A 1,153,433-nucleotide genomic window follows, 5' to 3' on the forward strand; every position below is an offset into this window, starting at 1 on the left:
TTGTAGACACTCAAGGTAACGTACGGGATGCCATCACCGTCTATACCAAGGACCCAACAGTAGCAGAACAAGTAGCAATCACCTTAGCCATCCGGGCTAATCGGTGGACACATATTTACAGCGACTCTAGAACAGCCATACGCAATTTTACCAACGGATATGTGACACGGATAGCAACAAAATTATTAGAGAAGGTCAAGAGTGAGAGGATCGAAATCCGCTGGTTTCCTGCACATCTGGGGGTGGTGGACGGAGCTCGGAGAAACCTCAATGAGGTGGCAAATGAAGCAGCACGAGGACTTTCTAGCCGTGCTCTTCAAGACCGAGCAACTTACACTTCACCCGGGGAACACAGGGATCGATTATTAACATATAACGAAATCACGAAGCATTATTATTTAAGCAGAAGGGAATACCCATTGCCACACGGTAAGCTTTGCAGAGCCCAAGCGGTCACATTACGTTTGCTACAGACAAGAACATACCCAAGTCCATATTTTATTAACAGGATCTATCCGGAGAGGGAAATTCAAACCAACTGTAGTAACTGCAATGGCATCATTACTCTTGACCACATGCTTTGGCAGTGCCCCGCGGTCTTCACAGACCGTGACAAGGAACAAGAATGGTGGCGGCAAATGCTACACAGTGAATCACTCTCTGACCAATTACGGGCAGTCCAGAAGGCCCGCGATGTGGCTGAAGGGCTCGGCCTGACAGTCCCAACGTGGGAGCGGCCCGCGTCAACGTATGGTTGACCTTCAGGACCCAATAAAGTTCTCCATACCATACCATACCAACATCATTAGCAGAGGAAAACTTCAAAAATGTTTTATGAAGGGTACATGGGTATGGTTCAGGTCCTTAGCTTACAAATGCTTGCACCATTTTATAGTCCGAAAGACCATCCTCCATTTTACATATTTCTAAATATGGTAATAAAGAATTTGACAGAAAAACTAAATCAAGTATTGTTAGTCTCACAGATTCTTGTATAGTCTGTCACTACCTCGGTTAGGCCTAAACAGAAAGCTAGCTCCAAACGCTGGTCACAACTTGAAACCTCAGTCTGTCCCGGTGAAAGTTTCCGCCAATCAATGCCGACCAAGTTAAAATCAACTAAAAGTATAATATTATTGCATTGATGCATGTTAGACTCCATAAATTTTCTTAAATGCAAAATAACATCTACGGGTGAGTTAAGAGCCCTGTAAATACAACCAATAAGGACTTGACGTTCACCCAACTTGGTTTTGATCGAGATCGTTTCCATCGCTTTCTCGGTCTCGAGAATAACATATGGTACACCGTTCTTTATCAAGAAAGCTACGCCACCACCTCGACCTTCCCGATCTCTTCTGACAATTGAATACCCAGGGGGTGTGACCTCTGCATCACTTACATCCTTACGCAGCCATGTCTCTGTAGAAGCAGGTTTGCCGAGTGGCAGTGGTGGCGCGCCCGTCGGGAAGTCGCTTCGCTTCCGAGGAAGAACAGGGGGCAATGACTCCCACAGCGAGGCAAAGTGGATTTTAGGAGCAAGGGGCAAAAACGTTTAAGCGCGCAACCAGACGAGGACGGTGAAAGAACACACACCAGCGCTATCATGAATGCGCCATCGTCACGAGGAGCTCCTACTAACTGACGCGTGAAAACAGCGAGGTAGAGGTGATTGATAGTTTATGAGATAGCTGTGTGTCCAAACCGTATATTGCTTTAACATCCAAAGAATTACAATACTTCCGTCGTCGCTGTTAGTTTTGCTAGCTGCGCTTGCATGATGTTCGGGCACAAACGCCTTTATATACCGCTTTGCGAGCAATATTCTGGACTATGGATGAGTTTGTTCCTTCTAGGTGTCTGAATATTGGCGGTAGTGCGTCGTCTCCACGCTACGGTGCGCACAAATCGGCCACGCTTACAGAAGAAAGGAAAGCGCCGTCATCCTCATTGTCTTGGTCGGTAGTGCCGATAGGAGCTCGCCAGAGTGCGTGAGCGTTTCGGTGTATGAGGTCCGACATGCGCACGATGGTGCCGTCGTACTCCTGCAAACGAAGACTTTACTGTGCCAGTCGTCCAGAAGGGTCCAGCAGGTTTGCAAGGCAGCATAACAATTGATCTGTCACAACTTTGAATAGGCAGCCATAGAGGAATGGCTGAAATTTAGGCAGCGCCCACACGATGCGAAGACAATTTTGGTAGTGGTGTAGCAGGTGTCTGCACGCGATATTATGTGACTTGCGCAAGCGATCAGTCTTTCGATGTCTTCCTGCTGTTGTACAAGTAGCGCACCCAGACCAACGTTACTGGCGTCTGCATCGACTACCGCGTCTGCCTTATCGTCTAAGTGAGCCAGAACTGGCGCTGATACCAGGCGTTGTCGAAACTCGGTGAAAGTAGCCTCCTGCTCTGAGCTCCAGACGAACGATATATCGTCCGGCGTGAAGCCATTTGATCAAATTTTTGATCGAACGCCGGTAGTATGCACAAAGGCGCACGAAGCGTCGGACGCCTTTCTTCTCGGTCGGTGGTGGAAAGGTTGCTACAGCGGTACTGTTATCTGGATCGAGGCTCACGCCTTCCGCGCTGACCATGTGTAAGACAAATGCTAGCTTCTCCTACAAGAAGTGACATTTTCTAAGCTTAAGGGTGAGGTTAGCCAGTCGAATGGCTGAGAGAAGTTGCCGCAGTCGTTTCAGGTGTTCGTGAAATGTAGCCGAAAGAACAACCACGTTGTCGAGGTACACCCTTAAGCGAAATTATACCCTTTTTCCACACAACAATAATCGTCACCTGTCTTGTCCGCATTGCCTTTCTTTAACGCGGCGAGCCCGGTACTTCACAGTAACGAACGGCATGCGCTTTATCAGCATGACATAGTATTACCGGCAGGAAAGTAGCGGGCGCGGCGTTTTCAAGAAAAGAAACGCAAGTAAGGCAGATGACGATTATCGTTGTGTGGCAGCCATACATCCCAAAGCCTTAATAGCGCAGACGATGCAGCTTTGCCACTTAAGACTAGCGAGAAAGGTGTCCATCATTCGCTGGAAAGTTGCCGCTCCAGAACAGAGGCTGAACGAGGTACTATCAATTCGTAAACGCCATCTGGAGCGACGAAAACAGTTATTTCGCGCTATTATTCATCTTCCTCAATTTGACAGTAACCGCTCTTTAGATCGAGATACGAAAAATACTTAGCTTGCCGCAACCTGCCTAAATAGTCATCGATACGTGGTAGTGGGCACACGTCCTTCTTTGTAACATTGTTGAGGTGCCTACATAGAACCCAAAAACAAAGAGTTCCGTGTTTTTTGCTGACAAAGACGACCTGTAAGGACCACGGGCTCTGCGAATGCTGAATGTGGCTGTAGCGCCCACCGACGCCGCTACGCACGGACGCTAAGGATCGTCGCTCTCGAACGCCGCCCCCCCCCCCCCCCCCCCCCATTGCGAAATATGGGTAAAATAAACTTGGGCGCCATTTGCTCGCGGCGCAAGCATGGCACGTGCTACTACATTCTAGAAGCCTACAACGCTAGCCGGCATGGCTCGTGGGCCGCCCTCATGACTTCCTACAACGGCGCTTCGGTCATATTCGGTGCTTCTCGTCCAACCGAGAACTAACGTGCCTACTCACGTCATGGTGGATGCTTCCAGTGTGGCCATCAGTGCTGTTCTCCAGCAGCAATGCGACTCCGAGTGGCGTCCTCTGGGCCAAAATATGTGCCAGTGACTGACAAAGGCAACGCTTTCCGCGGTTCGCGTTTCTTTTCATCGCGATAGTAAAGTTTGCGCTGTCATTATTACTATACCGTCACCTTTCTTCGTATTCAAATAAAACGGAAGCAGAACAGAAACAAAAATATCGCAGGATAGAGGGCGCACCATCGCACAGCACGATCAAACCGTATTTGCCCGCCTGTCAAGGGTGATGACTGGACGGCGCGCACTATACCTTCGGGTATGCTTCGGCCACGCGCTCAACTGTTCACGTTTCTTTCCATCGCTATAGTACACAGCACCATACAACGAGACAAGCCACATCAACACACTATCAGACAACTTGACAAAGCATGCCGCGAGGTTTGGTGAGACGAAGTGTTGTGATGGTCAATTTGTGCCGTCATGTTGCCAGCGCCAAAGCACCCATGTCAAGACACTAAACTCAGCAAAGGTAACTACGTTCTTTTTTCTTTTTTCTACTTTGACTTTTATTCGCGACCATACGTTGAGCCACTTCTATTTTCTTGTTCTCGCTACCCGCGGGCTGCCAAAGCCTGCCATAGGTCATGCGTTTTTCACGTGTTGCCCTGACAACCGCGCGGTGCACTTCGGTGCGGTTTCGCTTTTCTCTGGGCGAGTGCACTTTGGGCTCACAGATTTTTGGGCGCTTTCTGGCTAGCAGACGAGAAAAAGAATGAATGGTTGCTCGCCGCCACCACTGTGCGGACTCGACGGATTGTAACGCGTTCGCTTGAGGGCATCACCCTCATTTCGATGTTATCGCAACCTTAAATAAGCAAAAATGTGACACCCACTCAATCGTCGCAATTTCTAGAAGGGAACCTGTACCTGTTCCTCGAAAGAAAAGCCACACATTTGACGAAAAGATCGTCCTGGTCCGCGACTCGAACCCGGGACCACCGCCTTTCCAGGGCAGCCACTGTATCATCTGAGCTAACCAGGCGGCTGGCAGAGGGTGGGCCGAAGACAAATTTGTCAACAACTCGAAACAAAGCCACGACTTTGACGTAATAGTTCTGCGGAAACCCGCAAGGTGGAGAGAAGTAATTCATTAAGGGAAAAGGAAACATCCACATAATCGTAGCAAATACTGCAAAGGAAACCCATACAGGTTTCTCGAAAATCAGTCATAGATAATCAGGTTCGCTCCAACGTTTTATCTTTCATGGCGGCTAATCGACACGCTAGCACGAGGAGCGTGAGCACACAGCCCGGTGTGTCCATCTCAACTGTCTGGAGGATCATGAAAACAGCTGGGCTCCACCCCTATCATCGGCAGTTGCATCAATGCCTGGAGTCAAGGGATCTTCAAAAGAGACTCGACCTTGCGAATTGGGTTTGGCTCAGGAGGAGCAAGATTCTGACTTTCTCACTAAGGTTCTCTGGACTGAGGAGGCGAACCTTTCCCGAAATTGCCAAATAAATAACCATAACGCACACTCTTGGAGTGATAAAATTCCCCACTGGCTGGGAAGACCCCGCCACCAATATCAGTGGTCTTTTTAACGTTTGGTGCGGAATATATGACAGCACAGTCACTGGCCCAGTGTTTTTTAACAACACTCTGACGGGCAAGATGCATGTAAGCGGGCTCCTCAAAGGGTCGGTTGAAGCCTTCTGTTACAACATCTCACTAGATCGGCTTGACGCAATAAGGTATCAGCACGACGGGGCCCCAGCTCACAGCTGCAGTCAAGCACGAGCATGGCTTGCTGTTACCGTCCCAGGGCAATGAATAGGGAGAAAGGGGCCTCTCCTGTGGCTGGCAAGGTCACCCGAGCTCTACTCTCTTGACTTTTTCTTGTGGGGCTATATTAAGGATAACGTATACACGATGGAAACGACAACTCCAGAAGCCTTACAGGATAAGTCAAGTTTGCCACAGCATTTCACCGACGGTGCTCAAGGCTGCGACAGAAAGCCTTCTGAGGAGATCCCAGCGTTGTATCGAAGAAGAAGGTGGCCTGTTCGAGCACTTGCCGTGATAGCGCATGAAAAATAAACGTAAATTCAGTGAAAGGTTGTGTCTGGCCATAGCATACTCTTATTCTACCATTTTCAGCCTTCTGAAAACTGAGTTTTTATTTAGGGCTGTTCAATTTGCTTACAGCTATCGTACATTTACGTACATTTATTGATACGTACATTTATTGGTGACTAATACGTGCATTTCAATATCTTGTTGCGAGGTTATGTGGATACATGCAATGAGCTTTGTTTCCAGCGACACTTTTTTGCCCTTTATCAAGCTTTATCTTCGCATTTGTGTATTCCATCGTGCCTTCACATTTCTAACGTATATTTTGCAGAAATCCTGCTTTTTATATGTGATCTTTGTTGCGACTATAATTTCGGTGCAATTAAAATACACGACCAGTGACAGCTGCTCCTGCGCAATACATTGGAGCGAAGGCCAACTACAATGACATTTTTCCCTGGCCGTTGCATATGTATAAGAATGTAAAAAAGCTCTTGAATGACAAAGCTGCATTAAAATATTTGTTCCCAACTTGTTCATTTCATGGCCTTTACATTTACCATATCAGCGGCATGCACTACTTTGCTCGTTTCGAATTGATCTAGTTTTAAAGTTCGTGTGATATTTTCTTCGCTTATTAAACGGACAAAAACATAGAAGCACTGATATCACTTATTTCTGACACAATTTTTGGGACGTACGAATATATGTTTTTGTGAAATAATACATATTTTTCTTGACAGTGTGTAGTCTTCAAGTATTCCTTTGCAGCATCTTTGGTAATGGCTATGCAGGTCCTATTCATGTATTTTATCCCTCGACAAATTCTGTAAGGAGGAGGCCGAGCTACAACGTGAGCCCCCTCCCCCCCTTCCCCGAACGAAATTTCCGGCTACGCCACTGATGGGATGGAAGCAGAAGTCGTAATAAAGCTGCATAGGAGGTATATAACAAAGGTAGTACAGTCCTACGCTGTAACCTCCAGTCCCGGTAATGAATACATAGAACAGTTTTATGGAAAGGTTGAATTAGTGATGCGAAAACTGCGAACTCAGTATACTGTTGTAATAGGCTACTTCAATGCAAAAGTGGAGAAAAAGCAGGCTGGTGAACAAACAATTGGCAACTACGGCGCGATTTTAGGAACACTTGAGGAGAGATGTTCGTAGAATTCTCGGAAAGCAATAAGCTGAGAATAATGAACACCTTCTTCAGGAAGCGTTGGAACAAAAAGTGGACCTGGAAAATTCCTAATGGTGAAACAAGAAATGAAATTTATTTCATATTGTCTGCCGATCCCAGCATAGTGCAGGATGTAGAAGTGCTAGGCAGGGTAAAGTGCAGTGATCAGAGGATAGTGAGGGCTAGGATTCACCTGAATTTGAAGCGAGAAAGTAAAATTGGTCAAGAAGAAACAGGCAAACCTAGACGCAGTAAGGGTAAATTATACGAATTCAGGCTAGAACTTGCAAACAAATATACAGCCTTAGAACAGAGACATGAAGTTGACACAGCGGCAATGAACGAAACCAGAACTAGGCTGGCTTCAGAAGCAGCAATTGACGTGGGAGGTAAGGCACCAAGGCAACCAACAGGTAAGCTCTCCCAAGCAACGAAAAACCAAATAAAAAAACGACAAAGAACGAAAGGGTCCAACTCAAGAGATCTGATCGAATTCGCGGAACTGTCAAAACTAATCAAGAAGGAGAAAATAAGGGATATTCGAACGTGATAAAGACTGAGGAAGTAGTAAAAAATGGACGCAGCCTGAAAACAGTGACAAGGAAACGGCATCGCACAAACCAAGATTTATGCACTGAAAGTTAAGCAGGGTAATATCAATAGCAATTTCGAAGATAAAGTAAAAGCAGCGGAATAACTCTATACTGACCTGTACAGTACCCGAAGCAACCACGGTACCTCCATTCGAAGTGGTACTGAAGAGGTTACAGAGGCTCCTACTATAACTAGCGATGAGGTTAGAAGGGCATTGCAAGAGATGAAACGGGGAAAAGTGGCAGGAGAAGGACTACCACTCGATTTAATCAAAAATTGTGGAGACAGAATGCTTGAAAAACTAGCGGCCCTTTATAAGCAGACGACTGCAGACGACCCGCCAATGCGTTTCACCTGTTGGTCATGTCGCCTGACGCAGACCAACTTGAGCCGTGTAGATGGAAATACCCGCAATGTTTCGCCCACCGCCGAGTCTAGCAGCGCCGAAAACTCTGCTAGGAACACGTGGTACAGTCGCTTACCATCGCCGCGAGGACAACCGTCTCGTTCACCGAAAACACGTCGCCCGTCTTCCAGTTCGCTGCAGCCACATCGCCTTTCGCCTCCCGTGTGTTTCGGCCACACCCTTTTGGAAAACTAAGAAATGCAGCCCCCGGAGGTGGAGCTGCAATGCCTACTACTGCAGCAAATCCTCTGTCTGTGTCTCCAAAGAGAAGTGTTATTAATGTTAAAATAGACGACGTACCTGTCCAAGCACTCTTTGGCACTGGAGCCCATGTCTCTGTAGTTAGTGCTAGCCTACGTACACGTTTAAAGAAGCTCCTTATCCCAGCTGCTGCCCAAGTGCTTCGTGTGGCCGACAGCAGCGTGCTGGTTGTTTTTGGAATGTGTACTGTGCGTTTAAGTATAACCGGCCGCCCTATTTTTGTTCTTTCATTTCATTTCATTTATTTACTCTCAGGGCCATTCGGGGTTACAGAGAGGAGTGGGTATACAAAAATGCAAATGGCTATACACGAGTACATTTTTAGCAGGCAGGTTAATGAAGATGATCATATACGGCAGACTTGAAGACTTCGGGTACTGCGATGGACACGACGGAGGCAGGAAGGTGGTTCCAGTCCGCGCTTGTCTTCGGAACAAACGAATCAAAATAAAGATTAGTCCTGCAGCTTGGCACGCCAACTTTGAACCGGTGGTCCATGCGGGATGAAAAGTAAGTAGGAGTAATAAAGAGTGATTGCTTAAGAGTGTCAGTGGTGAAATATATTTTGTGAAAGAGGCATAATCGAGAAATACGACGGCGTAAGGAAAGGTCAGGAAGATCTAATGTTTTCTTCATTAGCGTTAAACTGGCTGAACGAGACTAATTAGAGAGTATAAAAACGAACAGAACGATTTTGGATGGATTCGAGGGCTTGTATGAGTGATTTGGTGAGAGGATCCCAAACGGAAGAAGCATATTCTAGTTTTGGGCGCACAAGAGCATTATATAGAAATAGTTTTAGGGACACAGGAGCCAGGGAAAAATTACGGCGAAAGAAACCAAGTGTGCGGTTAGCATTATTAGTGATATGTGCAATGTGCTTTTTGCATGATAGGTTGGCAGTAATGTATACGCGAAGATACTTATAATCAGAGACTGAAGGTAAAGAAGAGTTGTTAAGGAAGTAGGTGCATGAAGAATGGTTAGGCGTGGCGTTATTCTCATTGCTTTGCACTTACCAATATTTAGTTTCATAGACCAGGTGTGACACCACCTGGTCTTGTTGTGATCGACAACTGCCTGCACGACGTTGTCCTTGGATTGGACTTTTTACAGCGAAGCTGTATAGCTCTGCCATCCAAGGAAATTTTCGTGTCGTGGTAACCAAATACATGGGCCAATCTCGGAGATAGTGTAATGCCGGGACGACACACGGCGGAGGGGAAGAGACGTTAAGCACTCCCCAACGTGGGCCGACCCTGAAGATAATGCAATACCGGGCCGACCCGCGGCCGACGTGAAGCAGGTGTTAAGCCCTTCCCATACGTGGGACGATCCTGAAGATAGTGCGAAACCGGCCCGACTCGCGGCGTAGATGATGTAGGCGTTAAGCACTCCCCACACGTGGATTGGTCCCGAAGATAGTGCAATACCGGCCCGACAAGCAGCGGGGGTGAAGCAGGCGTTAAACATTCCCCATACGTGGACTACAATGGATCACATCCATGTCAATAATCAGGTTATCGAGTAATCCGCGGAGTATAATACGCCTCTTTATATGGCTTTCATAGATTACGAAAAAGCATTTGATTCAGTAAACATACCAGCAGTCATAAAGGCATTGCGTAATCAAGAAGTACAGACCACTTGCGTAAATATCTTGGAACATATCTAAAGAGATTCCACAGCCACCTTAATTCTACACAAGAAAAGTAAGAAGATACTTATAAAGAAAGGAGGACACACAACTCTCCAGTGCTGTTCATTGCATGCTTGGAAGAAATATTCAATCTATTAAACTGGGAAGGTTTGGGTGTAAGGATCGACGGCGAATACCTCAGCAACGTTCTGTTTGCCTATGACATTGTTCTATTCAGCAACACTGCAGACGAGTTACAACAAATGACTGAGGACCTTAACAGAGAGAGTGTAAGAGTGGGGCTGAAGATTAAAAAGCGGAAGACAAAGATAATGATGAACAACCGGGCAAAGTAACAAGAGTTCAGGATCGCCAGTCGGCCTGTAGAGTCTGTAAAGAGTACGTTTACCTAGGTCAGTTATTCACAGGGAACCCTGATCACGAGAAGGAAATTCACAGAAGAATAAAAATGGACTGGATCGCATACGGCAGACATCGTATTCCATCAGACTGGAAGCTTACCGTTATCATTGAAAGGGAAGGTATACAATCAGTGCATTTTACCGGCGCTGACATATGGGGCGAAGACTTCAAGACTGACAAAGAAGCTTGAGAACAAATTGAGGACTGTGCAAAGGGTGATTGAACGAAGAATGCTAAGCATATGTTTCAGAGACCGCAAGAGAGCGGTTTGGACCAGATAGCAAACGGGTATAGACGATATTATAATAGACATTAAGATGAAAAAAGGGCACTGGGCAGGTCATGTAAGGTGCAGATTAGATAACCGTCGGACCATTAGGGTGACATGTCGGATACCAAGAGAAGGAAAGCGCAGTAGAGGACGACAGAAGACTAGCTGGTGCGACAAAATCAGGAAATTTGCGGGAATTGGCTGGAGCAGGACAGGGGTTATTGGAGATCGCGGGGAAAGGCCTTCGTCCTGCAGTGGACGTAAAATAGGATGATGATGATGATGATGATGATGATGATGATGATGATGATGATGATGATGATACGGGGGCCTATCCCGAAGAAAGCACAATACCTGGCCAACCGGCGGCGAAGGTCCAGTTCACCATTAAGCGGCCCACGTACACAACTTCCTTGGTCATACTTCTTCACAGAGTGGGAGGGCACACATTTTTTTAGCCAATCATTCTGGTCTGACCGACTGCTCAACCGGCGTTCTTCAGTAGGAACTGCCTCAACTCGCCGATGCTCCGAGCACCGCCCCACCACATTTTTGCTCACTTAGAGATGTCACCCGAGGCAGTCACTACGTCGCTTTGACCGCGCAGCCAAAGGTTCCTGGTGGTGAACATGTGCTTCGCCCCATCGTCGACGTGCTTTTGAACCGGAACCATGCTCTTCCGCATACGCTGGTCACGGTTACTAATAACGGCGTGGTTCTTCCACTTCTGAATTTCAGCCTGTGTCCTCAAGAATTTCCGGCCGGCATGTTCTTGGCCAGCATTTCTAGTACTTCCTAATTTGACGTGCAGAGTCTGAATGCCGAGAGTAGTTTCGTCACGCCAATTGCAACTCACAGCTCTTGTTCCGCAACGGATGACTACGCCAAAATGATTGCACCTGACCTGATCTCTGCACATGCCACGGACATGCTTCTCCCGCTCGAATCGTACAGTGACATCTTTGAGTCATGCCCTTAGGGCTATGTAATATTCCTGTGGCATTTCAACGTATGATGGACTCTCATCCACGAGGCTACACATGGATCACCTGTCTTTGTTATCTTGACGACATTGTTTCTTTTCCCTCGTTTGGCAGCCACCTTACCCGACTCGCTTCAATTCTTGCGGTCTTCCTAAAAGCCTCCCTCTAACTGAACTGCACGAAACGTGAATTCGGGCGCCGTCAGGTTACCGGGTTAGGACATGTCCTTGACGCATCCAGTGTACAACAAGATCCAGAAAGAGTTTCCGCCGTTCTAAGTTTCCCTATGCCACGTTCTGCTTATGACGTGCGCTGATTCGTTGCCCTGTGTACGTACTGTCGCATTTTTTTCAAAAACTACGCCAACGTTTCTCAGCCTTTGACAGATCTTCTAAGGAAGAACACGCCCTCCTCATGGAGGCCGGAGCAGGCTCACGCGTTCACCGCTCTCATCGCTTTTATGACCGCCCCTCCCATACTTGCCCACTTTGATCCATCTGCACCGACCGAAGTACACACAGACGCAAGCGGCCACGGCATCGGCGCTCCTCTCGCCCAGCAGAAGAACGGTGTCGAGTGCATGATAGCTTACGCTAACCGCCTGCTGTCACCTCCCGAGAGAAATTACTCCAACACTGAGCAGGAGTGCTTGGCTTTAGTTGGGGATGTCGCCAAGTTCCGGTCATATTTCGACGGCTGCACGTTTTCGGTTAGATGGATGACCGTTATGAGCGTCTCCTTTTGAAGGGGACGCAGGGTTGCGCCCACCAAGCTCTTGCTATTATACTGCCTAATGTGCTACCTAAGTTAAAAAAGAACAAAAGGGAAAAAACGCACGCTGAATTCCCACAACCAAATTTTCTGATCCCATATTGTGAACTGGTACGTCTCCACTTTTTTGGGGGGGCATTTTGGCATGTTGGTAATTGCAGACCACCACGCCCTCTAATGGCTGTCTTCCCTCCGGAACCCGACAGGACGGCTTAGTCGCTGCACTTTGCGGCTGCAGGAATTTTCAAATAATGTCAACTACAAGTCTGGACGTCTTCAAAAGGACGCGGACTGCTTCTCTTGTCACCCCGTGGATCCTCCTTATCTCCTGATCATGTTGCGCATGAACCGGTGACCTGCCTGATGGCTTTTAGTGACATGACCGACATTGGCGCTGAACAACAACGTGACGAATCCTTACAGCCCATAATCACCGGATTGCAATCTGGAAGCACAGACGACACGTGCCGCATGTTCATGCTGCACGACGGCGTCCTCTACCGCCGCACTTACAACCCTGACAGCCCTGAGTTGCTGCTTGTCCTTCCTCGCAGACTGCGATGCGTCGTTATCGAACAAGTACACGATGCACCGATGGCGGGACACCTTAGAGTTTTCCGTACATACGATCACGTACGACGCCGGTTCTTTATTCGGGGCCTCTACCGCTCTAGGCGTCGTTTTGTCGCCACTTGCGAATTGTGTCAGCGCCAGAACAAACCCTCCCCCACTACCATCTGTCAGACGACTTCATCCAATTGAAGTTCGCTCATGCGAACTTCATCTTCCTTTATTTCGCATAAGCCTTGACCTGCTTGGTCCTTTCCCACCTCAACTGACGCGAATAAATAGATCGCCGTCGCTACTGTTTACGCGACATGCTACGCGATAACAAAGGCGTTGTCGACTAGTTGCGCAAAGGACATCATCGATTTTCTCCTCCATGACGTTGTTCTCCCCCACGGTGCACCTCGACAGGTATTTGCAGACAGCGGTCACTGGTTCTTGCTTCGAGTTGTCGACGGTTTCGTCCAATCTTTTGTCATAGAGCACAAGGTGACCACTGCCTGCCACCCACAAACGAGCGATCTTAAGGAACGTCTGAACCGAACACTCAAATAGATGCTGTCGATGTACGTCTCCAACGATCACCACGGCTGGGACGCCACGCTGGCCTACGTGACATTCGCGTATAACTCGTCGCGGCATAACACCGCAGCATATTCACCCTTTTATCTTTTGTATGGTCGCGAGCTCCTATTGCCATTTAACACCAGCCTACCTTCTCTGCCACGTGTTGCAAGGGAGTACGCTCGTGAAGTCATCGATCGTGCTCACATGGCGCGACAAGTCGCCCAATCTAATTTATTAGCCTCGCAGCATATGCAAATAGAGCTGGTGCTGCAGCAGCAGTAGAATGATGATGATGACCGCGTGAAGTACGCGTGGCACCCGTTCGAGAGTTCCTGCAGTGCGCCTCTTTTGGTCATTCATAAACTTGGAGTTTACGTCTATGCCTCTCAGCGAAGCGTCGGCTGTGTCAAATTCAGAATAAAGCGCTCGACGGTGTCTGTGGATGGTTTGGCGTAGGCGACGCAGTGTCACGAAAAATGTGCCGATACTGAGTAGGAGCCTTTGTGCTCAAAGCTAAAGATAGTAAGGATGGCTGCTTTCTGGCTGTCACGAAGATCAAGTCTTCGCACTACACAAATACCCTGTGTCAGCATCAGAGAAATGTGGCCTTCTACAATGAAGTCAGCATCTCGTAGCTCGTCGGACTTGACCGGAACCATCACACTGGTATGCGGCGGTATCGTTATCCTGTCGCCCGTAACGTTGAGCGCCGATCTCCGTCCCATGGCATCGGTTTGTTGTGTTGCCCTCTTTCCCCACAACATGATACAGCGCTCGCGGAGGTCAGTAATGGCACCATATTCCCCAGAAAGTCCATCTCAATAATTTTATAGCGGGAACACTGGCGCATAACCAGACAAGAGGCGAGAAAAACAGCACCGCGAATTTATGCTCTGGCACTGCATAAGCCAAGCGGGGTGGCGACGTGGCCACCGGTGGTACGAACTGGCGCCCCAATTTAGGGCAAAGTAACTATATTCAGAACACACGCCAGTTTACCACTGAAAATCTAGTCATCTACGCAGGTATCTACAAGTGCACTCATTTTTCTGCCGTCGATAAGCGCAGGTATGTCCAGTTAAATCCAGTTTGCGGGAGCGGGCTCTGGTGTCGTCGTATTCTCGTTGTGTTGCAGTCGCGTCGATACTAGGCCTTCAGCGCGTTTAGTACCAGCGGCCTCGCTTCGCAAGATCGCTGACGTCAGTTTTCCCGGCTTGGACTTGGTGATCGCCCCCTTCACCGACCTCGAGGCGGTATGGCTCGCAGGCAAATATTGTCGCGGTGAGGGGAGCATGACTGCCGCAGCGATTTGCGCGACCTGCGCTGCTAGTCGAGGAATTCCGCAATGTCGGGCGGGCCTTGACCGAAACTTGGTCGCGGCGAATGTATATAAAAAAAAAACGCAGCCCGACTGATCCATAGGGGCACTCCCGATACAGATGACCAGCTTTACCGCAGTGGTAGGTGGCACAGCGATCGTCGATCGGGTGCTCGCCAAACCTCTGATTTCCTCGTTTATGTTAAGCGGTCGTCGAAGTACGGTGGCGGAGTTTAAGCTGATTGCACCAATGGCAACGCGACTGGTGAAGCAACATAAGTAGGTGCGAAAACTTGGGCGGGGCGCAGCGATGTTTCTGCGTAAGCCTTAGCCGGAACTCGCTTGGCAGAGGTAGTGCTTCACTGCAGGAAAGAGATGCCTCAAGCGCCTGCTGTCCTCCGTTGTCTACTACGCTGGGGAGAGAGCTGACTGGAGTTGGCGACGTACCGTGTTGCTTCTGCAGCTCATCGCGAGCCACTGAGCGAATCATATCGTGATCAGACTTCGCACTCGAAGCCCACTGGCGTATCGGGAGTGGAGGCGGAATTCACTTTTCGGTTCTACACCTTGGACCACTGTGAAGTGTCTTCTCTCTAGCCGTCGTTTCGGTAAGAAACTCCATAACACTCTTCGGCGGGTTCCAAGCAAGACCACCAAATAGCTTTTTCATTACGCCTCTCATCAGATGACACACCTTCTATTCCGACATACTCGCATTGGCATAGTGATGCCACGCACATCGTGACGTTGTCGTTGGACGTGTGAACGCGTGACTTAAGGGCTCGCTCCACCTTTTCCCGCCGATCGGGGTTAGAGTAAGTCTCCTGTAGCTTGCGCTGGGATTCAGGCCATGATGACCAAGGCACTTTCACGGTTCATAAACCACGTGCGAGCAGCATCCTCGAAGCTAAAGTAGACGTAGACAAGTTTGGTGTTGTCCCACTCGTTAGACACAGCTACGCGCTCGAACTCAGCAAACCAATCTTCCTCATCTTCAAAGGTATCGCCATGAAAAGCTGTCAGCACTCGGCGGTCCAGCAGCGTGATGAAACACGGCGTCACCCTTTCCGTAGTGTTCGCAGTGGCCGCAGTCATCACTTTTGCTGCAGGTTTGCAAGTTTGGCGATGCTTTGGATTGGCCGGCTTGTGCAGTGAACACTCAGCTTCAATTGTGGAGCGGTGTTCTTGCTGCCCAGCGGGGTCACCTGCATAAGTGCAGTTTACCCCGCATCTACGCCAAAATTGTCGCGTATACCCTGTTGAAGTACACGCTGAATGAGTCTCCAGCCGTTAGCACTGTACTGAGCGTTAGCGTCGACGCGCGGTGCGAGCATCAACCTCGTTCTCCTCTTCTCAAATCGCCTGCTCTGCCACATGTCGACGTGTATATATATAAATATATATATATATATATATATATATATATATATGTGTGTGTATGTATATTTCGCTCTAGCCCGCTAAGCAGTCGAGGCGTCTGATAACGGGGAATTTAGTCGCCGTAGCAGAGTCTGAAAAGCGGTGTATTCGAGATATAATTAATTCGGGTAGGATGCATTTTGTTTCATTCAGAAAGATTCGCTGTACCAGAGACAGAAGACTATCACTTTTGAGTTAACATTCCTACCGACGTAGCAGTAATGTCCTGTAAAGTTCAGGGAAGTTTTTGCATGCAGTGCGCTAAATAAAGGTGCGGAAACAATTTTGTTATTGTCGGTTATCGGTTATCGTTTTGCAGGGCCCAGAACATATTTTCCTGAAGTGTATTGCCAAAATATTCTACAAATGACAGGACATCTATATTAGTTGAACCTAGCAGCAGGACAGGCACCGGTTTGATGCTTTGTTGTTAGGTTGAAATATCATTTCTTTGGTTTCTGACGTAATTATTTTCAGCAACGATGCGTCGCCTTTCAAGCATATGGTTGGCTAAGGGAATGGTGATCCTCATGTTCTTGAAGTAAACTTAGATGTTTAGCTGGTCAAAAGGTTTTGATAAGTCGCCAAAAAATGTCACATACCTATGTATGTTTTTTAAGAGAATGTAGAATGATTTCTTTCTGGCTAGCGGAGCTCGATTTGTACATTTTCTTTTCATGAAGCCAAACTCAAGGGTATTATGTTTTGTTTTTTTCACAAAGTTACACATTCGATCGTGTGTTCACTTCTCAATGCACTTTGAGAAAATGGGCAGCATCGAGGCGGGGTTGTTGTTTCAAAGATTACTTCATTCACCTCTTTTAATATGACAGCGAGCTTCTTGACCTGAAGTTTTCTTGTAAATATTCCCGAAGAAAACACGAGGTAAGTAATGTACGGCAAAACACGTGCGATTGTACTTGAGACCTCGTTTGCACGCTCAATTATCAAGTCATCAATAGCAATACTTCTCGTTTTTTTTATGATCCTGTCACCTCTAGAACTCCTTCTACACTAGTGATACTGAGAAATTCTCTGTACATACAGTTGATCGGTTATATTTCATGCACACTCTATTGCAAAAACCAGCGTCTTCCAGGCCCTTCCAGTGTGAAACCAGCGCGTTTTTTTGCACTGGATCGCACTGGGTACGCTGGCGCTCGCTAGGGCTCACTGGGACACAAGTGAGAACGCTGGATAAGAGCTGGGTCACACTGAAAGAGACGCTGGTTCCACTGCCATGCCACTAGGGCGCACTGGTTTGTGCTGTACAGGCACTGGTTCTCGCTGCAGTTCGCTGGTTCGCACTGGAAAGTGCGCTGGTTGTGTTTGTGCTGCGCTGGTTCCAGTGCGCGAGGACGAGCGCTGCTGAATATTAAATGCTTTATACAATTTCGTCGCTTGAGACTAGTCTCTTGTCCTAAATACCGCTATATCTTGGGGTCATAAAACTCTGCTTCGTGTCGCAGCTTGGAATAAAGGTACGTGAGCTGCCCTGTTTATTCATGCACATTTGACACTGAAGATCACTTTCGTTTTTTACATTTTCCCTCTTTAGTGGGCGGATAGATAAATTCTTGAACGAAACCACGCAAACGCAGAGGACGCAGCGTTTTTTAATAGTTCCCACCTAACATATTACAGGAAGCTGTCGCCGTTGTCGCCGTGTTGAGGAGTGGACATGAAATGCAGAAGTTCAGACGCGCACGAACGGACCCCGAGTTCGAAGGTTACCGCTGAATGATATTATCGCACCGATAAGAAAGCTCAGGTGATTCGTGCGCTTCCAGTTTCCCTCTTGTACTACAAAACATTCCGAGGCTCAAATAACACATATTAGCTTTCGCCAGCTACCCGCGCCGAGTTCGGTCCCCACCGAGGCTTAGGCGTAGCGTATCCGCCGAGTCCGTCTGCACGCTATCGGCGCGTTTAGGCTCAGGAATCAAGAAGTCTAACAAAGATAAATCACTCTGCATTTCAGCTTTTGCATCGGTGTTCTTAAATAAACCATTTTTTTCATGTCTACAGTGCCAGCACAAGAAGCGATGACCGCCGATGTGACGTGTCATAAACACAGGTATATGTGCTGTCGCCGAAGGCTCCCAGCCCTAGCCTACGCTTCTCTGACGAATATATATGACTAGACAGACGTGTTGACTGAAAGGCATCACGTAACTATGAAAACGTTGCATATCCCTCGCGTGAAGAACAAGAAACGGCTATCGAAATCGACAGTAAAAGCCCATACAGCGTCCCGGGTCGGCGGTTGAATTAGGAATTTTTTTCGAGGTTAAAATGACAATCGCAAGTTAAAATCGATCTTGTGGCACTTCCGAGCATGCTGCAGAATACGGACAGCAAATTTTTCTTTGTAGTACAGGCGTGAGTTCTAGTTGCTGGGTGACAGCGCATCTACCATGTCTGTGCGAGACGTAGCTCTGCGAAACTAAAACTGCTTCTCGATTTTGACATGGCAAATTATCCGTTCATATTTATGTGCTTGTTCAGTGACGTTAGAGATCAGCCAAAAGCAAAAGAAAAATTGAATGGGGTTGGTGGAATTTGAACGACAGGCTGACCAAGGATGACGTGCTCATAGACCAAAAAAAAAAGAAATGGAACAGTTCTTTAGTGACACACTACGCAGTGCCGCAGAGAAATGGGAGTTACAAAGGGTGGGCATATGAAAGAGGTGGGCATATGAAGTATCAAGCCCAAAAGGGTCTGCGGTAGGAGCTGGAAGACTTGGTCCGAATCAAAACAGCTAATTCGGGTTTGGTGACGCAAGAACTGCAAGTCATTAAAAGAAAATTAGAAAGCTTAGAGGACGATAAATACAGAGGTGCCGAGCTGTGCACGATATATATGTGCACGAGCTGAAAAATATCTCGCGGGGGAAGTACCAATAAAGCGAGTTTTGTCAGGTGAAAAGGCGTACGCTCGAGGAAATGAAACATTTTAAATAGAATGTAATGGCAAAATATTCAAAGAACAGAAAGTTATCATGACGGAATTTGAAAGTTAATATAGAGAGATGTTTGCTTGTCGTGAGCCAAAAGTGCCGGGCTACGAGGATGACTTTTTGGCAGAAATGCCGACGCTAGGCAAAGAGGAAACGCATTTATTACAAATGAATATTAGTACGGGAGAGATTGGGAGGGCTATTGAGGAACTAAGCTCGGACAAATCTCCTGGTCCGGATGGGATTACCGCAGCATTTTACAAGGCGTTCAAGACGGATATGGCAACCGCATTGCATGAAGTATTTTCAGAGGCCCTCGAGCAGGGGACTTTACCTCCATCGTTCAATCGTGCGCACACCGTACTAATCCCAAAAGGAAAAGATAGAAATATATTATGTAAAGGGATGCAGGCCAATAAGGTTAACAAATGTTGACTACAAGGTTTTCATGAAAGTTCTTGCAGCAAGGCTGCAGGGAGTTATACGGAAGTTAGTTGGGCCGCATCAGACATGCGGCATCAGGGGTAGGAAAATATTTACAAATATTCATACAGCTGAAAGGATTTTAGAATATTGCGATAGCGCTCTCCTCAAGGTAGCGATGCTGCTAATAGATTTAGCTAAGGCTTTTGACATAGTAACACATAAGTGTTCTGTTTTTATTAATTAATTATGTAGGACTTGGTTCCGTCATATGTAAAGGTACCAAATGGCATATCAAAACTCACGCACCAATTTAATTGTTATTTGTGAGCTTTCACAACGCCTACAAGTACTTTCTTCCGTTCGACAGGATTGTCCGTTCAGTCCTTTACTTTGTGCTTTATTTTTGGAGCCGCTCTGTGGAAAAATAGTTAATAGCACAGAAATCAGGGGGTTCAAGATACAATCCTGTGAAGTACGTGTTTTAGCTTATGCCGATGACGTTGCCCTATTTGCTGTAGATAGGGAGAGTGTTAGCTCATTATTAAGAATTACTGAAAGGTTTTGTAAGAAAAGCGGCAGTGAAATCAGTAAGCAAAAGAGTATTGGTCTCTGGCATGGCTATTGAAATGCCACGCCCGGTGTTTTTGAAAACATCCGGTGGCTCACAACCGCTAGTACTTACCTGGGGGTACCTTTGGATGGGTATCGTGAAAACGAGTCACTCTGGCTCGAAAAAACGGATGAAATGCGTGCGATGGCCGAAGCATGGGGTGGCCGTGAATTGTTGATTTTTGCACGTGACACTATTTGTAACGTTTTTCTCGCTGCGAAAATTATGTATCTTCTGCAGGCACTGTATTGTACACGTAAGCACACTAAAAGATTTCACCGAATCTTTGCCACGTTTATCTCGTTTTCTACGTGAGAGCGAACATCAAGGACAAATTTGTTTCATCGAGAAAAGAAAGTTGGTCTGTCGGTGTGCCACTTGTCTCTTCAGCAAGTTGTATCACGTGTCGTCCTAATAAGGGACGAAAGGCCCGTTTCTGTGTTGTTTCTTTCAAACCATGTTAACAGTTTCTATGACTGATTTTTTTGTTTCTTCAGCCATTGGCTCTCTTACACAATTTCAAGGTTCTTGCGTGAAGTTGTAACGTCATATCGTTTCCTAAGGGCAAGATTTTCCCTTGAGTATCTCTCCAATGTAAAAAGAAAGCGTCTAATGAAGGATCTCATTGAGGGTGTGTTCCCTGTTTCACTGTATCGGTTGTTTCAAGAAGGACCTGGGCAAGACGTACTTAAAAGGGTTAAAAATATGTGGATACCGAAAAACGTTAAAACATTTTTCTTCAAGCTTCACACGCGAACCTTGCCTGTTAAAACGTGGTTAGAGGAAAAGGGGATTTATATGCAATGGGGAAGCAGATGCTTTTTATGCAACAAAGCTGAAACGATCGAACATGTCTACATTGATTGTAATAATGCCATATTCTTTTGGCATATATTACAAAGAACTTTGAAGATAGACCTACCCCTCAATCCACATGGTATTCGTTTTTTACCGCCTGAACACAATTTTGAACAGATGTATGGAGAGATGGAGATGGACTTGGGCTGCACGCAGTCTGGCGTAGTCTGTTGGCATATAGACATTGTGATTTAAAGGCCGATCTTTGTATGAATATTTGGTAGAAATGGTTGTGAAGGTACGTGACGTGTACATAACGAATGACTGTGATGAATCTGTGGTGTCAATGCTTGATGCTTTAACCCTATAAAATGAGCGTGATCTATGATCACAAACTTTTCTGAGGCTTGTAGCCAAGCTGCAAATAAAGAAAAAAAAAGCTGGCGTGGCGTAGCGGTGAAGTACCTGGCTTGGGATCAGGAGGTCGGACGATCGAATCCTGTTCGGAGCACTTCTATTTTTACATTTCTTTTCTTTTTTTATTGCACCAGAACGCTCTCTGTATTAAAAAAATATATACGGTGTCCAGGCACCGCGTATTTATTGCGCTAGAGCTGTTTTTTCAACCAGTAGTCAGCGCCTCCCTGTACGCCGCACCTGCCCAGCGCCCCAGCATCCAGCTCGCGGCACTGGGCCCATAATCCGGCGCACTGGATACTGAGTACTGGGTTTTGCAATAGGGCTAGCTGGTGAAATATAAACTCTCACCCACGTTGCCAAAGTATGTTTTGAAAGCATCTGCTAGTTCACAACCAGGTAATATCATGGCGGTACGGCAAACTTCCAGCCAGATGCAGTCATAACCCATAGTTTCCGCAATATAACAACGATCGCTTCTTTTCATTTCCTTTATATTGTCACGTGGAGTGACGTATGAAGAACACAGCAATACTGTGAAAGACAAAACTAACTTTTATTGGGTGAACCTGTGCCCACAAAAACAGGCTGCACTTATAGCACAACGATAGCGGCGAACACCGTCGGCGATCACCCGCCGTGGTTGCTCAGTGGCTATGGTGTTAGGCTGCTGAGCACGAGGTTGCAGGATCGAATCCCGGCCGCATTTAGATGGGGGCGAAAACGCCGGTGTACTTAGATTTAAGTGCACGTTAAAGAACCCCAGGGGGTCGAAATTTCCGGAGTCCCGCAGTACGACGTGCCTCATAATCAGAAAGTGGTTTTGGCACGTAAAACCCCATAATTTATTTTTATTTTTTACGGTCGGCGATCGTCGAAAATCTCATCAGAGGGTCAAGCGCTTCGGCTTTTATAGATCAGGCGTCATATGTTCCAGAGTAATCGCTGGGACCCGCGTGTCTTCCACAAAATTCTACACTATTCGCGTCGCGCATACATGCAATCCGATTACACAAGTTGCGGTGAAAAACAGTGGACGGAACCGTCGATAACATTCAAGAAACTTCTTTTACATGCAGGCGCGCCCCGCGCTGTGCGATAACATTTGTTAGGCGGTGAGAAGTGGTCGCCCGATAAAGATAAAGAAGTACACGTGTCATTACCCCCCCCCCCCCCCATCTTAAAAAAGCATCGTCCCGATGCTACAAATATAAGAGAGCGAAACACAAAAGGACACTTATTAAACAAAAGTAACAAAACAACGAAAAGAAACAAAGTCCAAAGGTCAGTTACGCGAAGTCCCAAAGTTCATTAACGCTGGTAGTACGGCTTGAGTCGCACAACGTGGACTATTTCAGGTCGTGAGCGGCGCCGCTGTGATAGGGAAATGCCGTCTGGCACGACCTCATAGTCCAGGGTGCCAATACGTCGGATGATCTTGTACGGTCCGAAATAGCGACGCAAACGCTTCTCGCTCAGTCCTCGTCGGCGTAGAGAGGTCCAAACGCAAACACGCTCACCGGGCTGGTACTCGACGAAGTGTAGTCGGAGGTTGTAGTGTTGGCTGTCGGTACGCTGCTGGTTCTTGATCCGCATGCGGGCAAGCTATCGGGCTTCTTCGGCGCGCTGGAGATAGGTCACTACGTCAAGATTCTCTTCGTCGGTGACGTGCGGCAGCATGGCGTCGAGCGTCGTCGTCGGATTCCTGCCGTAAACCAGCTTAAACGGCGTGATCTGCGTTGTTTCTTGCACCGCCGTGTTGTACGTACGGCAGGACCGCGTCCCACGTCTCGTGCTCGACGTCGACGTACATTGCTAGCATGTCGGCGAGGGTCTTGTTCAGGCGCTCCGTGAGACCATTCGTCTGCCGGTGGTAGGCAGTTGTCCTCCTGTGGATTGTATGGCTGTACTGCAGAATGGCTTGGGTGAGCTCTGCTGTAAACGCTGTTCCTCTGTCGTTGATGAGGACTTCTGGGGCACCATGTCACAGCAGAATGTTCTCGACGAAAAATTTCGCCACTTGCGCAACATACGACGCCGCCGTAGCTCATCGCTTCTGGCTGGGGCTACGGTAATTGAGATTGCACCTCAGGAACCCCAAGCGATCGCTGAACCTCATCTTTCACGATGTCGGCGATCGAGGCGACTTGAAGCTGCGACGAAGGCAGGACCTTGCGCAGTTCGTCGCGCACGATGGCCCTGATGGCCTCTTGAAGGGCGTCGGAACCCAGTCCTTGGATGGCGTACTGCGGCGTGAGCTCTTGGCGGTTATATTGCCGGGTGCGCATCTCTAGAGTTTTCTCGACCGTCGATGCCGCTGCAGAAAACTCAGCTACAGTCTTCGGTGGGTTACGAATAAGTCCGGCGAAAAGATTTTGCTTGACACCCCTAATCAGAAAGCGGACTTTGTTCTCCTCCGACATTTCCGGGTCGGCGTGCCAGAAAAGACGGGCCATCTCCTCCGTGAAGATCCCGATCGTCTCATTTGGCAGCTGCGCTCTGGGTTTCTAGCAGAGCTTGGGCTCGCTCTTTTCGCACCACGCTTGTAAATGTTTGCAAGAAGCCGCTTCGGAACAAGTCCCACGTCGTTAAGGTGGCTTCTTGAACCTCGATTCTCCTGGCAGCGTCTTCAAATGCGAAGAAGACATGTCGAAGTTGGGCGTCGCTGTTCCAGCTGTTAAATGCAGCGACCCTTTCATACGTCTCGAGCCAGGTTTCCGGGTCCTCGAATGTTGAACCGCGGAACGTCGGAGGCTCCCTGGGCTGCTGCAGCACGATGAGGGACGCTGGGGCTGCCATTGGGGTCGCCTTGGCCACAATCTTCTTGGTCTTCTCAGGTAGAAGTCCGTGCTCCGGGGGCAGCTGTTGAAGACGGCGGCTTGCTCGATGGTCCGGGACTACGTTGGTGTTCTCTTTGCGGTCCGGGCTTGCATCACGGCTTGTCGGGGGCGTCCGGTATATGAACAAGCACCTCCACCAGATGTCACCTGGAGTGACGTATGAAGGACACAGTAGCAATACTGTGAAAGACAAAATTAACTTTTAATGGGCGAACCTGTGCCCACAAAAACAGGCTGCACTTATACCACAACAATAGCGGTGAACACGGTCGGCGATCGTCGAAAATCTGATCAGCGTGACAAGCGCGTCGGCTTTTATACAGCAGTCGTCGAATGTTCCAGAGTAACCGCTGGGACCCGCGTGTCTTCCACAAAGTTCTACACTATACGCGTCGCGCATACATGCAATCAGATTACACAAGTTGCGGTGAAAAACAGTGGCCGGAACCGTCGATAACATTCAAGAAACTTCTTTTACATGCAGGCGCGTCCCGCGCTGTGCGATAACATTTGTTAAGCGGTGAGAAGTGGTCGCCCGATAAAGATAAAGATAAAGAAGTACACGTGTCAATATTATTTTGTTGCAATCATATGTGCCGGTCAGGTCGCATACAGCTCCTTCGGTTACACTATGGCCTGCAACCACTGGGTTCACTTTGTGGCAAGAGGCACTGACTAGTGGGGTTTAGTGTCCCACTGCAACTAGGTCTGTTATTAGATACGCCTTAGTGAAGGGTTCCGGTTTGGCTTTTACCAATTAGACCTCCTTCCCGTACAACAAATACTCGCCACGGGAGTCGTCGAATTGCGGCCCTAGTTGCAATGAATTGAACGCGCAACCTCATGCTCGGCAGTAGAACACCATGTCTACTCATATAGCTTCGCTTTTGCAAGCGTCCGCGTTATTTTCCTCGCTTATATCAGACAATTTTTTGTTTCGTGATAACACCTCCTTCTATAAAAGCACTGCTTGTTGGCACAGGTCTGCTTAGGCAACGCTCAGTTCGTTCCTTCTACCCTATGTTTAACCATTGTTAATCTACACCTAACTGCAGTTTTGCACTTTAGTTATGTTGAATCAGGTCAAGTACCTCCATCTGTAAGCACGAATAATAATTTTGCAAATACACAGGCAACGCAGACATTCTGCGGCCACGCTTACGGCATAGCGCTTGATCCCTGGCTCGGAGGAATTCATCAGTCAGGATACGTTCCCTCCTGCCGAAAGCCGTCTGTTCCTCGAAGTATTTTTGTATGCCAACCACCACAGCAAATTATCGAATGAACGAAAAAATAATGCGAGCACCGTGTGCCAGAGAAATGGTGCAAGGTTGTCATTAAAACACGGGAACCGTTCTTCGCGTTATTAAATGTGGGGGAGCGTCTGGCAACCGGCCCCGGCAATGCTAGTTACGAAGGGAACGCCGAAAGGGAAAGGGCGGGATGGGAAACGAGTCGGCAGCTCTCCGCTGCAACCCTTCCCGGGGAAGGTAACAGCTGCGCCAAATTTGTGCGGAGCTAGAGCTCTGGGAGCACGCGCACAGACTGCCGCCACACTCCTTCATGCAGGCCTGCCACGGGGTGCAAAGGCAGGGAGAACTAGCGAGCAATTATAACGGCCATGTTTCTTTTGCCGTCTGCTGCCACGCCGCTTTGCCGTCCATCTGTTTGTCTTCTCTTTTAAGGCACTGAGCCAAGCAGAATGTATCTCACCAAGAGCGCCAAATACTGTTTTTTTTTAGGATTTCTTGCTTTCTTTTGCTCTCATTCTCGTTTGAATCATCTCTAGCGTGTGTGCGGTGAGTAAAGCAGCACCGTACAAACGAACTGCTGGCGCAGGGAAGTGCATCGTGCGTTAGTGATTATTTGCGCGTTGGGATATGGGCGCGGTTGAGCCGCGGAGCAGACATCCGCCTCGTCACAATAGAACGTTCCCACGAGTAACAGTAAAACAAACTGAAAATGAAATGCGCTGAGCCGTTGTGGCATTGGCTTTGGCATCTTCTTCTCCCACTGGAAACTGTGATTTACGGCACCCACTAAGGTTTTGCGGTGCATGTCTGATGCCTTATGATATATACCTTTCCTTCCGTCAAACTGGCAGTTTAATTTTCGCCGTTTTTCGGAGAAATTTATTTATTTTTCTCTAGCTTTGTTTAAACTATACATTTGTAATGCCTTTGTATTCATGTTTTCTAGTGATTAATATTCTGGCTGTGCTAAGATTGATTCGCTGCGTATAGAGAAGCTTTAACACCGGTGCTAACTGCTAGTACGAGGCACTCTACAAAAATAGACGTCTATTGAATATTGTACCCCTGCAAACACTTCTAAATATGTTGCTTCTTCCACTATTATTTTACACTGTTAGTAAGTGCCAGGCTTAGAAAAGGATCAAAAGTATAAAATGTGCCCACTGTATAAAATAACAGCTTAAATAGCTGTCCGGCTACATAGCACTGCGAAATTAGCGTCAGCATCAGATGTTTTGTTTATACAAAGCTATTAGCTCACATTCGTTATGCTACATCGGCTGGTATTAGGACTCATACTTGCCTGTGTAAACCCGTCGCAGCCATCCACAAGGTTTCTAATTTTAATTTTAGCATTTGTTTCTGAAACAACATCCTAAAATATCAGATACCTTCCTAAGATCTGTTGCAAAAAGAATGCTGAAATCAAATAAAGAATATTTTAGCGGTGGTGGACATGCCAGTGTGCTAGCACAAAAGCAAAATACAAAGTTATCCCCCACCTGCATGCGCATTCTAAAGTGCATTAGCGAACGAGCTGTTCTGAAAGCAGCATTTTCGGCAAATAAGAAGCTCCAGGAAATGTGTCGTCGAGTTAACATTACCTCAGGCCTTAGAACAAGATGTACCATCCAAGCATAAATACCTTTTGCGCCTTGTGCTGAAGGCGTAGTTTACTGCTTTCTGTTATCTTGCAAGAGTGGGTATGTAGCTCGAACTAGACAAGGCCTAAACGACCACCTTCAATAACTTGCGTGTTAGCATTATCGCTGTTGTGGTAGCTGGCCTCTTTCTATATCAAGCGCCTGTAATTGTTGAAGAAAAAAGTCTAACGACGAGAGAAACAGTACAAGCGTAAAAATATTTGAAGCCAGATAACAGTGGTGTCAGTGTGGTTTCTGTCGGCCATGTCGAGAAACAAGCGCGATTTCCTATCGCAAAATAATTGAGACGTGTGGCCTGCAGATTACATTTACTTTTTATCTCGCATCCCTTGGATTTTTCTGTTTTCGTTGTGTAAAGATGACTTAGACCACATCAATGTTTCAGTTCAGTACGTTTCAGTGCGTTTCAGTTGCTCAACACCGTGTCTACCTATTCGGTTGTGCGTCTGTTGTGCACTGGTAAATCATTGATTATTCGGCACCAAATAGATGAAAGCTCAATCTGGGTGAGCATCAGTGAGGGATGTCTAGTCATATTTAAGGGCACGTGAAATCTAACCTTGCAATGTGTACGGTGCTCATGAAATTTGAAATTTTACTTACGACAGTATTCACTACAGGAGATGCGGAAAATGCTTACTATCGGTTTCAAGACACATCGGCACACGACACTGCACGTTGTTAAACACTCAGTTGAGAGTTGTTTGAGTGATCTGTGTAACGTGCATTCGTATGACTGTCTGCAGCTATTACAGTGTGTGAAGATTGTTCTCCTACACGCGTCCTTCGAGTGCGCCCCACAGGCGTTATTAGATGAGCCATTGGTCATGCGCTATCATATCACCCATGAAGATGCGATATCATTCCATAATACCATCACATTTTTGTTGACTGACTACACAGTTACTTTTTAAACAACGATTATGTTTACGCGTGACACTATCCTTAGTATATAGTGGAATGTTTAAGGGCATGTGAAATTTAACCTTGCAATATATACGGTGCCCATAAAATTTGAAATTTTACTTACAACAGCATTCACTACAGGAGATGCGGAAAATGCTTAATGCTTACTATCTGTTTCAAGACATGTCGGCACATGACACTCGGTTGAGAGTTGTTGGAGTTATCTGTGCAACGTGCATTCCTATGACAGAATAAAGGAAAAATCAGACATCCACCCGCTTGTAGCAGTTGCTACAAAGGAAGTATAGTATAGTACAGTATAGTCTAGTATAGTATATAGTGAAATGTTTACGGTAATTTGTACGGTGCAAAATACTAGGCATCTTCTGGATCCATCGGGCACTCGGAGAGGCGTGAGCCAATGAGGACTTGAATTAAGGGCCACACCCTACCAGCAAGATGTCCCGACCTATCAGAAATAAATGTTTCTCCTTACTTTAAGCATCTCAATCAATGCTTCTACTTACGTACAATATTGCCACATTCGCTTTCAGTTTCCCTGCATTGTTCGAATTTCTTCTCGGAAATCTATTCAAGGCAGCATATGTGAATCAAAATATTGTTACGCGAAGGACGAGTCAGTAAGACCGGCAACCATTTAAAGGTTATATTTACAAAAGCGTTTGCAGCGCTGACCGGTTAGATTCCCCGCGCGAGCCCAGTTCGTTCTTCCTTCTCTTTTCACGAGTGATGACACCCACGCGCCTCGTTCAAACAATCAAATGCCACACGCGTGCAGCATAATCCCCAGGCGGTAGAAGCGAGGTCCCGGAGCGTCTAAATGTCATCAATGAGAGGGTGATACTGCTTCAGTCGTGTGACGTGCACGATATCACTGGACTGGTAAGCAGATGGGGCGTCAGGGGCGATCTCGTAGGTGACGAGAGTCAAGGCACGAAGCACTCGGTATGGGCCTCTGTAACGAGACAGCTGTTTTTCTGACAGGCCAACGTGACGCGACGGAGACCATAGAAGCACCAAAGAACCAGGCGGGAAGTGCAATGCTCGGTGTCGCCAGTCGTACAAACGCCTTTGACTCTCTTGGGATTTCAGAAGGCGGTCACGGGCAATTTCTCTTGCGTGGGCATAGCGGGCGATGGCATCAAGTGCATATTCACTGTGGTGCTGCGTGGACAGGGAGGGTTGTGACGAGGGGCAGTGCTAGTTCTCGGTCGATCAGAAGGAAAAATGGGGAATAACCGGCTGTGTCACGGCGCGAGGAATCATATGCAAATATGACAAAGGGTAGAGCGAGGTCCCAGTCAGTGTAGTCTGAAGAGACATATTTCGCCAGCATGTCTGTGAGAGTGCGATTGAGACGCTCCGTGAGGCCATTTGTTTGCGGATGGTATGACGTGGATAGCTTGAGCCTTGTTGCACAGTACTGCAGGATGTCCGCGATACCTTTTGATAGGAATGTCCGGCCACAATCAGTGAGAAGTTTTCGCGGAGCTCCATGCAATAAAATGATGTCGCATAGAAGAAAATCCGCGACATCTGTGGCGCAGCTTGTAGGAAGTGCTCGGGTGATGGCGTAGCGCGTCGCGTAATCCGTGGCCACAGCGATCCACCTGCTCCCAGAGGTAGAAAGAGGAAAAGGGCAAAGTAAATCAAAACCAACCCGAAAGAATGGTTCCTCGGGAATGTCGAGTGGTTGAAGGTACCCAGCAGGGAGCTTCGATGGTGTTTTGCGTCGCTGGCATTTCTCACACGCAACTACGTATCTTTGAACGGAGCGAGCTAGCCAAAAGAAGCATCGGCGGATCTGTTCTTATGTACCTGACACACCCAGGTTACCGGCCGTGGGGAGGTCGTGAAGTTCGTGGAGAAGAGCCGATCGAAGTTATTTAGGGATCCCAAGGAGTAATGAAGGGCCGTCGGGGTGCACGTTGTAGAAGTAGAGTACGCCATTTTGAAGTGTGAATAAGCGAAAGGAGATGTTGGCAAGTGACGATTCCACGCGGTCAATGATGAAACGCAAGGAGGGGTCACGGCGCTGCTCGTCGGTGACATGGAGCAGTGGAAAAACAGAGAGAACACAGGTGTCGGTGTCAGTATTAGACGTAGAGGTCGCGTCTTCGACTGGGTAGCGAGAGAGGCAATTTGCGTCCTGGTTGGCGTCCCGACTTGTAAGCCGCTCTGTACGGATATTCGTGTAGTCGGAGGACCCAACGACCGAGCCTGCCAGTAGAATCCTTGAGTGACGAGTGCCAACAGAGCGCGGTCGGTGATTACTGAGAAGGGCTTGACATATAAATATGGGCGGACTTTTGAAACAGCCTAGACGGGAGCAAGACATTCTCGCTAGGTAATCGAATAGTTGCGCTCTGCAGTTCTCAGGAGCCGGCTAGCGTACGCTATAACGCGGACGAGACAAATCAGATGCCAGCGACCATGTATGGATTCCGCCAGCACCTGAGCACCCAAGACGTCCTGATCCAATTACACGAATTAGTGATTAAAAGAGCAACGAGGCACGCGCCCCGGGGTATACTGGCTTTGGACCTGAAAGGGGCCTTCGACAACGTGTCCCACGCCAGCATGCTCGAGAACCTGCGCAAGACGGGTTGTGGCCGCAAGACCTACGGCTATATTAAAGATTTCCTGACCAATAGAACAGCAACTATCCGGATAGGAAATGAACGGTCAGAGCCTGTGGAGCTCGGAGACAGGGGTACCCCACAGGGGTCTGTCCTGTCGCCTCTGCTTTTCAACCTAGCACTCCTGCCCCTGCCCGAACTACTCAATCAGATCGAGGGCGTGGACCACGCGTTCTATGCCGACGATATAATGGTGTGGACGAACCGCGCGGGGTCCGACGCCTGGGCGGAGGAAGCCCTGCAGAGAGCGGCAACGACCGTCCACGAGTATGCCACGACCTGCGGCCTGAGCTGCGCTCCACAGAAATCGGAGCTGCTCATGGTACAGCCCGGAAGACCGAAGAAAGAGCCGCCGCCAAACATAATCATCACCATCGACGGCACAGTGATCAAACCAACGCAGCAGATCCGGATACTGGGCCTTCTGTTGCGCAGCGACGGCAAGGCGCACGCAGCCGTCAACAAAATCAAGACCACATCGGAGCAAGTCCTGAGCATGATCCGGAGAGTCACCAACCGGAACAGAGGAATCAAAGAAGAAGACGCACTGCGCCTGGTGCAGGCATTCGTCGTGTCACGCGTAACGTACTCCGCCCCGTACCTCCAGCTTGCGAAGGTGAACCGCGAGACGCTGAACACGACGATAAGGAAAGCAGTGAAACTCGCGATGGGCATCCCAGTCTACTCGTCAACGCAGAAGCTGCTGGAAATGGGTGCCCACAACACGGTGGAAGAGCTGGTGGAAGCACACCTATCCCACCAGAGAGTAAGGCTGAGCCGGACAGAGCACGGTCGGGCCGTCCTACGCAAGATAGGATGGCAAATTGAACAGCAACCGACAACGGAGCCACTCCCCACAACGTGGAGAGACATTATTAAGACCAAGCCTCTCCCCCGGAACATGCAGCCGGGGAGGAACGACGAGAGACGCTCTGCGCGGGCCAAGGCAATGGCTCGACAGCTGGAAAAGGACCCAGAGGTTCTCTACGCGGAAGCCTCGCTTCCCAAGCACGGAACCAGAGCAACGGCGGTCGTCACCACCATCGATAAACTGGTCACAGGCGCGTCGATACGGACGACGAATATAGCCGAAGCAGAAGAAGTGGCCGTGGCCCTCGCACTCGCACAACCGGGAGTGAGGACCGTGGTCACAGACTCCCAGACCGCCTACGCAAGCTACCGCAAGGGGAACATCTCTCCCGCGGCACTAGCGATCCTCACCAAATGCAAATCACCGGGACGGGCCGTTGAGCTCGTGTGGGTCCCGGCTCACTCGCAAGTGGAAGGCAACGCACTCGCCGACCACTATGCCCGAGAACTGTCAATCCGGGCCGAGGACGAGCCAGAGCTACCGCACCCCGTGACAAGCTACAAAGAAATCACGCAAATGTACAGAAGCGGCAGATGTAGGCTTCCCCGTCCGCATCCGCAACTCAGCCGACAGCAGCAAACGATCCTGCGACGCACGCAAGCGGGGTCGCTAGCGCATCCCGTGCTCTTGCACAAGATGTTCCCAACAGAGCATGACACTTTATGCCCTTTTTGCAGACGGTCAAAAGGCACTCTAGCACACATCATTGCAGAGTGCACTAAGCTCAAGAACCCCCCACCATCCCTACCCCCCACCCTCCCCAGCCCCAACCCCCCCGAGCGATGGGAGACCTTGTTGTCCAGCCCCGACCTACCGACCCAGCTCGCGCTGGCGGCTAGGGGCCAGGAACTGCTGGACGCATATGGGACCTGCGAATAAGGTTCCACCCCATCTGGTGCCAGCGCGCACCAACCGCCACTAAGCGCTCAGTTCAAAAGTTGATTCTCTCTCTCTTGCAATAAGATGGCGCTTTCAGAGACCTGGATCGGGAAAAATTGGAGATAAAAGTGTTACTGGAGAATACCTTAGTAACTTGCGATTCGCTGTTGATATTGCCTTGCTTAGTAACTCAGGGGACCAACTGCAATGCATGCTCACTGACCTGGAGAGGCAAAGCAGAAGGGTGGGTGTAAAAATTAATTTGCAGAAAACTAAAGTAATGTTTAACAGTCTCGGAAGAGAACAGCAGTTTACGATAGGTAGCGAGGCACTGGAAGTGGTAAGGGAATACATCTACTTAGGACAGGTAGTGACCGCGGATCCTACGGATCATGAGACTGAAATAATCAGGAGAATAAGAATGGGCTGGGGTGCGTTTGGCAGGTATTCTCAGATCATGAACAGCAGGTTGCCATTAGCCCTCAAGAGAAAAGTTTATAAAAGTTGTGTCTTACCAGTACTCACGTACGGGGCAGAAACCTGGAGGATTACGAAAAGGGTTCCACTTAAATTGAGGACGACGCAACGAGCTATGGAAAGAAGAATGATAGGTGTAACGTTAGGAGATAAGAAAAGAGCAGATTGGGTGAGGGAACAAACGCGAGTTAATGGCATGTTAGTTGAAATCAAGAAAAAGAAATCGGCTTGGGCAGGACATGTAATGAGGAGGGAAGATAACCGATGGTCATTAAGGGTTACCGACAGGATTCCAAGGGAAGGGAAGCGTAGCAGGGGGCGGCAGAAAGTTAGCTGGGCGGATGAGATTAAGAAGTTTACAGGGACAACATGACCACAATTAGTACATGACCGGGGTAGTTGGAGAAGTATGGGAGAGGCCTTTATTTATTTATTTATTATTACCTCAAAGGCCCCAACGTGGGGTATTACATGAGGGATGGGTGGCCACTTCAGTGGAATATGGACTCAATGGCAGCCTTGAAATGATGTGGATTGGAGTGGTGCACGGCGTCGGCGGGAAGGTCATTCCAGTCCCGGGCAGTCTTCACAAAGAAAGAATGTAGGTGCGCAGTGGTCCGGGCAGGCGGAGGATACACAGATTTTTCATGACATAATCGGCAAGACTGACGGTGTGCTGGAATGATGGCTGAAGCACTAGGAGCAGAATAATAAAATTTGTGATAAAGACACAGTCTGAAGACATGACGCCTTATATCTAGATTGGAAATTCCTGCTTTTAATTTTAGCTGAGAGACACTAGTGTGGTAAGAATAATCAGCATAAATAAAGCGAGCTGCACGATTCTGAACTGCTTCTAGAGTGTTAGAAAGGGTGATTTGGTGTGGGTCCCAAACAGAGCATGCGTATTCTAGCTTAGGTCTGACAAAAGTTAGATAAGTTAGTATCTTTAAGGATGGTGGTACGAAGCGCAAGTTGCGGCGGAAGTAACCAAGTGTGCGATTGGCTTCGTTGGTGATGTTGGTAATATGAGAGGACCAAGAAAGGTTATTTGAAAGAGTAAGGCCAAGGTACTTGCATGACTCCACTGATGATATTTCCGAGTTGCAAAGAACGTACTTAGGAGTATGGTGAAGCTTCCGTCGATGAAAAGATAGTAGTAAAGTCTTTTTAGTGTTCAGTGACATTAGCCACATGCTGCACCAAAAGGTAACTTTGTCTAGGTCATCTTGCAATGCCTGGTTGTCGGTATCAGCTAGGATTGGGCGATAAATGACACAATCGTCAGCAAAAAGGCGAATGTTAGATGAAAGATTAGCCGGTAAATCATTAATATTTATAAGGAATAGGAGGGGCCCGAGAACTGTGCCTTGGGGTACACCGGAGAGAACAGGGCTCTTAGAGGAGGAGTGGTTGTTAGCATACACAAACTGTTGTCTGTTAGTTAAGAAATTTCGGATCCAGTTCAAGACAAGGGGATTAAGGTGCAAGCGAGAAAGTTTTAGGAGAAGTCGTTGATGCGGAACTTTGTCAAAGGCCTTTTCAAAATCTAAAAAGAGGGCATCAACTGGGATATTTTGATCAAGGTTAGAGCTTATGTTATTTATAAAGAGTGCTAATTGGCTATCACAAGATAAACCTTTACGGAAACCATACTGGTTAGGGTGGAAGAAACTGACAGATGTTAGGAATGTAGCAATGTGGGAGTAAAGCACATGTTCCATTAATTTAGAACAAACGCTAGTTAGAGAAATTGGGCGGTAGCTACTACATGATGATGAAGGACCTTTCTTTGGGACTGGGATAACCTTACCCACTTTCCAGTCATCCGGCACCACTCCTGATGATAAAGATTGCTGAAAAATGTGACATAACATCTCGCTTGTAACATATTTAGTATTTTTTAAGACTTTAGAATTAATACCATCTATGCCAGGTGAAGACGACAGCTTTAAGGAATCAATGCATTTCCTGATTCCATCAGAACTGAAGGTGATTGCGGGCATTGTATGGTAATTGAAAAATGGGAATTCAGGAAGTTCACCTTTAGGCTCATTCGTAAACACGGAAGAGAATGCATGATTAAGCGCTTCGGCGATTTCGTGATCAGGAATAGGCCTATTTTTCTCGTCGCACAGAGCAAGTGGTTGCGAACGCTTTGGATTTATAATATTCCAGAATTTTTTGGAGTTATTTCGCAGGATGTTTGGTAGGGTAGTCGAAGAAAAGGAGCGTTTTGCTTGACTAGCAAGGGATAGGTACGTTTTTTCAGCGGTGAAGTATTTCTGCCATGCGTACTCAGAGTTGGAATGTCTGGCAGCGCGGTAAAGCCTTTTCTTTTTATTGTTGAGACGCTTTAGTGCCGTATTGAACCAGGGTGATGAGTGCTTTTCAGTTACAGTGATAGTAGGTATGTAAGTTTTTATCAGCTCATGCATTTTATTTTTGAAAAGAAGCCAGTTAACTTCAACAGAACGTTCTAAGAAACCGGTAAAGAACGAGCTGGCAAATTCCGCTAGTTTAATATTCATATCAGTATAGTTACCTTTGTCGTAAAGCGTAATAGTTTTTCTAGTTTTAGTGAATGCAGGGATGTCACTTTGGAACGAGGTATGTAGCACTGAATGATCGCTAAGGCCAGGTAAGTGCGTCAGTGGTGAAACATTATCAGGGTGAGAAGTGAAAATAAGGTCTAGTATGTTAGAAGACTTATCTTTGTGCCGCGTGGGGTTACTGACGATTTGTGTTAGGCCAAACGTAAGACACGTATTAAGAAAATCACTTTCGACATTGTTTTTTGACGTTGTTTCAGCTATATTGGACCAATTGATGGCAGGGAAGTTGAAATCGCCGAACAGCATGATGGGTGATTTGGGATAAAGCACGGTTACGGAGTGAAGCACCTCATGGAAGTCAGCTACGAAAAAGCTGTTTGCGTCGGGTGGACGATAGCACGTACCGACAATAACGGCTGGGCGGGAAGCGTTGCTTATCACAAAGACAGTTTCTAAGGGCGTTGTTACTGTTATTTCAGCACACTGAAGACTTTCGTGTGCGCATATCAGTACGCCTCCGCCCCTTTTGTGAGATCTGTCGCGTCGAAATATAGAAAAATTTGGAAAATGTGAAAGAATTTCTGAATTATTAATGGACGGATTAAGAAGGACTATGTTCGATGTCGTTGTACTGAGCAGGCTTTGGAGGGCATCAAGTTTGGGAAGAATACTGCGAATATTGGTGTAAAGGAATGAAAGGGAGTTATAGGGATGGTTATTGGGACGGTTGTTGCGACAGTCGGATGCTAGGAACCCGGTGGTCGAGCGACTACCTTATCGGAACTATGGTCGTATGTGTAAGTTGTATTTCCCATTAGTAATTTGTCGTGGCGTAGTTTGAAGGGTCTCTTTTGTGCTTTGGCAAACTGAACTAGGTGTCTTCTAGCAGTTAGCGTGTTAGAAGAGTAGTCTTCCGAGATCCGATATTCAGTTCCTTTTAGTTTTTTAGCGCATGACAACACACGTTCTTTTACTTTAAAATGCGCGAATTTGACAATTATAGGCCTATTTCTGTTACTGCTAAAGCGACCTAATCTGTGTGCTCTTTCTATGTCCAAATGTTCGACGGTGGTGTTTAGTTGTGTACTGCAGTGTTGAATCACTAGGGCTTCGGACGCAGCCCATGTTTCACTTTCAGTGTCTTTTAAACCAAAAAATACTAGATTTGATCTTCGCGCTCTATCTTCCGAGTCATTAAGTTTAGCCTGAATAGACGCAATCTTATTTGCGCTCTGTTCGGCGAGCGTCCTGAGCTCGTCGACCTCTTTTTTTACCGCGATAAGTGCTGAGCAGTCTTCTTCGATCTTAGTTAGTCGTTTTTTTATCTCATCAAAAGATTTGTCGCTCTGGGACAACTTTTGCTTGATCGACTTCATATCGTTTAATAATGAAGTTTGGCCAGTACGGATTTCGATAAGTGCTTCCAATATATCACTAGGTTCTTCATTGCCGCGGGTGGTAGGTCCGGGGTTAAGCTCCATGTCACCGGATAAAATTAGCAGTTGCCGAAGAACATGAAAACAGTCGAAAAGAATAGCAAAACAGCAACTTGGGCTTGGCAGCACCAATAAAGCAGCATAGCGAGTACGTCGAGACGCGAATAAGGAATAGTGATAGTTTACCTGCGTGACAAATAAGCGTCGAAGGTTAGCGTTTGTCGCCATGGCTGTGGTGCTGCCAAGCCCATGAAAGGCCACGCGGGTTCCGAGCGGCTTTATATGGCAGAGGTGCGGAGAGGGTGAAGATGTCTCCCGATTAAATGTGACCGGTATCACAAGGGCATGCGCGGTCCAGGGCGGAGGCAGGTTAAGCACCGCCGTGCACTGGATTTGTTTTGGTGTCCCGAGGGCGCTGGAAGGCGTGTGATCCGGCTGTACAAGCGGTGGTGCAGCAGGAATGGTCGATTGGACATGGGGTAGGAAGTTTCTCGGAACGTCGACGGCATACCCACCGCTTGGTTCTCGCGGCGGCAATGCTCGGCAGGAACCCAGCCGGGCTGAGTGCGTCGTGCTAAACGGTGGACGGCATGGCCAGCCGGCGAAGAGTACTTCGGCGGTGGGGCTCCAGGACGTGGGGCCGGCAGTTCCATCGGTGACACCAAGAATTTCCACACTGTGATGTTGGAGGTAAGACAGCAGGAACATCTGCGTGACAAATAAGCGTCGAAGGTTAGCGTTTGTCGCCATGGCTGTGGTGCTGCCAAGCCCATGAAAGGCCGCGCGGGTTCCGAGCGGCTTTATATGGCAGAGGTGCGGAGAGGGTGAAGATGTCTCCCGATTAAATGTGACCGGTATCACAAGGGCATGCGCGGTCCAGGGCGGAGGCAGGTTAAGCACCGCCGTGCACTGGATTTGTTTTGGTGTCCCGAGGGCGCTGGAAGGCGTGTGATCCGGCTGTACAAGCGGTGGTGCAGCAGGAATGGTCGATTGGACATGGGGTAGGAAGTTTCTCGGAACGTCGACGGCATACCCACCGCTTGGTTCTCGCGGCGGCAATGCTCGGCAGGAACCCAGCCGGGCTGAGTGCGTCGTGCTAAACGGTGGACGGCATGGCCAGCCGGCGAAGAGTACTTCGGCGGTGGGGCTCCAGGACGTGGGGCCGGCAGTTCCATCGGTGACACCAAGAATTTCCACACTGTGATGTTGGAGGTAAGACAGCAGGAACATCTGCGTGACAAATAAGCGTCGAAGGTTAGCGTTTGTCGCCATGGCTGTGGTGCTGCCAAGCCCATGAAAGGCCGCGCGGGTTCCGAGCGGCTTTATATGGCAGAGGTGCGGAGAGGGTGAAGATGTCTCCCGATTAAATGTGACCGGTATCACAAGGGCATGCGCGGTCCAGGGCGGAGGCAGGTTAAGCACCGCCGTGCACTGGATTTGTTTTGGTGTCCCGAGGGCGCTGGAAGGCGTGTGATCCGGCTGTACAAGCGGTGGTGCAGCAGGAATGGTCGATTGGACATGGGGTAGGAAGTTTCTCGGAACGTCGACGGCATACCCACCGCTTGGTTCTCGCGGCGGCAATGCTCGGCAGGAACCCAGCCGGGCTGAGTGCGTCGTGCTAAACGGTGCACGGCATGGCCAGCCGGCGAAGAGTACTTCGGCGGTGGGGCTCCAGGACGTGGGGCCGGCAGTTCCATCGGTGACACCAAGAATTTCCACACTGTGATGTTGGAGGTAAGACAGCAGGAACATCTGCGTGACAAATAAGCGTCGAAGGTTAGCGTTTGTCGCCATGGCTGTGGTGCTGCCAAGCCCTGCAGTGGGCGTAACCAGGCTGATGATGATGATGATGATGAAGGCGGCGCCGATGCCATAACCACTGGCATCGTTTCGGACCTCTGTAGGTGCGGACGGGTCAAAGTGGTCCAAGACCGGTGGTTTGGTGAGAATCGTGACAAGGCGTGAAAATGCGGCAGCCTGAGGGGTACCCCACGTTACGTAAAAGACGTCTTTTTTCAGAAGTTCAGCGAGTGGTCGAGCGATTGCTGCGAAACCTTTCCCGAACCGTCTGAAATAAGAACAGAGCCCCACAAAACTGCGGACGTCTTTGACAGACTGAGGTACAGGAAAAGCCGTTACTGCTCGAACCTTCTCCGGGTCGAGTTGTACGCCGGAAGCATCGACGAGATGGCCTAGCACTGTTATCTGTTGGCAACCGAAGTGGCACTTCGACGAGTGTAACTGGAGCCCAGCCTTGCGGAAGACGTCAACGATAGCTGCGACGCGCTCAATGTGCGTCTGAAATGTAGGGGAAACACAAAGGCGTCGTCGACGTAACAAAGGCAAGTTGACCATTTAAAACCTTCAAGGAGAGAGTCCATCATCAGGTCAGGCCAGGTCAGTTTATTTCCTTAAAGGCCCCTTTATCAGGGGTGTCACATAAGGGGTTACATAAGGGGTTCATCCGTTCGAACGTGGCGGGGGCATTGCATAAACCGAACGGCATAAACTGGAATTGGTAGAGGCCATCTGGAGTGACGAAAGCGGTCTTATCTTGGTCTTGCTCATCGAAGGAAATCTACCAATAACCAGATCGAAGGTCCATGGACGAAAAGTATTTGGCACCGTGGAGACAGCCAAGAGCGTCGTCGATTCATGGTAAAGGGCAAACGTACTTTTTAGTGATACGGTTTAAGCGGCGGTAATCAACGCAGAAACGCCACCTGCCATCTTTCTTTTTGACGAACACGACCGGCGACTCCCAAGGACTCGACGAGGGCTCAACAATGCCTCTGACGAGCATCATGTTTACTTCCTGTAGAATAACTTGCCGTTTTGCCGAGGGCACGCGATACGGTCGGCGGTGAATGGGAACAGCATCAGCAGTGTTTATCCGATGCTTAACAAGGGACGACTGACAAGTGGTCTATTGTCCGTGTCAAATATGTCGCGGTAGGAAAGTAAAAGGCGATATAGGGAGGCTGCTTGGTCAGGTGCGAGGTTCGGAGCGACCAAGGGACGCAATGGGCCGTCGAGGTTCAAGGCATCCGGCGGGTAATCAGGAGGAGCTGGAGACGCGTCGGCTGCAAAAGCAGTGACGTGGTCGTCTGTCACTGACCGGAGCGTGGCCTACGCTATGCCTTCAGGTAACACTCGCTTCGTCAAGCCAAAATTGATAATGGGGTAACACATCCGATTAGCGGCAATTGTTACGACGGAGTGCGGCACAGAGATGTCGCGCGCCAGGAGGGCATCACGAATAGGTGCGACGACATAGTCGCCATCAGGCACGTTTGCCGTTAAGGCCAATTCGGCGACCGTCAGGGCTTTTGGAGGTAAGCGAACAAACTATGTATTGCAAAGGGCGTTCGGTTGTTCGGGGCGTACGTCTGAAAGAAGAGGAAGCTAGAGGCACAGCGTACCGGTGGAAAACTCGATGAGGGAAGAATGCGTCGTCAAAAAGTCGAGCCCGAAGATTAGGTCATGAGGGCAAGTGGTCAGCACGGTGAACAGGACTGGAACTTGGCGGCCAGCAATTCCTATGCGAGCAGTGTACATGCCATTGACGGCAACAGTGGCGACATTGGCGACGCGTACGGCTCGAGTGATGGCAGGCGTAAGAACTTTTTTGAGGGCCCAACACGACATAGGTTAGCGCTCATTATGGAAATTTGGGCTGCTGTATCAATTAATGCTGTCAACGGAACACCATCTACGTCTAGTTCAATTAGGTTCGTGTAGGTGAGGAGCGTAAACGGAGGATTTGGACAGAACGAACGGGATGCAGCACTACCTCCAAGAGCTGCATGCCCTAGTCTTCCGTCCGTCGGTTTGGCGAGGAAAAGCGGAGAGGTTGAGGCGACGGGGAGCGAATGCGTTGAGGCGGCGGCGATCGCACGGTGGAGCGGCTGTAAGGGGCATCAGAAGTAGGGTACAGACGGCGAGGTGAATAACGGGGAGCGTCCTCGTATGGGCGAAGATCAGGGAATGAGCTCCAGTACGGCGGCATCCAGATGGCGCGGCAGTGGCGGGCTACATGACCAACGCGGTGGCAGCGGAAACAGATCGGTTTGTCGTCTGGGGTTCGCCATTCAGCAGGATTGCGTGCTCTGGGAGCGAAATAATGGTCTTACAGGTTGTGTACATGGGAATGGGTGCCGAATCATGTCGGGAGACAGAGCAGGCAGTAGGGATGCCAAGGTTTGCAATTTCTTGCCGCACAACTGCTTTAATAACGGAAATAGTGGATGCCGCTTCGTCGAAGGTACCGTGAAGGGGTCGTGCATAAAGCGGGGCCGGACTCGCCGGATCAATCTCACAGCAACAGATACGTATGAGGTTCTCTTGAAATGCTCGTGTGGCTGTAAGAGCGGAACAAGAGGACGTGGCAGGGGTCTTTGGGAGCCGGGGAAGCTGTGAACGACGCGGCGGCTTTTGGCTACCTCGAAGCGGCGGCATTATTTGACGATGGCGTCGACGGCAGAAACGTCCTTATAGAGCAGCAAATTGAAGGCGTCCTCCGCAATGCCTTTTAGGATATGGCCCACCTTGTCAACCTCGGTCATGTGCTCGTCGACTTTCCGGCAAAGCGCGAGCACTTGCTGTATGTAGGAGATTCGGAGACTGGACACGGGGGGCAAACTCTTTTCGCGCAGCCTGTTGGCGACCTGACGGGCTGCCAAGTAGGTCGCGAAGCATATCTTTGAAAATGTACCAGCTGGAGAGCTCGACCTCATGGGTGTGAAACCATACATGCGGTGTCCCGTCCAGATAAAAAATCACATTGGCAAGCATGATGGCAGGGTCCCAGTGGTGGCTTTGGCTAACACTCTCATACATGCTGATCCAGTCGTCGACGTCAACGCCATTTTGGGCGAAGAATGTCCCAGGAACACGGAGATTAGGAACTGTAACGTACGTTGTGGTTGGCGCCGCAGGTATAGGTGGCGACGTGATGGTTTCATTGGAAGCGATGGCTGAGAAGACGATGGTGCGGCCGCTTCGGAGTTCCGTGGGGAGGACGGGGAACGTTCCACCTCCACCGCAATGTTATACGAAGGACGAGTCAGTAAGACGAGCAACTATTTACAGGTCATATTCACAAAAGCGGTTGCCGCGCTGACCGGTTAGATTCACGGCGCGAGCCCAGTTTGCTCTTGCTTCTCTTTTTTTCGAGTGATGGCGCCCAGACGCCTCTTTCAAACAATCAAATGCCACACGCGTGTAGCAATATGATAGGTGTAACATAGTAACCAACCGTAGTTGCGATGGCAAAAAATCGATTCAAGCCTATATTTTCTCTAAAGTAAAATGCTTAATGCCATGATATACATAAGATAACACCGAAGGCAGTCAGAATAGAACTTTGAATGGGAGATAGCACGTCTTTCCTAGATGAGTTGAATCTGGTTGGGTGTTCATGAGCCACTATATGGCTCAGTTTTGTTCCTATGGTATCTGCCCCTACAGACCGGCCGATCCCAGAGATCGGCCTGAGCGACGCGGTGCTCCGATCACTGACGAAGTGCTAGATGGAATGGCATTTGAATAGAATTAAGTTTTGGTTTTTCGGGGTAAAGTTGGACGGGATTCATGGCGATGAATAAATTAAGAGCGTGAGATTTTTCGTACATCTGGCACCGGTTATGAACGCATCTGAAAACAGCATTTGTATTTGTAACGGAGATATGCGATGGTGTGCCTTAAAATGATGATGTTTGAGAATATCACGGTGTTGGCGTTACTCCAATCTTCACATGCCTGGACAAAGCGGGGAGGAAGCACATGCTTTAGTGGGTTCCTACAGATGTACCTCGTGGTACGGCGAATAGAATACGTAGAAAGGAACAGACGTTGAGCATTGAAAGATTTGTAACACAGGTAGGCCAACGACTATTTCACCTCATAACGCCATAGGTCTAGGGAGGTTGGCTCGTAAGTTTTTATTGGTGTAACAAGAAGTGCAAGAACAGCCGTAAAATACCAAATCGCGCTGCTCAGATAGGGTAGAAATAGTTGGGAAACGTGACATTCCTTTTACGGCACTTCATGATCCAAGCAATCTCGAAACAGTCTGGATGAAAACTAACTTGAATGACAGTAATTTGCTAATCGGTTGTGTTTACCGGCCTCCCCATTCCCTTGTATAAGTACTAGAAAACTTGGAAATCTTTATGAACTTGCACATGCATCCAGATGACAATATATGCCTTGGGGCGATTTTAATTTGGCTAGAATTGATTAGGCTTAGAATTCTTCAGGCGGAACCGAAGTACGGAGTTGTGATCAGTTATTAAATATTGCATTTAATTATAACCTGACTCAAATTGTTTCTGGCTTCACGAGAGTGGGCGCGGTAACTTCAACGCTTTTAGATTTTGTTTTCGTTTAAGATCGCCCATGTCCTTTATTATGAGCTGTGACATCGATGATGGTATTTCGGACCATAAAATGGTAGTGTCGTCTTTAAATTTGTCTGTGCACAAACTCCTCCATGCATCACAAAAACAGGTCTTGAATTTTACATTAACCGATGATGTATCTATTTTAGATTACCTCGAAGTGTCGTTATATAAGTTCCTAGGCCTGGTTTATACTGGCGCAAGCGTGGACGACCTATGGAACTTCTTTGCAAACATGGTCGATCACTGTGTGGAAAGCTTTGTCCCGAAGCGTCTAAAAACAACTAAACGAAAGAATCCCTGGATAACCAGAAAGATAATTCATGCAAAAAGAAAGCTAAAACGGAAGCGAAGGGTGCCTTCAAAGAATTGCCGGCCAACCGACAAAAGATGCATTTCTAGTATGAGTCGACAGTTAAAAGGGCTAATCAGAGAATCTAAAAATAGGTTCTATAATGTCACATGACAATCTTTTCTGAAAAACGTCTCCGGAAAATGTTGGCGATATATTAACCCCCCAGCTGCGTCTCGTTTGCATGAAACTGGAGATAGCGCTCTGAAGGCGTCACAGGGTTTCAGCTCTTTCTTCTCGTCAGTCTTCACAAGCGAGTGGGCAAGGCAGCAGCAATACAGGCCAGATGTTCAAACGTTGTCTCTTCTTCGTGCAGCTTTTCACCGGCTTGGCTGCTTGCCCGGAGTATACTACGAAGGCCTTCCTGGATGCATCACCGCTCGCATGTCATCACGCCCTGATGTTCCCGCATGCGCGCGATGACTGCCCTATCTCCGCCCTGGAAGATAGTCATGGTCTGTTCACCGCTGGATTCGACAAGATACTGACCTCTGCCATCGGTGACGTCAGCCTGGATGGTGCACTAATGCGAGTCACGACGCCGGCTCCGTTCAGTATAAAAGCCACACCGCAGCTTCATCGCTTCAGTGGGCAAGGCAGCAGCAATACAGGCCAGATGTTCAAACGTTGTCTCTTCTTCGTGCAGGTATGTTACCTTAAGAACGCTTATTGTATTCGATCTGACAACCGCTTCTTATTGCTGATGCCTTGCCCACACGAATGTCTTTCTGCATATATTTCTGTATGTGCTGATCTTGTTTACTGCATGAGCAGCCTCCTACTGAGTGGCGATATTGAAACAAACCCGGGCCCTACAAAACGCTCCGCCACTCAAACAGATGATTCTGGCTCTATGATATCCGAAATGTTCGCTCAGCTTCTTGCTGGGCAAAATAAGATAACAAAAGATATAGCTGACATGCGAAAATCTATCGACGCTCGATTTGAGGCAATTGAGAAACGCATAGTTGATCTTGAGCAGCAGGCACCCACGTTTAGCACAGCCCACTACGATAACCTACAGAGCCAAATTCAGAAAATGTCATCCACTATTAACTCACTTTCTTCCCAAAGCGATGATTTAGAAAATCGCTCGCGTCGCAACAACCTTATTCTTTATGGTCTAACAGAATCTAAGCATGACACTAATGAATCGCTGCAATCGCAAGTTAAGAACTTCTTTACTGACGTACTAAAGCTTGATTTTCCTCAAATTGAGCGATTGCATAGGCTTGGTAGACCTAGAGGTGGGAGACCTCGCCCCATCATTATGAAGCTCCTAGATTTTCGTGAAAAGATTAGTGCTCTAAAGAATGGCTATAAGCTAAAAGGGTCTCAGTGGCGCTTATCTGAAGATTTTTCTTCAAACATACGATCCATCCGTAAAAAACTATGGGACGCTACAGCACAATTCCGTAACAATGGTTCAGTGGTACACCTCAGGTACGACCATGCGTTTGTTGATAATCAGCTCTACAATTGGGACGTTGTTTCGAACTCTCTTGTAAAAGCTCCTGACCGCACCACTCACCATCATTTACCGCTCTCCCAGGGGAACAATCCTTGACTTAACAATGACAAGTACGATAAACTTTGTATATTAAATCTTAATGCAAGAAGCCTATCTAACAAATATTCAAGCTTTTCCTCGTTGGTGGCATCACATTCCCCACATGTTATCGGTGTTACTGAGACCTGGTTGCATAGCGACATCCTTGACTGCGAAGTAACTCCCCCAGGATATAACGTCATAAGAGTAGACAGGAATGCGGGCAGAGGCGGAGGTGTTGCCGTGTTTTTGCGCTCTGACCTACAGTTTTCTGTACTACAATCCCCACTTGAAATCGAGACGGTCTGGTGTAAGGTGCACATTAATAAAACAAATGTAATCATTGGTGTGTTTTATCGACCTCCCAAACATACCTCAAATGAAATAATGATCCTTAACGCGTTCATCCAAGATCACGGTTTTGGCTCTTCAAATTTAATCTGCATGGGGGACTTCAATGTACCTAATGTTTCGTGGGCTTCATTATCGATAACTGGTGATAACGTCCCTCTTTCTAGAGAGTTGCTTGAATTTCCACTATCGCTTGGATTGAAACAAATTGTATCTAACCCTACTAGAGAGTCCGCCATACTAGATTTGATTTTTCTAAGTGCACCGCTCTTTACAAGTGGCTTTGAGTGTGAGATTACGGACGGTATTTCCGATCACAAAGCTGTTATTGCTACTATTAATCTTTCAGTTTCAAGGCGCCACTATCAATATACCAGTTTTTACGATTATAATCATGCAGATGATACGTCCATACTTCATACATTAAGCATTTCATTCGACAGTTTCTCCCAGTTATGCACTACCAGTGATATCAATGCTATAGTATCCCATTTTGAAAACATTGTCCATACTTGCATAGAGCGCTATGTGCCATTAAAAACAAAAAAGAATAATCTAGACCTTCCTTGGATGACAAGGGAAATACTGCATTTGAAGCGTCGAGTAGCCAGAGCACGTGGGAAGCGCCACATGAATGCAGAAACAAATGACCAGTTCCGCTTTATGAAGGAAGAACTCCGTCAAAAAATGGACGCAGCTAAGAACTTTTATTATCAGTTCACTCTACCTAATTTAGTTAAAAATAACCCACGAAAATTTTGGAGCTCAATTTCGCCAATGAAGAACACCACCCAGACATTTCTATTAGGCGATTCCGAAATAAGCGATCCTGGACCTATTGCTAAAGCATTCAGTGAATATTTTCAGTCTGTATTCACACAGGACAATGGCGTAATTCCTCCCTACTCCACGACAACTAACATGTCCTGTGCAATTAACAATGTTACAATATGTAAGCAAGGAGTCCTGAACCTTATTTTAAATCTTGACACCAAAAAAGGCTGCAGTCCAGACAATGTTAACAATGTGTTCCTTCATCGTTATGCGCTTTGGACGTGTCAATACCTCACATTGATTTTTGAGAAATCTGTATCTACTTGTACAGTTCCTTGTTCATGGAAACGGGCTAGAGTCATTCCATTGTTCAAATCTGGGCAGAAACAATCTCTTCTAAATTATAGACCCATTTCGTTAACTTCTCATGCATGCAAACTTCTTGAACACATAATTTATAAACACATTATCACTTTTCTCGAGTCTAATAACATTTTATGCAGCGCTCAGCATGGATTTCGTAGTGGTTTTAGCACAGTGACTCAATTAACTGAATTTACACATGACATCGCTTTTGCTCTTGATTTAGGTCATCAATTAGATGCACTCTTCATTGATTTCTCGAAAGCATTTAATACTGTACCACATCCTAAACTATTACATAAACTAAACTTTATCCTTAATAACCCGCTTCTCATTGACTGGATCCGTAGTTTTCTTTATGATCGTTCACAGTATGTTTCTTTTAATTCATTCAACTCTCCTGACGCATCAGTATCTTCCGGTGTGCCCCAGGGTTCTATATTAGGGCCATTGCTTTTTTTGCTTTATATTAACGACATTCCAAGCTCTGTTTCAGTAAAAATTCGGCTTTACGCTGACGACTGCGTTCTCTACAATGTCATTTCTTCACCTAACGATCATAACACTCTGAATCAATCTTTTATAAGTTTTTGTGAATGGTGCGAACTCTGGCAAATGAACATTAACTTCAAGAAAACAGTCGCCATGTCCTTTCACAAGCATGCTAATTGCTCATATTTCAATTATTCCTATAAATCCACTTTTCTGCAGCGCGCATACGAATATAAGTATTTAGGCCTCCTTTTCACTCCAAGATTATCCTGGTCAGAACATATTCTAACAACTTGCAACAAAGGACTAAAAAAACTTGGTTATCTAACCCGAACTCTACGTGCTGCCCCCAAAGAAACTAAACTTATTACATACAAAACACTTGTAAGACCTATTCTTGAATATGCGTCTACCATATGGAACCCTTACAAAATTTCGGACATCCACAAAATTGAATCTGTTCAGAAAAAGGCGGTTCGTTTCATATACCGCCGTTATGATAGAATGTTTTCACCGTCATCTCATCTGAATATGCTTGGTTTAACCCCTCTTTCCCACCGTCGTCACATTAATTCTCTGAAACTTCTACACTCTCTATTTTACTCTCCACATTATGCTTCCCCTAACACATATCTGACCCGTGCAAAGCCCCTAATCACGAGAAGCAGCAATGACTTAAACTTATCCGTCTTTTTTGCTCGCACCAACACTTTTAAATACAGTTTTTTTCCTCGGACAATTGAACTCTGGAATGACCTGCCTGGCTCCATCCGTTCTTTACCACATAGAGAATTTGGGGATGCCATTGAATGCTCCCCTTAGTCATGTTACTCACGCATGCTTCTTTGTATAGTGATTTTCTTTCTCGCATTTGTATTCACCCACTCCTGCAATAGCCCTTCTGGGCTGCAGTATTTGTAAATAAATAAATAAATAAATAAATAAATAACGGCTTCCTGCCCGATTTTACAGATGAATCTGGAAGGGCGCCTTTTCAAGATATAAATATTGCTGAAAAAGGTGTATTTAACCTCTTACTCAACATGAATACTAAATAAAGTACGGGGCGTGACGGAATTCCTAATGGATTTTTACACAGGTACGCAGATTGGGTTTCTAAATTTCTAACTGTAATTTTTCAGGCATCTATTAACCAATGTTCCTTTCCTAGCGCATGGAAGCGCGCCAAAGTTATCCCAATTCATAAAAGCGGCAGCAAATCAGATGTTAAAAATTATAGGCCGATCTCCCTCACTAGCACTCGTTCGAAACTACTTGAACTTATAATATCGAAGGTACTATTGGTCTACCTTGACAACTACCATATCCTAAACAAATTCCAACACGTGTTCCGTCAGGGACTTTTTACAGTGACTCAACTAATAGAGCCTGGTCATGATCTCAGATATACAATAAATAACCAAGGCCAAACAGACATAATATTCTTAGATCTGGCCAAGGCTTTGGATAAGGTGTCGCACCCAAAGTTGCTATAAAATTTAAAACTATATTCAAGAACCCTTGCTTAGCCAAATGGTTTTCGTCCTACCTAAGCCATAGAGACCAATTTGTCGCATGTGAGGGATACCGGTCTGCCTTTTCGCCTGTAGAGTCTGGAGTACCCCAGGGAAGTGTATTGGGCCCCTTGCTATTTTTAGTATTTATAAATGACATGCCGCAAGACATTACAGTTCCCATCAGACTCTTCGCAGATGATTGCGTATTATATAACCATATTGAATCACCTGCCGATCAACCCAAATTAAATTCGAATTTGCAAAAGGTAAAAAATTGGTGTGACAGCTGGCAAATGGTGTTGAAGTCTGAAAAACACGGTTTACATGTATATCACTAGAAAACGAAGTATTATTGATTACGCTTACTGCATTGAAGGTGTGGCGTTAAATAGAGTACCAGCATTTGAATACTTGGGTGTAAAGCTTACCTCGGATTTTCATTGGAATGAATACGTTGATTACCTATCTACTAAAGCCCAGAAAGCATTATGGTCGCTTAGAAGAAATGTGTAAAATGCTACTCCTGATGTTAAATGCCTCGCATATAAAACTTTGATTCGACCAGTTATGGAGTATGAAAAAATTGTGTGGGACCCATACAATTCATCTAATCAGTCAAAGCTGGATAAAATTCAGCGACTTGCTGCACGATTTATTTTTAACAAATATCGTCGTAACCACTCTCCTACCCCGTTATGTGAACTTGCTGAACTTCCCCCTCTAGAATCTAGAACTGAGTATGACCGTTTGAAGTTTCTTTTTCTTATTATTCATGGCCATGTTGAAATTGATAAAGATGGCTATTTGCACTTTAATCCCAGTAACTATTTTCATCATCGCCACAGTATGTATATCCTCCTTCTACTATTCGCAATGGTTGTTTTAAATACAGCTTCTCTCCGAGAGCAATAAAACAATGGAATTCATTATCAGACTCAACAGTAAGGACGTCATCTATACAAGACTCTTGCAAATGTCAAAAGCACTTGTGTACGCATACCATACTCGGCCAAATGGTAATAGTGTAATAACCTGGGTATTGTATTACATGCTGTATTGGCCATGGTATTACTATAAGTGCATTCCCCAAAATGTGCTTTTATTTTCTTTGTCTTGTAAATATATTGTTGCTTGTATTGCCACCTACCGCTCCCGTAATAGCCCCAAGTTGGGCTAACACTACCAATAAAGGAAATGAAATTAATTCAGAAGGCTAAACGCAAGTTATTCGCAAACAAATGCAAATTCGTGCGCTCAGTGCCGTCAGAACGCGCGCATTTCCGTGTTCGTGAGTTACGAGCGTGTCTTTATTGAAATTCTCCCTTCGAAAATCGCGCGAGAAAAGAGAAAGAGCACTGGCTCTTTTCTCAATGAAGGCCGGACGCCAAGTGGAAGGGGAACGAAACTCGCTGCAGGATCAGTGGGTGGGAAAGGCAAGCGCAGTAGGGAGAAGTAGCAGACCCGACAAAGAGCTCGAGCAGAGCGCCCGGCAAGCCAGTATAGAATATTCTAATGAAGAGCTTAGCGCCGTGCGTCTAGCGAGCGCTGTTCCTTCAGCCTGTAATTCATTAATAATGATATCGTTGCGGCTAAGCCTTATTAATGAGCACCAGGGCCGTATTCTAGCGATGGGTCCCTCTCATCCTGCACTCCGCCTTCGGAGAGTGCGCGCACCACGGTGCGTTACTTCACTTGCTTGTCTCCAGCTACGTGGAATCCGAGGCTTCCCCTCTCTCTTTCTTTTTTGCAGTTTCACGTTAGCCCCATCCAAAATGCAAGCACCTGGCTGTCATGGTCAGCCTGAAGCTCTCTTTTATTCTTCTTTATTTCTCTTCTGAATAGTTCGTGTAATGGACTTGTCCACATGAGTGAATGCTTGTACTTCTTGGTAGTGAATTTCAAGAAGTGCCAAAAACCAAAGATCGCGGGAACAACATAGACAGAGAGACCCTCATGAACACTACAGCGCTTTACTTACAACTAATTGAATTCAATTGAATTTTGTTTCTCATTCATTCAAACAAGGGTAGACTAAGGCTAAAGGTGTCAGGCCTCGTCAGCGAGAAGTTTTACAGCAGTTTACACACATATTCACAATTTTGAAAGTTACAACATACTTGATGACTGAAAAAATAGCGTGGCAACAATGTCTATATTGTCATTCTTTTCCAATACCTTCAAATTTATAAAGCAATGTACAGCACCGTGCAGTACAAATAAACATTTAACATTCTAAGGACGTTCTAATGTTATACAAATAAATTTCGTTTTTTGTAAAAATAAACGCTATCGAATCTATAGACCATTATAAAGAAACAGCATGCGCACACAAAAAATCACACACCATAATTTCGTTTTGAAGTAATACAATATAAGTTCATTTGGCAAAAAGAAAAAAAAGCTTCCATGGCGCAAGCTCGCAAACCATAAGATTGAAATCTCAGTAACTAAATTATTGGAGTTATATTCAGCTGGCGGCTTGGGCCTCCGGAACAGAGCAGTCAGACTAAACAAAGACGCTCTACAGTCCCCTATGGTGCGCGCTGCAGCTACAATCACAAATATTCCCTAAATGCGACAGCATTTCTGAGGCTCTTCATGCGTGTAACTGTGACCGAATTTATGGTATGATGCAAGTGGAGTTTACGAACTGCGTTCGCAACGTTGTGAATACGCTTGAACGTACTAAAATTAGAGCAGCGTTACCTTGTTCACTGCGTGAAGGAATTTTATGGGGCTGCGTCATAGGTAGGGAATTTTCATCAATATCACCATATCATGACGAAATTGTGCGCCCTGATTTGGATTGCAAAAAGGAACGCAAAATGTACTAATGGTCATTTTTGCGCACTATATATTTATAGTGTGAAATTACGGGTGAGATAGAAGTGTATTGCCGCATTTTTGAAGTCATTCCGGACCATGAAGTTCTTAAGTTTTTAATTGCTGCTATAACGATTGCGTCAGTTCTGGTGGTGTCTAGATCTGTGAAATATTCAGTCCCACGCATCGGTGTTGTCGAACGCCTACCATTTGAGTGCTTGGAAGCTGTCAACGTACGCAGGTGACATCTGGGGCGCTATAACGCGGAACTATTCGAAAATTTTCTGTTCCAATTTTGCAATCAGGCCTCCGCACTTGGTCGAAAACTTTTTTGGACCACCCCCGCTTGGCCTGTCTGTCACGCAACGTCACGAAAACCGCGATAGCTCCCAAATCTGATATGACGTGTACACACTGATTATGCGTGATTTGACCGAACAAAAGAAAAATAGTTATTTGTGATTCAACGCCTTTGCGCCATTAGCCCTCGGTTATTGGTCAAAAGTTTTCGGGTTGCAACCACTTCACCTGCCTCTCACGCGACGTCACAAAACCGCCAGAACTCACTGCGTCAAAGTGACGTGTACGGGTTAAAGATGCATTAATATGCCGCACAAAACTGAATTTTCTTCTGAATAGCTGCAAGCTGCCCCGTTCCCAAAGGAATAAAAGATGGCTGCCGCCAATCGCTTAGGCACTCGCTGCTCGCACCTGCCGGGCAGCATGGGTTTATTTGCGTGTAATAAACGTTCTTGCGTGGCCGTGTAACGTTTTCGAGCACTTTTGGCACGTTTACGACCTCGTTATGCCAACCTTTCTTTGCTGAGGATCCGTTTTAACATCATTCTTAAGCTTCCGTTGCATGCCGCCGCGATTGTCGACGAGCCACCGCAAGCTAAGTAAGGGAAAGTGGGCCAATCGCAGACGCCGGCACCAGCCTCTTTATGCGGTTATCGATTTTCAGTGCACTGGCTCGGCCCCATCGAATCCCTCTCCGCTTGGGCACGCTCCTCGCCTCTTGTCAGCCAATTAGATAAGTGAAGCCGCTCAGTGTAGGCAATGTTATTCGTTTTTAAAGCAAACAAAAGTTACCTCCTACGAGCGAGGAGATTGTTTGATTTGTCTGCATAAACAACCATGCGGGTAATCGCCTGATGCTTGCGTCGGCGGTTACGCAAATTTGACGTCAGGAGATTGAAATAAAAATATATTGGAATAGTTTTACGTTATAGGGCCCCTGCGTATGGACGTCAGGTATGCCACGTCCTCAAGTGCACGCGAGATTTCGAAAAGTGTCGGCCTCAATACCGGCGTGCTTTAGCAAGCAGTGCATTCAAACACCTCCGGATAAATGTGTGCTAGTCACCGTTTGGGCCCACGCCAGCGGTGTCGTGCGCCGTATTCGTGAAAGGGCACCACGTTTGCTACAACAGGATGCACAGATTGTTGGCAGTCATCATTAATCGAGACGTTTAGTGAAGTCCACGTCTTGCCTCCCCAAAAAGCGCTAAAGAGGAAGATTTAGCGCCGGACTATGTACGATACCGCCTATTCGCATACACGTGAAACGCGGAAACGCTTTTATGAAACAACCACTGTGCCAACCTGAACGAATTTTCTTTTTGCATTTGGGAGAAAGAAAGAACAAGTGACTGTAGAAAGGCTAATTTTAATTAAAGGTCGGTAGTTGTTTGAACAAACTGCCGAAAATGTTTCCCTTTTCCCTCTCCCTAGTGTAGGGTACAAACCAGGCTCAGTCCTGGTTAACCTCCCTACCGGTCATTTATCATTTGCTCTCTATGTCTCTCTACCGAAAATTCGTGTTTCAAAATAATCGAAACACGAAGTTTGCGAATGTCTAATTCTTCACCAAAACACATATCGCACATCTGTAAAGTGCATCTGCTAGAGCTTCTAAAGTGACAAATACCATATATGACGCGACGGCTTACATTCATTTGTTACACTGTTTACGCTAATTTTGCAAAAAGTCCTACTCACATATTATTTGCAAATTTCAGAGTGGTGCATTATACAACAGTTTTGTCCGCATTAGAGGTATTGTTAGGTGAAGTTCACGGAATTGTGATATCATTATCCTCCCTGAGTAACACATTTGCAAACGTGATAGCTTTGTTTCTTAAAAGTTTGCGATGTTGAACAATTTTTATAAAATTATGTAGATCTGAACAGAAAATTCGGCTCGTTAGAGCCATTAAAGTGCACTTTTTTCTGAATAAAATAAAATCAAAACAAATTCAGTACTGCGCTTACCGAGAAAAACGATTCCTTCGCCCACGACATTACAGAGGAATCCGCGAGCTAAAGTTTACCATTAAAACCCTTTTCGATTAACTCAAATTTATTGGTCGAAGAACATGAAATATACGCCAGAACGTGATGTCAAACTCTAAGGGACTATGTTTCTCAGGTATCTGCAATACGGCTTAGTTGTACTGACCAATACTTGCAAAGCTAAAGAACGCACTGTCGAAGGTACTCAGGCTCATCTACGCGTTTCTTTTTGATTGCCACAGCGCAGATGAAGTGCGGAAACCATTTCAATTACTCAGGATGACCAAATCATGACTGACGTTACCATAGAAATGCTCAGAGCCCACATCTGGCACAGTGTCCGCACTCCTTTCCACCACTTTAGCGTCGCTCAAAGTAAACCAACCGGGTGATCCTTGTCAAAGGATGTCGTCTCAGCTCTGCTGCCTCCCTAGAGATAATACGTCGGCCGATAACTGCTGTCATCTCTGTAGCGTGTGGCTCGATCACAAGTTCACTATTCAATACCAGGGAGAAGGATGAAAGCAGCATTCTCGTCACCAGCTCTCAAGCAGCTATATCAACTTATGTTGGATGCATAGGACCATCTTCAAATTTTCACTGACAGATCCTCCACAACTCTTTGTCGGTGTGCAGAATCTTTGGTCTTCCCATCAAATTTTCTCACCCTAAAATTTAGGACTTAAGAATTTTCACAGGACGTCAGCTGGCGGAGCCAGAAGCAATTCGCAGCGCTACGCGTGTTTATGTGTTATTCTTGGAAAAACCGCCAAGATGGAGCGCCTTCAGTGGTTATACCGCATTCTTGGAACTTCCACTGTGGGCTATACAACGTGGGCCACAAGACCAGCTAGTGCTGGAAATGAGAGAACTTCGTCGTCACAATGACTATGACGCCAAGGTGTTCCAGACCGCTGTGGCATCATGAGCAGTGAACATGCCGATGAATCTGCTAGTTTTCACGAAGATGGGCCTGCATGAACCAACCACGCTGTAAATAATGAATGCAGCCACAAAGCTTCACATTTACCGATGCGTTACGACACGAACTAAAGCGGAACAAATTACAAGCACAGAAGAGAGCATAACTCTCAAATGAAGGAAAATGGCGAGTGCACATTCGCATGCAGCAGTGTGCATCGGTACACACCCTTGTTGAAAATACACTGGCATCTACTACATGCTTCTAGGCTAGTAAGGTTGCTTATTCGGTTGCTCGAACGATAATTTTTGCTTTGAAGCTTGCCATGTAATGCAAAACGGGGACAAAAGATTAAGGCACAACTAACGTCACGATGACTGTCGATAGTAATGCGATTAGCATCCAATCAATGCGTAGGTTAGACAACCGGTGGACCATTGAAGTCACAGAATGGGTGCATAGAGAAGGGAAGCGCAGTGGAGGACGGAAGAAAACTGGGGAGGGGGGGGTGATGAAATTACGAAATTCGCAGGCGCGAGTTGGAATCGGTTGGCGCAGGATAGGGGTAACTGGAGATCGGAGGGAGATGCCTAGTCCTGCAATGGACATGAATTAGACTGGTGTTGATGGTGAAGAATGATGAAGGCAGCGACACGTCATTCCTTAAGTCATATTAATTTAACATCTGTAGTCTTCATTCTGGGACTCGCGCGCTTCGGCTATATGCGACAAACTTCGGTATCCTCCCACTTTGCTGTGGCACTTGCTGCCTAAGTCATTCAGGAACATAGCGGCATCACGACGACTGTATGACGCGGACAAAGTGACGACGATGGCACTAACTAGCTCGATCACGGTGTTTTACAGCAAATCTCTATATGGCTAGCTGATTGGTACATCAGTCCGCCTGTTGCCTGTACGCCGAAAACTCCTCCGGCGCAACCTCATGCGAATGCGCGAAAAAAAAATGCGAGAGAGGCGTGCGATTGGCTGCACCAGTGGTAACGTCATTGCTCTACGTAGCAGCCTAGTGGGCGCACAGCAGTTTCTCTCCGGCTCCGACATCTGTAGGCGACACGTCATACGTACTCCTGAGGAGCAGGCAGCTTTCGATCAGCAACGCCGCGAGCAGAACCGGGAACAACCTCGTCTACGCCGTCCCGATGCTGCAGCACGCGCACAAAAACAGGCTCGTGCTGCCGAGCGCAAGCAGCAACTGCGTACCGAGGATCCGGCAGCCTACCAAGCCGTCGTTTAATGAACCATCCAGATTAACCCAGTGATAAACACCGCGGCTGCACTTTCAGCTTCGCTGGTTAACTAGCTGTACGGAGTGGTTGGGTGCTTATTTATTTTTATTTTCTTCATTTCGTTCCAGCTAAGTCAGAAAGAGCCTGTTCGAAGGCGCTGCTTTATGATGCGGGTGGTATCGCAGTCACGTGGTATTCATCATATTTCGCAGGGTTTATTTATCGGTCGGAAAACAATTAGTACGCTATTGGTACATCGCTGAAAATACCGCGGTTAGACATGCCTGGCTGTACCTACGAATGCCTCATTGGCACTTTGATAAATATGATAGTGCGTCTCCAGTTAAATAATTACAATGACTTAAGTGAAGCTCAGCAACGAAAAAAATACTGGAAACTACTTCAATGTAATGGGAACAATATCCACTAGATTTTCTTCAAAAGTGAATTCTTTGATAATCTTGGTTCATGATAGTTATTTAGGCCACGCTCTTTAAACTAATGACCTCTGCATGCAAGTGACGATGTTTCCATCCCTAATGAATGGTGGAAACTATTAAAAGTGTTCTTTTTATTGGGTCATTAGCTTTGCTTACTGGAAAGAGAAGTGATACTGAGACACATACCATTGACGTGCATTTCACACGCCGCTAATAAAAGTCTCTGCCGAAGGGGTCACTGCCGAAGGTTTGCACTGTGGTCACTTCAATAGTGGGCATTATGGAAATTTGCCTTTTCTGTGCACATTATGTTGCACGAAAATCTAGTGACTCATCAGCTTTTTTGAGGACCCAATTTGAGAAATCTAGATGATTCTACAGGTGGCTATCTTGCAAGCATCCGTGCTTTTTAATCTAGGATGGGTAAAATGTCATCGTTTAGAATTCTCTAAGCTGACTACTTGAAAAGTGGTACCTGGGCGGCCATGTCCCGCACCCTAACATGAAGGTTTGAGGCCGTAAATGCTGGAACATCCGTGCTTAAGCTAGGGCGCAAAGATGGAGTCCTACACCGCTGTTTCTTGGAGCTGGCGGTTTGTCTCAAGTTTTCATCATTAATGATCATAGTCGACGTGTTTGGTCTACCGCCACACTTCCATGACTGATTAATATTTGCGGCCTTCCACTTGTCATTTGCACCTCCCAAGGCAAGGATCATTTTCACCTTCTGCTCATTAGAGAAAGACATCGCGACTGGGACGAAACAAAATGCACCTTTAAAAATTCGCACTAACGTCGTCAATTCGCTTTTGTGGTGATATGTTTTGTGGGAAATAAAGTAGCACCCGTGTGCTTTATCTATGCCAAGAATACAGCTATCACAGCTGTTCTGTCCGTGATTGACTTCTGGTTTCGGTCTTTGGATGCAGACGGGTGCAGCCGCATAGTGTGAGTGTCCGAAACTACACGCGAACATTCCCCACTGTGTCGATGGGTGGCGCCACATCCCTGGCAAGCCCCTGGTGCTGGACAGTCACGTGGGCAGTGTTTGCGCGCCAAGGGATTTTGTGTGGTCGGTATTTCCGACAAGGCTACGTTCATTATGTGTACGTGTGGAATAAAGTAATTCCTAGTACATAATATTGGCGACGAGGGGGATCATCCGTGCCAGGGAAGCCCAGAGGGTATCGTGCAGCCTCGAGTGAGTCATGGCTGAACGCGAGCATAATTTTGCCTCACGTTTGGAGGAGTTTACTGCCTTCAACTGGGCATCGTGGTTCGGCGGGCTACAATAGTTCTTCTAAGCGAACGATGTGACTCACCCTGTAAAGCAACGAGCACGCTTGTTTACACTGTGCGGCGCTCAAATTTACGACGTGGTTTCTGTACTGCTTCAACCAAAGGCGCCCGACCAAGTGAGCTATGCCGAGATCGTGGCCGCACTTCAAGCAGTCTACGACCCTCGTCCGTCCGAAGTCTATGGACGTCAGACTCTGGAGTTTTGCAAGACACGTAGCGCCACCTGCCGTTGCGAAGAGGCAGTAATTGAGTAGTGCGAAGCCCGACTCCCTTGCTAAGTTGCCTATGCAGATAGCAACTGCGAAACAACGATGTAACTAGATTTTGGTCCACATTGCGAGTGTTTTGCGCATTTAACACCCAGACAGAGAGCTATGAATTTCTACGATAGTCGGACGCGCCGCCGAAGTGCCATAAAGCGCTTGCTGGCTCACTCTTCAGACTGATGGCGGAAGCGACGGCAACCACGATAGCTCCGCGCGCTACGAAGAAACGCCGCAATCGACGCTACTGTTGTGTTGTAAATCGCCATGAACGTGAAGGGCAGGATAACAACGTTCAGTTTTACCGATTTCCATTGCGATCGTATGAAGGGGAAAGGCGAGAGCGCTGGATACGGGCCGTTCAACCTGTTGGTTAATCGGATTACTTGCATTCCCCACAACACAGCGGCTCGCATGAGAAAGTGCGACAGTTTTGTTATTCTGTAATTGTGTTGCGTGGCCCTGACGGAGGACCGTGGTAACCATGCTAAATCTCGAGCATCTGCAGCCGCCACTTCGTTAGTAACAGAAAAAACAACGTTGCGAACCATCCTGCTTATGTACCATCGATATCTCCACCTTTTAACAGACGTCTGCGTCCGCTTGACTCAACAAGTGGAACGGGGAGATTTGGCAGGTCAGCTTAACCAAACATTTTGGTTCGTTTATGAATTCAAAATCCTGTTCTAGAGCATCGTCGTATCGCGAGCACATTTCTACTTTCGGTATTTTGCATGTCCTGCGCCGATACAACAAGCACGCTTCGCAATGTACTGAGCCTGCTCGACTGCGTTTTTCAAATGTGAGCAATAAAGTTGCTGTATAGGAGCACTGGATGAGTAATTGCGAGGTAACGCATGTGTGTAAAGAAAAAAAATGTCGCGTTTATTTACATTTATTTGTGCGCGCTTGTTGCTCGAAGCGTCTGCGAAAAGTTCAAATTAAGGTACTGAGCGATGCTGTAGCTCCTGCGAGAAAGAAAGATGCAGCGCGTAGGCACTGTAGGAAGCTTACTTTCGTTATGATAGCTGTTTGCTGCCTTGGAAACCGTTTTCTGTCTGCTGCCCGGGAAAAGGCTTATAAAGGATTTGCTCTCTGTAAATAATTGCGAGACAAAACATTACGATAAAATACATAAAAATATAGGAGATACTTAAGTCTGGTGTTCAGGACATATTCAATATGAACCAATTTGAAATGCTTAGATTTTTATGCTGATATGGCTATAGACAAACCTGATGCTCTCCGTATTTGCGAGTTGCAGCACGCCGAAATGACACTTGAGACTTTATTTTATATTGTACACGTACTTCGCCCTGCTGAGCTTCCTTTCCGAAGCGTGGATAGGCGGAAGAAGTTTTCCAGGTCCTTGATTTTTAGGAAACCGTGCCTCAACACAAACGAAAGAGAAGGGTCCATTGTGGTCTATGCACCTTCGCTTGCGGACAGCTCTTCTTGCACTACCCAGTTAGCGCCAAGGCTGCGATGGGGGCGCTGGTGACGGGTTTTTCCGCAGCGCCGCCTGGGCAGAGTCTGAGGTCTATTGGCCTCGAGATCGAACAGAGTCGGCTCCTAGCGGCGAGGTGACGAAGCTCCTAAGTGTGGATGCCGGTGGCCCCTCGCCGCTCCAGCCGCAGTGTGCAGCGATCGTAGTTCGCGAAATCACGATGGATGTTGACGAGGACGGTTTGTTCGATGGTGAGTAACCTCTCAACCTGTTATTCTTTCATTTTTGTAACGGAAATTCGTAAAGTAAATCGCCGTACGTTTTTAGTGTACTGATGCGAAAAGCATTTGCTTAACGCGACTTCACCATGTGCGCTCGTCTCCTTTCAACGTGTTGTGAGGTTAACGTGCGTTCTTTTTCCGTTTTACAGCACCCTTGCCTCTAAGCACAATTCTCAACCATGTTGGGGACGGTGTCAGGTGTCTCGTCGAAGGCGACGAAGTTGTTTCGGCGGGCCACATCATTGAGTGTAGTGCCGTCGCTTCCACCTGCTGCTCTGACGGTCCTGTGGACGTTATCGCATTCGTGCTGCAGTCGTCCGCGCTTAGTAAAGACCCACACCGAGTCGGCCTGAATTGAACCGACGAGACAAAGATAGCAGAATTGAACTGCACATGCCCTGCAGGGTAAAGTATTGCCGCAAGTTGTTCGGATGTAGTTGGTCGCGGCGCGTATCGCGATTTGTTTACATTACATCATACTAAGCTGACTCGCGGATTTGCGATGTGTTTACGTTATGCGATAAATTTAGAGAACTTATGTTACTTTATCAATTTTTGTTTTTAGCCAGACCTACGAAATCGCGAGTTAGTTTCAGAGTGTTACTACCGTTGTGAAATGCTTTCGAGTCGCTTTATAACCAGTTGCAACCGTTACACGAAGCTCAAATAAAGCATGCAGCGTATAATTTATGTTGTATCACAATCATTAGATCCCTTTAATTGAATCGCAGTTGAATTTGCAGTGGTGCTTGAATGCAGTGCATCGGGCTTCAATTTTTTCCGCCCCCCTATAAAAGAGAAAAAAATATATCAATATGAGCAGTAGCAATAAATTCGCTCGCGCATGTTCGTTCATCGCTTAATGGACCATCTGCTGGTGGCTCGCGAAACGACACTGTTTAAGTATAAACCCCATGCAAGCGATCTTGCACGCGACAGCGACAAGCGACGCGATGGAGATGGCTGTCGCGTTCGCTCGTCGCCTACAAGTTGCACCCCATGCGAGCGATGACTTCGAGCGACGTCTCCCCAGTGTTGCCGGTATGAGGGCAGCAATATAGGCGCCGAAACTAGCGTGACGCGTGCTTTATTAAAGTAAGTTGATGTGTTTTACTGTAAAAAGCAGCATAACTATTCCTGAAAGTCTTGCAGTAGGTTCTTATCCTCGCACGTATAAAAATTCAATCGTTTGCTCGTTCCGTGCGACAATCGGAAGTACTGGAGTTATGTACATCCAGTTCCGGCTTTGCGCTATTGGCTAGTCGCTCATAGCACTTCCGGGCGACGAGTGACGAATTCTAGATTTGCAAAACCGAGCGATCGCGCGACAAGACCGAGCGATCTGTTCAAGCGACGGCCCGATCCGTCGCGCGAACCCGTCGCCCGTCACTGTCGCGCACAAAATCGCGCTAATGAGGTTTAGCCTTTAATCTGCACGAAATCATGCGTACACACTTGCCGTGTTTCGGTGCTCGTATTTACACTTCGGAACACTGAGAACAGTTCCCGTGGCTGAGGAAAGACAACGGAAAACGAGACAACTAGTCACGCTCGGTGACGGTCGTTTTGACGGACTCGCAGCTGAGCGCGAACTTTGCATTCACTGCGCAGGCGGCGCATGAAGGATATAAAATAAATTGCATGCGTGGAGACACGGTTAATTTACTTGCGGAAGTATATAAAAGCACAGGCAACTCATTACTGGCATCCCAGGCCACGCCGACACGAACTTTCGCGGACTGCAACGATCTTCACACGCCCAGCAACCACACAGCAACTACGCATGCAGCAAACATTAATGCCCAGATTGCCGATTAGGATTCCCAAACGTGATATCAGATTTGACTGCTCGCCATCCTTTTTCGTCAGTGAACGCTTGAACGCACCATCGTCGAAATGCTTACTGCACACCATCGCATACTTGGAGGCGCCTTGCCGTTCCGAAGCCTGACGAGCCATTCTCGGCGACGTGCCGCGTCAACGGGATAGTAGTGAAAGCTTATCCCTGGCTCTGTGCAATATGTGCTGCATTGCGGAACCGAACAATATCTCACGATGGTAAATGAAGCGTTTTCTGCGGGCACGGGGCACAGAATCGCGAAATGAAAACGGTAGCTCCCTACACTTCCACACACCGCACGGGCGACGCATCCACACTAACGGGGCGACAGTGCTGCCACCTATAGGTCGATCTCGCGGCGATTTTCCAAAGGCTAGATCAGCTCCCAGGCGAGTCGGTAAGCGACTACGCTGCCGCTCTACGCAAGTTGGCTGCGAGCTGCCATTTCGGCACGCTGCCGACGGCAACAACAGCCACGGCGACGCCAGTTGAGGGAATGGCATCACCAACAAGGGAGGAAGCTACGGGCCGCAATCCTACGCTTCTGCGTTTAGATGTGATGTTGCGCCATCGCTTCGTGTTTGGTCTCCGCGACCAGAATCTTCAACAGCGACTGTTTCCAGAGCAGGATCTGACCTCTTGCAAGGCTTATGATTTCGACATTCGGGCGGAAAGCGCCGTCCAGCAGCAACGACACATAAAAGCTGATCGCGCGGAAGTCAACAAGGCGGCTAGGCACGCCGGCGACAGTGCTTCGATCTCCGCAGGTGGGGAACGATCCCACCTTAGCATCAAGATGCATTCTCACCAAGCGCAACGCTGCTAGCGTTGCGACGGTTCGCAGAGTCCCAAGACGTGTAAGTTCAGCACTATTTGTAATTACTGCCGGAAACAAGGGCACATTGCCAAGGCTTGCATCTCGAGGAAGAAGGCTGAGGAAAAGACATACCAGCGCAGCATCTCCTTAGAAACTTCACGGACTGCGGAAGTGACTAACCAAACCAAACTTGAGGTTTCAACTTTGCATGACCTCTGTACAGTGGCAGACAGATTCAGCGCCCGAAGTTTACTCCGACTCTTACAGTGCACGGAAAACCTGTGACTTTTGAGGTCAACTCCGGTGCACCGTGCACCATGGTTAGCAGAGACACATTTCAAACCGTATGGCACACACTCTGAGGCAGTATACATCTGCACATCTGGTCAGGTCAATAACGGCAGGTTGTCGGAACTGCGACAGCAATGGTTCGTCACAAGAACACAGCTTGCAAGCTACCACTTCTCGTTGTCCAGGACACTGGATGCAGCTTGTTGGGAGGCAATTTGTTTGACAGGCTGGGCATCGAGCATCACGGAATTCACCAGAGAACGGAGGAAGGCAGTTTGACGGAGTTGCTACAGACGCATGTAGACATTTTTCATGAAGACACCACAGGACACACGGGTGCGCCAGTAAATCTGGAACTGAAGAAGGGGGGGGGGGGGGGGGGGGGCAAGCCCCAAGTTCTTAAAGGCACGGCCTCTGCCCTTTGCCATGCGCGCAGCATCAGAAGCGCAGATTGACAACTACGTAGATGACGGTATTTGGGAGCCGGTCCAACACTCAGACTGGGCTACACCGCTAGTATGGGTGCGGAAAAAAGACGGAAGCTTGCGTGCCTGCGGTGACTACCGCTGTACTGTAAATGAGGCTGCGAAAAAGGCTTCATACCCCCTGCCCACAACAGAGTAAGTGTTTAGCACTTTGAAAGGTGGCCGGGTTTTCAGCACGTTGTACTGGGCTCAAGCTTGCACTCAACTTCATGCGACTCCAACGACAGCACAGATTCTCACTGCAAACACTACAAAATGGCTGTACAAGGTAAACAGGCTACCATGTTGTGTTTGAGCCGTCCCAGCACCATTCCAGCGGTTTATACCACCTTGAGCGGCTTGCCGGGAGTTTGGGTTTACCTGGACGATATCATCGTGAGCGGAGCAATATCAGAAGAGCACAAGGACCGCCTAGCGTCAGTTATGCAGCAGCTCGCTCAGGCAAACCTTCGATTGTGTAAATCGAAGTGTCAGTTTGGTGTAGAGAGGTTAAATTCTAGGGTCACAAGATTGATGCAGCAGGGATTCACACATCTGATGAAAAACTGGAAGTTATCGTGAAAGCACCAGCGCCCACAACTAAGCAGACGCTGCAGTATTTTTGGGCATGTTGGCCTTCTATGATCGCTTTCTGGAGCGCCATGCTACAGTAGCATCAACCCTGTATGAACTTCTGGCAAAGGACAAGACTTGGAAGTGGGAGCAATGGCATTAAAAGGTATTTGATGAGCTCAAACAGTCCTTGTTGTTGAGGACTGTCCTGTCACACTTTGAGAAAAACAAGCCCCTCTTGATTTCATGTGATGCTTCACCTTATGCTGCAAGTGCCGTGTTTGCTCCGCTGGAGAGCCAAGGCAGAGAGGCACCGATTGCGTTTGCAACCCGGACATTGGGTGATGCCGAACGTAACTATGCACAACTGAACTGTGAAGGTCTCGCTGTAGATTTTTGAGCCACCCACTTCCACGAGTACATTGTGGGTCGAGAAGTCACGTTCGTGACTGACCACAAGCCGTTACTGGGGATTCTCGTACGACGGAAGCCGGTACCGGAAATGCTTTCGCCCCGAATGAAAAGGTGGTGCCTTAAACTTTCAGCATACAACTATGACCTCCAGTATCGTGCCGGTAGTCATCAGAATGCGGATGCGCGGAGCAGACTGCCTCTGCCAGACTGCCAACCTAACCCACCCGGAGACGTGCTCATGTTCGAGGCGTTACCACGACCGCCGTTGACAGCTGAGCAGAGGTCATTGCAGGAGCACAGAATGGCACCGTGCAGCGTCTTCAGGGAGAGTTTCACCCCATACCGCAGAAGTGCCACCGAACTTGCTATCCATCCAGAATGCATCAGCTGGGGCTCAAGAATTGTCATATGTTGCAACAGAATCGCTTGTTGGCCTAGTTGGTGCTTGCTAAAACGCATGTTTTTTGTCGCAATTTAACGAACACAAAAGGAAGACACAAAGACAACACGGGCGGCACTTTCAACTGGTTTAATTTTGGCTTTGACCCATGAATATATATACACAAACCAGTTGGAAGTGCTGCCCCTGTTGCCTTTGTGTCTTCCTTTTGTGTGGGTTAAATTGAGGCAAAAAACCATGACTTTTAGGAATTGTCATACCGGCAGGAGCGCGAGAACACACCATTTCATTGGTGCACGCGGGCCATCGTGGAAATGTAGCCATGAAAGCTTTTGCGCGCAGTTATCTTTGGTGGCCTGGCTTGGACACCGAGATCGAAACAACTGTGAAGTCATGCGACTAGTGCCAGCGCACCCAGAACGATGCAAAGAGGCTCCAGTTCCAAATTGAACGCAGCCAATGACACCATCGCACACATTGCAAGTGGACTTCGCAGGTCCAGTAGAGGGACATACCTTTTGGTTGTCGATGCTTTCACCAAGTGGGTGGAGGTGCGACCAATGAAGAGCCCGACGTCAGTAGCAGTCATCAGTGTGCTGCGCTCTCTATTCGCCACGTTTGGCATACCACGCAAGGTTGTGTCGGAAAATGGGGCTGCGTTTGTGTCATTCGAGATACAAGACTTCTACCAGAGAAATAGCATTCAAAGCGTAACCTCAGCCCCTTACCACCCCGCTACAAATGGGCAAGCAGAACGTTATGTTGGAGAACTGAAGAGGGCGCAGGCCAGAGAATCGTCCGGTTCGCTCAGTGTTCGCTTGTCACGTTTTCTGTTTCGGCAGCATATCACTGTGCATCAGTCGACCGGGCTAACACCGGCTAAAGCCATGTTCGGGCGGGAGCTGCCGAACCAGTTGGGCCTCATCATTGCATCGCAAGGGCAGGTCGCTGCGCAAGCTGACCTACGCAATAATCGTCAACTCATGCAAGGAGAAGCCGTATGGGTAAAACAATTCAGCAAGGGGCCGTACTGGACGGTAGGAAGTCTGGTTTATGCGGATGGGCCACAAATCTTGGCTTGTGAAATGCGCAGAAAGAATTCTGAGACGCCATCTAAGCCAGCTCAGGAAGCGTACCGGCGAAGTTAAGCTGGACAGGCAAGCCTCAGCAATGCTCACGTGGGGCATGGAGTAATCCAGCAGACAGCAAACCATCTATGCCGTCATCAAAAAAATTAAATTATGGGGTTTTACGCGCCAAAACCACTTTCTGATTATGAGGCACACCGTAGTGGGGACTCCGGAAATTTTGACCACCTGGGGTTCATTAACGTGCACCTAAATCTAAGTACACGGGTGATTTCGCATTTCGCCCCCATCGAAATGCGGCCGCCCTGGGATGCCGTGATCGCGTCCACTCGAATCCGAATCCAGCATACCGAAACGACCAGCACGAATCATACGGCAGCCTATTGGTACAAGGCATCCTTCTAAGGGGGGAAAAGTGTTGTGTCCGCGATTAAGTTCTGGTTTCGGTCTTCGGATGCGGACGGGTGCAGCCACATAGTGGGGGTGTCTGGAACTACGCGCGAGCGTTCCCCACTGTGTGGATGGGTGGCGCCACATCCGTGGCACGCCCCTTGTGCGAGACAGTCACGTGCACAGTGTTTTCGCGCCAAGTGATATTGTGTGGTCGCCATCTCCGACAAGGCTACGTTCATTATGTGTACGTGCGGACTATAGTAATTCCTAGCAGATAACAAGAGCTTCTTTCCAATTAACACCAAACGCAACGTGTTACATCGGCAGAGGCGCGGCAGATAAGGCACTAACTAGCCTGATCATGGTGTTTTACAGCAAAGCTGTATATGGCTAGCTGATTCGTCCGTCAGCCCGTTTGTCGCCTTTACGCCGAAAACTCCGGCGCAACCTCATGCGAATGCGCGAATGGCTGCACCAGTACTAACGTCATTGCTCTCCGTCGCAGCCGAGGCGTGCGTCTAAATGTACAAAAATCCCTCGCGTGAACTGATCCTAGGGGCCTAGGGACAGGATCGTTTTGGGACTTTTGAAAAGGCGCGATGGTGGCGCCAAGTGATGCCGTGGCGCCATGTGGCGCATTGAATCTCAGGCTCACGCCAACCGCCGGTCGTATGATCCGTACGAAGTCTCTGTAGTCCGTTCAGTATTTGTTGGCGAAAAGTCGTGCAGTAGCAGTGGTGTGGCATATCGACTTTTGGTCTCCGTGAACTCCGGTAGTGTAAGACCCGTATTTCTGAAGAATTAAGTGCTGCTGACGATCGAAATAGTCAAGTTGCGTAGCGGCTCGCCAATGCAATTTGCGAACCGGCGCTTTGCAGCAGCGTCGCCGTGTTCACCCTTTTAGGCAGCGTGATGCCATCGCACATGCGCCTTTACTTGACGGGCGTCGTAGCCGGAGGTATTGTACGTGTTCCTCGCAACGACTTACGTTACGTAACTAATAGAATGCTTAAGGTCAAGTTTGCTCAGAACTGTTCACGCGTCCTTGAAATGGGGCAGCGCATGTTTTTAATCGTGTTCAGCGCTAGTGGGCTATCCGTGACTTCATATGATTTACTTTTATCGTTGGCTTTACGACAATAATGGCGTAGTGCTGTGAACATAACGGAGCTTTAGTGACATCACGTGGTCAGCCAGAATTCCACGAACTAAATTGCAGAGTACATGTTTAATATTATTGGTACTAAAGGATCGATGAACAAAATGAGGTGGAGCTTAATACTGTGCTCTGTAATGCTCAGGTGCATCTCTGCCCGTTTTTCGCGCTCTTAGTTTTAGCAATGGGACGCAAGGTTCTATCCAAAGTTGGGACGCATGAATGTGTATATGCGTCTGCAATAACTTCATTGCAGCACACTTGTCTGATGCGATGAAGCAAACTGTATTGCGCTGACGGGATGTTTGGCAGCCCTAGTTCCAGCTTTTATGTCCCCGTTACCCTGAAGATACTGCCCCGCCCGCTTTAGTATAATCTCAGGTGCTTTTGAACTCTCCATTTGCCGGTATTTTTATTTTCACATGCTGAATGGTCCCACCGCAATACATATATGTAGTGAGGTGAATGTTCCTAAAGTTGACAATGCTTTGAGTGACAGACCTAACCGTTTTAGAATGACATGGCCAATACAACAGCCCAGACCTTAACTTTAACAAATTTGTTAGGACTGTCAAACTAACCTTACAGCAAAGAAAAACAATCTAAACGCTTAAGAATTATTTGCAAGTAATGCTGGAAAGCAAAAGTCTAGTGGCCAAGGGTGTGGTGAAGTGCTTTAAACAGTACCGAAACACCAAGTGCTTAAAAATTTCTAGGATATTGATGCAAGTTGATCACACTCACTGCGATATTGGTTGCTTTAAAATGAAAATAATACTATTGGATTAAGAATGCAAGCGACTCGTGTACTGCTTGGTTATGCGAACCACATGGCTCCCAGAGGTACCCAAACAGGGTTCTTGTTTACGCATGCTGCTTGCGTCCACTAATCTAAAGCTCTCTAATGTAAGCAGTATGAAGAGAAGCTGTAAAAGTAGGGCTTTGAACTTCACAACTGCAATTTTGTTTCTTCTATACTCTTACAACCTAAACACTACGCTGTCGTGACAGCATCTGCCCAGCTCATTGCCACATCTTGCGACAAAAGCAGTGACCACTCAGTGGGAGTTGCCTGTCCTATTACTCCAAGAATCCCTTAAACAGGTCATTTTTTAAGCACGAAGCATGTCATGCCCAACTATAAAATTAACCAAGCAATAAGCTACCAGAAGTACTTAAAAAATCAACAGTCTTCCGAACTAAGCTTAATTCGCAGCTCCTAAAATTGGCTATTATTGAATTAGGGTACGGAAATAGCAGCTTTAATAAACATGTGTCTCATCAGAAGGTTGTGGTGGTGCGCTGCAGGCTAAGGCAGTGAAAAGAAGCCGTTTTGGCATTGGTCTACCTCTGCCCCAAAACCAGGCACCGCAGCCGAGGCGACTTCACTTGGCTTTGACATCTTCAAATTCGCTTTCCTGAGCACAGAATACACAGTCGATTTGAGCTCAATGCACATCACCCACATTGGGGATGCAAACACGTACGGCCAAGTTGATGCCATCTTGACGAAGCATTCACCACAGACCTCAAATTAACAAATGACACCAACATTGCCAACTGCCACACCCTCCATTAAAACAAGAAGGGCAGCACACTTACCTAGCATGGGCAACTGGGGCCTTTATCCAAACGTCAGTGTGACTCTGCCCCAAGAGGCAGCGACCATTATCCGATATAACACTTCATGTAGGGGTGAAAATGTGCCACATTCACAAAATCAGAGTTTCAGGCTGGGATCATTTCTGTGATGCACTTCAGTCTGCAGAATGTGAAGGTGTCGAAGAATCGCTAGCAACACGCATGCTTTACACACTCCAAAGAGCGACATGCGGCCTAGAGCTTACTGGGGCAACATCCAGCCCTGACAAGCACCTGCTGCAACTTTGGGGTGAGCAAGCTATTTGCTTCGCAACTAGACGCAGAGAAGTGTGCGTCCTTCACCTTCAACAAACAGCAACCAAAGAACATTTATTATTAGGAAGCAGCGGCTTTTATAGACCGCATCGCTAGTGTAACAGCGGCGCTGTAACTGTTGACGCTGCCTAAGCTGGCGAGCTATCTTATCACACATTTCCCTCTCCCCCTTTTTTTTTTTTGAATGAAGCCACACTTGTTACGAAGGTTGAAATTGTTCTGGAGGAACCACACACCTTCCGCTTCGTGTGTGATTGTGACAGGGATCGTTACACTGTTGCACGCTGCTTCTTTCTTCACTGCATATTTCTGGTGATTCCGCTGTCAGTTGTGTTGTTCCTCGGCTGTCTTCTAAACTAGTCGGAGGCAGCTGGACGAAATGAGTGCGATTTCTGCGTAGAAAAGTTTGGCCGGAGTCGACCCAGTATGATCTGGGCTCGTCGATGCTTCCTCTAACGACTCCTCTTTGGAGGTCTACGATCCATACGTCTGTTCCTTCAGACAGCTCGGGCCGATCGCGCACTCCGTGACGTCGGTCGTAGTCTCTCTTCTGGCGCCGACACTGCGACCTCTCGAAAGCTGCCAGTTCTTGGAAGTCTGGTGTCCGAGGCTGGAAGCTTTCGCAGGACGTAGGCAGGGCCGTGCGCAGTCGTCTCCCGATGAGCAACTCGGCGGGGCTGCATCCGTTCTTCAGTGGGCTTGTCGTGTAGGCCAGAAGAGTTTTGTAAGCGTGAGCAGTTTTCTTTAAGGAGCCCTTGATAATTTTCACGGGGGACTCTGCCATTCCGTTGCTCTGATGGTAATGAGGGCTAGACGTCACGTGTTGAAAGTTGCACTCTGATGCAAACTTTGAAAATTCAGCGCCGAAGGCTCTAGAGAATTGCGGCCATTATCGGAACAACTACTTCCGGAATCCCGTGTCTTGCGAAAATTGATTTGCAGTGGTTTATTACTGCTGATGAAGTCAGGTTATTCAGCGGTAGGAGCTCCGGGTATCGTGAAAAATAATCCGTGGTGATCAGCCACCATTTTCCCTTAAGAAAGAATAAATCCATTGCAATGCGATGCCATGGCCTATCTGGAAACTTGGTCTGTTGCAGAGGCAACTTTCGGTTGGTGGTCTGCGTGAAGCAGCTGTTCCAGTTCTTAACAAGTCGTTCAATGTCCGCGTCTATACTTGGCCACCAAACTGAGTTCTTGGAACGTGACCGGCACTTCTCGATTTCGAAGTGTCCCTCGTGAATTATCTTAAGGACGGGCTGCCGTAGTGTCGATAGGATCACTATCCGAGAGCCACACATGAGCAGGCTTTCAACAAGGGCAGTGCTTTGCCTCTCATTCTAGTAAGGCTTTAGGTCAAACCCAACATCTCGACGGCCTGGCCAACCTTTTGTACACAGGTTGATAAGAGCTTCACATACCGGGTCTGGCTCTTGCTCCTGGGCGATAAGCTGTAAACTCGGCGCTGTTACCGAGACTGACGAAGTCACCAATCGCAGATAGCCCGGGATCTCGTCCTCCAGTTTTAGGGATTCCGCTTGTGGAAGAGGTTACCGAGAAAGCGCGTCCGCCACCGTCAAGTCCCGGCTTGGAACATACACAATATCATACGTGTAGCGCGTCAGGCGCATGCGCATCCTTTGTAGCCTCGTTGTTAGTTCGTCAATTCCTTTTGACCCAAAGATACCAGTGGTTTGTGATCTGTCTCGAGGCTAAAGCGCTTTCCTACGAGATGATCATGGAACTTTTCACTAGACCACAAGAGGGCAAGTCCTTTTTCAATGTAGGCGTATTGCCGTTCGGTGGTTGTAAGAGTTCTGGAAGCATAAGAAATCACATTGAACTGACCGTATCTTTGCCTTCGGCGCAGGACAGCTCCAAGACCGTACGATGAGGCGCCTCTGTGACCACTGTTTCCGTGTTTGACTCATAGATTCCCCAAACAGGGTCCGATGAAAGAAGAGTCATCCACTTCTTGAAGGCAACTTCCTGCGCGGGACCTCACACAAGATCCTGTCTTGAGCTCATCATGGAAGAAAGAGGCTGAAGGACTTTCGCCATGCGGGGCACAAAGCGGGCCAGATAATTTGCCATGCCCATCATGCGCCGTAAATCTGTCTTGGACGTCGGATGTGACATTTCTGTCACTGCGTCAAACTGTTGCTTATCGGGACGCACTGCGTTGTTCCCGAGTGTATGCCCCAAAAATGAAATTTGGGTGACACGGAACTCGTACTTCTCTGTTCAAAGTAATTCCCGCATTGCGGAGGCGGTCAAGCACTGCCCGAAGCCGCTCGTCATGCTGCGCCTGCGTGGCACCCCAAATAAGCACATCGTCCATGTGGCAGACGACTCACTCCTGTCCTGAAAGAACCTGTCCCATTCGTCTTTGAAAATGTTCGGAGGCCGACGAAATTCCGAACGGAAGTCTGTCGAAATAAAATCGCCCGAACGGCGTGACAAAAGTTAGCTATTCTTTGCTCCCTTCCCTCAGCGGTAACTGCCGGAAACCCGAGTTCGTCGTCGAGCTTCGAAAACGTGCTGGCTCCCCGTAGCATTCCGATGGTGTACTCGACGGCCGGGATGGGATGCCATTCTCGTTGAACGTATCTGTTGAGTTCCATGAAGTCAACACAGATTCGAACAGCACCCGAGGGTTTAAGAACGACAACCATGGCACCTTGTAGTAGACTCGGTAACAGGAAAAATGACGCCTAGTGCTTTAATCCGCTCGAGCTCTAGTCTTGTTTTTTTAACAAAAGGCAGAGGGACTCTACGTGGGGACGATAGTGCGAAAGGCTTTGCTTCTGGATTCAACTTGAGGTCATACTCTTCTTTGAAGGTCCCCAGGCCCTGGAACACTGGTGGAAAGTCAGATACGGGGTCCAGTTTCTTCACTAGGTAGATTTGTAGTAGTGCGCAGAGCCTTTCTATTGCTGGTTTCCCAAGAAGAGGGGTACGGAGGCCTTGAATTACGTACACGTCCTCGCGGCTGCTCGTTCCCGCAAACATCATATTTATTTATTTATTTCATAATACCCCTAAAGGTCCCCGAAGGGGTATTACATAGGGGGAACCGATACATGAAAAAATGTGAGCTTTGCGCATTACGGAAAAAAACAACAGAAGTACATACAACATTTTTACAAGAGAAAACACAAAAGTTATACAAAAGTACGATATCTAGCAAAATATACAAGTAAAACAATATACGAAATACATTAGTCAAGTGAAATTCCGATAGAAAATACCAAACTGTCTGAGAAAATAAATTAAGGGAATTAAATAGGCACAATGTAAAAGAAGTAAAACGAGGTGTTGCTCGAAACTGCGTCAGTTGTCACCTTTACAAATTAATGAGACATGAATACACTTGTACAATGTGCACGCAGAACGGTAAGATAAATGATCAAAACAATATATACACTGAACAACGTATGAAGAAACAGTACATGATGGATATTTACGCGTAACTATTGCGGAAAAGTTCCTGAAAGGTTGCGAAATCGGTTTCAGTAGCAATGTGTGATGGTAGGTTATTCCATGCAACAATTGTTCGGGGAACGAAGGAGTTAGCATAGTTAGCTGAGCGAAAACTGATGCGTTTTATCTTGAAGATATGGTCTGTGCGTGGAAAGAAGGCTGTCGCTGGTTCGAAGATACGGTGAAGGTGCGGATGATGATAAAGTTTGTGCAGCAGCGATAGGCGGGCAATTCTACGGCGATGAGATAAGTCGTCAAGCTGAGCGCGAGCTTTTAGTGCTGAAATGATAGTATATGTTGAATAATCAGAAAAAAATGAAACGGGACGGGCGGTTTTGCAGTGATTGGATTTCTTGGGTGATATGTTTGAAAAGGATCCCAGATAGCTGATGCTGTAAGATTCGTCGGACGGTCCTACCGCTGTCGACCAGATGTAGGAGTCGTCGGACTACCTCGCCGCTGCCACCATTTGAAGGAGATGAAGTTCGTAGACAGGAACTCGGTGAACAGGATTTATGTACATATTAACAGTTTAAGCAAGATACATTGGCAGACTAGCGCGACTCCCATATGGAGCCCGCAAAACTAACATACAGCAAACAGCTTACGAGCACACCGCTCACTAGTTCATTTCTAGCATGACAAGGAGCACTCAGCTCCCGACAACGATCACGACACGAGCACCCTAGCAGCCGGCAAACGCTGCTTATAAGCTCTCCGCTTGACGTCATAGTTCGACGTCATCGTTCGGACGAGGACGGAGCAGGAATGGTCGGGAAGGTTCGTCCAAGCATTGTAAACTTGCCGCCGCCCCGCACTAAGGCTTCGGAGTCAACGACCGAGGGGAGTCGTTCCGCAGTATCGTTTACGCCCACACACACGCAAACACACAGGTGCGAACCCATACACACAAAGGCTCCGGAGTCGACGACCGAGGGCTTCGTAGAACTGTGCTCCGTCTGGTGTGGCGCGGCGGAGTGCCACATTCCTGAACTGACCGCGCGCCACGTGGCTGCCGGTCATCCGCAGTTCTCGGTACTGCCCAGCTTTCAGTGCCGACGTCAGAGGGCCTCGTAGAATTGCTTTGTCCCGGGTGGTGCGGCCAAGTACCAATTTCCGGAGTTGAACACGCGCCTCGTGGCTGCCGGCCGTTCGCAGCTCTCGGAAGGGCGCAACGACTGGTGGGCTTGGAACACGTGCAGCGGGCTGAAAGCTGGCACGTACGGCCATTCTTAACAATGCATACTCGATTTTGGGGCGTATTAATGTGATGTATGATAGTCTGCGTAGTTTAGCTGGAGCATGCTTAAGGTTGCGTTTGTGGAGGCCTAAAGAGCGGTTAGCTGATGCCTACGTCAGGCGGATGTGATGATGCCACGTTAGATCAGACTGTAAGTGAACACCAAGGTACTTATATGAAGTTGTAAGTTCAATTATGTTGTTAGATATTACATACGATGTTCGAATACGGTGGCTGCGCCTAGTAAATAATAATAACTTCGTTTTAGCTGTATTAACAGTCATGAACCATGATGAACACCATGTGTTAATAGCGTTAAGATCGGTTTGAAGAATATCTTTGTCATTGTCGCATGAAATTAATCGATATATTACGCAGTCATCGACAAAAAGTCTGATGTGGGAAGACACACAGTTAGGCAGGTCATTAATATAGATTAAGAAAAGTAAAGGGCCAAGAACGCTGCCCTGCGGAACACCGGAGGTTACTTTGGTAGAAGAGGAATTACTGTTGTTAACAGACGTATATTGTACTCTGGATGAGAGGAAATCCTTAATCCATCCAATAACGGTTGGGTGTATGTTATGGTTCATTAGCTTCAGTACTAATCTATGGTGAGCAACGCGATCGAAAGCTTTCGAGAAATCCAGGAAGATGGCATCAACTTGAAATCCTAGGTCTAGGTATGAATGTATGTCATGTAAAAAGCTGGTTAACTGTGCTTCGCATGAATAACCACGACGAAAGCCATGTTGGTAATCAACAATAATTTTGTGCTCTTCTAAGTAGTTAATGATTTCAGTATACAAGATGTGTTCAAGTAATTTACAAGTAGTACTAGTTAAGGAGATGGGGCGGTAATTTAATGGGTGAGTTCGGTCTCCGGACTTAAAAATGGGTATGACTTTTGCCACCTTCCAACCGCGCGGAATAGTGTTAGTTGATAAAGACTGCGAGAAGAGTGCACACAATATTGGTGATAAACGAGGTGACAGATGTTTTAACACTTTATTAATAATGCCAGTGAGATCAGAGGTGGAAGAAACTTTAAGTTTATTTAGTAAAGAAGAAATACCTGCTTCGCTAACAATTACTTCTGGCATTGATATGTTAATGAGATTGTCAAGGGTTGGTGAAGATATGGTGTCTTCCTGTGTAAATACAGATGAATATGCGCTATTCAATAAATCAGCACATTCCGAGTGGTGGACCATATCACCGTGCTCATCAACTAGTGTTAAATCGGGATAGCTCTTCGGTTTATTACGCGCCGAAAACGTTGAGGATTGTTAATGAGCATAGAATTAGGTCATAAGCAAAGAAATGTCGTTAAGATGATTTTAGCAGTGACTGATATTGCTGATCGCAGGTCTTATAACGATGACAGGAACCTGAGTCGCGGGCTTTATCGGCTTTACGATATAAACGCTTTTTCTTATTATTAAGGCGCCGAAGCTTTACGGTAAACCACGGGCCTGTCGGGGTGCAGGCTATTTTTGTTAGAGGGACGAATCGAATAATTAGTTCAGTAAGAGTGGTTTTAAGTTCAGCCCAGTTATGTTCAATGGTTTTAAATTGGCATCTATTGAGGAAATGTAAAGAGAAGTCAGATAGCGCGGAGTTTATGCTGTCAAAATCCGCTCTATTGTAACATCGGACGTACTTATCAGAACACGGACGTCTTGGAAAGGGAACTGCAAGACTACCTGTTGTGATATCATGATCAGATAGCCCATCTTGATGAGTTCAGTCGAAGCACACGTCAGGATCAGTGGTTAATACTAGATCTAAAATATTAGCGGATGTAGCCGAAGATCGCGTAGGACGGGTGGTAAGCTGTGTTAAAGAAAAGTCGAGACATGACTGCAGGAAACTGTGGGCCTCAGATAGGTAGGTTGCTGTTGAAAGGTTAGCCCAATCAACTTCGGGGAAATTAAAATCACCGCAAATTAGTACTAGAGATTTAGAAAAACGAACAGTAATGATTCCAAGGAGCCGTTGGAATTCACGAGAAAACGTATTGCCCATGTCAGGAGGTCGATAAAAAGCACCAATGATTATAAAGCCTGCTTTATGTTTTATGGAAACCCACACACACTCTAAAGAAGTGTCAAGGTGAATGCGTGTGGCGAAAAGATATTTTTTTCACTGCCACCAAAACGCCACCACCTATTCGATTTGTCCTGTCACATCGAAAGTGGTTAAATGAAATCCAGCTTTCCAGAAAGCAGGTATCGGGGACAGTATCGGTAAGCCATGTTTCAGTTAGTATCACAATCGATGCTGAACATGAGTCAATGATGGATGATAGCTGTACTGATTTAGAAATGACACTTCTTATGTTTGTGTAAAGAAAAGGAATGCGGTCTTGGGCGTCGTTCTTCCTTGATATCGGTCCAGTGGATTGATATTTAGTGTGATCACATGACACTCGTCATTCTGCAGCTCTTTCAGACACTCGCTTCGCGCATTTCTGATCGCTATCCCAAATATAAAGGTCATTATTAATAAACAACTTGTTGAACACGAGTCGCACACGATCGCCTTCCTTTCGTATTGTTTTGGAAAATAGCAGAAGGTTGCGGCGTTTATTTCGCACTGTTTCAGAGTAGTCACGGGAAATGCTGAAAGGTTTATCTTTTAGTTTGTAACCATAGCCAAGTAGTGCATCAATTTCTGTGTCATTCGAAAACTTTGCAGTAATAGGTCGCTTTTTATCGTTAGAGGAACGACCTAATCTGTGCGGTCTTGCTATTGAGGACACTTTCATACCAAGATGATTGTCGCAAAATTCCTGAACCAGGCGCTCATAAGTTTCCCATCGTTCGTTCTGTTCAGAGTCAGAAAGCCCGTAAAATAGTAAATTTCACCTGCGGGAGCGGTTTTCTAAATCGTCGACCTTATCTTCTGTTTTGGAGATGCTCACTTCGTGGGTTGGAAGGGAGTGCGCATTATCCTCCCCTGAAGTTATCTTTCGCTCGAAATCATCGAGTTGATTCTGCATTTTAGAAAAGCGTTCTTCGCAGTTAAGTGCTGCTTTCTCAGAAACATTGGACAGAATTTTAGTTTCACGCATGGCAGCCATACCACATATGGCAAGGAATTTACCATCAGGTCCCTGAAGCCGGCGCCTTGCTAGTTGAAGCTTTGTCGCGGGAAAGATGCGAGTGAACAGCTCCGCCGGAATGACCGTTTAGTCCGCGCCAGTATGTATTTTAAATACCACATTCGAGGATTCAACAAGAACGGGAACTTCCCATCTGTAAGCGGATGAATGGGATGCGACTCCGTGGAAGCCTGGTTCCTCGGTCCGGTTTTCGACGTTCCTGACAGCTCTGGTTGATCGGCAAACCGCCTCGAAGTGTCCTCTTTTGTCGCACTTTCTTCAGACTGCATCTTCCGCTGGACACGACGCTTGACTGTGCCTGTTTCTTCCGCACCAGCCGCATGGTTTCGGAACGTTGCTTCCACTTTCACACGGAGGCATGTTCTTCCCCACTTGCCACGTACTCCTCTAGGACTGTATTTGGTGCACTTCCTGTTCTCGCACGCGGTGAAGCTCTGCCTGCTGTTCGTTGACTGTCTCGTGCTGTCGTGCAACCAACAATGCTATCTGTAGTTTTAGGTCCGGATCGAGTTGCAGAGCTGTCGAGACCTTACGGTCTTGGAGACCCACCACGAGACGATCTCGAATCTCCCCGTAGTCGCACGTGGAAGGAAGCACGTGTAATGCAGTAACAAAATCCTCAACGGATTCACCGTCTTGTTGCGTTTGGGTGTCAAACTTGACCCTTTCATAAATAATGTTCCGTCGAGGAACAAAGTAGGCCTCGTAATCCTGCAGTACTACCTCAAACTTCTGGTCACCAGGCTCAAGTTTGAACATTTCGAAGATATCCTAGGCTTGAGGTCCCATTAGATACACCAATGCATCTACTTGACTCTTTTCTGGCTTCCTATCTGGTCCAGATGCAGTTCGGAAGCGAACAAATCGCTGTTTCCAGGGAGGCCAGTCGTTGGGTGTTGCGAAACTGAAGGGCTCGGGTGGAGCAATTTGAAACAAAGCCATTTTACTTGGCCTTACCTTGCAATGTATCTGTTGACTTGTCCGGCGTCTAGCACCGTTCAGTGGGCCCGCGGCGTCCTCGTTTCAGGGCTAGTCTGACGTCCGAGAGCCGTGGTGCCTCAGATCGGCGGGCGTCACTTCTGACACCATGTTTACGTCGTGACTAGACGCAAAGAAGTGTGCGTCCTTCACCTTCAATAAGCAACAACCAAAGAACCTTTATTATCAGGAAGCAGCAGCTTTTATAGACCGCATCGCTAGTTCCACAGCGGCGCTGTAACTGCTGACGCTGCCTAAGCTGGCGAGCTATCTTATCACACAAGCCAAGCTGCATACTGCATACTTGAATTGTGGCTGTATGCAACAAACATTGATCAGTGTTCTGTGCAAGACTAAGCAGGCAAGATGTCCTGCTAAGAAACCTGCCAGAGACTAGTGGATGGGCCACTGCGTGTCATTTGAGCGTATAGGTCTCAGTATGCTGTGAAACATTCTCGGCTATAACAGGATGAACCAAATACAGTAATACTATTGAAAACACGCTGCTCGATCTCCAGTGCGCATCTGAGAAATTTGAGGAACGAGCTGCAGATGCTTTCCCCGACCACCTAACACTGACTGACCGTCACCAGAGTTGCACGCACCTTAATGACCACTTGCCAAGGAAGGAATGGAAAGCCTCTTTATGTTGGCAGAACATGTTGTTGCTCTCGAGCATGTCAGCACTTGAAGCGCATGTGGCAAAGATGGAGTCATCTTGCAGATGTTGAGGAATCTTGCCGAAACGAGAAAGCAAGCACTACTGCTTGTAGTCAACGAAATTTCGAATATTGGAATATCTCACAGAGTGGAAACACTTGGTCATGATGCCACTACCAAAACCAAGCAAGAAACTTGACGCCATAGCCAACCTTCGATCAGTCTCACCCACATTAACAGTGTACAAATTGACTGAAGGAATGTTGCTCACGAGGCTGAGCCACCTTCTGGGAAAGACAAGACTATTTCCACCTGTGCCAGATTGGTTTCTGGCCTAAGGTTGACATGTCCGAAAATATCCTCTTTCTACATTAAACCATCACCAATACCAGCCGCTTCGGAGGAAAGATTTATGGGTTCTTAGTCACAGTCGAACCAACAAGGATGTTGAGCACAGCCTGCAACGAGGAGGTATTGGTGGCCTTTCGTGAAAGCTGCCTAGGCATTAGGGGTGCCAGTGTTGCCAAAGCCTATTTTTCAACCAAATGTAGGAAATATCAAGTTACAGTAAACAACGAAAACTTTTTACCAACTGCACATGTGGAAATGCAGGTATAACCCGGACCAGCACACTTGGTTGCAGGAGTGATTCGCTGATGAAGTAAGAAGGTGACTTAACAGCTGGTGATAAGTTATACTGAATGCAGGTATGTGCAGTACGTATATATACTGTTACGCCGAAACAGGTGAATTTTCTCCAAAGCAATATCAAAAGCTCTTTTTTTTTTCTTTCAGGAATCCAGTCATGTGCTTTAGGTAAGTGTGGACCGGGTTACGTAAAGCTGCATATGCAAAATGATACTAAATACAGCTGTTAAGCATAATATCTTTTCTGGGTTAAATTCTTGCTCCTTGAACTCATTCGAGATCATTAACTGTAGCACCAAAGTAGTGGGCCACTACCAGAACAAAGGTATGTAGTGTGCCCATCTGAATTCTTGTGCTTATGCTAGTCTTCTTTTTTACAGCAATAGCTGCTATGGGCTAACTCCCCTGGTTGTTCTGATGTCTACTGGTGTTGTCACTGGAATTCCCAAATTTCTTGCTAGAATATTGGAAATAAAGTTCTCATTGTGCTGCGAGTATTCAAACATACAATCAAAAGATTGCCAGTCCACAATTCTACATTTCAGCCACTCTGCTGAAGGTACACTCGTGGTGAATACTGATCTTGGAGAGCGCGATCTAGCCAACAGGCGCTATATACACCTGCTCAATGTCTGTGTAGTTTATATAGAGCTGGCGGCCACGCATTTAAGTTCTGACACATCACCTTCCCACTTCTGAAGGCAGTCCTATGTTAAATTTTCTTCTTACATATAATGACCCAGATTGGGTGCATCTGCTTCATTAATCTTCTTCTAGTGCTTGGCTTCTCAGATTTACTGGATGGGGCTGTTGGTGTCTTGTTTTCCTCAAGCACAGCGCGAGACCTAGCAATGGGTAGCCCAATGGTGGTGCAGCCATGAATTGTGACTATAAGGTACCAGCACTGCAGGTAACACTGCTTATGCAGAATGTAGTTCAACTCTACTACTTTCAAACATCATTGTTTTTATCTGCATTTGTATAGCTCCAGTTCCTGTGAACAACACACATCTGGTAGAACTGTGGCTTGCACCTGCAGTTGGGCCCAATGAATAGCCAAATTTCTGCCCGTTTTCATGTTATTAGCAGTCGTTTCTATAGTAGCCTGTTTGCCCAGTGTAGAAACCGCTGCGGGGTGTTAGGATCTTGTACACATCTTCAGTTTTGCAGGGGACACGGCACCTGGCACATAGTTTGTCACAGGCCATTTCTTCGGGCAAGTTGAGTTTACTCACTTGCAAAGAGAAAACCAAGCTTGTTGAATATGAAGTAAACCACCTGTACACTCAGTGGCCTTCTTCGTTTTGTGTGACATATGTGGTTATAGCGACGCTTGCTTTATGCACTTTTTGTACGGCAGCAGTCTTTTGCTTTTGAAACACTCTGGATAGCTTTCAGCAAGCTGGACAGAAATAACACTGAAAAACAGCAGATGGTAATTGTCGCACTTAGCATACGAAGCTTCATACAGGGCGATGAAGGCGTAAATAAATGAGGGTGTTCCTCAACGCCTTGTAGCATATCTCATGAGTTTGGAGCAACATGATGTATAGCACTTTTTTGATCGCATGCTATAGGTTCAGCAGGTGTGGCCATGGTTGAAGTGCGGCGCAAGGTCAAGGAAACAGATATCTATGAGTAGCACCCGGTAAAGGAGACGCTAGTGGAAACCCTGTTGAACATATGGTTGATGCAGTTGCTGGCTCCATCAGCCAAACGGTGATAAAGAGAAGGAAGTCATCAACACATCAGAAGGTTTTTACATATAGACACTGTGCTAAGGTTCTAAGGTCATAACATGTCAACAATTCTTAGTGCACAGGCTATACAAAATAGATAGGCCTTCTGTTCGGAGAAAGAACTGCTCATTCTAACTAACGAGGATGGCGTGGAGAAAAAAACAGCAGCTCTACTATTCTGGTTTCATTGATATCAACAGTGTTTAGTAAGTGTGCACCGCCATACTCCCCAATGCCTTCTTGGGTGACATCAGCAAGGACCAGCTTGAGGCAAACGTCAATAGCTGAAAATGCACGCATGCATGGAGAGCACATTGCGTCCGAAAAGTAGGCACTTCACAGGGGCACTGGAGAAGGAATAGATTATTGACAGTGGGCAAAGGCAAGCTTCTCTGCTGCTAAACACCCAGCTCTGTTGCCATGTAACGAACTGAATCAATCCCTCTCAAAGAGAAAATCATCTTTGTATATCCATAAAGAAGGCAAACAGGCAAAGCCCCTTCAGCAATGCTACCCGCTTCAAAAGGCCCACTTTGCACATCCTGAATGCTTCCTTCTTAGACTTAGCTGGGTGTAAGCACTCTACTGTCCAAAAGTTGTCATTGAGAACACTGTCGGTTTGATGGCAATACAGTTCAAAATCGATTGCAACAAACATCGCTTCCTAGTTGGCCTGAAGGCTCACGGTGCTCATGGAACAACACCATGAGACAAGCAAGGTGACTGGATGCCTGCAAGCCCATGGCCGTTTATCACACTGTTATGGTAGTAACAACCATGAGACCTGAAACCAACAAGCTCATATTCTGCGCACTCGCGTGTTTACTGTGGAGTATCCATAATAAAAACCGCAAAAACAGAAAACTCAAGGCAAAGGACAAAGCACCATTTAACACTTAGTATTGCTGCAGCCCATCTCCTTCTTTTATTTTGTCTGGTCGTGCTACCTTTCTTTACTATAATAAACGAGAAGAAAGGGGGTTAACCGAGGGGTCCGATTTTCACAAGTCATATCATGAGAAGCCAACAAACACTGACACCAAGGACAGCATAGGGGAAATTAGTTGTGCTTAATAAATTAAATAATGTAACGATGAATTAATGCAAATTAAAGTGGATGAAAAAACAACTTGCCGCAGGTGGGAACCGAACCCACAACCTTCGCATTACGCGTGCGATGCTCTACCAATTGAGCTACCGCGGCTACCAATTGAGCTACCGGGTACTAGTAGAACCTTGGGAGTGTTAGCCAGCGCCACCACTCACAGACCTTGGCGGCGGACGTGGAACGTCCATTTTGCCGCAGGCGTCACGAGAATGTGATCTTTTTGGGGGAAGGCAACTGGTCAATAAACCAGTTGCCTTCCCAATTCGCATTTCGCGTGCGATGCTCTGCCAGTTCAGCTACCGCGGTGCCGTTTCTCCGTGCGCTTTCTTCGGGATTCGGGTCGCGAATTTCTTTCTTTTTCTAACAATCTTGACGTTATCCCAATCAATCCTGTGGCCCAAGTCACCTGCATGTTCTTCCAGGGCATTTTATGCGCCTTTTTTCTTTTTCACATCGTTGACATGCTGCTTCAACCGCTGTTCGAAATTGCCTGTCTCGCCGATATATACTAAGTCGCAGTCTTCACATGGAATCCCTAGACGATGCAAGGAAACTTGGACTTCGGAAGCTTGTCTTTCACGTTTACCAGCCGATGGCGTAATTTTTGGGATGGCACGTGAGCTACCTGGGCGTCATAGCCGCCTAGAACGCGGGCTAAGCCCTCGCTCACACCGGGCACTTACGGTATGGGGGCACGTTTCAGGTGAAGACTGCGACTGCCTGATGAGGAGTGTATGACGACTATGGCATGAAGACGACGGTATTACGAAAACCGGATGGCCAAGCTACAGCTACGGCCATGGCGCAGTCGCGACTGCATTACGATGATGGTATGACAGCGCATGCACGATAGCGACTGTCTGGCTATGCAGCAACGACGATGATGACATGGCATTGCACCATCATCATGACTGAATGACGGCAGCATCATTACGACGAAAGGACAGAGAAGGAATTACGTGTATCGATCAACGAAGGCGGTAAGACGACGTCGGCATGACGAGAATGCGAAGATGTTACAGAAGTTATGACGATAGTAAAAGATCGGCGTGACGATGACACTTGAACACGAATGCATGATAGCGACTATCTGACAGCAACGTAATGACGATGATGGCATGACAACAGCAACGTAACACAATTAAATAACGACAGCATGATAACGATAGATGGATGATGAAGGGGTGACGTCGATAGAATGATGAAGGCCATATGATAACGATAGCATGATGACAATGGGATGTGTTTACTGTTATGACGATAGTAAAACCACAGAGTGCCGATGGCATGATGAGAGCAGCATGACGAAGTTAGAATGTTAGAATGACGATGATAGAACCACAGCAACGGCATCGCGCCGGTGGTATGGCAGCAAATGAAGACATCTAGCAGAGTCGGCGATCCTCAAAGAACCTGATCTGCGGGTCAAGCGCGTCGGCTTTTATGCATGACTCGTCGAAGGTTCCAGCACAATCGTTGGTGCCGCGTGACTTCCAAAAACTACCAAACAATTCGCGCCATGCATACAATGAAATTACAAAACAATCGCAAACCATGACAATTTAAACAAGCGCGAAAGACACCAAGCTAAGCTAAACGAACAAGACGACAGTACGAAACGAGTATCTGAGCCCAGAGACCAACACTCATCGAGCGGTGGGGCGGGTGCGCATGACACCAGTTTCCCGCGCGCACGTAACTGAATGGGTAGCTCTCACTAGCCTCCGCCACTCGCGGCTCGCGTCTTTTAAAGCGAAGCTTGCTTTGCTTCGTCCTTCGACGACGACGACTGCTGCTACTGCTTGAGTGCTTGCTTGCTTTGCTGCTTCGCTTTGCTTTGCTTGCTTGCTTCTGCTGCTGCTGCTGCTTTGTCCGTGACTCCCCTCAGAAGCATTGCAGAACCTGCTGCGCTTCCCTTTTTGCAAACGTGCCACGCCAGAGGGGATGCAGATAGAACGGTAGAAAGAAGGAGAGGGAGGAGAAGAGGGCAGTTCCCACTTAAGAGAGGGGGAGGTCACGTGAGAAGACAAAGAAACCCCGCTACTATACGACAGTGGTTGCGCGGGAAACAGGATAAGCTTAAGTTCAAGGTATGGTACAGTAGTGGTGAGCAGCCTTCTCTAGAGCTAGCCGACGGTGCTCTGCGGAGCAAGTCAGCGCCACCTAACGTTGCGCGCTGGGTTTGAGTTATGCGTCCCGCGCGCATGCGCGGCAGAAACAGAGGCATGCCTGCTCATCGCTTCCTTGTCCAGCCACCGCCTTGCGAGTTCGTTTCGTGCCGCCAGGGACGCGCTGCCTGCAATTGTGACGCTGTGACGGCGGCGAGGGCGTCGCCATGCCGCCGTGTTTCAAATTCTCATATCTGTATGGATGCCAAATGCGGTGTCACTTGTAGCTAGCTGATAACACATCGCGAAGCCACGCCATCACGCAATATGCCTGCAACGCATGGTGCGTGGTGGTAACGCTCAAACCCTATATATACTGTACACGGACAAGACGAAAATAGACACCAAACAACCATATAGGCCCAATTCTCGCACTGGTATGCGCCTGAAACGCGCGATCACCCGCTATCACTTGGACGTGCTTCAGAAACGCGCGATCACCCGATATCACTTGCACTTGCTTGCCTAGCCGCCTCGTGATTAGCGCGAAAAGCGTTGGTTTTCCGGCCGCCGTTACATATCATTCAGCGCGGCCCTGGCGGACTGAAGCGCAAGCACGGAGGCCGAGAACCCACGAGCAGGCACCGCTTTATTTTGGCCGCGCATGCGCACGAGACGCATAGCTCAAACCCAGAGCGTAACGTTAGGTGGCGCTGACTTGCTCCGCAGAGTAGGGTGCCTCGATGTCCTCCTCGCCCGCCGCTCTGTGGGGGCGAGGAGGACATCGAGGCACCCTACCGCAGAGTACCGTCGCCGCCATGGAGGAATGAAACTGAGGAGAAGCCCTATAAAGCCCCTCAATCTCCCAAAGTAGCGCCATTCACTTCCCTCCTCCTCCGCTCGGCGCGGCCTCGACGGTGGCGCCGCCGGTGGTGGGCCTGCCGTAGCAGACGACGGCTAACACGCTACGGGAGGAAATCCACAGAAAATTTCGTTCGAGCCCTGCGGAGCAGTTTTTATTGCGAAGCAATACTACTTTAGGTCGCACTTCAGCCCGTTCCGTGGCGAGGCGGTGGTAGGCACCATTGACCTTTAGCGTGACCTCGCTGCGTGACGTCACACCACGTGACCTAGAGTGACGTCACATAAATAACGTCATTTCATAAATAAAAAACATCTTGTAAGCTGGGCTGGTGGGAATCGAACCAGGGTCTCCGGAGTGTGAAACGGAGACGCTACCACTCAGCCACGAGTTTTTTTTTTTTTTTTTTATTACCGGCTTGGCAAAAGAAAATACAATTTGAGTATTGCATGGTCATAAAAATAACTAGTCAATGCCGGATCAGTGTGGTGTGATAAGAACGATGTAGGCTAGTCACTTTGTCCAAAGCACTTAGCCAATCAGGAGGATCACTCTGTGCACAGAAAAATTCGCGTATATATAACACACTTTCAATGAAGTATTCATGTGCTGGGGCCTGAACAATGCGCCCATGTCTAATATCCATACGCGTTCGCCACACACTGGGCATGCACAGAAGCATTAACAGATCGACAGGCACTCCCTCTGGTTCCGCACATGGCAGGAAGCGCATCCCGAAAGCACTTAACGGCAATTCCTTTTTAAGGCTACGTTTTAGAATATCCCACAAGAACACTGCGTCATGACAGTCCAAAAAGATATGCTGAATCGTCTCCGGTTTCTTGCATATAAAGCAATTCACAGACCAAGGTACAAAAATGCCTTTGCTCTGCAGCCGCGGTTTGACTGGGAGAGTGCCTGTATGTAGTTGGAAAAAGAAAGATTTAACAGAAGCTCTTACCGGCATTCGTTTAACTCTCTTAAGAACATCTCGTTCCGAACCTAAAACAAATACTGTACGATACAACGGTACAGGCAAGAATACATCAACAAGATCTTTGTACAACTTCTTACTAGTAACAGCGGCCAGATATTCACTAGAAAATCTTGCTTTTAGTAATCGGAAAGACGAGACCATTTCACGCAAAAAAGCACTTAGAGGCATTGGCCCCGTATACATGGACGACACTACATAATCAGGCAATGAATCGCGCAGTCTAGCTTGAATCATTGTTCTCAGAGAAGCATCCTTTTGATCACGCAAAAAAAGAAACCTTCTTACAATCTGTTTGAGGAACAGATGTGACAACCCCAGCCCCTCATTAAACACTCTATGGAACAGATTACTACGACTTGTACGTTCCCATGTTGAGGCCCAAATAAACATCGCAAATACTCTATGCAGCTTTTGCACAGACATCCTCGTCAGACATAACGCTTGCATCACATAAAAAATCTTAGCGACTAAAAACAAATTACACACGGTGGCTCTTGCAAACATTGAAAATTTATGCCCTCCCCATTGTCGACCTGCGATTTCATTCGCACTTCTTCATTGTCCCAATATTCTTTGCTATGTCGATAATGTTCAAGGGGGACACCTAGGTAGGTGCCTGGAGTTACCGCCCATTGCATGTTACAAAAAGTCTCAGGCTTGTATTGCCAATTCCCATGCCAAAAGCCAAGAAACTTGTTCCAGTTAATAGCACTTCCACTTGCAGTACAAAATTTTACAGCCTCTTGTACAACTGCTTTAACACTGTCATGGTCCGTACAAAAAACTGCTACATCATCAGCATATGCTAAAACTCGAACTTCAGTTTTATGAAAAGTGTAACCCCGGATGTTTGGGCTCTTCAGCAGCCGCAAACAAAAGGGCTTGAGGTAGAGAGCGAAAAGCAGGGGGGATAAAGGGCAGCCTTGTCTCACAGACGACTGCACAGGGATACCATCACTTAACTGCCTATTAATTATCAGCTTCGCTATACAACCATTGTACATCATTTTAACACCTTGTGTAATAACGGTTCCAACATTGATATGGTATAGGATCGAGAACAGAACTTCGTGTACGACTTTATCGAACGCCTTGTGCAGATCTAATTGCAACATGGCCACGCGCCCATACATTCCGTCACAGCTTTCAAGGACAGTTCCAGCTGTATGAACATTGGTAAAGATTGACCTGCCTTTTATGCCGCATGTCTGATGTGGCCCTACAAGTGACTTAATAACACTTTGAAGGCGTCTAGCTAAAATCTTCATGAATATTTTATAGTCCACGTTTGTTAGACTGATGGGACGGTATGATTCAACAGACTGCAACCTAATTGGATCATTCGTTTTAGGAATTAGTACTACGTGGGACGCTCGGAAGGATGGAGGACTTGCATTTATTTCATAGAATTCGCTAATCAGCCTTTCAAGTGCGACCGCCATTTCTGTTCTAAAGGCTTTATATAGAGATGCACCGAGACCGTCTGGCCCAGGCGACTTGTTTGTTCTAAGCTCCAGAATCGCTGATTCACTTTCCTCAGCCGTAATACTGGCTTCTAGAGCGTGCACAAGGTCATTCTCTAATCTCGGCATCAGCGATAAATATTCTGTTCTGAAGTAGTCAGTGTTCGGAGTATTAAGGCTGAATATGTCTGTGTAATGTTCGACGAATGCCTGCTTGATTATTTCTCTTCGATTTCTGAGTTCGTTTCGATAGCATATTTCCGTTATTTCTTTCGACAGAGCGTGCCTTTTTTCATCACCGAGCGCGCGTTTGGTAGGCGTCTCTCAAGACCACAGTGTTTCGTTACGCGCCCTTATCACTGCGCCACGGTAGATTTGTTCGTCTATTGCCTCGAGCTTAGTTTTAATCTCTTTAATTTCTTTTGTGAACAATCCCGGTTCGTAGCACTCCGTACTTAGCATAAAATCTAGGGCACTCTGCAGCTCTTTAACTCGTTTTTCTTTTCGCCGAAGCGCACATGATCTATCAATAGCGGCTATTTTAATATCACATTTGAACTGCTCCCATACTTGCATAAAACTTCCGGAGTTACTTCGCAGCATGTTCGCTATATAATCCTTGACTTTAGTCACGTACTCTTCATCTGCCAGTAGTTTATCATTAAACTTCCACAAGTCCCAATTAAATTTCGCAGCTATTCTCTTCGTACCGATTGTAACCATGACTAGGCAGTGATCACTAAAAGAGACATAGATCTTCTGGTAGTCAGAACATAACAGCGAACATTCGACAGGAACATATATATGGTCCAATCTAGCATGACTGCCTCCCTCAAAGTGAGTGTACATTGCCTGGCCTTCATGCGTCGATATCAAGCCTACATCTTCAAGGTCGTGCTCACCTACAATTTCGGAAAGTAACTCGGCGCTCCGATCTCTAAAGGAACGGTTTGTTCTCCTATCCTCTGGTCTACAGACGCAATTGAAATCAGCAAGCAAGATCACCCGCCTTTCAGTAAGCAGGACAGGCTTCACCTGTCAAAAGAAACTCTCCCTTTCAGCAATTTCATTCGGAGCGTATACACACACAGCTCTCCAAGCCACTCCATCCGATTCAAAATCACACATTACAAGGCGCCCACTTTCACACAAGAACACAGTATCAACAGCCCCAATACTATTTCTTAAATAAATAACGCATCCACCCGCTCTTAAGAGCATGACATACGCAAACGCTGTATCTGCTACGATAGACCGCTACCATTCTGTCTGTTTGTTCTTCGTCTTCAATTTTAGTTTCCTGAACAGCGAGCAAATCTATTTCGTTTTCAAGCAGAAGGCGGTTCAGTTGCAGTTGCCTTCTACGCGCCGACAGTCCCCTTACATTAAGCGTAGCAACACGTAGGCTGGACGTGAGGTTGGTAGCCATCTAAGGAAAAGGGAGACGCCGATCAGTCTACTCACACGTCAAACAGGGTGAATCCATAACCATTAAGGCGTTTGAGCTTAGCACTGACCCGATCAAAGACCGGGCTTCAACCGTTGTGGCAAAAGAAGCCTCCGCTAAGGCGGAGGGAGAGCAGATCGCAGTACTGCGTTCCGGTGGCAATTTCGGTTTGGGCTTGAACGGTCCGCGGCGCGTTGAAGATGCCTTCGGTGGAGGCTCCTCGCCGCGTTCACCGACCAATCTTGGTTCCTGATTATCCGAATCCTCGTGAGCCCGCTTCACTGGTACACTTGACGCTGGGGGCATCTCGGTATCGGCGTCTTTCTGGTTGTCGCCCTGCTGCCCAGCCGTAACCAGGCTTACAGCAGTCACGCTATCCGCTTTTTCCGGAAGGAACGCTGGCTTTGATGCGACGGCCGGCTGGGTTTTGTCCTTACCGGCTTGGCTGGTATCTGCAAGGGGTGCGGGTGCGGTTTCCTTGGATGTTGACTCCTTCGTAGCATCATCTCCCCCACTTCCGCGGGTTGCTTCGACCGCGTCTGCTTCATCCATGATGTGTTCGGCCGCTTCATCACTTCGTGCCTGGCACGTAACATTAGCGTAGCTACGCACGCACTGGCTCTCATCGTGGCCGAAACGCCGGCATAGTCCGCAGCGTGGCACCCGACACTCACGGCGTATATGACCTTTTCCACGGCACCGAAGGCAGAGCGGAGCCCTACCAGGAACAAGAACGAGAGCAACGTCCTCACCAACACGCAACTGATGGGGCAAGTCCTCGATGGTAACACCCACTTTCAGTTTCAGTGTAACCGACCGTGTTGTTGAAGCTTTGTCGACGCAGCCTTTAACCTTCCATTTATCGCGGGTTATTTCGGTCACTTTTCCGCATAGAGTTTCTCACTATAACACCTAGAGGGTAATCTGGCGCCACCGTCTATGGGAGTTTCTTAAGGGGGCTCCGTGCCGTCATGGGAATGACGGTATATGTGTCTGCGAGGCTCGTGTTGGCCGGTGTTGTAAGAGGCTTTGTCTAAAACGTGGATATGGCTACGCAAATAACGCGTTCTCAACGTAAAATCTTCATAAAATGTTTCCATTCACGCATATTACATCTTTACTCACCCACGATGCATGACCAAGCGAAGAAAAGCAAGAACAGACGACCAACTGTTTCAAAGCGAGCGCGAACCTTGTCGTCTGTCCTCCAACTTTAGCGGCCCGCTGATACTTTTTACGTAACATGTAGTCGTACACACAATAACAAGTTCTCATAGTTAAACAAACCATGTTTTCGCGTAATAATAAAGCTAAAACAGCTTTTCACGTGCTGTTCTAGAAGAAAATGAATCATTGCGACAGACGGAACGGTGCTTGCCAAGCGCGTCTTCAAGGTGTCCTGTCTCTACGAGAACGATGCCAATCCGAATCCACAATATACCGGCATTCCCATGCATACCACAGCGCAGCAGCGCCAGATTTCCCTCTAGGTAATGTAGTGAGAAACTCTATGCTTTTCCGAATGCTGCTAATGCCACTCGCACGTCGTCGTCTTGCACACCGTGGAGCAGCCAAAACAGCTTCAGCCTGACGCCTCGGTTGGTCGAGTCAATTACCACGCAACGGTGGTCTTTCACATTGAAAGCTTCGGCCTGCAGAATCTTCGCCTTCGCTCGTTCGCTGTTGAGAGTAACGGCCCACAGGTGGTTCATCTGATATGCCCCAAGGGCAACCACATCCGGCAGCAATGACAGACGCGCTAGGGCGTCGCGAAAATGCTCGACGCGATATGGTCGTCCCGCATCTGCCATCAGGTTCGAGTGTTTTGAACACAGTATTTTTGCATGGTGATGTCACTCAGCCACGAGTTCGCTACTTCAAAACGGGACAAAATCGCCTCTAGTGAATGCGGTGTTGCCTTAGAAACGTGCCGTAGAAAGTTATACTGCGGTATATATCGCTAATTATGACCACGTAACTTACAGAAGTCGCAGTTTCACGAGTAGCGAAGTACCTTTCCACTACATTTCCTGTGCGCTCTGCGCACACGCGGAGCCATCTTGGGGCAAACACAGAAGACACCTCCTCGCAATGTACGGAGCTGCCCCGACACGTAGCGCACCACTCGCCCCATGATCGCGTCCGCCTTCATGGCGCGTCGGGGCCCGGCTATCTGTGCCGACCGCGACGTTTGCTGGCGTAGCGCGTTTGAGTAGGCGGTGCGAACGGGGTGCGATAGCGCTATCGCGTTCCACTCTTGAAGGCGGCCTAACTCCCGAACAAGGCAGCTCGGCAGAATGCAAAGAGTAAGCATCAGCGAGCTACGGAGACGGAAGAACGAGAAGAACGACTTTCTAAGCGGCGTGCCCAGTATGCAGCTCGGCGACACACTATTGCTTCGCAATCACCAGGCTAACCAAGCTAAGCCACGGCCGTTTTTTTTTTTTTTTCAATCGAGATATTTCTTCGTCAGTAGGTAACGGGCCTATAGAATTTCGTGTTGGAATTGCGGAAGAAATAGAGAAGAGGACCACTATTCAAGGCGTATTTAAGGCGTAAAGCGCGCGACGTTGAGAGTTCGTGTTGCTGAAACACGACGCAAGCACGCGGTGTACTCAAACACGCGCGTAATTACCAAAGTTTCAGGTGTTGACAGCGTGAACGTATGTGTACGTGGTTTCGTAGGTTCATTTACGTACCTGCAGGATACTTTCGTTCGGCCGGCGCGTGAGAGATTGCTGACCGCACACCACCGGAATGGCTGGAATGGCTGTGTGCGGTGAGCAATGCCTGGCAACAGGGCCGTTTTTTTCATTGTGGGGTGCTTTGGTAATCGTGACCATATATATATTTTTTTTTTTACAAGTACTTCTCCGGGAGGGCACATGTAATGGCTAACGGAGGCCTCTGAAGAGCACGTGACATTACAATAATGCAGGCGTCGCAGGGAGTGTTCGCATACAATATTGGCTGTCCGCGATCTTATACCCCCTTGGCATGCACAGGCTTCGGCGAGCCCCATCCAGCCCTGGTTCTAGCTTTGGTGTTCCCGTTGCCGCTTTGGTGCCCTGGAGGTGCTGCCAATAATACGAAATAATGACAAGGTGTTACAACTAGTAAATAAAATTTATTGAAGAAATACAATCGCGCCGAGGCGCCAACTTCTAAAGCAGCGCTAGCGCGCCCGCGCGAGTATTATGAAACGCCAACGAGGAATTTACCGGCCCACGTACGACTCTACGATCAAAGTGCACGTTAAACATCCCCAGACGAGCTACATAAAGTTACCCGGAGGCATCCACTACGACGTGCATCCTAGCTTTAGTCGCTTCAGAACGTTAAAAACGTTAATCACCACAAACCAAATCAGTACATGGGGGCGTACATTCGAAGCTAAAAGACTGCATAGTAAGTCATATTGAGCCTTGCAAAAGCGTTGCGAATGTGCTAACTTCTAGTGGAGCTCAAAACACACCCTGAATAAAGTCGCCTTTACGTCACAGGCCAGCTGCAGATGCGTGCATTTCACTGCAAGACGAAACTACATGAAACAAAGAGAGCACATTCGAAAAAAAAAAGTCAAACAACGCGCTAAAACCCACGCACAGCATGAACACACACTTTTTCGAAGCGGAAGGCGTGAACTAGGCTCAAAATAAGAGCTTGCGAGTAGCCGTGGCCCTTACTTCACTAAGCCGTGCGTTCTTTGCCACTTCCTCGAAGTCAGCCCGCCCGATCCTGCGAATCCACAGTTCTTCTTGCGTTGCGCCCGCCGGACGGCAAAGCAAAAAGCTTTTTGCCCTCGCTGTCTGTTGCGGCAACCGAAGGCATAGCAGCATGGCATCGCAATTAAGTTCTCGGCCTTACACATTCTATTACGCTAACGCACTCCGTCAGTCCGCCTGCCGTGCTTTCGTCGCGCAGGCCCAACAATGGAGGTCGGCGCGCGCTGGAAAGAAAAAAATATACAAAAGCGCGGCGCCTGCTTCCACGTGACACAGATTGGCCAATGGGGGAGCGGAGGAGGCTGGGGAGACAGGAGGCGTGGAGGAGGAGGCGCCAGGGTGAGCGGGGTGTCGGAAAGATCTAAGAATGGCGCTACTTTTGAAAAAATCAGGGGCTTTAGGTATACCGGAGTAACAAACCATGCACTTTTTTTTACCGACAGTTTTTCGCAGAACGTTTAAAAGTAAATAACTTTAGATGAAGTGCCTGATATTATGACAGCTAAATGTACTTTTATGCGCCGAGACATAAATGTAGCAATTTTTGTGAGTCCTCCGAAAGCAAAAATAAGCCAGATCTCTCTCTCTCTACCTCTCTTATATTTAGAGGCTTGCATACTTTCACAAATCTGTTTGTTTTCCTTTTTTTTGCACGAAGGAAGATGCTTCTAGTAACAAACTGGTCAGCCTCTTCTCTTTTTCCTGATACGCAGCAACATTCTGAGTAAAATCTTGGTTTTTGAGATAGAGGACCGACCGAAGACTACACTGACGCAAGCGGCCATGGCATCGGTGCAGTTCTCCTCCAGCAACTGAATGGTACCGAGTGCGTGATAGCTTACGCCAGCCGCCTGTTGTCATCTGCCGAGAGAAATTACTCGATCACCGAGCGGGAGTGCTTGGCTTTAGTTTGGGCTGTCGCCAAGTTCCGGCCATATTTTTACGGCCGCACGTTTTCGGTCATTACAGACCACCACGCACTCTGCTGGCTGTCTTCTCTCCGGGACACGACAGGACGGCTTGGTCGCTGGGCTTTGCAGCTCCAGGAATTTTCATTTATTGTCATTAACAACACCGGACACCTGACATAAGGAAGTATAATACGGATAGAACTGAACATGCGCTCAAGAATGGAGGAAGCCTAAAAGCAGTCAAGAAGAAACTAGGAATAGGCAAGAATCAGATGTATGCGTTAAGGGACAAAGCCGGCAATATCATTACTGATATGGATGAGATAGTTCAAATGGCTGAGGAGTTCTATAGAGATTTATACAGTACCAGTAGCACTCACGACGATAATGGAAGAGAGAATAGTCTAGAGGAATTTGAAATCCCACAAGTAATGCCGGGAGAAGAAAGGAAGCCTTGCGAGCTATGCAAAGGGGGAAGGCAGCTGGGGAGGATCAGGTAACAGCAGATTTGTTGAAGGATTGTGGGCAGATTGTTCTAAAAAAACTGGCCCCCCTGTACACGCAATGCCTCATGACTTCGAGCATACCGGAATCTTGGAAAAACGCTAACATAATCCTAATCCATAAGAAAGGGGGCGCCAAAGACTTTAAAAATTATAGACCGATCAAATTACTGTCCGTTGCCTACAAAGTATATACTAAGGTAATTGCAAATAGAATCAGGAACACCTTAGACTTCTGTCAACCAAAGGAACAGGCAGAATTCCGTAAAGGCTACTCAACAATAGATCATATTCACACTATCAATCAGGTGATAGAGAAATGTGCGGAATATAACCAACCCTTATAGCTTTCATTGATTACGAGAAAGCGTTTGATTCAGCCGAAACCTCAGCAGTCATGCAAGCATTACGGAATCAGAGTGTAAACGAGCCGTATGTAAATATACTGAAAGATATCTATAGCGGCTCCACAGCCACCGTAGTCCTCCATAAAGAAATCAACAAAATCCCAATAAAGAAAGGCGTCAGGCAGGGAGATGCTATCTCTCCAATGCTATCCACAGCGTGTTTACATGAGCTATTCAGCGACCTGTATTGGGAAGAATTAATGATAAGAGTTAATGGAGAATACCTTAGTAACTTGCGATTCGCTGATGGTATTGCCTTGCTTAGTAACTCAGGGGACCAATTGCAATCCATGTTCACTGACCTGGAGAGGCAAAGCAGAAGGGTGGGCCTAAAAATTTATCTGCAGAAAACTAAAGTAATGTTTAACAGTCTCGGAAGAGAACAGCAGTTTACGATAGGTAGCGACGCACTGGAAGTGGTAAGGGAATACATCTGCTTAGGGCAGGTCGTCACCGCGGATCCGGATCATGAGACGGAAATAATCAGAAGAATAAGAATGGCCTGGGATGCGTTTGGCAGGCTTTTTCAGATCATGAACAGCAGGTTGCCATTATCCCTCAAAAGAAAAGTGTATAATAGCTGTGACTTACCAGTACTCACCTACGGGACAGAAACCTGGAGGCTTACAAAAAGGGTTCTACTTAAACTGAAGACGGCGCAACGAGCTATGGAAAGAAGAATTATGGGTGTAACGTTAAGGGATAAGAAAAGAGCAGATTCGGTGAGGGAACAAATGCGAGTTAATGACATATTAGTTGAAATCAAGAAAAAAAAATGGGAATGGGCAGGACATGTAATGCGGAGGGAAGATAACCGATGGTCATTAAGGGTTACGGACTGGAATTCCAAGGGAAGGGAAGCGTAACAGGGAGCGGCAGAAAGTTAGGTGTGCGGATGAGATAAATAAGTTCGCAGGCACGACATGACCACAATTAGTACGTGACCGGGGTAGTTCGAGAATTATGGGAGAGACCTTTGCCCTGCAGTGGGCGTAACCAGGCTGGTGATGATGACGGCAAATACCACTACTTCGTCACCATTCAAAATAGTGACTATATTGGCGTGGTTGCCACGCACTCTAAGAAACGATGGATGTCAACCTTCTGTCAAGCATATGCTTGTGTTTATACTAAATGTGCTCATGTTAGAGTGTGACGTTAGTGCTACGTACGTTACGTAGATGTCACGTTTACGTTATGTACATGTGCTTGTGGCCACAATGGCGGTACTGCCAAAGAACAACCATGCCAACCAACACAGAGAGGAGCCCACGTCCAACTAGTGTATTTGCAGAAGAAAACACGGTATATGTGAATCCGCCTTTTTTACAAAATAGGCCACAGCCTACTCAGGCCAACTGCATCACAACTTCGTTTCAGAATTGGAATTGCTGGTATTGCGTGTTCACACGTGCAAGCCTTAGTGTAATATAAGTTTGCAAACTAGTCCCGTGTCTAACCAGTCTAGCCGACGTACACCTTGCCACAGTTTAACGGAACCTGATAATGTACTCAGCAAAAAACTTAGCATGCCTTGTTTTTCAACCGAATTTTGCTCTTCCGTTATACAGTACACGGCTGCAAATTGTAGATAATTTACAGGGCACTGAAAAAAAAACATCGGCACGTCATACCTGGCAGCGACCTCCTTTAGATTGCGCGCCACCCAAGGACAGTAGGATATCACTACCTGTCTTGTACTTTTCCGGCCACACTGATTACCTCTGAATGCAGATCGAGGCTTACTTTGGAATGTATCTAGCACTGCTGCAGTCGCACGAGATAGCTGTGCGCTGAGAAATCCAGCTTATGTGAACCGGGAAGCTTTCAAATCAAAGCTACCTTGCACGGCGTGATCACAAGTATTATTTAGGGCTAGCAGCAAAAACGCCCAGATGTGACCGCTCTCTCTTTTTTTTTTTTTTTTGCTCTATGCAAATTGGAGGAAACAAAGGATGACAATTATTGCGTGCGCGGGTGCGGTAAATACAAGAAACGTCGCAGTGAAAAACAGTCATAAATGCCTAGACACGGAATACCATTCTAAAATTTAAACATTATCTATGTTCATTAAAAACACTTAAAACGTCAAACACATGCTGCTTGTACGACATATTGGACAATCAGACAACTAGGAAAAGTATCTAAATGTGCAAAGCATCCCAGATTTGATTGTATGAAGCCGTTTCTATATTTCAGAGAGCGCCACCTCGTCGATGCCTCGATATCCACTGTCGGTGCATGTGCGCGGCTGGCACGCGAGTCACCATGGAGGCCCACAACCCCTAGAGGTCCGCGTGCCTGCAAGAGTTGTGTGCGCCAGCTCCCAAATTTGCGTTATGAACGTGTCATGTGAGCTCCTGAACTTGCTGTATTGTTTCTGGGTATGATATGTCCCGCTTCACGCTGCCAGTTGGAAACAGTAAGCTGTCCCAACAAACTGATCTATACCGATGCTCGCCAAATAGCATGTTACCTAAAGCTAGCGCAACGCACAATCCGATGCAAATCTCCTTTTGCTGCAAATGCAGCTCTCACTATAAATGGCTGTTGCACCGAAGTAAAACTCCAGCGAGCTAGACTAAAACTGTTTCTTTAACGAAAGGGCAGCTCCATTGTAGAAGCGCAATATGCCCATTCGCTTCAATGTACGAAGGCGAAGCCGCGATGAAAGCAGCACATATACGAGTAGTATTGAATGTTCATGACCTGCCAGCGCAACAACTATACACAAAAACGAAAAAGAAGAGGCGATCGATCATCAACCCCTGTGTTTGTTTCTTTGCTTGTTTGAGTTCTTGTTTGTTTGTTTGTTTGTTTGTTTGTTTGTTTGTTTGTTTGTTTGTTTGTTTGCCTTCAAGAGTGGCTCACACAAGGGCTGGGCAAAGACACTTTGCAACTGTGTCATGATATACGATACAACATACCCGGGTAACACGTATTTGAGATACAGATACAAGATACTACAGCAATTATTCTATTCGATACACTTTTCATTTGTATATTAAGATACTTCCATACATTCGCAAATTTTTATTATAGATGCATATAATGTAACAGCGAACGCGTGTGCACAAAAATGTCTGGTTGGAAAACACTGACCAACCTTGTTTTATTTCAATTTAATGTTAGTTACATTCTCAAAATTCATGGGAGTCGCTGCTCTGCTTGTCGACCAGCTAGCGGGCCGTCGTGAAATTATAAGAGCGTCAATAAGAAGCCTATGCAGGATGGCGCTAATACAGCTGTGTCCGTAGACGCATTGGCGCTTACGCTATAACGGATCACCGGACAGGCGTACAGCAGCAACAACGCTGCTTGCGACATTTTAACAGTGAAGCTTTATACGTTTACCCCCAGTGCATCTGTCGCGTCCGTGGTCAAAGATGTGCGCCGATCCCGGAGATATTGCAACACCGGGCCGACACGCGGCAGAGATGAAGCAGGCTTGAAGCACTCCGTCCTTAATAACAGCGACAACAACAACAACAACAACAACAATAATAATAATAATAATAATAATAATAATAATAATAATAATAATAATAATAATAATAATGATGATGATGATGATGATGATGATAATGATTATGGCTTATTTACACACATACAAAAGCAAAGCAAGGAAAAGGGGTTGTCTAAGTCTACGAGCACTTGTGCGACTAGGCCCGGCCGCGTCAGTACAGCGATGTGGTTACATATCTACATAATAGGTGAAAAGGTCGACATTTACATATTAACACGCTTTTTTACCGAATTTCAGAAGGATAGTTGGTGGTATTACCTATTAACAGACAATGACATAGCAAACAAAGACAAAAGAATCAGAACTAAATTTCAACATTTTATCCTTAATTTCTTCAAATGTATTTTCTTTTTCAAGTTGCCAAGAAGAATTCATCAGCTAAATCATTAAATATTTCTAGGATCTATACACTTCTTGCAAACGTATTTGGGGAACCTAATACGGGAATAGATGTTAGCACTATTAGCAATCCATACCACTACAATGTTCAAGAATTTATCCTCGGAAACTTACAATGCACGCTGACAAAACGGGCTTTCTTTGATGATGCAGAATTTCCGCACAAAAGGAACAAAGAAAAGTGACGAAAAGGTATTTACAATATTTACGCCAAGAATAAGGAAAAAGCAAGTAGCGACACCACCACTTGTAAAGTTAACACGCAGTTTTTCATCTAGTCAGAACGATCGTATTTGCGTCCATTCCTTTTGTCTACATTTGCAGTGATTCCTTCTGGCGTACTTTTGTTTGTATTCCCGGGAATTGTATTGTATCCTGAGTGCGGCGGTGCAAAACCCGGCGGTCGCCTACTGCTCCCACGCGCGAAATGTACAAACCATGTCTGACTGACGAAGGCCGGCACTATTGTAGGTTAAATGACGCATAGCATTCCTGACTTCCTATCGCGTGGGCACGCAGCGTTCCCGGAAAACTACGGGGTCAGTATTCCCCCTTCTCTCCCTTCTCATTAGCTCTAGTATAAGCGCGGTCCAAAGCTGTAGAAAGCCCGAAGTCGCCTAAGAACTGTCAAAGTCCTCTGTTTTACGGGAGGCTCATAGCCGTATTGTTCTGCGTGGCTCGTCTAGCCACTCTTAATTTTTTACCGGGAACGCAAGTTTCGGACGGCAGGAGGCAGGCAGGCAAAATTAAATTAAAAATTAAATTGTGAGGTTTTACGTGCCAAAAGCACTTTCTGATTATGAGGCACGCCGTAGTGGAGGACTCCGGAAATTTCGACCACCTGGAGTTCTTTAATGTGCACCTAAATCTAAGTACACGGGTGTTTTCGCATTTCGCCCCCATCGAAATGCGGCCGCCGTGGAGAGATTTGATCCCGCGACCTCGTGCTCTGCAGCCCAACACCATAGCCACTGAACAAGCACGGCAGGTGAGGCAGGCTGGCAAGACAACAAGCGGACCATACGCGGCTTGGACCTTTCCAGTAAGCGCTGAAATTTTTTTCCATTGCTTTCTTTTACACACAAGTTTTAGGCGCTATAAACTCACCGAAAATATATCGTGTACCTAGGTGCGTTCAAAGCCGCATGCATGGCTGAGATTCGGGAAAGACGATGTTGGGACCACAGTGAATGGACACTATATCGTGCAACCAATGTATTATGCAACCTATGCACTATGTACTAGCAACCTATGTACTATGTATTATGCAACCTAGGCAGCCTCGCCACCTGCAGGATTATCTGACTGAGCTGTGTCGAATGCTCGGCAGCGATAGTCGAAAGTTCGAATACTCATCCTTTTTTTTCTACATCTAACGAAGCTCTGCCTGACTTCGACTTCCTCCAGTGCAATACATCTGCAGGCTTGGAGTGGCGCCTGACAAGGGGGTAAAAAAGATGCCGAGAGCGAGTGGGGCTATACTAATCCAGGTACAACCAAATTAGGAAAGCCCACTAAGCTTGAGCAAAGACACACCCTCACCAGAACAGGAATTGGCTTCCCTGGTGCAGTATTCGGCCACTACCTCCCTGATGATTCCTACAATTAACCCAAGGCCCTCAGTCACCAGCAGCTGCGGAGCACCTGACCAAGGCGGCAGTCAGAACAGTAACGCCGCAGAGGGTGGATAAGAATCTATAGGTCCGGACAGACCGCCAATAGAAACTGGCCCTATCAAGCTTTAACAGCCGAACTCTGTCAAGTGAGGCTAGCTTAGCAGGACCACTAAACACTTTTACTTGGGACGACGTCTCTTTTCGGCCCCGCACCCCAAACTAAATAAGCCGCAGGCACTAACGCTACGCTTGTTACAAACACATAGCTATCCCAACCCCGCCACGTTACACATCATATACCAGGACGTCAACCTCGACGATGCGTGACCCCCATGTGGGGTCACCGAGACACTCGCACGTCTGCTCTGGGGAAGTAGAAACGCTCCGCCTGACTCTGGCAGAAGACCCTACGAAGCCCGCTCCCACAAGACAAGCAATGGGCCGTCCAGCAGGCTCGCGCAGCGGCCGCCAGGTACTCCCTGTCGGGCCCTGCGTGGGAGATGCCCATTGCGCGCTGACGCGCGTCCTGCAGGACCTTAAAAGTCTGTCCAATTTTTGAGAAACTATCAGACATTGTTTGGGATATCATCAGCCTTAGGGAAATTAGAAGAACTGGTGAGGCTTATATATCGCTGAATAGTGGTCATGTCTTCTGCTATAGAGTTCTTCCAGATAAGAAGGAATACGGAGTGGGATTCCTAATCCATAAGGACATAGTGGGCAACATTGACGAATTCTACAGCATTAATGAGAGGGAAGCAGCAGTCGTAATCAAACTTAATAATATGTATAGATTAAAGGTAGTACAAGCCTAAGCTCCTACATCCAGTCACGATGATGAGGAAGTAGGTCAGTTTTATGAAGCTGTTGAATTAGCGATGAGAAAAGTGGAAACTCAGTATACTGTAGCTATGGCTGACTTCAATGCAAACGTGTGGAAAAGGCAGGCTGGTGAACAAGGGAAAAAATTCTGAATTTCCAGAAAGGCCATGGCAACGCATTGCAATGGATTTGTTTCATTATATGAGGCCGTGGTGGTTGATAGCAACATAATATTATTCAAGACGCCCTGGACTGGCTCAGCTCGATAAGCTAACGTCCGTAGCTGTTCTAAACCACTGCAAGTCGTTCTTTGCACGCTACGGTATTCCTGAGGAAATGGTTTTCGACAACGGCCCGTAGTTTTCGTCGACTGAGTTTTCACTCTTCCCTCAGGACTACGCCTTCGAGCACATTACCTCTAGACCTCACTATCCTCAGAGCAATGAACTTGCTGTGGCTGCGGTAAAAATCATCAAGACTTCCATGACAAAGATAAAAGACCCTTACTAGACGATTCTGGCTTGCAGGTCGACTCCTTTGAAGAATGGGTACAGCCCTGCGGAACTACTGATGGGTCGTCAGTTAACAACCAAGCTTCCTCTTTAGTCCACCAAGCTGCACCCCAACTGCCGGATCAAGAGAGCCTTCGGAAGTCCTAGGAACAGTACCGGAAACGTCCAAGGAAAGACTTCGACAGACGTCACGGAGTCCGGGACCTGCCGGAGCTATTCTACGGAGACGACATTTGGTTGGCATAGCTCAAGTGCAAAGCGACAGTACAAGCCACAGCCCATTAGCCTCGGTCCTACTGCGTGAACACAGGCGCTGGTGCTGTGTGCAGGAACAGGACCCAGCTAGTTCGCTATTCCCCTGCTAAAACCGACGCAAACAGTGTGTGTATCAATGACGGTGCAGCAGACGCCCGTTCGTGCTGCCAAGACACTTCCCACATGCATACTAGAAGTGGGAGGTGCGTGAAGCCGCCTGCTGCAGCGAACTTCGCTTGCTCTCTTGGGGAGATGTTGTACATGCTGCCATCTAGTGAAATCGGAGAGACATAGTTCCCCTATACTGCGCGCGGTCGGTGATCTCGAAGCGCGTGCTCTTCTGCTTGAGATAGAACACGTCTGAGAGACCAGTAAACGTGGGCATATGTGACTCCTCGTCTGGCCGTCTTGCTCTTCCTTCCTGGCTACAACAGAAAGTGCTATATTAGACAAACAGGCAGGTGCCTGAATGACCGCCTACTAGTTACTAGCACATTCCGCTAGTAAATATGTCACACCAACTTGGACAGCAACGTAAAAACTTTACGACTTTCCTGATGTATTTAAATCTATCGGAAAACTGCCTGTGGTATACCCCATGCAAATGAAAGAAGTCACTCTCACGGTGTCACCTCTGTACCATGTACCCAGCGCATGAGAGCACAAAGTCAAGGCAGAACTGCAACGAATGGAACAGATTGGAATCATCGCGGAAGTCACAGAGCCTTCCGAATGGGTCCGTCTGATTGTCGTCATCATCAAAAAAGACCGCATACGACTGTCTCTTTAGCTCGTCCAGCAAGCCAGTGAGAGGGTCTTCGAATAGCAACTCATCGTCAAGTACTTCTTCCACGGCGTTCTGTTGGCATCACAAATCCTTGAAGGAGAGGCAGCAGACCTCAGAAGGGTACTCAAAGGAGCACGTGCCAACAAGCTTAACTTCAACAAGGATAAGCTCCAGCTATGTTTGGCAATAACCACGCACCTGGATCATCAACTCACCCCTCAAGAGATCGCTCCAGAACCAGAAAAAAGCAAAGACCACTGAAATCACATCACTTTCGTCGAACCAGGACAGTCAACCTGGAATGATCATCCAAACAGTCAATTCAGTGAAAAAAAGGCAGAATTGGGAGGCAAATACCTCGCAGTAGTGCTACTTAACTATCACTCAACGCAACCATTGAAGGATGATCCCCAGCTCAGATCCTAGTGAGTAGAAGTATGCGCATGTTCTAACCTACCCTGCAAAGCGTCATGAAACCAAGCTTCCCAACCGCACCTTGCCATACACTACTCCAGCAAAGTGAAAGAGAACATCATAAACATAGTCACTGCAAAACAAGAAATATCCCAGGCACCAATAATCCCAGGTCAGCCAGTGTGGCCTTCACCAAAATCATGACTGGTAACAAGCCCTACCAATTTTTCCTACTACTGTATTTTCTTGTTTTACTTATTTCAGCTATATCAATTTTATGTGATCTTACAGTATAAAGAAAAACAGCTGCCATAGAAGTGGTTTTTCCTAATAACAATCGGTAGGGACCCTTTAACAAATTTGTTGGGTCCCAGAAGTGGGTACTTTGCAATCGTATAGATTAATCATGTTAAATAAACCTTCAAACTTTCAAGCCAAAGTACTCAACGCCTGTCCAGAACTTTGCAGATAAGCCGTAAAGACAAATCTACGACCAAGATCAGCGGAACAGCCTGTTATCGAGGTTTCACCCGAGGACTACGACATACCCAAGCCAACTACATCAGCGTACTCCCAAGGTATCCACCATTTTAAGTTTTTTTGCCAAGTGTTTGCTTTAGAACAAGCTGCGCACCGGCAAAATAAACATTTTTTTATAAAGCAGCACTGCGTGTGTGTACTTGGTGTGCTTCCTTTGTCTCCGTCTGTTCTCGTGCTGTAGCCTTCAACTATGTTCCGCCATCAAGCCTAACTAGTCACTCTGCCCAGCTTCATCTCAGCAGATTGAACCTCGGGCAGGTCCTATAGCTACAGCTTCAAAAGCAACGCCAGGTATATAGAGAAAACGCCGCTTGATATTTGCCTACCCTACAATAACTATCCAATCAGTTTTCGTAAAAGGCACATTTCTTAGATAGAAAGCCACTTCTCATTAAACAAGAACGGCGTTATATATGTGCATCGCTTCCTCACCTCCTACCATCTATGCAGCCTCTGTGAAGTTAGCCGACACTTCGTGCCACCCATGTAAGGCGTCCAGAATATGTACAGGGTGAATAAACACAGTTCCACTTCTGCACTCGACTCGACTGGTACTGTTTCCGACTAGCTCTATCCTTGGATCATGAAACCAATGCCAAGCTCTGCTAACCACGTTTCAGTGAAAAGTAAAACATCAAAGTAAGGAGAAGTGTATCTAATCAATTCCAAAATATTCCCCTGCTTATTCCTTATGCTACACGTGGTTAATTCCAGTGTATGAAGATGCTTATGGAGACCAGCAACGAACCTCCCAAAACGGCTTGTAGTCGTAATGTAAACATTGGTAGGCGCTTTAACATTCTACACTGATGGCCACTTCGTTCCACAACTAAGTTTCACTAGACAGTAAGTAATTTTATCAAGATGATTGGTGCTATAAATGCGCGCACCAGGTAATTTTTCATAATTTCTCACAAATAATCGTCCGCCAGCGGCGCATACGACTTTCTACCCAATTTTTTCATTATTTTGATCTGCGGCTCCCAAAAGCTTCTCTTCAAGGGGTGTTAGTTTATCATAAGCAAAAGCTTGATATCCTGCTGAAACAATAACATTTGAGCGAGTGTGTAAGATATGGCATGTGTTCTTGTGTGACTGCTGATTTTTTAGCTTAAGGTACTGTGAATCTAGCTCTTTTTTCTAACGTACGATGTGTTTTATGCTCTATTTGTGGGTGTTTTATAGGTACTAAACTTCGATGGAAAAAATGCATTGCAGGAGCCCAATTAACCTCATATGTTTTTTATGTTTCAGTTCATTATACTCGATTATTGACCCTGGTATTACCTACTAAACGAATACAAGTGAACGATAAAACCAATGGATTCTCCATGCTTGCAGATTCTCAACAATAAACATGTTGCAAGTCAATCTGTCTCTTCTAATCTCCAGTCCATCCTAACACAGGAAGGTCACAAACCTGCCCACACACACTTACGCCATCAGAGATAGCACAAAATGACACATTTGTCAATTAGTCAATATTTTATGGACATTTAAAAACTCGCTGGACTACCTTTTACGTCCTACCGAAGAAGTAAAAATTTATTGTACGTCTCTTCTGAAGAATAGTGCACTAGAATCTTCCGACGTGCTCGGGAATCTGTCTTAATGTACTTGAGTACGTAATGTACTTAATGTACTTAATGTACTTGATGTACTTCAGCGGAATCCTATCAAGAAAGCTTTTTTTAATATTGAAAATCTCTTTTACGGACGCAGCCACGAGCGCACCTGAAATACAAACTGCGCGTCGGTCATTTCTCTACCCCCGTTCCATTTTCCTTACTCGCTCATTCTCGCTTCTTTCTACCCTAGACATGCCCGCTGGTGCAATATGCGGTCGCTCTCGCTGAACGCAGCAGCAAAAGCTCCAAGCATATCTCATCGACGCTCTTGAAGCGGTCGAAAACCGCGCCGCTCGATTCATCCAATCATCGCACTCATGTAATATCAGCGTCACGTCACTGAAATTACTATCTGGGCTTCAGAACCTCGTTTTACGTCGGCGCATCGCTTTCCTCTGTCTTTACCCTAAATTATTTTACAGTCCTACCCTTCATCAAGCACCGTATCTCACGCCCGCAGCGCGCATATCATACTGGACCAGCCACACGCAGCAGGGTTCACGACCACGTTCACGAACATCAACATTTTTAGCCTTGTTTTTTCTTCGCATGGCGGCAGACTAGCGGCCTCACCCCTGCCATTGTGGACATAATCTCCCTCTGTATTTTTACAACAGGTCAATGACCATCTCCAACTACGTGGTATATTATTTTGCCTTTATTTATGTTGTGTGTATTTACATGCGTGTATCTATGTCTACATATATAGGCTTTGATATGTGTGTATACATGTGTGAATATACTTGAATATCTATACTATGTGTGTGTATATATATGCGCGCCTGAACTTGAACGTTACTTGAACGAGTGTAAATTCGAATCCTATACCCACCGCTCATGTAATATCCCTGAAATCGGGGGTCTTTTAAGGAACATAAACTGAACTGAACTGAACCATGTGAGGATTGTTTGGTCGTACAACCCTCTTGTTCTCCTTGTGCATAGGCGTATCTAACGGGGAAGGGGTGCGGGCGAGGGGGGCACTTGCCACCCCACTATCAGAAGTGGTGGGGCAAACTATGTCATTTGCCTCCCCCCCCCATCCACTTTTGAAAGCCGGCACTTTCTGCTGCACTCTGGAAAGTGCAACAAAACTACAGCTGAACCTAAGTTTTCCCATTAGAGTGGCTACATAGGTAATACTTTTCTTTACTACGCATGCCCTGCTTGGACAGCGAGGATTGTCTTTGCTACCTTCTCGGAGCGCCCTGTAGCAGATGACGCGCGGGATTCGCCTTACACGCTCGCGCTGCGGATTATGCCTGGCGCTTGGCAGTTCCCGCCCTAACAAACTGTCTGCTTGCGCAACTTGCACCATGCTCAGGTTTCGGGACCGCTATATCCGTATTCGAAAATAGAATCGGCCTGCTGGATTTAGCCTTCGGGCGACGGGGAGGTCCAGATAAAGTGTCATAATCAGTCACGCGCAACGACTGGTGCGCCTTACGGCGTGAAACGTTGCATTATCAAACGCTGGAACTATTTAGTCTCTGTCGAGAGAGCACGTACGTAACGTTGCAGTCTCAGTACCTTATCACCATCAAAAATTTAATCGAACATCTTAAATGTATAGCTGTCGGATTTTATCGGGTAATCGCGACTTATCGCAGATGTGCTCGTGAAAATGACCTAGATGGAACGTGCAAAGCCCTTTCGATACAAGAGAACACTCAATTGGTTTTTTTTCTAAAGGCATGTGCACTTCTGACTTTCACGATTTCATTTTCAGTGGTCTATAAATAAGAGCTACACTATTACTTTCTTTCCGGAAGGAGCAAGAACAGCAGATATTTCGTATTGTGAAACAACGAGGGCCACTTTTCTATGACGAGCACCGAAAATTTAGACTGTAGGTTCCGTGTGTGCTCTGAAAAGTTCCTGAATAGTCGCATTCTCCCACTGTGAAGGCCAACACCTTATACGTGGCTCATAGCCCCAATGGCCTCGAGAACGCGGCGTGCGGTACGTTAGGTCGTGTGAGCTCGCCTCTGTTGCGTACTCCAGGGTAGCGTATCATACTGCTGCCGAGTTGTAGCGACGCCTGCCTATAGAAGCGCGACCGACGTTACTATTGGGTAGCGTGGCGTTGTCGGCGGGCTGCAGGCCTCCGGAAGACCATGGCGACCAGGCAAGGACGAGACGATTTCTAGTGCGAAAGTTGCATGGTTTATTCAAAGGTTGGTGAAAGACGACGAGAAGAGAATGAAGTGATAAAAAGGTACATTTCGCAGCCCCTTAAATAGGCTCTCTACGATCGTGGGAGGGATCTTGCTTCCGTCGACGTCACGTGACCGGCACAGAGCCTGATTTGCGGAAAGAGGGCCCCTCCTCCTCTGGTTATACCGAGCCTCTGGTTATACCGAGCCTCCGGGAATTGTAGACGATTGTCCTCCTCTTTTGCGCGTTGCTGGTTCCTGGAAGTTCTCCTTTAGAGTTTGACAGTTCGAGGAAAGGGTCCCTCTAAAGTCGTACAAACACACACACACAAATGAAACCTGTAAACAATGCGGGGCTTCCGCCAGACCGGCAGACACTCGAGATGACCATGGCGAATTAGGAAGTCGCGCTTCGTTTCGACGAAGCATGGTGGGTGAAAGTCCTGTCTACACGAGGTGCTAGACGCCAATCGTAACAGAAGCCACGGTTAATTTCGATGAGGCATGGTGGGTGAAAGGCCTTTCTGCACGAGGTTCTAGACGCCAACCGTAACAGGAGAAGTCACGCTTCATTTCGACGAGGCATGGTGGGTGAAAGTACTTTCTTCACGAGGTGCTAGACGCCAGCCGTAACACCTCGCGCAGACGCGCTCGTGCCTCTCTGCTCGCCCGCGCGTCGTCTTCTTCGACGGCTGGCTCCGATGCCGCTAATCATGCTAAAGAAAAGGCAACGTTATATAGACAGAGTTAGTACAGGCACTCCAACCCACGAACTTCCGTGGCAGCCGAACCTTCGATCTTCTGTGGAAGTAGAAGCCACGACCTTTGGTGTTAAGGGGACGTTAGTTAAGACACAGTTAATTACAATGCAGTTCATTAAGGCACCCGAACCCGTGACCTTTTGTGGCAGAAAACAAGTAATAAGAAGTAGCATGCATGTCAAAGAGAATGTCGAGTAATTTAGTGATTGTCTCCTGAGCGTGCAGGCTTTCGCGTTCACCCTCTTTGGCCTATGTTAACGCGACTGTCAATATTTTCTGCGTTATACAGGGCATTTACATGTTTCCGCCATCACCCTCCCCAACACCGTCGGTAAAACATGCGGGGCACGGTGTCTACATTTATTTGAACTACGAAGCAACGTTCTGAGTGACCTGCAATATATGTTTATTCAGTGTAGGTTCATTACAGCCATTGCAGAAAGGTACTCATCGAAGCGTTCGAGGGCGTCGTACTGTTGCTAATCGAAATGTTTACCAGACTCCTAAAACAACCACACCAGAGGCGGTTTAAATCCCGTGAAAATACAATTTTAAACGGAATGGATTGCGAACCTTTTACTTTCCTGCTTTAAAGGGACACTAAAGGCAAATACCAAGTCGACATGCACAGCATAAATACCATTCCAAAAACCTCGCAACGCTTATTTCGTGCCAAGAAAACAGATTACGTGGAAGTCGCATCTGAAGGGCCCAAATACCTTTTACGAAATTCAAATCTCCCACCACACAACTGGGGGAGGGGTGACTTTGCATGTGTCTTCACCACCATTTGCTGCCGACGGTGAGTAAAACGGCGACCGACAGACGGCGGTACAGAGCCAAGACAGAGCGGTGGATTTGCGGGTGCAGCTGCTTTTTGGTCAAGTGACGCATCCTGCGACATCGCATGGAAAATGAATTCTCTGCTACTTGCACTTTGCGCGAGTTTCGCGAGCCAGTAACACCAGCGCAGCACTACGCGATAACAAAACTACTGAAACCCGAAAGCGTGGGTGGCGCGCAGTCAAGCGCAAACGAAACATTTTGGCTGCTCGAGTCTTTGTCTCGGGTAATTTCAATAAGTTCGTTTTTTCATAAAATAAGAAATCTCAGTGCCCTTCCCCTCTGTGAAGAAGGATGACCAGCGAAGCTGTGTTTGTGGGCCCCTTAATGGCGAACCGCACCTCCGCCGCGGGTCGGCCCGGCATTGCACTCTCTTCGGGAGTGGCCGACGTATGGCGAGTGCTTAACACCTGCTTCACCTCCGCTGCGAGTTGGCCCCGCATTGCACTATCTCCTGGATCCGCCCACGTATGGGGAGTTTTGTGCTTCCAACAACGACACGAAAATTTCATTGGACGGTAGAGGTATAGAGCTTCGCTGTAAGACGGAACTGGACAAGTAGCATTTTATTTCATCTGACAATACAATCATGTTTTTTGCAACAAGTGCTTCAGTACTACTGACAGAATGTAGCTGAGGAGTGCTTTCGTCTTTGGACAGGTACTCGTATGTCCCGGGGGAGTCTCTAATTATGTCCAGCACTTACCTCATTTTCTCGATTATTAAGGCTCTGTTCGCGATAATAATGATGCCGTAGAGATTCTAGAGCACTTCTCTATCACTTAAACTTGACTTAATATTTGCCTTTAGTGTCGCTTTAAATGCAAGTGTTGCAGATAATTGCTAAACTGCCATTTTGCCATTTGTTTTTGTCCATCATACGACATTCGCAGTTAAAAAATTAAATTATGCGGATTTACGCGCCAAAACTTTGATCTGATTATGAGGCACGCCGCAGTGAGGGACCCCGGAAATTTGGACCACCTGGAGTTCTTTAATGGCACTTAAATCGAAGTACACGGGTGTTTTCGCATCGCGCCTCCATCGAAATGCGGCTGCTGCGGCCGGGATTCGATCCCACGACCTCGTGCGTAGCAGTCCAACACTAGCCACTAAGCAACCACGACGGGAATTCGTAGTTTGTTTCCCTGGTGACGATCGGTGAGCTAAACAAGGCATACGTGTTTATATCTGGCGAAAATTAGGGGCATTACATGGTCACCGTCTAGACAATGTTCGAAATGGGTGGGTAAAATGCGCATTTTCTAGCAGAATACGTGTGCAAGTGGTCCATCGCGTTCTTAGTCTGTTTACAAGTGGTGTACAACTTAGACGGTCGCGCAGGGCATAATTACAGCTAGAACTGAGGCTAAATTTTGCGAACATATGGTGAACAATACGCCAAGTTTATGCGTGATGGTAAATGCGTGTTCATCAAATACAGCGTTAAAAAATTGTAAGCATATGTTAGAAAGTATAACGCTGCTGCTTTTAGCTATGTTTCCCGATGTCGCAAGAGAGCTCTGCGCTTCAGTTATCTTATACTTTGAAGGAATAAGCAGCATTTTAAGTGCAATGTGTCGTGCAGTTCTAACGTTTTTGGCTTACTTACAAGCGTTATTGAGCTTGTAATTGAGTTATTGAGTTATTGATTATTGAGCCTTCATTTTTTTTTACTTTCTCATGCGTGATACATCAGTTTTGCCTGGTGTCCTCACCGAACTAAAGGAGGCAGCTTCCTATGTGTGGCGACCGTAAGGACAAGTTAAGAAGTGATGTGTAGGCGGAGTTTAAAATGGATGGGTAATTCGAGCTTTCGCAATAGATCACTTATGCAAGCTCTCTAGAGTGTTACGAGCGTGTCTAACGAGCGGGAAGAATTGAGCCTTTGCCCTAACAGAATAGTGTTGATCAGTTACTGGCGTTTCAATAATTTACAACCATAAATGTTCCAAACCATTACATGCGGGCAAGATTTCAAACAGAAGTGTCATATATATATATACGGGCAACTCTTTAAAGTATGCGATACGATTACAAAAAACTGCGTGAAGAAACTTTTATTCCTGGATATCAGGTTGCAAGTCTCCAAGGTCGCACGTCTGCTGTCTTTTTTTCCTTGTGATTATTGCAAGTAATTTAAGTTAATTGTACTTCGCTGTTGCCTACAACCTCGACAATTCTACAATGTAAAGTATCGATACATTTATCCTGTGGACGTAAACACCAAGTTCAGTTCTTAGTTTACTTTTTAAAATTGTTTGTAGCAAATGCGCACTTTCTTGTCCGCTGTACTTCTGCTGGGCGAAATCCGGGACCTCTGTGAGGCACTCTTCTTCTATTGTCCCTGCATCATTTGAGATTTTATAAAATTTGAAGAAATAAATGCAAATTCAGATAATTTTTCGGACCCGCTATAGTTCATCATGTGTGAATGATAAAGAGGTCTATGTGAGTTAAATAGCACTGCCAGAAGCATTGCCATATTCCTTCACTTCTTGTAATAGTGATTCGCAACATATATATACATACATAGATATATATATATATATTTATAAGGCTTATTGACGGGGTTTATTGCCGTTCACAGCGTTTTGGACCGCTAGGTATAGAAAGGCACTGCAAGGGCTGTCCGCAACACGTGAGCGCTCGCGATCACGGTCCTTCGTCTTCCTCTTGGCACACACACAGGGGCTCGTCTGCTTCATTACAATGCCCTGGGAACGAAGCGGAGCTATCCTGGCCACTCGGAGCGCTAAGAAGATGAGCGGGACGTAATCCTTTTTCAGGCGGTTCACATGTACTGTCTCTCGCCCACGACGACGCAGGTCTGATGACAGTGCGAGTGGCTCGACGATGTAGTTGACCGGTCAGATGGCATCGATGACAAGCTATACGAACCGTGATAACACGCCAGTAGTTTGGAAGAAAGGCCGAAAATGCGGGCTAGTATCCAAAGCCACACAAGCGAACCAGGAGCAAAGTTGTGCGGTGGTTGTTGAGTACGGTCTTATCGCGTTTCTTGACGTTCTTGAGTCTCGCTAGTCAGGGCGCGTGCCAGCTGACGCCAATCTTCAGCATATTTGGCGACTTCGGAAAGCGGAGCGTCAGGTTGGTACGGCAGTATGGTGTCCAAAGGGCATGAAGGCTCACGGCCATGCACAAGAAAAAAGGGGGAAAAGCCAGTAGTCGCTTGCGTCGCGGTGTCGTATGCGAAGGTAACAAAGGGGAGTACGGTGTCCCAGTTCGAGTGGTCGGATGAAATATACATCCGCAACATGTCGCCAAGTGTGCGATTGAACCGCTTGGTCAGACCATTGATTTGGGGGTCGTACGCGGTCGATTTTCGGTGGATTATCCTGCACTCAGCGAGGTGGGCTTGGGTGCCCTCCGACAGGAAGACACGGCCCCTATCAGGCAGTACTTCTCGGGGAGCACCGTGGCGAAGGACAAAATTTCGAAGGAGGAAAATACCAACGTCACGGGCGGTCGCTGCTGGCAGAGCTGCAGTCTCAGCGTAGCGAGTAAGGTGATCTACGCCGACAATCATCCGCCGATTTCCATACCCGCTGCATGGAAGCGGGTCATAGTGGTCGATGCCAACACGGTCGAACGGACGAGACGGGCCCCGTAGCGGCTGCAACGGTCCTGTGAAACGCTGTGTGGTTGTCTCGCCTAGTTGGATTGTAGTACAATACTGAATGTACTTTTGCAGAAAGTTGTACATGCCTCACCAAAAATAGCGCTGACGCAACGTTGTGTAAGTTTTGACGACGCCAGCATGAGCGCTTAGGGAATCAGCGTGAAAAGACGCGCAGATGCCAGAGCGCATATGACAAGGTATAGCAAGGAGCCATTTCCGACCATCGGGCATGTAGTTCCGGCGATATAGAATGTTGTCCCGCACGGAAAAGTGGGTTGCTTAGCGACGCAGTGCTCGTGTCGAAAGGACATCAAACAAAAAAAGCGTTGCGAGGTTTCTGGAATGGTATTTAGGCTGTGCACGTCGACTTAGTATTTGCCTTTAGTGTCCCTTTAAAGCAGGAAAGAAATTTTCGCAATTAATTCCGCTTAAATTGCATTTTAACGGCGTTTTAACCGTGTCTCTTGTGGTTGTTTTAGGAGTCTGGTAAACATTTCGATTAGCAACAGTACGACGCCCTCGAACGCTTTGATGAGTACCTTTCTGCGATAGCTGTAATGAACCTACACTGAATAAACATACATCTCAGGTCACTCAGAACATTGCTTCGTACTTCAAATAAATGTAAACACCGTGCCCCGCATATTTTACTGAGGGTACTGTAGAGGGTGGTGGTAGAAACAACTAAATGCCCTGTATAACTCATAAAAAATTGACAGTCACTTTAACATGCGCCAAAGAAGGTGAACGGGCAAGCCCGCACGCTCAGGAGATAATCAATAGATTACTCAACATTCTCATTGAAATGCGTGCTACTTCCTATTACTTGTTTTCTGCCACAAGAGGTCATGGGTTCGAGTGCCTTAATTAACTGCATTTTAATTAACTCTGTCTTAAATAACGTGCCCTTAACACCAAAGGTCGTGGATTCGACTTTCAGACAAGATCGAGGGTTCGGCTGCCACGGAAGTTCTTGTGTTGGAGTGCGTGGACTCACTCTGTCCTAATTAACGTTGCCTTTTCTTTAGCATGATTAGCGGCATCGGAGCCAGCCGTCGAAGATCGGATGACGCGCGGGCGAGCAGAGAGAGGCATGAGCGCGTGTCTGCGCGAGACAAACTCACACGACCTTCTGTACCGCACGCCGCGTTCTCCAGGCCATTGGGCATATGAGCCACTTTTAAGGTGTTGGCCTTCATAGTGGGAGAAAGCGACTATTCAGGAACATTTCAGAGCACACAAGCAACCTACACAGTCTAAATTTTCGGTACTCGTCACAAAAAATTGGCCCTCGTTGTTTCACAATACGAAATATCTGCTGTTTTTGCTCCTGCCGGAAAGCAAGTTATAGTGTAGCTCTTATTTAGGAACCACTTAAAATGAAATCGTGAAAATCAAAAATGCACATGCATTTAGAAAAAATTGTATTCAGTGTTCTCGTTGTATTGAAATGGCTTTGCTCGTTCCATCAAGGTCATTTTCACGGGCACATCTTCGATAAGTTGCGATTACCCTATAAAATCCGACAGCTATACCTTTAAGATGTTTGATTAGATTTCCCATGGCGATAAGATACCGAGACTGCCGCACTACGTACGCGCTCTCTCGACAGAGACTAAATAGTTCCAGCGTTTTATAATGCAACGATTTCATGCCGTAAGGAGCGCCAGTCGTTGCGCGTGACTGATTATGACACTTTATCGGGACCTCCTCTTCGCCCACAGGCTAAATCCAGCAGGCCAATTCTATTTTCGAATACGGATATAGCGGTCCCAAAAGCTGAGCAGGGTGCAAGTTGCGCAAGCAGTTTGTTAGGGCGGGAACTGCCAAGCGCCAGGCATAATCCGCAGCGCGAGCGTGCAAGGTGAATCCCGCGCGTCATCTGCTACAGGGCGTTCCGAGAAGGTAGCAAAGACAATCCTCGCTGTCCAAGCAGGGCATGCGTAGTAAAGAAAAGTATTACCTATGTAGCCACTCTAATGGGAAAACTTAGGTTCAGCTGTAGTTTTGTTGCACTTTCCAGAGTGCAGCAGAAAGTGCCAGCTTTCAAAAGTGGGGGGGGGGGGGGGAGGCAAATGACATAGTTTGCCCCACCACTTCTGATAGTGGGGTGGCAAGTGCCCCCTTTGCCCCCACCCCTTCCCCGTTAGATACGCCTATGCACAAGGAGAACAAGAGGGTTGTACGACCAAACAATCCTCACATGGTTCAGTTCAGTTCAGTTTATGTTCCTTAAAGGACCCCCGATTTCAGGGATATTACATGAGCGGTGGGTATAGGATTCGAATTTACACTCGTTCAAGTAACGTTCAAGTTCAGGCGCGCATATATATACACATACATAGTATAGATATTCAAGTATATTCACACACGTATACACACATATCAAAGCCTATATATGTAGACATAGATACACGCATGTAAATACACACAACATATATAAAGGCAAAATAATCTACAACGTAGTTGGAGGTGGTCATTGACCTGTTGTAAAAATACGGAGGGAGATTATGTCCACAGTGGCAGGGGTGAGGCCGTTCTAGTCTGCCACCATGCGAAGAAAAAACAAGGCTAAAAATGTTGATGTTCGTGAACGTGGTCGTGAAACCTGCTGCGTGTGGCTGGTCCAGTACTATATGCGCGCTGCGGGCGTGATATAGGGTGCTTGATGAAGGGTAGGACTGTAAAATAATTTATGGTAAAAACAGAGGGAAGCGATGCGCCGACGTAAAACGAGGTTCGGAAGCCCAGATAGTAATTTCAGTGACGTGACGCTGATATCACATGAGTGCAATGATTGGATGAATCGATCGGCGCGGTTTTGTACCGCTTCAAGAGCGTCGATGAGATATGCTTGACTGAGATTTCAAACTGATGAGGCGTATTCTAGTTTCGGTCGTACAAGTGACGTGTAGGCAAGTACTTTCACGTGATCTGGGGCTTCTGGCAAATGAGGTTTCAAGAAATGTAATGTAACGTTTTTTTAGAAGCTGAAATGATGGTATACACATGCGTACGTCAGTTGAGGTCGTCTGATACAGTGACACCGAGGTATTTATAAGTGTCGGTTGATGCTCGAGCCAAATTATTAATTGTGTACGCAAAGGTCCGAGGATTATAGCTGCGGGTGAACGACATGCTTTTGCATTTGTTAACGTTTAGTGTCATTAACCAAGTGGTACACCATTCTGAAATATTAGCATGGTCACTTTGTAGGGTTATCTGATCCGAAGTGTTAAGTACGGTGCGGTAGATAACACAGTCATCCGCGAACATGCGTATATTAAAGGATACATGCAAAGGTAAGTCGTTGATATAGATTAAGAATAGGACGCCTGACGTTACTGGAACCGGAGTGGATAGGTTGTTATTTATGACAACGTATTGCGATCGATTAGTAAGAAATTATGTAATCCATGTTAAGACAATAGGATGTAAATTTAGCTGGGAGAGTTTCGCAAGTAATCATTGGTGAGACACTTTAACAAACGCTTTAGCCTAATCAAAAAGATCGCGTCAGTCTGTGCGTTAGTATCCAGGTTAGTGTTGATGTCATGTAGAAAAACTGCAAACTGTGTTTCACATGACAACCCCTTGCGGAAGCCGTGTTGTGAAGGATGTAAAAAGTGATTACTGTCAAGAAAATTTATTATGTGGGAGTAGATCACATGCTCCATGATCTTAAAGGGGACGCTTGTTAGAGAGATAGGGCGGTAATTAAGTGGGGAATTTCTGCTACCTGTCTTGAAAACCGGAACGACCTTCCCTGTCCTCCAGTCGTCTGGAATGACTCCTGAAGAAAGCGAATGTGAAAAAATTAGGGTGATGTAAAATTTTGGTATTCATTTCGTCCATTCCAGCTGAAGATTACAATTTATTATTTTCTGGTATGGACGAAATTCCATTTTCACAGAAATGGATCGCTGGCATGTCACAATAAAAGTCAAGCAAAGGTAAACAAGAGGGTGCGGTCAATTTTTCAGCAATGACAGTAGCGAACATGATGTTGAACAAGTTCGCACAATCCACGGCCGTAATCCTTTCATACATGGGTTTAATAACGGGGCTGAAGGACGGCAACTTTGTCCGCACTGTAAATAAAATACCGCGAGATATGCAAGGCAGCGTACTGCGCATAGATGCAAGCGATACCCATTTATTTATTCTGACGCCTAAAAATATTAATGTTGAGCAATCAAAATGTTAATCCTCGTCAGGGGCCTGTGGACCTTGGCGGCCTTTCTCTTCTATGATAATCCCGCACACAAAACGTGCGCATAGCCGCTGCTCATCACTCCTATTACGAGGAGGCTTCCGGCAGCAGCCTGGATAGAGGCGAAATGCAAGAGTCTATGTGCCGTACGATCAAAGTGCACGTTAAACATCATCAGGTGACCTAAATTAAGTTATCCGGAGCCATCCACTACGACCTTCAGGACATTAGAAGCGTTAAACATCACAAAGGAAATGAACAGATGCGGACGTACATCATCATCATCAGCCGATTCTATGTGCCCAACACGACGAAGGCCTCTCCCTGCTATTTCCAATTACTCCTGCCCTGTGCCAACCAATACCAACTAGCGCCTGCAGATCTCCTAATTGCTGAAGGAACCTAGGCCGCCACTCGGGTACTGGACCCCCCAACCAGCGTGGTATCACGCATCGAAAGTGACACTGTCAAGTCCGTCTACTATAAAGGAGCAGCAACCATCGCGACTGCCTTGTGGGCTCGGTGGCTGCGCCACAACGCTGTCACGTAACATGCTGGCTTTCACCATGCAGATGATCACCGCCGTCGTTTGCCACGTGCTGCTGCCTCCACTGCAGATGGCTTGCATCGCGGCACCAACGGAGCATGCGCCATCACTATGCCGATACCCCAACCAGATCGACATCTCACCTACCTTGGCTTTGCTGAAGGAACCTACGCCGCCACTCGGGTACTGGATCCCCCAACCAGCGTGGGATCACGCATCGAAAGTGACACTGTCAAGTCCGTCTACTATAAAGGAGCAGCAACCATCGCGACTGCCTTGTGGGCTCGGTGGCTGCGCCACAACGCTGTCACGTAACATGCTGGCTTTCACCATGCAGGTCAGTGCAAAATACAGTCTTTTCAGTAAGAAATGTAGCAATTACTGTTTGGTGCAGCTCCCGAGCCCTCAGTGCTGCCTCGCTATGCTTCGTGAATGTGTGCATGTTATTCAGTCATTGCTGTCAGGCGATGTCGAAACCGATCCGGAGCCTAGTATAGCTGACGTTTTCGCTGAGCTGCAGAAGCTGACAGCTGGACAAAGCACACTAATCACTGAGGTATAAGGTCTAAAGAATCAACTTTCGTGCACCGATGCATCACTAACAGATTTAAGTAAGCGAATTATGGAACTGTAACAACACTACGAGGCACTGATACCCCTGCGAAGCGAATTAGAAGCTGTGTACGCTTCTAACTCTGAAACTGAGCGCCTGGTATCTAGCCTAGAGAGCCGCATAGAGGATGCTGACAACCGTTCACGCCGAAACAACTTAATATTGTATGGCATTCCTGACCCCAACCCTCCTGAAACCTTTGCGCAATCGGAAAAACTATTTATTGATAACATTCAAGAGCACGTGAACATAAGCCTCGATCCAAAAGAAATTGAGCGTGCACACCGGCTAGGACGCTATTCACCTGGTCGTAACCGCCCCATCATTGCCAAGTTTGCATTCTATAAAACAAAAGAATTGGTCTTGTCTAATGGTCGCAAGTTAAAGGGGAGTAACTGCAGTATTGGCGAGGACTTTTCACCCGCTGTTCGAAATGCCCACAAGCATCTTGTTCTTTTCGGCAAAAGCAAGGCAACACCTTTCAAACTACGTTTCAAAACACTTGTCATAGGATCCAAACGCTACGAATATGATGAATCATCTAAAACCGTAAAGGAGACTCACTAGCAATCAAAGTGCAATAGACGTTCGCTTAACCCTCGCCACATAACCACAACGAATAATCTTTCTTTATGTGTTATTTTCACTAACGCCCGTAGTTTGCTTCCCAAACGTGAAGACATGTCAAGTCTCGTTTCTTCTTCAGGCAGTAATTTACTCATTTTAACAGAAACGTGGCTAACATCGGAGATCAGTGACAATGAGGTATTATCCGACTTGCCAAACTTCGAAGTTCATCGCTGTGACCGCCAAGGAACGCGAGGAGGGGGGGGGGGGGGGGGGGTTTCTTATAGCATTTAGCAAGCAATTGCCCTGTACACCAATCGCGCCTCCTACTGGCCTTGAGATAGCCTGGCTACTTATCCGCTCTTTCCCACAGGCTGTCCTGCTGGGTATGTTATCGACCACCTGTTAACAGCCCTGATTTCCCTGGAAAATTAAACAGCATCTTATGCCAGGTTACTGCCGCGCATCCTAACGCTCATATTATTTTATTCGGCGACTTTAACTTTCCTGGTATTGACTGGCATGACCCATCTTCAGCAGCATCAACTAAGGCTGAAGCTAGAGACTTCACCGATGTCTGTTTGAACTTTAATCTTTCACAGCTTGTTTCTGAACCAACGCGTGTATCGCTTGGCTGTGCGAACATATTAGATCTTATACTAACTAATCACGCCGACAGCTTATCATCATTAACCTTCCTTCCTGCTATCAGCGACCGCAAAGTTCTTCACGCTACCTTTTTCTTTTCCGCACCACCACGTGGAACACACCGCCAAACTATCAGCTTATACGATAAAGCAAACTTCGAAGCCATTAATGACGAACTGACTGCCTTTCTACCAAACTTTCAATCTAGATTTTACAAGCGAACCACTCGTACAAATTGGGCGCTGTTTAAAACTAAAATTATTGAATTAGCTGACAAACATATACCGAAAATTACCTTCCGTCCAAACCATCGGCACCTATGGTTCACTAACCATGTAAAGCGACTAGAAAATAAAAAAAAAAGACTTTTTCGATCTGCCAAGCAAAGTACGAATGCTAATACATGGGAAAGGTATTATTCTGCAGAAAAAATGTACTTATCTGCTGTTCGCAGCGCCAAGCATACTTTTTTAACATCGATCTACCAAACATACTCAGAGACAACCCCAAGAAATTCTGGGAAGTATTAAACCCCCCTCAAACTCGCGCCATAACTCTTGCTGACGACTCTGGAGATATCATGACTGATATCGACTGCGCCATTTCGTTCAACGATGCCTTCGCCTCAGTTTTTACTAAAGAAACTAGTTCTCCCCTACAATTAATGTCTAGTAACATAGTATCTGTAATGCCGGCCATCACGTTCTCCATTGATGGTATCTCCAAAGTAATTGATAACCTCAAACTATCTTCATCCACCGGTGTCGATGGTATTAACTCGAAACTGTTAAAAAATACTAAGCATATCTCAGCTGCATTTTTGTGTCTCTTATTTTCTCAGTCACTTTCAGCAGGTTACATCCCTTATGAGTGGAAAGTAGGAAAGGTCATTCCTATCTACAAGGAAGGCAACAGGAATAACCCGCTAAATTATCGCCCCATCTCCTTAACAAGTCTTCCATGTAAGATAATGGAGCACGTCATTTGTTCACTCATCATGGACCATTTAGACGCCAACAATTTTTTTCATCCTGCTCAGCATGGATTTCGTAAGGGCTTTTCTTGCGAGACCCAACTAGCTCTTTTCCTTCACGACCTTCATGCGAATCTTGACTGCAATAAACAAACTAATGCTACCTTCCTCGACTATGAAAAAGCTTTTGACAAAGTCCCTCACCGTCACTTATTACATAAACTTTCTTTCTTGAATTTAGACACGGATGTATTAAAATGGCTAAAAACGTTCCTCACTAACCGCGAGCAGTTCGTTACTATCAACGACCAGTCCTCCGTCAACCTCCCGGTATCATCAGGTGTCACTGAGGGGTCTGTTGTTGGACCACTTCTATTTTTAATATACATCAATGACTTACCCCTTCATGTAACTTGCAAAATTCGGATGTTCGCTGATGACTGCGTCCTTTATCATACCATTAACAATGACACTGATGGATTCAATTTGCAACAAAATCTCAACCATGTGCAGTCTTGGTGTGCCCATTGGCTAATGACTCTTAATCCCCAAAAATGTAAACATATGTCATTTACTCGTAGTCGTACACGCTTCTTGCCTTCTTACACAATAGCCAACAATAGGATTGAAACAGTAAAATCATTCAAGTACCTAGGCGTCATAATTTCCTGTGATCTTAACTGGGGCACGCATATCAACACCATAGCGTCATCGGCGAACAAAACACTCGGCTTTATGAGGCGCCACTTACGTCATGCGCCTCAGGATGTCAGACTTGTAGCGTACAAATCACTTATCAGGCCTAAAGTCGAATATGCGTCACCAATCTGGAACCCATATCAAAAATATCTCGTTAACGCACTTGAGCGCTTCCAAAATCGTGCGGTAAGATACATTCATTCATCCTACTCATATGACGTAAGCATATCATCTTTAAAAGAGAAATCTGATTTAGAGTCTCTCTCGCATCGCCGTAAGATAGCCAGCGTTGGTCTTTTTCATAAGTTTTTCTACAGTTCACTTAATCGTGTGCCATACATCATTCCACCCGCACCCGCCGTGGTTGCTCAGTGGCTATGGTGTTGTGCTGCTGAGCACGAGGTCGCGGGATCGAATCCCGGCAGCGGCGGCCGCATTTCGATGGGGGCGAAATGCGAAAACACCCGTGTACTTAGATTTAGGTGCACCTTAAAGAACCCCAGGTGGTCCAAATTTCCGGAGTCCTCCACTACGGCGTGCCTCATAATCAGAAAGTGGTTTTGGCACGTAAAACCCCAGAATTTATTCCACCCGCAAGAATATCGCAACGCGCTCGTCATCCACTCCAAGTTTTAAAACCACGCTCACACACAACTAGCTTCTCTGCTTCTTTTTTTTCGCGAACAGCAACTGATTGGAATGCCCTTCCCCAACATGTTGTATATACGAATAATCACCATGTGTTCATTGCTGAAGTTGCTTCTATTTTGTCAAATTAATTACCGTTTTGTACAAATTCATCATCTACCGTACGTTTTTGATTGTATGCAATGTATGTACCTTTTTCAAATGTTCCACTAGTTACTGAAGTGAATTGTCCATTGCCACTGTTACTGTTTCTTCTCTTCGGACAAATTAAATGTTGCTTTTTTGTTCTAATGGACAATTTGACACGAGTATGCACTTGTTTATACTAAGTATCTACCACTTTTCAAATGTTTCGTTTGTTATCATGTTGAATTTTTGTTACAAGATGTACCCCACCCCTTATGTAACATCCCTGATAAAGGGGCCTTTAAGGAAATAAACTGACCTGACCTGACCTGGCCATCCTCGGGTGCGCTTCCCTTTTCTTCGTACCCATTCTCTAGCCCTAATGGCCCCACGGTTATCTAACCTGCGCATTACATGACGTGTCCAGCTCCATTTTTTTCTCTTGTTGTCAATTAGAATATCGATTATACCCGTTTGATCTCTGATCCTAAACGCTCTCTTTCTGTCTCTTAACGCTATACCTAGCATTCTTCGCTTCATCGCTCTATGTGTGGTCCTCAATTTGTTCTCAAGCTTCTTTGTCAGTCTCCTAGTCTGTTCCCCATATGTCAGCAGCAGGAAAATGCAGTGATTGTACACCTCCCTTCTCAATGATAATGGTAAGCTTCCAGGCAGGAGCTGACAATGTCTGCCGTATTCGATCCAACCCATTTTTATTTTGCCATGAATCTTCTTCTGATGATCACTGTTCCCTGTGCTTAATTGATCTAGGTAAACGTACTCCTTCACATACTCTAGAGGCTGACTGGTGATCCTGAACTCTTTTTCCCTTGCCCGGCTATTCAGCATTATCTTTGTCTTCAGCATAATAATCTTCTACCCCATTCTTGTACTTTCTCTGTTTAGGTCCTCAATCCGATGACCCGGTGGCGATTACGACACATTTTCGTGCATCTAATATCAACGCAACTATACAATCAGTATCGCCCTCGCTGTTCCTCGACCTAGGTCAAGCCAATCAAGCACCATCGTCATCGACAGCCGCCTTCACGGCAGCTATAAATCCTCCGCATCTGCACGACTCGTTTCGTGGGCTCAGCGGCTGTGCGTCTAGCATGTCCACAACCCGCTGCTCTTCGCCATACAGGTTGGTTCACCACGCAGTTTATTTGCTAAAAGGACGAACAATTACCTCTTGGTACAGCTGCCGAGCCCCCAGTGTTTGTTTTCTATGGCGTGTGAGTGCTTTGCTGTTGCGCGTTTCCTGTTGCTGCAAGCAGGCGATATTGAGCTGAATCCTTGACCCCATACAGCGGCAGTCTTAGAGGAGCTAAAGAAATTATATTCTGGGCAGTCTAAACTTCTATCGGAAGTCCAGGATCTTAAACATCAGCTCTTCGCAACTAATGACGCCCTGATCGAACTCAGTAGACGTTTAACAAGCGTTGATGCAAACTTCCAGCAAATTGAGCCCCTGAGGCAGCAGCTAGGAACCGTGCAAACCAACACCGCTGAGACGGTTCATCGGATTTGTAACATTAAGCTCGCCGTGATGATGCCGATAATCGCTCTCGGCGCAATAACTTGATCTTTTATGGCATTACGGATACTAACAAATCAGAATCGTTTGCTCAGTCAGAAGAACTGGTCATTCGGCTGTGTTCTGACCAGTTAAATGTTTCCCTAGAGCCAAGGGAAATCGAGCGAGCGCATCGCCTTGGTCGATACATCCCTGGTCGTAACCAGCCCATCATTGTCAAACTTTCCTTCTTTAAAACAAAAGAACCCACCTTGTCGAATGGCCGCAAGCTTAAAAACACTTCGTACGGCATGGTTGAGGATTTTTCTAAGCCGGTGCAGAACGCGCGAAAACGTCTAGTCGCTTTTTCACGAAGCCAATCACTTCCATTTTCTCTTCGCTTTAAAACATTACTCATAGGTTCAAAACGCTACATTTTTTATCCAGCATCCCAATCAGTGAAATAACTATAGCTACCGCGTTGTCACCAGCATTCACCCCGACGTGCTGTGCCTGCTCCCCGAGAATCTTTTTCAATGTTATTTTTACTAACATAAGAAGATTTCTTCCGGAAAGAGAACAAGTATCAGATCCAGTATCTTCGTCTGACCTACTTAGTATAAGTGACCTACTTATACTAACTGAAACATGGCTTACCAATTATGTCACTGACGGTGAAGTTCTGATTGAACTACCAAATTTCGATGCTTTTCGTAAAGATAGGCAGGGTACTCGGAGCGGTGGCGTTCTTATCGCAGTAAAAAAACATCTAGTGTGCTCCACAATCAATGTGGCGACTGACCTAGAAGTTGTATGGCTTATCATTCGCGCTAAGCCGCAGCTACTACTTCTTGGCATCTGTTATCGTCCCCCAAACACTAATCCTGACTTCCCCCGCCATCTCAATAACACCTTGAACCATTTACCAAAAAAATTCCCGAACGCTTGCATCTTGCTGTTTGGAGATTTAATTACCCACATATCAATTGGTCAAATTATTCTAGCACAGTTACTAGCATGACAGGAGCTGGAGAATTCTTAGATATTTGCCTTAATTTTAACCTCTACCAGATGATAACAAAGCCAACGCGTGCAACTCATGGCTCGGCTAACATACTAGACCTCATACTAACCACTCATCCTGAAAACATGTCCTCCACTAGCTACCTACGCGAAATAAGTGATCACAAAGTATTCCACGCTGTTTTCTCATTTTCGCCTATAGTACGTCATTCGGATCAGAAAACAATCCGCCTGTGCGAAAAAGGGAATTGTACCACGATAAACAACGAACTAGTCGCATTCTATCAATAATTTAAATTATGTTTCCAAAATCGCTCAATACAACAAAACTGGTTACTCTTCCAAAATAAGATGACTAACCTCGTTGCGCAGTTTATACCAACTATATTACTTCGCTCTAATCGCAACAAACCATGGTTCACGAACGCACTAAAAAAAACAGGAAAACAAAAAGAAACGTCTATTTCGCTCCGCTAAACTGAGGCCAAGCCCTAGCTCCTGGGAAAAATACTACGTATCTGAACGCGCCTACCTGATAGCTGTCCGGCAACAGAACACTCATTTTTTCATTCAGACCTACCTCGCATGCTCAGCAGTAGCCCCGAAAAATCTTGGCAGGTTATCAATCCCCAGTCATCCCCTGGTGTCAGAATTTCAAAAGATGGTGAAATTTTACCGGATATTGACTGTGCCAAGCCGTTTAACAATGCATTTTCATCTGTTTTCACTACCGAGCCACACGTGCCTCTTCTTGTTTTCCCTGTTGCTGTCATGGCTCCAATGCCGGATATTATTTTTTCACCAGATGGAATATCCGCACTCATTGATAATCACAAATTATCTTCATCAGCTGGTGTTGACAATATCACGTCGAAGCTTTTAAAAAACACGAAGCGCATCTTTGCCATGTATTTAACCTGATGTGTTCCCAATCCCTATCATCGGACACGCTCCCTAACTAGCGGAAAAAGAGCGAGGTCATTCCAGTCTACAAATCAGGTAACGTAATTCACCCTTAGATTATCGTCCAATATCCAAAACTCGTATCCCTTGCAAAATAATGGGACACGTCATATACTCACACGTAATGAATTTCCTAGACAGCAATAACTTTTTCCATCCGTCGCAACACGGCCTCCGTAAAGGCCTGTCATGTGACACTCAATTAGCTACAGTTCTTCATGACCTACGCTCAAATCTCGATACTAACGCTGTGATCGATATTATCGTTCTTGACTTTGCACAAGCGTTTGATAACGTAGCTCATCAACGCTCATTATTAAAGCTTTCTCGCAATGTCCTAACATGGATAAAAGGAGTTCTTAGTAACCGATCACAGTCCGTCAGTATTAACAATGCTACCTCAGAATTTCTTCCCGTAACGTCAGGCGTAGCCCAATGTTCAGTCTTAGGTCCCCTCCTGTTCCTAATAGACATTAACGATCTTCCATTGCATGTTTCCTTTCATATTCGTATGTTTCCTGATGATTGCGTTGTCTATCGAACTATCACTAATAGTAATGCCTGCATTTATCTCAAAAATGACCTGAACAACATTACAGCCTGGTGTGATCACTGGTTAATGGTACTAAAGAATAATTAATGTAAAACTATGTCAATTTCCCACAGCCGTAATCGGCATGACTTTCTCTACACAATTCATGACATCCAAATCGACAAACTCTAATAAGTACCTAGGTATTACGATCACGCATGATTTAAACTTGTGTTCGCATATAACTAACATCATATCATCTGCTAACAAAACCTTGGAATTTCTGGAACACAATCTCTGCAATGCTCCTGAACAGGTAAAACGACTAGCATATAAAACACTGGTTAGGCCAAAACTCGAATACGCATCACCCATATGGCATCCTCACCAGATTTCCCTCAGCAACGCATTATAATCCATACAGAACCGCGCCGTAGGATACATTCACTCGACATACTCATAGGGTATCAGCGTACCGCCATTAAATGTAGTCTGATTTGGACACACTAGCGCACCGTCACCGTATCGCGGGCTTGTCATTATATCACAAATTCTACACCAGCTCGCTTCGCCACGCACCTTACATTTTCCCACCTTCACGCATATCGCTGCGCACAGGCCACCCACTAAGTGTTGCTCGCCCTAGCGCGTGCATTGTCACCTGCTCGTCATCACTTTTTCATCGTACAGCTAAACACTGGAACGGCCTTCCCCACCACGTCGCTGCCATCACCACCTCATCTGCTTTCGTGGAAGAACCAACGAGTGTTCTGTCGGTAAAATAAGATAGTGGGCAACCTCCTGTATTTTTGTACCACCCACCCCTTATGTAATACCCCGCAAGGGGTCTTTAAGGTAATACAGTGAAATGAATGGAATGAAATGAGATGGAATTTGTTGTTACTCGCCTGCATTGCTGCTGAACATAACAATGCAATCGGCAAACCGAGCGTTGCTGAGATATTCGCCGTCGATCTTTACTCCTAAGACTTCCCAGTTTAATAGCTTGAATACTTCTACCAAGCAAGCAGTGATTTGCATTGGAGAGATTGTGTCTCCCTGTCCAACCCTTTTCTTTACAGGTATCTTCCTGCTTTCCTTGTGTACAAGGTAGCTGTTGAACATGTGTAGATATGTTCCAAGGTATTTACGTAAGGGCTCTACACTCCTTTATTACGTAATGCCGCTATGACTCCTGGTATCTCTGGTGAATCAAATGCTCTTCGTAATCTGTGAACGCCACGTAGAGAGGCTCATTATACTCTACGGATTTCTCGATAACCAGATTAATGACATGGATGGGATCCATTGTAGAGTATCCCTTCCTGAAGCTAGCCTGTTTCCTTGGTTGACTAAAGTCCGGTGTTGCCCTTATTCTATTGGATATTATTTTGGTAATTATTTTATATAATACTAGAGTAAGCTAATGGGAAAATAATTTTTCAATTCTTTAACGTCTCCCTGTTTGTGGATTACTATAATGTTTGCATTCTTCCAGTTTTCCGGTACGTTTGCAGTCTTTAGACACTTCGTATACAGAGTCGCCAGTTTTGCGAGCATTATGTCTACTCCACCTTTGATTAAATCGACTGTTTTTCCATCTTCTCCTGCCGCTGTTCCCCGTTTCATGTCTTGCAAGGCCCTTCTGACCTCATCGCCACTTATAGGAGGAGTTTCTGTATCCTGTTTATTAATCCTTCGAATGGAGGTATTCTGACTCCTCTTGGTATTTGCAGGTCAGTATAGAATTCTTCCGTTGCTGTTACTATACCTTCGGGATTGCTGATGATATTTTTGCTGATAGTGTCATAATAAAATAAAACTAGAGGAAGGCATTTTAGTTGGGGCTCTTACCAACCGCCCTACGCATTCCTATCATTCTAAAAGAAGTCGGCACATTTTCGTGTAAAACAAATGTTTTTAAATACTCATTTTTCCACGTAAATTTGTTCACTGGAATAGTCTGCCTGGAAACGGCGTCAATTCCGAAACGGTGAAATTGTTTCCACAAGCCCTGAGTGAAGGATAGGGAACACATGTAATCTGTTTTGAGCAAAGTGTTTTGCTTTTGTACTTGATTTCACTGTGTTTTTCGACTCTGGTCGAGTCGCGTTGTTTGCTTCTTCTGTTGCAATATACGTTTTCTCTGTTTTTCTTATTTCTGTACCACACTCCCGCCTAAGGCCTGTAATACAGGCCGGCAGTATTTGCTAAATAACTAAATATTACCCTGCTTATCTTTCAGTGCATGCATCTTCATTTGTCCTATGCCAAGTTCGCTTCTCACTGATTTCAGGCTGCTCCGTTTTTTACGGCTTCTCCTGTCTTTGCTCACGTTATAATTTCGAATATCCCTTACTTTTGCCTTTCTGATTAGTTTTGACATTTCCACGAATTCTATCTTAGCTCTTGAGTTGGACACTTTCCTTTTTTGTGGTTTCCTTATTAGGTCCTTAATTACTTAGGAAAGCTTGCCTAATGCTTGCCTTAGTGCCTTGCCTCTCACTTCAATTGCTGCCTCTGAAGCCCAGCCTAGCTACGGTTTCATTCATTACCTCGATGTCATCTTCATCTCTCTATTCCAAGGCTGCATATTTGTTTGCAAGTACCAGCCTGAATTTGTCTGCTTTAATACTTATTGCCTCTGCGGACTTAGTTACTTCAGTGTGGACTTACATTGAAGCCGAACGATTGCTTTCGTAACCCTCAGTGAGCCTTGCAAAAGCGTCGAGAACGTGCTGACTTCTAGTGGTGCTGAAAAAAGATGACCTAAATAAAGTCGTTTTTATGTACTATATGAATAACAATAAATATATAATAAAGTGTTTTATGTTTTATCTGCAACTCGCGTTGCAGATGCGAGCACTTTCGTAGCACAACAAAACTCCTATGAAACAAAGCAAACCCAGTGAAAGAAATCAACTTAATTGCGCTAAAATCTGCGCACTGCTTGGACACATGGGGTAGCACTTTTAAACAGGCAGGCGTAGACGAGGTTCAAAAGAACAGGTGAATAATAATGAACTATGGCACTTCACAAAGCCCTGCGTTTGTTGCAATCCCCTTGATATCAGTCCGCCCGATTCTAAGCATCCATACTTTTCTTCTTTGTGCGTTGCGCTCACCGGATGGTACAAAAAGAAAGCTTTTTCCCTCGCCTTGTCGGTTGAGGCAACCGACGGCGCAGAAGCAGGGCATCACAATGAAGTTCTTGTCCCTAACACATTTGATCTGGTTCTCTAATGCACTCTATCAATCCGTTTGCGCGTACTGCTTTTTCGTTGCGATGTTTCGAGAATGGCGATCGGAGCGCGATGGAAAGAAGAAAAACATATAAAACGCAACGTGTGTTTCCGCGTGACACGGATTGGCCCGTTGCGGAGCGCAGGAGCCCGGGGTGACTGTAGGTGGCGAGGAGGAAATGACGGGGAGAGCGTGGAGGTGGAAAGATCTAAGAATGGCGCTGGTTGTGGAAGATAGAGGGGTTTCATCTGCCACCGAGTTTAGCTCGGGGGCTCCTGTTTACATACACGAGAAAGGAGAAATCGCTTTGCTCGGCAAGGCACTGCACCAAATTTGATGAGGTTTCTTTCATTTAAAAGAAACAGTTAAAATCTAGTGAATGTTGGTAGCGAATATTTTATTCAGGCCGGCTATATTTTAACAAATGTTATTGGCAATTGGAAATTTTAAGAAGACGAAATTATGAAGCATACAACCTTGTAAATGAGCAATGGAAGCGATATTATTACATTTATGTAAAAATTGAATTGAATTGAATTTCATTCAGCAACAAGAAAAAGATACGGGGAGGACAGGTAAAAGCTGTAAAAACAGCTTGAGGAGCCCTGACCCCCTATCACACGGGGAAGCATAAAAGCGTGCGGCTAAGGGAGTACAACCTTGTAAGATGAAAACACTTACAGAAGTTATAAAACGTCACTTGAAAAGGGGATTATACAGTAGTCAAACAAATAGAAAACCATCGTATCACATCATTATACAAGCATTAAACGCAGTGGTTTTGGTGATGTTCTAGATATTTCAATCTTATTTTATTTTATTATGTGATTTGGAAGTGTAGGCAATTGAAATTTTAACATTTGATTTCCGTAATTGGTTCTACATTTGGCGACGTACCACACTTCAGGTGGGCGCACATTATAAGCAAGGAAGTTTTTCTCTAGCCTTTCTCGGTTTGTCATGGCAGCATTATTTTTCAGCAAACCGAGTTTATATAAATGGCATAGCTTGTAATCATACATTGATGGAACCCGAATGATGTGGTGCTTCTTAAACAATTCTGCACTGTGGTAACGTTATGGGACCTTACAGGCTAGGCGTAGAGCACTCTTTTTGCAAGACGGAAAGTTTGCTAATGTTTGAAGGTGTTGTTGTTGACCATACAAGAAATACGTAATTCAATAGAGAAGAAAATAAAGATATATATGAGTATGTTAACAGAGGTTGTCGGTTGTCCTAGATAGTTTATTAATAATGTAGTTCACGTGATCATCCCATGTCATGTTTTGTGAAAAATACACGCCCAGTGATTTAAAGCTTTTTACCACTTCAATTTTAGAGTTATCTAACGAAATGGTGGGCAACTGGACATGTGTGGTGGTGGGGGTGAAATAAAACAGCCTTCTTTTTATGAATGTTTAGTTTTAGGCAGTTTATTTGAGCCGGTTCATTAATTTCAGACAGTGCGTTATTCACTCGACTACCCAAATCGGCAGACAATTTGCCTGAAAAGAATAAACTCGTATCGTCAGCATAGATTATATAATGGGCTGTTTCATCAATTTGGACAACATCATTAATATTGTCACGTGGTGGTGACGTTGAAGAACACAGTAGCAATACTGTGAACGACAAAACTAACTTTTATTGGGCGAACCTGTGCCCACAAGACACGCTACACTTATAGCACAACGATAGCGACGAACACGGTCGGCGATCGTCGAAAATCTGATCAACGGGTCAAGCGCGTCGGCTTTTATACATCAATCGTCGAACGTTCCAGACTAATCGTTAGGACCCGCGTGCCTCCCACAAAGTTCTGCACCATTCGCGTCTGGCGATGAAATCAGATAACATAAGATTCGGCGACAACAGACAGCGGATAGAAGCATCGTTAACTTTCCAGAAACTGCGTGGCGGAACAGACGGTTCATTCCTTCCGTGAAGATGACACCGTTCTCGTTAGGTAGCTGCACTCGGGCGCCCAGCATGACTTCGGCCCTTTCCTTGCGCACGACGCTCGTAAAGGTGCGCAGGGAGCCGTTACGGAACAGGTCCCATGTTGTCATGGTTGACTCCCGGTTCTCAAACCACGTTCTGGCGGCATCTTCTAAGGCAAAATATACATGCCGCAGCTTGTCGTCGGAATCCGAGTTGTTAAAAGTCGCCATTCGTTCGTAGGTCTCCAGCCAGGATTCTGGGTCTTCAGTCGCTGCTCCATTGAAGGTCGGTGGGTCCCGAGCTTGTTGTAGGATAACGGAGGACGCTGGGGCAGCCATTGGGCTTGTTTTGACCACGATCTTATTTGTCGACTCAGGTAGAAGTTCATGCTCTGGGGGCAGTCCTTGCAGTCTGCGGCTAGCACGCTGGTCTTGGGCGATGTTGGTTTTGTCCTCGGGCTTCAGGCTTGGATCGCGGCTTTGCGGGGGCGTTCGGTACATGAATGCACTAGCACCTCCACCAGATGTCACGTGGTAGTGGCGGTTAAGAAGGCAGCAAAACTGTGATTAACGAAACGAGCATTTTATTGGGCGAACTTGTGCCCTCAAAAACAAGTTGCTCTCAAAGAACAGCGGTAGCGGCAAACACACTCGGCGATCGTCGAAAATCTGATCAGCGGGTCAAGCACGTCCGCTTTTATACATCAATCGTCGAATGTTCCAGACTAATTGTTGGGACCCGCGTGCCTTCCACAAAGTTCTACACCCTTCGCGTCAGGCAATGAACTCAGATAACATAAAATTCGGCGACAACAGACAGCGGATAGAAGCATCGTTAACTTTCCAGAAACTTCGGATACATGCAGGCGCGTCTGCGCTGTGCGATACCATTTGTTAGGCGGCGAAACGTGGTCGCCCCATAAAGATAAGTACACGGGTCAATATAAAGCATGAAAAGAAACGTCCCAGGATGCTTCCCAGGGGGACACCTGTTAAATTAATTTTATTCTGGAATGTTTTCCTTCAATGAATGCAAATTGAATACGGTTTAGTAAGTGCGACTTGATTAATTTGTGCGCGATACGTCTTATGCCATAGTGATCTAGTTTTTGAAGCAGAATATCATGAATAATGAGGTCGAAGGCTTTTGAAAAGTATAAAAAAAGCCCGAGTACCATATTTCTGTACTCGAAATTTTCTAGAATGAATTCCTTTTGGGCCAGTAGTGCGAGCTCTGTAGACTTGTTTCCCCGAAAACTATACTGTGCTGAATTGATCAAGTTGAAGCGTCAGTGAAACAGGTCAGGCGTTTCAAAATTATTTTCTCCAAACCTTTGGAAAATACAGGCAGAACTGATATAGGTCGGTAGTTGGACATGTCATTTCTATTACCCTTTTGATATACAACTGTTACTTTTGCTGTATGCATATTTCGAGAGAAGAATCCCGTAGATAAACACATATCAAAGAGGTAAGTAAGGCAGGGTGCTAGTATATGCATGACACATTTTACGGCTTTCATTTGAATATTGTCCGCATCAGTGGCTTTCTATTTCTGAGAGTTAGAAATGTAGCTACAAGCTAACCATCTGAAACTGGCTCTAGAAATATGATTTTGTTAGTTCGATCATTCATATATCTTAAGTCAGCGCTGCTGGTGGTCACCAACCTATAGGAAGAAGTCGTTAAATGCATTGGCTAGCTCAGGCCTTGAATTTCTATTCCATCTTCTACAATTGTGGTTACTGCCTCAGATGCACTACTAATTACAGTGTTAAGTGCCTTGCAAACATTTTCTGTGCGTCCTTGTGTCGAGTTGAACAGGTTAGAATATAATTGCTTTTTTGCATGACGAAGGTGTTTAGTGACAAAATTTCTGTATTTCTTGAAAACTTTGAGGGCTGTCAGGAGATTTACTCACTATAAATGCCTTATACAAATTGTCCCGCTTTCTTATAAGCTTCAGGCATTCTTTATTTACTCAAGGTTGTCGACTTTTCATGCATGTTTTAAAGTCCTGACAGGAAAACATGCAAAAAATAATTCAGAGAGCTTCTCGACAAACAAATCGTATGCCAAATTGTGGTCGCTCGTTGCCAATACTTCGTTCCAGTTTGTTCTGCCTAAGCGATCTCTAAAAGCGGATAGTGTTTCAGAAGTAATTAGTCTGGATAAAAATTCCGAATGCAGTCGTTTAGGTGCCTTAGTGATTTGACTGACAAACATAAATATAGGCAAGTGGTCGCTAATATTATGAATTAAAGTGCCAGCCTTAACAAATGAAGGATCAAAATTGGTTATAAACAGATCTAAAAGTGTTGTTGATTGTGTAGTGATTCGCGTGGGGGATGTTATAAAATTTTGACAAGAATCAGAGCTTAACAGCGATTCGAGTTCTAATTTAGCACTGCTATCAGCTAACATGTTGATGTTGAAGTCAGCACCTAGAATTAATGAGTATTTTCTTTCATTGATTAATTCGAACAGAGAGTTCAAGAAGGAGAAAAACAGACCGGTATTATTCGAAGGAGGGCGGTAACAAACACAAAAAACTGAAGTACCACATCTCATAGCAAGCGTTTCATAAAAAGGAGTGATACAGCAGAATTCTGGCATTAGTTCAGAATCAATTAAGTAGGAGATTAGCATTGCAACGCCACCACCACTTCTGCCTTTGCAGTCCATGTAGTAGGATTTATATGTTGGGGATGTAAACACGTTCTCTTCCGAGGCAAACCAGGTTTCTGAATACATCACAATAAGACAGTGTGCTTGCGGTTCGCTACAAAAATAATCGAGTTCATCCTGCTTATTTCTAGCAGGTCTAAAGTTAAAATGAACACAACAAAGTCCTTTTTGGCAACCTTTATCATAGAAGCTTTTAAGGTTTATAACCTCTACCTGCGCAGTTGAGGAAGGAAGCATGGTGAGAGGGATACTAAAAGAAATAGGATAGAGTGCCAGGTAATATCATATCACAGCTTATCAAGGTCAGCCGCTTAGCGAATGACAACAGCACTATCGCCCTCTCTTTTCTTTACAAAAAGAATACAGAAGTACATCTAAAGCCAACAAATGCATTATACAGAACTCTGACATAGACCACTAATATGTCAATAGAACATTGACAAAATTCTTGTAAGCAGTCTACCAATTCACGTAAGATATGTACTGACATATCAAATTTGTCCGCTTTGGATGCACTTACGGATGCAGTTTACAGAGCTTGGTGCCAACTTACGAATTGGGAAACATCCTGCTTCTCTTTCTTTTTTCAAGCTAACCAACTTTTGAAAATTATTTTTGAATTAGGTTTTCAATCGAAATTTTGCTTCCAGCAGTCACTAGAAATTAACTTTCTCTCAACTGCAAGAAATGTAAACAAGGTCGCTCCAGTGATTATCTCAGAAATACCTACTGCACCGAATTTGGTGGAGTTTATTACATATGAAAGAAAAGGCAGAAATCTAATCACTGCTGCAAATTTATTTTTGAATTAGCACTTTGATATACTAAAAACAACTCTGTAGATCAGCAATTAACAATGTGACAATTCGAAAAACTGCATTGAATAATACATCTATAACGGACAAAATTGATGTATTATACATCCCTGTGAAATTTATTACTAATTTGTGAAAAGGACTATCCAGTACTTTTGTAGAGGTTGCACCAAAATCACGTAAGCTGTAAATTGACGTATCAAACGTGTCCGCTTTGGATGCTCTAACGAGTGCAATATACACAACTGCGATTCCTTGTCTTGGTGCAGAGCTTGAAGTTGTGAGACTTCGCGCTTCTATTCGTTTTTCAACCTTACCAATTTTTGAAAATTGCTTTTATAAATTGAGGTTTGCAATGAAAACATTGCTTCCAACAGTCACTAGAATTGAACTTTCTCTCTGAAATGCAACAAATTTAATTCAGACTGCCTCAGGGGTTACTTCAGAAAAGCATTACAGGGTTTTACGTGTATTCCAATAGGCGGCATCGTAGACTGACCCGAGCTAAAGCTTCCATTTAAGGGTTCATTAGTATTGGAGCGTTCAAAGAATACCGCTGTTTTCTTACAAATTTTTGTGAAACTTGTGAGACCGTATTACTTTCTGAGACACTGCAAGTTACGCTCCATATCACATGGCTGACACGTGTCAGACAGTGCTCCATCACATTGCAGATTTGTCTCGCGGAGCACGTGCATGCTGACGTTCTTTAACCACCTTTGCATCTCCAAGGGTTGACAGCGACTCTTTTGCGTTTAGCTTTTCCGTGTGGATTTCAGATCCACCAGCGTCAGGTGACGATGAAGCATGCAAGTGTCAAATTTTTCCTGAAAAAGAAAAAACAATCGAGAGTGTGCGTTTGTCATTTTCTTAGTCCCTGTGTTGTTGTGCCGTTAATGTCAATATGATAATCTGGGGCAAGTATTGCATGTAAGCGTGTGCTTAGACATTTAGATTGCTCTGATATTTAGAACAAGACATATGTCGTTGTTGGAGCTTTTGCTGCTGCGTTCAGCGAGAGCGACCGTATATTGCACCAGCGGGCATGTCTAGGGTAGAACGAAGCGAGAATGAGCGAGTAAGGAAAATGGAACGGGGGTAGAGAAATGACCGACGCGCAGTTTGTATTTCAGGTGCGCTCATGGCTGCGTCAGTAAAGGATATTTTCAATATTAAAAAAAAAAGCTTTGTTGATAGGATTGCCCTCAAGCACATTAAGACAGATTCCCGAGCACGTGCTAAGAATCTAGCGCACCATTCTTCAGGAGAGCTATACAACAAATTTTGACTTCTTCGATAGCACGGAAAAGGAAGTCTAGCGAGTCCTTAAATGTCCGTAAAGTATTGACTAATCAACAAATATGTCATTTTGTGCTACCTCTGATGGCGTAAGTGTGTGTGGGCAGGTTTGTGACCTTCTTGTGTCATGATGGACTGGTGATTAGAATTGACAGATTGACTTTCAACATGTTTATTGTTGAGAATCTCCAAGCATGGAGAATCCATTGGTTTTATCGTTCACTTGTATTTATTTAGTAGGCAATACAAGCTTGAATAATCGAGTATAATGAACTGAAACAGAAAAACATATGAGGTTAATCGGGCTCCTGCAATGCATTTGTTCCATCGAAGTTTAGTACCTATAAAACGCCCACAAATAAAGCATAAAACACATCGTAGGTTAGAAAAAAGAGCTGATTCACAGTACCTTAAGCTAAAAAATCAGCAGTCACACAATAACACATGCCATATCTAACACACTCGCTCAAATGTTATTGTTTCAGCAGGATATCAAGCTTTTGCTTATGATAAACTAACACGCCTTGAAAAGAAGCTTTTGGGAGCCGCAGATCAATATAATGAAAAAATCGGGTAGAAAGTCGTATGCGCCGCTGGCGGACGATTATTTGTGAGAAATTATGAAAAATCAGCTGGTGCGCGCATTTATAGCACCAATCATCTTGATAAAATTACTGTCTAGTGAAACTTAGTTGTGGAACGAAGTGGCCATCAGTGTACAATGTTACAGCGCCTACCAATGTTTACATTACGACTACGAGCCATTTTGGGAGGTTCGTTGCTGGTCTCCATAAGCATCTTCATACATTGGAATTAACCACGTGTAGCATAAGGAATAAGCAGGGCAATATTTTAGAATTTATTAAATACAGAAGCCCTTACTTTGATGTTTCACTTTTCACTGAAACGTGGTTAGCAGAGCTTGGCATTGGTTTCATGATCCAAGGATAGAACTAGTCGGAAACAGTACCAGTCGAGTCGAGTGCAGAAGTGGAATTGTGTTTACTCACCCTGTACATATTCTGGACGCCTTACATAGGTGGCGCGAAGTGTCGGTTAACTTCACAGAGGCTGCATAGATGGTAGGAGGTGAGGAAGCGATGTACATATATAACGCCGTTCTTTTTATTGAGAAGTGGCTTTCTAGCTAACAAATGTGCATTTTACAAAAGGCGATTCGATAGTTATTCCAAGGTAGGCAAATATCAAGCGACGTTTACTCTATATATGTGACGTTGCTTCTAAAGCTGTTGTATCACGCATGAGGCTTGATCCTTCTTCCTGAGCGAGTATACATTGAGGTGGACCTGCCCGAGGTTCAATCTGATGAGATGAAGCTGGGCAGAGTGACTAGTTAGGCTTAATGGTGGAACATATTGGAAGGCTACTGCACGAGAACAGATGGAGACAAATGAGGCACACCAAGTACAAAGACGCAGCGCTGCTTTAAAAAAATGTTTATTTTGTTAGTGCGCAGCTTCTTTTAAAGCGAACACTTGGCGAAAAAAAATAAAACCGGTGGGCACCCTTGGGTGTACGCTGATGTAGTTCGCTTGGGTATGACGTAGTCCTCCGGTGAAGGCTCGGTAACACTCTCTTCCGCAGCTCTTGGTCGTAGATGTATGGAGTTTTTGAAGAAGATGCCTACGGTGTTTGTCTTTGCGGCTTATCTGCAAAGTTCAGGACTGGCGTTGAATACTGTGGCTTGAAAGTTTGAAAGTTTATTTAACATGATTAATCTATACGATTGCAAAGTACACACTTTTGGGACCCAACAAATTTGTTAAAGGGCTCCTACCAATTGTTATTAGGAAAAAACACTTCTATGGCAGCTGTTTTTCTTCATACTGTAAGATCGCATAAAACTAAAATAGCTGAAATAAGTAAAACAAGAAAATACAGTAGCAGGACAAATTGGTAGGGCTTGTTGCCAGTCATGATTTTGGTGAAGGCCACACTGGCTGACCTGGGATTATTGGTGCATGGGAGATTTCTTGTTTTGCAGTGACTATGTTTATGATGTTCTCTTTGACTTTGCTGGAGTAGTGTATGGCAAGGTGCGGTTGGGAAGCTTGGTTTCATGACGCTTTGCAGGGTAGGTTAGAACATGCGCATACTTCTACTCACTAGGATCTGAGCTGGGGATCATCCTTCCATGGTTGCGTTGAGTGATAGTTAAGTAGCACTACTGCGAGGTATTTGCCTCACTATTCTGCGTTTTCTGCACTGAATTGATTGTTTGGATGGTCATTCCAGATTGACTGTCCTCGTTCGACGAAAGTGATGTGATTTCAGTGGTCCTTGCTTTTTTCTGGATCTGGAGCGATCTCTTGACGGGTGAGTTGATGATCCAGGTGCGTGGTTATTGCCAAACTTAGCTGGTACTTGTCCTCGTTGAAGTTAAGCTTGTTGGCGCGTGCTGATTTGAGTACCGTTCTGAGGTCTGCTGCCTGTCCTTCAAGGTTTTACGATGCCAACAGAACGCCGTGGAAGTAGTACATGACGATGAGTTCCTATTCAAAAACAATCTCACTGGCTGGCTGGAAGAGCTAAGGAGACAATCATATGCTGCCGTCCTTTTTGATGATGATGGCAATCAGACGGACCCATTCGGAAGGCTCTGTGACTTCCGCGATGATTCCAATCTCTTCCATTCGTTGCAGTTTTGCCTTGACTTTGTGCTCTCATGCGCTGGGTACATGGTGTAGAGTTGACACCGTGAGAGTTACTTCTTTCACTTGTATGGAATATACCACAGGCAGTTTTCCAATGGGTTTAAATACATCAGGAAAGTCGTAGAGTTTTTACGTTGCTGTGCAAGTAGGTGTGACATATTTACTAGCGCAATATGCTAATAACTAGTAGCCGGTCATTCGGGCACCTGCCTGTTTGTCCATTATAGCACTTTCTGTTGTAGCCAGGAAGGAAGAGCGAGACGGGCAGACGAGGAGTCACATATGCACACGTTTACTGGTCTCTCAGAAGTGTTCTATCTCGAGAAGAAGAGCACGCGCTTCGATATCACCGGCCACGCGCAGTCTAGGGGAAGTATGTCTCCTCGCTTTCACTAGATGGCAGCATGTACAACTCTCCAACAGACAAAGCGAACTTCGCTGCAGCAGGCGGGTTCCCGCATCTCCCACTTCAAGTATGCATGTGGGAAGTGTCTTGGCAACACGAACGGGCGTCTGCTACACCGGCATTGATACAAACACTGTTTGCGTCGGTTTTAGCAGGGCCTGTTCCTGCGCACAGCACCAGTACCTGTGTTGACGCAGTAGGACCAAGGCTAATGGGCTGTGGCTTATACTGTCGCTTTGCACTTCAGCTATGCCAACCAAATGTCATCTCCGTAGAATAGCTCTGGCAGGTCCCGGACTCCGTGACGTCAGTCGAAGTCTTTCCTTGGACGTTTCCGGTACTGTTCCTCGGACTTCCGAAGGCTCTCTTGATCCGGCAGTTGGGGTGCAGCTTGGTGGACTAAAGAGGAAGCTTGGTTGTTAACTGACGACCCATCAGTAGTTCCGCAGGGCTGTACCCATTCTTCAAAGGAGTCGACCTGCAAGCTAGAATCGTCAAGTAAGGGTCTTTTGCCTTTGTCATGGAAGTCTTGATGATTTTTACCGCAGCCTCAGCAAGTTCATTGCTCTGAAGATAGTGAGGGCTAGAGGTAATGTGCTTGAAAGCGTAGTCCTGAGCGAAGAGTGAAAACTCAGTCGACAAAAACTACGGGCCGTTGTCGAAAACCACTTCCTCAAGAATACCGTAGCGTGCAAAGAACGACTTGCAGTGGTCGACTACAGCTGCGGACGTAAGCTTCTCGAGCCAAGCCAGTCCAGTGCGTCTTGAATAATAATATGTTGCTATCAACCACCACTGCCTCTTATAGTGAAACAAATCCATTGCAATACGTTGCCATGGCCTTTCTGGAAATTGGGAATTTTTAGTGGCATTTTCCTGTTGTTGTTTCGACACACTGATGACATTGCTTCACCAGAGACGTGGCATCAGCTCCTATAGTGCGCCACCAAACACAATCTTTGGCTCGAGCAAGTGTCTTTGCTATGCCGAAGTGTCCTTCATGTAATAGTCATAGGACTTTGTTTTGGCAAGAGACAGGGACGACAATTCGAGCAGCGTAGAGGAGTAAATCGTTATCCAGAGTGAGCTGGTGTCGATGCTCGTAGAAGGGTTTTAGGGCCACTAGTAAATCTCGCCTAGAGGGCCACTCTTTTTTCTTGCTCCACCGGCGAACTTGTGCACAAACAGGGTCTGTTTGTTGGGATGCCTTTAACCATTGAAGGCAGTGCTCCTTTATGGGGAAATATGTTTTCAAAGAACGTACGAAAGCTTCCACGTTTCTTCGAGCTCTGTGTCTCCTATTTTTTGTAGAGGCGCTCTGGACAGAGTGTGTGCGGCTAGAAGATCTTTGCCTGGAACGTATGCAATCTCGTACTGGTATCGCATCATTCTCATCTTTAGCCTCTGTAATCTGGGTGTCAGGTCGTCGAGGCTCTTAGAACCGAAGATGGGAACGAGCGGCTTATGGCCCGTCTCCAGCTTGAACAGCTTGCCGACGAGATAGTTGCCGAACTTGTCACACGCCCAGACTAAAGCAAGAACCTCTTTCTCGATTTGAGCGTAACGCTTCTCGGTCTCTGAGAGTAATCGTGAAGCATAAGCGGTGATAAAACTTGCCATTCATTTGCTTCTTCCACATTAATGCACCAATTTCGAAGGATGATGTATCTGCAAGTGACGATCGTTTCTCTTGATGGATGGTAAAGTCCAAGGACAGGGCGAGACGAGAGAATCGACTTCCTTCGGTTCAACGCCTGCTGTTGAGGAGCATCCCCAGCAAAGGCTTGCTTCTTTGACAGCAAAAGATTAAGTGGTTGCAGGACTTCAGAGAGATTGGGAACGAATCTGGCGAGGTATGTTGCCATACCGAGAATTCCCTGCGGCTCCGTTCTGTTTCTCGGGCTCTCCATTTTCGTAATGGCTTCAACTTTCTTTTCGCCGAGTCGTATTCCCGTTTTGGTCTAGTTAGTGTTCAAAGAACTTGAGGCGCTGGACATTAAACAAGCATTTGGTTTCATTCAATGTCACTCCAGCCTTGACGAGTAGCTGCAGCACATTTCTGAGTGTCTCATCGTGCTCATGCTCATTCGAACCCCAGATAAGGATGTCGTCTATGTGACAGACAACCCTACTGACGCCTTGTAATATGTATACATCTGTTTCTGGAAGTGTTTAGGAGCAGACGCAATTCCAAACGTTAACCGGTTGAAATACAAGCGTCCACAGGGTGAGATGAACGTGGTGAGCTTTTTAGAACCTTCACAAATTGGAATTTGCCAAAATCCAGAGATAGCGTCCAGTTTGGAGAACAATTTAGCCCCATGAAGAAGTCCGAGAGTGTGTTCCATGGAAGGGATAGGATGCCATTCTCTCAGAACGTGGCGGTTCAGTTCTGTGATGTCCACGCAGATTCTCACGTCTCCGAAGGACTTTGGGACGACTACCATTGGTGCGCACCACTCAGTCGGGTCGTGTAAAGGTGATATGACGCCGAGTTTTTGCATTCTTTGTAGTTCCAACTTTGTCCTTTCGTATAAATGAATTGGGATACGCCTCGGAGAGCTGAGGGCGAAAGGTGTCGCTCCTGCTTGCAGCTGAATTCAGTGTTCCTTGAGCGGTTTGCCGAGTCCCTGGACAATGCTGGAAATTCTTCTTTCACATTCACTTCCTCAGCAACGGCGTTTACAAATGTCACCATCCCGAGTTCTTTGATCGCTGGCTTGCCTAGCAACGGTGTGCGGACCTCATCTAAGACGTAAACCTCCGTAGTAGTCGTACGGTAGCGCTAGATGAGCTAGAGGTGCCACTCCTGCGGCTGGAACAAGCTTTCCGTCTGGACCATGTAGCTGGCGAGGAGGAGCTGAGAGAAAAAGGTCTGTCCTTGAGTGTCTGGAATACTTGCTTCGTGAAGACTGTTTCGTCGGCGCCAGTGGAATTTTTTTAATTTAGTGGCTGACCTTGAACCAGGAATGTTGCCACCCACGTTCCAGCATGTGACGTCTTGATTACTCCGAGGAATACTGCTTCTAAATTGACTTTTTGCATTTTGACACAATCTAGGTGCCGCGAGATGCATACGGAGGCCTAATGACCCTTTTCCGAGCAATTCCTGCAGAATCCGAGCGTGCTGGGCATAGAGTACGAAGGTGACGCTCTTGACCGCACCAACATGGTTTCTGCATGCTGTTTTTACCAGAGGATGAAGATTGCTTGTTTCCCCACGTGACTAGCGGCCAATTTTATTCTGTTTTGAAGTACCCCAGGTGGATTGGGGAGCGGACCCAACTTCTTTCACACATCGCGCTTCCTGGCGAAACTGGACTTCTTGCTGGTGGACGCTTTCGATCTGGCGGACGGACTCAAGAGCCTTCTGAAGAGTGAGGTCTGCGTCGAGCTGTAGCCGGGCGGATAGCTCCTTATCTGTTATCCCAACTATGAGGCGGTGGCGCACGAACTCTTCTCGAAGGGCGCCGAACTCGCAGTCTTTCGAAAGTGTGTGAAGCGCAGTAACGAAGTCTTGGGCTGACTCACCGTCTCGTTGCACTCTGGTGTTGAATCTGCCTCGTTCAAGGATTACGTTGCGTCACGGGATAAAGTTCTTGTCGAATTGCTCCACGACGGCCTCGAATTTCTTGGAGTTGTCTTCAGAGAGAGCAAAAGTGGCGTAGATTTCCTCGGCTTGCTCGCCCATGATGTAGAGTAGCGCGTCTACTTGATGCTTCTCGGGCTTAACCCACAACCCTGAAGAGGTTCGGAAACGTTCAAATCTTTGTTTCCTTTTGAGCCACTCATTCGGCGACGAAACGTTGAAGGACTCCGGCGGTTGAATGACGAATGACGCCATGGCCTCGAACGTTAAGGGGTCGCGTTGCTTGAGCACCGAGATGTGGGTATAGGGAGCAGCTCACCGGCGTTTCGTTGCTGGCATCGTCCTTCGCACAGATCAGGACTAGGAGCCGATGTCTGCTGGTAGAACGTGTACTTCTGACACCATCTTGTAGCCAGGAAGGAAGAGCGAGACGGCCAGACGAGGAGTCACATACGCACACGTTTACTGGTCTCTCAGACGTGTTCTATCTCAAAAAGAGATTACCGACTGCGAGATCACCGACCACGCGCAGTCACGGGGTACTATGTTTATTGCGCTTTTACTAGATGGTAGCATGTACAACACTTTCCACTTCCCTGTGAAAAGTGCTATATTGGACAAACAGGCAGGCGCCTGGATGATCGGCTTATGGAGCACCGGAATGCCCAAATGCTCTGGCAGGCGCTGGTCAGTTGGCTGACCACTGCTGTAGATGTACACGTAAATCGCCTCGCCTTACAGCTCTGATTTACTTACTCTGGTTTGTTACCTACCTTCATAGCCTAACACTTTAATCCATAGATGTCCTTTTTTATGATGCATTATACGCATGACTGCATTCTATTTATCATGTTCATTAGGTTTCTTATATCACATATCTTCTCAATTGTATTTTTCCTTATTATCTTGTTTCTCCTTTTCTCAGATTCTTCCTCGTTATAGAATATCGTACCCAAATATTGAATTTGTGATGAAGTACTAAATTCTTTTGTTTAGCGAAGCCAAAGCCTTTGCAATAACTCTCTCGTGATTATATATTATGTACTTATATTCTTTGTTCGCAAATGCTACAATATGTACTTGCCCTTCCTGTGGTAATACATTGAGGGATTGACAGTATGTGAAATAAATAAATAAATAAATAAATACTCCCCCTGATTTTATAACGCGCAAGTACTCAGACGGTTCGCTGAGCAGTTAGGTAAAGAAATATTTCAGGCGTACTACATTTTAAAAACTGTTGATCAATGTGTAAGCGCTCCATCACTGGCACTCACTGCTAAAGAACTCTTGTACCTTGAGAAGAGCCTGATCAATGCTTTGAAATTGCTTGGCATTGGCGCCTGTTGGCTTCGTTAAGCATATGGTTTTATCCTACGTGGCACATTCGTTTGTGTCTCTCTGCGCAAATATTTGAGCATATGGTTGTTACTTGCATGCTTTTATGAACAAGGCTTGTCAGTTGAAGTGTATAACGCTCTGTCCTGTCCCAACTTTTTTTCCGTTAACCCTGCTAGCACTAGTAACTATGGCAAGTTTGTACTTTCCAAGAAAAAAAACCCTTGCTGCTGATCCTGTTGCTGTGGATCCTTGAGGAGAGCTATGCGCTGGCGGGGGGTGGTGCTGCCTCGTTGGCTTTGCCCGCACATGCTGGCGAAATGCCTGAATTTGCCAATGTTGTAACAGTCCGAGCCATAGGCTGGGTATTCGCGCGGTCTTTGCGTTGTTTCACAGCGTGAACATGTTTGTTGCGGCTTCAGCTGTGGCGTTAGGGTCGCGCTCCTCAATGTTGCTGATTATTGTGTGTTCCATTTGAGTTGCTTCTGCTTTTGTATGGCTTGTACTTCAAACTTCGGCTTTTCAAGCTCTTTGACGTGTTTTTCGAAAATTTCCGCTGCCTTGCATGTTGCTATGGTGAGAGAGGTTTAGGTTAGGGGGCGCAAGCAGCTTGCGTACGCAAGCCACCTGCCGTCCCTTCCCCCCCCCCCCCCCCCCCCCCCCCCGCTCTGGTCGAAAACACTCTATTCTGTCGATTGTCAATTCCCGTTTGCGAAAAAGGAGCTCTCTTCGTGTTGCGCCTCTTATTCCTACAACGATGCGGTCGGCCATGAGTCGATATCTTTTTCTCCCAAAAGTTGTATTTTTCCGCTTGCCTCCAAATAGGCGTTACAAACTCGTCGGGTGTTTCATTTTCTTTTTGCTTGACTGTGTTGAAGACAACTGACGCCTGTATTGCGTGTTTGTAGGGTTTGTAGAGGCCATTGAGCTATTCAAGGAGGTAAGTAGCTTCATCCATCTGCTGCGCACTGGAGCTAGAGGGACAAACGTCTGGGTGGCCGCGGGTCCCGAGAACGCGAAGGAGTGGGGCCTTTCGCGTGGTTGCGGATTTCCTGGCACAGGCTTGTTCTTAGATGGTGCGCGCTTCTTTCCAGTATTCCCAGGCTTGTTGCGGGTTGCCGCGCTGCTAGAAATGTGCCGGTGGTCGCAGGAATGCGTTGACCATAGTCGCGGGGTGGTTGCGATTACTCTGACACCATGTTGAGTTGTTTATAGAGCGAGTTGGACCAGCTGAGTCACGAGCAGAAGTGGAACTGTGTTTATTCGCCATGTACAGATTCAGGACGCCCTACATAGATGGCACGCACTGTCGGGTAACTTGACAGAGGTGCATAGATGGCAGGAGAAGAGGAGGCGATGTCCATATATGACAAAATGTTTGGCCATACGCTTGAGAAGAGCTGTTCTCTGTGTGATCTGCAGGCCAGACTTACGTAGTAAAACTGAATTTTGTCTTTATTGAAGAACGTGCTAAAATTTTTAAGTAGTACAGACTCCTCTTTTACTGTGCTTGGCATCGATATCAGCATCGATACGTTGGCTAATGATATATTTTCTACTGAACCTAATGATCTTGTGAGCCTTCGCGCATGTTTAAATCTCATCACGGTGCTGACGCGACTGAGTGCGTGGTCTCTGACTTTGTTAGATCACTGCATTACAGGTGCTCATCCCCAGAGTTCTAGTGCGGGTGTTTTGCGCGTAGATATGAATGACTGCCTTTATATTTAGTTTTTTGACCCGAGAGAAGATACATCAGGAGCAATGCCTATTGTCATCTTTATCGTCGTACAGTTCCAGACAACCCGGCTTTGTTTCGATTTCTGCTTAGAGATATTAGCTGGTATCATGTGCTTGATAAAGTAGATGTAAACAGGGCCTATAATGTTGTCCTTAAGTCTTTACTTGCTTGCCAGAGGAATCATTTACCAAATTGAAGCAAGGTTACGAAAAGATAGAGCAATGAAATAGAAATGTTACAGATAAAAGTAGGAGCCTTTCCGTGCACTGTAGTACTTGATCAACTAACTGAGGGGGAATCCGTTGATGTTTAAGTCTAGTCATTCCGTTCGCAGCGGCACCTATGCCAATGTCGTTGCTGATAATAAAGTCTCGCACTCCCAAGGCCTGATGTAAATAACTTGCTATCATGAATTACAGCAACCTATGAGGTAATGAAACTGATAGATATATTTTAATGTAAGACTACTGCAGACATCGATGATTTTGTCAGTTCAAATACAGTATGTTTTAGACATTATTTCTCTACCTCCGGCGCATATACTCGATGAGGCGCCCATTAGATCTATGCAAAAAGTAAATGCTCTATTGAATAGTTAACGTAATTAGGCTAATCACGCTTTAAATTATATACCTTACGGCACATATTTCAATCAACGAATTGTAGCTAGCGAGTTTGCAAGGCATATATATACACTCTACACTATACACTGTACTTCACTATACTACACTACACTATACACTATACTGATGGGCAACTTCAATGCCAGGGTAGACAAGAAGCAGGCTGGAGACAAGTCAGTGGGCGAATATGGCATAGGCTCTACAAATAGCAGGGGAAAGTTATTAGTAGAGTTTGCAGAACATAATGATATGCGGATAATGAATACCTTCTTCCGCAAGCGGGATAGCCGAAAGTGGACGTGGAGGAGCCCGAATGGTGAGACTAGAAATGAAATAAACTTTCTACTCTGCGCTAACCCGGGCATCATACATGATGTGGACGTGCTCGGCAAGGTGCGCTGCAGTGACCATAGGATGGTAAGAACTCGAATTAGCCTAGTCTTGAGGAGGGAACGGAAGAAACGGGTACATAAGAAGCCGATCAATGACTTAGCAGTAAGAGGAAAAGTAGAGGAATTCCGCATCAAGCTACAGAACAGGTATTCAGCTTTAACTCAGGAAGAGGACCTTAGCGTTGAAGATATGAACGACAATCTTATGGGCGTCATTAAGGAATGTGCAATAGAAGTCGGTGGTAACTCCGTTAGACAGGATACCAGTAAGCTATCGCAGGAGGCGAAATATCTGATCAAGAAACGCCAATGTATGAAAGCCTCTAACCCTACAGCTAGGATAGAACTGGCAGAACTTCGCAAGTTAATCAACAAGCGTAAAACAGCTGACACAAGGAAGTATAATATGGATAGAATTGAACATGCTCTCAGGAACGGAAGAAGGTTAAAAGCAGCGAAGAAGAAACTAGGAATAGGCAAGAATCAGATGTATGCGTTAAGAGACAAAGCCGGCAATATCATTACTAATAAGGATGAGATCGTTCAAGTGGCTGAGGAGTTCTATAAAGATTTATACAGTACCAGTGGCACCCACGACAGTAATGGAAGAGAGAATAGTCTAGAGGAATTTCAAATCCCACAAGTAACACCGGAAGAAGTGAAGAAAGCCTTGGGAGCTATGCAAAGGGGGAAGGCAGCAGGGGCGGATCAGGTAACAGATTTGTTGAAGGATGGTGGGCAGATTGTTCTAGAAAAACTGGCCACCCTGTATACGCAACGTCTCATGACTTCGAGCGTACCAGAACCTTGGAAGAACGCTAACATAATCCTAATCCATAAGAAAGGGGACGCCAAGAACTTGAAAAATTATAGAGCGATCAGCTTACTGTCGGTTGCCTACAAAGTATTTACTAAGTTAATTGCAAATAGAATTAGGAACACCTTAGACTTCCGTCAACCAACGGACCAGGCAGAATTCCGTAAATGCTACTCAACAAAAGACCATATTCACACCATCAATCAGGTGATAGAGAAATGTGCGGAATATAACCAACCTTTATATATAGCTTTCATTGATTACGACAAAGCGTTTGATTCAGTCGAAACCTCAGCAGTCATGGAGGCATTACGGAATCGGGGTGTAGACGAGCCGTATGTAAAAATATTGAAAGATATCTATAGCTGCTCCGCAGCCACCGTAGTCCTCCATAGGGAAAGCAACAAAATCCCAACAAAGAAAGGCGTCAGGCAGGGAGATACGATCTATCCAATGCTATTCATAGCGTGTTTACAGGAGGTATTCAGAGACCTGGATTAGGAAGAATTGGGGATAAGAGTTAATGGAGAATACCTTAGTAACTTGCGATTGCCTTGCTTAGTAACTCAGGGGACCAACTGCAATGCATGCTCACTGACCTGGAGAGGCAAAGCAGAAGGGTGGTTCTAAAAATCAATCTGCAGGAAACTAATGTTTAACAGTCTCGGAAGAGAACCGCAGTTTACGATAGGTAGCGAGGCACTGGAAGTGGTAAGGGAATACATCTACTTAGAACAGGTAGTAACTGCGGATCCGGATCATGAGACTGAAATAATCAGAAGAATAATAATGGGCTGGGGTGCGTTTGGCAGCCATTCCCACATCATGAACAGCAGGTTGCAATTATCCCTCAAGAGAAAAGTGTACAACAGCTGTGTCTTACCAGTACTCACGTACGGGGCAGAAACCTGGAGGCTTACGAAAAGGGTTCTACTGAAGTTGAGTTCGACGCAACGAGCTATGGAAAGAAGAATGATAGGTGTGTAACGAAGAAGAGTAGCCGCCTGCGCCACAGCACCATCGCCACCGGCATGAGCTCGTGGTTGCTGTCTTTCGCCGAACGCTTGTGACAGCTACCCGTTCGCGCCCGTTGCTAATAAATCTCTTAGCAAGTGGTGGAGGTGCTGGGTTTCGACCACCCTGGAACTTCGGAGTCGCACTCTACACCCCATCATGCCCGACGACGCACGCACTCCTCCAGCTCCTCCAACGGCGCCGGCCACCTTGGTTTGTGCCGGTGCCTTGCGTCAGCGAGATCCCCCTATCTTCTCCGGCACAGATGACAAAGACGTTGAAGATTGGATCTCGTCCTATGAGCGAGTGAGTGCCCATAACCAGTGGGACGACGTTACCAAGTTGAGAAACGTCGCATTTTATCTTACGGACGTTGCGAAGCTATGGTTTCTAAACCATGAAGCCGACCTCACTTCGTGGTTGGTCTTCAAGACCAACTTTACCCAAGTTTTCGGTCGGCCTGCAGTAAGAAAGCTTCGTGCAGAACAACGTTTGCGCACACGAGCCCAAGAGGCCGGAGAAAACTTCACAAGCTACATTGAGGACATTGTCGACCTTTGCAAACGGGTGAATGCGTCGATGTCAGAGGAGGAGAAGATAAAACATATAATGAAGGGTATTCAGGACGACGCATTTCAAATGTTATTATCGAAGAGTCCTCACACTGTCGCTGAAGTGATAGAATTGTGCCAGAGTTACGACGAGTTGCGCAGGCAACGGCTTCACACCCGACGTCCCACCCCACCCGCCGACTCTCTATCAAGCCTTGGAGTCGACGACAACCATGCTGCTCTCTTCGTAAAAATCCAGGAATTCGTTCGCGCCGAGGTCGCCCGCCAGCTATCTTTGATATCTTCTGTCCAGGAACCACCCCCTGCTTTGCATCCTACGATCCGCGACTTCATTCAAGAACAAGTCTCTCAAGCCGTTCCTCCAGCCGTTGAGCAGACACCAGTCACGGCTCCTCTCACTTACGCTGAAGCAGTTTCCCGATCTCGTCCACAAACGCCCCTGCCGCCCTCTATGCATCGACCACCGACATTTTTGCCGCCATCTATGCCGCTTCACGAACGCCGGCATTTTCCTCCTATGCCGCTTCCTGACCGCCAGCATTTTGCGAATCCTCAACCGCGACTCGGACCTTACCCCCACCAGTGGCGCACCTTCGATGACCGCCCAATATGTTTTGCTTGCGGTAATGCAGGTCACGTGGCGCGCCATTGTCGTCGTGGCATGCTTCCTCTTCAGAACATCCGGCGAGCGCCACCTTTCCCCGCTCCGTTTTCCTCTTCGCCTTCCAGCCTTCCTACCTCTTCCTTTTCCCCTTCCTTTTCCCCTGACCGCCCAACCGCCTCTACTCGCCGCTCACCATCTCCCCGTCGTCGCTCGCTTTCTCCGATGCGGCGTCGTCCCGTGTCCACCGAGCAGGAAAACTGATGGCCGCAGTTCCCGAGGCACGAACTGCGTCCACGTCGCAATGCCCAAGTCCTCGTCCCTCTCCAGCCAACGTCATTGAAGTCTCTGTCAAAGGAATCGCCATCCTGGCACTTGTAGATACAGGAGCCGCCGTATCCGTAATTTCCGCCGAACTCTGCCGCACACTACGAAAGGTTTTGACGCCTCTCTCCGACTTCTCCCTTCGAACCGCGAACGCTCAAAATATAACGCCTCTCGCTGCCTGTACTGCTCGCGTCTTCATTCAAGGTCTACTGTATACCGTCGAATTCGTCGTGCTGCCCACTTGTTCCCATGACATCATATTAGGCTGGGACTTCCTTGCAAATAATAACGCCGTTATTGACTGTTGTCACGCCGAACTCGAACTTTCTGCACTTCCCGACGTCGAGCCTATCGAAAACGACCCTTCCAGTGTTCAACTGTTTGTGTCCGAAGACAATTCCGTCCCTCCACGCTCTTCTCTGCTTGTGCCTGTGTCGTGCGCCGCTATTTCTGATGCCACTGTTCTCTTTACGCCCTCTGAGCTGTTCATTCGCCGCCGATGTTCTCCGCTGCCCTTTGCTCTCCTTACTCTTCGCAATGGCGTCACGAAAATGGTCGTCGACAATCCCACAGCCTGCCCTTTAGCTTTATCTTATGGTGAATGCCTAGGCCTTCTTCAACCGGTCGACACCTTTTGCATCTTTGACACTCCTGCCGTTTCTACTTCTGCGGGCCTTGGCGCACTTACTTGTGACTCTGCGATTGATCAGTCACTCCTCGACGCTTTCCACTGCTCCATCGACGATGGCACGTCATCTTCAGAACGAAGCCAGCTTATTGCTCTCCTGCAGAGGTTCAGCGCTTCTTTCGACAGCCATGCTTCCGGTTTGGGCCGCACATCGACCGTTTTTCACCAGATAGATACCGGCAGTCATGCACCTTTGCGGCAGCGCCCTTACCGAGTTTCCGCCTCTGAGCGCCGTGTCATTGACCACCAGGTTGCTGACATGCTCAAGCGTGGCGTTGTGCAGCCTTCCAACAGTCCCTGGGCATCATCGGTCGTCCTCGTTAAGAAAAAGGATGGCTCTATTCGATTCTGCGTCGACTACCGACGTCTGAACAAGATAACGCGCAAGGACGTTTACCCGTTACCGCGCATCGACGACGCCCTCGACTGTTTGCAGGGAGCTGAGTTCTTTTCTTCGCTGGATTTACGTTCCGGATACTGGCAAGTCCCCTTGGCACCATCTGATCGACCTAAAACAGCATTTGTAACACCTGATGGATTGTACGAATTCATCGTAATGCCTTTCGGCCTGTGCAACGCCCCAGCCACTTTTGAGAGAATGATGGATAATATTTTACGCGGCCTCAAATGGAACACATGTTTATGCTACCTGGATGACGTAGTTGTCTTTTCTGCTGATTTCCGAACCCATCTCAGCCGTCTCGAGCAAGTTCTCAAATGCCTCACTGACGCGGGACTTCAACTTAACTTAAAAAAATGTCGTTTCGGCGCCCGAAAGCTCACTATTCTTGGCCACGTTGTATCACGAGACGGCGTTCTTCCGGATCCAGCCAAGCTCCGCGCTGTCACCGACTTTCCGCAACCAAAGAAGTTAAAGGAGCTTCAAAGTTTCCTTGGTTTATGCTCATACTTCCGACGTTTCATTCGAAATTTCGCTTCCATAAGTGCACCCCTGACAGCCCTTCTAAGTGGCGACAAAGAACTTTCCGCTTGGTCACCCGCCTGTGATGACGCCTTCACGAAATTACGCCACCTGCTAACCTCGCCACCTGTCCTCCGCCACTTCGATCCTGCAGCGCCCACAGAGGTCCACACCGATGCCAGCGGCGTCGGACTTGGCGCCGTACTCGCACAACGAAAAGCGGGCTTTGATGAATATGTCGTTGCCTACGCGAGCCGAACTCTGACAAAGGCCGAGGCTAATTACTCTGTTACAGAGAAAGAGTGTTTAGCCATTATTTGGGCACTTGGCAAATTCCGTCCTTATTTGTATGGCCACGCTTTCGATGTCGTCACTGACCATCACGCCCTTTGTTGGCTGTCTACTCTTAAAGACCCATCTGGCCGACTTGCTCGCTGGGCCCTTAAGCTACAGGAGTACGACATCCGCGTCCTCTACCGTTCCGGCCGCAAACACACGGACGCTGACGCCCTTTCTCGCTCACCGGTCTCCGCTGACTGCGCTTGCCTATCCGCCCTTGAGCCCACAGTTACATCTCATGCACTGCGCAACATGCCGTCGGAGCAGCGCAAGGATCCCTGGATCAGTGCTCTCATCAGCGTCCTTTCTGATCCATCCACCTCTTCACCATCTCGCGCTCTTCGCCGCCAGGCTACTCACTTCTGCATTCGCGACGGCCTTCTTTATCGTCGTAATTACCTCTCTGACGGTCGCAAGTGGCTTCTCGTGATACCCCGCCATCTCCGTGACCTTATCTGCGACGCTTTCCACGCAGACCCTCAGTGCGCACATGCCGGCCTCTTCAAGACCTATGCTCGGCTACGCATCCGATTTTATTGGCGCGGCATGTATAACTACGTCAGAAAGTTCATTCGCTCCTGTGCTCAGTGCCAACAACGAAAATTACCTCCCGGACAAGTCTACCCGTCACAACCCCTTCCCTGCCCTCGTCGGCCCTTTGATCGTGTTGGTATAGACATCTACGGACCGCTACCCTCCACTCCAGCAGGCAACCGCTGGATTATTGTTGCAGTGGAACACTTGACCCGCTATGCTGAAACAGCTGCTCTGCCGACTGCCACCGCCCGCGACGTTGCATCGTTTCTGTTACGACATTTCGTTCTTCGCCACGGTGCCCCTCGCGAACTTCTGAGCGATAGAGGCCGCGCCTTTCTTTCCGAGGCTTTGAAGGCACTACTCGACGAATGCCGAATCGTTCACCGCACCAGTACAGCGTACCATCCGCAAACTAACGGCATGACCGAGCGCTTCAACCGTACTCTTGGCGATATGCTCTCCATGTACGTCGCCTCTGATCATTCAAACTGGGACCAAGTTCTCCCTTTCGTGACGTATGCGTACAATACTGCGACCCAAGCAACTACTGGTTTTTCCCCTTACTTTCTCCTATACGGACGAGAACCTTCTACTACTCTCGATACCATTCTGTCATATACACCTGACGCCTCCGAAAGTACTCCGCTATCTGAAGCTGCTCGTCATGCCGAGGAATGCCGCCAGCTTGCCCGCTCTTTTTCCACCGAGGACCAGTGGCAGCAGCAATCCCGTCAACCTGCCGGCCGTTCTGCACCAACTTTTTTGCCTGGCTCTCTCGTATGGCTTCGGGTACCCGCTACTACACCCGGCCTCTCCTCAAAACTTGTCGCAAAGTACCTAGGACCCTACCGCGTTCTCGAGCAAACGTCCTCCGTCAATTACATCGTAGAGCCCCTCACGCCATCGACGGACCTACGCCATCGCGGCCGCGAACTTGTCCACGTCTCTCGCATTAAGCCGTACTACGACCCAATCGTAGTCTCTTCGCCTTAAGCCGCCAGGATGGCGCCTTTTTCTGCGGAGGGCGATTGTAACGAAGAAGAGTAGCCGCCTGCGCCACAGCACCATCGCCACCGGCATGAGCTCGTGGTTGCTGTCTTTCGCCGAACGCTTGTGACAGCTACCCGTTCGCGCCCGTTGCTAATAAATCTCTTAGCAGGTGTAACGTTCAGGGATAAGAAAAGAGCAGATTGGGTAAGGGAACAAGCGCGAGTCAATGACATCTTAGCTGAAATCAAGAAAGAGAATTGGGCTTGGGAAGGACATGTAATGAGTAGGGAAGATGACCGATGGTCATGAAGTGTTACGGACTGGATTCCAAGGGGAAGGGAAGCGTAGCAGGGGGCGGCAGAAAGTTACATGGGCAGATGATATTTAGAAGTTTGCAGGAACAACATCGCCACAATTAGTACATGACCGGGGTTGTTGGAGAAGTATCGGAGAGGGCTCTGTCCTGCAGTGGGGGCAACCAGGCTAATGACAATGATAAAGAGTGTGTATATATATATATATATATATATATATATATATATATATATATATATATATATATATATATATATATATATTGTGACGCTCTTACGTGCATAGTGGGTTCACGCCTCAACAAACAGTATGCGGGGGCACCGAAGAGTGGTGAACGAAGACGACGGGTGGCTGGCTAGAATCTCGGCAGGCACTCAGCTTATCAAGGCCATCGCATGTAACGCTACCCGGCTTCACAGGAACGCCTATCGTAGGCGAAAATATAGTTATATATATATATATATACATATATATATTGGTACCTCAAATACCCCACTTGGGGTTTTACATTAGGGGCAGGCATATTTTGATCATATTTTCAATGAATGCCTTGAACGATGAATAACTGGAGTGGTGCACCGCTTCAGCAGGCAGATGATTTCAGTCTTTCGCTCTTTGTACGAAGAAAGAGTTCAGATGAGGGGCGGTGCGAGTTGGAGGGGGATAAACAGCGTTTGAATGACTATGACGGGATGAAGTGCGATGTGCAGGCGTGTAGTCGGTCTGATGAAGCAGTGAGTGATAAAATTTGTAAAAGAGGCACAGTCTTGCTGTTTTGCGGCGCTGCTCGAGGGTTGGAAGGTTGAGAGATTACCTTTTAGTAAGGCTAATGTGGTAAGACTAGTCAAAATTAATGAACCTTGCTGCACGATTCTGTATGGGTTCTAGTGCTGTTGCCAGGTTAGATTGGTGTGGGTCCCACACTGAGCATGCGAATTCCACTTTGGGTCGAACGATTGTTAAATATGCGAGTAGTTTTGCTGAGGGCGGAACAAGACGTAGATTACGGCGCAGGTGGCATAGTACACGATTGGCATCATTGGTAACGCTGCAAATGTGCAAGGACCAACCGAGGTTATTGGACAAGTTAATATCTAGGTACTTATAAGAAGTCACAGCACATATTTCCGAACCTGCGATAATGTAATTAGCTGAAATAAATTATTGGCGACGATGGAAAGTAAGTAGGGACTTTTTTTTTTTTTTTGACGTTGAGGGACATTAGCCAATTATTACACCGTTTCAATGACGCTAAGGTCGGACTGGAGAGCGCGGGAATCAGCGTCGTTAATATTAGGACGATATATTACACAATCATCAGCAAATAAACGAATTTTGAAAGAAGCACCTATCGGTAAGTCGTTAATGTATATAAAGAAGAGTAGTGGTCCCAGGACTGTACCGCGTGGCACGCCGGAGATAACGGGTGATAAATTAGACGAGCATTGGTTAGCGTAAACGAAGTGTTGACGGTTAGTCAGAAAGTTGCGTATCCATTAGAGAACATAAGGGTTAAGATTAAGACCTGATAGTTTTAGGAAGAGCCGTTCATGAGGAACCTTGTCGAAAGCCTTTTGGAAATCTAGGAAGAGGGCGTATGTATGGGTATGTTTTGATCAAGATGCGAGCTGATGTCATTAACGAATAGAGCTAGCTGAGTCTCGCAGGACATGCCTTTCAGAAAACCGTGTTGATTAGGATTAAAGAAATTAACGGATGTTAGGTAGTTTACAATATGAGAATAAATTATATGCTCCATTAGTTTAGAACAAACACTGATAAGGGAAATTGAACGGTAATTGTGGCGCGATGACGATGACACTTTTTTTTGGTACTGGAATTATCTTACCTATTTTCCAGTCTTGCGGCACCACTCCAGATGATAATGACTGCTGAAAGATATGGCATAAAAATACGCTAGTGATGTGCGCAGTGTTCTTAAGCATTTTGGAATTGATTCCATCGATGTCGGCCGAAGATGTTAATTTGAGGAAATCAATTAGCTTGGTGATACCATATGCTACGATTGTTATGTCTGGCATTGTTGGATTGTTGAGGTAAGGACAGTCTGAGAGGCCAGTGTTAAGTTCAGGAGTGAACACGGAAGAGAAGACAGAGTTTACTACTTCAGATACTTTGTGGTCTGGAACGCGGTTATTGTCGTTTCATATAATAATAATGCTTTACGGTTATTTCGGTTAATGTATTTCCAGAATCGTTTGAGATTGTTTTGCAGCATGTTAGGGAGTGTTGTTGAGTAGAAGGTTCGTTAAGCTGTTGGGGCCAAAGAATCAAACTCCTTTTCACTGATGTAATATTTTTCCCAGGCCGGAGCGGTATTGGAATGCTTGGCTTTACGAAGCAATCTTTTCTTGTTATTGTTTAGTCTTTTTAATGTGTTGTTGAACCATGGGGACGAAGGTCGCTCTGTTAAAATGATAGTTGTTATACAAGTCTCAGTGAGTTCGATCATTTTATTTTTAAAAAGCGTCCAGTTGGTGTCTACTGTGCGCTTCGGGAAATGTATAATGTACCAGTTGTAAAACTCGGTTAGTGCATTGTTGATGCTGATGTAATCGCCTTTATCGTAAAGTGTTATTTTCTTTTTTCATTTCTTGCACTGAAGTATCTTCCAGGATAATTCTGCATGCAGTAGTGAGTGATCACTTAGTTCTGGTAGACGTGTTACAGAAGAAACACTGTCGAGATGGGATGCTAAGATAAGGTCGAGTATAGTTAAGTATAGTATAGTCGAGTATATAGATAGAAATAACCCAAGGGACGCCATTCAGAGCCAATATACTGCTGCAACACCACTCCGATGGCCCCACTGGAAGCATTTACCATCACTCTAGTCGGAGCGTCAGGACAGAGATGTACCAGCAGAGTTGCTTCAGCGGTGGCGTGCTTAGCAGCCAAAAAGGCAGCTTGAGCCTGAGGCGACCATGGTATTGACGAAGACTGGCTCCGTGGCTCTTCAATAGGCCGGTGATCGGCTGCAGTATGACTGTGCAGTGTGGAATAAAACAGACGAGACTCAAGAACTCGCGAAGCTGGCGAAGTCTTGGGCACCGGGAAATTCCTAACAGCCTCTACGTGGGATGGTAACCGAAGGATGCCTAGTGGCGCGAAAGACTATGGCCCACGAAATATCCCCTTGGACGTTCCAAAGACGCATTTCTGTGGGTTCACGACGCGGCCATGCCGTTGCAAAAGCTGGCGCAGGCGACGCTCGTGGTCTTTCGCAATGGCGCTAACGATTAGCGTGTCATCGATGTACGCGATGATTGGTGGCAAATCTCGTGTCCCCTCAGCGATAAAGCGCTAGAACGTTTGTCAGGCGTTGCGCAATCCAAAAGGCATGCGCACAAACTCCGAAAAACCGAAGAACGTCGTGATGGCAGTCTTGGGAATGCCGTTTAGGTTTAACTGTTATCTAGTGGTACGCCTTAACCAGATCCACTTTGCTGAAGATGGTGCACCCATTCAGAAAAATGTTGAATATGGGAAAGTGGGTAGCTGTCATGCACAGTTTGCACGGTTGTCTTTACACCAGCGCCAATCATTCGGATCCTTTTTTGATACCAAATGCAGCGGCGAAACGTAAGGATTGTATGAAGGACAAATAAAGCCAAGTTGCAGCATGTGCTCAAAGTCCCGTTTAGCGATGGTGAGACGCTGGCCGAACAAGCGGCGACGACGGGAAAATGCTGGGGGACCACGTGTAATTATGCGGTGAGCAACCGTGTGGTTATGAGGCTTGTTCAATTTGCAAAGACGTGGCCTCAGGCAATTCGGCCCAGATTCTGTGGTAAGCGTTTGACGGCCCAAGTTTGTGAATGCCAGTGGGGCAATCAACTCTCTATAGAAGTCCAACGATCGGCAGGCAAGTAGTGTCATCAATGAGTCGTTGGTGCCGCATGCTTACGTCAAGGATGTAGAAAGACAGGAAATTCGAACCGATGATGGGATGGACGACGTGAGCGATGACGAAAATCCAGCGGGACGTGCGTCGTAATCCGAGTTCAGTGGTACGTGAACAAAGCCGGTTTCTCGCTATGGTAGAGGCGTCAGTGGCGCGGCGAGGCTGTCCGCGAGGCTTCGAATGACGATCATTTCTGAATGGGAGCACTGTGTCGATAAGGAAACGTATGCCCGCAAACCTGTCCCTAATTGCAAGAAGGCTCGAGGGGACGGCTCACGTGCGGCCGTCAGTGATCGCTCCTTGTCGTTTCCCGACCAGGTGGTGTGCATTTCCTAGCACGATGTGCAAAACGCAGGTGATACCAGCAGGTTCGCTGGAAGCTTGCTCTTCTGTCGTGAGAGGACGACGAAGCACGCGGGATTGAAGAGTGCTGACGTCGTCTGGGGTCGTGAAGTGAATCAACGGAAACCCTGAGGGCGTCAATACGCGCTTCGAGCTAGGCGACCGCTGAGGTCTCAGGCGTAGCCGCGATGGCAGAAACCAAAGGATCTCCGAAGGAGCAACAGCCTCGTGGATCTTATCGGCGAGCTAAGCTATGCGGTCTAGCGTCGTGTCAACATGTTGGATAACGCGCTGAAGGAAAAGTACCTTGAGCAGGCCGCTGTGGGCGTTGACGTTACCTTCGCCCAAGAGCTGCCGCATCCGGTGCAGCATTTAGGAGTGGCATCTATCCTCAAGTTCTTCCCTGATCAAGAGTTATTGCAGCCGAGTGGGTTCCGAAGGTACGGTAGGCATGAAGATCTTCGCCTTCAGGCGCTCATACGGCTTTTCACAAAAAGGCTGCCCGATTACGTCGGTGAGGCGATTCACTACTTCGGGTGGCAGTGACGAGATCACTTGAAAGTGATCCGTTGCTAGAATTGCGCCGCATACTCTAGAAACCACACCTGGGGATCCTGCATCCAAAAGGGTGCCAGCTGAAATCGCACCTTTGCGATATTGGGGAAGCAAGGGCTTGACTCGGTTGATGGGCTTGACTCGGCGAGGACTTACTATGCAGCATCGTTTCCAGGTTCGTTCACGTTCCAGTCCGAAGTCATCGCTGTAGAGCACGAAAGGAAAAGCGACCGACACATAAGCTTCAGAGCCGATACTGGAGCTTAGCCCCACTACCTTCTTTGTTTATTTCGTTGTTCTTGTGAGCGTTCCGCATCGTAGCAGATGGGAGCGCTACAAGATAAACCAATTCCAGCTATTTTTGTCATTCCCGTATGCTTGCTCATGCTACATAAATGTACTCGGGATACTTTCAGTTAACTTATGTGTGTACATTTTGATGTGTTGATTACTAATTGCAATAACATATGGCCACTGTTTTTTATGATTGTTTTGTGTGAAGATATGCCTTCTCGATTCTTTTTTTTAGCAATTCAGTGCGTGTGTGTGTGTGTGTGCATACGCGCGCGCTTCGCTATTGATAGGAAGTGCCTTGCCTGGGTGTTAGTTGGTATGGCATGACTGTATTACAGCGCTAAGGTGGCGCATACGAAGGCACTGACGCGTGAGCACAAAACACACAAGGACCTTGTGCCCTAATAACCGTTTATTGATTCGCTTACGCTTATCGTACATGTTTTACAGATAGTCAACGCAGATGTGTATAAAATGCAGCTAAAAATATGCGTGTCGGTGCACCGCAAACCGTTTTAGATAGAAACACTGTCAAATCCCTAAATGGAAGCTTACGCCCAGGACGATGACTTGCGCGATATCTTTAAAAGACGTGCCTGGTGCGTGATGTGTGCTTTCATGTGCGGTTGCATGCCGATTATTGTGTAATCAGCTTCCTTTTAACTACGTATTTGTACAAGCCTTTGTACACGTGACCTTTTACTATCTGCTAAACGTATCATCAGAAATAACAGTGGTCCTAGGACAAAACCCTATGACACGCAAGATAGTACCTGTAAATTGTACGACCTCTTTCTTTCTTTCTTTCTTTATTGTTTCCTCAGACACAGTCTAAGAGCTGCCTTTTCTGTATCAAAAAACTGCATGCGTTTTTAAGTTATTTGCTTGTTTTGTCGTGTTCAATGCCGAAAAAAGCAGCCCTAGCCCCGGATCCCTTACTTCGCTGAAAGAAGTGGAAGTCAGTACGGTTGTTCAACAAAACGAAAGCAGGCTTGTGTAAACACATCTTGTTTATTTGCCTATAAAAAAGAAACTGCACAAACGCAATGGCACATCGAACCCTTCGCAGATCAAGACGATTACTGCAATGAAGTTTTGATTATTCGTATAAGTGCGGCCACAAGATGCAGGTTCATTATGAAATTGTATCATTAACACGCAATACAATAGATAGAAGGCAGTCACACAAATGACAAACGCTAAAGCCGGATGGCTTGGAAATGAAACCATGCTAATTCCTCTTTAACATAGTCTAACTTGAGTTTCGTATTCGTTTTGGCCATCGCACAATATGGAATGCTGTGCACTGCGTACTAATACGAAGGAACGAGATGAACAAGAAGGATGCGGGGTCAAGAGAAAGAAAAGCATTCAAGCCAAAGAAATTCGACCCTGCACGTGATCGTGGGGAGGTGGGTTTTAGTGTACTTCAATCGCTGTGCCCTCTGCACGCTCTTTCGATAAAAACGAGATCCGGCAACGAATTACGGCTCAAACACGCGCACATTTCAACGAAGACGATAAATGCATACGTTATATTAGCTCTCATACACGACCAAGGTGGCACAAACATATCGGGAGAAGACGGAGTGTTTACCAAGGACCACGAACAAGTGTGGCTTCATTAAAACCTACCGGTATCAAGAATAACTAGGCCGAGTCAAGCAGACATCTGGATGCATGGCAGTGCAGAAACCATCGACGACAACGACGATGACTGTCAGTGTAAGCGATTAGCCGAACGCTTCATGAAAGGGACTCGCACCATTAAAAGAATAACCAAATACATTTATTGCAGTGAGGATATTTAGGTTGAGTTTCTTGTTTCATTTCATTATTTCGTGGAGAACGGAGCCGTTAATCAGCATACCTATAGCGGTAGCAGCTAGAGCGTCTCAGAGAGCTACAAGGGTAGACAACGAACGCGCATGCGTCGGCGAAAATTCCAAGCACGAAAACGGGCAAAAGAGACAAATAATAGCACTCACTTTAAATAGCAAAAAGGGACGGCTTCATGAAGAGGTGACTTGCGAAAACTTGCAGCGTAGCGCCGTGTTTCCTGCTAGTTTCTTTCCTCCATAGTATACCAACTCTAACCACGACCCCCACCCAGTGGTGAAGAGCTTGCACCACTCACACTCGTGCACAGCACACCAAGCAGAGGAAGAAACAAAGGCATCCCCCCTCCCCCATCTACACACCTGCTTGCCCACAGGAAGACTGCTCGGTTTGGCATTAACTTGTCGGCCATCGCTTGTAGCGCATGCCGCTTACTCCGCAGGCATGTCAGCATGTCACAGTCATCATGTCATAAAGAGAAAGGCGAAATGTTACTCAATTAGAGCCGCATATTTAGTACTTATTTTCTCGAAAGTTTCATTGCCACTGTGTACGTGATGAGTGATCTCATCAAGCCATTTTACTAGTGGCAATCCACCGTAAAGATTTCGGTGCGATAGTGCGTCCATGGTTTCAGCATTAGTGCATGATCTCTATATTGGGCTTTGCACGACCCATATGACCTAAATTGTTTTACACTGGCCGCGCACACGGATGCATGTCACTGTCGACAGCTCCGACTTATTTAACAGGCAAGTGTAACTGTCACGCGCATTCCTTAAAGCCGTCAGCGTTGCGAATGTAGTTGGTCCTTCGCCAACATTTTAAACTTTCGTGAAGGTTACGGCGGACTAACGTACTTAGAATGGTCCGGACGCAAACGTGGTAATAAAATGAAGTGGTGAACAAGGGCCGAACAACAGATGTCGATGGAGTCAACAGTTAGACATTTGGGCTTCTCCTGACAAGTCTATTGTGGGAACGTTGGCTCGAGCGGCATCCTTTGGTTGAGCACAGTTAATCTTTTAAGCGCAAATTCTTTTTATGACCCTCGGCATTGCCTAGATTATTAAAATGCCCATTCTCACTGAACAGAGCAACTAAAGGCGCTAGTTTGTCCATATCGGTCAGCTGTGCCAAATGCGGAAACAAAAACAAGAGACGATGGCAAGACGCGGCGAGCGCTCGTCGTGGCCACGGCGTCTTTTCTGTTGGTTTCGTGCTCGTTCCCGTTTTAACGCAGCCAGGCCGTTATGAAATACAATCGCACTTGACAATACGTAGTACAACGACACGCACAAGACGGAATTAACAGATACAGGTCTTGCACCCGAACAGCAATACCAAAGCAAAGCTCATCTAAATGCTCCCGACAACTTGCACTCACTCTGGAATGACAAACTAAATGCTAATAAGGCATCGACAAAGTGCACAGTGTAAAGCTGACGTCTGAATCACCTTTAATGTGTGAAGTGCGCACGCTCTGTTCTCGCGCAACGAGAAACGCATGCTGAACCACACTTATCTCTTGGCGCACAGCTAACGCACGCACCTGTCTATTGGAGGCAACTGGGCTAATTCATGCGTTTTAAAAGGCTAAGACAAATTTCAACCTCTTTAAAGAAACAACAAATAGAGGAGACGGAGCGCCGAAAGAATTCGCTCACGGGTGAGTTGTTACATTTCCCTGGAATGCCAAATTGTGAAAAGCAAAAAAAAATTAAAAACCAGAACAAGAAAGCACGAAACGACCTGGACAGGCGCTTTCCACGTCGTTTTGTGGACTTTCCATCGCGTCTTTCTTTTGTTTTCTTTTTTTCGCCGCACAGCCTTAACGCTGAGTGCTCAGTCCTGTCACTTTCTTCTCGTCTGTTGTATTTGATTGACTTTAATTATTTGGTGCTGTTGTTATCTAATACCTCATGCACCACGACACAACGTCAATGTGCACTGTACGGTAACGACTTTGCACACTTGCCTCATTCTTGTTCCTACTGCTTTATCACGCACGCAGTGTCAAGGCAACTAAGCAATGTGAACGAACCGTGGGCCGCCGCCACCGCATTTCTTTTCACTTCAGTTGCCCGGCGCTAACGTGATAATGCATCAAACACATTAGTGCTTGGACAGGTAGCATGGCAGTGATATCTCGAGAAATGCTGCTGCAATGGACGAATATCTTAAACATGCAAGTTCGAGCGTAAAGTTTTCTCCCAGCACGCGACAGCATCGACATCGACAAAAGAAAACCACCGCTCAATACCGGAGCGCTATCAAAGAGGATTACGAATGTACTGAAAACTGTCCCTACACAATAAGCAGTTACCGAGATCAAATCGTAATAACCATATTCTCTGGAACGACAAAGGTTCAATGTGGACCATGACGATGAGACACGAGAAAGTGACGATGCATCTTTTGTTGCTATTGGGTGAATGGTCCCGGTTTGGAAGCTTGACAAAACTAAAGCGCTCGCATAGACAGTTCATCGAATTGCACACAAGCACAAACAAAAACTGTCACACTTCACTGGCTGTTTGGTTCCCCCAGCGCAGTTAGTGAGAGAAATCATTATGAACGCTGAACTGTTAGGTACGCGCTGTACGCACATAAGCTGCACGGTTTTCCTGGGAAACATTAACAGAACCACAGTGCAACCAGAAGAACTTCGCCGTCCATCTGCAGAAGCATGCAAGTCGTCTTGCACAATAATTATCTCACGCATAATTTATCCATCTGCAAGATGCGCGGACACATCGCCGTGAGTTAGCTCTCAGCAAGGTAACCCCTGTTGAGTTCACCCTTTATTCCTGGTGGATCTTCGCGAGCGGAAAACCATGGGCGTTTTTCAGCGCACAATGCCATTTTTTTATTTTTTTTTGCTAGCATTAAGCGGCTAAATTTCTCGTTCGATTCGAGGTGAGGTGTGCTTTCTTTATGCGTCACCCGTACATGAAAGAACGAACACGATTGGCCCATTTACAAGCTCATAAGCGGTGATAACAGTAAAACGACCCTGTAGCGTAAAATGATAAGATTGTTTATACAGCATCCGTATAGTCGAATTAAAAGTTGTGCACGGGTCGTATTATCATTATTTTTCTACTTTGTCAGTGGGCCATGTGAAGCCGTGCCTTCATGATTATCAGTAACCGTTATTTGCTGCGACTCGTAATAAGAAATAAATCGTAGGAAAATAATTTTACATAATGTAGGCCGTAATGCCTTATCATTCATTCTCGCCACTGTCTTTCTCGATGCAGTGGACTACCTTTCTGCGTGCTCAACGCCGAAGATCGCCCAATGTTCCCTCCTTTACACGGCCCTTCAGCGACACGCTAACTGCAAGTCGTCGTATCGACTCCTTCCGGCACGCACTACGCATTTCGAAAGGAGCGGTAGCTCGCGAGAACATGCGCTGGTGCTAAGGAGCTCGTCGTCCAGATAACGGAACGCAGGTATTGGCATCAGCATGCGTGAAATTTTCTTTGTTGTCGTATTGGCTAGTGCGCGATCCGCGACTGACGCAGTTCAACGGGACGGCGAGGGCGGCAGAATGGACGGGAGGCAGTACTCTCCCAATGACGGCGCACTGCGGCGGAAGCCAGAGACTTCCGTCTGCCAACCAGTAGCGCGGTCACCTGGATGTGCACGTGCGTAATGCTTGTGTGAAACCCAGAGGACTAGAGCACAGCCTCCAGCGCCTGCGCGTGCCTCGTCATTACCACTTCCGTTCAAAGTTACTATACAACGGGAACGAGATCGGTGAAACTTTCCTAGGGCTTGGATTACACGTGGCTCAGAATCAACACATCAGGCTTAAATGACGATCCTATGTTTTACACACAAACAGCGCACAACGTTTTGGACTTGTACGCTCCCAATTCAACATCGTTGCTTTTGTACCACGATCTTCGAAGGACCAGAGATAAAGGAAGATCTGCGGATGCTCCCAGGATGCTCAGGCTCAGACGTCCGTCTGTCCCCGGTGCGTCTTGTACTCCGGCACAGGCGACGGCGTCTCGGGCTCCCGCACTTTCATGTCTTCCATGGAGATCTGGGAGAGGAGACGCGAAGATACAGATTCAACCTAATGCCTTTTTAAACAAAGTGATCCACTTACGTGAACGCGGAACGTGTATTACGTGAAACGTTAGCCACGAGTTGCAACTACGCAAAGGTTTCTTTTTTTTTTAATTACGGAGCTTTAAATATTCTAATGCCTTCTGTCAAACTGCCAGCTCTTAATAGCACTCAATGAGGGTTGCACTTTTCTCTTACTTAACCGGACATTGAAATCTAATATATTTCGACCGGAAACACGTGTGAGTGAGCGCACTTGAGCGCCGCCCATTGCCGCACCGCACGTGTAGCCGCCGCGAGAGACCCCGATGCTCGCTTTGTGGTCGAGCGTGAAACATTTCTTAAATCTGTTCCATCGTTTGCGGTGTTTGTTATGCAACGCTTAACTCGGCGGTCTTTTCCAGTATTTGCACGGTCGACGAGGAATACTGCTTTAATTACATCTCGCTGTAGAGAGTGACACACACACACACGATGGCGGTTGTATGTCGATCAGGTCGTACTCGGAAGTGTCATTAAGTGTGATAATTTGAAAAACAAATAATAATAATAGTAATAATAATAATAATAACAAGAAGAAGAAGAAGAAGAACAGCAATAATAATACTAACAATAATAATATCAGCGAATAGGCATGAACAGGAATAAAAAATCACAAAACAGACTTTCGCAAGACACACCCTCTGAGTCAAGCAGAAGCGCCTCAGTGGCACAGCGAAAAACTATCGTTAAATGTCCACGACGTTACGTAGGCAGGAAGCTGCCCTCTGATCGCGAGTCGGTCACACTTGTTTGTCGGCGATTTCAATGATCGCGTGGCCTAACTCATAAATACAAACAAGTGCCAAGCCCACATTATGGCAAATTAGTTTTTAGAAAGACATTAGGAACATCAATAACTAAAATATAAAGTAAACAAGTTACTTGGAAAAATAACGAAAAAAATATTTTCATCCACCAGAGGGCAGTGTACCAAGTTGCAAAGGAACACGCACCTAGAACACGCACCTATAAAGCGAGATATAAGAAGGAAGAAGAAGCATGTGCTTGCTGCGGTAAAGCTGGGGAAACTGCGGAGCATGTTTTATTAGAATGTGAAGACGTCTACCCAGCGGTCGATTTAGGCACCACTGGCCTCCTTGAAGCCCTTGGGTTCAGAGGGAGCAGTGGTAAAGCAAACATGTCCGCAATAGACATTAGTAAGAGGCGACTGGAGGATTGGTGAGACACTCGCCCCTCTTTCTCGCGATATATCATTGGAATATATCACCAAATGAAATCGTATCAGCTCTAAGTCACGATGATTTCCTACGAAAATTAAAACAGTATTTTAACGTACTAACATAGTATTCTCTTGCTCATTTGTTACAGACATCATTGTGTTGTTGCGCGCCTTTTTTCTTTTATTTTTTAGTTTTATCCTACTTTTCTTCCTCACCATATTTTGATGTTCCTTGCGCAAATGGTTTTGTTCTAGGTCAGCACACAGTCACTTGTACTGCATAACATTTTTTCTGCTTGTGCTTTTCATTTTTTCATTGTTTCATCTTCATCTGCTGGTATGTGCACGTCTTTATCAAGTGTTTTTCCTTGTATAAAGTGACCAAATTACGTTGATTTTGTGTAACACCCATTTTAAATCTATATGTATCTCCAGCGTTTAGGATTTGTCGTTGTATTGCTCTTACTGGTTTTTTTTTTCTTGTTTTTCCGCTTGTGTTCTTTTTATTGTAGCATGCATTATCTGTTTAAATGCGTATACTGTATATATTACTAATTCATTGTAACACCCCTATGTAATGGCCGCATGGGCCTTTAGGATACTTAAATAAAAAAAAAAACATTGTGGGGAGCCGGGGCTAGGCCAGCCTGGGAAATGATATGCCCCAAGTACTCAACACTGGGGGCCAGGAAAATGCACTTTTCCAGCTTTAGGCCTTTTCACTTTAAGCCGGCACCCTCCAGCCGTGCCAGGACGTTGTGCAGGTTTTGCAGGTGGTCCCCGTCGTCGCTGCCAGTAACCAGGATGTCATCCAAGTACACCACCATGTGCCTCAAGCCCCTGAAGAGGTTGTCCATCTGCCTCTGAAATGTGGCTGGGGCAGAGGCCACGCCAAAGGGTAAGCGCCAATGTTGTCGATATTGTGACATACTTCCGGGAGGCATCCTGGAGCACCAGCTGCTGGTAAGCATCTCTGAAGTCAGGCTTGAACTTATGTCCACCGGACAACGCTGACTAGAGATCATCAATCCGGGGCAACGGGTACTTCTCGACGGCAGCGACGGAGTTGATGGTAACCTTGAAGTCCCCGCAGAAACTGACACTGCCATCTCGCTTGAGGACTGGTACAATTGGAGCGGCCCATTCAGACGTCTTGACGGGCACCAGGATGCCCTCGCGCTGTAACCGTTGCAGCTGCGGGGTGACTCCATCCTTCAGGGCGAACGGCAGTGGGCGAGGCTTGAAAAAACGTGGCCGGGCTCCCTCAGGTACATAGATGCCAGCCGTCGTGCCGGCGAATGTGCCCACCCCTGGCTGGAAAAGGGACTTGAACTCGATTAGGAGGCTGGCGACGTCTTTCACCACATGCAGGCTGGTTTCCTGGTACTGTAGCAGACGAACTCCCAGTGCATGAATACAATTTCGGCCCAGCAGCGCCGGCAACGACCCCTTGGTTAAGTAAAGGGGAAGGGTTGCCTCCCTGTCGCCAAAGCGAACGCTGACATGTTCCTGACCCTACACCTGCGAGAGCTATCCGGAGTAGCTGCGCAGCATTACGCCCGAAGCCTCGACGGACACACCGGGGAAGGTACGCTTGAACCGTTTCCCGGCCATGACAGACACGCTGGCCCATGTGTTCAGCTCCATGGAAAAGGGGTGCCCGCAGATTTCGACGGTCAGCATGTACAACACATACGACGGTGCAAAGCCTGTGTGCCACATGTCGCAAATCGGCGGGTCCTCGGCCACGAAGTGGAGACTGGCCGCGGAAGAACTTGAACCTGCTGGCGCACGCCCCCGCCGCGTACCTTTGCGACGACTACCCTGGCCGCGGGCTTGTGTGGTACCTGGGCTTGAACCAGGCTGCTGCTGCTGTTTGCTGTTCGTCCTCCCCCTTCGGCATACACGTGTCAGGTGCCCAGTTTTCCCGCACGTGAAGCATTGTGCTCGAGAGAACTGGCACTGTGAGGGGGAGTGAGCACCACCACAGCGACCGCAGGTATTGCCCTTTGTCGCCAACTTGTTGACCGCCGCTTCTGCCGGCGGTGAGCCAGTGGCACGGGCGATCTCGCCGGAATCCTTGGCGGCACCTTCCATTGCCAGCGCTGCCTTTACGGCGTCGTCCAGCGAAGGATCGGGAAGCTCCAGGAGTCGCGTCTGCATGGCGGTGTTGTTGATTCCGCAGACGAAACGGTCCCGGAGCAGCGAGCCCAGCTGGTCCCCGAAAATGCAGGCACTCGCTAACCCTCGTAGAGCAGCGACGAACTGCCCAAGGGTCTCTCCTTCCCGGCAGCTCCGGTTGTTGAAGCGGAAACACTCCATTAGTGTGTACGGTGCTGGGTTGAAATGCGAGCGCAGTATGGCGAGCAGCTTACCCAGCGTCTTAACATGCGGCGTGGCTGGCTTGAGAAGGTCGAGCAGTAGACTGAATTGCAGGTCCCGCAGCTGGCCAGGAAAATGTCCCGCTCTTTCGCCTCGGGTGTGTCGTTTGCTCGGAAGAACACTTGGACTTGTTCCTCGTAAATTGGCCAGGCGGACCCATCTCCCTCGAGCGGTTGGAGCCTTCCGTACAGCGGCATGGCGGCAGCAAGGGGGGCCGTGTTTCGCTGCTCGCGGTGGCATGGGACGATCCGTGTGTACTCGTCAACAGTGTCACGATTCGCCCGATTTCATGATCAAGGGAGGGCTCGAGGCACCCTCCATTATACGGACGCTCCGCAGCGTGGTGGTGATGAACGATGACTGAGCCCGAGCAGCTGTGCTCGTCGGTGTTTATTGCGGTGCGGTGACCATTGTTGCCTACTGAGCCTGGCAGGCCACCGAGCCTGGCAAGCCAACGAAGATTATGCCCGAGGGGGCGTCACAGGCTTGTTACAGTTCCATCCCGGCAGTATTTCGAGGGGGGCGAAATATAAAAACGCGCGTGTACTTAGCTTTAGGCGCACATTACAGAATCCCAGGTAGTTAAAATTAATCAGCAGTCCCCCCACTACAGCCGTGTCTCATTATCAGACGGTGAGCATTTAATTAATGTTATTTAAAGGACTTGTACTGCATGCGTAGTTTCGTGCTACTCTTGCATGGATGACGATCTTTCTTTTTTCACGAAGTTTCCGACACCGTGCGGCCTTCCCCAGAATCGTTTCCTCATATGCTCTGAAATTTTCTATGGAGTTCAGTCGAATTTCTGGGTCGTCGCGCTATATGTGCCTGTGCAATTTTCATGCGAGACAGTCAACCGTCGGTACCAAGAGCTCCGTATGCTTCGAACGGCCGTTCCGAAAAAACGTTTCCCCCTCATACGTTTCTTCATCTTCTATCGTGCAGCTCAATTCCATGAAACTGTTGTATTCCTTGACACGATTTCCTACAGACATGACGAACGCGTGCAAATGTTGTTTCGTGTACTTAAACGTTAATTTGAGGTTGATATTTAAAGTGAAGTGGGCTGCTACGTTAGATTCGGCTCATAGAAATATATTAGTAGGCCAAAGAAAGAACGTAAGGTCATCATGCGTTTGTGTGCTTCTCCCCTACTTCCCGACGGATCCATGACACGGTCAGAAGACGCATTGCTTCCGTACACAGGATGATCGATGCGGTCTCGCCAGGCTCTTTTTATTATTATTTTTGGACAACACCGAGAAATTTCTTTTTTTTTTTGGCTACGTACAAAGATTTTAAGGAGGAAAGTTTTATTGAGATCCCTTCGGCGATTGATCAGTGTATTCCAGCTTTTCATATGTTGTATCCGCCATCTTAAAAAAAAGCAATAGCTTCCGAAAATCATAAAATGGCGGCAAAATGGGTATCTCCTGTGATATCCAAATTCAGGAAGATCACCCATTGACAACAATCGCGATAAATAATCGGAGCATATTCTTTTTACTTGTTTTGTACGTCTTTCAATGCGTTCTGCTTGAATAGTAAGTCTTTCAAGAGCTGAAACGCCGCATTTACAAACGAATTATTTTACAAATTACACGCAGAAAAAAACACTTATACACATTTATAAGCTAGGTTCATCAGACATACAAGAGGTTACTAACTACAATTACTTGCGAGTCACCATTACTAACAAATTATCATGAAACATTCATACATTCATGGAACATTCAATTCGATTTATTTTTTCTAAATTTTCGCAGAATGGTTCTCCCATGGAACTCGTGGTAAAAAATGTCATACACTTACTAGGTTTACGAAGAAAAAAATTGCGCCTTGACTTTTTTCAGCACTTATTAGTAATTAATTATTAATTGAGCAAATCAATATATATTAAGCCTTAACAACCAGACATACCGGCACCACCAAGCTCACACTTTAACCCCATACTTTGCACATACTGAAGTGCTACTCGATGATGTACCCGTTTGTACCTGCTACTGATTGACATGTGCTAATTTTTTCTTGTGTCTATTCAAGTGTGTTTGTACACACGCTGCTTGGGCCTCTGAAAAGCCCGCAGTATCGTATGAATAAAAAAAAATATTATCAGTCAACGAAACGAGATAGCTAAATGTAACCAACTATCAATACGTTAAAGCATTCAAAACAGTAAAAACTTGTACTACATCATAATTGACTCTGGAAGAGAGCACGACAATATGAACTGCAGTTCGAAAACCTGTGTAAACGAAAGAAAAATTTCAAGCAAGCTGTAAATAATATTTCAGTTTGTGAATTTTCAACATACGTCGCACGGCAGAGAATCCACTTTTGATTATAGGTGCGATTCCAGTAATAAATACCTCTTCAGTTTATTTTATTGTTAGACCCTAGCAACTCAACAGGAGATGCTGCTGGTCCGCCTTCTCTTCCAAAAAAAAAAAAGCTTGAAAACCTCAAAGTGGCTTTGTTAGCCATGTATGCAGTTTAAGTTTCCATTATTCTTATACACTCTCAGGGTCTTACATGTGCGTTTAGGCAAGATATCGTCCCTCTCTGCAGAGGTTGATGGCTTCACATACCAGTTAGTGAGTGTTGCTTTAAGATGTCATGCCTGGTGAACCTATCGATCACTTCTGTGTAATCCGACTCGTACAGGTATGATGCATTCTAAGATTTTAGCTTTGAGGGTCACTGAGTTGTACACATGATGATTCATTATTTTACTTTTATTAATTTTTATTAATCGTATCATGAGAAGCCAACAAACGAAGACGCCAAAGACAACATAGGGGAAATTACTTGTACTCACAATTTCAATAAAAGAAATGATAACTTAGTAGCAATGAAAGTGGATGAAAAAACAACTTGCCGCAGGCAGGAAATGATCCCAAGTCGCGTGCGATGCTCTAATCAATTGACCTACCGCAGCGCCATTTCCCCATCCACTTTCTTGTATCATCAACATCAGCATTACCATCATCATCATCATCATCATCATCCCATTTTATGTCCACTTCAGGACGACGGCCTCTCCGTGCGATCTCCAATTGCCCCTGTCCTGCGACAACCGATTCCAACTAGCGCCCGCAAATTCCCTCATTTCACCGCTCCACGTAGTCTTCTGCCGTCCTCGACAGCGTTTCCCTTCTCTTGTTACCTATTCTGTAATCCTAATAGTCCAACGGTTATGTAACCTGCGCAATACATGACCTGCCCAGCTTGATTTCTTTTTCTTAATGTCAATTATAATATCGGCTAGACCCGTTTGTTCTCTGATCCAAGCCACTCTCTTTCAGTCTCTTAACGTTATGCCTAGCATTCTTCGTTCCCTCGCTCTTTGATCGGTCCTTAACTTGGTCTCAAGCTTCTTTGTCAATCTCCAAGTCTCTGCCCCATATGCCAGCACCGGTAGAATGCAATGATTGCACACCTTCCTTTTCAGTGATAATGGCAAGCTTCCACTCAGGAGCTGACAATTTCTACCGTGTGCCATCCAACCCAATTTTATTCGTCTATGAATTTCCTTCTCATGATCGGAGTTGCCTGTGATTAGTCGACCTAGGTAAACGTACTCCTTCACAGACTCTATAGGCTGACTGGCAATCCTGAACGCTTGTTCCCTTGCCAATCTATTCATAATTATCTTTGTCTTTTGCATAATAATCTTCAGCCCCACTCTTACACTTTCTCTGTTAAGGTCCTCAATCAGTTGTACTCGTCTGCAGTGTTGCTGAATAGAACAATGTCATTGGCAAATCGAAGGTTGCTGAGGTACTTGCCGTCGATCCCTACTCCTAAGCTTTCCCAGTTTAATAGCTTGAATACTTCTTTCTTCGAAGTAAGCAGTGAATAGCATTGTAGAGATTGTGTCTCCCTGCCTGACCGCTTTCTTTATAGGTATCTTCCTAATTTTCTTGTGTACAAGGTAGCTGTAGAATCTCTCTAGATATTTTCCAATATATTTACGTAAGCGATCTGTACTCCTTCATTACGTAATGCCTCCATGACTGCTGGTATCTCTACTGAATCAAATGTCTTTTCGTAATCTACGAAAGCCATATAGAGAGGCTTATTGCACTCTGCGGATTTCTCGATTACCTGATTAATGACACGGATGTGATCTATTGTAGAGTATCCCTTCCTAAAACCTGCCTGTTCCCTTGGTTGACTAAAGTCCAGTGTTGCTGTTGTTCTACTGGAGATTATTTTGCTGAATATTTCATATAATACTGGGAGTAAGCTAATGGGCCTATAATTTTTCCATTATTTAACGTGTTCCTTTTTGTGTATTAGTATAATGTTTGCATTATTCCAGTTTTTTTGGGACTCTTGCAGTCGATAGACACTTCGTATATAGAGCCGCCAGTTTTCCAAGCATTATGTTTCCTCTATCTTTGATTAAATCGACTCTTATTCCATCTTGTCCTGCCGCTCTTCCTCGTTTCATGTCTTGGAAGGACCTTTCGACCTCATCGCTAGTTATAGGAAGAGTTTCGGTATCCTGTTCATTGCTGTTTCTAATCGAGGTATCCTGACTCCTCTGGGAGTCTGGGAGTCTTAGTCAGCGCCTACACTCACAAACCTTGGCGGCGGATGTGGAACATCCTTTCTGCCGCAGGCGTCACGAGTACGTAATTTTTCTGGGTGAAGGCAACTGGTCAATAAATCCGCACATGCTACCTCAAGGCATAAATGTTGCCGGTTTTGAGACCCTCGTTAGGTAAGAACAAGAAGATACCTGCGCAATGTTGTTTTTCATCCACTTTCATTGCCATTAATTTATCCTTTCTTTTAATTCAAGTAGTAAGTACAATCCCTCCTATGTTTTTCTTGCTGTCCGTTTATTGGCTGCTCTTGATATGATATGATATATATATATATATATATATATATATATATATATATATATATATATATATATATATATATATATATATATATATATATATATATATATATATATATATGCATGTATGTATGTATGTATACGCAAGAAATATACTATCAATATGCACTCAGACAATGTAGACTGGCTCATTTACAAAAGGTTATGTATTACTTATTGCAGCGTTGACAACTCTTAACAGTCTATATACAGGGTTTCCCTGCGAATGTTCAGGGTTCCCCTGCGGACATTAACCAGAGCTAAAAAATATGCAAATGCCACGTAGCTGGACAGAAGAAAGGAAATATTTGCTGTCCCTTGGAGATACTCAAACTATTTTTTTTCCTTCCACCTAATTAGATAATTAGCCCTATATAATTGATCAAATTCTCAAATGTTAGTTATATGAAAAGTGTCAATGAGAAAATTACAGAGCGACATGAAAAGCTCCCGATACAGCTTTCTGTTCCTCAATACGTACTACAGAATGTGTTTTTCCGAGCACGAAAGAAGCCCGCGAATACGGGCAAAATGCCTCGAGCGGCCAGTCGCCCCGCATCTTTGCGTGCATTTGCGAGGCGCAAAGATGCGAATGTTTGCAGACAAATATTTTATCTAAGGATGCATCTTTTAGAACTGCGTACATTTTAGGGCGTCTTGGCAATCAGGAGACTGCTTTCCACTTTAGCCTTGGATCGCATAGGCAACGCGAGATGTAGCTTTCAACTGCGAACAAATTTCACATATTCAAGTTGCCAATTCACAGTGACCAGGTACTAGCGTCCATATTAATCGCTGACGCATCACATAGTATGTCCGTTGCGCACGCACCATGACCTCGGCTGAGTTGGACCTTGGCGGTGGCCTGGATCGCTTTTTCCTCCGGAAGCGGGACAGCAGAGGGCACGGGTCGTACCCGCCCGGCAGAGGGTACGAGCAGTACATGGCGCAGTAGATGCCCTGCACAACGATCGTCGAAAGCACCCTGCACGAAAGAGAACGCCGGCATTCAGCACTTCCGCACATCGTCACTCGAGCCAGCCTGCGCTTCTTTAGGTCCGGCTAGGATTGAGTAAGCACCCAGACCTGACAAGCAGAAATAGTGGTCGATTTTTATACATTATTTTTATAATATCTCAATGGCTTGTTTATTTATTTTATATATTTACATAGATAATCTACATCTACCATACAGGCCATCACTGTAAGGGGGGGGGGGAGTAATTATAACAAGTACAAAGCGTAATTTTTTCACAGGTCATAGGGATACTCAAGGTTCCAAGAACCGGGACATTGCGCGAGCGATTCGCACAAGAAGTGGCCTGTCACGTTAGGTGGCGTGAATTGATGTGTGGTCGCCTTTTTTAACAGTCTGAAAAGGGAAATTTTGGTGGTGATGGCGTTATTCGGAGACTACCATTGTAAGGGCCTACAAAAAAAAAGAAGAAAGGGGAAAGAAAGAACGTAGAAATGGGCACCTGGTTGTCTAGGTGGGAGAAACGATGCACTGGAATAGTTATTGACTACCTGGGGCCACCGAATGAAAAGAAGCCTTATTACCAAAGCTAAAACTGCTCGTAAGGTGAGCAAACTTGCGATATCCGCCGCTACAAACGCGCACTCTGTAGTCGAAAAAAGGCACGTATGCAATGGCAGCGCAGGTGCGAACTTCAGTGCTCGCGCCAATAGTAAGGCGCAAGTCGATTCACAAAACCAAAAATTATGCAGACCTCACTCACTGTGGGAATCCATGTAAGCGAAGCTTTCTGTGCTGTTTCCTTAGATTGATGATAATTAGCGGTGATGTTGACGGCGAATGTTTAATTTCTTCAACGTTTAGTCTAACACAGGAGTGATGATTTCACGTTAAACGTTACCTTGCGAGCACCACTGCTGTCTGACTGCGTACTACACAAAACACAAAGGGAGAGGTGGTGTTGTGCGCCATATTTCATATCCTCTAAGAGGGTCGAGCTTTGTCATTGCTTCACATGGCACACCACATCATGGAACGTCATTACACTTAGTTTATGGGGCTGTATGTGCCAAAACCACTATCGGATTATGAGGCAGGTCGTATTGGCGCACACCGGATTAATTTTGGCACTGTGGTGTTCTTTAACGTGTTCCTAAATCAAACTGCGTGAGGGTTTTTTTTTTTTTATTTCGCTCCTGTCGAAATGCGGCGGTCTCTACCAAATCCGCGACCTCGAGCAGTGCCATAACCGCAAAGCAATCGCGGCGGGCACAGGAGTGTTGATTGGACGGTCGACCACTTTAATTGATGCGGCTCTGCTTCTGCATGCGCTGCGTAAGTTGTCCGCTAGACATCTTTCCATGGCTTTATTTTTCAGAAATAGCAGAAACGCACCGTACCGTACCTTCAACTTAGTTTTATCCAGCGCTTGCTTGCCTTCTCACGTCACCTTTTCCCTATCCCCACTTCCCCTCCTTGTATACGTATGGGAACTGCGAGCGAAGAGTGGCAAGGCTGTTTTATTATTCACTCATAATTGAAGTAGTAACTTCAGAGACAAGAAAGGCGGACAAGGACAAGCGCTACACTGAGTGCATGGAAAACCAACTAGCCCTACAATAAAATATTCGATAACGTTATTCACTAGTTTCGTGACTGCCGTCGGTTCTACCCATTCTCTACCTCCTCTCCCCCTCCTCTCTTCCATTCCACCTAGCTTTCCTCTGGACTTGCATGATGGTAGAAAGGTAAGCGCTTGCGAGAGGTCACGGATAATTAAAGCTGTCAAGAGGCTAATGTGGCGAAGACCCGGGAGCTCCAGAGGGCATTGTGCACATTCTACGCGGTGCGGTCCAAACGAATTCCTCGCGTCTCTTTTCTCCTCTACCATGCTCCTTCCATGTATACACGTTCTGAACCGTGCGCCGACGCGTTGTGCCAGACCGGAGCAACCACAGCTGCAGCAGCAGCAGTAGGAAAGTCGAAGAAAAGGCAGAGTGCTTCGCTTTAAAACCAATAAAATGAACGCTCTATGGATACCTACCGCCTTCTATAATTTCAAAAAGATCGTCAAGTGCGCAAAAGCGCGCGTAATTCTTTTTCCGCTCCACAACAAATCTGGCATACCGCGCAAGCTCAGTACTCCAAATGACCTCGTATAACATCGCTGCGAGCAGAGCGACAAAAGCGTAGGTTCGATGGACAGCGAAGAGGGAACAATGCATTGCCTTGCTCTGTCATGTGACCACAGTTTCGTTCCACAAATCGGCTTTCTTGCCATGTACTCTACAACACGTGGATATCGACCGTCATTTCAGGAATGTTGCATGAAGCCAGACTGATCTCGCATGAGAAATTGATGAGCCATAGCAACATTTGGTGATGCTTGGGAGAGCGTAGATTTTAAGGTGCCAACAAAGAAACCCTATTCGAAAAGCGCACATAACCTGGAACAGGGTTATAGGGATTTCAAATGGTTTTCAAAGGGACCTATTTGTCAGCAAACAGGACCTGCTGATACACAAGCAGGTCTGAACAGAGGCCTGTTTGGCACAAGAACTGGCTGAAACTGGACTCTTTTGGCAGCTATACTGAACAAACTCATATCAGTTTAGCTTGAACATGTGCTTATAATTTTCGCGAATAAGCTTGTTGCATAAAACCATAGTATAGCGATTGTAAATATTGTCACTGGCAAAGAAACAACCAAGTACAATTCTTCGTTGTACGCGCGAGAACCTTGTTCACAAACCACAAATGAAGGGGTCATCGTTGAAACAGTTTATGTTTACACTCGGATATTTGATGAATTGACTTTGCATAGATGGCAAGGTAAATATACCTCGTCGCGCCATTTCCATAGAACCCCATACACTCTTAAGCAAAATTACACCCTTTTGCCACACAATAATCGTCATTTATCTTGTCCGCATTTCCTTTCTCTAACGCGGCGAGCCCGGTACTTCCCAGCAACAAACGGCATGCGCGTTATCAGCATGACATAGCATTCCTGACAGGAAAGTAGAGGGCGCGGCGTTTTCAAGAAAGGAAACGCAAGGAAGGCAGATGACGATTATTGTTGTGTGGCAGAGATACACCCCAAAGGGTGTAACTTTGCCTAAGAGTGTACGTTCTAAACATGGCGTTTCATGGGGCATAGCTGCAGCTGTGCGACGAGAGAATACTTCCAGCGGAATAAAAAAAAATTAAACGAGGCGATATCCGCTAAAAAGAGAAGTGACGTCATCTTAGTTTCGACGCGATGGCTGTTTCGAAGTTTTAAGGCCCCAGGAGAGCGATTTTGTGCAAGACTGCTACAAGCGACGGCTCCGAGCGACGAAACGGGCCGTCGCATGAACAGATCACTCGGTCTTGTCGCTCGGTCGCTCGGTTCTGGAAATCTAGAATTCGTCGCTCGTCGCCCGGAAGTCCTATGAGCAACTAGCCAGTAGCACGAAGCCGAAAGAAATCGGTACTCAAGTAGTACCGATTGTTGCACCGAACGAGTAAACGATTGTATTTTTATACGTGCAAGGATAATAACCTACTGCAAGACCTTCAGAAATATTTTATGCTGCTGTTTACAGTAAGACACATCAACTTAACCAATAAATCACGCGTCACGCCAGTTACTAGACGTATTTGATGCCTTCATGCAGGCAACGCCGGGAAGACGTCGCACGAAGTCACCGCTCGCATTGGGTACGACTTGTAGGCGACGAGCGAACGCGACTGCCACCTCCATCGTGTCGCGCGCAAGATCTTTTGAATGGGGTTTGTACTTTTGCGCACAAAGTGACGCGGGGAAACGACAGTCGTGCGGGTGTCGCAATTGCAGCCATGCATGGAGCATTGTTTCTTTGCGGGCCGAAGAAAGCTTTCGGCGTTGAATAGTTGTCGCCAAGCCAGTCAGCCACTGAAGGCAGCTAAATGAAAAATTATTTGACCGTACTAACTCAGAACCTCTGACTGAACGCATTAACCATGATCAAACACACCTCGCAAGCACAACTCCACCAGAACTCAGACAAACGTCTACGAGCAAAACAACGTATAGCAGCAGGTGAGTTTTACTAGCGCACCTTTCTGCAAACTGCAGCAGCTGCACTTCAATGCAACTCATAGCGGCGCGTGAACCCCCATCTTGTAGCGCGAAAAATTTCTAATTATAGAGTGAAATAATTATATTCTTTCCTGGTCAAATATATAAAAACTGATTAGAAATTTCATTCCTCTTCAATATATTCAAGTTGTACCTTGCCTTTCATTAAAAAAACCATCTTTCTTTAACAATGTTTGTTGCCTCCTCACCTAGTCGGGCGTCAATCGCTGCTCCCACAACCGACCTTGCTGGTGTCGGTAACCATATAAGCGGTACCGCTTTCTGCTTAAGGTATGGTGAACTACAAGATAATGTAGTGGGCACGAACAGCTCCGCGCAGGCGGCCCGCTTTTGCATGGATGCCACACCAGGTGGTGCCACTGCAACTTTTCCTACTGCTATATATCCATGGTTGCAGCTTCTTGTAGACGTAAAATGGCAGCAGGTTGGCTTGCGATCCTGTGTCAACTTGAAGGCTAACGTCGTGTCTGCAACTTTCGCTCGGACCACCCAGTCGCGGTCACGCGCTGTTGACAGATGCGTCAAGGATGTCCATTTCTGCTTCGCTGTCTTCGCTGCTTCTTACTTCCCGAACTTGTTTATTCACGTTGCAATGTGCAGCAACATGATTCTGCCCTTGGAATTTCCTGCAATTTTTTTCAAAATGCAGCACAGTTTCGCGGACCGTGCCTTCGTTCATACCTACGGCACTTGAACGCTGCCGGCTGTTCGTGGCGCTGCTGCTGCTGCTGCTATCTTTTGACAGCGTCTATCTGTCTTTCTTCTAGAGACCAGATTTCGCTTTGCGCAGCAGTCGTTTCCGCAGTCTCCCAGATTTATTCCGCCTTAGACAAAGTGAACTTGTTATCCTGCAGCGACTTTTGTCTTAAGCCTGTTTCACATGATGCGATTTTCGTCGCACCGGAAGTGCGATTTCCGTCGTTTGCAACAAAAATCGCAGTCGTAGCGCCAACCCCCCGATTTCCGGCTGCGACCAACCAGTTGGTCACACAGTCGCACTGTCGCAGCGATTGCTGCGAGTTTCCGTCGAAATTGCGCGGAGAGCTGTCATGGAGCTATCATGGAGGAAAATGGCGTCTCGCACAAAAAGTGCAATGCGCGGAGACGTGGATTGCAGAATTCGGTACGTACGCGAAGGGAGAATAAAAAACTTGTACCGCAGATTGCATTCGCCGACTTCTATCCATTTGTTGAGACGCTACACAACAAATGAAATCCATTTTCACGTTTGCTTCGTACGCATTTGCGAGTTGTCAGTACTAGGAGGTGTTCGATCCCCACCTGACGACGAGGTCGTCACAATTTTCTTTTGTTGAGTAGCATGCAAAAATCGCGCTTACGGAGCAGCTTGAAGTATTTCAACATCGGCAAGGGCAATAATTCAAGCTGCTCCGTAAGCGCGAATTTTGCATGCTACTCAACAAAAGAAAATTGTGACGGAAGATTCTTGCCGAAACGGCCCCTTCAAGCGAATCCTTCAAAGAACTAATTACTAATCTTAAACAGGCCGTCAAAAACGCGACGAAAGAAATCAGCACAGAACTTGAAGTCCCAAAAATGGACTCGCGGTTAGCGCATCTCCTGGAGGTTAAACACGCTCTTGGAGAGACGTGGAAAATGCAGAAATTAGATCGCTGACTACGAGCAAAAGTAACGTCACTAAAGAAGGAAATAGAGTGCTCTTCCAAGCAAATGGCCCTGCAACAGTGAGACGAAACGTGCAACGAAACGGATGGTCGCATGAGAAGAGGTAGTAAGTGGAATCTGCTTAAAAGCCTCCTAAACGACAAACAGTCCCGGAATGCGCTAAATCTCGCCGTCGATAGGCTCATACATAAGCAGGTCACCTCGGACCGGACCTCACAAACGATGTAATTGTCAACGATCTGGCGCGAACTTACCTACCCGTCAAGGAAGGAGATTCGCAAGGCATAAGCGCGAGAGCGGTTTTACGATTTCAGAAATCAGAGCCGTACTCTTCAACCTAAATGGATGATCGGCCCCGGGGCCAGACGCGGTCACCAACAAGCTCCTCCGGAACCTGGACGGCAAGGCCATCGAAATCCTAACGGAAGAGATAAACGAGGTGTGGAGCTCGGGGCAGGTCCCGTCGGAATGGCGCACCGCCAAGGTGGTGCTCATCCCCAAACCGGGGAAACCTCCGCACATAAATAACCTGCGTCCCATCTCTCTAACATCGTGCATTTGCAAAGTGGCAGAACATGCACTACACAATGGAATCGTCAGACACGTCGAAAACCACGAACTATTTAGGCATAATCTAATACGTTTTAGAAAGGGACTCTCCACACAGGACGCAACGCTCCTCCTGAAAAGATCTATATTCGATAACGATACGCGGGACGTACGAGGTATCATTGCACTCGACCTCGCTAAGGCCTTTGATAAGGTGGCTCACGAACACATCTTGAACGAAATTTCATATCTCAACCTAGGGCGGAAATTGTTTAATTTCACTCTCTCGTTCCTATCAGAAATGAAAGCGTTCCTTCGACTGGGCACGATCTCGGGCCGTCCTTTCGAACTGGGCAACTGCGGAACCCCTCAAGGCTCGGTCCTATCCCCGCTACTATTTAATATCGCCATGCATAAACTCTCCGAAAGCTGGCCGCACTCCCAAAAATAGGCCACGCAAGCTATGCAGACGATATCACAATCTGGTCCCCGGGGGGATCTCTGACCGATCTAGAGCAATCTCTCCAGGCGGCCATAGATGTAACGGAAGAATTTCTTACATGCACGGGTCTCAAGCTATCACATACTAAATCCGAACTCCTCCTCTACAGACAGTCGAGGCAGAGCGTTAGGAACCTCGAGCCTCTGGAAACGCTGCCAGTCGAAATTACAAGAGAAGGGCACCCCATTCCGAGGGTGAACTCCATCAAAATTTTAGTACTTTTAATCAACGCCAAAGGCTGTAATGCAGAAGCTCTAAACAAAGCTGGGCGCGCCGGCGAAAAATATACTACGGCTCATAACTAGAATCGCAGGCAACAGGGGGGGGGGGGGGGGGGGGGGGACTCAAGGAGGACAACCTACTCAGGGTCTTCCAAGCTTTCTTCATCAGTCACATTACTTACACGGCACCGTACCTCAAATGGAGCAAACTTGAAAAGAACAAAGTCGATACGCTCATCAGGTCCGGCGTCAAAAGAATACTCGGTATTCCACAATCCGCTAGCAGAGTAAAACTAATTGAACTCGGAATTCACAATACCACAGACGAATTAATTGAAGCGCAGTTTATTGCAAAGATCTCACTGTGTTCGTCAACTAAGCCGGGAATCAAAATTCTTGATGAAGCTGGTCAACTCCCTATACAGGCACCGCTCGACAGGCACCCCCTGTTTAAGTTAGCCCGTGAAGGTATAAAGGTTGAGCCCGTACCGAGGAACATCCACCAAATATATAATGAAGGTCGCAGAAGAGCGCGGGCTAAAACCATCCTTCGACGAATCGATCCTTACGGGGCAGATGCATTCTTTGTCGACGCCGCCAAATATGGTAGCGAAGACAGATTTGCAATCACGGTCGTTGACGCGCGCGGAACATTTATCAGCGCCGCATCAATCTACGCTAAACACGCGAACGAGGCGGAGGAAACCGCGATAGCCTTGGCTTTCGAAGCCGTAAAAGGCCCGGCGACCATTTTCTCCGACTCGCGCACGGCGGTCAGGGCTTTCTCGTCCGCTCTAGTTTGTAAACACGCAGCCGACATCGTCAACAGATCCTTTCATATTACTACGCGAGAAGACACTGGGGGTCATACCATAGCGTGGTCCCCGGCCCACGTGAACTATGTAACTAACCAAGGGGGTTGCAACCCTAACGAGCGGGCCAACTGCCTGGCGCGTGAATTCACGAACCGCGCCCGAGCTAACGGTCCGGCTCTCCCGCAGGATTGCCCCTTCAAAGATAATCTTACGACCTTTCACGAAATTACGTTACATTACAGACACAGCAGGAGGAAATTCCCTCCCCCCAGCACGAAACTGAACAGGGCTCAGGCTCTTACTTTCAGGCTTTTACAGACGAGATCCTACCTCACCCCGAGAGCGCTTAGTTGGATAGACCCGGACTTCCCACAATCGTGCTCCAAATGCGGTCATGCGTGCTGCTCCTTCGACCACATACTCTGGCTGTGCTCGTACAACGCGGGCTCCGACTTTCACAACAAGTCCAAGTGGGACGCCTTGCTGAAGAGCTCGGATTTCACAAGCCAACTACAGGCCGTCCAGAGGGCCCGCGACACCGCGGAGTCACCACCTCCCTGTCCCGTCGTGGGCGGAGCCACCAACTTGATCGGGGAGCCTTCGGTTCCTCCCAATTGAGTTCCTCAGGACATTCTAATAAAGTTCTTGTCACTGTCACTGTCGGCAAGGGCAAATGACAAGACAGCAAAGTACCCGAAGTTCCAACGTTGTGCTGAACGCGGTACCGTTCAGTTGCATTTTCTTGTCGGTTTTCAAGCGTGAATTTCCCGATGCATCTTGAAAAGTTATTTTACCTTACTTATTAAATTTAACGGAGCGAAAGTTTAGGCTATCGTAATGAATCTTCTACGATAGCATTAAATCTGTGGCTTGAATAAACAGCGTCGTTAATTTGTTTTCGAATGTTATATGCACGTTAAGTTGCACCTGTTCTCTCGAGAATTTTCTTTCTTGCACAGAAACCAATAAACATTGACTGTGTTGCGGACTTTGTATCCTTACTGCACCTGTATTAACATTTGCTTTGAAAGGTAAGCAACTCTACAGCTAGTAAATTAAGTAAATTATTCGCTTGCTATAGTGGCACAGTGACAACGTACTCTACAGCACCGTCATGTAAAACTCGTGCAACAAATCCAAAAGCAGACAGACAGCCTGTTCTTGCGGGGATATAATAGTAGAAAACGACACGTTAAAGAAAAGTAAATCAAAACTGCGCAGTGAAGTCAGCCAGTTGCATCCCTTCCTGTGAAACTTTGTATCTTTTAAGTACAAGAAGTTCTTGCACGTTCACAGTCATGCCTTACGTGTTTCTAATAAGTTTGTGATCACATATATTAGTGTGTAAACACACATAACGATATCCGCTGTGATTACTATCTTTATAAGTAATGAAATACCATGCTACTTGCAAGAAAATATCACCCGAGGATTTTAGAACAAATGTCTGCATTTCAACTATACGCACTATGTGGTTGATTAAATGAAGGGTCACAAACTGCTTTTTTGCAATGACAAACTTATTCCAAATTTTACTTACATACAGAAGAAAAAAAATCTATATACAAAAATATTGTTCTTCAATTTATTCACCTGCCACTGTGGTCATAGCATTCTACAACTAACACAAGGCGAGGAATTGATTTGCCAGCCATGGAAGTCGCATTTCGATGGGAGTCATAGGTAAAACAAAGCTCTTACACTTAGATTTACTTCATCACCTTTTATTGAACCCTTAAACTTCCAAATACTATTGCATAAGGGGCATGCTTATGCAAAATCTAACACCAATCGAAAGCAAAGGGCACAATTGTAAAACAACCATCTTTTGTGATAATTCTAGCGTGTAAACATTCATTGCATCAATATGTATTGTTCAACAGCACTTCACAAATAAGCATAATCAGGTATAGCAAGTACTCCGTCAGGAAGCTGGTTCTACAGATGTACAAATGTCAAGACATGAATGCTCATACTACGTCGCACACATAGCACAAAGAATACCTTTCTTAAGAGTTGTCCCTTCTGGCAGGTATAGTGGGCGATAAGCAGCGGAAACTTTATTGCAGGACATTGTGTGAAAGAATGAAGAGAATGAAGAGGCTTTTAACAGCAGTACCTCATGCTACTCTAATAAGAGGAACGATGAGCAAAAAATTTCTGGTAGAGCACTTAAGTTAAACAGTAACTTTTTGAAAGACAGAAAATTCCAGAGGAGAGTTGGAGGTACATTTGGCCCACCCACACCAACAACACATGGCACACTACAAGAAGTGCTACAGCCTATGGTGTATTACAGTCTATGGGAAAGCTATCTTATACAGAAATCAAGAATGATGCAACAAGCCCTCTAAAACACTGCAGACTTTCTTGGACACTCTGGTTTCTCGCTTTCTTGTAAATCGGCTTACATCGACGTCAAAAAACGACTAGTATCAAGAACTACTCCAGATTGCACATTGTGCTCCCAATGGCTGCAGAAACATACCCACAAGTCAACATTCACAAGTCCTCAACTTCTGTAAGGCCATGACTGCAGAGCCAGCATGTAGGTGAAACAATTATGCCATGCCTGGACGCAAAATCTACACCTGGTGAAAAGAATAATATGATTTTGGCTTCTAGCGCAAAGTGAAACACGGACACAGAAAGGAGCAGACAGGACCAACTCGCCCAACTGTCTATCCTTTTGCATTACATTTTGAAAAGAATAATCTTGAAATCATGGGGGGTGGACGAGTGAATACTATGGAAAATCGCAGATGCTGTGTTTGTGTCCAAGGTATTGTACGCTATGAATTACCAGAAGTACACAAAAAAGACAACTAATCGAATACAGGCATCGGGTAATAACATCGGGTCTTTCCGGCTTTACCATGCTTGAAGACCTCTATGAGAAAGAGCAAACAAACAAGCACCTACACAGAGTAGAGTTGCAGCCTACAGCACAAATTCTTTGCCTCAAGAGCTCAGAACCTGGTCCCAAATACTATGCCAGCTAGCATATGAGATGCAAAGACGACTACCCCTCCCTTCAGAAACAACCTTGGGAGCACCTGAACTTGAACCACAACAGGCCCATACCGTGCAATATGGGAGCAAACAATTAGGCCAGGAGACTATATGCAACTGCAAAAAACACAGAAGAGGTTGCTAATCATGAAGATGCAAGCAAACATCAGGCACACGTAGGACACTGATGTGGCAATAGCAGTGTGACAGTCGTATGACACTACATAAAACTAAATCACATATAAGTGAGTACCATTCCAGGTCATCATACACCTAGAAAACCTGAACTGAAAGCAATCAAAGCAGCACTTGTAGAGCAGATTACACCCTGCACAACACCTTGCGCACCTGCATGATTCACCTGAAACTGTCTTGGCCTGCACATCACACGAGATTTTCAGGAAAATCAGGAGATTGACATGCGACTTGCAAGCACATGGCCAGAAATTAAATTACAGGATACATAGCCATGCAAATATTCCAGGACACAAGCGGGCTTATAAGCCCGACATAATAAATGACAACTGGACGAGCTGGTGTGTATTCATTATTAACTAAAGCGCAACAGATAGACAACAGACAAGAACGAAGCGCTCTGTGGGTTCACTCCATTCTTGTCCATCGTACTTCTGTTGCGCTATAGTTAATGAATTGATGAGGCTGCACAGGAGAAGAATGATACATCTGCCCAAGGGCCTGATTTCACATCCAATTTCACACATGCGCACGCACGCACACACACACACACACACACACACACACACACACACACACACACACACACGCACACACACACGCACACACACAAAATGTTGCAAGGGTGCATAGCATGAAGCAGTATCAACAGGATGACACTAGAGATGGATGAGGACTAACTTTCAACTGAGGTTCATTGCAAAAATGTGGCGAGTTATACAAATTATCAGAAAAAAAGAGACGATGAGCAAAACGGGAACAAGGTGAAAGCAGGAGCCAGCGTTTCGACAAGTGGACTTGTCTTCTTCAAGGTCCACTTGTCGAAACGTTGGCTCCTGCTTTCATCTTGTTCTCGTTTTGCTCATCGTCTTGAATTTCCATCTCCCGCCTTCCTCGTGTTTTCCCCAGAAAAAGAAAGACATCTTTGAAGGCTGGATAAAAATTGGCGCTTGATGCAGCCAAACATAAATAAAAATGCTACAGAAAGAAAATACAGAAAAATTCCAAGTGCAAGAAAAAAAATCATCACAATTGCCAATCCTGCATGCCAGCCCCTTTCAAGAAGCACTGTTGTTATTCCAATAGACAGAGTGACAGCTTGCTTATGCAAGCACATTCTTCCAGTTCCATGAAACTGGGAAAAAATAGCCACATGCACACTTGGTGATCACAATGTTTTTTTCCCTGAACTTGTATATCTATATTGTTACAAGCACGGGGAAAAGGGGTTTATTCAGGCGTGTGAGAGCAGGAACGGCAGGCTACGAACAACAGGAATGGCCGCTGCACAGTCTTCGTTCTCCTCTTCCCCTCTCTTCTTGATCCCCGCGTCCCTTTGACGCGCTTAGACGTAACATACCTCCCCTCGCAGACAAAGCCCCCTGGGCGAGTCAACTAGCTTGTCGTGGCGTGCATGATTTCAACCGTGCGACATGCGCGACGTGTGTCCTAGCAGAACGTCTACCAGTGTTCGTGAGGCGCGCGAGAGTATAGTTCACTTCGCTGACTTTGTCGATGACAACATACGGTCCATCGTAGTTTGCCAGCAGCTTTTGACACAAACCGCGCTTCCTTGTGGGAGTCCAAAGCCAAACGAGATCACCAGGGTTATATGTAACTGGCCGATGTCGTGCGTCGTAGCGGGCTTTGGAGTTTTCTTGTGATGCCAAAGTCCGAAGACGCGCAAGTCTCCGAGCCTCTTCAGCGAGACACAGCGTATCGGCGACCGTAGGATTGTCGTGGTGGTAAAAAGGGAGGACAGTGTCGAGCGTATACCGGGGCGGCCGAGCATATAGAAGGAAGAAGGGGCTGTAGCCGGTTGTCTCGTGCTTGGCGGTGTTATATGCGTAAGTAATAAACGGTAGAACTTCATCCCAATTCTTGTGATCGGACGCAACATACATGGAAAGCATATTTGTGATCGTTCGATTAGTGCGCTCAGTGAGGCCGTTCGTTTGCGGATGATATGGCGTCGAGTGCCTGAGGTGCGAGTGACACAAACGCGCAAGCTCTTCCACTATATCCGCCGTGAATTGACGTCCCCGGTCGCTTATGATAACACCAGGTGGTCCATGTCGTAGAACAATAGCGTGAAGTAAGAAAAGCGACACTTCGGTGGCAGTTGCTGATGGTATAGCCGCCGTCTCGCAATAGCGTGTGAAATAGTCGGCGCAGACAATTATCCAGCGGTTCCCCTTAGATGACTTTGGAAAAGGGCCTAACAGATCAATTCCAACTTGCCGAAAGGGTGAGCTGGAAGGCGGCACAGGTTGAAGGAGACCAGATGGGGCAGTGGTTGGGCGTTTCCGACGTTGGCACTGTATGCAGCTGGCGATATAAAACTCAACCGAATGTCGCATCCGGGGCCAGTAAAAGCGTTCTTGAATGCGATAAAGTGTGCGCACAGTGCCTAAGTGCCCGGAGGTAGGGTCATCGTGCATAGCCTGAAGAATTGCTGGCCGGAGACGCTCCGGCACCACTAGAAGGAAACGTGCACCCGTGCTTGAGTAGTTCCTTTTGTACAGGAGCCCGTCACGTACACAGTAGCTGCTTGTTGCACTTGAATGGGCAGAAGTAAAGAGTGGCTCCAATTTAGTGTCTGTCCGTTGTTCTGTTTTGAACGCATCGATATCTGGAAAAGCGGGTGTCACAGAAGCGACGAGATGATCAAAATCGTCTGCGTCGCAGTCCGTCGTGGCAAGCGGCATACGGGAAAGGCAGTCTGCGTCCGCGTGTTTTCGGCCACTCTTGTAGGAAACAGTGAAGTTATATTCCTGCAACCTCAAAGCCCAGCGCGCAAGGCGACCACAAGGGTCGCGAAGGTTCACGAGCCAGCACAGGGAATGGTGGTCTGTGACGACTTGGAATGGGCGTCCGTACAAGTACGAGCGAAATCGCTGAACCGCAAAGATTACAGCGAGGCATTCTTGCTCTGTCACCGTGTAATTCCGTTCAGGTTTGCTTAATGAGCGGCTTGCATAAGCAATCACGTGCTGACGGTCGTCATAGCGTTGGACCAATACGGCACCCAGACCAACGCCACTAGCATCTGTGTGGATTTCTGTCGGCGCAGTAGGATTGAAGTGGCGAAGGATAGGTCGAGAGGTTAACAGGAACTTCAGCTGACGAAATGCAGAATCGCACTCGGGTGTCCACTCAAACCGTGCGTCTTTATGTAGCAGATTTGTCAGAGGATAAGCGACGTCAGCAAAACCAGGAATAAATCGGCGAAAGTAAGAGCAAAGACCCAGAAAACTACGAAGTTGCTTCACGGACTGCGGTGCACTGAATGCCTCGACAGCTGCCGTCTTGAGGGGATCAGGTCGGATACCGTCTTTGTCAACAAGATGACCCAGCACAAGGGTTTGACGGTCACCAAATTTACATTTCTTGGAGTTCAGAACCAGGCCGGCGTTTTTGATGCAGTCGAGGACAGTATCCAGGCGCGTATTGTGCTCATTGAATGTGCGCCCGAATATAACAACGTCGTCAAGATAGCACATACAGATGTTCCATTTTAACCCACGCAGAATGGTGTCCATGAACCTTTCAAAGGTTGCTGGAGCGTTGCACAACCCAAATGGCATCACATTGAATTCGAATAATCCATCCGGGGTTATGAAGGCTGTTTTCTCTCTGTCTGTCGGGTGTATCGGGATTTGCCAATATCCTGAGCGCAGGTCCACTGAAGAAAAATAAGAGGCCGAATGAAGGCAATCGATTGCATCATCAATCCGGGGCAGCGGGTAGACATCCTTCTTAGTCACGGCGTTTAATCTTCGATAATCGACGCAAAATCTCCAGTTACCGTCTTTTTTTCTGACGAGTATGACCGGAGCTGCCCAAGGACTCGAGGACTCTTGTATTATCCCATTTTTCATCATGTCACTCACTTGTTCCCCGATTATCTTGCGCTCGTTAGGCGACACGCGATAAGGCTTTTGCCTGATCGGGCGCGCAGATCCCGTATCGATAGTATGGCGCGTTCGTGACTCGGGAATCGAGAACGCTTTGTCCGGCTGCGCAAAGTCAAACACTGACAGATGCTTAGAAAGCGTATCCACCACGGTATGGCGCTCCCTTGTGCTGAGCGACTTGTTTATCATAGACAGAAGCTTTTTGTCTGAGACTTGGTGAAGGTCAGCAGGTTCACACGGCGAGTCTGTTAGTACGGCTACGGACGAAGACGTGTATTCTGTAAAGTAGGCGAGTTTCAAGCCGTCTGGAAGCAGGACGGGTTCTGCCGAGCAGTTGGCCGTCCACAAGCCAGCACGCCCGTTGCCGATGGATACCACACAATGAGGGACAAAAACGTTCTTCTTCACACAATTTAGATGCATTGGCTCTACGGAGGCATCGAAACTGTCTGGAACTGCACCGCGACACACAACCGGCACGCACACCGAGGTGGACGCAGGCACAACAGTATCTGCAGACACACAAAGTTCACCTTGACTGCAAGTCTCCTCTAAGAGCCCGGACGAAACATGGCCATCGACGCAAACTTCCCCCGTGCGACAATCAACAGTCGCACCACACTGCCGCAAAAAGTCGATGCCCAAAATCACTTCGTGCGTCGATCGGGGAATAACTACAAACTCCGTCGCGAAAACTCCACCAGCCAAGGACACTTCAGCAGTGCACACACAAACAGGGCGCAACGACTCGCCGCTCACTCCACAAAACGTTGCAGCCTGGTCCCACGGAAATACAACTTTGCGCCCCAACCGACCTTTAAAACCGAGACTCATTACGGATACAGTTGCCCCGGTATCCACTAAAGCCATTGTAGGAACACCATCCACAAGTACATGCACTTTGTTCTTAATCATAGCAACTGCAGGGGGCATTTCTGTCGATAGCACGTGTCGAGCGACCTCACCCCCATCGGCCGCGCTAGCTAGTTTTCCGGTTGTGAAGGCGAGGCTGAGCGGCGCACTGGCGATGGAGATTGACGTAAACGCGGTGCACGAGAAGTTGGCGGTGGCGTCAAACTCCTGTCAGATGCCGGTGAGCGGCTCCGGAAGCTTCTCTGCCAGTAATCGTTGCCAGGAGGGACGCCAGCTGACCAAGAGGTGGCGCATGGCTGTTGAGTTGTCCTCGTAGGAGGTGTGGTCCTTGTTGAATACCCCGATCGACGATTCCACGTTGTTGGGCGACGATTGCAAAATCTCGCTATGTGGCCCGCGACACCGCATTGGAAACACACCGGCAGATGCCGCACCTCCACCAATTTGTTACAAGCACGGGGAAAAGGGGTTTATTCAGGCGTGTGAGAGCAGGAACGGCAGGCTACGAACAACAGGAATGGCCGCTGCACAGTCTTCGTTCTCCTCTTCCCCTCTCTTCTTGATCCCCGCGTCCCTTTGACGCGCTTAGACGTAACAATATGTATTTTCTCCCTTTCCCGGTTTATGTTTGCTTTCATCAATCACTAGTCTTTATCAGGTGTTATTGCTGTGCTACTTTCTGGTAACATCTATAGATCACTGCATTTTCAAAATAACCCTTTTAATTAGAAGTTAGCGTACCCTGTTCTTACTGCTTCACACTACACATTCTTGCTATATTGGCCAAATAAAAGATTTTATAAGGTACGCAGAAGCTTCATAAGGGCCATTAAAGTGACTTGTTGCAGTCTAAAAAATAAAGAATAGCCTGGGTGCAAACGGCGCTAGAGAACACATAGGACGAACAGGAAAACCGAGATTATCTAACAACCAAAAGTTTAATGTACACACAGAGTAAATGCCGGCTGACAAGCAATAAACCGAACATACACAAAAAGGAGAAGCCAAAATTAATGTGTGTTTCCTGACCGGAAATGCACCCATTTCTAACGGAGGCATGCTGACAAGATTCTCCCAGCATTTTTAGATCTACAGCTTTCGTGATTTCTCTAGGCAGCCGATCTGCACAGAATGCTAGCTTCTTTATGTACAATGCACGCTCAGATGTCGAGAGTGCATTGTTGAGGAGGAAGCTAGTATTCTGTGGAGATCGGCTGCCTAGAGAAATTATTGAAGCTGTAGATCTAAAGACACTGGGAGAATCTTGTGTCAGCATGGCCTCTGTTACACATTCAGAGATGGGTGCGTTTCCTGTTGGCATCTGTATGGACACACATCAGATTTTGCTTCTCTTTTTGTGTAAATTCGATTTATTGCTGGTCGGCCAGCATTTACTCGGCATATGGAATATGCCGAGTAAATTTATTAATACGCCTCATGATCGCCTTGGTCTCTAGCAGAAAGGTGTTCATTCTTTTTACAGTGAAGCTGCATATGCCTAGGCGAACCACTCGCGGTCCGATCACAAAAACCAGAGTGTAGGGGTATGCGATTGCATTTGTCTTACATGATTCATTCATTCATTCACAAAACTTTATTAGTGTCCTGAAGCCCGGTCTTTTCAGACCGAGGCGGGCCGCGTCCACGTCGGCACCGCCAGGCCGAGCCTTATGGCGTCATCGTGGACCCTCTGGACAGCCCGTAGTCGATCTTGATAAGAAGAGCTTGATATCATCTTGTGCCAGTAAAGCCATTTTTCTTCGCGGTCGGCGAGAGTGGCGTGACAGCCGGCCAGCATGTGTCTGATGTCAATGATGCCATCACACACGTTACATTCTTTCCTAATTTCTCTTTCGGGGTGAATTTTAGTTATGAAATACGGAGTGGGGGGTACGTCCCGGTTTGCAGTAAACGTAGCGTGACTGCCTACGCCCCAAGTAGTAATATTTAGCGATGTTGTAAGTTAGTAAGTGATCTATATGCTCCCCGGAATGGTAGTGGGCGTCGGTTCGGTTCTGACCGGTACGGCAAGCAAGTCCTCGTGCCAGGTCATTCGTAAGCTCGTTGAGGTTGGGCCGAGTCTCGTCCACTTGTCCCATATGTGCAGGAAACCATCGGATTTAAGTTTTGATAGCTTCGACCTTGTCGATAATTTTAGCCGCAGTCCCAGCTACATAGCCTTTATCAAAGCTCTTAATTGCTGCTTTGGAATCGCTATAAATGAAAGACCATTTACGGTTCCTGATGGCTAGAGCAATCGCGGCTTGCTCCGCCACCGTGGAATCTTTAGTGAAGATGGTGACGGCGTCGCGTACCTCGCCCCGGCTGTCGACCACCACGGCGGTGTAGGCCTCTTTTCCTTTGACCCAGGCAGCGTCTACAAGGGCCGCCTGTTGTCCTAGCTGTTCAATTTCTTTCAACGAAGCTTTCGCTCTCGCTTTTCTCCTGCTGACATTGTGTTCCGGGTGCATATTTCTCGTGAGGGGGGTGGTTCTGATCGCGTCTCTAAGGTTCGCGCTCAATTATACCTCAGATTCCTTCAGGTTCATCGATATATTGGGGTCTGTCCCTATCGCTTTGAGTATAAGCCTGCCCGCTCGCGTTTTCGTCAGTCTTTCCTGCTGCGCCATCTGTTGCGCTTGCGCCATCTTTTCTATCGTATTGTGCACATGCCGCCGTCGTCATAGTGCCTTCGTCATTCTATCGACGCCATTCCTTCTCTGTAATTTTTTCCTAATCATGTTGTCACTTAACCGGAATTGTACCCCCGTTGTCATGCCGTCGCCATCATTGCATCGTCGTCTTTCGATCGCTAACATGCATTTGGTGTCATGCTATCCTCGTCATCTCGTCGTGGCCATGCCCGCATTGTCATTCCAGCTTAGTGATATCGTTATCGTCATACACTCGTCGCAATGTCGTTGTCCTCGTGCTCTAGTTTTCACGTTGTCATTATACCACCATCATTATTTCAGGATTGCCGTCTCAATGTCGTTATGCCACCTTTGTCATTCCACCGACGTCATTCCTTCTTTGTCATTCTATCCTTGTCACAGCGTCGTCGTCGCATGCAGTCGTCGTCGTGCCATCGTTCTCATGGGCGACCTTCGCAGGCGAGTGCCACAGCAAAGAAGGCCGGCAGTGCATGTGGCACATAGGCGAATCATCATTCCGGCGTCACCCAACTCAAAGCACGTATTAACATTTCCAACTTGGAATCCAGACGTAAAATATATCGCCTTTCCTTCTGTACAAATTGTATGATTCACAGCTCCATAATTGCGTTATAACCCCTAGCCACCGATCACCTTGTGCAACTCACAGCTAAGCTGTTTATCCTGGCCACGCTCACACCTCCTCTCATCTCCAATCCTTCTCCATACAAACTTTAAACTTGGAATGCCTTCCCTCCTGACATTGTGTTGCACTATCAAGCCGCGCCCTCAAGAAATGCACTGAAATATGTTTCCTTTCATAAAGTCCCACCACTTACGTAATACCCGTTAAGTGGGGCATTTGGTGTATAAATGAATGAATGAACGAATTACTAAAGAGCCAAATACAGAAACCGAAAATTGGCTAATTTGACAGGAATGTAAAAAGGCATCCTTCATTTTAGAAGCATTTCTACTCAAAATAGCTCAATGTACGATCAGAACGCCAACTCACAAAAAGAAATATCAGTTTCGAATCTCAACAATGATTCAAGCGCTGGAACTCTTTGAATCAAAGTGAGCCAGGTCCACTAAACCAATGGGTGTGCTCTGTGAACACCTCGTGAAACGCTTTCAGCAGAGCCCAAGGCCCAGAAAACGCAGCCGACTGTCCAGAACAGTGCACCTACTGCCAGGAAGAAACACCCACCCTAGACATCGAGTTGTCATCTTTACTACACTCTTATCACGCAACAGAGGAAAGAAGGAACATTTATGGTGTTAACACCATCACACAGTATTGCGAAATCGTTCGTGCGCTGCTATTTATGCTTTTTCTGTGTAGTCGAGGCAAGCCGAAATGAAATGTTGGAGTTTTTCTTTTTTTTCGAAAGCTTGCCCAACGGCATACACGATTAAATAATTTTTACGGGGATGCATGATGATTTCAGCGATATACAACAGTAGCGCTCCATGGTTGGTCCCATAGAGCCAAGAATCATAGTCAGGCGGTCATGTGGATATTAAGTGACCTTCTCGGTCACTTAATAAAGGTGATTTCAAAGTAGGTGGTAGCGTCCCATGGAATGCACTGTGTCCGAACCTGACCAGGCGCCTGTGCTTTCCAACACTTACTGTTGCAAGAGGTGTTACTTCGTCTGGCATTCCGAATCTCCTCTATGGCCGAGGTTGAATCTGTGCGTATTGTTGTGACCGATGTAGGCGATGCGGAAGCAGCTGTCGCCAAGTTAGTTGCGTCTCGTACGACCAAAGTCCAGCATTAAGCGATGGGACCACAGTTGTCATACGGTACACATAATTGGCACTTGTGGTTGGGTTCCCAGGCGCCATGGTGGACGTAACCACTTGCACGTCCGTGCAGCTCGCATCGGTATGTCACACCAGTGTCGGGAGTGCGGCGTCTGCTTCTTCTATGTGGCGCCGGAGAGTACTCGATGGACGAGGGATCGGATTTTGTAGGCGGCCGATGGGCTTGTTGTTTGCGAGTAGCTGGCAGCTCCAGGGTGTCTACAGAAAGTGGTGAGATGGAAATCGGAATGCCCATGTAGCCGCTAAGTTAGCAGCAGGTTGAATGTTCGAAAAAAAACTCATTCGAGCCAATTACTGCATGACATATAATTCAGTGCCAAATCCAAATTTTACTGAATTCCGTCCCTGAATGCCAGCTATAATAGGCTATCGACGCTTTAACGGCAATTGAGCTTTGGTGTGTGCGTGCGTGCGTGCGTGCGTGTGTGTGCGTGCGTGCGTGCGTGTGTGTGTGTGTGTGTGTGTGTGTGTGTGTGTGTGTGTGTGTGTGTGTGTGTGTGTGTGTGTGTGTGTGTGTGTGTGTGTGTGTGTGTGTGTGTGTGTGTGTGTGTGTGTGTGTGTGTGTGTGTGTGTGTGTGTGTGTGTGTGTGTGTGTGTGTGTGTGTGTGTGTGTGTGTGTGTGTGTGTGTGTGTGTGTGTGTGTGTGTGTGTGTGTGTGTGTGTGTGTGTGTGTGTGTGTGTGTGTGTGTGTGTGTGTGTGTGTGTGTGTGTGTGTGTGTGTGTGTGTGTGTGTGTGTGTGTGTGTGTGTGTGTGTGTGTGTGTGTGTGTGTGTGTGTGTGTGTGTGTGTGTGTGTGTGTGTGTGTGTGTGTGTGTGTGTGTGTGTGCGCGCGTGCGTGTGTGTGTGTTGTTTCTGTACAGAACTGCCGGAACCTCAATTTTTCTCGCTCGCATTACGAAAAAAAACGTGTGTGCCAACGCCTTAAACCGGCATCAAGATCGTTAGCTTTGAGTTCGTCGACTAAGAAGGGGGTGGAGGTGAAGAAAAGAGGCATACTTCCCCAGCCCTAATAGGTGCACGTCTCAGTGTCTGTGGCGAGAGGGAAGTGGAAAGAAGGAGGATAGAAGGTTGAGGAAGTATTCGATGGGGAATGTGGCGTTAAACAGCAGGACCTAGGGTCTGCTTGGACAGCAAAGTCTCCCCCAGGAAGTCGAGGACTGCCTTGAAGACATACAAGAAGGCGAATAGAATTGCTATAGAGCGTTCTGAGAGCAACTCGAGCATAGCGGATTCGCAGTCGAGCGGAGCCTTGCACGTGCGACCTCAAATGCAAAGCAAGTTTGTCCAGAGTTTCTGTGCAAAGTAGCTTCGCAAGAGACGCATTCACGTCATCGTGGTTTTGTACTTGTATGCACTTTCTTTCGGTACACAAATCAGTTACATTTATTCGGGCACAAATGACGTACCATTACTAGCCATACCACTCTTTCCTTTGCTGGCTGCTCCACTTACTCGTTCCTTCGCGAAAGAAGCCAAATACCAGACACGCGACAGAAACGGGGTTGACTCGAATGAAAATGCGTTGCATTAAAATTACAGGCAGAGAAAAAGAGTCATGCTAAAGAGGTTTTTAGAGGCAATTGCAGAAGCAGATACGTTGGAATATAATGAGTACGATGGAAGTCGTATGTGAAATTATGTCATCCAATGGAACTCATCAAGTTCCATCACGCAATGAAACTTAAACCTTTCAAGCTAAGGCCTGATTAACAAATTTTAAGTCCATCGACTAGAGAGCAATAGCTCTGCCTAGCACTAGCTGCTCCATGCAAGAAAGATCAGTGAACTCAAATCCCAAACGGCGAAAAAATAACAAAAAAGCAACGCGATTTCTCCTTTGCTCAGTTCGTATATCAAAGCTTTCCTTGACTCGCCCGATTTCGTCTTGCCCAGTAGGCAAGAATTTAGGCAATTGCGCATGTGCCACTCGGCATGTACCCATTATTGGGCACGGTAATGCGCCGAATTGGGTTTGCGACACTTTGACAACAAGGCCAAAGAAACCTTAAATGAATCCAGATATCTGTCGCATACATTTCTGTGCACATATCACCATTATTCCCTTGACAACCATCGTACAACGCCTTCGTCCTCGTGGCGCGGACAGCCATGCAGGCGAGGAGGCGCTACGGCTCGCTAACTTGTCACTACTGGTCGATGGGCTCCTCCGAAGAAACCCAAACACGCTTCACGCCGTCGGGATTCTGAAATCTGCCATGTACCAGTCTGGTTTCAGTTTAAACTACAGCTTTAAACATCACAAAGTGAGATCTAGCTAGCACATCGGCACATCATCCCAACCAACCTGAAGGGACAAGCGGCCACATCATTTTTTCGACAATTCATCAGCAATTACAGAACACGTCACTGCAAGGAGACGCCCTCTTCGCAATAAGCCCCGATTTGACTTTATCCTTTTACAGCATGTTGGTATAATATGACGCAGGTGAAATTTGGGTTAGCATTCGTTGAGTGTCGTGTCTCAGAGGGATTCGTTGTCACCGCCACTTCGCAATACTGGGTTCAAGACGGCTGCGTCATTCCGCGCAATTTCATATTGAAACCAGGTGTTCACAGGTCGCATGAATTAAATTGAAAATACCTCAAAAGGTTTCTTCTTCACTCCGCGTGCTGCTTCTTACATTCAGAAGTCGTTGTTGATACTGCAGCACCGCCCTTGGCGAATTCTTTCGTTTCCTCTATTTATTTATTTATTTAAAGATACCTTGCACGCCCTTAGAGGCATTGTGCAAGGGAGGAGAGTACACTCAAAGATTATACAATAATTAGAATTACATATGTGAATACATATACAACAAATACAGTATAATAAATGCGCTAAGATACAGTAATGTGGTGTTAAAATTGTACAATGGACAAACTGAACGCTTTTGAACGCGAGAGGTCACTGAACCAGAAACTTTCACAAAGTAAAATATAATCAATAGAATTACAGAGTCAGCGGGAGATATTTGGCTATAAAAAAACAGCATTCAAGGGATAGCAGCAGAATAATAACGGGAAGCAAGAAAAAATAACGTGTTAGGTTATGCTGAGTTTGAAAAATGCGTTCTTAGAAGATGCCGGAAATTTTCCTGGTCACTCTCATGAGCGGTGGCGTTAGGAAGATTGTTCCAAAGGCGAATGGCTCTTGGAAGAGCGGGGTGGTTAAATGAACTAGTGTTTCCGGGAGATGCACTTGAAATTGAACTGATTTGAGTTGAATTTGAATTTATTTGAACTGATTACCTAGTCTTTTATTTGCGATAATTTACGTCATTTTGTATGGTTCTGACCAATTTTTCTTCCAAATATATTAATCGTGCAATAAAGTGCAATATCATATCTTACTATTTGTGCCTGTCTGTGATATATATATATATTGGAACAGTAAAATTAAAAATCGTACATACATGGGGTTATTACAATGTGGCCTAAGGAAACGCTCCTTGTTTAGATACAAACACACTGCGTCTACGATTCACCTTGATACGCAGCAGCCAAAGCAGCAGCAAACTTGAAAAGCAACAGTGTTTCTCGATCACAGTAGTTTTTCCAGCGACACTGCTGTTGCTGAATAAAGTTTCCCGAAGCGATTGTCACTCTTGTGTATGGCGCCTTGCGCTGCCAAAGCAGGTCAGAACAGGTCCTATCACAATTTGTTCCTTCTACGCGCAGTTATTGCAATATTGCACCGCAGTATCATTAAGCACATTTCAAACATTGTCGCGAACAGAATATAATTTTCATAAAACTTCACGCAATATTCGTAAAATCTTGGACCAAGCCGAACATTGTAAACTTTAAGAAAACATCAATACTTTATGGATAATTCCGCCAAAGCTCTTCGATGACACATTCTGTCGTAGTAGCGCTTGGAGCTTTTGAAAGCACTGCTCGTAGCCCTGACATCAGTTGTCACTATGACTGCATCCGCAATGCTTCCGCTTATTCCTCTTTCCTCCGCAAATGGCACGACTTGAAAAATCAAAATGCACCTTCGCCAAGCAACCGGACATCTAACCGTCTCAACTCACCAAGGGTTGCTATGCGTATAACGTCGCTGCATTAAACTAAAATTCCTAAGGTGGCACTCAACCTGCAATCACATCGTGCGTAAAATGGGGCGTTGGCTGCAACTGCTCATTTCGTGAGGAAAATCAACGTAGACTCCGCGTCGAAGAAAGATGCCTATCGGCGAACATGGCTACAATGCTCAGGGCGCATGAGTATGCACGAGGACGCGTACTCACAGAAGACACACGAGGCAGAACACGTAGAGCTCCATGGTGGAAACACGACGAGCTTGCCAAGGCGACCAGTAGACACGGTTGTTCAACGACACGACGGCGCTCGCTGGCAGTCTCGAATTTAACGGCTGCCACGGATCGGCTAGCCTTTGCTCACCACGTGTTCGGGCCCGGCCAACGCTTCCACAGGGCAGCCGCCGGGAGAATCACACGCAATTGCCGACGTGTAGCAGACGTTCGCGGGGTACGCCAGAAGCGGCACAGATGACCACTTCGCGAGCACTGCCTTAAAAGAGTAACCCGCGCCGCGAACACGGACGCCTCACCCACGACAACAGCGCACTACGGCACAGACGACGCAAAGCGCTACGCCAAGTCGATCTCGCAAAACTCGGCGGGTAAATAAATGTTTTTCAGACAGACAGAGGAGCCGTTGAGCGACGCGGTGCGCCTCTAGAAAGCAGGCGGCGCCATTTTACATCGAAGCGTTGCCGCGCCACTTGTTTCTGGTTCGTCCGCTTCGGTTCTTTCTTTTTCCTTTCCCGCGCAACACGGCTTTTCTTCTGTGTGTGTGTTTTTTCTTCTTGCCGCCGCCACCGCTGCGTCCATTTGTTTGTTTGTGACGAGGCGCGGCGGCGTGGCGAGTTTTGCTGCAGGTGGCGTCGGCGGCGCGCGTTTCCGGTAGCAGACGACGCGCACGTTGTCCTTTTATTTTATTTTTCTTATGTGTTTGTCATTGTTTCTTTTGCTTTTACCCTCTTCTCGCTTTCTCGCTCCGAGCCCGGACAAAGACAGCAGGTAAAATATTTCGGCTGCGGCGAGTTCGTTCCAGCTTTGTTTCACGGCCATCCGTTACATTGAGCCTTTATACCTGTGAAGCAGGGAACGAATTAAATGTTTTCGTTCGTAAGTGATGTTTGAAGCGGTCTGCTTCAGCAGAGTCATAGAAGACGAAGTAGGAGAAGAGGAGGAAGAAGAAGATACTAGGGCGGAGCCAGCTGAAATAAACTACTCCACAACAGAAAAAAAAGCACTGGCCGTCTTGAAAGCTGTGCAGTATTTTCGAACTCACCTAGAAGGCGCAAAATTCAGCCTTTTCACGGATCACCAGGCATTGACTCACCTTCTTGGCATGACACAACCAACAGGACGCATCGCTAGATGGATAAATTATCTCCAACAGCTGATTTTGTTGAAAGTTGGGATGCGGCTCTACGCTTTACATACCAATGTGGTTCCTTACTACAGTATTTCCTCGAAAAACACCGTTTGTTGCATTAAACGGAACCTAAGCTCACATCGCCGGTCGTTACAGCTTTAATTACACAAGGGTTACCTGTAGATGTACGAAACCAAGTTCAGATAAAATCACCAGTGACATTTGAAGACCTTCTGCAGTGCATACAATCCTTGTTACCAAGAACGAAATCGACGCAAGAACTAGAGGCCTGGAGAACAAGAGATATTCTTAATTCAAGTGAGCTGAACACAAACGATAGGTTCACCGCCTTTCACCCAGCCCAACACATAACCTAAAAGAAAGTTCGTGTCCCCCCACCGATCGTGTCGAGGGGAGTAGTCAACATGTCACACTGAAGCCAGCTGAAATAAACTACTCTACAACAGAAAAATAAGCATTGGCTATCTTGAAAGCTGTGCAGTATTTTCGAACTTACCTCTAAGGTACATACATGAGGAGGGGGGGAGGGGGTATAAGGAAAACGTGACGTGAGAAGGCAAAGAAACACTGCTACTGTAGACATGGCAGCGAATACGGGGAAACAGGATAAATTTAAGTTCAAGGCACGGTACGGTACATTTCTGCTATATTTGAAAAATAAACACCATGCAAATATGTCAAGCGGACAACTTACGCAGGGCGTGCAGAAGCAGAGCCATATTAATCAAAACGCACCGCAGGGTCTACGGAAGCGGCCGCACGTCAAATCAACACTTTTGTGCCCGTCGCGGTAGCTTTGCCGTTATGGCAGCTCGAGGTCGCGGATTCCGTCCCAACCACGGCAACCACACTTCGACGAGGGCGAAATAATAAAAGGCGTTCGTGCACTTACATTTAAGGACACGTTAAAAAATAACGGCGTCGAAATTATACCGGAGTTCGCCCTAAGGCGTGCCTGATAATTCGATTGTGGTTTGGCACGTACAGTCCCATAATTCAATAGAAGTTTAATACTTCTGCCATGGTGCAATGCGCCATGTGAGCCAATGACAAAGCTCAAACCTCTCAGAGGTTATGAAATATGGCGCACAACAACGCCTCAACCAAGCATCTCTCCCTGTGTGTTTTGTCTACTATGCAGACAAACAGCAGTGGTGCACAAGAGGTAACGTTTAACATCAACTCACCACTCTCGTGTCGGAATAAACGTTGAAGAAATTAAACATTCGCCAACACCATCACCGCTAATTATCTTCAATCAAAGCAAACAACACAAAAGCTTCACTTACATGGATTCCCACAGTGCGTGGAACTGCACAGTTTTTCCCTCGGTGAGTCATGTGGCGCATTCACATCAGAAAAAAGCAGCTGCATTGTCTAAGCCAGAACACAGCACAGGCACTTCTCTGGAAATTGAGGAAAGCCCTCGATTTACTCAGGTGCGCGCCTGCTCCATCCATCTTGCCACTGGTTCAATTGTGAATCGCCTCGTGCAAAAATTTTGCACCTTTCAACGTCTAATTAACTTCTACCTTCCCCAGAAAGTGCACAACAACAAATGGCACGAAGCAATGAAGAGTGTGCCAGCATCTTTCGGAGAACTGATGGCACCGGAGCTCAGGGGCGTGTGCGGGGACTGAGCGATCGCTTTTCTGTTGGCAGGATAAACGGACGTCTCTCACATCTGAAGCACCAGCCCTTCCGTAATAAGCACTATCTCCACAACTAGTGCACAATGCCGCTCGTTTCCCCGAGTCACCAAGGTACAGACTATCCAGGGAGCTGTGTATAATTCTCCTAGATGCACCGTACCGCTTCCGTTGGCAGTGAGCACTATCTCTGGAACTGGTGTACAATGCCACTTAGAGGACTAGCTGTAGCGCTAAAAGGCACAAGGACAGAAGAACAAGGGAGACATAAACGCACCACTGCTTGCAACGACAATGTTTATTTCGATCACAGGCCGAGCTATATACCCTCCCCCCCTACGCAATGGCACACACTGATCACGTGTTGAAGCACAGCACATGCGCACAAAAACACTACGAGGAACATTACTACCTCAGATTTCCAGCTAGGTGCACATTCACCGCGTCCGCAAGAATTATAACTTCTTTGACGATGTCGCTATCGAAAGTTCGTTTATGCATTAACCGCCCACCTCATGGATTTTTTCCGCCTCAACGATTAAACGAGTCGATACCCCCCCCCCCCCCCCCCCCTATGTTGTCCTAGGATGGCGTTCCTATCAAAAGTAAGGGCTGCAGCCACACGCATCAGTATGAAGGGCGCGAAAGGCATCAGATGGTAACTTATTAACTTTATTGCTATGTTCTCTTAATCTTTCATTTAGACATCTGCCGGACTGCCGAATATAGTATTTACCGCAAGAGAAAATACGGTAAACAACAGACGTCTTGCACGGCACGAATTTACCTTTTGTTCTTTTAGCACATTCAGCGTACGTTTGGGGAGTAGACCATAAATATGATCGCTTCGGCGCAAACAAGGGAAGACGGAAGGAAACAAGGGGAGCCGAACGACCGACTAGCCCAGCAACATATACTTCTGGGTACGTTCGATTCGCCTACACCACCTGAACCAGTTCACTAGTTGCTGCACCCTGTCATTCGTTTCAGCGGTGCAGCAATGGCGCCCGCTGAACCAGGACGTTCGTTTCAAAAGGTGCAGGAAAGGTGCAGGGCTGGTTCATGATTCTGCTGCAGCCACTCCACTGTCGGTGCCAACTTGGTGCAGGCGTACAGGTGCGAAGCAGCGGCGCAGCAGACGACGTAGGACACGGGCACGAGCATTCTTCAAACTCCGCTTACACACGCCTGATGTGTCTACGCAAGTGTGGTGTTTATCTGCGCCCAAGAAGCCGATCATACCTGCAGTTCAGGATCTCTCAAACTTACACACACCGTGCACATTAGTCTGACATAACATAACGCCCATACCGTATTTGTACCTTGGCATTCCTTTCGAGTGTCTACTGGGCCTGCACCACAGGAATTTAGTTGTACAATTTCTGAATTTCTCGTGAACCGCCGTGAACTGGTTCACAGTAGAACCGGCAAATCGAACAGGTCCTCTATTTATCTGTTTTTGATGGATTAGTTTTACACCGCAGGTTCTTTATCTTGGCAGGAAGTGAAAAAAAAAAAACAGCGTTATGTTATCGCGAAGAGCGATGAACGTATGGGATCACATCTGTACATTTCTTATAAGATACAACTTAATTGTGAGAGTCAGTGTGCTCAAGCCTTGACGCGATTTTTTCTTAGCTATTTTTTCAGTAACTGACGTAGATGGGTTAATCAACCTCCATTAGGCTGCTGCTGGAAGCTACCGTTCCAGTCTGCTGCTGGAAATTACTGTTCAAGGAGTGCTGACATAACCTCTTTACCTTATTGTTAAAACACATGCTCGCTTTACACCTCTCAACCAGCTTAGATTGATTGGAATAGAAAGGCAAAAAGCGATTTTTTTCCCTGAGGGTCATAACCATTGATAAGACAAAACGAGCCTGCAATCGAAGAATCGAATGAGCCCTTCGAACGACCTTTCAACAGTAACACCAAGGCGACTAAGATGCTCACGAAACAAAACTAAAATTTTTGCTATGTCATTTCGAAAACGATCAGAAGTGCAGCCAAAAAAAAAACAATAAAATCATCCACATGTTCACAAACCTATTGTTCATATTGTGCCCTCGAGATGGTGACATACGCCTCGTATCAAGCTCGGCTAAAACTAAACTGCTTAAAATAGGGGCGATACACGAGCCGATGCACACTCTCTTCTTTTTTGAAGGTATGTGCCATTGTTCCACTGGAGAAAAGTAGATTCTAAATAACATCTCAAGAAGCACAAAAAAATCGTCCAGATATAGGGCTACCTCACTAGAAAGCTTCAGTGCCCCGAACTCGACAATGGCGTATTCCACACAATTCCGCATTAAAGAATGTGGAAGGGAATAGGGCAGCTCGGTAACATCAACGAAAGAGGCTTTGAACCTCCGGTCATCGTGAGCTCTCATGAAGTCAAAGACTTGGTCAGAGCAGTTTACATAAAATGGGTCCCTAACCTCTAGGAGGTTAAGTTTGTCTCAGTAACGTTGCTAGTACCTTTTACCATTAATCCTTCTCCGACACTATCACCATGAAAGGGAGACCATTGTTATGCGTTTTAACGCTAAAAGCACTTCTAGACAATTTTTTTGCTTTTTTCCAAGTTTTTGATAAGTTCATGCCTTTGTGCAACTGAAAGGCCCTAGCTTTCACTTTGGTCAAAGAAACGGAGTGGCGTGAAGCCGAAAACATCATGCATGATTAGTTTTTCTAAAAAAAACACTTAATTGCTATTGCACGCCGCAAAGCCTGCTTCTCAGTCAGTCTGTATAACAACCAAAGCATTATCAACCAAATAAGATGGTGCATCTATAATAGGGAGTTTCAACGTAGTAGCTTACATTGTAATAAAGCATAAACCACTTCACAGTTCAGCCTCGCTTCCTCGCCTTCAATAGCCCGTCGAGAAATTGACCGGATGGCAGATAGGAGCTCAGGATTCGTCCTTGTCCTCCCGACAGCCGAATTCGGTCGCAAGCCAAGGACTTGCGCAATGTCACCAAGAAGGTGATAACCCTTATGCATGTGGATACTGTCAGTCGCCTTGCGGAACTTACTTGCCACGCGTTCACGAATTGGCCCCAACTTAGGAACGCAGAGAAACTCATAACCTGTTTGCAGGTACTTCCCCAGCATGACGCCGGCGGTAGGCAGCCCAACCAAACCTTGCAGTTGCACGCCGAGGAAGGTTTTGGGAAGACGAATCTCACGCTGCCACTCAGCACGCAAGATCTTGAACACTCCTTTCCTGTGGCCAGAGGAAAGCATGATGCCCCCGAACAGGGCCAGCACGTTCTCAGGAAGAAAGTTCTTGCGAATGCAAAAATTTTGCACACGAGAACAACACGTTGCATTGGCGATGTTGATGATGTCCCTTGCTGAGTCATAGTGTCGGAGAAGGGCTCGTGGAAAAAGGGACTAGCAATGTTCTTGTAAGACAAACTTCAACTTTTAGAGGTTAAGGACCCATTTTCTGTAAACTGCTCTGACCAAGTCCCTGACTTTACGGCAGCTCACGACGACAGGAGGTTGAAACCTCTTCCGTTGACGTTACCGCGCTGTACTACTCCCTCCAACACTACCTGATTTGTCTTGAACACAGCATTGACAAGTTCAGCAGCTTAAATTTTCTAGTTAGGTCAGTATATCTCTGGACTATTTTCGTGTTTGTTCAGATATTGTTTAGATTTATTTTATCCACTGGAAAATTGGCGCATATATTCAAAAAAGGGAGTGTGCATAGGCTCGTGTACATATCGCCCCATTTAAGTAATTTGGTTTTAGCCGAGTTTGATAAGAGGTAGAGCATCCGCCTCGCGTGCAAGAGGACCATGGTTTGAATTCCGGTTCCACGCAATTTTCCAACGGATAAAAAAAAATCCGTGTGTTGACGAAATTGCATAAACAGGCTTGGAGTCCGGCTTGATCCCGGTGACCAGAACCGGTAACGCACTCCCACACCAGAGGATTGGCCACCCTGGTGCAGTACTTGGCCACAACCTTCTATATGAATACAACAGGAAGCCTAAAAGCAGTGAAGAAGGAACGAGGAATAGGCAAGAATCAGATGTATGCGTTAAGAATCAAAGCCGGCAATATCATTACTAATATGGATAAGATCGTTCAAATGGCTGAGGAGTTCGATAGAGATTTGTGCAGTACCAGTGGCACCCACGACGATAATGGAAGAAGGAATACTCTAGAGGAATTTGGCATCCCACAAGCAACGCCGGAAGGAGTAAAGAAAGCCTTGGGAGCTATGCAAAGGGGGAAGCCAGCTGGGGAGGATCAGGTAACAGCCGATGTATTGAAGGATGGTGGGCAGAGTATTCTAGAAAAACTGGCTACCCTGTATACGCAATGCCTTATGACCTCGAGCGTACCGGAATCTTGGAAGAACGCTAACATAATCCTAATCCACAAGAAAGGGGACGCCACAGACTTGAAAAATTCTAGACCGATCAGCTTACTGTCCGTTGCCTACAAACTACTTACTAAGGTAATCGTAAATAGAATCAGGAACACCTTAGACTTCTGTCAAGCAAAGGACCAGGCAGGATTCCGTAAAGGCCACTCAACAATAGACCATATTGACACGTGTACTTATCTTTATCGGGCGACCACGTTTCGCCGCCTAACAAATTTCATCGAACAGCGTGGGACGCGCCTGCATGTATCCGAAGTTTCTAGAAAGTTATCGATGCTTCTAACCGGCTGTCTATCGTCGCCGAACCTTGCGTTAGCTGATTTCATCGCCTGACGCGAATGGTGCAGAACTTTGTGGAAGGCACGCGGGTCCCAACGATTTGTCTGGAACATTCGACGACTGCTGTATAAAAGCCGACCCGCTTGACCCGCATATCAGATTTTCGACGATCGCCGACCGTGTTCGCCGCTATCGTTGTGCTTAAGTGTAGCCTGTTTTGTGGGCACAAGTTCGCCCAATAGAAGCTAGTTTTGTCTTTCACAGTATTGCTACTGTGTTAACGATCAGTTTAGTGTCCGTTGCCTACAAAGTACTTACTAATGTAATCGCAAATAGAATCAGGAACACTTTTAGACTTCTGTCAACCAAAGGACCAGGCAAGATTTCGTGAAGGCTACTCAACAACAAACCACATTCACACAATAAATCAGGTGATACAGAAATGTGCGGAACATAACCAGCCCTTATATATAGCTTTCATTGATTGCGAGAAAGCGTTTGATCCTGTCGAAAACTCAGCAGTCATGGAGGCTGTTAGGCCGCTCATCTCTCGAGCATGCAGAATCGACGGTGTAGGGCTGCCCCCTCCCCCCCCCCCCCCCCCCCCCCTTGATTGGTTTGTACATACTTTTGCAGTGCGCGAGTTGCCCATGTGTTTTATGAATAGGGCAGCGTCCACCCCACAGCGCGTCGGGCAGCAACCGTTTCTGTTTCTGAGGGGTCGGACGGCACGCGTGGTGTCGGGTGACGAGCTGCGGCGCGCGCCGGGGGGGGGGGGGGGGGGGGGGCGGTGCGGATGCGGAAAACGGATTCGCAGAACATGCTCTTACGCGCGCTGTGTTGACATTCCGCCGATGGTCACAATAGGTCCACGCCGACAAACCTCGAGTGGGACGGTGGTATACGCGACGTTGTGGCGCCGGCTCCTGAGTCCCCTGCTGGTTAGAGACGCAGCCGAGGTTTAGGGGCACCTAGCAATGTTGACCACGTGTTGCGCGTACGAAGCGGGGGTCCACGCCCCTACGCATCTGGGCGGTAGCCACGTGCATGTTGTTTTGAGCGCTGAGGAGAGCCCGCTTGGTGTCGAGTTACAACTTGCAGTGCGCGCCGTAGAGAGAGGCGCGGTGCGCATGCGGAGGCCGCGTTTGGAGAACGTCGTTTAAGAACACCGAGTCCGGATGCCGCCAGCGGTCATTATTTTTCTACGAGGAAAGACCTTGATGGGGACTGCGGTACGCGGTGTTGGGACACCAGCGCCCGAGCCCCCTGCTGGCTAGAAACGCCGCTGGGCTGCGAGATGGCCTCAATAAATCGTGCGTGCCTGGCGTGTTTGCCGAGGTCGTCACTGACCCCGTGTAAATAGGAGAGGGAAACGAAGCTGTGGGGAAGAGAGAAAACAGGGTTGTTTTCCAATACATTTACTTTTGAGAGTAAGCCATCCCTTTGGGTTGTGGCTTAAGCAGACTTTCAGCTCTCATTGGCAACTGCTTCCGTGGGATGGGCTAACGACCCTACAGCCCTTTTTCTTTGTCTCTTCCGACTATAACAATCGAGACGAGGTGCTTGTTCCTAAGTCTAGGCTGTAATCACTAAACCTGATAGACCAGTAAGACTCCGTACGACGCAATGCTAGTCTGGGCCGTAACCACTTAGTGGTAGAACAGTGAGACTCGGTTGGTCGTATGTAGTGACAGTTGTCCTAGGCTCTAACTTAAGAAAAAGTAAAAGAGTAAGGCGCTGTTTACTTGTGTGTTTTGCATCAGTGTTCTTTTGCTAACTCTGTGTTTGACTGTGTAAATATTTCCGTTGCAATATATCTTCAAGCTTTATTACCTCCAACCTGCCTCCTGCTTCATCAACGCCGATAATCACCTTGAAGAGACTTTGGTCGACATCAAGGAGAAAAGAACAAAACTTAACTGAGGCATTACGGAATCAGGGTGTAGACGAGCCGTATGTAAAAGTACTGTAAAGATATCCATAGCGGGTCCATAGCCACCGTAGTCCTCCATTAAGAAAGACAAAATTCCAACAAAGAAGGGCGTCAGGCAGGGAGATACGATCTCTCCGATGCTATTCACAGCGTGTTTACAGGAGGTATTCTGAGACCTGGATTGGGAAGAATTGGGGACAAGAGTTATGGAGAATACCTTAGTAACTTGCGATTCCCTGATGATATTGCCTCGCTTGGTAACTCAGGGGACCAATTGCAATGCATGGTTACTGACCTGGAGAGGCAAAGCAGGAGGGTGGGTTGAAAAATTAATCTGCAGAAAACTAAAGTAATGTTTAACAGTCTCGGGAGAGAACAGCAGTTTACGATAAGTAGCGAGGCACTGGAAGTGGTAAGGGAATACATCTACTTAGGGCAGGTAGTGACCGCGGATCCGGATCATGTGACTGAAATAATCAAAAGAATAATAGGCTGGAGTGCGTTTGGCAGGCATTCTGAGATCATGAACAGCAGGTTGCCATTATCCCTCAAAAGAAAAGTGTAGAACAGATGTGTCGTATTAGTACTCACCTACGGGGCAGAAACCTGGAGGCTTACGAAAAGGGCAGTGGCGTGGCCAGAAATTTCGTTCGGGGGGGGGGGGGGGCTGATGTTGCAGCTCGGCCTCCTCCTTAAGGGGAAGCTTTAGCTCGGTAGTTCCTATCTAAATAGATGTAGAAGGAGAATTCGTTTTTGTTGGCAACCACTGCACCAAATTTGACGAAGTTTGTTACATTTAAAAAAAGAAACAAATTCTAAGGACTCTTTGTTTTGAATTTTCCATTTAGGTTGTCAATTCTTTATTAAAATATTTCAAAAATAGCCAACTTTCGGTAAACGATTCTATGAAGTTTAAAACATTGTGACTCAACAATGAAAAATGGTATCACAATTCTGCGAATTGCATCTAATAGTACATCTAAAGCGGCAAAAATTGATATGTTACACATGAATCTCAAAAAAATTAGTATTATGGAAATACGGCTTTTGCAGAACCCTTGCTCATAACGTAACCAATTCACGTAAGACACAATTTGACAAACCAAATTTGTGCGCGTTGACTGTTATAGTAGATGGCGTTTACAGAAGCGCGATATGTGTTCTTGATGCAGAGCTATTAGTTTCTAAACGCCGTGGCTCTATTTTTTTCGAACTTTATAATTTTTCAAAATAATTCAGGCCTTAAATCAAAATTGCGCTTTCAACAAACACCAAAATTCAAATTTCTCTGTCAAGTGCAACAAATTTTGTTAAAAGCGATCCAGAGGTTATCTCAGAATAGCGTTTCTGCGTTTTACGTGTATTTGAATAGGCCGCGTCGAAATTGGGCCCGAGCTAAAGCTTCCTCATAAACAATTTGTCGAGGGATCAAATGCATGAATAATAACTGCATTGCCATTGCCAAAGATGCTGCAACCGAATTGTCGAACGCTACACACTGTCAAAACATGTAAGATATGTATTTTTTCATAAAGGAATATACCCATATGTGCCAAAAATTGTGCCCAAAATAACTGATATCAATGCTTCCATGTTTTTGTCTATTTAATAACTAAAGAAAATATCACACGAACTTTAGAACTATATCAGTTCTAAACCAGCTAAGCAGTGCATGCCGCTCATACGAAAAATGTAAAGCCCATGAAATGAACAAGTTGAGGACAAATATGTTAATGAAACTGTCATTGAATAACCTTGTTTACATTTTTGTGCACATGCAACGGCCAGTGAAAAATTTCAATGACGCTGTCATTTGTTCCAATGTATTACGCAGGAGCAGCTGTCACCAGTCGTGTATCGTAAGTATCGCGAGGTTGCGTTTCAACGAAATTATAGTCGCAACAGAGAGCACGCATAAAAAGTAGGCGTTCTGCATAATATACCAGGGTGAGTCAAATGAAAGTGAGCCAATGCGAATATATGACAAACGGGGTACTTCATTTAAGAGTAGTCTCCATGAGCATTTAAACATTTGTTCCACTGAGTAACGAGTCGCGCGATTCCCGTCTCACAAAACTCGTTGGGTTGCTGCTTTAAAAAGTCTCCAACTGACTCTTTCACGTCATCGTGCGGCAGGAATCTGGTTCCTTTGAGCTGTTTCTTCAGGTGCCCCAAAATGTGGAAGGTCGCAAGGCGACAGGTCTGAGGTGTATGGCGGATGTTTCAGTGTTTCCCACTTAAACTTTGCCAGTTTTGTATTAACCACATCAACGACACGGGGAAGGGCATTGTCGTGGAACAAGATGACCCCATTCGTCAATTTTCCACGTCGTTTGTTCTTGATTGCGACATGCAGCCGACCTTGCGTTTCACAATATCGCAAACAATTGATAGTCTCTCAAGATTTAGCAAATTCTATCAGTAATGGCCCCTGACGATTGAAAAAGAAGTCGACAACACCTTTCCATTACTTAACTTGCCCGGAATGCTGCTCTCATCAACACCTTTCCGGCGGAAATGACGGCCTTTGGTTTCTTGGGGGTGGCGAATTCGAATGTTTCCACTGGAAGCATTGCCGTCATGCTTCAGGCTCGTAGAAGTGGCACCATGGTTCGTCTCCGATCACAATTGGAGACAAGAAATCGTGACCCTCATTCTCATACCAGATCGGATGAGTCAAGGCAGCGCCAAACTTCTCCGTCTTCTAGCGGTGGTTCAAAATCTTGGGGGCATCCATTGCGCACACGAGAGGCAATGAGCAAGATGTTCATAAATTGTGACGTGAACCGAACCGCGACTGATGTTCACATGCTCTGCCAGTTCACCAATTCTTGTCCTCCGTTCTTGTCTCATCAGCTCATCGACCTTTACAATTTTGTTGGGGGTGATTGCACGGTCGCTTTGGCCCGGTCTTGGATCGACTTTACAACTTTCACGTCCTTCTTTGAACCGTTTGCTCCAACGTCTCACAGTGGCCAATGCAATGCAATATTCAACGTACGCGGCAGCCATACGGGGACTAATTTCTTTTTAGGAAACACCTTCAGCTGTCACCGCACCACGCTGCTCAACTTCTGGGGCGTGCATTACGTGACACAATCATGTTAAACCCAGTGTATGAGAGCATTAAAGAACATTTATCCTCACACCTGCGTGTCACTTTTGTAAATGAGAGATGCCTGTGTGCTACGCGCATGTCTCGCATATCATGAACCGAACCATTATTGCGCGGGGTGGGTAGGCTCACTTTCATTTTACTCGCCCTCGTACATTATAAATGTACATTAGAAAACTCTGCCAGTCAGTAATTGTTCGTGGTAAGTTTTCTTTCTTTTAGATTTGTTTATAGTGCTATTAATATCATTGTGTATACGAATTGCATAGATTAACATGACTTGCAGGAAAGTGTCTGTGCTGCCTTTAGTCTTTGTCCACAATATTTGGAATTGTTATTAACAGAGACTGTTAACCATGTTTGATACCACTTTCACAGTTGTATTTGTGTCCCGACCTTGCTACAGCCTTATATATAAGGCTAGCAGTATGTATTAGATAAATAAATAAAATAAATAAATAAATAAAGGCGAAGATACAATGGAATATGCAAATGCGAAGATACAGCTTGATAAAGGGCAAAAAAGTGCCACTGGAAACAAAGTTCACTGCACGTATGCACAACACCTCGCAACAAGATATTTAAATATGCGTATAAGTCGCCAATAAACCTACGTATCCAAAAAAAGTCACTGTATAAGATGCGCCAAACGAGGCAAATAAACATGTTGCTCAATCACAAATTCACAGAATCCTAGATCCCGCCCGCATTCCATCCACTCCCCCCGATGTATCGCGTGCGACGGAAAGCGGCGCGTTTCCTTCCCGCTTCTCTCCTTTGCGCACCAAGACTGAGTCACCATTGTCGACAGTCGCACATACACCATGCGGCGCGCGGTCGCTATGTTATCGCCTTTGGACTTTATACAGAACATGAGGGCGACGACAGGAATGCGCCTGGAGTGTCCATGTGATTGCTATGGCAGTAATGTAGTAAGAGTGTCTGGCAACTAAAGTGTCCCGTGGCCCATTACTTTTCGCAAAAGAAGTAAAATAAGTGAATTTGACCATGCGACAATTCGTTGCGCCGCGACATGCCTTCTTTTTTCCTTTTGTGGGCGGGGGCAACGAAATAAAAAAAACGAAAAGAAAAGTATCTTGGCCACAATCAAATGCCTACTTTGGGCACCTAATGTGGCTACCGAAGGAGGAATGAGGAGGAATGAACGTTTATTGTGAGAAACAGCGAGAAAGTGTACTTTGTTCGCCCTATAGGTGGGCGGCTCTCTTAGTCGAGAAACCCGTTGGCTAATGCCGCAGCCCGTGCCCGGTCCACCAGACTTCGCTGATCTTGGAGGCTCGATGCCTTTAATATTGCCTCCCACGTTTCTTCGATCGCTTGTAGCGGTTCTGAGGCTTCATCTTGACTGTTTTTCTCGCGGTGTGCGCACACCAACACCATGTGTTGGAGAGTGTCCGGTACATCACAATGTCGGCATAGGTATTATAATTTGGTGGGGTGTATCCGGTGCATGATAATTCCATGGACATATCGAAGAAAACGTGAGACGCTTGGTCAACCGAAAACCTTACGCATACTGCTCGGTATCCTGCACCGGCAAGACAAGACTTTCCGGAGAGGTTGCGCTCCAGCGAACACGGTGCAATCCGTCGAGTCCCGACAGTGATGGCGGCGAGCGACCATTGTTTCTTTTTCTCGTCTGCTAGCCAGAAAGCGTCTGAAACTCTGCCAGGCGAAAATCCACTTGGCCAGAGAAAACCGAACGCTCACCAAAGTGCGCCGTGTGGTGGTCGGGGCAACACGAGAAAACGCATGCGCTCTGGTTGGCTCTGGCAACCCGTGGGTAGAGTAGCGAGAACAAAAAAATTGAGGAGGCTTAATGTGTCCTCGCGAATAAAAGTCAACGTAGAAAAAATAAATAAGAACATAGTTACGCTTGCTGGCTTTTTTGTCATCACATGGATGCTCTGGCGTAGGTAAAAAAAAATGTTGATAATTTTTTGTGTGACATGACGGCGCAAATTAACCACCGCAACGCTTCGTCTCATCGGACCTCGCTGCCTGCTTTGGCAACTTGTCTGATAGTTTGTTGATTTGTCTTGTCTCGTTGTATGTTCCGATGTACGACTTTAGAAAAGTCAATCACCTTTGGCGTCAAATGTTTATAACAGCAATAAATCCCCAAAATTCCGCAATTGAAAATCTAAAGCACAACTTTGGAAATGCCAATGCACCTTTCACATAAAAAATTTATGAAGAATTTCTACCCATAAAGTTTCGAAATTGACATCCATGCGCTCCGTAGGTTCTTCGGACTCCGCGAGGTGCCGCGGCGACCCAGTTCGCCATAAAAACGCCCTTGAAACTTTGTGCTCGGATGGGGCTGCTTGCGTTATGTGACTTCCGGTGCATGGGCGTTGCCGTGAAATCCAGCCCGAGTTCGCAATGTTCCCAGTGAAATGTTTTCGCAAGCGTAAAAAGACATTTTATACAAAATCCAGAATGATTTCAAGCGCCGAGGGTTGCTTTGGTCAGCGATGCATAGACAGCACGAAAAAAATTTCGGGGGGGGGGGGGGGGGCTGAAGCCCCGTAAGCCCCCCACCCCCTGGCTACGCCCCTGTCACCGTGTACATCATAAACAGTAGTGGGGATAAAGGGCACCCCTGCCTCAGTCCGTTGTTGGTATCAACTTTCTCCTCGCTCCCCATCCCTTCCCATTCAGCGCCAACGGTATTTTCTTGGTTTCTAGGTAAACCCGCAAATATAGCAATGCCGCGCCGACTCGCAGCGCAGGTGAAGCTGGCGTTAAGCACGCCCGTACGTGGACCGATCCCGCAGATAGTCCCCGATGCGGAGGCGAAGCTAGTGTCCCTGTATATGAGCAGAGTTGCGCATAGGTCCGCCGTTGTGTTCCAGCTCTGCATTGAAGCAACTCCTTGAGCGCGCAGGTGGCAAATGCAGCGTGGTGTTCCATTTGCTTTCTTCTCTGCTGGTCGTGGGCTACACGTGGCAATTGTTGGCAAGCGGTGAGCAAGATGACACTTTTTAATGCAGGCGACGCTCGAACGATTGGCGCAGCCGGAAGGGTGCCAACCCCCCGAAATTTTTAGTTTGCATGTACATATATACACGCACATATACAAACACAAGCACGAATGTACATATAAATAGGACCCCGCCATCCCTCGAAATGAAATCCTGACTGTACCCGTGGCTTGAACAGCTCAAAAGTTCTGGTGCAAACGCGCATTACCTTGCAACAAAAAGCGGTTTTTCAGCATGCATGTGAAGTTTTCTCGCGGAGGCCGAAGGCAAGAAATGTTTTACGTCGTGTTTAAAGAAAACTTCACACACGTGTGGTAGACAATTATTTGAGCACATTTTGGCTGCCGAAACGAGTCGAATAATGAATGTCGCCCACAGAAATATCGTACATGCAATTATGCCAGTGACCGCTGACCATCATTCATCACTAAACGTCGTTCACAGCAGCTGCACGTTTTCGATATATGCGGTGCAGACACGTAAATTTAAACGCCTTTCAAATGTTCACATGCGCACATCTTATGCACAGCTTATTTTTACGATTCATACTGCAAGTTTAACAGCTGCTTCGTAGCAGCAAATCTGCAAGTGGAAAAAGATTCAAGATGCACGAGCTTATAGATCAAATTTATTTCGTACAAGGGAATGGATGAGCAATGGCTAGTGGGAGCAGGGGATGAGTGCTGGTTCTTCGCCTTGAGGGGCTGAATTCAAGGCCACTGGAAAGGCAACAAGTTATTAAGAGTAACAACAGGTTATTTTTATTGGACTAATCACATAAGATAACAAACTGGCAATGTGATTATTCACACATTGCAAACTGTAAATGACAGCAAATTTTTTCTTTATCTCTTCATACTACTCAGGTCAATTTACTATAACACAGAGCTTATTAAATGTACAAAAATAATTTCCCATTCCTCACGTCGACTAAGGCTGATCGAACGAGCAACATATTGCGGGCGGCAAACGCCGAAGCTATCGCAGCTGTCTCGCAAGCGGGAGCGCACGGTGTTTTCACTTACTACAAAACAATGAACACCAGCACATCAATCGACTTTACATCAAAAAAATGAGAACGCCGACAAAACATTAAAAAAGAACGGAGCAGAGAAAAGCCAGGGTGCAGCGGGCAAATTGTACCGGCTAGTATTTACTCTGTTCTTAACACACTTTTCTGGAGGGGCATAGTCAGAACAATCGTACAAGCAACACAGCGAATTGGGCGAGTTGGTAAGTTAAGATTCTTGGCGTATATGTGCAGCGCGACACACACGTGTCGTTCATTCGTTGTCCCGCGTCTGTGTCGCGCTGCACATATACACCAAAAATTGCACAAGTGAACAAACTCTCATGCCAGGCGTACGCACTTCAGCATGTACAGGAGTGTTACTCGAGATAAATGCTGCTTTAATGTAAACAAGCCGAAATGACCTGTGTAAACAAGGCGAACGCACCTCGCATATCCTGGTCCCTTTCAGAGCCGGCAGGTCTGGTCCATCCGCATGGCACCGCGTAAAAAGCTTTGCCACTTTCCGTGCGATTTCTGCAGTTTGGTGCGCTGCACCCCGTCATACTAGAATACAAGTTTCAAAATGATGTGTTTCGTACCACTTCAACAAAGTTATCAACTTAATATCGTCGAATACCGTACCTGCAAACCGGATCCGATCAGTGCAACGCACGCTCGACGGTCCGCTGATTGCAATTTCGATGGCACTGACAGAAACAAGTCGGCGCCGCGCCCTTAAAGTTGGCTTCGCAGCGGCGCAGTTGATCATTGACGTAACTTTGCGACACGTGATAGCACTCGACGAATAGCGGTGCGAGCGGCGCCGGAAAAGTTATGCGCAACTCTGCTCCCTGCGGGAGCATATACAGGAACAGTAGGCGAAGCTAAAACCTCTTGATAATTTGAAAGTAGCAACACTCTCCTCCTCACGGCGCTTTTCTCCTCGATTTTCCTCGCCCGCCGGCTGCGCACGGCGCGCTTTTCTTCCTGGGCTCCCGCGGACGGGCCGCATGATTCTATGGAGGCGTGTTATTTTCGGCCAGTTGCGCGCCCCAGTGGGGTTCAAAATTTTGACAAATGCTAATAACAGCATCGATAATGCTGGAGGCAACGTTTGTGAGGAGGTTGGTTTTTTCTTAAAGCCGTATGAACGGGGTATACCGATGTAAAGGGAGCTTTGAGGCGAGTTCTATACTCCAGACAATTTTTCTGCCACATGATCAGATGCTTTACCTCGTACGTCTGATCTAGTATTGCTTGTGACACATCCCTTTGTGTGTGGCTTATTAAGCGAAAGCCTTAGACATTTGTTTCAAGGTCCCGTTGTGAGCTAAAGAAAATATCACGTGACCGAAGGAAGGCGGGAAGCGAACCAAACAAAGCATGTGCAGCCGCGTATAAGAGATGATTAATGATTAACAAAGTAATGATTGATTAGTGATTGGATTAAGGTGAATTTGGGTGTATTAAGAAGGAATAAGGTGGATTAAAGTCGATGAAGGTGCATTAGGGTGAATGAAGGTGGATTAAGGTGCATAAAGGAGGACTAGGTTGGATTAAGGTCGATGAAAGTGAATTAAGGTGGATGAAGATGCGTTCAGGTGCATTAAGGACGATTATAGTGGATTAGGGTGGATTAAAGTGCATGAAGAAGGATAAGGGTGGATTAAGAAGGATTAAGGTGAATTAAGGTGCATTAAGGAGGATTATGGTGGACTAGGGTGAAATAAAGTGAAAGTACAACGTTCACTACGCCGAGCTAAAGCGCCGAGCCAGCCGTGCTCTGGAGGAAAATGGCGCGAACGAAAAAGAAAACATAAGCAAAACTCAAGATCCGCGCGTTTCCAAGGGCAACGACAGGGAGACCAATCGTCGTACAGAAAAATGGGGGCAAAACTAGTTGACGCGGGGGAACGCGCAAGGGGCGAGGAGGAGGCGAGGAGGTCGCGCGGCGGCGGCAAAGTTCAAAGAGTGTCGCTACTTTCAAATTATCAAGAAACTTTAGGCGAAGCTTGCGTTAAGCACCACCTATTGGCGGCGAGCTCCACCACTGGAAAAGCTGGCGCCACCGCAGCCGTGACGTGGCATGAGTGATCACGTGGACACAGCGACCACGTCGGCTGCTTCAGAAGCGCCGACAGCGAGCTGAAAACGAAAGTTTAAAGTCCCACCTGCGCCACGGTTCCGATTAAGTGGTGAGGCTTTACCGCCTTGCGTGTCAACTTCACAACATCTGAAACTACTGTAATAGCTAGTGGCTTTGTTTGGAGCCGTGCAGCATGGTAGGCTACTGCTCGGTGCCGCAGGGCCGGACGTACGCAATGGAGCCCGGTGTCAGCCTTATTCACACGTAGCCGCAGGGCAACGAGCTGCGCGAAGCTTGGCTGGCGAAACTTAGAACTGGCAGGCAGCCATCGGGTACAACTCGGGTATGCAGCAAGCACACACGCGAGGAATTAAGATTTCTGCTACGGCGCCGGGACTGCGCGATGTTCGGTGAGTAGCAGAAAACACGCACTGAACGCTCGTCCGCGCCCGCTGCCCGGCTAATGTTAGGACGGTTTGGTCTATGAACTTGTTGGTGCTAGATACTGGAAAGTTCAATATAACGGAAAGGGAGCGGTAAGACGTACATTAAAGAAAGGCATAGCATATGGTCATGTTTGTGTTACGAATTAATGCACTGGATTACAAAAAAGAAGCAGAGGGAAATCGCACGATGAGAAGACCGATAAACATACAGTACGACGCAACTTGAGAAATAATATTGAAATGTCCAAGAATTTAGAAGACAAAGAAAGATTGAATCTTCGCGACGGCACATCACAGTCGCCGTAGGCGTCGAAGTCTTTATAACGAAATTATTTTCGAACAGTTCTGATATCGTCCACGCAATACTGGTTGCTAGTGTACTGTCAAGTGCTCATATGCTGCGGCCTAAGGCTCACGGCACGGTGCGAAAACGCGCTCACAGCGAAAGCAAAACATCGTGCGCGGACATGCGTGAAGACGCGCAGTCGGTCGCTGCGAACCCGTGCGATCGCTGCATTGAGGCTTCATTCTGTTGTGCCCCACTTGGTTATACAGACAGCCCACTATAAGAACATATTTCACATAGTTTACTTTCAGCGTTTGTCTGCCTTTCACGCAAGCCGGTTCGGGAGACTCTATCGCGGCGACCGCGCGTAGTGACGTTTGCTGTACGTATTCGGTAAAGAGATCGCGTCTGTGAACGATTATTATATGGACAGTCAAAAACTTCCCTCGTTTTGAGAGTAGCTACATACATGTCCAGGAGGGCTGCAGCATGGTGTTCTAATTGAGCGCCTTAAGCGAAAAAAAAAAAAAGAGGAGCGTGCTGCGTGATCCCTCATACTACGCAAAGGAGGCGCTTCCGACAGATGGCGACTCCGTAACTCCTCGCCCCCAATACGTGCTCCGATGCCGAAGATATTGCAGTGCCGGACCGACGTGCGCCGAAGGTGAAGCCGGCGTAAGGCGCTTCCCATACGTGAGCCGGTCCCGCAGATAGTCCAATACTGGGCCGACCCGCGGCGAAGGTGAAGCGTGCGTTAAGGACTCCGCATGCGTGGGCCGATCCCGCCGATAGTGCAATGTCAGGCCGACCACAGCGGAGACGTGGGCCGATCCCGCATGGATGGATGGATGGATTATATGAGCCTCCCCTTCGCAACAGGGCGGTGCGTTACGCCACCAAGCTCTTGCTATTGTACTGTCTAATCTCCTACCTAGGTTAAAAAGAAAAAAAAAACTATTGTGAACATTCCTTTTCTACGTCTCCGTTTTTTGTTGTTTCCCTACTTTTCTTACACCAATTCTACACTCGCCTCTTTAATCTCTTTTGCGGGCATGTTTAATTTTCCCCTGCTCTCGCTCAACCCAAGGACTTCAAGGAGGCCAGTGGTGCCTAAATCAACCGCTGGGCAGATCTCTTCAGAATCCAGTAAAACATGCTCCATCGTTTCCCTAGCTTTACCGCAGCAAGCCCATGCGTCTTCTTCCTTCTTACATCTCGCTTTATAGGTGCGTGTTTTAAGGCATCCCGATCTCGTTTCGAAATGTAATGAGCTTCCCTTTGAGTTATTATAAATTGCTTCGTTGATGATTTCCCTTTTTCCTCCTAATTAGTTTCTCGTGGCAGGTTCATTTTCCACTGCCGCCACCCATGAGATTATTTCAGCCTCTCTGGCTTTCCTCTTGGCGTTCTTTGTTGCTGCTGTGTTGCCCACCCTATACAGGCCGCATACTTGCTGGTAAGCTTTCAAGTCCTTTTCCTCATCTGTGAATCAATGCTTCTCCTTGTACAGATACCTCAACACCCTCCCAGCCCATTCACTTTCTTCCATATTCCTCAATCGTTCTTCACAATCAATTTTACTTTGAGCTTCCCTCACTTCAAAACTAGTCCAGCCCATATCACCCTGCACAGCTTCATTTGTAGTCTTCCCGTGAGCGCCCAGCGCGAGAAGTACCACAGACCTTTGGTTCACATCGAGTCCTGATTGTACCCCTGATTTCAAGCAAACAACCGCATTTCCAAAAGTAAGCCCTGGAACCAATACGCCTTTCCACAAAACCCGGAGCAGCTCGTAACCATTGTGTCCCCATAGCACTCTGTACTTCACTATGGCTGCATTTCTCTTCCCCTTTACTGTTATTGCACTTTCCTGTGGTTGCCTATATCTTCTGCCTTCGTTTATCCACATACCAAGGTATTTGTATTCTTTTACCCGAGGTATTTCCCGGCCCTGTATTACCACTGTCCGTTCACTGTTTTCACTGAATACCATAACACCTCGTTTTCTAACATTAAATTTCAAACCAAAATTCTCGCCTTCCTATCCATCGATATTAGCCAGACGTTGCCAATTAATTTGCTTGTTAGCTAGCAACACAATGTCGTCCGCCTAAAATAAACCTGAAAGTTGCTGCTCTACTACTATACCCGCCTGTTTGTACGAGAGATTAAACCCGATATTTCTTCCAGAACCCTCTCCATCCTCACCATGTACATCATAAACAGCAGTGGGGATAAAGGGCACCCCTGCCTTAGTCTCTTCTTGATATCAACTTTCGCCTCGCTCCCCATCCCTTCCCATTCAACGCAAACAGTATTTTCTGGGTTTCTAGGTAAACCCGCAAATAGTGCAATGCCGCGCCGACTCGCGGCGGAGGTGAAGTGGCGTTAAGCACTCCCCATACGTGGGCCGACCCGCGGCGGAGGTGATGCTGAAGCTAAGCACTCCCCATAGCTGGGCCGCTCCCAAAGATGTTGCATTGCCTGGCCAACCCGTGGCGGAGGGGAAGCTGGCGTTAATCCCTCTACATACGAGGACCGGTCCCGCAGATAGTCCAATACTGGGCCGACCCGCGGCGAAGGTGAAACATGCGTTAAGCACTCCCCATGCGTGGCCCGATCCCGCAGATAGTCCAATACCGGGACAACCCGCGGTGGAGGTAAAGCTGGCGTTAAGCACTCCACATAGGTGCGCCGCTCCCACAGTTAGTGCAATGCAGGGTCGACCCGCGGATGAGGTGAAGCTTGCTTGAAGCACTCCACATACGTGGCCGATTTTGCAGATAATGCAGTGTTGGGTCGACCCCGGCGGAGGTGAAGCTGGCGTTAATCAATCCGCATATGTGGGCTGATACCGCAGATGCCGCAAGTCAGGCGGACCCACGGCGGAAGCGAAGCTTGCGTTAAGCACCACCTGTACGTGGTGCAATCCCGAAGATAGTGCAGCGCCGGGCCGACTTGCCGCGAAGGTGAAGCCGGCGTTAGGCACTCCCCATACATAGGGCGATCCTGCAGAAAGTCCAATACCGGGCCAAACCGCGGCGGAGGTGAAGCTTGCATTAAACACCCCCAATACGTTGTCCGATGCCGAAGATAGTCCAACACCGGGCAGAACCACGGCGGAGGTGAAGCTGGCGTAGAGCACCCCCAATACGTGGGCCGATCCCGCATATAAGTGCAATGCTGGGCCAAGCCGTACAGCGGAGGTGAGGCTAGCGTTAAGCAAACCACATTCGTGGACCTATCACGCAGATAGTGCAATACCGGGCCAACTCACGGCGGAGGTGAAGCAGGCGTTAAGCACTCCACATACGTGGGCCGATCCCGCAGACAGTGCAATGCCGGGCCAGACCCGCGGCGGAGGTGAAGCTGGCGTTAGGCACTCCCCATACGCGAGCTGATTCTGCAGATAGTGCAGTGCTGGGCCGACCCGCGGCGGAAGTGAAACTGGCGTTAAGCATTCCACATACGTGGGCCGAACCGGAAGATAGGGCAATGCAGCGCCAACCCGCGACGGAGGTGAAGCTGGCATTAAGCACTACCCATGCGTGGCCCCATCCCGCAGATAGTCCAATACCGGGATAACCCGCAGCGGAGGTGAATCTGGCGTTAAGCACTCCACATACGCGAGCTGATTCCGCAGATAGTGAAATGCCGGGCCAACCCGCGGAGAAGGTGAAGCCGGCGTTAGGCACTCCCCATAGACCTCAGACTCTGCCCAGGCGGCGCTGCGGAAAAACCCGTCATCAGCGCCCCCATCGCAGCCTTGGCGCAAACTGAGTAGTGCAAGGAGAGCTGTCCGCAAGGGAAGGCGCATAGGCCACAATGGACCCTTCTCTTTCGCTTGCGTTGAGGCACGGTTTCCTAAAAATCAAGGACCTGGAAAGCTTCCGCCCATTCACGCGTCGGAAAGGAAGCTCAGCAGGGCGAAGTACGTGTACAATATAAAATAAAGTCTCAAGTGTTTTTTCGGCGTGCTACAACTCGCAAGTACAGCGAGCATCAGGTTTGTCTATAGGCATATCAGCATAAAAATCTAAGCATTTCAAATTGGTTCATATTGAATATGTCCTGAACATAATTATTAAGACTTAAGTATCTCCTATATTTTTATGTATTTTATCGTAATGTTTTGTCACGAAATTATTTACAGAGAGTAAATCCTTTCATAGCCTTTTCCAGGGCAGCAAACAGAAAACGTTTTCCAAGGCAGCAAACAGCGTGCGATCATAACGAAAGTAAGCTTGCTACAGTGCCTACGCGCTCCATCTTTCTTTCTCGCAGGAGCTACAGCATCGCTCAGTACCTTAATTTGAACTTCTCGCAGACGCTTCGAGCAACAAGCGCGCACAAATAAATGTAAATAAACGCGACATTTTTTTCTTTACACACGTGCGTTACTTCGCAATTACTCATCCAGTGCTTCTACAGCAACTTTATTGCTCACATTTGAAAAACGCAGTCGAGCAGGCTCAGCACATTGCAAAGCGTGCTTGTTGTATCGGCCCAGGACACAAAATATCGAAAGTGGAAATGAGCTCGCGATACAACGATGCTATAGAAAATGATTTTGAATTCATAAAAGAACCAAAATGTTTGGTTAAGCTGACCTGCCAAATCTCTCCGTTCCACTTGTTGAGTCAAGCGGAGGCGGACGTCTGTTAAAAGCTGGAGATATCGATGGCACATAAGCAGCATGGTTCGCAACGTTGTTTTTTTTTTCTGTTACCAACGAAGTGGCGGCTGCAGATTCTCGAGTTTTCGCTTGGTTACCACGGTCCTCTGTCAGAGCTACACAACAAAATTACAGAAGAACAAAATTGTCGCACTTTCTCATGCGAGCCGCTGTGTTGTGGGGAATGCAAGTAACCCGATTACCCAACAGGTTGAACGGCTCGTATCCAGCGCTCTCGCCTTTCCCCTCCATACGATCGCGATGGAAATCGGTAAAACTCAACGTTGTTATTCCGTCCTTCACGTTCATGGCAATTTACAACACAACAGTAGCGTCGATTGCGGCGTTTCTTCGTAGCGCGCGGAGCAATCGCGGTTGCCGTCGTTTCCGCCATCAGTCTGAAGAGTGCAAGCGCTTTATGGCAGTTCGGCGGCGCGTCCGACTAGCGTAGAAATTCATAGCTCTCTGTCTGGGTGTTAAATGCGCAAAACACTCGCAATATGGACCAAAATTTAGTTAAATCGTTCTTTCGCAGTCGCTATCTGCATAGGCAACTTCACAAGGGAGTCGGGCTTCGCACTACTCAATTACTGCCTCTTCGCACCGGCAGGTGTCGCTACGCGTCTTGCAAAACTCCAGAGTCTGAGGTCCATATGTGGGCCGATTCCGCAGATAGTCGAATACCGGGCCGACCGGCGACGGAGGTGCAGCTGGCGTTAATCAATCCACATACGCGAGCTGATTCCGTAGATAGTACAATGCCGGGTCAAGCCGCGGCGAAGATGAAGCCGGCATTAGGCACTCCCCATACGTGGGCCGATCTCGCAGATAGTCCAATACCGGGCCGACCGGCCGCGGAGGTGAAGCTGCTGTTAAGCACTCCTGATAGGTTGGACGCTCCCAAAGATAGTGCGATGCAGGGCCACGCCGTGCGGCGTAGGTGAAGTTGGCGTTAGGCACACCACCTACGTGGGCCGATCCCGCAGATAGTGCAATTCCGGGCCAGCCCGCGGCGAAGGTAAAGCCGGCGTTGGGCACTCCCCATACGTAGGCCGATTCCGCATAGTCAAATACCGGACCGACCTGCGGCGGAGGTGAAGCTGGCGATAAGCACTCTTATTACGTGGGCCGATCTCGCAGACAGTCCAATACCGGGCCGACTCACCGGGGACGTAAAGCTGCCGTTAAGCACTCCCCATAGGTCGGCCACTCCCGACGATAGTGTAATGCAGGGCCGTCCCGCCGCGGAAGTGAAACTACTGTTAAGCACTCCCCATAGGTCGGCCACTCCTGAAGATAGTGCAATGCCCGGCCAAGCCGTACGGCTGAGGTGAAGCTGGCGTTAAGCACACCACATACGTAGGCCGATCCCGCAGATAGTGTAATGCCGGCCCAACCCGTGGCTGAGGTGAAGCTGGCGTTAAGCACTCCCCATAGGTCGGCCGCTCCCGATGATAGCGCAATCCGACGGAACACAAGACCTTTCGAAAACGTCTTGGACCCACGAAAAGGAGCTAAAACGTCTACAACTATTTAGGACGGCTACAAGACGTCTTTTACGTACGTCTGGAAGACGTTTTGCGAAAGACGGCTAGCAGACGTCTTGTTAAGACGTCTTCTGCTTACAGCTTGCTAAGACGTCTTTAAAACGTCGTCGGAAGACGGCTTGAGAACGTTTCGCGCAAACGTATGGAAGATGTCTGTGCTAATCTGTTTTCGGATGTGTAAAAAGAGGTATTCGTGTTTTTCTCTGCTTACATGGCTGTTACATATCCCAAAATGACTGCACCTAGTATAAATACGTGCACTTCTTGGTAATCTGCCATTGCGTCTACACGTACGTCACGGACAAAAACCATGCATATAGCGCAAAATTAATAGCGTTAAACTCTACTGAAAACGCGTACGTGCATAGGTTAATATGAGCGAAAAGTTAAAAAAATACGGAATTTAGTTCAAAATAAATACGAAGACGTGCGTAAATGCGCGTGAAACACGCACACACGGGCACGAATAACGCTTTATCACAGTTCGACGCATAGCTGTCGCAGTGTATCAATGATTTCTGAGAGAGATACCTATATGTGGCTGGCTTTCTTGTTTGAACTTTTTCATAGCGTGAAATAATTCTATATCGATGCTATACCACCATATGTCAACACTACAGCTCTTGCTGCACGAAGCGCAAGAATACAACGACGCGCAAGAAAACACACGGACACGGATCTATAGCGCAGCATGTTTTTACTGTCGCCCGAAGTGGCGAGCGTGGCGCCAACTCATATTGGCGAGATATGCGCGCGTTTTCTCGCATCAACACGCGGGCTTTGGCTTTGCGTATCGCTTTCTCAGTGGCAACAGCCAAGACGGAGGCTGGTCGGAGCAGAAAATTCCGAAAGCATAGCATAATCGCTCTGCATGCCACCAAACAAGTCACAAAATACAATAATTATTTATTGGTTTACGTAGAATAAGCATTTAAGCAAGTGTGGTACAACTACTGGGATATTGAACACCGTGTATTTCTTCGCGAACATAAAGATATATACGAGCGTATAAATCAGCCCGCTCCAGCTTCAAAAAAAAAAAGTCACCAATGTGTGAAGCACGGCAGTCGTGCTTGATCGCGACTCGTCACATCAAGAACTACAGCTGCTCGCGTAAAAAATAGATGGTAAAATATTCAATAATTTCAGAAAGGATCTGCCAAAATACTTTACAAACACAACACATTAAATGCATCCTACAACTAAGAGAAAGCAATTCGAATACATTTACCCAAGAAACAGGATACGATTCAAAGAAGCAACATGGCAGCAGTACGACCGACCGCAAAACACTAGATCAGCCAATTAAAATCGGTATAATAAGCTCATAAAATAACATCTTAAATGAAAATGACAGCACACACGCACGTAGGATATTTTTTTACATTGGAGAATAGAGTTAAATTACTAATTAAGCAACGCGACTCGAAGGCGGAAACTCAATTTCCTGAAACGCGCGATTCAGTGCTAAGTTGTAATTAAACTTGAAGCACCGACAGTTTAAAGCAGCTACAACCTGGCATGTAAAAATTAGCAATATATTTGTGCCATTTATAAAAGGTAAGGCAGGTATTTGCATGATTTCATTCAGTTGCACAGTTCATAAAGAAGCAAATTGCTGCACAAGTCACAATCATCAGAACCAATAGGCGCTACGCATATGTTAGGCAGATCGGTCTAACATAAAACGAAGGAAAGCAAGCTTTGCACGTAAGTCGCACTAACAAAGTGCATGTCTGATTTAGTCACTTCCTTTACAGAGGCACAGCTGTCAAAACACAAAAGCTGACATCCTGAGGTCAAGAATAAGCGAGTTTTTGCCTAACAAAACATCAGAGCACAATTAACTGTTCCATATCATATTACAGATGTCAACACGCTTTGCATCTAGTCCATCGTTTCGTGAAAACAGGAAAAAAACCCATAGAAAACCACGAACCACCAGCAAATGCCCACGCATATACGTACACCCATGTGTACGCCCGCAAGCCATACAACACACCTGCACGAACAATCTCACTCTGCACAGTAAATGCAAGGGTGTCCGCAGCAGTACAGGCAATTCTTTGAAATGCAACACTAATACGTGTCCTTTGCTTCGAAGCGCAGCCGTTCCGAAACGATAGGATTAGCGCTTGCTCGTTCCAGACGCTTGTCATAGCTCGAAGAAAAATACAAGTACGGTGACCACTACAGACACACAAGACGCACATTCTTCGAGCACATCGGCCGTTTCGCTGATTTATCCAAAAAGAAGTATAAAATATCAAAAAGCGAGAGCGAAGCTGCTGCACCCGTCAGCGCTAACCATATCACGGCCGCGCTAGAGGGACGCCCGGCCGTGACCATATATATAGTTAACGACGCCGCCACAGAAGGGAAGGAGGATAAGATTGGCATTTTGTACAAGGTCGATCCAAATAGGTCACGAAGCTTCGAGCGGAAAGCGGTTCAGAACAAATGGTCACCGACATCAGCAAGGGTGGTTATGGGAGCAGCAATACAGCGACTATGTTTGGAGGAAACAAACATTGGTAAAGAAAAAAGTTTTTTTTTTCACTAAAGCGAGACACAGATTCATCCAACAGAAATAAGATTCCTTATCGATTTGATATATGTATGACGAGTAAAGAAACGACAAATCTACTTTAATTTACCATTACCAAGAAATACCTTTTTTAGTGCCCATCGCTGACACCACTATCGCCTGCAAGAAAATGTATCTCTTGAAGTGTTCAGAAAGGAGCGCTCGCAAAGTTGACCTATTAGGATGTGCACCCCTAACAAGTTGTGCTCTTTTCCTTGTCGACGTTTGCCCGAATTTGGTGACGTGGCTTCATCCTTTCTCAACTAATTCACTCAAAAGTAGTCAGTTATGACCGCCAAATAATCGCTTACATTAGTTGTTTTCGCGCGAGTGCGCAGGACAATGGGCTTGGCGTCCGACGATAAAACCAGCCCTCCGCACCTAAAGCTTTCGTCGGCCTCCAGAGAAAGTATGTTCTGTTGAGGGGTGCGATTTCGACACCGGTACGGCTGACCTTTTCGTACATCGCTTTCCGTGATGAAAGCTCGAAACAGCCATAAAGTCGACTGGCGGGCATTTAAATACTGTCACGTAGTAGTGACGGTGAGGAAAGCAGCAATACTGGGAATGACGAAACTAGCGTTTTATTGGGCAAAATTGTGCCCTCAAAAAAACACGCTCTACTCAAGGAACGGCGACAGTGGCGAACACAGTCGGCGATCGTCGAAAATCCGATCAGCGGGTCAAGCGCGTCAGCTTTTATACATCAGTCGTCGAATTGTTCCAGAATAATCACTGGGACTCGCGTGCCTTCCACAAAGTTTTAAATTATTCGCGTCGCGCATACATGCAATCAGATTACACAAGGCTCGGTCACAGACAGCGGATGGAACCATCGATAACATTCCAGAAACTTCCTATACATGCAGGCGCGTCCTGCGCTGTGCGATAACATTTGTTAGGCGGTGAAACGTAGGTCGCCCGATAAAGATAAAGAAGTGCACGTGTCATTACCCCCCCCCCTCTTAAAAAAACATCGTCCCGATGCTACAAATATAAGAGAGCGAAACACCAAAGGCCACCTATTAAACAAAAGTAACAAAACAACGAAAAGAAACAAATTTCAAAGGTCAGATACGCGAAGTCCCAGAGTTCGTTAGCGCTGGTAATGCAGCTTCGGTCGCACAACGTGGGCTATTTCAGGTCGTGAGCGGGCGGTGCTGTGATAGTGAAATGCCGTCTGACACGACTTCACAGTCCAGTGCGCCAATAAGTCGGATGATCTTGTACGGCCCGAAATAGCGACGCCAGTAGTTTCTCACTAGGTCCTCAACGCCGTATAGAGGTCCAAACCCAAACACGGTCGCCAGGCTGGTAATCGACGTAGCGCCGTCGGAGGTTGTAGTGTCGGCTGTCGGTACGCTGCTGGTTCTTGATCCGTATGCGGGCGAGTTGTCGGGCTTCTTCGGCGCGCTGGACATAGGTAGCGACGTCAAGATTCTCCTCGTCAGTGACGTCATCAGTGCTGAAATTCCTCGTCAGCATAGCGTCGAGTGTCGTCGTCGGGTTCTTGCCATAAACCAACTTAACGGGGTGATCTGCGTAGTTTCTTCCGCCACCGTGTTGAAAGCGAAGGTTACGTACGGCAGGACAGCATCCCACGTTTTGTGCTCGGCGTCGACGTACATTGCTATAGCATTTCGGCGAGGGTCTTGTTCAGGCGCTCCGTGAGACCATTCGTCTGCGGATGATAGGCAGTTGTGCTCCTGTGGCTTGTCTGGCTGTATTACAGAATGGCTTGGGTTAGCTCTGCTGTAAAGGCCATTCCCCTGTCGGTGATGAGGACTTCCGGGGCACCATGTCGCAGCAGGATGCTCTCGACGAAAAATTTTGCTACTTCAGCTGCGCTACCTTTCGGCAGAGCTTTAGTTTCAGCGAAGCGGGTGAGGTAGTCCGTCGCCACAACGATCCACTTATTTCCGGATGTTGACGTCGGAAACGGTCCCAACAAGTTCATCCCGATCTGCTGGAATGGTCGGCAAGGAGGCTTGATCGGCTGTAGTAATCCCGCTGGCCTTGTTGGTGGTGTCTTGCGTCGCTGACAGTCTCGGCATGTCTTCACATAACGGGCGATATCGGTGGTCAGGCGCGGCCAGTAATACCTTTCCTGTATCCTCGATAGCGTCGTGGAGCAATCGAGGTGCCCAGTGGTCGGATCGTCATGTAGGGCGTGCAGTACTTCTGCAGAAGCGCCGACGGAACAAGAAGGTAGTTGGCGCGGACCGGTGAGTTCTTCACGAGCAGGTTGTTTTGAAGCATGAACGAAGACAATCCGCGCTTAAAAGACCTAGGGACAAAGTCGGTATTCCCTTCTAAATACTCGAGGAGGCCTTTTAGCTTCGGGTTTGCTCATTGTTGTTCAACGAAGTCTTCCGCGCTTACTATTCCAAGGAAGGCGTCGTAATCCTCGTCCTCTTGCGGCGGCGTGTCAATGGGGGCGCGTGATAGGCAATCGGCATCAGAGTGTATTCGTCCGGACCTGACAGTGACATCATATTCTTGCAGTCTGAGGCTCCACCGCGCCAGCCATCCTGAAGGGTTCTTTAAGTTAGCTAGCCAACCTAGCGCGTGATGGTCGCTGACGACTTTGAATTGCCTGACATATATGTAAGGGCGCCATTTTGCTGTAGCCCAAATGATGGCGAGGGATTCCTTCTCAGTCGTAGAATAACTGCGTTCCGCTTTCGACAGCGACCGGCTAGCGTAAGCTTTCACCCGTTCAAGTCCGTTTCTTCCTCTGGACTAGGATGGCACCGAGGCCTAGGCTACTGGCGTCAGTGTGGATTTCGGTATCGGCGTCCTCATCGAAGTGCGCAAGTACCGGCGGCGACTGCATGCGTCTTTTGAGTTCTTGAAATGCATTGGCCCTGCGGCCTTCCTACTTGAACTCGACGTCACATTTTGTTAGATGTGTAAGCGGCTCAGCGATGCGTGACGAGAAGTGTTTGACAAAGCGCCTGTAGTAGACACACATGCCAATGAATGTACGCACGGCCTTCTTGTCGATGGGCTGCGGGAAATTATCGATGGCAGCTGTATTTTGCGGGTCGGGGCGGATACCAGATTTGCTGATTATTACATGGCCTAGGAATAGAAGCTTATCGTAAGCGAAGCGGCAGTTCTCCGGCTTCGGAGTGAGCCCTGAAAACTTGATGGCCTCCAGTACTGGGGTCGCAAGCCACCTAAGGTGATCGTCGAAATTTCCGGCAAGCACGACGATGTTATCCAAGTAAACGAGACAGGTCTGCCACTTCAATCCTACTAAAACCGTGTCCATCACGCGCTGGAACGTTGCAGGCGCCGAGCACAGTCCGAATGGCATGACCTTGAACTCGTAGAGGCCGTCTGGCGTGATGAAGGCGGTCTTTTCGCAATCTCTTTCATCGACTTCTATTTGCCAATAGCCAGACTTGAGGTGCATCGACGAGGAGTATTTAGCGTTGCAGAGCCGATCCAATGCGTCGTCTATCCGGGGGGGGGGGGGGGGGGGGGGGTATACGTCCTTCTTCGTGGTCTTGTTCAGTCGACGATAATCGACGCAGAAGCATAGGGTTCCGTCATTTTTCTTCATCAAGCCTACAGGAGATGCCCACGGGCTTTTCGACGGCTGGATGATGTCGTCGCGCAGCATTTCATCAACATGGTGCCTTATAGCTTCACGTTCTCGCGTCGAAACTCGGTAAGGGCTTTGGCGGAGTTGTCGAGCGCATTCTTCGGTTATTATGCGATACTTTGCGACTAGTGTTCGTCGAATCCTCGATGACGTCGAAAAGCACTCTTTGTATCGTCGGAGAAGAGTTCTGAGCTGTTGCTGCTTGCACGGAGAGACTTGGATTGATGTCGAAGTCCGGTTCGGGAACTATGGCCGTTGATGTAGATGCGGCAGAATCCGAGAGGACAAACGCATTGCTGGTTTCCACAATTTCCTCGATGTACGCAATTGTCGTGCCCTTGTTGATATGCTTGAACTCCTGGCTGAAGATGAGTTGTTAAGTTATCGACAGTTCGAACCTGCGCGTGGCCAATGACGGAAGTCCGACTTTCTTCCGGCCTCCAGCCTCAGCCACATCTATAGACTTAACCTTACATTCACCTGAGGTCCCTGTGAAGTGGTCAACTGCACCTGACCGCATGGGAAGTGATCACTATCCATTTAGTGTTTACTGCCGACTTGCATATGCGCGGCGCTAAAATGAGCCATGTTGTTAATTGGGACAAATACAGGGAGCAACTTGCAAGTGTTTCTGGTGATGTGATAGACAAAATGATTTATGGTAAGATAGCTGCTACCACGGCGGGCAAGTTGCCTAATCATTTTTCGACTCCGGATTTAAAACTCAGGAACCTTTGCGCAGCGCGCAGGAGGGCTGAGCGACAACTGATGCGGAAGAAGGACGACAGATCCTTGAAGACGACTTCAATAGGCTTAACTCTGCCATTCGACGTCATACGAACAAGCTCTGTAGGTCGCAGTGGGCGTCCTTCTGTGCTAGCTTGACTGTTTTCTCACCGATGACGAGAATTTGGCGAGTCATTGGTAGCCTTGCTGGTGATTCTCGTCCTAGTAAGCCTTGCGAAGCGCTTGCACTGCGCAAGCAGAAACCTCTCGCGTGCTTGGCAGAGGAATTTGCCGATGCATTTGTACGTGCAAGTTCAGGAATTGATCCATGGGCTCTGCCTGCAACATCTACGTCTCTTATGGACACCCCGTTCACACTTCGAGAGCTACAGACAGCACTCAGCAGCCTGCGGTGTCGATGTGCACAAGGTCCTGACGGCATTACCAACCAGATGATGCAGCACCTACCTCTGGAACACCGGAAGATGCTCCTAAGCTATCTCAATCGAGTATGGGAGACTGGCGACGTTCGTCCTTCATGATAGGTGGCTTGTGTTGTCCCAGTGCTGAAGTCCGGCAAAGAAATGACAGACTTGGCCTCGTATCGTCCTATATCACTAACGTCGTCTGTGGCTAAGCTCATGGAGAAGCTGGCAAGTAAGCGTTTATCATGGTGGCTCGAAGATAGAAGGGCTCTGCCAACATGCATGACTGGAGTCCGCACAGGTTTAAGCGCGCAAGATAGCGTCTTGGACTTGATAAGCCACATTGAACATCAAAGAGCTTTCGGCCTCTCAACATTAGCTATTTTCCTAGACGTATCAAAGGCTTATGATAGCGTCCTTCAGAGCTCAATTGTAAATCGTTTGCAGGCCATAGGCGTACAGGGCTATCTTCTACGATTCATTCACTCACTTATTAGTGATCGTAAAATTCAAGTGCGGTTAGGAAGTACCATAAGCACCGAAAGGGCGGTATCGCGAGGTTTACCTCAGGGAAGTGTTCTTTACCCAACGCTGTTTAATGTTGTAATGGCTGGTCTTCCCGCTGAAATGCAAAAACATTGCAGGCATATTCATATGTCGATATATGTGGACGACATTGGTATTTGGTTAACCGAATATCAGCACAAGCGTTTAGCTCTAATAGCTCGACAGCCATTACTTTCAGTTAAAAATTATCTTCAAAGTGTTGGGTTGACTCTATCGGTGGAAAAATCTGGCTTCATTATGTTTCCAGGTGGAGGAAGACGGTATGCGCGGCTGAAGATAGACCTTGATCAATCTTGCCTTCATCAATTGAAGCACAAGCGCTTTTTGGGCGTCATTATTGACTACCGTCTACAGTGGCGACGAGCTGTGGACTCTATTGTGACATCACTATCTCCGCGTCTCAATGTGATCCGTAGAGTTGCAAGTGAGCAATGGGGAAATCACACTTCTTCAATGATCAGGCTGCACGATGCACTAGTGCCGAGTCGAATAATGTACCAGCTCCCTTTAATTTCCCCCTCGCTATCGCAGCTGGAACGACTTGAGGTTTTGGTAAAATAAAGGGCCTAAGGAGGGCTCTTGGCGTTCCGCAGATTGGTCCTAACAATGCAGTACTTTATGAGTCTATATTGAGACCCCTTAGCCTAGTCGCTTCACAAAGGTCATTGATGCAAATTGGCCGCCTCAAACAGACGATAGCCGGGCGAGCCCTTCTACAGAGCCTTCGAAAGAGATCTGAGTCCCGAGCATACTTGGCCCTTAATACTCTTGGTTACCTGGGCCTTGACGCTAGAGGTCGAACTAAGAGGTTGAAACCACCTTGGTCATTCGCGAGCCTCGGTTGTTCGTTGACAATTCCTCAGGTTCGCGCTAAGCGGAGTTCTCCTTTGCCGGCAACGCGTTCGCTCGTACTGGAAAATCTTGAGACTGAATACGTACACCCGGCCACAATAGTTTACGGACCATGGGATCTCAGAAAGCGTTCAATTCCCAAGCAGCCTGTAGCAGTAGCCAGTAAAGCTGTATACGACGACGTTGTTAGCATATCCTAGTTGAGGCCCGGAATGCAAATGCCAGGCTGCGTTGTGAGGTTGCAGAGATATTCAGCTTTTTCTCAGATTTCATGGTCCGTAATATATTGTGGCCGGGTGTACGTCATCTTCAAATTTTTACTGATGGCTCTGTGGACAAGGTCAGAGGATCTAGTGCAGCTGCTTTTCACATTCCCTCTTTGAAGTATGATTGGTCGGTTCGCTTCCCTGCAGTCGTGTCCTCCACAACGGCCGAAAGCGTTGCCATTGAGGCAGCTCTAAAGAAGCTACGGTTTTGTACGCCTTCCTGTTGCCATTCTTACAGATTCAAAATCTGCCCTTCAAAGGTTAGAGCACGGGCTCCCTACTGATGCCTCATATCTTAGCTCCCTACGCTCGGTGCACAATCTCCATATCAAAGGCTTCTTCACACGTTTCCAATGGGTGCCCTCGCACATAGGTATCATAGGCAACGAGATGGCGGACAGCCTCGCCCATACAGCGCTGTCTGGGAATCCATTGAGAAAAATGGCTCAAGGGGACAAAAGACTCTTCAGGGAAGCGGTGTTGTGCCACTTCAGTTCTTTGTGGAGCTCACCTCACAAGCCATGTGTGACCAAGGGTCTCAAAAGAAACCAAGCCACTTTACTGCTCCGCATTCGCACGGGCCCTGCTCGTACCCCTGCGTGTATGTATAAGACTGGCCTGGCGTTGTCTCCATTATGTTCAACCTGTGGTGTGTGCGGTGACATAGAACATTACCTTGTGTGCTGTACTCTGTATAACGCGGAAAGGAGTGTGTTATTCGGGTAGCTCAAGAAGACAGGAATTCCTCACAGCTCTCTTCAGGACATTGTTTTCCCGCGCGGGAACCAGTGGTGCAGGAAGGAGGTTTCTCGCCTTCTTTTAAATTACCTGCAGGACATGGATTTGGCCTCCACATGGTGACCTTAGGAGTGACTATGTGTAGTTGTGAGGTCTGTGTCTGGTTTATGTGATTTATGTATTCTAAGTGTCGCTACGGTGGAGCAGTTGCCGGCAGCAACTACAAGGCTAATCCCACCAGTAGCCTACAACCACTCAACTCAACTCCTGGCTGAAGTTGGTTAGCATCACTTGCGCTTTCCATCCGTATAGTCGAGTGATCCCTCTTGCGGCGCAAATCTCACGGTTCAGCAGCAGCCATTGGTCACCCTCGATGAGACCGTCTACGTCATTGGGTGTTTTGGTGCCGACGGAAATAATAATGCTGGTGCGCGGCGGGATGCTCACTTGATCTTCGAGCACACTCAAGGCATGGTGACTACGAGAGCTCTGCGGCGGTATCGCTTCATCTTCCGGCAGCGTTATCGATTTCGACTTCAGGTCGATGATTGCGCCGTGTGGGTTCGGGAAGTCCATGCCGAGAATGACGTCTCGTGAACACTGTTGGAAGATAACGAAGGTGGCAGGGTAAGTCCGGTCATGAACGGTAATTTTTGCCGTGCAGATTCCAGTCGGCGTAATAAGGTGTCCTCCAGCGGTCCGAATTTGAGGGCCTTCCCATGCAGTCTTAACTTTCTTCAACTCGGCGGCGATGTGTCCGCTCATTACGGAGTAATCGGCCCCTGTGTCCACTAAGGCGGTGACTGCGTGGCCGTCGAGAAGCACGTCGAGGTTGATGGTTCTTTGTCTTGCGTTACAGTTAGGTCTTGGCGTCGGATCACTGCTGCGTCGCGTTGACCTGTGGCTGGTATGTGGCGTCATCAGGTCCTCTTTCATCGGCGTATTCTTTGCTTCCAGACTTTGTCGAGACGGCGGCGTTTCGTTGTTACGTCGTCAAGATAGTCTCTTCGGCGTCTTCGTCAGCGGCGGAGGATCTTCGTCAGTTCGACGAACAGCAACCGCACCTCCATTGGTTGCTGCTTTTAGTTTTTCTGATATGACTTTGCAGAGCGGCCCCGGGCTGTGCCAGTATATGGCCGAGGCTGCGGCGACAGGTAGAGGCCTGGTGATGGCTAACGGGAGGGTCGTCGAGGACGTCACTGAGTAGCGTCGAGGTAGTCAGCGATGTCACGCGGGCGCTCTCCAAGCTGTGGACGCAGCGCATTGACGGCGAAGCCTCTAAGTCCCAAGTCGCGGTATGGGCATCAGCGGTACACATGGCCGGCTTCTCTGCTGTGACAGCAAAGCGGGCGGAGGTCGGGGACTCGCCAAATTCCCGTCTTCCTCGCGTAGCTGCGCTGGGCGACGGGTGGGCATGCTGGCGGCGGCGGCGGCGGACGACGGAATTGCGGCATTACAGGGCCCTGGCGTGGTCGCGGAGGAGGACCTTGACGGCGGGGACGGCGGCGAGGTCATCGCTTCTGGCTGGGGATGTCGTAATTGAGATTGCACCTCAGGAACTCCCAGCGATCGCTGAACCTCATCTTTCACGATGGCAGCGATCGAAGCTACTTGATGCTGCGATGAAGTTCTTCTTTACGAGCAGGTTGTTTTGTATTGTGAACGAAGGCAATCCGCGCTTAAATGCCCTAGGTACTACGTCGGTGTTCCCTTCCAAATACACGACGAGGCGTTTTAGCTTCGGGTCTGCTCGTTGCTGTTTAGTGAAGTCTTCTGCGCTTATTATTCCGAGGAAGGCGTCGTCTTCCTCGTCGTCTTCCGGCGGGGGATCGATGGGGGCGCGTGATAGGCAGTCGGCGTCTGAGTGTTTTCGTCCGGACTTGTAGATTACCGTGACGTCATATTCCTGCAGTCTGAGGCTCCACCTCACCAGCTGTCCTGAAGGGTCCTTTAAGTTAGCTAGCCAACACAAAGCGTGATGGTCGCTGACGACTTTGAATGGCCTGCCATATAGATAAGGGCGGAATTTCGCTGTAGCCCAAATGATGGCGAGGCATTCCTTTTCAGTCGTACAATAATTGCCTTTCGCTTTTGACAGCGAGTGGCTAGCATAAGGTATCACCCGTTTATGTTCGTCTTTCTTCTGGACTAGGACGGCACCGAGGCCTAGGCTACTGGCGTCAGTGTAGATTTCGGTATCGCCGTCTTCGTCGAAATGTGCAAGTACCGGTGGTGACTGCATGCGTATTTATAAATATTTAGCGTTGCAGAGCCCATCCAATGCGTCGTCTATCCGTGGAAGGGGGTATACGTCTTTCTTCGTGATCTTGTTCAGTCGACGATAATCGATGCAGAAGCGTAGGGTTCCGTCCTTTTTCTTCACCAGGACAACAGGAGATGCCCACGGGCTTTTCGACGGCTGGATGATATCGTCGCGGAGCATTTCGTCGACTTGTTGCCTAATAGCTTCACGTTCTCGCGTCCAAACTCGGTAAGGGCTCTGGCAGAGTAGTTGAGCGCACTCTTCGGTTATTATGCGAGGCTTTGTAACTGCTGTTTGTCGAATTTTCGATGACGTCGAAAAGCAGTCCTTATATCGTCGGAGAAGACTTCTGAGCTGTTGCTGCTTGCTCATGGGGAGACTTGGATTTACGTCGAAGTCTGGTTCGAGAACTATGGTCGTCGGGGTAGATGCGGCAGAACCGGAGAGAACAAACGCATTACTGATTTCCAGAATTTCCTCGATGTACGCGATCGTAGTGCCCTTGTTGATGTGTTTGAACTCCTGGCTGAAATTTGTCAGCAACACTTTAGTTTTGCCTTCGTGCAGTCAAGCGATCCCTCTTGCGACGCAAATTTCACGGTCCAGCAGCAGCCGTTGGTCCCCCTCGATGAGACCATCTACGTCATTGAGTGTTTTGGTGCCGACGGAAATAATAATGCTGGTGCGCGGCGGAATGCTCACTTGATCTTCGAGCACACTCAAGGCATGGTGACTACGAGAGCTCTGCGGCGGTATCGCTTCATCTTCCGACAGCGTTATCGTCTTCGACTTGAGGTCGATGATTGCGCCGTGTTGATTCAGGAAGTCCATACCGAGAATGACGTCTCGTGAACACTGTTGGAGGATAACGAAGGTGGCAGGGTAAGTTTGGTCACGAACGGTAATTCTTGCAGTGCAGATTACAGTCGGCGTAATGAGGTGTCCTCCAGCGGTCCGCATTTGAGGGCCCTCCCATTCAGTCTTAAGCTTCTTCAACTGGGCGGCGATGTGTCCATCATGACGGAGTAATCGGCCCCTGTGTCGACTAAGGCGGTGACTGCGTGGCCGTCGAGAAGCACGTCGAGGTGGGTGGTTCTTTGTCTTGCGTTACAGTTAGGTCTTGGCGTCGGATCACGGCTGTGTCGCGTTGAGCTGTTGCTGGTATGGGACGACGTCAGGTCGTCTTTTGTCGTCGTATTCTTTGTTTCCACACTTCGTCGGGACGGCGGCGTGTCGTTATGTCGTCGAGGTAGTTTCTTCGTCGGCGGCAGAGGATCTTCGTCAGTTCGACGAACAAACAACCGCACCTCCATCGGTTGCTGCTTTTAGTTTTCCGGATATGGGCTCGCTGACCGGCCCATGGCTGGGCCAGTGTATGGACGGCGTTGCGGCGACAGGTAGCGGCCTGGTGACGGCGAACGGCACGGTCGTCGAGTGCTCCACTGAGTAGTGGCGAGGTAGTCGGCGATGTCACGAGGGCGTTCACCTTCTCTCGGGCGCTGTGCGTTGACGGCGAAGCCTCGCAATCCCAGGTCGCGGTATGAGCATCGGCGGTACACATGGCCGGCTTCGCCGCACTGGTAGCAGAGCGGGCGGTGGTCGAGGGCGCGCCAAATGTCCGTCTTCCTCGCGTAGGTGCGCTGAGCGACGGGTGGCCGTGCTGGCGGCGGCGGCTGCGGCGTACGACGGAATTGCGGCGTTACAGATCCCTGGCGCGGTCGCGGAGGGGGACTTGACGGCGTGCGACGGCGGCGTAGTTCATCGCTTCTGGCTGGGAATGCGGTAATTGAGATTGCACCTCAGGAACTCCCAGCGATCGCTGAACCTCATCTTTCACGATGTCAGCGATCGAAGCTACTTGATGCTGCGACGAAGGCAAGACCTTGCGTAGTTCTTCGCGCACAATGACCCTGATGGTCTCTTGGAGATCAACGGAACCCAGCGCTTGGATGGCGCACTGAGGCGTGAGCACTTGGTGGTTATATTGCCTGGTGCGCATTTCTAAAGTTTTATCAATCGTCGTAGCCTCTGTCAGGAACTCAGCTACGGTCTTCAGTGGGTTTTGGATTAGTCCGCCGAAAAGTTCTTGCTTTACGCCTCGCATCAAGAAACGTACTTTTTTGTCTTCGGACATTTCCGGGTCGGCGTGTCGGAAAAGACGGGTCATCTCTTCTGTGAAGATGACAATGGTCTCATTGGGTAGTTGGCCTCGGGTTTCCAGCAGAGCTTCGGCCCTTTCTTTTCGCGCAACGCTCGTGAACATCCTCAGGAAGTTACTGCGGAACAGGTCCCATGTTGCAAGGGTGGACTCCCGGTTCTCGAACCAAGTCCTCGCGACATCTTCCAAGGAGAAGTACACATGTTGTAGCTTATCCTCAGATGTCCAGTTGTTAAAGGTCGAGATCCCTTCGAAGGTTTCGAGCCAGGTTTCCGGATCCTCCGGTGCAGCTCCACGGAAGGTAGGGGCTCTCTGGGTTGTTGAAGTACGACGGGTGACACTGGGGTTGTCTTGGCCACAATCTTTTGTGGTTGTCTTGGCCACAATCTTTTTGGTCTCCTCAGGTAGAAGTCCGTGCTCCGGGGGCAGCTGTAGTAGACGACGGCTTGCTCGATGGTCTGGGACTACGTTTGTTCTCTCTTTGCGGTCCGGGCTTGGATCACGGCTTGTCGGGGGCGTCCGGCACATGGACGAAAAGCACCTCCACCAGATGTCACGTGGTAGTGACGTTGAAGAACACAGTAGCAATACCGTGAAAGGCAAAACTAGCTTTTATTGGGCGAACCTGCGCCCACAAGGACAGGCTACACTTAAAGCACAACGATAGCGGCGAACACAGTCGGCGATCGTCGAAAATCTGATCAATGGGTCAAGCGCGTTGGCTTTTATAGATCAGTCGTCGAATGTTCAAGAGTAACCGCTGGGACCCGCGTGTCTTCCACAAAGTTGTACACTATTCGCGTCGCGCATACATGCAATCAGATTACACAAGTTCCGGGGAAAGACAGCGGATGGAACCATCGATAACATTCCAGAAACTTCTTTTACATGCAGGCACGTCCTGCGCTGTGCGATAACATTTGCGAGGTGGTGAAATGTGGTCGCCCGATAAAGATAAAGAAGTACACGTGTCAGTATACAGCTCCAAGCACAGACCACCAAAACAAATTTCGCGCCTTTGAGAACAAAATGACGTCACTTCAGTTTTTTAACGGATATGGCGTCACATTGTTTTTTTCTTCGCCGGAAGTGTTCCCTCCTCGTGTAGAAAGCGCTAAGCCCCATGAACCGCGCGAAGTGTCCTTTGCATGGACATGTCACGTTTGCTCGCCGCGCTCCAAGTCGGAAATGCTGAAATAATATCATCGGTGGCGGAAATGGAAAAGAAACCTGCCATGATTAACTACTTAAGAGGAAAGAACGAAGTCAGGAAAGAAACAATTTATGATAACTCAAAGGGAAGCTCATTACTTTTCGAAGCGAGATCGGGATGCCTTAGAACACGCACCTATAAAGCGAGATATAAGGAAGAAGAAGCATGTGCTTGGTGCGGTAAAGCTAGGGAAACGACGGAGTATGCTTTATTAGAATGTGAAGATGTCTGCCCACCGGTCGATTTAGGCACCACTGTCCTCCTTGAAGTCCTTGGGTTCAGCGAGAGCAGGCTAAAGGTAAACGTGTCTGCAATAGAGATTAGTAAGAGGCGAGTGGAAGATTGGTGGAATAAAAGTAGGGAAACGACAGAAAACGGAGACCAGGGTGTTTACCTAGTTGACATTTCCAAATTCCCTGAGTTTTCCAGGCTTTCCCTGAGTGATGCAGAACTATGTTTTATGTGATGACGGGCTGAAACCATATCGCGCGATGCTTTCACTCTCTAGTAAGCATATAAAAAAATAAAAAAAACTACTTAATCCAATTTGAATACTAAGGAGTAGTGTTTATGTTATTGGAAAAGTGAATAGAATGAAGGGGTTAGTAAAATGCATAGCAAATAAAATGTCTCCGAAAAAAATTGCAAATGGAGTCTGGCATTATTCTCAAATACGAATAAAATTGAGATGCATACAGAAGCAAATATTTTTGGATATGAGCTATTTTTACCAACTGATAGCAAGCTCAGTGGTGTGAGGCGCGAACTTTGTCACAATTGAGATTCTCTCTCAACAGCTCGTAAGTCAACCTGAACTGTCCTGACATACTCTCAGCCCGCGCACGACGCCGCAGTGTTGTGTTTCACTGCTTTAAAGAGTTCATTTTGGTTTGGACCTGCATCTCTGCATCAGTCAACACTTTCTTTTTTGAATTCAAGCTCTTTCAAAACGGCGGCAGCACGCTTCCTTTCCGTTCATTCCTCAATGCGTAAGTCCTTTCTGTTCTTGTCCTCCTTCCGCCACTCGTTCGTCCCACAGACCATTTGAAGCATCTTCTTGGTCAGTTGCACAGTCCACGTCCGATTTTTCGAACTCCCTAGGGGGTGCGAAAACGTCCGTAAAATCGGCCAGTTGGAAAAAATAAATGCGTGTCATTTACTGCCCTTAAAGGCTCAAACCGCCACAGGTACATTCGAAAACACTCTGAAGGCCTGTCGCTACACCTATTAGGCATACCGGTGCTCGTACTGTGACAGGAAATACCGGGTGCACGCGTGTCTAATTAAGGAATACATAGTGTGCCCCGTGGCAATTGCCCTTTCCCAGGCTTGTTATGCTTCACTGCAATAGTTTTGCGTATGCTTCACCAAGTAACATTTCTGTACAGAAGCGAAGCTGACTTTCGAGAACAGGCATTATACAATGCACCATGCTTTCCAAGCTTCTAAGCCAATCGCAAGGACCACAAAGGCAGAGTCCGTGCCATTGCTGACAGCAGCGAATTCTTTCAATAAAAATCACGGCACCCAACGGCAAGAAGCTTCATAGCTTACGTCGAAGCAGCTAGGCCAAGCGTTGCCGCAGTGGTGGCTATGGCTGCCAGCGGATCTGCGTGCGAGAGCGCCGGTTCGAGGCAGCGAGATAATCAAAATGGCAGTGGTGGTGGCTTTGATTAATGCCGTTTCGCACCTGCGGTCACGGCAAAACGTCAGGAAAATCGGACGGCGAAGAGTTCTTGCGTCAGGAATTTCAGACATTCTGATACATTGACTCTATGGTGTACGTGGGTGTGCCGCGAAGCCGTCCAAATTATCGGGAATACAGAAAGTCGGTCGTTGACTGCACACTGGTAACTCCTCCAGCCGACGACAGGGCGTCAAAGATGATTCATTAAGATTCCTGTCTGTTGCTCGAGCCAGCATTACCGCGACTTTGGACCCTTTCAATTATATTACAGCTAATTTTCCCTGATAGAGGCACAAGTTCCCTGAGTTTTCCCAGACTACTCAACATCCCTGATAATTCCCGGTTTTCCTGGTTTTCCCGGTTGGTATAATCCTGGGAGACGTACAAAAGCAAAGTTTGCAATAGCGGATCAGAAAACTTATTGTGGGAGTTCATAGTATTTTTCCTTTCTTTTTTTAACCTAGATATGGCATTAAGCAGTATAATAGCAAGAGCTTGGTGGCGCCACCCACCGCCCCGTTCCAAAGGGGACGCTCATAACATTCATCCATCCGCTGATGAACCGCCATGTCTTGAACGTATGGGCTTCTCTGGAAGTTTCGCTACCAGGTATATTTACCTTGTTTTGTACTTTCCCTCACGCCAAACGGCCAGAACGGCATCTCGACGCCTCGAACTATCACGTGGCCGAAAGTCTTGGGAGAGGGTGTTGTTTAAGCTCGCCCTCGCTCTGCCCTTAAGTTATCTCTCCCAACCTTCCCTTCCAATCTTTCTCTCTTTTACATCTTTCCGGGGGAAAGCGGAGCCAGTTGAGTCAGTTGGTTTGGCTTCCCGCTTGTCTGGGTAGGCGCGTTTGTTTGTTGAAATTTAGAATACTCGCAGGGCAAACTCTCCATTTTGTGGTTTCGACGCGTTGACCAACGACCCTTGTTGACCCTTGGAGTGCGCGGTGTCGCTTTGACTCGGAAAGCGGATCGCCGACAAAAAAAGTGAGTACCACATGAAACCGCCTTATTTTTGTAATTGTCACCGCGAAATGCCCATTGCATGGACATGTCACGTTTGCGCACCGCCCTCGAAGGGTATACTGTGAGCTTGCCGTGGTGTCCGACCTAAGCTTAAGACATGTGATTTCACCGATAAATCAGTGCTTTTTCCACATTGTGAACGCCTATGTCTCGCGTTTTCATGTTTTTCTCCGCGATCCTGGCACGCTTCCAAGGTGTAGCGCTAACAGACAAACTTTAATCGCGGCCATCTATGGTCAGTGGAATGCGTATGGGAGAGTTAGAACCCCTGTATATACAGGGGTTCTAACAATATCATTACTAACAATATCATTACGTTCTAACAGTATCAGTTCTAACAATATCATTACGGCAATATCGTTACTAATATGGATGAGATAGTTCAAGTGGCTGAGGTGTTCTATAGAGATTTATATAGTACCAGTGGAACCCACAACGATAATGGAAGAGAGTATAGTCTAGAGGAATTCGAAATCCCACAAGTAACGCCGGAAGAAGTAAAGAAAGCCTTGGGAGCTATGCAAAGGGGGAAAGCAGCTGGGGAAGATCAGGTAACAGCAGATTTGTTGAAGGATGGTGGGCAGATTGTTCTAGAGAAACTGGCCACCCTGTATACGCAATGCCTCATGACCTCGAGCGTACCGGAATCTTGGAAGAACGCTAACATAATCCTAATCCACAAGAAAGGGGACGCCACAGACTTGAAAAATTCTAGACCGATCAGCTTACTGTCCGTTGCCTACAAACTACTTACTAAGGTAATCGTAAATAGAATCAGGAACACCTTAGACTTCTGTCAAGCAAAGGACCAGGCAGGATTCCGTAAAGGCCACTCAACAATAGACCATATTGACACGTGTACTTATCTTTATCGGGCGACCACGTTTCGCCGCCTAACAAATTTCATCGAACAGCGTGGGACGCGCCTGCATGTATCCGAAGTTTCTAGAAAGTTATCGATGCTTCTAACCGGCTGTCTATCGTCGCCGAACCTTGCGTTAGCTGATTTCATCGCCTGACGCGAATGGTGCAGAACTTTGTGGAAGGCACGCGGGTCCCAACGATTTGTCTGGAACATTCGACGACTGCTGTATAAAAGCCGACCCGCTTGACCCGCATATCAGATTTTCGACGATCGCCGACCGTGTTCGCCGCTATCGTTGTGCTTAAGTGTAGCCTGTTTTGTGGGCACAAGTTCGCCCAATAGAAGCTAGTTTTGTCTTTCACAGTATTGCTACTGTGTTCTTCAACGTCACCACAACGTGACAATATTCACATAATCAATCAGGTGATAGAGAAATGTGCGGAATATAACCAACCCTTATATATAGCTTTCATTGATTATGAGAAAGTGTCGAAACCTCAGCAGTCATGTAGGCATTACGGAACCAGGGTGTAGACGAGCCATATGTAAAAATATTGAAAGATATCTACAGCGGATGCACAGCCACCGTAGTCCTCCATAAAGAAAGCAATAAAATCCCAATAAAGAAAGGCGTCAGGCCGGTAGATACGATCTCTCCAATGCTATTCACAGCGTGTTTACAGGAGGTATTCAGAGACCTGGATTGGGAAGAATTGGGGATAAGAGTTAATGGAGAATACCTGAGTAACTTGCGATTCGCTGATGATATTGCCTTGCTTAGTAACTCAGGGGACCAATTGCAATGCATGCTCACTGACCTGGAGTGGCAAAGCAGAAGAGTGGGTCTAAAAATTAATCTGCAGAAAACTAAAGTAATGTTTAACTCTCGGAAGAGAACAGCAATTTACAATAGGTAGCGAGGCACTGGAAGTGGTAAGGCATGTAGTGAGCGCGGATCCGGATCATGAGACGGAAATAATCAGAAGAATAAGAATAGGCTGGGGTGCGTTTGGCAGGCATTCTGAGATCATGAACAGCAGGTTGCCATTATCCCTCAAGAGAAAAGTGCATAATAGCTGTGTCTTACCAGTACTCACCTACGGGGCAGGAACCTGGAGGCTTACGAAAAGGGTTCTATTTAAATTGAGGACGACGCAACGAGCTATGGAAAGAAGAATGATGGGTGTAACGTTAAGGGATAAGAAAAAAGCAGATTGGGTGAGGGAACAAACGCGAATGAATGACATCTTAGTTGAAATCAAGAAAAAGAAATGGGCATGGGCAGGACATGTAATGAGGAGGGAAGATAACCGATGGTCATTAAGGGTTACGGACTTGATTCCAAGGAAAGGGAAGCGTAGCAGGGGGCGGCAGAAACTTATGTGGGCGGATGAGATTAAATAATTCGCAGGGAGACATTGCCACAATTAGTACATGACTGGGGTAGTTGGAGAAGTATGGGAGAAGCCTTTGCCCTGCAGTGGGCTTAACCAGACTGATGATGATGATGATGATGATGCTGATGATGATGATATACAGGGACATTAGGGAGAGTTAATTATTTATAACAAGCTTTTCACAGCGGGTGCTGTGCGTGTAGTGTTCTCAAGCACTGCGTGATGTAACTTTATCAAGCCCGCGTGGTGATGTATAACACAATCAAGACGGATTACACGTGTCCGACTCTCGCTTATCTTAGAAAACTCCCAGAGGAGTCTCTGCGTGAATCTTTCTTTTTTCGAGTTGGGGGCTCTGTTTGCAGTTTTTGAGCCATCAGGCCTCTGCTGGCAAAAATATCCGGCATGCAAGCAGTTTTGAAGACGCTCAATTAGTACACATCTGTGGATGACTTTGGCTATTAGCGACTTTGCTGTACTGTCCCGAGCACCCGCCTAAGACACAGGCTCCCAGAATCTGCGTGCCAGTCTAATTTAAACCTGATTCTGATGAACAATGCGAGAAACATCGCGTATGTAATTCCGTCATTAGCAGAGTCTGTGATTCACATAAATCATGATACGGAGTCATGTTGTGCTTTAAAGGAATCATTGACCGACGTATTTTCTTATGGTCAATCTTGTAGCATTAAAAAAACTTGTGAAGCCAGAATGAAACACGGTCTATCTGCCGAATGAAACGATGGTCTATCTGCCGTCGCCAGATAGAAATTGCGATACGTGCCCCGTTACGGACGGGCATTTCTTTCATCTGTAAAATCTGCAGAGGTGCATACGTATGCCCGTACAGCTGGCCCCCTTTGTACGGCCCTTCCTTGTGCCCGTGTGGGTCTCGCTGGTTAAATCCCGCCAGGCCAGCAACGCGTTCCCACGCTGTTATTAATTGCTGCTTCGTTTCTTGTTTGCCTTTTATTTTATCAGCGCTTCATGGGATGGCCGGTGAAGTGTTGCTCTCCTACAGCGATTTCATATATATATATATATATATATATATATATACGAGTTGTTCCAAACGTTTAGCATAGCGCTATGCATCGTTCTATCCCTGAATGCAGCTTTTTGCGCACAAGACCAGGAATGAGTAGAGGCTGAGACACGCGCGCAGGCTTACAACAGTGTTTTATCTTGAAGAAAGTGACCACACATATGGCAGAATCTGTGACACATCATGTGTGCGCCGACCGCGCACAATTCCTATCTCTACGCAAGAAGAATAGCTCCTTGCTGGAAAAGGCGATGGACGGTTTCAACACACAGCTGTCATCACACCTGTCAATTAATTCCACTTAGATGATTTCTCGGGCTAACTGATTACGATTTTTGGTGACATTCAGCATGCACTATAACCTCTTTACACGTGACCGTATTTTTGGCGTCTGCTTGATTAGGCATACAATTTCTACAGTGGGCATCCGAAAATCCCCGTCTCATTTCTGCCACATTGTAGCGATGCTGCCGTAGCCTGTCATTTGGACAGCGTCAGCTAGCTCTGACCAACATAGTTGGACCCAAGCGAGAGGGGGGTTTTTGGATGCCCACTGTAGAAATTGTATGCGTATTCAGGCAGACGCCACAAATACGGTCACGTGTGAACTGGTATATAGTGCATGCTCAGTTGTCAGCAAAAATCGTACTCAGTCAATCCCTGAAATCATCGAAGCCGAGTTGATTGATACCCGCCGTGATCCACTACAAGGTAGCGACTCGGAAAGTGCGGCCAGCGACGGCTATGAATGTGCGTACGCACTGCTACAAGTAGTACGAACCATTCGTAGTGGGTGTTTTGGGAATGAAGCATATTCCGGAACAGGACACCAGGCGGGGCAAAAGGCGGCACAGCATCAGGCTTGAGGGTACGTACTCTTCGTGGAAGATCATCGTACTGCGCCAAGCTCGGCGAGTTTTGTTTATACCAGGCACGCTCGAAATGAGCACAGTTGCCTGCTCTTCAACGGGATCCATTCTAAGCGTACAGCGGCGCGCACGAACTTGGACCACTTATGCCGCTCATGGACGCCGAAGGTAGCGAACGAGCAAGCCGGGCGAGCTGGCGATCGCTAGGAAACGGCATATGCCTAGCCCGTTGGCCGTCGGATCCGAGGCCAACGGCACATGCGATCCGCCCGCAGCTCGTAATAAAGCACCTACATTCGTCAACACAATCACCGTCTGCACATTTATGTCCCTGCCAGTATTTATGACAATAAGATTTATATAACACAATACATAAAGCCACAAGAACGTCTGAATCCACAAGCACGAAGATCAGACAAATCCATGTACTTCCCATAATTCCCATGTTGGTACAACGACTGCAGCGCCAGAGTTCCCTCTAGTAATTACTGTAAGAAACTCTATGGGTGAGATTAGCGGCTGGGGCGGTGCATGCTTTGCGGTGAGGCGCGCGACGCCGAAAAATACTACGGCGGCGCTGCGATCGAACTGGATATAAAACCCCTCAATCTCTAAAAGTAGTGCCAACTAAAATCCCTTGATAATTTGAAAATACCGCCACTCTTTGAACTCTGCCGCCGCCGCGCAACATCCTCGCTTCCTCCTCGGCCCTTGCGCGTCCCCCACGCGGCAGCGAGTTTCGCCCCCGTTTTTCTGCACGACGATTGGTCTCCCGGCCGCTGCCCTTGGAACCGCGCGGATCTTGCGTTTTGCTTGTGTTTTTTTCTCGTTCGCGCTATTTTTCTCCTCAGCTCGGCTGGCGTAGCGAACGTTGTAAGCCGTGTTTACTGCTCTATGTGCTAGCGGTATGCCGTGCTGTTGCGCATGTAACCGCAGTAGGGTGGCTAGAAGGGGAGAGAGAGAGAGAGAGTAAAACTTTATTCAATGCAAATAAAATAAGGCACGATGGTTGGAGCCCCTATTCCAGGGCCCCACTGGCACGAGCGGCTCGCTGGGCTTGGTCCAGAAGAGCCAACTGGCTCTCCCGACCCTCGTCCGCAAGCCATGCCTCCCACTGCCTATTCCTCATTAGTGGATGTTGGTGTAATATGGGACTGTCTATGTGCGGAGGCCTCCTGGGGCACTCCCATGTGATGTGTTTTAGTGTGGGTGTGTCTGTGCACCACGGGCACTCGTCAGTGAACCTCGTGGGGTGTATTCTGTGTAGGTGGTGCAGGTTGGGGTATGTATTCGTCTGAATACGACGCCAGTCCCCTTCCTGTTCGCTGTTTAAATCGGAGTGAGGATGTCCAAAACGTCTCCGCTCCTGCCTTTGCTGTAGGAGGATGTCACGAGAATTCGGTGGAAGGACGTCGCTAGGCCATGCCGTTGCTCGGACGTTCAAACCTCGAGCAATACGGTCTGCCCTAGCGTTTCCTGCCAGTCGCTCGTGTGCCGGACACCAGACGATAGTGTGGTGCCCCTCTAGTTGAGTGCCTAAAATTGCTAGAAGGGGAGGTGTGAATGGGAGGTGTGAATACCAGCGGCGCTTTCCTTCGGGCGCGCATGACCCCCTTGCGCACCGATGCCACCAGGGGGAACGTGGCGCTGCTGCTCGCGGCGTGATATTACGGCGTGGTACCAGGCCCCGCACACTCTCAAGTTCAACAAATGGCCACAGAGGGCGAAAAATCAATCGAGCCGTGTTTCAGCGTAAGCGCGTAAGTGGAGCTACTGTAATTTGGTCGCATACTTTAATTTGTGCTTTTTCTGCTAGTGGCGCTGAACATGCTGAATTTTTTACTTTACACAAACCATTGAGTTAAACAATCGAGGTGCCTAAGGGTGTTTTTTTTTACCTAGGCAAATAGGCAGTTGATTTTTTTTTTTATTTGATTGTTGAAGCTGCTTTTTAGTCATAGCGCCAAGGTTTTTGTACTTAATTAACCACCGACAGCCGACAGCCTATTGGTATCGATGTGTTTCCTGGCCGTTGGCGTTCGAATACTACGGCGGTAAAACATTTTCGAAAGCATGCTGGTTTCGTCTGCGAGTCATTACATAGACTTGCTGTAAAGAGGTCTACTCTTGGCAAAAAATAGTGCCTCATTTTGTTTAGGCGTTGATTATCATAATGAATGTGGCGGAGGTTGGGGGGAGTACGCTTGACGGTACGTTTTTATGCCGTTGATCTCCATAACACCGTAAGTACGCAAACCGATGTCACAGAACACCCGACGCATCATTGCGTGTTCTCCGTCATCGCTTGTTTGCTGTACGCCTACTAATTCTTCATTTATTCTTCAAGTGTTGTATCCTCCTTTTGTCCTTGTTCTCTTGTGCTTCACTTACAGTATGTCGTTCCGTCAGCTGTAATGCGCATTCGCAAAACCAATACGTTTGATAAGACGCAGTGGTTACCATAATTTCACTACACATGTATTAAGCTGGCACATATGGTTCAGATACAGATACCTGTATGCGGACTTGCACGACGTTGATGCGGAGATTAGGATAATTATGACACCCGTAAGGAAGAGGCAGCTGACGGCCGTAAGCTGTTGCGTTCTTTCCGCCAACTACCCGGCCTGGTAGTGCTGTAAAGATGCTGTATAAAAGTGACACGCGCTGACAGGGAAATTATTATACTTAGCAGCCGACCGTACGTTTTGTAGCTTAGGTCTTCTTTCTTGTGCGTTTGTGCTACCCTTATTAATGAGCCATTTCTTGACTATGTTCTTGACTATGTAACCGCGTTTGTGTGGATGCGTAGACGTGTGCTTTTTGTTGTACTTGTAGAATGCAAATAAAATATTTTCAGGCTTACTCAATCTTTGGTGTCGTGTGCGCTTATTCCAGTCGAGGCCATCGTGCCACCTGGAAACCGCATTCTGTCAGTAGCCCTACACGAAATGCAACAGCTGGAGCGCGGCGGCACAACTCGGGGTAACGGCGGCGTAATAAAGGAAAAACCGCTCGGGATGCCCTTAAAAGTAAATTCAGAGTGTGCCTTAACTCGATATGACTCAGCGCTACATGTATTCTGCTGCGCCTTGATCGTGCTCCCGCCAGTTTGGTTGCTGTGTGGCAAACGTAGCGCCTACATATATATGCAGGCGTTACGTTTGCCACACAGCAACCAAACTGGCGGGAGCACGATCAAGGCGTAGCAGCCAGAAACCCAGTAAAGCGGCCATACTGTGCAAAACACCGTTTCCGGATGGATGGATGGATGTTATGAGCGTCCCCTTTGGAACGGGGCGGTGGCTTGCGCCACCAAGCTCTTGCTACTATGCTGCCTAATATCCTACCTAGGTTAACCAATGAAGAAAAAAAAAACACTATGAACTACCACGTCCAAATTTTCTGATCCCCTATTGAGAACTGTGCTTTTGTACGCCTCCGTCTTTTGTCGTTTCCCTACTTTTCTTCCACCAATCTTCCAATCGCCTCTTACTGATGTCTATTGCGGACCTGTTTGCTTTACCACTGCTCCCGCTGAACCCAAGGGCTTCAAGGAGGCCAGTGGTGCCTAAATCGACCGCTGGGTACACGTCTTCACATTCTAATAAAATATGCTCCGTCGTTTCCCTAGCTTTACCGCAGCAAGCACATGCTTCTTCTTCCTTCTTATATCTCGCTTTATAGGTGCGTGTTCTAAGGCATCCCGATCTCGCTTCGAAAAGTAATGAGCTTCCCTTTGAGTTATCATAAATGGTTTCTTTCCTAATTTCGTTTTTTCCTCTTAAGTAGTTACTCATGGCAGGTTTCTTTTCCATTGCCGCCACCCATGAGATTAATTCAGCCTCTCTGACTTTCCGCTTGACCTTCTTTGTTGCTGTGTTGCCCACCCCACAGGCCGCCTACTTGCTGGTGAGCTTCCTAGTTCTTTTCCTCCACTGTGAATCAATGTTTTGCCTGTACAGATACCTGAACACTCTCCCAGCCCATTCACTTTCCTCCATATTCCTCAGCCGTTCTTCATACTCAATTTTACTGCGAGCTTCCCTCACTTCAAAACTAGTCCAGCCCATATCCCCTTGCACAGCTTCATTTGTAGTCTTCCCGTGAGCGCCCAATGCGAGGCGACCCACTGACCTTTGGTTCTCGTCGAGTCCTGATTGTACCCCTGATTTAAAGCAAACAACCGCATTTCCAAAAGTAAGTCCTGGAACCATTACCCCTTTCCACATACCGTTTCCTAGAGTTACTGTATGTGCTACCACAGGTAGCAGAGTTGCGCGTAGGTCCGCCATCTTGCCTGGGAAGCAACCAAATCTATGCGGCGAAGCCGCACTCCGTTTTTGCAGGCGGCATGCCTACCGTATCGTCGATCGACAGTTGGTGGTTTTGCATCGCTTTTGGACTGCTTGTCCGCCTAATCGCAAACAAAGCGCATCGAAACAGCTGACTGCATAAGATCGTCAAGAAAAAGGCGCCGAGATCGGTCCCCATCGAAGCTTAGGCCCAGCGTATCCGCCGAGTCCGTCTGCACGCTCTCGGCGCGCCTAGGCTCAGGAATCAAAAAGTCTAACACGGATAAATCACTCTATATTTCAGCTTTCGCATCGCTGTTCTTAAATAAACCATTTTTTCATGTTTACAGTGCCAGCACAAGTAGCGATGAGCGCCGATGTGACGAGTCATAAACACAGGTATATATGTGCTGTCGCGGAAGGCTCCCGGCACTAGCCTGCTCTTCTCCGACGAAGATATACAACTACACAGACGTGTCGACAGAAAGGCATCACTGAACTGAGAAAACGTTGCGTATTCTTCGCGTGAAGAACAAGAAACAGCTATCCAAATCAGTAGTAACAGCCCATACAGCGTCCCGGGTCGGCGGTTCATTTAGGACTTTTTTTCAAAGTTAAAATGCCAGTCGGAAGTGAAAATCGATGTTGTGGTACTTCCGAGCATGCTACTGAATACGGACAGCAAAATTTTCTTTGTGGTACAGGTGTAAGTTTTATATGCACGGCGATAGCGCATCTACCATGACTGAGCGAGACATCTATGTGAAACCTCGATGCTTGACATGGCATATTATCCATTCATGTTCTCCTTTTGGCGTGGCGCAGTGGTAAAGTACCGGGCTTGGGATCTGTAGGTTCGACGATCGAATCCTGGTCGGAGCTTTTTTTTTCTTTTTTTATTGCACCAAATCGCTCTCTGTTGCTTTTTGTATTCCAACAAAATATATACGGTGTCCAGGCACCGCGTATTTAACGCGCTATAGTTATTTTTCGCACCAGTACCCAGTGCCTCCGAGTACGCCGCGCCTGCCCAGCATCCAGCGCGCGGCAATGGGCCCATAATCCGGCGCTGCACTGAACACTGGATAATGGGTACTCGGTTTTGCATTACGGATACCTGCTTATGTGCCAAAGCTCTCAACGTGTAGGCAGTCTAAAACATTACTGGTGAATCAATGACCAACCATTAGTATTTCGACACTGGTACCCCATTAGACTTGCTGTAGAAGCGTACCCATCTACTAGCAGGCACTGGATATCAGCCACACTGGATATCAGCCACACCTGCAAGTACCACTTCATTAAGTGCCTTTTCACTGCAGGGATACCAAAAGTAACCTTCTGTGGGAGTGTAGTGAAAGTTTTTCTCTCACAGGATTGACATAGCTACATTGACATAGCTATATAGCTAGCTCTCCGCAGCTAGCCCGTACGCGAACAGCGAACGCCAAGGTCGGCCGGATTCGCTTTGAATTTGACTGGCGATAACTTGTGTCAATCCAGTTCGCTGCAGCGGCGGCGTCGGGAAATACAAAAATTGGCCCGAGCATCTGCTTCTCCGCAATGCACGGTTGCTTGACTACCACGTGATGACGCTCTGCCAATAAAGGCGCTAGCGGCGTGATAAAACAGACGCGCAACTCTGCTACCTGTAGTAGCATATACAGTAACTCTACCGTTTCCTGTCGTACAGCGCCACCTGTGGTCGCATACTTTAGTTCACGACGCCACCGCTACGCTTATTTCCGTAGTACTGTGGAAGGTACAGTTTCCCTTCTATAAGTTTGTATAGGTGTTCTGTGGTGGTACTCCCGCGCTGGCCTGCGCCCTCCGCTGTCAGTTGGTCTCGTCGCCTGTTTTGGAGTGTTCTTCCCGACATTCCGTCATTGGAGGGCGATATGCTGTGGACCACCAAAGTTATGTTGAGCACCGCAGCGACGCACGGCTAGTTTACTACATTGCAGGTTATGCGGCGAGAAGGCGTGTTTTGCCCATACATTGTGAAGACTGCGAAGCACCATAAAGGCAATATCCCCAGAGAGCTTCCACCAGAGGCATCCAAAGAGTGGGACCTTGAGGGCCTTTTATATCCCTCAGAATCGTTCTATAAGCTGGACAATGCCCTTGAAAACAAACTCGTTTATTCAGTGTAACACCCGCCATGGTTGCTCAGTGGCTATGGTGTTGGGCTGCTGAGCACGAGGTTGTGGGATCGAATCCCGGCCACGGCGGCCGAATTTCGATGGGGGCGAAATGCGAAAACACCCGTGTACTCAGATCTAGGTGCACGCTAAAGAACCCCAGGTGGTCAAAATTTCCGGAGCCCTTCACTACGGCGTGCCTCATAATCAGGAAGTGGTTTTGGCAGGTAGAACCCCATAATTTTTAAGTAAGTGCAACACGCTAGCATGCCAAAGCTGTGGCCGAGATATTTTGCAGTCAATTGGTTAAATGTCAAAGATTGGTTGCCTAGACCATTCTCCTACCCTGACAGCCTGAGTTATACGTTTTTATTGCCTCACAAGGATTCACTTTTTGCTTAAAGGTGCCAATCAGCAGAGCAGTGAGAAGAAACCGAGAACACTGAAACCTTGTGTGTTGTAAATTTGTTTTCCTCACTTATAAATAAACGATTTCGTGACCAGATCTGTTGCTTGACTGTCTGCAATCATAGTAAATTGATTATATGAGCGTCAAAATGACATGCTACAGGTCTGCAAGCGCAGACATAAAATTGGAGGACGCTTAAGCTTCGCCTTCAAGAGTGAAACGCGACAGCGTTCCCGTCGACCCGCCAATGGGTGTAAGACAACGTGCTACGGCGCAGCGATCACTTACGAGGCGCCCCGCATCGGACTTTGCACCCACCAATCACGCGGTGAGCGTCGAGCAACGAAACGTGCGCATGAGCAAGCGGAACGAACCAAAGAACTCGGTGTCTCGGAGGGGGAAACGATCTACGCCAGCCAAACGTCGTGATCGGCACGGGCAGAGAGATATACAGATAGTGATCTAAAGAAAGGAAGGACGCTTGATTCTGCAACCCGTGAGAGAGCACGGCGAAGCGTCGTCAGGGGAGAGGGAGTCGGGGCCGCGACGCGCCTCGCACCGGTCCCCGCACAGCCCCAATGCGCGCGTGGCGCGCCACTTGTCGGGGCAGCGCCGTACATTGAGAGGAGGGGGTCTTCTGTGTTTGCCGCAAGATGGCTCTGCGTGTGCGGAAAGCGCAGAAGAAATGTAGCGGAAACGTACTTCGCTACTCGTGTAACTGCAACTTCTGTAAGTTACATGCTCATAATTACCGATATACACCGCAGTATAACTTTCTACGGCACGTTTCTAAGACAACACCTCATTCACTAGAGGCACTTTTGTGCCGCTTTGAAGCATCGAACTCGTGGCTGAGTGGTAGCGTCTCCGCCTCGCACTCCGGAGACCCTGGTTCGATTCCCACGCAGCCGATGTTGCAAGTTGTTTTTATTTATGAATTGCCTGCCGGGATTTTTCGCTCACGGCCAACGCCGCGGACGCTGACACCGGCTTTTCTGCGACACGAGCTCCTTAACACTGTCGCGTTAAAAGTGGTTTGTAAATACGTCCAGACGTTATCAGGTAATGTCTGCAGTTTACAGGTCTTGCGGCACCCATAGGGTGATTGACTGCTGATCTCGAGGACGACGGTCGCATTTTCAGGGAGGCAATATGCAAGGCGCCCATGTGCCGTATGATGTCAGTGCGCGTTAAAGAAACCGAAGTGGTCGAAATCATTTCGAAGCCCCGCACTATGCGCAAAGACAAAACGCACAAATGCGCACAGACAAAACGAATTTGAAGCTCGATACAGTGCGAACTGGGCCCGTAAAATTTCGCAGGAGTAATGATGTGGGCTGACATAACATTGTTTTCATGATAAAGATTCATTCTTTCACGCTCGCAGAAAGCGCGCGATACCCGAAACGGGCTCACTTTCACTTCGATGGGTAGAGATGCAGCCGACGCGAGGCTGGCGAGGCGCTCATTTCGGCGCCGCCCCGCGGCATCGGTGCGTTGTGGGGTCACGTTTGCGCCGCCGTTATTCACACCTCCCCTTCTAGCCACCCTAACCGCAGTAAGAAGCCTGGAGGTGGTTTGCCTTTTTTTATATCACAGGGAAAGCCTGACGGCTTGCGCAGGAAGCAGTGGCTGCATAACACTGGCCGAAAGAACTTAGTTCCAACAAAGAAAAGCGTTGATTGCGAGGTGAGGCGTCTTTCTTTGCTCGTGGCAAAGCATCCCGTAATGATGCATTTTTTTTTTTTTCATTCTTCCGGCCTGCTCACCAGCGTTTTTGTTGCGACAATTTGTACGTTGCATAAGAATGCGGTTGTCCTCAGTATGCTTAATATTCTGCGGCGGCTTTATCACCTGGCACGTCGCCAACTGTTGTTATTCAGTCGGAAACGCAGTACTATAGATTCCGCTTTCCGCTATGAACAATTATGTGCGAGGATACAGCCTCTCGATCGTACTTTTCGCGATTGTTAGGATCCGCTGCCTGTTTTACTGAAAATTGAAATAGCAGCTTGTACAGTAGCTATTATTTCTACCTTACGTCGATCTGTGCGTCAGTCAGATACAATGAATGCAAGCCCTGAAAAAATCAGTGGCCTGTATACCCGTGGTATTGCATGTGATGAGAGCTAGCTAGTCCACATTGCGTTTAAGTTTTAAGGCGAAAGCATTTACATCTCTGTTTGAAGGTGGCATTGTGAGCAGAAGATATCACGTTAGCCGAAAAAGGCCAGAGGCGACCCAAAGCATGTCGACCCCTGTATAACAGAATTATTAGCCAAGTTCACTAATGATTCATTAGCGATTTAATTAAGGTGAATTAGAGTATATTAGCGAGCATTAAGGTGCATGAATAAGAATTAAGGCGTATGAAAGATGATTAGCGTGGATGAAGGAGGATTAAGGTGGATGAAGCCACAACAACCGCGCATGTACTTATATAAAAATACTCAAGTAGTTATGGCAATAAAAATTTTGTATTGAGAGAAAGTGTTGCGCCCTTGAGAGGAATGCTACAAGTGTCGTCTGCTAAGACGCCTGCTCGCTGCACACACGAGACTTTTCTCGCAGACTACAGGCACTTGCGAACTCTGTCGCTCTTTCGAAAGGCTGCGTCGGCTGTCACGATTGCTGAACGTCTTCAAGTACTTTTAAGCACATCTGATGCAGTGCTAGCTAGGACGCTAGTGGCCTCCTACGAGTATTTCGTCATATTTTGCGTGCGTCCATCAAGCTTTTTCTTGGCGACCTCAGAGCGGACGTTGGGAGCGCCAAAAATCTGCCGAAGCTGGTGTTTGAATGCCGCCCAGTCAGGCAAGGTGCTCTCGTGGTTGAGAAACCAAGTCCTGGCAACGTCAGTGAGGTAGAATGCGACGTTGCGAAGCTTGTGCATGTCATCCCACCGGTTAGACTCACTCACGCGGTCATAATTGTCCAGCCAGTCATCAACGTCGTCACTACGAATGCCAGCGAACATGGTGGGATCGCGCTGCCGCGTGCTGACGGTCCATGAAGGAACCACCGGTGGGGCACAGACGGTGACGCCGGAGGCTCCTGGAGGATCTTCTTGGGGCATCCTGGCCCAAGAAGATCCTCCTCGTGGAGCAAGCGGCGGCCTGAACGAAGCTCCAGGGAAACTCGAAGGCGTAGAGGACCAAGGAATCGAAAGCAGCCTCCACCACTTGCGAGACAGCTGTTAAGCCTCAACGGTTTATTGCGCAGGTCGCGCGCTGAAGACGATGACGCTGGCCATGATGATGAATATATACAGATGAAGAATATGGAGGGGTAATATAATGCTCACAATATTGACATACCGCTTCCGAAGCGTTATGGCGTGGCTTTGCACTTACCTATTTTGCGACACTAGAGTACAGCCAGGAAGCAGCAACCTTTCCTACCACAAGTTTGTGTTCTCAAAGCCCTAAAACACGCATTTCAATGAGCAGATAAACGAGCAATGCTTAATGTAGCTCTCAATAAAATTTGATTGTCAAGCCACTAGAAGCTTGTATATGTCTTGTATCAATACTGCCTTCTTTGTCCTATTCTGAAGTTTCATAAAGCACGTAACGCTACAGTGCCAACCTAACACACTTAACAAACCAAGGTCCAAACGCTCAAAACATGTTCTTTCAACGTTTACGATGCCGCCGCTTTCTCGTCAGGGCTTCGACGCCACACCGCGACACAAGCATCGTCCCAGTCGCTGGCCCAGCGCACTATCGCCACTCCGAGCAACATAACAAAGACAGAGAGCTTTGCATTGCACTGTCCAACTGCAGGTTATAGCAATTGCGCTTGGAGCGAAACCAAAACTGCCAAAAAAATACTTGTAGACTAGTTCGCCAGTCAATAGGATGCCAATCCGAAGCCTGTACTTCCCATCATTCTCATGATGGTTGAACGATCGCAGCGCCAGATTTGCCTCTGGATATACTAATATGAAACTCTATGATTATATAGTATAGAGGAGGCTATGATGAAACTCTATGGTGCCAACCACTTCCCTCCTCCTCCGCTCGGCCTCGACGGTGGCGCCGCCCATGCTGGCCCTGTCGCAGCAGACGAAGGCTAACAGGCTACCGGATGAAATTCGCGGAAAAGTTCGTTCGAGCTCTGCGGAGCAGTTTTTTCAAATAGATCTTGCTTCGCAGTGGGTAACTAGCCTTAAAGGGCCCCTGAAACGGTTCGGACAAATTTTGTAGGCTCGTAGGGTACAGATTAAGTAGAACATTCGCACCACAATTTAAGTGAAGTGTTACGTATTAATGGAGCTACAAGCGATTACAAGTTACCCTCCTCCCTAGCTATGTATTTCCTCCTCAACTCGTTCGCCGAGCGATCGGGGCTAAGCTCCGCCTTCACTGGTTCTGCGTCATGATGCGAGGTCACATCGTCCACTTCCGGTTGTTTTGGAGCCCGCCCCCGCTCGGGAGAAGCCTCTCCGCTACCGCTTGGCCGTCGACCCCAAGCGAGAGCTATCGAAGGAGCGTGCGTTGCGAGCATTCTGTCGTAGCGCCAAACGTGTCTGGTATTCCGGTAATCACACACTACCTGAATTATTTCGACGGAACGGTGGAGGCATAAACTCAAGCTGATGAAGGAACCTTAGCGTAGACGTACGTGAGCTGCCTGATCGGTCTCCACGGTCCAGCCACCCGTTGACGCAGAGCTTAACCAGACAAAGAAAGAGCTAATATTGCTCTAACCAAGCGTAAAACATTTAAACATTTACAAAAACAACGTGTTAACGATTACACTCCTGCGAAAGAGTTACACCAGCAGCAAAGAATACATTTTGTTACTGCTACTGTGTGTGGTTGAACTCTATGCCACCAGGTGGCTGCACCGTGCAGACCACAGTTGCGCTTCTGTTCATTCCCTGAAACGACACGCAAGGGGACACGGCCAGGCCCTGTCCACTTGCGCTTGCGTTTACCCTAATACCGAACTCGCGAAACGCCATTGCGTTAGTAATCTTCCGGTGTAAAGTGACGGCCGCAATCGCACAAATCCTGGCGCCGATCGGATAGCGGCAGTCCGATGCGCTGCAGCCAGTCCGCTCGTCTACTGGCTTGCAGAGGGACACGATGTCGCAGCTTGACATATTGCCAGTCGCTACGCTTGCAGTCCACAACGCAACAAAGTCGAATCATAGCGCTCGCGAAAAGACAAACCAACACTGACGGCGGAGCTCTCGTCAAAGACGGAGCATGTTGTAACACAAGCAGACGAAACTTGCTGTGTGCCGGAAGTGCTTAAATGTACTGAAAAATTGTTCTTGTGCATTCTCTTTATGTAACTTTCATTTTATAAAAACAAATTAACTAACATCCCAACTATTACGAACATCATTTGTTTACCATAAAGCTGGAAAAATTATTGATCACGCGCCCTGGTCAGCCAACCGGATAGCTCGCCTCACTGACGTCATATGGGTGATTTCGGTCATATGGGTAGGGGCGGCTTAAAATTCCTCCGAGCAGTGTGCTACGATCGGCAGCGATGTGCATTTTTAAAACCTTATAATAAATTACACGCTTTACGCGGAGCACTTAGATCTGTCAGTTAATTATCAGAAGGACCTACTCTAACGACTCAGTAAGTTTGTATAAGATCGTCAAAATCGTTTCAGGGTCCCTGAATCGATTTCACGGTCCCTGTAACTTTTACGCAGGAGTGTAATTGTTAACACGTTGTTTTTGTATATGTTTAAATGTTTTACGCTTGGCTAGAGCAATATTAGCTATTTCTTTGTCTGGTTAAGCTCTGCGTCAACGGGTGGCTGGACCGTGGAGACCGATCAGGCAGCTCACGTACGTCTACGCTAAGGTTCCTTCATCAGCTTGAGTTTATGCCTCCACCGTTCCGTCGAAATAATTCAGGTAGTGTGTGATTACCGGAATACCAGACACGTTTGGCGCTACGACAGAATGCTCGCAACGCACGCTCCTTCGATAGCTCTCGCTTGGGGTCGACGGCCAAGCGGTAGCGGAGAGGCTTCTCCCGAGCGGGGGCGGGCTACAAAACAACCGGAAGTGGACGATGTGACCTCGCATCGTGACGCAGAACCAGTGAAGGCGGAGCTTAGCCCCGATCGCTCGGCGAACAAGTGGAGGAGGAAATACACGGCTAGAGAGGAGGCAGTGGCGTAGCCAGAAATTTCGTTCGGGGGGGGGGGGGGGGGGGGGGGGCTCACGCTGCAGCTCGGCCTCCTCCTTAAGAGGAAGCTTTGTGCTCCTACCTTAATACATGTAGAAGAGGAATTCGTTTTTCTCGGCAACCACTGCACCAAATTTGACAAGGTTCGTTGCATTTAAAGGAAAAACTAAAATTCTAGTGACTGCTGGTTTCGGATTTTTCATTTCGGTTGTCAATTTTATCAAAAATTGGCCAAAATCGCAAATTTTCAGAAACCGAAACTATCTTGCTTATAACTCTAACTCAACAATGAAAATTGACATCAGAATTCTGTGAATTGCACCTAATAGTACATCTACAGTGAACAAAATTGATATGTTACGCATGAATCTCAAAAAAATGTAGTATTGTGGAAATACGGCTTTTGGAGAAACCTTGCACACAACGTGACCAATTCACGTAAGCTACAAATTGACATACCAAATTTGACCGCTTTTACTGTTATAATAGATGCCGTTTACAGAACAGCGATATCTGTTCTTTATGCAACGCTATTAGTTTGTAAACGTCGTGCTTATATTTCTTTCGAACTTGAATTTTTCGAAATATTTTAAACAAAATTCAGGCCCTAAATTGAAATTCCGCTTCCAATAGACACTATAATTGAACTTTCTCTCTCAAATAGAACAAATTTCATTCAAAGCGATCCAGGGGTTATCACAGAAAAACGTTTCTGCGTTTTACATGTATTTGAATAAGCCGCGTCGAAGTTGGGCCAGAGCTAAAGCTTCCTCTTAAACAATTTGTCGAGGGATGAAATACATGAATAATAATTGCACTGCCATTGCCAAAGATGTTGCAAACGAATTCTTGAACGCTACGCACTGTCAAAACGAGTAAAATATGTATGTTTCATAAGATATACTCGTATGTGCCAAAAATTGTGCCCGAAATAACTTATATTATAGCTTCCGCGTTTTTTGTGTATTTAGTAAGTAAAGAAAATATCACACAAACTTTAGAATTTTATCAGTCCGAAATCAGCAAAGCAGTGCATGCCGCTGATATGAAAAATGTAAAGGCCATGGAATGAACAAGTTGAGGGCAAATACGTTAATGAAACTTTGTCATTCAAGAACTGTGTTTACATGCTTGTGCATATGCAACGGCCAGTGAAAAATCTCGATGACGCTCTCATTTGCAACTGTGACCGGTCGTGTATTGTGAGTAAATTCATCGAAATTATAGTGTCAACAGAGACCACGTATAGACAGCAGGAGTTCTGCAAAACATACGAGGGCGAGTGAAATGAAAGTGAGCCAATGCGAATATATGAGAAACGGGGTACCTTATTTAAAAGTAGTCTCTATGAGCATTTAGACATTTGTCCCATTGACTAACGAGTCTCGTGATTCCCGTCTCATAAAAGTCCTTGGGTTCCTGCTTCAAAAAGTCTGCAACTGACTCACGTTATCGTCCGACACGAATCTGGTTCTCTTGAGCTGTTTTTTCGTTTGCCCCAAAATGTGGAAGTCGTAAGGCGACAAGTCTGGTCTGTACGGCGGATGTTCCAGCGTTTCCCACTTGAACTTTGCCAATTTTGTATGAACCACATCAGCAACGTGGGGACGGGCATTATTGGGGAACAAGATGACCCCATCCGACAATTTTCCCCGTCGTTTGTTCTTGATTGCGACACGCAGCCATTCCGGCGTTTCACAATACTGGAAACAATTGATAGTCTCTGAAGATTTAGCAAATTCTCTCAGTAATGGCCCCTGACGATCGAAAAAAAAAAAGTCAACGCCACCTTTCCGGCGGAAATGACGGTTTTTGCTTTCTTTGGGTGTGATGAATTCGAATATTTCCACTGTAAGCTTAGCCGTCGTGTCTCAGGCTCGTAATAGTGGCACCATGGTTCGTCCCTGATAACAATTGCAGACAACAAGTCGTCACCCTCTTTGTGATACCGGATCAGATGAGGCAGCGCCGAACTTCTTCGTCATCTGGCGGTGGTTCGAAATCTTGGGCACCCATTGCGCACACAAGAGCCGATAACCAAGATGTTTTATGAATTATGGTGTGAATCGGACCGTGACTGACGTTCACACGCTCTGCCAGTTCATTGATGCTTATCCTCCATTCTTGTCTCGTCAGCTCATCAACCTTTGCAATTTTGTTAGGGGGGATTGCACGATGGCTTCGGCCCGGTCTTGGACCGTCTTTGTAACTTTCACGTCCTGCTTTGAACCGTTTGCTCCAACGCTTCACAGTGGCCAATGAAATGCAATGTTCAACATAAACGGTGCCATGCGGCGACTAATTTCTTTTTGGAAAATGCCTTCAGCTGTCAAAAACTTCATGGCACCACGCTGTTCAACTGTTGGAGTGTCCATTATGTCACGCAACCATGTTTAACCCAGTGTATGAGAGCATTAAAGAACATTTATCCTCACACCTGCGTGTCACTTTTGTAAATGAGAGATGCCTGTGTGCTACGCGCATGCCTCGCATGGAGTGGGTTGGCTCACTTTCACTTGACTCGCCCTCGTACATTAGAAATACGAAGATACAATGAAATACGCAAATGCGAAGATACGGCTTGATAAAGGACAAAAAAGTGTCACTGTAAACAAAGTTCACTGCACGTATACACAAAACCTCGCAACGAAATATATAAATATACATAGAAGTCTCCAATAAATCTACGTATCTAAGGAAAAGTCACGGTATATAATTCGTCAAAGAAGGCAAATAAACATGTTGCGCAATTACAGATTCACAGAATGCTAGATCCCGCCCCCATTACATCCACTCCCCCCGATGTATCGCGCACGACGCGCTTGCTCCCAGCTTTTCTCCTTTGCGCACCCAAGACTGAGTCACCATCGTCAGCCCACCCCCCCTCTCTACTCTCTACGCTTTCACTCGCACATACAGCATGCGGCGCTCGGTCACCATGTTATCGCCCTTGGACTTCATCAAAACATGAGGGCGACGGCGAGGGCAGAAATGCGCCTGGAGTGTCCATATAATTGCTATTGCAATAATATAATAAGAGTATCCGGCAACTGAAGCGTGCCATGGCCCATTACTTTCCGCAAAAGAAGAGGTAAGAAAATCGAACTTTCACAATACGACAATTCGCTGCCCCGCAACAATGTATTTTTCTTTTTCTTTTGTGGGGCGTGGGCACCGAAATGAAAAAAAGAAACGCAAAGGAAAGTATGTTGGCCAGAATCGAATGCCTACTTTGGGCACCTAATGTGGCTACCGAAGGAATATCGAAGAAAACGTGAGACGCTTGGTCCACCGAGAACCATACGCATACTGCTTGGTATCCTACACCGGCGAGATAAGACTTTCCGGAGAGGTTGCGCTCAAGCGAACGCGGTGCAATCCGTCGAGTCCCCATAGCGATAGCGGCGAGTGACCATTGTTTCTTTTTGTCGTCTGCTAGCCAGAAAGCGTCCAGAACTCTGCCAGGTGAAAATCCACTCCGCCAGAGCAAACCGAACGCGCACCAAAGTGCGCCGCGCGGTGGTCGGAGCAACACGAGAAAAATGTATGCACTCTGGCTGGCTCTGGCAGCACATGGTTAAAAAATTAAATTATGGGGTTTTACGTGCTAAAACCACTTTCTGATTATGAGGCACGCCGTAGTGGAGGACTCCGGAAATTTCGACCACCTGGGGTTCTTTAACGTGCACCTAAATCCAAGTACACGGGTGTTTTCGCATTTCGCCCCCATCGAAATGCGGCCGCCGTGGCCGGGATTCGATCCCGCGACCTCGTGCTCAGCAGCCCAACACCATGCACATGGTTAGGGTAGCGAGAAAACAAAATTGAAGCGGCTCAATGTGTCCTTGCGAATCAAAGTCAAAGTAGAAAAAATAAATAGGGGCTTGGCTGGCTTTAGTGTCTTGACATGGATGATGTGGCGTAGGTGAAAAAAAAATTGATATTTTTTATGTGACGTGACGGCACAAAAGAACCACCACAACGCTTCATCTTATCGGACCTCGCTGCGTGCTTTGTCAACTTGTCTGATAGTGCGTTGAAATGGCTTGTCTCGTTGTATGTTCCGATGTAAGACTTTAGAAAAGCAATGCACTTTTAGCGTCAAATGTTTCTAACAGCATTAATCCCATAAAGTTCTGCAATTGAAAATCTAAAGCACAACGTTGGAAATGTCAATGCACCTTTCACATCAAAAGTTTATGGGAACTTTATACCCATAAAGTTCCGGAATTGAAATCCATGCGCTTCGTAGATTCCGCGGCCTCCGCGAGATGTCGCGGCGAGCCCTTTCGCCATCAAAACGCTCTTGAAAATTGTGTTCGGTAGGTCTCCTTGCGTTACGGTATGCGACTCCCGATGCATGGGCGATGCCGCGAAATCCAGCCCGCTTTCTCAATGTTCGCGCTAAAATGTCTTCGAGCGTGAAAAGGATATTCTAGACAAAATCTAGCATGATTTCCGGCGCCGGGAGTTGTTTTGGTCGGCGGTGCATGGGCAGCACGAAGGAGGGTAACTTTTAATCGCTTGTAGCTCCATTAATACGTAACGCTTCACTTAAATTGTGGTGCGACTGTTCTACTTAATCTGTACCCTACGAGCCTAAAAAATTTGTCCGAACCGTTTCAGGGGACCTTTAAGGCGTAAAGCACGCGCACGTTGAGAGTTCGTGTTGCGAAAACACGACGCATGCACGCGGTGTGCTCAAACGCGCGTAATTACCAGAGTTTCAGGTTTTGACGGCGTGAAAGTATCTATCTGTACATGGTTTCGTAGGTTCACATACAGTGTATATGACGCATGCGATACCCGTTTACTTAATCAGACGCATAACAATGTTAACGTTAAGCTGTAAAAATGTTAATCCTTATCAGCGGGCCCGCGGTCCTTTGCGGCCATTATAATCCTGCATACAAAACGTGCAAGTAGCCGCTGCTTATGCCTCCAATATTGAGGACGCGTCCGGCAGCAGCCGGGATGGAGGCGAAGTGCAAAAGGCCCGTGGAGAGATTCCTCGTTGGTGTTCCGTAATTCTCGCACGGGCGCGGTATGTTGCAGCAGTCGCGAAGTGCTCTGGTAATCGCGACGATATATATATATATATATATATATATATATATATATATATATATATATATATTTGCAAGTACTGCTCCAGGAGGGCACATGTAACGGCTAACAGAGGCCTCTAGAGAGCACGTGACACTACAAGTGTTCCCGTTGCCGCTTCGGTACCCTGGAGGCACCGTCAATAATACGAAATAATGACACGTTGTTACAACTAGTAAATAAAATGTAATAAATACAATCGCGCAGAGGCGCCAACTCCTGGCGTAGCGCTACCGCGCCCGCAGAAGAATTAGAAAACGCGGAAACGAGGAATTTACCGGCCCACGTACAATTACGATCAAAATGCACGTTAAACATCCCCAGGCGACCTAAATAAAGTTTTTCGGAGCCATGCACTACGACCTCCCTTGTAGCTTTAGCCGCTTTGGGACGTTAAAAACGTTAATCACCACAAACCAAATCAATACATTGGGGGCGTACATTCGAAGCTAAACGACTGCATCCGTAAGTCATAGTGAGCCTTGCAAAAGCGTCGAGAATGTGGCAACTTCTGGTGGAGCTCAAAACATAACAATAAAGTTGTTTTTATGTCACAGGTCAGCTGCAGATGCGTACACTTTGGCCGCAAGACGAAACTACATAAACAAAGACAGCACATTCGAAAGAAAGTCAACTTAAACGCGCTAAAAGCACGCACAGCATGAACACATACACCTTCTCGAAGCGGCAAGCGTGGACTAGGCTCAAAAGAAGAGGTTGTGAGGAACCGTGGCACTTCACAAAGCCGTGCGTTTTTTGCCACTTCCTCGATGTGAGCCCGCCCGACCCTATGAATCCACACTTTTCTATTTTTTGTGCGTTGCGCTCGCCAGTTAGTAAAGAAAGAAGCCTTTTGCCGCCGCTGTGTCGGTTGCGGCAACCGAAGGCGCAGTAGCCATGGCATTACAACTAAGTTCTCGTCCCTAACGCACTCGATCAGTCCGTTTGTGCGTACTTTCGTCGCGCAAGGCCAACAATGGCGGTCGGAGCACGCTGGAAAAAGGAAGATACAAAAGCGCGGCGCCTGCTTCCACGTGACACAGATTGTCTAATGGCGGAGCGGAGGAGGCAGGGACGACAAAGGCATGGAGGAGGAAACGTCGGAGAGAGAAGGGTGGCGGAAAGATCTAAGAATGGCGCTACTTTTGGAAAATTTAGGGGTTTTGTCATCGTCAGCTAGCCATCGAGCCCGCTGGTGAATGCTTTGTACCCGGAGGTTTCTTCATCGTGACGAACGGCTGGAAGAAGAGCTTCGGCAACGCTTTACAAGCTCCTCCTTGGCCTGAAACCACCGCATGTGTGGCGTTAAGTGAATAAGTAACAAAGCAGTACGAGTACGCACAAAAACGTATAACTTCAATAGGGCATGAGGTTTAGTTCTTAGGGCGAATATATCACGTTTCACCACTGCATGTCTTGCTTTATGGTGTGCCATAGTGCTAGGCGTACATACATACACAGGCAGTGGGGAGGCCAACAGAATGCCGAGTTGCATACGCTATTTACCCACATAAAGGGTGTGTACAAATACAAAAATGGTCAGAATGGTGAATATCGGTGATACCCCTTGTTTGTGGGGCGCCTGTCTTCCTCTTAGAACGCGCCGCGGTGCGAGCATACAGGTCGACCGCGTCCCTTTTTTGAACTAAAGCCCCTCCATCCACGCGCCACCGCCGCTTTCTTAAGTAGCGACAACCGCCTTTTCCCCTCACGCCAAATCCGGTTCCGGCATTTCCGCTTCCGGCATGTCCGGTTTTAAGATTTCCGGTTCCGGCGTTTACGCTTCCTGGAGTTGCGCTGCGAGAATTTCCACTGTGATTGCAGACGATGGTGAGACGCCCGTGCTTAGCAACCGGTGCTAATTTGTGTAGCTCGCTCTAGCCATTCCACCAAGCGTCATTCGTGTGCATCTATGTGCTTGTTTGCGTACGCTGCGCCCGCACGCTTTGCCTGTCGTCCCCTTTCTCTGACAAAGTGCGGAGAGCCATGGGCTGGGGCACAACACACGAACACAATTCGCCGTACACATCTGCTCGCGTCACAACACTAACACAATTCGCCGTACACCTTTGCACGCGTTACAACACGCGCGCACGCACCAATTCACTGCACACCTCCACTCATATCGCACAAGAAAAGCACACTTGTTTTCACCATGTCACTGAATGCCCTCCACGCAAATTTGAACTTGTTATATTTCATAGCTTCACGTCATTGCAGTTCTTCACGCAGTGCAAGCACTTGGGACGTTCGTTACCTTCGATCTGCCGTACGAGACAAGTTCAACCTCAGAATCAACAGCATAAACTCTATGCGTTTGCCGTACAAATTGGCGTCGCGAACTCCTTCACTAAAGTCCCTCCATACGTGCTGGCTGGAGGGGATGTATGCTTCAAAACAAGAAGAATTCAAAGGGGACAAGCTGTTGTATTCCGCTGAAGTAGTAGTTTGCGGTCGCTGTTTGCCAAATGCACGAAAAACGGGAGCGGTCTCCAAGCACCCAGGCACTACATTCCACTGTACGTTGTCTCTCGTGGCACAACTTGTCGCAGGTTGACGCGAAGCAGCGAACACGACCAGATCGCCGATTACAGTAGGCGGTGGTTCTTGGATGGAATCGCATTAACAGTTTCAACCGCAGCTGGTGCAATTAAAGCCTCTCCGTAGACGCGAAAGTAAACAACGCTAAAAAAACATAGGGTCACTTCCACTCGGAACAGGAAGCTGAAGCTACGTAAGTTCCGCTTGACGCCGGAAGCTGAGGGGGTGAGTGGGAGAGGAGCGTGAAGGAGGAGGGCAGGTTGGCGGTACTTAACCTGGTCGGCGGTGACGCGTGGATGTAGGGGCTTTATTTTGAACTGGTGCGTGGACACACACAGCGTCGCTATTGTCACGTAGTACTGACGGCAAAGCACACAATAGCAATACTGTGAATGACGAAACTAACTTTTATTGGCCGAACCTGTGTCCACAGAAGCAGGCTGCACTTAAAACACAACGATAGCGGTGAACACAGTCGGCGATCGTCGATATCTGATCAGTGGTTCAAGCGCGTCAGATTTTATATATGAGCCACCGAACGTTCGAGAGTAATCGCTGGTGCCCGCGTGTCTTCCAGAAAGTTCTACACCATTCTCGTCGCGCATGCATGCAATCAGATTACACAAGGTTCGGCGATGACAGACAGCGGATAGAACGATCGATATATTCGACAAACTTCCGATACATGCGGGCGCGTCCCGCGCTGAGCGATAGCATTTGTTTGGCGGGGAAGAGCGGTCACCCAAAAAGACAAGTACACGCGTCAGTATGAAGTCCAGAAGTCTGGGCGACAGCGAAGACGCCTCTGAAATGTATCAGTTACCCAGTAAGACGCGCCACTCGACTCCAGAAGATGCCGCATAGGAAAATCAGCTTTAATTAGTACATACCACACTACATCCTGATTCGCTAAACGAACATAAAAGTCTTCTGCAAGGAAATATTACTTTACTTGGTGCCGACAAGAATGACGAAACGATAACTAGCAACGATTGCTAACTAGCATTACCAGCTACTTCCACAGTGCAGGTGAGCTTGGCTCCGACAGATAACTACGCCGACATCACGAGCATTCGCTGAGCGTTTATAAGGCTGCAAGTATGCACGGTGTGAAGTTGCGAAATGATGGCGTTCTAGCGACGGACGCACAGAGACGATAGAAAAAAGAAAAAAAACTTAGCCTTTCACTCAACCAGGTCGCGCGAGCTCAGAGATGGTTTGTTTCGCTAGCTCAAACATATAAAAATATACATTTGCGTCATTGTCGAGATTATTCGCATGAGTCAGTAATAACAAAAACAGAGAGGTAAACTGCACATGCCGATGCATACCTGTCACAAAGTGCATCCCTAATCCAGGCTTCACGGCGCTGTCGATCGCATTTTACCGACGGAAATTGGAAAATCTGCATTGTCCTGCTGGGATCGTCACGGTAGGTGCAGCCGTAAACGAGAAACGACATTGGCATAGCACCAAATTTCGATGGCAGTAATGTTCGAAAGGGGTTCCATACGCGCGGCAGCGAGAATGACAAGGCTGACAAGTGAATGAAAGAACTTTATTGGAGTTCCGGCGAGGACGCGAACTTGCCGCATACCCAAGTCCCGCGTCGGGACTGGCAGGTCTAGCCCACGGTCACGGGCACGCCGGACAGCCAGAATTTGCTTGTCTAGAGCGGGGCACGCAAACACGAGTCCCACTCCCCCTTGCTGAACTTGGGGTATCGCGACCCGCACTCCCGGAGCATGTATGGTATAGAGTGGAGGTCTGCCCGCTAGACGGGCAGGCGCCGTCGCGTTATACGTCGGGGTAAACCCTGTAGAACGGCAAGACACGGATATGTGCCGGTCTGTAAGAGTGTAGAGAAACGGCTGGCACCCTATTCCACTGACAAGTGCAGCGCTTGCCACGGCCGTACTTCACCCATACGGAGGAGAGAGCAGAGTCCGGCCGTGCGCCTGCCAAATTGATTCGGTTATCAGCCGCTAGGGCGCTGCGCATGCGCAGTTGGGCGCCGCACAAGGCGGGCACGCCTGCTCGTCTCTCGTTGGCTGGTCGGAGGCGGACGGTGTCTGGCCTAGTATATTCTAGGCACTATAGTGTCGCGTCGCGCCAACGTTGTTCGGGTGTCGTGACAACAAACATGGCGCTTGCTCAAAGCGAAGCGAAGCAGGGACGCGAGGCCTAAGCTACAGCCGCATCAGACAGTCTATTTTTCTCCTTCCTATGATTTTTACTAGAGTTATTTAGCACCCACGGAGATAGTGGGTGCCTTCTGTGGCACCCACAGAAGGCAGCAAGCCGGTGCACCCTTCCAGGCCTCGTCAGTGCATGGGAGCGCAGGAAGTGCGTTGTGTTTACGAGAGCGTCGAAAGTATTTGAAGCCATGGTCTTCGTGATTTTTTTGTTCCATGCTACGCGTGCGCGTCGCAAACGAGAAGTCCATCACATACACGTGCATTCTGAACAGGACATGTTCAGTGCGTGGCGAAATAAGTAGTGTCCGATTGGCGCACCCAGCGAACACGATTGGTATATGCGGTTCGTTGCCGCGAAGTGGTGAATGCCGGCCGCTCACAACTTTCGGAAGTAATGATACGATCAGTAGCGATAAGTTTTTATTGCCTCGTTATTGTTGCCATTCAGCGTGTGAGCCGTTTCGCCGGCTGCAATGCGCCGTGGTGACCGCGACGTTCGAGCTGTGTTCTTGCTGTTACGAAATGTGTTCGCAAGCTACAAACCGCGATATATATGTGCGATGTGTCGCAGCATTTAAGGCAGCAAATATTTTAGCTTAGCTTGGCTTTGGAGCGTTAGATGCATTGCTGGATGTAGAAGTGCTCATTCTACGCAATGTGCGTGTGCTCAGAAGTAAACTGTGCAGAAGTGTTGCCGATCGCGTTTTCATATTTAGTACCCTTACATATAAGCCCTATCACACCGGCGTTTTCTGCTTCGTGCATGCATCATTAGTTTCAGAAGTTGTTACTGTACTTTTGAAGGTGGTTCTATGGTGGGGGAGTTTAGAGAAGTTCATAATAGTTACGTGCGTCAAGACATACAGCCTTGTCCTGAAATGTAGACAAGCCTGACAGCACTACTGTCGTAAATAAAAATTTCGGGCAGCCTTGCTTTTTATTGTGTGGACATTGGTGTGGATGGCAAGAATATCTAGATTTCACAAAGTAAACTGTTTTATATTTTGTGATGCGTCTTACATATACCCAAAAATCCTAACTGCTCGTTTTTGGCTGGTGACTAGGCACACAGTCTGTTTGTGATGACACCAGTGGCATGGTAGATAAATATGTTATAGGTGAGAACTGGGTACGTCCTTCTTATTAAGTACAAATTTTACATTTGCTGACAAAAAGCAATGTGAATGTAAAAATGAACACGTAAGACAAGTAGTAACAAGTGTCACAGGTATGGTGATACATGATATTCTGCTAGCAGCCAGCATAAATGCTTGAATGAAATTTTGCCTAGAGTTCTTCCTCACTGGCTAGCTATGGTCACATTATTAATGCAGGCTGAATTTGGTAAGCGAAAGTTTGCCGTTACTTTGTATATCCACTCTATTTGATTATCTGGTTCGTGTCGCCTGTTTTGGCACGAGCCTTCAGTTTAAAGCGAACAATAGCACAAGTACCAGCATTATGTGCCTGATAAGTGCTTTTTCTTTCTTTGTGTTCATTTTTCCAATAGTCATTAGCAAATAATGTGCATTAAACTGACCTGGGCCTGCAAAGTATGTCCATTAAACGTTCTTCCGGTGCACTTTCATGTGCCAGTAAGCTTACTCCTACCTATCATTCGTGGGTGTAGGATGTTGGACGCTATAAGTGGCTATCTGACTGATCTTTATTTTGCATAGGCCACGGTTCCACTCATTAACTGCACCATTTTCAGCTGCACTGCCAGACTATGGAAAGGGGGACCTCGCCTCTTGTCATTCTTTAGCATGTTCATGGCCACAGTGCATTGTCCCTGAGAAGTCAGCTGCTATCACAATATAAAACGTGCCTGATGGCTGCTACGAGTTTATTCTGAACACAAATTTTCACAGTTATCTCAGCATTAGTTATGTGATCGAAGCCAGCCAATGAGCACGAACTGCTGGCAAAATTTTCAAGCGACTCTGCCGGCAGAGTGTCTGCTCCCTATATTATGTTAGCCACACTGCTTTGTCAGTGTGCAGAATTGTTATTTTTTGACAGAAATTTACTACCCAGCCAGATGAGATATTGCCAAACCATCAATTTTAGGCCCATACGCATGGTCACTTCTTTATTTTATGATATTCTGGACATGACACCCACGTCTAGCTTAGATTAGCAACATCAGCTTAACTTATGCACGGAGTTGAGTTGCTGCATGTGAGAAAAAAAAATCACTGCATAGCTAATAGGAATTAGACTGGTACGAAAAAATTATTTGTCTTTATGGCTTGTTGTATAAGTGGTGCTGTTCATTTGATGCACACAGTAACACGTAAACACAAATGTATGTGTACCTTGCATTTACGTGCGTGTGTGTGTGAATAAAACAGCACAACTTCTAATATCAAGGCAAATTGCACCAACTATACCCTTAAAGATGTTCTATGTGGTATTCAGCTGATCTTATTGAAATTTTATCACATGGTGCAGTTACAACATTTCATACCTGTATGTAAACCAATTTAGGAACTCTATTCACTGCTTGTGAGAATGCATATTTTAGGCCAATGCAGTACCATACGCCAGTGTCGTCTGCTGCAGCACCTCCTCTACATAAAGGAGGCGATGTCTGCTGTCAAAGGTAGTTGCCAACCTTGAACACCTTTGGTCCGTCGTATGGTTGCCAGCTGTCAACAGGCCGCGTCGCCCAATAGGCGTGCGCGTGCGATCCACTTGTGCGCATTGAATGTGTACCGAATTTTGCGACACCATCCGCCTTTTGGGCTTCCGCACGCGGGTGGACGAGGGCGGAATGGACGGGCGGATTGACCATGTTTGGGCCCTTAACTGGATACGGCCACATCAAGGTCACGCCGTTGGAAATTGCTGCCGATTCTGCTAGGCGGGGTCGTCCATACTGCTTCGCGCACTACTGTTTGCGATTAGACCACCCAAATGGTGTTTATGATTGGATATGACGTGTATTTATGCCTTAGGAATAGATTCCTTTCTTTCTCTTCATTTCCTTTTATTGATTTTTAATGCTGCTCGGTGACGGCCGAAGTGTCGGCTTTTATTCTATGTTATTGTACGATTCCCTTTCGAGAAGAAATATTTTTCGTTCTTCAAGCAGTATGTATCCCTCGTGTGTATTTTTGCGCATATAGTTTTTCATCAGTACGTCTTGCGAGGCGCAGCCAGAAAAAACATATGTAAATGTCCTGCTTGCCACTTCAAACAAATAAAACATGGGCCCCATCCCGCGCCCTGTACTCAGATTTACAAGTACTCTGATAGAAAAGAAAAAAAGCTGCAATGCAACATACCATTCATGTTTCCCTCTTCCTCGCGCCACAGAATGCGGAGTAATTGGCACGTCTTTTTTTTTTTTATTGCGGACGGCACTCGGCAACTGAAATCAGTTTCAGGTAGCGATTATATATGCTAATTTTTGGCTCGTAGGGCGTCTGAAATTTCATGTCCAGTCCATGCTTAACAACAACAAAACTCAGTGCCCTTCCACTCTGTGAAGGATGACCAGCGAATCTGTGTATGTGGGCTCCTTAATGGTGAACTGGCCCTCCGCTGCGGGTCGGCTCGATATTGTACTATTTTCGGTATCGGCCAACTGGCCCACATATAGTTTGGCCCACGCGTCCAAACCAGATCCCGGAATTCTATTTGCAATTCGTAATTCTGTTAAGGTGCACGTTAAAGAACCCCAGTACCTTAAGAGCTGTACAGTTAGAGGTTGGGTTGCGTCTGCTCGGATAGGGCTCTGCGAAGGTGCAGCATGTGCACAATCCCAAGTTCCAGGGGCAGTCTAGCGGGATGAAAAGGAGTGTGGTTGAGGCTAACCGTTTCATTAGGGGACTGAGTCAATGACTTCGGTACAGTGTAATGGAGGTAAACTAGGATGTGTACGAGCCTGGCTGTCACCCGTTTGTACAGGATGGCATTCACTACAGTGGTGGTACCACGGGAAGGAGGGTAGGCAGTAGGAAAGGCCGCCAAGCAACAGCTTACTTGGGGGGGGGTCTGCATGTTGCGACATGCATGTCCGCATGTCGCGACATCCGGTAATTCGCCCTGATACTGCAGCTTGTCCAGGAGCGCTTTTGCTGGCCACATGTGCGTCACATCACAAAATAATTCGTGGCCTGTTGCGATCAATGATAACGCTACAGCGACCTTCAAGTGTGCCACTTCTACACCCACTAATTCCTCCACATACACCTTTTGAACAAGTTGGTATCGACCTCCAGGGCCCCTTTCCACGATCGTCGAAAAACTGTTGGGTCATCGTCTGTGTTGACCAGCCCACTTGGTACCCAGAAACAGCAGCTCATCCACCGCTGCTTGCGCCGCAAATTTCTTGTTGCGTTTTGTTATTCTACGCCATGGCCCACCTCAAGTGATTGTAAGTGACCGCGGTAGGCAGTTCATTCCCGACGCTGTAGAAGAGCTGCTGCGAGAGTGCAATGTACATTTCCTACATTCAACACCATATCGTCCAAAGACCAACGGTCTCGTTGAACAGACAAACCGAACTCTGACGAACATGCAGGCCATGTACATGTCCGCTGACCTCAAGAACTGGGATGACGTCTTGCCATTCATCGTGTATGCATATATAGCAAAGCAAAACATGAAACAACTTACCGCCCTTTCAACCTGCTTTATGCCCGATCGTCGCGGATCTCCCTTGAGGCCATCCTACCGCCTTCCCTATACTCCGAAGATTCAATCGCCAGGACTGCCTTGCTGAAGAAGCCCAAGAGATAGAGCGTATTTGCGCGGTAACATCACAAAACAGCTGAAAACAGTGGTACGGCCACACTCAAAATCAGTGTCTCTTTAAAAATGTTATTTGGTGTGGCTTTGGACCCCACAGGGCAGGTACGGCTTGCACCGCAAGTTTCTGTCACACTATGTTGGCCTGTTAGCTGTTTTAGACTGAGTGACTTACGTGGTCACATGCCCATTGCCTACAGATCGGCCGTCCAGCAAAACCCAACTTGCACATGTTGCTCGTCTTAAGCGCTATTATTTTGTTCACTGAACAATGACTCTTCCAGCGAGCTTCGTCGGCAAAAGAGGGATTGTAACGTGGCGAGAGAAGAAAGTTGAAGAAGAGGACGACAACGGTACCTGTACAGCAGCACTTCAACGGCTATCTTCCCGATAGATCATCTCTACTAACCTTACTCTGTAAATAAACACACAATCATCTGTAACAATATGAAAAAATAAGCCTCAAATAGGCACTAAAATAAACAATAAACTTTAAGAACTGGTAAAATATTAGTTTAATATTTGAACAAATGAGCATCCAAGACAGTAAAACCATTTTAGCAATCAGTGGTCCTGCAATGGCCGACCAGAGCAGCGATGGGTTTAGCGTGAGCGCAACTTGAAGCTGGGGACCTGAGGCTGCCGTAGCTGCATGCAACCCGTGCCCAGGGGCACCACCCTGCCCACCACAAGCCGGGCGGATGGGGAGTTGAGGTGGTCTTCAGCACCTGAAATCAGGAAAACACGGGCGGAGAGGGGGTCATAAACCATGATAATCATTGACGTTGTGCTCCTCTAAATGACATATTGTTATAAAGAAAGCCAACAAAATTAGGCATGTAAGTGGCAAACTGAACGAATGCTTTTGGAATGATTTCCCCAGGCAAAAGTGAGAGAGAAAAATGCTGTATTAAATATATACAGAGTTGCCCAACTAGCTTTAGTCAAGCTTGTGAATTACGCATTCCCAAGCGTTCGAAGCGAACGCAATGAAATGCATGTAAACTAGGGCTTTTTTTTTTTTTCACCTACACTTCAAGCAGGCTGGTGCAGACTAACGTAGTTTAGCACGGATGCTATGACGTTTCATGCTGCACTTCACTTACTGGATTCTGCCCAATCAAGCAGAGTCCTACTCAAGCAGATGAAAAGCTAGAACTAAAATTCAGGCTAGTTGGTTATTCATGATCATCAAATAACAGCGCATAAATAACTAGGGATCCACATAGAAGAGACATACACAGTGCTGACTTTTAACTGGTCTTTATTTTATAGCGGGCGCACATTTATAAATCTTTTTCATGGTAATCCCGTGAGCGCAACCATGTTTGATCATGTGGCGACGCATCCATTGGTTGCCTCAGCTGCCTCTGTGTTTAAAATGAATGCGCATGACGCATGCGGCTCAGCAAAACTGTTTTGGCGGACATCGTAGACAGCGGCTGGGTGGATGACACGAAACATTGGCCGCAGCTTCGGAGGACATGCAAGCACCTTTTGAGCTCATCACGCCTTGTACAACCAGTGCGGGCGGCGTTTATATATAGAATCGGGGCTTGAAATCCATTCCAAGGTGCCTAACCTTTCTGCTTCTGAATTAAATCAGAATCAGTGTCTTTCACTCCTTGTTCTTTATTTGGCACAGTAACTGTGAAACGGTGGCTTGTCATGTTTCTGGCTCAGCAACGTTCCTCAGTGTGGTCACTATCGAACTGCTTATAACAGTGGAGCTGTTAGAACCTCGCTGGGTTTCTCTTGACGTCCGCAGCATTGCCGGCCTGAAGGAAAGAGCTGAGAGAGAGTGAAAGCAGAGTATAAAGATAGCATCGTGCAGCATAGCGACGCAACGAGGGTGGATGGAGCCTAGCAGGGCAGAAGGAGCAGCACGGCGAGGACGCAGGTGGTGTGAAGTCATTGCTCTCCGATTAAAAACCAGCGCGCTCGCTTCAGCACTCCTGTTTCTAGCAGTGGAAAAAATTGTGTGGCTCTGTTATCGCAAACACCAGAGACCAGCAGAGTTGGAGGAAGCCCAGCAAAAATTAAAATAAGTGTACGGTTTGGCACTACTTTACTGGCCTTCCCCCAGCTTCGCTGGTCTCTGGTGTTTGCGATAGCAGAACCACGCAAATTCTTTTTTTCTCCCAAATGCCTCGCAGGTGCGCTCAGTTGCAACAAATTTTTGTTGCAGCACTCAAGGCTTAGAACATAGACATTTTGTACTTTGTAATAGCTTGTAGCAAAGACATATTATTGTTAGTCATTCGTTTACCCTGTGGACCGTAACAGAATGTTCTGCTTCGAACATTCATGCGATGTCCATATTGCTGTGACCCATGCTTCGCAGCATTGATTCTATTCCCTTATGCTTGATACATGGGCAATAGACTTGTGTAAGTGCGAGTTGAGGTGGATAGGCGTAGAAAACGTTCAAGGAATTTACTGTGCCAGTAAGCGGCACACGGCTTTCGCATTGCGAGAAATGGTCAAAAGAATCTAAAATCATTTTTTCAGTTTCAATAACCTTTTTTCTACCTGATTCTGAAATGCCATCACCGAAGAGCACGTAGAAGTGCTATAAAAATTTTTTGTATCAGCCAAGGTAGCAAAAGATTTTGCGGAAATCACGAAAGAGCAGCGTTTTTCAAGCCGCTATATCTCCAGAACGGCGCAACTGAGCACCGCCATCGTGGTCTCATTGGAAAGCACGTTTCTCTGTCTTCAAGTTCACGCTACTTCGGCTATCCCCTCCGTACACGAACAAGCGCACAAAAAAAAATCATTGAAGGTCGCTCCGGAGTCTCCGATTGGCCCCGCCCACCACGCAACTCCAGTGCGACTCGCCATTGTTCCGGCACGCGCTCCGTATGGGCGTTGTCTCGGTGCAAGGAGCAGATGTGCAAACTCTGTACTTTGACCACCCTGATCTCGATGAAACGAGATAAGTATCGCACTTCTGCAATATCCGTGCTTCTACGGACATCGCAGAGACACTGCCGACCCCTCCGTTACTTGATGTCTCATCCCCACGGCTAAGCATTCCGAACATCAGTGACGTGAACTTTGTGACCAAGCGCTTCGCGCGTGGCATCTCCGGACACGTGGAGACACAATCTAGCTATCTATGATATGCGCATACAACAATCCACCATGCCACGTTTTTTACACGCCGAAAAATTAAGTAAAAAAATCATCGCCCAAGCACTCCGTACAAATGTTCAACCAGCGAAGCTGAAATGTGCAGCCTCGGTGTTTACCACTAGGTTAATCCTGATGGTTCATTAAACTATGGCTTGGTAGACTGCCAGATCCTCAGTACGCAGTTGCTGCTTGCGCTCAGCTGCACAAGCCTGTTCTTGTGCCCGGGATGCAGCATCGGCATGGCATAGATGAGCTCATTCCCGGTTCCACTCATGGTGTTGCTGATCAAAAGCTCGCTGCTCCTCAGGAGTACGTAGGATGCATGGCCTACCTATTTCGAAACCCGAGAGAAACTGCGTGCACGCGCTTGGCTACGAGAGAGAGCAACGACGTCATTACTGGTGCAGCTAATCCAACACCACCTAGATAGCACAAGACCTTTTCACTCCAATCCATGACATCATGTTACCTGGCCCAACTGCCACAGAATCTAATGGGGATGCTCCCAAGTAGGCAACAGTGATTTTGACGTCACCGCTTTCATCACGCCAGCCTTACCAATGTAAATTTTGGGCCAGGTAGCATGACTTCATGGATCGGGGTAAACAGGCCTTGTGCAATCTAGGTGTTGTTGGCTAATCATGCGCCTCTCTTTTTTCCTCTTTTTTTTTCTGCGCATGTGCATAGAGTTGCGCCAGAGCAGTTATTGATGCACAGGCAACAGACGGATGGACGAATCGGCTAGCCACATACAGCTTTACTGTAATGCTACACAAACCATTTGGCATTCATTAAGCGACTACAGCTTAAGCAGTCAGCCAATGCATTAGGTTCAATGGCAACAGGGCGGGAGATTCATCACGACTGTATTTAACCAGGAAGTACTTATTAAGCATGTGCATATTAAGAGCTTTTACTGCACAATTTTAGGACCTGCTACGCTTTTGTGGGATATTGCACAACAGCTGGTCTGCAATCTGGCCAACATGCTCTCCACAGAGCAGCAGAGGAGGATGTCTTGGAGGAAAAAAGGCAAGTAAATCTTTTCAGACTAAAGGCAAAACACTCCAGAAGCCCCACATCTCGTAAGACATCAATCACTACAGCCCTGATGCCCTGTGATAAATTATTGTCCAAGGTACAACTTTGAAATCCATCTTCCGAGAACTAAACGAGAAGAAAGGGGGTTGGCCGAGGGGCCCGATTTTTATTAGTCATATCATAAGAAGCCAACAAACACTAACACCACGAACAACATAGGGGAAATCACTTGTGCTTAATAAATGAAATAAAGAAACAATAAATTAATGAAAATGAAAGTGGATGAAAAAACAACTTGCCGCAGGTGAGAACACTCCCACAACCTTCACATTTCTCAGAAATTCGAAGGTTCGGCGAAATACACACAACTGCTTTTCTTGCCTCCTGCTCAGCATGTTCCGCTGATTTCTTCGCGACTGCTTAATCTATTTCAATTCCTTCTTTTTTTTTTTTGCTATGTTCACTGCAGTGCAGTTCAGGGCGTGACATTCTTGCTTGTGCAGTGCAAGTGATCTCGGATTAATGATTTAATTAGTTTTCACAGTCCAGATGCATGTCGTACAATCACTTCATAAAAGATGGGGAACTGGAAAAAGTCACGTTGTAAGTATAAAATCTACGAATGTAACACACTCAGCCATTCATTTTCAAACGCACAGTGCTTTAAACGAGTCTTCTATCACATTTTGTAAGTTGTTCATGCTTGGGACAAGCCCAAAAGAAGAAAATATTGTAAATAAAGCAGCTATGATAGCATCGCAAAAGCATTACCACTATCTCTGCCAATTTTCATCAAAATTCATGAATAAGGAAGCTGTCTTCGAAAGCCATGTCCCTTCTGAATTGTTACTGTGTAATAATTGGTACTCACTCTTGCCGACGTTTCTAGGTTGAAGTCCTTTTTTTTAGAAGTTAGTGATACAACGCTGGAGGATGAGCAAATTTTTTCATCCTCGAGTAAAGCCATGCATTGCGAAGGGCCGGCAACACAGGAAGCCCTTGTGCAGCAGCTGTCTGTGAACTTGGCCACACAATCATTCCATTTCTTATGAGGAAGCTTTAGCTCAGGTGCTCCTATCTAAATACACGTAAAAGGAGAATTCGTTTTTCTTGGCAACCACTGCAGCAAATTTGACGAGGTTTGTTGTATGCAAAAGGAAAACTTAAAATCTCTGACTGTTGGGTTCAAATTTTTTATTTAGATGGTCAATATTTATGAAAAATTGGCAAAGAATGCAAATTTTCAGAAAACAAAACTATCAAGTTTACAACTCTAACTCAGCAAGGAAAAATGATAGCACAATTCTGTGAATTGCATTTTACAGTACATCTAAAGCAGACAAAATTGATATGCTACACATGAATCTGAAAAACTTCAGTAATATGGAAATGCAGCATTTGCAGAACCCTTGTACACAACAAATTGACATATCGAATTTGTCTGCTTTGAATGATCTAATGAAAGCCATTTACAGAACCGCGATATCTGTTCTTGATGCAGAGCTATTTATAAACTTTGTACATCTTTTTTCGAACTTGCGAAAACTTTAAAATTCTTTTAACAAAATTCAGGCCTTATATCAAAATTCTGCTTCCAACAGTCACTAGAATTTAACTTTCTCTATCAAATACAACAAATTTCATAAAAGTGGGTCCAGAGGTTATCTCAGAAAAGCGTTTCTGCATTTTACATGTATTTGAATAGGCGGCGTCAGTTCGGCCTGAGCTAAAGCTTCCTTTTAATAGTATGCCAGTCAATATTTTTACAGCCAACCACAGCACATCTTTTCCCTCTACTGCTCCACATTTTGCAGCATGAATGGAGCACAGTGTGTTATGGCATTTTTCACTGGTTGATTCGAAGCAGGATATCTTGCTCCATGGCAACTAATCCGAATTTCACTGGTCGATCTGGAACGGGTTCGCGCTTTCCGCTGGTTGTTTCAGATCAACTTGCTCCATCCAGATCGCTCTCACTTGCTCCACCACCAAGGCACAGATTCGGGGGGAAATAGCTCGCGCCACTTCTGCCTTCAAGCGAAATCAATACCCAGTCGGTACTCACAACATTGTGTTGCTCCGCAAAATGGCTGCGTCCAGTGCCACTGTAGAGCTTGCGTTTAGCAATGAGAGATCAGATGACAGCGATTACGAGGTGACGCAGGTGCTGCATGAAGCCTTCTATGTACATTGTCCATGCACAATCGTTGCGGGTGTGACATGGAAATGACGGACTCTGCGACTGCCACGGTCAAATTACGCACGGCGACTTTGGTTGCCGTGGAAACTTACAGAGCGGAAGTCGGGCATGGCTTCTGTAACTGGTTTATATGACGTGTACGCAGACTTCCTGTGTGATCCGCCCTGAAGCGTTTTTGCGCTCCGCTGGCTGATTTGGAATTGTGAAACTCAAGTGCTCACTCGAGGATTTCGGTGGCAACTCCAGATCGACCAGTGAAAAATGCCATTAGTGAACATCCAATTACATTTCCGACAGCTGACGGCACGGTAGCAGAAGAGAAGCGGTAACGGTTTCGCATTCGTGTGCTTTCACTGAGGCAGCGCGCGGCACACTTGCAGAAGCGCCGTTTCATTCTTCTAAACAAACTTCTAGCTCCGCGAAAAGGGTCAACATTTGGCACAGCAAAAAAGGAGAACAGCTTATACCTTGTAAAAAAACGATTTTCTTTTTCAAGGAGGAAGACTGAAAGGGTGTTTAAACAATGGTTACAAAGTTTGTCAAACTGCGAATTATACAAATGGATGCATGCAGGCCTCTCAAATTATCCAGCTGCTGTTTGTCAAATATGAACTTCCATCAATGCGCCCAAGTTTCCCAACTAATTGCAGTATATTCAGTATAATTCATATCGTAAATTATGGTACTGCACAAATTCTATGAATTAACTGAATATTCAAATAAAGCGAGATTGAATTATCAAGCTTTTCTCCATATCTAAGGTGGACAAAACTGACATATTATACACCGCTCAGAAATATACTACTAATCTGTTACTGCGATGTTTCGGAACCCTTGAAAACACTGTCAAAAATTTATGTAAGCTGTAAATTAACATGGCAAAATTGTCCGGTTCAAATCCTCCAACAGATGCAGTTTACAGAACTGCAATACAGTCTACACTCGTTACAACGGACCTGCATACAACAGACTTTCGGATATAACGAAGCACAAATATACCTTAAGATTGCTCTGCCTATTTTATTAATGCAACAAAGTTCGCTTTTAACGGACCATGCTACAATGGACTATCGGTTACAGCGGACGAAATTAGCGCCAATTTGTTTCAATATCGGGCATATAAAACGAACTTTTGCTGTGTCGACACGGGCTGACAATGGGCTTGCGAGGGTAAGCCGAAGATCGCGCGCGCGAGGCAGGAAGGCGCAGCAGAAGCGTGCCCTCTTCTTTCCCGCCTTAGGCACGAGGCGGAGGCGAGGGAGAGGGGAGGTTCTACTCAGGTGGCTGCTGCTTACGGCCGCCATATCTTGAAAGCTATCTGCGATGTGGACAAAGTGCGCACCCATGCGGGTGCTTTATTTTGAAAGCGATCTGCGATGCGGGCAAAGTCCGCTTGTCACTCATTCTTTGCAATAACATTGCTACACATCGCAACCAAAGTCTCAGAAGTGAGGCGTTCTGGATATTACGGACTTCGGGTAAAACGGGCATTTTTTTGCCGGATTATCATGGTCCGTTGTTACCAGAGTCGACTATATCTGGTTTTGGTGCACAGTTACAGATTTGTAAACTTTGTGCTTATATATTTTTTTAAAGCTTTCCAATTTTCAACAATGTTTGTAAGAAAAGGTACATACCATAAACGAAAATTCTGCTTTCTACAGTCACTAGAATTCCCAAATACACAAATGCCATTCAAACAATCCAGGAGTTGTCCAGGGGTTTTACACATATTTTAATAGGTGGCACTGAAGTTGGCCCCGAACCAAGGCTTCCTCTTAACACCAACTGGCTACCAGATGCTGCAGACTGAATTTTTCCTTCCACAAGTCCAAAATACAGTGTGTATGAGTGGCTTTTATCCTGAGAGACATGCACGCGCCATCTTAGCCAGAACATTGTAGCTTTATCTGTGGGTCCCTTGCTTGCTGTTGAAAAAGTGAAGGAGAGAAGCCAGTGTTGATACTTGCCAGATTTTAGTACCACAACAAATTAATGACAACAAAACATTCATTTGCAATTAAAGGCCAACTGCAAAGAAATGTAGAATGGTGTTTAAAAAGCCCAATTTTGGAATAATGTTAAAGAAAAACTTCTGCGTTTAAAGTACTACAGTCGACTTCCTTTAATTCAGCCTTGAAGGGACCAACAAAATTTAGTTTCCGGAGGGTCAAATTAAACAAGGTGCAGAAAAAATGCCAAAACACACCGTTAATTCATTTGACATGTACTTGCCCAATTCTAACATGCACCCATTTTATGTTTGTCCAAAGTACTAAACTAACGCAGAAATGATATTAAAGCTTCTAAACAAAATAGAAATCTAACAAGCACCCGACTTTTTTAGCAAGAAAGATTGTTGCATAATGGTGGCCGCTTTTTTAAAGGCAGCATCGCCGCAATGCACTGTTGTTATGCGACAAAGCATGAGAACACTGCAAAGGCGGTTTTGGTTTCGTGTCTGACTGCACAACACAAGCAAATTTCAGCCCAATTTTTTTAAAAGGCATGCATTATAATCAGGTAAATACCGTAATCAAACCCTATGAGCTGCAGTTATTCCTTCAAAATCTTCCTAGGGCAGGCCGAAAATAGGCGTTTTCAACAAGAGATTACGTGTGCTCAACACCTTGACTGTCCTCTAAGCTCCACCAAGACAGACGCTGAAACTAAAGGGGTCACTATAAGGGTTACGATAGGGGCCAGGCGCATATGTGATGACTGGTAAAATTCAAATTATCCAGCGATGGCCAATTTTAGGATCGAAATAACAAAAGTTTGAGACTATAGATATGCATGAGCACTGGCTGGGACTATCAGCTGGGAAGAAATAAGCAAAATAATGTAATTAATCCGAGTCAAATTAACAGAAGTCTACTATATTGAATGAATCACAAAACGCTCACAAAATGAATGTTTTCAATACGAAACCTGAAAAAAAAAATAGTTGCCATTATGACACTAACATTAACGCAGAGCACAGCACATAGAGGACCAGCGCAGTGACACGACTAAAATTAAGGACCACCCACGGTGCACTGAAAATCTCGGAAGCAATGTGCCGAGATTTGTGTCCTATCCGCTAACCACCAGGTGCACACGCCTACTGTTAAGGTGCTATTTAAAAGCTTGAAATAGAAAGATTACATAATTATCAGCCCTGCAGCTTTGTCGAAATTGTTGCTACAGCATATACTACTTATTTATAACCAAATTTAGCCGAAGTAAAATATCGTCACAGTTGGCAATTTGAAGCATTACCACATAATTGCAAGGTTTTTCAATCAATCACCCAGTTCAAAAACTTCGTCAATATCAGTCACGCTTTTAGGCTTCAACCACCAAACATCACAGGCATAACAGCAGCGCCAAAAAAAACACAAAAAAGAAAGGAAGAGACATGGACAATCGTGTCTGTCAGTGTTCCTTTCTTTTTTGTGTTTTTTGGCGCTGCTGTCATGCCTGCAATAAGTGACCACCTCGCCCGAGAACTCGTTTTACTGCACCAAACATCCATACCTCGCCAAGCCTGTTTTATATGGCCTACACATTTAGCAAGAAGTACAGGTGGCAGTTAGTGCTTGTGCCCTTGTGATACTGTTTGTTGCCACTACTTACCACTACAAGTACATATTTCTCAACAACTAGCCTGGGCAAGCACACTGCTCAGGAAACAGAGGCGCATCGTACCGGCAAGCGTGGCTGACTTGAGAAAGTTCATGGTGGTCTCGAAGGTCATCTGCTGCAGGGGCGAGGCATTGCTCTCCATGGCTATGCGGTTGCAGGCACGGTAGCTACCGTCAAACGTCATGTAGTCGGCGACAAGCAGCAGGTGCCTTGGGTCCACCTCAATGCCATACACGGCAAACACGTTGGCCACCTCCTGCACAGAGTTTGTCAAAGCCGTTTTAATGTAAGAGCATTACTTGGCTCATTGTGTGACCCCAACATCATCAGAAAGCCATGGCAGAAAAGCCGTGGCAGGAAAACAGCACACAAATAACATAACCTTAACCCAACTACAAAAAGAAAAATGGCCACAGTGAGGATTTGATCCTCTGCCCCACCAATACTGCACTGTAGCCGAGAGGGCTAACCACTGCACCATTATTGCATTGTGCCATTGTTAAAACAGGCAACAGTGATGAATGTCTTTGAGGCTGTGCATGTGGTTGGACTCCGCCTGGTGGGCGATACACTAGGTGGGACATCATGCAGAGGAATCTGCCTTCAGCTCTGCACCACGGCATGTCCATGCTCATTGTAGGACACTTCAATCAGGACGCATGTTCAACGGCAACATTCACTGGTGCGATGCATGCCGATCTCAACTTAAAGGAGTACCAACGCAAAAATTTTCTATCTTGTTTTTTTAGCTGCAATAAGTAGCTAATGAACCAGTAAACATGGCACAAAACATCATTGGCTTCAGAGTGCGACAAGTACTTATTTGTAGCCTTGTTTGTTGCGACCAGTCCAAGTTTCGGTTTGAGAGAGCAACAAGATGGGCCAAAGAAGAAATCTAAACACAGCTACACATGTGATCGCACAAAACTGTGACGTATGCACACCAGCACGCTTGCTGGCACATGCTTTGTGATGTCCTTGCCATCATTGTCGTCCGTGTTTTCGTCGTCCAGCAGTGACTATTTCCTGCTTGCGGTAGTCGCCGCCGAATTAGACGTAGCCAACCCCCTTTGATTGGATCCACTACAAAGCAGCGACTCGGAAAGTGCTGCTAGCAACAGCTATCAATATGCGTATGCACCAGTACAAGTACCGTATTTACTTGCATAATGATTGTGCTCGCATAATGATCGCACCCCTGAATTCTGCCGTCAAAATTATATTTGTTTTTTTTTCTTTCCCGTGTAATGATTGCACCTCGAACTTGTCCCAGCGATATGTCGTGTGCAAAGTCTAGCTAATGATGCTCGCGCTAACCATCATTCGAATGCCACGCAAACGACTCTTGAAGACATACCAAGCGGTCTGCATGCACCAAACATTCTTAAAAGGCCCCTGAAATGGTTAGGACAAATTTTGTAGACGCGTAGGGTACAGCTAAAGTTAATCATTCGCACCACAATTTGTGTGAAACGTCTCATATTAAGAGAGCTATAGATGATTACAAGTTACCATCCTCCATAGTCATGCATTTTCTCCTCAACTCGTTCGCCGAGTGATCGGGGCTAAGCTCCACCTTCACTGGCTCTGAGTCATGATGGCACGTTTCGTCGTCAACTTCCAGTTCTCTAGGAGCGCGTGCACGAAGCCTCTCCAAACTCTCCACCATCTGCTTGGCAGGAGGAGGAGGAGGAGGAACTTTATTATTGCAGAAACTGTTGCGCGGTTTATTCCTGGGTGGTTCCCTCTGACAGGGCTCCACTGGCGATCGCGGCTCGTCGGGCCTAGTCGAGGGTCACCAGTTGGCTTCCCAGGTCCAGTTCGGAGAGTCTCGCCTCCCAAGACCACGTAGTGAGTGTGTGTGTTGTGACTCGTGGCGAAATTGCGTCGCCTGCACGGTCGGTACATTCATGTGTTATGTGCACGAGTGTTGCTGTGTGGTTGCTACACCAGGGACATGTCCAGGACGTATAACTGTCTGGGGAGATTGCATGTAGACGAGACAAGTGTGGGTATGTGTTAGTTTGCAGGCGGCGCCAGTCCTTTGCCTGGAGTTTATTGAGATCTTTGTGTGGGGGAGCGTATTGCGTTCTTCCGAGATGTTGGTCCTGTAGTATTTGTTGACCTGTCGTTAATAACTCGTGGGTCGCTCGTCGGTCTGTCGGGGGCTGAAGAACGGTGTGGTTGACTAACCACATTAGAGAGAACATTGTAGTAGACCCTACCTGCTTGGCAGTCGACCCCAAGCTAGAGCTATCAAAGCAGCGTGCGTTGCGAGCATTCTGTCGCAGCACCGAACGTGTCTGGTATTCTGGTAACCACAGGCGAGCTGGGCATTTCAAGGGAACGGTGGAGGCATAAACTTAAGGTGATAAAGGAACTTTAGTGTAGACGTACGTGAGCTGCCTGATCGGTCTCCATGGTCCAGCCACCCGTTGGCACAGAGTTTAACCAGCCAAACAAAGAGCTAATATTGCTCTAACCAAGTGTAAAGCATTTTAAACATTTACAAAAACAATGTGTTAACAATTAACAGCAAGGAGTGGTGATGGCGTATGCAACGTCACCACTCTCCCAGTTGGGCGGCGGGAGATTTGAATTTCGAAAAAGGCATTCGGACCCTTCAGATGTAATTTTCTCATAAACTAAGTCTTTTCTTGGTGCGAAACAAGCATTGCAAGGTTTCTGGAATGGTATTTAAACACTCTATGTCGACTTAGTATTTGCCCTTAGTGTTCCCTTAAGGAATACAAACTGTGTCCCGTGACAACTGCCTCTTCCCACACTTGCTATGCTTCACCGCAACACTTTCGCGTATTTTCACGGCGTGACATCGTTGTAACGACGCGAAGCTGACTTTCGGAAACCGGCATTATGCAACGCGCCGTGCTTTCCGAGCTTCGAAGCCAATCGCGAGGACCCCAAGGGCGGAGTTGGTGACACTGCTGACTATGGCGAATTCTTTCAGTGGAAAACACGGCACCCAACGGCAAGAAGCTTAACAGCGAATGTCGAAGCAGCTAGGCCTAGGGTTGCAGTGGTGGCTGCCAGCGGATCTGTGAGCGAGAGCACCGGTTCGAGGCGGCGAGGTAATCAAAATGGTGGCGGTGGTGGCTTTGTTTAATGCCGTTTCGGATCTACGGTCATGGAAGAAAGTCCAGTAAGTCGGACGGCAAAGGGTCCTTGCGTCCAAAATTTCAGACGTTCTTATGCATTGACTCTATGGGGAACGTGGTGGTGCCGCGGAGTCATTCGAATTATTGGGTGTCCGGAAAGTTGGTAGTTGACTGTACACTGGGAACTCCTCCAGCCGACAATACAGCGTCAAAGACGATTCGTTACGTTACTCTGTTACTCCAGCCAGCGTTACCGCGACTTTTGTTCACTTTCAGTAAAATTACAGCTAATTTTCCCTGATAGAAGCAGAAATTCCCTGAGTATTTCCAGACTATTCAAAATTCCCGACAATTCCCTGCTTGCTGGTCGGGATGTGGGCAATGCGCAAATCGTATTTCGAAAATACGCGCGACAGTGCCTCGCTGATTCCTTGGACGTAAGGGATGGCTGCACGTGCACGGATTGTCGTGTTGTTCTCCGAGCTTGGCTCTAATATCCGCTTCTCGGTCCTGTGTATGAAACGACTAGGATAGCCGTTGCGGGTTAGTTCACGGTGGATCGTCCCTAATTCCTTTTTTAGTGCATCGTCGCCTGAGCAGACGCGTATGGCACGTGTTATCAGGGACGACACTACGGATGTCTTATGGCCGACAGGGTGACAAGAATTAAACTTAAGATAATGACTTGTGTGTGTAGGCTTTCTGTATACCGAGAAAGCGAGAGCGTCCCCATTCCGACGAACCAGTACATCCAAGAAAGGCAACGAGTTGTCCCTCTCGTGTTCCACAGTGAATTGTATGTGCGCATTTTAAGCGTTCAGGCAGTCCAGGAAGCGTTGGATGTCTTGTTTCTTCAAAATACAGAAACAGTCATCCACGTAGCGGTAAAAAACTTTAGGTGCCGGGTTGACCGATATTGACGCTCCCGTTGCCGTGCCATGCGTTTGCTGATAAAGGCTGCCACCATAAGAAAAATACGTGTTGCTTAGACAAAACCACAGCAGCTCGCTCAGTTCGGGGACGTCGAAGGGGGTGCGACCAGGAAGACCACTGTCTGCTTCTAGGGCTTCTTTGCATGTGGCTACTGCCAAATCCACTGGGATACTAGTGAAAAGCGATGTGACGTCGAACGAGACCAAGGCGTCATCTTCACTCAACGTGATGTCCTTTATCTTTGCTACAAATGCGGATGAGTTTTCGACGTGCGTCGAGGTCTTACCGGCAAGAGGGCTCAACACCTGGTGAAGGTAGCCCGATAGCTGGTAGAGCGGGGATCTCAGGCGACGATGCACTAAAAAAGGAATTAGGGACGATCCACCGTGAACTAACCCGCAACGGCTATCCTAGTCGTTTCATACACAGGACCGAGAAGCAGATATTAGAGCAAAGCTCGGAGAACAACACGACAATCCGTGCACGTGCAGCCATCCCTTACGTCCAAGGAATCAGCGAGGCACTGTCGCGCGTATTTTCGAAATACGATTTGCGCATTGCCCACATCCCGACCAGCAAGCTCCGGAACCAGCTCATGAATGTGAAAGACCGGTTACCTGTTGAATCATTCCCCGGAGTTGTGTATAAGATACCATGCGCTGATTGCCACAGAGTATACATTAGTGAAACAGGGAAGTTCTCCAGACGCCTCAAGAAACATAAACGTGATGTAAGAAATAATAGCCACACGACGAACACCATTGCGAACATGCGCATGAACATAATCACAAGATAGACTGGGACAATGCCACTGTTGTTGCCAAAGAAAAGAACGTGTCATCCCGACGGCTGCTAGAATCTCTAATCATTCAATCGACACCAGCTACAATGAACCGGACACCAGGGACTATGCCTGCCGCTTACGCACGTTCATTACGTCACGTGCTGGCTATATAAGTGACGACGATTTCATGTCCAATTCAGTGAACAAGGAACCCGTACGCGGTTCCGAAACGTCAGATTATTCATCAGACTTGGTCAGTGACCGTAATCCCTTCAGTATCTATAGTATCGACAAGTTCACAGACCAAACCGTCATGACATTAGTCGGGCAGCGGACTCGGGCGAGCGTCTCAGTGCGTGTTTTCCGAACATCGCAGAGCCGGCACCGTAGCAGAAATCTTCCTCGCTCTGTGCTTGCTGCATACCCAAGTTGTAGCCGATGACTATTTGCCGGTTTTATGTTTCGCGAGCCAAGCTTCACGCAGCTTCTTGTCCTGCGGCTACGTGTGAATAAGGCTGACACCAGGCTTCGTTGCGTACGTCCGGCACTGTGGCACCGAGCAATAGCCTACCATGTTGCGCGCCTTCAAAAGCAGCCACTACCTATTGTAGTGCTTTCAAGCGTTGTAAAGGAGACACTCGAAGCGGAAAAATCTCGCCACTAAATGAGGACCGCATCGTACGAGGGAATCTAAACTCTCATTTTCAGCTCGCTTCGACGCTCCCAAAGCAGCCAACGCGGCCACTATGTCCTTCGTGATCCCTCATAGCACGTCACGCCGACAGTGGCGCCAGATTTTCCAGTGGTGGAGCTCGAGGCCAATAAGGCTACACCATCATAAGTGATAGAACGCGCGATTCTGTCATGCAAGGTTAAACTGATCAAAAAATCTTACTTCCTGTGGAGGTAGGCACAAAGATGGCGCTCTAACACACATGCTGCCAGCCCTTGCTATGAGATCATCTTGAATATTCTCCCACTAAGTTGTGATTGGAGCTTTTTTAGCACCTCCCACCGATAAATATTCGGCTTACACCCACAGTCGTGACAGTGAATTCCTAAGTGTCCCTGTATAGCTTAGTGCACATTGTAATCATGCTCTTTTAGCCTTTCATTAAGACAGCGACCAGTTTGGTCTATATATCTCCAGTTTTAGAACTGGAGATATAGTTTACTGAAGTAACAGTTTTAGAATGCAATACCAACTCGCCCAATCCTCAACCCTAGTACCCTCTCATTAATACTGTAGAATTTGTCAATGTTGTCCGCTATGTCCTTATGGATTAGGAATCCTACCCTGTATTGCTCCTTATCTGGGAAACCTTTAAAGCAAAGGACATGGCCGTTAGTCAGCACTGTATAAGCCTCACCAGTTCTTCTAACCTCGATAAGGCCAATGATATGCCAAACAATATTTGATAGTTCCTCAAAGAGTCCTGCTAAGCTAGCCTCACTCGACGAAGTTTGGCTGCTAATGGTTGCCAGGGTCAGTTTCCATTGGCCGCCTGTCCGGGTCCAGAGATTCTTAGCACCCTCTGCTGCGTTACTGGTCTGACTGCCGCCTTGGTCACTTGCTTCACAGCTGCTGGAGACTGAGGGCCATGGATTAATTGTAGGAATCATGAGGGAGGGAGTGGCTGAATACTGCACCAAGGAGGCCAATTCCTGTTCTGGTGCGGGAGTGTCTTTGTTGAAGCTTAGTGGGCCTTTATAATTTGGTTGTACCTCAATTATTATAGCCCCACTCGCTCTCAGCATCTTCTGCCTGTTTCAGGCATCACTCCAAGCCTGCAGATGTAGTGCTACAGTAGTCACGTAAAAATGCAGTTTGTCATAAAAGCCCACATGCTATAAACTTACCCTAGCAATCGCTGTTCTTGCAGCTTCAATGCCAAAAGTGTTGGCAATGGCATGAATGTCATTGCTGTAGATGCGCTTCAGATCGATTATTTCACCGTACCGGAACATTTCCTGCAAGATATAGTGCACCACCATCACACAGAACACTGACAACTTCAAAGAAGGCACAGAGAAGGGCTCTGCAATTGCCACACAACTGTGCACATAAGTGTAAGATTCACATGCGCATCTCCCAGCTTGCAGGTGCGATTAAAACGTTAAGTCTCATTAAATATATCTGCCTTATTTGTTTGTCAATGCATGATTGCCATGATGCTGGAGACAAAAGGTGACAACAGTCACTTGATTAGGCCTCTAGAGCCACAATATACATTCCCTACATGACATTGGAGAAAAATAAATTATACATAAAGGTTAAAGGGCTCCTCAGCAGGTCTGGCCATTTTGAGCTGACAAGCACCATGCAAACAATGTGCATTAACGATCGTGTCTGCTAAGAACTACATCTCTACGCACCGTGGAAAGAGCTGAAATTCCAGACCGAACGCTGTTTGCCCTTCTCCTTGTGGCCGCTGCGCTCCAAGCTGGAGGGATGACGTATACGTGTAAATGCACCTACGTACATGTGTCTTTGCTGTGGCGTCACTCTTAGTGACATGTGACTTCAAGAATTATTCAAGGCAACATGTGTTATTTGTGTAATCTGTTCCATTCATAGACGAATTAAGGTTTAGAGAAATAATACAGTCAAACCCGGCTATATCGAACTCGCAAAAAAACGCCTATCAGTTCGATATAGAGCATAATTCGATATAAGCCTGCTAAATAAATGGATGTCATAAAAGCACATCCCATTTATAAAATCACTTTATTGACGAAACTAGCTTAGTTTCGCATAAATTAGTCCTGCATTTTCTTCTGCTTGGGCAATTTCGCTGCCTGCGACGCACGCACTTCCCCATGTTGTCTAAGGAGTCCGAGCAGCTGAGGCCGCAAACTTCCGCATTCGCGCAGAAGCACCGGACTAATGCGAGTGCACCAATCACTTCGGAGGATGTGGGCAAAGGGCCGTAGTTGCTTTCCTCAACGTGCCTACTTTCATTTGTGCTCGGTACGATGTCGGCGATGTAGTCTTCGTTTCGGGATCTACCGTCGTCGCGACACCATCATCTGCACTCACAAACTCGTCCACCGTTGATTCGAATGTCCCGGAAATTTTGACAGCTCGCCCCAAACTTCGGCAACACCGGCAACGGCTTCGTCGCATTCATCAGAATTTACAGTCATCACCGAGCACGCGGAAACCGGCACGTATGAAGAACGCCTCGTACACGGCCGTGCGTACGCGTCGGGTGCCATGGGCACCGGGTTGCGAGTCTGGCCACTTTAACCCTAATCGTGCTGAGAGTGCTCCTCGGAATCTTGCACGCTGCGGGGATATCGCGTTCGACACGATTTATGATTTGGATCTTCACGACGAAAGGCGAATTCTGCCGCTTCATCACGGCAACACTGCGGGAGAAGGCCCACAAGGCGCAAACACGACGAACCAGAGAAGCAGCCAGACAACTCGCACTTCCGCCATCTTGCATGAAGAGCGCACAAGAGCCTCTGATTGGCTGTCTGAGCAAGCGCTGTAGGTGGGCCAGGATCATTTTTTGCTGGGGAATGTCGATAGATAGTGATCTAAAGAAAGGAAGGACGTTTGATTCTGAAACCCGTGAGGGAGCACGGCGAAGCGTCGTCAGGGGAGAGGGAGTGGGAAGTGAAAGATGATAGAGAAAGAGGGAGGATAATAGACTTCACTATGCGCGACAGGGGGAGTGTCGACAGCTCACCCGAACAGCCCGAGGCAGCGCGGTCACGGTAGGGAGAGCGGTTGGATGGAGCCGCGCCGCCGGGTTTCTCCGCTACCACGAGGGAAAGCCAACTTCTGGGGGCACTTTTCCGCTGCTTGACGTTCGATATATCGGGAGTCACTGCAATATTTGTTCGATGTAAGCGTAATTTTTGCTATATATCCTCATTGTAACTATACCGTGACCAGAAATTGTTCGATATATAGAATAATTCGATGTAAACGGGTTCGATATAGTCGGGTTCGACTGTATGACACGCAAATGAATGTCTGCGTGTGTTTGTTTCACTTTGCACTGCAGCAACAGAGATGCACTTCTGTTCTGTCTGATTGTTGGCACGTCGTGCAGTTGTGCGAGCAGACACCGAAATTATGTCATTTTCTACCGTGTTCCAGTGCACGATCATGCTCTGTGATCCACTTTTGTCTGCCTCAGTGTTCGCGTAGCACTGATTTATACCGCTAGTCAGATTTTGCTGTGCACAGCGCGCAAAATCGTGCGCTGCGCAAAACGAGACAATCACAACAGCTCGCATGTGACGCTATCAGCAGAAGTGCTCCGCGCCGCAAGAAAACGAGGAGAAAAAAAGTATGCGTCACGCGGTCCTCGAGGTCCAGTATGGGATAATGCAGGGAAGGAATTTCGCTTGTGGAGGCTAGACGGGGCAAGTGGAGAGAGTAGCTCACTTGGCAGCGGAGCTCACTTCCTGAAATCATGGGGTCGAGGCACTGAAATATTTTTATCTCCGCTATTAATTAATCAATTTGGAAAATTTTTGCGGGAGAATGCTCCCTAGAAGGGCACGTAACAACTTTCAGCGTATAACCAAAATTTGCTATGGGGCATGGTGGGGGGCCCTTTAACCACCAGCTTGTTCACTGCTACTTCAGCAGAATTATGCTTCCTTTAGGAAAAGGGAAAACGTAACGAAAAAGCACAACAAATTGTATGTTCAATGCAGAAGTCTGCAGTATATCCAGTTAAACCTCGATACAGTTGACTTCCTTTAATTCAGCCCTGACAGGACCAACTAAATAAGGTCGAATTAAACAAGATGGAGAAAAAACAGCAAAACACCCCACTGTATTATTTGTAGTATTTTTGCAATTCCAACATGCCCCTAAATGAAATGTGTGCCTATTTTCTATGCGTCCAAAGTAGAAAAATAACATAGAAATGACATTAAGGCTTCTAAACAAAGTGGAAATCTAGTGTGAACCCAATTTTCTAGCAATAAAAATGGGCAAAGGTCTTATATGTGTTGCACAATGAAGGCAAGTTTCCTCAAGCCAGCTTTGCCGCGCTGTTCTTTAAAGTCAGGTTCGTCACAATACATCTGTGGTATGCGGTAAACCACATGAACGCCGCAAAGATGGTTTTGGTTTCACGTGCAGGCAAGTTTTGTTCTAATTTTCTTGGGGAAAAAAACCACGCGTTAGAATCGGCTAAATACCACAATCAGGCATTGTGGGCTACGGTTATTGATTGAAAATCTTCCCAGAGCAGGCCGAAAATAGGCGAAAGATAGATGAAAATAGCTTATGTGTGTTCGCTGCTCCACCAAAACAGATGCTGCCACTTAAGGGGTCGCTATTGGGGTCAACATAAAGGTCAGGCACACGCATGTTTGACGAAATCAAATACAAGATGGGTATAAGTACACATTCGGAGGTCCCGAAGTAGCAACTGTCGGGGGGACCTCCTAACAAGACATGAAAAGGGGATAGTAGGATCGTGGCAAACAGTGAGTCATGTCATATATTATACAATTTCTACGTCATCATCGGAAATAAAGGTTAAGAGAAAAAAAAATATATTAAAAATATCACAAGTATAATTACACAGTTAAAAAGAAAAAACAAAACAAAATTGAAGAAATCTTAAAAATAACTTGCAGAAATTCAAACGAGGATAAATGGCCACGTAAAGCTAACAACTAGGAGAAGTATCAATTATAGGCAAAATTCAGTGACTCGGTAATTGAACAGTACATTGCATAATGGTAAGGCAGAACAAAATCTCATTACTTCTAGGTTCGTTAAATTATACTATGAGTCAGATAAAGTGTTCATGATATGCTCCTTCGTTCTATGCTTGAATGATAATAATGTAGATGACTTCGTATCAGAAGGTATTGAATTCCAAACAGAAATGCCTGAAAACGCAATGGTAAATTTCCTATAATTAGTTCTTGCTTTTGGAAGGAGAAGATTGAGTTGTGCTGAAAATCTTGTGTTGTTATAATTGATGAGGCTAGAGCGAGTAAAAGCTGGAATATTAAACTCGGTATTTATAAGACGAAACATAAGCAGTGACAGCTTATGATTGAATAACATGCATAAAGGTAAAACAGTTACGGAATGGAATATGGGAGCAGAGAAAGATGTCTGCGATTGGAATGCAATTAATCGTAATGCCTGCTTTTGCAATACTTCTAGCTGATGAAGATGTGTGGCATATGTATTACCCCAAGATGACAGGCAGTATGAGAGATGACTGTGTATATGTACGCGTAATATAAAGACATGGGAATTGCTGAAAAAAGGAGCGAGTTCTTATGATGATGTGAATACCAAATGAGATCTTTTTAATAAGTTATTGAATATGGCGCTGGAACTTTAGGTTCTCATCTAGAACTACACCAAGAAATTTAGCAGACGCGGATCTTGCAAATACATTATTACTTAGAGACACTACAATCGATTTTTTTTTATTTCTATCTGATTCGGAAATATCATCCATGTAAACCACGTAGAAGTGCTCTAAAAAATGGTTTTATCAGCCAAGGTGGCGCAACATTTCACGGAAATCAAGAAAGAACAGCATTTTTCAAGCCACAATATCTCTGGAACGGAGCAACCGAGCGCCGTCATCTTAGTCTCGTTGGCAAGCACATTTCTCCGTCTTCAGCTATCTCCTCTGTACAGAAACAAGCACACAAAAAGCAAATGATTGAAGGTCGTACCGGAGTCTGCGATTGGCCGCGCCTGCCACGTGACTCCAGCGTGGTTCGCCATTGGTCCGGCGCTCGCATCGTCTGCTCGGCTCTTTGCACCTCGCGAGCCTGGAAGTCTCCGCTCGCCGTAATCTCGACGTGTCAAAACGGGTGCGATGCGGACATTGCGATAGCGTGTTAGATCCCTACGTTTGTGGACGTCTCAGACCCACGGCAAAGCATTCCACGCATCGGCGACGCGGACTTCGCGACCAAGATTTGCACGCGGAATCGTCGAACATGCGGCTAAGCCTTTAAGCACTCGGTGTTTTGGAATTTGTGACCAAGCACATCGCGCATAGGAGTCTCCGACTTGTCGATCAAGCACATCACGCACGGACATCTCGGGCCCTCGCCTAAGCATGTTTTGCATCGGCGCCTCCGACTGCATGACTAAGTACATTGAGTATCGACTCCTCGAGCCCGCGTCTAGGCATTTCGCGCATCGGCACCTCGGACTGTACGAACAGAGCATCGAGTGTCGACTCCTTGAGCCTGCGTCTAGGCATTTCGCGCGTCGGCACCTCCGACTGCGCGAATAAGCGCATCGAGTGTCGACTCCTCGAGCCCCGCGTCTAGGTATTTCTTGGATCGGCACCTCGGACTGCGCGAACAAGCGCATCGAGTGTCGACTCCTCGAGCCCGCGTCTAGGCATTTTGCGCGTCGGCACCTCGGAATGCGCGGCTAGGCATTTCGCGCATCTGCACATCGAGCGTTGACTCCTTGTATCTGCGGCTAGGCATTTCACACGTCGGCACCTCGGACTCGCAATATTGCGTGTTCGCTCTATGATCATATTGTAACGATAGCTCGTAATAATATCTATCATACCCCCCCTCCATAAAGAGAACCTCATCATGAGCTCTGTTCACTAGGCCCCTTGGGCTGGCACAACATCTGGCTGCAGAATTGATCGAGGCATCATACAAAAGTACAATTATGGAAAGCACCTAGCAGCTGCATATCTATTACTGGCTCTCTGATCCTAAGTTCCACAGCCATTGTCAGGCGAAGATGACTTGGAAGGCTACTTACACTCAGAGCCTTCATTCAGTAACATGGTCAAGTCTACCAAATGAGAATATGCCACACAGTCACACCTTTAGTATGGCCATTTTCACAAAACATTGAGCTTCAAGACAGTCCCATTTGTATTGCTGTAGATTTACTTCAGCAAAAGCTACATTTGTTTGAAACTTCAAATGCGTTTATTTCAGTTCGATGTTCTTGCACACCGTACTCAGTCTTACAGGTGTTTTTTCTGGGTTGTTTCTGGCCAAAAATGACGAGGGTGGTATCATTTTATTCGCATTGAAGTGATCTGGGGGTGATGCTATTTTTATTACTCTTGCACCGTCATGAAAATTACATCTAGGTATAGTACTCGCTGCTAATTAGAAAAAATATGTTCATAATAAATGCAAGATTGTTTTTTTGTCTGTAAAATGCTTCCAAATGAATAAAGATAGCATCACACCCTACAGTAGGTCTTTAGCAATGGTGTCATGCGCTTATTTTTTGGTTTAGCAAGACGGAATCGTCAAAAAGCCCCTAACGAGTTTGAAATTAATTTCACTTCAAACCTCAATATTTTTTTAACTGCCACAGCTATCAAAAATGGAATTACAGATTTGAAATCAGCACGAAAAATTACCAAAGACAGTGGAGTTTATTAATAATTCAATCAAAAATAAGAAAAACATTTTTAGGACCCATGTCCCCCCTTACAGCTATAACTTTTTAAAAGGGCCCCTAACCAGGACACATAGCAAATTTTGGTTATAAGCTGGAAGTTGTCACATTTCCTGTAGGGAAATAGAATAATAATAATTAATAGTAGTAATAATAATAATAATTAATAATTAATAGCAGAAACAGAAACATTTGAAGTGCTGCGAGCCCATGACCTCAGGAAACGAGGCACACCGCCAACTTAGACACTCTCTCCACTTTCCCCGTATTCCGTAAATTCCGCAAGCGAAATTTCTTCACTGCATTATCGGGTGACGAATACGCCATGGGCCCCACCTTTTTTTTTTTTTTTTTCTCATGCATTTCTGCTGAATGGAGCACTTCCTGTGATGGTTTCATGCACGAGCTGTTGCGTTTGTCTCGTTTTGCACAGTGGACGATTTTGGGCACTCTGCACGAGAATGCCTGATTAGCAGTATAAGTCAGTGCCACAATTGGATGCGCTGAGGCAGGCGTAAGAGGATGAAAGAGCATGATTGCGGCGCTGGAACATGGTAGAAAATTACGTAGTTTCTCTGCTTGTGCAACTGTACAGCATGGGAACCTCTTGCTAGGGTATGAAGTAAAACAAAAATATGCAGGCATTCGGTTTGTATCATTTATTATTTCTGTAAACTTTAATTCATCTATTTAAGCAGCAGTTTAAACAAATAACTGATGTTGCCTCAAATAATTCTTGAAGTCACGTGTCACTATGAGTGACTTTCATGAGAGTGGCTTGTTGGGCTAGTTCGAACATGGTTATACTAAGAGAGTGCCAGCAAACTTGAGAGTAGAAAAAAATCAAGAGGCAGACATAGACAAAGAGACAGGAAGGTGGCTGGACTAAGAACTGATCTTCATTCATGAAAACGAAATCCCCTAAGTCCGCCAAGTTTTCAAGGTAGTTGTGGCCTCTCGACTGAGTTTTATGAAACTGCCATCTTTTTACTTGTCGGCAACTTTTGATAAATTCGATGGCAAGATGTTTTTACAGAAGAATGGTATATGTATAGGGTAGAGTGTTGCGCTGATACTGTGCGGTAATTTCTTAGCGCAATTCGACAAGTCTCTGTCAGACACCATTACCGATTACCGTGTTGCCCGGGTGTTTAGGTACGTTGACGATTTCCTGGTTCTCTTAAATATCAGATGAAGTGATTGTATCACTGATATCATTTGCAGTATTTTATCAGCTTTTCAGCATTGCTCTCGACATCTTAGTTTCACCCATGAGGCACCACAAGAAAATTCCATCAGGTTTTCAGATTTGACTCTAACCTTTCACACTCAAGGTCACATTTGCTGGTCCAAGAACTAAAAAGACGTTGCTACCGTACCAATCCGCTCACTCGAAACTGGTCAAGCGTGGCATAGCCTCTTTGTGCTTGTCGAATGCGGTGGAAAAGAGTTGTATGCATCTAATGTAAGACAGTGCCGCCCAGCAAGAAAGGCGACTGTTAGAGGCAGGCTATCCAAAGACTTTGATCACTGCAGTGGCTGAATCTGAAAAACAGGGGGGATCGCGAAGTGCGAGACAAAATAAAAAAGAACTTGGTGGTTATGCCGTATGTACATGGCATTTCACATAGATTGAAAAAGGTTGCAGCAAGAAAAAACGTCAGTTTGGTTTGTTCTGTGCCTTGTAAGCTTGCAAAACTTTGCATGAGGGTCTCGCAGCACAGTTCGTGAAAGAGTACGTGCAATGCCAAGCATGTCGTGAAGCACCGCACGTGCGACACATGTGTAGCGTACAGTATTCTTTTGAAATGTGGTAGAGATTACATAGGACAAACCAGTCGCTGTATGAATGATCGCATGCGTGAGCATGCAAATCTAATACCCACAGGCACCAGGAGGTAATCTTCCGATGCATTGTAAGGAGTGCGGATGTAACCCTATCTTCAGTGACGTTTCAATCTTGGCGATGGCTAAGACTCAGCAGGAAAGAGAGCTGATTGAAGCCTATCGCATCTATAAACTTGGCTCCGAGAAGTGTGTAAGCGCGCCATCTGTGTTCCTAACCAAGAAAGAGATTTTATTTCTTGATAACTGTAGACGTGTATAGATAAGGTGTTGACTGTGTCTTTGTTTTGTTGTGCCTGCGCATGTTCAGTACGGACTTGGGGGACGTCGTTTTCATGGGTGAAGATCAGTTGTTAGTCCAGCCACCTTCCTGTCTCTTTGTCTATGTCTGCCTCTTGATTTTTTTCTACTCTCAAGTTTGCTGGCATTCTCCTAGTATAACTATGAGTGACGTCACAGCACGGACACGTACCTAGGTGCACTTGCGCAATTGGATTGACGACGACTCTCTGGCTGGGAGCGCAGGTGCCCACGAAGAAAAGGGAAAATCGCATTTGGTTTGAAATTTAGGCTCTTTCTGCAGCACACAGGGAAGCAATACTTAAGGGGGGACGCAGCCCTTGAAAACCGAAAAATCGCGAAAAAGTCGATTTTTGAAAAACCATATTTTTGGGTTGTATGTCTCATAAACTACCTGTTCCGTAATTATTAGCACCTAATTCAACCGTAATGTACCAAAAATAACGCTACCTTTGAGGCCACCGCGGCCCCAAAAAACACGCGCAAATGCCGAAATGAAGTCAAACTTCGCGCGCGCACCATTCCCGGCCCATACGGCCTGCCCGCGCCATCTTGGTGTCGTTTTGACCGTGGATTCTTTGTCTCTATTTTGCCGCCTTGCAAAATGGCATCGTCGGCGCGGTTGAGGCGCTATTGGCGTATTCCCGCAATGTGATGCGGAGCGCTGATTGGCCGGAGCAGCGCGTTCAAATCTCGCGGGCTAAAGTGCGCCTGCCATTGGTTGCTGCGCAGGCGGCGGCGGCTGCTCCCTTTGATGCCGCGCTCGCGTTGTTGTTGCCCCTTGCTCCGTCCGCCTCAACATGAGCTTGCGCGCTGCTCATCGCCTTGCGCTATCTTTTAGATTATTTGCTCAGCTTCTTTTTTTTTCGCTAGTTCTTCGCTGCACGCAATGCCGGCAAGGCCCAAGACAGTGCAGATGTTCGGTGCACGGGAGCGCGATATGCGTCTTGTACGAGCATCAAACTTCCGATCTCCCATAGCGAGTGCCGACTGCGTAGATGCTTTTCAGCGGCGGAACTGTGCTTTCGGCTGTCGCCAGTCGAAAATCCGACACACTGAGTGTGCCTGGAGCCGCAAGAGCTAAGTAGAAGCTCCGCAGGAGCTTTCTAATAAAAAAAACACATGGGTTCAAATTTAGGGCCTGTTTTCTCGGAATGGATTTTTTTGCTAGTAGTGGTGCTGGGGAAGGCGATATCTCAAGAACCGCTCTTCAGATTCGTATGCCGTTTTTTTTTATTCTGTTCCTGAATGGCTTTGCCAGGGGGTAACAGGCTTCTTTTTTTTGAAAGCTGGTGCAGTTAATTTATAATAAGCAATTAATTTTTGATGATGTGGTCATTACTGGCTACATCAAATTCAAAGTTGTCTTAAAATTTTTTGGAGGGGAAATTAAAGAAAAGGGCTCTTTAGCCCCCTGGGATATCTATCAAGGGATCATCATAGTAAATTTCAGCTTCCTACGATGTCCTGGCATTTCTCCAGGCTCTTCCTCAGGCATATACATGAATCACCTAGTTAGACCTCAATAACTCTGGAACTAATAAACATATCTTCATGAAACTTCGCAGTTCCTCATAGTTCAGTGGTGTGAACGTACCCTGAAAGTTTCATCTGGATATCTTAAAGAATAAGAAAGTTCGGTCTCCAGGGTAGCCTCCCCCCTTAAGCAGACACAATCAATAGCATGCATTGTATGCACTGCGCTTGTCAGCTAAAAGTGGCCCGACCTGGTGAAGGGCGCTTTGAAGAAATACCCGAGATGGTCGAGCCACACGTCAGGGACACTTGGCACGGAATGACCCACATGCTTTTGCACTTTTATAATCTATGCATTGCTTTTGTTTTCGTTCCCTCCGTCTGTGTTGCGTCATGATTTTGATCAGCCCTGTCGACCCAGACGAAGCTTGTACTGAGAGAGGTGGACCTGGTCGACGCAGCACTGTGTGTATGATCCCTGAATCGGGCCCACGTAGGGGAGCACTCGCAGTGGCACAGTCTGCTACTGCATCAGTCAGGGCAGCCGATCTGCAACATGCTCAGCGCTTGTTTTGCACCAAAAATGAAGTGAAATGCTCCCTTTGGAGGCTTCGAGCACGAGGGGCTCCGCGGCGCATGTAAAATGTAGCGCTGCAGAGTCCCTACGCCAAATACTGTATAGTATACTCGCGCAATGAACACACTCGCATAATAAATGTACTCCTAACTTTGCTCTTGAAATAATGCATTTTTGTTTACCCCCCCCCCCCCCCCCCATAAATGATTGCACCCCTAGCTTTGCTGCTGTAGCTTTTTGAAAAGACTGAAATCTTTTACACTGACACGTGTTCAGGGCAAGCCACCTAAATCTCAATGCCCATCGTTGGGTTGGAAATAATTAATGCCACGATACCGTTTGAGCAAACGTGGAAATCACGTGGCATAATTGAGTTTTTTTTTTTTTTTCAACACAGTGATGGGTATCGAGATTAAGGCGACTGTGGCATGCTTACCAAAACAACAAGTGCCGAAAAGCAATGCTTCACTGTGATGCACATAAGCGTGCACACTAGCAGCAAGCATGCCCTGGCGGCACACTGGCAGGGGCAGTGTGATTGATGACGGAGAAGCCAATGTAGAAGCTGATGGCAAAGCCACGATCAGAGAACACTGGAGGCAAGCATGCGGTGAGAACAGGCTGTACATTATCACGGCTGCTCGGCACCTCACGGAAAAATCAGCCTGCTCTAACCGCATGCTTGCCACCAGTGCCAGCACAAAGGCACCTCACTGACTCAAGAGGGCAAAAGACGTGTGACTGCTTTCGGCAACACATAATGGGAGAGCAGTACGCATGCAATGTGCAGCAAGGTGCGGCAGGTGGGAGAGTACAAGTGTTGAAGGGACTTTGTTGGCATAGTGGGGCATAGTGTCGAATTTGCATTTGTTCTTCGCTATTCTGCCTGTCTTTCGTTTCGCTGTGTGCGACGGGCCCTAAGTCGATTTATACGCCCGTTGAGGGATAGAGTTCATCTACGCATAAAACGGAGACGCTGATTCAACGCCGATAAACTTTGACATGCCAACGAGCAGGGCTGCCTAGGAAAGAGGTGCACACAGAGTGCTTGTCAAAACAACTACAGTGGGACCTCGTTACTATGAACACCATACTAACAAACTTTTCAGATTAACAAACTTTTCAGAAATCCCCTGCTGACTTCTTATAGTTTCAATGTAAAAATATTTCAGTACTACGAACTTCAGAACATCAAACTTTTCGGGATAACTATCGTTATTCAGATTCCCTGTGATGTTAACAATGCTTCAGTACTACAAACTAATATATTCTGAAACCTTGGGATTCTTAGATTTCCGTGTATCCTTCACGGCAGCCGAAACAGTAGGCTAACAGACGACAAGGCACAGAGAGCGGACGTTGCGACGCATGGGTTCGGAAAACCTGAGATGATGCCCGAGCGAGAAAGAATGCGGCCGAGCAGAGGCGACGACGAATCAGGTTTTGCAAGTGCATGCTCCGTCCAGAAAAATTATGCTGATGATGTGAGGTGTCTTTTGGCGCAAAGGCCAATTATGGCCAAAGAGCACCATGGCACATGGTAATGTTAATGATGTACTGCGGATGGCATGGGCAACGAATTCCTCATGGTTCATGTGACAAGGCTGTAAAAGGGCCTGTAAATGAAGTAAAACATCATCATCATCATCATCAGCCTTGCTACACCTACTGCAGGGCAAAGGCCTCTCCTGTACTTCTTCAACTGCTGCTGCCAAAGAGCACTATGGCACATGGCAACTGCTGCTGCCAAAGAGCACCATGGCACATGGTAATGTTAATGATGTACTGCAGATGGCATGGACAACGAATTCCTCATGGTTCATGTGACAAGGCTGTAAAAGGGCCAAAAAGCTCGCTGTAAATGACGTAAATCATCATCATCATCATCAGCAGCAGCAGCAGCCTGGCTACGCCTACTGCAAGGCAAAGGCCTCTCCCGTACTTTTTCAACTACCTCGGTCATGTGTTGATTGTGGCCATGTTGTCCCTGCAAACTTCTTAATCTCATCCACCCACCTAACTTTCTGCCGCCCCCTGCTATGCTTCTCTTCTCTTGGAATCCAGTCCGTAACCCTTAATGACCATTGGTTATCTTAACTCCTCATTACATGTCCTGCCTATGCCCATTTCTTTTTCTTGATTTTTAAGTAAGATGTCATTAACTCGCGTTTGTTCCCTCACCGAATCTGCTCTTTTCTTATCCCTTAACGTTACACCCATCATTCTTCTTTCCATAGCTCGTTGTGTCGTCTTCAATTTAAGTAGAACCCTTTTCGTAAGCCTCCAAGTTTCTGCCCCGTAGTTGAGTACTGGTAAGACAAAGCTGTTATACACTTTCCTCTTGAGGGATAATGGCAACCTGCTGTTCATGATCTGAGAATGCCTGCCAAAAGCACCCCAGCCCATTCTTATTCTTCTGATTATTTCAGTCTCATGACCTGGATCCGTGGTCAATGCCTGCCCTAAGTCGATGTATTCCCTTACTACTTCCAGTGCCTCGCTACCTATCGTAAACTGCTGTTCTCTTCAGAGACTGTTACACATTAATTTAGTTTTTTGCAGATTAATTTTTAGACCCACGCTTCTGCTTTGTCTCTCCAGGTCAGTGAGCATGCATTGCAATTATTACTAAGTAAGGCAATATCATCAGCGAATCGCAAGTTAGTAAGGTATTCTCCATATGCTCTAATTCCCAATTCTTCCCAATGCAGGTGTCTGAATACCTCCTGTAAACACGCTGTGAATAGCATTGGAGAGATCGTATCTCCCTGTCTGACGCCTTTCTTTATTGGGATTTTGTTGCTTTCTTTATGGTTTCTTTATGGAGGACTACAGTGGCTGTGGAGCTACTATAGATATCTTTCAGTGCTTTTACATACGGCTCATCTACACCCTGATTCCGTAATGCCTCCATGACTGCTGAGGTTTCGACAGAATCAAACGCTTTCTCGTAATCAATGAAACCTATATATAAGGGTTGGTTATATTCCGCACATTTCTCTATCACCTGATTGATAGTGTGAATATGGTCTATTGTTGAGTAGCCTTTATGAAATCTTGCCTGGTCCTTTGGTTGACAGACGGTATTACACCTCTCTTATTCGAGAAGCGAATGCACCTACTTCTTTGAGGGTTTAGTTTAAAACCGTTGTCGTCTGCTCACTTAGACAATTTATTCAGGCCAAGCTGCACTTGTCGCTTGCAGATACTAAGATTACATTATTTGTAACCTATTCGGATATCATCCACATATACAGAATAAAACATTGTACGTGGTATGATAGTATGGAGCGAATTCATTTTTACAAGGAATAAAGTACAGCTCAGCACTCCACCTTGTGGCACACCAGTCTCCTGAGTAAATAGACGAGATAGGACGTTCCCAATCCGAACATGAAATGTGCGGTTGCACAGATAACTTTGAATCAAGTTTAGCAAGTTGCCTCGGACGCCCATTCCAGCTAGATCACGAAGGATTCCGAAACGCCAAGTGGTATTGTATGCTTTCTCCATGTCTATAAATACTGATAAGAAAAACTGTTTGTACATAAAGGTATGCTGGATATTTGTCTCGATGTGGACAAGTTCATCTGTTGCGGATCTATGTTCCCTGAAGCCACACTGCAAAAGATCTAGTGTCTTGCTGCTTTCAAGAAAATAGATCAGGCGCCAGTTAGTCATTTTCTCAAAAAGCTTACATAGGCAACTTGTTAGAGCTATAGGCCTGTAGCTGCTGTCAAAGAGGGGCCTTTGTCCTCTTTCAGAATAGGGATTATGAATGCTTGCTTCCAGGCGAACGGAATGTAGCTGGCAGAGAATATAGCGTTAAAAACAGGTAGGAGTGTTTTGTGTGCTTCGGGGTGTAGGTGTTCAATCGTCTCGTAAACTACTCAATCGTTTCCAGGGGCCGATTTATTACAACAATGTAGTGCAGCCTGAAATTCCGCCATGTTAAAAGGGCGGTTGCAGGATTCACTTCGTTTGCCTTTCCGATCCAGAAACAGCCACTCGGCTTGCTTTTGGTACCTCAGGAATGTATCTGAGTAATGCAATGAGCTAGAAATGTACTCAAAATGTGCCCCTAGATAATCAGCTTTATCCTCAAGAGTATTTCCCTGCGTGTTTACTAATGATAGAGGATGAGTTTGGCAACTTTTGATTTTGTTCACTCTGTTCCAGGCTTTTCTTTCGTCAGTATAAGAGTTGATGCTAGAAATATATCTTTGCCAGCTCTCCCTTTTGGCACAGCACCGTGTTCTTCTACCCTCAGACTTTACTTTCTTGAAAATGATCAAGTTCTCTGCAGTCGGTAAATCTGGAAGGTGGCTCCAAGCATTATTTTGATTTCTACGTACTACAGCAGAACTGATGTGAGCATTTTCAGTGAATGCACCGAATTCACTGAAAATGAATTTGCTTTTTTAAATACTGGTTGAACCTTCTTAATCTGTTTTTAATCTGTTTCTGTTTTACTGACGACTCTTGTTGCACAAGCTCAGCTCTGATAGCTGGAGTATGCATACGTTCTGCATCTTTCCGAAAATAAAACAGTTGTGAGTAAGCGCTCGTGTGTCCCCCTTCACTGTGTCTTTGTCAATTGTGCGCGCTAAATATTTCACTATGAATTCTACGTGCTTCCTTACACTCGTCGTTCCACCAGGGAACACGTCGCTTACAGATCAATCCATTTGTTACGGGGATACATATTGACACTGCGTCAAGTATAAACGCCGTGAAATATGCCACTGCATCATCGATAGAAAGTGTACAGATGTCATTCCAGGTCAAATGCGTGAGTTCCCTGTATCGTGTCCAGTCGGCACAATCAACTTTCCACCGGGAGACACGTGGAGAGCACTCTACATCTTTTGTTAGTTTTACGACGACGGGAAAATGGTCATTGCTGTATGGATTCTTAATCGTGTTCCACTCCAGATGCAGCAAGAGCGGACTCGGTGTGATGCTTCAATCAATAGATGAGAACGTTTTGTTTGTGACACTGTAGAATGTAGGGTCTTTCCCATTAAGCAAGCAAGCATGTGTAGTGAAGAGGAAGTTTTCTACTAAGCATCCTCTGGCATCACAACGACAACCTCCTCAAGGCATTAAAATCTCCCAGGACAATATAAGGTTCCGGCAGTTCATAGATAAAGCTGTGAAATTCTGTTTTAGTTCTGTTGTAATTCTGTTGTAGTTCAGGGGGATGTACTATAGAGAGGTAATTGTGACCAACTTATTAAAGAGTACTGTACAGACTGCAACTGCCTCTAGGGGCGTTTTAAGATGTAATTGCCAACAAGCAACACTCCCATCTACTACTATTGCCACACCGTCTGACGAGGCAAGGGCCTCATTACGGTCTTTTCAGTAAATGGCATACTACTGCCAGAGAAAGTTTGTGAAGGACACACAGCATCCTGGACACATAGCACCTTTGGAGTGTACTTATGCAAGAGTTCCTTATGTCGTCTAGGTTGTGGAGTAAACCCCTCACATTTCACTGTAATATCTGTGTATCCATAATATATGTTTAGAGATTAGATTAGATTAGCTCACGAGACCTTTCCAGGCCCCGTGATATGTGATTTTTCTTTCTTCCCGGCCCATCAAGGGAGCTGCGCCATTCCTTGAGCGTCTGAGACGCCAGAGTTGTGCTCGTATCCATCACCTCGTCTGAAGTGGTGTTTTTCACCAATCTGCACAGGCGGTGGCCCTGGGTACGGCAGGCTCAGGAGTCTGCTGGCCCTCTTTTGCGGGGGATGGAACAGCGCTGGCTGTTCAAGTCAGGGGGGCTGATGGCGTGACCGCCGTCACTTTCTATGTGACTTGGGCAGCCGCCGAATGACGTGGTGCTGCCCCCTGGCGTGCCACATTGGCATAGGAAGGACTGGACTGATTGTTTGAATAGAAACACTTATGTGCCTCTGGGAGAGACAGATTTAGTTTCACCTTGAGTTCTATTATTTGTTTTTCTTTTTTCCATAAGGGGCAGGATCGCGAGTAAGCAGGGTGGTCTCCTTCACAGTTGGCACAGTGGGTTGATGAAGTGCAATGGTCAGGAGAGTGTTCAGTGAAGCTGCACTTGGCACAAGCAGTCCGCCCTCTGCAGGATTGCAGCCCATGCCCGAAACACTGGCACTTGATGCATCGATGTAGATTTGGGATGTATGGTCTAACACGAAGATTACAGTAACTGGTTTCAATTGATTCAGGAAGAATGCTGGTTCCAAAAGTGATGATTACATGCCTAGTTGGTACTTCTTTGTCATCTTGCCTTGTTTTTATCCTTTGCACCTTGACAACGTTCTGTTCTTGCCATACTTCTAGTTATTCACTTTTGCAAAGTTCGAGAAGGTCATCTTCTGAGATGACACCACACACTGTGTTTATCAACCTGTGTGGACCAACTGAAACGCTAATGTCCCCAAACGCTACAAGTTTCGAGAGCTTGTCATACTGTGGCTTGTTGCAAACTTCGAGCAGAAAATCGCCACTTCCCATCTTCGTTACTTTATAACCTGGGCCTATTGCTTCAGTGAGAAATTTGGCTACAAGAAATGGTGACATCATTCGGACTGTCTTAGTTTCATGCTGAGTGTGAACAACGTGGCATTTGGGAAAAGACTCTTTCGGTTGCATAAAAAGTTGAACGGTTCATTGCTGCGCCCCCTCTTCAGGGAGCGATCAGGCAGTGGGGGAAAAGCATTTGCCATAAAAAATTGGAAAATTCAGCGGCAATAGTGGCCACCCACTACCAAGCCCAATAAGGGGACGCTACAAGGTCGGGAGAATAGCTGCAGACGCCAGCCATGCATCGCCGCTGTAACCTAATATAAAATACCCAAGGTTGCATATTTACACCAGGATAACCCTTGCCACCCAGAATACACAAGTGAGAAGTGAAAAGAAGACAGGAAAGAGGAAAAGATAAGAGAGAAAGATGAAGATTTGAGACGAAAACAGGGAAAGGAGACTGCCAATTTCCTCCAGGCGGGTCAGTCTGGAGGTGCCGTCTATTTGAAGCAGAGGCCAAAGAGGTGTGTTGCCTCCGCCGGGGGCCTTAAATGTCCAAACACCCAGTATCAGCTCAACCTCCAGGATCCCCCTTTCCCCAGACACGGCTAATGCGCGCACGGCTACATGCGGGAGAGTCCAACCCTCGTGTGCTCGGGTATGTGATGTCACAACACACCAAACGCCTGCTGATGCAGATGCCCCTACAGGGTCCCCCCAGAGAGGTGTCGCCTAACAATGGAGGTGCGTCTCTTCCTTCATTCACACTTTTTTCTGTGCTCGCCTCTTTCTTTCGCACTTCTTTCTGCGGCCATACTAGCTACGCATGCGGTGAAATGTAACCTCCGTATTCGCGGGGATGCCACACGGTCACACTTTGCAGTTTAGAGACGGTGTTGCTTACATGTGCTTGCGCTTTGACATAATTCAGGTGTCCGCATCGGGCGAGACAGTTGCGGTGTCCATGGCAAGAAATGTAAAAAACAAACAAAAAGCAACAAACATTGCGCCCGTCACTCTTACTATATTTTGCTTCGGTGGTGCGTGATGGCGGAATCTATGGAAAAGAGCAACAGTGCATGCCGAGAGCCAACAGCAACATTTTTGTGGATAGCTCATATAGTGGCAACTTATGAACTGATAGGTTGGTGGGCAGAATGGTTAATTTTAGAGCTTTCAGTATAACAATCTTTCAGAATAATTAACAATTTACCGTGGTCCCCTGTAGTTCATTATATTGAGATTTCACTGTAATGCCAAAAAGCAGATGGCTTGTGATAACGGCAGATGGCCGGAAGCGGCTGAAAGGACGAGCTGTTGTGGAACCACAATGTGGATGAAGTGGCCAGATACCTGGACGACAGGTCTGGTGGTTCCGATGCAGAGTTAAGTGCAATAAAAACGCTGTTACGGTTTGCAAATAGTATAGGTGTATTTTTACTGCACTGGGAAGTTACCTAAAACATTTTTCAAATCATTTCTGTTATCATTAGGTGACGCTGCCAAATCTACCATAGTCAGCAGTTGATGTGGAACAGTGAGGAGTGCTTGCGTGTGTGCGCACTCAAATGGTTCTGTGCTGTTCTCACAATGTATCATATGAAAACATGCAGACAAAAATACACTTGTAAACTCCCACCTCATTTACATTACCGTCACTTTTCAATTTTTGCTGTTTCAAAAAGGTTCCCATAAATTTTACCCTGCATAATAAATGCACCCCTCCCCCCCCCGCCCTTCAACTTATTTTTCTTTGGTATTTCGGGAAAAAAATTCAGTTTATTCAGTGAGTATATACATATATAGAATATTAAAAAAAAATCAAATAGTAGATATTTGATTTGTGAATCAAATTATTCTAACTTTCACTATTCAATTTGATTCAGTGATATTCGAGTATTTGCCCATCCCTACTTTCTAGAGCAGCTGGGGCTCTACATATACCATGACTGGGCACAAGGCTGTAGACAAACACAATCTGCAGTGTCAAACACATGAACTAAGGTGAACGATTTAGACTAGCCACAAACACTGTAGATGGTCGTTTTCTCCTTACCATATATACTATCCTTTCTGCTGCTGTCTTTTACTCCCCCACTACAAACCCCCAGTGCTGATTGACGTTCAGGAGTCAGCAGAGTCAGCTAAACAGTTACAGTGCAGCCAGCAGCAATGTCCTCCGTCACTTTTATAATGAATAAACAACCAATAACACACTTCTCTGTTGCTAATTGTGGCATATATCATGCACAGTCAAACACTACATGTTTAACATATAAGATCAAGATTAAAGGCTGCATGGCCTATGTATTGATGCTGGCTAGTCACACTACTTAGGTTAATTTAAACTTGAAAATACACTTAATCACAGTCCTACTGTTGGAAGCACATGTTGTTTCTTGCACTCATGACACATCCGGCCAAACTCACGTGGTAAAAAACTGATGCCTTCACTGCAGACAACAGCGACATGAAATGCTATCTAACCATGCTGAAGTTACCACAACAACTTCGTACAGCAGACTACTGATAGCTCAAACTCAGTGCACATCAATCAGCTGTGCCACCTTAATGCATGGTGTTACAGTTGATTTCTAAGCATGAAAAGGATTGCGCAGACATATATGGCATTTCATAAGCATGTTAACTAGACACTGTAGAACACAATATCTAGAAAATGCTTGGCTCACAGACCAAGACAGCCTGCCCACATGGTCAAAAATTGAATTGGAGAAGCGCGCGACACTGGGCTTGTTTCAACATGGCTGTTTTCCTTCACAAGCAAAAAATGAATGAAGTCAAAACAGAGGAAAAGGACTCACCACAAAGTTGACGCCTTCTGTCTGGAGCATCTTTCCACACCCCGACTTGTCCTTGGTGTCCTTGACTAGGAAAGCCCGTGTAATGCTAGGCACGGAATGGAACACTGCTTTTGCAGACTCTTCTTCCACCAGCGAGGTGAAGTCAAATTTGCTCCCTTTAAGCTCAAGCTGCACAGCAAAGGAATGAAAAACATCTGAACTGGGTCCCTTACTACAGATGTCTTGAAGTATGTGTTAGTAAAGGTTATTTTCAATTTATTTATTTTGTTACCCATAATACATTCAGGTATGGAATAGTATATATAGAAATAGGTCTCAAAGCTAAGTACTGTAAGGGCAAGACCTTTTGCTAATGCTAACAGTGAGAAAAAATAAATATTACAGCAGTGAGCAAAGTTTATATATAGGCATGATATGTATGCCTAAAGACTGTATGCCTCAATATATAGTGGAATATAACTATGAAAACACAAAAACCACATAAGGATACTAAATAAAGCTACACATCACAATAAATGCGTAACTCAAATCTAAATAAAATGATGCCAGTGTTTTCTATAAGGTAGAGAGTCATGAATTTATAAATAATACTGAAGTAAAATTGGCAGTGAACTTACAGTACAGTTGAAACTCGTAATAACAAAAGCCTGAGGCAATGAAATTTTAGCCACAACAAAATGTTTTTGCATCGCTGGCAATCGCCCATAGCATTCAATGCATTTCGTATCTCTCGACAACCAAATGTCACTAAACCACAATCCCACATTAACGAAATTTGTCAGAATGTTAGTCACCACATTACCTACCCACGTAATGCTAACCTGAAGTATAAAAAGTACGCAAATGCATTTTCAGCCAACTTAAATTGCATAAAATACTGCCACGGCACGCTTGTGTGGGTGCCACCAGTTTTTGTTAACAAATACAGTGAAGTGCCAAAAGTGATTTCAGATACCAGAAACATATTGTGGCTGCCATCTTAATTCTCGATTGCCCATTTCAAATGGCATGGCCAGATCGCTGCCTACCTGTAGTGAAACATAATTTGTGTACCATGCATAATGCATGCATATTGTGAAGCTTGGTGTGTATTAAGTTTGTCCGTGGTTTGCAGAAAAAACAAAGCAAGTCCACCGACGCGAACTTGTTATTGCGCATGAGATGAATGCCATTGCATGAGCAGCTGTGATTGAGAATAGGGGCCGTGTCGCATCACTGAAAGTGAGGACATGAAAATACAGCCCTCAATTCAAGCACGCTGGTTTCAGTACACCTCAGCAATCATTATATGAGGATTTCACATTGCCAGACGAACAGTTGTCGGGAAACACCCGCATTTTCGTTCGATCACTTTTGCAAGATTTCATTGACTCGGCACCGGGTGCGTCGGTGTCTACAGCGACGCCGTTCTATGTAAATGAGCAACAGTATTCCTGGCAGAAAGACAGCGTGCATAGCACTGCAGGAACACTGCTCTTTTTACTTTTTATTAAACAGGCCCCTAGAGGCATTGTGTAAGGGGGGAGAGTACACTCAAAGATTATACAATAATTAGAATACATGTGTGAATACATATACAAAAAATACAGGGCAAGAAATGTGCTAACATGCAGTAATGTGGTGTTAAAAATTTACAAAAGACAAACCGAATGCTTTTAAACGTGAGAGGCCAGTGAACAAGAAATTTTCGCAAAGTAAAAGCTGCTCATGAGCCCAAAGCTGCTCATAGGCATTGGTGCATCTGGTGCAGAGTCAGGTGAACTCTCTCAAAATTGACCATATGACTGAGAATACCGCTTCATGCCAGCACTGACCAACTCATGCACCACACTTTCTGCTGTCAGCAAAGTGGTTCTAGACTGGACGACCTCAGGCACGGCTCACCAAAGTAGGCTAATAAAAGTTTGACAGTAAACTTTCATTTCTTTTTTTTTAGTGCATCCTCAATCTCTGCTGTCTTGTTTTACGAGAATGAAATTCTCGTGAAAGCAAGCTTTTCACTTTCTGGGCCGATTTCACCATTTCGGATAGCATTACCGATTCATTGTCCAGTCCCAGAGTACTTCGGGCATCTGTCCCTAATCCTATATTCCAGGTTTCTCCTGTTGTGCTCGTGAGGACAGAGTCCACTATCGAGATGTTCATCATAAGTCAGTAAGTCAGTGGCAGTAGCATCCGTACACAAGGCACAACTTCTTGAAAAGCAGAGCTAAAAGGACACCAAAGGCCAACACTGGCTTAGTACCCCATAATAATCATAATGGCCATTCATAATCACAGCAGAACAGAAAATTTGGCTGATTGGCTTTAATGGAGAATGATGTACTGTAGCACGATAGATGCGAAACAGACAAAGATTACCTTGTGTGCTAATTTTGTCTCGTCTCACGACCACCGTTCTAAGCTACATCACATTCATAATCTGTGCGTGCCAGCTATAGGACAGGACAAAAAAGAAGCATGCACAGGTCCACTCCCAAGCAGGCCACACCAAAAGCTGGCTCACCTGGAACGTAAACGTACACCACTCCTCCTTGGCATCGTCATAGTCATACTCCAGAACCCAAGTGTTGTACTTCACAACTGACTGTTGGCCACATGCAAATAAAAGAAAGTTCAAGCATTTAAAAAGGACTATTGGCATGACAGACAGGAGTGGGGATTTCGGCAGTGAGCAGCTTATCACATGACACGTGTATCATAAAAACGGGCTGCACACGCAGCGTCCAGCCTTCTCCACTTGCAGGCCAGATTAAAAATGCTGGCTGCCATTTCTCTTAGTCTATTTGGCAGTCTGTCCTCTGTCCAGCCTACTCAGTGTCAAGTCTGGTAACATGGGTCAGACTGTTCTGGCTCACGAGGCTAGCCATCTGGTGCGGAATCCTGTTTGCAGCTGCAAAAGCAAGTTTTCACTTGGTTTGTTGGCGGCAAACACAACTAAAACAACCTGAGCCAGACTCAAAAATGAATGCTCTCTTCTCCAGTGCTTTGGTTACACATGTAAGCGTTGTAGTCTAGAGTCAACACACGGATTCTGTGGGCAGACCTCGAACTGTATGAATGCAACCTTGCTTGGTGCAGCCTTTGTGAAGTGATCCCGTGGGTGCTTGGCCCACAGAGCAAAGCCAGACTGTCCCCGCATGTGAAGCCAGCTTAAAAGGATTCACGACACTACATTTTTTACATGACAATTTTTCATTTATGTTATATGAATGTCTGAACACTCTAAACCATACAAGAAAATTCCAGGGAGCATCAGAGTATCCTGAATCTTTGCAACTTACCACAACACTTGTTTCTATGAATCAGTTTCGGTTTCACTACCTTGTCATGCATGACACATCAGCTCGCTCTGCTCTTGCAACTGCTATGCACCGAGCGCAGATGAAAGAAAACAAGCACAGCTCTTGCTTACTTTTTTATGAGCAATGTCATCATACCTAACCTAGCCATCCATTACGGCCTTGTTGGTAGCCCACTTTGCAGCTTTGGGACGTTACACCCCACAATTTAATACTATAAAGGAGCAAGATTCTCGGAATGACGAGTAACCAGGTGCGTCCCTCTGGCTCATAGTTGCGTCAATATAGTAGCTGGTCTCGAATCGCAAAATGAGGAACTTGGCGCCAAAGCGTATGTGACGCCGGAACTTTCAACGTATCCGAGAGAAGGTCGAGCAGAGATGCACTCCAGGGACCATTACGCTGTGCAGCAGCGATAGTGTCAACGTCCAGAGAGGATAATGTGCACTCGCAGGAGCAGTCGTGACTGGCCTTCGGGGGAAGCGGCGATCGGGATAGCGCGTCAGCGTTGGAGTGTTTTCGCCCGGAACGGTAAACCACGCGGATGTCATATTCTTGGATTCGCAATGCCCAGCGGGCAAGGCGGCCCGATGGATCTTTGAGCGTCGACAGCCAACATAGTGCATGGTGGTCGGTCACTATGTCAAATGATCGGCCGTATATATGGGCGAAACTTGCCAAGCGCACACAATGGTGAAACGCTCTTTTTCTTTAACGTTGTACTTGGTCTCCGCCTAGGTTAACGTGCGACTCGCGTATGCGACGACGTATTCTGTGTGGCCAGGTTGACGCTGTGCCAACACAGCGCCAAGGCCTACACCGCTTGCATCGGTATGGATTTCATTTGGCGCTTGGGGGTCAAAATGGCGAAGAATGAGTGGCGTCGTGAGAAGACTGCGCAAGGTTGTGAAGGCGTCGTCACACGCTGGAAACCATGATGAGAGATCTCTAGCGCCATCAAGGGGCTGCGTGAGAGGCGATATAATTGACGTAAAGTTTCAAACGAATCGCCGGAAGTAAGAGCAGAGGCCGATAAAACTGTGTAGCTCTTTCATAGTGATAGGTTTCGGGAACGCAGTAACAGCACGTAGCTTCACGGGATCCGGGCGAATGCCCTCCTTTGACACGACATGGCCTAAAATTGTGAGCTGACGAACTGCAAATCGACACTTCTTCAGGTTAAGTTGCAACCCGGCATTGGTCAAGCAAGTGAGTACGTGCTGGAGGCGGAGCAGGTGCGTTGCGAAATCAGGGGCGAACACCACAATGTCGTCAAAATAGCAAAGACAGATTTTCCATTTGAGGCCACGCAGAACATTATCCATCATTCTTTCGAACGTAGCAGGTGCGTTGCAAAGTCCGAAAGGCATGACGGTGAATTCATACAAGCCGTCTGGTGTAACAAAGGCAGTTTTCGGGCGATCGGCCTCTGCCATCGGAACCTGCCAGTAGCCTGACCTCAAATCCAGCAAAGAAAAGAACTCGGCTCCCTGCAAACAGTCCAGACCATCATTGATGTGTGGTAATGGGTAGACGTCCTTCAGCGTAATCTTGTTCAATCGTCGAAAATCAACACAGAAGCGGATGGAACCGTCGTTTTTTGTGACGAGGGCCACGGGAGAGGCCCATGGGCTTTGGGAAGGTTGAATGACGCCTCGACGGAGCATGTCATCGACCTGGTCTGCAATGACGCGACGTTCCATAGCGGACACGCGATATGGTCTTTGTCGCAGCGGTGAGTGAGAGCCAGTGTCGATGTAATGCTCGACCGTCGATGCATGGCCAAGAGATGTTTGCGCAACGTCGAAAGAACGGCGAAAGTGCTGAAGGATTGCGAGAAGTTGAGATCACTGCGAATGCATCAGATCTTCGGCGCTGAATGGCCTGAACACACCAGTCCATGTTGAGTCGGGTACGAAGAGGGCACTCAGTTCAGGGACGGCAGTATAAGGCACTTCGTCGAGGACGGAGACAATTCGTGTTGAATCGACCGACTCAATGTAACCAAGGCATTCGTGGCGAAGCAGTGATAGCAGCGATGAAAGATGACTGTAAATGGGCATCGTGCTGACACCGGCGGCAAGGTCAAGAGCTGCAAAGGGCAAAGGAAGCGCTTTTCGGGTAACAAAGTGATGAGAGGGCATGAAGAAGACCGTCCTGTTGGATATGGTACTACAGAAGACTGGTACGAATGCTGAAGAGCACGGGGGAATACAGGTGTCTTCTTTCGTGGCAATTTTAGCGGCAGGGTGAGCATTGACGGAGAACAGGTCACCAAGGTGGAAAAGCTCAATCTCAGCCCGAGCGCAATTGATGATGGCATTGTGGCATGAGGGAAAATCCCATCCTAGAATAACGGCGTGGGAGCACGATGAAAGGACTATGAATTCAATCGTGTACAAAACGTCCTGTATGGTCACACAGGCAGTACAAGCAGCGGTAGGGCAAATGGGTTGAGCATTCGCCGTTCGAAGCGACAATCCAGACAGAGACATCATCACTTTACGAAGCGAACGGTAAAACCTGGCAAACCATAACTGAAATAGCGGCACCGGTATTGACGAGGGCGACTGTAGCGACATCTTCGATAAACACATCAATGACATTGGCAGGTAAAGGAAGAGGACTTCGGCATGGCGACACTTGCGCAGTTCTTGCCTCAGGAACTGCGTCGTCCAGTTTCCCTCTTCGTTAGAGACGGGTTGTCGACGCATAGGGGAAAGCGATCGGCGATGTGGGGAGGGTGATCGGAGGCGTTCGAACCGAGGATGGCGATCAGTCTGGGAGCGAGCAGGTGATGGGTCGAAGGGTCTGCAAGGCGCATTTGAATCAGGCGGCACATAGGGCGTTCGGTGATCGTCATCGAACGCCTGCGATTGGCGGCGGCAGAACCTTGCGACATGACCAGGATACCTACATGCAAAGCATCTAGGACAATTTTCCGGCGTACGCCATGGGTTTGCGACGGCAGTGGTGGTCCAGGGTACGGGAGGGGGAGGGCGGTGCACAGGCTGCTGGAAGCGACGCATGGGCACAGTGCGAGGGGCCATTGCAGCAACCGTAGCATAAGTGACTGGTGTAGCCACGACATCCTGCTGGTGAACAGCCGGCAGCGCTTCCGCGACCTCTTCATGGATCACGTTACGGAGATGAGACGGCAAAGTGCTGGCAGACTCCCGAGTGACGGACACCAGCGATAGCTGTCGTGCGACTTCTTCGCGCACGAAATCCTTGATTTGGGTTATCAGGGAGGCTTGTTCTGGGCCGGTGGTAAGGCTGCAGAGTGACACTGCATTTGGTGTGAGATGTCGCCTTGTCAGAGCTCGCTGCTTGCGTAATTCATCATAGCTCTGGCACAAGCTGATGCCGTCGCCAACAGTGCACGGGTCCTTGGCCAGAAGCATCTGGAACGCGTCATCATCGATTCCCTTCATGACATGCTTGATCTTTTTCGCTTCCGTCATGGCAGCGTTCACGCGCCTGCACAAATCTAGAACGTCTTCTATATAGCTAGTGAATGTTTCACCTGTGTCCTGTGCGTGTGTATCCAAACGCTGCTCAGCTCAGAGTTTCCTGATGGCGGGTCGGTCAGATACTTCTGTAATCGACGTCTTGAACGCCGACCACGTTCGGATATCCCGCTCATGATTTCTGAACCAGAGACTGGCCATGCCCGCGAGGTAGAATGATACGTAAGCCAGTTTGTCTGAGTCATTCCATCTGTTGTGAATGCTCACCCGTTCGTAGGACGACAGCCACTCTTCAACGTCGTTATCATCGGTTCCACTGAAGATAGGAGGCTCCCGGTGGCGAACGGTGCCAGCGAAAGGGACGGGTGGCGATGGAAAGGTCTGCTGGTCGGCGTCGGCATGGCGGAGGGTAGCGTCCGAGAACGGAGTTCCAGGATGGTAGAATGGAACGTTACCCAGCACCTTCACCACTTATAAAGGAGATTTATTGGGGTTCATAGCGACCGCCGATTCTAGGATGCACCGAGCAGTTCCCGAGCTCGAGCCTCTGCTGCGCGCTTGATGCTGTCGATGCTGCTGACTCTGTGCGCACGTTCGTTCTCTTCCTTACACTACTTAATTTACCCTGGTATCACAAATTAACCCGAAGTCAATACATAAAGTGCGTGCCAACATATGCCGTGTTAAATAAATAAATTATGGGGTTTTAAGTGCCAAAACCACTTTCTGATTATGAGGCACGTCGTAGTGGGGGACTCCGGAAATTTTGACCACCTGGGGTTCTTTAACGAACATATGCCGTGTTTCAAGAACACGGCATATATGCTTCCAGCTGAAATATGAATGAGCTTGGCCCTCAGAAAACGTCCTGCTGAGGACCCACCTTTCTGGCCTGTGCTAGCATGCAATGTCAGGAAGGCAAAACACCTGTGTAATGAGCAAAACCTGGTCACAGCTCAAAGTGTTCCCTAAAAAGAAAAAAAAAAAAATTGTTAAATTCTGGAGTTCCATGTGCCAGAACCACAATTTGATTATTAGTCACACCATAGTGGGGGATTCCATAATAATTCTGACCACTTGAGGTTTCTTAACGTGCAGGCCATGTAGGGCACACAAACGTTTCACATTCTGCGCATATTTGAGTGCAGCCACCATGGTCAAGGGACTATTCTATTTAACCATTTGATGGAAACAACCAGAGACTGAGTCACCTTGTGCCTAAATGCATTACAAATGCATTCTTAATGAGGTATTGTTTACAAGAACTTTAATCTGAAAGCTAACAAGCATTATGTAGAAGAAAGACATGCGACATACAGTCAATGACTCATAATTCAGTTGTTCTTTTGCAGAAACAAAAAAGCTAACCCTCACTGGCACTGAACCCAGTTACTTCAAGAGTATCAGCAAATTCGCAGGCTTTTCTTTGGAGCATTCGGCCAGACACGGGAACGTTTTGCAGTCTGGCATCCTTGAACCATGCGAGAACAGCTTAGCCCACATTTTGAAGGTTTCCCAGTCGCAGCTGTTTTCTCGTAGGAGCAAGTTCCGATTCCCAGTGAAGCTTGACAATCCTTTCTGAGTCTTTCAAAATGATCGTGATGGTCGATGGAGCAATGCCACGCTGTCTGTGCACGTCGACTTGCTTTTTTTTCTGCGTTAATTTCCTGCAATACGTCCAATTTGTCCTGCAGCGAAAACTGCTTTTGCTTCTTCTTGGCGCTGTCACTAGCTGCATTCGTCGTTGGATCTCACGCGAACATCGTCAAAGCTTTGTCATGAAGTTCTTGGTGAAGTTCGTGGTGAAGCAGTTGTCACTCGACATGGTAATGACGATAGCTACTGCATTCGCGGTTTCCGTTTGAGGCGAGAGCTGCGGCGCTTTTACTTTTAGCTGAATTCATAATATTGATGTTCCTCGGTTATAAAGGGGAAAATAAACTACATGCATTAGTCTGAAACATCTGCTGCATTGAAATTTATAGTTCTGAAATATTTTTACATTGAAAATATAGGCAATCTGGCAGGGATTTCTAAAATGTTTGTAAATTTGAGAAGTTTGTTATTGTAGGGTTCATAGTAACGAGATTTGACTGTATAAGCAACAAAAATTCATAATAGCAATCAAAAAGTAACCCAGGACTGTAACCTTAAAAGCACTGAAAAAACCCCAAAACATAAAGGAAAAACCTTGGATGCACGGAACTTACATGACAAACCACAATAGCAGCTTTTAAGTAAGTTTATTGGCTTGAGTTGGCTCGTCCCATGGTTCGGGTGCGATCAGCAACTACAGTCAACGACCCGATTTTTCAGACATGTCAAAGAATTTGGATGCCGTGGCACTGCCACATACCCTACAGAGCCAATGTATGAGGACATCTGAAATTTCGGACGCTGAAACCCTTTACCATCCTATTTTCCTGATTTTTTGCCATGACTGTAGAAGAGAACAGCATTATGTGAAGCCATCATTTCCACCGTGTTTAGTATCTCGCAGCCTCGAACCAGCGCTGTCACATGCCGATCCGCTGTAGCTGTAGCCACTACCACAGAACACTAGGCCTAGCTGCTTTACATTCGCTACTAAGCTTCCTGCTCTTCAGTGCCATGTTTTTCATTGAAAGAATTTGATGCTGTTAGCAATGGTGATGACTACACCTCTGTCATTATCGCTGATGGCTTCGAGGCACAGAAAGCACAGCAAGAATCAAGCGTTGCATAATGTGATTTCCCAAAAGTCAGCTTCGCCGCAAAACTAGAATGTTATGCGAAGAAGCATACAACCCGAGTTTTGCGGCAAAGCATACCAAGAATGGAAAGGGATTGCTGTCACAGGACACAGTACTATGTAGTCCTTAATTATAAATATGTGCACCTGCCATCTCCTGTCATGTTATGAGCACTAACATGCCAAATAAGTGTAGTGGCAGGACTTCAGAGCTATTTCCAAAGTGCCTGCGGCTATTTGAGTTCTTGGGGCCAGTAAAAGGTATGCATTCATTTTATTGGACTGCCCAATGTTTCAGACGTTTCCACAGCCCCTGAGGTGTCCAAAAAAGTGGATGTTGACTGTATTTAATTTACCCGAGCTTCTTTTGTTTTGATTTACATGAAGCCCAGACATCTCAAACTATAAACATAGCTTTTTCTGCTCACCTCGGTGGCTGAATTAGCTTTAGTAATGCAGGCGGAGTCAGAACTACTGAGCAGCGCATCCAAAATTTTGGTCGTCCTTATAAATTGAGTCTATGGGGCCAGTGGCAGTGCTGTGCATTTGTCCAAATAATTGAGCATGTGCAAATTATTGTCTCCAATTGATCAGACAGGGACTGTATGTCGCCCACCATTTTCATCAAGTAGGCCATCACATGGCCTAATTTCCTAGTTCTACTTCCTCACTTTGCACCAGCACAATTTCTCAAGGCTTCCCAGTATCACAGCAGTTCTTGAAAAAAAAAAAACAGTGCCTCTTAACAAGATATACTCACTTCTCATACAGTAGACTTCCGTCACTTCGACTCCAGTTAACTTGATTTTTCATTTAATTTGATCTTGACCGAACGTCCTGGCCGGTACTCATGCACTTCTACGGGCCCAAGCTTTCCTTATTCCAATCCTAAAACTGGCCTTCGGCGGATAATTCAAACTTGACTAGACAGCATGCACGTGCCTGACCATGGGGGTCGGGTGCGTGCCTGAACATGGGCATGCGCCTGACGAGATTGACGAAACTGATCCAATTATCCAGCGAGTCAAATTGAACAAGGTGCAGGAAAACACCAAAACACACCACTGATTCAGTTGGCAGTATTTGCTCGACTCTGAATAAAACGTGCGCACACTTTCTATGCGTCCAAAGTAGAAAACTAATACAAATGACTTGCTACTCCTAACCAAACTATAAGTCTAATGTGCACCCAATTTTATTGTGATAGGAATTATATGGACACTCCTGGCACATTTTTGCCATCGCCATGATGCTCCGTATAAAGTCCAAGGGCGATAACACCGTTGCCGCATGCCGTGTGCTGTATGGGCAAATGAAAGCACACGAGGAAAGCCGAGGATCGTGACTCAATTCGGCACGCGCAAAGAAGGAAGGCGAAGAGCAAACGCGCCGTCTTCCCTCGCGCGAAAGACCATGGGGAGGAGGCGGGGGGCATTGTTGGGCTCCAGCAGCAACTGCATATTTCGCGACCGGGCGCAAGTAACGATCAAAGCTCAATCTCGCGTGCGAAAAGGAGGAAGGTGGGGGGGGGGGGGGGGGCAGCACAAGAAGGAGGGGAGGAGGCTTCTACTCTGCCAGCAACTGCGTACTTTGAGCGGAGGTGCATGGTCGTGCAAGCCGTATCTTGAAAGTGATCTGTAAATGGCTCGTACCTTTGTGCACTCTCTTATCTCGCCGCTGTTTGCGTTCAAGCGATAGACAGCACGAATCACATCGCTCGCTGCTGCTGCTGCCGCACTTGCTCACGCCAGTGCTTTGACAGCGAGTGCCTGCCGTCATCAAGTGTAATGTGTTCATGTTTGCCTGTGCGCACTGACACCATGCTTGTCAATTCAGTTAGTAAGCGAATGTTTCAAAGTTTATACAGCCTATAAAGCTACTATCCTCACTTCGTATAACTGTCTTAATTTGCTATCGCAATCGATGCTTCGCCTTTCGGCGAATCTGCGACTTCTTTTCAAATGGCAGCCGATTTTCTACACTCAGCTTCGCCGCACGGCTTTAAAGTCAGCTTCGCCGCCATACAGCAATGCTATGCGGTAAAGCATACTTAGCGTAAGCGGTAAAGCATATTTAGAATGAAAATAACGAATGTTTGGGCACATAAAAATGAAAATCATTTAATAAAAATGCATAGGTGCTGGCCAGAACGTTTGATCAGGATCGAATCAACCGAAAGATCTAGTTAACTGGAGTCAAATTAACAGAAGGCTACTGTATGGAATAAAGAAAGATGTTCTGACAAGCTCTAGAACCATAGCCACAGGAAAAAGCGAGACCATAGTTGTTATATATCCCATCTACAGCACAGCAAAATTGCCTTGAAATGAAAAGTGGGACAGATGTGTCCCACTATTGATCAATGGGATAAGCAGTTTGCCAAAATGCTGCTGTCAAACATAATACACTGACCAATCATATAATTTTTCATTTCACTAATTCTTAACAGTAACTAACTAGTTCTTTACCTCATGTTTGTTCGTTGTTTCTTCTTGTTTGCTTGTGCCTACCTGTATCATATTGTGAGTTTATATATTGTTTTATATAGTTCGATTGTTTGTATTGATGAGTTGATGTGATGATTAAAGTATTGTATCTGTACAGTATTGATACATTATATAACTTTATGTTGGTGTATCTTTTCACAGAAATGACTTTTTTTTTCTCTTTTTACCGCTCCCCTCTGTAATGATTCTGCGATGAAGGTACAATAAACAAAATAAATAAATAAAGAGCAAGTGTGGGACTTACAAAAATCCTGGCTTGCTTCAGCTTCTCGGCCTTCTCATCACGAACGACCTCCTGGAGTGAGACGAGGATGTCATCGGATGTGGCGCCCTCTTCGGCTGACGGCAGAGCACGTTCAGTAGCTGGCACGTTCTCAGCACCATCAAGCAACTCTTCGTCTGTAGCACAGAAAGAAAACCAGGGAAAGCTGAGACTGCAAGCCAAATTATCTTGGCTCTTCGTAGAGCTACAAAAGAAAATATGTTAGAATTAACCTGCATTCAAGGTCTTGTTCAGCCCAAAAGGTTTAGTCATAACTTGTGCAACAAGTACTGGTTTGTTGTTTAATTTCCCTATTCCCTTACTATCTCAACATTTTGATTGGAAAGAACAGCTAGTGTCCCCGATGATTTCCTTGGCATCATTGTCTTTTCGCTTGTGGTTGTAAAGCACCAGAGGAAGACGAACTGAATGCTTCAGACTTAATTTCTTTCTTCAGTTAGATTGATGATGATGATACTTTTGTTATCAAAAAAGAAAAGACATCAAAGTACAGGATTTATTTAAGCGTGCTATAGTTACTGCCATGCCTTCGACTGGCAATGCCTGGCAGACAACAAGAAAGCCATAAAGCCATGTAACTGCAAACATTTTAAGAAAGGACAGGAGATTGCAAAGTGAGCAATAACAAATGCAGAAGTGTATTAGAGTTAAGTTTGACTCTTGATCCATAGCACTTATTGAAGACACAGGAATGCCCCTGTGTACAAAACTATGCAGTTAAAATATTTACTGAACCATGCAGCGGCATCAGGAAGGGGGGTTCACTGCTCACTTTACCAGCGCTGAAGTGCAGGTTTATCTGAAGTTACGGGGGTGGAAAGCTTCAAAGGCCCAAATCTAGATCCGCCAGTGCAACCATATCCCGTATGGAAGCACTAAAACTGTTTTATCCTGTTCACATGATGCATTTTTGATTGCAATCAAGCCCAATCATAACCAAATTTCTCAATCACGGATGGCTGCTTCTGCAGCTTGTGCGAAGGAATTAATCAAAATTGAGAAATTCGATCCTGATCAGGCTCCATTATGATTGAAAGTGCCCATGTGACACTGGTATTTCTAAACTTGGATGGGTCTCGATGAGTATCAACGTGTGACCTCTAAATAATGAGTATTTTTCACCATGATCCTAATTATCATTAAAAGGGTCCAGCAACATTTCTTTAATGTGTCCAGCAACTTGCTTAGTTGCTGGACAAGAGTGTCATAATTATACAAACTCAAATATATACAGTGGACTCTCGTTAGAACAGACCCTGACAATCCTGACAAAAAATGTCAGTTTTATTCAAAGTCTGTAATATCCAAAGCGCCTCACTTCCGAAACTTTAGTCACAATGTGTAACAACATTATTGCAAAGAGTGAGTGACAAATGTCCAAAGTAAAAAACAAACAAAAATCGCTGTTTCATCCAAGAGGCGAAGCATCGTTTGTGAAAGCATATTAGTAGACAGCTATGCGAAGTAAGGATAGTAGTTTTATCGGCCGTATAAAGTTGGAAACATTCACTTACTAACCACATTAACAAGCATGATGTCATGCGCACACAGGAAAACATGAACACATCTCACTCGATGACCGTGAAAAGTTGTCAAAACGGAGTGAGGAAGTGAGGTAGCAGCGAGCGAATTGACCTTCGTGCTCCTACTCGTTTCAATGCGAACGTCGAAAGCACAGCGCACGTGAAGCTACCAGCACTGGGTGCATTTTGTCCACATTGCAGACCGCTTTCAAGCTACGGCACTCGTGTGGGCACGTACTTTGTCCACATCGCAGATTACACTCAAGATATGGCACCCATGCAGCCGGCGGCCGTAAGCAACAAACACCTGAGTAGGACTCCCCTCACCCCGACCTCCCCGTACCTCGCAAACGAAAGACGGCACGCTTCGGCCTCACCTTCCTCCATCGCGCACGCGATATTGAGCCGCGATCATCAGCTAACCCTCACAAGTCAGTTGTCGCCTGTGTTGACACGGCAAAAGTCCATTTTATACGCCCGATATTTACAAAAATTGCCGCTAATTTCGTCTACTGTAGCTGATATTCCATTGTAGCGCGGTCCATTAAAAGCGAACTTTGTTGCATTAATAAAATAGGTAGAGCAAAATAAGGCTGAAATAAGATCCGTTATATCCGAAAGTCTGTTGTACGCAGGTCTGTTGTAACGAGCGCCAAACTGTACTGGAGTCCAAACTCGTTTTAATGAAGTTGAAGGAGCACAACAGTTACTTTGTTATAGGCATGCATGACCTTGACTAGAAATATTTACAATTAAAATGGCTACGCTGTGGTACCATTACAGTGGCCTGTCTGACTGTTCGGTGATTGTGTACATGATAAAAAATTGTCACTGGCTAAATTTTAGGATGCCTTGCTTTTTTTAACATTCGTCACTTATCTGTTGTTTTTTTTGTTATTGTTTTTTGTCATAACCAATTCTTCAGAGTTTTTTATGTATGTAAGATGTGTTGCCGCATGCCTTGTTCAGAGTCAAGGTGGATGATGCTTGGCGCTTTTGCGAGATTGTGCTAGATGCAGGACCTTTGAATTGATGCCGATGGCAGCATGCAACACAGTTTTCAAGCAAATAGTGTCTGCAAAATGTCCAGCTACCTTTTGCTTTGTAAGAAGGTAGGGTCTGTAACTCATAGAAATACCGACCACCATAGGTCCAGGCTTAGCAAGCCTCAGGGCCACATCAGCCGTCGCCTCATGCAATCGAGCAAGCCGTTGGGCAGTAGGAAAACACAGTTCATTGACCCAAGTTAACGAAAACAGGTTTATTTGTCTCCAGCAATTCCCAACACTGTACAACACCTGGTCCCGGGCAGGTGGCGGATGCAAAGAGGCTCCTGTGCCACGGGCCAAATACAGAAAAGGGTACCGCTAGCATGTCGCTGTGGGAAGATGGCTTCCCATGACACGTCGCTAAGGGAAAAGTGTCCCCCTGGCTATGCTGCCGACTCTCGCAATAGCAGATGAGCCCGCTTGCAAGAGCTAGAGCAACATCTGTCAACTTGGTCTCCAGTAAGTGTAGCTCGGCGTAGTATGACCACTGTTATGATTGGGGGCTCAATCCCATCGCTCGTGATCCGTTGACAAGATTGGAGTCCGGCATGAATTCTAGGTAGCTGGCCCATGCCGTCGTCCAACTTATCTACGCTGAGGACGTTGATGAAGGGAAGGACTGCTTCTCATCGAGAATGAGGAATATGGGTTTATTTACAGTATTTATATCAGTCTAACATGACTGTTTGGGAAAGTACATCAGTCTAACATGACTGCTTGAGAGAGAGTGTCCTGAGCCACCGCGCAACAGCGTTTTTTAAACACTCGGTCCTCTCCTGACACAAGGTGATGCGAATGTTCATTTAGTCATCACAAACTAGCCGCCTCCCCGCAGGACGGTCTACACACACACATGCACACACGCATACACACAGGTGCGAAGGTCTGGAGCCGACGTCAGAGGGGGGGCGTAGAACTCGGAGCCGTTCCGGGTAGCGCGTTGTCTTGCGTCTTGGTCGGTGCGTGGGAAGCAGCGCAAAACGGCGTTCCCGCGGCAACTCGCGCACCCGTAGCAGATCAGGTCCACGTTGGGGAGTTTGGGAACAATAGTTGGCCCGCCGAACTCGTTCCGTCACAACGGCAATGAGGCTAGAGGTTGGCGGCGGTTTCAGCACAAAGCCTGCTTCATCGAACGCATCCTAGTTGAAGCGACGGAGAGTGGGGGATGCGCGTCGTGTTTCCCGACACAAAGTCGATTTAGTCACGCTGTGGCTAGAGGTTGGCGGCGATGCTCCCGAGATGTTGCTTCCACAGTCGCAACGGGTTGGCAAAACTTTGTACTGCAGCTGGCTGTTCTTAACACCACACACGAGCAATAGGCGCTGCTCTTCGGCTTAACATTGGGAAAAGAATCAGTGCAAGGTATGTGCCCGCTGTAGGTGTAAGGCACCGCAGATGAGCTCCACTACAAGCAATGCACAAGCGAAGGAGCTGGTGGACGAGAGGAAAAATGTGTATGACCCTGTGCTGTCCCGGTGAGGTCTCTCTTATGCTCGCTCTGCTGATTGCACCAATCACGCCACCGCTACTGGCAGCACGAAGTGCCATAGCTGAAAACCAGTAAGGCGAAAAAGCCACCCCTGACAAACGTCGTGGGTGAAAAGGCAGAAACATAGGGACGACAGAATAGGCAAATGCCCACACAAAAGTGCCGGGGCACACCTCGGTCCCCATGAGAATGATTCTGTAGATCTGTTGGCAGAGAAGCCTTGCTTCGTTAAGACAAAGTACTAATGGCTGCATGTATTTCTGTAGGAATTTGAAGGGAAATTTTAAAGCAAAGCTTTCTTTGCCTCTTCTCCTGAATTTTCAGGTGCTGCTCCTGTTGTTATGACCTTGCTGCGCATGCCGCTGGCTTTCTTGCAACACCGCCAGATGGCGCTTGCCCCCTGGTTGTGCTCACATGCACTGCTGGATTTCTCGCAAAATTACCAGATGGAGCTCGCCTCCGCACATCCCAGCCGGCGGCACTTCTGGCCGGGATGCGTAGTTTGTGCATATGGCACGTGCTCTGCTTGCTTTCCTATGCGACAAAAATGCAGGTGCTGGACTGTGGGGGTCACGTGCTGGGCTGTGATAGCGTAAACGTTATGATCGTCCATAGCCTGAAGAGAGCACTTGGAGCTGGCATCTACAGCCTGCTGGCCACGTATGCAGAAGCAGCTCGTAAACACGCGCAAGCAAAATGGCTACAAAGTGTGCACTCAGTATCAAGGACACCTAGTCCCGAAATAAGCGTCATACGGAACAGGAGCATCTTCGCTAAGCAGCGAAACATGGTGCAGACCACGAATTTATGTATATAATGTATATACACAATTACGAAGTCTGTTAGAAAAGTATCCGACCTTTGGCCGAAGAAAAAAAACTGGCATAATTGGAGTGTTGGAAACCTAATCACCCTCAAATTAGTATCCTTGGGACTCCACACACTTCTCCCAGCGGTGCTGCCATTGCTGGAAACATGCCGAGAAGGCCTCTTTTGGAATAGAGTTTAGCTCAGCTGTCGTAGCCATAATGTCCTCCCTTGTCTGAAATCGCGCTCCTTTCAATGGCCTCTTGATTTTGGGAAACAGCCAGAAGTTGCAGGGGGCCAATCAGGAGAGTAAGGAGCCTGTTGAACTGCAGGAGTCTGGTCTTTCGCCAAAAAAGGTCTGAATCAAGTGCGAGGAAGGTGCAGAAGCATTGTCGTGATGGATGCGCCAATTTCCTGTTGACCACAACTCCGGTCTCTTGCGCCGCACAGCATCGCGTAAGTGACGGACGACATCCCTGTAGCACTCTTTGGTGATTGTTTGACCCTGTGGTGCGTACTCGTGGTGTGCCACACCACGGAAGTCAAAGAAAGCAGTCAGCATCACTTTGACGTTGCTGCGCACTTGGTGGGTCTTCTGTGGTCTTGGTGACGTGAAATGCTTCCACTGTGGCGACTGGGATTTGGTTTCCGGGTCGTACCACCCAAGACTCGTCACCAGTGATTATGGTGTTCATGAAGTCGGGGTCACTGTTTGTGGAATCCAGCTTGTCCTATGAGGCTTCAATACGAAGTTGCTTTTGCTCCACCATGAGCAGCTTCGGCATGAATTTCGCCGCAACTCTCTTTGTGGCCAAATCTTCGGTTATAACAGAATGTGCAGAATAAGTGCTGATGCCCACCTCTTCCGCAATTTCTCAGATAGTCACACGACAGTCCCGCATCACCACAGTGTTCACTTCGGCAATGACATGGTCATTTCGGCATGTTGATGGCCGACCGGAGCGTGGCTCGCTCTCCACCGATGTGTGGCCGTCTTTAAACCGGTTGTACCACCCCTTAATCTGTGTGCTGCTCATAGCATCATCACCAAAAGCCGTATGAATCTCCAGAATAGTTTCCACTTGGCTGTCGCCCAGTTTCTGGCAAAATTTGATGCAGTAGCACTGCTCCAGTCGCTCCGCCATTTCCTTTGCAATAAAAAACCGATGAGGGTACTGCGCACTGCCTCACTGAAACGCTGCGTCCCAGCGACTGAAATTCTCGCATGCGCATGAAGGTTCAAGGTCAGCTGACACAAGCACGTTTCTTCATATCCATCAGGTGCTCGCAAAAAAAAATTAGGTCGGATACTTTTCTAACAGACCTTGTGTTTTCATTTAATTACGTACAGCCCGCATAATTTCATTAAAACTTAACACTTAACAACTCTCATAAAGAGACTGGCGGTCCCATGCCACCATCTTCCTAATAGGTGGGTGTCCCTTCAAGCATCTAAAACTCCCATAGTTGCGAAGCACCAGGCCAGAAGAGCACTTGTGCTTATTTTACCGGTAGATACTCGGTGGCAGCGCACGTCTGCCTTTTGGTGGCACCGGATTTTGGTGGCACCAGGGTTTTGGTGGCACCGGATTCAAACCCAGCCCCTCCCACATACGATGTGGAAGCACTACCATTTCACCACTGCTGCAGTTAAATAAAAGGAGTCTGGCGGTCCCAAGCCGCCATCTTCCCATAAGGTGATTGTCCTTTCAAGCATCTGGAACTTGAGAAGGGTAGATATTCTACCTCGTTGGTACGACATACTGCAAGTGAATTGCAAAAAACAAGGAGAGATAGCAAGTGTGTTGTACCCTCTGTCTGTCCCCAATTTTCACGCTTCACTTGCAGTTTGCAATCTGGAACTCCCGTAGTTGCCGAGCAGCCAGGAGAAAGCTTGTATACCCATTTTACTGGTACAGACATGACAGCAACACTCGTCTGCCTCCCACAGTGGCGACGCAAGCAAGGGGCACTCAGAGACCTTTGCCAATCTCTATGAGGCCCCCTTTTGACATGAGAACCCTATAATTAAGAGCCAAGTCATAGTACATCTCTACCCATTCGAAAAAAAAAGAATGGTGGGTTTTTGGTGGCAGCAGAATTCAAACCCAGTACTACCGGCATATGAGGCAGACACTCTACGATTTCACCTTCGCTGTGGCTCAACTAACCAGCCCAACAATACATTTTGGCATTCCTCACCTTTTTTGACATTTCGATACCATTTTGGCATCCCACCATCTCTATACCGTATTTACTCGAAACCAACGCACACCTTTTCTCTGAGAAAATGAGTCCAAAAATCACCTGCATGTTAAAACTAAATCGAAAACGCATTTGCGGAATTCACAACAGCCTACCCTCAAAGTCATAAGACACCGCATCATCTCCATTACCAGATGGCAACAGAGTGCATTTTCCTGAAGGTTGCCATGGGTTCATATTGCGCTTGACTACGATTTGGAGCATTATTCTCGGTTAATCACTTTCGCTAGAGTTCAAGCAATTCATCACTGGATGCATTTGTGTGTACAGCCGTAAGCGTTTCAGCACTGCGCCAAGCGTGCTAACTGCGCACAGTGACAGGAACAATATCAGCCGCATACTTCGATAAGGCCAATGCAGTCTCACGAAAATGATAGTAGTATCTCTCAAAGTGGTCGCTGCAACCAACGAAAATCAAGTGCGCATTAGGATTGCCATCGGGTTCCTCAAAGAATGCCTCAAGGCAGTGCGTACATGACATTTTCAAAGAGCTGTTATGCACTGAACACCCACCAGATTCAACAGCGACGCGTTCCTCTTCCTCGGCTTCCTCGTATTCCCGCTCCTGGGCATGGCGTGCTGCAGCCTGGTGGGCAACCGTGTCACCGTCCCCTTCGCCCTCATCCGAGCTCTCGCCTCCTTCGTCAGCTTCCGGACGTGGTGGTGCCATGCTGGCATCCTCTGCTGAAGCAGCTTCTTCCCCACGACGTTCTCGAGCTTTTGTCGTGCGTGTCATCCTGGTAGCAGTAGTAGTATTTTAGTTGTCTTTTCTAGATACAGTCAATCCCACATATCACAACGGTTTTAACAATATATCAGACATAACAATAGCCAATGCACCGTCAACTTTTGTATGCGTTCTATGGTAGAACAGGGTGTCTACCAATACACATTCCCAAATTCCCCAAGTTTTACAGGTTTTCCCTGATTGCCTTTGCAAAATTCCCTGTGTGACACAGAACTTTTTTTACGTCGAGACAGGCTGACATTATGTCGCCCGACACTGTCACTCTCTAGTAAGCATGCTAAAAAAATGACTTAATCCAGTTTGAATAGTAGGCAGTATAATTTTTTAATTTTTTTAACCTGAATTAAGGGGTTAGTAAAATGCACAGCGAATAAAATATATTCGAAAAAATGGTAAACTCATTGCAAATTGAATGGAACATATTTAAATACGAATAAAAATGAGATGCACACATAAACAAATGTTTTCGAATATCTACTTCAGTTGCAAATTATGATCGACTGTCGATACATATGTATGAAACATAGGTGGTGCTTGAGACTCCACTGAAAGCAAATCAAGGTGATAGAACGACTCTTTGAGCATTTTATGATGAGTCATTATAGTTACAGAGTAACTAAATATTTGGATATTGTAAAGTAAGTCATGCTACGTTTCTTCATGGAAATGATTAAATCCCCCGCTCGAATTACATGCACAAGTTTTTCGTCAGCTTCAAGCATTTCTGAAAGAAAAAAAAAAATATTTTTCAAGGTTGCTACCAACACGCCCCACATTAAGCGTCACATAAAACATGGTAGAGTGACGCCAAAGTGATACTCTGTAACGATACATATCACTCAGAAGCAAAATGGAAGTAATTTAGGTTATCAGAATCTTCAATTTGCCGTAATCCTAATGTTCATGCTCTATTCCCTTGCTATCACTGCATAGAAATGGCAAAAACAGGTCGCGTCTACAAATGCGGGCGCCATGACTGAAGGTGATATGAGCTACTTTTATCAATTTATAGCAAGCTCATTGGTGTGAGGCCCGAACTTTGTCATAAATGAGATTCTCAACAGCTGGTGTGTCAACCTCAACTCTCCTGACATACTCTCAGCCGAAGCACAATGCCTCAGTGTTACATTTTGCTACTTTAAAGAGCTTATCTCGGCTTGGATGAGGGACACTTGCATTCCGGCATCAGCAACAGGCTTCCTTTCCCGTTCACTTCTCACTGCTTAGGTCCTTTCTGTTCTCGTCCTCCTTCCACCGCGCGTTCGCCCCACGGACCATTTGAAGCATTCTCTTCGTCAGCTGTAAAGTCAATGTACGATTTTTCGGACTCCCTAAGGGCCACGAAAACGTCCGTAAAATTGGGCAGTCCGAAAAAATGAATGCATGTCTTTTACTGCCCTTAAAGGCTGAAATCGCCACAGGCACATCTGAAAAGGCCTACCAGCACGCTTATTAGGCATATCGGTGCTTGTACTGTGACAGGAGATGGCGGATGGGCACGTGTATAATTAAGGAATAGATACTGTGTCCCTTGACAATTTCCCCTTCCCACGCTTATGCTTCACCGCGTAACAATTCAGTATTGAGGCAAAGCTGACTTTTGGGAACCGGCATTATGCAACGCGCTGTACTTTCCGAGTTTCGAAGCCAATCGCGAGGACCACAAAGACGGAGTCGGTGCCATTGCTTACAGCAGCGAATTCTTTCAATGAAAAACACGGCGCCGAACGGCAAGAAGCTTAATAATTAATGTTGAAGCAGCTAGGCCTAGCGTTTACCACGGCGGCAAGGTAATCAGAACGGTGACAGTGGTGGCTTTGATTAATGCCGTTTTGAACCTGCGGTCCCGAAATTTCAGACGTTCTTAGACATTGACTCTATGGGGTACATGATGGCGTCGCGGAGCCGTAAGGCGTCCGGAAAGTCGGCCATCGACTGCACACTGGCAACTCCTCCAGCCGACGACATGGCGTCAAAAGGCAATTCGTTATGATCCCTCTCTGTTACGCAAGCCAGAATTACTGTGACTTTCGTTCCCTTTCAATAAAATTACAGCTAATTTTCCCTGATAGAAGCACAAATTCCCTGAGTTTTCCCTGAGTATTTCCAGACTTTTAATATCCCTGAGAATTGCCGGTTTGTCCGGCTGGTAGACACCCTGTAAAATAAACCTCTTACTACAACGGTGGCATACCATGTTTTCAGTTATAACAATTGCATCAGGCTACTGGGTGCGTCTGCCGAAAGGAAAATGAATGCTTTGCTACATCTGCCTTTGTGCCGCGCGCCCTGCATGGCACATGTAGCATTGCATCATGTTACAGTAGTTTTGACTAATTCTTCCTGTCAAACTAAAATGTTTCAATGTCTGTCCTCTCAGCTTTTTTTTTTTTTGCACAACAAGGTTATAACCATGCGATTTTCTTGGCATTTGAATATTGTTATAAGGTGGTTCAACTATATTTACATTGTAGAGTAGTACAGAGAAAGATGAAAGATGTTCCACAGTACATTACTGAAATGGGACATCTTGTTATTACACATGTGAAACATGTGAACATTAACCCCTTACTTCCCAATTTCTTTAGTGGAAAAGTGAACAAAATTCACTACTTTGTTTTATAGGGGCAAATTACTTCATATTATTTCCAGGTTCTATAAAGATATTACACATGCAGTTAATCCCTCTGTCTCACCGAAATTAATAATTAAATCTGTTTGGAAAGAGAGACTTTCCCTCAGCACACGTTTAGGTTTTGAGCATAGTTATCTGTATAGATGAGGATAATGAAAGGAACTCGAAGCATTTGGGAACGTGTTCAAGTGTGAAACCTCAAATGCACGATGTAAACTGAGTAATGAGCAAGGCTCGTCTCTGGCACAGAAGCTGTGGCCTGGACGAGCAGAGCTCGCCTTTGGCAATGGTGGTACAAAACAACCAACACAAGCACAGTTTGGGCTCAGCAGTTAATAACTCTTTAGTTACAGTTCCTTTAGAAATTGATCAATTTCACCGAAAGTTTTTCTACACCCTGATAAACATTTCTGTTAGAATCCTTCCACTAGCGATTTCATGCATCATCTGAAATGATGACTGAACTTTAACTATTTGTCAAATATGACAATTTTGGGCAGTTCAGGTAGTCTGGAAAAATACAGCTTTGACTGGAGGTATCACTGAAGCTAGCATCCAGTGCTTGCAGCACTTTCTCAATAAAACGACACAAAATTTGCACTTTGGTCAACTCGACAACATAATTTTTAAACGACAGCAACAGCAAAGACACAGAAGCTTCTGTCGGGTTGTCTAATTTTCCAATCTGACATCTTAGGCTGCTTTAACAATATCTCAAACTGCGGTAGATGCTTATGAGTGCATGTTATTTTGATAATTGTGTTTGGCTAATAGGAAATGAAACTTTACTTTGCCCACCACGAGTCACTTTCACCCATCAGAGTTTTCACAGCGTATATATAAATTATTACAAGCAATCCTTCCCGTTGTGTAGGGTCCTCACTCCCACAAGACCATGCAGTTGATTCCAGACTGACCTTCCACCGAAGCTGGACTAGCTGTCAAAACTCTTGCATTTTGAACATCGCCTGTGCAAGTGGCGCTATTCATTAGTGTACAATCCTGTGCTACACTCAGTATTACTGCCCAGCATTGTACAGGAACTCAGCAAAGCATGTGGAGGCTGCTGCACCAGCTGAACACATATTGGACCACCTTGCTCGCACAGGAAGGCTGATCGAATGCAATAATCAAGCATGAGGGAGCTCCTGCATGCTCCCTGACTTGACAACGAAGCCTTTGCAAGCCTAGAGAACGCAGTAAAAAACAAACCAGGCAATTGCAGCATCTACTGAAAACAAATGCTCCCTATACAACAGGAACTTGCCAGTTTTCACATTTGCTAACCTTCTGCTTTCCCGCATAGCACATGCTTTATTATGGCTAGTATTGACACCAACAAAGCTTCATAACCCTTTTCACGATCTCACTTACAAAAGTTGGGAACTAGAAGCCAGGTGCATATTTCAGATTTATTTTTCACTCTCAGTAGTTATATTTAAAAAAAGCAAATTCTTACTCATTTTTGTTCCTTGAGGTGCTTCATGGAAGTTTCACATAAGAATTTTCAATAACTGTCTGCGCAATTACTACTGTTTCACATCCATTCAAAACACCAGTGATCAGGCTAGAATACTATGTGTTGGAGTATACGTTGCGACTACTACATCTTGAAATAAAGCATTAAAACTTAACCCTTTGAGGGTCGAATTATTTTGAAAAAAACTTTCCCAGGTGGTCAAATTACTTTATTGCGGATCTTGAATGTACAAAATGTATAAAGTCGGGAATAAATAGTAAAAAAATAATTAGGAACAGTATTTTGGTGTCGGCATCACTCAGAACTGCCAAATGTTCAATAGTATTTCCGAGCGTGGTACTCCTTGAAACACGGGTCTACGCACAGCACCTTGAAACACGGGTCTACACACAGACACACCTAAAATGCGTGTCTGTTCTCTTGGAGCGAGGAGTTGTGTTGGCGCACACGACATCTCTGCGTGTGGCTGCCTTGGGCAGAGGTCTGAGGCACCCTCTCGCGTAAGCGCGTTGCCGCAGAGAGCGAGAATACCTCGTGAGCAGTGGTGATAAACAAGCTAAGAGCAGCCACAATCAAGATAGAAATCAACTTCCACCGCCCTGCAAGAGAGTGCCGACAAAAAAAAAATTCGTTTCGCACGCCTCCGTTGCGATCACGCGGCGAAACCAAAACCGCCAAAGGGGCGTTGCCGCAGTCTGAGCGACGCGCTGAAGCTAGCAATCAGTTCTGTTTATCTCCCCAAAAGGTAGCAGCAATTTCAAACGCATCTTGTAAGTGCTAAGAGGTGGCAGCACCTCCCGGTGAGAATGCATCGTCATTATGGTGGGAAATTTCAAACGGAGGGTCGGAACCGTACCCGTACGGCAAAGACATTGTGGGACAGAAAACCGCCGCCGTACATGTACGGCTAAAACCTTCAAAGGGTTAATAGCACCGAAAATGAACACATTTCTAGTGGTAACAAAAGAGCTAATGGGTCAAGAAGGATAAATATCATCAGCATCAAAATAAGCAAAAGAATCAGTGAAGTGATAAGAAAAACAATTCCTGATAATTCAAAAGCTCATATTTTGAAATGATGGATATGGTATTTACTCGACTAACACACTCTAGATTGTAATATGATCCTGTTTGCCGCAACCTAAAGAAAGAAAAGTCCTTTACAGTACCGCCCAGCTAAATCTTTCATACAGGTATACAACTTTCCCTCATTTGGAAAAACAAAGATTTACTCGCAATACACTAAAGCTGCAAAAAATTTAAAAAGTCACCGTTTCGCCTAAAAGGCAAAGCATCGATTGCAATAGCAAATTAGTAGAGAGCTATACGAAAAGTAAGGATAGTAGTAAAGTAAGGATAGTAGTTTTGTTGGCCGTATAGACCTTTAAACATTCACTTACTAACTAAATTAACAAGCATGGTGTCACGAGTGTACAAGTAAACATGAACATGTCTCATGCAATGACCGCGGAAGCTCTTTATCAAAATGCTGGAGTGGGGAAGTGCGGTAGCAGGAGCGAGTGAATTGACCTTTGTGCGGCCTCTCGCTTCAACGCAAACGAAACGACGAGAACACAGTACCGTACGCCTAGATACGTAGAACCCACCGTGGTTGCTCAGTGGCTATGGTGTTGGGCTGCTGAGCACGAGGTCACAGGATCGAATCTCGGCCACGGCAACCGCATTTCAATGGAGGCAAAATGCAAAAACACCCGTGTACTTCAATTTGGGTGCACGTTAAAGAACCCCAGGTGGTCGAAATTTCCGGAGTCCTCCACTACGGTGTGCCTCATAATCAGAAAGTGGTTTTGGCACGTAAAACCCCATAATTTAATATAATTAGATACATAGACTGTCTCCATCGCAGATCGCTTTCAAGCTAGGGACCGCACAGCCGCGCCGTACGGAGCAGCCGCCGGAGTAGAAAGCTTCTCCTGTTTGCGCCAGCCCTGCACGCAAGTTTTGGGAACTCCGAACGCTCGTGATGCGGCCCCATTTCCGTCCACCTCCGCATACGTGATCACTTTTCTTTTAATTGCGGCATCGTGATTAACTTGACATGTCGTTGCAGTCGGCACTTCCATGCTGATAGAGCAAATTTGGAAAACAGGAAGGCTGGGAAAATGGACAGTGCACTAACCTAAGCACACATACTACAGAACATGGAGGAAGCTATGGCAGCTAGGCTCAAAGTGCGTGTGAGGCGGCCATATTGAAATGCCGATAGAGATACGGCAATGCAGATTTTGGGTCGTACTCGATTCTAGCACGCACGCAATTTTTCGACCTGTCTTATCTGAAAAAAAGTGTGCATTAGATTCAAGTAAATAAGGTAAATCGAACTGCTCTGTTGGTCCTGACAAAGCCCTATGTATATTTCAATAAGAAAAAAATTACCACGAATTCAAACTAAAAAAAAAATTATGCAGATCCCAAACACTGTGGGAATAGATGTAAGCGAAGCTTTCTGTGCTGTTTGCTTTGATCGACGATAATTAGCGGTGATGTTGACGGCGAATGTTTACTTTCTTCAACGTTTTGCCCAACACAAGAATGGTGAGTTGATGTTATATGTTACCTTGTATGCACCACTGCTGTTTATCTGCGTCGTACACAAAACGCAAAGGGAGATGTATTTGCTCGAGGCGTTGTGCGCCATATTTTATAACCTCTGAGAGGGTTGAGCATTGTCATTGCCTCACATGGCGCATCACATCGTCGATTTCAACAAAGCTTTCGCACCGATCCTGCCATTTTGTGCGTCAACCTGATCGCCGTCTCAGCTTGCCAGTCTCGAGTGGCACCGGTCCTGTCGTTTGTGTTCTTCTTCTTGAGTCCTGGTCTTCTGCGCTGTTGTGTCGGCAGCGGCAGGCAAGCGGGGGGCCCCGACGGGCGAACGCGCGGCTAGCGCCGGCGCAGTGAAGGAGACACGGAGCTAACTGCTCCCGATGAAAACCGGAACGAAGACTCCGCCGACCCGCGGCTGTTTATTACTTATAAAGGCTTCACCTGCTAGATGGCACCTCCCGATTGGTCCAAGCTTGTCACATGACAGAAGGGGGGTGCGCCATCTAGCTAAGCTATTACAAAACATACATGTGCGATGACACAGAGATCTGACAGGGGGCGACACTATACTACATCATCCCCCCCTGGAAACAAAGCGAGCATACAGTGAAACGCGCACACAAGACGCGCACTTAAGTCCAAAGGCAATTTCAGTTCGTTCCCCCCCACGTGCACCAGATGCACACAAGGCACGCACTTAAGTCCACAACAATTTCAGTCCGTCCCTGCCCAAGTTCACATACACGTGCACCAGTCTTGGGCACCAAAACACAGGCAGTCACTCAAACAAAGTCTGACAAGGAACACTGCACAAAACTCACTGCACCGCAACAAGGAGCACCTTTTATACCTGTGTTAATGAAACATGTGGACTGTCTGCTAAATGTCACAACGAGGCCCTTAGCCGTGGCATTTCGAAGACGGAAATACGCTCTACACTACAAAAACAAAATCATCGAGCCACGGAGGCCGTTTTCTGTCACGATAAGGACGCGTGCATACCTCAGAAGAACTTTGGGGGTTGCGACGCGTATCGGTCGACTTTAAAGACCCAGTCGTCCCACTATTATTTACCTCCCCCTGGTTGGACAATTGAATGTGGTTATCGCTCAAAGCTGGAGAGGGTTGCCCAGGAGGCTCCTCTCGAAGTCCCAACAAGTCCTGGGAGGCTGCTGATTCCTCCACGGAATCAGAGACGACTGCTGACTGTGCAGACTCTGAAGTGATACAGCCAGACGAACTACTTAACTGATGCCTATGAAAGGACGATGTCACTACAGACGAGTCATCGGAATGACTATCCAGGTTTGAATACGAGTACAAAAAATCTTTATCCGTTGTGGACAATGTACTATGTTTTGAATTATCTACTACTGTGGTTAACTTAGACGCATTCCACGTCTTCCCATCACTGAGTACAAAAGAGGATGGTCCTACCTGGGCCTTAACTGTACGAGGTTTACTATACTTAAAAATTCCTTTCCTGTTAAATCTTATTCTGACGGTGTCTCCCACCTTGATACGAGTTGCCTGAGCACCTCTACGTTTGTCTACGTACGGTTTAGTCTGCGACTGTTTCTGCAAGACCCTTTCTTGAACTTGAGACACAAGACTGTCCTGTTCACGCAGATCTACACAGAGCCGCATGGTTCCATCCCTCTTGCGCACCACCACGAGTGGAGACACCCACTCAGTAGCCTCGACGCGCTCGATGACGTCGCAGTCCTCGAGACGTCGCCATTCATGTGTGACCTGGTCACGGAGAGCCAGGGGTAGTCGGCGCAACTTTGAAGATACTGGTTTCGCATCTTGCTGCCGATGAATTCGGTGCACAAAGTTGTTGACGAGGCCCAACTCGTCACTGGAAAGGTGATCAAAACCCGGAGGCACACCTGTGGGGCTCTGTACTGAAGGAAGCGATGGTAGACGGCATGTCAGCGACGTACCGTCGATCTGTATGCCCAAGCGTTGGATGGCATCTAAACCCAGCAGTGATGTTCCTGTAGTCGTTACGTGGAACATGACGGAGCATGACTTTTGGAAAAACTGGACAGTGGCTTGAAACAGGCCTTGAATGTCGATGCATTGCTTGGAGAAATTTTTCAAGTCCACTGTTTGTGACAGTCTGTGCTGTCGACCAAAGTGCTTTCCAAAATCTTCAACAGTCATCATTGAGACAGACGCTCCCGTATCCACCGGCAGTCGCATGGAGACGCCGTTCACTACGACCGGAACTTCCAAATCTTTTTTAGTTTCGAAAGCGCTTACCGTCAAGACAGACGCGGACGGCTGCCCTGCGGAAGTTGAAGACAGCGTCTCTGCGGAAGAGACGTGTTGAACAGTACGGGTTTTTCGGCATACCGATGCAAAATGGCCCAACGTGTGGCAGGCGTTGCACCGCCGGTTCCTTGCTGGACAATTCCTGTACGTTGCAATATGCTTCGCGCTGCCACACCGGTCGCATGCACCACGGTTCCCGGAGGAGCCATGTGCGAAATGTCCATCGTCTCGGCGGCCTCTCGGAAGAAGGCCGTGGTCTCGGCGGCCTCTCGGAAGAAGGCCGTGGTCTCGGCGGCTTCCCGGAAGAAGTCGGCCCTCTTGGCGGCTTCCCGGAAGAAGTCGGCCCTCTTGGCGGCTTCCCGGACTACGTCGGCCATCTTGGCGGCTCCCCGGAAGAAGTCGGCCATCTTGACCTGTCGACGGAACGCCAAGCTGGGATGCTTCAATTCTTCGAACATTTTCAGAGCCGAACGCGCGGTTCGCTCGATGCAAGGCTTCTAACGAGCGTCCAATTTCTTCTGCCTTGTCCAAGGACAGGGTTTCGCCATGAGCCAGCAACTTTTCGCGAACGCTGACGTTCGCTACGCCATGTATTATCTGGTCTCGGACGCGCTCGTTGTAGGCTGTGCCGAAGTTGCACTGTACCGCCTTCTCCTTCAATGCGGTCACGAATACCAGGAATCCCTCTCCCTCGAACTGCTTTCGACTGGTGAATTCGTGCCTTTCCGCCAGGACATTTGTTGACTCGGCGAACAGCCGGTCAAGCCGCTGCAAGAGTCTCGGAAACTCTGACGCTGGCGGGACCGCATCACTTGACGTTGACGCTGCGCCGGTCGACTGCCTTGCTGCTTCGCTTGAAGCTGACGCTGGTTAACTGCCTTGCTGCTTCCTGCTCCTCGTCTGCAAAGTACTTCCGTTGTCCCTCACGCCCGAGAGCGCTGACGAGCGCGGACGCTCGTCGCGCGTCAGTCCAGTCGCCACCGCCGGCCGCTTCGAGGTGGGCCTGAAAAATTTTTTTCCATCGATGCCATGGAATTAACGGTGGCCCGGGCAATTCAAGAAAGACTGGAAGGTTCGCCGTAAAAGAAGCCATGCCCGGTAGCGTGCAGGAGACAGTGCAGGAGGCAAGCCGGAGCTCGCCGCAGGAATGGGGCAAGGACGAACGAAGGGGCGAGTAGGCCTAGGCTCGGAAGCCTCGCGACGCCGAGTGCGTCGGCGGCGTTTGCCTGCCGTGCGGACACGGGAAGGGTCGCTTCACTTACGAAGCTCGTTGGTGTCCCGGGGCTTCGGTCGGAACCGCTGCGGGAATCCCATCTTCGTCGCCAAAAGATGTTGTGTCGGCAGCGGCAGGCAAGCGGGGGGCCCCGACGGGCGAACGCGCGGCTAGCGCCGGCGCAGTGAAGGAGACACGGAGCTAACTGCTCCCGATGAAAACCGGAACGAAGACTCCGCCGACCCGCGGCTGTTTATTACTTATAAAGGCTTCACCTGCTAGATGGCACCTCCCGATTGGTCCAAGCTTGTCACATGACAGAAGGGGGGTGCGCCATCTAGCTAAGCTATTACAAAACATACATGTGCGATGACACAGAGATCTGACAGGGGGCGACACTATACTACATGCGCCTTGCCTTTACTACTTCAAGCATGAACCAACTCGCCCAAGCAAGAGTTTTACTTGAGCATATTTCTTCTACATTGGGCCCTTTCTTTCAACAAAGCTTTCGCACCGATCCTGCCATTTTGTTCGTCAACCTGATCGCCGTCTCAGCTTGCCAGTCTCGAGTGGCGCCGGTCCTGTCGTTTGTGTTCTTCTTCTTGAGTCCTGGTCTTCTGCGCCTTGCCCTTACTGCTTCAAGCATGAACCAACTAGCCCAAGCAAGAGTTTTACTTGAGCATATTTCTTCTACATTGGGCCCTTTCTTTCAACAAAGCTTTTGCACCGATCCTGCCATTTTGTGCGTCAACCTGATCGCCGTCTCAGCTTGCCAGTCTCCAGTGGTGCCAGTCCTGTCGTTTGTGTTCTTCTTCTTGAGTCCTGGTCTTCTGCGCCTTGCCTTTACTACTTCAAGCATGAACCAACTAGCCCAAGCAAGAGTTTTACTTAAGCATATTTCTTCTACATTGGGCCCTTTCTTTCAACAAAGCTTTCGCACCGATCCTGCCATTTTGTGCGTCAACCTGATCGCCGTCTCAGCTTGCCAGTCTCGAGTGGCACCGGTCCTGCTGTTCTTCTTCTTCTTCTTCTTGAGTCCTGGTCTTCTGCGCCTTGCCTTCACTACTTCAAGCATGAACCAACTAGCCCAAGCAAGAGTTTTACTTGAGCATATTTCTTCTACATTGGGCCCTTTGTTTTAACAAAGCTTTCGCACCGATCCTGCCATTTTGTGCGTCAACCTGATCGCCGTCTCAGCTTGCCAGTCTCGAGTGGCGCCGGTCCTGTCGTTTGTGTTCTTCTTGAGTCCTGGTCTTCTGCGCCTTGCCCTTACTGCTTCAAGCATGAACCAACTAGCCCAAGCAAGAGTTTTACTTGAGCATATTTCTTCTACATTGGGCCCTTTCTTTTAACAAAGCTTTCGCACCGATCCTGCCATTTTGTGCGTCAACCTGATCGCCGTCTCAGCTTGCCAGTCTCGAGTGGCACCGGTCCTGTCGTTTGTGTTCTTCTTCTTGAGTCTTCTTGTTCTTCTTCTGCGCCTTGCCTTTACTACTTCAAGCATGAACCAACTAGCCCAAGCTAGAGTTTTACTTGAGCATATTCCTTCCATGTATATACACGCTCTGAACTAACCCCTGACGCAGTGTGCAGAATAGCAGCAGCCACAGCAGTGGGAAATTTGAAGGAAAAGGCAAAGAAAGCTTCGCTTTAAAACCACATACTATTATTCGAACAACATTTCTCACTCCCATGGACCGCTTTTAGGACAAATCTAAATCTAACTGATACCACTAAACCATACTATAACAAATATAAAATATTAACAGCATCAAAACTTCACACTTACAAATTATTCCTCGAAATTTCACGGCAATTCTGGGAAGACAAATGTTCCTTCCAAAGTAAATACCATGGCAGAACGACAAGCTATAACGTCAGAAAAACTCTGATAGGAAAACCACGTTGCAGAACAAAATACGGAGATCAAAAACTAGCAGTTCAACTTCCTAACCTTCTAAACGACTACCCCTTGGTATTGGACCTGCTAAATTCTGGAATTTCAAATCAAAACTTTAAGAAAACGGTAAAAGAATTGTTACTATCTGAAGACTAATAGAAATGTACAACTTCAGGTATAGAAAATTTTGTACATGTTTCTTGTTGTTTTTAGAAAACTGTGTAAGCTTTGACCTTTCAGCTACAGGTATGGAAAATTTCGTACATGCTTTTTTTTTTCTTTTTTCCTGTTGTTGTTGTTGTGCTACAATTGATTAGAAAACTGTATAAACTTTAACCTTTTTTCTTTCTTCTTACGCGAATTGTGTACTCAAGTGTTGAAAATGTGTACTATAATTTCATGTGTGACCTCCTGAAAGCCTGCCACTGCCATGTTGCTGCCAATGTACGGGTGGCACGGCCTAGTCAGGCAAATGTTTGCCTTTAGCCGTGTCCCCTAAGACAATCTGTTCATTGTCTTAAATAAATCAATAAAGAAAGAAAGAAAGAAAGAAAGGCGAAGGTTCGATGCATCGCTAACTACCATAATTTTGCATGCCGCAAGAAAGCCAAGGAAAGAGTCCTGGCAAGCCGAGACCAAACCGGAGCAAGCAGAGTGTTGTGCACCCTCCGTTTTCATCCGGCTTGGAAAGGAGAAGAAAGGTGCCTCTAGTGGGTGCTTGATCATATTACCGCACTCACCTAGGCCCTATCCCAATTCTCCCAGCGTGCACTCGATCACATCATCTTCAAAATTGCACGCGTCAAGCCACGATCCTTCTCGGCTCACCCTCACACGTTTTTCTTTGCACTCACAGCAAACAGCACGCGAGGCACGATCATCTTATCGCACTTCAATTTTATGCAGAACCTAGGCATTTTCCGGCACGTGTCTTCACGTGCTGATGTGATGCAGAAAATAGCCCAATGACAGTTCTGCTTTTGCACGCTGTACTGCATGACCGATTGTATGCTACATTTAATGGGGTTCTCCTTAGTATGAACTCTGTTTTATTCTAAAATTTCTGGTCCCCCTTAGAGTTTGAATTAACGAGATTCGACTATACAGAGAAGTGATGCATAAGAGCGTGCTAGCTACACTTTGTGTATCTATAAAGAGAACACTTGAAGAAAGAAAGGGATGACGAGTGTCTGATACTGACATGGGTAGTACTTGTTTGTCCTTATTCCCAACAGCACCATTTCACCCACTAACCATTTATCATTATCATTCAGCGCAAGATCCACCTGCATCATTTGGGACTTCCTCAAATGTTATCGTTTATTCTATTTTTTACCTGTGTTGTACTTTGTGGAAGGTATGCGAGCACCAGCGATTACAGTGGAACCTTCAACGGGTCACGTATAAAAGCTGACACACTTGACCTGCAGATCAGATTTCGAGAATCGTCAACTGTGCTCGCCGCTATCGTTGTGCTTTGAGTGACACTCGCTTTTGTAAGCACAGGTTCACCTTATATAAGGTTAGTTTCGTGATTCAAAGTTTTGCTACTGTGTAAAGCAAACCAGACAGTCTGTTGTCCACAGTTGTCGCGAGTAATACAGTGGAAGCGTGCGAGGTTGAGGACGATGACTAGATGAAAGAATGGTGCTAGCTTGAAGCTTGTTTATCGAGGGGCTTTACCTTGCATGTGTGTGTGCTCCCCTAGTGAGCATCTCCTGCAACAACCACTGAGGAGCCACCCTCGCAGGAACTTACACCTCGCCTACTTTTTTCACACTAATTGTCCAATTATCATTAATGCAGTCAATGGTCGTTGCAATGAACCCACATACAACAGACTTTCGGATATAACGGACCATATCTCAAGCTTAGTTTGTTCTACCTATTTTATCAATGCGACAAAGTTCACTTTTAATGGACCGCGCTACAACAGACTATCGGCTACAGCGGATGAAATTAGCAGCAGTTCTTTTTTTTTTTTTTTCCAAGGCGGGCCTATAAAACGAACTTTTGCCCTGTCGACACAGGCTGACCACTGACTCGCAAGGGTCAACCGACGATTGTGGCTCAATATCGAGCGTGCAAGGAAGGAAGACGGGGCAGAAACGTGCAGTCGTCTTTTGCGCGAGGCACAGGGGGTGGGGGGAGGTAAGAAAGAGGGGAGTTCTACTCCGACGGCTGCTGCTTCTGGCACGGCCACCGTATCTTGAAAGCGATCTGTGATGCGGACAAAGTGAACACCCACACGAGCACCTTGTCTTGAAAGCGATCTGCAATCAGGACAAAGTGCGCCCAGTGCCGGTAGCTCCATATGCACTGTGCTTTCGACGTTTAGTCCACGTTGAAGCGAGACAGCATGAAGGTCAATTCGCTCACTGATGCTGCCACACTGATATTGCTTAATTTGCTGTCGCAATCGATGCTTCGCCTTTCAAGCAAAACTGCAACTTTTTTTTTTTTTGACGTTCGTCACTCTGCAATAAATTTGTTAGACATTGCAATAAAAGTTTCAGAAGAGACTTTACTGCTGCAGATGTATTTATTTGTTATTTTGTACGTACTACTCCTTTCTTTAATACCTTCAGGTCTGGAAAGTAAGTGCAGAATAAATAAATCCCAAAACTCACCTCTCTGAGGAGACCTGCTCCATTTTGCGCTTGATGGAATCAATGAGCCTCCGGAGAAAAGTGGTCTCCATGTAGCGCAGAATGCGTGCCGGTGTGGCCTGCAGCTTCTTGCGGTATGCTCGCCGAGGCAAAAACTGAAAGTGGACGCGATACCGGCGATACCGCTCTCTAGGGGAGGGGGGAGGTAAGAAAAGTGAAAAAGCACGTGTCATGGCCGTGCCCCATGTAAAGCACTCCAAGCACATCCAACATATCATGGCTTTCAGTGGCTTTAGTGTTGACTTGTAAGCATTGTATAGATCTCCGAGTGACTGCATCAATTGGAAATTAATTGAGCACCAACAATCATTGATCCTTGGAATGCCACCTAACTTTTTTATGCACTGTCCAAATTGCAAGCATTCCTCAAAATTTGCAAAAAGTTATATTCTAGTCATTCTAGCCATACTAATTGAGGCATGGCATATTATATCAGTAAGAGCAGTACATGAGTAAGTCAGCCCTCGATAATCTTGCATAAAAAGAAATTGGCACGTCTAAACTGATATCTATAGTTGATATATATTATATATATATGAGAGCTCCGTCATATTTTCGACCACAACCGGCTTATTTTCACTGAAACCACTTTATACTGATGCCTGCCCATGGCTAAGCAATAGGACCTTCAGCACTTGCTATAACATCAAGAACAAAAGGTCATGCTTCAACAGGCACACGAAGAGAACGTCAAGACGTTCCTGGCCTCTTTCATAGTTTTGTAGTTCATGCCATTTTTCTTGGCAGAACTGAATGTACCGCGTACACACAATATCTCACTTGTGCTCAGAGAGAAGCTAGTTGTTTTTTAAGCAGTTAAGAACAACATTTAGCTTCCAAAGACACATGTCTATCTTAGACATTTCTCTGGAGTCGAAACATGATAACCCTCGAACAAAAGGGTACCTAAGAGGACTTCTCTCCACGACTTTCAGGATCATGTTCACAAGGAACTTCCCAAGAAGACAGCACACGTGAAGAAACCTGCCATCTCGGCTCGCCCAGTCTCAGTACCCGCAGCAGATACCTCCACGATATGGTGCATGACCCATGTATGCACTCAGCCACACAGCCACGGCCACGTCCCCCAATGCGTGTTTGATAATGTGACTGGGCATGTGGGAGGACCGCATGTATCAAGCCACCATGCTTCTCGGCTCACCCTCCTACCCACAGCAAACGGTGTGCAAGGCTTGAGCCTATCGCACTTGAACTTAGTAAGAAACCTAGGCCCTCTTCGGCACGTGTCATCGTGCGCTGATGGAGGAATGATAAGACTTTTTCAAAGCAGACCCACTCACAATTTTGGCTTCACATGCTGCAAGGAGACATTGATTGGGTGCAATACTCAAAGGGGCTCTCCTTAGTTTGAACCCCGTTATATCTGAATAAATTTCCGGTCCCCTTGGAATTAGAAATAACCAGGTTCCACAGAAGGTAATAGTCAGCATTCATGCTATCCATCTTGTTTATCTTGTCTGCATGCATTTACTTACTGCACCACAAATCCCACTTAATGTCCTAAAGCAATTCACACAGGCCATGAGAGATACCGTAGCACAGGGCCACGGATTACTTTCAGCTACGTGGGGTTCTTTAGAATGCACCGAAAGTGTGACGTACAAGCATTTTTGCGTACTACTCCATTGGACTGCATTTGCTGTGGCCGGGAATCAAACTCACAGCCTTACACTCAGCAGTCGAATGCAATAAAGCCACTGAGCTACTGTTGCAGGCAAAACCAGACGCATTTACCAACTTTCACAAAAGTCATTCTAGGGCCCTGTAAGCTTGTCTGCCAGGTGCAAGGAATTTACAGAACACATATGCAGACCTGGCAACCTTAAGAATTGAAGAATACTGCAGTCGAAGCCAGAAAAGACTATGTTATGCCGTCGTACCAATGAGCCCGGCTAACAACCGTTTTGCAGAAAACACTAAAATTTACTGGAAGTTACCAAAAACGTTTTCGTTAGAGGTGCGTGAATACTGAATAGTAGATATGAAATCGAATATTGAATTGGATCAAGAAAAAAAAAAAACGAATATCGACTTGAACAAGAAATATCAGAAAATTATTCACGATTATTGCTTACAAATTTTGGGCAAGGAAATACAGTACTGCACATGCTTCCGAGTCTCCTAGTATTGCATAACAAGAACGTTGGAAGATAGTAACTTAGGCACATGGAAATCAAGGTATACAGTATGGTCCACTCTTACTAAAGGGAGCACCAAATTAGTACGCCAGCACTGATTACAGCTCATTTCTTACGTATGAAGGTCTGGAAAATATATATTTTTTTTATCGATGGAATTTATGTTGAATAGAACCAAGTGCTTTCTTCTTTCCTCTGAAACTAATGAATTAGTGACGTTCTGTTGTACTGAATACCAATGAGGTTCTCAGTATAACAGCAGAGCTGTGTTTTGCGGATGTCATTTACTTATTGCTTAGAGTTTTTCTTTACAGTTATTCTCCAAAACACTGAAGGGCTAAATTAACTTTATGGCTGTTGGGTTATCATAAGGCCAATCTGTGCGACAGGTGAAAGGAACGTGCATCACATGGCTAGATCACTACTCCCCGCCTAGCCGGCGCCAATGGTAAAGAGCAGGCACCACAGTCTTCATTGACTTGTTTGGCATGATTTGCCAAAGAATCTGAAATGTGGAGAGTCACGGCACACTCACTATCGCCCCCTTTTTCCTCCGCCGTCTCTTGCTTCTATTTGTGAGGCAGTTTGTTGGCTTTCCTATAGTCGGATACAACTTTAGAAAAAAGGGGAGGCCCCGCCCAGATGACCGAAGCGCGACAGCCGATTGCCTCCACGACTCAAATAGTCCCACTCGAAAAATCGTGCTCCTGAAGCGCGTAATTCTTGGTATAAATAAAGGCTTTTGTATTTTGATGACTGGTTTAGTAGGACTCTCATGTGCTACAGCACATGCCGGATAGCGACAGAAAAATAACCCCGTGCCTTCTACAACGCTGCCCATTGTCTGCTCTTTAGCTTCATTGCAAGTGACAAAAGTAGAAAGAGCATCTCTGCAAGGCTTTTGCGCTTGTTCACATGTACACAGCGTATCTACTACCTGTTTTCCAAGATTAAAATGAATCAGTTGCTTTTGAAAAAGTACTTATATAAAGCAATGCATTTATCGCAACCATTACAAACCTGGGGCGAGAATACAGTCGAGGCAGCAAGGTACAAAAAGGCTTCATTCATCGTTTTAAATAAATACTCTTGGTTTTAAATAGCATAAAATTTATATTTTTGGGTTTTGGGTTTTCACAATTTAACAGCATGCATTCTACAGCTTGCGCGTGCAGTGAGCACTGGTGGACAGCAATCAATCGACGCTGCTACACAACGCTCGAACACCCTCGCTAGACGCTCGGCTATCTCACTGCTGACAATGACCGGTCACGCTAAGTTGACGGCGACAAATCTTTGCGTTGAAGGCTTCTCCTGCAAATATTTTCTGTTGAGACACTCGTAGGTTTGTTTCATGTGCGCACACTTTTCTGATTTCTCCTGAGAATGGTTTTGCTCCATCACGTCACCCCGAAAAACACAGCGACACAGCCTTCTCGGCCTTTTGGCTAAGATCAAAGTGTAGTATACGAACACACCCGCCGCTAACAGTAGGCACCAGTCTTTGGAAAACTTTTCTCGACGTAACTTCACTCGGGAGCGAAATAAAACAACATGGAACAAACACGCAGAATGCGTGTTTGTAGCGGTCGTCACGGGATCCTGTTTTCAGGCAAAGCGTAGCGCAGCACCAGCGATGCTCGCTGCAATGTTCCTTCGCAGGATCACGGCTCAGAATAAACGCACGCTGCACAAATGCCGCATCGTAAGCTCGCAGTAATATTTCCGGCATGATAGACCATCACAAACAGTTCTGGAATTCACTCTGATGAGGGGCTGAAACGCACAGCTGACACGACCTCGCCCAGTTCGAAGCGCGGGTGGCTATCTTCTCCGTCAGTGGGGTCACCGGCTTCCGGCTCATGACGTTAGTCCAGAGTGCGCGCCCATTAGTGGATGTTCGTGTGCCTCCGCCTCGGAAGAGTAAACGCCCCCTTTTTTCTAAAGTTGTATCCGACTATAGTGTTGCGCAGCCGCTGCGAATAGATCAGTGTCGGTTTGGCACCAAACCTGAACGTTTGTCGCCAACACCCAATGAAGCAGTGCCGATTAGGCCTAAGTGCCTAGGCAGTGTGATTGTGACAAAAATTCCCCTCTGGCCGATGTGGTGACGGACCACAAGCTATTGTGGAATATTTCCCACTAATATGTTCGTATGAGGAGCTCATCAGTGATCAATAATGCATGCGGGTTAGATCGACGGCTGTTGAAGCGACATCAACTTCGTCGCCACGTATCCAACATAATCTGCTTGCCCATCAGCGGCTAATCTTCTCTATCTTCACACATGCTTTTGCACTTTCCGAATTACACGGTGTTTTCGTTTCTCTTCCCTCTGTCCATGCCTCGTTATAATTTCAGTCGGCCCCGCTGACCCCGCCGAACATTGTACCGACAGAGACAGAGTCAGCCGTCGCAGTGCCACGCTGTGAATTGCGGCGCACGGGCATTGTGCATGTGTGATCCCTGCAATGGGCCAACATTGGGGAGCGCTCGCAGTGACAAAGTCCCCGACTGCGTCAGCCAGGCCAAGCCGTCCGCGGCACGCTCAGTGCTCCTTTTGTATCGGAAACAAAGTGAAACGCTCACTTGGGCGGCATCAAGCACAAGGGCACACACGACACTTCGCGGGTCTCGGCACTAAATAATATCAAATATTCAAGAATCAAATATTCACAAATCAAATTATTTGAACGTTCGCTATTCGATTCAGTGATTGAGTATTCACACACCCCTATTCATTACTCAAGATATTAGCTGTTCATTAAAAAAAATGTGCTAACTTTGTTCTGTAGGGGTGCTTTTCAATAGGCTTTTGATTCTAAGTCGCAGCAGCAACAATCTGAGCCGCAGAAAAACAGATAAGTCTGTGTAGCTTATCAAATGTTATTACATAACAGTGGCCAGCATTTCAGTCGTCGTCATAAATAGGTTATATGTACGAGTAGGTGGCCCTGCTGTGTCTACGTCCGAAATACAAAGCTTTGAAATATCGCTCGGTGAATGTATTGCATTCTTTTGAAACGAGTTTTGCCATAAGCTGGATACGAACAGAGAACATAAAATTATAGATGCTGATATAACAATCGAAATGAATCACTAAAGATTGGGCATTTTACTATAACATTGTAAGAGTTGGCAGGTATGCGTACGGATTAATTTGGTTATGTTTTTCTTTTGAAAACATATGCCATTTATTACAAGCATGCCTCGATTACAAGTGAAAACTCAATTGGAGTCCTACTGTAGATGGCAGGTGCCCCATTGAGTACAGTGTGATGCACACTGTTCACCCCGAAATGACTATAGCAACAAAACAATCACTTACGATCTTCCCTTGACGTGTAGCATTTCCTTGACAGACACTTCCTCGAGCACCTGGGAGAGTGGTTGCCAAGCAGTGAACAAGAAGAAAAAGATTGAACTGTTTGCTAGACACATAGTGGAACAATGATGGCACAACCTGCAGCATGCACAATCAAGATATTCACCGTTGGAATCTGCACTAGCACTGTCCTCTCGCCTAAGACGCAGTCACGCCATCACAAGTGTTGGATGCTAAATGCTAGTAGTGGTTTAGAATATTCCACATGCGAATAGCTCATTACATTACATAAAAGTGGTCAAGAACTAAGCTTTTACAGCATCTTTGGCTTGACATATGACAGTGCAGTTGGTAGCTACTTGCAGCCCAATTTAGTATTTAGTTATTATCGAGTAAGCCGGTACACTACACGAATTACATACTTCTGTCTTACATTACTTAACCCCCTTTTTTTTTCAGCTGTTTTACCATGTGGTACAATGTGGGAACTAAATTCTATCAAAGCATGCAGGCTCGTTGCATAGACTTATGAAATGCACTGTCCATAAGCCATCGTTCATAGTTGTTAGGTTAGTCAATTCCTAAGTTAACATTCTTAAGTGCACTTTTGCGGACGGCCTTTGTGCCACGTCATGCCTGAAGTACACAATGGGCATCTGCTGTAGATGCAGGAGTGGATCACTTCAGACAGTGGATCATTGTCTTTGCATGGTTGATCCCAGGTACAAGTGATGGCTGGTGCATGGGTTGCCCAAGATCTAGGTCTCCAAAGAGACTTCCTCCACCTAAGAAAGGTTGTGGGCAAGGAAGCAGCCACATGGGAGGATGATGGCATGCAGGTCCCCCACTGAATCTTCATGTTACATACATAGCAGACTTCCATTAATTTGGCTTTTTGGTCAATACGATCAAGGTTATACCCACACATTTGAGACTTTTTGATTCTTAAATTGGCCCTAACCAAGTCATTCAAACTGTTGACCAACGTGCGACTGATCCCGATGGTGACACCAATGACCACTGTTTGTTGGCAAGGGGGGGGGGGGGGGGGGCAGTGAATGTACAGGAAACATGCTACCTTTTGCTAACAATTGATTTTTACCCTCCCATCTACAGCATTTCTGCACAATCTGAGCCAGTTCTAAAAAGTGCCATGCACGGTGCCATACAAGATGGCGTTAATGCAAGTGCCAGGGTAGTATTCTCTGGCGATAACTTCTGGAGATAGCTTTAGTTTCACAAGATTTTACATGACTTGGCACCAGATGCATCAACTTATACAGCCGACAGCATTTTAGTTGTTGTGCCAAGCTCGCCATCTTCGCACAGTGGCAAGAGCACTGTTCAATGTCTCTAGTGATGAGTCTCGTTAAATACCACGTAAGTGAAACCATCTCCAGGAGTCACACTAGTGCAGCATCTGCACACCTCATGGCCCTTGCAAATCAATGAGAAAAGGGCAGCTACTGAAGGACCCCGTCGTTTGCCATTTCTCGAATCAACCACAAATGGACTAGCGCTACTGCATGAAGTCAATTTGAACAGTACAGTGCAGTCAGCAAACCCTTCATTATCAAATCAAGGACAAGACAGTAATGTGCCCTGAAATAGCATACAAGACACTCAGACCTAGACTAGTGGCATGTTCTGCCTTACCTATCTTCCTTTGATGCCTTTTTGGACCCCAATTCAATCATCAAAGAGGATCTACATGACTTAAGAGTGGGTGGTTTCCAGGAAAAAGCACCTGTGTAAGGTTGATAGATGTGATCTTGACTCGTAGCTCCTCAGCACGCTGCTCAATGTCTGGCTGTGGTAGTAAATGTAGGTCCATGGTTGGAGTCGCAATGTTGGCACTGGCTACCATGAGGATCTCCCTCATCCGCGGGATCCCCAGAGTCACGTTCATCTCGCCTCGACCCGCAAAGTGAAACGTGTTCAGTGTCATCTGTGTCGAGGGCTCGCCAATGCTCTGCATAAGCAAAGTTCGCAGAAGCTCGTAAAAGGACCCTGAAACAATCTTGTTAATTTTGTGCAAACATATAGAGTCGTTACAGTAGGTCCTTCTGATCATTAGGTGATACCATTTAAGCCTTATAATTTATTATAAGGTTTTAAATACGCACATCACTACTGAATGCAGTGACGCTGCTCCCCTGAGTTTACAGCCGCTCTATCCTAATTGCTGCATTTGGTCTAACTGCCATTAGCTGGGAGAGCTATCCCGATTGGCTACCCAGGTCGCGTCATCGATAATTTTTTCAACTTTACAGTGAACAAATGTTGTTCATAACAGTTGAAATATTGGTTATCTTGCTTCTATAAAAAAAGTAACAGAAAGAGGATACACAAAGACAATTTATCACTACACCCAAGCACTTCCAACAAACAGCAAGTGTCATATGCTTGTGTTACAATGTACTCCACGTAAACACGAGCTGCGCGATCAGTGTTGGTCTCAAGCTTTCTTTTCGCGAGCACCATGGTTCACCCTTGTTGCGTTGTGGGCTGCAAACGTAGCATTTGGCAATATGTCCCTCTGCAAGGCAGTAGACGAGCAGAGTGGCTGCAGCACATCAGGCTGCCGGTGTCCGATTGATGCCAGGATTTCAGCCAATGCTGGAGGATTACTACTACAATAGAGAGTTTTAGCATGTGCGGTATTTGGGTAAACTCTAGAGAAAGTGGGACTGGGCGTTTTACCGGGTGAGTGGCATACACATGAATGACCTGCACACGGTGCAGCCACCTGGTGGCACAGAGCTCAACCAGACAAATACAGAGCTAATATAGCAGTAACTAAGTGTATTCTACTTTGGGGGGGGGGGGGGGGCTGCTGGTGGAAATTTTCTGCAGGAGCACAATCTGGAACACGTCATTTTGGTTACTTGGTTACAGCAATAGTTATTCTGTGTTTGGCTGGTTAAGCTCTGCACCACCATGAGGGCTACACCATGCAGATCGCCCAGGCCACTCACGTTCACGCCAAAGCACCTTCATCACAGCAGTAGTAGTATGAAGGGGCTTTAGTTTACACCTCCGCCCATCTGCCAGAATGCCCAGCTCACCTGCGCTTACCGGAATACCAGACACACTCCGCACTGCGACAGAACGCTCACAATGCACGCTGCTTGGGCAGCTCTCGCTGGAGATAGATGGCCAGGCTGCTAGCGGTGAGGTTGGAGATGCTTAGCGTGCTGGCTCCAAGATAACAGGAAGTAGATGTGCACGACGCACAGCCAGTGAAGGTGGAGCTTAGCCGCGATCACTCGGCGAACAAGTTGAGGAGGAAAAGCATGGCTAAGTAGGAGGGTAACTTATAATTGTTCGCAGCTCACTTACACGAGATGCTTCCCTTAAATTGTGGCACTAATATTTTACTGTAGCTGTACCCTACGCTTTCACAAAATTTGACCAAATCAATTCAGGGATCCTTTAAGGAAACTATTCAAGGGATTTTAAGGACTGGTGAGACCCTGACAAAGTAATGTTCAAGGACCAAAGAAACATTAAGCTGGACCTAGATAAAAACAAAAAACACTGTGTAATACTTGTTGGGGGGCTAGTTGGTGCATGTTTCCAGAAGGGGGTTGTAGCGCCGAAAAGGACAACACATAGCGAGCGAGACGGGACAGGCGCAACTTCCAACTGTTTATTCACCGCGTATGCGAATGAATATAAGGACAAATCAAGATAGGTAGCAAGAACCACACATGCGTGCGAGGGTTTTTACAAAAAAAGCCGATAAAAGATAGGTGAGGCACGCACGTATCTCATGCCCATGTATCTAAAAAAGCAGTTTCATTCTTATAAATGGAGATAGATGGGGCGCTAACACAATTGCTACTGTTTCTTTTAATTATATATATAGAAGGCCTCCGACAGTTCACAGGCTGTCTGGTCCCTACTTCTGTTTAAAACCTTTGCTTCTTTCAGCCTTGCCACACACTTAATCTTCCTTTCTTCTCCACAGGCTTTACAATGATGCGGCAGATGAGAACCAGTGTCATTATGTTCCGCTAATCGGTCGTTGCCGGTTTGTCCGATGTACTTCTTTCCGCATGTCTCTTTTTACATTCAGTTTTGTTTACTTCGTTGGGATCAGTTTTAATGCACAAGCCAGCCAGTTTCTTTGGGGTGGAAAAAAACACAGGAACCTTATATTTTGTCGCCACATGCTTCAAATTGTGCGCTACCTTATGGGTGTACGAGATGACAACCAATCTACTTTTGCTTTTGGTGACGTCATCTTGGTCGCCCTTTTTTCTACTTTCTCTCTTCAATTTTCGCAGCAAGGCTTCAGTTAAGATCGAGGTTGGAAAGCCTGCTTTTTCCAACTTCCGAATCTGGGTGTGAAAATGGCAACAAGATTTCTTCAGCGACGCTTCAAGGCACATCTGAGCAATGGCGCGCTTTACTGTCTTTGAATGGGAGGAATCATAAGGCATTAGTTCTTTTTGTACGCGAGGGCGATACATTCAGTAAAAGCTTTGGTCTTTAAGGGTGATGTCAATGTCTAAAAACTGCAATCTGTTGCCTTGGGCAAGCTCATGGGTGAAGTCCAAACCTTTTCCAAGTAGTTTAAAACCAGATAAAACTTCTTCCACTATTTGTGGGTAAGATGAGGAAACCTGTTACTTTAAGATAATTAAAAAATCGTCAACATACCTAAAAGTTTTTAGCGCTTTGGCTTCGTCAAAAGTATCCGCCAGTGACCTGTCCATTTGACAAAGCCAAAGTGCTGAAAACTTTTACATATGTTGACGATTTTTTTATTAATTTAAGGAAACAGGTTTCCTCATGTTACCCACAAATAGTGGAATAAGTTTTATCTGGTATTTAACTACTTGGAAAAGGTTTGGACTTCACCCATGAGCTTGCCCAAGGCAACAGATTGCAGTTTTTAGACATTGACATCACCCTTAATGACCAAAGCTTTTGCTGGATGTATCACCCTCGCGCACAAAAAGAACTAATGCCCTATGATTCCTCCCATTCAAAGACAGTAAAGCGCGCCATTGCTCAGATGTGCCTGGAAGCGTCGCTGAAGAAATCTTGTTGCCATTTTCACACCCAGATTCGGAAGTTGGAATAAGCAGGCTTTCCAACCTCGATCTTAACTGGAGTAGCTGAAGCCTTGCTGCGAAAATTGAAGAGAGAAAGTAGAAAAAAGGGCGACCAAGATGACGTCACCAAAAGCAAAAGTAGATTGGTTGTCATCCCATACACCCATAAGGTAGCGCACAATTTGAAGCATGTGGCGACAAAATATAAGGTTCCTGTGGTTTTTTCCGCCCCAAAGAAACTGGCTGGCTTGTGCGTTAAAACTGATCCCAACAAGGTAAACAAAACTGAATGTAAAAAGAGACATGCAGCTCCGCTTGTCAAATGTGCCGTGGGAGTCGTATATCAGATACCTCTCACATGCGGAAAGAAGTACATTGGACAAACCGGCCGTTGTATTAACGGCCGATTAGCGGAACATAATTGGGATTTACAAAATGGCACTGGTTCACATCTACCGCATCATTGTAAAGCCTGCGGAGAAGAAAGGAAGATTAAGTGTGTGGCAAGGGTGAAAGAAGCAAAGGTTTTAAACAGAAGTAAGGACTAGACAGCCCGTGAACTGTTGGAGGCCTTCTATATTAAAAGAAACTGTAGCGATTGTGGTAGCGCCCCATCTATCTTCATTTATAAGAATAAAACTGCTTTTTTAGATACACGGGCGTGAGATACGTGTGTGCCTCACCTATCTTTTATCCGCTTTTTTGTAAAAACCCTTGCACGCATGTGTGGTTCTTGCTACCTATCTTGATTTGTCCTTATATTCATTCGCATACGCGCTGAATAAACAGTTGGAAGTTGCGCCTGTCCCGTCTCGCTTGCGATGTGTTGTCTTTTTCGGCGCTACAACCCTCTTCTGGAAAAAAACACTGTCTTCGCCATCACACAAGCAAGATCAAGCAAACATGCAAGCAAGCGGGCAAGCTAAAAAGGCTTAAAGTTAGACCAATTGAAAACACTAACCATCAAAGCTTATTGCATTTGACCCAACATTCGGAGATGCAATTCTAATATTATTGCAACAAAAAAGTGGTGCCGTCTGTCATTGCTATGGTGAAGGGCACATATCACCAAAGCGGTGACAGATGGCACCCCTGTTACACTGCAGCAAAATTTGAAATTTTTGCGTGTCATTGCCACAGACAACCGATACCTTAAATTATTATAAACAAAATAGGCAAGTAATGCTCACAGTCATATTAGCAAACTGAACCCTCTACAAATAAACTAAATCTGTGCTCAATTTGAGCAGGAATCAACCAGCAGTTTAGCAGGAAGGGCCATGTACACTTATCTATGTAGCACCCAGTACCACATGTATAAATCCTGCCATGTTGTAGTGAAAAGTACATCTTTGGGTCTATCCTCGGTTTCAAACTTAAAGCAGGCAATGATGCACAAGCTTCACAAGTAGTAAAGTCATGGAAATTTCACTCCATGGAGTGGTTCATGATTTGAAATGTAACTTCAAGGATATTACTTCACATGCAGCTCAGACCACTTATAATGTAATCACTTATGTGCAGGACCAGATATAATGCAGTCCTTTCTGACTCCCGCTTATCTTCCCATAGAACTCAATGTTTACACATACGAACTATATAACAAACTTCAATATACCATCTATAACAAAATTCAATCTAACGAAATTCAAAATATAGCGAAGTATCAAACTTTTCGTAACTTCCTGTCCATAGAACACCATGGGTTTAATCTCAATATAACGAAGTGTCTTTAACATGATCTCAATATAATGATACAATGAAATTTCACAGTTGCCACAAAGGAATACTGAGACTATAATGGAAACATCTTCGGACGCAGATGGTCAAATGGTTGAATTACATACGGCTACTTGCGAACACACCTCTCAAATCACGCGCCACGTGACTAAGAGGGACCACCGAAGCAAAGCAGCGTCATGTTCCGTATAAAGTCCAAGATCCTATCGCGCCCTGAGATAGGATGCTTTAGATGTGAGTGAAAGCATGCGTGGTTGAACCGAGAAGCATGGTGGCTTGATCAGTGCCGCCTTCCTGTGTGAGCAAGGGGAAAGGCAAGGGCGACGGGTTTTACTTATATCTGTATGAATGTTAGCATCGCCACCTGAAAACTGAGCTAACCATTACCTTGACGCCCGATATTGTCACTGCTCTTAAATCTCAATAAAATAGATTGATCATGCTTTTTCATGTTTTAGGCTTGGCAGTATAGGTGGGCAAATCAAAGTGTGAATGAGGGGTGTAGCCCAACTAACATGAACTCAACTCCATACTACAAAGTATTTCACCGGAAGCACGAAACGTAGCGACCATCCCGAGAAATGAACAGAGTGGCGCTGCTCTTATGCCACACAGGCTTGTGCAGAAACTGAGCACCACTACAATACTGAGGTGTGCATGCAAAACAAGTATCTACTGTGACAATTCAGAAAAGACTTGTGCTTACTTGTCGTCACTCGGAATACTGAAAATCTTGTCAGAACGAGAAACCCTGGTGTTAGACCACAGAGCGGCAACTATGATGCCTCTGCTTAGCCATGCTTGTCTAATGCTTGGTTAGCCTGCATTCTTGTCTTACATTTCTTGACGCCTGTCCAGCTTCCTTGTAATACCTCGCCAACCTTAATACATAGCATGACTACCAAAGCAGGTCACAAGGAGCGAGCCGACCTGCTCTATCGATGAGCAAGCGGCAAGGGTGAGTGGAGGCAAGGATGATGGACAGACTATCAGTGATTTCCTGCCCGACTTAATATTCACAAGAACAACAGGCAAAAAATGAGTAAATGGAATGAAACATTCTTTCCTTTCTATTCAACTTTCTTTATTTCTAAAAACTAGTGATTGCCAAGAATATGAACAACCACGTGTACTTTAATTCATCCCACTAGATCTTAGGATGCCCTGCAACCTCAAGAGGCATGCATGATCTTTGAAACAGAAACTAGCCCTCGCCTACAGGGGGGGTTGGCCCCACTGCAGGTGACACTACCAGCGGTCGGGGTGGAGTGGACACCAAAGCATGGCTGGCTTCGCTTCGTACTGTTGATGTGAAAATATCGTGGACACAGCATAAAACTGTACCTTTGTCGGCCACTCTCAAATTCAACAAAATTTTTTTTTTCTCCTTCAATCTTGTTCTTTCCGATTGCCCAATAATGCCGCAAATTTTACGGCCTCTTTCATGTACTAAGGAAAATCCACCAATTTCAATACAATGAAATTTCAATATAATGGAGCAAACTGCCAATTTTACCAACTTGGTTATATAGGGACTCAACAGTACCGGCTATAATGGTAATGCCAGAAAATCCCACAGCCAACCGGTGTAGTGAGCGCGCTACTCAACGAGGTGCGCCAGCAGAAGGGGAAAGTGACGAGGGCAATGCTGAGGATGAGGAGGTGGAGACATGGAGCGAGCGGGCGAACGAGGTACGGAGGAAAAATAAAAAAAGAGAGCTGGGCAGTAGGTGTTGCCTAGGTGACACAGAAGCCTCCAGTCACTTGTCGTCAGTGGCGTGCAGTTTGCACCGAACGCATGCACATCTTTGGCACTTCAGCTTGTGTGTGGAAAGTAAATACAGTTCCTGACTGATTTTTTAGCCCACGAACTGGGTCACAATAATGTCTGAATTATCACGTAGGCTGGAAAAACAAGTTTCTATGGTAGGATAAATTCGTTATTTTTTACAATTCCAGCACTACAGAAGAAGGTTGCAAGTGCGTTTCATGTTCCCCCGTAGCGAAGTGCAGGGGCGCGATCAGAGATGGTTCTTCGGCGCATTCGTTCGGTTACCGGTGCGTGCGATTGGCCTACTCCGTGCCGACGTCGCCAGCCGCGGGGCGCGGCCACAGTTTTAGTGAAGTCGAAATGACGACACGCTCCTGTCAATCATCCTCCCACGGTGCATGTTGTCTGCTAGGCGCCGAACGCGATGGGAGTTGAGAAGTTTGGAGCGATCATCGCTCGTTACGAGACTGGCTTCGCATGGCACGTCTGATGGATTGGATTGGATCCAAACGGTGGCTTTGGAGCTGAATAGCACGTTTGGATTCAATCCATAGTTTAATTCGTGAAAATGTCTCTCGCGTTGGGAACTTCGGTTGTTGCCCTGGCGTTGCTGGAAGAGGAAGAAGAGTGGGTGGAGGTGCGATACGCGTTTGAAAAAATGGCAGAAAGTGAATTCCGGCGTCGCTTTCGTTTTTTGAAACAAATAGTGCATTGCTTGTACAAAGAAATCGACCCCATCATCGGGTGCCAGCGAGCCGCTTGAAATGTTGTTGCTGGCTCTTGAAAATTGCGCCACTGTTCCCATCGTTTCTCTTTCTCTTTTTTCGCTTAGCGCGACCCCACCTAGGGAAGACGCAGAGCACCTAATAGTTATAAATTGTAGTAGCCACACATATTACTATTTGAAAACGTGTTTAAGCTTGAGAAGAAGAAAAAATACATTTTTAGATAAAGATTTCATTCATTGGAACACGAGAAACACTTCGTTTTGTAATATACTGTCTGCAAGCAGACGACAAACGAGGGAAGTAAACTTCCAGGGAGTTCACTGCTTGCTGATTGGCTGCTCTCTCCACCCCGTTCGCAGAAATTTTGCATACTGCCACTGTGTGACGTTGCAGCAACCGAACAGAACGCGTATCGAACAAAGATCTCCGATCACGCCCCAGATATTGCACATGCAACCTTTATTCTGCAATGCTGTCAGCTTAGAATGTGTTCTGCAAATTCATCAGTTCACATGTTCATCAGTTCACATGTTGTTCACATCAGTTCACATCCATTGTCCACATGTGAGTTTGCACCGTGCCTACCAGCACAAGGACAGACAAAAACCTTTCCTATATGCGTTCGTAGTAGGTACCGGCTGATCGCATACCCCGCCTCATGTACGGTATCATGAATTTAGCCTGTGGAAGTGATCTGACGCCAGTTCTCTGTGTATTTGACTATCGGTACGAACATTGGTACAAACATACCCATAGCAAGGGCAAACTTTCTACAATGGCATGCTGCCCGACACCCCCACCGCCTTGGCCTAATCAGCGTTGTCTCATTGGGAGTAGGTGGCCAAAGTTGCAGTTTGCTGCAGACACAATGCAATCCTTTGCAGTGGCTCTACAGCACTTTGAAAATGGAGACCACCCTGCCAACAAAAGTCAGGGCACATCCTGGTCATGTGCTTTGATTCCTGGACACACACCCCAGCTTAGTCTATATGTTTTGCTTGTGCAAAGCCTTTGAATAATGTTTTAGTTACAGTGTGGTACCGCTTATAGTGTAGAAATTTGCAACTCTGGCAACTTACATTATAAGCAGTTTGTGCTGTATTACAGCTGCAACTTGCGCACACAAGTTTACCTTAAATCAGATATTACTTGTGCATGTTTCTGCTTCTAGCAGATGGCATACTATGTTTTGATTGCAAGTGCTTTGGCCACTGGTCACAAAACCATGTTACTGCACTCATTTCAAAACTACAGACTTTACTTCAGGTTGTTGTCTGTTTCGCTATCGCTATCAATGCTTCGCTTTTTGAGCGAAACTGCTACTTTTCTTCTTCCTGCTCCTTTTAAGTCAGATGGAAAATGATGGCATACACTGCTCTGGTTGCTCTCGTTTGATGTCAGCTCCCCGTGTATCTATCCTCATCAATTCTACAGCGCTCAACATTACTGTAACTAGTGACACATTTAACCTTCAAGTTTCGCCCGAGTTTGTCATTAAGTGCTCTATGGGAGGATGAAATCTTGTTTGAAAAACCCGTCGCATCGTTTTTATAATTTGAATTTGCCAGAGTTTTTCCCTATTCAAGTACAGTAGAACCTCGTTGATACGATCCCAGTCTGTACGACTTCTCAGTGTCAACGTTTGCAATCAAGAACACAAGAAATGACCCAATGCAGTTACACTTCGTTTTTACTGGTTAACAAGTTTCCAGACAACAATATCTTTCAGCACCAACATTCAGTACATCGCCAAACTGCGATCATATGTTTTTGAGCCGTTAGATTGCATGTGAACAAAAAAAGGCATGAGGCACGCATAATCGAGGGCAGTAGACACTGTTACATTCGCGGTGCTGGTCACATTCTACGTTGGGGCCTGCAGATGAGATTGCCCCGCTTGCCACGATATCTTTCCTTTTTATTTTGCCACCCCTGATTGACTACTTGGCGCACAAAAAAGCACGTCACTGAAGGAATAAAGGTGATTGTTTTCCTGGCGCTGCGTGGGTCGTCTGTTCCTTGGGCCGGTCGTCCTGCCACCCTCGGCATCTAGCCACCGAATACGTAACAACGCTCGCCATGGAAACTTCCCCGCTATACTCATCTGCCTGTTTCATGTGAAAATGCACCCACACAATCAGCTTCCTCTTCCAGCATCAGCAAATTTTCTCATGGGTCGTCATACATCGCATTCACAGCTATTGCCGCCAACCCTACAGTGATAAGCATCTCCACTTATCTGTTTCCCAGCGTACGTGTCGTACCTCTGTTGGAAGCGCACTGCACACGTTTATTAGGCGACAACCCATATCTGTCGCAGTTTCCTGCTGCAACTGTCACGAAGTGAGCGCCATGTTTTACTCTTGTGACATCACGTTCCTGCAATGACCACCAGCTCGATTTTGTTTTAGTTTCTCGCCACCTCTAAACACGGCCCACGACAGGAAAGCAATGCTTGCCTTAGGCTGCTTGGGACCCACCAGTGGCATGCATCAACGTCTCATGCTGCAACAACTCATGCAACACTTCACATTATGTAGGTGTCAAATACAGCTGAGTCTGCTGAATATTTTAGTGACTTAAGATGGTACAATTTCCAGTTAGTACATTTTTTTTTTTGTCGCATTTTTTTCCAGAACATTTAAATAAGATTCTACTGTAGATAGCAGCCAGGAACACACAATCCACAGAAGTGTTCAGAAATTTGAACACAATGCCATTGAATATTGTTAGGCAACATAAAAGCTTGAAGTCAGTGCACAAAATAAGTTACAAGAATATTTCCTAGCCCTCATCCGTAACATAACCCAGGTGTAACCCTGAATGGGCGGAATAACAAAATCTTAGTCTGCAGATTGTCCACAAAGTTTGTGACGGAAGAATATCCTTTGTTGGCAGAAAAATTTGGAATGATATACCTAGCTTTATTAAACATCTGCTAAATATTGCACCATCGCTCCAGACGGATTCTTTCAGGAAGCTACCAGTAACCATATTTACGTTGTACTTGAAAATTACTGCTGATATTCTATACCTGCCACATTGATGCTGGAATTTTCATATTAATATTGTACTTGCCAATGAATGTTGTACTTACTCAGCCTTTTTGTGATAGATCCTCAACTAGCCATATCGGCTATGGATTGCTGGCTAAAGGTATGAGAATTAATCTTACATTAAATTTCATGGCACGCACCTAATAGTTTTCTTTCATATATGCGACGCACTAATTTTTGATCACAGATGCAAACAAAGAGGGAACTCTCCCTACCCTAAGTAGCGTTGCCTGCTATGTATGAAACTAAGCATAGCACACTGCATCAAGAATGGTCCCACCTGAGCAGCCAACAGGCCCACTGGCTCGCCCGGGTCACAGATGGCTTTCATGTTTCGCATGTAGACCATTTTCCGGAAGTCATCCGCAGTCACAGTCTTTTTTTCCATGGCTTGCCCTTCTCCCGAATCCTCGGCCGAGACAAGGCCATGAGGATTTTTCTCAATGTAGTCTTCGATTAGAGTATCCAGCCGTTCAGACACGGCACCGAGGTGGACGTCACTGCGCAGCTTGGAACACACTGGGTCGGCACACTTCATAGTGGATTTGTTGAGCCTGCAACAGATCACGGTCTATCTTCACTTCCACTTCAAGTCCACTTATTTTTATGGAAAGCCTCTACAGCTCTTAAGAGGAAGCTTTAGCTCGGGTGCTCCTATCTAAATACATGTAAAAGGAGAATTCGTTTTTCTCGGCAACCACTGCACCAAATTTGACGGGGTTTGCTGCATTTAAAAGAAAAGCTTAAAATCTAGTGACTGTTGGTTTCGAATTTTCGATTTAAGTCGTCAAACTTTTATAAAAATTTGGCAAAAATCGCAAATTTTCAGAAAACGAAACTATCAAGTTTACAACTCTGTAACTCAGCGAGAAAAAATGATATCGCAATTCTGTGAATTGTACCTGATAGCACATCTAAAGCGGACAAAATTGATATGTTACACATGAACCTGAAGAAATGAAGTAATGTGTAATTACAACTTTTGCAGAACCTTCGTAAACAACGTAACAAATTCACGTAAGATGTAAACTGACATATCAAATTTGTCCGCTTTGAATGGTCTAATGGATGCCGTTTACAGAATCGCGATATCTGTTCTTGATTCAGAGATATTAGCTTGTAAACTTCGTGCTTCTATTCTTTTCAAACGTCTGAATTTTTGAAAATCCTTTTAACAAAATTCAAACCCTAAATCAAAATTCCGCTTCCAACAGTCACTAGAATTTACCTTTCTCTCTCAAATGCAACAAATTTCATTAAAATCGGTCCAGGGGTTATCTCAGAAAAACGTTTTTGCGTTTTTACATGTATCTGAATAGGCCGCGCCGGAGTTGGGCCCGAGCTAAAGCTTCCTCTTAAAGACAGAGCAAAGTAAACAAAACACCATAGGTGCTGTGCTCACAACTGATTAATTACATCCCCTGGAGGACAATCGAAGAAAGTCTACAATAAAATGGGCATGCGCACATATTGAACACTGCAAGGAAAAAAATTTTAAAAAGACTTCTCACTTCCCAACAGACATGCAGTAGTATCAATGATGCAACCTGGGCCTCTTTTCCTGGTGTGAAAGGCCTCCAAAGGTTGTGCGCAGTAGTTACTTTGCCTGCACATAATCTTAATCTCTCACAATTGAGGTTCACACTTGCAAGCCATGCAATCTGCAGGCAGACACACATTGCCTTCATTATTAATTAAAAATGTATGCTCCCGTGCTTGGTCATTATTGCACTGCCCAGTTTTACTTGTAATAGGCCTCTCTAGAAGCCTCGCATAATCAGGAAAAGCAGCATAATTTGCATCGGAGAGAAGTGGTTTCAGTCCAATGCGGTCTTCAGAACAAGTCAGTTATTTGGTACTGGCACTGTATTGCCAACACGTCGGCACCAGCGGCATCTCTTGTTTGACAACTGTTGATTAAGGGCCCCTCACCAGGCCTCAGAGCAAATTTCGGTTGCACGCTGGAAGTTGTTCTGCGCCCTCTTGGTCGTGTGCCACTGCAATAATTTTTCAAATTGGTTCATTAATAGCCGAGACAGACATATTTAAGTGCCTTTAACCCATGATTTCAGGAGGCGAGCATCACCAACAAAAAAGACACACTCTCCACATGTCCAGTCTAGACTACGCAAGCGAAATTCCTTCCCTGCGTTCTCCCATACCGGAGCTGGAGGATCGCATGACGCATATGTCACATGCTCCACCTTCTTTTTCTTTTTCCCACGCTTTCCTGCTGCCCAACACACTTCTGCTAATAGTCGGGCGCAGGAGCTGTTGCATTTGTCGCACTTCGCACAGTGCACGATTTTGTGCGCTGTGCGCATGAACACCTCCCTAGCAGTTTAAGTCACAGTTACACGAACACTGAGGAAGATGCAAGCAGAACACAGAGCATTATCGCATGTTGGGACATGGTAGAAAAGGATATAGTTTTGATCTCACCATGCACAACTGCACGACGCGGGAACAAGCAGATGAAACGTAGGTACACCTTGGGTATGCCAAACAACTTGCAATAAATTAGTAAAATGCCAATACAGTAAAACAGTGTTAATTCGGATTTCACAGGACCGAAAAAAATGCCCGAATTAGCAGAATGTCAAATTATCGAGGGTATCAAGAAATCGTTATCAACACGCTTTCATTACCAAAATAATGAGCCAATCCCGTTTCTATTTTGCACAAAAGCAGTGCGGAAGCTGCAATTCTCCTCATCTTGTGGCTTATTAGCACTCGCAGTGGCAAAGGCCTCGCGACTTTCACAGCATGGCCGCGGTGCACGTCTTCCATCCGAAACAGGCCTTTGACTACTGCGCCCACATCCAGATTATTTTTTTCACCAATGAGCTGGTCACCGTCCATCATGATGTAGCCAGTGCTCTTCATCCTCAAAAGCTTGTCAAAATGAAACTACTCTTTGCACAACTGCTGTGGACGAAACCACGGCTGCTGATGACGCGATCATGGAAGGTGACCTTGCAGGTTCTGATGGCGTGCGGCTGATGCGCGCACTGAGTCAAAATGAAACTACCGTTTGCTGCAGCCGCAGATGAAACCACAGTGATTATCAATGCGATTATGAATGCCAACTATGCAGTAATGAAGGAACGCAGCTGACGCGGTGCTATGCGTGGCAGTAGACGCAAGAACAAAAAATTTAGAGGTACAAAGATGCACGAAGCGTTCCGGCGTTGATGTCATTCGTGTACGATTGTCACTGGTGACTACAGTGATGAGGACTCCGCCGCTTCGTTTCAGTGGATGCTGACACCATTTTAGCTCTCTTGCGTCGCACATTTTCGGCGCTACGGCACTCGCCGAGCTCTGAGAGTTGTCCGAATTAACCGATGTGCGGCCAAATACGTCCAAATTAACTAGAGCTTCATTGCATTAAATAATGCATACGCCTGCCGGCACCAAAGAGCGAGCCCGAATTATCTGATTTCCCGAATTAATGAGTGTCGAATTAAGGATGTTTTAGTGCACAACAAACAAGAATACAGTGAATCACGAGACTTAACAAAGTAAATCTAAAATCTTTATCAGCATTATGAATGTGTAATGAATGTATGCTTATTTATTTATTTATTATTACCCTGAGGGCCAAGGAAATTAAAGAGGGGAGTGGGTTACAGCAAATGAGAAAAAGAAACAAACATAAGCAGTTGGAACGTTTACGTATGGAAGCTTCTGATTATACAGTTTTATCTATGTTTTACAACATCATGATAAATTGGTAGCAAACTAAGATAGTAAAGTGGCAAACACAAATGCACTTAGGTTACAACACTACAGTAAATAAAAAATGCTTCGATTACACATTGTTAGCGAAAGGTGCTCAAAATCTTTTGTTATCGTAAATGGATACGACTTCACCAGGAAGATGGTTCCATTTCATGGATGACCGAAGGAAAAATGACTGCAAAAATGTTTTCGTGTGGCGTGATTCGAGACCAAACTTATAGCGATGGTCAATTCGAGGCAATACGTATTGTGGCTGAAAAGAAATTGTTGCGGAGTGTTGAATAAAGGTATAATTTATGAAAAATAACTAAACGTGTGATTTTACGACGATAAGAAAATGTGTTAAATGCAGGGTTGGTTTTCATGGCAGACACACTTGCAGTTCTGTTGTAGTAACTTAAGATGAAACGAACTGAATTATTTTGTACGAGTTCAAACGAATTAATTAGTTTGTCAATGGCAGGATCCCAAACAGCGCACGCATATTCTAGTTTCGGACGTAGAAGGGTAGTATAATGAAGCATTTTTAGAGATGAAGGGGCAGTTGAAAAGTTACGGCATAGGTAGCCAAGCACGCGATTAGCATTGTGGATTACGTAGTCTGTATGAACATTCCAAGATAAATTACCAGAGATATACACGCCTAGACTCGCCTCACTAGATAACGTTCTAGCGTTAAACGTTGCCAGGTTCATATTCCAATGGCGGCCTGTCTGGAGCCAGGGATTCTTAGCACCCTCTGCTGCGTCGCAGGTCTGACCGCCGCAGTGGTCAGTTGCTTCGCAGCTGCTGGGGACTGAGGGCCGGGGTTTGATTGTTGTGTTCATATAGGAGGTTGTGGCCAAGTACTGCACCAGGGTGGCCAATCCTGCTCTGGTGAGAGAGTGCGTTACCGGTTCTGGTCACTGGGATCAGGCCACACTCCAGGCCTGTGTATGCAACTTTATCAGCACGCAGATATTTTTTTTTTTAATCCGGTGGAAAATTGCACGGCACCGGGATTCGAACCACGGACCTCTTGCACGCGAGGCAAGTGTTCTACCTCTACGCCACCGCTGCTGAAGGTATTCATAAGAGTGAACAAATTTCAAGGTAACAATATTTAGGTAATATTGTTACAGGGAGAAAATGTATCTATTTAGAATATATACAGTTACAAGGTTGTAGCTCAGTAGCTAGGGTAACGCCATCTACCGATTGTCGAGACACTTCAACCTCCTCTTTACCTCCAAACGTCCTTTTTTCCACAGCAGCACAAACTCATACGTGACATTAACCTCCGGCGGCACAAGCATCGTGTCAGTGCTTCCTAGGGTGTCAAATCAGTGAGCGAGTTATAGGGCTTTAGTTGCGAAACGTGCACGATATCAGTTCTTCGAGGGGTAGAAGACGTTGAAGTCACAGGTGATATCTCATACGTGAGGATGGTGACTTGGCGAAGAACTCTGTATGGCCCGACGTATTGCAGCAGCACTTTTTCACAAAGGCCGACGCAACGGGAGGGTAACCAAAGCAGGGCAAGTGACCCAGGGCTGAAATGAATGTCCCGACGACGACTGTCGTAATGGTGCTTTTGGCTAGTCTGAGACACCAGAAGACGGTCACGGGCAATGCGACGTGCTGTGGCCGCGTGAACAATGGCGCCGTGAGCATAAAACGTGGTAGTCTTGGCATCGGAAGGGAGCAGCGAGTCAAGAGGCAGGAGTGGGTCACGGCCATATAGTAGATAGAATGGAGAATAACCAGTAATATTGTGATGCAACGAATTGTATGCAAACATCACGAAGGGTAAGGTGCAGTCCCAATCCCGGTGAACATCAGACACGTTCATGGAGAGCACGTCCCTGAGTGTACGGTTGAGACACTCGGTAAGTCCATTTGTCTGTGGGTGGTGAGCTGCCGTGAACTTGTGCGATGTGGAGCAAGAGTGAAGGAGGTTGTAGTCAACCTTAGAAAGAAAACAGTGGCCTCTATCAGTGAGTAGCTGACGTGGGGCACCATGATGTAGGGTCACTTCATGAAGGAGAAAATCAGCCACATCAGTTGCACAGCTCGTAGGGAGGGCCCGCGTTATGGCATAACGTGTGGTGTAGTTCGTCATAATGGCCACCCACTTGTTGCCCGAGGATGAAGCTAGAAATGGGCTAAGGAGGTCCGCGACAACGCGGTAAAATAGCTCACTGGGGATATCTATTGGCTGAAGGTGCCCAACGGGAGACAATGGAGGCTTTGGAGGCTTCTTGAGGTGTTGGCAAAGTTCGCAGGCAGCGACGTAGCTCCGAACAGAGCGATATAGCCCCCAGGCCAGAAAAATCGCCTGCGCACACGGTCGTACGTACGGGGGACACACAAATGACCAACGGTGGGCTTATCGTGTAACTGCGAGAGAATTGTCGAGTGCAGATACTGGGAAACAACAAGAAGCAATTCAGCACCATGTGAATTCATCCTGGAGGACAAACATACAGAGGAAAACGTCCTGCTGCTCCGAGGCGATGTGTGAGAAGCCAGAGATTGACAAAACGCAGGTATCTGTATCGGTTTCGGTGCCATCCGGAGGGTCGACAGGATAACGGGAGAGGCAGTCGGCGTCCTCATGTAGCCGCCCAGACCTGTAGGACATGGAGAAGGTGAACTCTTGCAGGAGTAAAGCCCAGCAGCCAAGACAGCCTGTCGGGTCTTTAAGTGAGGATAGCCAACATAAGGCATAATGATCTGTCACGACGGTGAAACGCCGACCGAACCGGTAAGGGCGGAACTTAGCCATCGACCAAACAAGGGCCAAGCATTCGCGTTCTGTTGTGGAGTAGTTGCGCTCTGGTGCGGAAAGAAGATGGCTAGCATACATGATCATGCGATTGGTGTCCAGCTGTCGTTGGAACAAGATAGCGCCAACTTGTTGCAGCGATATGTCGTGTGCCAAGTCTAGCTAATGATGATTGCGCTTACCATCTGTCGAATGCCCCGTGAACGACTCTTAAAGACCTACCAAGCAGTCTGCAGGCACCGAACATTCTTAGGCAGATGCTCCAGTTCATTCCTTTCATCACTTTCCGCACTTTAATGAAGAAAGAAAGCTACAGCCAAACTTACCTTGGCTTTATTATCTGTAGGCTTCATAATGGTTTTGGTCAACAACAACAACAACAACAAAAAAGGCGCCTTTTGATTTTTCTCGTCTGCACTCGTGGGCACGCAACAAATCGCGAGCGACAATGATAGTGGCCATGTTTACACTGATACGTTAGCAGTGTACCCTATTCATACGCCAATGCTTGTAACACAGCTAAGATATTCGCCCACCCTTAGCAAAAACGTGCCGTATTAGGATAGTAGTGAAGACAAATGCCGCAGTTTCCGCAGCTTACCCGCCATGTGTTTCTATGCCCCATCTCCGTTTCTGTCCCCTCAAAGTGGACATGGCTTCGTTATTGTCACAAACTTGCCTTATGATATTGTCGCCAGCTGCATACAGTGTCAATGTCGGAAACGCCCAACCACTGCCCCATCTGGTCTCATTCAACCTGTGCCGCCTCCCAGCTCACCCTTTCGGCAAGTTGGAATTGATCTGTTAGGCCCTTTTCCAAAGTCATCTAAGGGACTCCGCTGGATAATTGTCTGCGCCGACTATTTCACACGCTATTGCGAGACAGCGGCTATACCATCAGCCACTGCCACTAAAGTGTCTCTCTTCTTACTTCACGCTATTGTTCTGCGACATGGACCACCTGGTGTTATCATAAGCGACCGGGGACGTCAATTTACGGCGGATATTGTGAAAGAGCTTGTGCGTTTATGTAACTCGCACCTTAGGCACTCGACGCCGTACCATCTGCAAACGAACGACCTCACTGAGCGCACTAATCGAACAATCACTAATATGCTTTCCATGTATGTTGCGTCCGATCACAAGAATTGGGATGATGTTGTACCGTTTATTACTTACGTTTATTCATTACTGATACTGAAGAAACTATTTCAATGTGCGTAATGTACTCACAAGAAGAAAGAAAAACGCGTTCGACTTGCTCCGCCGGCTGTCATTTTTTTTTTTGGTGTCCCGCACTGTTCAGCGGCAGCCACCTGCTTGTTGACCTCTTGTCATCCCGCTGCAAACGCGGGATGAAATTTTTTTTTTCTTCTCGCGGGAAATTTAACCCGCGTAATCATTGCGCCCCAGAATTTGCGTTAACCTTTTTGACAAAAAAGTGTGATGATTATAAGAGTAAATACGGTATAAAATAACGTAAAAAATGTGTAAAGAACTTGGACAATCAGTCAAGGAACCAAACATGATGCAGTAAATACTGACTTGAAGCTTCACACAAAGTATTTACTTCTTTGGCTGAAAGTAGTGCAGCAGTGTAGCCTGCTTCTTATTGGCAGCCGCATGCTTAACCATGGTGTCCTGAACATAGTCTAAACGATCCACAAGTGACAGGCTGGTGCCTTCTATTGCGCCGAAGTAGTGGTGCAGAAGGGCCAATGTAGCTACAGCCTCAATTGAAGTTGGGAGCGGGGCAACATCAGCGCTTGCGGATCAACCTTGGCAGCGTCTTCGTTTGGCCACTACTTCCACTGCAATCTCGACATGTGTCAATTGAAGCATTTCAAAACACTGTCAGTAACGAAGTATTAAGAGGCATCTGCCATGGGGTCTATGAGTTAGCCCAGTGAACGCGCCTTTTACGCTAATCTAACCTTAACCTAACGTAAGTCTAAACTAACCTAACGTCGGCAACACGCAAAGGCAATAATTTTTACGGCAATGTTTATTTTTAAGGTATAGCACCATAAGACATGAGAAAGGTATAATCCGGCAGGACTCACTCAGCACCAGCACCACAGGCTTGAGAAAGTCTGCCTGATGTACCTTTAGCTTCTGTGAGTCGCGCATGTCCAACGTAACTTCAGACACAGTGATCACCGAATTGGGTGTCCATGCTCACTGCTTTACCATGCCGGCAGCCAGCATCTCAGCATAATCAAGCTCGACCCCACTCCGCAATGCCGGCACGCCTAGGGACAAACGCATACAACACGAGCAAAGAAACTTCTCTGTAGTGCCTAAACAAAGTCACATATTCAAGGATCAAAAGCTCCCAGATTTTCTCTCTCACACCCACTCTTACTCATGCCTGCACACAAACGTCGGGCACCTAGGAAATGCCACGCCTCGCTTTACATACTAGTAATTGTAAAAATGCCGACAGGAGGAATCTTTCGAAGCAGTGCACTGATGGTCAATTGGTTTGCCAAATAGACCACGAAGCTTCTGCTTGCATAGATCCCAGCTGGGCAGCTCCGTCTCACGAGTGTCAAACCAGATGTAAATGTAACCAATGTAACCAGATGTAACCAAATGTAACCAGATGTAAACAGTGTCAAACGCTGTCCCGCTGAGGTAGAAACCAACACTGGGGAGTGTCACTGTTGGGTCTTGCCAATGCAGTAAAACCTCATTAAAACGACATGGGATGTAACGAACTAATAGAATAACGAAGCAATCGTGATTCCCCTTGAAATTTCAATAGATGCGCATGTATTGAAAACCACATTTTAACGAAGCTAAAGTTTCCTCGCAATAGGTATAACAAACCTTCTTTAGAATGCAGCTCTTTGGTGCCCGTTTCCTGCATTTCGTGGCGGCGTCTTGCCTCGCCATAACCAGCTCCGTAGCCAGGGCCAGCGCGCTGTTTTGGCTGCGCACGCTCCTGGCGCCATCTCTCGCACACGGCACTAGCCTTGATCTCTTTGCTCCTCCTCCTACGCCACCCATGTGCCGCGGCAATCACAGTGCAGGCTCGGTGGCTGATCTCGATGATGTGCTGCTGCCCAAGCTGAAACGCACAGCTGCTGCTGTTCGCCACTGCGTGTACCCCTTTCCCCCTCCTCTCCTCCATGGCGGCGACCGTGCGAGAGTGCGCGGCGTTCTCCAGTTGCTGAAGTGCCGGCTCGGTTTCAGTGAATCCCGGTGCGCGCTTCCCAAGCAGAAACGCAAAGCCACCTTCAGTTGACTCGATAGCAGTGTCAGCGGCATCGGTCAGTCACTGCCATCTCTTTGCCGCGCAACGTTCCTATGCACCTACACACTGTATCCCACAGCCTCCCGATAAGCGAGGGAGCTGCGCCAAGGTACGCTCTGTTTGCGGCGGCTGGTGCGAAATGTTCCGTACCAGCAGATTGTCAGAGGCTCACAGATGGTTTATATTATCACATAATCCGTCTGCCTACAAAAGTAGTTTATTCTCAGCCAGTTCTTTCTGAGCCATAAGCGAGGCAACAGGTGGAAGTCCTTCATCTGCCGCTACTGCTAAACGAGCTGCCCAAGCAGAGGCCCAGCACCGTCGCCGCCAGAATCCAGAGGTGCGCTATGCCGAACCAGGCATTGGTGCAGCAAGTCTAGCGTATATCCATCTATTCCTCCAACCACAAAGCTACCTTCATGACAATCAAGAACTGGGAGTGGAGTGTTTCTTGAAGAAGTGAAGAATAAAAAGTTGTAACTGTACATACATGTCTTGTTCGAATTATGTGCTTCAGTATATAGAAAAGCCGACACAGCTAAAGAGCTGCGCTCAAATTTTGCATTAGGAAGTAATGTAATCATCGGCAATTTTTCTTTTTCCACAACGAGCATTTACTGACCCTTTTGGTACCCGTCAGGTCAATGTCTTATAGAGTGCGATGTTCGCATCTCCCGTGCGCATCTCCCGGCCTCCCCTTTCCCGTGGAACTGGTGGACCCGTCCGCTCTTCCGCTGTGTGTGTGGGGCAGCAACGACCACGGTTTTGTTGTTGCTTGTTGCCTCCATGCACATCAACGATATCAGTGTTTCTATCGGTTCGTTCGTGCGAGTTCCCGCCGCCAGAAAGGAGATGGACGACGGCAAACGGAAGTGCAAAACAATATCAATCGAGCAGAAGGTGGCTATGCTGAAAGCCGTCGAGTCTGACGTCAAGAAGAAAAAAGTGGCCGAAGAGTTCGGCATAGCATTGAGCACGCTGTCCACGATTTTGAGCAGCAAAGAAGCTGTCACGAGTGCTATCGCACGTGGCGACAGAAAGAAGCTGCGATGCTTTCGAAGCTGTAGAGAAGGTGGCCTTCAAGTCGTTTTTGGACGCAAGAGCAAGTGGCACTCCTGTGAGTGGGGCACTGTTGCAGAGCAAAGCGAGGGACTTCGCATGCATCATGGGGCATCACGGTTTTGTGGCGACTGTCGGCAGCGAGGGACTTCGCATGCATCATGGGGCACGACAGTTTTGTGGCAACTGTCGGCTGGCTGTAGCTTTTCAAAGAGCGCCACAACATCGTCGGCAGGTCTGTCAGCGGGGAAGCATAATCTGTCGACCGAGAAGCTGCAGTGGTGTGGGTGGAGACAAACGTTGGACAGCTGCTAGAAAAACACAGTGTCAAGGATTTGCTCAAAGCAAATGAGACAGCCCTGTTCTACCAGATGCTGCCACAAAAAACCTTGGCCTTCAAAGGTGAATGCTGCCGGGACGGTAAGTAGAGCAAGGTCTGCGTAACCGTGTTGCTTTGTGCCAACATGGATGGGTCGGAAAAGGTGCCGGCCCTCTTGGTCAGCATAAGTGTGTCACCATGATGCTTCAAAGGCAAACGAAAGCTTCAAGTGAGCTATGCATCCAACCGTAAGGCTTGGATGACGAGAGAAATTTTAGCACTATGGCTGCAGGAATGGGACGAGTGGCTGGGCAAGCTGAACCGGAAGATATGCCTCGTACTGGACAACTGTAGAGCCTACCACACTGCCGCTGTGCTCAAAAACATCGAGCTATGCTTCTTGCTGCCAAAATGCACTGCAGTTGTGCAACCTCTCGACCAAGGAGTTATCATGAACTTTAGGTCGGGCTAACGCAAGCGTGTGATTGACCAGATTCTGCTCAATATGAGCATGAAGCGCGAGTCCACGATCAACTTGGACATGGCGATCGAGATGCTACAGGCTGCTTGGACGGCTGTACTGGCAAGCATGATCACCAATTGCTTCCAGCACGCCTCATTTGGCAGTCAGCAGGGGTGGTTACAGCGAAGATCTCGGTGCTGCCGCCAATGAGGGTGCCGCGGGCGACCAAGCCCTAGCGTTGTGGGACGCTCTCCTTGACGCCGGCGTTGTGCCCGACTGTGACACCTTCTGCACGTACGTCAGTGCCGATGCTCACACGGTGACGACAGAAGAGCTAATAGAAGCGGAAATTGTGCGTGCAGTGACGGAGGTGCCTAATATTGGTGAACCCGATGTAACTTCTAGCACCATAATGGCAATGGTGAGTTAAACAAGCCTGTCAGTGGTTGTGGACATGTCACCCTGCAATCACTTGGTGAAACTGTTAAAAGAGAATATATAGAACCATTTCCCAATAGACATTGTCCACGACATAGTGCTAATGCAGAGTTTGTTAGTTTGAATGTTCAGAAGTCACCCTTAACTCCAGTTTTTAAGGAAATGAAGAAGCATATTTATTTTCAAGAAGTTGTAAGGGTGCTTGAATTTTTTTCCAAATTTAAAGGTATTTAAGGATTTCAAGGAGTTGCACAAAGCTCAAAAACTTGCTATTCTTATGTGATAATCAGGCCAGGTATGACGACATTGACGATACATAAATGAAACAATAGCGCTGCACACATATTCTTTGGTTACGCTCATGAGTGACAGCCACAGTGATCACAAGAATGAAGCTAACGGGTACGCCTTGATGTGTCCACTTTCTGGGTGCGTATACAGACAATAGTTAGCAGAAACAAGCATCATCATAAACACTAATGATGCTCTGATGCTTGCACTACTTCTGCTAAGGCTCAGAAAATTTCTACCTCACTTTTAACAAAACGATAATAATGCAAGATGTCATGTCGGTACTCTTTTATGGCTGCATTAGCATGAGAATGTTATATACACTATCTCAAACTAAGCTTTTTAAGCAGTCTAAAAGTTTTTTTGCAGTTGACCTTTAAACTGTAGTGACCCTCAAATTCTCAGGTCCCCTAAGTATTCTCCACGTGACTTGTGTGCCATGTGGAACAAAGATCACTCTGTGGACACGAGAGAATCAAGCAACCCCACCAAATAAACCTGCTGCTGAAGAGAGCTGGTACAAACATTTCAATGAAAACATTTTACTGCAAGTGAATGCGGAGCCTTACTTATGACGTGTCCTTTCGTCGAGGTTGAAGTAAGCCTCCAAGATCGCCTGACGAGCAGTCTCGGAAGTTCCATTGTGAAATCGGCTGAAGTGCTCTTCCCGCACTAGCGACCCTTGGGTTTGCGAGAAGAGGGTAAATGCACTCTGTCTGCGAGACGTGTGAGTGTCAGCATCTCTGTCCATTTTGTTCCTCCATTTGCGCACCTAGAAAAAAGATGTCCTTGCCTTAAACATGGCAGCCGACGCAACGACAAGAATTTGTTTTAAAGAATAAACAGTCGCGTTCGTCACAACACTACAGAAATTCAGCATCTCAATGGAAAATGCATCATATATGCTTTTTGTGCTTGTTAGCTAGTTATGCCAGGCCCGCAGCTTCACAAGCATAGCACTGTGGAAGGAACTAAAGGGAGTTTTATTTTCTATTCTTATGCAGCATAATCTGGGGCTGTTATATGAATCTGTCAATTCTGTGCGCGACATTAAATTTAACATGGTCATGAAGCAGCACATGCATTCCTACAACACATCAAATTTAACATAGCCGTGAAGCAGTGAACGCATTTGTAGAAAAATTTTAAAGCATATGAATTGACTGTAGTGCTGTGCACTCGAGTGTGATAAAAAATGACTAAGTTAAAGCCCCAGATGGCAGCTGTCCAATGTTTCCATAAGATAGCGTAAAAATCAATGTTATGTATTACTATACTCTATGCCACTTAAGGGGCTGTAGGCGGTCAAATTGCAAAAATCACTGAAAAAAAAAAATACAATTTGGGAAACCACTCATTTCGGCATCTTCAATGCCTAATATGCACTGCATCAAAATGGTTTAGCTGAAAACGCGCTCGAAGTGCAAGAAAAATAATTGTGTCACCACAGACAGGAAGAAAGTACATTTGGTTCAACTGTACTGTTCTGAACTGCAGAGGCGATCTGAACTCTGAACCGACTGAACTGCGCTGAATGAGGAGCCGGCGAACAAGGTACAAGCAGTGCTGTTGGCGCGATCCATTTGTGTTTTGGAAGGTGGTGTGGCATAGAGATATAGGCGCAGGCCATTCATGTTATAAGGGTTGGAAGGGTGACAGGAGAGAGGCGCTCAGAGAAGGCTGGGAAATGAGCCCACGGTGGCCGTTCGAGCAGTGGGCCATCGTGCAACGGCACGAATTTCTCGTCTTTTTTTTTTTTCTTCTCAAGGATTTCGCATTTCACTAGCTTTCGGCTCGGACGCCAAGCAGCCAAACTTCATTGTTATAACCGATAATGCGGCATCAGGGCATTGTAGTAAGCGGGTAATTTCACCATGCAAAACATACAAAAGTTGACAGTGCAGCAGCTTCTCATTGTTATAACTGGTATTGTTAGAAGTGTACAAGCTGCTGCTTGCAAAGGCACCTCTCGAATTGCACTTGATGCAACAAAAGCGATCACTGAAGTGCAGCCACATCATGCTCTGTATAAAGTCCAAGTATGATAAGATCCTATCGCACCCTGTGGGCTTTCTGCTTTAGGTGCAAGAGAAAGTGTTCGAGGATGAGACAAGAGAGATGGTGGCATCACGAATGCTGCCTTCCCATGCAAGCAAAGGGAAAAGGGGGAGGGGAGTGAGCTTGCAGCAACGCGATCAAGCGGACGTGAGAGACGAGGGGGAGGGGGGGGTAAGTTGGCGCACGTCTCAGCCATGGCTGTAAGTGTGGCTGAGTGCATACGCAGCCGCATACCCTGCTTTAGAAGTAATCTGCCACGCATGCAAAGAGTGGGCATGCCAAGACGCCGTAGCATTATGCAAGCTGTGTTCCCGTGCATTTAGTATTAAAGGTTGCATAATCTCAAGTTTCGGTGACTCAATGGAGCGAAAGGCAGACGATCCATTTGCTCCCCGCCGCTGGCACATTTAATGATAGCGTCATCCCAGTGCGGGCGACACTATCAGCCGCGGGGACTTCGCTTAATTTGCACTGCGGATGTGAAGATATTGTCGACGTGGCATGAAACCGTACATTCGTCACCAATTCCCAAATTCGTCAAAATGAATTGTTTTCCAATTCAAATTTACTTTTTTCGATTGCCTCATAATTCGGAAAATTCTGCAGTCCCTTTCCGCGCAAGAAAAATCAATCGACAACTGTACTTATTTACATAAAAGGTTGAATTTCAATACTACGAAATTTCAACACAACAAAGAAAATTGCCGATTTTACCTACTTTGTTATCTCAAGGTATTTCATACTGAAGCTGCAAAAGGTTTCTTGGCGTAACGATAGGTGGAGCAAATGCTCCAAGAGCAGTACACTGCCCGGATGCGTGGCACGATCACACAGTGTCGCCAGTGGTGTCGCCGGGAGCAATATCAGCGGTTCTTTCACATCTCGTGTATTTCACCATGTACGCTACTTTGCTGCTCTTGTGTTGTGCTGACAGGCTTGGTCATTAGGCCTACCACACAATGTCTCCTCGCGGCATAGGCTACAGTGCCAAAACGCTCAAGGAGAAGGTGGAGATCCTTCTTGGAAGTGCACGCCAGCAAGAATAGCAAACTGGAAATTGCAAAGAAGCATTGCATTCCGAAGAGCATGCTCTCAACTTATATATAAAATAAGTAGGCGATTGAGGAGGCCTATGAAGCTGAAGCTTTCATTAACAGTCACAAGAAACTTTGGCCTGCAAAGCAGCCGGAATTGGAGCACGCAGTAGACACTTGGATAAAGGAGATGAAAAGTCAGGACATTTCACTGAGTATAGTTGATGGTCATATGTAGGCAGCAGATTACGCGCTTCGCCTTAAGATGAAGCATTTCAGCGCTTCAGATGGGTGGCTATATCGTTTCCAGGACAGGCACGAGATCGTGTTTCACACTTTGTCAGGCGAAAGCAAGGATGTGAGCCGGAAGACATGCGCAACATGGCAGAACGGTGCTTTGCAGGAGTACTTGAAGGCCACAGAATATCTTGAACGCAGAAGAAACTGCTCTTTTCTACAAGCTGTTACCAAGCAAGCCAATGACATACAAAGGAGACAGCTGTACAGGCGGGAAGCGCAGCAAGGAGCGCAAAACCGTCTTGTTTGCAGCAAACGGGACCGGGACAGAGAAACTGCCCCCCCTTGTCATAGGCACCCCTCCTTGTCATAGGCAAGGCTCTTAAGCCTTGCTGCTTCAAAAATATCTGCACACTGCTGGCGAAATACACAGCTAATCGCAAGGCTTTGATGACGCAATAAATATTCAAGCAGTAGCTAATCAAGCTTGACAGTAAGCTTGAACTAAGCAGCAGAAAAGTGCTTTTGATTGTCAACAACTGTTCCGCACACAAGGTCGATGTCGGTCTGACGGCCATTAACCTTGTGCTTCTCCCTCCAAACACAATGGCAGCCTTGCAAGCAACAGCCCTGGTAGTCATTAAGAATTTAAAATCGTTCTAAAGGCACCACATGTTGGAGCGTTTGGTTGTGTGCGCAGACATGAAAGCACACTGTGACACTGTTCACGGCCTTGCATATGTTGGTGTGTGGCAGGGATCAGGTCATTACAGCAAAAGTTGCTAACTGTTTCCACCACTGTGGCTTCATTGTGGCAGATGAGACCCAAGGCACGGAAGCAGATTGCAAGCCCGGTCAGCACAAGGTCATCCCCGCAGGATAATGCAATGCACTGGAAGAGATCAGCTTCGACAACTATGTCGAGACAAATGCCAGTGTGGCGGTGTATGGTGCTCTGACGGACGACAACGTCCTCACGCAGGTTACTGGCGAAGAACCTGTCATCGATGAAGATGGCAAGGAAGACGAAGAACTGATGCAGCCCCCTGCTTTGCAAGTAATGGAGGCGCTTGGTCTTCCGCACCCATTCTTTAACTTCAAGGAGGGTGAAGATGATGCTCTGCATCACATTCATGCTTTGGAAGACAAACTGATGACCATTGCTTTCAAAGAAGCAAGAAGTGATCACAGATTATTTTGGTCAATACACAATGTCAGTTACAAGGGCTTTCTAGCAACCCAGTCTCAATTCTGGCTGTTTTTCAATGACTTTCTTTCATTCAAATTCGGTTTAACTTGAACTCGTTAAGCGTCCTTGTGAAATTTGAATTAACGAAGAAGTACTGAACATCTTTTACCAACATGTCAGTATCCATGCAAAGCTAAGTGAGGAAGTAGTCACTCTGTCCAAGGTATTCAGTTTGAATGATACCAACAGGATGAATGAACCTGTGGTGGAGGATTCTAAATTAGAGCTGAACTCATGTAGCTGATAGACAACAGAGCGAGAGTCTTTCGCTGCTGGCTAATCATGACGGCAGCCATAATTTTGTGACTCATGGCATCCAGATCCTTCCAGGTGGCAAATTGCTGACTAAATTAGGTGCAGCTACTGCAGCATAATTTGGCAACAAGATATTTATATCAAGTGAAATTAAAGAATGTGGCGACATGCAGGGGGTTGTGCAAGAGTAGTAGACAGTGAGACTGGATGACTGCATCGATCGCAGAAAGTGCAATAACACATTGTTCTTGTGTGTGCGCCACTTGCTTTTGCGGCTTCGAATTCAAGTATCAACTGTCTGAGACGCGGGGGTATGTAAAGTGAAGGCATTACCCCGGTCTAAGCTAATTGTGGCCATGTTGTCCCTGCAAACTTCTTAATCTCATCCATCCACCTAACTTTCTGCCGCCTCGTACTACGCTTCCATCCTTTTGGAATCCAGTCCATAACACTTAATGACCCCCGGTTATCTTCCCTCCTCATTACATGACCTGCCCATTCCCATTTCTTTTTCTTGATTTCAATTATGATGCCATTAACTCGCATTTGTTCCCTCACCCAATCTGCTCGCTTCTTTTCCCCTCTTAACATTACACCCATCATTCTTTCCATAGCTCGATGCGTCATCTTCAATTTAAGTAGAATCCTTTTCGTAAGCCTCCAGGTTTCTGCCCCGTAGGTGAGTACTGGTAAGACACAGCTGTTGTACACTTTTCTCTAGAGGGATAATGGCAACCTGCTGTTCATGATCTGAGAATGCCTGCCAAACGCACCCCAGCCGATTCTTATTCTTCTGATTATTTCAGTCTCATAACCCGTATCCGCGGTCACTACCTGTCCTAAGTAGATGTATTCCCTTACCACTTCCAGTGCCTCGCTACCCTATCATAAACTGCTGTTCTCTTCCAAGACTGTTAAACATTACTTTAGTTTTCTGTAGATTCATTTTTAAACCCACCCTTCTGCTTTGCCTGTCCAGGTCAGTGAGCATGCATTCCAATTGGTCCCCTGAGTTACTAAGCAAGGCAATATCATCAGCGAATCACAAGTTGCTAAGGTATTCTCCATCAACTTTTCTCCTCAATTCTTCCCACTCCAGGTCTCTGAATACCTTCTGTAAACACGCTGTGAATAGCACTGGAGAGATCGTATCTCCCTGCCTGACACCTTTCTTTATTGGGATTTTGTTGCTGTCTTTATGGAGGACTACGGCGGGTGTGGAGCCGCTGTAGATATCTTTCAGTATTTTTACATACGGCTCGTCTACACCCTGATTATGTAATGCCTCCATGACTGCTGAGGTTTCGACAGAATCAAACGCGTTCTCGTAATCAATGAAAGCTATATATAAGGGTTGGTTATATTCCGCACATTTCTCAATCACCTGATTGATAGTGTGAATATGGTCTATTGTTGAGTAGCCTTTACGGAATCCTGCCTGGTCCTTTGGTTGACAGAAGTCTAAGGTGTTCCTGATTCTATTTGCGATTACCTTAGTAAATAATTTGTAGGCAACGGGCAGTAAGCTGATCGGTGTATAATTTTTCAAGTCTTTGGCATCCCCTTTCTTATGGATTAGGATTATGTTAGCGTTCTTCCAAGATTCCGGTAAGCTCGAAGTCATGAAGCATTGCGTATAGAGGGTGGCCAGTTTTTCTAGAACAATCTGCCCACCATCCTTCAACAAATTTGCAGTAACCAGGGGAAGGCAGCTGGGTAACCCCAGCTGCCTTCCCCCTTTGCATAGCTACCAAGGCTTTCTTTACTTCTTCCGGCGTTACTTGGGGGATGTCAAATTCCTCTAGACTATTCACTTTCCATTATCCTCGTGGGTGCCACTGGTACTGTATAAATCTCTATAGAACTCCTTAGCCACTTTTTATCCATATTAGTAATGATATTGCTGGCTTTGTCTCTTAATGCATACATCTGATCCTTGCCTATTCCTAGTTTCTTCTTCACTGCTTTTAGGCTTCCTCTGTTCCTGAGAGCATGTTCAATTCTATCCATATTATACTTCCATATGTATTCTGTTTTACGCTAGTTGATTAACTTGGAAAGTTCTGCCAGTTCTATTCTAGCTGTAGGGTTAGAGGCTTTCAAACATTGGCGTTTCTTGACCAGATCTTTCGCCTCCTGCGATAGCTTACTGGCGTCCTGTCTAACGAAGTGACCACCGACTTCTATTGCACACTGCTTAATGATGCCCATAAGATTGTCGTTCATTCCTTCAACACTAAGGTCCTCTTCCTGAGTTAAAGCCGAATACCTGTTCTCCAGCTTGATCCGGAATTCCTCTATTTTCCCGCACCGCTAACTCACTGATCGGCTTCTTATCTATCAGTTTTTGCAGTTACCACCTCAAGTCTAGGCTAATTCAAGATCATACCATCCTATGGTCACTGCAGCACACCTTGCCGAGCATGTCCACACCTTGTATGATGCCAGGGTTAGCGCAGAGTATGAGGTCTATTTCATTTCTAGTCTCGCCATTCGGGCTCCTCCACGTCCACTTTCGGCTATGCCGCTTGCGGAAGAAGGTATTCATTATCCGTAAATTATTCCGTTCTGCAAACTCTACTAATAACTCTCCCCTGCTATTCCCATAACCTAAGCCATATTCCCCCACTGACTTGTCTCCAGCCTGCTTTTTGCCTACCCTGGCATTGAAGTCGCCCATCAGTATAGTGTATCTTGTTTTGACTTTACCCATCGCCGATTCCACATCCTCATAGAAGCTTTCGACTTCCTGGTCATCATGACTGGATGTAGGGGCGTAGACCTGTACGATCTTCAAGTTGTACCTCTTATTAAGTTTCACAACAAGACCTGCCACTCTCTCATTAATGCTATAGAATTCCTGTATGTTACCAGCTATATTCTTATTAATCAGGAATCCGACTCCTAGTTCTCGTCTCTCTGCGAAGCCCCGGTAGCACACAACGTGCCTGCTTTTTCGCACTGTATATGCTTCATTTGTCCTCCTAACTTAACTGAGCCCTATTATATCCCAGTTACTGCCCTCTAATTCCTCCAATAGCACTGCTAGACTTGCCTCACTAGATAACGTTCTAGCGTTAAGCGTTACCAGGTTCAGATTCCATTGGCGGCCGGTCCGAATCCAGCAATTCTTAGCACCCTCTGCTGCGTCACAGGTCTGATCGCCACCGTGGTCAAATGCTTCGCAGCTGCTGGAGACTGAGGGCCGGGGTTTGATTGTTGTAATCACATATGAAGATGTGGCCAAGTACTGCACCAGGGTGGCCAATCCTGCTCTGGTGAGGGAGCGCATTACTGGTTCTGGTCACTGGGATGAGGCCACATTCCAGGCTTGTTTATTCAATTTTATCAGCATGCGGATATTTTTATTATTTTTTTTTTAATCCGGTGGAAAATTGCACGGCACCGGAATTCGTACCGCGGCCCTCTTGCATGCGAGGCGGATGCTCTACCTCTACGCCACCGCTGCTGCGTAATCCTGCGGTATTATGGGCCAAAACCAATACGGTTATGAGGCATACCGTGGTGAGTGATCTTGGATTAATTCTGACCACCTGGGATTCTTTAAAGTGGGGACGCAGGTTTCGCATCACGAAAAATAGCCAAAAAATATATTTTCTGAAAATCACATTTTCAGTTTCGGTAACTGTCTTTCTACTGATTCCGAAATATAATCCCCATAAACCAGGTAGAAGTGCTCTAAAAAATTTGTTTTATCAGCCAAGGTAGCGAGAAATTTCGGGGAAATCATGAAAGAACAGAGTTTTTCAAGCCACAATATCTCTGGAACGGCGCAATCGAGAGCCACCATCTTGGTCTCGTTGGAAAGCGCATTTCTCCATCTTCAAATTTGCTGCTTCAGCTATCTCCTCAGTACAGAAACAAGCACACAAAAAGCAAATGATTGAAGGCCATGCCGGAGTCTGCAATTGGCTGCGGCTGCTTCAGCTGTCTCCTCCGTACAGAACCAAGCACACAAATAAATTGGCAGTGGCTTAGCTCGGCTATGCCAGGATATACATAGCGAAAGCTAAGGCATAGCATGGTTAGCCTTGGGTAATCTTGATTGCAAGTTCAGGTTAGTGCGGTTGTCTAGCTATGTTGCGGCGTTTAGCCAGTCGTTCGGCATGCTGTTCGTCTGTTTCCTTGTTCCTTGGCTATTCGTTTCCTCTTCATCTCGTTCCGATGTTTATTCCAGGCCTCCTCCTGCTTATCATAATTACCACTGTCCATAGTGCTGCCTCAACTGTGGTTACGGCATATGCGAGCTCTCCTTTTCGATCCGCCGACATGTTATCAGGCATGCGAAGCAGCTGGCAAAGTGAGCGGAGGCGAGCGCAACGACAAGAAACACGGTATGACGTCAAACCAAACGGCGGAGGTGGAATGGCGCGGCGCTGCACAGAGGCGAAACACCTGTGGCTCGGTGCTACCTACTAGTGACACATTGCGCAGTAGTGACTAGGGAGCGAGAGAGAGAGAGAAATATCCGCGGCAAGGCGCGCATTGTGACGTCATGTGCCTCCTCGGAGCACTGCCACAGCGAAATCGCAAGTTCGCAGCCAGTAAAGCTTTCGCTTTAAAAAGCAAATGACTGAAGGTCGTGCTGCAGTCGCTGACATTTCCAAATTCCCTGATTTCTCCAGGTTTTCCTTGAGCATCTTTGCGAAATTCCCTGAATGAGCCAGAACTTTGTTTGATGTCAAGACAGGCTGACACCATGTTGCCCTATGCTGTCACTCTCTAGTAAGCATGTCGAAACAAAAAAGAAAATCACTTAATCCAATTGGAATAGTAAGGAGTAATATCTGTTTTATTTAAAAAGAAAACAGAAAGAAGGTGTTAGTAAAATGCACAGCGAAAAAAAATGGTCAGACCCATTCCAAATTGAGTAGAGCATTTTCAAATATGAGCTATTTCTATCAACTGATAGCAAGCTCACCGGTATGAGACCTGAACTTTGTCACAACTAAGATTCTCTCTCAGCAGCTGGGAAGTCAACCTCAACTGTCCTGACATACTCTCAGCCCGTACACAACATCTCTGTGTTGGGTTTAACTGCTTTAAAGAGCTTATTTTGGTTTGGATAAGGGACACCTGCATCTCGGCGTCAGCCAAAACTTTGTTTATTGAGCTCAAGCTCCTTCAAAGTGGCGGCGGCACGCTTCCTTTCCCGTTAATTCCTTAGTGCGTCGGTCCTTTCTGTTCTCATCCTCCTTCTGCCACGCTTTCACCCCATGGGATCATTTGAAGCATCCTCTTGGTCAGTTGTACAGTCGAGTCCCTAGGGGCCGCAAGAACATTAGAAAAATCTGCCAGTCCGAAAAAAAATGAATGCATGTCTTTAACTGCCGTCAAGGGCTAAAATTGCCACAGGCACGTCGGAAAAAGCTCTTAAAGAGGTATGGTAGGGTAAATGGTACATGTTAGTTTTAACATATTTTAGAAGCTCCTGCAGATATCGGCATCAAATTTCGCGTGCTTACAATCTTGGGTACAACATGAGACACTTTGTTCGAGTCTAGACAGTTTGCCTTTCCTGTGGCCCACTCCCAAAATTTCAGGTGTGTTTACCTAATTATTTTATGTACTTTTTCTCTGCAAGAACGCAGAGGAATGTGATGATATTACAGTGCTTTTCTAAATGCCAATAGGTTATATCTGAACTAAAGAGATATCATATCCACTTTGAACTTCGCACCTCCAAAAAATAATATCTCATCTTGCGCAAAGCCAGAAGGGGGGTTTCTTGTAGTGTAAATTTTTCCAGTGTTGTCATTCGTATTATCAGAGATTTCTTTAGTTTAGAATATTTATGATTGGTTGTAGTGCATGTGTACAAAGCTTCACTGGAATGGGATGAATACTTTCTGAGAAAAGGTACATTGAATTTGAAAAAAATCATAAAAAATGCAATTTGAGAAAAATTAAGTCTTCTGTTCCAATACTGCTTGTGGATGCTCAAAATGCCCCAGGAGAATACATTTCACTGCTGACTTTCTTGCAGGTGTCACCAAAACCCTACTTAGTGTTCCTTTTTATCCGTCATCCTTCCTTGTTCTCGGCAGAGCCATAGAATTCTGCCCTGTCAACACGCTCTTTGTCGGCCCTTCGAGGCCAATATTACAAAACAGACCTGGAACAATTCCAAGGGCCTCCAGAACAGCTTTTCGTGCAGGTTAACCGTCATTGTAGTTGGCTACAGCATCGTTAGTTGCTGTCTTCAATGTGTAAGCACTGACAAAGTTTTCTTAGGGCAGCGGCACCAGATGAGTTGGTTGAGCGACTCATCAGTGTTTTGTGTTCGTCCATGAATACATTTGCTCAGAAGACCGATTACCTTTAAAGTTCTCTTTCTGCTCCATTTGCTCGACGATCGTGCCATCTTCTGGACAAGCAATATGTTTAAAACTTAAAACAGAGACGACTACGACCACGTAAGCAAAAGCAAGAGTTTGACGTAATAGTTCTTTTCTACAAAGGGCTATTATGTCAAACTCTTGCTTCGAGTGGTTAACAAATTCGACTTCGCCCTGCCATCTGCTAGCCGACTGGTTAGCTCAGATGGTAGAGTGACTGCCCCAGAAAGGTGGTGGTCCCGTGTTCGAGCCCCGGACCAGGACGAATTTTTCATCAACTGCGATGCTTTTCTTTCGAGGAACCCACATGAGATTCCTTTGTGGCAAATGCTACGATTGGCTGGATGTCTCATTTTCTTTTAATTAATATATCATTCTTTAGCACAAACCATTTACTTACCACACACACACACAAGAAAAAAAAAAAACACGCCATAATAAAGAAAACCGCGAACGACAAGGATAAACAAACCAACCCCTAACCGCCATTTTTAAACGCCAGGACACGCGGCACACTTCAGCGCGACATTTGAACCGCTTTCAGCGGGCGCTCGAGGTCGTGCTTCCGCAGGTTTGTTCCTCATAGTGCAGTTGATTTTTCTGTGCCAAAATATCAAATTCGATTTTTTGGGGGGTTTACCTTTATATACCCCCTTAAGGCTTACCAGTACACTTATTAGGCATATCGTACTGTGACAGGAGATGGGGGTGCACGAGTGTATAATTAAAGAATACATACTGTGTCCCGTGACAATTGCCCCTTCCCATGCTTGTTATGCTTCGCCGCCTATCACTGCTGTACTGAGGCGACGCTAACTTTCGGAGACTGGCATTACGCAGCGCACTGTGCTCTGCGAGCTTCGAAGCCAATCGCAAGGATTACAAAGGCGAAGTCGGTGCCATTGCTGACAGCGGCGAATTCTTTCAATGAAAAACACGGCACCGCATGGCAAGAAGCTTAACAGCGAACATAGCAGCAGCTAGGCCTAACGTTGCCGCGATGGTGGCCACGGCTGCCAGCAGATCTGCGTGCGAGAGTGCTGGTTCGACGCGGCGAGATACTAATCAAAATGGCGGCGGTGGTGGCTTTGAGTAGTGCCATTTAAGACCTGCAGTCAGGGCAATATACACTGACTATATAAAGTACGTGGTGGTGCAGCAAAGACGTGCGAACTATCGGGCATGTCCGAAAAATCGGGAGTCTGGAAAATCGGTCGTTAACTGCTCTAGCAATGCATCGTGCCGATGACACGGCATCAATGACGATTCTTTGTGATTCCTCTGTTACTGGAGCCAGCGTTAACACGACTTTCGTTCCCTTTCAATCAAGTTACAGCTAATTTTCCCTGATAGAAGCCCAAATTCCCTGAGTTTTCCCTGAGTATTTCCAGGCTATTCAAATTCCCTGAGAATTCCCGGTTTTCCCGGTTGGTAGACACCCTGCCTACACAAAAAAAAACCCCAAAAAAACTACACATTTGGTGCCTTTTAGAAAACTGAAGAGACGGTGAAACATTGAGAGCCATTTTCTCAAAACTGTTTTATTTTTTGCCTTTCTGTTCAGTTTCTTGAGCTGATTTCTTTGTTACCATTTAACATATTCTGACTCTGTTTTTTTTTGTTTTTTCTTTGTCATGTTCCTTGGGCTATAGTGCAGGTAAGCTTATGATATGGCTATTCCTTTGTAAGTTTATGATATGGCTATTCATTAAATTAAATTTAATTTAAATTATGGGGTTTTACGTGCCAAAACCACTTTCTGATTATGAGGCACGCCGTAGTGGAGGACTCCGGAAATTTCGACCACCTGGGGTTCTTTAGCATGCACCCAAATCTAAGAACACTGGTGTTTTCGCATTTCGCCCCCATCGAAATGCGGCCGCCATGGCCGGGATTCGATCCCGCGACCTCGTGCTCAGCAGCCCAACACCATAGCCACTGAGCAACCACGGCGGGTGATATGGCTATTCGTCTACTCCGAAAGTGCGCTTTATATGAAGTTAACATAAAAAGTGGTGCTCCAAAAAATTTGTGATCCGAAAAAAAAAAAAAAAAAAAGAAACGCAAGAATGTCATGACCTTCAGCACGCATTTAGCTATGCAGTCAATACTTAACAAGCCTCCCCTATCACGTTTTTTTAAATTTCCCCAGGTTCACCAGAAATTTCGAGGGAGAAAAATTTTGCTCAATAAAACTTAATAAAGTGTTCTCAAGATATCGCTATGGAACTTTTATGGAAGCATCAGGGTGACATTCTAAACATTTGTGCCAATTTCATCAAAATCCATGAAGAAATAAGGAAGTTGATTTCCAAAGCCACGTCACCCCTTAAGATGCACCTAAATCTACTGACAGGAGCATTTTTATAGACAGACAGTGATCCTCACCGCTCTCTTTAACTTGTGCAGTTTGTCGTGGTCGGTGGCCCGTGCACACTGCTCGATGTCATCACGGTTAATGACTGCCTGGCTGTTCTTGATGAGCACAGGGAACTGGCTTGGCTTGAGCATCTGCATCTTGAGCACATCCAAGCCATCCTCTCCATACTGGAACTGCAGCAGGTGGAGGAAAGACCTTGCATGACTGGGCGTTCACAAGACACGGCGGCACGCATCTTACCAAAAGGGTCCTGCTACAGTCAAACGTCACTATATTAAACCCATTTAATCGAATTATCCTGTATATTGAACAATTTATGACATGCTATAGTTACAATGAGTATATATTGCAAAAATTACAATTACATAGAACAAAAATAGCAGCGACTCCCAATATATCGAACGTCAAGCAGTGGAAAAGTGCCCCCATAAGTTGGCTTTCCCTTGTGGTGGCGGGAAAACCTGGCGGCGTGGCTCCATCCACCCGCTCTGCCTACCATGACTGCGCCGCGTCGTGCGAGCTGTGGACACCCTCCAGCAAAACCTCATAATGTCTGTGGTACCGCTAACACAACTAGGCGCCTTCGAAGCACATGCAAAGTAGCTCTGTGACAGAATGGAAAAACAGGTGTTACACTGGGCCCAACAAAAGTGTGCAAGGTCAATCAACTTTCCACGTTGTGACAAAACCCTACCAAAGAAGGTCAAGCGTGACCTACCTGAATGACACTTCCATCGCTGTCCCTGACAGTCTGGTCGTAGCAGACCATGAGCCCCTCCAGGTGCTTGATGAGGCAACGTTGCAGGTAGCCACTGCGGCTGGTCTTTACAGCCGTGTCCACCAGACCCTGCATGTGACAGCATGATCACAATGGTTGATTTGATTTGGCTGGTTTTCTTTTTTACTCTTTTCTTTTGTGTGTGCTTTAATTGAAGGTCCAGTACCTCTAAACCACAGAAAAATTACTGTTGAGCCCCAAGGGGCCCTAAATAATTTATTACAGGGTGTTTTTGTAGACCCTACAGATTTTTTACAGAAGAAGGCTATGAGCATAGCAAACGTGTCGTTCTTGCAGATAAGTTTGTTAGTGAGGCAAACATACCGATTACTGATTAGCGAAAAAGTGTTAACATTTTTTTATTATAGCCTTGGAGGCAGTTGCTTGAATGGCAAATTTGGAGGCAGTCATATTTTGATGCATCCCCCTTCTTTTTGTAATTTTGAAAATTGTGCCCAAGTCCAAATATTCATCATCGAACTCCAAAATAAAAATAAAAATATCTAAACCGAGACCGCACCACAATAACGTCAGACGGAAACACCGTGGGATGATCTGTTTGAATGATGGCATGTCCTGCCAAATGCTGATACACCAAGTGGTGTTTGCCAAGCAAAAAGTACCATATAAGTACAGTCTATGCCTGTTACAACAGATCCACATACAACATACTTTCATATAACAGACCATTCTTCTCACGTAGCATGGTCTGCCTTATCACTCCTGCAATGAATTCCACTTTAAACGTACCTGGCTATAATGGACTCAGCTGCAACAAACTAAATTTTGTTCAAAATTTGTCTTGAAAGTGCATATACCGTATTTACTCGATTCTAAGCACCCCCTTTTTTTTCATGATCGCGATGCCCAAAGTGAGGGGGGGTGCTTAGATTCGAAAAATCTAGAATGACTCCCCCACTCCCTCTTTTTGCTGCGACATCACGACGAGATGGGTGCGAGAAATAACATTTTATTTTGCAAACATCCAAAAGAAAAATTGGTGAAGACAGTGAACCCACCGCTTTTGTCGGATGCTCAGTCACTATCACTGCCGCTCACGAGTCCGCGCGGCTCTGCAGTCCGGCTGTGCGGCAAAATTGCGCCGCGGACGCCGTTCCACCTCGGGACTCCGACGGCTCCGGCTCGATGACAGAGCGAGCAAGCGCGCTTGGCGGCCTTGGCTGCGCGCTCTTCCTAACAAATAGGGGGGTGCTTAGATTCGCATGCAAAATTTTTTTCCCAATTGTTTCGCGAAACTTGAGGGGGGTGCTTAGATTTGGGGGGTGCTTAGAATCGCGAAAATACGGTAGTACAACATATTTTGCTGCAGCAATCAGTGTGTGTGGCAGCTCACTGCACATAACTATTTCCGGCCACTTGCAGACATGTGTGTAAATTAACTTTTTTTTTTTCTTACCGAACGAACACCTTAGCAGCAAGTTTCCCACAAACGCATGCCGTGCGCACCCCGCCAGCTAACAGAGTTTTTTGGGGCGACCATGCAAACAGCTCACTGCTGTCGGCTTGACACCGAGCAAGTGCCGAGGGCACGGTGGCCAAGGGCGCTGCTAGACCCAATCCACTTTGCTTTAATGTCGTAGCATATGACGCTTCAAAAAACAACTGCTGACGATCACAAAATGCATCATTTTGAGAACGCTTTATTTCTCATTTCATCAATTCACACAAAAGAGAAGACAGGCTGTGGTGTCCAGGCTACACAGCATGTGATGCGGTCGAGCCGTTTTTGCATGCAGTGTACCAGTGCTGCCCAGGCACAGGCTCCGAGTTGAACTTGCCTAGTATTGCAGTCCTCGTTCATGCCACAGGTGTAACAGTGGTCGTCGCCAGTCACAAATATGAAATTAAAACATCAGTTTATTTCACCGAGCACTGTTCGTGTAAAAAACAAACTAGCCTGTGTTTGTCATTGGTGGCAACAACACACTCTGGCCGGGCAGGTGGCATGGCGGTGAGCTGGCCGCCTAGGCAGAAATAGCCATTGAAACAATTTTTTTGCAAACAGGAAAATATTTGCATTGTGCAGGGTAGAGCTAATGCAGATGCTGCAGTGTGGGCTGTAGTGTGAGGAACTGCCATATGTAGGCAGCCAGTGTTCAAAAAACAGTGAGCTCCTAGGTGCTGAGCTGCCTAGTGTGGTCGCACAATTACTGTGTAAATCCATTTATTATTTACATATTTTCTCATCATTTTTCGAATCACCTCCAGGTTCCAATAATCAACATGACAGCAGTATAGTTGAAGCCCCTCATAACGATCCCAGATATAACGATCTATCCGTCATAACGACCACCTTTCAGTCAAATTACGATTTTCGAGCCCTGTTTATTTCGAGCCCTGCTGCTTCCAGCTATAACGAACATTTTTTATATCACCGTACTGTTAAATGAGCGCTGCGCACCCAGTCACAGTAAAAAGAGGGCATGTGCTAAGTACCAAAGCATGGAAGTGCGTGCCCCACTCCAGTCCAACCGTGACGATAATACAGTCTTCGAGATGAGCAAGTGACTGCCCGTGGATTTCGGAAGCAGTGAAGAAGGTCACGGGTGGTCATGCGCTTTCAAGGAACTCCTCCAGGAAAGAGGCATAGAGCATAAATAAGATGGCGCAGAGCTGGCACACATGGTGTGGTATCGGATGCCACAACGGCACCACTCTCAATTTTGCAGAATTGTCTGTTGTTAGGGTTGGCGTCTGGCACCACGTGTTGAAAGGAATTTCAATCGACCATCACTCACCCTGCATTGTCGAAATGAGGCGTGACTTCACCTGCTATTGTCGGCGTCCCACACCTCGTGCACAAAGAACTTTCTCTCACCCGACCTTCGTCCACCAGGCCTCGTCGAAATGAAGCGTGACTTCCTAATTCGCCATGACCATTTCGAGTGTCTGCCTGTCTGCCGGAAGCCCTGCAGTGTACAGGCTTCTATTGTGTGTGTGTGTGTGTGTGTGTGCATGTGTGCGTTTGGAAGTTCTCCTAGAGGAGAACTTCTATGAACCCGCAACGCGCAGAAGAGACGGACAGGCATCTACAATTCCAGGAGGCGTGACGACCTCCTCCTTTCAGCAGGCTCGGTATAACCAGAGGAGGAGGGGCCCTCTTTCTGTGCCAGTCACGTGACGTCGACAGAAGCAAGATCCCGCCCACGATTGTAGAGAGCCTATTTAAGGGGCTCCGAAATGTACTTTTGATCACTTCATGCTCTTCTCATTTTCTTTCGTCTACCTTTGAATAAACCGTGCAAGTTTCACACTAGAAATCGTCTCGCTCTTGCTTGGTTGCCATGTTCTACCGGATGCCTGCAGCCCGCCGACAACGCCACGCTACCCAATAAGTAACGTCGGTCGAGCTTCAATAGGCAGGCATTGCTACAACTCGGGAGCAGTACGATACGCTACCCTGGAGTACGCAACACTGTGCAGCACCACGTACATTACACCCGTTTCAACGATTTGGAATGATCATCTATCTCTTTCCACCATGAGAATGATAGCCGCTCAAGCATTCCCGTCCAAGTGGCCCAAATCAGCGAGAACACTGCAACACGCACTGCCGCCACACTATGCCATTATCAGAAGATCACGGTTTGGTGGCATTTCGTTTATGCATTGCCGATTGCTGATAATGGTTCGTGCTGACGTTTTATTTTTCAAGCATAACATTTCTTTCACGCAAAGAGCTTCACTTTCACGTGCAGAATAGAGTAATGTCAGGCAGGTAGTAAAATATGTCACAAGCTCCAGCATAAAAAGCGGCAACTGCACTTGCAGCTTTGAAATGACAGGTGATCGGAACCAGGCTGTTCTTTAGATGGCATGGGAACTCCGCCATCATCATCATCGGAGGCACCGGCATCATCGGAACTCTGGCATTGGAGTCAGCAGTGGAAGAAGTCGAGGACAAAGTGACTCGGGAGCACGAGCGGTGGCTGGGCGCTCTTGGGTGCGGGTGGCCAGGACTAATGCCTGCTGGTGTGGACTGAGGGACCACATCGTTCCTACATTGGCACCTGTAACAAGGGGCCCTAGCTACGTTCCGGGACGGACCATGATCATGGGGAAGGCGGGCGGCGCCCATTCCACAGCCAGTACTGATGCCTGCCTGCCCTGGTGCATGACCATCTCCGCAGTGTGAGCTGCAGCTCTGGCGTTCACTGAAAAGCGTTTCTGTTGGCTCCTCCTCTGTCATCGTCATCAGGTCTGGAATGGGACTTGGGGGCGTCTTCGTCTGCAGCGAGCTGTTGCAGCACTTGGCGCTGTCATTAGAGAAGGAAGCTACCGGCGTGGGTGACATCAGCGCGATGGCGTCGGCATCACCTCCGTGAGTGGCTGCGTCCCTTGGCGATGCAGTGTGACGATTTCCACACAGTAGGCTCGAGAGGACTCACTGAGTGGTGCCCGGTGTTCCAGTGAAATTGTGGGCGCTCGAGGCCAGTTGTCAACTGTAGTGGAAGCAGCACTCTTCAAGCAATGATCATGATAGCCTGCAATCTTCCCCTCCTGTTACCTGCGCACCTGTGGTGGCTGGCGCTGGTGGTCTCTGTGCAGTTTCATGACAGTAAGCCTGCAGCTGCACCTGCAGGCTACCTGCTGTGTACACTCCCCAGAACGAGGTCGGGGAAGAAGACCGGACCAGGTGCACCTCCGAGAACCTTCTGGTACCTGCAGAGCTTTGTGTAACACCAATGGTGGCATGCCGAAGACGGCATCGTTACGCTGACTCTTGAACTGCTTATAATGCCACAACTAACATCTTTAAATATTCTTTTTTCCCACGCACCATTACGGATTGGAACAATTTACCTCAGTGCTACTACCCAGTATTTATTCCATCGACCATCTGAATTATTGACATCATTGCTCTCTTATGAATTGATTAGCCAAGTTGATTTTTGCTTGATTGTCCTTTTACTTCGCTTAAAATGTATTGATTCATTTCTACATATGTTCTTGACTTTGTTTGTTTTGGGAATTCCTTCATTACATGATCAAGTGTTCTTTCCCTGTTATGTACTCGTAGCTGATGGACTCTATTGGTATTCTGCGCACTGTTAATTTAAATCAGCTAATGTTATTATCCTTTATTATAATTTGTATGCCACTTCTGCTTGCGCCACACCAAGGCCTGCAGTATTGTATAAATAAATAAATAAGACCTCGGCAACTCAGACCTTCTCCTCGGAGAGAAGGCCCCGGATTGTAGATGATTCAATTCCGCATGCTCGGATAGATCGCTGTCCATCCGAACAGTCTCCTCTCCGAGGAGGCTCCTCAGATGGATAGCGATGCATCTGAGCAGCCTCCTGTCTATATGCCAGAGGAAGCCCGCATCCTCTGTCCCTCATGCCACGTTCCGGAGATCTCCTGACGTGCTCATCACGCCAGATCTCTCTATCGGGCCCGGCTCACCGCAGCTCCTCTTTACAATCCTGGCCTGCAGCCACCGGTTCCCGGCACAGTGGAGATCGCTATTGCTTTACTCCGGTCCCTGTGACCCCACTTTCTCCGCGACGAGGTCCTAGGTGCGCACCAGGAGACATCCCCCAAGCACCCTTGGAGGCCCTCATCTTCCTTGACATGCATCCGTGATCCCCAGGGGAGAGGGCAGTATGGAGACATCGGCCGCTCTGTGCCACCATCATCATCATCGGAGCGGGGCTTATGCGCCCGGGCCACACACGGTGAGCCTGGCACGGGGAGTGGCCATTAGGAAGCTGGGTTTTGTCTCAGTTGGTCTGCGCTCCGGACAGTAAAGGTTGTCCTTTGCAGGTCTCCTGCACTATGTGTCGTGTCTGGGAGCCTCAGGTGGCCACTGGCTGTGAAGCCACGGCCCTGAGCCCACAATAGATATTTCTAACGGAAGTTTGCAGCTAGGTGCGGGAACACACTGGGAATAAAAATGACACTGAAAATCTTTTGTTCTGACCAAGGCGCTGCCGAATTGTAACTGCTGGTGCCAGCTTCAGTGCAGTTAATTTTTTAGCATTTTTAAAGGAAAGTCCATATATTGACACAATAACGTGGGACTTTCACACCGCAGGAAAGGCGTACAAAGGTCAGGGCTATGAAAGACTAAGCGCGTTAGCTGCACGCTCTTTTGGTCCACCATTAAAGAGACGGCGTCTTTTTTGCCAGCCTCCGTCTTTAACCTACATTAAATTTTTCTGGTGGAGGTCCTCGGTACATGCTACTGCTTCCAGATTTAATCCCATCCACGAGCCCAGTACGAAGTGTGGTCCAGCTGACTCCTGTTCACGTACGGACAAGCTGTCGACTTCAAGGACTACCACCCAAGTACGAGCCTCTATCCACCCACGTTGGAAAAATGAGTACCTCAGTACCTTCACCAACCGAGGCCATCCTTAACCAGTCACAAATCCCCAAATCCTTCTATGGGCATGCTTTCGAGGATGCTGACGACTGGCTCTATCACTTTGAGTGTGTTGCCAAATTCAACGGCTGGACTCCAGAGCGCAAGCTATGCAATGCCCACTTTGCTCCCGAAGAATATGCGCGGTCGTGGTTTGTGAACCACGAGGCAGCCTTATCGTCATGGGGTGAATTCCAACGACAGCTAATTAGCACATATGCAATCCTTGATCGCAAGGAGCGAGCTGAATCTGCTATTCAGGTGAGGATACAGCAGCCAAACGAAAGGGTCACAATGTTTGTGAAAGATGTGTGCCGAAGTTTCTGACACACAGATCCGTCCATGCTTGAAGAAAACTTTAACTTGATGCGCAGTGTCAAGCAAGAGCTATTCGGTGGCCTGATAAGCAACCCGCCAAAGACCATTGTAGAGTTTCTCGCGGAAGCCACATCAATGGAAAAGGCCCTGCAGTACCGAAGCCTAGCGGGAGCCCATCAGGCTTGTTGTTTGGGAGGAGCTCCAAAGTTTCAAGTGACTCTGGCATCGGTACCACGCCTTTCTCTGGCTGAGGTCGTCCATGAGGAAATCAGGCAGGCTGTCCAAATCCCAAAACGAAGGGAGACACCACAGCACGAAGTACAGCAGCTACCGTCTCGCGTGTCGTATGTGGAAGCCACTCAAGGTTTGTTGTCCCTCATTTTCCCCAGTGTGAGCATCGTCCCATTCAACAAGCGACTGGCGACTTCTGGCATTTCAGCACACCATTTATGCCTGAAACACGGCCAACCCGCAAGTGGAACGTCTGGCGCACTGCGAACCGGAGGCCCTTGTGTTTTCGTTGCGGTGAAGCCTATCAGCTCTAAAGGGCATGTCCTTACTGCCGAGCGGGGCTCCGTGGCCTTATGTTTAATGCGCATTGTTCTCGCAATGGTGAATGCCCCACGGAGATCTAAGATTACCTCGCGGGGACCAGGCCCTCGTTTGCTACATGTCACCATCACCTGCCCGAAACAGGCCTTCCAGCCTCCTCCTCACGTCAAGCACAACCAGGCGTAGCTCACCAGCCCTGCCACCAGGAAAAACTGAGTCCAGACCACCACTACATGACAAGTTCAGATGCAGACAGAGCAGTGTAGTACAATGTCGGTATCTTGTGACATACCAGTAACCACAGATGACCACGAAGTCATCACCTTAATCGACACGGTTGTGGACACGTCTGTTATAAGCCAGAATATCACACCTACACTGAAGAAAGTTTCGGCACAATGGGTTTGAACTCACATTTGTACTGCAGGAGGGCACCTCATAACTTCAGTGGACCGGTGCATGGCACGTGTCAAAATTTGAGGCTTCACGTACTTCAGTGACTTCGTTCAAAGGGCCTTATACTCTGCATGGATTTCCTTCAGGCGAACATTTCCATCATCGACTTGCAAAAGTGTAGTGTCAGCTTGGTTACTATACAAAGCATACCAAAGTGTAATGAAAATGACTGTGACATTGCGCTTCGCATAGCTGACGATCACATCCCATTGCCACCCAAGAGCAGTCTGCCGACCGTTGTCCAATGCGAGATGGAGGACAACGCCTAAGGCATTGCTGAGGCAAACGCTCCCCTGCTTCTTGAATGCAATATTTGTATTGCCAAAGGGCTTCTTCAGGTGCAAAACATGTGTTCAGTTGTTCTGCTAACAAACTTTAGCAACGAGTACCTGCATGTACTGCGAGGAACAACAATCACCTTTTTTTGCGAAATCATCAATGTCACCGACATTGGCACATTGTAACTCGCATTGTCTCAGCAATCTGAGTTACCCAGCCTAGAAGAATGTATTCAATTGACACTGATCTGCCAGATCATCAGAAAAACCATCTACTGAGCCATGAATTAATTTTCCGACTGTTTCTCAATGTGTCTAAAGTATGGTACACGTCTATCACAAAGCACCGCATTAGGTATTACAGATGAGCCAGCATGTTCTGTTTGCCAGCATCCTTACAAGGTGTCTCCAATGAAAATACCTAGAAGCCATCAAACAGCAGGTCAAAGAGATGCTCCAAGACGTGATCCAGCTGTCCACAAGCCCATGGGCCTCCCCTGTAGTGTTAGTAAGAAAGAAGGACAACACACTACGCTTCTGTGTAGATTTCAGAAAGTTGAACCTAGTCATCAAGCGCAATGTTTATCCATTGCCATGCATCAATGATGAATTGGATCGTCTACAACATGCCAAGTTTTTTTCTTCGTTAGATCTTAAGTCCAAGTATTGGCAAATTGAAGTTGGTGAGCAGGATCGTGAAAGCAGCATTTGTGACACCTGGCGGGCTTTACGAGTTCAAAGTTCTCCCCTTCAGTCTCTGTTCCACGCTTGCCACTTTTCGGCAGATGATGGATGCCGTCCTTGCTGAACTCAAGTGGCAGACCTGCCTTGTATATTTGGATGACGTCGACGTGTTCTCAAGCACGTTTGACGAACATCTTGCATAACTCAAGAGCATCCTCGTTGAGATCTGTACTGCTGACCTCACCATCAAGCCTAAAAAGTGCTACTTCGGGTTCCAAGAGCTCAAATTTCTTGACGATTTCTGGTCACCAACATCAAAAAAGAAGGAAAAGAGGAGGGAAGAAGGTCCACTAAAATTGCACTGAGAGCTATCTTGCTGACTGTTATGGTTGCGGCAGTTGTTGGGAATTGTCTGTCGTTCAGCAAATCCAGAAGACTGCAAATAATTGTGGGAAGTCGTGGATTTCCAAATCCACAACTTATTTTTTTCATCGGCTTCAAGTGCTGATAGTGCGTATCTTTGCATGCTTTTCAAGTTATCCACATGTGCTCCATGAGATGAAATGGCAATCTCATTGCATATTTCTGATTTGTCGCATACATGCTACTCACAATCCAATAACACCACAGCTAGTTATAGTGTGGTATCTTTTGTACGGTCATACAAAGGCTGTAGTGCTCCTGGTTATTGCCAGATGAGTTCTTGATGTAGTCATATGTGTGCCAGCTACAACACACGTGGTTCAAGCTCAACCTAGATTTTTTTCAAAACTCACAGAACGATCTTTTTAAGGCAATAATCATCATCATCAGAGTATTTTATGTCCACTGCAGGATGAAGGCCTCTCCCTGCGATCTGCAATCACCCCTGTCCTGCACCAACTGATTCCAACTTGCGCCTGCGAATTTCCCAATTCCATCACCCCACCCACTTTTCTGCCGTCCACAACTGCACTTCCCTTTTGTTGGCATCTACTCTGTAGCTCTAATGGTCCACCGATTATCCATCCTACGCATTACATGGCCTGCCCAGCTCCATTTTTTTCTCTTGATGTCAATTAGAATAACAGCTATCCTCATTTGCTCTCTGATCCACACCACTCTCTTCCTGTCTCTTAACATTACACCTAACATTATTCATTTCATCGCTCTTAGCGCAGTCTTTGTTTTCGAGCTTCTTTGTAAGTCTCCAAGTTTCTGTCTCATATGTTAACACCGGTAGAATACATTGATTGTACACCTTTCTTTTTAATGATAATGGTAGGCTCCCAATCAGGATCTGGCAATGCCTGTCGTATGCACTGCAACCCATTTTTATTCTTCTGTAAATTCCCTTCTCGTGATCAGGGTCCCTTGTGAGTAACTGACCTAAATAAACGTACTCCTCCACAGACTCTAGAGGCTGACTGGCGATCTAGAACTCTTGTTCCTTTGCCAGGCTATTGAACTAAATTTGTCTTCTGCATATTAATCTCCAACCCCACACTTACACATTCTCTGTTAACTCTTTTCTTACCAAAGGGAGAATAGGTGTTTTTTGTAGGTTATGCAAGAATTCTTTTCTGAAGGAACTACTGCACTTAATATTTTGTGTAATGCTTAAAGGGCCCCTCCAGGTTTGGCCATTTTGAGATGACAAGCGCAGCGCATACAATGCGCGCCAACGATCATGCCTGCTAGGTGTTACATCGCTATGCGCCGCGGAAAGGCCTGAAATTTCAATCCGAACACTGTTTCCCTCTTCACTCGCGGCGAATCCGCCGAGAGAGGGACGGTGACGTAGTCGAGCTCCTGCACCTACATAATCGTGTCCGCAGTGTGATATCGCTCGTAGTGACTCGCGACTTCCAGAATTATTCAAGACAACATCTGTGCGATCTGTTGCTTAAATTGACGAATTGAAGTTTAGAGAAATAATAAAACACACAAACGGAATGTCAGCATGTTTTTTGTTTTACTTCGCATCGAAACAAAAGAGATGTACTTCCGCTTTGTCTGCTTGTTCCCACGGTCGTGCGGTCACATGCGCAGGTACTGAAACTATGCTATTTTCTACCATGTCCCAGCGCTTGATCACACTTTGCGAGCTGCTTGTTCTGCCTCAGTATTGATGTAGCACTGAATTATAGCGCTAGTCATGTGTCCTTGTGAACAGCGTGCAAAATCGTGTGCTGCGCGAACGAGACAACAGGTCATGCACGACGCAGTCAGCGGAAATGCGTAGCGCAGAGGGGAAAAAAAGTGAGAAGGAAAAAAAATGAAGGCGGTGCCTGTGACGTATGCGTCACGCAACCTTCAAGGTCTGCTATGGGAAAACGCAGGGAAGGAATTTCGCTTGCGTAGGCTAGACGGGGCGAGTGGAGAGAGAGTCTTGCTTGGAAGTGGAGCCCGCCTGCTGAAATCATGGGTTCGCAGCACTGAAATATTTCTATCTCAGATATTAATGAGCCGATTTGACAAATTTTTGCAGCAGAACACTCCCTAGAGGACACGTAACAACTTCCAGCATATAACCAAAATTTGCTTTGGGGCCTGGTGAGGGGCGCTTAAAGGGGGGACCCTGCGCCTGAAAACTTTTTTTTTTAATTCTTTCAATCTGCTAGTTTGAAATATACATCCAGTTTTCTTGCAAAGTAAATAACTTTCCAGAAATTGAAGAAATTCAGCTTTATCGCATAATTTGCTTAGAGGAGAGCTATCTAGTGCCAAACTGTAAATGGCATAATAAATATCAACATACAAAATGATGTGGAACTAACAAAGAGTGCAAATGAGTAAGTATGGTGTTTTAACCCAATTTTATATCAAATAAGAACATTGCAAACTTCAATGAGAGATATTCATCTAACTGATAAAAAAAGAAATGTTTCAAAAAATTTTTTTTAATAAATGCAACAAAGCCATTTTGCATGTTTACACTCTACACAGCTTTGCCTTTTTGGAAAAAAAGAATTACAATGACAGCGCAAGTAAAAGCTGCTAACCCTTTCGCTGTCGGACCTTTCTGGCCGTGACGCACCCCCAGTGTCGGCTTGGTTTCAGGGAACGAGCATAACAGGGAATGAACATAGCAATTTATTTTTGATTATGATTGGTATCCAAATAACATAGTCAATGCAATATGCACAATTCAGTGTTCTGCAGCTGTTGTTAGTAAACATCACCATCATCATCAGCCTGACTAATAACATCCATTCAACATCCGAATCTGATGATGCGGAACTCATCTCTTCCTCGCATGAGACGCTGTCTGAGTCCAAATCCGAGCTCGGCTCGTATTCTGAATCGGAAGAGCCACCGCTCCAAAGAGCAGACGAAGGTCCCGCGCGCTCAGCCATCCGAAAGTAACCGCGCGCAGGGAGGATGCGCTTTCAGTCGCCCGCACAACGGAGGGAAATGGGAGGTTGTGTGATCGAGAAGAGAGAGGAAGATCAAAAAAGGCTAAAACAAAGTTCGAAAGGCTTTACGTTTACTGCTGCAAGTCGGAAGCGAGGGTGCGGCGAGAGAGCGAAAGCAGCAATCGAGTCACTCTTTTCGGAGAGGCAGAGGCACGTGCGCCTGAACGTGACACGCCGTAGCAGACACACCAACAGAAGAAAAATAAAAACCTTCAAACCAGAGGAGATGGCAGAACAACCCTTGAACCCATAACCACACGCGCGCGACACATGATCCAGCGAACGCGGAGCCACCGCGCCACTCAGCAAAGAGAAAGTGGGGAGTGGCAGTCGCACCGTACTCTTCAATACATATACTAACCCAGGTCGGGGTGAAAATACGAACTTGTAGAAAGAGTCAACAGATGGCATGGCCAGTCCAGGAGCGCCAGCTTTGCGCTCAGGCGCGAAATTTTGAACGCATGATAGAGAACGTACCGGTACATCAGTGACACTGTGGGGGGGAAGCCCGATGACGTACCGGTACGTCCGTGACAGCGAAAGGGTTAAGAACGGCCCACTGAGGTGCAAGTTTTGCCAGCCAGTTGCGACAGCGGTGTCAACTTTTCTTGGAAAGTCGCCGTTATGCTCTAGCCAAACGGCGTCATTAAATCTACTGTGTGCGGAGGACAATGCCGCGTCCTCGCCTCCCCGTCGTGGGAGCCGAGATGAGTTCGACGAACCAGGCTTTATGACTGAACACGCCACTGCTGACCTGGTCTGCCGCGAGCGGGGGAGCGGCCTAGGTAACGTAGTTGGAGCCCCCTTCCCACGCATCGTTCAAGACACAAAACAATGGACAACCGGCAGCCGCGCTGCGGGGGTCAGCTCGGGGAATAAAAGGCGCCTTTCCTGACGTAAGCCCCGAGAACCTGTGCGGAAGTGTATGTGTGAGTGTGTGTGTGTCCCTCCGGCAGAGAGGCGACTCGTTTACGATGACTGGTCGAACGTTTCCCTCACCTTGGGATCGAGGGAGGACCGAGCGTTTATAAACCGCTGTTGTGTGGCTGCTCGAGTGTACTTTCTCTCGCAGTTATGCTAGACTGATGAACTGCAACGTCCTTATGTAGATACTGTAAATAAACCCATATTCCTCATTCTCAATGAGAAGCAGTCCTTCCCTTCAACAACGTCCTCAGCGTGGATAAGTTGGACGACGGCATGGGCCAGCTACCATCTAATTCATGCACGACTCCAATCTTGAAAACTGGATGTCAGCGCTGGGATCGTCCTACAACTCTAACAAAGCAGAGATAATGCACCTCCAATACGGCATCATCATCAAAATTGTAGTTTTGAGAAAACAACACAAAACATTTCACAACTGATATATTGAAATGTGACGCGCAAGGGCCGGGACAAGCGAGCCCAAGACCCGTGACGAGGAGCCACGGTTCTCGGAGGCCAGGCGCAGGATCGACGGTAGTTGACTGAGCGGTGAACAGGTGGCGTGAGTGCGGAGAGGACAGCGGCGCGAGTGTGCGGGTGGAGAGTGGCGAACGAGAGAACTCGGAGTGTGGTTGTGTGATGCGGAAAGTTGGCGTTCAGGAAATAAAGCGGTAGTTCGGAACCACGTGTGGCGTGTCGTCGATCGTGACAAGTGGGGGCCCGTCCGGGATCTACGTGGACATGGAGACAGTGGACGTTCCCGAACAATTGGTACAGCATCTCCTGGGACAGACGAGCGGATCCACCATGGAACGCGAGCAAATCGCGGCAGCTGTCAGACAAAGACTGATGGCGGCCGAGGCAGTGCCTATGGGTTCTACGACAACGGCGGCGGCGGTTCAACCGGCGAGCGACTGCACTCCGCGCTCTACAGGAGGTCAGCCAGGTCAGCCTCCAAGGTTTAAGGGGTTCAACGACCATCAGTCCCCCGAGGAATTTTTGGACCGGCTTGAAACGTTTTGTTTGGTCAGCGATGTCGCAGCGGACAAGAGGCTTACGCACATTGTGCCCGCTGCGCTGGAAGGTAGCGCGAAGTTGTGGTGGCGATTCGTGAACTCGTTTGCGTCGTGGGAGGAGTTCACTGCGGCGTTTATTGCGAAATTCTCCTCCATTGACGCGAAGTGCCGCTTGAAACAAAAGCTGGAGCTCCGGATGCAACATCCCCAAGAAAATTTAAAGGAGTTCATATATACCATCGCGGCCTACTACGACCGGATTGGCGGCGAAGTGCCCAAGTCGGAAAAGGTTGACCGCGTGCTGCGGCAGATGCACCCGCAACTCCAGGATTTGGTGGAGGGAAGACAGTTCAGCAGTCTCGCGGAGTTGGCGAAGGCCGCTGACGGTCTCATGGAGCATTTCTGGAGGCGCATGCAGTACAAGCCACCACCGCCCCCGACTGACCAAGTCGCGAGAGACTTGGCCTTCCAGTCGGCTATAAACGTGGCCGGCGTGCCGGGACCACAACCCGGAGGGTTGATCACAGCGGCTGCCGCGCCGTTCCAGTATCCGCCGGTGGCATCCCCCTGGCCGTTGCACCCCACAGCGATACAGCCCTCCTACCACCGAGACCAATTGCACGGATTGGCCGCATTCGCCACAAGGACGCCACATCTCTTAACGCGGTCACAGCCGCAAAGGTACCAGCCGCGTGACCACAGAGGATTCAACTGCCATCGCTGCGGAGGTGCCGGTCACATGGCCCGCGAGTGCCCTACAGGTCGGCGTGGTGGCCCACCCCGCTGCTACCGATGCAACGGGATCGGACATATTCGCTCTCAGTGTACGGGAAACGGGGGACGGTAGGTGCTACACCGGCAAGCACCTACGAGACTGCGCTGCAAGTAGCGGCCTTGGCCGGCAACAAGGAGCCTCTCCTGGAAGTGCAGATCGGGAGGACGACGTTCCAGGCCCTACTGGACACAGGCTCGAGTGTGAGCTTGCTTGGATTGCCGGCGGCAAGGGTAGCGGTCGAGGCGGGCGCCAAACCCAAGACACAGGAACAAGCACTCCGCCTGGCAACAGGTTGGTCTCAGTCAACGACTTCCCTCAAGTGCAAAATAAAGTGGGCCACAAGCAGCCGCAATCAACGCTTCTTGTGTGTGCCAGACTTGTGTCGGGATATTGTGCTGGGTAGAGATTTTTTAACAGCAACAGGCATCTCTTTACATGTATCGCTGGGTGGATGGACAATTGGAACCGATCCACAGTGCATGGTGCCATTTGCTAAGCGCGAAAAAGACCCAGCGACAGCACTTGCCATAGAAGATGGAGAGTCATACCACTTGCACAGCCTCTTTGAAGAAGTGCTTGTAGTTCCGGGCATAGAGAAAATGCATCAGGCTGGCACCAGGGAACTATATCCAAGCATGAGTAAAGTTCTCGATGACTTTAGCCATCTGTTTACTACAGTTGCGGGATGTACCGCGCTGGCTCTCAGCACCGCATTGACACAGGGGACAGTGCGCCCGTGAGATGCAAGCTACGTCCAGTGAATGTGAAGAAGCAGAAGATCATCGAGGGCTGTGTGGATGGCCTCCTAGAACAGGGCCGTATAAGACGAAGCACCAGCCCATGGACTAGCGCCCCAGTGCTCGTTGCAAAGAAGTCTGGAGGCTACCGGCTCGCTGTGGACTACCGGCTGTTAAATGCACGCACCCGAGTACCTGCCTACCCAATGCCTCGAACACACTGGCTGCTAGCGCAGTTGGGCCAAGCAATGTGGTTTTCCAGCTTTGATCTCTCCCAAGGGTTTTTCCAAATTCCTGTTTGCAAGGCTGACATAGCTAAAACGGCCTTCATTTGCCATCAAGGTACATTTGAATTTACGAGGATGCCCTTCGGGGTGGCAGGCGGTCCAGCAACTTTTCAAACCCTAATGGACCGAGTGCTGCAGGTAATCAACCACCACTTTGCTATGGCATTTTTAGATGATGTCCTTGTATACTCAGAGACACTGGAGAACCATGTTGAGCATGTAAGGGAAGTGCTACAACGCATTGAGGGTGCTGGCCTTACGATTAATCCAGATAAAGTACAGGTCTGCTGTCAGTCCCTCAAGTTTTTAGGTCACATCATCTCCCCTGGGCAGTGCAGACCAGATGAGGACAAGGTGTGTGCAGTGCTGCATTACCCAAGACCCAGTACAGTTAAGCAGTTGCAAGCCTTCCTGGGACTTGCCGGCTACTATAGAAGCTTCATCCCTCACTTTTCACTGACGGCACATTCACTGACCAACCTTTTGAAGAAGAACGAGCCATGGCAGTGGGAGGAGTGCCAAGAGCAGGCTTTCACTGCACTCAAGCAGGCCTTAGCTCAGGATGCTGTTATAAGCCTCCCAGATTTAAATCGACCCTTCGTGGTGGAGACAGATGCAAGTGGCATTGGCATTGCAGCTGTGCTACTGCAGGCTGGCCCTGATGGTCTGCAGCCTGTTTCCTTCATTAGCAGAGTCCTTACAGCAGCCGAGAAACATTATACTGTCCAGGAGTGGGAATGCCTGGCAGTAGTCTGGGCAGTGGACAAGTTCAGGGCATATCTTGAATTTACGGAGTTTGAGATACACTGTGACCACTCCTCCCTGGCATGGATGTTTAATACCTACCAAGCTTCACCCAGGGTCAAGCGTTGGGTTCTTCGGCTGCAGGGCTTCAACTGCCGAATCAAGCACAGACGAGGGCTGGCAAACATACCCGCTGATGCCTTGAGTAGAGCCCCTCTCCGGTGTGAAGACAACCCAAGTGACAACCTACATGAGACGCTGTTCCCCATTGCTGCTCCAGAACCTGAAGGCAAAATTACATTTGATGAAGGAGCTGTGGCCTCCGAGGTTGACTCTTCGCTGCTGAGTGACACAACACAGCTGGTACAAGAACAGGCTCGTGATGACCGCCTCTTAAAGCTGAAGGCAGTGGTCCAAGGGACTCAGCTCCCAAGCTAGGACCCTGATCATCGCCTCTTTCGCGATCTGGCCGAAACAACGGAACTGCAGCCAAGCGGATTGCTGGTTCAGCAAAGAGGCAACCAGAAGGTAGCGTGGTTACCTAATCACTTGCGGCAGCTGGCACTGAAGGTGGCCCACGACCATCCCACAGCAGGCCATGCTGAATTTTTCAAAACTCTGAGGCGTGTCGCTGCACGATTCGTCTGGCTGGGCATGCGAGCAGACATATCAAAGTATGTGCAATGCTGTAACTGTCTGTCAGCATACAAAAGCTCGGCGCAAGAAACCAGAGGGCCTCATGAGCAGTCAGTGGGCAACATCACCCATGGAAGAGCTCAGTGTTGACATTATCGGGCCCTTGCCATCTACACCCCGGGGCCACAAATACTTGCTGGTAGTTATTGACAAATTTACGAAGTTCCCAGAGCTTTTCTCTCTACGAGGAGCAACAAGTGCAAAAATACTGGAGTGCATGGTGCAAGTCTTCTGCCACCATGGCACACCTGTGGCCATCACCAGTGACAATGGCAAGCCCTTTGTTAGCACACTATGGCACAACCTCTTGAAACACTGGGGCATCAAAGATCGTCACACAGTGCCTTACCGGCCGGCTGGCCAAATGGTGGAGCGTCACAATGGCACAATTAAGCAGTGTCTACGGGCATACTGCTCCAACCACAAAGACTGGGACCGGCATCGCCCTTGCCATGCGTACTGCCGAGAGTGTTGTCACCGGATATACTCCAGCATTGTTGTGTTACGGCCGCGAGTTGCGCACCCCATGGGAACCTACAAGCGACAAGGAGGCAACAGAGCCTCTGAAAGCAGCACACCATGCACTTGCTGCAGAACTCCAGCGGTGCCTTGGAGAGGCCCTCCAGTATGCTCGGTCACATCAGGCAGCTGCTTGGAAAGTGCAGAAATCCTGTTACGACCGTCATCGTCAGCCAACAACCATCAAAGAGGGTGACCTTGTGCTCCTGGATTCCCATACCGGCCAAGGGCGTTTCGGCGAAATTGGCACCGCGGCGAAGTGGACCTTATTGTGTAGTCAAACGATTAGGTGACAATGACTTTGTTTTGAGCGATCCTGCTACAGGACGTCATCAAACTACCGCCCATGCTGATCAGTTGATGCTCTACCATGAGCCATGGCTCCTCCCTACCAGCACAGCTTCACAATTCGAGGGGGGGGAGAGTTGTGACGCGCAAGGGCCGGGACACGCGAGAACAAGACCCGCGACGAGAAGCCACGGTTCTCGGAGGCCAGGCGCAGGATCGACGGTAGTTGACTGAGCGGTGAACAGGTGGCGTGAGTGCGGAGAGGACAGCGGCGCGAGTGTGCGGGTGGAGAGTGGCGAACGAGAGAACTCAGAGTGTGGTTGTGTGATGCGGAAAGTTGGCGTTCAGGAAATAAAGCGGTAGTTCGGAACTACGTGTGGCGTGTCGTCGATCGTGACAGAAAGAAAGTTTGAACAAATGGCATCAAAGGCCATCAGTAGGCAGTAGGTATAACTCATGGCCGTTTGGCCGTTGCCGGTTGAGGACATATAGCATACACTGCGAGTATGTTCACTTCAAAAGGATTACACGTTTTTGGGCCCTTAATTCCCCGCGAGCTCCATCCCGACACAACTTCACTGCAGATCTCACAAACCACAGTCAGTTTAGTAGTAGTGAGACTGTAATCCTGATCGCTCTGCACCAGCTACGCAGAACCACCGCAAGTATTGCACGAGAAAGCACCGAGAAGATTGTTCACTGCTGCAAGTTCGACGACAACGTACGAAGTAGCGGGCTTCGCGACTGAGGCTGTCGCCCTATCGGTAACAAAGCGCCGAACCTTTCACTCCGTGGCCGTTGTAGGTGCAATCTTATAGAGCGTAGTTTTCTAATGTGCTCTTATCTTATCCACTTCCTCTTCAATTACAACAGCCACGCTCAATTCTTCATGAGTGTAACAAGCGTGTGAATATGCGTGATCCGGCAAAGCAGTTGAGGCGTCGATGTTCGGCAGTGGTATGACTTGAGTGGCGAGCTGCCAGGTATCCTGTGCCAAGTGCGACGACGGAATCGCTTCCGAAAGTTTATTGCGTCTCTTACATTTCCACCCATAACGATTCACGGAACAAACCTTTGTCAGACCTCCAACATATCAAACGTCGCAGTCACGAGACTAAGACAGAATGGCAGCTGTTTCCGTCGTTTGAACGCTCGTGGTCTTTGGGAAGCAATCATGACTCTCCATTGTGGTCACATGCTCAAACTGGCCAATAATAGTGTGCGCCATGAATTTCTTTTTTTTTTTTTTTTTCGTGACTGCAGCACCGGCAATGTTGCCGACCGATGAATAATGAAAGCCATGAACGTACGCTTTCGAATGATACCAAAATAGCGCTGCCAGAGTGCATAGTTATCGAGCTATGCGCGATGAAAATCAGGCGCGATTTGTCCCCAATTTAAAGCGCAATGCTTGCGGATTCGCATCTTCAGATCACGATAACGGAAGAACTACACAGTATTTTGTAACCAAATTTCGGAGATAAGACGTGGAAACACGTCAGGAAAGCAGAAAATAAAAATTGAAAATTTGAATTTTGGGACGAATTTCAGTCCCAAGGACCCTTTAAACAAAAGGCAGAATGAGTGCACTTTTCATGCATAAAATTTTAATTAACAATGTATGTCATGAAAAAGATATTTTCCAAAATCAAGATTGTGGGATAAAATTGAACAAAGTTTGTAAAGACACACTTGCATCTACTAAGGAGAAAATGTAACAAAAATGATGAGGTATACAAAATGTACTTTCGTCTATTGGCAACATCTCCGAAAAAAAAAACGATTTTTCATTGAACAGGTACTTCATTACAAAAATTTAAGTGCAAGCACTACAGTTTGGCATGCCAGGCTACGGCCATCGATGTTCCGGGCTGGCTTGCGTCATTGTCAGTCTCAGACTCAAAGTCTGATGAAAAGGTAGCATCTTCATACTCGCTGCTGCTTGATCCATGGATACAGTCAGCCACAAACGCAGCGGAATTGCGAGACCTGCGATCTTTCAATGCGCACGTGCCACTCCTGGAGGCGGTCATTTTTGGTTTCTACTTTGATTTTTGCGAAACTTCGAAGTGCGTTCAAAAATTAATGCCCGGTGGGGAAAAAGCAAACTTCTTAGAAAACAAAAATACAGTTTTCTTCCTTCACATCCTATGGTGAAAAGTGTCCATGAACGGCACGGAAAGTCTCGAAAGAGAGCGGCCATTTTTGCTTTCTACTTTGACGAGAGCGAAAACTTCGCAACGCGTTCAAAAATCACCGCCTGAGGGAAAAAGGCAAACTGCTTAGGAAACAAAAAAATAGTTATCCTCCTTTACGTCCCAGAGTGCAGTGTGTCCGTGAGCCGCGTGGAAAGTCTCGAAACCAGCACTTCAAACCATAGTTAGTGGACTAACGATGCCCAATCGGCACGGTACGGAAAGAGCTAAGGTCCTCAATCATTTGTTCCGATTCATCCCCATTGTTGCTGAACAGGACAATGTCATCTGCAAACTGAAGGTTGCACAGATATTCGCCAGTGATCCTCGGCGCTAAACCTTCCCAGTTTAATAGCTTGAATGCACTCTACGCTCATTAGAACGGACCTGTGTACGACAGACTTTCGGATATAATGGACCGTATTTCAACCTAGTTTGCTCTACCTACTTCATTATTGCAACAAAGTTCGCTTCTAACGGACTGCGCTAAAACAGACTATTGATTACAACGGATGAAATTAGCGGAAAGTTTTGCCAAAGTCAGGCATATATAACGGAGTTTTGCTGTGTCGACATGGGCTGGCAACTGACTCGCGAGGGTCAGCCGATGATTACGGCTCAACATCGCGCGTGCGTGCACGCGAGGTTGGGAGGCAGGGCGAAAGTGCGCCGTTTTTCACGGGCGAGGCGTAGGGGGAAGGCGAAGAGGGGGTTCTACTCCCGCGGCTGCTGCTTACAGCATGGCCACACGGGCACCGCATCTTGAAAGCGATCTGCGATGTGGACAGAGTGCGTGCCTGTGCGGGCCTCATCTTGAAAGCTATCTGCAATGTTTGCAGAGTGCACATAGTGCTGGTGGCCTCATACGTGCTTTGCTTTTGGCGTTTTTTCCACACTGAAGTAAGAGATGCCTGAAGGTCAATTAGATCGCTGCTGCCGCATTTTTTCACTCCAACATTTTGACAGCTACTTTCTGCATTCATCAAGTGAGATGTGTTCATGCTTACCTAAACGTGTGTGACACCATGCTTGCTGATTTCGTTAGTAAGCAAATGTTTACAACTTTACACGGCCGATAAAACTACTATCCTTACTTCGCATAGCTGTCTACTAATTTGCTATGCAATCACTGTTTTGCCTTTCGGGTGAAACTGCAACTTTTTTTGTTTGTTTTACTTTGGACGTTCCTCCCTCACTCTTTACAATAACGTTGTTACACATTGTGACCAAAGTATCGGAAGTGAGGCGTTTCGGATATTACGAACTTCGGATAAAATGGAGACTTTTTGTCAGACTATCAGGGTCCATTGTAACAAGGCGATTGTACTTCTTCTAAGCATGCAATGAATAGCATTGGAAAGATTGTGTCTCCTTGCCTGACCTCTTTCTTTATAGGTATTTTTCTACTTTTATTGTAGAGAACCAAGGAAGCTATATCTCAGTAAACTGATAAAAATTCTGCCTGCATGGCATTCATACAGTGAGAGCGGTGTGTCTGTCATTGCATTTAGGATGGTCGGCAGCTTAGCACAGCCCACAGGTAAACACAGCAATGACAGCCAAGTGGCTCACCTCACGTCCAGCCATGCAGTGGAAGAAATACTCCTGCGGCCGGATGCCCGTCAGAAAGCGGCCGTCCACAAAGCCACCCGCCCGTGGTGATGTGTCATAATGCAGAAAGGATGGCAATGTACGACCACTGAGCATAAGTGGCACACGGTGCCCTTCCAGTTCAATCTGGCCCAGCAAGCACGAGATCTGCATGCAGTTCACCTGCAAGGACACAAGCACGCACAACATACGCTCAGCTCTCTCATACAATCAATCTTTTGAAAGCAAACTGCAATGAAATTTCACCTTGGCTAAATTCGTTATATATGAGCAGCATATACTATCACAGCAGTTTTTGCAAAGCTGCGGGGCTAAAAATTCTCATTTTCTTACTAACAGCACCTAACCCTAACATGCCTGCGGACATGCGTAAATATCCGTTCCGGTCAGATGTAGGGAGGCACTCAACGTGTATTTGCTCACATTCACCGATTACTTAGGCTGGTAACACCCGCCTTCAGGAACTTTTTCAACTAGGAAGTGTAGGTGGCAATGCCTCCAGATGAAAGCAACACTCTCTTTTCCTTCCTTCATGCTTGAAGGGATTCCTGCACGATTTTTGATGTAATGCGACCACAGATTGGCAACGTTTCATTCACATGCATTTTATGGACGAAATTCATGTGAGTTGAGTGAGGCAGAATATGATTTTAGAGCGGTGGATTAATATATTTTACCTTCAGATGGTCCACTAATGTCCTTGAATGAGGGCACTTTAAGAGAAAGCAATGATAGGACTCTACCAACCTGCAGTGCAAATATTGGCTTCCACCCAGGCGAGCGATTCAAGCACTGTCACGAAGTGCTCAAGTACCATCAACAGATTCGGGAACAAATAAATTTTACGCATGACTTACTTCTTCTTAAATTAGGCAAACTTAACTTAGACACCAAGGTATTCTACCGGATTAAAGATTTTCTTCCTGACCGCACCCAATTTGTGACTGCTAACAACTGTTCCTCTACTCTTTCGCCTGTCTCATCCGGTGTCCCACACGGATCAGTGTTAGGACCTTTACTCTTTCTCATTTACATTAACGACGTCCCTGAATGCATCACGTTTTCATCAATAAAACTTTTTGCAGACTATTGCGTTCTATATAAAAAACTCGCCCAACCCTGCGATCAGCATGAACTTTAAAAAAATCTTAAGCACTTGTCCTCATGGTGCAATAAATGGATGATGCGGCTCAACATCAAGCAGTCTAAAAGCATGCGAATAACTATCAGCAGCGAGTATTTTCTTGGCAGCATCCGACTAGATCATGTGACATCATACAAGTACCTCAGCATCCACATCAGTTCTGATCTTTCTTGGCGCATACATGTTAACTATGTTACTAACAATGCAAACTGCATGCTGGGGTACTTGTGACGCAATTTTTCCCGAGCACCGTCATCTGTAGAACTAAATCTATAAAAAACTCTTGTTCGCCCTAAATTAGATTAAGCATGCGCTATCTGGGACCTCAAAAACACCACACTTTCAGAAATTACAGTGCAGTCCACTTATAACGATATCGAGAAAGACGAAAAATATGATCGTTATAACCGATGATCGCTATATCTGGACTGCAGTTATTAAAAAAAAAAAAAAAACGCGGAACATACCTTTGCAGCTTCGAATTCGCTACTTGCTTTAAAGAATACATGATGTAGAAAGTAGGCCGTGAAAAACAAACTTTATTTCTAGCGCCAATGACCGTGTCAAGGGTTAGGCGCGCCGAAATAGTCCGAAATTGCACTTGCTGTTGCGGCAGCTTCAGCTTCACAACCGCGGTGTGCATGGATTCCAGCTGCTGCGCGAACACTGGCGGCAATCCTTTAGCATGCATAAAATCAATTAAGGAGTCGATCGACGACAATGCACTTTGCGTGGACATCGAGGTCGGGTCAAGGAGCCACTGTCAATCTCGTTGTCACTGTCGCTGCTGCCGTCGTCACCGTCGCACAACTTTGCCGTCTGTCGAGACAGCACATCGGCGATCGCCTTGTCGGTGACCTCATCGCAGAACGAGGCAGCACTGTCTGCAGTCAAAAACTCCACCATCGACGCACCACCTGTGTCACCAGTAGGAACGAGCTCCCAGAGCTCGGTTATGTCAGCGGCTTCCACCGTGTTGGTCTCAGTGGGTTGGGGAAGTTCGTCCTTACGCACAAAGCCCGCATTTTTGAAGAAATTGGTGATGAACCACTGGTAAAGCGCCTCTTTAACATAGGCGTACAAAGGGTCTCTAACCCCTTTTCCGCTGATCGGCATGGCCGCTGATAGCTCCTGCCTTCACAATCGCGGTGCTCTCGGTTTTCAAGATGGTTGTTATCGTTAACTGGGCAAGCTCATACTTCTTCACAAGGGCGCTCACCTGAAGCCGCATCGAGAGTCCTGCAAAATATCCATCTTTGTGCCAAGCGACACAGCTTTGGGCTTTGTCGGCACCATCTTCGAACTGGGTTGAACCGTTGGTTGCACGCTGCTTCGGTGGCGTCAGCCTCCTATCGCGAGAGAGAGAGACGCGGGACGGGCGCCACCGCGCCGCTTTGCTTGTGGTATATTTTTTTTTCTCTCTCTATCTTTCGGAGCGACTGTGGCCGACGCGCATGAAGCAGCTAGCGCCATCTTGTGGCGCGCTGCGCCTCCTCAGCTATTCTCCGGTGCGCCAGGGCGGGGCGGGACGCGCTACGCGGTAATGGCGGCAGATACGAACTTACGCAGGTAAACATCGCCTCGTCTCGACATCGTTCGTTTCAGGGAACTAAGCAACGCAAATTTTACGATTATTTGGCACGGAAAACGCCGTCCAGACGGCAAAATTTTGATCATTATATCCGATATGCGGTGAAGAACCTATCGTTATAAATGGGTTTTTTCCCCATAGACCCAATGCATAAAATGACACTCTCATGTCGACCCATCGTTATAACCGATATATCGTTATATGTGGTATCGTTATAAGTGGACTGCACTGTATTGAATCCACCCAGTCGCATGGTTAGTGCCGTGTGGGGCACGAGCAGGCAGGGACAGACCGACACGTACCGACACTTGCTTAGACGAAAAGGGAATGACCCTCCTTTATTGGGCCCGAACATATATAGACACACACACAGGTCACAGGGGGTGCCACACTCTGGTGGCAGCCTAACAAATAGGGCTGAACTGCGGTGACCTCAACATCTCCCCCCATGAAGCATTGAAGGTTAGACGGGAGGGACTCAGGAAGCCAAACGTGTCAAAAGTTTCACAAGTTCAAACAGCGCGGCGGAACAATAGGCCGGCCGTAACGTGTTCGTGTCACACCGTCACTGTGGTCCCTGGCTGCAGAGGACTGTTGCACAGATTGTCCGAGGGGGACCGTTGATTCCACGATGTTGGCAGGCTGAGGCTCCTGACAGCGAACTTGCTGCAGTAGTGGTGGTTCCTCTCCGGAGGCAGCAGGCCCAAAAGGCACTAGCTGACGCCGGTTGCGCTGTAGGGTGCCACCTCGCTCCGTTTCGACCACGTAGCTTCTTAGTCTTTGCCCCGGAATGAGGACCGTAGCCTGCACTTGATCAGTTCACACCCAGACACGCTGACCTGTTTGGAGTGGCGGTAAGTCTCGAGCTCCATGATGCCTGTTGTAGTTGTCGGCCTGCTTCTGCTTGTAAGCCTTATCCTTGGCGGCGACGTCTTTCGTTGGTGGCCAGTTGGGACGTAGTTGGGAGTCTTGCTTTGGGACTCTGGTTCTGAGTTGACGTCCCATCAAAAGCTGGGCTGGACTAAAGCCGTCGACTCCTGGAGTATCCCGATAGCTGAGCAGAGCCAGATGAGGATCCTTTGACTTGCGAAACAGGTCCTTGATTGTACGCACCATCCTCTCCACCTTTCCGTTCGATTGAGCGTAGTGTGGACTGTATGACGTAGTGAGCTGTATGACGCTGCAAACGCCGCGAACTCTTGCGATGAGAACGGTGGGCCGTTGTCTGACCTGACTTCTTGCGGGATTCCATGGCGGGCAAAGATGGATTTGAGAGCGTCGATGACTGCCTGAGCTGTCGTGCTCTTTAGGGTCCCCACCTCAGGGAACCTTGAGTAATAGTCCACCACCAGGATGAACGTCTAGCCATTGAGGTGAAACAAGTCCATTCCAAAGAATTCCCAGGGATGTCCAGGTAGGGCCGTGGAGAGCAGGGGCTCGGTAAAGTTCACGCGGGTGGAAGTGCACTGTTCACAGTTGGTGACGAGAGAGGCGATGTCTGTCGAGATACCGGGCCACCAAACTGACTCCCGAGCTAGGGCTTTGGTCCTGTTGATGCCCTGATAACCTTCATGCAACAGCGTCAAGACCGCTGGCGAAAGGGACGATGGGATGACTATCTGGGCGCCTTTCAGCAGAACACCGTCGCAGACAGAGAGCTCGTATGCCACAGAAGCATACTTTGAGAGGTGCGGTGGTATCTTGGTCTTTTGTCGCCAACCATTCTGGCAGTAGGAAGCGAGGGCTTGTGCCTGTCGCACGTCTTTAGGGCTGAGTGGCAAGACTTCAGACATGCAGCCGACTACCTGTGCTGCAAAAAGTTCAATAGTGTCTAGAGGAGTGGGTGGCTTGTAGGTGATGTGTGACGTGTCGGCTGTGGGTAGCAGCTTTCCTGGCACGTGCAGCATACGGAACTGGTATCGCTTGGTCTTCAGCCGTAGTCTCTGAATACGAGGCGGCAACATGTCCAGTTCCATCTTGCCCAGAAGTGAAACGAGTGGCAGGTGGTCACTCTCAACGTCGAAGGGGATGCCACGGATGAACTCGTCGAACCTTTGGATAGCCCATGTCGTCGCCAATGCTTCTTTTTTAGTCTGGCTGTAACGTTTCTCGGTCTTTGTCATTGACCTCGAAGCGAACGCGACTGGGCGGCGCTCTCCTGAGGGTTGCGTCCGTAGCAAAACTGCGGCGAGTCCGAATGAGCTTGCATCTGCAGATACCGTAGTGGCGTACGACGGGTGGTACTTGGCCATGCACCTGCCTGACATCGAGTTCCTTGATTTTCTCAAATGCTGCCTTTTGCTCGTGCTGCCACACCCAACTCGCAGACTTGTTCAGTAAGGCTCTGATGGGCACCGTGACGTCCGAGATGTGTGGCAAGAATCTGGCAAGATGATTCACCATTCCGAGCAGTCTTCTAACGCCGGCGACGTCCGTTGGAGCTTCCATGGCTTCGACTGCTTCGACCTTGCCAGGATCTGGCCTGATGCCCTGTGCTGAGACGACAACTCCGAGGAAGGAGACCTCGGGTACCCCAAAACGACACTTGTCCTGATTGAATGTGATACCTGCTTTTGCAAGGCGAGATAACACCTGGCTCAGTCTGGCGTCATGTTCCTGGCGGGTGCGTCCAAAAACCAAAATATCATCTATCATATTGGCGACTCCTTCTTGGCCCTCCAGGATTCTTGCCATCTGCTTTTGGAAGTACTCTGGTGCAGAGGTGATGCCAAAGGGGAGCCGGCAGAAGCAGTATCGGCCATATGGGGTGATGAATATCGTAAGCTTTTGGGAATCTTTTGAGAGCTTCCCCTGGTGGAAGCTTGCGGTAGCGTCCAGCTTCGAAAAAACTGTTGCATCGCCGAGGAGGCCAAGGACTCGCTCGATAGTTGGTAGAATATGTCGTTCTCGGAGGACAACCTTGTTCAGTTGTGTCAAGTCGACGCAGAGGCGGTAGGAACCATCGCCTTTCTGGACGACGACGAGACCCGAGCACCATGGTGTTGGCTTGTCAACCCTACGGATCACGCCTGCGCTTTCCAATTTGTCCAGCTCGCGGCGGACGATCTCGAGCAGCGGGATGGGGATCCTGCGAGGTACGCTTAGCGAGAAAGGTACGGCATCGGGTTTCAACCGGATGTTGTATTCGTCCTTGAGAGTGCCCAATCCATTGAAGAGCTCGGCGTGCAGCGTCGCTTTTGAAGTCTTGAGTTGCATGTGACATGACTGCCTAGTAACGGGTACCAAGCGAGTGCCGAGTGCTCCCAGCTGTTTACTGTGGAGCGAATGGAAGCTGTCAAATTCCATGATGCAGCACACATGAACCATTAATCTCGGTTGCAATCGCATCACTTATGCCCCCAGTGATAGAATTTGCACGAAAATGAAGTTTTCCTGAAGCTTTGCGATGCCAGAAAAACCACAGTCTCTTGGATACCGAAGTGGCCAAAATAAACGCGGGCAGACTTGTGCTGTAGCATTCTGTAGGATGCTTTCGATGAGCAAAGTTTTACCACTCTAAACGGCACTTCTGGCACTGAAACGTGCCAAAAAGCACAAAAGAAGTGTCCCTCCGATTATAAGTGCCATGTTCAATGTGAGGACCTACATTAACCAATCGGGAAGACGAGTTTGCGGAATCCGGTCTAGGAATTTGCTCCCCACTCGCCATAATCGGCCTGCATCACATTAAAGCACCGCCCCGAGCTTCGTTGCACTTTTGCAATGCAAATCAACCAATAACTTGCTGAAAACACTAAAAATCTCAGCATCATCAGCGGCGAGTCACGCTGTCGACATGGTGGGTCAACGTGAGCTGGTGTTTCTCCGGCGATTTTCTCGAGCCAGTCACGCTCGATTTGCACCATCCGACTTTATAGACAAACGGTATTAATGCATGGTAGGGTCACTGAATTTTGTTCCTAGACATTTGTCAATGGCACGGTCGACAACAGTGCACCGAAAAACTCTTGTTTTGCAAATTTCATGGCTGCACACCTCGGGAAAAAAATTGCCCAGTGATCATGCAAAGCCCCTACTGCAAAACCATTCAGTTTTCATGATCATGCTGCACACCCACAAAGAGTGGCTAATCATTTTTTGAGCACAACAAACAACTTCACACTCGAGCCACGGCATTTGCGGTGCTTTCCAGCAGGGTACTCTCGTAGTCTTCCATGCCCTCCGCACACATGCCCCCCCCGCTCGTCCTGTCCACTCCTTCGTCATGTCCCGTCTGCAAGCCATTTGGACGCCAGTCACTCCTTTCACTTGCATTCATATCAACTCCTCACCTCCTCGCTGCCAGTTTCGACGTTGCTGCTCCTCCAAAGCTGCCCTCTTCCAGCCTGCCCTCCCGAGCACCATCTTACCAACGGGTGCCCTTCCGCGGCTCCTGCTTCTCGGTCTCCACAACTCTGATCGCCTTTCATCCGCTACACGTGAAGCTGATGCCAAGCCAGCCATTGCAACCATCGCCATTACCAGCCCACACTGACGGGGAAAGCGAGATGACCAGATGACATTTTGAAGCTTCTCTCTTCTGCGTCGCCCGTCGCGTTCAGTCACTTTGGCGCCAACGGTGCGTGTGTGTGGATCCGTGCTGCAGGCCATGTGATTGTGTCTTATTTGGAGTGATTCGTTAGGCATGCCTCGCTTGTGCTTTTGTGGTCTAGAGTGATAAATGGCTCCATCAGTTTCCAGGCGAAAGTGTCCGACTTTGGAGCAGGAAGTTTCGATGATAAAATAAATGGAAAAAGGCAGCTGGCAGAAAACTGACATCACGAAGGAATTCGGCTTAATGCCGTCTGCTTTATCAACTGTATTTAAAAATAAGGAAGCTGTGCTGGATGGCTTTGAAAAGAGCTTAATTAAGGCACTTGAATCCACAACCTTTGGTGGGACCAACATTCAGTGGCACCAAAATTGATGGTGCCCCCATTGATGGTTGAACCCATGACCATTGGTGGGAGTCAAGCCATGACATTTGGTGTTGATTAGGTTGAAGGTAATTGAGGCACTGATAATAAATGTAGAGTTACTTAAGGCACTGGAACCCACGACCTTTGGTGGGAGAAAACAAGTAATAGGAAGTAACAACGCATTCAAATGAGAATGTCAAGTAATTTAAGGAATGTATTGTGAGCGCACAGGCTTTCACCTTCATCCTCTTCAGCGTATCTAAAGCAACTTAACTTTTCAACATGCTCCCAAGGCTCAATACATTCCTTCCCACTAGCCACTGTGGCTATGTATTGTACCTGCGACTTCACACGAATCGGCAAAATGCCATATCCACTGAGAGTTTTTTTTTTTTTTTTTCTTGGAGTGCTGAGAGATTGCAAGCAGATGCACGCTTATATGGGAGGGCACTCTGGTGCCTTTGTGTTGGCAATGGACCATAGGTTTTGAGATGGCCCATAAACATCCTGAAATGGTGCTCGATTGAAACGGAGATGTTTGAACAAACCCGTATGAGGAGAGACTTACCATTCCACCCTTGGCCCCAGACTGCACCATAAGCTGTAGGTTGTTGCTGGGAAACTTTTTCAGCAGGCCATCTGGAATGCAGGCCCTGACGAAAGGAAAAAAAAAAGAAAAAAAAAGAGAGAGTAGCTTGCAATGTCCCATCAATAAATGTAGCTCACTTAAGTGGAACTGCCAGAAAAACAAAACAAGGCTGCAGACACTGGTTGGCCCACCCATAGGCACAATACACGGACGGACGGACGGATAAATAAATAAACAAACAGACGGACGGATGTCCGTCCGTCCGTCTGTTTGTTTGTTTATTTATTTGCCAATCTTAACCCTCTGCCATTATTCAAAACTCTTTCCCAGTTGATCATGCAATGTCAAGAAGCTACAGAAATTGGCAAAGTACATGAGTGCCATTGACCACAATTACTAATTGCACAGCATTAGGGACAAAACTAAACAAAGTGCAGCTCAGTAAGGCAACCAGCTGTTTCCACATCTTGTGTGTGCTCAGTGAAATAGACTGAATGTGAATTTGATACATATGTTGTGAAAGAATTTAAAATAGGAGTACTTGCATTTGTTTTGCATTGCGCTCAAACTTCTTTTTTTTTTTTGCATTGAAACGCTGTAAAACAATGTGGTCTGAAACTGCATACAACTGCTCTTTTATTGAATGTTCCTTACCAAAGTGAGGTTCCTACACAGCCCCCCATAGGGCAGAAACAAACAAAACAAACTTCTAAGATCTCAGGAAAGCTCCAGAAAAATTCGCTCTTTCACGCAAGCTCGCTGAAGGAAGCCAATGGGCCTCGTGGATTTCTATGGCCTTTCGTATTCATGGCTAGGGAAAGCGAGTGTGTGAGTGCGGTATAACTTAAGTGATTTTTCTACAAGTACATCAGGTGAAAAGGAAGCATTGAGCTTTACGCACACATGCGGAAGACACTGACTGCAACAGCAGTGTATGGGTGTGATGTGTGAAGTGTGCAAAACAATGCCGTGGTGGAAGAAGAGAAGGAAGAGGACAACAGATTGCTTGCGCGGAGGCGAATTCAGTGCTGCATGGAAGACGGCAATCTCGACGAGCATCAAGCATGCGAACGCACGATGCAATAAGATAATACAAAAAGGAAAATTACCCAATTGGGAAAGTGCACGGAGTTTCCAAGGCACCAATCAGGAAAAGATAAATCGGCCAGAGTGGCAGAAAAACGAAGCACGCTGGCGGAAGAGAGGGAGAGTTCGAAGAAGTGACACATGGATGAAGATTGGCCACAGGACCAGGAGCTGAAGATGGGCAGTCAGGTTCCGGACCCGAGCCTCCAGGGCTTCACCCGACTGGGGCCTCCTGCCATCCTGTTCCCAGGCGCTGCTACTCTTTCAAAGCACGGCCGGTAAACTACTCCACCCAAGGCCGGCGAACTTCTGCGCCTGCAGGCACAGTGCAAGCAGTTGGGCTACGGGCCCGAGTTTGCACCCAGCTGCCTGGCCGAGACGCCACCTACATCTGCCCATGCCACCAAGCCGCCTACGTCCCCTCTCCAAGCCGGAGCTGCGCTCTGGTCATTGTCTATCGCCAACTACATCGACATTGTCGCATTGTGGTGAGACCAACACCACCTCTTTTGCCGCCTTTTCTCCGTCCTTCCACGTCAAACTGTTGCGTGCACACTCACACTCATAATATGCCTCTAACTCAAGAGCTGTGGCTACTGTTATTGTTCTTAATGTATTTTGTTTCTGGTTATGAGTTTTTAATTGAGTGGTTATTTTATGTTTTTCTGTTTTCGTTTGTTGTATTAAAAGTATCGCGTGCATTTTGGAAGAAATGGCCTTGTCCTCAATTGAGTTCTCAGAGGCTCTGCCTCAGGGAACCATCTGTAACAATTACAGAAAAGAACCTGCATCACAATGGGTTATGCTGTGGCCATGATGTTAACCTATGTGCACCCGTGCGTTAAGCAGGACCAACTGCAACCAGATCTTGGATTGCAGAAAAAGCTTAGTTTCAGATAGTGCAAATATACAGCAACTTTTACAAAATGTTATGTTTGAAATACAAGTGGATGCTTTATAAAACGCAGACAGAAATACAGTTGACACTCATTAGAAGCAACAGCAAGTTTTTTATATCTGAAGTCCATTCTACCCAAGATTTGGGCCCTTTTACGTTGTAAAATGGCAGAATTTCAATATAAGAATTCATTCTGAACAATCTATAAGAGCGTTTTTTAACGTCAGGAGTATTTACAGATTACAGTAAGGCATTCGACAGGATGACGCATGCTCTATTGTTGCAAAAATTAACTTCGTATTACGGTATACGGGGCATAGCTCTAGACTTAAGCACATCGTACTTGAAACACAGAAAGTAGCTAGTACAACTTGACACTGTATCACACGTCAGGCTAGTTGACGGGCCTCTCAGCAGGTCTGGCCATCTTGAGCTGACAAGCGCCGAGCATACAATGCACGCTAACAATTGTGTCTGCTAGGTGTTACATCGCTACGCACCATGCAAAGAGCTGCAATTTCAAACCGAACCCTGTTTGCCCTTCTCCTCGCTGGCACTGCACTCCAAGCTGCAGGGATGACGTATACACACGCCTACGTACATGTGCCTTTGCTATGACATCGCTCTTAGCGACTCGTGACTTTGAGACTTATTCAAGGCAACATCTCATAAAAAATTTCTAGTCTAGTTACGGAGTCCCCCACTTTCTAGTTATGAGGCACGTCGTAGTGGGGGACTCCGAAAATTTCGACCATCTGGGGTGCCTTAACGTGCGCCTAAGTCTAAGTGTACGGGCATTTTCGCATTTCGCCCCCATCGAAATGCAGCTGCCGTGGCCGGCATTTGATCCCACGAACTCGTGCTTAGCAGCCCAACATCTCATAAAAAGCCAACAAACAAAGACACAGGGGGAATTACTTGTACTTACTAATTGAGATAAATAAATTACAAATTAATGCAATTGGAAGTGGATGAAAAAAACAACTTGCTGCAGGTGGGGAATGATCCCACGTCTTTCGCGTTACGCGTGCGATACTCTACCAATTGAGCTACCGCAGCGCCGTTTCCCAATCCATTTTCCGGGGCATTTATGTGTTGCTACTAGAACTAACCCTGGGAATGTTAGCCAGTGCCGCCACCACTCACTAACCTTGGTGGCGGATGTGGAACATCCTTTCTGCTGCAGGCATCTGGTCAATAAACTCACACGTGCTACCTCAAGGCATCAAGGTTGCCGGATTCAAGACCCTCGTTATGTAATGAACGAGAAGAAAGGGGGTTAACCGAGGGGCCCAATTTTTATTAATCATATCATAAGAAGCCAACAAACAGACACCAAGGACAACACAGGGGAAATTACTTGTACTTACTAATTGAAATAAAGAAATTACAAATAAATGCAATTGAAAGTGGATGAAAAAACAACTTGCTGCAGGTGGGCAACGATCCCACGTCTTTCGCATTACACGTGTAATGCTCTACCAATTGAGATACCGCGGCGCCGTATCCCAATCCATTTTCCGGGGTATTTATGTGTTGCTACGAGAACGAACCCTGGGAGTGTTAAGTCAGCGCCAACACTCACAAACCTTGGCGGCGGGCGTGGAACATTCTTTATGCCACAGGCGTCATCTAGCATAATGCATAAGACGTGGGATCAGTCCCCACCTACGGCAAGTTGTTTTTTCATCCACTCTCAATTCCATTAATTTATAATTTTTTTATTTCAGTTAGTAAGTACAAGTAGTCTCCCTTATTCGTCCTTGGTGTGTTTGTTGGCTTCTTATGATATGATTAATAAAAATCGAGCCCTTCAGTTAACCCCTTTTCTTCTCGTTCAAGGCAACGTCTGTTATCTGTGTAATCTGTTGCATCGACAGACAAATTAAGGTTTAGAGAAATAATAAAACCAACAAACCAAATGTCTGCGAGCCATCGTTTTACTCCGCACTGCAGCAAGAGAGATGTACTTCCATTTCGTCTGCATGTTTCCATGTCATGCAGTCGCATGCACAGACACTGCAACTATGCCATTTTCTATTGTTCCAGCACGCGATCATGCTCTGTGATCCACTTGTGTCTGCCTCAGTATTCGTGGAGCGCTGACTTATACTGCTAGTCATGTGTCCTTGTGCACAGCGTGCAAAATCAAGACAAACACAACAGCTAGTGCGCGACACTGTCAACAGAAGCCCACCACGCAGCGAAAAAGCAAGGGGAAAAAAAAAAATGTAGGCGGGGCTCGTGACATATACCGTATTTACTAGCATAATGATCGCACTTTTTTGTCAAAAAAATTGATGCAAATTCAGGGGTGCGATCATTATGCGGGTTAAATTTCCCACGAAAGAAAACATTTTTTTTTTCTTCTCATCCTGCATTTGCTGCAAGATGACAGGCAGGCGGCTGCCGCTGTCAGTACGAGGCACCAAAACATGAATGGTGGCCGGCGGAGCAAGCCGAACGTGCCAAACATGATTATTTTTGTTCTCGTGAGTGCGTTACGCACATTGAAACAGTTTCTTCCATATCAGTAATGAATAATATCGTTAATATCAGCAAGTTTGCGACAACATAGTCATGTCCACTTTGAGGGGACAGAAACAGAGATGGGCGCGCTTAGCTGCCGCCAGTGACATCTAAACACATGGCGAGCATGCTGCGGAAACTGTGGCATTTGTTTTTCACTGCTATTCTAATACGGCACGTTTCCGCCAAAGGTGGGCAAATATCTTAGCTGCATTACAGGCGTCGGCGTATGAATAAGGTACACTTCTAACGTATCGGTGTAACGTGGCCACTATTGTTGCTACTTGCGATTTGTTTCGTGCCCACGAGGGCAGACGAGAAGAATCGAAAGGCGCCCTTTATGTTGTTGTTGTTGACCAAAACCATTATGAAGCCTACATATAGTAAAGCCGAGGCAAGTTTGGTTGTAGCTTTTTTTTTTTTTTTTCACGGAAGTGCGGAAAGTGATGAAAGGAATGAAATGGGGCATCTGCTTAAGAATGTTGGGTGCGTGCAGACCGCTTGGTATGTCTTCAAGAGTCGTTCGCGTAGCATTCGACAGATGGTAAGCGCAATCATCATTAACTAGACTTGGCACATGACATATCGCTGTGACAAGTTCCGGGTGCGACCATTACATGAGAAAGAAAAAAATCGAATTTTGACGACAAAATTCAGGGGTGCGAACATTACGCGAGTGCGATCATCATGCGAGTAAATACGGTATGTCATGTAATCCTCGAGGTGCGGTATGGGAGAACGCAGGGAAGGAATTTCGCTTGCGAAAGCTGGATGGGGGGCAAATAGAGACAGCGTAGCTCTTGGCAGTGGCACTTGCCTCATGAAATCATGGGTTTTTGGCACTGAAATAGTTTTATCTTGGCTATATTAATGAACCAATTTGAAAAATTCTTGTGGTTGAACACTCCTTAAAGGGCACATAACTTCCAGCATACAAACAAAATTTACTATGGGGCCTGGTGAGGGGCCTTTTAAGGTAGATGTTCTGCAAGGAAGCATCTTGGGTCTCCCTTCTCTTTAATCTTTACGTAAACGACTAAGTTAAGCAGGGACGCAAGAATAGAAAACTGGAAATATAAAAAAATATCAATTATTGGGAACTACTTGTCTTTGCATCTATAATGCGAGGCCAGAACTACGAGGCCATAAGCGTTTAGAAATCGTTCTATGTTGAGTTACCTATCACGATGAGGAAAACACATCTATCGCGGGTGAATCAAAGAAGTATTTAGGCACGTAAGATTTATTAAATGGGTTGCAGAAATCTCCAAAACGCGCTGATGATATGTGCCTACTGAGATGCCCCCCTTTTTGTGTACTCCAGTAGGTCACGAGCATGTATCCACAACTGCTAAATTGCATGTATTGTAAGTTCGGCAGCAAACGCTTAGTCAGCTACGGAGCACCTGACCAAGGCGGCGGTCAGACCTGTAACGCAGCAGAGGGTGCTAAGAATCTCTGGGTCCGGAGAGGCCGCCAATGGAAACTGGCTCTGTCAACATTTAATTGCCGAACTCTGTCGAGTGAGGCTAACTTAGCAGTACTGTTTGAGGAACTATCAGACATTGTTTGGGATATGATCGGCCTTAGTGAGATTATAAGAACTGGTGAGGCTTATACGTTGCTGAATAACAGCCATGTCCTCTGCTATAGAGGTCGCCCTGAGAAGAAGCAATACGGAGTAGGATTCTTAATCCATAAGGACATAGCGGGCAATATTGACGAATTCTACAGCATTAATGAGAGGGTAGCAGTAGTGGTAATCAAACTTACTAAGAGGTATAGATTAACGGTACTACAAGCCTACACTCCAACATCCAGTCACGACGATGAGGAAGTAGATCAGTTTTATGAAGATGTTGAATTAGCGATGAGAAAAGTGCAAACTCGGTATACAGTATTAATGGGTGACTTCAATGCAAAAGTGGGGAAAAAGCACGCGGGTGAACAGGCAATTGGCAACTACGGCGTCGATTCTAGAAACGCTAGAGGAGAGGTGCTGGTAGAATTCGCAGAAAGAAATAAACTGAGAATAATGAACACCTTTTTCAGGAAGCATAGCAACAGAAAGTGGACCTGGAAAAGCCCTAATGGTGAAACTAGGAATGAAATTGATTTCATACTTTCAGCCAATCCCAGCATAGTGCAGGATGTAGAAGTGATAGGTAGGGTAAAGCGCAGTGATCATAGGTTAGTGAGGGCTAGGATTCACCTCAATATTAAGAGAGAAACAGCAAAATTGGTCAAGAAGAAACAGGTCGACTTAGAGGCAGAAAGGGTAAAAGCAGACAAATTTAGGTTGGTACTTGCAATCAATCTGCAGCCTTAGAACAGAGAGATGATGATGATGAAATAGAGTTAATGAATGAAACTGTAACGAGGCTGCCTTCAGAGTCAGCAACTGAAGTGGGATGCGAGACACCAAGGCATACAGTAGGCAAGCTTTCCCAAATAATAAAGGACCTCATAAAGAAATGACGAAGAATGAAAGTCTCCAATTCAAGAGATAAGATAGAATTTGCAGAACTGTTAAAACTGATCAACAAGGCGAAAATAACTGATATTCGAAATTATGACGTGAGAAAGACTGAGGAAGCCTGAAATCAAGGATAAGGGAAACTTGGCATAGGACAAACCAAGATGTATGCACTGAAAGATAAAAGCAGGGGCAATATCATCAGCAATCTCGAAGGTATAATAAATGTAGCGGAAGAATCCTATGCTGACCAGTACAGTACCCGGAGGACTCAGGAGAACTCCATTCGAAACGATAATGGACAGGATACAGAAACTCCTCCTATAACTAGAGATGAGGTGAGAAGGGCCTTGCAAGACATGAAACAGGGAAAAGCGGCAGGAGAAGATGGAATAACAGTCGATTTAATCAAAGATGGAGGAGACATAATGCTAGGAAAACTGGCGGCTCTCTATACGAAATGTCTATCAACTGCAAGGGTCCCAGAAAACTGTAAGAATGCAAACATTACACTATTCCACAAAAAGGGTGACGTTAAAGAACTGAAAAATTAAAGGCCTATTAGGTTACTCTCAGTATTATACAAAATATTTACCAAAATAATTTCCAATAGGATAAGGGCAACGCTGGACTTTAGTCAACCAAGGGAACAGGTGGGCTTCAGGAAGGGATTCTCTACAATGGATCCCATCCATGTCATTATTCAGGTTATCGAGAAATCTGCAGAGTACAATAAACCTCTTATATGGCTATCATAGATTACGAAAAAGCATTTGATTCAGTAGAGATACCAGCAGTCATAGAGTCATTGCGCAATCAAGGAGTCAACTAATCACAGGGAACCCTGACCATGAGAAGGAAATTCATAGAATAAAAATGGGTTGGATTGCATATGGCAGACATAGTGAACTTCTGACTGGAAGCTTACCATTATCATTGGAAAGGAAGGTGTTCAATCAGTGCATCTTACTAGTGCTGACATATGGGGCAGAGACTTGGAAACTGACTAAGAAGCTTGAGAACAAGTTAAGGACTGCACAAGGAGCGATAGAACGAAGATTGCTAGGCCTAACGTTAAGAGACAGAAACAGAGTGGCTTGGATCAGAGAGCAAATGGGTATAGATGATGTTCTAATTGACATCAAGAGGAAAAAATGGAGTGGGCAGGTCATGTAATGCGCCGGTTAGGTAACCATTGGCCATTAGGCTTAAGAATGGGTTCCAAGAGAAGGAAAATGCAATCAAGGACGACAAAAGACTAGGTGGAGCGATGAAATTCGGAAATTCGTGGGCACTAGTTGGAATTGGTTGGCGCAGGACAGGGGTAATTGGAGATCGCTGGGAGAGAGGCCTTCATACTGCAGTGGACATAAAACAGGCTGATGGTGATGATGATTGTACTTGATGTTTAAGTCTACAGCATAAATGTATCGCTGGTTCACTTAATAGTGAACAACTATTACAACAAAACAACCTACAACAAAAAACAACTTGCCACAGGTTCCCACCTGTGGCAAGTTGTTTTTTCATCCACTTTAATTTCAATTAATTTATCGTTTCTTTGTTTCATTTATTAAGCACAAGTAATTTCCCCTATGTTGTCCTTGGTGTCAGTGTTTGTTGGCTTCTTATGATATGACTAATAAAAATCGGACCCCACGGTTAACCCCCTTTCTTCTTGTAATATGTGCGAGTGTCGTAGAGAACGGAACAAACACAACCGAAAAAAAAAAATCGGTTATCATCCTCTTTCTCGAAAAAGAAAGAGCAAACGTTCTAACGCCGCCATACGACTTCGCATAGTCATGCCACACAATGTTTATAGATTTATAGATTATAGATTATATAGTTTATAGATTATAGTCGATGCCGCATGCTTGGACAAGTGCTATACAGAACGAAGATATCCTTAATCCAGCACCTACCACTGCTTGGGACGCTCACGCAATTCGTAGAAGGTCACTTTGCTGGACAAGTATAGTTCACACTAAAGTATGCTGTTATTACTAACCAAACTATTTCGTTCATGGGTGGTAACCTCATCCACCGAACTAAGTAGTCACACAATGTAACCTGCAGCTAACAGTCTGAACGCCTCTCAAAGTATAACAGCACAGCTCCTATCATAGCAGAACAGTACCCATGCTGTTATGATCGCCGCGTATGTTTCATTGCTCCTAAACCGCAGCTCAGAACTAGAAGATAATACTGCAATAAGGTTACATTAGTGAATGGAACTTTCATAGATATACAATAGAATTCTGAGGCTGATTGAAGGATCAAACATGCGCGCACACATCGCACTGCGTGCTTTGTCCGCCTCAATGCCAGCAGAAAGTCCAGCCATACCGACTTAAACCACTTCAGTACGTCTCGCGGAACTGTTTTCCACAAAGAAGATGCCATATCACACTAAATAGACCGCGCTAGCGCGAGAACAAACACCAGAAACCAGCGCCGAGTGTACACCTGCCATGCCAAACGAAGCGCTCGCCCAAGCCAGCATGCCGACTGCTCATAGAGGGCACCACTGCGTAGCAATATGGTGGCGCCCACGAAAAAACGGCATATAGAATAGCTTCCTTTTCATGCGTTTTCTCGCACTCTCACTGCACCTCGTGCAGCACGGTGCTCTCCCATTACTGTCTGTATCTTTTTCTAGTTTTACTTCTACGAACAAAGGCATTACGAAGACAACAAATGCTGTATATTTAATGTATCTGCTATATCACCACCTGATGTGGTAGCATAGTGCCTGTGGCGCTGCGCTGCTAAGCTCAAGGTCACTTATTTGACCCCAGCCACGGCGGCCGCATTTAGATAGGAGAGAAATACAAAAACACTCACTTATATACTTAAATTTAGGTGCACGCGAAAGAACCACACATGGTTAAAATGAATCCGGAGTCCTCCATTATGGTGTGCCTCATAATCATATGGTGGTTTTGGCACATAAAATCACAGAATTTCATTTTTATTTTTCATCACCACAGCCCTCGCAGCCGGGGCAAATATCTCATGAATGAGTCACAAAACCTCGTAACATCAGTAAATGATAGCCTACGCAGCTTTTGAAATGAAGCACGATCGCAGGACTGATCCACAAAATTCCACGTTGGATAAATGACATTGTAGTTGAATACAAATTCTAAATTTAGCTCACAATTCTAGTCACTTGGTGTCGCATATATAAAACATTTTCTGACCAGAAACATAATTTTTTTTCAGCGACAAACGGTTAATCTCAAACATTACTTGCACCACACTCTATAATGTTTTGCAATCATCAAATATGCTTTACACCATTTTCTTGCAAGTAAATCTCATTGCCCCTTTATAATGCTAAAATACTGTTAGCAAAGGGCTACTTTTGTTCAACGCACTTTCAGACTACTGGATACCACTCGGAAGACATCACTTTATCAGCAGAGAAAAAAAAAATATGGATATAAAAAAAAAGAAAATGCAGGAATGCCTGCGAACGTTTTATTGGGCCTTTGTAGAGCTACCCCCACTACCTGCGCACACGCATACACACACCCTTTTTCTTCCTAGTGTGTTTAGCCAACACCTCCTAAAAACTTCAGGCCTGCGCACTATGTGAGTGACACCACATCCGTAGATGGATGGTCGCAACGCTCGCTTCCACCGCCGTACTTGGTGTCACTTTTTTAGGATGGTTTGGCCCCTCTCTATCGACCGCTGTATTCAGCGTGAGTGTGACCACTATACAAGCGTGAAAAAAATGATAGGTGTGCGCTCATTTATAAAGAAAGGAAGAACCTGCTGTGAAAGAGCTAGGGGCCTGGTCAGCTGCAGCGCACTTTTTAAAGAAGTAAGGTCGACGAAGTACTCTAGGTGAGTGAATAACTGCAATACAAAACGTGGGGCAACTTCTGCAGTGCAGTTTGGGCAGCTTCTGATTCAGCGGCGCGCACCACGTGAATTTCCAAAGGAAGCAACACCAGCAGCTCATCACCTTCATGCAAAATGTATAATAGTACCCACTGCAGTTTTCTAAGACTGTTACTCCCACGGGGCTGTTTATTACGTGCTAAAAATTCCAGAATGAAGCAAAATTAAAAGCCGTCAACCAAAAAACAAATTTCGGTTTATTGGTAAAGGGCATTCAAAGGCACCATAATTAAATAAGAACATAATATTAAAACACAGACAGTGAAAAAAAACTAATAAAGCATCAAGGTGACAAAATTAAACTGCAAAGTAGCAACCACAGACTTTTAGAACAAACATACCCTTTAAATATCAAGACATAGAGAAGCTCTACTCATGAACACATTTAAGATTTGGAGCATGTCACATATAGGGGAAAGACAGGTCACTGCAACAGATATCTTCAAGGTAATGAAGCAACGAACAGCTGTCGGCAATGCAAGCCATTTTTCGTGCGTACGTGATTCATCAAGTAGCAAGGCAATCATGGTTTGCAGTAAAAAAATGCACGAAATTTCGAGCAATATACAGATAGGCACAAAACATATTTGTTGAAAATAACTGCAAGCGACTAGAGTTAGGAACTTGGTTCCTTTCGAAAATATAGTACTGCAAAAGCAAACCAAAGCAATAAACACTCCATACACAAACATGCACATGCACAGTGAAATACGAGCAACACATTGAGTGTCAATGTATTAAACTGCAATTATAAGATTATCCAAAAACACGAGAACCACAGCAAATTACCCAGGCAAAAGTGTAGAAAAGAGCAGAAAGCCATGAAAATAACCTAACTTTTGGACAGGACAGTTACTTTCCTTTTTTTTTAATTCCGCATTATGAGGTGACGCTGACAGAAGGTCATTTTTCCTTTTGCACATGTTATTTAGAAGAATGTTTGCCGCTGAATGCAGCAATAGGTTCTTGACTTGTTCAGGTCTATGGCCATTCAGGCATGTGTCAAAGTCTTCAAATTCTAGTAAGACCTCTATTGTTAAGCATATCAGAGCAGTGCGCTGGTCTTCTAACTTCAAGAACCTAAGGCAGTGTTCCTCAGAGAGAAGTTGTTCTAGTACTGCATGTGCATACATCATAGCACTTACAACAACTGGTGCTGAAAAACAAAGACCACCCCTATTAGAATATCGATGAGGCTATTTTCTTCATGCGGTTCCTCCACTTTCTTAGCCACTACAAGGTTTCTTTTACATTCTTCACATTTCAGTGCCTTACAAGCAACCTGAGCACGATACCCAGCTGCATATGTGATCACTCGGAGATTTGAAGACAAAGAATCCAGGTCAGAATCTGTGACTTTAATGCTGAAGGCTTTATCAAAGTTCTGTTTTTGTTGCATGCTCGGTTGAGGAAGCCCGAGTTCTTCAGTTGGTAGAACTGGCAGCGAATTTTGCAAACGAAGTTTTGCCTCACACTTGTAAACTTGTCAAATAGAAACATGGTACTGGCCGCCCACAAGTTGTCTGTATTGACCAAACTTCGCCTCAAGTAAATCGGTCTGAACTTTTTCCAGAAGCACGTAGCGCATCTTAAGTTCCTCAAGGCAGTAGTGAGAGAATTCCAAAAGCCCACAGGAGGTAAGACACAAAGCATTAACCGTTTCACGAGTGAAAACGCCATTGTCGAAACGTAGTGCAATCCATATGTCTAGCCAGTTCGTAAACTTCTCAAGAAATTAGATTCTTTCGTCATTGCTTTCCATGGCTCTTGAAAAGGGTCATGTTTTTGAAAGCCCTTCTAAAGTGTTTTGACATTTACCACTGACCACCAGCGAAAGATAATATTGATAAAGTTCACCGTTTCTGCTGCTCTGTCAATGTCATTGGCATGTGCCAGAAGCCCTTTTGCAGTAAATTGATTGAATACTTGTAGTGCAACATTCACATTTTGCCACTTAAACTTTGATGGATTCAAAGCTTTTGAGGTTAATTGGTGGCCATAGCCTAATACAGTAAGCCCTCGTTAAACTCGACCTCTGGCGTCTCGAGATATTGGCTAAGTCAAAACTTTTTTTCGGTTGTGATGTCAACTCATGTGTTTTTCAGCTATCTCGAAAAGATTTTGGACCCAGACTCCAGATATCTCGAAATCTCGAATTCGACAATACCACGATAAAGGCAATGGGGCAGCGTCGGCAGCGTCACTTGCGCTCGCCGAGCCACGCTGTACCAAGTTATCTTTTCCCCTACTTTCTGTCTATCAGTGCTTGTGTGCACTTGCTCGTCTGCTTGCCACCATTTTGTAGTGACCTCACACATCATCTGTAATCTGGGAGCCGAAGTTTTGGACGGTGTCAGTGACGCATCAATGTGGCCATAGTGTATTAATTGTGACCTTGGGCAAGATGATCAGCACTTTTTAGAAGGCAAGATCAGCCCACCAGCTGGACCCAATAGAAGACAGCATGCCCACAGCCTGTCAGTCAGATTGCGGGTGGATGCTCACGCAATGGTGAGGTGTAAATGCCGTGTCACTTGTCTGTTGCGTGTGACAATTGCGCTCTTCCACAGTTCAGCTTCAGTTTTCCAAGTAAATTTCTCGGCAATTCATTACGATGCATAAAGTAGCAGTGTCAGCTTTCTGGAAGTCTGGAAGCAGTTATGCTCAGATAAATGGCTTCAAATAGTATTGCGTTAGAATCAATCATTTTGACTTTGTGCCAAACATGCTGTCTTTGCACAATGCCAGTGACTGCGTTGTGTGTAGTCACTCCATTGCGGTGCATGCATGTGAAAGAGACTAAAAATATTGCTGCTCGCATTTTGGAAAAGCTCTATGTGCAGCCAGCGGGCTTCTATTTTCGTGATTTCGCTTATTTTAACACGACACTTGTTTTTATCTTTTTTTGAATCCCTTCTTAAGGCTTTGAGTTAACAGAGGTTTCCTGTACTTTGCTATCTCTATTAATGTTTCGACTTTCAAGCATTTACTGAGTTCAACTCATACAGTTTTACGGATAGTACGTTTTGTCTCGCATTTTTTTTCCCCAAGACGTATGAATGAGGTCTGACCATAATGATGTGCCAGTAAAAGAAGGAGCCACCCACTTGTTGATCTGGTTGTTGACATCGTCGGTGACGCCCTTCATGCTGGAGTCGAGCTGCTTCATCTGTCGGTCATTGCGTGCCATGTGCGCTGCCCTCAGCCGGTCTTCCAGCTGGACAGCATCCAGCTCCTCTTCATTCTCCAGGCCAAGGGCCTTGACAGCCACCGCATCGCCTTGCATCTTGGCCTTCTTCATGATACGCTTGCGCTTCCTGTCAGCCTGCATAGGATGCCAGGGCACCAAGGAGGGCTAATGGAGGCTGGCCTTGTAATTCAAATGGCCTTTAGCACTTTAGTCACCATGGGCTTTCCACAAGTGTCTCATCAAGCCCAGGTATGTGCACCGACTGGTTATTCCTGCACCCTGCAATACCCACCTGGTACCTTGCATGTTTCATCAACATCTGTGACTTGGCAAGCAGCACACAGAGCTCAACACGGCTGGAGTGAAAAGCTTGCGAAATGTAGGTTTTGCAAGAACACACAGAATATTAACAAGATTTATTTCTTGCCGCTAAAGGTGGATCGAAGGCATGAGACTAAAAAGAAAAAAATGACGGAAGTGAGTCCCAGCCCTTTTACAGAAGGAAACAGCAAGAAATCTATATTCTACACGCCAAGGTCACCTTTGCTTAGAAATACAGTCGAACCCGGCTATATCGAACTCGAAAAAATACGCCTATCAGTTCGACATAGAGCCTAATTCGATGTAAGCCTGCTAAATAATTGGACATCATAAAAGCACATACCATATGTAAGATCACTTTGTTGATGAAACTAGCTTAGTTTCGCATGAAATAGTCCTGCATTTTCTTGGGCAATTTCGCTGCCTGTGACGCACGCACTTCCCCACATTGTCAAAAGGAGTTGGAGCAGCTCAGGCCGCAACCTTCTGCATTCGCACAGAAGCACCGGACTAGTGTGAGTGCACCAATCACTTCAGAGGATGTGGGCAAAGGCCCGTCGTTGCTTTCCTAATTGTGCCTACTTTCACTTGTGCTCGGTACGATGTCGGCAATGTAGTCTCCCTTTTCGGGCTCTCCCATGGTCACGACACTATCATTTGCACTCACAAACTCGTCCACTGTTGATTCGTGAACGGCTTCCAGAAATTCTGACAGCTCGCTTCAAACTTCGGCAACACCGGCAATGGCTTCGTCGCATTCATCAGAATTTACAATCATCACCGAGCACGTGGAAGCCGGCACGGCTGAAGCAATTTCAGATAACCACTCGTACATGGTCATGCGTACGCGTTGGCCGCCACGAGCACCGGGTCGCGAGCTTAGCCGCTTTAGCCCTAATCTTCCCCTTATTCTTCAAGATCGTGCTGAGAGTGCTCCTCGGGATCTCACACGCTGCGGGAACATCCGACTTCTCGCTGCATTCGACCTGATTTACGATTTTGAGCTTCACGACGAAAGGCGAATTCTGCCACTTCATCACGGCAACACTGCAGGAGAAGGCCCACAAGGCACACACACAATGAACCAGAAGAACCAGAAAAGCAGCAAGACAACTCGCACTTTCACCATCTTGCACGACGAGGGCACAAGAGCCTCTGATTGGCTGTCTGAGCAAGCGCTGCGGGTGGGCCAGGATCATTTTTTGCATGGGGGATGTCGACAGCTCGTCTGAGGCAGCACGGTCACGGTAGGGAGAGCGGTTGGATGGAGCCGCGCCGCCGGGTTTCCCTGCCACCGCAAGGGATAGCCAACTTCTGGGGGCACTTTTCCGCCGCTTGACGTTCGATATATCGGGAGTCGCTGCTATATTTGTTCGATGTAAGCGTAATTTTTTCTATATATACTTATTGTAATTACACTGTGTCCAGAAATTGTTCGATATATAGAATAATTCGATGTAAACGGGTTCGATATAGTCCGGTTCGAGTGTAGTCATAAGAAAATCACTCAATTTCATACAGACATTTACAAATGACATATTCAAAGCACTTACGCAAGATTTCAGCAACAAATGATGTAAAAAAAAGGTAAGCTCACTTCCAGCACAAGTGCCCACACAGCCCCTCAAGAAGTGCACAAGCACAGCACCAGAAACTGAACGTTACAACACATCTCATCCACTGTAAGCCACTTACCCTGACAGAACATCACACATTTTAACGCAAAGCCCAGGCTACAAGAGATGACGTAAATGCATGAAACTGGCGCTCAAGACCAGCACAAAAAGAAGAAACGATCATGGCGCACACCTTGTCGGTAACCAGGATGTCTTCAATCCCAAGCGTGAATCCAGTGAAAGTCTGCAGGTAGTGCGTGAAGAGCCTTGCAAAGGCACTCAGTACCAGGCTGGACGTCGCACCTCCATAAAGCTGGGAAGAAAAGTACAAGCACTCGCAGTGCAACACTGTTTACAACCTACAGCACCACTCCTGACGGTTTGCTGGATATTGATACAGTAGCATTACTCCATTAACAGCTAGCCCTGTAATGACCTGTACTGCAACTGCAACAGTGAACCTCATCGATGTGACCATCAGTAAATTTGAAAACTGAATGGACTCCGCAAATGGCCCAATCACAACTCTGTACTTGTGTACTGAGCTATTATTTATTAATTTGTTAAGGTCACTACATGCACCAAGAGGACAGTTATAGCAGGGGTACATTACAAGATAAACTAAAAATACAACAAAAATTATGGAAACAAAACAAACATAGAACAGTATCAGTGAATGTATACAGAAAAATGCAAGATGAAAGATGCACTGGGCATACTTTCGTCACTTAACACTTCTAAATCATGACTACATATGATGCAGGTGTCAATAGGGTGAGGCGGCAAACAACTCACTGGACACAATAGCAGCAGCATCAGTTAAGTTGTTCCACTCATGTATTTTGTGTGGAAAAGGGATGACTGGAATATTGCGGTATGGGACTAAATCTCTCCGATTTTTTTACTGTTATTCCTCCTTTGAAAATAGTATGTGGGAGGCTTCAAGAACTTCTGCCGAATTATGTCAATGTAGGGCCAACTGGTTGAGGAAGAAAAGCCTGGAAAAGCGGCGATGGATTTCTAACAGATCCCAAGAAAAATGTTTTTAGGGTGATAAAATGAATGCTACAATGATACGAATTAGCGAAACTAATCTTGAAACCTGCTATGCCTGCCTCACAAAGCGTACCCGGCCTTTTAATGCAGGGTTCATGACTCGTGTAGAGTTTCAGTGCAGAACACACAAGTTGTCACCTACATTCACCCCCACTAGAAACGCTACCCATACTTAAAAAAACACAGCCTAGGCAATGGCTATGTCACTCTTTCCTTGTACAGTGCAGTCCACTTATAGCGATACCACATATTGTCACGGCTCACTTGAGACAAGAGCGGAGAGCGGTATTTTAATTGAGGCAATTAGAACAAGTGCTCCGTTCAGGCGTCTTCTTCTCTAGCACCTCGCTTGCACACTCGAGGTCGTCGTCTTTGTCGTCAACATGGTTGGGCACAGATAGCATCGCGGAATTTGCCCCCCTCCAGAAGGAGCTTCATTCCGATGCTCGGCGGGTAGCATCTGGTGTCCAGCCAACCAGAGAGTGTCCATATCACTCAGAAAAATAAGGTTTCATGCGCACCATGTGCACAGTCTCAGGCAGGTCCTGATGGCGCCTCGAGCAGGATGGGCTGTCAGGAACGACTTCATAGTTGACGTCGCTAAGGCGTCTTAGAACCTTGTATGGTCCAAAGTATCGGCGTAGAAGTTTATCCGCGAGGCCTTGGCAGCATACTGGAGCCCAAACCCAGACTCTGGCTGGGCTGGTAGACGACGCATCGATGGTGTTGATTGTAACGTCATGCATCAGGGTCTTGCTGGCTAGTTATGCGAACATCCACGAGCTGTCTTGCTTCTTCGGCACGCTCTGCAAAATCTGTGGCGTCAGTCTCAGAATCGCTGGAATCATGAGAAGGCATAGCATCCAGCACTGTAGCCACTTCTCGACCGTGGAAGAGACTGAATGGCGCATTCTTGTTGTTTCTTGCCGAGCCGTATTATAAACAAACATTACTTAGGGTAATATTTGGTCCCAGTTCTTGTGTTCCACATCGACATACATGCACAGCATGCCTGTGAGAGTCTTGTTGAGGCGCTCCGTAAGTCCATTGCTTTGCGGGTGATAGGCTGTCGTCCTTCTGTATGCCATGCCACTGAGTGTGCGTACAGTTCGCAAAAGTTCAGCCGTGAACGCAGTTCCCCTGTCGGTTACGATGACCGCTGGAGCACCGTGCCTCAGAACGACGTTTCCGATGAAGAACTGTGCGGCCTCGGCTGCAGTGCTGCTCGGAAGTGCCTAGGTTTCTGCATATCGCATGAAGTAATCTGTCGCGACTGTGATCCACTTATTTCAGGCAGCAGATATTGGAAATGGGCCCAAAAGGTCCATCCCAATTTGTGCAAACGGTGTTTCCGGCACTGGAACGGGATGTAATTGTCCGGCAGGTTTCGTAGGTGGCACTTTTCGTCGCTGACAGTCAAGGCACGTTCGAACATAGTGCTTCACCTGTGTTGCGAGCCATGGCCAGTAGTACTTCTCTTTGACCTGTGCTAATGTTTCTTGTGCAGCCTAGGTGGCCCGAGGTAGCTTCATCATGACAGGCCTGCAAGATTTAATTGCAGAGAGTTTTAGGGACTAGTAGATATCTCTTCCCTGTTGAAGAGAAGTTCCTCCTAAAAAGAACACTGTTGCGTATGCAGAATGATGACAGGTCCCTTGAGAACAATCTGGGCTTGTTTGTGGTGCGGCCTTCTAAGAAATCAATTAGTGAAGCGAGCTCCTGGTTTTCTTGCTGTTGTTGAGAGATGGTGGCCGCATCAACAACTCCTAAAAAGCCTGCAGGTTCGTCATCTCCGCCTGACGACTTGGTCGGCGATCTGGAAAGGCAATCAGCATCTACGTACTGCCTTCCCAATTTATAAACCACTGTCATGTCGTACTCTTGAAGCCATAGGCTCCAGCATGCCAAACGTGCAGATGGATCTTTCATGTTGGTCAACCAACAGAGAGAATGATGGTCACTTATGACTTGAAATGGGCAGCTGTACATGTACGGGTACCCGCCGTGGTTGCTCAGTGGCTATGGTGCTAGGCTGCTGAGCACGAGGTCGCGGGATCGAATCCCGGCTATGGCGGCCGCATTTCGATGGGGGCGAAATGCGAAAACACCCGTGTACTTAGATTTAGGTGCACGTTAAAGAACCCCAGGTGGTCGAAATTTCCGGAGTCCTCCACTACGGCGTGCCTCATAATCAGAAAGTGGTTTTGGCACGTAAAACCCCATAATTAAAAAAAAAAAAAAATTATATGTACGGGCGTAACTTGGTAACTGCTCATACTACAGCCAAGCGTGCCTTTTCTGTGGTGGAGTAGTTCGACTCGGCACGTGACAGTGTTGTACTCGCGTAAGCGACGACTTGCTCAGCGCCATCTTGCCGCTCAACAAGGATGGCGTCTAGACCCACGTTGCTGGCATTGGTGTGGATCATTGTCGGCGCATCCACGTCAAAGTGGGAAAGAACAGGCGGAGTTTGTAGACGGTGCTGCAACTGCTTAAATGCCGCCTCCTGCTCCTTGCCCCGCACAAACGTGACATTTTCTCTGTTAGGCAGGTGAGTGGTGAGGCGATGCATGCAAAACCCACAATAAATTGTCGGTAATATGCGCATAGGCCCAGGGAGCATCTGACTGCCTTCTTGTTCGCAGGCCTTGAAAACTTTGCGACGGCTGCGATTTTATCAGGATCAAGTCTGACACCTGTGTGACTTACAACATAACCCAAAAACTGTAGTTCTTCATAGCGAAAGTAGCACTATAAGGTTAAAAGGTAAGCCCAGTGGACCGTATGGCTTGAAGAACTGACCATAGCCGTCTGAGATGTTCATCAAATGTGGCAGAATAAACAATCACATCGTCTAGGTACACTAAGCAAGTCTTCCACTTAAGGTGTGAGAGAACAGTATCCATTAGCCTTTGGAACGTGGCTGGAGCGGAGCACAAACCAAAAAGGAGAACTTTGAATTCATAGAGCCCAGCAGGCATCACAAACCAGTATTTTCGCGATCCCGCTCATCGACCTCTATTTGCCAGTATCCACTTTTTAAGTCCTTCGATGAGAAGTAACGTGCATGCCGTAGCCTGTTGAGGGAATCGTCGATGCATGGTAAGGGATACATATCTTTTTTTGTATCGTAATTGAGCTTGCGATAATCGATACAGAACCACCAGGCTACCATCCTTCTTCTTAACGAGTACCACTGGTGATGCCCAAGGGCTTTTTGATGGCTGGATGACATCATCTTCTAGCATTTTTTTTACTTGCTGCTGTATTGCTTCGCGCTCTTTCTCAGCCACGCAATACGGACATGCCACCTTGGCAACGAGGACAAAACCGATAAATGTGCCCTGGTTCGCCACAGTGAAAACACAATGGTCGACAATCAGCAGTGCACCATACGTTGGTCCTGCGAAGCTGGGGTCGCCTGAAATGCTCCCTCTGTATCCAGGCAGCAATAGGTGGCTGCTGGTGGTACTGCTGTACTGGCATGGTAGAAAGCAGGCGATTGACAGCGTCTGCGTAGCTGTATGCACGTAACACGGTTCAGGGAGTAGCTCAGGAGATGCAAATGCTTGCCGGATTTCTTGGCGCACAACTTCAGCGACCGAAGCAACAACAAACTCCTTCGGTGTCGCAGTTTGCTTTGCAATCTCCTCGCGCACAATGTCCTTTATCAGTTGACGCAGCGAGGTCTCGTCTGTCACTGTGAGTACTGCGGCTCCTGCAGGCGCATCGTTAGTCAGGCATTCGTATTGCCGGCAACGGTGCTAGAGCGCCTGCTCGATTGCTGTGGCTTCCTTAACGAATTCTTCCACTGTTGTAGGAGGGTTACGCACGAGACCAGCGAATAGCTGTTCTTTGACGCCGCGCATGAGATGGCTCAGCTTCTTCAAATCAGGCATGTTGGGATCCGCGCAGCGAAACAAACGAGACATGTCCTCGGCAAACATGGAAACACTTTCGTTGGGCTTCTGAATGCGCAACTTGATAAGGCGTTGTGCATTATCTCGGCGATCAGTGCTTGCGAAGGTATCAAGTAGCCGATGGCAAAATTTGTCCCACATTGTCAAATGTGCCTCGTGATTTTGGAACCACGTCCTTGTGCTAGTTACAAGAGTGAAGTACACATTAGAAAGCTTCTGGTCCGGACGCCACTGATTGACCTTAGCTACGCGTTCGTACTGGTCCAGCTAGTCTTCGGTGTCTTCATACGTGTCACCATGGAAGCTTGTGGGGACTAGATTGTTTTGAACAGTCACCTGTGTTGGACTTGCAAGCGCCATTTCCTGAGTCAGTGAGGTCGCTCACAAAGTTCCTAGCAAGAGACCGAATTCTGGGCACAGACCTTGCAGGCGGCAGCTTGCACGGTGAACAGGTGTCTCGACGCTTGGAGGATGTCTTGAAGGGCTGGATGCAGGGCTACCCGCAGGAGTCGTCCCTATCATTAGGCAATGATGTGATACCCAGCACGTCCAACAGTGTCACGGCTCACTTGAGACAAGAGCGGAGAGCGGCATTTTAATTGAGGCTATTAGAACAAGCGCTCAGTTCAGGCTTCTTCTCTAGCCCTTCGTTTGTACACTCGAGGTCATCATCTTCGTCGTCAGCGTGGTTGGGCACAGATAGCGTCGCGGCAATATAGATATATCGGTTATAACTATGAGGCGACTTAAGAAGATTAACTTATACATTAGGGCTATGAGAAAAAAGAAACACATATAAAGATAAGTTATTCATCGCATATCGGATATAACAATCAAAATATTGCCTTCTGGCCAACGTTTTTCATGCAGAATGATTGTTAAATTTGCATTCCTAAGTTCCCCTTAAACGAACAATGCTGAGAGGGGGTGATACGCTTGTCTATGCACGTTTGTCTCAGCCACCATTAACCCCACAGTGCATTCCGCCTGGTGCCACAAGATGGCGTAGCCCCCTCAGGTCCATGTCACCCACGATCAAGCTACACGTGAGGAGAGAAAAAAAAAGGGCATGAAGCGAAGCGGCACCCGCCCTTTGCCCCCTTCTCAGCGAGCACGGAAGTGCGCAGCAGAAGCAGCAGTGGATGGCACTGACAAAGCGCAATGTTGTACCGCTTGAGACGAAGCTGCAAATTTTGCAAAGCCCAAAGTGTAAGCTCACACAGGAGTGCCGTGATCATGGTGGCTGCAAACAGGGGCCATGCCGATCAACGGAAAAGGTGGGCATTGTGTGCCTGGGCAAAACCCCTGGATCCAACATGGTTCCACCACTGACATTGCTGAGCTCTGGAAGCATGTCACTACTGACGATGAAACGAGTGGTGTTTTGATGGAGAAGTTTCTGAGTGCAGATAGTGCTGCCTCATCATGTGAAGATATGCGAGAAGTGATACGCGATTTGAAACAATTCATGTCGATGTCTCCAAATTTTAACAGCGGCTGGAAATGTTGCCTAGAAGCGGCAGTGGCTCATCATAACAGGACTCATAGAAGCAGTCTTGGGTGCAGTCTATATTTTGCTGCCTATGGTGAGGTTCCAAAGCTAAGCGCAGACGAAGAGCTTGGAATTGCAGACAGACTAACGCTAACTGAGCGTTGTAAAACATCTGAGGAGCGATACAGATATAGAAACGCCATGAAGTTTCGCTTTGACAAGCGGCTCCAAGGCCATACACCAGATGTTGGACTACAAGACCTTGTGCTCGTTGGAAAAGGACTACCGGCCAGTGAAGCAAAGATTCTTGGACCTTCTTGAAGTAGTGAAGTTATCGGTGCAACAAGGTGTACTCGAGACTGTGGGGTACATAAATAATGGACAGCTGGTGTTTGCGGCCATAAGCAACATTCTTCGTTATCACCCCAGGAGGAGTGACGCAGAAAAGTGGGGAAGTGTAACCTAGCCAAAAAAGGTGAAAAAGCGAGAAAGGTGATTCCGAAGACGAAGAAGTGGAGGGCTTGGATGAGCTGGAATAAACGGTGATGGCTGCCTTTTCAGTCTAGTTATCTGTTCTGTTACAACTCTGGTCTGCACATTCAGAAAAAAGGCGTGCTTGCAAGAGAGACACAAAAATACCACTTACCTCGTAGCAGACATGCACCAGACCAAACTGGGTTGGACCATAGTGGGCCTTGTCAAGGATGCCACAGAGAAGCTCACCGTCCCGAATGACCACATCGCCCTCAGTCATGTTTGCCTCAGCTTCACCCCCCTTTGACCATGCCTGGCAGGAAAGGGTGTGAGAAATCAGTTCAATGCTTTAACAACCCCAGTCATGGTTTTTTACACAAGGGTTGTCAAAATGCACTGATAACACACACAGAAAAACATGAACACTACCTAAGATAACTCTAATGAATATTCTAATAGCAAAACCCACCTCAATTTAATTTTTTTACCCGGTACGATTGTCATACTACCTCTTATAATGAACAAGATCCAATTATTTTTAAGACAGAGCAGGCAAGACAATCGTGTCTATTTTAATCAACACATTACTCATGTCCACTGACATCCTAGAAATATCTGATAATCACATATTATAAATCTAACTGCCCCTGGTGAGTCTTCAAATAAATTATTTTAGTGCATGTGCTGCTACTGCAGAATTCAAGCCAGTCATTCATGGGCATTCAGTATATTCACAAGCCTTTCAGCAGCTTGAGCCTCAATATATATCTCCGTAAACATACAAAAAATGCTTTGACATTCGCAGTAGCATTTTCCCACAAAACCTTTCTAGCACACACTCCAGGGCAAAAGTATGTGGAACACTAAATGTATTTTGTGACAGATTTCGGGGATGTTAATTCAAATCTCAGGCAAGTTTCAGATTGCATAGTGCTGAACACATTCATATTATGCACCTGCAACAGATGCACCGATATAAATGATAAATTCAATTGACTACTGCACAACTGATCAGTTAATATGTCATTACTAGAGACCGCATTACAGGCAAATGTCTATTTGTTCCCGCATGTGAAGGCTCTGCCCTTTTCACGTATAAGCATAAATTATGGGTTAAGAAGTGGTTTAGCACTCATTTTATAGTGCCTATAGATGCCTATTTCTGTGTTTTGTGCTTATACAGCCAAACCTGTTAATAACGAACTCAATAGTTCTACAAAAAGCAGCCGTTACATGCTTAGTTCATTATATATAGACTCGCCCTTAAACATGCTCAAAAATGAACTGCACTGAAACTGACGTCAGCAGTTTTAATTTGCAGCACTTTGGTCTGAAAACTAGATTTTCAGTGTCATGTTTGTTCCTGCCGCTTTTCCGTGCCTAGCTGTGCATTTCTGTTAGAAACTTCCATCTCAGGAATGAAAGGTGGCGGCATATAGCTGTTTCGAAACGGCACCCAGTTCCATCACCTGTAATTTTGAAACTGCAAGCACAGGCGCCATTTTTTGTTTGAGAGCTTGTGATACATTTTACTAACAGCAAAACATGACTTTATTCTGAATAAGAGATTGAAGCTTTCTAATTGGCTGAAAACGTAAACTTCGAAAACTACTGTGGCATGCTACTATTCTGTGAAAGCCTCAGACATCATGGTCTCGGCATTACGACCGCGCGTCAGCCACACAAGAACTGTAAAATTGTAATCTATGTCGCTTCAGGCAAATAAAATGAGATGTTCGAAAGGTAAAATGCCACTCCAAACCATTATCAGCAATGGGCAACACACAAGCAAAGCATCGCCGAACCGTGATCTCCTGATAATGGCGTAGTAGCTGCTGATCCTTTGCAACAATGCGTGGTGGCAGCACATGGTGGTGCTGCATTCTTGCCAACTCAGACCACATAGGGCCGTGTAAACAGGAACACTTGAGCTTCCCATGGTCGAAAGACATAGATGGTTATCCCAAATCACTGAAACAGGTGCAGTGCACATGGTGCCGCACGGACTATTGCGAAAAAACGACAGTAAATTTGAATTATACAAAATTCAAGCTAATGAAAGTCAAGTGAAAAAGAAATGGCTCGGTTAAAGTGCGTATATAGTCCGACGTAGCGTGAGCACGCACTCGCCACTTCACCTTGGCGAGAGCAACGTCTATAGTTCGAAGCACAGGCACAGCCAATGCAACCAGACACAGCCATTGTGGTCTGACATGCCCGACAGCAAGATGGCTCTAGCACCATCCGCACGTTTGTCGTGCCGACTTCACCAACCCACAATGTGTGGTGCAGAGAAAAAAGGTTCCCCCGCCGCTTCGCCAACGGTCGCAGACAGCCATTCAAAATGTTCAAAGAGGCGTGCGGGTTTGGGATTGTTCTGCGCATGCTCCAAAGAAAACAGCAGACGGCATGCACATGAAAGTCTAGAGGGGATAGCATTTCGGCTGTCGCAGCACAAGCAGTGTAGCGTGACTAGCCGCAACAGATGCGTGCCGAAAACGTCAGACTATAAACGCGTCTTTGCACCGTCAACGCTTATCACGGGAACAGGAGCTGTGCTCTAAAATGCACTCACAAAACGCACGACAACCTGTTGCGACGTTGGTCTCCATTGTACTTTTGTAGCTGCACCGGCTGCACGCTGCTTAGTTCCACTACAGTTGAACCCACTTATAATGATACCGGTTTTAACAATATATCGGTTATAACAATGAGAAGCTGCTGCACTGACAATTTCCGTATGTTTTCCATGGTGAAATAACCCGCTTATTACAATGCCTCGATGTCACATTATCGGTAATAACGATGAAGTCTGACTGCTGGTTGACCGAGCCGAAAGGTAGTGAAATGCGAAATCCTTGAAAAGGAAAAAATGAAATGAGAAACTCGAGCTGCTGCACAATGGGCTGCTGCGCCAACACCTGCCGCGTGCTAATTTTCTAGCCATCTCTGCGTGCCTCTCTCTCGTTGCCCTTCCGCCCCTCCGAACACGAATGGGCTGCGCGCACAGCTCTGCGGTGCCCACAGCCTATGCCGCCCCATCCTCCGAAACACAAATGGACCGCGCCAACTGCACTGCTCGCATGTTGCTCAGTGGCTCCTCATTCAGTGCAGTTCTGCAAACAGCTTAATCACTTGTGTACATCTTCGTTGTTTGCATCAAAGTCATTCCTGGCCACATGGTTTCTCGCCACTGAAACGGAAGATGGCTGATCCACTCACTGATCATCAGCAATGCACGACATTGCTGGTGGAAAGAAAGCGCACAACCGTAGATTTGGAAACGAAGTGCTTCTAACCGATCAGGTGATCGTCGCAACCGTGCTTGCATCAGATAATGACGGTAGCGATGACACGGTAGCACGATCTTGGATTGTTTCGCAAAGTGACACAGACGGAGACTAGAATCAGACAGGACGAGCGCGCTAACTCTCAACAAAATCTTTATTGAAAAAAGACAGTATTAGTAAAGCGTACGCTATAAAACAGCGGGTCGCCACTGTGCATGCGAAGAACGATAAAGGGCCCATAGCGTATAACCTATGCCCGCTGTTTCTCTAATTGAGCATTAGCACCTTTGCGTGGTTTGCGAAGTTTGCGTGAAACATGGCGGCGGTCCCGGCTGCCTGCTTCAAATTGAATTTGGTTTTGCTTTTGTAAAATGCACTTCGTAGCAAATGATTCTGTAAACGGCTTTCGTTTAATCTCAGGCCACTTCGACGACAGAGTATTATGGATAACCTTGTGTTTTCGAGATCGCTTCTCGTTTTGAATTAATCGAAGCCTAACAAAAACGTTCAAGATGTCAGCACCACCTATCGCTACAGTCAGGAAATAGTCACAACGACGGCATATGGCCTCTGAGATCTGAAGATCTCGCCGGCCAACTAAAACTAAAAAATGTGCGCTGCTTAGCGTACACTAGACCATAGCGTATAGTGTATGCTATAAGTTGCGTACGCTAAACTAAAACTGTCTACTAACAACATATGTATAGGTGATTGGAAATACCGCAGCATATGAACATGACAAGGTCTAAAGACAAGAACATGACAAGGTCAAACATATCAAGAGGTAGGTAGGGAAGCCAGAAAGCAAACAACAAAAAGACACCACTTGAGATTAACACACATGCTGTGAAGATACTGAAATTCACATTCACACAGAGACAATGATGCATGGCTAACGCAAGTCTCTCCTAATCTTTTGATTTTTGATGGCATCGATGACGCGGTAGAGCAGGCTCCCCGATGAGACGATCGTCGTGAACATGCTTGCATCAGATATGGCTGTTTCACATGCCGCGATTTTCAGTCAGTGACACAGCAAATTCCGTCGCTCAGTGACTGCCACGACGTCATGGGCTCTCCGTGAATGGATTCTAACAAATTGGTCGCACCGTCGCTGAGTCGTAGCGATCGGTGTGATGTGGGAGGGGCAATGTGTGACGAAACAAAGCGCTGTCAAAACAGGCACCTTCCTGCTTTACCGTGCATTGGTAGCTCTGTTGAGCAATGTCGCGCACCAGTTTTAGTGATGTTTTAATAGGGCTGTACCCACCAGCGCTTGCGGCTTCGGAGCTTCATAAACATTTTGTTTTTCTTCCGCTTACACAATTCGTTTAAGGGGGCACACGGCCCTTGAAAACCGAAAAATCGCGAAAATGTCGATTTCTGAAAAACCATATTTTTGGGTTGTATGTCTAATAAACTACCTGTTCCGTAATTATCAGCACCTAATTCAACCGTAAAGTACCAAAAATAACGCTACTTTTGAGGCTACTGCAGCTCAAAAAACACGCGCAAATGCCGAAATGAAGTCAAACTTCGCTCGCGCGCCATTCCCGGCCCATGCAGCCTGCCCACGTCATATTGGTGTCGTTTTGACCGTGGATTCTTTGTCTCTATTTTGCCGCCTTGCAAAATGGCATCGTCGGTGCAGTTGAGGTGCTATTGGCATTTTCCCGCGATGTGATGCGGAGCGCTGATTGGCCGGAGCAGCGCGCTCAAATCTCGCGGGTAAAGAGCGCCTGCCATTGGCTGCTGCGCGGGCGGCGGCGGCTGCTCCCTTTGATGCCGCGCTCGCGTCGTTGTTGCCCCTTGCTCCGTCCGCCTCAACATGAGCTTGCGCGCTGCTCATCGCCTTGCGCTATCTTTTAGATTATTTGCTCAGCTTTTTTTTTTTTTTTTTCGCTAGTTCTTCGCTGCACGCGATGCCGGCAAAGCCCAAGACAGTGCAGATGTTCGGTGCACGGGAGCGCGATATGCGTCTTGTACGAGCATCGAACTTCCGATCTCCCGCAGCGAGTGCCGACTGTGTAGACGCTTTTCAGCGGCGGAGCTGTGCTTTCGGCTGTCGCCAGTCGAAAATCCGACACACTGAGTGTGCCTGGAGCCGCCAGAGCTAATTAGAAGCTCCGCAGGAGCTTTCTAATAAAAAAACACGTGTTCAACTTTAAGGCCTGTTTTCTCGGAATGGATTTTTTCTCTAGTAGTGGTGCTGGGGAAGGCGATATCTCAAGAACCGCTCTTCAGATTTCTATGCCGTCTTTTTTATTCTGTTCCTGAATGACTTTGCCAGGGGTTAACAGGCTTCTTTTTTTGAAAGCTGGTGCAGTTAATTTATAATAAGCAATTAATTTTTGATGAATGTGGTCATTAATGGCTACATCAAATTCAAAGTTGCCTTAAAATTTTTTGGAGGGTAAATTAAGGAAAAGGGCTTTTAGCCCCCTGGGATATCTATCAAGGAATCATCACAGTAAATTTCAGCTTCCTACGATGTCCTGGCATTTCTCCAGGCTCTTCCTCAGGCATATACATGAATCACCTAGTTAGACCTCAATAACTCTGGAACTAATAGACATATGTTCATGAAACTTTGCAGTTCCTCATAGTTCGGTGGTGTGAACCTACCCTGAAAGTTTCATCTGGATATCTTAAAAAATAAGGAAGTTCGGTCTCCACGGTAGCCTCCCCCTTAAAAGGAGAAGCTGCACCCTATCCAGGTCAGGAGAAGGACGCCATTTCAATGTAAGGCACATACCCACTTGATCGCCACCGTCGTCAACCTCTTCTTTGCTACAAATTGTGCCAGCTGCTTACACATGCATACTCAATAGTAGCCTGTTCTGCAAAAGCAATTACTCATCCATGAAAGAAGTTGTGGCTTCCATGTAACAACGAAACTAGAGTGTACTAAACGGAACCACCCCACCAGGCAGGCACCAGGCACAATGGCAGCAGTGGCGTGAACAGTACTGGATCATCCGCATGGACTGACAGCAATATCTTTTTGCTGCAGGTTCGGTAATCAGTTCATTCTGATCATCCGTCTTCTATCTACGTCTTGGGCCTACCTGCCACGTGCGGTCAAGTTTCGCCCTTCGGCCACTACCCCGAGCAAAGCGCTGACCACAAGACGACACGTGCGGACTGTTCCTAGCTGCTGGTTTGCTGAAACATTTTGACGTCATCAGCGAAAAGGCTACAAATACCGGGACCTTGTTGGACACCGACCAAATGGCAGCAGTGGCGTGAACAGTACTGGATCATCCGCATGGACTGACAGCAATATCTTTTTGCTGCAGGTTGGTGACATCTGTTTACTCCTTTCGTAACTTCGTCACTGCACTTGAAATTGTGCCACGCCACTGCTGCCATACGATAGCATACCAGTGTTTGTTGTAACTTACTGTTAGTTATCATGGCAAAAATAAGCAAAGAATTGGCATGTGCCCTTGAGGACCTGAAGAGAGAAATTAGGATCGACCTCAAGAATTTGAAAGATTCTCTGGAACGAGACTTTCGAAATGACCTCAGAGAAATAAAAGCTAATCTAAAGTTTACTGATGACAAATTTGATGAGATGGTAACTAATTTGAAAGCAGTTCTAGAAGAAAATAAACGCTTGCGCACTGAAAATGACAACCTAAAGTCACGTTGTGATCAAATAGAAAGTCAAGCGAAATCTAACGAGTCTCGAATCGTGGACTGCGAACAGTACTTGCGAAACGCCAATATAGAAATAAAAGGAATACCAGTCAATGCTAATGAAAAACTGACGGAAATCATGATGAAGCTAGGTAACTGTATTGGGGAGCCCATATCACCGTCTGATATTGACGTGTGCCACGGGGTTTCAATACCAGGAAGCCAAACTGGAAAGAGCATTATTGTCCAGTTTGCACTCCGAAGGAAACGAAATGCTGTGCTGGAGAAAGGAAGACGAAAGCGCCTAACGGCTAATGAACTTGGGTTTTCTGAATCTGTTCCCATTTACGTCAATGAGCACCTGTGCCCTGAACGGAAGCGCCTCCTTGCGCAGGCCATTGCCAAAAAGCGTGAAACGAATTGGAAGTTTGTTTGGGTGCGTGATGGGCATATTTATGCCCGCAAATCTGAAAACAGTGCCAGACTAAGGATCACTAGCTCGAATGATTTGAATAAAATAAGCTAAAAACATGTATTCCCCCATAAGATGCCTCGAACTTCCTTCCATGGCAGATCTAAATAGCGTTTACTGTGAAAATAGCGTTGCTGTTTTTCATATGAACTGTCGTTCTGTGTGCAACAAGACTGATGAAATACATAGCCTGTTTACTTCCCTTAATTTTTCGTTCCATGCAATAATGTTTACTGAAACCTGGTACCACGATGATTCAACATACTTTGTGTTAGACATTTATACTCACTTTGCTAATAACAGGGAAACTCGAAGAGGTGGTGGTGTATCCCTGCAAATTGTGAATTCGCTTCCCGCAACAATACTTGAGAAATTCACGTTCTGCACTCCGGACTGTGAAGTGTTAACCGTTCAGAGCGACAAAAATATATTTTGTGTTGTCTACCGCCCTCCAGACGAAAAACTTGAAAATTTTTTTTCATCGTTAGAAGCACTTTTTGATTATGTGTCTATAAATGAGCATGTGCTATACCTTTCCGGTGATATGAATATTGATATGCGAACCGCATCACCAGAGCAGACAGAATTTGCTTCTTTATTTGATTCTTACGCTCTTGTGAATGTAATTACTGTACCAACGCACGTAACTTGTTCCACTTCAACTACTTTAGATTTAATTATCACTAACAAAGATAAAAGCACTATAACTTCCGGAACTTTGATAACTGACACCAGTGATCATTTTCCAGTATTTTCCTTTATTGCTAATACCAACCCCAAACATGCTTCTAAATCACCGGTGTCTTATTATCACTGCATTGATTCAAAATCCCTCGACACCTTTCGCGATGAAATATGTACAGCCAACTTTTCCCATATATTGTCGCTACCTGACGCAGATGTTGCGTACGTTGCACTAATGATTGTGTTAAACCAAATATATCAAAACTGCTTTCCTTTAAAATGCTGTCGCAAACGAAAATCTAAGAAACCATGGATTACGAATGCCTTATTGAAAAAATTAGAAAGAAGAACGAAACTATATGTGCAATTCATTAAATCCAAGGATCCTGTGAAATTGTCTCAATATAAAAAATATCGCAATAACTTGAACAAAGAACTACGTCAAGCCAAGTACAAATACTTCAGCTATTCGTTCTCAGATAATTCTAGCATGAACCCTCAGCATCGATGGCATCAACTAGGTAAACTGCTTGGACGTCGCTACAACAGTGGTCCAAACTGCATTATGCGCGATGGTGCTGTGCTGACAGAGCAGGATCTCTCAAATGCTTTTAATGATTTCTTTATGAATATCACAAATACAGCAAGCTCTCCTATTAATTCAACAAACACGTCAATTCACCAAGCACCAGGACTCTCGATGTCGATGTTTATGTCCCCTACAACCGAAAATGAAATAATTTCTGTATTCAGAAATCTTAAAAACAGTAGGGCTTTAGATATTAACGGTTTTCATATAAAAACTCTAAAGTATGTAATTGATTTGTTAGCCCCAATATTAACCCACATATTCAACCTTTGTCTCAGTAGTGGAGTATTTCCTAAACAGATGCAGATTGCAAAAGTTATCGTGATACACAAAGGAGGCAATACCTCTAAATTGTCAAATTATAGGCCAATTTCTATTCTACCGGTAATTTCTAAGGGCATAGAAAAAATTATTCACATGAGAATAACTACTTTTTTAGATAAGCATTCCGTTTTGTCGAATGATCAGTTCGGATTCAGACCAAAAAGATCCACTGAGTTGGCACTGCTCAAACAAAAGGAACTCATCATAAATGCTTTTGAAGACAAGCTCCTTGACCTCGGAATTTATATTGACTTTTCGAAAGCCTTTGATTTAATCAATCATGACTTGTTAGTAAACAAACTAAACCACTACGGTATAAGAGGGATTCCTAATTCTCTGATACGGTCTTACTTTCAACATCGTAAACAAATTGTAGCGCACAATGATGCTCTGTCTGATGGCCAATACATAAAATCGGGCGTGCCGCAAGGCAGCATCTTAGGCCCTTTGTTGCTTTTAGTTTACTTAAATGATATATTTTACACTAAGCTACCGGTGAACCTTACTGCCTACGCAGATGACCTTACGGTGCTCATTACGGGTAGTAGAGAAAATGACTTATCCTCTAGAGGTAATGAGTTTTTGCAATACATGTGTCAGTGGTCGCAGGAAAATTACCTAAAGGTGAACACAAGCAAAACTAAAGCCATAGTATTTCGAGTGAAAAACAAAGTTGTAAAAGATGTTATGCCTAGGTTTGGGAACAACTATATTGAAATCGTGCGTACTATCAAATGTCTGGGTGTAATCTTCTCGGAATCGCTTAATTGGGATGCCCAAATTAATAACATAAGATCAAAAATGAATAAAGTGAATGGGGTGCTATGCCGTCAACGGTATGTGCTATGAACAAGAATTAAACTATTAATCTACAACGCTTTCTCAGTTCCAATACTTAACTATTGCCACACTGTCTGGGGCACAAGTACGAAGCATAATTTATCCAAGATTATTGTTACTCAGAAACGTGCGATAAGATTAATTGCTAACATACCATGGTATGCCCACACAGAAAGCTATTATTCCGAGTTTAACATCATTCAAGTGCCTAATCTTTATGCCTTCAGATTAATTCTTATGTACAAGAATGCTATTATAACAAACAACGCAGATATGTTGACACTATTCAACCTTCAAAGCCATGTGCCCATGTACAATGTACGCCGTTGCACCGCTTGGTCTACACCGTTTTGTCGGACTGTGTACCGTTTTCAATCAAGCGCCTATAAACTTCCCTGTTACCTTAACACACTTGAACGTAATAACATCTCACTGGAAGAAATATCGAAAAATAAATTAATTAGTGTTTTGCCGCTCCTGCACTAATGTATGGTGTTTCATTCTGTTTTTGTATGTCGCGCTATTGTTTCTTACATCATTCAATGTTAACAAATGCACTAAGGCTGTTGTCAATTTTGTACGTATATTTTCTTACTGATCCCTACTGTATTTTTTGCCCTTGTACGTTCACAAATTTTGCAATGTACTCCAATGTTTCTAGTATTCTCTGCGTTTGTCATGATTAAGCTGTTTCTCGTCATACTGTCATGTGGGGCGTAATGGGGTTTTTTTCAAGCCGCTGCATGCGGCTTTTACCCTTACGTCCGCTCTCATTCTGTATTCTGCGGAAAGAGAGAAATAAAGATTATTATTATTATTATATTATTATAACGCCGCACAAGCCGCACGCTCGTACTTGCAGTGTGGTGCAGCGTCTCACTCACTGCATCTGCAAGCTGTTGTAAAGTCTCCATACTTTTAAACGTTAAAAAATGGCGTACTTATTCTATTATGGAATAATAATAGGAAAATTCGAATATGTGACTAGTTTCTGTAGTATAGTGTCGCCCCCTGTCAGATCTCTGTGTCATCGCACATGTATGTTTTGTAATTGCTTAGCTAGATGGCGCACCCCCCTTCTGTCATGCGACAAGCTTGGACCAATCGGGAGGTGCCATCTAGCAGGTGAAGCCTTTATAAGTAATAAACAGCCGCAGGTCGGCGGAGTCTTCGTTCCGGTTTTCATCGGGAGCGGTTAGCTCCGAGTCTCCTTTACTGCGCCGGCGCTAGCCGCGCGTTCGCCCGTCGGGGCCCCCCGCTTGCCTGCCGCTGCCGACACAACATCTTTTGGCGACGAGGATGGGATTCCCGCAGCGGTTCCGACCGAAGCCCCGGGACACCAACGAGCTTCGTAAGTGAAGCGACCCTTCCCGTGTCCGCACGGCAGGCAAACGCCGCCGACGCACTCGGCGTCGCGAGGCTTCCGAGCCTAGGCCTTCTCGTCCCCTTTGTTCTTCCTTGCCCATTCCTGCGGCGAGCTCCGGCTTGCCTCCTGCACTGTCTCCTGCACGCTACCAGGCATGGCTTTTACGGCGAACCTTCCCGTTTTTCTTGAAGTGCCCGGCCCACCGTTAATCCCTTGGTATCGCTGGAAAAAAATTTTTCAGGCCCACCTCGAAGCGGCCGGCGGTGGCGACTGGACGGACGCGCGACGAGCGTCCGCGCTCGTCAGCGCTCTCGGGCGTGAGGGACAACGGAAGTACTTCGCAGACGAGGAGCAGGAAGCAGCAAGGCAGTTAACCGGCGCAGCGTCACCGTCAAGTGAAGCAGCAAGGCAGTCGACCGGCGCAGCGTCAACGTCAAGTGATGCGGTCCCGCCAGCGTCAGAGTTTCCGAGACTCTTGGAGCGGCTTGACCGGCTGTTCGCCGCGTCAACAAATGTCCTGGCGGAACGGCACGAATTCACCAGTCGGAAGCAGTTCGACGGAGAAGGATTCCTGGAATTCGTGACCGCATTGAAGGAGAAGGCGGTACAGTGCAACTTCGGCACAACCTATGGCGAGCGCGTCCGAGACCAAATCATACATGGGGTAGCGAACGTCAGCGTTCGCGAAAAGTTGCTGGCTCATGGCGAAACCCTGACCTTGGACAAGGCAGAAGAAATTGGACGCTCGTTAGAAGCCCTACATCGAGCGAACCGCGCGTTCGACTCGGAGAAAATACAAAGAATTGAGGCAGCTCAACTTGGCGCTCCATCGACGAGCCAAGATGGCCGACGTAGTCCGGGAGGCCATGACGATGGCCGACTTCTTCTGGGAAGCCGCCAAGATGGCCGACGTAGTGCAGGAGGCCATGAAGATGGCAGACTTCTTCCGAGGAGCCGCCAAGATGGCCGCCGTCTTCCAAGAAGCCGCCCAGATGATCGACATTTTCCGCGAGGCTCCTCCGGGACCCGCAATGAAGCACAGGATGCGAAGGACCCTAATTTCGAGCATAGTTCATGCGACCGGTGTGGCAGTACGAAGCATGTTGCAACGTACAGGAATTGCCCCGCAAGGAACCGGCGGTGCAACGCCTGCCACACGTTGGGTCATTTTGCATCAGTATGCCGAAAAACCCGTACTGTCCAGCACGTCTCTTCCGCAGAGACGCGGTCTTCGTCAACTTCCGCAGGACAGCCGTCCGCGTCTGTCTTGACGGTGAGCACCTTGGAAGCTAAAAGGGATTTACAAGTCCCGGTCGTAGTTAACGACGTCGCCATGCGGCTGCTCGTGGACACAGGCGCGTCTGTCTCATTGATGACAGCCGAGGATTTTGGAAAGCACTTTGGTCGACAGCACAGACTGTCACAAACAGTGGACTTGAAAAAATTCTCCAAGCAATGCATCGACATTCAAGGCCTGTTTCAAGCCACTGTCCAATTTTTCCAAAGGTCATGCTCCGTCACGTTCCACGTAACGACTACAGGAACATCACTGCTGGGTTTAGACGCCATCCAACGCTTGGGCATACAGATCGACGGTACGTCGCTGACATGTCGTCTACCATCGCTTCCTTCAGTACAGAGCCCCACAGGTGTGCCTCCGGGTTTTGATCACCTTTCCAGTGACGAGTTGGGCCTCGTCAACAACTTTGTGCACCGAATTCATCGGCAGCAAGATGCGAAACCAGTATCTTCAAAGTTGCGCCGACTACCCCTGGCTCTCCGTGACCAGGTCACACATGAATTGCGACGTCTCGAGGACTGCGACGTCATCGAGCGCGTCGAGGCTACTGAGTGGGTGTCTCCACTCGTGGTGGTGCACAAGAAGGATGGAACCATGCGGCTCTGTGTAGATCTACGGGAACAGGACAGTCTTGTGTCTCAAGTTCAAGAAAGGGTCTTGCAGAAACAGTCGCAGACTAAACAGTACGTAGACAAACGTAGAGGTGCTCAGGCAACTCGTATCAAGGTGGGAGACACCGTCAGAATCAGATTTAACAGGAAAGGAATTTTTAAGTACAGTAAACCTCGTAAAGTCAAGGCCCAGATAGGACCATCTATTTTTGTACTTAGTGATGGGCAAACGTGGCATGTGTCTAAGTTAACCGTAGTGATGAAGGATCCAGCAAGTGGCACATTGTGTACAAGTGATAGAAACTTTTTGTACTCATATTCAAACTTGGATAGTCATTCCGATGACTCGTCTGTAGTGACATCGTCCTTTCATAGGCATCAGTTAAGTAGTTCGTCTGGCTGTATCACTTCCGAGTCTGCACAGTCAGCAGTCGTCTCTGATTCCGTTGGGGAATTGGTAGCCTCCCAGGACTTGTTGGGACGTCGAGAGGAGCTTCCTGGGCAACCCTCTCCAGCTTTGAGCGACAACCACATTCAGTTTTCCAACCAGGGGGAGGTAAATAATAGTGGGACGACTGGGTCTTTAAAGTCGACCGATACGCGTCGCAACCCCCTAAGTTCTTCTGAAGTACGCACGCGTCCTCATCGTGACAGAAAACTGCCTCCGTGGCTCGATGATTTTGTTTCTGTAGTGTAGAGCGTATTTACGTCTTCGAAATGCCACGGCTAAGGGCCTCGTTGTGACATTTAGCAGACAGTCCACATGTTTCATTAACACAGGTATAAAATGTGCTCCTTGTTGCGGTGCAGTGAGTTTTGTGCCGTGTTTCTTGTTCGACTTTATTTGAGTGACTGCCTGTGTTTTGGTGCCCAAGACTGGTGCACGTGTATGTGAACTTGGGCAGGGACGGACTGAAATTGTTGTGGACTTAAGTGCGTGCTTTGTGTGCGACTGGTGCGCGTGTGAACGTGGGGGGGAACGAACTGAAATTGCTTTTGGACTTAAGTGCGCGCCTTGGGTGCGCGTTTCACTGTATGCTTGCTTTGTTTCCAGGGGGGGATGATGTAGTATAGTGTCGCCCCCTGTCAGATCTCTGTGTCATCGCACATGTATGTTTTGTAATTGCTTAGCTAGATGGCGCACCCCCCTTCTGTCATGCGACAAGCTTGGACCAATCGGGAGGTGCCATCTAGCAGGTGAAGCCTTTATAAGTAATAAACAGCCGCAGGTCGGCGGAGTCTTCGTTCCGGTTTTCATCGGGAGCGGTTAGCTCCGAGTCTCCTTTACTGCGCCGGCGCTAGCCGCGCGTTCGCCCGTCGGGGCCCCCCGCTTGCCTGCCGCTGCCGACACAACAGTTTCCATGTTGTTTTTATTTAACGATGCAGGCATGGATACCATATGGGGGGGGGGGGGGGGCAACTTTGCGCATCACTGTGACAGAAATCGCAATGCCACAAATGCATGTGAAAGCTGTCAGCAAAAATCACTCTGTGATGTGCGTGGCAGAAAGATATTTTTTGCCCCAATCGCGCCATGTGAAACAACCTTGAGGTGATCGTCGCGAACGTGCTTGCATGAGATAGCGACAGTAGCGATGACGTGGTAGAGCAGGCTGCCCGATGAGTCAATTGTCACGAACGTGCTTGCATCAGATAGCGACGGCAGCGATGGCATGGTAGGGCAGGCTGCCCGATGAGGCGATCATTGCAAACGTGCTTCCATCAGATAGTGACGGCAGCGATGATGCGGTAGGGCAGACTGCCTCAACATTGTCCTCACAGGAGGCCCGGCAGATGATTCTGCCCCTCTGGGGCCTCGTTTTCGTGAGGAACCTTCTGTTCCACTACATGGAGCACCTGGATGCCTTGGCGAAGGATGTCGGCAAGCTTCGCGTAAAGCATGCAAGGCTGACGGATTTGGGGTTTTCTCATGCAAGCCAGTGAGAAGTTTGTGGCGACATGCTTGTGGTGATATCGCCTCAGCGTTTCCTTCTGGATTTCTCAGGCTGCCGGGGCAGCTTTCTCACAATCTTTAAAAGGCCCCTTTTGGGGCCACCAAAGCGATGCCTACACGGTGCTTGCATACCACTTGCCATCCATGGCGCCTCTTTGCAGTTGTTATAGCAGTGCCATTCTTTAACACCGACAGCCGCGGCTTGTTACATGTGATCGGATTGTTACAATTATCGGTGGCAGTGCGGATTTAAATGTGCAATGCTTTCAATACATTGTTGGACGGACCACGGCAGCTACTTCGAATTATCCTAGATTTCGAATTATTTAGCTTTTACTGTACCTGCTCCTGTGCTACAATGTGCGGTATAAATGTGCTGCTGCTGTTCTAACTTCTAGAAGATCTTGTAAACATACACTATTCAACGCTTCTTTTCTTACTGGAACCTTTAAACCATTTGACACAAATTATAGCTTCTTTCATTAAGTTTTCCTGGCGTATTTTATGTTTTTCTTGCTTTCTCCACTTGATGCACCATTGTAAGCACGAATATTTTTCTACTGGATACACACTGCTTGCGCATAGTGCAAGAGTAAATGCATCAATAGGACTGACAACTGACCAGAAAGTGTTGTGAGGCGTTGATGGAAATGAAATGATAATTATTCATAGTGAAAGAATCGAGCACGCTGTTTGCGATTTAAGCAGGAATTATAATTTTTAATTGGCAAAGAAAGTCTCAAAAACCAGCGAGTGGCACGTCCCCGTGATGAAATCTTGGTGCTCGGGATGTAGTATATGAGATTAATGTAGGTGAGTCGGCTGTTATTAAGTACAGCCCACTTCTTGCTTAAAATTGCAGTTAATATATTATTAGACACTCACACTTTATTCTATGCATATTACAAAGTAAGGAAAGTCCATGCTAACAAGCAGCATGCGCGTCCCAAAATGCTTGGCGATGCACATGCTGTTGTACGCATGCAAGTTTGCGAGTAAGCACCCAGAGATGTGGAGTCTCCCTGTAAGATACAAAATGCCATTGACTAGTTGTGCCATAAATGGATGCCAGCACCATACTATTAGCACATGTGTGGCTACGGCAACATGCTGAACTGCATATCATGGGTAAGAGCGTTGTTTCGTTTTCGAGAGAACTTAACTAGGTTTGGCCAAAAAGCATTCTTGACTTAATTATGACCAAAGCAGTGGAACAGGAAACCACGAAAACACGTAGCTATTATTGTAGAAATAATTTAACACTTCGAAAAACATGAATTGCAGGAACATCAGCTTGATAAACAAAATATACTTTCTCACAGCTACCGTCACACTTGTCGTCTGCATCCCACCAATGCTGGCATATAATCGCTATCGTGCTCTACTATCACCGTTTTCAGCATGCTTCCAGTGAACGACTACATCCACCCTGCAGATAGAGAAATTCCGATAAATGTTCCACAGCGTTTGCCGCGTTAACACTTGATTATTAGACACTGACCGGTAAGCTTTCCTTTGCAATAAAAGAAAAATGGGTACCATGACAACTGGGTGTCAGTCCCTTTGTGTTGGCTGCAGTACGCGAATTGACAAATGAGTAGCCACTCGTTTGCATAGTAATGCCCTGTGAAGCGATGGATTGCACACTATGGCTGCTGCCTTCCAGACCTTAAAAGTGAATGCCAAATCAGTTTCTTAGCATGAGAATGAATTGAACCCATCGAATACATACAACAGGCTAAGGTTTTCAATAGCTGCTTAAAATGAAGCGTTAACTGCATGCTTTAGGTGCCTGTAGCCAAGGTTTTTAGTGCCTCAAAATCCAGCCCCTTGTCATTAGCAGACATACACCAATGACTGTTGCCACGAATACATTTTTACCAATTAACTGCTCAGCATTGTCTTAAAGAGATACTAAGGAAAATGATATGTTGGGCTGTGTTATTAAAGGGACACTAAAGTTACTATTAAGTCAACGTGGACTGTTGAAATACCATCACAGAAACCTCGAAACGCTTGTTTCGTGCCAAGGAGAGACTTATTTTAAGAGAAAATGCGTTCTGAAGCGTCCGCGTACCGCTAGCGCAGTTCAAATCGCCCGCCCTCCGATCGAGGAGTACTGACATCATGGTCTCATAGTGACGTTGCGCCAACGGTGAGTAGAACGGCGTCCGCAGACGGCGCTACGGCTTTTCTGCGCAAAATGCAAACGCGCGGCCAGAAACAGAGCCAAGACAGAGCCGACAGCAGAGCGAAAGCGGGAGTATGGTGGCTAGCGGAAGGAGAAACGAATTACGTCCCACATTGCGTCCCACGGCACACGGAGAGTCCGTTTTCGTTAAACTATAGGCTGCGGCGAGCTCGCAGCGTGGTCGGCGTGATCTGTGAGAAGTGACGAGCCTTTTCGCACTCGCAACAGGGCATAAAAAAGTGCGAATCGACGCAAAACTCGGCCTAGAAACGTGCTTCGCCACAACCAGGGCTCAATACGACCCAAGCTGGCGCGACCCAGATGTCGTTTCCCGCACCGCCACCAGGCGCCGCTACTATACCTCAAACTCCAGCGCAAGACGCCCATAGGCTGGTACTTCATTCTATGGCGCAAACTTCGACGCTCGTCGCAATGGACCCTGACACCGACAGATTGGCTCGCGATGGTGGGCTCAACTTCAGCGATTTGAGCACCGACGAGCGCGACCTGCTGCTGAGGGCTCGCACTGCCGGCGTCGTTGCGTACTACGACGGCGGCCTCGACACCGGCTCTCCGGAGCGGGAAAGCAACGAGGGCTTCCCACGACATCACATGGACGTGGCATTCTCGCTGCTTGTTCCAAATGAAAGTGTCGCGAGCCAGCAGAACCCTCACAGCACGACGCGATAACGAAAGTACTGAAACTCCAAAGCGTGCGCGGCGCAGAGTCGAGCGCGCAGAGTCGAGCGAAAACGAAACCTTTCGAACACCCATATTACTGAAGGGTAACGTCAAAATGTTATTTTTTCTTAGAGTCGAATAGACGTAGACAAGTAGCATTTTTTTCCGTCTTATAATCGAATGAAATGATATTTTTAATACGAGTAGTTGAGTATTAGTAACACAAATTATGAGGAGTCCTTTCGTCATCGGGCTAGTACCGGAATGTCGCTGGGGGGTCTCAAATCGTGTCATGCATTTACCTCAATTTCTCGGTTACTAAAGCTCTGTTTGCGATTAAATTGACGCCTTAGACGTTCTAGAACATTGCTCTACCACTTTAACTTGAGTTTCTGGTAACCTTTAGTGTCCCTTTAAGTACCACGGGATGAGGCTTAGCTAGATAAAAAAATAGGGTGCAGGCACGAAAGACACGAGACTTCTTGCACCAACTCATTGTGATGTCATCAGTTTTGACAGAGCCTACTTGGGTCTATTTACTTGTTTACCGGTAAATATGGGCTATATCGTATTCTAAAGTAGCCAAAGGCAGACACAAGGCACAAATATTAAAGAAAAGATACTCTGAAATCCGTGACATTACCAGAGCTTGCGTTTCAGCGCAATATTCAGAAACTAGAAGTCTATAACTTTTTTTCTTGAACTAACTTCTTACCACAAAATTAGTTTTAAAAAATATGCTACACAATACTTTATCAGTCTAACTTGATTTAGTGCTCTTCTTGTTCATCACCAGCCTATTTTATTGCCACTGCCGGACGAAGGCCTCTCTCAGTGACTTCCAAATGTCTTGCACTACCTCATTACAAGGTTTGTCCACAAATTCCCTATACTCATCATGCCACCCAATTACCTGACATTCTCTACTGCGCTTCCCTTCCCTTTGCACCCACTCTACAGTGAAACCTCTTTAAACCTTAGTTGGCCAGAGCTCCGAAAAAGTACGTACAAAACGGCAGTACTGCTTAGCCGAAATAGCATGAGATCGCCCACTTCCCTGTGAAAAACAGAACTCCGAGAGAGTATGATGAAAGGGGAAAGAACATGCAGTATTTATTCACTTCGCGCGAGAAAAGTGTTATTTTCGTTTGATGCCGCGACGGCCTAGCAACGATGACAGCAGCCTCAAACTTACTGAAGCTGCGAGCCAGCTTTCCAGCCAGCCCTCTCTTCTCGGCAAACACTCGCATGGCAGATTCCTCTTTGGCGTTGCATGTTCCGCGACTTCTGCAGCGCTACCACACTGCAGAAGTCGCGAGGCGACTTTTTCTTGCAGGGTGCTCTTCTCGTCACAACGATTGCATTTGTGAAGCTGACGTAAGTCATGAGAAGCTGACTTACATCAGCTTCGCATTCATGAAGCTTCTCATCACTGTCGCTAGGCAACACTTCGGCTACAACAGAGGCAACAATGGCGAGAAATTGAACCTTGTAGCCGACATCTCTTCGCGGATGCAGCAATGCTGCCGAGCAACTTCTTCCCATTCCAAATGCCACACACGGTAGTCAACAGTAGATCCCTGTCGCATGCCAGCACTGACTTCTTCGTTGCATGTTCCATAGCATGAACGATGTCTAATTTTTTTCTTCTATGCAGGGCACCCGACGCCTTTTTTATCCAAGCTTCAGCATGACGCGTGTCCTTGCTTGCACGACGCCCCAACGCTCGACCCTAGCTCGACACTTTCTCATAGAATAAAGCTCTCTGGCACAGCGCCAAAATTATGTTGATGTTGATGTGGCTTCACGCACAAACACACAGAGCGCTTGAAGGCCATTGTTCCGATCTCTGAGGCTTGTTGTTCTGCCAGCCGCCCGATGGAGACTGCGCACCGTCGTGTTTGTGCAATGAAAAGTGGAAACACTATGTGTGAATCGATATGTACGCAATAACCTGGTACGGTTTATGCGGATACAAAACACATTATGTTCAAAAACCACTGAGTTGGGGATTCGACTTTACTACTTGTAAAACGAAACTACTGTTTAAGCGGGTACGGTTTATGGGGGTTTTACTGTATAAGTCTACACTCTTAAGCAAAATTACACCCTATGGATCGTATCTTGTCACACTACAATAATCGTCATCTGTCGTGTCCGCATTTGTCCAAGCAGGAGGGGGCTACATGAGCCAATAAAAAAGAAAGTGAACATACAAATATATACAAGGGTCATGAAAAGCGAGAGTCAACAAGATACATCAAGTATGTGGTTGAGACCAGTGGGAATTTCCAGGTAGGGCATTCCAATCATTGATTGTTTTCGGAAAAAATTAGTATTTAAAAAGGTTTGTTCGTGCAAAGATCAGTTTTAAATACTGGCTGTGTTTGTAGCGAGAAATTCGAGATGTGTCCTTAATAATATAGCCGTGCAGTTGTATTCCTGGTTTCCCGTAGTAAAGCTGGCGAAAGAAATTTAATCTGGCAGTTTTCTTTGATCAGTTAGTGGTTCCAAGTTTGCAGTTTCCAGCGTACTGGTTGGGGAATGACGTCATTTGAAGCACTCATAAATGAAGCGCGTGGCTAACCTTCGAATTCTTTCTAGTTTTTCAATACATACCACTGTGTGAGGATCCCAAATGATACTCGGATACCGTATTTACCCGCGTATAACCCGCCCCTGCGTATAACCCGCACCCCTAACTTTGAACTCGGCGGAAAAAAAAAAAAAAAACTCGCGTATAACCCGCACGTTTACCTGAAAAAAAAAATGAGCGCTAGAAAGATGCAACTGAAAGATGCAACTCACACTCAGTGATCATTTCGTTTTCAGAACATTTATTCAAACGACCGCCACCACGTCACTGGTTATCCGATTCTTAATCGTCGCCGCTCTCACTACTGCCATCCGAGGCTTCATCGCCACTCTCAAAGACGTAGTCGTCCTCGGCACCATCCAAACTATTACTGATCGCACATTTTTTAAAGCTTTTGCGCACCAAATCGGCCGGTATCGCTTTCCACGCATCCACGATCCACTGGCACAGCAATGGAATATCAGGCCTTCGCACGCGTCCCGTCGGTGTGAGGGCGTAAATGCCGTCGGCCATCCACTGGGCATACAGCCGCTTCACGTGTGCCTTGAACGGCTTGTTCAGGCACACGTCGAGTGGCTGTAGCATGGACGTCATGCCGCCAGGTATTATGACGAGGTCGGTGCTGGTCTCGGCAAGGCGAGCCTTCACCGCATCAGTGCAGTGGCCTCTGAAGGAATCTAGTACGAGCATCGACCGGCGTGCCAGCAAGGCAACTGGTCTTCGCTCCCAGATTACTCGAAGCCAGTCACCGACTAGGCCACTGTTCATCCACGAATTTTCTTCCGCACGCACAACGATTCCTGGGGGCAGTGGAATGCTAGGTAGCGTCTTGCGAAGTGCGATCACATATCGTTGAAAGTTCAACAACTTTTCCTCGTAGGCTTCAGGAAGCCGCTGGCACATGGTTGTTCGCCGCCGCATAGAAAATCCATGTCTTCGCATGAAGCGCTGAAGCCATCCACGGCTTGCACGAAACTCACGTGGAATGTTCAATTCCCGGGCCAACTTCAGGGCTTCCATTTGCGCCATCTCAGTCGAAACAGCGTGGCCACGACTTCTCTGCTCCTCAATGAACTTCGCAAGCTGCGTCTCGAGGTGGGGGTACGCGCCAGTCTTCGGACCCCGAAACGCTCGCCTGTCCCGGTTCGTTGCTTCGAGACTCTCTTTTTTCTTCCTCCAGTCGCGAATGCACGACTCGTCGACGTCATGCTGTCTTGCAGCAGCTCTGTTGCCGATTTCTTCGGCAGCGGCTATAATCTTTAGCTTCTCTTTCGCTGTGAAACGCTGCCGTCGAGTCGCACTCATGATGCCAAAACAAAGCAGGCAAACAGTGCAAACTGGGGTAAGTACACTAAACAGCGCCTAACGCGAGGCTCAACAATGCTGGCCTTTCGTTGGCCCTTCATCGGCTTGACAAGCGTCGATGACGACGGGAAGGCGGACTACACGGGGAGGCCGCCGCACATTGCGGTGAAGCCGACCCCCCCCCCCCCCCTCCCAAGGAAAAAATTCGCAGATAACCCGCACCCCCACTTTCTAACCGCGTTTTTTCACATTTTGGTGCGGGTTATACGCGAATAAATACGGTATTCTGTGAGAGGTCTAACATATGTTTTATAGGCTTTTAATCTGAATGAGGATGTGGAGTCACCTAATTTAAACTTTAGAGATCCTAATCTTTTCCGGGCTGCAGAGGTGATATTGTCTATGTGAATATGAATATAACAAAATTCTCTATATAATGAACTGTAACTTTTCATGCCCTTTTGTCCATAGGACACCATGCATATAGAACCTCAATATAACAAAGTATGTTCATATGCAATTTCAATATAACGAAATTTCACTGTTGCCACAATGGAATACCAAGACAATAAATGGAAACTTCCACGGACGCAGAGGGTCAAATGATTCAATTACAAGTGGCTGCTTACGAATGCACCTCTCAAGTCGCACGCCATGTGCTACGCACCAAGAGTGAGCGCTGAAGTGGAGCAGCATCATGTTCCTTATGAAGTCCAAGTACGATAAGATCCTATCATGTCCTGCACACTCTGTGCTTTAGGTGTGAGTGAAAGCGTGCGCGGGTGCGATAAGGAAGATGGCAGCATCACGAGTGCCACCTTCCCAGGCGAACAAAAGGAAGGAAGGGGAGGGGAGAAAGCTTGCGGTAATGTGATGAAGCGCGTGTGAGGGGGCGAGGAAGAGAGGGGTAAGTTGGTGCATGTCTCAACTTATGGGAGGCCTTGAGCCTTTGTCAAACATTTTCCCTGTGATGTGCCCCAGCAGAGAGTCCACAGAGCCTTCCGTCGTACCAGTTCAGAACAGTCCCTAAGTTCTGGTTCGGGTTCAGTTCCAAGATGGAAGAAAAATAACAGCTCAGTTCGGTTCTGATTCAGATGAAAATAACAGTACAGCTCCGGTTTTTCAATTCAGTTCTGGTTCAGTTTGATACCCTGCATGTCAATGCTGCCTTGCACACTGGCAGACTGCACATCTCATTCAACACAGAATGCACTACATGCCCACACTTGCCTTAGCTGGAATTTTGGCCTTGCCTTCAACCGTAGGAGGTGGCTTGCCATGCGGTATGCAGTTGAGCAGGACGGTTGACAGCACCTAGTCAAAGTGACATAAAATTTAGACGCCAAGAAAATGCAGACCAAGTTGAACACGCAGCGCTGTTAAGAGAAAATACATCTATTGGCCTTGTGAGTGACCATTGACGGCATGATAAGTGGCACTTTGCTGACATCAGCAAGACTCACCTTCATTGTCTGCTATTCCACAGGTAGAACCTGCTGCACTTTCAATCATCTTCTCTCGCTTTCAATAGATTCATGTGTAGTGTGGCACTACTAAATTACTAATGCTGACATGCCCTGGCTGGTACATGTTGGAGTTAATTAAGAAGAGTAACAGCACAAGAGACAGGACAAACAGAAGCTTAATGAAATGAAGTCTAGGCAGCTACCTAGCAAATGCATCACTCCAAAGATGTTATCAGGCCCTCTTTAATCAGGGCAAAATACTAAGGCGTTACCGGGGCCAGCGCGCACGTGATATATATGAGGCTGTATGCATCGACAAAAAACGCGACGTGTACGTGAGTGCGTCATCGGTGTCGTTAAACTTAAAAAACAATGTATTTCTTTGAAGTGGGTAATGGCACCCATTTTGAAATTTTTGTTATTTTTGACATCATGCCTCATTCCTTGCGTTATAGTTTACTTTTTTGTCTGTTCCTCTCCATTTTTTCTTTCACGCACCTGAATATAGCGTGTGTGCAGTAGAAATTGTTTGGCAGTCAGTGCTTCAGTTCTTTCTGTTCATCCTGGCCCTTGCGCTGTCACTACATTAAACTTTTTTCTCAGATATTAACTATGCGCTATTAGGCCAACAATTGTTATAGTTCTTTATCAAACTTCCATGAGACCAAAGCCACCACAACAAAAGAGCCAAACCGCAATCTTAAAACTCAATTGTAAAACACTGCACACATTAAGACATAAAAACAACAGAATCTGACGAGCTTGACTTGTTTATCAGTTATATAAGTAAAACCTCGTTCATACGTGTTGGAAAACAATGCGAGAAAAAACATACTAACCGGGAAAGTGTACGACCAGAAGTAACTAAAAAAATGTGACAGACTTAACTATTGTTGACATCTACGTAACACGAGGCGTCACACAGATTGTTGCAGCCTGAGACACGGTTTGTTGCTTTCCTATTGCATGGTGTTTTAAGAGGGCAATGGGAAATCGAAATGAAATCAAGCTGGTGGGCGATGCCGGATGGTGCCGAAGCGAAATGTGATGGCCACATTGCACAGCCTACGGCAGAGAACGGGAGCACGCTTGGATTGTCGCCTACTAGAAGCATGCAGTACGCTACCAATGGCACCACACACTACGCGCTGTAAAACAGATAGGTGCCGATGCTATCGCAATAGGTTTGGTGGCGATAGCTGGGAATGTGGGGTGAGACAGCCCGGCTGAAGATTTGCTCGTGCCGAAATAAGAAACTGCCGTATTTACATGATTGTAAGTCGACCACTTTACTTTAATTTGAAAATCTGAAGTGGGGGGTCGACTTACAATCGAAACCAAAACATGGCATTGCCAAAAAAGCGAGACCAATGGGAGCTACAACGTAGCTGCAATTTTATGTTTGCTCTATGGCCCTACCCATAGCTTTTCGCTATTCCGCATGTTTGTTCGCTTTTCGGAAGGGTTTTTCAACATTTTTGAGAGTTTTACAGTGCACACAACACTCATGAGGGAGTGTCGATAGTTGATGGAAGCGCCGCTGTTCCATTCACGACGGCGCCCTCAGAACGGCGGCGCTTACAGGGAGCATCGGTAGTTCATGGAAGAGCAGACACTGCTCGCAGTGTCTGGCGGCACGAGTGGCTGGCGGCAGAAGACCGCAAAATTACGCCAATCGGACCTGTCAAAAGAACCTCCCTGACGGCTGCGTGTGGGTGGGTGCATTTGGCGTGGACTGCTGTTCCACAAGATGTCGTGGCGTGGTCGTTTGCCAAATGTGAAATTTCGCGGGACGACAAAGCGCTGTGGGACCGTAGCAACGATGACGCGATATGGGGGGGTCGACTTACAATCGTGTAAATACGGTGTATGCACCGTCGTTTTCACGTGAGACGGGCGGCTATATACTGTTCTCGATCGCACGCGCCTAGCGCCTTTTCTTGTTCCCATGGAATCTAGCAGCCGGAAAACATATACGATCAGTCCGCAGCCTGGAACGGCAGCACATTTGGTTATCAACTTTTAATATTGTGCACTATGCTTCCGACAGCCCCACACGATGTGAAACAGATATGCGAAGATGCTTATCACAGTACGATTAGCAGCAATAGCTGTGAATGCCGCATACTACAACCCCGGAGATTTGCTGGAGGCGAAATGAGAAACTGAGTGCGTGCCGGCATTTTCACATGAGAAGGGCAGATGAGTATTGCGGTGAAGCTGCCTCGGCGGACAGCTACGTACTGTTCTCGATCGCATGTGCCTCGCGCATTTTCTTGTTTACATGGGATCTAGTGGCCAGAAAGCGCATCATACAATCGCAGTTTGGCGACTTACTGAACGTTGGTACTGAAAAATCTCATGTTCTGGGAACGTATGAACCAGTAAAAATGAGCACAACTCTATTGGGTCATTTCCCGTGTCCCCGATTGCGAAAGTTGACGCTGGGAAAACATACGTAACGGGAACATATCAGAGTTCTACTATATACATATAATATAAATGCAACCCAGATAACACATAGGGCAAATTATTTGTTATCATTAATCAAAATGTAAAAATAGTATGGAAAGGGTATGTAGGGCAAGGTAAAGGTAACGGTGAAGGGAAATTAAAGTAGACGAAAATATAACTTTGCAGGTGGGGCCAAACTCCCACATCGCACAATCTTTTTGTCCGGGGCATTTGCGTATGTTCACAAGATTGGCCCTGGAAGCCAGCACCGCTGATGGCCAAGGCAGTGCATGTGGAGCATACTGTTTTAACCGCCCGCATCACAGTGTGAGAGCTCAAGAGCAGGCCAATAAACCATCGCATGCTACCTCATGGCATCAAAGCTGTCAAAGTCAAACTCCTCGCTATACAGTGAACAAGAATAGGAGAATCCAAGGGGCTCGATTTTTTCATTAGTTGCAACTGTGTGACCTGTCCTTACTGTTTCTACTAAATAGCTGCAATCACACAACCCTTCTTCGTGTTACTTTCACATTTAAATTTAAGATGACAAATAATTTCCCACATAGTTGTAACTATGAATGAGTAGCATTGCACAGCTTTGGAACTGAGGTGCGATCTTGCAGCTCATTATTGTTACAAGAAAGCTTAGTGATGGCAATGTAGAAGCAATGTTGCGAAGGTTAAAGACGGCAAATGGCGGGAGAAAACTGGCTAGTTGGCTTAACCACACAGTGAAGACACCAAGCAATGTTGCTGTAGGCAGAAAGCACGTAGAAACATCTCAACATTGCCGATGGAACTGACCCACTGTCCATCAGAGCTGGCCTACTTACCCCAAGGTCAAGAACTCTTAATTTTCATGTTGTGGCCTTCTTATGACTTGCTGCCGGTGGTCACGGTTGTAGTGAAATGATGAACTAAAATTGAAGCCTTAACCCACAAAGCCCAATGTGTATGCATGCATGCATGTACGTACGTGTGTGTGTGTGTGTGTGTGTGTGTGTGTGCGTGCGTGTGTGTCAAGCTTTATACTTGAATATCTGGAAACTTGACTCAAAAGCTATAGTAGCATTTTTTATAATCTGGAGTGAGTTTTCAATAGTGGATAATTCAGCAAACTAATTACTGCATGACAAATTACTATGCTAACTATATTTTTGTTCACAAAACATTGTATTGTTTTTTTAGCGTGCATGTACTCTTCTTGATTAGAAACAAATGTGAACAAGCCATTCTAATTTTCTTTGACGTGGAATGGTGTTTGGGCATTGTAGTGTTAATGGCACCTACTGCCCCCCCGCAAAACACAGCGATGCCTACCTGTTTGCCTGTCCATAGTGCCTGTGGCTTTCGGACGGCCGGTGGCAGGAGCTTGATGGCCATCTTGACAAAAGTCAGGGCTCCAAAGACGAGCTGGTTGTAGTCCTCTCTGCCAACAACACACAAATTAACATGTTCACAGCCGTTTATGAGGCTATCTAAGCGATATACACATGTGACAGCTCAATTCCTAGGTGTAAACCAATCTCGCCACAAATATCACCATACTCACAGTATCTGCATTTCTCCAGCAAAAATTGAATGTGAATCGCACTATCTGGGTCTACAAATTGTGTGAAGAAACGGGACTTAAAAAGAAGTCATACTTTCGCATGAAAAGGCATAGTATTGATAGCAACAGCAAAGTACAGTCAAACCTCGATATATTGAACACAGATATATCAGCATAGATGTATCGAATTATTGCATATATCGAACACTTTCCATATAACCTGGAAAATCGCATGCATTTTTAATTTTTTATTTCAAACGGGGTCCGAAGTAAAATGGATATATCAAACTCTGCCATCTCAAACCACATGCGCTCTGTTGACAGGCGGCGAGCTTTTCCGCAACAGCCTCGAAAATAGCGATGAGCGTTTCCGACTGCTGCAGACTACAGCTGCACATATCTATTGCGCCGAGGGCGCCATTTGAACGTAGCAGCATATGCACACGGCAGCTTGGCTAGTTCGACAACCTCAATGACGCATTATCGGGCACTGAAGGAAGGTGCACACAGAATACAGAACTATATGAACGTTCAGTGAAACCAACTTATAACAAAGTTTTATTTCGAAGAAAATTCTGCTGTTATAACCAGTAAATTTTATAACTGGGTTGTAAGAAAAAAGCAGATTGGACACACATCAAAACATTTTAATTAGAAGGAAGAAAACACAGTCAAACTCAATAGTACATAACCAGCTTCGACAACAGAGTTGAACCCCACGATAACAAGATAGGCAGAGAAAGCGAGCAAAATTCACTTTCACAAGACTTTCGTTCCCGTGAAACGAGACAGCACAGATAGGAAACGTGCTGCAAAATTAAACTGTAACGTCAAAGCTTATCTTTAATGTCTCCATGCACCAGTCAGCAGTGGGGGCACTGCCTTGGAACAGTATTCTCGGTCGAACGCTTTTGGAGATAACCGATCACTTCCTCAACATTTTGCGTAACTCTTGCTCGAGGCTCGCCAGAGGCATAGGCATTGCAATAGCTATTGCCAATATTACAAAGTGTGCCCCATGCTTCACCGATAGCTTTCTGATCAATGTCTGTAGACAACAGCATTCCGGAAGATGATTTGGCTGCCATACTCTCAGTTGATTAGCTTTGAGAGATACGATCAACTTCGTGAGATTTCGCATAACTTCACAACGGATGCATCGCCTGTAGTCGCCGAGGCGTTCAGTTCCGAGTTGCGCGAAACCTTAGGAAAAGGATAGTATCCCCAAAAATGATCAACCAAGAATACAGTCCCATGGGCCCAGCTATGCCCAGCGGCGCCGAATCCACATGTGATGCCTGTTGGGTGTTCAATTGTGATGCGTCCATGCCATTTGAAACTGGCGATCAAAAAACAAGTTGGCAGCCATAGCATGCTTCCTGCGACAGATGTTGCTTCTGGCACTCTCTCTTTTTTTTAAACAAAAATGACGGTGCCCTTGCAAGCATGCTGCGACAGTATCTATACAGTATCATAAGAAGCCAACAAACACTGACACCAAGGACAACATAGGGGAAATTACTTGTGCTTAATAAATGAAATAAAGAAATGATAAATTCATGGAAATGTAAGTGGATGAAGAAACAACTTGACGCAGGTGGGGACCGAACCCACGACAGAAATGCGAAGGTTGTGGGTTCGGTCCCCACTTCGGCAAGCTGGCTAACATTCATAAATACCCAAGAAAGTGGATGGGGAAACAGCGCCGCAGTAGCTCAATTGGTAGAGCATCGCATACGAAATGCGAAGGTTGTGAGTTCGGTCCCCACCTGCGGCAAGTTGTTTTTTCATCTACTTACATTTCCATTAATTTATCATTTCTTTATTTCATTTATTAAGCACAGGTAATTTCCCCTATGTTGTCCTTGGTGTCAGTGTTTGATGGCTTCTTGTGATATGATTAATAAAAATCGGGCCCATCGGTTAACCCTCTTTTGACAGTATTTTATGCAATTCAAGCAGAGAGAAAATGTATTTAATGTACTGGAGAAGAACAAGCAGCAGGCACTGCTTCAAGAAAGACGACAATGAGTGGTTGGAAGCCTTATGCCTGTGTTGCCTAAGCTGTGTGACCTCTCGCTGTGGTGCTCTGTTACCTGAGGGTTTCATCGATTAAACTATAACGCCTCATGACAATAGGCACTTTTTGTACTCTATTAGCATTACACAAGTAGAAAATATGATTTCTAATGTTCCAGCTAATTTCAGTAATGAGTGATTGCAGTTCAGTGATGTTTAATTGTCAAGAGATACAGAATGCATCGAATCCTACGAGATTGACGCAACAGTTCTGGGGACACCCACAAGGTGGAGAGAAGTAATAAAGGCAAAATCAGACATCCACCTGTTCGTAGAAATTGCTACAAAGGAAACCCGTACGGGTTCCTCGAAAGAAAAGGCTTGCAGTTGAAAAAAAATTCGTCCTGGTCGGGAACTCGAACTCTGGACCACCACCTTTCCAGGGCAGCCGCTCTACCATCTCAGCTAACCAGGCGTTTAGCAGATGGCAGGGCGAAGCCGAATTTGTCAACTCAAAGCAAAGGCAAGAGTTTGACATAATAGTTCTGCAGACACCCGCAAGATGGAGAGAATTAATTAAAAAAGGAAAAATCAGACATCTTCCCATTCATAGCAATTGCTGCAAAGTAAACCCATACGGGCTCCTCGAAAGAGACTTCATGTTTGCTCGTGCGTGTGTGGTACCATGCTTGTTAATTTAGTTAGTAAGTGAATGTTTAAAAATTTATACAGTCTATGAAACAACTATCCTTACTTTTTGCATGGCTGTCAACTACCATATTTACTCGCGTAATGATCGCACTCGCATAATGATCGCACCCTTGAATTTTGTCATCAAAATTCGATTTTTTTTTTCCCGTCTAATGATCTCACCCCGAACTTGCCGCAGCGATATGTCGTGAGCCAAGCCTAGCTAATAATGATCATGCTTACCATCTGTCGAATGCTATGCGAACGACTCTTCAAGACAAACCAATCGGTCTGCACACACCAAACATTCTTAAGCAGATGCCCCATTTCATTCCTTTCAGCACTTTCATGACAAAAAAAAAAAGCTACAACCAAACTGCCTTTATTATGTGTAGGCTTTATAATGGTTATGGTCAACAACAACAAAAAAGGCGCCTTTCGATTCTTCTCGTCTGCACTCGTAGGCACGCAACAAACTGTGAGCGGCAACGATAGCACCTACATTTACACTGATAAGTTAGAAATGTACCCTGTTCATACGCCGACGCTTGTAACACAGCTAAGCTATTCCCCACCCTTAGCGGAAACGTGCCATATTAGGATAGTAGCGAAGACTAATGCCGCAGTTTTCGCAGCATGCCCGCCATGTGTTTCTATATCACTGGCAGCTAAGCGCGCCCATCTGTTTCTGTCCCCTCAAAGTGGACATGGCTATGTTATTTTTTTATTTTTATTTATTTATTTATTTACATTACCCCTATGTATTTTATTTACATTACACCTATGTTATTGCCGCAAACTTGCCGATATTAACAATATTATTCATTACTGATATGGAAGAAACTCTTTCAATGCACGTAATGTACTCACGAGAAGAAAAAGAATCACATTTGGCGCGTTCAACTTGCTCCGACGGCCACCATTTTTGTTTTGGTGTCCCGCACTACACACAGTGGCAGCCGCCTATTTGTTGACCTGTTGTCATCCCACAGCAAATGCGGGATGAAAAAAATTTTTTTTTTTTCGGGAAATTTAACCCGCATAATGATCGCACCCCGGAATTTGTGTCAATTTTTTTTTTACAGAAAAGTGCGATCAATATGCGAATAAATACGGTAATTTGCTATCATAATCGATGCTTCGCCTTTCGCACAAAACTGCGACTTTTTTATTTATCGCAACTTCAGCGTATTGGGAGTAAATCTGTTCTTCCAAATGAGAGAAAGTTGTATTTCTGTATTTCTGTAAGAATGAGGCGCGCAGCACTGTAAAAAAGTGCTTTTTTTTTAGGTCACGGCAAACAGGTGCGTGTTACAATCGAGGGCATTTCCCTCCCCCCCCCTTTTTTTGTGTGATGGAAAATGGGTGTGCATTACAATCAAGGGCGCATTAGAATCGCGTAAATACGGTATGTGGACAATTGTCATACTTCACCTGCATGCAGAGGATAACCTTGATGATACTACTAATTCCATTCTAGAAATGTTCGAATCCACCTCTGGAGGTCTCACTTTCAGCCATGAGTTGGCCAGTGACAACAGTTCCTGGACCTAAAACTTCATTTCGTCACAAAACACATCTGTTGGTCTTACAAGCCGAGGACAAAGAAGACCCCGCTGCCGTTTCAAGCTCGCATTCGAAGCTTGTTAAGCGCACTGTCATCCTAGCCTGCAAGTCCGCCCTGGAAAAATCCTGCGAACATACAATGGAAGCTAGTTTCAATCAGCATGTACAGCGCTTCCTTTCAGCTGCATATCCGGAGAATTTAATCACCAGCGCATGTGAAAGTCTCTTGCAGAAACTAAAAGATTGCAAAAAACATACTGAGACTTTCAACAAAGATAAATTCAGTTTATGCCCTACATTCATCGTGTTTCACACATAAAAAAAGCGGCGAGCCGTTACGGGGTCAAGGTCATCTTCTCGGCTCCACGTGAACTCGGCAGCGTGTGCCATTTGGTGATGCAAGGAAATAAGTGCAAGCCTCAGTGCACAACGAAGCACGATAAGCAGTTCAATGAGTGTATTTGTGGGGTTGTTTAATTTCCCTCACCTGTGACAGGTTCTGCATCGGACAAACGGGTATATGTGTTTCAACTAAAGGGCACGTGAACATAACTGGAATGTAAAGAATAATGCAGGAGGCACCTTAGCCCAACATTGCAAAGGATGTAAAGGTAAAGGTGAGGGCAAGCAAAAGACTCCTCGCAAGCCGATTTTGGAAAACACTACCTTTTTGCTCAGATCAAAAAAGCAGACAGAAAGGGAGATTGTGGAGGCATTTCACATTACAATCTCAAGTTTCCAAGACATGGTGCAAACCATTTGCTTGTGATGGTGACCTCATGGTCATTGAGTGAGATAGCGTATTTATTCTAATGCACCCTCGATTGTACCGCACACCCGTTTTCCGTGACAAAAAAAAAAAAAAAAAGACAGAAAACTGGAAAAGGAACCCGCCCTCAAATGTAACGCACACCTGTTTGCCATGAATTAAAAAAAAAAAGAAAAAATTCTTTACTGTACCGTACACCTCATTCTTTCATACAGAAGTACAACTTTCTCTCATTTGGAAAAACAAAGATTTACTTCCAATACACTAAAGTTGCGATAAATAGAAAAAGTCACAGTCTTGCCCAAACGTCAAAGCATCGATTATGATAGAAAATTAGTAGACAGCTATACGAAAAGTAATGATAGTAGTTTTATCGGCCATATAAACTTTTAAACATTCGCCAACTAAATTAAAAAGCATGGCGACACGCAAGCACAAGCAAAACATGAACATGTCTCACTTAGTGACCGCGGAAACTCTTATCAAAACACTGGAGTGAGGAAGTACTGTAGCAGGAGCAAGCGAATTGACCTTTGTGCAGCCTCTCGCTTCAACGCAAACTAAGCAACGAGAACACAGTGCAGTGCGCCCAGATGCGTAGACTCTTGTCTCGGCTGCTGATCGCTTTCAATACAGGGCCCACGCAGCCGTGCCATACGCAGCAGCTACCAGAGTAGAACAGCTCTTCTGTTTGCGCCAGTCCCGCACGCAAGTTTCGGAAACTCCGAACGTCCATGATGTGGCCCGATTTCTGTCCGTCTCCGCACACATGATCCCATTCCTTTTATTTGCGGCATCGTGATAAACACTCGGCGTGCCTTTGCAGTCAACACTTCGATGCTGCAAACGCAGAAAACAGCAAGACAGATGGTGTACTAACCTAAACACACGTACTATAGCACATGAAGGAAGCTACGGCAGCTAGGCTCAAAGTGCATACGAGGCGGCCATTTTGAAATCCCGACGGCGATATGATAACGCAGATTTAGGGTCGTACCCAATTCTAACAACGGCGCAATTTTGGACCCATTTTATCGGTAAAAAGTGCATGTTAGAGTGCACTTTTTGCACTGTAACGAACCTTAACATGAGTGCACATTAGATTCGAGTAAATACAGTATGTTTATGTTGCATGACATGGATCAAAATATGAGCCGTACTTCGTGGAGTCATCTCATTGCTATCGCCACCAACTTTTTTTATTTCCTCAGGATGAATATCCGTATCTTTTTACACTTTAGTTTAATTTGTGGGTGCCAAATGATGACAGCTACGGGCACTAAGTGCCGTCAGCCATGGCGGCCTAGATTTACGGCGTCTCGCATTGCAACACATGCTAATCTATCAGATGTCATGAGCCATATCAATGCATTGTTCTCGGTGGTATGTGCTTGGCATGTGCCGATGCTCATAACCACGCTATTCTGCCAGACTATCTTTGATTTGTTTTTAGGTGCTTACTGACAAGGTACTCTAGACCAGGAATGCCCTGGGAAAGTGTCAAATTGTTTTTACTGCTGAAACGTTAAAACCTCAAACGAAATTTGCAATATATCAAATTTTTTGGCTGCAAGTACGGCGTCGTTATATTGAGGTGTGACTGCACTGAGGTTAAAGATACACAGTGTTACGCGAACATCAAGTTATGAAAAGCTAATTACTTTGTTACATCAAGGTTTTTATTATATTGAAGTATCTCAGTACAGCCTTTCTACTGGCACTCATAACATCCATGGCGGCACCAGAGGAGCAGAATAACATTGGGCGCACACAAAGATGGCATGCGTCCCGCCACCGTTCTTTCCAGGTCACCCTCACACATTTGCTCTCAAACCCACAGCATATGGCTTCACAGGCTGCTCATCCTCCTCACAGTTGAGTTTTTATTTGGGATAGCATGGCAACAATGATAATGAAAATGCACCTGGAGTGTGTCTAAAATTGCTATTGCAATAAAATACTAAATAGAGGTGGGTGCATATCAAATTTTCTGAATATGAATCGAACGTGAATACAGTGAAATCTTGATGTAACGAACGTCAGCCAACCGTGGCAAATTGTTATTCTGAAATGTTGTTATAGTGAAATGTCGTTTAGTATATCAAATTTTCTGAATATGAATCAAATGTGAATACAGTGATATCTTGATGTAACGAACTTCAGAGGATTGCGGCAAATTGTTATTCTGAAATGTCATTATAGTGAAAGCCTAAAAATTAATAACTTCGCCCATAAACCCATTGGTTGTCACCGTATGAGCTATCCCAAAAAACATCCCTGTTGGCTTTCAGCCTATGCTGTAGCTACCGAAAACGTCACCGTTGGCCCCTGGCCCGTGCTGTTGTTATTTTCCATAGATTCCGACGCCACACACCATCGCAGCACCATATACAGTATAGAGTGACACATGCAAAAGAAACGTTGACACCGAGAAAAACGCAGACAAAGAAGCTCTATGTCCCCTGTCAAGCGTACTGTTTCTTTTTGTTTGTTGTGGACACTGCAACTGCCTCGCATGAGGCAGACACCTCAACTATTCCAAAGTGCAAGCGCGTGTCAACAACATCATCCGAAAAGTGCGACCGTGTGGCATCCTCGTGAGCACGAAGGTTACATTTCTCCGCACATGTAGCTGGTACAACCGCAGAAAGAACCCTAAAAGAAAGAAGAGGCGTGCACAGAAAGGGCAAGAGAAGGAAGAGGCGCACCTCTTTTGCTAGGTGACACTTACTTGTCTGGGTGAAGTATGAACTCGCAAAACTTTCGGGCATTCTTTTTCTTTCTTTTTTCCCCTCCAGCGCCATCTTAGGTTATCCGAACACATGCACCACGGTGTCCACTTTCTGCGCCTTGTCGTCTGCTAGCCTACTATTCTGGCTCACGTAAAATATACACAGAAAACTTACAATGCCCAGATTTTAGAGTGCAGTCGACTTTCGTTACAACAGATGCTGATAACCAGACAAAAAATGCCCGTTTTATCCGAGGTCCGTAATATCCGAAACACCTCACTTACGAAACTTTGGTCACAATGTCTAACAAAGTTATTACAAAGAGTGAGTGATGAACATTCAAAGCAAAAACAAACAAAAGAAGTTGCAGTTTCACCCGAAAGGCAAAGCATCAATTGCTATAGCAAATTTGTAGACAGCTATGCGAAGTAAAGATTTATCGGCCGTATAAGGTTGTAAACATTCACTTACTAACTAAATTAAAAAAAAAAAAACTGTGTCACGCGCACACAGGTAAACATGAACACATCTCGCTGGATGACCGCAAAAAGTTGCTGTCAAAATGTTGGTGTGAGGAAGCGCGGCAGCAAGCGAATTGACATTCATCCTGTCTGTTAATTCAACGCACACAAAACGTAAGCACAGCGCATGCGAAGCTACTGGCACTGGGCTTACCTGGTCCACATCGCAGATCGCTTTCAAGATGTGGCACCCGCGCGGCCGAGCAATAAGCAGCAGCCACTAGTTGTGCTTGAAAGAGCACTTCTTTTGCTCCACAATGCCCCAAACAGCGAAGTCCAACAGATTGAGATCGAGGGAATCGAACAGCCAAACATCCTTCATCCAGAAGCCTGGAAGGTTCGCCTCAAACCCCTCAAGGGTCTTCTTAATGCAATGGGCAGGGGCCCAGTCTTGCTTCAGTCGCCCATCAATGTTTTCTGCATTCTCTTGAACCCAGGGAATGACACTGCCCTCCAGGATCAGCTTCCGGTAGGTGTCAGCATCAATTTTGACCCCTTTTGGGAAAAAACAAGCTTGGTGTTGCCAAGGCCCGAAATTCCAGTCCAAACTATGATGCTCTCGTTGAAAATGGTTTTATTCCATTCCCACAGTTCACTGAGAACCCTTCAGCAGCGATTCTCGGTGATTCTGGAAATTCCAAGCCGGTTTGACCACGAAAATCTTCTTATCAGTGAACAGAATCCGGTACAGAAGTTCCCTACTTCTCAACTACTTCATCTTGCAGCACTTTTGCAGTCTGCACGCCTTCACCTAGTGTGTGAGCAGCTGTTCTATCTCTGGCATGCACACCTGGAATCCGAGATCCCCTTTGGCGAATAGCTGCACAGTTGAGTTGCCAACTCTGTACTCCATAATTATTTCATTTAAGTTAGGTACCATGCCTGTACTGACTTATAGTCCAATAAAGACAGTTAACTATCAGGAGCAGGAATCAGTTTTGCACACAATACCACCAATTGTCATTAAAAAACTGCACAGGAAGCCTATTATAATCTTTAGAGCGTGGTTGCAAATAAGCTTTCCAAGAATGAATTGCTGCTGTATGGAATGTAGTTTTACAACAACGCTAAATAAACATGGTATTAAACCAAACTCGCTCCGCGATGCAATCTCTATGGAAAATGTGAGCAGAATTCAGCCAGGGGCGACCGCGGCAGGAACAGAGACGCACATTGTTTACAAGTGCAAAATGTCCAAACCATTTCTGACTGATCGAAGAAGGCAGTATTGTAGGTTAAAGAAGGCATACAATTCCCAACTTTCTAGCATTTATCGCCGCAGCGTTCCCAGAAAAACTATGAGGTCAGTTACCTCCTTTCCTCCTCCTTATTAGCTCTATTATAACCGCTGTCCAAAGCTGAAGAAAGGGTGGAGACACCATTGGGAGCTTTCAAGGTCGCTTCCTTTGCATGAGGCTCAGAGCGGTATCGATACGGCGATAGGACTCACCATTCTGGATACCCAAGAGCGCTAGCTTTCGGACGCCAAGAGACACGCAGACGCGACGAAGGAATGATACGCGACCGGGGCCCTCCCGGTAAGTGCTGAAAACATTTCCCTTTCTTATTTTTATAGCAAGTGTTAAGTGCTGCTCAATTTCAGCAAAAATATATTGTGCACCTAGGCGCGTTTAAGAGTGATTGCGTGCGTGAGGTTCGGGAAACAAGATGTTAGGACCAGGAAGAACTGATACTATATTGTGCAACCTATGACAATCAGCAAAACCCACAAAGTCCAGACAAATCAGCAGATCTCTTAGGCCTGTAGGGCTTTCTGGGCAGCACTTTTCGGCGACAAGGTAGCCTAGCCACCTGTGGGATTATCTTACTGAGCTATGTCGTATGCTCGGCTGCGGTAGTTGGATGTTCAAATCCCCCCCCCCCCTCGCCCCCCCCCCCCTTTTTTTATCTAGTATGGTGTATCTGAATATGACATCCTCCAGTTGCAGTTTTGGAGTGGCACCCGACACTGACAAAAGATGCCGCGAGCAAGTGGGGCTATACTAACCCAGGTACAACCAAATTAGGAAGGGCCACTAAGCTTGAACAAAGACACTCCCTCACCAGAACAGGAATTGGCCTCCCTGGTGCAGTATTCAGCCACAACCTCCCCAAAAATATCTACGATTAACTCATGGCCCTCAGTCCCCAGCAGCTGTGGAGCACCTGTCCAAAGCGGCAGTCAGACCTGTAATGCAGCAGAGGGTGCTAAGAATTTCTGGGTCCAGACAGGCTGCAAATGGAAACCGAATCTGTCAACCTTTAATTGCCGAACTCTGTTGAGTGAGGCTAACTTAGCAGTTCTGTTTGAGGAACTATCAGATATTGTTTGGGATATTATTGGCCCTAGCGAGATTAGAAGAAGTTGTGAGGCTTATACACTGCTGAGTAATGGCCATCTCCTCTGCTGTAGAGATTTCCCAGATGAGAAGCAGTACAGGGTAGGATTCCTAATTCATAAGGACATAGCGGGCAACATTGACGAATTCTACAGCATTAATGAGAGGGTAGCAGTAGTGGTAATCAAACTTACTAAGAGGTATAGATTAACAGTAGTACAAGCCTACACTCCAACATCCAGTCACGACGATGAGGAAGTAGATCAGTTTTATGAAGATGTTGAATTAGCGATGAGAAAAGTGCAAACTCGGTATACAGTATTAATGTGTGACTTCAATGCAAAAGTGGGGAAAAAGCAGGCGGGTGAACAGGCAATTGGCAACTACGGCGTCGATTCTAGAAACGCTAGAGTAGAGGTGCTGGTAGAATTCGCAGAAAGAAATAAACTGAGAATAATGAACACCTTTTTCAGGAAGCATAGCAACAGAAAGTGGAGGGAGAGCCCTAATGGTGAAACAAGAAATGAAATTGATTTCATACTTTCTGCCGATCCCAGCATAGTGCAGGATGTAGAAGTGATAGGTAGGGTAAAGTGCAGTGATCATAGGTTAGTGAGGGCTAGGATTCACCTCAATTTGAAGAGAGAAAGAGTAAAATTGGTCAAGAAGAAACAGGTTAATTTAGAGGCAGAAAGGGTAAAAGAAGACAAATTTAGGTTGGTACTTGCAATCAATTTGCAGCCTTAGAACAGAGAGATGATGATGATGACATAGAGTTAATGAAACTGTAACGAGGCTGCCTTCAGAGTCAGCAACTGAAGTGGGATGCAAGACACCAAGGCATACAGTAGGCAAGCTTTCCCAAATAATAAAGGACCTCATAAAGAAATGACGAAGAATGAAAGTCTCCAATTCAAGAGATAAGATAGAATTCGCACAACTGTTAAAACTGATCAACAAGGCAAAAATAACTGATATTCGAAATGATGACATGAGAAAGACTGAGGAAGTCTGAAATCAATGAGAAGGGAAACTTGGCATAGGACAAACCAAGATGTATGCAGTGAAAGATAAAAGCAGGGGTAATATCATCAGCAATCTCGAAGGTATAATAAATGCAGCGGAAGAATTCTATACTGACCTGTACAGTACCCAGAGGACTTAAGTGTACTCTATTCGAAATAATAGTGAACAGTATACAGAAACTATTCCTATAACTAGAGATGAGGTCAGAAGGGCCTTGCAAGACATGAAACAGGGAAAAGCGGCAGGAGAAGATGGAATAACAGCCGATTTAATCAAAGATGGAGGAGACATAATGCTTGAAAAACTGGCGGCTCTCTATACAATATGTCTATCAACTGCAAGGGTTTCAGAAAACAGGAAGAATGCAAACATTATACTAATCCACAAAAAGGGAGACATTAAACAACTCAAATATTATAGGCCTATTAGCTTACCCCCCCAGTATTATATAAAATATTTACCAAAATAATCTCCAATAGGATAAGGGCAACGCTGGACTTTAGTCAACCAATGGAACAGGTGGGCTTCAGGAAGGGATTCTCTACAATGGATCACATCCATGTCATTATTCAGGTTATCAAGAAATCTGCAGAGTACAATAAGCCTCTTATATGGCTTTCATAGATTATGAAAAGGCATTTGATTCAGTAGAGATACCAGCAGTCTTAGAGTCATTGCACAATCAAGGTGTACAGACCACTTATGTAGATACCTTGGAAAATATCTACAGAGATTCCACAGCTACCTTAATTCTACACAAGAAAAGTAGGGAGATACCTATAAAGAACGGGGTCAGACAAGGGGGCACAATCTCTCCAATGCTATTCACTGCGTGCTCGGAAGAAATATTCAAGCTATTAAACTGGGAAGGTTTAGGAGCAAGGATAGACGGCAAATACCTCAGCAACGTTCAGTTTGCTGATGACATTGTTCTATTCAGCAACACTGCAGACGAGTTACAACAGATGATTGAGGACCTTAACAGAGAGAGGGTAAGAGCGGGGTTGAAGGTTAATATGCAGAAGACAAGGATAATGATGAACAACTGGGCAAGGGAACAAGAATTCAGGATTGCCAGTCAGCCTCTAGAGTCTGTGAAGGAGTACGTCTACCTAGGTCAACTAATCACAGGGAACCCTGACAATGAGAAGGAAATTCATAGAAGAATAAAACTGGGTTGGATCGCATATGGCAGACATAGTGAGCTCCCGACTCGAAGCTTACCGTTATCATTGAAAAGGAAGGTATACAATCGGTGCATTTTACTGGTGATGACATATGGGGCAGAGACTTGGAGACTGACAAAGAAGCTTGAGAACAAGTTAAGGACCACGCAAAGAGCGATGGAAGGAAGAATGTTAGGCCTAATGTTAACAGACAGAAAGAGGGCGGTTTGGAACAGAGAGCAAATGGGAATAGCTGATATTCTAATTGACACTAAAACAAAAAATATGGAGCTGGGCAGGCTATGTAATGTGTAGGCTAGATAACCGTTGCACTATTAGGATTACAGAATGGGTGCCAAAAGAAGGGAAGCGCAGTAGAGGACGACAGAAGACTACGTGGTGCGAAGAAATTAGGAAATTTGCAGTGCTAGTTGGAATTGGTTGGCACAGGACAGGGGTAAGTGGAGATTGCGGGGAGAGGCCTTCGTCCTGCAGTGGACATAAAATAGGCTTATGATGGTGATGATGTTAAGCTGGAACCGTCGTATACACCTGGCACTCCTATTCATGCGACTGTCAGCAAAAGGCCTAACAAAGCCCAAACTAGTGAGTCTTCCTTTGCCGTAGTCACTTCTGCATACCTGGTGAAGAAGCGCCCCTGCATGGTCAGGAGCGAGCCCCCAATGACATGGTCCTGGATGAGGCCACTGAGCGGCGTGCCGTCCTTGGGCACTAGGTACTGCCGGTTGACACTGGCCACCTCAGTGGCCTCGGCCTGCGCCAGGGGACTTTGTGGCAGGTGTGCGTTCATCTCGTCTCCGTCAAAGTCGGCATTGTAGCACTTGCAGTTGGCATAGTGCAGCCGTAGGGTCCGCTCCCCGGGCAGCACGCGTGCCTGCAACAGAGCTTCTGTCAGCACCCCACCTCCAAATACTAGTCCGCGACAAACAGAGAGTTGGGTTCACCTGCACAAACTCCCTTGTGGCTCATGCTTACAGCTTATGCTGTAAGCAGCTTACATGTAGTGGGAAACTCTGGAATAATTTTGGCCACCTGGGGCTCTTTGATGGGCACCTAAATCTAAGTACACAAGCATTTTGCCATAGCCACTAGATTACCGTGGCAGGTTACAAATGCAAGATCTGCCCTGTTGCTATTCAAACTATAAACCCGTCCCTGCAGCAAGGCTGTACTATCCAAGCTGTGCCAAACCCACTTATAACAATACTGGTTTAAACCATGCATCGAATATAAACATGAGCAGCTGATGCACCGTACACTTCTGTATATGTTTATGGCACTTACTACGATGTTCGCCTGCTGCATTATCAGTTACAAGTAAATCTGGCTACCAGGTGCATGTGCCAAAAACAAGAAAGAATGCAAAATTTTTAAAAAGGAAAGATTGCAAACCGCCAGCATGGCGCAACTTTTCACCATACCTGCCTTCGTGCCATACCGCAGCGCAGGTGGGACATTAAACTTTCGTTTTCAGCTCGCTTCAGCACTTCCGAAGCAGCTGATGTGGCTGCTGTGTTCACGTGATTCCTCATGCCACGTCACGCCGACGGTGGCGGCAGCTTTTCCAGTGGTGGAACTCGCCCCCAATATAGCGTGGCACGTGCAAAGGAGACGCTGATGCCAAGAAAAACACTGACAAAGAAGAAGCTCCATGTCACCTATCAAGCGTACCATTTGTTTGTTTGTTTTTCACATTCCTTGCCATGGACACTGCAACTGCCTCACTTAACGTGGACACCTCAACTATTCTAAAGTGCAAGCGCGTGTCAAAGATGTCATCTGAAAAGTGGGACCATGTGGCAGAGGTTACATTTCTCTGCCCAAGTAGCTGATATGACCACAGAAAGAAGTGCCAAAGAAAGAAGAGCCATGCGAAGGAAGAGACACACCTCTGTTGCTAGGCGACACTTGTCTGGGCGCAGTACGCACTCGCAAAACCTTTGGGCGTCCCCCTCCAGCACAGTCTTGGGTTTTCCGCACCCATGCAGCACAGCATCCGCTTTCTATGCCATGTCGTCTGCTAGCCAAACTGTTCTGGCTGCCGTAAAGGATACACGGAAATCTAAAAATCCCCAGATTTCGGAAAATTCGTTTGTATGTAATACTGAGGCATTGTTAACATGCCATGAAAACTGAATAAAGATCGCTATCCTGAAGTTTGTAGTACTGATATATTTTTACATTGATACTATGAGCAGTCAGCAGGGGATTTCTGAAAAGTTCATTCATATGAAAAGTTTCTGAATGTAGTGTTCATAGTAACAAGGTTTCACTGTACTTGTTTGTCCCCTCTGCTTTCTTTTTTGCAACCTGAGCTGGTATTTCGTAGCGATGCCTTTTCCGATGCTAATGCCTTTTCCAATGCTAATGCTTTTGCCTTTCCCCACTTTTCATGTTCATAAGTGGCCGCGTTATACTCCTCACCCTGAGTGAAGTGCCACTTTACCACTCATGAACATGAAAAGCAGCAAGAAGCATTAGCAACGAGAAAAGGCATCACTAGAAATTCGTGGCCCTGGTTATAACATTTATTGGTTAAAACAATGGGTCACCCTTGGCACTTGAATATTGTTATAGGTGGGTTCAACTACACAGCTAACTCATGGACAACTTTCCGCACCAAAGAAGAGAAAGCTGCAAGGGCAGAGCTTCTGCACAGGCATTACTGCTCCAAGCACTGGTCTGGCAGAGTTTTTAGCCCATGCCAGACACCTAGGACTAAGTTGTATACGGAAACGCATTAAAAGCAATTGTATTTTGCCATTGATAATACCAAGGAGAAAGGAGCCAGTCCCTCTTGCACAGAGTTAATCTGCGATTAGGTATTGCATGCAACCCATTCGTCATTTCTTGTCACAACTGAAAACTACCAACACCTACTCCCATCATGTGTTATGCAAGGAAACCAACCTTCAAATGTGAGAGCCATGCAGAAAAGACAAACATCAGGAGAGTCGAGTATCTTTCCACATGTAAAGATGAGTGGTGTATTTTATGATCTAGTTTAATTAGAGGTGTGTGAATATCAATTTTTTTATTTTCATAGCAATTTCAATTAATAAAACCCAAGTGCGAATCGAATTGTGTGTTTTTAAAATATTTTTTTTGAATATAAATATTACTGGTTTTGCAAAAATGTAATTGTTTTCGCAAACGTGGAGCTGCCGTTGTGTTAGGGAAACATGCTCGTCTTGCACTTCAGAGACCTGTGTTCATTTCCGACCCAGAACAAAACGTACATTTTCTTTTCAAGGCCATTAATTTACTTTGTTTACAAGAATTTCCCTGAAAATTTTGACATCAATCTGAGCATTTTTATGTGTTTTTGCTCTTTGTGCCGTTGACCATTTTTGGTAACCTTGCTCGGTCACACCGCCACCAACAGATTTTCACATAATGGGGCATGTACAGTAAAACCTCGTTAAACTGTACCCGCTTATACAGTAGTTTTGTTTTAAAAGTAGTAAAGTCAAATCTCCAACTCACCGGCCATTGAACATAATGTGTTTTGTATCCGCATAAACCGTACCAGCTTATTGTGTACGCATCGGCTAAAACATAGCGTTTACACTTTTCGTAGCGCAAACACGGCGGTGCGTCGTCTCCATCGCGCGGCCCGGCAGAACAACAAGCCTCAGAAATCAGAACAGCCTCCAAGCACCCTGTGCGTTTGTGTGTGCAGCCACATCAACATCATTTCGGCGCCGTGCCAGAGAGATGCCAGAGAGGGTTGTGGCATCGTGCAAGCAAGAACTCGCGTCATGCCGAAGCTCGGATAAAAAAAAAAAGACACCGAGTGCTCAGCACAGAAGAAAAATTAGATATTGCCTGTGCTATTGAACGTGACACGAAGAAGTCGGCGCTGGCACGCGACAGGGATCTGCTGTTGACTACGGTGTGTGGCATTTTGAATGCGAAGAAGTAGCTCGGCAGCGCTGCTGCAACTGCGAAGAGATGTCAGCTACGAGGTTCGACTTTTCGCCATCGTTGCCTCTGCTGTTGCCAAAGTGTCAACTAGCGACAGTGGTGAGGACGGCATGGAAAGTGACAGCATGGGCAATCTAGGCCCGACAGTGGCAGAAGCTGCGCGTCATGTCAGCCTCATGAATGCAATCGTCACGACGAGAACAGCACCCGGGAATAAAAAAGACGCCCCGGGACTTCGGCAGCACTGCTGCACGCGTGCACGGAGAATACGTAATGCCAACGAGGAATCTGCCATGCCAGTGTTTGCCGAGAAAAGGGGGCTGGCTGAAAAGCTGGCACACACACAGCTTCAGTAAGTTTGAGGCCGCTGTCGTCGTGCTAGGCTGCCGCGGCATCCAACGAAAATAACACTTTTGTCGCGCCAAGTGAATAAACACTGCATGTTTTTTTCCCCTTTCATCGCACTCTCTCCGAGTTCCGTTTTCAACAGGTAAGTGGGCGATCTCATGCTAATTCGGTTAAACAGTACGACCGTTTAGTACGTACTTTTTCCGAGCTCCAGCCAACTACGGTTTAACGAGGTTTCACTGTAATGCTTTCAAATTAAATTATACTTTATTTCACCTCTCAAAAAGAGAGAAACAAAGAGTGGGTGGCATATTAAAACAAGCAAGTTCGTTGCACAATAAATAACGTACATGAAAATTGTGCTTTGTAGTGAACAAAACTCTCAAGTACAACACTTGTTTGACAGTACCATAACTTCAGCTATCTGATGTTGTCCCAAAGGAAGGATAAATGCTCGACATGTTTGGGGAGCAGCGACATACGTCGCCCACCAATGGAAGATTTGTCCAGTATATTGGACAATGAAGCACAGCGCGCCACGGCTGTCAAAACAGATTTTTCCTCATAGACAGGGCTTTTCCAGCTGCTACTATGACCCGTGCTGTTTTTTATTGACTGCAGTCAAAGTCGCTCTGTTGCTCGCGTTTCCAGGAGAGTTGAAAATGGTGGGACTGAGCACAGACTAAGACGGCTGCTGCCTAAGAAGTGAAGTTGTATGTTTTTTCGCATGTGATAAAACACATTTAGGCCTTGGTTTGTGTTGGTAAGAACTCAAGGAACACAGAGAAACGCGTATTTGAGCTACCAATGCAGTAGTTCTCCCGAGTGCGTGACATGTTTTACAATGTCCAATATATTGGACATTGGGTCACAATGACAAAAAAAAATACGACAGTACACATATGCACTCTGTTGGAACTACTTAGCAAATAAGAAATATTTGGTTGCAATTACCTGCAATTACGAACTGTCTCAGCAAAGTTGAGACAGTGCATGCCTCGAAAACCCAACCCCGATGCCCTAAAAAATTTTGTGCTCGTGACGCCAAATGGCCTTTTGGATTTTGAAAGGACTGAAGTCTGCTTTGTATCAAGGAAGTTCTGGAATAGGAGAGTCAGCTGTGCTCAGGCTTGCAACCAATCTCGCTCCTGGAACACACCTCTTTTTTGACAGATACTTAGCGGCTGGTCCGGTACTTTATAAATTGGCAGTGAAGGACACATCTGGTACTAGACCAGTGAAGAACAATCGAATTCCAAAAGGTGAAAACCTGTCTAGCGAAAGTCTGCACACATCGAAAGTCCGCATACATCTCTGCACACATCGGAGATGGTGTGAAGAGATGAAGGGGAAATATTCTTGTTAGGTGGTACGACGACAAAGCCAGTGAAGTGACAGTGAAAACTACTGCTGGTTGAAGTCATTCCACAGTGCTCACATGAAAGGAGCCTTTACATAAGCTTTCGCTGTTGAGGACATGTCCGGGTTCCTTGGTGTTGAAATTTTCCTTGCTTTTTGTAAAGCCAGGTTTATAATTCCATCTACCATTGAAGCATCTGGTGGTACTCATCTACTTTAAAATTAGGATCTAAAACATGGCCAAGCTTCTTACTTGGTGAAATTTGCTTTTTGGAAACAGTGTCTTTAGTAACTTAGCCAGAGTAGTAGCAGACACTGAGGTTGCCACCTTGTGGCTGATGCTTTATAGATGCATGAAGAGACAGCACAGTTTGGGTACATGAGCTGATGGTGTCCGGTTGCCATAAGCACCAGCAGTGCTTATAGTAGAAACTGTAACTATCTGCATCGAAACTTGCGTGATACAGATCTGTAACGACTGGCTTGACATATGTGCCACAACTCTACTTCTTTCATCTGCTACCATGTGCCATATGGGTGAATTTTCCAGGATTAAAATCAGTTGAAAACCAGTGTCCGTCCGCCCTGTCTTCTCTTTTACCAACTGATCTTATCTGTTTCTTCCAAAGCGCCGCTAATGCATAGTCACCAGCAGTGTCTTCTGCTTACTTTTTATATGCTTCACTGCACAGCAAATGTGCTTTGCCGCCTAACATGGCTGTACTGTGGCGAAGCTGACAAAGAACTGCCAAAGCAATTTTTGTAGATTGGAATATTTCGAAGTGTCTTTCGGATCAGGTCGAACACAAACTGATTAACCGATTTGAATCGAATATTCAAAGTTTTGAGTATTTGCACAACATTTTTTTATGTAAGTACTGAAGTAAACACAATGTTTACGTTACCAGTTCCCCAGCTTAGCCAAACAAATGATAATGTGGGACTATTTGCTTATTTTCAGAAGCTCTATCATGCAAACGCGTGCTTCGCATCCATAGCAATCTCTTCAGTGCCACAGAAAGTTGTCCGCAAGTACCATGGTTATTCGAATATAAGGCAACGTTTTTTTCCCAGAATGCTATGCTTCGAAGTCAATCCTCGACTTATATGTGAATTTTGCCTTTAGTTGTGGCTTCACGGCAGTGAGAATTTCTTTTTATAGTGTGCGGGATAGTATATAGTTTATATAGGTATATAGGATAGATAGCTTATAGTATAGCGGGATCTTTGTCTGATAGTGTGGTTTTAAGGCAGTACGCTCCATGATACCGTGAAGCCACACCATAAAGGGAAATGCACACTGCCGTGATGCCACACCTAAAGGCAAAATTCTAATAAAACTCGCCACTCCACGTTTAAAGCTTCCTTCCCCCTTATTTCATGGTCACCATTTCACATTTTGGTTGTTTTACTAATTCAGCATTTCAAGCAAACACCGTCGAGTCTGAATAGTCTGTCGGCTACTCCATATTAGTGTGCATACTTCAGTTATCTTTATTGGGCCCACAACTGCACCATCGCCTTAAATCATGACTGCCTTATAATCGAATAAATACGTCATGACAAGCTATACACAGCTAACAGTCACGAGTGTTCGTTCTTGTGTTCTTCGCTTGTCCCAGTTTTTCTATCCCTGTTTCACTATGAAGGTATCATTTCAACTAGCTCACGCCCAAACCCTACCGAGTTGCCCAATTGTGGTTCCAAAGTTCCGGGCACAAAAGTTAGCCCAAAGCTGCTTCAACTGCATACAAAAATATATTCATTCTCTGAATTCTGGAGTTTTACATGTTGAAACCACAATCTCACTATGAGGCAAGCAGCGGTAGGGGGACTCCAGATTCATTCTGGCCATCCGAGGTACACGGCCACTGCAGCGGGGAATCGAACCCGCAACCTCGAGGCTCCACAGCGTAGCGCATGCAGGACCAGGCCGTTTCTGCATGGGCAATTATGCAGGAAGCACTGACCCTGTGCGCCATGATGCTGGGCTTGTGCAGTGTCGGCTGCCGGTTCAGGAGCAGCATGTCACCAGATCGCAGGTGCCGATGCACGGTTTTGCAGCGGCGCAGCATGTGCTGGTGTGCCTCCGTCGGAGTCAGCAGCTGCTTGGCCACTGCCTCCCGCCGCGTACGGTTGGTCGGGTCCAGTCGCATCACAACGCCATCCTCCCGTTCCACCAGCAGCGCCCTGTTAATAATAATAAAAATAATAATAATAATAATAATAATAATGTTTATTAGACGACAACAGCAGCACACGAAAACAAGTCTGACAATTCTAGACGAGGGCTTGAGGCGCAGTGCTCGGCAGCTGGAAACACGAAAACACAGTCAACAAAAATTGATATGCTATAATAACAGATTTGAATGCAATAAGCTTTAAAAGGTTTTTTTTCTCACAGCTTTGAGACCATTCATGGAGAACATCCCTACAGGCAAGTTAAAAAGGAGGGTAGTATTCGCGAATATGCTTCTCGAACCTGGCGCACAGACAAGCAGCACATTATATACTTAGGAGTATGCTATCTGCCTTCATATTGGTCGTGGACATGGTGACTTGATAAAGTACAAAAGACGAGCAATTTTTCAAATTTCGGAACAAGCATGTTTTATACAAGTGTTCTAGGAAATATCAGTGTCGAAAAAGCTAGTGATGGCATTCGGAAGAGCGAGGATAGTAAACATGGCAGGGCTTTCTTTTGGTCCCTAAGTTGTAAGCACCGTGAGCTATGATGAGCCCAGAGTTTCCTACAAAGACCCCTGGAGGACAACTTGGCACGAGTGCCGACGAGAGCTACAAGTGTGGCCATTTAGCCAGCATGAGAACGATGTGTTATATACCCGAAGCAAAGCTATTGTCATGAGTTTGCTTTGCTTTTATGCCAGTGACGATTTTTCACTTCATTATCACTTATCAACCCCACGCTACACCTACTCTATATGAAAAAAATGCTGTATCTAAAATTTCTTGAATCTTCTCATTAATTCCTATACCGAAAGAGTCTTGGACTAATCAGATTGCATGCACTCTGATTAACGTGACATATGAAAGAACACTCAAATTACTTTTAAGAGACCGTGGTGGCTAAACACATGTGCCCCACATTAGTGTGTTCAATGGAACTTAATGTTCAATGGTAAATCCGTTTATAACGTATCGATATGTCAGCTTCAAATCCACATGACACAAGTCCCAATTGTTACTTAAGGGAGGACACTGCTACTGAAATAAGGTTCATAATTCATTTCATCAATATTAATGAAACTTTCCACTCCTATTAGGATTTTCGTGCTGATTTCAAATATTTAATTAGTTTTGATGTAGGTCAATTAGTTCCTACGATAGTTAACACTTCACTTCCACTGCTTAAGGCCACAATGAAAAATAAATGGCACAAGAAAAAATTATTTGTAAGGCATGGTTAGATAGCATAAAGAATAAGAAATAAAGAATAGCAAGCACTTTTTTTATCTGGCCATTAATAAATATTTTACAGCCCATTGAATACAAGCCCACAATATGTGGCAACCATGTGACAGAAAATGCAACAAAATAATTAATTTCCAAAGTGAAAACAAAAAAAGAACAGCTTGCTATACTTCATGGAGTATACATTAGGCTCCGTTCTGCAAAAGAAACTTAGTTCTTTCTGTTGTTGAGATATCAAGGCCTGAATATTACATGGAGCCCAAAATTTGTGTTTTGAGAAAAGTACAAAAGACAAACAGCATTAAATATGAGGAAATATAGCATCCAGAACAACCATTGTTGATATTCGCTATAGAGAGAGTAAACAATTTTATTTGTAAAAAAAGTAAGAGTGTGGGAGGGACCCTTAGTCTGGGGTCCCTAGAACGATCTCAACAACAGCACGGGCCCGTTGAACTAGAGCCCGGCAGCCCTCGGGAGGCTGAGGGCATCTTTCCACAGCTCTTTGGTGTGGATGGTGTGCAAGATAACTAACAGGGGAGGGAATAATTTTGTGGTGCACTCCACCGTGACATGGAACGATGTGGGAGGAGCTGCCACAGCCCGAGCACGAGTCTGCATAGCGGTCAGCTCTGGACGCATGAAGCTTTCAGGACATATCCAATCTTCTCCACTGCTTCAAATATGCAATTAGATTTCTTTCGAGGTCAATAAAAAAGAAGCAGTTGCAATTCTTCTGGTGTTCAAAAATTTGGGATGTGATTTGCAAAAAACGTACTGCAACAAGATAGCTAAAAGTAAGCAGGTATGTTCCTGGATGTTCAAATACTGCAAGTTAGCATTTTTATATTTGTATATGTATTTTAGGCAAAGTTATGAAATTCTAATGTTGTAGCTTTACAAATGTGAATTCTTGCCGGCAAGTTCTACAGGATTTCAAAATATTTAAGTGTCCTAAGACATTATATCACAGTTTTTGTGCACTCTCTGACTAGCCAGTATTCAAGGGAAGAAAGGATGATGAGAATTGAATGTGTAGAAGGGACACAGTGCAGATCCCAAAATATGAAACTTTAAAAAAGCTTTACTCAAGAAAACTCAAAAACTAAAAAAGGAAAAAACTGGGAAAATATATATTTCAAGCTTCACAACCGAGAAATAGTAATCACAATATATGTAGGTAATTAAAAACACAGAATTCTTCCATTGATGTTGACATTACGCGCACATATAGGCTCATAACAGAATCTGGAATGCACCAACATGAACCCGTGTACACGCAAGAGGAACGGGAAGAGGCATCGGCGAATTGCCTGCGGTCTCCAAGGTACACCTACAGGCGGGTTAGCTTCACTGCTGCATTATTGTTGATGCAGTATGAGATTACCCGACGCACTGAACCCGTCAGAACCTTGAGACAACCACCTCCTCTTTCTGGCCGTAAGAAGCGCAGACGGCTTGCGCTTCACTTTTCGTGTAAGCGTGTTCAGTTTCAAACATTAAAGAGCATCGATTTGCAGCTTATGTTCGCAATACTATCAGTAAAGAAATGGCATATCAACAGTTTCCAAAGCAGAGCCACTGGCAGGCCCAGCAGATGAGCTCACCTGCTAGGCCTAGTTGCCGTAGCAACGGCCAATCAGAAGGCACCTCTCAGCGTGCTGGCACACTGAGATAATAGGCGGCCCGCATGCATTGCGAGCTTCATCAGACCGGCCCCCGATTGTCTTATATTTGCATTTTTTCTATGAAGCCATCGTCAGCGAGAATGTAGTGAACTCAAAGGTGGAACTCTGAGCTTTCGAACGATACCAAGATGGCAGCGCACAGTGGCAGGAAAGATGAGAAATAGCTCCGTGAACTCCAGTTTCCTGTGCAATTTTGGCATCCTTTCTCGTCGTCCGCACTGAACCTATGAAGCTACAAAATCAAAAACTACACAAACCTACATATACTACCTATCATTCCCAAGGTAACTGAACAATCTAAGCTCTACAGTTCCTGTTGGTAATTTTAGTAGGAAACCCTATAAAGTGCCACAGTGGACAACTAGATCAGTTTTGACAGCCAGGGCACTTTATTGCTAAACTTCTCCTTGTGTAGGAGCATTTTCTAATTGGCTGGCATTCGAGAGCCCTTTGCTTGTGGTAAAGGTATTGACTCGCATGGTAACATAGCAACAGGCACTGCAAAGTCCAACCACAGAGGGCACTTACGTAAATAAGGAATGCATCGCAAATACATGAAGCCCGGGCTTTCCTTTAAGCATACAGTCTACTTAACATAGTTCAACTTGTACAAGTAGAAAGAGATCACTTCCGGATCCTAACAAACTTGTTCGAGAGCGTCAACATCTTGTAATGAAAAAACACATTTATGGCAAAAAGAAAAGGTCAGCAAAAATACCTTGACCTGGGGAAGTTAAGTAGGTTCATCTTACTGACAGTGTTCTAACAGCACAAAGGACGAAGACAGAAAAGAACACCTATTTCTGGCAGCTGTTTCAGTGCTCGTTCTGTCATATGTGTTCTTTCCGATCTTTTTCCTTTGCCCCATTAGAACACTGTGGGAAAAGACTAGCTCATGGTGAAATGATTGAGTACCAGCAAAAAACAATAATAACAAACATATTGCGCGAAACTCTGCATGGAGATAACAAGTGTGAAAACTACAGTAAAACCCAGGTGATGCGATCACACCTTACGCAGACTTCAGGACGATATTAATTATTCAAAAGTCTCGGCCCAACTCCATTATCTTACAATGTGCACCACAGCAGATCACACTGTCACAACAGTGAAGAATTAGACTGTGGCACATCGGCGAGTCACAAAAAGTCTTTATTGGGCAAACCTGCGTCCACAAAAACAAGTTATGCTCGGGAAGCACGATAGTGACGAGCACATATGTTGATCTTCAAACTATGACACACCGGTCAGACGCACCAGCTACTTATACGTGATTCCTCCAAGGTTCCAGCATAATCGCTGGTGCTCGAATACTTTCCAGAAAGTACAACACTATTTGCGCTGCACATACAATCCTGATTGCACAAGGTTCAGCAATGACATAGACGGCAGGTGGAACCAGCAATAACATTTGACAAGCTTCTGATACAGAAAGGTGCTCCTGCACATTGCACAGTATGCTAAATCTCTCCACTAAAATGTTATTGGCACCTGCAATGCAGTATTCTTATTCTTGTCACATTTACTATTTGGCAGTTTTAGTTTCTGAATTTTACAGAGTATAGTCCCTTTGAGGGCCAATGACGTAAATACAGAGCGCCGCGAACAAGCCCAAAATGGTTGATGCCGTATATTTACAGTGCTGTCTGTACGCTTAAAAAGCGTGCCTTTTTCCTAACTTTTTCTTTTCTGGCATGTGCTGCCACTATGTGGGAATACAGGGAAGTTTTTTTCTCGCGCCTCCCTCTTTCGCTTTTCATTGCATGGTTTGTTTTAGAGCTAGTTTGCTCCGGCGCATCGATATACTACCGCTCGCGCGTTGGCATGCGCGCAGGGGGGCAGCAGTCTGGGTTTTGTTCCACGGGCGACCGCCTGTTTCTCGTTCGTTTAGTGCTCACAGGGGTGCGCATAGAAAGGATGCCACCATGCATGCGTTTCCCTTTTCTTCTTTTTTTTTTCTTTTTTGGAGACGTGCAAACACTAATTGCCTCTGGTTGGTGATAAGATGAAGATTAGCAGAAGTTTGTCACACGTTTTGCTTTTTTGACAGGCACACAACCACACAGTTATCTTGAGTGCACTCACCTATGCAGTTTGATTACGCTATGGACATAAATATTAGTGCAGGAACATTTCAGAGTTGCGAAATATTCTCGTGTGTGCATTTTCTAAGCCTTGAACTATGTATAGTATAACAATGCATAAAATTTTTTATTCTTATAACTTTATTTCCTTTTATTATTCTTGTTATTCATAAATAAACAGTACATATATACCAACATAAGATATTTCTTTCTCCCTTTACGATCACCCTATAAAAATTATGGTAATTTCTTTTTCGAAATAGGTCCCTTAGAAGAATTGGAATCTGCAACAAAAAAAATCGACCCTGGGCAGTCATAAATGGCGAAAAAAACCGACCCTCAGAGGGTTAAAGTGAAGCTCCTCATAACTCTCTCGTGTGATACTGTGTATTATAGACATTATGCTTGTTGGTCGGATATTACAACGCCGGGATTATGCGACGTTTCCACATGGTCCGGAGAAAATCACACGACTGGGGTTCCACTGTGTTACTTAGTGTTAAAAGTGAGTATCAAATCTCAAGCAGACTCCGAAGACAATAAACTAATTCAGACGGAGGTGCTATTCTCAGGCTATCACTTATGGAGATAGTTTCACTTTCACATGATTTTGTGCAACTTGTACCGGACACGTCGTCACCTACGGGTGACTGCAATACTCTCGCTTTACCAAGACACACACTGAGCATCGTGATACAAACCCAATCGCTCGTAAAAGCCAAAGCGTCCAGGGCACTAGTCGCACTAAATGTTACAAAATCTTGCGAAAATGAAAGTGATTGCTAAAAAATACCACTTCAAGTTGGTTATTCTCACAAAATTAAAAAAACTTGTTAATACAGTCGAACCCGACTATATCGAACCCGTTTACATCGAATTATTCTATATAGCGAACAATATACCGAGCTATATACCGAGCTGCTAACTGCATGTCTAATATGCCTAATCTTATTATTGCGCTAATTATTATTGTTACACGGCAAGATAACTATGTATGCCCTTCCTGTTATGATCCCTGATGGGATCGACAGTATGAATAAATAAAATAAAATAAATTTCTGGGCAAGGTTTATCTACAATGAGTATATATAGCAAAAATTCCGTTTACATTGATCAAAAGTAGCAGCGACTCCCGATATTTCGAACGCCAAGTGGCGGAAAATTGCCCCCAGAAGTTTGCTTTCCCTCGCGGTGGCGGGGAAACCCGGCAGCGTGGCTCCATCCAACCGCTCTCCCTACCGTGACCGCGCTGCGTTGAGCGAGCCGTTGACACCCCCCTGCAAAAAATGATCCTGGCCCACCTGCAGCGCTCGCTCAGACAGCCACTCAGAGGCTCTTGTGCCTTCGTCGTACATAAAGGCGAAAGTGCCAGTTGTCTCGATGCTTTTCTGGTCCATTGTGTATGCGTCTTGCGGACCTTCTCGAGCATTGTTGCCGTGATGAAGCGGCAGAATTCGCCTTTCATCGTGAAGCTCGAAATCATAAATCGGGTCGAACACGGTGAAAAGTCGGATGTCCCCGCAGCGTGCAAGATTTCAAGGAGCACTCTCAGCACGATCTTGAAGAATAAGGGGGAGACTAAGGCTAAAGCAGCCAAACTTGCGACCCGGTGCCCGTGGCGCCCGACGCGTACGCACGGCCGTGTACGAGTGGTTCATCCGAAATTGCTTCAGCCATGCCGGCTTCCGCGTGCTCGGTGATGACTGTAAATTTTGGTGAATGCTGCGCAGCCGTTGCTGGTGTTGCCGAAACTTGGAGCGAGCTGTCAGAATTTCCGGAAGCTGTTGACGAATCAACGGGGGACGAGTTTGTGAGTGCAGATGATGGTGTCGCGACCACAGGAGAGCCCGAAAACGAAGACTACATTGCCGAAATCGTACCGAGCACAAGTGAAATTGGGCACAATGAGGAAAGCAACGATGGTCCTTTGCCCACGTCCTCCGAAGTGATTGGTGCGCTCGCACTAGTCCGGTGCTTTTGCACGAATGCGGAAGGTTGCGGCCTCAGCTGCTCCCGACTCCTTAGACAATGTGGAGAAGTGTATGCATCGCAGGCAGCGAAATTGCCCAAGCAGAAAGAAATGCAGGACTATTTCATGTGAAACTAAGCTAGTTTCATCAATAAAGTGATTTTATAAATGGTATGTGCATTTATGACACCCAATTATTCAGCAGGCTAATATCGAATTATGCTCTATATCGAACTGATAGGAATTTTTTTGCGAGTTCGATATAGCCGGGTTCGACTGTACCAAAAAAAAAAAAAAAAAGCTGCAACTTCCTGTATCACATATCACATCCAAACCTTAGCACTGCTGACGCCAGTTACCAATTTAATTGTACATTCTCAGAAGCACATTTTGTCTGCTTTCGCAGTTTTGTTCTGCAATAAAAGATTGAGTTTTCATGTGCTTTTAAATGCTATGTGATGCTTCCTTGCTAATAAACATTTAACTGGCACCCAGCCGGTTCTGTCCTATGCATTATGCAAGTAAATATGGTAACACAGTCGACTTCTGTTAATTCGACGCTGACCGCACCGACAAAATTGATCGACTTTTCCGGCCTGTCGAATTAGGCAAGATGCACAAAAATTAAATGAAGGGGAAATAAGACATCTACCCAATCGTAGCAATTGCTACCGAGAAAACCCATATGGAAGGAAGCCCTACTATCTGCTAGCTGCCTGGTTAGCTCAGATGGTAGAATGGCTCTCCCGGAAAGGCGGTGGTCCCGGGTTCGAGTCCTGGACTAGGATGAATTTTTCTTCAGCTGAGAAGCTTTTCTTTCAAAGAACCCATATGGGTTTCCTTTGTAGCAACTGCTGCAATGGGATGGATGTCTCGCTTCCCCTTTATTAATTACTTCCCTCCACCTTGCGGGTTTCCACAGAACTATTACGTCATGCACAAAAAAAATGTTAACACAGCACCAATTCATTTAGCAGTATTTTCCAGAGTCAATCACGCCCCCAAATGAAACACGCACCCAAGTTCTATGTGTTTAAAGTATAAAACTACCGTAGAAATTACATTAAAGCTCCTTAATAAAGTAGAAATTTAGGAGGCAGCTGATTTTTTCATCAGCAGCAGCAGCAGCAGTAGCAGCCTCTGTTATGTCCACAGCAGGACAAAGGCCTCTCCCTGCGATCTGAAATTACCCCTGTCCTGTGCCAACCAATTTCAACTAGCGCCTGCGAATTTCTTAATTTCATCACCTCACCTAGTCTTCTGCCATCCTCGACTGCACTTCCCTTCCCTTGGCACCCACTACTCTGCGACCCTTACGGGCCACCAGTTATCTAACCTACGCAATTACATGACCTGCCCAGCTCCATTCTTTTCTCTTAATGTCAATTAGAATATTAGCTATACCCATTTGCTCTCTGATCCACCACCGCTCTCTTTCTGTCTCTTAACATTACGCCTAACATTCTTTGATCCATCACTCTTTGACACGGCCCTTAACTTGTTTCCAAACTTCTTTGTCAGTCTCCAAGCTTCTGCCCTATAAGTTAAATGGGTAGAATGCACTGATTGCACCCCTTTTTAATGATAATGGTAAGTTTCCAGTTAGGATTTGACAATGTCTGCCGTATGCGCTTCAACCCATTTTTCTTCTTCAGAAAAATTTCCTTCTCATGATCAAGGTCTTCTGTGAGTAATTAACCTAGGTAAACATACCCCTTCACAGACACTAGAAGCTGACTGGTGATCCTGAGCTCCTGTTCCCCTGCCTGACTATTGATCATTATCTTTGTCTTCGGCATATTAATCTTCACCCCAACTCTTACGCTCTCCCTGTTAAAGTCCTCAATCATTTGTTGTAACTCATCCCCAGTGTTGCTTAACAGGAAAATGTCATCCGCAAATCGAAGGTTGCTGAGATATTCGCCATTAATCCTAACTCCTAAGCTTTCCCAGTTTAATAGCTTGAATACTTTTTCCAAACACACAGTGAATAGCATTGGAGAGATTGTCTCCTTGTCTGGCCCCTTTCTTTATAGGTATCTTTCTATTTTTCTTGTGGAGAATTAAGGTAGCTGTGGAATCTGTAGATATTTTCCAAGATATTTACGTAAGCATCCTGTACTATCTGATTACATAATGCCTTTATGACTGCTGGTATCTCTACTGAATCAAATGCCTTTCTGTAATCTATGAAAGCCAAATAGAGAGGCTGATTGTACTCTGCGGATTTCTTGATTACCTGATTGATGACGTGGATGTGATCCATAGTAGAGTATCCCATCCTGTTCCCTTGGTTGACTGAAGTCCAGTGTTGCTCATATTCTATTGGAGATTATCTTGGCGACTATTTTATATAATACTGGAAGTAAGCTAATGGCCTATTATTTTTCAATTCTTTAACGTCTCCCTTCTTGTGGATTAGTATAATGTTTGCATTTTTCCAGTTTTCTAGGACCTTTGCAGTTGATAGACACTTCGTTTACAGAACAGCCAGTTTCCCAAGCACTGTCTCCCCCATCTTTATTTAAATAGATCGTTATTCCATCTTCTCCTGCTGCTTTTCCCTGTTTCATGCCTTGCAAGGCCCGCCTAACTTCATCGCTAGTTATAGAAGGAGCCTCCGTAACCCATTCATTACTACTTCGAATGGAGGTATCGTGGCTGCTCTGGGGACTACATAGGTTAGTATAGAATTCTTCCACTGCTTTTACTATATCTCTGATATTGCTGATGATATTACCCTGGTTATCTTTCACTGCATGCATTTTGGTTTGTCCTGTGCCAAGTTTCCATCTCACTGATTTCATGCTGCGTCCATTTTTCACGGCTTCTTCAGTCTTTCTCACGTTATAGTTTCGAATATCACTTATTTTCGCCTTGTTTATCAGTCTTGACAGTTCCACAAATTTTATCTGATCTCTTGAGTTGAACACTTTCATTTGTTGTCGTTTCTTTATTAGGGCCTTTCTTATTTCTAGCAGCATCTCTTCTGTAGCATTCCTAGAACCGACACTATAGTTGCGAATTGCTTGGTCACCAGCCTGCTTTTTACCCACATTTGCATTCAAGTCACCCATTACTTTAGCAAGATTTTTTAGCAAGAACAACAAGTGCAGCACAACAGCAGCCAGTTTTCCTAAGGTTACCTTCACCGCACTATTTCTTAAAGTCAGCTTCGCCGCAATATTTTGGTGTCATACGATAAAGCGTACATTCGCAGCGGTAAGCTGCGAAGGCAGTTTCAACACGATAGCGTTAAATGCTCCGTGTTGCAAAAAATCCAGCGTCAGCATCCGGCGTCCAGCATCAAACATTGTTTCGACAACAAGATTTTCCAACCACCCATACCCAGGCCTTCCATGTGGCACAAGGAAGTTACTGAACTAATTGAATTTCTCAAGCTAACATATGTATACAGCCAAACCTCGTCATAACGAAATGGGATATAACGTAATAATGGTTATTAGGCTTGTGCGAATAGCGCTTTTTTGGTTCAAAGCGAATTCGAAGCAAATAGTCATTCTTCTTGAATAATTTCGAAGCAAATACTTCGAACAGTAGCAAGTAAAGAAAAAAAAAATGGCAGAGGGCTAATGTCTGGGATTTATTCAAGGAAAGTAAACAACTTGATTATTTACGAAAATCTACAAATTTTCGCGCAAGAACGCTAGCTGTTCCACATGCTGGGGTATGAGGTGCTCCCTTCTGCAGCTTACAATGGCTCCTGCAGTCGAAAAAAGCCTTTTACTTCTTGTCTGGGTGGCTGGTATCGAAAGATGCCTACGGGCAGCTACAACCAGAGTTGGGTAAAGGTGGCTGCCCTTGCTTTTCTACCACACAAGGGGGTCTTCGGACCGGGAAAGAAAGGGGGCCTTCAAGTACCCAGCAACCTCGTCCAAGATTGTACAGCTTGACTGATGATGTGCACACGAACTGAAGTGTGTAAAAGCACTCCACACAGAGTCCCCTGATGGGCCTGCAAAACAAGTGCTGTTCTCACTTGTTGCTGTACCATGCTGATCAACTGGCACAGTCTCTTCTGGTGTCGTTATGAGCAGAGTGAACGCCCATTGCTTTGCAGGTGGTTCAGCATAACAGACATCTTTGTTTCCAGGATCGACCAACATTGCCAATCCAGGAACGCGTGACATCTTGATATCAGGGAACCTCGTCTTGATGCTATGCAAAAGGCTTGAGGCAAGCAATGCTGCCTCACCACCTTCGGAAACATGCTCAGCTAGAACCACCTGGGTACACTGCAACAGGGGAATTACTTGTGACAGCGTAGGACATGTGTCCCCAGACAGTTCAGTTGTGGCATGGTCAAGTGGCTTCAAGGCTTGCACTGCTGCATTCATAAGGTTCCACTCACTTGCATTCAAGTTTGGAACTGCGCCAGATTCTGAAAGTTCTACAGTGATGCCCGTGCGGAGCTTCACGAGCCTGGCCATCATGACATGCTCACTGTTCCATCGCATGGGACGTCTTGTGTAACCTCGAGAGGGTCTAGCTGCATGTTTCTTGAATTTCCTGAAGCCGTCCTCGGGCCTTGGCACTCCGTTTGTATCTAGCCACAATCACTCTGGCCTTAGCACAGAGATGCAAAAACCCTGACACTTCTCTTTTGGCATCACTGGCACACTACTGAAGAATGTGTCCGAAACACTGCGCACCACTCCAGGACGACCGCACTACTGCAGAAGTAAAGTTCCTTCCATTATCTGTAACAACGAAGATCGGCACAGTATCATGGGCTGGAAGTTCCCGCTCCTCGATGACACCTGCGATAAGTAGCTCCAGGTTTTCTGCAGTGCGAGAGTCTGTCATCTCAGTGCAAGCCAATGTATGCACGTGTTGCATGAAGTAAGTGTCCATGACGTGACAAGTTGCAAAAACATATCTGTCATTTGCCCGCGATGTCCAAACATCAGTTGTGATTGAAAGCGACTCCACTCCGCTTGCAAAAATGTCCCTGAGCTTCTTTTTCACCTTCTCTTTGCTTGATGTGTAGAGGTCCGGAATAATGGCTCTAGAGAATGTTGTCCAAGACGACATGGCACAATCCGGCATAGCGAACTTCATCATGTAGAGGAAACCCGGTTCTTCGACAATGTTGTAGGGGTGCATACCCTGAGCTACGAAGCGAGCTATCATTTTTGTCATCTGTTGGGCTTTTGGGGCCGACACTTTCATTTTCGGCCTGAAACTGTCAGCTATGGATGGCTGTTGACCACTTGCCTTGCTTGCCTCCTTGAACTTGGATGGCCTTTTGCGTGCGTCCCGCTTCTCTTGGTAGTCCTTGTGCAAGTCCGGGTGTCTCCTTAAATGCGTTGCTAGGATTGTTGTCGTACATGTCGGGGTCTTCAGGACTGCCTTGCATTTAAGACATCGAGCTTCGGTTCCCGGTGGAATCTTTACAAAAAGTTCCAGATCGGATTGCTGGCCGCATGCAAGTCCCCCATGGTGCTCTCTGGAGTGGTCCAAGGCGGCTGGGATTGATAAAATGCCACTGCGGCAGAGACAGAGTCGCCCACTAAACGCAATCGACCACACCACCACGCCGACGAGTAGCATTTTTGTACACCTTTGTTGAGAGTATAGTTCTGTTTTCCTGGCTTGGTTTGGACTGGACTGGATTGGGAAAAGTATTACTGAATCCAAAACCGAAACTTCCGAAAACGCCTTCTCCCTGCCGCGTGTGGCTATTCGTTCGAGCCGAATACTTCGAAATTTCCGAATAACAAAATTAGAATCGAAGTGAATATTGAATAGTGCATTATTCGTTTAACTATTCGAAAATATCAAATATTCACACAAGCCTAATGGTTATAACGAAGTAAGGAAAAATCTCCTTGAAATTATCTAAGGATTTGTTGCAATACAAGCAAAAATTGATATAACCGAAAAATGGACTTAACGAAGTAGTTCTCGATTCCCCTTAAACTTCGTTTTAGCGAGGTTTTACTGTACTATGTTCCGTACATAGCAGTCAATGCTTTGGAAGCTAGAGAGACTTCTTGCAGTGGCTTCATTCGCACTTGGATATAGTTCCATGTTTTTTTACCGCAATTGTGCACAACTGTTTATTATATAGGCTTAGTATTGAATGAAACAAGTTTTAACCCTTAGAAACGGACACACTGTAGTATGCAACTGCTATATAATGCATTGTTCTAAATCATTGCTATTTTTGTTGTTCTTTTGAGGTTTTTTATTTGCAACACGTCGTGAGGAGCCTCACGTGCATGCTCACACGAGCAAACATTGTTGGCGCACAGCGAAGCATAGATGGAATGCACGGAGTGGTAACTTTTCTTGACAGAACTTCTTGCGTAGCTTCCACAGTGTTGACTGCTATGTATATAACGTATAGAAAAATCATATAGTACGACTGACTTACACACAACCTACAGGCATGATAACATCGGATTGTAATTTGACTGTATGAGAAAACATAATTTCATTATGCGAAAACTGAAAGAAACCCCTTTTCCAGCGTTTCTACCATTCATAGACCGGCGACGGTGTCCGCCGGTGTCACTCGAGCGCACGCCGGCGCTCGAGTGTCTTGTAGGCCACGGAGCAGCGCGCCCGGTTCCTTGCAATGCCTCCAGAGGGCCCTAACCTCCGCCGCATCCCAACCCACAAAAGAGGCCGTGTTTCTACCGGAAAGCCTGCCTTCGTGCAAAGTGTTTACAGCCAGCGTTTCCTAGTAGAAACATTACGGTTAAATACACATCCGTTGCCAAGAAGCGTGAGAAGCAGTCAGGGATCTTTGAGTGCCATCGTGTTACACTCTGAATGGCAAAGCTTAAGCGTCCTGCAAATTTTGGTTTCGTTTCTGATTGCACCGAGCAGGCAATATAGGGACCAATTTTCTAGAAAAAAAAAAAGGCACGTTAGAATCTGGTAAATACCGTAATCAGACACTGTGAGCTACGGTTACTGCTTGAAAATCCTCCAGGACAGACCAAAAATAGGCGCTTTCGATGGGAGACGACAAGTAGTAGTACAGTCGAACCCGGCTATATCGAACTCGCAAAAAAACGCTGATCAGTTTGATATAGAGCATAATTCTATATAAGCCTGCTGAATAATTGGATGTCATAAAAGCACATACCATTCATAAAATCACTTTATTGATGAAACTAGCTTAGTTTAGCACGAAATAGTCCTGCATTTCTTTCTGCTTGGGCAATTTCGCTGCCTTCAATTTCACTTCTTCACATTGTCTAAGGAGTCGGGAGCAGCTGAGGCCACAACCTTCCGCATTCGCGCAGAAGCACCGGACTAGTGCGAGCGCACCAATCACTTCGGAGGACGTGGGCAAAGGACCATCGTTGCTTTCCTCATTGTTCCCAATTTCACTTGTGCTCGGTATGATGTCGGCAATGTAGACTTCGTTTTCAGGCTCTCCTGTGGTCGCGACACCATCATCTGTACTCACAAACTCGTCCCCCGTTGATTCGTCAACAGCTTCCAGAAATTCTGACAGCTCGCTCCAAGTTTCGGCAACACCAGCAACGGCTGCGCAGCATTCACCAAAATTTACAGTCATCACCGAGCACGCGGAAGCCGGCATGGCTGAAGCAATTTCGGATGAACCACTCGTACACGGCCGTGCCAACGCGTCGGGCGCCACGGGCTCCGGGGCGAGAGTTTGGTCGCTTTATCCCTAATTTCCCCCTTATTCTCCAAGAGTGTCCTGAGAGTTCCTCGGAATCATTCATGCTGCGGGGACACATCTGACTTCTCACCGCGTTCGACCAAATTTATGATTTCGAGCTTCACGACGAAAGGCAAATTCTGCTGCTTCATCACGGCAACACTGCGGGAGAAGGCCCACAAGGCACACACACAATGGACCAGAAAAGCATCGAGACAACTGGCACTTTCGCCTTTATGCACGACGAGGGCACAAGAGCCTCTGATTGGCTGTCTGAGCAAGCGCTGCAGGCGGGCCAGGATCATTTTTTGCAGGGGGGTGTCGACAGCTCGTACGAAGCAGCGTGGTCAGGGTAGGGAGAGCGGTTGGATGGAGCCGTGCCATCGGGTTTCCCCGCAACCATGAGAGAAAGCCAACTTCTGGGGGCACTTTTCCGCCGCTTGACGTTCGATATATCGGGAGTCGCTGCTATTTTTTTTCGATGTAAACGTAATTTTTGCTATATATACTCATTGTATACTGTGCCCAGAAATTGTTCGGTATATAGAATAATTCTATGTAAACGGGTTCGATATAGTCGGGTTCGACTGTAGTAGTAAACGGCTTTATTGGTGTCCTGAGGAGCTAGGCGGGGGCCTGCTAGGTAGGTCCCTACCCAGCCGTTGGCTAGTCCCGTGTCGAAACAGGGAGGCCATGCCTCTCTGCTCGTTCATGGGCCCTCTGGACAGCCAGGAGCTGGACGTCTTGTTTCGGGTCTGATGGCCTTTGTCCAGTCTTCTCGATTAAAATCATGTAACACAGGACACTGCCAGAGCATGCGACTTAATGAGCTAAATTCAGTGTCACAATCTGGGCAGCGTGGATCAATGTCCGAGTGGAGCATGTTCAGAAAGCCCCTAGAGGGGTAAGACCCCGTCTGGAGCATGCAGAGCGCACTAGCTTGTGGCCTGTTGAGCTTATGATGGGGGAAAGGAAAACTCTGCCAATTCCCTCTGTAATGAGATGTGATTTGATGAAAAGTAACTACGGGATCACTGTGGACGAGCTCTCCCAAACTCACCCGAGACACCATCCCATCGCGGCATATGAAACCTCGCGCACAGTCTTGGGCTATCTCATTTGGGATTCAGGTGACCCGGTAATACATCTGGTCCCATGTGAGCTGGGAACAAGACTATGTGGTGAACAATATCAGAGGCGTGTTTGCCGTTCAGAATCCTGGCTACTTCTTTGGCTATCAATCTCGATGCGAACGCTCTAACGGCTGCTCAGGATTCCGTGTACACCATAGTGCGTTTTGTGTCAAGTAATGCGAGAGCTATAGCAGCCTGTTCCGCCACATCGACTGAGGAGGTCTTCAGCGAGGCTGCCGAGAGGAGTTCTCCCGTCATTGACTATTGCTGCTGAAAACTTGTTGGCACTAGCGTGTCGCGCCACATCAACAAAGGTCTCCGTTCTGGATATGTTCTTTAAGAAAGTTCTAGCCCTAGGATTTTGATAGAGTCTACTCTCGGGATGGTGTGCCCATATCTGGTACGAACGCTAATGAGCACCTGATCCGAGTGGGGCGAGTCCCCTGGCACCTCGTCTAGCCTGTCTGTACAGCAGACTTACCAGGCGAGAGTGCCAGTCTCATACCTTCCAAGAAAGACTCTAACATCCAGAGCCTCCTGTAGAGCTTGTTCGACCGTTGCCTCCGATCCTCCAGGACACCAGATTATAATATCGTCAGCATATAATGCATGACCTATGTAAGGAATTGCTGTAAGGCTTTCCGACAGCTTGCGCATTGCTATATTAAACAGAAGGGGTGTGATAACTGCCCTTGGGGAGTACCCCTTCTTCCGAGTGTGAATGATTCCAAGATTGATTTCCTCAACTTTATGGCCGCCGTCCTGCTCTCAACGAAGGATGCAACAAAGGAAAAGAATTTAACTCCAAAGTTCAAGGCCAATATCTCCTGAAGGATATAGTCATGTGCGAGTGTATCGAAGGCTTTTTATAGATTCAGTGCGAGGACCCCTTTTACATCTTTGCTTTGAGAGTCGATTACAGTGAAATCTCGATGATACGATCACGGCTAATACGAATTTCCGGATGATACGAATTTATCAGTGGTCCCGGCCGAGCTGCATTACTTTGCAACATGCTGGAGAACGGTTGTTACGAATTAATTTTCGACCCGCGTTGGTTGATACGAAAATTACCGAAGACACTTTGGGAATTCTAAAGTGTGCTTGGCGAAAGCCAGACGCTGCTGCCGTCTGCGCTCTGCTTTCTTGGCTTTGCTGTTCGGTGACATAGCCAGTCACTGCTACCGTCTGCGCTCCAATTCATTCCCTTTGGTGTTCGGCGATATCGCCTGTAGCTGCTGCCGCTTTCGTCTGCCTATGGTACCCGGCGATCCAATAAGTGGCTGTTGGCGTTTCCGTTCTGCCTCCCTTGCTTTCGCATCAGGTCACATGTACAGTCGTCGCATGCGCATTCACTCCTTGTTCTTCTGGCGTTTGGTGTTGGGGGAATCCGGCATCCGCTGCCACTTCCCCGAACCGCTTGGCGCGGAATCACTGGGCCGCTTCGGAGCCATGCGTCTCACTCACTCGACTGCAATGAGACGTCGGGCGAAGGAGCGGCGGTGCAGCTGCCACCGCCGACACGCGCGCGCTTGTTCTACCGCTACTGTGTCACGTCACCGTTGCTATGCACAGCTGCGCCGGTTGCTAAGGGGAGGAGGTTGCACCGCGCTGCGGAGGAGAGGCCACAGTTGGCACGATTCCAGTGCACGGACGAACGCGACCGCGAGCATGAGGCATTAAAGGCTTTCGCCTTAATAAACGCCGCCCCACCGACGGCCGCGAAAGATAACAGCGCGCAGTGATGCGATTTCTCCCTTTCTCTTTTGGTGTGGAGGCACGGACGTGGAGCTGTACAGCGCGGAGGCCGCGACTGGGCGCGAAGAGTTTGAAGCGGTGGCGCTTTTGTGCGTTTCCTCCTTTTCCACGTGCCATCAGACGAAGTAGCTGCTGTGCCTCGGGACACGTTCGTTGCGTTGGACGTGGGCAACGGCGAAGGACCACCACCGGCGGCTAAAACGCTGCAAGCGCTCTAAGTTCTGCTACGGAAGAAATCAGCGACGACACGTGCGCGCATTTTTATTGATTTGAACAAAGTCTGCTAAGTGACCTGACAAAGAACAAGAAGCAGAAGGACATTAGAGGCTTTTTCTTCAAGAAATAAATGCTTTTTACATACGTGTGCCTGAGTGAGTTCACCTCTGACTCTTTAATTTAGCTAGTTTTAATTGTTTCGATAATACGAATTTCGGCTAATACGAATATTTTTCATGACCCCGTGAGATTCGTATCATCGAGATTCCACTGTATCTGTGTTTTGGGCAGGAGCATGACATCCTGCGCTAAAAGCAAGGGCCTGAAACCAACCATATTATACGGGAATAGTTCATTCCGCTCAATATGCCTCGATATCCTGTTATGTACTACATGTTCCGCTACTTTGCTAACGCAAGAAGTAAGGGAAATAGGACGGAGGTTCTCCAAGCTGGATGATTTACCTGGCTGGGGGATTAGGACCACTGTGGCTTTCTTCCAACTCTCCGGTACAACGTCCTCCTCCCATACCTCATTTATCTCCTTCCCTAAAGCTTCAATTGCTTTGTCATACAAATTTCTTAAGAGCCGGTTTGTAACTCCGTCGGGGCCTGGGGCAGACTTTCCGTGTAGATTGTGCAGCTCTTCTCTGATCTCAGCTTCCGAGAAGGGACGTCCAGCTGTGGGGTAGGTCAACGCCCTCTAGAGAACTTAAGGTCTTCTGGCTGTACCCTCTTCCCTTGCACTACGTCACGCAAGAGAGGCCCACATAGAAGTTCCGTGCAGCGTGCTACGAAGCTACGAGCTGTGCACCTGCGTTGAAAATGAGACGCGGAAGACCAAGTGGGCAACGACGGTCTAACAATTCGATTAGTTCCGGGAACCCTGCCGCTCCCTAGCTTCGGGGTTAGAAAAGTCCTGGCATGCTGCTACATGCTTCCAAGTGCACTTTTTTTTATGGATGTGAACCGTGCATGTAGTCTCTGCGCTTGTGCTGCGATTGCGGTTGTGTGTCCGGCAAGCCTTCATTGCCGCGGAATGTGGATTACGTTCATGCCAGGATATGCCTAATAAGTGCTGTGTGCCCGATTGCTGGAGCAATTACAAATCGGGGCTGAAAAATCATGCATTCATGTTTCCGCAAGATCAATGACAGAATATTCGGTGCCAATGCTAAGGCAAAGAAGAGAAAAGCTGAAATTCTGCGGAATAAGGCAGCTGTTCCTTTGTAAATAGTTGCCCGAATGTTTTGTATCTCCATTGCTAAACTCATCTGAGGCGTAAATATGTGGACTGCGGTACTGTATGTAATAATGCCTCAAAAGCAACATTACTCATTTAGAGCCTAATTTAGCCTGGAATAAGTACATGTGTCCCGAATTCGAAGGGCACACCAGTGAAGTTGTCAAGAGATATGTGTTATGGTGCAGTGCTAACATTTTGTTGAAGAACTTTTGTGGTCTCATGAACGACAAACTGACGCCGACTTTAAATCAAGGCAAAGAAGCTACTCTGAAGAAGAGGGCAGCACTGCGACTTTTCAATATAAGCAATGCTCCCTGTCATCATTACCCGAAATTCATTTTCAATCCTAAGGCTGAACCATTTCATTTTTTATGGATGGGCTTTTTAATAATGCAGCGCGTAAGTAGTTTTTCATAAATAAAATAATTTTGGAACACCCTCTGTTCTCTGCGGGTCATCTGCTCAGCCATGCCTAAAAAAACAATAACTGCACTCTGGTTAACGTTGCCCATAAGGGCGTGATCCCTTCATTCAACCCGTATCCCCGAGCACGCCACCAGCCTCTTCTTCGTGACGTCACTCGCCGAGCGCTCAGGCCTTCTTCTCTTGTCTAGGTGGTGTTGGGCAGGTGCGCCACTATATTGAGGGGGATGGGGGGGGGGGAGAACCTGGGCTTTGGCCAATTGGAAGGCATTTGTTGGCTAATTTCCGAAATATGGAGGCTCCTGAGGTGCCTTCCATTTTTTCCTTATTAATTAATAGGTCTATGACTAGTCTGATTACATTTGGATTGTCCATCATCTAAGAGATGTTTGAAGAGGGTCCATTTGCCTCCTTTGCGCATTTTTCCATCCGCTGTCGAGCAGGCGTCTTTCCACTGGTGTTTATTAAGTTCAGAGCAATGCTCCTCAATGTGTTTATTGAGCTCCGCAATCTTTTTCCGTAGCCTGCAATTGAGTCTGTGTTTTCCATCTTTCGAGGAGAGAGCGTTTGGCTTCCAGGAGGTGCGCTAATCTTGCGTCTATCCTTGGGGCATCAAAATCTGTAACTATTTCCTTGGTGGCCTTCTCGACATCCATCTGGATCTGTACAAGCAGTTTACTGAAGGTGTCGTATACTGCCTCATCTTCACCTCTTATTCTCAACCTCATTGCCTATCGAGCCGCATTGATCATCGCCATAAGGTCGGACTTCAAACAGGCAACACTAACACCTTCAGTCAATCTTTTTTTCCCAGATCATCACGGCAGTGGAAACACCTTCCTTGTGAAATTGTATCTATTGTCGACAACAAACTCTTTCGTAAGGCATTAGCTAACATTGTATAATTAGGAATTATTAACATGTTATATCATTTACTTGCCGTACTTACAAGCGACTAAGGACAACACTGGTTAATATTGTACTAACAGGAATTATCAAGATGCTATTTTGTTTACATTGTCTGTCATACTTACAAACATTAGGCAAGATATTACACAGTACTGTATAATTAGGAATTACTAACGCGCCACATTGTTTATTTTCCGTACTTCATTGTTATGCTTCCCATTTTCCCACTCCCCTCTGTAATGCCTTCGGGCCTTGAGGGTACCATAAATAAATAAATAAATAAATAAATAAATAAATATCTTCCTCAGAACGTCCCAGTCTGTGTATTTATAGGTTTTCGGAGGAGTTGCTATTATTTCCATCCTGAGTTCTATTATGGAGTGGTCGCTCCCCAAGTTCTCCTGCAAGTTGGACCACTAGGCCACTGCATTTATAGTGAAGCTGAGATCAGGCGTCGTGTCTCTGGCGACCAAGTTTCCCAGCCTCGTGGGGAAACGTGGGCCCGAGAACAGCGTTAGGTTTAGGTCTGTACTTGCTGCAACTAGGTTGGCCCCTTTCTTTGTTTGTGTTACATAACCCCAAGCCGGGTGGGGAGCGTTGAAATCTCCTGCGACTATTAAGGGCTGTGATTTCGCAGTGGTTGCGACCCTATTTAGTAGTGAGTGGAGATTATGCTTATAAGCCGAAGGAGAGCTGTACAAGTTGAGAATGAAAATGTTACATCGGATTTTTCCGTGGAGGATGATTTCAATTAACTGCGCTTATTCGACCCTTCTGCTTGAACTGGGATGGGTAAGGCTACTTTGCGGAATTCACATGTGTTCAATGTATTCCTCATACGCTGGGCACTGCCAAAATGAATTACACATTTACAGTCACCACTGCGATCACCATTGCAGCCGAGCCGCATTTGTGATAACCAGCCATGTTCGAATTATCTAGCAAAGACCAATTTTAGCGTCGAAATAACGAAAGCTTAGGCCAATAAAAATGCACGAGCGCTGGCTGGGGCCTCTGGCCGTGATCAAATTAACCAAAAGATCAAGTTAACCAGAGTTGAACTAATGGAAGTCTACTGTAGTACCGTGTTATTCTTCTAAGACCTCAAAACCTTCACCCCTACATCAGCATTCGTACAGTGAGCACAACCAGTATGCTTTCTCATGGCAAGCTGCCTTTTCCACAATGTGACTGTGCATGCACCCTGCCCTAGCAGATCAGCCACGAGACGCTTTGGAAGGGAAGCCCGTGCACGCGGTCATGCGGCCCGATATCGGAGGAAAGTCCCACGAAAAGAAAAGCATGTGGACATGCATTGCAGCAAACACTCGTGTCATGTACCGCGTCGGAACTCCACTGACATACAGTCGAACCTGGTTATATCGAACTCGCACAAAAACGCCTATCGGTTCGATGTAGAGCATAATTCGATATAAGCCTGCTAAATAATTGCATGTCATAAAAGCACATACCATTTATAAAATCATTTTATTGATGAAACTAGCTTAGTTTTGCATAAATTAGTCCTGCATTTTCTTCTGCTAGGGCAATTTCGCTGCCTGCGGCACACGCACTTCCTCACATTGTCTAAGGAGTCGGAGCAGCTGAGGCAGCAACATCCCGCATTCGTGCAGAGCACCAGACTAGTGCAACTGCACCAATCACTTCGGAGCATGTGGTCAAAGGACTGTCGTTGCTTTCCTCATTGTGCCCACTTTCATTTGTGCTTGGTACGATGTCGGCGATGTAGTCTTCGTTTTATGGCTCTCCCGTGGTCGCGACACCATCACCTGCACTCACAAACTCGTCCCCCGTTGATTCGTCAACAGCTTCCAAAAATTCTGACAGCTCGCTCCAAACTTCGGCAACACCGACAATGGCTTCGTCGCATTCATCAGAATTTACAGTCATCACCGAGCACGTGGAAACCGGCACGTATGAAGAACCACTCGTACACGGCCATGCATACACGTCGGGCGCCACAGGCACCGCGTCGCAAGCTTAGCCGCTTTAGCCCTAATCGTGCCGAGAGTGCTCCTCGGAATCTTGCATGCTGCGGGGACATCCGACTTCTCATCGCGTTCGACCCGATTTATGATTTCGAGCTTCACGACGAAAGGCGAATTCTGCCGCTTCGTCACAACAACACTGCGGAAGAAGGCCCACAAGGCACACACACAATGGACCAGAAAAGCACCGAGACAACTCGCACTTTCGCCATTATGCACGACGAGGGCACAAGAGCCTCTGATTGGCTGTCTGAGCAAGCGCTGCGGGCGGGCAAGGATCATTTTTTTGCAGGGGGGTGTTGACGGCTCGCGCGAGCAGCCCGAGGCATGGCGGCCACGGTAGGGAGAGCGGTTGGATGGAGCCGCGCCGCTGGGTTTCCCCACTACAGCGAGGGAAAGCCAACTTCCGGGGGCACATTTCCGCCGCTTGACGTTCGATATATCGGGAGTCGCTTCTATTTCGCTTCTATATAGAATGTGACATGAAGAAGCAGGCGCTGGCACGCGCAGGGATCTGCTGTTGGCTACGGTGTGTGGCATTTGGAATGCGAAGAAGTTGCTCGGCAGCGTTGCTGCAACCGCGAAGAGATGTCGGCAAGGGGGGTACCACTTTTCGCCATTGTTGCCTCTGTTGTTGCCGAAGTGGCGGCTAGCAACAGTGATGAGGACGACACGGAAAACGACATCACGGGCAATTCAGGCCCGACAGTGGCAGAAGCTGCGTGTTACATCAGCCTCATGAATGCAATCGTCGCGACGAGAACAGCACCCCGCAAAGAAAAAGGCGCCCCAAGACTTCTGCAGCGCTACCGCGCGTGTGCACGGAGAATACATAACACCAACGAGGAATCGGCCATGCAAGTGTTTGCCGAGAAGAGGGGGGCTGGCTGAAAAGGCTGCTGTCATCGCTGCTAGGCAACCGCGGCATGAAACGAAAATGACACTTTTGTTGCGTGAAGTGAACAAATACTGCATGTTTTTTCTCCTTTCATCACACTGTCTCTGAGCTCCTTTTTTGACAGGTAAGTGGTCGATCTGACGCTATTTCGGTTAAACAGTACTACCATTTAGTATGCACTTTTTCCAAGCTCCGGCCAACTATGCTTTAATGAGGTTTCACTGTAGCTCTAAGTAGGTGCAGTGCTAAAAATGTGCATAGCATAAGACTGCAACTCCACTGTAAAGGGCCCCTAAACCTTATCCGATATTTTTTAAACATGTTAATAAACACGTGCATCGAGTTCAGAATGCCGTCACGCTTAACGATGCCAAACGCTGCAGCGCTACACGCCACAGGCTCGCCACACAGTAAAAAAACAATCCCGTGCTCCTCTCCGAGCCTTTCCAGCATCCCCAGCGGTCATCGTGACGTTACCATGGTGCATCCGGTGATGTCACCAGCATAACCTGGCGAGATAGAAAATCGGGAGACTTGTCTTTCGCACCAACGGGGGGAGGTTTGCATTCACTGTTTTAACTTCCGGTGGGACCGGGGGGGGGGGGGGGGGGGGGGGGTTGTTTTGTTCAAACTTTCAGGCAGTGTTCGATGAGTCCTTTTGCAGGGAGCAGGCTTTACTCACTTCAATAATTTGTCCGAATAGCTTTTCTCAAGACATGGTCTAGACTGATAAACCTTCACTAGCAGCAGGTGTTGGAGGGTTGTGTTGCACATTAATGAGCGGAATTCAGTCCTAGTTTTTCGTGCCGTGCTAAAAATAATCTCGCACTCTGCCTTGCTATGCGGTATCACGAGTAAATCGAGCATCACCTTAGCAACTCGGTGAGACATGTTTTCCATCAGTGTTTTTCATTTTTTCAAGCATACACTCCTGCATGTCCCACCTTTCTCCATTCAGAATGTCCACTTGAAGACTGTACGCCTGTAGTGTGGCAAACTCAGCTTTGAAAGCATCTAAAGCGTCTTTAACAGATTCATTGGAATCTCAGGGCAGCAGCTGAGGGAAAGTGAATAAAGAAACAAAGACTAGAGAGCGATTCCTGTGAAATAAATTTCAGGTTGGCCACCTCCGCATTATTCAGAGTTACGTCCACATCCATAACGCTTCACCTCGTCGCATTTCGGAAACATTTTCCGTAGAAGAGGCAAAACGTGGTCGCTGACACTAAGGGATAGGTCCTGTTCGATGAAGAATCACGTAAACAGGCACTCCACACTGTCGTCACAGTCTTTCCGGAGAAAGTGCACTATGTTGTCTTGCTACTCAGCTGTGCGAACATAGCTTTGATGCTTCACCGTGGAAACGTGCAGTTTCAAGTCGCATTTACCACCGTGAGACAAGCTGACATCGCATCCACACGTTATACAAAAGGCAATATGTTCTTCTTTTCTTGGTGTCAAAAAACGCGGAAATTCAGAAGTATAAGATCACAAAAACTTCTGCGAATACCTTTTCTTGGGCTTTGATAGCGCCATGGCATCAAGCACACGAGGATTGTAATTTACATGGTGCACCGCACACACATGGCCTAGCCAACACTAGTCATACACACAAGCAGCATAGAATAAAGAACCAAGCAGCAGCAACAAGATGCACCATGGAGGAAGGCATGCACGAAATGCAAGAGCTACATTGGCTCTGGCTTTGGCCGGCTTACTAAGCACCGTAGTCGGCTGCTTAGTCGATGATACCGATGGTGCTAGAGCGGCCATTGTTGGTGATGCTGACGATTACGATGTGGCTGTAGATTCCGCGGTGCCGGTTTCGCAAAAACCATTATTGCGCGAACAGAGACCACTTTTCAGAAGATATAAGACAGTGATCGTACAATCGGAAAGTTCAGTAAAAAATCGGGAGTCTCCCAGGCGAATCGGGAGGGTTGGCAGGTATGCACCAGCAGAAGACGCTGTCAACTGGTCGAACAAGAACCTGCGACTTCCGGTTAGTCTGCTAGCAGGTATGCTTGCTTGTGCACACATGCAAATCAGTAACTATGCCCCGGAACACAAGTGCCAAATCACTCACGTTCCAACACAGTCACACATAGCGGTCTGATTAGATTTGTGAAGAGAGTTCAACAGTGTTTTGCAATGGCTAGACGGCATCCGTGTGCTGTGCTTGGCTGCAAGAGTGCCAACCGGAACAACGAAACGATGCGACGCCGGCTGCCTCACGTTGACGCCCTGCGCGATGCCTTCCTTGAGTGCATTGGAGCCATTTCAATAAGTTAACTTAGTAAAGTTTTAATGAAAGAATATTTTGCTCACTTGTGTTACTCTCCTTCTATGTGCATGCCAAGCTTCCAGAAAGTGTAGTACGCCACCTTGAGGACACCAGTATTCAGACATATGCTCGGAAAATTTGGGTGCCGCGTAATGCAGTCAATTTCTTTTCGCAATTACTTCTGTCACCTCCCTGCAGCAAATGTTCTCCTCGGCATTTGTACTCATCACGCATAGACCACAAGTGCACCTGCATTAATGATGCATGGCCTAACAGGCAGTGGGCGAAAACAGCAAAAGGTAACAACCCATATCATCGCCACGATCTGGGGAAGATGGCAATATCATCTCCAGAGAAGGTGCTTCGGCACTGTGTATCACTGTACGGGTCTATTATATTGGCGAGCGTTTCTAGAGGTGCGTGCAACACAGGGCTCATAACGACATGCTTCACAGGAGCATGGGCCGGCACGGCAGCAGCAGCGGGCAGCCGAGAAGCGCAGAGTCGCGGTAACCAGAAATGAATAGTGTTTTGAAAAGCACATTGGCGATGACGTATGTCATGTGACATTTGGAGGAGCACTCGGTGAGGAAGAGACCGGCCGACAAACAGCAGCAAAGGAAGGAGCGAAACAAACAAGGGCCACGTTTTGATCATCAAACGCGTGCAACTTATCTATTACGGCACTATTTCGAAAAAGTCTTGTGGCCATGTGTTCGTTGCAGACTCGTGCACAACTGCAACAACACAGCTCAATTTTACCTCCGGGCGGTTTAGGGGCCCTTTAAAAGAGAAAGCAGGCAGGGCTTCATCCGGACTGCACAGTGAACCTAGAAGTCTCCGCCTTGCATTGATGGCTAGCAACTTTATCAATAAACACTTGCATTACATTTGGGCAACACTTAAAAAACAACACATTGTTGACGAAATTGCCCTCTCTTTCTAGTCCATGGTGGCAGCATGTGCCTGGATTCCCGTACTCATTTAAGGCACGGTAACACTGGGTTGATGTAAGACTGACAAGACACTGACGCCAATGATTGGCCAAGTAAACAGCACAGTGTGTCGCTCGGACCATTTTATCATAACAGGTAGACAACGATGCAACCGACGGGAACGAGCTGTCGTAGCACGATGGGCTTTGTTCTCAATGGCCGACAAAATCAGCGTGCTGACCAGGATCGCTCGACCGAAACCCCTGCGATCAGCCATCGAACTGACAATGCGATAGCCGCAGCACCTGCGCTTGTATACATATTTTATCGCGCTCAAAATGAGTCGAAACATGCCTTTGAAGTTCAAATGCACAAGCTTTTATCCTCTCAAGCCATGCACATCATGCACATGAAGTTTGAGCCAATGTTGCTAAGCCAATTCTGCTTAGCAAAGGATGGATTAGACCTGGCCCCGTCGAGTTTGTGCACCCACTACCAGTGGACCTGAACTTAAAGATAAGCAGTTAGCACGAAGAAAACTGTTTTTATGGTTCATTTGTGGCTCTACAGCGATTTGATATCAACTACTCTTCCCTTCACACGGCACGTACGATAAGTGGCAAGCAGCGACATAGCACTGTGCCAACAATTGTATGTTACTATTCTCGAAAGCTGCCGTTTGCATTCACTATCTAGATGGGTAGATCTTTACATGTTGTTATGCCGATATTTCTTAAGTCCATAGAAGCGCTGTTTACATCTGCGTCAAACGGGAAACAAAAGAGAGTGCATTCATTACAGTAGCAGAATCTCGCTCAGTTACCAACGGTGCAAGCGATGGCATCCACGTTATCACGAGAGAACTACATGGCCTATAAGCATTTATGCCAAGCACAGTTTTCGCTAACAGTACTTTATGGCACATACATACTGCAAGTATGATGAAGTTAAAGAAAAGGGATAATCAGTAATAACAGCCTGTAACATATGTGTCTGGACCACAGTTGCTGTTTAAGTGGCTAAGTCGTTCATATCGACTGGTCTCAGGGTGGAACAACGCAGCTGCTCATTTGTGCAGATATGTATGGTTTGCTATGTTTTCACATTATTTGATATCACCGATGCACCGTTTACACAATATCAGAAGCTGATAACGTTCTGTGGTTATAGATGCCAATGTAAACAAATCCGATGTGGAAGACTGTGTTTGAAGATGTCTTGAATACGCGAAATGTCTAATAAATGTGTAAAAGGAGCACAAAAAGCAAGGTACAAGAGCAGACATAAGTGACAACAAACTCGAAGGCAGCCATGTCGGCAAACGGAACTCAACGTGCCTTTATCGGCCGCACTGTTTGCACAACAGTGCACTCAGGCCTGCCTCACCCAGTAGTCTGAGAGTACTAAATGGCTTCCAGGAACGACATGCTGCCCCAAAGAAGCCATTAATAATTAATCGTGGTCCACGAAACACACAAACAACACACACTCAACATCGGCACAGGTACTCAAAGTACCTGCACCTGCACCCTTCCAAAATGTTTCCAACGGTGTATGGCAGAGGGCAGCACAGGAAAATGAAAAAGGCGGATTGCATAGAAGTGCACAAGCGCCTTGGAACAATATCACACAAGTCTCACATAGAAGTGTCACCACCTCTGAAAGATGGCACTGAATCAAGTGCCACCATAGTTACCCGGGATAAATGTCCGGGCCATTGATGACAGCTCTTCGCAGCTCAGCTATGTTGCGATCAGTCACTGGCTCCGGGTATGACAGCTTGGTGGCAAACACCATAGGCACACCAATCTCCTCCACATCAATGTAGGGATCAGGCGAGATCACCGAGCGCGCCGCATAATTGACGCGCTTGCCCATCATGTGCTTACGAAAGAGTCCCTCTTTCTTCTCCAGGATCTGCAAGGAAGAACAGCACTGATGTCAACACCTCTCTAATCTCATTATATATTTCTAATTTTCTATAAATTCATAGAAACGATCCATCAGTGTAAGCCGCACAAGTGGCGTGTCTCAATTCTTATCAGAGAAAGCATCAGAGATAGTCTACATAGACAGCTTTGAGGCCAAGTAATGGAACCTGTCTGGGAACCATCTGGAAGATGTCACTGGAACGTGATGCCACCTTGTGCCAACAAGACGCTAAGAGAAGCATTTATCACAGCTATATTTTAACACTTTGCACATGCGAACCTACAAAGAAACACAATGTAACTCACATAAACTGCGTAAGAAAATGTGATGTTTTCCTGGGGGCAGACGACTTCCCATCGAGTTTTCTAGGCTTCTGCGCAGCCGCCATTTTGTATGGACAGCAGAGTAGCCTGCACTGTTTTTCACTTCACGGCTGTCTTCGCAAAGCTGTCTATTTTATCGGCTTCGTCACAATTGGAACTAGACTTAAGGTGGCCATTATCTGCTTTACTGTCTATTTAGCCATCTACAGCAAGTACTGGAACACAGCCATACAAGAAGCAATGGTGGCATAGCTCATGGTAAGGAAACGCTCCAACCACAAAATGCTCAAACAAAACAAAACAAACAAAACTCCATAAATACCAAGGTTTAAAAATATGAGAGAAATGAGGATAGGGGTGACACGAGAGGACTCGCAATATAAGCATGAGCCCAAAGCACCTGCCTGTGCGACCGTTATCAGCTTCACATAAACACATACAACTGAACCTTGATGAAAAGAACACGGATAAAATTAATTATCAGACATCAGAAAGTTAATCTAAAATGTTTCTCATGAATATCCGCAGGTAATGAATTCATGAAAATGAAATTCTTACGAAAACGAAATATTTCCGTATCCCCAGCGAATGCTCATAGGATCCAATGCATTTCGTATCTCTCAATAATGAAATTTATTTATTTATTTATTTATTTATTTGCAATACTGCCAGTCTCTACTGAGACCATAGCAGGTGGGCACTATATATACGTACGTATACAAAGAACACTCATCATGTTAAGGATCAAGCAATACATGTCTAACATCAGCTTTGCACTTTACACATAGACAATTTACACTACATAATATATACACCAAATACAAGTACATGATAATTTTCAAGATAAAATAAAATGGCAATTTAGGCATTCTACGCTGCATACACGACTACTTACAGAGGGTACAAGTACATGCTGGTTTGCATGATCTAATAATAGCACTAGCAATTTTCACCTGCTAGGAAATTTTTTCAATTTTTAATTCAAATTGAGACAGTGACTCAGCGTTAGTGGTGAGAGGCGTTAACATATTTCATTCATGGATGGCAACCGGAAAAAAGGAATATTTAAAGACATCATTATTATATTTATACTCTACTATGGTATTTGTATGTTTGTGCCTGGTAGGTTGTGTTTGTGAATAAGAAATGTAATTTCAAATGTCAATTTTGAAATAATTATGCAGGATTTGATAAAGAAATTTTAAACGTGCCTGTTTCGCTCGTGCTTCAAGCTTAAGGAGCCCAGAAATAGCTAGAAGGTTAGAGGGAGAGCCTTCCCGTCTAAATTTGTTATGGATAAATCGAAGCGCTTAGTGATGGCATGCACCGGAAACATGTCAGGGTCGCTATCAGGTTCGTTGGTCATCGTTTCAAACAGCACGGCCACATGTCTCTACCGACATGTAATGACAATGCTTGCATACCCAGTGCCGTGCCTAATCTGCAGTTCAGCGAGGAAAATGAAGCAAAAACAAAGAAATCCACTTCCCACCAATGTAGACCTGTTTATGGCACTTGAGAGGGCAGCCGCAGCGTGGGCTGCCATGATTGAGCGAGTGTCCGAGAATATACGTCCCTTGTTTCAAAAACGCTGGCTTCGGCACCACCCAGCAAGCATCACGTGTAGATTTGGCATCACCGTATGTAGATTTGCGTGAAAGGGCCGTATTCGTGGTGGACTGCTTCTGGGGAAATGAGATACAATCACTTTCACGCTCGGTACCCGACACGTTGGCGTCTATGGGTGACAGCGTGCGCTGGAAGAGCGCTGTTGCGTGCGTGGAATGCTGTTGCACACCGTCCGGTGCCAAGTTGCGCGAAATCTTGCGGAAGTGATCATATCTCCAAAAGCATTCAACTGTGAGTACCACTTCAAGGCAGGGCCACCAATGCTGACTGATGCATAGGGTACACTTTGTGCTGTTAGCAATGCGGTTCTATAGTCTCAAGCAAGGCTTGCTAAAATAGGCGAACGGAATTTTGACATTACAGTTTAATTTTGCAACGCATTCTCTGTCTATGCTGTCTCATTTTGCAATTCTCACGAAAGTGAATTTTTTCGCTCCCCCCATCACTCTGTCCACTCACCCAGATTTCATTATTCCAAGATTCAAATGTATAGGATATTGAAAAGGTAGTGTAATGCCAGATATGGCTTCATTATAGCGAGGCTACACTGTTTAAATGTGACATGACAACAACATGACAAAATGTGTGCATTTAAATTTATTCACGTTAGGCACTCTTTGGCCAGAACTGGCCCTTGCTCCATAAAAACCCAATAATCATCAAATTTATTCAGGAGCATATCCACAAATTGCACATGGCCCCTATAAGGTGATCCTATCATAGATGTTATCTCCTATTAATGCAGCTGACCCCTTCTGAAGGTATCTCTTTTGAAGATTTTGTCAATGTCTATGAGGAAACTGGTGCAGGTGTTCGCAGACCTGGTGACAAGTGCAGACATGCAAAGCAGCTGCGCGAATGGCAATGGTGATGACAAGAAGCTGCGACAGTCACTTGACGTTCGCGTCTGAATGACCACAAGCAGGAATTGATTGCTTCTCCATAGGGTTGTGCGAATATTCGAAACTTTTGAATACCGAAGCGAATAATGTCATATTCGATTCAACCTTCGAATCGAATAGGGCTATTCGAAAACTTCGAATGTTTTCGAAGTTTTTCGAAGATGAAGAATACCTGTATACGTACGTTTTTCGCTAGTTTATGTCTTTCTACATCTACACTAAGTACAGTGTTTTCATGCCACTTTGCTGACATAGCCACGACCGCTCGAAGGAAACAAGGCCGTGACCATGGCCGTGACCGAGCTATGGTGTATTGGAATAGGGTAGCGTGTCGTACGGCGGCGAAAACGTGCCTCTTCTTGCGGTGACAGCCAGGGGTGCTGGAGCACTCCGGTCTACTGCAGCACCACCTGTCGCTGCAGCTTGCAGTCATTGCTGGCAAGAGCGAAAATAATGGTGCAGCACGGGGCCTCCAGGATTGGCAGTTATGATGGTCACGAAAGGGGACGCCAAAGACTTGAAAATTATAGACCGATCAGCTTACTGTCAGTTGCCTACAAACTATTTACTACGGTGATCGCAAATAGAATAAGGAACACCTTAGACTTCTGTCAAGCAAAGGACCAGGCAGGATTTCCTAAAGGCTACTCAACAATAGACCATATTCACACTATCAATCAGGTGATAGAGAAATGTTCGGAATATAACTAACCCTTATATATAGCTTTCATTGATTACGAGAAAGCGTTTGATTCTGTCGAAACCTCAGCAATCATGGAGGCATTACGGAATCGGGGTGTAGACGAGCCGTATGTAAAAGTACTGAAAGATATCTATAGCGGCTCCACAGCCACCTTAGTCCTCCATAAAGAAAGCAACAAAATCCCAATAAAGAAAGGCATCAGGCAGGGAAATACGATCTTTCCAATGCTATTCACAGCGTGTTTACAGGAGGTATTCAGAGACCTGGATTGGGAAGAATTGGGGATAAGAGTTAATGGAGAATACCTGAGTAACTTGCGATTCGCTGATGATATTGCCTTGCTTAGTAACTCAGGGGACCTATTGCAATGTATGCTCACTGACCTGGAGAGGCAAAGCAGAAGAGTAGGTCTAAAAATTAATCTGCAGAAAACTAAAGTAATGTTTAACAGTCTCGGAAGAGAACAGCAATTTACAGTAGGTAGCGAGGCACTGAAAGTGGTAAGAGAATACATCTACTTAGGGCAGGTAGTGATGGCGGATCCGGATCATGAGACGGAAATCATCAGAAGAATAAGAATGGGCTGGGGTGCGTTTGGCAGGCATTCTCAGATCATGAACAGCAGGTTGCCATTATCCCTCAAAAGAAAAGTGTATAACAGCTGTGTCTTACCAGTACTCACCTACGGGGCAGAAACCTGGAGGCTTACGAAAAGGGTTCTCTTAAATTGAGGAAGACGCAATGAGCTATGGAAAGAAGAATGATGGGTGTAACGTTAAGGGATAAGAAAAGAGCAGATTGGGTGAGGGAACAAACGTGAGTTAATGGCATCATAGTTGAAACCAAGAAAAAGAAATGGGCATGGGGAGGACATGTAGTGAGGAGGGAAGATAACCGATGGTCATTAAGGGTTACGGACTGGATTCTAAGGGAAGGGAAGTGCAGCAGGGGGCGGCAGAAAGTTAGGTGGGCGGATGAGATTAAGAAGTTAGTATATGACTGGGGTTGTTGGAGAAGTATGGGAGAGGCCTCTGCCCTGCAGTGGGCGTAACCAGGCTGATGATGATGATGATGGCTGTAAAGGGGCCTTAAAAAATAGTCGCTCCAAAGTGCGTAAACTCTGTATAATAAGATTATGGTGATGACGTATGACGTGTACTATGAACATTAAGATGCATTTAAAAAGAATGATACGATGTGTAAAAATATGTCAGGTTTTAAGATATGCTAGAGCACTACTGCCTCCTTAGAGCCCTTGAAACAAGGGCCTCGAGGCATGTGCGTGCAAAACAATTAACGCAGTGGCATTTTCTGGAGAGGAGGTGCTACGAATGTATGGGACTATTAACATGTAAGACCACATCTCTGAGGAAACCTAGGACTGTGTCTGTATTAAAAAGCGGTTCTGGACCGAGAAACATTGCAGGATGAAGAGGAACGTGCTGTCGGTATGCTAAGGAAAAATGTCTCTTTCTCTCAGATTCGGCTTTCCGACACTCCAGGAGGACGTGGAGTACGGTCAGCCTCTCCCTGCATCTACTACAGGTTGGAGGCTCACTTCCGGTGAGTAGAAAATTATGGGTGCCAAATGTGTGTCCTATCCTTCGACGACAGAATAGGACATCTGTTCAGCGCGATTTTGTAGTCGAGGGCCAGAATCCTAACTGTGGCTTTATCAGGTGGAGCTTATTATCCGTTTCCACGTCCCACATGTGTTGCCTGTGATCTCGCAGCCTTTCGCAAGAAAGGCCTCAGATCTGTGGCAGGCACCTCAGCGGTAGGGTTAACAGCTTGCGATGCGATTGACATGGCCATCTCGTCTGCCAGAATGTTATTCTCGATGCTCGTATGGCCAGGCACCCAACATATAATGATACGCTGGTTGGATATGTACGCTTTACACAAGACGGAATACAGTTCATTAAGCACTGGATTTTTGTGTGTATAGAGTAACATCAAGGCCTTCACGACGCTTAGGGAGTCTGTATAAATCACTGCTTTTGGGAGTTTTGATTTTCTTATATGGTTCACAGCAGACAGTAATGTGTAGGCCTCGGCCGTAAGGATACTTGTTTCCGGATGCAGTACATCGGATTCTGAGAAGGATGGGCCGACAGCAGCATAGGACACCCCCGACATTTGACTTCGAAGCATCTGTGTAGAACTCTGCACAGGAGTACTTGTGCTGGAGTTCTAGAAAATGCATTTGGATTTCAATCGCTGGTGCGTGTTTTGTTACTTCTAAAAAGGATATGTCACATTCTACGACCTGCCACTCACGAGGTGGTAACAACTTGGTTGGATGCATTATGTGAAGCTCGAGGAGTGGGACATGCATTTCGCGACTAAGCTCCCTCACACGAAGCGAGAAAGGCTGTGTTACAGAGGGTCGATTATGGAAAAGTATAGTACACGTCATATCGTTAACAGTGTTAAAACATGGATGTTGATGATTGGATTGTATTTTCAGGAAGTATGTAAGGCTGATGCAAGTTCTCTGTAGATGGAGCGACCATTCATTTGATTCCGCGTATAAGCTTTCAATCGGGCTTGTTCTGAAAGTGCCAGTGGCTAAGCGGATACCTAGATGGTGAACAGGATCTAGCATATTTAGCGCACTCGGGGCGGCAGAGTTATATACTAAAGCACCATAATCCAATCGAGACCGAATTAGGCTCTTGTATAGATTCATTAAACACTTCCAGTCACTACCCCATGTAGTCTGGGATAGAAGTTTCATTAAGATCATTGTTTTTAGACATTTTTCTTTCAGATATTTAATGTGTGGAATGAAAGTGAGTCTATAGTCAAGTATAATACTACCTAGGAATTTGTGCTCTTTGTTGATAGGTATTTGTTGTCCACACAGTTCTAAGCAAGGATCTGGGACCAGGCCTCTCTTTTTTGTAAAAAGAACACAAGAGCTTTTTTGGGGGTTGATTTTAAATCCATTTTGGTCTGCCCACTTGGACACCTTGTTCAAGCCATGCTGTACTTGTCGCTCACACACTGTGAGGTTACAGGATTTGAAAGCTATTTGAACGTCGTCCCCATAGACAGAGTAAAAAATGGCAGGTGGTAATTGTAGTATAGCATCGCCCCCTGTCAGATCTCTGTGTCATCGTACATGTATGTTTGTAGTTGTTTAGCTAGATGGCGCACCCCCCTTCTGTCATGTGACGAGCTTGGACCAATCGGGAGGGGTCATCTGGCGTGTGAGTCCTTTTTAATAATAAACGGCCGCGGGTCGGCTGAGTCTTCGTTCCGGTTTTCATCGGGAGCAGTTAGCTCCGTGTCTCCTTCACTGCGCTAGCCGCACGTTCGCCCGTCCGGGCCCCCCGCTTGCCTGCCGCTGCCGACACAACATCTTTTGGCGACAAGGATGGGATTCCCGCAACGGTTCCGACCGAAGCCCCGGGAAACCAACGAGCTTCGTAAGTAAAGCGTCCCTTCCTGTGTCCGCACGGCAGGCAAACGCCGCCGAAGCACTTGGCGTCGCGAGGCTTCTGAGCCTAGGCCTTCTCGCCCCCTTTGTTCTTCCTTGCCCCATTCCTGCTGCGAGCTCCAGCTTGTTTTCTGCACTGTCTCCTGCACGCTACCGGGCATGGCGTCTTTCACGGCGAACCTTCCCGTTTTTCTGGAATTGCCCGGGCCACCGTTAATTCCATGGCATCGATGGAAAAAAATTTTTCAGGCCCACCTCGAAGCGGCCGGCGGTGGCGACTGGACGGACGCGCGACGAGCGTCCGCGCTCGTCAGCGCTCTCGGGCGTGAGGGACAACGGAAGTACTTTGCAGACGAGGAGTAGGAAGCAGCAAGGCAGTTAACCAGCGCAGCGTCAGCTTCAAGCGAAGCAGCAAGGCAGTCGACCGGCGCAGCGTCAACGTCAAGTGATGCGGTCCCGCCAGCGTCAGAGTTTCCGAGACTCTTGCAGCGGCTTGACCGGCTGTTCGCCGCGTCAACAAATGTCCTGGCGGAACGGCACGAATTCACCAGTCGAAAGCAGTTCGAGGGAGAAGGATTCCTGGAATTCGTGACCGCATTGAAGGAGAAGGCGGTACAGTGCAACTTCGCCGCAACCTACGATGAGCGCGTCCGAGACCAAATAATACACGGGGTAGCGAACGTCAGCGTTCACGAAAAGTTGCTGGCTTATGGCGAAACCCTGTCCCTGGACAAGGCAGAAGAAATTGGACGCTCGTTAGAAGCCTTGCATCGAGCGAACCGCGCGTTCGGCTCCGAAAATGTTCGAAGAATTGAGGCATCTCAACTTGGCGTTCCGTCGACGGGCCAAGATGGCCGACTTCTTCCGGGCAGCCGCCAAGATGGCCGACATAGTCCGGGAGGCCATGAAGATGGCCAACTTCTTCCGAGAAGCCGCCAAGACGACCGACTTCTTCCGAGAAGCCGCCAAGACGACCGACTTCTTCCGAGAAGCCGCCAAGACGACCGACTTCTTCCGGGAAGCCGCCAAGAGGGCCGACATTTCGCACATGGCTCCTCCGGGAACCATGGTGCATGCGATCGGTGTGGCAGCACGAAACATATTGCAACGTATAGGAATTGTCCAGCAAGGAACTGGCGGTGCAATGCCTGCCACACGTTGGGCCATTTTGCATCAGTGTGCCGAAAAACCCGTACTGTTCAGCACGTCTCTTCCGCAGAGACGCGGTCTTTGTCAACTTCCGCAGGACAGCCGTCCGCGTCTGTCTTGACGGTGAGCACTTTGGAAACTAAAAATGATTTACAAGTTCCGGTCGTAGTGAACGGCGTCTCCATGCGACTGCCGGTGGATACGGGAGCGTCTGTCTCATTGATGATGGCCGAAGATTTTGGAAAGCACTTTGGTCGACAGCACAGACTGTCACAAACAGTGGACTTGAAAAATTTCTCCAAGCAACGCATCGACATTCAAGGCCTGTTTCAAGCCACTGTCTAGTTTTTCCAAAGGTCATGCTCCGTCACGTTCCACGTAACGACTACAGGAACATCACTGCTGGGTTTAGACGCCATCCAACGCTTGGGCATACAGATCGACGGTACGTCGCTGACATGTCGTCTACCATCGCTTCCTTCAGTACAGAGCCCCACAGGTGTGCCTCCGGGTTTTGATCACCTTTCCAGTGACGAGTTGGGCCTCGTCAACAACTTTGTGCACCGAATTCATCGGCAGCAAGATGTGAAACCAGTATCTTCAAAGTTGCGCCGACTACCCCTGGCCCTCAGTGACCAGGTCACACATGAATTGCGACGTCTCGAGGACTGCGACGTCATCGAGCGCGTCGAGGCTACTGAGTGGGTGTCTCCACTCGTGGTGGTGCGCAAGAAGGATGGAACCATGCGGCTCTGTGTAGATCTACGAGAACAGGACAGTCTTGTGCCTCAAGTTCAAGAAAGGATCTTGCAGAAACAGTTGCAGACTAAACAGTACGTAGACAAACGTAGAGGTGCTCAGGCAACTCGTATCAAGGTGGGAGACACCGTCAGAATAAGATTTAACAGGAAAGGATTCTTTAAGTACAGTAAACCTCGTAAAGTCAAGGCCCAGATAGGACCATCTACTTTTCTACTCAGTGATGGGAAGACGTGGCATGTGTCTAAGTTAACCGTAGTGATGAAGGATCCAGCAGGTAGTACACTGTGTACAAGTGATAGAGACTTTTTGTACTCATATTCAAACTTGGATAGTCATTCCGATGACTTGTCTGTAGTGACAGCGTCTTCTCATAGTCATAAGCTTCAGTTAAGTTGTGCGTCTGACTGTATCACTTCCGAGTCAACACAGTCGGCAGTCTCTGATTCCGTTGGGTAATTAGTAGCCTCCCAGGACTTGTTGGGACGTCGAGAGGAGCTTCCTGGGCAACCCTCTCCAGCTTTGAGCGACAACCACATTCAGTTTTCCAACCAGGGGGAGGTAAATAATAGTGGGACGACTGGGTCTTTAAAGTCGACCGATACGCGTCGCAACCCCCAAAGTTCTTCTGAGGTATGCACGCGTCCTCATTGTGACAGAAAACGGCCTCCGTGGCTCGATGATTTTGTTTCTGTAGTGTAGAGTGTATTTCCGTCTTCGAAATGCCATGGCTAAGGGCCTCGTTGTGACATTTAGGAGACAGTCCACATGTTTCATTAACACAGGTATAAAAAGTGCTCCTTGTTGCGGTGCAGTGAGTTTTGTGCCGTGTTCCTTGCCAGACTTTGTTTGAGTGACTGCCTGTGTTTTGGTGCCCAAGACTGGTGCGCGTGTATGTGAACTTGGGTGGGGACGGACTGAATTTGTTGTGGACTTAAGTGCATGCCTTGTGTGCATCTGGTGCACGTGTGTGTGAACGTGGGGGGGAACGAACTCAATTTGTCCTTGGACTTAAGTGCGCGTCATGTGTGCGCGTTTCACTGTATGCTTACTTTGTTTCCAGGGGGGGATGATGTAGTATAGCATCGCCCCCTGTCAGATCTCTGTGTCATCGTACATGTATGTTTTGTAGTTGTTTAGCTAGATGGCGCACCCCCCTTCTGTCATGTGACGAGCTTGGACCAATCGGGAGGCGTCATCTGGCGTGTGAGTCCTTTTTAATAATAAACGGCCGCGGGTCGGCTGAGTCTTCAATCCGGTTTTCATCGGGAGCAGTTAGCTCCGTGTCTCCTTCACTGCGCCGGCGCTAGCCGCGCGTTCGCTAGTCGGGGCCCCCCGCTTGCCTGCCGCTACCGACACAACAGTAATGTAGCACGAAGCGTGTTCATCTTCACAATAAAGAGCGTGCAGCTGAGCACGCCTCCTTGGGGTACACCAGTTTCTTGTGTAAAAGGACGTGAGAGTACATTGCCGACTTTCACCCGAAAAGTACGAATGGACAAATAGCTTTCTATTAGGCTTAGAATATTACCATGGATGCCCATTTGCCACAAGTCTCTCAAGATTCCGAAGCCCCCCCCCCCTAAGTTGTGTCGTATGCCTTCTCCATAACGAGGAATATGGATAGGAAAAACTGTTTGTGTACAAATGCGTCACGGATGTTTGCTTCAATACGTACAAGGTGATCAGTTGTGGAGCGCCCTTCCCTGAAGCCACACTGATAGGGATCAAGCATTTTTCTCAGTTCAAGGAAATGAATGAGTCGCCGATTAATCATTTTTTCAAATACCTTACAAAGGCAACTTGGGAGGGCTATCGGGCGGTAACTTGCCACTGAGGAAGGGTCTTTGCCTTGTTTCAAAACAGGGACAATGGCTTCTTTCGATGTGGTTGGAAGGTAACCTGCAGCCCAAATGGTGTTGAAAAGTGCGAGTAGTGTAACGTGGGTGTCAGTGTGCAAGTTTTTGATCATTTCATACATGATTCTGTCAGATCCCGGTGCAGATCTCTTGCATGCACTCAAGGCAGCTCTCAACTCGGCAATGCTAAAAGGACGGCTGTATGGTTCATTCTGTCGACATATTCTTATGAATGGCTTACATTCTTCTATTTGTTTATATTTCAGAAAGGATTTCGAATAATGGTTTGAACTTGACACGCTCTCAAAGTGCTCCCCAAGTGAGTCTGCCTGATCTTGCAGGGTATCGCCCTGCGTGTTAACCAGAGGGAGTGAATATGTGTGCCGCCCTCTAAGCCTATTAACCTTGTTCCAGGCTTTGGCCTCATCTGTAAACGAGTTAATAGTCGATAAAAACTTCTGCCAACTTTCTTTTCTGGCCTGTCGGCGGGTTCTCCTGCCTTGGAACTTTACTTTTTTAAAGTTGCCAAGATTCTCTGCAGTGGGAGAAGCGCGTAGCAGCCCCCACGCTTTGTTCTGTTTTTTACGAGCAATCCTACATTCGTCGTTCCACCACGGGACACGCCGTCTGCATGCCGAGCCACTTACTTCAGATATGCATTTAGATGCAGCATCTATAATGAAGGTTGTAAAATACTGCACAGCAGCATCAATTCCTAGCGAGGACATGTCATGCCATGAAATACTAGTGAGAGTTCGGAATTTCTCCCAGTCGGCTGTATTGATCTTCCACCTAGGAGCCTGTGGTAGGGTAGATATTCGTTTTCTATATGTGTTTTTAGCAGTATGGGGAAGTGGTCGCTCCTGTAAGGATTGTTCATAACTTCCCATTCGAGTTCAGGCAGTATAGACGGGGAAACTATGCTGCGATCAATTGAGGAAAAGGTTCTGTTTGCAAGACAGTAATATGTGGGTTCCTTCTTATTCAGAAGGCACGCACCAGAAGGAAAAAGGAATTGTTCAACAAGGCGACCTCACGCATCGATACGAGAGTCTCCCCATAGGCTGCTGTGCGCATTGAAATCGCCAAGAACAACATAAGGTTCTGGCAATTGATCTATCAAGGAATGAAATTCATGTTTGTTTAGTTGGTAATGCAGAGGCATGTAAAGCGAGCAAATGGTGATGAGTTTGTTTAGTAGGACAACTCGAACTGCCACTGCTTCAAGGGGCGTTTGTAGCTCTAAAGGTTGACACGCTATACTTCTATGAGTGACAATGGCAACACCGCCCAATGATCCCGTCGCATTATCGCGATCTTTGCGAAAAGTTATATACTGTTGGAGAAAGTTTGTGTGTTTGGATTTTAAGTGTGTTTCCTGTAGACACAGCACTTTTGGATTGTGTTTTTGGATGAGTTCCTGCACATCATCAAGGTTTCTAAGACCTCTGACGTTCCATTGAATTATTTGTGTATCCATATTGGAAGTCAATAGGTGCTGTGTGTACAGAAACAGAAGTATTAATTACAGGGATTTCAGAGATTAAATTACAGAGCTTTTTCGAGGCCCTGTAATCGGGGTTTTGCCCTTTCTGAAGAGTTCGAGGGAGCCTCGCCGCTCCTTAGGCGCTTGGTGCGCCTTGAGGATAGGTGTAGTGTCCATTGCCTCGTGTCAGGCGCCGGACACGTGCTCTTGCGAGCGAGAAGTTACTCGAGAGAGTCCCGCCTTGGAGGGCAAGACCCCTGCGCCCACCAGCTCGGAGGTCAATGGGGCTCCCTGAGGGATTTGGCTGCGCCGGCTGTTGCCAGCGCTGGAAAGGGCCAGGGAGGTTAGGGCAGCCTCGGCTGCGCCCACCTTCGGGGTCGATGACCCCGTCTGCTGGGTTGGCGTAGCAGCGCTAGCTGCAACCGCCGCAAGGGCAGATGGCGTAACAGCCGCCTCACTGGGTGTGGGTCGGACAGCCGCCGGAGACCGTTGTGGCGCTGCCCCCTGACGCGCCACATCGGCAAAGGTTTTCTTGGGCAGGTAGGATACCCGCCTGCGTGCCTCCTTGAAACTTATATTTTCCTTTACTTTTATTGTTACAATTTTCTTTTCTTTTTTCCAGAATGGGCACGACCGCGAGCAGTTGACACAGTGGAGAACGTTCTTTCAGTGGCGTGTTCATGGGCACTGCATTTCGCACATGTTTGGCGGCCCCGGTAGCTCTGCGAACTGTGGCCGAAACGCTGGCATTTGAAACATCTTAGGGGATTTGGCACATATGGTCTGACACGGAGCTTGATGTACCCAGCCCCTAGAGACTCGGGCAGAATACTTGAACCGAATGAGAGTATTAGGTGCTTCGTTTGAATTTCTTTACCATCCCTTCTCATCTTAATTTTTCTGACATTGACAACATTCTGCTCACTGAAGCCCTCCAAGAGCTCAGCCTCTGTCAGCTGGAGCAAATCGTCATCCGAGACAACGCCACGGGTGGTGTTCAGAGTGCGGTGTGGAGTTACTGTCATTGGAACATCCCCAAATGATACTAGACTGGGTAACTTTTCATATTGTTTCTGATCATGCAGCTCTAACAGGAGATCACCACTTGCCAGCCTTGATACCTTGTAGCCTGGACCAAGGACATCAGTTAAGGACTTGGAAACCAGAAAAGGGGAAATGTTTCGTACTTGTTTATCAGATTTTTCTGAGTGGATCACATGATACCGTGGGAAGTTCGGTCTTTGGCGTCCAAGGAACTGGAAAAGATCTTCGGTGCGCCCTCTTTTCTGAGGGCTATCGGGAAGGTGAGAAAAGGAACTAGCCATAGAATAATGTAATTTTCGGCAATAACGCCAGCCAACCACCGTGGAGCCCTACAAGGGGACGCTACAGGGACTGTAAAAACAGGTCCTGCAAACGCCAGCTGCACGTTATCACTATAACCAAATATGAAATAACCTAAGTTGGCTATTCACACAAGGTTAACCCTTGCTGCCTGGAAAAAATGGAAGTAATCGGAAGCTAGGAGAAGACAGGAAAGATGAAAAGTGATAGAAAGACGAAGGCTAGAGGGAGAGAGAGAGACAGGAAAAGGCAACTACCAATTTCCCCGGCGTGAGTCCGTCCAGTGGTGCCGTCTACCTGAAGCCGAGGCCAAAGGGGTGTGTTGCCGCCGCCGAGCGGCCGTAAAGGTCCAAACACCCAGCATTGGCTCAACCCCCTGGATCCCCTTTTCCCCGGACACGGCTACGCCGCCCACGGTTAGACGCGGGAGGGTCCAACTCTCGTGTGCTCGGGTATGTGGTGTCGCAACACACCAAACGCCTGCTGATGCAGACGCCCCTGCGGGGGACAATTCGGTTTTCCAACCAACTTGTCCCAGTCAGAAGCATCACACTGGTCTGCTCAGTGCTTTTTTTCTGGCAGCGTATTCATACCCTGTGTAATAAAGACGAGCACCTGTACACAATCTGCAGCGGTTTTAAGAACATACTGCACGCAGCTGGAGATTGTAAGGTGCACCAAATACTACTCCACTGCTGGTAAGCTAACTCTCGTTATCTGAATGCATAAACGTTCTTTGGCGAGTACCCTTGCAAAATCTGTCATGTGAAAAGTATAATGCCTTGTATCGGCACAAAAATGCATAATTTGTGAAGACGTACATTTCATTATTAAAGCAGTGTAAATGTAGATGATTGGTATCTGTATAAGCTACAAATGAGAAACAAACGAAATTCGTATCTGGAAACTGAATGTGCTCAGTGAATTTCTCTGCACACCATCTGGTCCGTGCCTAATAAACCTAATTTGTGCATGCCTTTTTACATGTCCCTCATGCATATTAAGACATGTACATTCACTGTGATCGGCAGGAAGTGGCAAGAACCGATTCAACTGAACATTCGTAGGTCAAGGAATTATTTTATTTTCTACGAATAAAATTTGCAGCTAACATTGTGAAGTCTTATTTATTTGAGCAACCTTTCTTCAAAGTAATCTTGCATTTTGTATTAGCAGGTCACGTGCACGTCCTCATTAGACAGTCATTTTATATCATTCTTTTTCTTTTCGTTTTTGTCAAGTGAATGCGCATGATCACATAAAACATGATTAGTCATGTCAACGATTACAAATCTTCATATCCAAATGCAGGCACAGATGGTTTGTCCAGCCTGACTGGGGTGTTCCAGAATAAATCGCCGGAAGCAGGATTCACTGAAGTGTGATGAATTACTGTTTAATTCTGTACGCGTTCAATAACGGTGAATACTATCCCAGGATTGTTTTGAACAACCTCATATCCCTGCGAATAAAAAGACTTGTGGGGGTACAGAATCACATACATTTGAAGCTACAGGCATTTTTCTTCATCGTATTGCCCATACTTATGTTTCTGTAGTCACTTAGGGGTTGTGTTCGGAGGCTTGCTCAAACAGAGTTGTCTCTACAACAAGACATAATGTTCACAAGCTTTTGCAAGTACTGCACTACACTGTTTGTGGTGCACATGATCTTGTTTATCGTTGTTTTACTTCGGCTTGATGTCATGCACACCTGGCTGTGCGTAACTGTCAAGCTGTCTGCTTCTCTGAGGATGATTTCAATTATGCTTTTGAAGGTAGTACAGCTGCTTGAAATAGCATTTTGTGGATTTTGTTATAGCTTTTCATGCAGTAAATTAGGTGCGATACTCTTCAAGGACAACACTTTACATAACTCAAGAGATTCCACCTACGAGTTGCTTCATGTAAAACGATTCACATATTGCTGCTGCATGGCGTCATCTTCAACAAATTAAAGCTTTCAGAGCACAGAAGGCAACATCACAGTCATGAGCTTGTTGATCACAGTCAGTAGCGCACATTCCGAAGGCAAGCGCTACAAGATTCAAATACAATTGGTTTGCCACCTGCATGAAGCGCATACCTGCAAGCTGCCGCCGAAGTGCCTGCCAGCACTCAAGCTGCTTCTGTTTGTGATTTTTGCTTTTGCATCACATTTATTGACTTCGAGATGTGTTCGCGAAGACCGGCAATAACTAAGTTGTGGAATAGCGCCGTGAACAAGCGTCCATGTTTGCAGCGATGGAATCTCTATATATTTGTTCTCAACAATTAAATTACAGATCGTCGTCCACAACATGACGTTCACACACTTCGGACTTATCTGTGGGGCATTCTTTCTTTCGGCGCAGCATTTGTTTCCATATAAAAAGCGCTCTTTGCCGTCGTCGTGGTGCGATAAAAATAGTGACCATCAGCATCATGTTGCATCTGGCCGCTGGAGCAGCCAACGACACGACCACAGACGAAGCAGCACCACCAAAATGAAAATAGAAATGAAAACAAAAGCGAAACCAGAAAAGGTAGAACTGGCGAAAGACGCAATCGCAGCACCACTAGTTCGTGTGACCACCACTTCGGTTACCTCCCGAGCGGAGCTGTGAAACTGAAGTACGTCTAATACCCCTGTCAAGCGGGCAAGTTCAGTGCACTTACGGCGAGTGCACTCGGTTTTTAAGTGCACTTTCCCAAATCTTAACGTCGCAGCGGAGTGTACTCTCAGATGAGTGCACTCAAGTCGGAGTACATTCACGGAACGCACTTTGCTGGCCGAGTGCGTAGCCTCGCCGCCAACGGTTTGAAGGAGTGCCTAGCCTCGCCACCAACGCTTTCAACGACGCAAAATGTAATGCATAGAAAAAGGACACAAAAGTTCATTTCAGTTATTGGACAGCTTTTAACAATATAATTTGTGTTTAGCGAGAAGCGAAACAGCACAATAAAGAAACGAATTTATCATGTACGCAACTAACGGCGCCAGAATGATGCGGCACTGCGGCGCCGCCATGTTCATTCAGTTCGTGTTTATTTTGGTGTGAAAGCGTGCTGACCACGTTAGTCGTGCTTTGAGCCGTGTGCGTGGCATTTTGCAGTGTAGCTAAATATCGAACTTGCCGTCTTTGCTCATATATACTCGCTCATATTCTGTTCTAGCAGGATCACGAGCAGGATCAACTGCCGCACACCGCCGTGTTGTTTTGGATTGGCTAGGCATTCGTCTTGGCCAGCATTGACTTGCAACACACTTATAACAAAAACATCTTCGTTTTTTGTTGAGACAAATAGATGAAGTTTGTTTTTATATATAATTCTACTTAAAACAATCGCTTTTTAGCAGCTTTCTCTTATTAATTTACATCTTTAAGAACGCGCTCTTAGTCTGTCGCCATTTTTTTTTTTTTTTTTTTTTTTTTTTACTGCGAGTGCACTCTGTTTTCCCGTTAAGAAGCGCGTTGCCTAAAGTGTGACTCAAGGTCCCGAAGTGCACTCAACGTAAGTGCACTTAACTTGCCCGCTTGACAGGGGTATAAGAACATTGGTACGAATTTTGAGAAGCTGTGTGTCAAGGCCTGAGCAATTGTAGGGCACTACGAGAGGAGTTCCCAGGCCAGGAGTCGTCTCAAAGAGGTTCAAGTCAGCATGGACTTAGAGCCCCTTGAAGTGATTCAGGATGTAGCAACGCAATGGAACAGTGAATATGAAATGTCTCCAATTTCCTTCCTCCAATTTCTGCCAATTTCCTTGATCCGGTCAGAACAGGACACATTGGAAAACCTAACTTCAAGTGAATGGCATCTGATGGCATCCGTCACGTAAGTGCTGAAATGTGTTGACAATGCCACAAGAGAATCTTGCTCTGAAAAGCACCCAACTTTTCGCAAGTGGTGACACTAGTATATTGCATGCAACCTCTGCTCACCCAGCAACAGCAGAGTTGTGGGAAGGTGTCTGTATCTGCAGGCAACCTCCTTCATAGCATGAAGTCCAGGTTTGTGGACATAAAATTGCAGGTGACATGTGCCTTGAGCACGGCATTGAACCCCAAATTTAAAGCAGTCCGTTATGACACCACAAGTGAGAAACGGTGGCTGAAAAATCTACTCTGCTCAGCTGTGGAGCAAAGCCTGCCTCATAGGAGAGACAAGGAAGACTCCAGTGCACAAGCTGTCTCTAGTGATGTGTGGAATGTTTTTGGAACTTTGGCCTCCACCACCACTTCAAGCACTGGTTCTCAGAAACTGATAGAGGAGGTGGAGGAGTACCTCCATGGACCTGTTCGGCCCCGCTTGGAGAATCTTTTCTGTGGTGGAAGAATTTCGGAGAAGTACCCGTCACTGTCCAAGCTAGGTCGGCTGTACCTGTCAGTGCCAGCAACCCAAGTGTCAAGTGAGAGGTTGTTCTCATCAACAGCAAATGTTGTCACTACTAGAAGAGAACACTTTCTAGAACACTTTATACATAGCAACATGCACTAGGATGAAAGGCTGAGTGAGCAGTGCACAGTGGTCTGAATAAATTGAAAAATGAGAAAGTCTCGTACCTCCATGCCTGTTTCTCATTCCCTCACATGAATTGTTCAGAAAATATACTTGATAAAACAGCCATCAGATATCATTGAAACAAGATTATGTACTTCACCTTATCAATTTTTCTGTTGTGTACTAGGGGTCCCAAATATTCGCTTCGATTCGAAAATATTTGCTTCGATTCGAAATTATTCTAATTGGATATCGAAATTATTCTAATTGGATAACTACTCGCTTCGTATTCACTTCGAAGTGAAAAACCCCTATTCGCACATGCCTACTTTTACAGAAGTGGTTGTGTTGAGCCACGATACCACAGTTGAAGGCAACACAGTTGCCCCTCATCAATACCCTCACATTCGGCAAGCCCATCCGAAGCCCGAAGGCTCTGGCCGGTTGTTGGCGGCGGCCGAGGACGAGGCTGGTCTCGTTCTGTGCATGAGCCTACAATAAAGTTCAGAACGCACTTTGGCGCTTGTACTAGAACCAGAACTAGAAATGTATTCCAAACTGTCCTAGCTTTCCGTTTCTGAATTAATCAGGATCAGTGTGTTTTGCTCTTTGTTCTTTACTTGCCAATCATTTTGAAGCAGCAGCAGCTCGTCATGTTTATTACTCAGTAACATTCCTTGGTGTGGTCACTATCTGACTGTTTATTTCCTGCCTAATAACACTTGCGGGAGTGCTCAGATTTTTTTTTCTTGCTGTGCACAATGCGTGAAACGTAAATGTTCTGTACTTTGTAATGGCTTCTTAAATTAAAGTCTGAGGTTTTATATGCCAAAAACATGACATGATAATGAGGCACACCATAGTGGGGGACTCTGGAAAAATTGACCACATGGGATCTTTAACGTGCCCCCAATCCACAGGACATGGGCGTTTTTGCATTTTGCCTCCATCGAAATGCTGCCACCGCGGCCGGGATTTGATCTCGCAACCTTGTGCTTAGCAGCGCAACACCATAGCTGCTAACCCACCATAGCGGGTGCTTGTAATAGCTTCTACCAACAACGTTTTATCACTAGTCATTCGCTTGCTTCGTGAACCAACCCAAAACATACAGCTTCGAACATATGGAAAGCATATTTAGCACCAGAGAACAAGGACAGAAGGGAGACGACACCACAAAGCGCCAACTTCAACAACTTGATTTTCAGGAAACACCCACATGCACAGTGGTGCCACCTCATCCAAATTTTAACCACACCCAATTTAACATGGGTTAAATAGGTGGATGTTTCCTGAAAATCAAGCTGCTGAAGTTAGCACATTGTGGTGTCGTCTCCCTTCTGTCCTTGTTCGCTGGCGCTAAATATGCTTTCCAAGTCAGTTTACCAACACGACCAACAAATGGCAATTTGAACATTTGTGTGTTCGAACATAGCGTAGTTTGTCACTCATGCTACAGCATGGGTGAAAAACTACACTATGATAAATATGGTGCATAGCTAGCGCCATCTAGAAAAGTCAGTATCGCAGCGGCTATTAGCCGCGTTAGTAGCCAACTGAAGCACACGAGTGACGTCGCTATTTTGACCTGTGGCGTATTGGCGTGCGGTGTGGCCCATAGCGTGGTGTTATCGTAATGGCACCAAACAGGCGATGCTACTATAGTGCCGCTTTCAAACAAAAAGTTGTGCTAGCCGCAGAAGCATCGTCAAACGTTCAAACCGGGCAGGACTTCAACATCAATGAGAAAAACGTCCGTCGTTGGAGGGGCAACGAGGGACACTTTTTGCATGTGCCGCAACCAGGAGATGACAACGATAAGGAAAATAAGCGCGCAATAACAGAGAGAAGCTGTTCACCAAACTCATGCCGTGTTTTGATGAGTGCGAGCCTTGCCGTACCGTCTGCGCATGCATTGTACCGTCTGCGCATGCATGGGCGCGCGTCCGCAAGCCTGCGTGTGGTCTGAGCTATAGCAATGAGGCTGGCAGCTAGGATAATGTAAAGTGAGCTCGGCATGCTCATATTAAATAAATACTGTTTTCATTTTGTGAACGCTGTCCCCATCTTTTTGTTCAGCTTACATTCAAGGTAAGTTAATTTTTTCTGGCTTCGGACATTCAAGGGTCGGCTGTGGTTCAAGTAAATACAGTATACTGTTCTTGCAGCCAACTACTACACACGTCTTCCCTCTACCATTCCACATTTTGCAGTACGAGTAGAGCACAGTGCATTAACGATCACCTAGTTGCATTTCCGACAGCTGATTGACCACACAGTAAGCAGGGAAGAAGCGGTAGTGGCTTCACGGTCGTGTGCTTTCGCTTTAGGTAACATGCAGCACGCCAATGAATGCACCATCTTGTTCGTTCCTCTATAACAAACTACTCCACAAAGACGGGTTTATAAAAAAGGCGACAAGAAAAGAAAATAAGAAAAATCAGGATGGAGTGCTGACGTTCAACAGAAGCTTCTTTGAAAAAAAGAAAATTATCCAGTTTCACACACACTGCCTAGGGTCATATAGCAACATTACAACACAATCACGCCCAACAGCAAGCAGCAGAAGGCCCTGTTGCACTTCCCATAAATATGTGAATGACTTCAAGTGTGGCATACATTATATACAAGTGCAAATAGCAGGACACTTACTCTTCAGTCATTTGAATGCAGTTGGTATTATGTGAAGCTAAACAAATTTGTACAACAAAGTGCTAGGAAATCAAAGCAAACACTGCCACCAATGGCAGTGAAGTGCAGAGCTTCTAATCACTGCACAAAGTGCCAAATTCTTGCAAAGCAATCATCTCGGAGCCCAGACAACACCATGTATCACAACTTTCTGGAGAAGTGCGTTGGCCAAGTGCTGGCCAGCCATGAGCCAGTCTCAACAGAGCTTCCTACTAAGAGCACTAGGGGGCAAACTGGTGTTAGAGCACGCAGCTGGTGCACAGCTAGTACAGCTTTCCAGCCATCGTGGGAATGAAGGATAATGCCGTTTACTCCCGTTAATTTAATCTCGCTTAACTTAAGTGCACTGGAAAGCCCCCAGCAACAAACTATACATTGCTAAGATAAAAAACTCATTTAGTTCGAACATGAAAGCATGTCGTTTAGGTTCATCCGACCCCCGATTGGCGACTCCTCATGCAAGCAGCGGTTACTATAAGCTTGAACAATTCAGCAGATGGTGCTATTGGTTCCTAGGTGATGGCCATTATGGCAGCAACATATCGTGCACCGATGATGAGGACTTGTGCTGTGCCCTGGGCAATGTCCTTTGTGGCAATTTCGTCAGCACCAGCGATAGTGTTGCGGTCTGCGGACCACTTAGGGCAACAATATGTATACAATAGAACCTCTTTCACACCTTTTGGAAAAAATGCTAGAAAAAAACTACTAAGAGAAAAGAACGAACAATCCGAAGTGACTAAAAAATTTGACAGGCTCAACTGTAGTTAACATCTACGTAATGCAAAGCATTGCGCAAATCGTTGCACACGAGACACGAGGCGAAGGAAAACCAAAAGAAAATAGAGCTGGTCGGTGATGCTGGATGCCACTGAAGCAAAACATGACGCTAACATCGTGCCGTCTGCAGCAGGGAACAGCGATGCGCTTGGATATCACCTACTAAAATCATGCAGTAAGGCATGAGTGTGCTTCTCTTCTGTGTGTCTAGTCAAAATGTAGCACAATTCAACCTCTAATATGCTATACCAACACACTATTAGAGTTGTCGGACGATCTCACCGCTGCCACCATTTGTAAGCATTAGTCGTAGAGAGGAACTTGGGAGGAGCTAGGTGAACAGGGTTTATGTACATTATTTACATTTGAACATGGGATACATTTACACAGTCTAGCGTGACTCCTAAATGGAGCCCGCAAGACGAAGCATACAGCAAATGAGCACACAGCTCACGAGTACATTGACGAGCACAGAGCATGACGACGAGCACACTCGAGCCGCCGACAACAGCTAGTTATATCCACTTCGTGTTCCCTAGGTGAGGCAAAACGTTCAACGCCATCGTAAACAAGCCACCTCTATGCGGGACGTTTTACAAACACACCCACGCACACACAGGTTTCAGTGCCCCCTCCACGGGCAGACGACCACTGCAGCGCAGTCGTCGTGGTGTCCATTGTCCTGCGTCCCCATAGCCAGGTGGTCACACCAGACCCCAGCCGGCGCCTCTAAATTCCAGAGCGGACCTCACACAGTGGCCTCCGCCGCGGTCCATTGTCTGGTGTCTCGAAAAGCACATGGGGACGTTCCGCCAATTACCTCCCCTCGAGAACTCCCCTGAGCTGACCCCCGCCGCGTGGCTGCCGGTTGTCCGCAGTTCTCTGAAGTTCATGGTTGGTTAGCACTGTCCTCGCTAGTTCTCTGAAGGGCGCCCCCACCGCGGGTGGATCGAAACACGTGCAGCGGGCTGAAATAACTTATATGTTGCCACCTCAGCAGGCCATTCCTAACAACACCCAGTCCTCAACCGTGGCAGTAAGGCACTTTGCCTAATGCGCTGTAAAACAAATAGGTGAATATGCTCATCGCAATAGGTTTAGCGGCGGCGTGCAACGACCCGGGAGGAAATTTGCTGGTAGTACCAGTATAACAAACTGAAAGCACAACGGAGTTTTCAAGTGAGACGGGCAGGCGAGTATTGCAGGGAAGCCGATGCGGCAGGCAGCTACTGTTTTCAATCGTGCGCGCCTGGCGCTTTTTCTTGTTTACATACACTCAACATTGAAATTTGGGCTTGTTACTGTAACATTTTGCCGTTTTTCCTTGTAGCACACATAGCACAAGGACGCATGCACCAAGTCGAAACGAAACTACCTTTGCTGTAACTGCGGAATAAACCACGGTCGCTATCTATGCGATCATGGATAGCGACTATGTAGTTATGAAGGCATGCAACCAACGCGCATACCGAGTCAAAACAAAACTACGGTTTGCCGCAACCACTACAGGCAAAAACGCGGCAACTAATACAAGATCATGTATGGCAACTACGCAGACATGAAGTCATGCAGCCAACACAGTGCTATGCGCGGTACGAGTTTCCACTGATGACTATGGCGATGCGGACTTCGTCGCTCCGTTTCGGTTCGCTCCGTTCTCATGAGCCTAAAATAGTTTTAGAAACATGAATGGATTATGCACCAAAACAACTTTTAATGTTGCTAAAGTTCATTAGTGTGTTCATTCTGGAGATTTCGGGCTCACAGTTTTTTTGTAACTTCAGCTTACTGGGGTTGAGAGCCCCGTCATCATCCGCCAATGGAGATCACCGAACTCCCTTCGATAAAAGCTCCTTAAACTTCCTTAGCAGAAGGATGACCATGTGACGCCGAGCGCATCTCCGTCAAAATAAAGACAAAGGAGTTAAAGGAGCTCACAGGTGCCCATGTGAGAGGAGTATCGGCAACCATGGTGAGTTGTTTACAGGTCCTCCGTATAAAGTACCATACCGTATTTACACATTTGTAAGTTGACACGAATGTAAGTCAACCTTTCCATATCGCGTGACAGGAAAAAAAAAAGGAAAGAGCATACCCGAGGGCGCGTTCCATAACGAAAATTTGTTAGTCAGTAGCTGGCATGGTCACTGGACTACTCGTCTTCACTTGTGCCATGGTCCTCACTAGTGCTGCCATCGTCATCGCTGCTACGGTCCCACAGCACGTCATCGTCCAGCAAAATTCCACATTTGGCAAAAGACCGCATCACAACATCTTGTGGAACAGCAGCCCACGCCAAACGCACCCAACCACATGCAGCCATCAGGGAGGCTCTTTTGACAGGTGCGGTTGGTGTCAGTTCGCGGTCTTCTGCTGCCAGCCACTCATTGTACTCATGGCGGAGCACGTCCTTAAAGGGACACTAAAGGTTACTATTAAGTTAACGTGGACTGTTGAAATACCATCACAGAAACCTCGAAACGCCTGTTTCGTGCCAAGGAGAGACTTATTTTAAGAGAAAATGCGTTCTGAAGCGTCCGCGTACCTCTAGCGCAGTTCAAATCACCCGCCCTCCGATCGAGGAGTACTGACATCATGGTCTCATAGTGACGTTGCGCCATCGGTGAGTAGAACGGCGTCCGCAGACGGCGCTACGGCTTTTCTGCGCAAAACGCAAACGCGCGGCCAGAAACAGAGCCAAGACAGAGCCGACAGCAGAGCGAAAGCGGGAGTATGGTGGCTAGCGGAAGGAGAAACGAATTACGTCCCACATTACGTCCCACGGCACACGGAGAGTCCGTTTTCGTTAAACTATAGGCTGCGGCGAGCTTGCAGCGTGGTCTGTGAGAAGTGACGAGCCTTTTCGCACTTGCAACAGGGCATAAAAAAGTGCGAATCGACGCAAAACTCGGCCTAGAAACGTGCATCGCCACAGCGAGGGCTCAATACGACCCAAGCTGGCACGACCCAGATGTCGTTTACCGCACCGCCACCAGGCGCCGCTACTATACCTCAAACTCCAGCGCAAGACGCCCATAAGCTGGTACTTCATTCTATGACGCAAAATTCGACGCTCGTCGCAATGGACCCTGACACCGACAGATTGGCTCGCGATGGTGGGCTCAACTTCAGCGATTTGAACACCGACGAGCGCGACCTGCTGCAGAGGGCTCGCACTGCCGGCGTCGTTGCGTACTACGACGGCGGCCTCGACACCGGCTCTCCGGAGCGGGAAAGCAACGAGGGCTTCCCACGACATCACATGGACGTGGCATTCTCGCTGCTTGTTCCAACAAATGAAACTTTCGCGAGCCAGCAGAACCCTCACAGCACGACGCGTTAACGAAACTACTGAAACTCCAAAGCGTGCGCGGCGCAGAGTCGAGCGCGCAGAGTCGAGCGAAAACGAAACCTTTCGAACACCCATATTACTGAAGGGTAACTTCAAAATGTTATTTTTTCTTAGAATCGAATAGACGTAGACAAGTAGCATTTTTTTTCCGTCTTATAATCAAATGAAATAATATTTTTAATACGAGTAGTTGAGTATTAGTAACACAAATTATGAGGAGTGCTTTCGTCATCGGGCTAGTACCGGAATGTCGCTGGGGGGTCTCAAATCGTGTCATGCATTTACCTCAATTTCTCGGTTACTAAAGCTCTGTTCGCGATTATATCGACGCCTTAGACGTTCTAGAACATTGCTCTACCACTTTAACTTGAGTTTCTGGTAACCTTTAGTGTCCCTTTAAAAGGCGAAGACCTGGGCTTGTTTCATGGCCATGTTGTACTTCACAGGCAGGGACCAATCACGCATTTCAGCGACCTACCCCGCAAACTTGGCCTACAGCTCCGGAAAGCATCCCGACTTCGGCTCGTGGGAAATTCTTCGGTCGCCATCAAAGGTGAAAATTTTGCTTCGCTGCAGTCGCGACTCTCGCACCACTAGTTCAGAAACATCGAACTTGCAGCCCACTGCGCAGGGATTTGTTTCTTCGGCGTAAAGGATGGCTGCTGTGAACGAGGACGGAATGTTTAGTGGGCCTGGAGCATTCACGACGGCTGAGCGAGTATGGAAGTAGCACGTAGTCGGCAGTCGAGTAAAACGCATCAAACTAAGAGCTACAAGGAAATAGAAGCACGTGAGCGGCATCTGCTCTTCCATGAACTATCGATACTAACTGCAAGCGCCGCCGTTCTAGGGTGCCGCCGCAAATGAAACAGCCACACTTCTATCGGCTATCGACACCCTCTCCCCCCACAAGTGTTGTGTTTGCTGTAAAACTCTAAAGAAATGTTGAAAAACCCTTCTGAAAAGCGAACAAACACGCGGGATAGCGAAAACTACGGGTAGAGCCATAGAGCAAACATAATATTACAACTACGTTGTAGCCCCCCTGATATCTCGTTGGTCTGTTTTGGTTTCGATAGTAAGTCAAACCCCCCCACTTCAGATTTTCAAATTTAGAAAAGTAGGTCGACTTACAATCATGTAAATACGGTATTTACTCAAACCTAACGCGCACTTTTTTCCCATAAAGCAGGTACGAAAATTGCGTGCACGTTAGAACCGAGTACGACCCTAAATCTGCATTACCATATCGCCATTGGCATTTCACAATGCCCGCATCGTACGCGCTTCGAGCCTAGCTGCCATAGCTTCCTCCATGTGCTACAGTACATGTGCTTAGGCAATCCTTCCTTTGGCTTAGGTTAGTGCACCGTCCGTCTTCCCGTTTTCTGCGTTTGCTCTATCAGCATGGAAGCGCCAACTGCAATGACATGCCGAGTTCATCACGATTCCGCAATTAAAAGGAAAGCAATCACGTGTGCGGAGAAAGACGGGAGTCGGGCCGCATCACAGGCGTTTGGAGTTGCCAAATTTTCCTTGTGGGACTGGCGCAAACAGGAGAGGCATTCTACACCAGCGGCTGCTACGTACGGTCTGCAATGGAGATCTGCAATGAAGACAAGAGTCTACGCATCTGGGCGCACCGCGCTGTGTTCTCGATGCTTAGTTCGCGTTGAAGCGAAGGCCACGCAAATGTCGATTCTCTCGCTCCTGCTACCACACTTCCTCGCTCCAGCGTTTTGATAAAAAGTTTCCGCGGTCATTGAGTGAGACGTGTTCACGTTTGCTTGTGTGCAAGACACAGTGCTTGTTAATTTAGCTAGTAAGCGAATGTTTCAAAATTTATACAGCCAATAAAACTACTATCCTTACTTTTCGTATAGCTGTCTACCCATCTGCTATCGTAAGCGATGCTTCACCTTTTGGGCGAAACAGCTACTTCTTTTTATTTGTCGCAACTTCAGTGCATCTTCGTTTTTTCAAGTGAGAGAAAGTTGTATTTCTGTATGAAAGAATGCGGTGCGTGGTACTGTAAAGGACTTTTCTTTTTTTAGGTCACGGCAAATGGGAGCGCGTTACAATCAGGAGCTTTTTCTTTCTTTTTTTTTGGTAGCAGAAAACATGTGCGCGTTACAATCGAGGGAGCATTAAAATCGAGTAAATAAATACAGTAAGTACAAATAAAGAGGTACCATATTTACTCAAATGTAGTATAACCCCAACTGTAACACGAGGGTCAATTTTCCAGTAACATGAAATTAGAAACATAAAACCGCAAATGTAACGTGACATGAACGGAAAAAGAAGTGGCACCTTTATTCAAGGAATCACAATTTGGAAACGAGTTCTTTTCACTCAGCATTGTCATCTGAGGAAGAGGCAGAGCTTTCCTAGGGATGTATTTATTCTTGGGCAATCACTTTCGGAGATAGTTTCACCTTCACGAAAGTTCGTGCAACTCGGCACCGAACCTGTCCTCGACAAGTGTTCCTCGCACTGCGGCAAGCTCACTACCTTTGAAAAGTGCCAAGAGCGTCATCGGCCGTATACTTCAAGGGGTTTGGTACTGAGACGAGCCGTGAAAGTTATCGCCCAAGAATCAAGTAACCCCCTGTGCCATCGAGCCTGTTCAAGATTAAGCACCTCTTAAAAGACCACAAAACTACTTCATTCAGGAGCAGTGCCAAGCCACTACGTGGTCCATCGAGCGCTTCCGACCGGCCTCACAGAGGGCCTCCTGCTGGTCCTGCCATCCACTAATCGCTGACTTATTGATGTCGAGCTGCTGAGCCGCAACAGAGTTTAGCTCCTAGGCCATCAAAATTGCTCGTCACTCGAAGCAAGCGTCATACCGAACCCGCTGCGTTGCCATAACATCACGAATGAATGGAGTCGAAGTGTGAAAGGCCGTAAGGTGCTACAGCTTCGTAACCGTGACATAGAAACACAGTGGAAATGGCATCGTTTGAAAAACAAAAACAAGCTTTGGCTTCAGTCAACTTCTCTATAGATTGCATCGAGACAAGAAGATGCAGAGTCCCAATGTAGTGCTAAAAACAGTGGGATTAGGAATACAGCGAACCTGCTTATAACGATACCGGTTTTAACAATATATTGGTTATAACAATGAGAAGCTGCTGCACCGTCGACTTTTGTTATGTTTTCCATGGTGAAATAACCTGCTCACTACCATGCCCCGATGCAGCATTATCAGTTATAACGATGAAGTCTGGCTGCTGGGTGTCCGAGCCAAAAGGTAGTGAAATGCGAAATCCTTGAAACGAAAAAAAGAAAACGAGAAATTCTAGCCGCTGCACGATGGGCTGTTGCTCCAACAGCCGCCGCAAGCTCATTTTCCAGCCATCTCCACGCGGCTCTCTCCTGTCACCCTTCTACCCCTCCAAACACAAATGGGCTGCGCCCATAGCTCTACACCGCCCTACCCTCCAAAACACAAATGGACTGCGCCAACTGCGCTGCAAGCAGATTGCTTGCATCTTGCTCGCTAGCTCCTGATTTAATGCAATTCTGCTAACAGCTGTAATTGCTCGGGTTCCTTTTTGTTGGTTGTGTCGAAGTCGTTCCAGGCCACACGGTTTCTCAACTTCGCTTGACTCGCCGTCGAAACAGAAGATGGCTGATCCGCCCGCTGATCATCGGCAATGCACGTGCCAATGAAAACAAAGCGCACGGCTATAGATTTGGAAACTAAGTGCTTCTAACCGATGAGACGATCGTCGCGAATGTGCTTGCATCAGATAGAGACAGCGACAACGGCAGCGATGATGCGGTAGGGCAGGCCGCCTCAACATTGTCCTCACAGGAGGCCCGAAATGATTCAGTTCCTCTGGGGCTTCGTTTTTGCGAGGAACCTTCCACTGCACTATGTGGAGCGCTTCGATGCCTTAGAGAAGGATGTCGGCAAGCTTCGCGTGAAGCATGCATGGCTGACAGACATAGGCTTTTCTCGTGCAAGCCAGTGAAAAGTATGTGATGAGATGCTTGTGGCGAGCTCTCCTAAACGTTTCTCCTAGATTTGTCAAGCCCTATTTTGATCTTTTCATGTAACCTGGTTATAACAATTATTGGTTATAACAATGAAATTTTCGTGGCATTTGAATGTTGTTATAAGTGGGTTTGACTGTATTTGTGTTAAAATGGTTAATTTTGCCATCATTTGAACGTAACATGAGGGCTGAGTTTGAGCAACGAAAATCACAAATAAATCTTGAGTTACAATCAATAGAGTAAATAGGGCCTGTGCTGTTGTTCCTACCTGCTTGATGCCCGGTGTGCCTTTGTTGGTGTTGAGCCGATCAAGCTCGCTGTCCACAACAACGTTGACTGCCACTTGTAGCGCATTCCAGGCAAAGTGCATCTTCGCGTCCAGGTCCTTGCCCATCATCTTGCTCACCAGTTGCTGCATCAAATCAAATAAAATCCTCAACTCTCTCTCTTTTTTTTTTTTTCTTGCTATGAAATATCGACACAACTGGACTGTTAGCCAAAGGCTAATGGTCAGTTTGAAACAAATATTCACAGGCAAGTGAGTGCATCCGAACAAACAATACACAGCAAATTCATTACTACTGGAGCATAGAGAAAACCATGTGCCACATTAGATCAACCTCCTTACTACTTGAGATCAATTTCTATAATTAGTAAAATTTGAAAAGCTGACATCAAAGAGGTTCACTAAAGAGTCACACATTTACCATATTTGCACAAATATGAGAATTTTATTTTTTAATATTTCGAGCCTCTGAATGCGCTTAGTGTTATGCAGTAGAAAGGCTGCTTGCTAAATGCACAAAACTGGGAAACAGGACACCACACGAGAAGAGACACGTGGAAAGATTAAGCACTGACTACCAACTGGTTTATTGCAATATAGCATTGTAAAAGAGCCCAAATGCACAGGCGCACACAAATTAAAAGAAAGATAGATGCCCTTCCCCAAATCCCCACACAACTTTCTAATGCATCTGATTAATCAAAAAAGACATCTCTGCACTGAACAGCGATACAGATGTGTCACTTACACACAAGCCATCTTTTCTTTCGATAAAGAATGCTCGGGCACATGCATTCTTGCTTCTTCTTAGTATCTTGGCGATATGAAACAGCACATCAGAGGTGCAGGCAATGCAATGCGTGGGCAAATTGGCCATTTCATTATTTTTGATAGTCAGCTGATGCTTCCGTGTGCAGTTGTTTATGCAGCGTCCCGTCTGCCATACTCTGAGGAACTTCTCTATTCTAGAAGATTCCGTGCCACGACAAACTCGTGGCTCTGCTGATGATATATACAGATATGATGATGGTATGAGTAGGTAGATATTGTTACGCGAAGGACGAGTTAGTAAGACGGGCAACTATTTACAGGTTATATTTACAACAGCAGTTGCAGCGCTGATCGGTTAGATTCACAGCTCATTTAGATTCAGAGCCAAGTTCATTCTTTGTTCTCTTTTCTCGAGTGATGGTGCCCACGCGCCTCGTTCAAACCATCAAATACCACACACGTGTAGCGTAATCCCCCGGCGGCAGAAGCGACGTCTCGGAGCGTCTAAATGGGAGGGTGATACTGCTTCAGTCGTGTAATGTGCACGATATCACTGGAGTGGGAAGCAGATGGGGCGTCAGGGGCGATCTCGTACATGACAGGAGTCATGGCACGAAGCACTCGGTGTGGGCCTGTGTAACGAGACAGCTGTTTTTCTGACACGCCGACCTGACGTGATGTGATGGAGACCATAGAAGCATGAAAGAACTAGGCGGGAAGTGCACGTCTCGGCCTCGCATGTCGTACAAACGCCTTTGACTCTCTTGGGATTTCAGAAGGCGGTCCCAGGTAATTTCCCTTGCGTGGGCACAGCGGGCGATGGCATCTAGTGCATATTCACTGGTCGGTGCCGCGTGAACAGGGAGGGTTGTGTCGAGGGGCAGTGCTGGTTCTCGGCCGAACAGAAGGAAAAATGGGGAATAACTGTTGTAAAGTGACGTCAGCCGCAATCAGACTGCCTTGCAAGCGCTGACGGCATGTGCGTTTATCGTTTGATATCCTTCCCTTGTTCCCCTTTCCCCCTCTGTTTCGTATATATACGCTCCGAGACAGAAGCAATAAAGATTCATGTTCCAACCTTCGAACGGCGTGCTGTCATATACAGTAAGAAACGGCACGTGTGTCGTAACTATGTAACAGTGGCGACGAGGCCAGACAGAACCCTCGAGGTGAAAAATGAATTAAGCCAGGCAGTTAAGCAGGAAACAGCGGCCGCGGAAATACCGACCATGGCTCATCATCAACTACCGGAATACAATGACCAGTCCGACAACTGGAAGGCTTACATCATGAAGGAGCTTATTTTGAAGTAACTGGCGTCAGCGACTCGGGAAAGAAGAGGGCGCTGCTGGTAGCAGCATTGAGTATGCGCACCGTGCAAGTGCTCTCAGGACAGGTTGCACTGAGGAAGCCAAACTCGCTTACATACGAGGAAGCAGTCAAAGTTTTGGATGACTACTTCGACCCCAAGCATCATGAAATAACGGAGAGCTATCGGTTCTTCAATCGCTGCCAGTTGGAAGGCGAGCCCATTCAACAGTTCATCGTTGAAGTTCGCCGGATTGCGGATGGCTGTAATTTCGGTGGCATGCTAGACCGGATGCTTCGCGACAGGATCGTCTGTGGAGTGAGGTCAAGCGCTGTTCAGAAGAAGCTATTAGCGAAAACAGATTTGACGATGAGGGAGGCTGAAACAATTGCCATATCAGCAGAAGCAGCGGAAAAAGATGCAAAGAAGATGTCATCTGACATTGAACCCGTGCTCAAGGTCAGTGCACGACAAGCTGATGAACTGGTGTCAGTATGTGGGCGTTGCGGAAGTCAGAAACACAACAGAAACGCCTGCGGCTGGGCAAAAGCGAGGTGTTACCGCTGTAGTGTATACAGCCATCTGGCGAAGATGTGCCAAAGCGACGTGTGGAAAGGACGCCCAAAAGCTCGTTCACAATGCAGGCAAGGAGAAGCGTTTGCAGTAACAGCGGATGTCACTGAGGAAAATGCAGACGATGCGCACATTTGGACACTAACCGCACCCTCCAATGGTCGGCTACCACCACCTATTCTTCGTACTTTCACCTGGTGTGGCATTGACGTACCTATGATTGTGGACACCGGCTCACCGGTCTGTGTTGTGTCCAAAGAGATTTTTGAGAAAAACTGTGAACATTGGCCGCAATCAGAAACCGCATTCATTAAACTGTCCTGTTATCTTGGAGGACTTCGAGTATTAGGGAAACCGAGTATGTCAGTGTCCTACAACGACAAGGAGGTCAAGAGTTCCTTGATAGTCCTGAACTGTTCAGGTCCGAGCCTCTACGGACGAGAGCTGATTTCCAAGTTCAATGACGCAGGATCCTCGGTGTTGAACGTATCAGTGCAACAAAGCTCTGGTCCAGGAAGCAGCCGTACCCCCGCCATTCATGCCGTCCTGTCAGAATTCAAAGACGTCTTCAGCCCCGAGCTGGGTCTAATTGACGGACACCCTGTCCATCTGAAGCTCAAGGAAGGCGGCATGCAGAAATTTTGTAAGGCCCGTTACCTTCCATTTGCTTTACGCGACAAAGTTTCAAAGGAGATTGGTAGGCTCATAACGCTTGGAGTACTGTCACCTGTAACGCAAGCCGAGTGGGCTACTCCCATTGTGCCCGTAATGAAGAAGAACGGCGCAGTTAGAATCTGCGTTGATTTTAAGGTGACCTTGAATCCCGTCTGTGAACTGGAGCAGTACCCGTTGCCAGCTATTGATGACATTTTCGCATGCCTGAACGGTGGGGACTGCTTCAGCACGCTGGATTTAAGAGACGCGTATAACCAAGTTCCCCTCGATGAGGACTCAAGGAAGATGTGCGTAATCAATACACAGTGTGGGTTGTTTTGCTACAACCGACTGCCGTTCGGCATAGCTTCCGCGCCTGCCATGTTCCAGCGAAAAATAGAAACAGTTCTGCAGGGCCTGACAGGTGTTCAGGCTCACCTTGACGTTTTGGTATCAGAAGAACTTGGTAGCACCGACACGTTACGACAAGTACTGCAGCGTTTTCGGGAACATGTAGTGAAGCTCAGACTTGAGAAATGCAGCTTTCGCCAAGAGGCAGTGACGTATCTGGGTCATAAAATTGATCGTGAAGGTCTGCATCCAATACAGAAGCATGCTGAAGCAATCGCGCGAGCCCCCAACCTAGAAAATGTTCAGCAGTTGAGGTCGCTTCTGGGCATGATTACATTTTATTCGAAGTTCGTGCCCAACATGTCTTCCGTACTTGCACCGCTGTACAAGTTATTGGATAACAGCACACGTTGGTTCTGGGGACATGCACAAGAAGCACCTTTTCATGAAGCAAAAAAATGCCTTCGGGAAGCGGCTGTGCTGGCTCACTATGATCCCGAGAGACCCCTCAAGCTAGAGTGTGACGCTTCACAGGACGGAATAGGGGCCGTGCTTTTCCATACATTCGGAAAGATAAACAAACCTGTCGGGTTCCGTTCTAGAATGCTAACAAGGGCTGAGAAAAATTATTCTCAGCTTGAGAGGGAAGCCCTTGCTCTTGTGTTTGGAGTGTCCAAATTCCGTGATTATCTCGTAGGCCGAGAATTCGTATTGGTCACCGACCACCAGCCGCTCGTGGGCCTGCTGAAGGCGGATCGACCAACTCCAGTATTGGCAGCCGCCAGAATACAGCGCTGGGCGCTGTACTTAGGCGGATTCCGCTATCAGCTTCAATACTCTCCTGGTAAACAACTGCTCAATGCTGACGCCCTTAGTAGACTGCCACAACGGACGTCTGAGCCGAAGCCACCAGAAGCGGACCCACCAGACTATCTGCTGGCCTTGACTGTGTTCGATGAGGGAACTGTGTCAGTTGAGGAGCTAAGGCAGTTGACTGCTGGTGACCCTGCTCTCAGTCAAGTTATGCGATTCACTAAGAACGGTTGGCCGCCCTGCGTAAAAGGCTTGAACACGAGTGTCGCACCTTTTTTGACAAGAAATTGGAGCTTTCTTTGGCCCACGGGTTGTTATACTGGGGCCGGCGAGTAGTCGTTCCGAAGGAGGCGCGACGTCGCATATTATACCTTTCGCATGAGACACACCAAGGATCGTCCGCTATGTAGGCGGTGGCTAGATCGTCATTCTGGTGGCCAGGGTTAGATCGCGAAATTGAGGCAGTCGCAGTGACAGCGTCATGTCAGAGTTGTGTTCAAAACCTGCCCATGCCAGCTACAGCAACGCCAAAAAGCTGGCCCGCTACTGTTGAAAAATAGGCAAGGGTACATATTGATTTTACGGGACCTATAGCAGGGAACATGATACTCGTGGTCGTGGATGCATACAGCAAGTGGATTGAAGCTGTGCCACTCCAACAAGCAAATGCTTCATGCACAATCAACTGCCTGCGCGGTATCTTCTGCAGATATGGCGTGCCGCAAACCATCGTATCCGATAATGGAATGCAGTTTACCGCTGACGAGTTCGCTACTTTTGTCAAGAGCAACAACATAGCGCATCTGCGCACAGCTGTATATCACCCTCAATCGAACGGACTAGCAGAAAGGGCTGTCGGGACAATTAAGGACGGCCTCAAGAAGATTGGTGAAGGGCAGTTGGAAGATAATACAGTGCAGTCCACTTATAACGATATCGATAAAGACGAAAAATATGATCGTTATAACCGATGATCGCTATATCTGGACTGCAGTTATCAAAAAAAAGATTTTTTTTTTAAACGCGTTTGCGCTCTTTACCTTTGCAGCTCTGAACTCGAATTCGCTACTTGCTCTAAAGAATAGATGATGTATACAGTAGGCCGTGAAAAACAAACTTTATTTCTAGCGCCAATGACCGTGTCAAGGATTAGGCGCGCCGAAATAGTCCGAAATCTGCACTTGCTTTTGCGGCAGCTTCAGCTTCACAACCGCGGTGTGCATGGATTCCAGCTGCTGCGCGAACACTGGCGGCAATCCTTTAGCATGCATAAAATCAATTAAGGAGTCGATCGACGACAGTGCACTTTGCGTGGACATCGTGGTCGAGGTCAAGGAGCCACTGTCGATCTCGTTGTCACTGTCGCTGATGCCGTCGCCACCGTCGCACAACTTTGCGTCTGTCGAGACAGCACATCTTCGGCGATCGCCTCGTCGGTGACCTCATCGCAGAACGAGGCAGCACTGTCTGCAGTCAAAAACTCCTCCTTCGACACACCACCTGTGTCACCAGTAGGAACGAGCTCCCAGAGCTCGGTTATGCCAGCGACTTCCACCGGGTCGGTCTCAGCGGGTTGGGGAAGTTCGTCCTTACGCACAAAGCCCGCCTTCTTTAAGCCATTGGTGATGAACCACTGGTAAAGCGCCTCTTCAACATCGGCGTACAAGGGGTCTCTAACCCCTTTTCCGCTGATCGGAATGGCCGCTGATAGCTCCTGCCTTCACAATCGCGGTGCTCCCGGTTTTCAAGATGGTTGATATCGTTAACTGGACGAGCTCATACTTCTTCACGAGGGCGCTCACCTTGAAGCCGCATCGAGAGTCCTGCAAAATATCCATCTTCGTGTCAAGCGACACAGCTTTGCGCTTTGTCGGCGCCATCTTCGAACTGGGTTGAACCGTTGGTTGCACGCTGCTTCGGTGGCGTCAGCCTGCTATCGCGAGAGAGACGCGGGACGGGCGCCACCGCGCCGCTTTGCTTGTCGCTTCTTTTTTTCTTTCTCTCTCTTTCGGAGCGACTGTGGCCGACGCGCATGAAGCAGCTAGCGCCATCTTGTGGCGCGCTGCGCCAACGTTGGCTGCGCCTACTCGTGCGCGGGCGGGGCGAGACGCGCTGCGCGGTAATGGCGGCAGATACGAACTTACGGAGGTAAACATCGCCTCGTCTCGACATCGTCCGTTTCAGGGAACTAAGCAACGCAAACGTTACGATTATTTGGCACGGAAAACGCCGTCCATAGTGCAAAATTTTGATCGTTATATCCGATATGCGGTGAATAACCTATCGTTATAAATGGTTTTTTTCCCCATAGACCTAATGCATAAAATGACACTCTCATGTCGACCCATCGTTATAACCGATATATCGTTATATGTGGTATCGTTATAAGTGGACTGCACTGTATAAACAGGCTGCTTTTCAATTACAGAAGGACACCTAACCGCTCTGGAAAATCACCGTCAGAGCTGCTCTTCGGATACAAAATTCGATCCCGCTTAGATACACGTTTCCCTCCTGTACACGCAGGGCCAGCCAACGAAGCAGACGAGTGGCCACTGCCATTGCCTGAAGCTACCGTGTACGCCCGCAACTTCGGAACGGGTGAGAAATGGACTCCAGGAATTGTAGAGTCTACAATAGGCTCTCGGATGGTGAGCATTCGAACACCAGCCAGATCAGTAAGACGACATGTTGACCAGGTGCGGAACCGGGAAGATGTGACGCCACCGCTTGGTAAAGACCAAGAAGCGGCAAAACGAGAATCAAGAACAGGTACTCCTCGCGACTACCCACTGTCGCCGAGAACGCCAGCCGAACAAGGAGGCATAACAGAACCTGAGCATGAACTTCACCAGAACTCGCACGGAGCAACGCTGAACCCGTCAGATCACCCCAAGCCTTGCGGCGCTCTACACGTCAAGGAAAACCAGTACAGCGACTTCAGTATTAAGGGAGAAGAGATGTTGTAAAGTGACGTCAGCCGCAATCAGACTGCCTTGCAAGCGCTGACGGCACGTGCGTTTATCGTTTGATATCCTTCCCTTGTTCTCCCTTTCCCCTTTCCCCTTTCCCCCACTCTGTTTCGTATATATACGCTCCAAAACGGAAGCAATAAAGATTCATGTCCCAACCTTCGAACGGCGTGCTGTCGTATACAGTAAGACATGGCACGTGTGTCGTAACTATGTAACAATAACCGGCTGTGTCGTGGCGCGAGGAATTATATGCAAATGTGACAAAAGGTAGAGCGAGGTCCCAGTCAGTGTGGTCTGAAGAGACATATTTCGCGAGCATGTCTGTGAGAGTGCGATTGAGACGCTCCGTGGGACCATTTGTTTGCGGATGGTACGACGTGGATAGCTTGTGCCTCGTGGCACAGGACTGCAGGATGTCCACGGTAACTTTTGATAGGAATGTCCAGCGACGGTCTGTGAGAAGTTGTCGAGGAGCTCCATGTAATAAAATCACGTCACATAGAAGAAAATCGGCGACATCTGTGGCGCAGCTTGTAGGAAGGGCTCGGGTGGTGGCGCAGTGCGTGGCGTAATCCATGGCCACAGCGATCCACCTGTTCCCAGAGGTAGAAAGAGGAAAAGGGCCAAGTAAGTCCAAACCAACCCGAAAGAATGGTTCCGCGGGAATGTTGAGTGGTTGAATGTACCCAGCAGGGAGCGTTGATGGTGTCTTGCGCCACTGGCATTTCTGACACGCAGCTACGTGTCTTCGAACGGAACAAGCAAGCCCTGGCCAAAAGAAGCCTCGGCGGATCCAATCGTAGGTACGTGACACAACCAGGTGACCGGCAGTGGGGACGTCGTGAAGTTCGTGGAGAACCGAGCGAAGGTGTTTAGGGATCACAAGGAATAATGCAGGGCCGTCAGGGTGGACGTTGTGGCGGTAGAGTACGCTATCTTGAAGTGTGAACAAGCGAAGGGAACTGTCAACAAGTGACGATTCCAGGTGGTCAATGATGATACACAAGGCTGGGTCACGGTGCTGCTCATCGGCGACATGGAGCAGCAGAAAAACATAGAGAACACAGGCGTCAGTGTCAGTATCAGACGTAGAGGTCGCATCTTCGACTGGGTAGTGAGAGAGGCAATCTGCGCCCTGGTGTTGGCGTCCTGACCTGTAAGTCACTGTGTAGGGATATTTTTGCAGTCGGAGGGCCCAACGACCGAGCCAGCCAATAGAATCCTTGAGTGACGAAAGCCAACAGAGTGCATGATGGTCTGTGAATACTGAGAAGGGCTTGCCATATAAATATGGGCGGAACTTTGAAACAGCCCACACGAGAGCAAGACATTCGCGCTCGGTAATCGAATAGTTGCGCACTGCAGTTGTCAGGAGCCGGATAGCGCAGGCTATAACACGGTCGTGTCCTTGTTGGCGTTGCGATAAGACGGCGCCGATCCCATAAACACTGGCATCGGTTGGGGCCTCTGTAGGTGCAGACGGGTCAAAGTGGGCCAAGACCGGTGGATTGGTGAGAATCGTGATAAGGCATGAAAATGCAGCAGCCTGAAGGGAACCCCACGTAAAAGGCACGTCTTTCTTCAGAAGTTCAGTGGGTACTCGAGTTATTGCTGCGAAATCTTTCACGAATCGTCGGAAATAAGAACAGAGCTCCACAAAACTCCGGGCGTCCTTGACAGACTGAGGTACAAAAAAAGCCGTTACTGCTCGAACCTTCTCAGGGTCGGGTTGTACCCCGGAAGCTTCGACGAGATGGCCTAGCACTATAATCTGTCGGCGCCCGAAGTGGCACTTCGATGAGTGTAATTGGAGCCCAGCCTTGCGGAAGACGTCAAGGATAGCTGCGACGCGCTCAAGGTGCATCTCAAATGAAGGAGAAAACACAAGGACGTTGTCGAGGTAACAAAGGCAAGTTGACCATTTGAAACCTTGAAGCAGAGAGTCGATCATCCATTTGAACATGGCAGGGGCATTGCATAAACCAAACGGCATAACGTTGAATTGGTAGAGGCCATCTGGAGTGACGAAAGCAGTCTTTTCTTGGTCTTGCACATCGACATAAATCTGCCAATAACCAGATCGAAGGTCGATGGACAAAAAGTATTTGGCACCGTGAAGACAATCAAAAGCGTCATCAATTAGTAGTAAACGGTAAACGTCCTATTTAGTAATTCGGTTTAGCTGGCGGTAATCAACACAGAAACGCCACATGCCATCTTTCTTTTTGACGAGCACGACCGTTGACGCCCAAAGACTCGATGAGGGCTCAAGAATACCTCTGGCGAGCATCTTGGTTAATTCTTGCTGAATAACTTGCCGCTCTGCCGTGGGCAGGCGATACGGTCGGCGGTGAATGGGAACAGCATCACCAGTGCTTATGCGATGCTTAACAAGGGGCATCTGACCAAGTGGTCGATTGTCAGTGTCAAATAAGTCGCGGTAGAAAAGTAAAAGGCGATATAGGGTGGCTGCTTGGTCAGGTGTGAGGTCCGGAGCGACCATGGGACATAATAGGCCGCCGGGGTTCAAGGCATCCTCGGGTAATCAGGAGGATCTGGAGATGCGTCGACTGCAAAAGCAGTGACGTGGTCATCTGTCACTGACCGGAGCGTGGTCACCACTATGCCTTCAGGTAACACTTGCTTCGTCAAGCCAAAATTGATAACGGGGAGACACATCTGATTAGCGGCAAGGGTTACGACGGAGTGTGGCACAGAGATGTCGCGCGCCAGGAGGACATCATGAATAGGTGCGACGACATAGTCGCCATCAGGCACGGCTGCCGTTGAGGCCAATTCGACGATAAGCAAACAAAGCTGTAGTGCAGAGGGTGTTTGGTTGTTCGGGGCGAACGTCTGAAAGAAGAGGAAGCTCAAAGCACAGCATACCGGTGGAACAGTCAATGAGGGCAGAATGCGTCGTCAGAAAGTAGAGCCTGAAGATTAGGTCATGAGGGCAACTAGTCAGCACGGTGAACAGGACTAGAACTTGGCGGCCAGCAATTCCTATGCGAGCAGTGCACATACCCCTGACGGCAACAGTGGCTCCATTGGGGACGCGTACGGCTCGAGTGATGGCAGGCGTAAGAACTTTTTTGAGGCGACGTTAAAGGTTAGCTCTCATTATGGACACTTGGGCTCCAGTATCAACGGATCACCATCTACGTCTACTTCAATTAGGCTCGTGTTAGTGAGGAGCGTCAACGGAGGATTTGGACAGGACGAATGTGATGCAGCACTACCTCCAAGAGCTGCATGGCGTAGTTTTCCGTCCGTCGGTTTGGCAAGGAAAAGCGGCAAGGTTGGGGTGACGGGGAGCGACAGCATTGAGGCGACGGCGATCGCACGGAGCGGCTGTCAGGGGCATCAGAAAAAGGGTACAGACGGCGAGGTGAATAACGGCAAGCATCAGCGTATGAGCAAGGAGCAGGGAATGAGCTCCAGTGCAGCGGCATCCAGGTGATGCGGCAGTGGCAGGATACATGACCAACGCGGTGGCAGCGGAAGCAGATCGATTTGTCGTCTGGTATTCGCCGTTCAGCAAGATTGCGTGGTCTGGGAGTGAAATAATTGTCATTACAGGTTGTGGACAGGGGAATGGGTGCCAAATAATGTCGCAAGACAGAGCAGGCGGGGGGGGAACCAAGGTTTGCAATTTGTTGCTACACAAGTGTTTTAATAACGGAAATAGTGGGGGCCACTTGGTCGAAGGCACCGTCAAGGGGTCGTGGATGAAGGGGGGCCGAACTCGCCGCTTCAATCTCACAGCGAACGATACGTGTGACATTCTCTTGAAATGGTCGTGTGGCAGTAAGAGAGGAACAAGAGGATGTGGCAGGGGTGTTTGGGAGCCGGGGAAACTGTGGGACAGCGCGGCGGCGTTTGGCTACCTCGAAGCGGCGGCATTCTTTGACGATGGCCTCGACGCTAGAAACGTCGTTATCGACCAGCAAATTGAAGGCGTCTTTCACGATTCCTTTTAGGATATGGCCCACCTTGAGAACCTTGGTCATGTGCTCGTCGACTTTCCGGCAAAGCGCGAGCGTTTACTGTATGTAGGAGATATACGATTCGGTCAACGACTGGACACGGGTGGCAAGCTCTTTTCGCGCAGCCTGTTGGCGACCTGACGGGTTGCCAAATAGGTCGCGAAGCATTTTTTTGAAAATGTCCCAGCTGGAGAGCTCGATCTCATAGGTGCGAAACAAGACACGTGGTGTCCCGTCCAGATAAAAGATCACATTGGCAAGCATGATGGTAGGGTCCCAGTGGTGGCTTTGGCTAACACACTCATACATGCTGAGCCAGTCATCGACGTCAACGTCATTTCGGGTGGAGAACGTCCCAGGATCACGGAGACTAGGAACCGTAATGTACGTTGTGGTTGGCACCGCAGGTGTAGGTGGCAACGGGGTGGTTCCATCAGAAGCCATGGCTGAGAAGACGACAGTGCGGCTGCTTCGAAGCTCCATGGCGAAGACGGAGAACATTCCACCTCCACCACAATGTTACACGAAGGACGAGTCAGTAAGACGAGCAACTACTTACAGGTTATATTTACAACAGTGGTTGCAGCCCTGACCGGTTAGATTCACAGCGCGAGCCCAGTTCACTCTTCCTCCTCTTTTCTCGAGTGATGGTGCCCATGTGCCCTGTTCGAACAATCAAATACCACACGCGTGCAACAATATGTACAGATGAGGAAGATGAGATGCAAATATTGGGCTCACACTAATTTCCCCCTTCTAGGTAGAAGCAGCCAGCCAGGCCACAGAAGTATGCAACTTAAATTGCAAGCACATTAAATTACATGCGAGTGGTCTGCAATGTCCCACATTTGGTCCCCAAACAGTCCGGAAAGGCTTTGCTGTCATGGGGATCATGTAGAGGGCATTTCTGGAGCACTGCCTGTCGAATAACCTTAGTGACTGTTACAGAAGACAATGCCGTTATCGCCCACAGTGAAAGATGTCGGCACTTATTAACACTTATTTTGCAGCGGCAGTTCGCAGAAGCGATAAATAAAGCCCTGCACACAAGTGCTTTTATTCATAGTTTCCCAGTTTTTTGGCGGAATCACTTCGTGTTATAATCATAATATATAATCGTAATACAATACTTGGTGTCACATTTTCAGTCACCGAAGTTGGTCCGATGGATGGTTTTGAAACCAGTTTCTTCAAAACAACAGCCGGATATCCAACCCATTAGACCACAGATTACGCAGTGACCCAAGTCGCCAGAAAAATGGTTAGACATAGAAAAAGCACAGAAACATACGGAAAAGTTCATGAAGTATCCCAAGAACACTCAATCCATTAGAAGCAACAAGACTGACAAGCTATCGCCATTGGCAGTAAAAGTCTTTGTAATCTGGTCCACACATCCAGTCCACACAGAGAAAAACCAATGTGTGTTGCAATGGAGGGCAAGTTAGAATCAAGTAAATGCGGTATTTCCCACCTCAAGCCGCTCGGTCTCCATCTGGTCCTCTGGCCGCTCAGACTGGTCCGAGCCCCTGCGCGCAAGCAGCTTGAGCACTGCTCGCAGGGCGTCACAACACTGCAGCACCCGCGACAGGCTTACCGTCTGCGCATTCTCGTACTTGCGGCCATTCATGAAATTCATCTGTGGCACGAGAAGAGAACAGACACTTTAAAACCAGGTATATGCATTCAGACTTAAATTCTGTACCTGACAGATCACCAAAGAAACTGCCTCTTCTATGAAGGAACCACTTACATAGGGTCAGAGTCATGATATTTTGGTCAGGGTAATGACAAACCTTGTCAGCTTGCTATCCCACACCATTGGCAGTGGAGAGCAAAAGCTGTCTCTACTCTAGAAACAATAGTGATCATGTGTGGCGGCAGCAGGTGCAGCAGGTGCAGCAGGTGATTTCATTTTGAAAAGCAACTACAGTCTGCTCATTACAACAGACCCACGTACAACAGACCCACGTACAACACACTTTCGGATATAACAGACCATATTTCAGTTTTAGTTTGTCCTACCTATTTTATTAATGCAACTAAGTTCACTGGACCACGCTGCAACAAACTATCAGCTACAGCTGATGAAATTAACAGCAATTTTTGTAAAAATCGAGCGTATAAAACGTACTTTCGCCATGTCAACATGGGCTGACAAGTGACTTGTGAGGGTCACCCAATGATTGCAGCTCAATATCGCATGTGCAAGGGAGGAAGGCAGGGCAGAAACAGCCCATCTTCTTTCGTGCACGAGGGAGACCAGAGGGAGAAGGGGTTCTAACGGTGGGAACAAAACAAACATGAACTCTGAGCTAACTATCTATCTGGCAGATATAAATAGCAGGCTCGATGCTCTGGCTGGGCTGCCAGCTTAAGTTGGGGTGATTAAGGATTCAATTGAACTATTGTCACAGAAGTATGATCATATCCTGAGCCGACAAGTTAAACAGGAGCAAGACATTAGTAGCTTAAACAGGCGTGTAGGCAAATTAGAGGCGGTTTCCGCTTCAAATGACATTAAGCAACTGAAAGCAACTGTAAATGACCTTGAGTTTCACAGTAGGAAACTAAACATAGAAGTACACAGCAATCAAGCTGGGCCCAAACGAGGATTTGCTGTGCCGGTTGAATGATCTGGCTAAGACTTAACCTACCAGAGCTGACGGGGAATGACATCGGCACTATTCACAGCCTACCATCAAAGCCAAACAAAGCTCCTGGAATTATTGTTCAATTTGCCCCGCAGTCAAGCCGCGATAAGTGGCTGGAAAAGCGGAAAGCCATCAGGAATGATTCATCGGGTGTCTTGATCACCGAGAACATGACCCAACATAACAGTAAGCTGCTCCGCTGTGCAAAAGAATGGACAGAGCACAATGGCTACCGTTTTTCATGGCATTGTAACGGCAAGATTCTTGTAAGGAAAAGAGAGGGCGATAGCGTCATCATTCGTTGCGCGGCTGACCTTGATAAGCTGTGATATGATTTTACCTGGCACTGTATCCTGATATTTCTTTTAGCATCCCTCTCACCGTGCTTCCTTCCTCAACTGCACAGGTAGATGTTATAAACCTCAAAAACTTCTATGACAGTGGCTGCCAAAAATACCTTAGTTGTGTTCATTTTAACCTTAGATCTGGTAGAAATAAGCAGGATGAACTCGATTATTTTTATAGTGAAGCGCAAGTATGCTTTGATGTTGTGATGTATTCAGAAACCTGGTTTGCCTCGGAAGAGAACGTGTTTACATCTCCAACATATAAATCCTACTACACGAACCGCAAAGGCAAAAGGTGTGGTGGCATAGCAATGCTAATCTCCAACTTAATTTATTCTGAACTAATGTCAGAATTCTGCTGTATCACTCTTTTTTATGAAACGCTTGCTATCAGATGTGGCACTTCAGTTGTTTTGTGTTTGTTACCGCCCTCCTTCGAATAATATCCGTCTGTTTTTCTCCTTCTTGAACTCTCTGTTAGAATTCATCAGTGAAAGAAAATATACATTAATTCTCGGTGGTGACTTCAACATCAACATGTTAGCAGTGCTAAACTAGAACTCGAATCACTGTTAAACTCTCATTCTTGTCAAAATTTTGTAACATCCCCCAAGCGAATCACTACACAATCAACAACACTTTTATATCTGTTTATAACCAATTTTGATCCTTCCTTTGTTAAGGCTGGCACTTTAATTCATAATATTAGCGACCACTTGCCTATATTTATGTTTGGCAGTAAATTCACTAACGCACCTAAATGACTGCATTCAGAATTTTCATACAGACTAATTACTCCTGAAACACTATCCACTTTTAGAGATCGCTTAGGCAGAACAAACTGGAATGAAGTATTCGTAATGAGCGACCCCAACTTGGCATATAATTTGTTTCTGAGGAAGTTATCTGAATTATACTTTGCGTGTTTTCCCATCAAGACTTTTAAAACATGCAAGAAAAGTCGAAAACCTTGGGTAAATAAAAGTGCCTCAAGCTTATAAGAAAGCGGGACAATTTGTTTAAGGTATTTATAGTGAGTAACTCGCCTGAAGCCCTCAAAGTTTTCAAGAAATACAGAAATTATGTCACTAAACACCTTCGTGATGCAAAAAAGCAATTATATTCTAACCTGTTCAACTCGACACACAGACGCACAGAAAATGTTTGGAACGCACTTAACACTGTAATTAGTAGTGCATCTGAGGCAGTAACCAAAATTGTAGAAGATGGAATAGAAATTCAAGGGCCTGAGCTAGCCAATGCTTTTAACGACTTCTTCCTATCAGTTGGTGATGCTACCACCAGCAGCGCTGACCTAAGATATATGAATGATCAAACTAACCAAACCATATCAGTGGGCAACCAATCAGTGGGCAGTACAGCAGCGACGCCGGAATGTTGCTTAAGCGCTGCCTGTTTTTCACGCAGTTCTTGGGATGCTTCCACGGATTCTTCTGCGGGGACGCTGCCTTATCTTCCGCGCTTCCTTTTCACCGGCACGTGGATGCAGTCGATGGTGTGCCCATGGACAGCCCTGTCACTCCTGTTGGTGATAGCCCTGGCATGCCCCTTGGCTTTGCCGACGGCCTTCCACATGCTTCGCTTCTGGCTGATGTCACCGTCGTTCTACCAATCACCGCTAAGCTGCGGTCAGCGACGTCTACACCGGATGATATAAAGGTCTTTGCAAAGGCACCTTCCTTCAGTGGGCAGTACAGCAGCGACGCCGGAATGTTGCTTAAGCGCTGCCTGTTTTTCACGCAGGTATGTTATATTCAAAGTGCCTATAGCTACCGTTCTGTTGACCGCATTTTGCTGCTGCTGTTCTGCCCAAACAATGTTGTTACTTCCTGCTTTCGCATTTTGCACTGTTACGATAGCCTTCTCTTGAGTGGGGATGTTGAACTTAACCCTGGACCTAGAGGTGTGCCTTCAGCAAGTACATCAAAGTCAAGCGAGGCTCATAACACTACTACAAGTAGCAGTCAGTGCTCCAAAAGTTCCCCTCCAGAGACGGCTAATCTTCTCGCTCAATTGTTGGCTGGCCAGAAACAAATTGCACTTCACATTGCCGATATCAAGGAATCTTTTAATTCCCGCTTCGAAGCCCTTGAAACACGTGTATCTTCGCTCGAAACTTCTACAGGAGCTGTTGACTGTAGTGCAATGTATGACAAGCTTAACACCGAAATAGTCTCACTTAGGGAATCCATCAGTGGCGAGATGCTTGTGGCGACCTCGCCTCAGCCTTTCTTCTGAATTTCTCAAGCTGGCAGGCTTCCAAGCAACCTTTTCACATTTTTTGAAAGACCCCTTTTGGGGCCACCAAAGCGAGGCCTCAGCGGAGCTCTCATATCGCTTGGTGCCCGCGACCCTTCTTTGCAGTTGTTATAGCAGCTCCATTCTTTAACGCCGACAGCCGCAGCTTGTTACACACGATTGGAGCGCCCAGAAAGCAGTTGAACAAGTGAACATAATCAGCAGCCGGATGGAGGAAGGTGGTAGGGAGGGGCAGTGGCATCCCCGCCATTATAATTTTCTCACAACAGCTCTGCCATTCCCCTATATTGATTTTTTTGTGCAACACTGTTATAACAATTATCGGTTATAACAATGGAATTTTCGTGGCACTTGAATATTGTTATATGTGGGTTTGACTGTATTTGTAAAAGTGATTGCTTGAGAATACTTCATCTAGGTGCTTAGTATCTGTGGCCACTGAAGCACAAATGGTAACGATGTTGCGCCGCTTTTACCATGGAAATTCATGAGGAAAAAGAAATTATTGTCTTTGAAGGTCAATTCTCCATGTCATTCTTTTGAAATCGCGAACTTGGGGCGTGCTATATTTTTATTCAACGAATAGGCAGCATGTTACATTCAAGTGCACTCTTATTTTGTTACTTTAAACAAGGGAAAATTGGGTGGGCATTAGATTTGGAGACGTGTTAGAATCAGGTAAGTGGGATAGTTCTGACGTGCCAAACATGAAGAAAACACAATCATGAATACACGATTTCTCCATGTGTGCCCACACAGAAAACAGTGCATGCATCCATCCATCTTGTTCCCACTCACCCACGTCCATACCTCTGAGTGTTCAAAACGAGAACTCACCGGGCGAAACCGTGTCGGAGGAACAACCAGCGCCTCGAGGAAGAACATATCAACGGGGCTCTCGTGCGAGCCGGACGCGAGGGCCAGGATGCCGAACAGGTTCTGTAGCAGCGACCGCTCCTTGGTCCACAGCTCTCGCAGGTGGGCACGAGCCTCGACAGGTGTCAAGTAGGAGAGCGCCCCGCCCGCCGCCTCTTCCTCGGTCTGCTTCTGCTGGGCTTGGCGCTGGCGCTCCTCTTCTTCCTCGACTAACACGTCATCCTCGTCCTCAAAGCCATTGTACGTACGCCTGCAGACAGAGACTGTTGTTTGCATCCTCTCCTGTCCCAAATAGACGAGGAGGTGGAGAATAAACTAGCGGGGAGCATTATGTCCCGCCCAGCCAGGCCTCCCAAGTTCGTTCTCCGTTAAACCATCCCCTCCGCCTTTTCTGCCTTAGTATTGCATTATATATTGTCTGTATTAGTAAAAATTAGAGCATAAACTTCGTTGTCTGTTGCAAGAATTGACACACTGTCCCATTTGATGACAAGATTGCACTTGTGCGCAGGTTCTGTGAGCACACTAGGCATATGACCATTCATTTTGACACTATCTTTATGTCCCCTCACTACATCACATGTGCTACTTATATAATTGAACTACAACACTATATCTTCAACATTGTGAACAAGGAAACCGTACGGCTTCCGAAGCGTCAAATTCACTCGTCCAGTGCCGTCGCTTTTTTCAACAGCGCACAGACTTCTACAACTATACCTGCCAACCTGTGAACTTTAAAGGGGCCCCGAAACACTTTCCCAACTAGTCATAGAATGGCCTCACTATTAGAGAATGTCGCCTACAAATGTACTGCCGCAAGAATATAAAATATAAATATAAAATAAATATATACTGCCGCAAAAGAATCAGCGGAGTTAGAGGCAGTTAATACAGCAGTGAGCGGCTCTCTCCTTTCATCTCCATTAGCAAGCTGGAAGCTACACAGGGGGGATGGTAAGTGGACAAGGCCTCACCCAATAGTTTTTTCTTTGTTTGTTTTTTCCTTTGTGATGCTACATCCTATTAAGACATGTAAGACATGTGCGGCATTTGCTCAACCCGAGACGGGTGCCTGGAGCTACGCCACTTACAGAGACCAATCAGTGCACACTTTTTGTGGCATACATGCGTACCCTATTTACAATTATTTATGTTTTGAAGTTTTGCATATGTACCACCTAGTGAACAACAAAAATCAGACATTGCAGAAAAAATAATAATAATAAACTTAAGGTAAATGTGGTGCAAAAAGACATGTTCGCACAGCCACAAGCCATCAGGATTGGGAGCCACACGAATGTGAGAGATATTCTATTTTTTTACCTTGTTAGTGTAATCAATAGTTTGCTTACACATTCACCTTGAAGGCAATAATTGTGAAAAGCTTCAATAATGTCATTTAATTTAGTCACCATTGCGGTTGAGAATGTTAATGTGATTGAAGCAAGGAGTACAGCCACATTTTTTGCAATGGTTCGCAGTGGGAGTAAGGAGTTTCATTTCTTCGTGTTTAACTTTGGCACTGTTTCATCGTGTTGCCGCACAAACTCCCTCAGCTGCCGATACTTTTGCATACCGGCAAAGTATGCAGACGTTACTGTCACATTACCCCCTAGTGTTCTTGGTAAAAAACAGTTTGCTCGTACACATATTCATTCCTGCACACGCTGAATTGAGCATTGCATTGCAGTGGTGTCTCACCTAAAAGGCATGGACGAGGTGGGTGGCTTCACCGCGGGTCGGATCTTGCTGGTGTACACAAAGCGGCTGTTGTTCTGGATGGTCATGGCTCGGCGCAACTCACCGCAATGTGGGCACTTACGTGGTGCCCCCATCAGATGTTCACGGATGAACGTCTTCACGATCCGTTGCCTGCACTCGACGACATTCTTCACATCTGCAGGGCAGCAAAAAAACCCCTGGCCATTAGGTCTCAGATCTACTAGTCCCTTAGCAATTCTTTCATCAATAAAGGTCGAACAAGCAATGTTGCTGGAGCGAGTGCTTCATCAGGGCAACAACTGGTTTTGTTGAAACTCTTGCCTTGGCGAAGCATTGACTACGGTGACTTTCCTTCTTTTCTAAAGGACAGATGGCAACCAAACTTGGCGAGAATCTTCTTTATAAGTTGAGTAATCCAAAACAAATGGAATGCGTACCTTTGGAGAAAACCGCAATTTTAACCCCACATCGCTCCCGAACACACACACACAAGAAAGTTGGAGATGTCATCTGAGTGCTCTTGAAGACGTTAAGTTTTTAGGATGTGGTTTTTGTATCGTTTTAATTTTCTTTGCTCACATACTGTAAGAGTGAATTCATCTGAGCTGGACTTATTAAAAAAGAACAGTGCAAAAAATGGTTACATAAAGCCATTGCATTTGTTGCTTGCCCACTCCTTGTATGCATAGCAAAGTGCACTTTGAAGTGCTCCGAGGCTTGCTACTATTTCTTCTAGGATTTCAAGGTCTAGGACCTTTACCTAATGCCAACAAAAATTAGTGCTCACTAAGAATTTTTTTTTTTGCATAAACCGTCACCAGCTACCGTGAACTACCGTAGATGGCCGTGTACTATAAAGCTGCTAATCAAATCGGATTGACCCGACTCTTAGCTTGCATAAACCTCGTCCCATTCACAAATAAAATCAAAGCAATATTTGAGAATTTTGAAGCACATCACGAAACTTGACCCTTTAGAAGTTCCATGGACAATTTTTCTCACACGACAGTGTTTTATGCGGGGTTCCATGATCAACTCCCTGTAATGGATGCGACATTGCACAAACACATAAAGTATGCTCTCTCTTGACAGGAATGGTGCCACCATTTAGGAGCGGTAAAGCGATGTTACTGTACCATGACACTAACGAGCACCAACAGTGAGCGCTTCGGTAGTCTCAGCGCAGCGGAGGCTCCAACGTGGTGTAAACTAGTGTAGGCCTCCTGCTGAGGTGATGTTTCTGCACCTGGTTCCTCTTTCACATGAGGTTAGCCTGTGACACCTCGTCGCCTAAAGAATGCAGCTTCAACATGCGTCAGCAGTGCTTACAAGCCACCTACTGCTTCGCTTGCGATGGCACCAAATAAAACAACTGCTGTGCTAAGCAGTGCAGAAAGGCAATGAAGTTGACAGGCGAATCTCGCTTTGGTCCCGCAAAAAATATGCCAGTCTGAAGCAGAACGCCTTCGCATGTTCGCAGTGCATGCTGCTAACTCTGCCACTCGCGTTCCTGAAGCTGAGCGCTTCATAACTCAGACTGGCTGCCCATGACACTACGAAGCAAGACCAAAATGATGATACCTTCACCGATATGACTCTGCAGCAGGACGCCGCACGCCAAGCAAACCTGCAACATGGTCGCTGACCCGCAAATCGTGCACCTTTCGTTGCAGCGGACCGCGAGCTCATGAAGCAATTATGCAACAGCTTCTGTGAAGGCACGTTCCCCTTTCGTTTTCTATTAATTTCTATGAAAGAGGGATCAACCATATCTTTTTTCAATTAGTGCCAAGGACGAGTGTGTCTCACCCATTTTTTTGGGAACTCTTTCCAAGTGCCAGTAATGGGCCAGGCTGGTCCAGCCCATTTTGACGTTCCAGCAAGTTTCCTCTTTGGCCACTAGGGGGCCAAAGAGGGAACTCTATTTGTCTACGTTCGTCCGGTAGAGATTTCAAAAACTGCTAGGAACCCTGCTTGGCATGCTTTCTGTGGCATCACTTTTGCAGGTGCCATGTAGCGGCTTTGCTACCTCTCTGCAAGACTGAGAAAATTATGTTGGGAAGAGCAAGACAGATTCCCATTAATTGCATTAGCCCAAGAGCAGCTGCATAGCCACAACCAGCCTATGGTGCCTCACACAGGCCTCCTCGTCCGCTTCAATCCTGTGCATGGCAGATACTCCAAAAATTATGTGTGTGAAAAGTGTTTAGCTGCATCCACTGTTGAATGATACATCTATTAGTATGAGGTACATTCCAAAAGTAAGTTTCGTCATTTTTTTTTAAAGATGTTACACCAGGTGAAACAAACAATCCCCATAAGAATCTACGCTTGTTGCAACGGAAGGAGCGTCAGAGGAGGAGGAATGGCGCTTGCACAGAGCGCCAAAAAAGAGAACAGAGAGTAGCAGCAGACCTGCGTGGCTGAGATTATTCGAGCACAAATCATGATGGCAGATAGATGTGTGCTGACAACGTGGCCACCAATGGAAGTGCGTCCTGTTATCCAGTATGAATGGGCACCTGTTCCCTGCATTAAAAGCCGCACTCTCGGGACGTCACTTCCAAAACAATGTTGAGGTGGAGCAGGCTGTGCGATAATTTCTTGCATCGCAAGGCATCGAGATTTACCAGAGTGATTTCTTCAAACTGATTACACGCTACGACAAATGTCTCAACGTCGGTGGTGACTATGTGGGAAAATAGCGCAATTTGTACATTTCATGATGCCATGGTGTTCTTTCTTTTTTTGCAATAAAGTTTCTGTGTGAAAATAAATGATGACACTTACTTTCGGAATGCCCTCGTATTTTTGAAGATGTTAAACTCATGTTCTGTGAACCATCTCATGCTAGAGCAACAGTGCTGTTTTTAGTATTTGTAGATATATAAATTCTGTTTTCTCCCTTTCAAGAAAGCATGAACAGTAAGGCATTCTTTCTAGTACAAAAACAAGGAAACCTGTGCCAATGATAAAATTGCAACTCCTGGCATATCTAAACCTACAGTGCTGTTTGCCCATCAGCAATCCCCATTAGCTCAATTGTCAACGACAGTGTTAGCCCCGATTCCTACATCCTACGTGCTACAACTATGCAAATACCAGATGCTGGCAACTGCCACCAGAAGGGGCACAACTTTCAACCTTTCTTTCAGCTTTATTTCGCATTTTCCTTTTTACAGCAAAAGAAAATGCAAGGGCAAGAACAAGAAGCTGCACAACTGCAGCTTGACAAGGTTCCTGTCCCCTTTCTTGGACAACCAGTTGCAGCATATTTACAACTAGAATGTACAACACGAATTCATATTATACATACATCCACATTGACATCAGAACATATATAACACCTATATACATATATTCACATCTGTGCACATATGTATCTGCACCAACTCAGCATCTATACATATTTGCATCTGTACATGTAAACATATATCTATATCCAAAAAAAGGAAAAAAAAAAGATCAGGCACAAATTATAAGCAACACCTGAAAAAATATACATTAAAATGCTGTTTCTTGTGCGAAACGCCTTTCTCTTTTTCATATTTTTTTTTATTATTATTGTCGTACAGTCGAACCCATTTATAACGAACTCGATAGTTCAGCAAAAAGTGGTCATCATATCAATAGTTCATATATATGGACTCACCCTTCAAAGTGCTAAAAAATTAACCTCACAGAAGCTGGCATCAGCAGGTACTATTCGGTAGCACTTTGGTCCGAAAATCATATTTTCAGTTTCATTTTTGTTCCCAGTGCATTCCCACACCTGGCTGAAAACTACTGTTAGAAACGTTCATCTAAAGATCAAAATGCAGTGTTTTGTACCTCGATCTTTCAAAACAGCACCTGGTCACTTCGAAACTGCAAGCGCAGCCACCATTTTTATTCGAGAGCTTGTGATATATTTTACTACCAGGGAGACGGCTGTATTCTGCACATGAGAATGCAGCGTTCTAGTTGGCCGGAATCGAAAACTTTGAAAACTACAGCGACATGCCGCCATTCTGCGACAGTCTCGGACATCATGGTCAAGGCATTAAGACTACACGTCAACCACACAAGAACCATAAAATTACTTTATCTATGTCGCTTCGGGCCCAAAAAAAATGTGATGTTCGAAAGCTAAAATGTCACTGCAAGCTGTTACCAGCAATCGGCAATGTGTAAACGAAGCGCCGCCATACCGTGATCTCCTAAGAACAGTGTAGTAACCGCCAACCTTTTGCAACTTTTGCATGGCGACAGTGGCGGCCACGCGTGGTGCAGCGTTCTCGTCGACTCAGGCCGCGTCGACAGGAACACTTCAGTGGCCTTTGTTCCCATGATGGAAAGACGTAGATTGTCATTTCAAATAGTTGAAACAGGCATAATGCATGTGGTGCCACACAGACAACTGCGCAAAAACAAGAGTGACATCGTCGCAGCATCTGATGGCACACAGGCGCACGCGCAAGCACAAGCCCCTCGCCAGTCTGTTAATGCTGTACGCGGCACTTCACCCTGGAGGCGTGCTTCGAAAATGCATCGCCTTCTTCGTGGCTTCCGAAATCCGCGGGAAGCAAGCGCTAGCTCACTCATCCCGAAGGCCATATTATCGTTGCAGTTGGACTGCAGCGGGGCACACGCTACCATGCACCCAGTTTGGTCGTGCTTCCATGTTTTGGCACTTCCTGTATGCCCTCTTTTTACAGTGACCAGGTTCAAAGCGTTTGTTGTAGCAACACCGCAATTTAAAACAGTTTTGTTATATCTGGAAGTTTCCATAGGGAGGGTCAGAAAATCATAAATGCATTGAAATGTGGTCATTATAATCGATAGATCGTTATATCTGAGATCGTTATAAGTGGGTTTGACTGCATCTAGACCTCTGCAGTTTTCATAAACATTTGCATTCTGGTTAACAGTTCTGAAAGCTGTGTCTCTTACAGTTCAGAACTGCAATGCCAACGTATTTCCAAGCACACATTAAGGCCCAGTATAATGGAAGTGGTGCTAGTCTTAAGATTTGTGCTAAGCAAATACGATTTCACGCTTCAATTTTGCAGTTGCCCAGGGCTTTTGCAGAATATTTAACTAAATATTCAAGGACAATTCAAGGATTTCAGGGATCCCCATTAGCTCATTAGCAGGGATGTTCAATGGTCACAATTCAAGCAACGGGGATCAAGCTTTATCCATACACACATGCTAACAAATATTGAAATCTGCCAGCAGCTAAGCAGCCACTGAATTGGATCCATCCTTCAAGCTATTCAGGTGGCTTTTCAAAGCCGCCTTGTTCATTGTGGCAACAACCACCTTCTGGCCCATTGCACACTTTGTTCAATGAGAGTTATACCATTGCCACACAGGCACAAAACATGACATTAATTTGCTAATGCCATTTGCGTGATGGCACACAGACAAACTTAATGTTATTTGCCTTTATGTCATTTGTTACTTAATGTCTTTGCCATAACTCATTCGGCAGAGGATGCATACTCTCAACATGGTAACTAACATGGTGCAACATAGAAAAATATTTGGAACAGTGTCTACACTGCAAAACGTAATTTATAGATAACTGTCAGCTACAGCTCTCTTGTCAGGAGTTGTACTCGGCAAGCTTCCTGAGGTTAGCATTGAAACAGCTTTGACATAGCATGCACCATTTTGCTTCTAGGCTTCGGATTTCACATGCTGAAGTTGCTTTGGCCGGTTACAACACTGTCAAATACAGCAACAAATTCAAGTAAATCATACCATAGTACACTTATATTTACATTTCATTATTCATTAAAGCAGGTAAAATTTGTAAATGCATAGAGTCGAAAACACTTGTAAGAATATTGGTCTTAACAATACAGTTAATCTTCAATATAATGAATTTCAATGTAACGAAATTGTCAATATAACAAAGTATTTAACCTTTTATAACTTCCTGTCCATAACGCCATGTTTTTTTGAACCTCAATATAACGAAGTTTGTTTATACAAGATTTCAATATATGTAACAAAATGTCACTACCGCCGCAAAGGAATAATAAGACATTGAAACTTTGCTCGCTGCTCCTGTCTGACTAGCCATGTAACCTATTCGCAAGAATGGCAGGGGCCTAGGTATGATTTCCTCACAAGAGATAACACCTGGTCATCATCATCAGTAGCCTATATTTATGTTGAGCCCAAAAATTTCCTAATTTCATCACACCACCTTAATTCTCTGCCATCTTCGACTGCGCTTCCCTTGGCACCCATTCTGTAACCCTAGTACACCTGGTACAAGTCACTAAGCCAAAGGACCGCTCAACATTAGAGGTTTGGCACCACTGCACCTGCTGTGCGACGAGCCTCTTCCACATCGCCAACACTGTCGATGACCGACGCTATGCTCTGCTCGATGCGCCGCTGAAGCACAGGCCTAACAGCTCCACGGTGGACCAGCCGACCCTTGTCGTCGTCATCAGTCAGGGTCTCGTTGGCAATGTCCTGCAGTTCTTGCACCGCACCGACAGCCCCATACTGCAGCACCTGCAGCTGCGCCAGTGCCACCTGGCAGGCAACCGGAGGCGAAAGCAAACGGTGGCAGGAGAAGCAACTGCCCCGAAGCAACTGCACAGAGAAATTGATGCAGTCAGTGCAAGGACAGGGTGCCATACTAGACGTCGTTTCTCAATAGCATGGCAACGCTTTTTATGGCTAAAGAGACTTCTCTCACCGCACGCATTCGAGACCAAAAAAGCAACGTGTCATGCATGAAAAGAAGTTATTCCCTTCAGCCACAGTGTACACACTTATGCACATTTGCTTCTGCCAGTTCTGCCAAGTGGTGGCATGAATGAAACCTCTGACACTGCACTGCAGGTAAATTGAACCCACTCCAGATGGCTCTGCTTTAGTTCAGCATGTTGAGTCTTGCACTTAAACATGCTGCCATTTTCGACATGCTGAGTTCCATTAGCTATGGCAAAAAACATTGTCTTTCTTGAAACGCTCGCAGCCAATGTTCATGAGCTCTCAGCCAGTCAATCAATTTTCTTTGTAAAAGAAACACATGAATGACAACAAATTTCAATTAGATTTGATGGATTTGAGAGAAAGAAAAATTCTAGCGACTCAGAGAAGCAGAATTCTGATCTAGGGCCTGCAGTTCGCTTACAATATTGCCAGAAACGGCTAAGTTTTAAAAAAAATTATAGTATGAAGGCTACAAATTGTTAACTCTGCAGCAAAAACAGACATCACAGTTCTGTAAACTGCGTCTCTCAGAGCATATAAAGCAAACAATTTTGATATACGAATTTACAGCCTATGCGAAATTGTTACAATGCTTACAATTGTGTTGCAAAACTCCGGCTACCAAATTAGAGGTACATTTCAGAGCAGATTCTAATACATCAATTTTTATCTACTTCAGAAGTATTATTAGGAGCAGTTTACAGAATTATAATATCTTTTATTGCCAAGTTACAGAGTGAACTTCCATTTAGCAACATTCAGCAATATTTGTCACAAGATTGCCGGCCTAAATCTAAAATATGCTTTCTAGAGTCACCAGATATTGATGTTTTCTTTTGAATACAACAAACCTTATTAAATTTGGTGCAGCGGTTGCAAAGAAAAATGATTTATCTGTTCCCATGTATATAGATAGGAGCCCCCAAGCTAAAGCATCCTTCTATGTCTCATATCTCTATGCTGCAAAATATATGTAACTAGTACACGGAAAGCGCTCCAGATGCGAACCTATTGACATGTGTACTTGTTTACCTTTATCAGGTGACCACGTTTCACCACCTAACAAATGTTATCGCACAACGCAGGATGCACTTGCATGTATCGGAAGGTTCCCAAATGTTATCAATGGTCCTATCTGCTGTCTGTTGCACGAATGATGTAGAACTTTCTGGAAGACATGCGGGTCCCAGCGCTTACTCGGGAACCTTCGATGACTGATGTATAAAAGCCAACGTGCTTGACCAGCTGATCAGATTTACGACGATTGCCGGGTGTGTTCGCCACTATCGTTGTTCTTTGAGTGTAGCCTGCTTTTGAGAGCACAAACGCTAGTTTCATTAACCACAGTTTTGCTGCCTTCTTCACCGTCACTACTACTTGACATATGGTGGAGGTGCTTTACGTTCATGTACCAGACGCCCCAGACAAGCCATGATCCAAACCCAGACCGCAAAGACAACACCAACATCGTCCCAGAACATCGAGCAAGCCGCCAGCTACACCAGCTGCCCCCGGAACGCGAACTTCTACCAGAGACGACCAAGAAGATTCAGGCCAAGACAGCCGCCATGGCAGTCGCAGCGTCCCCAATAATTCTGCAGCAGCCCAGGGAGCCAGCGACGTTCTGCAGTTCCACATTCGAGGACCCGAAAAGCTGGTTGGAGACATATGAGAGGGTCACTACGTTTAACAGCTGCAACAACGACGACAAACTGCGACATGTCTATTTCGCATTGGAAGACACCACCAGGACGTGGTTCAAGAATCGAGAAGTCACCTTAACGACGTGGGAGCTGTTCCGAAGCGACTTCCTGCAAACATTCACAACCGTCATGCATAAAGAGCGCGCCCAAGCTCTACCAGAAACCTGAGTACAGGTTTCTACAATGAGACCATAGCGATCTTCACGGACGAGATGGCCCCTCTTTTCTGGCACGCCGACCTGGAAATGTTGGAGGAGAAAAATGTCTGCTTCCTGATATAGGACGTCAAGCAAGAACTTTTCGTTGGACTGATTCACAACCTGCCCAAAACCGTCGAGAAAACTCTGGAAATGCGAACTCGGCAGTATACCCGACAAGTGCTCACGGCGCATTGCACCATCCAAGAACTGGGTTCCGACGACCTTCAAGAGACCATCAGAGCCATTGTGCGTGAAGGACTGCACAAGGTCTTGCCTTCGTCGCAGCCTCAAGTAGCCTCGATCGGCAACGTCGTGAAAGAAGAGGTTCAGCGATCGCTTAGAGTTCCTGAGGTGCAACAACAATTACTACAGCCCCAGCCAAAAGCGATGACCTACGCCGCCATCGCACACTGTCAAGTTCCCCGTCCGCAACCATGCCAGGGCCCTCTAACACCGCAATTCCGTCGTCCACCGCCGCCAGCACGCTCACCCATCGCCCAGCTGCGCGAGGAAGACTGACATTTCGCGAGCCCCCGACCACCACCCGCTGTGCTATCACTGCAAAGAAGCCAGCCATGTGTACCGCCAATGCCCATAACGCGACATGGGACTGAGAGGATTCGCCGTCAACGCGCAGCATCCACAGCTTGGGGAGCGCCCACGTGACATCACCGATTACCTAACCGCCACTCAGTGGAACTCTTCACAACCATCTCGTTCAGCGTCACCTGGCTTCTACCTGCCCCCGCAACACTGACCATACACTGGAGAAGCCTGCGGCCGGTCTGCAAGCCCATATCTCGAAAACTAAAAGCAGCAACCAATGGAGGTGCGGTTGCTGTTCGTCAAAATGACGAAGATCCTCCATCGCCACCGAAAACGCCGAAGAGACAATCTCGAGAAAATAACGACACACTGCCATCCCGATGAAGCATGGAAGCAAAGATCCCTGATGCCACAACGTATAAGCCACACATCAACGCGACGCCGAGAGCTAACTGCAATTCAAGACAAAAAGCCACCGACCTCGGCGTGCTTCTCGATGGCCACACAGTCAAAGCATTAGTAGACACAGGAGCCGACTACTCAGTCATGAGTGGACCCTTTGCTGCCAAGTTCAACAAAGTTAAGATTGTGTGGGAAAGCCCCCAAATTCGGACCACTGGAGGGCACCTAATAACGCCAACTGGAATCTGCACGGCAGGAATTACGATTCATGACCAAACCTACCCTGTTACCTTCGTTATCCTCCAACAGTGTTCACGAGACATCATTCTCGGCATGGACTTCCTGACCCAACAAGGCGCAGTCATCAACCTAAAGTCGAAGTCGATAACACTGTCGGAAGATCAAGCAATACCACCAGAAAGCTGTCATAGTCACCACGCCTTGAGTGTGCTTGAAGATCAAGTGAGCATCCCGCCTCGCTCCAACATTGTTATTTCCGTCAGTACCGAAACACCAGCAGACTTAGAAGGGGGTCATCGAGGGCGACCGGCATCTACTGCTTAACCATGAAATTTGCATCGCAAGAAGGATCACTCGACTGCATGGAGGGAAAGCGAAAGTGATCTTGACAAAGGTCAGCCAGGAGTTTAAGCACATCAACAAAGGCACGACAATCGCATACATCAAGGAAATTCTGGAAACCAGCAATATGTTCATCCTCTCAGATTCTGCCGCACCTACCCCGACGACCGTAGTTCCCGAACCAGACTTAGACATAAATGCAAGTCTCCCCATGATTAAGCAACAACAGCTCAGAAGTCTACTTCGACGATACAAAGGGTGTTTTTCGTCACAAAGCATCGCATAATAACCGGAGAGTGTGCTCGACCACTCCGCCAGAGCCCTTATCGCGTTTCTACGCAAGAACGTGAAGCTATAAGGCACCAAGTTCCCGAAATGCTGCGCGACGACATCATCCAGCCGTCAAAACGCCTGTGGGCATCTCCTGTAGTCTTGGTGAAGAAAAAGGACGAAACCCTATGTTTCTGCGTCGATTATCGTCGTCTGAACAAGATCACGAAGAAGGACGTATACCTCCTCCCACGAATAGACGACGCATTGGATAGGCTCTGCAACGCTAAATACTTCTTGTCGATGGACCTCAAGTCTGGCTATTGGCAAATAGAAGTCGAAGAAAGAGATCGCGAAAAGACAGTCTTTGTCACGCCAGACGGCCTCTACGAGTTCAAGGTCATGCCATTCGGACTGTGCTCGGCGCCTGCAACGTTCCAGCGCGTCATGGACACGGTGTTAGCAGGATTGAAGTGGCAGACCTGTCTTGTTTACTTGGAGGACGTCGTCGTCTTCGCCGGAAATTTCGGCGATCACCTTAGGCAGCTAGCGACAGTATTAGAGGCCATCAAGTCATCAGGGCTCACTCTGAAGCCGGAAAAGTGCCGCTTCGCTTACGATGAGCTTCTGTTCCTGGGACACATCATCAGCGAATCTGGAGTCCGCCCTGACCCACAGAAGACAGCCGCCATCACAAAGTTCCCACAGCCCATCCGTCAATTCCTTGGCATGTGTGCTTACTGCAGGCGCTTTGTCAAGGACTTTTAATGCATTGCTGAGCCACTGACACATCTAACCGAATGTGATGTCAAATTCAAGTGGTAAACGCCGCAGGCTGATGCATTTCAAGAACTCAAACGACGCATGCAGTCACCTCCAGTACTTGCGCACTTCGACGAGGACGCTGATAACGAAATCCACCCTGACACCAGTAGCCTAAGCCTCGGTGCCGTCCTAGTCCAGAGGAAATACAAACTTGAACGGGTGACAGCTTACGCTAGCCGGTCGCTGTCAAAAGTGGAAGGCAATTATTCTATGACCGAAAAGGAATGCCTCGCCATCGTTTGGGCTACAGCGAAATTCTGCCCTTGCCTATACGGCAGGCCATTCAAAGTGGTTAGCGACCACCACGTGGTGTGTTGGCTAGTGAACTTAAAGGACCCTTCGGGATGGCTGGCACGGTGGAGCCTCAGAATATGACATCACTGTAACCTACAAGTCCGGAGGAAAACACTGATGCCGATTGCGTATCACGCATCCCCATTGACTTGCCGCCGCGATATGACGACACCTTTCTTGGGATAATAAACGCAGAACATTTCACTGAACAGCAATGAGAAAACCCAGAGCTAAAAAGCCTCGTCGAATATTTGGAAGGGCACACTGACGTGGTCCCTAGGGCATTTAAGCGAACATTGTCTTCGTTCTCGCTTCAAAACAACCTACTCGTAAAGAAGAACTTCTCACCAGTCCGCGCCAACTTCCTTCTTGTTCCCTCAGCGCTGCATCCAGAAATATTGCACGCCCTACATGACGATCCGACCGCTAGGCAACTAGGATTCTCCCGGACGCTATCGAGGATACAGGAAAAGTATTAGTGACCATGCCTGACCGCTGACGTCGTCCATTACGTCAAGACATGCTGAGACTGTCAGCGATGCAAGACACCACCAAGAGGGCCAGCAGGATTACTACAGTCGATCAAGCCTCCTTGCCGACCATCTCAGCAGATCGGGATGGACTAGTTGGGACTCTATCCAACGTCAACAACCGGAAATAAGTGGATCATCGTGGCGACGGAGTACCTCAACCGCTTCGCTGAAATGAAAGCTCTGCCGAAAGGTAGCGCGGCCGAAGTGGCGAAATTCTTCATCGAGAACATCCTTCTGCGACATGGCGCTCCATAAGTCCTCATTACCAACGGAGAAACGGCCTTTACAGCGGAGCTCACCCAAGCCATTCTGCGATACAGCCAGACAAGCCACAGGAGGGCAACTGCCTACCACCCGCAGACAAACAGTCTTAAGGAGCACCTGAATAAGACCCTTGCCGACACGGTAGCAATGTACGTCGACGTCGAACACAAGACCTGGGCTGCCATCCTGCTATACGTAACCTTCGCTTACAACACGGCGGTGCAAGAAACAACACAGATCACGCCGTTCAAGTTGGTTTACGGTAGGAACCCGACCACGACTCTCGACGCCATGCTGCCGCACGTTGCCGATGAAAAGAATCTTGACATCACCACCTATCTCCAGCGCACTGAAGGCGCACGACAGCTCGCCCACACGCAGAACAAGAACCAGCAGAGGACCGACAGCCAACACTACAACCTTGGACGATGCTACAGTGTTCGGGTTTGGACCTCAATATGCCAACGAGAACTTAGTGAGAAGCTTTTACACCGCTATTTCGGACCCTACAAGATCATCCGATGCATTGGCGCACTCAACTATGAGGTCGTACTAGATGGCATTTCGCTATCACAGCGGTGCCGCTCACGACTTGAAATAGTACACGTTGTGTGACTTAAGCTGTTTCACCAGTGCTAATGAACTTTGGGAATTTGCTTAGCTCACCTTTGGACCTTTCCTGGACTGTGTTACTTTGGACATTATTTCATTTCGTTGTTTTGTTACTTTTGTTTAATAAGTGTCCTTTTGTGTTTCGCTCTCTTATGTTTGTAGCATCCAGACAATGCTCTTTAAGAGGGGGTATTGACAGGTATACTTGTTTATCCTTATCGGTTGACCGCGTTTCACCGCCTAACAAATGTTACTTATCGCACAGTGCAGGACACGCTTGCATGTATAGGAAGTTTCTCAAATGTTATCGATGGTCCTATGCTGTCTGTTGTCACCTAACCTGGTGCAATCTCATTTCATTGCGCGTCACGAATGATGCAGAACTTTCTGGAAGATACACGAATCCCAGCGATTACACTGGAAAATTCGACGACTAATGTATAAAAGCCGACGCGCTTGACCCGCTGATCAAATTTTTGACGATTGCCGAGTGTGTTCACCGCTATCATTGTTCTTTGAGTGCAGCCTGCTTTTAAGGGCACAAGTTCAGCCAATAGAATGCTAGTTTCGTTAATCACAGTTTTGCTGCCTTCTTCACAGTCACTACTACGTAACACTACTACGTACCACCAAATGAGTGAAGTGATACACTTATGCCACCAGCGGCCACAGTGCTCTTGGCCACAACATATGTCGTACACTGCATGTCCACAAAAGTGCCCAAATACAGTAGAACCTCGTTCATACATTTTGTGGGCAAAAAACGCGAGAAAAAACATACTAGCCGGGAAAACGTACGATCCGAAGAAATAAAATTCTGACAGACTCAACTATTGTTGACACCTACGTAATGCGAAGTGTCGCGCGCATCGTTCCGGCACGAGATGCCGACACTCGTCGATCTGGTGGTGCTGGACTCGCTGCTCCGGGACCATTTCCTGTGCAGCATAAACAACCCCGCCATACAGAAGCATCTCCTGGAGCTACCCGACCCTTCGCTGAATGACACCGTGAAGGCAGCGCTGGCAATGGAAGCTGTGGCAAAGGACGCCGGCGAGTTAGCAAAAAAGGTCACTGTGGTGCCCACTCCCCCTCACATTGCCAGTTCTCCCAAGCACAATGCTTCATGTGTGGGGGGAGGACCACAGGGGGGAGGACGAACAGCGGACAGCAGCAGCAGCCTGGATCCAGCCCAGCTTCAACACAAGCATGTGGCCAGGGTAGCCATCGCAAGGGTATGCGGCGGAGACGTGCGGCAGCTGGCTCGAGTTCTTCCGCGGCCATGCTCCACGTCGTGGCCAAGGACCCACAGATTTTCGACATGTGGAACACAGGCCTTGTTCTGTTGTCTATGCCACCATGCATGCTGACCGTCGAAGTGTGCGGGCACCCCATTTCCATGGAGCTGGACACAGGGGCCAGCGTGTCAGTCATGGCAGGGAAACTGTTCAAGCGTACCTTCCCCGGAGTGTCCGTCGAGACTTTGGGCGTGATATTGCACAGCTACTCTAGGCAGCTAAGTCCAGGATCAGGCCCAGGTCGGTGTTCGCTTTGGCAACAGGGAGGCAATCCTTCCCCTTTACTTAACCAAGGGGTCGTCCCCAACATTGCCAGGCCGAAACTGGATTCGCGCACTGGGCGTATGTCTGCCAGAGTACCACGAAGCCATCCTGCATCCGTGAAAGCAGTCCCAAGCCTCGACTGATCTCAAGCCCCTGTTCAAGCCAGAGTGGGCACATTTGCCGGCACAACGGCTGGCACCTATGTACCTGAGGGAGCCCAGCCTCTTCGTTTTTTTTTTCAAGCCTCACCCAAGCCTCACCCACAGCCAAGGACGGGGTCACGCAGGAGTTGCAATGGTTACAGCAAGAGGGCATCCTGGTGCCTGTCAAGACATTTGAACGGGCCGCTTCCATCGTACCAGTCCTCAAACGAGACGGCAGTGCCAGAATCTTCCGGGATTTCAAGGTTACCATCAACCCCGTCGAGAAGTACCTGCTGCCCCGATTGGAGATCTCTGGTCAGCGTTGTCCGGAGGACAGAAGTTCACCAAGCTTGACTTTAGAGATGCTTACCAGCAGCTGGTGCTCCAGAATGCTTCCTGGAAGTATGTCACAATATCGACAACTTTGGGGCTCTTCCAGTACACGCGCTTACCATTTGGCGTGGCCTCAGCCCCAGCCATATTTCAGAGGGAGATGGAAAACCTCTTCAGGGGCATGGGGCATGTGGCGGTGTTCTTGGATGACACGCAGGTTACTGGCACCAATGACGGGGACCACCTGCAGAGCCTGCAAAATGTCATGGCACAACTGCACGAAGCCGGTCTCAAGCTCAAGCTGGAAAAGTGCATTTTTTTTTCTGGCCCCCAGTGTTGAGTACCTGGGACATGTAATTTCCCAGGTTGGCCTGCTCAGGCCCCCCACAATGTTGATGCTGTGCTCAAGGTGCATAAGCCCCACAACAAGAAGCAGCTCCAGAGCTATCTCGACCTCATAAACTTCTACAGGAGTTTCCTGCTGAACCTGCCGGCGCATCTACAGCCACTCCACCTTCTGCTTCGAGATGGTCAGCAATGGGTCTGGAAGAAGGAGCAGGACATGGCCTTCCAGAGCTGCAAGGAGCTAATCACCAAGACTACAGTGTTGGTACACTTCAATCTGGCCAAGCCTGTCGTCCTGACCATAGACGCATCGCCGCACGGCATGGGAGCCGTCCTGGCCCACCGGGACAAGGATGGCCAGGAACACCGTGTTGTTTGCTTCTCGTCGGCTTCATGCTGCAGAGCAATGCTACAGCCAGCTGGTCAAGGAAAGCCTGGCCCTCATGTTCGGAGTTGAGTGCTTTCACTCAACTTGAATTGAGTAGCTGTGCGGCCGGAAGTTCGAGGCGGTCACGGACCACAAGTAGCTGTTGGGGCTGCTGGGGCCTGACAAGGCGGTACCGGGCAGGCATCATGTCGGGTGGTACACTGGGCCTTGAGGCTGGCAGCCTACAGCTACCAGCTTGTCTACCGTCCGGGAAAGGACCTGGGACCTGCTGATGGATGCCCCTGCCAGAGGTGCCTGCTGCTGTTCCAGAACCTGCTGAAGTGTTCATGCTGGACCATGCACACCCAGACATACTCTCCACACCTGCGGTGTCGCAGGCGACTAGTCGGGACCCAGTCCTGCCTCAGGTAGTCAAGGCTGCCTCAGGTAGTCAAGGCTGGTAGGTAGTCAAGTCTCAGGTAGTCAGGTAGTCAAGTCAAGGCTGCCTCAGGTAGGCAAGGGGAGGAGTTGGTTTAGTGGGCCTATAGCCACAAGGCCACTGAGCTGAGCCTGCAGCAGGGCTGCCCACTGTGGGGTTCCAGGGTGGTGACCCGAAAAAGTATCCGGTCCAGGATCCCGCACCTGCTGCATGCAGGTCATCCTGGTGTGAAAAAGACCAAGATGGTGGCCCAGTCCCACGTTTGGTGACCTGGCCTGGACCAGGACATCGCCCACATGGTGTAGAGCTGCCAAGTCTGCCAGGAGCATAAGCGGGCCTCTCGTCATGTGAAAATCCCCCCCTGGCCATTCCCACAGAGACCCTGGTCCTGCCTGCACATGGATTTTGGGGGACCCTTCGAGGGCCATTACTTCCTGGTGGTGGTGGATGCCTTTTCGAAGTGGGTTGAGGTTCTGCCGGTCACCACTCAATCAGCAGGTGCAACCATTGTGGCGCTGCGACAGGTCTTTGCCGCCCAGTGGTTGCCGGACGTCATCGTTTCTGACAATGGTCAAGCTTTCGCCAGCATAGAGTACCTGGCCTGGCTGACGAAGAATGGAATCCGCTGGATGATGGTTCTGCCAAACCACCCTGCTTCAAATGGTGCAGCCGAGCGGGTGGTGCAGACCATCAAGGAGAAGCTCAAGAACCTGGCTGGAGATTTATGGACCCAGGTTGCCCAGACACTCTTCCAGTACCGGACCACGCCTCACGATGTCGCTGGCTGTGCCCCCTGTGAGCTCCAGCTGGGCCGGATGGTCAAGCAAGACAGACTTGGATGTCTTCCATCCAGATCTCCGATCCACAGCACTCCTGAATCAGCTGAAGCAGAAGCTGGCTGCTGACCAAGCAAGCCCAGGACGGCACCCGTCCTGGGCCTTTATCGTAGTTGGGAGCTCCAGTCTTTGTCAGGAACTTCCGTCCTGCCCCACCCTGGTCTGCCAGGAAGGTGGTATTTCCTGCCAGTGCCTCATCATTGCTCGTCCACATGCCGGACGGGACCATGTGGCACCAGCACGCCGACCATGTTAGGCCTCGTCTCGGGACTAACGGCAACACCCATCATTGCCAGCAAAGCACCGCCCACCTCGGAGGCAGCAAGTTTTGCCAGTTGTGCGGCACCAAGTCCAGCACCAATCACAAGGCTGGCCACTGCAGACCCTCCAGACAGAGCGAGGCTGGCTCAGGCAGCAACCAGCATTGCCACACCCGGCCTGTCAACGCCAGTGCCCAGGCAGAGCACTCAACTATGGAGGGCATCGGCCTGTTACATGCCTGGATAATAGGCGCCATCGACCCAGCTGGGACGGCAGCAGAGCCTCGACGAGGCGTGAACTTATCTTATACTGAGCCTGGACATATTTTGTTTGTACTGAACAAACAAACTGGGGGTAAGGGATATGACAAGATGTGACGCCCCCTTGGGCATAATCATCATTGGCTTGCCAGGCTAGGTGGCCTGCCAGGCTCGGTGGTCAACATTGGTCACTGCACCAAATAAACAGCGACAAGCACAGCTACTCGGCAATCATCATTCACCACCACCACGCCGCAGAGTGTCTCTTGCAGAGTGCCTACAGCCTCTCCTCGTTCATGAACCTGGGCGGATCACGACACTTCTTGGTATCAACGCAGCCAATAATGCAGACACAAGAATTCCTACAACGCCTTCTGGACTGTGTTAAGGACCTCCGGCCCACTCCACCTTCCCACCAAAATAGAATCTTCGTGCACCCCAACCTGGCCACTTCAACAACAAAACCGGGGCCTAGTGCCCCGGGTTTTTGTCTGCCTTTTAACACGTTTTTGTGCGCCGCAACGCTGTCCGATCAGCGCTAACCCCGGCCTACAATGAACCATTCCGCGTCCTCCACCGCACCCCAAAAATCACCACCCTACTACAGAACAGTTGTGAAGGGACAGTCAGCTTAGACCGCCTTAAACCAGCTTACATGGAGACCGCGATGAAAAGCCTCCCATCGCTGCCTGACCTTGTGCTAGAGTGCCATAGCTGGCCCTCAGTCCGGTTTCGACTTCCAGTCTAGGTGGAGGACCCTGTAGCACCCTCCCTTGGTCATGGCACGCAAAGTCATGGCTTGTGGTTCCTTTCTGACGTCGAGTCGGGTCAGCTGTCTTTCTCCTTCAAGTCCTGCGGACGTGAGTACTGTTTCGTGGAGGCTTCGGGCAAATCAGTCATTGTGTTAGTCCTAGGCCACCACTTGTACACTTATACCTCAGGAGCGTAGGAGAAAGACAGGTGACCCCAATTGATGCCGAAAAAAAACTGCGAGCCGGGACTTCATGTGCCACCAGCCAGGCGCCGTCTTTCATTTCTTCTCATGCGGGCGTAAGCTATCCAGGTTCTAGGTGCCACCCAAGGAAGGGCGCTACACGTTAATAAACCCCAAAGCCCCTCAATTTTCCAAAAGTAGCACCATTCTTGATCTTTCCGCCACCCTGCTCACCCTGGCGTTACCTCCTCCACAGCATCCTGTCGCCCCAGCCTCCTCTGCTCCCCCATTGGCCAATCTGTGTCACATGAAAGCAGACACAGCGCTTTTGTATATTTTTTCTTTCCAGCACGCTCCGAACTCCATTGTTGGCCCTGCGCGACGAAAGTACGGCAGGCGGATTGATCGAGTGTGTTAGCAGAATGGAATGTGTTAGGGCCGAGAACTTAATTGTGATGCCGTGCTGCTGCGTCTTCGGTTGCCGCAACAGACACAGCGACAGCAAAAGGCTTTTTCTTTGCCATCTGGCGGGCGCAACGCAAAAAGAAGAAAAGTGTGGATTCACAGGGTCAGGCGGGCTGACTTCGTGGAAGTGGCAAAAAACACACGGCTTTCTGAAGCAAGTGCCGCGGCTCCTCCCAATCTCTATTTTTTAGCCTAGTTCACACCTTCCACTTTGAAAAAGTGTATGTGGCCATGCTCTGCATGGTTTTTAGTGCGTTGAAGTTTACTTTTTTCGAATGTGCTCTCTTTGTTTCGTGTAGTTCCGCCTTGCGGTGAAAGTACACGCATCTGCAGCTGGCCTGTGACATAGAAGCGACTTTATTCAGGGCGTGTTTTGAGCTCCACCAGAAGTTAGCACATTCTTGACGTTTTTGCAAGACTCACTATGACTTATGAATGCAGTCTTCTTTTTTTTTTCGAATGTACGCCTGCATCTATTGATTTGTTTTGTGATGATTAACGTTTTTAACATCCCGAAGCGACTAATGCTATGAGGGAGGTCATAGTGGATGGCTCCAGATAACTTTATTTAGGTGACGAGAGGATGTTTAAATATGAACTTTGATCGTAGATTCATACGTGGGCCAGTAAATTCCTTGTTGGCGTTTCGTAAATCTCACGCAGGCACGGTAGCACTGCGCCAGAAATTGGTGCCTCGACGCAATTGTATTTCTTTAATAGATTTTATTTACTAGTTGTAACAACGTGTCATTCTTTCGTCCTATTGACAACGCCTCCAGGGCACAAAAGCGGCAACGTGAACACCAATGCTAGAACCAGGGCTGGATGGGGCTCGCCGAAGCCTGTGCATGCCAAGGGGGTATAAGATCGGCGTTCCGCAATAGCGGACAGCCTATTTTGTATGCAAACACTCCCTGCACCGCCTGCTTTATTGTTATGTCACGTGCTCTTCAGAGGCCTCTGTTAGCCGTTACATGTGCCCTCCTGGAGCAGTACTTGTAAAAAAAAAAAAAAAACTATCTATCGTTGCGATTACCAAAGTACCCCGCAATGAAAAAAGTGCTCCGCAACATACCGCGCCTGTGCGAGAATTACAGAACACCAACGAGGAATTTCTTTACGGGCCCCTTGCATTTCGCCTCTACCTCGCCACTGCTGGACGAATGCTCAATATTGGAGGCATGAGCAGCAGCTACTCGCACGTTTTGTGTGCAGGATTATAATAGCCGAGAAAGGCCGCACAGGACCGCAGGCCTGCTGATAAGGATTAACATTTTTACTGCTTAACGTTAACATTTTTATGCGTCCAATTACGTAAATAGGTATTGCGCACGTCATACGCACTGTACGTTGTCTTCCATCTCTTGCGACAAATAATTTTGTGTTTTTGATTATAGAGTGTGGACAGAGTTGCCGTGGAAGCTGCGCAGAGAGATGTTTAATAAATCCGGGTCTCTTTTTTATTGCGAAAGCAATATTGCTCGAGGTTTCCGCTCTTGGCCGTCGTCCCGGAGAATCCACCAGTGACGTCATACCAGCTGTGGAAAAGCGGGGCCCCAACTCAGCTCGTCGCGATCGTCCCAGTGAATCCTCCACGCGCCGCTGCCGTGGGGGAGGCGCTCGCTCTACGTGACGTCATGCCAGCTGTGAAAAAGCGGCCCCCAACTCGGCTCGTCGCAGTCGTCCCAGCGAATGCTCCACGGTATGTCGGATGATGTGTATAAGGCGAAGCTGCAACGATGTGCTGCAGCTAAGTGGCGACGTGCGGAAGAAACGGATGAAGGGCGGGAACAACGTTTAGCTAAACTGCGTGCATATTATGCAGCCAGGCGAATGCGTTCAACATCTCTTGATCTGGGTACATCTACAAGTATCATGCATGGTCTCAATGCTGACGCGACTTTGGCGACACCTGATCGTTCGACAGCAAGCCTTATGGATGCTTTAAATGGCGACGAGACTGCATCTACACGTTCGATGAGCAATATGGAACTCTACAACCTGAACAGAAGATTGCTTTCGCAATCCACTAGGCTTAGCCAAGCTAAGCCTCCGCCAATTTTTTTTTTTTCAATTCAATATTGAATTTTTTTGTTCCTCTTCTCAGGACCCCTTCATTGAAGATCAGTTTGAACCTCAAATCCTTCAAAACAGCAGCATTAAAAAGTTGAAGCAGGATGCAGTGCCATTTTTGTACACAAGCAGCAGCTTAAATTGAGGAAGCCACCAGCCCGCCGTATGCTTTTTCCTTATGTGCCATAGGCCAAGTATATTTATGCTTTATGTTGAACTCTATTTTTTTTTTATTTTTGTGAAACTAGGTGCAGTAATTCAGACAAGTCTGCAGACACTTAGTGGCACGTATCTCCAAGTTCAAGGTACTGAAGGTGCAAAATGTAAGTGCCCCTATACTATAGAGCAAAGTGGTAAGCATTATGGTTCATTCACATCTTAAATACCTCGCTTTTTTTGCAGCTGATGCTCTCCTGCGTACCGAAACTTGTCACGAACCATCATGTCTTACATCCAGTAATGGCTGTGAGTACAGCTTATAATATCTACCGAACGATAATGCTTTCACCCGATTGCCCCCGCTCAGTATTTTTGTTCATTTTCTTGTATTTTATAGTTGCAATGCACGACTGCAACAGCTCCGTTCAAGGTGAGGTTGGCATGTACCTATGTGGCGAGTTGATACGCACTTTTGTTTCTTTTGGGTCTTCGTCCTCACGACGTGCCCTGTGCAGGGTCAAATGTCAGTGTACAGGGTCGCTCAATACGAAAGGGATCAACCAGTTTGCACAGAAAGCCGAATCATTTGCTTATTTTTATACTAAACATGAAAATTACTTTTGGATATTATGCACAAGAAGGAAAACAAGTTAGAAAACACAAAGAAATGCGCTTGTAGCATAGAATTATGGAGAAATAAATAACTGAACACGCAAACTTTTATTCCCTTTAATATTGAGCGACCCTGTATGAGTTTCAGGCACAACTTTGTAGGTCAAATCGGCTGAGCAATCGGAGAGTAAGTGTCATGTCGCCATGTGTACAATACGTAAATTGCACAGAAGCCCATAACCTTGATTCACGTTTTGTGCAGATGAGGTGCCCGCCTGCAGCCCCATTTCTATTGAACTACCTCTAAACAACACCCCCTCCACCTCCTATGGCTGTGAGTGTAGGTTCAGAAAAAACTTGTAGTTTCTGACAAACACCTAAATACTCTTGTTGACCCTTTTTTTATTTCACAGTTGCTACAGATGAGAGCAACACGCCTGGTTCTTCATGGCGAGGTGAGGCTGGCATTTGCCTCTATGGGGAGCTAATACATGCTTCTTTTTATTCTTGTGTCCTCACCTCGTGTTCTTTGCAGAAATGGAAGACAATGTAGAAGTGTCTGGCGTAAACCTCTTAATTGAAGCGGCTGAGCAACTGCACAGTAAGTTTCGTTGTGTCGTGAAGTGTACAAAACATAATCGCATTGCATCCTCCAACCTTGACTCATGCTTTGTGCAGATGAGGTGCCCGTCTGCAGCCCCATTTCTATTGAAGTGCCTCCATGCCCGACATCTTTTCATGGCTGTAAGTATTCTATTGCTAAACAAATAAGTGCGTTTCTTCATAAGTATGTTTCATTGCCTATTTCTGTTTAAGTGTTTGGCAACCTGATGTGATACAGTGAATGTATCTAGGATATATCTTTCTGAGCAATGCTGAGGCAGAAGCATATAAGCACAAACTTCATACTTTTGGCATGTCTTGTATCACATTTCTTGTATTATAACTGCAGCATTTACTACTATTCAGACACTCTGTTTTGGCGTTCCAGCAGTTCCAGACATGCCACTTCCTAACGCAGTGGCTGACCATACTGAAGCAAGCTAGGTGCCTCATCAGGTGCCTCAGTTCTGCTCTTGCACATAAGCACAAGAGAAAAGCCATTAATGAAAAAACACTCATGAAGCAGCAGCTCAGCTCCTTCATGGCGGCTGACCAACTACTCTCCATGCAGAAAAAGAGTATGCATGGGACACCGTGGACACAAGGAACAATCAACAGTGCACTGAAACTCAGGCTATCATGCGGCTCTCGAGGATACACTCTCGTAAAGGACCTAGCCGCTCCTTTACCAGGTGATTGGACTCTACAAAGGCACCTTCAGGATCAAAAATTCACACCAGGCCTTCTACGCGACATTATTCGCTCTATGTCTGTCAAGGTGGGTAGAATGTTTCTGAGCTAATAATTTAAGATCTTCTAAGAATGTGCAAGGTCACATTATGCGACCTGAGATTATAGGCCGAGCTATGAGTGTTATTGATTTTACTTGTTGTTGATAAATAGGAGATAAAGCTCCAGCGAAGCTCGCGAATAATGGGCAACTCAAGGGGTGTACGGCGTCGCGCTTAAAAGACAGGACAAAAGAAGATGCACAGGGACACACACATCGCTGTGTATGTCCCTGTGTGTCTTCTTTTGTCCCGTCTTTTAATCATGCTACCGTACACCCCTTCAAGATGCATTACCAACAAGCCCACATTGCAACCTTCAGGGAACTCAAAACCATCTTTTCTCGCTCCTTCCACCCCCATATTACACAAGTGATCTTAAAAAATCGTCCATGTTTTAATTTTGCTTTGTTTAGCCACACTCAGTGTACAGCATGCCATATGAGTCTAGATGCTCAAGGGTTTTTTCATACTAGTACCAAACTAATATAAGAATTAGTAACCCGCATAACTATTTCCTGGTGCTGAAATACTATCATCACATTTCCTTTCTTGGTCTTTTTTTCGTGCTACGCTGGTATCATGGAGGACCATGAGAAGCATGCAGTACTGATGCTGGATGAAATCCAGTTGCCATCAGACCTCGCATACGACCCCTCTACTCAAGTTGTAATTGGCAGGCCTTCATTTCCACTGACTGACGGCACCTCCCCAGTAGCTGCAGTAGCTACTCATGCTCTGGTATATATGTTAAAAGGAGTAACTACACGTTGCAAGCAAACGATCAGGTACCATTTCACGGGAAATTCATTTAGCTCTAGTGCGGTAAAGAACTTTGTTTTGTCAGTCATAAAAGAGTGCAAAAATATTGGCATCAGAGTGGATGCTGTGGTCAGTGACATGGGTGGGGGAAATCAGACGTTGTGGAAGAAGTTTGGCGTAGTCGTGGGAAAATATTCCAGGCCTTCTGTATCTTGTGCTCACCCCTGCGACCCAAGCAGAAAGCTCTATTTCATGGCAGATGTTCCTCATTTACTTAAAAATTTGAGGAATCACCTTACTCATGGGCAGACAATTTTCATTCCACCTGACATTGTTGAGAAGCATAATTTGCCTTCAGATGAAGTGAGCCTTGCTTATGTGAAAAAACTTGTAGAAATTGACTCACAGCAGCAGCTGAAGATTGCACCACACTTAAAAGAGGCATGCTTGGACCCGGGACCCTTTGAGAAGATGAAAGTAGGCCTGGCGTACTCGCTATTTAATCACGACACTGGAGCAGCTTTGCACTACCTTGTTCAGGCGAGCAAGCTTCCTAAAGGAGATGTAACAACAGCTTGGTTCTTTAACGTAGTGTACAAGTGGTTTAAGATAATGACGTCCAGAACAACTGAGCTCGCATAAGCTGGACAAAGTGAAATACGAAGACACAGTTATTCTTCTGCAAGATGTAATCAAGCTATTTGAAAGCCTTAAGATTGGAGAGCGAGGAAAAACAGTATGGAAGCCAATTCAGACTGGTGTTGTGCTTGGCACAACTGCAGCCCTTGAAATTCGGGAATACTACCTCAATGTTCAGGGTTTTTCTTTTGTGCTACTAAGCCGATTTGGGCAAGACAGCCTAGAAAACTTGTTTTCTACACTTCAGTCGAAAAACCCGGCACCGAAGCCACTTGAATTCCGTTGCGCTCTCCGAACGGCAACAATGGCCCAGTTTTTCAAACCAAATAACAGTGGCAGTTATAGCAACGACCTTGGTTTTGCTCTGAGTGGCCTGGAGATTGTTTTGGCAGGCTCACAGGTGCAGTGTGCACAGGGGATTATCGTTTTTCCTGAGGCCTCGTTGGATTTGAATGAATCTGAGCAAGAGTCCTTTGATTACCTAGCAGGCTATGTCATCAGCAGTGTTCAAAAGAACATGACTGCCTGTAGTCAGTGCGTAAAGGCAATCACTTGCAAAGAAGCCAGCAGTCTGACAAAGCTCAAATCGTATACCGATAATATTAAACTCCCTCTGCCTTCACCTACTGTTATTGAGTTTTTGCAAACAGCAGAGAACTTGTTTCGTGCCAACACTGAAAACCTGTTCCACAACAAAGTGCTTTTGGCTCAGCTTGAAGAATCTGTAACAGTGTCACAAAAGTCAACTGTTTTCCTGCGTGCCACAGAATAGACAGAAAGCTGCTTTGAGTATTCTTTAAAAGTAGGATTCATATTCTCCTTCGAAAAGAAAATGAGCGAGCGGCACAAACCAGAAATCTAAAGTGTGGTAGTCACAGCATTGGCAAACAGGTAGCCACTACAAATGTAAAGTAATAAATCCCACATGGCAAAATTCACTGCAAAGGCTGACCTGCACAAGGAAGTGGTGTGCGACGTCATGGAAATGCTACATTTTTTTTCTTCTAAAGAATGGGGGGGGGGGGGGGGGGGCTACACTTCAAAATTATCTGTAATATCGTTGTTTATATTTTTCGTGCATACGTGCGTGGAACTTATTGACTACCAACTGCATTATAATGCAAAAATTGCTCTCAATGTCTTTTGCACTTGTTTGTGTTTACCAAGTTTGCATCCCTGTACAACTACAAGAATTAGTGCATCTGTTACAATCCGCTTTAATAATTCTTTTTTCCTTCGGGTTTGATTGCTTCTGCAAACCTGACAGCTCAGTGGACTGCGTGTATTTGTGCTGTATACTTGTCTGCAAGACTGTGGTAAGCACCTTTATTAAACCCATTTGAGGACTGTTCGGTCATACAGCCCTATTGTTCCCTCTGTCTCTATACCCGCCGCGGCCACTAAGCCACTCCAGCGGCCGCATTTTGATGAGGGCAATATGCAAAGACAGCCATGTCCAGTGCATTGGGGGCGCAATAAAGAACTGTGTCTTGTGTGCCTTCACTGTTCCAGTTAACGCAACACTGCTTCCTGGCGAAAACTTACAACACAAAAGAATACAGATGCACAGATATAAAATTAGCACTTCAACAAAAGTGTTGCTGGTGCCAATGAGGGGGAGGTCGATAATTATTTTTTTGAACCTCTGTCCAGATGTCCCATTAGGTTCCTTCTTTTTTTTTTTTTTTGCTATCAAATTCGAACAATTTGCACTGTAGTGAATAAATGAAAAACGATTTCATGTGCTGGTACATTGTTCAAGTTATCTATACCGTCTATGTGTGAAAACATTACTCATGGCCGCCACAACCCGTGCATGAGCTACACACATCTGTAAAAGGCACGGAACAGAACCGGCCCTGTTGCTAGGCATTGCTGACCGCAGACAGTCGGAATCTCTCACGCGCCGGCCAAACAAAAGTATCCTGCAGGTACGTCAATGCACCTACGAAACCACGTACACATACTTTCACGCTGTCAAAAACTGAAACTCTGGTAATTACGCGTGTTTGAGCACACCGCATGCTTGCATCGTGTTTCAGCAACACGAACTCTCAACGTGTGCACACTTTACGGGTGGTTTTCTCTATTTGTTCCGCAATTCCAACACGGCATTCTTAAGGCCAGTTACCAACTGACGAAGCAAGATCTCGATTGAAAAAACTGTTCCGCAGGGCTCGAATGAACTTTTCCGCAGATTTCCTCCCGTAGCATGTTAGCCGTCGTCTGCTATGGCAGGGCCAGCACCAGCGGCACCACCGTCGAGGCCGCGCCGAGCAGAGGAGGAGGGAAGTGGTTGGCGCTACTTTGGGAGAGTGAGGGGCTTTAATAAACACGTGTTTGTTGGTTATCTGATTCCAGAGCCTCCTCTGCACCGTATCAGAGAGTTGGCGAACTCGTAGCGACTTTGTGCATTGTGAAGTGGAGGAGGGTCATGCCTTTCCTGACTGACATTCATAGGGCAAGCCTCACGCCACCCTATGTCCACATGGCATGAAGCAGACAAAATAACAGAAAAAGATGCAAATGAGAACCCGATTTACTTTCAGAAACTGAAAAACCAGAGTGCCAATATGAACAGAATCGGTGCGAAGCTTGACATGAAGTGCACGGCAATGATAATGGGCCAGAGCAAAGCACAGCCTCCGAGACAAGGTGGCATGCAGTCAAGCCCACCGTCTAATCTTCGAGGTCATGAGCCGAGGAACAGTGGCTTCTCCACCACCTAGGGAACCCCAACGTATACCATGCTTCTATAGAGAGCCTTAAGAGGCAACCACATGCTCACAATCTTCAAGCAATGCAACAAGCGGACCCTGATGGGACATACAACAAGCCACCGCAGTGGCAAGCCTGCCACGCTTTTTTCCTTCTCCTGCTCCTTGTTGTAAGCATTGCCATTCGTTGGGCGTGTTGGTAAACTGACATTGAAAGCATATTTAGCGCCAGTCAACAGGGACAGAAGGGAGATGACACCAAAATGCACTAACTTCAACAACTTTATTTTCAGAAAACGACCACTTATTTAACCCATGCACAGTGGCGCCACATCATCCGAATTTTTAACCATTCAAAAAAGCCATCTCCGTATCTAGCAAGTTGACCGAAGGGGCGCTAACACACGTATCGCTATTCCGACAGATAGCCTGAGCCTCAATAATCTTTTGCACAGCTTCATCTTTGTGCTTCGCAAGAACACGGCAGGACCCATACACCAGCGCACAGCCGCATTCCTGACAGCGAGTTGACAGATGACCGTACTGTGTATTTCTCCCGTTCAGACTATGTTCTCATAACCAGTCATTAACACACCTTCCTGTCTGTCCGATGTACTTTTTTCCCACAGGACAGTGGAAGCTTGTAAACAACAGCTTCCACGCAACCCACTGGTGTTTTACGATGATTCGTAGAGCATTCGACAGCTGGCTTATGGTACGGGTCCATTAACCGACATATTTTTGCAAGTTTTTCTGGCACTGAAAAGACCACTTTTGTGTCCACACGGCTAGCCATTTTTTTAAGCCTATGTGCCGTTCCATGCAGATAGGACACTACTGCTACCTTCCCTCTGCATTCCGTCCATTTATTTGCCGCATCCCAAGTTCTTCTGTCTGACACACATCTTTTTAGCAGAATTTCTACAACCGAAACCTGCACTCACTCCTGAAACCCTGCTGCTGACAACCTTCCCGATTGATCCATAAGACTTGTATAGGTCTTATGGTGCCAAGATTTCCTTAATGCATTTCCAAAGCACAGTTGGCAATGCTCCTCTTGATGAGCTTCGAGTGGGCGAACCGATACGGCAACAGGGGCTTATTAGCCCTGGGTTTATACTCCCAACATGTGTGCCGTTCCATGAACTCGAGCTGAATATCTAAGGAACGCAGCACGTTATCAGTGGGCTCTTCAAACATGAGAGTAAGTGGCCTAAGGCCTGCAGAAAAAACTTCGTAAAGCATGTCTACTGTAGAATGTGCGTCTGGTTCGAAAAGGACTAGATAGTCATCTATTTCACTAATTCCATTATAACCTGACAACTTTAACCACCCTGTGTTTCAACAAGGTACGCGACAGATTTTTGTTATGGTGCGCTAAAACAATGTCACTTAGTATAGGCACCAAACATGAACCGATGCAGACACCCTGTATTTGAATGAATATTTCCTTATTCCATGCTACATACGTCGAGTGAAGGTACCAACTAAGCATATCTAAAAAAGCCTGAATGAATAAACCGGCTGAATTTTGAAATGCAACCATACCATACTCGTCGATGCACTCTTCTACGCATCCTAGTACTTTCTTCTGAGGCAAGGAGTAGTAGAAGTCCTTTATGTCAAAGGAGCAAGCTGATAAGCTTTTGTCAGAATTTTCTTTCAGGAAATCTACTATTTCTTCAGAGCTTTTAACCAAAAATAGGTTGTCAATATTAAGAATTCTGAGTTTTTCCTGCAAGAAAAGAGCAAACTTTTTTTGCCATGAGCCGGCTTCTGAAACTATTACCCTTAATGGACATTCGGGTTTGTGCGCCTTTGCACTAAACATGATTCAAAGGCAACCCGACTTCGCACTGTCAATTTCACGAACCAATTGACCAAGGTGTACCTTCTAGCAAAGACACTTTGTTTCTAGCCTAATTTTTCTAAGATACATTTCGACACTGGTCGAACGCAGAGGCAATCGCAGAGCAGGCTTTCTTATTAAAATCCCCTTCCTTAAGGACTACAAAGCCACCCTCCTTGTCTGCTGGAAGAACACACAGTCGGTTTTGCCTCAAGAACGAAGTTGCACAAAATAAAGTTGTTGAAGTTAGCGCGTTGTGGTGTCATCTCCCTTCCGTCCTTGTTTGCTGGTGCTAAATATGCTTTCAATGTCCTTGTTACAGTTTGCTCCACATTGATCTCGCTGCCTCCCCTCTGCTGCTGGTGCAGAGTGTTGAGAAGTGCACCCGCTGGATCTCTTGCCTGTGGGATTTTTAGCCGGTATACAAAAAACACTGCATTATATCCGGTCCTGCACTACAAGAGGTTCTATTATAAGTGGTCTGGGCTGCACGTAAAGTAGTTACTCCGTATAAAGCATGGCAGATTGCAGAGCGTGACTTATATGAACATGCTACTTGTGTAGCTTCCCCAGTATTGCCTTCAAAGTGTAGGGTTCATAGCAATTAGATCCTCTATGGTGGCCCGGTTGCCGTGGTATTCGGCCACAGGGCTCCCAGTGTGATTCCCTGCATTCCAAAAGGGGTACAATGCAAGAACACCAGGGGGCCATGCTTTTGGTGAATGTTGAAGACTTCCAGGTGGCCAAAATTGACATTTTAACAATAACCACCAGAATTCACTATCCAAAGAGTATCCACTATCCGAAGACTATCACTATGCGAAGATACAGCGGCTGGGCGATCTTCCCATCAGTGCTGTCTATTGCCCTCACAAAAAAAACGAAATCAAGTATCTAGCTGTGATGCAATAGGGGTTCAAGTGTGACTTAATGCGAAAGTTGTTTTTTGATTACTTTTGCTCATTTATATTGTTCTGGCGATTTTGCAAATAAAGATCAGTTAAAGTCAGCGCCTGTGTTGTGTTCTGCCTTCAGTTTTCGTCTCTTGTGCTGCGCAAATATGTCGATATCACAAGTTGGGAACCAACCGATCAGCACAACTTCACAGATGTAAGCCTTACCTGATAGAGAGTCCTAAGGAACACGGGATTGAACACAAGCAAGGGTAGCCTGATGTACCCAATGTGGCCTGGGCAGTGCGTGAAGCCAAGGCCACAGGTGGCACAGACTTCATCACGGTCACTAGGCCCTGGAAGAACAAAACAGCAGCACACATAAGAGCAGTGACAATGGAACTTTTTTGCTTCAGCCAGCACTGTATGAAGGACTTAAAAATAATCATTCCGAATTGAATTCTGGAGTTTTACATGCCAAAACCTCGATATGATTATGAGGCACACCGCAGTGGCGAATTCCGGATTAATTTTTACCACCAGGGGATTTTTAATGTGCCCCCAATGCATGGTACATGGGCATTTTTGCATTTATCCCTAATCGAAATGCAGTCGCCACAGCCGGTATTCGATCCCGCGACCTCGTGCTTAGCAGCACCACACCATAGCCGCTAAGCCACCAAGGTGGGTAAAACACTCATTTTTAAAGTCAAAAAAGAAAGTCAAATGCTGATCTTTTCCTAAACATAAACAAAACTAAAGTAATGACAACAGTGAAGAACAGGGCAAACAGATTAAACAATATCATCGGTTCTGTAGAACACTGCTTTCTAGAATCCAGCATAAGTAAATGTGCCATTAATGCTAAAGAAATTCAGAGAATGGTACTCAGAAAGAGAGCAATAGGAGGATTTTTAACGGGTATGAAACATAAAATTGTTTGCAAAAAAATAAAGAAAAGCTGCTGGTTAATGCTCTTATTTTTCATAGAGTGGTACTAGTTGATGCATTATTTCACAATACTGCCAATCTCACGTGAGATCATCGCAAGGGAAGACATGTACATAAGTACTACAGTCCAAGAAATCGTGAAAAGAAAAAAAAAAAAACAAATAATTACTATGAGAAAGATGTGAAACACTCAGGACGCCATAACAAACATACACATTGTAAAATGCAACAATGTAAACATTAAAATCAGCGTTACTGAAGATTTATATCTGTACCAACTCAATGTATACTTATGTATGTATGTATGTATGTGTATACATACTGTATGCCAGCACCTATAAGAACGTACGGACCTTGTCGAAACATGAAAAAGAAACTTGATTCCTTCAAGCTTAAGTACTGGCATAGTTTTGGAGAATTCCAAGGTCTGCCAAACAAACCAATCATTTGGTCACAAATGAGATTAAACCTGAATATTCTTCCAGCCCAAAAGTCATGATGATAAAGCTTTTTAGCTTGCCCATGTCATGAAGGCTGCCTGTTCAAATGAACACAATTTAATGCTCGCCGAAGGTCAAGAGAAAACGGGGACGCCAGTGCACAAGATGGTTAGACAGGCCTCTTCAGGCCACAGGAAAGCATCTCAGTCAGCATAGAGAACCCTTAAGCCATTACAAGCTAAAAATTTTGTTATATAGTGGCAGCTGCGCACGAGTCTATGATTAAAAAACAGGTGCAATAATTGTTGGAAATTATGCTGTAGCAGCAAAGCTACAGGCACTTGATAACAACCATACTACCTCAGTCACCTTCAGTGCCCTCCGCACTGGTGCTGTCTTTTCCTCATCGCACTCTCTCACTGTGAAAGCTACAAGTCGCCATCAACGCCCATGAAGAAACGCTCCTCCCTCTGTAGTTGCCCTCCACGCAACGCCAACTGAATGTAAGCGTCGAGGAAGGATCAATACCGCACAATGGGCGAGCTCCCCTCCCTTCTCAGAACGTGCAGCCAACTCTTGTACCTTTGGTGTGGTCGTCGACTAACCAAGCAACAGCTTCTACCCTGATGCCATGCACAAGACCTTGCTCGCAACACGACATGGCAAGGAGGGACAAAACAGAAGTGCAAGCTTGGTGCTTAAAATAACAGCTTCACTGTGGTGGTGCATAACATTACCATTCTCAATAGAAACGGTTGTCATGATATTCTGCACGCAATGCGTGTTTATTTAAAATGTGTTCAGAAAGTCAGAGATGGCTTATGGTGCCTTTAAAGAAATTGTCTTAAGCAGATTAATACATGCACCTACTAGCTCACCTAGTTGCCTCATCCTCTTCACAAGTAGAAGAGGGGGAGAGCATGCTTTATAAACAATGCCAAGGAAAGCAATTGTTTCCTTGTCGAAACATTAGTACCAGCCAGAGACATTCCTTGCTCAGAAGATTGTTGAATACTTCAAATCACCACTTTCTTTTTCTTTCTTTTCTTTCATTTTTTGATTGACTATTTTCTTCTTTTGCAACATAAAATTTGCCCACACTGTGTGGATCCTTAGCACTAGGCTAGCTTGGGTCCAAAAAAAAAGAATTTGTTTTATTACAATGGCTATTCGAACATGGTAAACAAATTTGAAGAAAATCAAATATACAATCAGGTTTATCTCGCGTAACTACACCTACAATTCAACACCTACAACCAGGTTTATCTCGCGTAACTACACCTACAATTCAAGCATCTCACAAATAAAACTTGATATTTCACTTCAGCCACTAAGTACTCGACGCGATTTTGCACTCATATCATTATTTCACAAGTATGTTCATGCGGATAGGAAATCTTCTTTACGGCTTGAAGTCGCACCTTTCACATCTCGCAGATTACATAATCACCTCAGCTTCACATGCATCTACGGGAACACACATGCATTCAACTGGTCGGCGCTTCCTCGTGCCATTCGATTGTGGAACGCTCTTCCTGATTTCATCGTCTCCGAACCTAATCCCGATAAATTCCACCAGCTCGTCGGTTCATATTTCACCGCGTAACTTCAATAAAGTGCACGATGCTTGTTTTTTTTTTTTTTTTTCCAATTATGTGCTCTCTTGTTTATGAGCTATTTTCGCTTATTATTCTTGTATTTTTTAGTATTGTTTAGTATTTGTACTGAAGTGGCAACATTATTTTTCATTAAAGGAACTGTATCATTTGTCTTTTTCTAACATGTACATTCCAGACCTTGTTATTTTGTACAATGCTTTTAATACTTGTATAAGAAATGTATACATTTTTCCACTGTCAATTAATGTATGTCTATTATGTTTTTTATATGCTCTATATACTATTTTAACCTTATTGTAACGGCCGCCTTACCCAATGCCTCATACGAGGCCTGTAAGGACATTGTTAAATAATATAAATAAAAATCAAATCAACAGGTTCATCAACAAAAGCATACAATGTTGTTGAAATATGAGGTCGAACATAAAACCAATAAATTTTAATCAAATGTAACATACAATCTAAACTACATTATACAAAAGTACATATTTCAGAAGAAAAAAAGGATAAACATAATCTACAAAAATATGCAAATGAGTTGCACACTTGATAAATATTTGATTACGTCAGAGATTTGTCAACTGTTCCACGAATTGTTGTAATGCGTCAGCAAAATCAGGTGACATTTTTGTTATAAAAGGAAGAGCGTTCCAGATTTAAATATTAAAGAATTGTAGCAGACATTACTAGTAGGAGGTATATCTAAGTTACCAAATGATAATTGTCTAGTACAATGAGAAAGTACGCGAAACGACACATGAAAAGGATGATCGTAATTTACAGTAGTGTATGCATATGTTACCATTATCATTGAAAAGGGAGGTGTACAATCAGTGCATTTTACCGGTGCTCACATATGGGGCAGTGACTTGGAGACTGACAAAGAAGCTTGAGAACAAGTTTAAAGACCGCAAAAAGAGCGATGGAACGAAGAATGCTAGGCATAGCCTTCAGTTTGGATCAGAGAGCAAGTGGGTATAGCCGATATTCTAACTGACATCAAGAGAAAAAAAAATGGCGCTGGGCAGGTCATGTATAGCACAGGTTAAATAACCGTTGGACCGTTAGGGTTACAGAATGGATACCAAAAGAATTGCAGTAGACGGCAGAAGACTAAGTGGTGCAATGAAATTAGGAAATTCGCAGGTGCTAGTTGAAATCGGTTGGCACAGGACAGGGGTAATTGGAGATTTCAGGGAGAGGCCTTCGTCCTGGTGGAGATAGGCTGATGATGATGCACATGTTGCTGTATTTCATTTCCATAAGAGGATAATGGGGAGAATCTGTGCACCACTGCCTAGTTTCAAAATAAATGGTAATTTTCTTTTTGTGATCCTCCATGTTTCATTCATCATACTGAGCACAGAAGCACAAAAAGTAGAAGCAATACAGAGCCTGTAACGTTATTGTTTGTTATGGCACATGCAAAGTTTTTCTGTCCACTGTACACCCACACATCTGCCCAGCACATTTGGAACAGCATGTTGCACAGTAAGAGAGTTCCCAGTCTCACACATTTTACAGATATCTGAGGCAAAAGCAGCGATGGTGAAATACAAGACCCATAGTGTTAATCACCAAACATTGGATCCTGAAGTCGTCAGTCGACAGGGCCTGCACTCTAGCGCTCAATTCAAAAGCGCATGCGACCCGTGGCATAGCCAGAATTTTTCTTTTTTGTTGTCCTTCGAAGTGGATGGGGGGTCACGCACTTGACCGGGGTCGGGGAGCGTAAGTGGGGAAAGGAAAGGCTGGGCAGGCCGCATAACAGAAATCTCGGGAAGGGGCTTCCCGTGTACGGTGCGAACCCCTTTCCCCTCTCCCCCCCCTTCCCCTGGTACGCCTGCGTGCTGCAGGCCCGCCGCAACTCTTTCGGCAGTCCTGATGCAGTCATGGTGCTGTGATCCATGCGGAAATCGAACGTAACCATGAAAACTTTGATTATATATACCCGACAGGCATCCGCAGCAAGGATGCGTATCAAGCGTGCAAGATGGCAGCATGGCTACGAAAGAAATGCACAAACAAGAAAATGTGAGATAACCCACAAGAGGCAAAACACGAGCGGGCCACGAAAACGCAGACGAAAGTGTCCATTCCAAAACAGGTCAGTTAAAGAAGCCGGTCGCATTGCAGCGCATACTGCAAGTCCGTCTTACCGAGCAGGGCATCGTGGAGGCCACCTTTGGTCGGGTGTCCGACGATGTCAAAAGTTTCGGAGCAAGTGACTTCGAGCACGCCTTGTCGCAGCAGTTCTTCGGTGCTGAACACGCTAAAGCTAATGCTGTCCACGAAGCGATGAGGGATTTTTTCGAGATCCATCGCCGAATACCCACCTTTTGAGCTGCACTCGAGCAGTTTTAGCGTTGTGCATGTACACCAGCTACACACTTGCCAATATTTGAAAACCACTGGCCAAAGAAAACCGCATGGGCCACATGGCACGCCGGCACATTAAATACGCGCGTTCCTCTTGCCGCGGACGCGACAACAAAAATCCCTCACGTGGCCTGATCCTAGGTGCCTAGGGACAGGATTGTTTAGGGACTTTTGAGAAGGCGCGATGGTGGCGCCAAGTGATGCCGTGGCGCCATGTGATGCATTGCTCGTTTATTTGCTCATTGAAATGCGTGTTTTAGGTCTTTGAGAACACAAACTTACTTGTGGTAGGAAAGGTTGCTGCTTCCTGGTTGTAGTCTAGTGTCGCAAAATGGGTAAGTGCAAAGCCACGCCATAACGCTTCGGAAGCGGTACGTCAATATAAAGTATACGATGAAGCATACTCGTAGGAGGTCAATAGCGTCCTAGTCGCACTGCAGCAGATGTGCTTAAAAGTACTTGAAGATGTTCAGCAACCGTGACAGCCGACGCAGCATTTCGAAAGAGCGAGAGAGTTCGGAAGTGCCTGTCGTCTGCGAGAAAAGTCTCGCGTTTGCAGCGAGCAGGCGTCGTAGCAGACGACACTTGTAGGATTCCGCTCAAGGGCGCAACACTTTCTTACAATACAACATTTTTATTTCCATAAATACTTGATGAGTATCTTTGTATAAGTACATGACGGTTGTTATTGTTGTTGCAAAAATAAATAAATAATTACTCTTTGGAGTTAAATCGTGAACAGAATCGCTCAATAATGCATACCCTGGTGTGTCTAGGTGATAAACCATAGTAAACCGTGCTTCCATCTCAATGTCATACAAAGCATAGAGTTTCCTACATTTTTGAAGGAAACTCTATGATACAAAGTTTATGTAGCATGTTGTACATTATATAACACACTTAAAAATAAAATAAAATTTTACGCGATAATATTTGAGTTCAGCTTCGTTTACTGCGCCGCAAGCAAACGCCATTAGTCTAAAGATTGAAGTCAATTCGAAACCTACATTTGCCATCATTTCCCTTTTGGGTATTTATTTCGAAACTCTATGTTTGTCGACATCATCAAACATTTGGCTGCGTATAATTTTTTTAACTTGTTATGTTGTTTTGTAAACTTTTAGTAGTTTAAGCTGTAGCTGGCTTTTATTTTGGCCCTTTATTTTTAGTGGTGACAACGCTAGTGGCGACGTTTAATGAACGTTCTGGCAACCCCTCAAACATGTGTCTTCCTCCATGTGTTTTTGTTTACAACGTGGTTTACAACGTCCTCTGAAAATGTGGCACAGGGCAGCTTAGGTTCGAGCCTTGAATCACTGTGAAAGTTCAGTAAGTTATCAAATTGATGCGTTGTTGCCATGGCATCAGCATTCAGCAGCAGTGATCAAGCTGCGATTGATCGCACCGCCGACGTGTCGGCTGACGATGTCAAACCTACGGTAGGCTGCTCGGAACTCGAGTTCAAGTACGAAGTCAAGCGCGCTATTGCCTGGATCTGTGAAAATCGCTTCAAGAAGGTAGGACCTTGCCTCTCGTCAAGTGTTTCGCAACAGAGTATACGTAGGGTATCGTGTGTTAAAAGCGGTGGAGATGCAGTTTGTTCCTTCCCGTTCATTGCGACATTATGTCTCTTAAACCAGGCGCTTAAGCGTTAAGGCACATTCACACCGAAAGCGGCGCGTCTAAGCGGCCAAGCGGATTTTCAACGCGGCGAGGCGGTGAGCGCGTACGCCTGTTCAGACCGGACAAGCTTGCCTGGCGTCCCGCGTCGCACGGAAGGCGGGGCATCTCGCAATTTCTTTAGCAATGTCAGGGACGTGCCGCCATCTCGCGGCACTTTCTGTTTGTACGCGCACTTTCGATATTTTTTTCGTCGTGGGTTGGCGCGCTCCCGTCCGCTATCTACTTCTGCAAAATGATGAGCTCAGACGAAGAAGACGAGATCGTTGGCATTTTACTCGCCCCTTGCGTAGCGCTGTTACAAATATTGAAAAGCGACAACACAAGACAAGGGCCAAAAAAAAGTATAAAGCGACGACACGGCGCCGTGTCGTCGTTTTATACCTTCTTTTGTCCTTGTCTTGTGTTGCGCTGTAACAAACCTTACTATGAATCCCAACCAACTGGCCCAACTTGCCTTTTTTACGCTTTTCAAGAACATAAGCGAAAAGCCCAGAGAAACGCATTTGTTTACATTCGTTCACCAGCGCTTCCTCAGCGTCGGGCTCTGATTGGCTGCGGCCAAAGCGGCCAACTTGTCCGCGCGGAAAAAATCGGTCCGGGCGCGATCCGGCCAAGCGGCCGCGTATTTTCCGCAAAGCGGAAAATCCGCGGCCGCTTGGCCGGATCCGCTTGGCCGCTTGTCCGCTCCGCCTTCGGTGTGAACGTGCCTTTACTGTAGAAGGCGCTGCTTCTCACACTTGCAGTGGGTGGCTTGAGCTTGAGCAAAGGGCTCCGTGGCCGCGACTAATTAAATTTTTGTGCATGCTTTGAGCTCGCTTCTGTTTTTAAATTGTTGAATTTTTTTAGCCCTAAATAATAATTGGGTAGTTTTCTTTTTTTTTTCTTATATTATCTTTTTTTGTGTGCGCGGTTGTGTTTCGTGTACATTTGGTTTTGCAGGATAGTCGGAGCGTCCTTTCGCGCCACGTGCTTCAACACGGGCAACCGGGTGGGACATTATAGGGAGGCTGAAGAGTCTGTCGAATTCAATAAGACGCTCATATACGGATGCGGGAACCTTATAAACCATGCACGTAAAAGTTTGGGCGGGATTTTTTACTTAGGAACGACGCAATCGCCGGTTAAAGTTGCGCTGTCGCTCCGCCCCCCGTCGAGCGCCGCGCGCTGCTGCTGACGACATGTATAGGTGTTCTGTGCTGACGATGCGAGCGGAGACCGGCAACCGCGGCGTAGTGACGTCAGCACTGGTGTTCCGCTCCTTCGCAGTCTCCGCGACCGTGCCTGACCACGCTTCTTTCTGCGTGCGTGCCGTAATAGTCTGCCTCGCTCGAGCCTGCATTCCTTTGTTTGTGTGCATGTAGAGTGGTAGTTGACATGCGCAACATCAATTGAAGTGGTGTGCCGACCATGCCGGCGTTCTGTGCAGCCTCCGGTTTCACGAACACCAGCGGCCGCGATGATGTTCCATTACTCCCCGCAAGACAAGAAGCTTGCAGCTAAGTGGGAGGCTGTTGTGAATCGAAAGAATTTCAAGCGCTCAAGAACAACAGTGCTGTGCTCTAACCACTTCCGTGACGACGATTACTACGATAGTTTATCAATAATGCGTGAATGAGTGAGAGTACGACTTTCTGCTAGCAGGCTTTCTAAACGCAGCGCGAAAAGGTCGGGGCAACGAATGCACAATGGCGGGACAGGATCGAGCGGACGGATGGTAACTTGTCTACGAAGACCTTATGAATACACGAACTCGTCCAAACCTGGATTTTGATTTATTGCTAGGTCCTTCATGTTAGCACGCTGAACGGAAGGTACATGTTCATCTCCCGCCCTTGACGCAGGTTTCGTTGCAAACCGCCGTTAATTTTGTATTCGCACGTGTGTTGTCAAACAGCCAACATGCAGCTACCATAATGCAGTGCAGGTTTAAAGTTTTCATGTGTTTGGAAGCCGGCGCACGCCAAGACGCTGCGCTCCCCCTCGCGCACAGAGAGAAACCAGCTGTCTCACGTAGCCGACGGAATTCGCCGCCTTTGCGGCTCCGGTTACGAGTAGCGTGCGGATGGCACGCTGATGAAGGCCACTACACGTGCTACAAGAGCCGGAAAACTTTTCCCGCATGTAAACCGTCTGTGTGGATTGGCGACAGCTTTGGGGCAGAGCACAAATGCCGACGATCGCATCCCTCCTTATGTTCCACGAGGAGGCATGCAGGAACATAACAGTACAGCTGTTTGCCCAGAAACAAACTCACTGAATCGCTGAATACAGCTTTGCAAAAAACGTACTCACCAAAGAACATTTCTAACACGAGGAGATGCTAACACTTCGCTTTCGTTCGCGTCAAAAGTACTGCTTGCTACCAGCATCTTTTGCTTCTTGGAGAGGCCTGCTACGTATACATGTAGGGAGCAGCGCCGAACTCCTCAGAGAAACGCAAGCTCTCGAAATTCACCATTACCGTCTCACCAAACCACAGCGCCAAACCACCTTGCACCGTGCTTCATGTGTGGCGGCAGCGGGCGGTCCGGACGAACACCAATGTTGACGTCACGAGGCTCCCGACCAATCACAGACGGAAACAAGGCGCGCGAGCTGCCCGAGTCTGCTGCTGCACTTTACGTCGAAATAAAAACTGTTTGCACTTTCTTTCGCTCAATTTCGATGTGATATTCGAATTCGGAGGGTTGAAAACCATTACGTACAGCTCATCACTCATTTTTTCTGGAAAGCTCTTCAGCTTCTCTTGAAGTCTTTATAGCCTTTTTAAATAGTAGCCTGTAAGTGGCAAGACTAATAGCTATTAGTGGTTCTACTGTGTGTGTGTTGGTAGGAAAGTGAGAGGGGGGCCGCGTAGCTGAACACGTGTGAAAACATGTCATACCTTAAGTCTGTGCGGCATTGATTACTTTTAAATGGTTGGTGAGAATTACTTTGTGACATTTTGAGGATTTAGATCCTATGCATATCGGTTTTTGCTAGAAGGCACGTGCTCTACATTACTATAGTAATATAGTATTTGCTCCTTGCAAAAATCGGAACTTCTGCTCTGTAGACCCACATGCCGGGGTCGAAAAAGCATTAAGGAAAGGCCAGGCATTGTGGTCACAGTAGAAGGCACCACAATACCGATAGTGGAGAGCCGGAGAATACTGGGACTCCGCATCTCCGAAAATGGCCATAACGGAGAAACCATTAGACTACTTGACAATAGTGTTCAACAAACAATCAGACTAATAAAGCGGATATCCAACAGGCACTATGGCATGAAAAAGCACAATCTCATCTGATTAATAGAAACATTTGTAATCAGTCATATTGTCTATGTGGTCCCTTACCTCAAGCTCTACGCTACGGAGAAAGCCAAGATAGAATGCATTATTAGGAGGGCGTATAAGCAAGCCTTGGAACTTCCTGCAAATACGTCAAACAAGGAATTCTTGGCGCTCGGCCTGAACAACCTACTAGACGAACTTATTGAGGCCCAGAGGGTAGCGCAGTATGAAAGGCTTACACAGAGTTTGACGGGGAGACACATTTTAGATGACATCGGAATAACCTACGAAGCACAGCACGGAGTGCGGAGAGACATCCCAAGGAAAATAAGGGAACATTTATCAATACCCCCAATCCCCAGAAACATGCACTCGGAGTTTCACCAAGATGGAATAAATGCAAGAGCGAGAGCTCTCCACAAAAGATTCCGTAGTGCCAAGGACGTGGTCTAGGTGGACACGGCGAAGTACGCAAATAGACAGAGTATGTCGATAGTTGTAAGTTACGAGTCTAGATGGTGACTGCAGATTTAGTGGCACGGTAAAAACGGTAGGTGGAGGTGGCGGAGAAGGCTGCCTTAGCACTGGCAATAGCCTCCACGGAAGCTAACATCATAGTAAGCAACTGCAAGACAGCCATCAAGAACTATGCAAAAAGAAGAATCTCGCTGGAAGCAGTTGGAATTTTACACAACTTTCGTGAAGATCGCGACATTCGCATTATATGGGCACCCACACACTCCTCCCTTCCCGGGAATGAAATAGCGCACAACCTGGCTCGAGAACTGACGGGCCAAGCAGGTAACACGCAACAAATACTGGGAATGGAAAGAGACCGGATGACCAGCTTTAACGAGATCACCAAACACTATAAATTAGGAAGGGCCCATTTCCCCCCGGCACACTCCTCACTGAGTAGACGGCAAGTGACGGCATGGCGCCTCTTACAAACAGATACATATCCGAACCCGGTGGCCTACCACCGCCACTACCCGGACCTTTCCACGGATAGATGTAGATTCTGTCAAGAAAGGGCGAGCCTACAACATATGGTTTGGGCTTGTCCTCGTACACCCATACAGAATAAAATAATTAAGACCAGAGAGCAGTGGGAGACCGCGTTGCTCAGCTGTGCACCGGAAGACCAACTCAAGGCAATCCAGCAGGCCGAAGATGCCGCCAGGACCCAAGGGCTGGAGGCTGTCATCTAGGTAGAGAGGCCTAGGTCTTAAATCTGCTGTGCACAAATAGAGTTTATTTCTCCTCCTCACAGTGAAGGAAAAGAACTAGGAAGCTTACCAGCAAGTCTGCGGCCTGTAAGGTGGGCAACACAGCAACAAAGAACGTCAAGCGGAAGGTCAGAGAGGCCGAAATAATCTCATGGGTGGTGGCAATGGAAAAGAAACCTGCCATGAGTAACTACTTAAGAGGAAAAAATGAAATCAGGAAAGAAACAATTTATGATAACTCAAAGGGAAGCTCATTACTTTTCGGTGTGAGATCGGAACGCCTTAGAACACGGACCTGTAAAGTGAGATATAAGAAGGAAGAATAAGCATGTGCTTGCTGCGGTAAAGCTAGGGAAACGATAGAGCATTTTTATTAGAATGTGAAGACAGACTGCCCAGTGGTCAATTTAGGCGCCACTGGCCTTCTTGAAGCCCTTGGGTTCAGTGACAGCAGTGGAAAAGTAAACATGTCTGCAATAGAAATTAGTAAGAGGCGATTGGAAGATTGGTGGAAGAAAAGTAGGGAAACGACAAAAAATGCCGACGTACAAAAGCAAAGTTCGCAATAGGGGATCATAAAATTTGGTTGTGGGGGTTCATAGGGTTTCTTTTCTTCTTCTTTTTTTCTTTTTTAACCTAGGTAGGACATTAGGCAGCATAATATCAAGAGCTTGGTGGTGCAACCAACCTCCCCGTTCCAAAGGGGACGCTAATAACATCCATTCATCCATCCGGTGGGCAGATTGCACGACCATGCATCATCGCTTGCTGTTTTGTGGTCAGAAGCACTTTCAGTTTTGTACTAGCTAGGCTCAGCATACTCGTGGTGTACTTCACATTGTCATGTAATACCCCTGTCAAGCGGGCAAGTTAAGTGCACTTACGGCGAGTGCACTCGGTTTTTAAGTGCACTTTCCCAAATCTTAACGTCGCAGCGGAGTGTACTCTCATATGAGTGCACTCAAGTCGGAGTAGGTTCACGGAACGCACTTTGCTGGCCGAGTGCGTAGCCTCGCTGCCAACGGTTTGAAGGAGTGCCTAGCCTCGCCACCAACGCTTTCAACGACGCAAAATGTAATGCATAGAAAAAGGACACAAATGTTCATTTCAGTTATTGAGCAGCTTTTAACAATATAATTTGTGTTTAGCGAGAAGCGAAACAGCTCAATAAAGAAACGAATTTATCATGTACGCAACTAACGGCGCCAGAATGATGCGGCATTGCGGTGCCGCCATGCTCATTCAGTTCGTGTTTATTTTGGTGTGAAAGCGTGCTGACCACGCCGGTCGTGCTTTGAACCGTGTGCGTGGCGTTTTGCAGTGTAGCTAAATATCGAACTTGCCGTCTTTGCTCATATATACTCGCTCATATTCTGTTCTAGCAGGATTATGAGCAGGATCAACTGCCGCACACCGCCATGTTGTTTTGGATTGGCTAGGCATTCGTCTTGGCCAGCATTGACTTGCAACACACTTATAATAAAAACTTCTTCGTTTTTTGTTGAGACAAATAGATGAAGTTTGTTTTTATATATAATTCTTCTTAAAACAATCGCTTTTTAGCAGCTTTCTCTTGTTAATTTACATCTTTAAAAACGCGCTCTTTGTCTGTCACTATTTTGCTTTTACTGCGAGTGCACTCAGTTTTCCCGTTAAGAAGCGCGCTGCCTAAAGTGTGACTCAAGGTACCGAAGTGCACTCCCCGTAAGTGCACTTAACTTGCCCGCTTGACAGGGGTATAACATCTAAAAAAAAAGGAATACGTTTTGAGGTTTTACATGCCAAAGTAACAATAACAGTCTAATTATGAGGCATGCCGTCATGGGGGACTCGGGATTAATTGTGACCACCTGGGGTTCTTTAACGTGCCGTTATAGTACACGAGCGTTTATGCATTATTTCGCCTCCATTGGAGTGCCACTGCAATGCCAGGCTCAAAGCCGTGACCTCGAGATAGCGTGGCGGGTGTATAACGTTTTATTCGAACTGCAGTGACGCTAACACGTTACAATAGATAAAAATTATAACTAAGCAACTGGTTCTTTATTTGACTTGTATAATGCCAATCCTATGACAGCATAGCATGATGTCAGCATTCTCAACTCAGATGGTTCCTTTCGTTGATATCACTTTCAGTGCGTGGTCACTCAACTCTTTCGCGTTCTCCACCACCCGCGATGGTGAGTTGTGTTAATGTCGATGCGGCATGTGGCCAAAGATTCTGTAACCTAGCCATGGAAAAAAGGTACAGAAACTTATCTTTAATAGCGCATTGTGCATCCGCTTGCGCTGATGTGTTGCCATGTCCCTGTTCAGTGCAGCATGGTCGTCCACAAGAGTCGGAGGCAAGCATTTGTGGTTGACGTTTCGACATCATTTTCCTCCCCCTCCAATGCACAGCCGAGTAGTGTCTTTTGTTGGTTGGGGAGAAAGAGGCATTCAAGTGTAGTGTGATCAGCAGTCTCATATCTGGCCTGCACAGCTGTAACATATGGCTTCAACTTGAGGAGCAGAATGAAAATGGCAGCAGTAGGTGAACTTACACTTTGCTCCTGCGCACCCCTTGAGGTGCAGTGCATCACCTTTTCTGTTATCGTATAGGCTATCCCTGGCAATGGCGGTCTTGTGCACTATATGTGTCTCCTGTGTGGATGTTTGTTTTACACATAGTCACGACTGTGCCCTTTCCACCTCGCACACACGTCTCCGCACCGACTGAGTTTTAGGGCATTCAATGGTACTGTCGGTTTCTTTGCCGAAGAAGCCAAATTTGCCTCACAGCAGTTAGACAGTGTTGGATCACTGTGCCCCTGGCCTATCACGAGTCATCCAGGCAACGAAGGCAGGCCTCGAACAATATGTTGCTGCAGGCCTCCCAGGCCTCTAATGATGACCATCCGATGTCACGTTCACTGCCTGCTGTACTGCCCACCTCCTGTTGGCTGCGTTCCAGTCAAGAATGAGTACTCACTGTAGGCGCGTAATGGCATTCACAAAAGTCAAGCTCGAGATCTGTACCACTTTCCATAGTGCACACCCCATCACATACCATTTGATGCCCCATAGACATCATCTCCATAGGGCATCACTCGGTTGATGTGACTATTGCTTCAGCTTCACCCTGCGGGCCCCGTAACACACTCCTGCAGGGATCGCTCCAAAGTAGCAGTATTACACAGTTTGCGGTGTGGCCTTGCCTCTCGTTAGCAGCAGGTCATGCTTGTCCATAAGCCCTGAGAAATGGAGAACTGCAAACTTTTTTACATTAAAGGTCAGGCTCCGCAAGGCCAGGTAGTTAGCAGATAGCCGGACCAGGTTTTGCAGTTGCTCCATGTTTTGTGCCAGGAACACCAGATCATCTGCAAAGACAAGCCCCTGCAACATCCGGGCATGTGGCAATCCACCACAATGAAAGTTTGCCAAGAAAACAAAGCCAGATACAATAAAGGCATGCTCAAGCATCACTTTACTTATACAGCTTCTATAGCTGGAGAGAGAAAGGGCATCCTTTTTTTCAGGCCTTCGCCAACAGTGACAGGCTCCATGCCGTCAAATCCAAAGCTGCCTACCACTGTTGCTGCTGTATAGGTGAAAATCTGTGTAAGATGTCCTCGAGCTCTTTCTCTAGGGCATTTCACAAGCCCTGCCAGGATTTCATCCAGACTATTTGCCGTCTGTAATCCCATCAGGAGATGGCATGATCGCATCACCAGTCACATCACCTCCCACTAGCTCTCCTTTGGACCGGTGGTCCCAGGGCTCTTGTGAGTTCCATCTTGCAATGTTCCTTACAAAGTCCAAAGGTGATAACATAGTCTCCACAAGCCGTATGCTGTAAGTGCGAGTGAAATTGTGCGATGGTGAGCTGAATTGCACACAAGGGAGGAAAGTGGGACTGCAGCGCTGGGAGTGAGGGGGGGTGGCTTGTATTCTGGTGGCAACTGCATAGCCTGCGCAGTGGTGCGTGCCGTATCTTGAAACTGATCTGCAGATGTGGCGACTTCGGAGTCTGTCGACTTGCGGTTGCCCTGCGACCGCTTGCGTTGCTTCTCCGCCCTTCTTGCATGGCACTTGGCAACGTGATCACGAGAAGAATCCAGTACCTCCATAGTGTGCACACAACCTGTAGCATGCTTTGCGTGGCCATAGCATTCAATCTGATTTTCACGGTAGTGTATTCTGAAAAAAAAAAAAAAAGTGTGCAAGTCACACCGTTATATAAAACGCACCGATGAAAACTTCAGAAAAAAAATGTGACTCGTACACCGGGAAATATGGTAGGTCAAATGGCTCGCTGTCGTGAACGTTGTGCTAACTGGAAAAATTGCAAAAAGAGAGTTTAAGCACACAGCACAGACGCTCCTCCTGTCCGTCTCGCCTCTTCTTTTCATGCAATTTTGGCGCTCAGCACAGCATTCACGATATACTAGCAACTAGCTTAACAGTCAACCTTACCAAGACTCACTGTCATAGTATGTGCGTGTGTGGGAATTGTATGTGTGAATTAAGAAGGTTCACAATGTCCCTTGCCTTTTCTCATGTGTTTTCATTGCAAAAATTGCAGGCTGTTGCCTTGCAGTCGAAGAATGTTTTAATGTACCACAACTTGCTGGTATCATTGCGCCCCACTGATGCCAGCAACTGCAGTAGTTGGTCATCATTTGTGGCTATTTTGTGCATGCACAATTTGCTGCATTTGCCTCTTCTTGCCTAAATATTCCATCCAGCTCAATTTCCAGCCCGTTGCACTTCAAGAGCCACCCTCGCTTCATATCCCTTTGACTCTTGCATCTACGTGCCTCCTCATTTCTTGGAGCAGATTTCATGATGAAACATCATGTAGCACTGTTAAGATCTTCGAATATGTCAGCGGCCAGTGTCTTGTGGATGACTCTTTTCTCAAATTGCTGGGTAACTGGCTTGTGCGCCACCTTGGACATGTCTGTTGGCCATGTCTGTCTGTCAGGTATTGCGCAACTAGGCTCTTGGTAGGTGGATGACAAAACACGTCAGGCGATTGTGGTTGCTTCCCAAGCAAAAGCCTCCAGCCTCTGCGACGTGGACCTGTGTAGTATGTGTGTCACGAGTGCTTAATTGATAGCAGATAGAAACATTAGATAAAAACAGCAACATAGTCGCCACGGATGCATTCTTCCTAAGCGTCCCACCTGATGCATTTGAAGTTCTAGAAACCATGCCCAAAAAAAACAATCACCTTGATGTTCGAAAAAGTGTGGTCTGGTAGAGCTGCTATTTTCTTTTGTACTAATAGTGTAGTTAACCTTTTCATTAATGTTGCTTTTTTTTTTTTCATTTCCAGGTAGCTCTGCAGTTCCCAGACGAAATGTTGGTCGACTCCGTGAACGTAACATTAGCACTCCAGGCTAGTGTTCCGGCTGAACTCTTCATTCTAGGCGACACATCCTATGGAAGGTGTTCTCTGGACCTTCACTTGGTTTTCTTTTTTTAGACAGGCAGAACATTAGGCAGAACATTTGGTTGATTTGGAAGTGTTACAGGCATATAGAGCAATATAGCAAGTAAATATTGCATGGCACGACATTATGGTTTTACAGACATACCCATTTGAAATGCACACAGGATGTGCTGAAAGCTGAGGGTACTGTGGCTAGCACAACTAAAAAGCTAGCAAGATTTGCACATTCAACACCTTTTTTGGGACATGGAAAGTGTAGCATACTTAATGTAAGAAGTCAAGAAAAAGAGCAATGAAGTTTCACAAGTACAACTTGTGACACAACATAAAACTTGTCTTTTACTTGTCGCTAGATAGGCAGAAAAGACGTAGAACATAAGAGGGAAAAAATGACGCCTAACAGGGCAGCAGCGCAAAAGAACTTGTGGGCCTAATATCTTATCACAGGAAAGCATGAATTACATTTGTGTTCTTCCTGCACTTCCCTTTGTTACTACAGCCTGATTTAAACTGCTTTAATTTTTGAAGTGTGTTGCACTGTCATCACTGTTTTCCACAGCCTGGCCCCTGTACTGTCATGCCTGATTTTCAGCACTAGCAGTTTCCATGGAAGGAAGACAAATGCATTTCACAACAGACATTACACCCACAGCATCTGTTGGTATTACAGCGTTTAAAGAATTAGCTGTTTCTTGCACGCACCTGCGTGTAAAGACAGAAAAAGCTGTGGTGCAAGCCAGGCCTGCTGCTTGCACCCATCATCAGATGGCACTGCATGCATTGTCACTAGCAGCCAAAAATAAATTTCCACAAAGTCCAGGAGTTCTAAGTTTATCTGGTCTCAGTGAAACATATTAAAGGGTGAAAAATGCATGCTATGCTATTCAAGTATTTAACGAAAAGTCTGTTCATTAAAGTCGCCGTCAAGTCAGAAAGTTTGATCGCCATAGCATGGATTTTTTACCTTTTAATATGTTTCATCCCAACCAGACAGGCTTCTTTAATACCTTGGACTTCATCAGCCTTTGTCAGGCACACACAATATCACAGTGGAATCAGCTACCGCAGGAAATTGCTGATTGTCGCACTAAAGCATCATTCAGAGCATTTCTGTTGAATTTATAGCGGCGTGAACTTTTCTATTGCTGTGTTGTTTTTGGTTGATCAATTCTGTATTTTATCGAGCTTATGTAACTCTGTGTATTCCCCTCTGCAGTAATGCCTTCGGGTGCTGCAGGTACTTGAAATAAATAACTAAATACAGCCAACCTGTCTTTCAGTGAACAAGACTCCATAAGAGTAGAACCATTTTATTTCTTTAATAAAAACTGGACAGCATTGCATGCATGTTTTGCCCATCAAAATTTAAAGAGTAAATTCTAATTTTGCTGTCACACAATCTAGTATTCTAATATACACCTAGTAACAGAACACGTGGCCATTACCTACAGTGTCTGTCACACAGTTTTACGTGCTGAAATAGATGCAGCGTTATAAGTGCAAGAATTTTTCAAGTAAAGTACTTTTACCATTCAGAATGCATTTTATCACAAGCAGACAAGAATAAGAGGGTGAGGTAGACATCACCTCTTCCTCTTGTTCTTGTTTGCTTGCACCAGTACATCAGCCACCAGGCTAAGAGATCAACCGATACCATCTCTGCTACAAAGCTAGAAAGCACTGCATAAACCCAAGACCAAGTAGCAGAATCAACAGCGAGTACACATCCATGTAGTGGCAGCAGCAGTCTAACTAGGTGGCAGTAGACCTCCTTGCCAGCTTGTGCTGGCTGGCTGTGACGGCACCAAGTGTGAACTCGCCCAGGTCTGTGTCATTGTCCTCCTTACGCTCCAGTCCCACATACCACGGAGTTTCACTGTATGAGCTAAGGTTGTACATCAACATGCAGATGGGTGTATCTTCACTTTGTGTACAAGGAAGCTTGAGTAACAGCATGGAGTGCTTTCTTCCAGAGCAGGTTTCAGTTTGTGACTCATCGAAACCCACTGGTGTAGGCGCTGGCGTAGGAATGAAAGAACATGGAGACATAGACAACCTGTCTCCCCTTACTCTTGTCTGCTTGTACAGTTAAACCTCGACATAACGAACTTCAGTATAACGAAATTCTCAATATATAACAAAGTACTTAACTTTTCATAACCTCTTGTCCATAAAACACCATATATTTAGAACCTCAATATAACGAAGTATGTTTATGTGCCATTTAAATATAACAACATTTCACCGCCACCGCTAAGTAATGCCGAAATAATAAATAGAAACGTCCACGAATGCACATGGTCGAATGATTGAATTACCAGCGGCTGTTTTTCAAGCGCACCTCTCAAATCGCGCAACAAGAGCGACCACCGAAGTGGAGCTGCATCATGTTCCGTTAAAGTCCAAGTGCAATAAGATCCTATAACACCGCGCGCACTGTGTGCTTTAGGTGCGAGTGAAAGTGTACGAGGGTGAGACAAGAAAGAAGGTGGCTTCGTGAGTGCTGTGCCTTCCCATGCGAGGAAAGGGAAAGGGGAGCTAGCTCGCAATAACGTGATCAAGCGCGCGCGCGAGGGGGCGGAGTGCGTCACATGGCTGTAAGCGTGGCTGATCGCATACGCAGCCGTGCACCATGCTTTAGAGGTAATATGCCGCATATGCAAAGAGTCGGCGTGTCGAGACGGTGTGGCACCTTGTAAACTCTCTTACCATGCATTTAGTATTGGAGGTTGCGTAATCTCGAGTTTCGGTGACCCGTTAGAGCGAGAGGGAGACGGAGCATTCGCTCCCTTCTGTTGGCGCTTTTCCTGACAGTGTCTTCCTAGTGCAGGTGACGCTATCAGCTGCAGGAGCAGAGTGCACATGAAAGCGTGGCTGGCTTCACTTAATTCATGCTGCCAAAAAGATATCATCGACATACTTGGCATGAAACCGTAGCATTCGTTGCCAATTCCCAAATATATAAATTTATGAATTTATGAATGAATTGTTTTCTTATTCAAATCTGCTTTTTTCGATTGCTTGACAATTTGAAAACTCTGCAGCCCTTTTCCGTGTAAGAAAAATCAATCGGTGACTGTACTTATTTACATAATAGGTTGAATTTCAATAGAACGGAATTTCAATCTAATGAAGCGAATTGCCGATTTTACTGACGTCACTATATTGAGGCTTAACTGTACTAGAATGCTTTCCAAGCACACCTATTAACATGTCCAACAGTTGTACGGTTTTACCATTGTTGGGGCACAGATGCAAGATATTGACACTTGCACATTATTAATTAAGGTACTCGAACCCACGACCTTTGGTGTTGATTAGAGCGAAGTTAATTAAGACACAATTAAGATTAAGATAATTAAGACACTCAAACCTGCAGCCTTTGGTGTTAACAACGGGAAAGCTAATGAAGGCACAGTTAATTAAGGTAGAGTTAATTCAGGCACTCTAACCCACAACCTTTGGTTGGAGAAAACAAGTAATAGGAAGTAACAACACATTCGAATGAGAATGTTGACTAATTTAATGAATGTCTCGTGAGCATGCAGGCTTTCACCTTCATCCCTTTAGTGTATGCTGAAGTGACTGTCAACTTTTTGTTCGGCACAGTACGCCTACATGTATCAGAAATTTTCAATGTTGTCACCGATTCTAAAGCAAAAGAGTCTTATCTAATCAGATTGTGCATGCATCATTGAAATGTGCCATGAGTCATATAAATAGCTGCTGTGCTTGACCCATGGGTCAAATTTCGACAACTGTGCTTGCCACTATCGTGATTCGAGTTTTGCTAGGCACAGGTTTGCCCAATAAAGAGTTAAATTTTTTACTAGCACTTTTGGCAGTTCTGCTCTTCACCGTAATTACAATGTGGCAGTATACGCCTATCTAAGCATTGACCATACAGACATGTCTCAAGGAGGCTTGTTTGCCTCCAACATTACCGCTCACTGCTACATCCAGCCTTGGCCTTAATAGGCTCTAACTTTGCTCGGAAATGTAATTCCAGTTGCTGTGTCGACGAAGCTGCGGCGGAGCACATTCTGGCGGATGCCATCATCCATTTTGGCCACTCCTGCCTGAGCACGCCGTCAAGACTTCCGGTGCTGTTTGTTTTTGGAAGGTCACCATGCAGCATGGAGGGGTTGCTGCAGGGACTGCAAAATGTCTTCTCCGACCCCGATGCCAGGATAGTGGTGCTTTTCGACACGCAGTATGACCACTGCAGCTGTAAGTAACGCTTGTGCACAAGTTGGTGATAGCCTAAAAATGGGCTTGCAAAAAACTGCTAACTCAAAGATGATTTATATAGATGTGCCAGTGAATTACATTCGCTCGTTTCTGTGGCATCACAGAAGAGGCAAACTTCTTTCGGTGTTGGTGTTCCTTAAGAACTGAATTTTTGAGTTTGGAAGCACAGATGACAATCATAATGCAGCTTTGTGGACAGAGCATAATCTACAATCTTAGTTGTCATGGAGCACAGCCTGGTTGGTTTGGCATCATCAAAGAGCAGCAGCCAGAGTGAACTGAAAAAAATCATAATTTTGCACGTTTCTTCATATCGCTCATAGAGAAATGATATGAAATTGCGGTGGCATGGAGTGTTAATGCTTCTTTATTCTAATCCCCATCCAAGCAATTATATTTTTCAAGCTTGGAGTGGCATCTGATTCCACCACAATAATAATAAACTGCAGGAAGCCAGTGAGATTACACTAGTCTTGGGTTAACTGCATTAGGAAGGTATACTGAGCTATGAAAAAATGTGCTCTCACCAGAGCAGGAGTTGGCCACTTGGTCCAGTACACTAACTGTATCCCATTTATAAATCTCACAAGAAGAGTGTCTCACAAACGTGACCTATCGCTACTTTTCGTTGGGATAGTTCGTTCATACTTATCAGGTAATCACAAAACATGAACCAAGAACAGGACAGGAAATGTCGTGTTTGTTCTTACTTCACATTGTTTTGCATCCTATTGCACCATAAGTGTCATACAAGGAGACAGCAATCTCTGATGTGCTGGGTCTTGTGAGACTGGCGCACTATTCGCTACATGCTGGAAAGAAGCATTCATGCTACTAGACTGGGAACAATGAGCTGTGAGGATCACAGCAAATATCTCAGCAACCTGCAGTTTGCAGGGTGACATTGTCCTGTTCAGCAATGCCAAAGTTGACTCGCAACAAATGATTGAGAATCTGAGCGAGCTAAGTCTAAAGGTAGGTTTGAAGATTTCAATCCAGAAGTTAACATAATTTTCAACAGCTCAACAAAGGAGCAAGAGTTTGTGATTGTTGGTCGGCCTCTTTAGACTGTCCAGGAGTATGTGCATGTCTAGGCCAATGTGACAATTGTTAGTGCACTGTTGTACCAGCTGTAGTGCCACCGGCTACTGGCGCCACCTACTGCTGCGAGCAGAAGGGAAGTCACGGGAGCAGGGCTTGAGCAGTTTGGATGTAGCAGTAAACCAGTTGTTGTATGTCCACTGTTGAGCTTGGGTCTCAGCTCCATTCTTTTGGCCTCTACATGTGACAGAACTGGCAACAAAGGTGCACTGAACTACATGAACAGCCACGTCTACCTTCGGTAGGATTGAAGCATTCAAGGGGGAAGGCGGCGCCTGGCTTACTTACGTGGAGCGTGTCCAAGAGTTCTTCGAAGCCAACAACGTCGTGCCAGCAAAGAAAAGGTCAATTTTCTTTAGCTGCTGCAGGCCTCGTACCTATACACTACTTCGCAACCTACTAAAACCGGAAACACCCCAAGATAAAATGCTCGATGAGATACTGGCCGTACTTGACAGGCACTATGCCCCCATGCCATCTGTCATAGTGCAACGGTTTCACTTGAATTCGAGGGGGCGTTTCGAAGGAGGAGCAGCCAGCGACTTTGTTGCAACCCTGAAGTGTTTGTCTGAACACTGCAATTATGGAACCAAACTCACCAACATGCTGAGAGACTGAATAATATGTGACATAAACAATGCAGCGGTTCAGACGCCCAGTTCTTCCCAGTTCCCAGTTCTTCCTGGGATATGATTTTCTTATACTGTCTAACCCACTTATTATGATACTGGTTATAATAATGAGAAGCTGCTACACCATCAACTTTTGTATGTTTTGCATGGTGAAATAACTTGGATACTACAATGCCCCGATGACGCATTATCGGTTATAATGATGAAGTCTGGCTGCTCAGCATCCGAGCTGAAAGGTAGTGAAATGCGAAATCCTTAAAAGAAAAAAAGGAAAGCAAGAAGTTAGAGCTGCTGCATAGAACGACAGAAAGCTGAGCTAGTTGGTAAGGATTCATTATGCAAAAAAGAAGTGAGGCGTGCAGACAAGACACAAGAGTATAGAAGTGGACAACACAAACGCCGACTATCAACTGAAGGGAGCACTGAGGCGAAAAAAGAAGACACAAAACTCACCTGCGCATGCTCAGGAATGGTAACACCACATGTCAGTCAGGTACACGTGCCGGTCTACGTGAGAGATAACTGTTAAGGCACTTAATCTCTTCCTTATGTAAAGTAATCGAAGGCTGACTCACGCACGCACTTCCACCATTATAGATATGCCATGCCTCTACCATAAGACGCGTATCTTCATTCTTATGCCTGTACAATATCGCGCATTCGTCTAACTCTGGCGTGCAGTTACAATCTCCGCAATGTAGCGAAAGATTACAAGGCGATCCACCGGTTAACGACCTTTTATGTTCCATTAGCCTCTGATTGATACACCGTCCCGTTTGCCCTACGTAGAACTGGCCATAGCTAAGGGGAATTTTATAAACCACACCCATACGACAGTCAGTAAAACTGTTGTTCTTATTGTGCTTCACTGGACAAATATCTGTTAGTTTTTTGCCTTTTACCCGCTCCTTTTTATTCTGTACGGCAGCGCATATCTTACCTAGCTTATTGGGAGCAGTGAAAGCAACATTAACATCATATCTACTTGCAACTTTTTTAAGCCTGTGCGACACTGAATGAATATGCGGAATAGCCACTACTCTTTTTTTGCTATTACTACTTTCTGTAATCACGTCCGTCCCTCTCGAAACCGACTTCTTTAGGCGCTCAGCCACAGTGGCCGACGGCCGACAGTGGCTTCATTTTCGCTGCTGCATGATGGTCTGCTGCTCGAATGGCCGCCGCACCCTCATTTTCCAGCCTTCTTCACGCGTCTCTCCCGTCGCCTTTACACCCCTCCAAACACAAATGGGCTGCACCCATATCTCTACACTGTGCCACCCTACGAAACACGAATGGACTGTGCAAACTGCGCTACTCGCATCTTGCTCGCTGGCTCCTCATTCGGCGCAGTTCTGCAAACAGCGTAATCGCCCGTGTTCATCTTTGTTGGTTGCGTCGAAACCGTTCCTGGCCGCATCGTTTCTCAGCCTCTTTTGACTCGCCATCGAAACGGAAGATGACTGACCCGCCCGGTGATAATCGGCAATGCATGACCTTGCCGGTGAAAAGAAGGTGCACGGTTATAGATTTTTAAACTAAACCAATGAGGCGATCGTCACGAACGTGCTTGCATCGGATGACGACGGCGACGACAGCAGCGATGACGCGGTAGGGCAGGCTGCCTCAACGTTGTCCTCACAGGAGGCCCGGCAGATGATTCAATCGCTCCGGGGCTTCATTTTCGCGAGGAACATTCAGCTGCACTACATGGAGCACCTGGGTACCTTGGAGAAGGATGTCGGCAAGGCTGACGGGCATAGGGTTTTCTCGTGCAATGTAATGTATGTGACGAGACGCTTGTGGCGATCTTGCCTCAGTGTTTCTTCTAGATTTCTCAAGCTGACAGGCTGCCTCAGCAACCTCCTCGCATATTTTAAAAGGCCCCTTTTGGGCCCACCAAAGCGCTGCCTCGGCGGTGCTCGCATATCGCTTGCCACTCGTGACCCCTCTTTGCAGTTATAGCAGCGCCATTCTTTAACGCGGACAGCTGTGGCTTGTTACACGTGGTCAGAGCGCCCAGGAAGCAGTTAAACAAGTGAGCACAATCAGCAGCCAGATGGAGGAAGGTTGTGGGACCCCCACAGCTGCTGGCAAGCCAGTCACATTTACAGCTGACTAGAAGGCAAGAACCTTTGCCACTTGGTCATTCGCAGGCGGAGCCGGCTTGTACTGCAAATGCCTCCAAGCATGTTCCATGAGGCCGTCAGCTGCCTTAGCTAACTCCGCGAGATTTGCAGACTGTTTGCCTTCTACAGTAGAACACCGCTGATACGTTTTTCACGGAACCGTAAAAAAAGAAAAGAAATGAGCCAGGAAATGCAAGAGCCAGGAAATGGGGAAAATCGAGGAGTAAAAGTTGTGGTAAACTGCTCACTTTATTTTTAACTCTTACATTTCAAAAAAGTTGCAGTCTTGCCTGAAAGGCAAACCATCGATTTCAATAGCAAATTAGTAGATAACTATACAAAGTAATGATAGTAGGTTTATTGGGCCATGTAAACTTGTTCACATTTGCTTATTAAGTAAATTAACAAGCATATTGGCAGTGCACTATGGCAAACTCAATGGCCGGGGACACTCGCTGTCAAAACACCGGTGTGAGGAAGCGTGACAGCAGCAGCGAGCGAAGTGACCTTTGTGTTGCCTATCGCTTCAACGCAAACTGACCGGCAAGAACACAGCACGCACAAAGGCATGAGCCGTCAGCGCACCTAGACCCAGCCTCCAATGCAAATAGCTTCCAAAGTGTAGCCAGCACGACTGTGCTCGTCCCCGCAGTACGCAGTTGCTGCCAGAGTACAACGCCGCCCCTCCTCCCGTCCCCGGTGCCTCGCACGCGACGGAAGACAGCGTGCTTCCTCCCCGCTTTCCTCCCTTGCATGCGCAAGATTGAGCTGCGATCGTTGGCTTCCCTCGTGTGCTTTCGCTCGCACATATAGCATAAGGCGTGCGGTGACGGTGTTATCACCCTGGGACCTTATATGAAACATACTTTGGCTCATGCTATGTGTGCACCAAAAACGCCATTCTTTCTTGATTTCCGTAAAACTTTCGGCTCCTTTGCTGATAAAATAAATTTTTTTAGAGCATTTCTACATGCTTTATAGTGATGATATTTCGGAATCAGGCAGAAAAAGAGTTACAGAAACTGAAAATGTGGTTTTCAATAAATCAATTATTTTTTTCCATGTTTTGCGATGCGAAAGTCATGTTTCCCCGTAAGGGGGGACGCGGCAATTGAAGTGGTCGAATTTTCAAAATTTTCTATATTCAGATTTATTTATTTTTCGGTTCCATGGACCTTTATTTACCTCGTAGTGAAGTATTATAACTGTACTGAAGGCACTGGGCAGTGGGCATGGTGCTGGTGCAAGAGAAGAAGACGACGAGAAGTGCTGGCTTCCCCGTTTCGATATAGCGCCGACCTGTTTAAGCCTACCACTACAACATAGAACTAGTGCTGCTAGGCGAACACCCCTGTTGTATTTGGTGGAGCTGCTGGGTTTCTCTTCGACATCCTGGAACTCCGCAGTTGGACGCTACCACCAGCTACTGCAATGGATGAACCAGCACCGTCCCAGGCTGCTGCTCCCGTGCCCCCGGCCATCGTCTGCTCTGGCGTCATCCGGCAGCGCGATCCAGCTATATTTAGCGGCACAGACGACCATGACGGGGAAGACCGGCTCGCAGTTCATCCGTCAAGAAGTCATCCGTCAACCCAAGCCGTCGACAACCTTGGCTCCTTCGCTTCGTCACATCACTCAGACACAAGTTGCCACGGCGCTGCCATCTGCCCCTCCTCCGCAGCCTGCAGCTGGACCGCTAACGTACCCTGACGTTGTCGCCCGGCCTTACGCTCCTCCGGCTCCTGATGCCTACCCGGGCCACTGGCATCTTCCATGTGCCGCCGCCACCTTCACGCCCAATTGTCGTCCCTTACTCGGCCGCTGGAGCCCTTGCCGTCAACCCGTGGCGTACATCTGACAACCGGCCAATATGCTATTTCTGCCATTTTCCGGGCCACGTAGCACGATTCTGCCGCCGTCGCAGCCCCCGTTTATCCGACAGTGGGGGCGCCTCAAGCTATAGGCCTGCTCGACTTCCACGTCAGGACCCATCTAGCCTTCCTCCGGACTCATCTTACAGTCGCCTCCCTTTCGATGCACGCCGGTCACCTTCCCCACGTCGCCGATCCATTTCCCCGTTGGTTCGCCGACCCAGCCCAGCCCGAGAGGAAAACTAACAGTAGCAGTTCCAGAGGCAAGAACTGCGTTTACGTCGAACATTTCAAGGCCTCATTCTGCACCGGCAAACAAAATTGAACTGTCCGTAGACGGCGTCACCGTACATGCACTTATCGACACCGGAGCCACCGTTTCTATTATTAGTGAGAAACTCTGCCACAATTTGAACAAAGTGACGATTCCCCTTACCTCTCTTTCTCTGCGTGCGGCAACCTCGCAGCGCATTCAGCCTTCAGCATCGTGCAAAGCCCGGGTTGTCATTCAAAGCGTTATGTATGTTATCGAATTTCTCGTCCTACCTCGTTCCCGACGTTATTCTTGAATGGAATTTCCTATCTGTCAATCAAGCTCTTATCGACTGCGTTCGCCGAACTTACGTTATCAGTGCCGTACTTCGACCCTGACAACCATTCTTCTCCTAAAGTTGTTGCCACCTCTGACATCGATATCACATCTTTCTCCGCCGCTCTGGTTCCTGTGTCATGTAACTCTGCTGCGAACTCATCTGTTCTGTTTACACCGTCGACCACTTGTGTGCGCCACTGGAACCTTCTGCTTCCGTCTGCTGTCATCACCTATTGCGACGGTTCTGCTGCCCTTTACGTGTGCAATCCGTCCGCCTGCCCATCATCCCTCATCCGCGGCAAGTGCCTGGATACCTCTGAAGCTTTCAATTGCGTTCTCCCGGCCACCATGTTTGGTGATACGGCATCACTTCCGATTTTTGCCGTCACTCCTCCCGCCGCGACCGCTGCCCCTGTAGACGTCTTCGCTCGTGCCGTCGACGCAGAACTCACGCCTACGCAGCACACAGAAATCATCAAGCTCCTCCAACGTTTTCGTTCCTCATTTGACATTGACCAACCGTCTTTGGGCCGAGCCTCCACAGTCGTTCACCGTGTCAACACTGGTCAACAAACACCATTGCACCAGTGTCCGTATCATGTGTCGGCTGCTGAACGCCGTATCATCAACCAGCACGTTGACGACATGCTGGAGTGTGGCATCATCCAGCCCTCTAACAGTCCCTGGGCATCTCCAGTTGTCCTCATTAAAAAAATAAATATGGCTCCATTTGGTTCTGCGTCGACTATCACCGCCTTAACTGAATAATGCGCAAAGATGTCTATCCTCTGCCACGCATCGACAATGCCTTGGACTGTCTGCAGGGAGCGGAATTCTTTTCCTAGCTGGATCTGCGCTCCGGGTACTGGCAAGTGCCGATGGCAGAGGCCGATCGCCAAAAGACAGCCTTCGTAACACCTGATGGGCTATATGAATTTACCGTCATTCCGTTCGGCCTCTGCAACGCGCCTGCCACTTTCGAGTGAATGATGGCCACCAGTCTTCGAGGGCTGAAGTGGAAACCGTGCCTCTGTTATTTAGATGACATTGTGGTTTTTTCCACTGACATTGCGTCGCACCTCAGCCGCCTCGAGCAAGTACTTGCAAGCCTCTCCACTGCAGGCAGGACTGCAACTAAATTTGAAGAAATCCCACTTCGACGCTCGCACGTTTACTGTTCTCGGCCATGTAGATTCAAAAGACGGTATCCTCCCGGACCTCACAAAACTTAGCACCGTATCCAAGTTCCCTAAACCAACCACCATGAAAGAGCTTTGCAGCTTCATCGGCCTCTGCTCATATTTCCGATGCTTCATCCGTAACTTTGCCTCTATCATTGCCTCCTTGACGCAGCTTCTCACCGGCAGTTCTGACCTATCAGCTTGGTCCCCGGCGTGCGACGACGCATTCCAATAACTGCGACGCGTTCTCACCTTGCCTCCAGTACTGCGACTCTTCGATCCCTCTGCTCCAACTGAGATACATACGGACGCTAGTGGTGTCGGGCTCGGCGCTGTTCTTGCACAACGCAAGGATGGCTTCGAAGAGTATGTCGTCGCGTATGCCAGCCGCTCCCTTACCAAAGCCGAGGCGAACGACTCGGTTACTGAGAAGGAATGTCTGGCCATCATTTGGGCTATCGGAAAATTTCGTCCTTATGTGTACAGGCGTCCATTTGACATCGTGACCGACCATCATGCCCTATGCTGGTTATCTTCACTAAAAGATCCAACTGGTCGGCTTGCCCATTGGGCATTGCGCCTACAAGAGTACGACATCCGCATTGTTTATCGCTCAGGCCGAAAACATTCAGACGCAGACGCTCTATCCCGGTCACCCCTGCCCTCTGGTCCTGTCCACTCGTCTATTTCAACCTGCGGTGCCTTCGCCCTCAACATTTCCGACATGCCATCAGAGCAGCGCAAAGACCCATGAATCTCTTTGCTTATTGACTTCCTGTCTAGCCAGTCGCTAGTGCCAATCTCTTGGACGCTCCGTCGTCAAGCCGTGCACTTCCTCATTCGGGATAACCTTCTGTACCACCGCAACTACAATTCGAGTGGCCGCGAGTGGTTGCTTGTTATACCCCGACACCTCCGCTCCGACATCTGCACCATGTTCCACGACGACCCACAATGCGGCCACGCTGGTGTATTAAAGACATACTCTCGCCTCCAGCTTCGGTACTACTGGCGCGGTATGTACCGTTTCATTCGCCAGTATGTCCGGTCGTGCCACATATGCCAACGACGCAAGACGCCACCTCAACATGCCACCGGCCCCTTGCAACCTTTACCATGCCCCGCGCGCACCTTCGATCGCGTCGGCGTTGACCTTTGCGGTTCGCTTCCCAACACTCCAAGCGCAACCACTGGGTTATATTTGTTGCTGTCGACCACCTCACGCGGTACGCTGAAACTTCAGCCCTAGCATCTGCCACAGCAAAAGACGTCGCCAGTTTCATTCTTCAAAACCTGATTTTACGCCATGGAGCACCTTGAGAATTACTGAGCGACCGCAGTTGCATTTTCCTCTCTGATGTCCTTTCAGCATTGCTAAAGGAGTGTCGCATCATTCACCGCAGTACCACAGCATATCATCCTTAGACTAATGGGATGACAGAACGTTTCAACCGCACCCTTGGCAACATGTTGGCCATGTATGCTTCATGCATCACATTTTGTGCTGATGGAATTTCATCCATAATCCAGAAGACTAAGCTATCATCGTCATTTGGCATTGATGAAATTAACTCTAAACTTCTAAGAAACACAAGACACATGGCTGCATCATACTTGTCCTTACTGTTCTCACAGTCACTCTCTTCAGGAAACATGCCGGGTGATTGGAAAGTTGGAAGGGTCATTCCAGTCTACAAAACCGGTAACAGGAATTCTCCATTAAATTATCGACCCATCTCGCTAACAAGCGTGCCGTGCAAAATCATGGAACATGTCATCTACTCTCAAATCATTGCCTTCTTGGACAGTAATAACTTTTTTCACCCTTCACAGCATGGTTTTTGCAAAGGTTTTTCTTGCGAAACTCAATTAGCTATTTTCGTTCATGACTTGCATACTAACCTTGACATCAATGTACAAACTGACGCAATCTTTTTAGATTTTGCAAAGGCATTTGATAAAGTATCCCACCAACGTTTGCTACTAAAACTTCAACTGTTGAACTTGGACCCTAACGTTCTAATCTGGATAAATGAATTTTTGTCTAATCGCACACAAATGGTTTTTATCAACGGTAACCTATCAAGTCCCCTCCCAGTAACCTCTGGCGTGCCCCAAGGATCTGTTCTTGGTCCCCTGTTATTTTTAATATATATTAATGATTTACCTCAGTGTGTCTCCTGTAATATACGCATGTTTGCAGATGACTGCGTCATCTACCGCTCTATCAATAACTCATCTGACCATACTGCACTCCAAAATGATCTTAACAGTGTTTTAGAATGGTGCAGCAATTCGCTGATGACCCTTAACGCCAAGAAATGTAAATTCGTGTCCTTCTCCCGCCGTCGCAACCCTTCCTTCTTCCCATATGAAATTAATACCACACCATTAGAATCAGTACAATCCTATAAATATCTAGGTGTAACCCTCTCACGATTTGTCTTGGCGCCCACATGTCACTAGCATTATCTCTGCAGCTAACAAAACCTTAGGTTTTCTAAAACGGAACCTACGGCAGGTCCCATCAGATTTAAAATTACTAGCATATAAGTCACTTGTCAGGCCGAAACTGGAATACGCGTCAGCTATCTGGAACCCGCATCAAGCATATCTCACCGACGCATTAGAATCAGTTCAAAATCGTGCTGTTAGATTCATTCATACCTCATATTCATATGACGTCAGCGTTTCATCATTGAAATCAGAATCCGGCTTGTCAATACTTTCATGTCGACGTCGCATTTCCAGTCTTTCCCTGTACCACAAGTTCTTCTTTTCCTCCCTTAATCAAGAGCCTTACATCACAGCAGCAGCACGCATATCTCATCGCACCAGCCATCCACTTCAAGTGGCACACCCACGTGCACGGACAACCACCTTCGCAGCCTCCTTTTTCTTCCGTACCGCCACAGACTGGAATGTCCTTCCCGCCAACATCGCTAATACGACTTGTCCATCTTCGTTCACGGAACTTGTAACCGACCATTTTTTTAAATAATTATTTCTGACGATGTTTTGCTATCTTATAAAAACCCACCCCTTATGTAATGCCCCTACCGGGGACCTTTAAGGTAATAAACTGAACTGAACTGAACTGAATCTGACCACTCAAATTGGGATTGCATTCTACCTTTCGTCACCTACGCTTACAATACCACCACGCAAAGCACCACTGGGTTCTCCCCTTTCTTTCTCCTTTATGGACACGAACCTTCATGCACTACGGACACAATTCTACCATACCGGCCAGATTCTTCGGAGTGTACGACTGTTTCTAGAGCGGCTGCTTACGCCGAAGAATGTCATCAGCTCGCTCGTTCCTTCACATCCCAGTAATTAACATGCCTCTCTACTTACATGAGTCGGACTGTGTTTCTTGTATATGTGCGCCTATTCCATACGTGGATTGTGTGAAATATCTTGGAATCTCTTTCGATAATAACTTGTCGTGGCACCATCACTTATCACTTATTTGTTCTAAACTGAGGTCAGTAGCTTGGCTGTTGTTTAATATCAAAAGTTTTGCACCCTTGTCCATAAAAAAGATTATTATACATGCACTGGGTTACAGTGGGTTGAGATACGGCATTAAAGTCTTCGGCTTCTGTTCGGATCATTGGAGATGCAGGGTAGACAGGATTATAAAAAAATGTTCTTAAAAATGTTGCCTACAATTCCCCAATAGTAACAGCTGCAAATATCTTCTGTAAACTTGGTCTACCGAATTTTCATTCATTGCTTATAAAAACAGTTGTCATCAAACATTTTTGGAATTTTGCATTCAAACGCAAAAGTGCCACCACAGGAGAACTTAGAAAGCACATCCGTTATGTAGTTCCCCATTCAGCCACAAGGTATGGTGAGGCCAGATGCTGTGCATATGTGCCGGACATCTTTAGCAAATTACCAGATGAAATTTTTAACGTGACATTGAAAAGCACGCTGATAGAATTATTAAAGCAGCTATGGTGAAATTAACCACCAGAACATTTCTGCATCATAATATTTTCTTCTTCAACTTCCTTTAAGTAGAGTAACCAAATGTTACCTTGTTCTTTTCCATTTCTTGTCATTCATTTTATTTCTTTATTCTACATGTCTCATCAATTCATGTAATTTTTTAAATATTTCTTTTATTGCCATGTGTATCATGACACGGTCCTACAAGCCAACTGAGGCTTAGACCGGCCTGTTTGTGTTTCGCATTTTTATTGGCAATAAATATTATTATTATTATTAGTGTATCACGCATGCAGACGTCCTCTTCAGGTGCTGTGTGCTTAATTGTGCACACCAAGATAGTGCATCAAAATCAAAGCGCTGATGAAAATAATAATACTTAAAACACGTTGCATGCATCTTGAAACACTTCTGATTTGACCTGTACTGCAAGTTTGAGCAATATGGGTAAATAATTTTAGCGATATGTGTTGGAGGATAGGCAGTTGGGTGCTCACTCTCAGTGTCAGCATGTCATCGTGTGGCGGGTCCACCTCATTCATTCTTTTTCACTGTGCTTCACAATGTTTTCACTATCAGGCATATTTTTGAAATGGTAGTTTCCAAGTGTGCTAGACATGAAATAGTTGATGATCTCATATCTGATACTCCTGTAGCAAGTACTTGCATGGAGTCCACATTCTCTAAACGTGACAAAACTCACTGAAGAGTTAAAATTCTTAATTAGTTTTGCAGCTGTACACTTCTTGTTGTTCTGAACATGCAAGAACTGTTGTGAAACTAAATTTTCAATGGACAGAAACAATTTGCTCCTCAAGGAGACAGGCATAGATTTGTGTGTCTCTTACTATGCTGTATCATGAGAAGCCAACAAACACTGGCACCAAGGACAACATAGGGGAAATTACTTGTGCTTAATAAATTAAATAAATTAACGATCAATTAATGGAAATTAAAGTGGATGAAAAAACAACTTGCCGCAGGTGGGAACCGAACCCACAACCTTCACACTTTGCGTGCGATGCTCTACTAATTGAGCTACTGCGGCGGCGTTTCCCCATCCACTTTCTTGGGTATTCATGTGTATTAGTAGAACCCTGGGAGTGTTAGCCAGCGCCACCACTCACAGACCTTGGCGGCGGATGTGGAACGTCCTTTCTTGCCGCAGGCGTCACGAGAACGGGATCTTTTTGGATGAAGGCAACTGGTATGCTACCTGAAGGCATCAGTGTTGCCGGATTCGAGGCGGCGTTTCCCCAAGAAAGTGGATGGGGAAACGCCGCCGTGGTAGCTCAATTGGTAGAGCATCGCACGCGAAGTGCGAAGGTTGTGGGTTCGGTTCCCACCTGCGGCAAGTTGTTTTTTCATCCACTTTAATTTCCATTAAGTCATTGGTACTTTATTTCATTTATTAAGCACAAGTAATTTCCCCTATGTTGTCCTTGGTGTCAGTGTTTGTTGGCTTCTCATGATATGACTTATAAAAATCAGGCCCCTCGGTTAAACCCCTTTCTTCTCGTTTCTTACTATGCTGGTCACACTCTTCCTAGATAGACAGAATTGCAGCCGCTGAATTGAAACCTTTTGTTGTTTTATTCAGCTGCAAATTTGAATAACAGAGGCATCCTGCGCACACTTGTTGTTCCTCCCTTTGCCAACATGGCTTTCGTGCTTTACTGCAGGTGACATCTTTACCAAGATCTCGGCCCTGTTCAGAAATGCCATCTGCTCTGAACTGGTCATACCGTCTATGCAGCAGGAATTGAAGGACGACAGCAGAGGGATAAAGGGCATAACCAAATGCTCACGGAGATTTCATCTTGCAGAAAACACCAGCCTTGCCGACTACTCTGTACTGTTCATTGGACCCGAGAACCGGACACTGACAAACATTGTTTTCACGTTTAACAATTGCTCGTGCTACTCGTACAACCCAAGCACTCGGAAGACTCGTCAGGAGAGCCTGGCAGTCAACCAACAGCTCATGCGTCGTTACTACCTCGTAGAGAAGGCGAAAGACGCCAACATTGTGGGAATTCTCGTGGGCACCCTGGGAGTTCAGAACTACCTCTCGGCAATAGGCCACCTGAAGAAGCTGATCCGGAATGCAGGAAAGAAGCCCTACACTCTCGTCACAGGCAAGCTGAATGTAGCCAAGCTCGCCAATTTTCAGGAGGTTGACGTGTATGTGCTAGTTGCGTGTCCCGAGAACACACTGCTCGACTCCAAGGAGTTCTTCCGGCCCATCGTGACTCCCTTTGAGCTGGAACTAGCCCTGAACCCTTCGAGGGAGTGGAGCCAAGTGTTTTCAGCATCCTTCAATGACATCCTGCCAGGCAAGTAGTTCAGGTTTTTCGGTGCTATGGTTGCACGGTCTTCTGCTTTAGGTTACTATCACAACACTGGGGCAGCGCCCGTGCAGCAGGGTACACTGGTGAGTCTAGGAAGCCAGTGCGCCTAACATGACTTGTGCAGTTGGATAGCACAGCAGAACTAGCCAAAAAGTGGCCAGCGTAACGTCACTGTCACACGGGCAGTCTTGGTACTCATGGAACCATGCAGATGTGGGCGCCATAAAGCATCATGCTATAGTTACTAGAGCGAAATCTAGCATAGCGTCCATGGGAACTGCAGCTATGGCGATGCAGCCACCATGGGAGTGATGGGTACAATGCGGGGATTTGCCTAAACTTTTTTCTGGCTTCAAACAGCTTTGTGATTTTGCAAACTGATCATTTTCAATAAGATATTGCACTATAAATACAACAATTTGCATGTTTATGCATCTACACAAAGATTTGTGATTAGAAAGTGATTAGAAAACTATGATTTCTTAGAAATTTAGAAAGATTTAAATACCACAAGAATGTCTGAATTCATATGGGACAAACTTATAATTTTTATGGTAACTGAACGATTACAAAAATTAAATTCTGGGGCTCTGCATCACCAAAGTTTCCGGGAGTAATTGTCAGAAAAGCATGAATCCCGAATGCATTAGCAAACAAAAGAAATTAAAGGGTGCAGTCTTTAGGGTATACTAGCCTGTCGATGAGCCTGTGTCAATTGCAAGGTAAATTTTTAACGCTGTCAGTGAATCAGACATCTCTCTACCACAAAAGTGGATCCTGCTCCAGGTCCCTTCGGAAATGTTGGTTGTACACTGGAACTTGTAAAACCCTGTCTAGGGAGGCCTTCTCGGTCATTGTCAGGGTGAGTTTAGTATGTCACCCAAACCACAGTGGTGCATCGCACAGAAGAACAAACTCAGTCATAGTGGGCCATTTCATTCGCACAACAAATGTGCAGCCTGTTCAATCAAGATTTTCTCTGCGAATGAAATGTCTCATTGCATAAAACTGACATGAGGAGGACACGTCGTCAGGCTAGTTTGTGCTTGTTTAACATAATGCAGCGTTACAACACAGCCAGTGAAAGACGTGTCACAGGCGCTACTAACAGCTTCACTCAAAAAGCTAATCACAATAGTTTTGGAAGGTCTCTAGGCGGTTAATCAGACACAACCTAAAAGGGTAACTCATGGTAAGTTGTTCTTGGGCAAGTTGGCTGGTACTTGGTGAAGCCATTGTAGCACAAATAAAACAAGCACAAAGAACAGAAGACCGGTCACCATGGGCAGTACATTGACAACTTATCTGTTACAGTCCCCTAGAAGACAAGAAAAAAGATGTACAGAATAATACACATGGCGATCATGTCGGCGATTAACACACCATCTAATTTGACCTATGTAGGCCCAGCAGCACCAAAATATATATATATATATATAGACCCCCAGCAGCACCAAAATCTTTCTGCAATGATTTACATGGTGTTCTAAACAATCTAACTGTTCGGTACCCTATGTCACCTTTGTTTATTCTGGGGGACTTTAATTTTCTTAGTATTTTGTGGAGAAGTGATTTCGTGTTCCATGCCCTGGCAAAAGCTCATCCGAGGATGCACAATTTCTGAATATCTGTTCAGACTTTACTTGTCACAGTTAGTACATGAACCCACTCATACAACTTCTACATCATCTAACATCCCAGACCTTATTTTCACCACTGTGCCTCACTTTTTTTCTAAACTGATTTACTCCACGGCGTGATCACTTTATCATTAATTTCACGTTGAAAATGCATGTATCTTCCAAGAGGCGATCTAAAATTATTGTTGACTATAACTGCGCTGACATACCCTCAATTACCGTTGAACTGGAAATGTTTACCAGTGACTGCCTTAATAAATTTGATGAATGCTCTGTCGAAGAAAACTGGTAGCTCTACAAAAATAAATTGCTCCACTTAATTAACCGGTATATATGTACCTCAAAAGCAGATTCCTTATAGCTCACGCTCACCTTGGTTCAACAATTCCCTTAAGCGACTATGCAACAAAAAGAAACATATTTTCCGTCATGCCAAACATACCAATCTTGCCAATCACTGGGATGCTTGCCATCGTGTAGAAGCCGAGCACATTTATGCTGCTAGCAATGCTAAAAAACCTATTTTAATGTCACACTGCCATCCCTCTTACTAATTAACCCACGTAAATTCTGGAGCATTGTCCACAACAAGAAAGCTGACCCTATTCATTTAGTTCATGTTGATGGCAGTGATGTTGACGAAAACCAGTGTTGCACTGTGTTAAATGAAGTGTCTACCTCATTTTTTTGTGAAAATAACCTTGCTGAGTTACCGAATATTCCTCATTCTTTGTTTTGTGCTATGGATCCCATAATATTTGATTGAGTTGGTATTAACCGTTTGATTGATAATCAAAAGATCTCATCTTCTGCAGGTCCTGAGCTTATTAATTCAAAAATGTTAAAATGTATGGCATTATTTTCACCTGTTATTCTATCTAAACTCTTTACTCAGTCAGTACAGTGCTCATCGCTTACAAACTGGAAAATGGTGAGGGTGGTTCCAGTCCATAAATCAGGTAATGCAGATTGTCGCGAGAACTACCGACTCATCTCATTAACTAGCTTTCCATGCAAACTCTTAGAACACGTAATATATTCTCACCTCATCGATTTTCTGGAAAGCAACTCGTTCTTCCATCCATCTAACATGGTTTTAGAAAAACTTTTTCATGCGATACTCAACTTCTTTGTTTCACTAACGATTTTTTCACCGCCTTAGATCAAGGATTCAATATTGACTGTATTTCTTTAGATTTTGCCAAAGCTTTCAACACCGTATGTCATAACCTACTTATCCATAAACTTAATCAGCTTAATATTGACCCACATGTGTTGTCTTGGATTAAGGAGTTTTTTTCTAATCAAACTCAATATGTCACAACCAATAACTATTCATTTGCTTTGTCAACAGTTACATCCGGAGTGCCACAAGGCTACGTCCTGGGGCCTTTACTTTTCTTTATGTATATTAACGATCTCCCTAACTGTGTAACGTCATTATCAATTAATCTGTGCGCAGACGATGGTGTAATATACCGAACGGTCACTAACCCTGATGATTCACATAAACTGCAAGGAGATCTTTACGATGTATCACTCTGGTCTAATAAATGGCTCGTGAAACTTAATGCTAGCAAGTGTAAATCAATGTGCATATCACGTACGGCCAGCAACAGCAATCAGTGCCCGTATGTATTAAATGACACTTCATTAGCTTTCATTAACGCTCACAAATATCTTGGCCTTCACATAACTAATGATCTCTCATGGGATATGCATACTAATTATATTACTGCTAATGCTAATTGCATGTTAGGATATCTTCGGCGTAACTTTTCTACCGTTCCTACTTTGGTAAAATTGACACTCTACCAAACCCTAGTTTGCTAAAAACTAGAATATGCACCTGCCATTTGGAATAACAACCAAGCATCACTAACCATAAACCTTGAAGCGATTCAAAATCAAGCAGTTCACTTTATTTTATCTAGCTATTCCCGCCATTCCAGTGTAACACATATGAAAAGAACCCTCAATCTGCCAGATCTTTCATTACATCGCAAATGTGCTCACCTTTGCCTATTCCACAAGGTTTATCACTCTAACCACGTGCTCAAGAATCAACTTATCACCCCACCTTTCTACATTTCATCCCGTTCTGTCCACAGATATAAAGCTGCCGTTCCATCCTGCCGAACGAGCAAGTATCATGATTCCTTTTTATCCCGCACAAGTGTCAACTGGAGCCACGTTCCTGCTTCCATCATTCAGATCACAGATACATCTTCATTCAAAACAGCAGTCTACCACTCTATCGCTTAACGTTTTCCTTTATACCATTGTCTGTATATTACTTTGCTTTGTTATGTACAACTCCTTTCTGTAGTGCCTTAGGGCCTTGAAAGTATGTATAAATAAATAAATAAAGAAACTGTGGTATAAAGTAAACTATGCCTGGTGGGCATTTCTCATTTGACCTGGCTTGCTTCCTCTGGCATCCATGCTTTCTGTTTTCACATAACAGTGAGTTTTTATGGCACCTAAAAGAACCACAGCTATGTTGTGCCTGCCTGCCACCTTCCTGATGTCTTTGAATGGGTAGCGGTCATTGTGTCTGGTCTTTTGCCCTTCGTGTTTGTCTTACTTGTGCTTCAATGGCTTCACCAATTACCCAGCATGCTTCAATATTTAGTGTCTCTTTGCTGCTGTAAGACGATGCACAGTAGCAGAGCAGCTTTACGAATCCATATCAGAATCGTGTCACCAAATGTCCACTGTATATGCGTGGCAACCACGTCTTTTGTCTTCCCTTCCCATCGGCAGGTGGTGAGCTGTACTTGGAGCTCACAGAGCAATCCTCACAGCCAAAGCACGACGTCTCCCTGATCACTGGCAAGATAAGAAGCCTCGGCATTGAGGACAAAACGAAGGACGAGGGCAGCACCGCACACGGTGCACTCGTGGCTAAAGAGGCCACGGTCACCATGCCCGTGCTCCACATTGCTGCTGCAGGTATAGCTGTCTTTCCTTTCAATGTGTTTGTCACTGGTGGGTGGTTCTGAACAGGTTCGAGCATGTTGAGTGAACAAGTGCAGCGCGTAAAACATGTAGTTCTAACTAAGTTGCATGTGCCAGATATTATGGTGCTGTGCACATGGCAAGGAGACCACCTTTCCTCTAACCAGAGAGAGAGAAATGAGATGGGAAAAGCAGGGAGATTAACTGGAAGAGGAGCTTCTGGTTTGCTATCATACACAGAGGGAAGGGTGAGGGGAATAAGTACAATGGAAAGAATACCAGAGAAGTAAAGCAAACGCGCAAGAAAAAAAAAATAGAGGAGGTCGGGAACACCTGCGAGAATCATAGTCCAATAGGCCACTCAAACTCAAAACTTCAATAGTGCCTCGGCTGTCTTCTGGAGTGACGACTATAGACCATGTCTACCATAGAGTTTTCCTTAAAGATTACTAGAGATAACCTATTGTAAAATGCCTTTTATTGCGTTTTAGAATGCTGCAAGGCAGGCTGCGTGGTCATCAACTAAGAGTCCTTGGTCGTGGCACTTCGCTCTCTTCGTCTTCGCTCGCTCATCGAAATGTTGATATGATAATAATAATAATCATAATAATAATGTTTCTTTTGCCGTCATACATGTTAGAAGGGAGGGCAGAGGGGAAAAAGCTGCTCGCAGACAGCTTGATGAGCCCACAACCCCTGGTCTGTTTATTTTGGCTAGCACAGGGCAATGGTCGAACAGAAACAGATTCTAATTACAGTACAAACCATAGAATAACATGAAGTCACTGCGAAAGGAAGTATCCAGGATCAAGCATAAGGCGAAGATTCTGGTAAAAACAAGAAAATAAATCAAAGCTATCTAATTTGCAGGTGTTCAAAAGAGAGGCTAACGTGTAGGATAAATGCTGTTGTCCAGTAGTATTTACTAACCAGCTTTCTGCATATCGAGTTGGGTAGTATGGTATTTGTTTTGCAAATTTGCAAGAAATTTAACCTATTGAAGTTATGTCTTATTTCTGTTTTGAACTTCACGCTCAGTCGGTACTTATATAAGCTGTGTATACTAATTATTCTGGAATTGTGAGAAAGTTGAGCTGTGTGGGATCGGTAAGGTGCATTATAAACATGACGAAGGTATTTATTCTGCAAAAGATGAATGCGTTGCAGGTTGAGGCTCCCCATATGAGTTGGCAGTAGTTGAGGTGAGAAAAAAAAAGGGAGTTATAAAGAAGCAATTTAGTTCGTGGTTATAGCTGATGTTTTAATTGGCCTATCATACCGGTGATTGGGGCCATCTTTGTTGTTAGTTTATATGATCGTCCCAGGACATATGGCAAGAGAAAATTACGCCCAGACATTTGAAACTCTCTACAATATCTGTGTTGCAGAAGTTCAATACTGTGGGTTGGTATGGCAGAATGATTTTGTTAATTGGTCGGAAAATGACTGCCTTAGTTTTCTGTTCATTTATACGCATAGCGTTTGAAATTGCCCATTTTCCTAGTGCAGTCAAGGTTTTGCTACATGCGGATATCATTCCAGAGATATTTTTTCCTGAAAAGAACATAGTAGCATCATCTGCATACATAATAAATCTTACATCAGGATTTATGTTTACAATCTCGTTAAGGTACAAATTAAAGAGAAGAGGTCCTAGCATGCTACCTTGTGGCACACCAGTTTGGATAGATTTAATTGCAGAAAAGGAACTAGTTAGCTGAACCACTTGCTTTCTCTGGGATAAATACAACCGTATTAGTTGCAAAGCCTTACAGCGGACTCCATATTCATGTAATTTTTGCAATAATATGTTACGATCCACCAAGTGGAAAGCCTTTGAAAAATCGACAAATACGCCAAGTGCCATACACTTTTTTTCAAACTGTTCAAGTATAAATTCTTTCTGTGCAAGAAGTGCCAGTTCAGTTGATTTATTTTTGGTGAAGCCATATTGATGTGAAGTAAGCAGTTCATACTTGTTAATGAATTTGGATAAACGCAAGTGCAAAAGTTTTTCGAAGACCTTCGAAAACAGGTAGTCACCCAAATCATTTCGGTTGCCTTTTTTATATATTACAGTTATAATATTTCCTTACAATATTACATATTGTACTGAAGGCACTGGGCAGTGGGCATGGTGCTGGTGTGCTGGTGCAAAAGAAGAAGACGACGAGAAGTGCTGGTTTCCGCGTTACGATATAGCGCCGACCTGGGGCCGTATTCTGTAGCGGTTCGCTTTGGAACCGGTTCGGTGTGGCTGTTGCCATTGGTCGGCGCTTCCTTGTCGTCATCCGTGGTATGCGGGACGACAAATTTTGTTGACGTCACACAGGTTGTCAATCATCTGGAAAGGAACCGGTTTCCTGCGACGAGAGGAACCGCGAAGAAGTGGTTCGCTCGAGGGTCGCGCACGATGGCAAGCATGATGTCGAGGGTTGCTAGGGCAACCGTGGCTGCCGGCTAGTCTCGCGCCAGCTAACGAGCCGGCACCTAGACGAGACAAGACAGAGACGGCAATGGCGGCTCCTTTGGTTGTGCTGCTGGGGAGCGCCGAAAGACAACGACGTGCCGCGTTCGGCATGGCCGAAGAAGAGTTTCGAAGGCCTTTTAGGCTCTCCAAAGACATAGTACGACGTCTTTGCGATGAGCTGGAAGAACATCTCGGACCTCAAAGATTTCGTGGTGTCGACACTACGATGAAAGTGCTGTGCGCGCTGCGGTTTTTTGCCACCGGGAGCTTTCAACAGTGCGTCGCGAATGAAGAAGCGATTGCACTGTCGCAGCCTTCGGTCAGCCGGATCATTACAGCCGTCGCCAAGGCCATTACGGTTGTGGGCAAAGAAAAAGGATGGGTTAGATTCCCATCCACGGCACAACAGAAAGCCGCCGTCAGCTGCTGGCTCAACACACACGATGCCTTTGCTAGGTAGGGATGCTCCTTGACAAATGAAACGAGTATTTCGCGCTGCCTCGCTGAAACATGAGGACCCAGCCGCCTGTCCTTGTGCGACGACATCGTTTCGGTTTCGGCGCGCGAACAAGTCCAAAACGTAAACAAAGCAAGGCAAGTTGTTTGCATAACGTATGGCCTACCATCTAGCGACTAAATAAGGAAACAACACAAATAAAATTACAACTCCCAGTAGCCGTCTGTGCCGCAAGCTCACATTAATTACTGAAAATTATATTTGCAAGTGTTCTATACAAACCAATGTTTTTTTATCAAACCAGCATCATCCTTCAATTGCTATACCGTCCCCCAAGTACAAACAAAAATGATGACGTGATCTTCCGGCAGACCGCCGCTCGTAGATTGGTTCCCCTCATGCCGCCCCGTTCCACTCTTTCTCCGAGTGACGTAATCCAGACGTAACAGCCAGACCGAACCGGTTGCAAAGCAAACCGCTACAGAATACGGCCCCTGTTTAAGCCTAGCGCTACAACCTATACTAGTGACCCTTCTGCTAGGCGAACACCCCCGTTGCATTTGGTGGAGGTGCTGGGTTTCTCTTTGATGTCCTGGAACTCCGCAGCCGAACGCTACCACCAGCTGTTGCAATGGATGAACCGGGACCATCCCAGGCTGCTGCTCCCGTGCCCCCCCGCCATCGTCGGTACTGGCGTGATCCGGCAGCGCGATCCGGCTATATTTAGCGGCACAGACGACCACGACGTGGAAGACTGGCTCGCCGAATATGACCGTGTAAGCACCTATAATAAGTGGGACGACCGCGCCAAGCTCACAAATGTCATCTTTTACTTGACTGACGTCGCAAACCTATGGTTCCACAATCATGAAGCCGATTTTACCACCTGGTCGGCTTTCACGGCAACTTTGGCAGAGGTCTTCGGCCGTCCCGCCGTTCGCCGGCTTCGCGCTGAGCTGTGCTTGCGTGGTCGAGCTCAACGCCAGGAGGAGACCTTCACCAGTTATATTGAAGACGTGCTCTCGCTATGCAAGCGCAGGAACTCATCTATGGACGAAGCTGACAAGATCAAGCACGTCATGAAAGGCATCGATGACCATGCCTTCCAGATGCTCGTCGCAAAGAGTCCGCGGACGATTGCCGAAGTCATACAGCTATGTCAGCAGTACGACGAGCTGCGCAAGCAGCGTGCATCAACACGCGCTGCTCAGCAGGACACCACGGATCTATTTCCGTTGGATTTTGGCCGCGACGCTGCCGACATCTCTGCTTTAATGCCGGAGATAAAGCAGTTCATCCGTCAGGAAGTCGCACGCCAACTCTCTCTGGCGAACAGCACACCCGAGCCGTCGGCAACCTTGGCTCCTTCGCTTTGCCACGTCATTCAGACCCAAGTTGCCGCGGCGCTGCCATCTGCCCCTCCTCCGCAGCCTGCAGCTGGACCGCTAACGTACGCTGACGTTGTCGCCCGGCCTTACACTCCTCCGGCTCCTGATGCCTACCGGGCCACTGGCACCTTCCATGTGCCGCCGCCACCTTCACACCCGATGGTCGTCCCTTACTTGGCCGCTAGAGCCCCTGCCGTCAACCCGTGGCGTACATCTGACAACCGGCCAATATGCTATTTCTGCCATTTTCCGGGCCACGTAGCACAATTCTGCCGCCGTCGCAGCCCCCGTTTACCGGACAGTGGGGGCGCCTCAAGCTACAGGTCTGCTCGACTTCCGTGTCAGGACCCATCTAGCCTTCCTCCGGACTCATCTTACAGTCACCTCCCTTTCGATGCACGCCGGTCACCTTCCCCACATTGCCAATCCATTTCCCCGATGGTTCGCCGACCCAGCCCAGCCCGAGAGGAAAACTAACAGTCGCAGTTCCAGAGGCAAGAACTGCATTTACGTCGAACATAACACGCACTTATCGACACCGGAGCCACCGTTTCTATTATTAGTGAGAAGCTTTGCCGCAATTTGAACAAAGTGACCATTCCCCTTGCCTCTCTTTCTCTGCGTGCGGCAACCTCGCATCGCATTCAGCCTTCAGCGTCGTGCACAGCCCGATTGTCATTCAAAACGTTATGTATGTTATCGAATTTGTCGTCCTATTTCGTTCCTCACACGACATTATTCTTGGATGGAATTGCTTATCTGTCAATCAAGCTCTTATCGACTGCGCTCATGCCGAACTTACGTTATCAGTGCCGTACTTCGACCCTGACGACCATTCTTCTCCTAAACTTGTTGCCGCCTCTGACATTGATATCGCACCTTTCTCCGCTGCTCTGGTTCCTGTGTCCTGTAACTCTGCTGCGGACTCATCTGTTCTGTTTACACCGTCGGCCACTTGTGCGCGCCGCCGGAACTTTCTGCTTCCGTCTGCTGTCGTCACTTTTTGCGACGGTTCTGCTGCCCTTTACGTGTGCAATCCGTCCGCCTGCCTATCATCCCTACTCCGCGGCAAGTGCCTGGGTACCACTGAAGCTTTCGATAGCGTTCTTCCGGCCACCATGTTTGGTGATACGGCATCACTTCCGATTTGTTCCGTCACTCCTCCTGCCACGACCGATGCCCCTGTAGACGTCTTTGCTCATGTCGTCGCCGCAGAACTCACACCTGCGCAGCACACAGATATTGTCAAGCTCCTCCAACGCTTTCGTTCCTCATTTGACATTGACCAACCATCCTTGTGTCAATCGTCCGCAGTCATTCACCGTATCAACACCGGTCCACAAACACCATTGCGCCAGTGTCCGTATCGTGTGGCAGCTGCTGAACGCCGTATCATCGACCAGCACGTTGACGACATGCTGGAGCGTGGCATCATCCAGCCCTCTAACAGTCCCTGGGCATCTCCGGTTGCCCTTGTTAAAAAGAAAGATGGCTCCATTCGGTTCTGCGTCGACTATCGCCGCCTTAACGTGCAGAGATGTCTATCCTCTGCCGCGCATCGACGATGCCTTGGACTGTCTGCTGGGAGCGGAATTCTTTTCTTCGCTGGATTTGCGCTCCGGGTACTGGCAAGTGCCAATGGCAGAGGCCGATAGTCAAAAGACAGCCTTCGTAACGCCTGATGGGCTATATGAATTTACGGTCATGCTGTTCGGCCTCTGCAGCGCGCCTGCCACTTTTGAGCGAATGATGGACACCATTCTTCGAGGGCTGCAATGGAAAACGTGGCTCTATTATTTGGATGACATTGTGGTTTTTTTCCACCGACTTTGTGTCGCACCTCAACCGCCTCGAGCAAGTACTTGCGTGCCTCTTCACTGCAGGACTGCAACTAAATTTGAGGAAATGCCACTTCGGCACTCGTACGCTTACTATTCTCGGCCATGTAGTTTCAAAAGACGGCATCCTTCGGGACCAACTACCATGAAAGAGCTTCGTAGCTTCATCGGCCTGTGCTCATATTTCCGACGCTTCGTCCGTAACTTTGTCTCTATCATTGCCGCCTTGACGCAGCTTCTCACCTATCAGCCTGGTCCTCGGCGTGCGACGACGCATTCCAAGAACTGCTACGCGTTCTCACCTCGCCTCCAGTACTGCGCCACTTCAATCCCTCTGCTCCAACTGAGATCCATACGGACGCTAGTCGTGTCGGGCTCAGCGCTGTTCTTGCACAACGCAAGGATGGCTTCGAAGAGTACGTCGTCGCATATGCCAGCCGCACCTTTACCGAAGCCGAGGCGAACTACTTGGTTACTGAGAAGGAATGTCTGGCCATCATTTGGGCTATCGGCAAATTTCGTCCTTATGTGTACAGGCGCCCATTTGACATCGTGACCGACCATCATGCCCTATGCTGGTTATCTTCACTAAAAGATCCAACTCGTCGGCTTGCCCGTTGGGCATTGCACCTACAAGAGTATGACATCCACGTTGTTTATTGCTCAGGCCGAAAGCATTTAGATGCAGATGCTTTATCCCGGTCACCCCTGCCCTCTGGCCCTGTCCACTCGTCTATTTCTACCTGCGGTGCCTTCGCCCTCAACATTTCCGACATGCCGTCAGAGCAGCGCAAGGACCCATGGATCTCTTCGCTTATTGACTTCCTGTCCAGCCAGTCGCCAGCACCGACCTCTCGAACGCTTCGTCGCCAAGCCACGCACTTCATCATTCGGGATAACCTGCTGTACCGCCACAACTACAATTCCAGCGGCCGTAAGTGGTTGCTTGTTATACCCCGACACCTCCGCTCCGACATCTGCGCCACGTTCCACGACGACCCACAATGCGGCCACGCTGGTGTATTAAAGACATACTCTCGCCTCCAGCTTCGGTACTACTGGCGCGGTATGTACCGTTTCATTCGCCAGTATGTCCGGTCGTGCCACATATGCCAACGACGCAAGACGCCACCTCAACATGCCACCGGCCCCTTGCAACCTTTACCATACCCCGCACGCGCGTTCGACCGCGTCGGCATTGACCTATACGCTCCGCTTCCCAACACTCCAAGCGGCAACCGCTGGGTTATTGTTGCTATCGACCACCTCACGTGGTACGCTGAAACTTCAGCCCTAGCATCTGCCACAGCAAAAGACGTTGCCAATTTTATCCTTCAAAAGCTGATTTTACGCCATGGAGCACCTCGAGAATTACTGAGCGACTGCGGTCGCGTTTTCCTCTCAGACGTCATTGCAGCATTGCTAAAGGAGTGTTGCATCATTCCCACACTACCACGGCATATGATCCTCAAACTAATGGGATGACAGAACGTTTCAACCGCACCCTTGGTGACATGATGGCCATGTATGCTTCATCTGACCACTTGAATTGGGATCGCATTCTACCTTTCGTCACCTACGCTTACAATACCACCGCGCAAAGCACCACTGGGTTCTCGCCTTTCTTTCTCCTTTACGGACACGAACCTTCATGCACTATGGACACGATTCTACCTTACCGGCCAGATGCTTCGGAGTGGACGACTGTTTCTAGAGCGGCTGCTTACGCAGAAGAATGTCACCAGCTCGCTCGTTCGTTCACATCCCAGGACCAGTGGCGCAAAAAGCTTCGCCACAATTCATCCACTACGGCTACATGCTTTGCGTCTGGCTCGCTGGTCTGGTTGTGGGTGCCCTCTACTCCTCCAGGCCTTTCCTTCATGCTGCTCTCCAAGTACCACGGTCCTTATCGGGTACTGAAACAAACATCCGCGGTCAACTACCTCATCGAGCCAATTGAAACGCCTTCCGACCAGCGTCGTCGGGGCCAGAAAATTGTCCACATCTCCCGGCTCAAGCAGTGCCATGACCCCCCTGTGTTCTCCTGTTCTTAGGTCGCCAGGATGGCTACTCTTTCGGTGGGGAGTGATTGTACTGAAGGCACTGGGCAGCGGGCATGGCGCTGGTGGGCTGGTGCAAAAGAAGATGACAAGAAGTGCTGGTTTCCCCGTTACGATATAGCGCCCAGCTGTTTAAGCCTAGTGCTACAACCTATAACTAGTGACCCTTCTGCTAGGCGAACACCCCCGTTGCAATATATACTTCCTTAATACTTCCCCCCTCTAGTGAACCCGTAACACATCTCAGTCAATTTTATGCTGACATCTTCAAATGCGTAATCACTCTGGTGTCTTCAGAACACGACCATAGTGACTGCATGGTATACAGTCTGAAGCGGCTTGCGACTGTTCTGATTGCTGCATTCTTTCGGGTGTCCCAGTTTCAGTGCGCAAATCTGCGTATGCATTGGGAGACAAGTCAAAAGCCGTGGGTGCATCTTCTGTTGGACGCTTGGCACCTGTACTGAGTAGGGGCCTTGTAGTAGTGAAACGGTTGTCTTCGAGTGAGTCATTCCCTAGACAAGAATAATAGGCTGATTCTTGAACTTCATTTTCAGTCAACGTATATATGATCCTCATGACACCTGTGCCACCTGCCATCCTGGGTTATCGTTGCAAAAGACCTCGCCGCATTCTTCAACTACAGTCGACTCTCGTTACAATGGATCCTGATGGTCTGACAAAAAATTGTCCATTTTATCCAAAGTCTGTAATACAGTAAAACCTTGTTAAACTGTATCCGCTTAAACAGTAGTTTCGTTTTAAAAGTAGTTCAGTGAAATTATCGACGCAGTGGCCATAGAACATAATGCGTTTTGTATCCGCATAAACCATACCAGCTTATTGCATATGTATCAGTTAACACATGGTGTTTCCACTTTTCATCACAAAATCATGGCGGTACGTCGGCCCGGCAGAACAACGAGCCTCATAGATTTTAATGGCCTCCAAGCGTAAACGCAGAGGGCGCTTGGAAGTGTGGAGTCACATCAACATCAACATCACTTTGGTGCCGTGCCCCAGCGTCGAAGCGTTATGACCCGTGTTGTGGTTTCGGGCAAGCTAGGACAGAAACCGGATGCTCAGCATAGAAGAAAAATTGGACATCGTTCGTGTTGTCGAACGTGGCACGAAGAAGTCGGTGCTGGCACGCGAGAAGGATCTACCGTTGACTATGGTGTGTGGCATTTGGAAACGCGAAGAAGTTGGTAGGCAATGCTGCTACGACTGTGAAAATATGTCGGCTGCGAGGTTCGACTTTTCGCCATCATTGCCTCTGTTATTGCCAAAGTGTCGCCTAACGACAGTGGTGACGACGACACAGAAAGCGACAGCAGGGGTGATTCAGGCTCGGCAGTGGCACATGTTGCGCGTTACGTCAGCCTCATGCTGGTGTTTACCGAGAAGAGGGGGCTGACGACAAAGCTGGCTCGTAGCTTGAGTGAGTTTAAGGCCGTCGTCATCGCTGCTAGCCCACCGAAACATCAGATGAAAATAACATGCTTTTGTCACGTGAAGTGAATAAATACTGCATGATTTCTGCCTTTTCATCGCACTCTCTCGTAGTTCCGTTTTTGACAGGTAAGTGGGCGATCTTGCACTTCGTTTAAGCAGTACTACCGTTTAGTACGTACTTTTTCTGAGCTCCAGTCAACCACGGTTTAATGAGGTTTCACTGTATCCCCACTTCCAAAACTTTCATTACGACGTCTAACAACTTTGTTGCAAAGAGTGACCGATGAACGTCCAAAGTAAAAAACAAACAAACAAGTCAGTTTCGCCTGAAAGGTGAAGCATCAATTGCGATAGCAAATTAAGCAAGATAAGCCTTACACCAGCAGCGAGTAAATTGACCTTCGTGCTGTCTCTCGCTTTTAACGCGAACAAAACATTGAAAGCACAGCGTATACGAAGCTACCGGAACTGGATGTGCTTTGTCCACATCGCAGATTGCTTTGAATATGAGGCCCGCATGGGTGTGCACTTTGTCCACATTGCAGATTGCTTCCAAGATACGGCACCCATGTGAGTGAGCACTTTGTCCACATCGCAAATCAGATCACTTTCAAGGTACGGCGCCGCGCTGTAAGCAGCAGCCACCGTAGAACCCACCTCTCTCTCTCCCCCTCCCCCCCCCATGCTACGCGCGCGAAATAAGACGGTGCATTTCCGCCCTGCCTTCCTCCCTCACGCACAATATTGAGCCATGATCTTCCGCTGACCCTCATGAGTCAGTTGTCAGCCTGTGTCGACACGGTAAAAGTATGTCTTATACGGCCTTCGCATTTTGTCTGCAAACGGCTCTGTCTAATATTCACACCAATGTGCACCAATATTCGCACCCTTGCATGCTTGATATCCTCCTAATAACCTGACATTACAGGCATAAAGTAGGATGATGGTGATGATGATTCTGTTTGTAGCCCCATGTAAACTTGAGAAAACATGGAGGCTTCCACTGTCAGCCTTGCTATCTCCTTGGCAGTCAATGGAGGTTTGCGCAAACCTTCAATCATCAACACGTCACCTGTTGCCACTAGTTCATCAACATTTGAAGCAAGAGGAAGTTGACTAAGTGCATCCGCATTGTGATGTCTTTTCCCTCATTGGTGCAACAACTTGTAGTCATAAGTGCTCAAAATCATGCACCAACGAAGCATCCATGGTGAACTTGCTGAATTTACTTTCTAGGGCACATTATTCCAAGAAGTGGCTTATGGTCAGTCACTATGATTAAATGCCGACCGGCAATATACTGATCAAAATCCGTGACGGCAAACACAATTGCAAGCCGTTCTCTGTTGAGTTGGGAGTAGTTTCTTTCGCATAAGCCAAGTGTTCTTGACACAACCGCTACTGGTATTTCGTGTCCGTTTCCGTCCAACTGCTCAAGAACTGCTTCTAACCCATAAGGTGAAGCATCACAGCTCAGCATCAGTGGATGAGAGTTGTCATAATGTGCAGGAACTGTAAACTCGCGTAATTTGTTCGTGTAATTTGACTCGCGTAAGTTTGTTGAAAGCAGCTTTGTGTGGCGCTTCCCATCTCCACTTAGCTTCTTTATCCAATAGACGATGAACAGGTTCGGCGATGGACACTTTGTTTTAGAGGAACCAGCTGTAAAAAACTTATTATTCCCAAGAATGATTGTAGCACCGACTTTTTTGCTGGTTCTGGCACATTCATTATTGCCTCAACCTTTTCAGACATCGACTCAAATTCTTTAATACTCACTTTGTAGCCCAGGAATTGCACTTCGCATACATAAAATTTGCATTGTTGCTTGTTTCCTTGAGACCTGCTTGTTTCGAACGCTGCAAAACTGCTTCCAGCCCACCTAGTTGGTCTTCATTTGATGCTCCCATGGTGAGGATATCGTCTAAATAGGCACAAACATAGGGCAGTCAAGCAAGCAGAGTATCCACAAGCATTGAAATATAGATGGTGAGGACGAAAAGCCAAATGGTAGACGCTTTACTGCATACATTACAAGCCTTTCATTGTGTTGATAATCAGCATCTCTGAAGTGGCCTTGTCAATGTGCAGCTTTTGATAAGCCTTTGTCAAGTCAATCTTGGAAACGATCTGCCCCCTCAAAGATTTGCTAGCAACTCCGCTGCCACTGGCAGAGGATAAGCTGTTGGCCTTGTGCTCGCATTTACTGTGCTCCTGTAGTCCCCGCACAATCGTAAGGATCCATTCTTCTTTCTCACTATGACCACTGGCATCGCCCATTCAGAAGCCACCGTAGAACCCACCTCTCTCTCTCCCCCTCCCCCCCCCATGCTACGCGCGCGAAATAAGACGGTGCATTTCCGCCCTGCCTTCCTCCCTCACGCACAATATTGAGCCATGATCTTCCGCTGACCCTCATGAGTCAGTTGTCAGCCTGTGTCGACACGGTAAAAGTATGTCTTATACGGCCGATTTTAAAAAGAATTGCTGTTAATTTCATCCGTTGGAGCCGATAGTCCTTGTAGCGAGGTCTGTTAAGAGCAAACTTCGTTGCATTAATAAAATAGGCAGAACAAACTAAGGCTGAAATATGGTCTGTTATATCCAAAAGTTTGTTGTATGTGGATCTGTTGTAACGATGATAGACTGTACTACTGTCATGAGCCAATAAAGGAAGAAAGAAAAAAGAAAAAGTGGAAGATAAGAAAACAAGAAGACACGAGGAGTCGGTGACAGAAATAAAGAAAAAATAAGATAGGAAATGAGAGCGTACAAATAAAACGAATACAATAATGTTACGTGTAGCTGAAGCCGAATACTATATAAAATTTATTTACAGGTTAGCTAACGGAGGCCAAAATGGCGACGCTATATCAAGCCGGCACACACTTCGTCTTCGTCCTCCTCAGTGCAGCCACACTGTGGCGGCTGTTCCATAGCATCACCCCTGGCTGTAGAAGCACCGTCCCGGTGCTTAATCTACACATCCGCGGTGAAAGGTGTGTGGTATGGTTTTAGTCTCGCCACGTGAACGATGTCACTTGCAGCTGACGATGACGCTGAGAGGTCGGCGGGGATGGTTTCATAGGTGACATCAGTCACTTGTCGCACCACATGGTAAGGGCCAGTGTAGCGCGACAGCAGCTTTTCGGAAAGGCCCACGCGTCGAATGGATGACCAGAGAAGCACCAGAGAACCCGGAGAAAAGTGCACGTCGCGATGGTGGCAATCATAGAGGCGTCTCTGATGCTCCTGTGAGGCCTCGAGACAGGTGCGGGCGAGCTGGCGCGCGTGGTCGGCATGTGCGATCGCGTCGCGGGCGTATTCAGTGGCTGAATGTGTGGCCGAGGGCAGCAAAGTGTCCAAGGGCAGCGCAGGTTCTCGCCCATATAGGAGGTAGAATGGTGAATAGCCGGCGGTGTCGTGACGCGATGAATTATACGCGAACGTCACATATGGTAAGTGAAGATCCCAGTCGTGGTGGTCGGTTGCTTCGAAAGCATGTCGGTGATGGTCCAGTTGAGGCGCTCCGTAAGGCCGTTGGTCTGTGGGTGGTAGGACATGCTGAACTTGTGCTTTGTCGAGCAGGAGCAGAGGATGTCCTCGATGACTGCCGAGAGAAAGCTGCGGCCACGGTCAGTGAGTAATTGACGCGGAGCACCATGCACTAAAATGATGTCATACAGAAGAAAGTCGGCAATGTCAGTAGCACAACTTGTCGGGAGGGCTCTGGTGATTGCGTACCGCGTAGCATAATCAGTAGCGACGGCGACCCATCTATTTCCGGAGCCCGAGAGAGGAAATGGTCCAAGAAAGTCTAGACCAACAAGGAAAAAGGGTTCGAGTGGAATGTTGATCGGCTGGAGACATCTAGCTGGAGGTGTAGAGGGCTTCTTCCGGCGCTGACAGGGCTCACAATCGGCAACGTAGCGCCGCACGGAGCGGGTGAGACCTGACCAAACGAATCGACAGCGTACACGGTCGTATGTGCGCGAGACACCCAAGTGTCCAGCCAAGGGAGCGTTGTGAAGTTGCTGGACGACAGTCAAATGCAGATGCGATGGAATGACGAGCAGAAGGTCAAGGCCATGTGGATCAAAATTGCGGCGGTATAATGCCCCATCTTTAAGGAGAAACATCAGGAGAGAGGCGTCGCAAGGAGTTGACTCCAGAAGGTTGATGAGGGCTCGTAATGAAGGATCGCGGCGTTGCTCGTTGCCGATTTGAAGCAACTGGGACACAGAGAAAACGCAAGCGATGGCGTCCACATCAGCCGGTTCGTCGACGGGGTAGCGGGACAAACAATCGGCATCCTGGTGCAAGCGTCCCGTCTTATATACCACGGAGAAGGTATATTCTTGCAGGCTTAACACCCAGCGAGCGAGTCATCCCGTGGGATCCTTGGGCAAGGATAGCCAGCAGAGAGCGTGGTGATCAGTGATGACACAGAAGGGGCGTTCGTACAAGTATGGACGAAACTTTGCAACAGCCCGTACAAGAGCGAGGCACTCGCACTCTGTGATTGAATAATTGCACTCGGCGGGTGATAGAAGTCGGCTGGCATAGGCTATAACGCGATCATGTCCACGCTGGCGCTGTGCTAACACGGCTCCTATGCCGTGACCACTGGCATCAGTTCGAACTTCCGTTGAGGCAGACGGGTCAAAGTGGGCCAAAATTGGAGGTGTGGTAAGGAGAGTAGTCAGCTGCGAAATAGATTCGGCATGGTCAGGACCCAAAAAAAGGGGGCGTCTTTCTTCAAGAGGTCGGTAAGGGGATGTGCGATGGTCGCAAAATCCTTCACAAAGCGTCGGAAATAAGAGCACAGCCCTACGAAGCTACGAATGTCCTTGGTAGACTTCCGAGCAGGAAAATTCGTAACGGCGCGAATTTTGTCCAGATCGGGTCGCACGCCTCTGGTGTCCACGAGGTGTCCAAGAACGGCGATTTGGCAGCGAGCGAAGTGACATTTTGACGAGTTCAACTGGAGACCGGTGCGGCGGAACACGTCAAGAATCGCTGAAAGACGGTCTAGATGCGTGTCGAATGTGGGCGAATAAACAATGACATCGTCCAGATAGCACAAAGAGGTGGACCACTTGAACCCCTGAAGCAAAGAGTCCATCATTCGTTCGAAGTTGCGGGCGCATTACAGAGACCGAAAGGCATCACCTTGAACTGATAAAGGCTGTCAGGGGTAACAAATGCAGTCTTCTCTCGGTCCATGTCGTCGACAGCTATCTGCCAGTAGCCGGACCGTAAGTCGATAGAAGAAAAATAGGTGGCACCGTACAGGCAGTTTAGAGCGTCATCAATACGTGGCAAAGGGTACACGTCCTTTTTTGTGATGTTGTTCAGGTGGCGATAATCTACGCAAAAGCGCCACGTTCCATCCTTCTTTTTGACAAGTACGACGGGAGACGCCTAGGGAGTACAGGAAGGCTCGATAATGTCCTTTGCAAGCATCTTTTTGACTTCCTGTTGGATAACAGCTCGTAACAGAGGTACGGGGATCGATACCCCGCACCTCCACTAAATAATGTTACGTGTAGCTGAAGCTGAATACTATTTACAATTTATTTACAGGGAAGCTAACGGAGGCCAAAATGGCGACGCTATATCAAGCCGGCACACACGTCATCTTCGTCCTCCTCGGTGCAGCCACACTGTGGCGGCTGTTCTGTAGCAATATGAAAGCAGAAGAAGCGCAAAAGTACATGCGCAGCTACGTGGCCAATGGGAGAAGGGACACGTAGTCGAAGAGAGCGGCCCAGCTATGCTCTGGGACGAAGGCGAGGAGAAGGGGCTGGAGGCCGAACAGGACGGGTGGATCGCGCAGACGGTGGCAACCCAGTAGAAGCAGTTCTTCAGCTGCCGCGGCCACGACCCGCAAGCTGAGTGGACCTCCCACCGGAAGCCGCAGCTACAGGCTGACAGCGCCGCTTCCCGGATACCCTGTGGCTACGATCCGCAGCTTGCAGAGTTGACAGGGCGATCCAGGCGCCTAGGTCACTCCACCCTCGTGACCCCCTGACCAGGCCAACCGTGGTCTGAACGTCGGACACAGTGACGTCGAGCCTACGACGCATCGGCGGGCCGAACAACGTGTCGTCGGAAGCAGAAACGACGAGATGACGTGGCCACGTCGATAGATTTTACGTAAATATTTTCAACTTCATAATACGTCGTGTGCGAGCACTTAAGACAATATTTTCAATTAACTAGCTTTGTATATAGTTTGTCGTATGTTAGGGTTTTGCCGTTGGGTTGACAACGCGCACTTTCTGGATTTTCGTTTTTTTTTTTTTGAGTCAGGAAAAGCTTTTATGGGGCATGAGCATAAGAAAAATACATATATCCCGGAAGCAGGCGTTGTCAACCCAATGGCAAAACCCTAACATACGACAAACTATATACAAAGCTAGTTAATTGAAAATATTGTCTTAAGTCCTCGCACATGACGTATTATGAAGTTGAAAATATGTACATAAAGTCTGTCGACGTAGCCACGTCACCTCGTCGTCGCTGCTACCGACGCCACTTCGTTGGGCCCGCCGATGTGTCGTTGTGTCTGACGTTTGGTCCACGGTTGGCCTGGTCAGGGGGTCAGAAGGGTGGAGTGACCTACGTGCCTGAATCGCCCGGTCAACTCCGCAAGCTGCGGATCGTAGCTGCAGGGAATCCGGAAAGTGGTGCCGTCAGCCTGTAGCTACGGCTTCCGGTGGGAGGTCCTCTCAGCTCGCGGGTTGTGGCCACGGCAGCTGAAGAACTGCTTCCACTGGGTTGCCGCCGTCTCCACGATCCACCCATCCTGTTCGGCCTCCAGCCCCTTCTCCTCGCCTTGGTCCCAGAGTGTAGCTGGGCCACTCTCTTTGTCTATGTGTCCCTTCTCCCATTGGCCACGTAGCTGCGCGTGCACTTTTGCGCTTCTTCTTCTGCTTTCATATCGTATTCTTTTTATTCGTACTCTCTTGTTTTCTATCTTCTTTTTTCTTTATTTCTGCCACCAACTCCTCGTGTCTTGTTTTCTTCTTATCTTATGCTTTTTCTTCTTCTTTCTTTCTTCCTTTATTGGCTGATGACAACTACAGTTGGTAGCCAAGCGGGGTTTTTCAGGAAATTCTTTATCCACACCTTGTCGCCTGGCGCATAATCTTTTCTTTTGTCGTCCACATTCCCCTTTTCGGTGTCTCTCCAGGGGTGTAGCGCTTCCAGATGAGACGGAAGCTGCCTACCAAACATTAATTCTGCAGCCATTTTTATGCATTGTGGTGTGCAGTGTCATATGCTGCTTAAATAAAAACTGATAGCCGGCAGGAGAGGCTTCCATCCATTAGTTTCTTAAGCACGATCTTCATTTCTGCAACCATGTGCTCCGCTTGCCCATTTGTAGCCGGGTGGTTGAAGCTGGTGTTACATGTTTGATTATGTTCAATTTGAAGAAGCGTTGCATTTTCGACAAAACGAATGCTGTGCTATTATCAGAAGCTATCACTTGCGGTAGGCCAAAAGTGGTGGACAGTGATCAAAGCACATCTGTAGCTGCGGAAGTAGACTGTGACTGCACTTGTCTTACTTCTAGCCGCTTAGAGAAGGCATATGCTACGATTAAAAGGCTGTGGTTGTTCACCATTCTTGTGATTCAGCATGAATGACCTCCCATTGTTCATTGGATGGAGCCATTCCGACATTGCATCTGCTGGAGGAAGACGGCTGGGCATCTGACATGTCTCACACAACTGCACGTTGGTCTCGATATCGGCGTCCAATCCAGCCCACCACAGATGACTGTGAGTGAAGCGTTTCCTGGGTCATTCCTGGGTGGTTAGAGTGAAGGAGAGTCAAAACTTCCTCTCTAGCCTCTGTAGGAATCGCAACCCGTGTCCCCCATAATACACAGCTACGGTGCGTGGAAAGTTGTTGTACCGAATTCTTGTAGGGTTGTAAGTTTATACCTTGGCATGATGCACAGGTTAGATAACCGTTGGACCATTATGGTTACAAAATGGGTACCAAAAGAAGGGAAGTGCAGTCCAGGATGGTAGAAGACTAGGTGGGGCGATGAAATTAGAAAATTTGCTGGCGCTAGTTGGAATCGGTTGCTGCAGGACAGGACAGGAGTAATTGGAGATCGCAGGGAGACGCCTTCGTCCTGCAGTAGACATTGTGGTACGATGCACGCCAGGTCGGACTTGTGCTCAGACGTTGCGTCGACGACTCAACACAATCCCTGGGAAAAAGCAGCAATAGCCCGGAAAAAGAGGCTAGCAGACAGGTGGCGGAAAGCTGAAAAGGGGAAGGAAGAAAAAAGCGCGAGGCATGAGGCGGGAGAGCGCACACTGCCGGGGCTCGGAAGACTGGTGATAAGGAGGCGGTGCCAGTCTCTGGATCGAAAAAAGAAAAGCATGCCTAGGCAGAGCCAGGAAGCAGCCCTTCTATTCCAAGGGACTGCACTGTTTCGGCAACGTCCACGGATGACGGCCCACGGTTGAGCTGAGCTGGTGGATGGAGCCGACTGGCCAGTCAGGTGAGAAGGCCCAGGCCTGCCACACAACCTGGAGCCTGCTGACCTTTGCTGATCGCGGCCCTGTGCCACGGCCCGACGAAGAACTCTTCCGGAAGAGTGCAGCTACGACCCGTGCGCCAACCATTCCCAAGTACTGATCCAGCACCTGGCCCCACTTACATCTCCCGGTCTTCCGGAGGACACAGCTGGGACCCATTCATCGACCGTGCTGGTCGTGACTACCAAGCGTCACGTTGAGGCCATCGTCGACAAGGGACCCTGTGGTTCATCCATGGCCGCATCCTTGGCAACGACCCCGGCATTTGGGCCGACGCAATCTTCCTTGGTGAACCCGCATTTATACGATCATTGTGACTCTGACTTATCATGTCGTTAATGGGGGAAGTTGCAAAATGTGCAGAGCAACTGTATAGCTGTGATGGAGCCCTGCTTGTTGATTCTTGCCAGCTATAACGGTGTTTTATTCTGAGTGCTCCTGCATGTGCTGTAAATATAGTTTGTTCAATCTTATGACAGTGCAGTGAGAAAAAATCGCATTTTGTCTGCAAACGGCTCTGTCTAATATTCACACCAATGTGCACCAATATTCGCACCCTTGCATGCTTGATATCCTCCTAATAACCTGACATTACAGGCATAAAGTAGGATGATGGTGATGATGATTCTGTTTGTAGCCCCATGTAAACTTGAGAAAACATGGAGGCTTCCACTGTCAGCCTTGCTATCTCCTTGGCAGTCAATGGAGGTTTGCGCAAACCTTCAATCATCAACACGTCACCTGTTGCCACTAGTTCATCAACATTTGAAGCAAGAGGAAGTTGACTAAGTGCATCCGCATTGTGATGTCTTTTCCCTCATTGGTGCAACAACTTGTAGTCATAAGTGCTCAAAATCATGCACCAACGAAGCATCCATGGTGAACTTGCTGAATTTACTTTCTAGGGCACATTATTCCAAGAAGTGGCTTATGGTCAGTCACTATGATTAAATGCCGACCGGCAATATACTGATCAAAATCCGTGACGGCAAACACAATTGCAAGCCGTTCTCTGTTGAGTTGGGAGTAGTTTCTTTCGCATAAGCCAAGTGTTCTTGACACAACCGCTACTGGTATTTCGTGTCCGTTTCCGTCCAACTGCTCAAGAACTGCTTCTAACCCATAAGGTGAAGCATCACAGCTCAGCATCAGTGGATGAGAGTTGTCATAATGTGCAGGAACTGTAAACTCGCGTAATTTGTTCGTGTAATTTGACTCGCGTAAGTTTGTTGAAAGCAGCTTTGTGTGGCGCTTCCCATCTCCACTTAGCTTCTTTATCCAATAGACGATGAACAGGTTCGGCGATGGACACTTTGTTTTAGAGGAACCAGCTGTAAAAAACTTATTATTCCCAAGAATGATTGTAGCACCGACTTTTTTGCTGGTTCTGGCACATTCATTATTGCCTCAACCTTTTCAGACATCGACTCAAATTCTTTAATACTCACTTTGTAGCCCAGGAATTGCACTTCGCATACATAAAATTTGCATTGTTGCTTGTTTCCTTGAGACCTGCTTGTTTCGAACGCTGCAAAACTGCTTCCAGCCCACCTAGTTGGTCTTCATTTGATGCTCCCATGGTGAGGATATCGTCTAAATAGGCACAAACATAGGGCAGTCAAGCAAGCAGAGTATCCACAAGCATTGAAATATAGATGGTGAGGACGAAAAGCCAAATGGTAGACGCTTTACTGCATACATTACAAGCCTTTCATTGTGTTGATAATCAGCATCTCTGAAGTGGCCTTGTCAATGTGCAGCTTTTGATAAGCCTTTGTCAAGTCAATCTTGGAAACGATCTGCCCCCTCAAAGATTTGCTAGCAACTCCGCTGCCACTGGCAGAGGATAAGCTGTTGGCCTTGTGCTCGCATTTACTGTGCTCCTGTAGTCCCCGCACAATCGTAAGGATCCATTCTTCTTTCTCACTATGACCACTGGCATCGCCCATTCAGAAGCAGAGATTGGCTTGATTATGCCTTGAGCCTGGAGTTTGTCGTGCTCTCGACATACGGCATCTCGCAATGCAAAAGGCACTTGCTGGCACTTCGAAAACTTGGGTGGCGCATCTTCAGCAAAGTCAATGCATACAGGTGGCCCTGAATGTCCAGTGAGGGCTTCATTGAACACCACAATGAACTTGGCTAATATAGTGTCGATTGTTGTTCCCATGAAATTGTTCAGTCAATGCAGTATAATTCCCAGTTTTTCTAACCAATTTCTTCCTAACAAGCTGGCTTAAACTCCTCCAGCCACGAGCAATGGTAGCTGTGCCTTGTTGTTGAAAGGAACATTGATAAGCATGGATCCTATGATTTTCAAACATTCTCCTAACCACGTCTATAGAGCGAGCTTGCGTTCTTTTAATGCCGGAGCATCGTCGGGCCATAGGCGAGCAAACATCACTCCACTTATACAAAACGCTGCTCCCAAGTCTACTTCCATCTTGAGTGGCTGACTAGACTGTCACGATGAACCTAGCTGTAGTTGTAATCTCTAGTCCCATGTGAAAAACTTTGTCCTCCTCTAAATGATGGCTTCCTTGGTACTTCTGTGGTTTAGCCTTTTTTGACAGGCAAGCTTTCACGACGTGACCACCTTTGTAGCAGAAATTACATGTGGCATTCTTGAAGAAACATTTGTTGGCCTTATGATCTGCCAAGCATAAGAAGCATTGAGGTGCCTTGCTTGTAAAGGACTCGCAAACATTTTAACAATATACATTGAAATTGTCAGCCTGTTGCTGACTGCTTTGAATCTGTCTCTACTGATCTCTTGCTGATTCAGTAGTCAAAATGAGCTCGTACGCTTTCTTAACGTTAGCTTATCTTCAGCTAGCATTGTTGAAGATGAGAATCGTGGATCCCACATACCAATATGTCTCGTAACATTCAAGTTTATTGAATACATTAGAAATGATACATGTGCTTGTACAGAAGGAGGTCCCAAGGTTTAATCACCGTTAGTGGGACCTCAACGTCTCCTTGGTAAAACTAACGCATTTAATTCATCCGCCCTACCACAGGCTATTAAATATTGGAATTATCTTCCTGACGAAATAGCTAATATTGTTAATCCTGTGACTTTTAGACAGGTGTTAAGTGCACATTTTAAATCTTGATCTTGAAGTGATTGTGCAAATACTGGATGACTTTTATTGCTAGCTATTGTATAGCTCCCATTTCCATAATGGTGAATTTATATGAAACAAGCTTCCTTGCTCCTTTTCACTGCTTAATCTTATTGTAACACCCCTTAAGCAGTACTCCATTTTGGAGCCTTTGAGGACCTTGAACAAATAAGCAAACATCCTACTTCCAAGGGAAGTCTTGTATTGGCGGCGAGGAGTTACGGAGTCGCCATCTATCGGAAGCGCCTGGCTGGCGTAGTATGAGGGATCACGTGGCGCACTCCTCATAGGTTTTGCTGTCAGCGCTCACTGAAAACGCCACGCACGAGCTCTCCCGGACATTTCTGTAAGTGCTTTCGAAACGAGAGAAGTTTGTTACTGTCTAAATAATAATCATGGGCAAACTGAAAGCACAGAATCGTTTGCAGACGCTATCTCTTTACCGAATGCGTACAGTGAACGCCACTGCGCACGGTCGCCGCGATGGAGTCTCCCGAACCGGCTTCTTGCGTGAAAGGTAGGTAAACGCTGAGAGCAAACTATGTGAAATATGTTCTTGTAGTGTTTGTATAACTAAATGGAGCATAATAGAATGAAGCCTCAATGCAGCGATCCCACAGATTCGCAGCGACCGACTGCGCATCTGCATGTTTGTCCGCGCACTGTTTCGCTTTCACCGCATGTGCGTTTTCGCACCGTGCCATGAGCTTAAGGCTGCAGAATATGAGCATTTGACAGTATACAAGCAACCATTGTTGTGTGAGCGCTATCAGAGTTGTTCAAAAATAATTTCATTGTAGAGACTTCGACGGGGACTGTGATGTGCCGTCGCGACGATTCAATCTTTTTTTTTTATTCTAAATTCTTGGACGTTTCAATATTATTTCTCGAGTTGCGTCACACTGTATGTTTATCGGTGTTCTCAGCGTGTGATTTCCCGCTGCTTCTTTTTTGTAATCCAGTGCATTAATTCATAACACAAACATGACCATATGCCATGCTTTTTATTTAATGTGCTTCTTACCGCTCCCTTTCCACTCCAGTAAACTTGCCACTATCTATAGCATCGACAAGTTCATAGACCAAACCGTCATGACATTAATCGGGCAGCGGACTCGGGCGAGTGTCTCAGTGCGCGTTTTCCGAACATCGCAGACCCGGCGCCGTAGCAGAAATCTTCCTCGCGTCTGTGCTTGCTGCATACCCGAGTTGTAGCCAATGGCTGTTTGCCGGTTTTATGTTTCGCGAGCCAAGCTTCACGCAGCTTCTTGTCCTGCAGCTACGTGTGAATAAGGCTGATACCGGGCTCCGTTGCGTACGTCCAGCACTGCGGCACCGAGCAGTAGCCTACCATGTTGCGCGCCTTCAAAGGCAGCCACTACCTATTGTGGTGCTTTCAAGCGTTGTAAAGGAGACACTCGAAGCGGGAGAATCTCGCCACTAAATGAGGACAGCAGCGTACAAGGGAATTTAAACTCTCGTTTTCAGCTCGCTTCGGCGCTCCCCTAATAGCACGTCACGCCGACAGTGGCGCCAGCTTTTCCAGTGGTGGAGCTCGAGGCCAATTCTCTTCTTGAGACTGTACTTCTGCCCAACGTATTAGGACCGACTGTTGTGGAGTCTATGTTGCAAATGTTCGCAGAGCTGTCACATAGTCTTTGACGGATTCATTAGCAAGCTGGTCTCATTTCTGAGAGCAATATCGTCCAAGTAATTCGGAAAGCCAGGGATCGAAGTGCCTGTCTCATTAACTTGATGTCCACCAAATTCACCTTAGAAGGTTTCCGTGGTGCAACCAGGCCCTCAGCATCTTGTAGGTCTCCTAACCGCTTAGTGTGAGGAGAACCGCTCGCATCTTCAAAGATTCAACAACGTGGTTGGCTTCATAGTAGAACTGCAGGCACTCTACCCATGACGACCAGTCGGTGCCGGGCACAGATTCTGGTATCTTGCCTTTAGGCATCGTCTTCAAGGGAAACTTTCTTCGCAGGATCTCATTCCCTCGTCGCCAGTATTGTAAAATGCCTTTTATTGCATTTTAGTACACTGCAAGGCAGGTTGCATGGTCATGAGCTCAGAGTCCTTGGTCGCACACCACTTTGCTTTTTTCGTTTTTGCTTGCTCGTCCAAACGCTGATATACAGTGCAACCCCAACCCCAACCCCAACATGATGGGTAGCGCATGAACACCTGCTAAATTTTACAAATTTATCATGAAACAGTATCTGATTTTTAGAGCTCGTTTATGCTTGTCGTATTGACATCTATAACTTTACGATACTATGCTGTGGGGTGAAATTATTTCAAGAGGATACGAAACATTCCTTGACAGATTTCCCAGCCTGGTTTTTAGAACCTGCTGAATTATTTGGTCCCTACTTACAGCAACACCACACACACATTCAACAAGCGTATAAAAGCAACCAAATTCTTGGCTACTGTTGCATTAATGCTTAGTGAATACACTTCATAACCTATTCCATTTGTCTGTGGCACAGATCGTTCTTGCTGCGAGTATAAAACAGCATGCTTGTTGACATCATTCCTGCAAAGTGCACCCTCCAAATTTAAAAAAATAAGCAGTTATTATTACGAGTAACAACTTTTATTCCCACGGATTTTAGTAATCTTCGGTTTCTGTTGTACATAGTATTTTTCAACTTTTGAGGTTGGCATGTCTGTACATGGATATGTCTAATTCTTGTGCCTGTGGCTTCAGATGCTCTTGTGGCATAATTTATTATACTCTATCTTTGTAAATTTCCGATCAGTTATGTTTATGATGAAGGCAATAAGTTTCCACGTGCATGCATGCATAATCACTCATTTCACTCTGATATTGAAGTCAAGGCCGCTGTCTATCAGATGAACCTTCCAAATTTTACATGGATGGCATTTGTTGTTTTTTTCTTTTTCTTGTGAAGAATACATAACTGCTGTGACATACTCATCGTGGATGCCTGCACATAGTGTATAAAGTGTGGTTGAATACACTTTATTGCTTTGCAGATAATTGTCTGCAGACTAGTTGGTAAACCCTCGTACTTGCAGTCCTGCAGCTGAACGGCAAGGAGACAGTACAGATCACACAAGGAATTACATTGGCTTCTAGTTCTTTAGTTATGAGAGCAGTTTGTTTGATTGCCACCAGTCAAGTCAAGTTTATTGGAACAGTCATGTTGGAGCTACATGGTAATAGTATTACAGCAGGACATGTCAGGGGACCTCCTATGATTACATAAATAGGGTTATTATACAAAAACAGCAAAGAAGTACAGTCATGTGAACAATAATAATAATAATTAGGCAAGTTGATTATCTATAACAGGAAATTGGATACATAAGTTAAAATAATGCTAATTATTGAATAAACAAGAAAAAAATAATCGAAAGCGTGTGAAGAAGCAGAATAGCAACGAATATTCACATGTTCCACAGGCGTTGATCTTCATAGGCGAACTCCCAGGTCCCCCCTCCTGGAGAACAAACATCGAATCAAACGAAGCAACAGCATGCTGCCCCACATGTTAGTGCAGGCCTTTGCCCTTGACCCACCAGGCTCATATAAATTCTTAAATTCAACTTTCTCGTTTTGAACTTTGACTGGAGAGGTTCAGCCACCCTTCCAAACAGCATACCTTACCTCATCTAAGGCAGACAAAGCCACAGCTTGTTGGTGCAAACATTGAAAGCAAAATAAACAAAAATTGTACTACTACAAGAACAAGAAAACGGAAAAAAAAAACAATTGAAGCTACAATGATTAGAGAAACTTCAGACTAACATGTATATGCCCATTACTAACAAACTAGTGCATGTGAAACCTCAGTTTATTAAAATAATCTACTCAACTCATCAGTGTTTCCATTCATCCTGCCTTTCTTTTTTTTTTTTTAACCTATGGATGAAATTATATTCGTGGAGAACTAGGCCCTACCAGAGCAAGCATCGGTTCGTATGAGACATTTCTTGGAGCCAGTGGTCTGTTTCGAAAGTGAACTTCACTCCATACAAATAGGAAGAAAACTTCTGGGCTACCCAAACTGAGCAGGCGCATTCATTCTCTGAGGTGCTGTAGGCCTCTTCTCAGTTGGTTAACTTGTGGCTAGCATAACGTGTTAGGTGTTCCTCCCCGTCTCCACTTATATGGCTAAGAACTACTCCCAACGTTTCGTCACCGGTGTCACACTGCACGACGAACTGTTTAGAATAGTTGGGGGTTCGAAGCACGGGTCGTGAAATTAGAACACTTTTTAGGCCCTGAAACGCTCTTTCTTTCACCTCATCCCAGCAAACCTGTTCGGGCTCTCCTTTTCGGACCACATCTGTCAGTGGGCTCGATATCTGAAACTAATTGGTGATGTACCACTGGTAATACCCCACAATCTGAGGACATGTCCTGACACCTGTCTTTGTTTGCAGTTGAGGAAAGTTAGCGATATGTCCTAACTTTAGTTCGGAGGGTCACCGCATTTACTGACCCATGACACGCCCAAGATAGGTAACCTGCGAGCACCCAAAGGTGCACTTTTCAGCCTTTATCATGAGACCCTCATCCCGCAAACGTGTTAGTACAGTTCTTGTGCTCATCCCAGCTGTTCGAGAAGATCACTGCATCATCGAAATACGGGATAGCATAGCCTTGCGTCTCTTGGAGAACAATGTCCATGTGCTTCGAAAAGCTAAACGGTGTGTTCTTAAAACCGAAATTTAGCATGAGTGGTCAAAAGGTACCAATCCAAAAAATAAAGACCACGTCACGGCTGGCGCTTTCTGACATGGGTACCTGCCAGTAAAGCAAGTCAAGTGTGGAAATGTACTTTGTGCCGCTTGCACGTTCTACCTGCTCCTCTATGTTTGTTATGGAGTAAACTTAGTCCTTCGTGACCGCTTTCAATTTCCTACATTCTGCGCATGGATGAGGTTCTTTGCCACTCGTTTCTATGAGAATCATGGTACAAGTGTAATCACTGTCCATAGGCTCAGTTACCCCAAGTTCGAGCATTCATTTTATTTCTGCCTCCAATATTTCTCGCTGGCGAGGTGAGACCGGATACAGTTTTGACCTGATTGGCTCATCTGGTGCTGCTAGCGCAACGCCATGAGTGATGAGGTTTGACCTTCTTGGCTGGCCACTGAAACACTGGCGAAACTCGTCGAGGAGCTCTCGAAGGTCTCTTACTTCATTGTGTTGTGAGCTTACCGGTTTACTGACAGATCCAATGTCATGTGCGGTGCACTCTGCAGCTGTCTGGATGTCCAAAATTGGAATTTCGACTGCTACCCCCTCTGATGCATTGAGTACTGCGTTCACAATTTCCTCCCTTCTTACATAGGGCTCCATTAAATTGCAGTCGTAAATGCTCACTTTATTCTTTCCTGGAATTTTTAAGGTGTAATTAGTCTCCAAGATCTTGTGCGTAATCTCGACAGGCCCTTCCTACTGTACTTGTAGTTTGTTTTTCCGCGAGGCCCATAGGATCATGGCTGCCGCCTACCCTGAAATTTCAAATAGGTGCGTTCCTGACATACTACACCTTCACGCTTTCTTTGTGAAGCGTGAAGGTGTACCCACCTTCACGCTTCACACCCACTGTTGCTACGCCACTGGTAATGTCTGTACAGGACTCTTCCTTTTTTTTACATTGTGTATGGTGATGCCCTCTTTCTTGCTTATGTGCAAACATGCTAGACTCATGTCTTTCATATGCTCTGTGCTGAGCAGTGCTCTGTCTACCTACAATAGCCTGTCAGTGCTCCTAGAGGCAGGTGACAGCACTACCCTTTTTCGTGTGTGATTTCTACTTATATCATTTCTGCGTTGCGCAACTTTTCTTCAGGTATTATCTCGACTGGCACCTCCACAACTGCACTGTTTGCTTTTCCCTCAATTACCCCTATTTTATGAAGCACTCTGTCTTTTTCTGCTACATCTGATCTTGAATTCTCCGTAAGCTGAGCAGCAATCTGGCGTGCTTGTGAGTGGGTTAACGCATGTACCCTTCCTTTTTCGAACTCCTGACCACGCTTGCGCAACAAACGAGCCGAACGGTCTGAAATAAGGAACAGATAGTCCATGGGTAGCGCTTTCGAGATGCCCGCTTCTATCCTTAGCTCTCCAAAGGGACCAGAAATTGTCACTCGTGCCACCAGCAGGCACACACTGTGCTCGTCTAATAGTTCCCCTGTATTATACAGGGGGTTATTAACCGGGAATTCTCAGGGAATTTGTGCTTCTACCAGAGAAAATTAGCTGTAATTTTATTGAAAGGGAATGAAAGTCGTGTTAATGCTGGATCCAGTAACAGAGGAATCGCAACGAATCGTCATTGACGCCGTGTCATCGGCACGAGGTATTGTCAGAGTAGTTAACGACCGATTTTTCGGACCTGCCCAATAATTCGCACGGCTTCGCGACACCACCACGTACTCCAGAAAGTCAATGTATATTACCCTGGCTGCAGTTCTGAAATGGCATTAATAAGCCACCACCGCCGCCATTTTGATTATCTCGAACCGGTGCTCTCGCACGCAGATCCGCTGGCAGCCGTAGCAACCACCACGCTATGTTAGGCCTAGCTGCTTCTACGTTCGCTAGCTTCTTGCCGTGCGATGCCGTGTTTTTCATTGAAAGTATTCGCCGCTGTCAGCAATGGCACCGACTCCGCCTTTGTAATCCTCGCGATTCGCTTCGAATCTCGCGAAGCACAGCGCGTTGTGTAATACCAGTCTTCGAAAGTTAGCTTCGCCTTAATACAGGAATGTTACGCGGTGAAGCATAACAAGCATGGGAAGGGGAAATTGTTACGGGACACAGTATGTATTCCCTAATTACACATGCGTGCACCCCCGTCTCCTGTTACAGAATGAGCAACAATATGCCTAATAAGTGTAGTGGCAGGCCTTAAGAGCTTTTTCAGACGTGCCTGTGGCAATTTGAGCCCTTAACTCTTTCGTTACCACGAGAAAATGGTAGTTGTTTATAGGTCTCGGATAAAAAATATTTACCACTACAAATAATATTCCAGCGCACATCGCAGCATAGCATGTTGTGCATAATGAAATTCTCTTTCCAAGAACATACATTCCCAAACAAAAAAAATGTTTCGGTACAACATAAAAATTCTAGAATGCCATTTTTGCTGCCAGTTGATAAAAACAACAATAAAAAACTATATCTGCTAAAACATTAATATCAAGGGAAATTCCTAATATACATTCCAAAGATAAATAACCCAGGAATAGTGTCTGAAAAATAAATGCTCAGTACACCACCGTTCTTCGTATACAAAAAAGAAACTAAGACCAGTTCATCGCTCATGCCATGCGGCGAAGCAGTTCCTGGATTTTGTGAAGCATAGGTGCACTCCGCACTTTTCCCACAAAATGTCTGGTATTTGTTCATATTTGTGGTCCTCGTAACACATTTCGCAGTTCTGTCTTTTCGGCATCTTCTGAGGATGATCCGATGAGAAGACCAGGGAACGTACGTCACCAGTTCGTCTAGAATCGATCATGCACCTCTTCCAGGACCAATTGCTCTCAGCGTAGCTGGGCAACTACAAGATTATGCATCCAAACATATCTGTTTGCATTTTTGCAGATTGTCTTTATTACTTCTTCAGAGAAGAAGAGTAGAAAGAAATCCCACACCCCTGCAAACTGTCTTACGCTGATCCGCAGTTCTGCGCTGAGATGTGCTATGGGTGGCCTTCTTGGTGTGAACGGAAGTGTCTTGGCTGCCGATGGCAGCACATCATAACCAAGCGAAGTATACAACCTGAAGATAATCAGGAGAGCTCTCAGGTCGTGCAAAAAGATCGGCAGTTGAGTGCGCACAAGGAAGGAGACCACTCAAGGTCGTAACCTAAACTCACCAGTGAACAGTTGTGGATGTCCCATGCTGACTCAAAACATCGTAGCTGTCAGAGCTTGAATCTGCTTTGCTGTCATCTTCGAAATCATAACTCGAGTCCTCATTACTAAATTGAAGTGTGAGTGCAGCATAGTTTCGAGCATGACACTTCTCGCGATCCAACGTCCCGGGATGCCACCATGGGAGCCACTTTCAATAACTGCGCAGTGACACCGGCAGCGCCCCTTACCTGGATTTTACGAGAGAAGTGAAACCGATACTCTTGGAAACTGGTTGAAAATGCCAGGTCCACATGCTAGACATGCAGTGGACCTTCAGAAATACACTTTGGTGCAATAAAACGACTCGGACTCCAAACCAAAGCTCACTAGTGAACAGCTAGCGTCATTTTCAGTTAATTATCACCACTCAGCATTGTCGGACTTCAAAACCGGCGGTATAATTTAATTCTTGACTCACTGGGAGTCATTTGATTGCAAAATTTTGATGCTAGTGCAGTGTAATCGCGAGCGACGCGATTTTTTCTCAAGCGCAGCAGAAGGTGACGGCGACACCCCTTTTCGCTACAACATACGCGCATTCGTTCACAAAAAGGTTCATCAAAAATCACAACTGGTTCTGACAGTTTAGTGCCTGTACTAACTACTGGATGGCATTAAGTGGATATGAAACGGCTCCAACATGTCGAAATCAGTGATCTAAACTATCGATCCCCAGTGATTGATTTTAATATGCATGGTAACGAAAGAGTTAAGGGCAGTTAAAGACATGCATTCATTTTTTTCAGACTGCCTGATTTTTCAGATGTTTTTGCAGCCCCTAGGGAGTCCGAAAAATCAGACGTTGACTGTACAACTAAGCAAGAAGATGCTTCAAATGATCCATGGGGCGAACATGTGGAGAAAGGAGGATGAGAACAGAGAGGACGGACGCACTGAGGAATTAACAAGAAAGGAAGTGTGCCGCTGCTTCTTTGAAGGAGCTTGAGCTCAAAAAAACAAAGTGTTGGCTGATGCTGAGATGCAGATGTCCCTCATCCAAACCAAAATAAACTCTTTAAAACAGTGAAACCCAGCACTGAGATATTGTGTATGGGCTGCGAGTATGTCAGGACAGTTAAGGTTGACTTCCCAGCTGCTGAGAGAGAATCTTAGTTGTGACAAAGTTCAGGCCTCATACCGATTAACTTGCTATCAGTGGATAGAAATAGCTCATATTCGAAAATATTTACTTTTGTATGCATCTCCTTTTCATTCGTATTTGAAAACATTCGACTCAGTTTGGAATGGGTTTTACCATTTTTTTCGCTGTGCATTTCACTATCACCTTCTTTCTGTCTTCTTTTTGAATAAAATAGATATTACTCCTTACTATTCAAACTGGATTAAGTCATTTTTTTGTTTCGACATGCTTACTAGAGAGTGGCAGCATTGGGCAACATGTTGTCAGCCTGTCTTGACATAAAACAAAGTTCTGGCTCATTCAGGGAATTTTGCAAAGGTGCTCAGGGAAAACCTGGAAAGCTCAGGGAATTTGGAAATGTCAACTTGGTCGACACTTTGGCATAGCCTTTGGCTCTCACAAAAGAAGGTGAACTAGGTACATAGTCGCGCGGCTGTCCCTTAACACCCTACAGGTCATTCCGTTTACTTGCAGCTCCAGAAGTTATGGATGGAGAAGCTGCAAACTTTCAACACTTCTGCTAACATAGAAGAGTACCACTGCCTTATTCTTACATTGCATGGCATAGTGCCATAGTCCGTGACAAATGTAACATCATACCTGTCACGATCCGCCCAGGTTCCTGAACGAGGGACGGCTCGAGGCACCCTCCGTTAGGCAGGTGCTCTGCTGCGTGGTGGTGATAAAGGATGACTGACTGGTGTTTTGCCGGTGTTTATTGGTGCGGTGACCAATGTTGCCTACCGAGCCTAGCAGGCCAAGGAAGATTACACCCGAGGGGGTGTCACATGCTTGTTACACCCCTTACCCCCAGTTTGTTTGTCGACAACAAAAAAACTTCTAAGTTCAATGTACGAGACTCTGCCTCCGTTCTAGCCGGGTCAACGGTGCCTGCTACCCAGGCGAGTAATGGTCCAGTGGCCTCCTCCGTCGATTAGTCCGCCTAGGCACTGGTGTTAACGGGCCGGGTGTGGCAACGCCGGGTGCTGCCTGAGCAAGTCTCGCTCCGTCTGGAGGGTCGGCACTGGTCGGCCTTGTGAGTGGTGCCGGACTTGACACCGGCCCAATGGGCGCCGCATCACTGGCAATGCTTGCCACCTCCGAGGTGGGTGGTGCTCCGCTGGAAGCAACTGGTGGTGCCACTAGTCCTGTGTGCTGGAACTTGGAAGTGGCAGTCGAAGGTGCTGGCCAGGTCCCGAGGCGAGGCCTAATATGGTCAGCGTGTCTGTGCCATGTGGCCCCATCTGGCATGCGGACGAGCAGCAATGAAGCGCTGGCAGGAGACACCACCTGTCCGGCGGACCAGGGTGAGCCAGGACGGAAGCCGACGTTAAGCAAACAACACAGGGCGTTCCTGGCCATCCTTGTCCCGGTGCGCCACGACGGCTACCACGCCGTACGGCGACGCATCTACGGTCAGGACGACAGGCTTAGCAGGATCGAAGTGTACTACCACTGGAGCCTTGGTGATTAGCTCCTTGCTGTGTTGGAAGGCCCGGTCCTGTTCCTTCTTCCAAACCCATTGCTGACCATCTCGAAGCAGAAGATAGAGCGGTTGTAGATGCTCCAACAGGTTCGGCAGAAAACTCCTGTAGAAGTTGATAAGGCCGAGGTAGCTCTGAAGCTCCTTCTTATTCTGAGGCTTATGCGCCTTGAGCACAGCATCAACACTGTGGGGAGCCGGCACTAGGCCAGCCTGAGAAATGACGTGTCCCAAGTACTCAACACTGGGGGCCAGGAAAATTCACTTTTCCAGCTTGAGCTTGAGATCGGCGTCCTGCAGTCGTGCCAGGACGTTGTGCAGGTTTTGCAGGTGGTCCCCATCATAGCTGCCAGGATGTCATCCAAGTACACCGCCACGTGCCTCATGCCCCTGAAGAGGTCCATCTCCCTCTGAAATATGGATGGGGCTGAGGCCACGCCAAATTGTAAGCGCGCGTGTACTGACAGAGCCCCAAAGATGTTGATATTGTGACATACTTCCGAGAAGCATCCTGGAGCACCAGCTGCTGGTAAGCATTACTGAGGTAGAGCTTGGTAAACTTCTGTCCACCAGACAATGTTGACCAGAGATCTATCCGGGGCAGCGGGTACTTCTCGATGGTAGCGACGGAGTTGATGGTCACCTTGAAATCTCCACAGATCCTGACACTGCCGTCTCGCTTGAGGACTGGTACGATGGAAGCGGCCCATTCAGATGTCTTGATGGGCACCAGGATGCCCTCTCTCTGTAATCGTTGCAGCTCCTGGGTGACCCCCGTCCTTCAGGGCGAACGGCAGTGGGCGAGGCTTGAAAAAACATGGCCGGGCTCCCTCAGGTACATAGATGCCAGCCGTCGTGCCGGCGAATGTGCCCACCCTTGGCTGGAACAGGGACTTGAACTCACTTAGGAGGCTGGGGACGTCTTTCACCGCATGCAGGCTGGCTTCCTGGTACTCTGGCAGATGAACTCCCAGTGCATGAATCTAGTTTCGGCCCAGTAGCGTCGGCAACGACCCCTTGGTTAGGTAAAGGGGAAGGGATGCCTCCCTGTCGCCAAAGCGAACGCTGACCTGTGCCTGACCCTGGACCTGGGAGAGCTGCCCGGAGTAGCTGCACAGCATCACGCCCGAAGCCTCGACAGACACGCCGGAGAAAGTATGCTTAAGAGTTTCCCGGCCATTACTGACACGCTGGCCCCTGTGTCCAGCTCCATGGAAATGGGGTGCCCGCAGATTTCGACGGTCAGCATGTGCGACAGCACAGACGATGGTACAAGGCCTGTGTGCCACATGTCGAAAATCGGCGGGTCCTCGGCCACGATGTGAAGCCTGGCCGCGGAAGAACTCGAGCCTGTTGCCGCACGCCCCCACCGCGTACCCTTGCAATGGCTACCCTGGCCGCGGGCTTGTGTGGTACCTGGGCTTGAACCAGGCTGCTGCTGCTGTTTGCTGTTCGTCCTCCCCCTGTGGCATACCTGTGCCAGGTGCCCAGTTTTCCACACGTGAAGCATTGGGCTTGAGAGAACTGGCACTGTGAATAGTTCGAAATTACTTGGTCTGCTTGAGCCGTTACTTTCACTCCCCATCACCGCATGCACCTTGTGAATTTGAAGCTCTAGCTTTTTTATCTCTTAGTCTGTCATCTCTTTTTCATATTCTTTCTGCTCTAGCTATTTCTGATCATGCTCTTCCTGGGTTTCCTTTCCCAGCTCCCAAGCTATCGCTATACTTTTGTTGTCATTACCACTATCAGTAATTGCTCTCTGGATAGCTGGCTTTCTTACTCCTTCGTTAGCATCCCTACCCAACTCCTCGCACACCAACAGCAAATCTGGCTTTCTTAACCTTTTCAGATCCATGGTAACTGCCTGAAACGTTGGCTAAACATTTCTACAATGTATTTGTGTAAAACAAAATATGCCACAAAATGCCCAGACTCCCATCAAAATCAAAATAGTCATGCAAAATTTGACGCCTGGCGAATAAAAAGGGAGGAAATCCACACGCTCACCCGCAGATACAGTACCACGCTGCTCGGTTCGCCTCTACGCTGTCCCCAGTTGCTTGGAGCTTCAAGGTTGCAAGGTTTATCATCAGCGCTACCACCACTTGTTGGATTTCCGAGGTTGGAAGTTTCTTTCCAGATGCTTGTAAGAAACTTTAACAATAGTCATTTAAAGGAAACTTTTAAAATAGCCATTTTGAAGTAAAAAGACGGTTCCTTTGGAAATATGCTGTCAGTGGTGGTGACCATGGGGTGACCTGTGATGCAGGGTAATTAGTCACTAATTAACAACTATCCATTAATTAACTTGAACATTTATTCCAGTGGGCTCATCTTAATTGGGAAATTGAAGTGAGCTCTCCAGAGAGTACAAACCATATCAACTTTTGGATCTGGAATAAATATGGATATCCGCGAAACTGTGGCATGACAAATTTTGGGCATCACGGGCAGGGCGCAATTGAAGATTGTTGTTCAAAACGCACATTCAGTTTGTGTTCAGTCTTGCATCACATGATTGGCCTAGGCCACACTAAGGCACATTTCAATAGGGGCAAAATGCAAGATGGGCCATGTACTTTTATTTAGGTGCAAGTTAAAGAACACCGGGTGGTCAAAATTCATCTGTAGTTTCCCCACTGCGGTAGCAACAACTTGATTTGGGCGAGTTGGTTTATCCTGAAGGTATATCGAAGCAGTGCTATGGGACCAAGACGAAAAACACACAAGTCCTGCTGTGTGCGGTCTTCGTCCCCATCCCATCCCACTGCCTTCCACATACCCCCACTACAGCACACCTCATAATCATATTGTGGTTTTGGCACATGAAATGCAAGAAGTAAATTCGAAGAGATCAAGTGTTTCTCTTAAAAGGAGTCTTTAGCTTGGGCGTGGTATATGGCATGGTATATGAATTTCCCTTATCGTGTGGTTCCAGCTGTATCGGTCAGACTGGAAGGTGTCTGAATGAAAGACTTCTAGAACACAGGAGGAAGGTGGGGAATTATCGCGATGAGAATCTTTCTGTACATTGTCATGACTGTGGAATACAGAACAAGAAGCCGTGTAAACCCTTGTTCAACATGTGTAAAATAATAGCCAAAGATAAGAATCAGGATGTTAGGGAGATAATTGAAGCGGATTGCATTAGAAAGGCAGATGTGTCATGTCTCAGTGCACCTTCTGTTTTTCTGTCGTCCAAAGAAACTAAGTTTCTGAGCATGGTCACCTGATGTCAGCATTTCGGTCTTGTGACGTCATGAAGGAAAGTGTTGAAATGATGCAATTTTGTAAACACACCATCAGTTGGAAGTAAGCGCTTGTGTTGTCTACTCCTCACTTTGTCCTTGTTTGTGCGCACTTGACCGTGATCTGCTATGTTTAGCTTGAGGTTTCCTATCTGAATACGTGGAGGAGAAATAATTTTTTTCAGCAACCACTGCAGCAAATTTAAAAAGGTTTGTTGCATTTAAAATAAACATATCTTGTGACTGTTGGTTGCAAATTTTTTATTTAGGCCATCAATGTTTTATAAAAGTGGTTGAAAATAGAAAATTTCAGAAAATGAAACAATAAAGTTTAAAACTCTAACTCAGCAATGAAAAACGATACCACGATTCTGTAAATTTAGTCTAATAGTACATCTAAAGCGGACGAAACTGATGCCTTATATATGGCTCTCAAATAGACCACTAATATACAAGTAGGGCTTTTGCAAAACCCTTGCCAACACTGTAACAAATTCATGTAAGATATAAACTGATAAATAAAATTTGTCCGCTTTGAATGTTCTAATGGATGTAGTTTATAGAACGGCAATATCTGTTAGTGCAGAGCTATGAATTTGTAAACTTAGTGCTTCCATTTTTTTTTTTCACACACCAATTTTCAAAACCTTCTTCTAAACAATTTGGGCCCTAAATGAAAATCCCGCTTCCAACAGTCACTAGAATTTAATATTCTCTCTCAAATACAACATATTTCATTAAAATCAGCCTAGTGGTTATCTCAGAAAAGCATTTCTGCCTTTTACATGTATCTGAATAGGCAGCATCGGAGTTGGGCCTGAGCTAAAGCTTCCGCTTAGGTGATGCAGCTAGGAACTAACCTCCCGCATGGCCTCTCTGCTTTGCAGGCGAGTACCTGATGAACAGGACATGGCAAGGGCTGGAGGCGCACCTAGGCCAATCACCAGCTGCCACCATCAGCAAAGGGCAGATGGGGCTGGCTGCCGGCTATGTAGGAGAAGGCACCGGGGGACAAGCACAAATGTAGCCAGCCTAACTTGCTCGAAAATGAAGCAACCTGCTAGCACAACGGTCTCGGCTCTGACCACCGCTGAAAAATCAGCTGCAAGCAGAGCTGCTGTTGCAGCTGGCTTTGAAAAATGATGCTAAACATCACATGAAAGCCATTCACATCTGCAAAGGTGCCATGAATGCCGTATTTGCACGATTCTAATACACACCTTTTTTCAATAAAAGGTACATTCAAATTTGTATGCGCATTACAATCATAAATAATCTTACTCAAAATAAAAAAAAAACAAATTCTTACATTGAAAAAAACCTACATGCAAGGTAGCTAGCCACCTAGTCGTCTGAAGTAAGCGACACTCGAAGGAGGAGGCTCGGAGACATCGCAAGACGTGTCCATGGTGTGTGGAATGCCCTGCCACAAACAGCGGTTGTGCAAGCCTTCAAGAAATTTGGCATTGCTAATGCATCAATGAAACTGAAGATGAATTTCTGCGGTCAGTAGACAGCGAAAAGGAGGCGTCGTTCAACTCATAGCGACTAGCTGCTAAGATTCAGCTGTGTGTGAATATGTGTGCCTTTGTATGTTCCATAATATTGTTTCAACACGGTATGCGTCGACTCAGGTTTCATTACCCGATGTGTGCGATTGTACTGGCACCAAGTTATCTTTTTTTAAATCTAGGTGGTAATATAACTATGTGTTACAATCAGTGGCACGGTAGAATCATGAAATCAAATATCAAATATGGTACTGTTGTGCTATTTGATTGCTTAACAGGACAGAGGACTGCAGGAAGATGGAAACTTGAAGTGCTCAACTGTGGTCGAATGAGAGATGTCGGGACCTGCCAACATTATGATATGGAAAAAACTACGGTTGAAGCCCCAAAATAGTAAATTTTGGTTAAAAATACTAAAGTTGCTTTAGTGCTCAAGACATAAGCTGTTTATTATTAATCACAGCATTTATTCTCTAGGAACAAACAGGCAATAAAGGAGGAAGGGAAAGGAAGAGTGTTGTAGACGGTCGCTCTTCCTCTATATTCACAGTTAAAATGACCTGCCTCTCGGAAAGAAATATTCATGAAGTTCCTTCCTGATATATTCACGTAACACTGTCCTGAAATACGGTTGCCGTTGTACATGTATGGGTTCAGTGAAGTGGGTGGTGTTGCTGTAGGTATCTGTTCGAATAATGAAACGGGTCCTAAATATCCAGCTCTTTAAATTGGTTGGCAACTGTATTTATATATTTTTTTTAATATTGCCACCTGGTGTTTTGAGCCAGCAAGACGGTCAGCATTGCGTGCCCAGCAGAAACGGCGAAAAAGACGACGAAGTCAAAGATCCCTCGCCAGCTGGAATTACAGTTCTAGTCTCACGCTCCACAATTTAAATCTAGTTTGGCTTTACTTCTAAGCATACGAAAAACCGCCTGCTTCTTGGCCAAGACAAGACGCAAGACAAGACAACCGTCCCTTCGTGTCTGGCTGCTGTTACTGTTGCACGGCCACCTGACTTGCCTTAGCGCGTGACAAATTGGCGGAGGTGCTGGGTAATCTAATCTATGCACGAAAACCCTCCGAGCAGCAGGAGCTCCAGCCCCGTACTGGTGGTTACGCCTGTACACAGCGCCAGCAGAAGGATCCGTGGACAAGCCCCTGACTCCTCCCAGAGAAAATGGCAGCTCCGACCACCCCAACCGGTAGGGAAGGCGCAACGCCAATTTATTGTACGCTACTCAATCCGCGAGTGCCGAATCCCTTCCACAGCGCCAGACATGAGAATGTTGAAGATTGGCTGGTGCACTAAGAACGTGTTGCCGCGTTCAACAAGTGGGATGACGCAAACAAACTGAAAAACGTATATTTCAGCATTAATGATGGCGCATGTGTTTGGTATGAGAACCGTAAATGCCCTAACTTCATGGGCAGAATTCAAACGCCGGCTTCTTGAGACGTTATGTGAGCCCCGATTGCCGAGAGCGAGCCGAGCGTGATCTCCAGTCCCATATACAAATGCCGAACGAAGGCGTTGCAATGTATGTTGAGGACATGACGCATCTTTTTCGACAAGCCGACCCCAGCATGTCGGAAGAAAAGAAGGTGCGGTACCTGATGCGCAGAGTGAAAGAGCAGCTGTTCGGCGGTCTCGTGCGCAGTCCTCCCAAGACTGTCAGAATTTCTTTCCGAGGCTGTCACCATGGAACAGACTCTTCGATAGCGGGCACCATCACGAATGCCAAGTGAACGCTGCCTCACCTACGAATTTCTTCGGAGCTCTCGAGGGTCACGTTGATTTCTTTCGAGAGCTCATTCGTTCCGTAATCTGCGAAGAACTCCAGAAACTGTTGGTATCCTCACAGCCGTCGCTCAGCTCCTTGTGCAGCGTTCTCCATGACGAAGTTCAGCATGCGCTAAGAAAACAACCCTTCAACACAGAAGCTCGACTGCTAAGAACTGACAGCCCCCGTATGTCATATTCGCAAGCCTTGAGGCAACCTGCCCCACCTCCCTCCCCGCTTCGCACCGTGTGCCCAGCCATGCTACAGCCCCTCCAAGCGGCCTCGTATTACCAGGACCACTGACAGGCCCCAAGGAAATCAGACATGTGGCGGGCACCTGATGGCCATCCTCTTTGCTTTCACTGTGGCGAAGCTGGGCATGTCTACCGACAGTGCTCCTATCGAGAGCTCAGACTACGCGGATTCTCAGCAACCTCACCGCGACCTAGGTTCGGCCAGCATCCTCCTGAAATTGGACGAATACGCTGCCCAGCAGCTAGGATCCCCATCAGCTCAACACCAGTCACGCTCCCCTTCGCTGCGGCGGTTTTCTCCGTGCAGGGTCGGTTGCCCAGCCCGCGCCGGGAAAACTAACCACAGCGGCCTTCGGGGGCGAGGCCGCTCAGTCTGGACGTGCTCAAGGACCCCTAGCTACTGATGCGTGCATGGACCGAGGACACATAGACGACAGTACGTGCTGAATCAGCAAAAACTGGCCACCCTTCTGAAGAAAGTGGCGATGCCTTGGAATCAAACACCAGTTTGTACGGCTGGCGGGCACATCGTCACACCACTCGGCATGTGCACGGCACGAATACAGATTCGCAGCTCTACGTTTGTTGCCAGCTTGAGCATTCTCCCTCAGTGTTCTCGAGACCTAATCATCGGCATGAACTTTCTCAGGGAGCACGGAGCTATCATCGATATTCGACAACACCTAGTCACTTTCTCGACAAAGAGCGCCGCAGCGACGACCAACACCATCCACCCTCCAGCATCTCTTCCTGTCATCGACGACGTTGTCACGTTACCACTGCGTGCAAGTGTCATGGTTCAAGTGGCATGTGACAGACTCTTACATGGTGAAGCTTTTCGAGATTTTTCAAATTTTTCGAAGATTGCAGAGCCGCTATTTCGTCTTACGCATGACGAGGCCCCATTCTTCTGGACTGATGAAGAACAGACTATCTTTGCGGAGCTACAGCGTCGGTTGTCTTGTCCTGTGCTCGGTCATATTGATGATGATGCTGACACAGAATTACGCACTGACGTCAGCAATATCGGTCTCGGAGCTATCCTCGTGCAACGGCAAGACGGGATTGAACGAGTTATCGCCTACGCGAACCGCACTCAGTCACGCGCCGAGTCCAATTATTCCACCACAGAGGAGTGCCTCACGGTTATTTGGGCTATTTATTTATTTATTTATTCAGTTACAGCACAGGCTCCCGCAGGTGTATTGCTTGAGGGGAGGATACAGGGAATTGGCAAAAAGAAAGGAGTACTAAGAAATTATACATTGTTATCAAGTAAACATGAAAGAACAAATGTCTAACAATATAAATAATGTGATAAATGAAACAAAATGACTGTGTGAACTAGCAAAAGAAGGTGTACCAAGAAATTATACAAATGGTAGCTGGTGCAGATTAAAGAACAAGTCTCTAACAATGTTAACGCAATACAAAACAAACAAACAAAAGACTATACAACTTCGCTAAAGGTAACTACTTAGGTGCGCAGTAAGGTTAGTTGTGATGAATTATGGAAATAATATACATAAGCGTGCTTTGAAGGACACAGGGTCAAGAATGTCAACTATGTCGTTTCGTAGGTTATTCCAATGCTGAATGGCACATGGTAACGCGGAGGAATTGAAAGCATTGGTTCGGCCAAAGGTATCCTGGAAACAGATGATTATGCAGACGCCGAGATGTACGAGATGGACGCGTGTTATGGACTATCTTGTGAAACAGATAAAGCAATGCTATGGTTCTTTGCGATTCAAAAGATGAGAGGGATAAAGATGACTTAATGCTAGTCACGCTAGAGTCGTGGTGGTTATCCCTGACAATGAAGCGAGCAGCACGGTTTTGGACTGACTCGAGAGTTCGATTACGTAAGCTTGATGATGTGACCAGATAAAGGCTGCGAATTCCAGTTGGGGCCTTATGAATGTCTGATAGGCAATTTGTCTGGTGAGGGCAAGAGCATCGTGCAGGTTACGTTTAAGATAACCAAGCGTACGTGAGGCTTTAGCAGTTATTTTTTCGATGTGCGCAGACCATGACAGGTTAGGTGTAAGGAGAATGCCGAGGTACTTGTATGAGTTGGTGCATGTGACGGGATTCTTATCCAGTGAGTAATCAAAAGCGGAAAATGTCTTTTTGTGGGTGAATGTTGTTAGCAGTTTGCATTTATCAGTCTTTAGGGTCTTTTGCCAAGAAGAGCACCAGTTAGTAATACGGTCAAGATCTCGTTGGAGAGTGACGTGGTCAGAAGGTGAGTAGATTTGACGATAGATCACACCATTGTCTGCAAACAAGCGAATGGATGACGTTATTTCGAATGCAGGTCGTTAATATAGATCAGAAAAAGTAATGGTTCGAGTATGCTTCCTTGTGGTGCACCAGATGTTACATCGCTGATCAGGAAATAAAGTTATTGACAATGGTAAATTGCTTACGGAATGACAAGAAATTTCTTATACAAGATACTGTTAGGGAATCGATGCTTAAGCGTGAAAGTTTAGCTATGAGACGGCAATGAGCAACGCAATCAAAAGCCTTAGCAAAGTCTATAAAAATGGGATCTGTCTGTGGGCCCGTATCGATGTTTAGGAAAATATCCGTAGTCAATTCGAACAGTTGCGTTTCACATGATAGTCCTTTCTAAAACCATGCTGATGTTTAAAGAAGAACTTGTTAGTTTTCAAGTGATTTGCTACGTTTGAAAAGATTATGCGTTCTAGTAACTTACCGGGAACGCTTGTTAGTGATATTGGGCGGTAATTGTTAACAGCGCTTTTATCGCCAGACTTAGAAAAAGGGATAACTTTACCAACGTTCCAGTCGTACGGAACTTCCCCTGTTGAAAGGGACTGTTCACACCAGCAGGAAAGGACTATGCTAGAGGGTACTACTGTATATTTTAAGATTTTTTAGTTTATACCGTCCCCGCCAGAAGAAGTTGACATCTGGAGGTTGTTGATCAGCTCAGCAACACCAGTGGTTGTTATATTGATGGGGGCCACGTATGGATAATTGAGTTCTATGGATTACTACTACAAAGTTTAGGCCGTATCTCTACGGACGGCCATTTAAAGTGTCTCTTTGTGCTGGTTGACCAACCTCGTATACGTACTCCATTTTGACGAGAGCTCCGCGGTCAGAGTCGGTCTCGGTCTTTTCGCGAGCACTACGATTCGGCTTTGTTGCTTTGTGGACTGCAAACGTAGCGACTGGCAATATGTCAAGCTGCGACATCGTGTCCCTCTGCAAGGCAGCATACGAGCGAGCTGGCTGCAGCGCATCGGACTGCCGCTATCCGATAGGCGCCAGGGTTTGCACGTTTGTGGCCGTCACTTTACACTGGAAGATTACTAACGCAATAGCGGTTCGCGAGTCCGGTATTAGGGCAAATGCAAGCGTAAGGGGACAGGGTCTGGCCGCTTGACTGTGCCGTAACGGGATGAGCCATGGGATGAGCAGAATCGCAAATGCGAATGGTCTGCACGGTGCAGCCACCTGGTGGCACAGAGCTCAACCATACACAGTAGCAGTAACGAAGTGTATTCTTCTTTGGCTGCTGGTGTGTATTTTTCACAGGAGTGTAATCATCAACACTTTGTTTTTATAAATGTGTAAAATGTTCTACACTTGGTTAGAGCAATATTAGCGCTTTGTTGGGCTGGTTAAGCGCTGCGCCAACAAGTGGCTGGACCGTGCAGACCGATCAGGCCGCACGTACGTCTACGTTCCTTCATCAGCTTGAGTTTATGCCTGCAGTCATTTGCCGAAATGACCAGCTTGCCTGTGGTTACCGGAATACCAAACACGTTCGGCGCTACGACAGAATGCTCACAACGCACGCTGCTTCGATAGCTCTCGCTTGGGGTCGACGGCCAAGCGGCTAGCGGAGAGTTTTCACGCAGGCGGGGGCGGGCTCCAAAACAACCGGAAGTGGACGATGTGACATCGCATCGTGACGCGAAACCAGTGAAGGCGGAGCTTAGCCCCGATCGCTCGGCAAACGAGTTGAGGAGGAAAAGCATGACTAGGGAGGAGCGTAACTTCTAATCGCTTGTAGCTCCATTAATACGTAACGCTTCACTTAAATTGTGGTGCGAATGTACTACTTAAGCTGTACCCTACGCGTCTACAAAATTTGTCCGAACCGTTTCAGGGGCCCTTTAAGAAACGGTAATGACGTTTCGGAGGACCGCAGTGTAATCAAACGCGTCGTCGCTGATCATTTCAAAGAATTGCTCGGTCAACCGCGCACCATTATAGGGGGCTTTAAAGCGGAATTTCTGTCGTTACTGCCAAAGCTGGAAGAAGAAGAAAGAACGCGTTTGGAACAGCCAATTTACATGAAAGAAATAGAGGATGCAATAGGTGCACTACCTGTCGGCAAGGCACCCGGCCCTGACGGCCTAGGAGTAGCATTTTATAAAACATTCAAAGGAAATAAAGCCCAGATTCTACTCAATGTTATCGCCGAAACGTATCAGCAAAGACATATACCACTGTTCTTCCCAACTTTGCACATCGTTCTCATCCCCAAAAGTGAGGCACCTGAAAAACGTCAGTTGGTGGGGTCTTATCGCGCGATAAGCCTTACCAACGTCGACTAAAAGATATTTAAGAAGGTGTTGGCCAAACGATTGCAGGGTGTGATAGCGAGGCTGGTTGGCACGCATCAGACCTGTGGTATAAATGGTAGAAGCATCGCCACGAACATACACGTAGCTCGAAGTGTGCTAGAATGTTACGATGTATTTGGCGATCGAGTGGCTATGATGCAACTAGATCTCGCTAAAGCCTTTGACCATGTTTCCCACGATGTTCTCTTCGCCATATTAGAGCATTCCAACGTGGGAAGCGTAATAACAGACGGTGTCAGGATGGCGTATGCTAACTTCTCAACTCGGGTCATTGTAAACGGAGACCTGACAGACAGCGTGCAAGTGCTGTCTTCTGTGAGGCAGGGATGTCCGCTGTCGCCCTTGCTATTCGCGGCTTACCTTGAGCCTTTGTGCAAGGCCATCCAAAACAATGAACGGATAACTGGCTTCAGGTTACAGTCCACACAGGTGAAAATATTGGCATATGCCGATGACATCGCCATATTCTGTTCAAATAGAAATAGTATTTGTGAGGCCGTGGCAGTAGTTGAATCCTTCTGCAAGTGCACCGGGGCGCAAATAAACTGGGAGAAGAGTTATGGGTTTTGGCATGGTGAATGGGAAGAAACGCCAGACTGCTTCGCTCGACTTCGGTGGTCAACCACTGCAACAACCTACCTAGGCGTGCCTCTCGACTCTTATCGCGACCCTGAGCCGTACTGGAATGAACGAGTGGCGAGAGCAAAGGAAAAGACTAACGCGTGGCAGGGGCGACAGCTGTCAATGTTCTCGCGCGCCACGGTCTGTAACCTATTTCTTACGTCCAAGATATGGTATGTCATGAATGTGCTGTGTGCTTCGCGGATCAACATCCAAGAAATCCACCGTATCTTCGCCGTTTTCATATGGGCATAGACTTGGGAAAGGACCAGCCGCACAAACTTGTTCTTGCCAGCAAAGAAAGGGGGCCTTGGGTTGGCACATTTATTTGTGCGACAAGTTGTGTCGCGCTCTATGTACCTTCGCGATCAGAATGATGTGTTCCTTCGCACAGTCATGCAAGTGCTTTTATGTCGTCACCTTCCAGGATTTGTTGTATGCTCGTGTGAAGCAATGCATGGTTCCGTTAAAGGTTACCTGCGAGAAGTCGTGCTTGCGTACAGAATGTTGCATGTGCGGTTTTCTGTGCAATATCTCGCCAATATTACTAGGGAAAAAACTGTATAAGGACCTAATTGACACTATGCTCCCTGTACCGATTTACCATATGTCAAACCGTGGAGGCCCAGGAGATGTCCTCAAAAGGGGTTAAAAGAATGCCAGTACACCCTTCGGTAAAAACTTTTTCTTTAAACACACACTAACACATTATCAGTTAAAACATAGATGCATAACAGGGGTATTTTTGTCTCGTGGTCCATTAACTGCTTCTTATGCAAGAAACCTGAAACGATAGAGCATGCTTTTCTAGATTGCTGGGATCCTATCTTTTTCTGGGATGTGCTACAAAGGACTTTAAAGAAAGAGTTACCTTTAGATCCACAAGGAATAAGATTCTTACCGGTAGAAACGGAGGCTTTTCCGTATGACGCTATAATGCTCCTAAGCCTCCACAGTTTGTGGAAAGCTAGAACTCAATTCAACAATGCTGATGTCAATTCGCGACCTACACGTGATCACTTCATTGAATCTGTAGTACGGTTCAGGGATGTCCATCGGGCACTCCCTGAACAACCAACATGGATTGACATGCTAGATAAACTTGCAGCATTGAAAAAATTTTGATATGTCGTGCCAGCAAAATCCTTGTTGACATGTTTTTTCCTTTTTCTGTATGTCAAAGCCGGCAATAAAGAAAAAAAAAACTCGTGGCTCAGTGGTAACGTCTCCGTCTCACACTCCGGAGACCCTGGTTCGATTCCCACCCAGCCCATCTTGCAAGATTTTTATTCATGAAGTGCCTGCTGGGATTTATCGCTCACGGCCAACGCCGCCGACACCGGCTTTTCTGCGACACGAGCTCCTTAACGCTGTCGCGTTAATAAGTAAGAAAGCAGTGGCTTTTTGTGCGTAGACTATGCATACACCTGGTGCTCTTATGGTCATTTTTTCCCTATCCGCTCAGCCATTCTAAACAAGAAAAGTTTATACACAATTAGTTTATACACAGACCACAACTAAACCACAGGTATCGTTGGTAAGCAAAGTATATTTATTCGGTGACATTTTCTGCAGCCCTGCTATTAAGCTTTCCTTCCTTCCTTTTCAGCTGTGCAGGTTCATTAAGAAGTGATGATAAAGTTTGACAATTTTAATCATTGAAAGACGTAGCGAAACCTTTTTCGAGTTGTTTTTTTCTTGGTTTCAGACTCTGCACATTGCATTTTAAGGCGTGTTTTCTGTGTTTGTTGCTTTTTCTTTATGGGTAGGGCACGTCAACATTTTTACACCATTTCAATTATGTGGTGCCATAGACTGTTCTTAGATGGAATCTTGCCCTTTCATTCTGTACAATATGATGTCGGTTTTTTTGTGTCCAAGGCCGTTTTACAGCGTGATTGTAGCATTTTGCTAAGTTTTGCCTCTGTCACCCAAGCTTGAAAGATTGCTACCCACTGGTGGTGGCATGACACATGTCACATTTCTTTTTCAATAAAAGGAAGTCTGTCACTTATCCTGTGCACTGGTTGCCTTTTGTCTCTTTGAATTGCAATTTGTTGCCTATGTTTGCTCTTTTGTTGCATTTCAGATTAGGAATGGCTATCATAATTGACATTTAACCATATTGCACACAATGTGGATGATATGTAATTGCAATATATGGGCACCATAAATGTAATAGAAGTTAATAATTCAAGAATAGTGCCTTTGCATGGTGGTGCAGCCATGAATTGTGGCTATAAGGTACCAGCGCTGCAGATAGCACTGCTTGTGCAGAATATAGTGCAGCTCTACTACTTTCAAACATCATTGTTTTTATCTGCATTTGTATAGCTCCAGTTTCTGTGAACAACACACATCTGGTGGAAGGGTGGCTTGCACTTGCAGTTGGGTCCAATGAATAGCCAAATTTCTGCCCGTTTTCATGTTATTAGCATATTAGTAAAGGCAGTCGTTTTTATAGTAGCCTGTTTGCCCAGAGTAGAAGCCGCTGCAGGGTGTCAGGATATCATACACATCTTCAGCTTTGCAGGGGACACAGCATCTGGCACATAGTTTGTCACAGGCCATGTATTCGGGGCAAGTTGAGTTCACTCACTAGCAAAGGGAGAACCAAGCTTGTCGGATATGAAGTAAACCGCCTGTATACTCAGTGGCCTTCATTTCGTGTGACATATGTGGTTATAGCGACCCTTGTTCTAAGCACTTCTTGTCCAGCAGCGGTCGTTTGCTTTTGAAACACTCAGGATAGCTTTCAGCAAGCTGGACAGGAATAACACTGAAAAACCAGCAGATGTTAATTGTCGCACTTATCATGCGAAGCTTCATACAGTATGATGAGGGCGTAAATAAATGAGGGTGTTCCTCAAGGCCTTGTAGCACATGTTACGAGTTTGGAGCAACATGATGTATAGCACTTTTTTGATCGCATGTTATAGGTTTAGCAGGTGTGGCCATGGTTGAAGTGCAGTGCAAGGTCAAGAAAACAGATATCTATGAGCAGCACCCTGGTAAGGAGACTCTGGGAAAACTAGTGGGAAGCCTGTTGAACATCTGGTTGACCCACTTGCTGGCTCCACCAGGCAAAGTATGATAAAGAGAAGGAAGTCATCAACACATCAGAAGGTTTTTACATATAAACACTGTGCTAAGGTCATAACATGCCAACAAGTCTTAGTGCGCAGGCTATGCACGACCAACTACATATGCCTTCTGTTCGGACATTGCTCATTGTAACTAACAAGGATGGAGTGGACAAAAAAAGAACAGCAGCTCCATTAATTTAGTTTCACTGGTATCGACAGTGTTTTGTAAGCGTACATTGCCATACTCCCCAATGCCTTCTTGGGTGACATCAGCAAAGACCAGCTTGAGGCAAGGGGTAATAGACGTCTTTACAAGCTAAAAATGCATGAATGCATGGAGAGCACATTGTGTCCAAAAAGTAGGCACTTCACAGGGGCACTGGAGAAGGAACAGGTTATTAACAGTGGGCAAAGACAAGCTACTAAACACCCAACACTGTTGCCATGTAACGACCTCTGAAACAATCCCTCTTAAAGAGGAAATCATCTTTGTGTATCCATAAAGAGGGCAGATGGGCAAAGCCCCTTCAGTAATGCTGCCAGCTTCAAAAGCCTATTTTGCACATCCTGAATGCTTCCTTCTTAAGACTTTGCTGGGTGCAAGCATTCTACTGTCCAAAAGCTGTCACTGAGAGCACTGTTGGTTTGGTGGCAATAAAGTTCAGAAGCAATTGCAACAAACCTCCCTTCCTAGTTGGCCTGGATGCTCACGGTGCTTATGAAGCAGCACCATGAGGCAAGCAAGGTGAATGGATGCCTCCAAGCCCTTGTTCGTTTATCACAATGTTCTGTTAGTAACAACCATGAGACTTGAAACCAACAAGCTCAAGCTCAGCACTCGCATGGTTACTGCAGAGGATGCATAAAATGCACAAAAAGAGAAAACTCAAGGGAAAGGATAAAGCACCATTTAACACTTAGTATTGCTACAGCCCACCCCCTACTTTTATTTTGTCTGGTCGTGCTACATCTTTTTACTATATATGAACTTAGGTGATGTTCCCAATCAGTGTCCAATATTTATATACGCTATGTGCTGGTTCAATGAGGTTCGAAACACTGCAATGGAAGCTTCAAGTAGAAAAGGTGCCTGGAAGAAAAAAAAAAAGCTGTGCTGCAACCATCTAGGCAACATCTTGTCCCCTTAATAAAAATTGTGCTTTCATATCAACTTGAGCCCTCCAGATTAGAGTAAAGTACCAGTGCACTTATGAACAACGAATCAATTCTTAAAGAGCTTGTGCAGTCCAGCCAAAAGCAGGGGCAAGAATCTGCATTGTGCTCCTGCATTGAAGGTGAATAACACGTACCATAATGGCAAATGTGCTTTAGTAAGCTTCATTGCAACATTAATTTGTAATGTACAAAGAACTGTCAATGAAGCTTACCACGAGCACAGATGCACTTGCAAATTATGTCACAATTGAAAGTAATGAGCACAGTGTAAACCTATGTGCCTTTCCACTCTTAGTATGCTTTACTGCACGATGCTTATTTACGCCCCTGTATTGCGGTGTAGCAATCTACAAAAGAAACGTTGCATAATTAGGCTTTTTACGATTATCTTTCTCGCAATACACTATTATTTCGCGGTGAAGCCTAAGCAATGTACTGCGGTGAAGCATACTAAAAGTGAAAAGGGGCCACTGTCACTGGACATAATAAGAGTTCTTTAATTATGCACTCGCGCACCCGTCGCCTCTCAGGTCGCCTAAGTGGACATACTATGCTGGCTGATAGTGCCCCCTCCCACTTTTAGTATGCTTCACCGCGTAACTAAAACGTACTGCGGCGAAGAAGCTGTACATTTGTATTGAGTGAATAAACAAATGGTTTTTACAACAGTACAGAAATAAACGCGCACCAAGCATCAGTCTACCACACGGAAGAGCGTCGCAACATACGGTAGCTGATTCACACAGGCCGTGTAGCCCACTTATCAGTCGTAAAGGGTATTATGGGTAATTCAAAATCTTACACACATATGTGTTTATGTTTACGTTCGCACTCCTTGCGTAGTAAGACTCCCAGAACTTCCACAATAGAAAGTAATTTACAACACACAAACGCAAAGAACACTATATGTCTCGTTTTCAACTCGGCCGTCATGCAAATGACATATAGCGCGGAAAAACGCGAACATGCTGTGTGTTAGCGTCGTAAACTTCATACTAGGCAAGGAGCTAGCACACCACAGTCCCGCGACAGCCGCTAATGAGACCAAGACGGGAGCACATGTCTGTGAACGTGCAAACGGAGCCCCTAAGCCACTCTGCTCCTCCGCCACCCCCACTGCACGGCTGCATCACTCGTTTCAAGCACAGCACACGAAACACACATTCAGCGCTGAACAGTGGGCGGTCGACGCAGTTGCATTTACATGACTTGCAGCGAGCAGCACATCCCTCGATGTCCGTTAAGCAAAGTCGGACACGGCGACGCCACATCGCGGTTCGCAGAACTTCGCTGCCGAGGCGCTAGGCCACTTCGATATTTCAATTGTCACCACCGCCGGGTTCTCAAGAAAGCACGGGTCACACAACGCAGATTCTGTAGTGCCAGAGCTCATCGAGGCCAAAGCCGCATTGCCGCACCGCCACTACTCACGGCTTTCCGCCAAGTAACACAGAACCTACAACCAACCCACAAGCAACGCACGCACGATTACACGAGCAATGTTGAGCAACGCGCGGTCCAGAGAACGATCACGCCGAGGACGAACACGCCACGGCGTCGCTCGGCGCCAGCATCGCGTAAGGTCCCTCTATCATTTCAAGCATCGCGCATCGCGCCTTCTCAAAAATCCCTAACCCTAGGCACCTAGGATCAGGTCACGTGAGGGATTTTTGTACGACAAATAGACGTACGCTGGCGGCGTTTCTGCTTGCGTACGCAAACGCGCTCCTAAACAAAAATTACCTCGCCGCCTCGAACCGGTACTCTCTCACGCAGATCCGCTGGCAGCCGTAGCCACCACTGCGGTGCACCCAAGACAAGGACAATAGAAATAAAACGACGACACAGCGCTGACTATAGTGTAGAATGTACTATAGTGTACTAGCGCTGACTCTCAACTGATTTTTATTGAAGATATGTAACATATACATAGGAGCCATTTTACAACCATGACATGCACAATTCAGATATGCGTCGAGGCAACTGTGACAAAGTGACGCATAATCAAAATTGGCATAGGTAGTACAGTTCCTTGTCATAAAGAGTGATAGACTGTTCACTGATACACGATTTGTCCCTAATCTTTATATTGTGAGCGTCGGCGATTTCCCTTGTCAATTGGCTTGCGTGTTCGGAACACAAGCGGGTTTTGGGTTTCGGCCCGAAGTACTGCATCGAACCTCACCTGAACCCCTTTGAGAAGGTCGCCACAACAAGGTCGGTCTCAAGGTGTGCCAAAGAGGACGAACGTTCAAGGTGTGTTTCGGAGTGTGTAGATGCCATTACTAGGTCAGGAAGGACAGGCAAGGACGTGCTTAGGCCCTTAGTTCACTTTCTGTGTGAGAAGTTGCATGTGTTAGTAGCAGACAAAGAAGGGCATTTCGTTGTCGTGAATTCTTGTGTTTATTCACAAAAGTCTGAGGATGCAATTGGGAAAAATGTGTAAAGGTTAAGGCTGCGAAAGTTAAGCGGCAAGCACTAACCTTTTTGGAAGCAATGAATTTGCAACGTTTAGCGGCCAGCGTAAAGAAAGCAAAAACTCAGGAGCTACAAGTTTTCTTTACGGTGAAATCGCACAAGGATGACATGCCGTTCCAGACCATAGTCTCGAAAAATGTGTGTCGCGATTTCTACAAAGGTATCTTGGGAGCTTGAAAATAGTTGATCCTTTCCAGATAGCCAAAATAGTGTGTGCAAGTACCTGGAAGACAGTTCGCTGAACATTCGGTGTGCCTTCAGCGTAGATGTAGAAAACCTGTATTACTCCCTTCCACGTGGCCAGGTTATGAAATGTGTTAAAGACTGCATAGTGCGAGACAATGACGAACAAGCCTTCATCAATGGTTGCGGTATCTCAGTAGAAGCCTTTCTTGAACTCCTTTCCTTTTACTTGAGATCTACCTTTGTTTCATGGAAAGGGGGTCTGTATATACAAATATCGGGGGTATGCATTGGCTCGTGCGTAGCTCCTATCATTAGTGACATTTTTCTAGGTTGTGTTGATAGGCAATTAGAGGGCCACCTTGTTAAACTTTCCAATAGGGTTTTTCGCTATGTTGATGATTTCGTTATATTTTTTACCAGAGACATTCACGCCAGAGGTGTTGATGAAATTTTAACGTTATTCAGGCAGCAGGGCATGGGCCTTGATTTTACTTTCGAAGTCCCTAAGGACCATCAACTGCAGTTTCTTGACCTGAGAATAATTTTTGGTAAAATCATGTGTGCTGGGAATATGGTCCCAGGTCAGTTAAGCCCATTTTGAACTATAAATCCGGTCATTCCAAAGTAGTGAAGCAGGCTATAGCGAAGTCTATCCTGAATGCTGCATTAAAAAAGTCGTGTTTTTATATGACGAAGGCTGCTTTTTCCGATCAGGTAACTAGTTTACTGGATGCTGGTTACCCCGAAGCGATCATTTCACCTGTGAGTGAAAGTATGGTGCGCGGCGTCAAGAGCATAAATGACCAAGGTATTCACACTAAATGAGAAGAAAAAAGAAAAACGCAGTTGTGCCGTATGTACGCTAGCTAGCGCACGGGCTTAAGAACGTTGGTTCAAGGTACAACATTGATGTTCGTTTTTCTGCGAAACATAAGATAGGTCGCACATGCCCGTTACTTGATAATTTGCTGAAGGAAAAGCAAGTGAAGGGAAAATGCACGGTCAAACATGCGAACAGATAAATCAATTGTGCTAAGCAGGTTGTGTATGCCATTCCATTATCTTGTGGTCGAGAGTACATGGGACAAACAAAGCGATGTGCGAATGTTCGACTTCGGGAGCATGAGCTATCTCTTCAAGGGGTTGCGCCACTTCATCTCCCGGAGCACAGCAAGTCGTGCGGTTGTCGCCCTGAATTGAAAAAAAACTAGTGTCATTTTTAAACACTCAAGCCAATTGACAAGGGAAATCGCCGAAGTTCACAATATAAAGATTAGGGACAAAGCGTGTATCAGTGAACAGTCTATCACTCTTTAGGACAAGGAACTGCATTACCTATGCCAATTTGGATTATGTGTCACTTTGTCACAGTTGCCTCGACGCATATCTGTATCTTCTGCATGTCATGGTTATAAAATGGCTCCTATATATATGTTAGACATATCTTCAATAAAAATCAGTTGAGAGTCAGCGCTGTGTCGTCGTTTTATTCCTTCTATTGTCCTTGTCTTGGGTGTGCTGTTAGAACCCTTACCATGAATCCCAACCAACTGGCCCAACTTGTCGTTCTGACACGTTAGGCCTAGCTGCTTCGACATTCGCTACTTGCCGTTGGGTGCAGTGTTTTTCATTGAAGGAATTCGCCGCTGTCAGCAATGGCATTGATCCCGCCCTTATGGTCCTCGTGATTGGCTTCGAAGCTCAGAAAGGACTGTGCGGTGCATAATGCCGGTTCCCGAAACCGAAAGGCCTTCAGAGCTTTTTCGAATTTGCCTGTGGCAGTTTGAGCCCTTGAGAGGAGTAAAATTCATTCATTTTTTTCCAACTGGCCGATTTTTCGGACGTTTTCGCAGCCCCTATACAGTTCGAAAAATCAGATGTTGACTGTACAACTGACCAATATACTTCAAATGGTTCGTGGGGCGAACGAGCGGGGGAAGGAGGACGAGAACAGAAAGGACCTACGCATTAAGGAATTCACGGGGAAGGAAGCGTGGAAGCTTTAGCTGAAAAAAGTGTTGGCTGACACCGAGATGCAGGTGTCCCTCATCCAAACCAATATAAACTATTTAAAGCAGTGAAATGAAACACTGAGGCGTTGCGCGCTGGCTGAGTATGTCAGGACAGTTGAGGGTGACTTACCCCCTGTTGCGAGAGAATTCCAGTTGTGACGAAGTTCAAGCCTCATCCCATTGCGCTTGCTATCATTTGATAGAAATAGCTCATATTGGAAAATATTTGCTTCTGTATGCATCTCCTCCTTATTCGTATTTGAGAATGTTCGACTGGATTTGCTATGGGTTTTACTATTTTTTCCGAAGATATTTTATTCACTGTGCACCTTACTAACCCCACCCTTCTGTTCTCTTTTCGAATAAAATAAACACTACTTCTTATTATCCAAACTAGATTAGGTAGTTTTTTTATTCTTTGTCATGCTTACTAGAGAGTGACAGCATCGGACTACATGGCATCTACCCGTCGTCGCATAAAACGAAGTTCTGTGCAACTCTGAGAACTTTGCAAAGGCACTCGGGAAAAACCTAGAACACTCAGGGAATTTAGAAATGTCAACTTGGTAGACACCTTGAACACAGACTAACCTTTCGTTGCACGGATGTGATAGCAAACATATTCAAAAATTTGCAGACAGTATACTTCTGTTTGAACATAAGAACGAAGCGTGCATTATGATTTAGGCACGGCATAATAATAGTGGTAGCATGTGTGCAAGTCATCCCTTCATTACAATTTTTTTTTTTTCACAAGCAAGAATTTTCATGTCTGGACAGTTATCCTTTGCAAGTGTCCATGATTCACAGGTTGGTTTTGTCCTCCCTTGAGCGCACAGAAATTCTGTGCCTTCTTTCCTTTCCTCCATTGTGCAACCTTTAAGTTGATAGTAGTGTTTGTGCTGTCCTCTTTATTTTTACTTGTGCATCAGAACACCTGGCTTTCATTGGTGTGAATTTCTACCACCTTGCTCAACTTCCAGTCGTTCTTTTCAAATCTTTCAAGTTGGTCTTTTCAAGTTTTGTATCATCGTTGTTTCGGTGCCAGGCACTACAGCTATGCCTCATGCTCTTTAACCTCCCAGATTAATACAGTGTTTACAAGTAGTGTCACGAAAGTTCTGTGATCACGGTTTGTGGGAACCCTCACATTCCAAGATGGCTTAGCTTACTTTGCACAGTCAACATTTGTGGCAGCCAGGCAGGAACACACCAGCAGGCTTGGGAGAGGGACAGCTTTCTCGTGCAAACAGCACATGAGACACGCAAGTGCTACTACACCGCCACACGAGTTTCGTAAGATACCACTAACCTCACCCAGTTTTTTTTTTTTTTTCCATTCTAATTCAGCTGTGAGTGCAGAAGTCTTTGCCACATGTACCTAAGCCGGTATGTTCTAGACCTCTTTTTACCTAGTCGATTCTCTTTGAGAAATTTCTCAATGATGCTATTTAAGCTGGCTAGTCTGCTCAAAGTGCTTTTTTTTAGGTGGCGCTTAGAAGAGATGTTTTGCAGCAGTTACAATGCCTTTCAAAGTCTGCACTCGTGTCAGCCACTTCTTCCCTCTCGTCCTTATGTTAAGTGTACAACCTGCCGTACGAGATCACGTGTTCGTTGCAAATGTAATGAATGTTTTCGGGGTGCGCTATGAGCATAACTTGAAACACGGACATGAAATAGCCGATCAGAGCATCTATTACGCATTATTAAATATACGTTTGGAGTGTAATCACTCTTTAGCCAGTTTAAGCATGGAGTATTCCGACCTGCACATTCTGGAGTATGAATTAAATCACTGCTACAAATGCAGGTAAACCTGGAAACGAAACAATGGAGTTGAGTAGTTTCAGAATTGTTTGCATTTGATTTCACGCCAGTAGCAAATGTTCTTGTCTTCTATAGTTCCCTCGAGCTTGAACCAGACTGCAGCTGCAGTGAACGCATGCAGCAATGGCAGTGTGAGCAGCGCCAAGGCATATCGGAGCCGGCTTGGTGAGCATGGCTGCGTTGCTTCCAAGACTACTGCGACCAGTGAGGCGAGCTGAGGTGCACATTCTTATTAGTCGGTCGGGTTTCCCCAAGACTACTAAAGAAAATGTGCGTATAAAAATATATTTATTTCACTAATGACTTTGGGCCGGCATGAGATCCGACAGACATTGACAAAAAAAAAAAAGAAAAAGAATGCGCTGAAAGAAAGAGAAGAGAGATAGAGCAAGTGTACAAGTCCCAAGCATTGTTAAAGGAAATTAATATCTGTATATACATAGGCACAGACAAGAGGAGAGAACGCAAGTTTTCCAGTTGCACCTCAACTTCAGGAAGGCAAGGAGCACTGGGCATGAACGTCTAGAAAACAGAGTTCCGATATGCAACCATATACGCTCCCCTGTGCTTCTCTGCAGTGCACAATAGGTTTGCAATGACCAAATGAAGAAGTCAAAAAAGTTTTAAGGAAGCAGAGACCCCACCTCACAAAAGCAGCAGACGAGAAATTCATTTAGCTCACACAAAACTCGTTCGGAACAAAAACGAGGCTGGGCAATATAAGGATACTTTTGACAGTAAGAATAATCCTCTCGCAATGCTCAAGACAATGACAAGATACATAAAGCAAATGTACTATATGTATACACACACACATACATATATATATTTGTTCTGTGTTATCTAAAGGCACTTGTCACAAATGGCGCACCAAAAGAAAGGAAAAAACATAACGCAGCTTGAGCACATGTGGCTCCAAGTGCAGCATTCTGCAATAAAGGCAATACACCCAAGCTTGGAAACGGCAAACAAGGCTCGCCACTCTCCCCGAAACTGAGCTGCAACTGGCAAAAGTTGCGTGTTAAGAACACAGTCTCCGCAGTTAAAAGAAAAAAGAAAGCCAGGAAGATTCAGTCGGCAAATTGCACTGTCCGCAAAGCGTCCTCGTCGAAAATCTCAAACACTGCTGTTGCACCATCATTGAAGACAAAGGACAAGCCGCCGTCAATGACAAGACAGGCGTCAAACATCCTCGACTTCACTTCAATCCTGCAAAAAAACAAAGTTCTTTGTTAGTACAGTTTCTATAAGAAATTTCTGGGATGTGTAAAGACAAGCTTCGCACCACTCACCTCTTGGCAAAGCCACGGGGTTTGCTGTTGAAGTCAGTTCCTGGGAAAACAACAATAAGGTATAGAGATAGTGCGACACTAGAAAGATTTAGCTTCTTTTAGTTTATGCCTGTAAATTTCCTAATTTCATCAGACCATCTAGTTCTGTGCCATCCTCAACTGTGCTTTCCTTCTTTTGGCACCCATTCTGTAACTAATAGACTGTCAGTTACCTGCCCTACATATTCCATGGCCTGCCCAGCTCCGCTTTATTCCCCTTAATGTTAACTAGAATAATGGCTACCCCTATTTACAGTCTAATCCACACCATTGTCTTCAGTGCTTTTTAATGTTAAGCTTCATTTTCGTTTCGTCACTCGTTGTGTGGCTCTTAACTTCTTCTAAAGCTGCTTTGTTTGCCTCCAAGCTTGTTTCATATGTTAGTGCTCATAGAATGAAATTACTGTACACTTTTCTTTTCAACGAGAACAGTAAGTTGGCTGTCATGATTTGGTAACGTCTGGCCTTGATCATATGGTATCAATGTTTCAAATACTGTGGCTACGGAGGACTACAAATGAATTTTGATGTTTTTGTGCGCTTCAACCAAATCCCATTCACGATTTTGCATTTTGACAACATTCTGGTGTTCTTATGTGCCAAAACCACGATATGAATGATTCATGCTGTGGGGATGCGCGACTCTCACGCATCCCCTGATATGCTGTTTTCCCGCACGGCTCGCGTGGCCTGGCGCCCGCGGCGGTCGGAGTGGTACAAGCGCGGTGCGAGAGATGGCGCGACTGTCGCGCCGCGGCGGGGTTACTCGGGCATCGCAAGACAAGGCGCGTCCTCTTTGGGTTCGGGAAGCAGGCGGGACGGACGTGCCGTGCCGCGCCGACCCATGCTTCTGCGAGACCGTCTCGCGTGGCCGCCTTGGACACCGTTCGCGTGACAGTACGCGCGAACGACCAGGTGTTGGGATCCAGCATGGGACGAACATATTCGCTCGCTATCAGGTCGCGGTAAGTCGGACTTCTAGATTTGTCGCGCGCCCATCGGCATGTTTTGGGGATAGCAACTCGGCTAGCAGGCATTGATCTATGAAAGGTGCAATAAATGCCCTTGTGATTGTTTGCACTACTGTGTTGTCGTTCCTTTGTCCCAAGAGTACGGAGGAGAACCCTATATCTCCCACAACGCGTAGTACTGTATTTACACGATTGTAAGTCGACTTGAATGTAAGTCGACCCCCACTCCCCCATATCGCGTGTGACAGAAAAAAAAATTGGAGGACGCTTAAGTTTCACCTTCAAGAGTGAAACGCGACAGCGTTCCCGTCGACCCGCCAAGGGGTGTAAGACAATGCGCTACGGCGCAGCGATCACTTACGAGGCGCCCCGCATCGGACTTTGCACCCACCAATCACGCGGTGAGCGTCGAGCAACGCAGCGTTCGGCGCGGCAACGAAACGTGCGCCTGAGCAAGCGGAACGAACCAAAGAACTCAGTGTCTCGGAGGGGGAAACGATCTACGCCAGCCAAACGTCGTGATCGGCATGGGCAGAGAAATATATAGATAGTGATCTAAAGAAAGGAAAGACGCTTGATTCTGCAACCCGTGAGAGAGCACGGTGAAGCGTCGTCAGGGGAGAGGGAGTCGGGGCCGCGACGCGCCTCGCACCGGTCCCCGCACAGCCCCAATGCGCGCATGGCGCGCCACCTGTCGGGGCAGCACCGTACATTGAGAGGAGGGGATCTTCTGTGTTTGCCGCAAGCTGGCTCTGCGTGTGCGGAAAGCGCAGAAGAAATGTAGCGGAAACGTACTTCGCTACTCGTGTAACTGCAACTTCTGTAAGTTACATGCTCATAATTACCGATATACACCGCAGTATAACTTTCTACGGCACGTTTCTAAGACAACACCTCATTCACTAGAGGTGCTTTTGTACCGCTTTGAAGCATCGAACTCGTGGCTGAGTGGTAGCGTCTCCGCCTCGCACTCCGGAGACCCTGGTTCGATTCCTACGCAGCCCATGTTGCAAGTTGTTTTTATTTACGAGTTGCCTGCCGGGATTTTTCGCTCACGGCCAACGCCGCGGATGCCGACGACACCGGCTTTTCTGCGACACGAGCTCCTTAACGCTGTCGTGTTAAAAGTAAGAGCATGCCCGCAGGTGCATTCCATAACCAAAATTTATTAGAAGCTGGCATGGTCACTGGACTACTACTCCTTACTAGTGCTGCCATCGTCATTGCTGCTACGGTCCTGAAGCACGTCACCGTCCAGCGAAATTCTGCATTTGCATACATACACAAGTCCATGCCGAAAGCACCCAACCACACAGAGCCATCAGGGAGGCTCTTCTGACATGTCTGGTTGGCGTAAGTTTGCGGACTTCTGCGGTGAGCCACAAAAGGCGAAGATCCAGGCTTGTCTCATGACCATGTCGCACGTCACTGGCAGGGACCGATCACGCATTTCGGTGACGTACGCCGCAAGCTTGGCCTTTAGCTCCGGAAAGCGTCCCGACTTCGGCCCGCGGAAACCTCTTCGCTTACCATCACAGGTGAAAATATTGTTTCGCTGCCATCGCCACTCTCACACCACACATTAAGAAACATCAAACTTGCGGCTCGCTGCGCAGTTATTTGTTTTTTCAGTGTAAAGGATGGCAGCCCATGTCAACGCCACTGTGAACGAGCGCCGAATGTTTAGTGGACTCGGAGCACCCATGACAACTGAAGAAGAACGGAATTAGCACCTGGCCGGCAGTCAAATCAAACGCATGGAACTAATGAGCTACAGGGAAAGAGAAACATGCGATGTGTTGCAACAGAACTGCTTGTTGGCCTAGTTGGTGCTTGCTGCGCCTGTGTTGTCTTTATGTGTCTTCCTTTTGTGTGTGTTCAATTGCAGTCTAAAAACATGTCTTTTAGAAACATGTGAGCCGCGAGCGGTGTATGCTCTTCCATGAACTATTGATACTCCCCGCAAGCGCTGCAGTTCTGGGGGTGCCGCCGCAAATGGAACAGCGGCACTTCCATGAACTATCGACACCCCCACACGAGCGCTGTGTGCACTGTAAAATTCTCAAAAATGTTGAAAAACCCTTTTGAAAAGCGAACAAATGCGCGGGATAGCAGAAAGCTACGGGTGGGGCCGAAGAGCAAATATAAAATTGGAACTACGTTATAGCTCCCCTGATATCCCGTTGGGTTCGCTTTTTTTTTTTTTTTGCAATGCCAGGTTTTGGTTTTGATTGTAAGTCGACCCCCCTACTTCAGATGTTCAAGTTTTAAAAAAGAGGTTGACTTACAATCGTGTAAATACGGTATGCGACTCTGGATTAACTTTGACAACGTGGGGTTCTTTACAGGGGCCCTGCAACACTCTTTGAGCATGGCAAATAAGTCATGTTAGACGCGAGACAATGCTTCCGTGAATACTGAAGACAAATATTGCTCAATTCGATGCAGCGGGGAAGGCCTCTGTAATGATTGATCATGCTTTCCTGCGGCTCTATCAAAATTTTGCCACCTAAACTGCGTATGATGATGCCGGAGTGCCGTCATTCTTATTTCCTATTCTGTCCCCACTGAAATGTGGCTGGGGCGACAGAGAATCAAATCAGTGACCCCATGCCCAGCACTAGAATGCCACACATAGTGAACCAGTACAGTGCATGACACATCTGTTCGGGGCTGAAGTATTATTATTAGTTATCGCAGTCATTAACCATGCAAAATAATGCAATGTCCCCAATAAAATCCATGCGCTGAATGTTGTTTCAAAAACAAAGGTTACGGTGCTAAACAGATGAGGACGAAGTGAGACACAAACGACATATACAGGCACCCGTACATGTCGTTTGTGTCTCACTTCGTCCAGTTCTGCCTAGCGCCATAACCCTTGTTTAAGTTTTGAACCAACTAGCTTTTTGTGTCACTTCATTCTCGTGTGCTTAGCGCCGTAACCTCTGTTTTTATGTCATGAACCAACTAGTTCAGCAACAAGTTTTGCTAAATGAAATGTGTTGCACACTGGGACAGGTATACCCAACTACAGAGCATGATATTGTGCACTCGAGCAGCATTTGGCAGCCATAGCACATAGAGTAAAAATAAGGGTAATTAGTAATAACTTGGCAGTGAGCATTGCTTGCAGCAACAATGGACCAAAAAGGCGAATTGTTTCCTTAACAAAAAATGTGAGTACTAGCTGTGTTGTCTCAGAGGCAGACAGTATCATTTCCAACACAGCACCAGCCTTCCTTCAACCTAACAAATTTTTCTTTTTCATTTGGCATTACTGAACATCATGAAGTGCTACATGTTGCAATGCGCACGTAACAGGTAAATTACAGCCACGACAGTTCCACATACAAAATACAATAACGGTCGGACACACTCTGCTCACCAAAAACAACAGGATCCCGTATGGTGTAGGCCATGCGGCACTTGGAGGGGTCGAAGATAAGCGAGTTGTTGAAATTTGTCGTGACACGCTCGATGAGCTTGGGGTCCCGTGTTGGCAGGTCCACACCAGTCTCTGCGGTTACTGCACAGTAGAAAGTGCTGTGTCACTAACACAAAAAACAAGCGGTGGCAGCTTAAAAATAAAAAAAATGTGTTGCCTCGTTCAACTAATATAGGTAACATCCAAAACATGGTGACTATGATGTGTTTCCAGCTCCAGCAATCACTTCTGGCACTTGCAGTCCACAAAAGCATGGCCTTCGAGATTGCCAACGAAGAAAATTGCTGCAAACAAAATGACAACTTGCACTGAAAGAAAAGACAAAGGCAGGCACTGGTAGTGCTTGTCTTTTTGTCTGCGCTAATTTTGCTTGTCAGCAATGCAAGGCCAACTAGCCAAACAATTAATTCTTCTTTGAGATTGACTTCTGTTACTTCGAGGGAGCTCTCACTGAAGGGTGGTTCTGAACACCACCTATTGTACACTCGTCATACACAGTGTCTCATTCTGATTAGTGTCCAATAGAGAAGAGGAGAGGTAAGCTCTAACCGATTAGTACATGAAGCTTTTCCCAAAGAAACATGGGGTAGCTGATGTATTTAAACTCTGGGTGGATTCTGACCACCTTGGTTTCTTTAGCATCCACCCACAGCTTGGTACACAAGCATTATTGCTTTTCTGTTTTTAAGGGTGCCGTATGGCACCCTTAAAAGCCTCTTAGGACCTTAGGAGCCTCTTCTGCATATCCTTCTTGTTGTAATCATGCTTTGGAACTGTCCCTCGCTGGGGCCTTTGGTCAGGACAGAATTAACACAAGTCAAATTAAAGGAAGTCTACTGTATCTCGAAAGTTTCCGCATAGCAGACCCATGTCAGCTTAGTTAATTCTCTGCTACAATTTTGCTACTATGTGTGATCAATTAAGAAATGATCAATTAAGAAGCTAGTTAGCACCTTTCAGGCAATAAGCAAACTTGCAGTTGAAGATTTTCATGCTGCGTATGTCCACCTAGCCATGTAGTCTATCCCCATAAGAAAACCACCTGGGAGATAGCAGTGATATTGGTACAACCTCCCACGGCGAGTACAACTAAGGATTGGGGGTTAAAGTGTTAATTCGACCTTAGTGGAGCCAATGGGATTGATTAGAATAATCAGCGGGTAGAAAAGAGGCAGAAAAAATGCCCATATGCACCGCTGCATTTCAACGCATGCCCTAATCTAATGCGCATCTAAACCTAATGTGCACCCAATTTTAACAAGGAAAAATGCAGCATGCTTCAAAATTCTGGCGATCGGAAAAATGATAAAGCTTACAAACATTGCCTTACAGACTGGAAATTTATTTACATTTACGAAGGTTTACCATCATCCCTCTCAGACAGTGCTTTATCACGATGGGCTACACGTCCTTCGTGCGGTCCACTGTGTTCGCATTCTTTTAGCAACTCTGCAGCCATTTCAATCAGGATGGTAACCCACATCTGAGTTATCCCCTTAGCCAGTTCATCATGCAATGCAAGACTAACGAGCAAAAAACATGTGACACAGCCTTGATGCCATCAATAGAATAACTTCTCCTTTGAGCGAATACAGTAGAACATTGTTCATACATTGTGCAAAAAAGCACAAGAAAAACATACTATCTAGAAAAACTTATGAGCAGAAGTCGCTAAAAGGATTTCACAGTTTCAGCCAAAAGGCAAAGCATTGATAGATAGCAATGATAGTATTTGACTATAATTAAACAAATGGTCAACGGTGGCTTAGAGGTAGAGCATCCGCCTCACGTGCAAGAGGACCGTGGTACGAATCCCGGTGCGGTGCAATTTTCCACAGGATTAAAAAAAAAAGATTAAAAGAAAAAGAAAAAATCCGTGTGTTGATAAAATTGCATAAACAGGCCTGGAGGGCGGCCTGATCCCGGTGACCAGAACCGGTAACGCACTCCCTCACCAGAGCAGGATTGGCCACCCTGGTGCAGTACTTGGCCACAACCTCCTATATGAATACAACAATCAAACCCCGGCCCTCAGTCCCCAGCAGCTGCGAAGCAACTGACCACGGCAGCGGTCAGACCTGTGACGCAGCAGAGGGTGATAAGAATCCCTGGTTCCGGACAAGCTGCTATTGGAATCTGAACCTGGCAACATTTAACGCTAGAACGTTATCTAGTGACGCGAGTCTAGCAGTGCTATTGGAGGAATTAGAGGGCAGTAAATGGGTTATAATAGGGCTCAGTGAAGTTAGGAGGCCAAAAGAAGCATATACAATGCTAAAAAGCGGGCACGTACTGTGCTATTGGGGCTTAGCGGAGAGACGAGAACTAGGAGTCGGATTCCTGATTAATAAGAATATAGCTGGTAACATACGGGAATTCTATAGCATCAAGGAGAGGGTGGCAGGTCTTGTTGTGAAACTTTAGAGGTACAAATTGAAGGTCGTACAGGTCTACGCCCCTACATCCAGTCATGATGACCAGGAAGTCGAAAGCTTCTATGTGGAATCGGCGATGGGTAAAGTCAAAACAAAATACACCATACTGATGGGCGAGTTCAATGCCAGGGTAGGCAAGAAGCAGGCTGGAGACAAGTCAGTGGGGGAATATGGCATAGGCTCTAGGAACAGCAGCGGAGAGTTATTAGTAGAGTTTGCAGAACAGAATAATATGCGGATAATGAATACCTTGTTCTGCAAGCGGGATAGCCGAAAATGGACATGGAGGAGCCCGAATGGCGAGACTAGACATGAAATAGACTTTATACTCTGCGCTAACCCTGGCATCATACAAGATGTGGACGTGCTCGGCAAGGTGCGCTGCAGTGACCACAGGATGGTAAGAGCTCGAATTAGCCTAGACTTGAGTAGGGAACGGAAGAAATTGGCACATAAGAAGCCGATCAATGAGTTAGTGGTAAGAGGGAAAATAGGGGAATTCCTGATCGAGCTACAGAACAGGTATTCAGCTTTAACTCAGGAGGAGGACCTTAGTGTTGAAGATATGAACGACAATCTTATGGGCATCATTAAGGAGTGTGCAATAGGAGTCGGCGGTGACTTCGCTAGACAGGATGCCAGTAAGCTATCGCAGGAGACGAAAGATCTGATCAAGAAACGCCAATGTATGAAAGCCTCTAACCCTACAGCTAGAATAGAACTGGCAGAACTTTCGAAGTTAATCAACAAGCGTAAGACAGCTGACATAAGGAAGTATTAATATGGATAGAATTGAACATGCTCTCAGGAACGGAGGAAGCCTAAAAGCAGTGAAGAAGAAACTAGGAATTGGGAAGAATCAGATGTATGCGTCAGAAGAGACAAAGCCGGCAATATCATTACTAATATGGATGAGATAGTTCAAGTGGCTGAGGAGTTCTATAGAGATTTATACAGTACCAGTGGCACCCACGACGATAATGGTAGAGACAATAGTCTAGAGGAATTTGAAATCCCACAGGTAACGCCGGAAGAAGTAAAGAAAGCCTTGGGAGCTGTGCAAAGGGGGGAGGCAGCTGGGGGGATCAGGTAACAACAGATTTGTTGAAGGATGGTGGGCAGATTGTTCTAGAAAAACTGGCCACCCTGAATACGCAATGCCTGATGACTTCGAGCGTACCGGAATCTTGGAAGAATGCTAACATAATCCTAATCCATAAGAAAAGGGACGCCAAAGACTTGAAAAATTATAGACCAATCAGCTTACTGTCCGTTGCGTACCAATGGCAATACGCGCTCACTGATTTGGAGAGGCAAAGCAGAAGGGTGGGTCTAAGAATTAATCTGCAGAAAACTAAAGTAATGTTTAGCAGTCTAGGAAAAGAACAGCAGTTTATGATAGGTAGCGAGGCACTGGAAGTGGTAAGGGAATACGTCTACTTAGGGCAGGTAGTGACCACGGATCCGGATCATGAGACTGAAATAATCAGAAGAATAAGAATGGGCTGAGGTGCGTTTGGCAGGCATTCTCAGATCATGAACAGCAGGTTGCCATTATCCCTCAAGAGAAAAGTGTATAATAGTCGTGTCTTACCAGTACTCACCTACGGGGCAGAAACATGGAGGCTTACGAAAAGGGTTCTACTTAAATTGGGGCCGACACAACGAGCTATGGAAAGAAGAATGATGGGTGTAACGTTAAGGGATAAGGAAAGAGCAGATTGGATGAGGGAACAAGCACGAGTTAATGACATCTTAGATGAAATAAAAAAAAAGAAATGGGCCGGACATGTAATGAGGAAGGAAGATAACCGATGGATTGGATTCCAAGGGAAGGGAAGCGTAGCAGGGGGCAGCAGAAAGTTAGGTGGGCGGATGAGATTAAGAAGTTTGTTGACATGGCCACAATTAGTACATAATCAGGGTTGTTGGAGAAGTGTGGGAGAGGCCTTTGCCCTGCAGTGGGCGCAACCAGGCTGATCATGATGATGATGAAACAAAGAAGGCTCGTAGTGTTATGGCCAGTGTGAATTGCAGTAAACATCCACTTACTCGCTAAAGCGTGGTGTAACATGTCTAAAGACACACGAACAGAGTACACTTGATGGTGTCATGTGCCGAGAGCGAAAAGCGTGTGTGTTTGTCTCAAAGCGAACTTCAACATTGCCGAGTCTTCAAAATTCAGAACATACCTTGACATCCAACAATGAATATGCACTGGGTAAGCATTAGACATCCAACATGCTTACCCCACCCGCAAGTGGCCTCCAATAAATGGCTCATGTGCTTGTTCATATAACCTGCAACATTTATTGCGTGAAGAGAGTGTACGTGTCATGGCTTATCGACTGGCCTCACACCCACAGAAGACCACGTGACCACTAAGACGTTGCGCATGCCAAGCCAAGGTGTTGGATGAGTGAGCATGTTCAGCTTTTCCTTGAGGGAACAAGTACTTTTGCTTCCTCCACGCCATCGCCGCAGCAGTCAAATAGACCAACACAAGTGTTGCAGGTGCAATGAATGAGTGATCTGTCCTTGTGCGTGCACCATTCACGGCTGTGCAAGCAATGCACAAGGGTGGCACATAGCTCGTTCAACCAATGCGGTGACTGTAGCTTGCTTCAATTTCTGCAAGCAATGCACCCTCAGACTGACCCCACTCAAATAGGCTCAGAGAATGGCGGCATGTTTAGGTTATTCACTATTAAAAGAATACAGTATGCTTCCAATGGTACCACGCCACACGCGCTGTCAAACCAGGGTGTCTATCAAGTTGACATTTCCAAGTTCCCTGAGTTTTCCAGGTTTTCCCCGAGTGCCTTTAAATTTTCCCTGAGTGCTTTTAAAAATTTAATTATGGGATTTGCGTGCCAAAACTGCAAAACCAAGGTACTCCGGAAATTTGGACCACCCGGGGTTCTTTAATGTGCACCTAAATCTAAGCACACAGGAGTTTTCACATTTTGCCCCTATCGAAATGCAGCAGCCGTGGCCATTACATCCGTGGTGTAGCAGCTGTGAAACATATACAAATATAGTTTGGCAATTTAGTGAACGTTTGATGTCGAAAGATCATCATGATGCACTCCAATACCCACTGCCGCAATTCCCAACAGCCGGCGCAAACTTTGAAAAAAGTCGGAAAGTTTCTTTTGAACCTTGTTTGATCCGTGAAGCAAGAGCTTTCGCTCGAGTTGGGCAATGTCCAAAAAGAGGTCCTCTGCGGCCTCGCGTGAAGAGATGAAGTTCCGGATGCCGTCTATGTGCCGTAGCACCTCGGCGAACGTGGTAGGCACAGGCACAGCATATATGGCGTCATCGTTGTCCTCATCCGATGTCGCAGCGATGTCGGAACTAGGCAAAGCCTCCTCGATGGCGTCATCCAGCGACACCTCGCCGCAGATCACAACGTAGTCGACGGCCTCCAAGTACTCGGCTAAGGTCGTAGTGAGGTTTAAACCCTCGAAATCTTCGTTGGTGAAGCCTGCATCGGCCTCAGGTGGCATCGAGGTTGTTGCACCCCCAGCAGAGGAGGCAGTCTCTCGCTTAAAGCCACAGTGTTTGAATCAGTTAGCGATTGCGCTTCGCGACACTGCGTTACACAAACTGGCAATAAAATGCATGGCGTCGAGCACAGTGATCTTTTTTCCCGACTCGCTGCGCTCCATAGCCGCCAGCCGAAGTTGCATGAACCGCTTCCGGTACCCTTGCTTGACACACTGAATGGTGCCGGTATCCAGCGGCGGCAGCCAGCTTGTGCATTTGGGTGAAAAAAAAAAAAATCATTTTTGTTCCTCAGGCTGGACGTATCGGGTGGGTGGCATGGTGCGTTGTCCCGGAAAGCAATATTTTCCTTGCCTTAGCACCCATTTTGTTATCCAGCTGCTGCAAAAAATTGCTGAAGAGCAAAGACGTCATCCACGCCTTTCTGTTGAAGTTGTAGCTGCAACGGCAGTGCCTTCAAGTTCTTAAAGCACTGTGGCTTTGCAAACTTTCCAACAACGAGCACGGGCAGCCTCTCGGAACTGTCCTCGTTAGCACAGAATAGTGCTGTCACACGCTCTTTAGTACGCTTGCCACCATGACAGCTGTCACCCTTAAACGAAAGGGTTTGCTCGGGCTACATATGGTAAGAAATACCGCTCTCATCGGCATTGAAAACGTTGAAGGGCTTGTATGCAGCAATCATCTCCGGCAGCGACTCCATCCACTCGTTCACCGTCGAAACGTCGACGGAAGTGCTTTCTCCGCAGGAGCGGCTGTACACAATCCTGTTTCGTTTTTTAAAGCGATCCAGCCACCCGTTCGACGCCTTTTCTTTTAGAATGGCGTCGTCAACATTGATCGCAGAGCTCCGTGCTTGATGCAGCCACTTGACGAGAACTTTTTTTAACTTCTCATGCTGTCCTTCTTTTGCCGCTTACCGCTTGAGCCCGAACTTGTTGGCATTATGCAATATCACCCCTTTGTTTGCCAGGATAGCCTTAAGCAAAGATTCGGGTATCTTAAGGTCCGAGGCAATGCTGGCTTCTGCAGCTCCATGCCTCTTTTCCGCTTCCTCGATAATATTCAGCTTATTGCCGAGCGACAGAACTGCTTTCGGGACATTGTGCGTCGCGTTTCTCCACACAACTCAAAACCTCTGCTGAACGCTGGTAGCTAGGATTACGACGAAGAACACGTGCAATAAACCTAGGCCTCTCCACGCTACCTTGTTGGCGATCTGCTGCTGTGAAAGTGGAAGGAGAGAAGCGCTTCCCCAACGCGACGAGAAGCAACGCCACCGAGAAGTGAGGGAGAAAGTGATTGTGGAGAAGAAAAGGCGCTATTTCAGCACAGCGAGCGTCGCAGGCGGCTGCTGGTGGGGGAGAGAGAAACGAACGATGAGACGAGGCAGGGCAGAAAGCTGCACCGGAGTGAATCGGTCGAGCGGTGTCAAGTGCTCCGCATGCGCAGAGACTGAGCGAGGAAAGAGACCCGCGGCACTTTTCTTTCGTCCGCCGTTCCGTCCCGTGCTTCGTGAGAGTCATCGTATAACGCGGGTCAGGCACAAAATTGCGTTGGATAACTGGGGTTTTTAATGCATTGCTTCTATTGGGACTTCGCCGGGACGGTGCTAATCCATCGTAAAACCCGGGTCGTCGCAAAACCGGGGGACGTATAACCAAGGTTCCACTGTATTGCTTCTCTTTCCAGTAAGCAATGCTAACGACTCTAGAAACAAAGAACATTTGTAATAAATTACAACATTTATTAGGGATAGAAAGTTCGTCACTTGCATGCAAAGGTCATAAATATATGCAGGGTGTCCTATCATGCACCAATGTTTAAAAAAAAACGATGCGTTACTCGAACAAAACCTAGTGCTTATTGTTGACAGTACAGTAGAGTAGCTGCCAGTAATGTTTTCGTTACTGAGATTTAATTAGGTAATTGTGATTAATTATACAACTCGAGACCTACTATCCTAATTACCAATGTGTCAATGAGGCATCTGAAGGCGCAGCCAAGGGAGATCTAACTGCGGCATTTTCAGTGAAGTACTAAGTGCGTACTAATTTTTTTCCGAGTGATAAATAAACCTCATGAAATATGGAGAATACCACGTGACTGCACTTCCACCCGGACCATAAAGCAGAGACCTCAAACAAGCTCCCTCTCTGTTATCCACAACGAAATAAAGGAAATAAAGAAAAACATTGTGATCGAACTAGGGCCTTATCTGCCATGCCCCAGCGGAAGTAACACATCGCGTTTGGTGTTAGTTGGAAACAAGCTGTGATGGCTGTTGTCTTTACGTAGATAAAGTGCACGGTTATTGTTTTTTTGCCACAGAACCTATTACTCAAAAGGCAATTGACGTCAGCGAAAATGTTTAAAGGTGCGTTTTGTTTCGCCCCAGTCGCATTGTCTTTCTATAATGAGCAGGAGGTAAAAATTATCCTTGCCTTGGGACCTGGAAATGACAACAAAAGGAAGGCCGCGAATATATATATATATATATATATCAGTCATGGAAGTGTGGCGGTAGACCAAACACATCGACTATCATCAGAAATTATGAAAACGTGAGACAAACCGGCTGTTTTATTTTTGTTTCTAGCGTTTCTTCTCTTAGCTTGGTTAATTCTATATTTCGCTGCTAATTTCGTAATTTGTATCCAATAATCATGTACAGAGTCCCGGTACAGTCTTGTGACCGTAGGAGCCTCTTCTGCATATCCTTCTCGTTGTAATCATGCTTTGGAAAAAAAACAAATGTTTGATTTTATTTTCAAGAAACAGCAGCGGAGGGCTCCATCTTCGAGTCCTAGACGCACGAATGTTCTAGCACTGGCCTCAAACCCTCATGCTTATTTCACGGCGCTGCTTTATGATGCGGGTGAGAGCATAGTTAATTTGCATTTTTCATTTTTCGCAAGGTTTCTTTGCCAGTCGGAAAAACACTGTAGGCAATTAGTTCGTCGCTGAATACATCGCTGTTAGATGTCATTTACAGTGCCTACAAGTGCATCATTGACACTTTGAAAATTAGGACCGTACTTCTCGAGTTAAATAATTACTTGCAGCTACTGCACTGTTACTGGAAACAATATGCACTAGGTTTTCTTCAAGTAAGGCAACTGCTCTTTTTTTAAGTCTTGGCGCGTGATAGTTGGGCAACACAATATAATTAACTCAATAACCGAAATGAGGCCAAGCCGGATTCACTCAAAATCAGAATCAACAGCAGTCATGCGCAGCAGCGCTTATACTTCGACTCACTGAAAAAGAAGAGAGAGAGAGAGGATGCAATTTCGCTGGAAAGGCGAAGCAGTATTAATGATAGCCAAGTATGTGACAATTACATGAAGGAAGATTACACCACCGAGAGGACTCGGGCTGTGCAATTATACTGTCTCCTACTATGAGGTCTTGTATATATATACTTATATAACGTCGTGACTTCAGCACCCAATCTTCGAGGTCGCATAAATTTTCTTCAAGTGCAAGAAATATATATATATATATATATATATATATATATATATATATGTGTGAGGTTCGGAGAGCTGGTTGGGCCCCAGGCCCCCCTGGAAATGAAAATACGCCCCAGCGATAGAGATGCTTCTAAAGAGTGCCACCAGCGTAGAGAGTAGGGAGCGACGACGCTTGTCCATGCATGCCTGTGCGTGCATTGAGGCAACCCCTGCATCCGTTGAGCCGGCCAGCGACGCATTCTTCGCGCCGCAGCCGTGTCCTCATTTCCTCCTCCCTTCAAACATCCCGCCGCTTGTGCTGAGCAACGTTGCTGCCGCTTGTGGGTTGCCGGTGGCTAAAGCCTCTTGATAATTCTTGGTGGCATGCAGAAGAAGCTGCAGAAGTCTCTGCACTTCACTTCGTTAACCTGACACCAAGTGACACTACTAAGACAAGGACTGTAGCTTTTCGTGTCTCGTGGTCTCTCTTTGTCTCTACCTTCGTTTCTGACGCCATGCATGCGTGTGCAAGTCGGCTCCTGTGTCCACACATCCAGTCACTTCAGTGTACCATTCCAAGGATGAGTGCCTCGACGAAGAAACGTAAAATATTGACTCTTAAAGACAAAATAGCCATATTGGACGCTGTTTCTGGAAGCAAAAAAGAAGGATGTAGCTGCCAAATTTGGCATCCCAGCTAGTTCAGGCCTGAAAACTGGTTCAGGCTGCGGAAACCGACAGTGAAGAGGAAAAGCTTGCAGGCCCACTGGATCTCACTGAAGCTTGGGTTTCACTGTGCGCAAATGGAGCAACCCTGGACCACGTGTAGCTTTGGGATTTTTTTTATGCGGACAACTGCACTGTTACTACTGAAGAGATCTCGGATGAGGTGCTGGTGGAAAGTGTCCAATATTACAGTGACGACGACGGATCATCGGAGGTCTATTCATCACGTGCTTTGCCTTCCGTGAAGGAAGTGCTAGATGTCATGGACGTTTTGCACCACGTCGTGGGCTCGCTAGATTATGATGGTGTAGCATTGTGTTCCTTGATGTCGTATGAGCATTCAGTGCTGCTGTCCCTTACAAACAAGCAACAGAGCAAAATAACAGTTTCTTGCAACTAAATAAATGTGTTTTGGGTGAGTACCTCTAGTTCCCATTTTGTTTAATGTGTGCATTTCTTTTTTGGAATCTCATGCTGAAACTGCATATAACAAAAAACCTTGTAAAGAACATTCTTGAGCATTTGTCAATTTCGTTATACAGTAATTCCTCATCAAACCGACCCCCCTTAAACAGTAGTTTCGTTTAAAAAGTAGTAAAGTCAAATCCTCGATTCAGCAGCCATTGAACATAATGTGTTTTGTATACGCATAAACCTTATTGTGTGTGTGCATAAACCCTATTGTGTTTCCACTTTTCGTCGCGCAAACACAGCAGTGCCTTGGAGATCGGAATAACGGCCTCCAAGCTCCCTGCACATTTGCGCGTGAAGCCACATCAACATCATTTTGGCACCATGCCTAAGAACATTGTGGCATCGTGCAACAAAGGACTGGCGTCATGCCGAAGCTCGAATAAAAAAGACACCGGGTGGTGCTCAGCATAGAAGAAAAATTAGACATTGTTCATGCTATCGAACGTGACACGAAGAAGTCAGCGATAGCACGCAACAGGGATCTGCCGTTGACTACGGTGTGTGGCATTCGGAATGCGAAGAAGTTGCTCGGCGGCGCTGCTGCGACTGCAAAGAGATGTTGGCTACGAGGTTCGACTTTTCACCATCGTTGCCTCTGTTGTTGCCGAAGTGTCGACTAGAGCTGTTACGTCAGCCTCATGAATGCAATCGTCGCAACGAGAACAGCACCCTTCAATCAAAAAGCCGCCCCACGATTTCCGCAGCGCTACCACGTGCGTGCACGGAGAATACGTAACGCCAATGAAGAATCTGCATGAGAGTGTTTGCCGAGAAGAGGGGGCTGGCTGAAAAGCTGGCTCACAGCTTCAGTAGGTTTGAGGCTGCTGTCTTCGCTGCAGGGCCTCCGCGGCATCAAACAAAAATAACACTTGTCGCGCAGATGAATAAATACCTTGTGTTTTTCCCCTTTCGTTGCACTCTCTCCGAGTTCCATTTTTGACAGGTAAGTGGGCGATCTTGTGCTATTTCGGTTAAGCAGTACTACCATTTAGTACATACTTTTTCCGAGCTCCGGCTAGCTACGGTTTAACGAGGTTTCACTGTATCCAGGTTTAACTGTATTCATCTGTCATTCTTGCCGAAAGATTTTGCCAATCACTACATGTTTCTGCCCTACCTAATGAGTGGAAGGTGAGGAAGATGGTTCCCATGTATAAATCCTGTGATGTTTGTTCTGCTATCAACTACCGACTGATTTCCTTGACCTGCATCTCCTGTAAAATGTTAGAGCACATAATATTTTGCATCTCACTGACTTTCTTGAATCCAAAAGTTTCTTTAGCAGTTAACAGCAGCTTATATTGTTTACTAATAACCCGTTTTCTAATTCTGACCTTAGAATTGAAACCAACTATCTTACTTGATTACACTAAGGCCTTTGACACTGTCTGATATCACTTACTCACTTTGGAACTTATTCAGCATAATATTCCACTCGTATTTAAATAGATAAAGGACTTTCTTTTTAATCAACTCAATACAGTCGAACCCACTTATAATGATACCGGTTTTAACAATATATTGGTTATAACAATGAGAAGCTGCTGCACCGTCAACTTTTGTATGTTTCGCATGGTGAAATAACCAGCTTGCAACAATGTCCCAATGCCACATTATTGCTTATAACAATGAAGTCTGGCTGCTGGGTGTCCGAGCCGAAAGGTAGTGAAATGCGGAATCCTTGAAAATACAAAAATAAAATGGGAAATTCGAGCCGCTGCACGATGGCCCGCTGCTCCAAGAGCCACCGCGCGCTCAATTCCCAGCCTTCTCCGTGCATCTCTCTCCCGTCACCCTTCCACCCCTCCAAACACAAACGGGCTCCGCCCATAGCAATGCGCCGCCCCACCCTCCGAAACATGAATGGACTGCGCCAACTGTGCCGCTCGCACATTGCTCGCATGTTGCTCATTGGCTCCTCCGGCTCCCCATTCAGCGCGGTTCTGCAAATATCTTACTCGCTCGTGTTTGTCTTTGTTGGTTGCATAGAAATCGTTTCACCGGCAACACACGACATTGCCAGTGAAAAGAAAGCGCACGGCTATAGATTTGGAAACTAAGTGCTTCTGACCGATGAGGCGATCGTCACGAACGTGCTTGCATCAGATAGCAACGGCAGCGATGATGTGGTAGGGCAGGCTGCCCAAACGTTGTCCTCACAGGAGGCCTGGCAGATGATTCAGTTCCTCCAGGGCTTCGTTTTCGCAAGGAACCTTCTGCTGCACTACGTCGAGCACCTGGATGCATTGAAGAAGGATGTCGGCAAGCTTCACATAAAGCATGCAAGTCTGATGGACATAGGAGGCTTTTCTCGTGCAAACCAGTGAGAAGTACGTGGCAAGATGCCTGTGACGATCTCTCCTCAGCGTTTCTTCTCGATTTCTCAACCTGACAGGCTGCTGCGACAGCCTTCTAACAATTTTAAAAGGCCCCTTTTGGGGCCACCAATGCGATGCCTTGGCAGAGCTCGCATATCGCTTGCCGCCCATGACCCCTCTTTGCAGTTGTTATAGCAGTGCCATTCTTTAACACCGACAGCTGCGGCCTGTTACACATGATCGGAGCGCCCAGGAAGCATTAAATGAGTGAACACAATCGACAGCTGGATGGAGGATGGTGGTGGGAAGAGCTCTGGCCTCCCTGCCATTATAGTTTTCTCACATCAGCTCTGCCACCGCCCTTTCTTGATTTTTTCATGCAACCCAGTTATAGTTATTGGTTATAACAATGGAATTTTTGTGGCACTTGAATACTGTTACAAATGGTTTCGACTGTATGCTACCGTTAATGATCATTCATCTTCTTCTGCCGTTACTTCTGGTGTCCCCCAGGTATCAGTGCTGTGTTCATTACTTTTCCTTATATGTATTAATGATCGTTCTAGTTGTTAACTTCTATGTTTAAACTGTTTGTGGATTACTGTATCCTTTAAGAGAAAAAATCACTGATGCATCTGACAGCCAGAACCTTCAAGACGGAACTCAAAACCATGTCGAAATGGTGCAGTGATAGTGGAGTCAAGGCAGAGTGATGTAGGATGCCATGACAGCAGGAATGCGACTGGCGCATTGGCATGGCTGCTCTCTCAGCATGACAACAGCCAGCACCTGCTGGTGCTACCAGCGGTGAGGCCTCCTCGCTGGCTCTGCTGGGTATCACGTGGTAGCACGATTGTTTGTATAAACCGTTGTGGTGTGAAAAGCAGTTCGCAACATTCAAAATTTAGTACACTGTAAGCTAACGGATGAGGGCCAGGACTTTTGGAAACTTCGCATCAGGCGTCATCGTACACAGAGATTTTACTGCAGTAGAAAATGGGATTGTATCAACAAGGTTCTATTATATTTGTAATGAAGGCAGCGCACCATCATTGTCAACAATGCTGCCAACAGACACGAAAACTCTTTTTGTCGCCATCTTCTGGTGGCAATTTCGATGACACTCATGCTAACACTAAAGTGCTGCCAATGCTGCAAATGCTGCTTTGGTTTCTTACCCAATTGTACAAGTGGGCAATTCTTGGACCCATTTTCTTGAAAATAAAAATAAGAAAACAAAAGAAGATTCGGCAGAGACACGACTGCATATATGTGGAAATGCGAAAGCACTACTACCACATACCCCTTGGTAAGATGTTTTCGATTGATGTTTTCGACACGCATTAAAGCTCTTTCTGCTGATTCGATGTGTGTGTTTGTGCATACGCTGGACACAGACCGGCTCATTTTATACGCTCATGACGTGGCGTCAAGAGTCCATCGCAGTAGACACACCACCGATGAAATCCGAAAAGCAAGTGATGCGCAGGAGGCAGCGTGCTCATTTTACGGACCCAAGACCTGGCACTACTTTCTCCCCATTGGCTGCGCCGTCATATGTAAAATGACACATGCACTAGGCACACCTTTCGAAAACCGTGGAGCCGCCATGGTGTCGAGTAAGCATGGTCGTCTCGCCACCCCAGAGGCCCAGGTTTGATTTCCACCCCGATCAAAACGTACCAAATCTTCTTTCCAAAGCCAATAATTTCCTATGTTTACAGGAACCTCCCTGACAAATCTGACGTATTGCTGAGTATTTCCGACGTGTTTTTACTCGTAGCACTATAAGCCATTTTTGGTCTCATCGCTCGATCATGCCATCGCCGCCACCAGATTTTTGCATAAGGCATATGATGCTTTCGCATTAAAAAAAAAATATGAGTGTTATGTAATAGGAAATTTCACTGTGAGCTGCTGATTTCGCTTGAAGCTCTGCTGAAGGCAGTCCAACAAATGACGCATTCAGTAGGAGAGATGCGTCCAGTGTGCCATCGAGGCAGACTGTCTTGGGGCTGTTGTGTCGGCTGGCGCTCATCTTGATAAGAGCACTCTGCGAAGTGCGCATGCGCCACTAAGTATTAAAAGCAGAGTGCCCCTTGCCAGCAGCCCTCTCTTTCTTGTCGAGCCTCAACCCACAAGCATGGGTTAATAAACGTCGTTCAACCGGAACTTGTCTGATCCTTTCGACACGCCTGGCGCAAAACGTAACACGTGGCGACGAGGATGGGATTTTGAAGAGTTGCGCAGCGTCAAGGAAGGCAAGTGTTCTCGGCATTCAGCCTCTGTTCAGTATCGACGATTGAAGAGTGCTGCTTTTTCTTTTCTTCGCTGACTGATATCATGAACGAAGAAGCCAGTGCAGGTTCGACGCAGTTTGCTGCTCAACTGGGCCAGATGGAACCATTCGACGTTTCCACGAATGACTGGGCGTCGTACGAAGAACGGCTGACGTCGTTTCTTATCGTCAACCGCGTTCCCAAAGGTGACAGAGTACATGCATTCCTGAGCATCATAGGCCCCAGTACCTATAGTCTTCTGAAATCACTGGTTGCCCCGGAGCTGCCTTCAGCCAAGAGCTTCGAGGTACTAACGAAGACGCTGGGGGACCATCTGTCGCCGAAACCATCGGTCATTGGCGAGCGAGCAAAGTTCCACAGGAGGCAGCAAGTCGAAGGCGAGTCCATTTCTGATTACGTTGCCGAGCTACGGAAGCTAGCACGAACCTGTGATTTTGGAAGCGCGTTAGATGAATCCCTCCGGGATCGCTTCGTATGCGGCTTGTTAAGAGAGGATATACAGCGAGTGCTGTTCACTGAGGATAGCAAGCTTACGTTTCAGAGAGCGGTAGAGCGCGCTGTGGCTATGGAGGCGGCAACGAAAAGCACTGCGGAAGCCCGTACAGGTGTGTCTACAGCCAACCCCATGCATAAGGTACAGGCGACTTCGAGTGTCCAGTCGCAGGCATGTTTTCGCTGCGGGTCACCGAAACATTCCGGCAAAGCGTGTCCCCACGTAAATGACAAATGCTATAAGTGCAACAAAAGGGGACACCTGCAACGAGTTTGCCGTAGCACCTCCGGCCAGTCGCGTGGGAAACGCCCCATCAAGGACACTGTAAAAACGCTATCGGTGGTATCCCGCTCGGAAGTGGTAGCCGTAAGGGGCGTATCTGCTCCCAGCATTGAGCCCATCATGGTACCGATGAAAGTAAATGATGTGACAATCCCTATGGAGCTAGATACAGGTGCCGCCGTCACAGTCATGCCTTTCAAACAATACCGCCAATTTCTTTCATCAGCCAGGCTCAACCCGACAGAAGTGAAGCTCCGCACCTATACAGGAGCCCTGGTGATCCCAAAAGGCGTCCTGCAAGTCAACGTGCAGCACGGTGGCAACACGGCGAGCCTTCCTCTATACGTCGTCGACCAGGAGGGGCCACCGTTGCTGGGTCGGGAATGGCTTCAGGCAATTAGGCTGGAGTGGAACAAAATCTGGAACGTCCACCATCTGCCAAGGTCAGAGCTGCCTTTTTCTTGTCGTTTAGAGGAAAGGCTGCACGCCTTGATCGCAAAGTACGACTCTCTATTTAAAGATGAGTTAGGCATGATTACAGAAGAAAGGGCCGAGCTGTATTTCAAGCCTAATCAGGCACCGAAGTTTCTCAAAGCAAGAAACGTGCCGTTCGCACTGCAAAAGGCGGTTGAGCTTGAACTTTCGAAGATGGAAAAAATGGGCATCATAACGGCCGTTGCCACATCAGATTACGCAATGCCAGTGGTACCCGTTATCAAGAAAGATGGTGGCATACGCCTCTGTGGCGATTATAAGGTGACAGTGAATCCGTGCCTTGACGTCACGCGCTACCCGTTGCCGAAGGTCGATGACTTATTCGCGGCTCTGTCTGGAGGCACACATTTTTCAAAGATCGACCTGAACCGCGCTTATCAGCAAGTGGTCATGTCTGATGCCTCAAAGCAATACCTAACCTTGAACACCCACAAAGGATTGTTTGTCGTCAACCGATTACCTTTTGGAATCGCTTCCGTGCCGGGGATATTCCAAAAGATAATGGACACGATGTTGAAGGACCTCAAGGGTGTTTGCTGCTACCTAGATGATATTTTGGTAACTGGGAAAACACTAGAAGACCACTTAGCTAATCTCGAAGCGCTGCTGGAGCGTCTTCAAAGCCGAGGTGTCAGGGTAAAGAAAGAGAAGTGCTTGTTTTTTCAAAGCGAACTTCACTACCTTGGGCACAAAATCAGCGCTGAAGGCATTTCCCCATTGTCAGATAAAGTTGACGCACTTCTCCAGGCACCAGAGCCGAAATCAAAAAAGCAGCTTCAGTCTTTGTTGGGCGTTGTCAACTATTACAGCAAGTTCGTGCCCCAGTTAGCAACGATAGCTCAACCATTTTTCAGACTTCTGCAAAAAAAGGTAGCGTGGCACTGGGACGAGCATGCTAGAAAAGCGTTCAACCAAGTGAAAGCGCTATTGGCACAACCACCTACGCTCGCACACTATGACCCTGAAAGACAACTTAGGCTGTCATGCGACGCGTCTCAGTATGGTGTAGGAGCAGTCCTATTTCATGTCTACGATGACGGAAGGGCGCGGCCCATTGCTTACACTTCACGAACGCTATCTGAAGTGGAAAAGAAATACAGTCAACTGGAGAAAGAAGCGTTAGCCATCATTTTCGGTGTAAAGAAGTTCCACTTCTATCTTTATGGGCGCTCATTCACCTTAGTCACAGACCATAAGCCTCTTCGAACAATATTGGGCCCGACAACCGGTATTCCCACCATCGCAGCTGCTCGTTTGCAACGCTGGGCTGTTACGTTGGCAGCCTACTCTTACAATCTTATCTTCAAGAAATCGAGCGAGAACGCGGAAGCCGATTTCTGCTCGCGTCTGCCGCTGCCAGATCTTGAAGCGGAAACCAAAGAAACAGAAGAAACATTTTATTCGTTGCGATTGAACTCGTTGCCTGTTTCTAGTCGAGATATCGCGGCTGCCACATGTAAAGACCGAATTCTTTGTCAAGTGAAGGAATTCACAAATGTGGGATGGCCCGCGTCGATCAAGGATGAACAGTTGAAGCCTTTTTTTTCGCAGATGCAACGAACTGACGGTGCATCAGGGATGCGTCATGCTGGGCGCAAGAGTAGTCGTGCCTGCAAAGCTGCAAGGGTTCGTTCTGGACGAACTGCATGACGGCCATCCCGGCATCGTGCGCAGCAAAGAACTAGCACGCAGCTACGTGTGGTGGCCAACTCTTGAGGCGGACCTCGAACTTCGTATCAGAAGCTGCGCTAGCTGTCAAGAGCAACGTAACGCTCCAATCAACGCATCTCTTCACCCGTGGTCATGGCCGACTTCACCGTGGCAGCGTGTTCACGTAGACTTTGCGGGACCTTTTCAGAATACCATGCTTTTAGTGGTGGTCGACGCACATTCTAAATGGCCAGAGGTTTTCGAAATGAGATCGACAACTACAGAAAGCACGATTCGTTGTTTGACTGAGCTCTTCGCACGTTTTGGTTACCCTGAAACAATTGTTTCCGATAATGGACCTCAGTTTGTTTCGCAGGAGTTCAAGCACTTCGTGCTGGCAATGGGAGCGCGCCACGTCCTCACGGCTCCCTACCACCCCAGCTCCAATGGGTTGGCAGAGCGTTTCATCCAGATCTTAAAGAATGCGCTGCGCAAAGACGGCACAGGAGGAACACTGCAGGTAAAGCTGCATAAATTTTTGCTGTCGTATCGCAACACGCCACATGCGACGACTCATGAATCACCAGCGGCATTACTCCTAGGACGACGCTTGCGCAGTCGGTTAGATGCCTTAAAGCCTTCCGTGGGGGAAAGAGTAGCACACAGACAGTGCACTCAGGCATTAAGTCGTCCGTGTCGCGAACGTCACTTCTTGGTAGGCGACAGCGTGTTAGCACGTAATTATTCTGGAAAACCAAAGTGGGCTCCCGCTGTGATTGTTGCTCAAACAGGACCTGTCTCTTTCCAAGTACGTGCAACCACCCCGAGGGGCACCTTCACCTGGCGTCGTCACCAGGATCAGCTGCTACAGAGGCCTGCAGAGGAAGTTACCCCTAGGCATGGAACAGCTGGCGAAGTTACGACCAGCGAGTTCCTGTTTTATCCTGAGACTGCCGGCGCACCAGTTCCTTCCAGTCCACAACCGCCCATGGTAACTCCGGTTGCGCAACAGGCATCACCAGCACCCGCCGAGGCAAGACGCTACCCCATGCGAAATCGTCGCCCACCGGATAGATTCTAAGCTGGACTCTGAGTGACTGTGTGCTCCATTAAAAGGGGAGGTGGTGTTGTGTCGGCTGGCGCTCATCTTGATAAGAGCACTCTGCGAAGTGCGCATGCGCCACTAAGTATTAAAAGCAGAGTGCCCCTTGCCAGCGGCCCTCTCTTTCTTGCCGAGCCTCAACCCACAAGCATGGGTTAATAAACGTCGTTCAACCGGAACTTGTCTGATCCTTTCGACACGCCTGGCGCAAAACGTAACAGGGGCCACTGCGGTCACAAGGCCAGGCACATGCACACTGACCAGTCGTGTACAAATAATCTGACAAGGGCCAACATCGGGAGAGAAATAGCCAGTCTTTGCCCACTGAAATATATGGATGCTGACTGAGACCTTCGATTGGGATTGAGTTTACCAGAAGAATTAACTGAAAAAAATTATAGTATTACACGCCAAAACCACAATCTGATTATGAAGGATGTGGTGGTGAGGAACTCCTGATTAATGCGGCCGCCTGGGGTTCATTAAAAGGGCTCTGAACTGCTTTTTATCCAAGTTGAGAAATGCATTTGAACTTGAAAGAGTATTTCAGAAATACCTGGCTGCAAAAAGTACTTCACTGCATCCAGCAGAAGCCGAGTTATCGGCAATCAAAGGTCGCCTATGATCCCCTTCATGCTGCTCCTGATCCTTCTTCAATGCCTTGCACTGTGAAGGAGCAGCCAGGAGACAGCGTGCATGTGGGCTGATCTTAAATTTTGCGCGGCTTGAGGCTAGCTGAGCATTCAAAACTATTCAAAATTAGCGAGCCCCAACGGCTACGACACTGCTAAGCAAGGTGGCCAAAGCTTAATTCCTACGCGAGCAGTCGCGGCCAAGCAGGAACAGACGGTAATAGGCTTCTTCCGGAAGCACAGTAAAACCTCATTATAATGAAACGAGATATAATGAACTAATGGATATAACGAAGCAATCGTGATTCAGCACAATGCGTTGGCAGGCTAGTTGGCGCGGATCCATAAATACTTTGTTTAGCGCAATACAATGGACACAAAGGCGACAGGACAAGGCGCCTTGTCCTGTCGCCTTTCTTGTGTCCATTGTATTGCGCTAAACAAAGTATTTATCAATCGTGATTCCCCTTGAAATTCTAATAGGTGCCCATCTATTGAAAACCTCATTTTAACGAAGCTAAAGTTTCCTCACAATGGGTATAACGAACCTTCTTTTAGAGCGCAGCTCTTTGGCGCCTGTTCCTGTGTTTCGTGGCACCGTTGTGCCTCGGTATAACCAGCTCCAAGCCGAGGCCAGCGCACAACACTAGCTGTGCACGCTCCTGGCACCATCTCTCGCGCACGGAGCGAGCCTTGCTCTCTTCACTCCTTCTCCATTGCCACCCATGTGCGGCCGCAATCAGAGCGCCGGCTCGGTGGCGGCTGATCTCGATGATGTGCTGCTGCCCAAACCAAAACGCATAACTGCCACCGTTTTCCACTGCGTGTACCCTTTCCCCCCTCCTCTCCTTTGTGGCGGCGACCGCGCGAAAGCGCGCGGTGTTCTCCGGTTGCTGAAGTGCCCGCTTGGTATCAGGGGATCACGGTGTGCCCTTCCCAAGTCGAAACACAAAGCCACCTTCAGTTGACTCGCTAGCAGCGTCAGCAGCATCGGTCAGTCGCTGCCATCTCTTCGCCGCGCAACGTTCCCATGTGCATACGCGCTGCTTCCCGCGACATTCCGCTAAGCGAGGCAGCAGCGCCAAGCTACGCTCCGTTTGCGGCGGCTGGTGTGAAATGTTCCGAACCAGACGGATTGTCCAAGGCTCACAGACAGTTAATATTATAATATAATCCGTCCGCCTAGATAAGTAGTTTATTCTCAGCCAGTTCGTTCTGAGCTGTGAGCGAGGCAACAGGTGGAAGTCCTTCGTCTGCCGCTGCTGCTAAACGAGCTGCCCGAGCAGAGGCCCAGCACCGTTGCCACCAGAATCCAGAGGTGCGCTACGCCGAACTAGGTGCAGCAAGTCTAGCATATATCCATCTATTTCTCTGACCACAAAGCTACCTTCATGACAATCAAGAACTAGGAGTGGAGTGTTTCTTGAAGAAGTGAAGAATAAAAAGTTGTAACTGTACATACATGTCTTGCTTGGATTATTTGCCTCAGTATATAGAAAAGCCGAAACAGCTGAAGAGCTGCGCTCAAATTTCACATTAGGAAGTAACGTAATCGTCAGCAATTTTTTTTTTTCCACAACAAGCATTTCCTGACCATTTTGGTACCCGTCAGGTCAGTGTCTTATACGCCTCGTGCACCGCCTATAGAGGCGCCACTGAAAGCCACCTAGCGGACGCTTCCAACAGTACACGCGGGAGCAGTAGCAGACGACAACCCTTTGCAGCAAGGATGGCTGAAGTTCGCGGCTGCGATTTCTCCTTTGTTCGGGTGCCAGGCTGCTTCTTCTGCGGTGACAGATGTAGGGAACATGCTGACCTCTGTGCGAGCGGGTATGAACACAATGTTACCGGTGTTTGGGACAACATGGTCCACATACGTGCAAGGTGTGTCCCGCAAACAAACGCCATGAACCCCATTTACATGACGTGGAGCTCATGTTCACTAGCCGATAAATTTTGTTGAGTGATGCAATCTCTCGATGGTTTTTTTTTTATTCTACCCTTGCCGTAATGCTGCTTCCGTACCTGAATAATAAGCACCCGTTGTTAGTGCAGACATATCAAACAAATCCGCACGGTACAATCTCTGCATATGCCGTTACGATTTTTTTGCCAATGAATACATGTGACATCGCCGAATAAGGGCAGTCGAAGTCGCCTCAAGAAGAGTATTTGCCAATTTATTGATGGAAACGCGTACACTAGCCAACGAAGTCACCAAACACACGGATTAATAAAAGCGCGTGTTAGTGCTGTACCGCCGATGCAATTCTGCTGCATACGCCGATGAACTACCGTTCCCGCTGCAGTTTGTGCAATTTTAAATTCCCCAAGGAAGCTCCTTGGAAACGTACAAAGCTAAAGACTGACTAACTTTTCAGTACTTTTTATATTACTAGAGAGAGGTGCCACATGATATATTTAAAGGCACAGCAGCGCCAGTTAAAGTACACGAGCGCTGGCAGCAAGGCCCGGTTTAGTCGTCTGCAGCGTAAGTATAAGAAAGAATTCACTTGAGTACAAAACTCACATGCAAGAAGGGACTACGTTGTGAAACAAACAAATCACTCGGCGTGTTAAGTCTGCTCAGGCAGCATCGAGGTGTGATGACTTCCCAAACGGGACGCGAACTTTTCAGCGAGAAATGGAACAAAAATACCATATGCAGCAGCTATTAGCAATTCTCGCCCTGAACTACCTATTTTCTAAACACATTTCCAAAAACGCAAACAATATCTAAGATGCCCTCGGGTGAAAAGAATAAAACTGTTAAAGAAGCACTTCCTTGGTATCATTCTGATAAGACACAGCGTGATTTATACCCTTTACAAACAAGGCAGGGTGAAAACTTCGCAGCTCAAAAGAATCGACAAGAGTTATGCATGCAGCAACTAGCAACAGTTAAACATGTGCAAAGCCACGCATAAAATAAATGTAAAAACATGAAGTGCGCGACAGCTGGTGCGAGGATTTACCACATGAAACCAACAATTTCAGTTCTTGCAAACTTCAGTAGCTTTAACATACAACTCAATGCGCTCGTGCAGTCGTGCTGCCTAACTAGCGCAACACGGTAAAGAAGCGGAAAACAATATAAGCGGCAAACAGCATTCCGAACTTTAGCGAAATGCCTTTAAACCTCATGCTGCACTGCAGACGAACTTCGTTGCTCACGCGTCTAACTATGATCGAGTAGAAAAAAACACCAACGAGAAAAAGGAAAGGATGAGAACAAGAAATTTCCCTTCGAAGCGACGATCCATTTTTGTTACCGTTGCTCTGGCTGATGAGGCTTTGCCGGGAATGATTAGAACCGTATCGCTGGCACGTTTTCACCGGTATTTGAGCCCCCCACCCTGCAACAATTCTTCTTCGACATTCCCTGAAGCTTTGGCCACCCCACACGTGCGAATGGTGTTGCCTATCTTGCTCTGAAAACGTGAATAAGACAGAGAAACATGATCAACGACACAACAAACTATGGCGCGCGCCAGGCTCCTCTCCCGCGTGTTCTGCGCAAGGCCGCCACCAGTGGCGCGTATAGCGCGCCACATTCGCGTCTCCCGAGCGTGTCTCCCGAGCGTGTCTCCCGAGCGCGTCTCCTGGCCTCCCCTTTCCCGTGGAACTGGTGGACCCTGCCCGCTCTTCCGCTGGATGGCGCCGACTGCAGTTTTGTTGTTGCTTGTCGTTGCCTCCGTGCACATAAACAATATCAGTGTTTCTATCAGTTCATTCATGCGAGTTCCCACCGCCAGAAAGGAGATGGACAACGGCAAACGGAAGTGCAAAACAATATCAATCAAGCAGAAGGTGGCTATACTGAAAGCCTTACAGTCCGGCGTGAAGAAGAAAAAAGTGGCCGAAGATTTTGGCATAGCGTTGAGCATGCTGTCGACGATTTTGAGCAGCAAAGCTGTCACCAGTGCTATCGCATGTGGCGTAAAAGGCGACAGAAAGAAGCTGCGAGCCCCCGCTTTCCAAGTTGTAGAGAAGGCGGTCTTCAAGTGGTTTTTGGACGCAAGAGTGGGGCACTGTTGCAGAGCAAAGCGAGGAACTTTGCATGCATCATGGGGCACGACGGTTTTGTGGCGACTGTCAGCTGGCTGCAGCATTTCAAGGAGCATCACAACATCGTCAGCAGGGCTGTCAGCGGGGAAGCGCAGTCTGTCGACCGTGAAGCTGCAGTGGTGTGGGTGGAGACAAACGTTGGACAGCTGCTAGAAAAACACAGTGTCAAGGATTTGTTCAATGCGGATGAGACAGCCCTGTTCTACCAGATGCTGCCACAAAGAACCTTGGCCTTCAAAGGTGAACGTTGCCAGGACGGTAAGCAGAGCAAGGTCCGCGTAACCGTGTTGCTTTGTGCCAACATGGATGGGTCGGAAAAGGTGCCGGCCCTCTTGGTCAGCATAAGTGCGTCACCATGATGCTTCAAAGGCAAACGAAAGGTCCAAGTGAGTTATGCATCCAACCGTAAGGCTTGGATGACGAGAGAAATTTTCGCACAATGGTTGCGGGAGTAGGACGTGTGGCTGGGCAAGTTGAACCAGAAGATATGCCTCGTACTGGACAATTGTAGAGCCCACCACACTGTCGCTGTGCTAAAAAATATCGAGCTATCCTTCTTGCTGGCAAACTGCACTGCAGCTGTGCAACCCCTCGACCAATGAGTTATCATGAACTTTAAGTTGGGCTACTGCAAACGTGCCATCGACCAGATTATGCTCAATATGAGCATGAAGCGCAAGTCCGCAATCGACTTGTACATGGCAAGCGAGATGCTACAGGCTGCTTGGATGGGAAAGCTGTGCCAGCAAGCATGATTGCGAATTGCTTCCAACATGCCTCATTTGTCAGCATCTGCGGTTACAGGTAAGACATCGGTGCTGCCACCAACGAGGATGCCGTGGGCGACCAAGCCCTAGCGTTGTGGGACGCTCTCCTTGACATCGGCGTAGTGACCAACTGCGACACTTTCTGGACGTACGTCAGTGCCGATGCCAACACGATCACGACGGAAGAGCTAACGGAGGTGGCAATTGTGCGCGCGGGGACGGGGGTGCCTAATGACGACAGTGATGAAAGCGTCGATGACAGCCCGAAGCCTAATATTGGCAAATCCGACGTACCGACACCCGCACAAGCGCTGGATGCAGCAGTCCTGCTGCGACGCTTCTTTGGCACTCACGATGACGGCGAGGACGGACTCGAAATAGCGGCTGCAGCTGAAAAAGCCATCATTCCCCTGAAGAAGACGCGGCAAAAATCTATCAAGGACTTTTTTTCTGCGAAGTGAACCGCCAGCTGGTGTGCTGCTGATTGATCAGTGATGAGCCGTTTGGCATGAATAAAGTAGCAATTCCTTGCTGTCTTTTTTTTCACTTGTTTTTTTTCCATGCAACGGCCGTTTTCTTTATTGCGTGACGGGCTGCTGTGAGATTCGGTGATGAGTACATCCTCTCTTGCTTGCTAATTGTGGATAGAAATGGATAGTGGCTATAACGAACTAATGATTATAACAAAGTAATTACGACCCCCCCTTCAACTTCGTTATAACGATGTTTTACTGGATGCGATTCTTACTGAAATTTGAAAGCATATTTTCGCTTACTTCAGCCTGCTTAAAAACTGCATCAATCAATATACACAGTAACAGTAGGAACAAGCGCACTGATTAATGTCAGCTGTCTGCCAATAGCAGCTGCGTATGGGAACCTCCTATATGACAAAATATAGCAGGCTATTGTTGAAAGGACAGTGTTTGAGAAAAAAGTGACATCGCACTCCGCTTTCGAGCTCCACACGACTCGCATGACTGCGAAATTTGGCTGAGATGTTAACAGCAGCGTACACTATCCGTGGACTGCATTTTTTCACCAAGCCCGAGGAGTGGTTCAGAACCCCTTTAACATTCACCAAAATGTAAGTGCATAAGCATCTTTTACATTTCACCCCATTGAAATATGGCTGCTGCAGCCGGAAGTGGAACTTACGCCCTTTTGCTTGGTAACGCAATACCATATCCGCTAAGCCACCGCACATAAAAATAAAAATACCTTTTGCTTCGAGTGTGTGTGCATGCATGGACATGTTCTCTCTTTCCCCATCCCCTTTCACGATGCTTCAGTAGCGGCGTGGCCAGTGTTCTCTGACATGATGTGGTGGTTTAGCAACTCGCTGGCGTGCAAGTACAGTAAAATCTCGTTACTACGAACACCACATTAACGATTTCTTCAAGTTTATAAATGTTTTTCTAGATCCCTACCAAAAGGCCTATATTTTCAATGTAAAAAACTTTCAGCACTATGAATTTCAGATTACCGAATATTTCAGAGTAACATACGTAATGTAATCCCGTGATCACCAAGATGCCTCGTTAATATTAAGTTCCGTTGAAGTTTCGGTACCGAATCCCAGAGGCTTACACCTATCATCATCATCCGCAGCAGCAGCAGCCATGCGCTGGGGAACCCGTTTCAACGGGTACAGCCTTAGCAGCATCGGCATCAGTGCGAGTGTCGCGTATGGTCATGTTCGGACTCTCCTACCACGTCGTAGGCCTAGCGTCCCCACGTTGATAGCGATCGGTGCTGTGATTGTGTTGCGCGTTCGCTTTTCTGACAATGAGTTCTCCTGGCCCCAGCGTTAAAAAGAAGCGACGCCAGTTTTCGTTCCAAGAAAAAGTGGACATTTTGACGCAGCTGAATGCTGGAAGAAAGCAAGTCGACCTGTGCAGGGAGCGTGATATTCCCTCGTCAACAATGGCAACGATGCTCAAGGATCGGGAAAAGGTCATGAAATTGCATCGGGAGTCACAGCTGGCTCCCTCAAGAAAACTCTTGCGGCTTGGCAACTACAGAACGTCGACAACGCCGACCTCACATGGTTTAAGGGGGGAAACCGCTATATAAATAATCTTATTTATTTTCCCATATATACTATTTAAACTCGTCGGTCTTATTGATGTTTTTGCACTGATTTGAAATACGTACTTAGTTTTGGTGTAGCTCAATTAGTTCTTAAGGTAATTAACATTTAATTACACTTGTCTGCAGCCTCAATTAAAAATAAATGGCACAATAAAAATTATTTGTAAGGCATGGTTAGATAGCATACGGAGTAAGGATTGAAGTCTAGCAAACACTTTTTTAATGAACCATTAATAGATACCTTACAGCCCAGTGAATGTAAGCCCACAAAATGTGGCAACCATGTGGCACAAAATGTAGCAAAATAGTTTCTGAAATGAAAGGTAAAAAACCGCTTGCTATCTTTCATAGAGTACACATTAGACTTCATTCTGCAAAAAGAATTTCAGTTCTAAAGAAAACCGCTTGCTATTTTTCATTGAGTACACATTAGACTTCATTCTGCAAAAAGAATTTCAGTTCTAACTGTTCTATGTGTTCAAATATCGAGGCCTCAATATTACATGGAGCCAAAAATTTTTGTTTTGAAAAAAATGCAAAAAACAAACAGCGCAAAATTTAATGATAATTAAATGTGTTGCACCATATTTACACATGTACATTTCTAATAACCACCAGGAATGTAGTCTAATTGCCTACTGCTGTTTAAATGTCCTCTCTTCAGTGCCCTTTCAACAGTGTCAGCCAAGGAATGACTCACTTCTTCATCACTTCTTCGGCTGCACGAATTGCTGCAGGGGTCAATATTTTTTTTTTTTGTCACGTAGTTCTGCCACGTCTTGTTGTGGAGATCGCGGTTGGAAATGTTCATCACCGAAAAAATATCGTTAAGTGCTGTCTGTTGGTTCCCAGTGCACTGCATAGCACGCGCTGCCTAAATATTTACAACGAACGGGTTCACCGTCTGATCACCGCTCACACGCGGCGAGTTCCACGCGGACGTGATGTCTCCGCAGTTGGAACATGAGAGCATAAGTTTCAAAGCGAGGCCGTATTCTCGCTCACCTTTCTTGAACTCGACGTTGCTGCTATCACACGCTGTGCACTTTGTAAACCTCGAAAGCTGGTGTCGCAGATATAAATTGACGATCGTGAATGCCGTCTCATCAAGCGCACTGTCGACCACACCGCTGTCGCGGTTAAAACAATCCGATTTCCGCTTCATCGCTGCCATTGACACAAGTTCCAGGAGTTTTTCCTCGGTTCGAATCCTGTGTTCTGCTCCACATCGGAAGGCTGCAGCATCACCGTGTCACGGTGGACGTGGCCGCTGTCGGCTTCGCGAGCTGGCGCACACGCTGGACCCATGCCGTTGTCGCCAACTTCCACTCGATGTAGCCTCTACATCGCCCTTGCCGCATCTTGGAGAAGTGCGGCGACCTTTAACATTACCAACCATCGATTTCTTCCGCTTTTTGCCGAATTTGTTCAGCATATGAAACTTTCACGCTGACCCGGGCATTGTTGCGTTTCTCAGTCACTGCACATAGTTTTTCAACACGGTGTCTCAGCGTGATGGCCGGCTCGCTTAGCAGACGACACCAGCCAGCTCCGCCAATCGGGTGGCGCGGTCTTCTCACGTGGGCTCGTTCAGCCAATAGGAAACAAATAATGTGCTTTTCTTTATTGATTTATTTTGCACCATCCAATGGTCGAAACTGAGTGCCGGTGGCGGGAAACTTAAGCAGGAAGGCGGCTCTTTCAAACGAGACCGAGATGGCGGCGATAGGCAGTGTGCGCGATGGGAAGAAAGGGCCGTTTTGGGGTTCTTTTTGGCTGGAATTCAGCCGGAACTCATTGTGCAAATTACTATTTCACCTAAAATACTGATTCTAGAAACAAGAAACTTGGCAGATAGGTAGAAATATAGTTCTAGATTTCGAAAATAACACTTCCACAATATTGATTTTTTCACGATTTTTTGGTTTTTAAGACCCGTGTCCCCCCTTAAGGATGCCAGATAAAATGATGTGCCCTTGTCAGGCCCGATTATTCGAGAGAAGGCGCTACAGTTTGCAGCCGCCTTGGACATCTTCGGTTTCGATGCAAGTGCTGGATGGCTTTACCAGTTCTGGCAAAGGAATGGCATTACATGGCAGGTTGCTTGTGGCGAAGTAAAGGCAGCAGATGCCGAGAGTGCGGCTGCCTGGCGGAACGAGCGCTTTAGAGAGATCATCGAGTCTCTCCCCAGACGACGTTTTCAACGGCGATGAAACGGCGTTCTGTTATCAGTTGTCTGATAAAGTAATGAACTTCAAAGGTGACAGGTGCAAGGGTGGGAAGAAATCACGTCTCTACGTATTGGTTCTGTTCTGCTGTAACTCCACGGGCACGGAAAAGCTCAAGCCGCTAGTTGTTGGCAAGTCTGCCAAGCCGCGCTGCTTGAAAACGTTGCTTTGCGACTACCGAGCAAACAAAAAAGCGTGGATGATGCGAGAATTGTTCACTCAGTGGCTGCTGCAGCTTGACGACACAAGAAGAAAGACAGAAAAATTCTCATCGTTGACAATTGCTCGGCGCATATCGTGAACGTGCGATTTAACAATGTGCAACTTGAATTTATGCTCCCATATTGTACTTCTTTGCTCCAACCTTTGGACCAGGGCATCATCAGATGTGTGAAGGCTAAATTTCAAAAGCGTCTTGTGCAGCGCCTCCTGATCAATATTTGAATGAAGCTGCCCACACAGGTAAACATGCGTCAAGCTGCAGAAATGCTTACAGGGTTGTGGTGGCACGTGAAGGCAAGCACGATCAGCAACTGCTGGTGAAAGGCAGGCCTTTTAAAGGCTTCACATACGCCACAAGACTGCAAGGACATAGAGGAGCTCAACCCAAAACTGAAATGAGCTTACCGAGAAGCTCCCCGTTGACACTGCGGTGGCTACATACGCGGAGCTCACCAATGAAGACATCGTGAATAAAGTGCGTGAGCAAGAAGATTGCAGTAATGGCGACGATGCTGGACACTGGATCAATACACAAAGAGGAAGAGACTGTTTCCAGCTCGGATGTTTTAGTTTTTCTAGAAAAAACGCGATCATTCCTCGGGCGCTGTAAAGATGTCCCCAATGACATTCAAAGGAAGGTCGAGGACGTGGAGGCATTCGTCCTGCAACGCTTGCTGTCTACTCGCCAGAAGATTACAGACTTCTTCAAGCAATAAATTGTAATTGAACTGTGCCCAGCTTTCTAATTTATTATTTACGTGCATCTGCTGCAAAGGTATGTAATTTTCGTTGTTGTGTTACATTATTGACATAAAAATATTGGTTTTTCAGTACTACAATAATTCAAATTAACAAATTAAATTTGGCGGTCCCGCAAAGTTCATTGTAATGAGATTCCACTGTAACAAATTTACAGACATGTTTGCGACAAGCTGGACTCAACAAAGATGTTTTCTTGGAAGTGGCAAGCCCTTTCCTTCAAAGAGAGGCTGAAAATTCCGACAAAGTTGGATCAAGACCTGAATTTAGCAAAGGGGTTAGGCCTTGCTACATAGATGCGGAATCGTCGGGCTACACGACCAGGCACAGTATGGCTGCGGATGATATCAACGACCGCTTTCGTGCTTTCTTTTTTTTTCAGACCTTGAAAAAAAAAAAAAAGAAAAATAAGGAGAACGAGAACAAAGCCGAAACTTCTTAGGTCCCAAATAAAGCATTTTCAGGTGTGCTTGCATTTCAATACTTTCATTTCCAGATTTTCCTGAATGTTTTTGGGTGGTGCGAATTTCGGGCGATATGAATTCTTGTGCCCTTTCGAGAGATTGATATTATTCAGAATCTAAAGCACACCCACGTTTTTGCATTTTGCTGACATTGACATGCAGTCACCGCAGTTGGGATGGAACCAGCAGCCTCGAGTTTTAGTTGCACAACACCATGGCCACTGGCCTACTGTGTAGGTCAGAAAAAAATGAATTAACCGGAGCAGAATTAGCAGAAGTCCATTGTGTTAGGCAAATGTTATTGCCCTAGCTGCCATGGAAGCTGGCTGTACAGCCCACTCAGCTTTAGTGACGCACCAATGTCAAGGATCCTCTGTATGCACTGCGGTGTGACCTTGTTGATGTTGAAGGACCACGAGGTGGACCCTGTGCCGGAGCAGATGGTCAGGCCCGAGCTCTTGAGCTTCGTCCGCGGTGAACCGTCCACTGAGAGCTCGTAGTAGGACACTCTGCAAGCAAAACAAAAAAGACACAGACTTCACAGACCGGCTTCAACAGAGCTACCTCTTTGCTATAGACTTCAGGCATGTAGTGGCACCAGAAACAATGTCAACACACAAGCTTGTGCTTGCCATATTGAGCGTACAGTAAAACCTCAATAAAACAAAGTGACCCTCGTTCATACTTTCCCGAAAAAAAAAAAGATATATAACATGAAAAGATGTTCCAACCTGGAAAACGTACAATCCAAAGTCACAAAATAATTTAACAGACAAACTGTAGTTGACATCTATGTAATGCAGAGTTGCGCAATGCATGGCAGCACGAGACAAGATTCTGACGTGGGCCAACAGGAGGGACCGATTCCCATTGTGTAGACAGCCATGGGAAACTAAGATGAAGTCGAGCTGGTTGGCAATACAGTGGCGCCAGAGCGAAACATGACCCTCACTTTGTGCCACCTGTAGGAGAAAACGGCGGCACGTTTGGGTTATCGACTATTTAAAGCATGCAGTATGCTTCTAACATCACTTTGCCCCACGCACTGTGAAAGAGATAGGTGAAGGTGCTTATCGCAATAAATTGGCAGCAATAGCTGTGAATGCGGCGTGCAACAACTCGAGAGATCTGGCGTTGTGCTTTTTTTTATTTAAATAGGATTATGGTGCAACCAAGAGTGGTGCCAGTCAGAAGACGATTTGACGTGTAGAGGTGGGATCGGTCTCAACAGCCATCTTGTTTATGCATCACTGTCTCTCTTGTAAATATTGTGAATACATCTTTATATGTGACTTCTGCAAAGTAACAAATTGGTGGAGGTGCTGGGAGCCCACGAGGAACAATAACGGAGCTCTACAGTGGTCGTCAACTTGGGCTGGACAACATGACGGATGAAACAGGACCCGACATGGCGCGGCCCACACCAATGCCTACAGCCACGAGATCCAGGAGTGTTCTGCGGCACCGACCATGTCGACGTGCAAGACTGGATCACCACGTATCAGCATGTAAGTGCTCACAACAAATGGGATCCAATGATTATGTTGGCTTACTTCGTCTTCTACCTACAATGCATGACGAAGGTGTGTTATGACAACCACATGGAAGAGCTTAACGACTGCGACACGTGCAAACAGAAGCTGAGGGAGTTCTTCGACCATCCCGCCGGGCGGAAGAGTACCGTTAAGAACTGGCGACCTGTGCCCAGACGTCTCTTCCATCCAGGACGTGCTGGCTCTGTGCTGTAAGGCTGACAGAGATATGGCTCAGTCAGACAAGGTTGGGCATGTACTGAAGGGGATCACTCATGATGCTTTCAACCTGCTCATGTGCAAAAATTGTGGAACAGTACAGGACATCATAAAAGAGTATCAACGCTTTGTGCAGGCCAAGAGCTTCCGCATCGCAACGCTGTTCGCACATCTGCCAAACACAGCTGCGACATCCTCTTGTGATGACAGGCTAGGAGTGCAGTGACCATCACCATCAGATGACCTGATGCGGATAGTGTGGTGAGAACTTGAAGCCATGACTCCTGCAGCCCTTTCCTCTCACCCCAATGAGCCAGACAACTTGCCTACAGCACCATTTGTGTAGGCAATAGTCCGCGAAGAACTCGCTAATTTTGTATTTCATTCTGTATGTGCCGTTACCGCTTCACAGCTGTCTCATACTCCAGGTGCATCAACTGGTCCGCAGTATCCTGCACACTACCGAAATCTAGCCAAGTGGCGAACCGCAGACGATTGGCCAATCTGTTTTGCCTGCCGGCGTATTGGTCACGTTGCTCGCCACTGTAACAACCATGCTGTCTCCTTCCCTCTGCAACTGCCATTCACCAGTTATCGCCCTGAACAGAGCGAGCGTCATTACCAGCCTCCGTTGGCACCGCAACAGCTAAACAATGACGCTCGTGCTCCTTGGAACAGTCACTCGTCGTCATTCTGACGTCACGTCCTGTTCGCCACCAGCTCGTCGGCCATCGTCCCTATCACCACATGCTTGTCGCCCACCGTCCCTGATGCAGCCTCGACGCCTGTCTCCGGAAAACTAAGCAATGCAGCTCCCGGAGGTGACGTTGCATTGAAGACTCGACCGCAAAACCCTCTGATCACTTCGCCGACCAAACAGAACTTGATGGACGTTTTAGTTGATGGTGTCAGTGTCCAAGCACTCATTGACACTGGTGCGCACATGTCCGTGATGAGTGCCCAATTGCACCGACACCTGAGCAAAGTTCTCCCACCTGCAGCATCACGCGCCCTCTGCGTCGCCAATGGAAGAAAGCCTACTATGCTTGGTATGTGCATCGTTCGCATCGGCATTACGAGGCGCCTAAACACTGTTTTGTTTGCCGTTTTGGAACAATGCCCTTACGACGTTATACTTGGCTTAGACTTTTTATAGTCCCATTCAGCCCTCTTTCACTGCGTGTCTAGTGTCATTCAGCTTGATCTGCCCCACGGCTGCTATAGTCCACCAGTCACACAACCACAGTTATGCTGTCCCGAAAACATCTGCCTGGTGCCTCAAGCCACAATGTATGTGGCTTGAGGCACCAATGTATGTAGCCACAATGTATGTGGCATTGTGGCTCAAGCCACAATGTATTTTCGCGATCTGATCCCCGCGTCCCACCTTAACTATCGTTCCCATTTGTTCCTGACGGTGTCTGTGTACTATGTCCCACCGCTGACATATTGCTTGAAAAAAATTTGGCCTTTGCCCATACCGTGTTCACTGCTACCTCTCGCTCCCTCTCCTTAATTTTAACTGCTCGACTCAAATTCTTGCAAGAGGCACGTCTTCGGGCGACATCTCGCCTGTGAACGACTGAGCGATATTGGCTCTTGATGCCAAAATTCTGTTGACCTCTGCAGGAACCTTCAATTCACCGGCTCTCACAGACGAACTTAGCAAGATGATTGCACTTGGTCTTCTTCTGGCACAAGCTGCTGACTACCGCCGTCTCTTTGAAACTAACTGCGAGATTTTTTTACCTTGACGGCCACCCTTTAGCCCAGACATCATTGCTCACCCATCGTATTTAAATCTGAGGTGCCAATCCGATACGCAGCCGGCCGTGCCATGTTTCAGATGCTTAACGACAAGTGATACAATTAGAAGTCGATAACATGTTGACTAATGGCGTTATCAAGCCATCGTGCAGTGCATAGGTGTCCCCTGTTGTCCTTGTCAAAGAGAAGGACAGCAGTTGGCACTTTTGTGTGGATTACAGACACCTCAACAAAATCACACACAAGGATGTCTACGCCGTGCCACATATCGATGACGCCTTAGACTGCTTTCACAGTGCCAAGTACTTTTCATCGACATACCTTTGATCGGGCTATTGACAAATCTCGGTAAATGACATGGACCGTGAGAAAACTGCTTTTGTAAGACCTGACAGTCCCATTAATTCAAGGTTATGCTATTTGGCCTTTGTAATGCCCGGACAACCTTCAAAAGAATGATGGACTCCTTACTTCGTGGTTATAAATGGTTCACGTGTCTGTGTTATCTAGATGACGTCTTCGTCTCTTCAGCAACTTTCACGAGCCATCTTGCACGTCTATTTGCTATTCTTGGTGTATTCCAATACGGTGGCCTGCAATTTAACTCATCCAAGTGCCACTTTGGGTGTCGTCAAATTACCATTCTTGGCCATCTCGTCAGTGCTGCTGGCGTTCAACCCGACCCTGACAATATTCGTGCTGTCCAGAACTTTCCTGTTGCGTCTTCCGCCACAGACGGTAAGAAACTTTGTTGGGGTATGCTCATATTTAAGTCTTTTTATAAAGAATTTCTGACTTACTTAAGAAGAACGTTCCTTTCACATGGGGCCTTGCTCAAACCAAAGCCTTCTCCAGCCTCGTACGCTTGCTCACGGCTCCCCCATTGCTGGCTCATTATGATCCATCGGCCACCACTGAACTTCACAAAAATGCCAGTGGCTATGGAATTGGGGCTCTACTTGTTCAATGGCAGCATAATGCAGAGCGCGTAATTGCATACGCCAACCGCTTCCTGTTACGTGCCGAGAGGAATTCTTCAATTACCGAACGGGAGTGCCTGGCCTCAGTTTGGGCAGTTGCCAAATTCCACCCATACTTGTACGGCTACACATTTTCCATGGTTACCGATCACCACGTCTTGTGCTGGCTCTTCTCACTTAAAGGCCCCACTGGATGATTGGGTAGATGGGCACTATGGCTCCAAGAATATTCATTTGCTGTTTTATACAGGTCAGGCCATTTACACAAGGACACCGACTGCCTCTGCCATCATCCTGTCGACCGCCGTGAATATGATGTGCATGACACTGACTTTTGTATCCTGGCCATTTCTGGCCTGCACGAAATCCGCATTGAACAACGTCGTGATCGCTGCTTACGTATTTTCATCAATCGTCTCAATTCCGGACATTCGGAGCCTACGCTGCGCATGTGCCTGCTCTGCGATGACGTTTTCTACTGTCGCAGCTTACGTCCTGCAGGACCAGAAATTTAGCCCATTGTACCACCCCGTCTGTGGACATTAGTTCTTGAGCAGTTGCATGACGCCCCTATTGCAGGCCAACTCGGTGTTTCATGTACTTGCGACCGCGTACGGCGCCGCAAAAACCTGCTGTGCTGCCCACTGGATGCCCTCACCCCATCGATGTGCCCACAGAGCCATTGTTTCGCGTAGGTCTCGATCTTCTCATCCCTTTGCCGACGTCGAGATCTGGCAATAAGTGGGTCGCTGTTGCAACGTAAAACTGTGTAACTGAGGTGGCAGTGGCAGATTTCCTTTTACATGACGTCATCTTCCAACACGGCGCATCCCGGCAGCTCCTCAGTGATCGCGGCCGCACCTTCTTGTACCAAGTAGTTGAGGGCCTACTTTGCTCCTGTTCTGCCAGGCACAAGCTTTCCACCGCCTACCATCCACAGACAAATGGAATGATGGAACAGCTCAATCGCACGTTGACAGAAATGCTGTCTGCACACATTTCTGATGACCACAGTAGTTGGGACGGCACCTTACCCTTCATGACCTTCGCCTATAATTCGTCCCATCACGACCGTTGGCTTTTCAGCCTTTTACCTTCTGTTCGGACGCCACCATTCTATGCCCCTTGACACACTGCTTTGTTCCTCGATGAGCACTTCCACTGAAAGACGTCTTCGCCCGGGCTTACACGGCCCGCCAGATTGCCGGCTCCCGGCTCACTGTGTCTCAGGCCACGCAGAAGACCCAGTACGAGGGCCAGCATCAAGACGTTCGATTTCCTCCCGTCTCCGTTGTCATCGTGGCGTATGGGCGCCACGTTGCCGCGCTACACAGGGCCCTACACGATATTGCGTCAGCTTGCCGATGTGAACTATGAGATAGCTCCACTGGTCTCGCGTGTCCCATCAGACATTGTGCATGTCTCCCAGCTGAAGCCTCACTTTGGTGCGAGTTCACCTCCCTTATAGTTAGTGCCAAGATAGCGCCTTTACAGGCTATATATATATTGTAAGGAAGATAATGTGAGTGCAGAGTCAGCAGCATCGGTATCATCAAGTGCGCAGCAGTGGCTCGAGCTTGGGGACTGTGCTCGATGCATCCTAGAACCGGCTGTTGTTACAAACCTCAATAAATATCCTTTATAAGTGGTGGAGCCGTGCAGGGTAACATTCCACTCTAGCATCCTGGAACTCCATTCTCGGACGCTACCCTCTGCCATGCTGGACGCCGACCAGCAGACTCTTCCATCGCCACCCATCCCTTGACTGGCACCGTTCGCCAGCGGGAGCCTCCCATCTTCAGCGGAATCGACAACAACTACGTTGAAGAGTGGCTGTTGTCCTATGAACGGGTGAGCGTTCACAACAAATGGAATGACTTGGACAAGCTGGCTTACGTATCATTCTACCTAGCCGGTGTGGCCAGTCTCTGGTTTAGAAATCATGAGAGGGATATCCAAACGTGGTCGGCAATCAAGACGTCGATTACAGAAGTATTTGACCGACCCGCCGTCAGGAAACTCCCGAGCTGAGCAGCCTTTGCGTACACGCGCACAGGACACGGGTGAGACATTCACCAGGTACATAGAAAACGTTCTCAATTTGTGCAGGCGTGTGAACGCAGCCATGACGGAAGCGGAAAAGATCAAGCAAGTCATGAAGGGAATTGATGACGACACATTCCAGATGCTTCTGGCCAAAGACCCATGCACTGTTGGCGACATTATCAGCTTGTGCCAGAGCTATGATGAATTACGCAAGCAGCAAGCTCTGACAAGGCGACATCCCACACCAAATGCTGCGTCACTCTGCAGCCTGACCACCAACCCCGAACAAGCCTCCCTGATAACCGAAATCAAGGATTTCGTCCGCGAAGTCGCACGACAGCTATCTCTGGTGTCCGTCACTCAGAAGTCTGCTAGCACTTTGCCGTCTAATCTCCGTAACGTGATCCATGAAGAGGTCATGGAAGCGCTGCCGGCTGTTCACCAGCAGGATGCCGTGGCTACACCGGTCACTTATGCTACAGTTGCTGCAATGGCCCCTTGCAGTGTGCCCATGCGTCACTTCCAGCAGCCTGTACACCCCCCTCCCCCTCCCGTCACTTGGGCCACCACTGCCATCGCTAACCCGTGGTGTACGCCGGAAAATTGCCCTAGATGCTTTGCATGTAGGTATACCGGTCACGTCGCAAGGTTCTGCCGCCGCTGATCGCATGAGTTCGATGACGATCGACGAGCGCCCTACGTGCCGCCTGATCCAAATGCGCCTTACGGACCCTTCGACCCATCACCAGTTCACTCCCAGACTGCTCGCCATCCTCACTTCGAACGCCTCCACTCACCCACCCCACATCGCCAATCGCTTTCCCCTATGCGTCGACGACCCGATAGACGATGCAGTTCCCAAGGCAAGAACTGCACAAGTGTCAACATGCCGAAGTCCTCCGCCTTTACCTGCCAATGTAATTGATGTGTTTATCGAAAATGTCGCTACAGTCGCCCACATCGATATCGGTGCCACTATTTCAGTTACGGATGCCAGGTTTCGCCGCTCGCTTCGTAAAACGACGATGTCTTTGTCTGTATTGTTGCTTCGAATGGCGAGTGCTCAACCCATTCGCCCTACCACTGCTTGTACTGCCCGTGTGACCATACAGGACATTTTATACACGATTGAGTTCATAGTTCTTTCATCGTGCTCCCATGCCGTTATTCTAGGATGGGATTTTCTCTCACGCCACAATGCCATCATCAATTGCGCTCGGGCTGAGAATTAACTTTTCCAACTTGGTGACCGCACAACAATCGATGCTCATCCTGCGACTAAAATTGTCGTGAAAGAAGACACCTGTATTCCCCCGTGCTCTTCAGCATTCGTACCAGTCTTCTGTAGTACTATACCCGATGGGACGGTCTTCTTCATGCCCTCTCATCACTTTGTTACCCGAAAAGCACTTCCTTTGCCCTTTGCAGCACTCGACCTTGCCGCCGGTGTCAGCACGATGTCCATTTACAACAATCTTTCATCGCCGCTACCACTGCTCTGCCGCGAATGCCTTGGTTACGTCGAGTCGGTCGATTCAACACGAATTGTCTCCGTCCTCGACGAATTGCCTTCTACTGCCGTCTGAACTGAGTGCCCTCTCCGTACCCGATTCAACATGGACTGGTGTGTTCAGCCCATTGATCGCTGAAGATCTGACGCATTCGCAGCGATCTCAACTTCTCGCAATCCTTCAGTACTTCCGCCGTTCTTTCGACGTTGCGCAAAGATCTCCTGACCGTGCATCGACAGTCGAGCATTCCATCGACACTGGCTCTCAGTCACCGCTGCGACAAACACCATATCACGTGTCCGCTACGGAACGTCGCGTCATTGCAGACCAGGTCGATGACATGCTCCGTCGAGGCATCATTCAACCTTCACAGAGCCCATGGGCCTCTCCCGTGGTCCTTGTCACAAAGAAAGACGGTTCCATCCACTTCTGTGTTGATTTTCGACGGTTGAACAAGATCACACTGAAGGACGTCTACCCATTACCACGCATCAATCATGCTCTGGACAGCGGGCCGCCTTGCCCACTGGGCATTGCGAATTCAAGAATATGACATCCGCGTGGTTTACCGTTCCGGGTGAAAGCACCGCGACGCTGGCGCGTTATACCGATTGCCGCTTCCCCCCAAGGCCAGTCACGACTCCTCCTGCACGTGCACATTGTCCTCTCTGGACTTTGACAATATCGCTACTGCACAGCGTAATGATCCCTGGACTGCATCTCTGCTCGACCTTCTCTCGGATACGTCAAAAGTTCCAGTGTCACATACGCTTCGCCGCCAAGTTCCTCATTTTGCGATTTGAGACCAGCTACTGTATAGATGCAACTATGCCCCAAGGGATGCCCACCTGGTTACTTGTCATTCCGAGAATCTTGCAATCAGAGCTCTGCTCCTCGTTCCACGTCGACCCTCAGTGTGGTCAAGCGGGTGTCTTCAAGACCTACGAAAGACTTCGTCACCGCTATTACTGGCGGGGAATGTACAATTTGAAACTTCATCCACTCTTGTCATGACTGCCAACGCCGCAATGCGCCACTGCACAACTCCGCCGGTGAGCTCCAGCCTTTACAATGCCCATCCCGACCCTTTGATTGTGTGGGCATAGATCTCTACGGGCCACTTCCGTTGACTCCTACTGGCAACAGGTGGATAATCTTTGTGGTAGACCACTTAACACGTTATGCGGAGACTGCGGAGACTGTGGCACGTTCCAACCACGCGAGACGGTCTCGCAGAAGCATGGACTGGCGCGTGCGTGCGGTATGTCCGGCGCGTTCGCCGACCCGCCGGGAAAAAAGAGGAAGCGCCTTGTCTCCCGGCGCCCAAGTAACCTCGCAGCGGCGCAACACTCGCGCCATCTCTCGCACAGCGCTTGTACCACTCCGACCGCCGCGGGCGCCAGGCCACGCGAGCCGTGCGGGAAAACCAACATATCAGGGGATGCGTGAGAGTCGCGCATCCCCGCAAAGCACATACCATTTATAAAATTACTTTATTAATGAAACTAGCTTAGTTTTGCACGAAATAATACTACATTTTACTGCTAGGGCAATTTCGCTGCCTGCGACGCAAGCACTTTTTCCACATTGTCTAAGGAGTTGAAGCAGCTGAGGCCGCAACTTTCCGCATTCGTGTAGAAGCACCGGACTAGTGCAAGCACATCAATCACTGCGGCACTTCGGAGGATGTGGGCCAAGGATCGTCGTTGCTTTCCTCATTGTGCCCACTTTCACTTGTGCTCGGTACGATGTCGGCAATATAGTCTTCGTTTTTGGGCTCTCCCATGATCGCGACACCATCATTTGTGCTCGCAAACTTGTCCACCATTGATTCGTCAACAGCTTCCAGAAATACTGACAGCTCGCTCCAAACTTCAGCAACACCGGCAACGGCTTCGACGCATTCATCAGAATTTACATCCATCACCGAGCATGCGGAAGTCAGCACGGCTGAAGCAATTTCGGATGAACCACTCGTACACAGCCGTGCGTGCGTTGGGCGCCACGGGCACCGGTCGCGAGTTTGGCCGCTTTAGCCCTAATCTCCCCCTTATTCTTCATGATCATGATGAGAGTGCTCCTCGGAATCTTGTACGCTGAGGGGATATCAGACTTCTCACCGCATTCAACCCGATTTATGATTTCGAGCTTCACGACGAAAGGCGAATTCTGCTGCTTCATCATGGCAACACTGTGGGAGAAGGCCCACATAGCACACACACAATGAACCAGAAAAGCAGCAAGACAACTCGCATTTTCGGCATCTTTCGGCGTCTTGCACAATGAGAACACAAGAGCCTCTGATTGACTGTCTGAGCAAGCGCTGCGGGCGGGCCAGGATCATTTTTAGCAGGGGGGGTGTCGACGGCTCGTCCGAGGCAGCGTGGTCACGTTAAGGAGAGCGGTAGGTTGAAGCCACGCCGCCGGGTTTTGCTGTCACCGCAAGGGAAAGCCAACCTCCGAAGGCACTTTCTGCCAACCGACATTAGATATATCGGGAGTCGCTGCTATTTTTGTTCGATGTAAGCGTAATTTTTGCTATATATACTCTGTATGCAGCCGACTGTGTCTATACTATACTGTGTCCAGAAATTGTTCGATATTTAGAATAATTAGATCTAAAAGGGTTCGATATAGTCGGGTTCGACTGTATATATTGCGTCCGTGTCCGTGTGTTTGCGGCCGGAACGGTAGAGGACGCGGATGTCGTACTCCTGTAGCTTAAGGGCCCAGCGAGCAAGTCGGCCAGATGGGTCTTTAAGGGTAGACAGCCAACAAAGGGCGTGATGGTCAGTGACGACATCGAAAGCGTGGCCATACAAATAAGGACGGAATTTGCCAAGTGCCCAAATAATGGCTAAACACTCTTTCTCTGTAACAGAGTAATTAGCCTCGGCCTTTGTCAGAGTTCGGCTCGCGTAGGCAACGACATATTCATCAAAGCCCGCTTTTCGTTGTGCGAGTACGGCGCCAAGTCCGACGCCGCTGGCATCGGTGTGGACCTCTGTGGGCGCTGCAGGATCGAAGTGGCGGAGGACAGGTGGCGAGGTTAGCAGGTGGCGTAATTTCGTGAAGGCGTCATCACAGGCGGGTGACCAAGCGGAAAGTTCTTTGTCGCCACTTAGAAGGGCTGTCAGGGGTGCACTTATGGAAGCGAAATTTCGAATGAAACGTCGGAAGTATGAGCATAAACCAAGGAAACTTTGAAGCTCCTTTAACTTCTTTGGTTGCGGAAAGTCGGTGACAGCGCGGAGCTTGGCTGGATCCGGAAGAACGCCGTCTCGTGATACAACGTGGCCAAGAATAGTGAGCTTTCGGGCGCCGAAACGACATTTTTTTAAGTTAAGTTGAAGTCCCGCGTCAGTGAGGCACTTGAGAACTTGCTCGAGACGGCTGAGATGGGTTCGGAAATCAGCAGAAAAGACAACTACGTCATCCAGGTAGCATAAACATGTGTTCCATTTGAGGCCGCGTAAAATATTATCCATCATTCTCTCAAAAGTGGCTGGGGCGTTGCACAGGCCGAAAGGCATTACGATGAATTCGTACAATCCATCAGGTGTTACAAATGCTGTTTTAGGTCGATCAGATGGTGCCAAGGGGACTTGCCAGTATCCGGAACGTAAATCCAGCGAAGAAAAGAACTCAGCTCCCTGCAAACAGTCGAGGGCGTCGTCGATGCGCGGTAACGGGTAAACGTCCTTGCGCGTTATCTTGTTCAGACGTCGGTAGTCGACGCAGAATCGAATAGAGCCATCCTTTTTCTTAACGAGGACGACCGGTGATGCCCAGGGACTGTTGGAAGGCTGCACAACGCCACGCTTGAGCATGTCAGCAACCTGGTGGTCAATGACACGGCGCTCAGAGGCGGAAACTCGGTAAGGGCGCTGCCACAAAGGTGCATGACTGCCGGTATCTATCTGGTGAAAAACGGTCGATGTGCGGCCCAAACCGGAAGCATGGCTGTCGAAAGAAGCGCTGAACCTCTGCAGGAGAGCAATAAGCTGGCTTCGTTCTGAAGATGACGTGCCATCGTCGATGGAGCAGTGGAAAGTGTCGAGAAGTGACTGATCAATCGCAGAGTCACAAGTAAGTGCGCCAAGGCCCGCAGAAGTAGAAACGGCAGGAGTGTCAAAGATGCAAAAGGTGTCGACCGGTTGAACAAGGCCTAGGCATTCACCATAAGATAAAGCTAAAGGGCAGGCTGTGGGATTGTCGACGACCATTTTCGTGACGCCATTGCGAAGAGTAAGGAGAGCAAAGGGCAGCGGAGAACATCGGCGGCGAATGAACAGCTCAGAGGGCGTAAAGAGAACAGTGGCATCAGAAATAGCGGCGCACGACACAGGCACAAGCAGGGAAGAGCGTGGAGGGACGGAATTGTCTTCGGACACAAACAGTTTAACACTGGAAGGGTCGTTTTCGATAGGCTCGACGTCGGGAAGTGCAGAAAGTTCGAGTTCGGCGTGACAACAGTCAATAACGGTGTTATTATTTGCAAGGAAGTCCCAGCCTAATATGATGTCATGGGAACAAGTGGGCAGCACGACGAATTCGACGGTATACAGTAGACCTTGAATGAAGACGCGAGCAGTACAGGCAGCGAGAGGCGTTATATTTTGAGCGTTCGCGGTTCGAAGGGAGAAGTCGGAGAGAGGCGTCAAAACCTTTCGTAGTGTGCGGCAGAGTTCGGCGGAAATTACGGATACGGCGGCTCCTGTATCTACAAGTGCCAGGACGGCGATTCCTTCGACAGAGACTTCAATGACGTTGGCTGGAGAGGGACGAGGACTTGGGCATTGCGACGTGGACGCAGTTCGTGCCTCGGGAACTGCGGCCATCAGTTTTCCTGCTCGGTGGACACGGGACGACGCCGCATCGGAGAAAGCGAGCGACGACGGGGAGATGGTGAGCGGCGAGTAGAAGCGGTTGGGCGGTCAGGGGAAAAGGAAGAGGTAGGAAGGCTGGAAGGCGAAGAGGAAAACGGAGCGGGGAAAGGTGGCGCTCGCCGGATGTTCTGAAGAGGAAGCATGCCACGACGACAATGGCGCGCCACGTGACCAGCATTACCGCAAGCAAAACATATTGGGCGGTCATCGAAGGTGCGCCACTGGTGGGGGTAAGGTCCGAGTCGCGGTTGAGGATTCGCAAAATGCTGGCGGTCAGGAAGCGGCATAGGAGGAAAATGCCGGCGTTCGTGAAGCGGCATAGATGGCGGCAAAAATGTCGGTGGTCGATGCATAGAGGGCGGCACGGGCGTTTGTGGACGAGATCGGGAAACTGCTTCAGCGTAAGTGAGAGGAGCCGTGACTGGTGTCTGCTCAACGGCTGGAGGAACGGCTTGAGAGACTTGTTCTTGAATGAAGTCGCGGATCGTAGGATGCAAAGCAGGGGGTGGTTCCTGGACAGAAGATATCAAAGATAGCTGGCGGGCGACCTCGGCGCGAACGAATTCCTGGATTTTTACGAAGAGAGCAGCATGGTTGTCGTCGACTCCAAGGCTTGATAGAGAGTCGGCGGGTGGGGTGGGACGTCGGGTGTGAAGCCGTTGCCTGCGCAACTCGTCGTAACTCTGGCACAATTCTATCACTTCAGCGACAGTGTGAGGACTCTTCGATAATAACATTTGAAATGCGTCGTCCTGAATACCCTTCATTATATGTTTTATCTTCTCCTCCTCTGACATCGACGCATTCACCCGTTTGCAAAGGTCGACAATGTCCTCAATGTAGCTTGTGAAGTTTTCTCCGGCCTCTTGGGCTCGTGTGCGCAAACGTTGTTCTGCACGAAGCTTTCTTACTGCAGGCCGACCGAAAACTTGGGTAAAGTTGGTCTTGAAGACCAACCACGAAGTGAGGTCGGCTTCATGGTTTAGAAACCATAGCTTCGCAACGTCCGTAAGATAAAAGGCGACGTTTCTCAACTTGGTAACGTCGTCCCACTGGTTATGGGCACTCACTCGCTCATAGGACGAGATCCAATCTTCAACGTCTTTGTCATCTGTGCTGGAGAAGATAGGGGGATCTCGCTGACGCAAGGCACCGGCACAAACCAAGGTGGCCGGCGCGGTTGGAGGAGCTGGAGGAGTGCGTGCGTAGTCGGGCATGATGGGGGGTAGAGTGCGACTCCGAAGTTCCAGGGTGGTCGAAACCCAGCACCTCCACCACTTGCTAAGCGATTTATTAGCAACGGGCGCGAACGGGTAGCTGTCACAAGCGTTCGGCGAAAGACAGCAACCACGAGCTCATGCCGGTGGCGATGGTGCTGTGGCGCAGGCGGCTACTCTTCTTCGTTACAATATATATATATATATATATATATATATATATATATATATGCTATAGCGCAACCAAGAGCGGCGCCAGTCAAAAGAAGACGATTTGATGTGTAGAGGTGGAATTGGTCTCTACAGCCATCTTGTTTATGCATCGTTGTCTCTCTCTTGTATATACAGTAAACCCTCGTTAACTCGAAGTTGTAAAATCCGGGAAAAATTTCGAGATAAGCAGAGTTTCGAGTTAAGAAAAATGCCGAAAATTTCAGTGACCGGGTCACTGAAAGAGCCAGTGATAACCAGCACTGCTAACAAACGCTCCACAGCACGAGGGGAGCTTTTGCAATAAACGCAGAATTCCCAGGAAAAACTGAATTTTATTGTTTTGAAAAGAACTTGGTGATGCTTGCCTGCTTGGCGTTGGCATTCGGCGCGAGAAAAGCGTCCTCGAGCTGCTGAACGCACCGCATGAGCCATTGTTCGCCGCCGCTGCATTCAACTTTGTTGCGGAGCAAACGTAGCAAGTTCCTTGTTTCTGCAGTTGTCGGCACTTCTCTAGGTGGTTCTTCGTCAGCGTGATCGCCGTCGTTTACTGCCATTTGAACAATGTCGGCGTCGGACAACATCCCGGTAACGGGCACGTCAGACTCGTAGAGCGCGTACTCTTCAAATCCGATTTCGCCGTCTTCGGCATCGCTGGCGCAGCCGGCAGCTTTGCGGACTTCGTCGCAAAGTTCATCGCAATCACTGAACTCGTCAGTGTCTGGCTCGAGCGATTTCTCGGCGCGCGAAAATCCTGCATGCGCGAAACAATTGGCAATCGTCAATGGACGCACTTGTCGCCAGGCTTCGGCGATCAGGTGGACTGCACCCAGCAAATCTATTTCGTACTTCTTACCACTGTCGTATGAGCACAAAATGCGGTGCAGGAGACTCTTCCGATAGAATTTGCGAGCAACCTCAATGACTCCTTGGTCCATCGGCTGGAGCACGGACGTCATATTAGCAGGCAGGAACTCCAGCGTGACTGCCTCCAAGTTGTTGATTTTTCCGTGGCCGGGGCAGTTGTCCACAACGAACAACACTTTCCGGCCGTCCCTTGCCATTTTGCGGTCAAGAGCACGTACATACTCTTCAAAGAGCGCTGCAGTCATCCAGGCCGTTTTATTGGCGCGGTAAGTCGCATCTCTCGGGAGCCGTGCATTTCGGAAGCACCTTGGATTGAGCGACTTACCGATAACAAGCAGCGGCAGTTTTTCATCGCCGGTGGAGTTGGCTCCGAAAAGTATCGTCACTCGGTCTTTGCGCTGCTTAGCGCCTGAGCACACTTCTCCCTTCGGCGTGTATGTGCGGCTAGGCAGCATCTTATAGAACAGTGCTGCTTCGTCGAGGTTGAAAATGTCCTTGTCCGCATAAGCCTTTTGCAGCTCAGCGAGGCGGTGGTTGCGCCAGGTGTCTGCAGCCCCTTCATCAACAGTACCGCTTTCGCCGTGGATAGGCTTCGAGGCCACGTTATTTCTTTTTTTAAATCGTTCAAACCAGCCATTACTGCAACTGAAGTCTGTGTGGCCCATCTGCAACGCCAGAGCGTCTGCCTTCTCCATCATCATTTGGGTTGTCACGGGAAGGTTGGCTGCCCTGACATTCCGGAGCCACAGCATGAGTGCTGCTTCGACGTCCGGGAATTTCGAGGCCCGAATCCGCTTCCGCTCGCTGGAAAAACTTTGCTCGAAGCCATCGAAGACCTTCTGCCGATTTTTTAAAACTGTCAAAAGCGTCGACAAGGGGATGCCGAATTCTTTGGCGATGCTTGTTTTCGATCTTCCCGCCTTGTCCACTTCCTTGATTAACGAGACTTTTTTCTCCAGCGTCAGAGACTTACACTGCTTGGGGCGGGACATCGTCGTCGTCCGTTGACCACACACCACACTCACAACAAAAAAAAAATTGCAGTCAACGCGTCGTGCGCACAGCGCGACGAAACAAAGAACAGAATCGCACACGCACAATAACGTCCGCACGGGCGAGATGCGGTGGCACGACTACCCGATAAAACCCATGAGCCCCCGCGCGCAAGCGGCGCACACCACGTGACTGCTTCCAAGGTTACTTGACGTGGTTAACGGAAAACGGCTGCATCCGCGGGAACCGCGTTCGGCACTTTAATAGGAACCAAGCGCTCGCTCGGAGCCTTTATCACCTTTTGGTAACGGCCTTTGCCTTCAGCCGTCCCGGTCGAAATTTCGAGATATCCGTATTACGCCCGAAAAATGCTTCGAGATAAACGGATGCGAATACATAACACCTATGGGTGGGGAAGGCGCGGCGTGGAAAACTTTCGACTTAACCGATATTTCGACATATGCGAGTTCGTGTTAACGAGGGTTTACTGTATTGTAAATACATCTTTATATGAGACTTCTGCAACGCAACATAAGATTGCACTTTGACAATGCACTGAACGGTTGTGTCAAAAGATTGTGTTTTCCGGGAACATGTGAATTGGTGAAAAAAATCCTACCTCTAGTGGGTCATTTGTTGTGTTCACGATCGCAAATGTCTGTGCCAGAAAACCATACATAAATGGACCGTATCAATTAGGTTCTACTGTATGAAATGTTTGATGCTGATATCAGAGTGTAGTGTACATATGCTCATAACGAACATTGGATATAACAAAGGTATTTTCATGTCAGGTCCAACTTTTCCAGGTACAGCGAAACCACGTTAAACTGTAGTTGGCCGAAGCTCGGAAAAAGTATGTACTACACGGTAGTATTGCTTAACCGAAATAGCATGAGAACGCCCACTTACCTGTCAAAAACGGAACTCAGAGAGAGTGTGATGAAAGGAAAAAAAACATGCAGTATTTATTCACTTCGCGCGACCAAGTGTTACAGTAAAACCCCGTTAATTTGGATTTCACGGGACCGGAGAAAATGTCCGAATTACCTATATGTCGAATTAATGAGGCTTCGACAATAATAACTCAAGAAATGCCTAAAACATCAACATACCTTTACTTCATGAAATAACTGGTTATTGTTACTTGTGGCGCGCGAGAAATTTGTGCGGAAAGCACAATTTTTCGGAGTTCTTGTAGGTGGTGCAGTCCGTGCAGACTGTCCGGAGAAACGACAAATATGTCTTCCAAAACTTCAAGGTCGTCATCGGCCTCTTTAGCAGTGCGGCGCGGCACTTCACATGCATCAATGACAGGCACACTTTCACTATCAGAGTCGGCCTCTTCGTCACCTAGTACAGTCAACGACTGAATTTTCGGACGCCCGAATTTTCGGACATGCCTGATATTTCGGACGTCTTCGCAGCACCGCCACAAGCCCCATAGAATCAATGTATAAGGACATCTGAAGTTTCGGACGCTCGAACCCCCCGCCGTCCAATTTTCCGGACTTTTTGGCTCCTCGCACAGCGCCCTTGCGAAGGAAATAGACTTGCAGCCCAAGCATATCACCGCTTTGAACCACAACTAGCCGAATCTAGCCGTCACACACCTATTTGGTCTGGCCACGCTGGCTATGTTCATCGCCACAAATGGCCACACTTCCGCCTCTGGCGGAGTTTCCGGAGCGGCGCTATATAGGTGTTCTGTGGTGCTATTTCGTTTGTTTGCGCAGGCCACGTTTTGGCTAGCGTGGTGTGTGGTTGTGCTGTTGCGTCAAGTGTGCTCTGCGACGCTAGGCCTAGGTGCTTCGACGCTCGTCAGCGAACTCCACTGTTCGCAACTTGAGGATTTCACTTGCCTTCGATGGCCCCCACTTCGTCTTCGTCGTCCTCGCCGATGGCATCGAAGCGCGGAAAGCAGTACCGTACCCACGGAAATAACTTTTGAACCATTTGTTGACGCTGACAATGAGCTCAACTTTTGCGCAGAACTGACTGACGAGGGAATAGTCCGTCAGGTTGTGGGGGATTCAGTAGACTCCGATGTTGAAAATGAGGAGCCAATGCCTGCGCCGCCTACAAGCGCCGAGTTGACGTGAGCACTGTTGACTCTTTCATCGGTGTACAGTGCTGACATGACCCTTGCTCAGATCGAGGTGAATATGATCGCATGCAACCGGAACGCCGTCCAAACAATCAACAAGTTCTTCAAGCCACTGCAGCAATAACACTGGCTGCCCGACGATGGACATGTACATAATAAACCGGCAGTCGGCTGCATACAGAGTTTTTGAACGCCTCTTTTTATAGCACGTTCATTGATGCTTTGGCAGGGTTTCGGAAGCGTGGTACTTCGCCCTTTACCTCTAGATCCGAGAAAAAAAGAAAAGAGGTGCTTTTTTTTGCATGCATTCATTTTTTCGGACTGCCTGAATTTTCTGACGTTTTTACGTTCCCTAGAGGGTCCGAAAAATCGGTCGTTGACTGTACATCCAGTATTTTGTTGTTCAGGTGACCGGCAACGGCAACGTCACTATCGATGTGAATGTATTCGTCCAGCGGGACGTCCGGAGGCAGAAGTCTGTGAAAGCGACTGTCATCTTCCTCGGCGTTTTGGTTAACATCCGCATCCCCAGCTTCCAAAGAATCACCGTCACAGACAAAGTGGCTGTGTCGGAAGCAGTTCGCAATTACTGCGGGTGGTGTGTTGCTCCACACATGTGCCACAATGTGCACTGCACTGAGCAGATTTACATCATACAGTTAAACCTGGATGTAACGAACCTATATGTAACGAATTCCTGGATTTAACGAAGTTTTTGAATTTCCCAACGCTGCCCCCATTGAAGCCCATGTATTTTCGACCTTGATGTAACGAACGCGTTGCGGCGGTTAGCCTTGATGTAACGAACTCCCAAAGCTGATCAGTCATTACTTTTAGCACTTTTAAGGAAAATTCGGCCGAAGAAATGCTCTAGATTATTGAATATTAATGCTGTAAGGAGCCAGCAGCTACGCGAACGCCAGGGATTGCCGCGACCGAGCAAAGTTAGCGATGATGATGATGATGGCGGCAACTAGTGCCGCTCCGTGCCTAACGTAGCAGTCTTTTCAGGCTTTGCTTGTCTAGCGTGGCACCAGGTGGCATTGGTATCAGCAGCTGATTTCTGTTGCAGAATTATTTTGTTTCGTATGGATTTGAGGACAAGCATTCTTATTTTGTGATTTTCATTTGTTTCAACGGCTTAGACACACTTATGTGTAAGAATTCACTTGAAAAGCAACGCTGATAGCCGGTTCTTTCATTGCCAAGGCGCCGGAAGGGAGAGGGGGAGGGACGATGACGAACGATATCCGTCACTTTTTTTTCTTTCTCTATGGATGCGTTGCATTCGCCATCTTGAGTGTTGTCCTGCGTTCTGCACGTGTGCGTGTGTCAACTGTGCTCTGGTACTGGTTTGTCCGACTTGCTTTGGAGGTGCTAGGCCTGCCTGTCGGCGTGTAGTCGTGCGTCTCCGCTTCTAACTGCGTTGTCGGTTGGTCGTGATGAGTTCTACTGCCAGAAAACGAAAAGTTCTGTCTTTTGAAGACAAACTTGCAATTTTAAATGCAGTCTCCGCGGGCGAGAAGAAGAAGGACGTTGCCACCCGTTTCAGCATTCCAGCGAGCACACTATCAACGATTTTGAGTGCGGAACACAGCATCAGAAACGCAGTGGAGTCGGGAACAAGCTCGAAGAAAAAAAGACTGAAGCTGTCCACATACACTGATGTGGACAAGGCAGTGTTCACGTGGTTTTTGGACACGCGAGCCAGAAATGTACCCATAAGTGGCGCGATCTTGCAACAGAAGGCAAAGGATTTTGCGTGTATCTTGGGTCATGACGATTTCAAGGCAAGCAACGGGTGGCTGCAGGGATTTAAGAGCCGGCACGGTGTCGTCGGAAGAGTAATCAGCGGCGAATCTGCCTCCGCAGACAGCGATGCTGCTGCTTCGTGGGTGGCTGACAAGCTGCCTGGAATCCTGAGTCGCTTCGAGGCGGCTGATGTCTACAATGCCGACGAGACAGCTCTATTTTATCAAATGCTTCCGGGCCGCACGCTAGCGTTAAAAGGCGATGACTGCCGCGGTGGAAAGCAGAGCAAGCTCCGCATAACGATTCTGCTGTGTGCCAACCTCGACGGCACAGACAAGCGAGTCCCGCTAGTTGTCGGCAAAAGTGCCCGTCCCAGGTGTTTTAAGGGAACGAAGCGTATGCCCGTGAAGTATGTGGCGAATTCCAAAGCGTGGATGACTCGGCCAATATTTTCTGAGTGGTTAAAGGAATTTAACCAGGACGTCAAGCGGCAAGGCCGTCAAGTTTGCCTACTGCTGGACAATTGCTCGGCGCACCACGTCGAGGGCCTGCAGCTGTCAAACATCGAACTGCATTACTTCCCGGCCAACTGCACGTCCCTAATACAACCCCTGGACAAAGGGGTCATTAACAGTTTTAAATGCTGTTACCGGCGCCGACTAATCCTGAAAATACTTCTCGACATCCGTCTGGAACGGGAGATGAAGATCGACATTTATCAAGCAGTCGAGATGCTTGCTGCCTCCTGGCAAGAGGTCAGGGCAGAAGTTATCGCGAATTGCTTTTTAAAGGCCGGAATAGCCAAAAACGCACGGGCTGGTGCCGACGAGGAGGAGGAAGACTTTTCTACTCCGTCCAATGTGGCCGAAGCGTGGAACGAGCTATGTACTAACGGTGGTGTACCCGACGACGTTGAACTGACTGACTTTTTGTTTGCCGACAACGCCGCCGTGACTACAGAAGAAATGTCTGATGCAGCAGTAGCTGAAAGCGTGCAAAATCCGGATGGCGGTGATGATGGTGCTTGTGAGGCAGATCCGTGTGACGTGCCTACTGCAAAGGAGGTGATGAACGCAATGGACGTTATGCGCCGTTTCGTCGGCTCGCTCGACGATGAAGGAGCTCTACACGATTTAGCCTCTTTGGAGCGGCGTGTTGTGCCTACACTCGTGCCGAAGAAGCAAGCGGAAATTACGCAGTTTTTTCGTGTAAAATAAATGATTGAAGGGTGAGTTCACCTTCACGGATATATTGAGCTATTTGGTTTCGTTTCTGCATCATTCGTACGAGCCTTTACGCGAAACCTGCATGTAACGAAAACCTGCATGTAACGAAAAATTGCGAGCTTTTGTCAACTTCGTTATATCCAGGTTTAACTGTATTTTTTCTTTGCTTGGCTGTCCAGAGACTGCAGGGAAGCCGTTGTGTTAGGCGGCAAAAAAAGCAGCTGTATGTTTGTCAGCCCCGAAACATTATTGTGCGCACTACAGTTATCTAGAACAATTAGCACTTTGCATGATTTTGCACAAACGCAGCGGTCCAGTTCGCGCAGCCAGGCCTGAAATATCGCTGAGGTCATCCATGCCTTTCGATTCGAGCGATAGTCTATGGGAAATTTCTTTATGCTTTTGAAGTATCTTGGCTTTTCTGCTTTGCCGATTATCAATAGCGGTAGCCGCTCCGTGCCAGTCATGTTGGCAGCCAGAAAAACTTATTCTGTCCTTGCTTCGTTTACCGCCAACTCAAGGGTCCCCCCCTTACATGTGATAGTAGAAAAAGTAGAAACCCTACGTGTTAACCGATACGTACGCAATAAGCTGGTACGGTTTACACGGATACAAAACATTATGTTCAATGGTCACTGAGTCGTGGATTTGACTTTACTACTTTTAAAACGAAACTACTGTTTAAGTGGGTATGGTTTAATGAGGTTTTACTGTACTTATTAACTCTTTCCCTACTGCGCCCATTGGGCCTCGTCAGCCCGCTATCAATGGTTTGAAATGCCGCTTTCGAGACCTTCCATGCCGCTCACGTACACTGTACTATTGGACGTGAAGAAGGTGAACTATTTCTTTTTTCTTTTTTTGTTTTCTAAGCAAACTGCTTGGAAAACAAAAGCAAAATTCTGCTTAGCATAGTTCTAAGCAAAATTCCTGCCTGTTTTCTAGGCAGGAATTTTTTAACGCGCTACTAAGTTTCACGATCGTCAGAGTAGACAGCAAAAATGGCCACCTCTGGAGCGGTGCGCGCGCTTCGAAAGATTGCACCTCTCACAGTTCCACTGTCTGTGGCTCATTTTATCAATGGATCAAGCAGAAGCGAGTCTGAGGATGCTGCCTTTTTGCTCGACTTTTGAGAGCAACGACGACGCAAACCAACCCGGAACATCGGCGGCCGCAGCCCGGCACGCCCAGCTGTAGTGCTTGCACTTTGATTTTTGTAATGGAATATCTTTTCAATGAAAAATTTTGATTGTTTTGAAGATAGTCCCCATTAGATGCCAATTCATTTTGTATATCTCATCACTTCGGCTACATTTCTTTTACTAGATATGAGCGTGTCATTACAAACTGTTCAATTTTATCCCACAATCTTGATACTGGAAACTTATATAATTTTTCTGACATATATCTCGTTAATAAAGCTTTTATGCGTAAAAAGTGCATTCATTCTGCTTTTTGTTTATGTATTACATAAAATATTGAGTGACGTAGTTCCTTCAGAAAAGAAAGAAAATCTCGCGTAACCTATAAAAAACACCCATTTTCCCCACGGTAGGGAAAGAGTTGAAGGTTTCACCAACCTAACAGTGCTCATTCCGTTCTGTCTATTTCTCTGCGTCAGTAAGTCTTATTTTTTTCTTTGCACTAACTTGTTCTTCACTGATTGTTCCTGCACCTTTCCTGTCATTTCTTGTCATTTACTGTATGTCCCCCTTCCCTTTCCCCCAACTCAATGGTCCTCTGCGAGCCTGTGAGTAATGTAAACCTCAATACAGTCCATCCCAGACATATAGAACTTGAAGGGGATCGCAAAACAGTTCAATAAATAGATAATTTGAAATATAAAATATGCCAGTCTGAAGCTTATCCACATCCAGCACGTCTAGGACAGTAGTGAGATGGTGAAAAGTGGGAATTTACCAATTTATTTTTCCAAGACCATGTCAAATGCACAAAAGTTTACTTCTCTTTCCCCATATGAATCTTGGAAGTCACGGAATCACAGAATGCCACGAAACCATGGTAAACCTCACTCACTTCACAGTGTTTGTTCGGCATTTTAACAGTGGAGCTGAGTTTCAGCAGTGCTGGCGACAGTTCAAAACTCGTCACAGCTATGCGAAGAGAAATGGAGAGGAGGAAAGACTAGGCAGACAGAAAGAGGCAACAGCTAGGAGCTGGGTGTTTGGGTGAGGAGGCACGCAGTGGGGGATTGGCTGCGCCTAGCTGTTGAGACTCCTAGTTGAGAGACGCGGCGTGCGCTGGCGGCATCAATGTCCGATCCACCGATAAGATGGGCAGACCTAGGAAGGTCATCATCAGCCTGGCTACGCCCACTGCAGGGCATACTGCTCCAACTACCCCGGTCATGTGCTAATTGTGGCCATGTTGTCCCTGCAGACTTCTTAATCTATCTGTCCACCTAACTTTCTGCCGCCCTCTGCTACGCTTCCCTTCTCTTGGAATCCAGTCTGTCACCCTTAATGACCATTGGTTATCTTCCTTCTTCATTACACGCCCTGCACATGCCAATTTCTTTTTCTTGATTTCAACTAAGATGTCACTAACTCGGGTTTGTTCTCCACCCAATCTGCTCTCTTCTTATCCCCTTAACGTTACACCTATCATTCTTTTTTTCCATAGCTTGTTGCGTCGTCCTCAATTTAAGTAAAACCCTTTTCGTAAGCCTCCAGGTTTCTGCCCCATAGGTGGTGGTGCTAGGAAGGGGCTCTCTCCCAAAGAAGGAGAGAAACGACAGCGAAGGAGGAGGATGCAAAGGGAGGAGGCAACCAATGAGAGGCCACGCAGGGCGTGAGGAGGAGGCAAATGGTTAGCTTCGCTGCTGCGTTATTGCCGATGCAGTATGAAATTGGGCGATGCAGTGACTTATCTCCAGCACGATCTTGTCGGCTCGTTTGAACCTTGGGATAACCGTCTCCTCTTTCTTGCCGTAGGAAGTAGAGAGGGCTTGCGCTTCGCTTTTCGTGGACGCATGTTTAGTTTCAAACTTTTTTTTTTCAAGAAGGTCGATTTGCCGCCTACGTACGCAACAACAATCAACAAAGAAACGGCGTATCAGCGGTTGTCGAAGCGATCCACTGCCAGGCCTAGCAGATGAGCTCGTCTGCTAGGCTTAGTTGCCATAGCAACAGCCAATCAGAAGGCATCTCTCAGCGCACTGAGCCAATAGAAGGGCCACATGCATCGCGAGCTTCGTCAGACCGGCCCCAGATTGTTTTACGTTTGCACTTTTTTTATGCGGCCATTGTCGGTGAGGATGTGGGGAACTGAAAGGCTGAACTTTGAGCTTTCGGATGATACCGAGATGGCGGCACTCAGTGCTGGGAAAAACAAGAAGTAGCTCAATGAACTCAGGTGTTTCTGCGCGATTTTTAGGTCGTTTCTCACCGTCCGCACTGACAAACTAATTTTTTTTCAGACACTTGGGGTGCGCTTTTGGGTGAATTGTTTTGATACAGTGTAGATTAGGCATTACAGATGCCAAAACAAGTAGTTCCCAAAAATCTACTTTTTTTTTCACGATTTTCGGTTTTTAAGACCCGTGTCCAGCCTCAAGTGTACATAGCTATACTTATGCATGGGATTTCGAAGGGGATTTTACAGCCATTCAATATAGACAATAATTTTGACAAATCCAAGTTTTTTATATCCAGGTTTTACTGTACTCCCTGACTCACCGTGACGAGAGTGATTCGCCGACAAACACCTCGTTGAGAGATCGTACGGGGAGCACATGCACGACGTCGCCGGCCGAGGAGTGCTGCAGGCCGCCATCGTCGGTGGTGGGCTTGCGGTGCTGCTCCTGCCAGCAGTCGAGGAAGCGGTACTCTGGGTACTGCAGCTGCTGGTCGTGGAGCTCAACTGGTGGGTCAAATGCGTGCTCCCCTTTAAGGGTCACGCGCAGCCGCTGCCGCCACATCCATCTGTGAAGGAATCACAGCCTCAGACACCGGAGCAGACGCACCCAGTCAGTGCTCTCGCATTAGCCCTTTCAACGTGGACGAGCGTTGCCTACAAACAACACACCAGGAAATAACAGCTCGTTCACTCAAACCTTGAGGGAACATAAGATTTGATCCAATTATCCAAAAGGTTGAATTTACAAACGGCAAATTGAAAGAATTCAATTTTTTCGCGTGTTTATCGCTTGAAGTTCTTTGTAATGTCTTTTTCCTTCTTGCTCTTGAAGAACGACTTAAAACGAAACAAGCAGGAACAGATGGCTCCACAAGTGAAAGGAGTGTCGTCCACTAAAAAAAAACAGCTTGAAGCCTTGGGAAGCAGTTACGCCATCTACTAATTTTTGTGCTTTTCATGTGCGATGGGGCATTGAATTAAACGAAGCAGCATGCTTTTGTGTTCCAACTAAACGAGGTTTCGTCCGATGGCAATGTGCAATTTCTCGTACTTGGACACCCACGTGTACTGGTGCACATGTGCAGCTCCTCAGCATTTACAGTACAAGACTGAACGTTCTGAAACAAGCAAGGCCACCCTCAGTAGCGGCACTGATGCATGCATGCATACTTACACTGAAAAAAAAAAAAGAAAAAATCAGCTTACCGGCCAAGATTATGCACTTTATCTGGAGGATTGCAAGGTGCAACAAAACAATGAGACAATTTATTTGAAGCAACTATGATAAAAATTTTTAGAAATGTTGAAAATGAGAGCGACAGTATCCTCACTGAAATTTTCCCGTCAGTAGCCGTTTCAGTGCGAGTGGGAAGTTCTCTGTGTAGTGGCCTGGAAGACAGAGGTACCCGACAGACCTGCAAAAGAAATCATTTGCACTTCCAAGGTACATGTTTGGATCTGCATGAAGCAAAACTTTGGAGAAACTTAAATGCTGCAACACTGTTCACCTTCCGCAACATGTTTTGCAGTATTGCTATTGCACATCTAGTCGGCAAACTGGCAAGACACAGAGAACCCCCCCACCCGCTAGCCACGTGGCCAAGGATTGCACTGTTTCATGGCTCATCCCAGTTTTCTTACACAATCTCTGGGATCAGCTCAGCCTCCAAGGTGACTGACCACACAGATGTGCCAAACCTGCGGAACAGCACATGAAGCTTCACTTTAGGAAAGGGATTAACGTATACATATGCGCAACGAATGCACTTATTTCCCAATATACTGAAGCAACATTGGGGGTGCGTTCATTGTGCGGAGTAAATTTCATGGAGACATTTTTGAAGCAGCAAAAATTGAAAATTAAGACAGTAATGATTTAGAACATACATAATCTTTGTAGTAAATATACATGTGTACCATTTGCAAACCGTAACTTCACCCCACATCGGAACCACCAGACCTGCCGTTCAGGTCGCTGGCCGCTTCATCCAGATCATATTTCCACCATAGAATAAAGAACCAACATGTCAGCCGCGCGAAGTCGGTAAAGCCTAGGCCAATCGCATGCGGCGAAACTGAATGCGCGCTCCGAACAGCGATCTCCGAATAGCGATCTCCAATCACGCCCCAGCTCGTCCTCACAGCCACTTCCAGCTGCATCAAAACGGCAAGTTGGGTCAGTTGGTTGGGATTCATAGTGGTTCGTTACAGCGCAATACAAGACAAGGACACAAGAAGGTATAAAAACGACGACATGGCGCTGTGCTGTGAATACACATCAGAATCCATGACAACGAAGTGCCCTTCTTTGTGTGCTACTACCACATGTAAATTCTTTTCACACAGAAAGTTACATAAGGGCCCAAGCACGTCCTTGCCACCCCTCCCTCCTCCCGTCCTAGCAATGGCATCTACACACTCCGAAACACACCTTGAACGTTCGTCCTTTTGGCACACTTTGAGACCAACCTTGCTGTGGCCACCTTCTCAAAGGGGTTCAGGTGAGGTTTGACGCAGTACTTCGGGCCGAGACCCAAAACGCACTTATGTTCTTCCGGTATAGCCATCGTGCTCAGGTTAAGCACATCGCCCTGAACCTGTTGTCCTTTCTTCACCAGGAGCGTAGGTCAAACAGCGCGCCAGAGGAATTCACTGGCAGAATCATCAATGTTGCACCACTGCCCATATTGGCGTGAAGGTGGGAAACTCTCCAGAGGATTCACACATGCGATTCGAAGTAAGTCCTTAAGAGTTCTAACCTGTCGCCAACACTCGGACTTGAGAATTTTGCACAACCTTCTTGAATGTCCAACGGAAGGCTGGAGCCACCCGCACAACTACTGCACGCCTGCATGGCTTCACCGCGCCGTGTCGTCATTTTTATACCTTCTTGTGTCCTTGTCTTGTATTGCGCTGTAACGAACCACTTCCAGCTGTCTGTCGTTATCGCAAGCATCACGTTGAAGCACACACCTGTTTTGATAAGCACACTGTGTGGGTCTCTTTTCTCGACCATCCTGCTCATCGGCAAGTCAAATTTTATTGGTGTCTGATCAGCAGTTTTGTTTTGTGAGCAGATAATTATGTCCTGCAGCAGGTGTATGAAGACTTAAGGCCCATCACACACACCGAAATCCAAGGCAGACAGAAAAGCGAGCCACAGACATGCGAATTCGAGACTACGCCCGACTATGACCACTATGCCGATCAAGTGCCGGCCACCCCTTCTTCACTTAGACTCTCCTGTGCGCTGCACCCGGCCGCGCATCCTGCGCACACGCTCTTTTACGTCAGTGTAGAGTACGTAAACTGCGTTCATTTATTTATTCAGGGTTGGTCAGCCCGAGCAAGATGCTCGGGTATCGGTGCGTCGGCAATCACGAAGCAACTCGTTGGAGGCGACGAAGCACTGGGGTCCGATTTATGCTTTGCCCCGGCCTACAAGCGAGAGGTTTTGTACAAAATTTATTTATTCAGGTTGGTTAGCCCGGACAGGCCGCCATTGGAATCTGAATCTGGCAACGTTTAACGCTATAACGTTATCTAGTGAGGCGAGTCTAGCAGTGCTATTGGAGGAATTAGAGGGCAGTAAATGGGATATAATAGGGCTCAGTGAAGTTAGGAGGACGAAAGAAGCATATACAGTGCTAAAAAGCGGGCACGTCCTGTGCTACTGGGGCTTAGCGGAGAGATGAGAACTAGGAGTTGGATTCCTGATTAATAAGGATATAGCTGGTAACATACAGGAATTCTATAGCATTACCGAGAGGGTGGCAGATCTTGTGAAACTTAATAACAGGTAAAAATTGAAGGTCGTACAGGTCTAGCCCCTACATCCGGTCATGATGACCAGGAGGAAGTCGAAAGCTTCTATGAAGACGTGGAATCGGCGATGGGTAAAGTCAAAACAATATACACTATACTTCATTTATTTATTTATTCAAAATACTCACAGGCTCCAAATAGGAGTATTGTGTGAGGGGGGGATGTACAGAAAATTAAGGATACAAAAAAGTGGCTCATGCATCATTATACAATGGGTAACAGTTTCACAGGACACAAAGAACTAATGAGAAGCATAAAGTTACAAATATAAGGCCAGAAAAATATTGCACAGTATATGCAGTGTTGCACAGTATATGCAGTGTAGATGCACAGTATATGGGTTGGCCCGTCGGTTTTATCTATTATCATAGCGGCAAGCGGGGCGTATATATTGTGTGCGCGTGCTCACAGGTGCGTACGCGATGGGCGAGTTCAATGCCAGGGTAGGCAAGAAGCAGGCTGGAGACAAGTCAGTGGGGGAATATGGCATAGGCTCTAGGAATATCAGGGGAGAGTTATTAGTACTGTTTGCAGAACAGAATAATATGCGGATAATGAATTCCTTCTTTCGCAAGCGGGACTGGCGAAAGTGCACGTGGAGGAGCCCGAATGGCGAGACTAGAAATGAAATAGACTTTATACTCTGCGCTGACCCTGGCATCATACAAGATGTGGACGTGCTCGGCAAGGTGCGCTGCAGTGACCATAGGATGGTAAGAACTCGAATTAGCCTAGACTTGAGGAGGGAACAGAAGAAACTGGTACGTAAGCCGATCAATGAGTTAGCGGTAAAAGCAAAAATGGAGGAATTCCACATCAAGCTACAGAACAGGCATTCGGCCTTAACTCAGGAAGAGGACCTTAGTGTTGAAGATATGAACGACAATCTTATGGACATCATTAAGGAGTGTGCAATAGAAGTCGGTGGTAACTCCATTAGACAGAATGCCAGTAAGCTATCGCAGGAGACGAAAGATCTGATAAAGAAATGCCAATGTATGAAAGCCTCTAACCCTACAGCTAGAATGGAACTGGCAGAATTTTCTAAGTTAATCAACAAGTGTAAGACAGCTGACATAAGGAAGTATAACATGGATAGAATTGAAGATGCTCTCACGAACGGAGGAAGCCTAAAGGCAGTGAAAAAGAAACTAGGAATAGGCAAGAATCAGATGTATGCGTTAAGAGACAAAGCCGGCAATATCGTTACAAATATGGATGAGATAGATGAGATAGTTCAAGTGGCTGAGGAGTTCTATAGAGATTTATACAGTACCAGTGGCACCCACGACGATAATGGAAGAGAGAATAGTCTAGAGGAATTCGAAATCCCACAAGTAACGCTGAAAGAAGTAAAGAAAGCCTTGGGAGCTATGCAAAGGGGGAAGGCAGCTGGGGAGTAACAGCAGATTTGTTGAAGGATGGTGGGCAGATTGTTCTAGAAAAACTGGCCACCCTGTATACGCAATGCCTTATGATCTCGAGCGTACCGGAATCATGGAAGAACGCCAACATAATCCTAATTTATAAGAAAGGGGACGCCAAAGACTCAAAAAATTATAGACTGATCAGCTTACTGTCCATTGCCTACAAACTATTTACTAAGGTAATCGCAAATAGAATCAGGAGCACCTTAGACATCTGTTAACCAAAAGACCAGGCAGGATTCCGTAAAGGCTACTCAACAATAGACCATATTCACATTCTCAATCAGGTGATAGAGAAATGTGCGGAATATAACCAACCCTTATCCATAGCTTTCATTGATTACGAGAAAGCGTTTGATTCAGTCGAAACCTCAGCAGTCATGGATGCATTACGGAATCAGGGTGCAGACGAGCCGTATGTAAAAATACTGAGATATCTATAGCAGCTCCACAATCCACCGTAGTCCTCCATAAAGAAAGCAACAAAATCCCAATAATGAAAGGCGTCAGGAAGGGAGATACAATCTCTCCAATGTTATTCACAGCGTGTTTACAGGAGGTACCCAGACCTGGATTGGGAAGAATTGGGGATAAGAGTTAATGGAGAATAGCTTAGTAACTTGCTATTCGCTGATGATATTTCCTTGCTTAGAAACTCAGGGGACCAATTGCAATGCATGCTCACTGACCTGGAGAGGCAAAGCAGAAGGGTGGGTCCAAAAATTAATCCGCAGAAAACTAAAGTAATGTTTAACAGTCTCGGAAGAGAACAGCAGCTTACGATACGTAGCGAGGCACTGGAAGTGGTAAGGGAATACGTCTACTTAGGGCAGGTAGTGACCGCGGATCCGGATCATGAGACTGAAATAATCAGAAGAATAAGAAAGAGCTGGGCTGGTTTGGCAGGCATTCTCAGATCATGAACAGCAGGTTGCCATTATCCCTCAAGAGAAAAGTGCATAACAGCTGTGTCTTATCAGTACTCACGTACGGGGCAGAAACCTGGAGGCTTACGAAAAGGGTTCTACTTAAATTGAGGACGACGCAACAAGCTATGGAAAGAAGAATGATGAATTCTTCTAGGTGCTGTTAAGGGATAAGAAAAGAGCAGATTGGGTGAGGGAACAAACGCGAGTTAATGACATCTTAGATGAAATCAAGAAAAAGAAATGGGCATGGGCCGCACATGTAATGAGGAAGGAAGATAACCGATGGGTTGGATTCCAAGGGAAGGGAAGTGTAGCAGGGGGCGGCAGAAAGTTAGGTGGGCGGATGAGATTAAGAAGTTTGCAGGGACGACATGGCCACAATTACCGTATTTACTCGCATAATGCTCGCACTCGCGTAATGCTCGCACCCCCCACATTGGCTATCAAAAATTGGAAATTTTTTTCCCCGCATAATCATCGCACCCCCAAAATTACTGCCGCGAGCCGTCTGCTTGTCCTAGCGATCGCCATGGTTGGGCGCGCGTGCTACTAGGCGGCGGTACTGTGGTATCATCCGCTGCCACCGCCGCTACCGCTCATCCACTCACCACCGCTACGCCATTTTGCGAAGGTGTCTCCAGCTCTCCGGTGTCTCGTAGGTCTCGTTTGCCTTGTTCGCGAGTTGCACCGTGCTCTTTGTGCCACTTCGCCATGGGACGCTACGCAAGCTACACAGCGGTTTCTAAGCTAAAAGCTATCGAGTATGCGTTAGAACATGGCAACCGCGCCGCCAGCAGACACTTCGGCGTCAACGAGTTTTGCGTCCGGTATTGGAGACGGCAGCACGACGAACTCAAGACGACTGGTAAGACGCGCCGGGCCTTCCGTGAACCGAAGACTGGGAAATTTCCTGCCGTCGAATCCTCTTTACTGGAATATATCAAGGCTCGATGAGCGGATACAATTGCCGACGAGCGGAGAGTACAATTGCCTGCAGGACGTACGCAACGCGAGTAGTGACGGGGAGGTTGCGCGTGGCAAATAAAGTGCTTTAGCAGCTTGAGCTTACGTTCACCCTGTACTTTCATAACGAAGGTAAGTTACGCTTGAAAGTAATGTTTTCGTTATATTTACAATTGCGGACCTGACAATCCTGATCTTGCACCCATTCATCTTTGCATTTAACACTCCGAAACATTTGCTTGAAAATTTTCCCCGCATAATTATCGCACCCCCAAACTTTGCGTTGATTTTCAGGGAAAAAAAGTGCGAGGATTACGCGAGTAAATACGGTAGTACATGACCGGGGTAGTTGGAGAAGTATGGGAGAGGCCTTTGCCCTGCAGTGGGCGTAACCAGGCTGATGATGATCATGATGATGGTCAGCCCGAGCAAGGCGCTCGGGTATCGGTGCGTTGGCAATCACGAAGCAACTCGTTGAAGGGGGATAACAAAGCATTTAATCATATACAGGACTGATCAAGGACAATAAGGGGACAAAGAATTTAACAGAGGAACGAACAAAATTGGAGAAAAGCACACACAATTCGAAATGCGACCAGAACACACAACAGAGCGCACAACTCTCTTCACCATGCGCTCTGCCTTCTTCGCTCTGGTAACCTGACACAACGGCCAAGCCCCAACTCCGTCGAAGGGGACAGCGAAGCCGCCTTCGAAGAACAGCCGCTTGCGTGGCTCACAAAGCCGACCGTCTCCAGATGCCCTTCGACCCCAGGCGGTCCTCTCAGCGCACTATCGTGGCCTCCTCCCGTAGCTTTTGAATGGGAGGCCCGAAACGCACTCCAAAGAAATATATATAACAAAGTTGGCGCTGGTCTGTGACACTGCTCCCCACTCAAGGATGTTACAACATAATGTTTTACTAGCCACAGGCCAGCGACAAATCACACAATATTAACAACAGGAAGCCTGTGAGCGTCGAACGTCAGAACAGGAATCTACTCTCAAAACTAGTGTAGATTCTACGGACGCACAGGTGAATATGCACACTTCATGGTTGCATTGTCCAAAAAGAAATAGTCCAATCCCAATGGCATGAGGACCTGGACCCAGTCTCATGGGCACTGTCACTTCATGGGCACTGTCAGCTGACGTGCACCCGCTGCACTCCACAGTATTGTCCATACTAAGAAGCATAAGATATCGCACGGCACAAAGACAGCAACCACATCCTATTATATCATAGCTACACAAAGCTAGACCTAATGCCTCCATACATAACACGTGGAAGAACATTATAAAGAACACTGCATGAGATTGTCAGTGGCATGGATACATAGAAGCACTGACATTGAAAAAAAAAAGTGTATCACTATACAGTGATAACAACCTGCCTCGGCGAATTAGTCTATCCGACTCGTACAGTCTGCTCCGACGTTGTCACTGCCCTTGATGTATTCAACCCGAAAGGCATACTCTTGGAGCTTGAGGCTCCAACGAAAGACCCTGTTGTTCCCTGACTTGGTCTCATGAATAAACCTTAGTGGCTGATGGTCGCACTGAATGAGAAATCTCCTTCCATACAAGAAAACTCGGAATTTCTCAATTCCCCCCACAAGAGCCAGTGCCTACTTTTCCACAGTTGAGTAGGCTACCTTCCGCGGTAGCAGTTTGCTGCTCGCGTAAGGTACTGGGTGGAGCTCTTGATCATGCTCTTGAAGTAGGACGGCTTCGAGCCCCTGGTCTGAAGCATCAGTCCTCAGATTGAACTGCCTCTCAAAATCTGGAAGCTTGAGAATGGGGGCCATTGTCAATAAGCATTTTAGCTTGACAAATGCTTCTTCCTTGTCGGAGCTCCAGTTAACAGCTGTGGGCTGGCCCTTTCGGGTCAGGTCAAACAGCGGACATGTCAAAGTTGCATACCCCGGAATAAAATCTCGATAATATCCAGTTAGCCCAAGGAACGAACGGACCTGTTTTGTCTCTGAACGTGGGGCGTTTTAGATTTTCTCGAGGGTGGCAGTAAGGGGTGACATTTATCCCGCCTTGATCTGGTGGCCTAGAAAAGAGACTTCGCTCACTCCAATCTCACATTTAACAGGTTTAACGGTCAACCCTGCCTCCATGATCTGCTTAAACACCTCGCAAAGCACCTCGCACTGCTTTTCCCATGTCGTGCTCGCGATGAGGACGTCATTGTAGTAGTATGCGACGTCCGCTAATCCTGAAAGGACGCTGCGCATCAACTTAGTGAAGATCACAGGGGCGGTCTTTGTGCCAAATGGCATGTAGCAGAACTAGAAATGTCCGTTACCGGAGGTGAAAGCTGTCTTTGCTTTCGAGTCAGCCAACAGAGGGACTTGCCAATACCTTTTGGCAAAGTCTAACTTAGAAAAAAAATGTTTGCACCTTACAGTAGCAAGCAGCTTGTCGGAGCGAGGAACGGGCTCAGCGACATCTACCAAAGCCTGATTCAGCCGTCGGAAGTCGATGCATAGTTGGTGCATTCCATCAGGCTTTTGAACCGCTACTACTCGAGAGTTATATGCAGACTCAGACTGCTCAATGATTCTAAGCTGTAGCATGCTGGAAACCTCCTTCTCTATGACTTTTCTGATTGCGAAGGGCAGAGGATACTGTTTGACGTTTACAGGTTGCTCGGTCCACACTTCGAGCTTGCATTCGGCTAGCTTGGTTCAACCTGGACGATGTGAGAATATTTTCCCAAACTCTTGAAGAAGCTGCCGGGCCTTTGTTTCTTGGTCAGCTGTCTCCAATGCTGATGTCGTGAAAGGTCTGCGACTGATAGTCCTGAGGCACTTCGATTTCACTTGTATCTGCTTCCTCAGTGGACACCACAGCGCCCACTGTGGCCATGCTCGGGTTCTCCTCTTGACAATGATACTGTTTAAAGGGATACAGAATAAAAATAGAAGAATATAGAGAAAGCCCCACAATTGCATTCCTAAGACACGATTGCTATAGTATATAGTCATTATTCGGGTTACTTTTGAGCGGATGGCTTTATTTTTGACGCTCTATGAGCGGCCACTGCGTCACTTGCAAAGCGCTCCCGACAACAAGCCGGCGGATCTGACGTCACACCTACCCTCAGCAGCTGCGGGGCGAACTGACCGGCTGCGCAGTTTTGTTTTCCTCGCGCTGCGCAGTGCAAAATGCAAAGTTCTAGTGAGAGTGATAGCATGAGCGGAGATTATGACTCCGACATGGATGAGCGGCCTACTGAACGACCACGAACGATAAAGGCGTATGCCTATGATCCGTCGTCGTCGTCCAGCGAAATTGATAACCCACCGCAGCAGTCCCCCTCCGCGGTGCCGAGGGAGTCTGGACCAGCAAAGTGGTGTTTACGCTGTACATTCCATGTACACGCGTTCGCCTCGAGAGATCAGGGGCGGCATCATAAGTGGAAATCAGATATAAACGCGGTTCCTGCGGCTCGGATTGCCAGCTCGCACCTGTCACGAATGAGTTAGCGAGACGAGAGGCGCACGCCTCATTCACAGTGTTGCATCCGTGACGGTGCGCCCAGCGTGATTCACTCAAGCAAACGCTTTGCCATGTTTGGTTTCAACAGAGCGAGGACGCTTATGCCTCAGGTTATGCAATGTCAGGTAACGTAAGAAAATTACTCTGCGTTCTGCGCAAAGCGGCTTGCTCCGCCCGCTTGGTTGTATATGTTATGGGTAGCTGCTAGCGCGTAAAACATGAAAGCTACCAATGCACAATACAGGTGCCGTGTGTACATACTGTACAAAAAAAAAGACGTAGAAATCGTTGAAGATATTGACGCGTGCAGACCTCCGTATACCTACGCCATCGGTGCAGGTATGGCCGGCGGCGTGAGCATAACAGTCGGCTGCCTACTCTCGCGCGGCAGGTGCTTGATGCGCGCAATTAGCTGTTATTGTGAATAGATGCGATGAAGCAACGGCTGAGGATTGAAACCAGGCATGTGCAGTGACTGAAATGCACCTCTGTATGCAGGGAGCGTCTTGTTATTCATGGAGTGAACGAGTACATGCGCAGCGGCTTCAGCGTCCCGTTGTTTCATCGCAGCCGAGCACTCCTTCCCTTGGTGCAAACGAGATGGCGCCACCAGTCTCATGTTGGCAAATTTTTTTTCGTCAGTCATCGCTTCAGACGATGCGGATTTCGATTCATTCTGGCAGAATTGGCCAAACATCTGCCCAGAACGTCGTACAAACGACAAATTACGGTCAAACGGCACCTGTGTGCAAAACTACAGCATGAACAAGCCAGCGGTTCACGGGAGAAGCATTCATGAGAGGTACGCGAGAAAAAAACTACCGCTGCCTGCCGTTTTCACATGCCCACAGCAGACCCTCGGCATTCTACGGCGTTGACACGGCTGCTCCACACATCAAACCACATATCCACGAGATTAAAGATGAGGTTTTCGAACAGCTCACACGAGGAAGCGGCGCGAGTAGGACGGTCGAACAAAGAAAGCGCGTTGCTGCAAACGTCAACTCGCCCCTTCGCGCGCTCAGTGTGGACGATCGCTCGCAATGGGCCTCGAGGTGGCTAAGCGTGACGTGATATCCGGTTTTGCCGGAGCTTTCGGAGGAGGCCGGTAGGTGCTGTGATTTGAGAAATATTCACTAAAATAATTACTTTTCGCTCACTTCTCCTCAGAAAGAGTGTTGTTTTGGTTGCTCTCGGTGTGACAGGTATCACTGGAGACAGAAACCTCGGCGACAAATTTTTTATTCACTATCCCTTTAAGCATATTTATATGCAAAAACTTGGTGGTGTGCCCGAGATCAACTTCATAGTCAACGTCTCCCTTTCGACCCAAAATGTTATAAGGGCCCTTCCATTGCGTTAACAGTTTGTTGTTTTCAGTCGGCAAGAGGATTAGACCCTGATCACCAGGCTTCAGCAATCACTTTCTGCTCTTCTAAGGTGTAGTAGCGGCTATACCGCTTTCCTACCCGCTGCAGCTCTTCATGCGCCAGTTTGCAGGTGTTTTCCTGCCTCTCACAAAGTGTCAGGACGTACTCGTAGGTAGAGTCACTGGAAAAAATTTCAGAGTACCGCATTCGTTTTCCCCGCGCCGCCGGCGCGTTCATTGGCCCAACCGTGCCACGTGACCTCTGGGGCGCCATACACCTTCCAAGCGCCGGGCGGGCCGGCTGAGTTAGAGCGCAGGCAGCGCAGGTTCCCTACGTTTTTTTGTGTTCCGATTGTCGCGCTCGCATTTGGTTGCAAGGAAATCGTGCCTGGCTGCTGCGCCTTCGGATGCAGCAACCGAACTGAGTCTGGAAAGACTTTTTTTCTAGATTCTGGCCGGGAAAAATGACCGAGAGCGTCGTTCTGCGTGGTGACACAGAACCGGCCGGGAGAATTTCAAGCCTACAACAAACACCCGCGTGTGCGAGGTATAAGTATACCTTGCTTGTGCTTTTCGGCACTGTTTTAGAAGATACTTAAGCGAAGTGCACGCGGTGTTAGCGATGCTACGAAAATAGGAGTTCATTGTAGGGATCGTTCATGTATTGCACGCTTGACGCGGGTACACGTGTACGCGTTTGTTGCTCAACACACGCGGTTATTCCGTGCTCGTGGCACGCGAAGGCACACTTGTCGCGCGAGAATTCCACGTCCTCACGTGCACCAGGTACTCGCATGATTTCTCCGCGCGCTCTCGCCTCGAGTCACTCGACCCATATCGCACTTGTTTTTCGCAGATCGTGACGACCGCAGTCAATAAGAGGCCCATGATACTTCCTTTTTTCCACTTATCCTTTGCTCATTTATACATACGCATTTCGAGCTTGAGACCAATGGCCAGGTGGTATTCACAACACATGCTTCAAATTTTGAGCTTGTAAGCCGAGCACATGCAATAACTCAAGTCAGCATACATATTATGTTTTATGTTGAAATGCTACGGTACATGCCCAAATACTGTTGTGCTTGATGCATAACAAGAAATACAAAACAACAGAACACCCAGTAGCTTTAGTTTCACTCTGTCACTATGCATGTTACATAAACCGCTCTGAAAGCACAAGAATTTTATACATCGCCTATGTAATTTAGAAAAAAAAAGTGCTGCGTCACCAGCCGGCGTTCCTGCTTTTTTTTTTTACACAGGCAGCATATCTTGGCAGTCTAAGAAAACAGTCATAAATAAGTTAAGAGTAGCCGCTCATGGACGCACTAGACAGCCGCGTTCATAAATTGCAATGTAGCAAACTCTCGCGCATTATCAGTGTACAGAAGTACATATACGTTGCTGTAATAACGCAAATGGCTCATATTGGCCTTCCACAAGATTTAGTGCGCAAAATGGTAATCGAAGTTGGTTTTTACGCCTGCTGCGCACAGATCGTCTTATGATAACGGCCAAACACCGGTGCGCACACGGCAGTCGCAGTGTGTCGTGCGTATACGGCGGACGAAGTCGCCGGGCAAAGTCGAGAACGCGCGGTATCCGATTACAAACTAAATAAATGTATCCGATTTAGCTTGTGCAATTATACAATGAACGTACGTGCCGATGACACTGTCAGGTGTTAGTTTCGTCCTGCTTGGAAACATTCAATAGAAGCCGACGGCGGTCCACGATGTTCATGCCCAAAAGCACAAGCTTGCCTCATTCCGGCTCGAAGTGACGAAATGTTTCCTACGTAGCTCGCTCCGCGGAAGGGAAAAAAAAAAAAAAAACGCGTGCATAAGCTCCCGATAGCAGCGCTAAGCTGCTGCCCACAATCATAGCACAGTTCCAGCAGTAAACACGATCGGAGTGCAAAACATCCGCCGGCTGCATTACTTCGCACAAAATAACGTTTTCTTTTCGTTCTTGGCAACCATTATCTCCGGGCACAAAGTATTTGTGCTTCATTAAACACTCAACCCGATGTGTCACTGAATATCAAGCTCTTCCAACACGGCGGCCTCCACGCGACGCAGTCGGCTTGGAAGGTATATGGCGGTGGCCGCTCAGTGTTGCCAGTCAAATCCCGACCTTTGCGGTACTCTGAAATTTTTTCCAGTGACTCTACTCGTAGGTGGTCCTTAGTTCATCCGGAATGGCATCATTTGTCCATAGCTCCCGCAGTGCCGCACGTGGCCCTCTTACGCTCCGCCTGTAAAGGAGCTCAAACGGGGAAAACTGGAGGCTGTCTTGTGGAACCTCTCGATGCGCGAAAAGCAGCGGAGCGAGATAACGGTCCCAGTCCCTTGGTCTCTCTTGACATATCTGTTTTAGCATCTGTTTGAGTGTCCTGTTAAAATGCTCCACCAAACCATCTACCATCGGATGGTAAGGGGTCGCATGGAGCTGTTTTATAGACAGCAGTCGGCTCACTTCTTTCATCACGTCCAAGGTGAAGTTCGTCCCTAAGTCACTCAATACCTCTCTTGGGACTCCCACACGTGAAAACATCTTGATGAGGGCCTCAGCAACGCGCTCCGTTTCAACGCTGGGGAGCGCAACCGCATCAGGCTATCAAGTGGAGTAAGCCACCATTGTTAACATGTATAGATTTCCCTGAGCCGACTTTAGGTTCAGTGGGCCCACAAGATCAACAGCCACCCTCTGAAAGGACGTCTCAATAACTGGCACTTTCTGACAAGGGGCGCCTTCCGTGTGTGGCTCCTAGGAGTGGTACGCTGGCACGAGTCGCACCACGCGACAAAACTTTTCGGGTCGGCCTGCAGTCCCGGCCAGAAAAACTCTGTACTTTGAGCACAGTTTTCTTGGTGCCCTGGTGTACCCACATGACACCGTCACGGGCGAGTTCGAGCACAGCTGTCCAAAATTTCTTTGGCACGGCTACCCGCACATGTTCTCCGCCAAACCTGGAAGTGAACTTGCGTTGGAGAACTTCTCGCAGAGAGAATCGGTGACTGTCTCCCTTTTTGCTGCGCACCACCTGACCTAGTCGACCAAAGCGTGCCCGCAGTGTTGACTAGGTCTTCCCGGCTTACGTTATCTGAATTCGCCGACAACCTAAGGCCCCTTAATGGTCTTTTCTCACGGACTTGAAGTCTCGTCACTACGGCGTTTGCCTGGTCACCATCCGGGTTTCCAGCAATGTCGCACTCCTGCTCAGCGCTAATACTCCTTGAGAGTTGTACTTCTTTCGAGGAGGGCACAGTCACGGCCATCGTCTCCAATCTCCAGACGGGATCCGGATCGGCGGCACTTCTAACTCCTTCAACGTTGCCGAGTACCAGGTCATAAAGGGAATCCTTCATACACTTTGCTCGAAGGCGCCCCTTGATATAAGGTGTTCCACGCTGACCCAAGCCTCTGGAAGCAGGAGAACTGACCGATCGTGGAGGTACATGGGAGAGCTGGATCCTGTGAGATCACCATCCTTGACTAGACTCCTCCTTACTATCAGTGTTGCACCCAGTGTCTCTAAGCACACGAACCCTTTGGTTGCCAACCACCCCGGTGACCATGAGAAGTTTCTCATTGACATTTATGGGCTTATCTATCAGGCCCGTGCCAACGACCGGGACCTTCTCCCTATTTTTCAGCTCAATGTATTCGTTCTCAATACACAACTACCCTGATTTTTCTGCCGTGCCTTTCGGCATGTTTGGGCTCTTCTGCCAACACTTCCAACTAGTGTGGCCGCTTTTGCTACATTTGGAACATTTCAGAGGTTGGTTGTTGCCCTCCGCTCTGCCCCTGCGACAGTTTTCGGCTGGATGGCTGGTACGAGAGCAAAGGAAGCTTTTCAGCACTTCCCGATTCCTCGCCTTCACAGCTGACTTACTTTCTCCTTTCATTTCAGCTTTTTGTTCCGCATCTGTTGTAGCTGACTGCTCTTTCTTTGCAGCTGGATGTCTTGCGAAATTCAGCCATCTATGCGCGTCCACGTAATGCTCCGCTCTTTTTATAATTTCTTGAAGAGTAGCATCTTTTTCTCTTTTAGGAAGAGTTCTAGTGATTGACGTAGTAGTTCTGCGGAAACCCGCAAGGTGGAGAGAAGTAATGAATAAAGGGAAAATCAGACATCCACCCGTTCGTAGCAATTGCTACAAAGGAAACCCATACGGGTTCCTCGAAAGGAAAGCCTCATAGTTGAAGAAAAATTCGTCCTGGTCCGGGACTCGAACCCAGCACCACCGCCTTTCCGGGGCAGCCGCTCTACCATCTGAGCTAACCAGGCGGCTAGCAGATGGCAGGGCGAAGTCGAATTTGTCGACAACACGAAGCAAGGCAAGTGTTCGACGTAGTAGTTTTGCGGAAGCCCGGAAACCCACCTTGCCCGTCCAGGACCAGGAAGAATTTTTCTTCAACTATGAGGCTTTCCTTTCGAGGAACCCGTATGGGTTTCCTTTGTAGCAATTGCTACAAACGGGTGGATGTCTCATTTTCCCTTTATTCAGTTCTAGTGATGCCACGCAGCTTGAAATAAACTGGTCCTTCACCATCAGCTTGAACAGATCCTTGTATTCCTTCTTGGTGTTGGACAGCTCGACCCACCGCTCAAGGAAATTTGTGAGCCGAGTAACAAACTGGGAGCATGTTTCCCCGTTCATAGGGGATGCACCCTTAAACTTTTCTCTAAACCCTTCCTCGGTCATTCTAAAGCGTAGCATCAATGCTTGCTTTAACTTTTCATAATCCGTGCAATCTGGCGCGGACATCCTACTGAAAACGCTCAGTGCCTCACCACTCAAACACAAGCTCAATGCAGTGGACCACTGGTCTCGTGGCCAACCTTGGCCTTGAGCCACGTGCTCAAAACGCATCAAATACGCGTCGAGGTCATCGCGTTGTTCAGCACAGGCATAACTTTGTGCGGGTCCACTTTGTTTCCCTGCATCGCCCCCTCTCTTCCGACCCAGACTTAGAGTCCGTTTCCGAGGGACTGCCGGGTTGCTGCCTCAGCAACAAGACCTTTTCTTTTTCAAGCAGAGCCATTCTTAAGGTGGACTCTTCTCTTTCCCTCTCAAGCTTTAATTTGGACTCCTCCTCATTCAGTCTTTTCGCGTTCAGCTTCTTCCCTGTGCCAAGTGCGTTCTGCATTGCGCTCTTCTCGACGTCTAGCTCTCTTCTGCTCTATCCATGAAAACAATTCCTTACCTTCAAAGCCAAAGCTCCGTCCCTGATCAATGAGTTTATCAAACTCGGCCTCTGTCATCGTGCTCAAAGAAACAGTGGACTTCTTCCCACTAGCACGATCCTTCAAACAAGTTCCTTCGGATCCTCAGCACCGACACGTGGCTGACCAGGTCCTGTCGTGGACGCCAATTATTGTAACAAAAATATTACTCGCTCGCCGATCCGGCTGCCAGGCGTAAGCCGACGGAGCACAGGGGTCTGCTTTACGCTTCGCCCCGGTCTACAAGCGAGAGGTTTTGTACAACATTTATTTATTCAGGGTTGGTCAGCCCGAGCAAGGCGCTCAGTTATCGATGCGTCGGCAATCACAAAGCAACTCCTTGAAGGGGGATAACAAAGCATTTAATCATATACAGGACTGATCAAGGACAATGAGGGAACAAAGAATTTAACAGAGGAACAAACAAAATTGGAGAAAAGCACACACAATTTGAAACGCGACCAGAACACACAATAATCAGGCAGGGTTACAACAAAAGCAAATAAATGAGTTTAGAGGCACATGAGTCATTGAGAATTAACAGAAAAAGGAGGACAATCCGGCGGACAGACCATATCGGAGCACAGGCGAAGAACTGGGAAGGCTTGGGTGGCAGTCGTCGCGGCGATGGCTCGAAGGTGGCGGGCCCAGTGCTATGAAGCGCGCGCGTCGCCGGCAGGAATTCGGCACCGCACGCTGCAAAGACTCACGCAACCTTCTTCGCTGCCTGCTTCCAACCGACTGTGTCCCTTCTCGTGGAACTGCTAACAAGCCGGTGGAAGACGCTGGTCAAAGACAGTGCTGTGCCCAGCGGTTATTTACGAGCGTTCTTTTCGGTGCCATCGAATAGAGCATGCGCTCTGTCAATTTGTGGCCCGGCTGTCCCTGCAATCCCGAACAGCGGAAGTGACCGAACAGTGGACACGGAGCGCAAAACTCTCTTCACCGTGTGCTCTGCCTGCTCCGCTCTGGTAACCTGACACCATGGCCAAGCCCCGATTCCGCCGAAGGGGACAGCGAAGCCGCCTTCGAAGAACAGCCGCTTGCACGGCTCACAAAGCCGAGCGTCTCCAGATGCCCTCTGACCCCGGGCAGTCCTCTCAGCCCTCTGTTGCGGCCTCCTCCCGTAGCTTCTGAACGGGGGGCCCAAAACAACGCACTCTAAAGAAAGATATATAACAAGGTTGGCGCTGGTCTGTGACAGTGTTCATTACACGAGTAAATACGGTATGTGCTTGAAGTAATATATCTGCTGCAGTGAGGATATTTTGAGTTTGTTGATAGTGATAGTTTCGAGTTTGTTTGATAGTGAGTTTGTTGTTTCATTGCGTAATTCTATAGAGAACAGAGCCGGTCACCAACACATTTATATGGGTAGTATGCATGGCTATATTGCTGGTCGGAATCGGTTGGCGCAGGACAGGGGGTAATCGGAGAACACAGGGAGAGGCCTTTGTCCTGCAGTGGACACAAAATAGGCTGATGATGATACTTATGATGATGATGATATTGCTACGAAACGGAGCATTGCTCATTGACCAAAAGCAGGTTCATGTTTGAAAAGACTACAAGGATGTCGCCTCCACCAGGATGTAGATTGCTTGCCCCGGTATTTTGTTGACAACCCTCAGAATGCTGATGAGCCCACCACCTATTCTATTTCTTCTGCATCAGACTCGATTCACATTGGTGAAGAACAGAACCCATTGTTGTCGCGAACCCTTTTTTGTGAGAAATTATCAATCGCCTGGAATCATCGCTTAAGGGGGGATGAGGGGATCGGAACTAACTTTTTCATTTTTTATCTTAGAGTGATGAAATTTGGCATACAGGTTCGAAATAGCATCAAACAGACAGCTGCAAAGTTTCACAATCATATCTTCAGTAGTTTTTATTTTATCATTATTTATATATTGCTCACATGTTGCTTGCTCGTGGAAAGCCTAGCGTGACAGCAAAATGGGTTATGGGTCTGTAAATGTTTTTAATAGTTACTAAGAAGTATAGTCTAAGTCAAGATTCTCTTAATTTCTTTTTAAATTTCTCTGCTCTTCTTCTAAACGATATAGTATGCACCTTCTCTTTATGTTTAGAATGTATCATGCTCCAATTATTGTGTAATAAAAAAATGGTGAGCCTAAATGGTAAATCTGAGACTGTCTTGACATAAGGCACACTTCACCAATTGCAGCAAAACAAACAGGATTAAAATCCGTGCTCCCATTGCCGTGCTATGCTTTCCACGAGCGAGGTGATAAGCTCAAAACAAACTTTTGAGAAAACAAGCCTCAAAGTTCCATACTGGCACACACTGTCTAGAATGCTCCTGCATTGTAGAATTTGGTGTCCTTGGCAGCAGGTGACTTCTTAGCCCTCTGTCCTTTCAGGAGATGGACTTTGTGTGCCTTCTTCATTCGCTGGGAGTCTTTCTCGACAGCCCGCTGAAGAGAGAGGGCACCAGGGCGCAGGCCCAATGTTGTGCACAGGTCTGAATAAGCTTTCAGACTGCCCGAGTTGTACTTTGAAATTGCCTCGTGCACTGCTGTTTCCACAGCAAACAGTGAGGCATGCTGGTCTTTTGATACTAGTGACCATATCACTGAATGGAGACTCTCAGCCGCGTTTTGAGTTTTGCCTCCTCTGCACCGGGCCAGCAACTGAGGGTCTGAGAGGCGCTGGTACACAGGCAGGAGTGCTTCAGCAACTTTAGCTGAAAGCTTGTACTTGTGAGCTGGTGCTGGCTGCCCTTCTGCCTCAGCTGACCGGTGGTTGCACCAGCTAAGGGGGCCAGGGGGACACAGCTCATGATGGGGCTCATCATCTGTTGATGTGATGTGGTAGTACGTTGCCATTACTGCCCTTTGCATTTCCTCGACTTCCGAGTGGTTCCGCAGAGCAAGGCCATAGTAGTTTGTCAGTTTTTTGATGAGCTGCTGTGTCAGGCCCCCCTTTCCACCTAGTGGCTCTCCTTTCTTTGCCTTGGCCACCAAAGAGCGAAGTGCAGCCCCCATTCGTTTTTTAACATGATTTATGCAGTCCTCTTTAGATAGCTGCACAAAACCATAAACTTCTTCATCACATAGAGTGCGAAACATGCGGCTGTCCCCGTCACAAACTATGTTTGTGTAACGTAGATCATTTCTGCTCAAGGAGCGCCTGAAGAGCTGTAGTGCAGCCTCAACCTCCATTCTTCCAGAATTCACATCAGTGTTTTTCTGGCACTGGTGTTGCTGCTTCCATTCAGCATAGTTGGGGTCACTTTCTGCTGGCTGTCGGCTGCACCCAAGGCAGAAGTTGGACAGAACTATGCAGTCCAACACAAGCCCTGTATGGAAATCAATTATACAGCCTACGCCGGTATGGGAGCTGTGGCCGCGTGTCAACCATGTGCCATCATACACTACTGTAATGTTCTTTGAAAATGTTGTCTCCATTTCAGTGTACACCTTTTTCACTGCCTCTACAGCATCTGTGAAGATGTTGTGTGCAGCTGCCGCTGCGGCAGGCTTGAAAGTCTTTTTGAGGTGCCCATCATATGTTTTGTGGTGTAACCCACGATGCGAGACATTCATGGTGGCCCAGAAGTCATTAAGAGCAGTTGGTCCTTTCCCAATGCTCTTTATTGCTTGCATAGCTCTGATGTTGACCTCGAAAGCTCTAGAGCCGCTCTTCCTTTGTGAGGACCACTCAGACTGTAGGGTACTACCACAGGAAATGCATGAAAGTACCATCTTCACAGCTAGTCCCAGTTCAGTCTCGCGGTGCACTGCTAGGCCGGGCTGCTGACAAGTTGGGCAAAGCGGGGAACCAATCAGCGAGTTCAAAGCAGCAACTTGAACAAGCATAAACTCCTCTTCTGGAGGTGCGGGAATGGCATTTTCCTGTGAGCCAGTCAGCCCGAACTTGCGCTCCGTTGCTGAAACCGCGCGAAGCGATTCGCGAACTCTCGACGCTTGCAGTTCTGCAGTTTCCGCGGACACAAATCGTGTTTCCAGGTGAGCTTGAATAGTGCGACGTTCACTGGGCGAACAGTCAACACTGCGATGAGCGGCAAGGTCGGCCGCCGGCGCATCCGCGGCAGCGAGCGTGCGCCCGCGTTGCAGCTCCGTCGAAGCGCCGGAACTCGTCGATGGCATGGGACTGCCTTCACTGGCGGTTGTTGGCTGCGGAGACATCTCGGCGTTGAACGACACACCGCGGAAGCGCGTCTCCGATGCTCTGCAGTCGGGCGGCGATGACCGCTGCAAGCTCACTCCGTAATCTGTGCTGGACGAACTTGCGACGGGACACTCGCGTACGGCGAGACTCACTGGCATGTCGATCGTCACCGGTGAAGTAACACTGCGCCCGCGCTTCGACGGCAAAAGATCATGGTTCGTCTCACTATCGCTGGCTGGTGCTCGACTCGGCGCAAGATCCCGCAGCACGTTGGGCGAGAGATCGCACAGCACGTTGGGCGCGTACTCCGCCGATTCTGAACGGACGCTCGGCTCGGCCGAACCACCTGCTGACAATCGCCGCTTCTTCCTTGCTGTGACGGGCTTGCGTTTCCGCTTCCCGTAGGCATGCTTCGTCCGGTACTTCTTTTCGAACGTGCGCGGATCCATTGCACGTGGCCGACGTCCTCGAAACACAAGAGAAGGAAAGTCCAGAAAGGCTTCCCAGCAGCGGACAAAAGCAGACGCTCCTTGCGCTCCTTGCCTCGGCCGCCATTATGGCGCGGCGTCGACCAATGAGGAGGCGCCTTACAACGAGCCGCGGCGCAGAGCCAATCGGGGCGCGGCAGCCATTGGCTGCTCCGTGCTGCCACTCTCCTGTTTTTCTTTTTTTGTGCGCTTGCTGGCTGGCAGGGAAGGAAGGGAAGGGCTGGGACAAAGAGTCAAAGAGTCGGGCTTTCCAACGATACCAAAATGGCGGCGCTCCGTGGCGGGAAAGCCGAGCAGTCGCGCGTTGAACTTCGCGGCTTTTTCGCGATTTCGGGCGGATTTGTGGACGCCGGCACCGACAAATATATTTATTTTAAGTGCTTAGAGTTTGTTTTTCGGTGAAATATTTCAGTACAAGATAGAAATGATGCTGTAGATTCTGAAAAGCGTACTTTTCAAAAATCGATTTTTTTCGCGAAAATCGCGATCTGATCCCCGCTTCCCCCCTTAATGATGCATCTGTCTGCAAATTTGTGCTTCAGGAAAGTATCCTACACCACTGCAATAACCTAAATGACAGACCGGACCTTCTTATCCTCCCTAGAAACTTACGCCAGAGTGGCCTCACCAAAGTTCATGATTCACTCACTGTTGGACATCTCCACATATCTGACCCTTATAAGCATGTCTGTTGTAGTTTCTTTTGGACAGGCCTAGCACGCTCTGTCCGCCATTATGTAGCCACTTGCGCATCATGCCTACGTTGCAAAACGCCCTGCTGCTGCCTACTGTTCACCTTCAGTCAATCAACATGCCCACAGAACCATTCTTTCACATTGGACAAGAGGTTCCCGTCCTTTCTCCCATATACACCTTGGGAAACAAATGGATAGCTGTGGCTACACAAATTCCCAAGCCCTGTAACAGAGTTGCACGAATGATATCATGAACTTCCTTTTACGCAACATTAGAGAGTTTTAGCGTGTCTGGTAATCCGGTAAATGCAAGTGGACTGGCCATTTTACTGGATGAGCGGAGCTGCAAACGCGAATGGTCAGCATGGTGCAGCCATCTGGTGGTGCAGAGCTCAACCAGACAAACACAGAACTAACATTACAGTAGCCAAGTGCATTCTACTTTGCTGTTGATGTAAATTTTCGGCAGCAGCACGATTATGCAGCGGGGGCACACCCACAAGCACCTGTCATTTCCTGTCGCAACACAATTACTGAGATACAGTCGACTCTCGTTACAATGGACCCTGATAGTCCAACAAAATACGTCCATTTTATTCGAAGTCCAATATTCGAGACACCTCAATTCCGAAACTTTCGTCGCAATGTCTAACAACTTTATTGCAAACAGTGAGTGGCGAACATTCAAAGTAATAAAGAAACAAAAAAGTCGCAGTTTCGCACAAAAGGTAAAGCATTGATTATGATAGCAAATTAAGCAAGATGAGCATGGCAGCAGCAACAAGTGAACAAGTGAATTGACTTTCGTGCTGTCTCGCTTCAATGCGAACAAAACGTCGAAAGCATAGTGCATACGAAGCTACCAGCACTGGGCGCACTTGGTGTAAATCGCAGATCATCTTCCCGATGCGGCGCCCACGCGGGCGTGCATTTTGCCTACATCACAGATCGCTTTCAAGATAAGGTGCACACGCGAGTGCGCATTTTGTCCATATCTCAGATCACTTTCAAGATACGGCACCCGTGCGGGCACATACTTTGTCCGCATCGCAGATCGCTTTCAAGATGCGATGTCTGCGCGGGCGTGCACTTTGTCCACATCGCAGATCGCTTTCAAGATACGGTTTCGCGCGGATGCACATTTTTGACCATGTTGCAGATCACTTTCAAGATAAGCCCCCACGCCGTTCACAGCAGCCACTGGAGTAGAACCCTTCCTTTCCCTCGCTTCCCCATTGTGCCTCGCGCTCGAGAGACACCGTGCTTTTGCCCCACTTGCTTTCTTTCTTCCTTCCCTCCCTTCCTCCCTCCCTCCCTCATGCGCACACAAGATATAGAGCCACGATCGTCGGCTGACCCTCGCAAGTCAGCTGCCCAAAAGTCCGTTTTATAGGTCCGATTTTGACAAAAATTGCCGCTAATTTCGTCCGCTGTAGCCGATAGTCCATTGCAGCACGGTCTGTTTTAAAAACAGACTTCGCTGCATCCATAAAACAGGTAGAACAAACCAAGGCTGAAATATGGTCTGTTATATCCGAAAGTCTTTGTACATGGGTCCGTTGTAACAAGCATAGATTGTACATAATCAGTGCACTGGCAGGCTTTTAACCCTCTCAGTGCCAGGTTAGTTCAGAGGTGACGCACCTCTAGCTCCAGGTTTCTTTATCAGATCTTATAAAACCAACATATTGGTTTATTTATGGTTAAGCAGAAGGGGAAAAATTACACAGATAATGGCAAACATTTTCTTGGTGTGTGGTCCTCACCATCCTATCAGACATCAGTGGCATGGCGAGATAGAAATGTGGAAACATACCGGTATGTCAGTGACATTGAAAGGGTTAAAATTATTTCAGATGTGGCTCTGGCGATTTGAGCTCTTGAAGGCAGTTAAAGGCATGCATTTGTTTTTCTGGACATTTTAGCAGTCCCTAGGGAGTCTGAAAAATCGTTTGTTGGCTGTAATTGTACATCCAAGCACAGGTCCTCATGATTGAACATAATGTGTTTTTGTGTTATATTAAAGTTGAAACAGCTTTTTATGTGCTGGTTCAGCAGAGGATGAACCATTCTTGCAGATGGAACAGTGCCAGTCAGGCGCACCTCTAGGTGTTCTGGCTCTCCAAGAACGATGCCAATCCGAAGCCACTAACTCTCAGCATTGCCATGCATACAACAGTGTCGCAGCACCAGTTTTCACTCGAGGTAATATTGTAAGGAATTCTATGCATCCGCTACTAACCTGGAAGGATCACTGTTGATGCCTATGATGGGTTTGTCACGTGTGTGGATCTTGCTGGCCGCCATGAGGAACGTGCCATCGCCACCTGTCGTGAAGATGACGTCTGCCCAGTCGATGTTGCTGTCTGTGTATTCAAACCGATCCACGAGGCGTGTCTCAATGCCATTCTCCCTGCGATCACAAACACTTGATGTTCACAACGGCCCACCTCTAAAACATACAAGAAAAGAAGAAAGCGAAGCTTTGTGGTGGGGCATTGCACTGAGTGTTCATTTAATATGTACACTAGAGTTTTCAGTTTTATCTACTCCCACTTTAGCCTCTAAAACAAAAGGTGCGACGTCAGCACACATGTTCTTGACAGCAAGAAAGTGTAACAAAAAGAAACATGTCAATATGAGTAATCATTCTGCACGTAGTGTTGTCTAGATGTAAAATAGCTTCAGTATTACACCCATGCACTGAGTACAACGCTAACTTCCTTGCAATTCGCAATTACAACACTTGGATCACCAGATGACACCTTCAGTGGCAACCTCAAATGGTACCAGTGACCTCAAAGGACATTCTTGATCAAAGTTAGCAGTGCAGTATGAACAGAACACAAAAAGAACACACTGACACAACAAACACTGGTGTGTCCTTTGTGTCAGTAGGTGTCTTGTTTATATCACGCTGGTAACATAAATAACGGATATAGCAAGCAACTAGCCCATCTAGCAGCACCAGTCTTTCAACCTTTAGGCAAATTATAGGGTATTCCTGCACATTTCTAAACGAGCATGAAAACCAGACCTGCTTGTACCAACAAAAACACCCGCATATAATTACATCAACATAGCACTTACGTAAGCTGCAGTGCAGAATGAGCCAACGGCATTGACTGACAAGCCAAGGTAAACAAACCTAATCACTATCTTGCGCGCACTGAACATCTGTCCCCCCTTCCCATTATCAGCACTCAGTGACAACACTCGTCATAAGTGCCACGGATTGAGATGAAGGATATGTCAATCACACAAGCACCACGCAACAATTGGGGACGTGTACGATGATGGCAGTGCAGCTGTGCAGGCTTGGGTGAAAAGGAAATGCACACACACATAAGCATGAATGAACATTAAAGGCACGCTTCCTACACTGCCATTACTTATTACTTCTTTTCTATCATTTTTTGTGTTATAACCGGAACATGGCGATTTCTCAATGCACCTATTAAGTGAGTGCTCCATTTATCTTTTATTATACATTATTTATGGATTGAAGCTTTCCTTCAAGCCATGTATTCTTGCATACATAGCCCCAAATGAAGAGGCTCCGACACTAAAATGATGGCTGCGTGATCCATAAAATTAAGGTGCAGTGCTGGGCTGGTTGAGTTGGGCACCTGTGCCATTTCACTAATTTCTGTTGTCCTGTCTTCTAGAATGCCAGAATCTCGGGCTGAAAAAGCTTTTCTAATTATGCTGCAGTAAGCACAATTTCTTCTAGATGGATTGCCAACAGATGATATACTTCACATCATGGACCACTGGAGACATGGCACTCATGTCATCAGCCATTCTAGGATAAATTCATAAAAGTGGCCGATACGTGAAGTTTGCAGTTTGCACAACCTAACCTGTACGCCCAATTGTAAAATCACTAATGCAGAATGCATCGTAACAATGATGCAATAACAAATCAAGCATGTGGGAATTATGAAGGTTCATATTTCCCACGCTCCTATGTGTGCCACATAAGCAAGAGCAGACACCTTCAGTGCAGCTGTGCACTGAACTCTTTCTGCAAGTGGGGAGAGCCATACAACCTTACCCTTGGCGGCACAAACCTCTTGATAATGGTCACAAGGCGGTTGCAAACGTAGACCGTCATACAGGTCAAGTGCATTGTTTATTTATACACCTATCACACCATATTCCAGAACAATTGGTCGCACTTAGTTGCATTTCAGAATTCACACCACTATTCATGCAGCGCATTCTCTTTAAACAAGATTTTTTTCACTATAGAATCCGCAACACCACTAAAAAATTTTCAGACACACTAGGTGTGTCTTGTGCTGAGCAATACTGTCACATGGTAGTGACATATAATGAACACAGTAGCAATACTGTGGAAGACGAAACTAACTTTTATTGGGCAAACCTGTGCCCACAAAAACAGGCTGCACTTAAAGAACGGCGACAGCGGCGAACACAGTCGGCGATCGTCAAAATCTGATCAGCGGGCCAAGCGCGTCGGCTTTTATACATCAGTCGTTAAATGTTCCAGAGTAATTGCTGGGACCCACATGTCTTTCACAAAGTTCTATACCATTCGCGTCACGTATACATGTAATCTGCTTACACAAGGTTCAGTGGCAGAAAGCGGATGGAACCATCGATAACATTCCAGAAACTTTCGATGCATGCAGGCGCGTCCTGCGCTGTGTGATAACATTTGTTAGGTGGTGAAACCTGACCGCCCGATAAACAAGTACACGTGTCAATACCCCCCTCTTAAAAAAGCATCGACCAGATGCTGCAAGCAAACGAAAGTAATAAAAACACTCGTAGCAAAGAAACAACAAAATAAAGAAGTTCGTCAGCATGCATAAAAGAGTTTAAGACGCACCACGTGGACCACTTCAGACTGTGCGTGGCACCGCTGTGAATGCGAAATTGCGTCTGGCACGACCTCATAGTCCAGTTCCCAAATACGTCGGATGATCTTGTAGGGTTCGAAATAAAGTCGCAATAGTTTCTCACTGAGTCCTCGTCAGCGTATCGGGGTCCAAACCCAAACATGGTCGCCGGGCTAGTACGCGACGTAGCGCCATCAGAGGTTGTATTGTCGCCTGTCGGTACGCTGCTGGTTCTTGATCCTTAGGCGGGCAAGCTGTCGGGCTTCTTCGGCGCGCTGGAGATAGGTAGCGACGTCAAGATTCTCTTCGTTGGTAACGTGCAGCAGCATGGCGTCGAGAGTCGTCGTCGGGTTCCTGCCGTAAACCAGCTTGAACAGCGTGATCTGTGTTGTTTCTTGCACCACCGTGTCGTAAGCAAAGGTTACGTATGGTAGGACCGCGTCCCACGTCTTGTGCTCGAAGTCGACGTACCCTGCTAGCATGTCGGCGAGGGTCTTGTTCAGGCGCTCCATGAGACCATTCGTCTACGGGAGGTAGGCAGTTGTCCTCCTGTGGCTTGTCTGGCTGTATTGCAGAATGGCTTGGGTGAGCTCTGCTGTAAAGGCCGCTTCTCTGTCGGTGATGAGGACTTCTGGGGCACCATGTCGCAGCAGGATGTTCTCGACGAAAAATTTTGCCACTTCGGGATGCGCTGCCTTTCGGTAGAGCTTTAGTTTTAGCGAAGCGGGTGAGATAGTCCGTCGCCACGATCATCCACTTATTCCCGGATGTTGATGTCGGAAACGGTCCCAACAAGCCCATCCCGATCTGCTGAAAAGGTCGGCAAGGAGGCTTGATCGGCTGTAGTAATCCGGCTGGCCTTGTCGGTGGTGTTTTGTGTCGCTGACAGTCTCGGCATGTCTTGATGTAATGTGCGACGTCGGTGGTCAGGTGCTGCCAGTAATACCTCTCCTGTATCCTCGACAGCGTCCGGGAGAATCTGAGGTGCCCAGCGGTTGGATCATCATGTAGGGCGTGCGGTACTTCTGGACGCAGCACTGACCGAACAACAAGAAGGTAGTTGGCGCGGACTGGTGAGAAGTTCTTTACAAGTAGGTTGTTTTGTAATGTGAACAAAGACAATCCGCGCTTAACCCTTTCGCTGTCACGGACGTACTGGTACGTCTTCGCGCTTCCCCCCCACAGTGTCACTGACGTACCGGTACGTTCTCTATTGTGCGTTCAAAATGATGGCGAGGCATTCCTTTTCAGTCGTAGAATAATTGCCTTCCGCTTTTGACAGTGGCCAGCTAGCATAAGATATCACGTGTTCAAGTCCGTCTTTCCTCTGGACTAGGACGGCACCGAGGCCTAGGCTACTGGCGTCAGTGTGGATTTCGATATCGGCGTCCTCGTCAAAGTGTGCAAGTATGGGCAGCGACTGCATGCGTCCTTCGAGTTCTTGAAATGCGTCGGCCTGCGGCGTTTCCCACTTAAACTCGACATCGCATTTGGTTAGATGTGTTAGTGGCTCCGCGATGCATAAAAAGTCCTTGACGAAGCGCCTATAGTAGGCACACATGCCAAGGAATCTATGCACTGCCTTCTTGTCAATGGGCTACGATGGAACTTTGCGATGGCAGCTGTCTTCTGCGGGTCAGGGTAGACTCCAGATTTGCTGATGACGTGACCTAGTAACAGAAATTCATCGTAAGCAAAGCAGCACTTTTCCGGCTTCAGAGTGAGCCCTGATGATTTGATGGCCTCTAATACTGTCGCAAGCCGCCTAAGGTGATTGCCGAAATTTCCGGCGAAGACGACGACGTCATTAAAGTAAACAAAACACGTCTGCCACTTCAATCCTGCTAACACCATGTCCATGATGTGCTGGAACATTGCAGGCGCCGGGCACAGTCCGAATGGCATGACCTTGAACTCATAGAAGCCGTCTGGCGTGATGAAGGCGGTATTTCGCGATCTCTCTCGTCGACTTCTATTTGCCAGTAGCCAGACTTGAGGCCCATCGATGAGAAGTATTTAGCATTGCAGAGCCGATCCAATGCGTCGTCTATCCGTGGAAGAGGGTATACATCCTTCTTCGTGATCTCGTTAAGTCGACGATAATCGACGCAGAAACATAGGGTTCTGTCCTTTTTCTTCACCAAGACTACAGGAGATGCCCACGGGCTTTTCGACGGCTGGATGATGTCGTCGCACAGCATTTCGTCGACTGGCTGCCTAGTAGAGTCATGTTTTCGCATCGAAACTCGGTAAGGGCTCTGGCGGAGTGGTCGAGCGCACTCTTCAGTTATTATGAGATGCTTTGCGACTGGTGTTTGTTGAATCCTCGATGACATCGAAGAACACTCTTTGTATCGCCGGAGAAGACTTCCGAGTTGTTGCTGCTTACTCATGGGGAGACCTGGATTTACGTCAAAGTCTGGTTCGGGAACTATGGTCGTTGGGGTGGATGCGGCAGAATCCGAGAGGCCAAAAGCATTGCTGGTTTCCCGAATTTCCTCGATGTATGCGATCGTCGTGCCCTTGTTGACGTGCTTGAACTCCTGGCTGAAGTTTGTCAGCAACACTTTCGTTTTTCCTCCGTGCAGTCGAGCGATCCCTCTTGCGACGCAAATTTTATGGTCTAGCAGTAGGCGTTGGTCACCCTCGATGACGCCTTCTATGTTGGCAGGTGTTTCGGTGCCGACGGAAATGACAATGCTGGAGTGGGGCGGGATGCTGATTTGACTTTCGAACACTCTCACATAATGGTGACTACGAGAGCTCTCTGGCGGTATCACTTGATCTTCCGACAGGGTTATTGACTTCGACTTCAGGTCGATGACTGTGCCGTGTTGGTTTAGGAAGTCCATGCCGAGAATACCCCCCCCCCCCCCCCCCCCCCCCGTTGCTATGCCACTGGCTCTGGTCTTGTAGCCTTTGGGTATGATCTGCTCTACAATGGCTTCAACATGTACCAACCAACTAGCCCAATGTATCCTGTGCATTGAAAACAGTCTGGTTATTTCCTCTATTTTAGATATACACAAAACATAGGAATGCTCTCATTAGAGTGAATAGGCTGCAATAAGACTATTTGCATTAAGAAAAATCATATCACAGTGACTTTTTAGAACAAGTCTATATATATACATACAATTATTTTTTTTTGCAGGAACTTGGGTATCACAACATTAAAAAACAACTTAGCAGATCCGATGCACATGTTGGAATCTAAGTGAAGCAGAGCCTTCGTGAAGTGATTAAATGTTATAAAATTACATGCGATGCATACAAGTGCCTTTACTGTCATCCTATGCAATGTGTAATGTCGTGCAATGTTTGTGTTTATGCCCTACACCATTCTCAAGCTACGCTGAAATGCAAACAGCGAATTCACACTGCAAGACGCAGTGATATTACGAGGATAAAGGTGATGTTTGTTCCGGGAAGAACGGCGAAGAGAGAAGTACGACGCGAAGTACAGTGGGGTAAGGTTGGCTATGATACCCATTTCATTCCTGCGTCCAGCCTGCACCGAGCGTGCACTCGTGCGCTGCGCATTGCGTGAAGCACACACCCACCACGTGAAAGTGCTACTACCTGGCACATGGAAGCAATGCACAGGATTGTGTCTTAATGGCTACGGCGTTAAACTCTTGTGCCAAGAGCAAGGTTCGATCCCACCGTGAGACACGCGTACGCTCTGTGTGGGCTACACAGCAAGACAGCTGCCACTGTCGGCAAAGGTTTGCAGGGAAAGTTTTGCTTCAAAACACAATGTTCACAGCTCAAACTGCAACTGAGTAATGTCCTGGCATAATACAAGTGTTTCAAGGTCTTTGTAAGGGTAGCGCGACAGTCTAGCATGCTTCAGTGTTTGCCTTTTAGGATGTAGGCACAACTGGCAGTGCTGTGCAGAGACACGTGCAGACAGGGACTTGCCTGAGCGTGTTGACCACGAGCTCCCTGTTCTTGGTGTGGATCTTGTGGTGGTGGACAAGGCTGTTGTAGTCCGAGCCCCGGGACTCCAGCTTTGCCGAAGATGGTGACAGCAGGAGGAGGAGGGCAAGAAAGAACGAGAGAGGACAACAGACTAAACTTGTAGAGCACAGACAGGACGGACAACCCAACCAGATCCGTTCCCCTGTCCCGCAAACCGTGATGAGCGGTGCAGGAGCAATAGCACAAGCCAACGCGAGACAAAAAAAAAGGAAGACTGTCAAGCCTGATGCTATATTATTGTTATATGAGGAGGGTGAGCACAAATGGGAGAAAGAAAGGCCAGTCAACTGCAGTTGACGTCAAAGAAAGACAAGGTCTTCTGAGGCTGGTTAGTGCACCATGTGGTACAGTGCAGTATCTCCGAGATCAGCCCATATTTTTTGCTGAGTAAAGCCACACTTAGTTCTGGTTTTAGACACGCAGTTTCAACGAGTATATCTGGGCTTAATTTGAGCTTTCTGCACTAATTATGCACCATCACTGCTCTGCACATGGCTCTACACTAACTGGCGCATCTTTTTCATTCCAAGCTCCATTTTGATGCCTTTTTTGTCATCCTACTTGCACTAGAAGTCCTCAAATAGCCTCGTTTAGACGAAATTGGTCCGAAAGTGGCACCCAGATAACCAGATCCCACAACCCCAAACTGATCTGAAGTTGCCAAAGAACACCTTGTCTTCAAAAGAAGAAGAAAAAGAAAAGAACTATGCAGGATGAGCAAAGATTTTCACCTGGTAGAGAGAGAAGGGGGGGACAAGAATGCCCATTTAACTTTTTCATACCTGCCAACCTGCAAACTTCAAAATTTGTATAGTCCCACTAGAAGGGATAGCACATACTTTTCTTAAAACCTTGCCCTGCACACGGGACATCATTAAAAAGGAGTTACCATTAGAAACAGCACACAAGCAGGACCAAACTTGGCGCACCAATTACTGACAGGCAACACAGTGCCTTTACAAGAACTTGTGGTAGGGCTAGTTTGTAGCTCATTATGGCAAAACACGTGAGAGCACAAAAAGAGGTTGGGTGGTCTTTTACAGCAAAGCTGTTTATGCGGACCGTGTGCCGGCGTCAGACTTCGCTAAAACTATCATCATCAGCAATGGCTCGAGCGTCGTCGTTATCTTCCACAGCTGGCTCATTGGTGTCCCTCGGTGCTACCACGCGAACGCACTCATGCCACTGCTCCCGTGTTCGTTGTCATCGTCGTCTTCTACCACAGATGGCTCCGTTGCCGCTCGTCATTCCAGCATAGAATTTCACTTCTCTTCTGTCGTAATGGGGAGGCCTCGTTTACGGGGGTATGAGTCATTGCTTAAGCGGGTTTAAGCCATTCATTGTCTCCTTTGATGGACAGCTTTAATTTTGAAGCAATTTAATTTTTAAGAATCGCAAGCGGCAATGGCGGGCGGATGCTGCTATCCCCGCCACCTCGCAAACTCGAGACATAGAATGCAAGTGACAACGGCAGACTGCGGGCACACCGTCACTGACATCACACTCTACGTTGCAGCCGAACGTCTGTTTAACCTCATTAAGAAACCCGAAGATGTCAATCATCAAACCAATCCAACCAATCATCAAAACGACTGCAGCACCTGCATCTCCAGTGGTGGGCCTTGCGCCCAATATACGGAGCTTTGAATTAGTGGTTCTGCACATTCCATCTCAGCTACAACTATGGGAAGACCATGAATAGTCCATACTCCTGAACAGGGTGTCGAATCGGAACCGAACCCGTTTTTTTTTTTCCGCGATTTTGGAACTGAACCCAAACCAGAACGAATTGAAGGAACCGTTCTGAAATGGTTTCGGCAACGGAGATTTCGAGCAGAGCAGTCTGGTAAAGAGAAAACTTTATTTGCTCGAAGCACTGTTGAGCAAAACGGGAGACCCTCTGAGAGATAATGAGGCAGCGTCAGCCGTCCTCACTCTGCACATCCTGATAGAACCATCATAAGTCATAATAACAAGTTGATTTTTATCAAGTTATCAACCTCTTATGGTCGCCGTTTGCCATAAGAAATTGGTGCACATATGAAAAACCTATGTGGCTCGAATAAATACGCTGGCGTGTGCCACAAAAGCCTCCAGGAGGGGTTCTTCAGGACTCAATAAAGTTATTTCCTCCTCCTCCTCCAGAACGATGCAGAGAAATTGACTCGCGGCCCGCGGAGAGCGTGTTGTAGCCTTTTAAACAGTGTTAAGTGGATCCATCTCCACTTTTCCTGGAGGGTGGCAGTGCCACATTGGAGAGAACCGACTTGAACAATAAATCCATATCTTCCACTTATTCTGGTTGAATAAGCCATTGTATACAAACAGCAGTGAGACACAAAGACTCGCAGTCCTCTATGTCCCCAGCACTTCTTGTGCAGTGACATTCTGTCCTTCGTTTACTGCTCTATAAGAGCACGAGACTATTAAAAAAAACTTTAGGGCCTTTTTAACTGCACTGTTAAAGTAGACGCGACAGCATTTCCATATCATCTTGACTCTCCTTAACCTTAAAGTTAAGGGGCACATGGATTAAACTCAATTAATGCAGACTAGAGGGGAGACTGGGATGAATTGGTGAGATGAGTGGGTAAGCTATAGTGAATTTGTGGGATTGGTCTGTTGATTAATTTGGATTAGAGGAATTATTGGGCCGGATAATGTGGATTAGTGGGTCGGACCAACCTCAATATTTTTGGGGTCCTTGGCATTTGCAAATTTTGCAGCGCTAATCCTCTCGACCAATCAGAAATGAGCTGCGCACAAAAAAATCCGGAAAGTTCTTAGGTGACGACAACCTAAATGCAATGTCTTTCTTTATGCACTTATTGCGCTGTAGTGTTGTTTCTAGTGTAAGATTGACATCTCGCACTAAAATTATTAAATAATTGTCTAATGCATATTTTATATTCGTCCAAGGGTTTTTGAAACAAGAATCTATATTGAGTAAGACTGTAGGAAGCAACTGAACTGAAAGAAAAAAAAAAATGAGGGGGGCAATCAGTTGGGTTGATGCGAAGGAAATCCGATAGCTTTCTTCGATACATTCTCTTCCTTTTACTGTTCTGCAGCCTTGGACTACCATTGCTTGTGACTTCACTAATCTGCTATCTTTACTAGAACCCAATCGCTGAAGTGCTAGTTGCTATCGCCATTGTTTCCCATATTAAATGCGAAAGCATTACTTGCCTCATTGAGCGAAAATGTGAATGTGCGTGCATCTCTGTGTGACGACATTTGATGGTACCGAAAAAAGATGGCGGAGGGGCAGGCTCTCTGCTGCCCAGAGACGTTGCCTGTCCACAAAAGAGGCTGCCTGCCTGCCAGCCAGAAGATTCAGGCGAGGATGCATGATTTAGAGAATGGCCCGTCACCGGCCGGCCAGCCAGAAGGGGGGGTGGGGGAGGCCTCGGCGGCACAGAGGCGTTGCCCACTGGCCAGGAGGCTACAGGCCTGCCTGCCAGAAGATTGCGGCAAGGATGCATTATTTGGAGACGAGATGCAGCCCTTCACTGGCCAGCGAGGGGAGTGGAGCACAAGGCGGCACCGCGGCGGCTGCATAGAGCCATTGTTGTTTTCCTCAAGAAAACAACTGTGGGGTATGAAACTGCAGGTTTATGAGCCAAGCATAAAATTTAATTATATGAACTAAAACAAATGGATAAAAATAAACTTGCTGCCATAAACAGTAATGCTTTCACATTCAGACACGTAAGCCACCTTAAGTGTCCCTGCGTACCTTTTATTTCGCTTCAGTTAGTGTTGTCGTTGGCCTCCCATGGAAAACATTTTGCACTAGACTGTACAGTTAAGTTGGCCAAGTCACGACATCTACAAAAAGAAATCTACATTATGAATCTGTTTTTATACTGACATGACAGAGAAACGAAAACACAGCACTAAAAGGGTAAAACAAAAAGAACACTTTCTTTTTCTCCGAACCCGTTTGAACCCATTTGAACCAGAACGGAATGGTGCTCGTGAACTGAACCTGAAAGGCTTCAAGCCAAACCCGAACTGAACCCAAAAAATTCTTGTTCGACACCCTGCTCTCCAGGAAGAAGCTGCCAACCGCAAAAGTGAAAATAAGGTGTAAGAATGGTGAAACTGGTGAAACAAAAGATTTACAATATAGACTGCTTGCAAAGTTTGACTTGCATGGTGTAACACTCGGCGTAATTAACACTGCTACGCTGTTCGACCATCTTCACGGACTGGAAGGGGCGGTGATTTTTGGAATGATTCTGTGTGCAGGTTTGTGCATGTTTCGTTGCACTCTAATTTGTTTTAACATTGTCTTTAGATCACGGTGACCTTTTCAGTGACTCTTTCCAGGAAAACCCTTATCTTGCTAACAATTCACATTGAAGGATACATGAAGGCAGTGTTGATATATAAAAACACAGTGATGCTTGTAAGCCTCTGTAAACTGCATTTTGTCATCTCTGGCTTCAAAAATGTAAATATGCGGATCCCTTGCACTGTGGGAATCGATGTAAGCGAAGTTTTCTGTGCTGTTTGCTTTGACTGACAACAATTAGTGCTGATTTGATGGTGAATGTTGAATGGTGAAATTTCTTAAATGTTTAGTCGTACACGAGAGTGGCGAGTTGATGTTACAACGTTGCCTTCCGTACACCACTGCCGTTTGTCCGCGTAGTACACAGAACACACAGGAGGAGGTGTTTGCTTGAATTATTGTTGTGCACCATATTTCATAACCCCTGAAAGGGTTGAGCATTGTCATTACCTCATATGGCACATCGCATTGTTGCTGAAGTATTAAGCTTCGATTATGGGGCTGTACGTGCCAAACCACAATCCGATTACGAGGCGCGGTGTAGTAGCGGTCTCCTGATTTATTTTGACACCATGATGCTCTTTAATGTGTCCCAAAATCTAAGTGCACATGCGTTTTTCATTTCGCCCCCATCGAAATGCGGCTGCCGCTGTCGGGACAAATCCGCGACCTCTAGCAATGCCATAGCTGCAAAGCTACCGCGGCAAGCACAGAAGTGTTGATTTGACTGTCGACTGCTTCCGTAGTGTTGCCTGGACCCTGCGGTGCCCTTTAATTAATGTGGGTCTGCTTCTGCACACCCTGCGTAATTTGTCCGCTTGACGTATTTGCGTGGTGTTTATTTTTCAGAAACAGCAGCAACGTACTGTACCGTACCTCCATTCCATCCATTCTGTGCCTCCTTTTCCCCTCCTCTTTACCATTATATTAAGCTTCCCTCTGGACTTGCACTTTAGTAGAAAGATAAGCGCTGCAATTTCTGCAATGCTCTTGCGGAGGTCACCGATAATTACAGCTGCCAAGAGTCTAACGTGCCGACACCGAGGGAGCTCCAGAAGGCATTGTGCACATTGGAAGCGGTGCAAAGGTGCAACCAAGCTTCTCGCGTCGCCTTTCCTCTCCACCACTCTCTTGTCATGTATACACACGCTCTGAACCACCCCCCGACGCGGTGTGCCAGACAGCAGCAAGCAGCAGCAACGGGAAAGTCGAAGAGGCAAAGAAAGCTTCGCTTTAAAAAAATAACTGGTCCCTGGCAGCTCTCATCAACCACATTCTCTTGCTTGCAAAGAGCTCAATCAAATTAAATAAATCATAATACTGAGAAAGCACTGCATGTTCAATAAGTCAAGCTCATGCTTGCATTAGTTAATGCAGCAAGACAGCAAACACAAAATGCCTCCCACATGAGGCCAGTAACATTTGCCTAAATTCTAAACGCTTACTAGATGGTTTCAGCACAGAACAGTGGAGAGATAACTACAGAATGTCAGTTACGTTGTTGGTAAACCGTTGCACACTGGTGCACTGGGAAGGCTGTCTTTTAAACACTGAGAATGACGACCCCATCAGACTAAATTAACAGAACTTACTCTATTTTTATTTAAGCTATTTGACTTAACAAGCACCCATCCCCTTGATACCCTCTCTTTTACGCATATTCTGTAAACTTTAGGCATGCAGTCACTGTAAAAAAAAAAACACTAAAAAGTGGCACCAGATAAGGTACAGTTGGAACATTATTTTAAAAATGTGCACTTATTTGCCATGAAAACATTGTAGAAAAAATGAAATCACAGGTTTTTCCTTTATCAGCATTGCATCCAAGCCACAACACTGGTACATCAGTGCAATGTCATGAATTGCTATCTATTTTTTCGTGTTTAAGGTGCCTTTGTGCCATGCAAGCTGTCAAAGCTTGCTAAGTTGAGTTATTGTTTCCTGTAGAAAGCAGTGCCATTATTGCTTACGTTAAACTATTATCTAGTCCCACGCAGGTGCTGTCAAAATCTATGACTCCACTGCAAGTGTGAGAACTGCAAGGTGGTGCACCAGCTGTATTTCGTTTTCAATTCTTTTCAAGCTTGCCAAGCCTCTGCTGACTGTAAAGGTGGCATTTTTTCCTACCCCCGTTGTTTAATGTGATGGCATTATAGGTGGACCTCACAAACTTTGTGGGTCAGGCGAAAAATGCGGGCCGACATCCCAATGGCAGTGCAGTCTAGCACAGTGCTCGCTTGCAACAAGGGGAGAATGCAAGCAGCAGGCACGTGACGCACATGTTAGACATTTGAGAAAGTGACTTTGGCACGGCACACGAGAGGCATGCGTGCGATTGTGGCCTGATGACAAGAGGCTGCTGTGCTGGAAGAGGTTCAGTCCCGTATATCCTTATAGCATTACCGGTGGATTTCACCCATTTTGGAGGTATTGTAAAATAAAAAGCAAGGCGTGTCGAGTGTTCACGAGTGCTTTCACAGTGTGTACAAAATTGCGAGTTAGATATAACGTCCCACTGATTAATCGAGTGCAAGGTCGCCCATGACACACGCATGAGCAGCTGTCGAGACATCACAATCATTACAATCCAAGTATGCTATCGTACACTTAAAAGAGTTAGCAGTGCTAAGTCCTGGCATAGTTCTTTTTAAAGCGAAGCTTTCTCCGACTCTTCCTTCAACTTTCCCACTGCTGCTGCTGCTGCTGTCCGGCACACCCCGTGGGGTCGTTCAGAGCATGTGTATACATGACAGGAGCGAGTCAGAGAGGAAAGCCAACAGGAGAGAAACTCGTTTTCACCCCACCGTATACAGCCTCATAATCCAAGCTTAATACTTCTGCCACGATGCAATGTGCCATGTGAGGTAACGACAATGCTCAACCCTCTCAGAGGTTATGAAATATGGCGCACAACAATGCTTCAAGCAAACACCTCTCCCTGTGTGTTCTGTGTACTACGCAGACAAACAGCAGTGGTGCACACAAGATAACTTTTAACATCAACTCGCCACTCTCGTGTTACACTAACCGTTGAAATTAGGCTTTAGCCGTCAACATTCCCGCTAAGTATTGTCAATCAAAGCATCGAGCACGGAAAGCTTCGCTTACATCGATTCCCATAGTGCGTGGGATCTGCATAATTTTTGGTAATCCAGATGTCTTCATATCCTCCTCATACCTTTGCATACCCCTCATGCATACCTGGAGACAGCTCAGTGGCAATCACTTTTCAAGTTCATTCTTATTACTACTGGTATGTTATGAATATCAAAAACATTTTTTCTTTAAATACCATGGTTAGGTGCAGTAGGCAGAAAGTTATCTTGCGTTTCTTGCCATAAAAGCTGCTTTTCTCTGCTTAAACACAAGATGAATGTGTTGCATAGTTTTGTGGTTGGCATATTTGTGCTACATCCCGGACTTTTATGCCAACTCCCTGTATTAAAAACACACTTGATGGGTGCTCTTTGCCATCTGTGATGGCACAACAATCTAGAACAAATTAATGTCAATGTTCACTTAGACTAATGGCAAGAATGTGACAAGCCATTTCCATACAGTTCTGCATGCATGCGACTTTATACCAGAGATGCATATTTTATGTAAATGCTTCAAGGCTAAGTTTGAAAATGACTGAAGGCACTTTGCAATATGATGTACAATGGGCCACATGAGGATATTCACCTCCAGTGTCCCTTTGAGATAACCACACTTGAAGTGTTGGTCTCGCACACTCTTACAAATCTTTCTTTGCACAGGGGGTGGCTCTAACGGGCAATGTAGCTTTGCCTTATTGTTTTTCCAGAGCAGGTGAGAGCAGTCATCAAGGTGGTGTGATGCTGGAATTCACGTTATCTTTCGTCACGTATGTACGACCTCCAGGCGAGCACGAGGCGTCATCACAGTTTGGCACTTTCCGAAGACCACCTCTAAGAAACATGTGTTCTGACAATTACTGACATTCAGCTTGAAGTAATGCAGGATGACGCTACAAAGAAAAAAAAAGGAAATAGTTCTGTTCGTCTCAATTTCGTGCGTAAACTTTTTTTCTTTTTAGCTAAAATATTTCAAGCTGTAGAAAGCAGATGTAGTACAGGCACCGCTATGTAGTTATGGTGCGACCCATCCTTGAGTCTCCCAGCATCCAACAATAACATGAAAAATACCTTTGAGGACGTACGTACTACAAACTCGGTAGGAAAAGTGAGTTTATGTCCAAGACTTTGCGAAACAAGTCAGTTAATATATATATATGCGCAGGTTGAAATGAAAGCGGGGACCTTGCGTCGAATGTGTACAAATTTCCAGACCACCTAGCATCACTCAACGTCAAACGCCACGGGCCCTCCGGGGTTTTGTCTCCGACAGCGGAGCGTGGCCTTCGATACGGCAAAACTGTGCTGGATCGCGTGAGGCTGCGGTCAATTATTTCAGGGAGTTCGTCGTACAACACCACCGCTGCTGCGCCTACGCGAAGCGTGTCGTCAGGCTCAGCCCCAGTGGTTCGTCCTGCAGCAGCGTCCATTTATCAGGGCCGCGCCATAAGGGCAGAGAACACTCACATCTTGTACCAGCTGCTCCTCGGTCAGGTGCGCGTGCCGCCGCTTCTCGAACTCGTAACGCGAGAACTTGGTGAGCACCAGCGCACGCCGGGGCCGGAACACGGGCTCCTCGGCGCTGCCGAACTGCGCAGCGGCCGTGCTGCTCGTCGAGAAATGCATGGCAGCTGCCGGCGCGACAACCAGGCGGCTCGGGACCACGGCGCCGCCGCGGCGGCAAGCGGGGTAGTAGGCCGCCGACCGGATCGGGGCCAACAGCAGCAGCAGATTACCGGTCCGGGCGGTCCCGCCGCGATGCCTCACAGCCGGCGACGACGACGGCAAACTGGCATGGCTGCTCGCGTAGTTTCTGCGCAGGGCCACTCTCCAGATCTGCTTCATCGCACGCTCGCCACCACGCTTACATGTTTCGGCCTGCGACCGCAGCAGCCGGTCACACCACCGCCTGGTCACTACGCCTCCACCGAGGAGCGTGTCAGATGATAGCGAGGCAGCGCTGGCGCTGGGCCGGTTCACGGCCACCGCACGGTGCAGAAATCTGCAGGCGCAGTAACGCATCCCCGAGTCTGAGACAGCGCCGGCGTCGCCACGAAGTTCGGGCGCTTCAAAAACATTAAAAGGCGCTGAATGTAATTTTAATCTTAAAGGACCAAGAGCCTGAGCATACAAGCGACGCTACTGCCGTGAAAGATAGTGAGAAACTGCGGCCTCAGCATCGACGACTAAGTGAATCATCGACGTGCTGAATTCTTTTGCACGCAGTTGTTTCGCATGAGCTATCTGCCTTAAACAAAACAACAGTACTAAAATAAAATTAAAACTAAGTGTAATGTTATAAATAGAAACATATAAAATTGTTTTATTGATGCTGATTGCATGAATTTGAAATATTTTTTTTTTACATACGTTACTTTTATTGTTGTACAAGCTCTTACAAAATTACATGAACGAATTCACAAATACCAGTAACTTATTTATGCGAGTCAGTAATGATATCCACGCATTACTTATGGCAGTGCAGAAACGTCAGAAGCGAAACTGTCTCCACGACGTCAGCTGCGTGGCGCGCCTATCTCAGCTGTAGCGAAAGACGGCCGCTGCCGTAGCTTGACGCGATGTCCTGTGATCGCCCATTCAGCCACCACTGAGGCAGCAAACGGAATTCGGCTCTCCGAGGAAAGGTACTACTACCAGGCAGCGACGGCGACCCTCGAAAGGCCCAGCGGACAGACCCGATGTTGCCTCTACATGCCGACGACAAGGAGTTCAGAGCACGACGGGGCCTACGTTTCACTGAACGGCTGCAGGGATGGTTCAGGTCTGTGTGTGTTCAGTGGCGACGTGGCTTTTGCTCCTCGGCGTGCTGTCGCACGTTGCAGGCATATGGTCGGGTCGCCGTGTCGCTTTGCCTTCGGCATCGCAGATGAGACACGCCGGCATCTCGGAAACCACCACGCGCCACGGCGGTCGTCCACAGTGCTCTACTGCTTCCTACTTGTTTCGAAGAGCGCACCGGTTGAACCGGTGTCAGATGGCAACGTGATCCTGCATCTTCCCGGCTTGCCTTGGCCGATGGAGCGAAACTGAATCGCTGCAATTACGCGAGTGACCTTGCGGTCTTGGGATTAGTTGATGAGGGGAATTAGCGCAACAAACGACGCACACACCTGAACGGAAGACGAAGGCAAGCGCTACCTTACGAATGTTTGATAGCGGGAAGGGTAAAAGAACCCTTCCCGCTATTAAAGTAGCGCTTGTCACCATCTCCTCTTCCCATGTATGTGTCCTTTGTTGCGCTAGTTAGTTCCCCTTCTCAGGTGTGCAAGACGAACTAGACCAACAGCTAATCCTTCTTGAGGTTCTACCACGAAGGAACATCGCGCTTATCGTCGCGATGAATTCTGGGGATGTTCTCTCGCGAGATTGTGCTCAAAGTGCGCCGCCCGACCCGGCGACTCCTTGCGAATGATGTGCTGCAAAGCGAGGCTCGCAATCTCGGTGGTTTTCGATTGCAGCACGTGAAAATGCAAAGATGCTAAGGAGCAGGGGTATCCTGACACACACATGATGGTAAAAAAAAAAAAAAAAGCGTATGTTTGTACAGATGTGCAAATGCTTAAGTCTGCTTAAGTCCACGCAGTTCCGCGTTCTTTTCTTTTTTGCGGCAGTAGCGGGCCCATTGTTATTCTGTGCCCGTTTAAGAAATCACCCAGAAACGTAGCTTTTTTTTTTTGTCTGTCTAAAGCTGGTTAAACTAAAATATTAATTGAAGAACACAGCTGTTTGCATGCTATCAGTGCTCAGTCAAACAATTTATTCATTTTAAGGGAGCAGCGTCAAAATTAAGGCAGAATAAAAGACGCATACAGAGTGACAATACCGCCTTTCAATGTGACAAAATTTATTAACAGACAGAACTTTATATAGGTCACGTGCCATTGCATTGCCATTGCGCACAATTTCCCAAAACGTGAAGAAAATGAGTAATCAGCGAAGTGCGTACTGTGCTTAAACTATCGGAGATCCAAAGGTGCAAGTTCAATATATACAAAAAAGAAACTGATGGCTGACGCATAATCAGTGTCATTCTTTCTCACAAAGAAAGCCTACAGAAAGTCTCGTAACATTAGATCCCAATTTTAGTGCCAAGGGTCCTGAAATTAGCGGGACAATTCTGACTTTTGAGTTAATGACCTGATTTCCGACTCGACCCAGTTGGGACAGCCAAATGTCCCAACTTTCCACGTTTTCTATTTTTCTACTGAATAAATAAACCAGTTTGAATAGCAGTGCAAGAATAGCAGAAGGGACAGAAGAGAGAACAGAGTGCTAACTTCCAACAGTTTATTGTCTTTTCAGAAAGCATAGCAAGTTTTATAGCCACACATTAGCGCACCCGCATGGTTGGTGTGCTATCTCTGCTATCCTTGCGCTGTTATTCAAACTTTAAAGCATGTTTTACCAACAAGCCCAATCCTGCACCCTTCTTAAATAAACCAGATTAATTTTTTATAATGCCTGTTGGCTTGGTTGTGCATTGTTCTCTTTTCTTTCCTTTTTTATTGCCATAAACGTAAAGATGGTTGTGTTTTTGTTGTTGTTCTAGCTCTCTTGCAAGCCCTAACCATTCGCAGCACCTCTATCTGTACTGGTAGCCTTGCTGGCCACGAAACTACTGCAACTTGTCGTAAATTATGACATTATTGGGCAGAAGTAGTTTGTGCAACATTTCTGAACTTACAGACTGGCTGCTTCTGGCACTGACAAGGTCAGTTGTCACCAGCTGCAAATTATTCAGACGCTCGAGGGTTGGCAACCCTACCTGCACCCTGTTAAATTGCTGTTTGCACGTGCAGTTCTTCAAGCAAAAAGTGGATTTATTAGACCCAATGTTTTGGACCATCCAGCTCCTCCTTTTTGGTTGGAGTCGCTTTTAAATTCCTAAATAATTGTTCCAACCAGACTGGTAATACTGGCGAAATATTTAACTTCCAGCTGTCAAACACAGAGTCGGCAGTGGCATTGAGTTAAACATGAGCCAATGCCAACGTGCCGAGTTTACTATTATGCTTAGAATTAGTGAGAGCACCCAACTGTTCCATTTATGCACGGGCATAAAGGTGTTTAGAAATGTCAAAGCAAGGGTCCTAAGCACCATCTGAAAGCAAAGTGCTTGCACCCATTTCCACACTTCTTAAACCTTTTTTTTTTTTTTTTGCAAGCTTTACTCAGCAGTGTGTGTCATGAGGCACGACACAACCACACTTGCAAAGAAGCACGGTAATTCTGCGCCCGTTTAGATACCACCCAGAAACAGCTTTATTTGTTTCTCTAAAGCTGGTTAAACTGAAATATTTATTGATGAACACAGCTGTTTGCATGCAAGGTCTGTTCTTTAAGCAAATGATAAAATGCTTTTTCATTTGACTTGCCAGTAGGTACAGTTATTTGCGTGATAAAGCTTTTTTTATGCTTTCTTGATTGAAGAGGCTTGAGTCAAGGAGGGTGTCGTATGGGGGGAGGCACACCAAACAGTAAAACAAGTCACTTTGTATTAGTGTATCACCCTGTACAATACTGAAAAATCCACTCTTGCCTTGAAACAACGCTTGACAAGGCAGAGAAAATGAAAATGTTGACAGGTGGTGGCATCACCTTGAAGTTTACGCACCAGCTTGCCATATGACACGGATTTCGACGCTTTGTGTTCGAGCCTAGTTAACGTTGTATATGTAAAGGTGGACTACGTTGCATTCTAAAAAAGCCATAGATTGAACTTGGTTCGTTTCAAGGACTCCTACTTCGCCCATGTACGAGAAAACACTTTGGAATCCATAACATAACGATGATGTACTGGCAATAGGGCGTTGGCTTTAAATTCAAATAATTTTAAGTTTGGTCTTCATATTTTTTTATAGCATTCCACCACTCACCAAAAAATTAACAAAGACTGAGATTTGAAAGAGTATGTTACCAGTGTAATGTACTCTAATGTAATGATTTAGTGTTCATCTTTAGCATCCCTTTAAAGGACCAACTGCAACAAAATTTCACTCTGGCTGAATTGGTTATAAATGAGTAGTATATGCTATTGATGTAGTGTATACTAATGGAGCAATCTTGGCAAAGCTGCAAGACTGATATTGTCTTCTTATTAGAGGCGTTCTTAGAGCACCTAAGCAGACCGCAAAAATTGGCACGACCACGCTGGAATTGGAGTCATTGGACATTTCCCATCTTTCCCTGTTTGTGCCATGTGAGGTGCGTGCATTTCCGACCAAGCTTTCTTCAGAGGAAAAGGGCAACCGACCGACCGACGCCATCGGTCACATGACCCCATTGTTTCCCTGATGCTGGATTGGTGGAAACCATGAACAATGACAACGCAGGCATAAAAAGCAGATCCAGATGGCCGGGAAAGGAGGAGGAGGAGGACGCTCGGGAACAGTGTGAGACTCGGACATGCTAAGACGCTACCATAGTGTGATCCGATGGTTGGAGCTGTTTTGTAAATCTCAACCATGTACTTTTTTTTCTATATATTCCTTTTTCTTCATTCTCTTAAACGTCGCTCGGAAGCTTTTCTCCCGGCACTTGGCACGGCACCATCCATGGAAACTTCGTTGGCCGCACGGGCCCCCGACTTCACAACAGTGATAGGCAATGGTGAGATTGACCTCATGGAACTTGGGACTTGCTGACCTCACAACAACCCAGTGGTGAATGCACATAAGTCTCAGCATGTCGCTTCCGAGAGTTGTCAGCGTGCCACAGCCAGCCACGGGGGCCGCATAATCTCAAAGGTTATGCTGAGAAGCTGCATATTCTAGATCATGCGTCACTTCAGGTGTGCAATAATGATGGCCTTTCTTTTTTTAGTTTTAGTATTGAAAACAGCTATTTTTGTCAGCTTTCCATGAGGCTTCTGATCATATTTCGTGTGCAATATTTTGCACGAAACCTCCTCTGTATCTCTCTATTTAAAATTTGGCTTTTTTACGTGGCCTAAAATTTTGTTGCAGTGTGCATTTAATCTCGCGAGACCCGAAGACAGCTGAAAGGCGTAATAACTTTTCAAGTCTGTCCAAGTCTGTATGTTATGGATGTGAAAAGCCACTTTTTCTTTAAACTTTCAACGGTTAGAAGATGAATAAAACAATATATCTATGTATGTGGACAAGTTAGCACTCTCCTCATGTAGTCGTAAAAACTGTTTTTGTGCACATAAAACAGAGATGAAGGTGCAACAGTGTGCATGCTGTTCCCATGTTGATGCTGCAACCTGAATTTTAACGTCATGGGTAGAGGCTTGGGCATGTTATGGTAATTCATGGCAAAACGAGCACAGTGCAAAAGATGAGGACACAGATAAAGACATGGTGCTTTTTCGTGTCATGTTGCAGTATTTGAAACATACTTCACACATGATTTTTTGTCATCTCTGATGACGGTCTGGATCAAACTAGTGCGCATTTTGTCAAAAGTTGAAGGTCGGAGTAGGATCAAACCACTTACGTACAGTTCTACATGCACCTGACCTTGTCTGGAACAAGTATTTTATGCAGTCGCTTCCGAGTTAATTTTGAAAAGCGCCAAAGGCAACATGCAAGTAATCTACAAAAGGTGTCGGTAGGTTAAAGGGACACGAAAGAGTGACACAAGGTTAGTTTTGTCATGTGAAGCATTTTTCGCAATGCTCAATTTACGCATATTTGACGGAAAGAGGTTGGTTGCCAGTGGAAAAGATGAAAAACAGCTTTTTCTTCCCTTTTCGGATTGTGTGCCCAAACAGCTGTGCCTCTATAGGTTTGTTTGACTAAGAAAAGGTGCACCGCACCCGAACTGAAAAGGTCCAGGCGGTGCCAGTTGTGGTGAGCTGTGCTGCACTCACTCACTGCAAGGCTCAAGGGTGCAGTGCACTGTTAGTAGGTGCAGAGGAACTTGGTTGAATCGAATGAACCTTACGTTGGCGTGATAACATGGTTCTCAAAAGTACTCTCGCATGATTGGGTCACTCTTGCCCAAAAAAGATTGTCAAAACTCACTAGGTTGAGCCTTTGATTCCTTAAGAATGCTGTGTAATCAGTAATAATAAGTTACTATGTAATAAGCTATTACGTATTCCGGAGCAGACACTCTCCACATCTCATGACAGCACCAGAAACTACTACAGGAACTGCTGCAAAACTTTTTTTGTTGTTGTTGCTGCCTTTTATGGCTTGCGAAAGCTCCTTCCATGGTCAGATTAATTTTTTTTTGTATTCACATAAGTATAATTTGCCAATGCAGGTTAACCTAATATTTTTCTTTATTTTCTCTTTAAAAACTAACAGCAACCAAATTTTGTAGTTGTAAAAAAAGTCTGCTTTCAGGCAGTACTGATCTACAGCAGTGTCTGTGCACAATCGTACAGTTGAAATACAGTGAATGCGTCGCGAAAAGCCTGCTGAAGCCTACTGCTTTTGACACTGAAACTGAAAAAAAAAAAAGACAAAAGAGAAATCACCATTACTGCTCGTCGGAAATTATCTGTGATGCAGTGTTGAGAAAGAGCAGGGGTTCTCGGTGTGAACTCCCAGGCGGGATGACTTGCTCAAAATTTCAGATTGGATCTTGCGTCATATGTGCTAACCGCTGGATGCACGCATCGTCTAATAAAGGGCTGACATAATAGTTCTGCGGAAACCCACAAGGTGGAGAGAAGCAATTAACAAAGGGAAAATCAGACATCCACCCGTTCGTAGCAAATGCTACAAAAGCTGTTTAAAGCTGTTGATAACAAAGTTATACAATTACCAGCTCTGTAATTTTGCCAAGATTGCTTTATTACTATATATACTACTAAACTTTTACCAGTTCAGCCAAACTGACATTGCATTGCAGTTGGCCTTTAACGCCACAGTGCCAAACTTTTAGTAGGGAGAGTTTTGTACCTCATAGTTTCAGTTGCCAATTGCTCGGCAAACCAATTAAAGCATAAATTACTATACTTATTGAGTTTAATGTAATCTCCATGTCCAGAAATAAGGCGATGAAGTTGGCCTAAAACTGTGTTTGGGCTTTGTGGGGTTCACTTCGAGTCCAGCTGTTTCGATCTGGCACAGACAGGCCTTTCTCCTGCCTGTCACGTATTTTCTCATTGTGCGGTTCTCTTTGCAGGTTAATCTTCTCGGACACTGCATCACGGAATCTCTTTTTGTTCCTCATCCTCAACTTGTCCTTTGCATTTGTCGAACTCTTGTACGGAGTATGGACCAACAGGTGAGTCTATCACTTCCTCACCGATAGCTAATGACCTGTCTGCTACTTACTGAATATACTGAATAGAATAGAAGATGGTTTTACCTTGGTGTGTTCAGTAGCTATGATGCTTTGCTGCTAAACTTGGTTCTGAGTTTTATTTCGTGCGGCAGTGCAATATTCTGACTGAGGCAAAATTAATAAAACACTCGCATGCCATACCTAGCTCTTACATTAAGGAACCCCAGGTAGTCAAAATTAACGTAATGCTCAGTACAGCATCTCTTGTGGCCCATGTGTTGGTTCGGGACATTGAAACCTTTTCTGCCTTAAATAATTTGCTATAATGCTTGTTTCTAAGCACCAGTGTTGGTATCAGTTGCCAGGAGGGGGATACTACATTGTACTCCTTCCCTGGAAAAATATAAACAAGGACTGCACTTCTTTCTGGGTAGAAGTGCTACATTTCATAGATGGATGCAGTGAAAGCTGTTTCAAAGAAAAAAGAGTTTGCTCTATCGTTGTTAACCACGCCCCTTAGCAACGCCGTTGTCGAGCGCATGTTCTCGCACACGAACCTCGTGAAGTCGCACCATCAAAACAGAATGAAGAGTCCTATGTTGAGCAGCATCCTGCACTTACATTATGGCCTAAAGTTTCTAGGTGTTTGCTGCCGGGACTTTCAGCCGACAGTAACAATGTTGTAGCTCTTCAACTCTAAAAACATGCATGGTGCAGAAGCGGGTGCAGAGGATTTTCTTGACGAGTCGGACACTTGCAATAATGACTGTATGTAGTTGAACCATGAAATCAAACATTCGTTGGGGGAGTCAACAAGTAACATTATTCATGTATCGGCAAACATGCAATGAACAGGGTGCAGACTACCCTGGGGACAAGGGTAAAAAGTAAATGAGTGCTTTCATTCATTCTTGCAGATATTTTTGTGGTACAAAATAATTCAAGTTATTTGTTCACCTTCCCTTCATATTTGTGTGACTTTTTGATGCTACTGTATAATTAAGCTATCTTCAAGAATGAGAAAATTTAATGTCCACTTCCTTTTGGCTTCTTTGCGAAAGTTGTGCCGCTTTTTGGGGGCTTCTTTTGAGAGGATTATTTGCTTGTTTGCTTGGCAGCATCTGGCAACTCTGGGACAAAGGTAAAATGATGCAGTGTAATGTAAACAATCACAAGGGCATTTATTGCATTTTTCATACATCAACGCCAGCTAGCAAATGACTACCAATAGAACATCCCGATGAGCACTATTGATTCGAGTAATTCCAACTGACCTTAACATGATATCGAGCAAATATGTTCGCCTCATGCAGGACACCAATGTCTAGTTGTTCATGTGCACAGTCACACAAATGGTGGCGCGTTGAAACGACCGTGTTCGTCCATCCCGGTGTCCTGCTTCGAAGTCTTTCTCGGATGGTTCCACAAAGCGTGCTGGCCAGCGTGCAAGGCATCTGCACACTGCCGACCCCAAGCCAAAGAGGAATAGGCTACTACCTTTTGCACCCAAGTAACCCCGCTGTTAGGGGGGCATTAGCAGCGCCATCTCTCCTTCTATTCTGCAACTACACCGCAATGCTTAGCTATGCAGAGTAGCCTAACTACAGGCGAGGCAAGAGCCATGCGGGAAGAACAGCAGGGCACACGTGAGAGTCAAGCGTCCCCACACTTTAATCCATCGTGTCCATTCAATTCACTTCATAGGTCACTGTAGTTCAGTGCTAAAGATCTGTGCTTGTACAGAATGGGTGCAGCATGTCCTGTATAAGGCCTGCACGACCTCTCATGTGAGTGCACAGAATAGCTGTGAGCTCAGTTCTGCGCGCAAAGCTTGTGTTATGTAAAATAAGTGATGAAGTGCAGATGCTGCCATGTTGCTTTTGTGAAATGAGTACAATTGTGAAGTGGCAGCAAGGTGCAGAATCCAGCTATACTTTATTTCATACTATATAGCGGGCAATGTTATGAAGGCTAGAGAGACTTCTGTCACTGCTTGCATTTGCAAACAAAAAATAGTCCACTAAATATGAAAGAAAGATATGTAGATATGGCATTGCATAGTTTGATGTTACATTGTGTCACACTTTTATGTCGCAAAATATGCTGCAATTATTACATGGAAAGTGTCACAGATCTGAACCTATTTACTACCTATTGAACGTAGTGACACGTTTCTACGACAAATAGCCATAGTCCATCATGTGCACTTGTGACCAAAGCATAGTATGCCTCATACCTGAAGAACAAATGTGCACAAATAATATGTGATTTGACATATAACCTTACATCAACCAGCTGTGCTTGTAATATTGTTATGTCAAAGCACAATAGTAATGCTATTTACAGGGTGTATTTACAAGGGTAGCAAGCACTGGTGTACTTACAAGGGTAGCAAGCACTGGTTAACATGGAAGGCAGCCAACATCCAGCAAACCACCTCGTCATCAGCAGATCAACAGTGGCCACTTATGGGTAGGTCCCACTAAATCCAAGGTCAACATCGTCTTCTAGTAGCACGTAGCATGACCTCCAGCAGCAGAAGCACCAGCCCGACGCCACTAAAGACCTACAGCAGAGCAATGGTGATAACGCTTGAGTCTCTAAATGTGGATGGTGTCGCTGGACAACGGAACAAAAGAGGTAGTGGGACTGGCAGACACAGCCTCATACGTGATGTCAGTCACTTGTAGAAAAACACGGTATGGGCCCATGTAGCGAGGAAAGAGGTTTTCGGAATTGTCCACACGTTGGGAGGAGTACCAAAGCAGCACGAGGGCACCCAGAGCAAAACATTTGTTGCGGTGTCGCTGGTCATAAAGGCACTTCCGATTGCCTTGGAAATCACCAGATATCAGCATCATCAGCCTGGCTATGCCCACTGCAGGGCAAAGGCCTCTCCCATACTTCTCCAACTACCCCGGTCATGTGCTAATTGTGTCCATGTTGTCCCTGCAAACTTCTTAATCTCATCAGTCCACCTCACTTTCTGCCGCCCCCTGCTATGTTTCCATTCTCTTGGAATCCAGTCTGTAACCCTTAATGACCACCAGTTATCTTGCTTCCTCATTACATGCCTTGCTCATGTCCATTTATTTTTCTTGATTTCAACTAAGATGTCATCGACTTGCGTTTGTTCCCTCACCCAATCTGCTCTCTTCTTATCCCTTAACGTTACACCCATCATTCTTCTTTCCATAGCTTGTTGCGTCATCCTCAATTTAAGTAGAACCCTTTTTGTAAGCCTCCAGGTTTCTGCTGTCCTGTAGGTGAGTACTGGTAAGACACAGCTGTTACACACTTTTCTCTTGAGGGATAATGGCAACCTGCTCTTCATGATCTGAGAATGCCTGCCAAACGCACCCCAACCCATTCTTATTCTGATTATTTCAGTCTCATGATCCGGATCTGCGGTCACTACCTGCCCTAAGTTGATGTATTCCCTTACCACTTCCAGTGTCTCGCTACCTATCGTTAACTGTTGTTCTCTTCCGAGACTGTTAAACATTACTTTAGTTTTCTGCAGATTAATGTTTAGACCCACCCTTCTGCTTTGCCTGTCCAGGTCAGTGAGCATGCATTGCAATTGGTCCCCTGAGTTACTAAGCAAGGCAGTATTATCAGCGAATCACAAGTTACTAAGGTATTCTCCATTAACTCTTATCCTGAATTCTTCCCAATCCAGGTCTCTCAATACCTCCACTAAACCCGCTGTGAATAGCATTGGAGAGATCGTATCTCCCTGCCTGACGCCCTTCTTTATTGGGATTTTGTTGCTTTCTTTATGGAGGACTACGGTGGCTGTGGGGCTGCTATAGATATGTTTCAGTATTTTTACATACGGCTCGTCTACACCCTGATTCCGTAATGCCTGCATCACTGCTGAGGTTTTGACTGAATCAAGTGCTTTCTCGTAATCAATGAAAGCTATATATAAGGATTGGTTATATACTGCACATTTCTCTATCACCTAATTGATAGTGTGAATATGGTCTATTGTTCAGTAGCCTTTACGAATCCTGCCTGGCCCTTTGGTTGACAGAAGTCTAAAGTGTTCCTGATTCTATTTGCGATTACCTTAGTAAATACTTTGTAGATAACGGATAGTAAGCTGATCGGTCTATAATTTTCAAGTCTTTGGCGTCCCCTTTCGTATGGATATGATTATATTGGCGTTCTTCCAAGATTCCGGTACACTCGAGGTCATGAGCCATTGCGTATACTGGGTGGCCAGTTGTTCTAGAACAATCTGCTCACCATCCTTCAATAAATCTGCTGTAGCCTGATCCTTTTTCTTGATTTCAACTAAGATGTCATTAATGCGCGTTTGTTTCCTCATCCAATCTGCTCTTTTCTTATCCCTTAATGTTACACCTATCATTCTTCTTTCCATAGCTCGTTGTGTCGTCCTCAATTTAAGTAGAACCCTTTTCGTAAGCCTCCAGGTTTCTGCCCCGTACGTGAGTACTGGTAAGACACAGTTGTTATAAACTTTTCTCTTGAGGGATAATGGCAACCTGCTGTTCATGATCTCAGAATGCCTGCCAAACGCACCCCAGCCCATTCTTATTCTTCTGATTATTTCACTCTCATGATCCGGATCAGTAGTCACTACCTGTCCTAAGTAGATGTATTCCCTTACCACTTCCAGTGCCTCGCTACCTATCGTAAACTGCTGTTCCCTTCTGAGACTGTTAAACATTACTTTAGTTTTCTGCAGATTAATTTTTAGTCCCACCCTTCTGCTCTGCCTCTCCAGGTCAGTGAGCATGCATTGCAGTTGGTCCCCTGAGTTACTAAGAAAGGCAATATCATCAGTGAAGCGCAAGTTACTAAGGTATTCTCCATTTACTCTTATCCCCAATTCTTCCCAATCCAGGTCTCTGAATACCTCCTGTAAACATGCTGTGAATAGCATTGGAGAGATCGTATCTCCCTGCCTGACGCCTTTCTTTATAGGGATTTTGTTGCTTTCTTTATGGAGGACTACAGTGGCTGTGGAGCCGCTATAGATATCTTTCAGTATTTTTATGTACGGCTCGTCTACACCCTGATTCCGCAATGCCTCCATGACTGCTGAGGTTTCGACTGAATCAAACGCTTTCTCATAATCAATGAAAGCTATATATAATGGTTGGTTATATTCCGCACATTTCTCTGTCACCTGATTGATAGTGTGAATATGGTCTATTGTTGAGTAGCCTTTACGGAATCCTGCCTGGTCCTTTGGTTGACGGAAGTCTAAGGTGTTCCTGATTATATTTGCAATTACCTTAGTAAATACTTTGTAGGCAACGGACAGTAAGCTGATAGGTCTATAATTTTTCAAGTCTTTGGCGTCCCCTTTCTTATGGATTAGGATTATGTTAGCGTTCTTCCAAGATTCCGGTACGCTCGAGGTCATGAGGCATTGTGTATACAGGGTGGCCAGTTTTTCTAGAACAATCTGCCCACCGTCCTTCAACAAATCTGCTGTTACCTGATCCTCCCCAGCTGCCTTCCCCCTTTGCATAGCTCCCAAGGCTTTCCTTACTACTTCCGGCGTTACTTGTGGGATTTCGAATTCCTCTAGACTATTCTCTCTTCCATTATCGTCGTGGGTGCCACTGGTACTGTATAAATCTCTATAGAACTTCTCAGCCACTTGAACTATCTTATCAATATTAGTAATGATATTGCCGGCTTTGTATCATAATGTATACATCTGATGCTTGCCTAATCCTAGTTTGTTCTTCACTGTTTTTAGGCTTCCTCCGTTCCTGAGAGCATGCTCAATTCTATCTATATTATACTTATGTCAGCTATCTTACGCTTGTTGATTAACTTTGAAAGTTCTGCCAGTTCTATTCAAGCTGTAGGGTTAGAGGCTTTCATACATTGGCATTTCTTTATCAGATCTTTCGTCTCCTGCGATAGCTTACTGGCATTCTGTCTAACGGAGTTACCACCGACTTCTATTGCACACTCCTTAATGATGTCCATAAGATTGTCGTTCATATCTTCAACACTAAGGTCGTCTTCCTGAGTTAAGGCCGAATGCCTGTTCTGTAGCTTGATGTGGAATTCCTCCATTTTTGCTCTTACCGCTAACTCATTGATCGGCATATGTACCAGTTTCTTCTGTTCCCTCCTCAAGTCTAGGCTAATTCGAGTTCTTACCATCCTATGGTCACTGCAGCGCACCTTGCCGAGGACGTCCACATCTTGTATGATGCCAGGGTCAGCGCAGAGTATAAGTCTATTTCATTTCTAGTCTCGCCATTCGGGCTCCTCCACGTCCACTTTCGGCAGTCCCGCTTGCGAAAGAAGGAATTCATTATCCGCATAATATTCTGTTCTGCAAACAGTACTAATAACTCTCCCCTGATATTCCTAGAGCCTATGCCATATTCCCCCACTGACTTGTCTCCAGCCTGCTTCTTGCCTACCCTGGCATTGAAGTCGCCCATTAGTATTGTTTATTTTGGTTTGACTTTACCCATCGCCGATTCAACATCTTCATAGAAGCTTTTGACTTCCTGGTCGTCATAACTGGATGTAGAGATGTAGACCTGTATGACATTCAATTTGTACCGCTTATTAAGTTTCATAACAAGACCTGCCACCCTCTCGTTAATGCTTTAGAGTTCCTGTGTCTTACCAGCTATATCCTTATTAATCAGCAATCCGACTCCTAGTTCTCGTATCTCCGCTAAGCCCCTGTAGCACAGGACGTGCCTGCTTTTTAGCACTGTATATGCCTCATTTGTCCTCCTAACCTCGCTGAGCCCTATTATATGCCATTTACTGCCCGCTAATTCCTCCAATAGCACTGCTAGACTCGCCTCACTAGATAACGTTCGAGCGTTAAATGTTGCCAGTTTCAGATTCCAATGGCGGCCTGTCTGGACCCAGAGATTCTTAGCACACTCTGCTGCATCACACGTCTGACCGTCGTCGTGGTCAGTTGCTTCGCAGCTGCTGGGTATTGAGGGCCGGGGTTTGAATGTTATATTCATATAGGAGGTTGTGGCCAAGTACTGCCCCAGGGTGGCCAATCCTGCTATGGTGAGGGAGTGCGTTACCGGTTCTGGTCACTGGGATCAGGCCACACTCCAGGCCTGCTTATGCAATTCTATCAACACGCGGATATTTTTTTTTAATCCGGTGGAAAATTGCGCTGCACCGGAATTCGAACCACAGTCCTCTTGCAAGTAAGGCGGATGCTCTACCTCTACACCACCGCTGCAGATCTACTACAGGCTACCTGCCGCCTGTAATCAACCCGGGCAATGGTGTCGCGTGCATATTCACTATTCGAAGTTGCATGGGGTGGAGGAAACAAACCTGTCCAGTGGTGAAGTTGGCCCATGTCAAAACAGGAGGTCAAAGGGAGGCTATCCAACAGTGTCATGACGGGAGAAATTATATACAAATGTCACGTATGGCAGTGCAAGGTCCCAATTGCAGTGGCCAGCCGACACATACTTTGGAAGCATAGTCTGTTAAGGTGCGATACAAGTGAGCCCATTCATCTGGGAATAGTATGACATGGTGATGTTATCTTGTGTGGAGCAGCAGCACAGAGTATCGCTGATGACATTGGACAGGAAGGCACGACCTCGGTCAGTCAGCAGTTGATGTAGGGCACCGTGTACTAAAATTAAATTGCGGAGGAGAAAATTCCCCACGTCTATAGCATAGCTGGTTGCCAGTGCTAGTGTCCCGTTGTGTAATTGGTAGCGACAGCAACCCATTTGTTTCCTGAAGCAGTTGTAGAAAGGGGTCCACAAAGGTCCAAACCTACACGGAAGAAGTGCTCAGGTGAGGTGTCGATTGGTTGAAGATAGCCATCAGGAAGTGTAGATGTTGCAACAGAACTGCTTGTTGGCCTAGTTGGTGCTTGCTTGTCTTATGTGTCTTCCTTTTGTGAGTGTTCAATTGCGGCAAAAAACGTCTTTTAGCAAGTGTAGATGGTTTGTTTCGACTTTGACAGAGCTCACAGCGCTGAAATAGCGCCACACTGAGCATGCTAGGCAAGGCCTATACAAGCGATGGCACACGCGGTCATGTGTTCGAGTAACACCAAGGTGGCCAGCAGTTGGGGCATTGTGAAGCTGAAGAACAGTGGAGCACAAGTGTGAAAGTATAAAAAAGAGGAGGTCAAAACATCAGGGTACATTTTACGCTGAAATAAGGTACCATCCTTCAGGGTGAACATGCGTACAGAGGTGTCACTAGAAGAGGACTCCAAGTGGCTGATTATTTCTCTTAAGTAGGCATCCCAACACTGTTCGTCGGCAGTGTTAAACAACTGGCTCACAGAAGAGACACAATCGAGGGATTCAATGCACAAGGAGTCACAGTCGGCCACAGGGTAGCGGGGCAGTCTGCATCCTTGTGCAGGCTCCCTCTCTTGTATATGACCGTGTAGGTGTACCCTTCCAGGTGCAGTGCCCATCAAGCAAGTCTGCCTGTGGGATCTTTCATAGAGGCAAGCCAACAGAGGGCATGGAAGTCGGAAACTACTGTGAACAGTCGGCCGAATAGATAATGGTGAAATTTTGCAACTACCCATACAAGAGCAATTCATTCATGTTCTGTAATTGAGTAATTTCACTCCAACGCGAACAGCAGCCTGCTGGCATAAGCGGTGACACAGTTCCCTCCACGTTGACAATGGGCCCAAGACAGGGTCTATTCCGTAACCATTTGCATTAGTGCAGACTTCGGTTTTGGCTGGTGGCTCGAAGTAAGCCAAAATGGGAGGCGTTGTGAGGAGTGTGGTTAGTTCCAAGAAAGCTGTGGCTTGTGCAAGACCCCAGCTAAAAGGGGAATCTTGTTCAAGAAGATCTGTGAGTGGTTTTGAAATCACTGCAAAATTCTTCACAAGCCAGCGAAAATAATAGCAGAGCTCCACAAAGTTTCAACATCTTTAGCAGACTTTGGCACAGGGAAGTCTTTCATGGCTCGAGTTTTCTCTGGGTGAGGTTGTATCGCGGCAGCGTCCACAATATCGCCAAGGTTCGTAATATGGCGACAGCCAAAATGGCACTTCAGTGCATTCAGCTGCAGTCCGGCACGGCGGAACACATCAAGAACTGCTGAGAGGCATTCGAGGTGTTTGTCAAATGTAGGCAAAAACACAGTTACGTTGTCAAAATAACACAAGCACTTAAATCCATGAAGCAGACTGTTCATTATTCACTTGACTGTGGCTGGGGCATTACACAGACTGAAAGGCATGACCTTGAACTGGGAAAGCCCATCAGGAGTTGCAAAAGCCATTTTCTCTTGGTCCATGGGGTCCACAGAAATATGACAATATCCAGATCGAAGGTCGATAGAAGAGAAGTAAGTGGCACCACACAGACAATCGAGGGCATTATCAATTTGCAGTAATGGGTAAGCAATTTCCTTCGTAATGTTGTTGAGGTGCCTATAGTCCACACAAAAGTGCCACAATCCATCCTTCTTTTTCACTAAAACAACAGGGGAGGCAGCTCAAGCAACCTGCCCGACACTATTGAGACAGGGTATGTGAAAATCCGAGTTAGACCGTACATCCCAAATCCTCTACAATGCTTTTAAATGCCAGTGATTTGGCCAGTTCACAGAACTGCTGAGGCCATCAGACTTGTGCAAAATGTAGTGCTAACCAACACCTCTCTGAATCATGTCAAAATCATGTCTCCAGTAGAGACACTGTGTGAACTGTGATGGGGAGCACGCCACGTACTCGTGATCCTGACCATCTAGGAAGAAAGAAAAGAAATAGTAACAATCAAAGTAAAAGAGAATACATGTATATCATTCAAGGAGGCATGCAGGCTGCTTTCATACCTGCCCAAAAACAGCTTTGCCGAGGTGGTGCGTCAGGTCAGGGGGCGGCGCCACAATGGCCCCCGGCAGCTGTCCGACCCGCAAGCAGTGAAGTGGCAGTGACTGACGCCATTCCCCCCCCCCCCGGCGGCTGCAGCCAGCGCTGTTCTGCTTCCCCAGCAGAAGGGACCATCGACCTCCAGGCTGGTGGCCTCAAAGGTCTCTTCTTTCGAGATGAGGCCTTCATGTCAAATGCAGTGCTCGCAAGAGCTGATGGACACAACCACCAGCCAGATCGTGCCACCAGCGCCTAAGGAGAGGCGAGATTCTCGTGATCGCTCAAAAAAAGACAAAGCTCGCGTCAAGGCACGTGGAAAAGGCCCGTGAGCTAATCTTAGTCTCACACAGCGCACAAAACACTTTTGTCATAATGGAGACACAAGTGCTACAACGGAATGTTAGAGGACACATTCATAACCTCGACGACATTATAGAACTACTACACAAATACAATCCAAAGTTGCTGTGTGTTCAATATACACATCTGAAACCCACGAAGACAAATTTCCTTCGTAATTACAGCATCTTCTGAAAAGTAGCCATAGTAGCCGACAAGTCTGTAGCTTGCCGACATGTCACCCTTCAGATGCCCCTTGATGCAGTGTCAGTTCGGGCCATTCTTTTTAATAAATTGGTCACTGTATGTTCCACTTATATGCCTCCGAACCATCATCTCAATATAGTGGGACTGTATAAGTATGTACCGACGGTTCGGTTACACCATCTGCCACAATGGCAGCATTTGTCATCCCACAACTTGAAATTACTTGGTGATTTCAGTTAGACCACAAATCGACATCTACAGCTGCAGAACTTGCGGGAATATGGGAGGCTGTCCGTTTTATGAAAATGCAGACATCTCATAAATGAATGCTGTTCTGCGATGCCAAATCAGCATTACAGGTGCTAAAATTCTTTTTAAAGAAAGGACCCTATTACCTGCTCGTGCTGGAAATCACCATACTTCATCACAGTGCCGAGACAAGTGGCCATGTGATCACTTTTCAATGGCTGCCTAGTCATTGTGGTGTGATTGGTAATGAACTCGCTGACAGTGAGGCAAGATCAGCCTTCTCTTCCTCTGATGAGGTATGGATTGCCTACTTGCGACCTGACACCAGCTCTATTATCAAGGCACTCATGCAGGACCTTACAAAGGCATACAGAGCCTAAGATGGCAACATCCACAGACGCCTATATATGATCGACCCAGACGGTAAATACTGTTTGCCCCCAAAGGTTACACGGAGCAAAACGTCATTGCTTCACAGGATTCGGCTGGGCGTTGCTTTCACCCATCGCTACGCGCATCTCATCAGCCAGTCGAACAGCCCTGATTGCGAACACTGCCAGATGCCTGAAACACTGGCACACATATTGTGCGCCTGCCCAGCATATATGCTGGAGCGAAGGACGTTGGAAAGTTTCCTAGCCAGCTTTGGCAGGCAACCACTGTCGGAGGAAGCTATCCTCGGCCCATGGCCTGACACTGCAACTTCAATGCGTGCAAGTAAAGTATTGTTGAAGTTTCTGCAGGACATCAAACTCAACAAGCGACTCTAGCAAGGCAACTGTATCATATACATAAGCACTCATCACTTCTCTTATCATCATCATCTATCACAGTACTTTCACTCCCCTTCCCTCTTCCCCAGTGCAGAGTAGCAGACTAGTACATGCACTGCAGAGTAGCAGACTGCATGTCGGAGCTCTGCACCTGGACCTGACAGGATCATGTACGACATAAATAAACACCTCCCCAGTGATATTCAAATAACTCTACTCGCATTTTTTAACGCTATATGGGCTGCAGGGTACCTCCTTACCACATGGAAAGAAGCCCTTATTCCGATTCTGAAACAAGGCAAAGACCCCACATTAGTTACAAGTTACTGCCCAGTTGCCCTCACAAGTTGTATATGCAAACTTTTCAAAAAAATAATAAACTGTCAACTTTTACACTTCCTTGAATCAAACAAAATCCTTGATCCGTATCAGTGTGGTTTTAGAGTAAAACAGTCTACAACCGACCATCTCGTGCGCATCGAAACAAACATTTGCAATGCCTTCGGACATAAACAATCCTTCTTATCCGCATTTCTCTATATGGAAAAGGCGTACGATACAACTTGATATTACGGAATCCTGCGGAACCTATCGACGCTGGGCATCCGCGGCACTATGTTAAAGATTATAGAAAGCTACCTACACAACCGTACATTCCAGGTGAAAAATAGGTAATGCACTGTCGCGTGCATTCATACAGAAAACTCGGGTACCCCAGGGAGGCGTACTGAGTTGCATGCTCTTTGTCATTAAAATGAGCTCACTTCGTACATCATTACCACTACAATTTTTTATTCTGTCTACGTATACAACATACAAGCAGGTTTCAAATCCTGCAACATAACAGTCCATGAGAGACAAGTACAACAGTGTTTGAACAAAGGATCTAAGTGGGCAGACAAAAACGGGTTCCAAGTGAATCCCAACAAAAGTTCTTGTGTTCTTTTCACGAGGAAGAAAGGGCTTGCTGCAGATCCCACTGTCGAAATATATGGGCAACAAATACCTGTGAACAAAGGGTGCAAATTCCTAAGTGTTGTATTTGACTCCAGGCTTACTTTCATTCCACACATAAAATATCTTAACGCAAAATGTCTAAAAACAATGAACTTACTTAAAATCCTATCCTACACAACATGGGGTAGTGACTGAAAGCGTTTATTGAATATTTACAAAAGCTTAATTTGATCACGATTGGACTATGGTGCCGTGGTATATCACTCTGTCACCCCGAGCGCGCTAAAGATGATAGATCCCGTCTACCATATGGGTATCCGTCTGGCCACTGGCCACAAGCCCTGTCGAAAGCCTATACGTATCCAGATGAATGGTCACTCCATTTAAAGAGAACATACATCAGCTTCACCTATTTTTTCGAAGTGCACTTTAATCAGGAACGTCCGTGTTCCACAAACGTTAACGACTTGACATGTGCAACACTTTTTCGTAATGGGCCCTCTATGAGACTACCTTTCTCACTGCGTGTGAGAGAACTTAGCAAAGAAATAGATGTCCCAATTCTCAAGCATCGCCTAATGCCTTCAGCTAAGCTATTACCACCCTGGGAGTCGCAGGTGACAGAATGTGATGTATCCTTTGCAGAGATCACAAAGCACGCTCCTGAGCTCGAAATCACTATGCATTTCCGTGAACTCCAATCGAAGTACTCCTGCTATGAATTCTACACAGACGCGTCAAGATCACATGCTGACGTATCTTACGCTGCGGTTGGTCCCTCTTTTTCTAAATCTGACGTATTGAACCCCCTAACAAGTATGTTCACTGCAGAAGCCTATGCAGTACTGTCTGCAGTCAAACATATAAAGAAATTAAAACTTGACAGAGCAATCATATTCATAGACTCGTTAAGTCTTGTTAGAGTGTTAATGTCTTTACAAGATCATACAAATCATCTTCAATGAACTCTACTCACTCTTATGCAAGATTTATTTATCACATAGACATGTAGTAATATACTGGGTTCCTGGCCATAGAGGAATCGACGGTAATCTGCTTGCCAACGAAATCGCCAAATCAATAGCATCGTAGGGTATTCGTTCTGCTGCTGTCCCTGCCACAGACACGAAGCCTTATCTACGAAACAAACTGCGAAGCCACTGGCAATGCTTGTGGGATGCTGAAACGAGCAGTAAGCTTCACGTGATTCAGCCGAAGTTAGTGTTCTGGCTCCCAACTACAAAAACACAGAAGAACAGATGTGTTCTTCACTAGACTCAGAATAGGACACACATTTGGCACTCATAACTTTCTCTTGACTGGTAATGAGCCTCCAACCTGTGGTAGATGTGGTGACAGGCTGACCGTACTCCATGTCTTCCTGGAGTGTTGGGAAGCTGAAAGAGACAGGAAGAAACATTTTCCTCTCGCATACCACTATTGTGTCCCTCTTCATCCAGCTATGTTTCTTGGTGAAGAACCGCTTTTTAAGACCAAAGCAGTCCTCGCTTTCTTGAATGATGTGCTACATGTTATAAACCCATTAAATTCGTAGCACATCCTCTTTCCAGAGGATTAGTGTCTCACATATGTTTTATATTGCATGATTCTTTCGCAGTGCATTTTAATGCTCATAGTATACACGTCACCAGGCATTGCCAAAATCTTATTACACATAAATTTTATGCAATTTACAGCAACTTTTTAGGCCCCTTTACAGCCAAGTCACAGCAACTTCACAGAACTCATCTATCTACTGCAAACTCATTAACACTGGCATGGTGCTCTTTGGCCATACCTGGCCCTTGTGCCACTAAACATCACACATTCATTCAAGTCCAATAAAAAGAATTGTCCACGTATTTTTCAACAAAAAAAATTGTAGTTCTCCCCAAAAGGCGAAGCACCGATTGTGACAGCAAATTAGTAGATAGCTGTACGAAGTAAGGATAGTAGTTTTGTCGGCCGTATAAACTTGTAAACATTTGCTTACTAACTAAATTAACAATGATAGAATGTGTAAGCGTGACTCAAAGAGGACGTAGAAAGGAACAGACCCACAGAGACAGCACTGTCTTTGTGTGTCTGTTTCTTTCTACGTCCTTGTTCCATCGTGCTTACACATCCTATCATGGATTCAAACCAACTAGCCCACCAACGTGTTTTAACCAAATTAACCAGCCCAGTGTCACGCGTGCACAAGTAAACATGTACACATCTCGCTCGATGAGCGTGGAAACTCGCTGTCAAAATTGTGGAGTAAGGAATCGCAGCAGCAGCAAGCAAATTGACCTTCATGCATCTCTCACTTCAATGCAAACGAAACGTCGAAAGCACAGTGCCTACGAAGCCACCAGCGCTACACACATGCTGCAAACATTGCAAATCGTTTTGAAGATTAGGCCCGTGCAAGCGCGCACTTTGGCCCCGTCGCAGATTGCTTTCAAGGCACACGAGCACTGGCAATGCATCCCTATGGCATCCACCAAAGGCGTCTACTATGGTGTCCGTGATTCACGGGGCCAATGCTGTAGTAGACGTTGCAGTTGTCTCCACTCTATACAGAGCAGCGGGCGAAAAGGACATCGAGGCACCCTAGCAGCCGCCCGAGAAGAACGCCCCTCCTTCCTCACCTGAACCCCCTGGCTTGCGCGCAACAGGAGAGTGCACGCATCCGGGCCACGTTCCTCGCTTGAACACGCTAGATTGAACCGCGTTCGCTGACTCACCCTCACACGCTTTCACTCATATGGAACCTCATGGCGACGCCGACAGCAGAAATGCACCTGGAGTGTCCATATCATTTCTGTTGCAATAATAACATGTTAACCATGTTTGTTGGTTATAATATGTACATTTATGGATCAAATATTTAGCCGTGTTGAGTGCCCCTAGCAAAAAGAAAAAATTATAGTAAGCGACCAAATTACAGTAGCTTAACTTGCACGCTTCATGCCGGAACATGCTGCGGTTGACTTTTTGCCCTCTGTGGTGATCACTGTAACTTAAGAGTGTGCAGGGCCTGCTGCTACTATATCCATGTAAATGCAGCGATAGAGTAGCTTCCATGCAAATTCTTACATTTAAAATGTAAGTGAATGCATCTCAAAATCCGCTCAAGTGTAAATGTTTTTAATGGTGGCATTAAAAGAAAAAAAAAGGAGCCGCCACTATGGCTTGTCAGAAGTGATGCACGAATCTTCTGCACGGGCTCCGAGATAGGCCCGCTGATTTCTGTGGCATGCTGACAAATCTCGGGAAGCAATGTGCTAGAACTCTCATCATATCTGCGATGAACCAGGTTCAAGTGTCTGCTTATGTGGTGTTTAAAGGATGCTAATAGGAAAATTAAACAATGTGGGTTTATGAAGTTTGCTTTAGTAGTGTATACTACACAACTCATTATTTTTCAATTCCAAAGTAAAATTTTGCTGTGTAAAGTGGGTTTATTCGGGTCGTAGAACAGCAGCAACAAACGCAGCACCAGCAGGTCAGGCACAGCCAGTGAGCAAATTGGGTATAACCATGCGATGGGGGCAACGGGGCTTTTCAGCCTGCCAGTCTTCTTCGTCACAATGACCCCCGAAATTGAAGAGTAGCCATCCTGGCGACTTAGGAAGAGGTGAGGGGATCGTAATATGCCTTCAGCCGGTCAATGTGCACAGTCTCTCGCCCCTAACAATGCAGATCAGGAGATGGCGATACGAGTTCGACCACGTAATTAACTGGTGATGGTTGCGCAACCACGCGGTAGGGCCCGTGGTACTTCGGGAGGAGCTTGGACGAAAGGCCAGTAGCAGCAATAGGCAGGACCCAAAGCCACACGAATGAGTCGATGGGGAAGGGGTGGGCTGAGGTCATGATGCTCTTTTTGGCGGCACTGTTGAGCAGACGTCAAAGAAGGGGCCAGTTGTCGGCATTTCTTGGCATACTGAGCGACTGTAGAAACAGGTGAGCATTCAGCAGGATTCAGCCAGTACAGGAGAACCGTATCGATCGTGCTGGAGGAATGGCAGCCGTAAAGCAGAAAGAATGGTGAGAATCCGGTAGTGGCTTGAGAGGAAGTGTTATATGCATATGTGACGAACGGAAGTGCAAGATCCAAGTTAGAGTGGTCAGACGCAACATACATTGATAGCATGTCACCAAGAGTTCTGTTGAATTGTTCTGTAGTAGCAGTAGTAGTGCGGTGAATAATTTGGCATTCAGATAGGAGTCTGCAGGACGTCCAAGAGGAATGCGCCCCCCTTGCTCAGCAGTTCACGAGGCGCGCCATGGCGGAGAACAAAGTTGTTTAGAATGAACGAGGTAACGTCTTTTGCTGATGCAACAGGCAAGGCAGTGGTTTCAGCATATCGTGTCAAATGAACTATGACGGCAACAACTCATTGGTTGCCTGCGCCAGTAGATGGAAGAGGCCCGTATAAATTAATGCCGACACGACCAAATGGCTGAGCTAGGCAGGGAAGTGGCTGGAGAGATGCGGGACACATTTGCATCGTTGGCAGGCAATGCAGGAGCGTAAATATTTGGGGATGAAGTTGTACATTCCTCGCCAATAATATTGTAGGCAAAGCCGTGTGTAGGTTTTTCACACTCCGCCGTGACCACACTGCAGGCCAGAGTGAAAAGCGTCGCATAAATCTTGTCGAAAGTGGCTACTACTACTAAGAGCCATGTGCAGCCGTCATTGTGGTAGTTATGGCGGTATAAAAGTTTGTCTCGGATGGTGAAATGCTACGCCCATCGGTGTAACGCTCGAGGTGCCAAAGCTGCCGGAGGTTTTTACAAAAAAGTTGAATATCATGACGATCCATGGGTCTTTTCATTGCTCCGAGACCATGTCCAGGATGTCAAGTGGTGAGATATCATGTCTTTAGGTAGAAGTAGTACTGCTGTCTGAAGTAACTGGGAAGTACGAGAGGACATTGGCATCAAAGTGTCTGCGTCCAGAACGATAGGCAACACAGATATCATATTCCTGGATTCGGCAGGCCCACCGAGCGAGGCGGCCCGATGGGTCTTTGAGGTTAGACAACCAGCAAAGAGCGTGATGATCAGTCACCACTTCAAAGGGCCGACCGTAGAAATATGTGCAAAATTTTTGAAGAGCCCATACGATAGCCAGGCACTCTTTTTCTGTTACTGAGTAATTGGACTCAGGTTTTGTGACGGCATGACTGGCATAAGCGACCACGTATTCAGCATTAGTGTTCTTATGTTGTGCGAACACAGCATCTTCGGCCGATGGGTTTGACACGCACGTGAGAGAGGCGCCAGTTTTGAACTCGAGGATGGCGAACGGCAGTGGTAGTGAATGGTGGTGAACTAAGAGTTCAGACGGAGTGAAGAGTGCTGTGCCGTCACCTACAGTCACAAGAGATACTTACAAGAGCGAAAGACCAGGCAGGTATAACAGTGTCTCCTGAAACGGCGATTTTGCAACAAGGGTCGTTGTAGTTGGTGATAATGTCTGTCGAAAACTGAAACAGCTCAATTTCGGCACGGGCGCAGTCAATGATCGCATGATGTGTGGAGAGAAAGTCCCAACCTAATATGACGCTGTGTGAACGTGATGCTAGTTAAAAAAAAAAAAAAAAAAGATGGCACCATACGATTTTGCATTGATTATCGAAGGCTTAACAAGATTACCTGAAAAGATGTATACTTGTTGCCACGTATCGACGTTGCACTTGACTATTTGCAAGGAGCAGAGTTCTTTTCCTCCTTATATCTCCACTCTGGCTACTGAAAGGTGCCCATGGCCGACGCTGACTGTTCTAAAACCGTGTTTGTAACACCAGACGGCTTGTATGAATTGACTGTAAAGCCGTTCGGTCTGTGCAACGTGCCCCCCACTTTCGAACACATGATGGATGGCATCCTACGCGGCCTGAAGTGGCATACTTGTCTCCACTACCTCGACAATGTTGTCGTCCTTGCCCCTGATTTTACGACGCATCTTCGCCGTTGGCGAAGAACTTCACCACTGGCGTCAGTGTGAAGTTCTGTAGGTGCCCTTGGGTCAAAATGGCACAAGATTGGCGGAGACGTGAGTAGGCGACGAAGAGTCGTAAAGGCATCATCAGAGGCTTGTGACCAAGTAGAAAGTTCATTGTCACCTTAAAGAAGTTGGTTTAGTGGTGTGATCACAGCAGCGAAATTGCAAACGAAACGTCGAAATAGGAGCATAGGCCAATGAAGCTGCATAATGCTTTCAAGTTAGTGGGCTTCGGGAATTTGGATACGGTGAAAAGTTTAGGAGGATCAGGAAGAATGCCTTCTTTGGAGACAATGTGGCCTAATATAGTCAGTTGTCTAGCTGCAAATAGGGACTTCTTTAAGTTAAGCTGGAGACCAACATTCCAGAGACAGGTCAAAACTTGATGTAAACGGCGAAGATGTGTCGTAAAATCAGGGGCAAGGACGACAACATTGTCGAGGTAGTGGAGACAAGTATGCCACTTCAGGCCGCGTAGGATGCCATCCATCATGTGTTCAAAAGTGGGGGGCACGTTGCACAGACCGAACGGCTTTACAGTCAATTCATACAAGCCGTCTGGTGTTACAAACACGGTTTTAGAACAGTCAGCGTCGGCCATGGGCACCTTTCAGCAGCCAGAGTGGAGATATAAGGAGGAAAAGAACTCTGCTCCTTGCAAATAGTCAAGTGCAACGTCGATACGTGGCAACAGGTATACATCTTTTCAGGTAATCTTGTTAAGCCTTCGATAATCAACGCAAAATCGTATGGTGCCATCTTTTTTTTTTTTTAACTAGCATGACTAGGGATGCCCAGGGACTACTAGAAGGCTGGATGACACCGCGTTTGAGTGTATCTTTCGCCTGGTCATTGATAATGCATCTTTCAGTCGCCGATACTTGGTAGGGACGCTGTCGAGTGGGTATGGCCCCCAGTGTCGATAGTGTACAAACGGCCGAGTGATGTTGCTTGGCAGTCAAAAGAGGAAGAGAAGCCTTGAAGCAAGTGAAGAAGTTCATCGTGCTGCGTCGTCGTAAGGTTACTGGCAATAGCTGGTGTAAAAGAACGCAGCAGTGTCTCAGGAGGCGATGCCTCGAGAGTGGCAAGATAAGTGGAGTCGTCCACCATGTCAAATATTGAAGATGAGGCCAGGGGCAGGCTTTCACAGCAGCGTAAAGTAATTGGTTCAGCCGATGGGTTTGACACGCACGTGAGAGAGGCGCCAGTTTTGAACTCGAGGATGGTGAATGGCAGTGGTAGTGAACGGTGGTGAACTAAGAGTTCAGACGGAGTGAAGAGTGCTGTGCTGTCACCTACAGTCACAAGAGATACTTACAAGAGCGAAAGACCAGGCAGGTATAACAGTGTCTCCTGAAACGGCGATTTTGCGACAAGGGTCGTTGTAGTCGGTGATAATGTCTGTCGAAAACTGAAACAGCTCAATTTCGGCACGGGCGCAGTCAATGATCGCATGATGTGTGGAGAGAAAGTCCCAACCTAATATGACGCTGTGTGAACATGATGGCAACACGATGAATTCTATGATATAAAGGACCTCCTGAATGACGACACGAGCAGTACAGGTGCTGGATGGCTCGACGTGCTGCGCGTTGGAAGTCCAAAGGGACAGTCCAGAAAGAGGAGTCGTCACTGTTTCTATAATATGGCAAATACAGGCATCTATCGCTAAAGGTGCAGTGCCGGTGTCGACAAGTGCTAGGGTCAATGTTCCTTATATTTCGAGTGCAATAACGTTTTTCAGGGAGGTGTGAGGCCTTATACATTTCGCTGACACCACAGTTCTCGCCTCCTGAACTGCGATTTTTAGTTTTCCTGCTGTAGAAGGCTCCGCCGACAGTGCATGGGGGAAAGGGGGCGACGGCGAGGAGAAGCTAAATGGCGAGTGGAGATTCAGTCTCGACAACAGGAGCAGATTCAAAGGTGTCTGAATAGTTGCAGCATTGTTGGAAACGTGGCGCATATGGATGCACATTGTTGGGGACGTTCGGTGTAAGGAGGCAACAGTGACGTGCCACGTGTCCAGCACAGCCACAATGAAAACAAATTGGACGATTGTCTTCCGTGCGCCAATGGTCTTGAGGTCGTGCATACTGCACCAGTGGCCGGACTGGAGGGGCTACGGGCGGGTGCAAAGGTGGGCAAAGGGGACCGTAGGTCTGTGGTGCAGGCCTCATAGCGACTTCGGCGTACGTCAAGGGAGCGGCAGTCAGAGCCTGCTGGAGAGAAGGCGAAATGTGGTGGGCTACCACATTTTGGATCGATCGATTTGAAATGTGGTATGCCCCCACCTTTGAACACATGATGAATGGCATCCTACGCGGCCTGAAGTGGCATACTTCTCTCCACTACCTCGACAATGTTGTCGTCTTTGCCCCTGATTTTACGACCTATCTTCGCCGTTTACATCAAGTTTTGACCTGTCTCTGGAATGTTGGTCTCCAGCTTAACTTAAAAAAGTGCCTATTTGCAGCTAGACAACTGACTATATTAGGCCACATTGTCTCCAAAGAAGGCATTCTTCCTGATCCTGCTAAACTTTTCACCGTATCCGAATTCCCGAAGCCCACTAACTTGAAAGCACTATGCAGCTTCATTGGCCTACGCTCCTATTTCGACGTTTTGTTTGCAATTTGGCTACTGTGATCACACCACTAAACCAACTTCTTTAAGGCGACAATGAACTTTCTACTTGCTCGCAAGCCTCTGATGATGCCTTTACGGCCAACAGAAAACTCAACTGGATGTGTGTAAGTGGAATCAGAGAAAGCTGACAAGCTACCTCTTCACGGACGAACTCCTTGATCTGTAGCAGCAGTAGGGTGTCTACCAAGTTGACAGTTGCAAATTTCCTGAGTTTTCCAGGGGTCTGTTCGATTCGCCTGCACCACTGTGAACCAGTTCACGGCGGTTCACGAGAAGTTCAGAAACTGTGCAGCTCGATTCCGGAGGTGCAGGCCCAGCGAAACACTCGAAAACACATGCAAAGGTGCAAACGCGGTGTAGACGTTATGCTATGTCAGACTAACGTGCATGGAGTGTGTAAGTTTGAGAGGTCCTGAACTGCAGGTATGATCAGTTTCTGGGGCGTAAATACACACTACAGTTGCGTAGACACATCACACGTGTGTAAGCGGGCTTTTTACGGTGCTCGTGCCCGTGTGCTGCGTCGTCTGCTGCGTCGCTGCTTCGCACCTGTATGCCTGCACCAAGTCGGCACCAACAGTGAAGCGGGTGCAGCAAAATCATGAACCAGCCCTGCACCTTTCCTGCACCTTTTGAAACGAACGTCGTGGTTCTGCGGGCGCCATTGCTGCACCGCTAAAACGAATGGCAGGGTGCAGCACCTCGTGAACTGGTTCAAGTGGTGCAGGCGAATCTAATGTACCCCAGGTTTTCCCTTAGTGCCCCTGCAAAATTTCTTGAGTGAAACAGAACTTTGTTTTATGTCAAGACGGGCTCACACCATGTTGCCCAATGCTATCACTCTCTAGTAAGCATGTTAAAAAATAAAAATGACTTAATCCAGTTTGAATACAGTCCAACCCGGCTATATTGAACTCGCAAAAGAACGCCTATCAGTTCGATATAGAGCATAATTCGATATAAGCCTGCTAAATAATTGGATGTCATAAAAGCACATACCATTTATAAAATCACTTTATCGATGGAATTAGCATAGTTTCGCATGAAATAGTCCTGCATTTTCTTCTGCTTGGGCAATTTCGCTGCCTGTGACGCACGCACTTCTCCACATTGTCTAAGGAGTCGAAGCAGCTGAGGCCGCAACCTTCCGCATTCGTGCAAGAGCACCGGAATAGTGCGAGCGCACCAATCACTTCGGAGGACGTGGGCAAAGGACAGTCGTTGCTTTCCTCATTGTGCCCAATTTCACTTGTGCTCGGTACGATGTCGGCAATGTAGTTTGCACTCGCGAACTCGTCCACCGTTGATTCGTCAACAGCTTCCGGAAATTCTGACAGCTCGCTCCAAACTTCGACAACACAGGCAATGGCTTCGTTGCATTCATCAGTCATCACTGAGCACGCGGAAGCCGACACGGCTGAAACTATTTCGGATGAATCACTCGTTACACGGCCGTGCGTACGCGTCGGGTCGAGTTTGGCCGCTTTATCCCTAATCTCCCCTTATTCTTCAAGATCGTGCTGAGAGTGCTCCTCGGAATCTTGCATGCTGCAGGGACATCCGACTTGTCACCGCGTTCGACCCGATTTATGATTTAGAGCTTCACAACGAAAGGCGAATTCTGCCGCTTCATCACGGCAACAGTGCGGGAGAAGGCCCACAAGATGCACACACAATGAACCAGAAAAGCAGCGAGACAACTCGCACTTTCGCCACCTTGCACGACGAGGGCACAAGAGCCTCTGATTGGCTGTCTGAGCAAGCGCTGCAGGTGGGCCAGGATCATTTTTTGCAGGGGGGTGGCGACGGTTCGCTCAACGCCGCGCAGTCATGGTAGGGAGAGCGGTTGGATGGAGCCGCGCCGACGGGTTTCCCCGCCACCACGAGAGAAAGCCAACTTCTGGGGGCATTTTTCCGCAGCCTGTTGTTCGATATATCAGTAGTCACTGCTATTTTTGTTCGATGTAAGCGGAATTTTCGCTATATATACTCATTGTAACTATACCCTGTCCAAAAATTATTCAATATATAATAATTCGATGTAAACGGGTTCGACTGTAGTAAGGAGTAGCGCTTATTTTATTCAAAACAGAAAACGGAAGGCCGGGGTTAATAAACTGCGCAGTGAATAAAATACCTTCAAAAAGAATGACAAAACCCACTGCAAATCGAGTTGAACATTCTCAAATACGAATAGGAAGGAGATGCATACCAAATGAAATATTTCCGAATATGAACTATTTCTATCAACTGATAGCAAGCTCATTGGTATGAGGCCCGAACTTTGTCACAAATGAGATTCTCTCCCAACAGCTGGTAATTAAGTCAACCTCAACTGTCCTGACATACTGTCAGCCCCCGCACAATGCCTCAGTGTTGCATCTCACTGATTTAAAGATTTTATTTTGGTTTGGATAAGGGACACCTGCATCTCGGCGTCAGCCAACACTTCGTTTTCTTTTAGCTCAAGCTCCTTCAAAGAAGTGGCGGCACACTTCCTTTCCCGTTCATTCCTCAATGTGTAGGTCCTTTCTGTTCTCGTCCTTCTGCCGCACGTTTGCCCCACGGTCCATTTGGGGCATCCTCTTGGTTAGTTGTACAGTCAACGTCCGATTTTTGACACTCCCTAGGGGCCGCGAAAACGTCCGAAAAACTGGGCATTTCGAAAAAGCGAGGATGACAAAAAAATGAATGCATGTCTTTTACTGATCTTGAGGGCTCGAAATTGCCACAGAACCATCCGAAAAAGCTATGAAGGACTGCCAGTACACTTATTAGGCATATCGGTGCTCGTACTGTGACAGGAGATGGCGGGTGCACGCGTGTATAATTAAGGAATGCGTACCGTGTTCCATGACAATTGCCCCTTCCTACGCTTGTTATGCTTCACTGTGTAACATTTCTGTACTGAGGCAAAGCTGACTTTCGAGACCCGGCATTATGCAATGCGCCGTGCTTTCCGAGCTCCGAAGCCAATCGCCAGGACCAGAAAGGCGGAGTTGGTGCCATTACTGACAGCGGCAAGTCCTTTAAATAAAAAACACTGCACCAAACGGCAAGAAACTTAATAGCAAATGTTGAAGCAGCTACGCCTGGCGTTGCTGCGGTGATGGCTACGGCTCCCAGCGGATCTGTGTGAGAGCGCTGGTTCGAGGCGGCGAGATACTCAAAATCGAAGGTGGTAGCTTTGACTAATGCTGTTTCAGATCTGCAGTGACGGCAAAAAGTCCGGACAGTCGGACAGCGAAAGGTTCTTGCGTCCGAAATTTCAGACGTTCTTATACATTGACCAAGTCGGTCGTTGACTGTACAGTGGCAACTCCTCCAGCCGTCGACATGGCGTCAACGACGATTCGTTACGATTCCTCTCTCTTTTACTCGAGCCAGCTAGCGTTATCGCGACGTTCGTTCCCTTTTGATAAAATTACAGCAAATTTTTCCTGATAGAAGCAAAAATTCCCCAAATTCCCCCAAAATTTTCCTGAGTATTCCAGACTATTCAACATCCCTGAGAATTCCCGGTTTTCCTGGTTTTCCCGGTTGGTAGACACCCTGAGTAGTGAAGTGTTATCCAGGGGCAACAGCCAAGCTCGACATTGAAGTGACCTGAGGAGGAGATTGGCGGGTGGCTATGCATTGTTTGCGTAGTTCGTCGAAGCTTTGACAGAGACTGACGAGTTCAGAGACTGTCGCCAGATTTTTCGCCAACAGCATCTGGAAGGCGTTGTCTTCAGTGCCTTTTAATATATGGTAGATCTTCTCGGCATCAGCCATTGTGATGTTAACGCGGTTACAGAGGTTGACATCTTCTATATAGCTGGTAAATGTCTCCCCACACTGTTGAGCACGACCACACAAACGTTGCGCAGCATGGAGCTTGTGAACAGCAGGGTGCCCGAATACCTCTGTCACGTTAGTTTTGAAGGCTGTCCACGTCGTGAGATCCCATTCATGGTGGCCACACGCTAGCGACACCACTCAAATAAAACGACATGTAATTCAGTTTTTTGGTGTCATCTCAGTGGTTGTGGAAGCTCACCCGGTCGTAGTCAGCGAGCCAGTCTTCTACGCCATGGTCTTCGGTACCGTTGAAGATGGGTGGGTCGCGTTGATGCAACGAGCCGGGCCAGACCACGATAGTCACCGGGGCAGCGGGTTGTGGTTGTGGTGGTCCTTCTTCCGGCATAATGAAGACAAGCTGTAGTGTCCGATTGCGAAGTTCCAGAATTCCTGTTGTATCCAGCAGCTCCACCAATTGTAAAGGGGGTTTATCCGGGACATAGAGCAGCAGCGACAAACACAGCACCAGCAGGTAGGGCGAAGCCAGAGAGCGAAATGGGTATGAGCCACGCGAGGGGGGGGGGGGGGGTGGCAACGGGGCTTTTCAGCCTGCAGATCTTTGTCACAGCTGCAGTTTGCCTCTGCAATTACAGTATGACCATGTACAGTATGGTCTTCACGCCCATCCAACCGAAACAGCACGAGCATGTCAGGTGTCCTCTGCCTCACATCGGCTGCTGAAAATCATTGGTGTAGGACACAGTTGTCGGCACAGAAACCGATTCCTGGAGCAAATTAAAATATAAATTACTCTAATCTTTGCGTTTTGACCGTTGCTGAAGCATTGTCAGGTTGTATAGTAAGCAAACGTAGAACAAAAGTGATATGCATGGTTTGTGTCGCTGTGCCCCTTCAAAGCCCTGGTTGAGCTGACGCAGCACTGACCACAAGGTAAAGGCAGCTCGTACAAAATGTATTGGAATGTGACCGTGCCATCAGAATGCACTTGGTAGTCAGTAAAAAGCCACGTTTCTGTGTACACATTGATGCCTTTGTTACGCTGGTGCTTGATGATTGTGTAGTGATACACACCGTGTTGTTTTCTCCTTTTTTTTCAGCCTGGGCCTGATCTCAGATTCATTCCACATGTTCTTCGATTGCACGGCATTGCTCGCAGGCCTGGCAGCTTCAGTCATCACAAAGTGGCGTGCAAATGAAAGGTTTTCCTATGGGTAAGTGTTTCCAGTGGCCATATTTGGACTAAAACACGTGGGGCTAGTTGGTGCATAGCTTTCAAAAGGTGAAGCGCCAATAGTGACGACACACAAGAAGGAATGCAGACAGGACAAGGCGCTATTTGCAACTGTTTATTGAAGTCACAGGTGACTGATTATATAGCCATGAGGAATGATTATATAGCCATGAGTAATTTAGATATTGTGGGGATGCGCGACTCTCACGCGTCCCCTGATATCTTGTTTTCCCGCATAGCTCCCATCGCCTGCAGTGTGGCTTCGCCGCGTGGCCTGGCGCCCGCGGCGGTCGGAGTGGTACAAGCGCAGTGCGAGAGATGGCGCGAGTGTTGCGCTGCTGCGGGGTTACTTGGGTGCGGGGAAGACAAGGTGCGGGCCAGCGAGCAGCGCGGACGTCCCGCGCGCGCGCCGATCCATGCTTCTGCGAGACTGCCTCGCTTGGCCTACCTTCGAATGCGCCACCGTTTGCGTGACCGTACGCGCGAACGACCAGGCGTTGTGATCCAGCATGGGGCGAACACATTCGCTCGTTATATGGTCGCGGTGAGTCGGACTTCTAGATTTGTCGCACACCCATCGGCATGTTTTGTGGATTGCTACTCGGCTAGTCGGCATTGATCTATGAAAGGTGCAATAAATGCCCTTGTGATTGTTTGCCCTACTGTGTTGTCGTTCCTTTGTCCCAAGAGCACGGGAGGAGAACCCCACAATTTAGAATAAGAGTGATTCCCTTCATATATATCCTCAGTGTTCTCGCACGTGCACATTCACATAGTCAGTGTCCCTCTTTTTTCATTCCCCTCTCCTCATGGCTATATAATCAGCCACCTGTGACTTCAATAAACAGTTGCAAGTTGCCTTGTCCTGTCTGTATTCCTTCTTGTGTGTCGTCACTATTGGCGCTTCACCTTTTGAAAGCCGTATTTGGATACCGATCACCCTGCAGAGGAAATCCCCAAGGAGCACGTGCAACGGAAATAGCATTTGTTCTATTACCCTGCTGGCCATCTGTTTGCACTACATTCCTTCTCAAACCTTCCTTCTGCTGACAATAACTGATATTCAAAATAATGTACCGTATTTACTCGATTCTGCGCACCCTCAATTGTAACGCGCACCCGTTTGCCATGACCTAAAGAAAGAAAAGTCCATTACAGTACCGCGTACCTCATTCTTTCATACAGAAAACAACTTTCTCTCATTTCAAAAAAACAAGGATTTGCTCCCAATGGACTAAAGTTGCGACAAATAAAAAAGTCACAGGTAATTGTGAAAGGCGAAGCATCGATTACGATAGCAAATTAGTCAACAGCTATACGAAAAGCAAGGATCATGCGAAAAAAGCAGGGGCAGAAGAAAGCAGGGGCAGAAGAAAGCAGGGGCAGAAGAAAGCAGGGGCAGAAAAAGCCGGGGCAGAAAGAGCCGTGGTAGACAAACAGCACACAAATTACGACATCTTCATTTAAGGGGGGAAGTGGGTATTCTGACCTTCATTAAGAATTCCTTAACCAAATTTAATGAAACTGCACAGTCTGGTTCAGTTCTTTGTGCCAATTCCAAATATGCAATTGTTCTTAAAATATGCCAATAATTAGCATTGTTTCTGGGAACAATGGAGCAAAAACTACTAATCAATATCTTACTTTATGCACATAGCTGGATACTAGGGCTTTGAATAGTGTTTTGGTATAACAATTATTAACAATTGTACAGCACATCAAAGCGCTTTCTGTTCAAAATGGGTTCAAAGTGACTGTTTAATGTACGGACAATAATATAATATTAAAACTGAGATACAAAAATCCGGTCCTACCATTGTGTGCATTATTCATGCAGCTCAGCACTGCAACAAAAATTACGATTCTAGGTGCCTCGATTACTGCGAAATCGCTCCCGGAAGGAGGCAAATATTTAAAAATTCATCTTTTGAGAAAACAAAAAAAAAAGCAGACATGCTTATTTTTCAGGGTGTCTACCAACCGGGAAAACCGGGAATTCTCAGGGAATTTGAACAGACTGAAGATACTCAGGAAATACTCAGGGAATTTGTGCTTCTATCAGAGAAAATTAGATGCTACTTTATTGAAAGGGAATGAAAGTCGCATTAATGCTGGCTCCAGTAACATAGGAATCGCAACAAATCGTTATTGACGCCATGTCATCGGCACAATGTATTGCCAGAGTAGTTAACGTCCAATTTTCCTGACACCTGATTTTTCGGACATGCCTGATAATTCGCACAATTTTGCGGCACCACCACGTGCTCCATATAGTCAGTGTATATTGCCCTGACTGCAGGTCTGAAATGGCATTAATGAAAGCCACCACCGCCGCCATTTTGATTATTTTGCCGCCTCGAAACGGCACTCGCACGCAGATCCGCTGCCAGCCGTAGCCACCACCACGGCAACATGAGGCCTAGCTGCTTCTACGTTCGCTATGGGGCTCCTGCATTGCCCAGGTGGTGCTGTGAATGGATGGATGGATGGATGTTATGAGTGTCCCCTTCGGAACGGGGCGGTGGGTTGTGCCACCGAGCCCTTGCTATTACACTGCTTAATGTTAAAAACTAGGTTAAAAAAGAAATAGAGATAAAAACCAAAATGAACTCCCAGTACCAAATTTTCTGACTACCCATTGAGAGCTTTGCTTTTGTATGTCTCCGTTTTCTGTTGTTTCCCTACTTTTCTTCCACCATTCTTCCAATCGCCTCTTCCTATTCTCTATTGCGGACATGTTTACTTTTCCTCTGCTCTCACTGAACCCAAGGGCTTCAAGGACGCCAGTGGTGCCTAAATCGATTGCTGGGCAGATGTCTTCACATTCTAATAAAGCATGCTCCATCGTTTCCCTAGATTTACCGCAGCAAGAACATGCTTCTTCTTCCTTCTTATATCTCGTTTTATAAGTGCGTGTTCTAAGGCATCCCGATCTCGCTTTGAAAAGTAATGAGCTTTCCTTTGAGTTATCATAAATTGTTTCTTTCCTAATTTCGTTTTTTCCTCTTAAGTAGTCACTCAAGGCCAGTTCCTTTTGCATTGCCGCCACCCATGAAATTATTTCAGCATCTCTAACTTTCCGCTTGACCTTTTTTGCTGTGTTGCCCACCCTACATGCCGCATACTTGCTGGTAAGCTTTCTAGTTCTTTTCCTCCACTGTGAATCAATGTTTTTCCTGTACAGATACCTGAACGCTCTCCCAGCCCATTTACTTTCTTCCATATTCCTCAGCCGTTCTTCAGACTCAATTTTACTGCGAGCTTCCCTCACTTCAAAACTAGTCCAGCCCATATCACCCTGCACAGCTTCATTTGCAGTATTCCCGTGAGTGCCCAATGCGAGGCGACCCACTGACCTTTGGTTCCCGTCGAGTCCTGATTGTACCCCTGATTTATAGCAAACAACCGCATTTCCAAAAGTAAGTCCTAGAACCATTACACCTTTCCACATACCTCGGAGCACCTCGTACCTATTGTATCCCCATAGCGCTCTGTGCTTCATTATGGCTGCATTTCTCTTCCCCTTCACTGTTATTGTTTTTTCCTGTGTTTTCATATATCTATTGCCTTCGTTTATCCAAATACCAAGGTATTTATATTTTGTTACCCGAGGTATTTCTTGGCCCTGTATCGCCACTCTCTGTTCACTGTTTTCATTGAATACCATAACACATTATTTTCTAACAATAAACTTCAAACGTAAATCGTTGCCTTCCTGTCCACAGATATTAGCCAGACGTCGCAAATGACTTTGCTTGTTAGCTAGCAACACAATATCGTCTGCATAAAATAAACCTGGAAGCTGCTGCTCTACTACTGTACCCGCCTGTTTTTGCGAGAGATTAAAGCCGATATTACTTCCTTCTAGCGCCCTCTCCATCCTCACCATGTACATCATAAACAGCAGTGGGAATAAAGGGCACCCCTGCCTCAGTCCCTTGTTGATATGAACTTTCTCCTTGCTCCTCATCCCTTCCCATTCAACGCAAACGGTATTTTCTAAATAAATCTCTCTCAAAAGCTGCAGACAATTGTCGCCTAAGCCTTCCCCTTCCAAAATATCCACCAAAATGTTGCGGTCTATGTTGTCGTAGGCTCCTCTAATGTCCAAGAAGGCCACATACAATGATCTCCTTTCTCCTTTTGATATTTCAATACACTGAGTAAGAACAAATAAGTTATCATCTAAACGCCTACCTATTCTGAAGCCATTCTGAAGTTCTCCCAAAATGCCATTATTCTCTGCCCAAGCTTGAAGCTTTAATTTGATTGCCTGCATTGCTAGTCTGTATATTACCGATGTAATGGTCAGCAGTCTACATGAGTGAATTCTATCTTTCTCCCCTTTGCCATTATAAATTAAATTCATTCTACTTTGTCGCCAACTGTCTGGTATTCGTCTATCTTTTAAAGCTTTTTCCACTGCTTTCACCAGAGCTTCCTTACTTTTTGGTCCTAGTTCATTTATCAGTGTAACGGGAACCTCGTCTAGCCCTGTGGCTGTGCGCTTAGGAATTTTCTCTTCCGCTTTCTTCCAGTTTAAATTTGTCAGCACCAGCTCCTTTTCCATCTGGTTCTCTTTCATGCTCTTTTTTTAATCGAATACAACCTCGTCATTGCCTTGGAAAGATTCAGCTGTTATTTTTTGGATGCAATTTGAAGCCGCTTCCTCTTCCAGTTTGTTTCCATCTTCGTCTAGAATATGTTATTGCATTGTTGTTGACTTGCTGCCTAATAATTTTATGTGGTTCCAAAATATTGTTACGGGAAGGAAGAAGCGTGCGTCTATTTACAGATGGTTTTTAATGGCTGAGCCAGCAAGCGTAGAGCAGCGATAATGCTACACTCTTCTTTGTCGTCTCCAAGGCCACCATCGTCGTCCTCCTTTTCCCACATTACCGACTGTGACATTACCCCTGTCGGAAAAAGCACCTTATTGGTGCGGCTCATCGGTCTGAGAAAGGTAGGGTTTGAGGCGGCTGATGTGGATGATGTCAGAGAAGCGTGAAGGCACCGTGGCATCCAGCTGAGACACTTCATATGTGACAGGGGTCACCTGGCGAAGGATGCAGTAAGGGCCATAGTACCACGAGAGGAATCTTTCCGAAAGACCAACACGCCGAGTTAGATACCAAACTAGCACAAGAGCACCTGGTTCGTAGTGCACGTCGTGATGTCGCTGGTCGTAACAGCACTTCTGGCGTATCTGTGAAGCAGAAAGACGAATGCGGGCAATCTGGCTTGCTTGGGTCGCTGTGGCTATGACATCCCAAGTGTATTCTGTCGGCGAGTCGAGTGTGGCCGAAAGGAGAGTCTCGAAAGGCAAAGTCGACTCACGTCCGAAGAGGAGATAGAAGGGTGAATATCCAGCTGTGTCGTGGCGCGAGGAATTGTAGGCGAAGGTGACGGATGGTAGAGCAATGTCCCAGTCGCGATGATCGGAGGAAACATGCATTGCCAACATGTCAGTTAATGTGCGGTTCAGGCGTTCGGTAAGACCGTTACTTTGAGGATGGTAAGCAGCAGTAAGTTTGTGTTTAGTAGCGCATGATCGAAGTAGGTTGTCTGACTTTGGGAAGAAAGCATCTTCCGCGATTGGTGAGAAGTTGACGAGGTGCACCGTGGTGTAAGATAAAGTCATGAAGCAAGAATTCCGCGACGTCTGTAGCACAGCTGGTCGGTAGGGCTCTAGTAATGGCATAGCGAGTTGTATAGTCCGTAGCAACGGCAATCCACCTATTTCCGTCATTTTATATAGGGAATGGTCCGAGAAGATCAATGCCAACACGAAAAAAAGGGTCCGCCGGTATATCCAAAGGCTGCAGCAGTCCGGCGGGAGGCATAGCTGGTCTTTTCCGGCGTTGACACGACTCACACGCGGCAACATAGCGCTGGACGGAGCGGTTGAGACGGGGCCAGAAAAACCGTCGCCGAATTCGGTCATAGGTCCGCGTGATGCCAAGGTGTCCAGCGGTGGGAACTTCATGCAGTTGCTGCAGTACAATTTGTCGCAGATGAGACGGAATGATGGTTAGGAGCTCGGGCCCGTCGGGGTGCATGTTGCGGCGATACAGGATGCCATTTTGTAGTACGAACATGTGAAGGGATGAGTCAGAGAGCGAAAGAATGCAGATCGGTGCGACATCCACTAAGCCGTCCGGTACATTGACGGGATGACGAGACAGGCAGTCGGCATCCTGATGTAGACGACCCGACTTGTAGACGACAGTGTATGTGCATTCCTGTAGCCGTAGGGCCCAGGGGCTGAGGCGTCCGGTGGGATCCTTGAGGGAGGAAAGCCAACAAAGGGCGTGGGGGTCGGTTGTAACTGTAAATGGTCGACCATATATGTAGGGTCGGAACTTGCCCACCGCCCAAATGAGGGGGAGACACTCGCGCTCAGTAATTGTGTTATTGCGCTCTGCGGGAGAGAGGAGGCGGCCGGCGTAGGCGATAACGCGGTCGTGCCCACATTGGTGTTGAGCTAAAACTGCGCCTATGCCGTAGCTGCTGGCGTCAGTGCGGATTTTTGTCGGAGTGGAGGCGTCAAAATGAGCGAGGACAGGAGGTGTGAGCAGCGTGATGAGTTGCGAGAAAACAGACGCCTGTTCAGAGCCCCAACAGAAAGAAATGTCTTTCTTCAGGAGGTCAGTTAGGGTACGGGCAACATGGGCGAAATTTTCCACAAACCTGCGGAAGTACGAGCAAAGGCCAATAAAGCTGCGAACATCTTTGGCACAAGTTGGTGTGGGGAAATTCTGCACAGCATGAACTTTAGCGGGGTCGGGGTGAATGCCTGACGAATCGACGAGGTGTCCGAGCATGGTTATTTGGCGGTGACCGAAGTGGCACTTGGATGAGTTGAGCTGTAAGCCAGCGGTGCGAAAAACAGAAAGAACAGATGAAAGTCTTTCAAGATGCGTCGCAAAAGTTGAAGAGAATACGATGACGTCATCCAAGTAGCACAAACAGATGGACCATTTCAAACCACGTTAAGAGCATGTCCATCATCCGTTCAAAGGTCGCCGGGGCATTGCACAAGCCAAAAGGCATTACCTGGAACTGATATAGGCCGCCTGGTGTGACGAATGCGGTCTTTTTACGGTCCATTTCATCCACGGCAATTTGCCAATATCCAGAGCGAAGGTCTATAGATGAAAAATAAGTGGCACCGTGGAGACAGTCCAGAGCATCGTCAATGCGGGGAAGTGGATATACATCTTACTTGGTGATCGTGTTTAGATGACGATAGTCAACACAGAATCGCCAGCTGTTATCCTTCTTTTTGACGAGAACAGGGGACGCCCACGGGCTGGAAGAGTGTTCAATAATCCCTTTAGCAAGCATCTTGTCAACCTCGCTCTGGATAACTTGTCGCTCAGAAGGTGACACCCGGTATGGGCGTCAGCGAACAGGTGCTGCATCGCCGGTATTTATACGATGCTTCACGACCATAGTTTGACACAAAGGGCGATCGTTCAGATAGAAAATGTTGGAGTAGGACTCGAGGAGGCCATGGAGCTCTGCGGCTTGTTGGGTGGAGAGGTCCGGTGCAATCATCTTTGTAAAGTCGTCAGTCGGGGCTGATGCAGAAGGCGCAAAATGAGCATTGGTCGAAGACGGCGCAACAGATAGAGCGGAAGTGTGGCACTCGTGCGTCGGTGACGTGGCTAGAGACATGCCTCGAGGAAGTACTTGTGGGCACTGTCTGAAATTTAGGATGGGAAGACATGTCTGATCGTCCGCAACGGAAACGATGGTGTGCAGGAAGGAGACATTGTGAGAAAGCAGAACTGAAGTCGCGGGAGTAAGGACATAGTCTCTGTCAGGTACAAGTGGTCAGGCTAAGACAGGGATGCAGGTTGCTGCAAGAGATGACTGGCGTATAAAATCTGTGGAACAAAGCTGAGTTGGAGCTTGAGCAGGAAGGTCAACGGGGACAGGTAGTGGTAGGTCAAGTTGTACAACGCCGGCGGAACAGTCAATCAGAGCAGAATGGGCGGCCAAAAAGTCTAGTCCGAGGATGACGTTGTGAGGGCAACGTTCAAGCACACTAAACAAAACGGACGTGTGGCGACCGGCGACACTGACACGAGCAGTACACATTCCAAGCACAGCTGGAGTTCCACCGTCGGCGACCTGGAGCAGTCGAGTTGGAGCAGGAGTCAGTACTTTCTTCAAGCACGTTTGAAGCTCCGCACTCATGATGGAAATTTGGGCTCCAGTGTCGATGAGTGCTGTAACGGGCAAACCATCCACGTCCACGTCCAGAAGGTTCCGATTAGTAGGCAGGGTCAGCAGAGGAATTTCAGGCCGGGGTTCTAGAGCAGCGTCACCTCCACGAGCTGCCCCAGTTAGTTTCCCGTTGGAGAGCGGCGACGGCAAGCTGGGGTTGGAGAGCGATGCAGCTGGGGCGAACGGGAGCAGCGACTATGTGGCGATGGCGATCGGCTGGTCGCGGTGGCTCGAGCGTTGTCAGGAGCGTCTTCAACCTCGGTGGAGAGTGATGGCGGGCGAGGATTCAGTGAAGAGCGGCGGTAGGCGGGAAAGCTCGGTCGAGAGTGGGATGGCCAGGAACTTCGACAGTGGCGAGAGATGTGGCCCACACGTCCACAGTAAAAGCAGATGGGTCTATCGTCATGTGTGTGCCATTTGGCCTGGTTGCGATAGCTCGGATATGGACCATATTGGCTCCGGTGAACAGGGGCAGAGGCAGCAGACGAAGCAAAGTCAGGACGGCTGGCGGAGCAGATGGACGGAAGGCCCACATTGGCAAGTTCTTGGCGAATTACTGACTGAATGAGAGACACAAACGGCCGAGAATCGTCAAAGCACTGCGTCACTGGCGTGGCAGGAGACGCTGCTTCGATTTCTCGCCGAATGATATGTATGACGTTCTCGCAGGAGGTGGGATCACGTGGTGGACAAACGTCTTCGCACGTTGATGAAGCTGCGGTATTAGGTAGACGCGTAAACTGTTGAACTATGCGGCAACTCTTCGCATCTTCATAGCGGCGACATTCGTTAATGATTTCATTGACCGTTGTTACGTTCCTGTAAACAATCAGGTTAAACGCGTTGTCCGCGATGCCCGGGTCCCAAGGTCCTTCTTGGCAGCACATTGGCGGCCGACGGGCTTGCCGAACAAATCTCTAAGCTTCTGCTAGCACTGGTCCCAACTTGTAATCTCTTCTTCGTGTGTTTTGAACCAGACCCGTGCCATTTTCTTGAGGTAGAATATTATACTGGCCAGCATAAGCGTGTTATCCGAGCTGTTGTGTGTGCTGACCCATTCGTAATTCTGCAACCAGTCATCGACGTCAACCTTGTCGATCCCGGAATACATGCCAGGGTCGTGAGGCTGGGCCAGGATGACCGTCGGTGGCGACGACGGGGCCGTGGTTGAACTCTCTCCTTCGGATGACATGGCGGCCAGGTTACGTCCGCTGCGGAGCTCTGTCTTGCGCAAGTGATTACCCCGCACGTCCACCAAAGATGTTACGGGAAGGAAGAAGCGTGCATCTATTTACAGATGGCTTCTAATGGCTGAGCCAGCAAGCGTAGAGCAGCGATAATGCTACACTCTTCGTCGTCTCCAAGGCCACCATCATCGTCCTCCTTTTCCCACATTACCGACTGTGACAATATTCAAGGTGCGGCCTTCTTTTTCTCATGTATTTCTGACAACCAATGTTCACTTTCACCTTTTAATTTTTTTTGCACCAGTATTTGAACCATAGATTTTTTCTCCCGGTATATTTCCCATTTACTGGCTACATCATCCTGCGGTAACTGCGCCTTCTTTGCCTGCCTGTGCTCTCGGGATGCTCTCTGTCGTTCGGCGATCGCTTCTCGTATCTCTCTGTTCCACCAGCTTTTCGGTTTCTTTTATGCGAAGCATACTAGCTGCACAACCACGCTCTTCCTTGCTGCGCCGCGCGCGGCCGCGTAGCTAACATATGACGTCATAACAGCTGCAAAAGCGGAGGCTCCACTCGTGCGCTCGCTTGCGGCCGCGTAGCTACATAGCCGGGTCTCAGCTCGTGCGCTCGCCTGCGGTCGCACAGCCGGTGCTGCGGCTTAACTCCCGTTCCTCCCGCTAGGGCACTGGCGTCATAACAGCTGTATAAAAGGGCGGCGCGCTCTCGTCGAGGCCAGTTGTATAGCGCGATGGCGGGAAAGGAAAGGGCCGCTCGTCAGACCGCAAAGCGCAAGTTACAAAGAGCCACGGAAACGGCCGAAGAACGAGAAGTTCGGCTTGCCAAGCGACGTGCACAGTACGCGGCTAAACAGCAGTGTTCCTCCACAGAGTCCGAGGTAAAGGATGAAGTTGCGAGTGTATCTGGGAGTACTTCTACTCTAGTATGCTTCGCATCCTGGGCTTAACCTTAGCTAAGCCACAGCCATTTTTTTCCTTTGCAACGAACATGTCGTTTCTCTTTCCCTATTTCTGTCATTAGTGTCACTGTATTTCCACTCTTTACTAGGCCATTTGCCAAGTTCCTCCTCGATTCTAGTGGCTATATTTATTTGTTCAGCGTTCAAATTTGGTCTGGCCATTTTGCACTCCTTGCTCTCTTTCCCAACTACATATCCCATTTTCAAAATGATGTGTTTATGGTCACTCCCTATGCTGCTATACCCTTCCTCATCAATGACCGTTTCTCTCAACTTAGCAGGAATTCCTTCTGTCATCAGACAGTAATCAATGGTGATCACTGGTGGCTCAATGGCGGAGTCAGTAATAAACGAAAATGATGCTAAAAAGCGCCCTCTGTCCTGAACTGGGTAGTGCCAAGCTCGTTCGTCTGCTTCGGAACGCACGTTTACAATATGGACCCGCCATTTTCGGTTGTGTTTTACCACAGCTTTCAGCGAATATCGGGCGCCGAAGATTTTTTCTGGGGTGGCACTCTGCGTCAAGGCAAGAAATTATGCAACGCCGAATGCATGTATGCCGTTCAAGAAATAAGCGGCGAGCGCGGTGTCAATTGCAAGTGAAGCGAGTCGCGTACGAAGTTGAATTTCATGGAAGGTTTGCACGCTTCTAGATTCAGGCGCGCAAACGCGAGGAAATGCTTGCTATAAATGCATTCACAGCAGCGATAAGCGGACATCATGTGTACGGAACTGCTCGAGTGCACGACGGTACTCGCCGCGAGAGCAGCAGTCTTTCAGCATGACACGATGTACGAACTGCTTGAGCGCACGATCGTACGTGCCGCGATGGCAGCAGTCTTTCGACATGTCGCGAAACGGCGGGCCTCCTGCAATCTTTGTTGACTGCATGCCGCTAGGCAAGTAGTTATGCCTGCGCTGTAGTAGCGGCCATCTGTCCCTTTAACAACTTATAAATAACTGATGCAATGCATATGACCTCGCAGTAACGTATGTGCGAATCGTGCTGCAGCGCGAGCACGTGCGCTGCTCGCTTGATGTAGCGTTTAATGACAGCGCTCGAACATAATATTGATGTGCTGCAATCAATACTACCTTGCTGCGCTGCCTCGACGTGCTGGCTTGAGGTCAAGGATAAGCGCATTTAACTCTCTAACCTGTGCTGCTCGTAGTAGGGTAGTGATGTGAATTGTCACCAAGTCATCCCGACCATTTGTGGTCATTTGCACACACCTGGTCACTTCACCACTTCGCCCCGGTCGAATTGTCAATTGTCGCTGTGGCCGGGTCTCGAATCGTGAATCACCAGCCATGCCTGCTGCTGTGTCGCTCTGCCGTCGGGACTGTAGGTGCACTTAAAAGACCGAATTTTAGAACGCAGATAATCAAGCAAGCTTTAAGACAGACGAAGCAGTCAGCATGGCGCTAGCGAAGTTTCGCTTACCCAGCGCGACGAACTGCAGCTATCCAGTGCGCCCGACGCTCCACTTCCTAAGGCCTTGAAGGAAAACAGTAGAATCTGATGTTGGGATTCCGACCTTCTTGTTCATGGCAGCCCACGAGGCAGCAGTAACGACGGTGATGCTTTTTTGAGGCTAAGCTAGGTCTCTCCGGATCGGCGTCGCCGATTCCGTCTGCTTCCAGCATTACGTCCCACTGCACACAGATTTCCGTGAAACTATTGGCCTCGAGCTCCACCACTGGAAAAGCTGGCGCCACCGTCAGCGTGACGTGCTATGAGGGATCACGTGGACATAGCGGCCGCGTCGGCTGCTTCGGGAGCGCCGAAGCGAGCTGAAAACGAGAGTTCGAATTCCCTCGTACGCTGTGGTCCTCATTTAGTGGCGAGATTTTCCCGCTTCGAGTGTCGCCTTTACAACGCTTGAAAGCACTGCAATAGGTAGTGGCTGCCTTTGAAGCCTCGCAACATGGTAGGCTACCGCTCGGTGCCGCAGTGGCGGACGTACACAACGGAGCCCGGTGTCAGCTTTACACGTGGCCACGTAGCCGCAGGGCAAGAAGCTGCGTGAAGCTTGGCTCGCGAAACATAAAACCGGCAAACAGTCATCGGCTACAACTCGGGTATGCAGCCAGCACAGACGCGAGGAAGATTTCTGCTACGGCGCCGGGTCTGCGATGTTCGGAAAACGCGCATGAGACACTCGCCCGAGTCCTCTACCCGGCTATGACGGTTTGGTCTATGAACTTGTCGATGCTATAGATACTGGCAAGTTCACTGGAGTGAAAAGGGAGCGGCAAGAAGCACATTTAAAAAAAAGCATGGCATATGGTCATGTTTGTGTTATGAATTAACCCTTTCGCTGTCGGACCGTTCTGGCTGTGACGCACCCCCAGTGTCGGCTTGGTTTCAGGGAACGAGCATAACAGGGAATGAACATAGCAATTTATTTTTGATTCAGATTGGTATACAAATAACATAGTCAATGCAATATGCACATTTCAGTGTTCTGAAGCTGTTGTTAGTAAACATCATCATCATCATCAGCCTGACTATAATATCCGTTCAACATCCGAATCTGACGATGCGGAACCCTCTTCCTCGCATGCGACTCTGTCCGAATCTGAGCTCGGCTTGTATTCAGAATCGGAATTGAGCCACCGCTCCAATGAGCAGACGAAGGTCCCGCGCGCTCAGCCATCCGAAAGTAACCGCGTGCAGGGAGGATGCGCTTTCAGTCGCCCGCACAACGGAGAGAATCGGGACGTTGCGTGATCAAGAAGACAGAGGGAGATAGAAAAAGGCTAAAACAAAGTTCGAAGGGCTTTACGTTTACTGCTGCAAGTCGGAAGTGAGGGTGCGGCGAGAGAGCGAAAGCAGCAATCGAGTCACCCTTTTCGGAGAGGCAACGGCACGTGCGCCTGAACTTGACGCGCCGTAGCAGGCACACCAACAGAAGAAAAATAAAAACCTTCAAACCAGCGGAGATGGCAGAACAACCCTTGAACCCATAACCACACGCGCGCGACCCATGATCCAGCGAACACGGAGCCACCGCGCCACTCAGCAAAGAGAAAGTGGGGAGTGGCAGTCGCACCGTACTCTTCAATACATGGACTAACACAGGTCGGGGCGAATATACGAACTTGTAGAAAGAGTCAACAGATGGCGTGGCCAATCCAGGAGCGCCAGCTTTGCGTTCAGGAGCGAAATTTTGAACGCACGATAGAGGACGTACCGGTACGTCAGTGACACTGTGGGGGGGGAAGCGCGATGACGTACCGGTACGTCCGTGACAGCGAAAGGGTTAATGCACTGGATTGCAAAAAAGAAGCAGCGGGAAATCGCACGATGAGAACACCGATAAACGTACAGTGCGACGCAACTCGAGAAATAATATTGAAACGACCAAGAATTTAGAAGAAAAAAAAAAGATTGAATCGTAGCGACGGCACATCACCGTCCCCTTAGGCGTCGAAGTATCTACAATGAAATTATTTTTGAACAGTTCTGATAGCGCCCATGCAACAATGGTTGCTTGTATACTGTCAAATGCTCATATTCTGCGTCCTAAAGCTCATGGCACGGAGCAAAAACGCGCACGCGGTGAAAGCGAAACAGTGCGCGGACAAGCATGCAGACGCGCAGTCGGTCGCTGCGAATCTGTGCAATCGCTGCATTGAGGCTTCATTCTATTATGCTCCATTTAGTTATACAAACACTATAAGCACATATTTCACATGGTTTGCTCTCAACGTTTACCTACCTTTCACGCAAGAAGCCGTTTCGGGAAACTCCATCGCGGCGACCGCGCGCAGTGGCGTTCACTGTACGTATTCGGTAAAGAGATAGCGTCTGTAAACGATTCTGTGCTTTCAGTTTGCCCAAGATTATTATTTAGACAGTAAAAAACTTCTCTCGTTTCGAAACTACGTACAGAAATGTCCGGAAGAGCTCGTGCGTGGTGTTTTCAGTGAGCGCTGACAGCAAAACCTATAAGGAGCGCGCCCCGTGATCCCTCATACTACGCCACTGAGGCGCTTCCGATAGATGGCGACTCCGTAACTCCTCGCTGCCAATAGGCTGCGGCCAGCTCGCAGCGTGGTCTGTGAGAAGTGACGAGCCTTTTCGCACTAGCAACAGTTCTGCGAATCGACGCGGAACTCGAGCTAGAAACGTGCTTCGCCACAACCAAGGCTCAATACTACCCAAGCTGATACTACCCAGATAACGTTTCTCGCCGCCACCAGGCGCCGCTACTATACCTCAAACTCCAGCGCAAGACGCCCATTAAGCTTCTTGCCGTGCGATGCCGTGTTTTTTATTGAAAGAATTCGCCGCTGTCAGCAATGGCACCGACTCCGCCTTTGTAATCCTCGCGATTGGCTTCGAAGCTCTCAGAGCACAGCGTATTGCGTAATGCCAGTCTCCGAAAGTTAGCTTCCCCTCAATACTGTAGTGTTACGCGGTGAAGCCTAAGCGTTGGTAGGGGCAATTGTCACGGGCCACAGTATGTATTCCTTAATTATGCACGCATGCACCCCAGTTTCCTGTCACAGTATGAGTGCCGATATGCCTAATGAGTGTACTGGCAGGCCTGAAGAGCTTTTTCGGACGTGCCTGTGGCAATTTTAGACCTTAAGGGCAGTTAAAGACATGCAGTCTTTCCTTTCGGACTGCCTGTTTTTTCGGATGTTTTTGCAGCACCTAGGGAGTCCGAAAAATCGGACGTTGACTATACAACTGACCAAGAAGATGGTTCAAATGATCCATCAAGTGAAAGCATGGCAGAAGGAGGATGAGAACAGAAAGTACCGACACACTGAGGAATTAACAAGAAAGGAAGCGTGCCGCCGCCTCTTTGAAGGAGCTTGAGCTCAAAAAGAAAGTGTTGGCTGATGCCAAGATGGGCAGGTGTCCCTCATCCAAACCAAAATAAACCCTTTAAAGCAGCGAAACCCAACACTGAGATGTTGTGTATGGCCTGAGAGTATGTCAGGACAGTTGAAATTGACTTTCTAGCTGCTGAGAGACAATCTTAGTTGTGACAAAGTCCGGGCCTCATATAGATGAGCTTGCTGTCAGTTGATAGAAATAGCTCATATTCAAAAATATTTACTTATGTATGCGTCTCCTTTTCATTCGGATTTGAAAATGTTCGACTCAATTTCGAATTGGTATTACTCCTTACTATTTAAACTGGATTAAGACATTTTTTTTGTTTCAACATGCTTACTAGAGAGTGACAGCATCGGGCTACATGGTGTCAGCCTGTCTTGACATAAAACAAAGTTCTGGCTCATTCAGGGAATTTGGAAATGTCAACTTGATAGACACCCTGATCTTTATTAAAATATAACAAAGTATTGATATATGCACATATATAAATGGTCAGTAGCCACGAGGGATGTAATCTGGCTGCCTAGAGCAACCCAAATGGCGTTTTTTGAACGCTTGTCACAGATTTTCTGCAGATGCATGCTTGCGGGGTAATGCTGCTGCTCGCCACTTGTCTTTCTCGGCCATTCTCATGCTGTTCGGGAGCCCTGGGTTCAAATGAAGCTCCTGGAGTATGGCAGATGAATCTCTCTCATTCCCCGAATTAAATTTCATTACTGCCTCAGCCACAGCTGCTTCAACAGCAAAAAGTAAGGCATAAAGGGGTAAAGCTGGAAATGAGTGTCATTGCAACTGATAATTCAAGCCGCTGTGCCACCACAAGCCATACAGGCCAGTTCCGCAGTTGCACTACTGACGTTGCAGACTTTCTGCTCCAAGACGTCATCCTACACCATGAATCTCCTTGTCAGTTCCTCACAGACAGGGGCCGCTACTTTTTATCTAGGGTTATTCACTCTTGCACCACGAAATACAAGTTAATGAGCATACTACCCTCAAATGAACAGCTTCACTGAACTCCTGAACCAAATGCTTACAGATATGCTCTCAATGTATGTCTCCTCAGACAATCGTGACTGGGATGCCGCCCTCCCATTTGTGACGTTCACATGCAACTCATACGTCACGACACCACTTTCTACTCCCCTTTCTATCTCCTCATTGGACGTCACCCAACATTGCCTTTCGACACGCTCCAGCCAACTGCTCGAGTCCCTGTGTGAGTATGCTCGTGATGCCATAGCAACAGCCGCCAAGGCATGCCAGATTGCCCACCGGCACCTTTCCGAGTCGCAGGCAAGACAGAAGTCTCTTTATGACAACCGCCATCATGATGTCCAGTTCTGTGCCGCCGACCTCGTCCTCCTTTGTAATCCTTCACGGCATGTGGGCCTATTGGAAAAACTGCTCTCCCAGTACTCTGGCCCTTGCCACGTCATCCGACAACTCAATGATGTCACTTGTGAAATAGCTCCAGCCAATGCTTCCCCTTTGTCCACGTCGTCTGATGTCTATGTGGGTCGTCTCAAGCAATGTCATGCGCCCACCGTCTAGCAGGCGCTGGATCGGCGCTTTCACCACTGGGGGTTATGTCACGGTGTCACGAGAGCGACAAGGAATACAATCAACAAGACGAAAGAGACGTCGTAGTGGGACTAGCCTAACACTCTGCCATACTGGTTGTACCGGCCTTATCTTCTGAATAGTAAACACAGTCCCATTTAACCTTATATCTCTGCCCATTTCAATATCTTCGAGGCTGTGCATGTGGTTTGGCTCTGCCTGGTGGGTGATTCACTGGATTGTGCACCATGTAGAGGAATCTGCCTTCAGCTCTACGATGCAGCATGTCCATGCTCGTCGTAGGAGACTTCAATCAGGACACACGTTCAACACCAACGTTCATCGGTGGGATGCACACCAATCTCAACTTCAGACTCGCCTCTCAAATAGATGCAATCACCACTTCGCGAGGCACCGGCATTGACTTGGCGTTCGAGAACATGCCATGCATAGTGCACAAAGTAGGGTACACACCGATATACTACTCTGATTACAACGCCATGCTACTGTCAATCAACTTGGACCTGCAGATGCTGTCGCTGGAGCCCATGGACGACAATGATGAATAAGATGCAACTCGCTTCAGGCACCTGTCAGGCAACAACTACGTCATCCCCCCAGAGTATGAGGTGGAGTTCTCCTACGAACCTGGTGAAGAAATGTGTCAACACCATGGTACCACTCAGAAAAGTGCTGTCATCGAGAAAGAGCACTGAATACAGTGTGTGTGAAACAATATATTGAGAACTCTGCAAATAGAACTCAGCTGAGAGACCGCAATATGGCCAGTTTGTGATATTGCATTGTTGCAGCCTCATAAGCAGCAGCATTACACTTGGAAACGTAACGTAACAGCAGTAAACCAAGCAACATTTTGCCGCAACACCAAACTCGGCAACACACTCAGCAACAAGTAATGCTCTTGCATTTACACATCATAATAATTGCTTAGGTGCCCCCATATTTTCCAGACCCTCTATTTGCTTTTTTTTTTTCCCCAGAGTCTTTGTGTAGCAAGGAAGTTTTCACTCTCCCATATAGTAGTTGGTATTTCATAATGAGTAGCATTGAAGTGCGCAATAAAGACATGGACGATCGGGACAGACATGAAAAGTTCCATTCTGTGTTTGTCCTGGTTGTCCTCGCAGTGATGGTCCAACTGCACCATCTCCGCCATTTTGCTACAATTCAACTTGCCTACTCCTGGCTGCACCCACTAGAGTGTAATTTGCGCCAACTGCACAAAAGTTTGGTATTTTCATGTTTACACGGCAGTGCAATGTTTTCAGTAGGGTTGTGCAACTACTCCACTATAAAAATTGATTTGTAAACATTCAGATACAGTCGGCTGATTTTCCGGACGGCCGATTTTTCGGACATGCCCAAAAATTAGGACGCATTCACAGCACCGCCACGTAACCCATAGAGTCGATGTAAAAGAACGTCAGAAATTTCGGACGCAAAAAACCTTAGCCACCTGGTTCTCCTAACTTTTTTGCCATGACCGCAGTTCCAAAACAGCATTAATCAAAGCCACCACCGCGGCCATATTAATTATCTCGCCACCTCGAACCGTCCACTCTCGCACGCAGATCCACTGGCAACCGTAGCCACCACCACGGGACTTGCAAGGCCTAGCTACTTCGGCATTAGCTACCAAGGTTGCTGTTTGGTGCGGTATTTTTCATTGAAACAATTCATCACTTTTAGCAATGACGCCGACTCCGCCTTTGTAAGCCTCGCCAATGGCTTCGAAGCTCAGAAAGTAAGGCATGTTACACTTACCCTTTACCTTTACCCCTTTACCCTTGCCCGTAGCTGCCTTGTGGTTTACCCGTCCTTGTGAGACAGCCGTGGCCTGTTTGTTTCTTCTTTTCTGCAGGTACGTGCGAGCAGAAGTTCTTGCAGGATTTGTCAATGGCCTTTTCCTCCTCTTTATCGCATTCTTCATCTTCTCTGAGGCCGTTGAGGTGAGACTGCTTTTAATGGCCATCAATGATTACGCCAGCCAACTTAGTGCTGTACACTCCCTGTGGAGGCTTGTGTACTCCCTGTGTTCTTCATATTTGCAGTGTGGAATGAATAGTGTCAAGCTTTTGTGCCTTCTGGCAACAGTCTCTTTTGCAGGTCTTCACAAATTCTGATTTACGGGTCTCTACAAATCCTCACGTTTCCATAGGTTTTCCATTCATTGGGTACACGTTAAAGAACCACAGGTGGTCAAAACTATTCTGGAGTCCCACACTTCGGTGTGCCTCATAATGAAATCTTGGTTTTGGCATGTATGACTCCAGAATGTAATTTAATTTATCCACATCGCTAAACTAGCTACCTATGACAGCCTGCATATGTACTTCAGATGTCTGCGCAAGAGTGGTCTAAATGTTTCTTTAGTACATGTTTGTAGCTGGTTCCAAACTCTAATGACGGGGATAAAGAATCATTGTGCAAGCTTATGTCTTTTAACTTCATGTCACTGCTACTGCAAAGCTGGGTTCTGTGTTCGATGTCCTAAGCAGTATTATTGCACTAAAACTGATCTCATAGGGGGCAGTCCTTCATTTCTTCTGCACCCAATGTGCCCCTTCTACGAGGATCCCCACCAAAAAATTCTGCGATTACTTGAGTAAGAGGATGCATGTGGTGTGTACATGGTGTACATGTGTGACCAGAAGCGATGTGTTCTGAAACTGTTGACACGAATGTGAGCGTTTCAATGCATGTACATTGTAGTAAGATTAGTCGATGCTCAGAACCTGTCCTGGGCACTTCACATTTTACGTCTTGTTTTCTGTGGCGCTGTTAAATCCGTAATCCTTAAACACAGTTCTACAGAATCTAAAATTAGATAAACTTGTTTACATTTATTTCTGACCATGGATAATAATTTTTTTAAGACAGGATCAGTGTAATTGTGTTCATATTTAATTTGTATAGTAACTAATTAACTAGTTCATTCGCTGAACTGTCCACAATTGAAAATTCAGTCCCACATATCAAGAACCCTACTACGATAGACTATGCTTAAATCAATATTTTAAGGTATCAAACAGCGTAGCATATATGATGCATTGAGCATTGCAAACAGAAACAGGTTCACAGGAAGGTTGCGGCTTGAATTATTAACAGTAGTAGAACAAGAAATTTCGCTGGAGCTAACATTTCGACTTGTCGTCTTTGTCAGTTGCTGCTCCTAGGCAAACAAATTTCTTGTCGAAACATCACCTTCAGTGACTTTCCTTGTTCTACCACTGTTAATCATGTTGGGCATTATTACAAGGTTAACACATTAACATGAGAGACTGGAGCTTCATTAAGACAAAGTGCATTTGTCTTTCTTCCTGGTCCTCTCTTGTTTTCAATTTTTATTGCTACTGGTAAAAATATTGTTACGCGAACGAGGGATTAAAACTGGAGATTATAGACAAAATATATTTACAATGGATAATGCAGCGCTGGCCAGTTCAGCCGTCAGCTCGAGAGCCAGAGAGCGTTCTCCCTCCTCTTTTCTCGAGTGATGGCGCCCATGCGCCTCGTTCAAACAATCAAATACTACACGCGTGTAACATAATCCCCCGGCGGCAGAAGCAACGTCCCGGAGCGTCTAAATGTCATGACTGGGATGGTGATACTGCTTCAGTCATGTAACGTGCATGATATCACTGGATTGGGGAGCAGATGGGGCATCAGGGGCGATCTCGTAGGTGACAGGAGTCGCGGCACGAAGCACTCGGTATGGTCCTGGGTAACAAGACAACACTTTTTCTGACAGGCTGACCTGACGCGACGGAGACCATAGAAGCACCAAAGAACCAGGCAGGAAGTGCATGTCTCAATGTCACCAGTCATACAAACGCCTTTGACTCTCTTCGAATTTCAGAAGGCGGTCACGGGCAATTTTCCTTGCGTGGGCACAGCGGGCGATGGCGTTAAGTGCATATTCACTGGTCGGTGCCGCGTGAACAGGGAGAGTTGTGTCGGGGGGCACTGCTGGTTCTCGGCCGAACAGAAGGAAAAATGGGAAATAACCGGCTGTGTCGTGGCATGAGGAATTATAAGCAAATGTGACAAACGGTAGAGCGAGGTCCCAGTCAGTGTGGTCTGAAGAGACATATTTCGCGAACATGTCTGTGAGAGTGCAATTGAGATGCTCCGGGAGGCCATTTATTTGCAGATGGTATGACGTGGAAAGCTTGTGCCTCGTGGCACAGCACTGCAGGATGTCCGCAATAACTTTTGATAGGCATGTCCGGCCACGGTCTGTGAGAAGTTGTCGCGGAGCTCCATATAATAAAATCACGTCGCGTAGAAGAAAATCGGCAACATCTGTGGCGCAGCTTGTAGCAAGCGCTCGGGTGATGGCATAGCGCGTGGCGTAATCCGTGGCCACAGCAATCCACCTGTTCCCAGAGGTAGAAAGAGGAAAAGGGCCAAGTAAGTCAAACCAACCCGAAAGAATGGTTCTGCGGGAATGTCGAGTGGTTGAAGGTACCCAGCAGGGAGCGCCGATGGTGTCTTGCTTTGCTGGAATTTCTCACACGCAGCTACATATCGTCGAACGGAGCGAGCTAGCCCTGGTCAAAAGAAGCGTCGGCGGATCCGGTCGTAGGTATGTGACCCACTCAGGTGACCGGCAGTAGGGAGGTCATGAGGTTCATGGAGAACGGCACAGCGAACGTGTTTAGGGATCACAAAGAGTAATGGAGGGCCGTCAGGGTGAACGTTGTGGCGGTAAAGTACGCTATCTTGAAGTGTGAATAAGCGAAGGGAGCTGTCAACAAGTGACGATTCCAGGCGGTCAATGATGATATGCAAGGACGGGTCACGGCGCTGCTCGTCGGCGACATGGAGCAGTGGAAAAACAAAGAACACAGGCGTCGGTGTCAGTATCAGACGTAGAGGTCGCATTTTCGACTGGGTAGCGAGAGAGGTAATCTGCATCGTGGTGTTGGCGTCCTGACTTGTAAGTCACTGTGTAGGGGTATTCTTGTAGTCGGAGGGCCCAACGACCGAGCTGGCCAGTAGGATCCTTGAGCGGTGAAAGCCAACAGAGCGCATGATGGTCTGGGATTACTGAGAAGGGCTTGCCATATAAATATGAGTGTGACTTTGAAACGGCCCAGATGAGAGCAAGACATTCACAGTCGGTAATCGAATAGTTGCGCTCTGCAGTTGTCAGGAACCGGCTAGCGTAGGCTATAACACGGTCGTGTCTGTGTTGGCGTTGCGATAATACGGCGCCTATCCCATATCGATTGGCATCGGTTCAGACCTCTGTAGGTGCGGACGGGTCAAAGTGGGCCAAGACCGGTGCATTGGTGAGAATCGTGATAAGGCTTGAAAATGCGGCAGCCTGAGGGGAACCCCACGTAAAAGGCACGTCTTTCTTCAGGAGTTCAGTAAGTTGTCGAGTGATTGCTGCGAAATCTTTCACGAACCATTGAAAATAAGAACAGAGCTCCACATAACTCTGGACGTCTTTGACAGATTGAGGTACAGGAAAAGCCGTTACTGCTCGAACCTTCTCCGGGTCGGGCTGTACTCCTGAAGCATCGACAAGATGGCCTAGCACTGTAATCTGTCAGCCCCCAAAGTAGCACTTCGATGAGTTTAATTGGAGGGGAGTACGGTAGCGCGATTAAAAGACGGGGCAAAATAAGACACATAGGGACACACACAGCGCTGTGTGTGTCCCTATGTGTCTTCTTTTGTCCCGTCTTTTAATCGCGCTATCGTGCTCCCCTTGAAGATGCATTACCAACAAGCCCACATTGCAACCCTCATGAACTTTAATTGGAGCCCAGCCTTGCGGAAGATGTCAAGGATAGCTGCGACGCGCTCAAAGTGCGTCTCAAATGTAGGAGAGAACACAAGGACGTCGTCGAGGTAACAAAGGCAAGTTGACCATTTGAAACCTTGAAGCAGAGAGTCGATCATCCATTCGAACATGGCAGGGGCATTGCATAAACCGAACGGCATAACCTTGCATTGGTAGAGGCCATCTGGAGTGACGAAAGCGGTATTTTCTTGGTAAATCTGCCAATAACCAGATCGAAGGTCGATAGACGAAAAGTATTTGGCACCGTGAAGACACTCAAAGCGTCGTCGATTCGTGGTAAAGGGTAAACATCCTTTTTAGTAATTTGGTTTAGGTGGTGGTAATCAATGCAGAAACAACATATGCCATCTTTCTTTTTGACGAGCACAACCGGCGACGCCCAAGGACTCGACGAGGGCTCAACACTGCCTCTGGCGAGCATCTTGGTTACTTCCTGCTGAATAACTTGCCGCTCTGCCATGGACAGGTGATACGGTCGGCGGTGGATGGGAACAGCATCACCAGTGCTTATCCGATGCTTAATGAGGGATGTCTGACGAAGTGGTCGATTGTCAGTGTCAAATATGTCGCGGTAGGAAAGGAAAAGGCAATATAGGGTGGCTGCTTGGTCAGGTGCGAGGTCTGGAGCGACCATGGGATGTAATGGGCCGTCGAGGTTCAAGGCATCTTGCTGGTAATCAGGAGGATATGGAGACGCATCGGCTGCAAAAGCAGTGACGTGGTCGGCTGTCACTGACCAGAGCGTGGCCACCGCTATGCCTTCAGGTAACACTTGCTTCGTCAAGCCAAAATTGATAACAGGGAGACACATCCGATTAGCAGCAAGGGTTACGACACAGTGTGGCACAGATATGTTGCGTGCCAGGAGGACATCACGAATGGGTGCGACGACAGTCGCCATCAGGCACGGTTGCCGTTGAGACCAATTCGACGAAGGTTAGGGCTTTTGGAGGTAAGCGAACAAATGCTGTAGTGCATAGGGTGTTCGGTTGTCCGGGGCGAACGTCTGAAAGAAGAGGAAGCTCGAGGCACAGCATACCAGTGGCTCAGTCGATGAGGGCAGAATGCGTTGTCAGAAAGTCGAGCCCGAAGATTAGGTCATGAGGGCAACTGGTCAGCACGGTGAACAGGAGTGGAACGTGGCGGCCAGCAATTCGTATGCGAGTAGTGCACATACCCCTGATGGCATTAGTGGCGCCATTGGCGACGCGTACGGCTCTAGTGATGGCAGGCATAAGAACTTTTTTGAGGCGACAACATAGGTTAGCACTCATTATGGGCGCTTAAGCTCCGGTATCAATTAATGCCGCCAACGGAACACCATCTATGTCTACTTCAATTAGGTTCGTGTCGGTGAGGAGCATCAACGGAGGATTTGGACAGGACAGGACAGACAGCTCTTACACTACCTGTAAGAGCTGCATGGCCTAGTTTTCCGTCCGGCAGGGCCCATAATTAGTCGGTGACGAATAGCGGCATGGCTGGGGCGGTGGGGACTGACGGCGCTGAGGTGACAGCGAGCGAGCAGGATGACTGACATCGATGGATACGTCAGAGATGGGAGGCATACGGCGAGGCGAGTAACGGCGCAGGTCAGCATATGGGTGAAGAGACGTGGAAAAGGAGCTTGAATACGGTGACGTCCAGGAGGTGCGGCAGTGGCGAGTGACGTGGCCAATGCGGAGGCAACGGAAGCAAATGGACTTGTTGTTCGGAGTTCTCCACTCGGTAGGGTTGCGGTATCTTGGAGGGGAATGCAGATTGCCATGAGGCGTAGCAGTCGGCACCAGTTACTGTTAGGTCAGGAGACGGAACAGGAGCAGGAAAACCTAGTTTTGCAAATTCTTGACGCATAGCTACCTGAATAAGAGAGATCGCTGGGATTGGTTGGTCAGTGGTGGGGTCAAGGGGGCATTGATAGAATGGTGCAGGACTTGTGGCCTTGAGCTCGCGGCGAACAATACGTGCGACATGCTCATTTAAAGGTGGTGAAGTGGTAAGGTCGACACAAGGCAATGTCGCAGCCGTGGTAAAGAGCTGGGAGAACTGTGGAATGACGCAGCGGCTTTTCGCGAGCTCAAAGCGGCGGCATTCCTTCACAGTGACGTTGATGATAGACACATTGTTGAAGGCCAACAAGTTAAACGCATCGTCCGCGATGTCTTTGAGTCCGTGGCCGACTTTGTCAACTTCGGCCATTTTCTCGTCAACTTTCCAGCAAAGAGCGAGCACGTCTTGTATGTACAAGACATACGATTCAGTAGAAGGCTGGACTCAGGTAGCAAGCTCTTTTCTAGCAGCCAGCTGCCGACCGGTGAGATTTCCAAAGAGGTCGCTGAGTTTCTCCTTGAAAGCATCCCAGCTAGAGATCTCATCCTCATGTGTCCGAAACCAGACATGAGGAGTTCCGCCCAAGTAGAATAGGACATTCGCTAGCATAATGGTAGGGTCCCAGCGGTTATTTCGGCTAACACGCTCATACAGGCTGTGCCAGTCTTCGACGTCGACATTATCTTGGCCGGAGAATATGCCAGGATCGCGGGGATTGGTAACCGTAACGTACATTGTTGTTGGGGTCGCAGGAGTAGAAGGAGACAAGGTGGTTGTCACCGGGAGCCATAGCGGAAAGCAGGACGATGCGGCCGCTGCGAAGCTCCGTGGTGAGGATGGGGAACGGCATATATTTACCAGGGATAATGCAGTGCTGGCCAGTTCAGCCGACAGCTCGAGAGCCGCGTTCTTCCTCCTCTTTTCGCGAGTGATGGCACCCACGCCCCTCGTTCAAACAATCATATCACACGCGTGTAGCTATATTAAGCTGATTGATTGATTGTTCATAATATTGACACGATACATGACACGGACGAGCGCTGTTCGTGTCATGTCTCCCTCCTTGTCCCTGTCAAAATATGCGCTGTTCTGTTTAAAATGGCTTACCAACTCACCCAAATGTCCGTTTTAATTAGTAACCAGCTCAGCTGGCATGACTGTTCAAAGAGGCACGGCCGTGACTAAGCAATAGTGACTTCATGCAAAAGTGAGTTTTTTTTCCAACTTTACTTCAGAAAGCTTGAAACAAAACTACATGACTACATAGTTAAGTACATATGTGTAGTTTCCCGACATAAGCACAGCCATTACTTAAAACCAATACAGTATTTACTCGCATCATGGTCGCACTTTTTCGTCAAAAATAGCGACGCAAATTCAGGGGTACGATCATTACGCGGGTTAAATTTCCCGCGAAAAGAAAAAAACAATTTTCCATCCCACGTTTGCTTCAGGATGACAACAGGTCAACAAACGGTCGGCTGCCGCTGCAACAGTGCGGGACACCAAAACAACAATGGCGGCTGGCGGGGCAAGCCAGATGCGCCGAATGAGATTTTTTTTGCTTCTCTATGACTGCACTACGTGCATTGAAACAGTTTCTTCTGTTTCAGTAATGAAGAATATTGTTAATATCGGCAAGTCTGCAGCAGTAACATAGCCATGTCCACTTTGAAGAGACGGAAACAGAGATGGGCACGCTTAGCTGCCATTGACGTAGAAACACATAGCGGGCATGCTGTGGAAATTGCAGCATTTGTACTCACTACTGTCCTAATACGGCACGTTTCCGCTTAGGGTGGGCGAATATCTTAGCTGTGCTACAAGTGCCGGCGTATGAATAAGGTACCCTTCTAACGTATCAGTGCAAACGTGGCTACTATCGTTGCTGCTCACGGTTTGTTGCATGCCCATGAGTGCAGATGAGAAGAATCGAAAGGCGCCTTTTTTGTTGTTATTGACCACAACCATTATAATGCCTACAAATAATAAAGCCAAGGCAAGTTTGATTGTAGCTTTATTTTCATGGAAGTGCGGAAAGTGATGAAAGGAATGAAATGGGGCATCTGCTTAAGAATGTTTGGAATGTTTAGTGCACACCACTTGGTATGTCTTGAAGATTCGTTTGCGTCGCATTCGACAGCATTCGACAGATCGTAGGCACAATCATCATTAGCTAAACTTGGCACACGACATATCGCTGCCGCAAATTCGGGGTGCGATCATTACACGGGAAAGAAAAAAGATTGAATTTTGACGACAAAATTCAGGGGTGCGATCATTACGCGAGTGCGATCATTATGCAAGTAAACACGGTATTTCATTGACCCAAAGCCTTCATGTAGTATTCATTTTCTCCAAGAACAATCACCGATTGAGATGCATTGCTTGAAAATTCTCATTGATTGCAATTGCCCTTTTGATGTATTCTTGTTGGCTACCTTGCTATTTCTTGTGTCCTTTGTATATTTTTGGTGTATTCACTTTTTGTTTATATATGCTCATCTTGTAGCCCTCTCCTGTTTGGACATTCTATTTACAGTATTGTGAAAATAAATAAGAGAAAATCTCTCCCATAGATGTTTGCAATTTTTTACTTAGGCTTGTGGGAAGCAGCGCAAAAAGGTAGCCACCATAGCCACAATTCATTTAGGCCTGTCATCCATGGTGCAGCCAACACCACGACCGCTCAGGTCAAGCACGCTAGCGCGTTCTATTCTTTCACTACCTGCACGTGAGCCCATCTTCTTCGCCTGCTTTCAAGGCAATAGTCGCGCTGCTACTGGGCTCCCCTCCTAATCCAAAGCATGACTGAAATAAAGTCCAATGATAAAGTCCAGGTAAAGGGTGCAGATGTTGTCATCGTTAGTAGTGTCGGATTCACGCAATCCAAGAGAAAGGTACCAGGCAGCACCGGCAGCGTAGGTTGTGAGCAAGGTGCAGCCACAGTGATGCAGTAGTGCGAAATCATGACCTGCCACAGGTGCTCGTAAATGCCCGAACCTGTAGAAGTCGGAGCTCCAAAAGTAGACTGCCTGGCGGCCTAGAACTTGCGTGGAGATAACGCAAGTGTTAGTCACTCACAATGTAGACGTAGAAGTGATGCTTGAGCTGAAAGAACCAGATGGCAGAACTGTTCCTGTAAAACTTCAGTAGGCCATGCATCCGCGGAAGGTGCGAGCACAGAACACCGGAAGGCTTGCCTGCTGCTGTTTGTGGTGAAATCTCAAATGCCGATAGCATTAGTATTGCGGTGGTCGCTGAAGGCATCAGGAAGGTTGTGCTTGTGTCATTGCCGTGCCTGCAAGAGTGAAATTAGCACCTAGTGTAGCCGGTGGGAGAGCCTCTGAATCGGTGATGAGTGAGGTGCCCCTGAACAAAAATCAGACAGCTTGTGGGAACGTCCAAGGAAGGAGAGTGGCGGGCCGTAAAATAGCCAAAAGCACTTACATTTGGCCCAGTGAATTCCTTGAAAATAGTCGTCGCGCAGCTGCCTCTGAGCTGGGGAGGATGCTCATGGACAAAGTAGAGGTCTGATGCTTAACCTGGCACGTGCCGACAATGAGCACGGATGGCTGCAAGCGACGTGGAATAGATGCGGAATAATGGCTGGTTCAAATGGCGAGAGTGGTTGTGCCTGAGCGCTCGAGGTGACATAGTGAGCTAGGACAACTGCTGACAAGTCGTAGAAGTTGGAGCCGGGGGAGGGCAACCGGAGCCTGGAACCTTGTTGAGAAGGAAGTGGTCTCCAGCTGGATGAACCAGAGGTCCGGCATATCAAGGTAAGAATGCCGGACAGCCTACAGCCGCAGGCCATCTGTTGGACTGCGTGAAGCCACAACACTCACTTTGGTAGGGTCAGTGCTGTGATGCCGGCATGGCTGGGCTCGGTCATTCGGGTCACCAACTTGTGGGTTGATGCTGGCATAGCTGGGCTTCTCATGTCCGGGTCACCAATAGATGTCTCTCCCATAGATATTTGCAGTTCTTGACTTAGGCTTCTGGGAAGCGCCACGAAGAGGTAGCCGCCATAGCCACGATTTATTTAGGCCAGCCAGCCATGGTGCAGTAGGATCTCAGGAGCAGCCGACACCACATCCGCTCAGGTCGTAGAATAGCTGAAAGCGCTTGCGTGCTCTGTTCTCATGCTACCTGCATGTGAGTCCATATTCTCCTTCACCTTCTTTGGAGGTGATAGTCGTGCTGCTACAGGCTCATGCCACAGGCTGCTGGACAGCAGATGATTCACCAAAAGAGTAATGCTGAATGTTTGCAGAGAAGTTTGGTTGAGCGAAGTGGTGCTCTGTGTTTTCCAGAGAGCCATAGAACCACCAGAGGTGAAACATGAACGCCTCTTCATTGTTTCGGTGCTGGGTTTCCTGGTCAACCTGGTCGGCATCTTTGCATTCCAGCATGGGCATTCCCACGGGGGTGAGTGCGTTGTGTGTGTATACGACATGCTTTTACTTGTTGACTACTGTCTGTCCTGCACTACAAACAACTTTCTGCAAAAAGGTGGCAAAGGTCGAAGCGAAAGTTAGATTAGTTTAGAGCTGGGGAAATTACTATGTGTTGGCAAATTGCAATGTGTCTTGTAAAGATCCCTCATGACTGTCTCATTAGCACGTCGATCCACATTATAAGTGACAGACGCCCAAACGCCAGACAATGGAGAGGTTTACCTTGTGTGTAAATGCATTGCCCTTTATGAAATACCGAGTTACGAGATACATTTATGCGAGCCACTGTGTGGGTGGTGCCAACTCGTGGCGCAGTCTTTAATGAGAGGGGAACAGAGCTATTATTGCCGTGACTTACCATGTTTTGCTCAACTGCTGTTGTAAAGCCCAGGTAGTAACCTAACTGCTGACATTCAGTCTCTATGACATTTTATTCGACGAGAACACTAACATAACACAAAAGTGTTTCAAACGTGTTGCACATAGCGTCACAAGATGTCACTATCAGTGTCAATACTGCCGTCCACAGCCCTGATAAACCAGTGTTTCGTAAAGGGCATTTATGGGCAAACTAAAACTCTCTAATGCGGAGATGTTTTTATGTGAGACACGTTTTGTGTATAGTACAAGCCCTGGATGGCAATGTCTTCATCATAGGGCTGTGCGTTAGCATAAATTAAATGCTTTTAAGATTTTAAGCTTTCCTTTGCCAAACTTCAAAAAAAAGTTGTTCAGGAAATTGTTGTAGTAGTTTATCTACAAAAAATTAGAGTCATGTCTTTTAGTTGTCTTTGCTGAGTTTGTGATAACAGTAGCTACCTTGGAGATATGTTTTGTGCTTACCATTCTGCTCTGTCAAATTTGTTGAAACTTCCATTTGATATATTTAGTGTGTCTCTTGCGTGCAGTGAACAATGTTGAAAACCGTTTCAAGGGCAGTAATGCTATTTGTCACTGCATAGTTGTACAATTAATTGTATTGCCTTCCTCTAAAGCTTCAACTGGTGAGATATCATGCTTTCAGGTGGTCATATTCTTAGATATCCTGGCAAGAAAGATTCTTTTCTGTTCAGGTGTTTACAGAAAACAAGTGGAAAGTCTGTACAAATGCCTGCAATTGGGTGATTTTTGTATTTTAAATAATTTACCTCTTTATTGCAGGTGAGGGTCATGGGCATTCCCACAGCCATGGGCCCAGCCATAGCCACAGCCATGGACACAGCCACAGCCATGCGCATGGTGATGCTCACTCGCATGGAAACGGGCATGGGCATTCACACGGATTTGGTGAGTGCACAACATCCAGTAGTGGCATGGACATGGTGACTTGTACATCATAAACTGATTAGGGCAGTGCACATTTAGTTAACTCACTGACACTGATATGCCTCACTCAACCAATACAGCTCAAGAAATGTAAGTCTTAAGCATTACAGGTTGTATCCAGAACAGGATGTCTATGGTGTGTCTCTGGCTCGCAAATTGCCTCCACATATGCAGTCAGCAAAAGCTTGACCTTCTACTTAGCATGAACTTGCTATGTAATGTGTCTTTACCAAGCTAAAGCTGAATTCAAAGCTGAACAGTTGAGATAATATCATGCTCAAATGAGGATGTTGTGTTTTTTTTTATGTATAACTGAACCATGGCACAGTATTTTGAGGGCATGTCCTTTGCTGTTCTGCTAGTGTTGCTGATTTTTGAAGGGCCCCTCACCAGGCCCCAAAGAAAAATTTGTTTATATGCTGGAAGTTGTTACGTGTCCTCTAGGGAGCGTACTGCTGCAAAAATTTTTCAAATTGGCTCATTAATAGCCGAGACAGTAATATTTCAGTGTCGCAAACCCATGATTTCAGAAGGCAAGCTCCACTGCATAGCAAGACACTCTCTCCACTCGCCCCGTCTAGTCTTCGCAAGCAAAATTCCTTCCCTGCGTTCTCTCATATCAGACCTCGAGGATCGCATGACACATATGTCACAGGCCCCACCCTAATTTTCTTGTTTTCCTGCCCTGCTCATTTCCACTGACAGTGCCGCGCGCGAGCTATTGTCTCATTTGCGCAGCGCACGATTTTGCGTGCTGTGCACAAGGAAACATGACTAGCAGTATAATTCAGTGCTCCATGAATACTGAGGCAGAACAAGCGGATTGCAGAGCGTGATCACACGCTGGAGTGCGGTAGAAAATGGCATAGTTTCGGTACCTGCGCACGTGACCGCACGACTGTGGAAACAAGCAGACGAAGCAGAAGTACATCCCTCTTGCTTTAGTGCGAAGTAAAACAAAAAACGCGCAGACATTCTGTTTGTGTGTTTTATTGTTTCTCTAAACTTCAATTCGTCAATTCAAGCGACCGATCGCACAGGTAACAGATGTCTTGAATAATTCTTGAAGTCACATGTCACCATGAGCGACGTCACACTGCGGACATGATTACGTAGGCGCAGGAGCCCGACTATGTCACCATTCCTCTTCAGGCGGATTTGCCGCGAGTGAAGAGGGAAACAGGGAAATGGCGTTCGGATTGAAATTTCAGGCCTTTCCGCGGCGCATAGCGATGTAATTCTTTGCAAAGACGATCGTTGGTGCGCATTGTATGCTCTGCGCTTGTCAGCTCAAAATGGCCAGACCTGGTGAGGGGCCCTTTAAGATGATGTGATTGCACATTTAGCCATGATTTTATTTTATTTGCCTTCTTATGCTTATACAATGCGTGCAAACTGGAAGACATGTATTGAGTAAGTATATCTTAATTAAAGAAAAAGAGTCGGCCCTCTGGCCCAGTGCAGTCAAAACTGGAATGCATACCTACTAACTCTCAAATTTTTTATAAAGTTTACTGATTAGGGCTCATTCTATGATTATTTTATGAATGTTACATTAAGTTTTACAAAAAAGAAGAAATTCTCTTTGCTAATGTTTTAAAGCTCTTGAAAGATGTAGCAGGCGAGATAGCAAGAAAATGCATGCAATAAAGAAATTGTAATTGTACTTGTGCCGCCCTCTTGTGACTGAGCAAGGTGCCAGACATACACGAAGATTACAGTTAACATTAATGTAACAAACTTCAATAGAACAAAATTATCACTAGAACGAAGCATTTCGTTTTTTATAACATTCTGTTCTTAGAATACTATGTATTCAGAACCTCAATATAATGAACGTTTACTGCCATCGCAATGGAATACTGAGACAATAAATGGAAAACCTCCGTCGACACAGATAGTCAAATAGTTGAATTGCAAGCAGCTGCTTGCCAACACACCTCACAATTAGCCCGCCACACAGCTAAAAGCGACTGTCAAAGCGGGGCAGCATTACATTCTATATAAAGTTCAAGTGCAATAAGATCCTATCACAGCCTGTGCCTTGTATGCTCTGAGTGGGAGTGAAAGCGTGCTAGAGTGAGCCAAGTAAGATTGTAACTTGATAAGCGCTGTCTTCTCTTGCAGGCAAGAGGAAAGGGGAGAGGGGAGCGAAGTAATGCAATCAAGCGCACGTAATGAGGGCGAGGGAAGCAGTTCCTGTTTGCTGCGCATCCCCTTTTCTAGTGCGCCATAGATTCGAATGACTGTCAGCATGTCTGAGCACACATGCAGCCTGCGCGCCCTTTGTTAAAGCAGTCTGCCACGCGTGTAAAGAGCGGCCATGCTGAGATGGCATGGCGTTATGTGCGCTGCTTTCTCGCGCCTTTAGTACTGGAGGTCGCATAACCTCGAATTTTGCAGATTGTTGAAGTGAGAGGCAGACAAAGGATTCACTACCTGCTGCAGGCGCTTTTCCCGATAGCATTGTCCCACTGTGGGTGACACTGTCAGCTGTGGGAGCGGAGTAGATGCGAAAGCGTGTCTGGCTTTGCTTCACATCGCCGATTTGAAGATATTGTCAACAGGGTGTAAAAATATACATAGTCAAATTCAAATTCTCTCAAATTTTCTCAAGACTCTCACATTCAACAAAACTAATTTATTTTCTCATTCAAATTTGCTTTTTCTGATTGGCCAATAATTTGGAAAATATTGCAGCCCTTTGGTGGGCTGCAATATGGTGGCTACTTATTTGGTGGCTACTTACTTGCATAAAAGCTCATATTTCAATTTAACAAAACTTTGATGTAACGAGCCTAATTGCCGATTTTACTGAATTCATTATATCGAGGTTTAACTGTACTTGCTTTGAGTAAGTTTATTGAGAAAAGCAGGCAAAGTAGGCAACATCAAAGTTGTTGAAAAGTCAATGCGATCTAAAGACAATGTATTGCTTGTGAATACGTGCTGTTTTAAATTTGCTGGTGCTTCAGTGGAACAATTTTTAATACAAAGTGCATACACATCCAGCAAAAGCTGGAAACTTGGGGTAAATTATAAAGGAAACGCATGCTATTGTATTCATGGGGTTTTTACTAAGTTTATAAAGTTCACAGGTTGACAGGCATGGGAAAGTCTTTAACCCTTTCGCTGTCGGACGTTTCTGGCCGTGACGCACCCCCAGTATCGGCTTGGTTTCAGGGAACGAGCATAACAGGGAATGAACATAGCAATTTATTTTTGATTATGATTGGTATACAAATAACATAGTCAATGCAATATGCACATTTCAGTGTTCTGCAGCTGTTGTTAGTAAACATCATCATCATCATCAGCCTGACTTTAAAATCCGTTCAACATCCGAATCTGACGATGCGGAACCCTCTTCCTCTCATGCGACTTTGTCCGAGTCCGAATCCGAGCTCGGCTCGTATTCTGAATCGGAATTCAGCCACCGCTCCCATGAGCAGACGAAGGTCCCGCGCGCCGAGCCATCCGAAAGTAACCGCGCGCAGGGAGGATGCGCTTTCAGTCACCCGCGCAACGGAGAGAAATGTGACGTTGCGTGATCAAGAAGACAGAGGGAGATGGAAAAAGGCTAAACAAAGTTCGAAGGGCTTTACGTTTACTGCTGCAAGTCGGAAGCGAGGGTGCGGCGAGAGAGCGAAAGCAGCAATCGAGTCACCCTTTTTGGAGAGGCAACGGCACGTGCGCCTGAACTTGACGGGCCGTAGCAGGCACACCAACAGAAGAAAAATAAAAACCTTAAAACCAGCGGAGATTACAGAACAACCCTTGAACCCATAACCACACGCGCGCAACGCATGATCCAGCGAACGCGGAGCCACCGCGCCACTCAGCAAAGAGAAAGTGTGGAGTGGCAGTCGCACCGTACTCTTCAATACATGGACTAACACAGGTCGGGGCGAATATACGAACTTGTAGAAAGAGTCAACAGATGGCATGGCCAATCCAGGAGCGCCTGCTTTGCGCTCAGGCGCGAAATTTTGAACACACGATAGAGAACGTACCGGTACGTCAGTGACACCGTGGGGGGGAAGCGCGATGACGTACCGGTACGTCGGTGACAGCGAAAGGGTTAAGAGGATGCACAGTTGAAAGAAAATGCAGGTCAGCCAGGTTTACTGAAACCTCTTCCAGAATGACTCGCGCATTCTTCCTCGTGACACCTCCCCATAATTTCTATTTGCGGGAGTGCTCCGTCTAGTGACCTCGCACAACGTCCCACCACGGAAGAAGCTCAGTCAGTGCCTGTGTCATTCTGCTGCTCACATGAGGTTACAGTTTTTAATTCTCAGTGGCAGCAGCCACCTTCTGGAATGAAAAGATGCTCGTGAAGGATGCAGCATGAAAGGGTGCTCACACATGGTCAAAACTTATCCAGACTTCTTTATTACAGTGTCTTTCATCGCTGTTTTGTGGCTCGGCCACATTAACCTCCCTCAATCAGTTAATCAGTTAATCAATTAATCAAATCAATCTATCAATCCATCAATCGATCGACCGACCGACCAACCGTTCGCTTGAATCAGCTTGAATCACCCACGTGGTTGGTACTTCACAGTAGACAGTGTAAGTAGCAGATGGTGTATGTTGCCCAAGTTGCAGAACAATATTGTTAGACATTTTTGGGGCTTTCGGAGGAATTGGCTCAGGTCTGGGGCAACTGTGGAGTAAGAAATTAATGGTTTAAGCCAGTTTGAAGTGGTTTGTCTTTGTGAACTGCACAACCAAAGAGTGCCAGGAAAAACAGGATAAATTTATTCTGTACAAGAACTCAAATATTCTTCAGTCAATGCAGCAAAAAGTGGTGAAGTTGAGAATGCCCACAGAGTGATTCTTTTTTTCAGCGCCTTAGGCATCCTTATGGGTACCACAGATGCTGGGAGATTTTCGGAATTGTAATTTATGACTTTAGTTTAATTTGCTATTGCAGCATGATACATTTACTTTACCTTGTTTTGTTATCACTACTGATGCAGTGATTTATTATTATATGTTCCAAGGTGTGAGTTCCTGTACTGCATGAACACATCAATGCAACTAGTTGAAGACTTGCTGTTATTGCCCAACCTGAGTGTGTCTTCAGCTCAGCTTGGCGTTCATTGACCGACCTTGGCCTTTGTGACATAAAAACCCATTTATCATCTTCACCTGATAGCTTCCAGCTCGTTCACAAACATCCACTGTGCTGTATGCTCATCATCAGAAGCTTCTATGTCATGCATAACTACTGTATTTACTATAATCTAATGCACACTCTCTTTCCAAGAAAATGGGTTTAAAAATTGCCTGCATGTTACAATCAGATACGAAACCAAAACTGCATTCGTGGCATTGGCAACAGCCACCATGCCAACACACAAGGGCTGCCAGGCACAAGGTCAACACCATCATGACACCAGCACATTTTCATGAAGGTTGCTATGGATTCCTTTTTTGCTTGACTACGATCGGGAGTGGTATTCTGTGTCAATCATTGTCAGAAATACAGTCGACTCTTGTTACAGCAGACCCTGATAAACCGGCAAATAGCGCCCGTTTTATCCGCAGTCCATAATATTCAAAACACCTTACTTCCTAAACTTTCGTCGCGATGTCTAACAACTTTATTGCAAAGAGTTAGCAACTTTAAACCCATTTTAAACCTGTATGTTGCATAAGCTATACCAAGGCTAATATGCCGGAGACATGCCCTGCCTGCAAAGAATGTCTGCCAAGTGACGGACTCGCCATCAAGTGCATCGAATGTGAGTACACCTACCATCTCGGCAATTGCTCTGGTGTCTCTCCGTCAACATATAAGGGAAAAGGCGAGAAAGGTCGCAAAGCGTGGCGATGTCCAGACTGTCGTAAAACAAACGCAGGAAGTTCTGACGCACCCAGTACGCAGGCTGACCTAGCTAGCTGTTTAGCCGGCATAGTTCAAAAACTTGATGCTCTTGCTGGCCTGCCTGACCAAGTCAATGAAGTGAAGAAATCCATCGAACTAATGTCAAAAAAATACGATGATATACTTGAGCAACAAGTGAAACATGATAAAGAAATTTGTTCCTTAAAGAAACGTGTCAGTGCCCTTGAGACCAGAGTCGACGCTGATGATGTGGAGTCGTTGAAAATGACTGTGAACGATCTTGAGTGGCGAAATAGGAAGCTGAATCTTGAGGTGCATGGCATACCTGTGACCAATGATGAGAATCTGATGGAAAAGATAAATGATGTAGCAAAATCTGTGAATTTACCAGAGCTCACTTCGAACGACGTCGATGTTGTGCACAGACTTCCTTCAGAGCCAGGAAAGGTGCCCGGGATTATTGTACGGTTTTCAAAGCTCTTAACTCGTGACATGTGGTTTCAAAAGCGGACAGCCTTAAGAGATGCTCAATCGGATGTTTCAGTCACTGAAAACATGACGCGTCAAAGCCGTGAGCTGTTGCGCTATGCAAAGGCTTGGGCAGGTGAAAATGAGTACCAGTATGCTTGGCACCGGAATGGAAAAGTGTTCATTAGAAGGAAACAATACGATCCTGCGATTGTCATTCGTTGTGCAGCAGATTTAGACCAGTTGTGAGGCCAGTAATGTGCGGTAGTACGCGGCACTCTTTCTTCAATGTCTCTTTTTACTGAATTAGTTCCTCTTTCTGACCTCCATAGTTCCATTAAGCTTGATAATCCTCATTGCTGCTCTTGTATTCACGTTAATCTCGGGTCTGGCCAAAATAAGCAAGAAGAACTTGACTGTTTTGTCGGCGAAGTGGAAACTCGTTTCAATGTTGTTATGTTTTCGGAAACGTGGTTTACTTGTGAAGGTGACGTTTATGTTGTACCGACGTATAAGTGTTTCTATATGAACCGATCCATAAGAAGGGGAGGTGGTGTTGCAATGTTAGTTTCGAATCTTATGGAATCGGAAATGCTGCCTGAATTTTCTTGTATCACGCCCCATTACGAAGTCTTGGCAGTCAAGTCTGGCACAAGGATATTTTGCGTCTGCTACCGTCCACCGGGTAGCAGTTCTGCTGAGCTTTTTTTATTTCTTGATTCATTCCTAGAGTTTGTTAACATGAACCAATATCAGTTAATTTTAGGTGGCTATTTTAACATTGACATGCTGGCCAATAATAACACAACAATCGAGTTCAATACTTTACTTAACGTTCACTCCTGTGAAAATGTCATCATGTCACCTACACGGATTACGACAGAATCAGAAACACTTTTAGATCTCTTCATAACAAACTTCAAAACAGATAGCTTGAAATCTGGCACCATCGCTTATGCTCTGAGTGATCACATGCCAATTTTCATATCTGTCAATCTCACTCCGAATTCCCAACGACAACCGGACCAAACGTCATTTTATCGAGTTATAAATGATCAGACGTTATGCGAGTTCAAGGAACGCTTATCTATTCTTAACTGGGAACATGTTTTTGAGGAAACCGACCCTGATGAAGCATACGAAAAATTTTTAGAGATATTTACTGATATTTATAATGCTTCCTTTCGACTGAAGAAATTCTCCCAATCAAAGAAAAGTAGAAAACCATGGGTCGACAAAGATATGTTGCAATTGATAAGAAAACGAGATAAACTTTACAGACTGTTTTTAAAAAGTAGGTGTCCTGAAGCGCTGAAAACATTCAAAAAATTTAGGAACTTCGCTACAAAGCAACTTCGCATCGCTAAAAAGCAATATATTTATAACCAATTCAATTCAACTGGTGGACAGTCCGAAAAAGTTTGGAAGGTTTTAAAATCTATCTTTGGTAGTTCTTCCGAACCGACCACAAAAATTATTCATGAAGGGATTGAATTAAAAGGTGCTGACCTAGCAGATGCCTTTAATGACTACTTTCTTTCTTTTGCGGACACATCAAACAGCGATGTAAATCTGTCTAATATGAGTGCCCGAAATAGCGAAACAATATTTCTAATGCCGGTTACAGTAAATGAAGTAATTACAGAATTTTTATCACTCAATAATAGTAAAGCTACAGATGCGTCAGGTTTCCAGATACAGCCCATAAAATTTACTATCGACATTCTTGCACCTTGCCTTGCCCATATCTTCAACTTATCTTTAGTTTCCGGCGTTTTCCCGCGTCTTATGCAAAGGGCAAAAGTTATAGTAATATATAAAAAAGGGAACAAAAATGTAGTGGGAAACTATCGCCCGATATCCATCTTACCTGTGTTTTCTAAAGGCCTCGAAAAAGTTGTTCTTAAACGGCTATCTTGTTTTAGTGAAAGATACAACATTATCACTTCAGCTCAATATGGCTTTCGTAAAAACAGATCTACTGAGTTAGCTCTCCTTGCTCAAAAAGAATTCATACTAGAAAATTTTGAATCAAAAAACATGGTACTAGGATTATTTCTAGATTTTTCAAAGGCGTTCGACCTTGTTAATCACTCTGTGCTGCTTAAAAAATTGGATCATTACGGTATTAGAGGCATAGCCCATACGCTGATTGCCTCATACTTGCGACATAGGTCTCAGTTTGTTAGTATTGCCGGTGAATGCTCCCAGTTGAAAGCGGTAGCTTCCGGCGTTCCGCAAGGGAGCATTTTGGGTCCGTTTCTTTTTGTTCTTTATGTCAATGATATTGTCCACATCGACAGCACTGCTAAGTACATAATTTACGCAGATGACACCAGCTTGTTTTTTTCGGGTACTTCAACAGCTGATCTCGCAAATCGAGCTAATAAAACCTTAAAAGAAATAAATACTTGGGCGGCTGATAATCACTTACGAATTAACGTTAGCAAAACTGCAGCAGTCATGTTTCACCCACGTCACAAACACTTTGAACCTCCTCTAATTGAATTAAACAATACCAGAATAGAAATTGTGCAGTCTGTGAAAACTCTGGGCGTTTACTTTGCAGCAGATATGTCGTGGAATGATCATATTAATTACGTAGTTCAGAAACTTTCCGGAACAGTTGGTATCATGCGCCGCAATTGCTTTAATTTTCCTACATCAGTTAACTTGTTACTTTACCACTCTTTGTTCTCTTCCATAGCTAACTACGGATGTATGGTGTGGGCAACAACAACAGCTGGAAACATTAACAAACTCACTGTCTTACAAAAACGTATTATACGCATTGCATGTAAAGTGCCGTATTTCTTCCACACTGCAGGCCTTTTTCATCAACACAACATTATACAGATGAAGTCCATGTATAACTACAGACTGTGCTATAAATATAAACTCGCCATGATGAAAAATGATGACTCCTTGCTTAGACTTGCTGGGTTAGAGCAGAGCAGAACTGTGTATGATACCCGCACAACAGAACCTTGGAATGTTAAGAAATGCCACACAAACTATGGCAAACAAATGTTGCAGCATACCTTACCGACACATCTGAACCATTTGTACTGCTACGAGAATATTGATTTATCTAATATTTCTCTGAAAGAATTGCCCCAAATGTTCGTGTAGTTTGTACTGTACAAGTACAATGTACTGCGTACTGAACGTGCATGTCTCATTCTCTGTACCGAACGTACGTGTTTTTTTTTTTTTGTTTTTTTGTTTTTCTCCTCACGTTTTGTTTGTTGTTGTACTCCGCCGCCGTCAATGCTGCACTGTAAGAGGAAGCCAGGACCTCTCAAGCTGTCTATACAGCTTTTTTCCCTGGCTGTCCTCGCAACACCAGTTGCGGAAATAAACCTTCAACCAACCAACCAACCAACCATCTGAACGTCCAAATTTAAAAAAAAAAGAAAGAAAAAGTCGCAGTTTCGCTCGAAAGGGGAAGCATCGGTTGCGATAGCAAATTAAGCAAGATAAGCGCCGGAGCAGCAGCGAGCAAATTGACCTTCGTGCTGTCTCTCGCTTGAATACGAACTAAATGTCAAAAGCATAGTGCATACGAAGCTACCAGCACTGGGCGTACTTTGTCCACATCGCAGATCACTTTCAAGATACAGCACCCATGCCGTAAGCAGCAGCCACCGGAATAGAACCCCTCTCTCTCATGAAGAACACGGCGCATTTCCGTCCGGCCTTTCTCTCTTGTGCACACGATATTGAGCTGCAATTGTCAGCTGACCCTCGCAAGTCACTTGTCAGCCCGTGTCGGCAGGGCAAAAGAATCTTTTATATGCCCGATGTTGAAAAAAATTGCCACTAATTTTGTCTGCTGTAGCTGATAGTCCGTTGTAGTGCAGCCGATTAAAGGGAAGCTGAAAGGTTTTCCAGGAAAAATGAGTGAACATCTGTACACAATGGTTTTCAACCCCCCAAATTCGAATATCGTATCGAAATTGAGCGAAAGAAAGCGCAAATATATTTTATTTCGACGAAAAGTGCAGCAGCGGACACGCCCAGCTCGCGCGTCTCGTTTCCGCCTGTGATTGGTCAGGCTCCTCGTGACGTCAACACTAGTAACCGACCGCTGCCGCTACACATGAAGCGCGGTGCCAGGTAGTTTGGTGCTGTTTTTCTGAGACGGTAATGGAAAATTTAGAGAGACTGCGTTTTTCTGAGGAGTTCGACATTACTCCCTACATGTACGAGCCGATTGCAAAGAGCCGGCCTCTCGAAGAAGCAATCGTTGCTAGTGCGAGCTGTGCTTTCGACGCGAACGAGAGCAATGTCTTGGGATCTCCTCGTGTTGGAAATGCTCTTTGGTGAGTATGTTTTTTGCAAAGCGATCTAGTGATCTCGCCGATCTTTCGCCGATCTAGTGAGCTCGTTTCCGGTCAAACAACTGTAGTGTTGTGTTCCTGCATGCCTCCTCGTGGAACGTAAGCAGGGATGCGATCGTCGGCATTTGTGCGCTGTCCAAAGCTGTCGGCAATCTACAAAGACGGTTTAAACGCGTGAAAAGCGTCCCGGTTCATGCAGTATGTGTAGCGACCTTCATCTGTTGACTACCAGGTTGACTACCACTCACGTTGATGACCACTCACGTTGACTACCACGCACGTTGACTACCACTCTACATACACGCAGACGCACGAACAAAGGAATGCAGGGTCGATCGAAGCAGATTACGATGGCACGCACGCAGAAACAAGCGCTGTTAGGCACGGTCGCGGACGCTGCGAAGGAACGAAACACTCGAGTTGACGTCACAACACCGCGGTTTCCGGTCTCCGCTCGCATCGTCAGCGTCAGCAGCAGCGCGCGGCATTCGACGGGGGGCGGAGCTACAGCGCAATTTCAACCGACGATTACGTCGCTCCTAATTAAAAAAAAAAAAAAAACAAATTTTACCTACATGGTTTATAAGGTTCCCGCATCCGTATATGAGCGTCTTATTGAATTCGACAGACTCTTCAGCTTCCCTTTAAGAGGGAACTTCGTTGCATTAGTAAAATAGGTACTACAGACTAAGGCTGAAACATGGTCCGTTACATCCGAAAGTTCGTTGTATGTGGGTCTATCGTTACGAGCGTAGACTGTACTACAGTATATTTCCATTAATTCATGTCTGGTTAATTTGAACTTTCGGTTAATTCGACCTGACCAAAGGTCCCGGCCGGCGCCCATACATTTTTATGGGCCCAAACTGCCATTATTTCAATATAAAAGTCCTCCTTAACCAAATAATTCAAACTTGACTGGTCAGCTTTGCCGCAATACAGCCTTGTTATGTGGTGAAGCATACTAAGACTGGAACGGGGTCACTGCCATGGGACATACAGTATGCATTTCTTAATTATACAGGCACTGTCTGCTGTCACAGGTGCTCATAAGCTCCTAGACGCCTAATAAGCATACTGGCAGCCTTTCAGAGCTGTTTCTAATGTTGCTGTGGTGCCCTTGTTCTGACTACCATGTGTGTCTCGTATATGAGTACTTTATTGGGGCCCAGTCCCTAATTATAAGTCAGTGGTCTCAGATGCAGACTTGTTAGAATGAACCAAAGCAGAACTATTGGAAGGCTGGAAAAAGCAAAATGACATTGAGCAAGAAGGATAAAAATCAGGCTAGATAACAACGAAATTCCAACAAAGCATCTGATACATTTTCCTCCAATATTCTACCAGACGCCCTCAAGACAGGCTATACTAAAACCAGCCAAGGTCAAGTCACCTGCGCAAACTCTGAGGATAAAGATCACTTCTCCGATAACTGTTCTGGCACACCCCACTGTGTGAACTGCGAAGGCCGACCACCTGGCGTATTCCTGACCCTGTGAAATGTGGAAAAAAGAGAAAGAAGTAATTACCTTGAAAGTCAAGGAAAATATTTAATTCAAGGAAGCCAGAAAAAGGTGCTCAGTTTTTAACAGTACAGAAGCCGTACTGGAGGCAGCACTGCATTGGCCTCCGGCACTTCCCGAGCCCGTCCACAGTGAACCTTTGGGTGTGGTGCTTGCCCCCACGGTGGCAGTAGGTAAAACTACTCCACCCCCACACAGCAAAAGAGCTGAGCAACTCCTGGGCCGTCAGGCCACAAGGCCTCTGCTCACCAGTCGTAGCTTGAAATACAAACAAGCCGCCTGCAATGGCAGGCATCCAGCGCCTCCCGGGAGGCAGTGGATACAACACCGAAAGAACTTCGGTGCCGAAAAAATAGAGCGGCTCTCTTGACCGTGCCAAGAAAGAAAAACAAAAGATCATGGGTCCAAGCAAGGACACAAGAATATAAATTTGAATTTCTCCTTAACTTGCAGAACACACTTTTTATAACATTACAATGGCCTTGCTGATAATGCTCTGGAATACCAGGGGACTCCTGTAATCTGGATGACATAACTGAATTGTTGTCTCAATAGGCATCAGTTGAAGGTGTTCCGTGTCCAGGAGACACATTTAAATTCCAGACAAGTGAATTTTCTCTGTCAACGTGCAATTTTTCACAAAGACCACGATGATGCTGTTGCCTCGTTTGGTGGGGTAGCAATTATTGTCAACAGATCTGTCGCTTGCTAACATATTGCCCTTCAGACGCCTCTCGAGGCCGTGTCTGTGCGAGCAATTCTGTTCAACAAGTTGGTAACCATTTGTTGTATTTACATATTGCCCAACTATCAGCTCAGCAAAACAGACTTCTATAGCCTCATTCACCAGCTTCTGGAACCATGCATTATCACTGGAGATTTTAATGCTCATCACACTTTTTGGGGAGACTCCCGTTGTGACACGAGCCATTGACACGAGAGGCCAGTTAATATAAAACTTTCTTGTATCCATGGTGTATGCATCATTGATAAAAGAGAGACCACGTATTACACTGTCCAACGTAATTCGTACTTTTCAATAGGTTTAGCAATTGGCTCTACAGCCATCTTTCCCTATTTAGAATGGAGTGTAACAAAACATCTCTTTGGAACTGGCCAGCTCCCTGTGACGCTAAGCCTGATACACCATAAGAAGCTAACAAACACTGACACCAAGGACAACATAGGGGAAATTACTTGTGCTTAATAAATGAAATAAACAAATGATAAATTAATAGAAATTAAAGTGGATGAAAAAACAACTTGCCGCAGGTGGGAACCGAACCCACAACCTTCGCATTTCGCCTGCCAATTGAGCTACCGCGGCGCTGTTTCCCCATCCACTTTCTTGGGTATTTATGTGTCCTAGTAGAACCCTGGGAGTGTTAGCCAGTGCTACCACTCGCATACCTTGGCGGCGGACGTGGAACGTCATTTTTGCCGCAGGCATCATGAGAGCGTGATGTTTTTGGATGAAGGCAACTGGTCAATAAACCCACGCATGCTACCTGAAGGCACCAATGTTGCCAGATTCGATACCCTCATTATGTAATAAACGAGAAGAGAGGGGGTTAACCGAGAGTCCCGATTTTTATTAGTCATACCATAAGAAGCCAACAAACACTGACACCAAGGACAACATAGGGGAAATTACTTGTGCTTAATAAATGAAATAAAGAAATGATAAATTAATGGAAATTAAAGTGGATGAAAATGAAAAAAACAACTTGCCGCAGGTGGGAAACAAACCTTTTAACCAGCCTTTCTGCATTGCTGAGCTGAAATTTTTTTAAACGCAAGTCACAATTCTCCTCCGGGTCCCGACAGAGCTATGTACAATATCATCAAACACCTTCACAAAGACATACACATCACACTACTCACACTCTTTAATACTCTCTGGGCAGCTGGACATCTTCCATCTTCATGGAAAGAAGCTGTTGTCATCGCTGCGTTAAAACACTGTAAAGACCCCGCTTCAGTAATGAGCTAGGGTCCTATGCGCTGACAAGTTGCCTCTGCAAGTTGTTCGAAAAAATGATAAGTCATCGCCTTCTACATTACCTTGAAACAAACAAAATGCTTGATCCATACTAGTGCAGATTTAGAGAAGGCCGGTCAACAACTGACTATCTCGTGCGTGTTGAGGCCAATATTCATGATGCTTTTGTCCATAAACAGTTCTTCTTATCCATTTTTCTTGACATGGAAAAGGCCTAGACACCATGTGGCACTGTGGAATCCTCTGAGGCCTGTCACGAATGGGTATCAAAGGTAACATGCTCAATGTTTTTAAGACTTACCTTTCGAAGCATACTTTCCATGTAAAAATAGGCAACAAACTCTCTTGTTTATTTACGCAGGAAACTGGGGTACCCCAGGGAGGCATCTTCAGCTGTACGCTTTTTATTGTGAAGATGAACACGCTCCATTATTCACTACCTACAGCCATTCTCTATACTGTTTACATAGACGACGTACAGATAGGTTTTAAATCTGGTAGCCTTGCAGTCTGCTAGAGGCAAGTCCAGCTTGGGCTAAAGAAAGTATCCAAATGGGCTGACAAAAATGGGTTTAAGCTCAATCCACGTAAAAGCTCCGGCGTCAATTTTTCCAAAAAAGAGAGGGCTGCACCTTGACCCCACTATCGAACTGCAAGGATAACACATTCCTGTGAACAAAGAGCATAAATTCCTGGTTGTCATTCTTGATTCAAAGCTAAGTTCCATACCCTACATCAGATACCTCAAGGCCAAGTGCCTGAAAACAATGAAAATACTGAAAATTCTCTCCCACATCAACTGGGGCAATGACAGAAGATGTTTAATGAGTCTCTACAAAATTCTTACGATTGCATTTAGACTACGGGGCTGTGATGTATCAGTCTGCTACACAGAGTGCCCTAAAGATGCTTGATCCTGTTCATTATTTAGGCATACACCTGGCCACAAGAGCTTTCCGAGCTAGGCCCATACAAAGCTTCTATGTAGAATCCGATGAGTGGTCACTCCATCTGCAAAGGTCGTCCAGTTTCATGTATTTCATGAATGCACACTCTAACCGTGAACATCCTTGTAGCAAGACCGTAAACGATATGACTTGTGCTACACTTTCCACAATCGTCCAGCAGCGAGAAAGCCCTCTTTGCTGTGTGTGAGGAACCTCATCGAAGCAATGGCTGTCTCACTTCTTGAAAACCTTCTCAGTGTTTTTTTTTTTTCACTTACCACTCCTTTCTGTAATGCCTTCAGGCTAGGAAAGTATCTGAAATAAATAAATAAATAAATAAATAAATAATGGCCCCAGTCATGCCAGTACCGCCGTGAATGTGGCAGCTGATAGATTGTGACACGTCTTTTATAGAACTTACAAAGAAGGCCCATGAAATACACACAAGAATGCACTTCCTAGAACTTCAGTCAACTCATGCCCAGAAATTTACACTGGTGCTTCAAAGTTGCATGCCGGCGTTTTTTAGGCTGCTGTCAACCCATACTTCACAGAATCTGGCTGTTTGCATGCGGAAACAAGCATCTTTATAGTGCAGGCCTACATACTATTGTCAGTTGTAAGACACGTCAAGGAAATAAAACTAAAAAGGGAATAATGTTTACAGATTCATTAAACTTTGTCAAAGTCTTAATTTCTCTACAAAAGGATAAAATCCCTGTCTTTACTGAACTGTATTTAATCCTCTCTGCTTTGTATGTATCTCATTAATCTAACCTAACCTAATCTAATGTAACCTAATTATGTTGTGCTGGGTACCTGGCCACCGAGGCATCAAGGGTAATACGTTTGCCGACCGTATAGCCACAACAGTAACTACAAAACTAAGTAATTCTTCCACAGCTGTACCTGTGATAGATTTAAAGCCCTTCCTACTCAAGAAACTGAGGGGCCATTGGGAGCTCTATAAGGACACTAAACTAATTAATATCATCATCAGCAGCAGCAGCAGCAGCAGCAGCAGCCTGGTTAAGCCCACTGCAGGGCAAAGGCCTCTCCCATACTTCTCCAACTACCCTGGTCATGTACAAATTGTGGCCATGTCGTCCCTGCAAACTTCTTAATCTCATCCGCCCACCTAACTTTCTGCCTCCCCCTGCTATGCTTGCCTTCCCTTGGAATCGAGTCCGCAACCCTTAATGAACATCGGTTATCTTCCCTCCTCATTACATGTCCTGCCCATGCCCATTTCTTTTTCTTGATTTCAACTAAGATGTCATTAACTTAATATTTTTGTTTTGTAACGTTTGTTCCCTCACCCTATCTGCTCTTTTCTTATCCCTTAGTGTTACACCCATCATTCTTCTTTCCATAGCTTGTTGCGTCATCCTCAATTTAAGTAGAACCCTTTTCGTAAGCCTCCAGGTTTCTGCCCCATACGTGAGTACTGGTAAGACACAGCTGTTATACACTTTTCTCTTGAGGAATAATGGCAACCTGCTGTTCATGATCTGAGAATGCCTGCCAAACGCACCCCAGTCCATTCTTATTCTTCTGATTATTTCAGTCTCATGATCCGGATCCGCGGTCACTACCTGTCCTAAGTAGATGTATTCCCTTACCACTTCCAGTGCCTCGCTACCTATCGTAAACTGCTGTTCTTTTCCGAGACTGTTAAACATTACTTTAGTTTTCTGCAGATTGATTTTTAGACCCACCCGTCTGCTTTGCCTCTCCAGGTCAGTGAGCGTGCATTGCAGTTGGTCTCCTGAGTTACTAAGCAAGGCGATATCATCAGCGAATCGCAAGTCACTAAGGTATTCTCCATTAACTCTTATCCCCAATTCTTCCCAATCCAGGTCTCAGAATACCTCCTGTAAACACGCTGTGAACAGCATTGGAGAGATCGTATCTGCCTGCCTGACGCCTTTCTTTATTAGGATTTTGTTGCTTTCTTTATGGAGGACTATGGTGGCTGTGCAGCCGCTATAGATATCTTTCAGTATTTTTACATACAGCTCGTTTACACCCTGATTCCGCAATGGCTCCATGACTGCTGAGGTTTCGACTGAATGAAACGCTTTCTCGTAATCAATGAAAGATATATATAAGGGTTGGTTATATTCCGTACGTTTCTCTATCACCTGATTGATAGTGTGAATATGGTCTATTGTTGAGTAGCCTTTATGGAATCCTGCCTGCTCCTTTGGTTGATAGAAGTCTAAGGTGCTCCTGATTCTATTTGCGATTACCTTAGTAAATAGTTTGTAGGCAACGGACAGTAAGCTGATCGGTCTATAATTTTTCAAGTCTTTGGCGTCCCCTTTCTTGTTGATTAGGATTATGTTGGCGTTCTTCCATGATTCCAGTACGCTCGAGGTCATAAGGCATTGCGTATACAGGGTGGCCAGTTTTTCTAGAACAATCTGCCCACCATCCTTCAACAAATCTGCTGTCACCAGATCCTCCCCAGCTGCCTTCCCCCTTTGCATAGCTCCCAAAGCTTTCTTTACTTCTTCAGGCGTCACTTGTGGGATTTCAAATTCCTCTAGACTATTCTCTCTTCCATTATCATCGTGGGTGCCACTGGTACTGTATAAATCTCTATAGAACACCTCAGCCACTTGAACTATCTCATCCATATTAGTAATGATATTGCCGGCTTTGTCTCTTAATGCATACATTTGATTCTTGCCAATTCCTAGTTTCTTCTTCACTGCTTTTAGGCTTCCTCCGTTCCTGAGAGCATGTTCAATTCTATCCGTATTATAGTTCCTTATGTCAGCTGTCTTACGCTTGTTGATTAACTTCGAAAGTTCTGCCAGTTCTATTCTAGCTGTAGGGTTAGAGGCTTCCATACATTGGCGTTCCTTGATCAGATCTCCTGCGATAGCTTACGGGCATTCTGTCTAACGGAGTTACCACCGACTCCTATTGCACACTCCTTAATGATGCCCATAAGATTGTCGTTCATATCTTCAACACTAAGGTCCTCCTCCTGAGTTAAAGCTGAATACCTGTTCTGTAGCTCGATCAGGAATTCCCCTATTTTCCCTCTTACCACTAACTCATTGATCGGCTTCTTATGTGCCAATTTCTTCCGTTCCCTACTCAAGTCTAGGCTAATTCGAGCTCTTACCATCCTGTGGTCACTGCAGCGCACCTTGCCGAGCACGTCCACATCTTGTATGATGCCAGGGTTAGCGCAGAGTATAAAGTCTATTTCATTTGTAGTCTTGCATTCGGGCTCCTCCACGTCTACTTTGGACTATCCCGCTTGCGGAAGAAGGTATTCATTATCCATATATTATTCTGTTCTGCAAAGTCTACTAATAACTCTCCCCTGCTATTCCTAGAGCCTATGCCATATTCCCCCACTGCCTTGTCTCCGGCCTGCTTCTTGCCTACCTTGGCATTGAAGTCGCCCATCAGTAGTGTATTTTGTTTTGACTTTACCCATCGTCGATTCCACGTCTTCATAGAAGCTTTCGACTTCCTGGTCATCATGACTGGATGTAGGGGCTACACCTGTACGACCTTCAATTTGTACCTCTTATTAAGGCTCACAACAAGACCTACATCACATTATTAAGGGGGGATAGTGCTACATAAATAATCTTCTTTATTTTCCCATATATACTAATCAAACTCGTCAGTCTTACTGATATTCTTGCACCGACTTGAAATACATACTTAGTTTTGGTTTAACTCAGTTAGTTCTTAAGGTAATTAACATTTAATTCCCTTTGTTTGTGGCCTGAATTAAAAATAAATGGCACAATAAAAAATTATTTGTAAGGTATGGTTAGATAGCATACGGAGTAAGGATTGAAGTATAGCAAACACTTTTTTGATGGGACCATTAATAGATACTTTACAGTCCATTGAATGTAAGCCCACAAAATGTGGCAACCATGTGGCACAAAATGTAGCAAAATAAGTAATTTCTAAAATGAAAGGTAAAAAATCTGCTTGCTATCTTTCATAGTACACATTAGACTTCATTCTACAAAAATAATTTGAGTTCTAACTGTTCTAGGTGTTGAGATATCGAGGCCTCAATATTGCATGGAGCCAAAAATTTGTGTTTTGAGAAAAATGCAAAGAACAAGGAGCACAAAATTTAATGAAAGTTAAACAAATGTTTTGCACATATATACACATGTACATTCCTAATAACCACCAGGAATGTAGTCTACTTGCCTGCTGCTGTTTAAATGTCGTCTCTTCAGTGCCCCTTGAACACTTTCGGCCAAGGAATGACTCACTTCTTCATCACTTCTTCGGCCGCACGAATTGCTGCAGGTGTCAATTTTTTTTTTTTTTTTCACATAGTTCTGCCACGTCTTGTTGTGGTGACTGCGGTCGGAAATGGTCATCACCGAAAAAATATGATTAAGTGCTATCTGTTGGTTCCCAGTGCACTGCATAGCACGCGCTGCCAAAATATTTACAACGAACGGGTTCATCGTCTGATCGCCGCTCACACGCGGCGGGTCCCACGCGGACACGATGTCTCCGCAGTTGGAACATGCGAGCATAAGTTTCACAGTTAGGCTGTATTCTCACTCACCTTTCTTGAACTCAACATTGCCGCTATCACACGCTGTGCAATTTGTAAACCTCGAAAGCTGGTGTTGCAGATTCAAATTGATGATCATGAATGCCGTCTCGTCAAGCACACTGTCGACCACACCGCTGTCATGGTTAAAGCAATCCGATTTCTGCTTCGTCGCTGCCATTGATGCGAGTTCCAGGCGTTTTTTCTCGGTTCGAATCCTGTGTTCTGCTCCACATCAGAAGGCTGCAGCATCACCGTGTCACGGTGGACGCGTCCGCTGTCGGCTTCGCGAGCTGGCGCACACGCTGGACCCACGCCGTTTTCGCCAACTTCCACTGGATGTAGCCTCTACATCGCCCTCGCCGCACCTTGGAGAAGTGCGGCGACCTTTAACATTACCAACCATCGATTTCTTCTGCTTTTTGTTGAATTTGTTCAGCATATGAAACTTTCTCGCTGACCCGGGCATTGTTGCGTTTCTCAGTCACTGCACATAGTTTTTCAACACGGTGTCTTAGCGTGATGGCCGGCTCGCTTAGCAGACGACACCAGCCAGTTCCGCCAATCGGGTGGCGCGGTCTTCTCACGTGGGCTCGTTCAGCCAATAGGAAACAAATAATGTGCTTTTCTTTATTGATTTATTTTGCACCATCCAATGGTCGAAACTGAGTGGCGGTGGCGGGAAACTTAAGCAGGAAGGTGGCTCTTTCAAACGAGACCGAGATGGCGGCGATAGGCAGCGTGAAACGGCAGGTGCGCGATGGAAGAAAGGGCCGTTTTGAGGTTCATTTTGGCTGGAATTCAGCCGGAACTCATTGCACAAATTATTATTTCGCCTAAAATACTGATTCTAGAAACGAGAAACTTGGCAGATAGATAGTTATAGATTTCGAAAATAACACTTCCACAATCTCGATTTTCTTGCGATTTTTTTGTTTTTAAGACCCGTGTCCCCCCTTAAACCATACGTAGGAAACTGGCCACCAATAACAAAAATACAGTGAAATTTCGACATAACAAACTTCAGGGAACCACAGCAAATTGTTCATTATTCTGAAAGATCGTTATAGTAGTGAGAGCCCCAAAATTAACCATTCCACTCATCAAGCCATCAGTTCATAAGTTGTCACCATATGAGCTATCCACGAAAGTGTCGCTGTTGGCTCTCTGCACGCTGTTGCTATTTTCCATAGATTCCACTGCCATGCACCACTGAAGTACTGTATAATAAGAGTGATGCAAGCAAAACAGATTCTGACTCTGAGAAATATACTGACAAAAAGGTAACTCCATGTCGCCTCCAAAGCACAGTGGTCCTTGCTTTTTGTTTGTTTTTCACATTTCTTTCCATGGACACCTGAACTATGTCAAAGCGCAAGCATGGGTAGATGATACCGGCTGGAAAGTGCATAGTGGTACCATGTGGCATCTTTGTGAGTACGGAGGTTACATTTCACTGTGCACATAGTATGGCTGCAGATAGAAGCGCGAAAGAAAGGGGCATGTGCAGAAAGAAAGCTGAAAGAAGGAAGAGACGCACCTCCATTGCTAGGCAACACTTTACTGGGCAGAGCATGTGCTCTCAAAACCTGATGCACCATCACGTCCGGTTAACCGCATTCTTTTTTTCTCGGGCACCATCTCAGGTTTTCCGAACCTATGTGCTGCAACATTTGCTCTTCTGCTCCTTGTCGTATGCTAGCCTACTGTTTTGACTGCTGTGAAGGACACGCAAATCTAAGAATCCCCAGATTTTGGAATATTAGTCCGTAGTACTGAGGTGTTGTTGACATCACAGGGAGGCTGAATAACGACCATTATTCTGAAAATTTCAATATTATGAAGTTGATAGTACTGAAATATTTTTACATTGAAGCTATAGGAATTCAGCAGGGGATTTTTGAAAGGTTCATTAATCTGAAAAGTATGTTAATATGGTGTTTGTAGTAACAAGGTTTCACTGTACAACAGACTGGGGTAATTTTCTGTCGCCTTAGCATAGGTCATACTAATGGCACTCACTCCTACCTATTAACCGGTGATAATCTTCCTGTCTGCAATAAATGTGGCGAACGCTTGCAGTCCATCACATCCTAATGGAGTGTCGACAAATAGAAGCTCAACGAAAAAGGTACTGTTCCTCCTCATACAGGCAACACATTCCCCTCCACCCCGCAGTGTTTTTCGGCATTGGACCACTATTTGACAATGAGAGTTTTAATGTCTTTACGAGATGTTGGCACATTGAATGTTATCCGAGGTAGGTACACATAGCACATCCTCTCACTAGAGGCTGCTGCTGCGATAGCATTTTGGTAAAGCACATGTCTCCCAGCTCTTGCGTTCAAGGGCTCACTGGTGAGGTACGAGTGCTACTGTTACTCGTTCAGTACATAATTCCTTGGTAACAGAACTTTTATGTTCATAGGCTACACCACCAGTCATTTTGGAATTAGTTCGTGTGCTTAAGTGCTCATTGGCATTTTCAAGCATCATGTGCTTTGCTTTATTAGAACTGTTGCTTGTGATGTCTGGTGACGTTGAATTGAACCCGGGTCCAATGACTAAGGCTGAGGCAGATTCTTTTGCCACCGCATTATATACGTCGGCTAGAGCAAGTATAGGCCGCCAACATGGAAAGAATACGCAAGCTTGAAAAAGGCCAGGCTACCCTAGTCGAAGATCTAAATCCCGTCTATCATTATCGTGCAACTGCTTCTGAATCAGAGCATGAGCTTAAAGAAGTAATCACGACTCTGCGTGCCGATCTCAAGTTAATCAAGGACAAACAGTCGGAGACTGATAATAGAATTAAATTGCTAAATGCGAAAATTCTTGTACTGGAGACAGAACCTGCATCAATTTCCTCGGGTGATCCGAGTAGTGTATCTGACTCATTGCGCAACTTTTCTGTGCTGATGGAAAAGATCGCATCTAGATGCAATGATACCAAAAATCGAACGCGTCGTTTAAATCTCCTGTTCTTTGGCATAGAAGATGACGCTAAGGAAGACTGGGCGGCAACAGAAAAGAAAATAATTGCTTTCTCTTCTGAGAAACTCGGCATCGCTGCAGCGAGTGTGTGGTTCGACAGAGTACACCGACTGGGAAAGTCCTCAGATAGAAAACAAAGGCCCATCATTGCCAAGCTCACTTATTGTAAGGACAAAGGACAAATTTTGGCCTCTGCACGAAAACTAAAAGGCTCAGGTTTCTACATTCGGGAGGACTTTTCTTTGACTACGCAGCAAGACAGACTGACAGACAAGGAACTTTATTGATGGTCCTAAGAGGCTCCGATGCCCTCTTTTCAGGGAGAGGTGATGAAGCCGCAGGCCGCTCCTACGTTGGGATGGGAAGGCGAAGCCTCACCGCTGCATCGTGGGCTCTCTGGACAGCCCACATTTGACAGGAAAGTTTGGAGCTCTGCAGTGCAGAGCTCCACACTTCTGCGGTACACACAGAAGTGCAGAGCTCCACACTTCTGCGGTACACACAGAGCATGTGTTCTAAATTACTTCTCTGTCCGCAGCTCGGGCAGTCCGGACTTAAGGCATGTGGATTGATGGAGTGATATGAAGTCAAGTTTGGATACGATCCTGTCTGAAGCATGCTCAGTGTGATAGATTGTGGTCTCTTTCGTTTAGTGTGTGGGGGGAGTAGATTCTCCTGCCAAGGTACTAGCGCTTAGTTACCTCATTAAAGGTGGAAAAAATTCTCGGAACTCGACAAGCCTAGGTTCAACAAGACCTCGACTCGTATTTGCGTACGGAGGGGGGGGGGGGGGGGGGAGTTAGTGCGCGCGCTTGGACGTGTAAGATGTCGTTGCAGTTGGGGAGGGAATCCAGCTGGGAGTCGAGATGTACTGGGAACCATGTGATAGTATGTGGACGAATTACTCTACCGTCGATGATTCTGTGTGCTTCTTTGGCAATAGGGCCAGAGGCGAATGCCCTGACTGCCGCCCTTGAGTCAGTGAAGATTTGAGTTCTCTTTTCGTCTAGGAGTGCCAAAGCGATCGCTGCCTGCTCCGCCCTAGGGCGGAGCCTCTGATGGAGGCCGCACAAGTGACCTGTGCTTTGTGATTGACTACCGTTGCGATGAAGCTGACCATATGAGGCGATTCCTGGATCTTCCGGAGCAGTGCCACAGCCCGAGCTCTGCGTTTGCCCACGTTGTGTTGCGGATGTACATTTTTGGGAAAAGGAGCAATAATGATATTGTCCCTTAGGTGATCTGACTTTGCACATTTATGTTCCTCCACTACAGTGGGGCTGACTCCCAAGACTGTGAGAATCTCCCTCCCCCCGGAGTGCTGGAAAGACGTGATATTTGAGCCATTTCCTGAGCTATGATTTTGTCAAGTGTGTTATGTACACCCAGCTGGAGAAGGCATTCCGTGCTGGCATTTACCGAAACTCCTAGCACTTTCTTGATGCTCTTACGGATTAGCCTATCCAACTTGTTCTTTTCGGACGTGCACCACTTGGGCATTGCAGCCACGTAGACGATGTGGCTCTTGAGGAATGTGTGGAAGAGTCTGAGAAGATTATCCTCCTTCAGACCTCCTCTCTTGGAGATTCTATTGATCAGGCCAGTCATGCACTCCATCTTGGTTGTGATTTTTCTGAGCATGGTAATGTTGCCTCGACTAGACTCACTGAACATTCCGAGTACACGTAGAGTGTCTACCCTAGGAATGTTGGCACCACTCTTTGTGTGAAGCTTGATGTAAACGTCATTCAGGGGCTGCCACCCTGTGGGTCTGGGACCTTTCCTGATCAGTCTGTAGAGAAGTATCTCTGACTTTTTCATTGAGCACCTTAGCCCCGTGCCCCTGAGGAAAGTTTCGGTTTAGTCAACTGCCTCCTGTAGACTCGATCCCACCTCCCCTTTGCTGCCTCCAATAAACCAGATGGTGATGTCATCGGCATACATTGTGTGGTGAGCTCTCTCAATCTCCAAAAGGGATACTGACAGTTGCCTGATAGCCAGATTGAACTATAAAAGCGAGATCACGGCTCCCTGAGGTGTCCCTCTGGGCCCGAGTGAGTACCCTTCCAATTTGTGGTCTCCGACCTTTAACGTAACTTTGCGACCCTCCAGGAATGATGTGATGTAGCCGTGAGAGGCCTGGCCTAGGTTGAGATCCGATGGATTTTAGAATGCATCTGTGCGATATGTTATCAAAGGCCTTCTCTATGTCGAGCCGGAAAATTCCCCGCATGTCCCTCGTATCGTTGTCTATGACCTGAGCCTTGATGAGTTTTATTGCATCTTGTGTCGAAATGCCTGGTCTGAAGCCAACCATGCTATAAGGGCAGTAGACCGGTCTGTTCGACACGCTTGGCTATGCGAATGTGAATTGCATGCTTCGCTACCTTTTTGACACAAGACGTGAGGGAAATCGGTCTAAGATTGGACAAGTTTGGAGGTTTGCTGGGCTTGGGGATTAGTATTACCAGGGCTTCTTTCCAGCCCCGAGGAACTTCGCCCATCTGCGAGGCCTTGTTGATTTCTTTTGTGAGCTAGTCTCTGGAGTCCAGGAACATTTGAAGTCGTCTTCTAAGTTCCCGAGAGCCTTATTTGTGACATGGTCAGGCCCCGGTGCAGATCTGGCATTGAGACATTGTAAGGCCTCCCTAACCTCGTAGGTGTTGAAAGGAGCGTCCAGCTCAGGGTACAATCTACACCTGTACGTTGGGCAGTTGTTCGGCGCAGCCGTGCACAGCAGGAGATACCTGCAGGCCAGGTTATCCAGGATTTTCAGCATGTCTTCTTTTCGAGTGGCCTCATGCACAATTTTCTCCAGCACTTTCCTCTGGTTGGACGTAGCACTGGTTTCGTCTAGCAGGTGCTTGAAGAGATTCCATTTAGCACCCACCCTCATTTGTCCATCTATGGAGTTGCATACCTCGTCCCACTGCTGCTTGCTTAGTAACCGACAGTGCTCTTCTATGGCCTTGTTTACCTATGCAATCTTTTTTTTTAATCGTTGATTGGGCTTTTGTTTTTTCCACCTATTGGTTAGCAATTCCTGTGATTCGAGAAGGTGCGCCAGCCAACTATCCATCCTTTCGACTTCGAGGTCAGTCTGGACCTTCTTGGTCGTCGTCTTAGTATCTTCCCTGATCTGTTGCGTCAATTGTTCCCAAGTTAGCTATCGCACCCTGCTGCTCACACTGGGAGCACTCTTTTAGGATTTTTCTAAAGGAGTCCTAGTCACTGGCTACGAATTCCCTGGGAGTCTTACATCCGATCTCCAGAGTTGTGGCCAGAATGGTATGATCACTACCAAGATTCTCGCTGAGATTAGTTCAGGTGGCTGATTTGAAGCCCCTGATGAAACATAAGTCGGGAGTAGTGTCAATCATACATGAATTCCCAGTCCTAGTCGGAAATGCCGGATCCATCAGAAGCAGGAGGTTGTGGTTGGTTGTGACCTGCCCTAAGTCTACCCCTTTGTGGATGGTCTGGGGGTAGACCCACGTTTGGTCTGGAGCATTGAAGTCTCCTGCCACCTAGAGCGGACGCGTCTTGGCCTACTGACTGCCTTATTTATGATATTTGCGAATCTTTGCTTATGGTCGCTGGCAGGCTAAAAACGAAGATGCTGATTTTGAGATGCTTTCCAGGGATGAGTTCAATGAGCGAGTGCTCAACCTTGTAGTATTTGCAACCGATGTCATGAAAAATATTGATTGAGCATGCAAAGGCACACAATAAACCCTTTAAACTATTAGTGTGCCGGTTGCACATTGGTGACAAAACGTACACATATGGTGTCACCTTTGACTCATTTGTGGAACAGAACAGATAGCTAAATACTAGGATGCCACAATCCTCTCACATTGCTCCGTCCTTCTCTTTATCATTCACAAATGTTCGAAGTGTAATGTTGAAGCGTGATCATCTTGCCTCTTATCTTGACTGCTGTGATTGTTATTTACTTGCCCTTATCGAAACCTGGCTGCACCCTGATATTGCCGACAATGAAATTGCTGCCTTAGCGGACAGCTATAATGTATATTGCTGTGACCGCACTGATAAAGGAGGCGGCGGTCTCCTTTTGGCAATTAAAAAAGCAATCACTTCGCACATGGCTAACACAAATTCTGATCTAGAAGTTGTATGGGCCCTTTGTCTCAGCTAATCTGCGAAGGTCTTGATTGATATTTGTTACCACACTCCTGACTCCAGTCAACGCTTCACTAATGAACTCCAGCCTAGCATCAATAAAGCAACACAGCTTTGTTCGATTAAATTCACTTACCTTCTTGGCAACTTTATTCTTCCTCTAATTGATTGGCCACAATTGTCTTCATCATGCTCTTTCTCAACAGGTTTCATCAACCTAACCATAGACTATAATTTATCCCGGACTGAAGCACTAACCTGTTAGACCTAATTCTTACGAACGCCCTAGAGACTGCGGGGGAGGTTACACATCTAGATGGTTTTAGTGATCACAATTTACTCCATATAACCATTAGTGTTCCATTACAATTTGCAGGAGTTACAGCGAAGACAATACACGATTATAACAAGGGCAAGTATGTTGAAATAAACCGAGAACACGATTCCTCCTGTAACCAGCACACTTTTTCTCTCGTTCTACACAGGGCCTATTTAAGGCAACTGGTTAAAGTTCAGAGACAAGGCATGCGTGTTGGTTGATCAACACATGCCTCTAATAAATATAACAGCAAACAAAAACAATCCACGGTTTACCAAAAAGTCTTTGTAAGCTGCGAAATAAGAAGAAGCATTTATATAAAGCCATAAAATATTTGCACAACCTGTCAACTTGTGAAAAGTATAACTGTACAAAAAAATACTGTCACGCTCTTTCTGCTGCAAAAGATAAATATTTTTCTTAAGACCTTGCCTCGCTCCTCAAATCTAAGCCCAAAAAATCCTGGCAAATTTTATCTCATAATAGTTGCAATGATCACATCACCTTGCACAATGATAATCATGCTCCTCTTGCAGAAAACGGCTGTCCCTCAGTTTTCAATAGTTTCTTTTTGTCCATTTTCACGATGGAAGGTTTAGATGACCTGCCCGAGGTTACGGATCTGGACAACCAGTATATGACACCCACAGACATGACAACTGAAGGTATCGCAAACCTAATTAATAACTTCAAACTATCCACTTCAGCAGGTATCAACAACATTACTTCCAAAATACTAAAGCATACAGTTTCAGCTTCAAGCAAGATTCTATTTCATGTTTTCCAGCAGTCATTAACAACTGGTCAGATTCCTACTTATTGGAAGACCGCCAAAGTAGTACCTATATTTAAAAATGGCGGTAGAAACCTAGTTGAAAAATTATCTACCCATACCACTAATGTGCATTTGTTCTAAAATGATGGAACTCATTTTGCATCCCATGTCTATCATCACCTGGAATCTAATAACTTTTGTTTTTTGCTAAGCAGCATGGGTTCCGGAAAGGTTTGTCATGTGACATGCAACTGCTGGAATTAATGACGGATCTGCACCTTTACATGGACTCAAACTTACAAACTGACTGCATCTTTCTTGATTTTTCAAGAGCATTTGACCGCGTAGCCTATTGTTGCCTTTTTATAAAATTATCCGCATTAAAACTGAATTCACTGACTCTATCTTGGCTTAGAAATTTTCTTTCTAATAGGCAGTAATTCACTATCGTTAACAACTCCTCTTTGTCCCTGTCCAATGTTTTCTCAGGTGTACCACAGGGGAGCATACTTGGTCCCCTGCTGTTTCTTATATATATTAACGACCTGCAAAGTAACATCATCCTGCATGCATGCATTTGCTGATGATTGCATTATATATCGACCGACTACCAGTTCTACAGACCACCAGACCCTTCAAGATGACCTCAACCTAATTACTGATTGGTGTGACAAATGGCTAATGAATTTAAACTCTGCTCAATGCAAAGTAATTTCTTGTAACAGAAAGCATTCAAATTCTGACTTTTCCTACAGTATAACAAGCAGCAGATTATCTGTGGTCTCTTCATTTAAGTATCATCTAGGCTTCACGCTCACTCCAAACCTCTCCTGGGCTACCCATATTACTAACGTGTGTGCCAAAGCAACCAGGTCATTGGGGTATTTGCGTCAAAACCTTCGAAACTCGCCTTCTTTCATTCATAAGCTTGCTTTTCAAATGTTCGTCTGCCCACAACTCAAATTATCCTCTTCGAACCAGTCCCCCATTAAAGCTTGTGAGGGTACCGGGCCGACGCCAGGTGGCGTAGAGTTGCAGGCACGGACGGTAGGCAACTGTGTATAGTAGCACGCACAGGACGGTAGGCAACGGTGTGTGGCGGGGAGGGAGAACATGCAAGGCGTGTGTGCGCGGTCGGCATGCGGGAAGTGCACGACAACAAACTGAGGGGGTGAAGTAAACGGCGAAGCAAGCCGTGTGCTATGCGGCGGGACGGCACGCAGACTGCATGTGTGTGCGTGTGCCGAGGATTTCCCGAAATAAAGAACGTACTTAACAAGCTATTTAAATACCATGTTACAAGTTATTCAATATAGAACCGCGTGCTTCATTTCTTAAAATTATAATTACCACTCAAGCGTAATGCAAATTTCTTTCTCGACCACAGTTAAGTAATCGCTGTGACATAGCCCTCTTGTGCTTATTTCATAAAGACATGTATCAATTTAGCCAGAATCTTTTAGGCATAGAAACATCACCGCATACCTCACGTAGGCTAAGCAATAATGTAAGCTTTACATGCATTTACGGTAATACTGACGCATTTAGCTCATTGGCGCTGCCATGTGCTATACGGCTATGTAATAGCCTTCCCGATAGCATAGTCGCAGAAGCTAACCCAGTGAAATCTAAGTACTCACTTGTTACTAATATCACCAGCTAACCCTTGATTTTCCTATATCATCATGTGTGGTGAATTATTCTCTTTGGTTGTTTGCTTGTCTGCACAGCTACACTTTTGCACGTGGTGTTTCCATAGCAAATTTTTTACCACTGCTACCTTATCAGCTTGTTTTCACAATTCAAATTTTTATTTACATGTGCACTTTTGACATTATCTTTTTTTGTGCTACAAGTTACTTATTTAATCAGCGTACCCCCCTTCCCCCCACATGTATTGTATTTTCTATAGTGTTCCTACTGCTCAGTTGTAGCATGCGTTGCTTGCTTACCATTTTTCCGTGTCTTTTTTATTGGAATTTTACATCCTCTTGTTTATACAGCTTCCACTATGCTCCCCTTATATAGTGCACATCAGGCCCTGTAAGGTATGTTCAAATAAACAAAAAATAAATAAATACAAAATTATTTTAATACCTATACATTTTAAGCACTTTACAGGGACAAGTTTTTAGGCCTCTCTACAGCCAAGTTACATGTACCATTCACATCGTGATTCACAACCCTGACATTTGTCATGTTCTACCATCAACACTTCATTTATTATCTGTTGCTTGGCACTCTTTTGTCATACCTGGCCCTTGTGCCAATACAATTCATACATCATCAACTTGACACTGGATGCATTGGCGTATGTGGCCAATTTCTGGTGCTGTGCCAAACTTGCTGTGTGCGTGCAGTGCCGGGGACGCTGTCGGCGGCTTACTTTGGCAAGTCCAGTGCTCAGTCAGGGAAAATCTCGCAAAAGTTATAAAATTTTGAGCGATCTCCTATAGTGATTGCTCGAGAGCACCAAACACACCACCCCTGTGCGCATGGTATCTGTGGACAATGAAGTGCGATTAGCGACTACCCGCCGCTTTCATTATGAAAGTACATTAAGAATTTATTTTAAGTTCCCATCGGTGAAGGTAAATTCCGTACGTCGTGATTTTCCTGATAATGAATGTTAGGGGCATGGTATCTTTTTCTTTTGTAAATTGGGGGCTTGTCACATTTAAGCCTACGGAAATTGGGTACGCGTTGTTTGGGGGCGTGTTAGAATTTGGGATAACTATGGTAGCCTAGCGAGAGCCACTTCAGTTCCATTTCACTGTTTGCTACTGTGCTTGTCACGATTGGGGCTGCTGAGTTAGTCTTCTTTCATTATGGGCTGAAGTTCATCCAATCTGCTTTTTTTTTTTACTCTATTCATGTTGATTGCATTGGTGTTGCCTCGTTCCCGCACCATGTGACAATACTATTTGCTTCTGATGTCTCTCTCCTTTAAGTTTCGTTGTGTTCCAGTGCGTTTTGCTGATTCAGTCTTTCCTGCAGGTCTCGAGGCTGACTGTGACAGCGACAAAGCAGTGCCAGCTGCGAGGAGCCAAATCATGCAAGGTACACTTCTTGAACATATTGTATGGTGGTACCGTATCTGCACTAATACAAAGCAGTGGCAACTATATTGCCTCTGTGGCATGCCCAAATTTAGTTTCACATTGAGTGAGTGCACTTCTCCGTTAGTTGATAACAAATTATCACACAGAACTGTTTCGTAGCACTTGCTGTAGGACACACTCACCAGCAATTATTGCATTTGGTGAACTCACTTTGTCAATGTGTGTAGCCTCGATAACAGTACTTAAAAAGTAAGTAAAATGGTATCTAAGTTTAACTCTGTGCTTCAGAGTGTTATAATCATCCCCATTCCTTTTGCAATGGAAACTTCTATTTTTGCTCTGTTTGCCTTGGATAAGGTGCTGTCTTGCATTGGCCTGTGACAATTGATCATGCTAATGTGGGTGCAGTGAATTACTTCCTTTTCCACTAAACTTTATGCTACATACTGTTTTTAAGTAAAACACAGTGTTAATTTGCAGATCTTGCTTAAAATGAGAAATATATTGTCACATTGTTGTGATGGTGAAGAGCTTAAATGGCACAATGCAAGTCACGAAACTAACTGTTTATTGGGCAAACCTATGACTGGCAGAACAGGTAGCACTCAGCACAAAGATAATGGCAACCACACTTGTCAATCTGAAAAAAATGATCTGCAGATCAGACGTGTCGGTTATTTATACATGGCTCAATGAACCTTCCAGCATAATCGCTGGTGCTTGTTTAAGTTCTAAAATGTACACCACTATTCGTGTCGTGCACACAATCTGATTGCACAAGGCTCGGCGACAAGATAGGCGACAGATACAATCAGCTCTAACAATCGAGAGTGTTCTGATACATACATGCAGGTGTGTCTTGCACCAAGCGATAGCTTTTAACATTTGTTAGCCAGTGAAACGTGGTCACTGGGAAAAGATGACCAAGTACATGCGCCAATGTAATGTGCAGGCTGCTTTGCTCATCAACGTAATCATCTATTCCAGGTGACACTTTTCTTTCTGATGCAGCAGCGAAGACTCGCTTAAAAATAACACTGAATTTGCCCGTACACGAGGGGGTACTTCGATGACACCAGAAAAAAAAAATATATATATACAGTGGAACCCCTGTTATACGTCACCCGGTTTTGCGACGACTTGGGTTTTATGACGGATTAGTGCAGTCCCGGCGAAGACGCCATAGAAGCAATGCATTAAATACCTCGGTTATCCAACGCAATTTTACGCCTGACCCGCGTTATACTACGACCCTTGCGAAGTGCGGCATGGAACGGCAGACGAAAAAAAAGTGCCGTGGGTCTCTTTCCTCGCTCCATCTCCCCGCATGCGGAGTGCTTGACACCGCTCCACCGGTTCGCTCCAGCGCAGCTTTCTTCCCTGCCTCGTCTCATCGTTCGTTTCTCTCTCCCCCACCAGCAGCCGCCCGCGACGCTCGCTGTGCTGGAATAGCACCTTTTCTTCTCCACAATCACTTTCTCCCTCTCTTCTCGGCGGCATCGCCTCTCGTCGCATTGGGGAAGCGTTTCTCTCCTTCCAGTTTCCCAGCAGCAGATCGCCGACAAGGTAGCGTGGAGAGGCCTACGTTTATCACACGCATTCTTTGTCGTAATGCTAGCGACCAGCGTTGAGTGGAGGTATTGAGTTGTGTGGAGCAACGCGACACACGATGTCCCGAAAGTGGACAGTTTTGTCGCTTGGCGATAAGCTGAATATTATCGAGGAAGCGGAAAAGTGGCATGGAGCCACGAAAGCCAGCATTGCCTGGGACCTTAAGATACCTGAATCTTCGCTTAAGCCGATCCTGGCAAACAAAGTGGTGATATTGCAGAATGCCAACAAGTTTGGGCTCAAGCGGAAAGTGGCAAATGAAGGACAGTATGAGAAGTTAGAAAAAGTTCTTGTCAAGGGGCTGCACCAAGCACGGAGCTCTGCGATCAACGTTGACAGCACCATTCTAAAAGAAAGAAAAGGCAGACCTTGTGGCATTGCGTCTGGGCATCAATGACTTTCAGGCATCGAACGGGTGGCTGGATCGCTTTAAAAAACGAAACAGGATGATGTACAGTCGCTCCTGTGGAGAAAGCACTTCTGTGGACGTTTCGACGGTGAACGAGTGGATGGAGTCGCTGCCGGAGATGATTGCTGCATACAAGCCCTGCGACGTTTTCAATGCTGATGAGAGCGGTATTTTTTACCATATGCAGCCCGAGCAAACCCTTGCGTTTAAGGGTGACAGCTGTCATGGTGGCAAGCGTAGTAAAGAGCATGTGACGGCACTATTCTGTGCTAATGAGGACGGTTCCGACAGGCTGCCCGTGCTCGTTAATGGAAAGTTTGCAAAGCCACGGTGGTTTAAGAACTTGAAGGCGCTGCCGTGCAGCTACAACTTCAACAAAAAGTCTTGGATGATGTCTTCGCTCTTCAGCAATTTTTTGCAGCAGCTGGATAACAAAATGGGTGCTAAGGCAAGGAAAATATTGCTTTTTGTGGACAATGCACCGTGCCACCCACCCAATACGTCCAGACTGAGGAACATAAATGTTTTTTTTTTTTTTCGCCCAACTGCACAAGCCGGCTGCAGCCGCTGGATGCCGGCATCATTAAGTGCGTCAAGCAAGGGTACCGGAAGTGGTTCGTGCAGCGTCGGCTGGTAGCTATGGAGCGCAGCGAGTCGGAAAAAAAGATCACCGTGCTTGACACCATGCATTTTATTGCCAGTTCATGGAATGTAGTGTCGCGAAGCACAATCGCTTACTCATTCAAGCACTGTAGCTTTAAGCGAGAGACTGCCTCCTCTGCTGTGGATGCAACAACCTCAATGCCGCTCGAGACCGATGCAGGCTTCCCCGACGATGATTTTGAGGGTTTAAACCCCACCACAACCTTCACCAAGTACGTGGAGGCCGACGACAATGTTGCAATCTGAGGCGAGGTGTCGCTGGATGATGCCATCGCGGAGGCTTTGCCTAGTGCCGACACCTTCGCCGAGGTGCTACGACACAGACGGCATCCGGAACTTCATCTGTTCACACGACACCGCAGAGGACCTCCTTTTGGATGCTGCCCAACTCGAATGAAAGCTCTTGGTTCACGGATCAAACAAGGTCCAAAAGAAACTTATTGACTCTTTTTAAAGTTCGCACCAGCTGGCGGGAATCGCGGCAGTGGGCAGTGGAGTGCCGTAAAGGTTTGTTTCAATAACGCATGATTGGTACTTGTACTGCAGCATTAATTCTTATCGCACTTACTTTTTTGGTAATTTGGGTTTCCAAGCCCTGCAGAGTATGTTAGTAGTTTACATTGAAGTTTCTCGTAAATTTGTCGCTCGAAATAAGTAGTATTTTTATAGGCATAATTTATGTTCGGATTTTACGACACCCACATTTTACAATGCTTTTTCGCGGTCCTGAGAAAGTCGTATAATCGGGGTTCCACTGTATATACATATATGAAAGAAGTGTACTGGGTCCGTGTGTATGAAACGATTTATTAACATTTCGGCTGGAGTCCAACCTTCATCAGAATACAATCTATGGCATAAGTGAAGTTTATATACATGTGTATATTAACCGGATGAAGGTATGTTTGCATGAAAAATGAAAATAGGCAAACAGAATGCGTGCCAATCATACCAAAGAACAGCTGATACATGTATAAACAGATGGCATTTGCAAACACATAATTTGAATATACAAAGCAATGATACACACAAAAAATGAAGTTCGGAAGGAAACTGTCAAGTGACAGCAGAAAATGGTACCAAATAGGTGCTATGTTACCAAGCAAAAACACAAAAATGAAGGAATAAAAACAAAAACAAACGATAGTGACGTATTAGTAAAAAGAGAAAAATATTGATGTGCTACTAAGAACTCATTTGATAAGCTGAAAATCACATTGCTTGAATCTGGATTTCGGTCAAATTATGATAGAGAAGCCCGTGAATGCTTTTTTATCTATAAGTTTCATACTGTCTCATCTGGTTTGAATGGAAGTGTAAAAAAATTGAGTTGCCTGTCTTCCTAGCCTGTCACATCTTCCCTCATTTATCTTCTATTTACTAGCATGTCACTATTTTTTTCTTTTTACTAGCACGTCACTAGTGTTGTTTTATTTTGATTTCTTCATTTGTTTGTTTTTTCTTGGTAATGTATTCTACTGTCACCTGACCATTACGTTTCCAACTTCATTTTTGTGCGTATCATTGCTTTGTATCTTCAAATGACATGTTTGCAAATGCCATCTGTTTATACATGTATGAGCTGTTCTCTTGAACAGTTGACACAAATTTTGTTTACCCATTTTCCTTGTTTTTTCATGTAAACATATCTTCTTCCGGCTGATATGCACATGTATATGAACTGCACTTACACCATACTTTTTTTTATTGTATTCCAATGAACGCCATACCCCGGCCGAAACATCCATAAATCACTTCATATGCATGTCTGCTTCACTGTGTGCATATATATATATATATATATATGCACACAGTGAAGTAGACATGCATATGAAGTGATATATATATATATATATATATATATATATATATATATATATATATATATATATATATATATATATATATATATACACACACGCACCCAGTGAAGGACTGGCTCGGCATTTCTGGTAGTAGAGATATATAAATCTACTACCAGAAATGCCAAGCCAGTCTTGCACTTGCAACCTATATCTCGAATGATTTGAACGATGCTCTGCATCATTGATGTGCAGTAGTTGTAAGCCTGCGCCTGTCCTGTTCTATCTCCTGAGTCTGTGTTTGTTTTATCTACATATTGTGCACTGCTTGGCCTACGCTTTCGAAAATAACCCAGTAGCCCAAACCAAAGTTTTATTGAAGCATGCCAGAATGCGCTCGTGATTCTGCTGTGTGCAGGCGTGTTCCTCCACATCCTGGCTGACACACTGGGGAGCGTAGGTGTCATTGTGTCGGCTATCCTGATGAACCAGTTTGGTTGGCTCGTGGCTGACCCTATCTGTTCCATGTTCATCGCCACCCTCATCGGTGTCAGGTGGGACCCGGCTGCCATGCCGCATTTGTTGAACTGGAAGTGCCAGTTGGAGTTTGGCCAACTAGTCCATTGCGGTGGCTCGTGGGTAAGGTTGTGGGTTTGTTACCCCAGCGCAGGTGCCACATTTTGATGGGGGCGTAATGCGAAATGCTCCTGTTCCAAACATTGGGCACATATTACGGAGCACCAGGAGGGCGAGCCTTTTCATCACTATAGCAGCGTCCAATCAGGGTGCACGCTGCAAAGTGCGGGATAGAAGCGATAGCGCACTCCTTTTTTTTTAGTCTCTTTGTTGCATTTGATGTGTGCACGTTGTGATCTCGTCGTGTCGTAGTTGTCCTCTGTGCACATGTGTTGTCTGGCTTTTGTCACCATGGCGTTGGCGGCATCTTCAAGCGGTGTGAGAAAGAGGCAGGCCTTATCGCTGGAGACGAAGGAATGCGTTATAAGGGACATAGAAAGTGGGCTGAAGAAGGTGTCGGTGGCGGCCAAATACGGCGTTTCCTACGCAACCTTGTCGACCATATACAGGAACAAGGACAAATCGCGGCAGCAACTGCAGCAAGGTTCATTTTCCCTGTCACAGAAGAGAATACATATGTCAAAGTACGAAGACGTGGACGCAGCGCTCTCCAGATGGTTCCGTGAAGTTAGGGCTCAGAACATACCAGTGAGTGGCCCCACGCTCCAACAAAAAGCCAAGTCCCTTGGTGCTCTTTTAGGCCACGACGACTTCAACCCACTTAATGGATGGATCCAGCGATTGAAGAATCGCCATGGCATCAGCTGCAATGTGGTGTGCGGTGAAAGCAGTGATGTTAACGACGAGTCCATCGAAGTCTGGCTTCGCTTAAATTTGGAAACCATGCTGTCCACGTATACGGACAGAGACGTATACGATGCCGACGAAGCTGGCATATTTTATAACCTTCTGCCCAACCGCACTCTTGCGCTGAGAAGCGAAGCCTGCTCTGGCCGCAAGGCCTCAAAAAGAGCGCATAACTGGGTTGTTCTGCACTAACATGGATGGAAGCGACAAGCGCCACCTGTTTGTCATTGGAAAATCAGTGAAGCCTCGTTGTTTTAAAAAGCGAGTGCCTGCCATTGACATACAAATCCAACAAAAAGGCGTGGATGACGCAGAACATGTTCACAAGCTGGCTTTGCAAGTTTGATGAAGACATGGTGGCAGAGAAGCGACAGGCCATGCTCATTCTCGAGAATTGCACAGCCCACAACATCAAGCCAAAGTTGACAGTCAAATTAAGTTTCTGCCTGCCAATACGACTGCAAAATGTCAGCTGCTGGACCAGGATGTCATCGCTACCGTAAAGGCACTTTACAAAAAACGCATCTGCAAAAGGGTTTTGCTGAGCATGCAGCAGCAGCAGCTTCTTAAAGTGAATTTAAGGGGCTCGATTGATATGGTTTCGCTTCGTGGTGGCAGGTAAGAGGCACGACAATAAGCAAGTGCTTCAACAAAGCAGGCTTCATGCGCAATGCAGAAGCTCTTGACGCCGATGAGCCGAGCAACATTGTTGCCGATCAGACGGTCAACACCGACGACGTGTGGTCCGGCCTCGTTGAAAGCAAGTTTGTTTCCACCACAGACACCTCCCAAGGATATGTCGATGCCGGTGAGTCAGAGCTTCCTGTCTGCATGGAAGTGAGCACGGATGATGTGATCGTCGCAGCGGTGCGCAGCAGTGCGGAGCAGTGCGGAGCTTGCAACCGAAGACAAGTCGGACAATGATGTCGACCCGACACCGGACCCACATGTCCCGTGCAAAGACGCTTTGAAATACCTCAGCAAAGTGAAGATGTACTGCACAAAGAACAGTTTGAGTGAGAAAGCGCTTCAGTGCTTAAGCCTTGTAGAGAACGAAATTGTTCGAAGTGCTGTTAAAAAGAAATCTCCAGACGAAAATAACAGCATTCTTCCGCTGATACAGCACTTGTCAGGAGAACTTGGCGACCAGTCGAAGATACCATTAGTGGAAACAGGCCGTATTAGGATAGTAGTGAAGACAAATGCCGCAGTTTTCGCAGCATGCCTGCCCTGTGTTTCTATGTCACTTGCAGCTAAGCGCGCCCATCTCTGTTTCTGTCTCCTCGAAATGGACATGGCTATGTTATTGCTGCAGACGTGCCAATATTAACGATATTATTCATTACTGATATGGAAGAAAGTGTTTCAATGCACATAATGTACTCATCAGAAGAAAAAAAATCCACTGGCCATCATTTTTGTTTTGGTGTCCCGCACTGTTACAGCGGCAGCCACCTGTTTGTTGACTTGTCATCCTGCAGCAAATGCAGGATGGAAAAAAAAAATTGGTTTCTTTTCGCGGAAAATTTAACTTGCGTTGTGATCGCACTGCCGAATTTGCGTCAATTTTTTTGACAAACAAGTGCGATCATTATGCAAGTAAATACAGTAAGTCTTTCCTTGGCATGAAACGAGTTCTGTGAGGTTTCTGGAATGGTATTTTGTGGCCCACATTGACTTCATTTTGTGTATTTTTAATGTGAAATCTACAAGATCTTTATCAAATGCGTCTTCCACAGTGTGCTGCCTCTTATACGGGACTCCATCTATGTGCTGATGCAACGGACACCTAAGGAGCTGGACACAGTGCTGCCAACTTGCTACCAGAGGGTGGGTACCACACTTGGCAGTGTCGGGCTGAATCCATATTGCTGAAGTAGTATGGCATACTGCATGGCCGGTATGCGTACTAGCACTGCCAACTGCTTGTCTGCCATTAGGTAGTGTGATGCATCACTTGCTGCTATTGCGTGCCATGGGTAGCTTCACTGGCCAAAATCAAGTTTGTTGTAGTTATGTATGCTGTAACTGGAACAGGGTAGCTGGCACTAGTGATACCGGCACTTCGAAACAAAGGTAATGGGGTGTATGCCATCACATGTATTGTACTCTGTAATATACATACAGATACAATGCAGGGTATGCATTGTACCCTATGTTGAATACTAATACATACAAGTATCACCTATGTACGTATGTATATATGCAATATACATACAAGGCACACGTACCCTGTACAATACTTGGAATTGTACCCTGTATATTCGGCAGTCGATCCCAGATATATCAAACCTGGACACATCAAATTATTGTCTAAATCGAACAGTTGTAACTCCCCTTAAAGATCCCATGCCAAAGGTGTAGCACAGTACGAATTGTATATCGAACTCCTGCTCACCGCCGCATTTGATGTATCGAATGCTGCGCCCCTGTAAATGCGCTTCTCCTAACGAGCCACAATGACTTCTCGTGTCATTAGAAATATTCATGGTGGTGAAACAGCACTGTTTTGGCATATACTGTCAAACGAGGCATTGAAACTGAAAGAATGCCGTGGACGGAAAATGATCGAGGTGCGGATCTCAAAATATAGATGTCTCGTGGAGAAAGGGCCTTGTTTGCATATTAAAATGCAAGCATAATTAGCCTAGTAAGCTTTGTCGCAACACAGCCGTGTAATGCAGTGAAGCACACTGATAGTAAAAATTAATTGACATGCAATGAAGCATACTACTTGTGGCTGTTTGTTATTGGCAAGAGCAAATGCCACTCTGCTTCAAGAATGTAAGAGGCCTCCCGGTCCGATAAGCACGTTCCACAAGAAATTGTGCATGGCACTCACTCTTCATACTGAGTGGCTCCGGGCATTGGATGCTCCAGTGGAGGAGTGACGTGACCAGCACACCAGCTGCACATTCCATACTGACTAACTTTAATAGACGTACCACAAATATATACAAGAACAGGGACACAGCGTTGCCCACCTAAACAATGAAACCGAAACCATGTAAAATATGTACAGGATGCAAATTTTTCACCTCCCCCCCTTTTTTGTGAATGTGTTTGTACATTAGTAGGTAAATTGTGCTTCGTTTATACATGACAACAAAAAGAACATAAAGAAATACACACCGAAATACGTGTACACATCAAGAAATATAACACCAGAGTATGCAGAAAAGAAAAAGATCTGTACACATTCACAGCTCATCCCTATATCTGGCCGGTGGCCGTCGGCCTCAGTGAAGCTGATTACAATGGCAAGGGGGGGGGGGGCACGACACAAGTGGTTCCCTTTCTGTGTTGCCCATGGGAGAGCGTGGCACAGTTTCTGATGCAGAAACCCGTTCTGTGGCTGACCTCGTTGGCAAAGTTGGATTGAATCCTGCCCTATGCACAGGTTGCGCTGTGGGAATACTTGCCTCAGCAGGTGTTGGCTGCCAGCTTGCAGCGAGGAGTGGTGCATCAAAAGGATCGTCATGATTTGGTGGGTCATGCCATGTGGCATCTTGCTGAAGGCACTTGTGACCCATGCAGCTAGCAGGCACCTTACATAGCTTTGCTGCGTTCCATGTTCTGCCATCATCGAGGACGAAGGATGCTGGACCACGTTGCCCGATGACTTCCCTAGGCTTTGAGAAGGAAATGTCACCCTTGAATGAAACCGATGGTTTCTTCACCTGCACCATATCTCCTGCTGCCACCATTGTCGGCTTTGCAGCTCACCTCCTGTCGGTGTAGGCTTTGCTGTAGTGTTGCCTGCACTTGACATGCTTCCGTAACCTGGCCAGTTCCTGGTTGGGTGTCTTTGTGAATGACTCAGGCGATAAGCCAAGGATGTCGAGTTTTGCTTTTGGCAGCCTGCCATGAAGCAGTACCTCTGGTCCTACTCCTGTTGTGGAGTGTGGTGTGCACAGGTAGGCAGGCAAGATAGTCCCGTATAACAGTTCACAGGGAACGCTGTTCCACATGTGCTATCTGAAAGTATGTCTTGAACGTGCGGTTAAACCGTTCGATCTGTCCATGTGCCTGTGGGTAATAAGCAGATGAATGTGACAAATCGATCGCCTCGTTCTTGTAGAAAATCAACAAATTCTTTGAGGTGAACTGGGGTTCATTATCGCACACTATCTCCGCTGGATATCCTTCCCTTGCAAATATATTAAGCAGGAACTCGTTCACAGTTCTTGTAGAAACTTCCCTGCAGAACTGCACCTCTTGCCGCTTTGAGAAGTAGTCCACGAGCGTCGGGACAAACCTGCAATCTGGAGGCACCCTGTCCAGGGGACCAACAATATCCATTGCAAGTTCCTGCCACAGTCTCTCTGGTATCTCAACAGGTTGCAGAGCGGTGGGTAACATCTTTGCCAATTTGTCTGCTTCCTGACAAATGCTACACTTGTGGACTGCTTCCTCCACGTGACGGACCATGCGAAGCCACCAAGACTTCTCCCGAAGCCTGGAGTTCGTGCGCCCGATGCCCTGGTGTGTTTCATGCACTGTTTCAACAAGCTGAGCCTCTAGGGATAAAGGAACTACAAGCCTCTCCACACACGAAAATTCACCCATCACTAACAACTCCCCTCGAACTCTGAAATATGGTTGAAGACCTTCAGGCAAGCTCTTATGTGAGGGCCAAGACACGTTTTCGTATGCCTTCACCTTTCGAAGAGTGGCATCAGCGAGAACCGCTTGTTCAAACTGCTCTTTCGTCACGCAAGTTGGTTGGACCATGCAAACAATTTCTTCCTAAAAATAAACTCAGTATCTGCATTATAGATGGGCAACCATGAAAGAGCATCGGCTACTTTGTTTGATGAACCCTTCTGGTACTCCACAGTAAAATTACCTAAACGTGCCATCGTGTGATGTGGCCATTGGCCTGAGCCCCACAAGGGCAGAAGTGAAACGAGTGCCTGATGATCTGTTCCGAGAATGAAGGTCGTTCCCCAAAGGTATGCATGCCAGTGTTTGCATGCCCAAATGCATGCGAATGCTCCCCTTGCCTACCACATACTTTCTTTCGGCTTGGATAGTATGCGTGATGTGAAAGCGACGGTACGTAGCGTATGACCAGCGTGCTGCAGGAGGACTGCTCTGAGTCCACATTCAGATGCATCCGTGGAAATGATAATTGGAAGCACAAGATCAAACATGTGCAAGTCAAGATTTGAGGATAATAAGGACTTTACCGGACAGAAACAATTATGCATCTCAGGAGGCCAGGTGAACACTTGGTCTTGGAGACCCTTCGTTGGCTGTACCATCTCGGCTAAGGGTGGCACAAAGTTATTGGCATAGTATCCTACTAGACGTTCAAAGGAACAGAGTTCAGCAGCATTGTTTGGAACTGGGGTTTCCACTTCTGCGTCTACTTTCCCTGATAGTGGCAAAATACTGCAAGGTATGCCACTTCTCGTGCCACCTTGTGGCCCAAGAATTCAAGCTCCTGAACCCCAAACACGCATTTACTGTTCAACTTGAGACCTGGGTCTTTGATAAGCTGTAATACTGTCTCCACGTTCTTTAGGTGCTCCTCAGATGATTTACCAAAAAGAATGATGTCAATGTAGAAGAGGACACCAGCACAATTGCCAAGAATTAGAGACATCATACCCTGGAAAGCTGCAGCTGCTGATGCTAATCTAATTATGTCCCTACTGTCAGGATCCAGCATAACTTAGTGATAACAGATGCCAAGCCAAGTTTCGAAAAGTGTATCGCCCCCACCAAAGCGTGAAGAAGCTCATCTGTGTGTGGCAGTGGAAAGTTGTCTGGAACAATCGCCTTGTTAGGTTCACGTAGATCTACACAAAGCTTAATACTTCCATCTTTCTTCTGAATTATGACAACAAGGGACACCCATTCTGATGCATTGATACGTTCACTGATGTCTAAGCTTTCCAAGTGCTGCAGCTCAGAAGACACGCGTGGTCGTAACATCGAAGGAAGGTGGTGCAGTTTTAATGCTCCTGGCTAGATACTCTCACGTGTCTTAATTCTGTGAACTAAACCTTTTGCAAGACCCAGCTCATTTATGAAGGGCGAGCTAAACTGCTGCTGAACTGCTGGTGGCAGCTGCGTGGGCAGCTCGACCGGACATGCCAGAGCTATTTCGACAGTCTGTACCATGCCGTAGTCAGGACCCCTCAATGCGCAGCTTCGGTGCCTTAATACCATCCAAGCCAATGAGAGAAGTGCCCTGTTCAATGACATATAACAAAAGCGATGCGCTGCAATTTTTGGAGACCTCAGAAAAGATGCAACCTCAAACTAAAATTGGTCTCTTGGAATAATACTCTTCTTCGTCCTTGTTATTAGTGCACGCTGTAAGTAATAATAATGTAAATGTACCGACTCGCCCAGCTAGCTGCCGTACTACAATACAGAAGTGTCACTCGAGGAACGGGAAGGAGCGTCATACCAGGGAAATGCTGGTCAAACACCTTCCCAGACAGAATCGAAATGGAAGAGCCAGAATTGACTAACAATTGCAAAGTGACCTTCCTTACTTGAAAGTTAATGTGAATTCCAGATGTAGAGGCCATTGAACCACAAGAACCTGGACGGTTTTCTCCTTCGATGAGCTATCAACTTAAGCTTCGTGGACAGATGCTTGTGACCATCTCTGGTACAAACATTTTGAAAATGCCCGATGCGGCCACAAAAGAAAATTTTTTTCCTTTTTACGGGGCAGCATGGCCATGAAGCATGATGCCAGTTAGAGCCACATCTGAAGCAGTGGGAAGAATTCGTTTGTTGCTGCAAATTCGAGGGACAGCCCTCTCAAGGTGGGGACGGTTCCTATGCATAGCTGCCTTGTTCGGCTTATCATGCTGACCGAAAGTGCAAGCACATGGCTGTGAATGCGGTGATGGTTCCGATGAACAGCCTTGTGTGCAAGTATATGCAGATGCTGGTTGCACACAAATGGAAAATTGCTTCATTTCCCCGGCTACATGCTCGATTTGACTCCCGAGATCTGCCTTGTTGAACGAAAGGGAAGACCCTTCCAACAGAAGATATTTCCGAATATGATGCGAGGACACACCGGCAACAGACTGGTCCCATAGTGATTCTTCTTGCGATATAAATAAGCACATAGTTGCGAGCTCTGGAAGTACAGTCACATATTCTTGAACAGACTCGCCTAGGGACTGAAATCGGCAGTGAAAATGGTGACATTCAACGACCAGGTTGCAGGCAGTATTGAAATACTTGGACAGTGTCACTACCGCAGAGTCGTACACATCCGGCGTAGCTGCGGTCCTTTTCTCCTCCTTGTCTTCTCTGCTGCCTGCAAAACAGACAGGGTGTTGAAAATATGTTGACCTTCGTGTCCCAAGGTATCCAGTAGAAGAGCCTTGCGTCGCTCTGGGGAAAACTCAGAAGCACCAGATGCCAGCAGGTAGGCCTCGAACATGTCGTGTCATCACGATCACGGCTGCCTGGGGCAACTTGGTGTCAGATGGAACGGATCCGGTGGAGCGGTGCCGGCGAAAGACATCAGGTAAGTGTGGCTGGTGATGTCTGAGAAATTACATACGAACTGGAGGTTCTACATCCTTGTCGCCATTGTAGTGGAGGAGTGACGTGACCAGCACACTGGCTGCATGTTGAATACTTACCAACTTTAATCGACGTTCCACCAATACGTACAAGCACAGGGACACAGTGTTGCCGACCTAAACACTGATACTGAAACCAAGTAAAATATGTACAGGATACAACAGATGCCAAACTGGAGATGCTTGTGCCACCATGTTTGTCTTATAGAGTTTCCACAAACAGCATTTTAGGGTTCCGGAAATGGCCAAAATGAGTGTCCCCGACCCCGACTTGCACAGATCCTTACATTAAATTTTGGATTTAATTCATCAAATCCACCGCACGCCACATCCGCACTTCTTAGAAACACCATCGTGGCACCAGCACGGAAGATTCACGGGCCCACAGTCCACACTGAACGCACTTCATTCCTGCTTGCAGGGTTGCAAGCAGGAAAAGGCGAAACGAAAAGGAGGAGAAGGGTGGGGAGAGTTTTCGTCACTATAGCAACGTCCAATCAGGGTGCGCGCTGCGCGAAGTGTGGGGTAGAAGCGATAGCGCACTCCTATTTTTTTTTTTTTTCAGTCTTTGTTGCATTTGGTGTGTGCACGTCGTGATCTCGTCGTGTCGTAGTTGTCCTCTGTGCACGTGTGTTGTCTGGCTTTTGTCACCATGGCGTTAGCGGCGTCTTCAAGTGGTGAGAGAAAGAGGCAGGCCTTATCGCTGGAGACGAAGGAATGCGTTATAAGGGCCGCGCTCTTCAGATGGTTCCGTGAAGTTAGGGCTCAGAGCATACCAGTGAGTAGCCCCATGCTCCAACTAAAAGCCAAGTCCCTTGGTGCTCTCTTAGGCCACGATGACTTCAGCCAACTTAATGGCTGGATCCAGCGATTCAAGGATCGGCAGCTGCAAAGTGGTGCGCGGTGAAATCGGTGATGTCAACGACGAGTCCATCGAAGTCTGGCTTAGCTTAAATGTGGAAACCATGCTGTCCACGTATACGGACAGACACATATACAATGTAGAGGCTCTTGATGCCGATGAGCCGAGGGACAATAGACAGTTTTAGAATAGCGTTTGTCGCCTTATGTACGTTAAACGTAAGCACCTTTGCGGGACATTACGTGCGTATCCCTTCAAGTCTTTTAGTTTTCCTTACGGAAACACAAACATAAAGAAAACGTTATAAAATGGCTCCGTCTGGTGCCTTGTGCCAAACGTATCCAAGCCAAGGCAAAACATTAGCAGCCATCCTGCTGTTGCTATGTGGAGGCGTCTCATTAGGCGTGCGGGCGCCAAAAACACCGAAATATCTCAGAAAATGGACGTGCTATGCGCTCATAATTAACCTTTCAGGTGAGCTTAGAGAAAGCGAAACCTCATTTCAACAGTTACTGGCGATCAACGCGAGTGAGAGCGTAGCCATCAAACGAATTCATGCTGAAGCAGGAACCATGGGTGCCGCCATGTTCGACAACGCTATTTCTTAGCGTCCGTAAACATTACGGACATTACACTCGCCAAATAATGTACGTTATCATAGCACACATAAACCGCAGAAACCCAATAATGCTCCGAGCATGTGCAACGAAGATGGCGCTATTTCTTTATATGCGTAATGCTTTTATGTTCGGTTGCAAACGCTAAACTAAAGCTGTCTAATGTTGCGGATGAGATGGTGAACACCAACGACGTGTGGTCCAGCCTCGTTGAAAGCAAGTTTGTTTCCGCCAGAGATGCCTTCCAAGAATATGTCGATGCCGGTAAATCGGAGCTTCCTGTCTGCGTGGAATCAAGCACGGATGATGCGATCGTCGCAGCAGTGCGCGGAGCTTGCAACGAGGACGAGTCGAATGACGACGTTGACCCGACGCCAGACCCAGATGTCCCGTGCAAAGACGCTTTAGAATACCTCAGCAAAGTGAAGATGTACTGTGCGAAGAACAATTTGAGTGAGAAAGCGCTTCAGTGCTTAAGCCCTGCAGAGGACGAAATTGCTTGAAGTGCTGTTAAAAAAATCTCCAGACGAAAATAACAGCATTCTTCCACTGATGCCGCAGTTGTCTGGAGAACTTGGTTTCTGTGCTGCATTGCAATTGTGTTGCATGTGTGTGTGAGTGAAATATGTAATAAATTGTGTTTGAAAGGTGGGTGGTACCATAATAACGGGGTACCACTTATAGTGCGGATTTTTACAACTCCTGCGACTTACGTTATAAGCAATCTACACTGTGCATAAGTTCTTGCTTTTCACCACCTCAGTATACTATCCTAAACGTGCAAGTTATCGGGTAAGTTCAGATAGGCATATTTTATATTTCGAATTACAGTAAACCCTCATTATAACGAAGTGAACGGGATGGCAAAAACATTCTATATAAGTGGTAATTCGATAAAAGCGACTACTCCATGAAAGCTAAAAAAGCAGAGCTGAAATAGCACAACTCTGCTTATATCTAATACAGGTTTTGTGTGGCGCATTTTTGATCACGATAGAGCCAGATCAGGATCGAATTTCTGTAGCGATTGGCCCCTTTGAGCAAGCTGCAGAAGGGAGCCAATAGGGTCTTGGTTCGGGTGACTTATATTATCGTGCTTATTGCAAACTGGTAGCTACGACAAGAACAACTAATAAGCAGGGACAAACGGGATGTTTGAACACTACCTGATAAAGCAGTGTCATGGAGTTCGAAGCATTAACAAGACGCAAGGTCATGCTATCGAACCTACCATATTGAACAGAGTTAGTAGTTCTCATTATTGTTTATACTGAACCACTCCCGTGGAAGTTTCATGCGAAAAATTTGGAATAGGTCACCCACTGCCCTGGTTCAGTGGTTATGGCATCCCTGCTGCTAAGCACTGTGGTGGTCTCGTACATGCCCTTTGGACAAAGGAATGACAACACAGTAGTGCAAACAATCACACTGGACACTTATTGCACCTTTCATGCACTAATGCATGTTAGCCAAATTATTATCCTCAGAACATGCTGATGCATGCAACAAAGCGAGGAAGTCCGACTCACCGCAACTGGATAGCGAACAAATATGTTAATCCGCATGCTAGACATCAACGCCAAATTGTTTGCTTGTACGGTCACGCGAACGATGGCGTATTCGAACGATCGTGTTCGTCCATTCCAGTGTCCTAGATGCTCCCAAGCCTTTTCCGGGACAGTCCGGCAAAGCGAGTCGGCGCACACACGGGAGGTCCGCGTCACTGGCCGACCCCTAGCCAAAGACAAAGAGCGTACTCTCTATTGTGCCCAACTAACCCTGCCATTAGGTGGCGTTAGCAGTGCAACACTCCTGCAATCTCTTGTAACATGCTGCAGCCATGCCGGCACAGAGAGCAATTCTGCATGCACATTGCCCACGTGGCACGATGTTTAACTTGGCTAGCAAAGGATCAGACGGCTACTGACATGCTAAGTTCATGTAAACAAAGTTCGATTTCTTGAGTCGAACGAGTAATTTCAATTCGTGTGAGGCTAACTAGAATGAGGGAAGCAAAGTGTGACACCTCAATGCCACAGTCCACAAGGTTTTGTCCCTCCACATGCGACAGGCAGCTTCGTAAAGTCTTAAGCTTAATGCGTCACTACCTTGACAACAACCGGCATCCAAAAGCAACATCCTAAATGGGCGCGAAACAGGCAGCCGCAAGAAGACATCAGCTATGTGAGGTGGTCCCACCCTGCTTGTTGCAGAAAGCATCCGAGTTGATGGTGCCCACCGTCCGAGATGGCGTCGGAACGCCCAGTGCCAGGCCGAAATACCAGACAGCCCGTAGCGGCACCCATGGCCAGCGGCCACCCGGCTCCCAGAGCCGCAACTTCCAGAGTCGAAGAGATAGAACAAGCTATTTACATAAGAAACCCACAAGGCTTCCATCCTCACTCACTTCGGGCTTTCCAATGCTCCGCGGGCACTAGGCCTCGCTCTCCCAGGATGCAGACCACGTGGCTCTCGTACTGATGAATGTTCTTCAAAAACACTTCTTTACCATGGCTTAGCATGTTGAGAAGTTGAACCATGCTACTGCACCTATCACCTCGCTCAAGAAAGCAAGCATAACAAAGATTGTCTCGAATCAAGCAAAACTGTTCGAACTATCGTCGGATGTTCCAAGAGGTTGGGCAGCCGGATGTGGGGGGTCTCACATATGCCCTTAGGACAACAGAACAACAACACAGTAGTGCAAGCAATCGCAAGGATGTTTATTGCACCTTTCATGCACTAATGCCTGCTAGCTGAATTACTATCCTCAGAACATGCCGATGGGCATGCGACAAATCAAGGAAATCCGACTCACTGCAACCGAATAACGAGCAAATATGTTCGTCCACATGCTAGACGTCAATGCCTAATTGTTCGTGTGTACGGTCACGCGAATGGTGCCACGTTCGAATGATCGTGTTTGTCCATTCCGGTGTCCTAGCTGTTCCCAAACCCTTCCTGCGACAGTCCCGCGAATCGGATCAGCACGTGCGCGGAAGTTCCACGCCGCTCACCGACCCCAAGCCAAGGACGAAGAGCCTACTCCCTGCCACGCCCAACTAACCCTGCCATTAGTTGGCGTTAGCAGCACAACACTCGCGCTGTATCTTGTAACATACCGTAACCACACCGACCGCCACCAGCACTTAGCTACGGGGACAAGCCGGATTACAAAAGACGCGAGAGCCATGAGGGGAAAACAACATCAATGGACGTATGAGAGTTGAGCATCCCCACAGCGCAAGGTTGTGGGTTTGATTCTCAGCCACAGACGTTTTGTTCTTTGGGGGCATGCAATAAAATGCTTGCATATCATGTCTTTGGTCCACACTGAAGAACCCCATGTGGTCAAATTTAAATTCCAAATGCTAGTGTGGAATATCTGAGCCTTGAACAAGACGAGTGTTATAGGTGCTATGCTTTAGCTTTGAAATATTTTATATTTTTATATTCTATAGCGCTGCTCTCATTCAAGAGTGTGGCATTTGGACAATGCATGCTTACAAGGCAAATAGTTCAAACAATTATTAGAAGAAAAGAAAGAAAGGCAATCATATTTAGTTATACAATGTGAAAGAAACAAAAACGGTTGACAAATGAAATTAGGAAGGAATAACAAAAAATATATTAAAAAATGTAGTGCCTATAATGTTATTCCTTATGAGGCCTGTATGATACTGCTTTCACCATGATCATGCAGGAGCAGTTTGCAAGGGTTACTAAACTTATTTCATGAAAAAATCATGGCAGTGTGATTGCCTTGGGGCCAACAGCATGAAGAGCCTGTTTTCTGTTTTAATGTGTAATTTATGTATTATGCACCAGCTGCTCTTTCCTATCCGTGACTGACTCGGTGTGTGCGATGCAGGTGATGCAACTGGAAGGTGTGTACAGCGTGCAGGAGCCCCACTTCTGGACATTGTGCAGTGACGTCTATATTGGCACGCTCAAGCTGGAAGTTGCCAAGGGCGCTGACGTCAGCTACCTGCTCAGCTGTACGCACAGCATATTCACGCAGGTGTGTACAGTGCCTGCTCCCCTTTCTACATGCCCGTGTGTCTGCACGAGCTGTACATGCTGCCGCAGTGTGTTGAAAAATTTATTATTATTTATTACTTGTCAGATAAATAGTATTGGCACATATTTTTTTTTCTTTATCTGAAACTCCCAACAGAGTTGTATTTATACTGGCCAGGAAAATGTTGACATAATTTTTTTTTAAATTTCGTTCACAGTGTAAAAACTATTTCCGTAATAATCAGAGGGATCACCAATAATGCGCAGTTTGCAGATGGTGGCCTGGCAGCTGCCTGACTGGCGGCTGCCAGTTGCATGTTGCTGCCCCCTCAGGCGTACATGTTCTTCAATATCGGGCCTTACTTGTCTGATGGCACAACACTTTCTGGCCTTTATCCTGTCTACAGCAGGCGCAAAGAACATCCAACTAGACAGAGCACTGTCTGTTGCATAAGTCAAGGCAACACTGGCAATAAAGTCCTTGACACAAAAAAAAGAGTGCAATATTGCGCACCTTGTGTTTTCATATAGAAGTACGATTTTCTCTCATTTGGAAAAAAAAACACATTTATTTCCAATACACTACAGTTGCGATGAATAAAAACACAAATGGTAGCAGCATACCTTGCCACCAAGATTTTCACTGTGCCGGTACGAGTCGCTTGGGGCAATAGAAATCACTCATCATCGCTATCAGACAACTCCTTATCGCTATCAACAGACCAAAGCATTTTATAATCGGTGCCGTCCATGGCATTTGAAATCCCGCACTTTTTAAAGGCCTTGTTAACCATGGCAGACGGGATCGTGCAACATGCATCTTTCACCCATCCAGCAAAGTCCTGCAGCGAGGCGCACTTCATTTTATTGGCAGGCGTGAATTCGTGGCAGCCACTGACAAGCCATTCAGTATAGAGCGCCCGAATTCTATCTTTCACTGGCTTGGTCAAACATCGAGTGGCTGTAGCTGAGACGTCATGCCACCGGGTATCACGACAAGGACGGTGTGGCATGCAGCCAGCTTGTCCTTGATGCGCTGGTCAAGGTGGCACGTGAATGAGTCGAACACAAGCATCCCACGCAGACCCAAACTGCCGCCAGGTCTCTTCCACGAAACGTTATCAATCCAGTCAGTGACAAAGTCCGTGGTCATCATGAGACGTTCATTTGCAGGATCGCCAGCCGTTTGTGCGCAGGCGCGAGTAAGAGCGGGCGTGAGAGAGAAAATCTGGAGGCTTTTGCTCCTCGAATATATGACTCTGCCTAGGCACTACGAAGGGGGTCCCTTAGTGCGTTTTATAGGCGTTTGTCCCTAGGCGTGCCGGCATTGCGGAGTGGGGTCAAGTTTGTTTACGCTCCGCCGCTGGCTACCCGGGCGGTGAGGCAGCGGGTACGGACGCCCCATTTGGTGATCACTGTGTGTGAAGGGGCAAGGTTCTGACTGGTGTTGTGTTAGTCACAGGTCACTTTTTTCGTCGCGACGATAGATTGGATTTTTCTCACGCAATGCTCCAGGAGGGGACATGTAACCGGCAAACGGAGGCCTCAGGGGAGCACCTCAGGTTATAATAAAGCAGGCGGCACAGGATCTCCAGGGCACTCATGGGGAAACGGGCGGATCAAAGCTGGAATCAGGACGGCCGGTGGGTTGGGGCCTCGGTGAGTCCCAACCCATGAGCCAGTTCAGATTCTAGTTTGGTGTCCCTATTGCCGCTTTGGTGACCTAGAGGCACCGCCAGTAATGCAAAATATGACACGTTGTTACAATTAGTAAAAAAACACGATTGAATAAATATAATTACGTCCAGCCGCCAACTTGTAACGTTAAGTTCAGCACTACCACGCGCCGCGACTTCTGCAACACCAGTCAGAACTTTGCCTCTGAAGGTATACGTCGGACATACTTTCTCGCACCTGCAGCGCTGAGTCAGTCATAGTCGCCGGCAGCCTTTCAGCCACTTGCATTAAACCGTGGTTGCTACAGCACTCTGCCTTCTAGAGTTTTCAATACATGTGGCCTGGGCTCTACTACGGTCGCTACTGCTCCCACAGAAACATCTGTGATGTTATTTACAAGGTACATCGGCGTAAGGTGCGAGAAAGCTATGATCCGCCACAACTGACTTAGCACAAGCGCCACAGGTGCAAGACACTCCGTCCAACACAGCGGTCGCCAGATCAGGCGTCAGTGCCCGCTCGTTCACCTATTTTACTGCGCGAGCACCCAGTGTCAGAGCATAAACAAACTCAATCCCACTCCGCAATGCCAGCACGCCTAGGGACAAACGCCTACAACACGCGCTAAGAAACCCCCTCCGTAGTGTCCAGGCAGAGTCATATATTCGAGGAGAAAAAGCCTCCAGATTTTATCTCTCGCACCCAATCTTACTCGCGCCTGTGCATAAATGGCTGGCTAGCCCTCAAATTAACATCTCGTGGCTAGACGAGCCAGACGAGCGTACGAGGCGGTCATTTTTAGAATGCCGATGGTGATATGGTAACGCGGATTTAGGGTCGTACTCGATTCTAGTGCTCATGCAATTTTCGGACCCATTAGCAGAAAAAATGTGCACGTTAGATTCGAGTAAATGCGGTATATTTTGAATCTGCAAAAAGAAAGAAAAGATTGCTATCCAGATGAGCAATTTAAAAAATTTTCATTTCCTGAATACTTTTTTTTTTAATTTTTTGCCAGCTATTAAAGGGTGTTGCTGATGTGTGCTTGTGCAGTAAGCAGACATGTTATTCTTTCTTCTTTTCTTTTTTTCAACGTTTTGTTTGTTTTTTCAGGCTGGTGTCAAACAGTTGTACGTGCAGATCGACTATGCACCGATGTGATTGGGAAATGCTACGATGACCAGTGAAACCCGTCTTCCTTGTACATTGACCACCAAATGCTTTGGCACTTGGAATGGCTGCGGCATCATGGCTGGAATTTACGGCCCCGTGGCAAGAGAAGCTTGCCGACTGGCTTCTCGTTACAAACATTCGATACATGCATGACAAGTGGTTGTGATACGGAATATCCCTGTGCAGTTTACACATGGCAGTTTCTTGGCAAACAGTGAAGGTAGTTCTGAGGCTGTGCTTGCTCCTTTACCCCTTTTATATCTGGTTCTTTAAATCAAGTTCACATACACTTTTGCTGGGTTTGACAGTGTCCATGGTACGAAATCTGTCTGCTTTTAACTTGACTGTAGCATCAACTGCGCGTTTTCTTTTCAGACACAAGTTACAGTAGTTGTCATCATGGCAGAAACGTTTGACAACGAGGAAGCTCTCTGAAAGCTTGCCCATTTCGATTATCAACGTTTAATGTATGAAAACACATAGCAATGTGCCTGGCTGTTGGCTTCATCTTGCAGAATTTTACCAGACCTGGAGAAGCAAATTCATATAGCATATAATCTCATTCTCTGACACCACTAGTAAGCTCAATACACAGCCCTCCCTTGCTGCTTGCCAAGCAGCGACCGACAAGCAGTATACATGCATGCCTCGTTTGTAGACAGACGTGCTCCATCCAGTAGCGCTAAGCATAGGGAAAGAGAGTTCCTATTGCTTCCGGTGATTCCATGTGCTTATTAATGACTGTGGTACTCGCGTCAGCTTGCAAGCGGGGCACACGTCACCATAGCCTTGTGGAGAATGCACTGTTCCTCATGTCGCACCACTTGGTTACACACTCAAAGGACGGACACTTGCAAGTACTGTTGTTGTACATGTGGGAGGTGGTGAAGGGATTCAATGCATTATATCATAGACTTCTCGGCCATCAACTGCATCGTTGTCATTGCGATCGTTGTGTACATTTTGTTGTTGTTGCACATTTGTTTCTGTAAACTTCTTATTGCGAATGTACAGCTCTTGTCTGTGTACATGTGTGCGCTTTCAAGAAGAGAAGCCCGTGCTGACCAAGTGTGGCCACTAATTGTTACAGCCTCATGCCTTGCTCCCTTATTCCACCCATTGATGATGACTGGAAAGTGTAAAAGAAAAGAGAATGAAACATTGACTAGTACCTAAGCATGGTGGTGTGTGCCTTCATGTTTCTTTAGAGGCCATGTATGTGGGAAGTACCTACCTTATTTTCGCCTGTATAATCTACACTAAACATTTTTAAATATTAACAGCAGTGTCGGGATGTGGGCAGTGTGCAAATTGACCTTAGCGTGTGGCTCCTCGGCAGCGTAAATTTCCAAGGTTCTGTAATTTGGATGGAGTGCAAGTTATATACAGAGGTGGGTTATACATGGAATAATGCGGCATATGGAAGCTACAAACCAATTTGCATTGTAGCAACAATAACTGCATGTGTGAAAGCTCAAACAGCGCTGCCAGGCAGCTCACATGTTGAAGGATGTGCTCTGTGCTAATTTCTAGGTTACAGTGCAAGAACTTTTAATGGCTTTGAACAGATATCAGATGCTCTTTAATATTGTCTCTACCTGTATGCAATGCAGTGACTGTGGTGAATATGGTTAACTTCTACCCACCCATCAGCGTCTGAGGGTCGTGTATCCTCACAGAACTTTATTTACGAGATTAAAATATTTTCTAGTAACCATTGTCAACAGGCCATGTACACTAACTGACAAACAAGATGTACTATGAACTGACCTTAAAATATTTTGCTGCCAATTTCTGCCATATTGGCTCATAGCCAGGTACTTATATGCACATTTTTGTTTTGTTCTAGCAATAATTACAATTCTATTTCAACATTAAAGGCACATTCATTTACATTTCTTTTGGTACGAAAAGAAAATATTATAGAAGCTTATTGCTGTCTCTGCTTGCAAACAAAAGCCACATGGCGTCGAACTTGGATGTATTCTCATCTGAAACATGAAAAGCATGGGTATTGGTGATGGTTCTAGCTCCTTTTATAGAAGCAAACAGCTTTTCTTGTGATAGCAATTATATGGACACTCCAGGTGAATTGCCGGCGTCTGCGTGATGTTCCGTATAAAGTTTAAGAGCTGTGAAGAAGAAGACTCGCCTCGCGGCACAGCCGCATCGCCAACGCGCGGCTCGTCTCGGCTCGCGCTGTCGATTGCTGGCGTCCGTTTGGACAGTGCTTCGGGCTGCCTCGCCGTTCCCGGTTGCTGTTCCTTTGCATTAGGAGCCGCCAATAAACCTTTTCTCAATTGGTGGAGGTGCTGGGACTCAAACCCCGTCGCTTGAAACCCTGGAGCTAAGATCAAGAACGCTACCGCCCGCCATGACCGACAGCTCATCCCAAACGGCACCGACGCCACAGTCCGTCACCTGCACCGGCGTTCCACGACAACGGGACCCCAAGATCTTCAGCGGTGCAGACGACGAAGACGTAGAAGGCTGGTTTGCGCCATATGAACGGGTGAGCGCACACAACAAGTGGAATGATCAAGCCAAGTTAACCCACGTCATCTTTTATCTGGCTGGTGTTGCCCAACTGTGGTTTCACAACCACGAAAGTGACGTACCCACATGGTCAGTCTTCAAGACAACCTTTACGGAAGTGTTCGGCCGACCCGCTGTTCGCAAGCTGCGTGCCGAACAACGCTTGCGCGCCCGAGCACAGCAGACGGCAGAAACGTTCACAAGCTACATAGAAGACGTCGTGGACCTTTGTAAACGAGTCAACGCCGCAATGCCCGAAGCTGAGTGAATTCGCCATATACTGAAAGGCATCGATGACGGCGCATTCCAGATGCTCCTAGCCAGGAATCCACGCACTGTGTCTGAAGTTGTCAGCCTATGCCAAAGTTACGATGAGTTAAGGAAGCAACGCGCTTCGACTCGGCGTCCTTTGGGAAGCGACGACTTTGTTGGCGAGCCTTGACAACATGTACGACCCATCCTCATTCTTTCAGCGGGTCAAGGACTTCGTGCGTGAGGAAGTTGCCCGCCAACTTTCTCTAGTCCCCTTCACTCAGGAGCCCACCTCCCGTCTTCCATACACGCTCCCTCATTTCCGAAGAGGTCGCCCAAGTTGTCCCTTCCACACACCATCAGCCGCCTGCAGCCGCGTATCTCAACTCTGCGCTGGCAGTGCAGCCTGTCGCCACGCCTCTCACCTATGCGCAGCCAGTCCTGCCTGTGGCCGCGCCTCTTACGTACGCGGAGGCAGTACGCAGGCCTCCACAGGTGTCTTTCGCGACCCAGTCCCAACCGCTGCCACCGGAAACCCATGCTGCCTCTTGGACCGCACCGCGAGCTAATCCTTGGAGGACACCTGACAATCGACCCATGTTTTATTCTTGCTGCACTCCCGGACACGTCGCCCGATATTGCCGCCGTCGCCCTCAAGCGTTCGGCGACGCCTCTCGGCCCTTCTAGTACAGCAGCCAGCCATTTCGCCAATACGCCGCTCCTTCCCCCCAACCGTACGCTCGTGCTGACATCCCAGAATTTCCTTCGCGTCGCTCGCCATCCCCTCGCCGACGCTCGCTCTCCCCAATGCGTCGGCGACCAGCACCACCTGGCCAGGAAAATTGAACGTCGCAGTTGAAGAGGCAAGAACTGCGCCCCATTCGAACTGTCCGAGTCCTCGCGCCTCTCCTGCTAACGTGGTCGAAATTTCTGTAGAAGGTGTTCCTGCATTCGCTCTTGTGGATACCGGCGCAGCCGTTTCTGTGATAGCCGCCAAACTGTGCCGTTCGCTGCGCTAGGTGACGACGCAGCATTCTGGACTGTCGCTTCGTACGGCAAGCGCGCAGCACGTCACTCCGCACGCAGCCTGTACTGTACGTGTGCTTATCCACGGCATTGTTTACATCGTCGAGTGTATTGTTCTTCCCACCTGCTCGCATGACGTCATCCTCGGATGGGACTTCTTATCCAGTCATAAAGCCGTGATCGACTGCGCACGCGCCGAAGTTGAATTTTCCCCTTGTGACGCACCCTTGGACGAAGATTGCGACCGCCCTTCTAAACTTACCGTGCGCGAGGACACAGATATTCCACGTGGCTCCTTCGCCCTCGTACCCGTCTCTTGCGATGCCATCGCTGACGCAACGGTCCTCTTCACACCGTCCGACGTCTTAATGAGCCGTAAATCTCTCCCACTACCCTTCGCGACGCTTGGCATGGCTGGCGGCTGCAGCAATATATACTTTTACAATCCCCTCTGTGCGCCTATTACGTTGCTCGTTTGTGAATGCCTTGACTTCGTGGAACTCCTCGACTCTTCGTCTTTGGTTGACGTCTCCGGAGACTTTTGATGTCGACTCCGACCAACCGTCTTCGATGTCCGCGCTTGAGGAAACGTCCAGGGATGCGTTCTCGAATGCCATCGCCGATACCCTCACACCTGCCGAACGCGCCGACCTTCTTGATCTCCTGCACAAATTTAGAAGTTCATTCGACGTTTCACAACCTCACCTGGGCCGCACGTTGGAAGTGCAGCACTACATTGACACCGGTTCACATCACCCGTTACGTCAACGACCGTACCGCGTCTCTGCCGAAGTGCGTCGTGTCATTACCACCCAAGTCGAAGATATGCTGCGCCGTGATATTCAACCTTCGCACAGTCCCTGGGCATCTCCTGTCGTTCTCGTTCGCAAGAAGGACGGGTCTATTCGCTTTTGCGTCGACTACCGTCTGTTAAATAAGGTAACGCGCAAAGACGTCTATCCTTTGCCGCGCATCGACGACGCCCTCGACAGTCTTCAGGGAGCGGAATTCTTCTCGTCCCTTGACTTGCGTTCAGGGTACTGGCAGGTCCCGATGGCTGCGGCCGATCGCCAGAAAACCGCATTCATTACGCCTGACGGCTTATACGAATTTAAGGTGATGCCTTTCGGGCTTTGTAACGCCCCTGCCACCTTTGAACGACTCATGGACAACACGTTGCGTGGCCTCAAGTGGTCTATATGTCTGTGTTACCTCGACGATGTCGTTGTTTTCTCGCCTGATTTTCCTACTCACCTGCTCTGCCTCAGACAAGTTTTGACCTGTCTAACAAACGCTGGCCTTCAACTCAACCTTGGGAAGTGCCGCTTCGCCGCGCGAGAGCTTACCATTTTAGGCCACGTTGTGTCCAAGCATGGCGTTCTACCCGATCCTGCAAAACTTCGAGCAGTCGCTGAGTTTCCGAAGCCTCAGACCATCAAAGAACTTCGAAGCTTCGTGGGTCTATGCTCATATTTCCGGCGCTTTGTTCGAAATTTCGGATCGATCATGGCGCCATTGACGGTGACGCCGCCCTCTCCTGCTGGTCCCCTGCATTTCGACCCGTCACCCGCCATTTCGACCCGTCAGCTGCAACTGAAGTACATACAGATGCCAGCGGGGTCGGTCTCGGCGCCGTCCTCGCCCAACGAAAGCCGGGCTACCCCGAACGTAGTCGCCTATGCGAGTCGCACGCTGACGAGGCCTGAGGCAAATTACAGCGTGACCGAAAAAGAGTGCTTGGCTTTAGTACGGGCACTTGGCAAGTTCCGATCATATCTGTACGGGCGCCCATTCGACTTGGTCACAGATCACCATGCGCTTTGTTGGCTCGCCAACTTGAAAGATCCCAGTGTCCGCCTAGCCCGTTGGGCACTATGCATCCAGGAGTATGATATTCGCGTCGTATACCGCAGCGGACGCGCACACACCGACGCAGACGCCTTGTCTCGTTCACCTTTACCTCCAGACTCGGCCTGCGGAACAACTTCTGCACATTCCGTGTCATCTCTCGACGTGGACTCCTTTGCCACCGCACAACGTCGTGACCCGTGGATCACTTCTCTTTTCGACTATCTTTCTGCATCATCGACCATCCCTGTATCCCGAACCCTCCGACGCCAAGCAGTTCATTTTGCCATTCTTGACCAGCTGCCGCACCGACGCAATTACACTCCTGAAGGTCGTCGGTGGCTTCTGGTGGTTCCCCGCAGCTTAAGGTCTCAAATATGTGCCGCTTTCCACAACGATCCGCAGTGTGGCCACGCCGGAGTCTTCAAGACGTACGAACGAATTCGCCACCGCTACTACTGGCGCGGCATATAGAATTTTGTACACAAGTTTGTTCAGTGCTGTCTTGACTGTCAACGCCGCAAATCGCCGCCTTTACGCCCGTCTGGTGCCTTGCAGCCGCTCCGTGCCCTGCCGCACCCTTCGATCGCGTCGGCATCGACCTATACGGCCCGCTTCCTATGACGCCAGACGGCAATCGGTGGATCGTAGTTTCTGTTGACCATTTGACACGCTACGCCGAAACTGCTGCTTTACCAAGTGCTACAGCGCGGGATGTAGCCTCTTTCGTCCTACATCGCTTCGTCCTTCGACACGGCGCACCTCGAGAACTCCTCAGCGATCGAGGTCGCGCCTTCCTCTCCGAAGTCGTCGAAAGTTTTCTTTCGGAATGCCATATTATTCATCGGACAAGCACGGCATACCATCCACAGACTAACGGGCTCTATGCTCTCTATGTACGTGGCATCTGATCATGGTAACTGGGACCGCATCCTTCCATTCATCACGTTCGCGTACAACACCGCGATCCAGGCCACTACGGGATTTTCACCTTTCTTCCTCCTGTATGGCCGCGAGCCTACGCATACCATCGACACGCTCCTTCCATACCGTCCTGACGCCTCCGAGTGTCTACCTGTGTCCGACGTCGCCCGACAAGCCGCAGAATGCCGCCAGCTAGCGCGCTCTTTTACGGCAGAGCAACAGCAGCGCCAGAAAGAAAACCGCATCGACACGCTTCCAAACACCACCTACGCTCCAGGCGTTCTTGTGTGGTTGTCGGTCCCTTTCCAAACGCCGGGGTTTTCCTCGAAACTCGTCCCAAAATTCGAAGGGCCTTACCGAGTCTTGGAGCAAACATCCCCGGTGAATTTTCTCATTGAGCCCCTGTCACCACCTGAAGACTTGCGCCGGCGTGGACGTGACATTGTCCACGTCTCGCGTCTCAAGCCCTACCACGACCCTCTGCCTCCCGATTCTTAAGGCGCCAGGATAGCTCTTTCTGTCCGGGGGGAGGCTGTGAAGAAGAAGACGCGCCTCGCGGCACAGCCGCATCGCCAACGCGCGGCTCGTCTCGGCTCGCGCTGTTGATTGCTGGCTTCCGTTTGGACAGTGCTTCGGGCTGCCTCGCCGTTCCCGGTTGCTGTGCCTTTGCATTAGGAGCCGCCAGTAAACATTTTCTCAGAGCGATGACATAGCAAGAGGCAGCACAAAGGGGAACTGTGACTTTTATGCGAAACATACTAGCCGCACAACCACGCTCTTCCTTGCTGCGCCGCGCGCGGCCGCGTAGCTACCATATGACGTCATAACAGCTGCAAAAGCGGAGGCTCAACTCGTGCGCTCGCTTGCGGCCACGTAGCTACATAGCCGGGTCTCAGCTCGTGCGCTCGCCTGCATGAGTTGTTTCTTCGTCTAGCCGAACCAAAAGAATGGCCAGGCTTAGCTTGGTTAAGCCAAGAATGCGTTGCATATTGCGCGAGTTGGGGCCCAGCTTTTCCTCCGGCTGTCGTGACGTCACGTCACGTGGTTGCGCTAAAGGTCAATGGTGGCTGCCCGGCCGCGCCCAAGGGCTGAACTGAGTGATTGCAATATGCAACGCATAATATAGCCAAGCAACAGCAGTTCACCAGGCTAAACAGTGGTTCAACTAAAAGGCTAGTATGCTTCGCATCCTGGGCTTAACCTTAGCTAAGCCACAGCAATTTTTTTCTTTAGCAAATATGTTCTATTAGCATGCGGAGCACACACAGAATATAGACGAGACCAGGTGTCCATTAAGTTTTGCAACAGCGTTTTAATAGGAAGCATTCTTTAGATTCCACCCCATATTTTCTTCCATTGGTCACCGTCATACGGGAAGCCTCCATGTTCTTCAGCACTGCACGTGAGTGTTTCTTTCTGCACTGGTGAGTTCCACGTAGTACTCCAGGCACCATTAGGCATTCTGTCACAATAGATTTAAGGTATTAGCTCCCGCAACGGGCCAGAATTGCGTGTTTATTACGCGCTGCCATTCGATAAGTGCTGTCGCATGAAACTAAAAGCTCAGCAGCAAGGCCAACTTGACAACAAAGGGTGTGCTGGTTTTGGCGCTGCCGAGAGCACCAACACACTGAACTGTGGTTTATAATTATTCACTGATGCCTCAGTGGCTCTGCCTTAGATCTTTCACTGCCTTGCAGTCTTTTAATGACACTGAGTTGTCAATGCCATGCAAAGCTGCCTGTTTGTTGCATCGCAATCGGGCAGATGCACACAAGTGTTTGTCATACACATCCTCGTTTCCAGTGTATCTTAGCACGGAGGCAACCATTGCAAGCATTTTTTTCTAAAATTAGTTAACCTTTCATTATGGTGTTGTACAGGGTGTTGCATGTAACTTGAACGAAAGATTTAAAAAAAATGTGGTTGACCACAGCTGGGTAAAACCAAGGACATGGTTTGATGTCATGTGGCTTTCCTCATAATATTGTTTGTACATATTCCACTTAAATAACTACCATATTTACTCGATTCTATAGGCCGACCCTGATTCTAAGCCGACCCCCTGAAGTCCAAAGCCAAAAAAAAAAAATATGTGTTACCTCTAATGTAGGCCGAACAAAAGAGCGAGAATAGCGTTCACAAAATGCAAACAGCATTTATTGAATCTGAACGTGCAGAGCTCATTCAACTAAAGCCGCTACACGTTTCCGCCGACCAGGTACGGCGGTGGCGCGTGGATGGAGGGGCTTTATTTCAACGTTGTCGTCGCTGATAGACTCGTCGCTGTGTTCCTTGTCACTGTCACCTTCAAACAGTGCACTACCTTCGGCACCGTCAAGCGCATTAGATATGCTGCACTTTTTCGAGGCGCGCACGATCAAAGTAACTGGGCTGCAGCTACCCAGCCTGCCAGCTGCGATAGCGATGCACGTTGTTTGATGCGGCCCGTTGCCGTTAGCATGTGGTCTTCGTCAGTCAACCAGTCTGTGTAATATTTCCGCAGACGATCCTTGAAAGGTTTGTTGATGCATACATCAAGTGGCTGCAACTGGCCCGTCGTACCGCCCGGTAGCACAGCGAGGTCCGTGTTCGGTTGGGGGAGCGCAGCCTTCACGTTGTCGGTCAAGTGCCCACGGCAAGAGTCGACGACAAGGAGCGAGTTCTTTGTCAAAAGGGCTCCTGGACGCCGTCGCCACACAACCTTAACCCACTCTTCCACCATCGCACCCGTCATCCACCCATTCTCATTTGCCCGCACAATGACATTTGTTGGGAAAGTTTCTCGAGCAGGCAGTGTCTTCCTTTTAAATATCATATAAGGAGGGAGTTTGTCCATCAGCTGTGCAGCACAGCATCACAGTTGCGCGCTGCTTCTCGTAGCCCACAGAGTGCACCTCCACCTCCTTGGCACCCTTTTCATTTAGGGTGTACGCCACTGGCATATCAAAATACACAACCGACGGTCTACGTTGCCGATTTGCCCAAGGTTGTAGCCTGCCGCTTCTCTTTTTCGCAGCACGTAGCGCTGAAAAGCTATCAGCTTTTCTTCGAAATCGCTTGGCAGCTTCTGGGTGATAGAAGTGCGACGTCAGAGGCTGAAGCCGAAGCGCTTCATGAATTTCTCAAGCCAGCCCCGGCTGGCTTTAAGATCCTTTGGCGTTAGGCCTCGCTTCCTTGATAGTTCCCTAGCTTTCGCTTGGAGCACTTCTGTTGTCACTGGAAAGGCAGCTGCTCTCTGCGTCCGAACCAAGTCGGCCAAAACTGTCTCCACTTCGTGATGACGGCCTTTCTTTGGTCCGCTAAACGCCATCCTCGTTGCGGCGCATGCAGAAAGCTGCTGACGTTGTTCCCTCCAACGACGGACGTTTTTGTGGTTGATGTACAAGTACCGCCCGACTTGAAGGTTCGACAATGCCTCTGCGGCTATCACAACTTTTCGCTTGAAGCGGCACTAGCTGTAGTGGCATCTCCTGCTTGGTACCATCGCGGTAACGCTACGCCGCACACCGATACGGCCGACACGACACGGGCACACGGGTCAGAACAATGCCTCCTTTACTAGATGCCCGCTGTCAGGATTGGGGGCTCAATCCCATCGCTCGTGATCCGTTGTCAAGATTGGAGTCGGGCATGAATTAGAAGGTAGCTGGCCCATGCTGTCGTCCAACTTATCCACGCTGAGGACGTTGATGAAGGGAAGGACTGCTTCTCATCGAGAACGAGGAATATGGGTTTATTTACAGTATTTATATCAGTTTAACCTGACTGTTTGAGAAAGTACATCAGTCTAACATGCCTGCTTGAGAGAGAGAGTGTCCTGAGCCGCCGCACAACAGCGGTTTTTAAACACTCGGTCTTCTCCCGATACAAGGTGATGCGAACGTTCGTTTAGTCATCGCAAACTAGCCGCCTCCCCGCGGCCCGGTTTACACACACACACGCATACACACAGGTGCGAAGGTCCGGAGCCGACGTCAGAGGGGCCCCGTAGAACTCGGAGCCGTTCCGAGTAGAGCGTTGTCTTGCGTCTTGGTCGGTGCGTGGGAAGCAGCGCAAAACGGCGTTACCCCGGCAACTCGCGCACCCGTAGCAGATCAGGTCCGCGTTGGGGAGTTTGGGAACAAGAGTTGGCCCGCCGAACTCATTCTGTCACAACGGCGATGAGGCTAGAGGTTGGCGGCGGTTTCAGCTCACAGCCTGCTTCATCGAACGCATCCTAGCTGAAGCGACGGAGAGTGGGGGATGCGCGTCTTGTTCCGCTACACAAAGTCGATTTAGTCACGCTGTGGCTAGAGGTTGGCGGCGATGCTCCCGAGATGTTGCTTCCACAGTCGCAACTGGGTGGGAAACTTGCACTGCAGCTGGCCATTCTTAACACCGCCGCGTTGCTCGCTTTCCCATTGTAGCGGCGGTTCCCTTAGTTGAAGTTAGTTCAGAATAAATTCCGTGAGGCGGCGCTCGTTGCCTTTTCAACTTCCGGCAGATGTGGCAGCGGCGGCTGAATACATCCGCTGGCGCGTTATATGCGCGGGCGTCTGTTAGCGGGCGTTATCGCGGGCCTCCGAGACGGTGACAGATGTCACGTTAATCTCAGAGGCCGCAGCACGTGATTGCAAGTTGCAGGCGTTCGCCATGAGAGGCGCTCGTTGCCTTTTCGCGGACTTGGTGGTCGCGCTGTTGCTTTTTTAGGGGGCCCGCGTGCGCTCAGGAGGTCAGAGTAGATAGTAATGAAGAAGGTCCCCTAGCGGAACATCAGAAGGGCATCACCATCGATAACAGAAAAAGGAGGAAAACAAGAAAAAGAGCTCGCCATGCAATAAGCTACATAAACATGCAGGGCGGCAGAAGAAAGGAAAAGTGGGCAGAGATTGAGGAGCAGTTACACAGAGAACAAATAGGGTTGTATGTGGTTACAGAAGCGCACCTTAGAGACTCAGAAGAGCCGCCAGTTATTGAGAATTATGTTTGGGAAGGGTGCAACAGAACTATGTCGGAAAGAAAGGGAGGGGGAGTCGGAACGCTCATCCATCAGGGAGCCAAATGGAAAAGAGTAAATTCACAATGTCAAGAGCATCTTTGGTTATCAGGTACAATGAGTGGGAAAGAAACTTGGCTGGGCGTTACGTATTTTTGGACCGGAAAAAATTGCACAGAGAAGAATAAAGAGTTAGTGGAATGCATAAGCGCTGATATTGAGGGTTTCGGGAGTGGTGCTGAAATTGTCCTATTAGGTGACATGAATGCCCACATACAGGATTTAGATGGCTGTACCGACAATAACAGGAAGTCAATGCTGGACCTTTGTGAGCAACATAACCTCGTGATCGTGAATACAGGGCCTAAGTGTGAAGGACAGATCACGTGGGAAGTGGGAAACCGGCAATCGACCATTGATCACTGTCTGATGACAGAAGGAATTCATGATAAGTTGAGAGAAATGGTCATCGATGCGGAAGGGTTTAACAGCATAGGGAGTGACCATAAACGCATCATTTTGAAAATGGGATATGTAGTTAGGAAAGAGAGCAATATGGCCAGTCCAAATTTGAACGCTGAACAAATAGCAAATACAGTCACTAGAGTTGAGGAAGAACTTGGCAAATGGCCAAGTAAAGAGTGGGAATATGGTGAGCTTCTAAGTGTAATAACGGCAGAAATACAGAAAGAGAAACAACATGTTCGTTAGAAAGGAAAAAAAGAAACCGAAAAGCTGGTGGAACAACGAGATACGAGAAGCGATCGCCGAACGAAAGAAAGCATCTCGAGAGCACAGGCAGGCAAAAAAGGCGCAGTTACCGCAGGATGATGTAGCCAGTAAATAGGAAATATACCGGGAGAAAAAATCTATGGTTCAAATACTGGTGCAAAAACAAATTAAAAGGTGAAAGTGAACGTTGGTCGTCAGAAATACGCGAGAAAAAGAAGGCCGCACCTAGAATATTTTGGAACCACATAAAATTATTAGGCAAAAAGTCAACAATACAACAACATATCCTAGACGAAGATGTAAACAGACTGGAAGGAGAAGCGGCAATAAATTACATCCGAAAAATATTAGCCGAATCTTTCCAAGGCAAAGACGAGGTTGTATTTGAAGAAAAAAAAAGCATGAAAGAGACCCAGGTGGAAAAGGAGCTGGTGCTGACAAATTTCAACTGGAAGAAAACCGAAGAGAAAATTCCTAAGCGCACAGCCACAGGGCTAGACGAGGTTCCCGTTAGGCTGATAAATGAACTAGGACCCAAAAGTAAGGAAGTTGTGGTGAAAGGAGTGGAAAAAACTTTAAAAGATAGACGAATACCAGACAGTTGGCGACAAAGTAGAATGAATTTAATTTATAACGGTAAGGGGGAGAAAGACAGAATTCACTCGTATAGACCGTTGACCATTACATCGGTAATATACAGGCTAGCAATGCAGGCAATCAAATTAAAGCTTCAAGTATGGGCAGAGAATAATGGCATTTTGGGAGAGCTTCAGAATGACTTCAGAATAGGTAGGCGTTTGGATGATAACTTGTTTGTTCTTACTCAGTGTATTGAAATATCAAAAGCAGAAAGCAGACCGTTGTATGTGGCCTTTTTAGACATTACAGGAGCCTACGACAACGTAGACCGTAACATTTTGTGGGATATTCTGGAAAGGGAAGGCTTAGGTAACGATTGTCTACAGCTTTTGAGAGCGATTTACCTAGAAAATACCGTTTGCGTTGATTGGGAAGGGATGAGGAGCGAGGAGAAAGTTCATATCAACAAGGGACTGAGGCAGGGGTGCCTTTTATCCCCGCTGCTGTTTATGATGTACATGGTGAAGGTGGAGAGGGCGCTAGAAGGAAGTAATATCGGGTTTAATCTCTCATACAAACAGGCGGGTACAGTAATAGAGCAGCAACTCCCAGGTTTATATTATGCGGACGACATTGTGTTGCTAGCTAACAAGCAAAGTGATTTGCAACGTCTGGCTAATATCTGTGGACAGGAAGGCAACAATTTAGGTTTGAAATTTAGTGTTAGACAATCAGGTGTTATGGTATTCAATGAAAACAGTGAACAGACAGTGGAGATACAGGGCCAAGAATTACCTCGGGTAACAGAATATAAATACCTTGGTATATGGATAAACGAAGGCAATGGATATATGGAAACACAGGAAAAAACCATAACAGTAAAGGGGAAGAGAAATGCAGCCATTATGAAGCAAAGAGCGCTATGGGGATACAATAGGTACGATGTCCTTCGAAGTATGTGGAAAGGTGTAATGGTTCCAGGACTTACTTTTGGAAATGCGGTTGTTTGCTATAAATCAGGGGTACAATCAGGACTCGACGGGAACCAAAGGTCAGTGGGTCGCCTCGCATTGGACGCTCACGGGAATACTGCAAATGAAGCTGTGCGGGGTGATATGGGCTGGACTAGTTTTGAAGTGAGGGAAGCTCGCAGTAAAATTGAGTATGAAGAACGGCTGAGGAATATGGAAGAAAGTAAACGGGCTGGGAGAGTGTTCAGGTATCTGTACAGGAAAAACATTGATTCACAGTGAAGGAAAAGAACTAGGAAGCTTACCAGCAAGTATGCGGCCTGTAGAGACTGGACAACACAGCAACAAAGAATGTCAAGTGGAAAGTCAGAGAGGCTGAATTAATCTCATGGGTGGCGGCAATGGAAAAGAAACCTGCCATGAGCAACTACTTAAGAGGAAAAAACGAAATCAGGAAAGAAGCCATTTATAATAGCTAGAAGGGAAGCTCATTACTTTTCGAAGCGAGATCGGGATGCCTTAGAACACGCGCCTATAAAGCGAGATATAAGAAGGAAGAAGAAGCATGCACTTGCTGCGGTAAAGCTAGGGAAACGATGGAGCATGCTTTATTAGAATGTGAAGACATCTGCCCAGCAATCGATTTAGGCACCACTGGCCTCCTTGAAGCCCTTGGGTTCAGCGAGAGCAGGGGAAAAGCAAACATGTCCGCAATAGACATTAGTAAGAGGCGACTTGAGGATTGGTGGAAGTAGGGAAACGACAAAAGACGGAGACGTACAAAAGCACAGTTCGCAATAGGGGATCAGAAAATTTGGGCGTGGTAGTTCAGAGTGTTTTTTTTTTATTGTTTAACCTAGGTAGGATATTAGGCAGTACAGTAGCAAGAGCTTGGTGGCGCGACCCACCGCCCCGTTCCAAAGGGGACGCTCATAATATCCATCCATCCATCCGGAGGAGAGAAAAGGGAGAGGGCCCGGAACCGAGCTACTGGACAACGCGGCAGGCATCTAGTAAAGGAGGCATTGGTCAGAATGGCGACCTCGCTTGTGTACGGTGGCTACTGGCATGGCTAGTAGCGACTGCGATACTGACTTTTCTAGATGGCGCTAGCTATGCACCATATTTAGCAGTTTCAATGAAAAACTGGCGCCTTTTTTAATATCCTCGAATCTAAGCCGACCCTAGAGTTTGGAATATGATTATTTGAAAAAGCTATCGGCCTAGATTCGAATAGATACGGTAGCTAAGGTCAGTTAAGAACCGTGTGCATGGGGCATGGCGCTTCCTTTCCGCACGCTACCGTGGCAGGTGCTGGCGCACTGTGAACTATTCTTTCTCTATGCTGTGAAGCCGATGCCTTGAGCCATGGCCGCTCCCTTCGCCACGGTCCTCGCGCATGGGTCTATCGCCCTAAGCATGGTTTAAGCATGCCTTAAACCATGCCTTTGGTTTCCGTGAAGCGCAGCAGGAGCACAGTGACATTTCGTTTCCTGGCGACAAGCCCTCCTGAATATATTCACCTGTACCGGCACTCCTTGGCGAGAGATATTTTTCAGCCATGCTTTTCGACGCTCCAAGTAACTGGCAAACTCGTGATTTTTCACAGCCTGGTCGTTTTTGGCATTTGTGTCGCAGAGTGGCACATAACGATTGCGCAGTATCACGCACATGAACAAGGCTGGCTATGGCACACATGCACACCTAAGAGCCTTAACAAAGCACAGCAAGCACAGGCAAACTTGTCCACACACACACACACGCACGAAAAAGCACGAGATGAATGCACGTCGCACGAGGCAAACACGTTTTGACGCGAGAACCAAAGCCCGCTTAGCCCAGGCACGAAGTCGTGAAAGGATGGATGGATGGAAGGTAGGAACTTCCCCTTTGAAACGGGGTGATGGCAGTTGCCACCATGCTCAGATTTTTATTTTGCCTTTTGTTTTTATTTACCTGTGTTGTGTGTTATTGAAATTCTCGATTTTCTTTAAATACGTCTTCCTACCCTTTTAACCTTATGTCACCTCTCTGTTTTGAGCGACCAATCCTCCAATCGCCTTTTGCTAATTTCCACCGCATATTTATTTACATGACTATTATTATCTCTGAACCCTAGGGCCTCAGGAAGGGTGACTGTGGCCGCATCGACATCGGGCTTGATACCATCACATTTTAGTATGAGGTGTTCCATTGTTTCTACATATGATGATGATGATGAATCCTCAATAAATATTTACCACACACAGTACATGTGTCTTTTTCTTCGTTAAATTTCTTTTTATAGCTCCGCGTTCTAAGACATCCTGATCTAGCTTCAAAGAGTAGAGCACTGCCTCTTGAGTTATCATAAAACGCTTCCTTCCTGATCTGCTGTTTCCAGTATCGATATAGTTCCACACTATGCTTCTTTTCCATTGAATTTATCCAATTTTTACCTTCCGCGTTTTTAACCTGTCGTTTAATGTTGTCTTTCTTCGTCCTCGTGCCTGGCATACTTGCTGGTTAGCTTCCTAGTTCTTTCCTCCATTGTAAGTCAACGCTCTTTCTGTATGGGTATTAAAACACCTTAGCTGCCCATCTGTTATCGTCCAATTTCGTCAGATGTTTTTCGTATAGGATTGTACTCTGAGTTTCCCGTGCTTCGGGAGGAAACTTTAAGGCGCTACCTTGCGTACATTTCTTTTTATAGATTATAAATACGCCGTTGTCATAATCTTTGATTGTGCGAAAAGGCATTAATCTTGATTACAATACAAATGCAGCAGTGAAAAGTGGACAACATTGCCGAAAGTTTGCTATATTCAACCAATATTATTTCATATAAACGCGTTCTTTTAAAAAATGATGGCCCCAAACACAAATGCCAACACCACCCGAGAGCGATGCAAATACTATGAGCAAGCGTTATGAACAAAAAATTATCATGGCGCCAAACGACGGGGAAAATGTGGCGATACGCATTCCTCTCGGCTGCCATTGCATATGGCTGCTCATTATCATAATTCGCGCGGGTCGTCGCACCATAAATTATGGCGGAAAATCTCAGCTATGGCGGCCCAGCGCAACGTCACGCATCGTCAAAATGCCGTTTACGAAACAGCCCTTCCTGTGACGCTCCTCACGGGATATTCCTGCAGCCAAACAGCAAGCTGGCATGGCGCATATCTTGGATCGCCACCACATATTCGCGAAATTGCAGATGCATTGCACTGGCTTCTGTACGCTAACGCTCACATTCTTTTTGAAGCGCTAACGTCTCAATATAGCTGCCAAGGACAAAAAAAATGTATTAATCCATAACATTTGCAGCTGGACGTCACGTTTCGTCATCTTAATGAAAACGCAAAATTGCATTTTGCAAAACTTCCGCTTCCCGGCATAAATTTCAAAGCACGTGATCTCTCGACAGCCAATCAGACAGTAAACATGGCGGATAATGGCGGCCGTGCAGCCGCCATGCGTGTCGAGAATAGCGCTTCAGGCGGCTTCAGGTTACCACAGCGCAGCAGCGCCGACGCTTCATCCTGGAAGACGGGAAAGAAGCGGCTGCTTTGACTTAAAGGGACACTAAAGTGAAACAATAAATCCGTTTAGACTAATGAAGCATTGTTTCAGAACCCCGCAGGCAGTCATTTCAAAAAAATAGTTTGATTATTAGTTGAGAAAATGAAGGTCCAAGTATCAGTATTTGAATTCCGCTCCGAAACCACAGCGTGGTTACGTCAGCGTGACGTCGGGGATTCCAAAGTATGTTTTCGTATTTGGGCCGCGTTGGCTGAGTAAAGGTCCCCGAAACTTGCCATGTTTAGTATTTGGTTCTTTTAGAACACAATGTAGTCAGTCTGTACCGCTATATATAATGACACATGTACTTATCTTTATCGGGCGACCACGTTTCGCCGCCTAACAAATGTAATCGCACAGCGCGGGACGTGCCTGCATGCATCCGAAGTTTCTGGAATGTTATCGATGCTTCTACCCGGCTGTCTGTTGTCGCCGAACCTTGTGTTATCTGATTTCATCGCGTGACGCGGATGGTGTAGAACTTTGTGGAAAGCACGCGGGTCCGAACGATTAATCTGGAACATTCGACGACTGCTGTATAAAAGCCGATGCGCTTGACCCGCTGATCAGATTTTCGACGATCGCCGACTGTGTTCACCGCTGTCGCCATTCTTTGAGTGTAGCCTGTTTTTGAGGGCACAAGTTCGCCCAATAAAACGCTAGTTTCGTCTTTCGCAGTTGGGCTGCTTTCTTCGCCGTACTACCACGTGACAATAATTAGTAGGCCCTAAAGATGTCATAAAAATCCATGACGTCACAGCCACCAGGTGCGGGAACTTAAGTAGACGTCGCCACCCGTATTTCGTTCTTGCGCTTTTTCTGGCTTACCAAACGTCTTATCGTTGTAAGAGTGGTGTTTTTGGCATTGTAGAAAGGTAATTTACTGATACAGAACAAATCATTTTTCACTTTAGTGTCCCTTTAAGGAACGAATCCTCCCTACCACAGGCGTATCTTATCTGTGGGCGCGAGAAGCACAGGGAAGTGAAGGTTAGCGGATGCGCTGCAAGGGTTGGCATGGCTCCGCAGAACGTACGCCTGCGAACACATCAAACGGCTGTTCCGTGGTCGCACGTAGGCCGGTTCTACGCGCGTACTGTTCTGCACCGTGCGCCGGCTATCGCAAAACTTTGGTTCTGTGATGCTTCACTTACCGTGGTAATTAAGAAGGCACCTCAGGCCGCAGTCAATGAATCTAAACGCGGAGCCAGAAATGGCATTCCGCCTCCTCGCCGACGCGCTGTCGTAGTGATGTGCGGCCACCCGAAGTTTGTTCAATAAAGCACGACGATTCCTCGAGCGAGAATGTGTTTTGTGCTCATAAACTCCAAGTGGATCGCAAATGGGTCGGTGTGTCGTACATGTCTCCAGTGCGTTCTTGCAGTGCAGTGAGAATGCGTACATTTTTTGCGTATCGCCAGACGTCTAGCTAGCAAGTCCGTCTGAGAGCCCCAGGAAGCCCAAGCTGAGAAAAGCAAGTAGAAGGCAGCGATAAAGGTGACCTTGTTTTAAAAACACGCAAGAACTGAGCAGCGGCCGGTACCTGCGGTTGATGAGAACAGTTCAGTTGGCAAGCCTTATAAGGCATGCTTATTTTAATAAAAGCCGGTAAAAGCGGCCGATTCGACCTCACGGCCAAATTTGCGAAGTTCATTATGAACTTCTTTCAACACGACCTCGGCAACGATAATACAATGAGACATCGCGATTGTTTATGCTATCTTCGGTTGGTCGTTTCTGAGCACTCTGGGGCGCTCTCGCGAGCGGCGTTGTCTTCGACTGGTTGAAAGAGGGTGCGCGCCCTGCGTTCGGCTGGTTCTTCTCGATTGCTCTCCTCTATCTTGGAGCGCTCTGAGGCGCTCCGAGCCCTGTAGTCGGAGCAGTCATCGAGATTGAAACGTCATCGCAGCGCCGCGTCGCTGCTGTTGGCGACGGCCCACCGTAACCTTGGCAACCTAGGCCACTGCATGCTGGTGTCTCGACGAACGTTCGTCCCGCCGGCACGTCCGCCGGTTTTTTGGGCAGCGCCGGGAGCTTTGGATAGGCGAAACATCGGACGTTGGCAGTAGTCACGTGGTTTCGCATCAGCAATTTCCTCCTCCGAGAGCGAGTAGCACATTCGGTTTGCGCGCTTGTCCCCTACCTTTGAGCTCGGGAAACGACCGATCTACCCGACTCTGCTTCGGGGCATACAGGCGACCAGTCGAAGATACCATTAATATTGCTGCGGAGCGCGCGCGTCCGAGCAGCCCCTTTGCGCGCAGCGCGGCGTGGTTTCGCGAGAAATGTAAACAAGGGAGGAGAGCTGGCCCGATAGGCGGAGCAACGCCACGAGCAACGCCAACTTCCGGCTTCATTTTAGCTTCACAAAGAGTGACGTCAGGGCCTCTCCTGAGTTTCCTTCCTCCGTGGGCCGGAACCAGCACATGGGAACCAGCTTCTCAGCTCACGCGGCAAGAATCTTCTAAAAGTATTGCGTGTCGAGAATAGCACCTCAGTACACCATAACTACGCAACGAAGTGGCCTCAGCAGCGAAGTTATGCGAACCGCGATGTGGCGTCGCGGTGTCCGACTTTGCTTAACGGACATCGAGGGATGTGCTGCTCGCAACAATTAAATCATGTAAATGACAGAGACATGGCTTTCTAGCAAAATTGAAGACCGTGAAATCTTGAAATGTGAGGGTGTTTACCGTTTATATCGACATGACCGTGATGTGCGGTGTGGTGGTGGTGTACTTATCGGCGTTTTTGATTCGATTACCACTGCAGCAATCGAGCTTGCGTCACCATTAGAGCTAGTGTGCACGCGCGTAGGCTTCGAACGCAAAAACATTACCATTTGCGTCGTTTACAGGCCCCCTTCCTCACCTAACACATTTTGTTCAGACCTTCACGTCTAATAAATAGTCTAATTTTACGGTTTCCTTCCACGCCGCTAATACTCCTCGGGGACTTTAAAAAAGGGACACTAAATGTTACTATGAAGTCAAGTTAAATTGATAAAGCAATGCTCTATAACGCCTAAGGCATCAATATAATCGCGAACAGAGCTTTAGTAACCGAGAAATTGAGGTAAATGCATGACACGATTTGAGACCCCCCAGCGACATTCCGGTACTAGCCCGATGACGAAGGCACTCCTCATCACAATATATATGTCACTAGTACTCAACTACTCGTATTAAAAAAATAATTTCATTAAGTTATAAGACGGAAGAAAATGCTACTTGTCTACTTCTGTTCGATTGTAAGAAAAAATAACATTTTGACGTTACCCTTCAGTAATATACGCCTCGTGCACCGCCTATTAGCGGCGAGAATTAGGAGTGGCGCCCTCTTGCGAGTGACGTCACGGCCAGGACGCCGCTCCCTCCGGCTCGCTCGGCTGCCGCGCGCGCTTGTTCCCTTCGTGTATGCTTGGGGTATGGGTGGCTCGAGCCGTACGTATTGAAAAAAAACGTCGGTTTCTTTCAGCTGCCATACCTTAACCACAGTTTCTTCTTCAAAAGCGTGTGAGTCGAGAAACATTGCGGCTTGGATATCGTAAGCTAAGTAGCGTTAAAGGGGTCTACTAGGTTTTGCAATGCATATATGCGCCGTGTCTATCGGTAAATTTTGACTAAAAAAAGAATATCTGCAAATTCAACGCGCGAAGTTGTGTGTGATGCTTCGCTAAACACTTAACACTCCTTTAGTATTTAGCTATGAGAGGCATTGCATTTTACGTGCAAGAAAAATTTGGTAATTGGCGTCAACATGTTATCCGATGTTAGAAAGACACTGCCCAGCGAAGCTGTCATCATGATTCCTATTACTCTGGTGTGTTGTTCTATTCAAAGATGGCCATTCATTAATGCGTAAAAAAATTGTTAGGCGCGCATTTCTTATGAAAAGTTTGCTGCTACTTTCATCCCCCTCTGAAACAGGCCTCCAAAAAACGAATTGCTCATGGCTGCTAACACGACGGCGCGTCGTGTAGAGTATTTACATAGTTAATTCACAAACACCATAGTAGCAATCACCTGAGAGAAAAGTTTCGTTGTTAAGATCGAGAGCCACTCAATTGAAAGTGATGAAATGTTTCATAGTGGCCCTCAGTAGCCTTTATCGACAATATGGCACACCCCTGATCACGTAACGGTAGCAATCGACTGTCCGTATAGCGAGGCACGCTATGTTCGCGAAACCCATCAGTTCACTACAACTTCGAATTAAAACCATAAAGCATTTTTTTACAGCGCCAACTGGAATGGCTAAAGTATTCTCGAGCTACTACACCGCAGCTTAGATTGCCTACAAAAGGAAAATTCAAGCACCTTCTGTCGCACCATGCCTCGATCCAGCGTTATTTAATTATACAAACGGATAACTATTCGCTTCATCGGTACATAAAAGAGAACCTTGCAGGCTAAATTAAGTTTGCTCCAATCCAATCGCAAACATTCATAAAGAAAGCACCACAAGCCTTGCATATACTTTCACTTGATTTCTGACCCTCCACCGGGGGAATTTCGATAACTTCAATATGTCCCATACTACTAGTCATTGACGCTTCGACTTCTTTCTGGCTGCAGCTATGCGGTCCAGCAGGCATACTTCACTAAAAAAATTGGGCCAAGCAGCCTGTGTCAGTTCGCCAAACAGATTCGTCATGTATATTTCTCAAGCAACAAGCACCAGTAAATTTCTCAAGTGAGTTTGATTTGATTTGATTTATTAATTTCCATTCACACACACACATGTACAGAGGAGTGGTAAATGGAGGTAGATGAGCTAGGGAAAAAAGCAGCACAGACGCGGCTTGAGGTAACCTCACCCCCTTAGGTACAATATGGCCGCATGGAGTAACACATCAAGCGCCATATCAATTACATTTATATAGTGGCCATAAAACATTGCAGTTATACAATATATGAAAGGACAGTGAAATATTTCCACAATAACAATGCAAAACACACTGCGGCATTGAAATAAATAAATGATATACACTTGGTAACATAGACAAAAAAAAAAGGAACATAACATACATTATTAATCAGTAACAAACGCGCTCTAAAGAGGTGAGTTGAACGTGTAGCACGGAAAAGGGAATATATATTGGTACATTCCTATTTGTACTCTGTAAATAACTGTAAGCCTTCATTACCTTAACTTCAAATTTCCGCCGCTTAAAAAAAATAAACGCGTGAAGAACCGCCTAATGTTGACAAGCAGTTAAAGAAGCAAGTGAGGCGTGTATAATCTAAGCTCCAGTATTAAGTCCCCGTGCTACTGCCGAGCGTTTCTGTGAGGAAATGCAAAAATTCGATATTATACCATGAACTACTCGTCGTGAGCAAACCTGTTTTAGCGGAATAAAATCAACGTAACTGCTGTAGAAGTCATATATAGCCAGCTTTGTGACATACTTGTTGCACCGCGGCAGGTATGGTATCATAACTGGATTCCTATAGGCTATGCTTTTGCGATTGTCTATCCGCGTATGAAAAACCTGCAATGGGCTGGTCTGCGTCGCTTCGGCTGGCACTGTAGCGTTGCCTTCGAGAGCTGCATTGTTGGCTAAGAAATTAGCTCTTTGAATAAATGTTCGCAAAGGAAGACGTCGTAAAAATATATTTGAGACGACCACCATAAGTATACAAGCAGAGAGAACGAGGGCGAACAAACGAAAACACCGCAGAAAGCGCCCGGACAACGCCCGAACTGTAGCAGACGACAGGCGCGAGTCCGTGCCCTGACGTCACGCGAGCGGCGCTCGCGGCGCCGCTCGCGTTCGTTCTCGGGGCTAATAGAGGCGCCACTGATAGCCACCTAGCGGGCGCTTCCAACAGTACGCGCGGGAGCAGTAGCAGACGACACTCCCTTGCAGCAAGCACGGCTGAACATCGCGGCGGGGATTTCTCCTTTGTTCGGGCGCCAGACTGCTTCTTCTGCGGTGACAGCTGTAGGGAAGACGCTGACCTCTGTGGTAGCGGGTATGAACACGATGACACTGGTGTTTGGGACAACATGGTCCACATACGTGCCAGGTGCGTCCCGCAGACAAACACCATGAAACCCATTTACATGAAGTGGAGCTCATGTTAACTAGCCGATAAATTTTGTTGACTAATGCGGTGTCTCGATAGTGTTCTTTTTTTTTTATTCTACCCCTGCCGTAATATGCTGCTTCTGTACCTCAATAACAAGCACCCGTCGTTAGCGCAGACTTATATCAAACAAATCCTCACGTTGCGATGTCTGCATATGCGGTTGTGATTTTTCTGCTGATGAACACATGTGACATCGCCGAATAAGTGCAGTCAAAGTCGCCTCAAAAAGAGTAATTGCGAATTTATTGATGGAAACGCGTACGCTAGTCAACGAAGTCACCAAACGCATGGGTTAATAAAAGCGCGTGTTAGCGCTGTACCGCCGATGAACTGCCGTTCCCGCTGCAGTTGTTGCAATTTTATATTCCCCAAGGGAGCTGCTTGGAAACGTACAAAGCTAAAGTCTGACTAACCTTTCAGTACTTATTTTTTAATGTTACTAGAGAGAGGTGCCACATGATATATTTAAAGGGAGAGCAGCGCCAGTCAAAGTAGATGAGCGCTGGCGGCAAGGCCGGGTTTAGTCCTCTGCGGCGTAAGCATAATAAGAAATAATTCAGTTCAGTACAAAATCCACATGCAAGAAGCGACTGCGTTGTGAAACAAACAAAACACTCAGCGGGTTAACTCTGCTCAGACACCATCGAGGTGTGATGACTTCCCAAACGTGACGCGAACTTTTCAGCGAAAAATGGAACAAACATACCATAAGCAGCAACTATTAGTAATTCTCGCCCTGAACTACTTACCTTCTAAATAAGTTTACCCAAAAAATCACAATATCTAAGATGCCCTCGGGCGAAAAGAATAAAGCTCTTAAAGAAGCACTTACTTGGTATAATTCCGATAAGGCACAGCGTGATTTATACCGTTTACAAACGAGGCAGGGTGAAAACCTCGCAGCTCAAAAGAATCAAGAGTTATGCATGAAGCAACTAGTAACAGTTAAACATGTGCGAAGCCACGCATAAAATAGATGTAAAAACATGAAGTGCGCGACAGCTGGTGCGACGATTTACCGGGCCGCATAAAAACGAACAATTTCAGTTCTTGCAAACTTCTGTAGCTTTAGCATACAACACAATGCGCTCGTGCAGTCGTGCTGCCTAGCTAGTCCAACGCGGTAAAGAGGCGGAAAACAATATAAGCGGCAAACGGCATTCCACACTTTAGCGAAACGTCTTTAAACCGCATGCGGCACTGCAGACGAACTTCGTCGGGAACCAGCGCTGGATAGGCGGCGCGTCGAAAAGAGTGCGTTGCACGCCGCCCTGGTGACGAAACGCGGCATATTCCAGCCACACAACCAGACGACACACACACATACGCAGCCGTATTATAGTTCATATGTTTCCGTTTTCGCGCCGCTTCAAGTGGACAGTTTTTGTAAAGAAGCTAGCGCCATCAAGTGAAGAAATGACGAAAGAAGCTTTTTAAGCTTTATATATTTTTCACAGTGCATCGCGGCGAGCACGTGTGTTTCTTTGACGGTTGCGTCGTGTATCGATGCCATGCTTGCGTGGCTGCCTGCCTCGCAAATCTAGCAGTTATGGCTCCGGTCGTGCTGCGCTATGATTTCGTAAGTATTAGTTGGCCTGAAGATATTCCATATTTCTCTGGCTAGACATAAAAAAATTCTGATGTTACTTCGCCACAGCAGTCAATGGAGAAGAAAGCTTTATCGCATCAGCTGACTCGCGCAAGCAAAGGTTTGAGTGCTCCGCTGCTTGATCCGTAACAATCCTGGCTACATTTAGCACAAATTACATAAATTTGCCGGATGCATCTCAGCGCCGATTCCTCATCTGCATGCGCATTTTTATAAACACATAGGTGGCTTAGTCGCGCGTGCGCCGGCACTATGCGCATACAACGCGTATTACAAGGCAGCTTCCCTCCCACATAATTCTTGGCAATCAATGGATAATTTTTACCTTTCGTATCGTTCACTTGGTGCGGTGGCGTTGGAAGGGGCTTGGCGGTGGCATTGCGAAAGAAAAATGGTACATATGCCGGATGGTGCATGCTATTGCTCATTTTGTTTACGGCGAAATACCGACTGCAGATTCTGCTGTTTGGTACTGTCTGCCATGGCTGACCGTCTTCACTATCGAATAAACCAAGGATACACGCGAAATTTGATTTAGAAACCAGCCCGACACCGCTTGACAGGGCGACAAGACGGGAGCTTACTCCGCTCGCCTGACTGCTTGGATCCAACGCCGCCTCCGTTCTTGTTCGTAGGGTTTAGATGGAAAGACGCAGAAGGATACATCCTCCCTCATCCCGACTTAGTTGTGGCACTTGTATACGCAACAGTATCGTCGGCGCCCTTTTGTTTTCCTTCGACTTTCAGGGCACGCAACGCAATTTTCGTCCGCGGGGGAGGCTGCATTGTGCACGTTCTGACCGACAAGGCGGCGCTGCAGGCGCCGTGAAAACTCCAGCGCTGGTTCCCCATAGCTACGATCGAGTGAAAGAAAACACCGAAGCGACAAAGGAAAGGGTGAGAACAAGAAATTTGCCGCCGAAGCGACGATCCATTGCTACCATTGCTCCCGCTGATGAGGCTTTGCGGGCAATGATTAGAACCGCATCGCCGGCAGGTTTTCGCCAGTATTTGAGCCCCTCACTGCGCAACAATTCTTCTTCGACATTCCTTGAAGCTTTGGCCACCCCACACATGCGAAGGATGTTGCCTATTTTGCTCCGAAAACATGAATAAGAGAGAGAAGCACTATCAACGGCACAACAAACTACGGCGCGCGGCCATAGAATAAAGAACAACTGGCGCGGCTGGCTCCTCTCCCGCGTGCATAGAGTTAGTATACTGACTCTACTAACTCTATGCCCGCGTGTTCTGCGCAAGGCCGCCACCAGTGGCGCGTCCATCGGCGCGCACTAGCCTATGGGTGGTCGAAAGGTTTCGTTTTCGCTCGACTCTGCGCCGCGCACGCTTTGGAGTTTCAGTTGTTTCGTTATCGCGTCGTGCTGCGCTCGTTCTGCTGGCTCGCGAAACTTGCATTTGGAACAAGCAGCGAGAATGCCACGTCCATGTGATGTCGTGGGATTAAAAAAAATTAAGTTATGTGGTTTTACGTGCCAAAACCACTTTCGGATTATGAGGCATGGCGTAGTGGAGGACTCCGGAAATTTGGACCACCTGGGGTTCTTAACGTGCACCTAAATCTAAGTACACGGGTGTTTTCGCATTTCGCCCCCATCGAAATGCGGCCGCCGTGGCCGGGATTCGATCCCGCGACCTCGTGCTCAGCAACCCAACACCATAGCCACTGAGCAACCACGGCGGGCGTCGTGGTATGCACGAACGGTCCGCATAACTTGACCAAGGGCAGTTGCAGCCGCGAATCCAACGTTACTTATCACTGTGTGCCAACGAATTAACCTCTCCGTTCGAAGTGGTTAAGTCATAGAATAAAGAACCAACTTTGGTTAAGTGCCGTACCCACATGGCCGTACCTCTGCCACAGCGCGTCGGCAAAGAGCCCAAAAATTGCATAGTGTGCTCGCTGCACTTTGGTCCAGAGAATTACGAGTTCAACGCCGACTTACTGAAGTCGTGTGGAGTGCCTTTCAAAGCAATGCTTTTCCGTAGCGCTGTTCCGTCGGTCTTGCCTGCATCCTCGGAAGTGCAAGAACAACTGCAGGTCGAGTGCGGCAACATAGGTTTTCACGAAGGAAAAGCTACAAATGTGCGAATATGTACAGCCATCCCAAGCAACCCTAGCCGACTGCCAATGATTGGTCGATTGTTGGGAAATAGTCGGCAGCCAGCTTCACTGGCCACCCGACTTCCGAAAACAGTCGGCCCGACGTCTCCTTCCAGCTACATCGGCACGCGGCCGGCCGCGCGGGCTGGGCCTCCGTCAGAGCACGAGTGAACGCCGAGCGCGCCAAACGCTCGTCGGTGCGACAAGCCGGCAATGCATCGGGCCGGCTTTAGTTGCCGACTGAACTTTGGTTCCACGTATTTTTTTTTGTTAGACAGCATAAAATGTATTGCACTAAGTACATAACTACAATATAATAACAAGCAGTTTGCATGCTGCCACAGCTGATGCACACTGCCGAAGCACCAGACTGCAACTCTGGACCTTTTTTTTAAACATTTTAATGAGTTTGCTCGTGTTGTTGCTTGGTTTCCACTGACGCTTCGCTAAAAGGCGGCATTTTTTGTTTCTCCGCATTGATGAAACGCTTTGCATTGCTTTTAAACTGGTTCGTTCGCAGCTGGTTCGGTTCGACTGGGTCTTTTTCACATGAACCATGGCAAGCAGAGATACTAATTAAACACTCTGTGAAAAATGCAAGGAGAAAGAATGCGACCTCAATGCGAAATTTGAGCGCGAACGAACAAGCAATGTAAACGCGCAAGCCTACTTCCAACGACAAGCTGATATAGCCTCTGGCGACTCGGACTAAGGGAAAAATAAGTAAAGGAAAATAGTCCAGAGGCGGGGAAGAATGCGGGCAAGAAGGGAGGACCGAGCCCAAGGCCGAGTAGCGTGGCCGGGTAACCGCAGTATGGTTATATACTATACGTTTTCACGTATAGCGCTTTCATATGTCGCTCTTGCGCAAGAGGAAGGGCCTTCTCTACAATGGCACCACTTCCCAAATGGCAGACTGCGCACTGCATGCAGGCGGACACGTAACCTATAGCTCTCATGTAAAATAAAGCTTCGTCATGACAATATATGACTCATGCATGTACTGCCTCAGTATACGAAATCGCATCCGTCGGAAGTCTCATTGTGGATATTTTACATATGAACGTCCGGTAGATATCCTGCACTTCTTCTAGCTGGCATATATATGGAAAAAAAAAGAACAGTCGTTTGACGTGATCGAACTTTCGGTTTCCGCGTTCGTATATACATGTTTTCTGGTTTTTATATGGGGCTATGATGCACTTACGTGACAAATCGAGATCACCGAACGTCCGAAATGACGTCTAATTGATAAAGACATTAATTGATAAAGACATATACCATAATGCATAAACGAGGTTTACGCCTAAATGAGTATTTGTAATTAATGACATAATGTAGCGAATGGGTACAACCACACACAGAGACACACGTAGCTGGAGTGCCTGAATGCTGATGTAAGTTGACCATTGAAATAATGAAATAACATTACTATAAAAGGAGGTGTTCTTTACTTGCTGCTACCAGCGTGAGCCAGAAAAGAGGCGACACACGAGAGATACGCGCTTAATATTTGCACGAATATAGCGCGAATTTTTGCCCGATATTTCGAGCCTTGGAACGCGCCTCGCATTATATTCGGGTTCATGACATGAACATAACGTGTGCTATTTTTCTTTTACGTTATCTAACGCTCTGACATTTCACCGTGCGCAAGAGCGCGCGAGCTGGGAGTTCTCACTGTTCATTTCGCGCCGCCTTTATCCTCCCGGTTTAAAACGCTCTTAGTGTCGCATCAATATGGTTACGGCGTATTATTCGAAACCTTGTGCAAGACGATCGGCGGTGATGTGTAGGCGCGCCAAGCGAGCGGCCTTCGAAGTCGCCGGGAGAATCGTCGCACAGTGCCTCCGCCGTATTCGATTCTATTACGGGTATTTCTGAAGTCCTGCCTTCCGAATAACTTTGGTCGCATGGGCGGCAGGAACCGTCATGGCCGACGGCGACAAAGAAGTCAGCAGTAACAATGAATAATTCTGCAGGCACTCGTCCTTTCACGGCATTTTGCGACGGCACTTCGCAGTAACGAGGAATAAATCGCGCCTTGCGAGCACCCGTTTTTATACGTCGTTCCCTGTTTCCTTGCGGCATCACTTCGTGTAATATATATATATATATATATATAGTCTTTTTGTGAGACCAGAAGTTCCCTCTCACGTTATATTAGTGCACGCGTCATTTTGTGCACATACGCTAAGTGTTTAATTGGTTTTTTAGTGACGTGCCACAGGGGACCATGCACAATGTCCGACAGCCGCTGAGTCAATTCGTACACTTAAGAAACTGTGTTGATGCAGCTTTGCCTTGCAGAGCTAGGCCGCCAAATTTAATGTCTTGTCGTCGGTCACAAGAAAAGCGAGCATAATAAAGTAACGTGGCGCGAAAGGTCTTCACGAGTGGTTAAGGCAGCAATTGAACCACACTTTGAAATTGAGCCTTCAGGTCATGCGTTCACACGCGCCAGTGCGTTCCGACAGGCTGCGCAGTGCTTTGAATAACTGAGAGGCAGCAATTTTTTGTTGTTGCTTTTGCGTAACAAATGTTGACGGACGAATATATATCGACACGTGTACTTGTCTTTCTCGGGCGACACGTTTAACCGCCTAACAAATGTTATCACACAGCGCAGGACGCGCTTGCATGTGTCGCAAGTTTCTGGAATGTTATCGATGGTTCCATGCGCTGTCTGTTATCGCCGAACCTTGTGTAATCTGACTGCATGTACGCGACGCGAATGGCGTAGAACTTTGTGGAAGGCACGCGGGTCCCAGCGATTACTCTGGAACATTCGACGACTGATCTATAAAAGCCGACGCGCTTGACCCGCTGATCAGATTTTCGACGATCGCTGAGTGTGTTCGCCGCTACCGTTGTTCTTTGAATGTAGCCTGTTTTTGAGGGCACAAATTCGCCCAATGAAACGCTCGTTTCATTAATCACAGTTTTGCTGCCTTCTTAACCGTCACTACCACGCGACATCTGGTGGAGGTGCTAGTGCGTTCATGTACCGAACGCCCCCGCAAAGCCGCGATCCAAGCCCCAAGCCCGAGGACAAAACCAATATCGCCCAAGACCAGCGTGCTAGCCGCAGACTGCAAGTACTGCCCCCAGAGCACGGACTTCTACCTGAGTCGACAAAGATCGTGGTTAAAACAACCCCAATGGCTACCCCAGCGTCCCCCGTTATCCTACAACAACCTCGGGACCCACCGACCTTCCATGGAGCAGCGACTGAAGACCCGGAATCCTGGCTGGAGACCCAGCTAAGAACGAATCGCGACTTTTAACAACTGGGGCTCCGACGACAAGCTGCGGCATGGATACTTTGCCTTAGAAGACGCCGCCAGAACGTGGTTTGAGAACCGGGAGTCGACCTTGACAACATGGGACCTCTTCCGTAGCGGCTTCCTGCGCACCTTTACGAGCGTCGTGCGCAAGGAAAGGGCCGAAGCCATGCTAGACGCCCGAGTGCAACTATCTAGCGAGAACGTTGCCATCTTGACGGAAGAAATGAAATGGTCCGCCACGCCGACCCAGATATGCCCGAGGAGAAGAAAGTGCGCCTTCTCATGCGTGGTGTGAAGGAAGAACTTTTCGGCGCAATGATACGAAGCCCACTGAAGACCATAGAAGAGTTCCTTCGCGAGGCCACCAGCATCGAGAAGATGCTCGAAATGCGGAACCGGCAATTCAACCGCCACACGAACTCTACCAACTACTCAGGAATTCAATCACTGGCCATCGACGATCTGCGCGAGACTATCAGAGCAGTCGTACGGGAAGAGCTGCAGAAGTTGTACCCCAGGTCGCAGTCTCCAGTAGCCTCAATCGCCGAAATCGTCAAAGATGAGCTTGAGCGATCCCTTGGAGTTCCTGAGGTGCAACCAGAATCACCGCAGCCCCAGCCGGAAGCGATGACCTACGCCGCAGTCGCCCGCCGCCAAGGTCCCCCTGCACGACCGCGCCGGGGCCCTTTAACGCCACAATTCCGTCGTCCACCGCCGCCACCGCACAAACGCCCGCCCGTCGCCCAGCGCCGCTATGGAGACGGACATTTGGCGCGCTCCTGACCACCGCCCGCTCTGCTACCACTGCGGAGAAGCGGCCGGGTCACGTCTACCACCGATGCCCATACCGGGAGATGGGACTGCGAGGGTTCGCCGTTAACGCGCCGCGACCACAGATTGGCGAACGACCTGGCGATATCGCCGACTACCTCGCCGCCACTAAGTGGAGCCCTCGACAACAGTCTCGTTCGCCATCACCAGACAGCTACCTGTCGCCGCAGCGCCGACCATACACTGGCCCAACCCGGAGCTGGTCAGCGAGCCCATATCCGGAAAACTAAAAGCAGCAACCGATGTAGGTGCGGTTGCTGTTCGTCGAACTGACGAAGATCCTCCGCCGCCGACGAAGACGACAAAGAGACCATCTCGACGACATAATAACGACACGCCGCCGTCCCGACGAAGTCAGGAAGCCGAGACTACACCGACGAAAGACGACTTGACGGCGCGACATTCCAGCTTCAGTTCAACACGACGCAGCCGTGATCCGACGCCAAGACCTAATTGCAACGCCAGACAAAGAACCACCGACCTCGACGTGCTTCTCGACGGCCACGCAGTTACCGCCTTAGTGGACACAGGGGCCGATTACTCCGTAATGAGTGGACACATCGCCGCCCAGTTGAAGAAAGTTAAAACTGCATGGTAAGGCCCTCAAATTCGAACCGCTGTAGGACACCTCATTACACCGACTGGAATCTGCACGGCAAGAATGACCGTTCATGACCGGACTTACCCTGCTACCTTCATTATCCTCCAACAGTGTTCACGAGACGTATTCTCGGCATGGACTTCCTGAACAAACACGGCGCAATCATAGACCTGAAGTCAAAATCGATAACGCTGTCGGAAGATGAAGCGATTACGCCGGAGAGCTCTCGTAGTCACCACGCCTTGAGTGTGCTCGAAGATCAAGTGAGCATCCCGCCGCGCTCCAGCATTATTATTTCCGTCATCACCGAAACACCCGCTGACGTAGAAGGCGTCATCGAGGGCGACCAACATCTACTGCTCGACCGTGAAATTTGCGTCGCAAGAAGGATCGCTCGACTTCACGGAGGGAAAGCGGAAGTTATGCTAACCAACATCAGCCAAGAGTTCAAGCACATCAACAAGGGCACGACAATCGCGTACATCGAGGAAATTGTGGAAACCAGCAATGCCTTTGTCCTCTCGGATTCTGTCGCATCTACCCCGGTGAGCATAGTCGTCGAACCAGACTTCGACGTAAATCCAAGTCTTTCTATGAGCAAGCAGCAACAGATCAGACGTCTTCTCCGACGATACAAAGCCAAAGACTGCTTTTCGACGTCATCGAGTATTCGACAAACACCAGTTGCAAAGCATCGCATAATATCACACAGCGCAGGACGCGCTTGCATGTGTCGCAAGTTTCTGGAATGTTATCGATGGTTCCATCCGCTGTCTGTTGTCGCCGAACCTTGTGTAATCTGATTGCATGTACGCGAAGCAAATGGCGTAGAAAGTTAGATCGGCTTCCGGTTAAAAGATGGTTCTGTGTTTTATTCTGGACTGATTGAACTCTAGTAATTAGAGTGAATAATGAAATCAGAATCAAATTTATTTTCGCCATATACGCGGGTGCGCATGCAACGACCACTATTATGAGAGCGAGAGTACGTGGAGACCAGTGTGCAAGTCGCAAGAAGACGACATATCGCGTAAGTATTACATTTGCTTTACCAAAAAGTACAAGATTTCAATACTTCAAAAACGGATATGTTTGCAACACTATTGTATCGTTCATTATTGCTTTCTTCTTTTGTAGTTAAACTATCGAGAAAATAACTATTTAACGGGTGTTAGGAATGGCCGTACGGGGTGGCAACGTGCCAGCTATTTCAGCCCGCTGCACGTGTTCCAATCCAACCAGACGGGGCGCACTTCAGAGAACTGCGGATAACCGGCAGCCAGGTGGCGCGGGGTCAGCTCGGGAATGTCCCACGAAACACAGAACCTCTTAAAAACTTCTTGAAACGGCTACAAACGGCTATAGACGTCTTGGTCTATGATAAGACTGAAAATAGAATTTCTTCTAAACATTAACTCAGCATGCGGCAATGCCACTATTGGTGTCACTAGAGTGTGTTTTGGTAAACGCATTCAGAATGTCTAACTCAAGAACTTTTCTAGATTTTTTTGTCTAAAAGTGCATAAAATGCCAAACGACGTGTTAAAAGTGCGGTTACCGTCGGCCGTCGGCGTTAGCGAATAAAAGACTCCACAGACAAATCGAACTCGTTGGAAGCAACATAAGTTAATTGGCTTTAATATTAAATAATTTCACACCAGAACTACAACCATCAAGGGCGTGTTATTGTTTTCCATACGGGGCGCGCCCACGACGCGAAACCATTCTATGCTCGCGCAGCAGGTATACTGGCAGCAGCAGGAGCGAAACTCCGGCGTTGCACAGCGGTGTCACAGAGCCACCGCGCTGCGATCACTTCGGCGGCACGATCCAAATTTGTCGAACATATCATTCTGTGCTGGAAACACTGGGAGGCAGAAAGTTTGAAAAAACGGCAACTGCCGCCCGCAATGTCTCGGTCGTGGGTTCGTTATCCAGTTGTGCGTCATTCTAAGCCGTTCTGTACATTTATACTGGATATTATTAACTGGAGTCATTTAACTGTACTGATGCTGTTTGCCGTGTGTTTTGCATCAGTGCTTCGTGACATCGGCTGTCTTGTGTGTTTTCGCCGATGGCTTACTACCACAATGGCGGGATCTGCGTTCGCCGCCTTCGTGTCTCGGTGCGTCTTTGTACGTCGCACGTTCGGATAACACTTTTTCCGGTAAGTGAAATACATTGCACTTCGTTTTTCTTCAACAATGTGAATATCTTTAGGTGTTACCCGCGACAATTCTTGATATATGAGCTTTTTTGCCCTGCGAGTTTTCGTCATTACTTTTTACGAGGGTTCTGCCTGTGTTCAGCCGTTCAGCACTACCGCGCTCCACGACTTCCGCAACACCAGTCAGAACTTTGCCCTGCTTGTTAGTCTTTGTGGTTAACGTAGCACGAACCAACCGAAAGGAGTGCATTCGAAGACGACGCGCTGGCTGTAATGCTGAACCAGACTGAACTCCTTTTGTCCTTGCGTGTGCGCGCGTGTGTCAGTGGCTGTGCAGTTTGTAGCGTTTCCACTTTATAGCAAAACAAAAATATAACTGCAATGTTTACTTCATCTATACAATTCCAAATTAAATCGTCTGCTGATGTACAAATTTCACTTGTGTTTTGTTCTAAATAAGCAGCAAAACCTTTAACCTAGTAGGTGCTTAATCTGCGAGCAGGGGCGTAGCCAGGGGGGGGGGGGAGCTTATGGGGCTGCAGCCCCCCCACCCGAAATTTTTTCATGCTGTCCGTGCCTCGCCGACCAAATCAACCCCCGGCGCCGGAAATCATTCTGGATTTTTTCTAGAGTGTCTTTTTCACGCTCGAAACGACATTTGACCGCAAACATTGCGAACTCGGGCTGGATTTCGCGGCAACGCCCATGCACCAGGAGTCACATAACACAAAGATTCCCATCCGAGCACAAAGTTTCAAGGGCGTTTTGATGGCGAGCGGGCTCGTCGCGGCATATCGCGGAGGCCGCGGAATCTACGGAGCCCATGGATGTAAATTCTGAAACTTCCGTGGGTATACAGTTCTCATAAACTTTTGATGTGAAAGGTGCATTGACATTTCCAAAGTTGGGCTTTAGATATTCAATTGCGGAACTTTGTGGGTTTAATGTTGTTTTAAACATTTGACAGCAAAGGTTCATTGACTTTTCTAAAATCTTACATCGGAACATGCAACGAGACAAGGCAAATCAGCCCACTATCAGACAAGCTGACAAAGCACGCAGCGAGGTTCAGTGAGACAAAACGTTGTGGTGGTTCATTTGTGCCGTCATGTCACGTAATAAAAAATCCTTTTTCTTTTTCACCTACGCCAAAGCATCCATGTCAAGACACTAAAGCCAGCCACGGTAACTACATTCTTAATTATTTTTTCTACTTTGGCTTTTATTTGCGAGGACACATTGAGCTTCTTCAAATTTTTTTTAATTTTTTTTCTCGCAACCCTACCCGCGCGGGCTGCCAGAGCCAGCCAGAGCGCATGCGTTTTTCTGGTGTTGCCCCGACCACCACGCGGCGCACTTCGGTGCGCGTTCGGTTTTCTCTGGCCGAGTGGATTTTCGCCTTCCAGAGTTTTGAAGGCTTTCTGGCTCTCAGACTAGAAAAAGAAACAATGGTCGCTCGTCGCCCTCACTGTGGGGACTCGACGGATTGTACTGCGTTCGCTTGAGCGCAACCTCTCCGGAAAGTCTTGTCTCGCCGGTGTAGGATACCGAGAAGTATGCGTATGGGCTCTCGGTGGACCAAGCATTTCACGTTTTCTTCGATATTCCCAAGGTAGCCACATTAGGTGCACAAAGTAGGCATTCGATTGTAGCCAACATACTATGCGTTTGTTCATTTCGGTGGCCCCGCCCTTTAAAAGGAAGAAAAAAAAAACACATTGTTGCGGCGCAGCGCATTGTCGCATAGTGAAAGTTCGATTTTGTTACTTCTTCTTTTGCGGAAAGTAATGGGCCACGGGACGCTTCAGTTGCCAGATACGCTTATATTATTGCGATAGCAATTAATTATATGGACAATCCAGGCCCATTTCTGCCGTCGCCGTCGCCCTCATGTTTCGGATAAAGTCCATCGTGACATCGCACCACATGGTGTATCTGCGAGGGAAAGCTTGTGTCGGGGGGGGGGGGGGGGGTTGGATGGGTGAGCTGACGATGTTGGCTCACTCTTAGGTGCGCAAAAGAGAAAAGCGGGGAGCAAGCGCGCCGCCTTCCGTCGCGCGCTATACATCGGGGGAAGTGGAAGAAGGATTGGAAGGCCTTAGGATTCTATGATCTGTGAATCTGTGATTGCGCAACGTGTTTATTTGCCTTGTTTGATACATTATAACAGTGGCTTTTTGCTTAGATACGTAGATTTATTGGATACTTATACGTATATTTAAATATCTTGTTGCGAGGTTTTGTGTATACGTGCAGTGAGCTTTGTTTCCAGTGACACTTTTTTGACCTTTATCAAGCTATAGCTTCGCATTTGTATATTCCATTGTATCTTCACATTTCTAATGTACGAAGGTGAGTCAAATGAAAGTGAGCCAACCCACCCCGCGCAATAATGATTCGGTGGATTATCTGCGAGGGATGCGCGTAGCACACAAGCATCTCTCATTTACAAAAGTGACATGCAGGTGTGAGGATAACTGTTCTTTAATGCTCTCATACACTTGGTTGAACATGGTTGTGTGACGTAATGGACGCTGCAGAAGTTGAGAAGAGTGGTGCTGTAAGGTTTTTGACAGCTGAAGGTGTTTCCGTAAAAGAAATTAGTTGCCGTAGGGCTGCCGTGTACGTTGAACATTGCATTTCATTGGCCACTGTGAAGCGTTGGAGCAAACGGTCCAACAAAGGACGTGAAAGTTGCAAAGACGATCCAAGACAGGGCCAAAGCCACCGTGCAATCACCCCCAACACAATCGCAAAGGTTGATGAGCTGATTAGACAAGAACGGATGATAAGCATCGGTAAACTGGCAGAGCGTACATCAGCCATGCTTCTGTTCACACCACAATTCATGAACATCTCGGTTATCGGCTCTTGTGTGCGCAGTGGATGCCCAAGATTTTGAACCACCACCAGAAGAAGGTTCTGCGCTGCCTTGATTCATCTGATCCGGTACCACAATGAGGGTGACGACTTGTATGCAATTGGGATTGGGGATGAACCATAGTGTCACTACTACGAGCCCGAAACACGATGGCAAAGCTTACAGTGGAAATATTCGAATTCACCAGCTTCAAAGAAAGCAAAACCGTCATTAGCACCGGAAAGGTGTTGTTGACTTTCTTTTTTTTTTCGATCGTCAGGGGCCATTACTGATAGAATTTGCTGAAGCCGGAGAGACTATCAATCGTTTCCGATATTGTGAAACGCTGGATCGTCTGCGTGTCGCAATCAAGAAAAAACGACGTTGAAAAGTGTCGAATGGGGTCATCTTGATGATAAGCACTACCCGCTGTGGTTGCACAGTCGCTATGGTGTTGGGCTGTTGAGCACGAGGTCGCGGAATCGAATCCCGGCCATGGCGGCCGGATGTCGATGGGGGCGAAAGGCGAAAACACCCGTGTATTTAGATTTAGGTGCACGTTAAGAACCCCATGTGGTCGAAATTTCCGGAGTCCTCCACTACGGCGTGCCTCGTAATCAAAAAGTGGTTTTGGCACGTAAAACCCCATAATTAATTTTTAATTGTTTCACTGCAATGCTTGTCCCCACGTCGCTGATGTGGTTAATACAAAACTGGCAAAGTTCAAGTGGGAAACGCTGCAACATGCCCCATACAGCTGAGACCTGTCAGCTTGCGACTTCCACATTTTGGGACAAATGAAAAACAACTCAAGCGAAACAGATTCGTGTCAAACGATGACGTGAAAGAGTCAGTTGCAGATTTTTTGAAGCAGCAACCCAAGGAGTTTTATGAGACGGGAATCACCCGACTCGTTAGTGAATGGGACAAATGTCTCAATGCTCATGGAGACTACTTTTAAATAAGGTACCCCGTTTGTCATATATTCGCGTTGGCTTACTTTCATTTGACTCGCCTTCGTATATGTTGCAGAATGGCTTTATATACGCGCTCTTTGTTGGAACAATAATTTCGGTGCAATTACTCGCGATACATGACCGGTGGCAGCTGCTACTGCGTAATACATTGGAATAAATGACAGCGTCATAGAGATTTTTCCCTGGCCGTTGCATATGTACAAAAATGTAAACAAGGTTCTTGAATCAAGGCTTGAAACAAGGTTCTTGAAAGTTTCATTAACATATTTGTCCTCAACTTGTTCATTTCATGACCTTTATATTTTTCATATCAGCGGCATGAACTGCTTTGCTGGTTTCGAACTGATATAGTTCTAAAGATTGGGTGATATTTTCTTTACTTATTAAATAGACAAAAACATGGAAGCATTGATATCAGTTATTTCGGGCACAATTTTTGGCACATACGAGTATAACTTTTTATGAAAAAATACATATATTACTTGTTTTGACAGTGCGTAGCGTTCAAGAAATCGTTTGCAGCATCTTTGGCAATGGCAGTGCAATTATTATTAATGTATTTGATCCCTCGACAAATTGTTTAAGAGGAAGCTTTAGCTCCGGCCCAACTCCGACGCGGCCTATTGAAATACATCTAAAACGCAGAAACGCGTTTCTGAGATAACCCCTAGGTCGCTTTTAATGAAATTTGTTGCATTTGAGAGAGGAAGTTAAATTCTAGTATCTATTGGAAGCGGAATATTGATTTAGGGCCAGAATTTTGTTTAAAATATTTAGAAAAATGGGAAAGTGGAAAAAAATAGAAGCACGACGTTTACAAATTAATAGCTCTACATCAAGAACAGATATTGTGGTTCTTCAAACAGCATCTATAATAAGAGTCAAAGCGGGCAAATTTCGTATGTCAATTGGTATCTTACGTGAATTGGTTATCTGGTGTACAAGGGTTCTGCAAAAGCCGTATTTCAATAATACTAAATCTTTTGAGATTCATTGGTAACATATCAATTTTGTCCGCTGTAGATGTACTATTAGATGCGATTCACATAAGTGTATTATAATTTTTCATTGTTGAGTAACATAGTTTTAAACATGATAGTTTTCTTTTCTGAGAATTTGCGATTTTTGCCAATTTTTAATAACGAATTGACAACCTAAATGAAAAATTCGAAACCAGAAGTCAGTAGAATTTGTTTTTCTTTTAAATGCAACAAACCTCGTCAAATTTTGTGCAATGGTTGCCGAGAAAAACGAATTCACCTTCTACATGTATTTGGATAGGAGCACCCGAGCTAAAGCTTCCTCTTAAGGAGGAGGCCAAGCTGCATTGTGAGCCCCCCCCCCCCCCCCCCCCCCGAACGAAATTTCTGGCTACGCCACTGTCTGCGAGTGAAGTCACGACAGCTTGGCATTTATTAATGACTGTGACTGGGTCACCTTATTTGTAATTGCAAATCTGCCTTTCAACTGACTTGATGCTATCTTATTTTGTTCCTTTCACCCTATAGACGGCTGGACATCCTTCTTGTACCTTGGCGCCAGCTGGATGACGGGACCTCATCATGATCAGTGTAAGCCAATGTACTGTACCCTCTCTGGTCCTCCCAGTGCTTTTTATGAGTTAAGGCCAGGGAGCGCTTCGTGGTAAAATAGCTAGTTGGTGTCTCACAAACGGGCATTTTTTTTGCACTGGTCCATTATAAGCTGCCACTATTAATTATAACCAATTTCTCAGTGCCAGTGTACATACACAGTTCTACTAATAATTAGTTTCGCTAAGCTTCACAGAATGTACCTGTAGGTAGTCATTGCTATGTAAGAACTCAAAAATTAACTCTGCTGTGTCGTACAAGTATTCCATGCATGAGCAAAATTTTCTACAACAGTGTACATTACACCTTGCTTCCCTAATGCACAAATCTATTCAAGCCAGTATTTGATTAGTTAGGTATTCTAAATGTTGTCTGTGTGATTTAGTTTCTTTACAGGAATTTACTGTACAGCATCAGCAAGGAGTCTAATTTAAGATTTATGTGTGCTGTAAAAGGTGTGCTTTGCCGCTAGAATTGGTAAAACATGGGCCGAGGCTTCCATACAAGGACAAACTTCAATTTCGCTCTACCACCATCAGCACTTGGCTAGCGCTTGCAAAATGAATGACATCAGGTAGCTTGTGCCAGACTGTTTTTAACCTTATTGTGAGGAGATCACAAAGTGATGTGTGGAGGTGCCTGCGTCTGAGATATAGATTGCGCTGCAACATATGTGCGTGTAGAACAGGCATGATGCTGCGGGTTCCAGCAGTTTGCGGAGGTGCCTTTAAAATTTTGTCATAACTGCAATTTTACCTGTGCTGTTTTTTATCACCTATTTCAATAATATCATTGGAGGTATTATCAGAATTTGGCAATCTATTTGGCCTGGTTCATGAGCCTGGCACATTTGCCTTTTCACTAGGTGGACAATTATTCAGCATGGACCATTACTTGAATACACCTTTTTGTGTGCAGTGGCTTCTCAATTGCAAGTCAACATAGATGCTCAGAATTACCTGAGGCTATAGATGCACTTATAAATTTGCCACCTATACGAATTACTTTGCACTTTCTCGCTCACACAGCATGTTAACACTTCCAAGACAGTGGGCAATGTTATCGTTTGATCACATCACGAGATACTTTCAATTTTGTATGACGCATCATCCAAGGTGTTGCATCATTTGTGTGAGGTATTGCCCTAAGCCAATTAGGGTCACATGAAAATATATCAACAAAAGTGATTGATCCAGCTAGGAGTGTTGCTTTGAAACACTACTTTATCACCAGTCCTCCTTTGCATGCTACCTGCTTACTCTGTACTGGGTCATGTTTAAGTTTGAAGGAAAGGCAACAGCTAGGCAGCGCAAAATGCCAAACTTGCGTTTAGTTCAACAATATAAAACACTACTTAATTTTTTATTAAGTTACTACATCATTTACCTTCAGAGTGAATTACTGCTTTAAACTGATTATATTTTGCAGGAAGCTCCTCAGACTTCTTTGACAGGTTGATAAGTGGCTTTTTAGCCACAAAACACCATATAATAATTTAAAGACTGACTTTGACTCTGCTATGCAACTTAATGACTATATGCCAGGAACAAGGTCTCCGAGTTGTGGCGCTGGCTGACACTCCCAGGGTTCTACTAGAACACATAAATACCCAAGAAAGTGGATGGGAAAACGACGCCACTGTAGCTCAATTGGTAGAGCATAGCACGGGAAATGCGAAGTTTGTGGGTTCGGTTCCCATCCTGCGGCAAGGTCTTTTTTCATCCACTTTAATTTCCATTAATTTATCGTTTTTTATTTCATTTATTAAGCACAAGTAATTTCCCCCATGTTGTCCTTGGTGTCAGTGTTTGTTGGCTTCTTATGATAGGAAATATACTAGTCATTTTCAACATCATCGCATACATACTTTAAGATACCTGTAATTTAAGAGAAAGGAGTGCTTAAATTTATTTTTTACGTGAGCCAAACTTCTTACTTAGCACATATTGCTAATTGAAGTTCCAATTTCAACATTCCCATTTCCTCCCTCGCCTTTTTTTTCCTCTTCTGTGCAGGTGTTGCTTGCCTATGTCTACAAGAACCGTCACGCGTCGCCTGTGACAGCAAGCTTTTGTGTGCAGCAAGTGCACTCCTACGAAGGCTGGCCTACTCTGGCAGCGGCGCCAATCATCTTCAAGATTTATCCATGATCACCTTTGCTGCTATTTGTGACTCTTGTTACACTTTCTGCATCTTTTCTAATTTATTAGGTAATAAAGCAGGCACGTACGCAGGATTTTTTTTCGAGGGGGGCCCAACCCAAGGTAACTTTTCTATGCAAATGAGTGGGAGGGTACTTTTACTAGTACAAATGTGAAAAATGCCTACCATTCGCCATAAAGCCACGTAAAACCGCAAAACAGAATTGAAATAACGTGTATCTCACAGGTACGCCTGTGAGATACACCTCTTCTTTACTTGGCAAAAGAAGAACCACATCAAATGGACTCGCGCATGAATGATGTGCAGGAAGAACCTTGCCAAGAACAAGTTAAGCAGCGAAAGTGCAAAATAATGATTTCTAGTAGCGTTTTTTGAATTAGCTCTGGAAGAATTATAGAGAAATGTATATTTGCGGAACAATCACAGTTCTTTTGGATCCCTCCTATACAGCTCTACCAAGCGCCAAAACCGACTCGTGTCGTTATTTGGGAAGTTGCGTAACGATGCGTGGTCACCAGTCCCGTACAATGGCGTAGAGCGCAGGACGCTGCGGTTCTAGACGTACTGAGCCCACCGAGGAAGGTTAGAAAAACACCCCCGTTAGCACAGTAGGGACGTATCCACGTCAGGCGGCTTGATTGGTAACTGTAGAAGAGTCATTCAAAACACACGGAATTATTATCCACTTCCGGCGGCGTTTTCTCTACTTCCTTTTTAAATAAAAAGATGTTGATCCATAAATATTTTCACAAACCATTTTCGCTTGTCCTCCCTGTTTGGCTGTTGCCTTAGCTTTCTCCCTTAGTAGATCGCTTAATTTCTCAACTCCTTGCGACTCTTATTTCCAGTTGCCAATTTCGCACGAAAAGTGCTGTACAATTACGGAAAAACCAGACGAGGTAAGGGGTGAATGTCATATTGCTTATGGATTGAACGGTCAATACATGGTTTGATGATGGACGCTGTTTCGCAATATTTTATTTGCCACCTTATCTAAACCATATCGTGGTTATATGGTTCCGAGGATCTGCCAGCGTCGCGGCGAGCCGTCACTCGAGGAAATAATGAAGCAAAAGGAAAAGTTAAACGCAACTCGCGTTTTCTACGGCCACAACTCATTCCACGAGCATACAGACCAGGTGGGTATGAACAGAGTTTTTATGTATTCTGTTTTTATGAACAGAATTTTTATGTCAAGTATGCACCAACTCGCCCAAAAAGAAGTTTTAATGAAGAGTCCCTTTCCTGGCCCCTGGAGCAGTCTAAACAAAGAAGGTTGAACTAACATAGCAACAGCGATGCGCGTGATCGTCGAATCGATGGTGACATAAAAATTGTGTTGGGCATCATAAAGTAAAATATTATGATTAAAACAATAAACTACGCCCTGCCTGCTGCAATAGATGGTGACAACTGAATTCATCTTGAGTTTATCGCGTGGGCACCGAATCGCTGAGAAAAGTGGCCCCTACACCCCAGGAGATGCCGATAACTACCGCCATCCAAAAGGAGTGAAAAACTTGACCTTTCCACTCTGTGGAGATGGAATGGCAGCGAAAGCTGACGACAGTCAATGCTCTCAAACGAAAAGCAAAGTGTTTCACCTCCGCTGCGGGTCGGACTGAATATAGTGCAATATCGGGCCGACCAGCCGCGGAGGTAAAGCAGACATTAAGCACCCCGCATATTTGGGCCAATTCCGAAAGTAGTGCAACACCGGGCCGACCCTCGGCGAACGTGCAGCAGGTGATAAGCACCCCGCATACGTGGCCCAATCCCGAAAGTAGTGAAACAACGGGCCGACCCTCGGCAGAGGTGAAGCAAGCGTTAAGCACCCCGCATACGTGGGCCAATCCCGAAAGTAGTGCAACACTGGGCCCAGCCACGGCGGAGGTGAGGCAGGCGTTAAGCACCCCGCATACGTGGGCCAATCCCGTAAGTACTGCAACACCGGGCCGACGTGCGGCAAAAGTAAAACACACGTTAAGCACTTCCCATACTAGGCCGATTGCGAAGATAGTGCAGTATCAGGCCAACCCCCGGCGGAGGTGAAGCAGGCATTAAGAACTCCCCACACGTAGGCCGATCCTGAATATATTGCAATACCGGGCCCACCCACGGCGGAGGTGAAGCAGGCGTTAAGCACTCCCCATACGTGGGCCCATCCCAAAGATTCTGAAGGGCGCGTTATACGTTGATAGGCTTCAGATCAAATCTGTCCACTCAAGACATTATGTGGCAAATTCAGCAAGATATCCTACATCCGGGCCCTATAAGAGCCACCCGTACAATTCTAGGGCTGGACGTGAGTAAAGCGTTCGACAATGTGTCACATGCTTCAATACTCGCAAATCTAGCCCAAATGAATGTCGGGAAGCGCACTTATAGCTATATTACAAGCTTTCTCAAGGATCGCACTGCAGAAATACATTTTGGGGACATTAAAAGCGGACAATTTCAATTGGGTACAAGGGGCACCCCTCAGGGTGCGGTTCTCTCCCCCTTCCTTTTCAATGTGACCATGCGAAACCTGCCTCCATTACTGGAAAGGATCCCGCATATCAAACACTCCATCTATGCCTACGATATCACCATCTGGACAAATAGCGGTTCCGATGGAGAAATCACGGAAGCATTACAAGCGGCCGCGGATACCGTACAAAATTTTGTGCGGCAGAATGGTCTAGCGTGCTCGCCGACAAAATCGCCGACAAACAAAAGCTTCTCGTCATCCGTGATAAATCAACGAAACACGCCACCGAAAGGGACGCCACCTCCCCTATACGAGTCAGTATGGAAGACGGCCCAGTTCCGCCCGTACTGACTATAAGAGTCCTGGGCATGCTAATTCAACATAACACCCATAATTCTGAGGCGATTGTCCGATTACGGACGGCAGCCCGCCAAATATGTGGCCTAATCAGACGAGTAGCCACACGCCACCGCGGTATGAAGGAGGCTGATATCTGACATTTGACGCACGCTTTCCTGATCAGTCGCGTCGTGTATTCCTTCCCTTACTACCACCTACGCCTTTCTGACAAAGAAAAGGTTAACAGCGTCATTCGCACAGCTCATAAAGCTGCCCTTGGTCTCCCGAGGTATGCGAACACTGAACGATTACTCGAGCTAGGTATATACAATACCCTTGACGAACTCGTGGAGGCCCATAAAACAGCCCAACGTGAACGACTCTCCCGCACCGCAACTGGCAGGGTTATTCTAAGCAAACTCGGGCTGAATCCCGTTATGAATTCAGCAGGAAGAACAACATTACTCGGTGCGGTCAAACGCCGTTTGGTTATAAAACCGTTTCCTAAGAACATGCTCTCTGGGAGACACGATAAGAGGCGGTCTGCCAGAGCCAAGGCCCTTCAAGAAAGGTACCAAAGCAACCAGCACACCGCTTATGTCGATGCAGCAAAGCAAAATCACCAAACTTATGTAGTGAGCGTCGTGACCGGAGAGGGAAGTATCCTCAACACCGCGACCATAAAAACAGCGTCCACCGTGGAAGCGGAAGAGACTGCCATTGCTTTGGCCATCATGAATCCCTCCGTGCAAACTATCATAAGCGACTCCAAAAGGGCAATAGTCAACTTTTCGAGAGGCAGCATAGGCGTCTGTGCAGCGCGAGTCCTACGGGACTTTAATAATGAAAACACTGTTGAACTCGTATGGGTCCCTGCCCATTCGGGGAATCAAGGGAATGAGGAGGCGCACTGGGTAGCCCGAGGTCTAATCAACCGGGAGGTGTGCCCCTCAGACTCGGATCCCATGGATGAGGCACCGACGACATACCACGAAATAACAAACTATTACAAGCAAAAAAGGCGAATCTACCCGCCTCCAAACGCAAGCCTCACGCGAGCGCAAGCCTCGATCCTGCGTCGAATCCAAACTAAATCGTTCCCCAGCCCACATTGGCTAGCCATAATTACCAACGGGCAATGGAACCCAATATGTCAAAACTGCACAAATCAAACATTGGCTACCCAAAATCACATTCTTTGGGGGTGCGAGGGCTTACCCCCTCCCAGGTCGCTCCTGCCAGCTCCCTCACAACAGACGTAGGAAGAGCTCCTCAGAACGCCGGATGAAAAAGTACAAAAAGCCCTCGTTGCCTGGGCCGAAAGGGTCGCTCCTCGTGAGGGGCCATTCTAGGACTCGGGCCTGCCAGATCATAACTGAGCAGAGTCTCAATAAAGTTGTTACCACCACCACCTATAGGTTCCCGATTCCGCAGGGGTATGTGCCATTTATTTTGGAGCCTTTTTGCACTATGACCAGGATGGCTCCACATGGAGATTTTTTCTGTTAACTGACATCGAAAAAAACTACAGATATTAGTCATACACTGCTTTAGCTGTAAAAGGCAGCAAAATGTTGACTGCCGAGTAGATAGATTTGTCGGCGCTTTAGGAATGTGTGTGAGGAGTGGTGGCGTGGGCAGATGGGGGGGCGGGGGGGGGCTATGCCACTTAACTTCGGGGGTGGGGGGGCGGGCCCCCACGGGCCCCCCCTTGGGTACGTGCCTGTAATAAAGTATGGGTATGTGACATGGTGTGAAGTTGATGTCTTGCTGCATTTTCACTTGCAATCATCTTTTATGCATGAAAAGCTCATCATGCAGTTTATGAAAAAAATAACAGCATATTATGATTTATCTTTCAGTTCTAGTAACATGCAACGTACAAGGAATTCGCTAATGGATGGTATGCTGAAGAACTGGTCATTATTTCTGCGTGATGCTTTGCAAGCATGTGGCGTTACCTTACAAGAGGCACCCACAAAGTAAGTTACAATTTACTTTTAAATGAAGCATGGACATCAGAAAAAGTGTATTTCATTTGCCAGTTAGAGTGGTTCACAGAGTGTTTTTCTAGATGTGTACTATCCTTTATTTCTTAACAATTCATTGCAGCATAGTGCTCTGTTTCGTATACTGGTGTAAGGCTATTGTGCCCCCTGTAGCTGAAACCAGGATCTAATTTTTGCTTGAACTGCAGCATCACTGACAAAATTTTTCTTTGCTACAAACTATTTCAATTTGGTGGAGACCCAGCAGGGCGAAGTTTTGTCAATAATGACGTGTTTCACGCAGAGATGTTCTTGTTTAGGTCAATGGGTGAACATTGGAATTATATCAGCATACAATACAGATCTTGTTTTATTTGCAAAATAATTGACAGGCGGCATTCAATTGATTGGTCTAATTAAAAAGCACTAATTGACCAATGAGGCTGTACTACACTATTCCCATGGTTCACATTTGGAAAAACTACCTGTGCATCACTTTATTCGACAATATAAACTGTTTTTTTTCTGATGTCCATGCCTCGCTTAAAATAAATTGTAGCTGTGGGCAAACGTCGTGTTACTGTAACAGCTGCTGCAAAAATTTGAGGGAATGTCTAATAAAAGTCTTCAGTTGTTTTTGTCAAGCTGTCCATTAGCCAACTTTTAGCGTAACGTTAGCAGGGCTTACTGAAGTACTTCTAGACGTCCATGGCTACAAAATGTCTTAATCAAGACAGCTACTAGGCTTTTGAACTAGCCGTTCAAGACATCTTTTAGACATCAAATAGCTGCTTTCGTGTTTCGTGGGGTGCTACCCGCCAGTGCCACCCTTGACGGAGCAGAGTTCTACGAAGCCCTCTGACGTCGGCTCCGGACCTTTACACCTATGTGTGTGTGCAACACGAGTATGTGAGCCCGCCTCCTCCAAAAGGGCGGGTCATCTTCGGTGACGTCGAACGGTGACGTCGAACGATGACTGGACGAACGTTTCCGTTCGCTTGGAATCAAGGGGGGGGGGGGGGACAAGTGCTTATAAGCAGCGGTTGTCGGCTGCGAGAGCGTGCTCGTTGTCGTGCTCGTCGTCGTGAGCTGTGTGCTCGTTGTCATGCTCGAAATGTACTCGTGAGCTGTGTGCTCGTAAGCTAGCTGTTTGCTGTATGTTAGTCTTGTGGGCCCCATTTGGGAGTCACGCTAGACTGTCGATGTATGTTTTGTTTTAAATGTAAATCATGCAAATAAACCCTGCTCGCCTAAGTCCCGGCGAAGAATCAAGTTCATCCCTACAACTACGACCGCTCCAACTCTTACACGGGGAAGAAAATTTAATCAAGTGGATATTGCATTAGACAGTTCTCGCGATAGTCATCTGAACTGCGGAAAGAGTCAAGCAAAATTGTTTGCGAACGGCATGTTCATTGTAAACGGCCCTGTCGCAGCACAGCAAAAATCGTCAAACGATCTAATCGCAGGCGACTCGTGGAATGTACAGTTCTAGGAAACATTTCAGTTGGATGTTTTCACTGGGGAGGGTGAAAGAAGCGATTGTACGAAGCCGAATTGTGAAGAGATGTCAAAATCTGCAATTTTTGTAGCTGTTGTCGATTCGTCTAAGAATAGTTGAGGCTGTATGCCAATCAATGTAAATCATAAAATGGAGCATTTCTGCTGTCGACGTGGATTTTATTGGGAAAAACTAGAGTTAGATCAATTTCTTCCAATTGTTGCTCAATGAACTAACGACATTCAACAATCAAGCAGTTAAGAATTAATAACTTCATGGTATATCATGAGTGTTTCTTTTTTTGGAAGCGCCGTCTCCTGTGAAGCATATCTAACATTTTTGTGCAAAGCTCCCTGGAAAACGTATTGACTGTGTATGCATGCACGCACATATCGAACTTCGTGCACATATAGACGTGATGCATTGACAATAAATATTTATTAAAATTCAAATTATTTATTTCAGCCTTGTAAAGGCACAGATAGCGGAGGCGCAGAAAAAGCTGTCAGATACAGTTTGACAAAGCCGCAGCCTCCTTTCGCTTGGCAGAGCTTTACAGCGAGATTTTTGCAAAGATAATTGCAAAGATAACAAAGATAATTGCACACAGTAATAAGATTTATACAATAATGAGCAAGTACAAAAGGAAAGAAAACAAGATTATACAATATTTAGACAATACTCCCAAAAGAGAAAACAACCTACATGCTAACGTACAGGCTCGTCCACTTAGGGTGAACACGGCGCACCGTGGCCGCGCTCCGCAGGGCGCCAGTGCGTCCGGCGCGGCGGCGCATGGAAGCGAAGCGGCGCAGGCGCACACGGACCCAGGGGTGGCGCTTCGCGTCGTCTGCTACAGCGCTGGAGCGCGCCGCTCTGGCTTTGCTGCAAAGTACACTTCGCTAGACCCAGGTGACTGAGCGACCGAGGCGGCGTTGCGGGAAGGCGCACTTCACTAACTAGAGCATTTTCCATCTGGTTCGGTCTACAGCTTGTGAACAGCCTGCTTAATCAATATACATAAACAGAAACAAGCTTCTCACCACATAAATCACTTAGCATGTTTTTAATAAGTGATGAGGGTAAAAATAGTCATTTTTTCGCGCTCTTTATTAGGAAGGGGCCATATTATTTTACTCTCACAGCACTTGGTGTAGTGCATACCGAGAAACCTATTAGGCGCGCTCGTCTTCGTTGGAGTCATCATGTGATGAGCCCAGCGCGCCGTTTCGCGCATGTCTTGATGCTAGAATAAATTTGCCTAATTGACCTAAGAAAGCGACCAAAACCCGCAATAAGTTCCACAGAAAGTTACAGAGCGATTGTTCAATCATGCACCATCATGTTTGCCATCGATTTTACCATTAAGGAGGGCAATAATATTACTTCGACAGCAACCAAGAAGAGACATCCGCTACTTCGCGACTCTCTTATTGACGCGTTAAGGTCTCTGGTAGGGGTGTATGAAGCGCTTACGCGATGTAGGAAAGCGCTCTCCCCGGCATAGCAACTAATTTGGCGGCAATTTTACTCCCCCGTTTCAGCTTTCTACATCCTATAAAAAAACTAAATTCATTTTTGTTGTCACAGTTTGGGTAAAATCACCGAAGCGGTGCCAGTCTTTTGACGGCTACCTGATGCGAGAAGTAACATTCTCATTTAGATGATTCGTGGTCAATTATTTGATTACATTGATTAGGTGAAGTAAAACATGTGGCGCCGTCGTTTTTTTTTTGTTTTTTTTTTCTCCTTGGAGTCAATGCACGCCGCATGCGAACGCTTTTTCTGTACGTTGTGAATAGGTATTTGGAGTGGAAAATCTATAATCTACATGTTTGTTTTCTAGCTTAAATTACGTCCTGCCGGGTAATTAGGTCGTTATTCGCTTCTATTTCATTTCAGTACTTCCTCCGAATAGGTCATATGCATACTAGCATATAATAATTTGTTAATTGTGCACTATATGTCCCGAAGAGACACATGGCCTCTGCGTTGCTCAAATATGGGTAAGCATCGGATAAATTTGGAGAAAAGGAAGAATTGATTTCTATCTTTTTTTTTTAGAGGTTAGGGGTGGGGGGGCGAGGCTGAGTGGGTAAAACCCAAATATGAATACGGCACAGGAACCCTTGCCGCGAACAAGAGATGCTTTTGCTGTCGTGGGGAAGTGGCCGGTCCGTGTGTTGGACGAACGCGGCCACGGTAATTAAACCGGCGGTCGTGAGGCCGGCCCGGTGTCGTCCGCGGACAGCATGCCGGTGGTCGGCCAATGGGCTCGACATTTGTAAAAGCCAAGTCCGGCCCAAGCCAGATTGCTGTGGTCGGGCCAGTCTACCGCCGAGCCCCCCCCCCCTTTTTTTTTTGTTTGCTTAGGTAATGCTACCCCATCTTAGCTTAATATGGGGATGCGGTGCAGCCAATGGCTGCTCAAGTGAGTGACTGGCCGCTCATGAGTTAAACATTCTGGGATGACTCGTCAAATCGAAAGACACCAGAGGTGTCTCCATTAGACGCATTTCTGTCGACTTGCATGATGAATTGCATTTTGTTCGGTTGCTGGATGCCATGGTACTTCGGCGATAAAAACGCTGTAACATTGCAGGACAATTTTATTTCCCCGGTGCACTTTCGGAAACTAGCCATGTCGCGGGTACTGGAAAAAAAAAAGACGACGCATTGTAGATCTGTGCCTACAAAACTATTCTCAACGCGTTATATCGGAGATGAGAAAAAGGCCACTGAAAACTGAAAAATGCTCCTCGTAAAGAGCGACCACTGAAGCTGAATACATGACCATTGTTGCGGCGGCTGCTGCAAACCCGACCTCCACCGTTCGGGAAATTAAGAACAGCCTCAGGCTGGGTGACGTCTCTGACACGACTATCAAGCGTCGCCTCTACGCCCCAGCCTAATAAAGAGTGCTAGAAAATGACCGTATTTTTACCCTCATCACTTATAAAAACATGCTAAGTGATTTATGTGGTGAAAAGCTTGTTTCTGTTAATGTGTATTGATTAAGCAGGCTGTTCACAAGCTGTAGACCGAACCAGCTGGAAAATGCTCAAGTTAGTGAAGTGCGCCTTCCCGCAACGCCGCCTCGGTCGCTCAGTCACCTGGGTCTAGGGAAGTGTACTTTACAGCAAAGCCAGAGCGGCGCGCTCCAGCGCTGTAGCAGACGACGCGAAGCGCCTCCCCTAGGTCCGTGTGCGCCTGCGTCGCTTCGCTTCGATGCGCCGCCGCGCCGGACGCACTGGCGCCCCGCGGAGCGCGGCCACGGTGAGCCGTATTCACCCTGGACGAGCCTGTACATCGCACCTAAAGTACTGTTCGACGCATTGAAGACGTCAAAATTATTGTATACATAAGCTATATACATACTCGTATAGAGCTACCAATCCCTGCAAAATATAGAACGCAAATTTTCATTACGCACACGCACGCACGCACGCACGTGCCCAACACACACACCAAAAGGAAACGGCGACGCGCTCATAGGAGGCGCCTGAAAAAAAAAAAGGAAAAGACTGGGGGAACCGCGGTCGTCTTGCGCGGTCGCATCTCCCTCTCCCAGAAGGAATGGAGAGGTTCTTGGAAAGCAGCATCAGCTCCCACCAGCGAGGACGGGGCGAAAAAGCGAAGCGGGGCTTTCTTTGCTATTTTTTCATCGTCAAGGGCAACGCCGCCTGCTCGCAGGGGCGCAGGCGAGTTCCCGCCAAATGGCGCGGAGGCGCAAGCAGGGGCGCGAGTTGCCGCCAAATGCTAGCTCTGGATGCCAGCTCGTTCCGCGTCTCATGGTAGACTAGTTGGATCATTTCTGTTATCATGGACTGCGCATATAAACGCAAACTACACAAAAGTGACATGGACAAGAACAGCGCAAGCACTTGCCACGCAGTGGAGCCGCCGTATCTCGCCGTTCAAGATATGCGTACTCGTAAGTGGCATTTTAATTTCACGTTGTGTAATGCATAACAGTCTTTTACAAGTGAACAGAATTCGCTTTGTATTGCGTAAATGGTTTTGGAACGTATGATAAACTCCTTGTTTTTTGTGTTTATTTTTTCTGACAGAAGAAAAAAGAGGCTTTATATGAGAACGGATCAAGCGTTCGAGAGTTGGGACAGGGAAATGTGAGACGTACTTTCATCTATATATTCCTAATATTATTTTTTCGTCTTGTATTTTTTTTAATTTTTCTGTAGGAAACACTGGAACGACACTGCTTAAATTGAAGCACAGTGTGCGAATGACCTGCTACGCTCGGAACTGTTATCATCATTCGGGAAGAAATCAGGTAAGACGCTTGTCTGGTTGTCATTGCGGAAAAGTCATAATTAATTAGAAGTTGCTTTTGTTCCTTCCCACAGATGAAAAAACAAAACTGTAAGTACCTGTACGATATACGTCTGGTGCATTGCAGGTAAGAATGGATTGTGTGTGGCGCTTCACCGCATGTGGACTAGAGTAGATCTAGGAACATCAGATAAGAAGACACGTATGTGAAACCCTGCTGATAGCTCATACGTAAGTTGTTCCTCAATTTTTCTGATGCTGCATTTTCGTAGTTTACGTGTAATACTTTGTCACCGCGGTCTCGACGTTATGTATACCTATACATTTGTCTCGTGGCAGTCTGCGTGATATTTTGTTTGTGCAACTATGTGTTGTATTCATTTATCGCGCTGCCTGGATGTTTTTTTTTTCTTTTTTTGCAATGGTATTCTGAGCCAAGTCAGTACATCTATCCTTCCTGTCCTCAGGTTTCCTTAGGCGGCTCTAAAGCGTGAATCACGTGGCAGAAGTTGAACGCACTAATTTTCACTGAAAGTGCACAGTATATGTTCATTACGTGCATGTGCTACGACAAAATAATTATTTTGTGCGTGGCTGTGTCAGGATCGGGATTTCTTGCATACGACTGTGAAAAAAGTCCACTATAAGTCATCTGCATGGTTCACAGAGTTATTCATTACTATGTTATTTGTTTGTTCGTTTGTTTCAGTTTTTATGAGCACTGTAACTATCCAAGCTTCACTCTCGACGGTGACAGAGAAATGGCGGATGCTATGCCGTTCAGAGCCAAGAACATGGGAACGGCTGAAATAGAGCCTCCCGGGCAGTGTGGGAAACTCTCACAGCAGACCAGCTCTGTCCTTTAGCTATAACATACTATTTCAGGGAACAAATACTCCTTGCAAATTGTTAACACTGCTGCTCGAAAAAATTAATGTATTTCATGATTGGAAAATAAACACCTAAAAAGAGAAAACATTGCGTTCACGTGTTTCTTTTGTTGCGTGTTGCGTATATACACTAACGAGTACAGAGAATTAGAGGCGTTTAATTATGTTTCACTTGTGAATTGCGCGCATATCGCGTATATTAATTGGCAGCACGAGTTAAACGCCTCTAATAAACTGTATATCGTTGACCTGAAAACGCAACACACAGCAAAAAAAAAGAAAGAAAAACCTGATGTGTTTTTTAATATATAAAATAACAAAAAAAACCGTCCGCACCCGACCAACGGCAAACCGGTGCTTACGAAATATTGGGCCGTAGTCGGCCCGCACGCAGTGTGCACTCGGCCACGTCGGCTACAGTGGTCGGGCCTAAGTCATTTGCCGATGGTCGCCGGACGCGAGGCCTATGTCAATTCCCGATACCGGCCCTCCATCGGGCGCCGACGTCGGGCCAACCGTTTTGCAGTCGGCCAGAGACGTCGGGCCGATATTGATGATGATGATGTATGGGGATTTATGGCGCAAGGGCCAGGTATGGCCAAAGCGCCATGTCTGTGGTAATGGGTTTGCAGTGTAATTATGATTACTATGAAGTTGGTGTGACGTGGCTGTAAAGGGGCCTTAAAATATACGCTCTAAAGTTCGTAAAATCTAAATAATAAAATTATGGCGATGACGTATGACTTGTACTATGAACATTTATATGCATTTAAAAAGAATGATACGGTAGGTAAAATATATCAGATTATAAGAAATGCTAGAGCACTACTGCCTCCTTAAAGCCCTTGAAACACAAGGGCCTGGAGGCATGTGCTATACAGTACAACTATCCCAGCGGCATCCTCTAAAGAGAGGAAGCGCTACGAATGCATGGGGCTAATAACATGTAAGACCACATCTCTCAGGAAACCTAGGACTGTGTCTGTATTAAAAAGCGGTTCTGGGCCGAGGAACATTACTGGATGAAGAGGAATGTGCTGTCTGTATGCTAAGGAAAAATGTCTCATTCTCTCAGATTCGGCTTCCCGACACTCCAGAAGGACGTGGAGCACGGTCAGCCTTTCCTCGCATCTACCACATGTTGGAGGTTCACTTCCAGTAAGCAGATAATTATGGGTGCCAAATGTGTGTCCTATTCTGAGGCGACAGAATAGGACATCTGTTCGCCGAGATCTTGTTGGGGAGGGCCAAAAACCTAACTGTGGCTTTATAAAGTGCAGTTTGTTATTTGTTTGCGCGTCCCACGTGCACTGCCAATGGTTTCGCAGTCTATTTCGTAAGAAAGGCCTCAGATCGGTGACAGGCACATCAGCAGTAGGGTTAACAGCTTGCGATGTGATTGACGTGGCCATCTCGTCTGCCAGAACGTTACCTTCGATTCCCCTATGGCCAGGGACCCAGCATATTATGATATTCTGGTTAGATGAGTACGCTTTACACAAGACCGAATATAGTTCATTAAATACGGGATTTTTATGTTTGCTGAGTGACATTAAGGCTTTCACGACGCTTAGAGAGTCTGTATAGATCGCTGCTTTTGGAAGCTTTGATTTTCTTATATGCTTCACAGCAGAGAGTAATGCGTAGGCCTCGGCCGTAAAGATACTTGTTTCCGGATGCAGTACATCGGATTCCGAAAACGATGGGCCGACGGCTGCATGGAATACCCCGGCATTTGATTTCGAAGCGTCTGTGTAGAACTCTGCGCAGGAGTGCTTGTACTGTAGTTCTAGGAAATGCATCCGGATTTCGGCCTCAGGAGCGTGCTTTGTAACTTTTATAAAGGATATGTCACATTGTATCACCTGCCACTCCCAAGGAGGTAAGAGCTTGGTCAGGTGGATTAAGCGATGCTCAGGAGTGGGACATGCATTTCATCGCTAAGCTCCTTCACACGCAGCGAGAAAGGCTTTCTTATGGAGGGACGATTGCTGAAAAGTGTAGCGCACGTCATATCGGTAACGGTATCAAAACATGGATGTTCAGGATTAGAGCGCACTTTAAGGAAATATGCAAAGCTGATGTATGATCACTGTAGGTGGAGAGACCATTCATTCGATTCGGCATATAAGCTTTCAATCGGGCTTGTTCTGAAAGCGCCCGTGGCTAAGCGGATACCTAGATGGTGTACAGGGTCTAGCATCTTTAGCGCACTCGGGGCGGCAGTTATATACCACGGCACCATAATCTAATCGTGATCGGATTAGGCTCTTATAGAGATTCATTAGGCACTTCCTGTCACTACCCCACGTAGTCTGGGATAGAAGTTTCATTAGGTTCATTGTTTTTAGACACTTTTCTTTAAGATGCTAGATGTGTGGGACGAAAGTGAGTCTATTGTCAAGTATAACACCTAGAAATTTGTGCTCTTTGTTTACAGGTATCTGTTGTCCACACAGTTCTAAGCAAGGATCCGGAACCAGGCCTCTCTTTCTTGTAAACAAAACACAAGAACTCTTTTGAGGATTGATTTTAAATCCATTTTTCTCTGCCCACCCTGACACCTTGTTCAAACCATGCTGTACCTGTCTCTCGCACACTGCGAGGTTACAGGATTTGAAACCTATTTGAATGTCGTCCACATAGACAGAATACAAAATGGCCGGTAGTAAGGAAGCACGAAGTGTTGTCATCTTAACAATAAAGAGTGTGCAACTGAGCACGCCACCCTGGGGTACACCAGTTTCTTGTGTAAAAGGACGTGACAGCACATTGCCAACTTTTACTCGGAAGGTGCGATTGGACAAGTAGCTTTTTATTACGTTTAGCATATTACCACGAATGCCCATTTCCGATAAGTCTCGCAAGATCCCGTATCGCCACGTTGTGTCATACGCCTTTTCCATATCGAGAAATATCGAGAGGAAGAACTGTTTATGTATAAATGCGTCCCGGATATTTCCTTCAATACGTACAAGATGGTCGGTTGTGCAGCGCCCTTCTCGGAAGCCACACTGATAGGGATCAAGCATTTTGTTCTGTTCAAGGAAATGGATCAGTCGCCGATTTATCATTTTTTCAAATACCTTACACATGCAACTTGTGAGGGCTATCGGGCGGTAGCTTGCCACTGAGGAAGAATCTTTGCCTTGTTTTAAAACAGGGACCACAATGGCTTCTTTCCATGCGGTCGGAACGTACCCTGCGTCCCAGATAGTGTTGAAAAGTGTAAGTAGTGTAACTTGCGTGTCATTGTGTAAGTTTTTCAGCATTTCGTACATGATTCTATCAGATCCTGGTGCGGAGCTCTTGCATGCGCTCAAGGCAGCTCTCAATTCGGCAATACTGAAAGGACGGTTGTAAGGCTCATTCTCTCGACTTTTTCTTGTTAATGGCTTACGTTCTTCTATTTGTTTATGTATGAGAAAAGATTGCGAATAATGGTTTGAACTTGACACGCTCTGAAAGTGCTCCGCAAGTGAGTCTGCCTGATCTTGCAGTGTATCGCCCTGTGTATTTACCAGAGGGAGTGAATATGTTTGTCGCCCTCTAATTCTATTTACCCTGTTCCAGACTTTGGCCTCGTCTGTAAGCGAGTTAATGCTCGATAAATACTTCTGCCAGCTTTCTCTTCTGGCCTGTCGGCGGGTTCTCCTGCCTTGGGATTTTACTTGCTTAAAGTTGACTAGATTCTCTGCAGTGGGAGAAGCGCGTAGCAACCCCCACGCTTTGTTTTGTTTCTTACGAGCGATTCTACAATCGTCGTTCCACCACGGGACCCGCCGTTTACATGCCAAGCCATTTACTTCTGATATGCATTTAGATGCAACATCTATAATGAAGACTGTGAGATACTGCACAGCAGCATCAATTCCTAAAGAAGACATGTCATTCAATGAATTACTAGTTAAGTTTCGGAACTTCTCCCAGTCGGCTGTATCGATCTTCCTCCTAGGAGCCTGTGGTCGACATTCTTTTTCTTTATGTGTTTTTAGCACTATGGGGAAGTGGTCGCTCCCGTAAGGATTGTTGGTAACTTCCCATTCGAGTTCAGGCAGTATACAAGGGGAAACTAGGCTGAGGTCTATTGAAGAAAATGTTCTGTTTGCGAGAGAATAATATGTGGGTGTCTCCTTATTCAGCAGACACGCACCGGACGAAAAAAGGAATTGTTCAATGAGACGACCTCGCGCATCGATACGAGAGTCTCCCCATAGGCTGCTGTGAGCATTGAAACCGCCAAGAACAACATAAGGTTCTGGCAATTGATCTATCATGGACTGAAATTCATGTTTGCTTAGTTTATAATGTGGGGGTATATAAAGTGAGCAAATAGTGATTAGTTTGTTTAGCAGAATAACTCGAACCGCCACTGCCTCAAGGGCCGTTCGTAGCTGTAAACGTTGACAGGCTATGCTTTTTTGAATTACAATTGCAACACCGCCCGATGATGCGATAGCATCATCGCGATCTTTGCGAAAAGTAACGTGCTGTTGAAGAAAATTTGTGTGTTTTGGTTTTAAGTGTGTTTCCTGTAAACACAGCACTTTTGGATTGTGTTTATGGATGAGTTCTTGCACATCATCAAGATTCCTGAGAAGACCTCTGACATTCCATTGGATGATTTGTGTATCCATATTTAAAGAAAATTGGTGCTGTGTTTACGGAAACGGAAGTTATGCCTTAGGTTACAGAGCTCTTTCGAGGCCCTGTAACGGGGGTTCTGCCCTTTCTGGAGCGTTCGAGCGAGTCTCGGCGCTCCTTAGGCGTTTGGTGCGCCTTGAGGACAGGTGTAGTGTCCATTGCCTCCTGTGAGACGCCGGACAAGCGCTCTTGCGAGCGCGAGGTTTTCCGAGAGAGTCCTGCCCCGGAAGGCAAGACCCCTACGCCCACCAGCCCGGAGGTCGATGGGGCTCCCTGAGGGATTTGGCTGCGCTGGCCGTTACCAGCGGTGGAAGGGGCCTCGGAGGTTGGGGCAGCCTCGGCTGCGCCCACCTTCGGGGTCGATGGCCCCGTCTGCTGGGTTGGCGGAGCAGCGCTAGCTGCAACCGCCGCGGGGGCAGATGGCGTAGCGGCCGACTCACTACTTGTGGGTCAAACAGCCGCCGGAGGCCGTTGTGGCGCTGCCCCCTGACGCGCCACATCGGCAAAGCTTTTCTTCGACAGGTATGCTACCCGCCTACGTGCCTCCTTGAAACTTATATTTTCCTTTACTTTAACTGTTACAATTTCCTTTTCTTTTTTCCAGGATGGGCACGGCCGCGAGTACGCGGCGTGCTCCCCATCACAGTTTACACAGTGGAGAGCATTCTCACAAGCTTCAGATGTGTGTTCGTGGGCACTGCACTTCGCACAGGTTTGACGGCCTCGGCAGCTCTGCGAGCTGTGACCGAAGCGCTGGCATTTGAAACATCGGAGTGGATTTGGCACGTACGGCCTAACACGGAGCTTGATGTTCCCGGCCTCGATTGACTCGGGCAAGATACTTGATCCAAAAGTAATTATTAGGTGCTTCGTCTGAATCTCTTTACCATCCCGCCTCATCTTAATTCTTCTGACATTGATCACATTTTGTTCGCTGAAGCCCTCCAGGAGTTCTGCCTCAGTCAGCTCAAGCAAATCATCATCTGACACACCACGGGTGGTGTTCATTGTACGGTGCGGGGTTACTGTTATGGGGGTCTCCCCAAATGACACTAGTTGCGGTAGTTTCTCATATTGTTTTACATCGCGGAGCTCCAAGAGGAGGTCGCCGCTTGCCATCCTCGACACCTTGTAACCTGGACCAAAAACATCAGTCAGGGATTTTGAAACTAGGAATGGTGAAATGTTTCGGACTACTTTGTTTGGCTTTTCAGAATGAATAACGTGAAAGCGGGGAAAATTCTGGGTTTGGCGTCCAAAAAACTTGAAGACATCTTCGGTGCGCCCTCGTTTCTGAGGGCGATCAGCAAGGGAGGGTAAAGAAGTTTCCATGAAAAAATGTATATATTCGGCAACAGCGCCGACCACCCACCACGGAGCCCAACGAGGGGACGCGGCAGAGCTTGCATGCAAGTCTGCACGACGCCAGTCGTACTCCGTTACTATAACCGAATATGGTGTACCCAAGGTTGGATAGCCACACAGGGTTAACCCTTGCCGCCAGGAGAAAGGAAGTAAAAAGAAGAGAGAAGGAGACAGGAAAGGTCAAAAAGTGAGAGATAAAGACGAAGATTGGAGGAGGGAGAGACAGGAAAAGGTGACTGCCGATGTCCTCCAGGTGGGTCAGTCTGGAGGTGCCGTCTATGTGAAGCCGAGGCCAAAGGGCTGTGTTGCCTCCGCCGGGGGGCCGTAAAGGTCCAAACACCCAGCATCAGCTCAACCCCCAGGATCCCCCTTTCCCCAGACACGGCTAAGCCGCGCACGGCTACACGCGGGAGGGTCCAACCCTTGTGTGCTCGGGCACGTGGTGTCGCAACACACTAAACGCCTGCTGACGCAGACGGGGGGGGGGCGATATTGTGACGGGGACTTTCTGTTGCTTGGGATGACATACAGTTGCCGTCGTAGTAGTACTCAACGATGCCGGCAACGCAAGCCCTCAGCAGCAGGTCACGTTCATCAGTGCTTAAATCGCTGAAGCCGAGCAGCGCGAGCCAATGTGTCGTTGTCAGGGTCGTCCATTGCAATTACCGTCAAAGTTGGCGTCATAAAATAAAGAACCAGCTTATCGTCGCGCGCTTTCCCTTCCACTAGCCACCATAGTTCCGCTTTCGCGCTGCTGTCGGCTGCCTTGGCTCTGTTTCTGGCCGCGCATTTGCGTTTTGTGCAGAAAAGCCGTAGCGCCGTCTGCGGGCGCCGTTTGCTCAAACCGCCCATGGCCGCACGCCGCTACCGCCGCACCGCAAGCGAGCGGTTCGCCAGTAATGGCCGACGTGACGTCACGAGAGGCGGTCGTGAACTTTCGCCTCCGTGCGGCGACCGCATAAACATGGCGCTGGTTCGACGCGAAGCGGAGCGCAAGGCCGAGGCTGCAGCGGCAGTTTGTTTTTTGTGTGGTTTATTAATTGTGATCATTGCAAGAGCTATTAAGCACCTGCAAAGCTATTTGTCCAACGCAACAAGCAGCTGTACTCTTCCTGACCTCTTCAGTCCGTGCGATCGCCAAAGGAAACAGACGGATGTGTGTTGTGTTTACGTGATGGTCGGAAGGAATGAAGCTGGCGATTTCGTGTGTTTTGCCGTTTTTTGCATGTGCATTACAAACGCGAAGGCCATCGCATACACCTGAATTCTAAGCATGACACTAGTTCGGTACGCGGCGAAATGAAAAGATTGCGATCGCCCTCCTCAGCATGTGGTGTTCGTAGGTGTGCGCGCGCTTCATCGATACCAAGATTGCACGTTTGTGCAGTACTGGTTTGTGTTTCAGAAGTGATGGCACGATGTGCAGCGATGAGCTTCATTATCGCCTCATCGCAGTCATTCGTAATGTGCTGTTTGTGTCTTGCTGCGTGTGAGCTGTTTTGCAGGCTGCGATGCGCATTGGTGACCGCAAACACGTACAGAACGTTCGAGCGCTAGGGTTCTTACTTTTACGAAGCGTAAGTGTACTGTGATGCGTACGTGCGATGTGTCGCAGTGGTGCTAGGCGTATAAGTGTTCGTTTCATGTAATATGCAAATGTTCTGAAGTGAACCGTGCATAAGCGTTGCGGGCGAGTTTTGGTTCCGGCCCTTTCTTGTGTTTTTTTCAGAAGTTATTTCCGTGCTATGAAGGTGTTTGTAATCAATGAGGGCAATATAAGGAAGAGCTTAAAAGTTACACGAGTACATGCCCGCTGTCGTGAAATGTGGGCGCGCTTATGCACTGTTCTCATGAACGCAAATTTCGGGCACTCTTCATTTTTGTCATGTGGACATTGTTGTGAACAGCAAAAATACTGACGTATATTTCTAGATTAAGCAAATTATACAGTCTTATACTGAGCGATGTGAGCACCTTGCATGTGCAAGAAATTCAGCTGCTTGTTTCTTGTTAGTATCTGAGTACACACTGTTGATGCCAATACCAAGTGGCACGGCATGATAAGCATATGATGTGTGAAAATTACATACTTCCTTTTGATTCTTGACAATTTGCATTTTTTTATAAAAAGCCATATGCATGTAACAAAGCATGAAGATGACAACACAACTGGTATGGTCAATATATGATTCGACGATTGTAGCAGTAGAACTTAAGGAACACGGACACAGAATGGACGACTAGACGAGGATGCAGCTGCACTGTCAACTGATTTCTTAATTGAAATTACCACTCTTATTTATTTCGTCGCCATATCTCTTATCTGTCTGAGGCTGTCTCAAAGCGGTGACTTCCTTTCTTGTCAAGGCGACTGACGGTGTGCTTACACATTGCGCTCCTGTTTTACTTATCTCAAATGCCTCAAGAATCTCACGAGTTAGCCTATTGTTGTTCTTTTTCAGGACTTGCACTTCATGAAATCTGGGGGTGCATGTGCTTACTTAGCTATCTATTAGTGCAAGGCCAGATTGCTGCCAGGGGTCCCTGAAAGTGATGATGCATGCTCTCTTGTTCGAACATTAAAGCATCTTCCTGTTTGCTCTATGCATTGTTTTCCACAGGACAGGAGGATGACGTACACACTCCTTTGACACAATCGCAGTATCTGCTTTGGTGCGTGATCTGGCATTGTGGTTCCTTTTCTTCCTGGTTCACTCACGAGCACATACTTTTTCCCTTGTTTGGTGCTGAGCACAATACTCGGACGCCGTGTCTTTTACCAATTTTGACGAGATTGTGGGTCAGTCCATGCACATATGTAATTTTTGCAGAATTGTTTTTGGCATCCACAACTTCAGATCCGCTTTTGCTTTCTTGTTTTCTTTTAGTCTTCTCTACGAGGCCTTCAGTTATGCTGCATAGCATTCACACGGCATGTTTTTCCCTGCATTTTTCAGCCTACTTAACTGCCGCTGAAAACTTTGTTCATTTTGATGCTGGCATGATTTCTTTAGTGCTGAACTAAACGCTGCACTCGCTATTGCCCTTTTTACAGTCTTGAAATGGCTTGACGTGAAGGGAAGAAATTGTCTCTATGCTCTGGGCTCGTACCCCAAGTTTAGATGTCCTGGTTGGAATTCTAGTAAAATGTCGAGGAACTGCAGGGGCTGTGGTTCGGACGCTCATAAGGGAAGTTCAGTTCTGGGCACGTTGATCGAAAGTACTCCATACGGTGTCCTTAAGTTGTTGGTAATCGGTTGCATTCTCTTTCAATAGATGAAGTGCCATAGTGACGGCACACTAGGAAGGAACAAAGACAGGACAAGGCACTACTTGCAACTGTTTATTGAAGTCAAAGGTGGCTGAATAATAGCCATGGGAAGAGTGTGGCGAAAAAAGAGGAACACTGATTATGTGAATGCACACGTGCGAGAACACTGAAGATATATATGAAGGGAATCACAATTAATCTAAATCTAAAACTTATCTATGAACATGCTTTCATTTGTGTAAATATTCAGTGACGGGGTGCTGACACAGGCGTCCCCTCTTTTCTTAATCTGGTTGGCCTGCAACAATTCATGCACCACAGAATCTTTACTTTTAAACATGATTGTCTTATCATGAAGCCTTGCTTCAAATATTTGTTTCTTCTCATTGCCGCAGGCCTTGTAATGAAGCGGTAAGTTTGAACCTTATCCATTTTTCAATGAAAGCTTATGTTCCCACAGGCATTCATTTATACATCGGCCAGTTTGGCCGATATACTCTTTCCCACACTTCAGCGGTATACGACCCCTTCTTCACACTTAACAAAAGGGTTCGTATGTTTAATAGAACACCCGACTTTCTTAGAGTCATCCGAACCAATCGGGCGGCACAAAGTAGCAAATTTTCGGGGCGCAGAAAAAAACCACAGGAATTTTGTATGTCACGGCGATGTGTTTAAGATTATGCGCCACTTTATGAGATTATGGTATCACCACTGGTTTAGCTTTCTTTTCGAATGTTTGACCTTCACTTCTTTTTCTTTCTTTTTTCACCCTTTTCAATAACGCCTCCGAAACTGCGCTTAAAACCAAGCAAGGAAAGCCAGCCTTCCTCAACTTCAAAATCTGTTTGTCAAAGCTTGCTTGTGCCTTATGACAGCACAATTTTTTCAGGGTGAATTCGAGGCACATACTGGCAGTCGCACGTTTAACAGTCTTGGAGTGTGTCGACTCATACGGCAACAATTCCTTGCGGGCACAGGGTCAGTACATCCAGCAGGAACCTTCGTCAGTAAGGGTTATGTCAAGATCTAAAAACTGCAAGCTGTTATCCTTGGCTAGTTCAAAAGTAAAATCTAAGCCTTTGCCTTGCTGTTTAAAATCAGATAAAATGCCCTGCACAGTATGCGAGTAAGTCACAGGAGATCATTCCGTCAGTATAAAATTTAAAATCGTCAACATACCTAAAAACCTTGAGCACTTTGCCTCCATCAAACACCTTGGGCAGCACTCTGTCGATGTCCGCGAGGAAAATGTTGCAAAGTACGGGAGCCAAGCATGAGCCAATACAAATTCCTTTCTTTTGCACATAAAACTGGCCTTGAAAACAAACAGCTGTTGAGCACAAAGAAAACTCAATTAAACATACGAACCCTTTTGTTAAGTGTGAAGAAGGGGTCGTATACGCTGAAGTGTGGAAAAGAGTATATCGGCCAAACTGGCCGATGTATTAATGAATGCCTGCGGGAACATAAGCTTTCATTGAAAAATGGATAAGGTTCAAACTTGCCGCTTCGTTGCAAGGCGTGCGGGAATGAGAAGAAACAAGTATGTGAAGCAAGGCTTCATGATACAACAATCATGTTTAAAAGTAAAGATTCTGTGGCGCATTAATTGTTGGAGGCCAACCAGATTAAGAAAAGAGGGGACGCGTGTGTCAGCATGCCGTCTCTGAATATTTACACAAATGAAAGCATGTTCATACATAAGTTTTAGATTTAGACTAAACGCGATTTCCTTCATATATATCTTAAGTGTTCTCACACGTGCGCATTCACATAATCAGTGTTCCTCTTTTTACGCCCCCCTCTTCCTATGGCTATATAATCAGCCACCTTTGACTTCAATAAACAGTTGCAAGTAGCGCCTTGTCCTGTCTTTGTTCCTTCCTAGTGTGCCATCACTATTGGCGCTTCATCTATTGAAAGCTATGCACCAACTAGCCCCACAACGTGTTTTATTGCATTCTCTGTTTGGCACTGTATCAAGAAGTCGTCCACATATCGATAGATCCGTGTGACACGCCTTTCCTTGATGGATCCTTGAGTTTTCTTGTCGCATGATGCCAAGTACAAGTCACTCAGGATTGGTGCAATTTTTGATCCAATGCAGACCCCTCTGTTTTGGACAAACAAGGTACCGTCATGTACAGTGATTGTGGCAGCGAAATAGGCGTTCAACAGCTCCAAGAAGGTCTCCACAGACATTCCTACGGAGTTTTGAAATGGAATGACTCATTGCTCCATGATGGTCTCTCTCAGTACATTCATCAAATCCGCATGCGGTATTGAATAATACATATTGACGCGTGTACTTATCTTTATCGGGCGACCACGTTTCGCCGCCTAACAAGTGTTATCGCACAGCACGGGACGCGCCTGCATGTATCCGAAGTTTCTGGAAAGTTATCGATGCTTCTATTCGCTGTATGTTGTCGCCGAACCTTATGTTATCGGATTTCATCGCCTGCCGCGAATGGTGTAGAACTTTGTGGAAGGCACCCGGGTCCCAACGATTAGCATGGAACATTCGACGACTGTTGTATAAAAGCCGACGCGCTTGACCCGCTGATCAGATTTCCGACGATCGCCCACTGTGTTCGCCGCTATCGTTGTGCTATAAATGTAGCCTGTTTCGTGGGCACAGGTTCGCCCAATAAGATTTAGTTTTGTCGTACACAGTATTGCTACTGTGTTCTTCAACGTCACCACCACGTGACAATATCTTCGATGTCAATCGAGAACCCGTACCAATAATTCATTTTGTACATTCTTATTTGAAGGTTAGTTGTTCAGAGTTCCTAATCATGAACTGATCTTCTACCCTAACTTGAGAAAGTTGCGTGAAAAGGTGTGCTGAAAGCAGCAATTGCCACATGTCTGCTTACAATAAAATGGCGTGGAAGGGGGTACCAATTTTATGGCTTTTTCCACTGAAGAACACCGACAGCTTGGTGGTTTTTGCTGCTTTAACCTTGTTGCACTGCTGGCTACCATTATTTGTTTCTCCTAGAAGCATCTCGACCTTTCTTTTCGCTTTCTTTGGGTCTTTATTTTCTACCTTGCAGAAGTTCTTGTTGATGGCTTCTAATGCTTTTGTATTGTAGCTGCTGGCATGAAATACTACAAATCCCACTTTGTCTGAAAGGCCCAATATGAACTTTTCTTTTTTCAGTTCCTTTACAGCTTTAACAAAACTGTGCACATGGCGTTTGCATTCTTTTGAACGAGCCGGTGTATCTACTCTGTCAGCCACAACTCTGCTGGCGCCCTCTTCATTCGCTTTTTCTGCTACTCGTCTGATAATGGCAAGCTTCACTGCTGCGTCTAGTCTCGGGAGAAGCGCAAATTTTGAACCGAGTTCCAATACTTCTTTAGAAGGTTGTGAGAGCTGCACCTGTCCTGCTGTGACCACTGGGTTCTTGCTTATCTTCTCGTACTCTTTTTGACCTTGTATTGTTGACTTCAAAATTGGCAGGAACCACTTATTCCACATGTGTTCAGTGTTAAAACTGCCGCTGGCCAAGTGAAGACGATAGGATTTTTTGCCAGAGGGTCTCACCTTGAGGAAGTCGGTGAGTAGGCGAATCTGTTTCCATATTTCAGCCCGCAGTATCTTCATAATTCTTGCGTGTCCTTGGGAAGGCAACAACATCCCGAGTAGCAACCTAACGTCTTCCACCGAAACATTCTTCTTGATGCAACATGAGGATAAGCAGGCCCAGCAAGTGAAGAAGGCAATGTGAAGACATATTTGTCATGAGTCAAGCAGATGCAGGAAACAAGTAGGAACGCTCAGAGTGCTGAAAATGAATGTCAAAAGGGTGTTTAACGGGGCCAGTTGTTTCATTCTTCGAGGACAGTAGCAGCAGAACTTGAGGAACACAGACACAGAAAGAACGACTGGATGAGGACACAGCTGCACTGTCAACTGATTTCTTTATTGAAATTACCATTCTTATTTATTTCGTCGCCGAGCGAACCGAGCGAATGAGTTCACCAAATGATGACAGCGAACACAGCATGCAGTGGGAGATAAAAAAAAGTATCAAGTGAGAAGAGGCATGAGGAGGAAAGCGGAGAGGAAGGTGCAGCAGAACCATGAGGCAGTAAGCAGAGGAGTGTATGTCAAAAGCGTGCGAATAAAAGCGAAGTGCAATGACAGTAGCTACGAGATGGTGCCAGAGTAGCACGCAATGTCTGGGAGGTTTGTTGGCGGTGGCTTATGTGAACCATGCCCACGCGTTACCCATGCGCTGGCTCATGCGATCTCCAGATTAGAAAGGCAGTGGCGCCACACTTCGCTCTGTTTGCAACATGCCACACGAGACTGATTGTCCACACCAGCGAAATGACAACACGTGTAGAGCTGCACTCAAATTTCGTATTAGGGAGTATCGTAATCGTCTGTGAATTTTTTCTGTCAGTTGCATGTGCTCTGAAGTAATAAACATTGCAGAAGCATCGCTGGTCGCCTATGCTCTTATGCATCTCAATATAGGTATTGTATCAAAGCAGATTCCTTGCTTTGTACAGGTTTGTTTACAGAGCTCTCGCTGCACATTTTACACTTTATGAAGAGGGGAGGCTAGGGAACAGCTTAGAAGTTGTATCACTGCAGACACCGAGCAGACGGCATAGCGCGATGAACACATCTTGAGGGGCATTTAGCCTTCCCTTAGCTAAGGAGCCCAGCAGCTTCTCCAGTGCTGCAAGGAACTACTGAGATGGAGTACAGCTCACAGAACACATTGTATTGCAATTATTTATTTTGTGCTGGGTGTCATCTGCTGTAATGTAAGCTATGCAAATGCTCCTTATGCAATTTTTTGCACGTGTGACGACACAGCAAAGCACCTTCTCTGCCACTGCCCAACTGTCGCATATCTGTACATGTGTGATAGCGTTTCCCTTTCTGTCACGCGGGTCATATTGCAATTGCATCACCGTTGCCCACTATGTGTATATAATCACTGGCCGCCAAGCTGTGGTGTGCTTTTTGTCCTTATATTTCTTGGCTGTCATTCTGTCACATTAAGTTGCTGCCATGCAATAAAACATGTTTCAAGTTCAGTCTGCCACTTCGTTCACGGAAGCCCAGGAACACGACACCAACCTTTCGCGCTAACAATGTGTTCTGTGAGCTTTACTCCATCTCAGTAGTTCCTTGCAGCACTGGAGAAGCTGCTGGGCTCCTTAGCTAATAGGAAGGCTGAATGCCCCTCAAGATGTGTTCATCGCGCTGCGCCGTCTGCTCGGTGTCTGCTTTCCATCCTGTCAGTACATGCTCCATGGTTGGAGGATTGACGCAAAAAATGTTTCGATGCCATAACCATAAGCATTGTTTACGTGCATGCGACAGCGGAGCTTTGCTTCACCTGTACACTTTCCCTCCATTTACCTTGCAGCCACCTTAATAAGCAGCAAAGATGAAACGTTCACTTGTGGCACAGCGTCTGCTCGGCGTCTACTTGCTGGAATGAAAGCAGTTTAGGAAACAATCTAAAGCTCCATTTTACTGACTGCAGTATTTATCATGGGTGCGAAGAGGGTGTTGCGACAGAAAGCCTGTGTGCAAATACAAGGAAATGTACTAGGATGCTGATCAAAAGTTTTATAGGTGCATTGTGTAAAACCATAATTACATACAGGAATGACATGACACTCGTCGTAACTTAAAGCAACGGTTCATGGGACACACATATATGGGCACATAAACATGATGCTCAATGCAACTTTGACTTGAAATGATAGTCACTTTTCAGACAGAAGTGACATGATGACATACTGGTAATCAATGCCTCTTATTTCTTTATTCCCAGAATGATCAATTGTATAATACTTGTACCCAGATACAATAACGCATCTCCGAATCACAGATGTCACATCCCATCTGCCCTATGCAACTTTGCCATATGAAATGGGAAACTCATTGACATAATCAGTTACGGATTATGCCAGTGTTATGCTGTTTCTTGCAGTTTTGTCTTTCACAAGAATGTGTGTAATGTGAAAAATAGTACCCCGATGTTCTAAATGTTTTGTATACTATATGACAATTCTATTCTTTTTCCGTGATCAGAGGAGACTTTTGTGTCAATATATAAATTGGAAGTTTTTTAACAACGAATATGTGACAAGCCTCCCAAAGGCTAGCAGGCTAGCACGGTGACGAAAGTATCTTTTAGCCATATTGGCACAAAACTTTCCCATAGGCTTTTTTTATTCATAAAAGCCAACCACACATCTCTTGATCTAGCAGATTTATCTTTTATGCGACAAGTCTGTGTTTTCCTTGAAACAAGTCCGTTTACATGTGTCCGCAAAACATTGGTCCTTCATTAAGCTTATTTTTTCTGCAACTTTCATGTTTTTTGGTAACAATTTATTGTGCATTTTTGGAAGCTCTTCATACAGCAGCCATTATTTCTTGGAAAGCTTCTTTGCAACGAGGCTCTAAAGTTGTTGATAGACTATTCAAGTAGTTTTTTTAATATAACAATTAGTAGCCTTGCATTTAAAACTTATCCTTTGCCCCAATAGTTAGCTATCGTTTGCATTAGTTGGTTAAGAGGTAGTACCTAAATCTATGGAAATAAATATTGCTACTACAAGTACTAACGTCGTCGTGTCACTATTCAATATTTGATGTTTACTATTTTTGTTCAATTTATGTTTGAAAAAAATTAACATTCTCCCACCTCTACTTCTTATACAATGCACAAAGATGCGCCCAAGCCATATTGGTGCTTTCTGAAGTCTTAGTTTGCTGCATATTGTCACATCCTATATGGTCACCGCGGGTATGTGCCAGGCGATGGGAACGACGCTGAAGTAGCGCGCGAGTGAAACAACAGAGACGACAACGACGCCGCGTTGACTGCTCTGATAAAGTGCTTCCATACGTCCTCTACGCCGGCTTTCCCGTCTTCTACTAGGCTGCGACACTGAGATCACGGACATTAATCACTGCACCGTACTCTCTCAAGAAATCCATACCCAATATAAGTTCCTTGCAGCACTCAAAGAGAATGACGAGGGTGGCGACGAAGGTTTCACCGGCGATTACTATCCTGGCTGTGCATTTTCCGATCGGCGTCATCAACTGGCCGCCGGCAGTTCTGATGTTGGGCCCGGTCCACGGCGTCTTCACTTTTCTCAATCTGTCGGCCAGCTTTTGACTTATTATCGAAAAATGCGAACCAGTATCGACGAGAGCGGCCACTTGGTGGCCGTCAATGAAAACGACAAGATCGGCGCTGACGGCATCGGTTACAGGGGGTGTGGTTGGAGACGTCGGAGTTTTAGAGTCGTCGATCGTCGGTGATGGGGGCTCTTGGAAAGCTAGACGGTTTGCAACCTCACCCCCGGAGGTCGCTGCTTCTAGTTTCCCCGGCGTGGGCTAGGGGACCTGCCCCTAGAGGCGTCAGAAAAATCGCGACGGGTCGGTGGGGTATAACGAGCCGGAGAAGGGGAACGTGATCGAGGCGTCGCTGAACCTTCTGGCCGAAAGTTTGTAGAATTTTCGTCGCAGGCACGTGCAGCATCAAACACAGGGTAATTGCAGTTGGGAAACCTTGGATACCCGGCTGCGCGGTAGTGGCACGCGCGATAAACATGTCCAGCTTCGCCGCAATGAAAGCACAGCGGCCGGCGGTCAGCGGTGCGCCACAAATCGGTCTTTCGAAGCGGGTAGCCCACAGGAGATTCGCCGTAAGACCGAGGCGCAGCGATCGGCTGGCGGCGATACGGCATAGCTGGCGGCGGCTGTGACTGGCGAAAATATGGCGTCGGGGGTGGCGGTGCTGGCTGCGTCGTAGTGGTCGACGGTGTCAGCAGCATCGAAGTCGCGGGAGGTGGACGACAGACAGCTTCCGCGTAGGTTAGTCGTCGCGGCACCGCCTGCCGGTCGGGGGACGAAAAGGCCTGTCGAACTTCCTCCCGAACGATATCAGCGACAGAAGCCACCGCTGGTGCCATAGGAGAAATCCCGAGCTGCCGGATCTCCTCTCTCACAATTTCCCGGATGACTTCACGCAGAGACGTGCCGTAGCTCTCAGGTAGAACTGAAGCATTCACCGGCGAGTTCGCGCGATCATATTGGCGGTACCGTTGCTTTAGTGCCCGTTCTATAGCGGTAGCCTCCTTGGTGAATTCGACCACTGTCGTCGGTGGGTTCCTCACGAGTCCGGCAAACAGTTCCTCCTTCACTCCGCGCAAGAGATAGCGTAACTTCTTTTCTTCAGTCATCTCAGGGTCTGCTCTGCGGAAAAGGCGGGTCATATCTTCTGCATACATGGCTACGCTCTCGTTTGGTTTTTGAATACGGGATTCGAGTAGGCGCTGCGCAGTGTCTCTTCTGTCGGTACTAGTGAACGTGTCCAGCAGCTGAGTGCGGAAGGTATCCCATGTGGTCAAACTTCTCTCCCGGTTCACAAACCACGTCCGCGCACTGTCTTGAAGCGCGAAATAGACATTAGACAGCTTTTGCTGGGAGCCCCAGTCATTATAACTGGCGACACGCTCAAATTGGTCAAGCCAATCTTGGACATCTTCAAAAGCGTCGCCATGGAAACTTTCTGGTATCTTAGGATTTTGCAGCGTCACCTGCGATGGAGTTGCAGTAGCCATGGCGGAAGTAGGTAGACGCGTTCCAGCAGGGTCCTGCAAAGGGTTGAACTCGGGCGTCAGGCCTAGCAGGCGGCGACTGTACCGGTGAACAGGAGTTTCGACGAACGAAGGTGATTCCGTTTTCGAGGTATGGCTCCGCGAAGGGGTGCCGAGCATCAGGCAACCTACCCCGCACCTCCACCAGTGTCGCAGCCTAGTAGAAGACGGGAAAGCCGGCGTAGAGGACGTATGGAAGCACTTTATCAGAGCAGTCAACGCGGCGTCGTTGTCGTCTCTGTTGTTTCACTCGCGCGCTACTTCAGCGTCGTTCCCATCGCCTGGCACATACCCGCGGTGACCATATAGGATGTGACAATATAATAGTGGCAAAAAGCAGCTTTTCAGAGAGAACTTGATTTTGTTGTTTTGTGTATTCTGTTCTTCTGCCGAAAGTGTAGTGAATCGATAACTATATCGCACACAAGTACACAGCCTCTCAGTGGAACAGACATTTATTTGATACACATGAATTCGCACCCTGTTTATCTAGATTTCAAAATTATACTGATTGTGGCCAGCCTCTAGTATGTATAGAAGCATGTCTACGATGTGGTCTGAGGGTACATGTGCAGTGCTACTGTGAAACTAGTAGTAGTTCTCACAGCAATGCAACAAGTAAGGTTGTTGCCTAATTGTTATAAAGAAAGACAGCATCAGCTGGGCTTTAAGGGCGACAAAAATGATTTGCAATTCACCAAACATACAAACAGAATATAATATGACTACATGCCATGTGCTAGTTAGTATTTCAAGTGATTAAGAGAATGATATAAGGGCTGTTAGGTTTATCAGGCTTATTTGTCATGTTAAAACATAGGCTGTGAAGTTAACTTCAACATGTCTAAGTTGTCAACATGTCTAAGTATTTACGAAATTGGGGAGGTGGCAGTGAGACTCCCTGGGGAAGCAATACGTCAGTTGTCCTAATGGCATGGCTTGACTATATAATTTCATCATTGCTTGTTTAGAAATATGACGGTGGGTTAGAACCTATGAAATGCCACAACAGCAAGGTTGAACATCCATCCTTACTTCTCAGAGGCTTAAAGAATGATTAACAGTTATGCTTCAGAGAATATTTTGGTAACAAGTATATGCCATGTTCATTTCAGTGGAAGGGAAAGAGGTGATTGAGCACAGCCATGCTATGGTAGCATGCGTGAAGGAATACAGGAGAGCCTGGGGGCTAATATATATGAATAGAGTGAAGTAGCTGTGACTTGCAAGATTATGTTATTCCACAGTGGATGCTGCAGTAAGGTTTGTGCAACTGTAAGAAATATGAGAATGAGTTAAAGATTACTTGTAATCTATGGATTTGTATGACAGATGAGAATGTGCACCCAATTTGCCACTACGCATTTTTTTCTGTTTTATGTTCAGCACAGAGTGCGAGTTGCTATGGCTTCTTAACTACAAATTTCTGCATTCCGTTTCACAGTGCTTATGGGGCTATGTGCATTCATTTGACTACTTAAGTGATTGGATAATAGAACATGTCTGCATTGCAGATTATATTATGAATTCGTCATAAAGCTCCACCCAAGAAACTGTCTTACTTTCTTACTTTCTCGTGCTGCCATGCACACGGTGTTAATGAAGTAATGTCTACAATGCAGACATTCTGTGCTTTCATTAGAGGTAGGTGCAAGTTGCTCTGACACAATGAACCTGCATTCATTGCCTACAAGCTACTGCATGTTGGAATTGGTGTTACAGCAGGCATGGCAAATGTCCTCCCCTAATTGTGTCTTGTGCACCATATGAGCCAGCATTTCATTTCATTGTCGTGTACTTGTTTAAGCTGTTACTGATTAAGAAAGGCAAATATAAAACGACTTACTACATCAACCATTTCACATGCAAGATCACTGCACTCATTGCAAAGCTTATTAGAGAGTTTTAGATCAGGGGAATGCAATCGTTGAGGCCCCAAGTACTACGAGGCCTCAACGCTTGTGCCCCCTTAATCTAGATCTCTATAGTTGCTTGATAATCTTGGTTTGCATTGAGATGAAGTACAGTTACTGTGCGCCTGTTTGTTAGCCTATGCACTTCTCTTTTTAATGTGGCTGTGCATTAGCTGGTTGGGTTGTCACTACAACCTACAATGGGACACTACAATGGGACATTTGGGCCATGCCCAACGCAATCAAATAACATTACTTTGCTATAGCTTACTGACTGTGCAAGCTTCTTTGTTATCTAGAGAAAAGAATAAAAAGAGAATGCATGCATAAATGATGTTGACAGCAGCAAACGATCTCAAGGCAATCATCCTTGATTGTCACCATTGCTGAGAGAGCAAGCATGCCTGTATTCACTTTGACCATAGACTGTACATTGTTTAAATGCTGGTAGAAGTATGGATAAATAGTGAAGGGGCAGCAGATTGGCCACCCAGGCCTTTATGCATGGGCATTGCTGCCTTGTGTACCCCCGTAGACCTCTGTCATCTCTTAAGGCATGAATGACATAACGCTACTTCTATTTGCAGGGACATTTTTAGCACTAACAAGAAATGGAAACATTACGTGAATTCATGCCTATATGGGGTGTCTTTTCAGCAATATGAATTGATATTTGTTTTCATGCAAACATTCTTCTCTTGAAAACATATCTGACAAGCATCTCTGCCTGAAGAAGTAACTATGATATGTACACATCGCTTTTATGTCTGTCATTACTGTAATCAATTGCTTAAGACTTACTGGTGGGCTCTTTGGTTAGTCATGACTTAATATGGCAGTGCACTTTGAAACAATGACGTAACATAGAATGAACAAATACTAGCTTTGTGTGTGTCGCACAGCGCCCCTGTACGTTCATTCAGTGTTACATCATTGTTCCGAAGTACGATGCCATATTACATAATGTAATCAATTGTAGGCTCACTATTGACAGCTACTAAAAAGACCTCAGCAGCAAAGTGCACCTGAATAAACGCCATTGTTGATGATTCACACGCGTGCTCGGTGATGAAGTGACTTGTCAATTAACACAGCTGTATTCCGTGATAATAGAACCATCTGTATAGGAGTATGTTAATAGATAACGCTGCGGCGTTTCAGCGTGCTACGCTGTTGCTGCGACAGATCCCTTGCTCATTGGCTTAGATACACCTGTGTGTTCGTGTATGCGCGTTCTTGCAAGTTGTTACCTACAGGGTCTGGCCTCATTCGTGAAAGGAATGTGCGTTGGTCTGTGGCAGAAAACAGACGGAATTTATTTTCTACAAGAGACGCAGACGAGAGCCGCATGTGTTCGAAGGGGCAAACTCCCGGTCCCTGTCCAGTGGCCGACACGCTGGGGGTGATGGAGAATTATCGGAACTTGATTCGGGGTGGGGTCGCTTCCTGTTTCGTCCACACTGGTGCTTTGTCCAGCCAAGGAGCGGTGGTGCGTCACTTGTACACAACACTTTCCTCCCTTAGATGGAGTCGCCGTAGTGATCCGCAGGGCGTCGTTCCCGCTGCGGGCATGACTGCAGTAGTGTTTGGCACGGCCTCAGGGGCAATGCCAATCTCTGGTTTGGTCACTGATGATTGCGAAGGCTCCAGCGTTCCTGAGAGAGTGGCCTCTGACGACATGGAGTTATGTGCTTTTCTCCCAAACATAAATGGGAGCGGGACACTGCTCGCGGTTACTGTACAGCCCTTATCCTGTGTTGCCGAATCTTCTGTGGGGTGTCTCAAAGCACCGGGCTTGATGTGGTCACATTGTCATCACACTAACCTGTTAGGGCTTTTAAGGAGCCACGATCTGTAGCCTAGCTTTTCCAAAACCATTCCCTCCGAAGTTTCGAAAGAAAACTGCTTGTCCGACAGCGAGTACTTTCGACTTTGTGTTCCTGTTGCAGTTGGTATGGATTTTGTTCGCTTTTGCTTGGGGCTGAATGCATGTGAGAGCTGTATCCAGCTCACGCCCGAACACAAGTGCAGCTGGCATTTCGCCCATTGATGTGCAGGTGGTGGTGTGTTGCTTTAGCAAAAACTGGGCCAGCCTACACGCGAATGTTCCGTCCTAGTTTTCGGCTAATGCTCGTTTTGTTTCAAAAACCATCCTTTCTGCTTGGCCATTCATTGTAGGATGATATGGTGCACTTGTTACGTAGGTCACCCCATTCTTTAGGAAGCTCTCAATTACCACTGAAACGAAGGATGGTCCGTTATCAGTCACAAGCTTTTTGGGAAGCCCAAAAGCTGCGAAAAGGTTCCAGAGTTCCTCGATCGATGTGGCAGACTGTGTATTGCGCATGGAGCACACTTCCAACCATTTGCTGCATGCGTCCACAACAATTAGCCAGCATTCTGCCTTCTATGGGACCAATGAAGTCTGCGTTAACTGTGTCTCAAGGCGTTCTTACGCGTTCCCATTTGGGCACTGGTGCCCTTTGGTGTTAGGAAGTTGCACAGTTTCTAGTGAGCCGTTCGATATCTGCGTCAATGCCTGGCCACCAAAGTACCTTCGTGCGCATGCCTTCATGGCCACAATTATGTGGTGGTTTGCAGGTGCGAGTTTAAGAAGGTAATTTCTTGCCTTTGTTGGAGTTACCATCCGGGAGCCTCTAACAAGGCACCCTTTCCGCGCTGAAAGCTCAGCCTCCAGTTTCCTGCACGATGAAAACTGTTCTTTTGGCAGTTTATGAACTTCACCGTTTTGAGACAGCCTCCAGACTTGCGACAAAACTGACTCCTTGAGTCATTCGTGCTAGTTGACTCGGTGAAAGCTCGAAGCTGGGCATGGTAGCCAACATGAGCACGTCTCCTGGGGGATAAGGCCCATCAACTTGTGCCGGTAGTGGAAGTGAGCTTAGAGTGTCCACATTTTGGTGCAGTAGGCCAGGCCAGTACAGTAACTTGTAATCATACGTTGCTAGTTTAAGGCACCACCGCGTCATCCTTGATGAAAAGACCCGGGGTACTTGCTTTGTTTCACTCACGATTCCAATCAATGCCTGGCGATCTGTTATTATGGTCACATGCCGGCCAGCTGTGTACTTATGAAAATGACTGATGACGTAGATTACTACTACACTTTCTTTGTTCAGCTAGAAGTAGCTCTTTTCGGCACTTCCCAGTGTTCATGAACCGAATGCAATGGGCACCTCTCGGCAAATAGCATCCTCCCGAGTGAGGACAGCATCAACGCCGTACGGCGATGCTTCCACGGACAAAAGAAGGGGCTTTGTCTTGTCGTAGTGAGCGAGCACTGCAGATGCACAGATCATCTCCTTAAGTGCCTCGAAATTGGCTTGGTGTTTGCTCTTCCACTTCCAGGGCATGTTTTCCTCTAGGAGCCTATACAATTCCACCCCAACCATCGCTCCGTTCTTCAAAAAGCAGTCGTCAAATGAAATAAAGCCCAGAAAAGCCCTTAGGGATGTCTTGTCCAATAGTTTGAGTGTTTTAAGTATAGCCTCAACCTTTTTCTCGGTGTTGCGAACACCGTTTCTGTCATTTCGATGTCCCAGAAACCCAACTGACATAATTCCAAACCTGCATTTTTCTTTCTTGAGGCGTAAGCCTTTCTCAGTTAGCCTTGAATAGAACCTGAAGACACTGTGCGTGCTCATTTGCACTATTCCCGTTGACAATGATGTCGTCAAGGTGAACACTCACCCCTGAAATTCCAGGTATCTTTGTCTCCCTCACGCACTGGAAGATAGCTGGTGCAGCGGAAATTCAGAACGGGAGGCATTCCACCCTGAATAGTCGTTTTGTGGTGTTCACTGTGAGCAGTGCTGCAGTGACCTGTATACAAGTATACCTGTATAGCTTCCAATGTCTTCCTTAAAGACATCTGGGTGTCATCCCAGAACCTCTGTAATTTCTAGTGCTGGCTCTCCAACGTGGTTGATCCCCTTCACCTGAATGTGAAGTGCCAAAAACCAATCTCTTCCTAGGAGGTTGCACCTGGTGCCCTTCATTACCAACAACGGCAGCAGATAGTCCTTTGAACTCAACCTCACACGAACTTGTGCGGAGCCCAGGACGTGTAATTCTTTACCTGACCATGTGCGCAAACTGAGCGGTTCGCATGAAAGCCATGCAGTGTTTTTCTTTCCCATTCTGTAGTCCGTGTCCTCGCTTATCAGGGAGCATGTCGTACCTGTGTCCAGCTCAAACTGGACTGGCTTTCCCTCCACTCTCAAGTCCACGAGGAACTTGGGGCAGCGTGTACGTACACTAACTGTGTGCAGCTTGCAGCAGGATTTGCTGACAGGTGGTGGGTTGGCACTGTGTGCCCGTAGCTGCTAGTTGTCCGAGCGTGGTTCCATGTTTTTCTTTCTTTAGATGCAGGCATGCTCGATGTGACCTTTCTTGGAACAGAAACGGCACTCGGCTGTCTTGAATTGGCACGTTTCAGGGTCATGCAAGCCGTCGCATCGATAGCAATGTCGTGCTGACGTACGCTTGCCTTCTGGCTTGATTTGCGACGTCCTGTTAATTTCCCCGAGTTTGGTACTCCCTTGATATCTCGCTGATGCCTTGACGCACTTTCCGCTGACAGGGCTAAGTCCACAGCGCGTTGAAATGTCAGGCTTTTTCTGCGAACAGTCTCTGTGGAAGATGTTCGTCCCAAACGCCGCGGACGAACCTCTCCCGGAGCATCACGGCACAGTTGGGTTCGCTGCTGAAGCGGTCGCTTGGGTGTGAGTGACGTCGTCGATATTGTAGCCGAAGGCAGCGCTCCGAAGTTGCAGTCGGCTGTGAAGGTTCCAGGGCCGCAGCGTAGCTGCTGATCGACTCGTCTGGCCGTTGGTCGGGTCTTTGAAACACGTACCGGCTGTAAAGCTCGGATGTCCTGGTGTCGAAGTGCCGCCCGAGAAGTGTCAATAAATCATTGAAGTTGACTTCTCTCAGCATCTTCGGCGCTATCAGCACGCGCGCACAGTGTTCGAAAGTGTCGGCTCCACAAAGCGTGAGGAGAAGTCCCCGCTTCTTCGTTTCGTCGCTCGCCACGAAGTAAAATCGAGGCGCTGGATCCACGATTCCCATGATTTGCCCGAGATAGGCTCGACAGCGCCGTGCATTGGTCCTGTAGCCACAGCCTTAACTTCGAAAACTTATCCGCTTCGCAACTCCTGCCTCATCGCCAGTGTTACGTACGGGGTCTGGCCCCATCCGTGAAAGGAGTGCGCATCGGTTGGTGGCAGAAAGAAGACTGCGTTTATTTCATACAAAAGACGCAGGTGATAGCTGCATATGTGTTCGAGGGGGCCAAACTCTAGGTCCCTGTCCTGTAGCCGAGACCCTGAGGGCGAGGGAGGATTCTCAGAACTCGACTCGGGATGGGTCGTTTCCCCTTTCTTCCGCGCTGGTGCTTTGTCCAACCGAGGAGCGGTGGTGCGTCGCTTGTCCACAACACAAGCTTTCGCTAGCACAGCTACAGAAAGTGCGCCATCGCGCTGTACACAACCGAGCACATAGTGACGTATGTTGTTGCAACATTATGTGGTAGCAATAAACAAATAAAAAAAGCGGCACAGGTAAGATGACTGCACAATGTTCCAAAGGTGGGTCACCACCTCAACGCCACACATTCAGCACAGAATGTGACAGTGCAAGAGTCGCGTTTTCACCATGACGCGAAAGCTTCAACCTACATCGACAAAAATATGCCACTGTCGTCTGCTGTTAGCGATAGTTGCCGACTTCGAACAGTGTTGCTCTGCGCACTGCCGAATGTTTGCTGGCTTTCAACAGACGTCGCGTCCCCAAATCGAAGTGCGGATGCCGGCGCATGCGAACCGCTCGAGCTAACTAATAAAAAAATAACTAATAAAAGAGCAAACGTAATAACAAAATCCTGGCACGGCGCAAAATATTGCTGGTCGCCAGCACACGAGGCTGCCAACTCGCTGATGCATGTTGCCAGTAGCTGGTTACCTATTTGGACAAACAGAGGGCGCATGCTAACTGCACCGCGTCATGCGGTTTCAGCGTAAATGCAATTTTGTGACCGATCGCGACGACCGCCCGTTTTTCACGAACCATCTGCATGCGGTGCGGCGTGCGGCGATGGGCGGTTTGAGCGTGACGGCGCAACATCACTACGAGACCATGATGTCACCACTCCTCGATCGGAGGGCGGGCGATTTGAACTGTGCTAGAGGTACGCGGACGCGTCAGAACGCGTTTTCTCTTAAAATAAGTCTCTTCTTCGCATGAAACAAGCGTTTCGAGGTTTCAGGGATGGTATTTCAACAGTCCACGTTGACTTAATATTAACCTTTAGTGTCCCTTTAACTTTCCTGGCATTAACTGGCATACTGATCCCCCTTCTACCTAAGAGCGCTGTTCTGAATATTCCGAGTTCATCAGCCTTTGCCTCGATTTTAACCTGCTCCAGCTTGTTCTTAAGCCTACTCGATGTTCTGCACACTCGGCTAATATCCTAGATTTAGTCCTCACTACATCCCCAGAATTTGTTTCGCCTCTTACTTGCCTACTGGGTATTAGCAACCATTGTATAATCCAGTGTAATTTGCAGTTAACCATCCCATCTGTTACCTCGTCCAAAGTTATTCACGATTACAGAAATGCTGATTTTGCCGCAATTAATAACAAACTAGAAACGTAATCACTGACTACATTCCAAGTTTCCACTCCCAATCGGTTGAAGAAAACTTGTCAATATTCAAAGAAAAAGCCAACTCCTTAATTAACCGGTACATCCCGCAAAAACGTATTTATTCTAATTCTCACGCACCTTGGTTCAACTCGCGCGTCTTATACGTTTACTGAACAAATAGAAAAGGCTATTCCGACGAGCAAAAATGACTGGCAATCATGAGCCTTGGAATGCTTACACAATAGCTCTGAACGACTACAAGAATGCTGTAGCAGAGTCGAAAACAACATTTTATGAGCACACATTGCCTTCTTTCTTGAAAGACAACCCACAGAAATTTTGGAGTGTGGTCAACGGTAAAAAATCTAGTGCCATTGAACTGTGCGATCTTAACAACGAACCTGTCGATCGTAGTGTCTGTTGTAAAGTGTTGAATGATGCGTTCATCTGTGTATTTTCGGATTCTGTGCTGTACGCAAGCGCTGTTTTTTTCTGATGTGCATTATTTTCCAATGCTTCCTATTACCATTGACCTTGATGGCGTTGTAAAGTTGATACAGACCTCAAAAGTTTCTGCATGCCCTGGAGTAGATGGTATCAACTCAAAATTTCTTAAGGGAACTATTACTTATTCATCTATAATTCTGAGCGAAATCTTTGCTCAGTCACTTCAAACCACCATCCTTCCGAACGATTGGAAGGCAGGGAGGGTGATTCCCGTACATAAGTCTGGCAGTCAGTACTCCCCACTTAATTACAGACATATATCCCTAACCAGTGTTCCCTACAAATTTATGGAGCACATAATTTACTCACACCTGGTTTCGTTTCTCGAATCAAACTTAATTTTTACCTTCTACCAACACGGATTTAGAAAACACCTTTCCTGCGAAACACAGCTTTTTTCATTCACTAATGATTTATTTCAGGCAATGGATGCTAACGTTATTATTGACTGCATTTTTTAGACTTCGCCAAAGCCTTCAATACTGTTTCACATGCATGACCTTTAACTAAGCTAAGTAACCTCAACATTGATCCTAACCTGCTTGCTTGGATCAAGTGTTTTTTGTTTAACCGTTCACAATTTGTTTATGCTAACGAATGCTTCTCTTCCACTGGTCAAGTAACCTCCGGTGTACCGCAAGGGTCAGTTCTAGGACCATTATTATCTTTAATTTCTATTAATGACTTCCCAGATCAAATTAAATCATCAATTAAGTTATTCGCCAATGACTGTGTTCTCTATCGTGTCATTTCTAACTCTGGCGACTGCAATACTCTTTAATCAGACATTGACATAGTAACATCATGGTGTTCTAGATCACAAATGAAGCTCAATTCTAATAAGTGTAAGGCGAAGCGTGTGCCCAGTGCTGTCAGAAATACCACCCTTCCTACGTACAAAATTAACAACATACCTGCAGAAAATGTTTCATCATACAAATATCTTGATATCTACATTACACACAATCTTACATGGAACATTCATATAAATTACATTTATGGTAACGCTGATTGCATGCTTGGGTTTTTACGACGTAATTTTTCACCAGCAACTGCAGCTGTCAAGTTACTTAATTCTACACAAATCCTTAGTGAGGCCTAAACTTGAATATGCATGCTCCATTTTCGACCCTTCTACTCTAAAGCTAAAGAACACCATCGATCCCATTAAAAACCGAGCTGCTCGTTTTATTCTTTCGAATTATTCTCGTCATGCAAGTGTCTCATCGATGAAACTAACCCTTGGCTTGCCTAACCTAGAGTTACGTCGTAAATACTTTCGCCTATGCCTTTTTCATAAGATTTATTACACTAACGAAACATTTAAAGATGAACTAATCTCCCTGCCATTATACATATCGTCACGCACGGATCATCCTTTTGAGGTTGAAGTTCCAACTTGTCGTACCAACGGTTATTTTGATTCCTTTTTACCAAGAACGACGAATGAGTGGAAGGGTGGGATGGAGGCAGGCCTCCCTGCCTCCATCACTGCCATTTCTGACGCCACAAACTTCAAGAATATAGTTAACGAATTTGTTTGTAGTAATCAACACTCCTCTCTGTAATGCCCCCGAGCCTTGAGAGTATGAGAATAAATAAATAAATAAATAAATAAATAAATAAATAAATAAATAAATAAATAAAATGCGGCTGCGTCGACCACCCACTGTTCAGCACTGAATGTGTTTGATGTGCTGTGCTTGAAACAAGTGCAGCCGTGCAGCGGGGGTGATGGAGGAGCAGAGTGGCTTAGGTGCTCCATTGGCGCATTCACAGACATGTGCTCCTGTTTTGGTCTCATTAGCGGCTGTCGCGGGATGGTGGTGTGCTCCTTGCCTAGTATGAATTAAGTTTACGATGCTAACACACGGCATGTTCGCATTTTTCCATGATATATGTCATTTACATGATGACCGAGTTGAAACCGAGGCGTATGTCTGCGTTCTTTGTGTTTGTCTGTTGTAAATTACTTTCTATTGCGGAAGTTCTGCCAGTCTTAGTACACAAGCAGTATGAACGTATATATAAACATATTTCTGTGTGTCTGAAAGTTTCCTTTACGACTGATAAATACACAGCCTGTGTGAATCAGCTACCTTTTGTTGCGACGCTATTCTGTGTGGTAGACCAATGCATGGTGCGCGTTTATTTTTGTACTGTTGTAAAAACCATTTGTTTATTTACAGTACAAATGTACTGCTTCTTCGCCGCAGTACATTTTAGTTACGCGGTGAAGCATACTAAAAGTGGGAGGGGCCGCTATCACCCAGCCTAGTATGTCCACTTAGGCGATCTGAGAGGCGGCGGGTGCGCGAGTGTATAATTAAAGAACTCTTATTCATATTAGAGAGTTTTAGAATAGGGGCCCCAAACGTTTTGGGGCCCCAAAGAAATAGCGTCGAAGCCACTGCGCATGCGCACGACGCAAACTGTGTTTGGGTTTTGCGTTGGGAACGCTATTTCACCGATTTAGCGGGAGCCCAAATAGCGTCCCCAAAAGCTTTGCGTCGGCAAACATGGCGGCACCCATCGAAGCGACGGCTCTAACCTAGCACGAAACTGGGTTCGATTCGCGGTAACGCGTGAAGTTCGCAAGCTAGGAGAAGTGACTGCGGTTATCGCTTTCTCCCAACTAGCGTGTGTTATGAAGATTGACTCATTAAACGCCACTGATTTTGAATTCGATTGTGGATTTTATGGCTCGTAAGCCTAACACGGCTAAGCTTGGCTGGTGAAAGCTAGTAAAGTTGGTTTGCTCAAAACTAAGCGCAACTAATTATTTGCTGCTTACAGAATAACCTCTAAATTGTAATTAAACGCAAATACACGCAGGTCAAAATTATTATTCCTATCATAAAATGGTATATTTTATTTAATTATTTCTAATCGCTTTTCTTTGACGCCGTATAGTGGCGCTGTCAGCGCAAGACGCTATCCGCAAACGTAAAACCCTATTCTAAAACTCTTCACTCCTACGTGCCCCAACGCTAACACCCGCAAAGCTGTTTGGGGCCCCAAACTATTGGGGCCCCTATTCTAAAACTCTCTATTATATTCAGTGACAGTGGCCCCTTTCCAGTTTTAGTATGCTTCACCGCAAAGCACCGATGTATTGCGAGAAAGGTAACCTCAAAAAGCCCGATTATGCAACGTTTCTTTTGTGGTTTGCTACACCACAATGCAAGGATGGAAATAAGCATCGTGCAGTAAAGCATACTATAATGGCCCGTTCACACTGAGGAATCCGGCGTCTACAGAGAATGGAATTCTCCAGCCGCCGAAAATCGTGTCGTTCACATTGCTTGCGCACCGCGCCGCCGGAACGAGATACAGCGCCATCTGCCCCATAAAGTGCTAACCTCCAACCAAGCGCGGTATATTCCGGATGTTCGCGCAGCTCGAAATTGCGCAGTTGTCTCCGTTCACGTCGAGTTCGTGTGTTAATCTTGCGCGTCTCCACCATTGCTTGAAAAGGCAATGATGAACCCTGAGCAAGAAGAGGCAGTACTGCTAGGCCTGTTGGCAAGCACCTTTCTGGCGATGCTTGACGCGCAGATGCATTCGCCGAAGAGACGACGCCACCGGCGTTGCTGGGTTCGTCCTGCTTTGCAAGGGCGCGCGTAGCTTGGTCACGCCACCTTGTCATGTCGCTTATACCTTGTGCTTCGCGTGGTACTTGTCGAAAAGGACGGGGCGGTTACGCACTAATTCGATGAGCATTTCCGATGTTGCGACGCGTTCGAAGACTGTGATATGACGAGAGCGTTGGGCTTAACCGCCATCTTTCGAATTGCTGAGACGCGCTCCGATTGGTTCGCGGCGAGGCAATCCGGCGGCTGCTGCCGCAAAAAGCAGTCCGGGAGCGATCGGCGCGGAAGGGGCTGTTCCGGCGGATCTCGCCGCCGCCGAACTGGGTTCCGCCGAATTGGGCGCCGCTCCAGACGCCGAATGCCAGTGTGAACGCGCCATAATATAAGAGTGCAAGTGCACATAGGTTTACACTGTGCTCATTATTTTCAATTGTGATATAATTTGCAAGTGCATCTGTGCTCGTGGTAACTTCATTGAATATTCTTTGTACATTACAAATTCATATTGCAGGGAAGCTTACTAAAGTACATTCACCATTATGGAACGCATTATTCACCTTCAATGCAGGAGCACAATGCGCATTCGTGCCCATGCTTTTGGCTGGACTGCACATACTCTTTAAGAATTGATTCGTTGTTCTAAATGCACTGGTACTTTACTCTAAACTAGAGGGCTGAAGTTGATATGGAAGTACAATTTTTATTAAGGGGACAAGATGTTGCCAAGACAGTTGCAGCACAGCATCTTTTTTTTTTCTTCTTCCAGGCACCTTTTCTACCAGAAGCTTCCATTAAAGTGTTTCGAGGCTCTTTGAGCCAGCACATAGTGTATATAAATATCAGACACTGATTAAGCTTGGGAACATCACCTATGCTCTCAGCTGTAAGCTGTGCACAGGAGAAGTTCATGCCTATCTACAGTAAAAAAATATATAGCATGACCAGACAAAATAAAAAAGAGGGGTGGGCTGCAGCAATACTAAGTGCTAAGAGATTTTGGCATGTGGCGGCAGCATCAGGAAACACGTCTAGCCCTCGTGCTCTGCTGTTGCAGTTGCTGCATCGAAGCTGAGCTGTTTTGACCCAACTGGAGCATCCCTAGATCAACTGCTTTTCTTGCGGCCGTTCTTATCATCAGTGTTTCTGCGAGGCTCGGCTCTGCTCTGCTTCTGGGTTGGTGACCGTGCGGACACTCTGTGCGCAAGCGCTGTTCGACGCATCGCAGACTAAAATATAGTGGGGCATTTCGCAGTCGGCGGTCAATTGGCAGTGGCGGCAGCATCCGGAAACACGTCTAACCCTCGTACTCTGCTGTTGCAGTTGCTGCATCGAAGCCGAGCTGTTTTGACACAACTGGAGCATCCCTGGATCAACTGCTTTTCTTGCGGCCGTTCTTATGATCAGTGTTTCTACGAGTCTCGGCTCTGCTTCTGGGTTGGTGACCGTGCGGACACTCTCTGCGCAAGCGCGGTTCGACGCATCGCAGAGTGGGGTGTGTCCCAGTCGGCGGTCATTTGGCAGTGGCAGCAGCATCCGGAAACACGTCTAACCCTCGTACTCTGCTGCTGTTGCAGTTGCTGCATCGAAGCCGAGCTGTTTTGACCCAACTGGAGCATCCCTGGATCAACTGCTTTTCTTGCGGCTGTTCTTATCATCAGTGTTTCTGCGAGGAAATACGACGGCTCGGCTCTGCTTCTGGGTTGGCGACTGTGCGGACACACTCTGCGCAAGCGCCGTTCGACGCATCGCAGCCTAATATAGTGGGGCGTTTCCCAGCCGGCGGTCATTTGGCAGTGGCACCAGCATCCGGAAACACGTCTAACCCTCGTACTCTGCTGCTGTTGCAGTTGCTGCATCGAAGCCGAGCTGTTTTGACCCAACTGGAGCATCCCTCGATCAACTGCTTTTCTTGCGGCCGTTATTATCATCAGTGTTTCTGCGAGGAAATACGACGGCTCGGCTCTGCTTCTGGGTTGGCGACTGTGCGGACACACTCTGCGCAAGCGCCTTTCGACGCATCGCAGTCTAATATTGACACGTGTACTTATCTTTATCGGGCGACCACGTTTCGCCGCGTAACAAATGTAATCGCACAGCGCTGGTCGCGCCTGCATGTATCCGAAGTTTCTGGAAAGTTATCGATGCTTCTACCCGGCTGTGTGTAGTCGCCGAACCTTGTGTTATCTGGTTTCATCGCGTGACGCGAATGGTGTAGAACTTTGTGGAAGGCACGCGGGTTCGAACGATTAGTCTGGAACATTCGACGACTGCTACATAAAAGCCGACGCGCTTGACCCGCTGATCAGATTTCCGACGATCGCCGACCGTGTCCGCCGTTATCGTTGTGCTATAAGTGTAGCCTGTTTTTGTGGGCACAGGTTCGCCCAATAAAAGCTAGTTTTGTAATCCACCGTATTGCTGCTTTCTTCACCGTCACTACCACGTGACATCTGGTGGAGGTGCTTGTGCGTTCATGTACCGAACGCCCCCGCAAAGCCGCGATTCAAGCCCGAAGCCCGAGGACAGAACCAACATCGCCCAAGACCAGCGTGCTAGCCGCAGACTGCAAGGACTGCCCCCAGAGCACGGACTTCTACCTGAGTCGACAAAGAAGATCGTGGTCAAGACAACCCCAATGGCTGCCCCAGCGTCCCCCGTTATCCTACAACAACCTCGGGACCCACCAACCTTCCATGGAGCAGCGACTGAAGACCCGGAATCATGGCTGGAGACCTACGAACGAATCGCGACATTCAACAACTGGGACTCCGACGACAAGCTGCGGCATGTCTACTTCGCCTTAGAAGACGCCGTCAGAACGGGGTTTGAGAACAGGGAGTCGACCTTGACAACGTAGGACCTGTTCCGTAGCGGCTTCCTGCGCACCTTTACAAGCGTCGTGCGCAAAGAAAGGGCCGAAGCTATGCTGGACGCCCGAGTGCAGCTACCAAACGAGAACGTTGCCATCTTTACGGAAGAAATGAGCCGTTTGTTCCGCCACGCCCACCCGGATATGGCCGAGGAGAAGAAAGTCCGCCTACTGATGCGTGGTGTAAAGAAGGAACCTTTCGCCGGAATGGTACGAAGCCCACCGAAGACCGCCGAAGAGTTTCTTCGTTAAGCGACGAACATTGAGAAGACACTCGAGATCCGAAACCGGCAACTCGATCGCCGCACGACCTCTACAAACTACGCCGGGGTTCAATCACTGGCTACCGACGATCTACGCGAGACTATCAGAGCGGTCGTACGGGAGGAGCTGCAGAAGTTCTACCCAAGGACGCAGTCCCAAGTTGATCCAATCGCTGAAATCGTCAAATAAGAGGTTCAGCGATCGCTTGGGGTCCCTGAGGTGCAACCACGACCACCGCAACCTCAGCCGGAAGCGATGACCTACGCCGCCGTCGCCCGCCGTCAAGGTCCCCCTCCTCGACAGGGCCCTGTAACGCCGCAATTCCGTCGTCCACCGCCGCCGCCGCCAGCACGCCCACCCGTCGCCCAGCGCAGCTACGCGAGGAAGACGGACATTTGGCGAGCCCCGACCACCGCCCGCTCTGCTACCACTGCGGCGAAGCCGGCCATGTGTACCGCCGATGCCCATACCGCGACCTGGGATTGCGAGGGTTCACCGTCGATGCACCGCGCCCTCGGGAAGGTGAACGCCCTTGTGACATCGCCGACTACCTCGCCGCTACTCAGTGGAGCTCTCATGGACCGTCCTGTTCGCCGTCACCAGGCCGCTACCTGTCGCCGCAGCGCCGACCATACACCGGCCCAGCCCGGGGCCGCTCTGCGAGCCCTTATCCGGAAAACTAAAAGCAGCAACCGATGGAGGTGTGGTTGCTGTTCGTCGAACTGACGAAGGTCCTCCGCCACCGACGAAGACGACGAAGAGACCATCTCGACGACATAATAACGACACGACGCCGTCCCGACGAAGTCAGGAAGCCAAGACTACACCGACTAAAGACGACTTCACGACGTGACGTTCCAGCTTCAGTTCAACACGACGCAGCCGTGATCCGCCGCCAAGACCTAATTGCAATGCCAGACAAAGAACCACCGACCTCGACGTGCTTCTCGACGGCCACGCAGTCACCACTTTAGTGGACACAAGAGCCGATTACTCTGTCATGAGTGGACCCATCGCCGCGCAGTTGAAGAAAGTTAAAACTGCATGAGAAGGCCCTCGAATTCGGACCGCTGCAGGACACCTCATCACGCCGACTGGAACCTGCACGGCAAGAATAACTATTTATGACCGGACTTACCCTGCCACCTTCGTTATGCTCGAACAGTGTTCACGAGACGTCATTCTCGGTATGGACTTCATGGACCAACACGGCACAATCATCGACCTGAAGTCGAAGTCAATAACGCTGTCAGAAGATAAAGCGAAGCCGGAGAGCCCTCGTAGTCACCACGCATTGAGCGTGCTCGAAGATGAAGTGGGCATCACGCCTCGCTCCAGCATTGTTATTTCGGTCGGCACCAAAACACCCGCTGACGTAGAAGGCGTCATCGAAGGCGACCAACGTCTACTGCTAGACCGTGAAATTTGCGTCGCAAGAGAGATCGTCGACTGCATGGAGGGAAAACCAAAGTGTTGCTGACAAACTTCAGCCGGGAGTTCAAGCACATCAACAAGGGCACGACGATCGCGTACATCGAGGAAATTCTGGAAACCAGTAACGCGTTTGTCCTCTCGCACTCCACCGCATCTACCCCGACGACCATGGTTCCCGAACCAGACTACGACATTAATCTCCCCAAGTCTCCCCGTGATTAAGCAACAGCAGCTGAGAAGTCTGCTCCGACGATACAATGGCTGCTTTTTGACGTCATCGAGGATTCGACAAACACCAGTCGCCAAGCATCGCATCATCACGGAGGAGTGCGCTCGACCACTCCGCCAGAGCCCTTATCGAGTTTCGCCGCGAGAACGCAAAGCTTAAGAGAACAAGTCGACGAAATGCTGCGCGACGACATCATCCAGCCGTCGAAAAGCCCGTGGGCATTCCCTGTTGTCCTGGTGAAGAAAAAGGATGGAACCCTACGTTTCTGCTCCGATTATCGTCGTCTGAACAAAATCACGAAGGACTATACCCCCTCCCACGGATAGACGACGCATTGGATCGGCTCTGCAACGCTAAATACTTCTCGTCAATGGACCTCAAGTCTGGCTATTGGCAAATAGAAGTCGACGAAAGAGATCGCGAATAGACGGCCTTCATCACGCCAGACGGCCTCTACGAGTTCAAGGTTATGCCATTCGGACTGTGCTCGGCGCCTGCAACGTTCCAGCGCATGATGGACACGGCTTTAGCAGGATTGAAGTGGCAGACCTGTCTCGTTTACTTGGATGACGTCGTCGTCTTCGCCGGAAATTTCGACGATCACCTGAGGCGGCTTGCGACAGTACTAGAGGCCATCAAGTCATCAGGGCTTACTCTGAAGCCAGAAAACTGCCGCTTCGCTTACGATGAGCTTCTGTTCCTAGGCCACGTCATCAGCAAGTCTGGAGTCCGCCCCGACCCGCGGAAGACAGCTGCCATCGCAAAGTTTCCGCAGCCCATCGACAAGAAGGCAGTGCGTAGATTTCTTGGCATGTGTGCCTACTACAGGCGATTTGTCAAGACTTTTCACGCATCGCTGAGCCGCTGACAAAGCTAACTAAATGTGGCGTCGAGTTCAAGTGGGAAACGCCGCAGGCCGACGCATTTCAAGAACTCAAACGACGCATGCAGTCGCCGCCCGTACTTGCGCACTTCGACGAGCACGCCGATACTGAAATACACACTGACGCCAGTAGCCTAGGCCTCAGTGCCGTCCTAGTCCAGAGAAAAGACGGACATGAACACGTGATAGCTTACGCTAGCCGGTCGTTGTCAAAAGCGGAAGGCAATTATTCTACAATCGAAAAGGAATGCCTCGCCATCGTTTGGGCTACAGCGAAATTTCGTCCTTACCTCTATGGCAGGCCATTCAAAGTGGTCAGCGACCAACACGCGTTGTGTTGGTTAGTGAATATAAAGGATCCTTCAGGACGACTGGCGCGGTGGAGCCTCAGACTACAAGAATACGACATCACTGTAACATACAAGTCCGGACGAAAACACTCAGATGCCGATTGCCTATCACGCGCCCCCATTGACCCGCCGCCGCAAGATGACGAGGATGACGACGCCTTCCTTGGCATATGATAAGCGCAGAAGACTTCGCCGAACAACAGCGAGGGGACCCGGAGCTAAAAGCCCTAGTCGAGTATTTGGAAGGGCACACCGATGTTGTCCCTAGGGCATTTAAGCGTGGATTATCTTCGTTCACGCTTCAAAAAAACCTACTCTGAAGAACTTCTCACCAGTCCGCGCCAACTACCTTCTTGTTGTTACGTCGGCGCTGCGTCCAGATGTACTGCACGCCCTACATGACGATCCGACCGCTGGGCACCTCGGTTTCCCCCGGACGCTATCGAGGATACAAGACAGGTATTACTGGCCGCACCTAACCGCCGATGTCGCCCATGGGCGTCTTGCGCTGGAGTTTGAGGTATAGTAGCGGCGCCTGGTGGCGGCGCGGGAAACATCTGGGTCGTACCAGCTTGGGTCGTATTGAGCCCTGGCTGTGGTGAAGCTTGTTTCTCGGCCGAGTTTTGCGTTGATTCGCACTTTCTTCTGCCCTGTTGCGAGTGCGAAAAGGCTCGTCACTTCTCACAGACCACGTCGACCACGCTGCGAGCTGGTCGCAGCCTATAGTTTAACGAAAACGGACTCTGCGTGTGCCGTGCGACGTAATGCTGGAAGCAGAAGGAATCGGCGACGCCGATCCGGAGGGACCTAGCTCAGCATCGAAAAAGCGTCACCGTCGATACTGCTGCGTCGTGGGCTGCCATGAACAAGAAGGCCTGAATCCCAACATCCGATTTTATCGTTTCCCTTCAAGGCCTCACGAAGCGGAGCGTCGGGCGCGCTGTATAACTGCAGTTCGTCGCGCTGGGTAAGCGAAACTTCGCGCCATGCTGACTGCTTCACCTGTCTTGAAGCTTGCTTAATTATAGATCTGCGTTCTAAAATTCGGTCTTTTGCACCTACAGTCCCGACGGCAGACCGACATAGCAGCAGACATGGCTGGTGATCCACGATTCGAAACCCGGCCACAGCGACAATTAACAATTCGACCGGTGCGAAGTGGTGAAGTGCCCAGGTGTGGGCAAATGACCACAAATGGCTGGGCTGATTCGGTGACAATTCACTACCCCACTACGAGCAGCACAGGTTAGAGAGGTAAATGTGCTCATACTTGTCCTCAAGCCAGCATGTTGAGGCAGCGCAGCAAGATAGTATTGATTACAGCAGACCGATTTTCGAGTGTTGTCATTAAAAGCTACATCAAGCGAGCAGCTCACGAGCTCGCGCTGCAGCGCGATTCGCACGTACGTGCGAGCTCATATGCATTGCATCAGTTAATTATTACCAGTTACTAAAAGGGACAGATGGCCGCTGCTACAACGCAGGCATAACTACTTGTTTAGCGGCATGCAGTCAACAAAGATCGCAGGATACCCGCCGTTTCGCGGCATGTCGAAAGACCGCTGCCGTCGCGGCGCGTACGATCGTGCGCCCGAGCAGTTCATACATCGCGGCATGCTGAAAGACCGCTGCCGTCGCGGCGCGTACCGTCGTGTGCTCGAGCAGTTCCGTAAACATGTCTGCTTATCGCTGCTGTGGATTCATTTGTAGCAAGCATTTCCTCGCAGTTTGTGCGCCTGAATCTAGCAGCGTGCAAACCTTACCTGAAGTTCCACTTCGTACGCGACTCGCTTCACGTGCGATTGACACCGCGCTAAAGCTTCGCCGCTTAATTCTTGAACGGCATACACGTATTCGGCACTGCATAATTTCTTGCTTTTACGCAGCGGGCCACTCCTGAAAAAATCTTCGGCGCCCGATATTCGCTGTAGGCCGTGATACAACACAACCGAAAGTGGCGGGTCCATAACGTGCTTTCCGAAGCAGACGACCGAGCTTGGTACGACCCATTTTAGGACAGAGGGCACTTTTTAGCACCTTTTTCGCAGCGCCCCCTGGGCAATGCAAGAGCTCCATTACGTCAAGACATGCCGACACTGTCAGCGACGCAAGACACCACCGACAAAGCCAGCGGGATTACTACAGCCGATCAAGCCTCCTTACCGACCTTTTCAGCAGATCGGGATGGACTTGTTAGGACCGTTTCCGACATCAACATCCGGAAATAAGTGGATCGTCGTGGCGACGGACTATATCTCACCCGCTTCACTGAAATTATATCTCTACCGAAAGGCAGCGCAGCCGAAGTGGCGAAATTTTTCGTCGAGAACATCCTGCTGCGATATGGTGCTCCAGAAGTCCTCATCAGCGACAGAGGAACGGCTTTTACAGCAGAGCTCACGCAAGCCATTCTGCAATACAGCCAGACAAGTCACAGGATGACAACTGCCTACCATCCGCAGACGAATGGTCTCACGGAGCGCCTGAACAAGACCCTCGCCGACATGCTAGCAATGTACGTCGACGTCGAGCACAAGACGTGGGATGCGGTCCTGCCGTAAGTAACCTTCGCTCACAACACGGCGGTGCAAGAAACAACACAGATCACGCCATTTAAGCTGGTTTACGGCAGGAACGCGACGACGACGCAGGGTGTCTACCAAGTTCACATTCCCAAATTCCCTGAGTTTTCCAAGTTTTCCCTGATAGCCTTTGCAAAACTTCATGAATGAGCCTGAACTCTGTTTTATGTCAGGACATGCTGACACCATGTTGCCCGATGCTGTAGTATGCATGTTGAAACAAAAAAATGACTTAATCCAGTATGAATAGTAAGGAGTAATATCTAGTTTATTTAAAAAGAAAACAGAAGGAAGGTGTTAGTAAAATGCACAGCGAAAGAAATGATAAAATACATAGCAAATTGGGTCGAACATATTCAAATATGAATTGTAAGGAGATGCATACATAAGTAAATATTTTTGAATATGAGCTATTTCTATGAACTGATAGCAAGCTCATCGGTATGAAGCCTGAACTTTGTCACAACTAAGATTCTCTCTCAGCAGCTGGGAAGTCAACCTCAACTGCCCTGACATACTCTCAGCCCGTACACAACATCTCAGTGTTGGGTTTCACTGCTTTAAAGAGCTTATTTTGGTTTGGATAAGGGACACCTGCATCTCGGCATCAGCCAATGCTTTGTTTTTTGAGCTCAAGCTCCTTCAAAGAGGCGGCGGCACGCTTCCTTTCCTGTTAATTCCTCAGTACGTCGGTCGTTCATGTTCTCATCCTCCTTATGCCATGTGTTCACTCCCTCGATCATTTGAAGCATCCTCTTCGTCAGTTGTACAGTCAACGTCCCATTTTTCGGACTCCCTAGGGCAAGAACATCCGAAAAATCGGGCAGTCCGAAAAAAAGGAATGCATGTCCTATCTGCCCTTAAGGGCTAAAATTTCCACAGACACGTCCGAAAAAGCTCCTAAGGCCTGCCAGTACACTTATTAGGCATATCGGTGCTCGTACTGTGACAGGAGATGCCAAAATGTGTGTATACATACTGTGTCCTCTGACAATTGCCCCTTCCCACGCTTGTTATGCTTCATCGCGTAACATTGCTGTACTGAGGCGAAGCTAACTTTCAGACACTGTCATTACGCACCGCGCTGTAAGCTATTCGCGAGGATTACAAAGGCGGAGTCGGTGCCATTGCTGACAGTGGCAAATTCTTTCAATGAAAAGACACCGCACCGCACGGCAAGAAGCTTAATAGCGAACATAGAAACAGCTAGACCTAACGTTGCCGCGGTGGTGGCTACGGCCGCCAGCGGATCTGCGTGGTTCGAGGCGGCGAGATTAAATGGCGGCAGTGGTGGCTTTGATTATTGCCATTTCAGGCCTGCAGTCAGGGCAATTTACACTGACTATATGGAGTACGTGGTGGTGCCGCAAAGCCGTGCGAATTATCGGGCATGTCCGATAAATTGGGCGTCTGGAAAATCGGTCGTTAACTACTCTGGCAATACCTCGTACCGATGACACGGCGTCAATGACGATTCGTTGCAATTCCTGTTACTGGAGTCAGCATTAACACGACTTTCGTTCCCTTTCAATGAAGTTACAGCTAATTTTCCCTGATAGAAGCACAAATTCCCTGAGTTTTCCCTGAGTATTTCCATACTATTCAAATTCCCTGAATTCCCGGTTTTCCAGGTTAGTAGACACCCTGTGACGCTCGACGCCATGCTGCCGCACGTCACTGACGAGGAAAATCTTGACGTCGCTACCTATCTCCAGCGCGCTGAAGAAGCCCGACAGTTCGCCCGCCTGCGAATCAAGAATCAGCAGAGGACCGACAGCCGACACTACAACCTCCGACCACGTTTTGCCGCCTAACAAATGTAATCGCACAGCGCGGGTCGCGCCTGCATGTATCCGAAGTTTCTGGAAAATTATCGATGCTTCTACCCGGCTGTGTGTAGTCGCCGAACCTTGTGTTATCTGGTTTCATCGCGTGACGCGAATGGTGTAGAACTTTGTGCAAGGCACGCGGGTTCGAACGATTAGTCTGGAACATTCGACGACTGCTGTATAAAAGCCGACGCGCTTGACCCGCTGATCAGATTTCCGCCGATCGCTGACCGTGTTCGTCGCTATCGATGTGCTATAAGTGTAGCCTGTTTTTGTGGGCAATGGTTCGCCCAATAAAAGCTAGTTTTGTATTCCACCGTATTGCTGCTTTCTTCACCGTAACTACCACGTGACAATATAGCGGGGCGTTTCTCAGTTGGCGGTCATTTGGCAGTGGCAGCAGCATCCGGAAACACGTCTAACCCTCGTACTCTGCTGCTGTTGCAGTTGCTGCATCGAAGCCGAGCTGTTTTGACCCAACTGGAGCATCCCTGGATCAACTGCTTTTCTTGCGGCCGTTCTTATCATCAGTATTTCTGCGAGGAAATACGACGGCTCGGCTCTGCTTCTGGGTTGGCGACTGTGCGGACACTCTTTGCGCAAGCGCCGTTCGACGCATTGCAGCCTAATATAGTGGGGCGTTTCCCAGTCGGCGGTCATTTGGCAGTGGCAGCAGCATCCGGAAACACGTCTAACCCTCGTACTCTGCTGCTGTTGCAGTTGCTGCATCGAAGCCGAGCTGTTTTGGCCCAACTGGAGCATCCCTGGATCAACTGCTTTTCTTGCGGCCGTTCTTATCATCAGTGTTTCTGCGAGGAAATACGACGGCTCGGCTCTGCTTCTGGGTTGGCGACTGTGCGGACACTCTCTGAGCAAGCGCCGTTCGACGCATCGCAGCCTAATATAGTGGGGCGTTTCCCAGTGGGCGGTCATTTGGCAGTGGCAGCAGCATCCGGAAACACGTCTAACCTTCGTACTCTGCTGTTGCAGGTTAGTAATTTTCAGCTTTCTTTTGAAATCCTGCGGTTTTCATTTATGGTGTCGCTGCTGCCACTGTTGTAGAATCGTACAGTTGTGCTAGCCAATGACTGGTCTACTGTAGTGCCTGGTTGCTGGTTTCTTCCTTGTTTTCATTTATTTTTGCCTTCTTTTTTTGCGCTATGTCTGACATTTGCTTAACGTGCCAGCTTGCTGTACAGGACGAAGGGTCTGTGAAATGCAGTGAGTGTTTGTACATGTATCATTTCGGGAAGGGTGCTGGTTTGCAAGAAATATCCTACAAATAAAAATCTAAGGCGGCAAAAAAGGCCTGGAAATGCGCGACATGCAAGAGCGCTGGCTTGCGGGCTAGTTGCAGTGAGGATGACGTTGCCATAAGCCTGGCACTTGCTTCAATCAACGAGAAGCTTGGGGGCCTGCCGACTCTGGTAGAAAAAGTGAACAGCATGGAACAGGCAGTTCAGTTTCTGTCACAAAAATTTGATGAATTTCAGGAAAAGATCTCTAAGCAGGACAATTAAATCAAAGATCTAAGAAAAAAAGTGACAGAACTGGAAGAAAGAGAAAAGGTGCATGTGTCCATAGAATCCAGCCTTCAACAGCAGGTGAATGACCTTGAGTTCCGGAGTAGGCGACTGAACTTAGAAGTCCATGGACTCCCTGTTAAGGAGAATGAAAACTTGATGTCCTCTCTCAATGAGGTTGCTGATAAGCTCCAGATACCTCAGCTTGTAGAGGCTGACGTTGCATCCGTGCATCGGCTGGCTGCGAGGAAAGACTACGTGCCGAGAATTATTGTATGTTTCATAAAGCAGGAGACCAGAGATGCATGGCTTAAGAAAAAGAACGACCTTCAGGATGAAAAACCGGTAATTTTCTTTCAAGAAAACTTGACTTGGCAAAGCAGGGAGCTTCTACGATTCGCAAACGAAGTGGCAAAAGAGAAAGGATATAAGTTTGCTTGGTGCGTTAACGGCAAGGTGCTTGTTCGAAAGACTGAGGGAGCTCATGCCTTTCACATTAAGGATAGGGGCAAACTGGAAGAGCTATAATGGATAGTTTTTTTTGTGTGGTAAAAGAAGGATGCATGAGGAGGTAAAGTTTCACTTGCCTAATGATGTAGATGAAATTGTTGCAGCATTTTCCACACCCTGCATCAAATGTATCTACCTGAATACACAATCTGTGAGAAATAAGGTGTCATGTTTGGAGGAGCTGTTTACCAGATTTTCTTTTGAATTTTCAGTTATCATGCTAACCGAGACATGGAGTACTAATGACTGTGATGTTTTTAAGTTGCCTAATTATAATACCTATTATTTAAACAGTATGCACTCTAGAGGGGGGGTGGTGTAGCGCTGCTCATTATGGGTGATGCTGAATGTGAAATCATTGAGTCTTATACCGTAATGTCTCCAGACTATGAACTGTTGTCATTGTGCACAGATAAGCATGTATTTTCAGTGTGTTATCGGCCACCGTCCAGTGATATATCAGCGTTTCTAGAGTTTTACGACCAATTTCTAGCATTTGTGGCTCAAAATCATAATTCTAAGACAATAGCAGCCAGTGGAGATTTAAACATTGACCTGAGTATGAACAGTTATTCATCAAATGATTTCAACATAGTTATATTATCAAATGGTTTTGCCAACTTAATGTGCCAACTAGGGTTACCCCGTAAGGCTAGTGAACTCTTGATTTATTTATCACTAATTCCATGCAGTCAAAAGTTAAATTTGGAGCTTTATTGTGTTCAATCAGTGATCACATGCCGGTGTTTCTGTGTGCAGAATTAAGCGAGTCAAAAGGAAAAAAGTTGCCACCAGTGTTGTACCAACTATTTACAGATGAAACACTAAAGTTCTTTTGCGACGCCCTGATGTCAACAAAGTGGGACATGATCACTAACCTTACAGATGCCAATGAGGCTTACGACAAGTTCTTGGATATACTGACCCAACTATACCGCAAGAGCTTCCCTTTCAGAAGACGAAGAAAAAGTACGAAAACGCGGAAACCATGGATTACTCCTGAATTACTCGATGAAATGGAAATTAGGGACAAGTTATACCAACATTTCCTTCAGACACGATCAACCAATGACCTTGTCGCATTCAAAAAGTATCGCAATAAGCTAACAAAAAAGTTGTGACACGCACGCACAGTATACTATTAATCTTTTCTGGACATTGAGTGTTGTCAACATAGTTTGCTATGGTCGAGGTTGAACACTCTCCTAAATCGAAGTCACTCACATAGGCCTTTAACGAAATTACAAATTAATGGCAAAGATTTATCCGGTGTTAAACTCGCTGACGCATTCAATGATTTTTTCACAGGTATCGGTAAGACTTGGTCTCCATCCTCTCACGCTAGTAACTACTTATGCGCTCATAATGACGACACAATGTACCTTCATCCTGTAACACTGAATGAAGTTGTGTCCGTTATAAAAGCATTGAACAACATCACCAGTTGTGACATTGACGGTCTTCAAGTTGGCCCTATTAAACATGTGGTTGACATTATTGCCCCAGTACTCCCTCATATTTTTAACACGTGCTTGCAATCAGCAATTTTTCCGGTGAAAATGCAGTGTGCAAAGGTTACTGTTATTTATAAAAAAGGAGATCGCAATGATCTGGGAAATCACAGGCTGGTATCAATTTCTACCCGTGTTTTCAAAAGTGTTTGAAAACATTTTGTGTTCTGGGATGACACACTTTGTTTAAAAACAACTTGTTAACACCCCATCAATACGGTTTACGTAAGAACAAATCAGTCGAGTTAGCATTACTAGAACAGAAAGAATATATACTACCAGAGTTTGTAAACAAAGCAATAGTTGTTGGTATTTTCGTAGACTTTTCTAAAGCATTTGATTTAGTTGACCATATATTGTTACGCATGAAGAAAACGAAGACCGGTGAACGTGTTTGCGGTCCCGATCGGGTGGGGGAAGCAAGAATGACGCTTGTTGATCACCGAGCTGGCCGCTCTTGCGCACACCTTCGCTACTTAAAGTAAACGGTCTCCTTCATCTGTAAAGGTTATAAACAGTCTCCTTCGCGCGTAAAAAAGTGGTGGAGGTGCTGGGTACTGCTCACAACAACGGAACTGTCACTGCCGCAGCTTCGTCGAAGCCGTCGACTTGCCGGCCTCCCGCCATCATCCGTGACAGTCTTCGACATGCCAGAAGAAGGAGCCACTCCGAGGGCAGCGCCTAGCAGTCCACTGCCATACTACCGAGTTCCACCCACCTTCGGAGGCAAAGCGGGGGAAGATGCCGACGAGTCGCTCGTCCACTACAAACGAGTGAGCAAATCCAACGGATGGGATGCAACCGCTCAGCTCACCAATGTGGTGTTCTCCCTGACGGATACCGCCCTCGTGTGGTACGAGAACCACGAGGACGCGCTTACGACGTGGGAACATTTTGTTGACGAGTTAAAGGCGTGTTTCGGGGACTCAGTCGCCAAAAAGAAGCGTGCGGAGCAGACACTGTCGCAACGGGCACAGCTACCAGGTGAAACATGCACAACATATATCGAAGAAGTGTTAAAGCTGTGCAAGGTGGTCAGTGCTCGCATGTCGGAAGAAGATAAAGTTGGACATTTGCCGAAAGGAGTGGCTGAGGATGTGTACAATTGTCTAATTCGAAAGGAGAGCCTCAGTTCTGTGTCCGACGTCATTCGGCACTGCAGAACTTTTGAAACGCTCAAGATGCGTTGGATTGCGCCAAAGTTTGGTCGGTTGGCAAACGTTAGGACGGTTGCCAGTGTGGGCACGAGTCCTTGCCTCGACCTTGCTTCGACCATCAGACAGATTGTCCGTGAGGAACTTTCCCGCCGCGAAGAGTTGCATTCAACTGTCGACCACCATGGCGTGTACACGTCACGTGACGCCATAACGGCACCACATTCGGCCCCTTGGCAACTGATGGTTACCGCAGCAGCCGTAGAGTACAGCGCAGCCCCACAGTCGAGGATGAGAACACGCCCATCGACTCCGCACTATGACCAACGCGCTCAGCGCATGCCTTCTCGACGCCCGATGTATCGTCGTGACACACGCCACGAACCAACCCACTAGACGGGGGAAAATGATAATATCTGCTTCATCGACGAACAACCAAGGTTTCGACCTCTCCCGGTGTGTTATTCGTGCAGTGTCCCTGGTCATATATCGCGGTTTTGCAACCAGCGTATGACCACGTGGTATGGCCAGCCGTCAGAGTTTTCTCGGCCCTCTGAACGGCCACACGGTGCCCCATGGCCAGCACACGTACCATCTCGCGATGGGTATTGGCCGAGCAGCTCCCGGAATCGCTCCCCGGCATCTGACAGAAGTTTGACACCCCCACCGCAATGTCATGCTCCCCGTTCTCCCTCACCTCTGCGTCGCACCACGTCCCCTTCGTCACCGGAAAACTAGCGAGCGCGGCCGATGGAGGTGAGGTCGCTGGAGACGTGCTACTGACAGAAATACCTCCTGTGTTGATGTTGAAAAACAAAGTGCGCGTGCTTGTAGATGATGTCCCTGTGATGGCTCTGGTGGACACAGGCGCAACAATTTCGGTCATGATTGTCTCTTTTAAACACGTGTTAGGGCGAAAGGCTTTGTTTAAATGGGACGAAGATTCAAAGTTCTGTGGAGTGAGTGGCGAGCCGTTGCGACCTATTGGGGTGTGTAGTGCTGACGTGTTTTTGGGAGGCCATGTTATTACGACAGAGTTTGTAATTATTTCTCAGTCGACCCATGATGTTATTCTCGGCATGGACTTCTTGCGGGTGTGTGGTGCTACTGTCGACTGCCGTACAGGAACGGTATTCTTAAGTGGTAGGATTCCATCAGGACCCCTGGAGAACCCTGTAGATCATGAAACTACACTGTGTGTTTGTGGCGATACGGTCATACCTGCATCATCTACCATTTGCATTCCCGTTGTCTGTTGCGGCGCTGATTCCGACAGCTTCGAAGCTACCATAGAACCGATGCACTTTAACTGTATGAAGAAGAATGTGTTGGTGCCACATTGCGTGGTGTCGATCAAAGCGGCGGACGCACTGGCTTATGGACAGTAACCTCTTCTGAGGAGCCCGTTATGCTATCAGACGGCATGAAATTAGCCTTCGCCAGGGAACACGCGTCCTTATCAGTGGCTGAACTTACAGATGTGCCGGAAGAACCTGATGGTCACAGTTCGGAAACGCCCCTTTTGTCGATGGTAAATAAATCGCTCAGCACGAGTGAACGCCGAACGTTAGTGGGTGTGCTTTCGAAGCACGTTTTGGTATTCGACTTTGCGCAGAAGGACAAAATACCTGCAATCCCTGCGTTTAGAACGCGCCATACCATCAACACGGGTTTGGCAAATCCGATTAGACAAAAGCCATATTGTGTTTCACCATCAGAGCGCCAAATTATCACCGAACAAGTGCACGAAATGATGAAAAATAGAGTCGTACAAGAGTCAGCGAGTCCGTGGGCAGCTCCAGTGATTCTTGTTAAAAAAAAAGATGGATCTTGGAGATTTTGCGTCAACTATCGCCGTTTGAATGCTGTAACAAAAAAAGGACGTGTACCCACTCCCACGTATTGATGACGCAATAGACTGCCTTCATTCCGCCTCGTACTTTTCCTCAGTAGATTTACGATCCGGCTATTGGCAAATTCCGATGCATCCTGACGACAAGGAGAAGACTGCCTTTGTAACCCCTGATGGGATCTTCGAATTTAATGTGATGCCATTTGGATTGTGCAACGCTCCAGCAACTTTCGAGAGATTTACGGACACTGTTTTGCGCGGCTTGAAGTGGAACATCTGCATGTGCTACCTCGACGACGTCGTCATCTTTGGCCGCACCTTCAGCGGACACAACTCGCATCTGGATATTGTCCTGAACTGCATCAGAAACGCTCGTCTAGTTTTAAACTCTAAGAAATGCCACTTCGGAGACCGCCAAGCCCTTGTGCTTGGGCACCTCGTCGACAAGGATGGCATCCGCCCTGATCCCCAGAAAACAGCAGCCGTTGAAGCGTTCAGTGCACCGCACTCTGTCAAGGAGCGTCGTAGTTTTCTGGGGCTTTGCTCCTATTTCCGCCGATTTATTCCTACATTCGCCGACGTCGCGTATCCGCTGACATGCCTGCTACAAAAGGACACCCCCTTTGAGTGGACTCCGGAGTGCGACTCTTTTCGTCAGTTGAAGTTTCTGCTGACGTCACGACCGGTTCTTCAACACTTCAGTCCTTCAGCTCCGACGGAACTCCATACGGATGCCAGTGGCATAGGTATTGCTGCCGTCCTAGTTCAATGCTACGGTGACCGCGAACACGTGATCGCATATGGAAGCCGCTCATTAAGTAGGCCCGAGCAGAATTACACTGTCACGGAACAAGAATGCCTCGCGGTAATATTTGCGGTTCAGCAATTTCGTTCTTACCTGTATGGACGCCCCTTTACAGTGGTCACCGACCACCACTCATTGTGTTGGCTTGTGAATCTTCGTGACCCTTGTGGCCGCCTTGCGTGCTGGGCGCTGTTAAGAACGGCCAGCTGCAGTGCAAAATTTTGCCAACCCGTTGCGACTGTGGAAGCAACATCTCGGGAGCATCGCCGCCAACCTTTAGCCACAGCGAGACTAAATCGACTTTGTGTCGGGGAAAAGACGTGCATCCCGCACTCTCCATCGCTTCAGCTAGGATGCGTTCGATGAAGCAGGCTGTGCTGAAACCGCCGCCAACCTCTAGCCTCATCGCCGTTGTGATGGAATGAGTTCGGCGGGCCAACTATTGTTCCCAAACTCCCCAACGCAGACCTGACCTACTACGGGTGCGCGAGTTGCCGCGGGAACACCGTTTTGCGCTGCTTCCCACGCACCGACCAAGACGCAAGACAACGCGCTACCCGGAACGGCTCAGAGTTCTACGGGGCCCCTCTGACGTCGGCTCCGGACCTTCGCACCTGTGTGTATGCGTGTGTGTGTGTAAACCAGGCCGCGGGGAGGCGGCTAGTTTGCGATGACTAAACGAACGTTCGCATCACCTTGTATCGGGAGAGGACCGAGTGTTTAAAAACCGCTGTTGTGCGGCGGCTCAGGACACTCTCTCTCAAGCAGTCATGTTAGACTGATGTACCTTCTGAAACAGTCAGGTTAGACTGATATAAATACTGTAAATAAACCCACATTCCTCGTTCTCGATGAGAAGCCGTCCTTCCCTTCATCAACGTCCTCAGCGTGGATAAGTTGGACGACGGCATGGGCCAGCTACCTTCTAATTCATGCCCGACTCCAATCTTGACAACGCATCACGAGCGATTGGATTGAGCCCCCAATCCTGACAACTGGCTGACAGCGGTGAGATGGACTTTGCGACATGGTGCTGTGACTGCAGTGAGTGCTTGGTTCTTGCTTTGACTCTCTAGGCTTCATTTTGTGGGTGTTCTGTTTAGAACAGTAGGGAAGCTAGATTGTTGAGTGTTAGCTAGGTTGTGTTTTCCTAGCTAGATTTAGCGAGCAGGACCAAGGCAGTAAAGCAGCAATCATGAATTTAAGGAGACTGCTGAGAGACGAATTGTTGATTGTTAGTGAGGAACTGGGCCTAGATGTACGCAAGGAAATGCTAAAATCGGAAGTATTGCAGCTAATTTCCGAACAGGCCAGTGAGGAAGAAATTGAAATGGGGTTGGAACTTCTGAAGAAAAGAGAAGAACGGGAGAGAGAGAGGGAGGAACGTGAGTTAAGAAAAATGCAACTTGAAGTTGAAAGCAAACGTTTGGAGTTTTTTCAAGGAAATGAAGGGGCTCTGGGACGATCAAGTGAGGCAGAATCATACCGCATGGGCAGGCTATTATAGCCATTTGAGGTCGGGACCGACATAGGCTTGTTCCTAAGCAATTTTGAAAGGACTTGCGAGAAGATGAACTTCGGCCCGAGTACATGGCCACAGCGGTTGCTGTCTATGTTGCCGTGTGAGGCGGCGGAAGTAATCGCCAGACTGAGTGCACAGGATGCATATGATTATGCAAAGGTTAAGGCTAGTCTCCTGAAGAAATACCGCCTTTCAGCCGAAGCTTTTCTGCAAAGGTTTAGAAGCACAGGCAAGAAAGATAGCGAGGGATATCCGGAGTTTGCATATAGCTTAAAGGCCAACCTAGTCGAGTGGCTGAAAAGCGCGGAAGCGTACGACAGCAGAGACATGATCATTGAATGCATGTGTCTAGAGCAGTTTTACAAAACCATCCCCCAAGCTGTGAAACTGTGGGTGCAAGACAGAGGGAATGTAAACACTGTGGAAAGGGCGGCTGAATTAGCCGAAGAGTACGCAACCCGTAGAAAGTTGAACGCCGAGGACGGAAACTTGGACGGTCGAAATGGACCGCGGAAACCATTTCCGTTCAAAAAGGGTTCGCAGACTAGACGATCGGAGCCAGTAGACATGGAGGAAAAGCCCGCAGAAAAGGGCGAGGAGAAACTTAACGGAGAAACTGCACAAAAAGAACAGAAAAGAAAATTCGAATCTTTTAGACCAATTCGCTGTTACAAATGCCACAAACTGGGACATATAGCTGTAAACTGCGGGAAGCCTAGCTTAGTTTTCTCCTACGTAGAGGAAAAAGACGAGAATATGGAACTTTTAAGTCCATATCTTCACGACCTGCAAGTTAATGGGAAACCATGCCGAGTGCTAAGAGACAGTGCCGCCACGATGGACATTGTCCATCCGTCTTACGTGATGGTAGATGACTTCACCAGAGAAGTGGCATGGATTTATTTATTTATTCAAATACCCTAAAGGCCCTCTAGGAGAGGGTATCACATAGGGGGGGCACACGAAACACACTAATAAGAATATGCGAAAAAAAAAAGGAATAAACAATTCAACAAACATAGTAAGAACACCACAAATACGCATCAAACAGGTTGTAGAAGAACACAGCGTGTCTGCCCATGGCCATAGTCAAAATCAGTGGACCATTCGGAGAGCTAGAGACTGAGGCTGCAGTTTCCAAATTTTTGTCACTCAGTACCCTTACATCTTTTCGAATCGTTCAAATCAGTTACCGCGTGAAAAAGGGCTTAAACCGGGAGAGGGCGTAGTACAGGCATTGACGCGAGGCCAAGCTCGTAAAATCGCGTCGCTTTCGGCCGAAAATGCACAAGCTGCTCCAGCGGAAGTAGCAAAGGAGATAACTGCAATAACTGAATCCGAGCTAGGCTTGAGTGATGAAAAAACAGTTCAGAAAAGCCTGCCAGCTGACCAGTTCAATGAGAGCGTAGCACTAGAGTGTCAAAGTTCAAGCCTGCGGGAAGAGCAAGCTGACGCACTCACAAGTGAGACAGGGTCATAATTATCACCGGCCTCAAAGAACTTTCATCAGCGCTTACGTTTGGATAGTCAGTGGCAGCCGAGCAAAAGAATGATGAGAGCTTAGCTAAATTACATGACACAGCTAAAGAAGGCATTGCTAGGCGCAACGTGACGATACATGAGCGAAGAGGATTGTTGTATCGGCACTACAGAGATCGAAACGGTAGGATTTTAGATCAATTAGTCGTACCTACTAAGTATAGGGAGGACCTTTTGAGTCTCTGTCATGGAAATGGGTGGTCCGGCCACCTAGGCATAAACAAATCAAAGGAAAGATTGCTTATGGAATACTACTGGCCTGGCTGTTTCAAAGACGTAGAAAACTTTGTAAGATCATGTGACGCCTGCCAGCGTTCTGGTAAACCAGGAGAGACATGGAAAGCTCCACTGAAGGTAGTGCCCTTAATAACAGAGCCTTTCAGACGACTTGTAATAGACACGGTAGGGCCCCTTCCAAAAACAAAATCGGGCTACAGGTACTTGTTTACCATGCTGTGTCCGGCTACAAAGTTTCCAGAAGCAATCCCTCTGAAAGAGCTCAGCTCCACCGAAGTAGTAGACGCGCTTTTGACAGTGTTTGCACGAATTGGGTTTCCAGCCGAAATTCAGGCAGATCAAGGGTCAGTATTCACGAGCGCACTGACTTCCACATTCTTGCAGAAGTGCGGGGTAAAGTTAATACACAGTTCTGTCTATCACCCTCAGTCAAACAGTGTAGAGAGGTGGCATTCGGGGCTTAAGCGAGTTTTGCGTGCACTCTGTTACGAGCACAAGGAGGACTGGGAGAACTGCATGCCGGCAACTTTGTTTGCTTTGCGAACGGTTCCACATGAAGCGACAGGGTTCTCGCCAGCAGAACTAGTGTATGGGAGGACACTTCGTTCTCCACTGAGAATGTTAAGAGAGATGTGGGAGGAAAGAGCGGATAGTCCAACAGTGGTTGAATACGTGCTAAATTTGCTGGAATGGCTAAGCGCAACCCAAGAACTAGTCGGAAAGAACATGGGAGTAGCTCAAAAGAATGCCAAATTCTATTACAAGAATGCGAGGCTTCGAACCTTTAACGCCGGAGACCAGGTAATGATCCTCAAACTTTCAAGAAAGAACAAGCTTGAAGTTCACTGGGACGGGCCTGTTAAAGTGTTGCACAACCTTTCAGATACTAACTATGCCCTGAAAATGCCCGGTCGCAGGAAGGAAGTGAAGATATATCACTGTAATTTGATGAATCCGTATGTAGAGCGGAGCGGAGTCATTAACTAAACCATCAAAGAGCAGGATGGCACTAGTACCAAGTTTAAGGAGTATAGGGCGACCTCCAACTCTGAAATCGGCCTAGAGAAGTAGTAGAACACTCGGTAAGCTCGCACGCTCTGAGACCCGAGCAGCTAGATGAGCTAAAAGGGGTGTTAGGGGAATATATCGACAGGTTCAGCGATCGGCCAGGTAGAACCGAACTAATAACGCATGAAATTGAGCTGACATCAACCGAACCAATAAGATCAAAGCCTTACAGGGTGTCTCCAAGACAGAGAGAGATTATGGAGGCAGAGATACAGCGCATGCTAGAGTTGGGAGTTATTGAGCCCGCTGAGAGTGACTACACGTCACCGCTAATACTGGTAGAAACCCCTAACAAGGACCCTCGTCCGGGTGTTGACTACAGGAAGTTAAATGCCATCACTAGGGATCAGCTGTACCCGATACCCAACATTGAGGAACGAATTGAAAGAGTTAGCGCTGCTAAATAGATTTCAACTATAGATCTCGTGCGGAGGTACTGGCAAGTTCCCCTTTCAGAAAGTGCCAGCCACTATGCCGCATTCATCTCACCTGTAGGCACTTTTTGCCTTCTCGCACTCAGCTTCGGGCTGAAGAACACGCCGTTTAGCTTCTCTAAGTTAATGGATATTGTCCTAAAAGACTTGCAGGAGTTCGCCTTGCCCTATCTTGATGATGTAGCAATTTTTTCGGACAGCTGGGAACAACACGTATTGCACCTCAAACAGGTGTTCTCACAGTTGAGGGAAGCCGGCTTAACGATGAAAGCGGAAAAGTGTAGGTTTGGTTGTTCGCAGTTTACTTATCTGGGCGATGTTGTCGGTCAGGGCATGAGACGGCCGGCCGAGCTGAAAATAGCTACGATTGGAGAATTTTCTCAGCCACGCACGAAAACAGACCTTCGTTCATTTTTGGGACTTGTGGGGTACTATCAACGGTACATTCCGAATTACTCGCAAATGGCAAGTCCATTAACGGACGCGCTCCGAAAGGGAGCACCGAGTAATGTACCCTGGGATAAGGACAAAGAGAACGCTTTCCAACGTTTGAAAACGCTATTGGTTTCTTGTCTTGTCCTTCGCGCGCCAGACTATACAAAGGAATTCATAGGTCAATGCGACGCAAGCAACAGAAGTATGGGCGTGGTACTTAGTCAGGTCGGCGGCGATAACGAGAAGCATCCTATCCTCTATGCCAGCCGTAAACTAAATGTAAGAGAGGAAGCCTACAGTGCTTCAGAGAAGGAATGTGCTTGTTTAGTTTTGGCCGCCCAGAAGTTGTCGTGTTACTTGTACGGAGCGAAGTTCATCTTTGAGACCGACCACTGTCCTCTGACGTGGCTCAATCAAATGTCACACAAAAATGGCCGCTTGCTCCGATGGAGCCTCACTCTCCAAGAGTACAACTTCTCCGTTAGATTTAAGAAGGGAAAGTTGCATAGCAATGCGGATGGTTTGAGCAGGCTAACACCCCTGTCACACGGCAAATCTAATGTCATTTCCAACAAATGACATTTGTTGCGATTAATGTCATTATCACCGTGCGCTGTCACACGGCGAAAACTAATGTCATTTGAAAATGATGACAATGGCGATAGCAAAAATAAAAGACACGCCTCAAACCCACTTTTGTCCAATAATTATTTTCCAATATGCTAAATTCCACTAGAATATGTGATCGTTGCTTTCAAACCGTAGCGTTCGATCACTAACTTGTGGACATTGCCAACGAAGTCGAGCCAAGCCAAGCCAAAGCTAAGGTAAGCAACAGGGCGAAAAGAACGATAGCAGCGTCCGCTACATGTGCTAAAGTGGTACGAGAAGGGCAGTTGCATGTCATCGCCGTTCTGATGTGTATGCGGGCTTCTAATATTCTCATTCTTGGCGCGTGCCACAGGAAAACATGCGCACGCTTTTATGCCAAGTCAATTGAAGCGGCCGCGGCCGATGCTCCAGTGCGAACCAACACGACTGCTGCAGCCAAAGCTAAAGACGGCTGTCTGGTCACTGGACTGAGAGTAGTTTTCTGTATTTATGCACGTGATGGACTTCAATGTCATTAAAGCAATAATTAGGTAATAAAATGGCTAGAATAATAGTGATTTTTTGTTAAAACAAAAAAAGAAGTAGGTACTGTTTGCGAAACATTGGTAAACTCGTGGTGTCGAGGATACACATTCAGTTCCAAACGAATGCGAATGAGTTTGGCGAACTCATTCGTTTGTAAATGTCATTTTCGAAAATGTCCTTACGTTTTGCCGTGTGACACCAAACGAATGGCATTATCAGCGAATGTCATTCGTTGTAAATGACATTAGATTTGCCGTGTGACAGGGGTATAATGTGAATTCTGCGTTTGAGGGTCCCACCTAAACTTTAGGGTTACTAGTGTTAATTTTGTTAAGCCAAGAAGATCCCCTCTCATTTAGCAGGATTCCCTCCATGATTGCTGAATTTGTCAGCACGAAATTGCTTCAGAAATTGGCATAGTGAAATGCAGCATTTTTTTTGTTTCTGCACTTATGTGTTTTTTATTTTTTTGAAGCCTAGCGGGTCTAAAGTGAGAGCCAAGGTACGTCATCTCGGCGCAGAGCCGTGTTGTGGGGTTCATTTTGCAGTTGCCTGTCCTTGTTGGATGTTTTGGGGCGGTGACATCAATACGCATGTGGTAGCTGCAAGCCAAGGCATCAATCACCCCCTGGCCACCAGCCGTTCTCTTCCTGCCCAGCGGTTGTCAGCGCTAGACAGTCGAGATTTTCTGGGCCCTGGAGGCGCTGTTAAGAACGGCCAGCTGCAGTGCAAACTTTTGCCAACCCGTTGCGATTGTGGAAGCAACATCTCGGGAGCATCGCCGCCAACCTCTAGCCACAGCGTGACTAAATCGATCATGGTTATATTGCGCTCAGTTTTACAAACACGATATTAAGGAAGGACAGGACGTGGACGGACGTAGTGCAATTTGCACTACGTCCGTCCACGTCTTGTCCTTCCTTAATATCGTGTTTGTAAAACTGAGCGCAATATAACCATGAGCGTTCACCAACTAGCCCCCTTCATTGCTTTACTAAGTGACTAAATCGACTTCATGTCGGGGAACAAGACGCGCATCCCCCACTCTCCGTCGCTTCAGCTAGGATGCGTTCGATGAAGCAGGCTTTGTGCTGAAACCGCCGCCAACCTCTAGGCTCATCGCCGTTGTGACGGAATGAGTTCGGTGGGCAAACTATTGTTCCCAAACTTCCCAACGCGGACCTGATCTGCTACGGGTGCGCGAGTTGCCGCGGGAACGCCGTTTTGCGCTGCTTTCCACGCACCTACCAAGATGCAAGACAATGCGCTACCCGGAACGGCTCCGAGTTCTACGGGGCCCCTCTGACGTCGGCTCCGGACCTTCGCACCTGTGTGTATGCGTGTGTGCATGTGTATGTGTAGACCGTCCTGCGGGGAGGCAGCTAGTTTGCGATGACTAAACGAACGTTCGCATCACCTTGTATCGGGAGAGGACCAAGTGTTTAAAAACCGCTGTTGCGCGGCGGCTCAGGACACTCTCTCAAGCAGTCATGTTAGACTGATGTACTTTCTCAAACAGTCAGGTTAGACTGATATAAATACTGTAAATAAACCCATATTCCTCGTTCTCGATGAGAAGCAGTCCTTCCCTTCATCAATGTCCTCAGCGTGGATAAGTTGGACGACGGCTTCTAATTCATGCCCGACTCCAATCTTGACAACGGATCACGAGCGATGGGATTGAGCCCCCAATCCTGACAGCGCTCCGACTGCAAGAATACAGCTTCACTGTTTCTTATAGGAGCGGTCAACGACACGCTGATGCGGACTGCCTCTCGCGTATGCCACTTAGCACTACGGACTGTGACGCCGACGACTTCGATCACCTCGTGGCTTCTGTGTCGCTGCGTTTTCCAGACTCCGACTGCTTCAAATCCGAACAGCGAAAAGATGATACATGAACACCGCTCTTCACCACTACGACCGCCTCGACGACAGCAAACCATTTCTGTGTACGTGATGGACTCCTGTATAAGATGTTTTCCAGCACTGGTGCACGTTTTCTCCTAGTGGTACTGGAGAGCCTTCGCACAGCGATTCTGAGTGCTATGCACAACGACCCTACGTCTGGCCATCTAGGTTCGGCAAGGACGCTCTACCAGATTCAGGAACGCTTTTATTGGCCTGGAATGCGACAGTCTGTTGAGACGTATATGGCCAGTTGCATGCAGTGTCAGCGCCACAAACTGCCATCTACTGCTCCAGCTGGTCTCCTGCAGCCGATCTCGCCTCCAAACACGCCTTTCCAACAAGTGGGCATTGACTTCGTAGGTCCATTTCCAAAATCAGCCAAGGGAAACTGTTGGATAGTTGTTTGCGTCGACTACCTCACACGCTACTGCGAGACGGCGGCCGTTTCCTCCCCAACTGCCACTGACGTTTCAACATTCCTGCTGCAATATGCGATCCTGCGACATGGTCTGCCTGGCGTGATCATCAGCGACCGTGGACGACAATTCACAGCGGACGTCGTAGAGGAGCTGCTTCGTTTGTGTGATTCCCATTTGCGTCACTCGACACCATACCATCCACAAACGAATGGGCTTACGGAGTGTACCAACCGAACAATTGTAAACATGCTATCTATGTATGTTTCATCCGACCACAAGAACTGGGATGACGTACTGCCTTTTATCACGTACGCGTTCAACACCGCCAAGCACTAGACTACTGGCTATAGCCCTTTCTTTCTGCTGTACGCACGGCCACCCCGGTACACAATCGACACTGTTTTCCCTTTCTGTAGTCATGAAAATCCCACTGTCGCCGAGACTCTCTGCCTTGCCAAAGAAGCTCGTCGTAGTGCTCGTTTGCGCACTTTGGCATCGCAGGACAGATCAAAAGCACGCTACGACATTCGCCACCGTCCGGTAACCCATCACCCTGGTGATTTAGTCTGGCTGTGGACTCCAGTACGGAAACGCGGGTTATGCCAAAAGCTTTTGGCCACCTACGATGGACCGTTTGTTATTATTACCAGACTCACGGAAGTCACGTATAACATAGCTCGCCTCACGGCGAGTGGTAGAAGAGCTGCCAAGACACAAGTGGTCCATGTCGCCCGCTTGAAATTGTTCACGTCAAGACAAATGGATTGACTCGCCCAGCGGGCTTGGTCTCCGACGAGAGGAATGTTACGCATGAAGAAAACGAAGACCGGTGAACGTGCTTGCGGTCCCAAGTGGGGGAAGGAAGAAGAGAACGACGCTTGTTGATCAACCAGCTGGCCGCTCTTGCGCTCACCTTCGCGACTTAAAGTAAACAATCTCCTTCATCTGTAAGGGTTATAAACAGTCTCCTTCGCGCGTAACAATATTTTGCTGGAGAAATTACACTATTATGGGATACGAGGACAGTCACTATCTCTTATAAAATCCTACTTTTCCAACAAAGCCCAAGTTGTTAAAATGAATACTTTTACTTCGAAAACCAGGACTGTCCATTGCAGAGTGCCCCAGGGAAGTATTTTAGGCCCTATAGTTTTTAATATTTATATTAATGATATCGTCAACATTAACCCTCAGGCAAGATTTATTATCTATGCAGATGACACCAGTATTTTTTTTGCCAGTAATGATATTCATACTCTTATTAAACAATGTAACAGTTCAGTAAAGTGGAAAGTTGGGCTAGTTGGTCAGTGATTATCATACCTTGCTGGTGAAGCAGCGCACTGACATGGACACAGTGAAAACAAACAGCGACACAGTGAAGACAAGCAGCGAGTGTCGTCTTTTCCTGTTTGTCTTCACTGTGTCCGTGTCAGTGCGCTGCTTCACCAGCAAGGTGTGATGAAGAATGTAACAGTACAATGAAATCCTTAGAGGAATAGTCGAAACTTAATTTAATGAAGTTAAATGAGAGCAAAATGAAAGTAGTTATATTTAAACCGAAAAACAAACGTATACCTCTGCATCAAGATATTAAATTAAACTCGCGAAGTATTGTAATAGTCGAGAATTTCAAATGTCTGGGTGTCATTTCCGCGAACCTGTCTTGGGATAACCATGTCAAAAATGTAATCAAATTGGGCCAAATAACAGGTGTAATAGGCCGCTTAAGGTATATTCTTTCTACACGCATCAAACTCTTGCTACATAATTCCATTTTTTCTTCACACTTGAACTATTGTCAGTTAGTGTGGGGAAACACGACATCCAACAATCTAGAGCATATTCACTTACTAGAGAAAAAATATCTCCGACATACATACAATGCTCCCTACACTGCATCGACAATATCTTTCTTCATGAACACCGGTGTAATTCCAGCATATAATCTGTACAAATATAGATTAAGTCACATCTATAAGGCGGAAGTCTATAAGAATATTTTTAATCTGCATGAACTCGCCCAATTGCAAACTAGAGCACCAAATTATATCACAAGACACTTCGAAGACTGGACAGTACTGCCACCACGGTCAAACTATGGGAAACAGTGCCCGAGGTATACATTACTCACACTCCTAAGTTATTACAATTCGTTTCGTTTCAATCTTCTCTCTTCGTCTCTCAATGAGCTCCGGCTGATGTATGTGATTGCATTGTAACACTTGTGTGACCATTCTATGTGTATTTTTCCATTGATGCTCTTCGCGACTTTTGAGTAATGTATATGATGTGCAATACTATGTATGTAGAGTGTACATGTGTATATTTTGAATGAATGAAAGAATGTGATGCTGCCTCTGCCCAAATGATGGATAGTGAACTTGTCAAGCTGTCCAATGGACAGCTTCCCCCCCCCCCCCATCTGTACCTTACAAGATGGAAATAAACTTTCATTTCATAAATGGTGCTTTATCCTTTCCCTTCAGTTTTCTGTTTTTGTGCTTTTTACTGTGAATCCTCCACAGTAACCACGCGAGTGCCGAACTTTAGCTTGTTGGTTTTGAGGTCTCATAGTTGTTACTAAGAGAACAATGTGATAAACGAACAAAGGCTCGGAGGCATCCAGTCACCTTGCTTGTCTCATGGTGTTCCATGAGGACCGTGAGCCTCCAGACCAACTAGGAAGAGAGGTTTGTAGCAATTGAGTCTGAACTATATTTCTGCCATACCAACAGTGCTCTCAATGACAACTTTTGGACAGTAGAACGCTTGCACCCAGCAACGTCTAAGAAGGAAGCATTCAGGATGTGAGAAGTGGGCCTTTTGAAGCTGGCAGCATTGCTGAAGGTGCTTTGCCTGTCTGCCCTCTTTTGGATGCACAGCGATGATTTCCTCTTTGAGAGGGATTGTTTCAGAGGTCGTTACATGGCAACAGTGTTGGGTGTTTAGAAGACAAGCAGAGAAGCTTGTCTTTGCCCACTGTCAATAATCTCTTCCTTCTCCAGTGCCCCTGTGAAGTGCCAACTTTTTGGATACAATGTGTTCTCCATGCATGCATTCATTTTTAGCTTGTAAAGACATCTATTACCCCTTGCCTCAAGCTGGTCCTTGCTGATGTCACCCAAGAAGGCAGTGGGGAGCATGGTGATGCACGCTTACAAAACACTGCTGATACCAGTGAAACCAGATTAATGGAGCTGCTGCTTTTGTTTTTTGCCCATTCCATCCTCATCAGTTACAATGAGAAGTTCTTTGTCCGAACAGAAGGCATATGTAGTTGGTTGTGCATAGCCTGCAGACTGACTTGACGTTGTGGTCTCCTCACTACACTCACGGCGCGCGCGTTCCGATATCATGCACGCAGGATGACCACCGTGGGTTCGAGCACTCCGAGCCGCTATGCATACACAGGGCGCCGCATCCACACCTGCTCCCGCCCGCTTCGTGTGCCGATGAGCCGCTGCGCGCCCCCACGGCCCTGGCTAGGGCTGGGAAGGCGAGACTGCGCGCGGAGCAAAGGAGACCCTAGGCAAAGCACTCGGGAAAGAAGAAATAACATTTATTAGGCTGGCATTCGATACAAGGACCAGTTTTATCAATACGTCCGAATCTACGTCTAATTGAGACACATTACGTGGCCAAATGGTCGCCGGTGGCCACTAACGGCACACCACGACAGAGAGAATAAAGGACCCAGCAGTAAGAGGCTGCCTATCCTTTGGTCAGTGCCTGCCATTGCGCACCCCACAGCAGAGAAAATGGAAATAGAAAGAAACGACAGGCGAACAGACGGGGGCACGATTGGAAGACGTTGCCTCAGGACATCAAGATGACGGAAAAGTGACTGTGTCGTCGGATATGTCTGCGCGTGTGTTTTGGAGAGGTGCTTGTCTTGCATCTGACAAGTGTTTTGAGATCCCGGATCACATCCACGATTTCCACGTGCTTATTCAGCTCTTGGCCAAGGACCACTGCACTAAAGAACCACAAGTGGACAAAGGAAAGGCTGCACTGAAATTTATGATCTCACTTCTTGATGACATTTCAAGTGGAGACCTTCTGGAGGACGAAAAGATGGGCGCTGTGATGTTTCTCAAAGAGCGTTGTCATCTCCTCATGAAGAGGAATAATGCTGTTCGGTACTCTGCAGAACTCTTGGTGTTGTATAGCATTTTGTACACTATTTAACCGCATGGCTACAAGTTTTTGAGGAGCAGTGGAAAGTTAGTGTTGCCTCATACTGAAACAATCAAGCGTGTCTGTGGTGCATATGTTAGTCCTATAAAGGAGTAAAATGAAGAGGGCTTCCTAAAATATATGAAAAGGAGGGCAAGTCTGCTGAAAGCTCATGAAAGAACTGCAACATTAATGGTAGATGGAATACACTTACAGAAGTTCATTGAATACAAGGGTGACAGCATAACAGGGGCTGCTGTGAACTGTTCTGAACTCGCTAAGACAGTGCATATATTTATAGTGCTGTCTCTCCTGTCACCGTTCAAAGATGTTGCACACATCCTTCCAGCGTCAAAAATTACTGTGGAGAAACTGCATGAAACTGTAAAAAAAGTAGTCTTGAGACTTGAAGAAGCGGACCTTCATATCGTTGCAGTCATCACAGACAATAATTCCATTAACCGGAAAGTAATGGCTATGTTCAGTGAGGCCCAGAAGCTCGAAATTGTTTACCCCCATCCAGCTAATCCGCAGCAGCCACTCTTTCATATTGTTGACTCTGTGCATTTGCTGAAAAGTACCAGAAACAACTGGCTAAACCAAAAAATCCTGACAAATGTCTATATTACCCATCTTTTCCCTGTGGAACCACAGAAAGCAAGAAACTGAAGGGTGCTTCATTCACATCACTCAGAAAGCTTCATGAGGCGGAACAAACTAATACTGTGAAAGTGGCTTTTGGGCTAACGCATAAAGCATTAAACCCCACAAATATTGAGAGGCAGAACGTGAAACTTGCTCTGCAAATTTTTAACTCTTTTGTTTCACCTGCTTTGAGGATAAGAGGCCAAACCCTGCATATGACGCTTGCAGATGGTACTGCAGATTTCGTTGACCTAATTGTGCGATGGTGGAGCATCGTCAATGTCAAGACTCCCCATAAGGGACACAGAGTGAGAGATGTGTGGCAAGAGCCAGTATGTGAAATCAATGGTGAGCAGCTGCAGTTCCTCGACACATTTGTTACGTGGCTCGACGACTGTAAAAGTAGGTGTGGGCACACAGGTGCGTTGACAAAGGAGACCCACTCAGCTCTCCGGCTTTCCACATACGCCTTGATCGTTAGTAAGGTGTCAAGATATTGTTTGGAGGAGCTCGGTTTTACGTACGTTCTCCTTGGAAAATTTCAAACCAATCCCCTCGAAGTTCTGTTTGGAAAGTACCGCAAGCTGTGTGGGTCCCATTACAATGTGTCGTTCACACAGGCATTTGGAGCTGAGGCAAAGATCTGCCTCCAGAACACACTGATCTTGCTAGATATGCCAGCATCCACTGACACTTGCAAAGAAACGTGTGCTGAAATGCTGATTGACAAATATAACATAAAGCTAAGAAGCTGTGACCTAAAGAAGCCCTGGGAAGACATGCCGGCATTGGTGTACATTGCTTGCTACTGTGCCTACGCTGCTTTGAAGCACCAGCCTTGCAATGACTGCTGTGATTTATTCGCAATTACTGAGAGAGAACTTGAACGCAGTGAGCATGTGCTGATTAATAATATGAGCAGAGGCGGCTTGAAATTTCCACAGCCATGTGTTGCTGTGCACCAAGATTGTGCTAGAACATATTACAGGCAAAGAATATGAGAATATGTTTCATGCAGAGAGTAATCGGAGAGCTGCACTTCTAAGTGCGATGAAGTATCTGCTCTGTGACACTGAAGACTTCTACACTTGTGCAACATGTCACAGTCAAGAGTCAACGTTAAAGAATATCCTTAATCCAGCAGTAAACACTCTGCTGAAGAATTACGCAGCCTTCAAAAACAAGATAAACAAAGAAAAGAATAATGGGAAAAAGAGAAAGTTGATTACCCTCAAGTGAAAATGACGTGTGCTGTTTTCGCGAATGTGTGTGCTACAATACATACAATATATGAACTGTGTGCAATGTTGTCTAGACTACTCAGGAAATTTTTAAAATTATTCAGCATTGTGAAGTTCAGCAGACTTTTCTTATTAAGCTAGTGAGGTTGATGTAGTATATCATATTTTATTGATGCAAGTGTTGCGTGTTCGAATGTTATTCTGTGATAGTGGAAACCAATGCCAAATAAGATGTGTGATATGAATTGTACAGCTGTCTGTCATAGACTGAAAAAAGACAGATGTTTTTCCGACGCATCGTCTTTCTAGACCCAAATTCTGTAGTGCATTTTGTTTTATGGGGGCCATTGTCAGCTTTACTCCAAATGCCGAAGTTCACGTGGAAAAACTTGTCTTAGTTCCTCAATCACGCCAGTACTAAATTTATACTGGATGCAAATAAATTCCGGAGGTATACCCTCGAACATGCTGCAGTATTGTGCTTTATTTCTTTCGATGGCACCTCTAGCAGAGGCGGACGGGCTGTGTGGTGACGTTACAGGAGAAGTGCCGAGGCCATAGAGTTTCATATTAGTATTTATTTAGAAACTACACATTTGGCTATCTCTCTGAAACCGAAACTTGGCCTAGTCACTACATACAAGACTCCAAATAATTACCTGTCATGCTCTGAAGCCAATGATGTTTGGTGCTGTGATTACTGGGTCATTAGCTACTTATTCCAACAGAAAAAACAAGATCGAAAATTTTTGTCATTACTCCTTTAAGTACACATATATGGCCACAAAATGCCATGTCTCACTCTTTCCCTGCACTCGCAGCACCAATTCAAGGAGTGCAGCAATGTAGGCTTGCAGGCAGACTTACAAGGGAGAATGCACACTTTATAAAAAAAAAATGCAGTCTCTTGTTTTTCTCAAGGCAGAAGAAGAATCACTTCTATGAAGAACACACAAAAAGCAACCCTTAATAAATATGCTGACCAATAATGGGCATTCAGCATAGTTTACCTAATGACAACTTCATAAAACACAAGACAAAATGCGATACTATTATGGTAGCTGCACGTCAAAAACAGGGATGTTAACTGATTACTACAACACTTTGCTAAATTGATCAGCAAAGCAAGGTGCTAGGCCATTGGCTACATTTTTGCTGTTACCAAATCTGGTATCCCAGGAACTATTTCAAATAATCATCCAGTAAAATGATCATATGGTGCCCGCCCCTTCGTCACGTAGCTCACTTAGCTCTAGAGAACACTCGTTTTAAAGGGTGGGGGGTTAGTTTTAAGAAAGAAATGTAGCTCAAAATTGACCGGACAGCCAAAGGGGCATTTAATTTGAAGTCAACTCGGATGAGAAGTACCCAAATTTGTCTATTACTAGCACAATCTGGTAACCCTGTGGACCATGAAAAACGGTAAACAGTCCCTTTAGCAAAAAAAAAAAGTCGTCTTTGCACAGTAATATACGTACAGGACATGCATGATGCGGGAAATGCATATTTCGCTTAACATTTTTGAAAAAAGATTTTTGGCTTACTGTTGCAATATTATTGCTCAAATTTTGCCGAAATATCACACTTCTGAAAGGCGGTGGCACAAGTTCGGTGGCTACTGAAAGACTTGTTCCATATGAGTGAGCAGCATGCGGGAACACTCCCTGAATGGCTGCTGTCATGCAGCTGCCGAAAGGCTGCAACACAAATTTATGCTAGCCCGTCTGAACAGCAGCTTGCGTTGCCATAAATGAAGGCAACCTTCATTTTTTTTTTACAAGAAGCAGTCAAGTAACAAAACAGCAGAAAGACTCCAAATGCTTTCTTTCAGAGAAATTTGAGCAAGACCAATGCCGCGGTAAGTGCAAAATGTTTTTTTCTTTTTTAATTGTAAGCAAGATACGCACGTCCCTGTATATTGGTGGAAAAGCTGCTATAAAATCTCTGCAAGACAACTATTGAATATTAAAAAGAAAGAAAAACGCATTTACCTACACACATTTCATATGCAAATTTGATTTCAGTTCTATGGCAAAAACACAAAATAATAACAGCTTTTCACCGGAGAAATTTATTCAAAGCAAAAACCACTCAGGCACTGAGCATTTCATCAGGGATCTGGCTGAGCCAGAAGGACGGAAGGCACTCAGGTGGAACAGGACGAGGGACCGAACGAAATGATATCGCTCGGCAGTCAGGATCGTAGCACTTTTGGTAGAAGCTGCCAACGTTCACATCAACCACATACATGATACCATTGCTGCGGTGTTCGCGCCCGATATTCTCGCAATACCGGTAGCCTTGCACATCGTACACCAGCGTGTCAGTGTCGGCAAAGTGCGACACCTGTCGGATTGTCCCACGCGGGGCAATGACGCCTCGAATGAACTCATCAACGTCTGGATACGGCGAGCTAAGCGACGTAAAGCTGCCTTGCTTCTTTGTCACAGATGCAGGCAATTTTGCTACAGCACAGTCCACAGAAAGTGTCAGCAGATGTGCACCGGTCTGCTGAGGTGGCCATGTGACAAGACTATCGAGGAAGATGTCCTTGTCTTCCGGCTGCTTCCTTAAGGAACGGACGTAGCAGTCGTTCTGAGACAGCACCAAAGGTGTGTCTTTCTTGAGCTTTGTGCACTGAAATAGACGGAAGTTGCGGTTGCGCGTGTACACAGCCTCGTCACAGAAAAGCACTTCCTTGCCGTTTTTGTTAAGCACGAGAGGGTTTGCCCGGCGAGCCCGGGAAGCAGCCAAGGCAGACTTTGGTGCCACAGAACCTTTCCTCATTTTCTCACACACAAGGTGAACAAAGGCACCGGCTTCGCGGTTGTCTCGAAACATGGGTGTTCTCTGAAAAATGAGGTGGCAGCTGAATTTCTTTGCAGTGCTGGAATCCAGCCAAAGGACATCGTCTCGGCTGCAGCGGTCCCCGAAGAGATCTCCCAACTCGCGGCACACTGAGTCGACAAAGTGCTCGACCATGGCGACGCCGTCTCTGCCCGGATTAGGCTTGCGCTCAAACTCGAGGTCAAAGTAGAGCTTGCATGGTGCATCCTCTGCAATCACCTCGTACAAGCAGCGGTCCGAAGGGCGGCGCATTTGCAGCACGTTCCACAAGTGGAGTGGATGGGTCACCAGATACGCACGCTTCCCAGGGACATCGCTCTCTTGAAGCTCGTAGGAGAACACCCGCACGTCATCGTCCAGAGTGCGAGCAATGGTCAGCGCTTGAGCTTGCGTAGGTAGTGACTTCCAGACAACAGTTGGTCCAAGGAGGCTGTTGCGGAAGTTGACCTTGGCAGGTTCCTCGCGCAATTGTTTCGTTGCCCGCTCGACTCTCTCAACGAGAGGGCTTCGCTTGTGGCTCTCGCCATAGAAGGAAGTGGTTGCAGTTGAAGGGCACTCGAAGGCGCACATTCCTATAATCACCGGCTTCGTTGTGATCTAAACAACACACTTGTGCAGTCTTCAAACATTCATTCACACGCACTGATCCTAGACTTCATTTGAAAAACGAGATGGACCGTATCGGACAATCCAAGTCAGCTAATAAGCACACAACACGCAGAATCTGTTCTCTGGTTCATATGCAATCAAGCCTTCATGCCTTCTTTTTTAAAAGGTGCACCCGTCACCTCCCAGTTTGAGACGGTTGCCTGGTCACCTGCTCGCAATAAAAACAAACAGCAGGGCAAGTGGGCTTCCCTAGCGGCTGCTTTGCTGTTGGGCGACTGTTCTTCCTTTTTTCTTCATTGTTATCCTTGACTATCGAACACTCACCATGGACACCAGATGTTTGCTTCCGCCACACAACAAAAATATTTCTCTTGATAGAATGCCAGGCTTGCACGTCCAGATGTGGCTGCACCAGAAAAACAAAATAGAATGTGAGCATGAAGCCACAGTTTCTAATTTAAAAAATAATTAAGGACACAGGTTACTTTTGCGATAAACATCATAGTCTTTACAAAGACTAAATTAAGGTTGATGCCAAATTTTGGCTTGTGAGAACATTAATATTCTGGATTGCTGCATATAATTAAATAACCGAAAACAGCTCGCTGAAATAGATGAGCAATACTCCGACTGTTTCACTCTAATAGAGTTTTAGCGTATACGGTATCGTTCACGGATTGCAGAGTTGGTGAGTTGTAAATGGAATGGCTGGACTGGTGGTGCAGAGCTCAACGAGACAAACAGAGATCAATTATTGCAACTGTGTGAATTACCTCTGTGTGAATTTTTCGCAGCGGCATAATCGTAACAGTTTGGCATTTCCTCCTTTTACAGCGAAGCTGTATATGGCTAGGCCCTGGGAAAAAAAATTGCATGCCTCTATCTAGCTGTGTAGATCATCATATTATAATATCAGAAATTAAGCTGATAAGAACAGGTACTACACTTTCACTTGTGTCGGCCTGTCTACGTTTGCACAGCCCTCTCTTTGTCGGTGTTCCAAACGCTTGCGTATCTCCTTTCCTTCCACTCTCCCGTGGTGCCTGCCCACCAGGACCGTGAGCCGGAAAGAAATGCGAACCATCCATGTGGCCCTGACCCACAAACTTGGAACGTTTCACAGGAGCAACGGCCAGGTTTCAGAGGGAGTTTGTGGGGAACGAATTTTGTGGGGCCTGTGTTGTGTGTGACCGCTTGTGGTTTTCAAGTGACTTCGCAACCATTACTGCTCTGTGGGACGTCGATCAACGCACGATCGCCTTGGCTACGGTGAAGGAGTGTGTGCCTTCGGAGTGTGGTGAGGTACAGAACAGCTAGTCGCACCTCGCCTTCCTTTTACATGCAAATGGCGTTTGACGCACGGTAATAGACAGTTTGCCAATAAGGGGCCCACATACACAGCTTTGCTGGTCATCCACCGTCACAGAGTGGAATGGCACAGAATTCTTTTTCGATAAAAATGATCAATCAGCATGAAGACATGTCCATAAGGCATTCTAGTTAGACGAAGGCAACGAGGTGTCACTAGTGACATCCACTAAACTGGCATTATGCAAATTCCATTCCGCATACCGGATTACAGGACACGGTAAAACTAATATCTGGGGAACCTAAGCGTCCTGTGTCCTTGCTGTTCTTGTTGCATATTAATGACATATTAAGGACTGCAGGCCATCACACTAACATATTGTTATGTTGTAGTGATGGTGAAGAAGGCAGTAAAACTGTGACTGACGAAACTAGTGTTTTATTGGGCAAACTTCTGCCCTCAAAAACAAGCTACACTCAAAGAACAATGATAGCGGTGAACACAGTCGGTGATCATCAAAAATGTGATTTACCGGCCAAGTGCGTCGGCTTTTTTCCACGAGTCATCGAGCCTTCCAGAGAAATCACTGGTGCCCGCGTGTCCTCCAGAAAGTTCTATACCATTCGCATCGCGCATACATGCCATCAAATTACACTAAGTTCTGTGACAACAGACACAGCGGATAGAACCATCGATAACATTCCAGAAACTTCCGATACATGCAGGCACATCCTGCACTGAACGATAACATTTGTTAGACGGTGAAAAGGGCTCACCCGAAAAAGATAAGCAAGTCTACGAGTCAAAGCCCCCCTCTCAAAAACCATCGTCCCGATGCTAAAAGATAACAGGAGAGCGAAACACCAAAGGACATTTATCAAAGAAACAAAGCCCAAAGTAACACAGCCCCCCCAAAAAAAACAAAGTCCCAAATTTCATTAGCACTGGTACAACGGCTTAAGTCGCACAACGTGGACTATTTCAAGTAATGAGCGGCGCCGCTGTGATAGCAAAATGCCATCTGGTACGACTTCATAGTCGAGTGCGCCAATGCGTCTGATGATCTTGTAGGGTACGAAATAGCGACATAAAAGCTTCTCCCCAAGTCCTCATCGGCGTATTGGGGTCCAAGCCCAAACCAGTCGCCGGGCCGGGTGCTACGCCGGGCGACGTAGCGTTGTCGAAGGTTGTAGTGTTGGCTGTCGGTCCTCTGTTGGTTCTTGATCCGCAGGTGGGCAGAGCTGTCTGACTTCTACTGCGCGGTGGAGATAGGTGGCGTCGGCAAGATTTTCTTCGTCGGTGACGTCCGGCAGCATGGCGTCGAGAATCGTCATCGGGTTCCTGCCATAAACCAGCTTGAACGGTGAGATCTATGTTGTTTCTTACACCTTTGTATTGTAAGCGAAGGTTACGTACGGCAGGACGGCATCCCAGGTCTAGTGTTCCCCGTCGACATACATAGCTAGCATGTCGATGAAGGTCTCATTCAGGCACTCCGTAAGACCATTCATCTTCGAGTGGAAGGCAATTGTCCTCCTCTGCCTTGTCTGGCTGTATTGGAGAATGACTTGAGTGAGCTCCACTGTGAAGGCCGCTCCATTGTTGGCGATGAGGACTTCTGGGGCACCATGTCGCAGCAGGATGTACTCGACAAAGTATTTCGCCACTTTGACGGCACTGCGGCAGACCTTTCGTTTCAGCGAAGCGGGTAAAGAAGTCTATCGCCACGATCCACTTATTTTTAGATGTTGACGTCGGAAAGGGTCCCAACGAGTCCATCCTGATCTGCTGAAATGGTCGGCAAGAAAGCTTGATGGGCTGTAGTAATCCTGCTGGCTTTGTCGGTGGCCTCTTCCGTCACTGACAATCTCGGCGTGTCTTGACGTAACAGGCGACGTCGGCGGTCAGGCGCGGCCAATAATACCTTTCCTGTATCCTCGATAGTGTCCGCGAAAATCCGAGGTGTCCAGCGGTCGGATCGTCATGCAGGGCGTGCAATACTTCTGGACGCAGTCCTGACGGGACAACAAAAAGGTAGTTGGCGCGCACTAGTGAGAAGTTCTTCTTTACGAGTAGGTTGTTTTGAAGCGAGAACGAAGACAATCCTCGCTTAAATGCCCTAGGGAAAACGTCGGTGTGCCCTTCCAAATACTCGACAGGGCTTTTTAGCTCCCCGTCTGCTCGTTGCTGTTCAGCTAAGTGTTCCACGCTTTTTATTTCAAAGAAGGCGTCGTCTCCCTCGTCATCTTGCGGCGGCGGGTCAATGGGGGAGCGTGATAGGCGATCAGCATCAGAGTGTTTTTGCCCGGACTTGTAGGGTACAGTGATGTTATGTTTTTGCAGTATGCGGCTCCACCGCGCCAGCCGTCCTGAAGGGTCCTTTATATCACTAGCCAACACAATGCATGGTGGTCGCTGACGACCTTGAATGGCCTGCCATATAGGAAAGGGCAGAATTTTGCTGTAGCCCAAATGATGGCGAGACATCCCTTTTTAGTCATAGAATAATTGCCTTCCGCTTTTTACAGCGACTGGCTAGCGTAAGCTATCACGTGTTCAAGTCTGTCTTTCCTCTGGACTAGGACGGCACCGAGACCTAGCCTAATGGCGTCAGTGTGGATTTCGGCACCGGCGTCCTTGTCGAAGTGCACAAGCACTGGTGGCGACTGCATGCGTTGTTTGAGTTCTTGAAATGCATCGGCCTTCGGCGATTCCCATTTGAACTAGACATCACATTTAGTTAGTTGTATCAGTGGCTCAGCAATGCGTGAAAAGTCCTTGACAAAGCACCTGCAGCGGCACAAATGCCAAGGAATCTACGCACTGCCTTCTTGTTGATGGGCTGTGGGAACTTTGTGATGGCAGCTGTCTTCTGCGAGCCGAGGTGGACTCGGGACGAACGAAAATCGAAATAGATAGCACCTTCGCATAACACCAGAAGCGTTCTATCAAACCATTCATTACCAGGCGGACGACTGCAACGACGCCCCCGATTCATCTCCAAGTGCAGTCTCACAGCAGCGGCCAGAACCTCCGCAGGCCACACAGGGTCGACCACCAGCAGGCACACCAGGCCCGCCCAACATTCCAGATTCACTGTGACGATCTACCAGACCATGAAGACCTCCAGACAGCCTGGCCTACATGCACGGATTCCAGCAGACTGAAGCAGCCTAGGAGTGTCGACTGCTACTCATCGATATAGTGCTTTCCGTGTTTTCATTCTTTAAAGAAAGGAGGATGCAATGGCCAACCAAGACAGCAACACTGTGCGAACGAAGAGAGCAACACGGTGCTTAAGCGTGGCTATAAATATGTTCCCTTGTTATCAATAAATGAATCTTCTTGTGGGTACCACCGTGTGCATTACGCTCCATACTCTCTCATTCTCACAAATTAGTCCACTTAACCCCAACACCATTCCACATCAATGAAAATTAAAACAATTTGCTCACACATATTTCTGGTCATGGAGAGTATATTGGTATGAAGAAAAAGTGGAATTATTCCCGAGTAAAAATTAATTAATATACTTAATTATTAATTCATTTGCCAAACTGATCACAACTTAACACTCCCTCCAGAATATCAATAAGGCTAAAGACTCGCATGGGCTGTACATTGGCTTTACAGCACTAAATCAGATTTTTCAGGCATAAAAATGATACGTTGGGCTTTGTGGGATTAACAATTGCATATATCCAATAATTATCTCTCCACTTTGTGGCCAAGATTTTTGAACAGCAACTATTTGATATTCGATTTGAAAATATTCGACCAAAATCACTATTTGCTTAGAATTCACTTCGAACTCAAAATACACAATTCGCACAACCCCATGTTTGACACAGACTTAATGGCATGTGGTGCGGAAGCAGGAGTTAGATCGGTGATGTCACCACAGTCATGTGCCATTGATGGTGGCAAGGAAGGCGATGAAGTCGCCGGTATCATTGTCGTGCCCATACCCTTGACGAGAACATTGTGTGCATACAGTCCAACCCATTTATAACAATATTCAAGTGCCATGAAAATTCCATTGCTATAACTGATAATTGTTATAACCGGGTTGCATGAAAAAATCAAAATAGGGGGATCGTGGAGCTGATGCCAGAAAACTATAACGGTGGGGAGGCCCCTCTAGTGCCCCTCCCCACCACCTTTCTTCATCCAGCTGCCGATTGTGTTCACTCATTTAACTGCTTCCTGGGCGCTCCGACCGCGTGTAGCAAGCCGCAGCTGTCAGCGTTAAAAGAATGGCACTGCTATAACAACTGCAAAGCGCGGTCACGGGTGGCAAGCGATATGCGAGCACCGCCGAGGCATTGCGTTGGTGTCCCCAAAAGGAGCCTTTTAAATATTGCGAGAAGGCTGCCGCGGCATCCTGTCAGCTTGAGAAATCCAGAAGAAACGCTGAGGTGAGATCGCCACAAGCATCTCGCCACATACTTCTCACTGGCTTGCACGAGAAAACCCTATGTCCGTCAGCCTTGCATGCTTTACGCGAAGCTTGCCGACATCCCTCTCCAAGGCATCCAGGTGCTCCATGTAGTGCAGCGGAAGGTTTTTCGTGAGAACGAAGCACCGGGGGCAGTGAATCATCTGATTGGTCTCCTGTGAGGACAACGTTGAGGCAGCCTGCCCTACCAAGCAGCGGCGATCGCCTCCTTGATTAGAAGCACTTAAGCTTTCTTTTCACCGGTAACGTCGTGCATTGCCGATGATCAACGGACGCATCAGCCATCTTCCGTTTCGGTGGCAAGTCAAAAGAGGCTGAGAAACCACGTGGCTAGGAACAATTTCGAAGCAACCAACAAAGACAAATACGAGAGATTAAGCTGTTCACAGAACTACACTGAATGAGGAGCCAGCGAGCAACATGGGAGCAGCGCAATTGGCATGGTCCATTAGTGTTTCGGAGGGTGGCGCAGCATAGATCTATTGGCGCAGCCCATTCATATTCAGAGGGGGTGGAAGGGCGACGCAAGAGAGGCGCACGGAGATGGCTGGAAAATGAGCGCGCCGTGGCTGTTGAAGCAGCGGCCCATCGTGCAACGGCTCAAATTTCTCGTTATATTTCTTTCTTTTTAAGGATTTCGCATTTGACTACCTTTCGGCTCAGACACCCAGCAGCCAGACTTCATCGTTATAACCGATAATTCGGCACCAGGGCATTGTAGTAAGCAGGTTGAAACCGGTATCGTTATAAGTGGGCTCGACTGTACTTGCATAAGAGACCCCTGGCAGAAGTCAGTCGATGCAAATGGCGGTTGACGAGAAGGTATCGTGGCAGGTCAAGGTAAGAAATCTGGCCTGATAAGGATGTGGCATACGGGTGCAGGAAGAGGTGCACTTGGTGCTGTGCGTGAGGGTGTTGGCAAAGATGAGTCGCATACCATGCGGTCAACCTCTGGAAGAGGGCGGTACGTAGCGCCATAGAAGTTAAGGATGAGCTCTCGTAGCTCATCGTAGTGGCGTTGGTCATGCGATAGAACGCTGAGGCGGACTTGGAGATCAAGTGGGAGGACGCCGAGGAGCACCGCATTGAACTCCTGGATTGTTATGTTGTTCAGCTCCAGTGCCGCCCGCCTCAAAATGCATGAACTATGTGCAGTTTGACCAGAACAGTGGCAGTGGTGGGCTGAAATGGGGCTCCAGTCAGTTAGCCATGGCAGCATGTCACTTGATGAAAGGCACATTCTCCCGGGTCACCAATGTAGAGAACCCAGGGGTCGCAGTGGAGTGCCAAAACAAGACCACAATGGTCGGCGCAGGACACACCTGCATGTACCGGAAGTTTCTTTTCTTGAAGGTTATAGATGGTTGTAGTTGTTGTCTGTTGTCATTAAACCTTGTGTAACCTGATCGTATGTGCGACGCAAATTGTTTAGTATACTTTCTGGAAGGCACGCAGGCACCAGTGACTATACTGGAACCTTCGACGAGTCATCTATAAAAACCAACGTGCTTGAGTGTTTTGTCTTGCTGTTCACAAGTTCATCCAATAAAGAGTTAAATTTGTAACTCAGTTTTAACACTGCGCCATCCTGCACCGTCACTACAGTGTGGCGATATGAATTACATCTTCTTTATTTAGCCTCACAATGTCTGCCTGTCCCTCATCTCACCACGTGAGGGTGAGAGCAGAAGAGGATGATGATGCCCAAGTGAAAGTGTCTGCATCAAAGCTAGCTGTTTTTCTTGGAAAACCAAAATCTTGATATGTCATACCATTTTAGAAAATCATGGACTACTCTGTATTTTTGTATTCTGGCCATTTCCGTCACAGTCTTTAATTCAAAGTTGAAATATTATAGGATGTCCAGCAACAATAAAAATTAACTCAAACATATTGTCGCCAGGCGGAGACAAGCATGAATGGTGTTTATGCAAGGTGAATGCTTTAGGCACCAGCTGACACTAGAACATGGCAGCCAAAGCGCCCCAGCAACAACAACACTTCTTCGTCATCATCTCTTGCTTGCACGTCCTGTTCTGCATCGCGACACTACACCGCCGGGGTCCGGAGCACCGACCTGGCGCAAGTGATTATGAACTGGCAAAGGCACGCACGTAGGGCTTTAAACGAGAGACATGAACATTGGTTCTTAGCTGTATGGGCGACGGGTCTGGCTCGTTGAGGGCAATCTCATATGTCACATCCGAAAGCTGTTGCAGGATTTGGTAGGGACCTGAATATCGCGACAGAAGTTGTTCCGATAGGCCCGCATGACGAGATGATGACCACAGGAGCATGAGGGAGCCAGGTAAATACTGCACAACCCTATGGTGCGTATCGTAATGGAACTTCTGGACAGCCTGGGAATCAGTGAGGCGAGCGCAGGCAATCTGGCCGGCCTGTGCTGCCATAGAAATTGCATTGTGGACATAAGCGGTATGCGACTGTTACTTGTGGAAGTACAGTGTCCAGGGGCAGCAAAATGGGACCACGGTCAAACAGTAGAGAAAACGTGGTGAGTAACGTGCAGTGTCATGGTGGTACGAATTGTAAGCGAAAGTGACATATGGCAGAGCGACGTCCCAGCCTTGGTGGTGCGAGGACATCTTGAATGTATGCCACGTAAGATTCTGTTGACATTTGAGCACAGGTAAATAGCTCCTTCTTTGCTGCCAGCTGATGGCCAAAGGGTTTTCCAAAGAGGTCTAGAAGCTTCTGCTTGCAGACGTCCCAACTCGTTATGTCTTGTTGATGGGTCTTGTACCATGCTAGCGCTGTGTCTGGGAGGAAGAATATCAGATTTGCTGGCATAAGCGTTGGGTCCGACCGATTACTTTCGCTAACACGCTCATACAAGGAAATCCAGTATTCAATGTCCCAGCCATCGATGCTATTAAAGGTCTCTGGGTCTCGCGGTTAGGACAACACGACGGAGGTCAGAGTCAGACGCCGGAAACAGGCAGTCGGTCATTGGTGCGCTTTGGCGGTCGATCATAGTGTCAGGGCTCACGCGGTGACCGCTGCAGAGCTCCGTGTTGGTGCCCCACACCTCTGCCAAAATGTTGCGAGGCGGAGACAAGCACGAATGCTGTTTATGCAAGGCGAATGCTGAAGGCGCCAGCTGACACTAGAACATGGCAGCCCAGCAACAACAACACTTCTTTGTCATCGTCTCTTGTCTGCATGTCCTGTTCTGCATCACAACACTATTAATGGTACAATTTCGAGCAATTCATCATCATCATCAGTTAGCAACATTTTGCTAAAAATGTCGTTTAGGGCCATGAAGTGGCAACACTGTTGAGATGTAAACAAGCTAACAATGCTACAGTGGAGCCGGCACAACAGCTTACACAATGCGTGAGCCACCACAGCTGCAGATCTTGCATTGTCAACAGCCAAAGCCGATGAAAAAAATAAGTTAAATTATGGGGTTTTACGTGCTGAAACCATGATCTGATTATGAGGCGCGCCGTAGTGGGGGACTCCAGAAATATGGACCACCTGGGGTTCTTTAACCTGCACCTAAATCTAAGTACACGGGTGTTTTTGCATTTCGCCCCCATCGAAATGCAGCCGCCGTGGCCGGGATTCGATCCCATGACCTCATGCTTAGGAGCCCAACACCATACCCACTAAGCAAGCGTGGCAGGTTAAGCCGATGCAGCTAACTAGTAAAAGTGTGCCCTTACCTTTTCAGTCACTGCAAGACTCGGTGCACCTTTCAAAGCTGCCACTGACAGCCACTGCGGCTGCAGCAACAACTTGCCCGCAGATGCTCTCGCTTGAGACTTCCTCCAGTGAAGAGTGGCTTAGCTCGTCATCCTGCAAAGACTCCCCGAGGTCCTCTGTTCAGAAGAGATGATCACACACACCATTTCATTCTGGAATTGAATTTGTATCGGAAGGAGGTGGCAAAGTCAAGATCCACATAAGCACCAACTTCTTTTGCTCTGGCTCCTTGATTATCAAAGTACCGCAACACATTAACAACCAACTCAAAGACCACTTGCCGTTCACCAGGGTGTAATCTTACTCATATCCTGACCTACGCATCACATCTAACTTGGAAACATCCACATAGCACATGCTGGCCTGTATCTGGAATATCCATGGTCATGAACATCATCAGCCTATTTTTATGTACATTGCAGGACGAAGGCCTCTCCCCGCGATCATCAATTACCCCTTTCTTGTGCTTGCTGATTCTTGTGATTCTTGTCTGAGTTGAGCAACTTGTGCCCGCAAATTTTCTAATTACATCACCCTTTCTAATTTCATGCTATCTTTGACTGTGCTTCCCCTCCCTTGGCACCCATTCTGTAACTCGAATGGTGAACTCATTATCTGCCCTATGCATTACATTGCCAGTCCAGCTCCACTTTTGACTCTTATAGTCGACTAGAATGTCGGCTATCCCTGTTTGCTCGCCGATCCACACCACACTCTTCCTGTCTCTGACATTACACCCTAAATGTTTCATTCCATTGCTCTTTGCACGGTCCCTAACTTGTTCTCGAGTTTCTTTGCTCACATCCAAGTTTCTGCCTCATACGTTAGCACTGGTATAAAGCAATGAGTGTACAATGGTCATCAACAAAGCCAAAAACATCGATTTACTAAAAAGCATTATTTTGGGGCTCATTTCACTTAAACCTGGTGACTCACTTGAAATATTAAAAAAAAAGACACTCTGTTATAGTAGTCCCAATGAAAAAAGGCAACGATTTAAGACTCTGCTCCGCAAGGCTGTAGACCTGGCAGGCTCAAGCCCTCTTATTGTCGCAGGGGACTTTAATGCCCCGCTTCATGTCTGGGGTTATAAATATGATACCAATAAGGGTAAGCATCTCTGGCAGAATGCCATGGATCTGGACCTGACGCTGATCACTGACCCTAACTTTCCAACACGAATCGGGACATCCACGTGTAGAGACTCTACACCTGATCTCATCTTCGTCAAGAACGTGACTGAAGCCAAATGGAATAACTTGGCGGAGAACCTTGCTAGTGACCACTATATTTGTGAGACCCAGCTTCCTATCGTGGGTAAAAAACAGCGCGAATTCTCGTACACGGACTGGGATAAATTCCGCAAGCTTCGGGAGGACAGGCCTCCCCCAGATTCCCGACCTACCATCGAGCAATGGATGGTTCAGGTCCAAGAGGACGTTCGGCGTGCAACCTCTAAGGTCTGCACCGACCTTCCTGTTGAGAAAATGGACAGCAGGTTAGCCCATCTGTTAGAAGCCAAACAGTCCATTCTCAACAGATGGAAGTGTCAACGGCTTAATCGTAGGCTACGCAAGAAGATATCTGAGATTAACAAACACATTGAGGAGCATTGTGTAACCCTCTCTAAACAGCAGTGGGACGAGGTTTGCAATTCGATAGACGGCCAAATGCGCAATGGTAAAGCTTGGAGCTTGCTTAAGCATCTGCTTAACGAGACCAATACTAAGTCTAATCAGAGGCAAGTCATTGGTAGAACCATACATGAGGCCGCACGAATGACCTCTGAGGACGAATTAATCCGCACGCTTGCTAACAAATATCTTCCAGTCGGCTCAGGGCGGTCTCCTGTACATCTCGATTACCAGGGCCAGGCCAATTCCTACCTGGATGCAGAGTTTGGCGTTGAGGAGATTCGTAGCGTTCTACATGGACTCAATGGTAGATCCGCAGCAGGACCTGATGGCATCTCCAACAAGGCGTTGCGAAATCTGGATGAAAAATCAATCGCATACCTCACAGAGGACATTAATGAAATTTGGAGGAATGGAACCGTGCCATTACCTTGGAAGACTGCTCTCGCAGTACTCATCCCCAAACCTGGCAAAACACCTAGTGTTGACAACTTGAGGCCCATCTCGCTTACATCCTGTGTGGGTAAGGTAGCGGAGCACGCAGTCCTGAATCGACTCTCCCGGTTCCTGGAGAATAACGACATTTACCCCAATAGTATGAAAGGATTCAGACCAGGCCTATCCACACAGGATACCATGAAAATGATTAAGCATCAAATCATAGACAACAACTCTAGCGACACTCGGGCCGTTTTGGGACTTGATCTTGAGAAGGCGTTCGACAGCGTTCTACATTTGCATATCCTAGCCTCGATATCTCGACTCAATCAGGGTGAGAGATTTCATAACTACGTTAGATCGTTCCTCTCAGATAGGAAGGCTACCCTCCGGGTAGCCGATCTCGAATCACAACTACTGGAACTTGGCGAGAGGGGCACCCCACAGGGGTCAGTCATTTCCCCCTGTTTGTTCAATATAGCCATGGTCGATTTAAGCAGAAAACTTCTCGAGATTGAAGGCATCAAACATACTATGTATGCTGACGATATAACTATATGGTGCACAGGAGGCAATGACGGTCAGGTTGAGGCTACAGGAGGCCATAGACACTATCGAAACCTATCTCGAACCCACCGGTCTCAGAAGCTCCCCCTTGAAGTCGGAACTTTTGCTGTATAGTCCCAAGAAACGCGGTCCAAGGCCCAAGGGGTGGACATCGTTGGAAGACAGAGACATTAACCTATATACAAGAAACAGTTGCCGTATACCCAGAGTCAATTCAATCAAAATCTTGGGCATGATCGTTGAGTCAGGGGGTACAAATGGCAAGACTATACGCAAGCTAATTGCTGAAACTGAAAGTGCTGTTCGTTTAGTTCGGAGGGTATCAAATCGGCATCACGGACTCAAGGAGGATAACCTCATTCGACTAATGCATGCCTTCGTTCTGTGCCACTTTAGATACGTGGCAGCCATGCATCGATGGAAACGGGCAGAGCGAGATAAATTGAATGCACAGCTTAGGAAGATTATTAAGCGGGTTCTCGGGTTACCCGTATACACTTGTACAGAGCGCTTAATGCAGCTTGGCATTCATAATATTCTTGAAGAAATTGCAGAGGCCCAGGAGCGCGCACAGCTAACTCGCCTCACAACAACGAAGGCAGGGAGATCCATATTGGAGGAACTCTGATATCACCCCGATAGAGTAGCGGAGGAGTTCTCTGACGTTCCTCCGTCGATTCGTGAGAACATTACGGTCGCACCAATACCTAGGAACATGCACCCCGATCATAATCGCGGTAGAAGGAGGGCAAGGGCGGCCAACCTCCTTAAGCAAATATACAGTGATCAGCGACAGGTCAGCTTTGTGGATGCCGCTTCTTGTAAAGAACGTCGGGCGTTCACCATCGGCGCTGTTGATGGTCGGCAAGGAATCACCAATGCTGCGTCGGTTCGGACGAAGGACTCCGAAATAGCTGAACAAATGGCTATTGCACTAGCCCTGCTGGATAGCTCACGGGATGTCATCTATAGTGATTCAAGATCTGCAGTCAGAGCATTTGAAAAAGGCACCATTTCCAAACAGGCCCTCAGACTTATTGGGGGCAAGGCAATCACGCACCACTTCATTTATTGGTTTCCCGCACACCAGGGTCAGATAAAGGGTGCTCCTCCCAACCTCAACGAGTCGGCTCACGGGGCTGCGCGTGAACTTGCCCACCGCGCTACCCTCGACCCATCGGAAGCCGACTTCCCAGAGAACAGGGACACGCCCTCCTCCTACAACGAAATTACTAAACACTACTATCTCAGCCGTAGAACCTACTTTGTTCCTCATCCGCGCCTCAATAGAGCTCAAGCATTAACGCTCCGTCTACTACAAACGAATACCTATCCCAATCCGTCGCTTTTACATAAAATCTATCCGGATATTTACACCAATGCTACCTGCCACGATTGTGGAGAAATAGCCACGTTAGACCACATGCTCTGGCGGTGTGCCCGGTCACACACTATCATCGCTAACAGCTCGGCCAGATGGGAGGCGGTTCTCCGCAGCCCTCTTCTGGCTGACCAACTCTGGGCTGTCCAGCAGGCCCACGATGCGGCCGAGAGGCTCGGCCTTCCGGTTCCCACGTGGGAGCGGCCCGCTTCGTGAAGACTCACGACCTGCAGGACTTCATTAAAGTTTTACCATACCATACCATACTCTGTTGGTTTTATATTAAGCACTGGTACTTCTAATACTGATGACGGTGTAGAGTATTTTGTGGTGTAAGGGCCAGTAATGGCCAAAGAGCGTCAAGAAATGCTACAATGTAGTCAATGCTGCAGTCAATTACAAAGGGTACCTGTGTATAGTGGCCTAAAAGCATACGCTGTAATGTGCACAAAATACAGTAGAACCTCGTTCATACATTCGGGAAAGAAATGCGAGAAATAATGTACAAACCGGGAAAACAAACGATCCGAAGTAGCTAAAAAACATTTGACAGACAATTGTTGACATCTACGTAATGCGAAGCGGTGTGCGGATCGTTGCAGCACGAGACGTCTACGCTCGTCAGGCGGGTGGTGCTCCAGCAGACCGAGACACATTTTATTGTTTTCTTATTGCGTGGTCTTTTAAGAGAGCGACAGGAAACTGAAATGAAATCGAGCTGGTGGGCGACGCCGGAGGCCGCCCAAGTGAAACGTGATGCTCACATCGAGCCGCATAAAGCAAGGAACAGCGGCACTTTTAGATTATTGCATACTAAAAGCGTGCCGTACGCTGCCAATGACACCATGCACCATAAGCTGTAAAACAGATAGTTGAAGATGCTGATCACAATAGGGTCATTCCACACAAAACGTCCCAGACACCGAAAGTGACCATCATTGATTTTCTCGAAAAAAAAAAAAATGGGCTAGATGGCTATTGTGTGAATAAAATTTCACCGAAGTGTTTCTGTAGCAAAATATGTTTTCATAACATGAGCGCTCTTTGAAACTTCCGCAAAGAAGCAATAGTTGGTTAGAGGTATATATCTTTTAATCAAGTCTGAAACTAGGTGCAATAACAAATTTTATTTTAGACGATTGTATTGGCATCCTTCTTTCACATGACATCATAATTGAATGCATTTTAGAATTTTCCGTGTTTATTTGGCTCAGTGAAAAAGCAATAAAAGTTGCATTTTCAGAAAGTTTTTCCATAAACTTATTTCTTAAGCTACCATAATTTTTCTCCCTTTTTGCCTGTTGCTATAGTGTATGCTAAAAATAATTCGGAATTATTAATAAATATATTTTTTGAGAAAAATACTTCCAAAGTTGGCAAGAAATGAATTTTATGCTATATTCAAGCCAAATTTAAGCATTAAGGCCCTTAAGATAAAGATATGTCAGATAGCTCAAACAGTCGAAACCAGTTATAATGATACCGGTTTTAACAATGTATCGGTTATAACAATGAGAAGCTACTGCACCATCGACTTTTGTATGTTTTTCATGTTGAAATAACCCGCTTACTACAATGCCCTGATGCCGCATTATCTGTTATAATGATGAAGTCTGGCAGCTGGGTGTCCAAGCCGAAAGATTGTGAAATGTGAAATCCTTGAAAAGAAAAAAAAGAAAACAAGAAATTTGAGCCACTGCACGATGGGCCGCTGCTCAAACAGCCACTGCACACTGATTTTCTAGCCATCTTCGCACGGCTCTATTCAGTTGCCCTTCCGCCCCCCCCAAACACAACTGAGCCCCATAGCTCTACGCCGCCCCCACCCTCCGAAACACAAATCACCATCAGCACCAGAATCATCAGCCTATTTTGTGTCCACTGTAGGATGAAGGCTTCTCCCTACAATCTCCAATTACCCCTGTCCTTTGCCAACCGATTCCAACTAGCGCCCGCGAATTTCAAAATTTCATCGCCAACTGCGCCGCAAGCAGATTTCTCGCATGTTGCTCACTGGCTCCTCGGTGGAGTTCTGCGAACAGCTTAATTGCTTGCGTTCATTTCTGTTGGTTTTGTCGAAGTCGTTCCTGGCCACACGGTTTCTCAACTTCGCTTCGCTCGCCGCCGAAACGGAAGATGGCTGACCCACCCACTGATCATCAGCAATGCACGCCATTGCCGGTGAAAAGAAAGCGCACGACTATAGATTTTGAAACTAAATGCTTCTAACCGATGAGACGATCGGCGCGAACATGCTTGCATCAGATAGCAAGGCGGCAACGGCAGCGATGACGTGGTAGGACAGGCTGCTTCAACGTTGTCCTCACAAGAGGCCCGGCATGATTCAGTTGCTCAGGACTTAGTTTTCACGAGGAACCTTCCGCTGCACTAAGTGGAGCGCTTCGATTCCTTAGAGAAGGATGTTGGCAAGCTTCGTGTAAAGCATGCATGGCTGACAGACATAGGCGTTTCTCGTGCTAGCCAGTGAGAAGTACATGGTGAGACGCTTGCGGCAATCTCTTCTCAGCATTTCTTCTGGGTCTTTTGTGGAAGTGGAAGAATTCCTTAAGGAAGCCACAGCAATCAAGCAGGCACTGCAGCAGCATTGCTGGAAATACGAATGCCTGACTAACGATGCGTCTGCAGGAGCCGCAGTACTGACAGTGATAGACGAGACTTTGCTGCGCCAACTAATAAGAGACATTGTGTGCGAGGAGATTGCAAAGCAAACTGTGACACTGAAGAAGTTTACTGTTGCATCGGCCGCTGAAGTTGTCCGCCAAGAAATCTGGCAAGCATTTGCATCACCTGAGCCACTCACTGAACTGTGCCCTGAGCCACGCTTTGAGCTGCGTGTATACAGCTACGCAGACGCTGTCCGTCACTCGCTTTCTACCGTGCCAGTACAGCAGTACCACCAGCGGCCACCTATTGCTGCCTGTATACAGAGGGAGCATTTCAGGCAACCCCAGCTCCGCAGGACTGATGTATGGCGCACTGCTGATTGCCGACCATTGTGTTTTCACTGTGGCGAACCAGGGCATAATATCGTTTTTGCCCTCACCACCAGGGTGGCATTCAGGAAATGTCACCTGCCACTCCGCGACAGTTTTCAGAGAGACATCCACGCTTCGACGACAGTGTCACTCGGGAACAAGGCAGCTCAGCTAATCTTCAGTCGCGCGCACCGTCTCCGTTACGTTATTCTTCGTCGAACCGTCGTAGTTTCGCCGACGTAGTAAGAGGCTGCTCTCTAAGCCCACGGTGGGGAAACTGAAATCGGCGACCTCCGGGGCTAAGGTTGCAAGTCGTTGAACCGCCGAAAGACACCCATTATTACTGAGAAATGAGCAGAGCAAGCCGGAGAAACGGAACGCCGACGAATTTGTGAACGCAGACCTACTCTTAACGATTGATGGGCACGGCGTGACAGCTTTAGTTGATACTGGCGCAGACTTTTCCATAATGAGTGAGCAGTTTGCAGATAGGCTTAAGAAAGTCAAAATGCAATGGATGGGCCCTTATATTCAAAATGCCGGGGGCCAGATACAGACACCTACAGGAAAATGTACTGCACAACTCCAGATAGGAAATACAGCTTTTGTCGCCACTTTTATGATTTTAAAAGAGTGCTGCAGATCACTCATCCTTGGAATGGAGTTTTTGCCGGAGTACGGCGCCGTGGTTAACATCCGGGACGGCGAGATAACCTTGTCAACTAGTACAGGCATGAGCCGCAACAAAGAGCACCAACGTACCTCGTCGTCGCCGACGACGATGTCTGCATACCACCACTATCATGCAGTCTTGTCTTCGTCAGCGGCGGAGAACAGTTGAACAAGGACGGTGTAGCCGAACAATTAACTACACTTCCGTTCCATCAGGGTGTTGCCATTGCTCGGGGTATCGTCAGCCTAATCGGTGGTCGCATAGAGGTACTTCTGACAAATTTCACCAATGAATGCCGGCACATCAGTACAGGCATCGCTGTGGCATACTTTGAAGAAATTGACCACGTTAAACACTGCTTTGCTGTAAAAGAGGAATCGACCACCGATAGGATACCACATGCACCCGTCGTCGACGGTGACCCAGGTATAGCGCCGCAACAGAAACAAAGTCTCAGGGAACTGCTTGACGATTTTAAGGACTGCTTCTCTACAATGTCCCGACTGCATCAAACACCACTGACCAACCGCATCACTATGGAGGAAACAGCAATACCGATCCGAATCAACTAGCTCGCCAACGTGTTTTAACCAATAAAGCACGAGCTTCTGTGCCATGATAACTAGGTCATTAGCTACTTGTACCGCAGAAAAGGCAAGATCTAAAATGTTTGTGTCAGTACTCCTTTAAAAGGGTTCTCTGATAATTTAGTGACTTTTCTAGGTGCCTGGAATTTCTACGACTTTCCAAGTTGTCCAGGTTGCCAAACATCCTGTCTAATGCTTTTTTTTTTTGCTATGCATGCATGGGCTCCACTCCAGCTGCTGCCTTCCCTCCCTGCTCTCCCTTCCCCTGCCCTCTGAAAAAAAAGAAATAGAAAGAACATGCAATCATCAATCACTTCCAAAGCAATAAAAACAAACACCTGCAACAGCAGTGGTGGACACGTGGTGTGTGATTGTGACGGGAATGGAGCTGGAGGAGGAGGTCTCACTCTCGTCCAGCTCCTGGAGCCTGCAGCGGCATGCCCGGTAGTAGTCCTGCAGCTGGCGCACTCGCCGCTGCAAATCGGCCACCTGGTATGTTGGCTGGGCTGGGTCCTGGCAAGACGAGAGTGATGCCCAGCACAGCAGATGTGAGCACACCATCGGACACAAGTGGCATGTATCGCGTAACAAGAAGAGCTCGACAAGGTCGGTTTAAGCTTAGTTGGCACTTGTTTGAAAGGTGCTCGTGCCACCTTCTGGTGTCTCTGCCAATTAGACAGGACCTCAACATTGTGGAGAGGCTGACCATGTTGCAGTTTGCTGGCATGCCAGAAGACAGCTAAGTGGCAAGAGTGGACATTACTTCGTGCACAGCGAGACATTAATATTGACGGTGAACCACTGCACTGAGCTCTTCACTCTGCTTTTTGACACTGATCGAGCACTGTTAAAGGGACACTAAAGGTTACTATTAAGTCAACGTGGACTGTTGAAATACCATCACAGAAACCTCGAAACGCTTGTTTCGTGCCAAGGAGAGACTTATTTTAAGAGAAAATGCGTTCTGAAGCGTCCGCGTACCTCTAGCGCAGTTCAAATCACCCGCCCTCCGATCGAGGAGTACTGACATCATGGTCTCAAAGTGACGTTGCGCCATCGGTGAGTAGAACGGCGTCCGCAGACGGTGCTACGGCTTTTCTGCACAAAACGCAAACGCGCGGCCAGAAACAGAGCCAAGACAGAGCCGACAGCAGAGCGAAAGCGGGAGTATGGTGGCTAGCGGAAGGAGAAACGAATTACGTCCCACATTACGTCCCACGGCACACGGAGAGTCCGTTTTCGTTAAACTATAGGCTGCGGCGAGCTCGCAGCGTGGTCGGCGTGGTCTGTGAGAAGTGACGAGCCTTTTCGCACTTGCAACATGGCATAAAAAAGTGCGAATCGACGCAAAACTCGGCCTAGAAACGTGCTTCGCCACAGCCAGGGCTCAATACGACCCAAGCTGGCACGACCCAGATGTCGTTTCCCGCACCGCCACCAGGCGCCGCTACTATACCTCAAACTCCAGCGCAAGACGCCCATAAGCTGGTACTTCATTCTATGACGCAAACTTCGACGCTCGTCGCAATGGACCCTGACACCGACAGATTGGCTCGCGATGGTGGGCTACACTTCAGCGATTTGAACACCGACGAGCGCGACCTGCTGCTGAGGGCTCGCACTGCCGGCGTCGTTGCGTACTACGACGGCGGCCTCGACACCTGCTCTCCGGAGCGGGAAAGCAACGAGGGCTTCCCACGACATCACATGGACGTGGCATTCTCGCTGCTTGTTCCAAATGAAACTTTCGCGAGCCAGCAGAACCCTCACAGCACGACGCGATAACGAAACTACTGAAACTCCAAAGCGTGCGCGGCACAGAGTTGAGCGCGCACAGTCGAGCGAAAACGAAACCTTTCGAACACCCATATTACTGAAGGGTAACCTCAAAATATTATTTTTTCTTAGAATCGAATAGACGTAGACAAGTAGCATTTTTTTCCGTCTTATAATCAAATGAAATGATATTTTTAATACGAGTAGTTGAGTATTAGTAACACAAATTATGAGGAGCGCTTTCGTCATCGGGCTAGTACCGGAATGTCGCTGGGGGGTCTCAAATCGTGTCATGCATTTACCTCAATTTCTCGGTTACTAAAGCTCTGTTCGCGATTATATTGACGCCTTAGACGTTCTAGAACATTGCTCTACCACTTTAACTTGAGTTTCTGGTAACCTTTAGTGTCCCTTTAAAAAGGGCATGCTTGACCATTTCAGTCGTCCTATAACAGACCTGCTCTACAAATTCATCCAATTTCAAGCAGGCGCAAACTGTAAAAAACTACTAAAGCAAGCTTTACTAGGTAAACCCTCCCATCTTTCCGAACAACACACGACAACCCTCGTACTATAACACATCAGCCTACAGATGTGCCAGTGGCTGGCTCTGTTCTCTACTGAATTATACAAACAACAAACAGCACCTTAATATCCTGCATGTACAAAATAGCGTTCAAGCATATCATTACAACGAAACACTTTCTATGTGTTCATTCCAAGAGTTTGGCATGTCTGCTCGGGCAGTTTTTGTCGAGTAAGGTGAGCCAGTCCTAAAAACAGTGCAATAGTAAACTGGGCTGGTCAAAGAGACGACATGATGAAAACTGGGCCATGCCCGAAGACGGAGTGTAATCCGTGGATCATGTGAGTATTATAAGTGCTGATCTGCTGGGCAAGTGCACAGTAGCTATGCTGTAAGACATGTTGCAGAAGATGAACAGTACATTGTTAAGTGCTTTATAAACAAATTCCAAAATGTGTGTTGAAACCGCGTAATTTTATACAGCGAAGACAGTTTCCCTCCACTTGGGAACAGCGCTCAAAAGGGCCCTGTGACGCTTGGGAAAAAGTTTGTTGGATGGCCCCGAGCAGCTTCACAAATGTGGCTATTTCGAGCACTTAATGCAATGAATGTGACATCAATGTGTGGCACAATTACCACTGGTTAAAAATGTAATGCGTAATTTATGTTATCATGATACTGTGAGCACTGTGAAGAAGCTGTGTCATTATGTGCTACAGCTATTTTAATTATCACCTTATTATCACTCATTCATAGATTAGCTCCTAGAGCGTAGGCAAGCGCTGCTCACAGCTACATGCTACATGACACACCCACTGTGTTGGTTGAGAGCAGTGTTTCGGGGCTAATCTTGTTTGTAGCGCACAAATTTACTAATACCTAAAGAAAGTGGCCAGATGACGCCACAGTAGCTTAACTGGTGAAACACTGCACGTGTAACGTGGGTTAATCCCCCGCAAGTTATCTTTTCATCCAGTTTAATTTTCCTTTACCTGATTTACAGGTGATAAACTCTGAACAAGGGCACATCATTACTCTTACTAATGAGCTGTGTGAATGAGCAACGAAGTTAAGCTGCGCTAACATGTTCAACAATGCATTTTCATCCGTGTTCACTAGTGAAATGGGGACACTTCCTCTTCCACCCACCACAAATATACGATGCGACATGTCTGCTATCACATTCACAGGAAGTGGCCTTTTAACTGTAATAGAAAATATTAAGTTGTCTTCGTTAGCTGGCATTGACAACATTAACTCCAAACTACAGTGCAGACCACTTATAACGTAACCGGTTTTAGCGCGGGACCGGTTATAGCGTGGTTTTTTTTTTACCACCAATATATCTCCCATAGAACTCAATGTTAGGCGGACCATTTATTGCTTAGGCGCGCGAAGCAGAATACCGGTTATAGCGAGATTCCTTTAAGCGGCACGACCAGGAAATCTGTGCACGGAGCACGGCCTTTTCTCAGAGGTATTGAGCCCGGCCTGCACGGCCGCATGGTAGCCGGGCGCGCAAACGCGGAGAGGGGGGAGCACGAATCGGACGACGATGTTGACCCGACGCAAGACCCAGATGTCTCGTGCAAAGACACATTGAATAACTCAGCAAAGTGAAGATGTACTGCGCGAAGAACAGTTTGAGTCAGAAAGTATTTCAGTGCTTAAAGGGGATTAAATCGTTCAAAGCGCTGTTAAAAAAAATCTCCGGACGAAAATAACAGCATTCTTCCACTGATGCCGCACTTGTCAGAAGAACTTGGTTTCTGTGCTGTGTTGTGATTGTGTCGCATGTGTCTGCGAGTGAAATATGTAATAAATTGTGTTTGAAAGGTGGATAGTCCATTTGGCACAGGCAAAAGCCAAAAAAAGCATGCTTTGGTTACAATGCGGTACTGCTTATAGCGTGGATTTTTACAACTCCCGCAACTTACGTTATAAGCGGTCTACACTGTACTAAAAAACACGAAACATATTTCTGCAGCCTTGCTGCATTTATTAATATCTTCAGTCGCTTTCCACAAGCACAATGCCAGAGGAGTGGAAGGTTGGGAAGGTCATTCCAGTGTACAAATTGAGTACCAAAAATTATCCGCTAAATTACCGCCCCATCTCAGTAACATGCATTCGCTGCAAGGTCCTGGAACATGTAATCTACTCCCACATTATAAACTTTCTAGACAGCAACAACTTTCTTGATCCTTCGCAGCACGAGTTCTGCAGGGGCCAGTCCTGCGAGACCCAGCTTGCACTATTTGTTCATGACATTCGCGCTAGTCTTGACGTACAAACAGATGCCATATTTTTTTATTACATGAAAACGTTAACAAAATATCTCGTCAGCACCTATTATTGAAACTTTCTCATTTGTATCTGCACCTTGATAAAGTTGACTTTCGTTAATTTGATCGTGACGGACCAACAAAATTTATTTAAAAATCTGGCGGGTTGAACTAAACAAGATGCAGAAAAAACGCCAGAACACACTGCTGATTAATTCTGCAGTACTTTCCCCAATTCTAACATGCCCCCGAAGCAAATTTTCATTTTCTGTTTGTCAAAAGTAGAAAACTAGCATAGAAATGGACCCAAACAAAGTAGAAATCTAATGCACAGCCCATTTTTTAGCAAGAAAAATGGGCAAGGGTCTAATATGTTTTGCGCAACAGCAGCCGTTTTCTTAAAGTTAGCTTCGTCGGAATACATTCTTATCGTGAGAGAAGGTAAGGCATGCAGGCAGGGACACAAGAGAAGAGAGCCAGAAGCAGGTTAATGTACAGGTTATGAGTCTATTAGAGGTAGGTTATCCTCGCGTTGTAGTAGCCACTGTCGGTGAATACTTAGTCCATCATTTCGTCAAGTTCAAACATGGTTGCAAAAAGCAATAATAATAAGAAATGAGTCATTGGTATTCCACACATTCATTCCTTATCGCACAGGCTAAAGAAATTGGGAAGGAGATTCGGCATCAACATTGTTTTTACAGCTGCCAATAAGCTAGGTATGATTTGAGCTGCCATACAGAGAAACAATGAGCAAGTAGAAGACAAATAGCAGACAGACATTTGTTTTGTAAAACACACGGACAAATTTACGGACTGCCGTACTGGTGGGGTACATGTTCCCTTCAGCTTTGGCCGCTTCTACTTAGGACAGATAGGCCGTTGTTTTCATCAGAGATTAATGAAGCATGAAAGGTTGTCAACCGGAGGATCACCATCTAATCTTTCTTTGCACTGTCGAGATTGTAAATGGATGCCAAAATTCGATACATGCACAAGAACAAAGAAACGCATCTAATGTTTAAGGCTCGGCATATAAATATTAGTGGTAGCACATACTCTCACGTAGGCCTGCACGTGTGCCAAATTGACAGGTGGTGGTGCCATACCTGAGCATGCACAGATGAGTTATTGTATCTACATTGTTTTCTGCCACAGTGCGCCCTACAGTTGATAGTGGCGTTTGTGATGTCTGGTTCTTTTGTGTCAGTGTCTGCATTACTTAGCTTCTGTTACGATGAATCCCTAGCAACTAGCTCAACTTTCTGCAGTTCTAAACATTCCTGTTATGCGGTAAAGCATACAAATGCTTCAAAGCTGGTTTTGGTGATGTGTTCGATGACACTGCACAAGCAATTTTCGAACCAATTTTTTTGAAAAGAAAAGGCATGTGTTAGAATTGGGTAAATAAAATTTAGATTATGGGGTTTTACGTGCCAAAACCACTTTCTGATTATGAGGCACGCCGTAGTGGAGGACTCCGGAAATTTTGACCGCCTGGGGTTCTTTAACGTGCGCCTAACTCTAAGCACATGGGTGTTTTCGGATTTCGCCCCCATCGAAATGCAGCTGCCGTGGCCCGGCCACGGCGGCCGCTGAGCAACCACGGCGGGTAATTTGGGTAAATACTGTAACCAGATATTGTAAGCTACGGTTATTGCTTGAGAAGTCCTAGGGCAGCAGAAAATAGCCATCTTCAACTGGACACGAGGGTTGCAATGTGGGCTTGTTGGTAATGCATCTTCAAGGGGTGTACGGTAGCGCGATTAAAAGACGGGACAAAAGAAGACACACAGGGACACACACAGCGCTGTGTGTGTCCCTGTGTGTCTTCTTTTGTTCTGTTTTTTAATTGTGCTACCGTACACCCCTTTAACTGGAGACAGCAAGTGTTCCACACATTCACTGTCCTCAACTTCCGGCGAGACACACGTTGCCATTAAAGGGGTCGTTAAGGTAATTTGTGTTTATGTGTGCTGACTGGGCATGATCAAACTATCCGGCGAAGGCCAATTCTAGGACTGAAATGACGAAAGCTTGGGTCATAGGAATGCATTCGTCCTGGCTGGGACCTTCAAGAAATCTAATAAACCAAAAAATCAAATTAGCCAGATCTGTATTGGCGAACGTCTACTGTATCCTAAAATGGCTCGAGCAATTTTCAACGAATTTCTCACAGTATGTGTCAGTTAACAACCACGTTTCCAATATTGCATCCGTCACATCAGGCGTGCCACAGGTCTGTCCCTTAGTCCCCTTCTTTTCTTAATTTACATTAACAACTTACCCTTGCATTTGTCCTGCCATATCTGTATTTTTCCCAATGACTGCATTATTTAACATGCAGTCAATAACATTGCTGACCTAACAGCCCTTCAATTTGACTCGTGCAAGGATCGTTGCTTAATGACACTCAATTGTAATAAATGCAAACGTGATTCATTTGCCTGCCGTCATTGCCTGCTTTACTTTTCTTATTGAATTACTAACATCTTCACAGAATTCTGTGCTGTATGGTCCATGTACTGTCTTCCAACAGTCGTTTGAATAGCGTTGCTTTCATAGTCTGTACAGCATGTTCCACTGCCCCGTTAGCTTGTGGGTGGTGTGGAGGGGTGCTCTGTGCCGAGATCTTTCAGAGTGTTTTCAAGCTCGGCTGCACATAATTGTGGCCTGTTATCTGTTATGATTTCCAAAGTCAGACCATGTGCAGAAAACAGATATAACAACCTCAACTGTCCCTACGGCCACTGTCATGCTCAATACTTTAATTTCCAACTGCTTACTGTACGCATCCACAGCTGAAAAGGAACATTTTCCCTTCTTTCTCAGCAAAATCCAAGTACACTCTTTCCCGTGGGTTTGCGCACAATTTTCACAGCGTCAGTGGCGCTACCTGTGCTGTGGTTTGGACACTTTGACAAATGCCACGTTTTTGCACATGCTCGAGCGCTCCATCAATTCCTGGCCACCAAACCACTGACCTTGCGACCATTTTCATCTTTGCGATTCCAAGATGCTCTTCGAGCAGCACGGCCCGAACCCCATTCTGCAGACACTTTGGCACAAGTACTCAGCTTCACCACACAACGCAACTAGCCTCAATGGAAAGTTCAAAGCGCTGAACCCAGAAAGGTTGCAATTTCTGAGAAACAGCCTTTGGCCAGACATGCCATATTATGTCGCGATCCACTGCTAGCAGTTTATTGTGCTTTGTTTTGCAATCAATATTTTTTTACATTACAGGAAAATTATAAATTGTGGAAAATAGAACATTTCTTTCATTTGCTCTTCATAAACTGCCAATGGCTGTCTAGACAAAGCATCTGCCTGACCAGCTGCTGTGCCACGCTTGTGGGCTATCTAGCTGTAGCTTGCAAAGAATGCAAACCATCAATGTATCCTAGCAGCGACCACGACACAGCCCTTTCTCTTTGAAGTGTGATTAATGGTTGATCTGCGACGTTACAAGTTCTTCCATACAAGTATTTATGAAACGATTTGATGCCGAAGAGAATGCTCAAGGCTTCTTTTTCAGTCTGACCAGAATTGCAATCAGCAAGCTGGTGACAGTGATCGCAACGCAAATTGCAATCGGCTTTTCTGTTCCATTCACCATGTGCGACAAAACAGCGCCAAAGACAAGGCCACATGACACATCCATATTCAGGTGTGTCACACATGAGCTGCGTTTCTTTTTCTGGCACCATATAGCTCCAGAACATTTTCCTTGGTCAGCATTTCATTAAAAGCGTTTAACGCACCCTCAGATTGATGCGACCGATGTCATGTGCTTTCTTTGTGCAGTAAATCATGTAGGGTTTCTAGCACTGTAGCTAGATTAGGCAAAAATTTGGAGTAGAAGATAATCAGACCCAAAAGGCTTTCAGTTAGGTCACATTGTCAGCATTGGTGCATTCTTTATGGCTGCTGTTCTTTCCGGAGTAAGGTGCAATTCATTTTTGTCAATTTCATGTCCAAGATACCTTATTCGCTGCTGGAACAACGTGCACTTCTCAGAGTTGACCTTTATTTCATGTTCCCTAAGGTGTGCAAGCACCTGCTCTAACCTGTCATAGCACTGTTGTCTAGTTTCGCCCGTGATGACGTCATTTAAGTAGCAGGCGGTGCCTGGTAGCCCATGTAGGACATGGTCCGTGACATCCGGGAACATTGCCAGAGTGCACACTGTGGCATATGGCAAGCGCTGGAACCAGCACAAGCCCAGGTGTATATTGATAGCGAGCAGCACTTGAGCTTGCTTGTCCAACTCATGCTACAGGTATGCCTTGGAGAGGTCCAGAACTGATAAGACAGCTCCATTTTGTAACATTGCAAAAATGTCCTCTGGCAGAGAAAGAGGGAGCCGGTAAACCTCAATTGCAGGGTTTACCACGACATGGTAATCACCACATTGTCGAAGCTCTTTGCCATTTTTCTTTTACACGATCGCCAGTGGTGTCGAACACACACAGTGCAGCATCCGGTAAATAACTCCACCTCTTTCTAAGTTCACCAATTCCTGCTTGACTTGTTCATACAAAGCATAGGGCACTGAAAGTGCCTTACAGAACACAGGACAAGCGCTCTAACAACAATGCCTGCTGTAAGGCCGCATGGATTGTTTTGTGTACTTCCCAAGTGTCCTGAGTCGCCCATGTGCTTTGTGTATAGAGAGGAAGTCCACCTCCCTCCATGTATGAGGGGCCACCATTTGCGTTTTATGAGGGGTCAGAAGGCTCGCGTGGCGTCAGGTGACAGGTGACGGCGTGCGCCAGGGGGGTGCAGTGTGGATTCGGCAAAGGCGGTATTGTGCGCACTGAGTTGGCATTCTGCCAGCGGCCATAGTAGGTCCACACAGACAAACCTTGAATGGGACTGCTGAACGCGGTGTTGTGGCACCGCCTCCCTATTCTCTGGCTGGCTGGAGACGCCACCGAGGTTAAGAAGGGTCTCGCAGCATTGACTATGTGCTGCATGTACAGAGCAGGGGTCTGTTCTACGCTTCCGAGAGGCAATTGTCGGCCTTTGTTGCTGGGTGCGGAGAAAAGCCCGCGTGGTGTCGAATGACAACTTACAGTGTGCGCTGTAGAGATGCAGTGCATATGTGAGAAGCACATTCGGGCAATGTCGCCTTGTAAACATGCATAAATCTCCCACGTGGACAAACCTTGAGTACAACTGCAGTACGCAGTGTTGGAGCCTCAGCTTCAGAGATATTTGCGGTGAAGAGATGCCACTGAGGTTGAAAACGGCCTAGAGATGCCATCAGGGCTGGAGAGGGCTTAGCAATAAATTGTGTGGGTCTGGTGTTTTAACGCGATAGCATTAAGGAGCTTGTGTCGCAGAAAAGCCGGTGTCGTCATCGGCGTTGGCCGTGAGGGAAAAATGGTGGAAGGCAATTAATAAATAAAAACAACTTCCAAGATGCGCTGGGTGGGAATCGAACCAGGGTCTCTGGAGTGTGAGACGGAGACACTACCAGTTAACCATGAGTTTGATGCTTAAAAACGGGACAAAAGCACCTCTAGTGAATGCGGTGTTGCTTTAGAAACGTGCCGTAGAAAGTTATACTGTGGTGTATATCGGTAATTATGAGCATGTAAATTACAGAAGTCGCAGTTAAACGCGTAGCGAAGTACGTTTCCGCTACAGTTCTGCGGATGGATATATGTTATGAGTGTCCCCTTTGGAACGGGGTGGTGGGTTGCGCCACCAAGCTCTTGCTACTATGCTGCCTAATATCCTACCTAGGTTAACCAATGAAAAAAAAAAAAAAAAAAAAACACTATGAACTACCACGTCCAAACGTTCTGATCCCCTATTGCGAATTGTGCTTTTGTACGTCTCCGTCTTTTGTCGTTTCCCTACTTTTCTTCCACCAATCCTCCAATCGCCTCTTACTAATGTCTATTGCGGACCTGTTTGCTTTACCACTGCTCCCGCTGAACCCAAGGGCTTCAAGGAGGCCAGTGGTGCCTAAATTGACCGCTGGGTAGACGTCTTCACATTCGAATAAAATATGCTCCGTCGTTTCCCTAGCTTTACCACAGCAAGCACATGCTTCTTCCTTCTTATATGTCGCTTTATAGGTGCGTGTTCTAAGGCATCCCGATCTCGCTTCGAAAAGTAATGAGCTTCCTTTTGAGTTATCATAAATGGTTTCTTTCCTGATTTCGTTTTTTCCTCTTAAGTAGTTACTCATGGAAGGTTTCTTTTCCATTGCCGCCACCCATGAGATTATTTCAGCCTCTCTGACTTTCCGCTTGACCTTCCTTGTCGCTGTGTTGCCCACCCCACAGGCTGCATACTTGCTCGTAAGCTTCCTAGTTCTTTTCCTCCACTGTGAATCAATCTTTTGCCTGTACAGATACCTGAACACTCTCCCAGTCCATTTACTTTCTTCCATATTCCTCAGCCGTTCTTCATACTCAATTTTACTGCGAGCTTCCCTCACTTCAAAACTAGTCCAGCCCATATCCCCCTGCACAGCTTGATTTGTAGTCTTCCCGTGAGCGCCCAATGCGAGGCGACCCACTGACCTTTGGTTACCGTCGAGTCCTGATTGTACCCCTGATTTAAAGCAAACAGCCGCATTTCCAAAAGTAAGTCCTGGAACCATTACCCCTTTCCACATGCCTCGGAGGACCTCGTACCTATTGTATCCCCATAGCGCTCTGTGCTTCATTATGGCTGCATTTCTCTTCCCCTTGACTGTTATGGTTTTTTCCTGTGTTTCCATATATCCATTGCCTTCGTTTATCCATATACCAAGGTATTCATATTCTGTTACCCGAGGTATTTCTTGGCCCTGTATCTCCACTGTCTGTTCACTGTTTTCATTGAATAATGCACTTGGCGCTTCACTGCGCTTGGCGCGCATGCAGAGCCATCTTGCGGCAATCACAGAAGATCCCCTTCTCGCAATGTACGGCTCTGCCCTGATAGGTGGCGCACCACTCGCCCGCATCTCCCCTTCGTCTCGTTTGAGCACATTGGGGCCGTGCGGGGACTGGTGCGAGGATGCCCCAATACCCTTGCGGTTAATAAGTTTTCTCGGCGACGCGCTTCCTCTTTCTGCTCGCAGCGCGATTCCTAGGTGCAGCGTCCGATCCGGGGCACCTCTGACATGATCGCTGCGCCGTAGCACGTCTGGTGGGAAAGCGTCCCCTGCGATGTGTGCCGTGCTGCTGGCGAGGAGTCATGCATCTGCGTGGTGCTCCCAAGCGAGATAGAGGATGATCCCATCGAGGCGTCAGCCCCATGATCGCGTCCGCCTGCATGGCGCCTTGCGGCTCGGCTATCCATACCGATCACGACATTTGGCTCAAGTAGATCTTTTCTCCCTCCGAAACACCGAGTTCTTTGGTTCGTTCCGCTTGCTCAGGCGCACATTTCGTCTTTGTGCGACTCAAGAGCATGCCGAGCGAAAGAGTGGGCGGTGCGAACGGGGTGCGATAACGCTATCGCGTTCCACTCTTGAAGGCGAAGCTTAAGCGTCGTCCAATTTTTTTTTTTTTTGTTGAGGCAGTCACTGACTTCGCAGAAATGAGTGGGGAACGGAGTTTTAGGAAGAAGGAAAATAGCTTTATTTTTCAATATGTTTACTTTTAAAAGAAAGCCCATCACTTTGGGTTGTAGCTTAACAAATTTTTGACACTCATTGGCAACTGAATCTGGGGGACGGGCCAACAGCCCTACCGCTCTTTTTCTTCGTCTATTTGAGCAATAATAATCGGGACGATATGCTGTCCCTCAGACTGGGCTGCAATCAGGATTGCTGACAGATCAGTGAGGCTCCATACCATGTATGTTAAAATGAGTCTGGGCTCTAGCAGTCACTGAGACAGTAGAAAAGTGAGACTTTGTTTCTCAATTGTTCAAGTTGTAATACATTTATTTTGTCTGCCATGTATATAGAAAAGTTTATCTATAAATATTTCTTGTATATCTCATCTCCATTGCTTCCTGTCTGCATTCGATCAACTACTGCCAATCATCGTCCGAGAAACTTCACGTTCCAACGGAGAAGCGAGGACAACAGACAAATGAAACTTTACTTGCACAGCACGACAAGATCGGTAAGCCCCACGACGAGCAACGACCAGGTCTCCATTGAGCCAGGCGCAAGGCATCAGGGGGCCACCAGCCAATGCCACAAGCATTGAAATTCATCTGGACCAGGACGTCAGGCAGCGCCTCCAGCAGCAACGGGTGAGCGGGATTCCTTGCGTTTTATCTAAGTTGGCATGGCTGTTGTTCAGTGAGGTTAATCATGTTCACGCGCAGAATGGCAAACACGATGGAGGCTAACGTAAACATTGATATTACATCTGAGCAAAGAGAGAGTCAGAGACGGCAGGAACAGCAACACAGCGGAGAGACAGAGTCTGAGACGTCAGATACTCTAATTGCTAGAGAGATGCACGGAGCTTCGCAAGCTCTGAGCATGACAGATCCAGAGGCCATGGCAGTGATACGCCTGGAGCTGGAGCTGGAAAAAGTGCGCCTGCAGCTAGAATGTGAGCACATTGCTTTACGGAGAGTGGAGCTCGAGCAGTCGAGCAGGCCGCACTCGGTGTCGGAAGGAAGTGATCGCCACCGTGCCAGCACAGATGGAATAGCACAATGCGCTAGAGTACTTAAGGCATGCCAGTTGCCCTGTGACGCTGACATTCCGATGTGGTTTCAGGAGGCTGAAAAGTTGTTTTCATCTTTCCAAGTGCCAGAACACAGCCATGTTCATTTGATCTTGCCTGTGCGGACCGAGTAGGTACTTTATCTGTTGCGTAGCCTCAATGAAGAGGAATTTTCAGATTACGAGTCTGTAAAGAAGGCGGTAGTAGACGAACTCAAGCTCACTCCAGCTGCATACTTGCAGAGGTTTGAACAGGCATCTAAGAGAAACAATGAAACTTGGGCTCAGTTCGTCTCTTGCCTAGAACTTATTTTGCCCATTACCTTCAATCTCGAAATGCAAGGACAAAAGAAGCTATGCCGGAGCTTATGGTCGCTGACCGAATGAAAGCTAGTCTGAGCTCAGAAGGCCTTGAATATGTTCTTTTACGGGAGGGCGAACATTGGCTTCAGCCAGTGGAGGTGGCGAAAGTGCTGGAGACTTGAGCAAGCGAAAGAGGCAAGGACGAGCAACTAAGCCGGCTGCACCAGACTCTGTGCCACCACCCGTGAAACTGTCTAGCCTGCAGAAGACAAATTTAAAGTGCCACGTATGTCATACACAGGGTCACCTGGCCAGAAAGTGCCCTAAAGCTTTAAATATTATTTGTTTTGAACACATATATACAATTAACAGGAAAGGGAAAGTGAGGAGCAGGCTGGCAACTGGCCACCAGGAGGGGCACAATGCCTGCCTACTCTTCAGAAGGGAGGCGACAGCAACACAGAAATGGAAGATAGGAAGGAGCGGAGAAAAGAGGAAAGGAAGAGCAACAGGACAAACCTAAAGAATAAAGTAGAACACAGTACAGATCACACACAGTAGGGCCGGTCACTGAAGGTCACGCTACTACAGAATGTTGAATAGAATAGTTTCGACGCTACAAACATGAACCAAAGTTAGTTAACTCTAGAAAAGTAAGTAGAGCGTGATGAGCCTGATCACGTTAGACGCACAACCACTGGGGTACAGACATTCATCGAGTGTCGTACACCGCAGGTCAAGGAGATGATAGTCTCTCACTAGGGACATGCGCTGCGCACTGAAAGCGGGACACTCAAATATAAGGTGCTGAATTGTCTCGCAGCAGCCACAAGACGTACACGATGGACTGGCCACACGTCCTTGTCTGTGTAAACATTCTTGAGTAGTCGTGCTCTAGCGCGACGAGGCAAGCCTCGGCCGTGAACACGGGGCGGGAACGTTCCATTTGCGATGGGCTGGTCTGGATGCTGCTGAGTAGGTGGCGACGAATTAGCAGACGAGCGTCATCAAGCTTGTACAAAATTTCTGGGCAGTCACAATTGTTATGAGTGCAAGTTGAAGCGAGTCGATCAGCCTCTTCATTTCCGGCGATTCCTACGTGTGAAGGTCTCCATTGAGCAACAAGAGATACCCGTGATGAAATTTTGCTCGCAGAGTCGGTAATGCTGCGCCCAACTGGGAAATCAATCTCACTGTGTTGTAACCTGCTAAGGGCAGCATGGGAGTCTGTAAAGATGGCGATCTTCGATGTAATTAACTCCTCTTGCACATATTTCAGTGCAACATTAATCACTGCTAGCTCCGTAGTTGTTGACAAAGTTCGATGAGCTATTTGAAAGGTACGCCGTACTTGAGTCGAAGGGCAGAAAAAAGCTGCAGAGGCGCCTTGACCGTTGCTGTGTACAGATGCATCTGTGAATACTTGAAGATAATCTGGAAACTTATAGAACATGTTAGGCTGAGCCAACTGGGATATTGCCGAAACAGGCATATCAGACTTCCTGTGCATGTCAGGGATTGTGAGGTAAATGGGGAATAGGTGTTTCGTGATATCTTTTGGAGGTGGAGGCGTAACGGAAGCAGCATGTTCAGAAATGTCAGCAATATTTATGAATAATGACGCCATTTTCCCCATGCGAGATAACGGGCGGTAAAGCTTTAAATAAAGGACAGCAGGGGAAGGCGCTGACTGTGCCAAAATAGAGAGTCTAGCATGTTCCCATAACCTGTGAGGAAACGCCGCCAGAGCCGGAAAGGATGCTGAGCGCTAGGGTAAAAGTCCTAAAGCAAAACACTAACTCAGGCAGGTCAAAGCTGTGGGGAGCACACGCGCCCATCTTCCCCCGCGCCGTCGCGTCGAGAGCCGGCATAGACGGGGGAGAGGCGCACTATGCCCTCTCCCGATTCTCCCTCGCTCTCGCGACGCGCACGCGCCCTTCCTCCGCGACTCGCGGGCAGGCAGCTGACGGGCGAGGAGGACATTCCCCTCGCCCAGCTAAAAAGGTACAAAACAGCGCGACCGGGGGAGACCCTCTCTCTCGGAGGCCGGACCCATAACCTGCCGGACTGGAGTACCTGCTGCTACCCGTGAGTGACCACGTTGCCTGACTATCCCGGGCAACGAGGCCAGACTATTTATTACTATTACGGAGAGGACGTCCCTCTGCGAGTGTTCGCTATTGCTAATAGCAATAAACGTTGTTACCGTTGACACCGCTGGTTGCCTTATTCGTCCGAACCCGGCGTAGCCGCGATCCCCGCGCTACGGGTTGGGAGTACCATGAAGCGACTGCGTGGGGCTAGATCCGGAGCTCGCCTTCAGCCCTAGCCGCACGCAGAGTGGAACCCCCACAAAGCTTGACCTTATCCCGATCATGTGCAATGACACTCAGGCAGGTCAAAGCATGACCTTATCCCGATCATGTGCAACGACACAGAAATGGAAGCTGTGCTGGACACAGGTGGTGAAATAATGGTTGCCTGTGAAGCATTATTGCGCGTTGTTTTGCAGGAGCCATTGGGAGCAGTAAGACTCGAGTCGGCATTCGGAAACACCATTCGAGCTAACCTAGCTACGCCGCCCAGGAACATAAATCGCCTGGGGGCTGTGAGACAACCACAGAGGGTCGATCTGGTGTGTGCCGTCATAGACGAGCTTGCAAAGACAGTGGACTGTCGGTTTCGAAGGAGGATTGGGAGCTACTCGGGCGCAGGGAAAAGAGGAGTTTGTACGAGAAAATAATCTGCGAGTAGCCAGCGCAGCTGGGGTCCGATCGGTCGAAATAGCGAATAGCACTGAGCCAGAGTGCGGTGTTAGTTGCAAAGAAACAGCCATGCTAGCTGGGACAGGCGTGAATGTTCCCGTTTACCCGATCGGGCATTTTTTTTGTGGCTGTGGTTGTACGTGTGTGTGAGTGTTGTAAGGCTGTGCACAGAATATTTATATAACCCACAAACTTCAACTCTCTGCTCTTGCACCATGCAGTGCTTTGGAAAGTGTTTCCAGTACATACATGAGATGGTCTTGTTTTGCATGCTCGCCACCAGGAATGCATGGCATTCTCGCTCCTTTGTTCATTGCTATGAGAAAATTGTTTTTCTTAGTCGTCAATATTCATGTCAGGCTCCGCAAGCACCTAAGTTGGGCAGCATATGTTTAATTTTTTTGACGGAACTCGCAGAGCTAAGGACCCTAGGATACAGCGGCCTTTGGATATTGTAGTATAGCTGAGCACATTGTGAGCCCAGTATACTCTTTAGGAGGGACATGTAAGGCTGCATTGATTGTTTTGTGTACTTCCCAAGTGTCCCAAGTCACCCATGTGCTTTGTGTATAGAGAGGAAGTCCACCTCCCTCCACGTCTGAGGGGCCACAGTTTGTGTTTTACGAGGGGTCAGAAGGCTCGCGTGGTGTCTGGTGACAAGTGACAGCGTGCGCCAGGGGGGTGCAGTGTGGATTTGGCAAAGGCAGTATTGTGCGCACTGAGTTGGCATTCCACCGCCGGCCACAATAGATCCACACAGACAAACCTTGAGTGGGACCGCTGAATGCGGTGTTGTGGCACCGCCTTCCTATTCCCTGGCTGGCTGGAGACACCGCCGAGATTTAGAAGGGCCTAGTACCATTGACTATGTGCTGCATGTACGAAGCGGGGGTCTATTCTACGCGTCCAGGAGGCAATTGTCAGCCTTTGTTGCTGGGTGCGGAGAAAAGCCCGCGTGGTGTCGAGTGACAACTTACAGTGTGCACTGTAGAGATGCAGTGCACATGTGAGAAGCACATTTGGACAACGTCACCTTGTAAACAAGCATTCGGAGAACTTCGTCTTATAGACAACAAGTTCGGATGCCATTGACGGTCATAAATCTCCCACGCGGACAAATCTTGAGTGCAACTGCGGTACGTAGTGTTGGAGCCCCAGCTTCAGAGATATTTGCGGTGAAGAGACGCCAACGAGGTTTGAGATGGCCTAGAGACGCCATCATGGTTGGAGATGGCTTAGCAATAAATTGTGCAGGTCTGGCGTTTATTTGTTGAGGCAGTCACTGAGTTTGCAGAAATGAGAGGGGAACGGAGTTTTAGGAAGAAGGAACATAGTTTTGTTTTCCAATATGTTTACTTTTAAAAGAAAGCCCATCCCTTTGGGTTGTAGCTTAACAAATTTTTGACACTCGTTGGCAACTAAATCTGGGGGACGGGCCAACAGCCCTACCGCTCTTTTTGTTTGTCTATTTGAACTATAGTAACCGGGACGATATGCTGTCCCTCAGACTGGGCTGCAATCAGGATTGCTGACAGATCAGTGAGGCTCCCTGCCATGTATGTTAAAATGAGTTTGGGCTCTAACAGTCACTGAGACAGTAGAAGAGTGAGACTTTGTGTCTCAATTGTTCAAGTTGTAATACATTTGTTCTGTCTGCCATGTATGTAGGAAATTTTACCGATAAATATTTCTTGTATATCTGATCTCCACCGCTTCCTGTCTGCATTCAATCAACTACTGCCAATCGTTGTCCGAGAAACTTCACGTTCCACCGGAGAAGCGAGGACAACAGACGAATTAAACTTTACTCTTGCCCTGAAATCTTTCATTACTCCGTAGCTGTTACATATTTGTCGTTCGTTGCTTCGGACCGGCCAAGCAAGCTGTGTGCATGTGTGCTCATGTTCTATCCCAGTTTCTGAACCAGCATATCGTTGTTCCCCTTCCTTGCCCAAGCCTGTTCAGCACTGCTTCTTATAGAATGCAGCAGTGCTGTCGACAAAGTTGTTGTTCACCACCAACCAGCGTATTATTCATGCTGCTGCTCATCTACAAGACTGCCAACGAAAATTACAGATACTAACCATGCGATGAAAGGAGACCAAGACAGACTGCCACTAAGTGAAGCACCAAAAAGTACCATGGCCAGTGTCGAGCTACCACTGTTCGATGATGCCAGAGATAAGTAAGCCATATCCTAACTATAACCATATATATATATATATATAAACCATATAGGGATAAGATAAACCATATCTCATAAGTGCAGAAGCATATTTTGAAGCCAATGGCATTACCAACACAAACAAGCCCCGAGTACCACTTGTGGCTTCTCTCAGCATGCAAACAGTTCAAGTGCTCGCTAGCTGAATTGTGCCAAAAACACCCAATTCCACCATGTATGCTGAAGCAGTCACAGCTCTAAACAACTACTACGACCGCAAGCGTCACGAGACTGCAGAGAGTTACAAGTTTGTTATGTGTTGCCAACAAGAAGGAAAGTCAATGCAAGAGTTTTTCATCGACATATGGTGCATAACATGCAACTGCAACTTTGGCAGCACATTAGACCGAATGTTGAGGGATCAGATAATTTGTGGGGTGTGAATGAATGCTCGCGCCGTTGGGCTGACTCTAATTGCTGTCGCTCTTGGACGACTCCGCTAACTTTTGCTGCGCGTTAACTAAGCTGGACAGCGTCGGATGTGCACGCAGGAGTCTCAAAGGAAAGGACTTCACTAGTTGGGATCCGTTTCGGGACTGCTTTATTTATAAAAGACAGATCGAAGAAAGGAGAAAGGAAAGAGAGAAGAAACACAAAGTCCACATTCTTTTTTGGGCGCACCGACGGCGCCTTGCACTTAGTAGGTGGTTCGCCAAAAAGCCGGCGGAACAGATCAGGGTGTTAGTAGGGGCGCTGGCCGGGACGTGGTGCAGCGGGGCACCCCTTGTCTGTTGGCCGGCTCCCTCTCTCTCTTGCGTCGTCGGGCCCCCACCCACGGGTGCAACAATGTTTGACGGTCGTTTGCGACTTTCAACACAGGGTATGCTCAATTAATCTAGAAAATCAGTTACTGACTAAGAAAGGGTTAATGCTAGACGACACCGAAAGCCTGGCCATTTCAGCGGAAGCGGCGGACAGCGATGCTAAAGATATGAGCGTAGGACTGCCAATGATACTCAACGTGCAAGCCTGTCAACGATCATTCCAAGCTAACCATAAGTGCAGCACAAGCTTGTGGACAATGCGGAAGCACCAGACATGACGCTAATGTCTGCCTGTGGGCAAAAGCATGCCGTTTTCATTGCGGACGGCATGATCACTTAGCTAGATTGTGTTACAGCACACCAGCACACATAGAAGTTGCAAAGCACTCAGCAAGTGTAAAAGCATTGACTGTCATGCAAACTGCATAGAACAATGATGATAACGTCGAAGTCAGTGAGTTACGTGTCTGGACACTAACTTCCCAAAGGAGAAATGGATTGAAACCCCCGATACGACTCACGTTTTGCTGGGGAGACATGGAACTGCCCATGGAAATCAACATGGGATCCCTGGTGTGCATCATGTCATGACAAGTTTACGACAGACATTGCACAGTTGCCATGCTTGAAGGCGCCGCGAATGAAGTTGTCATGTTATGCAGGAAAATTGCATGTGCTGGGTGAACTTAAACTGTCGGTGAAGCATGAAAAAGTGTCCATCGCATGCGAGCTGATTGTGTTTGTCTCTACAGGACCTAGTATGTGTGGTTGAGACCTCATAACTGCGCTCAGCAAGAGGGGCGTTTCAACTGGACAGCTGACAGCGCCAGATATTCCAGCCGATACTAGGCCAACCGAGCACATGGTGAACAGGCTGCTCACCAGTTACGAAGACGTCTTTTCGGCAGATCTGGGTTTCATCGAAGGTCCTCCTGCAAACCTAAAGCTCAAGGAGATGGCCACACGGAAATTCTCTAAGGCTAGATCCCTTCCTTATGCACTACATGATAAGGTCTCATGCAAAATTGATCGGCTGGTGGCCCTTGGAGTTTTATCACCAGTACAAAATGCAGAGTGGGCTACGTCTGTCATAATGGTATTAAAGAAGGATGGTACTGTAAGAATATGCAGAGATTTTAAGCTCACCCTCAACCCAGCATGTGATGTGGAGCATTATCCACTTCCTGTAATCGAGGGGATGTTTGCTAGCCTGAATGGGAGTGAGAGCTTCAGCACGTTGGATTTGAAGGACGTGTACAGTCAGGTACTGCACAACGACGCGTCACGCAAGCTGTGTGTTATTAACACTCATCGTACTATGTTTTGTTACAATAGACTTCCGTTCGGTATAGCATCCACGCCGGCTATTTTTCAAAGATGTACGCAATACTCAGCGGGCTACCAGGCGTCCAAGCTCACATTGATGGTGTGCTAGTGGCAGAACGTAGCAGTGGCAGTGAAGAGTGCCTTAAGGAAGTTTTAGAACGGCTCCAAGATAATGGTGTTAAGCTTAAAGCTGACAAATGCAAGTTTCAACAACTTTCAGTCCAAAAGGACAGACTAGTGGGCTAGGTGGTATGACATCATTTAAACAGTGGCGCAGAAGCACATGGACAACTAAAGAAAGAGATGGGACACAGGGATAACTAACAACTGAGTGTTTATTGCATGAGAGAAGATATATATATATCTATATGCCTTCACTCACGTACTTTGGGCATTCCATAGATCAGGAAGGAATGCACCCCATTGAGAAGAACGTAGATGCCATCATGTAAGCACCACACCCACGAAATGTCGCAAAGTTGCGTTTATTCTTGGTCATGCTCACATACTGTATTTACTAAATTCTAACATGCCCTCGATTGTAATGCGCACTTGTTTTCCGTGACCAAAAGAAAGAAAAAAAGAAAACTGCCCTCGATTGTAACGTGTGCCCGTTTGCCGTTACCTAAAAAAAAGAAAAGTCCTTTACAGTACCACACACCTCATTCTTTCATACAGAAATGCAACTTTCTCTCTTCTGGAAAAACAAAGATTTACTCCCAACGCACAAAAGTTCTGATAAATAAAAAAAGCCATAGTTTCACCCAAAAGGCGAAGCACGATTTTGACAGCAAATTAGTAGACAGCTATATAAAAAGTAAGGATAGTAGATTTATCAGTCATATAAACTTTTAAACATTTGCTTACTAGCTAAATTAACAAGCATGGTGTCATGCGTGTACAAGCAAAACATGAACATCCAGTCCCACATGCAAGTTTTGGCAACTCCAAATGCCCGTGATGCAGCCCAATTTCCATTCGTCTCCGCACAGGTCATCACTTTCCTTTTAATTGCGGCATCGTGATGAACTCAGTGTATCTTCGCAGTCAGCACTTCCATGCTGATAGAGCAAGCACACAAAACGGAAGACAGACGGCGGATTAACCTAAGCGCACCTACTACAGCAGGGTACCACACACAATCGTGCCTAATAACGGCACACAATTCACAAGCCAGGAGTTCGCCAAATTTGTAGCAATAAACAATACTGTGCACCTGTCTACAGCACCATTCCACCCGCAATCGAATGGAGAAGCAGAAAGAGTTCTAACTCTGAAGGATGGGGTGTGCAAGAAGATAACCTAATGCAACTGTTGTTCAATTACAGGCGAACCACCCCAAAGGGAAGGAAAGTCTCACTCCGAGATGCTGCTCGACTATCAGCTACGTTTGTGCTTGGACACAAGCTTGCCGTCCAGGGCTGCCGATTCATTGACGGGCCCTGACAACTGGGCTGTTTCGCCAGGCAGTAGTGTACATTTGTGGAATTATGGAACCGGTCAAAAATGGGCACCAGGGCACGTGCAGTCTACCTTCGGAGCCAGCATGGTAAAGGTTGAAACGCCAGCAAAGTCTGCCACCGTCATGAAGCTACACCTGAAGGAACTGCTTACGAAGGTAGTGCAAGTGGGGGGCTGACCTGACACAACCAGTGCTGTCTCATCATGTCCACGTATGGCAGCCAAGGAAACATCCGGAGCAGAACAGACACCAACAGGCCAGAGAAATGTCCCAGCTCTACTGCCGGAGCAAGTTCCTGACGTCGAAGCAGCTGATTAAATGACCAGCCTCGTGCAACCTAACCTAAGGCGATCGACACGAACTCAGAAGCCAGTACAACGGTTCTAATTAAGCAGAAAGGAATGTTACGTTTTCGTTGTTTGTTGTTGAGGACTAGTCAAGCAAGCCGTGCATGCACATCCGTTTTCTCTCCCTCTGTTCCTAAACCAGCATATCATCATTTCCCTTTTCTTTACCCAAGCCCTTTCAGCACTGCTTCCTATATAATGCAGCAGTGCTATCACTAAAGTTGCTCACCACCAGCCAGCGTATCGTTCATGCTGCTGCCCTGGTCATAGCTCATTTACAACAGCAACACAGCTCGAAGACTTCACCATATTTGTCAATCAAAAGCCTTTCTTTTGTTAGTGCCTTCACCTACATCACTTTATGCCACCTGATCTTTAGCGAGCCAGTTGCGGCCAAACAAAGTGGGCATTCTTGTACCTACAGTCTGTTTTGCGATTACTAGAGACAAATGAAAACACTGACCATTGTACTTTACATTAACATCAAAGATTCCCTTGTTATCAACTCGCTTGCCATTGTACGCTACAAGGTTGACAATCCCTGTGGTTAGCATCAAAGAATGCTTCGTACATTCTGCCTACAAGATAATGAAAACTGCCGCTCCTGTGTATAGTTCCACGGGTACCTCTTTCCAATTTATCCGTACTATGGCAACAATGGCAGGCGTGCCTAGGCAATTAATAGTGTGACACAATGTAAGCCACTCACTGTCCGAAGATTCTTGCTCGACCTGATGCACAAGTCTAGTTTCGCACATTTTCCCCGTATGCCCTTTTTTTTTTACATTTATAACAAGTGCTGTTCATGAACAGACAACATAAATGACAATTTGCTTTCGGCTTTAGTGCCCTAGCACCGGATGAGCATGTCAAGCTATTCTATGAAGCCATTACTAGGGTATCTTTTCTATGGCCACAGCGATGCTGCAAACATGGTTCCAGGTGAGCTTGGTGTCATTCATAGCTAGCAGTCTACAATGTATGACCTCAGAATGCAGATCAGCGATCAGACGGTCACAAAGTACTTGTTCCAGGAAGTCAATATGATATGCAGTTGTTGGAAGTCAGAGAGAACCACCTATTTCTTGAGCTCAACCACAAAGTCCACAACACTTTCGTCGGGTGCTCGCTTTCTTTGGTTGAAACGATATCTTTTTGTTACCACAGACCCCCTTAGAGTGTAGTGCTTCTGTAGCACTAACATTGCTTCCCCATATGCTGCTGTGCTGGGCATCTTCAGAAGAAGCAGGCTTCAAAAGGTGATATACGCTTTTTATTCAATGGTGCTCAGGACCAAGAGTAGTTTCTTAGAATCAGCGACCTCACTAGCCGTAATGTACAGCTTCAAGCATACGATGAAGACGTCAAAGCTTCCGCCGTCGGCATCAAACTCTGACAGCTTGATGCGGGATGCACCTAGATGTATTGGAAGTTTCTTGGCTGTTGTCTATTCTTTCTGCTGTCTGTTGTTACCCAAGTTTGTGTAATCTGACTGCATGTGCGACGCAAATTGTGTAGAACTTTCTGGAAGACATCAGTGATTACTCTGGAACCTTCGATTGCTCATCTATAAAAGCTGACGCGCTTGACCCGCTGATCAGATTTTCGACAATCGCCGATTGTGTTCGTCGCTGTTGCCGTTCCTTGAGTATAGCCTTTTCTTTTAGGGCACAAGTTCGCCCAATAATACGCTAGTTTCGTCATTCCCAGTTTTGCTGCTTTCTTTGCCGTCACTACTATGTGACAATACACAACAGCGCCTATTACTCAGTTTTCAAGGAATTCAAGGAGCTCATTTGTTTTCGAGAAGTTCTAAGGCCCTTGAATCTCGTTTTCAAATTTAAGGGTTTTGAAGAAGGTGTGCAAATCCTGGGTGTCTTTCAGCTTCAATGCCTATGCAGTAGACAGTGGACCCCGATGTCCACCACGTGGTGCTGAAATCTAGGACCTTTGTAACAATGTCGACCTCCCCAACGCACAGAATTGCTCCGCAGTACCTGCGATTTGATGACGAGTTCCAGGCTACCTGCCAACAGATGGAACTACGTACTACTCCGATGATGCCACAGCCCCCGCTCATAAATGGACAGCATCGTAACTGAAGCAGAAAGCACACTGCAAAGAAAGACCTTTTGACATCCGAGGTAAGTGTCTAAGTTCAAATAGAGCCACTTCACCAAAAGATTGCAAAACTCGATGAGGGGGTATTTGACGAGACACCTCGATGACCTACTCTACAGAGAGACTTTAGACGCCACAAAATACGATGACAAGGTAGCGACAGATATCGAAGCTACCAATACGATTCCTCAGTTTATCGTTGTAACCATTGCAGTATGTGTTTTGACTAGGCCTTGGACACATGTACGGCTCATCGACATGCACCACTGAATGTTCTTTTTTGCTGTCTCGTTTGTTTCCGCTCATACGGTATATATTTATCGATGCATGCGAAAATAAAATCTATCATTAAAAGCAGCGCTGTCTGTGTGTATATTTCTTTCTATGTCCTCGTTTAGCCGCGGTTACGCACTTTATCATGGATTCAAACCAACTAGCCCACCAACGTGTTTTAACCAAGTTCATTTCTACCACATCGGGCATTCCATTGTGGTATTTTGTTTGCCACATCGTCCCACTGATTGCTTTGGCAGCTTGCAGAACTCGCATGTTTGGTTTCTGCATGTGACACAAGATTCTGTCACCCGAAGTTGTCGTATTATTCAGGTGTTGCCAACCTTCAACTAACAACAGCGTTCGGATCTGCAAACTGATGCGCTCAGAATGGCACCAACAGGTACAAATGTACAGAGAAAACTTGCCGCTGCTTCTGGAACCTGCAACAAGTGGGCACTCGTGGCAACAGTTCTCCCGGATCATCGACCCCACGACGGAATTCCTATGGCAGCATGTTCCAGCAAGCCTGAGGCCAGGATTACAGAAGAAGCCTTCAGCATCAATGAGCCAGGTACACATCGTCAAGGACGTGGTGCTGCCGGACAAGGTACAGCAAGTATCAAATGTGGGTCAAAGTTCGCGACTCAGTCAAAGAAGTCTGCTCCCAGTCTGTTGGCAATGGTACGACAAGTATCACAGCGAGTACCTGAAGCTGAGTCGGAAAGGTACGTATCAGAGGGAGTGGATGTGCTAATGCGGTCCCGTCCCCTTTGCGAAATGTTCTCCTTGAATAAGACTTAAGTTCATGAAAGACAATGCGTTCACACTTATCCCCGTGGATAAGGAGGGTGCTTTCGTGGTGATGAACAGGACGATGTATAATTCAAAGGCTCGTGAAGCCATTTCGTCAGCCTTCAGGGTCCACAACGACATAGCACTTAAAGAAGTACAAAATGAAGCAAAGAAGCTATGCAATAGTTTCAAACTGATGGGTTATCGCGGTATATCGAAAAAAGCACAGAAGGGGACCTTGATTTGTTTTTCTCAGCAAAAATGCACAAGCTAGAATGTCCCCTCTAAGTGATAGTGTAAGAATGAAACTTGGCAGAAACATGTAGCGACGTTTTTACAAAAGTATTTAAAGCTCTTGCCAATTAACAACATATTTTGTAAGTAATACCCCCGTCACACGGCAAATCTAATGTCATTTACAACGAATGACATTCGCTGATAATGCCATTTGTTTGCTGTCACACGGTAAAAAGTAATGACATTCGTCGAAAATGACATTTACAAACAAATGAGTTCGGCAAACTCATTCGCATTTGTTTGGAACCGAATGTGTATCCTCGACACCATGAGTGTACCAGTGTTTCGCAAACAGTACATGCTTCTTTTTTTGTTTTAACGAAAATCACTATTATTCTACCAATTTTATTACCCAATTATTGCCTTAACGACATTGAAGTCCATCATGTGCGTAAATACAGAAAACTACTCTCAATCCAGTGACCAGACAGCCGTCTTTAGCTTTCGCTGCAGCAGTCGTGTTGGTCCGCACCGGAGCATCGGCCGCGGCCGCTACAATTGACTTGGCGTAAAAGCATGCGTGTCTTCCTGTAGCACGCGCCAAGAATGAGGATATTAGGAGCCCGCATGCACATCACAACGGCAATGACATGCAACTGCCCTTCTCGTAGCACTTTAGCAGATGTAGCGTACGCACCTATCGTTCTCTTCACCCTGTTGCTTGCCTTAGCTTTGGCTTGGCTTGACTCGACTTCGTTGGCAATGTCGACAAATTAGTGATCGAATGCTACAGTTTGAAAGCACGATCACATATTCTAGTGGAATCTAGCATATTGGAAAATAATTATTGGACAAAAGTGGGGTTGCGGCGTCTTTTCTTTCTTTTTTTTTTACTATCGTCATTGTCATCATTTTCAAATGACATTAGTTTTCGCCGTATGACAGCGCGCTGTTATAGTGACATTAATCGCAACAAATGTCATTTGTTGGAAATGACATTAGATTTGCCGTGTGACAGGGGTATTAGTCTGAAAAAGTGGTGGAATTCTTTAAAGACTGACAAGACACGAACCTTGTCGCTTTTTCTATTGATTTAAAAGATCTGTACTATTCGTTACTGCAGAATGACGTGATGAAATATGTAACTGACTGCACTGACAAGTTAGGAGCGGTTCGATTTCAAAACGCTTCTGGTTGGACTTGCGACAGATTTTTATAACTTCTTAGTTTTTATACTAACTCGATTTACATCGCGACATGGTAGAGAAATGTCATACAAAAAGATGGCATACGCTGGGTCATGTAGTATTGCTCCCTGCTTAAGTGACTTATAGCTAGCTAACCGTGACAAGGTTCTTGATGAACGCCTGAAAAGTAACAGTGATGTCATGAAGCTGTTCGGACTCGTTGATGATTTTTTTATCTTTTTTGGATAACGAATCAAACAATTTTGACTCGCTGGTTTCAAGAACCGTAACCTTGTTCACTGAAGTGTTGTCCCCTTTGTCGTTGATGCATGAAGTCCTCGTAGGCAATTTCATAAGGTTTTTAGACTTGGCATTGTACTTTTCACCACAAGAGGTCTGCTGGAGTTATCAGCTGAGAGGCAATGAGCTAGTCCTACCATTTCATTCCGCTTGTTCAAAACTCGTAAAACGCGAAGTAGTAACATCGTGTTTCTATAATTCTCTGATGAAGTCATGTGACCACAAAGTGGAAACCAGCTTCAGAGATCAGGCCAAGCGCCTGGCAGATTCTGATTACCTGATGTGTATGCTCACTTCTGTAATGGAGGGCTTGAGCACGAAAGAAAGCCACTGTGGTGCCATACCTTCATTGCATTTCACATAATCTCAGAAGAATAGCAGCGAAGTCAGGGGTGGATGTGGTTTTCTCTGCCCCTGAGCATCTACAGAAGCTATGCAAGCATGTTAATTCAGAGACTAACAAAAGGAATGCATGTTCTACTCAACATGGCAAACAATTTGCAACCTGCACCCATAACATTGTCTGTGGAATTCCGCTTTCGTGTGGAAGAATGTATGTCGGTCAAACTCACAGATGCATCAATGAGAAACTAAAAGGAGCATAGATATAACATCACTAGGGTAATCTCAGGTCATTTGGGTATTCTTTGCCAAGACTGTCCCTGCAAACCCACATCTAAAAGTACACCAATCTTGTATAAGGCTCATAGCAGGATGACAAGGGAGATTGTGGAGGCCTATGAAATTGCAAAATTAGAGGAAAGGTGCTTGAGCAAGCCATGTGTCGCTGTCTGAAAGAACGATTCCTCGGTTCATCGTTGTAACCATCGCAGTGTATGTTTTCACCATGCCTTGGACACGTGTACGGTTCATCGACATGCACCACTCAATGTTCTTTCTTGCTGTCTCATTTGGTTCCGCTTGTACGGTATATATTTATTGATGCGTGCAAAAATAATATCTATAGTAAAAGTAGTGCTGTCTCTGTGTATCTGTTTCTTTCTACGTCCTCGTTCAGTCGCACTTACACACTCGCACTCTATCACATATTCAAACCAACTAGCCCGCCAATGTGTTTTAACCAAATACTATCTTGACATTCAAAATAACAAACTTTTCTTTAGCAATTAAAAGATTCTATTTTGCACTCAATTTGATTCCATTAATGTTACTTCATTGCCTGCGATTGCTTCTTCTTTGCTTCAACCATCTTTATTTAGCTGCACATGTTGTTTGAATTATTACTTAAATGCAATTCGGTTACATTAATCACTACTTGAATGTATTACATCCCTGCTATGTTGCTTAGTAATCTTATATGTGCTGTGCTGCAAATTGTGTGATCAGGGGCCTCCCCTAACCCTGGTTATTGGCCCAACGGTTTTCTGTTATACAGTGCTGTGACTGGCTTTGCTCTGCAGGACGACACCTGGCAATGGTTATCGGGTACGAGATGGCATGCCCAAGAGCATGCATGACCTAATATACATGCAAACATGCACATGTTGCATTTACCCAGAGGTGATGTTCATAAGCGCTTTTGTTATCTCGAACAGTCTGTGAGCACGCTTCATTTTTTTTGCAAAAGGACTGGTGAGCGTGATCAGCCCATATGCTCCATTCTATGGCATTTGCCGTGTCGCAAGCACCCTCTGACCGAGTGCAGACATAGGTCGGCGCACTCACTCACACTCACTCACACTCGTTTCAAAGGCGTGAGTGTGAGTGCAAGTGAGTGCCAGAGAGTGTGAGCGGAGGCGAGTGTAAATGAGTGCCAGTGAGTGTGAGTGGAGGCGAGTGCGAGTGCAACTGAGTGCCAGTGAGTGTGAATGAACGTGAGTGCAAGTGAGTGTGAGCGAAGGCAAGTGCAAATGAGTGCCAGTGAGCGAATGGAGGTGAGTGCGAGTGCAACTGAGTGCTGTGAATGGACGCGAGTGCGAGTGAGTGCCAGTGAGTGTGAACGGAGGCAAGTGCAAATGAGTGCCAGTGAGTGTGAGTGGAGGCGAGTGCGAGTGCAAGTGAGTGCCAGTGAGTGAATAGACGTGAGTGCGAGTGAGTGTGAGCGGAGGTGAGTGCAAATGAGTGCCAGTGAGTGAATGGACGTGAGTGCGAGTGAGTGTGAGCGGAGGCGAGTGCAAATGAGTGCCAGTGAGTGAGTGGAGGTGAGTGCGAGTGCAACTGACTGCCAGTGAGTGTGAATGGACGTGAGTGCGAGTGAGTGCCAGTGAGTGTGAATGGACGTGAGTGCCAGTGAGTGTGAGCAGAGGCGAGTGCAAATGAGTGCCAGTGAGTGTGAGTGGAGGCGAGTGGGAGTGCAACTGAGTGCCAGTGAGCGTGAGTGAGTGTGAATGGACGTGAGTACGAGTGAGTTCCAGTGAATGTGAGTGGAGGCGAGTGCAAATGAGTGCCAGTGAGTGTGAGTGGAGGTGAGTGCAAATGAGTGCCAGTCAGTGTGAGTGGAGGCGAGTGCAACTGAGTGCCAGTGAGTGTGAATGGACGTGAGTGCGAGTGAGTGCCTGTGAGTGTGAGCGGAGGCGAGTGCAAATAAGTGCCAGTGAGTGTGAGTGAGTGTGAGTGAGTGTGGATGGACGTGAGTGCGAATGAGTGCCAGTGAGTGTGAGCGGAGGCAAGTGCAAATGAGTGCCAGTGAGTGTGAGTGGAGGTGAGTGCAAATGAGTGCCAGTGAGTGTGAGTGGAGGCGAGTGCGAGTGCAACTGAGTGCCAGTGAGTGTGAATGGATGTGAGTGCAAATGAGTGCCAGTGAGTGTGAGTGGAGGAGAGTGCAACTGAGTGTGAGTGAGTGTGAATGGACGTGAAAGCGAGTGAGTGCCAGTGAGTGTGAGCGGAGGCGAGTGCAAATGAGTGCCAGTGAATGTGAGTGGAGGCAAGTGCGAGTGCAACTGAGTGCCAGTGAGTGTAAATGGACGTGAATGCGAGTGAGTGCCAGTGAGTGTGAGCGGAGGCAAGCCCGTGACATTCTGATAAGACCGATGGGGCCGATTTTCGCAGGCGACGCTAGCTCCATCTGGATTCTAATGGTAGTTGCACTGATACCAGAAAAATGTTTACTAATAATAGATAATGTTTTGAATATTATTCCCTTTCAATCTAAATTTAAAAATGAAAGGCGACGTCTGAACAATTTCTAGTTGCTTAGAAAGTTACACGTGTATCGAAAGCGCGATGACGCTTGTGAGGAATACCGCACAGCAGACGACCGACACCGACGTCGTCTGCTTCTGCTATCGCTTTTGCTCTGCCCGCTTGCTTTGGCCAGGTATATCCCACTATATATATATATTCTTATTTAGGACTCAGAATTAGCTTGTACATTTACCTTTGAAGGTTGGCACTGCTGCATAGGCCGAGAGAAATCACAACGCTAATCACACTAACTTGCTGCCAATAAGCAGCGTTATTAGAACATCATCGATGTTTACATGAAATAAAAAGCATGTGAATAGCGTTTCAGAAGATATACTGGTGCGTAACATGCATAGTTGTTTATGTGCAATAAGATACTACATACAGTCTTGCCACACATTTCTGGTGAACACAAGCTGTCCGCCGCTGAGTGAAGAAATACATCCGACCACATAAAGCCGTCCCACGATGGTATGTTGCTAAAGTTCCTCCAATTATGTAGGTGAAGATGTCACGCCGCTTCGTTCACAATATTCATAAACTGCATCTTGATTTGAATGAGTGCCTCCTGTTTGAGCAGAAACATAGCTTTCACAACGGCGAATTCTGTCGCGGCTGTTCGTCTTCTGGTCCAGAATGCCTGCTCTCTCTCTCTCTCTCTTGCAGTTAACCATTCGAGAAGTCACGTTATAAAAATTTTAAGCGTTTAGGCTGAATTTGCTTCGAAAAGTTTATAATTTCAGATAGAAATGGTTTTCTGTGTGTGCTGGTTTGATGCGTTGCAAATAAAGTTTACATAATAAAGGCTTAGCTGACGTTTCGATTACCGCCGCCGGCGGTGCGCTGTCGTCGTTTCGATGGTGGCGCCACCTCAAGGCTTGGGCGCGAAACACGCCACATGCCACAGGTTTGGCGGAGGCGAGTGCAAATGAGTGCCAATGAGTGTGAGTGGAGGCGAGTGCGAGTGCAACTGAGTGCCAGTGAGTGTGAGTAAGTGTGAATGGACGTGAGTGCAAGTGAGTGTGAGTGGAGGTGAGTGCGAGTGCAACTGAGTGTGAGTGAGTGAATGGACGTGAGTGCAACTGAGTGTGAGTGAGTGTGAATGGACGTGAGTGCAAGTGAGTGCCAGTGAGTGTGAGCGGAGGCGAGTGCAAATGAGTGCCAGTCAGTGTGAGTGGAGTCGAGTGCGAGTGCAACTGAGTGCCAGTGAGTGTGAATGGACGTGAGTGCGAGTGCAAGTGAGTGCCAGTGAGTGTGAGTGCGAGCGTGAGTGGGCGCTTGGGTGAGTGAGGGGAGCTGAGCGTGAACGTGAGTGCGAGGCCTGGAAAAATTGAGGTGAGGGTGTGAGTGAGTATTATCCCACAGTGCCAACCTATGAGTGCAGATTAGGGTAAACAAAGGCGCTTTTTAACGTCACCATTCGTCAAAAGCAGTTGTGCATGTCTGTTAGGTTACGCTTGCTCCTGGGCACACTATCTTGGACCCAGCAATTGCCGCGAGGTATTGCCCTGCAGAGCAAAACCAGCCGCTCATGTGCTCTACACAGCAGTGGATGGCACTTTACTCTGCCTTTGGAATTATACATTCACATACCCCTGTGCCAGTAAACAAGGGAGATAGTTGAAGCAAGCATTCAAGGGTGCACAGGAGTGGCACATCCTTTAAATGTGCCAGTATCTATGTATAAAGAACAAGCAACAGTGCATGACACAGAACATAAAAAAGGAGACAGACAAAGAGCTGACTGTGTGCTGCGCTTCGCCCATTTAACTGTTTCTTGTGGTGTTACTCATTCTTTCATGTAACATGTAGAACCAGCCAAAGCTTGCACTTTACTGTAGTGTTTCCGAGTCTTAGACTTGCATGCGTCTTAGTCCAATGGTGCTGTTTTGGTTTCCTCCTCCCCCCCCTTTCTAGCATGTTTCTGCCCTATGCATATACGTAGTCGTGCCATATTAAAACAAAATTTAGTTGGAAATTAGCACTCATCTATGTCTGTCCTTTCAACTCTTCCTTTGTGCCTGAAATTTAGTCACACAAAGTCTATAAACTTGTCAGGGAAAGTGCAGCATGGCTGAGATGGCAGGAAATGTCAAGACTGCCTGACCATACCTGTTGGAAAACAGGCGTCTGTGCTGGGATATTTTGCACATTTCTAAAAACAGGAATGTCACTATACACAAGCCAAAAGAACCAATCTTTGGTCGTCGATCACCTGAGCTCGCTGGAGGCAGACTTCAATCTCCTTCTGAATCTGTGGCAGCCACAAGCGGATCTCTGTGGATGAGCGAACCTCCTCCTGCACAGAAAACAAGACTACATCCAGAAATGTGCCACCTGAAAAGGTCTGCGAGACTCCAGGGCGTTCTTGGAAGAGCTGTGCTTTCTAAGGCTCTCAAATGCATTCTGATATAATCTAGCACAGAACACTTTTAAAAGGGACACTAAAGAGAAACATTGGGCCAGTTTAGATTGATAAAGGATTCTTAAGAACTGTACTTCATTCAGTGTCTTCATTACTAGAAGAGGAAATGAGGGTCAAAGTTCCCCTTTTGAATTTCATGACAAAATCCCAAGGCTGGTACATCAGTGTGACGTTATGGATTGCAAAGCATTTTTTGCATTTAGGCCATTGTGGTTCAGTAAATGTTCTTGGAACTCGATCTTTGGTTCTTTTAGGATACGATGTCGTCCATTTTGACCAATAGAAGATTAACTAGGCCCTAGCAGATGGCATCGAAATCCATGATGTCACATCGAGATGGTGCGGGAATTTCATGGCAACCAGTCCCCACCCCCATCTTTCGTTTTTGAGTCTTTTCTGAGGTACCAAGCATCTTCTAGCAGTAAGACTGGCTTTTCACTATTGTGGGAGGGTAACATAGCTCAAATAATTTTTCTCTTCAATGCCAAGTATTCATTGTGGACTTGAAGCAATGGAAGTTGACCAGTCTTCAAAAAACCACGTTGCAGGGCTAGTTGGTGAATGTTGTTATATCTGAATTGTGGTACAGTAAAAGAACACCCACAAGAAAACAGACATTTTGGTGGATGACCTTCAATTTCGTCTTTATGCATATGTGCTCTATATACACATATATAACGTCTGTTTTCTTCTTGATATAAATTATCTGTAAGTGTGCTCATATCTACGTCCGTCCTTTCATGCATCTTCTTTTGCTGCACCACAATTCTGGTAAAAAAATACAGCTGACCTGTACATCACAGTGGACATTTCTTACCAGAGTTCTGCACCTACAGGATGTGGTACAGAACTCTGCCATACCATTTCAGTGCTTTTTAAAGTACAGCCCGATTGGCCGATCAACAGAGGAGTAATGTAGCCTCCCAACCAGCATGGTTAAGTGATTATTCGACTACAATAAGAGCATCATCCTCTCATCACTAACGGATACAAGCAGTAGGCACTCACACACAAACGTAAAAAAAAAAAGATAAAGGGAAGGCAGAAATGTTTAAAAAATAGCCACAAAGAAGATTATGCGCTTAAATTTCAAGCAGTAGAAAGCTTGTGATAGCACGTTCTAGCTCAACAAAAAGAGTGTGTAAAATTGGTCAAGAAATCAGGGCACTCTTTCACACATGTTATAATGAAGCACTTGAGCAAAAGCCAGACTCGCTACAAAATAGTGACAAAGAGTGCTGCAATACGGGCTTGTTGGTATGGCGTCTTAGAATAGCACTGTAAGGCAAATAGGAGGCACATGAAATAAATAGCACCCTGTCTGCCTGTTTCATGTGCCTTCTTGTGTCCTTGTCTGTTTTCACTGCAAATAGTACTCCAAGCGCCAAGAAGAACAGCAAAGAAAGGAAAATGAACGAGCAATTCTTGCAATAAACCTGTTCGTTTAGAACAAACAGAAAAACACAAACCTAATAGTCGTGGGTGAAGGGTTGCATTGTTGCAATGCCACCAAACTGAGTATATTTCCCACATTTAATTCTGATTTTACATAAATTGAGATTATAATGTTCAGAGAATCTATTGTTTGGGTTTAAGGGGCCATCTGCCCGAAGGCTGTGCACAGATATGTCGCAATGAATGACAAAATTAATTATGATTATTACTGTAAAAGTCAGGAACGGCAGTGTATGTCTTCAGTGAACACGGCAGTGAATGGAACGGCAGTGAATGTCTTCAATCTTGAAGACATTCAAGATGCCTCAGTTTTGCTCATCTGTCTTTCCATAGAGTGTGTGCCTCCAATGCCCTGTGAAAATGAACAGTGCATGTGCGTTGCAGCCAAAATACGCACGCATAGATCAGCATGTGATTCCTGGGATGGCTTATAGTAAAGAAATGGATGAAGCAGGTGTACTACACACAGTTGAAGAAAGAGGTTTTCATATAAAATATGCCACTCCCACTTTAGCAGGTGACCGTTAACATACATGATCACTTGCAAACTGTTAAGCAACTTTATATAAGGCTTAGAGAAGCACAACTAATAGACCAGCTTACGTACAAAACTGCTACGATTTAGAATATGAAATGCTTTCGTTAAAGGGGCCATAACACCCCATTTTTGATGTTGAGTTATGCATCACATGTTATACTGTATGTGTCCCACAGTAAGCTGACAAAGTTGAGCGCATTTGATGAGGTCACAAATTTCTTCGCTTAATGGTCTGCGAGTAAAAACACAACCAAACAGGGACACATGGACAGGACATTGTATTAATCCTGTAAATGTGACCGTGTGCCGTTGTGTTTTTATGCACAGATAATATGCTATTAGAAATGCACCAATAAGACTATCAAGAAGTTGCAGAAAATTCATATTTGAACTTTTTTGATATCGCAGTTTAACCATGATGCAGCAACCTGGCATCAGTGATGATGAGTGACAACGTCAAGTGAGGACAATGTGTGTGGTATGCGTGTGGTTTCGGTTACGCATTCACATCTTGGACCAAGATGGTTTATGTAGGCATCTTGAAGGTGCAGTGTGGTGCAATTTCTATCATTTTTTCACTTTTTGGGCAACTTAATGCAGCATTTTTCACTTCAACATGGCTCAACTGGTACGCATGTACCACACATGTGATGACACATGTCCACACATGTTAAAATGACAATAAATAACAAATATTGTCAATTCCTAATAATACAAATAATGATCCAATATAACTTGTCAACTTGTCAACTGGAAAGGCAGCGGCAATAGCGTGAACATGCGTCTAACCAGGCATTTTTGCATACTTCAGTTGCTGCTCTCTGCCATCGGTGACTGCGACAACAGCATGTTTGTGGAGACAAGGACGCACCCCCTTCAAGATAGCGGTCATGGGATTCACAGCCTGCCAGATCTTCGCTTCAACGTGCAAGAATCCTGGCGTGATTACTCATATCACTTGTCAACGGGAACATCACATGACCTTCAAGAATACATACAGTATAAAAGGCCCCATCTGTACCATTTCGACTTCAGTGGGAAAGGCAGCGGCAATAGCGGGAACATGCTTCTAACCAGGCATTTTTGCATACTTCAGGTAAGACTTCCGTTTCCTTGCTATAGAAGTGATGATTGCTTTTTGCTGCTGCTGCCTTTCCCACAAAAGATGTGCGATTTAGTTACGTCGCTGAAGGCGCTTTTCACCAAATTGTTGTTGCTGTCGGGTGACATTGAAGAAAACCCCGGTCCTGGGTCTGGTACAACTGCTATCCTTCAAAGTTTGCAAGAGGGTCAAACAACAATTCTTAGTAGACTAAGTGATATTCTAGCAAGACAAAATAAGCTAGAAAATACAATGGGTGACTTCAGAGTAAGGTTAGATTCCCTAGAGTCAAGGATAGCTATCCTCGAGGGCATAGAACGCGAGACTGTTAGTACGAATAGCAGTATGGCAAAACGGTTTGGAAACGCAGATACGACAGAAAAACAAATAGATCACTTAGAAAACAACAGCAGAAGGATGAACCTAATTGTCTACAGCTTCGAAGACAATGAACCACGTGAAAGCTGGCAAACTTCGGAAAACCTTGTCAGGAATCTTTGCCAGGACACGTTAAAAGTAACCGTAGGGATGATCCAGAGGCCCATAGAATAGGCAAACATACTCTTGGGCATAAACGACCGATTATCGCAAACTTTGCATCATACAAGGATATCGAACTGATCCTAAGCAACGGCAATAAACTAAAAGGGACTGATTATGTAATCTCACGGGACTACTCTAGGCGTGTCAGAGAAATTTGTCAGAAGCTCTGGGCTGTTGGTAAACCAAGAAAACTTAATGGTAAAGACAAGGTGTCCTTGGCATACGATAAACTAATTATAAATGGAGAGGCGTTCGTGTGGGATGAAGACACCCAATCAGTAAAAAAACTAAATAAGAAATGACCAATCTTAAGCAATAGAAAGCCCCAAAATTCGGTATGCTCTGTTCTCTTAATAAACTGCCAAAGCATTAAAAACAAGGTTGATGAGTTCTATGCCCTACTCCAGACGACGAATCCAGATATCGTTTTTGCTACCGAATCATGGCTAGATAAGAGACAGTGAAGTGTTTCCTTCAACATATCAAGTCTTTAGAAAAGACAGGAACTCTAGGGGCGGCGGAGTATTTATCTTAGCTAAGGAATTCTTGCAGTGTACCGCAATAGACGTGGAAACCAGCGATCATGAATCACTTTGGTGCAGGCTCCGCACTCCTGATAAAGGAACGATAGCGCACGACCACAAGTTATCACATCACTGGATGATACACTGGCCTCGCTTCCCGATAATCAAATTGTGCTAGCAGGTGAATTCAATTTTCCAAACTAAAACTGGGATAAGAGCATGCGCACAAACGAAACCTGTTCAGCATTTTTTTGATATGGTTTGCAAATATAGGTTTGATCAATACGCGATGAACGGTACACGTGGAAATAACATTCTTGACCTACTATTCTGCAATGATCCGAGCGTTGTTCATGACGTCTGTGTTTCACCTGGTATTAGTGATCACAAAATTGTCACTGCAATGCTTACTCTTCCAAAAATAATTCCTGCTACCCATGAAACTCGCAAAGTGTATGACTACTCTAGGGCAAATTTTAATGAAATCAGTCTTGGTTTGGAAGCAGCGTTTCAGGCTTTTTCACAACACTCATCCGAAGGTGTGAACGTTCTGTGAATTCTTTTAAATGCGTGCTGTCATCATTGACTGAAAAACATGTACCATTCAAATACGTCTCAGACAATGCAAAAGTAGACAAACCCTGGATGACTTATGAGGTTAAAAGGAAGATAAAGCGAAGGACTCATGCTTATCAAAAATATAAAAAGAACCCATCAAAGGAACATGAGCGCCGTCTACAAGAGTTACACACAGAATATATCGAGGCTATCGATACCGCCAAGGACATGTACTTCTCCGGACTAGCTGATTCTATCAAGACAAATCCAAAAGCATTTTGGAGCTATCTAAGAAAGACGCGGAAGGAGAGTACAGGTATTCCAAGTATTCTTCACAATGGAATCCAGATATCTGAAAGCAACGCTAAAGCGGACTGTTTTAACAACTACATTAAATCGGTATTTCTAAAATCGAAACATAGAAATACTTTTCCCAACACTACATACAGTGTGCCAAACGTAATGCTTCCAATTACTATCACATTGGAGGGTATCACGAACTGTCTCAACTCCAATAATGAAGCCAAAGCAATTGGACCAGAGGGAATCTCTCCGAGGATACTCAAAGCCTGTTCATTCATTATATCTCAATACTTAAAAATTATATTCTGCAAAACCCTCGAAAGTGGCGTGCTCCCTAAAGATTGAAAAAAAGCCCATATAGTTCCAGTGTTTAAAAGCGGTTCCAAGTCATCCGTATCTAACTACAGCCCAATTTCACTTTGTTTCATATGTTGTAAAATCTTTGAGCACATTCTTTATAGCAATATCATAAGGCACTTAGAAGGAAACAATTTTTTCTTTCCAAATCAGCACGGTTTTCGCAAAGGCGTGAGCTGTACCACTCAGCTGATAGAACTATTTCATGAGCTTCCAGATAGTGCTGAAAGAAGAATACGTACAGATGCAGTCTTTCTCGATTATCGCAAAGCCTTTGACTCCGTATCACATGATCTGTTAATACATAAAATGAGCACTCTTAATTTGGATGCGAAAGTCATGAAGGTTATTGAAGACTACCTGAACGACAGAATACAATGCGTAGTTATAGGAGGCAAGAATTCTAGTTTTGCCCAAGTCACTTCTGGAGTGCCGCAAGGCTCGGTACTGGGGCCGCTGCTGTTCTTAATTCACATCAATGACATCGCTTCATACATTTCCTCACAAATTAGACTTTTCGCAGATGACTGCGTTGTTTACAGGTCCATTCGCAATCAACATGATATAGACGTACTCCAGCAGGGCCTCAACAGCATAGCCTCCTGGTGTCAAAACTGGGAACTTAGCCTGAATACTGATAAATGTTACCAGGTAACATTCACTAAATCTAAAATCACTAATGAACCTACTTACAAACTGGGAGTTTCCATGCTCAGGAAGGTTAACGAAATTAAATACTTAGGTGTTCATCTAACTGCTGATCTGTCCTTTTCCAGCCGTATTGATATGACCGTCAGGAAAGCCGGGAAAATGCTTAGCCTACTTATACGAACCCTTAGAACTGCCCCTCAGATTCTTAAAACCATAGCATATAAGTCCCTGGTAAGGCCGCAATTAGAATATGCCACCGCCTTGTGGGATCCCCACTAGCGGTACCCGATCGATAAGTTGGAAGGCATACAAAGCCGCGCTGCCAGGTTTATATCAAAGCAGTACTCCAGACACGCAAGCATAACAGCAATAAAGAAACACATCGGACTAGAGCCGCTACAGATAAGACGCCAGAAGCACCGACTGAAACTTCTGCATGCAATATACACTGACGCGACAGGCATTGACAAGTTAAAATACCTTAAACCACCACACTATATCTCAAACAGAAGAGACCACAGTTTCAAAATACGTGAAATTTCCTGCAAAACAAACTATATGAAGTTTTCTTTCTTTCCCCGCAGTATTTCTGAATGGAATAAGTTGCCAGTCGAAGTTGTGAGTGCTCCCCGGGAGGCATTTTTAAGACTAATCAATGATTTGTAATTGCAATCGTCTTCCAAACCAATGACTGCAGGCTGAATGAACTTTTTTCTTATACTGTTTTTCTTGTACTGTTTCTCATTTACTTTTTTCATGTACTTATTTTTATCTTGATGCATTGCTCCTTTGTCATCCCTCCCTTTTGTGTGATTATATTCTCGTGCTAGTCACTTTATGTTGTACCCACTCCCCTGCTATAATGCTTCGGCGCTGCAGGGTGTACTGTAAATAAAATAAAATAAAGTCAGTATTGGGGGCGAGGACTTACGTACTCGCCATCTGTCGGAAGCGCCTGCCTTGCGTAGTACGAGGGATCATGCAGCGCCCTTCTCAGAGGTTTCGCTTATAGCGCTCAATAAAAACACCACGCAGCAGCCCTCCTAGACATTTCTGCAAGTGCTCTCAAAACAAGGGAAGTTTTTTCTGTATAAATAATAATCTTGGGCAAGCTGAAAGCACATAATCATTTACAAATGCAATCTCTTTACTGAATATGTACAGTGAAGGCTACTGCGCTTAGTCGCCGCGATGGAGTCTCCCGAACCAGTTTCTTGCGTGAAAGGTAGGCAGATGCTGAGAGCAAACTATGTGAAGTATGTTCTTACACCGGGCTGTCTGTATAACCTAATGGAGCATAACAGAATGAAGCCTTAATGCAGCGATCGCACGGATTCCCAGTGACCAACTGCACGTCTGCATGCATATCCGTGAACAATGTTTCGGTTTAGTTGCGTGCGCATTTTCGCACCATGCTGTGAGCTTTAGGTCGCAGAATATGAGTATTTGGCAGTACACAAGCAACTATTGTTGTGTGCACTATCAGAACTGTTCAAAAATAATTTCGATTATGATGTGCCGTCGCAACGATTCAATCTTTTTTATTTCTTCTTCTAAATTCTGGGCGTTTCAACATTATTTCTCAAGTTGCATCACACTGTATGTTTATCGGTCTTCCCAGCGTGCTATTTCCCGCTGCTTCTTTTTTGTAATCCAGTGCATTAATTAATCATTTGTCTCGCATTGATCATCGGCACAAGGTTGGCATAAAAAAATGCAGTACTAAAGCACTTTTTTAGTCCTACCTTCCCCAGACATCTGTCGAATGGAACCGCCTCCCAATATTGCAGCCATTCAAGATAATCAAAAATTTCGCGATGCACTAGCAACCTTTGTTTATGTTGGAGAATGTTATAATTATGTTCTAACAAAATTCACTGTACTGTATTGATTGTCTTTTCAACCTATATTACACACTCCCCTCTGTAATACCTTTGGCCCTGAGGGTATAATAAATAAATAATAAAAAATAAATAACACAAAGATGACCATATGCCATACCTTTTTTTTAATGTGCTTCTTACCGTTCCCTTTCCATTCCAGTGAACTTGCCAGTATCTAGCACCAACAAGTTCATAGACCAAACTGTCATGACATTAGCCAGGCAGCGGGTGTGGGCGAGTGTCTCAGTGTGCGTTTTCTGCTACTCACCGAACATCGCAGACCCGGTGCCATAGCAGAAATCTTCCTCCCATCTGTGCTTGCTGCGTACCCGAGTTGTAGCCGATGGCTGTCTGCCGGTTCTAAGTTTCGCAAGCCAAGCTTCATGCAGCTTCTTCTCCTGTGGCTACATGGGAATAAGGCTGACGCCAAGCTCCGTTGCATACGTCCGGCACTGCAGCACTGAGCAGTAGCCTACCATGCTGCACGCCTCCAAAGCCAGCCACTACCTGTTATAGTACTTTCAAATGTTGTCAAGCAGACACCTAAGGCGGGAAAGCCTCACTGCTTAATCAGAACCGCAGCACATGTGGAACTTTATACTTTCATTTTCAGCTCGCTTCGGTGCTTCCGAAGCAGTCGACCCAGCTGCTTTCTCCACATGATCTGTCATGCGATGTCACGCCGATGGTGACGCCAGCTTTTCCAGTGGTGGAGCTTGCCCGCAATACCTGGGCACATATATTAACTCATAGCTCAAGTAGAACAGCCACATGAACTATACAGTTCCAATGGTTTCAAATAAACTTTATTTCCTGCATTACTTCCAGCGAGCAGTGATGGCAGAGTCCTTTCTAGTTTTAGTACCAAAAACGTGCATTTTTGTTAGCCTTTTGTGATGCATTCACTCATCATTCAAACTTAAATTTTGAGCAGAGGCTGTTCCACATATATACTATTTTTAGGTTTTTCACAGCACTAAGGTCAGAATCTGAGGTATTTGGTAAGGCAAGACAGCACTCTATGTGTTTGCCTCGCTTGTCCTGTCTTTTGCACTGCTCCTTTTCAAGACAGTCTTTTTATGCAGCAGAAAGTTTTGCTGCAGTTTGCCTTTAACGAAACAGTGCTAATCTCATTTTACCACTGGTGTTTACTATGTACAAGCTACTTCCTTAAAGGGCCCCCCACCATGCCACATAGGAAATTTTGGTTATACACTGAAAGTTACATTCTCTCTAGGGAGCGTTATACCTAAAGAATTTTTCAAACTGGTTCATTAATAGCTGAGATAAATATTTCAGTGCACCGAACCCATGATTTCAGGAGACGAGCGTCACTGCCAACATAACACTCTCTCCAATTGCCCCGTTGAGCCTGCACAAGCAGAATTCCTTCCCTGCACTCTCCCATACCAGAGCTCGAGGATCGCAGGACGCATACGTCACAGGCACGGACTTTCTTTCCCCCCCCCCCCTCCCCTCCCTTTATTGCTGCGCAGTGCACTTCCGTTGATGGCATCGCACGCAAGCGGTTGCATTTGTCTCGTTTCGCGCAGTGCACGATTCTGTGCGCTATGCACAAGAGCACCTGACCAGTCATGTAAGTCATTGCTATATGAACACTGAGGCAGCAGACACAAGCATGATCGCGCGCTGGAACAGGGTAGAAAATTACATTGTTTCATTGTCTGCATGAGCAACTGAACGACTTGGGAAGACGCAGTCAAAACTGAAGTACATCTTTCTTGCTATGGTACAAAGTGAAACAAAAACAAGCGGACATTAGGGTTGTGTGTTTTATTACTTCTCTAAACTTGCCCATTGAAGCAACAGATTGCACAAATAACAGATGTTGCCTTGAATAATTCTCGGAGTCACGTGTCACTAAAAGCAACATCACAACACAAACACGTATTTGTAGGTGCACTTGCGCATATACGTCACCTCTACAGCTGGGAGAACGGCGCCTATGAGAACAAGGGCAAACAGCGTTTGGTTTGAAATTTCAGCTCTTTCCGTGGTGCGTAGTGATGCAATACTTAGCAGACGTGATTGTTAGTGTGCATTGTACGCGCTGTGCTTTTGCCAGCTCAAAATGGCCAGTCCTAGTAAGCAGCCTTTAAACAACGCTATTTGCCACTGCATACATAGTGAAATACTTAGGCATTTATAATTTCTCTAGAATTAACTTCGTTCTATCATGTTACTTGTGTTACAAATTCTGCTAATCGCATTCTTGGTTTCTTATGATGCAACGTAACTTCAACTTTGAACTTTACCTTTGTATCTATACAACGTACAGATAACAGGGGCACAGGCAAAAAGTCACAAATTTGGCTTGAAAAGGTCTGTGTCCCTCATTGGATGTTTAACAAGACATAACAATGCGTGCACAAATACAACACATGAACACGTGTATTAGTAAGACAATATAACTATAAACAATGTGTGGCTAAAATGGGACAAGTTGTACAAAATTATTTTTGCACAGCAGCAAAAACACCAACATGAATGCAGAAATTGTACATGTCATACAAACTACAGAAAAAAACAACAGAAAAACGAAATGCAGACAGCATAAATCACTTTTCATTTAAGAAGAACTTCACAGAAATACAAAATTTAATAAGTCACTCTGCAGTTGCAGCTTAAAATGCATGTTCGTCAGAAAAAAATAAACAAAGGCACTAAAGCATACATGCAAAAGACAGTATGAATGGCAAGTATGGGCACCTAATTGAAATGATATTAAGTATGCCAATTAATCAAGAGAGTTAAGTAAAGATGCCGGAACATGGCATAGCCTTTGATTCGCACAGTTAGTTCTTGAATGCAGTACATGCAAAGTTTCTCTATGACGTGTACTGCAGCTGCTTGTATTTATTGTTAGTCTTGACTCAAGAAAATTAGCGCTGCTTTTTCTTTTTTTTTTCTTTTGTAAAATTGTTGACACACTTAACTTCAAAATACTCATTTACAGAACCCTGGTTGGACCTGTGCCCCAATATGCCTGTTCATTGCACGGCCCACACAAATTTAAATTACCAGCCCGTTCAATACATTGCTTCAGAGCATTCTTTCACCGCTGGCACCTTGGCATAAAAATTCCAGCTCGACTTACTGTGCCTTCGCACACAATCTGTCTTTTTCACAGGTTTTATCATTCTAAGCCAGCAAAAACATTTCACCAGATAACTGCCCCACCAGGACCAGCTATGTTGTTTACGGACTTCATACTCGTACAGTTTAGCAATGCTTCTTGGTCCAGACAACTTCTGATTGGAGCAACAATTGCATCAGTCGATTTCAAAGTCACTTCTGATCACTTATGAATACTACGAACAGACAAGCACACAGTAGGACAAAAACAAGGAAGACGACAGGGCAAGTGCTCACTTAGAACTAATTTCCATTCTGCAAGGCTCACAAATATATCAAATGGCATTCTGAGATGTGCAGAAGCAACGGCAGACTGTCAGCACACAGGAAATTCAAGGTGTCTTCAAATCATATTCCTGTTTTAATGTGAAGCATTCTTCGCCTCTTTCTAGGCACTTGGGTGGTAAATAGGTAGCTAGGTTCCCATCTTGCCTTTTCTCAGACCTCTCCAATAAGAAGAAATGCACGACAAATAGTTGAATCAAACCTTTGCCTTCGAGCACAGCAGTCCAGTGCTCTAACCACTCAGCCACAATCAAACGCATACTTCTCTCATGCCAAAGTCAACTAGTTCATTGAGATGTTTGGCATGTACCAGTTTCTCGTATTCTTCCCTCGTGACACTAAGAGCTTTGAGACACTGTGCCAGACTGCACTGCCTGCATTCTCCTGTGCTTACTCTGTGCAATTTATACTGTTTTCATCTGTACCGCGACATGAAACAAAGCGATGGGGGCTGTTATGCAGGCTCGTCAAAGGAGGCAGTCTTCAGTGTGCACTGAATGCATGTGGCCACATTTGGAGCACTCCTGTTTTCTTCACTCTAAGGGGCGAACATGTTTTTACCGTGACCTATCATGACGGCATCAAGGGACAAAAATGATTGATGTGCACTGCCACTCTTCGGTCGCCAGAATTTTCTGCGTTGTCATGGGCACTGCAGCCGCTGTTTTCATTTGAAGTGTTTGGATGTTAATGACCCTGGAAACCTTAAACACCCGAACTCTGTCAAGTGAGGCTAGCTTAGCAGGACTCTTTGAGGAACTATCAGACATTGTTTGGGATATCATTGGCCTTAGTGAGATTAGAAGAACTGGTGAGGCTTATACAGTGCTGACTAATGGCCATGCCCTCTGCTATAGAAGTCTCCCAGATAAGAAGCAATACGGGGTAGGATTCTTAATCCGTAAGGACACAGCGTGCAACATTTACCAATTCTACAGCATTAATGAGAGGGTAGCAGTCGTCGTAATCAAACTTAATAAGAGGTATAGATTAAAGGCAGTACAATCCTATGCTCCAACATCCAGCCACGATGATGATGAAGTAGATCACTTTTATGAAGATGTCGAATTAGCGATGAGAAAAGTGCAAACTCAGTATACTATAGTAATGGGCGACTTCAACGAAACAATGGGGAAAAAGCAGGCTGGTGAACAACATATTGGCAACTATGCTGTTGATTCTAGGAACGATAGAGGAGAGATGCTGGCAGAATTCACAGAAAGGAATAAGCTGCGAATAATGAACATCTTTTTCAGGAAGCGTAGCAACAGAAAGCGAACCTGGAAAAGCCATAATGGTGAAACAAGAAATGAAACTGAATTCGTACTTTCTGCTGATCCCAGCATAGTGCATGATGTAGAAGTGATAGGTAGGGTAACGTGCAGTGATCATAGGTTAGCGAGGGCTAGGATTCACCTCAATTAGAACAGAGAAAGAGTAAAATTGGTCAAGAAGAAACAGGTCAACCTAAAGGCAGTAAGGGCAAAAGCAGACAAATTCAGGCTGGTACTTGAAAACAAATATGCAGCCTTAGAACAGCGAGATGAAGATGGCATAGAGGTAATGAATGAAACCATAACTAGGCTGGCTTCAGAGGGAGCAACTGAAGTGGGAGACAAGGCCCCAAGCTACCCCAAGTAACAAAGGACCTAATAAAGAAACGACAAAGAATGAAAGTGTCCAACTCAAGAGATAAGGTAGAATTTGCAGAACTGTCAAAACTGATCAACAAGGCGAGAATAAGTGATATTCGAAACTATAACAGGTACATAAAAGATTTTATGGAATACTCATTCTTTTATCAAAATGTTCACAGTCTCCGAACATTTTAGCTAATGATTTCGACACTTATCTGACTGAAATGTGGTTGAATCCTGATTTTGTGTGTGGAAATTATTTAGCACTGCAATATAAATACATCGAAGCGACTTGAGGAAACTGCTAAACTCGGTGGAGGTATTTTAATTGTCGTGCAAAGCAGTTACCACATTTAGAAGGGTTAACCTTGAAGTACTTCTGGAGACTAGCTGGCTTTAGGTTGTTTCAGAGTAAAAAAAACCTGCTTGTGTGCAGAGCTTACTTTCCCAACTAATATGAGCAGCACACTCTTTGCCAAACACATGTGTACCTTAGCCAATAGAATTGATGGAGAGAAATACAAGTTGCTATTGACAGGTGATTAGGTTGTGCCATTTGTTGATATTTCTTGAGTTTCTTGGTCTGAAGCAATTGAACTGTGTTCCAAACACAGCCAGACACATATCACATCTCTTTCTCACAAATTTTCCTGTAAAAAATGTTACCGAGGCTGACAATAGTTAAGTTCTAGCATATCAGTGGCAAACTCCCCTGGAATTCATTGTGGTTTTAAAGAATGAGACAGTGCCAGATATTATAAATGAGCCATCAACTTATTCAGGTGGCGACTATCATGGCTTTACACCATCTAAACGACACAGATTTCTCTGCACTGTATGAAGCGAAAGGTGTAAACGAAGCAGTTTGTGTAGTGACTGAATTCACCAGACACTCCATGAATATTTTTATTCCTCGAAAGAAACATCAGTCTAGGCACTACCCTCAGTGGTTTATGAAGAAGTTGCACTCATTGCTTATAAAACTTGAATTATCAGACAAAATACAAGGACACAAGGCTAGCCTCTTGGCAGGCTAAGTTCAGCAATCTACACAAAAACGATAAGCATACCATGCGCCGTATCAAGGCTGCCACCAATGCTACTTTTATTGAAGACCGTTTAATGCGAGATCCACAGCTTTTGTTTACCTATGCTAAAGATAAGTCACACAAGGCACCGATAACAGCTTCATTTGATCCTTCTAGAAGTATCCTCACGAGTTCCTACGATATCGCCGAAGTGTTTGCCAAACAATTTTCTTCTGTATACATGAAAGCAACTCCTGCTCCTGGTGAGCATGACACAGGGTTTGCCTATAGTGACCATTTGATCATTCCGACTTTCTTAGAAAACAATGTTGTCATGGCCATAAATGGGCTGAAACCGAAGTGTTCACGTGCATGGGGATATAAAGAAATAAAAAAAAGGAGGTGGAGCAAAAGGCTAGGTGGTGCCAGCCGCCGCCCGTTATAAAAGGTGTAGCCGCCATCCATCCATCCATCCATCCAAATAGCCAAGAAAACGCCATGTCATGTGGCTACGTCACGAATTTTCGTTGGCTGCCATGCGGCTTACATGTGCTCTTCTCCTCTGTTGTTGCTTGTTCTAGCTGTTGTACTTGTAGTGGGACACTCTCCGTGTCGCTGCAACTGCAGTTTTTGTCGCGTCCATCGGGATATTTCCCACACTATCAGCTTGACTCCGCTGCCACAACGTTCAACACCGATTTGTAGTGTCTTACGATCGTGGCCGATGCGAGGGTTTTGTTGAGGTTCGTCCTCGCCATCGCCGGCTGCAATATCCGAGTCGCTAAGTGATTGGCCACGTCTAAAGCGCGAGACACATGGCGCGATTTTCCGTGTGATCTGTAGTACGGCGCGTCGTGTGCGACTTGCCGCATGCGGCGATTCGGGACACATGGTACGAATGAGCGAGCGGCGGCCCAGAACCGGCGCAGCTGCGTGGAAGTTCGGAATGCTGCGTAACTTCGAACAGAAAGTGAAAGCAACCGTATTTGCACAGCTATCTTGTTTGAAACAAACGATGACAATATAAACACGTCTATGCGAGCACTGTAAACGTGTTTCCGCAAGGCCGCGTTAGCAGTATCGGATCCGTTGACAGCCGCCGATGGCCAAGAGCCGGCAGGCATAGCTTGCTGGGCCATCGAATCCGACACTGGTTGTGCTTGTGACACGATCGCTTGCAGCTCGTATAACGAAGCGCCTATGTTAGTCGGCACAACGTGTACACAGTTATGTCACGCTTAAATTGCAGCACATTTGATTTCATTGGCGCTGACAGAAGCGAACGAGCATGCCAAGCGAGCTTGCGATCGCTGGGAGACGATGTAGGCCTAGCTTGCCAGCCGTCTGCGCGGGGCATCCGGGGCTGAGGGTCCTTGCGATGCGTACGCAGCTCGTAATAAAGCGCCTAAATTCGTCAGCACAATCAATGCCTGAACATTTATGTTTCTCTTAAGTGAAAATATGGTTAGTTTTCCCGGTGCCGTTAGTAGCAATGAGTAAACAGGCCAGTCAGGCGAGCCGCTTCGTATACAGACGATTGCTGGCGCGTCTGCGCTGACCACGTCCGAGTAGAAATCACGCCAACGATTTACTATTTCGCACAGCGTTTTATAACTCGCACTCTTTCGAGGCCACTTTATTCTAGAAGTTATTTCGTGTCAGAAACAAATTATAGCCCATTTATGCGCCGCCGTCAGCGGCGAAAGAGGTCCGCGTTTCGACCAGGGAGAGAAAAAAATTGGCTGTGGCTTAGCTAAGGTTAAGCCCAGGATGCGAAGCATACTAGAGTAGAAGTACTCCCAGATACACTCGCAACTTCATCCTGTACCTCGGACTCTGTGGAGGAACGCTGCTGTTTAGCCGCGTACTGTGCACGTCGCTTGACAAGCCGAACTTCTCGTTCTTCGGCTGTTTCCGTGGCTCTTTGTAACTTGCACTTTGCGGTCTGACGAGCGGCCCTTTCCTTTCCCGCCATCGCGCTATACAACTGGCCTGGACGAGAGCGCGCCGCTCTTTTATACAGCTGTTATGACGCCAGTGCCCTAGCGGGAGGAACGGGAGTTAGGCCGCAGCACCGGCTGTGCGACCACAGGTGAGCGCAAGAGTTGAGCCCGGCTTGCAGCTGTTGTGACGTCATTGCCCTAGCGGGAGGAGCGGGAGTTAGGCCGCAGTACCATCTGTGCGACCGCAGGCGAGCGCACGAGCTGAGACCCGGCTATGTAGCTACACGGCCGCAAGCGAGCGCACGAGTTGAGCCTCCGCTTTTTCAGCTGTTATGAGGTCATATAGTAGCTACGCGGCCGCGCACGGCGCAGCAAGGAAGAGCGTGGTTGTGCGGCTAGTATGCTTCGCATAAAAAACAGACACGATCGGAGCGGCGAGGCGCCCGCTCGCCGGCCCCGCCCCGCCGTATCTACCACGTGGCCATGACGTTCATGCTACCGGCGCTGTCATTGGCTGCAGTCGTCCGACCGATGCGGCAGTCGCAAGACAATGTTCAGCAAGTTGGTCGCGCACGCTGGCTGCGAGTCAAAGCATACATCATGGTTTTTTGCGAACACGTGACCACTTTGTTTACATTCCCGTTTGTCCCGTCTCGTTGCTCTCTGGAACCAAAACTTCGACTGGTCGCTACAAAAAAGACTGCAAATAATTACCTGTCACGCTCTGAAGTAAATGAGGTTTCGTGCCGTGATTACTGGGTCAATAACTACTTATTAAAGCAGAAAAAAACCACGTGGATTTTTTTTGTGTCAGTACTCCTTTAACCAAAAGTGGGTCAATATTAAGAATTCTGAGTTTTTCTTGCAAGATAAGGGCAAACCTTTTTGCCATGACCCGATTTCTAAAACTATTACCCTTAATGGGCATACGGGTTTGTGCGCCTTCGCATTAACCATGATTTGAAGGCAACTCGTCTTTGTGTTGTCAATTTCACGAAGCAACTGACTAAGGTCTGCCTTCATGCAAAGACGCTTTGTTTCTAGATTGATCTCTCTAAGAGATACATTATGACACTGGTTGAACACAGAGGCAATAGCAGAACAGGCTTTCTTATTAAAATCACCTTCCTTGAGGACTACAAAGCCACCTTCCTTGTCTGCTGGCAAAACACACAGTCGGCTATGCCTCAAGAACGAAGTTGCGCATGTAACCGGTTCACGTGATACAATTGGTTTGTTGTGCGAGAGCACATAAACCTCTTCAGAGATATATCGGTTCGCTTCACCTTGTGAGGCGCATTTTGAAATTCTTCGCACAAACAAGGCTCAGACGTTCCAGCACGCTCTACCTTGGTTCTACGGCGAACTTGGATCAAGTTCAAGAACACTGTCAATGTAGTCGGGAAGGCTAACCTCACCGAAGGTTCTGATGCCACAAGGTCCTGTTGGTCTCTTTAGAGCAACTTCCTAGCGATCATCATCAGCGGCACGAAATTCCTGTGGCAGAGGACCCTACCCGGCCTGCACACCAGCATCCCTAAATAGACCTACAGGACCTTGTGGCATCAGAACCTTCAGAAAGGTTAGTCTTTCAGACTATGTTGAAAGTGTTCTCGAACTTGATCCCAGGTTTGCCGTAGAACCAAGGTTGAGCACTCTGGAATTCCTGAGCCTTGTGCGAAGGATTTCAAAGTGCACCTCACAAGGCGAAATGAACCGATGTATCTCTGAAGGGGCCGATGTGGTCTCTCGCAACAAACCGATTGTCTCACGTGCACCGGTTACATGCACAACTTCGTTCTTGAGGCAGAACTGAATGTGTGTTTTGCCAGCAGACAAGGAAGGTGATTTTAATAAGTCTGCTCTGCGAATGCCTTTGTGTTCGACCAGTGTCATAATGTATCTCTTAGAAAGATCAAGCTAGAAACAAAGCGTAGTCACTTGCTTCGTGAAATTGACAATCCCTAGTTGGGGTGCCTTCAAAATTTTTAGTGCGAAGACGTGCAAACCTGAGTGCCCATTAAGGGTAATAGAGTCAGAAAACAGGTCATGGCAAAAAAATTTTGCTCTTTTCTTGCAAGAAAAACTCGGAATTCTTAACATTACCGACCCATTTTTGGTTAAAAGCTCTGAAGAAATTGTGGATTTCCTGAAAGAAAATTCTGACAAGAGCTATAAGCTTACTCCACTGACTTAAAAGACTTGTAGTACTCCTTGCCTCAACAAAAAATTAATAGCATGCATAGAAGACTGCATCATCAAGTACGGCGTGGTTGCCAGTTTCCGCCAGTTCATCCGTTCAGGGCTTTTCAGATATGCTTCATTGCTACCTTCACTTAACGTATGCAGCATGGAATGACAAAATATTCATTCAAAAGCAGGGTGTCTGCATCAGTACATGTTTGGCACCTATACTAAATGACATTTTTCAAGCCCACCATAACAAAAACCTGTTGCGTTCCATGTTGGGGCACAGGGTGGTTAAAGTTCTGCACGTTCTACAGCAGACAAGCTTTACAAAGTTTTTGTGCAGGCCTTAGCTCACTTACTCTCATGCTTGAAGAACCAAGTGATAACGTGCTGCGTTTCTTAGATATTCAGCTCGAGTTCGCGGAACGACACAAGTGTTGGGAGTATAAACCCAAGGCTAATAAGCCCCTGCTGCTGTATTGGTCTGCCCACTTGAAGCTCGTCAAGAGGAGCATTGCCAACTTGTGCTTTGGAAATTCACTAAAGAAATCTTGCCACCATAAGATCTATACGAGTCTTATGGATCAGTCGAGAAGGTTATCAGAAGCAGGGTTTCCGGAGTCAGTGCAGGTTTTGGTCATGGAATGGGTGCTAAAAAGATGCCATTCAGACAGTACAACTCAGGACACGGCAAATCAATGGTCTGAACACAGAGGGAAGGTAGCGGTAGTGCCCTATCTGAACGGCACATAGTCTTAACCCTTTCAGGGTCAATGACGTAAATATACGGCACGGCGGAACGAGTCCAAAATGGTTCATGCTGTATATTTATGGCACCGTCTGTACATTTAAAAAGCGCACCAATTTCCTCATTTTTTTCTTTTCTGGCATGAGCTGCCACTATGTGGGAATATAGGGAATTTTCTTCTCGCTCCTCCCTCTCTCGATTTTCGTTGCACGGTTTGTTTTAGAGCTAGTTTGCTCTGGCGTGTCTGTATACTACCGCTCGCGCATGCGCGGTCAGGTGGCAGTTTGGGTTTTCTTTCGCGACCGGTTTCGGCTTCTTGTGCTCGCAAAACTGATGGCTATCTCATTACTAATCGCTCAAAGGGCGGCTGCCTGTTTGTCGCTCGCTTAGTGCTGACAGGGGTGAGCATAGGAAGGGTGCCGCCATGCATGCGTTTCCTTTCTTTTTTGGGGGGAGACTCTCGATATGTAATTGCATCTGAGTGTAAATAAGTTAATGATTAGTGGAAGTTTGTCACACGTTTTGCTTTTTTAATGGGCACACAACCACATAGTTTGCTCGAGTGCGCTCACCAATGCAGTTCGATTATGCTATGGACATAAATATTAGTGTAAGAGCAGGAACATTTGAGACTTGTGAAATATTCTCGTGTGCGCATATTCTAAGCCTTGAACTCTACCAATGCATCAAATTTTTAATTATAAGGTTATTTCCTTTTTCTTATTGTTGTTATTCATGAATAAAGAGTACATATATACCAACACAAAATATTTTTTTCTCACTTTATGGTCACCCTAGAAAAACTACGGTAAATTTTTTTCAAAACAGGTCGCTCAGAAGAATTGGAATTTGCAATTTAAAACATTGACCCTGGGCGGTCACATGTGGCGAAAAAAATCGACCCTGAGAAGGTTAAGAAAATGGCTAGCTGCGTGGACACAAAAGTGGTCGTTTCAGCGCCAGAAGAACTCGTGAACATATGACAGTTAACGGACCCGTACCATAAGCCAGCTGTTGGATGCTTTACGAATCATCGTAAAACACCAGCAGGTTGCATAGAAACTGTTGCTTACGAGCTTCCGCTGTCCTGTGGGAAAAATACACCGGACAGACAGGAAGGTGTCTTAATGACCGGCTACGAGAACATAGTCTAAATGTGAGATATAAGCAATACAGTCATCTGTCAGCTCACTGTCAAGAATGCAGCTGTGCGCCGGTGTATGAGTCCTGCCATGTTCTTGCAAAGCACAAAGATAAAGGTGTGCAAGAGATTATTGAGGCTCAGGCTATCTGTGGGAATAGTGATACGTGTGTTAGTGCCCCTTCAGTCTACTTGTTTGATAAGGAGACCGCTTTTTTGGATGGTTAGAACTTGGATGATGTGGGGCCACTGTGCATGGGTGGTTGCTTCCTGAAAATAGTTGTTGAAGTTAGCACATTGTGGTGTCATCTCCCTTCTGTCCTGGTTCCCTGGTGCTAAATATGCTTTCCAAGTCAGTTTGCCAACATGCCCAACAAATGGCAAAGCTGGAATTACTGAAGCTTCATCTTTTTACTGATTTCATGTGATCATATGACGTTTGTTATTGCTTTCTCCGGTGTCTTCGTGAACTAAGCAAGGTATACCTTGTTTACAAATGCTGAATATAAGGGACACATTACAGGTAATGTTTAAAGTGTGCCAATTAGTTACTACCATTGCAGTAAATCACGCATCAAGCATTAACTTTTTCCCTACCATGGGGAAAATAGGTGTTCTTTGTAGGTTACGCCAGATTTTCTTTTTCTGAAGGAACTACTGCACTCAACATCTTATGTAATACATAAACAAAAAGCAGAATTAATGTTTGATGTTTAATGGCGCAAGGGCCAGGTATGGCCAAAGAGCACCATGCTAGGTTTAATGAGTTCGCAGGGGACTGATGTGTTCTGTGAAGTTAATGTGACGTGGCTGTAAAGGGGCCTAAAAGACGATGTAAATTCCATAAAATCTATGTGTAATAAAATTATGGAAATGACTATGACGTGTACTATGAACATTAAAATGCATTGAGAAAGAATGATGCAATATATAAAATATGCGAGATGCTAAAATTGTCTACAGCACTACTGCTTCACCAGAGCCCTTGAAACCCAAGGGCCCAGAAGCATGTGCTATACAAAGAAAACTATCGTAGCAGCATCCTCTGGGAAGAGGATGCACTACGAAAATAATGGGCTTGTAACATGTAGCACATCTTTCAAGAAAGTGAGGACTGCTTTGGTCTTAAAAAGCGGTTCTTCACCAAGAAACATAGCCGGATGCAGAGGGACGCAATGGTGGTATGCAAAAAGAAAATGTTTCCTCCTGTCTCTCTCAGCTTCCCAGCACTCTAGGGAGACGTGGAGGACAGTCAGCCTGTCGCCACATCTACCACAGGTTGGAGGCTCGTTACTGGTCAAGAGAAAGTTATGAGTGCCAAATGTGTGTCCTATTCTTAGTTTAGTGAATAGGACATCTGTTCTTCATGTTTTCGTAGTTGGGTGCTAGAAACCTAACTTCGGCTTAATTAGGTGAAGCTTATTACTCGTTTCAGCGTCCGACAAGCGTTGCGAGTGGCTTCGCAGTTTGTTTCTTAGAAAAGGCTTCATGTCTGTGGCAGGGACAGCAGCAGAACGAATACCCTGCAATACTATTGATTTGGCGATCTCGTCGGCAAGCACATTTTCCTCGATTCCTCTATGGCCAGGAACCCGGCATATTACTACATGTCTATGTGATAAATAGATGTTGCATAAGAGTGAGTAGAGTTCATTGAAGACAGGATTTGTATGCTTTTGTAAAGGAATGAGTGCTTTTACAAGACTTAACGAGTCTGTGAATATGATTGCTCTGTCAAGTGCTAGTTTATATGTTTTACTGAAGACAGTACTGCATAGGCTTCTGCAGTGAAGATACTTCTTAGGGGGTTCAACACGTCAGATTCAGAAAATGAGGGACTAACAGCAGCGTAGGACACGCCAGCATGTGATGTTGACACATCTGTGTAGAATTCGGAGCAGCAGTACTTCGATTAAAGTTCACGGAAATGCATAGCAATTGCAAGCTTAGGAGCTTGCGTTGTGATCTCTACAGAGGATACGTCACATTCTATCCCCTGCCACTCCCAGTGCGGTAATAGCTTAGCTGCAGGCATTAGGCTATGCTCGAGTATTGGGACATCCATTTCTTCGCTAAGTTCTCTTACATGCAGTGGCAAAGGAAACGAAAAAGCGTTTGACACGTCAAGTCGTCAACTGTTGTGAAACACGGATGTTCCTTATTAGAACACACTTTGAGAAAATAGGTGAAGCTGACGTATGTTCTTTGAAAATGGAGTGATCACTCATCTGACTCTACGCATAGACTTTCGACAGGGCTTTTCTGAATGTGCCAGTGACCAGGCGGATACCCAGATGGTGGACGGGGTCTAACATCTTTAGCGTGCTCGGGGCGGCAGAGTGATAAGCCACGGCACTATAGTCCAGTCGTGATCGAACTAGGCTCCTGTAGAGATGCAATAAACACTTTCTGTCGCTACCCCATGTTGTGTGGGATAGGATTTTAAGTAAGTTCATTGTTTTTAGACATTTTGTTTTAAGATATTTTATGCGTGGAATGAAAGTAAGCCTGGAGTCAAGTATAACACATAGGAATTTGTGTATCTTGTTCACAAAAAGCAGGAAATGCACTTTTCATGCACAAATTTTTATTAGTTAGATGTATGTCATAACAAAGATATAAATTACTAGAATAAAGGTTGTGGTATAAAACTGATCTAAGCTGGTAAAGACATGCTTGTATCTACTAAGAAAAAGATGTAAAAAAATGGAGATATACAAAATGTGTTGCCATCTAATAGGCACTGTCTCAGAAAAAGATCAAAATTTTTCCTTGAACAGGTATTCCATGACAAAAATTTTACTGCAGTCACTACAGTTTGGTGTGCCAGGCTGGGGCCACCAGTGTTCCGGTCTGGCTTGCACCGGTGTCAACGTCCAAGGAAAAGGCAGCATCCTCAGACTTGCTGCTGCTCGATCCATCAATAAAATCATCCGTGGACGCAGCGGAATCACAAGATCTGCCTTTTTTTTAAGCATGCGCACCACTCCCAAAGGCGGCCATTTTTGCTTTCTACTTTGACAATTCCAAAACTTCGGAGTGCGTTAAAAAATTAACACCTGGCAGGAATAAAACGAACCGCTTAGAACACAAAAATATAGTTCTCCAATTTAAAGTCCTAAGGTGCAGAGTATACGTGAGCAGCGCGGAAGGCTTCGAATGCGGCGTTTCAAACTGTCGATAGCAAGCGGCCATTTTCGCTTTCTACTTTGCCGATTGCGAAAACTTCAGAGCGCATTCAAAAATCACCACCTGGGGGAAAAATGTGAGAGAACAAAAATATCCTCCACGTCCGATAGCGCAGTGTGCTCGTTAGTGGCGTTTCAAACCATCGTTAGCGGGCTAACAATGCCCAATAGGCATGGTACGGAAAGAGTTAAGGAGATTCATAAGTGTAATGTTTCACGAACACCAATTCTATGCCACTAGCCTGAGGGAGAACTATGAATGCAACCGAAATCGATTTTTATGAACATCAGAGCGTGGGGAGGGGAAGAGGGGCCACCACTATTCTGGTGAAGTAAGCTGTGTGTGGCTGAACTACTACCTTTGTAAAAATTTCTTAATAAATGTTCGATAGCATTATATGTGGGCAAGGTTTCAAAAGTAGAACTTGTATACGGGCAACAATTTCAAGTATTTTTTATGGCGACGAAGCTCTCAGACAGGCAAGATTGCTTAGATATTAATGGCTGGGTGAAGCGGTTATTTTCTTAGTGCCAATTCATTTACTCAAGCTGTGCCAGGTGGCTCTTCTTTTTTTTTTCCACACTGAACCTGCGCACAGAATATTTATGCCGATATGGTCTCCCATTTTACATGCGCTTTAGGTTACACATACCTTGTGGTGGGTCCCCGAACAACTTTGGGGGACTCATCCTTCAGTCAGCAAGTGCAAGTTGTTGCAACCTCTTCAAGAAAGAATCTACTTGGATGATTTGGCTGAACAACAAAAGAATGCGCTTGTATATGTACCAGCCCCACATTCTTGGTTACTGCAGTAGTTCCATTCGCTGCGTATAATTGCCATCAGCCTCAGAGTCCCAAGTTGAGGACATAAATATTTCAAAGTTACAAGCCTCAAAGTGCAAGGATGGGGTTTTGGTGCAGCACCGCACTTGAGTATTCAAGCACTAAGTCAGGGCACAAATTTTTAAAAGCTAGGAACATGATCTATAAAGCATGAAATCTGCACCAGCTGGCAAAAAACCAGTGCAACAGCAAATTGGTGAAATGAATACATCTGGGCTTGTGCAGAAAATCTGACTAAATATGCAAGGGCAATTCAGGATGACGCCAAATTTCAAGGAAAGGAAAACAAACCTTATTTGTACACATACACATACATACCCTGTTCCCTCTAAAAGACATCATGCGTCGCTTTTGCTGCCTAGACGTCTCACACTGTGCAACCGCCCGATTTGGTGTTTGCATTTCTATGTACGTAGCTTACAACTGTGCGATGTGGTGCATAAACATAAACACTGTATGAGATATTACGTCATGGAGCATGAAAGTAAACACAATATGCACTGCCATCAGTTGAACAGCATTTGATTAACCGCTTTGCTTCACACAGATTTAACATGTCCGTTGGATGGTTGGCACATACCCCCCCCCCCCCCCCCCAACTGTCTTCATTTCACGCGAGTTAATCTTTTATGCAGACGGCCTAGCCCATCAAACTTAAAGTATGTTATAACCTGCATTCAGGCACAACAAGCTATCAAGTATGACGGTTAGTAGACAGCCTCTCGAAGAAGCATTGACTTACAAGCAGCGGTGGTCTTCGTTGTTCTAATGAGAAAGAAAATGCGTGTGATTGGAAACGGTACATATGACAATAATGGAGCCTTACCTTGATCGCTGCCTCGGCCTGACACGGGCCTAAACTGGGTGTAAATGTTGTGGCTCCGGCCAGCCATAACGAGACATCGTTAAGGACAATAATTGTAAAACCTAGACAGGCCGCTCGCGCCGCAGCGTCTTCGAATGCTTCAAATTCATCGCCAAACTGGATGGTGACGATGACAATAATGCCTTTGGCCGAAGTCATAGGGTTTCTAAATAAATACAGATGATGATGATGATGTCCTTGATGAGATTGGCGCTTACCCACTCGCGGGGATTGGCCAAGAGTCGGGCAGACTTTGCTTATGTGTTCACACGGAGGAAGGAAACTAAGGAGAGGCCCTGACGTCACTCTTTGTGAAGCAAAAGTGAAGCCGGAAGTTGGCGTTGCTCATGGCGATGCTCCGCCTTTTGTGTCACCCTCCTCTCTTGTTTACATCTTTCGCGAAACCACGCCGCGCTGCGCGTGGTTTCGCACGCGGAGCGCGCGCGCTCGCGCAACATCCGGCAGAGCACGGTGCAGGTAACACAACGCAACAAGACACGGTAACTAACGCAAACCCGCCCACACAGCGCCTTTGCCACGGCACGAAACCTACCAGAGCAACACGTGTGCGCGCTCAAAAAATCAGAACAACGCCGCCATTGTGGCCCAAAAGGCGTGGCCATGCAGCAAAAAAAAATAAAAAAGCAGCAAAAGAAATGAGAACCTATACGTCATTTCCGCCACACTTTTCTCCTAGCGCGCGGAGGGGGTAGGGCCTCTCCTTAGTTTCCTTCCTCCGTGTGTGTTCAGAAAATGGGGGTAAGGATCTAAAATACAGATGCCTGCCGCATTGTCCGGTAATCACGGTTCCGGGCCCTCTCCCTTTTTTTCCTCCGTGAAAAGGCAACGAGCGCCTCTTATGGCGAACGCCGGCAACTTAGATCACGTGCTCCGGCCTCTGAGATTACAATGTCATCTGTCACCGTCTCGGAGGCTTGCGATAACGCTCGCTAACAGACGCCCGCGCATATAACGCGCCGGCGGATGCATTCAGCCGCCGCTGCCACATCCGCCAGAAGTCAAGGCAACGAAGGATGGATGGATGGATGGAAGGTGGGAGCGTCCCCTTTGAACCGGGGCGATGGCAGTTGCCACCATGCTCAGATTTTTATTTTGCCTTTTATTTTTATCTGTGTTGTGTGTTATTGAATTTCTCGATTTTCTTTAAATACGTCTTCCTACCCTTTTAACCTTATGTCACCTCTCTGCTTTTGAGCCACCAATCCTCCGATCGCCTTTTGCTAATTTCCACCGCACCTTTATTTACATGACTATCATTATCTCTGAACCCTAGGGCCTCAGGAAGGGTGACTGTGGCCGCATCGACATCGGGGTTGATACCATCACATTTTAGTATGAGGTGTTCCATTGTTTCTACATATTTACCACACACAGTACATGTGTCTTCTTCTTCGTTAAATTTCTTTTTATAGCTCCGCGTTCTAAGACATCCTGATCTCGCTTCAAAGAGTAGGGCACTGCCTCTTGAGTTATCATAAAACGCTTCCTTCCTGATCTGCTGTTTCCAGTATCGATATAGTTCTACACTATGCTTATTTCCCATTGAATTTATCCAATTTTTACTATCCGCATTTTTAATCTGTCGTTTAATGCTCTGTCCTTTTTCGTCCTCGTGTCTGGCATACTTACTGCTTAGCTTTCTAGTTCTTTTCCGCCATTGTGAGTCAACGCTCTTTCTGTATAGGTATTTAAACACCTTAGCTGCCCACCTGTTATCATCCAATTTCCTCAGACGTTTTTCGTATAGGATTTTACTCTGAGCTTCCCGTGCTTCGAATGACGCCCAGCCCATCTCCCTGTACTGCTTCGTTTGTGGTTTTCCCGTGGGCACCTAGTGCTAACCTTCCCACAGCTCTCTGATTTACCTCTAGTCTCGACTGAACCTCTGCCCTTAAACACAGGACCGCATTCCCGAAAGTAAGCCCCGGCACCATTACTCCCTTCCAAATGCCTCTCAGTACCTCATACCTGTTGTAACCCCACAATGCCTTATGTTTTATTATCCCGGCATCTCTTCGCCCTTTTGCTATTAGAGACTGTTCGTGCTTTTCCGTGTACATCTGCCCTTTGTTTATCCAAACCCCGAGATACTTGTATTCGGCCACTCGGGGTATTTCGTGGCCTTGTATTGTAAGCTCCTGATCAGTTGTATCGTTGAAAAACGTCCCACCGGACTTAGCTGCACTAAAACTGAAACCTAAACTGTCCCCACAGTAATTAACCAGAGTTTGCAAATCTTCCTGGCTATCTGCGAACAGTACAATATCGTCCGCATACATTAAACCCGGTAGTCGTTGCTCAACAACCTTTTCGCCTAATCTGTACGACAGATTATACCCTAGATTGCTTCGTTGTAACCTTCTTTCCATGCTTATCATATAAAGCATGAACAGCAGCGGTGATAGAGGACAACCTTGCCTTAATCCTTTGTGAACCTCGACAGTTGTCGTACTCTTGATTCCTTCCCATGTTATTTCAACATTATTTTCTCGATATAATTCCTGTAGAAAATCAATTACCTCATTACCGATACCTTCAGCTTTTAATATGTTCCACAGGAGTTCCCTGTTCACATTGTCGTATGCACCACTTATGTCCAGGAAGGCTAAATACAGAGGTCTATTTTCCGCCTTAGCTATTTCTATGCACTGGGTAAGCACGAACAGGCTATCACCTAAGCGCCTACCACTTCTGAACCCGTTCTGAAGTTCTCCAAGTATTCTATTACTTTCTACCCATGACTGCATTTTTAATTTCACCGCCTGCATCGTCAGCCTATATATAACTGATGTTATCGTAATTGGTCGGAAAGATTTTATGTTCTTCTTATCACCTTTTCCTTTATAAATCAAATTCATTTTACTCTGTTTCCAGCTGTGCGGAATTTGCTTATTTGTTATGACTGCCTCCAATGCTTTTATCAGCGTTTCCTTGCTTCTTGGGCCAAGTTCATTAATTAACTTGATTGGAATTTCGTCTATCCCCGCGGACGTGCATTTTGGAACATTTGCCTCCGCCTTTTTCCAGTTAAGATTGGTCAATCTAAGCTGTTTTCTATTATGCTATTCTGTGTTGCTCCCTCACTTGGGGCGATTACCCTATCGTCTTTCCTAAATGACTCTGCTATAACTGAACCAATGTAGTTCACAGCGTCATCTCCCTCTAAACAATTTCCTTCGGCATCGTGAATCTGTTCCTCTTTTCTGTGATTAGCTTTACCCAGCCAGCTTATATGGTTCCAGAATTTTCTTGACCCCCCTTTAGTTGCATCGCGAGCTTCAGCCAGCCAGCGATCAGAGGACTGCTTTATTTTAGCCTGGACGAGGACCTGCACTTGTTGTTTCTTTTGTCGATAATATTCCCATTTTTGGCCTATTTCCTCTTCAGATAACTGCGCCCTCTTTGCTTCTCTGTGTTCCCGAGATGCCCACCGTCGTTGTTCGATGGCCTCTCTAATTTCCTTATTCCACCAACTTCGTGGCTTCCCCTTTCCTCTCCAGCGGTTTACTCCTTTTACCTCTTTTATTTTTGTACTAATGAGTAGTTCTAACTGATTATAATCCCATCTTTCCATGGGATGTTTCATTATTGCTTCCTCTATGCCAGCCGCTATTTGCGCTATTTGCGCGTCATTTATGCGTACTCTTTTTGGCTTCCCTGTATTTCTCTTTTGAGTAGGGCTCCCAACTGTAGACTAATACGCTTATGATCACTTCCGAGGCTGTACTTCCCCTCTTCGTCTATTTCCATTATTGCTAGCTTGCTATACAATCCCTGCGACATTAAGCAGTAGTCAATGGTCGTTTGTCTGTTACGGGACTCCCACGTGATTTGTCCCTCACACTTAGTTTCTCTATTTACTATAACTAGGTTGTGTCGTTCACAGAAGTCTAGCATCATCTTCCCATTACAATCTGTGTATCCATCCAGATCCTCGATGTGGCCATTCATGTCACCCAGCAGACAAATATCGGCACCTTCTCCAAACTCCTTTATATCGTCATCGAGACACTTCACTAGATCTTTGTTCTCTTGCCTGTATTTGTTCCCTGTCCTAAATAAACTACTCCTAGCCATGCCTTTTTACCGGCAATTGTACCTGATACCCAGACATGTTCTTTGCAAGTTAACTTTATTCTTTGCCAATTTGTTCCTTGGTGTATGAGAATACCTACTCCTCCTCCCTTCCTCTCCGTTGTTGTCCTATTGCTCCCTTCCCAGACGTAGCCTTCAATAAGCGGTGGGTCTTCTAGATCCCTGAGGTGTGTTTCGCATAGCGCGTATACACCTACTTCTTCGTCCTTTAACTGCTGTTCTATTTCTAACCACCTCGCTCTCTTTCTACCGCCTTGCATGTTTATGTACCTGATCCTGGTGTTAAATTTATTTGTAGTTTTCTTCCTGGACCTCCTAGTGGCCATTTTATTGGCGTCAGCCTCTATTGCACTTTCTACACTGTTTCTACCTACCCCTATGCCCTGAGGCGCAGCGGACCCCCTAAAAAAGCTACTGCCCGACCTGCCAGGCGCCAGCCGATCTCGGCTCCTAGCCTTCCATTAAAGTGGATGCCATCTCGTGTAAAGCCTCCGCCAAAGCCTGCTCTATGCACTTCTCTGTTTATGTCTGCCACTTCAAATCCTTTCTCCTGGCTTAGCTTTCTTATTTCACAATTTACAGCCACAACGTCCTTGGCAATTGCTCCGTTCCTTCCTTGCACCTCCGGCACTGTGCATACCACGATCTGGACTTGCTGTGCTGTCGCCCTTAAATCGTCCACTCCCTCCGAAGTTGAAGGCAACGAGCGCCGCCTCACGGAATTTATGCTGAACTAAGGGAACCGCCACTGCAATGGGAAAGCGAGCAACGCGGCGGGTGATAAATATCATATAAATACTCTAGAGGGAAATGTGGCGCTAGTGTCTACGGGGGCTCTCATGAGCGTTGCAATCTACATGGGAATGATGGGAAGTACATGCTTTCAGAAGAGGGTTGTAGCGCCGAAAAACACAATACACAGCAAGTGAGACAGGACAGGCGCAACTTCCAACTGTTTATTCACCGCGTATGCGAATGAATATAAGGACAAATCAAGATGGGTAGCAAGAACCACACATGCGCGCGAGGGTTTTTACAAAAAAGCGGATAAAGATAGGTGAGGCACACACGTATCTCACGCCGGTGTATCTAAAAAAGCAGTTTCATTCTTATAAATGGAGATAGATGGGGTGCTAACACAATCGCTACAGTTTCTTTCAATATAGAAGGCCTCCAACACTTCACGGGCTGTCTGGTCCTTACTTCTGTTTAAAACCTTTGCTTCTTTCAGCCTTGCCACACACTTAATCTTCCTTTCTTCTCCGCAGGCCTTACAATGATGCGGCAGATGTGAACCAGTGCCATTATGTATATCCCGATTATGTTCCGCTAATCGGCCGTTAATACAACGGCCGGTTTGTCCGATGTACTTCTTTCCGCATGGGAGAGGTATCTGATATACGACTCCCACGGCACATTTGACAAGCGGAGCTGCATGTCTCTTTTTACATTCAGTTTTGTTTACCTTGTTGGGATCAGTTTTAACGCACAAGCCAGCCAGTTTCTTTGGGGCGGAAAAAACCACAGGAACCTTATATTTTGTCGCTACATGCTTCAAATTGTGCGCTACCTTATGGGTGTACGGCAACCGGTCTACTTTTGCTTTTGGTGACGTCATCTTGGTCGCCCTTTTTTCTACTTTCTTTTCAATTTTCGCAGCAAGACTTTCAGCTACTCCGGTTAAGATCGAGGTTGGAAAGCCTGCTTTTTCCAACTTCCGAATCTGGGTGTGAAAGCTTTCCCCTGCCTTATGGCAACAAGATTCCTTCAGCGACGCTTCCAGGCACATCTGAGCAATGGCGCGCTTTACTGTCTTTGAATGGGAGGAATCATAGGGCATTAGTTCTTTTTGTGCGCGAGGGTGATACATCCAGCAAAAGCTTTGGTCATTACGTAGAGTTAGTAGAACAACTCTAGAGGAAAAGCTGGGCCGGAAAAGTGGGAACCTCTAGGGCGCCGCCCTGTTGCTACTGGTCAATGTGGCCAGCGCAATTACTATTGAAAGAGCTGAAAACAAGTACAGGTCACCGTATGCTTTGTCACCTAAAAACGCATACCTGAGGTTTTATGAAGGTGGTGGGTTAATATTAAGTTTACAGAAAGCGATCACTAAGTCCGTGACTTATGTAAATTACGAACTACGCATTCATTTAATAAAGGATGACGCGAATTTCGGTTTCGAATCTGGTTTTTGGATGCGTAGTAGTTTCGTACAGTTTAGGTTTGACATGCGATCGCGCGTCGACATCGGACGCTATGGCACACTCGTGCCTTCTGTGCCACCGAAGCCCCGAAGTACCCAGGCATATACCTTCACATGTAAGTAAACGAATGTATCGCCTTGTTGAGAATATCACGCAAGTAGGCAGCTCTTCTGGGGCATCACAATCGTTTGAGAAGCGTCACAGTAGAGCATTTTTCTACATACGGAGCGGCGTTTTTATTTGCAGGTTTCCCTTCAGTAGGAAATTGCTGGACAGGCGGACCAGCGCACCGAAATTGTACTGGCGAAGTGTACTGGCGAAGCCACAAGCAACTCAAAGAATCTGTTTAATTGTTGCAATTTGAACAATCACGCTTCTACAAAGGCCACAGCAGAAAAACAGCCTGATGCCGAGTATTTCTGTGCCACGAAGTAATCAAGAGGCGAGTGCCTAATGCGGACGAAATCGAGTGCATCGAGACTTAGAACGACAGAAAGCTGAGCTAGTTGGTAAGGATTCATTATGCAAAACAGAGGTGAGGCGTGCAGACAGGACACAAGAGTAGAGAAGTGGGCGGCGCTCGTGTTGCATGTTTGCTTGTAAATACTCTATTCTTGTGTCCTCTCTGCACGCCTCACCTCCGTTTTGCATAACGAGAGTATCAACCCACATATTAATAGCGTAGGCGTTTTATTAACTGTGCAATATTTTCAACACTTCCTTGCATGCCATTTCATGTGGAATATCTTTTTTGGTCACAAATTTGTGCAGCGAATATATTTGCATGATCGACTTCGGGCCTGTAGGTCCGTTCACTTGCACTTGATGCTGAGTCTTTTACATGTATCCATAAACTGCAGATATGCAAATCAGATCCCTGCGAGCATTTTCAAAATTCAGTTATTTTAGACAACAGGCACATATGCAATACTGACATAATCTCAAATACGTACCACTAAGCAGCTGGGACACATTTTTGTTGACCATACTCGCAGGTAAAATAAGTAGATTATGTGGACAGCTCCAGCTCATTTTCCTTAAGTCAGTGTGTACAAGGGGTATGCAAAAATAATTTTTTTCTCGCGCACCGATTCTTTTGCTGTATAAGCAAGAGAACCCACCACGTTAGTGTAACGTATCTTGTACATCACACTAATAAGTGCTTTAATTTACCAAGTGAGATGAGTTACTTTTATGGATCATTCAGTCATATCACACTGCAAGCTGCATTCATCAATCTTCAATTGGATTTCGCATGAAACATGTTTCCCTTTTATGCAGATATGCAATGGCAAGCCCTTCCGCGTGTTCCAAAGGTAAAATTTAAGTTCGAAATTAAAGAAGACATTTCTAGTCAGAAACAAGCAAAAATGGTGAATGCAGAGTATCAGAAGCCCAAGGTACAGAAATTATGAGAAGTGTCGAATGATTTTAAGGAAAGAGGCGTATTTGAAAATACAAGACTCTTTAGGGGAGGTCAAGCAAGTCAATATAGGTAGAATACTCTGCAAAATTATGCGAGTGAGGGGATGTCAAACAATGGGTCAGGAAATCCGTTGTTTTTCTGCAAAACAAAAGCTGATTGCCATTACATAAGTCACTTTAGCATCATGAGACTGCTGCTTGATAAATTCAGAAATAAACCAAAAAGCAAGACACGCAAAAAAAAAAAATTAATGATGCTCTCTCCACACTGGGATAAATAAAAACATCACATCTAATGTGGACATATCAGACGCCTTGTGAAACACTAAAGGAAAAAATTCAGTTTCGAGCTATGGCACTTGCCGCATAGATGTGGGGGGGCCTTGCACTAATATTGATAGTTGCCACTGCATTTAGAAATTAAAAGCATTCATGCAGACAAGGATGATTCTTTATATTTTTGGCTACCACTTCAAATGCCTCCACCAGGTGTTACAATGCTGCACGTAGCCATACTAAGGATCTCGCAGCAACACCTGGGGGTACAAAATCAGAAGCAGTCAAAGTGCTGGTGTGTACTGGACACTATGTTTGAAAACTTTAGGCAAGAAGAGTGCAAGAAGCAGGCATAACAACTGCATTTAATTCCGTAATTCCACATTTGATGGCCTTTTCTTTTTGCTTAGACAATGCCTACGCCTAGCCACAGCAGCTCCCTCATACAGACTCCGCAAGCCAAGAGGCCGTGGAGGCAATGCAGGTAAGAGGCAAGAAGCAATAGCACTGGTATCGACATTCATCTAATTTCTTTCTTTTTCTTTTGTTTAGGTAGCCAGCACACCCCGAACAGCCACCTTGACTGCGGGTGTCACCCTAGTCGCCAAGGAAACATTTGAGGGAAAGCGACAGGCAATGTGGACAGCCACTTCTCCATGTAAACAATACTCTTTCTCTCGGACGACTCCTATGCCTCACTAGGCCAGCACATTTGTGCACAAAGATGCTGCGGAGGCACGTGCAGGTCCGAGGCAAGAAGCAGTGGCACTGGTGTCGACATTCACCCACTTTCTTTTTCTTACACTGAGGCAGCCAGCACACCTCGAACAACCACCTTGACTGCGGGTGTGTCAGTAGATTCCTGTTGTACATATGCTCATAATAAACTTCAGTAAACTTGAACTTGATAATAAACTTGAAGGCAAATGGGACATTGATGCATTGTTTTTTGAGCATTTATTGTACACATACAATGTATGTTATACTTTGCAGTGCTACAGAGTGTATTTTGAAGCTTCCCCCTATGTTTTGCACCTTTAATTACATATGTGTTGTGTGGCCCTCAATGCAGTTCATGTTGTAGCAGCTGTTGTTGTCTGTGTATTGCACATTGGCTTAAGCTCGTGACATCCACATACTTCTCTGACATATGCAAAATAAAGTTCTATGTAGTCCTCAGTGTTACAACAAAAAATGAAAGTAAACAATCCGATCGTGGAATTATGTTTATTACAGTGATTCCTATGACAGTTACTGACAAGTTGACAACTTTAACTGGTCAATCCGTCCATAGCCTCCTCTATTTTTCAAAAATAAAGGAGGCTATGATCCGTCATGGCAAGGAATTGTATTTATGCATAAAAAAAAAGGGGGGGGAGGGGGTATAGGATTAGGGCGGCCCGAAAAAATGTACCAACACCGTCCTCTAGACCCATTCCGTTAAGGTACCGTAACAAAGCGTATTATGCATAAAGTTCATACAACCAACTCTGATATTACTACACACGCAGGCGACGCGAGCTACATTTGCCATGACGCATTCGCGACTGCACCGGATGCCCTCCATATTACTCTCGTTAATCGTGCTCACTGCACCGAGGCAAAAGTAAGATAATGGGCGCAGGTGCCTTTAAAGTATCTCGACCTTGCGAGGCACTGCTGCGCGTGCCAGGTGAGCTGTCCGTGCGAACACTCCCTGGAACACACCTGCCTCGGCGGCCCCAACCTACGTACCGTACTGCTTCGAGCTTTGATCCCCCCACTGTCCCTCGGGTGCCCTGGAGTTCCTGCGCCTCAGGTGCTCTCCTGAGACTTCCGTTTGTCGGTTACATGTGCCCCACAGCTGGATCAGTACTTATAATAATAAAAAACCCCGATCTATCGTCGCGACGATAGATCGCGAAAGCGGCTTTTGTAACATACCGCGCCCAGCGAAGAGAATTACGGAACGCCAACGAGGAATCTGACCACAGCTTCGAGCTCGTAACCTCGTCGAGTGACACTCCTGCAACAAGCGTGACCGCTGAAAACCGCATACCGCCGCAAACTTCAACAGGATCATCCCTCGGTTGTATAACTGCCACATGTACGGCCAACATGGATCACACCCACACCGTCCCGCAACATAGAATAAAGAACCGACTTATAAAGCCCAAACACACGGCTGCACGCACACATCACGACACTACTAGCGTGGCGCCATGCTGCTTCGCTGCTACGGTTGCCTGATTAAAACTGACTACTGTCACCAAGTCTAGCAAGCGTCTCAGGAGCTGGTAACCTCGGCGCGTAGCAACATGGCGGCGCTCTTGCGGTTCCCGATTTCAATGCATGGGCCCTATGGGTAGCTTGTCCTTTAGAGTCAGTATAGTAACTCTATGGCAGAGGTAGAATGTCTGCCTTCCACGCAAAAGACCGCGGTTCGAATCTCAGCTAGTGGTAACGTTCCTATCTTTATTTTAATACTTTAAGTGTTGACGTTTAGATTCTTTATACTGCTACTTAATACCTGCTTCCATTGCTATGTAATGCAAGAAAGAGTGAACTATAACATGGAGGAATAAGAACAAAATGAATTTTTTTTAACATTGAAGGATGGATGGATATTATGAGTGTCCCGTTTGGAACGGGGCGGTGGGTTGCGCCACCAAGCTCTTGCTACTATACTGCTTAATATCCTACCTAGGTTAAACAATGAAAAAAAAACACTATGAGCTACCACGCCCAAATTTTCTGATCCCCTATTGCGAACTGTGCTTTTGTACGTCTCCGTCTTTTGTCGTTTCCCTACTTTTCTTCCACCAATCCTCCAGTCGCCTCTGTTAAGAATGGCGAGCTGCAAGGAAAAAATTGCCACCCAATTACGACTGGTGGACAAGGCGCGCATCCCCCACTCTCCGTCACTGCAGCTAGACTGCGTTCGAAGAAGCGGGCTTTGTGCTGAAAACCACCTCCATCCACGAGCCCCATATCCGTTGTGACGAAACGGGTTCGACGGACGAACTATTGTGCTCGAGGTCCCCAGCGCGAACCTGATTTTGCTACGCATGAGCAAGCCGCGGCGGGACAACGAGCTACCCAGAATGTCTCCGAGCTTCCCGGAACGACTCCCCTCTGTCGTCGGCTCCAGTCCTTCGCACCTGTGTGTTTGCGTGTGTGTGTGCGTCACCTTGTCGCGGGAGGCGGCTAGTTTTGCGATGACGAAACGAACATTCGCTGCCTTGTATCGCCGAAGGACCGAGCGTTTAAAAACGGCTGTTGGGCGGAGGCTCGACACTTCTCTCGTGCAGTCAGGTTGTACTGACACACTTTCTCTTGAGCAGTCATGTTGGACTGACACTTTTTTCTTAAGCAGTCATGTTAGACTGATTTAATTTCTGTAAATAAACCCATTTTCCTCGTTCTCGATGAGAAGCAGTTCTTCCCTTCATCAACGTCCTCAGCGTGTTTAAGTTGGACGACGGCATGGGCCAGCTACCTTCGAATTCATGCCGGACTCCAATCTTGGCAACGGATCTCGAGCGATGGGATTGAGCCCCCAATCCTGACAACTGGCTGACAGGGGTGGGATGGACTTTGCGACATGGTGCTGTATCTGCGGTGAGTGCTTGATTCTTGCTTTGACTCTCTAGGCTTCATTTTGTGGTTGTTCTGTTTAGAACTGTAGGGAAGCTAGATTGTTGTGTGTTAGCTAGGTTGTGTTTTCCTAGCTAGATTTAGAGAGCAGAATCAAGGCAGTAAAGCAGCAGTCATGGGGTTAAGGACACTGCTGAGAGACGAGTTGTTGATTGTTGGTGAGGAACTGGGCCTAGATGTACGCGAGGAAATGCTAAGATCAGAATTATTGCATATCATTTTCGAACAGGCCAGTGATGAAGATATTGAAATGGGATTGGAACTTCTCAAAAAGAGAGAGAAACGGGAAAGAGATAGAGCAGAACGGGAAAGAGAAAGAGAAGAACGGGAAAGAGAAGAACGGAACAGGGAGAGAGAGGAACGCGATAAAGATCGCGAGTTAACATAAATGCAACTTGAACTTGAAAGCAAACGTTTGGAGTTGTCTCAAGGAAGTGAAGGCGCTCTGGGACGATCAAGTGAGGCAGAATCGTACCGCATGGACAGGCTATTAAAGCCATTTGAGGTCGGGACCGACATAGGCTTGTTCCTAAGCAATTTTGAAAGGACTTGCGAGAAGATGAACTTCGGCCCGAATACATGGCCACAGCGATTGCTGTCTATGTTGCCGTGTGAGGCGACGGAAGTAATCGCCAGATTGAGTGCACAGGATGCATATGATTACGCAAAAGTTAAGGCGAGTCTCCTGAAGAAATGCCGCCTTTCAGCCGAAGCTTTTCGGTAAAGGTTTAGGAGCACAGGCAAGAAAGATAGCGATGGATATCCGGAGTTTGTATATAGCTTAAAGGCCAACCTAGTCGAGTGGCTTAAAAGCGCGGAAGCGTACGACAGCAGAGACATGATCATTGAATGCATGTGTCTAGAACAGTTTTACAAAACCATCCCCCAAGCTGTGAAACTGTGGGTGCAAGACAGAGGTAATGTAAACACTGTGGAAAGGGCGGCTGAATTAGCCGAAGAGTACGCAACCCGTAGAAAGTTGAACGCCGAGGAGGGAAACTGGGACGGTCGAAATGGACCGCGGAAACCATTTCCGTTCAAAAAGGGTGCGCAGACTAGACGATCGGAGCCTGTAGACATGGCGGGAAAGCCCGCAGAAAAGAGCGAGGAGAAACTTAAAGGAGAAACCGCACAAAAAGAACAGAAAAGAAAATTCGAATCTTTTAGACCAATGCGCTGTTACAAATGCCACAAACTGGGACATATAGCTGTAAACTGCGAGAAGTCTAGCGTAGTTTTCTCCTACGTGGAGGAAAAGGATGAGGATATGGAACTTTTAAGTCCATATCTTCACGACCTGCAAGTTAATGGAAAACCATGCCGAGTGCTAAGAGACAGTGCCGCCACGATGGACATTGTCCATCCGTCTTACGTGACGGTAGATGACTTCACCGGAGAAGTAGCATGGATAAAACAGGTTGTAGAAGAACACAGCGTGTGTCTGCCCATGGCCAAAGTCAAAATCAATGGACCATTCGGGCAGCTAGAGACTGAGGCTGCAGTTTCCAAATTTCTGTCACTGCAGTATCCTTACACCTTTTCGAATCGTTCGAATCAGTTACTGTGTGACAAAGGGCTCAAACTGGGAGAGGGCATAGTACAAGCATTGACCCGAGGCCAAGCTCGTAAGATCGCGGCGCTTTCGGTGGAAAATGCACACGCTCCTCCAGCGGAAGCAGAAAAGGGGATAATTCAATACCCGAATCCGAGCTAGGCCCGAGGGACAAAAGAACAGTTGAGGAGAGCCTGCCAGCTGACCAGCTCAATGAGAGCGTAGCACTTGAGTGTCAAAGTTCTAGCCTGCAGGAAGAGCAAGCTGACGCACTCACAAGCGAGACAGGGTCGATATTATCACCGGCAAAGAACTTTGATCAGCTCTTACGTGTGGATAAAGAGTCACTGGCAGCTGAGCAAAAGAATGATGAGAGCTTAGCTAAATTACATGACACAGCTAAAGAAGGCATTGCTAGGCGCAATGTGACGATACATGAGAGAGGAGGTTTGTTGTATCGGCACTACAGAGATCGAAAGGGTAGGATTTTATATCAGTTAGTCGTACCTACTAAGTATAGGGAGGACCTTTTGAGTCTCTGTCATGGAAATGGGTGGTCCGGCCACCTAGGCATAAACAAATCAAAGGAAAGATTGCTTATGGAATTCTACTGGCCTGGCTGTTTCAAAGACGTAGAAACTTTGTAAGATCATGCGACGCCTGCCAGCGTTCTGGTAAACCAGGAGAGACATGGAAAGCTCCACTGAAGGTAGTGCCCTTAATAACAGAGCCTTTCAGACGACTTGTAATAGACACGGTAGGGCCCCTTCCAAAAACAAAATCGGGCTACAGGTACTTGTTTACCATGCTGTGTCCGGCTACCAAGTTTCCAGACGCAATCCCTTTGAAAGAGCTCAGTTCCACCGAAGTAGTAGACGCGCTTTTAACAGTGTTTGCACGAGTTGGGTTTCCAGCCGAAATTCAGGCAGATCAAGGGTCAGTATTCACGAGCGCACTGACTTCCACATTCTTGCAAAAGTGCGGGGTAAAGTTAATACACAGTTCTGTCTATCACCCTCAGTGAAACAGTGTAGAGAGGTGACATTCGGTGCTTAAGCGAGTTTTGCGTGCGCTCTGTTACGAGCATAAGGAGGACTGGGAGAACTGTCTGCCGGCAACTTTGTTTGCTTTGCGAACGGTTCCACATGAAGCGACAGGGTTCTCACCAGCAGAGCTAGTGTATGGGAGGACACTCCGTTCTCTACTGAGAATGTTAAGAGAGATGTGGGAGGAAAGAGGTGAGAGTCCAACAGTGATTGAATACGTGCTAAATTTACTGGAACGGCTAAGCGCAACCCAAGAACTAGTCGGAAAGAACATGAGAGTAGCTCAAAAGAACGCCAAATTCTATTACGACAAGAATGCGAGGCTTCGTACGTTTAACGCCGGAGACCAGGTAATGATCCTCAAACCTTCAAGAAAGAACAAGCTTGAAGTTCACTGGGACGGGCCCGTTAAAGTGTTGCACAAACTTTCAGACACTAACTATGCTTTGAGAATGCCCGGTCGCAGGAAGGAAGTGAAGATATACCACTGTAATTTGATGAAGCCGTATGTAGAGCGGAGCGGAGTCGTTAACTATACCATCAAAGAGCCGGATGGCATTAGTACCAAGTTTAAGGAGTATAGGGTGACCTCCAACTCTGAAATCGGTCTAGAAGAAGTAGTCGAGCACTCGGTAAGCTCGCACGCTCTAAGACCCGAGCAGCTAGATGAGCTAAAAGAGGTGTTAGGGGAATATCTCGACAGATTCAGCGATCGGCCGGGTAGAACCGAACTGATAACGCATGAAATTGAGCTGACATCAACCGAACCAGTAAGATCAAAGCCTTACAGGGTGTCTCCAAGACAGAGAGAGATTATGGAGGCAGAGATACAGCGCATGCTAGAGTTGGGAGTTATTGAGCCCGCTGAGAGTGACTACATGTCACCGCTAATACTGGTAGAAACCCCTAACAAGGACCCTCGTCCGTGTGTTGACTACAGGAAGTTAAATGCCATCACTAGGGATCAGCTGTACCCGATACCCAACATTGAGGAACGAATTGAAAGAGTTAGCGCTGCTAAATACATTTCAACTATAGATCTCGTGCGGGGGTACTGGCAAGTTCCCCTTTCAGAAAGTGCCAGCCGCTATGCAGCATTCATCTCGCCTGTAGGCACTTTTCACCCTCTCGGACTCAGCTTCGGGCTGAAGAACGCGCCGTTTAGCTTCTCTAAGTTAATGGATATTGTCCTAAAAGACTTGCAGGAGTTCGCCTTGCCCTATCTTGATGATGTGGCAATTTTTTCGGACAGCTGGGAACAACACGTATCGCACCTCAAACAGGTGTTCTCACGGTTGAGGGAAGCCGGCTTGACGATGAAAGCGGAAAAGTGTAGGTTTGGCTGTTCGCAGGTTACTCATCTGGGCCATGTTGTCGGTCAGGGCATGAGACGGCCGGCGGAGCTGAAAATAGCTACGATTGGAGGATTTTCTCAGCCGCGCACGAAAACGGACCTTCGTTCATTTTTGGGACTTGTGGGGTACTATCAACGGTACATTCCGAATTACTCGCAAATGGCAAGTCCATTAACAGACGCCCTCCGAAAGGGAGCACCGAGTAGCGTACACTGGGATAAGGACAAAGAGAACGCTTTCCAAAGTTTGAAAACGCTATTGGTTTCTCGCCCTGTGCTTCGCGCGCCAGACTACACAAAGGAATTCATAGTTCAATGCGACGCAAGCGACAGAGGTATGGGCGTGGTACTTAGTCAGGTCGGCGACGATAACGAGGAGCATCCTATCCTCTATGCCAGCCGTAAACTAAATGTAAGAGTGGAAGCCTACAGCGCTTCAGAGAAGGAATGTGCTTGTTTAGTTTGGGCCGCACAGAAGTTGTCGTGTTACTTGTACGGAGCGAAGTTCATCTTCGAGACCGACCACTGTCCTCTGACGTGGCTCAATCAAATGTCACACAAAAATGGCCGCTTGCTCCGATGGAGCCTCACTCTCCAAGAGTACAACTTCTCCGTTAGATATAAGAAGGGAAAGTTGCATAGCAATGCGGATGGTTTGAGCAGGCTAATTTGAATTCTGCGTTTGAGGGTCCCGCCTAAATTTTAGGGTTACTAGTGCTAATTTTATTAAGCGAAGAAGATCCCCTCTCACTTATCAGGATTCCATCCATGATTGCTGAATTCGTCAGCAGGAATTTGCTTCGGAAATTGGCATAGCGAAATGCAGCATTTTTTGTTTCTGCACTTCTGTTGTTTTTTTTTTTTTGAAGCCTAGCGAGTCTAAAGTGAGAGCTAATGCACGTCATCTCGGCGCAGAGCCGTGTTGTGGGGTTCATTTTGCAGTTGCCTGTCCTTGTTGGATGTTTTGGGGCGGTGACATCAATACACAAGTGGTCGCTGCGAGCCAAGACATCAATCCCCCCCTGACCACCTGCCGTTCTCTTCCTGCCTAGCGGTTGTCAGCGCTAGACAGTCGAGATTTTTCGGGCCATGGAGGCGCTGTTAAGAATGGCGAGCTGCAAGGAAAAAATTGCCACCCAATTACGACTGGGGGACAAGGCGCGCATCCCCCACTCTCCGTCGCTGCAGCTAGACTGCGTTCGAAGAAGCGGGCTTTGTGCTGAAAACCACCTCCATCCACGAGCCCCATCTCCGTTGTGACGAAACGGGTTCGACGGACGAACTATTGTGCCCGAGGTCCCCAGCGCGAACCTGATTTTGCTTCCATATTCCTCAGCCGTTCTTCATACTCAATTTTACTGCAAGCTTCCCTCACTACAAAATTAGTCCAGCCCGTATCACCCTGCACAGCTTCATTTGTAGCCTTCCCGTGAGCGCCCAATGCAAGGCGACCCACTGGCCTTTGGTTCCCGTCGAGTCCTGATTGTACCCCTGATTTATAACAAACAACCGCATTTCCAAAAGTAAGTCCTGGAACCATTACACCTTTCCACATACCTCGGAGGACCTCGTATCTATTGTATCCCCATAGCGCTCTGTGCTTCATTATGGCTGCATTTCTCTTCCCCTTTACTGTTATGGTTTTTTCCTGTGTTTCCATATATCCATTGCCTTCGTTTATCCATATACCAAGGTATTTATATTCTGTTACCCGAGGTATTTCTTGGCCCTGTATCTCCACTGTCTGTTCACTGTTTTCATTGAATACCATAACACCTGATTTTCTAACACTAAATTTCAAACCTAAATTGTTGCCTTCCTGTCCACAGATATTAGCCAGACGTTGCAAATCACTTTGCTTGTTACCTAGCAACACAATGTCGTCCGCGTAAAATAAACCTGGGAGTTGCTGCTCTATTACGGTACCCGCCTGTTTGTATGAGAGATTAAACCCGATATTACTTCCTTCTAGCGCCCTCTCCATCCTCACCCTGTACATCATAAACAGCAGCGGGGATAAAGGGCACCCCTGCCTCAGTCCCTTGTTGATATGAAGTTTCTCCGCGCTCCTCATCCCTTCCCATTCAACGCAAACGGTATTTTCTAGGTAAATCTCTCTCAAAAGCTGTAGACAATCAATACCTAAGCCTTCCCCTTCCAGAATATCCCACAAAATGTTGCGGTCTACGTTGTCGTAGGCTCCTGTAATGTCTAAAAAGGCCACATACAACGGTCTGCTTTCTGCTTTTGATATTTCAATACACTGAGTAAGAACAAACAAGTTATCATCCAAACGCCTACCTATTCTGAAGCCATTCTGAAGCTCTCCCAAAATGCCATCATTCTCTGTCCACGCTTGAAGCTTTAATTTGATTGCCTGCATTGCTAGCCTGTATATTACCGATGTAATGGTCAACAGTCTATACGAGTGAATTCTGTCTTTCTCCCCCTTACCTTTATAAATTAAATTCATTCTACTTTGTCGCCAACTGTCTGGTATTCGTCTATCTTTTAAAGTTTTTTCCACTGCTTTCACCAGAGCTTCCTTACTTTTTGGTCGTAGTTCATTTATCAGCCTAGCGGGAACCTCGTCTAGCCCTGTGGCTGTGCGCTTAGGAATTTTCTCTTCCGCTTTCTTCCAGTTTAAATTTTCAGCACCAGCTGCTTTTCCCCTTGGGTCTCTTTCATGCTCTTTTTTTCATGAAGTATAACCTCGTCATTGCCTTGGAAAGATTCGGCTGTTGCTTTTCGGATGTAATTTATTGCCGCTTCTCCTTCCAGTCTGTTTTCATCTTCGTCTAGGATATGTTGGTGTATTGTTGTTGACTTCCTGCCTAATAATTTTATGCGGTTCCAAAATATTCTAGGTGCGGCCTTCTTTTTCTCACGTATTTCTGACAACCAACGTTCACTTTCACCTTTTAATTTTGCTTGCACCAGTATTTGAACCATAGACTTTTTCTCCAGGTATATTACCCATTTAATAGTTACTTCATCCTGAGGCAACTGCGCCTTCTTTGCCTGCCTGTGCTCTCGAGATGCTTTCTGTCGTTCGGCGATCGCTTCTCGTATCTCCTTGTTCCACCAGCTTTTGGGTTTCTTTTTTCCTTTGCAACGAACATGCTGTTTCTCTTTCCGTATTTCTGTCGTTATTACACTTAGAAGCTAACCATATTCCCACTCTTTACTTGACCATTTGCCAAGTTCTTCCTCAACTCTAGTGACTGTGTCTGCTATTTGTTCAGCGTTCAAATTCGGACTGGCCATTGTGCTTTCCTTGCTCTCTTTCCCAACTACATATCCCATTTTCAAAATGATGCGTTTATGGTCACTCCCTATGCTGTTAAACCCTTCCTCATCGATGACCATTTCTCTCAACTTATAATGAATTCCTTCTGTCATCAGACAGTAATCAATGGTCGATTGCCGGTTTCCCACTTCCCACGTGATCTGTCCTTCACACTTAGGCCCTGTATTCACGATCACGAGGTTATGTTGCTCACAAAGGTCCAGCATTGACTTCCCGTTATTGTCGGTATATCCATCTAAATCCTGCATGTGGGCATTCATGTCACCTAATAGGACAACTTCAGCACCACTTCCGAAACCCTTAATATCAGCGCTTATGCATTCCACTAACTCTTTATTCTTCTCTGTGCAATTTTTTCCGGTCCACAAATACGTAACGCCCAGCCAAGTTTCTTTCCCACTCATTGTACCTGATAACCAAAGATGCTCTTGACATTGTGAATTTACTTTTTTCCATTTGGCTCCCTGATGGATGAGCGTTCCGACTCCCCTCCCTTTCTTTCCGACTTAGTTCTGTTGCACCCTTCCCAAACATAATTTTCAATAACTGGCGGCTCTTCTGAGTCTCTAAGGTGCGTTTCTGTAACCGCATACACCCCTATTTGTTCTCTGTGTAACTGCTCCTCAAGCTCTGCCCACTTTTCCTTTCTTCTGCCGCCCTGCATGTTTATGTAGCCTATTGCATGGCTAGCTCTTTTTCTTGTTTTCCTCCTTTTTCTATTATCGACGGCGATGCTCTTCTGATGTTCCCCTAGGGGACCTTCTTCATTACTATCTACTCTAACCTCCTGAGCGCCCGCGGGCCCCCTAAAAAAGCAACAGCGCGACCACCGAGTCGCCAGCCCACTTCTCGTGCTAACCTGTACTTTGTTTAGCGCAAAACGACAGAGACAAGAAAGACGACAGGACAAGGCGCTACTCTCAACTGACATCATTTTATTGCGTCACTCCTTTATAGACCGCTCAAACCAGAGGAACATGCGCAGTGAGCACCATGCGGTGGAGCCACCAACATCCGATCCCAAGAGCGCACTCATGCGACAGAATCCAAAAAAACCAAATTCAGCGCTGTACAAGGTTAAGGAAGGCACACTAATGCTCCAGAGTGGCTCTGGATTCACATAATTTGCATTTGTCCGTAGGATATACATCCGGATATGTGATGTGCGAGAGCGCAGGATTCGGATACGTCCTAGTTTGTAACTGCCGCCATGCGACAGACTGCTTTTTTGTCAATTTTGCGTGAGGTCGCGGGAATATGCGCCTCTGTAACCTATAATGTTTCGTAATGTCATTATATGTTGTCATTCTGTCCTCCCACTCCCACTCATTTACCGCACCGTCACGTCCGGAGGGTGTCGGGGCGTCACTTGCGACTGCGGCTCGGTCCGTAAGCCCTCGAGCCGCGTCGTGTGCCGCCTCGTTGTTGCCGTCCTCCGCGAGGGTGTGAGCGGGTGTCCAGGTGATGTATATCTTTCTTTTGTAATTTTGGCCTCCTGCAAGAAGAATTCGTAGTGCCTCCGGGGAGATTCGGCCGTTGGCAAAGTTTCTTATTGCCGTCTGAGAGTCGCTGACTATCACGGTTGCGTTAGTCTGAGCTGCTGCGAGTGCTATGGCTACTTCTTCAGCTATCTCGTTACTTGGGGTGCGTATCGTCGCGCACGTCTTGCACCGTTTCTCCCTATCGATTACGGCTGCCGTAAACCCCCGTCTGCGACTGTATCGAGCCGCGTCTACGAACACTGCGTCCTTGTCGCTGCCGAATTTCTTCTGTATTTGCTTCGCTCTGTTCTTTCTTCTGTCCTTATTGTATTCTGGGTGCATGTTCTTTGGTAAGGGAGGTATTACCAATCTTTCCTTCGTATCTCTCGGGATGTCCACCTTGACACCATGCTGTGTGTGGTAACCTATGTTTAATCTCTCTAGAATGTGTCTTCCTGCTCTAGTCTTAGAGAGGCGTTCATATTGTGCGGTACGTTGCGATTCAATGAGCTCGTCTATAGTGTTGTGTAGGCCTAATTGCAGCAACTTGTCCGTGCTGGTGCTGATCGGTAGTCCTATGGCTAGTTTGTATATTTTCCGAATGAGGCATTCTAGTTTGATCTTTTTCGCGACCTGCCATTTTAAGTACGGTGCTACGTACACTATTCTACTTATTACGAAGGCCTGTATTAACCTGATCGTGTTTTCCTCTTTTATCCCGCTATGTTTATTTGTTATCCTTCTGATTAGCCTCACGATTTGCGCTACAGTTCCCTCCAGTCTTCTGATGGTTTCTCCGTTGTTGCCCTTGGCTTCAATGAGGAGCCCCAATACCCTGATCCTATCGACATTGGGTATGGGTTTCCCATCGGCCGTCTTTAACTGTATCTCCTCTCTATGGGTGAGCTCTTCCCTGTAGTTGCCTGGTTTGCGACCTCTGCGAGTCGGTCTGTACAGTAACAGCTCCGATTTCTCTGCCGAGCATGTTAGCCCTGTCCCCTCTAGATATTTTTCGATTGTTTCAACCGCTGTTTGAAGCGTTTGTTCTATCTGCCCGTCACTTCCGTTTCTCACCCATAGGGTGATATCGTCTGCGTATAAGGTATGATTTAGACCCTCGATTTCTTGCAGCTTGACTGGCAGCCCGATTAGCGCCAGATTGAATAGCATCGGTGATAAGACCGAGCCCTGTGGCGTACCTGCGCTGCCTATCTCGATATCCTCCGAAACTAGGTCCGCTATCGTGATCTTTGCCTTTTTACCAGTTAAAAAATTGCGTACATAATCGTACGTGCGTTTTCCCAGTCCTAGTTCGCCTACTCTATCTAGTATCGTTGCATGTGTTACGTTATCGAAGGCCTTTTTTAGGTCCAACCCAAGAATTGCCTTTGTCGATCTGCCCGAATAATAATAATATTTGGGGTTTTACGTGCCAAAACCACTTTCTGATTATGAGGCACGCCGTAGTGGAGGACTCCGGAAATTTTGACCACCTGGGGTTCTTTAACGTGCACTTAAATCTAAGCACACGGGTGTTTTCGCATTTCGCCCCCATCGAAATGCGGCCGCCGTGGCCGGGATTCGATCCCGCGACCTCGTGCTCAGCAGCCCAACACCATAGCCACTGAGCAACCACGGCGGGTGATCTGCCCGAATCGTCTATGATCTGATGTTTTAGTTGTAACAGAGCGTCCTGCGCTGAGAGGTTTCTCCTGAATCCTATCATCGTGGGCGGGAGCGCGTCGCAGTCTTCGAGGTAGGTGGTTATCCTCGCTAGGACCACGTGCTCCATGAGTTTCCCCACGCAAGAAGTGAGAGATATGGGTCTCAAGTTCTCAATTTGCAGTCGCTTGCCCGGTTTAGGTATTAACACGATTTGTGCCGTCTTCCATTGCTGCGGAATCTGCCCTGCCTCCCAGCATTCGTTAATATATTCGGTTAACTTAGCTATAGACTCATCGTCCAAGTTCCTTAGCGTTTTATTCGTTACACCGTCTAGTCCGGGTGCCGACTTGGTATTGAGTTTCTTCAGGGCTGCCCTGACCTCTGACTCGCCGATTTTGCTGTCTAATTCGTCATTTACCTGCCCTGTGTAGCAGTGGCGTAGCCAGAAATTTCGTTCGGGGGGGGGGCTCACAATGCAGCTCGGCTTCCTCTTAGAGGAAACATTAGGTCGAATGCTCTATCCAAATACATGTAGAAGGAGAATTCGTTTTTCTCAGCAACCACTTCACCAAATTTGATGAGGTTTATTGCATTTAAAAGAAAAACTTAAATTCTAGTGATTGCTTGTTTCGAATTTTCGATTTAGGTCGTCAACATTTTACTGAAAAGTGGCAAAAATCGAAAATTTTCAGAGAACGAAACAATGAAGTTTACAACTTTGTGAATCAGCAATGAAAATTGGTGTCACAATTCTGTGAATTACACATAATAGTACATCTACAGCGGACAAAATTGATGTTACACATGAGTCTCAAAAAATTAAGTATTATGGAAACACGGCTTTTGCAGAACCCTTGTACATAACATAACCAATTCACATAATATACAAATAGACATATCGAATTTGTCCGCCTTGAATGGTGTAATGGATACCGTTTACAGAACCGCGATATCTGTTCTTGATGCAGAACTATTAATTTGTAAACTTCATGCTTCTATTTTTTTTTTAGAAGTTTCGAATTTTTCAAAATATCTTAAACAAAGTTCGGGCCCTAAATCGAAATTCCGCTTCCAACAGACACTAGAATTTAACTTACTCTCTCAATTGCAACGAATTTCAATAAAAGCGATTCAGGAGTTATCTCAGAAAAGCGTTTCTGCGTTTTACATGTATTTGAATCGGCCGCGTCAGAGTTGGGCCCGAGCTAAAGCTTCCTCTTCAACAATTTGTCTAGGGATCAAATACATGAATAATAACTGCATTGCCATTGCCAAAGATGCTGCAAACTAATTCTTGAACGCTACGCACTGTCAATACAAGTAAAATATGTTTTTTTTTCATAAAATATTATACTCGTATGTGCCAAAATTGTGCCCAACATAACTGATGTAAATGCTTACATGTTTTTTGTCTATTTATTAAATAAAGAAAATATCACACGAACTTTAGAACTACATCAGTTCGAAACCAGCAAAGCAGTGCATGCTGCTGATATGAAAAATGTAAAGGCCATGTAATGAACAAGTTGAGGACAAATATTTCATGAAACTTTGTCATTCAAGATCCTTGTTTACATTCTTGTACGTATGCAACGGCCTGTGAAAAATCTCAATGACGCTGTCATTTGTTCCAATGTATTACGCAGGAATGTATTACGCAAGAGCAGCTGTCATCGGTCGTGTATCGTGAGTAATTGCACTGAAATCATAGTCGCCGCAGAAATCACGTATAAAAAGCAGGAGTCCTGCAGAATATACGAAGGCGAGTCAAATGAAAGTGAGCCAATGCGAATATATGACAAACGGGGTACTTTATTTAAAGGTAGCCTCCATAAGCATTTAGACATTTGTCCCATTGACTAACGAGTCGCGTAATTACCGTCTCATAAAGCTCCTTGGGTTGTTGCTTCAAAACATCAGTTACTGACTTTCACGTCATCGTGCGAGACGAATGTGGTTCCCTTGAGCTGTTTTTTTTTTTATTTTGGTTGCCCCAAAATGTGGAAGTCGCAAGGCGACAGGTCTGAGCTGTATGGCGGATGTTGCAGCGTTTCCCACTTGAACTTTGCCAGTTTTGTATTAATGGTGTTAGGCTGCTGAGCACAAGGTCGCGGGATCGAATCCCGGCCACGGTGGCCGCATTTCGATGGGGGCGAAGCGAAAACACCCATGTACTTAGGTTTAGGTGCACGTTAAAGAACCCCAGGTGGTCGAAATTTCCGGAGACCTCCACTAAGGCGTGCCTCATAATCAGAAAGTGGTTTTGGCACGTAAAACTCCATAATTTGATTTTAATTTTTCTTAAGTTTTGTATTAACCTCATCAGCGACGTGGGGACGCGAATTGTCGTGGAACAAGATGACCCCATTCGTCAATTTTTCACGTAGTTTGCTCTTGACTGCGACACGCAGCCGATCCGGCGTTCCACAATATCGGAAACAATTGATAGTCTCTCAAGATTTAGCAAATTCTATCAGTAATGGCCCCTGGTGATCGAAAAATAAAAGTCAACTACACCTTTCCGGCGGAAATGACGGCCTTTGCTTTCATTGGGGGTGGTGAATTCGAGTGTTTCCATTGTAAGCTTAGCCGTCGTGTTTCAGGAGCGTAGTAGTGGCATGATGATTCGTCTCCGATCACAATTGCAGACAAGAAATCGTCACCCTTATTGTGATACCGGATCAGATGAGTAAAGGCAGCGCCGAACTTCTCCGTATTCTGGCGGTGGTTCAAAATCTTGGGCATCCATTGCGCACACAAGAGCCGATAACCGAGATGTTTATGAATTATGGCGTCAACGGTGACGGTGAACCGAATCGTGACTGATGTTCACACGCTCTGCCAGTTCATCGATGCTTATCCTCCGTTCTTGTGTCATCAGCTCATCAACCTTTGCAATTTTGTTAGGGGTAACTGCACGATGGCTTTGGTCTGGTCTGGGATCGTCTTTGCAACTTTCACGTTCTTCTTTGAACCGTTTGTTCTAACGCTTCACAGTGGCCAATGAAATGCAATGTTCAATGTACACGGCAGCCATACGGTGATTAATTTCTTTTTGGAAAACACCTTCAGCTGTCAAAAACCTCACGGCACTCCGCTGCTCAACTTCTGGAGCATCCATTACGACACGCAACCCTGTTCAACCCAGTGTATGAGCGCATTAAAGAACATTTATCCTCACACCTGCGTGTCACTTTTGTAAATGAGAGATGCCTGTGTGCTAGGCGCAGGCCTTGCAGATAATGAAAAGAACCATAATTGCGCAGGGTGGGTAGGCTCACTTTCATTTGACTCACCCTCAAACATTAGAAATGCGAAGATACAATGAAATATACAAATGCAAAGATACAGCTTGATAAAAGGCAAAAAAGTGCCACTGGAAACAAAGTTCACTGCACGTATGAACAAAACCTCGCAACAAGAAATCTAAACATACGTATAAGTCTCCAATAAGTGCACGTATCTAAGAAAAAGTCACGCTGTATAATGGCTCAAACAAGGCAAATAAACCATCTTGGGCAATCACAGATTCACAGAATCCTAGATCCCTCCCCATCCACTCCCCCCGATGTATCGCGCGAGACGGAAAGCGGCGCGCTTGCACCTCACTTTTCTCCCTTGCGCACATAAGACTGAGCCAGCATCGTCGGCTCATCCATTCCCCCCCCCCCCCCCCCCCACGTTTTCACTCGCACATACAGCATGCGGCGCGTGGTCACGATGTTATCGCCCTTGGACTTTATGCGGAATATGAGGGCGACGGTGACCGCAGAAATGCGCCTAGAGTGTCCATATAATTGCTATCGAAATAATATAGTAAGATTATTCGGCAGCTGAAGCGTCCCATGGCCCATTACTTTCCGCAAAAGTAACAAAATAGAACTTTCACCATGCGACAATTTGCTGCGCCGCAACAAATTTTTTTTTCCTTTTGTGGGGCGGGGGCACCGTAATGAAAAAAAAAAAAAAAACGCTATGGAAAGTATGTTGGTCACAATCGAATGCCTATACTGGGCAACTAATGTGGCTATTAAAGGAATATAGAAGAAAACACGAGACGCTTGGTCCACCAAGAACCATGCGCATACTGCTCGGTATCCTACACCGGCGAGACAAGACTTCCTGGAGAGGTTGCGCTCAAGCGAATGCGGTGCAATCCGTCGAGTCCCCACAGTGATGGCGGCTAGTCACCCTTGTTTCTTTTTCTCGTCTGCTAGCTAGAAAGCGTCCAAAACTCTGCCAGGCGAAAATGCACTCGGCCAGAGAAAACCGAACCCGCACCGAAGTGCGCCGCGCGGTGGTCGGGGCAACACGAGAAAAACGCGTGCGCTCTGGCTGGCTCTGGCAGCCCGCGGGTAAGGGAACGAGAACAAAAAAAATGAAGAGGCTCAATGTGTCCTCGCGATTAAACGTCAAAGTAGAAAAAAATAAATGAGAACGTAGTTACCTTGGCTGGCTTTAGTGTCTTCACTGGATGCTTTCGCGCAGGTGAAAAAAAAAAAAATGTTGATATACGTTTATGTGACATGACGGCACGAATAAACCACCACAACGCTTCGTCTCATCGGGCCTCGCTGCGGAACTTGCCAACTTGTCTGATAGTGTGTTGATTTGGCTTGTCTCGTTGTATGGCCCGATGTACGACTTTGGAAAAGTGAATGAATCTCTGGCGTCAAATATTTATGGGAACATTAAACTTACAAAGTTGCGCAATTGAAAATCGAAAGCACACGTTTGGAGATGTCAATGCACCTTTCACATCAAAAGTTTATGAGAACTAGACGTCCTTGAAACTTTGTGCTCTGATGGGGCTGCTTGCGTTGTGCGACTCCCGGTGCATGGGCGTTGCACGAAATCCAGCCCGAGTTCGCAATTTTTGCGGTGAAATGGCTTTTCGAGCGTGAAAAAGACGTTCAAGACAAAATCCATAATGATTTCCGGCGCCGGGGGTTGCTTTTGGCCGGCGGTGCATGGACAGCACGAAAAAATTTCGGGGGGGGGGGCTCAAGCCCCATAAGCCCCCCCCCCCCCCCTGGCTACGCCCCTGCTGTGTAGTCAGGGTGTATGACGGGCAGCGCTTGCGAGATGTATCTTTTCTCGATTTCCTTGAGGAAGTCCTGCTCTGTCCCTCGGTACGTTTGTATTAGCCGATTTATATTTTGCCTATGTGCCGACTTTGTCCCGTCCGGGTCTAACAAATATCGAAGGATGTTCCACGTTTTTGCCATTCCTATCTGACTGTCCATGTTGTTGCATTTTTCCTCCCACTGTTGTTTGCATAGCTGCTGGGCGTACTTTTCTATGTCCCTGTTCAATTTGGCTATCTTTCTACGAAGCGTCCGGTTGTGTTTTTGTTTTTTCCATCTCCGTTGCAACCCTGCCTTAGCTTCCCACATGTGTAAAAGCTTACTGTCTACGTTCTCTAGATGCGCCTCCGGCGGGACCGTTTTCGTAGCTGCCGCCACATCTTCCTTTAGTTTTTCGGTCCATTCCTCAATACCTTGTGTCGCGTCATCGGCCTCCTCCCTTATTTTCCTGAATTTGTCCCAGTCGACAATCTTAAGTGGTCTACCCTTTGTCTTGCGCGGTCCTGCCCTTACCGTTATTTCTAGTATATTGTGATCGCTCCCAAAGTCGTGTTGCGTATTTGTCCACTGCGCGTCCCGTATGTTCTTGGTGAATGTTAAATCTGGCGTAGTATCCGCGCAAACGCTGGTACCTATTCTCGTGGGAACCGATGGGTCGGTCACGAGGGTCAGGCCTTCCTGTTGCGCGTCTAGCCATAGTTCCTGCCTTTCTGAGTTTCGATTTTGTAACCCCATGCCACGTGTTGGGCGTTAAAATCGCCTCCGATCACTACCGCTCGGTTGTCCGCTATGGCTAGGGTTTTTTTAAAAAGCGATCGAAATTTATGGTGTCTGCACTTTGGACTGCTATAAATATTTAATACAAAGAGGCTGTCCTTCGTTTTCCTCATGGGTATGAGTTCTAAAAGAATGTGATCGATTGACTTAACTTCCGTGTCGTGTTGAACGACCGAGTGATTTCGCTTTACCAACGTCGTTAGCGCCTTCGTCTCCCCTTCGGCACTACCAAAGGACTTGTAACCCGACAATTTTGCCAGCCCATTTGTTTCCTGCATCATTATAATATCCGGGTTTTCTTTGTCTTTAAGGTGTTGTTGCAAAATGTATCGTTTTCGATCGTATCCTCTACAATTCAATTGCCAAATCGTGTATCTAATTCGTCTGTCCATGGCAGCGTTACAGGTTCTCCAATCCCTCGGCGGGTACGGGGGGCCTAGTGTACGGCTTAATGGCCGTCTTAACCGGTCCCCGCCTACTTGTTTGCGGTCCCCATATTGCTAGTTTGGCTTCGAAGTCAGCCATCATTTGTTGCACTTGCTGTAGTATCGCCTTTCCTAGCGCCTCCATCTTTGCCTCTATCTTCGCCTCAAGCCTCACTTCCAGTTGTTCTAGTTTAGTTTCAAATTTTGTTTCGTTCTGTTTGATGCTAGTTTCGATTTTCTGTTCAAATTCCTCCTGTCTTCCATGGAGCGTCATGGCAAGCTAAGCCACGGCCGGTTTTTTTTTTTGTCTCTCGTATTTGAAACCGGATTGAAATACGAGAGACAAAAAAAAAAAAAACGGCCGTGGCTTAGCTTGGTTAAGCCTGGTGATTGCGAAGCAATAGTGTGTTATTCTCGGATCAGCTGGTAGTATGGCTGGTGGTAGTCTTGGGTTATGCTAGTGTTACGGCTTACAGTGAATCATCTAAGCACCAGCACGTCCAGGTGCATCTCGGACTTGAGCACGCCGTTGGCGAACGCCCGTATCGAGCTGAAGGACGAGAGGTCCAAGTAGCGCATGACGACGTTCTCGATGCTCGACACCCGCCGAACGTCGGCGGCTGCGAGGAGGCCGCTGCTGATGTCGCGACACGCGAGGATGACTCGGTTAGAGTTACTGTATATGCTGCTACCTGTGGTAGCATATACAGTAACTCTAGACTCGGGCGCCGCGCCGCGCCCCTGGTGAGAGGAGCGGGAATTAGGCCGCCGTTGGTGGCTACCGCCTCGCCTCGCGACGGCGTGAGATGGGGCCCCGTTTTTACACAACTGGTGTGACGTCACTCTAGGTCACGTGGTGTGACGTCACGCAGCGAGGTCACGCTAAAGGTCAATGGTGCCTACCACGGCCTCGCCACGGAACAGGCTGAAGTGCGACCTAAAGTAGTATTGCTTCGCAATAAAAAGGAAAACCGCCCAATTGCTATTTAAATGCAAAAAAAAACAGCAAATAATAAACTGAAGCAAGCTCAAAGCATGCACAAAAACTTATGATTTCGTCGTCGCCACGGAGCCTCGAAAAGCACGTCCATCCGCCACAACCGCTTCCGGTTTCAGCCACTTGTCACTCTGCATCCGTGTACAGCAGCATTGAAGCGGTATTCCAGTGACTCTAGAGCGGTATTCTGTGAGTGTCCATCTAACGGGAGTGTCCAACCACTGCCAACATCGACTGCCAACATCGAACTATAATATTTGCAGCGCCACCTAACGAGAATGAACAAACCTATCCCAACCAAAACGTGGCCTCCGAGACCTGTACGCACGCACACAAGCCTGCCGACGCTGGCTTGACAGGCTTCGCTTGCTTCGCTGGCTGTGTTTTCCGAAGCCATCGACGCAATAGCGCTAAAGAAGTGATATTTTGCCTGTGCTTTCATTCTTGCTAATTGTAAACAAAACAGTGGACATGATGGTGTGCATGAGCTAAGTGCATGCAAATGGGATTTGTGTGCAGAGGTAGGTTTAATTAATTAACAGCGAAGACTACCCTTCTTGAACAGCCTTCTTTATTGGCATAATACTTTGAATTTTCAAAATATTTACAGGAGTGCATGCTTCTTGCATACCATCAGCGATGGGAGACTTCTCTTTTCTTTATTCTATGCTTCTCTATTGGGGTGCATTCAGTGCATGCAGCATATGCAGTATTCGAACCGCGCCGTTTCGCGGTCACCGAACGTCGGCTACTACGGCCCGTTTCCCTTTTGCGTCGATGGCTTCGGAAAACAGCCAGCGAAGCCTGTTGAGCCAGCGTTGGCAGGCTTGCGTATGCGTAGGCTCCACTGAGTATGGCCAACCCGCGAGCTCGCTCTACTAGGCGCTTTTGGCGGTTCAAGCTTACGCTGGAAAGCATACTCTCCCACTGTTCCGCACTCGGGTTTTTAATTTTATAGATAGTTGGGGACTCAATATCAAAGAATCCATCAGAAGATGGAAGAGGCCGCCTGAAGCCGCGAAAATCTCTTTTCTAGAGCCCAATAAATGTTTTCCGATCCGATCCGATATGTCCTCGGCGTGATCGTTCTCTGGACAGCGCGTTATTCAACATTGCTCATGTGTAGTATACGTGCGTTGCTTGTGTGTTGGTTGTAGGTTCTGTGTTACTTGGCGGAAAGCCGTGAGTAGTAGCGGTGCAGCACTGCGGCTTTGGCCTCGGTGAGCTCTGGCAGTACAGAATCTGCGTTGTGTGACCCGTGCTTTCTTGAGAACCCGGCGGTAGTGACAGCTGAAATATCGAAGTGGCCTAGCGCCACGGCAGCGAAGTTCTGCGAACCGCGATGTGGCGTCGACGTGTCCAACTTTGCTTCACGGACATCGAGGGATGTGCTGCTCGCTGCAAGTCATGTAAATGCAACTGCGTCAACCGCCCACTGTTCAGCGCTGAATGTGTGTTTGGTGTGCTGTGCTTCAAACGAGTGGTGCAGCCGTGCAGCGGGGGTGGCGGAGAAGCAGAGTGGCTTAGGGGCTCCGTTTGCGCGTTCACAGACATGTGCTCCCGTCTTGGTCTCATTAGCGGCTGTCGCGGGATTGTGGTGTGCTAGCTCCTTGCCTAGTATGAAGTGTACGACGCTAACACACAGCATGTTCACGTTTTTCCGCGCTATATGTCAAATGCATGACGGCCGAGTAGAAAACGACATATGTCTGTGTTCTTTGCGTTTCTGTGTTGTAAATTGCTTTCTATTGTGGAAGTTCTGGGAGTCTTATTACGCAAGGAGTGCGAACGTAAACATAAACACATATGTGTGTCTTAAATTTTGAGTTACCCATAATACCCTTTACGACTAATAAGTTGGCTACACGGCCTGTGTGAATCAGCTACCGTATGTTGCGACGTTCTTCCGTGTGGTAGACTGATGCATGGTGCGCGTTTATTTCTGTACTGTTGTAGAAACCATTTGTTTATTCACTCAATACAAATGTGCGGATTCTTCGCCGCAGTACATCTTAGTTACGTGGTGAAGCATACTAAAAGTGGGAGGGGGCCGCTATGGGCCAGCATAGTATGTCCACTTAGGTGACCTGAGTGGCGGCGGGTGCGCGAGTGTATAATTAAAGAACTCTTATTATGTCCAGTGACAGTGGCCCCTTTTCACTTTTAGTATGCTTCACCGCAGTACATTGGTTAGGCTTCACCGCGAAATATTAGTGTATTGCGAGAAATATAATCGTAAAAAGCCTAATTATGCAACGTTTCTTTTGTAGCTTGCTACACCGGTATACAGGAGTGTAAATAAGCATCGTGCAGTAAAGCATACTAAGAGTGGAAAGGGCACATAGGTTTACACTGTGCTCATTATTTTCAATTGTGACATAATTTGCAAGTGCATCTGTGCTCGTGGTAAGCTTCATTGACAATTCTTTCTACATTACAAATTCATATTGCAGGGAAGCTTACTAAAGCACATTTGCCATTATGGTACGTGTTATTCACCTTTAATGCAGGAGCACAATGCGGATTCTTGCCCCTGCTTTTGGCTGGACTGCACATGCTCTATGAGAATTGATTCGTTGTTCATAAGTGCGCTGGTACTTTACTCTAAACGGTAGGGCTGAAGTTGATATGGAAGCAAAATTTTTTATTAGGTGTACAAGATGTTGCCAAGATGGTTGCAGCACAGTTTTTTTTTCTTCCAGGCACCTTTTCTACTAGAAGCTTCCATTGCAGTGTTTCAAACCTCTTTGAGCCAGCACATAGTGTATATAAAGATCGGACACTGATTGGGAACATCACCTATGCTCTCTGCAGTAAGCTGATCACAGAAGTTCATGCCTATCTATAGTAAAAAAAAATGTAGCACGACCAGACAAAATAAAAGCGGGTGGGCTGCAGCAATACTAAGTGTTAAATGGTGCTTTATCAGTTCCCTTGAGTTTTCTGTTTTTGTGCTTTTTATTATGGATCCTCCACAGTAACCACATGAGTGCCGATCTTGAGCTTGTTGGTTTCAGGTTTCTTGGGTATTACTAACAGAAGAGTGTGATAAACGAACAAGGGCTTCGAGGCATCCAGTCACCTTGCTTGTCTCATGGTGTTCTTCATGAGCTCCGTGAGCTTCCAGACCAACTAGGAAGGGAGGTCTGTTGCAATCGCTTCTGAACTGTATTGCCACCAAACCAACAGTGCTCTCAATGACACCTTTTGGACAGTAGAATGCTTGCGCCCAGCAAAGTCTAAGAAGGAAGCATTCAGGATGTGCACAGTGGGCGTTTTGAAGCCGGCAGCATTGGTGAAGGGGCTTTGCCTGTCTGTCCTCTTTATGGATACACAAAGATGATTTCCTCTTTGAGAGGGATTGTTTCAGAGGTCGTTACATGGCAACAGAAGCTTGTCTTTGCCCACTGTCAATAATCTGTTCCTTCTCCAGTGCCCCTGTAAAGCACCTACTTTTTGGACGCAATGTGCTCTCCATGCATGCATGCATTTTTAGCATGTAAAGACGTCTATTAATTACCCCTTGTCTCAAGCTGGTCCTTGCTGTTGTTACCCAAGAAGGCATTGGGTAGTATGGCGATGCACACTTGCAAAACACTGTTGATACCAGTGAGACCAGATTAATGGAGCTGCTGTTTTTTTTTTGTCCACTCCTTCCTCGTTAGTTACAGTGAGCTGTTCTTTGTCCGAACAGAAGGCATATGTAGTTGGTCGTGCATAGCTTGCGCACTAAGACTTGTTATGACAGAGACCTGCCCGAGAACCTTAGCACAGTGTCTATATGTAAAAACCTTCTGATGTGTTGATGACTTCCTTCTCTTTATCAAACTTTGCCTGATGAAACCAGCAACTGGGTCAACCAGATGTTCAACAGGCTTCACATTAGTTTTCCCAGTGTCTCCTTTACCAGGACGCTGCTCACAGATATTGACACGTGTACGTGTCTTTATCGGGGGACACGTTTCGCCGCCTAACAAATGTTATCGCACAGCGCGGGACGCGCCTGCATGTATCCGAAGTTTCTGGAAAATTATCGATGCTTCTATCCGCTGTCTGTTGTCGCCGAACCTTATGTTATCTGATTTCATCGCGTGACGCGAATGGTGTAGAACTTTGTGGAAGACACGCGGGTCCAAGTGATTAGTCTGGAACATTCGACGACTACTGTATAAAAGCCGACGCGCTCGAACCGCTGATTAGATTTTCGACGATAGCCGACTGTGTTCGCCGCTATCGTTGTGCTTTAAGTGTAGCCTGTCTTTGTGGGCACAGGTTCGCCCAATAAAAGCTAGTTTTCTCTTTCACAGTATTGCTACTGTGTTATTTAACGTCACTACCACGTGACATCTGGTGGAGGTGCTTTTCGTCCATGTACCGGACGCCCCCAACAAGCCGTGATCCAAGCCCGGACCGCAAAGAGAGCACCAACGTAGTCCCGGACCATCGAGCAAGCCGTCGTCTACAACAGCTGCCCCCGGAGCACGGACTTCTACCTGAGAAGACCAGAAAGATTGTGGCAAAGACAACCACAATGGCAGCCCCAGTGTCACCCGTCGTACTTCAACAACCCAGAGAGCCCCCTACCTTCTGTGGAGCTACGTCGGAGGATCCCGAAACCTGGCTCGAAACCTTTGAAAGGATCTCGACCTTCAATAACTGGACCTCTGAAGATAAGCTACGACACGTGTACTTCTCCTTGGAAGATGCCGCGAGGACTTGGTTCGAGAACCGGGAGTCCACCCTAGCAACATGGGATTTGTTCCGCAGTAACTTCCTGAGGACGTTCAGGAGCGTTGTCCGAAAAGAAAGGGCCGAAGTTCTGCTGGAAACCCGAGGCCAACTACCCAATGAGACCATCACTATCTTCACAGAAGAGATGACCCGTCTTTTCCGGCACGCCGACCCGCAAATGTCCGAAGAGATAAAAGTGCGTTTCTTGATGCGAGGCGTAAAGCAAGAACTTTTCGCAGGATTAATCCGAAACCCACCGAAGACCGTAGCTGAGTTCCTGACAGAGGCTATGACGATTAAAAAAACTTTGGAAATGCGCACTAGGCAATATAACCGCCAAGTGCTCACGCCTCAGTGCGCCATCCAAGCGCTGGGCTCGGTTGATCTCCAAGAGACCATCAGGGCCATTGTGCGCGAACAACTGCGCAAGGTCTTGCCTTCATCGCAGCCTCAAGTAGCTTCGATCGCTGACGTCGTTAAAGATCAGGTTCAGCGATCGCTGGGAGTTACTGAGGTGCAACCTCAATTACCGCATCCCCAGCCAGAAGCGATGAGCTACGCCGCCATCGCACGCCGTCAAGGTCCCCCTCCGCGACCGCGCCAAGGCCCTGTAACGCCGCCATTCCGTCGTCCGCCGCCACCGCCGCCAGCACGGCCACCCGTCTCCCAGCGCACCCACGCGAGGAAGACTGATGTTTGGCGCACCCCCGACCACCGCCCGCTCTGCTACCGTTGCGGCGAAGCCGGCCATGTGTACCGCCGATGCCCATACCGCAACCTGGGATTGCGAAACTTCGCCGTCAACGCACAGCGCCCTCGGGAAGGTGAACGCCCTCGTGACATCGCCGACTATCTCGCCGCTACTCAGTGGAGCCCTCGACAACCATCCCGTTCGCCGTCACTAGGCTGCTACCTGTCGCCGCAGCGCCGTCCATACACTGGCCCAACCCGGGGCCGGTCAGCGAGCCCATATCCGGAAAACTAAAAGCAGCAACCGATGGACGTGCGGCTGCTGTTAGTCGAACTGACGAAGATCCTCCGCCGCCGACGAAGACGCCGGAGAAACTACCTCGACGACATAACGACACGCCGCCGTCCCGACGAAGTGTGGAAGCAAAGAATACGACGACGAAAGACGACCTGACGACGTCCCATACCAGCCACAGGTCAACGCGACACAGCCGTGATCCGACGCCAAGGCCTAACTGTTACGCAAGACAAAGAACCACCGACCTCGACGTGCTTCTCGACGGCCACGCAGTCACCGCCTTAGTAGACACAGGAGCCGATTACTCCGTCATGAGTGAACCCATCGCAGCAAGACTGCATGGGAAGGCCCGTTAATTCGAACCGCTGGAGGACACCTCATCACGACGAGTGGAATCTGCACGGCAGGAATTACCATTCCTGACCGGACTTACCCTGCCACCTTCGTTATCCGGCAACAGTGTTCACGAGACGTCATTCTCGGCATGGACTTCCTGAACCAACACGGCGCAATCATCGACCTGAAGTCGAAGTCAATAACGTTGTCGGAAGATCAAGCGATACCGCTGGAGAGCCCTCGTAGTCACCACGCCTTGAGTGTGCTCGAAGATGAAGTGAGCATCCCGTCTCGCTCCAGCATTGTCATTTCCATCGGTACCGAAACACCTGCCGATGTAGAAGGCGTCATCGAGGGTGACCAACCTCTATTGCTAGACCGTGAAATTTGCGTCGCAAGAGGAATCGCTTGACTGCACGTAGGAAAAACTAAAGTTTTGCTGACAAACTTCACCCAGGAGTTCAAGCACATCAACAAGGGCACAACGATCGCATACATTGAGGAAATTCTGGAAACCAGTAATGCGTTTGTGCTCTCGGATTCTGCCGCAACTACCCCGATGACCATAGTCCCCGAACTAGCCTTCGACATAAATCCAAGTCTCCCCGTAATTAAGCAGCAACAGCTCAGAAGTATACTTCGACGATAGAAAGACTGCTTTTCGACGTCGTCGAGGATTCGACAAGCGCCAGTCGCAAAGCATCGCATAATAACCGAAGAGTGCGCTCGACCACTCTGCCAGAGCCCTTACCGAGTTTCGACGCGAGAACGCGAAGCTATAAGACAACAAGTCGACGAAATGCTGCGCGACGACATCATCCAGCCGTCGAAAAGCCCGTGGGCATTCCCAGTTGTTTTAGTGAAGAAAAAGGACGGAACCCTACGTTTCTGCGTCGATTATCGTCGACTGAACAAAATCACGAAGAAGGATGTGTACCCCCTTCCACGGACAGACGACGCATTGGATCGGCTCTGCAATGCTAAATACTTCTAATCGATGGACCTAAAGTCTGGCTACTGGCAAATAGAAGTCGACGAAAGGGATCGCGAAAAGACAGCCTTCATCACGCCAGACGGCCTCTATGAGTTCAAGGTTATGCCATTTGGACTGCGCTCGGCGCCTGCAACGTTCCAGCGCGTGATGGACACGGTTTTAGCAGGTCTAAAATGGCAGACCTGTCTTGTTTACTTGGATGACGTCGTCGTCTTCGCCGGAAATTTTGACGATCATCTTAAGCGGCTCGCGACAGTATTAGAGGCCATCAAGTCATCAGGGCTCACTCTGAAGCCGGAAAAGTGTCGCTTCGCTTACGATGAGCTTCTATTCCTAGGCCACGTCATCAGCAAATATGGAGTACGCCCCGACCCGCAGAAGACAGCTGCCATCGCAAAGTTCCCGCAGCCAATCGACAAGAATTCAGTGCGCAGATTCCTTGGCATGTGTGCCTACTATAGGTGCTTGTCAAGGACTTTTCACGCATCGCGGAGCCGCTAACACATATAACGAAATGCGATGTCGAGTTCAAGTGGGAAACGCCGCAGGCCGACGCATTTCAGGAACTCAAACGACGCATGCAGTCGCCGCTGGGACTTGCACACTTCGACGAGGACGAAGATACTGAAATCCACACTGACGCCAGTAGCCTAGGCCTCGGTGCCGTCCTAGTCCAGAGGAAAGACGGACTTGAACGGGTGATATCTTATGCTAGCCGGTCGCTGTCAAAAGCGGAAGGTAATTATTGTACGACTGAAAAGAAATGCCTCGCCGTCATTTGGGCTACAGCAAAATTCCGCCCTTACCTCTATGGCAGGCCATTCAAAGTCGTCAGCGACCATCCCGCGTTGTGTTGGCTAGCTAACTTAAAGGACCCTTCAGGACGGCTTGCGCGGTGGAGCCTCAGACTGCAAGAATATGACGTCACCGTAATATACAAGTCCGGAAGAAAACACTCTGACGCCGACTGCTTATCGCGCGCCCCCATCGATCCCCCGCCGCAAGAAGACGAGCACGACGACGCCTTTCTTGGAATAATAAGCGCGGAAGACTTCACTAAACGACAGCGAGCAGACCCGGAGCTAAAAGGCCTCGTCGAGTACTTGCAAGGGAACACCGACGTTGTCCCTAGGGCATATAAGCGCGGGTTGTCTTCGTTCACGCTACAAAATAACCTACTCGTGAAGAACTTCTCACCAGTCCGCGCCAGCTACCTTCTTGTTGTACCGTCAGCGCTGCGTCCAGAAATACTGCACGCCCTAAACGACGATCCAACCGCTAGGCACCTCGGATTCTCCCGGACGCTGTGAGGATACAGGAAAGGTATTACTGGCCGCCTCTGACCGCCAACGTCGCCCGTTACGTCAAGACATGCCGAGACTGTCAGCGACGCAAGACACCACCGACAAGGCCAGCAGGATTACTACAGCCGATCGAACCTCCTCGTCGACCATTCCAGCAGATTGGGATGGATTTCTTGGGGCCGTTTCCGACGTCAACATCCGGGAATAAGTGGATCGTCGTGGCGACGGACTACCTTACCCGCTTCGCTGAAACTAAAGCTCTACCAAAAGACAGCGCAGCCGAAGTGGCGAAATTTGTCGTCGAGCACATCCTGCTGCGACCCAGGTAGCACAAAGAGATACGTAACGTTTTCGTAGCGTTTATCCAAGACGATAAAAACGGGTTAAAGACACGAATGAGAGAACTTCGTTGGGAAAACGTCGTATATGTCTGCTAATGTCCGGCTTAATTACTCTCTTGAGACGATCTAGAACAGGTCTGCAAAACGTATTCGAAAAGCTGGTCTAGAAATAGGATTGGGAAAGACACAAATAATCCCTTTGCCTAAACTATTCGTAACCAATTTCTAAACGTTTTTAGGACGTTATCAAAAAGCTGGTCTAGAAGTGGTCTTGAAAGGTTTACGATAATCTGAAGCGATTTTTGCGGGTGCCAGGGGCGCGATCTGACATCGTTGTTCAAAACGCGTTTAGTTTCGCCTCACGCGACTGGCCTATGCCGCGCCGACGTCGTCAGCCGCACCCGTCGGCACGGCCTAGGCCAATCGCGTGAGGTGAAACTGAACGGGCGTTTCCAACAACGATCTCCAATCGCGCCCTGGATGAGTAGAAGCGTCGGTGATGACTAAGAGCCATGGCGCAGTGCCAAGCACTGTTGCCCGCGTCGCCGCCGCATCCTCTACCAAGTCACATGAAAATGAACCTGTTAGGAATAATGAATCCTTAATACCGCCTTTAGTAAGCTACGATGCTTACAACCAAAATGGGAATGACATCCTGCAAAAAACAAATGGTCACGTCTTGGCAGGCGGCCTGACCAAGGCATTCATGCCAAGAGTGCTTGAAATGAGAGCGTTGTGACCAAGCAAAAACACTTTATTAAAATGTAATGCTTATGCAAGGTTCAAGCAAAACGTGTGAGACATGCAAATAGAAGTAAAAGTACATCAACAATGACAAAAATCGCAGAAAGGATTTCTAATGAACTCGAAAGTGAGCATTCACTAGTACATAAACAAAATTCGAAGTACACATACAAAAATGAAAAGAAAAACATGGAGTGTATTAAAGTTTCTCATTTATCATAGTAAAGAGCACGTGCTATTAGATCGACTAGATTTATCCAGAAGTGACATCGGAGCGAATGGAAGTAGTAGACTGAAAAATGCAAGAGCTTGAATCGGATGGTAACTGCCTCCAAGCAATGTTACCAATCAGCTAGAAGCTTGAAAAGAGCACAATAAGAAATACCACCGCATACCATCATAAAACAATCCTGTGACAGAAATAAAACAATGGGAACAATGCAAAATTGGAAATATTGCCTTTAGGATATATCACAGAAGGTAATGGCTAGATAAATAACTATACAAAAAAATAAAGTGAAAGAACTAGTGCAGAATATTTAAACGGGGGAGTCAGTGTAACAAGTAAGCACTACTGTAGTACGGTGAACGATGAGACTGAGTAATGCTGCATCTTGCCACTCCAGAACGTGAGAAATGAATATGCAAACCTCATATTAGAAACTTACATAAACATGGAAATGAACAGGAATGCACTGGGAGCTGCATTTGTGTAACAAAGGAAGCAATGGTCATAATAAATAGTAATTAGTTTATCTAAAAAGCCCCGTACAAGAGGCAAATTTGTACCACTCTGGCAAAAACAAAGTTAAAAAAATAATTTGCAAACCAGCAAATACATTAATTAGCCCACTGACATGTCACACTTTGCGCACATCTCCACTCTCCTAAAATAAAAAAATAAAATAAAATAAATAAAAAAGTACTCTGAATGAGAAAAAGGTTTAACACATGTAGTCCAGAGCCAATTCTTAGCCAGTTCGCCCACACTTTCACATCCAAAAATATTTGCCACAGAGTCCAGGCAGAGCTTCATCGATGAACAGCTTGAGAGCACACTACTGAATATTCTGCAGTCCCGCTGGAAATAGAACAGCTGCACGTGCTGGTAGTGGTTTCAATCTAGCCACACTTGCTGCCTTGGACAGGTAAGCCCAGATATGTGCACTGGTGCTCCATTTTGTCGAAGTAGACACATTGATGCACTACGCTGGTAGCTGAATTGTTTTGAATGCACAAGCATTGGCTTCACCAGAAAGACTTGCCCACATACCACCGCTTGCATAATATGCACTTGCTCTGCATTCAGTAGCATTGAACTTAAAGTGTTCCCTATGTGGGAGCCATGTGTAATACCGGTGTCACACAACCACTCTTCATTGCGATCAAGCCCGATCCGGATCGAAATTATCGATGCGATTCGCTCACCCGCGCAGCTTGCGCAAAGGAGCCAATCACGACCGAGAAATTCGATTTGTAACGAACTCGATCGCGGTCAAAAGGGCCCCGTGTGAAACCGGTATCAAATAATGCACAGACGTACGCTAGGAAAATGTTTTGCACAAGGACAAAGAACTGCGACATGCCCTGTTGTGCGAAGCGCGCGAACAGAAGACAAATCGAAAAAAAAAGAAGAAAAAGCGCGCGAGCTCTTCGCAAACTCCATGCGCACACATGGCACCCGCACGAATTCGGCAGGCGGCCGACTAAGTAAAGCGCGAAGGGCGCACAGCGTACAGTCCGACACATGTCCCAAACTGCAAACAATCGTACTACCTGGAGCATACAAGTTATTTTATACCAAGGACATACCCGACTCACGTACGCAGTATCCATAAGCGAGTTATGCAGCGTACATGCTGTATCCATTCGCCAAGTAGAAAAACTGATAACAAGCACAAAGCTACAAGGGGCTCAATATATTACTATTATTTGAGGCGTCAAATAAAATTGAATTTAGCCGTTTCATATATTGGACACAAGTTCCCCGTAAGACCGTGAAATACCCATCACGTGGTTAAGGGGAGCGAAAACACAATCGAGAACCTGAAGCGCAAACGATAAAAGCACGGTATATATGGTGCACGCAAAATTCTGTCAGTGCGCTGAAGCGCGAGGGAATAGGGCGGGCACTTGACCTTACATCTTGAGGTACCGTACTAGTACTGAATCATTAAAAAAAAGCCCGTTTGTGCAAGTTCTCGCCTGCAACACTCTTGCTAAACGGGAGACTAAAATACCACGATGACGGCTCTATTGCGGAGATCGGCAAGGTGCGCAGAGACAGCAATTTTGCCGCCTTTCTTCGCATTCTGCAAAATGCGACTTTCTTGTTAGGATCACGCATAGTGGCCGATCCCGACGCTAGGAACACACAATCACGATTTCGTCCCTCTAACTTTCGTCCTTATACTGCCCTTAACTCCTTAATTACAGCGTTATCGAACAGGCGCCTCACATTACATGACAATGAACTTGAAGAGCTGATCAGTGCCCTCCACTCGGCGCCCTCCAATTGAAAACACTACTGATTTCCAAATGAAAACCACACAAACAGATCGCGCAACCCAAACTAATCACAGAATGTCGTTTTCTTCACGGCAAAACACTGCAACACTCACATGACAAAGCGCAGCGGCGGAACATTCAGAACAGCCGCAAACACACCACAGCGCCATGCGAGTGCGATAACGCAACTATGCCCGGCTTCACGAATAACGTGGCCGCCTTGGTCCCATGCCAAATGAAAACACTACCGATTTCCAAATTAAAACCACACAAACAGATCGCACAACCAAACTAATCACAGAATATCGTTTTCTTCACAGCAAAACACTGCAACACTTACATGACAAAGGGCAGCGGCAGCACATTCAGAACAGCCGCAAACACATCACAGCGAAATGCGAATGCGGTGACGCAACCATAGAATAAAGAACCAACTTAAGGCTGTTTCACATGCTGCGACTGCAACGACGAAAATCGGTGCTGTCGCACGCGTCGCAATGCGATTTTTTGAGGGCTCATTTCACATGATTGCCATGATTGCGATTTCAACAATGCGACTGGTGCGACGCCCAGGGTTGCTTACTGCCAGGTTTCGTGGCACACGCTGCATAATTCTTTTATTGTAGTGAATAAAACGTTTACACTATAATATTATTGACTTCTCTTTATTAGAAGCAAATAATATGTACGTTTACTAATTTAAAAACGTTCGTTAAGATTTGTCTTGGGGTGCGCGACGGCGGCTTCTGTAGTTCAGTGCGACATCGCGCACGTAAACAGCTGTTCGCAGGTGGTTCAGCGCTGTGTGTTGTCTTATCTATATTCTATGACCGTTTCGTTCTGCCTGCGCTACAACAATCTACAAGATGACCTATCGACAAGTTCATATAGCTACCCTCACCGTATATGCAGTATTCGGAATTCGGCTGCCACGAAGTTGTCGTGTGAGCCCAACAAGATCCTCGCGCTACCCGTGCTCGGCGTCAGCTTCTGGAGAAATGATGCGTGTATATTGCCCGTCATTGCGCATATGTGGTGCCTGCTCCTAGCCATATTCTTACGCCAAACGCAACAAGAAGCACCAACCCGAACGCCCGCGTGTGCCCCTGAAGGAAGCCTCAAACGATCTGTGTGATTGCGACGTGGAATGAAAATCGTGTTGTGAAATTCAACCTTAGCGCTAGCCTGGTTCGTCCATCGCCGTGCTTGCGCTGCGAATATATATATGGGAGCCCTCTCTAAATATTTCTAAAGGCGCAAAAGCTGACGCATCAAATGTTTCGAGCAGTTACCGTCACTTTTGTAGAAACCTGTACGTTGTAACATAGCATTCTAAAAGACACGCATCTCGTCCACTTTGTTGTCTCGTGTCTCGCGCTGGTAGTATACTCGGAACTTCTAACTAGAAGACCATATCAATACGCGCTATTCGTAACGCAGGATCGTAGGCCCACGGCAGGCGCACTTGCCGTAGAATTTTTCAGCTTTCTGCTCAGCCTCGCGCGCCTCTCACGGTTAGCCTGTTTTGTGGAAATAAATATTATTATTATATTATTAATGTTATTAGATATTATAGTTTCTTCACTGTAATATATAGCAATCATCCAGATTTCTTAAGCTAGTCATGCATTTAATCTGTATTAGATCAACATTGTTACGACATGCTTATGGGAGTCATTTCAAACTAGATTGCTCAGCCAGAGAAAGTACAAACGCAAGCCTCAATGTTAATTCCAATTTGGTATTCCTAAACAGATTATATTGGCAGAATTTTATGCCTGCTTGCATTTCCTGCAATTCAATGTTCAGAGCTGGAAAAACTGATTCCTTTTCTAGCTGTCGAAAGGCTGCTTCAATGTCGATAGCAAGCTATAATTATTCATTTCGAAAGTGTGAAGCAATGACTATATGTCTAAGCTTATCAATGCGTTTTTGTTCCACACACAAAATGAATGCATGACGTGCTTATGTACTTATTTATTTATATACTTCGCAGGCTGCATGGTTGGAGTATTATGCAAGGGGGAATAAAAAAGTTGTTACAAAAGGAAGAAGGGCACAACATTAAGAAAAAAACCAGCAAAAAAAGCAGTACCAATACATTGCACCAACTAGCCCAACGTGTTTTACTGGCACAACATTATACAATACTTAACAAACAATAACAGAAAACGTTACTGCCCATGCACCCTGTAGAGACGGTGAACCAGCAAAGCTGAAATGTGCAGCCCCGGTGTTTATCACTGGGTTAATTCCAATGGTTTATTCAAGTCTTTCTACATTATTGGTTATGTCTGCGTTTCTTAATGAGGTTATGCACATGTTTGGTATGGGTTTATCACATTCTTTATTTGGAATGCCACACATTGCACTTTGCAAGATCACCATCATAGAAAGTGCAATGGAGTGGTTCATTGTGTTAATCCAGCGGGTCCATCAAAGTCTTTCTGAATTATGTTACGCACTTGTGTTTTGTAATGCGTTAATCATAATGTTTATGACTCAGTTATGCACTGTAGTTACGAAGTGACACACTGGGGCTGCACATTTCATTTAATTAAATACAGGGACACATTTTCGAACCTATTGGGAAGTCTGAGAGACTTCTGCACGCGCGCTCTGCTGTTAGAGAGAAACGACGCCACTATCTGTCTAGCCAATGGCCCACCACACCTTTGCTGTGATAATGACATCATGATCTTGTCTTAACCCCATCCCCCTCTGTGTCCCTTCCCTGCAATAATACGCAGATATAATGTATGTTTGAAATGCATAAGCATTTCTATGTCTACCCAACAAGAAATGTCTCCGTCCATCATGCAAGACGAATGCAATGGCTCATACCCCTACACTAGGGTTTTTGGGATCGGACCATGAGTGTTTCGCCTAGGCACATACAGCTTCACTGTAAAAAGAATGAACGCCTTTCTGCTAGAGACCAAGACAATCATGAGGTGTATTAACAAAGGAAAGTTTATTGAACATGCCGAGTAAATGCTGTTCGACAAGCAATAAATCGAATTTACACAAAAAGCAGAAGCAAGATCTGATGTGTGTCCATACAGATCCCAACAGGAAACGCATCCATCTCTGAAAGTGTAACAGCGGCCATGCTGACACAAGATTCTCCCAGTGTATTTGCATCTACAGCATCCATAATTTCTCTAGGCAGCCGATCTCCACAGAATGCTAGCTTCTTCCTCTACAATGCACTCTCCACATCTGAGCATGCATTGTAGAGGAAGAAGCTAGCATTCTGTGCAGATCGGCTGCCTAGAGAAATTACGGAAGCTGTAAATCTAAAAATGCTGGGTTAATCTTGTCAGCACGGCCTTCATTAGAAATGGATGCATTTCCTGTCGGGAAACGCACATGAATTTTTGCTTGTCCTTTTTGTGTATGTTCAGTCTATTGCTTGTCAGCTAGCATTTACTCGGTGTGTACATTAAACTTTTGGTTGTTAGATCATCTCGGTTTTCTTGTTTGTCCTATGTGTTCTCTGGTGCCATTTGCAGCCAGGTTATTCTTTTTTTTTTAGACTGCAACAAGTCACTTTAATGGCCCTCATGATACCTTATGAAATCTTTTATTTGGCCAATGTAGCACGAATGTACAGTGTGAAGCAGTAAGAACAGGCTATGCTAACTTCTAATTAAAAGGTTTATTGTGAAAATGCAGTGATCTATAAAGGTTACCACAAAGTAGTACAGCAATAAAACCTGATAAAGACTAGTGCTTGATGAAACCAAACATAAAAGCAGGAAAGGGAGAAAATACATATAGATATACAAGTCCAGGGGAAAAAGACATTGTGATCACCAGGTGTGCATGTGGCTACCTTCCAGGAAACTCATTTTTTTCCCAATGGCATGGAACTGGCAGAATGTGCTTGCATAAGCAAGCTGTCAGTCTGTCTATTGGAATAACAACAGTGTTTCTTGAAAGTCAGGATTGGCAATTGTAATGATTTTTTCCTGCACTTGGAATTTTCTCTATTTTCTTTCTGTAGCATATTTATTTATGTTTGGCTGCATCAAGCACCAATTTTTATCTATCCTTCAAAGATGTCTTTCTTTTTCTGGGGAAAACTCGGGGAAGGCAGGAGATGGAAATTCAAGACGATGAGCAACACGAGAACAAGGTGAAAGTAGGAGCCAACGTTTCCACATGTGGACCTTGAAGAAGACAAGTCCACTTGTCGAAACGTTATATGGGGTTTAAGTTTATGTAGTGTCATACTACTGTTACACTGCTATTGCCAGATCAGTGTACTATATGTGCCTTATGTTTGCTTGCATCCTCATGATTAGCAACCTCCTCTGTGTGTTTGGCAGTTGCATACAGTCTCCTGGCCCAATTGTTTGCCCCCATATTCCACGGTACGGCCCTGTTATGTTTCAAGTTCAGGTACTCCCAAGGTTGTGTTTCTGAAGGGAGGGGTAGTCGTCTTTGCATCTCATATGCTAGCTGGCATAGTATCTTGGGACGAGGTTCTGAGCTCTTGAGACAAAGAATTTGTGCTGCAGGCTGCAACTCTACTCTGTCTAGGTGCTTGTTCGTTAGCTCTTTCTCATAGAGGTCTTCAAGCATGGTACAATTGGAAAGACCTGTTATTACTACCCGATGCCTGTATTCGATGAGTTGTCTTTTTTGTGTGCTGCTGGTAATGCATACCGTACCACACCTTGGACACAAGCACAGCATCTGCGATTTTCTATAGTATCCAGTCGTCCACCCCCATTATTTCGAGATTATTCTCTTCACCAGGTGTGGAAGTTGCGTCCAGGCATTGCATAATTGTTTCACCCACGTGCTGGCTCTGCCGTCATGGGCTTACACTAGCTGAGGATTTGTGGATGTTGACTTGCGGGCATATTTGTCCAGCTATGTAGATCACAATGTGCAATCTAGGGTAGTTCTTGATTCTAGTCTTTCTTTTTTTTTCCGACGTCGATATGAGCCGACTTATCAGAAAGCGAGAGGCCAGACTGGCCAAGAAAGTCTGCCGTGTTGTCGAGGGCTTGTTGCATCACTCTTGATTTCTGTACAAGATAGCTTTCCCATAGACTGTAATACACCATAGGCTGTAGTGTTTCTTGTAGTATGCCTGTGTTGTTGGTGTGTGTGGGCCTGATGTACCTCCAACTCTCACCTGGAATTTTCTGTCTTTCAGAAAGTTACTGTTTAAGTGCTCTACCAGAAATGTTTTTGCTCATCATTCCTCTTATTAGAGCAGCATGAGCTACTGCTGTTAAAAGCTTCTTCACTCTCTTCATTCTTTCATAAGCGGTATTACACAATGTCCTGCAATAAAGTTTCTGCTGCTTATGGCCCACTCATATCTGCCAGAAGGGACAACTCTTGAAAAAGGTTTTTTTTGTGCTATGTGTGCGACGTAGTATGAGCATTCACGCCTTGACATTTATACATCTGTAGAACCAGCTTCCTGACAGAGTACTTGCTATACCTGATCATGCTTATTTGTGCAGTGCTGTTGAACAATACATATTGATGCAATGAATATTTACACACTCGAATTATCACGAAAGATGGTTGTTTTACAATTCTGCCCTTTGCTTTCTATTGGTGTTAGATTTTGCATAAGCATGCCCCCTATGCAATAGCATTTTGAAGTGTAAGGGTTCAATAAAAGGTGAACTAAACCTAAGTGCAAGAGCTTTTTTTCTCACCTACGACTCCCATCGAAATGCGACTTCCATGGCTGGCAAATCAACCCCTCGCCTTGTGTTAGCAGCAGATTGCTATAGCCACAGTGGCAGGTGAACAAATTGAACAATATTTCTGTCTATAATTTTTTTTCTTCCCTATATGCAAGTAAAGTTTGGAATAAGTTTGTCATTGCAAAAACAGCCCAGTTTGTAATCTTTTATTGAATAAACAACATATTGTGTATAGTTGAAATGCAGAAATTTGTTCTAAAATCCTCGGGTGATGTATGTTCTTGCAAGTAGCATGGTATTTCATTACTTATAAAGATAGTAATCGCAGCGGATATCGTTAT

The 1,153,433-nt window shown here is 46.7% G+C and overlaps 10 protein-coding genes, 3 long non-coding RNA genes, 1 other non-coding gene and 2 pseudogenes across 19 annotated transcripts; 7 read left to right on the forward strand and 9 right to left on the reverse strand.

Moving 5' to 3' along the window:
* Positions 1-57,476: 57,476 nt before the first annotated feature.
* LOC140214218 (uncharacterized) lies at positions 57,477-79,701 on the forward strand. 2 transcript variants are annotated; one of them, XR_011891142.1, is made up of 6 exons: positions 57,477-57,881; positions 59,507-59,666; positions 59,846-60,101; positions 79,150-79,244; positions 79,333-79,353; positions 79,566-79,701. It is a non-coding gene; the product is annotated as an uncharacterized lncRNA (long non-coding RNA). The 2 variants fall into 2 exon arrangements; XR_011891141.1 differs by having other exon boundaries at positions 79,333-79,701.
* LOC126517652 (uncharacterized) lies at positions 68,518-71,188 on the reverse strand (annotated as a pseudogene).
* Positions 79,702-82,055: 2,354 nt separating the features above from the next.
* On the reverse strand, positions 82,056-82,128 carry TRNAT-CGU (transfer RNA threonine (anticodon CGU)). Its single transcript has one exon. It is a non-coding gene; the product is annotated as a tRNA-Thr (tRNA).
* Positions 82,129-159,407: 77,279 nt separating this feature from the next.
* LOC126518026 (uncharacterized) lies at positions 159,408-198,791 on the reverse strand. Its single transcript, XM_050167868.3, has 3 exons — positions 198,403-198,791; positions 173,667-173,820; positions 159,408-164,311 (listed from the first exon to the last, which is right to left on the reverse strand). The coding sequence occupies exons 1-3, from the start codon at positions 198,435-198,437 to the stop codon at positions 164,222-164,224; spliced, it is 279 nt and encodes a 92-aa protein (XP_050023825.1). The 5' UTR covers positions 198,438-198,791; the 3' UTR covers positions 159,408-164,221.
* Positions 198,792-274,435: 75,644 nt separating this feature from the next.
* Polr1A (RNA polymerase I subunit RpI1) lies at positions 274,436-603,641 on the reverse strand. The gene is made up of 31 exons (XM_050167857.3): positions 603,323-603,641; positions 598,382-598,509; positions 574,480-574,756; positions 568,139-568,334; positions 566,396-566,684; positions 561,752-561,916; positions 548,825-548,968; positions 519,411-519,631; positions 491,036-491,255; positions 484,052-484,305; positions 470,351-470,459; positions 466,338-466,421; positions 443,435-443,575; positions 436,514-436,633; positions 434,301-434,518; positions 420,269-420,353; positions 412,008-412,208; positions 390,115-390,243; positions 389,405-389,569; positions 376,394-376,596; positions 363,765-364,038; positions 352,871-353,095; positions 351,127-351,176; positions 345,601-345,768; positions 330,657-330,880; positions 322,972-323,126; positions 313,224-313,304; positions 310,718-310,885; positions 290,638-290,748; positions 284,008-284,200; positions 274,436-274,666 (listed from the first exon to the last, which is right to left on the reverse strand). Exons 1-31 carry the CDS (start codon positions 603,483-603,485, stop codon positions 274,542-274,544), a joined length of 5,286 nt encoding a protein of 1,761 aa, XP_050023814.2. The 5' UTR covers positions 603,486-603,641; the 3' UTR covers positions 274,436-274,541.
* On the reverse strand, positions 337,956-341,470 carry LOC140214189 (uncharacterized). Its single transcript, XM_072285552.1, has 2 exons — positions 341,117-341,470; positions 337,956-340,857 (listed from the first exon to the last, which is right to left on the reverse strand). The coding sequence occupies exon 2, from the start codon at positions 339,780-339,782 to the stop codon at positions 338,508-338,510; it is 1,275 nt and encodes a 424-aa protein (XP_072141653.1). The 5' UTR covers positions 339,783-340,857; positions 341,117-341,470; the 3' UTR covers positions 337,956-338,507.
* On the forward strand, positions 445,476-457,637 carry LOC140214144 (uncharacterized). The gene is made up of 3 exons (XM_072285504.1): positions 445,476-445,512; positions 454,261-454,454; positions 454,711-457,637. The coding sequence occupies exons 1-3, from the start codon at positions 445,476-445,478 to the stop codon at positions 457,075-457,077; spliced, it is 2,598 nt and encodes an 865-aa protein (XP_072141605.1). The 3' UTR covers positions 457,078-457,637.
* LOC140214190 (uncharacterized) lies at positions 550,843-556,371 on the forward strand (annotated as a pseudogene).
* Positions 603,642-604,751: 1,110 nt separating the features above from the next.
* On the forward strand, positions 604,752-683,805 carry Dph2 (Diphthamide biosynthesis 2). The gene is made up of 6 exons (XM_050167859.3): positions 604,752-605,059; positions 615,050-615,162; positions 619,176-619,396; positions 632,569-633,222; positions 637,644-637,832; positions 673,878-683,805. Exons 1-6 carry the CDS (start codon positions 604,901-604,903, stop codon positions 674,015-674,017), a joined length of 1,476 nt encoding a protein of 491 aa, XP_050023816.2. The 5' UTR covers positions 604,752-604,900; the 3' UTR covers positions 674,018-683,805.
* A 9,022-nt stretch (positions 683,806-692,827) lies between these two features.
* Nadk2 (NAD kinase 2, mitochondrial) lies at positions 692,828-794,437 on the reverse strand. The gene is made up of 9 exons (XM_055064335.2): positions 793,789-794,437; positions 784,867-784,955; positions 778,317-778,487; positions 754,803-754,886; positions 753,792-754,037; positions 729,135-729,286; positions 698,247-698,387; positions 693,849-693,888; positions 692,828-693,765 (listed from the first exon to the last, which is right to left on the reverse strand). Exons 1-9 carry the CDS (start codon positions 794,341-794,343, stop codon positions 693,627-693,629), a joined length of 1,617 nt encoding a protein of 538 aa, XP_054920310.1. The 5' UTR covers positions 794,344-794,437; the 3' UTR covers positions 692,828-693,626.
* On the reverse strand, positions 743,287-745,007 carry LOC140214145 (tigger transposable element-derived protein 4-like). The gene has a single exon (XM_072285505.1). The coding sequence runs from the start codon at positions 745,005-745,007 to the stop codon at positions 743,484-743,486; it is 1,524 nt and encodes a 507-aa protein (XP_072141606.1). The 3' UTR covers positions 743,287-743,483.
* Positions 794,438-794,851: 414 nt separating the features above from the next.
* ZnT86D (solute carrier family 30 member 7) lies at positions 794,852-912,554 on the forward strand. The gene is made up of 11 exons (XM_050167862.3): positions 794,852-795,103; positions 801,445-801,546; positions 827,473-827,586; positions 846,308-846,395; positions 856,411-856,525; positions 857,716-857,841; positions 888,810-888,872; positions 893,778-893,913; positions 896,482-896,572; positions 907,661-907,810; positions 910,600-912,554. Exons 1-11 carry the CDS (start codon positions 795,021-795,023, stop codon positions 910,645-910,647), a joined length of 1,116 nt encoding a protein of 371 aa, XP_050023819.2. The 5' UTR covers positions 794,852-795,020; the 3' UTR covers positions 910,648-912,554.
* A 49,422-nt stretch (positions 912,555-961,976) lies between these two features.
* On the forward strand, positions 961,977-964,164 carry LOC140214197 (uncharacterized). Of its 4 annotated transcripts, none has more exons than XR_011891114.1 (4): positions 961,977-962,610; positions 962,747-962,970; positions 963,044-963,200; positions 963,679-964,164. It is a non-coding gene; the product is annotated as an uncharacterized lncRNA (long non-coding RNA). The 4 variants fall into 4 exon arrangements; XR_011891115.1 differs by having other exon boundaries at positions 962,747-962,806; positions 962,879-962,970; positions 963,044-964,164; XR_011891113.1 differs by having other exon boundaries at positions 963,044-964,164.
* A 64,928-nt stretch (positions 964,165-1,029,092) lies between these two features.
* On the reverse strand, positions 1,029,093-1,030,894 carry LOC126518019 (DNA-directed primase/polymerase protein-like). Its single transcript, XM_050167860.3, has one exon. It carries the CDS (start codon positions 1,030,460-1,030,462, stop codon positions 1,029,137-1,029,139), a length of 1,326 nt encoding a protein of 441 aa, XP_050023817.2. The 5' UTR covers positions 1,030,463-1,030,894; the 3' UTR covers positions 1,029,093-1,029,136.
* LOC126518025 (uncharacterized) lies at positions 1,030,821-1,106,280 on the reverse strand. 2 transcript variants are annotated; one of them, XM_050167867.3, is made up of 6 exons: positions 1,106,076-1,106,276; positions 1,105,992-1,106,014; positions 1,080,966-1,081,049; positions 1,048,616-1,048,790; positions 1,039,962-1,040,117; positions 1,030,821-1,030,907 (listed from the first exon to the last, which is right to left on the reverse strand). In XM_050167867.3, the coding sequence occupies exons 1-5, from the start codon at positions 1,106,140-1,106,142 to the stop codon at positions 1,039,966-1,039,968; spliced, it is 501 nt and encodes a 166-aa protein (XP_050023824.2). In that variant the 5' UTR covers positions 1,106,143-1,106,276; the 3' UTR covers positions 1,030,821-1,030,907; positions 1,039,962-1,039,965. The 2 variants fall into 2 exon arrangements, with proteins under 2 accessions (XP_050023824.2, XP_054920182.2); XM_055064207.2 differs by lacking the exon at positions 1,105,992-1,106,014 and having other exon boundaries at positions 1,106,076-1,106,280.
* Positions 1,106,281-1,112,746: 6,466 nt separating this feature from the next.
* Positions 1,112,747-1,115,067, forward strand: LOC129381390 (uncharacterized). Its single transcript, XR_008609578.2, has 2 exons — positions 1,112,747-1,114,619; positions 1,114,688-1,115,067. It is a non-coding gene; the product is annotated as an uncharacterized lncRNA (long non-coding RNA).
* The last annotated feature ends 38,366 nt before the right edge of the window (positions 1,115,068-1,153,433 follow it).

This window comes from Dermacentor andersoni, chromosome 11 (genome assembly GCF_023375885.2).
Source record: "Dermacentor andersoni chromosome 11, qqDerAnde1_hic_scaffold, whole genome shotgun sequence".
NCBI classification, from domain to species: Eukaryota; Metazoa; Arthropoda; class Arachnida; order Ixodida; family Ixodidae; genus Dermacentor; species Dermacentor andersoni.

Excerpts from the sequence above, each read along its gene's own strand:
- LOC126518026 (XM_050167868.3), bottom strand. The coding sequence starts at position 198,437 with ATGGAGCTCTACGTGTTCTGCCTCGTGTGTCTTCT. Across the intron at positions 173,821-198,402 it reads TTCTGCCTCGTGTGTCTTCT|GGTGCTTTCGACGATCGTTG; the intron begins GTGAGTACGCGT and ends TCTTTCGTGCAG. Across the intron at positions 164,312-173,666 it reads CCAACTCAGCCGAGGTCATG|ATCTCCATGGAAGACATGAA; the intron begins GTGCGTGCGCAA and ends CTCCTCTCCCAG.
- LOC140214189 (XM_072285552.1), bottom strand. The coding sequence starts at position 339,782 with ATGCGACTGCCGGTGGATACGGGAGCGTCTGTCTCAATGATGACTGTT.
- LOC140214144 (XM_072285504.1), top strand. The coding sequence starts at position 445,476 with ATGCCCGACAGCAAGATGGCTCTAGCACCATCCGCAC. Across the intron at positions 445,513-454,260 it reads GGCTCTAGCACCATCCGCAC|GTCGGCGGAGTCTTCGTTCC; the intron begins GTTTGTCGTGCC and ends AAACAGCCGCAG. Across the intron at positions 454,455-454,710 it reads CCGGGACACCAACGAGCTTC|GCCCACCTCGAAGCGGCCGG; the intron begins GTAAGTGAAGCG and ends AAAATTTTTCAG.
- Polr1A (XM_050167857.3), bottom strand. The coding sequence starts at position 603,485 with ATGGATCTCGAAAAAATCCCTCATCGCTTCGTGGACAGCATTAGCTTT. Across the intron at positions 598,510-603,322 it reads CCTCCACGATGCCCTGCTCG|GGCCTAGTGACCGTGATGAA; the intron begins GTAAGACGGACT and ends TTGTTCTTCCAG. Across the intron at positions 574,757-598,381 it reads TCCTTAGGACTCTCTATCAG|TTGCTTCGGGGCAGTTGCTT; the intron begins GTAAGGCTTACA and ends TTCTCTGTGCAG.
- Dph2 (XM_050167859.3), top strand. The coding sequence starts at position 604,901 with ATGGCATCAGCATTCAGCAGCAGTGATCAAGCTGCGATTGATCGCACC. Across the intron at positions 619,397-632,568 it reads GCAGTATGACCACTGCAGCT|GTGACATCTTTACCAAGATC; the intron begins GTAAGTAACGCT and ends GCTTTACTGCAG. Across the intron at positions 633,223-637,643 it reads CTTCAATGACATCCTGCCAG|GTGGTGAGCTGTACTTGGAG; the intron begins GCAAGTAGTTCA and ends TCCCATCGGCAG.
- LOC140214145 (XM_072285505.1), bottom strand. The coding sequence starts at position 745,007 with ATGTCCCGCCCCAAGCAGTGTAAGTCTCTGACGCTGGAGAAAAAAGTC.
- Nadk2 (XM_055064335.2), bottom strand. The coding sequence starts at position 794,343 with ATGCGTTACTGCGCCTGCAGATTTCTGCACCGTGCGGTGGCCGTGAAC. Across the intron at positions 754,038-754,802 it reads CTACTGACGGGAAAATTTCA|ATGGATGTGGCGGCAGCGGC; the intron begins GTGAGGATACTG and ends ATTCCTTCACAG. Across the intron at positions 693,766-693,848 it reads CCCCGTGGCTTTGCCAAGAG|GATTGAAGTGAAGTCGAGGA; the intron begins GTGAGTGGTGCG and ends GTTTTTTTGCAG.
- ZnT86D (XM_050167862.3), top strand. The coding sequence starts at position 795,021 with ATGTTGCCTCTACATGCCGACGACAAGGAGTTCAGAGCACGACGGGGC. Across the intron at positions 801,547-827,472 it reads TACGGAGTATGGACCAACAG|CCTGGGCCTGATCTCAGATT; the intron begins GTGAGTCTATCA and ends CTTTTTTTTCAG. Across the intron at positions 893,914-896,481 it reads GCCACCCTCATCGGTGTCAG|TGTGCTGCCTCTTATACGGG; the intron begins GTGGGACCCGGC and ends CGTCTTCCACAG.
- LOC126518019 (XM_050167860.3), bottom strand. The coding sequence starts at position 1,030,462 with ATGTGCGCCTTCGAGTGCCCTTCAACTGCAACCACTTCCTTCTATGGC.
- LOC126518025 (XM_055064207.2), bottom strand. The coding sequence starts at position 1,106,273 with ATGACTTCGGCCAAAGGCATTATTGTCATCGTCACCATCCAGTTTGGC. Across the intron at positions 1,048,791-1,080,965 it reads TCTGCCTCCAGCGAGCTCAG|GACCCAGCCCAGCCAACATA; the intron begins GTGATCGACGAC and ends TCGTCTTGCCAG. Across the intron at positions 1,040,118-1,048,615 it reads GTCCACCACTGCTGTTGCAG|AGGACCTCGGGGAGTCTTTG; the intron begins GTGTTTGTTTTT and ends TCTTCTGAACAG.